Here is a 1039057-nt window from a genome sequence, read left to right on the forward strand (position 1 = left end):
AAATATGCATCGTAAATCTACAGTCAAACATGGCAGTTATCCTACAAGTGCATTTATTCTTTCAGAAAGATTTCCAAAGATCACAGTAGTGCATACCTACTTGTATTTTTGCAGATAATATTTAACCTGACCAACTTAATGTACTGTGTGGCCTTTCATTGGATCCAAGGTTGAGGAATAAATAACAATAAAATTGAAAATTTGAATGTGGATTATGTATATATGATAACATCATATCAATATTAAATTTCCTAAGTTTTATCATTTTACTCTGGTTATATGCAAAAAATGTGTTAGTTCTTGGGAGATACATACTCAATTATTATAGTATGATGTGTCATGATGATTGTATCACAAATGATTCAGAAAGAAAGGAGAGAAGGAGCAGTAAAGCAGATGTGGCAAAATACTCACAAGTGGTGAAGACAACATGAATGTTCATTATAGTGTTCATGTGACTTTTGTGTAGGCTTGAAATTTTCAAAATAAAAAAGCTAGATGGAAATAAATAATTGAAACCCAACATGTTACACACATCAATGAAATTGTTGCTTTAAAATTTTACTACAATAAACTGCCTTGAATAATTTTTTATAAATGAGAGAGAGAGAGAAAAATGAATAATTGAAACATAAAATAAGATTTAGGTCAAACATTATTGCCATGAACTTTACCCAATTCGCTTGTGGCATATTGCTTTATAGAGTACTTTTTTCAATAGTCATCAAGCTTCACAGAAAATCTTAAAGGTAGAAGTTCATAAAAGTTTCAGCTGGTTTTGCTGATGTAGAAAATAAGGCCTAAATAAGATAATTACTTAGTCTAATTCATTAATATATAGAATTAAAATACATTTTGTTTGTTTTTATTGTAAAGAGTGTTACAAAATATTCTGCAGTGTTTGGGGATACTTAAACTTAGAACTGTTATTTACACCCAAGCATTCATCTTTGCTGTTAGCTGGGAATTTTTTTCAAACCTAATGATTTGAAGACTTACTAAAGTGATTAATATAGACCAAATATACACCCCCTCTAGGAGATTGTATAACTTGGGGAAATAGTCATTAAATAACCTAAATACTTTAAAGAAAAGCTAATAGGTGAATGAATGACTAAAATTTGGCTCCTTGTTTTTTTCTAGCAATAAATACAATTTCCTTGGACATGCTCCTGATGTTATTTTTCTTTATATATCAGTTGCCCAGTATGATAGAATGTGACTAGGATAGACTCCTAAACCACTTACTAACTGTGTGATCTAAGGCAAATTTTGCAGCCGACTTGGATTCCTGAAGTTGTTTCATTACTTGACTTTTTATTATTCAAGACAATTAGGACAAGATTAGGTTTTGATCCTCATTCTAAATTCATATGTAGAGTTCCCATCGTGGCTCAGTGGTTAACGAATCTGACTAGGAACCATGAGGTTGTGGGTTCAATCCCTGGCCTTGCTCAGTGGGTTAAGGATCCAGCATTGCCATGAGCTATGGTGTAGGTCACAGACATGGCTCAGATCCCGCGTTGCTGTGGCTCTGGTGTAGGCCAACGGCTATAGCTCTGATTGGATCCCTAGCCTGGGAACCTCCATATGCCACAGGAGTGGCCCTAGAAAAGAAAAAAAAAAAAAAGAAAGAAAGAAAAAGAAAAAAAGAATTCATATGTTTTCCATTAATTCCTTAAAAACTTGTAAAACCTTAGTTAAATTTTAAATAAAATATCTAACTTCTTTATTACTATTATCTTCTGAAAAACCTTATTAGAGATAGAAATTGTACTTGCCTTCAAATGAGTTTCCAAATCACCATATATTATATGTTATATGGACAGTTTTACAAAGTCTTGCTTCTCCTTTCTAGACGCTTATGATCTATGGCAATATTTCTCAAACCTTAAAGTACATAAAAATCACTAAGCATTTTGTTAAAAATGATAATTATAGTTTAATAGATCTGACTGGAACATGAGATTGAATTTCTAACAATCCCCTAGGTCACAGTGATACTGCTGGTCCACCAATCACACTTGGAATTACAAGGGAGTCTAACGTATGGCAATGCCACCCAATAAACACATGCTTATAAACTCAGGTGGAAGGCTAAATGATATTTGCATTAGTAAATATATGAATAATCGCATATGCAGTATGTGATAATATAATAATGACTTGACAGCCAAGTGGTGTGTGTGTGTGATTGTGTATAGAAGCATTAAATCTGAATCCTTCATTTTTTAAGTGAGAAAATTGAGATCCAGAGAGTTTTGTGGATTTACCCAGCATTATTGGTATAAAACCACAGAGATGATACTTGTGTCCAGACCTCCAACTCTAATGTCAGGGAAGGATTTCCTAATCTTTGACATATAGGAAAATCAGTAATATGACTAGTTGTAGCAGATAACAGGAGGAAACCATACAGTCGGATTAAGGAGTACAAAGAGATCTAGAGTGAAAAGATGCTGATCTGAAACAGGAATAATATGAAGCAGTTGCAATGTAGTTGTTAGTAATTTATTTTCTGATTTAAGTTATGTTCCTGCGACTTGTTGCTTAGAAGTGGTCAGAGAAGTTAGGGAAAAAGCTAAGTGCTAGAAAACAAAGAGAGCTAAGTTCTAGCCTCAACTTGAGCAGTATTTTACTGTTAGAAGCTTGGACAAGTTACTTCAATTTCTCAAAGCACTTTGTATATTTTTTCCATCTGTAAAAAGAAGATAAAAATCATTGCGCTTCTTAGGCCATGCTGTTGTTGTGAAGCAATAGATGTAGAACAAATGTGCAGCATTAACAGCGCTCTGCAACTGTATCATTGTGTTTACCATTATTATGAATATTTATGAATAGCGTCCTGTCAACTATCATCACTGAGGACAGGGGATTTTGCCATCAACTTATTTCTCTCTTTTCTGAAGCTACTTGTTCCTCTCTTTTCTGAAACTGTTCCCAGCCGGTTTCGGTGGCCATCTGAGCTCAAGTTCTTATCCGCCAGAGACAATTAGACAGATTCAGAAAATACAAATGTTTGCTTTGTGTCCAGGTGCAGGTTGCTTCCTCACTGGGACATGTGGAGTGCTATTGAGTTCTAAAGAAACTATCAGTATCATGGAGTGCTGCGCTTAGGCTCCTTCTCTTCCTGTTCTTCTTGGGTTTTTTTTTTTGCTTCATCTCAGTATTTATTCTAATTTGCTTTTTGTATGGCTCCTGATGTCTCCTTCCCCTTTTTTTTGTGTACCTCTTTGTCTAATCTGATAACACTATTATCACTTACCTGCACGTATGTCAGCAGGCTATATTTATTCTGTTAAAAAATCAGAATGGAATGAACTATATAAAGCTGCAAGTTTCAGCTTTCATTGTTAAAAATAGGAGTCAAATCAATACGGCTGCTAAAAAGTATGGCTGAAGTCTTATGTTAAACTGAGCAGATGTTTTACAATTGCAACCCTATTTAATGATAGATTCTTTGCAGCCATGTTGCCCCATAGTTAATTTGCATTCATACAATGGTTTATTACCTACAAATATAACTCTGTTTTTTTAGCATTTTGAATACCATACATAAAGCCATTGTAGCACTCATGTAATGCTATTGTAACCACAATATCATTATCAACACAATCTATTTAAATATGTCAATATAGTAACAGCTGGAAATTGGTGGAGTACCAGCATCTAGGATTAAACTCTGGCCAAACAGTGACCTGACCTGAAGGTTGATTGTTCTAAAATTAATAGCAGTATAACTCAAAATAAATATTTTGGACCACTCAAGTTTTGCAACATGAAATTTGTGCTTGCTCTTCATTATGCTTCTGAATATGCCATTTAAATTAGTATTATACTATTTTTCCTAGATGGGCAATTAGGAATCTTGAAAGTTCTAAGCAAAATCCAACAAAGATGTTCTTTTGCTGCCGTGTTCCTGAAAAGTCAACGTCTCAATTTTTGCGCACACTGTAATGGTATGAAAACCTGTTGCTATCTTTGAATATATTGTTGATATATTAAAGGAGATATTTCCTTATCACCTCCATTTTTTTTTTTTTGGTAATTTTATGGCTGCACTCGTAACATATGGAAATTCCTGGGCCAAGAACTGAGTCCGAGCCAGAGTTGCAACCCACTCCACAGCTGCAGCAATACCAGATCTTTAACCCACTGCGCCAGGCCAGGAATCAAACCCACACCTCTGCAGAGACCCAAGCTGCTACAGTCAGATTCTTAACCCATTGCACCACAGAAGGAACTCCTCATCACCTTCTATTAAGGTTTATTCTTCATATAATAATACCCTTGGACCTGACTGTAATAGTAATAAATTACTTACACTGTATAGTCACATAAGTACACTCAGTGCATTAGAGAAAGCCAACAGTTGCAAAGTAGAAGCACATTACCATGCTTAGTAATCTTTGAGACACAGCTACATTCAACCAAGATCTTAGCAAAAATGCAGAAAGTAACAAAAATGTTCTCAGAAAAAAAGATGTGTCCAAGCATGTTTGGAGTAATTTGGATCTGTTTTCATGGAAGGTTCATGTTTCCAAATCCTTTGTTTGCTCCCATCCTGAAAGTTTGAACAAACATTTATTGCTCTTTAAATGTCTAGAGTTTAACAGAATGAACTTCTCTCACTTTACTGTCTAAGGCACCATGCTGACTGCCAAGCACTCACCCGCAAGGACACCTAAAATATGCACACACTAGCATCTGGGCGAGATTTAGCAATCCCCATGGTGACACATCACAAATGCTAGTGAAAGAAGAAATGCTCACTTTTGTGGGTTCCAAGCATCTACTCCAGTCTAAACACAGGCTGTTTCCTTTAAACCACCCTCAACAACCTCCCCACAACTGCTTCTGGCCACAAAACAGCCGCCACTTGCAGGATGGGGAGAGCAAAAATGGAAACAATCTGTTTTTGCAAGCACTTTTCCAGCGAACTTCTGCTTTGAGACCTTAATGCCACCATCCAAGTATCAGCTGCCGTGGCTGTCTCTGGACTTGGAGGTGGGGGATGCATTGATCTTTATTTGAACAACAGAACTGCAGAAACTTAAATCCCAGTCCCTCGAATTGAGCCACTGCTTGAATTAAAGTCAGAGTATGCAGTCAATTTTTAAATTACAGAAACACAGGATCTGTTACATTCAACTCACTTTCTTTCAAGAGGGCCTGTTACCTTTAGCTTTAAAGTGTTTTAAGTTAAAAAAGAAACACCACTTGAGGGACCCAAGTTCAGAATGATAATTAAGGTGATTCTAGATTAGACTTCTTCGAAGCATGTGCCAGATGATTTTATAGGCCACACTTAGCAGATGAACAGTCTTTTCATCTTAACTCATTCTGTACTGGAAGGCAGCAATTTTAAAGAAAGAAAAAAAAAATGATTTGACGCAAGAGTTTATTTAAGGATACATTTGATAGGTGGATCATTGATGCAGATAATAAAAAACAATGAATTTTCACAAAGAAAAATAAAACACTGTTTGTATTACATTATTGCCAATTTTCCCTCTTAGTTATATTTGTTTTAGTGAGTTGATTGAAACCTGAAAGGTAGTATTCTTGTAAATAAAACAAGTGCATCTTTTTAAATAGTAAAATCCAGCACTTTATTTCCCATATTTAATATGACCTTTCACAGATTACATGTTTATCTGACATGCTTGGTTTTCTGCATTCTGTATCATCATGTCAGGGTTAGCAGTAATTGAATAATATATGTCCTCAGTGGTGGGCAAATACAAGCTGGTTGTTTCTGAGAACTGCCAAATATAATGCATCTTATCTTTGCTCAAGCCTTATGGAATTAATATTCAATTAGTTTAGAAGATTTGATGCAAAAAAATATAAATCCTGTCCAAGCTCTATTTGTCTAAATTTAGGGTTTTTTTGAATGCCATTTTGTATGTGCATAATGTAAAATACCATGTTTATTAAGTCTGTTAATTAATTTCAGCATAGTAATAATTCAGCTCAATTTGTGTATAATGGAGCTCTGTATTGCCATCATCATTCTTTTTCTTTTTGGGCCACATGATCCTTAACCTGCTGTGCCACCAGGGAACTCCCATTATCATTTTTTAAATGTCAGAAAAAGAACTAGAACTGCTAGGCTCACTGCGATGGGGTCAGTATGTACCTGGGTTTACCTCTGCCACTCTCCTCTAACCCCTAGTGTCCTTCAACACCACTCTATCCCCAATTCTTGGTTTCCAAGTATACGGGAGTTCCAGTGTCATTTTAAAAATAAGAAACAAGATCTGTTCCTTCAGGAGTTTATAATGTAACTGAGAGTCAACACATCATTATATAGCAGAGAACATGAGTTAAAAAGGATAATGTGCTGTAAGTCATGCATAAGAGTGAAAGGTGTGAGAAGTAAGCCTGACAGTGGATCAGGAAACCTTCCTGAAAGAGAGTCTACTACAGAGAAGTGAGAAATGTATGTGAGTTAATGGAGGGGAGTGGAAGAGGGCTTTTGGTGTCTATGATTCAGTCAACGAATCAGAGACAAAATATCGTGGCAGTTGACTACAAACTCGAAATCGATCACCCTTTAATTTACATAGCATGTTATAATTTACAGAGTACTTTTACCTACATTATCTCATTTGTTTTTCACCAGGATTGCATGATATTAAAAGGGGGGAGTGTTAGTAATAAACCCCACAAGGTAAATAAAGGGTTTGTGGAATATAGAAGTTTGGGGCCAACCTTGAGTTTCTACGGTAAAAAAAAAATGTGACAGGGCTAGAATCAAATAATCAAATATTTGGTCATCTAACTCAGCATTCTCTCCAGCAGGGTGCATGCCCACCCTCTCAGTTTGCCAAAATCTCTTCCAGATTTTCAGAGGAGGTTCTTTCCTTCTTGGTCAGACCCTTTTATCAGGGACCCATGAAAGCATTGTTCAGGGTCCACACAGAGGTGTATGCCACTAAAAAAAAAAAAAAAAAAAAAAAAAAAAAAAAAAAAAAAAAAAAAAAGCCTTTCTGTGTTGATTTTCTGGTAAAGAATAGTTCATGATCAAGGAACCCTTTGGTGATGTCTGTAATCTCTAAATCCAAGTCCAAAATCATTTGTATTTCTTCTGTGTCCACTTTTAGAGTAGATGCCATTGGTTTGTGGCAGCTCCCTCAGAGCTTTACTTCATGCTTTAAACCCCAGAAGTTCTCTCTGAGCCCATCAGTCAGGATGTTTTCCCCTAGGTAAATCCTAACCAGCTCAGACCAGACCTTCAGGAACGGTCTAAGGAAAAGGTTTCTTTCTTTTCTGAAATTCTCAAATGTTTATTGTCTTTTCACTAATATACCTGTTAGTCTTCATGCCCCTTGAGAAGATTGTCAAAGTCTTCTGCTTCTTTTATATTCTCCACAGCAGGGAGCTCAGAGACATTTAGAACATCTTTTTCCATTAATGAATTTTGGTCACTGATTCTATCACAACAAAATGAAATAGTATGGCTATAGTGCGAGAGTTTCATAGTAAAATTAAATTCATAATTAAAATGACCATCATAAAATATGATTTGTTATCATGGATTTAATAGGATTTTTTGTATATTCAAGGTTCTGCTTTTTAAACCCCTTCTTTTATTTTGTTTTTATCTTTTCAGACAGCGGCACTGTTTAATTTGTTTCAGTTAACTGCATAAAATTGGAGCTAACCTGTTTTGAGCTGAAAACAACTATAGCTATCCCTTTGGTTTTACCAATTCAATTGGACTTATGAATTTCCTGATCCATTTCTGATGAAATAATATGAATCTGTAATATAGATTCTAAAGAAACTAAAAGAGTGTTTTGTGTGCCTGAGGGAAGCTGTAGCAGTGTACCAATTAATACTACCCTTCCAGAATCTTTCTGGGAGTTACATATTGCACAGGCCAATTGAATCATGAAATTAAACTGAAAATAATTCAAGTCACACAGATCATGAGATGATACTGTCTAGGATCACCCATTCCTCTTCATTAATTTCTTGCAAAAGTAAACAGTTTTATTACCTTGTGCCCCAGCATTCGTGCACGATTGTAACTAGTTCCAAATTTTTTACGAAAGTTAGATATTAGATTGTGATTCTTTATAATGAAATTTCATTCATCACTGAGCCAGTGTTAAATTTCTAGTGTTTCATGTGCTATTTTAAGCTTGGGTAAAATTTCTGCCATCTCTATGAGTTTCAGCAAATGAACAAACCACGAGTCTGTACTTTTCCACTATATTATTTTAAGCTTAATGTTATTAGAAGCTATTGTGCTTGGAGACAAAGGCAATCATGTTCTGAAGGCAATAGGAAATTGAGAAAGTAGTTTAATAAACAGATGCTTCCTTTGCCTTTTTAAAGAAAATCATATTTATTGGAGCAGCTTTCTCTATATAATACAATCTGCATGTTTAAAAGGCAATCATTTCTCCCAGTTTATTCTCTTAAATGAAATCACAACTGCTCATAGAAGTATTCCCCTGCCTCGCCCCATCTCATCACTCTGATGTGTGGAGCTGGACTGAGAAGAGGGAATGAAATTCCAGAAGTGCTTGGGATTTAGAAGAGCAACTGGAGTTTTAAATAGCTCTCTTGTTTTTCTTTTTAGAATTTTTACAAGAGCAAACTACAGGGGGCAGCAAATATTAACAGGCTCTCAGGATCATGCTGAACCTTGGAATTAGAGGACTGGGCTGCTCAAATTCTCTTTGATGGAAATGCCCAACTTTAACAAGAAACATACCATTTTCTCATTGCTTTAGCTTCAAAAATACGTAAGGGTTAAATCTATAAGGCTTTTTTCCCCATCCATCTTTACACAGTGAACTGAAGTCCAGAGGAGGCTGTCACATTTCAACAGGGTTCTCTGTCTTCTTTAAATTCCACAATTGAGTATGATGTGCTGAAGTGACATGGATTAAACACCTTGGGATCATCTGAGCATTAAAGTGGGGAGAGTGTCACAGGAATTGCACACATACAGGGCAAGCAGTGTGCTACAAAGGACATTTTAGTCTCTACAGTGTTTACTCAAAGTGAGTTGAGTGTTATTGAACTTTCCTGAAACATCTCCTGCACTGTTTGAAGGATTCATCACCCGAGAGACAGTTACCAACACTTGGTATATTTAAAATCAAACACTCTATCCCTGAATTCCCCAAATAAAACTCACAGTCTGTTCTTAATAAAATGGAGAAAGTGAGCACACATTACCTATTAATAGTGTTGAGCTTGACTTATGCTTTTATTTGGAGGACCAAAGAGAGGGAAAATACCAGACTCTCGTCCAAGGGCTTTGATCTTCTGTCCTGGTGCAGCCTAGAAAATAAGAGAAGTTTGGTGTGGTCTATTCTCTCTTTTCTGGGAAAGTGTAAAAAGCAGAGAAGGGAGCATTATCATTATTTCATCTACCTCAAACCCTGTGTTTTAAAATATCAACAGCTACTAGATGGTTCCAAAGTTCCTTAACTATTGATGTAGTTACTGACTTAGGGTAAGGACAATGCACAAGACTTAAAGGAAGAAGCTGAATCTGTTTCCAAAGTAAAAAGTGAAAATGCCAAGCTTTTGACAACATCCACACAAGAGGACAACCCTGAACTGACATAAGAAGTGAGGACACTGAATTCATGTGTTGGTTCTGCTTTGGCAGATCTGCTGTGATCTCTGGCCTCGGATACCTCATTGTCTATCAGTGCTATTTCATATCTGTAATTCTTCATATAATTGGCTTTTTTTTTCTTTAGGGCCGCACCTACAGCATGTGGAAGCTCCCATGCTAGGGGTCGAATCAGACCTGCTGCTGCCAGCCTACACCACAACGAGGGCAATGCCAGATCCCACCCTTGTCTGCCACCTACACCACAGCTAGAGGCAACGCCAGATCTTTAACCCCCTGAGCGAGGCCTGGGATCAAACCCACATCCTCACGGGCACTAGTCAGGTTCTTAACTCACTGAACCACAAAGGGAACTCCCTTAATTGGCTTTTGTGTTTCCTTTTTTCAAAATGAAATATTGCAAGTAAACAGCAAGACACAGGATGTATCATTAAAGACACCTGAGAACCCATCAACTCAGAGTAAGTAAATGTTAATTTGCCATATCATCCTCAGATTTGTTCTTTTTCAAACAGCATTTTTACACATTTTATTTCAGTAGAACATACAATCAGAAAAGTAAACAGGAAATATACAGCTCAATGACTTTTCATAAACTAAAAACACCTGTATAACCAGAAACCAAATAAAGAAAGAAGACATTACAGCACACAAAAGACATGTTATGTATACCTCTTATATTCTCCAGCTGCCCCCATCTCCCACCCTGGGAAGTCTATTATCCTGATTCCTTCAAGGATACATTGGCTTTGCTTTTTTTTAAAAATACATCATATAGTATTCTTTGGTATCTTGTTTCACTTCCCCAACCTCGTGTTTGTGAGATTCATCCAGACACTTCCTTGTCGTTGTAGGTCATTTATTCTTGTGCAACATGGTATTCTTTGTGTGCATACCTCTGAATTATTTTACAAAATAAAATACAGGATACAATAAGTTTAAGGGGTGAATACTTTCTGTCTACTGTTTTTTACTTATTCTTCATGTGTAGTTTTACCCATTTATACATGTCTTTCTACAGCTTTCTTTTTGCTCTCAATATCATGCTACAGATGTGTTTCTACTTTGATAAACGCATGCTTAGTCCATTTGCACTTTTGTGTAGTGATCCACTGAATATACCACATTTAAAAATCTCTATCCTGGAGTTCCCATTGTGGCTGCATCGGTTAAGAAGCTGACATAGTGTCCATGAGGATGTGGCTTCCACCCCTTGCCTTGTTCACTGGGTAAAGATACAAAGTTGCCCCAAGCAGTGGCATAGGCCAAGGATACAGTTCCAATCCTATGTTGCTATGGCTGTGGTGTAGGCTGCCAGCTGCAGCTCTGATTCGCCCCCTAGCCTGGGAACTTCCATATGCTACAGGTGCAGCCCTGAAAGAAAAAAAAAAAATCTATATCCTGTTGATGGCTACTTAGATTCTATCCTCCCTGTGCACATGCATGGTGCACACCTGGAAACATAATCACTAGTCAGAGAGTATGCACACTTCCCATTTACCACATGGTGCCTAAGTGCTCCTAGAGCATGTGTGGTAGACAACTATAAGGGCCCCCAGTGCTCCCCACATGCCAACACTTGGAATGTTCAGATTTCTTTGTGGCTTTTTGTGGTTTGTTGTGTTTTGCCAGTTTGCTAAGGGTGGAATTGCATGCCCTTGATTACTGGTAATATTGAGCATTGCGGTCATTTCTTGGTCACCTACTATCTGTTTTTCCACAGGCCTTTCTGTCCCCCACATTCAGCCCCCTTCTCCACTCTCCTTGCAGATCTTGCAGATGACGATGCAGATTTTTATCCCCTTATCTCTCCTGGAATTAACAAAAAGGGACTGTAGTCCAATACAACGTTGGACTACAAGTGCTCTTCTGTCCACTTATTCTCCTTATGATTCCCCTCGTGTTTCACTACATGTGGACTCTGCTAATCTGCTAAATTATCAGTGGTACCTTTTTTTTTAATTTTTTAATTTTTTCTATTATAGTTGCTTTACATTGTTCTATCAGTTTCTGCTGCACAGCAAAGTGACCGTCATACATATATATATACACACACATTGTATATCTATACATACATATATACATTGTATGTATATACATATATATTTATGTACATACATATATATACACACACATTCTTTTTCTAAAAATATCCTCCATCATGTTCCATTAAAAGTGACTAGATATAGTTCCCTGTGCTATAAAAAATATGGAATGCTTCACAAATTTGTGTATCATCTTTGTGCGGGGGCCACGCTCATCTTCTCTGCATAGTTCCAATTTTAGTGTATGTGCTGCCAAAGCGAGCACTCAATGATACCTTAATTTCCACGACTCACTTCAAAGTCCTCATCTTATTTCATTTCTATGGACCCCCATGCCTGTACCCTTCTCTCATTTACTGAATACTTCTTTGTCTGTCCATTACCCTGGATCTTTGTGTATCTACTACCTGGTAAAATTCTCCCCTCCACCCAACTTCAGAACTAGTGGTTCTTTTTCTGAGCTCCTTGCCAGTACTATATATATACAAACTATTTTTCTATAGGTAGATGATAGATGATAGATAAATAGAATAATATATATAGATATATACAAATTCAACCTTTGTATCATAATTACAATTGACTATGATAATAGAGATTCTGAAGGATTTACATTTCTGCATCCCCAGTGCCTCATGGAGAATATTGGCATGTTTGTGGGATGAATCAGTAAATTAGACAAACATTTTTCCAGGGTCTCTTTCAGTTCTAAGACACTGATTCATAGACTACAGTGATAAGTAGTCCCACTCTGCCTTTATCACCCATTTGCACAAATTGTCCTTCCCCTGCTGGAAAAGTCATGTGCCAGAACCCAAGGGTTTCTGCACTGGTTCAAACAAAATTCCTGCCATAAACTGAGAATCTGCCTGGCACCCTGGTTAGAGGAGATAGTGACATTGAGTCTCTCCTGCTCTTAGGTCAGGGGCCAGCAGAGAAGCAGACAAAGCCCACTGCGGAATTCATTTCTTCACTTCCTTTCCCTAAAACCTATTCACTGAGCAAAGGGAAATGGGAAGTGAGGGAGAGGAAAGGGGAAAGTATGTAAATCAATAATAATAAGAAAAAATTCTCCCAAAGGAATGTTAAGAAAGTGATGACAGGAGTTCCTTGGTGATTGAGTGGGTTAAGGATCTGGTATCATCACTGCTGTGGTTCTGGTTACTGCTTGGTGTGGGTTCGGTTCCTGGCCGGGAACTTCCATAGGTCATGGATGAAGCTACAAAAAGAAGAAGGGGAAGGAGAAGAAGAAGAAGCAGAAGAAGGAGAAGAAATTAATGAATGATGACAATTCAAGGGGTTTTTTGTGGGTTTTTAGCCCACACAGAGGAGCAAGAATAAAATTAAGTCTATGAGACATAGACTTTCATTTAGATCACCTAACTCTGCCCAACTCTAAGACTGCTAGGTCTGGAGGTAGTTGCTGTCACAAAGTAACGCTCTGTTCTTTCAAGTGGGTCCTAGACCTCTGTGATCATTACTAATAAACGTATTCAAGGTCTTACTCCTGGAAAAAAGCACCATTAATCTGTTACTTGGCCCAGTCTTGCCCTATATGGTGTATGAACATATCCTGCTTCTCTCAATACATATGAGTAGCAGGGGGCAGAATTCAGGCCATTGTGTGGCTTTCCTACTAAGGAGAAATTGCTTTTTTCCAGAATCATCACTTGCTAATTTTGAATTAAATTATATGCTGCTAATTTGTGCATGTAACAAATGGCTCTTTCATGTATTAGCATTGTTTTGTAAGTACTGCATTTTTCTGTGTGTGTTACAAAATGCATACCTTAAAAAAAGGAAATGTTACGGAGTTCCTGTTGTGGCACAGCAGAAATGAATCTGACTAGTATCCATGAGGATGTGGGTTCGATCCCTGGCTTCCCTCAGTAGGTTAAGGATATGGAGCTGCTGTGAGCTGTGGTGTAGGTCGCAGACACAGCTTAGATCCCACGTTGCTATGGCTGTGGCGCAGGCCAGCAGCTGCAGCTCTGATTCCACCCCTAGCCTGCGAACCTCCATATGCCATGGGTGAAACCCTAAAAAAAGCAAAAAAAAAAAAAAAAGGAAATGTTAAATTGATCCAAAGTGCAGAGAGTCTAGGAGAGGTGTACAGTACCCCTCTCTGTTCAAATATAAGGGCTAATTAGTTTTCCAGAGAACTTTGTTCCTTTTTTTTTTTTTTTTTTTTTTTTTTTTTTTTTTTTGTCTTTTTAGGGCTGTGCCTACGGCATATGGAAATTTCCAGGCTAGGGTCAAATCAGAGCTACAGCTGCCAGCCTACGCCACAATCACAGTCACAGCAATGCCAGATCCGAGCTGCGTCTGCGTCTGACCTACATGACAGCTCGTGGCAACTCCGGATTCTTAACCCACTGAGTGAGGCCAGGGGTCAAACCTGAGTCCTCATGGATACTAGTTGGATTCATTACCACTGAGCCACAATTGGAATTCCTTGATCCTCATTCTTAAAGCAATAAATTTCCCTTCAAAAAACCCTATGATATATTTATACTTTAAAATAATAAATGTCATGCCATCAGTAATCCTAAAATGCTGCTGAACCTAGTCTATGACTGAAAAGGTCTCTTTAGCTCATTTTCTTTTTTTCCTTTTTTATTTATTTATTTATTTTTTTTGGTCTTCTGAGGGCCGCACCTGTGACATATGGAGGTTCCCAGGCTAGGGGTCCAATCGGAGCTGTTGCCTCCGACCTAGGCCAAAGCCACAGCAACGCCAGATCTGAGCTGCGTCTGTGACCTACACCACAGCTCACGGCAATGCCAGATCCTTAATCCATTGTAGCTCATTTTCTCATTGAGACAAGCAGCTATAGAATGTGACCTCCTCACTCCCACGTTTTTGCCTGCTTTTACAAAGAAATAAATGAAAATAGGCAACTATAATAGCATTTTGCCTCCTAGAGCCCAATGTTCCTGGAGAAACTGCTGCACTATATCAATAGTGGATAAGTTATCTGCTTGCCTACAGGGAGACAGGATTCTCATTTAAAAAAAAAAAAGAGAGAGAGAGAGAGAGAAGTCAAATGTAGCACAAAATGGGGTTGGAGATAGCTCTAGGAATACAGATCTTTAAGGGCATCTGAAAATAGGTGCCTAATAAGTACATGAAAATAAAGACCTGTCCATGCAAAAGGCCTAAGGCACCCTTCATTTTATACTCATTTTTAACCATCCTGTCACACTGATTTGGCCCTGATCGGGAGGTGAGTCCTGTCTAGTGGGGGCTCTGTATCATTTGTGAGATCTAGGTAGAAGAAGTGTTGAAGGAAAACACTTGGAATTTATGAAAGTTGACAAGATCTTTGCCAGAGATCTATGACTTCTTCGGCTTGGGTATATCTACGTAGGAATGGGAAATGGGAAGAAGTAAGGCCTCCTACTTCCTGGCATATTAAACCTAGAAAAGGAACAGTTTCTTGATCTAGGTAATGTTACCCTTCTGTATGTTTCTTTCTAAATCCATTTTATTTGAAATGCAATGCCTGTCTTTTATTGTGGCCTGTGATAAAGGGCATGCATGTGAGGTTAGATATTTCTATTTTTCTGATCAGAATATTCTATGAAATATGTATTTTTTAATCATGCATCCAATTCAAATATGGTCATGGAATTAGATTGGTTGACCACTTCATATAATATTGGTTACTATGTGGAGCCAGGGACCAGGTTAGAAGCTGAGTGAGGAAGACAAATGCATTATGCACTAGAATCTCTTTCTTTCATTCTCTTTCTCATCCTCTCTCCTTCATCTCCTATTTCTGGTCTTATTGAATATCTTCCACATCTTCCTCTTCCTCCTCCTCCTCATCATAATCTAGATGTTCAAGCCACAATGGAGGAAACTGTCTTGATCAATGCTTTTTTCTCCTCTTCATTCCACTAAAATATATTCCTTGGTCCACATCCTCTTGGGTTTCTGCCTGGAATATTGCAATCGCAAAGACACAGGTCTAATAATAAATTGGTAATGAATCGACTCACTATTTAATATCTTGGACACCAATGAAATGTTTGCATCCAGTATTATGACTGATGTGCACAATAACCCTAATAAAGGATATTATCCCCTCTCTTGTAGCGATAAGAAAACTAAGGCTCAAAAAGGTTGCATGAGTTGTTCAAAGCCTTCAAGTCATAGGTAGATTACTTGGATTTTATTCAAAGGCATTTGACCTCAAGGTCCGTTCTCTCCCCTCTGCCACACTGCTTTGCATCCAGCCCAGTACCCGCTGCCTGTGCTTCTCACTCCTGGAGTTTCCCAGTAGAGGCTCCTTCACACACAACATTAGCTCATCCCTCTGAGGTGATATTTTATATCTAAGGTTAGGCACCACAGTTAGAAGCAGCCATAAAAAAAACTTCAAGGTGAAGCACTTAATCTTAAAAGAACAGACTGTTAGATTGTAGTCTGGTGCAGTTGGGAAAAACCCTTTAACAAAAGCCCCTTCTGTAAATTTCTTGTAAATTTCACTTTGGGTAAGAAACTGTCATCTTCTTTCTTTGTCTGAAATCTCTTTGGGACTAGAGCAGGATTATTTTATGTTACCTTTTTAGTCAAGGCCAGCAAAGCATATCTACCTTGAATTTAGTGCTCTGAAAACAGTTATAGGGCTGTATCTGAGGTATAATTTCAAGTGACCCAGTGATATCACCCAATTATATAATAAATGTAAAAGCACTCTGAAAGTGATAAATAGCCCCATAAATGAAAGGGGTTATTATGATGGTAGGTAAACATAGTCTTTCATGCAGTATTTGATGAACATTCTTTTTAAAAGAAGCAAAACAACCTAACTAATGCCATTTGATTATTCTATTAAATAGTGAGTAGCATAATTATTCTTCGTTTTAAATTTTCACAGTGAAAAATGCAACAATTTGGCTTAAAATCTCCAACTGTGTGGGTGTGTATAATGTCATTCTTAATGTGGTATGTGTTCAGTGCACTAGAACCTGTGGTTTTCTAGGAATTGAAATGGCTCTTCTGGTCAGTTCCAATGAGAAAAGATAATACCTGAGATCAAAGTGCTGATAAACTATTTTTCCAACTTCTTTGCACATATCTTTGAAATTAGCAATGGAATAATCAGAAAAGGTGGATACTTTAATGTGTATATTGTCCATTTTTAAATGAAAATTGCAAAATTAAGTGAGGTTTCAACCATTAAAAAGCCTTAAGGAATAAACAAAAAAAGAAAAAAAAAAGCCTTAAAGAGGTAGTTTTGTGATCTGCAAGGGTAGATTTCATAAATGCCTCCTTTGAAGTACAAATCTCATCTCTTTGTAACTGGAATAGGTTCTAAAGAAACAAAGTTTCAAGAGGTTCAGATGGACTATAAAAAATGTTGTAATCTACAGGAGAGATGTGATTTATAAGGCAACGTATTTTTTATGACACATCGATGTTTGCAACAGACCAGGCCAGTAAGTAAGAAGCTCAGATTTAAAAGGAAAGAGCAGTGACATAACTTTCCTTTACAGGTGTCATTTGGCTTAAAACAACCTTTGCTAACCCAATGATTGAATCATTTTGAATGCGTTCAGGTACAATTTGAGTAACAAATGCATACTTCTTCCATCTAGGTACAGGAGCCAGCAACTTTATGCCAAGATGGTTTTTAGTGAAATAGACATAAAATGATATGTGCTGCCTTTGTTTGACAGTGATCTTAAACCAATCTTGGGTGCCTTAGCAAAGCTAGATCTCTGCCATCAGTACGTTAGAATGAGAGAGCAGATCATAGCATGCGTTATGGGGTCAGATAAATACGGCTTCAAAAGCCACTTTTGCCGTATGTGGAATTGATATGACCTTTGGTGAGTCATTTACTTACCATTTCTTCACCTCAGTCAACTTGTGTATAAAACAGGAAGAATAAAGTCACTTAAAATATTTACTTTTTGGATTAAGTAAATGAATTACTTAGTGTCCAGTGCATACTAAGTAATCAGTTAAGGCTTGATATTATTTTTCAGGCCTTTACAAAGCATTTGTCAGAACACTATGCCACAGACATACTATAAAATTGTAGTGTGTGTGTGTATCTTCAAAAAAAGGAAGCACACCCCCAACACTGCCTCAGCATTATATGAAATTTATAATTAGGGTTTTTAAGCAGTTTCTAACGATGAGCACATTAGCAAACAACAAACATTTTGTATGGTGCAGAGATTGTTTACTTGGCAAAATGCAGATAATGCAGCTGTTTCACACCATGGTCAAACCAAGGGGTGTGCTGATTGCAGAGTAAATTGAGCCCTGGGACTCTCTTTAGTTAGAATGTGGCAACATTTTAAAATTAGAATTATTTGAATCATTTTTAAAAGAAGTTTTAAATAAGTTTGTTTTTTTGTTTAAGAAAGCCAGTAAATGCTCCCCTCTTCCTATTTGCATCTAACCAATTAGAACTTAAAGAGAAAATGGCTATAAAGTAACTCATTTAAAAACCCCTAATGTCTACATCATGGGATGGCCATCCAGGTCAAAATATGTGTCCTGGAACATAATAACCATATGCTATAAAATATAATTGATAACGGTATAGACCCGAGTCTTCATTCTGTCCACAGACACTAGCATTATGAAAGGGTTTCCTATGGCAATTACATAGTGAAATACCGTTATGCATATTTTTCCATATATAGTTATGACTATGTCTATATGACACTGAACATCTGTAAAAAAATCAAAAAGTTCAATCAGTTCTCCAGATGTCCCCAGATATCAGTGTGTTTGGTTTATGGATAAAACAGCTGGACTTTTGTTTTTCATTTTATTTTCTTCCAGATGTTAGCCTCTTATGGACACAACCTTTTTTGGAGCTCTGTCCTACCATTCGCCTTCAGGATTATAAGCGAAGTACTAAAACACAAAAGGTTTACTAGATAAATATGTTTCTCCTGTGTTAAAGGAGGCTGTCAGCCAAAGATCTGCTGGCTCATACATAGATGTTAGTGGTCCAGACAGCAGCAATGGACAACAATAGGAGAGAGAGCATGAGAGTTATTTAATTCAAGAGACAAAATCTTCTCCACGTTTATATTTGCAGAAAGTATGTGATCTGATATTGCGAAGTTCAGAATTTTTAAAGATTAAAGCAATGTGGTGTAGTGGAAAGTCACAGATCTGGGTACCAGGAAATATTGGGTGTGAGTTTAGATTCTATCTTTGACTTGTGACATCGTGATCCTTGGTTTCCTCTCAGGAGACAGCCACTCCAGTTTGCCTGGGACTCCCTGGGTTAGCACTGGGGAACACTTCAGCCTTAGGCAAATCAACTGTCGGTCACTCTATTTCTCACCCATAAAATGAGGGTAATAACAACTTCTTCAAAGGGCTGTAGTGCAGACTGGAGAATATAAGTAAAGCATCTGGCACAGTTGAGAAGTACAGGATCCCCAAATGGGAACTATTATCATCATTGTAAATCTCATCCACATTTCCTATTCTGTTTCCTCTTAGAACTTGGATTCGTCTGTTTCCATTTTATTCAACACAATCAACACTTCACTTGCACTATGAGAATCACTCTAATTGATCCCATCTCATTCCCCAAAGCACGTAAGCATCTGCATTGTACTTTCCATTATTGACTCAGTGGTAATGAACTTTATGTGATCCTCACTGGAATCCAAGAGATGAATCTGTGTCCTCCATGCAGACCTGATCTGCTACCTTGGTTCAGATGAACACTGCAGAAACTCCACTTCTCACAGTGAGCCTGACACACAGTGCACCTTTAGCAGATAACTGCTAAGTGAAAGAATGATGCACGAACAAAACATAAAAATATAAGTTGAGTTATGGCAAACCAATAGAGTGAACATTGAATTATGGCCCTTCTCTTCCCTACAAATTTACCTTTTCTGTCTTGGATTTCATTTCAATTGTGGAAAAACTGCTTAATGTTTTAAATGAAACAGAAGTAGTATTTTCCAGAGCCAGCAGTATACCTGTTGATCTTTACCAACTAACCAGTCTAGTCTGCTCCTTCCCACTTTCTGGGCCCCATATTGCTTTTTGGGTCTCAAGCCTCTGATACTCTCCTGCTGTGTTGAAACAGCCACAGGCCATTTCTAGCCTCATTATTTGGTCCAACTCCAAACTCAAAGTACCTTCTCTTGAATCTTTCAGATTTCTCTCTTCGTTCCACCTTATTCTTTCTTCTGGGTTACTTGAACCAAGCAGTGTTTCTGCTTCTAACTTTCCCTTGACCTTCAGGATCAGAGGCCAGACATAACTCACAACAGGCAATCAAGCCAGGTAATTTATCTTCTCTGTCTTCAAAATCAGGGCCCAAGTTCTCCAGGAAGGTTTTCCTGATGAGTCCCATCCAGTTCTAACCTACCATGACTGTGTCAAGGTAACCATCTTCTCAGAGTTCTGGCTGCCAGGATCAGGCAGAGCTACACTTTGAACAACTCTGTCATGCAGTGTTGCATGGCATTAAATGAATGTTTTCACTTCTCTAAGCTTCAGTGCTCCTTTGATAAAATGAGGATAAGAATTGTGCTTGTGATAAAATGGGAATAGTGATTATGGGAATTAACTGAGGTAAAATATATAAAGCTTGGGGTAGAGCAGACAATTCACTCACTCCTAGTCATCCTAGCATTCCTATCATGTATAAGATCGCCTACTTCCCTTTCTTAAGATTCCATGGAAGAAAAATTATGAGAATTCTCAAACATACATCTCCAAGCATCATGTGCTTCCTGTGGTAGCCTCCTATATTCATTACTCAACTGATTCTAGAAGCTGTAAAACCCAAGCCTGTTAAGAAGGAAGATTTCATATTTAGGGTGGACTTAGAGCCAAAACATTTAGGTTCTCCAAGTTCTTTTAAAAGTGAAAATACCAAGGCTTAACTAAAAGAAAGTCTTCTATGGGGACTTTTCAGGACCACAGGGGAGAAAGAGGAAAGCTTAAACTCCTGACCTCTTACCTTAGCATTTTTCTTCCTTCTACTTTTAAGTAGTGAATAATCAACATGTCAGAGTTCATTTAGATCTAAATCCAATTAAGTCTGACCTTAGGGATAGTTACTCATAGCTCCCAGCAGGTGTGTGCTTGAAAGAAATTGTCATCTGTGCCCTTTGTTCAATTTTTAAATTACCCAAGTTGATGGTCCTGGCCAGTTAAGCCTAGCAATACCACTCATTGATATCTAAGGAAAACAGCTGCTAGTTGAAGCATCTTGGTGTTTGGGGGTTTTTTTGTTTGTTTGTTTTGTTGTTGTTTTCTTGGGTTTTTTTTGTTTTTGTTTTTGTTTTTGCTGGAAAGCATTTTAAGAAATCTCCTCTGTTTATCCACACAGAACAAGTCTGAGTTGAAATTTTTCTATAATTTTCATCTTCAATCCTCACATTGGTTGCTAGACTACATATAACATTACTTAAGCAATATACCCCCTCGGTTTCATCATTTGTGAAGTATTCTGCAAGATTACTACAGAACTAGAATTATTGTATGTAATTCAAGTGACACACAGTAGGTGCTCAATTAGCAGAATTAATTATGCATATAATTGCATTACTGAGGCATTATCAGGAATTTTAAACATCAGATCATTATTCATTGTGTAAAGAAATTGTGTGTGTGTATGTGTGTGTGTGTGTGTGTGTGTGGTATGTGTGACTTCAATCAGTTCTCACATTTCTCTTCCATTAATAATGTCTATTATTTTAGATTGATTTTAGAAGTCATACTCTAAAATATCTTCATCTAAGTTCCTTACAATTCCTCAGCATGGTTTTTGTCGGGCGAAGGAGAAAAGTGATGCTTTAGTGAGTACCTATGAAGATTTTGGTACTCTGCTAGGTGTTTTTCATGCATTTTTCTTGACTATTTCTCACAACTTCCCGGTAAAATATTATTATTTGCATTATACAGAGGAAACAGATACAAATAAAATTCAGAGCATGGACTCGCGCTGTCTGAATAATTCTGAATCACTTTCTAACTTGATGGAGAGAGGAGGGCAGAAGATCTGGTTTCTGGTCTCAATTTTGCCCTCAAATAATTGTGTTCTTGAGCAAGTTGCCTCACCACTCTGATGTGTAATTTTTTAATCCATAAGAAAGGGGGTTGGATTAGACTATGTTGAAGATCCTTTCCAGAAACAGAAGTTTAAGATGAGATACTGTAAAATAATACTAATCAAAGAGAGGAGTTCCCGTCATGACCTAGTGGTTAACGAATCCGACTAAGAATCATGAGGTTGCAGGTTCGATCCCTGCCCTTGCTCAGTGGGTTAATGATCCAGCGTTGCCGTGAGCTGTGGTGTAGGTCACAGACGCGGCTAGGATCCTGCGTTGCTGTGGCTGTGGCGTAGACCCGCAGCTACAGCTCCGATTAGACCCCTAGCCTGGGAACCTCCATATGCTATGGGAGCGGCCCAAGAAATGGCAAAAAGACCAAAAAAAAAAAAAAAAAAAAAAAAGAGAGAGAGAGAGAGAGAGAAATAGAATGAAAAGGACACTTCTCTGGTTTTAGTCAATGATTCAACAATATGTCCTCCCATGTCCATCTTTCCTGGTGCTATAAGTAGAAGAAGGAAAAAAAAAAAGTAGAAGAACCTATTGGTTCTTGCCCTAATGTGCTTTTCAGGCTACATTGATTGGCCCTCTCTTTGACCTTTGAGGCATGATCCTCAGGATCCTGGGGCTCTTCCCTTCCCCCCTGGTTTCTCTACCAGCCTGTTTAACAATATTTAAAAGCCGAATGGTACCATCCTTCTCCTTCCCTTGTTTTTCTGAGAAAGAAGACATTAAGAGTCCAGAAAAATGCCTAGAAAGATAACAGGCTTTTTTTTTTTTTTTTTCACTAAAGGAATGATGAGAATGATTTTATGGCTGGCTGAGTCTTTAATTCTCTGTGCATTTATTCCTTTTTCTCCACCATTTCTTCCTTTTTCTGGTCACTTCTACTAGTTCTTAAGGTCCGGGTTCTGGAAGCTTTTATTAAACTCTTCTCCCCATCACTCTGCTCCTCACTTCTCCTGCTATGAGGTGTTCTCACATTCGTAGTAAAGCACATACACTGGATTATGTTTACTTGTCTATGCAGCTGTTCTTTCTTTAAATCTATGTCACTGTGAGTGTATCAGTACACTGCAATTCGTACTATAGCTTCTTCCTTGTCATGTACTGAAAGTGTTGTACCTCTACATTATAATCATTTGCAGAAACCTTGTTGAAGGAAGATATTCTCCTGTTTGAAAGTAAATATGTTCCTAGCTTTAATAAAGCCTGATATATCTGGCTTAACCAAATACATACTTTACAAGCCAGTGCTTTACAATAATATTCATGGAGAACTTCATTTTAAGACCAAACTACATGTTGAATTCTAATATAAATTTGTAAAGACTCAATCAACATACAGCTTTCTCAGGAACAATCTCTCTCACTAGACTCTTAGCCCCATGAGAGCAGAAAACATTTGATTTCTCTTCCATCTCATCCCCAGTGCCATGCATATATTAAGTGCTTTATAAATATTATTGAAAGAGTAAGTAAATGAGAGAAGGAATGAACAATTACAATTGTTGTTTTAAATGAGGGAAACCATCATGTTGCTAGTCCCTGCTGTATATCAGAAATGATCTTAGGGAGCTCCTATCGTGGCAGAAACAAATCCAACTAGTATCTATGAGGATGCACGTTCAATCCCTCGCTTTGCTCAGTGAGTCAGGGATCCAGCATCACCATGAGCTGTGGTGTAGGTCACAGATATGGTTCAGATCCCAAGTTGCTGTGACTTTGGTGTAGGCCAGCAGCTGGTAGCTCTGATTCGACCCCTAGCCTGGGAACTTTCATATGCCATGGGCATGACCCTAAAAAGACAAAGAAAGAAAGATGGAAGGAAGGAAGGAAGGAAGGAAGGAAGGAAAGAAAGAGAGAAAGAAAGAAAGAAAGAAAGAGAAAAAGAAAGAAAGAAAGAAAGTAAGTAAGAAAGAAAGAAAGAATCTTAGAAGCATTATTTTAGGCTAATAAAAATAAAATGTATTAAAATATTTCAGTTTCTGTCTGTGTGTGAATTTGGTGTTATGCACATGAATAACGACTTCAGGTTCATGCTCTAGAATGAGGAATAGCAGGCGTGAGTTGATGGAGAGAAAAGTGCAGGGAACCTGGGCCATTTGCTTGTTTCTGTCTTTGCAGTAATAACATTACTTCTAATAGGCACCCTCAGATTAAACAGTCAGAGTTAGCTCTGAGCATTGAGAATTTTTCTCAGTAAAAATAGTGACATTAAACCCAGTGAGGAGGAGTTGATTGTATGCTGAGCTGCACCATCATCTTCATGAAAGAGAAAAGGCAGAAGCAGGTGGCTGGCGATTTCCATAGATAACACTAAACAGGTATGAGCCAGGCCTAGATTTGAAGCCTCGCAAAGAAAAAGCAACTTGAGAATCTAAAATCCTGCTTTATCTCTTGAACAGTTGCCCTTGATATACTGTTTATTTGGTGATTATCAATGTGGCCGCAATCCCAGTTTTTATCAAATATCACCAGGTAGATTACTGGCTGAAGATTATTATGGGCTGCTTAAGGGTATGGCTGGAGAAAAATAAATAAATAAATAACTGTCTTTGTTTTTCTACAGTTTGACCATTTTTCCCCCAGGAATCCTCCCTGGCTTTATTTGTAAGGCTACATTCCAGACCCCACAGCAAACACAGGGTGTATTTTCTCTGTAAACAGTTTTGTAAGTGGAACGTTGAAAGTGTTTGCTTTGAAAATTCTTACTTAAGCAGTGAGACCAAAAATTTCACTCTCTGTCAATAGGTTTCTCCTCCTCTGTGATTCAGAAAGATCACTTTCCTCTCATGACAAGTTTTTCTGTATCTGGAATCATATGAGGGGTATTTGAAGCAAACTCAGAGAATAGATGATCTGTGACCCTTGGCCTCCAAATTTGGTCCAGCTTCTGTCCATTTCTTTCTCTATGAGTAAAATTAAACCAAAGTCTAATGCATTTTTGCTGAAAGGTTGCTATGCCAAACTAAAAGAAGTTTGCAGGAATATTCTTATCACTCCCAAATTGTAGAATTGATTAATGAAACTGTAATTCACAGTTGTGATGGGGAGGTGGATATTAATTATAAAAGGGACATTCAAAACTAAAGTAATAATGAGAAATGACTCTCACTGGCTAAAAAGTGGCCATTGAGCTCTATGATAGTAGACCAGTGATCTAATTATGTCTATTATTGCTCATCATTGCATCTTTCATGTTTTGCAATGCCAGGTACATTTTAAGCTCTCAGTAGATATTTGAGTAAGTGAATGAAAGAAGGAATGAATTAATAAACAAATTAATGAATAACTGTCAATCCAAGACTACTGGGAACAATCACATTATTTGTTTATTAGTCTTACCCCACCCACATCCAGAGCTTTTATTTCTTGCGAAACCAAGAAAACGGAAATATCCAACGTAACTGTGAAGGGCATTCCCCATTCATGCCATTGACCCATTTCATGGCTAGTATCTCATTTACCTGAGTTCATAATGGGTCCAAGAAAGGATAGCACTTGCCTACAGATACTTGGAAATATAAGCCTCTCTCTGAAATACATAAAGACTTATTGTATTAAGTAAGTCTAAATGCATGTAACTTAAGTCTCCTAGTACATTCCTTGCCCAGGGTAAAGGAATTGTTTCACACCAAAAACAGAGTAAAAGTTCATGCCGCTGACCAGAGGAACTCAGTAAACACAGAAATAAAACCAATAGTAACCTATAGAAGGTATAGGATTGGGATATACCTAGAACACCAAGGGCACAGCTGTGGCCATTCTGTCTTGTGTCTTGTACCCCAAAAGGGAGTATAGGGCACAGGTGATTAAAGGAGCAGTAAATCAAATCACTCTCTTCTCTTCTTAAGCATTTGTCAACCTTCTTTATTTTTTTTTTCTTCTTCCATTTTTTCTTCTCCACCATCCTCTACCCTGCTCCCACACACTGGTCTTGCATCTTAATTCGTTTACATGGTTAGAGAGGCAACTGAGAACACAATAGGTACAGTAGTCATTTTATTTTCCTCAAAGTATTATCTGTGCCTGGAATGAAGAACTTCACAGAAGGACATAGTGTGGACCAGTTCCACTGCTTTCCAATCTCATACAAATTATCCAGCTATTGGGAACAATGAGACACAATGTCTCAGAAATTTCCTTCAGATGGCTTCCTGAGAAATGAGCGACATTTGGCAACGTAAGCCAACTACCATCTCCAAGTATGACTGATATATACCACTTCTAATGACTATAAAGCATTAAATAAGTGCTCATTATTAGGGAGCTCTGGTCAATCTTCAGAGCCAATAATGTAAACTGTGTACTGCTGAGTTTCGTCACAGCTTCCCTTAAGATAATGAGTATCAACTGCCAAGAAGGGATTTGACCCTCTTTCTCCTCCAATTCAGGTGAATCATGAGCAACACTTTTATAGAGTTATGTCAATAGAGACCTTTATGCCCAAGCAGCGCCCTTCAGCCCTTCATAGGCATCATGTTTAGGAACTGGATTATCTGAGAAGAGTTGGAGATACTTGTTTGCAGTGCTTAAATGTTAAAGGGGCAAAGGACAAAAGGATGACCCCTGGAAACTTTGTCTATTGGCCTGTCTCCTTGATGCATGTGAAATGTCACTGAAGGTTATCATTCTTAGCAAATGTTGCTGTAAAAAAAAAATGTCAATTTTAACTGAGATCTGGAAATTATTTTGCATTTTTTTTCTGATAAACTTCTGCCATTCCATAAGTGGATGCAAATGTGAATTTTTATAATTTGACCTATGTCAAAAAAAAGTCATCAAAAATACAAAAATAATCAAAGATTTTTCTCATTATAGTAAGTAAATCTATCCAGACATTAATTTAATGAGCTAATTTATTGTTGCTCTGAAATTCTTTACAATGGGACAAATAAACTACCATTGTCAAAGTCTCTGGATGACAATGTCTCATAAAATTCTGGAAACAGCCAAAAATGAGATGTTTACTCACTCAGGTAGATTTAAACACAATGTTCTAATGAACCATTAATTTGACCTAGAAGTTACCCTGGGTTATTCATGTTTGATATTTTGGAACCAGGCCCAGATTATGTTTCTTCTTCTAACTTGGCTAATAAAAATGATTTTAAAAGTAAAGCAGAGTGATAAGAAAAGGGACAAGGAAGACACTTTTAAAAGGACACATTTATAACATAACCTCCATTGGCTACCTATCAGGACACAGTTGTGAACTTTGTAAATTTTAAAGATATAAGCAATCATACTTGCATTTCTCATTCAAATATTTAAAACTAAGTCCCTGTTTGCTAAGGGTACCAGGTCACTCAGTAAAGTTTTACTGCAGTCCTTAAAGAACACGAAATGTGTGGAGTTATTTTTGCAAGTGAATTTCCCAGATTTAAGTGGACAAGGTATATTAACTTAAAATTAAACAACCAATGACTTCTTGATGACTAGGTTTATGGCAGGAGAAAATAATGAAATCTTTAACCAGGAAATGACAAAGCTTCAAATTCTTCTGAGGATATTGCAGTAAAGTGATTATCCTGTAATATTAGAGGACATGAACATTCAAAGGAGGTTTATAGGCAGAAGGAGTTTTCAGGATTCATAACATTTTTTTCCCACAGAAAACCAGGTTCTTGGTCTATTTCCCAAGTGTAAAGAGAAAGATAAACTGATTTTTTGTAGAACACAGACTTCTTATCAGTTGATTTGGTTTGATAACTATTCCCCAATATACACCTAGAATATACTGTTCATAAAACCAGTTCCAGTCAACTTTTTTCAACTATGTCTCATGTGAATTGTTTAAATAACAATAGTTACCCGCACACATACAAATATAACACACACACACACACACACACACACACACGCTAACATAAACTCTCTGGGTTTAGATTAACCTGGTAGAGAATATTAGAACAAAAGTAGTAGATGAACAAAATTAGGACAGTTTTATGCTCTGTTCTCTTATGTATATCTTCACTTACTGAAGTACTGAAAAGAGAAGATGTACCAGTTAAGACATTTTGAGCTCCAAGTAAGAGAAAATCCAACAAAAATGATTCTTTAACAATAAGGATGAATATCATCTCATAGAAAATAGAGGGATAGGACTAGGATTGGTTAATTTGGTGGTTCTGTATTTATAAAAAAAATCTGATTTTTTTTCATCTTTCCACATCTCAGCACAACTGTAAAAGGAAAATCACTAGTGGAGCTCAGAGAGGTTAAAACACATACACAAAGTCGCTCAGTAAGTGGCTGGGCCAGGATTTCAGCCTACTTTGTGTCAGGAACCTATTTTTCTAAGCACACTGAAACCATTAACTACATTATCAATGTTAAGCATCATTTAAGGAAATAACTAATGCTTATTATGAAGTATGATGCTATATATGAGCATCCAAATAACTAGATTTGCTTATTTCATAACTGTCAACTGCCTGTTCCTTCTACACACTTTTGGACCAAAATACACATGGAAATGCTTGAAAAAGCATTGAAAAAGAGCTGTCAGAGAGCATACCAACTTAGAGATACTATGAACCATGTCATGAAAGAAGAAATAAAATGTTCCTTCCTGAAGTCAATCTGCTAGTCTTCAGTTAAGTTTATTGTAATGATACTAGCACTTCTGAGAGCTTTCCCACCCACTAGAAAGAGCCAGACACATGAGCAATTATATTATCATAACTCTAATACATGTAGTGATTGGAATCAACTATTTCATTTACTCATCTTCCCCCCCCCAAACCTGAATAGGGTTTTCCCCCCCTCCATTTTAATCTCCATTTTGCAAATTGGTGTCTATCTTCAGTGTATCCATGTATGGTTATGTAGGCTGAACACTGAACAACTGTACACCATGGCCTTACATATTCCATTTCCTCCCCACTCCACTCTTGCTCCAACTTAAGGAATGTCCTCACCTACACTAGAAAAAAATGTCCTCCATTTTTCTGTTTGAAAGTTTTTTAAGGAATCACCATCTTAGGTCAGAACAAATATCTAGACATTGTAACCTAAGGCTTTATCAAGCATTTCCTCAGAGACAGGCTCTACATGGCAGTTTCAAGTACACAGTTTTAAATAGTTTGTGCAATAACTCTGTGGAATAAATATCATTATCTCTGTTTTACAGATAAAGAAACATGGACTCTGGGGATGTTAACAGCTCACTCCATGACACACAGCTATTAGCAGAGTTAGGGATTATGTTCTTTCATCTCTAGTGCAGTTTTCATTCTGGAATTTGGGAGAGAGATAAGATTCATTAAGAGAACAAGGCAATGGGGAAGTTGGCTGGCCAGAAGTACTGAGGGGATTGGGATTAAGGTGGAGAGTATGAGGTGCTTGGGAGAGAAAAGGGCCATAGTAGGAAGACCAGTGACAGACCTTTCCTATGAATCTGTTTTTCCCTGAGCCAGACTCTGCAGCTCAGCTACTTTCCTATTGATCCCAGGTTCATTTGGCAATAATCACATTGGGAATTCGCAAAAACAAGTCTGTTCAACTGTCATCATCCATTGTGAGCATCTATAGGGAACAAAGAACTTCTGCTCTATATTGCTTGAAAGGAAAAATATCTGGAGTTTGCAGTTGAAGGTTTTATATTTGGCAGGATTACCAACCACGTGCAAAACATGGACAAGTCACTGAACCATCTGGTCGTTGGTTCTATCAACCATTAAATTAGGTGGTAAAATGGAAACATTATTAAAAGATTGTGAATTGTCCACATGTGGGGACAATACAGAAATGCTGAAGGGAGAAAAGTATTATACTGTCTTACGAAAATTTGACCCTGAGTTTAAAAGTGATTAAGAGAACTCAAAATCTAGATAAGATGTAGTCTTGCCCCTCAAAGCCTGGAAGGACATGAAGACCCTAAGCAACATAACCCAGTTACTTTTTTTAATGTCTAGGTGCACACACAGAATCTAGAAGACGGTACACAAATGCCTTTCATTCTTCACAGGGGGTAGCCTATCGCTTCACATGGACTCTACCCCCGATAGCCTCCAAGAGATTATTTTGTTTCTTGCCACCCTCTTTATTTTTGTAACTCACATTTCTCTGCAAGTTTGCAGACTCACATGCCTGACACCAGCATGTCCTGGTTTCCTGATTTTTCCATTCTTTAGAGTCAATAACTACATAATAAAGAATGCTTCTCTTGTTACTGTTGACTTAAGTTCCTGGTAAAATATCCAGGTCTAGTTAAGATGTAATAGATGAGAATAAATAGGAAAGAAAAAAAAAAGACAAAAAAAAAAACTTTCATGTATCACTCATACATTCATGCAAAAATTAAATACATATTTATAATCAACCTGTTCTATGCCAGGCACCATCCTAGGAACTAGGGTAGGGATATGCAGGAAATGAAATATGTTCAGTCTCTACCCTCAGGGAACTTAGATTCTGGTGGGGAAAATACTAAGCAAATAATAAAAACTGCCACTTATCACATGACAGCTGGCCATAATCCTTCAGAGGAAAAATGAAGCAGGGCAATAAAACATGATGAGGTTGGTGACATTTTATGCCAGGGGATCAGGGCATGTGGCTATGTATGTAAAGATTCTTTCATTCAATATTTATTGATTGGCTTTGAAGAGCTCTGTACTGTGCACGATCCACGATGAATAAGACATGGTCCCTGCCCTCCAGGAGCTGAAAGCTCAGTGGAAAATCTCACCACCTGCTCCATTAGGCAGACAGATTAGAGGGCTCAGGGCATATTGAGGCTGTAACATTGTACACAGCCACCAATCTGAACAGATTGTAAGTCTTCCAAACCCCAGAGTGGTTTCCATAAAATAATTCTCACTTAAAGTAAACATTTTCAGTTGGTGAGTAACTTTATTTTCCACGGACAACACCCATATTTGAGGGCTTCCTTAATGCAATGATGACTGGTTCTTCTAATTGGTTGCCAAGGATTGTTTGGGTCCTTATTGAAATGGACTTGCTTTACTCCTCCAAAGCAACTTGGCTGGTTTCTTGTTGTTGTACTGGCAAATGCTGCCTCCTGTACTGAAAAATTTGTTCCTTCTGAAAAATTTAGACTGTCCCTGGATGGTTTTCATGAAAATTGAAGATAAAAAAAGAAAGAATGATAGATTTTTTTTAAAGTAAATGATGAAGAACAGCACTTTGTATCCATGAGGTTTACATAAATGTAGGTCACATCCTGGGTGGTGTGCCATTTTATCCACGTTTTATCATGCTTTGTGCAGATACCTGGCTCAAAATGCCCTGATTCATCAAGAAGACAGATAAGAGTATAATTATGGTCCAAAGCCTGACATATAAATAGCTGCTCTTCTGTATTGTGTTTTTAATACAATGTCCATACCCCAAACTTTACAAAGTTTGTAATAATATAGCATTGTTAAAAAGAAAACTCATTCATGTGAGGGAACAGCACTGAGCAGAAAAGTCTTTGTTTTCTCCAAGACAGAGCCTTTTTTTTATAGGGGATGGGAGATCATATCACACAAAGTTGTTCCAGAGTAAAGGAGACAGACTTGCTGATCACTGCTGGCACAGATGCTGCCAAAAGTCCACTTGCTCTGCAGGCTGCATGTTGGACCTTCCTCCTCATCACATTCTCACTGTCCCATGACTCACCCTTTCACACAGTTAGAAGACCCAGAAGAGGAAATTATTTTGACTGAGCTGAGACATAAACACAGGTGGTACCACTTATTATAAACTTAAAAGTTTTTGTTGGGACTCTGAGCTGACCTGATAGTGGTTTCCTCTGTCAGAGAAGCAGAAACAAGTGCTTTTGACCCTAGCTGTTGATTGATCGCATCGCTGCTGGTTTCCACAGGTTGCCATCTTAAAGAGGATGCATTCCTTCCCCCTGGCACCTCAGGAATACTGTGCCAGCCTGAATCATGGCCAAATCACTTCCTGTGCATTTGGGCAGTTCTGCCTGATCCATGTTGGGGAAATTTCTCACCAAAATTTGAATTTTGTTGAGCTATTTTTTTTTTTCCTATACTGAAGCAAAAAAAAAAAAAAAAAAAAAAAGATACAATAAAGTGTATTTTTTTTCTATGTGTTGAAGTCCTTCCCACTGGCAAATTTTCATTCTTGTAATGGCCTCATTTATGGCAGCTTCCACTACTGTGATCACATCAGCTTTAAATGACAGAAGTTTTTAAAAACTGAAATAGAGTTAATTTATAATGTTGTGTTAGTTTTAAGTGTATAGCAAAGTGGTTCGGTTTTATATATACACACACATACACACACATATCTTCTTTTCATGTTCTTTTCCTTTAGAGGTTATTACAAGATATTGAATATAGTTCCCTGTGCTATACAGTAGGTCCTTGTTGCTTACCTGTTTTATATATAGTATTGTGTATATGTTAATCCCAAACTCCTAATTTAAACCTCCCTATACCTTGCTATCCCCTTTGGAAACCATACTTTTTTTTCTTTATCTTTGGGTCTATTTCTATTTTGTTAATTTGTGTCAGTTGTTTTTTTAGGTTACTCATATAAGTGATATATGATATTTATCTTTCTTAATCTGACTTCTTCACTTAATATGCTAATCATTAGGTCTATCTATGTTGCTGCAAATGACATTATTCACTTTTTATAGGTTAGTAGTATTCCATTATATATATGTACCACATCTTCTTTATCCAGTCCTTTGTTGATGAACATTTAGGTTGCATCCATGTCTCTGCTATTGTAAATAGTGCTGCTATGAACATTGGCATGCATTATATTTTCAAATTAGAGTTTTCTCCAGATATACACCCCAGAGTGGAATTACTGGATCATATGGTAGCTCTAATTTTAATTTTTTAAGGAACCTCCATACTGTTCTCCACAGCGGCTGTACCAATTTACATTTCTACCAACAGTGTAGGAGGGTTCTGGTTTCTTTAGATCCTCTTCTCTACTGTTATTTGTAGACTTTTTTTTTTTGCTTTTTTTTAAGACTGTGGGTGTTCCCAGGCTAGGGGTCGAATCAGAGCTACAGCTGCCAGCCTGCACCACAGCCATAGCAACACGGGATCCAAGGTGCATCTGCAACATGCACCACAGCTCAGGGCACCACTGGATCCTCAACCCACTGAGCAAGGCCAGGGATCAAACCCACATTCTCACGGATACTAGTTGGACTCATTTCTGCTGTGCCACAACAGGAACTCCCATTTATTCGTAGACTTTTTAATGATAGCCATTCTGACTGGAGTGAGTTAATACCTCATAGTAGTTTTGATTTGCATTTCTCTAATAATTAGGGATTGAGAAACTTTTCACGTGCCTGTTGGCTATCTGTACATCTTTTTGGGAGAAATGTCTGTTTCGGTCTTCTGCCTGTTTTTTTGATTGGAGTTTTTGTTCTTTTGATATTAAGCTTATGAGCTGTTTATATATTTTGGAGATTAATCTCTTGTCAGTACAATGTTTGCAAATATTTTCTCCTGGACCATAAGTTGTCTTTTCATTTTATTTATAGTTTCCTTTGCTTTTAAGTTTAATTAGATCTCATTTGTTTATTTTTGTTTTTATTTTCATTACTCTAAGAGAGGGATCCAAAAAGATATTGCTACAATTTATGTCAAAAATTGTTCTGCCAATGTTTTTTTTTTTTTCTAGTAATTTCATAGAATCTGGTCTTACATTTGGGTCTTTAATCAATTTTGAGTTTATTTTTGTATGTGGTATTAGAGAATGTTCTAATTTCATTCTTTTACATGTAGTCCAGTTTTACCAATACTTACTGAAAAGACTCTCTTTTCTCCGTTGTGTGTTCTTGCATCCTTTGTTGTAGATTAATTGATTGTAAGTGTGTGGATTTATTTACAGGCTTTCTATCCTGTTCATTGATCTATATGTCTGTTTTTGTGCCAGTACCATACCGTTTTTATTAGTGTGGGTTTTTTAGGTTAATTAATTAATTAGTTACTTAATCTGGCCACAACCAGGGCATATGGAAGTTCCTGGGCGAGGGATTGAACCTGAGCCACAGCAGTAACGACACCTGATCCTTAACTTCTAGGCCACAAGGCAACTCCAATTACTGTAGGTTTGTAGTAATAGTCTGAATTCAGGGATTATGATTGCTCCAGCTCTGTCCTTCTTTCTCAAGATTGTTTGGGCTATTTGAGGTCTCTTGTGTTTCTACACAAATTTTAATTCTTTTAGTTTTAGTTCTGTGAAAAATGTCATTAGCGATTTGATGGGGATTACACTGAATCTGTAGATTGCCTTGGGTGGTATAGTCATCTTAACAATATTAATTCCTCTAAGCCAAGAAAAGAACACTGTAGGGAATTCCCATCGTGGCACAGCACAAACAAATCTGACTAGGAACCATGAGGTTTCGGGTTCCATCCCTGGTCTTGTTCAGTAGGTTAAGGATCTGGCGTTGCTGTGAGCTGTGGTGTAGGTCGCAGAGGCGGCTCTGATCTTGCATTTCTGTGGCCTGGCATAGGCCAGTAGCTGTAGCTCCGATTTGATCCCTAGCCTGAGAACCTCAATATGCCATGGGTTCGGCCTGAAAAAGACTTTTGCCTCCATAGGTAGGTTTATTCCTAGGTATTATACTCTTTTTGATGTGATGATAAATGGGATTGTTTCCTTAATTTCTCTTTCTGATATTTTGTTGTTAGTGTACAGAAATGCAACAGGTTTCTGTATATTAATTTTGTATCCAGCAATTTTACTGAATTCATTGATGAGTTTTAATAGTTTTCTGGTAGCATCTTAGGATTTTCTCCATATAGCATCATATCATCTTCAAACAGTGACAGTTTTAGTTCTTCGTTTCCAATTTGAATGACAGATAGGAATTGTCCTATCAAAGTTACCTCCAAAGGCCATGAAAAGTCAATCACGGGATAAGATCAAGAACTCAATTCTAAATATAAACTCTTTCTTAGCACATGCAAATAATAAATCTGCCAAAGTTTAACCCCATGCTAAAATTCCCTGTAGGAACTCTGCTCCTCTAAAAATTCTGTCTTCTAAGGATGTCACTCAAGATGAAATTTACTTTATTGAATCCTAAGTAGCTGATTCTGTGAGTTATTTGTATATCCTACTTTTCTTTGGTGATGAGATGCTAACATAAAACTTCCATTTTCAATTCTGTGAACTTTGACTGAGTATACTGCAATTAAGTAATTTTTCAGGGTGGTCTTCCAAAATGGGAAGAGTGTCCAGTTGTTGGTGGGTTTGGCTTAGACTGTACAATTTATTTGTTTGGGTTGTATGTTTTGAACATGTGCCCAGGGCTTTTAAAAAGAGTGATGGGAACATTTGTATAAAAGAAATTGAAAGCAAGGGAATAGGCATTGCCAAACTCTAATTACGAACCTAGCAACATGTGTACTTATTTGAGAGTTTAAAGGGTAGAAGACAAAATAGACAGAAAGGAGGGGGAACCTAGTGGTCTCAAATAGGCTGGCCACATTTTCTTCTTAGCATGCAGGAAATAAAAGCATAAAGTTCTCTCCTTTTGGATAACCAATGATAGGGCAAACTACCTTGGATCCTTTGTTCCAATATCCTTTTCACCATGAGGCACTATCTGGACAGAGGATAAAGTTCTGAGGCAGCTAGAGTAGTCATTTCAGTCAGGTAATCTGAGTATGACCCCTCCCCGCTCCTCCTCATAATGTTTCCTTCAAGGGCAAAGAGGTCAGTACATCATGGGGTGTTGAACTAGAGGAGAGGGGGAGGGGTGTGTGTGTGTTCACATTGGTGCCCTGATCCTTATGGCTTTCAATTGCCCAAGAGGAAGAATAACCAAACTCTTTGGAACCTCTCTTCTTTTGACAGACAAATTTCCCAGAAACTGTAACCAGAATAGCTGGAGGGTTGTTAAACAAGAGAGAATTACTAAGTTGGGGTGGTGAACCAAAAGAATTTGGAAAGTTTGAGAACTGAGACGATACGGGTGGTTAACACACACTTTCTTTTAATTTTTGAGGGTTTTTTTTCCCCCATGAGTCTTCATTTCCAGGCAAGTGTATTTCAACGCAGACAGGAAATCAAAATTCTCTTCTCTCCAGTCTCTATGTGGATTAGGACTAATTATTAGGAAACATAACATTGTCTTTTCCCTTGAATTACAGTTTTATTCTAAAGATTTCATTGAAGGATCGGTTTGACTACCTCCGCCCCCCCAATTATATATGAGATGGTATTTCCAAGGTAGAGCTATTATGCTGTTCTAACATAATTTAAGGGCAGGGTGTGGGGAGGTACCTAGCTGAGAGCATACTTTTACTTTTAAGGCTTTTTATTAAACTGATAGAGAAAGACACACACCAACACAAATAGCTCAGGGCCATTCTCTCCCTGAGTAAAATGACAAGAAGTAGTGAGTTCCCAAACAGAAGGCTGAAGCCCACTGAAATGTCCCAGCAGGCTGCTGGTTTTGTGCTAAAATGTCCAGTAAATTTCATATAATTACAGCTGCCTGATAAAGGAGGCCTGAGGTCTCTGCAGGCTGTTAAGACCTTCTTTATGGCCAGAAAGAGAGTGGGTAGGATTCAGGCTCCAGACTAGTGCCAGAAGCTAGGAACTTCCTTCAGAACAAGCACAACCATTAGAAAAAGCCAGTTGTGCAGAGCAGAATTAAGAAGCTTGTAGATTTAGGTAAAATAGTACCACCTTTGATTTTTTTCCTTAAAAAAAGCATGAAATGAAAAAGGCAAATCCTAGAAAAAGGCAGCTACCCTTTTTAAAAAATGCCCAAATCTGCTCAGCTGTCCTGGGTTATGTTCCTAAGTACAATACAACAAATCAATGATTTGAATTGAGTTATCGCAAATGACCTGAAAAGCTTGCCCCAAATTCTGACTCCTAGGAATTAGCCCAGAGGTTCTGATTTAAAGCAGCTAGATTGATTCCTGGATCTGGGACATCTGTATAATGGGTGTTTTACCAACCACACAATTATTCGGAGCCTTAAGAGAGACAGATGTTTTAAAATCCTCTGTGAACTGCAAAGTGCCACATAAATGTTAATATTTAATTGATATGGTGTGAATAGTGTATTTGTTAGATACTCTGCTAAGCCATCTTAGAGAAATAAAGGAAGGCTGCTGCAGTGGTGTAGTCTGCAGAGTTGATAGTTTTCTATTATTAGTGTTTACCAAGAATATTCTGCTCTCAGACATTCCCTTTATGGCTCATCAGAAATAAACCCAACTAGTATCCATGAGGATGTGGGTTCAATCCCTGGCCCCGGTCAGTAGGTTAAGAATTTGACTTTGCCATGAGCTGTGGCATGTGACCCAGCAATCCGAGTCACAGAGGCGGTTTGGATTCCACGTTGCTGTGGCTGTGGTATAGACTGGCAGCTGCAGCTCTGATTCAACCCCTAGCCTGGGAACTTCCATATGCCTCAGATGCGGCCCTAAAAAAGAAGAGAAAAAAAAAGGCTCTCATGAAAATGCATTCCTTAAGCAAAAGTTTGTGAGCAAAGTCTTTCCTTTTTGCTCTTCCTGATTTACCTCAAAAATAATACATGAGCATTAAGACTTAGTTCCAGATTGTTTGGGGGGGGGGGTTTCAATCTTTCTGATCCTTTCTTTCTTTGTTATAATCACAGATTTATTTGGGGGCGGGATGGCTGGAATTTAGGCTAGTTGGATGGCATTGCTTCCTTTTTTAATTGGGCTGCAGGGAATGAAAATCATTAGGGGATGTTTGCATTGTATTTGGATGAAAGGATTTTCCTTAATATGTGTGCCGTACTCTCAGAACACATTCTTAGAACGACTTAATAGTGCATAGTTGACATACCTCACACACAGTGGAGCCCTCAATGAGTGAGCCCTGGGATGAATGGCCATAGGTAAAAATGAAGTAAAAAGAAATGCCTAAAGCACCCCACCACTATCCAAAATGTGGGCTGTGTTTCATTTGCAGTTACTACTTAAGAATGGAATCCAATTAAGGGGCCATTTCTTTTTTACTTATAAAATTGCTTTCACATAGACTCCTGGAGGTAGTAAAGACTTTTGATAAACTAACCTAGTCTAGTGTTTTGCAAGTTGTGCTTTCTAGGTCTGTAAAGCAAGGTTATTTCACCCTTGGTAACATTTGCATCATTTGGGCAGATTTAAAAAAAAAAACAACAAAACTATGCTAATGCCCCATTTCCAATGGACCCAACTCAGGTCATATGAATGGGTTTAGGGCATATGCTTTAAAAGTTTTCCAGGTGATTCTTATGTACAGCCAGGGGTGAGAACTACCATTCTAGGGGTTCAATAATCCAACCATTTGGCCTTGTGATTGGATAAATACAAATATATTACCCAGAGATAATATGAGAGAATATATCAAGCTGATAAAATTGGGATGTGCTTGTGCCCCATAGATTTTACACGATTTTCACAGGAAACGCTAGACTTTAGAAAAACTCTAACAGCATTGTATCCTGCACCCTTTGTAGAGGACATTCTGGAGGCATATAAAGGACACACAGAAGATTAAGGCCCAGTCTTTCTTATAAAGAATGTCATCTGGAACCGCTATGGAAAACAGTATGGAGGCACCTCAGAAAACTAAATATAGAACTACCATATGACCCAGCAATCCCACTCCCAGGCATATATCCAGACAAAACTTTAATTCAAAAAGATACATGCACTCTTATGTTCATAGAAGCACAATTCACAATAGCCAAGACACGGAAACAACCTAAATGTCCATCGATAGATGAACGGATTAAGAAGATGTGGTATATATACATAATGAATACTACTCAGCCATAAAAAGAACAAAATAATACCATTCGCAGCAACATGGATGGAACTAGAGACTCATCCTGAGTGAAGTAAGTCAGAAAGAGAGAGAAAATACCATATGATACTACTTATATTTGGAATCTAATAAATGGCACAGATGAACCTTTCCACAGAAAAGAAACAAACTCATGGACTTGGAAAACAGACTTGTGGTTGGCAAGGAGGAGGGGGAGGGAGTGGGATGGACTGGAAGTTTGGGATTAGTAGATGCAAACCATTGCACTTGGAGTGGATAAGCAATAAGATCCTGCTGTATAGCACGGGGAACTATAACTAGTCACTTGTGATGGAACATGGTGGAGGATAATGTGAGAAAAAGAATGTATATATATTTGTATGACTGGGTCATTTTGCTGTACAGCAGAAATTGACAGAACATTGTAAATCAACTATAATAGAAGAAATAAAAATCTTACAAAAAAAAAGAAATTTCATCTGGAAACATGTGAAGGGTTGGCTTATGGCAGAGGCACAGGGAAGAAATGAGAAAAACAAGTATAACTACAACTCTAATAAAAGGCAGGTGTGTTATGGATGGCACAGTAAGGATTGAATCACTGACGAAATATAGCTTTCAGCATTGGTTCTAATGCCTCATCTCTGCTTTACCCAGCCTAACTGACCAAACTGAGCAGTTCTGAAATCCAGTGTTGGAACACAGTCTGCTTTGGGGTAGTACAAGAATAAAAAGGAAAAATAATATAGGCATATGTTCCTTCTCACCTCCACTTGGTATAAGGTAGGATATTTTCTAGAGCCTGAGACTTGCCAGCCAGGAGGTTCTTCTGATGGAGAGAAAATAGTAAAAAGCATGGGTGCCAAGTGCCATTTTCAGGACTGCTTGTAGATGTCTGACAATGATTTCTTTATCAAGAGGAAGGCAGAGAAAACCTCCTTGCCTGACTTTATTTGCTTTTGTGCTTTTTGAGGTGAAAGATTGTTAATAGTTCGAGGTTAGTTCATCTCCTTGCAAGGATAATGAGCACAGGTGAGATAAAGAGAGAGAGAAGGAGGGAGGCAGGAAGGAAGGGAGGAGGGAGGGAAGCAAAGAAGGAAAGGATAAAGGAAAAGAAGGGGGAGAGAAAAAAAAGAAAGAAAGAGAGAGAGAAAGAAAGAAGGAAAGAAGGAAAGAAAAAAGAAAGAAAGAAAGAAAGAAAGAAAGAAAGAAAGAAAGAAAGAAAGAAAAAGAAAAAAAGAAAGAAAAAGTTTCCATCATCTGTTACTTTTTATATTGGTCTTAACTCAGAATTTCTGGAATTTATTTGTTCTCTTCCTCAACATAGTCACCTGGTAAAAGAACTTTCAAGGTGCCATTACACATTAGTTTGCATAGTTTCCCACTGACTCCATCCAGTACAGTCTCATAATATTTTACCATTCTAATCAATGGATGGATACCAATAATATTAGCCATGGAACATATCTTGGAAGTGAGTGCTTCTATGATCTTTAATCCTACTTCAGTAGACTGTTTTTTTTCACACAAGAGATTCAAAGAATCAGGTTTTTTAAAATGAGGATGCCACAAATTTATTACTATAGAATCCAATATAGCAAAATAATGCAAAGATGGCTTGGGGAAGCCTGAAGAAACAGATGTTTTAAAAGAACCAGTACTTATTTCTGGGTAGAAGATCAGAAGAAAAAAATCCCAGCTATTTGATGAGATGATCCTTAAAGGCTGGGTGGGAATTCAACATGTAGGTGAACATACGAGACTTACTGACTGAGTAAGAAAATGTAGAGTTTTGTTCAGACAGTTCTGGAGGTAAGGGTATTGGTAGTGAAGAGGTGGAAATTTGAAGTAGAAAACTAGATTCAGGCAGCATTCCATTTGTGGGGGCCTTTGAATGCTGGTAGAACATTTGTGTTTACTTTAGTCAGTAATAATGAGCAACTGAGGTTTTTTGTTTGTTTTTGAGTATGGAAGTTACATAATCAGATTTGTGCTTTGTTAAAGTTAATTGGGCAGCACAGTGGAGAATGAATTGGGGCCAATAAGAAAAAGATTAGGAGAGGAATATATAAACGATTATTACTGTACTAGTCCAAAGAACATGAAAAATGTTTATATTGAACAGATGGGTTCTAGTGGTAAGAAGAGATAAAGTAGGATCTTCAAGAAGTGAAAACAGATAATAACTAAACAAGATTGGTGTTTCTACATTTACAAAACAAATATTGACTTGAATAGACTATATAAGAATCATATATTTGAGAAAGAATAGCTTTTACCTTGTCTCTTTAAATTTCTGCTGGACCTATTATTGTTACTAGTAATTTTGGAGATGTAGGAAATGAGTTTTGAAAATCAGAATGCTTTGGAATAGTATTTGATGATACAGGAAAAAAATTACAGACAAATGAATGCTCTGCCCACCAAACAGAGTACATCTAGTTAAAGATATAGTTCACTACGAGTCAGAAGTATGAAGGATTTTTTTTTCTGCTGATTTTATCAGTTATTTTGACATCTTGTAGGAAATTTTGAAAGTTTATAATTACTCTCATCCAGAAAGCTGTGGAACTGAGTCCCTCCAATCCTGTTCAGATTCTATTATTATTTCTGGCCTGTGACATTTTGTTGTGTATTTTGCTTCTTTAAGTTTACCTTTGACTCAACTCGTGGTCGTGGTCTTGTACCTTTCAACACAGGCTTGATAAGAGGGAATATGAAGGTGACATCTGACCAGACACAGTGGCATCTGAGCCTATGGTACCCTCCACTGAGTCATGCAGCTGAAATCTTTTGAGATCTATATACAGTCCAGGTTCTGATCATGATAGCAAGAGTGTGGAGATGCTCAGAGCTTAAGAGGGTTCAAATATATACACACAAAAATTACAGAGAAATAGGAAATGAGAAGAAAAAGGAAAGAATGTGAGATCAGAGCCAGGAGAGATTCATTCCACTTAGTGAACAACTGGAAGCTTTGTGAAGAAAGTGACATTTCCCATTAAATGAGTAACTGACAACCAATTCATTTCCTCTTTCCCTCTTCCTAGCTCCGTCCTGCTCTTCCTTTACTTTTTCAAATATTTATGGAGTATATAGAGGGCTCTAAGCCCTATGATAAGGGCTTTGGGCTCCAATCAGATATGAATCTGCTCAAAACAGCTGAAAAATTACATTAATAGCCAAGTATGGACATGCCCAGTAGAAATAGTTATGTAATGAAGTATAAGTATAGAAGTATAGGAGAAAGAGAAAGGTTTGATTCGTAGTTAAAAATATGATTGTCTTAATGTCTGCTTTTTTTTTTTTTTTTACCTTTTGCCTTTTGCCTTTTTAGGGCTGCACCCAAAGCACATGAAGTGTCCCAGGCTAGGGGTCAAATTGGAGCTGTTGCTGCCGGCCTAGGCCAGAGCCACAGCAATGTGGGATCCGAGCCACATCTACGACCTACACCACAGCTGTGACCTACACCACAGCTCATGGCAAAGCCGGATCCCTAGCCCACTTAGTGAGGCCAGGGATCGAACCCGAAACCTCATGGTTCCTAGTTGGATTCGTTTCCGCTTTGCCACAACGGGAACTTCCCGTCTTTGCTGTTTAGAAAACTGCTCTTTAATACCTGGAGAAGCAGCCACAGCTATACTTGAGAACACTTCTATATCTAGGAAGCAAGGTGACATATGGTAATGGGGATCCTGGTCCAGGATACAAGGACTGGTTTGTTACTGGTCATCTATAGTTCTCATCCTGTAAAGAGATACACTCCCTAGTACATGGAAATCAACTTGTGGCATTTTATTTCTGAGTGAGTTTCTGAAAATCATTTTCTGAAACCCTATTCAGAAGACCCTTGACAAATCACGTCGACTCTGTATGGCTTCCTTGCTAAAACTGTTAAGACAGCTTGGTTGGTGGACATGGAAGTGTTAATTGCTTTGAAAAGCTGTTGTACTTCCAGCTTTACCCTCATTTTTTTATTTGCTTTTCCTCTTTTTCTAACCATTGAATCTTGAAGCACATTCTTTCGTTAAGGAGATTCAGCACCCTCTACAGTAGTTGATTGGGAGTCATTAACATCCTGCAGCACATCCTAGTCTTGAAAGATAAGAGTCAGCCTTGTGCAAATGAAATTTTAAACAAATGCTGCTTTACTTTTCTCTCATCCTCTTAAACAATGCCATGGAACCATAATAAACCTGTAGTTTCAAGTTTAACTTCATTTCCAGGTTATGTCCCATGAATTGATATTCCATAGATATTGAAACTAAGCTTTTCCTCTTTTAAAGATTCTTATCCCTTTCCAGAAATCTCAGCAATTCATTTCCATCATGTGCCCTATTCTTGTGCCATTCAGCAAAACAGTGCCTGTAGATTTCTCCTTCTAGTGATTAATTATTAGCTTTCTGGTGACTTCTTAATATTTTTCTGTATTTAAAAATACTCCTTCATTTCAAAATTCTCTAGTGTAAGATACAAACATTAAATGGAACATAAGAAATGGCAATTACTTTCCTCTCCATCTAGCTTTGCCTTTACCACCAAACACATCATTTGACAAATGTATAAAAATCATATAAGTTTAAAACTTAAAAATAAACATGAGGCAATTAGTTTCCTCAGTGAAAACATTAGCATTTAAAGGTTAAAGTGACAAAAAATGTGCTTATTCCTTAACATTACTAACAAAGTGCCTATTTTGTGTTAACACGAGTTATATTTTTTAAAGAAGCTGCAAATATATAAAGACAGATGGCCTCTGAATATTTAAATGCAATAGATTAAAAAACAACAAAACCAAAACACACTTTTATTGTTAGGAAATGCTGAAATCTATTGCTTAATGTATTAGTTAATGGAACTTCTTGACAAATCACCTGTTAAATTTTAGCTGACAGCTTGTCATATATTAATTATAAATAATTGTAATATACTGCTATCATAATGCATGCAACACTAAAAAAATACGGAAGGTAATTAGAGTCTATCCTTTGTTTTCCCCCTTCACTTCTTGCTCACAAGAAAAAAAAATGACCCAGTGTTTCACTTGGGTTGGGATAGTGCCAGTGGTTAATGGAATGCCCCACTCTACTAAAGAATTTAATGGGAATATCCATTTGTCACCGTCGCATGCTGTAATCTCCAGTAGCAGAGCCAATGGAAAATAGCACCGTACCATAACGTCCTCTACACACAGCAGGTAAGGGTGAAATGCAGCAGCAGAACCGAACAGAGTCAGGGTAGAGGGCCTAGATTTCCTAGGCCTCTCTTTAGAAAAAGACGTGGATCTCCTTTTCTTTAAAAGAAGCCTGCTGCCTGATAGCAACAAGAAATGCTGCCCGGGAGGAAACGAGAAAGTGCATTTCTTTCACATGGACAGAAGTGTGAACGTTTGCACAGCATGTCTCACAATCTGTAACCACCTCTGCCTACTGGAAGCCCAACCTGTTTGTAAAATGTCTTTGGGTAGTGGAATCAGAAAGATCAAGAATAAACACTTATTTCAATCACCCGCTCATTCTGAGTTTGAGCTTTCCAATCTGGAGAATGGGAATAATAGCACCTAAACTTGCAATATCATAGGTAGAATCCATAAAACATTATGAGTTAAAAAATTAGCATGGCTCTTGAGGTGTCTTCCTTTCTTCTTCCCAGTTTAGGTGGAATTGTAGTGTAGCCTGATTACTTTCTATGTGTATATCTTGTGTTTTCAAATGAATTAAAATATTGTTTATTTTAAGGACTGTGTTTTGCTTTATCTTTCTCATGTGCCAGGTCTGTGTTTGATCAAGAAATAAGCTACTGTGAAATGCTGCATGAATTAAATTTGAAAAACTCTCTCAAACATTTTAAAGCTTGTAGAGATTAATATTTAAGTTATCTGAGGATTAAAACCATTCATTGCTATTCCATGTATGCATTTAGCTGCAAATTAATGAAGTATATTAGGTGTGGCTAGTACCTATAGGAAGTTGCCTCAGATATTCATGTCAGTGCCTTAAATTCTTTACTATCTTTAGAACACATCATTTGACCTTATGCTGTGTTTCTCCATTCTAACTGGATTTAATACAAACCACTGTAGACTTCACAAAATATGATCAACAATTATTTAGTTCCTTGGCTAATAATTTATAATCAGAAAAGAAGTAAAAATGCAAGATTTTGAAATCAAAGAGAAGTAGTTTCCAGAGTCTAGCTTGGCCACTCATTAGCTATGTCAACTTGGCCAAATTACTTATTATCTTTGTTCCTGTTTTCTCACTTATACAATGGGGCTAATAATATTTAATTATTAGGTCTGTTGTTAAGCTTTGAAACTTTTTTCTTTTGATCACTAGCCACATAATGGAAACATAAGTCTCACAAAATAATACTTGATATATATAATGCACTATTCTTTTATTCTCTACTTTCATTTGAAATATTGTTCTTGACCCACTAGATTCTTGACCCAGCAAAGGTCATGATGTGCCTCTCAAAAAACAGTGGGATAGCATGATGTTTAGTATATAACACAAGTGTAACAAATGATTACTACTATTGTCCTTGTGATTATTTTCAGTCTTCTTTTTAGGATGCTTCATGATACATGAGAGTGAAATCTTTCGAGTACTTCTAGGAATTAACTTCCTTGGATGGGGTCCAAAATAGACTCATACTCATCGTATGCTGAGTTATGCACTAGAGGGGGTTGTGCTATAGCAAAGCTCCTGTGTGCTATTCATCAAAGAATGTTAGAGCTGAAAGGGAACTAAGAAAATGCCTAGTACCTTACCTTCATTTTCCTGTATGTATTTATTTATATTTTAAAAATATTCCATACTCTTATTTATAAGTTGCAAAAATGGCTTCTTGGATCCAGAACTGGGAGGTAATTAGGAATAGCTGGGAGGTGGGCATTGGATCATGACATCTGTAGTTTTGTTCTGCTTCTACCAATAAAGAGTTGAGTCACCTTTAACTCTCAGGGACTCAGTTTCCTTAATTGTAAAATTTGGTGATTTCAACAGATGATTATTCCACTCTGATGTTTTTTGACCTCAAACCTCCAAATGGTAAACTCTTCTAGAGGGTATACTAGATGCTGTTTTGTTACAAATCTGATCTGAATGTATTGATATGTGTATATTAGACAGCATTCTTATTCCCACCACAATTCAGATGTACAGAGAAAGTATGGCTCCTCCATTTGCTATTTCTCTTATCATCCCAAAATAAAACTGTCTCTTCTGTGTAATGACAGCTCAGACTTTCTAGTCACTTCCTGCTACTGCTACAATTTTTTTTTTTAATCTCCTGGTTGTAGTGGGGCAGGAACAGGAACATCTAGAACCTCAGGATGTCAGGAAAGTTGAGTCTTTGGGCATTTGTCATTGACTTATATTGTCCTCTGTCTCCTCTGATTTCTGGGTCCCTTTTCTTCCCACTTGTACATCTTGGTAACCATCACCACTAAATTCTCTAGCTAATCTAACTTGTTACTAGTGAGGTACATTGATACTATTTCTTCTTTGACTGTGCTCTCAGATAGTAATCAGAGTTCCCAGCTGAGATTTTTTTTCTTTCAGTATTAATAGTAATTTCTTTTGATTTTTTTGAGTTTTATTGACATATAGTTGATTTACAAGGTTGTGATAATTTCTTCTGTACTACAAAGTGATTCAGTCATACATATGCACATATCTGTTCTCTTTCAGATTCTTTTCCCATATAGATTATCACAGAATATTGGGTAGGGCTTCCTGTGGGCCTATTGTTCCATCTACCTCAGTGTGCACATGTCAATCCCAAACCCCCAGTCCATCCCCCTCACTTGTCCCCTTTGTTAACCATAAGTTTTTTAGAGTTTGTGAGCTGGGATTTTAAATAAGGTCAGACCTAGTTAAATATTCTTAAATGAGGTAGAGGCATGTGTCTATCCCTACCAAAGACAACAGCAGAGGAAATATAAGGGTTTTTAAAACTGTGTTTGTTCCTCTAACATCCAACTCTGCACAAAAAAAGTGGGACTTATCAGTTTATGGGGGAGGATGTGGCAATGAAAAAGCCCAATAGGAGTTTACACCTTGAGTGAGAATCACCTGGGTTGAGGCTCAGCTTTCTGAAATCATCCTTAGGGCACAGGGCCCAGGTGTCCAGCATACCTGCTTAGCATTTCAGTATCTTGTGTTATCAGAGACCTCTGGAGGCTTGCACAGGTCTTCTTGATTTTTAATATGAGGCTAACCATTTAAAAAAAAAAAGAAAAACCAAGAAGAGTCATGCTAAGATGATCCCCGCCTCCCTCAAATTACTGAAAACTATACATTTAGCAAGACTCCTTTCAAAAATATGTGACTTCTTTTTAAAGCACACAGAAGTCAGAGGATTACTGACCAATTCTTTGGTGCTTTTCAGGAACACAGCATGCAAATGGTGGGAACAAACAGGCAGCTTGAGACTGCAGTCAGGATATAGGATCCTTAGGCTGAATCTAAGGGGTCTGCTTACCTTTCCTCTTTCAAAGACAGCCTTGAGCCTGCAGGAATAAGTATTGTGTGTATATGCTGGCCTGCACACACAAAGAGCAAGGGAAGTAGGTTGACTTTACTTAACCTTTCTGATCAAGTTTCTAATAAAATTTTGGTAGGCCAGTCTCCAATGGTGGCTTCCAGCTGCTGACTTTTTCCACATGCTGGAGATCCTTGAGGAGTAAAGAAGGTTAAAATGTACCTCTTAAGCTAACAGTCCACATGGAGTAGCCCAACAACTGAGTTAATGTCAAGGGAGAGGGTTTGATGGTGTCCTTCAGACAGAGCCAGGAGCACTGCATTTTCAACATCATAAAGCAAGTGGCATGGAAGCAAAACAAGAGCCATTACACTAAGATTGATTCAATACTTCCTTTTCTTCCTGACTCCAAAGTGGATCCACCAAACATCCCTCAATGAGGCTACCAAGGTGAACTGAGGCTGTGGTCACAAACTGTGTCTCTTCAATGTACGCTCCTTATAATGGTATCACTCCTTTGAATGGGTTGTGACCAGCATTTTTCCTCCTGTGTTCAGGGACCCAGAGCAGGAAGCACTCCTGTGTGCATCTCTTAGGAGTAGAGTGAATTTTATAGATGGGGGGGGGGTCTCTTCTTGCCTGGAGGATGGATGCTGGGGAGTGACGTCACCCAGCCCCCTCCTCTGCAAGTGTGTGTGTGTGTGTGTGTGTGTGTGTATGCACGCGCGCGCCCCCCGCGCCTTCTCCCAGCTCTCCTGCCTTTCTTCGTCCATCCAGCTCTCTGGCCCTTCAGTGGGCCAGTGGGCCAGATTCAGGGATTCGCCAGCGGGGGCAGCGAGCCTGGCTCTCCCCTCGCCCAGGCGCACCCACACTCACAGTCTTCGCACTGGCAACGCGCACGCACAATCCCTCAGCGCTAGGGCACCGCGATTTCGTGGGATCCCCTGCACGTTACAAGGATTTTAGAAATCACCCAGACAGGGAAACAAAGAGAGGAGCCTTTCCAATCACTTTCCTGAGATTTTTTTTTTTTTTCTTTTCTTTTAATTTCCCCCACCAAACCACCTCTCCCTCAACCTTAACGGCCAGGTTCACGCCAGGTCCAAGGATTGGGCAGGACTGGCCATCCCTTGACTCCGCGCGGGCCGGGCTCCAGGCGTCGCCTCGCCCCCCTCTGCCCCGCCTCCCCTCTCCCCCCGCCGGCCAGTTTCTGGTTACCTCTCCTTTGCGCTTCACTTTTGGGGGGAAGAAGAGAAAAAGGGAGGGAGGCTCTGAGGGGGGCAGCCGAGTTGCTATTTGTGGCCAAAGACTCCTCTTTAAAAGAAGCAGCAGCAGGAAGGAGGAAACAGGAGAGGCGGAGGGAGGAGAGGATACACGGCCCGGACCCCCCAGCCGAGAGCGGCGGAGCGTCGAGGAGCGGGAGGAGGAGGAAGAGCAGGAGGAGGAGGAGGAGGGAGAGGAGACACACAGCGGCGGCGGCAGCGGCTGCGGGAGAAGCGAGCGCAGGGCGAGCTGGAGGAGCGGGAAGAGGAGAAACCGCCGCGGAAGCCGCGGACTCAGAAGGGCCAGGAGGACGGCCCGGGAAGAGGAGGAGGAGGAGGAGAAGGGGGTAGGGGTGGAGGGAGGGCGGGGGGACGCGCTCCTTTGGATGCTGAATTTCGGGTTTTTGGACTCACTCGCTGACTCTCCTCCACTTCCTCGCTCTGGACTGGGCTGGCCGCGCGAGGACCGGGCGGCGGCAGCCACTGGGGTTAGTTCCGCGGCGGGGGCGGCGGCTCCGCGGGATTAAATCGGCCGCCCGGACTCCGGCGGCCGGGGTAGGCGCGGGCTGCGCTGCCGTGGCGGGGCGCGAAGGCGCTGGAGCAAAGTGCTGGTGGCGGCGCGGGAGGCGGTGGAGGCTACTGCCCGGAGCCAACATGACCAGGTGAGTCCCCCGAGCTGACCTGATCCACCCCCCAGAGTCCTCCCTGGTCTGCGCCCGAGGCTCGCCCTGAGCCTGGCTCCCGCAACCCGCACCTCGGGGGCCGCAGCTACACACTTCCACGTCCGCGAGCCCAGCGCCCCGGCTTCGGAGCGCACAGTTTGCTCTTCTGAACCTCCTTGGGCAGAGGTCCTCCCAATGCACGGGTTCGTTTCTCCCATAAAGCCTCAGAGAGTAGCAATTCTAGGGAATGAGGGTGTTTGAATCTGTGTTTTTGTGCGATCCCCTCTTTCTCCTCCTGGGGTGGGCGTAGTATTGGGGAAATGGAGGAGCGGCGGGGCAATCCGACCCTACCCAGGGATTCTGCCACCACATTTTTTTTTTTTTTTTCTTTTTAGGGGCAAGGATTACGGTTTTAAAGAGGGATGGTTTGGGTTGAGGGGGCAATTTCTTTTTCTTTCTGTCCTCTGAACTAGTGGGGAGAAGGAGAAATAACAGGAATCAAAGTACGCGGCTGCCTTAGAGGAGGGGGATTGTTTTGGAGACCTTTTCATGGTAGAATCAAAGCTCGTAGTTCTGCTAGGGGAATACGTTCTTTTTACACACTCCTTCCGTAGGGAAGGGAACGGAGAATTTATACTGAAAAGTTCAAGTTGTAGAAAACACTTTAAAAAGAAAGCCGCTAAGAAACCAAACGTTTTTTTTTTTTTTTTGCTTTCTATCGATTTATTGTAGCTTTTACATAAGCATGGAGAAAACTTGAATTGTTTATCCGTGAGGCTAATTTTCATTTAGAAGCATTAACAGATTAAGTCAGTTTTCTAATGCTTCCAAAAAAAAAAAAAAAAATCCTCAACATTGAGTGTGAGCTTGGCTTTCATTAATTGGGTGCTCCAGTATCCTGCATAGTAGTTCCATTCTCCCAAACCTGGACTATCACAATCCACTTGTATTGTTTCCAGCTTGCCACCCAGTGCAGGACTTGCTGAATGTCTCTTCTGTTCTCCAGAATTCTTGAGTGATCCCTCACACCACTCTACAGTTTGTGCCTTAAGCACCCAGGAAGATTCCTGAGAGATCGCTCCTCTGTATTTTCTCTTAAACTTTTTCTCCCTTTTTTTGCTCCCCTTTTTATGTGCCCACAGTCACAGTGCATGTGACGTAAGAGCATAGTCTTTGAGCCTCTCAGAGACTAGTAACTGCTTGCGACTTCAGATAGATTGTCAATTGGACCCTCAGAGCTTCAAATTCGGACCTTTCCCTTTGGTGTGTTCTTCCAACCATCCTGTAGCATACATATGGGGAGGTCGTCTGTCTGTTCATACTTCTGACCATCTTAGCTATTCTATCACTATAGAATACAAAGTGTACACACCCAGCACTCAACTTGAGTAAAAATCAGGGTAGTATACTACCAAGACTCGAAATATTCTGAATTAAAGGAGTATTTAGATGACACCAGCTTAAAGATTATGACATGTTGGTAATATGATGAGATCTGGGACAAAGATGGATAGATATTATATGTATTTTGAAAACATTCTGTTATATGCTGCAGAAATTATTTTATTGGCTTGGCAAAGAGAGAATATAATTTCAATGCTCAGTGTCCTAATTCTTGAAACAGACATCCTAAATGGACAATAGAAAAAAAATTTCCCTGTCTCCCACCTCCCATAATTATGTACTGTACTTTGCTTTTCAATGGAGCTAGCAATTCTGTGACAGATTTCTTAAATTCACCCTCATGCTATCAGCTATTATTGTACTTTCAAAGTGTGAAATTGACAAGCTGGTCAGTTTCATGAATTCAGCTGTCAGATTGTGTCCAGTTAAAAATTGCTAAAAGCTGTAAATGTGCCTGCCTAGAATTTTCTTTTTAAAGGAAAGACAGCTAGAGGATGAGGATCAAGGGGTATTATTAATTGTAGATCTTCTTAAATTGACATACTCCAGTGTAAGTTTTATCACTGGCTATTGTTAGGAAATATTTTTATTTTAGATTTCTACTATTTTAAGAGTGGCATTTGGTTTATATCTATATTTCATTTTAAATAGTGAGCGCTTTGCATAGAAATAATCTGTTCTCAAGGCTCTCAGTAATAATGGTATAGTAGAAATGAGATTCAAAGAGGAAAATGTCTCTCAAATATATTTTAATATATATGAGTAATATATTACGTTTGTAATGACATGTAAAGAGGTGGATGAATTAAATATTTTATTGAGGAGGTTATGTAACACAAATTCTTCTTAGACTGGTGTACTTGTAGTTACTAAAGTAATGAAATGCAGTCCTCTATTTTAATATATATGTGTTTCAGTAGATAACCACACAAGTGAAACTACTTAAGTATTAAATACAATGATTTGATTTGCCTTTTAAGATTGACATTCATTTAAAGCCAGAATATCTCAAAAGTCTTAGTCAAAGAACTAAGACTTGGAATCCCCTCATCTGCTGCTATTTGCTAAGCCACTAGGGGCCTGTATAACTGTTCTTATATCCAGGAGATACCCTGGTATAGCATATGCAAACCCTCCTAGAGAGGCATTTGAAAAAAATCAGGTAGTCCTTTAAGTTTTTGTTTTGTCTTTTTAACCTATTAACTCATGCTCAGACCTTAGTAGACTTTGATTAAAGGGTTTTTCAGGAACATTGTCTAGATCTTTTCCAAAACTGCTGGTGTAAGGATGACTTTTCAGAGAAAGCATGAAACATAGGAGAGATATTTGTGCAAATTCATATGTGACCCTACTTTCTCAGTGTATCTCAAGGATAAACAAGTAGGAACATTAATAACTTTTCTTTATTGGACTGATAAGGATGTTATTTGCATAATGTAAGATTAAAAGAGAAATGAAGCAGAATTACTTTAAGGAATGTGTAGTCATAGATTGATGGTGTGATTAAACTAGTTTTGTAAGTGCTGTGCAGGTGGAGGCTGTGACTACAGTTTAGTCAGCACTTGAGGGACCCACACTGGAGATGCACCATACATTTTTAAGTGTCAGTTTCACAAATTTGAAATCGACCAGCTGTGGCAATCTTGATAGACATTAGGCAATAAGGTCAAGTATACTTACACTGTTCTGTTGTTGATTTTCAGTTTTTCAAACTGACAAGGGTGACTATTTGTAGAAGAGCGCACTGCAAGTATTTGCATATTGGATTTCCTTCAGACCAAACTTGATTTATCAAGCCATTGAACACTTCTGTTTTTAAAATGATCCTATGGATAAATAAGAATTTGTTAACACCATCACATATGAAAAGTGCCGTCTCAGGAATGATGAAATTTTCAAGGTGATTTTGCTTTAAAACTACTCTGCTTTAGTTTCAGCATGTGTTTTGGGGGTACTCTGAGACCTGAAATATGTGTATGCTCTAATTTATGATCCTGAGAACATCATACTTTTAGGTTCACCTCTTTAAATGTATACATTTAACATGTGGTCATGGGTGCCCTTCTAATTCCCCAAATTTTCTGGTAATCTCAAAAATAAACTTTACCTTTAATGTGATGTATTCAACTTAAGCCACAACATATACTTTAAGGATTCATATTTTAAGCCCAGATATATGAAGTACTATATAGAAAGACAGAATTATTTAGTTTCTGAGAGTATTTAAGGAATATATTATTTTTTCCCATTTTCTTAAAGGAAAGGTAGTTTTTTGGTTGAAAAGATTAGTTTGAGTAAATTAGTTATATTTTAAGCGGGCTTACTCTGAGTGTCTTATTGCCTTATGGAGTTATTTTTCTTTCTTTGTACTGTTTGGTTTCTTTGATAAAATCTTTTAAGAAAGCTATTTACCTGTGATGGCACGAAGGCAACTTGCAGCCTCAAGCAAAGTCAGTGTTTAAAACATTTCTTTTTATATTATCAATGATTTGCCAAGAGCAAAGAGAGAGTCGTTCTTTCTGTGAACTACAAGATTGAGGATTCCTATATAACACGTCAACAGGAGAAACCTGATAATGTGGAAGAAGATTGCTTAGAAGGGATTTGTCAGTAAATTTCATTCCAACAAAACATCACTTGTTTAAGCTTCTGTTATTTCATAGCACAGTGACATTTCCACCAAAGGATAGTTTTGTTGGGGGATATGTTTTCTATATAGATAATCTCATTTGCTTCTAATTAGTAGTTGGTAGCACTTATTAAAATGTCATGCTTGGCTTGCATTTGTTTTGACAATTAAAAGTGTCCAGATCCCTGCCCCCCATGCACTTTAAAAATGTGTTTCAACTCTCCACAATTAAACCCTTAAGAAAGATATCTAAAATAATAAATGGCTTGTGTTTACTGATTGCTCATTATATGAAATTGTAGCCTCCTGTGTACAAGTTCAGCGTTTTCTTTACGTCATAAGTTTCCAGGAGGTCAAAGAGCAGAAGCTTACACATTACAGAAGTCTCTGACCTAATGTAACCTAAATAATAGAGTCATGACAACAGTAGGAGGCTGAAGCATTAATGAAATAGAATTCTTGAAAGATGTAACTCACGAGATTACATTTCAAGCCTAAATCCCTCATTTCCCCTTTAATAAATTACCCATTTGCTTTCATGTGATCAGCAGTTTTCATTTTCTTCTCTTAACATTTTATTTATAAAATATTTTTAAGGCAGACCTTAAAGTTTTTTAGGTATCGTGTCCAGATATCTGCCACACTCCTCAGAGCAACTTGTTGGGGAAAAAAAGCATAACTAAAATAGCCTGTGACGTCTGGCCTCCTCCCTCTAGATATGATGTGTTCACTATCTTCCTGTTCATTGTTTTCTATTTGATGCTGATATATTTAATAGGATCCTATCAGTACTTGCCAGCTACTCTATAGCTTTTTGAAAAATTACAGAAAACAAAGGGCATAACTGGACTTTTCCTTGACTTTTCAAGCTCTGCTGTCCCCCAAATCAATCCCTGTATGTCATAGATCAATAAATGAAATGAGAGGGAGGGCCATTTGGAAAGCTGTCTGCAAGCCATTGGATCAGGGATATCAGGGGGCGAACAGTATCGAGACAACTTGAATATTCCTCACTCCCAGCCTGCAGCGGGAAGCTTTGTCTTCCTTCGCAAATGGCCGCCCTTAAGTGACAGGCTCCTCTTTGACTTCTTCAGCATTTCTAACAAAATATAAGAGCAAAAGCAGTCATCTAAAGCTAGACTTTCTTCTAGTTCTTTGAGTTCACTGGCCAGAAACGGGACTTTACTTTGACATTCAGATAACAATGTCAGGAGCGTTGTGACCTTTACCATATTGCTATTTACTGGATTTAAACATCGCAACTCTGTCAGTTTCATGAGATTAATTGAATTTATAAATTCTTAATTGTCTTTTTCTCCCCAGCAGCCCTCAAGCTATATTCTTAATGTAGCAGTAGCTAACTAAATTGAGATACGTGAATTGCATTTAGAAAATTGTGCTTTTCAGTGGTGCTTTGGGATTAGGAGATAAGTGTGATTTCAAACATAGTAAATGATCATCTGTAATCATTGGGTCACAAGTAACAAGTTACTTCTTTTTTAAGCTTCAGTAAATGGACTCCTTTTATTAACAAAAAGATTTATATTAGTACTGATTTTATAAATAATTGACAGTCAGTTACTGTTTAATCTTATTTAACCATGTGCATATTTAGTGTATATAAAGCTAATGCTAAAGATTGCCAATAGCTTCCGTACTTCCTTTTTTTCTCTACTGCAATGGGTATAAATTCAGTGCAAGAAAAATTGAATTTATACCTTAGTTTAATCACTGTGGGATCTTGGGAGAAATGGTATAACATTTTAGGATCTTGTTTCAGCATCTGTAAAATAGAGAAAATAGCCATAGATGTAATGAAGATCCAGTTACATAAGAATTTGTTTTATTTTGTATTTTAAATTAAAAAAAAAAAAACTAGGTGTAGGAGTCACATAATGGACATGGTCTATTCAATAACGTTAGCTTGTATGTTGGTATTCTGCTATCTTTAGCTATTTGCTATAAATTATTGCTACTTGATTTAAAATCAAGACTCGTTGGATATGCGTGTTTGGTTTAATTTGCCCCCTGTGCACTGTGTTGTGTTTGTGGTATAATTACTACAGATGCTGGAACTACCTTTTCTTCTCCAACACATTTTTAGAAGTCTGTAGACATTAGTATGCCCTAGTACACTGTTTATCTCAGAAAGCTTTTAAAGCAAAAGTTAGAAATGATTTTACCTAAAATGTACAAAGAGAGCATTTTGCTCAAAAATCAAAAATGTATTAAGAGATTCCTGATGATATTTGATGTGAAAATGTGAAATTGCAGTCTGGGGGAAGACATGTTTAGAAAAGCAGTTAATTGAAATACTGAAGCAACAGAATTGCCTTTTTTTTTTTTTTTTATGGTAATACATCTTAGAAAGCGCCTTAGCTCTTTGCCCAGTGCAGCTGTCCTTCCATGAAAGATCAGGTTTCAAGAGCAATGATGGATGGTGGGTGCCTGTAGCCAGTTGTGGGGTTTGCTCTGAGGTCAAATGTATTGATGGAGGATAGGAATTTACTGCCTTCTGTCTCTCCCTAAGATTCGCCAGTACAATTTCACAGAGAAAAATTAGACTAGACACATCAAATGTGGTCTGGTATTCCATTATAGGCCAAAAGACATTTGTTTTCAAAGTTTAAAATAATTTTTTCCTCCAGCCCCCACCGCCCCTTCCTACTGCTCCAGCCAACCAGAGGAACACATAGAACAGAACCATGTGCTAATGATTTCTTACTGCACAGGTAGACCCCTGACTCCCACAGATATGTATTTGAACTTCTTCTAACAGTAACTTAGTCGAGATATTGTTAAAAGATTTTAAGAGAGAAAATACATCTACTACTTTACTACTTTTGACTTTTCTGGCTGAACTAATTCAGTATGTGATTTTTATTTTGTTTTATTTTCTTTATTTTGCTTCTTAGGGCCGAACTTGCAACACACGGAAGTTCCCAGGCTAGGAGTCATAGTATGTGATTTTAAGATACATGTTTTATATCTTAATTTATTTATAAATTATAGCTTATATCTTAATTTGAATGGAGTATCTAGCTAAAAGTTAATAATAGTAATCTATTGGAAATGTTTTAAGTATTCTAAATCCACTTACTTGCTAAGTAATGATTTTCACTTTTTTTTTTGGGTGGTGATGGGGGGTAAGGAATTATGTAGTGTTTACTAGAGGAATACATTTTGGAGAGCTGCTTCTGTTGGAAATATTCTATGGACAGAAGTTCTCCGAGTTCCTTCTTTGACTATTACTTTCTTCAACATTCTTTCCCCTTCATTTGATGTTTTGAGATGTCTCTATCTCAATTCTAAACCCTTATTGTTTTACCTAAGGCCCCCTTCTGTTCACTGTCTACACTCTCAAGTGGGATATTCCTATCTGCTTCTTCTAGGAGCAATGATTTCTACATAGAAGACCCTGAAATTTTCATACTTCTCTCTGGTGTTCCAGATCTGCATTTTTTAAATCTGCTTGTTAGATGGTTGAGAAATAGAAGGCTCTCCTTTATCCCACATTCTTCATTTTATAAACCTAAAATATAATCTTTCATCCATACTTAGGTCTACTTATTTTGCCTTGGTACCTCATTTTCTCCTTTCTCTTTTTCAGTTCTTCCTGCACACTTTTGCTTTCTGAAATGCAAACCTTTTCACCTCTGCAGACTCAAGTGCTGCCTTGTCAGCACAGCAGTCAGAGGCCTTTTCAGTCTCATCCTAACTTGTGTGTCCAGCCTCCCCTCTCAGAGTAGCCCCAGTGGAGTTACATACAGCATCAGAGTCCCCACCCTCAGGGAGAAGACTCTGCCCTCAGGAACCTCTTTGGTTCTACCAATAATGTTCTTGGACTCCCCGTTGTCTCCTTGCCAGCTGTCCGAACTTGCATCCATTGAAAGCCTCCTAATTATTCTCTCATTTTCTAATTCTCAACTCAAGAACTATATGCCCTTTTTTTTTAATTTAGTTGCAATCACGAATGTGAACACTAATTGTTCAATTGAAACCTCTCATGATTTTCAGGACTTTGAGATAGGTGAAAAACAAATTTCTTTTAATTTTCTTGATATTAGAAGTATAGCAGTCATGGTTGATGTGTAAAGCCTCAATAGTGATGGTTGCTAAAATTTACTGAGTGCTTACTCTTTGCCAGGCATTCAGTATCATGTTTAATCTCTAAAACACTAGGTAAGACATGTGCTTTTATTATCACCAGTATATTCGAGAGAGAGAGGTTAAGTATTTGCCTAAGTTTGCATAGCTAGATATAGTAAATATGGAACTTAAAGCCAAGATTTTAAGTAAATGGTCCCAACTTTTACCCACTCCATTCTTAACCACTCAGTATATTCTTGTGTCTGACATGAATTTTTAAAACATTTATTTTGTGTGTACCAGGTAGGTATACCCAATGACATGGTTTCATGACCCAAATTCAGGAAGAATCTTACACATTTTGTAGATTTTTCCCACTATCGTTTTTGAAAAGTCTCTTCTATTCCTTTCTCTGCTTGGGACTGGAGGCATTGAATTTTATTTATTTATTTATTTATTTATTTGACTTAAGCAGTTTGGTTTGGATTGAATGCCTTTTTTTTTTGAAAGTTGCTTTTCAGCTCTAAAATTACATGCTTTCAGGCCAGTGACACAACTGTCTGAGCTTTGGGGTCAGTCCTGGAGCAGAAGTGGTTAACTAAAATATTTCCACCAAGAACATGTTTTAAAAATCACAAAGGCTGGCATTTTCATAGCTGCCCAATAGGTAAGGAATCAAAAGAATTTTTACAAAGAGAAATATAGATCCAACAGAGATATCTGAAGAGCAGCCTCCCATCAGAGAAATGAAATTATGCCAAGCAACTGATATTTTATTTTTTGGCAGCCTGTCCTCCACAATTGTATCTGGGAAATTTTGTCAATTACAATGTCTTCTAAAATACTCTTATTTTCACTGCTCACCTCTTAATTTCCTGATCAATAACAGATGATTTGATAAGTTTTTTTTTCCATTTAACCCATTTTATAAAATGTTAGATGTATTCTTTTTTGTAAGGGCTCAGAAACCTATTTCTGATTAATTATGGTCTTATAAATAATACAAGACAGGATGTTAAATTTGTTTGATGACCTAGAAAATTATCTTTTCTCTGACAACAAGCACCCTGAAGTTTTAAATCAGATATGGCATATAAAATAAAGTTACATGGAAAATGGATTTGGTCTTTGATGGCTCTTCCAGTATGTCAACAATTAAATCTTCTTTGCCCAGGTTTCTAGAATGGTTTTCACAGGCATATAGTGTCCTGTTTTGCCATATTGTCTTGTGAGTTAATCTGTAAACATCACCTGCTTGGAGCCTGGAGCTATGTGTGCTACCTTCTTGGGTAGTGGTTGGTGAGGATTCTTCCATACTTAGGTTCTTAATAAATGTTCTTTGATGATAATAATTATAAATTAAGTATGACAAGTACAATAAATATTGTTATGCCTATTCAGCTATTTAAGAAATGATTGGCTAAGTGTATTTGAATTGAATCTGATTTTCACTCTTGTCTAGACTCTACCTGATTTTGTTTCCAAAATACCCCTAGGAAATATATAATTTCAATCTTGATTTTAAATTTATCATTTAAAATCTGTTTTCTCCAAATAATCTCTTGTTTTTACAAGTATACCAAAGTAAATATTAATTTTCTTTCAACCAAGTTATCCACTGCCTTGTATTGTATTAGCTGGCATCTGTTGGCAAGGCCCTTATCATCTTTTGCCTGGATTGCAGCCTCTCTGTGTTTAGTTGGGAATTCTGTATAGTTGCTTGGGTGTACTGTAGCCAGCATGATCATGAAGAAACTGATTATGTCATCCTTCTCCTTCAAATATTCCATTAGCTCTCCATTCCCATGAGTGTAAAGCTTGAAAAACTTAGCAAAAGTCACCTGGCCTTCGATGTCATTCTCCCTACCTTGTCTCTTGGTACTTCGCTATTCTCTATTCATTTTTTGTTTACCTTCCCCCACTGCAACATACATACATTCCAGCTGTGCTAAAATATTTCCTGTTTCCCTGATGTACTACTTTGACCCTTCTGTGTGCAGTTCTGAGCATGCTTTCTGGCTTTCCTACAAATTCCTTTCCCTTTTTTGCCTGACTCCCTACTTCCTTCAGGTCTTACCTTAGCTGACAACTTTTCTAGGAAGTCTTCCTATCCTTCCAAGCCTGGATACCCTTCCTTTATACACTAAAATAGACTCAAAGTTTATATATAGTGTCTATCATAGTGCACTGTAATTGCTTATTACAATGATTCATTACAAATTCTTCAAAGCTAAGAGCCAAGTCTTTTCCCCAGTGGTATCTCTGCCACCTAACCCATGGTAATATTGGTACACTGTTGTTGAGTAATCCCTCAGCAAGTCAACGTCCCCAGAAAAATCAGAGGTCGATTAGTTCATGGTCCATGTCTTACAACCTATATGTTTAATATTTAATTCTACAGTTTATGACAGCACTGTCCGTTGCTCTTGAGTAATTAATTTTATTTTACTTAAGTTCTTCTTACCTAGCTTCCTACCAAACCAAGACAAAGCCAAATCTGTGTATACTGTGTGTATCTACTCATATGCCACCAGACAAGACAAATCTGCCTTTACATCTGGCTGTGGTTGGAATTCCCAGCTGCACTTAATTCTGACACATGGTCATTATTGAACCAAAAGCCATCGCCTGGCATGATTATAGCTCGTATTTGTTTTCGTTTTAAGGGGCCTCATCAAGGCTGCCAAATGTACAACAGGTGCCTTAGTTTTATACTTGCCAATCTGTTGTTATTCAAATGACCGCCTTAACAGAGACTAATGGTATCTAATAAAATTGATCTCAGTTCTGGCAAGCCAGGCTTACAGGAGCATGAGTGCTAGAAACTGCAGTGTGGAAATATGCTGGTGCTGCCTGTGCCTGGTAAAGCATACATTTTTTAGAAGGTGACATATGTCTCACACATAGGCCCCTTGTTTATGTTGTGCCATGGAAATTTTCCACAGCCTGGTATTATTTGCACACTAGGATTTGCAGCATCTAATCTTATTTTAGATGGACTCCCTGGGTGGCATGGGGACAGGACTAGCTGTGCCAGCTTATCGATGAATGGCTGTGCCATGTCTGTAAGGCATAGCCAAGCAGTCTTTTTATGCCAAACAACTAGCATGTCTGACTGTATTTCCTGTCGTCAGAAATTTGCCTCACTGATTTCATGAGGATCTGTAAAGATGTCAGTATTAACAAAGATAGCTGGAAGAGGAGTGTGTCAATTTGCAAATAGGAGCTAATGTTTGGACACTTGCATTCAAACTGTGTAATGTTTCTATGTTTTTTTTTTTTTCCATGCTTCATAGGAAGCTGGTCTAAGGAAACCTTTGTCACCAAAGGAGGTGACTTCTTGACAACTGGCCATCAGAACTCAAAAGTCTAAGTGATGATAAATGTTAAAACCAGGTCTCACAGGGATAAGATATTGCACTTTTTTTTCCTTCAAGGATCTTAGAGACCTCATTTTATTCACTCACTTGCCCGCTCTCCCTTTTATGCATTTATTCTTTAAAGCATTGTACATTAATCTTTGCTAAATGCAGGGCACAGTGGGACTGTAAGGATGAGCCAAACACTGCCAAGTACAATTTGCACTGACAAATAGGCAGAGATCTGGAATCTTATGATTTTGGAAAAAGTCATGCTACTATAATGTCAATTTCTAATTGGAGAGCCTTATGTTGTCATGTGGAAGAGCTACTCAAATTCCACCATGATAGGAAAGCTTGCAGATTTCACTAAATAATCACTACTACAGTAAGAGACGCTGGTTCGAGCCTTAACTGCCACACTTCACTTGGCTCCACAGTTAATTGAGCTCATCTAATTTCCTGTGACCTAGCATATAGAATAGTTCTCAGGTTAGGATTTGGCTATTATTGGACCATCTTTTTGTATTATTTATACCATCCTACTTGAAAAAGGATTTGCGGCAGCTATTAAATCATATGCTTCATTATCCTTAATAAATCACCTTGGTAGAGCAGACAATGGATTATTGTACAGATGGTTACTTTCTATGAAAAAAATTTTAAAAATATGCATCTTCTTAGCCTCATTCTGAATGATGTTTTATTTCAAGACATTTAAAAATGATAGAGGTCCTTAAGGAGTATATCAAGCTTGTCATTTAGTGACTCTTCTTCAGACTGAAAAAAAAGGATACTAAGTAAAAGAAATATAAATGTGAAGAAAAGTTTTGTTTTTGTTTTTTTGCTTTTTAGGGCCGCACCCGTGACATATGGAGGTACCCAGGCTAGGGATCTAATCGGAGCTACAGCTGTCGGCCTACACCACAGCCATAGCAACATGGGAATCTGCAACTTACACCACAGCTTATGGCAATGCCAGATCCTTAACCCATTGAGCGAGGCCAGAGATCTAACTTGCAATCTCATGATTCCTAGTCAGATTTGTTTCTGCTGTGGCACGGCTGGAACGCCAGAACAGTTTTTAATAAATGTTTTTAAGAGACCTGGTACCATTTCTGATTGTGTAAGTTTTTCAAAATAGTTTTTATCATTTAGAAGAAAAGATGTACAATAATGTAGTAGGATTTTATAGTAGTATTGATTTTGCAACTAGAATTGTGAAAAATAATGAAATAAGCAAATAGATAAAAGCTTGCATCCACAGGCCTACATGAACATGGTAAAGGGCAAATAAATTATCTTTTAGATATAATTTTTTTTTTAATGGCCACACCTGCAACATGTAGAAGTTCCTGGGGCAGGGACTGAATCCAAGTCACAGCTGAGACCTATCCCATATCTACAGTAATGCTTCATCCTTTAACTCAGTGGGCCAAGCTCACTCACCTTTGCAGTTGGGTTCTTAACTGATTGTGCCATACTGGGAACTTCTCTTTTAGATATTTTAAGCATAGGGCTCTTTTTCCTTTTTGGATTATTTAGGTACCACAGTCACAAATTACACTATGTTTCCATATCTCTCAATGAGAACTGAATACATTTGTCTCTGTCAAATGGACCACACTGGCCTCTTTGCCATAGGGATAACCATTTCTCAGTGAGTGAGTGGGAAATCTTCCAAAGGTGCTAGAAAGGGCAGTCTTCATGTTGAGAATTCACTATCTGAGCTAGCCTTTCTACCTTGGTCTTCAGAACCCAAGTCCATTCCTTTTTGTATTTAACACTGTCCCTGTCATAACTGCCAGAAGTGGGGTTCTGTCTGATGCAGGAGGTCTCAGTGGATGGCAGGTTTCACATCAGATAGTAACTACTTTGATGAGGAATCTACTGCTTTTTCTCAAAGAACACTCAGAGGAAGAACAAGAGACAGATATTTATTCTTTTTTTTTTTTTTGCCATAAGAAACGGAGTCTCTGTATTACTTAAATAATTAAGTATAATTATAAACTCAGTTGTACTAGCTATGTTTTCAGTGGTCAGTTGTCACATGTGACTAGTGGCTGTCATATATAATGGCACAGGCATAGAACAGTTTTGTTGTTGCACAAAGGTAGATTGGACAACACTGGTCTCCTTGATTGTCCTAAGACATCACTTGTAATTTTCAAGGTTACACATGTAGTAAAGACAGAGTATTTACATGCTGCGGATACCCATTGCTCATGCTAGGAAAGAATCTACCTGTCAGATGTTAAGTGAAAGAATCCGTGTCTCACAAATTCATCCTCGAGGAAAATGAATTGATAGCTGATTCTGTGCTTTTTGTCTACTGACAAATTTGTGGACTCTTTGATTTTTACCTGCCTAATGTGGAGAACTACTCTTCTATGAAGGTCAAATATGGAAAGAAATTGACTTCTGTCGGTTCCACAACCTCTCCTCTCAGATTTCTTCAGTGAGTCTTTTCTGTAGTTTTCCAAGTGATTTTTGTCTGTCTGCAGCCATTTTCACTGCAGAGCTATACGCAAAGGTTAAGGAGTAGTGGGAAAAGGACTTAGGATGGGGATCATGAAATTAACATCCAAGCAGGTTGCTCTGGGAGTGAGTGGGGATGCTTCAGTGAGACAACTTGGTGTAGACTAAGCTGTCCTCAGCAAATCCATAAGTCTGATGTCTTCAAGCTTCAAATGCAGAGCAGAGCAAATGTGCGTCTTTGTTAAGGTGGAGGGACTGAGCAGGAGGATGGCCTGAAGGAAATCTTGGGCATGCAAAAACATTACCTAGCCTCCTCTTGCTATCTTTCACACTGTCCTTTGCTTTATTATAGAGCTTTGGAATTTTGTCAGGGATCAAGCCAATCCAGTGTCTTGTGTAATTAGCGCTGGCAAGCACACCCAGAACAACCTGTTAGAAGTCATTGAGAAAAATGTGCCAGCTGTGAGGACCTCCAGACTCGCACTTGACGGTCTGGTGGGGAAGAGAGGCAGAGTAATAAAGGCAAAACTAAGTAAGTATTTTAACTGCCCCTCTCCTATCCTCTCCTCACCCTCCCTTCCACAGAGGGAAGGGTTCAAGGCTCAACTTCATGTTTCTGTAGCGCTGTAATTGAACAGTTAGCACCAGGAGGAGAGAGAAAAGCTAAAGGACTTTGTAACAGTTCCTGGAAACAGAGCCCTGCTTTCTTCTAACTGGCTTTTGGACACACGACCTGAGGTCATTGTTCCCAAATGCCATTCTCTTTTCCTTTTACTTCATAAGTCTCTATCTGCTCCGTGGGGAGAACCATTGGGTCTCTTGTTTTTAGTTGTAGCATTTGCATTTTACGGGTAGTTTTTTTTTGTTTGTTTGTTTATTTTCCATTGTGACTATGTTTGTATCAAGAAAATGCTTTGTTTTAAATATGTTTTAAAAAGTATCTAATGTTGGTTAGGTGTAGGTTTTTTTTGTTTGTTTGTTTGATTTTTAATCAAATTGATATTTCCTCAGAACAATGGACTATATCTCTCACCCCCTATGCCAAAAAAGTGTTTTAATTAAAAAGGTAAAGCTTGTTTTTATTTCTGTTATGATAGATTATTATTTAAAAATTTTTTCCTTACCAAAGAAGATTCATGACAAGGGTAGAAGTGTTTATGTTCATGGCATTCTCAACCCTCTGTAACAAAGTGAAAAAATGTAAGGCTACTTTGAACTAATTAATCCACTGGAGCCTGGGGATACTCACCTCTTGCAAAGTGTCATTTTTTAAGTCTTGGCTTTTTATTGCAATTATATGTACCATCCATATCAGTAACCGAGGTGAAAATCAGGGTCTTCTTGTAATTACAGATCTAAATCTTGATCATTGCAGGAATATTATCATAGAGCAGGAGCTATATAAAACAGCCACCTGTTCTTGTCCCAGAAAGATTTAATAATAGTCCATCTCCTTAGCCTACCACACTGTAGTCATGGGTTGTGGTGTTCTAGGTGATAAAGTAGAACTTGAATTTGTTGTTATGGAAAGGATGCTGAGAATTCTCAGTCCAGGTGACATGGTGATCCTTACACGATACTGATCCTTGTTGATAAAAGTCTCTCGTACATATTTTTTCATGCACTGTGGAAGATGCAATATTGGATCCAGTATGGTACTGTAGTTAATTGATGTAATTGGTGCCAAAGGGTTGCTAAGTCCATTAAAGGGACAATTTATCATTTTCAATTGTTTAATTATCTGAAAAAAATTAAGGAGGGGCATGGCCAGTTTTTAGAAATATATGGCTTATGTATTAGTATTTTAAATGAATGTCATTATAGGCCTACCCAGCTAAATACTGAGCTCCAGTGGTAGCTCACCATCTGAGTAGAGACTAGAAAAGCACAGAAATGTCAAATTTTATACCTAGGTATGTCTGACAAGTGGTACAGTAAGAATAGCTTTTCTTACTCTTTTCTTGAGTTACAGTGAAGTGATTTGAAAGAAAGCATGAACCATAAGTAATTTTTTTTAATGTTCTGCTCTCATACAATGGTCAGGTAAGACTGTTTCCACCTTCCTATACCCTAAATGGTTTACACATATTTTAAAGTCAGAAGAGTAGTATCACCTCAATATAGATAATTCAGAAATAGAAAAAAATGCCATTAATAATCCTTTCACCAAAAAACACCCCACTGTTGTGACTTGAGAAAATTTTCTGGTCCTCTATACTATGTGGTGAGTTTTTGATTCAGTACTTTGTCAGTTATCACTTTAGCATAAATATATATACATATATATTTTTTCTATCTTGCCTCTTCATGACAATCATCGTAATGGCTTCCCAATATTTCATGGACTAGATGTGTCAATTTTTGTATTGTTAGACACTGCTTTTTGTTTTTTTCCTCATTTCTATCAGTATTCCAAATACAAAGTTTTGAGGAACATTTTAATTGGATTAGCTTTATCTATATTTTGTATTATTTCTCTTAGTATTTGTACATAGAAGTGGCATCATTACGTCAAAAGACATGAACATGTTTCTGTTTTTTGAAACTTATCACCAAACTGTGTTCCAGAAAGGATGTATTTGCTGATAATGCTGCCAGTCATGATATAGGATAACAGTTGCTTTTCCCCTTGGTCAGTTTAAAAAATGTCATCTAGATTTTGTTGATTTAACAGGCAAAACATTGCCTCATTATTGTTTTAATATGAATTTCTTTAATTACTGAAGTGATACTTTCTCCCTAATGTTTGTTTGCAAGTAATTATTCCTATTATATGAATTGTCTCTACATTTCCTTTGTCTAAGGATTTTTTATTCATTAGTTCAGTTTGTTGCTCTGAATGCTTCTCCCTTATGTTTTTCTTATAGATTTTTGTTAAATGAACTTTACCCGCAAATTTTGAAATGAACTTTAGTTTACTCTCAAATTTTGAGTTAGAAACCAAGAAGCCTTAAGTCAGATTTTCACATAACATCATGGGACTTAACATTCTGAGAAGTGGGCACATTATGATTTAATTGTAGTCAAATGCCTAATTATAGTTTGAAATATCTCATTTCTCTTTATAATCTCAATAAAACAAGCAAGCAAATGAACAAAACTACTTTTTTTTACATGGGTCAGTCTTGTTTCATTTTCAGTTTAGATGCTAGATAATCTTCTACAAAGGAGATGCCTCTTTTGATCTAAAATTCCATTTTCATGTTTCCAGAATCTCATTTCAGTTAATTTTATAGTGAGAAGAAAGATGACATATGCCTGCGTATGCCTCAGTGTCACATGTCTTTTCTTTCTATATCCTGTTTTTTAAAACATGTTTTTATTAAAGTTCTGACTTTAGGGTCTGCATTTACTTTAATAATTATGTAGAAAAAAAGAAACATTTAAAATTAATTTTTATAGTTTTATAAGGACTGCTTTTGATTATATACGTGGTACATATCAGTTATATAAATATCCTACCATTAAAAACCTTTTTATTTTTAACTAGAGGAAAACAATCCAAGAGGAGTATGGGTTTTCAGTGATTAACTAATAACTTTGGTCTTTTCGAGATGTGCCAAGGCTCCATTTCTTTGTGAAATAGAGCATATCTTGTAGTTTGTTTTGTCAGGGTTCTATCAAACTATCAAAACATTCAAGTTCTGCATTTTGAGCAGTATTTACGCCTGAATTAACTCACAAGTTTCAAGGTCACCAACTTTGATTATGTTTATTATTATTTACCAATTTAGCCTTCTCTTAATTTATACAATAGCAGCCCATAAAACCAAAACCCTAGGAAATGAGAAATGGTGTTTGGACAGTGTCATTTTGAAATTTATTCTTACATTCAATAGACAAATATTTACTGAGTTCCTACTGTGTCCAAGACATGGATCTAGTTACTAGGGATGTAGCAGACATCAACAAAAACAAGATTATTTTCTCAGGGCACTTTCATTCCAGTAGGGAGGTAGTCAGTAAACAGACAATGGTGTGTAAAATAAATGAGGTTATGATAAATACTATGAAGAAAACAACCTTGGCAGGGGAAGGAGACGTAAAGTGACCACGTGGAGGGGGGGTGAGGTGGGATCAGGGCCGCTGTAAGGGGGGGGTTGTCTGAGAAGGTGACTTTCTGGGAAAGAAGGGTTCAGCAGGGAGATCAGTGAGGGCAGGACCCTGAGGCAGGCTTGTGCTGGGATGGAATTCCTCAGCTCTTTTGAAAAGCAAATTTTATTCTTAGCTCTACTTGTAGAGGCTTAGTTCTAGATTTATCCCATTCCAGTGCCCTCCTGCCCCAGTGCAGGGCCAGATCCCTCTGTGCTCTCTGATTTCATCCCTGTTCCAGCTGGTGCAGGATGCTGGGTGGTGACTAACTGGGCAGAAGGGCTGGGGCCGTGCAGTCCCTTCACTCCAGCCCATGCTCTAGCTCTTCTTTGCTCTCTGAATCTGATGCTCTGAGGCCCAGTTGAATATTTCCCTAGATCACTGCCTTTCCTGATTTACTAACTTTAACCTGGGGGTCCTTTCCAGAACTAGATTTTATCTGTGTGGCCTTTTCCAGGCAGTTGGATTCCTCAGTTCAGTCATGCCTACCCCCACCACCTCAGGCAAAAACACTGGTCACGCAATGCGTAGTTTGCTTTGAATAACCCCACATAAATTCAAGAGTTACTCACAAAGTTAACTGCTGTAAAGCAATTCTGTGTTCACTTTCTTTTCTGCCTTTATTTCATGTAGCAAAAATATCGGAGAAATAAAAGGTTTCAGTATCTTAACCAAAGCCATAAGGCCCCAAAGGCATGTTTGTTAGAAATCTGCATCTTTGCATGTCTTAGCTGATTGTGTCTTCTCTGCATGGACTGGAGTTTAAATTCCTGCTGTGTAACCACTTTGATTCTCAGTTTCCTTATCTCTAAAATAGGAATGGTAGGTGCACCTACCTATCTCATAGTAGGGCTATAAACTTTAAATGAGATAATGTATTTAAAGAGTAATATGCCTGGTACATGGGATATTTAATAAATAAAGCCATTTTTATTAGTATTGATGCTACTACAGTTATTACCTTTGCCATTATTCTATTCTGTATAAAAACTTGAGAGATTAGATTTATGAAAGAGTAGTTATTAATTTGACAAAATATTTTTTGTAATTACTGAATTTCTTATATATTTATATATATGAGAATTAAGTCCTATCATGAGAATTACTAAATTTTCACATTTTGTATGGTATGTAAAATATATACTGAATTATTTTCCATTTAACTTTATAATATATATATATATATTTTTTTTTTTTGGCTTTTTGCTATTTCTTGGGCCGCTCCTGCGGCATATGGAGGTTCCCAGGCTAGGGGTCCAATCGGAGCTGTAGCCACCGGCCTACGCCAGAGCCACAGCAACGTGGGATCTGAGCCGCGTCTGCAACCTACACCACAGCTCACGGCAACACCGGATCCTTAACCCGATGAGCAAGGGCAGGGACCGAACCCGCAACCTCATGGTTCCTAGTCGGATTCGTTAACCGCTGCGCCACGTCGGGAACTCCTAACTTTATAATATTTTTAACAACTATATAATATGAATCGTACCCCTGTTGTTATGATGGCTTCATCCCTCTAATAATGGCAATCATATAACATCCTGGAACATTTAAAAAAAAAAAAACAAAACATTTTTTTTCTCCAGGTTTTTTTTTAAAATCAATTGGTGTATAACATTGTATAAGTTTAAGGGGTATAACTTGTTCATTTGATAAATGTATATATTGCAGTGTGATTTTCACCACAACATACCCCTCCATCTTGTTGCATAATTACCATTTCCTTATTGTGCTGAGAACAGTTAAAATCTACTCTTTTAGCAACATTCAAGTATATGATAGAGCATCATCAGCAGTAATTATCATGCTTATACCCTGAAACTTTTTATGAGATCTAGAGGGGAGTGACAATTCTTATGTTAACACCTACTAAGGTGATAAATGAAAACATTGAAATAGTGAAATGCTATCATTCACAATATATATCTCCAACTTACCTGACATAGTTCTTTCCCCATGTTTCTGCCTGTCACTTATTGTATATCAGGCTTATATAGATCAGAAGTAGCTATGCTCAGACATGCTGCAGAAATTTCAAAGGTCACATGCTCAAATCAATGTTAATCACCTCTTGAGAAACTAAGGGGTAGTGAATACTGACCACTGAGATTAATTCTTTAACAAGGTCTGTTTGTGTAATTAAGTCAGAAGAGAAAAACTGTAAACTTCGTATCTCGACCTTTGAACCTTGGGGAGGGTTTTGTTTTGTTTGCTTTTTCTCTCCATAAGCTGTGTGGCTGTGGCCTCCAGATGAACTGGAAATGTTACCTCTATTGTTAAGATTTTGGGGCCCACAGAGCAAATATCAAGTCAATTGTAATACTGATTTGTTTTTTTCCTTGTGCAAAATAAGAATAGGAAAGAAAATGTCTTTTATGTTATTCAGCTCTCTGGATAATGAACAGTGGATATTAAATTTATGAGAGCTCTAATGTGAAGTGAAGGGTTGCATTTCTTTTCATTTAAGATATTATTTTCTTTTCTTTGGGGGGTATGCGTGGTTACTCAGTTCACAGAAAAAAAAAACCCGAAGCCTCAGTCAATCTGGAAAAGAAATAGAGATAACTCCAATTTAGAGAAATATTAAATATCCAGCCTCCTTCAGACATGATTAGTTTTACAGTTGAAAGATTTCATATTTAAAGTAATCCTCTTTGTGAAGTCTTGTGATCCTGCAATGTGACCATAAACTTAATCAAAATCACTTTGTTAACACAACACACATAGTAGATGCAAATACTGGTTAATTTTCTGTTTCACATAACTTGAAGTGTATTGTGGTCCTGTTCAGTCAGGCATTTCTGAAATGTTGTGTGGCTGTTTTGGTAATCGCCATAATTGACTTTCTTTCTTCCTTGTGATTCACGGCCTATTTTCCCCATAATTTTCAAATTGTGGAGTGTTTTTGCTGAAAAACACTTTTTTTTTTTTTAATGATTCTACTTTCATGACTTCAAAAATCCTTGGCTATCCACCATTAGGTTTTGCTGTATCTTGCAGGACTTTTCTCAAATCAATTCTCCAGGAGGGTAAATTAAAGTCAGACCACAAGTGTTGGGGATTACTAGATAAATGCACAGAATTTTACAGAATATTTTAATTGCAGGGTCCTTAAATACATTTAGGCACTATCTTAGTAATCATTGGGTATATGTATATTTTAATATTTTTTAAAATTATCAGTTACTATTTGCTTTCAGTGCGCATTTAACTCTCAGAAGATTGCAAATACTTTTCATTATTGCCTTTTATCTGTCATGCTGTTGAAATGATTTACCGAGCACTACTCAAGTAGGCGATGGATACGAGTAAATTACAACTTGTACCCATTTCCAGCTGTCAAAAAAGCGCTAAAGGAAAAATAGACTATGGCCTTTGTAAAACATTGTGATTTGGAAAGCAATTTTTTTCCAAATTAGTATATGTAAATGGTTTCAGCTATGTGAAACTACCTCTGAGTTTTTGCAGTGTTTTCACTATAGTTGACTCATAAAAGTAATTTGGTGTTGAGATGAATAGCAAAGTATTTTCAGAATGATCAAATTTCATCATTCTAACTATGGATGAAAAAGGAGTATCTTGTGTTAACTGTTTTTGTTTTAGCTTTTGGAGGTGATGTGTCTGATTCAGAAGGACTGAGTTTCCATTTTTAGGGAATTTAGTGTAAGAAAGTTTAGCAAACTTTGCTATTACTTACTCTGTGACTTCTCTGCTTATCTGAAATGACTAGCTTTAGAGGTTTTCTTTTTAATTGTATGTGGACTTTATACTCTGAAGTCCAGTCTCTGAACATCTTTATGTAACATACTCCTAAGGCAATTTCATAAAAGTCTTTTGGAGGCAAGCCAAGTGCACTTTAATACAAAATAAGCAAGGTTGTATGTATGTATGTATAACCAACTCTGAGTTAAACATTGCCCAACATTCTCCTAGGATTCCGTAGGTAGATTCAACAAAGATAGTGATCAGAAAGGAGAACATCTGGAGTAAGTGTAGGATTCAAGTCATAAAAAATTTGAAGGTGAGTCTTTAACAGAAACTGTTACCTGCCTCTGCTTCATACTCTTGATGATCCAACAAAAACAAAACCATTTTCTTTTTTAAGTGACTAATGGTCTAAGTCTGGCCTTACCTGGATTGAGATATATTCACACAGTTTAAAGGGCAGATTCTGTAGACCTCCATTGATCAAGGAAGAGGTTCATCAGATTTCAGGGAGCTGTGTACACATGCCTGTGTGTCATACTTGAGCACTCAAGCTCCTCAAAATGCTGCTTCCCTCAGGGGCATTGGTATAGGTGGAGCCTCTGTGCCTACTTTCGGTTATGTCATCCCACTCCTCTAGCTTTGTTGGGAACACTGTGTACTGTGGATGAACATGGAGGGCCTATTAATATAATTGGGAATACTGGCAACTTTGTCACAGAACCATTTTCTTTTCAGCTTTGTAGCAATGCAGTGCAGGACAGGAATGCCCTTCTAAAAGGTGATGGTAACTTGGCTTAAAGGATGTGAACTGTGTCCACAAAACAGGTCCCATGCTTATAAAAATGTATTTCTTTACAAAACCTAATTTCAGACACCAAGAAAACTTATTTTGGGTAGCCTTACATCTTGTTTGTGGGATGTGAGTAGAAAATATGCTGAAGTGATTTCCATAGATCGATATTGATTAGATGGGTGTTTTTCAGTATTTAGGAAGTTATTACAGAAAAAAGTCTACTTCCCTTCACCCTCCTAACCCTTTGTCCACTCTTCTGTGGGGTAATGAATATATATTTCCTTAGTTACAATGACTCTTTAGCAAAATGATTATCAAAGTGAAAAGGGGTCATCATGTCATTGAAATACACTGTCAACATTTTCTTCACAATTTAATGTTATTTCATCCTCCTCTGCACCTTTTAAATTTTTCTCTGGAAACAAAATGTTGAACCTCAAATAGCATAGGTTTGATATGAAAGAATTGGATAATTATCCAGTTCAAGTCAATTTAATCTCACCTAATTGAGTCCTATCTATGTTCTAGGTTTGTTGTGAGGATTAATTAAAATAACATATCCAAAGCACTTAGCCACTACTTGGCATACAGTAAAGCATTAAATAAATATTACTTTTACAATCATTACCTGCAGACATTGCTTCTAGAGCTGATTTTGTCACTGTCAAGCCCTGTAAACCCTAGTAAAACAATTGAGCTTCCCAGGCCTCAGTCTTCTTACTTGCAAAGTGTGGGGGCTGAAGTCAGTGCTCTCAAATGTACTTTCTAAACCCACAGATTTTTGAAGTGCAATCCTGCTATGGAGCTAAACTGTCAATATTCTTCAGGAAAATTAATTCTTCTTGTTAAAAATAGGGGTTTTTACAAAAAATACTTCTATTACTTGCTGATTAATTTTTATTAAGACATCACACATAATTGATCGATTAAAAAGAATTACTACTTGTTGGAGATAGAAAGTAACATCATACTCCCTAGTGGGATTAAGGAATTTCTTAAGCAATAATTTCAGCACTATGGGTGTCCTTTCCTGAATTAGGGATAGGTTTGTGGATATTCTCACATGTGAAAGGCTGTTTGCACGGTCCTCCCCTTCCCATTCCCCCTTGGCTGTGCATCCCAGCAGCCAGAGTCTGGAAAGAACATGCTAGAACATGCCATCTGGTGATCAGGGTGGGCACTCTGCTGCTTCACCATGACCTTTCTCTCTTCTCCCTGGAGGGGCTGAAGGAGTGTTGAGGGGGCCTTAGTCCTCACTTTTCTTCTTGGTCTCAGAGCTCCTAATTGTGCTTCAAGCACCTTCTCATATGCCCAGAATGCAATCATTTTAGCCCATATGTTGCTTTCTATTCTTATTTAACTCCTGTTTCTTAATATCAAGATTCCCCTACCCCACTTTCCCCCTCCCAGGACTCTCTTGAAAGTGCCTAAAAGTCTCTTTCAGAATCTCCATAAAGTTGTCCTTATATCTTTTCATCCTTTGATTTTTCTCTCTTGAGTCTTACAGTTTAAAATAATTTTTTTGAACTTATACTAGAGATATTTATTGAAAGGAAACACAACAAAGTGGTTATAATCTGGGCTCTGGAACCAAAGCACCTGAGCCTTTACCTCAGCTCTGCCTCATGTAAGCTGTAAGTTAAGCTGTAAGTGCTTGGGCAGGTCTTTTAATGTGTTTTTCTCATTTTCTTATCTATAGAATGAGGACAATAATAGTATCTTACTCTGTAAGGTCGTTTAAAATGTTAAAGAATTTATACATATATATAGACACACACAGTGACTAGACCAGTCCTTGATTACAAAATAGTAAGGACTCAACAAACTCAAGCTTTTGTATTTAATTTTAAAATTTTGTCTAAAAATTTATACAGTAAATGTCTTCTGGAAGGGCAGTTGTCTCAGTTACATTGTAATAACATTCTATAGAATTAACTACTGTCTACAATCTATGAAGAGATTTCATACAAGTAATATTTGATTTTCTTAGTAATTTTTAATGGCATTCATGTTATTCCCATTTTATAGATTAGAAAAGTGAAGATCAGGGAGGATCAATGTCCTACTGAAGACTGTGGCTAGCAGCAAACTGGGCTTTTGTCCTTGATCATCTACCTCCAGAGTTGTTTCATGTTAAAACACATTATTTCTAGGGGAAAACATTTACAGTTGTGCTCATTCTCATCTCAGTAATTGGGCTTTCAGGATGTTGACACCCTGTCAGATGTTGGCCATCTGCCAGTGGGCATGTCAGGCACAAAAGTATAGTTCACCAAGAAACTGCAACCCAGTGAGATGCATGTTAGGATAAGGCATCTCCAGGACTTATAACAAATTTCACAAATGTCCCTCTGGCCATTTAAAAAATCCACAATGGAAAACTCCTTGCCAAAAAAAAAAAAAAAAAAAAAGGCAGTGAACTACTGATAAGTGTATAAAATGTATAGATCTTAAAAACAAAGCAGACCCAAAGGAGTACAGGCTGTAAGATTATCTTTATGTGAAGTTTAAAACAGGTAAAATAATCTGTAGTGACAAAAAGCCTGGCAGTGGTTGCCTTGGCTGAGGGGGAAAGAGAGTTTGGGGGAGGGAAGGCTGTCTGGATAAGGACATGAGCAAGGTTTCTAGAGTAATGGAAACGTACATCTTGGAAAGGAAGTGGGTTACATGGTCATACACGTTTGGGACAATTTGTCTAATTATACTTAAGATTTCTATGTTTCACTATATGAATCTTACTTTAAAAAAAAACCAAGAAGATAATTTATGTGATTAATTGAAATGTTAGTGGTAATTATTTCTTCAACTTGGTAATCTTTCAACAGTAAATGTAAAGTGGGCGCATAGGACATATGGCATTGCAAGTATAGCATGATAGAGTCTTTCTAAGAATATTTGTTTTTCTTGCAAGTACCACATTATATGGAACACCCTTGCCCACATATACTCTGAAAAGGAAAGCACCCTGAGTTATTTTAAAATGATAACAAACTTAACATGTCTTGAGTTTCTTGAGTTTAGTTGGGAGTAGTATTTCAGAAATGTTTTGTGGCTTATTTCATTGTATCTTCTTGCAACAGTTAAAGATTTGCAGTGAACCCACCTAACATGGCCTTATGTTTTAGTTTTTAATGTTTTTAGAAATGCATATACTTATAAATCAAATGTACTTCAATAAAATTTATAAAAAGAGTGAATAGACAATAATAGCCTCAGTTACCTTATCACTTTTGACATTTTTTTCTGCAACCTTCTTAGAAACTCTTAACCAGTTCTTTAGCAATTCTGTGTATTTCCCCAGGAACTTTGGTTTTTGTTCTATATACTACTGACATACTCATGTTTAAACACAATTCTTTAAATAATCAGCAGTTTCAAAGAATAAGTCTTTTGAAGATGGAAATGATTCTTTCCATATATAAGCCCTGTGTATTTCATAATCATTGCATCAAGTTCAACATCTGTGGATTATGTAAACAATAGACTTTCATAGGATTTGCTTCTTTTGTAGATAATGGACTTACTGGCAAAATAGATCAAACAGTGCCCAACACATTGTTGAATATCTTTTTGTTATCTTCTTATTATTTTGAGGATGGTGATAAGTGCTAATAAAATGTACTTTGGGATATTATCCTAATAATTATGAAAATGTAGATTTTCCAAAAATGATACTCTTCCACCTAATTTCAGGCCTATTATTTTAAATGGAGCTTATTCAAGTTCATTTAGTTATGGCTTAATTGGATTAGATCCACGTTTAGTTTAATTCAAAAATTTTAATAACCTCTAGTGAATAAGAGTACATTTTTGGGTAAAGGGACTGTGATAAATATCCTGTAGGTTAAAGGCATACTCTGTTTTGAAATGTAAATGATGAATTTATTTACATTGCAAAGTCTGGGGGGGGGGGTGAATTTGGTTATGTTTTGTGACCCAAAGCTAAAATTCCTTGAATACCAAATAGATTGGTGGGTTGAGTCCTTTATTCCTTCACGGTAGAGGTAGAGCTTGCTGGGCTTTGGAATTTGAAGTATAAAATAGAAAACGTCCTGAACCCCTATGAGCTTAGTTTATTAAAGGAGATAGATAGAAGAACAGATTATAGCAATTTAGTGTGATTATGTTTTAATAGAAGTACGGTGAACCTATAGAAGAGGGAAGTAACTCTACCCTGAGAGTGTGTGTGTGTATTCATGGAGTGGAGATCACAGAATTGGATCCAAGGAGAGAACAGAAATCTGCCACTTTTAAAAGGGGAGAAAGAATATTCTAGGCACAAAGAGCTGCATTTGTTAAGGAGGCATGTTCCTTGGATAACCTGCAAGACTTTTAAAGGCATGGAAGGAGCAGGAGTATGGAGTTGCAGAGTCAGGAGAGGTAGTAAGGGACCAGATCATGAGAGGCTTTAATTTTAATATTTATGGAATACCTTCTATGTATCAGGCACCATGCTCAGCACCAAACATTTACTGAGGAGCAAAGCGGATACCATCTTTGCCATTGGGGGACATATCAGCAGTGTATATCAGCATATCAGCAGTATATTAGCAAGGGGAGAGTGAAATCATGGATGAACGTGCAATTATAAACTGGTTAAGGACTATGACAAGTAAAACAAAAAGGTCTTGCCTGCCCTCTGAGAGGCAATGTATGAGCTGAGCTGAAGGATAAGAAGTAATAAGCTGGATATGGGTAGTGAGTATCAATGTGTATAAAGAACAAGAGACCAGAAATAGCTATTTGATGAACTGAAAGGAGACCAACAGAGCTGGAGGGTGATAGACTTGTAGAGGGGAAAACTGATGAAGATTGAAGAGAGCTGGTCAGGAGGCCTGGTGGCTCAGGATCTGTGGGCCTTGGTAAGGAGAATGGACTTCATTTAAGGCAACGTGGGTAACCGTGGGAAGATTGTAGATAGAGGAGTGACACATTGAATCTTTGTTTTAAAAAGATTACTCTAGCTGCTGTGTAAAGAATATATTGGAAGGTAGAAGAGTGGACATAGGAAAGCTATTTGGGAAGCTGTTGTAGGCAATCAGATGAGAGATGATGGTGCCAATTGAGATGGGATTTCTAATGAATTAGGTTAGGGACTGTTGGGGGAACAGAGAGAAACAGGCTTTTGTCTTGAAACAGTGTCATTTTCCAAGAAGGGGAAAGCTGGCAAATGAACATGGTGGGAAATGGGGGAATCATTTTGGAAACCTCAGGTTTGAGGTCCCCATGAAACACCTAAAGAGAGAGGGGGACTGCATATTACATGAGTCTGTAGATCAAAGGTACAGTTTCCACAGAGATAAAGTTTTGAAAATCATTGGAACATAAAGCTGGGTGGGAAGGGATAAAATCACTCAGGGATGTCAAGGTGGGAAGGAAGGTCAGCTGAGCATTTAGAAATCAGGCAAAGGAGACAAAAGTTGTAAGGGGCCTGAGAAAGAGCAGCCTGGATGGTAGTAAAAAAACTAGGACAGTGTGGCACTGTAGACTACCAAGAAAGAAGAGGGTTTCGAGGAGGCTGAGGGAAGTAGGCTGTTACATTTAGCAGGATGGAAACAACACTGAGTGTTAAAAATCTTACTGGGGCATATTTATTTGTTCTTTCTCCTGCTGTAGATGGGGAAGTGTTGAAGGATTTCATGCAGAGGACAGATCTGACCAGAAATGTATTTTGGAAAGATCGTAATGTGGGCTGTGTGAACATTGGATTTAGTTTAGAGAGGCAGAAATCTGTTCATCCTTCCTCTCTCTAACCTGTTAAATTGCCTTATCTTAATATAAAAGACCGCAGCACATGTAGTGGTTTTGGGAGATGGGCACACTTTGGAGTTTAATGGAACTAGATTCAAGTTTTCTTCCATTGTCAATTACAAGAACGTGGGCAAATTGTGTAACCTCAGTCAGCTTTTGTTTCCTTATGTGATTTGGGGGATAAAATGTAATAACCCCCACAGAGTTATGAGGATTAATGTATAGTATGAATAAGTCCTCAATAATATCACCTATTATCATTGAATCTGCATTTGTAAGCAAATTTGTGCCTTTTATAATAATTTTATCTCAGCAAATCATTGTATTTCATCCTTCCCTTCGGATAGTATTTTAACTTTAGCCTTCAATAAGCCTGTCCTTAACCTTCCACCCAAGGTAAAAATGCAGCAATTCTACTCTCTCTGGGAGAATTTCTAAATTTAGTGCCTAGCTGTGCACAATTTAAAGTTCACTCTCGCCCTTAGAACACATGGTTATATTGGTGCACACTTTAACATGTTATTTCCATTTTTTATAGCCTTTTATTTCCCTGTGTTTGCTTTTTTAGCAGTTAGGGTGCTAGAACCCTTGGTAGCACAGGCATTCCCAGGGCATGGATAAATGTTTCAAGGGCAAAGTCAAAGAGAACCGATGTCTTAAATCATTGAGGAAATTGGCAATGGCACTATACTTGGTATAGAATACAAAACACAAGAGGGGTGTAGCCGCTTGTGAATTCAAGGAATAATGGAAGCTGGAAAATGCTTACTAATAATCAAAACAAAAACATGACAAACTTCTCCATTTTTACAGTGACTTTCATGTTTACCCAAGTAGTGGCAACCAGTCCCGCAACTACATGTGATCACATATTTAGAGACTCTTGCCTTGTTCCCAACTTTGTTTTCTTAGGAGATTGAAAGAAATATAGCATGTGTTTGAGAATGTTATTTATATGTACAGTAATTTGTCACATAATGTGTTAGTGATTTTTCTATAATAATGAGTCATTATTTTGCAAAAGAAATGTATTTTATTGTTAAATTGATAAGTACATTTATTTTTCAGTACTCTATAAAATAGCCCAATGTAGTGATTTTTGAATATCTAGTACATCTGTAAGGAAACAGTTTTATTAATGAGACGATAGCAAAGATGTAAACTATCAAAATAGGAGTAGTCTGAGAGCTTTCCTTTATAATGACATATTCATAATTGGTATTTAATTTTATTTATTAAAACAATAATGCCAGAAACTAAAATACCTTACTTAAGATTAATCTATCAGAGCTACTTACAACACAGCACAACAACGGGAGAAAAAATTATATATACATGTATGTGTAACTGGGTCCCCATGCTGTACAGCGGAAAAAAAAAGTATGTTGGGGGATATAACAATAAAAAATAAATTAAAAAAAAAGAAAAAAAGATTAATCTATCATTTGAAATTGATTTCAGACTTAATTCAGATAACATCTTATTTGCCATAGGACTAATTATAAGTAGATAAGTAACATAAAATAGTAGCTTGGGTTGTGACCCCAAGTAGAAAGATACCAGTTACCAAATTCAAAACCCAAACTGAGAGACAGATTTTCAAAATAAATATTGAGAAGTCACTTTAGGGGCGGGACCTTAATGAGAGAATTCAGGAAGACTAGTGTTTTCTTTCTTTCTTTTTAAAAAAAGTATTCCTTTTAAGTAAGTCCAAAGTATCCTTATAAATTATTTTTGAATATAAACACATATATACACATATCTTCACAGTTTTATTTTAATGATGCAGGATAATTTCTAACAGTCTTTACTCAAATTTATGTATATTTGGCATTTTGGCTGTGATTTTTAAAGAGTACTGTTCTTAACTTGTAGAAGTCTCATTTACACCATTGATATGTATAGCCTCTAGTTTTTCTTTCTCTTTTTTTTTTTTTTTTTTGGTTTTATTGAAGTCTAGTTGGTTGACAATTTTCCATGAGCCTTTCATGGATCCAGAGACACATATAATGATGCCTCTGTATCTTTGGAGGTTTAACTCTAGGACTCCCACACATACCTTGGATGCTTAGGTCCTTTGTATAAAATACCATAGTATTTGCATATAACCTATGCATATCCTCCTGTACACTTTAAATCATCACTAGATTACTTATAATTTCTAATACAGTGTGTATGCTATGTAAATAATTGCCAGCACCTAGCAAATTCATTCAAGTCTTGCTTTTTGGAACTTTCTGGAATTTAAAAAAAAAATGTTATTATTGATTTAAGATTTTAAAATTCCATATAATCAATGGCACAGCTTCATCAAGCTATGGTGAAGGAAAATACCCTTTAATAAAAAATCTGTATTGCTTCTCCATCTATTCTGCTTGTCTTAAAAATGCTAGATGGTAAGCACTAGGATTTTTTCCTATGTAAGTTATACTTGTAAACCATATATCTTTGAAACACATATTTGTATTTGCAAATAAATGATCATAAAATACTCAGCAAGATGCAAGAATTCTCTTGTGGGTTCCCTAGAAGATGGGAAAGAATCCATTTTTTAAAAGGGCAAGTACCACCAGGTAAGTTAGTTTTTCTTTTTCTATTGTTCCAGAATGAGAACCTTCAAGAGGCTTTTATTTATTTCAAAAGATTGAACTTGACTAATTTAAAATGTTAGTATGGAAAGGGTACATATTTCTGTAATTTTTAAAAGGATTTGTGCCTCTCACCTGTATCTAATAAGGTAAATACAGTGTTAATTTAGTTGTTATACTTTCCATATGAGTTTGCTAACAGAACTTGACATAAAAGCCTTTGTGAAGATGCTTGATTGATTTGGTTACCATGGCAACACAGATGAATGGAAGAATGATTTCCTTTAGGAACCTTTCCTAAATGCTGTTTTGTACCCTATAACAATATCGCTTGTCTTGCTATCCCTTGTGAGGAGGTGAGAAAAGATCACTTTGAGGGTCAACATAGTGTCTTGTGTTTATAGATGATCCTCAGTCATCAAAAAACTGCTTGGCTCATCTTACTCTTCTGATAGCTGAACCAGTCCTGTTCTTTAATATACTGTGATAATAGGCGTCTCGAACAGACCTTTATGTCTCGGAATACACAAAGGAAAAACTGGGTCTAGACTCAAATATCATATTCTCTTAAGCACAGTTCCTAAAGCTCATGTCTTTTATGGATTTTTAATTCCCCACTTATCTTTGTTTGAAATTCTGCAATGTATCAATAATATGTCCTGTGAGTGATGTTTCTGTTTTGAGGAGACAAAAGGATTTAACCAACAAATAGATCAGCAGGGGCTTCATTTAAAATCCTTTAGTGGTGGTTTGGTGTTCTGGAATTACTGTAAACCCTAAGGCTTACATTTGATATTTCCTTTGTTATGGAGTGAATGTCTGCTCCATTAGCACAGCAATTGTGTACAAAAATGCATGGAATCAGTCAAGTACCACCATAGGGTGTTTTCCAGTGGTTAAAACAGGCTAATGGTTATTACGCTTGTACATTCAATAATAACAGCAGTGAGGCCTATTATAACTATTTTTCTAATCAGCCACATGTTTGTAATTTCTCATTTTCACCCCTTGGGTTTAGGTCCTTGGAATTAGATACTCTGAAACAGACTTAAAGGTTTTTAACTAAAGAATTGTATCAGTAGTGTTGTTGCTAGTAATACAGTGATTTAAAAGTTGCTTCAGGAATAGTTTTGTGCAGGGAGTGAGGGAAAAAGTAACAGAACTTTTTCATATACTGATATGAACATTTTAAACATTGTAATATATAATTTCAAACAAAATTGGCATGATTGGTAATAAAATTCATATACAATAATGAGGCGATGATATTAGAGTTACTGATGTGTTTTGAAGAGTAAATGTTAGAACTCAGGTTTTTACAATGACTTCTGGATAGTCATCTTCAATTTCTAAACTGATCCTTTTATCTGAGTTGTCTGATATGCCCCTGGCAGTTAAGCTATTGGGAAAGAACAGATCACATTTGTCTAACTCACCTCAGATATTTACTATTGTGTATTTTGGATTGTGTGGATTATCTTGGAAAACATATGTTTCAGTAGCATGTCACTCTCTGTGATTAAAGGTAAGCCAGTTAAGTTTCTAACAGTAGAAGCAGCAGAAAACATGGTTTGAAGATCAAGAAACAAATTATATCAGATGTAGCATTTTCATAGGAGCAGTTTACTCTCTATCCCTTCTTTCCATATTGCTCTATCACTTCTCCTTCCCTCAAGAAAAATAAAGAAAACATTGAAAGAAAAGCCAAATTCTATAAAACTAATGTCACCTTTAAATGTGGCATGTGACAATTCCCATATACCACCAGAATTGGAGCCACAAGAAAGCTGAGACAAATTCAGCCATATTTGCGAACAGAATTTATTGAGTAAGAAGTGGTAGTTTCAGAAAAAAAATTATGCGTTTGCTCCAAGTTAATGTCTACCTAAATGAATGCGCTTTCCAGAAAACTGTATAGATGCTCATACAAACAAAACTTTAAATTCGATTTTGGGATCCCCCCACCCCCGCACAAGATGAAGAATTTTTCTTCAAACTTGTCTTTAGTATTTTGATACCTCAGTGTATTCTCTGATTAGTTGCATGTGCTGTGTATACATGCATGTGTCTGTATTTGGACACGTTCCTCAGTTAAGAACTTCTCTTCTTAACCTTTATTATTTATGATTACTTGGACCACCATGTGCTCAGTGCCACAGTTGGTTTTGTGTCCTTCAAACCCATTCCCTCATCTTTTCCCTATCCTGGAATGTCTGTCTTCTGTTTTTACTCACAGTTTGCTGTCATCTAGAGTTTACTCACCAGGTATTTCTTTTCTTTCCTTTTTTTATATATATAACATTATTTTTTATTTTTTCCATTATAGCTGGTTTACAGTGTTCTGTCAGTTTTCTTTTTTCTTTTTTTTGTCTTTTTGAGGGACGCACCCATGACATAGGGAGGTTCCAGTCTAGGGGTCTAATTGGAGCTGTAGCTACCAGCCTATACCTCAGCCATAGCAATGCCAGATCTGAGCTTCATCTGCGACCTACACCACAGTTCATGGCAACGCTGAATCCTGAACCCACTGAGTGAAGCCAGGGATCGAACCCGCAACCTCATGGTTCCTAGTCGGATTCATTTCCACTGTGCCATGACAGGAGCTCCCTATCAGTTTTCTACTGTACAGCATGGTGACCCAGTTACACATACATGTATACATTCTTTTTTCTCACATTATCACGCTCCATCATAAGTGACCAGACATACTTCCCAGTGCTACACAGCAGGATTTCATTGCTAATCCATTCCAAAGGCAATAGTCTGCATCTATTAACCCCAAGCTCCCAATCCATCCCACTCCCCCCTTCCCCTGCTCCTCCTCCCCCTTGGCAAACACAATGTTCTCCAAGTCCATGATTTTCTTTTCTGTGGAAAGGTTCATTTGTGCCATATATTAGATTCCAGATATAAGTTATATCATATGGTATTTGTCTTTCTCTTTCTGACTTACTTCACTCAGGATGGGAGTCTCTAGTTCCATCCATGTTGCTGCAAATGGCATTATTTCATTATTTTTTATGAATGAGTAGTATTCCATTGTGTATATACACCACATCTTCCTAATCCAATCATCTGTTGATGGACATTTGGGTTGTTTCCATGTCTTGGCTATTGTGAATAGTGCTGCAATGAACATGTGGGTGCATATGTCTCTTTCAAGGAAAGTTTTCTCTGGATATATGCCTAAGAGTGGGATTGCTGGGTCATATGGTAAGTTCTATGTATAGTTTTCTAAAGTACCTCCATAGTGTTCTCCATAGTGGTTGTACCAGCTTACATTCCCACCAGCAGTGCAGGAGGGTTCCCTTTTCTGAACACCTGCTCCAGAATTTGTTATTTGTGGACTTATGTATATGATGGCCACTCTGACTGGTGTGAGGTGGTATCTCGTGGTAGTTTTGATTTGCATTTCCCTAATAATCAGGGATGTGGAGCATTTTATCATGTGCCTGTTGGCCATCTGTATATCTTCCTTGGAGAAATGTCTATTCAGGTCTTTTACTCATTTTTCCATTGGGTAATTGGCTTTTTTGCTGTTGAGTTGTATGAGTTGTTTGTATATTTTAGAGATTAAGCCCCTGTCAGTTGCATCCTTTCAAACTATTTTCTCCTATTCTGTAAGTTGTCTTTTTGTTTTCTTTTTGGTTTCCTTTGCTGTGCAAAAGCTTGTCAGTTTGATTAGGTCCCATTGACTTATTTTTGCTTTTATTTCTGTTGCTTTGGGAGACTGACCTCAGAAAACATTTGTAAGGTTGATGTCAGAGAATGTTTTGCCTATGTTTTCTTCTAGGAGTTTGATGGTATCTTGCCTTACATTTAAGTCTTCTATCCATTTTGCATTTATGTTTGTTTATGGTGTGAGGGTGTGTTCTAGTTTTATTGATTTGCATGCAGCTGTCCAGGTTTCCCAGCAATGCTTGCTGAAAAGACTGTCTTTTTCCCATTTTAGGTTCTTGCCTCCCTTGTCAAAGATTAATTGACCATAGGTGTCAGGGTTTATTTCTGGATTCTCTATTCTGTTCCATTGGTCTGTCTGTCTGTTTTGGTATCAGTACCACACTATCTTGATGACTGTGGCTTTGTAATATTGCCTGAAGTCTGGGAGAGTTATGCCTCCTGCTTGGTTTTTGTTCCTCAGAATTTCTTTGGCAATTCTGGGTCTCTTGTGGTTCCATATAAATTTTTGGATTGTTTGTTCTGGTTATGTGAAAAATGTCATGGGTAAATTGATAGGGATTGCATTGAATCTGTAGATTGCTTTGGGTAGTATATTTCTTCTTTCCTAACTTCTTTGCTGCCTTTCACACTGCTCAGATCACTCTTTCTGGGACATTCTTCTTGGCCTTGGCTTTAGGTTATCAAACTGCCCTCATTTCCCTGGTTCCCTGAACATTCCTTCTTTGGATTCTACCCCTGTCTTTCCACTCTCCATTCTGCCCTCCACTTAGAGCAGTTCTCCCTCAAGACACACCTATCTGTCTTGGCCCTCTGCTGTCACTCATTCTTTGGCGTGTTTCTCCACTTCCCTGCATGTAAAATCATCAGAGATGTAGAAGATGCCTTGCTCTGTGCTTTTAACCTTGATTTTCTGGCTGTATTGAAGGCATTAACTCTTGAGTTTCATGAAAATACCCCTAGATTTTTTTTTAGACTTTCATGAAGCCTACTTTGCATGTGTGTAGTTTATTTTCAGTTCCAAATCAATACACATTTATTGAGTATCCATCATGTGTCAGGTCATGTGCCCTGGGGATACAAAGGTGCATAATCTATGGCCCATGCCCTTTCAGAGATTAGCAGTTTAGAGGGCAGACAGATAAATAAATCTGATTAAACACCAGTGTTTTGTGACAGAGGAAGCCTGGGAGAAATATGAATTAAGAGAAGTAACTAACTCAGTCTGGAAAAGGGGAAAAAAGGCTATCAAGGAAGTCTTCCGGACAAAGTACTCTCACCTTTGTAATATTCAACACTCTATATTGTCAGTTCTTTGAATTGTTTTCCTCAATAAGCAGATGATTTCTATAACATTAGGGACCAGAATCCATCCTGCTCAACCACCTCTCATCACAGCATCTCATGTATATTTACAAAATCAATAAAAGTGGCCATTTGAGAAGAACAGGCTCCACAGCCTGTGAACAAGCAAGGTTGGAGAAAGGAATGACGCACATTACACTTGTTCCCTGAAATGCATTGTGTTTGTGCTGCTTTTTCAAACTTTCAAGGTCATTTTGAATTTGGATTCTGTATTCTTCAATGGCTGGTGATTCCCTCCTGCCTCTTCCCCTCCCTCCCCCAACCTTTCCTTCTAGTCTGGTCTCATATGCAGATTTAATGATGGTACTAATTATTCCACGCCTCAGGTCATTAATGAAAAATATCCACCGGAGCGCTGCCCAGAATTGACCACAGTGGAACCCCATTTGTTATGCTCCCTCTGAGGCTGACACTTTTCCATTGATAGCTCCTCTCCAGGCATGACCTTCTTGCCTCTTCATAGCTACGCAGCGTGGATCCTGTTTTCTCAGTTTATTGATGATTATGTCATGAGGAACAGAATCAAAAGCTTTGTTAAAATCCAAATATAAATTGTCTCTGGCTTCTTCCCCTTGATCTACTGGACTAGTCACTCCATCAGAGGAGATCAGGTTATTTTTGACAAGACTGGGTCTGCACCAGGCTATTTGTTATCACTCAGTACTCTGTTTTCTTGAAGGTGTGCACAAATGGATTTTTTTTAAACAATGTTGTTAAGGTAATTCCAAGATAATAAGCTTAAAAAAAAGGTTCTCATATATTATTAGCCTTTAAGCCTCACCTAGTCCTGCAAAGAGCTTGTAATGTTTATCACCTTGCAGTAGCATTGGCTAATTCCTTTAACAGTGGGTTGAAGGTCAACATGGACTGAAGACCAGAAGATTAGAGTGGAGTTGGTTTATTGAATTCTCATCAAACTCTGCCTCTCTTGATTGATCTTTCTTAAGGAGTTGCATGTGTTTCTTTCAGAATCTATTAAGGAGTTTTATTATCAACAGAAATTATGTCTTCCTACAAGAGTAAAGATAATATGTGGGTACTAATGGACATAAGTTTACCAAAGCAGGAGGTTGTTAATATTTTAAAACAATTGCATAGAAACTCTCCCCAAATCTTCCTAGTTCTACAAATGATAATTTTACCCAAGAATGACGTATTTTTTTTTCTAAGAACCCATTTGTACTGATTCACACACACACACACACACATATATGTATATATATACACACATGCATACATGTGTATGTACATATATACGTACATGTGTCTATGTATATGAAGCCAGGGGTCTGTAGTGCAGGTTGCCTTTCTGTCCTTTGTTCAAGGGTGAAAGTCTCTTGGGCGTATTTTTATTGTGTATTGATCTTTCTCTAATAAGTACTTAGTTTTTCTGTTTTGTTTGCACATTATGTAGAAAGACAGATAGGAATATTCCAACTCTTCTGCTGCATTTTGAGCTTCCCACTCAGTGGGTAGAAGGAAATCTCTATTTTTATCAGATATTCCAAAATCCCCTCACCTGTGTTGGTCTCTCTGAAGCTTCCTTATGCATTTCTGTCACTCAGGTGTCTCTCATTAGGTCCCATCCAGACTAGATGTCTTTTAAAGAAGGTGTTGTGGGAACCTTGGAGAAATGTACAAATATCAAGGTAGAGTTTGTATGGAAAAGACGGTGAGTGTCTAGGTCACATGTAAAGAAAATTCAGTTTCAGTGGTAGATGATGAGGAAACTGAATTATAACAATTTTGTTTTTCTAAGGGCAAAGATAACTTTTCTAAACTCTTTTATTCATATGAAAAAGTAATATGTTGAGAACAGATAATTTTAACAGTTCAGGCAGTGTAGCCTTTTCAGAAAACAAAGTTCATCTTGTCAGTGATGAATGGTTTTGAGTCATAAGGCCCTTTGGGGCAAGAGTTAAGAAATGATTATTTTGTTCCTTAGTGACCTTCGGATTATCTCCTCATTGAATTTGGGTTATAGTTGTAGCTAAAAGAACACTATCAGAAATTATTTCTGGTTATTCACTCCCACAAACACTAATGGGCCATTGCTGTGAACTAATTCAGTCAGTAGATTTTTTTCTTTCTTTTTTTTTTAAGTGTTTACCTTAAACCAGGTCCTGGGAATAATGAGCAGGGTAAGGAGTCACTGCTCAGGGTGCTAGTCTAGAAGGTGCGTAGATATGACCCAGGATGCTTTGGTTCAGCAGTGCAAAATGCTGATGATGTGGAAGGTGGGGGAGCCCCACTCCAAGGGCCTTTGCTCCAAGTGGTGGTCATGGAGGTGATCCTCAAGATGAAAAACAGATTGGGTCTAGGAGCCAAGTCAGGCCTGTGCCATTAATTGTTTGACCTGCACCATGTATGTGCAGTGCTATATGGTGCTGTAGTTGTCACTTTTGGTGCTCTAAGTCATCCTCTCAGTCTCCTCTGATTTCGGTCACAGCTGTGGTCCCATGAACATTGCCTGTAGCCCACCTCAGGCACAGCTGTTGCCCGGCCTTGTCAGGGCTTTTCTTCCCAACTGAGGAAGCTGCTCAGCACTATGGTGGGTCCTGTGAGAAGTGTGTGGAAGTTATGGCTCCTAGGAACAGCCCTTAAGTGAGAGGGGACAAGAGCTGCAGGTTACTGCCTCAGCTTTCATCATACACAGGGAAGATTCTGGGAACCATTATAAGATCCCTGGGACCTCACTAAAGCCCCTACCCCCACACCCCAATTATTTTTTTATACCTTCCATGCCTCACTTTTCTCTCTCCTGCTTCATAAAATCATTTCCCAAATATACCACTTGTCTCAAGGTCTAATTTTAGGGGTAAACAGTTGACAAATTAAAAAAAAAATGGAGGGTGGCACATAAAAATTCAAACTTCTTATGTTGCCTGAAACAAGAGAGACCTAGTAACTCTGAGAACTGGTTCTTTGTAGCAACCGCTAGGGCAGAGGAGTGGCTGTTGACTAAGAGGAGGTAATCTGAAAGAATCCCCATCCAGTGAGTCCCTCTTTAAAATACTGCTCCAGCTCTAGAGGCAGAGGAGCGTTAAGACCCAGGGTAACACTTACATTGAGTCTTTCAAAGGAAACAGGACTTGGCTAGGCAAGAGGGAGCAGGCCCTGAAAGGTGAAGACAACATGTCAGGGAGATTGTACAGGCACACTTTGAAGATGTGGGTTCTGTTCCACTGCTATAAAGCAAATATCCCAGTAAAGCAAGTCATATGAAGTTGTTTCTCAGTGCGTGTAAAAGCTATGTTTACACTATAATCTATTAAATGTGCAATAGCATTGTGTCTTAAAAAATGTACATACCTTAATTAAAAAATACCATATTGCTAAAAAGTACAAACCATCATCTGAGTCTTCAGCAGGTCATAATCTTTTTGCAGTAGTAATATCCAAGATCACTAGTTAGGGATCAACCATAACAAATATAATAATAGGGAAAATGTTTGAAATATTGTGAGAGTTACCAAAATGTGACAGAGAGACATAAAATGAGAAAATGGTGTTGCAAAGATGGTGCTGGTAGACTTGCTCAACACAGATCACTACAAATCTTCAGTTCATTAAAAAAAAAAAAAAGTACTGTCTTTAAAGTGCAATAGAGTGAAGTGCAATAAAATTAGTTATACCTGTATATTATATCTTGGCAGAATTTCCTCTCTCTCTGTGTGTGTGTGTATGTGCATGTAATAATTACCCTTTTCAAAGTCCATCATACTATGGCAATAGATGTAGTTATTCAGTAGATTTATGTAATTCTGCTTTTCTATCAATTACAAGAAACATGACTATCAACACTGATTAATTGGATCATTATACAAACAACCCTATAGTAATAAACGCCCATTGTGTGGCTGCAAGGCATATGTTTGTCATACTCATTAGGGGAGCACTTGGGGCCCAGAGGACTGATGAATTGACCCACATTGTCTTACTACACAGCTGTCATAGCAGCTCTGATAGCAGGTGATAGTTCTGCAAGAGCATGTCAAATTGGTTCTTATCTATTCTGACATCTGTTGATGGAAGCTCCCTTTTAGGTTTGATCCAGACAATGACCTTGATATTCCTCATGAAGAATAAAGGCTCACAATTATTGTTTAAAGAAGCAGAGGCTTGTATCTTTTGCCTCACACCCATCATATCAAATTATCAGGCTGAAACTGATAATACAATGAACACTGCTTCTCGTCAGCAGTGTAATATTTGCTGGATGTGTACACACATGCAGCCTCCCCCGAACTCTCTTATAGAAATCCACGGAGATCAAGTGTAGTCACCACTCAATATTTCAAGCATGTGGAGAGAGACTCTGGCTGCCGAGAGTAGCATCTGTTTTGGAGGAGAACTTTGAGAACTAAATCTTTTAAAAAATAGGAAAACATCAGTGGTTGAGCTGAGAGTTTTTACAAATTTCAGGGCACTGTTAAAGCGATGGAAGACTGAACTTTGTGAGAGAGATGGTCAAAATTGGATTACTGACTCTGGTTTTAGGCCTATGAGACTTTAGGAAAGTCAGTAAACCTTTGTAAACCTCAATTTTTCCCACCTCTGAAACAGAGATGCTGATACCTACCTGGGCTACCTTATGCTGTTATGTCAGGGAATTATAAGAAATTTGGAAACTTTTTTTGGTTGGTTGGTAAAGAAGATAAAATGGTGATATTATTTTAGTAATCTGAATATTCAGACATTCAACTTTTATTTTGGGGGGATAAATGGAGCATTGTTAACCTGGAATGAGCATCAACCAGAGTCAGATAATCTGGTTTCAAGTTCAAACAATGTTAACAACTAGTTTGGTGACCTAGGACATGTTAGCTTTGGTCTTCCCTAGCCTCTTTGGACTGTGGTCTCTCACTTTTCTTCCATTTTTTGTTCTATGGCTAATGGCTCCTTTGGTAACCTGGACATCTGGGCATTTTTCTTCTCTCTCTCACTGTTACTGCTTCTCTCTGTGTTCATGAAGTGTGAATATTCTGCTAGTACCAAAGTCTGTGGTACATACTTGCATATGACGTATGCAAATTAAGCATCTGGGGAACCCTTTGAAAATGCACATTCCAAGGCTCCACAGCCATAGAGTGGAAGATTCTGAGTCCATTCTGGGTCCCAGGAATCATAGTTTCATAAGCATGTCATTTAAATCTGATGCAGGTGGACTTTTGAAAAACATACATCTATTACATGTTTTATGTAAAGTTTTGATTTGCAGAGTTAAAAAGATATGAAGTTTTGATTATTCACTATTTTGAATTGTCTCTTGGTTTACTGGCATCACTGAGTTGGTTTTACGTAAATACAGTGGGTCAGCTGGTTAACAAGATTATTGGGTGTCTCTAGGGTTTACTATAGTATACTAAGGGTTTGTATACTTAGTTACAATGTTCATGCTTTTCATCATCAAAACAAAAAACAAAAAACAAACAACACAACCATATGTACTTTTTAAATTCTGTTAGCACATAAATTTTGTATGTATTTGGTATTGCATTTTAGTCACTTTAGAGTGAGTGAGTGTGGAGTCTTTGGTCTAGTGCTTTCCCAAAAGTGCTTACTATGGAGAAGTACCATGATGCATTGTCTGAAAAGAATAGGATGGTAGTAAAGGGAGGGAGGGAGAGGCTGACTGTGTTTGCTTTTGGTTAGCTCCCACACCATTCCCCTTGATTTAAGAAACCCCTTTTCCAGCTTTATAGTAACATTTTTTTTCTCGACTCTTTTGAACTTTCAGATCCCAAATCAGTTAGAGCTGCAAGGGGAATATCGATGAGAGAAAAAGAGGCAAAACTAGTTGATGCTGTTGGGTTTAAAGTCGTGTCCAAGATGAAGAGCAGAAGGAAAGCAACTGGGGAATTTCACTGCTTTGTGCAGAATGTATATGCTTTTCATTTTGTAGAGCAAATGAGTCCCTAAGCACTGCTTGAAATTTAGGTTTCTAAGTTATGTAGGACTTTGTAAACTAGAGTGAACTAGGGTATTTAGTAGACTCTAGATTCCATTTAGATCTGTAGTGCCTCCTTTTCTTCCCATACCACTCCTGCCTACTTTTGTATGTTTTCATTAAGGGAGGTGCACCTCTAATATTAAGTGGAAGGACTGTGGATAAGAGATGCAGTTCAACAAAGTAGCAAACCACCTTGTAGGACTTAATAAGATCAAGTTCTGAGGTGGTATAGCAGGTTGAGGATCCAGTGCTGTCACTGTAGCGGCTTGGGTCACTGCTCTGGCACAGGTTTGATCCTTGGCTGGGGAACTTCCACATGCTGCCAATGCTGCCAGAAAAAAAAAAAAAAAAAAAAGTTCTGAAAGACTTTGAAAGACTTCTTGTTTTGTTTCATAAACTTACTTAAAAGGGGGGTAATGAAGATATGAAATGAGCTCTGACCAAATCCATATTAAACAGCAAAATCTTTAAAAAAATAAAAAAGCTGCTCTAAACTCATTAACCATTCACAAATAAAATTACCCATACAGAAATGGAGGGAAACTTTCTAAATAATAGTTCAATTCTCTCCTAATGTGTAGTTGCTTTGTTTGTTTGATTATAGTGATTATAGTGTTCATTAGTGCTGACTGGGTAGGTGCGGTGGTTCATATCTTCAAATACGCTGGAGTCAGAGAACACTCACAGCTTCTATTTTCATCTTTAAAGCCTTACTTCCCACTTCTTTCAGTGTCAGCAGCTATTCCCTTAATATAAATGTTTTTGTCACTGTAATTGTGATGGAACAAAGGCAATTCATGGGTGTTTCTGCATTTTATTTGTCCTAGTTACTCCTGTGACAGAATTAGGTTTTATTTCCATTGACTAAGTTGTATCAGTACAAATATATTTCTGGCACCAATATAGTGGATCTCAGTACCGCAGCCAAATGGAGGGAGCATGTCTGAATACTTAATTTGAACAAAGCAGTTTTTAAAATATGTTTTAATAGTAATTTAAATATTTCTGTCAAAACTCTTTTAATCAGATGAAATGTATAAAGAAGCAGTCTGAATAGAATGTCAGTGTGTTAGTTACGGAAGAGTGGTCATGCCACCTTAAGTCAGCCAGAATGTGAAATTTAAATATTGTATTGCCTTGAACATATACAATTAATTTCAGGGAGATTTTGTTCATACTTGCTTGTTATTTACAGGTAATCTCAGAGCACGTACTCTTTAAACTACCTACCTCATAGAAGTTAATGTAAAAAGGGATGAGGTGATTTTGTTTGTGTGGGAAGAGTACTGTTTAAATCTCTAGAAGTGCTCTAATGAGACGTAGTATTGAATCTGTTCATTACATATGAATATAGGTTCTATGTTTTAAAAAAATCGTGTTTGTTTCATTTTTAAAACTGGTAGTTATGTCAGCATTTTATAAACCTTTGAAAATGAAATTGTGATATGTGTGTGAACATTAAAATGGTTCAGTTATTTCTAAGATATCAGAAAAGTACATGCCGCCAGAGCTTTGACATCCAGATGATTTTCCTTCTCTGTCTCTGTTTATATTTCTCTTGTTTTATGTTGCAATTGAGGTTTATAGTCATTTTTTTAAAATCCCAAGACACTGACCTTCTTACCATGATTATTGTAAAAAGATGACTTACAGAAGATTTTAATTTCTGATTTTGGGCTTAGATTACTTTGATGTGCATGCTCCCTTTAAGGAATGTAGCTTTTAGAGACCGCTTGGCCTAAACTTTGAAGTGGAGAAAAGACAAATTTTAATCCCGGCTCCGTCTTACTTTGTGGATTTGAACTAATCAACTTTTCTGAGCTTTAGTTTCCCTATCATAACTTGAATTACACCAACCTCATAGATTATTGTGGAATTAAATGGGACCAGGCCTGGAAGGAAGATGATGTTGGTTGGTTTTTATTTCACTCTTCTTTTATTTCCAGATAGTATCTCTAGTGTACAGGTTCTGATCCCAGGACTTTGGTTTGATGGGTTCATCTCATGAATCGAACAGAAGTCCAGTGGAAGTTTCTACCGTTAGTGTAATATACTCCCTTCTGAGTCTCCCTTTCTTATACCAGAACCAGAAACAAACCTCTAATTGGATATAGTCATCAGGATTCCCTTTCACATTTAGAAGGTCTATGTGTTATATGATCTGGGAGGCATGAAAACATCTCTTTGGCCAACACGGCCTCTTTTATAGGCTTATCTATCTGTCTTTTCTACCAGGCTTCAAGCTTCTTGTGGTCAAGGACCATGCCTTACTCACTCTTTATTTTCCAGTATACCACAAGGTAGCCACTGTGCACATTCTGTTGAATTAGAAAAAAGTGGAAGTAGTAAGTGCACTATCTGATTAAGAGAAAGTGGGAGCTCCCTGGTGGCCTAGTGGTTAAAGGTCCAGCATTGTCATTTTGGTGGCATGGGTTTGATCCCTGGACTGGGAACTTCCATATGACATAGGCATACCCCCTCAAAAAAAAGAGAGAGAGAAGAAAGTTGATGCTATGTGTTTAAAGTGCCTGGAGCATTATGCATTAACCTAAATGGTGGATTTCAAACATAAGGAGAAAAAAATAGATACTAAAGGATCATGTGGCTTTGGTATATGTTTTAGAATGTTTTTTAGAAATAACTGGGTTTTGACATGACTTTTTGCTGGTGGGCTTTTTCCCTTCTTTTTTGGCCAAAAAGTTATGTATAGGCCTAACAATAATAATTTCATATTTTGTATAATACAAATATGAATGTAAAGAATTCAAGGGTTAAATGCAATAATGTTATAAGATATAATAGATAATAGGATCTGGAAAGAGATTATTGAGGAGAGTATCAGAGATCTTCCAGCTGAGTATGGTTTTCTCATTGGCAAAGCTAATTACATTAGATTTTAGAAGTTATCATAAGCTGTTTATTCCCTCAGGTAATTTAACTGTAGGGTCAGCCTAATAACTATGATGTAGGTTGTTATTCATATTAGCTAAGGTGTACATGTGTTTGGGTAGGAGAAAATAAGGTACTTTTTTTATAAACACTTCACAGATGTGTGTAACCATTCATAAATAATACTAAATAATAAAGAATAGCTGACATTGCTGATTGGCCACTAAATGTCAGTTGCTTAACATGTATTCTCTTATTTCATCCTCTGAGCTGTCATATGAGGTAAGTATAATTACTATCTCCATTTTAAGGATGAGGGAATCGAGGCTGAAAGAAGTTAAGTCATTTCCCCAAAACCATATAACTGCTAAATGTCAACTCTGAGTTGTCAGAACTGTTTATGAATAACAGTGAATGTCCTTAGGATCTACCCATTCACCTAGAAGGAAGAAACTAGAATTTGTGACTGGAAATAATCGACACTTTTGAGAACATACTATTGGCAGAGTGTGGCATATTTGCAGGCACATCCCAATTGTGCACATCCTGTGTCTGCAGCAGAGGTTTTCCTACTGTTTTCTTTTTCTCTCTCTCTCTTTTTTTTTTTTTTTTTTTTTTTTCTTTTTGCCATTTCTTGGGCTGCTCCTGTGGCATATGGAGGTTCCCAGGCTACGGGTCTAATCGGAGCTGTAGCTGCCAGCCTACACCAGAGCCACAGCAATGCGGGATCCGAGCTGCGTCTTCGACCTACACCACAGCTCACAGCAATGCCAGATCGTTAACCCACTGAGCAAGGGCAGGGATCAAACCCGCAACCTCATGGTTCCTAGTAGGATTCATTAACCACTGTGCCGTGACGGGAACTCCCTTCATACTGTTTTCTAAACTCAAACTTGCACCTGCAACTCCTTCACCAAGTAACTTCAGTGGACTCATCTATAACAGGATATTGGGAATGTTAACTTAAATGTTCCGTGCATTTCTTTCTACAGTATGATGCATCTGTGAGTATAGATATCTGGAAAGGCAAGAGGTCTGGAAGAACCTAAGTTATAATAAGAATATAATGAGGCAGTGATTTAACTACTAATGCAGTTTGGTTCCAGTTTTGAGGTGGACTCTAAGTTTCAGATTGGTCATAATAAACAATATTTTAGGATTTTTATAACCCTTTCCCTTCTCTGTTTTGAGTGGTAAATTAAGGGGGAAAATGAACTTTGGTCAGATTTCCTGATCCTTTCCTCTCCTTTCTTTCTTATGTCTTTTACTGTCTATATTATGCAAAGAACAGTGGTAATACCATTAAAGTTTGAAATTGAGACTCAGGAGAAGTCAAACATCATGACATACAATGGAAGAAGCAATACTAGCATCCAGATATAATAGGTGCAACCTTGGAGTTTCCATCGTGGCTCAGTGGTAACAAACCTGACTAGTATACATGAGGACATGGGTTTGATACCTGGCCACAATCAGTGGGTTAAGGATCCAGTGATGCAGTGAGCTGTGGTATAGATTGCAGATGCAGCTTGGATCTGGCATGGCTCTGACTGTGATTTAGACTAGAAGCTACAACGCTGATTTAACCCCTAGCCTGGGAACATCCATATGCCATGGGTGCTGCCCTAAAAAGACAAAAAACAAACAAACAAACAAAAAAAAAGTGCAACCTTACTTCATGCCATTAAAATGAATGAAGTATTTTTCAGAGTATCTCAAATGTTTCCTCGACATGAGTGAAATAATTATCCAAGCACCATTTTTAATGCTCTGAAGAGAATGCCAAAATGATCAGTATGAGACAAAGGGGAAATTACTAAATAGAGCAAGATTTGAGAACTTGTAAATACTATGTGAGTCAATAATAATTTTGAGTGCATTTTTATTCCTGGATTTATTTTTACATTTTTTTATTCTTCAGAAGGTAGTGCCTAATACCACCTTCATGATCTTGTGACTCCAGCAAGAGATAATTAGAAAGGAAACAAATGTTTGTTTAAAAATCATGTTTGCATATATTATGTTTGCATATATGTATAGACCTACTGAAAATAATTACATAATTTTTATAATATACTATGTATTAAAGAACTCAAGGGTTAAAGGTAATAATGTTATAAGATATAATTGGTGATGGGATCTGGAAAGAGTAGAGGAGAATGTCAGAGATTTTTCAGTTGAGTTTGGTTTTCTCATTGGCAAAGGAAATTTCATTAGATTTTGGAGGTTGTTATAAGCTGTTTATTCCCTCGAGTCATGTAACTATAGCTTTACATGTATATGTTCTGTATATATGCTTCATACGTATTAAGTTTATTTCTTGAAAAATAAGCCTAGTTAATATTACTTCTACTTTACAGGTGATGAAACTAATGCTCAGAGAGTTTAAGTATTTATGTCACAGCCCCATAATATTGATGTTCAAACCCATGCCTGTTGACCTGGAATTCTCAGCTCATTCTTTAAAAATGTCCTTCATACAGCTTTAACTAATATTATTTCCTCAGATATCTTTTGATCATTTCAGAAAAGGAATGGTTTGTATGATGGAAAACAGAATCATTTAAAAATATACATATTGGATATACAATAGAATACTATTCACCCTTAAAAAAGAAAAAAATCCTGCCATTTGTAACAACATGTATGGACCTTAAGGACATTATACTATGTTAAATAAGACAAAGAAGTATACTTTGTGTTCTCACTTACATGTGGAATCTAAGAGTTGAACATTTGCTAGAAATAGAGAGTGAAACTTCTAGAAATAGAGCATGGGGGTTGGGGGAAATGGGTCAAAGGCTACAAACTTCCAGTTATAGGGATGAATACATTCTAGGGTATCTGATGTACAGCCTGGTGACTATAGTAAACAATACTGTATTATGTACTTTCACTTTGATAAGAAAGTAGATCTTAAATGTTACCACCACAGAAATTCAAAAGGTAATTATGTGAGGTGATAGAAGTGTTTAACCTTATTGTGATAATCATTTTGCTGTATAAACACATACAAAATCTTCATATTATACACGTTAAACAATTTTATATGTAAATTATATTTCAATAAATTCAAAAATAAAAAAATTAAAAAATAATAAATATGCATACATTTTAAAATGAGCCAGTAAATAATTAACTTATTATATTAAGTCATTAAATGATTAAATACATTAAAACTTTTGCCATCTAGCAGTCATCACAGATTCATGCATATTTGCAAACATTATACATATAAGTAGAAGCTGGGAGAGGACAAAGTAGTGATTGCTCTTTGATTATATGTCTGTGCCTCTGAAGAATACTATACTGGTATAGTGTTTTTCTTGTAAACTCATGGTATACATATTTTTATTTTTACCATCTCATAAAAGATTATGGTGTAGTACTGTATTCTTAATTTCAAGCAGAATCCTGTTTTTGTTTGCTTGGGAAAAATGGAGATTCTTTGTCTAAAAACAAAACAAAACAAAATTAATTCTGAAAAATTATGCCGTGTATTGACTGGAGTCACATACCAGCATGGAAGAAAATCTTTGCGTATGTGTGTGTGGGGTTGTGGGGAGGATGAACATTGGAAGTGTAAATAAGGAAGGAGGATTCTTCTGTGGAGAACTGGTAAAGTAAATAAGAATGATGGATGTTCATTACAAAATGCATCTAAACATACAAGAATACAGGTTAAATGTTAATTGAAGCTGGCTGCTTCTGCTACACCATCTTTATTGAGGAGGGCAGAAGTTAGGAAGGCAGCTGAGATTTTCAGTTGTTTGCTAAGTCTGTGAGTTTGATCAGCTGTTGGATTTCATTTCTTCCATTTTCCCGACTACATTTCAAATGCCTTCTTCTTTTTTCATTGGGGTGAGATTGTTAGTGCTTATATCTTCTAAGCTAGACAATTCTTGGTCTCCTCCAACTGGGAAACTTAAAAGCACCTCAGGGACCACCCTGAGTAAATTCTCTTTAATAAATTCTGAGATGTTTCTCAGGGATTCTTTCTCATACTGACAGAACAAAAATGAGTTTTTGTACTATATTCTTACAGTATATTCTATACTCTAGCGTTACCTGTGCTACATGGGGGTAGGCAAGGGTCAGGGGTGGTTCTTGAGGAAAGTCTTTAAGGAAGATGAACATTTGCAGTGATTATTATTGACTATTGATAATACTCTGTGCAAATGAAAAAAAAAAATGAAAACTCAGAAAGTAGGTTTCTTATAGATACCTGTGTGCTCTGACCTGTAGACAGTAAGAGTATTTTGTTACAATACTGTAAGACTATAATTAGTATTAAATAAAGCAATAATGTAAAATTAGTACTGTGTATATAAATGTCTGTATAAATGTATATAAATATATGTGTGTATATATGTGTATATACATGTGTGTATATATATGTATATACATGTGTATGTATATGTGTGTATATGTACTCATTGCACTGTCACTTCATAAGGCCTTTTTATTGTCTCAAATAACCCCGTAATGAATACAAAATGGAACTTATTCACCGAACTTTACACAGGAAACTGAGGCTGTGAGTTGTTATGGAGATTCTTAAAAGTACTTAAATTTCAGAAATGAGACTAGAATCTAGATGCTCTGACTTATAGTTCATTGCACCTAAAGTGTATATTTATATCAACGAGAAGTCTGTGGCTAAAATAACTATTTGTGTAGGATTAGTGAAGCCTACTAGGAGCCAGTATTGTAGATTAAATATATTTAACTACTTGTAAACTTCAAGAGGGCACAGACTGTTGTATTAAGTCCTGAATTGCTGCCCCCACAAGTAGTGCATCACATAGAGTAAGCGTTCAATAAACATGTGTTCAATGAATGGATGAGTAAAAAAAGTCACTGCTTTTCGATGACTTGCTATGCTAGCTTTAAAATGCAAGAGGAAGCTACTCTTTATTCAAGATGATTCAGAATGATTTTGGTAGCTTTAAACATCTTCCATTTATAATCTGTTTCCTGTTAGTAAATATCAGAACTTCTCTGCTGATTTATTATGCTTAGACCAGCAAACCCATAATTGTTTGGTTTTGCATTCTCTAAATAATCCCTGTTTGAAAGCAGTATTATCCACATTCTTGGTACAGGGGATGATAGGATGGCACTTCAGTATGATTTAAATTTGAAAAAGTGTTTAAAGTGATTATTATCTTGATATGTCTTAAAGAGTTTGTGGAGAATTGGATTTAATGACCCTAGGATTTACCCTACGTCATCAAGTTGTTTAGTGATTTTATTTAAAGGCTTAATATATGAGTTGACTGGAAAAAGAAACACCAAAGAATAAAAAAGAAAATTTGACAAATAGATGAATACTTAGATATGTAAAATGTTTAATTATTATATCAATGTGGCCACAAAGGGGTGAGTTCCATTCTGTCAATTATAAAGTGTGATATGCCATGTTAGCCTAGCATGAGATATTTTATACAACTTTGGTTTGAGAGTTCTGAGCCTGGTTGCCATCCTCTTGAAAGAGTCTATGAAATTTATTTTCTGGAGTTCCCTTCGTGGTTCAGCAGTTTAAGAACATGACTAGGATCTATGAGGATGTGGGTTTGATCCCTGGCCTCACTCAGTGGGTTAAGGATCAGGTGTTGCTCTGAGATGTTGTATAGGTCACAGACTCAGCTCAGATCTTGTGTTGTTGTGGCTGTGGCATAGGCCTGCTGCTACAGCTCCAATTCAGTCCCTAGTCTGAGAACTTGCATGTTCCATGGGTGTGGCCCTTAAAAGCCAAAAAAAAAAAAAGGAATAAATAAAAATCATTTAAAAAATAAAAAAATAATTATTTTTTGGAAGTCTGCACTGTTCTAGACACTTAAGAGGACAAATGCAAATATGGGAAGTCATATTCTCTATCCTCAAGGACCTCACAGTCTGACAGAGAGCATAAGCCAAAACACAAATATTTTTAACACAAAGCACAGTGAGAAAAGTGACTCAACTTTTGATCCATGTGAGGTTGGTGAGGGGGAAATCACATATGGCTGCGGAGAAGATTGAGTTTCGTGAGATAGCCCCATAGAGTCTGCGAAATAGTGTTTAATAGCAAGTTAGAAACCCAGGTATCAGGAGGTGTCCTTCGTAATGGGTGCAGTTGCAGAAAGGACTCTGCAATTATATCACATGTAGCTTCCTTTTAGACTGTTTCACTACTTGTGGGACTTGTACAGAATAAACAACTCAAAACTAAGTGATCTGTTTGATAATGTTGGAAAATGAAATGATGTTCACCATGGGTTTGGACCTAACATGCTTTGCCTAAATGAGGTTTTTGTATTATTGCATGTTATAGCTAGCTGTGGTTAGGACAGGTGAGAATAAATCTCTTGGCCATAGCACAGTCATGTTAGGATTTACCTTCATTTGTAACTGGAATTCATTTTAAAACACAATTGAATTTTGTGGGCTTTAAGTCTTTTGATATGGACTTTTTATGATATTAAGGAATAGCATGTCATGGCAAATTTCAGTTTATCTCAAATGGTTGGGAGGTGGAATGTTGTGGTTCATCTAACATTATGGTAGCTAGGAGATTACAGAAATATTTTACATAGGTTATTCAGTTCCCTAAATTAGAATTAAGGAAAATAAATGTTTAAAACATTATGAACATAATTTGAATTTAAGTTCTTATCTAATTATTCAGAAAGCTCTTTCAAATTCTAGGGGTGTGCTAATTTACCAATAAAAGTATTGGTTGTTATTCCTTAATTTCTAGGAAATAAATTTTGGTCACTTGACCTTTCTGGTATTTGTAATTTTGTATTAATAAAACTTGAATTTCTCAAAATCAAGAATAAATTGTAAGGTCCTTTTAGAACAAACATTTCAGTGGTGGAAAATGCATGACATCCAGCATAAATATATTATATAAATTATAATCTTTTTTTAAATCTTTGAACTATCAATCACATGATGATTTGATGTGATAAATATGGCTTTTAAGTTAATGTTGTCCAAGTCAGAAAGCCATAGAGATCTATGGGATTTTTGAAATATTAACTATTGCCAGAGGTGTAGTTAAGCCTATATTTCTACTTCATAGTACAAGTACTAGGATGACTAATAAATATTCCAGGCAGTGCAATATTCACTTTCTTTAAAGTATTGATAAATGAGGATCATTGTAATTTAATGAGACCATTCTCATATCTGAGTGTCAGCCTATGAGAATATTAGTTATTAATATTGAAGTTCATCTGTTCCACTGGCCTTCACTAGTCTCTTTTATAGAATACTCTTCATTCTTATATACTTAAATACCCTCCCCAGAAAGTTTAAAATATTCCATTCCAATATTATTAAAATTTAGTTATATTTTGGCAATTAAGAATTAAGGCAATTCACTTCTACCTGTTGATATGGTGATAAAACACCTATTGACCTATAAAAGTTTCCTCTCTTGCTAACAACAGTGTGCATAGATTATTTTAAAAGGCCTAACATGCTTTGCTTTTATCAGAAACCTAAAGGTGACATGGTTGTTACTGTATTTCACCGTTTGGCACTTAATTTCTTCAGGTGTGTTTTCTTATCATTGTTAAAGGCTCTTTGCTATAGCATGTAACTATATGAGATAAAAAAGTGCCTTTTGACATGCAGTTTGGTGAATTCTTTCTGTATATTTTGTTGAATTTTATTTTTCAAAATAGCAATTCATTAAGAAGAAAGATCCCTATTCTTTAGATCTTATACTACTAATATAATGAACAGTAATAGAAGTTGCTGTAATTACTTGGACTTTGGGATGTCATGCATTTTTCATCACTGAAATGTTTGTTCTAAAAGGACCTTACAATTTATTCTAAGATGAACTCTGATTAAAATATCACTAATATAGTGATAAACATTGTAGTGACTAATATTCATTCCATAAGAATTTTCATTGATCAGTCCAGAGACTCATAAATTGTTTGTATTATTAAGTGTGTAAAAGTAATTCACAATCAGGAGTTCCCATCGTGGCTCAGCAGTAATGAACCCAACTAGTACCCATTAGGATGCGGGTTCAATCCCTGGCCTTGCTCAGTGGGTTCACGATCTGGTGTTGCTGTGAGCTTGTGGTGTAGGTTGCAGACTTGGCTCAGATCCCACATTGCTGTAGCTGTGGCATAGGCTGGCATCTGTAGCTCTGATTTGACCTCTAGCCTGAGAACTTCCATATGTCATGGGTGTGGTCCTAAAAAACAAACAACCCCCCCAAAAAAACCCTGAAGTAATTCACAATCACTCTCTACTTTTTATAATTCTTAAGTATGCTGTTTTGTGATATAAAATGAACATGGTTCTAGGTAATTGTAATACTTTCCTATTTTGGCTGTGCCCAAGAAATTCTAGTGAAATCTTTAAATGACTTCTGAAAATGTGGAGTTACTGTCGTGGCACACCGGGGACAAATCCGACTGGGAACCATGGGGTTGCGGGTTTGATCCCTGGCCTCGCTCAGTGGGTTGAGGATCTGGTGTTGCCGTGAGCTGTCGTGTGGGTCACAGACTCATCTCGAATCTGGCGTTGCTGTGGCTGTGGCGTAGGCTGGCAGCTGTAGTTCCTATTGGACCCCAGCCTGGGAACCTCCATGTGCCACAGGTGCAACCCTAAAAAAAGCAAAAAAAAAAAAACAAAAAAAACACCCACAAAAAACAACAACAAAGAAATAACTTATCTAACCATTAGGACCAGGCCTAAAAATGAAAAACAAAATTTAAATGACTTCTGAAAATGTAAAAAAGTTTCCATCCTTGGAGTTCCCGTCATGGCTCAGTGGTTAGAGAATCCGACTAGGAACCGCGAGGTTGTGGATTCAATCACTGGCCTTGCTCAGTGGGTTAAGGATCTGGCATTGCCGTGAGCTGTGGTGTAAGTTGCAGACGTGGCTCGGATCCCTCGTTGCTGTGGCTCTGGCATAGGCCAGTGGCTACAACTCCAATTAGACCCCTAGCCTGGGAATCTCCATATGCCACAGGAGTGGCCCTAGAAGAGACCAAAAAAAAAAAAAAAAAAAAAAAAAAAAAAAAAAAAAGGTTTCCATCCTTCAGACTAAGTGATGTTAGGAATTATAAGGCACATAAGTACATGCTGAGATGATAAGAAACTTTGTTTTAAGGTTGGGTGAAAAATAAGTCATCTGCGAAAGAAAAGTTAATCTATTTCTTTGTATGCTTTCAGTCGTAATTGGACGATTTGATGACTTGTTTTTACATAATCACAAGATTACATGGAGGAGTTCCCGTTGTGGCTCAGTGGTAATGAATCCGATTAGTATCCATGAGGACTCAATTTGATCCCTGGCCTCACTCAGTGGGTTAAGGATCTGGCATTGCTGTGAGCTGTGTGGTATAGGTACCAGATGTGGTTCAGATCTGGCATTGCTGTGTCTGTGCCATAGGCTGGCAGCTGCAGCTCCAATTTGACCCCTAGTCCGGGAACTTCCATATGCTGAGGATATGGCCCTAAAACAGACAGACAAACAACTGAAAAAAAGATTACATGACATTTCCTCAAATCCGGAGCCATTGTATTGTTTGCTGCTCATTATCTGAGAAAATCTATTCCTTTATTTGCTTTTTCTTATTAAGCTCCTGTGAGGCAGGTCAGTGAAGTTAACATCTTTTTGAAACCAAAAGACAACTTTACAATTTATTTCTCATTTTAGGAGGAAATTATGTTGTTGCCCCAAAATTTAGCTTCTGTCAAATAATTTATAAACTGTAAATACCATTAGAGAGGCTATGTAATTATTTGGAATTCTTTCAGAGTAGTTTGATACAGTTAAAAGGCGATTTTCTATGTAATCTTCTTACCAAGCAGAGTGTAACCTAATGGGCAGCAGTATGTGAAATGGGCTTAAGTATTATTTTATTTCTGTATTCTCTGGTTCCTCAATTGCATCCTTTTTCCCCTCTTAAATTAAACATATTGCACTTCCATCTGCTGTACACTATAGATGATTCACATTTATTTTTGCAGGGATATTTTTCAAATGGGTTTAAGGAGCAGATGTTTTTGCATTTGTACCCGCCTTCCTATTACTGGTGCTTTTCCACACATCCAGGGAAAAATGCATTGCTGCTGTCCTTGGTGAATTTTGCATATCTCTTTGATTTGGGCTGCTGCACTGTAATGCATGATAATGTGACAACTGCAGTCAAGCAAGACCGTTCCTTAGTTTCCTAGTATTCGATATCAATATTCCAGCTGTGCTGCTGGAATTTGAAGAACTTCTTCAGCTCTTGGTAATTCTTGGGCAAACTCTGAGTTCAACCAAGCCTCCCCCTTTCTGCTAGTTTTCTGCTTCAGGACTGTGTTAAGACAAGTTACAGGTTTTAAAATGGACTCACAAATACAAAGACACATGTGTGTGCATGCACATGCACCCAACACACACACACATCCATGATGTATTTTTAGCACAGGCGCTTTTAATATATATATTTTTTTCTGTTCTAGGATCCAAATAAAACATTTGCATTATTTTAAATTACATGTGCTGATGTTGTCAATCTTATCTGTCTTTCTAGGAGATAGTACCTAGTAGAATATTTGGCAAACGTCTGCAACCAATATTGTGTCTGAATGCAGGTGTAGCTTGATTGAGTTGGAGAAAACAGATGAATAGTTACCATTGATGTTGATAACAAATTACCCCAAACTTAGCAGCTTAAAATAGTTCATATTTGTTAGCTCCTACAGTTTCTAAGGGTGATGAATCTCAAAGTGGTTTAGCTGGGTATTCTGGCTCAGGGTCTCTTATGAAACTGTAGTTAAGATATTAGGTAGGGCTGCAGTCATCTGAAGGATTGACTGGGACCATAGGATCTGATTCCAGCATGGCTCACTCACATACTTGTAGACAAGAGTCATTAGGTCCTTGATGGCTCAAAGAACCCTCATTTCTTATTACTTGGGGTCTTCACAAATGAGTGGCTTATGTCACTGGCTTCCTCCAAAGTGAATGATCAGAGAAAGAGATAAAAGATGGAAGTTCCTCTTTTTTTTTTTAATTAAGGTGTATTTCATTTACATTGTTGTACAATTTCTTCTGCACAGCAGTGTGACTCAGTCATACATATACATATATTCTTTTTTATATTACTTTTCATCATGGTCTGTCCCAGGAGATTGAATATAGTTCCCTGTACTATGCAGTGGGACCTTATTGCATATCCATTCTAAATATAATAGTATCTACTAACTCCCAGCTCTCACTCCCTCCCCTTGGCAATCACAAGTCTGTTCTCTATGTCTGTGAGTCTGTTTCTGTTTTGTATATAAGTTCATTTGTGTCATAGTTTAGATTCCACATAAAAGTGATATCATATGGTATTTGTCCTTCTCTTTCTGACTTCACTTAGTATGAGAATCTCTAGTTGCATCCGTGTTGCTGCAAATGGCATTATTTTGTTCTTTTTTATGGCTGAGTAGTATTACATTGTGTATATGTACTCATCTTAATTCATTCTTCTGTGGATGGACATTTAGGTTGTTTCCATGTCTTGGCTATTGTAAATAGTGCTGCTGTCAACATAAGGGTGCATGTATGTTTTTGAATTACAGTTTTGTCCCAATATGTGCCCAGAAGTGGGATTGCCCAATCATATGGTAGTTACTATATTTAGTTTTCTGAGGAACCACCATACTATTTTCCATAGTGGTTGTACCAATTTACAGTCCCACCAAGAGTATAGGATGGTTCCCTTTTCTCCACACCCTCTCCAGCATTTGTTATTTGTAGACTTATTAATGATGGCCATTCCAGCTGGTGTGAGGTGGTACCTCATTGTAGTTTTGATTTGCATTTCTTTAATAATTAGTGATGTTGAACATCTTTTTATGTGCCTGCTGGGCATCTGTATGTTTTCTTTGGAGAAATGTCTATTTCTTTTATAATCTTTTTGGGGGAATGACATACCATCATTGTACTACATGCTATTGGAGCAACCTAGTTATAATAAGGAGGGACTATACAAAAGCATGTGAATACCAGAATACAGGGATCATTAAGGGCCAACTTGGAGGCTGAGTATTACAGACATGAATCACCTATTTGCTGCTAGGTTTCTATGTGATCTTATATAAGTCACTGAAATGTGATAGCAGATGATAGGTGCAAAAGAAGACTGTAAATAAAAAATAGCATCTACACATAAGGGTTAATTAAGGAACTGTATTTCATTTTAGGAGTAATAAAAGAAAAGAAAAAATAAGAAAACATGTGGGCATGAGGATGGAGAGAAATGGAAAAAAGGAAGAAAAAAGAGGAGGGAATGAGGAATGAGAAAAGAAAGCATTTCCTCAATTAGTTGGGGCCAGGGGTCTTTACCCTGTATTCGCTCCTCCTTATCTCGTTAAGTTTGCACCCCAAATGGGTGCTTATGTCCTCAAAATTTATAATCCTGTATTTTTAAGGATTAAACAAAGAAAAGCTATTATGAGCTTTGTTTTACTGGGCCAGTTTTCATTTTGATTAATGAAATATGAATATAAATCAGTGGTCAAAAAGACTAGATTTAAATCACCAGTGGCAGTTGTCCCTCATTGCCTTCCTCAAAACCGGAATTGAATGCTGACCTCCATTATAAATGCTTCTGCCATCCATTAGGAAAGGACAGCTAAGGTAGCCAGTAGTATTTCCATAAGCCACTGACCTTGGTGCAGTACAAATTAGAATCTAGAAAGGGAATTATTTATTATCATTTTTAAATGTATTTTCTGGAACTCATTTCCCCTGTGGATGACTTTAAACTTCATTTTGGCATCCAATTTATGGGGACATCTTACTTTTAGAATCAAGGAAACAGTTACTGTTCCCTCATGGTAATTGGTGACTGGAGACGATTTGCCAGGTGGAGTCATAAGGGCTTCAGATTGTGTGTGTCCTAAGCTGAATGTATTATCCTCCCCATCTAGCCCCTACATAGGCACACAGCATTGACAAAATTATTTGAAGAATTCATTTTGACAGTGTCTAAAAATGGACCTTTCCTTTTTCCTCTCAAGAACTAATTACAACAGATAATTCACACGTTGCCTGACTGTGGCCATCTCTAGCTCCTTTACTTACTCGGTCGGACATTCACTCTGTCTCATATCGGAGATATGTATTAGGTAAAGGATGAAGACCTGAGTGTCCACTTTTGCATTTTGATCTGACCTTTCTGAAATGTCTTCTAAGTTAAAACACCCCAGTCAAAAGAGCCACTTTAGCCTGCCCAGTTTCCATCCAGTCAAAACAGCTTTTTCTCACCACTGGTCCACTTAGCCAGTGCATATCCTCAGTCACCTGCCATTCCTTCCTTCCCTCAGCAGCTTCTGATGAGGCTGACTTCACCATTCCTTTATACTTTCTTTCTTTCTCCACATCCATCTACTTTGTCATCCTCTTTCACCTGTTTGGCATTTTAATAGTCATGGACCTGGCCTCTCTAAGCCTTCTACTTTCTTCTCCCTTTAATTCATTCGCTCCATAGCTGCCAATTGCCTTAAAAAATACTGATGTGGTTTGTTATTCCCCAGCTTAAAATACAGTGTTAGCTTTTTATTATCTACATCAGCACTGCCCACTAGAACATTCTGTGATGATGGAAATATTCTGTGTCTGTGCTGCCCTATATAGTAGCTGCTAACAACATGTGGCTACTGAACATTTAAAATTTGGTTAGTAAGACTAAGGAACTGAATTTTTACTTTTTAAAAATTAATCAGCTATGTGTGGCCAGTGGCTACATATTAGACAGTGTAGATATATAACCTTCCTATTTTCATCACTTTTTCCCTTTCCTCACACTACACATATATACCAATTATATGTTCTAATGTAGAACTTGGAAACTTTTAACCTCAATCCTCACTAAGAAGTGCATTTTTTTGTTGTGATTAAGACAAACTTAGTTGTATATGCTCAACAAATATTTATTGAGGCACGTAGTGTTCTGTGAAGCTTTATAAATATGTCTATAAAGAAAACAGACAAGCTTCCCTGCTCTCCTGAGGCTAACACTTAATTGGTGAAGAACCTATGTACAATAGCTAATATGTATAATGAAGTAAATGCTATAGTGTTTTAGAAGGTGATAGAGAAAGAAAAAGCACAGTAGGATGAGGGAATCAAGACTGCTGGTGAATGTGAGGAGCAGGCTGTAGCATTAAACAGGGTGGTCAGGGGAAGCTTCCCTGAGGAGAAGCAAAGACTTGAAGGAAGAGGAGTTAGCTAGCAGATGTCTAGAGGAGACTTATTCATTCCCCACGCAGGGAGGGGCCAGAGCACAGGCCCTAGTCAGAAATGTACCTGGCCTTTGCAGGGAATAGTAAGGAAGGAAGGGTGACTAGATGGTGGGGGTGGGGTGGGAGGAGTGATGAGGATTGGCACAGGTGGAAGTGAACCAGAGTGGGAGCAATAGAAATAGTGACTCTATTTTTATAATGCTTGACCACTCATGTAGCTATCATTATAGGCACTCTAGAAATTGTGTCTGTCTCATCCATCCAAATCCTCTTCCTTCTACCGGAAGGAACTATCCTCGTTTTATAGCAATCTCATTCTTATTTTTTGTCATCATTTTATTGCCTGTGGGTACATCTCTAATATTTTATTAGTATTATTATTTTAATGGATATACCTGTGGCATATGGGAATTCCCAGGCCAGGGATTGAATCCCAGCCACAGCTGTGACCTATGCCTCACACGTGGCAATGCCAGATCCTTTAACACATTGTACCCAGGCAGGTATTGAACCTGTGCCTCCACAGCAACCCGAGCTGCTGCAGTCAGAGTCTTAACCCACTGTGCCACAGTAGGAACTCCATATTTTCCTTTTATTGAAATTTATATATGTGGAATAATATTATGTGAATTCCTTTTTGTGACTTTTTTGCTCAGTATTTTTAATATTTATTGATATTTTTGTTATTTATCTACCATTTCTTTATTCTCATGGGTATACTCTTTTCCATCTTATGAAGAGCCCACAAGTTTTCTACTTTTATAGACATTTATGTTATGTTTGGTTTTGGATATTCATGAACAGTGCTGCTCTGAACATTCTTATATTTATTCTGGTGTATATAAGCATGCATATTTCTATGCTTTTCCCTGAGTTACTAAATTCTGAGTGATAGGATATGTAGTACTCAACCTCATTAGGTATTACCACACTGTTTTCCAAGGTGGTTTTCCAAGTTACTGTGTCTGAGAATCCCTTTTGTCCTATAACCTTCCTGACACCTGAGATTTCAGACTTTTAAAAATTTTGTCAGTTTGAACAATGTGTGATAGTATCTCCTTGAGGTTTTCCTTTGATTTCTCTATTAATGGAGTTGGATACCTTTTCCTATGTTTATTGGCCATTGGATTTCATATTTTATAACATGCCTGCTCAAGTCTTTTGTCCATTTTTCTTTTTGGTTGTCACCATTTTCTCATTGATTTATACAAGTTCTTGATAGTTTCTGCATACTGTGCTTTATCAGTTTTGTGTATTGCATATCTATTTTCCCAGTATGTAGCTTGTTATTTCATTCTTTTAATAGTGTCTTTGGATAAAGAGATTTTCAATTTTAATATAGGAGAGTGCAACGGTTTTTTTTTTTTCCCTTTAATGTAAGTTCTATTTGTATATTGTTGAAGAGCTCCTTGTCTTCTCTCCAGCTCCAAAGCTATTCTATATTCTCTTCTAAAAACTATATTTCACAAGTAGGTCTTCAGTCCACCTGAAATTGATTTTTGTATATGGTGTGAGGAAGGAGTTTATTTTTTTTTCTTAGTATGGATTGCCAATTCTGTGCTATTCTGCTTCTTTAAAAATATTTTTGATTTTTACTCATTAGATTTATTTCATATTCCACTAATACTTAGGTAAGTGGCAGTTTAGAAGACTACTCTAGTGTTACCTAATCACCTCTTAAAATGCTCAGTGGAATCAGTTATAAACAGAATCTCAATCTGAACTATCTAAATACAAAGAAAATAGATGACAAGGCTGCTTCTCTAGCTTACAGAACCTTAAGGCAAGGATACAGACTTAAGAATAGACTGGAATTCTATGGCTGTCTGAATATCTGATTCACATGTGTTTCTCTGCAGAGCAGGTCAATGGGAATTATGGCTACCAATAGTTCTTGAAGTTTAGAGATCATATGTCCAACTACTGTAGGGAATCTATTTCCATATATGTCCAAAATACTCACTGGTGCATTTTTGGTCAAGTGATCATTTTTTTTGCCAATCAACTATGGAAGCTTCTCCTGCAAAATGTAGCTGATGTGGAGAAGAGAGAGCTTCTGGGCCAATTGCTAGATGAAGAGTCTATTAGATGAGGCATCGAGTATGTCCATGCCACCAGATGCTTTTACCCATAGAGCTTCTGACTGAGATTCTGCCCTTAAAATGGCATCTTTGGTGGAGCTTTCCTAGTCATTCTGCCGGCAGTGAGTTTGACTTCTGGGTCTCTTAGTTGGGCAAAATACACATATAGTTATATAGAGTTATTTCTGTGAAAATAATGTGGCATTGACAATGTCCAGTAAATATTAAATTACTTATTTAAGCACATGATAATATGTGAGACATTGTACCTGCCCTCAGTTAGAATTCCCTTAAACTTCCAAAGTTGTACTACACATTTCAACAATTTCTGAATAAGTAGTTGGTCACTAAATAAATTCTGTCCTTCAAAGGTGGGTTTAATATATTAAAGCAATGGATTTGACTTAGGCTATATTTCCCAATAATTTTTCATTTGATTTTGCATTTGAAAACAATTAAAGTTAAATGGAAGAAATGTCATCAGTGTAGGCATTTGTTCTTTCTTCCATAAAAGCATTTTTATTGTTGATTTTTAAGTAAAGTATCTCTAGGCTAAGTTCAGTAATATTATCTTATGCGAACAAAAGGTACATGATTATTTTTCCCATCATAACTATTGTTACTCATAACCATTTTTCCTTGTTAATTTAATTGTCCTAAATGAATTTTCAATGCAGAATAACAGATGTGATCAAGCACAGAATGTTTTCAATTCGTCCTGTTATTAAGAAAATTTTGCCTTATCTTGACATAATGAAATATTTTCACGACAGACAGTAACTAAACTGCATCAGTTTACGTTCCAGAGTTAGCAAAATGCAGCTTTTAAATGGGTATGGCATTGTAGAAAGTATTAAAAAAGAATGAAGAAGAGAAAAGCTATAGGCAGGGAGCAAAATGCTTCCTTTCTATGAAGTGAACTTAAAACCGAAATAATCAGCTATTTACTTGGTTGGGAGATGGTGGGATTTGAGGCAGCTGGCACTAGGTTGCTTGGAGACTTGGTGTGTTATAAGGCAGACTCAGTAGAAATACTAGCAGAGGTTGAGGGAAAGCCTCAGGTGTACCTGGTAGGGAAGCCTCACCTCTCCTCCCGTGTTGGCTGCTGCCCATCTAATCCTCCCCTCTTCTCCATGCGGCTCCCCTCTTTTTTCCATTGCACTGCACTCTATTCTTCTTTTTCTGCTCCTCTCCTCTACCATTCTTAGCTTTAAGTATTTTACACACTTTTCTATCAGGATTGAGAGATTTCTGGGTGGATCTAGGTTTTAGTCACCATCTTTTTTAGCAATATGCGTTACTGTGCACACCCCTGTTCTAGACATTAATAGACTAGAAAGATGCATGTATTATACAAACTATACTTTTGGCTGAAGAAATGGGAAGGCAAAACATGTTTAATTTGAAAGGGAGAACATTTTATCATCATCCTTAGTAAGTAAGGAAATGCACAATGTTTAGGGGGTTAGTACCCATTTCTAAGGTCGAAGGAGCAATAGCAATCAGAGCATCTTTGACACCATAGTGCTGTGGCTCAAGCACAGAAACTAGAAGCAGGATAAAAGCCAGAATATGATTGTTCATGAAATGGAATGTTGAATTGTTAGAACAATTCTCATTAAGCAGCATGAATATCTAGCTTTGACTGTGGTAAATGGTTCAACATCTTTCGGGTTATGTTGGGGTATATCAGGGTTTTGGGCTATTGAAAATGGTTTTCTTACTATGCCATGTATCTTCTCAGTAGATACCCTGGAGTCACAGTAGAAAATAAATATTTTTTACATGTATATAGTTAAGAATTGGGTTCAGACATTGGGAGTAACTGGGTCACCATGCTGTACAGTAGAAAAAAAATAATGTATTGGGGAAATAACAAAAAAATACTTTTTCTTTTTTCTAGGGTTTCAGGTACAAACTCTTAAATTTTTCCTTTTTTGTTTGGCACAAATCTCAAAAGTAGATAGTGCCTACACCTGCAAAAATAGAGATGACTATAGTCCTGATCAAACATCAATAAGTGCTTTAGGTGAATTTACGGAGGGGAAATTTCCAAGTTGACTATTTTAACAAAATTAAAATCATACTCAAAACAAGAACCAGTACAGTTGTCTCTGAGTCCTTGATTCATGAATTCTGCCAAAGTGATTTGCTACAGAACACTAAAATCTCATATTTTCCTCTCATATTCTGGGTTTCTGAGTTGCTACAAGTGATGAACATGTATATGAGATGAGATACACGCACACACACACAACAAATTAAGAGGCTTCTCAGACTCTTTCCTGTCTGGAGTTTGTTGTCCATCTGTAGCAATTAGAAATGATTCTGTTTTATAATCTGAAGTGCATATGTTATTCAGGAAAAATATTTAATGGCCTTTGTTTCCTTACTATAAGCCATAGAAATTATAATTTTTTAACCTTGTAATACATTATGGGCAATTTTTTGTGTTCTTTGTGCTTTTGCTGGTTTCTGTTGATATCATCCCTACATTGACTATAACCTCAGCTAAGCTTTACCCTAACTCACTGAACTTGAAGCGTTTCTAGGTCATTTAAGCGAATCCCAGTATGACCACCCCTCATTTATTTTCCTTTACTTTATCCTGTTTAGTGAAGTTTTATTTCATGCCACTTCATTCATTAAGCCACTTGACAGTAATTGTGTGGCATGGCTTTGGCTGGGGGAGTCAGGGCTGGTGGTTAAAGCCTAGTTGATGAAGAATTTGAATATGAGGCACAAGAGTTGGCAGGAAGCAATGGTTAGTCCATTCAGATGAGTTCCTTTTACTGCAAATATGAATACAAACTGTAGGTCATCAGAAGGGTATTCAATTTTCTTATTGTGGTTTGGACAGCTCCATGACTGCATGAATTTACTGAAAAGGTTGTGGTTTGCCTCCATTTGCAGCTCACAGTGTGTGATACAAGTTAGGGATCCTGGTCGGATTAAAACTCGTGCATGATTGCTTTTGAACTCCTCCAAGTGACAATGCAGTCAGCTCTGAAACTCCTACATGTTTGGTAGTTGTGCCAGATTTGAATATGACAGGGTGTCTTTTCCATTGATTAGTCTTTTTGCCTGTTATTCATTGTCATCTCACTTCAGTCTCTTTGAGATAGGGACTCCCTTTCACCAAGTCTCTTTTCCTATGCATTTCTGCGTTTAGAAACCCAGCCCTTATTTTTGGTGGGCTGTGGGAGGTCTCATCGTTTCTACTGAACAGCTTCATAAGGAGCCCAGCTGTTAGCTGTCAAGGGCTTTCTCTTTTATTAGTCTCAGAAGGCAGGACTGGCAGGGTGTAGCATGTTGGTACAAGATCCCAGCTGTTGTAATGGTGCTCTCTCAGTCCCTGATCATTTGAAACTTGAAGAAAAATTTGACCTTATCATGGCAGTTGTTTCTGTGTGTTCATCTGTTTGTTTTTGAGGGGCTTGCAGTGCAAGATAAAGAGATGTGGATGGTAACTATAAAACATGGGGGCAGTGTGGAGGAAAATTTAAGTCTTGTTTTGCTTTTCAAACTTTTTAGAAGTTGACATTTTTGGTATGGAGCATTTAAAAGTCTGGAGGGAAATGTTAACTCATGTGGATGTAGATAAATTTATCTTGGCATACCTTTATTTGCTAAACGGTGTAAGCAATCTTGGCAAAATTTATTCACACTTTAAAAACAGGGAGATAAGAAAGCTAACTATTTCTCAGAGGTGCACTCAAAGTTTCGCAGAATCGAAAGTTTTCGATGCTGCTTCATTAAAAGAAAAAAGTAGTAAAACCAGATTCTCCTTTCAAGGGACTTTGTTTCTTTATGCCATCTTATTTTTCAAGTTCTCTGGGCGATTTCTCTCTGTCAGGATCCTCAGCAGCAGTTGAATAAACTGACCAATTTGTTGAATAATGCAGTCAAGTGTCTTAAGCAATGACAATATCTGCTTGTACTTCTTTGTGAAAGATTGAGAGACAAGAGCACACATCATAGCATATATTTCTATTTAAGAAATGTAACTTATTTAAAATAGGGAACCTTGAGAGAGATGCTTGGTTGGGACTGAGTCATTACCCAGTTAAAAATAACCTTTCCAGGTCATGTCGTTTTGTTTGCCGCAGTGAAATAAGTTTATTTCAGCAGAATGAAGCCATTATTAGCTTGGCAGAGTCCACTTGTCAGAATTTTATGGAGCAGAACACCGTTTGGCTGGGAAATTCAATAAATACTGTAATGTGAGAGGAGTTAAACTCCAAGGGCTGAAGGGGCAAAGAGTGGGGGATTTGTGGCTAATTCATTGTTTTACAGCTCCAATAAGAAAGCATTAGGACATATGACGAATTATCATTAGAGGTCAGGCATGTAAACCTTTTGTGAACTATCAAGGAGGTGGAATGTGTGTGAACAAAATCAAAACCTCAAAGTCTATTAGGATGTATAGCACTGATGGGTTAACATAAATATTGAAGCGTCTCAATTCTCAAGTTTTTTCCTTTTTTCTTTTTTTTTGGGGGGGAGGGGGGGTGTAATATATTTTTTTGACCTGCTCTCTTGCCCTGTTTGAAAATTTCTAAAGGACTAAAATATAGGTGAAAAGCCTATGGCAATATAACCCATTCATCAGACCAGTACTGCAGTAATTAAAATGGAATGGAGTCATTTGTCACCTTAACAGTGTTAAGAAACCAGACCAGTGGCCACTCTCAAGCCACCATAGGCTTCACCTTGAAGCAGTGTTGGAATGACTCTGCTGTGGTGAGACTCATTTCTCAGCTCTGCCACTGCATCATCCCAGGCAAATGAACTTCAGCAAGCCTCAGTTTCTTAATCTGTAGCTGGGCTGAGTAGTAGTAATAGTACTTACCTCACAGAGGAGTTCCTAGGAGATAAAATGAAAGAGTGCAGGTAAAGTCTTAACACAGAACCTAGAACACAGCAAATAGTAGCAACGTATTACTTCTCTGCTGGATCTTAGTAGGAAACACCAATGACCTTAAGATACCCAGGAAATTGCTAAGACTAGGAAGTCTTTAACTTTGAAAGGAAGAATTAATATAATAAATGATTATGCTCTCCTTTGTCATTTTCCACATCTGAATGTCAGTATACAAATGCACTTTTAAAAACAAAATTCCGATCACTTTGTAAGTACTTTTTTTGTGTTCTGTTTTTGAAATTGATTCCTTTATGAACACTTTCATTCATTGTTAGGATTGGTGAGATTCAGTTAGCTGGAGAAAAATGTGCAAGGATCAGAGTGGAAACCTATTTTGAGGTAAAATGTCACTGGTTTTGGATATGGAGATTATTTTCTGACTCTGAGGGCTGTTGGATTTCATAGAAAGAGAAAGTATAAAGTCCTTCTCTTTTCACGCATCTTTGTCGCAGCACTAAATAGGTTGGGAGTTCTCTTTATATTTTTCCTTGAAGGGAGTGTATTGAATATGTCTTAGACATATTATTAAAGAAAGAAATCAAAAATGTTGCCTACAAACACTGTACTTTTAAATAAAATCACTTAGTGGAGAGTTTCCTGGACTGGCCACTGGCCTGCCCCAGTGTTGGGTGTGTTATGCATACAGAGTGAGTGGAGGGAAGTTTCCTATTATCAGAGATTATTAGAACCTTAAAAATAGGATACTAAACCTCTTTTGGCAAAGGGGGTTTGGCATAATGTGTAAGTATAGTTTGCATCATTTGCTCTGCAGCCTGACCTTCCCGCATCCCCTGCACAGTCTGATTAAGATTCAGAGAGCTCTGGAATTCATTTAATTAAAGCACTGCCCTGGAGTCCATTATTGCAAAATATTAGCATAGTGCTTTATGTGACCTTTAAAAGTTTAGAGATTGGTAAACTACAGAGGTTGACTCTTTATTCCTTCATTTACCTGCTTTGCGTAGTAGTACTTTGCCCCTATTTTCTTGTACTAATTGGAGGTACTCTCATTTTAAAAACCTGCTTTTCATTTCTGGTAAATATTTTGACATATCTTTTTCTCAGCTAGGATGCAGATCTCCGGGCCCCATTGCTCTTCTTTCACTTAATACCTTTATCTCCTAAGGGTATTTTCCTTGGAACCGATAAATTTAACTCATGTGGATTAAAACAGACACCTCACCCTGGGCCTCACAGACTGCCTCTAAGCCTTCCAGAAGAATCGCCAAAGTCAATTAAAAAGCTGCACCTTGACCCCTAAGATGCTTTAGATAAATAATGTCCCACTTGATAGCTGAGTGCCACTGCTGACACAAAATTGCACTTCCTGTTCTGTTTCTTCAGTCTGAAGGCATACTAGGGCAAAGCATTAGGCTGGTCATAGACTGCAGAATCTGGAAAAAGTGACTGGGGACATCTGAACTAACCATGCCCCACCCTCCCACTGAATTCTTCTACTAATTACAGTTGAACCTAAAGAGAAGGTTTCTTCAGAGTGGAATGTGTCCCACGGGCATTTTTCACTGGAGCAGGTTAATTTATACTTACAATATCTGACCACGGTGGATCAATAACAAGTGCGCAGTATGCAGGAGCAAGCGAGGGAAATACCGTAAGCAAACACAGCTCAGGAATTGATATGTATCCAGCTACTTCTCAGTTTATTTTTGGCACGATCTCCTTCCTTGTCTGGCATCCATAAACTGGGTTTTAAGGATGCTCTCCTTGTTTCTATTTGCTGATCTCAGGCTTCCTGGGAATACAGTATTTCATGGCCTTCAAGGTCAGATGTGATTATTCAGGTTCATTCAAGGTGAATCATCAGGCTTTGCCCAAGATTCTAGTATTTCTTTCTAGGGATGGACACTAAGAGCCCGAGAGGCCCCTCTGACCATGCGATAACTTCAGGCACCCCCGGAAAGAATCAAAGCCCTGTGAACCAGCAGAAGCTGCCATAGACATTTCATCCTGGGAAGCCTCCAGGAGCTGCTCCCCTTGTTGCAAAAGTTCATCCTGTCAGTGTTTCAGGCGGCTGTTGTCCAGTCTCAAAGCACATCAAGAGGCTCTGACCAGGTTATAAACTCAATCCAGCAACAGTGTTCTCATTCTTTGTTATTCTCTGCCATGTCTAGCACGGCATGCCATTCAGGACTGATGCTTACAGAATGTTTTTTCGTGTTTGCACCTCATCTCAAGGGGAAAAGGAGGATTTGAAACAATCCCGAAAGTTATCAAATGAGATCCTCTTGAATAGATGGCTGATCTTGTGTAGTGGAATAATTGACTAGAATTTTTACTGAACACCAAGTATTATAATTTTATGTTGATAATAATGATCTATCTGGTGAATTTAGAGCAGTTGCATTTCCATGTATTTGGATGATGCTATTTTTAAGTTTTTCCTCCAGAAGGAAGATATTGACAGATCCTCCCAGAACTGGAGCACTGGAGCCTTAGAACTGAATATGTGACACTTTAACTTCCTCCTATTAGGCTTTTGATGTTATATTGTGGAGTGAGGTTCAACAATGTTAGTTAATAATGGTAATTATCCAATTCACCTTGTGTTACCACAGCTAGTCAAAATCCAGTGAGATCAGAGTCTTTATAAGATAAATGTCATCTCTTATTCATCATACCCATTGTCCAAAAAGTATCCCTAGCATAAAAAAAAAAATCATCAACATAGTATGTGAGCAAATATGTCTTCTCAGGCCCTGCTGACTACAGCCCTCACAAAACCCCGGGATCTGGCTGAGTTTGTAGAATGCCAGCCTGAGGCATAAAAGCTTGCTTACTGTGCAGATTAGATGGAAAGCTTTAAATAACTGAGGAGAGAGTGGCATCTTGAGATGTGTATATGTGTATTGAGGTGGGGGATAGGCTTGGTAATGTTATTTGTAGTTGTAGTGATGTGCTTGACACTCTTTGGTGGTGAATGCTAGCTCTAAGTTATTTCTGCATAGAGGAGGAAAGTGTAGTCTGGGGATGCACATTCTTTTTTGGCTCTCTTTGACCCTTCCCTCCTCCTCATTAACAGCAAGCTAATCTTCCCTGAAGCCCTGTGGAGTTGGAAGGGCTGAGGGATGGCTGGTAAGGGATGTGTTAGTTCCTAAAGGAAGAGTTGAGGAAGACCATGGTTGCCTTGATTGAAGATATAAGAGGCTCCAGAAAGAAAAGAACTAGAAACTCTACATACAGAAAAGGTGGAATGCATTAAAGTTGCTTCACCTTGCATTTTGGTTAACAGATCCTTAAGCAGTTCTTCACAATTTCTTTCTTTCTATCTTACCTACTTATTTTATTCTTCCCATCTATCTATCCATCTATCGCCTATTGTGAAATGTGGGTAGATTTCTTTTGAGTCTGGGTGTAAAGGAGCTCGTTTTCCTCTTTCTTAGTACCTTCACTCGGAGCCTTGCCTACGACCTCCTTTCCTCTGCCTGCTTCTCCTTTACTTTTCCTTTTCAGAGTGGATCATACATATACTTTTAAAGCATTTGGAATAAAGGTGTAATAGTCACCTTTGCTGCTTTTTTACCCTGCTCTTGAAAAGCAGTATTTTTGTTGGTGGTGGTGGTAATAAAATAGCATTTGCCATGGGCCAAGCACTGTGATAAATATTTTACCTGCATTATTCCATTTAATCCACTGAGCAACCCTCTGAGCTCTGTATTGTGTTATCTCCACTTTTCTGTGATAAAACAGAGGCTCATGGAAGGTAGGTATTGTTCCCAAGGTCCCAGAGTGGGGAAGTGGCTCAAACTGAGGCTGGCTGAGTCTGTGCAGTGGCTATATGCCTTGGTTTCCCAGTTGTAGTATTACCGATCTTTCTAAGCACCAATTTTCTTTTGCCAGTGGAAGGGAGCCAAGTATAAACTCAGGTGAACAATGGACTAAACATCTTCTAGGTGTTAGATGGTACTTGCATTATCAAAGCAGAGTTGGCCCTTTGAGGGGCTGGAAAGTCATGGCCCAGAATCCAAGGTAAGGGTGAGAACAAAACGAGACCCATGATCTTGTAGCACAGAGACTGCTTCAGTGTTGGACAAATTTGGGGTCAGTGATATGTCTAGATACTGAAACTGTCTTATCCAAAGGGGAGGGGAATGTCTCAGCAGTCGGAGGAGCCTGAGCTATGTGGAATATAACAGATATTGGCCAGGCTGAAAATGTGAATGAACTTGATGTTTCAAAAATATAATAAAAAGGCAAATTTTTCAGGTGTTAAGTAGGAAATACTTTCTATTACTGATTTTGACTTGCAGCCAAATTATTACACATTGTGCTTCAGCTTGACTGGTCTAGCCTATGGCTATTAAGATGGCCTAAAATTAGAGTCCGTTTGTGTATATATGTGTGTGTGCATCAAAACAAAAATATGTAAACATTAAACTTTCAGAAGGAAATGCAGAGTGTTGCTACAGAGGACACAGTGGTTTCAAGTCTAAGAGCCTATCTGAATGACTTCTGAGAAAGCAAGTAACCCAATCTGAAGGCTTTGTTCTATACAATCCTCTGGTCACTACTGGTCACTACTTCAGGATGGCCTCAGGGCTCTTTTGTTGTTGTTCACATTGAGGGTGTTTTTATGATGAGTTGTGGGAAGGATTTTTTTGTGAGATAACAGTTGGATAAAAAAGCAGGAGTTACATACTATTCCTGAATCCAGTGATTAAAACTAGGTCTTGTCAGGCCATCTCTTAGCTTAAATGGATGTAGGACTACATAAATCAGGAAGCGTAGTAAGTAAGATTTCAATAAAATTTATGATCATCTCTCTTTTACCCCTGATGTTTATACCGTCAATGATCACAGATGCATCATTTATATAGGATTTCTAAGTACTAAAATAACTTACAAAAATTAAAGTCTGACTTGCTCAAAATAGGAAACACATTCTCAGAACAGTTTTAGATATAGTAAAAAGCAAAACACTAGCTCTAATATCTTTTCTGAGTTACAGAATTTTCCACAGAAAATCAACAAGATTATCTTTCTTTACACATCTGGGGAAGGGGGCATGTCAACTATTTGTAAGGTTATGTAAAAATGTCTTGCTCTTAACTAAGTACTAGTATTTTGCACTGAAGTCACTTTCTCTTTAATGTCTCTTTTTCTCCAGAAGGAAATATAAAGGACAAATGTGTTAATTTGTTAGCCAGTTGGGCGATACTTCTGTTTAAACTTAATTCTTAAACATAATTAACCAGAAAGTTGAAAGGATAATTTAAAGGGTAGGGCTTATTTAAAAAAATAAATAAAAGACTATTCTAACATTTTAAACACATCTCCCTAAATGGAGTCCCTGCCTTCCATCTCTTTTCGACCAGGGATATCAATATATTGCTGCTAGAATAATCTTACAGAACGCCTTGCATCCTCACCACCATTGCTGCTGTTTTATTGAATTCTTATTATTTGTAGTGTCTCATCTGATTTTAAGTACATACCCACTGACCCATAGGAAACTGAACCTTGTACAATTTTTTGGCTCACCCATGGTCTTATCTTCTTTCACAAACCAGGGTACAGGCCTTCTAGTCTTCCACCATAAGTCCTCTAGTCTATCTAGTTGTTGAACCAAGAAAACCCTGTGATGATCTCTGTAAACATTTGCATTTGCTATTGTCTGCTGTTAAACATCAAATAAAGTTCCCTGGTGGCCTAGCAGTTAAGGACTCCACAGTGTGGTTTAGGTTTTATTCTTGGCCTGGGAACTTCCACATGCTGTTGGAGCAGCCAAAAAAAAAAAAAAATCAAATAGGAGAAAACAAAACCAAAAGATCACAAAACCGTATTTTCAACATTTCAATCATTTTCTCATTGAGTCTCCATGGATTTTAGCCACTACTGGGATTTGGAATTGTGCAGCCTAAATGACATGCCATTCTATTTGTGTACATAGACGTTAATGCCACTGACATAGTCCTTCATGCCTACAGATTGTTGCATCTTAGAAATTAGTGGTTTATAATTGAGATAACAGAGAGATAGTAGGAAGACTACCTAGTTGAGGCCTTTCTGCGTTTCTGCTCCTAATCCAAAGGTTCATATGTTCCACACCTATTATGGACGGCATCTTACCCAATGGGCCTTTCAAGGGTTATGGCTTTCCTCTACATGTTGTGCAGAGAGTTCAAAGTTATCCATCCTTGTTTCCGTCACCATCCACAGCAAGACGACTATCTCAGTGTCCCCAGTCTTACTGCCTCAGAAAGCATGAAAGCTTATGGAGCATTTTAATTAAATGTTGCCCACGGCCTTTATACTTGCTGCGAAAGTAAACAAAGCTTAAACAGACCCTATCAGAAAAAAAAAAAAAAGCCTCTTCCTTTAAATATTTTTTTAAACACTGTGCTTCTCCTTCTGCTGTTTGCTCTGAAGATTTAGAGTCATTTTTTTCCAGCTATATATTTTAAATGCCATTATAGTCCATTGATTGGAAGTTCCTTTTGAAAGACTCTAGAGTATTTGCTTCATTTAAGGCGACAGTGGATATAGCAACTAATGGAGATGTGCTGATTATTATTTCTCCATGACTCACAATCAAAGATTGCTCCCCACTATCCCATACCCTTACAGTACAGAGTGGGTGTGGGAAACTCCAGTTTTCCCTTCAGATTCACTGTATTTCCAATGGATAATATACCACCATGGAAATAAACTTTTCTGTAATCAATAGCCCCTTTATTGCTCACCTCTGATATATATTTTTCCCTTTAAAGTTACTTTTCACATGCAATTTGATGACTCTGGTATAGTCTTCTAGGATTTATATTGAGTGATGAAATCCTTTACATGGTCTCTGAGGCTCCCTGCATCTTGAGCTTTTCGCTTGTACTGGCTCTCTAGTCTCCCACTGTTCTGAAGGCACTGATGTCTTTCCAGTTTTAGGACATTCCCTGAAGTATTTTTACCATATGTTTTTTCAGATTAGCAATTGGGCACAGTTGCTTTGAAGTTGCGTTATCTGAAAAAGGTATCCGTAAGAATGAAGAAAAACAGGTTAAAGATAGTAGATGAAAAAGTAATTAACATGCTTGTTAAATTTATCTTATATGCCTCCAATTTTTGATACCCTGTATTGTTTTAATTTTATAGATGACTAAACTTGCGTGTCTAAGGAGCTTATTCAAGGCCATAGCTAGGAAATAGATGTTTAATATAGAGTTATGGTGGCAAGTAATGGGAAGCTAATAGAAGCAGGAATAATAGGTTTCTCTGGGCATTGAAGAGGGCTGAGTAACTTCTCTTTGGGTGGGAGCAAAGGAGAGGGGAGAAGGTGTCTCCAAACATGTCAGGGAAGGATAGCTTCACACAGAGGTTACCTTTGTGGTGATTATTCATGACTAAATAGGGCTTTCTCAGTAGCCAAGGCAGGAAAGGGAGTTCTAGGCCCAGGGAACAGCATATACCAGTGTACTCAAAGAATATTTTGAATGCGTGAAACTGTAATAATTTTGTTTATGAAGTATGGTTGTTTAAAGCTAGTGGCAGAAGATTAGCTAGAAAAGTAGACAAGGTTTAAATTATGAATTCATGTTCTAAGTCTAGGTTGGGAGCTTAGAATTTATTTTAGTGAAAAGAATTCAGTGAAGTGTTTAAGCTAGGGGAGTTATACTGGGTTGTGAAAAGATAATTCTGATTTTAGCTTTGGGAAAGTGAAATAAGGGACCACTTCATTCTTCCACCTGAAACAAGCCAAAAAACCCACAATATATGTGAAATAAAGGTCATTAAGACAGTAGACATCAGGAATTCCAATGGCAGGTGGCTTAAGAATCTGACTGCATGGCTCAAGTCACTGTGGAGGTGTGGTTTCAATACCCAAATGGTACAGTGGGTTAAAAGATCTAGTATTGGTGCATCTTCAGCTTAGATTCAATCCCTGGCCTGACCAGGTGTGGCCATAAAAAGGAGGGGAGGAGGAGGACAGTGGACATCAGATAATGAAGGATAGTGATCCTTGAGAGATGAGAAACCTGCAGTGAGCCCCCTGATCACCCTAGCTTACTGCCTTGAGCATTTCTAGAGAGTGGCAGAGGGAGAAGGGAACCTAGTTAAAACCTGGCGAGCTCCCTGAGTTGAGGGGATGGGATTGGTAATCTGGGGAGAATAGAGTTTGTAGGACACGGTACCAGAGATGAGGTAGCTGCTTGGAGAGAACAGAGATCCACCAAGCCTCCTTGTCAAGTGTTTAGCAGAGCAGTGATCAGCTATGCATGTGAGGAAACTATGGAGGCTAGAGAGAAAACCACTCAGCTTGCGTGTGAGAGCAGTCCCCATAGTTTGCAGGTGGCTCGGAATAGTGCCTTTTCCCACCAACCAGAGAGGAAAGCCTCATCACTCATGCGGCCCCTGGTACGGTACTCAGAAAGATTCTGCTTCAGAAATAGGAGGAAACTATCTCTGCATTAATAAACCTTGAGCTGAGTCCACCTAATGACTCATAAAGATCAAAATGTTTGAAGTCTACCCACTTCCTAGAACAAAATCAAGAATCTTTGTAGGAATACAAAAATGTTAATTATATTAAAAATTAACAATAGCAGGAGTTTCTGCTGTGTTGCAGTGGGTTAAGGGAATCGACTGCTGCAGCTTGGATTGTTGTGGAGGTGAGGGTTCGATCCCCAGCCCAGTATAGTAGGCTAAGGATCAGAGTTGCTGCAGCTCTGGCATAGTTTGAAGCTGTGGCTCAGATTCAGTCCCTGGCCAGGGAACTTCCATATGCTGCAGGTATGGCCAAAAAATTAAAAAAAAAAAATCAGATATTCAATAAAAATTACCAGACTTAAAAAGAAACAGAAAAAAATACCCATAATGATGAAGAGGAAAAACAATCAATCAATTGAAACTGAGCAAGAAATGACATAGATGTTAGAGTTAACAGACAAGAACATGAAAATAATTTTTATTTATTTTTATTTTTGGGGGGTTTTATTTTGAGGGGGTCACACCCGTGGAATATGGAAATTCCCAGGCTAGGGGTTGAATCAGAGCTGCAGCTGCTGGCCTACCCCACAGCCACAGGAATGTGGGATCTGAGCCTCATCTGCAACCTAAACTACATTTCACAGCAACGCCGGATCTTTAACCCACTGAGCAAGGCCAGGGATCGAACCCACATCCTCGTGGATACTAGTTGGGTTCATTAACTGCTGAGCCATGATGGGAACTCTATGAAAATGATTTTAAATTTTGTTTTATGTTCAAAAAGGTAAGTATAAACATGTTACTATTAAAAGGATCAAGATGGGGGTTTTTGAGATGAAAACTACAATGTCTGAGATTAAAATATACTGGATGGGGTAAACATCTAAGACATTATCAAAGAACAGATTAGTGAACCTGAAGCCGTAGAAATACAAACCATCAAAACAAAGCAAAAAAAAAAAAAAAGAAAAGAAAAAGTATACCAAGATCATTCTTATATCAAAATGTGTCATGTTGTTATTGTTCATTCCTCCAGGAAGGAATAAGTGGGTTTTTTTTGTTTTTTTTAATGGTAATAATTTTTACAGTCTGGCATTTCCTAATGTTGATTAACTGATAAAGCTCTGTGAAGAATAGCCCCTTTATTTGGTTTATGATTCAGCTTTTCTTGTTTTGGTCAATTAAGATCCTGGTATTCTTAGCGAGGTACTCTGGGCTGGGCTGGTTTGGAAATGACCGAAGCCTGAATTGGCAGCTGTGGCTACTAGTTTTATCACTTGAACAAAGGTCTTATGTTACCATTGTACACATGTGTGTGTACATGTTTGAGAAGAGTGTTCTATCATAATTATCCTCTATATTATTTTCTCCTTTTGAATGTTGGAACTTTGAGCAGTTTTTCACAGGAGAAAAAAAAAAAAACAAAAACAAACAACCAATCCCTAGACCCACCCCACAAATTCCCCAGTGACAAACCAGGGACAGGATTTACACTGGAAATTCATGAGGTCTTTAACTATTACTGAATACTTATTTTAAGCCTATGTATAACTTTACTACTTTACTACTGACTTAAACTTGTCTCCTGTCACTAGTGGGAAAGGATAGATTATATGTTTTACTATGACAGGTAAAGCACTGCTAGTTGATACATTAAAAGTGTAAGCACTTGATTATAAATTCTGAAAATTTCAAAAATACTGATGGTCTTTAGCATTGTGTGAACACATGTGTACACACATACACTTGTTTTTTTCTGTATTGGGAAATATATCACAAAAAAATTCAGAAAATATTGATGAAAAAAGGCATGTAATCAATGTATTTAGCTGCAGTTTTTTGATGGATAAAGACTAAGGAAGGAAGTGTGCAATAAGAGTTTTTATTTAGTTCAGTGAACGCTAATTAAATCAAAGTTTTCAGATTTCTTTTGTTTTACCTTTTGAGTTTGTATAAAGTATTTTGCCCATTAACATACAAAATTTTTTTTTGTCTCTTTGTCATTTTAGGGCCACACCCATGGCATATGGAGGTTCCCAGAATAGGTGTCTAAAGGGAGCTGTAGCCTATGCCAGAGCCACAGCAACACCAGATCTGAGCCTTGTCTGTGACCTACACCACAGCTCACGGCAACGCCAGATCCTTAACCCACTGAGCAAGGCCAGGGATAGAACCCGCAACCTCATGGTTCCTAGTCAGATTCATTTCCGCTGCGCCTCGACAGGAACTCCAACATATAAATATTTTTAGGAAAAGACTACATCAGAATAATTAGTGGAACACACACTATTTAAAAACTACAATATATATTTCCATGAAAACATTCTATTAGAAAGAAATCACCCAAATACTCAAATACATCTCTTTTGGGGATTTCTTTGAGTTTAAAGTGTAAGATTTTTACATTCATTGAAGTCTTCTCAATCAGTTCCGTAGAGTGAGGGATTGATAGTGAACAATCATTAAGTCTTTGCTGTTATAGAGTTCAGAGAGATCACATTTTATGATAGGAAAACACATTGCTCTTGAATAGAAAATAGAGTTCATTGCACTTATTCCTTTATTCTTTGAGGAAATTATCTCATTTTTTCTGATTACTTTGTTAGATTAGGATAGACAGTTAATCTTCTCTGCTTACACCATCATGCCAGATTGAGAAGATGCTTTGACTCAAATGATTTTAAATCATAGGTATCTTAGCAATCAATATTTTGTAGACTACTTCTTGTTTTCTATTTATCAGAATGCCCATTTTTCAAACCTTTGGATATCCAGCAGCTTGTCATTACTGGCATCCTTGGACTGGGAGCAAGGGATTAGGGCTAGATTTCTGTGTATTTTTTAAAATTAAAAAGTATGTAAATTTCAGCCATTTATAAGAAAACCTTAAAAAATAGAAAAAGAAAACCCATAACCTTTTCTAAGATGGAATACAAAGTGAAAAAAACTTCCATTCTTTTGACATCAGTAGTTTCACAGTAGAGCCATTTCATTTTTTTACACTGAAAGCTAATTTTTGCAAGAAAACCTGTTTCATTAAAATTTATATTCAAATGAGCAGTGAGGGGCACTTTTTTTTTAACCTATCGTGTTAGATTTGTGACAGTTTTTCATCACATTAGAGAAGGGAAATCCACACAACTACAGATACCTTTATTGTCGATTGCCTAGGCCAAATCATGTACTCTGCAAATGTTCAATAAATATTGATTGATGGTGCTATTCATCTAAAACACTCTCAGGTTAAAACTCAGAGTGAGTGCTTAACATTCTCATCCAGCTGTAATTACGCTTCTGCAATTTCCATTTAGTTCTCAGTACTCCTGTTTATAAAACTGTAGCATTGTGAGGAAGCTAAACGAGGTATATAAATAGTGGATGAGTAAATAAAGACGTTCTGAATGAACTCAAACAGATATTAGACACAAATGTTTCCTAATATAATTTTCAGTTAACCTTAAACATAGACTGACTTCGTCATCTTTACAAATTTCCTTGGATATTGAAGATTTAATAATATATAAATATTTCAGCTATTATATACTATATGATCCTTGGATGATTCACAAATCATTAATAAAATTGGCACTATGCTAGCTCAAAGGATTAGATTGGTTCCTTTTGAACAAACACCTCCCTGTGCCTCCCTGCCATATATGTACCCTTGAAACACAGACAATACATCATTCTTATACAGTTTTATTATACAGTGGGAATAGTATGGGACTAGTATAAGTCAGTGTACTAATGTCTTACAAACTATTAAGCTACTGTTTTATTCTATGAGTGTCATTTTCCCTATAAATATCTTAAAATAACAGAATACTTATCTCTAATACTATTCCAGATTCTAAATTCTATGCGTGTTTTTTTTTTTTTTCTCTTCAAATGAAGAACTTTAGATGATAACTTCACTTCATCAGAACTAAGGGAAAATAATCTATGAAGGAGAAAATCAGACATTAGGCTTTTGTAGTTTTAATTAAATAATTATTGTTTTTACTCTTTCAACTGGATGTTTTGTCATCTTGTGGCTTAAGGTTTCAATGACTTTTAAAGATGTAAATGGAGGCCAAATAGTAATAACTGTCTTTGTTCCTCCAGACTCTATTACTATTTGAAATATTTGTATTTCTTTCCTCCTAGCCTTTTAAATTATAATACGGATACATGTTCATTATAAAAAAACAAACCAAGGGCTAAAAGGTTTTTTTCACCTGAATCCTTACTATCTGTAGTTTCATGTATTTCCTTTTGGATTTTTTTCTATACATGGACAAATAACACACACACACACACACACATGTGCACAAATATACACACAACAGTGAACTTTTTCTTTAGTAACTCAAATGAGACCATTCTCAAGTGATTCTCAACTTTGGTTGTATGTTGGAATCACCTGGTAGGTTTTAAAAGTATGGTTATGCCTGGGTCTCACCTTTAGAGATTCTAACTTAATTAGCCTGAAATGTGGCCTGAGCATCGGAATTTAAAAACAGAAAGAAAGAAGAAGAAAGAAATTTAAAGTCTGTGGTAATATGTCACCAAGTTTGAGATCCCTAACATAGCTCTTGCAATTTGTTCTTTTCATTTAAGATGAATCATGACCACCCTTCTATGAATAAATACACCCTCACTAATGGCCATTCACATTTTAAAATAATTTTGCCTTTCAAAAATGATACAATAAATGTACATGCATCTTTGGGATTTTATATACATTTTATGTGAGTAGAGTCCTGTTAAGAGACAGTATCAATTCTAAAAGTGTAGAGAAATACTTTATCTAAGTCCCTTATTTACATGACTGTTTTGATTTTGGTTGATAAGGACTTTCTTTCTTTCCTTTGTTCTGAAAGCTAGGTCAGAAATATAGCAGAGTTGAAAGAAATCCTCTGTATTAGCTACCTACATTTCCTATGCATTAGAGGAACACACTTGGTATGATCAACATCAATGATAAGGCAGCTTCTTTTCTAACAAGAGTGTCCGGAAGGCAGTTGGCTCCCAATACTGGGCAGTTCCAAATGGTTATCTCTTTCTTTATATTGAGGTTAGAGCTGCCTCTTTATGGAGTAGAGTCTTGCATTTTCATGGGCAGAAGGAATCTTGGAAATCATTTTGGTTAACATCTTTCCTGTCTAGGTGAAAAATGAAGCCTTTAGGAGCTGTGTAGTCTTATTCAATATCCTACAACTGAAAAGTCATAGACCTAAGTTTGGAGATGCAGACTCATTCTCTGCCCCTTCCTTCTGCCCCACCATGGCTTATTCTTACTGCATATTGTAGTACTTAGCTACTGCTGTATAATAATCATCCCAAATTGAAAATTTTTTCATTTCACAGTTTTGGGGAGTCAGGAATATGAAATGGCTTAACTGGGCATTTCTTTTTTTTTTAAGTTTTACTGAAGTGTAGTTGGTGTACAAGGTTGTGATAATTTCTGCTGTACAACAAAGTAATTTAGTGGGTATTTCCGACTTAGGATCTTGTCATGAGTTTATACTCAAATTAACTAGGGCTGCGATTATTTCAAGGCTTCACTGGAAGAATATCTGCTTCTAGATTCACTCACATGGGTATTGGCAGGACTAAGAATATCTGCTTCCAAACTCACGCACAGCGTTGCTAATAGGCCTTGGGTCTCTCTAAAGGCTGCCTGTGAGCCCTAAGAACATGGCAGCTGGCTGCCTCTAGAGAAGGTGATTGAGAGAGAAAGAGAAAGTTGCAGCAATCCCTTGAGCATACACCCAAGTTGGAAGTCACAGTCTTTATATAACTTTATCTTGGAAGTATTCTCCCATCACCTCTATTATAATCTGTTTGCTGAAAGTGAGTCACTAAGCTCAGCCCACACTCAAAAGGAGTAGAATTATACCCCAGCTCTTGAGGGGAGGTGTGGCAAAGAGTCTGTGGATTTCTTTAAATCCCCACACATGTTTTAACTTTATTTAGCATTTGGAGATGGCAAGATTCATAATTTTAGCTCACAGGGCATTTTCTTTTACCTCTTGGCCCTAAAAGGACACTAGATAATTATTTTATCATCACCACACAACTGAAATAAATTTCTAAAATTAACATGGTAGCTTAACAATGTCTTAGAGGTTGCCTAGTTCACAAACAGGGGATACTGTTGACACTGAAATTTTTAACCTGTGTGTTCTCATGCTCAGTCATGATAAGTGTTTAATCATTAAATGATTGTATATCAATGTATTTGTCACATGACCCCTCTCTCCGCCAAACAGCCCATTATTTTGAGTATTCCATAATGGTCTGTATTTTTAGCCTCAGACCCATGATCCCTAAAATCCTAATGCCTAAAATCCAGATGTTTTTAATCTCTAAACTGTCAGGGTGTTACTGGGAACATAAGGTAAATGCCTTGAAGCAAAACAATAATGTGTTTTTAATGAAGAGGCCTTTCTCTATTGCTGATCTCTGAATCAAGAGTTTGCCTCTCTTGCAAGAGCCTTTTCATACCACCCTTTGTAATGAAACATATGGCTTACATCACAGTAAAACATGTAGAGTAGGAAGAAAAAACATGCTTCACATATGTGCCATGTCTAATGTAATGCCATATGCCCAGCAAACACAGAGGACTTAGACTTGACTTCAGTCCTGAAATAATTAGAGTACTAGAGTGTTTTTAATTTGTTTTAAATACTGCAAATGGTTTCACATTTTCAAGTAATTAACACTCCCTTCACTTTTAATATTTGCATTTCATTATTAAAAAAACAATCCCCCAATAACTTTTAATGAACCCTCAAAGCTGTGACATTTAGAAAGCATTAACTTTCCCAAAATAAATAATCAAGAGAAAATAATTCAGCTTTGAATTTACTATATTCAGCAAGCTTAAAAGAAGGAACTTTAAAAAAGAAAACGTGTGTGATTACTTTGTGCTTATGGTCTCATTTTTGATGAGGCATTCTCATTTGACATATTAGAAAGTGATAACTTACCATCATCTTTCTTTAGAAAAAAAAATGCCCTCAAAAATCTAAAAGTTCTCTAAAAAGATGGTGCCTAATTTTTTCTATCTCTAAAATAGAATTAATTTGCTTGTTTTTTTTTTTTTCCTGTAACCACCATTTATATACTTAGTGAAAACAATTTAATTTGCAACCTGGAAACATTATTTAGCCAAAACACTGAAATTTTTTTTTACATAATTTTTAAAATTTAAGTATAGTTGATTTACAGTGTTGTGCCAATTTCTACTGATCGGCAAAGTGACTCATTCATACATACATATATATATTCCTTTTTTATATTGTTTTCCATCATGGTCTATCCCAGGAGATTGAATGTAGTTCCATATGCTGTACAGTAGGACCTCATTGCATATCCATTCTAAATGCAATGGTTTGCATTTACTAACCCCAGTCTCCCAGCCCATCCCACTCCCTTCCCCTTGGCAACCACAAGTCTGTTCTCAGTGTCCATGAGTGAGTCTGTTTCTGTTTTGTAGATAGGTTCATTTGTGCCATAATTTGGATTCCACTAAGTGATACCATATGGTGTTTGTCTTTTTCTTTCTGACTTACTTACTTCAGTTGTATCCATGTCACTGCAAATGGCATTATTTCTTTTTTTTAATGGCTGAGTAGTATTCCATGGTACATATGTACATCTTCTTAGTCCATTTATCTGTCAAGGGACATTTAGGTTGTTTCTGTGTCTTGACTATTGTGAATAGTGCTGCCATGAAATAGAGGTGCCTGTATGTTTTTGATTTATAGTTTTGTCCAGATGTATGCCCAGGAGTGGGATTGCAGGATCATATGGTAATTCTATCTTAGTTTTCTCTTTTTTGCTTTTTAGGGCTGCACCTGTGGCATATGAAAGTTCCCAGGCTAGGGGTTGAATCAGAACTGTAGCTGCTGGCCTACACCACAGCCACAGCAATGCCACATCTGAACTATGTCTGTACCTACACCACAGCTCACAGCAACACTGAACGAGGCCAGGGATCGAACCTGCATCCTCATGGATACTAGTTGGATTTGTTTCTGCTGAACCACAACAGGTACTCTTATTTTAGTTTTCTGTGGAACCCCTGTTCTGTTTTTCATGGCGGTTGTACCAATTTACATTTCCACCAAGAGTGTAGGAAGGCTCCCTTTTTCTCCACACCCTCTCCAGCATTTGTTATTTGTAGTCTTACTAATGATGGCCATTCTTACTGCTGTGAAGTGATACCTCATTGTAATTTTGATTTGCATTTCTCTAATAATTAGTGATGTTGAGCACTTTTTCATATGTGTACTGGCCATCCTTATGTCTTTGGAGAAATGCCTGTTTAAGTCTTCTGCCTATTTTTCAATTGGGATGTTTGTTTTTTGTTGTTGAGTTGTATGAGTTGTTCAGCACTAAGGATTTACATATGATGACCTATGGCTTTTATAACAAATTACTCTAAAATTGATGGCTTAAAAACTTACTTTTTCGCAATTCTAGAGTCAGCATCTGAAATCAGTTTTACTGGACATCTTTTTTGCCTGAGGCACTTCTTTCTCTTAAGGGTGCTTTTTTCTTATGTTTACAGCAAAAATGATATTTATAGCAATGTACTATATTATCTATTGTATTACATTATACTATATCTAACATATAGTAATATATCAATCCTATTTTTGCCACTATTATTTATGACTAAAGTTCTATATTTTAATTGTGGTGCAGTCTGCTCTACTGTCTTTAAGCTTGTAAGTAAGAACAGGGAGAGAGAGAGAGACTGTTTTTCTCCTCTAGATCTTACCTAGCTAGAAGCCATCTTTGTTTGGCAGAATGTCTAGGAAGCCTGATTTAATTGGTGCCTACTGCTGGCATCTACCTCTGTATCTGGGCTCGGATCCTGAGCATTCTTGAACCTTCAGGCTGACTATTAAGCAAAGAGGCCCACTGTACAACACAAAACTTACATGGGTTTTTCAGTGTCATTCTGGAAAGCACTTTTATCTCATGCTTGGGGATAAGCAGGTGTGGCAAAGTCCAGTGACCCTTTGTTCCAAGTCATTCTGTGCTTTTCCCACCATTGGGAGGCAACTTTTTAGGGGAAGCTATGTATTGGATCATTTATACATAGCTGTATCTCTGAGTATCATAAAAATTTCTCTCTGCCATAAAGAGAGACATTTTTTCTATGGGTTAACTGGAACAAAGGAGGTGGAGAAAGTGCTTTTAATTTCAAGGGTCAGAAGTTAGGAGAAAAATCATAAATATTTTCTTTCCTGAGCTCTCATCATGCCGTAGCAGGCCATTAATTTTGAAAGAGGTTTTCTATTGAAGGAGGCTGTTCATCTGGCGACATGATAGGTTAGTATGTATTGCTTTTTTTTCCTCCATGCCAGCGAAATGCTGTTGAGGAGCAAATTATCTATTTAATAATATATTTAAGGAAAATGGTGGGAATTGGATTTAATTAGAAAAATAATAAATGATTTATGCAAAGGGGCAGTTGTTCTTATTTTGATAGTAAAATCTGTATCTTGTCAATGTAGCTGATTTCTCTAAGGGTTTAAGAATTCCCACGAGGGTAATATATACAATTTTACTGAGATAAGTAACAATAATGCTGCTTATTTTGTACTCCTAGCAGGAAAATGAAATTCCAAGAAGTCAATCTCCTTTCAGTGATTAAACCTAAAACTCTCTTGCCTCATTGAAGATTTGAGATGGCCTAATTCTAGGGAATGCCAGAGAAAGTGTAACTGAGAATTACACTAATATGTTTAATTCAGTGGGGCAAGCTTTCTTACAAATATTTTATTATAAAGTTATAGATAGATTGATTGCTAGATAATTAGACACAGATATCCCCTAACCTTTTATAGTTTAGAATTGTAAACCAGTTGGATATAGTCTTTAGTCTTAGTCTTCTTTCTCACTTTTTGCCCCCAGTAGGCCTTTTTTCATGTACCTAAATTGTGCATCTGGGTTTATTTGACCCTCAATGACCCATTTGTTAATGATTTTCACTAGAGAAGCAAGGTGTAAATGGAAAATGTTCCTACTCTTAAGTTGCTTTGCAAATATATTTAAAACTCAAACTTTGTAATTCAGTCTCTAGTCTTCACTACATTGGTAGAATTTAGTGACCTTTCAAATTATTTTGTTTTTAGGATTCCTCTTGCAATTTTTTTGAGAAATCTTCTTATCTTTTCATTTATCTTCCCTGCACCATGGTTATTGTTAATATTATTGTTTGTATAAGTTTCTGTGTAAATGAGCTTTGCAATGAGTGGTGTATTCTTAGGATTATAAATCCTTAAAAGGTGTATTTTAGCTTTTCTCAGCTAACCTTACACCTGCCCATTTATGTGTAGTACCTTTGAGTTTTAAAATCCTATGAAGGAGTATTTCTCCTATAATTCTTTTTTTTTGATGGATGTATAGTTGATTTACAATATTATATTAGTTTCAAGTATACAGCAGAGTGATCCAGTATTTTTACAGATTGTAATGCATTAAAAGTTATTGAATGATGATTATAATTCCCTGTACTGTACAGTACATCCTCATTGCTTACCTCTTTTATTCATAGTAGTTTGTATCTCTTAATTCCCCATCTTTGCCCCTCCCCTTCCCTCTCCTCATTGGTAATCACCAATTTTTTTTGGTTTTTCTGGCCACTCCCAGAGTATATGGACAGTCCTGGGCCAGGGATTGAACCTGTACCACAAGCAGCAACCTGAGTCACAACAGTGACAATTGCCTGATCCGTAACCCACTGTGCCACAAGGGAATCCCCCAGTTTGTTTTATGTATCTGTGATTTTGTTTCTGTTTTGCATATACATTTGTTGGCTTTATTTTTCGATTCTATGTTTAAGTGCTATCATAGACTATTTGTCTTTATCTAACTTATTTCACTAAGCATAATCTTTAGTTACATCCATGTTGCTGCAAATGATGCAATCTCATTTTTTTATAGCTGAGTAATATTCCTGTGTGTGTGTGTGTGTGTGTGTCTGTGTATCTTCTTTATCCATTTGTGTGTAGATGGAGATTTGGGTTGCTTCCAAATATTAGGTCTTTTAAGTAGTCCTTCTGTGAGCATTGGGGTACATGTATCTTTTCAAATTAGTGTTTGCATTTTTTCTGAATAATATACCCAGAGATATAATTTCTGGATAATATGGTAGTTCTGTTTTTAGTTTTTGTGTGGAAACTCCATACTGCTTTTCATAGTGTCTGTACCAATTTACATTCCTAACAACCCTAATAACATTGTACAGGTGTTCCCTCTTCTCCACATTCTCTTCAACATTGCTTATTTGTAGACTTGTTGATGATAGCCATTCTGACAGGTGTGACGTGATATCTCATTTTGTTGATTTGGATTTCCCTTATAATTAGTGATGTTGAGCATCTTTTAATATGCCTGTTGACATCTGTATGTCTTTGGAAAAACGTCCATTCAGATCTTCTGCCCATATTTTGATTGGGTTGTTGTGTTTACTTTTATTTTTTTTTTTTTGATAGTGAATTGTGTGAGCTCTTTATATAGCTTGAATATTAACCCCTTTTTGGCCATATCATTTGCAAATATTTTCTCACATTCAATAGATGGTCTTTGTGTTTTGTTGATGGTTTCCCTTTGCTGTACAAAAAGCTTTTCAAGTTTAATTATGTCCCATTTTTATATTTTTGCTTTCGTTTCCTTTTCTGTTAGGAAATAGATCCAAAAAAATATTGTTGCAATTTATGTCCTGCCTATGTTGACACTCAGTCCATACTATATATTTGCTTTTCCTAGTGGGAACTTTCCCTTTCTATAGATTCTTACCTTTCCAACTAGAGAAGATCCTTTAATACTTCTTTTAGGAAGTATTAGTATTAGTATTGTGTTAGTATTAGTATTGATGAACTCTTTCAGATTTCTGCTTTCCTGAGAACTTATTTCTTTCTCTTTCTTTTCCAAATGATAATCTCACTGGGAAGAGTACCCTAGATGGAAGATTTTTCCCTTTCAGCACTTTCAATATATCATGTCACTCCCTCCTGGCCTGCATAGTTTCTGCAGAGAAATTGGCTCATAACCTTATGGGATTCCCTTGTATGCGATGCTTTATTTTTATTTTGCTGCTTTTAGAATTATGTCTTTAACTTTCGCCATTTCATTTATGATATGTCCTGGCATGGGTCTGTTTGAATTCATCTTATTTCGGACCCTCTATGCTTCCTGTTCCTGGATATTTATTTCCTTCTTCAAGAGGTTTGGCATTTTTCAGCCATTATTACCTCAAATACATTTTTGACCTCCTTCTCTGTCTTTTCCTTGTGGGATCCCTTAATGTCCAGCAATTTCTTAATTTTTTTTTTCTTTTGTCTTTTTAGGGTCTCACCTGTGGCATATGGAGGTTCCTAGCCTAGGGGACAAATCGGAGCTGTAGCTGCCAGCCTGCACCACAGCCACAGCAATGCAGGATCAGAGGTGCGTCTGCCACCTACACCACAGCTCACAGCAGTGCCAGATCCTTAACCCACTGAGCAAGGCCAGGGATCGAACTTGTGTCCTCGAATGCTAGTCAGATTTGTTTCTACTGAGCCACGGCAGGAACTCCTTAAACTATTTTAATTTTTAAAATTTCTTTTTCTTTTTGCTCTTCTGATTGCTTTCTATAATTCTCTTTTCCAGATCACTTTGTGTTTCTCTATATCTTTTAGTCTGCTGTTCATTCCTTTTAGTGTGTGTGTTTTTTCTTTTTCTTGTTTTTTTAAATTTCAGCTATGAATTCTTCATTTCTCTTTAGGTCTTTTTTATATTTTCTAGTTCCTTGTTAAAATTTTCACTGTGTACATCTATTCTTTCCATAATTCAGTTAACATTTTTATTAACAATGCTTTGAATTCTTGATCTGGTAATTGTTTATTTCTGCAGCATTATGTATTTTTTCAGGTTTTATTCTTTGCTCTTGTAATTGAGAGCAGTTTCTCTGCCTCATTTTGCTTAACTTTCTCTGCTTCTTTTGCATTTAGGTTGGTTACCTATTGTAGTATTGAAGGACTTATTGTGCTCATGTGTGAACATTCTTTTGCAGACTGTGTCCACTGCCTTTGGAGCAAGAGCTTAATGACATGGAAATAAGTCATGTCTATTCTAAGTGTGTGCTGGCAGCTATCACCTTGGTAGAGGGTGGGGCTGGAGATGGAGGGGCTAGAGCTGGACCCTGGTGTGGAGCAGGACTTCTCTGCTTAGTAGCCATCATTACTCTACCAGGGTCGGAATCTGGTCTAAGTTGTTGGATCAGAAGCCCTGATAGTCAGCCCTGAGCTGGCTCTGCTCCTATCAGTATGTGTTTTCCTTTCTCCCTGCATTGAGACCCTTGCCTCAGAGCAGGGGAGTCCTGAAACAAATTGGGCCTGTGCGGCCTCTCGGCTCATGTCAGCTGAAGACAGATGTCTGAGCTGTCTCCATTGGGCTGCCTGTGCAGGTGTGCCAAATGTTTCCCTTGCACTGTTCAGATGCAGCCTCAAGTGCAGGTCTCCTTTGTCCCTTATAAGTAGTCACTTTCCCCCAGCCTCTCATCCCTACCCTGTTGTGGAGCCACACTGCAGGGCAGGTGAGACCTACATGGACTCTCCTCATTTATTGGTATGTGAGCTGTGGTGGAGCAGTCATCATCAGAGATCTGGACTGTATCTTATGTGCTGTTTGAATAAGTGCCAACAATGGGTGCCATGCCCCCCTACTCCTTCCCCTAATTCAGACTCTGCCCCAGGCTTAGGTTGTGTCTGCCCCCCATAGTGGGGTATTCTTCCTGGTCATGGCTCCCAGATCCTGTGCTGGGCTATGACATGGTGTGAGCAGGGCTGGAGTGTTCACTTGGGTGGAACTGGGGTTACATTGAAGTGGTACCTGGAAAGTGGCCGGTAGAGCAGATGTTTGTCTCCCCTGCATCAGGGACAGCACTGAGTATGTATGCTACTCATTAGCAGAGTCCAGGCTTCTTATAGCCCCCTGTTAGCTCCAGTAATCCTCCAACCAGCCTGTGGAGCTTGTTTACCCCCATAGGACCCCAGGACTGGGGTACCAAATCTGTGGCTCTCATCCCTCACTACCCAGATGTCCCCCCATGAATTCTCCTTTTCCTCTGAGTCTCATCTCAAGACAGAGGTCCCAACGGGATTGTTTTTCTTCCCTTCTGACTCAATTATGTATGTATCTTCCATACAGCTTTTATTGTAAAGAGTCCTTCTGCCAGTTTCCAGTTTGTTTTCAGTGAGAATTTTCCACTTGTGGATATATTTTTGGTGTGTTCATGGGGTGGGGGGAGGTGAACTCTACATCTTCTAGCTCCATCACCTTTTTTTTTTTTTTTTTTTAATTTTATCCACTAAGGATATTTATTTATTTATTTAGGTTTTTTTTAGGGCCACACCCATGACATATGGAGGTTCCCAGGTTAGGGGTCCAATTGGAGCTGTAGCCACTGGGATACACCACAGCCACAGAAATACAGGATCTGAGCTGTGTCTGCTACCTACATCATAGCTGATGGCAATGCCAGATCCTTAACCCACAAGTGAGGCCAGGGATTGAATCCGTGTTCACATGGGTACTAGTCAGGTTTGGTACCACTAAGCCATGACAGGAACTCCTCTAGTACCATTTTCTATCTTATTTTCTACTTTGTATCAAGTAAAATATATTTTTTCTAGCAGAAAGCCAGACCACCAAGAACAATCACCGGAAAGGCCATTGCATTCTTGAAACCCATACAAACATCAAAGGGATCTGTATGTTGCCATTAAGGATCACAGGGATAGTTCCACCAGCAAATCTGGGCCCCTCTGTGAAGCATAAGTGTGTACTGAGGATTCCTCAGATTTCACCTTTTTGTAATATTAACATTCAAAAGTACCATGGATTCAGAGAACAAACAGGTGGTTGTTGGAAGGGAGGGGTGAGGAGAATGAGTGAAGTAGGTAAATTTAAAAATGTTGGGAGTTCCCGTCTTGGCTCAGCATTTACCAAACCTGACTAGTATCCATGAGAACATGAGTTCGATTCCTGGCCTTGATCAGTGGTTTAAGGATCTGGCATTGCCGTGTGCTGTGGGTAGGTCACAGACCTGGCTTGGATCCTGCGTTGCTGTGGCTCTGGCGTAGGCTGGCAGCTGTACCTCTCATTGGACCCCTAGCCTGGAAACCTCCATATACTGCAGTGGTCGCCCTGAAAAAGATGGAAAAGAAATATGTTGAAGTTCCTTGGTGGCTTAGTGGGTTAAAGAGCTGGTGTTGTCACTGCTATGGCATGGGTTTGACCCCTGGCCCAGGAATTTTCACATGCTATGGGCACAGCCAAAAAAACAGTGTATTTGGGTATATGGGTTGAGAAGACTATTACCTCCTTGGCAAAATTAATTAAGAAGAGACTCATACCTAGGACATACTTGCAGATACATATATAATTTTCAAAGATTTGGGCAAGAAAAACAATTACAGTTTTAAAAGTGTACAATCCGCTGAATACATATAATTCCCAAGTCTTTTTAAAATTTAATACCAGTTTTAATATGAACTGCTCTAATGAATTGATTTATTAATAAAAGCAATAATTATTGTGTTACTTAATATCTATTGGGCCTTTTTCCATGTGGCTTTCATTAATCAGCCTATGGAACGACCATCCCAAAGAACATCAAATAAAATAGATCTTATTCATTATCATTTTATCATCATTTTTACCTTCAAAAATAATTGTATTGTGCACAAAATTCAGGATATAATGAGGTTAGATGATGGTATCTTCAGGAATTCCCATTGTGACACAGTGGGTTAAGGATCTGGCATTGTCTCTACAGTGGCTTGGGTGGCTGCTCAGGAGAGGGTTTGATGTAACTAGTATCTATGAGGGTGCAGATTCAATCCCTGGTCTCAGTGGGTTAAGGATCTGGCATTGCTGTAGCTGTAGGGCAAGTTGCAGTGTGGAATGAGTTTGATCCCTGGCTGGGAACGTCCACATGCCATGGATACAGCCTAAAAAAAAAATAAAAAATAAATAAATAAATAAATAAATAATTAACCCTACAATACTTAGTGTAGATCTATTCTTTTTAAATCAAAACAGTAATAGGATTTTAATTTATTGCATTATTCAAGGTGTTCTAAAAGACTTAGTACCATTTTAACCTTTAATAGCCTCAGGACCGTATATGTTAACGTACTTGCAGAAAAAGTCATTTTGTACTTATCTAGTTAGTGAATTGTGAACTGAGAAATTTTTTATTTTAATTTTGCTTTTGTCACCATTTGCCATTATATTAGTTTTCTAAGGCCATCTTAACAAAGACCAACAAATTGGTTGGCTTAAACAGCAAAAATGTATTGTCTGAAAGTTCTGGAGGCCAGAATTCCAAGGTGTCAGCAGGGCTGGTTCCTTCTGAGGGCTCTTAGGGAAGGATCTGTCCAAGACCTACCTCCCTGGCTTAGAAGTGATCATCCCCATCTTAACATTGTCTTCCCTCTGTGTGTGTCTGTGTCCAAATTTCCTCTTCTTGTGTGGATGCCAGTTATGTTAGATCAGAACCCAGTTTATGATCTCCATAAAGATCCCATCTACAAAGTAGGTCACATTCTGAAATTCAGGGGATGAGGATTTAAACTTGCAAACTTTTACGAGAACACATTTCAACCCAGAATAGTCATTTTGGTCTACTTTTATTTTTTTTCCTTCCTCAACCATGGCTTGGCAGATTATATAAGATTTGCATTCAGAAACTTGCTAGCACTGAGCTTTGGGCTAGACACCAGTTACTCCTCTGAACCCGTTTTGTCATCTGCCCTTGAAGATAGATCCTACTTTGAGGGGCTTTTGTGAAATTAAATAGCTGCAAGAGGAGCCACTTTGTCTTGTAATTAAACTTTCTTGAAATTGAACCTCTGCTTCACACCAGCTTTACATGTTAGGAAGATTATTTTTCCCTGGGCTTCATTGTCCTCATCTCTAAAACAGGAAGAAGAGATGTTTGTCTTGCAGAAGCACATTGTGTAGAATTTTAAATGAGCTACATAAATACTAGGTATCTTCAGAAAACATTTTGTAAATGGTAAAGTATGACAGCATTTACTCTTTTCTTCCTTCTTTGTTACTTCTATTTAACATCCCTAAATTTATAGACTATTCATTTTCACATTACTCCAGTTTATTTTATTTTTCTTTAGAACATGGTGAGGCTTTGGATCTACGGGCTGTAAACATAGCTTTACTTCTTAGATAAAATGACACATCATATACCCAAGCCTAATTTGAGTATAATACAGTGCCAGCTCTTCTCATCCCAGGTTCACAAGAAAATTCAGTGCTAATACTCTAAGGCATCTATTGTATGTAATGAGTTAATTTCTGGCATCTGCATCTAGGATAGGACTAGCCTTATATAACATCCTTGGGAAAACTGAAAAAGATTCATTTAGATTATACTCTGTAGGGTATAATCATCTCATGTAACCCTAGTTGAGAAAAGCTTGCTAAATTTTGTTTTGTTTTTAATGACAATGGACAGAAGCTTTTTTTGCTTTAAATTCTTCTTGCATCTCTGATTTTAATGTGCTTTTGTTGCTCACTGATTCTGATGAGGTAGGGAGGAGGCAGCCATTATTTCATTTCACGCAGATAGAAGTCAATGCATGGTGATGCCAGCGATTGTCTCCAGAGTCTTCTTGAAATAAGATAATGACAAAGTGGGGAAAGTAACAACACCCTCTCAGCCCAAGCACTGGACCGCTTCTGTGGGATCAAGATTTCAAACTGTAAACTGGCTCTCATGTGTTTTATGTGGATATTGTTCCCACGAAAATCAGAAATGTCCAATGCCATTTAGGACCACATTGGAATTGTATTATAGTAGCAGTAGTGTAACTGGAATAAGTATTTTTGGAGTGCAGTATGATGATTTATTATGCCTTGTTCGCTAATACCCAAAAGGTAGCCATAGCTGTCAGCGAAGTTCTAATCTTTTCCTTTAAGACATGTGAGGTTTATAAGCACACTTGGAGAGATACTAACTCCAACTTTATCTCTGCTTTTTCTGATGATGGTTGATGTTTACTGCCCTGCAGAATAAACTCAGCTTGCCTTCAAAGCCTACCACAAGCTAACTTAACCCATAACCTAATTCTTTGTCATAGGAAAACTATGGTATATATACAATGACTATTTTTTTTTTTATTTTTTCTTTTTGTCTTTTTAGGGCTGCATCCGCAGCATATGGTGGTTCCCAGGCTAGGGGTCCAAATGGAGCTAAAGCCACCAGCCTACTCTAGAGCCACAGCAATGTAGGATCCGAGCTGCATCTGCAACCTATACCACAGCTCATGGCAATGATGGATCCTAACGCACTGAGTGAGACCAGGGATGGAACCCGCATCCTCATGGAGCCTAGTTGGGTTTGTTAACTGCTGAGCCACGACGGGAACTCCCTACAATGACCAATTTATTGTTTCCAGAAAATATTTTGGATTTGTCAATCTTTAAATCTTATGCTTAGTAATGAAGTGCTTTGTAGTCTTCTCAAATCAAGATTCTGTATATTTTTCAAGATCTCAGTCAACTATCACCAATTTCACAAGATCTTTCCTGACCACTGAGATCATATTTTTCTCCTCTAAACATATATGGGCATTTCTTATTCAAACTATCTCTTTGGTTCTTAACATAGTATCTTGCTTATCAAATTTCTACATTTCTGTATTTCCCAACAGCAAATTTGTAAGAGGCATTGCTCTTGTCTAATCTTCTTCATATCTGACATGTATAAGCGGGATGTCAGATACAGGGAGTTTACATTCAATAAATATTTGTCGAGGAGTTTCCACTGTGGCACAGTGGGTTAAGAATCTGACTGCAGCAGCTCTGGTCCCTGTGGAGGTGCAGGTTCAGTCCCCCCAGCCCAGGAACATCCCTATGCCATGGGTGCAGCCATAAAAAAAAAAAAATTATGTTTGTTTATAGATTCTTCAGAACCATATTTTAACTAGGTGACTTTATGATTAAACAAGTTTCTTCCTATTATATATGAAGAAAATAAAGAAAGAATGTGCTCTGAAATCAGGTCATTATTTTGAGGATTTTTACTTCCTTTTACCTTTTTATATATACAAGCTTTGGAAGATCCTAAACACAGAGTCAGCTTGAAGATAGAACAGTAATTTCTTCTTAAGATTACAACTCTAGGGCTTTAATGAAACCTTTCCTTTAGTAGCCAGATACCATGACCTTCAAGGAACAAAGCGTCAGTACAGCTAACTAGTAGAGCCAGTGCCTCTGCCATTGTCACTTCCATCACTATCTATCACCCTGAGAGTTGGGCAAAACTGCAGATGGCTTTGCTGAATTTTTTAATGTTTGTTGCAAAATAATCTTATCCTGTATATATTTCATATACATACTTCCACACAAGTCATAAATATTTAGCATGGTCTTAAAAACCTTATTCTTATGGAAATTACTGGGGATGAGGGCAATAAATAATTATCATAATGAATGCATTATGTGATATGCTGAAGGTATTACATGCTATACAGAAGAGCAGTGAAGGAAACTGAAGTCGAGAAGAGAAATGATTTGGCCAAGGTGAATATGAAAGTGAGGACTAAAGTGGGGTCTAGAACTCTGGTCCCTTGACTTTCTCTGCTCCTTTCTTTGGACTGCATTGCTTCTCCTGGATCCAGGGGCCATTCCTGTTTCTCTACATGGATTCCTTCATCATGTGTCAGCACTTCCTCCCACTAAGAACTGAAAGGCCCTATCTGATCCTCACTATTGAAAGTCATGAATCTTTTAAATTCTCAGTGCTTTGGACTGGTCACTTACTATTTGTACCTTCTGTATGTTTCTAAGAGAATTTGAGCTCAACTCTAATTTATGTGTAACTTTAACCTGTGCTTTTCTTAGTGACCAATGTCTTTTGTTTTCTTCAAAGTGATTGGGGGTGACTAAGGTAAAAAATGCAATGATAAACAGTTTCTAGAAAAGCTGTCTTAAGTTTTCTCAGCAGATTTCATTGCTCTAAACATGTAGTCAGCTTTATGAATAAACCACAATTTATTTATTCACTCTGCTATTGCTGAGCCTTTTGATTACTTCCAGTTCGAGCCATTCTTTTATAGTAACATTTATGTTAATGTTGAGTACATAGCTAGCAATGGGACTACTGGGTGATAGGTAGGTGTGTATGTAGCTTTATTAAATACTACAAAATACTTTTTCAAAGGGGTTTTACCAGTTTGCATGCCTGTCAGTGGTATGTGAATGTTCATTTGTTCTGCTACCTTGCTGACACGTTTAATTTCTAATTTTGAATATTCTAGTGAGGGTGTTGTGGTTTCACATTGTGATAATAATTTGCATTTCTCCAGTGGCTTGCCTGTCCAAGGCTTTTGTCTCCACTCTCTCTTCCCCAAAGACAGACAATACAATGAAAAATGAATAGACAGTATCAGAATTGTGGTGGATATGTGTTTTGCAGAGATCTTCTCTTCCACTCTGGATTGACCTTTCTTCACTTGATCTTAGCCAAAAGGCTGAGAAACAATGATTGACCTTTTTTAATAATGTCTTTTGGCTGAACAGGCATCTTTAATTTTTAATTTCAGCTTATTAATCTTTATTTTGACTTATTTCAGAAGTTATTGCCTATGCCAAGGTTACAAAGCTGCCTTTTCTGTGCTATTTTCCACAGGGATTATTGTTTATCTTTTACATTTAGGTCTCTAATCTATGTGGAATAGATTTTGTGTATGGTGTGAGTTAGGGAGGGGTTCAGTGTATGTTATTATTCATATAGCTATCTTCTTGACTCAGTTCTACTAATTGAAAAATTATTCTTTCTCCCTGCATTCCAGGGGCACAGTTGTTTATAAATCACCTGGCTGAATGCAGGTAGCTATATTTCTAGAGTTATTATTCTGCTTCACTGGCCTCTTTGTCCTTGAGCCAGTTCTTCACTGTCTTAATTTCTGTGGCTTTTTAATACATCTTTTATTAAGTAACTGGAATTGTTACCTTCAGCAGGTGGTTCCTCAACATTTGTTCTTCTAGCAGATTGACTTACCCATCCTTGTTTCTTTACACTTTTTTATACATTCTGAAATCAGTTTTTTTTACTTTCTTCAGAAAAAGCATGTTGAAACTTATATTGAGATTTCATTGAATTCATTGATCAATTTGGGCAAAATTAACATGTTTACAGTAAGTCTTTCTAACTGTGATTATATTAGGCTCATCCATTTATGTAAATCATCCTTTTAATTACTAATGGTATAAAATTTTCTGCATAGAAATTTGTCAGCTTTTGTTACATTTATTTCTATATTTTAAAAAGATTTTCGATAGTGTTGTACATGGCATATTTTAAATGTTTATTTTCTGATTGTTCACTGTGAAAGATTTTTGAATCTTGACCATATTTTCAGCAGCCTTGCTAAACACACTTATTAATTTTAATATTTATCGTCTCCTCACTTTTCACACATTCTAGTAACTAGTAAAGTCAACTAGTACCTATCCCAGGACAGACACATCCAGCATGCTGTCAGAAACTGGCCCAAGGAACAGACACTGAGTATTCAAAATGTTATTCCTTTAAAACACTTGAGTAAAAATGTCACTTCTTTAGATTATTATCCTAACTTGAATTGTGGGCTTTATCCCTGGGTAGAAACCACTTAAGGACAGTGGAATCTATGGAGATAAAATTATGCTAACTACTGTCAGTACACTTAGTGAGATCAATTGAGATCTCAGACACATACGTCACTTTGATTATATCATCAGGAAGGAACATCATGCTATGTTGTTTTAGCCAATGGTTAAAGGCATTTTAGAATAGTTTTACTCCCTCTGAGCTCTTTGGCAGAAAATATTTGCAGTGAGAATGAACAAAGGCACAAACAGTTCCAACTTACTAATTTTACTAAATCACAGAACAATATACTACTTAAAAAATCTGAGAGCTAATGACAATGATTTTACTAGTCATTTACTGTTGAAAGACGGCCAGATTAAATCAAATGCAGCCAAAAGAAGCTGGGTTGCCCACCTGTATTTAAAGTGTGGTAAAATACTGAGCAGGACACACATTTCAAAAAGACTTTGATAGCAGATGAGATACATACTGACCTCTTCATGTCCGTAACTTGTGCTGTATGCCCAAACCATCCTTAAACTTAGTAGCTTAACCCAGCATCCATTTATTTATTTCACAATGCTCTGGATTGCAGTTTGGACTGAACTCCACTGGGTAGTCCTGCTACTGATCTTTGCTGGGCTTGCTGGTGAGTCCGTAGTCAGTTGCCAGGTCCTCTGGGAGATGACTGGTCTAAGATAGCCTAGTAGGGTGGCTCATCTCTGTTCCACATGCTTTCTTATCTTCTACTAGGCTAGCTTGGGTTTATTCACATGGTGGAGGTAACAGAGAACCCAAGATTAGCAAATAGAAGAGAGCCTGCAAAGCTGCTTCCTAAGGTTTCTTGAGCTTCTTGAGGCTCAGGGTTGGAATGCACACAGAGTTGCTTCTGTCTTGTTCTGTTGGCCAAGTTGAATGATTAGGCCAACCACCTGTGGTTAGACTCCTCCTCTTGAGATGCTTGGGAAGGTGGCATTTTGGGAATACCTTCTACCCCTCCATGTAACAAACCATAGTGCTTGATGCTGTGTTTTTAAGACAGAGGTTAAGTACTGGTAATTTCCAGTTTATTTAGATAACTAATTAAAAAACATAAGGACTTGAATGGCTTCATGTTGGGATGTTAAGAGCCTTGCTGTAGTGAGGGAGGAGATCCTAAAGTGAAGACTAAGGGATGAAGTGTAAAAGATAACTAAGACTGAAAAGCTAATTTGGGAAACTAGCCAGCAATTAACTCACAGTGGGACCCAGCTTCTAAATGCTAAAAAAAAAAAAAAAAAAAAAAAAAAAAGAAAAGGATTTTTGAATTATTGCAAAGGTTGTGTTTTCTAATAGTCTGAATGTCACTGTACTAGTGAGTATTGGTGTCATTGCTAACATTACCATTACAAGTTTTAAAAGGGTCAAAACAAGACTTTGATGTACAAAATTTCAGAAACTTTTTTTGGTAAAGTATGTGTAGAAAGCCTTTTAGGAATCACAGATTTAAAAGTGTGACCACGGAAATCCGCTGTGCTCACCATTTCTTTGTACATGAAAGCAGATTCCACCCACCTCCCTGCCCCCCATTTTCAGAAAAGCAAATGAAAACTAACATCAGGTACTTTACTTTTCAAGTAAAATTTCTAAAGCGTGTTGTGCTTCTCTAGGGAAGAGCCCTGGGATGAAGAAGAAAATTCATTTGGTTTTCTAGGGCCTGTTGTTACAGGGAAACAGAAAAGAGCAGTTTAAACATTAAAAAGCAACAAATTCTCTCTGATTGTTTTATATAGAATTGAGGAAGGGGGCACTGCCATAGGATCCCTGAAAAGTGAAACTTTCATAAAGATTCAAAGACTTTCCAACACAGTACAAGGGCTCCATCCAAATGAATGGGTTGGTCACCTGTAGAGACACATGGGGTAGGATGGGTGGTGGAGGAGATTTACATTTTTAAAACCATTGGCACACAGCCACTGGAGAACTTGTCTAAGTATGAATCAGACCATGTCCCTCTGCAACAAAAAGCCCTCCAGTGCATTCCCATCACATTGCAGATGAAATCCAGTCTCTGTGATCTGGGTCCCTCCTGACTTCACAGCTTACCTGCTCACTGCCTGGCTTTCTGGACTGCAGCCACTCCAAGCTCAGTGCCCTCTCCATGCCTCTGCCCTGGGCAGTCGGTCCCCTTAGCCCAGGAACCTCTTCTCCACATTGTTTTGTAATCATCATCCAGGTTCAGGCCTGCACCCCATCTCTTGAGGGCCCTTCTAAAGCTTCCCCTCCCCCATTACCTTGTTTCCTTTATAGCACTTAGCAGTTAATATTTAAAAAAAAAATTACTTCACACCTGAACGTGTCAGGGACCTTGTCTTGTACAGGATTATCTCTCGTATCTATCACTGCCTCTGGTATTCAGGAATATTTATGGAACCAAAGAATGAAGGAATTCATTTTTAAAACAAAAACACAGTTGATGTGTAAAGTTGTTCTAGCTTCAGTGTGGATGGTTTGCAATGATAAAATGAGGACATTGTATGAAGACCTCAAAAAACAATGATCTCTTTTCTCCTCTGTGTTACATCATGTTGACATCAGCTGTCACATAGTGACTTGAACATGTGATGATTACAGCAAGCGTTTGACTCCAGAAGGAGATTGGTGGACAAAAACCACCAATCAGTAAAATCTCTCTGTGTTATCTGTTGTCCTCAGAAATATATATGAAAAATATCTAAACTGCAGAATATCTAGGGCAGTGGGCCTTCACCAATTGATGTGACCTAGCAAAAAAAAAAAAAAAATGATAAAACCTCTGTTTATTTTTATCTCATTTTTTAAACTTTCTAATTGTGTGTGTTTGGCAGTATATTTAGTTCATTAGTGATGTGGGAATATATAACATAGATGCATACTTTCACAGATTTTTAAAATGTGATATATTTTTTATGTTGGCTTGCATACACTGTATTTATGTATGGGAATGTATCAACCCATCTAAAGTGTGAAAATAGGAGTTTCCATTGTACCTACTGGTAATGAAGCTGACTAATTCCATGAGGATGCAGGTTCTATCCCTGGCCTCGTTAAGTGGGTTAAGGATCCAGTGTTGCCATGAGCTGTGGTATAGGTCGCAGTCCCAGCTTGTATCTGGTGTTGCTGTGGTAAAGGCTGGTAGCTGCAGCTCCTATTTAGCCCCTAGCCTGGGGCTAAATATGTCATAGGTGTGGCCCTAAAAAGGAAAAAAAAAAAAAAAAAAAAAAAAAAAAAAGAAGAAGAAAGTTTGAAAATGATGAAGATTTATGCTATAAACAGTACTGACCCTAGCAGCAATACTTTTACAGGTAATATGATAACACATCATGGTTAAATCTGTGATAAAAATATTAAAGGAAACATAATAAAAACAAGAGCACATGTATTCAGTTTGTGATGGAAACATCATTGGGCATACCACAAAAGGTAGAAAAATTCCTGTAATTATCACATTTTAATTTGGGACTTGACCCTCCAGGAAATAATAGTTAGGGGTCACCCCCTCCCCCCCAGCACCCCTACTGTCCTTGACCATCTGCCAACCCCAGCCCATGCTTGCACCTACTCATGGTAGTGCCTGGGTGCTTCTCGATTTAGAAGTATACAAATCTCTGTTTCAGAAGGCTCTAGGATGATGCCTAGATCCAGCAGAAAAGTTTGGTTGATATTATTATTTGGCCTTTCCTTTTCTTTAAGTTACATGGATCATTCAAATATGATTACACTCTGTATCTTGGAAGTTTGGTATTTAGAAAGTTACTACACCTCATTTGCAAGTAGGCCTTTAATGACTTTAAATTCCTTTTTTTTTTTTTTTAATCTCTGCACTGTGTGTTTTGTTTTAAGTATTTTATAGATGTATAGTAAAAATGATAGTATTTTATAAAGACCTTTTCTGGAGGTCTCGAATGTATTTTCTGGAAGAGTGACCATGGGAAAAATATTTTTTTTCATTGCTAGACCAACACATCTTGGTATGGGAAATTCGTGGTGCTTTTATTGCTGCAGGAAATTTTCTTACTTTATTATCAAAGAACTTTATAATGCCACTGCTATTGAAAAATAACCATTGTGTGTCTTCATTTCTTCTTTCAATATGGCCGTGTTGCCCTCAGCAACTTTATAATAAAGTACACTCCAGCTGGCATCTTTCCACCTGGATAACTGTCCTGTATATCTCTGTGAATTCAAGATCTAACGCAGTCCTACCTATTCCCAATTAGTCTTCCACTTGTATTTTTGCTAAAATTTAAATGAAAGAAAAAAGAACTCTGTGAAAAAAAGAACTTGATGATAATATATAAAATAAATGTGCTTCGGGGTGGTATGAACATGTGTTTGCATGTTATTAATTCAATTATTTCCATGCGAGAACTTCAAAAATCTATTTCTGGTTAATCATTACTACTTCTGAGCCCACACTTATAAACTATTTAAGATACTCAAGTACATAATAATGGGTTACTGGATTAAAGATATATTGTTTGGAGAATCTTTGACTTATGGGCTAGAATTTCATTTGTGGATTATTTATCCATTGAGGACAAAGACTCTGAAATACTTTCATTTAGTGAGATTCTTTCAGCCTTCCTTCCTATACCCAGTTTTTAAGGTTTTCTTCCCCTTTCATTTGGGCCAATCCTTAGACTGTTTCTCTGCCAATCAAGGAGAACTTTATGTTGTTCTTTTTAGAATTCATCATGGCCTCACTAAGCTGTATTTCTCCATGACACTATGTCAGAGATGTAAGAAGCAGAGTCCTGTATAAGAAGGAAAGTCAGTTGGGGCTCCTTTCCTGAGACTCACCAGATATGTATCCCAAGATTATTAATTCCATTATGTATTTTTACTTCATTCCCTGTCTGATAAAAGAGGGGGTTGCCAAAGAAGATCTGTAATTTTTCTGATTTTTATCAATCTTTGGCTTCATTCAAGGAGAAGTGTAGATATGAAGGAGGCACACATAATAAAGAAGAATTCAGTGTAGCTGAGAAAATAAATGTGCTGGGTGAGAGGAGGAAAGTGTATATTGAATATCTGTGTTTAATATCTCTCTCCTGTAACCTTTCTTAGGTTATGTTTCTTTTTGGTTAATAATCATTTATTTGGTTTCTCCTCACAGAGCTTAACTCCTCTATTATGTGTGGTGTTCACAGATTTTCAGAGAGAGATAGGATTAGTCGTGAGGACAGTATCGGGAAAATGAAGAAAAGATGCTTTCATTACACATTCCCCAGCCATTCGTGATGGCCTCTCACAGTTCTGCTTTCTGTCTCTGTTGCTGGCAGTGATTTGAAAGAACATTCCTTGGAACTGAAGATTTCAGTCCTGGGACTGTTCCCTCAGAGAAGAGCTGAGCTGCAATCATGAAGGATGGGAACCATATCTATTCACTGACAGACGTCAGTGAAGTCTCTGCCCCATTTAGCAGATTATTCTTTTAATTGGTGACAATATTTATGTCACCTAAGCCTGTGAACTGACCTTCCCATAAAGCAAGCCAACTTCAGTTCTACCTTAGGACAAAAAAGGAAATTTGGGAGCCATCCATCCATAGTGTTTTGACTGCCATGCCCAGAAATTTAAATCCATTGTGAATTTATGTACTTAAATTGCAGGGAAACACCTAGAACTGATGAATTTAGAAAACAATATACTAGAAACAGGCTTTGAAAATTCCCATTTTTTTTTAAGTTTAAAAATATTCTTCGACAGTAATGAACTCTTGTCGGATATTATTTCCCAACCTTGGCACTGTTGACATTTTGGTCCAGAAAAGTCTTGGTTGTGGAGGGCGGTCTTGGGCGCTGTAGGATATTTAACAGGGTCCCTTGGCTCTACATTTAGATACTATTAGCACTCCCCTTATATTGTAACAACAAAAAATGTCTCCCCTGGGTAATGGGCAAGACTGTTTTCAGTTGAGATCCACTAGTTCAGAGCCCTGATCACTCTAAAGATGGAGTTACAAATGTAACACCTGTGAATAGACAAAAATCTGCTTCTTTTGAGCTCCAGTAATGAAGTATTTGAAAACTATTAAGTACTATTATTAAAAGACACTTTACTTTGTTTTTCAAATAATATTAAGGACTAAAGTAATTAAGGATAAATGGAGAGGTAAGTTCTCCAAAAAATGAATTCTAAAATGTACTTTGCTTAGTAAATAAAATATTGTCATGTATTGCTAGATTTCTTTTATGTATTGATGTAAATAATACAAATAAAATGAACATAATAATAACTAAAACTTGATTATTCACAATGTATTTTAAAAGCAAAATTTATTTTATACAAAAATTACATGCGTTAAAAAAAGACATCCTTTTGATTTTTAAGATAATGAAAATCAGGAGTAATGACTTAGGAATGATATGGTTGTATATAACTGGATAGCAGTTACCACATGCAATAATCATTTAAAGAAATTAGTTGCTTTTTCTAAAGCTATCCTACTTTTCAAATCAGAATTATAGTTCTTTTTGTAAGGAAAATATAGGTAGGCAGGGAGATAAGTTTGTTCCCCCCCACCCCGCTCTATCTGTTCATTTCTCAAGGCATAACCTCATTTTTATTTTTGAAGGATAAAGAAATGCTCAAAGTTAATAATGTCTTTTGCCATTTCTGAAAGTAAGTGATATTTATGTGTACCTCAGATGTACAGTTATTTGAAATCTTATAGAGATGCTATCAATAGTAATTGGAAAAGTGAATTATCTTATCTTACCCAGACCATTCGCTTTTCTCTCTCTGTATCAGAACTAAACATATGAGTAGTCTAATGTATCCATATTGATAGGCATTGTTTTCCTTTTCAGTTATTTGTATAATCCAGTTGATGTCACCAAAGAATTATTGTGTGCTTAGAATCACCTGGTGTCTTTGAACTAAGTTTTAGCCTAAGCCAAAAATGAGATGATTGAGTTATTACTATGTATTTATATGTGCTCTCTCACAAACTCCCTCTTGATTTTTTTTCCCCCAGTTTATTGTCATAAAAATATTTTTAGGGCAAAATAGAGTTCTGACATGATATGCTGTTATGTAAAAGAGTATAATTTAAGGGAGTATTTAGTTTATTTCATAAAATTAATTCCTTATATTCTTTATATTCAAGTATTTTATGCAGAGATATATTGGATATGAAGTTATTTTTCACGATTTAATTTAATAACATTTTTCTATTGCCATTCTTTTTCTCAGAACTCTTTTCCATAATTGAAATGAGGTTTTTGGTGCGGCATGTATTTAAGAATGTGTTTTCCATATTCCTCATGGATACTCATTAATTGTGGCCATCTCCTAAACATCATACACATGACTTCAAATGAACATGTAGAAGTATCCTTGCCTTTGCCACCTATAAGAGGTGAAGTGTCTTTGCTGTCAGGGCTACATTTCTATTATATCCCAAACAGGGACTTTGCAGTAGTCGGAGATGGAACTCTTCTAGCTAGAATATGAGATAATCATTTTTCCTTTTAATCACAATGTTTGTATTTGGCCCATTGTCCAGTCATATACTTGACCACTTATTGATCCATCACATTCTTTGAAGAAGTTTGAAAAAATGAAGTGGTTTTTGTCAGGGTGAGGTGCAGGGATGGGGAAATGAGTGACCCAGAGGTTAAGTGGGTTTCCTTACTTAACACAGTGAATCCTTAGAGTCTAACTGTTGGGAAGCAAGGACTACAGGGGGTCAGGATTCCCAGTTCATTGTCTCAGTTTACAACCTTGAAGACCTTGGCTTTGTTCTAGCTATGCTATTCAGTGCTGTTGAAAAATGAAGCTATAGGAGTTCCTGTCGTGGTGCAGTGGTTAACGAATCCAACTAGGAACCATGAGGTTGCGGGTTCGATCCCTGCCCTTGCTCAGTGGGCTAACGATCTGGCGTTGCTGTGAGTGGTGGTGTAGGTCACAGACGCGGCTTGGATCCCGCGTTGCTGTGGCTACAGCTCCGATTAGACCCCTAGGCTGGGAACCTCCACATGCCAAGGGAGCAGCCCAAGAAATGGCAAAAAAGACAAAAAAGAAAAAGAAAAATGAAGCTATAGTCTGTGCTGTCCAGTGGGGCAGCCACTAGTCACATGGGACTATTTAATTTTAAATACAGTAAAATGTTTACTTCCCAGTTGCAGCTGCTAGGTTTAGGGTGGACAGTTATTAGTCAGTGCAGGTAAAGCATATTTCTCTCCTGCGGAAAGTTTGGCTAGTACCAGATGATTCTTATCTTAGACCATGATAAAATATTTAGGGGACTATCTTCTCTTGGATAATTCTCATGAATAAGTGAAATGGTGAATGTTGATTTTTGTTTTTTCTTTCTGTGTCCTTGTGTTATAACTGTACACTGAGGGCACGGGGAGCTCACAGGATGCCCTCAAAAGTCTCTCCCAGGCTTGCTGTCTGCCCTGGCTCCCTCCCCCATTCCAGATTCAGCCAGGGCAGTTCTGCTCTTGTAAGACTCTTTTACACGTGGCAGTTACCTGGTAGCACATCTTCTGTACTTTTTTTTTTTTTTCTCCTGAATGATTGGAAGTACATTCTTGTCCATTTATAGAGACCCGATTGATTTTGGAGGTAGATTAAAAAGAAGTCGCAGCATTTAGGGATTTCCTCCTTACCACACCATCCCCGAATTTAATGGGTATATACTCGGGTTAAATATCATTACTGTATTATTGCTTCTAAGATGTCTAGTATTGAAAGTATAGGGTAGTTTTAAGACAGAAAGAAGCAAAATGTTTTGGGGTAAACAATATCTAGTGTCTGATGAAAGCAGTATTTTTTCTAAGCTCTTATCGAGTTTTTTTTTTTTAAACTTAATTCTTTCCCTTTTCTCCCTCTTTTCAGAATAATGATTTTGTTCTTTAACTTTCTCCTAGATTAACCAATGTAACATTTGAAAATAATTTTTAGGATTAAAAACTTATGGATTTGATATGTTTGATATGTTATATGATATGGTATGTTTCAGTTCATTGTAGTTATTCTTCATTTTGCCACTCGGATTTTCCCTCATTTGGCTGATGGGAGCTGCATCACCTTGGTTCCTCCTTTTGCTTATAACCTGGTAGTTCCTCAAAGCCTCCATGCTGCCTGGTATGGCAAGATAACTAATGCTCATTTTGCACATTTCCTACCAAAAACCTACAGTCACTCACTACTCTGAGGGGCTTGTAGGTTTTTTTTTTTTTTTTAAAGAAAAGCTCTATTTTGCCTGTCTCCCCCCCCGCCCGTTATGTTAACGTAATATACAGAAACACAATTCAGAAAGCTGAAAAAAATCCTTCAGCATTTATTATCGGTTTCAATATAAATATATGTATTACAAAAAAGGGTTTCAATGTTAAAGATAAAGAGTTGGGTAGGTGTCGGCTTATGAGATTTCTTTGAAGCAGTGATTTGTTAAGACTTAGGGCAGATTTACTTTTTGATGTTCCATTTCAAATTACATTGCAGACACCGGCCCTTTGAGCTGTGAGTTTCTCTAACCACACATATACACAAATAAAGATGGTGGGCTCTGAGCCAGTTGGAAATCAACAAAGTTATTGTTAACATCTTTGTGCTATAAGCAATAAGAAACCAGTTAATATTTTAAAAAATTTTATTTTAAACTCATCTAGATGGTTCAGTTTTATCTGCCCATCTCAGTTAATAAAAGACATAAAGGGCCAGGTATATAAAAATCTCAGAATTAGCCTCTGCTGAGGGCTCTTAAACAAATGCAGAATAATTTGTGATGTAAGCTAAATCATGGTACTTGTAGTATTTCCCAGATCCCCTTTCTTGCCCTTTTCATTGCAGAATGCTTGGCTACCCTTTCTTTAGGCTAATGGAAACTACTTGTTACATTCATTTATCCTCATTATTTTCACTGAAAATATTTCCTTAAAAATATTGCCCATTTTTGTTCCAAAATTCAAACTCCACCTTACTGATACCCAAGCCAGCTGTTTTCCTTTTGGCAACATTTCTATGTAGTAAACAAGATAGAGAGTGCGATTTCCTGTTGTGGCTCAGTGGTAAGAAACCCGACTAGTATCCGTGAAGACTCAGATTTGATCCCTGGCCTTACTCAATGGGTTAAGGATCTGGCATTGCCATGAGCTGTGGTGTAGGTTGCAGACGTGGCTTGGATCTGGTGTTGCTGTGGCTGTGGTGTAGATCAGCAGCTGTAGCTCCGATTCGGCCCTTAGCCTGCGAACTTCCATATGCTGCAGGTGCTGCCCTAAAAAGCCAAATAATAATAAGAAGAAGAAGATACAGAGTGGAGATTGGCTGTAATGAACATCTAAAATGGGTTTTGCCTTCATACCTCTGATCTCTGGTCAAATCTTGGCCCAGGGCATAGCCCCTTTAATTATAAAATTGGTGTGTTCACACCTTCATTCATTTGTAGATCCTATCACCGTTCCAAGTCCAGAGGTGACATTTGTAGGTCCATTTGGAAGAATTTAGTCTTCTTGTGACATTTCAGTTGAGAAGGGGAAAAGCCAGATCACCTCTTTCCTGAGAGAGCATTTCATACATCTCCATCTCTGTGACTGCACTGAGCCATCATGTAGCAGTTGGCTCTGATACGCTTGCACAGACACAAATTGAGTCTGACAGGACTGATGTCTCCTGGACTTGGCTGTCATTTGAAATGCTGGCAGGAGGATGGAAGTGGTGAGAGGGGGCGTGAGGAAGAGCTGATTCCTTTAGCACCTCTTCTATGAAGTTTTGAGAATTTTAATGTGTGGTAGCTGTGAATGGCTTGATAAGTTGTTTTCCAGATGAGGTTGATAACAATAGCTGATTTGGAGCAGCTGGCTAGCTTTTGGTTTCAAGTAGATGCATTTCAATGTACAATTTGCTTCTTCATGCCACCCACCAATCTGTTAAAGAAAAAAAAAAAGCTATCTAGTGGAATAGTAATTAGAATGATTTTCCCCTCCTTCCTTTTAGTTTTATCTTTCTTGCATTCAAGCCATTCATGCATAGTAATGAAAAAGAAAATATATATTTTAAAGTTTTTATTTGCATGCTCAGTTTTAGAAAAGATACTACAGTATCTGCATTATAATACTTTTAAAAGTACATGTTATTTTAAGTTTTTAGGTTCTTTCTGGACATCTCTGGTATTTTGTGTCATGAATTTTGTTTGTGTTTCATATATCCCATGCATGTATTTCCTATATCCCAATATGCAAAAGTTAAAGGTACACCTTTCATTGGCAAATAAATTCTGATTGTCATTCTCAAGTTCTCAGGATGAGAGAGGAAGTGATAACATTAAATATGCCCTCTCTTTATTAAGAGCCTACTCTGTATAAGATGTGCTAGATTTATTTTAAGATTCTGTAGGAAGAATTTTTTAGCACTTGAAGAGCCATACTTCAGATTGTTGCTTGGCGCCAGTTACCACTTCTATTCTTTTCCATTCCACCAGGACCACCATCACTCTTATGGTTTGTGTGACTTCTTACCTGAAACTCTTGATAATAGTGTTCTCTAAATAATCCCACATTCCACTGTCAGTTAATATTCTCAAAGCCGGAGTTCCCGTCGTGGCGCAGTGGTTAACAAAACCGACTAGGAACCATGAGGTTGCAGGTTCAGTCCCTGCCCCTGCTCAGTGGGTTAACGATTCTGCGTTGCCGTGAGCTGTGGTGTAGGTTGCAGACACGGCTTGGATCCTGTGTTGCTGTGGCTCTGGTGTAGGCCGGGGGCTACAGCTCCGATTAGACCCCTAGCCTGGGAACCTCCATATGCTGCGGGAGCTGCCCAAGAAATAGCAAAGAGAAAAAAAAAAAAATCTCAAAGCCTAGTTCCATGTTATTCTGCTCCAAAACATTAAACAGCTCCCTTTGTGATTTGCTGAAAAAACTCCTTGTTAACTTAGATTGGCATCCAAGACTCTTGATGGCTTGTTGACTTTTCAACCTGAACCATTTTCTTTTGCCACCCATCTTCTTTTGGTTTCCTAATGGATCCAAGATACCAACCCAGTAGTCCCATTATGAACCCTGGACCAGCTGCATCAACATCACCCAGAAACTTGTTAGAAATGCAAATTCTTGGATCCTACCACAGACCACTGAATCACGAAACTCAGTGTGTGTGTATGTGTGTGGTGGGTGCCCAGTAATTAGCTTTCCAAGTGGATCTGATGCCTGTAGATGTTTGGGAAGCTCTGTTCCAGGCCAACCGGGCAATTTGCCTTAGCCAATGTTCCTCTTTCACTGCCCTGCTTTGCATAGAATTCCTGGAATGCTTTTCTTTCTTTTTAGTAAAACTGCCTATACTCCAAGGCCCAGTTGGAGACACTGCTTTTTCCATGATGTCATTCTTAATCCTATCTTTTATGTCATTATTTGGCTTTCCTTCCTGGCACTAATCACTTATTAACTTGTACTAGTCATCCGATGTACCTATCTTATTTTCCCTACTAAATGGGAAAGTCACAGAGGATGGAATCTGACTCATTTTTTTGTATCTGGTAACATTTAGATGTGCTAAGTAGCAATTCGGATGTCTTACACCCAGTAGGCTCTCTAAAAACAGTCTGTGGCTTATTGATTTTTTATAGAAGATTGAGAAAACTAAGCCTTTGCCCAAGAGGCATATAAAATCCTGTTAAATCAGAGTGGCTCATGCTAGCTATTGTTTTGACTTATTGAAGCCAAACTAGACTTAAATGTGATGTGTCTTTAGGGAAGACGCCAAATGTGCTGGTATAAAAAATTCTAACCTCTCCTGTTTAGCTGGCAAAGTTGAATTAGTACTGTCATTTCACCTGATGCTGAGAAAGCAACTTCCATTATTCTGCCAATAAGAGACTTTTTTGCTGCACAGTAGAGCTTCTCTTAAATCTTACTTATAACATCAATGTGCTTTCTTCCACTGATGTATTCATGTAATGTGTCATAAGAAGTGACAGTTTTTTCTCATAGAGCATTGCCCAAAAGGTGACACAAGAAGAGAATGCAATTCAAAGTAGTTGGCTTTTGAGTGGCCTGAATGTGGGAATAAGATCAACCAGGGCTGTTCCATTTTACAAACTAAGTTGTTTGCTTCCTAGAACAAAGGCATCATGATTATAATTTATGGTGTATTTACAGTGGGTTGTGTTTCTCCTGGTGGTTGTGATGGAATAAGGGGAAGAGAGTGAGGAATCTAAGTGTCTTTGTGTTTTCTCCCTTTTCTTTTCTCTACCTCTCCCCTTATAGGCTCTGAAAGTGCTACAGCTGAAATTTCAGATCGGACCGACTCTCTGCGGCTCCGGGGGCAGTGATTACAAGCTGCCAGAGCATGCTGGTGCCAAGCTGCAGGATGGTGCACGTAGCCAGGCCACTGCTGCTGCTCCTTGCCTTCTTCCTCCGCGTGGATGCTGAGAGTAAGCCATTCTCCTCTTCTCTAGGGGGCTGTGACCATAATGAGCGGTTTTGTTAGCAGTTGGCACCGTGCTCAGGGCCTCTGAATATGTTTCCTCTGGAAGTAAATCCTGAGACACTGTGGGATCCTCCTTGGCTACCAGCCAGCTTTTCAAAGAGATTATTGATGTGACTTCCTTACCATTTCCTCTCTCTTAATGCCCTTTTTCTTGTGCATCTAACTGCTTCTACTGTTTTGCCTTTTCTTTATTTTAATACTCTTACCAGCCCAGTGGTAAAGATATTATGAGTGATATAACTCAAACCAAGATTAACCAGTGGGTGATGCCCATGAGTAAACATTGCTTAGACCCATTAGAAATTTCTTGAGTTTGGGGGATATTTCTATGTTTAGAAAAATGCACAATGTCACATTGAGCCCAATTAAACTTCCAAGCCCTTGTAGCTGTCACAGCAGCTGTTCTAATGTACTGTTTCCGACAGCTGTCGTGGAGGACGGTATTCAAACACATCAAGCAGAACTGACAACTTTGTGGCGGGATGAAGTGTGTGCGAGTGTAAGGAGAATTTGGTGGTGTACAGACCCACAAAATTTGGATTATTGGACTCAATTTAGGAAACCGAGATTGTGGTCAATCGGCTTGCCGATTAATGTGAAGCTCACCATCTCCTTCGTAATTAGGAAATCGTTAGGTCTACCTTGTTTACATATGTCTCTTTTCCCATCTGTCCTTTGGCCTTTTTGGAAGAGACAGTGGTGGAACAAGGCATGTCTTGGGCTTGCACTCACCAACATGTTTGGTAGTGGTTCAGCTCATGTGAGAGGTGGCCATTCTCTCTGGGAGTCCCCTAGTGTTATTAAAATGTGTAACATCTGCTGTCATTAACATTTCCCTCCACTGGCTATTTCAGTGATATGAAATTTGATTCATGTTAAGGATGTTTCAAGGACAAGGATCCTGGTGTCATGTTGGCCCCTATTTATTAATTGCATTTCGACAAGTATTTCCTCAATAGCAGCCAATTTCTTTGTTCAAATAGGGGCTCTGTTTTCTGTAGAGAGCTGTCCAGGAGTAAAAGGAATACTGTTAATAATAGGATACATATGGAACATAGATGTTTTAAGCACATTCTCTGGTTAGTAATGTATATAGTCTCCTAATTAGCACTTGGGAGTGTTAGTTTAAGGTGAAGCCAAGGAATTTCTAATACAATGCCAGCAAATAATTAACTGGGATAAGACCCCAATGAAAGACGTTTGTGTTATTTTAAAGCTGTTTGTCAAATTCTATTTTAAGGTTGAAATCTAAATTTAGTTTTATTAAGAAAATCAGGCATATGGCTTTATTTTTCTGTTTTGGCTAGAGTGAGAAAGTCAGTTGTTTTACAGTTGTTAATTTTTGGCAAAAACATATGAAGACCCAGGGAATTCACTTCAGTATCAGATCCCAGTTATAATATTCATATATCCATGAAGTTATCCTTCCAGATAAGTAAACATAATCTTCTACCAAGTAGCTTTGCTTTTGCTTAATTCTCTGGTGGAAAGTGGCAGACGGATGTCAAACGTTTAGGAACAAGTACTTTTAAAATAAAAAATTATGTTTTAAAAACAGTCCAGACTACAGATGATCATCACCTACCCCTTCCTGTATTCCTCCCCTTCTCCATCTCCCTCTTCTGCTCTGTCAGCAAATCTCCTGTCCATTGGAGTCTTAGACAAGAAATAACAAAGGCCAAATTAGCGATTGTTAGTTCGATTATTTACCATGTTATATATTTACATGATACCAGTTCTCAACCTCAAGATGTAACCTGAGAAAGAACCTGTTCTTTCTTCCTCGGCCTATCCCCCTACAGAGAGGGACAGGCTTCTTTGCCAGATTAATTTTGTTTAGTTTTGCCCTTGTCTACTCAGCCTTGCTTTAGGATATTTTCTCTTTAACCCATGCATTTGGCCTTGTTGAACAGCCTGTGTAACCTGAGCATTCCTGGTGAAAGAGGAAAAATCAGCCATACTTTTTGAAGCACATTTGATTTTATTTATTTTGGCTTTTTAGGGCCGCACCCATGGCATATGGAAGTTTCCAGGCTAGGGGTCCAATCGGAGCTATAGCTGCTGGCCTAGCCAGAACCACAGCAATGCCAGATCCGAGCAGTGTCTGCAACCTACACCACAGGTCACAGGAATGGCTGGATCCTTAACCCACTGAGCAAGGCCAAGGATCGAACCCACAGCCTTATGATTCCTAGTCGGATTCATTTCCATTGCACCACGATGGGAACTCCTTGAGGCACATTTTAAAAGAAGAAAGGACATCTCTTATTAATTGCCTGGGGGATATATGTGGTACGTGAAAGCACATGGTAGAGTTGGAGATAGAATTTTCACCACTAAGAATATTTAAAGAACAACTGATAAAGTAGGATCTAGATTTCAATCCATTAGGTTGTGCCATTACCTTCTCTTAAAACACTGAAAAAAAATCAGGATATATGTAGTACTGAAGAAAAATTTGATTTCTTCACTATCATATAAAGGTGATATTTCTTAGGCTTCTGTCACCTGGGTCACTGGTTTGTTTTCCTACTCTTTGGTTAGTCCATACAGCCATAGTTTTTTTCTTCTTATGTAACTATACTTTTTCTTCATACAAGGAATCAGAAGTCATATTTTAAAATTTAATAGCTTGTCAGAGCCATTTGAGAACTTTGAAAATTTTTTTAATTTTGTTCTCTTTTGAGGAAGAGGGTTACAAATGCAGGTGGGGAGTGGGAAGGAGCCACTCAAGTGTACTACTTAACTTAATGTGTTCAACTCATTGCTTTTTGAAATGATTAACTCCGAAGAGCCAAGGAGTCAGGACTATAATCTCTGTGGAACACCATCACACAGTGCTGGTGTGATGTTGCATTAAGTAGGAGAGCTCTCATGAGTGTTGGTTCAAGCCAAGGTTGAGAAATGGTGATAATATCCCTTTAGCAGAAAATTACAGTCTTTGCCATTGCCAATTTAAAGTGCCTCGCAGGTTCCTGCTATTATTTTCAAAGCCTAGATATGTGCATGGATCTTATTGCTTTTCATTTCTGTGTCTGGAACACTCAGAATGATTCTGCTTGTTCCTTGAATGCAACTACACGTGGTAGAGCTGTGGCCTCAGGAAACAGTCAAGTGTGACTTCTCTTTGAGCACCAGGAGTAGCCCTTCCTCATGCCAGGCCAACCAGTTTTCTGTAGTGGTTTGACTGAGGTCATTTCTGGAATAATATACAGGCAAATTCCTCCCAGCAGACAGGGCCATTTCACACTGAGAACATTCACAGCTTATTAAATATGTCCTTTAGTTTTTATTTTAAATTATGAGTGTTTGGGTATGTATGATGTATGTGTGGATGTTTGAATGTACGTGTTTAGGTCACAGTCCATTGAATCATCATTTAAAAGGTAAATTGCTCTTGGGATGATGAAAATGTTCTAAAATTAGATTGGGATAATGATACTAATTGAGTATAAACATACTAAATACCATTGAATTGGTCACTTTAAGTGGTTGATCAGTAGGTTGTATGAGTCGTATTCCTATAAAGCTATTTTAAAAAGAAAAGGTAAACCAATGCTTAATCCAGTTCTCTGGTTAGACTCCTTTTAGTTTAGTTGTCACCTGAACACCGAAAAGTGTGCTGGTTCCTTCAGGCTAGTGAGAATAGACGTGCTTATTGAGGAGAGTAGGAAGAAAGCCAGCTCATTTTCCATGCTTATCAATGCCTTCCTTGTTTTCCTTTGCTCTGACTTTACTGAGGTGTGGCAAAGTAAAAACATTGCTATTCCCTCCTTGTTCCTCCCCTCCCTTTAAAGTAGCTCAATTAGCAGCATCCAGCTGTCTTCAGCAAGAAAATATTCTAGCTATTTTACTGATCCTTTAGTCCCAATGTGGAATTTTCTGTAGCTTTCTGAATTAATTGCTCCCAACAGAGCTGAACCTACCTAGTAAGGTTAAGAATATGTCATACAATCAACAAATGTGTATACTTCAAAGTATTTTATTGTGTGTAGAGGGACTTTTTTTTTTTTTTTAAATCCAAAGTATGACATGTTTGTTATCTTTTCTCTCTCTCTCTCTCTTTTTTTTTTTTTTTTTTTTTTTTTTTGTCTTTTTGCTATTTCTTGGGCCACTCCCGCAGCATATGGAGGTTCCCAGGCTAGGGGTCTAATCGGAGCTGTAGTCTCCAGCCTATGCCAGAGCCACTGCAACGCGGGGTCCGAGCTGCATCTGCAACCTACACCACAGCTCAGGGCAACGCCGGATCATTAACCCACTGAGCAAGGGCAGGGACTGAACCCGCAACCTCATGGTTCCTAGTCGGATTTGTTAACCACTGCGCCACGACGGGAACTCTTCTTTTCTCTTTTTATTTGAGATGCAGCCCTAAGGTAGAAGGTGGAACAATATCTGAAATATCTGTGAATTACTTCTTGTTATTGCTAATAGCCTGGTGATATTTGCTTATACTGGTCTATGACTTTCTTATGTCTTTCCCATCACATTCTTGGTTTCTTTAATTTTTCTCATGTAGCTGCTATTGACCTGACACATTTCAAATAAGCTTGATTTAAGAGCCCTCATTCTTCTGCCATGTTGTCCCCAACCAGTGTCCATCTTGAAATAAATAATTAAAGAGGAAAGTACTGGTGACTGGGTGGAAACCAATTTTCTCTTACCTATGATTTTATCTCCTCTCTTTCATTAGCTTACTTTAGTTCTATTTATTCATTCATTAAACTAGTTTGTGTGTGTGTGTGTGTGTGTGTGTGTGTGTGTGTGTGTGTGTGTGTGTTTGAGCATGTGTGTCTGTGCCCCTACTTCATGGAAAGCTTTGTGCATAATGTTAGGGATATAGAGATTTAAAGAAGTATAGTCCCATACCAGCTTGCGATCATCCTTCAGATTCATAGCTCACTTTTCAGAACTCTCTCAAGCAATATTCTTAGATTTTTATCTCCAGGCAGGAAGTAGTGCTTAAGAAGAGGAACTCTGAAGCAGGAGTGTTCATATCCTGCCTCTGCTATACAGGTGTTCTGACATGGTATATATGTTCAAGGTACATATCTCTGTGCCTCTCATCTGTAAAACGAAGATGGAAAATGGTGCATGCTTAGTACGGTTAGCTTAAGTTTAAATAAAAAGCTGCTTATAAAGCATTTTGAATAATAGGGTTAAATATTCCCTAGATGTTAATTGCTATATGCTTTTTTTTCTTTCATTAGCTTGTATCATTTCCAAATTAGAAGCATCTATGTTTAGATCTCTGTGGACATTGTTGATCCCATTAGCTTCATGATTTGAACAGTATCTTTTAAACATATAAATGTGTATCGGAAGTTCCTGTCGTGGCGCAGTGGAAACGAATCCGACTAGGATCTGTGAGGTTTTGGGTTCGATCCCTGGTCTCACTCACTGGGTTAAGGATCTGGCATTGCCGTGAGCTATGGTGTAGGCCAATGGCTACAGCTCTGATTAGATCCCTAGCCGGGGAACCTCCATACGCCGTAGGTGCAGCCCTAAAAAAAAAAAAAATAAATAAATATGTATCTTTATATATATGCCTCCAAAGAACATCAACTGATTGGCTCATTCATGTATTTAATATTCCCTTTAATAAATGTTTATTGAACACATTTCTTGTGTCAAGCATTGAGTTTACTACTGAGTGTACAATGCTGAGATTAAAAGATATGATCCTTGCACCTAGAAGGCTTAACCTTAACCTCTAGAGGAACAGACAAATATTTAACATTAATCTCAAAATTTTTACACTTTCTGTGATGAATGTTTTGAGGGACGAAAGTAGGGAGGTTAGTGTTTTAACTATTCAAAAGAATAATGAAAAGCTTTCCTAAAGGAGGGATTTATTTTTTTATTTATTGTGAAATAATTTCAGACTTATATGTTAAATTTGTATAGGAATTTCCCATGTACCCATCACCTGTTTTTCCCCAGTAATGACTTGTTATACAATGACAGTGTATTATCAAAATCAGGAAATCAACATTAGCACAATACTATTAACTAATTATAGATTTTACTAGTTCTTACATCAGTTTATTTTTTTTAAGTTGTAGTTCTCTTAAATTTGATCACATGCATAGTTCTGAAGGGATAATTTTTGACCTCACATCTTATAATAGAAGTTAACAAACTACACCTGAAAGAGCTGCTAATGTTCAAGAAAGAACAGGCTCTTATACTCCAGGGCAGGAATAACTTAAGTGTATCCTGGGGACTAAAAGAATGGGGGTGACTGGATCCCAGGCAGAAGGAGAGAGAATTCAAATAAGGCTGTACAAGAAAGTAGGACCTTCTAATACAAGGCCTCATAGCACTTCTTCCAGATCTTTGTTTTTATTCTAAGGACAGTTAGGGAAATGACAGAAAAACATTGCATTTAAAAAAAACCTCAGTGTAACTGAAGGGTGGAGATATGCTTTGGAGCCAGGCTAGCCAGAGTGAACTTGAGATCTTTTAAGAGGGTAGTTGGAAATTAAGGAAAAGATAGGGAATAAGGAAACAGAGTGATGGAGGTTAGGGAGGCCAGACTGCTTTGAAAGTCAAAAAATAATTTTAGTTGACTTTTGTGGAGATAAATTCTCCTAACACTTGAACCACCAACAAATTATTATAATTCTAAGTGAAAGAGAAAATCAAGCTAATGAAGAACAAATAATCCTTTAACATGTCATTATTTTTCCCTGCAAATGTATCACTGCTTATTCCTATAATTTCTCTTCTTGATTGTTTAATCTTATTTAAACTTACCTTTATGTTAATATTTGTAAAACAAAAATACATTGGAATCCAGAATCAGTTATAAATCGTGAATGAAGTTCATAACCTTACTACAAAAGGTATTTCAATTTAGTTTTCTTCTTTGACAGAAGCTTTAAATTCACTCTATGGTTCATGATGGGTTTTGCATAATCACAACATAGTGTTGTGACAGTCATTTTATACTGCAGTTATGAAATCAGCCAGATCCTGATTCTTGTTATCACAGAATTTACTTTTTAGTTGAAGTGGGGCTGGGTGGGGAGGAGGAGACCTGTAGCAAGATAAGGTTATGTACAAAAGAAAAATGAACAGTATGGCATTGATATTATAAATGCTGCCGAGACAATAAAACAAGGCTATTGGCTGTGTGAGTAAAGGGGGCTATTGGGGGACGGGACAGAGCATTCCTTCATTTTATATCAAAGAAGGTGCTGCTTAGTGAGACACAACACATACACTGAGTGTTGGCAAGGAAGCAGCCATGAAAAACTGGAGTTGAAAACATCCAGGCAGATAGAACAGTGATTCACAGAGGCCTTAAGGAAGGAAGAAGCCTAGTGTGTTCAAAGGCTAAAATAAATTCCAAAAGACTGAAGCATAGCCAGTAAGAAACCATAGTTAGGGGAGGGAGGGAGGGGCTAGGTCATGTGGCCTTCTAGGCTTAGAAATGGGTTGGATTGCTGAGCAAGTATCTAAGGAAACAGATATTCCTGGGAATATCTACCTGTGAAATTTGAGTTGGGCACCACTGTCTTCTACTCAAACAAAATAAATATTTCTTTCACAAACAGTGCATTGAAGGGTTGATGCAGTCTCTGATCAGCTCATTTTCTAAACTGCTTGACTGAAATTTCCTTTGTGCCATCCCATATAGACTTTGAACACTGAAGCCTTTGGTTCACAGAAGCAAAAATAGCTACTTTTAGCTCTTTAGCTCTGGCCAGTTTTGTTTTTCCTTTAAAGCAGATGATAGTTTTACACTGGAAACATATAATTAGGTCTGCATTTCACTTTATCAACATCCGTAGTTGGAGAGAAGGGTATACGAGAAAAGCTGGACTGTAATCGGAAGGCAGTAGCCGACACAGATTTGCAGGGGAAAAGGAAACTGGAATAGAGCTTTTCTCTATATACTTTCATTTAATCAAGATTATAGCAATAGGATCCCTAAGTGATTCCTATATGGAAAGTATATTCTCTGTATAGAAGAAAGAATTTTAATAAACTCTTTCTTGGTAAATCTCTTTTATTTGGGGGAAAAAAACCTTTATTGCTTATGTGATTTAACATACCAGGACTTAGTTTTAAGCCCAGTGCGGCTGTAAGGTAATAAATAAAATAAGGATTATTAAACCATAACTTAAATGTGTTTTCTCTAAAATAGTACATGGGGTTAGCAACCTGATTTGGCTTAAATTTTGGCCCCTTTGCTTACCTGGAACAATATCCTTAATTCTTCTGACCCTTTGGAGACTTTCATAGCTCTCACAGGTTCCTTTGAGATATAAATGAAATCCAATATGCGAAGTACTGTGAGTGCTTGATGTATGGCAGTTATTTAGTAAAGCTTCATTTTTATTCCTTTGTATGTACCATAGTGCCTGATGTATGCAGAAATCAATTATCTAGCATTTTCACCTGTTGAGATGATTTTCAGTTCAGGAAATGTCCTTTAAGCAGCAACAAACAGAACAACACAAAAAGCATCCATACATAGATAGGTATTATAACTTTTCTGCTGAACTTTTAGTGAAATCTCTCTGCACTATGTTTACGCCATCAGTGTAGCTCAAAGTTTCTCAAGCTTAACACTATTGAGGGTTGGGTCCTATGTTGGGTGAGGACTGCCCTGAGTATTGTATGAAATACAGCAACATCCCTGGCTTCTACCTAGTGACAATCTAGCCCCCAGTCATGACAACCAAAATGTCTTCAGATATTGCTCAGTGCCCCTTGTGGAGCAAAATTACCCCTGGTTAAGAACAGGAATAATGCGTAATCTCTGGTACAGAGATTTCAAGAGGGAGATAACTGCCCTTTTGACAAAAGAGGGGAATTTTGTCTAGGATATGATAGGCCTTTCACAAGTTCTTGAAATCAGCTGTGCCATTTGAGAAAGATAAATCTTAGCTCTGCTTAATATCTTGTATAACCAGAAACAGATTGCCTAATTTCTTCATGTCTCAGTTTTGTTGTCCTGGGGTATTGCACGGTAATTGCAGGGCTGCTGTGGCGATTAAACATTAACCAGTGTAAGGTGATTAGAAGTTCTCCTCACACATAGTAAGCACTAAATAAATATTGGCCACTTGTTTTTATTATATTAACTGTGTATTTTGTAGTATATTAATTTGATTTTGATACATTATTTTTATTTTATGATGCTTTATTTTAGCAACAAAATCCAGTTTTAATCTCATAGCAGTGATCATATAATACCTTCTTCTTGTATAATTTTTAAATGCTTTATATCTTTAATATAATTTGTTCCTGAAAGCGCTAGAAGTAGGCAGGACCCCTTTTATCATCCTCACTTCTCAAATAAAAGAAGCCAAGGGTCAGAGCTGTTGACCTGCCTGAGAGTAAAAAGGTGAGCAAGTGATGGAAAAGGCCCTAGACCTTAGTGCTCTTGACTCTTCCAAGGAAGAGACAGAAGAGTTATAAAAAGCAAGCACAGGACCTCAAAATGCATAGCAGCCAGAATTGTGAACAGAGGTCCCAAAGGAGCTACCACTACCTGCTGTAGTGACCCATCACCTGCTGTGGTGGCCCTCCTGCCTTGGAGGCCCATCCCCATTGTAGTTGTGCTTGAACTTCATTGATGGAGTGAGGATTTAGAGTCATGGAGGAAAAATTATACCATATCCATAGTACCATATATGCATATCCATACCACATATGCATTAGAGAGGCACTGAATGACTTTTAGAAAGGCTTCTGTCCTGTTCCAATTAAAATAAGAAGAAAATACTGTCAATTTGGAAATTTTGGCATTCTGTGTAACTAGTGTCTTATTATAAAACACTTTTTAGTTTTCATTAGGCTGGCTTGCTGTTCTTACCTGTCAGTGTGATTTAAAATTGTCAGTTTAAGATTTTATCACCATGATCATGATATGACCATCCTCCTAGTCGTGTTCTGGTACATTGGAAATCATGGCCAAACTATTTTATGGTTCCTTTCAAGGTAGAGTCATATTCCCCTCTCCTTGAAAGTGGGTCAGTTCCTTGAGGTGCTTTGACAGATGGAATGATGCAGAAGTGATGCCCTCCTTGTCCTTGGCTGAACCCTAAGAGTTTGGGAGCTTCTGCTTCCACTCTCTGGCACCTGGAGTCCTCATAGAAAGATGCTCCGCTATCTTGCTGGAATGATCCCGTGGAGAGAAAGAAATGCTCAGGCAGTCAACACAGAGCGTGGCCAGCCATCAGGTAAAGAGACAGATAGGTGAGCAAAGCCATCTTGGCTTTCCATCTGGAGTCCAGCCTTCTCCTGATGATTGACAACCATGGGTGTGACCTCAAGTGAGACAAGGAGAAGTGCCTAGCTGAAGCCGACAAGGCAGAATCCTGTGCAATTGAGTCTTTGTCTTAAGCAAGTTTTGAGGTGGTTTGGAATACAGCAATAGATAACTGAAACATGTAGTGATTATTGTCATGAAAATGAAGCATCTACCAGCTTGAAGAGCAACCTTGAACTTGTCCTTGCTTTATTTTTTCTTCTCTGGCTCTGGACCACAGATGACATTCTAGATATCAAGTGTTTAAAGGTAGTCTTTTCTTGAGTAGATGAACATGTGGATATACAGCAGTCAAAGCTCTACCAAGTGCTGAAATTCTGAAACCTTTCCACATTTTGCAAGCCTTTTGACCAGAGGTTGGCAAATGATTTTTTTAAAGGACCATATAGTAAATATTTTTGGCTTTGTGAGCAGCTGGTGTCTGTAACGACAATCCAGCTCTGCTGTTAAAATCAGAAGATAGTCACAGATAATACCTAAAGACACGAAAGTGGCAGTGTTCCAATAAAACTTTAATTACTAACATGCTCAGTGTGTCAGATTTGGGCTGAGGGTCACAGATTGATGACACTTGCTTTTGACCTTATTTACAAGCTCTCACCAGACATTGGGGAGTAAAGAATGTTTATAACAGCAAAAGACCTTGTTTTAACACGGTGAGATTAGTTAAGGGAAAGAGACATGTTTAATTTGCCTCTTTTAGCACTTTGCTTTGTTAGTAATATTTATTGGGAGCAGATTAATTAGAATAAATAAGTTCCAGAAACACAGCTCTTGATAAACAGAGATGTTTAATAGCCCTTAACCTTTAGAATTTATGTGAAAGAAACTTTTCATATTTTCTGCACTTTATGTCTTTATTTTGGGGGTGTTTCAGGTACTTGGCTGTTAGTGCAACTTCAGATTGCAAACTCCTGACAAATGAATAATTTATCAGCTATGGGATAATTTTTATTGTACTGTGAACCTGGCATTTGGAACTATGAACATCTTAAATACAGAGAAAAAAGCACCAGGAAGTACAGATTTGATGGGAATGTTGCAACAGGGTCTGTAAAGAATCAGGTTTGTAATCATGGGTATTGAAGCCTGATAATGGTTTCGTAAAGGCAAGCAAAAGCAGAAACCTCATGGTGAATTTGACCACATTGTGGGTACCTCTGTATAGATGGCTTCTGTACTGTCTCAGTGCTCATAAATCCAAAGAAAAATAAAACTCCAGTAAGAAGACACCACTGATCCAGCAACAATCCTCAGAAATATTGCCTAGGACCCAGACATCAGCAAATTGAAAGGCCTTTTATGGGGCATGGAGAAGGGGTGGTTTGCAATTAATTGTAATTGGAATCCCTGACTCACATGAGAATATTTTTTTTTTAATTTTTAATTTTTTTGCTTTTTAGGGCTGCACCTGTGTCATATGGTAGTTCCCAAGCTAGGGTTCTAATCGGAGCAATTGCTGCTGGCCTACACCACAGTCCACAGCAACTGGGGATCCTTAACCCATTGAGTGAGGCCAGGAATCAGATCTACATCCTCATGGATCCTAGTCAGGTTCATTAACCACTGAACCATGAAGGGGGAACTCCTATTTTTTTTTATTTAAAAATTTTTTTTGTCTTTATAGGACTGCACTTGCGCACAGAAGTTCCTGGCTAGGGTCACATCAGAGCTGCAGCTGCTGACCTACACCATAGCCACAGCAACACCAGACCTGTGCTGCATCTGTGACCTACAGCACAGCTCATGGCAACACAGGTTCCTTAACCCACAGAGTGAGGCCAGGGATTAAACTCTCGTCCTCATGCATACTATTTGGGTTTGTTACAGCTGAGCCACAACAGGAACTCCACATGGGAAAATTTTAATTACCAACTATTGCCAGTTTGTCCCAGTGACTAGTAGAAAGCACATATTTCTGAAAACAGTATGAAGGACCTAACTCTATTGTCATTACCATAGAGGTTGTTTAGATTTGTATGAAGGAGGACTAATGAGATTGAACAAAAATTTTGGCTGAATATGAAGGTGGATGAGTAATGGTTAAGTCTATTTGACTAGGGAGTAAAATCTCAAGAGAAAGAATGAGAGCCCCACCACATGAATCATTTGAAGTAAGAGGCAGAAACCACCATGGAGAACTCCTGCTTCTGAAATAATCAAGACTACATCAGCACAGGGATATAAAAAGATCATTTAGTGATTGCACAACACATAATTCTTTTTGCATTTTAATTGTTCTGATTTGGAATGAATGATGGAAACAGGAAGGGTATTATGATAATTATAATAAAACAATTGCTTGTATTCTGGGATCTATTTTTTCCAGAGAGTTTGCGGTTTAACAAATGGATCTGATGCCACCATTGGGCAGGGAGTAAATTGGCTCACTTCCTTCTGGTGTGTTTACTGAGGCCACTAGGCTTCTCTTTGTGGCCTCAGAGAAGCTTTCACTAATTACTCAAAGTCACCAACATTCTGTTGAACTCAAAAAGTGTTTTTTGTTTTTCCAGCTTTGCAAATATTCCCCACTTCTCCCTTTCTGACTGCATAGATATGCCATACCAAATCTTACTGACTCTTCCGGCTCCATCTTTTCTACCATTTTCATCCACTCTCATTAAGTGCCCTTGTATCCCAGGTACTTGTCGATAACAAGAAGATGGAACTAATCTCAGAATAGTGGGAGAGGCAATCAAGAGATACTTACAGCACGGGGAAATGTGTGCAGTGGTTGACATACAGAAGCAGTGTTGCCAGGAGCAGGTTGTGGTTGGAATTTGCAGGGAATGTGAACAGGTCTGGTGGAGATAGAAACATACTGGAGGGCATTAAGGCAAAGCTGAGGAGCTTGGAGCTTGCCTGGTAAATCAGTGATCCCTGAAGTGCTCTGGACTCACTTGGGAATAAAAAAATAGCTGCATAGACCCTGCACTGACCTTGTAAATCCAAGTATATGAAGATAAGGACCAAGCACTGGTGTTTTTTGTTTTGTTTGTTTAAATGTTCCTCACTTAATTCTCAAGCACAGCCCAGCATTACCACCTAATAAGGGAGGCAATGAAAACTTTTAAACTGGGAAGTGTTGTGGTCCCAATTGCATTTTTGATAGTTTGTGTACAGGATAAACTGGAGGGTGAGTTACTGTAAAGTCAAGCAGGATAAGGGTCACAATGGTCTGAATTGTGGCTGTTGTTATAGGATAAGGAGGCACCAGATGCAAAACTTATTTAAGAGGATTAAAAACTTGCAGGATTCTGTGATGGACTGAACTTGATGTGTACTAAAAGAGTCTTGGAGCAGCTAGAGGGAAGTAGCCAGAAGAGTAGATACGTCTGTATTATTTCTCTTCCACCCCATCCCTCCTCTGCCAGTACATCCAATGCACTTAATTGTGGTTTTTGTGTCTCTCCTAACAGCTGTCATAGTTTTCATATATTACTTTTTGACAGACTTTATGGACCAATTCTAATTTTAGTTTGTCTAAAATTCTCACTTTCCATGCTTAGGCCAAGTGTGTTTACTTAACGCAGATCCTGCCTCATTGCCCTCATCTCCCAAACTGGGGCTTGAATACAGTCAAGTAAATTTTTTTTCTTTTTTTTTTTCTTTTTGGGGCCACAGCTATGCCATAAGGAATTTCCCAGGCTAGGGGTCAAATTGGAGCTGCTGGCCACAGTCATAGCCACTCAGGATCTGAGCCTTGGCTGTGACCTACACCACAGCTCACGGCAGTTCCGGATCCTTAACCCACTGAGCAAGGCTAGGAATCGAATCTGCATCCTCATGGATAATAATTGGGTTTGTAACCCACTGAGCCACATTGGGAACTCCTTAAATTTCATTGTGAAAGCAACAGTTCAACTCTTTGGAGAGTTCGTGCTGGATTTTGTGAGGGAAGCAACCACCACCACCCAGCCTCTTCCTGCCTTTTTGCAACATATCCAGGATCTTCTAATTTTCCTAGAAAAGTGGAAAGTCCAGATTTGTATGTGAAATATCCCTAGTTTTCACCTATTCACTTGGATTATAATTGTTTTTGACTATGCTTGTGGAATATGGAATTTCCTGGGCCAGGGATCAAACCCATGCCAGAGCTATGACTAGAGCCATAGCAGTGACAACTGCCAGATCCTTAACCCACTGGGCCACAAGGGAGCTCCTGAATTACAAATCATTAAGCAACAATAATACTGAGGACAAAGGAAAAACATCTTTGGGGTGGCTCTAGTTTGGGATCATACGTTTTCAATCTCTGCATAAAGTCCGTAGAAGTTTATAATATTGAATAAAATTTCTCAATCCCAGCAGTAGTTAACAATAGCAGAAAATTTAACAAAGCACCAACAGCAAACATTTGAGCTGATTCTGTTTGTGGAAAGTGAATTAGAGAATGGATTCCATTACCAGGTATCTCACTAAAATATAAAGCAGAAGGGCAAATTTAAAGTCCTTTAACTGCAATTATATAGATACTTCCGGTGAATTTGAATTGGGGATGATGAATTATTCATTTAAGTCCTTTGGTCCCCAGTTTTGTACAGTCTAAATGGGCCAGGTTAAAGACCTCAGGTGGCCCCTCATAGCCTGAGGCTGTGGAGAGAGGCCCTGCTCCCTCCCTCCCAATTTTATCCATCCCCTGGAGTCCATCCAGCTTGGTTGCTGGAGCTCCTTTTTCTCTCAGGGGCTGCTCTGACTACCCAATGTGAAGCCTCAGAATGTTTAAGGCTAAAGAGCTTTTGAACAGTTGTTCAGCCAGTGAATTAGCATTTCAAAGGCCTATGCTCAGAAGGGCACTGCCCAAGTGAGCAGCTGGGTGGAAACCAAGTTTACTCCTACAGTCCTGTCTGCGTAATAAGATATTTCTGTGAAAATGACTTTCTTTTTGTAGGAAGACTAAAGATTTGGTGCTAAAACTTTTTTCTTACCTATTTCGATTGCATTTTTTCTAGAATGTTCCTTTCACTTCATATTAAACAGATCAAATGAAGCCTGGCTGTTGCTTGCTCATTTGAGTGACACTAATCAGGAATATCTATTGTTATATTTCCCTCTGTTGTGTTGAAATGCTCTGAAGAATAACTCTGGTATTTACTAGCTAGATTACAGCATTTTTGTAAGGACATATATGTTTTATAATTTTAGTCAGAAGAAAGGCATTAGCTTCTAAATAAAAATATATTGGTTCAGATCCTGTCTTGCTATTTACTAGCTGGGTGGTCTTGGAGAAGTATATTAGTTTCTCTGAGCATATTTTTTTTATTCATTTCATATATATTCTACATCTTATACCTATCAGCCTTTTGCTGGTTGCTGGTAATTTGATAGTAAACAAATTGAACCCATGCCCTGCTATAGCTTCTAATCTAAACTTAGATTTTCATCTGTAAAACAGGGATAAAAGCCTTATCGTGCACTTGTTTCACGGGGATTAGCTGTGATAATGTGTGTGAGGTACCTGGCAATGATTAGGGGAGCATAATTGGTAGATGTAGCTGTGGGATTTGTGTCTCCCTCTTGTGCTTAGTTGCCACTGCCTTCTAATTCATTACCTTAAATTGACACAAAGCTATTTTATTCCAGAAATCTTTTTCTGCTTTCACATTGTAATTCAGAGATGTTGTTCAGGTCTGGAAGTCTGAGGTTCCTCCCTTTCTCCTTTCCTAATGTTTCACATACATTGAGCTGATTCTGTTTGTGGAAAGTGAATTAGAGAATGGATTCTATTACCAGGTATCTTATTTTTTCCAGAGAGATAATCCTATACTAAGTTTCTGGGATACACTCTTCAGTGACCAGAACAACAACAACAAAGTCTTGCACCATGAAGGTCACATTCTATGGGGCTCAAAATAAGAGACCAGAGTTGAGGAATCAGGAGTTTGGGTGTTGTGCAAGGAGGGATTCAGACGCAATTTAAAATTGACTGCTCAGGTCAAGGTAGACTTCATTGAGAAGGGGACATTTAAGCAGATTTGAAAAAGGTTGGCAAGTTAATCCTGGAGGGCTGGGTGGTTGAAGTCGGTTCAGAGACCTTATAGCAGAGCCGGCCTGGCATGTTGTAGGAAATGCAAGGGAAATAAATGGTACAAGGGGTTAGAAGGAGAGACACCTGGTACAAAGAACCTGTAATGAGGAGAATCAAAGTAGTTAGGAGGTTAGGTTCCCTGGAAGCAGTAGTGAATTAAGATCCTACTGGTGATAGTGGGCTCTAAGAGCCTTCAAGCAGAAAAAAACCTTGTGCCAAGGTCCTGAGGCCAGAGGACATGAGTAGTGTCTGAAAAGGACAGAAAAAAAAGGGGGCTAAAAAAGGAAAATGGTAAGTTATTAAAGGAAGAAGGCTAAGATGATTATATTTAGGTCTTATCAGGATGATTCTGGTTGCACTATGGAAAATCTGTGATTGCTCTTGATTATAGCGATAATTTGAGTGCAAAAAAATCCTCTCCTAAAGTGATGGATTTCCATTCATTGGAAAGAAAAAATCGATTATGTAAACTATCTCTTTTGTGGCTCATTTTTTTTTTTTTTTTAAATCTCATTTACTCAGATTTCCTTAGACTCGGACATAGGGCCAAGCATTCCTTATTATGGCCAACGTAAGTTTTCAAGGATGCTTTTACCTGTAACAGTCTCATTAACTGATGTAAAGACTGCAGCAAAGTTACTGTGGACCTCATAGGGCAGCCTCAGAAATTCTCACCATAGTCCTAAATCTGAGGTGGTAGATAAGATGGGGACTCGGTTCAGAAACCAATCAGATATCAGAGTTTCAATCACATGTGTGTGTGAGCCTAAAATTTTGGTACTGGCCTGTTAATAACAGCAGGAGGAGTGTGAGGATTCCCCCCCACCCCTGCAAGTCTTTAACCTTTCATCCTCTCAAATCCTATTTTATAACTAAATAAAAAATGCATACTCCTATAGGTTTCTAAGAATGCCTTTATTTATTCTGACATTTTGACATACTAAGGAATCAATATTTTTTGTATAATCAAATTTTATTAACATTTAAAAAATCTAGTAGAGTAGAATGAGGTACATTTTAGATAGAGGATTGGCTACCTGGTTAAATAACTTGATTGCTTGCTGATGGGATGGATCTTGATGTATTTTTAGCTCACTTTGCCCTTGGTTTGTCACTGCCCATTGTTCTGGATCCACTTTCACACTTTCCTGGATCCTTTCCTTCCCACAGTGCCCGGCATCCTTAAAAAAAAAAAAAAAAAAAAAAGATAAAAAACAAACAGTGTTAAAATAACACCAGTATAAAATTTTTACAAAGCCATTCAGGTTTTAAGAATATCTCATATTGTCTGTTATTAAATACAGCCACATAATCGATAAGGAGCAAATCAAAATATTTACCATAGAAATGACAAAAATATAAAAGTATAAACCTTTTTTGACAATGACTTTTTTCATTCAGAACAAGAAAATGCTCTTATTATAGGCTAAGTTTAGCCTTACACTATCCAGTCAAAACACTATTTTCCAAAATTACTTAGGATAGCTCTTCGCCCATCTCCTTCAGTCTAGTTATGTGATACATTTGTAAGGCAGTTAGATTGATTTGTCACAGTCTGCATTCCATCTTTCCCTTACTTCCTGGTTGACTTTTTAAAATTTATGTACAATAAACCTCATTCTTTGAGATATACAGTTCTGTGGGTTTTGACAGATGCATAGAGTTGTATATCCACCACTACAATTACATAGTAGTTTCTTCACCCTGGAATTCCTTCCCACTGCTCCACTCTAGCCTTTTGTGTTCAACTTTTTTTCATTTAGCAAAATGCACTTAAGTTTCACCCATGTTTTTTGCATGAATCGATGGATTGTTGCTTGAGTGGTATTGCATTGTGTATATACCCAGTTTGTTTAGCCATTTACCAGTTGAAGGACATCTGGGTTGTTTCAAATATTTAGCGATTATGAATAAAGCTGCTATAAACATTTACAGACTGGTAAAAAATAAATTTTAATCAGTCTCTGGTGCAGTGGTTCTGGGGACTTTCAAAAATAACAAAAAACACAGATGTCTGGGCCCCACTCCCAACCAATTGAATCAGAATTTCTGTGGATGGGGCCTGGGTTAATGGTTTTATAAAAACTCCCCAGGTGGTCCTCTTGTGCAATCAGGGTTGAGAATTAATGCTTGGAGACATGTGATCATTTTGTATTTTGGGTAAATCAGCTCTCTAGGGTTTACTTTATTATTTTTATTTGGCGTGGTTTAGTAATTACATTTAGGTAATATAAGATTATGCTTCAAATTAGTTGTTTCTCTTAAGGATTTAATTTCATTTCAAGGCGAGAGTTACTGTATGCTAATTAAACCAAGACCTTTTTAAAGGTGCAGTTATTGAGTTTTTATGTAGTTATGATAGAAATATATTTATAATATGCCAATTATATCCCTCAGGAATATTTTAATAATTATATATTTGATTAAAAGGAGTACTTGTTAGTTATATAGTGTAATTATATGTTTGAATAAACTAGCACTAGAACTAAATGAGCTTCCTTAATTACCTAGACAATTATTTTATATTGCTGATGAAATATATTATCTTATATGTAGGTAGTGAGTTTTTACAGTGTTTTATAACAGTATTTAACAATGATATAATCAACTATGTTAAAGTGTGAAACAACATTAAAGTCATGAATTCGGTAACAGATATTTGCATTAAAATAATGACATTTTCATGTCAGGCATAAATTCCCCAAGAACAATGGGGTTTTTAAAATTTCCCTGAATCTACTAAAAATGTTATTTGAAAGCTATATGCTTTGATGATCAAAATGCTTATTACCAAGATAAATGATCATTTCTGTCTTAACCCTAAGCCAAGTTTTATTCAGTTGATAGAGATCCTGAGAATAATTGTATAATCACCAAGTGTTAGGAGATCCTTCACAAGGAAAGTTCCAAGAAATAAACACATTTTTTAAAAAGATCTAATTAACTTTATTCAGTGGTTCATGAATCAAGCAGCATCCCATTTAATAACTAGGAGGTGCTCCAGAAGTAAGGTCTTCTAAAAAAAGACCTATCCACAATATTTAGATTTTTATTTCCATGAATAAATGTTAATTCTGATTTTAGAGTACATTCATGATAATAAGTGGGATATAATGTTGATATCTTCCTGATTTAGCTCTTCCATTCTAATTTCTAATGACCATGAGCTACTTACATATTTGCCTACAGATATTTGGGAGAGCTGGGACTTTTGAAGTTGTGCTCTCCTCCAAAGGGTGGAAGGAAACTCATTACCAGGGCACAGAAAGCCCATCATTGTGCCCACAAAAACAAAGCAACAACTTTCTACTATTGGTGCTAGAATAGCTAACATGTATTGAGCAGTTAGAATATGCATACACTGTGCAGCTTGAGGACTGTCTCCGTTGGTCATTATGACACTTCTGTACTTGAGTAACTCTCATTATCCCTGATTGTAAGATAGGGTAAATCATAGTTTAGAAAGGTTAAGCAACATGTCCTTAGTGCTGTTCATAACAAGTGGTAAAGCCTTGATTCATACCTAGGTAGTCTGATTTCCAGGACCACAGGCTTAATTGCTCTTCCACACTCCATTAGGCATCATTTGCCCCAAATTTACTGAATTTAAAGGAACCCTTTTCTTTACTCCCTTTGACTATCTCAATTTATAACTCTGGATGCATTTTTTTTTTCCTTTTTGATTCCTCTATTTGGTTATATATACCTGTTTTCCCATTAGGGTCTAGATGCCTTCTCTATTCCTGGAGCATTTGTACATTGTCTCATGTGCAGTAGGCTCTAGGTAACTGCAGGGCTGATTAAAGGACATATATAGAGTTCATACAGAGCATCCATTAGGTTGGGTTGAGATCCCTTCTTCACTTCAGAGGTGCCTCAAGATGGCTTTTGGAAACTCAGTTCTGCTACTTGGTGCAAAGCTGGCTTAGTCTGTAAGGGATAAAATCTAAGTACCTCTCATCCGTGGGTAAGTTTGAACTTCCTGTGTAAGTGTGATGCATTAATAATAATGGAATGGGGAGTTCCCTTCATGGCTCAGCTAGGATCCATGAGGGTGCATGTTCAATCGCTGGCCTTGCTCGGTGGGTTAAGGATCTGGCATTGCCGTGACCTGTGGTGTAGGTCGCAGATGCATTTTGGATCTGGTGTTGCTATGGCTGTGGTGTATGCTGGTGGCTACAGTTCTGATTTGACCCCTAGCTTGGGAGTTTCCATATGCCGCAGGTTCAGCCCTCAAAAGCAAAACAAAAAAACCCAAACAAACAAAAAGATGGAACACAGTGCAAGGAAATCCACTCTATGGCTTGATTTCATTCTGAAAGAGAAAATACACAACTCATTTAGGTAAACTGAAAGATGTGGCAAGAGGGACCAGTTTTGACACTGTGGCCTGCACAGCAAGTGTTTTTGCTTTGGGACAGGGTTCCTTGACATTATCTATTCCAGGTAATAATAACTGATCATGCTATAATAGACCATGATTAAACACAATAGTCTTGAGGTCCTTTCTCCCTCTGAGGAATACTTGTTGTAATTAGGGAATCAGATTCCAAAGTAGGATTAGGAGGTGGAAAGGAAGAATGTCTAGAACTTTAACTTCTCTTGTCTTCAGGCTTGTGCCCCCTCATCACTGCTTGCTTCTTGTCTTTACTTCTTTCTTGTAAAGTCTGTGCATTTTCTTAGGCTGTGCTAATTCAAGGAACAGTTTTCCCCAAGAACAAGGTCATCAAAGAACACTGCTATTTTCTGATAGATTTTGAAAGGCTTTCTAATTCTTGCATGCTATCTTTGAAGGAACTCAAATCACAGACTCAGGGTGGCCAAAGGAGCATGGCTTTGGTCCATGGCTTATTTGAGACACTTAATTCCATTTAAAATCTGCAATTCTGATGTGCTGTTAAATATCCACTGCCTATCCAGGTGACACCTTTTTTACAACCTTTTGTTGTCAAAGAATCATTCAAGTGCCCTTATATGTCTGCTTAAAATCATGTAGGATTATATCTCCTTAATTTGTTCTGTAATAGATCCACTGTTTTACTGCAGCAACTTTGAAAAAGAGTGTTGTCCTTAAGGCCCTATCCTCAAACTAGAAAGTTTGGATAAAGCTAATTGATTGTAGGCTTGCTGTTGTTCATTATCTTAATTAGTCTAGGTAATTAAATCATTAATTGATTGAAGCTGATCCCTTCTAACAGTAAAGCAGTGCTTTTCTGCTTGATCCCATAAGAACTGCCATTTCAGTTCATGCATCTCTCTCTTTTTTTTTTTTTGGTGGATTCTGTGTGGCTAATAGACCCTTACAGTGGGGACAGTGGCACAGGAGGATAAAGCTAACCTATGGACAGAGTGGCTGCTTCTGAGCTGTATCTCCGTAGAATCAGGCAGCAGTCCCACCCTGGCTGAGGCTAATTAACACTGGCCAGGAAACCGTGGTGTAGATGCAATCCATTATGGAGACAATCCTGCCTCTGGCACTTAACTTTCATTGTTTGTTGTGTTTTGCTTGGGTACCTTTCTGAAACTGTGGATTTCCATCAAAGGGCTCTGACACCCCTTCCTGCCTGGCATATGCCCACACATTTTTAGCCCAGTGCCACAGCGTTCCTGAGATGAGCGCTTTTTCTTCTTACTCAAATTCAGAGCTTTGAGATAATCGCTCTGTTTCCTAAATATATGAAGTTCTTTTTAAAACTTCAAAGCTGCCTCAGGGCAGAGGGAGGAGGGAAGGCCGATGCCGACTTAGAAAGCTTCAAGTGAATTGGCCAAACCATGAACACTTGTCCTCAGGTGCAGAAATATGAGACATTTTAACAGAGCTATTGCACATCTGAAAAGTTGGCTTTTAAAATGAATTGCTAATCCGATAATTACATTAGCACTAGAATCAGACTAAACAAAGGAAAAGGTAAGGCAGTAAGAAGATGTTTTACCTTGGAATACATTTCAAAGCTTCTTGTCAGTCCTCTCCTATCTAATTTCAGAAGAACTTCTGTGGTAAGCTTGGTTTTATCGAGATCTTTACAGTACTTTGAGGTTTTCTTTCTTTTTTCTTTTTTTTTTTTTTTGGATATTCTTTCTTATTATGTACCTCTTGAAGAAAATTGTGGAAGTATTGAAATTCTTAAGTGACTTCTTTTTTCTTGGACAAACTGAGCTGGCAGTTCCTTGGAAGAATTCAAGTTCTTTGTTTTTTCTGATTGATAGGATAGCAGTAGTAGGGCAACAGAAATGGGTTGAAATGAATGCCTAGCTTGAAATTTCTATGGCTGGATATAACACTTTCTGCATGACCCTAATCAGAGTTAGCCATTTTCTTATTATTATTGACATAGCTTTCAGACACCTCTGCTCATGGAAAAATATGGCAAACAAATATGAGTCTTTCTTGCTATTACTGAAAGAGATTCTTAGGGAATTGCAGCATTATATCATGCATAGTATACTGTGGCTTCAATTTTATCCAATAAGCATTAACATGGGGTATATAATTATAAAGACCTTTTCTATCTAGACTTAAATAAGCTTCCTTTAAAACTCACATGAATATGATTAATTATGTTTTTATATTCTCAGTGTAGTATGTGCTTAATTGCTTTCTAATCTAGGAAACAGATATATCTTGTATATCCCTCTTTGCTATTGCTTATTTTATGTAATAAAGAGAAAAGGAAATGCTGTTTAAGAAATGGAAAATAATGTTCTCTAAATAATTAGAAATATAAATTCAAAACTATTGATATTTAAATTTCGGAATTTATTTCTTATTCTGTTTGTATTTATTTTAAAATGAAAAGATTCTTTTGTTTCAAAATAATTTTTAGAAAGTGATTATACCTCTTAAGAGAAGTGATGTATTTTACTTGCAGGAAGGACTCAAACCTGACAAGTCTTGATTTAGGTGAGAATTCAGATGTTGAGCCTTTTTAAAATTTTTTGAAAATCAGAGTGAGTGTAGCGAGAGGCATTGACAGGAATATGCTTTAGTTTATTTTACATATGATTAATTTTATATAGTTATGACTTGTGACAGGTAGAGAGGAAGGAAAGATAGCAAACTCTGTTTATCAAAGGAAGTGCAGTTGGTCAAGGTGAGAGTGGATAAGGGCTTCTGCTCTGGTGGTGGCTGTGGAATTGGAGAGAACTGGATGGATGCCAGAGATACTAGGACAGGTGAAACAAGCAAGAGTAAGTAAACTATTTCATCAGAGGTAGCAGATGAGAGAAATATCAAGGGTGGCCCCCAGATCTCTGTTAGCACCTGGTTGAGTGATAGTAGTGTGTCTTGAGATAGGAAACACTAGGGGAAGAATGGAGTTGTTTGGGTTGAGTGGGGAATCATGAAATTGGTTTGGAACATATTGGATGTGACCTGCCTGTTAAATAACCTACTGGAAAAACTAAATAAGTAGCTTCATATTTGGATCCAGATATGAGAAAAGAGCTGTGGGCTGACGTTAATCTTTTAAAGTTGTAAATGGGTAGGAACAATATCAGCAAAGGAGAGAATAAACAAAGACCAAGGGTTCAGGAACCAACCCTTGGAGACCCCCTGTTTATAGAAGATGAGGATAGGAGGGGTGGTCAGTGGGGAAAAGAGAACGATAAAATATAGAGTAAGAGGGAAATCCAGGGCAGGTTGTGTTTAGAGACCAAATAGATGTTTGGAGGAAAGTTGTTCTCCATGCTCTTAAATGCTGTTGAAGGGTCTAAAAAGTGTTTATTGGATTTGGTGACATAGGGGATGTTGGTGACATTAGGGGAACTTGGACTGGTGGCGTGGTAGAACTGGAGTGGAGTGAATGGTTTGTTTAAGGGAGGTAGAAGACAGAGAATTCTGAATCTGAAAGTGCTCGTTCAGCCTCAGCTTCCAAACTCAAAGCAGGATCTTTTTCCATGTAGTCTCATAAGTACTCATTTAAGAAAAAGAAATCTTTAAGCTTCAGACCTCCCGACTTTCATTTTCCTTCCCTTTTCTGCTGAAGAGTGAATATATCACCATGCTGCAGATTTGGTCTGGGGAGGAAGTCTCAATAGTTTTTCAGAATCAAAATCCATGTAATCCTCCAAATACTTGTTCATGACTTAGTCTCTGACCAGCTCTTTGTTTTGTTTGATGAAATGCTCTTTACTCCCACTCCAATTATGCTGAACTACTCAAAGTTCTCCAAATAATTAGAGATTATATTTATAAATATTAAAGATTTCTTCTATCAGTAGGGTTGATTCAGGGCTGCCGAATTTTTCTGATACATTCTTCTCCCTCTTACTTTTAATTGCCCCTCTTTTATTACACTTTCCCTTATAGACCTAAGGAGAACCTCTTCTGTGCCTCCCTGTAGAAATTTCTGTCATAAAGCTTCCACATGTACATCTGGTCTTGTCTTTCTGCCTGCCTATCTGTCTGTCTGTCTGTCTATCTATCTATCCATCCATCCATCCATCCATCCATCCATCCATCTATCTCTACATACCAAGGTGAAACTTCCTCAAGAGAGGGATACTAGTTATTTGTTCTCATGGCCTAATGTAGTAGTCACTGAATGTTTGTTGAGTGAATAGATGAATATCGCTAGGCTGATCCAACTGAGAAACAGGAAGTAGCAAAACAGACCCCTGAAAAGCCAGAAATGGTGCAACAAATAAATATAGTATGTTATTCAAAGTAAGGGCCCATAAGCCTCACTCAGAGCCTGTATTCTTCGACTTTACAAACAACTCTAAAATATTTATTTGGCAACCACCCTGTCCTTGAACTTAGACAAACCCCTGACCCACTGACAGATCTCAGAAAACACACGTGGCTGACTTAGAGGGAAATGAAAAGCTCTACAAAGTAGATTAGAACAAAAGCTATGTAAAGTAGCAGAGTGAACCAAAATGATCCAAAAAAATGGGAGAGAGCTCTTTTTTTTTTTTTTTTTTTTAAAGTAGCTTCTCAGGACTTTTCAAGAGATTTAAAGCCAAATGAATAAGTTAATGTACTAAAACAGGGTGTAAATATACCCTATCAGAAAATGATGTGACTGTATTTTATTCTGCTTAAAAAGTCAGAAAGATATTTAATACATTAAAAGAAGTTATTAAAAATAAAATTATGTATAGAAATACATATAGTTTAATGAAGAAAATTGCTTCTGTATGGAATGTCCTATTCCTAATGATTCCTAATTGCTTCTGTATGGAATATCCTATTCCTAATGATGATCCTATTCCTAATGAAAATTGCTTCTGTATGGATATCCTATTCCTAATTGAGATAGTATTGTGGTAAACACACCAGTTATTCATGTAGGTTACAATGCTCTGGAAAGGGGGAATCCTTACTGTGAGAATTAGGGAATCCAGGATAAAAAGAAAAAGAATGGCATTTATCATGTAACAGAAATCTTTAGGAAATCATCATGCACTAACATGGGTACAGTTATTTTCTCTCATTATAACTGAGTTAAAAAATTACATGTGTTATTTTACCTTTCCAGAGGTGGATGCTTTGTTTTATCCTGGGCAACTGAGAGGATTATTATTCCTTCTTTTTCCTAAATTATGACACAAGGAAAAATTTTACCTTCGCTAAAAATCCCCAACTTTCATGTTTTTTCTTTTTAACTTAAATTGTTGATGGGCAAAAAGGCAATGGTATTTACAGGATTGAGACAGCTCAAATAAACCTAGTGGGTGTTCTAACAACTGAAATACTGGCTAAGGTTATTTAAAAGTGATATGTCATATTTAATGTAACTTCAGCTTTCTTTTTGGTGTTTGCTCACTGTTTAGTGATGTTAAAATCAAGGGTTTTCTCTAATTACTCCCTGTGCAAAAAAAAATTTTTCCCCTTCTCTGTACTTCTACATTCAATTGCCTGTTTTTACAAATGAATGAAAAAATTGAGTAAGATTGGAGCTCTGTAATACAATGTATTATTTTTCCCACTCCTTAGAAATAATAAAAGCACATCATAATACATCTTTGCTATTAAAAACTGACCTCCAGTGTGCTGTGGAAACATGTAATTGAATAACACTTTTTGTCGAGAGAGATATTCAATAGAAGAAATGAATTTATACACCTCGTGATGATAAAGCAGGGGCTTGACAATTGTGAAAGTTCTGAAATAGAAAAGCTGCCTTTGATTCTTCTTGGCTGACTTCTAAGTGGAATTCAAGAGTTTATTACAATACTGAAAATAATAATTTAGATGCATTTTTACTGATGGCAGCATATTTTCTTAAATGAAAGTAATATTGTAGTATGAAGATAAAATTACAGTTTCCATTAAAATATGCGCCGGCAGAATGTCATATGTAGTGATAAAAAAAAATGACTGAAATCTGGGAAACAAACTGTTTGAAATGGCACATTAGATAATGAGGTATTTTAAAAAAATTAATTATTGGGAATTCTATTAATCAGAATTTGCTGATTTATTATTATATGCCCACATTTAAAGAATTGGTTTCTGATGTCTCTGATATTTGAAAAAGGTACACTGTCAAAGACACAAAGTATAGAAAGAACCTTTTTGATAGATGTGGGTAAATAGTTACATTAATTAGGATCAACAAAGTGACCATTTTTCAGTTTTCCCCCCAGCATAACAGGTAACTCTTGTTGTGTTTTCTGTAGACTTTAATGTGAAATGTACCTTCTAATCCTGCAAAATATTATCACAGAGTGTGAGTGTTTTGTGGCCTTCCTTTTCAGTAAAAATTGCACTAAGTATAACATTTTAGAAAATAATTTCTTACAACCTGGTTATCTAATATACTAAACATTTATATCAAAACATGAAATTGTATTCATGAAACTTGCCAGCTGAACCAAATAGATTCACAAACCAGAAGCACTTGGTTTTAATTTCTATACATTTTCTTAAGATTATTTTCAAATGTTTAATAAAATCAGATTATTTCCTCTTTTTCTCTGCTAAATAATGCTAAAAAAAATGTTAAATGACCCATTTTAATGACATTTTACTCTAGTTTTTAACGGAAATGGGGGAAAAAATGTCCCCAAATACTTATGGTGAAAAATACTGGTTGAGAACACTGACCATTTATTTAGATTCTTTAAGGAATTAATATTTTTAATAATTATTTTTAATAAAATGGTTTTAATTTTATGCAATGTATTGATTCTTGGTCTGCCTCATCTTTTTCTCAGCGATATATATTGAAAGACCCTACAAAAAATCAACCTGATTTAATAACTAGCTAGAGCTTTCTAGCTAGTTTTCTCCTCAATATTTCTGCATGCTCTCCCTGGGGTCAGTTTTCAGGGTCATGGGTATAGAATCCCTTCAGGATGCAATTGAACATAAACACTGTAGCATTTATTTCTGTGCTTAGTGGTAAAAAGAAATCTTTTTTGGGGTGCACTAAGTAAAGCTTGATAGGATGCAAGCAAAGAAAATTGGCATATTTTAAACCAACTATAATTAAAAAAAGAATGCAACCATAGATAAACCTTTCAACAGAAATTGGCTGAGGGATATTGAGACCCAGCTATTCATTGCTAAGTGTATATCACCTTACACTAGTATTGTGGATCATAGGAGATATACTTAGTACTTGTGAGCAGTTTGAATAATCTTAACAGATTGAACTGTGGCTACAGCTCTGATTTCTAACCTTTCATCCTCCCACTTCTTGGTCCTTAAGTTTTTGTTTCCAAAAATTTACACATTTTTATAAGCTCCAGAGCAGTTACTCAGAAATTTGAGTAAAACACTGACTAACACATCTGACACACAGTAGGCTTTCAATATGTAGTAGCTATTATAAATGTTACTGCTACAATTTTTATAATAACCGAATGATCAACTTTGATCTTCATTTCTTGTGGGAGTTCTATTTAAAACTCTGGTATATGAAAAACCGTGTAAGCCTTACATTCATATATGATTTTAGATCATAAAATTTCACACATTTGTATTGAGTGCTTCCTGTGGCCATGATGAAAATTTCCTCACAGCAGAGACCTCAGCAGAATGTGATGTTACTGTCCATGACCTCAGAGGTTTAGAGCCACCTATGGTCACCTATAATTGAATAGTTATGTGTTTTATGGTAACGGATGGAAAACTAAAGGATAATAATAATTCATCTTTACCAGTAAGTTGTGGTAGGAAGTCTCAATAGATTGTTTTGGCTATTTACTCTTTACATTATTAATGTCATAGCCATAAAGTTTTGTGTCTTCTCCTATACACACACACGATAACCATTTAAAAATCCAAAATCAACAGTAGATTTATAACCCAGAAAACCCCAGCAAGAAACGAATGCTTTAATTTATATTTAAAGAGCCTTGGAGTTCCCATTGTGACTCAGCGGTAACAAACCTGACCAGTATCCATGAGGACGCAGGTTCAATCCCTGGCCTCGCGCAGTGGGTTAAGTATCTGATGTTACTACAAGCTGTGGTATAGGTCCCAGGTGCAGCTAGCATCTTGCTTTGCTGTGGCTGTGGTGTAGGCCAGCAGCTGCAACTATTCAACCCCTTAGACTGAGAACTTCCTACCTTCCAGGTGCAGGTAGGGCCTAAAAAAAAAAGCCTCATAGTCCATCTCATTGGGTTGCCAGATTTCTCTCATTTTCAAACTGATGATAGTACATGAAGGATTTTAAAAACCCCCTTCCCCCTTATTTCTTTCCAAGATATAGTCAGTCCTCAGAAATTAGAGTCATTCTCCCCCCCCACACCAATTCTTTAATTTTGACCCTAATTTCATGGTTATGATTTTCTTGGGCACTAACTCTAAATTTTGTCAGAAAGCCAAGCAAATATGAGAAAACAGGCCTGTATTTGTTGAGCAGGAGCAAAATATAATATTGCTAAACCAGACAATGTTATTGTTGTTTCCATGCTTCCAAGAGCATTTTTTAACCAATTTCATTTTAAAAAGAAAAAGAAAACAAACTAAAATGAAGGAACTATTGGGAAGTACAAAGGAACACCTTTGTCTCTTGTACACCTCTGGCTGTAGCAATGATATTTGATGACAGTTTTGGCAGGGATACTTTAAAAAAAGAGAACACAATTTACACTTCTCAGAACCTGCATCAGGAGCAATTTGTATGGATTCATAAAATCATTAGTGGCTTTCCATTTAACTTGAATAAAGTATAAAACTCTTCTTGGCTGACAAGGCCCCAGATGCTCTGGCTCCTTTGCTTTCCTCTGCCTTCATCTTATATCAGACGTTCCTTTCTTTGTTCACCATTTTTTGATTGTCTTGACCCCTTCATGCATGGTCTTCCTCATTCTTGGTACTCTCTGTTTAACCGAATTCATTCTTTCTCACTGATTCCTCTTCTGTGAGATCTTCTTTGACCATCCTGAAGAAGTCTGACTTCTACCTCATCACTATGTTATCTCCTTCCTACCACTTCTCATTTTGATGACCCAGTTAGTGCTTGTTCCCTGACCCGAGTCTGAGTGGGAAGTGTGTTTCTTTTCCTCCACACACCAGAATCTAATATGATGCTTGGCACAAGTAGTTCAGTAAGTATCTGTTAATTAAATGCATGCATCAGTGAATTAGTGGGAGGGAGATGGATTGTATTTAAGATGAGAGAAAAGGATATTGTCACAGAGAATTTGTTGCAGAGCAAGGACAGTAAAGGTCAGATCTCTTGTTTTTCCAGCTACTATCTCTTTCTCTTTACTGGGTTGTGATGCTTCCCTGAGAAACCTATTCATAGGGATGGGCTTTAATCTACCATCCAGCTGAATTCTGCAGACCCTGAACATCTCTGCTGATCTACTTGCTGGAATGCCTCTTAGGTCATACTTCTATTCTTTAGGTCAGACATAGCATGGAGTTTTTAGTGGCTCAAGTGGAAAATGCATGTATACTAAGGAGCCCGTAACATTGGTGGAATCCAGATAATAAATGAGTGATCATGCATCGTTTCCATTTTTAATTATAGTCATTTCTAAGTAAAGAGAACCGGGAGTTCCCACTATGGTACAGCAGAAACAAATCTGACTAGTATCCATGAGGATGCAGGTTTGATTCCTGGCTTTTCTCAGTGGGTCGGGGACCCAGCGTTGCCATGAGCTGTGGTGTAGGTCACACACATGGCTTGGATCCCATGTTGCTGTGGCTGTGGTGTAGGGCAGCAGCTGTAGCTCCAATTCGACCCCTAGCCTGGGAACTTCCATATGCCATGGGTTTGGCCCTAAAACGCAAAAAGAAAAAAAAGAAACCTGAATCCTTGGTAAATTTAAAATATTGTTTAATTTATCAAGGATCACTTTATCAAATATCAAGGATCTTCTACTTTAGAATTTTGTGATTCTATAAGATACAGCTAAAATAGTTTTGGTTTATAGGTGAGAACATTGAATAAAGTCTGTATCACTTACCCAAAGTTAACTGTAAACATTTATGTAACTGACTTAGCAATTAAAATAACTCTTTCTAGTACAAGTGGGTATTTGATTTTTAGATGAATAGGAACAGACTCTGTGGCAGACACTGCCAGTTGCCTAATGGTAGACAATTTTTTCTTGTTTGTTAATCACCAAACCTAGATTTAATTTCTTCTCATTCCAAATGGCTGTGTCTGCCACCAGAGCCTGAGTCCTAAGTCGTGAATCTTATTGGTCCAAAATAATTAAAAAAAAAAAAAAATGTAGTAGTCTTACTTTCCCTTCTAAGTGATGCATTTAAACATATGATGGTATTGAATTCAGGCCAGTAAAAATTGGAAAACCTTCTGGGGAGTTTGGGAGAAGGGTTTATTCACTCACAAGAGGAAGATGTGAGACAGGGACATTCTGAGTGTTTCTTCTGTATGTAGTGTTGGGAACTGCTGCAAACATCTGGAGATCACAAGAGAAGCAAGTCAGCAAATGCGAGAAGATCACAGAGGAAAATGGCCCATAGGTGAAAGAATGCTCAAGGCTGTCCTCAAATTGCTGAATTAACCATTCTATCTCAGGTCTTACGTAAGACAATAATCTCATCATTATTTAAACCACTTTAGTAGGGGGTTCTGCTTTGTACAGTCCCCAATATTGTAACAGAGAAGTTTTTTAGGTCAACTAAAGAAAACTTAGCAGAGTTTATAATTCCAAATCAGTATGCTCCAAGGCGAGAAAGCCGTCAACACAAAAGCTGTATATTTTATGATTTAAATAGCAATGGAGGCTACCACAGAAAAAATGTGCTGGTATGGAGACAATCAAAATCAGCAAATAATAGATGTTTCATATACACAGCTTGAGAAGGCATCACAATTTATATTTGCAAACTTTGTTTTCTGAGTTTATGTAGAACTGTCTAAGTGGAAGCAAATAGTTGGTTTTCTTTGGCACATGCCCACAACCAGCGTTTTTAATCCTGAAGAAAATGTATTGTTCTTTGTCATTTTTATCTTTTGCCTTTGGGCATGTTAAGATCCTACCTAAAAATATTTTTCTTGCTAATTCAACTTTTCTAGGAAAAAATACCAAATTCCTCTGAACATTTATATTTCAGTGGGACTGACCACAGATTAGATTTTCCATCAGACTTTTACCCTGAAAGTTGTTGTTAGTGTGAACGTTATTGGTATGAATTTGCTTTGGGGTTAGAGGCTTCCCTAATTTGGTGACTGTGTATTTTGCTTCCTTTTGCTAAAGAAGAAGAAAACACAACTTTTCCATTTCTTTCTCATGAATATTTTCTATTTAGTTTTCCCATTTACTTCTTGAGTCAATTTAAGTAATTTATGTCTTTTCCAGAAAATTATTTATTTTATGCTGGTTTAAACATTTATTAACTGTATGTTTGAAGTATATTCCCTTATTTTAAATAAATTTCCTTACTGTCTATTGTTAGATTATCATTTCGTGTCTAGGTAAAATATCCAGATGTTTGCATAATTATTTAAAAGTGCAAGCATTGGAATGTTAATGAAACAAACTTGTCTGGAGAAGCATACACTGAAAATTGTGCCTAGAAAGATGTGATCACAAATGCTTTTGAAGTGCAAAAACTTACTTTATATTATTAAGGATGTGCCTTTTTCTGACCTTGATACCTGGTGTGTGTGTCCTAGAGCAGGGCTTCTCGACCAGGTGTTTAGGGAAACCCAGGTACTGTTAAAAGGTATATAGAGAAATATGTTACCCCACACACCTATATGGAAGACATACAGGTTGTTTTGTTGTGTATGGAGATACTGCTTTTTCTGCTATGTTTTGTTTTACTGTGGGTCCTCTCACAGCAACTAGCATTTGAATGTATGCAAAACAGTTTCCTAACTCTGATCATAGAAACAGGTTACCGAACTCAATTAACATGCTACATTTCCTCATAAGCACAAAGCATTTTCTTAGACTTCTATCACCCGCATCAAATATAGACAGTTGATTGATATGTACGCCTTGTGGAATATGAGCTCTGTGGGGAAGATAAACCGCTTTTATTTCCTCAGTTTTGGCACTGTGCCCATGAAGGGGAAGATGGAGAGAAATGAAATGACATAGTGAATGTCTAATTTAAGCACCTTAATGCCTGATTCCTGCCATGTGCTCGTAGGACACAGGTTCTTCCCATGTTCTCTCTGGTAGCCCAGTCTCCTTTGACTGAGGAAGATGACCATGGAGAAAAAGAATAGGTTTGTTATAAGAGTGAATGGTCCTTTTGCAGGAGGGTTTCTGTTAAGTCTGCAGGAGACAAAGAGAAGATTGAGGTTTTCTGTTGTTCAGCTGAGTCAAAATGCAGGAATTAGGGTTTGCAGAGCTGCTTGAAAAGCAGAGATGTGAGATGTGGTTGTGAACTGGGAGACAGTGAAAGAGACTGTGACACTGTGTTAAATCGTTGGTTGCAAAAGACATGAGTTTCTCAAAAATTCCGAGAGCATAATACCACATAGGCCTAAGAATCATAGACTTACCATTTATAATTTTGACTATTTTTAAGCTACCATAGAATTCTATGACATGTAATATGGTTGTCCCTCTGTATCCACAGGGGATTGGTTTCAGGATTCCCATGGATACCAAAATTTGGAAATGCTCAGGTCCTTTATATAAAATGCCATAATATGGTCCATCATCAGTATCATGGGTTTTACATCATTTGCTAATCTTTTGAGCCTATAATTAAATCACTGTTATTGAACCTGTTATGGGTGAGTGGATGGGATCCACAGCTGAGTAGTGAACTTACTTTACTTTCAAACATTTGCATCTTGCTTTAGCTTTATTCTTTTGTCTTTTTGACTAAATGTGTACTAACTCTTAAAACATATTAAAAAGTTTCTTTTTTGAAAACAATTGTCAACAAGTTCCCATCATGACTCAACAGAAACGAATCTGACTAGTATCCATGAGGATGCAGGGTTGATCCCTGGATTTGCTAAGTGGCTTAAGGATCTGACATTGCCCTGTGCTGTGGTGTGGGTCCCAGATGCAGCTCAGATCCCTCATTGCTGTGGCTGTGATGTAGGCCAGCGTCTGCAGCTCCCATTTGCCCCCTGGCCTGAGAACTTCCTCATGCCAAGGGTGCGGCCCTAAAAAAAAAAAAAAAAAGACAAAAAAAGAGAAATCTGAAAAGAATCTTTTTAATCTTTACAATTTAAAGTGTTTCCCATCCCTAATTTACTTGATTCTCACAAAAGCTTTTGGAGGCAGACAAGGAAAATATCAATATGCCATATTCTTGACAGTCAAAACTTATGACTAAAAGTAGCTTTTTTGGTAGAGATTGCTGGTGCTCACTAATTTGCTCTCTTATTCATGGACATGTCACTAACCCAAATCTTCCAGCTCCCCAAGCATTTAAATGGGACCGTGATTAATGGAATAGGATTGGAAATTATGTAGGATTGAGTTCTGCCACCTCTAGGCTAAGAGATTCAGAATGGAGGGTGACTTGGACATGCTTTCCCTGTCCCCCTTATCTGTTGGCCAAAGGTAGAGGGTCCCCTGGAAGATCTGGGGGAGTCCAGGATAGTGAAGCCACTCAGTGGAAGAAACTGAGGTTCCTGAATATCTGTATGGGACAATGCCGCCCTAGAAATCACACTAGACTGTGACATAATGAAATACAGATTTTACTGAGACGTTGGGTTGTTTATTATGGCAGTTAATCCACCTTCTGACTCCTTAGTCTGCTTTATTTCCATCACTCTGCATTGCCCATCTGTACTAGCGACAATCTTGTATCCTATTTATAATTGAATGTAAAGCTACTTGAGAGTCTAAAGAAGGACTATGATGTGATCAAACAGATAAAGGAGAGGACTACTTAGATACTTTTAGGTGAAATCTGGGTCTTCCAAAGGGAAAGCAATAAATAGTCCAGGAAGTTGATGCCTCAGTTCTGGGCCCTCGGAACATGCAAATGAATGAAAGAACTAGGAGGAATGAAGGAAAAAAAAACCAACATGATTATGAACTGAATGGTAGTGTTTCAAGGCTTTCATTTTGAGACATCAGCCAGTATATTCGTGGTATGAGATAGGCCTATTAAGGAACGGAATGAATAAAGTTACATAAAGTTGCTTTTGGTACAAAGTTAGTATTAGATTACGGGACTATTTGATCACACCACAATAAAAATGTGAAAGAAAGTCATGACCAAGTTATTTTAAGTAAACTGGCAGATACTTAAGTAAAAATTTTTTGCCCTTGTGAAATCTGGTTACTGTTTTACAACTTCAAAGATAGTTTGGAATGCTGTTTGCACCAAAATTATGTTGCGGCAAAGCACCTTCCAGTTCAGTAGAATTCTTATAAAATGAAGATGCCAGAAGACTTGTGGAATTCTAGAATTTAAAGAAATTCTGACTAACTAGGACAAGGTTTTTCATTCCTTTCTCCCTTTCACCTTACTGCTGCTATTTTCTCCTTCTCTTGCTCAAGACAAACACTGCTGATCAATCATAACACTTTCCTTTTATTCCCAAAGGAAATAGCATCACAGTCATCCTAGCATGAGCATTCTGACCCTTCCTAGAGTGATTTTATCTTGAGAGGCAGGAATAAGGTGAGGTGGGGGAGGGGAGTAGTGGTAGATACCCAGTGTTCAAATACCTCTTTAATTCAAATATAATTGAGTCCTTCTCACATAAAATGAGACAATACATATTTTAGAACAGTGGCCATGGGGCATATTTGAGGTTGAGGCTATGAGGATAATTATATCAAAAGTTGTTTAATTTTTTAAAATCTCCTTTCCCACTTAGTTTCTAAATTATTTTCCACTCTGAACTCTTAATTAAGAGTGGGTTAGTAATTTCTCTTCAGTTTTTCTTAAAGATTTGCCTTTAAAGATTCACTGATACCTCCTTTGATGTGAGAAGAAGGAAACATCACGCTCAAACTTGTTTCTCTGCTTATTATCAAGTCTGCTAAAGAGTCAGGGAAGATTAAAATTGTCGACTAAAAAAAATTTTGGTACTTGAATATTCAGAGTACTTAGGCTTATTTTGAATATTGAAATTAAGTAACAGATTGTCCATCTTCAGACTTGTGAAAAAGAAATTTTACCCACATCAAAATTTTACCAGATAATTGCTCACACTTTTTAAGAATTTGCCCATGTCCCAGACCTGTTTTTCAGCACTCTTGAAAAATTGCTGTTTCTCTGCCTTTTCTCTCCGATTTTGGCTTTTTCCTCTCCCATCTCTTCATTATTATCCTCTTTTTAATTTTAAGTGACTTTTGGGCATTTTGTTTCATTTTATGAAGAATATGCTGTGTATTCTGTTGAATAAATTAGCCCATTGGTAAATGGTTTAATTGTAGTTTAAACATTTAATTTTATTTATTTATTTATTTATTTATTTATTTATTTTTTAGGGCCCCACCCCTGGCACATGGAGGTTCCCAGGCTAGGGGGTCGAATCGGAGCCTCAGCCGCTGGCCCACACCACAGCCACAGCAATGCCAGATCAGAGCTGCGTCTGCGACCTACACCACAGCTCACGGCAATGCCAGATCCTTAACCCACTGAGCAAGGCCAGGGATTGAACCCACACCCTCATGTGTCCTAGTTGAATTCATTAACCACTGAGCGATGAAGGGAACTCCTAGTTTAAACATTTTAAAGACATTTGTGCTAAGTCATATATGTGAGAAAATGACCTAAGGTTATTATTTTGAGAGGAATTAAAATTTTTTTAACCAAATAAGTATTTCCTTTTAGCTCAACGCGTGCAGAAACAGTAATCTTCTAAGGCAGAGGGGACCAAATAGGATATCACACCCTTTGATCACACAGAGAACTCCAGTATGTTTTCAGATAGCAAGAAGTGAACTAATCAGCACAGAGGGAAAGAAATTCCTTTCTCAGAAGTCACTTATTCATACTCCATTTCTATCTCTGTCTTCCTAGCCACTCATTTTTTTTTTTTTTTGGTTATCATATGGTTGACAATTAGAACTAGAGTCTTAATGTTCTACTTCAGCAATTTTTTTTTTTTTGTGAGAATGATTCCGAGTCACTTTACCCTGACTTAGACATCTCCATTGTTCTAGAGGAATGAAAGTAAAACATTAATGAAACCATCATGATTTCATCAATGAAGTCAGTGGTTTTAAAGAGCCTGAAGAGCCTCTTATCCGATCTGTTTCAGTTTTACTCGCCCTGACTCATAAAATTGGGAAGATCCTTCACATGCATGTTGATAATATAACATTTTAAGCATATATGCTTAAAATGATAAAGATACAGACTTACAAGGGACTTTAGAAATTATCTGGACAAACAGTCATTTTATGGAAGAGAGAACTGCATATAGTTCACTGTCTTTGTTTTGTGCATCTCTCTTAAACCTCATTGAACTTTGTATGGTTGGCTTAGTTTTGTAGGAAAAATGCATCAGTTGAGAAGTCCATCATGACCCATGTGAAATGATTAAAGCACCTGAAAAATGTGAGTTATAGAGTTTGAATGGTACTAGCACCACCTTACCGATAATAATAGCATAGATTGAACCAGGGCATGATGTATATTGCATGCTCTTCTCAAAGCTATAGATATATGACTAACTGAAATTCTATAATAAATTTATAAAGTAGGTTTTAGGGTAAGCTGAGGCTCACTCTGGGCTGAGAAAGTAAAACCGAAGCTTAGAAAGTAAGTGGTAGAGCCAGAATTGAACTGTGAAATTAAGAGTTTGTATTCTTTATCCCTTTTGCTGTGAGTGGATTCTCTTAGTGACCACAGAACTAGCTAGCAAATAGAAGGACTAGAGACAGACTTGAATCCAGGGTACTTTCAGCTCCATCTGACAGTGTTCACAATGTAAGTGCATTTGGATGGCTGGGTAATTTTACATTTGGTATTTTTCAAGGTATACTTTCTCCTCATTTAATGAGAAGTTTATATCGAATTTTAAGTATTTCTTTTTATTAAATACTTTTCTTTTTAATCAAGTGACTATTTTTTTTTAGTGTATTTCTGTCTGGACACCATCTTACATTGTTTTTCCTTTTTAGCACACGTCTGCATAACCCAATGTATTTATCATTTGATCTTACCCAATTCCCAAGAGAATAAGGGGTTCTGGGGAGTGAGAAGGATAAGAAGGAAATAATTGAAAGTAAAAATATGTTTATCCCTTGCATCTGTATACTTGGTACATTGTACAGTATTATACATTTACTTGTTAGGGTCAATTAAGTGGGTTTGAATAATTTATTTATGCAAATAACATCCTTGTTTTTAAACCAACAAATTCTTGTCCCTGTTTAGTGAATTTTTTATTGTAAAATGGAATAATTTTTCAGGCATCTAGAATTTCAGAAGACAGTGAAAGTGATATATCTCAATTGCTTAGCTTTTGATCTTCCAAGAGATTACACATTTTTGGGTAATTAAAGAGCAAAGATTTCAACCCAGGCCTCTCAGTTCTTAATTAACTACTTCACCATCTACAAAAAGGAGAAAATGATGTGTATAAAGTTCTCAAGGGATATGCACAGCAAGAAAAGCCAAGTAGCTTGGAAAAGATTAGATGCTCCTATTTTACTTAAGGGGCTCTTATTTTGTTTAATTCAGAATTTAGTATTTGCCTTTTTCTACCCCCCATATTTGCTTTGGATAGTGATACTGTACCCTCAAATGTCAGTTTTCTTGGTTGACATTAAAAAAATTAGATTGAGGCTCACAGAGCCCACACTTCCGTCGACCTTGGCTGTAACTGGAGTCACAGTAAATATTGTTGTTTGTTGATGTTGGCACTTCAAGTGGAGCATATCAAGCTCAAGTCTCATGGACCATGTGGTTCACATCACATACCTGGAACATATGGTTTGTGTTGTCCTCACTGAACTTCCCTTAAAGGGCATTCATCTTGGTTTTCTTTTGAAAATGACATAGTTTTATTTCAGAATCAATTGAAGAATTTTTTTTCATTCCTCATAAGTTTCTGGCAGAGTTTTGAGACAGGACATGAAAAATTTCAATTTAGGAAATTAAGAATGCTTGAAAAAATACTTTAAAATCATGTGCAGGGTTATATGTATTTGTTTTCTGCCAGCTATTCCAGATATTCCTTTAAACTTGGAACCTAAGGACTGAATTTGATTTAACAGACAACACACAGCATATATAGATTTTTTTGAGTAGAATCTAGCACTTCCTCCTTTCAGAAATGTGTCTGAGGTGAGTTTTTTGTTTGTTTTTTTAATTGTTGTTTTTTGGAATAGTATCTAAAATTTTCCAGGAGAACTTTGACTTTACTTTCAATCAAAAGAGTGAAAAGCCAGTCTTACAGAGGCTCTTCTCTCCCAAAGGAAATACTGTATCTTATACATTAGCTTCATAGAGAACTTTAAGAGTTTTAATGGTCTGCTTTGGTTGATCTACTTTTTGTTTGGTTCTCTGCCTTGGTAGAATATAAAGTCAAAGTCCCAATGGCTAACTTTCAACATTTTGCTTATGTCTTAGTTATTTTCAAATGCATCAAAACTTGCCTTGGCTTTCTTATTATGTGGTTTCAGTAAATCATTGGTAATATTTTATCTTATTTTCCTTTTGGTACTACTTATTACTACTTATTAATTGGTATTACTTAATACTTGGTATTTAGTAGAGTGGCAACTTGCTAGGGCTGAGTTCCTGAGCCTCTTAGAATAACTTTGGTCGAGATCCCAGTTTTAATAGTATGAACATGTGCATGTTTTCAGCTTCTTTGACTCTTCTTTTATTTATAAGTTGAGACTGCACTTCACCTTATGAAATTTTTGTGAAAATCAAAGAGCATTATATGTATACAATATCTGAATCATGTCTAAAACCTATTTGGATCCCTTTCATCAAGTATTAGAATATGTGTTAATTCTTCATGAGATGGTTCTGTGTTGTGGACTTGAACTTGGAGAATTTTCACCCTCCACCGTCATACACAAATCTAATGTGTGGGTTTGTACATATGTATTGATTCCAGGTTAGCTGTGTTCAATCTTGAATCTTGTCTGAATAATCTTACGCTTCACCAAGGTTACCTCCAAACTAATCAGTCACTGAATACTTAGGTTCTTAACATGAAAAGAACATGATGTCTTTGGAGGTTTCAGAGAAGCAGACACCTCTTTTTTTAAAAATTTTTATTTTATTTTATTTTATTTTGGCTTTTCTAGGGCTGCACCCAAAGCATATGGTAGTTCCCAGGCTAGGAATCTAATTGGAGCTGTAGTTGCCAACCTACACCAGAGCTGCAGCAATGCGGGATCTGAGCCGAATCTGCAACCTACACCACAGCTCACGCTGGATCCTTAACCCACTGAGCAAGGCCAGTGATTGAACCTGCAACCTCATGAATCCTAGTTGGATTCGTTAACCACTGAGCCACGATGGGAACTCTGACATCTTTTTTTTTTTTTTTTTTTTTTTTGATTAAGGATGAAACTAGGTCATATTTTGCACTGTACATTGAACTTGATTAAGAAGTTGAAGAATTGTAGATGTTTTGGTAGTGTTTGCTTGCTTTCAAAGGACTATTGTCTCCCTTAGGAAAGTCCCTTAGCTTTCAAATGAGGACACTCATTTTTGAACATCTTCCCAAGAGCCAGACCGGACAGATGTTTCTTAAAATGAGCTTCTGAGAACAACTGAAACCTGAATTTAAAAGAAAATAGTCTGATTTGGCTTCAGTCTTTTATTTTTAAAGGCAGAGCCTGAGTTGTCGCATAATAAAAGGGAGCATGGTGTTTGACAGGTTTGTCAACAAAAACACCCTTCTGTTAAGGTACTTTTGGGGAAAGATTTCAGCCTGAAAATGAAGCTGTGATTAGACTTGGTTCATTTATATTGGCTTTTTCCTCTTGTGTGGCCATATTTTTGCTTGACATTTTTGAGCACTACCATTTCTATATCTTCTCTGTCATTAGCCTGGTTCAGTATTTATACAAGTCCACCATTCAGTCAGTTTAAAAATAGGCCATTTATAGTAAAAATCAGACTGACATCATATAAAACCAACATATTGGCTGGTTTCCAACTTATTCCTGATGTGTTTGTTGCCTGGAGATAGACACATCCCAGTCAGTCTGTTACAGATGCAGAGTTTGCCCACAGACTTCTGGAACCTGGACAAAATGGAAACATTGTGGCTGTGACTATTTTAAGTTCCTAGCTGTCAGTTTTGCTTGTGGAACCTTCAAAAGTGATTTTTATTGTACCCAATTTTAAAACTAGCACAGGAAAACTATTGGTCCATCAGGTCTTCCTTCTCCACTCTCAACAAATATAATGCACATTTCTTTCCCCGCTTTCTACATTTATGCACTTCTTTGTAGAGGCCTTTTGTTTCCTTTAAAAGATGATTCCTTTCATCTTTTGCCTTTGTTTTCATTCATGGCCAAAGAAAAGCTTTCTCTTCAAGGCTCCAGAATATAAGGATTTTTTTTTTAAACTTGATCCATTGGAATAAAAATATAATGCCTTCTCCTTTGAAAATACCAGAAGAGTATTCTGACATCCAGCTCCTGATGCAAACATGGCCCATTCCCAGAGGAGCATTTTTACAGAGGCTGAAATCTACTCAAAACAACCTGAGACTGATCACTTTTTTCTGTCTCTAGGATCATGAAGTTTGTGAATATTGTCTGAGCACATGCATATTAATCATATGCCCAGAGAGAGCAGTAAAATCCTTTGAATGAAAACATTCATTGTGAAATAAATGAATGTAATTATAATTCATAGGAGGACTTTTGTCCAAGTGTAATTTGTAACCCTTAAAATCAAAACCCAGCAGGCACCCTTAATATTGTTCAAAATAAGTCTCTTCTTCCTAAATAGTTTCCTATTAATCAACTTTAATATAACTCCCTAATTCTTATAATATTTTGCTTCAACATATCTAGAATAACTGTAATTTAGTGTTAGTCTGTAAATGAGATGATTTACTGAATTTGATTGAGGTTAGTTAAAAAAGGAGAAAGGAGTGAAGATAGTTTTTTTGAGCCCAGTACAATAGCTGGGACCTTAGTCACATGATTTCTTCTGTAGTGTGGACTTTTAGGGTAAGAAAAGGAAGAAAGGAGTATCATAGCCATTGTAGTCAGAAGAACCTGGATTCTAATCTTGGTTCCACCTTTCACCTGTGTGACAGTGAACAAGTTACTGGCTTTTCTGGGCCCGTAGTGCTCATCCGTAAAATAGGAATGATTTGTAAAAGGTTGTGAGGAGAAGTAGTAATATACAAAATATAGTTCTTGCCATGTGATAAATGTGTTTGTGCAAAGAATTGGGCTTGCTGATGACATAGCATTGAGGGAATGTTCTGCTTACTATAGATAAATTACACAAAATTTGGTGGCCTTAAAAAAAAAAAAAAAAAAAAAAAAGACGCCTGTTATGTTCATAGGCTCTCTAGGTCAGGAATTCAGACAGGGCACAGTAGGAATGACTTTTCTCTGTTCCACAGTGTCATGGACTATAGCAGGAAGACTCTAAAGAGGCGGGTGGGATCATCTGAAGGCTTACTTATTTATGAGTTCTCTGGCTGATGTTGGGAAGTCTCCCTGGGGGAAGGGGTATGGGGAGTTGGGAAAGGGGGGTGATAACTGGCCTCCTGGAGCATCTCTCTCTTGATCTGTATGTGGCCTTTCCATGAGTGCTCTCCAGCATGGCAGCTTCAAAGTGTTTGGAACTCTAACATCTTGTCTTAGAACTCCTAAAGCACATGTTCAGAGAGTGCCCTGGAGGTAGGGGTTGGGGGAGAGAAGGGTGGGGAGATACTGCCAGGAGTTTTGCTGGCAGAAGCTGTATCCTTTTATGACCTTGCCTTGAATGTCAGACAGCATCACTTCCAGCATGCTGTGTTAGCTAGTGCAGCCCCAAACCCTCATCCCAATTCAAGAGGAGGGAACAGAGTACCCCAGTCAGTGGGAGAAAAGCTTATGGTGTAGAATATATACATCTTTGGAAAGTACAGTCTTCCACAAGGAGATAATGTCTGGATCAAGAAGAATTTTATTTATCTATTATTGTGTTATTGCTCCTTCTTCTCCCTCTCCTTACTCTTCCTCCTCTTTTTTTTTTTCTTACCTTTTATTTTTGGATGATATGTGGAGATGGGTTCTGAGAGGCATGTTGCAGCTGGATATGGAGACTCCTTAATGCCGGGTTGCACAAAGTATCCTGTTTTATAGGCAGTGGAAGCCTACTGGAATTCTCCTTTCTAGGCATGTGTGTGTTTATGCGTGTGTGTGTGTGTGTGTGTGTGTCAGTATCGGTATAGGAGATATAGATCTAGGTAATCTTTCTCTTTTTTTGAGACAAGAGTAATTCCATAAAAGAGATGTTAGTCCAAGTTATGAAGTACCATTTCTCAAAGAAGTTTACCTTGTAGGGTCTCGAATTTCCTGTGTTTCTGCAAATTTCGTGTTCAAACCTGACAGTCAAACCATGGATGCAAGGTCATAATGGAATAGAATTGAAGAGAATGCCATTGGACAGATACCATAACACATGCAGAAAATACAGCTTCCTGTGTGGCACCCAAAAGTGGCATGCCCTCTGGAACTAAGGCCTATCTATTCTTCCAAGTTTGCTGTTCTGTATAGAACAGAAAAATACGATGTGGAACATTTTGGAGACGTATTATAGAAATCATGTGAAATGCTGCCATGGAAATTATGGTGAAAACTCATCTATCCAGAATGCAGGTTTCAAAGCCTTTAGAAATTTTCTCTCTTTGAAGCTGGGGAGCTATAGTCTTGAATGTTAAAAACAATCAAATGCTAAAAGCAAAAACAGCAATAGCAAAAACTCCCTCGCTCAAAAAAACAAACCACAACTTGATAGAATCGTAGAATAGCCATAATAGAACCATCTGAGAGGAGCTCAAGTAATCAATGTGTGATCGCAGGACTTACAGCACAGAACAAAAACATCTCTTGATGGAATATCACCCAATCTGTGATGTTTAATGAGAACATACTCATGCAGACATATCCTGTCCCATTTTACTCTCCTGAACTTTCCTCTAATAAGACATTCTGCCCCATATTTTAATAAGGAGTGTGTACTGTATCTCGGCTGCTATGACTTCGTTGCTTCACTATTGACAAATCTCCATAGGTGTAAGTTAAGGAAGAAAAAGTGTTAATTATTTAAAGCCAAGTTCAAGCTTCCTCTGTGGGAGCTTTGGTTGTTAGTTTTTGTTTGTCATGCTAAGTGTTTGTAGCCCTGCAGGAGTCAGAGTCCTGTGGAAGGGGCTTAATAAATAAATTTACATTCTTACTGAGGCTTCTCTAGTGTTAAAGCACTGTTTGCCTGTTTGCCTAATACATAATGCATTTTCATAGTGTTTCAATGAACCATGTATGTTCTACACATCCTCGTGGTCCAGCTTATACTAAATGACAGATGTACCCTTCCTTCTGTTTTGCTGCCCCAGTGACCATGATACATACAGGTTGTGCTCATAAATGCAGGCTAGGAGGTGGTGGGCATTTTTGTGATATGGTTATTATCTGTCTTCATGTGCTTCATGGGGAGATGTATTCAGAGCTCTGCGGACGTCATTGTGCATTGTCTTATCCTTCAGTCACCCACCACTCAGCCAGCACCTTTTAGAGCTATGGGTGGGTCCCAAGAATATAATAAATAACAAAAAGAATAGTTTTATGTGTATTAAGTGGGGGGCAGGATGACCACTGTACAAATATTGCTCTTACTGGTTTTTGCATTGAATATTTGCTGCAGACAGCAATGGCAATGAAAAAGTGAATTTATATACCAGCTTGGATATTTTAAGGTACTCTTTAAAAAGAATGTTTACTATGGGATTTCTCTATTAGAACTAACTTACCTGTGGCCACCACACATCCTTGAGGCTTGAGAGCCTTCCACCACCACTTCTTCCCCTGCTAACCTGGTCTTTGTTGGAGGAGCTTCCTGTGGGCAGTCGAAATAAGCTTGTATGTATGTGGTGGGGTGTGGATTGAGGAATAAAGTTTTTAAAGATACACTGCTTTTCTTGGTGGAAAGGTCAAAGCTGACAATAACGATCATCTCAACTTGGCAGCTTCTTGGTTAGGCCCTTGGTCAAACTGACCTATGCACAATCTACCACATCTATTCTCTTCTTCTTCTCCTTGTCCCCCTCCTTCTTCTTCTTTTTTGTTCACTAGGTACTGTCAGTTCAAAATCTTATTTGCATTTATAGGCATGTTTTTTGCGAAACATGTAAGTGTGTTTGGTGTGGTTATAGTGTTTTAAAGAACTGAAAATTAGTTCCTGACATCTATGAGTGTTTATCTACACTGAGTGTTTGGGTCTGTGGATGATGAGGCAGGGAAATTGAGGAAATATTGGCATAGGAATGACTGGACAGGATGTAACCTCCAGGCTGGCATGGAAGGCACATAAGGGCATTAACAAAGATGGGAGTTGGGTGAATGAATAATGGAGAGGAGAGATGCTAGAAACTGACTGCTCCAGAGTTTTGAACCTAGGGGTGGAAAAGGACAATTCTTTCTCCGTCCCTTTCCCATCCTCCATGGCCTTTTTCCTTTCGTCACATCATGGCTTCCTCTTCCAGATCCTGAACTCAAATTAGTGCTGTGGAGCCTGTAATATAACTGCCTGATGGGTTTATAAGACTGTGATGCGCTAGCCTAGCAATGTGATATCGTTTTCATAAAAAATAGTTCTGAATTTTAAATATGTATTGGAAACTAAAGCCTATCATAATTTGTTAAACCTATATGGAAAGACAGGCAGCCACTCATGATGTCAGGAAAAAAGACTCAATAAGGGAATATACCTGTAGCTGACTGAGAAGGTATACCCTGGGATTTGTAGTCCTTTATATTTTGAGGAATAAAAGGAAGAAAAGAGATGTAATTAAAGTTGTAGAAGATTATGTTTCCTAAGGTGCATTTTAATTAGCTTTTGAGGAGGAACAGGTGGTATAATTGAAAACTGTGGATTCTTTTCAACATCGGTTTCCAGTGTTAGCTTTTGTGCTTCTTATGCCTTTTATAGCAAGTTCTCTCTTTATTTTTCCTTTTATTTCTCCTCTGATTAATTAAATTGATTTTATACCATGGTAGTTATTATTTTAAATGATATATTTCCAACTATGTAGTAGAAATAACAGATTCATATTATTTAATAGAATACGATTTATAAGAAATAGTTCAATACATTTAATTTCCTTTCACTGGATTACATTAAATATTTGAAGGAGATTAATTTACTTCCTGGCCAATTGATTATCTTTTCTCTAATAGATATGCAGCATAAAATGTAAGATATTGGTAATTAGAATTAGTAATTTATAAATTTGGGAACCTTTTTTCAATGGAATGTTTTAAAATGCACATATTATGCTAAGTTTTTCCAGCACCTGTAGCCTATCCAAAAGTGAAGCTATAATGATTGTAGTGGTGAAAGAGTCAGCAAGAAGAGTCAGGAGAATGGAGCCGCCTTTGGCAGTGATCTCAGTCATGGTAAATGCCTCAGTGGAGAGAGCATCATAAATTATTTGTTCTTGCACTTCTGAATCTTAGTATTGGTCATAAATATTTATTTCCCAAACCAACGTGATTTTTCAGCATCATAATTGGTGAGTCCGTTGAAAGAGAACATGCTTAGCAGTTTTAAAGCTGCATTGATTCAGGAGCTGAAGGCATTACACAGTTAAATAGCGGTAAGAACAATCTATTGAAAGCATGCTCCTAAGTAGCATAGTTGATCCGCAGTGAAGTAGAAGGTTCCATGTTTTCTCTTAATTGTGGAAAGTAAGGGATTTCGAAATAGTTGTAGAAATATTAACTTGGATCACAATTTAAATATCTCAAATTCCAGAGTTCCCATTGTGGCTCAGCAGTAACAAACCTGACTAGTATCCATGAGGACAGGTTCGATCCCTGGCTTTGCTCAGTGAGTTAAGGAATCCGGTGTTGCCATGAGTTGTGTAGGTTGCAGATGTGGCTCAGATCCATCATTGTTGTTGCTGTGGTGTAGGCTGGTGGCTATAGCTCCTATTTAACCCCTAGCCTAGGAACTAGGAACTTCCATATGCTCTGGGCATGGCCCTAAAAAAAAGACAAAAAAAAAAATCTCAATTTTCAGGTCAGAAATCAAGTCGAGAGAATGGGATTTGCTGAAATGGCATGCTAGTGAACAGACTGCTTTGAGGTGGTGGAATATTGCTGGGAGTTAGATGAGAATTGTACTGTGATTCCCAGAATTCACTAGCCATCAATTATGTTTTTTTCCTGTTAAAGTTGAAATAGTTTTTGCAGGCTAAGTGTTTCTGTTCCTGTGCTGTCAGCTTCTGGTCTTTTACATACCAATTTCCATGCCAACCCTATATGTGCTTCCAGCGAGGTTGTCAGTTTAACTCACGAATACCTGAGAGATTTTTTTTGAGGTGCATTGTGGCATATGTACTACAGGCACTATGTATTTTTGTGTATCTCATTTTGCTTTTATCCCAAACTCTTTATTTTAGTTTGTTTAAATTACCTTTGCTATTAGTAGATCTCACTTTTTTTTTTTTTTTATTTTCCCACTGTACAGCAAGGGGGTCAGGTTATCCTTACATGTATACATTACAATTACAGTTTTTCCTCCACCCTTTCTTCTGTTGCAACATGAGTATCTAGACATAGTTCTCAATGCTATTCAGCAGGATCTCCTTGTAAATCTATTCTAAGTTGTGTCTGATAAGCCCAAGCTCCCAATCCCTCCCACTCCCTCCCCCTCCCATCGGGCAACCACAAGTCTCTTGAAGAGACTGGTGGAGTAGATCTCACTTTAACCCTTACCTTAGAAAGTAGGTTCAAAATCATGTCATCAATTTTATTTGTTATTAGAATGGGTATAAAGGATAAATATACTGTGTTTCTTTATGTATCAATGTCTATATATGTATAGTTCTACTCATAGATTCTGCAGAAATCTCTTCTTCCAAACCACCGGGAAATGCTGAGTGCCTTTCAGAACCACTTCTACGGGAAAGAGCTTTAGGGTTTGGGTTTAATAATAATACTTCTTCTCTACTCTGGAATTTTATCCTATTGATAGGCAAAGATCGATCAAAATAGTGAATCATTTTTATGACTGAAAAGTATGGATTGGGGACCTTAGTAAGGCTTTCTTTCACTGTTCTTCAAGGTGGGCTCTGGAATCCTTCTGAGAGAGACATGGAGACAGAAGTAGTAGGGGAGGGATTGGAGAGAGCTCAAGAGCTAGAGCAAGAGAGGAGATAGAAGCTGAATTATGAAAACAAAACAAAACAAAACAAAACAACAACAGAGTTTGGCTTCTTCCATTGCATACTCTGCCTAAAGAATTTTTTTTTTCTAGTTTTACTTCTATTTAAAGGCTAAACCACATAATGAAAGAAACACAAGTTTGATGGGAGTGGATATTAACTTCTGAGAAGCTTTGGCTTTGGAAAGGTCAAATAATTGACATAAACTTGGGTCAGAACAATTCATCAAGGACTCCAAGTTCATAAGGACAGTTAAGGGTGGTATAGAGCATGGGCATGACATGATGGCTGAATTTGATTTGTACTTGTTTATTATTCCATCCCTGTCTATATGGACCCTACCAAGGAAGGTATTTTCTAGAGGCTTAATGCATGCAAATATTTACAAAATATAACTCCAATTTGAAATTTTCATTTCAATTGTTGCCTGTGTTTTCTTTTCACTCTTCGCTGCTGGGATTCCAAGTTGTCACACAGAGAAGCTGTCAGCAGAGACAGCAAGATAGAGCCATAGGGGCCTGCCCCCTGCACGCACAAACAGCATGGAGACTAAAGGAAGCATGGATACAAAAGGCACTGAGACCCCCAACAGATCAAAATAACTGCCTTTTCTTTGCCCTCTGAGTCATCAGTCTTCAAACTAAATAAATGTGGTGTTCACTTCTCAAATGCTGCCCCCACTGCTTCTGGTGCCAGGGTCTCTTAATAATTTAGGGAGTATTACAGTATGTCACAAGGAAGTTAGACGTTTTGGAATAAAAATTGTAATCGACAATCCCACTTTAGATTTTGTTGGGTTTCGAGAAAAACCTGGCTACCACGTTTTGAATGTTGGGACTTGACTTTAGAAATTATGAGATGGAATTTGAAAATCAGTTCTGTGCTCTAAATCTTTAATTTTTGTGTTAAAAATTAGTATTCTTTATGGCTATATTAGGCACATGAGATATTTAAAAATGGCATTTCAGTATGTCTTTGTCCATTATGGTCCTTCAGAAAAAAATGGAACTTCTTAATTTCTCCAATGTATCTTTTATTCATTTGCTTCATTCATTGAAACATTTTACTATACAAATATATTTGGGGCTCTGACCGTGTGCCAAACAGTCAATAATTTTCTTGAACAAAAAAATAGATGAACAAGAGTTGTACTAATGCCTAGCAAAAATTTTAAATAGGGGCGATGGATAAGAAAGCCAGTACATGTAATACACCAATAAGCTTCTTAAGGTAGGTTCAGGGAGTTGGTAGGGAATATAGATGAAGGAACATCTTAGCCCTAGAGGATTGTGAAACTGCTGCAAGGAAGAAGTGGTACTTGAAGACCTCAGAAATGAGCTAGCAGGGCAGATGCAGGAGATTGACATGCTAGGCAGCAGTCCTGATACACATCAAGAATGTCACTTGTCAGGGACCTGGAGGTAGTTTGCTTTGATTGGTATATGGATTTAAGTAGTGGGCACTGTGAGGCGAAATGGGATAGACAAGGCTAAAGTCCTGCTGTCCTGTCTGCTATGCTCTGGGGGCTGGAATTCCTCCTGAAGGCCTGGGGCAGGATGGCACATTACACTAGATCATGCAGGGAAGTAATGATCAGATCTGTGTTTTGGAAAAAATACTCTGGCTTCACTGTGCAAGAGGAAGGAGAGATGCTGTAATTAAATGAATTAGAATGTTTCTGTGATTCTCCAGAGCATGGAAGAAGAGGGTCTGAACCAGGATGGGGACAGCAGAGATAAAGAGATGATGGATATAAGGTATAAGATGCTGAGGGTGACGTGCAATGATGGAGGTGATAGGCTAGTGCCTGGAATGTTAGTGATGATGCTGATGGGATTACAGGGTATCATTGTTTCTTAGAGGAAAAGTGGAGGGAAGCATAATGGAAAGACCTAGGGTTACCAAGTTTTATGATTTTATAATTGGAGAAAAGGGATGATACAAAGAAATGCAGAAGACATAGTTTCGGAAAGGATAGAATTCGGTTTTCATGTGAGAAAATACTGACTTTGAAGCATATTCATTGGTCATTGTATCTGTAACACTAGTTAACATCTTACTATGTGCAAAGTGTGTGCTAAACCCCTTAGTTTCCAACTTTACAATAATTCCATGAAATAAGTTCGAATATGATCGTCCTTTGCATTTGAAGAAACTGAGACCTAGCAATGGTAACATGCTCAAGGTCACACATAGTGAGGAATCGTGCACCAGAATTCAAACTGTGATCAAATCAACTGCAGAGCCTAAATATTTAAGCACCACCTCATGAGCATTTAAGCACTGCCTCTGATGAAAACTGTGTCTAGGATATTTATTTAATGCTTTCTGCATTAGTGCTTAAAGTAAAGAAAGCTGATGTTGAAACATGTTTACTGACCATTGGAGAGAAAACTTAAAAAGAAAAAGGGTTGTGCCTTGCTTATTTTGGTTGTAATTTACAAGGCCTTTCCAATACATTGGAGATTAAATGCTTCTTGACAGTATCCAGATTTATAGTAAATTTCAGAGGTAGGGGGACCTTGGCTTAGTTTAGTGAAGGAAGCAAAGAAGCAAAGAAATCTTGGAAAATACTGAAGTATAGCTCATTTTGAAATGTACTGTGACCTTGTGAAATGAGAAGTATTTTTTCATCTCTGAATGTACCTTAATCATAATGTAGCCCAGGGGAGCCAAACATTTTATATGTTTTAACAAGCTAAGTGATTTTATAAAAGTGCTGTTAGAAGGATTTATTTTAATTGGACGTTAGACATGCTAGCCTTAAATCATAGCTAGTGCTTTGCTTAGAGCTCTATTCCAGGTTAGCTTTCATAAGTAAAGTAGCAGAACTAATTTTTTTTTAAATAAAATACTCTCAGTGTTAGAGTTTTACTTATTTTTGCTTATATTAACTTCAGGCTTAAAAGCTTGAAGTGCACATTCAAAATATTTTTAGGATGTGTGTGTATGTGTGGGAGGTTTAATATAATTCTCAAGTCATATTTATCACATTTTTACTCTGTTTATTTCCAGCAATATGACATCCTAAAAAGAATAGTTTTACCTTATCATCATAGTTCTCCTCCTCAGGGAGATTTTTGCAGGGAATATCTGGCAGCATTTGGAGACGTTTTTGGTTGGCAAAACTGGGAATAGAATGGGGTGGGATATGCTGCTGGCATCTTGTGAGGAGGGTCCTGGGGTGCTGCTCTACATCCTACAAGACATAGGACAGATCCCCACTGGAAACAATATGCAGCTCAAGGGGAGTTTCCATCGTGGCACAGCAGAAACGAATCTGACTAGGAACCATGAGGTTGCGGGTTCGATCCCTGGCCTCGCTCAGTGGGTTATGGATCTGGTGTTGCCGTGAGCTGTGGTGTAGTTCTCAGATAAGGCTCGGATCCTGCATTGCTCTGGCTGTGGTGTAGACTGACAGCTGTAGCTCTGATCTGATCTCTAGCCTGGGAACCTCCATAAGCTGTGGGTGCAGCCCTGAAAAGCAAAAAATCAGTATTCATCTCAAAATGTCAATAGTGCTGAGATTGAAACTAGCTACATTCTGCCTAAGTGTCCAACAGCAATTCTTAAGGCTAAAATTGTGGAGGTGTTCATGGAATGAAATGCTCGATGTGGCTTTAGATCTTGGATATTCATGAAAACCTTTATAGTTGAAGGAAAATCTGAAGATGTCTCTAAAATGGCAATTAGCATTCTGCTAGACTACACCCTTTTCAACAGGGAGGGACACCAATGCATGTTACTGTTGAGTGGCTGGCTGCCAGGCACAGATTCTCCTTGGAACAAGGAATAAGCCCAGCCTCAATGGTTTGCTGTCATACTCTTGAAATAAAGTTATTGGTTTTGCAACAAGGACAAAAAGAAAAAAAAAAATAGTGCTGAGGTTGAGAAACCCTACTAGATTGTGTGAAACACTCTATAGAGTGTGTGAAAATTAAGCCACTTAAGCATACACCAACAGATATTTTCTTTAGCAGCTCAGTGAAAAATACTGATAGTTCTTGCCATTCAGGAGATAACCAGTAACCATTCCACCAGTGTGCATCATCAAGAAGACAAAATGGAGTGTGAATAAGTGACAGTTGTGATGTTCATATTTTCCTTTATATTAAGAAAATATACATTATTACTACTATTATTATTAATAGTTTCTAGAGCATGAAAAATTTGTTAAGTGCAGTGCAGAATATAGTCATTCACCACCCAGAGGGTTTTGAGCTTATAATTAGGCAGATGGAACAGACTCAGGCTTAGGATGGGGAAAATAGGTGACAACATGAAAAAGACATTACAACTCCAAAGCTTAACTTCATGGGATTTTTATTTACATTTCAGTTAATTTTTTTTTTATTTTTAGTGCAGTGAATTTTATTATATTTATAGTTGTACAACCATCATCACAACCTAATTTTAGAACATTTCCATCCCCCCAATTTTTTTTTTTTTAATGAAAGCAGCTACTATGTACTCTAGAGAAAAAGGCTTTCAGAAATGATTTGATGCTATTAAAGAGCAAAACTCAAAGAACAGCTAATGTGAATTAGCTTGAAATATTCATCATAAGACTTATGAAATCTTAACAGAAAGTAAATAACAAGTGCTTTTTTTTAAATACCTACATTTCTTGAAGTTCCCATCGTGGTGTAGCAGAAACGAATCTGACTGGGAACCATGAGGTTGTGGGTTTGATCCCTGGCCTCGCTCAGTGGGTTAAGGATCTGGCATGGCTGTGAGGTGTGGTGTAGGTTGCAGACATGGCTTGGATCTCGTGTTGCTGTAGCTGTGGTGCAGGCCAGCAGCTGTAGCTCCTATTTGACCCCTAGCCTGGGAACCTCCATGTGTCATGGGTGTGGCCCTAAAAATAAAAAATAAGTAAATACATAAACAAACACCTGCATTTCTTGTTTGATACATTCATTTTAGTATAGCAAATGAGAGGTTTCTAATTCTTGTCAATATGAATTTTCCAATTATATTTATTTGCTATGTAGTTCTATTTTTTGAATTTATTTTATTAAAATATAGTTGATTTACCATGCTGTGTGTTGTTTTAAATTGGCAGATTTAGAACAGAAAGATTAAGAGGATTTAGGCCTATGAAAATACACATAACAACACCGCAATTAAAATGAAGGCCTGTTACCTTATCTTTGCTAACTGTGGATATCATATTTACACCCTTAACTAAAAGTTCCATAATCAGTTCACATCAGATCATCTGAAAGAGATGATACTGTTTCAGGGACAGGGGTGGACCTCCTTAGGAAATGGTGCTTTCCTAAAGAATGCAATTGAAGCCTTATCCATTTGAAAGTAATTGCTCAGTTTCTAAGTGTGCGCACTTTCTTTCTAATTTCTTAAGAAGCAAAATAGCAAAGTAATGAGTAATCGCAAGAAGGCAAAGTTAAGTTTGTATCCCAAGGCAGCCCAGAATGTTGCTCATCAATATGAATGAATTCCAGTTGTATCCTACTAAAGCATGACAAAAATCAGTACCAGACAAAGTTGGAGAGCTGAAGTGAAAATTTTAGTCACTGTGTTCTGCAAATATGTTTAGTGTCAAGTTCTTTGAGGGAAAATTCATGTCCACCTCAGGTATCTTTTGTTCCGTTAATTTTGCCTCTGGTATCAAATGATAAAAACCCATTTGCGTTAACTACTTGAATCTCATTGTGTTCAGAGAGTTCCTGCCCTGGCTATTTCCAAGTCTCAGTGAAGAAATGGACATAGAAGATGTAGCAGTAACATAAACCAAAAAAGGTTATAGCAAAGTTCTCTAGTGTTATGTTTACTAAATTGTCATGGACATGAATGCTCAACAGGCAGAAAGATGGTACAACATAGATTATTTAACATAAATTTGAGAAGAATAGCATTCAGTGATCATTTAGTTCTGATGAAATTTGTGACATTTTGTCCTCATGAAAGTTTATGAACTTGTTAGATGTTTGCCTTTGCTGCATGATTCTTTGAATATCAGTTTGAGTACTGCATGTTTGCCAGTGTTACTCCAGCATATCTGAAATTATTCAAGATTACTTTCAAAAGGTATGGGACGCAGTGCTAAAACTGTTAAAAGATAAACTGAAGTGTGTTAAAAAATTTATTTGAGCGAAAATTCATTGGAACTGGTCATTACCAAATTTTAAGTGGCTAGGAGCACCCTGCAGACAGCAAAGACTTATATAACTCAGTATCTTGTAGTAACCTATAATGAAAAAGAATGTCAAAAAAAGAATGTTTGTGTGTGATTGAATCACTTTGCTGTACACCTGAAACTAACACAACATTGTAAATCAACTATATTTCGATAAACATTAAAAAAACAAGAAAGGGCAGAAGCAAAGAAAGATTATTTAATTGGCTATAACTTAAAACCTAATTGGCTTTTTGCAATTGGGAGTGTCATAAATGTTGTATGTTGCCAGCTTTTGAATGAAGTGGTCTCTTCAAGGCCTATGTGTATAGAAATAAAAATTCTGGAGCTTTTTTTTTTTTTTTTTTTTTTTTTTTTTTTTTTTTTTTAAGGGATATGTCCCTTTAAGTTAAATACAACATTTTAGATTACTGGAAATGACTACATTTGCATTTGCAATATAGACATATCTCTAACTCCTACAGATAGAGTATTTGGCTAGGTGTTTTAAAAATTAGACTTTTGAAGGTATTGCTCTAGTTTCCTTGCATCCATTTTCCAAACTGCTTTAATGTTTAGTAAGTTCTGTATCTTGGGCAAATTATTATTATTCCCTCTGCACATTTTAATTTAAATGATGTAATTTTCTGCTACTGTCCTTCATCTTTTCAGCAAAAAATTTTTCAAGCCTTACTTATTTATACATCTTTTACTTTCTTTTTACTTTAGTAGCATTTTAAATTCATTTAGTGACCATTTATTTCAGGGATGTTACCTTACATATTTTTTTAATTAAATTATTCTGTCTTTTTCTATAAAATTAAGCAGTTCTCAGGCTTGAGATTATTCATTTAGAATTCATTTCATCTGTAATTTGTCCTTATTTTATCTTTTGATTATTCTTTGCAATATGTGCTCTCCAAATTACTCTGTATAAGTGGAGTTGCAGTATGTGAGAGTGGCTGCATTGCCACAGTATTAAACAAAGGGGAACCCTCACCCTCCTCCCCACAGGCTGTGTTTGTCCTCACACTTCCCTGAAATTTTTGCCTCAGTTCCTTACCACCCACTTGCCTTCAGTCTGTCTTCCTCCAGAGAAAGTGAGCTGAAATTGCACTGAAAGTGTCACTTGTGAACCTCTAACTACTAAAGGCATGGTCCTTTCTCTGTCCTCATTCTTTCTAATCCCACTGTAGCATTTCACACACCTACTGGTTATCTCACTCCTAATTTTAATTCTGTAGTGCTTTGACAGATGACCTCTGGCCTTCCCACTGTCATGGCACTGAATCTTCCCTTTTACTGATAGCTTCTCTACCTGTCCAAATCAGTGGGTTACAGAAGACTATCAGGGGTTCAAAGAGAGCCCCCTACCTTTACTAGCTAGCTGAGTGATTTTAGATAATTTATTCAGAGCTCTTGTTTGTTAAACTGAAAAAAAAATTGGATAGCACCTCACTGTGTGATTTCTTTCTTTAGCAATCTGAGCTTATTGGGCAAAAGTGAGAAAAGATTGGGTGGGGGGGGACATCATTACATAGGACTTGCAAAGCTCCTGTTTGACATATGATTGCCTTGCCTCTCTTTCTCTATCCTGCAGTTCTGCACATCCATGGCTCTAAAATTACATGAGCTATCCATGGTTCATAGCCTTGATGACTTTTTTAACCTGGCACTCCAGATGACCTATGTCCTGACTCCACACTAATTTTCCTGTTTTATCATCTACTTGTCTCTCTTTTTATTTTATTCTATTATTTATTTTTTATTTTTATAAATTGTAATGAATTGTTATTTCCCCATTACTTTTTTTTTCTACTGTACAGCATGACGACCCAGTTACACATACATGTATACATTCTTTTCTCTTACATTATCATGCTCCATCATAAGTGACCAGACATACTTCCCAGTGCTACACAGCAGGATCTGATTGCTAATCCATTCCAAAGGCAATAGTCTGCATCTATTAACCCCAAGCTCCCAGTCCATTCCACTCCCTCCCCTTCCCCTTGGCAACCACAAGTCTGTTCTCCAAGTCCATGATTTTCTTTTCTGTGGAAAGGTTTAGCTACTTGTCTCTTAAGCAAACCTGCTGTTCTGGCCACACTCCTCCTGATTTACTGTATCCTCAAAGAACCTTTCAGATTCATGTGCTCCCTGAATTGGGTTTCCCACTACTTATCCTTGAGCTGACTAGGGCAGCTCAACTGCCACGGCCTTGACCAACCTTCATGGCTCTTGATGTGGAAGAATGGAAAAATCCCATGGGCTTCTTCCACACACTCTGAACAGGGTTTCCCTCTCCTGTCTCCCAGGCACACTTCCGTGCAGTACGTTTCAGTCTTATTGGTTTAGCCATCCCCGACATCTCTATAGCAGAACTGGGCATTAGCCTCCATGTTCTAGTCTACCACAGCCTTCAGGAGAATCATGCTAGGAAACGTTTCTTCTTAGTAGTAGAACAAGGATAAAATGGGCAAGATGCCATATTTCTGAAAGTTCACCCTGAAATCCTCTCTACTGTCTTTTGGTAAAGGCACCAGAGTGGGACTCTAGGTATTTAACCAAGGAGTGAGAGGGTCGTCTCTCTTCCTGTAGGCACCCCTGCTCTTTTGAGTGCTGACTTTGAAATATTTTCACTTTGGGGAGGGGGAAGCACCTCCTCCTTCTTTCCTTAGGGAGGAGGGACAATGGACTCTCCCTCCAACACCCACCAAGTTGATACCTGTTCCTCCCAGAGCCTCTTCTTGTGGAAGCTGGGGAGGGGTTGGAGGAGAAGGTGGGCACTGGTAGCAAGAACAGCTCCAGCATTTTTCAGTCTGAGTTGCAGGTGTGTGGTTGTTTCCACATGGTGCTGGCTTCCTCACTACAATCTATCTCTGATATCTGGAATACATTATGTATTTTTGTTCTCAGTTACAGATCATAGACATCATTCTGAGACAAGGAAACCCCGACTTGGGATTCTACTATAGTAAAGTTGTGAGTTTTAATTGAAAGACAGTTAATACAAATCATGTAACACAACGCAGGCACATTGCAAGTGACTAAATATTTTCCCCTTTGGTTGTATTATTTTTTGTATGATCACTTGCAATAATTTCACTATCTCTTTATGCAACTAACCTTTTATAAGGAGTTTTTTAAAATTATATATTCAATTTCATTTCTAGTGATTGGTCTATTCAAATGGTCTATTTCTTTTTCATTCAGTTTTGGTGGGCTGTCTGTTTTTAGAAAGTTGTCCATTTCTTCTAGGTTGTAAGCCGTCTATCTGGTCCTCAACTTTTGTTTATAGGGTGGGTTTTTTTTTTTATTACATGCATATAACTTTTTAAACATGTTAAGTCTAGAGTTTGTGTTTTTATGACAGTCTCTAAGCTTTTTAGTTAAGATGGAAAACCAAAAAAAATTTTATTCTACCTTAAATGATACTTTCTGGGATGCTACACAAAACAGTTGGGCTTAATCCTACAGTTACCTAAAAAAGGAAGCACAGAGAAAGCCCTGGGGAACATATGTGTCTCCATGTATTTATCCATGTATATTCAGAATGAAACCTGTCTAGTTTGGCCAGGTTTGCAAAATAGATACTCACATAATTTGATGTATTTTTAATTATACAGTAAAGCCACTTTTAAGTTAGAAAAATAGGGGTGATCTTAAAGAATAGGTTGCACTACAAAGAACAAACTAACACTTGACTTTCTTCAGATCTAGTTCTTTGTTAGTTACCAATTGGTAACTAACTTTATAGTGATCACCTTGAGAGAAATGGTGGTGAAAGGGCCAGTTAGCCCCATCATTTCTTTCCAAGATGTCCTATTATATTTATGCATTAGCAACACAGTAGCCCGTGGGCATCTTGTCATTTGAAAAACTTTATACAGGAGTGACCAACCCAACCTCAAGATTTATTAATAGTATGTACTTGGGAACTATACTAATGAAATAAGAGGGCATGGTATGTAAAAGATTGGACTTAAATAATATGGAAAAAAATGAATTTTATTTTTAAGTTTTATATCAAACCAGTCTTCCCAATCCCCTTCACTTTTGTATATAGTGATGTTAAAATAACATTGTTATAGACTGTGTGTACACAAGGCAAAAGGTTTGTGGTTTTGGTGCATAGCAGAAATCAGGAATATTCATAGCATAGCAGTTGAGAAGGCAGAGATCGTGGATGTCCAGGACAGTTTGCCTCCTTGAATCTAGTGGGCAAAGTGTGCCATACACAGAGAATACTGTATGGCCTGCTTGATGTCTACAGAGAACAATGCACAAGATATTTAGTGTACTGGGAACTAGTGAGTTAGAGAAATTATAGAATTTACTGTGTTGCAGAATTTCATCTTTTTTCATAAGTGAGTCCACTTTGCATATCTCTTGGGTAAAACGATGCATGTATTTTCCCTCCCACCTGTCTTAGTCCACAAATTTATAGGTGTTTTTGCAGGAGTCAGTTTCTGTGAAAGGAAAATATTTGGCTTCAATTTTATTGCTAAAATTTTATGAGACAGTGACAACTGTAGGGCTTTGTGATGGGAAAACACCTTAACTCCATTAAGAAGATGGCTTTATTTTTAAAATTTCTCCCCCCTCCCCACAACACACAAAAGATTTTATGATTTATCTCTGGACAACAGAAATGGAGAGAGTAATAAGGAAACCTCTTACTCTTCATTCTGAACAAACCATTTAGTTTCACCTTGCATTGAATATTTACCTAGTACTTGGAATAGTTGAAGTGAGTCATAATCAGCCTTTGAGTTCTTGGTTCTTGTTCTAGAATGTTTAATGGTTTGCTCAAATATTAATGCTTTTCTTCAAAAGGGTGAAAAAACCCTTTGATTTAAAGCACTGGATTTTTAACTAAGGTCTTCAGCATAAAAATATGGACAAATGTAGTGTATTCTATTATAATAACACAGTATAAATGATAATAATGTTAAATATAAAGTGTAATTCATTTAGGAAAAAAAAAGCCATTATGAAATGCCCAAATGATTGTGCAGTAATAATTAGGAGGAAATAATTGTTCAGTTATTTAGTTAATATATTTTAATGAAACCCTTTGAATGAATAAACATAGACATTCTTTTTTTGGTGTCAGTGATAAACTCAGTGTATCTTATCAGATAATTAACTTTCACAAGCATAATAACAAGTCTACAGAATAGCAATGACACTGTTACAATAAAGTATTTCTTTGGGCATCGAAATCTTAAAGGGAGAACAACTGCTTAAATTTATGTTGCTTCCTCTTTTAAAGGGGCTGTCACTTTTATTACCATATGTGATGTAGACAAACATTTCTATGAAGAGAAATAAAAGGAGAGGAGGAGGAACACAAAAAGAGATAATAGGAAAAGTGTGCAGGCGTGTTTAGGAGAAGTACATACAGCCATGATGGAAGGCAACATCACCACTCTATATTAGATGGTCCAGGGACTGTCTCCTGCATCTCATTTGGTCTTTAATTAGATAAGTGTCTTAACAGTTCAGCTTTTCTAATTCAGGCAGGCTGTCCTTCCCTCAGTAGCTCTCAAAGGGTGAACTCATGAAAAACAAAAGCTGCTTTTTCTTTTTCTTCTTTCTTTTGAAGTCATTTTATTTAAAGTAAGCTCCAGATTATACAATTCCTTTTGGACCTCATGTAACCCACCAGTGAAATGCCGCCAGGTCTTTGGAGAGGAAGGGCAGCAGAAAGGAGTTGTCAAAACACTGGGAGAGGATTACAGCCTGCTGCATTTTGGTGGGGGCTTAATAGCTAGCTTCATGTTTCCTTCTGTTCTTGATAGTGATATGGTACATTTCAAACAATCACAAATCTACCTTCAATTTAAAACTGTGAAAAATAATTGGAATTCAGAAGGAAGGAAAGAAAGAATCTAAACTAAATTAGTTTTTGAGGGTAAGCAAATACAATATTTCTTTTTTCTCTCTTTCAGTGTTTTTTTTTTTTTTCCTTATTTGCTTTAACTGCTATCTTCTGAAAAAATTTAGGTGAAGTCTGATAAATTTCAGTGTTTTGCTAAGAAAGCATGAAGTATTTCATATACTATTTGATCTTCAGGTGTGCTCAGTTGGTGAAAAATTTCCAGACTCTGCCTCTTGAATTATGCTTTCAATGTTCCTGTTAGAAGTTGTGCATTTAATTTTACCCTCATTAAGCTAAAATGTACCGTTTTTGTGATATAACCATGGGGTACCAGAAAATTAAAATTTAGTGAAAACCTGTGAAAAATATAAACATTTATATTTACATACGAATATGGATAGGGGAATCTTTTAGAGCAGCTTCTGATTTTACATAGGAATAGTATAGTGCAGGATACATGCACTGTGAGTCACAATTTTATTTCAGTAAACATGCATTTAAGACAGTTGTTTTCTCTTAACACCAGAGCTATTCCAAGGTATATTACCTGGTGTTTTTTTGCCCACCAGGAATTACAGATTAATTATCAGGTATGACTTTCATGCTGCTTAACTGATCCTGCACATGGGAGCAGGTGTTTCCCCTGCTTCTTGATATGAGCTCATTGAGGTTAGGGACAGTACTTGCCTCATATTTGTACCCTGAGCGCTTAACCCTGAGGTGCCTTCAGTGAAGAAAAGTTGGGCACCATTGACACAATTACATTCTCAATAAGAAAATAACCTCTTTCCCTCAGAACATCTTGAACTTTGATCAGCATTGGTAATATGGTTCAGAAGATGTGATAGATGCATACTCTAGTAGCTGGAAATGGGAAGTAATGTAATGTGTGGTCAATTTCTTTATGATTATTAAAACAGAAGCTTCAGATATAGATATAACTATCAAATGGATATATTTCACTATGGTTGCAAATATTTGAATCTCTCCATTTCTAGAGAAAGTTGAGTGATTGAAAAGCAGACTGGTTTTGTACTTTGTTCTAGTTTTCAGTCTCCAGATTATGTTGGTTAGAATAAAAGTTAAGATCCTTGCCATATAGATAAGATAGTCAAAATACTAGGGAAAATATCATTTGACCATGGCACCTGGAAAGAATTGTAAGCAGCGTGAGATATTAGAGAGTACCTCTTAAAATAGGAAGCTGCAAGAATCTTGGGAGATGAAATGATTTTAAAGTTCCTATCCACTAAAGATTTATTATTATTTATTTACACTTAGGAAGTAATTGGAGATAACCACACTGTGTTCAGTTACTAGTTTATTTTGATTTCATTTAAGCAAATACAGTACTAATGTATTTCAAATGTATTATAAAGTAAAAACTGCATTAAAGCTGTGTTTTTATGATTAGAATTGAACTGAAATTTTTGCACTGTGACATTCAATGATAATATGATTTTTTCCAGCTTGTAGAAAAATAATTAACTGAATTCAGAATTTTCTTAATATTTGTGTTTGCCCTGCTAGTCTGTCTTTTAACTTCTGGAGCTCAGAGTTAAGAATAAAATTAGCCATGCTGCTGAGGATAAGGGAATAGGAGGTGGGATCCTAGTGAAGCTAGGGAGCCAGGGAGAGAGGAAAGCAAGAAAATGCAAAATCGTTGTTTCTCCCTAGCTGGGTTAGAGCTCTAAAGAGTCATCTAGGTTGCTTCCATGTCCATTGACAGAACAATGGATAAAAAAGATGTGGTGCATATATACAATGGGATACTAGTCATAAAGAAGAGTGAAATAATGCTGTTTTTAGCAATGTAAATGGACCTGGAGATAATCATGCTGGGTGGGGTTAGCCAGACAGTGAAAGACAAACATCATATGGCATCACTTATATGTGGAATCTAAGAAAAGGATACAAATGAACTTATTTGCAGAACAAAAACAGACTCATAGACTTTGAAAAACAAACTTTTGCTTACCAAAAGGTTCAGGTGGTGGGGGGAGAGGGATGGACTGGGTGTTTGGGACTGGCATATGCACACTGAGGTATATGGAATGATTGGCCCATGGGGACCTGCTGCATAGCACAGGGAACTCTCCCCAATATTCTGTGATGATCTATATGGGAAAAGAATCTGAAAGAGAATGAAAATGGATCTGGGTTCATGTGTAACTGAAGCACTTTGTTTTACAGCAGAAATCATTGCAACATTGTAAATCAACTCTACTTCAATAAAAGTTTATGAAAATAAAACAGAGAGTCTTGTCTAGGATTGTAGATAACAGTTGTAGAATACAGAAAAACAAGAGTTGAATGTTATCTCCTCCTGCTCACACCCAGAATCATGCCATGAACACACTAAATGCAGACGAGTTGAATTAGGAAGAATGGGAATGGCTAGTGTTTTGGTGGAGTTTAGGAAGAGTAATGCCACCTTTGGTACAGCTGGGGCTGGTCCCTGCCTCCCATGCTGTAGAATCACTTGGCGCCAGCCTGGAGACCTCCACCCACTCCACACCTGTTACTTTTCCTTATTTTATTTCCTTTTAGACTCAGGCTACAGTTGGTCACCTTTGCAGTTCAATGTCGAGTCTCCTGATCTCAGGATTGGTGTTCTTTCCTAGAGCTTCTCCGGTCTCCTCATTCTTGGAGTTTGACTTTTATTTTTAATAAAGTAGTGACTCTTCCTCCTCATACCCCAATAATGAATAAAGGAATGGTTTTCATTTTCCTCTTGGATTGAGAGTTTCCGCCTCTTCAGTGCAGTTGAAGATGCAATTATGACTGGTTGTTTACTTACCTATATAAAAACACATGGCATCCTCATAAATTATCTTTCTTCTTTTTGTTTTTATATAAACCTGTACCAAGTTCATAATTCATTGTCACATGTTCAGTTTAACATACAGAATATTGTGAAGTTTTAGAATTAACCAGAGGAAATTGTTCCTTGTTCCTTTACTGTAACTGCATGGGTCATAAGTACTCATTAAGTGCTTGTGGATGGAGAAACAAAGCAAATGTTGAAATAACTGTGAGGTTATGAATCAACGTTTCCGTTTTGCTTTTCTCAACATATGGCAGAGTAATAATAGGGCATAATAACTGCTGGTATTGACATTTTTTCTCTCTACTTTTCTCTTATTTTTGTTTTCTGTTACCTCGAATATTTAAAAGTTAGTGACAAACAATAAATGGGGAAAAATTACTGCCATTTTTTAAATGTGTAATAATAGTACGCTTTTGCTTGCTTTTGGTCAACCTTTCAAAAAAACTTTTAATTTCTTGTAAACATTTTGTATTCTAACACTTTTCTTGCTCTAAAACTTTATTATTATTATTACTTTTATTATTATTTGCCTTTTTAGGGTCCCATCTGCACTACATGGAAGTTCCCAGGCTAGGGGTTGAATCAGAGCTTCAGCTGCCAGCCTATGCCACAGCCATAGCAATGCCAAATCGAGCTGTGTTGGTGACCTGCACTATAGCTCATGGCAACACCAGATGCTTAACCCACTGAGCGTGAGGCCAGGGAATGAACCTGTGTCCTCATGGATACTATCAGGTTTGTTAACATTGCACCACGATGGGAACTCCATGCTCTAAAACTTTAAAATTTCCTTTAAGAATAAAAGCTATGTCTAATAACTCAATAGGTTAGAAACAATACACCCTTTTCCTAGATGTGGAAAGGCCTACTTTATAAGTAAGACCTTCTGTTATAGTAAGTAATGAGAAATAAGGCTGATTTTGAATATGTGAATTGCTTTCAGTGTAACTTAGAACAGTGAATCAAATTTCTGGATCTAATTGCCCAAGTGATGAAGGAAATAATCTTCTTCAAAATTTTCTCTAAAGATTATATTGAGGTGTGATTCTCTTTAGTTTCCTGAAATGCTTTATAAGTGGAGTGATGCTGTGATTTATAATAAGAAATATATATTTATTTGGCCTTTGTCCCAATTTAAGCACAGAGTTCCTAAAACCCTTGGAATTTCTTAAGTGATGAGGGCAAAAAGGTGTCCTTTGTTACTTAATGGAGACTTATGAATCCCACCCAGGGATGGGGGTAGTTGCCAATGTAGTCATTCACTGATTAGAGAGTCAAAACTTTCAGCCTCAACCCTGAGGTTGAATCACTAGCCAAAGACCAGTCATTTGATCGGTCCTTCCTGATTAAATGACTGGTCTTTGGCTAGTGATTGTCCTGAAGCCTCCATAAAAACCCAAAAGGACAGGGATTGGAGACATTCTGGGTTGGTGAACAATATGAGATTTTGGGAGCGTGGTATACATGGAGGGGCATGGAAGCACTTTGCCTTTTCCACATGCCATTCTCTATGCATCTCTTTCATCTGACCGTTCCTGAGTTGCATCGTTTTAAAACAAATTAGTGATCTATTGACCAAATGTTTCCTGAATTCTCTGAGCCATTCTAGCAAGATTAATCAGACCCAAGGAAGGAGTCATGGAAACCTCTGACTTACATTGGTCAGAAGGACTAGTGATAATCTGGACCTGCTTCTGGTGTCTGAATTCCAGGATGGGGAGTCTTGGGAACTTCTAGTCAGTTGCCAGTCAATTAGAAGCACAGGTGATAACCTGGACTTGCAGCTGATATCTAAAGTGTGAGGATGGAGGACTGTATTGTAGGGCTGTGCCCTTAACCTGTGAAATCCAGGTATATAGTGTCAAAATTAAGTTGAATTCTTGGGGACTTTCTGGTGTCCCAAGAATCATTTGATGTTGTGTAGGGAAACCCTTTGTCCCTGACACATTGGAATTGGTTCCAGAAACCCAAAATAGATAGGTTGATATTTATATACAGATCATTTTTGTTACCTCAGCTTGGAAGAGCCTGGTTTATTTATTATAAAGGGCAGGGAATTAGAGACAGAATCTGAACTTGTGACTCTGCTCTATAGGTACAAAATTGTGTGGCTTTGAAAATAACGAGCCTTATATTCATCATCAGTGAAGTGGAAATAATCCCACTCCTTGAGAGCCAGAGTGAGTGTGTGTATTTGTGTGTTACATGAAGGTTCGTTTTTAGAGAGTTGTGCTGTTCACTGCAGCTATTCACCAGGTCAGCTGGGAGAATCGGGGAAGATCTAAGATGGTGCAAAGAGTTAAATTTAAAGGTGGTAAGGAGTCAGCTGGAAGTCAAGAGCCCTTGCATGTAAAATCCTACCCCTTTGTAGGTTTTTTATTTTAACTGATGTTCTTGACACAATATAGGGTTTAGCAGGTTCAAATATAGGGTGTGTGAGGTCATTGCTGAAGAAGGAACAAGTCCAGTTCAGGTTGTGTCCCAGAGGTGGAATCATGGCAGTCAGCCAAGGTCAAAATCAGAAGTTCCCTGAGGAGCTAGAAGCCAGATGGGGAAGAATTCCAGAGACAGAGCTCAAAACAGGAGCCAAGGATCAGTATCCAAGAAAGCAGACCTGTAACAGGAGACAGGAATGTGGGAAACAGCTTTGTATGGAGTCCAGCTAATTTAGGTGGCTGTTGTCTTTTTTAAGGCATCTGACTTAGCCATTTGCTATGAGTGGGCTTTGTCCTAAAGAATGCTGCTATGTACTGACCTACAGATAATCAAAAACAAGAAAATAAAACAAAGAAAGCATACAAACCTTTTGATATTGGCAGCAGTTAAAATAAAACCCCCTTTAGACACGGTTTCCATAGCTTAGTTTAGTGATGATTCTTTAGCATTTTTTCTTCATTTTCTGGGCTCCTTACTGTGTTCAGTACAGTTTTGACATCACGACTTGAAATTAGGGTATAAAGAAGATATGGATCTGTCTGAACACAGAAGTGCAGAGTTGTCACAAATGTGTGATAGAAATGGAAAAGTAGACATAAACCTTATATAGGAAAAATCCAAAATGATGACTTTAAACTGTAAAGATAGATATGTGAAATTCATTTTAGTATTACTTGTCTAAAAAAAGGGCATTTGTATGTTACATTCTAGAAATATTTCAATCAAATGTTGCTAATACTTGGGGAAAGTGAGACAGGTATATTGGCTTGTTCAGACAATCATTTCTGAAATAACCTATTCTCCGTTCATCATTGGGAAATGATGATTATGTTGGACATTTGAGTTCCTGAGGAGCACAGAATGTCTCCACCAATTTAGATGATGTTATTTTGATCATTTTTGTTCTTTGAGGTTGCAGAATGGTAGTTACTGTATTATCCTTCTCACTGGTCTCTTGCTACATTCATTCTCCTCTGGTGAATGCTTCCTTAACCTTGCCATCAGAGTGTTTTTCCCAAAGCTCACATATGATAATTGAGAAGGGAAAATTTTAATAATCCTCAAGAAGATTGGTGTTGATTATGACATGAGTTTAAAAAAATTTTTTTATTGTTATTTCCCCAATAAATTTTTTTTTCTACTGTACAGCATGGTGACCCGGTTACACATACATGTATACATTCTTTTTTCTCCCATTATCATGCTGCATCATCAGTGAGCAGACATAGTTCTCAGTGCTGCACAGCAGATCTCATTGCTAATCCATTACAAAAGCAATAGTTTGCATCTATTAACCCCAAGCTCCCAATCCATACTACTCCCACCCCTCCCCACTTTGCAACCACAAGTCTATTCTCCAAGTCCCTAATTTTCTTTTCTGTGGAAAGTTTCATTTGTGCCGTATAGTGGATTCCAGATATAAGTTATATCATACGGTATTTGTCTTTCTCTTTCTGACTTACTTCACTTAGTAGGAGAGTCTCTAGTTCCATCCATGTTGCTGCAAATGGCATTATTTCATTCTTTTTTATGGCTGAGTAGTATTCCATTGTGTATATCTATGATATCTTCCTAATCCAAACATTTGGATTGTTTCCATGTCTTGGCTATTGTGAATAGAGCTGCAATGAACATGCGGGTGCATGTGTCTCTTTTTTAAGGAAAGTTTTGTCCGGATATATGCCCAAGAGTGGGGTTGCTGGGTCATATATTAGTTCTATGTATAGTTTTCTGAGGTACCTCCATACTGTTCTCCATAGTGGTTGTACCAGCTTACATTCCCACCCAACAGTTCAGGAGTGGTCCCTTTTCTCCACATCCACTCTAGCATTTGTTATCTGTGGACTTATTAATGATGGCCATTCTGACATTTGTGAGGTGGTACCTCATGGTAGTTTTGATTTGCATTTCTCTAATAATCAGTGATGTTGAACATTTTGTAATGTGCTTGTTGGTCATCTGTATATCTTCCTTGAAGAAATGTCTCTTCAGGTCTTTTGCCCATTTTTCCATTAGGTTGTTGGCTTTTTTGCTGTCGAATTGTGTAAGTTGCTTGCATAATTTAGAGATTAAGCCCTTGTGATTATGACATATGATAAGTTAGGTAGAAATTTTTAAAGTTTGAAGTTGTTCTTAGACAAATCACATTAAAGTGAAATGGCTATGAATACCATCATATTTGCTTTAGGGATTTCCCTTCCTTAGCTGTTTGCCCCAAGCAATTACACTCTGTCCAAGACCCCATGGATAGGAGTCTGGGAGATGTAACATTTAGGTAACTTGCTTTTTCAGAATATTGTGTATAATACATTGCGGGTGATAGAAATCTTGAGAAACACATCCTTGGATGGAGAGTATTGGAAACCTTTCCTCTCGACTGGTTTTTATTTCGTATATTATTTTAAAATGCTCTATGTCATGATGATAGAAAAACAGTAGAATTTGGAAGAGTCTTTATGCAATATTATAATATTTTGGCTCATAAAATATACGTGTAAGTTTTCCTGTCTTAAGTCAGTTTTCATTTGAAACATTTCATTACTTCCCTGGAATGGTAGCCACCATCTGGCCAATATAATCTTTCAAGATTCTTGTAGCCAAAAATCTCTCAGCATTCCCTGAAAGAAATTTCATTTTTCAAGTCTCTCCACAACCTCAAAGGGCCATGGCTACCAAAAATGGAGAAATGAATTCTGTTCAGAAATATCTTCTTCAAAGGATGGCACCGTCTCCTTCAACTCTGCCTTTCATTTACCTCCTCTTTCTCCTCTTTTGAGAACCTTCTGCTTGCAGCAGCCCTAAATCCATATGGCTGACCAGAAGCTGGCTTTTGGTTAACTTGCATTTTAAAGCATTAAGAAAGAATATCTGATAGATTGCTTTGAATAAGGTGTATACTTTATGGACCCAAAAGCCATTACTTGGAAAGGACTGGATCATGTAACATCCAGTGACATCCTTTGCAGACTCTATGGGCGGGTGAATAATGAGCACACAGCTCTCAGCCTTTCTTCCTAGACCATCTTCCATTATCCCTTCATACACATGTTTCCATCTCATGCTGCAACCATTCACGTCGACTTCGCTATTCCCCTGAAAAATCATGCACTTGGATTTCACATTGCCTTTGCTCATATTGAAACTTCTCTCTCATCTTCTTCATTTTATCCTATTTAAATCCATTTTAACTTATAAATTACACCTTATAGAAGAATTTCAATTTTAACAAATAGCAATGGACAAAATATACATAAAATAGAGAGGATGGAATGAAAAAGCATAGAGTCTTGAATTTGATGATTTCTTCCTTTGGACTTCATCAGATATTAAAACTTTTCAAAAAAAAAAAAAAAAACTTTCTAGGGCTATACCTGCGTCATATGGAGGTTTCCAGGCCAGGTGTCAAATTGGAAGTACAACCTCTGGCCTATGCCACACCCACACAACAACATGGTATCTGAGCCGTGTTTGCAACCTGAACCATGGCTCACAGCAACACTGGATCCCCAACACACTGAGCAAGGCCAAGGATCAAATCTGCATCCTCATGGATACTAGTCAGATTTGTTTCCTCTGTACCACAATGGGAACTCATATTCCCATTGTTGAATATGAGTATTCCATTTCTGGAATAATTGATTTTCTTATTTATTTTCTTATTTATCATGGTTAATTAGCTTTGAAACTATTGAGATTATAAAATAATATTTTTTGCTTGCGAGGGTCTAGTTGAAGAGATGCCATTTTATTTGAAGAAAAGTTTTCCTTTTTTAAAGAAATTTTATTGAAGTAGAGTTGACTTACGATGTTCGTTCAATTTCTGCTATACAGCAAAGTGACCCAGCCACCCATTTACACACACCCCCTTTTTAATTTTCATTTTTCTTCAAGTTCTTGCCCAAGAAACTAGATAGAGTTCCCTGTTTTACACAGCAGGACCTCCTCATCCATCCATTATAAATGAAACAGTCTGCATCCACCAATCCCAAACTCCCCATCAACCCCCTTCTCTCTCCCATCTCTGGCAAACGCAAGTCTGCTCTCCATGTCTGTGATCTGTTTGTTTTGCAGATAGGTCATTTATGGCATATTTTAGACTCCACATATAAGGGCTCTCATATGGTATTTGTCTTTTTCTTTCTGACTTACTTCACTTAGTATGAGAATCTCTACTTCCATCCATGTTTCTGCAAATGGCATTATTTTGTCTTTTTTATAGCTGAATAGTATTCCACTGCTTTTACCCAAGAAACTATATATATGTGTATCTATACATATCTGTATATCTTCTGAATCCATCCACCTGTTGATGTACACTTAAGTTGTTTCCATGTCTTGGCTGTTGTGAATAGTGCTGCAGTTATCATACAGATGCATATATCTTTTTCAATGCAAATTTAGTGTGGATATATGCCCAGGAGTAGGATTGCTGGCTCATATGGTAGTTCTATATTTAGTTTTCTGAGGTAAGTTCATACTGTTTTCTATAGTGGTTGTACCAATTTACATTCCCACCGACAGTGAATAAGGGTTCCCTTTTCTTCCCACCCTCTAAGCATCTGTTGTTTATTGAGTTGTTAATGATGGCCATTCTGACTGATGTGAGGTGGTGCCTCATTATAGTTTTGATTTGCATTTCTCTAATACTTAGTGATGTTGAGCATTTTTTTATGTGCCCACTGGCCGTCTGTATGTCTTCTTTGGAGAAAAGTCTGTTTAGGTCTTCTGCCTATTTGTCTATTTGGTTGTTTCTTTTTTGATTGTTGAGTTGTGTGTGTTGTTTGTTTAATATGAAGATTAAACCTTTGTCTGTTCAATCATTTGCAAAGATTTTTCTCCCACTCTGTGGGTTGCGTTTTCATTTTTTTAATGATTTCCTTTCCTCTGCAGAAGCTTTTTAATTTAACTAGGTGCTGTTGGTTTGTTTTTGTCTCTATTGTCATTATTTTGGGAGGTGGCTCAAATAAGATGTTGCTGTGATTTATGCCAAAGGGCATTCTGCCTATGTTTTCCTCCAGGAGCATTATAGTATATGGCCTTGCATTTAGGTCTTTAATCCATTTTAAATTGTGTTAGAGAATGTTCTAATTTCTATCTCTTACATGTGGCTGTCCAATTTTCCCAGCACCATTTACTGAAGAGACTGTATTTCTTCCATTGTATGTTCTTGCCTCCTTTGTCATAGATTAGTTGACCATAGGTGCTTGGGTTTATTTCTGGGCTTTATATCCTGTTCCATTGATCTATATTTCTGTTTTTGTGCCAGTACCATACTATTTTGATGATTGTAGCTTTGTAGTATAGTCCAAAGCCAGGGAACCTAATTCCTCCAATTCTGTTTTTTCTTTTCAATGTTGCTTTGAGCATTTGGAGTCATCTGTGTTTCCATACAAATTTTAAAATATATTGTTCTAGTTCTGTTAAATTTTCCTTTTTTTTTTTTGGAAATTTCAATTATTTCCTCAGAGGAACAGGTCACTGCTAATTCTCACCTGGGTGGCATTTCTCAAAGGGAATTTTTGGATAACAGATGTTAGCAAAAGTAATACTCAGTTGATTTGTTCATGGAACAGTCTTCACCCAAGGCAAGTAAAGTTGGAGTTTAATATCTGTAAGCCACTTGTGAAGGTACAGTAGAAGCTCAGTTGTGTATGCCCATGGGGACGGCACATGGTTTCATGTGGCTTCACCTCACTGAGCTGGCAGACATACTGCTGGTATTTATGAAGGAGCCTCCATTTATCAGGAAGCAATTGAGAGACTCCAGACTTGGCCATTGCCCTCTTCTTTTTATATGAATCATCTTGCCTTCTTCATTGGATTTAAATGAGTTAAAAAATATATACCCTTTGAATTATTGATTAAGAAAAGGTGATCTCAGTGACTGAACAGACTCAACATATTATTTTATGGAATACACTCTTCTGCTTGAATCACTCAGTATTTCAAGTTTAATTTACTTTGTTATTACATCAGTAAAGTCACAGTAATAAAGGTCTCCTTCCTGAGGTTTATCTTTCTACATAGAGTCAATTAAATTTGTTGGACAATGGTAAGATAAACTGTTAGTTTTTAGGTGAAAAACTAGTTATGACGATGATCATCTGGTTGTTTCAAAGGATAAGCTAGAAATTAATCTGATGGATCATTCATTTATAGCCTTGACTTTGTCATACATTGTAGGAATGTAGTGAAGGTATCTAAAGTTCATGAAATCCTACAGTATGTTCATAGGACATAGCAGTGGCTTAATAAATGTGAAATCTTTGTTTTTTTTTTTTCCCCTTCCTTCCTTTTATTTTTTTTGTGATAAATTATTAAAAGATGAATGTACATATTGGTACAGTAATTTTGATAACTTTTAGATGGAAGCCTTTTGTATGATGACTACAGAAGCATTCTCAAAATGTCTCCACAATTGAATACAATTTATAAGAAATGACTATGATTAAAACAGTAAAGCTCAAAGATATGAAATTAATGCGAAAAAAAGAAAATCCTAGCTCTCTAAATTGATTTTAAAATTTCAAAACAGGAGTTCCCCTCATGGCACAGTGGTTAACAAATCTGACTAGGAACCGTGAAGTTGTAGGTTCGATCCCTGGCCTTGCTCAGTGTGTTAAAGGTCTGGCATTGCTGTGAGCTGCGGTATAGGTTGCAGACGTGGCTTGGGATCCCGTGTTGCTGTGGCCGTGGCGTAGGCCAGTGGCTATAGCCCCGATTCGACTCCTAGCCTGGGAACCTCCACATGCCATGGGTGCGGCCCTAGAAAAGACCAAAAAATAAATAAATAAATAAATAAAAACAATGAGACTTAAGGCTTAAAAATAATTAGACAGCAAAAACGTATAATCTGATGTATGCCTAAGGCAAAAAAATTAATGTTAAAAAAATTCTAGGACTAGCTAAATTAAAAAAATGAACAAAAGTTAAGAACAGTGGTAAAAACTATTATGATATGGTTATAAATATAAATGAAAGCTAAGTTAAAATATACTCACTATTAAACATGGACCTGGGGTTTGACAGAAAGCTTCCGAGGTTATAATCATCTGCCTCTGAGAACATCTGGGCAAATCAGTGTGTCTAATCAGGAATGTCATTGACTTTGGGGTTCACTGTGCTGCAGATTTACAGGTGAATAGGGTTCCTAGAGCCTGATAGTTGGCTGAGAGCTTAGCAGAGGGCCTGTAGGGCCCATTGCTCAGGCCCAGAGTCTTTGAACAACAAATAAACCCTGGTCCAGGTAGGGAGCACTTCTTATATGCATCCTGGTCTAACAGCTATAATAAAATTCCCAGATATTCCCTGAGAATCACAGCAGTAATTTGGCTGACCAGCTTTTTAAATTAAGCATATGTAAAAGGTGGCTAATAAATATTACATAGAAATTGTTCTGTCTTGGGTTTTGTCTTTTCACTTTTCTTCCATTTTTCGAAATTGCTTAAGGATGAAAATAAATACAAGTCTTCCTAAGGGTGAAGGAAGCAAAAGGCCTGCAAACAATCAGTTCATAAATAGACACTACGTAAAAATTGGCAATAAAGCTGGATTTGGGCGCATAATTTGCATTTTCTTTAGTTGTCCTGAGATTGGTTACAATTTTATTTATTCATCTTGGCCATTTTGGTTATCAGTATAGGACCACCTCGTCTTTTATAACTAGGGCTGGGTTTCCATTTAGATACCAAAAAGTGAGTTTCTACCTTGTTATAACCTCTCTTCTTCAGAAGTGCTTTTATCCAGGTGCTAAGAGAATTGTAAAAGTAATTGCATGGCAAAATTCACATCATTTTATGGAATTTGGAAAATACATATGAGAGAATCTAGACCACTTAAAGAAAATACTGAAATCTTTTTTTTTTTTTTAAGCAGACTTGTATTGGCTACCGACACTAATAGAAAAATATCTTTGTTTGGTAGTTAACTTATTAAGAACCACTCATGAAGGTTCAGGTACATTGTTTCTGGGAACAATAACCTTAATGGGAAAGGTCAGAGCAATTTAATGGGATGCAATGCGAGTGCCACAGAGGGAAGTCACACTGATTCTCACATAGCACAGGTGGTTTTACCAAATATTGGACATTTAATGCAACTGAGAGAGTGAAAAAATTAGAGTCCTATATGTATATAAATTTCCATAATAGTAGACAAAGAACAACATCAGTCCTTATAGAGATTAAATTCCTTTAGTCTCTCATACTACATATGTTATTATCATTTTTTACATATATTATTAATGAGTATCCACTTATGTGGTAATTAGGGAACATGTAAGGGTCACAACTAAGCTGAAAAAAAAAAATCAGGAGTTCCTGTTGTGGCTCAGGAGGTTATGAACCCGACTAGTATCCATGAGGATGTGGGTTCAATCCCTGGCCTCGTTCAGTGGGTTAAGGATCAGCATTGCCTTGAGCTGTGATGTAGGTTGCAGACACAGCTTAAATCTGGTGTCTGCCATGGCTGTGGTGTAAGCTGATAGCTACATCTCTGATTTGACCCCTAACCCAGGAACTTCCAAATGCTGCAGGTATGGCCCTGCAGGTATGGCAAAAAAAAAAAAAAGAAAGAAAAGAAGAAAAATCAGTGTACCTTTTACATTTTCTGCATTATTCTCTTAATTTAAGTATTTGGAAAAGAGATAAAGAAACAAAACATTTTCCTTACACCTAATTAAAAAAACAAACCTTGTTTTGCTGCCAAGAATTTGGCCAAGAGAAAGTGAATCTATTTATTTAGAAACTCAGAATTTATTTTAAAGTATTATGAAAAGATATCAAATACCATAATGAGAAATTATTTGAAGTGGAATCTGTTCACTAATATGACCATGGAAATAAATCAGTTTGTTAACAACAGACATTTAATGAGACTACCATTTTTTTAAAAATCTAATACGAGATTTCCAGGGGATATAATAAGTGTACCCTTCATTTCTGCAGTGTATTGTTTTGGAAGAGAGAGGAGATGAGAGCATATAACTTGTTATTTCTTATTTTTGGGAGCAAGATCAATGCCTGCTCTAGAGTTTAGAGGCCCTAAGCTTATACAACTTGGTGGACTTGCTTTCAGAAAAATAATTTCAGAAAAAAAATGAATACATCATTAAGGCCAAAATTAAAATCATTTGAGGTGAGAAAATAGTAATTTATAAATTTAGAAAGCTGACAAATAGCATAAAAACCTAGAAAAATATGAAATGTTTTTATTAGCTCCCCACTGTACCTGTAAAATTATTTTCCTTTTTTTTTTCCAGTTATAATTCATTGCTTCTTCATCTGGCAATTTTGTAATATCATTTTTCATATGGAGAATGGAAAATGGTTCTGTCATCCCTATAACAATGTTGATGAAAATCTGTATTTTTTAAAATTAACTATTTGAAAACTTATAGTCAGCTTTAGGACTTTATATTGGTAATATGATTACTTCTGTGATACTTCAAGGCATTCCAGTTTTCTTACACAGTAAGAGGTCATAATACTCCATGAATTTCTGACATGGATCATCCAGTTTGTCAGTGGCATCCTCATAGAAGAAACTGGGTAAGTTGGTAAAATGAACAGTAGGAATTGACCTAAAAATTGTTCCTATACCAGATGGTCAGCAACAATTGAGCTGTGAATCACAATAATATATTCTAATAAATCTAAACTGAATGCATCCCAATTCACCTTCCCTCACTGGGTGTCTAACCCTCCATCCCCCACCTCCACCAATGGCCTGTAGCCCCTCTAACACTTCTCTAAAATAAGGAGAAGATGAGTAGTGTTAAAGCTATTCAGAGGGTGAATTATCTTACTCTTGCAAATTTTACAAGGCCTTTGACCCTGTCCGTGTGACATGTGAGGTCTACACCAGTAACGGTCCCTGTAGCTTAAGCTTCTTTAAGCTCAAGGTAAATCTGCTTCTAGCCATGAGAGAGGTCAAATAGTACTGAAGGAATCCAAAGGAATCCAAAGTCTTTAGACATCATGTCTGATTAGAGATCAGAAAATACCTCACTCAGGAGAGGACATTTGGGATAGCCTTGAAGGAGGAAGAGACTTTCAAGAAGCAGATGTTTCAGTGAAATTACTTGAGAACAAATACACAAAAAGTTCTAAAATTGCAGTATACTTAAACATCGTTTGTTGGAGATACTAGCAACACAGATTCCCAGCTCTTACTCTGACATTCTGATTCAGATTTGAACTGGAACACAAAACATGGGTTTTTAGTAAGTAACAAAACCTATTCTGTTGCAGGTGTCTGTGCACAGTGTTTTGAAATAAAATGTAATGAAATTATGATGTCTTTGGAAAAACCTCTGAATATGACATGTCTGGAAGTAATAAGAATTGTAGTCATGTCAGGCAGATCAGGGATCTAACATACAAGATTTAAGTATAATTAATTTAATTAATTGTTTCAACAAAGCTTCTGGTCTGTAATAAGTGGCAATAGTAGGGAGCCATTGAAGATTCTTGAGCAGTATCATGGATTGACTGTCACTGTCAGTTACATGGACTGGGTGAATTTGGGATGACCAACAGTTGAGGAGAGTTGTTTTTTTTCCTTTATTTTTCTGCCTTTTTAGGGCCACACCTATGGCATAGGGAAGTTCCCAGGCTGGGGTCAGGAGTCAAATTGGAGCCACAGCCACAGCAACTCGTGATCCAAACTACACCACAGCTCAAGGCAACGGAGCAAGGTAAGGGATCCAACCTGCATCATCATGGATACTAGTTGGATTCATTTCTGCTGCACCACAACGGGAACTCCTGAAGAACCTTTTTAAATAAAGCTAATCATGAGATGAGAAGGTCTCATCAGAGATGTGATAATATAAAATAAGTGGGTAAAGGGATGTTTAAAAAAGGGCAATAAATAACTTCAAGGAGGCAGAAAGTATCAGGAATGTTCTTGCTTCAGGGAGTGTAAGAAATGTGAAAATTGTGAAAACTTCATGTGTTTGCCATTTCCAGGGCCATTTGGTAGTTACTCAAATATATCTGCTCATTCATGCCTTTTTTGCCTTATAGTCTAGCAGGGGAGAGAGAAGATGAACAAACAATAAGTGGTCTGAAATGTGCAGCAGTGGAAATACTTCAAAGGAACCTAGTAGTACGGAGTAGGGAGTAATTGACTCTGTTTGGCAAGGTCTGAGCTAGGCTTACCCAACCTTATGGTTCTCCAAGGACTGTGGGGATTACTGGGATGTAATACTTTTTTTTTTTTTTTTTTTTTTGAGGTAAAGGTGATTTACAATATTACATCATTTTCACTAAGTGTACAACCTAGTGGTTCAGAATTCGTGGAGGTTTTACTTCATTTAAAGTTCTTATACAATATTGGCTATATTCTCTGTGCTGTACAATATATCCTTGTAGTTTATTTGCTTTATACATAGTAATGCGTAGCTCTTAATCCTCTACCCTTATAGTGTCCCTCCCTACTTCCCTCTCTGCATGGGAATCTAAAAAAAAAGAATAAAAACAAATGAATAAATGTAACAAAACAGAAATAGACTGGGGATGAAGCAATTTTTTTGGTGCTAAAACTTAGAATGTCCTCCCAGGTGGCATTTGGCTGTGTTTCCTTGTGACAACTAGGGGGAAGTGGCATCTAGTGAATAGAGGCCAGGGATTCTGCTAAAAACTCCTACAAAGCACAAGGCAGTCTTGCCAAAAAAAAAAAATTAATAATAACTTGACTCAATATTTCAGTTGGGAGAGAGGCTCTTCTAAAAGGAAGTAGCTATTAGGAAGAGTGAAGAGGTTGATCTGCAGAGCATGGACAATTGATGTGTCCCTAGTGGTGAGAAGAGGATTAGAAAAACATGTGAAGTGATTGGTCTGAAAGAGGATAAACTGAAAGGAAAAATCTCCATGTTAGAAGTTCTTGTACAGTGGATAGGATGTGACTGCCATCAAGTTCACCCTTGATGGCATCATTTTCTCTCTTAAAGTGGGAGGCAAGAGCATCAATCTCTTGGAGGGGAAAGGCCATTGCGGAGCAGACTTCTGCAGAGTGGTGAAGGGTGGGCAGATGATTGAGAGGTGACATACGGTCCTGTTAAGGCCGTAGGTCATGAATTTACAATGGCTCTTACAGCGCTGTGATTTTCTCAGGCTCAACCATTCAGTACGTGAAGGGAGAAGGGCATACCGCAGAAATAAATGGGGATCCTGAGGGTGGATGTAGCATACAGGAATGTCTGAGAGAGTTCATGGCACTGGCAGGAGCAGTTGGACTGTTCAAACCCTTTGCTTAGTAGTAAAGGAGAACAGAGCTTTCCTACTGACTTTTTAAAAGATAGCATCTATATTCCTAAATGCTTTCCATTTTTAGTTCAGTCTCTCTAAGTGTTGTGACTGCTTTGCTTTGCAGATTGGTTTTATCTTGCTCTGTAGTTTATTTTGCCTTAAAAAGACACTGGCAACCCCACAAGCCATTTATTTAGTGAATTGGAATTAACTGATATATATTTATTAATTGCAGTGCACCCTTTAGACTCCTTTTTTTCCCCCCCTCTGAAACAACAGCTTTGAAAGGTTTACTTCCATGGCATTTTTAGATCTACCTCAAAAAGCAACAGGGATTCTTACTAGGTTACCAAAGTCTTCAGACAGTAAAATTTAACCAACATGTTACAGATAGCTTTAAAGCAGCATTTCCTTTGATTAAATTAGTGACTATGACTCAGTGATAAAATAATTCAGGGAAAGAAGTATCACGCATTTCTTAACTTTTGGCATCTCGGAGCCTTTTTATCTTTTCATTTGGTTTTAAATAAAACTTATCCCAGGATGATCTACAGGCCCTATTTCTAATTCTGGAAAACAAAGTCCATCCAGATTCTCATATGTGGCCTGGTGTGTATTCACAAGTGCTACCCTTTCACAAATACAAGGGAAGCATTTTCTTCCCTTCGTAATCATCTGGGTTCACTAACAAAAACACTTGCGGGCATGTGTCTAAAACTTGAAGTCCTTGGGGTTACCCCTTGATATTTGAGAATTGTGCTAAAGAGCCAGTGTTATGCCCAACTGGAATTATGAATAATTAAAACACCATTTTTAACATCTAAAGCCAGGCCCAGCCTTGTAAAGGAGGTCCTAAAACAATGTCATTTGATTATACTCAGCATAAGATGGTCAGTGCAGCTCTATTGGGTGGAAAGAGTGGCTGTTACATGTCTGGGTCTGGCAAGAGGCCTCGGGTATCTGCAAATGTGTTCTAAGGATAGCAGGAGGCTGGGCTTGTCAGCTGTCAGCCACAGCTTCTGTTTATGCTCTGAACAATAGCCGTGTGCCAGGGCAGTAATTATTGGTTGATTTTCCTTCTAAAATAAGTGTCCTAATAATTTGTCACAAAACCAACTTAAATTCCTATGATGTTCCCTTCAACCATTAAATTAGGCAAAAAAGAAAGCAAGCCACAGCAAGAAATGTTTCAGTTTATTTCTGCATGCAGTCTGTATTGGTAAATAGTGTAATTAAAATCTCGTTTGCAGGTTTTTCTAAAAGGTTATGTCTGTGTGGGAAAACTCTTTGTTTTCTTCCTTAATACTCTGAGCTGTAAATTAGAGAATGGGAAAAAAGTTAGTTGGCAAATAAAGGTCCTCACTGTCTATGCTGTTTTGGAATGCCTCCCATCTTCCTGGGGCTCAGATAATGTGTCTCTTTCGAAAAGCATGCATAATCTGCACCAAAATGAGCTGGTACCAGGGGCTGCACTTCCCAGGGATACAAATTAGGGACTTGATATTTGAAAATTAATTCAACTGAAAAGTATTTCCAGAATATTTGAGTAGTGTTACTTTGTGTCTAGATTCAAGCATTACTTTAAAAAAAAAAAACAAAAACAAAAACCGAAAAAAAAGGGGAGGGGAGGGATGGATAGTTATGTAGATAAATCTGATGCTATTCAGTAAATGGGAACCAAAGGACTGGCCAGAGCATAACAAATTTCAATGAGGATGGGACAAAAAGCCCCTCCCCCTGCTCTTGTTGGATTTCTAAATTTATGGTGTGTGTGTGTTTCATTTCACAGGCGGCAAGAATGAGACATTTCCTCCTTAGATTTAACCTTCTGTTATAGAAATGCTGTTAGGGTTATTTTACCGAAATATATATATATATTTTTAAAGGCGAGGATTCCTTTAATTTATTATACTCTGTTCTATCTTGGGTTCATTTTATTAAAGTTCTTTAAAGGTTTGTTTACATCTCCAAACCAAGGAATTATACCCTATCTTTTCTGTGCCAGGACCCAATTAACGTCCACTTGAGTTTTCTGTGTGGACAGGGCCAGTCCATGGCCCTGGGTGATCATCTCTATTATTACCACTGCTTGTACATGACTTCACAGCCCGAGCATAGAACCAGTTGTCATGCTTTCCATCTTCTGTACCCCCAAATAGCTCACTGGGTAGGATTTGAGAATACGCTAACTCTTTTTGAGAATGCAGAGATCAATCATGGTTAGCAAGATTAAACTCAGTAAGACATCTTCTGGAAAGAGCACATTCCCCATCTCCTACTGGCTTGTATGAATGTAAATTACTTCCCTTAACTCTAGCTTTTTTTTTTTTACTTTAAAAAGGATGGACTTAATAAGTAAAATAAATGCCATTCATTTGCTTATTACTACATGTGTTCATTTGGAAGGATATCAGAAAATGAGTATTTTTATTATCCTAAAAATTGTTATTGGTTCTAATAGTTACCTGATATTGAATGAGAATATCTGAAATCCTGCAAATCCTTACCAAGCAGTTTTTGGCTTTGGGTCTACAGAGAAGTGTAATTTTTAATATCTAAATTTAGTGGAAAATCAATGGAAGGACATAGATTGATACCTAAAATATCCATGTGACTGATATTTGTGCTTCCTTTAAAAAGTATTGAGTATCTACAATATGTTAGATATTGCACAGAATGAGACTATGACATAAGTCTTTTAAACTTAGAATATCGTGATTTCTAGTAGGATATTAGTCCAAACATGAATAATGCTGGTTGTCTTTCAAATATTTTTTAAAATCACAATTTTAGTCTAAAACTCTGGTGGATGGGCAAGTTTTTTTGATTTTTACTTTGTTTTGTTTTTTATATTGCATTTTATCTTTTACATTGCTTATCCATTATGTACCTATATCTTATTAATAAATGGTAATACCACCTAAAATAAAACGTTGAGTACCAAGAAAGTATTTTTAAATAATGACATTTTTGAGTGTTTCATTTTTGGAAATACTTATTAATCATAACAGTATTTACTTGGAAGGTAGTATTATATATGGACCTTCAGGAAATATATTTATTATTAAGATCTCTATACTTTATAATTAATATTGCCTTTGTAATAAAAATTCAGGCACCTCATTTTACATAATATTCTCTAGTAAACAAGATGTTTTTGTAAGATAGGAAAACAGCGTATCTGTAGATGCTGTTCAGAAATTTTTCTTAATTTCTCCAGTAAATATTTTTGATGTTCATTTTGCAGCCTGTTTTAGCAATCACCAAAACTGTGCTCATGTGTTTGCACATACACCCTTTCCATGTTATAGCTACTGGGAATATTTCAGTTACTTTCATTTCCCAAACTTCCTTGTCAGTTTACCACTATGAAATTGAAAGATGAAAAATTATGGTTACATTTAATCCTAAAAGATTAGTCCAGGCTTTTGCCCATTGTGGTAACACCTCACTTAGGTTGAAAGATAGGAGTTAAAGCAATTCATGTTAGCTCAAAGCATTTCAGCCCTTACAGTGACATCAGTAGGCCTCTTTGTGAAATTGGTATAGCACATCACTCTAGTTCCTCTTAAAAATAATAAAATTCACATAGTTGATGTATTGGAAATTTCTTATAGGGGAAGTAATAGAGTCAATATTCTGGAGTTTAATAACGTAAAATTGGGAAAGAATTGGGGAAAAAATGTCAAAAAATGACATTTTTTTGGTCATTTACCTCCTTAGCCACTTGAATTATGTCTCTTCTCATTCCTTTGCAAATAAGCCAATTACCTTTCCTGGGTGATCCAATTTGTAGGTACATGATAAGCATCAGTTTAGAATAAAGAATAAATGATTACTTTTAATGATGATCAGCATATCTGATGTGATAAATTATGATTAATGAGTAAATTAGCAGTGAATGATATAAATGCATCTGCTTTGAAAACTAACTTTAAGAAGATGCTATAGGATTGGTAGAGTTTGCTTTTTGTCAAATACAGTGTCTGTGTTAAATAGGCTTGTGAGACCATTATCATTTAGAGGAAAAATGAAAAAATCCCATAAATATTCTGCCATTTGCTCTTGATGAATGAGCCTGGGAGATTGCGTGACTTTTCATCTGTTTCAGTTGTCAGGACCTTTATCACTCTATTGAACGAAAACGGATGCATGGTTGGTGTATTTTAAATGTGTGTAGGTAGTGTGTGAACCTGGAGGCTTAAAGTAGAAAATGTTGAGTGAATATCTAAATGGGGCTGCTGATAACATGTTTTCATTAAGGATTCATGAGTCTGGCATAAGGAATGGTAAGAATGGCTTCCCTGATGGTGTCTTAGAGTGATTCAGGACCACTGGCACAGCTGTCTGAAATTTGTGTTGCTACACCAGTAGTTATAATGAGAGTCTTACACCAACACAGATGGTCAGTCTTACAAAGCCTGTCAATAGTTCAGAGAAGTTTTATGGTGAATGTAGGGGATTGTTTGTTTTGGTCATAATATCCCATGGCTGTATGTTAAATAAGAAATTATGGTAGTGAGTCTGAACAACTTTTATGGCTGTAAAACAAGTGTTTATGACCCAGGTATTAATGTATCTTGAAATAGGACAAATGAGAAATTTATTTTACTGCTGCACACTGACTAAATCAGATGAAATCTCATCTGATTTTTTTTTTTTTTTTTTGCTTTTTGCTTTTTCGTATCCAAGGCATATGAAAATTCCCAGGCTAGGGGTTGAATCAGAGCTGTAGCTACTGGCCTACAACACAGCCACAGCAATGCCAGATCCAAGCTGGGTCTGCGACCTACACCACAGCTCACGGTAATGCCAGATTCTTAACCCCTGAGCGAGGCCAGGGATCAAACCCACATCCTTATGGATACCAGTTATTTTATTTTATTTTTTTTTTGGCTTTTTGTCATTTCTTGGGCCGCTCCCGTGGCATATGGAGGTTCCCAGGCTAGGGATCGAATCGGAGCCATAGCTGCTGGCCTCTGCCACAGCCACAGCAACGTGGGACCCGAGCCACGTCTGCAACCTACACCACAGCTCACGGCAACGCCGGATCCTTAACCCACTGAGCAAGGGAAGGGATCCAACCCTCAACCTCATGGTTTCTAGTCAGATTCGTTAACCGCTGTGCCACGACGGGAACTCCACTAGTTGTATTCTTAACCTGCAGAACCACAGCAGAAACTCCCATCTCAATTGTTTTTCGAAAGACAAGTTGAAAGACTAAAATAAACTTGAATGTCTCGAACTTTTTAAATTGAAAGTTATTTTCTATAGCTTTTAAATACTATTTTAAGTCCCCTTTTGATGGATATTTTTCTTCTTTTCCTCTTTTTTCATTGGTCTCTACCTATTCATCACTAAGAATTCCTCTTACTTTATTTTGTCCCAAGGGGAAATAAAAACGCTTAAAAGTCATTCATCAAAGTGGCTACCAGTAGAATGTTTTAAAATACCTCCCTTAGATGTATTTATGTTTTCTAATTTACTTATAATATAAACATGCAATCATAACAATAAAGTCAATTTGTTTAAAAAAGAACACAAAAAATGGCAGAAGTTGAACAGTTCTGTGGTATCAGTGAGGTAGAGTGATATTCATAAAGGAGAGGAAATTTCTATGTAATGCTTCATCTGAATTGAGTCCTGTGGTAGAATGCATGAATCTGTGGTTTGGATGTGCTGTATGTTGCCAACCTCGGGCCTGGTATGGATTGATTAGTCTCCCACCACGTCACATCAGTGTTTGGCCATGTCAGTGTATATTGTATGAAGTTTGTATTCTGCAGCTAATTTATCAAGCTCTAAGCAAATGTAACTCGAATAGAGGCACAGTTACCCTGTTTACAAAAGTATTATCCATCCTAAATACTGAAAAGTGTATAGCCAAAGATGAGCATGTACCTTGGAGAGCCTTTTATTAAGTCTAAGTACATATTGAACACGTACTATGTGCTGGGTGTGATTAGGAGTTATGAGACTTCAGAAATGACCAGGTCACAAATGCTTTTCTCAAGGTTCAGTGAATGTACAGAGAGAGACATACATGTATATAAAATAGTAGAAATAAGTGATAGGCTGCTTTAACTCATAGGAGAGATGCAAAACATATGATAAGGGATTTTAGAAGGAGAGTGATTCTTATCCAGATGGGAGGATCAAAGAATCCTTCAAGATACTTAATTTGGGACTGAAAAATGGGTAACTTCTAAAATGGCGAAGAGGGCATTTTATACAAAGAAACAGCTTGTACCAAGGCATGGAGGCAGGGAATTTTAGGTTCTTGATGAGTGATAGTAGAAATACATTTGGGAAAATAGATTGGTAACACCTCTGAAAGATCTTAAAGGCCAAACAAAATTTCTGGTTTATTTGGCAGCAGTAAGACATTAAAGCCTTATTAGTGTTTTTTTTTTTTTTCTTTTTTCTTTTTTTTTCCAGTAGGAAAGAGCTTTAATCATAGATGTATTTAGCAAGATCTCAAAGACAAGGAAAAGGCAAAGAAGGATCAGCAGTAATGTGTAATCTTGATTGTAGCAATAAAAACCAAAAGTTAGGGTGACTGGAATAGAAGACACAGATACTGTGGTATCATTCAGGGATTCTTGATTCTGGCTCAACATTGGCATCTTCTGGAAATTAATTATCCAGCCTCCCCCATTGATTTTTCTATTTTAATTGGTCTGAAAAGGGGGTCTAAATACCTGTAGTTTTTTTTTTCTTTCTTTTTTTCCTTTAATTAGTTTCTTTGGGAGCCCCTAAGTGATGGTAATGTCCGGCTTTGAAGGAGAATCCTGTCTATCATTTTTTAGATATGAAAAAAGAAGAATGGTGGATATGAGAATCTATGGGACTTGATAATTGAATGGTATTGGGACAAAGGAAAAAATGATGAAGAAGAGGCAGAGGCTGCAGGGCTGGGTGTTTGGAAAAGTGCTACAGACAAATGTGGAAATTTAGAAAGAGAAGTAGGATTGGGAAGCAGATGGCATGGTGAGTTTTCAGCATAATGATTTTGAGAAATTGCTAGGTAATCTCTGAGACATTAGGAAGAAGGATCTGGCATTAAAGAAAAGTTCAAGTGCAAGATATCTTTTCATTAAATCTCTTCCTGTCATCTTTTCTTTCTTTCCTTTCTCTTTCTCCCCTTTCTTTCTGTTAGTATACATATCAATTTTTGATCACCTTAAATATTGATGGTTATGCATAGGCATCTATTTATCCAATAGGAGAATGTTGTAATAGTCATTTTAGTAGTCAAGAATTGGCAGTTGAAGCATTAATATAATTAATGATAGAGACATGTGTAGATGTCATTAAAATACTTTGAAAAGGAAGAGAAGAAGTTGATATCAGGAGCTTTCCTGGGACATTTGTCTTTCGCCGTCATGAACAAATTGAACATATATATAGAATAATACAAAAGTTTTGTACTGTACTACAGTTGAACTTAGGGGATTTATTTATGAATTGTATGGCTTTGATTTTTGTCTTTTGCTCAGGCATCATACTTAATTTATCCCTGGAAATTAGGAAACAACTTTCCATAGGCATTCTGGGTAAACTTTCTCATTTATCTAGTAAAAAATAATTGCTATAAGACAGCACAAAGTACTTTCTAAACCCTTGAGAAAATAGCCAGTCTACATTTTATAGTTAACTAAGACGGATTTGAAAATATACAGTAAATTGAGTTAAAACATACTGTCTGTGCAGCATCTTTGTAACTTTTCATTTTCTAATTTGGCACAGTAAAAATATCAGGGCTTCACAGTTAGATCAAAAGTATGTGACTCAGTCTAAACCTCAGTGAACCTTCCTTCCTTCCCTTTTCCTTTTTTTTCTCCCTGCCTCTTTCTTTCCTTCTAAATTTATATAGTACTATAAAGTTTTCTATAATTCTATAAAATAGGAGTAATGATGTAATCATACAGGACTTTGGAAAAAATTATATGTAAGATATATAAAACATTTAGTCCTATAGATGGAATTCATTGAAGAGTAGTTATTTCTTTTCCAGTTTTGAAGTATAATGCTCTTTATGTCAAATTTTAAGGCTAAAAGATTGTGGAGGTGTGTTAAAAAGAAAATACCATGGATGGCTCAAAAGTAACCTGAGTGGAAGGTTCCTTCTGGCCATGGGTGTCAGATGTGACCCTGTTCAGATTCCATGTGACAGGATAGATTTCCCCAGAGGCCCCACTTTCTGTAGAACATCTGCCATAGGAACCAGTCCAGCCTGGGGTCTTGTGCCAGGATTGTGGCCCTCCTTCCATTTATTTCATAAACTCTGGGACCTCCCTCTTCTCTTCTCATGAGCCTGTTCTGTTGTACTGCTGTCTTAGGCATGCTTTCTTACCTAACCCAAGGAATCAGAACAGAAAATCCATGATCCACACAAACTTTGACATTTCCTGTGTCTGCGGCAGTGGCAGTAGGGCGTGTTGTGACTGGATGGAAATGTAAACCCTATCGCAATGGCTTTTCTTCCCATAAATCTTCAGACCTAGCCATGGTCCTTAGCATCACCCCAGACTCACCTCCTTTGCTCTGCATTTCTCACCCACCTCCAGATCCTTGTTCCTGAGCTTCCCTTCAGAGCCCTCCACCCGATCCTTCCAGAGAAAGAAAGAACAGAGATGAGATCGGCGGACAGTCTCATGAATGCTGCAGATGCCTTTTAGGAAGGAAGCAGATACCTAAAGACAGAACTACCTATATATTTTTACTGAGCATTCCCTCCTCCGCTCCCTTAGTGTCATTTACTAACATTATTAACCTTCCCCTTTCAAGATTTTAAGCACATTATTATGACAGATATCCCTTTAAAAACAAAACTCTCTATTTAAGGAAACGTTAATCAGCTGCAAGAAACAAAGCCAGTTAGTTACATGCTGTTAGTTTTGTTCCCCATGCGACATATTTCCTTGATGACTACAGAAGTAGCTTATTCATTAGAATTAAATTAGACAAATGGCACCGTCATTTCGTCTCTAAGTTTTTGTAGCATGTGTTCCTTTCTACAGACCTGTTTTAAGGGATTCTCAGGTGGCCAATCAAGTTACCACAAACCTGAGCTGTCTTCTTAACCTTTAGGAATTTCTCATAAATTCTTTTATTCCACAGAAGTTCCTAGTGGATTTCAATGGTTCTCCCCCATTAATGTCTAACTCTACTTAATGTAGTGTACTAAAGGGAGGTTTTGTCCCTCATATAGAGAAGTTTGCTAAGATTGGTCAAAGGCGGTTTGCTGGCCTTGGTAGATTCTGTCCCCTAAAATTAATCACCTTAAGTACTGTTTGGGCTAATCACTTTGTCTTCAGAAAGCCGAGCAACTTGAAACCTGATATTCCAAAAGGACCACATGCTACAAAAATTTAGAGACAAAATGATGGTGCCATTTGTCTAATATTACAATGATGACATGCGAAGGTTCTGTGCAGTGCTTCTACCATAAGGAACAATCTAAGCTCTTAGAAGGAAAAATCAATCAGCAGCCTGTGGCTTCTCTTGAGCTGTGCAGAAAATACTAATCTACTAGATTCCTGGAGCTGCCCTCTGCTCTGGGAATGCATCCTGAGAATGCAGTCTTTGAAAAGCAAGTGAGCATGGCAGACCCGGTCTAGAATATCCGCCATGCCTCTCTTCTGACTCATATGTATGTTTAGCTTCTCTATTTTCCATTTAGAAAATAGACTTTCTGGGTCTAATAGTAATTTGACCTCTGCAGTGCCTGGCATTAGTTTAATAAAAGGTCATACTTCTCACTTATCAAAACCACCTTGAACAGAAATGCCCTTAGTGAAGCACAGTGCTGGCAGCTTTAGGTGGACAGCAATGACAGTTACAGTAATGGAAGGGTACCTATCTGAGTATCAGTGACTATAAAGTTTTAACATCTTTCTGTCCATCTTTACACTCTTGTTATTTCTTTTTTTTTTTCTTCATCCAAGTGTAATATTTATGGTTGTATCTCATGGGCTAATCATAGGGCCTTTCATTATTCAGACTGGAGGCTGTCCTGTTGTGTGACTTTTTAGAGGAAGTCTTTAGTAGACTTTTAGAGGAAGATGATTATTCTTTGTCTTATTCTTTTATGTGGGTTCTCTTCTCTTTCTTCACCCCTTCAGAGTGTGACTTAAATTGGGGCAGTATTCATGGCAAGAGAAGGCAGACGATTCATTTAATTTCTTCTATTAAACTGAGACACAGAGAAGGGAGGCATGGGTGCTGTGTATTATTAACCCCCCTCTGGGAATAAAGATTTCTACTTGTTTCCAGCATTTGTTGGGGTTATGTTTAACTTCCTTTCCTTCTCATCTCTTTCCTTTGGCCAGCTGCCTGGCATTGACAGCATCAGTATTAGAGTTTGATCAGCCAAGATGATTATTTATGCAACAAACATGCTCACACGGGAATGATTTTACTATCTTATCTACAATCTTTGTAGCATGGAATAGTGGCACTTATCCTTTCTGTGGTTTGGACTTGTAGACCAATATAGAAAACACATCCCTTAAGAAAGTCCTGATTTTCTTTTTCTGTGAAGGCTAATATCTTTTATATTTATTTATTTATTTTTGGCCATGTGCCCACAGCCCTCAGAATTTCCTGGGCCAGGAATGGAACCTGTTCCATACCAGTGACAATGCCAGAACTTTAACCACTAAGCCACCAGGGAACTCCTCTTTTATATTTAGAAAAATTGTAAAAAATGAGAAAGCTCTGTATACATAGGATGTGTCCTTTTTTAAGAAATGTAATGTGATTAATTTATTTTTTGTTTGTTTATTTTGAAAGAATAAATTTTAGATCCTTTTCAGGCTGCCTTTTTGAAGTCACTTCAGTGGTGGATAGTAGGATTCAGGAAAACAGTCCCAGATTTCAAGCAGATTCTAACTGGTTATTTTCACAAATTTTCCATAGTTTATTATGTTAATTCTATTGCTTGAATTCATCTTCAGAAATAAAATCCTTACAATAGCATCCTGAGGTCATATCTTTGGTAGATTTTTATAGTTGTCAGTATTTGTGTGAGAGCTATAAGTAAGGCCAGAAAATGAAAATCCTTGAGAAACATATCTGAACACTGGAAGGATAGATGGGGACTCACCTCCTCTGCTTTCCATTTAGAAATAAAATTTCTATGTTTTAATATTAATTTGACTTCTCAGTGTCCTTGCTCAGTATTTAGGAAGCACTTTCTGAAGTAGCTGTTGCCTGTTTGCAGATTGTCAGAATCTCCAAATTACCTTCATTCTTTGAAATGAGAAATAGGGAGTTCCCGTCGTGGCGCAGTGGTTAAGGAATCCGACTAGGAACCATGAGGTCGCGGGTTCGGTCCCTGCCCTTGCTCAGTGGGTTAACGATCCGGCGTTGCCGTGAGCTGTGGTGTAGGTCGCAGACGCGGCTCGGATCCCTCGTTGCTGTGGCTCTGGCGTAGGCCGGTGGCTACAGCTCCGATTCAACCCCTAGCCTGGGAACCTCCATATGCCGAGGAAGCGGCCCAAGAGATAGCAACAACAACAACAAAACAACAACAACAACAACAACAAAAAAAAAACAAAAAAAAAAAAAAAAAAAAAAGAAATGAGAAATAGGATACTATCCCTTAAAAAAAAAAAAGTGCAAGTGCAGCAAAAAGGACATCCTTCCTTCCAGACTTATTTAATCTCCGATTATTACATAGTCATTTTATACCTCAGCCCTTCACCCAATCTATACATTCTTGAAGACATTTCAAAAAACAGGACTTAAATGAGAAGCTGGGTTGTTAAAATTGATTTTCATTTAGGGTTGACACCTTTTAAGCTATGGACTTCGAGAAGGAAAGTACCTAAAGATGACAATGTTGTAGCTCTTAATATACCACTGCAATGCATTTTGTTTTTCCAGGAAGACTGCCTAGGAATTTCAATTTCATAATTATAATTTCCATATTAGATGCTGACAAGTGTGTGGTTATTATCAATTTGAATTGTTTGCAGCAGCAGAATGAAAAACATAAAAACTTTTAATATCTTTTTTGCTTGTTTGTGAGAGAAAAGTGACATCAGTGTACAGTATTTTTTATTCCTCTCACTGTGAATCAATTTCAAATCATTTTAAGCATTTGTCACAGTCCTGGTAATCATCTAGTTTGTATTGCTACCCTGAGATGCTGTCCAACGTGATATCCAGCAGGGTTGTTAGAGCCCACGTTCCTTCCTAATGTTTCTGAACAAACAGGGACCTGTGTTTGCACCAGTTCTGTTATCAGCAAGTGAACTTGCTAATGAAAGAGAGACTCATCTTCCTGCATCAGCACTGCAAAGATACCTTTCCTTTCTCTTCTCCTTCCTTTCCCTCATTGTGGAAATTAATACCTTACAACTGAAAGAGATCTCAGCAAAATGATTGATTTCACATTTCCTACTTTAGAGGTTAAGAAACAGGAAAGTTAGACACCCCCTCAAGGTGATCTACATGCAAAATGTTGCAATCGAGAAGGAAACCTGGCTTCTCTGACCCTGGGAAAACCACCATAAAGCTCAGGACACACTCCAGCAGGGCAGCAGGATCATCATGTGGGGAACATGAAAGCAATGCAGAGAGAATAGTGGTGATGAGCAGACAATGATAAACTTGGCTATTTTCTTCTTTCTTAGAATCTAAGGAGAGTTTTCAGAAGAAACATTAGCTCCAGTCACTTAAAAACTTGTTTCAATGACATATAACTGAAGAATGGCACAAGGGAAAAGAAAATATGTAATAGGAATAGGAAAATAGAAAATAAAATGGGAAAGTGAAATGTTTTTGAGTTTAAAAAAAAATGTCCAGCTATAACATAATTGTAAATACTCAGGGATGCAAGAAAAATGTTGAGTAGGAAAAATAACTAAAACACCTTCTCCCAAACCACCATCATTAATGTTTTAGTATATTTTGCCCCATCTTTGGAGGGGGAATTATTCTCTTATCACCTGTAATTTTGTGTGATGCTTTTGTGGCATATAATGGAATCATAAGCAATTTTCATGTCCCCTGATAAAAAGTTTACAAATACAACATTTACTCTTTGATTGGTGATTCATCATTATGCCATAGTTTATTTTACCATCAATTCCTCTAATATTTGATATTTGGGTACACATAATCCTTATAAAAAGATGTGATGAATATCTTTATACATAAGTATATATCTGTCCTTTATTATAATTTTCATATAATAGATTTTTAGATCTGGAAATACAAGATTGATAACAAGTAGGTTTTTAAGAAAGAGAGTGAAATGGTAGGGACATTTAAAGGTGATTCAGGACATTTCAGAAGCCTACAACTTCTAGCCTTCTGTCCTTAGGAATCTTGAAGTCTATATCTTTCTGTACAGAAATTATTTTCTTTGCTGACTTTGAAGGCTTCTTGACTCATCTTTTTATGCAAATTGGGGAGTTAAGTTTTGAGTAAGACAGCACACAATATCTGGGTTAGAGTCACTTTACTGTTTTCTCCTATTTCTGTTTCTGACCAAAACTTCTAACTCAGGGCTATATTTCTTGTCTCTTTAAAATTTCCTAGAATTTCTCTTAAATGTCACTAATTTTAATAGCTTAGCAGTAGCAATGCTGCTTTCTGGCAGTGTCCTGATAGCGGCATCAAAGCAAAGAGCTAAAATTTTACTCACTTTGATTGATGAGCTCATTTTGTTACAGAGGACAAATTGGATTTTTTTTTTATACTGGTAATAAAAATTAATGTGTGATGTTGCTTTTCAGATGTTATTGGAGCTCTGCCTTAGTACGGATTTCAGAAATAAAACCCCTAGCAGATAACTTGACCAGAAACTTACCTCTTTCCCCCTTAAACTACCCTCAAAAGTAAAAGGTGATTTCCTAATTTTGTAGTCCTAGTATATTTTATGTCTGTCTTTCTGTCTGTCTGTAAGTATGTATTGGCTAAAATAGGACTGAGGGCAATGGGGTAAGCATGGCAGTGGGGTAATGGTTGGTGTATTAATTCTTCTCTTTAATTTGTGATGTTTCTTTTATTTCAGCACCTCCAAGGTTTACACGAACTCCTGTTGACCAGACAGGGGTCTCTGGTGGAGTTGCCTCGTTTATATGCCAAGCTACAGGAGACCCAAGACCAAAAATTGTCTGGAACAAGAAAGGAAAGAAAGTCAGCAATCAGAGATTTGAGGTATTAGGTCCATTGTTCTGTTTCTCTGGGGGAAGAATGTATTTGCTGAATCTGTGGTTTCTATGTGACTGGCTGGTTTTAATCTCATACAAGGTGTCCTAATCACTGAGAACTGGGTATTCGTTATATTGGTATGTGGTAAAAATGTAACTCTAAATGGCTTCTCTTATAAAGAGAATTTGAGGATTCAGATGACTGATGTTTGTCTTTACTTAGTGTTCCTCACATCCATCTGTAGCCTCATCCTCAGACTACTTCCCCTTAAAATTTCAAGAAGCAATTCCTCATCCTGTAACATCCAAAACTAGAGGATGAGTGATAGCTTTCTATGCTATTGGCTCTTACTGAGTTACATGTTCATGCCTAAACCCATCTGTGTGGACAGCTGGATGATACAGGCTAACTAGGTTAAGTTAATCAGAATCTACTGCTATTGCTGGAAGTGAGGTCAGTTACATCCAACCCCATGGCTTGGAATGAGGGAGAAATGTTTTCCCAAAGGGTATTTGAGTTCCTGTTATCCGGAAGAAGGGAAATGAGTACTGGGCAGCAATTTTTGTTGTCCATTATACTTCACACCTGTGGTCTGCAAAGTAGCATGGACTTGAATGAGAACTTTGCTGCAGGGTGTTAGTGTAAAGAACTGTTCTGGAAGAAACATACCCAACAGGGTTCATATTGCAGATAAACCTACTGAAGAAATTAATTTTCTTTATTCAAGAAAGTTCAATGCATCAAAGACGTGAAACATAATTCAGATACTTTTGGGGTGTTTTTAAGGAGCCTTATGGTTTATCAATTTGCTCATTCTGGAGGAGAAAAAGAGGTAATTTCCTATACAGGGAAAACTTGTAAGAAGTATACAGTATCATGCCTATAATTTAAGATATGAAGAGGATAGATTGATTTTTAATGGATATTTAGAACTCCAAATTGACCCCAAATGTAAAACTCACTTCTTTTACGGAGTTTCTCATCTACTTCATAACCTAATTCACAATTTGGCAAATTAAAGGAATCTCCGGTTAAAAGAAACATAGCAACTGCAAAATTCAGATGATTGTGATTTTACGCATTTTTCTCAGTTCTCACAGGGCAGTAGACAGTCCAAATGAATAAAAGGGCTAATTAATTACACTTGTAAAAATTGAAATCTGGACAGTAGCTTACAAATGATAGATTTAAAATTATATTTGAAGATCAAATAAATACCTATAATGATTTAAATATAAACAAAAGGGATAACTTAATCTTTGAGAAATATTTCCTACATCATGTAGAAATGATGTGTGTGTGATCTTTGGTGCACATTTACTTTTTAGTTTAAGTGAAATTGAATTTTTGTTTGTTTTGTTTTTCACCTTTTCTAGGGCCGCTCCCACAGCATATGGAGGTTCCCAGGCTAGGGGTCTAATCGGAGCTGTAGCCGCCGGCCTACACCACAGCCGCAGCAACACGGGATCCGAGCTGCGTATGCAATCTACACCACAACTCACTGCAGCACCGGATCCTTAACCCACTGAGCAAGGCCAGAGATCCATCCTGCAACCTCAGGGTTCCTAGTCAGATTCATTAACCACTGCGCCACGATGGGAACTCCAAAGCTGAATTTTTTGTCAAAGAGAAGTTTGACATCACACTTTCTAGTGATGATGGCTTCTTGGCAAACTCTTGTAACAAAGATTAAATTATAATAGCATTTCAAGCCATGAGCTCTGCTCAGTACATAATTCCTAATGAGCACCTTATAAACACATCCAGAAAGAAATGTTTTAACACAAAGCAATTACATCATATAGTTTCACATCTTGTGCTGAGGATCTGCAATATCTGTAACAATATTTCGCACTTTTTGGTTTCACTAGTTTGTAAAGCCGGTGAGAATGAGACTGATTTTTCACCCTCTTCTATCTCTAGTGGAAAATGTAGTGTCTGGCCTAGAGTAGGTACATAATCCATTCTGGTTCTTAAATAGGGTCTTCAATTTAGAAATTACAGCATTAACATGTGGCATGTGGCATATTGTTTGTTGAGGAGGATAGGTCCAAACCTAGGAAATCGTTTAGAGATGTAAACATGAAATACCTTGTAACAATCACAGTTGTAAAGAGAGTAGATGATCCTAAGTGTTTTCATCACAAGGAGAAAAACATTTCTTCTTTTCTTTCCATTGTTTCTATATGAGATGATAGATGTTAACTAAACCTATTGTAGTAATATTTTCACAACTTATGTACATCAAGCCATCATGCTGTACATCTTAAACCTTATCTAGTGATGTATGCCAATTGTTTTTCAATAAAACTGAAAAAATCAAAATTTAAATCCGTATTAAAGATATTTAAATCTTTCTCTACTTTAAGTGATAAGACGCTCACGAATATGTATTTTTAAAATTATGGCATATTTGACAGAGTTTCCAGTAACTATGAAACTTCATTCTCCCAAGATGCATAGTAGATTCATTCTAAAAGTATATGCTATTTTTAATATAGTTGAAAATAAATTGTAGTGCACTGTGAAATGGGACATTTTGGCTATCTTTATGAATTTAGAACATAAATGGTATGCAGAAAAGGCTTGACGTGGACACATTTTAAAAACATTCAATCTTTTTTCCATATGCTGACATTATACACAAAATCTGGGATGGAGCATCTTGTAAATACATTTATAAGACATTCGTACTTTGCTCACAATTTAAGCACATGGATGTATTATTCATAGGGAAATGCAAAAAAAAAATCATCTCAGTGAATAGCTGACAAAAACATAGTGTGGTTACAGAAAAGACAGAGGACTTTACCATTTTGTGCACATATTTATCAATATCATCACCATTGTTATCATTTTTTAGAAGTACTGCTTGAATTTGGTGACAAATCCCTAGAATTGCTTAGCTGTTTCAAAGTAGAGTCTATAAGGATAGTGAATTCAGGCTTACTGTTTAGGACATTAATTTTCTGCCTGGTGAAGCAAGCCTCCATTTTACAGCAAGAATGCCCTAAAATGCAGAAAATGCTAAGCAAGAACAAATACTGGAATGATTTATGGCAAAACTAATGCATGCCATCAGTCTCTTGGGTAGTGAAAGCCGTCTCATTGGCTGCCTAAGTACTAGATTTATGCAGTTTCTCTTCATGGCTCACTCTTCTGTACTGTTCAGGATGAGACATTTTAAACCAGAAAGCTATCAGTGGTAGCATGTGTTATTTCTTACCTTACAGTCCAATTATTCAAGGGATCCACATGTGCATATGTTCTATCAGAGACAGAATAATTTAAGCTTATACATTGTAGCAATAAGTCTCTTGCAAAAATAATGACAGGGTCACATTGCCCTGGATAAACATACTAGAATATTTTCATGAGTAACCCTGGGTGGTTTTTAGAAGAGACAAGAAATCTACTTTTTTTTGCATATGTAGTTTCATGTCTTACCTTTGTTCACTATAGGATTCATTAAATTAGATCAGTTACTCTGTTTCGTCACTGTATAAAAATTCAGTCTTAAAATGCTGTGGAATTCATTCTGAGCCCAATGGCTGGTTCACTGCTGCGTTAAGAGGTTTAGCTGAGAGGTAGACATTTGTAACAACACCTGTGACAGCTATTGTTTCCTCTAATAGGTAATAGAGTTTGACGATGGATCTGGATCAGTTCTCAGAATACAACCCTTACGGACTCCAAGAGATGAGGCTATTTATGAATGTGTGGCCTCAAATAATGTGGGAGAAATAAGTGTATCCACCAGACTCACCGTTTTGCGTGGTAAGTATTCATGTACAAGGCTGCTGCTAGTGTGATTGTTGAAATGCTGTTTCCCAGGTGTTCTTTTGTAGGATCATGGAAAATACTAGCATTGTTATGACGCTTAAATGGCAAATGAATTGAAATAAAATATTTAAGTGTCAAATTTAAATTAAATAGACAGTAGGTACCCTCTTTCATGAGTCTTGAAAATGGCTAGCTGGAGAGAGAAAAGAAAATCCCAAAGAAATGCCAATTTCAAATGTCAGATACCATTTTAATTTTTGGCAAAGATCCTAGAAAGGAAACAGGGTATGCTTCTCTTTTATGTGTTAGCATCATTTGTGTCTTGTTTTTTCTTATCAAGGTCATCAGCTACTTTTTGCAAATTACCAAAGCTGACATTGTTTGCAACTCTTAAGAAATGTCTTCTACCTAAAGATGAATTCCTCTTAAACAGAGGAATCCAGAACATGAAAGGCAGCTTTCTTCTTTATGTCAAAAAAAATGTTTTTTCCCAGGCTTTTTCATTTCTTGAAGTAACATCTGTTGATGCAGAGTGATTGAAAACAGTATGTCCCCTTCTGTGTTTCTGGCTATGTGGCTTATGCAGTTTGCCCAAAGCATGGGATGACTTGCCAAATCTCCAGTATGGTGTGTCTACTTTCAAGACTTCCTTTAGGAAGACAGTATTAGAGATTAAAGGCTGGTGTTTAATAATACTCTGCTCTATTTTATATATATCTATGTATATAAATTCAGGCTTTTGTGTAGAACTGAGAATGTTGCCTAATTTGGTTTGCATAGTAGTTGACACTTCCAGAGTAAACCTTTTGTGCAAATGTTTCTTCCTCATACATACATGCATTTATTTGTTTTGCATTTTTTGAACTTCATTTTGTTTATTAATTCTGCAACTTGCAAGAATAGTCTTTCATCAGATGAAGGGGATTAGAAAGAAGAGACCAAACTTGAATAATCACAGAGAAACATATATAAAGTCTCTTTCTCCTTCATTCCAGTTTCTTCCCACTGAGGGATGTATTTTCTTTGTATGTTTTATAAAATTAAAAACATTTCCTTTTAGATCCATTTAGTACTCAAGTTAATCAGTCAATCAGCCTAGAGAAGTAGATTTACATATATATCCTAAAATAAGTTTTAAATAATATAAACATCTTACCAAGTCTTAGGGGAAACATTGACCAATTGGATATAGATCTTTTAATTGCATGTAACAGAATGCTGCTTCAAAACAAACAAGTCAGATTGGAGTTACATTTCTGGCCATTGTGACAAGCTGTATTCATAGTGGAAGTTCTCCATCCCTCTGTGAACACATAGAGATGTTGGTAAAATATTTGAAAATAAAATTAAATGCATGGTTAGGCTTACAAACAAGAAAGGTTCTGGGTGCTAAAAACAGAGTCTTCAGTGAAGAGCCAATTTGTAATCTTCCAAACGAGGATAATAACTGAATGGACTATATGATTTAGGGCGGAGTTTTAACTCTATAGCAGGATACAAGGCTATGTAAAATAGAATGGAAGTAAGAAGAGCTTGGTCACCTTTCTGCATAATATGAAGCTCTAGCACTATTTCTGCATTGCGACACTTAGAACCCAGAAGCTTAATTTTAAAGCTAGTCAGAAATGGTGAATCCCTTGGAGTGAGGAACAGACAGCCTGGAAGCATTCATTCTACGGTGACACCATCAGAGTTCAGGCCATACAAAACCATACAAGGCATTTATTCCCAGATGGGCTCATAAATACCCATTCTAAAGCATGAAAACCAATTCCAAGTCATGAGGGACAATGAGCTCAATCAGTGAGTGTAGAAATCATAGGTTTTGAACTAAAGGTAATTGAAGTGTGTGAATGGGTTTTAAAATAAATGAATTTTAAATATTTGAAGAGGTAAAGAAAGGAACAAAATCTGCTAGGTAAGAATAAGACACTAGAAATAAAAAGAACACTTAGGAGTTAAAAGTCACATTTTAGAGCTGAAAGAAATCTTGGAGACTATGTTTATAAATACTATAATATGTACTACAACATATGTGCATTGTGAATATACATGTACCTGTTCATATAAACTTAGATAAAAGGTCTGAAGATTTTTGAATCATTTTTTGTGTTCTTATGTGAAGCAAAATCAGACCTATTTGTTGATCTTCTTTTAAAATTTTAATCTTCATTTATTCACGTAGTTTATATAACCAATGATATTATGTAGAAAATGTATCACAAAGATGCAATCAAGCAAAATTTATAAGAAACATTTTTGGTTTATGTTTTGCCTACTGAGTTCCTTTAACAAATCCCTTAAAAGGGAATAATAACAGTCATTTGGCTTGACTGTGTCTTCATGCATTTGATGAAGACATTAACAAGAAGTTGGAGGAAAAATACCACTTTACATAGACATTCACATGGATTTATATTTTCCTGCCTCCCAGCTGACCAGGATCCTCCTATCTCATCTACTTTTATCCAACTAGCTCCCACATAAAACAAATACATTTGAAATTTTTAATAGCATCTTGACTTTCTATGTGAATATCTGTCATATGTGAGCACATTTGTATGAAAATTTATGATTCCAGTAAAGTAGTTAAATCTTTTTTTTTTTTTTAAGACTATGTTTAGCAAGTTTGGAAATGTTTCATGAGAAAAACTCAAAGGTATTTTGGATAATGAAAAAGTAGTCTAAACATAACCTTAAAATAGAATATTCTCATATATCCTTATAGGATGAAATAAATGGGGTTTGGAATTATCTTTATTTCCTAGAGTTACCTCTTTGTTTAAATGTCCAAATAGCTATTGGTGATTTTATTAGTAACAGTCTTTAAAAATGTTCCATTGGTAAACTGACACTCATAGAATATGAACATTGTAAACAGGTAACTAAATGAATGTAAAGAGTTTCATACCATAGTTGATGGGCCTTGTGCCCAATTTCAGCTCACTTTCTCTTGCAAATCGCATTGGCAGATACTCAAGCTCTCAGTGGATGGAAACTATTTTCTACTTTTCATCCAGTGTCCCTCCTTAGATGCCTATTTTGTCCACATGGGTCATTTACTTTTACCCACTTTGCTGACAGTGCCAACAATGTGCCAGCTGTTGTTATGGTTTTTGTCTAAGTGGACTGGATAGAGATCACTGATTTATTTTACACAGGCTGCAAGAGGACCTATTTAATTGGGGATGTAATCATCTGACCTGTGCAGCTAATGCAGAAGACATGGAAATAACACTCTGACCACCCATGTGCATTGAAAAAAATATTTCAGGGAAAACTTTCCCTGTGTAGCTCATTTCACATTACCTTTGCTCTCAAAAACTGTTTTCATAAGGAAGGATAACTATAAGCTTGGGCTGAACACACCTAGGAATGAAATATTTGAGCAATTACCATTTATACACTGTAGATTGTAGTTCTTAGGAGTGGCAGAAAGAGAGTTGAACGTGGTACCTACAGCCTCCAGGTCGTGAAAAAAATTTTTTTTGATTGTCCTGCCTGTGGAACCACAAGCAAATACTAGCTATCTATTTCTACAGCACTTTAGGAGGCTAAGCATTTCCCTCCTAAACAGAACTTTAAGTGAGGCCTCACATCTCACTGAGAGGTTATTAAGGACTAAGCCTTACCTGATTATGGGATTCTACTAAGGATTTTGGAATGATATTAAGCTTTCAGTAAAGGGCAAAATATAGGATCAGAGAGGGTGTTTTAAAAAGTGAGATCATCATCTGGATGAGATTGGTTTGGGATCTTTGGTTCACTGGCCACAATTTCTTCTTGTCCAAAGATTTCTGGAGGAAAACTTGTGAATTTACATAATGATAACTGAGGATGACAATGTTCTCTCCTGGGGGTTTCCGTTGTGGCACAGTGGAAAAGAATCCACTGGTATCCATGAGGATGTGGGTTCAATCTCTGGCCTTGCTCAGTGGGTCAGGGATCCAGCATTGCTCTGAGCTGTGGCTAGGCTGCAGATGTGGCTCAGATCTGGTGTTGCTGTGGCTGTGGCTGGCAGCTGTAGCTCTAGTTTGACCCATAACCTGGGGACTTTCATATGCCGTGGGTGGTCCTAAAAAACAAAAATTTCTCTTCAATATGTCTTATCAGTCATTGGGTAGGGAAAATGGATACCACCACCCACAGACTTTTCTTTCCTGTAGAGTCCAGGAGCATATGCCTGTTTTATGCAAGTAGAAAGACAGCAAGATCCTTTTATTGCTTACATGTTTCCCCTTCTCTAAGAGAAAGTTCTCAAAAACTTTAGTCAACTTTGATAGTCTGACTAAATGTCATGTTTCTTGAATTTAAGTCTTTTAAGGTGGTAATCAGAAAATATTCTTTTTTTTGTTCTCCAGAACAGCATGTAATATGTCATTTTTCTAAGTTTAGTGGGTTATTTTCTGAGACTTACCCATTCTGAAATAGCACAGCTCTGCAAACCACCAGCATCTCTGTCACAGCAAAACTGGGCATAATGTATAATATTGTTACTGTTATCTACTAGCTTGTTCCTAGGACCCAAACAAAGAAAAATCATTGTCTACAAAAGTTAGCCAACCAAAGATGAATCGAGTCACCTAGTTTTCCAGGTTTATTTTTTGAATTGATGCTTATAATGGAGGATCTACTCCATGTAAATGCATCACAGTTTATGAATTATCACCATCAAGACATGTGACAGTATAGAGTGCCCAGGTCCATGTCTCAAGTAATCTGAGTTCCAGCTCTGGCTCTTGAGCAAGTCTATTAACTTCCTTGTTCTTTTACTTATTTATTTATTTTGGCCTTGTGTGCACAGGGAAAGTATCAGACTGGTGACCTCTCAGATCCCTGCTCTCTATCTTTCCGTGATCCACTGACATGTCTAATTCACCAAGTCAGTTCTTGCAAGATGCAAAAAAATATGCTCCCTGAAGGTGACTATTACTGATATAGTAAAACACTCAGTGAGCAATTGGATGAGACAGAAAAGGCATTTCATTGGGAAATGGAGAGAAATGTTTGCATAATATGTCTGTTTCAAAAAATATAAGCCATTATAGCAGTTGTTAAAAAAAAAAAAGACAACTTTTACAATCTTTCGGGGAGAAGACAGTCAACTCTCTCTGCCATTGTGCACTACCCTGTGATCAGAATTAGCATGTTCATTACAGTCTCATTTTATTAATGCCTCTTTTTGAAGATGAACACAGTTGTCCCCGCTGTGAAAATGGTACTTTGCCGTTTATGTTATAAAGTGGTCTCGGCTGGGGATCCAGGCTAGGAACATTAAAGAACAAAGCACAGCTGCTTGACTGTCACACAAAAGGATTTTTATGAAAGACTGAAACAAAAGGAAGGATGGCCAACACAGAACAAACTTGCTGACAATTACGGTACTAAGTGAAGATTACTTGAAAAGGCTTATAAAATAGTTGAGTACTTGGGATAAATTGATACTAACATGATAAAGTCTTCCTGGGTACGGCACATCCATTCAGAAAAGGGGTGGTAGTGGGCAGAACCATGTAAGTAAACAGAAACTTCAGACTTTCTGTAGTACTTAAGGATACAGTGCGAACTATTACATTTAGAAGGAATGAACAATGAGGTCTTACTCTGCAGCACAGGGAACTACATCTAATCTCTTGGGATAGAACATGATGGAAGATAATATAAGGATATATATATGTATATATATATATATATATATATATATATATGTATGACTGGATCACTTTGTTGTACAGCAGAAATTGGCACAACATTGTAAATCAGCTATAATTTTAAAAATGTAAAAAGACAGAACAAAAATATTCTTTACATATTAGTACATTTCAGTGTTGACAAAGACAGGAGCCCATGTGAACAATTATTTGGGGGAAAGTGCATTGCATGAGTTGAGGCTCTTCCTGTTTTTTCCTTATGATCAGTCTTTTAAGGACCATTGTATTGGTGATGCCTTCTTAGAATCATTAACATTTTTTTTTTTCACTGCTGGGATTATGTTTTAAAAGGACTCAGGGAGAATGAGTGCACCGTGAATTATTGCATTTAAGTGAGAACAATTTTCTCCTTTTGGCTTCAAATCATTTTAGATAATTTGAAAATGAATATTGAGTCATGCAAGTGTTTACTGTGGGTTCATTTGTTAATGGAGCTGTGGAAATGTTGCACTAGGAGGGAATTTGCTGTACTGAGCCTAAGCTCTGATATTTGATGGAATAAACCAAAGTCTAGAGAGTTTGGGATGATTTTTTTTTTTTTTTCATGGTCATATAGCTAAGATTTCCTTTGGGTTTTAGCCAGTCAGAAATAATCCCTGCTGGATAGTGTTGCGACAATGTATTCTAGCCCTACAGATATTCACATTTGATGTATAAGGTGTTGTCTTGGGAGAACAATGTCCTTCCAGCTAACCAGTCACAGACAAGCAGATGTGAAAGAAATCAGTGCTGATGTGCTACAGGTGTGCAAAGTGGAAAAACCCTACCTTGAGATGCATCATGGGAGGGAGGAGACCTTTGGGTGAAGGCTTGAAGAATATGTAGGATTTTATCAGAGTTAATGTGAGAGGGTATTAGTGATAGAGAATGCTTCATGAACATAGTTGCTTAGGTAAGAAATTGCTGAAAATTTGTTGATAAGTGTGGGTGATATATTAGGGCTCTCCAGAGAAATGGAACCAAGGTAAGTATATTGCAAATATATACATATTTTGTTTATATATGAAAATAGATTTATTAAAAGGAATTGATTCATACTGTAAGGAGGCTGACAACTCCCAGGATCTTCAGGGTGAGTGGGTAAGCTGGGGACCCAGGGAAGCTGGCCAGCTTGAGACCCAGGAAGAGCTCATGTTTCAGGTTGAGTCTGAAGGCAGAAAGATGCCAGTTATCCTAGGTTGAAGGCACTTAGGCAGGAGGAACTGTCTTACTTGGGAGAAGGTCCTTTTTTGTTCTGCTCAGGCCTTCAGCTGTTTGGATGAGGCCTCTTCACATTATGGAAGATGGTCTGCTTTAGTTTTGATTTAAATGTTAATCTCATACAAAGTCACCCTGAAAGTTACATCCAAAATAAGTTTTTTAAATTAAAAAAAAAAATTTATTTCCCCATAATTTTTTTCCTACTGTACAGCATGGTGACCCCAGTTACACATACATGTATACATTCTTTTTTCTCACATTATCATGCTCCATCATAAGTGCCTGGACATAGCAGGATCTCATTGCTATGCCATTCCAAAGGCCCAAAGGCAATAGTCTGCAATGGAATACTATTCGGCCATAAAAAAGAACAAAATAATGCCATTTGCAGCAATGTGGATGGAACTAGAGATTCTCATACTGAGGGAAGTAAGTCAGAAAGAGAAGGAAAAATACCATATGATATCACTTATATATGGAATATAATATATGGCACAAAGAAACCTTTCCACAGAAAAAAAAAATTATGGACTTGGAGAATAGACTTGGGGTTAATAGATGCAAAATAAGTTTTGACCAAATATCTGGGCATCTTGTGGCTCAGTCAAATTGATACGTGAAATTTACCATCTCCAGGTTAGTGTAAACAGTTGCAGCTCAGAATAGAGAAGTTGAAAGAGTAGTAGTAGAAGAAAATGAAGTTGGGACATACTTTTTGGCCAAAGAGGTCAAACTACATACATAAAAATGTGACTAAATTAATATAGACTGTCTCTATAGGAGCTGAAATTTGCAGAGGCTTCCTAAAGTACTTAAAGCAACATATCAAGTAATTCATGGTCCTTTACGTACAATCAATGTTTGTACATTATTTGGTTGATTTTCACTGATAAAATTTGAACAATTTTTAAAAATTCAAATTACTGACTTTCAAAATTAGTTTTATTTTATGCTACTAATTAAGGTGTAGTTTCAAAGTTGTACACGCATAATTTATGGGGATTTAGGGCATAGATAAACCAAATGCCTCATCTAAGGTTTAATTATCAAAATCCTAATTACAAATCTCCTTAGAAGAGCAAGTAACTTATTTCATCTTATTTAAAAAAACGACTTGTGAATTAATGCCACATTAAACACAAATATGGTGGCATATATCCTAGGCTTCCTAATATATTTTATTAAAGATAGCAGGAAAATTTAAAGACTGTCTTATCTGTGATCTTTCTAAATGAGCTTGTGTTTTAATTTACATCTCAATACTTTCCATGCCTTTGTTTTTTGTATCTTTAACCTTTATCCTTGATCTTTAAAATTTACCCTTGCATTAGATGTGCGTATATTTTTTCCACACAGTGGATTTTTTTCTTTCTCATCGATTTTGGCCCCAGTGTAGTCCTATTAAATGTTTTTCTCACATACCTGATCATGTGTGTGTTCAGGTAATAAATTTGATCTCATTTTGTGTTTTCCTGGAAGTGATCCTACATTTTTTAGAATGTAACACTAAAAGAGCTGTTTAAAAGAATGAATCTGTATATCATGAGTGAGACTAGCAAATTAGTATTACAGTTTTCAGATATTTTCTACTCCTTTGAGTTGGTATTATGCTTCTTTTTGTTTGTGTATTTGTTTAATTCCATAGGTAACCACAGACCTATCTTTTATCAGACAACTAGAAAATTAAGTATGGTAGCAAAATATTAGCTCATAAAAATTTGATGGATTTTAATAAAGCTGCCTGTTAATTATCAATACTTACACGTTGTATAGTTAAACTAAAAATCTCTTGAGGAAATATATTTACATCTATTTATATACATAATGTTTTGTACATGCAATGTATATAATGTGGAGTGGGTATGTATGAACTGTTAGTTTCATAGCACTTTGTACTATGTGAAATTACATTTTTATTTCTTCAAACTTTCGTTTTATCTATCCCTACCCCATTGCCTGTAAGCTACACTGTGGTTTTCTCTGGCCTAGAAGTATTTCTAGCATTTACTGGGTACTCAAAAAATATTTGTGGAATGAATGTATACATTTAAGGATGGATCTGTAGATATGGTTATGCAAACACAATGTAGTAAAAGACCACTGGGGCAGGAATTAATCTCACTTTACATATAATGGACAAAAGTGAACATTATTTCAATATAAGATGGAGAGTGTGATAAAGAACCAGAAAATCAAGGCAAATGGAATGAACGCTACAAAGAAAGTTAGTAAAACAGAGGGAACCACAGAATGTCCTTCGCGGCTAAGTATACGTGGGTTCATAGCAACAGGCCACTGTTTCTGACTTAAATGGACCCATTACTTAGTCTAAAAGTAATGAAGCTCCTCATCTTTAGAGTGGAGGGTGATCCTAGCTACTTGTAAGGTTTTGTAGAAATTAATCACAGATTAATCTCTAAAGCATGTAGCACAGTGGCTCAAATATAAATGCTTCCAAAAAATATTTATTCCTTCTCCCATTTTCGCTTTGAAGCTGAGCTCTTTGGCATGGACCTCTTGTCCACTGCCGAAACCTCAGCATCTAGAATAGGGCCTGGACCAAAGCAATTCAAAGAATGTTCATTTAAGGAATGTATGGCTATAATAATGGGAGGGAGGTGAGGGTCAACAATTCTTGGAAAAAAGTTTTCATTTTCTGTGGCTTAAAATACATTGCCTAGTCCAAAGGACTGAAAGTCATCTTTTCATGTGGAAATAAGGTAACGTGAGAGTCTGAAAATATACATTCATTACCAAGTTATTTGGAACAAATGAAGATCATTTATTGGTACAATGCTCTCTAAGATGCAGTGCCTAAGAATTTTAGCTTCTTTCTTTCCTTCTCATACTTTTGTGCTTAATGTTGTGTTAACAGACATTCCCATAGTCTTCAGAATGGTTTCATGTTAGTACCAAATAGTCAATTGCATGGACTGTCTAGGTCAAACTAGGGTCATACTTAAATTAAGATTTCTTTTCTGTTATATCTGGACTATCCTGGGTGACAATGAATAAAAACTAATGATTGTATTTTTTAACATCTATTAAAGTGTAGCATCATTAGCTATATACTTTAGAAGAAGCATGAAAACCTCATACATTATTTCAATATTTAAGGAGATAATAAGAAAGGATTTTTTTTCTTTTATTTATGCTACTTTGGTGTAGGAAGTGATAAAAAGTATGGTTATGAGTTCAGGTTCTGTCAACAGACAGTTCTGACGTCAGATCCTGACTCTACTATTTGATCTGTGACTTTGTGCACAATTCTCTAAGCTTCAGCTTCTCTGTCTAGTGAAGATAATAAGACCTTCTGCCTAAACCTGGGAGGGTGATTTCAAGGAGGTGATCTGCATACAGCTCTAAGCAAACTGCCAGGCAGTCAGTTAATGTGAGTCATTGTGGGGAATATAATTATCTTCACCAATGTTGTTACTACTGGTACTATGATAATTATCGATAATTAATTTTAATTATTTTGATGAAAGGGCACTGCTATATTTATGAAGCAGAATTTTCCAGCATAGGCAGAACCGTTTCTCTAAGGCTAGGAAAGCACATGCCTTTATAGTCATTAAATCAGGCTGCTTTGTCCCCTAATGATCCTATAGGCCAGATGTGTGAGCTGCCATTTGGCTACTGTGGGTTCCACAAAGTATTTAAAATGTAAATGTCATCCTGTCATAAGTGATTGAAGAGCACACTTAAGAGAAAATGAGAGAAAGCTTTTCTTTATCCTAAATAGAGTTATTATCCCCATGCTTAGACAAAAGTGTCATGAAGGCAGGACTTTGTTCTCAAGATTGAGGATACAGCACAGTGCTTGACACATTATAAGTTTTCAGTAAATATTGGTTGATTGAGCAAATGATGATGCTTTCTTATTTATTTATTTATTTTCTGTCCTTTTAGGGCCACACACATGGCATATGGAAGTTCCCAGGCTAGGGATCAAATCAGAGCTGCAGCTGCTGGCCTACACAGCAATGCAGGATCTGGGTCACGTCTGTGACCTACACCACGGCTCATGGCAATGCCAGATCCTGAACTCACTGAACGAGGCCAGGATGAAACTTGCACCCTCATGGATTCTAATTGGGTTCATTACCACTGAGTCACATGGGAACACCTTTTTTTTTTTTTTTTTTTTTTTTCTTTTTTTTTTAATGATGAGTTTTAACAAAAATATTTCTAAGTTTTTTTTTTTTTTTTTTTTTTTTTTTTCCCTTCTGGAACTACTTCATTTAAGGTTTAATTTTTACAAATCAGAAATAACAGAGTCTGTTGCTTCCACATCTAGGAAAAACACACAGTGCATGAGGAGCACTTTGATTTAATTCATGAATTTATTCGTTTGATAATGTGGTTCTTCCTGTGCCAGGGATTATACTATGTGTTGGGAATAAAATGTTGAAAAAGACTTTACCTCCACCTGCCTTCAAGGAAGGTACAATCTCTGCTTGACAAGAAACCATAATTTTGGTTAAAATGACAAGGCAGTTATACATATATACTGTAGTTAGGGTTGATGAAGTCTATTTTTAGAAGTGTGCTCACAGTAATTCAGCTTATACCTTTCTAAGTTAGGGCTTGCGTAAGAAGTGCTAAAGTCTCCTTGAGTATTCTATCAAAATGACAGTAAGTTTTGTTGAAATTTGAAGTGTGTTTGACATATGAAGCCTCCACTGACAGAAGAACTAAACTTGCCTTTTTTTCCTGATGGGTAAAAATGTCCTGAGAGAAAGCTGTATTTTATTCATAGAAGGATTTGGGATATACTTTGCTTGGGTTTTGAGAAAATATGATGCAATGAAAAAACTTAAGTACCTTCAAAGTAATATTCCTATTTGTTTTTCTTCCAACTAATAGTAAAAAGAGTTTTTTATTACCACACTGTGTTTTATGACTCTTTTTGCTCTAGGTAGAGATAACAAAGAATATCTAAACAGGAAATGATTTTAATGTGTCCTAATAAAATGTCTTAGACATCTTCTTCCTTGGAAGACTTCCCTAAACAAAATTGATTTTCATAATAAAATACATGTTTGTTTAGGTGTTTTTATCCTTGAGGAAAATCCATTAGCAGATACTCTGAAACAGGAACATTCTTAGGTATGGTACTCCCTAAGTTCTAACAACCTGGGTTAGCTCTCTGTCCCCTTAAGAACCCTCTTTTTACACCTGAGTTTTGTGCATGTCATTATATCTTATAATAATAGATCTGAATTTCAAGCCCGGCAGGTATTGTCAATACCCAGGTATTGTCAAGCCTGTGGTAAACTGGCATCCAGAGCTACAGCTACCACAGCTGCATGACAGGAGGTCTCCTGAATCTTTGTTGAAGATGTATTGATAAACTTACCACTCACTGCTCAATAGCAAATGGAATTCCCTCATCTTAGTTTGTAAACAGATACATCATTGCTGAGGAGGAAGAGTTCCCTCTGAGTTAAATTATTTTTTGCAGTAATTTACCATAAACCCATTACAAAGAGCCAGGGTGGGGCATGCAGTATTGCCTGGTAGGACTGGGATTTTTGCCACATATGACTGAGATTTGGGCTAGTCCTGTCTTAATTTCCTATCCACATGTTTAAAATATGGCTCTGATAACTTTAAAGACAAAAAGAAATTGTTGATATCGTGTGTTTTACACAAGCCTGGCCAATCACATGCACACAGCACTGATTAAGCCCAGAGGGCATTCTTCTGTGTCCTCTAGTGGTCAAAGGCCCTCACCAAACCATCAATGTGTTCTGGTGCCAGGAAACTTATGGGGATGGTGGAGGGGGAGCAACCTGAGGTGGAGCTGAGGTAGAAGCTGATGTACCCTGCAGCTAAAGAAGCTTCAGTGTCAGGGCCCTCACTTACATGGGAGGGCCCTGGATTATGTTCAGTTGGTTATGTTTTCTCCTCCCCATCCACAATTTATAAAAGTAACATTTTTGCATTTTCTTTCATAAAATAGACCTCCAAAATTTCAAAAACTTCAGGTATTCCAGAGTCTAAATCTACCACTAAGATAAAACTAGGAGAAAGAGTTGTATTTGATACATGTTTGATAGAGAAGATTGTGAATGTGAGTCTAACAGGTGGACGGACCAATGTCTTCACCCTCCACTGACCAGCAGACTTACAAGGGCTTTGCCCCAATGTTTATAATTCTGAGTCCTACATTTATGGAGAGCATCTTAGCTTTGTGTGCTGCCTCTTTCTTTTAACATATGGGGTACTCATGGAGTGAATACAGCCTACTCTCTCTGTAAGGATGGTTGTACACTGTGCTCTGTTAACTGAACTTTACCTGGCAATCTCTTTATTCCTCTTTTCTAAGAGGCCAATTTTTCTATTGTGTCTCTTTCTATATGAACATCAACACCAACACCATCACTGAAGCAATATCATGTTTTCTGCAAGACACTAATGGTTTCGACATTTTTCTTTTAGCATAATTTAGTTATAAATTTTAGTGTTATTATTTATGAAAATTCACCAGATGAATTTCTGAGCTTATTCTCTGTGAGTGACATGTTGTCTTATAAGTCAGGGAAGAGACAAGGAGATGGATAGGCATGATTGGGGCTGCTTCCTGAAAGAGTTTTTCTGTAAAATGAGTATTTAAAAGAGTTTTCAGATGTCTTTTCTCAGTCAGAACAGATATTACAGAAACTGTTCATAGTTAACAGACTATCAGAAAAGCAAAAAATAAAAAAATAAGGGAAAAAAATTCCAGGTCACCTTGAGAATGTATGGATTTTAGTATGGATATGGTCCCTCAGTGAGAGCCAGAGAGATCCTCAACCCTGAAAGAGAAGGCTGCTAAACCCTCAACCAACTTACTAAGAGAGCATCTATATGTACTCTGAAGGGTCTACAAGTTCAGAGGGACCAAAGTTCAGAAGTTGTACGACCAAAATCACATAGATATTAATGTGGTTGAGTACCAGGTTTCCACATCCTTTACTATGTTTACTACTTCATGTTACCCTTTGATGCTGTGTTGCAAAGGCACAATTGACTGTAAAGTCACATGGAATAGCAATAGGGATTGAGTTTTTTGGATCTTAAGTACAAAGATGGGCATACGTTAAAAATATCTTAATGACATTAAGAGGGGCCACTGGGATGGTTGATTAGGCATGTTTTGTCCTCATCCTTGCCTTTCTCCTAAGCAAGGGTAGAAAGAGCTGTGAGAGCATGAAAAGGTGGGATGGCATGGAATATAAGGGACAGAGCATCATGAAAAAGAAAAATGAATTATAAAGCATTAAGGAAGCCTTAGGGTTTTTCAAAAGGCTAATTAAAAGAGTGTTTCCTCAATGTTTTTCAGATGCAACTACAGAAAGAGAGTAGGTCAGTGATAGTCATTTCAGTCCTGTTGGAAATGAGTTAGTGTTTATGACCCAATGACTTTTCTCTTTTAAACCTCTAGTTGTTGGAGATTACCAACATCCCTTACCATCAATCTGATAATCTAACACACACACACACAAAAATAGTTCTCCTTCATTAAGAAAACTATTCAGGGAATCTTTGATCACCATTCATGGCTTTGTACAGTCTCTTTTCATGAAGATGAATAGTCCCGAGTCAAATTTGTTCTTTTTGAATGTCATCTGTTACTGGAACTATTGAGCTAATTGGAAAATATCAACCTTTTGTATATGTGGTCTTTCTTTAATCTTTATTAGAGAATTGGGGGCATGGCAATCTCCTTTTCAGAGCTTAAATATCTTTTTATTATAGGAAAATATCCCCTTTATTATAGCTCCCAGATGTCTGTTGTGTGGAGCAAGTGTCTTGAACATCACTTGGGGAAAGCTTTATAGGTCTTGTTGTTGAGGAGGTGACTTTAAATTCTTATTTTTAGGTAAAATCATCTGCAAAGTAAATCTGCAGAAGGCAGCCAAAAGAAGATCCTCACAGTTCTACTCGGCCAGTTCTTCATTACACTGACAATTTAATTGAGTGTAAAAAGAAATAGCAATTTAAAATCAAGGGCTTTAAGTTGGACAACCTACCAGTTTCACAGTTAGTATTAAAAAAAAAATCAAAAAAAAAAAAAAAAAACCAAAAAATACAGCAAGACTCAATCAAGGAAGGCGCACTTTAGTTCTCTGGTTATTTCCTGAATGTATTCTGTGCTGAAATTGCCCTATCAGATGTGCCTTTTAATGGCAACATTTGCAAAAAAGTCTGAAGATGAAGAGAAGAAACTGAATTTACCTCTTTAAGCATAAAAATATATATAAAAATACTTTTGTTTTTCTTTTTAGGGCTGCATATGTGTCATGTGGAAGTGCTCAGGCTAGGGGTCGAATTGGAGCTGCATCTTCCGGCCTATGCCACAGCCACAGCAACATGGGGTCCAGGTTTCATCTGTCACCTATACCACAGCTCACAGCAATACTGGATCCTTAACTTACTGAGCAAGGCCAGGGATCGAATCTGTGTCCTCGTGGGTACTAGTTGGGCTCATGACTGCTGAGCCACAATGGGAACTCATAAAACTGTCTATTTTAATGAAAGTTTGTTCACTCAGTTTTCTTATTTTAGTGGTTCAATGACTCTGTTTTTCTAATTCAGACAACTTGGATCTTTTTGGTCCTTTTAAACAGGACTGAACTTGGATTGTTTATCTCATAAGGGCAGGGGTTATGTTTGACTTATCCATGCTTGCACCCACAGTACCTAGACAGGAGATGTGACAATGCATGTGCTCAAATGTTTGTTGAAGTAATATGTCAGTAAATTTTATAGTTTCAGATTGTCCAAGTGGCACATCCAAGGTTGACTTTAGCCTAGTCATCAAGACTAGAAATAAACGACCTCCATGTATCAGGTTTTGTACATCCCTTTGATGACTAGTTATCAGACATTTTTCCAAAGTGATACTTCAGTTCCTTCTCCTGAGAAGTATAAACACGTTTCAGTTGCCTATCAGCTTATAAGGAGGGTGTTCCGCAGACCAGCCCTTATCAGAGGTTCTGAGTAGACTTCTTCCTTTTCCTCTTCCCTTTTTCCTCTCTTCCTTCTTTCCACAATTATTTTAGGTGGTTGCCATTAGTAGCCATCAATTTATTCTATATCTCATGAGTCACTTGAATTCCCAGGTGGAAATATATTTATTTCCTTTATAAAGAGGGACAGTGTTTTTTTTTAAAAAAGGATTTTTAAAACTAATTATTTTGGAAAAAAACTTTAGAAAGTAGTGTATGGTGTATGGTTGTGCTCATGTGGGTGTTTGAATACATGTCTTTTTATATTCTGATAGTCCCCAATAGACCATTACCAGTAAAATTACTTCTAAATCAGTAAGTGGCTGTAACTGTGCCAGCTGCAGTTCTGGATGAGTTTCAGATTAGCTGGTGAAGGTAGTTTCAGCAATGTGGAAGACATAATCACTCCAGCAAGATTCATAGCACACCAAAATTGTTAGCAGATTTAGTCAGAGTAATTCAGAGCCCAAAACTCTAAAGAATGTTTTTGTTTTTTGTTTTTGTCTTTTCTAGGTCCGCTCCCAAAGCATGTGGAGGTTCCCAGTCTAGGGGTCTAATCGGAGCTGTAGCCGCCAGCCTGCACCAGAGCCACAGCAATGCAGGATCCAAGCTGTGTCTGCAACCTACACCACAGCTCATGGCAACGCCGGATCCTTAACCCACTGAGCAAGGCCAGGGATCAGACTGGCAACCTCATGGTTCCTAGTCAGATTCATTAACCACTGAGCCACAACGGGAACTCCCAAAAACTTGAAAGAATGAAACTGCCTAGACCCTCTGTAATAACATCAATAGTCTTTATCTCACACTTGAAAGGTGGTTCTAGGAATGAGATATCCTTTGAGACTAGGATATCTCTATTTTCAACTTTATGGTAAAGGTGGTGATAGAAACAGTCCACAATTTTTAAAGTAGGATTTCTCCTTACATTTGCCATCATCAATAACTCTGGTAGCCAGATACCATGGTTTCATATCTCACCTATGTTTATCATTCTTTATTCAGTCTTCCCTAGAATCTGAAATAAGGGATCATTCTATTCAGTTTTGAGATGTTCCATTTTTTAACGCATTGGCTTTAAAATTCTGTGAAGAGATGGTTACTATCAAACTTGTAAGGCAAAATATTAAAGATTGAGTACAAAATGCTGTTATTAAGACCATATATTTGATGAAAATTTAAAAGTGAAATTTTCACCTAGCTCATCTGACAGGTTACAATTTGAAGTCTTCTGACATCCCAGCATTCCTGTAGATTTGGTGGGGAACGTGTTGTCTTTCTGACAAGTTCATTGGCCTATTGCAATTCAGTTGATTTGTATTTACGGTTCAGTACCTAAGGTAGCCTTAATTTCTCACATAATTAGAAAATTCAAATATAGTGTTTGAAGGTAAAAAGGATTATGTGTCATGACTAGGTCAATAATTTATTTCTATACCTTTGAAGATGTGAATAAGTGTTCTTTATAAAAGATCAAGATTATTATCATGAAAGTTTCTTTAAAGTTTGGGGAGAGTGTGAATAGCAGAAAATGAATTGTTTTAAACAATACTAATTCAGTCAAGATGGTTTTCTCCATGGACATCAAGACTGTGTATGTAGCACAGAATGCCTAACATATATTGATATTTTATTGAAGCTATAATTTATATTGATTTCTGCTGAAAACTAAGGACAAGTCTCTTTAGAATGAAGCCAGGGAATGAATTATTATATCCTGATATGAACAAATTTATTATTTGAGGCAAACATTTTCTCCTCAAATCAGTTTTTTAAATGCCAATCAGTTTATTCAAAAATTAAAGTTATAGTAAAGCTATTAAATAGCAGACAGGTAAAAGCACTGAATGTATGTAGATACTATATACTAGATTTTGTGTGCGGACAATTCGCTTAAAACATTCTTGGTCTTATTAGATATTTGCACCCTTGAGGCTAGTCTGTTAAGCGATATGGAATTATGCTTATGAAAACATATATCTAAACCTGTAAAAGAGCAGAGTGACTCTTTTTACAAAACACTATGAAAGACCATTGTCTACATCTAAGAGGGTAAATAAAATGAAAATAGATCTGGACAGCTCTTTCTTCATGTTTAAATAGGAGTGATAGCTTCCTTTCCCAAAGTGCATACACTTGATTTTGCATGAGTACTCAGTGTACTTTCTATGCCCTCCTTGAAAAATTTGGGCCATAAGGTTTAATTGCATGCTCATCAAGCAAACAGACTTGGAGGTGTATTCTCTGAGCTGTGGGCTCCCACAGCTCCCATTAATGCTAATGGGAGTCCCACGTGTGTATTGAGGAGAGTATAATATAGCCTTTGAAGTTGAAGTTGCTAATTGAGTGTTTTCTTCAGCTGTGCTCAGCTTCAGTGACTAAGCTGGGTTAGAGCGGTCTAAAATGTCATTCTTCCTAAAACCCCCTGAATATTATCAAAGCAGACTGGCAGTGAAAGATGCAGCTTTAAAAAAAAAAAAAAAAAAAAAAAAAAAAGGCTTTCTCTCCCCCCAAATGGAGAAAGAATTATAAGGCCAAACAAAGAATGAGCAAAGAAGTCTCAAGAATGATCACTCCTTTCTCCCAAAGTGCCTTGTACTGCTTTAGTTCAGAGAGTGGAAAAGAGGCCCTTTCCTTTAGGGGAGTTGCCTACTCTTGTGGATTCTTGTGAAGTATGAGGACTACTCAGGACTGAACATAGTACAGCTCTGCCTTGCACTTTGGCCATCAGACAGGCAGAGGAAGTACTTGTCCCTGTGAGTAATTAGTCAGTGAATGTAGTGACATCCTAGATGTCCATGATGCCAACTTTCCATGCCCCTCCTTTCCCCTCTGTTCTGCTGCTTAAACTCCTTTGCAGCAGGAGTCTTTGTAAGGATATGAGCACAATGTAGACTTCTATATTGCAGCCTTCTATTAAAAAAGAAAGGAAGTGAAATTGATTCACTCTTATAAAATATTTAAGTAATTATTGGCGTTCCTGCTGTGGCACAGTGAGTTAAGGATCCAGCATTGCCACAGCTTTGGCTTAGATCAAAGCTGCAACGTGGATTTGATCCCTGGCCTGGAAATTTATGTATGCCATAGGTGTGGTAGTTAAAAAAATAAGTGATTATTTTCTCTAGTAGTTGATCCTCATTATTCATGGATTCCTTGTTTATGAATTCACCCACTTGTTCAAATTTACTTGTAACCTCCAAATCCCTCCTCATGGTACTTCATGATCATGGTACAGACAAGTCAAATATTTGTCAGCTAATACGTGGGTTCCTAGCTGAGGTCAAATAAAGGCCAGTTCATGTAGTTGTTGTCATGATACTAATAAGCTCAGAGGTTTGATCATCTGATGACCAGGTATAGTTTTGTTCACAGTGAGAGGATCCCCTGCCTGTATTCAGTCTGTTAAGTTATCACACAAGTTAACAATGGATTCTGTGAGGAAAGCCAAATCAAAATTGTGGCTCAATCAGTGTCATGCCATTTCTACTTTTTGGAAACATAAATCACATTTACTAATAATGAATTCATCTCACATTTATATCTGAAGTTTAGTATGCTAAGGCTAATAATATAGTATCAAAAACTAAAAAGAGAGAGAGAGAGAAACTCATATTCTGGTTAATTTTCTTCCACACCAACTAAACTATGAAGGGCTTCAGTTTTACTGTGACTTAGAGGAATAACTATGTTCTTTGAATAAAAACTGTTTCTAAGAAGACAGACTATTTATTGACCTCAGAAAGTTCTTAAAGGGAGGATAGTTGAGAGAATGTAAAAATCTAATTCTTCTGGTTCTTTGGAGGCTTAAGAAAAATAACAAAACCAGTTATGAAGTTGGTGGTTGCCTCTGTGGGCTCTGTCATGTAGAAGAGGGATTAGATTAGTTTTGTGTTAGCTCAGACAGCCCAGTGAGGATCAGAAAGTGGAAGATTTTTGGATTGATCCTAGGAAGAACTCTGGAATGATCTCAGCTTCCTGAAAATTACCAGGGCAATTTTAGAGAAATGAGCACTCATTTTTGTGGGGGTCCTGGAGAGGCAGAGGATTCAAGCTTTGGTTAGGAAACACAGCATAAAGATGTCAGAGATTATGCAATGCTATAATATATTAATCTGCCTTTATTCCAACCTAAATTTATTTTTGATTAAAAAAAGTCACTAGAGGGATAGTCTCTATTTCAAAGTATAGTTGAAGTGTTTTGTTTCCTAGGATGAAGGTATTATAATATTTGCATCCTCAGCATTAATGGCAGGAATAGGGCCCATCCATTTCTTTTTCTGCTCTCCTCCCTTCTTCCAGAAATGGATCAAGCCACTAAGGCACAAGAATGTAACTTGTCCTTTAAACAGGTAATATTTCCTATGTAACTTTGCCTTAGTGTATATGTAATTTTTATACTTGTTTTGGTCTTTTCAAAAGCCATGTGTGTTGAATATCTATTATGTGTTGGATGTAATAGAAAAAAAAAAATCCCCCCTCATGCAGACAAGATATAAAGTAAAATAGAAACCCTTTATTAATTGAATAAATTTCAGGATTGTATTATTGGGGGATAGAGTATAAACATGAGACAACTTAGCTATTTATGTGATGATGTGAATAATTCTTTTCATGCTGTAAATTTTAATATCTAATAATATCTAATACCCTGTAGTAAGTCTTATCAATGCTGTAGCTAATCATAGACCATTTCATAAGTTATTTATTGTAAGTAAACACACTTTAGATAATTGTTAAACCATGCAAATATTCTTTTATAGAAGATAATTCAGGAGTTCTCCTGTGTTGCAGCAGGTTAAGTATCCAGTGCTGTCACTGCAGTGGCCCTGGTTGTTGCTGTGGTGGGGGTTCGATCCCTGGCCCAGGAATTTCCACATTCTGTGGGCAAGGCTAAAAAGAGAAGATAATGCAAAGATCCCTCTTTTAAATATTCCTTTTTACTGTTGAAACATATATAAATGATACATAAGTGCATTTTCTTTGAAAGTATTTCAAACTATAGAAGTTAAACAATGAAGGAATCTCTTCATCACCTCCTCTCTCAGAGGTGGCATTTTGCTGTACATCCATCCAAACCTTTTCTGGTTACTGTAGTTCAAAGCTGTGGCGCATATGCATATGGATTTATAGTTTGAAGCTTATCTTTGTTTAACAAATGCAATCATATTATATTGATTGTTCTGCAGTTTGGGTTTATTTTTATGGCACACATGTTTCCATGTCAGAACATATAGATCTACCATTATGAAGCTACATCATAATCTGTTGTATAATGCACTGGTAGTTTATTTTATTGCTAATGATTGTTTCATACAGTGCTAATACAGACCATTTTCAAACACCCTTAAAAGATGCCTTTTTAATGCACACAATAAAATTGTTGTGAGATTGTCACCAATAAGTAGATATGGTTTCATTTAAACTAGTATCAGGAAGTTTCTGTTGCGGCTCAGTGGTAACAAACCCTCCTAGTATCCATGAAGATGTGGGTTTGATCTCTGGCCCCACTCAGTGGATGAAGGATCCGGCATTGACGTGAGCTGTGGTGTAGTTTGCAGATGCGGCTTGGATCCCACATTGTTGTGGCTGTGGTATCGGCCAGCAGCTGCAGCTCGATTCGACCCCCAACCTGGGAACATCCATATGCTTAAGATGAAGGCCTAAAAAGAAAAAAATAAAATAAAAATATAAAATAGTATCAGTATGAAGCCCTAGGTAGATTATTCACATAGGTTTATAAAATGAAAACTGTTATTCAAGGATTAATGCCACCGAAGTAATCTAAGATATGCTCTTTTGCAAATACTATTTCATAGTCTAACTGACATATTCATACCTTTATATGTTCTTGGAAAATTATCTTATTGAATGTTTTTCACACGTGCTCAAGATTCACTTTAGACTTTTCTGATGCAACTTTTAACCAGAACTTATTTTTTCTTGATGTTTGATGTCTTTTTAAAGTAATTTTCTAAAAAAGTCACTTTTATAGACATCATGTAGACACTTATCATGAAAGAGAGAAATGATACATGCAACTACAATTAACTTCTATAATAAATCCTCATCCAAGAGAGACTTTAAGGATGGAGAAAACATTTGGAGTCATAATTAAATGCTCTTTTATTAAGCACTGCTAGCTCCTTATAGAGAGCTGTTTTCCCTAATGTCAGTCACTTCTACAAAAGCAGCACTGTATAATGGACACAGAAACTCATAAAGATATTTAAGAAACTAGAAGGTAAAACCCACCATAGTCTTGGGGACAGGCATGCAGTTGGCACAGGCTGACTCTATATCACCTCTCAGTAATTTCCACATTATCCCAGGTTGTTATCAGGTGGAAGAACTTAGCATGAGGACTGGATTTTGGTACTTTGGCTAAATAGGAGTGACTGCAGTGCTGATTTTTTTGTGGCTTCCTACTGGCACAGGCTTGCCTGAGGTACCATGTCTGTGGCAAACTGCCCAAAGCTCATTAAAGGATTGTTCTGTGGACACAGAACTTGTTTTCCTTCAAAGGCGAAACTGTGAACCTGCTGGCCTGGGAGTGTGGAGCTGTACTTTGTCACAGTGAGAACCCTTCCAGGGAGAACTCCCTCCCTTCTGTGTCTTGTAATCAGTAGCATGTGAGAAAGCAGAGGAAGACGAACAGTACCACTTGTACTTGGACATCCCACCACCCCCAGGTGAAGTGCTCACCCTCTTCCAATCTCATCAAGCTTCCCTCTCAGGCAGCAGCACCACTGTACTTCTGCTCTGTTGTCTGGTTTGGAAACTTGTGGATTTCCCTTAACTTATTCTTCTGGCTTGCTTTTCCTGACCTGTATATTCCTGCATCATCACTTACATGGTGACCCTTGTTTTTTTTCCCCTTGTCTTTCCATTTTGCTACCAACACCTTAACTGGGCTGAGTTTCCATTTTCGAATTGCAGTAGCTTTTCACATGGTCTGTTCAAACTCCTTCTCATGGCTCTCACTTATCCCAGGTACTTTTCTGTCAGATGTAGCCTTTACTCCTAGATTGGAGTTTATACACTTATTCTTGGTATTTGAAAAATACATATATGCAAACTGTAGTATATGGAATGACTGGACAATGGGGACCTGCTCTATAGCACAGGAAATTCTACCCAGTATTCTGTTATAATCTATTTGGGAAAAGAATCTGCAAAAGAATGTATGTGTGTATGTGTATAACTAAATTATTTTGTCGTACAGCAGAAATTATCACCAACATTGAAAATCAAATATACTTCAATAAAAGTTGAAAAAATGAAAAAATGCATCTTTAGGATTTCCTGTTGTGGCTCAGCAGTAATGAACCTGACTAGTATCCATGAGTACTTGGGTTCAATCATGGCCCCCACTCAGTGGGTTAAGGTACCAGTGTTGCCATGAGCCGTGGTGTAGGTCGCAGATGTGGCTCTAACCTGACATTGTTATGGCCATGGTGTAGGCTGGTAGTTGCAGCTCCAATTCGACCCCTAGATTGGGAACTTCCATATGCCATACCTGCAGCCCTAAAAAGAAAAAAAAAAAGCATATTTAGTGTCCTTTGGATACATGTGAGAATTCAAAGCATAGAAAACTGAATATGTAAAGCTATAAAACATGTAAAACTAAAACAGTACAACGTGAAATACAGATGTATTTACTGGCTGAAGTATATAAAAGAAACATCTTTAATCAGTTATTTGGATAGTTAACATTGTTAAAACCTACTCTTTTTGAAAATTATAATACTGTTTCTGCTCTATTTCTTTCTATGTATTATTCACTCTCTTCTGTGTTTTAGTCATCTACATCACTTTTACCTTCTAAGTGATTACTTTATAAAAATGGCATGTGCAGTTGTCAAGTCCTGCCAATATTTGTAACAATGAAAACAATTCTCAGTCACTTGGACAAAGTCAGGCTAATTTAGCTTTTGACTCTTTGTCTTTGAATTGAATAGTTAGCTTTTTACCCAAAGTGCATAGTATTTGTGTTTTTTTCAGTTGAGGAAAATTTAAGAAATTAGATTGATTTTACTTCTTAGTAACCTTTCCAGTATTTTGCTTGTTCCATCTGGTAGTTGAATATCCTGGTATCTAAAAACAAAACAAAACAAACCATGAACTTAGGTTGAAAGACTCATATTTCAACTTGAAAATAAATGAAAGGGAAGCCCTGTCTTTGGCTTGGATTCAGATGTCTGTAGGAAACCCTGAGGTCTAGACAGGGCACTGGGCTTGGCCTTGGGACCCTATCCTAGAATCAGCAGTAAGCGGCAAAATGATGTTAACCAAACACCTTCCATTGTTTCATGTGTTTTCTTCTGAGTACTGAAATTGATAATAATAGCCACCATTTATTGTGTTATTACTGTGTACCACACACTATATTAACAACTTTATAAAAATATCTCTTTTGCTTTTCACAGCAATTCTGTCATGTATTTTATGTACTTAGTAAATGAGAGACTGAGGTTCAGACAGTTTAATGTTCACCCTACTACTGCTACTAATAACTAATAAAAATAATAGGCTTACAAAAGTTGTGTTACTGTGCCAAAATGCTCAAAATACATATTGTTCTTATACTTACAAGCACTGGATTCTACACATGAATCCACTTAATACTGGTCCTGAGGTAGAGGATTTTTACTCTCATTTTACTAATGAGGATCCTAATGTACAGGGAGCCTTGGTAGTTTGGTTCATGGTCAGAGCTTAATATAGAGCCATGCTAGCTAGCCCTATTCAACATTTGTGTTGATATTTAAATGTGAGAAACATCCTGAAATGTTTTTCTCTGTACATTATTTGTATAAGGGAGGAATAGATATGGTTAAAGAGATAAAATGTCAAGTGATTAAGAGAAAAGCATAGTGGAATACTACTCAGCCATAAAAAGAACAAAATAATGCCATTTGCATCAATATGGATGGAACTAGAGACTCTCATGCTAAGTGAAGTAAGTCAGAAAAAGACAAATACCATATGATATCACTTATATCTGGAATCTAATACATGGCACAAAGGAACCTTTCCACAGAAAAGAAAATCATGCACTTGGAGAATAGACTTGTGGTTGCCAAGGATGGGGGGAATAGGATGGATTGGGAGCTTGAAGTTAATAGATGCAGTCTATTGTCTTTGGAATGGATTAGCAGTGAGATCCTGCTGTGTAGCACAGAAAACTATGTCTAGTCACTTATGATGGAGCATGATAATGTGAGAAAAAAGAATGTATACATGTATGGGTAACTGGGTCACCATGCTGTAAGGTAGAAAACTGACAGATCACTGTAAACCAGCTATAATAGAAAAAAAATTTTTAAATGTATAAAAAATAAAACACAAGGATGAAATAAAAAAAGAAAAATATAAGATATTCAAGGATGCCTTTTATTTCTATGAATTATTGGCAAACCTTTCATTGTAGGGTTATTTACTACCCACAGCCTTCAAAATTTCATGGTAAAATATGAGTTAAATAGTTACGATAATCAAAATTGGATTTTTTGTTGACTTAATATTTTCATTTAATTTTACTTTTTAAGTGTCCTCTTTTAGGATAGATGCTGTATTGCTCATATTCTGTAGATTCTGTGTGTTCATAGTCAGAGACCTTGACATATTAATGAGAGCTTCCATGTCTGCTTTGAACATCCACTCTGTTTCAAGCATCATGCTACCTGTTAGTCACACATTAGCTCTGTTTATTCCCATGATGAGCTCACAAGATGGGTCATATTTTCCACAATTTATATATGCAGAAATTAAGGAAAGGTGAAATGCCCAAAAACATAGAGTGAGAAACAAAGCCTGATCTTGAACAAAGCCAGATCTGAGAGCCCATATCCTTCCTCTGTTCTATACTGCTGACTTCTTTGAAGTGCCCTACCAGCTATTTAGTCCAGTGCTGTTATGTTAATGTGTCTCAGCCTTGGATCCTGCCAGGCATATGTGAAGTTATAAACTTAACATGGCTTATTTCCTGAAACATCAATTTGACTCAAATAGGAGAGGAAATAAGATCAGTTTTGATTCATTAAGGAGGTGAATTTAAATTCTCATTCACCTTAAGATGAGACAAGATCTCATAGAAGTTTTTTTGATATTTAATTATTTTTATTTTAAATTTTTTAAAATTTTATTTTATTGGAGTATTTTATTTTTATTTTATTGGAGTATGGTTGACTTACATACAGTGTTGTATTTCAGGTGTATAGCAAACATATAAATATACCTCTTTTTTTTTCCCATATAGGTTATTACCACTATTGAGTAGATTATCCTGTGTTATACAGTAGATTCAGCGTTGATTTTATGGTTACCTTGGACTTTGCCCTGGGTGACCTTGGTCCTCCGTCTTTGGGGTGCCATGAGGAAAACACTGAGAAGGCTGTAATTCATCTAGCTCCTTCACTTCAGAGTCTCTCCAATATGACCTATGCTGATTCTCTCTTTTTGGGCCACCACTGCTTTTCCACTTGTAGAGATGAAGAGTAAATGGTCCAATTCATTAAGACCCCTAAAGAAACGTGCCCATTAGAGCCTCCAGAATTAAGGTAATCAAGAAAGTATCTATTTTCTTATTTTTATTCTGAGATAGATTTACAGTATTCTATTTACATCATCTGTATGCAATCACAAATCTAATAGGTCATTGATCACTCATTAAACACAGTGACTTTCCTGCATTCAGGCTAATTTAGTAAATGTGGACAGCTAGTTCAGATCCCAGATGTCATGCGGCAGAGGAAGGGGAAGGCAGAAGAAGGTAAGAGAGAGTCTCTGTGGGTCTCTGAGTGATTCTAAGTGACTTTGAGAATATACCAGTCATTCAAAGACTGTGTGCTTTTCTGGGTGAGCAGGTGGCCCTAAAATGCACTCCCATGATGCTTTGCTAAGTGGCAGACCAAGGTTTGAGACTATAATGCTCCTCTTACCCAGAATCCTTAATGGGGAATATGCTATGCTGTTTCTCCTCTAGCATAAACAAAACACTTTGCTAGAATTTTATACTGCGCATTTGTCTTTAATTCAGCCGGACTGGAAAATTCAAATCTCCAAATTTTACTTTGGGGTTTGAATAATTCAGTTCAACCATTTATATTGCCCTAGTGACTAGGGTAATGACAAGATCTTCACTTTACTTTGTAATTGTGTAGACACTTCTACTTGAGAGTGTAGAAATCTCACAAAACCATTTAAAAATCCTAAGTTTTGTTCTGAGCTGTGTGTTGAATTAAATAACAGGAAAACATTGTCAACAGGTAACAAATCAGCATTAAAGAATGACATCCTCTGATCACAGATATTTGCAGCCCAAGTGTGACAGCAGCTCTTCATGTTAACTTGAATCGGGTTCTATTTGACACATAAACATGTGGCCAAAAAAAAGTTTACCATAAAGCCAACCACAATGCGAAAATATTCCTTACAGTTATTTTTTTTTATGCTTCCTTAAAACTGTAGATCCTAGATTTGCATTTAACTCTAATGAAATGAATATTTACTCATATTATTTAAATAGCCCTCTTTGACAACAGAAGTACTGTAAAGGATGATCATCCACCATTGCAGGTGACATCATAAGCAGGGACCACTCTGCTTCCCACTTATTTTACCATCATTTTTGTAAGTCCTTCTTCAGCCCCAATTGGGCTTCTGTTGAAATTATGCATTCAGGTAAGGATTTCCTTACCTGATGCTACTGTTCTCCCTCTAGGGTGAAGGATTCCTAAATCAAATCTGAGGGGACTCTTGACTGTTCTGTGAAGGAGCTTCCTTGCAAAACAGGAAATTTTGTAGACTGCATTCAATCATAGTCTAAGTGATATGCTTTGTGAATTTTTTTTAATTTATTTTTATTTTAAAAATTTTTTTTATTTTTTTGCTTTTTAGGGCCGCATCCGTGACATATGGAGATTCCCAGGTTAGGGGTTCAATTGGAGCTGTAGCTGATGGCCTACACTGCAGCCACAGCAATGCAAGATCCAAGCTGCATCTATGACCTACACCATAGTTCACGGCAACACCGGATTCTTAACCCACTGAGCAAGGCCAGGGATCAAACCTGCATCCTCATGGATGCTAGTCAGATTTGTTTCCACTGAGCCACAATAGGAACTCTGTGAATATTCTGAATACAGTTTCTGAAATTTTAATTATGACCACTAGATAGGTAAGAGAGATAAGATTATAATACAGACATAAAAACTGATCTTTCTAGAAGGAAATCAAATAAAAATAATATATAGTGTGATTTTATAGGACAAGGGGAGAGAGCCTTGGGAGGAGGGGAGAAAGGCAGAATGCATTTTAGACTATCAGGCTTCAAATAGCAACATAAGGCTTAGTGCACTGGATGGCATCTGGAGTTAGTTTTCCTCCTCCTAGAATTCTGTACTCCCTAGAAATAAATTATGTGTATGTTTCATTTCTCTTATATATCTTATCTGGACTCTTGATGCCTTCATGTGAGGAACAGATGATTTTAAACATGCTTCACATCTCTTGTTAGGTTGACAGCTCCACCTAAGATGCTATTATCAGCTAATGATTCTCCCTCTCTTGGCTGCTCTTCTCTTATATATAAAATAAAAAGGCTAGAATGAGGTGATCTATCTCACATCCCTGCTAGCATTAGCGTTCTCTAAGTGCAGATTCATTCTGATTGTCTAGTGTGAGTTATTTTGCTTCAGTGTGTGTGTGTCTGCATGTAAAAACTCCTATCCAGACACCTTTCCCCTCCCACTTTTTATCCCCTTAGAATTTCCTTCCTCTTTCCCAGGGTTCCATTCCCAGAAGTGATTCCTAGAGACATTCTTTCATTGACATGGTGTCCACATAGTCACCCATACCTTGTCCTTGGATTTATAAAAGCATAAAATGAAAGTGGAGGGAGGCAGCCTTTTTGGTTCTTGAGGATGGTATAGTACAATCTGCACCACCCGCTTCACTAAGAAAGGATGTATCCATGCTATGGTTCTTTTGCTTCTTTGTCATGTGCTATCAGTTGTATCAAAGAGCTAACTGTGATAACAGCTGGATGATGAACAACTGGTAAGTAGAATATGTTTGTGTTGCTGAAGTTCATGGTGATGAGCAGAAAAGCCTCCAACTGGTGTATGTCTGCTGAAGCAGGAAATAAGGGCATGAGGGCCAACAGCAAATAACATGCATTGATTGTATATCATGTACACAGGCCCCTGTTCATCCTCAAAGTAATCTCGAATGGTTGACATCATTCTTATTTTCAAAGAAAGTGAGGCTTCTTGAGGTTTAGTAACTTGGTCAATGTCTCAGTAACTAGCAGATCTGGAATAAAAGGCCAGGTTTTCGGACTCCAACCTCTGTATTTTCCAGTGATTTTTACTGAAGCTTTTCCCTGTTGTGAAATGAAACAACTCATGTTCTTTGACCCAAGGGTTTCAGGTCGTCTTCATAGTTGTTTGGGTGAGGTAGAAGGTGGCTCTTCACATTTTTCTCTAGTTCAGTCAAGTGAGCTGCAAGAGCTGGCAAAATTATGATAATGAAGTTAAATTCACAACCCATTAAACCTAAACCAATAGGTAAGTCCAATTATGCTTCGCACTTGCATCTTACATAAATATTAAATTGTCAGGTTTAATAAACTTCAAGATTTGCTCACGCTGCATTCTTCCAACTTCACTGTTTTAAGCTCTGCTGAGGCATGTTATGTTAGTAAAAAGCTTTCTTGGAGCTCCCACTGTGGCACAGTGGGTTAAAGATCCAGTGTTGCTGCAGCTGCGGCATGGGTTTGGTTAGATCCCCAGCCCTGGGAACTTCCATGTGCTGTGAGTGAAGGGGAAAAAAAAGCTTTCTTGCTGAAGAGGTTGATAAAAGAGTTCCTTTGTGGCACTTGAGTTGGGGAGAATGAGCAACTACACATTGTGACAGGCTAGAAGTTACCTATTTAAGAGATAAATCCTTTGTAGATTTAAGTAACTTAGGAATCCAGAAACTAATTGCCATTGCTCCTAAATAAGTTGTTTACCTAGCCAAGCCTTCTCTCTCTGCTCTGACTAACCTTAATGGTCTAGCTTTTGGGTTCATATTTCATGTATGATGACACTTGCTCCCATGTTCTAATGACCAAAATCTCTTTTTTATTGTCTTCGTTGGAAAATATAAATTTTATTTGTTGTACGTTGCATGAAACTTATTTTTTCTCAGTGTTACTGGGAAATGACTGATATATATCATTGTATAAGCGTAAAGCATACAACATGATGGTTTGATTTATGTATGTTATGACCACCACAATTGGTTCAGCTAATATTTATTTTCTCATGCAGGTACAATTAAAAGGGAAAAAAAGGAAAAGAGGAAAAAAATAATTTTCTTGTGAGAATTTTTAAGATTTGCTTTCTTAACTTTTTTGTTTATCATACAGCAAGCAGTATTAGCTATAGTAATTATGTTGTACATTTCATCCCTAGTACTTGTTTATCTAATAAATAGAGGTTTGTAACTTCTGACAAGCTTCCTCCAATTCCTGCTTCCCTTACACTTTGCCTTTTGGTAACCACAAGTCTCTTTTCTTTTTCTATAAATTTGGTGTTTTATTATGTTTAATTTAGTAATTGTCTTCCCTCTGACTTAGTTCACGTAACATAAAGCTACCAAGGTCCATCCATGCTGTTGCAAATGGTCAGATTTCCTCTTTTTTTTTTTTCTTTGCTCTTTTAGGACTATACCTGCAGCATATGGAGGTTCCCAGGCTAGGGGTTGAATTGGAGCTGTAGCTGCCGACCTACACCACAGCTCACAGCAACGCCGGATCCTTGTAACCCGCTGAGCGAGGCCAGGGATCAAACCTGCAACCTCATGGTTCCTAGTCAGATTCGTTTCCGCTGCACCACAACTGGAACTCTAGATATCCTCATTTTTAATGGTTGATTAATATTCCACTGTGTGTGTGTGTGTGATATATATCACATTGAATTTATTCATTCATCCATCAATGGATGCTTAAGTAGTTTCCATGTCATAGCTGTTGTAAATAATGCTACTATGAACATGGTGGTGTGGGTATCTTTTGAAGTTAGTGTTTTTATTTTTTTAATATAATTTTTTTTGGCCATGCCCACGGCATGTGGAAGTTCCTGGATCAGGGATCAAACCTGCACCACAGCAGTGACCCAAGCCACTGCAGTGATACCACTGGATCCTTAATCCACTGCACCATAAGAGAACTCCTTGAATATATTCTCGGAAATGGAATTGCTGTGTATATACAGATCTGTTTTTAATTAGGTCATCCACACTGTTTTCCATTGTGGCTTCAGCAAATTTTTTTTTCTAAGGTTTTTATTTTTTCTATTATAGTTGATTTACAATGTTCCATCAATTTCTGCTGTACAGTTAAGTGACCCAGCCATACATACAAATACACACATTATATATATATTCACATATATGTACATATATATATTCTTTTTCTTGCATCATCCTCCATCATGTTCCATCACAAGTGACTAGATATAGTTCCCTGTACTATACAGCAGGATCTCATTGCTTATCCACTCCAAATGCAATAGTTTGCAAATTGTAATCCCACCAACATTGCACAAGAGAAGAAAATCTTGATTCTTATTCTTTTTTTTTTTTCCTAAGCTGTGGCCAATATTTTCAATAGCTCATTAGACTGGTTACTAAACATATTGCAGTGATCTCAAACTAAATTTGCATGATAAGACTATACTTATTTGCCCTCCCAATTCCTATACTTTCCATTGCAATTAATGGTATCATCATTCTCCTGTTTATAGAAGCCTGAAAACTTATAGTCTTATCGATTCCTCTTCTGTCCCTTATTCTATAGACTTATATACGCAATAGCTTCTGTGAACTTTAACTCTTACATTCAGTCTCTTCTTTTCATCCTACCTTATGACTTAGCTTTGGCATGCATTGCTTTGGGGACTTTTGCAAGAGATCTTCTCTGGTTTCTGTTCTTGGCATCTGTTCATCTGTTGCCAATTTTGGGCCCATTCCCCAGTACCTATAGGATAGAATCCAAACTCCTTGGTATGGGCAGAGTCCTTTACTGGACTCAGCTCTGGATACCTTCATCTCATGTATTTTAAGCTGTTCTCAGAATAATTTCCTTTCCATTCTCTAATGTCATGCTGTTCTCCCACAGTCCTCTGCCATATCACCTGATCTCCATCCCTCACCCTACCTTTCATTCATCCAATGAATGTTTATTGATTGAAAATCTGCTATTCCTCTGAAAAAGATCCCAACTCATACATTAGTTCACTGGCTGCCTTTAAGATCTATGTGTCCTCTCCTGTATGCAACCATGATAATTTGCTCCATTGTTTTACTTCTTCATACATGTGCCTCCCCTAATTTCCTGGTAGGATCTTCCAATTAGAAACTTGTTTTTCTTTTTTTATCATTTATTTATATATATATATTTTCTACTGTACAGCATGGTGACTCAGTTACGCATACATGTACACATTCTTTTTTCTTACATTATGTGTTCCATCATAAGTGACTAGACATAGTTCCCTGTGCTACACAGCAGGATCTCATTGCTAATCCATCTCAAAGGCTAATTCTGCATCTGTTTACCCCAAGCTCCCAGTCCCTCCCAGTCCCTCCCCTTCCCCCTAGGCAACCACAAGTCTATCCTCTAAGTCCATGATTTTCTTTTCTGTGGAAAGTTTCCTTTGTGCCATGTATTAGATTCCAGATATAAGTGATATCATGTGGTATTTGTCTTTCTCTTTCTGACTTACTTCACTCAGTAAGAGAGTCTCTAGTTCCATCCATGTTGCTGCAAATGGCATCGTTCCTTTTTTATGGCTGAGTAGTATTCCATTGTGTATATATACACCACATCTTCCTAATCCAATCATCTATCAGTGAACATTTGGGTTGATTCTATGTCTTGGCTATTGTGAATAGTGGTGTAATGAACATGTGGGAGTATGTGTCATTTTTAAGTAGAGTTTTGTCCAGATATATGCCCAAGAGTGGGATTGCTGGGTCCTTTGGTAGTTCTATGTGTAGTTTTCTAAGATACCTCCATACTGGTCTCCATAGTGGTTGTACCAACTTACATTCCCACCAACAGTGCAGGAGGGTTCCCTTTTCTCCATATCCCCTCGAGCATTTGTTATTTGTGGACTTATTAATGATGGCCATTCTGACTGGTGTGAGGCCGTATCTCATGGTAGTTTTGATTTGCATTTCTCTAATAATCAGGGATGTTGAACATTGTTTCAAGTGTTTGTTTGCCATCTGTATATTTTCCTTGAAGAAATGTCTCTTCAGGTCCTTTGCCCATTTTTCAATTGGGTTGTTGGCTTTTCTGCTGTTGAGTTGTGTAAGTTGTTTGTATATTTTAGAGATTAGGCCCTTGTCAGTTGCACCATTTGAAACTGTTTTCTCCCATTCTGTAAGTTGTCTTTTTGTTTTCTTTTTGGTTTCCTTTGCTGTGCAAAAGCTTGTCAGTTTGATTAGGTCAAGGATGCCCACTCTCACCACTGTTATTTAACATAGTATTGGAAGTCCTAGCCAGAGCAACCAGACAAATAAAAGAAATCCAAATAGGAAGGGAAGAGATAAAATTGCAACTGTATGCAGATGACATGATACTATATATAGAAAACCCTACGGATTCAACCCAAAAACTTCTTGAATGATCAATAAATTAATCAAAGTAGCAGGATGTAAGATTAACATTCAGAAATCAGTCGCATTTCTGTATACTAACAATGAAATATTAGAAAAGGAATACAGAAATGCAATACCTTTTAAAAGTGTACCCCAAAAAATCAGATATCTGTGAATACACCTGACCAAGGTTGTAAAGGACTTATATGCCTAGAACTATAAAACATTAATCAAGGATATTAAAGAAGATGTAAAGAAATGTAAAGATATTCCATGCTCCTGGGCTGGAAAAATTAATATTGTAAAAATGGCCATACTACCCAAAACAACCTATAGATTCAATGCAATCCCTATCAAATTACCCATGACATTTTTCACAGAACTGGAACAAACAATCCAAAAATTTATATGGAACCTCAAAAGACCCAGAATTGCCAAAGCAATTCTGAGGAACAAAACCCAAGCAGGAGGCATAACTCTCCCAGACTTCAAGCAATATTACCAAGCCACAGTTATCAAGACAGTGTGGTACTGGTACCAAAACAGACAGACAGACCAATGGAACAGAATAGAGAATCCAGAAATAAACCCAGACGGCTATGGTCAATTAATCTTTGACAAAGGAGACAAAAACACAAAATGGCAAAAAAGACAGTCTTTTCAGCAAGCATTGCTGGGATACCTGGACAGCTGCATGCAAATCAATGAAACTAGAACATACCAAATCAATGAAACTAGAGCATACCCTCATACTATACACAAAAAATGAACTCAAAATGGCTTAAAGACTTAAATATAAGACAAGACACCATCAAACTCCTGGAGGAGAACACAGGCAAAACATTCTCTGACATCAACCTTATACATGTTTTCTCAGGTCTGTCTCCCAAAGCAACAGAAATAAAAGAAATAAAAGAAACTTTTTCTTAACCTACATTTAGTTTCTTCTTACCACAATACTTGGCACATAGTACATCATCAGTGAATTTTATTAATGAATGGATATTCTGGAAACTGAATGTTTAAGAGCTAGCTCAGGAAAGGGTTTAATTTTTGAGATTCTTTGTAGTGAGTATAGTTGTATTTTGTTTCCAAGACAATTAGTAGAGTCTGTGGTGAACAACTGATGGAAAATATCTTCCAGTGCTGATACGTTTCAATTCAAAGCATATGCTTTTATAAACAGCCAAGGAGCTACAAAAGTACCCTTCATACATATCAGTGGCGCTTTTCTAATTTATTAGACTTTTCTTTTTTTTTTTTTTAATAATTTTTTTATTTTCCCACTGTACAGCAAGGGGGTCAGGTTATCCTTACATGTATACATTACAATTACATTTTTTCCCACTTTTCATTAAGGAATTTCAATATGATTTTTACTAAACTGTATATTTATATAAATATTTGCTTGGGAAACCATGTATAATACTTTTTTTCCTCTAAACTCCCTACAGTATTTATCATCAGTATATACTGATAGATTTATATGTCAGTGGATATGAGAGTTATGACATATATTTTATGTCAATTTCTTTTTATATGTAACAGCTGTCCTTGGATTTATATTCCAAATGGATTAATCACCTAATTGCATGCTGAACTTTGGTGACTGTAATTGAGAGCATTGCCTCCTCAAATAAATGAAGTATTTAATTTGGGAAATGCGGTCTGGGGTGCTAAGTTTTGCCTCTCTTGGTGTTCAGGCCTTGGACAAATGTTCTCAAATTAGTGAGGAAGCAAACACATTAAGAGGTGTCAGCTCTGTTGTTACAAAGTAAGTAGTCTTGAAACTAATGACCGGAGAGATCTGTATGGAGGGCCTACTCTTTCTACCCATAGCAAGAGCTTAAACTTCAGTCTGAATACAGTATAATATTTAAGAAAAGGTAGATTTTTTTCTTTGATTTTTTTCTATCACAATTACAATAAAAGTAACCTTTAAACCTAGTTTAACCTAATAATTGTCTGTGTAGTTCCCTTGCTGATGTTTGCAAGGAGTAATAAGTGATTTTACTATGATTGAACTAGGCAACTTATAAATGGTGAAACCTCAAAAGTCAATGCAATTTCATTAAAATCATTATTAGTTTCTGGTAAGGATTATAACACTCTCCATGCAATATAAATCAGTTTTAAGGTAGTAGCTATTTATGATTTAAAATGCTCTTTGAAAGCGAAAAGTTTATTAAGGCAGGCTCAGTCGATAAATTTTGTTGCAGTGTTGTGGGAATTGCTTCCTTTTCTAAAGATGGCAGTGTGAGGAAGACTAAGTAATTCAATGTAGGTTTGACTAAAGAGGAATATTTTTGAACAAATCTATCTATAGATGCATAGACATAGAGGTGTTTTAGCTATGAAACAGATAGAGATATGTGTGCTCACAGCCATATTTTGTATGCATCTATACCTATAAATGTACATGCATTATATATTTTTCTTGTTTTAGACAGGGGCCTAACTCTGGGAAAAAGTTAATTCAAATGAGTTCATTTAGGTTGATGGTAGTTCTCTGGAGTGTCCAAACACATGAAACATTATAAGGGGAGGCTGAAGAGAGAAGCTTTTTGTTTTTATGCCAGATAAAACATGATCATTCCTATTTTATTTTGAATTGGAAAAAAATTAAATATGCATGTGTATTATCTTTTGTATAAGTTTAGGGAGTTTATCATCTCATAAAATAATGTTCTTTGATGTCTTTTTTCCTGTTAAACTTCACACTGATAAACAAAGACAAGGTGGTGTAATGTCCCAGGAGTCTTGGACAAAGAGGAAGGTTCATGTCAGCATTGTCTAGGTGTCTTTGAGCCTCTACAAATAGACATAACTCAAAACACTTTGTGAAAACACGTTAACAGTTTCCTCTTTAGAAACAGTTCTCCTAGTTGAAAGGGTGGAATGCAAGGCTCATTTACCAAAGGCATTTGGCTTCCTGACTTGCCTTTCAACAGTATGTTGGATATTGTGCCTCTTGATATGTGTACAGAGAGTTCCTTTCATGTTCCATTTATCACTATTTTGCATCTTCTGTTTGTGGCCCATGGCTCAGTTCAATGACTAACTATGGAGCTGGAGGTCTAACACGTCCTACCCTTTTCTATCCTAGCACATACTGTAATGTATCAACATTGTCAGAATTCTAGTTCTTGTCTTCTCTAGGCTGAAAGTCCTTAAAGGCTGGTCTTGTGCATTTTATCTTTAGATTCTTAATACTGGCACAGTGCTTGACACATAATAGCTGCTTGATAACTGTTTCTTGACTGATTGATGTAATTAATGTATGAATGATTTTTTAAGTTGCATTTTTCAGCCCTGACAGTATGTGCTTTTGATAATTTGAAATCTGTGCAGTTAAAGAATTTACTCAGTTATAACACCAACAAGCAATCCAGAAAACATCACCACCAATAGGCTAAAGCTAATAATCCAAGTTTTAATGGTCTGATATTACCCAGTTGGTGGGTAAATAATACAGCTATTGCTGAAATTTACATGGAGTTAAAGATGGGCCTGTTAACTTGAGGAATGATTGAATATGAACATTCAGGAAAATGTAAATAAGGCAGTACTATTCCTTTTTTATATATCTCAAGTCTCTTTAATTAATCAGTATTAAAATATATTGTGCATATTTTGCTATTTTTTCCTCAAGTGACCGCATTTGGTATTTTAAGTTTTAGAGCACAGTAGTTTATTTAAATGCTAGTTATAAATTCACTTACTGAATTAAATTTAATTGTTATAGCTTTTGTTATAAATAGAGTTCCAGTGCTGAGACAATATGAACAAGTCAGTATCTTTTATGTTTTTGAATTTATGAAGTAGAAATTGAGATAAAACAATAACACTAAGGAAATTCCTCAGTTTTCCACTCTTAATACTTGCATCAATTTTACAGATACAGAAACTGTTTCATAGCTACCTTATACTTAAATGGTTTTTGGTATTCACATCTTAATACCCTTAGGACCTTGGCTTTTACTTTTCAATTAAAGTCCAACTTTTTTTCTCCTTTTCCCACAAAAGAACAGAACTGTACACTAAAATCATTGCCTCCAGGTCTTTAAGTCTAGACCTGGTATTAATAATTCCAGCTCTGCTCCTAAATTGATAACTCGAGCGTTTTAACTCCTTGGAAGGCAGCATTTCTCTGAGTGGGTCAGACAGTTTGGTTTCTGTTAGAATGGCTTTTCCAATGAACAGTCTTTACCCTTTCACTATGGAGAATATGGTACTCTGAAGAAAGATTTGTGGTATATATGTGATTGATTTTTAGGAAAGAATTGCTGGGGTTAAAATGCATGATCTAATAGAAGAGAGACCATGTTCCTAGCTAGTTTCCCAAAGGGTAAAACAGACTCTACAGTGTTGTCTGGTACTATATTCCATCTTGTATTTTTTTCAGTACTTTGGTATTTTTCAGATACTCATTTATTTTTTAGTGAAAACCTCATTGTAGAACATTGGGAGGCTTAGAAATGTCTAAAGAGGAAAATTAAAATAAACCTGATTCTGTGTGTCCAGGATAAACATTGTAAACATTTTGGTGGATATTCTTTTAGACTTTTTTCCTAAGCATGTTTGTATGTTTAATCCTAGTCTCATTATTAAACAGATAGAAAGGCTTCTCTCTTTCTTAGTCCCAAAAGAGAGTTGCTAAAAGATGATATAAAAAGTAAGAATTTATTTGCAGTTTTGTTTATTATGATACATCCTTTGTGTCTTTAGCCAAGTTGGACCAAGAAAAGTGAATACATTTTTTCTTTTAATAATAAAAAATATCTGGGATAATGGATTATACATGTCACAAGAGCTTAATGAAGAGTGAAAAGAATTATCTGAGTGTTGTTAACCAACTCAAATTCTGTAGCTGTATTAAGCCATGTAAGACTTTACTAGGGTTCACAGTGTCCAGGGCCATATTGGATAAAGCAACAGAATTCTTGGGAACATCAGTGAGCATGAAATTGATATTGATTTAATGCCCAAGGAAAAGCTTCAGAAATCTGAAGTGTAGTTCTAAATGTAAACTTAAAATGCATTCTGTATTTATTTCATTTTTCCTTGATTTTTCTTTGTTCTGATTTCTTATCCTAATTTATTATTTTTTAAAGATTATGGAGGGGGAGGGAGTGGGAGGGATTGGGAGTTTGGGCTTATCAGACACAACTTAGAATAGATTTACAAGGAGATCCTGCTGAATAGCATTGAGAACTATGTCTAGATACTCATGTTGCAACAGAACAAAGGGTGGGGGGAAAATGTAATTGTAATGTATACATGTAAGGATAACCTGACCCCCTTGCTGTACAGTGGGAAAATAAAAAATAAAAATAAAATTAAAAAAAGATTATTTTTCTCATACTGTTTACCTAAATGCAAGGTATTCTGAATGCTTTCTGGAACAAGGCAGGTGCATTAACAAATATGTAAATAATTAAAACCTATGGCAATGCAGAGTGGGAAAATCATGAGTTTCCTTGAACTAAAAGGTAATTTGGTGAGAGAAGAAAACTTATTTTATAGGAAGAGGAATAGGAAGAAGTTTAGATATTTGGATTTGATATTTGTCTTGTTATTTTGCCTCCTTTCTTTCCAATTTCTGGCACTAAATATGGATCACTGGAAGTCATATTGTCAAATGTTAATACAAAGTCTGTTGGTCCAGGGTTAAATCTAGGGAAAACAAACACACACACAAAACTTCCCATTTAACCCTTTACTTTGGAAGTAATGAAGAAAAAAAAAAAAAAGAATTGATAATGACAGCCATTTGTAATTTATTGTTGTAATTAAAAACTACACTTGCTTGTCCCTGTTATAATTGATTTCTTTGAGCAAATCTACCATTTTTTACTGTAATTAATAGAAGCCATAAATCTTTGCAAGCTGTTTCTGTTAACAGCACTGTAATAGAGGAACGCGAGGTTTTAGGATGACATCCTGTTAGATAATTTAGCTAAAAATTGCTTGCACCATTTAATAAAAGTGCCAAATGGAGTCCACCCACAGCAAACTAAAATGAAAATCTAAAGCTATCAAAAGTTTGCTTGGTTTCCCAATACCATATTGGAATAAAAAATGTAGTGAAGTTTTACTTTTCTGTTACAGTTTTTAATGATGCATTTGAATTTATAGCTTAAATGGAAGCAAGTTATTATAGCAGTATTAGGTCTTTAGTCTTTATATATATAAATACATAATACATTTCACAAGAGTTTAATAATATATATGCCTGTATTACAGACTTTTAATTGAATGTATATCTTGTTTAAGGCCAACTTTCTTAAGATAGGAAGCTGATGTGTCTCAACCTCATTCTTCAAAATAACAATTTTTATATTTCTCCCTTTCCACATGGCTTTGTTTCCCTAGAAACCTCTGTAATATATTTTTTGTTCTTGTGCTTCTTTTAAGTTAATTACTGGAACTATGAATTCTACTGTGGTATGTATTTGGTTAGATAACATATTATGAAATTTTTTTAGATCTCTCCCAGAGTGACTTAAAAGTAATTATTGTGTTTATTTATTATTGAGGGAGTATTACTAATATGTAATAAGTCCATTTATTTTTTGTAATTGCACATTATACTTATTAATTAAGATAATTGGTTATATGCAAGATAGTTTTATTGTTTTCTTCTTTCTAATAGTGATTAGAGACTCACACATTATCATAAATTGCTATATCAAATCCTACAGTTTTATCTAGTAGGGTGGATCTCTTTAAGAAAATAGTAAGTATTTAGAATCTCCAATGCTTGTACCTTCTTGTTGATATTGAAACCTTTTTTTTTAAAATAGAGTATAGTGTTTTACAGTGCTGTGGCAATTTATGCTGTACAACATAGTGATCTAATCATTTGCATGTGTGTGTATATATATACACACACACATTCTTTTTCTCATACTATATTCCATCATGTTCTACCTCAAGAGATTGGATATAGTTCCCTGTGCTGTAGAGTAGGACCTCATTGCTTATCCATTCTGAATGTAATAGTTTGACTCTACCAAGGAGAGCCTTGAATGCCTTTTGTTTTCTCCCAGAAACTTCACGCAGTGATTATTATATATACCATGATGAGCATAACATGGAATTTCACCTGCTGTATAATAACTAAGATAAGTGCCATTCCTACTGTGTATACACTGAGTTGTGTCAATAAGTATCTAAGGAGATACTTAGGGCTGGACTTTTTTTTAATTAAAAAATTAATAATTCTATGTATTTATTTATTCATTCATTCTTTATATGGCCACATCTGCAGCATATGGAAGTTCCTGGGCTAAGGGTCAAATCAGAGCTCCAGCTGCCAGCCTATGCCACAGCCACAGCAACCCCAGATCCAAGTCATATCTGTGACCTTTACTGCAGCTTGTAGCAGTGCCAGATCCTTAACTCACTGAGAGAGGCCAGGAATTGTATCTGTATCCTCATGGATACCATATTGGGATCCCATATGGGAAGTCCTGATTTGTTTTTTTAAGTCAATGCACATGCACCAGTTACCTTTACATTTTATTTATAAATTAGGCTATATTTTCACTGAAAGACAAGAATTCCTTCTGATACGTCTTTACACTGTCCAGTATGTTAAGCATAAGAGAGAATTAAAAAAAATTGTTTGTTGAATTAAATTAACTTTGAAATACACTTTATATAATGTATTAAATTAAACCAATCTTTCTGAATATAAAGAGGCTGTCTTGATGCTTTCTTAATCTGTCCTCAGTAAATTTATCAGACATCGCACTTTAATATTTCATATGTGTGAAATCTTGTATACATACCTATACATACATGCATATGTGTGAAAGATCTGTGTGTGTGTGTATTTTGTCTTTATTCCTGAATTATATCCAGGTGACAGTGTTTAAAAACTACATCAGTGTTTTTTAGTTCATCTAATCACCAGATACCCTTTTGTGACACTTAAAAGATAAGCTGTCTTTCTGAACTATAGATTTGTGGTCTTTGAATCATTTCTCTTTGACTTTATCATTCCACATCTCAACATTTTCCTGAGCCTTCAATTCTTTTACTGTTTTTAATTTTTAAGAGAATGCATACCTACTGTCTGTAATAACACACATTCTGACTTAAAACTTATTCTGACTCGCAATATAAGAAAAACTTTTAAATTCTTATGTTTTTTTTAATATATCATGGATTTGTTTTCCATGATTTATATTGTATATTTGAGTTCTGGATAGATATTTGTGTCAGGCATTTTAGTAGTTAGGGAACAGTTACAGGATCTTAGGCACAGAGCTTCAGTGGCTATCCTGAGTCTCACAGTCCAATTCCTAAAGGTTGTATTTCCTAAAGTGCTATATGGCTCTTTCATTGAAATCTACCATTTTTTCTACTTAAATATAAGATATGATCCCAAACCTTATAAGATAGAGTATTTCACACCAGAAGGAATCAAATTGTAGCAAGGCATTTACATCATTGAAATAATACTGCCTCTGACACAACTTTGTTAAGGTGTTTCCCGTTCAATTCTTTGAAAAGTTAGGGGTTTAGAGGGACAACTTAATGTATTTCTTAGAGGATATATTGGTAATGTGTCTCACTTATTTGGAACTTGCTTCTTACTTAGAGTAAAAATAGCAACAATGAAGATGAGTTTTCCAGATGCAGAGTGTGAATGTTCAGCTTCGAATATCTTGTGTCCCACACTGGTTCTCTAGGCATTAAAGTCAGTGGTCCAGAATGACTACAGATACATTATGAATTAGTAGTTAAGTACCTTCCATGTTAGATGTTAACATTGACCAACTTACTGTTCTTAGTAATATCTGACCTCACAAAAGATAATCATCACTCATGCAAGGCCGTTTTTAAATCAAATGCCTTGAGAATTTAGTTTCTTATATAATTTTCCAGCTCTTGCAGGGGGATGATTTTCTAAAGAAGTCCTCATTAGTGAGAGTAAGTAGACAGTTTATCTGGCCTTCGTCATCTTTTCCAGAATTGTCTTCTGCTGTTCCTTTGTTTCTTCCTCTCATACCAACCATGTAAAACTATCCTCAGTTTCCCAAATGCACTACACTTATTTATGCCCCTAGGAGATTGCTTTTATACTTATCTATTATCCTCTTTTATTGTCTCTGCCAAACCCTATCTGTCCTTCAAACTTTAACTCTAGTATTACTGCCTTTCTCTGACTTTCTTTGGTAGAATTTGCTTTCTTCTCCTTTAGTCTATACTGTGATATAATAATCCCATTAATAATTAGCATGTTAAGTTACAGTTATTTGTTATCATTAGACACTCACTAAGCCAAGATCTTCAGTTGCAGTAATGTTTATGTCTATACCATTTATCTCATTCTCTTCTCAGTAACCAGATGATAGAGCCTTTGTCAGATGAGTAAAGACTTTAGGAAATCTGTTCATTATGTGGCTGAGATGCATTATTGAACTGTCAACTTCAGAGTCTAGTGTGCATACCATTGGTGTTGACTATAATCAAAATGAATAATGTGTAGTCCTTGATATAGCTACTCTACAAATGAAGAACTGGGCACATCCAGAGCTATTCAAGACCTTGCAAGTGAATGATAAGGAGTCATTCACTTAAAAGTCATTTCTGGATTTCCTGCCGTGTTGCAGCGGAAACAAATCCAACTAGGAACTGTGAGGTTGTGAGTTTGATCCCTGGCCTCACTCAGTGGGTTAAGCATCTGGCGTTGCCGTGAGCTGTGGTGTAGGTCACAGACGTGGCTCTGATCTAGAGTTGCTGTGGCTCCAATTAGACCCCTAGCCTGGGGACTGCATATGCTGTAGGTGTGGCCCTAAAAAAACAAAAGACAAAAAAAAAAAAGAGTCAATTCTACTTGCTTAGAATCAGTATGCATCATTGTTCATTATCACTGACACACGGGGGTTTTAAAATTCATTCAGCTAAAGGGAGCAGGGTATTATATGTGGCCAAGTCAGTTTTAGTGTTAGAGGGTCTTTGGGGGAACATATTCTTATATTTGAATAATTATTTGGGGAACTGAACTTTGGAAAGAACCTAGGAAGAAAGTACTGTTTCAGTTGGAAGAGTTTAGCATTACATTTAAATTTCTATATTAAACTCACTATATTTTGATACTTTTTGACCCTGTGTCATCTCAAAGTTGTTTTGATAACTCTATGCTATTACGAGGCTAAACTTTGATTAATTCTGTAAAACCAACAACCAGGTGTCCCAAATTTGTTCCTTCTCTGCCTAGAAATTTATTCAGCTTGAGTCAAATCCAGACTTGAAGAGAATTGAACTTATGCTTATTAATGACCAACTAGCTCTTTAGACTAGAGTCTATAAAATCAGAATGTTTATGTAGTAAATATAGAGCTCAAATATAAAGCTTGATTTAGATGTGTATCCTATGCCTAGACTGAAATGCTGTGATAGAAATGAGGTTGTTATTAAAATTTGGTTTGCTCTCAAGGCCCATGGAAGCAACTTTGCCATTACTCTCAAACTTGCTATTTTAGCCAACTAAGTTTATACCTTCTGAATTTGATCTTTAGAAATTCTTAAAATAATCTTAATTAAATCACTTGAAAAAAATTCCACCCCCCCCACATCCTTTCTCCTCTTACCTCCGTTTTCCATAAATTATTCTGTTTGATTTTGATTGCAATCAAGCAGTTATCTTTTGAAAATTAAAACAGACCTGCCATTAAACAACCACCTTGGATCAGTGTATAGGAGACACTGAAGTCAGATGGAGGCTAAGTGAAATCTCCCAGCTGCAGAGAGGCAGTTGGGCCTTCTTTGAGGAAGCTTTGCCCATGCCCAGAGTAGTAGTGAAGTATGACTTTCATTACAATGGTTGCGGTAGGCTAAATAATGCTCTTCCCCCCAAAGATACCCAGGTCTTAATCTTTGGAACCGATGAGAATATTACTTTGCAAGGCAAAGAGAAACTAGGGTTATACCTGAAATTAATATTACTAATCAACTGACTCTAAGATAGGGAGGTTACAGAGTCTAGACTCCAGAATAATATAGTCACCGGGTTCCTTAAATGTGACATGGAGAAGTTAGTGTCAGGCTGATGAAGTCTGATGAGTCCTGATGACAGCTTGATTTAACCTAGTGAGACACATATCAGACTTCTGATGTCCAGGACATAAGATAATAAAAATACATTGTCTTAAATCACTGAGTTTTTTGCAATTAGTTACACCATCAGAAGTAAACTAATCATGTACTTTAATTTTAATTATCCTACTCTTTAGTCTACAACTTATTAATTTCTGGTAAAGCTCTTTAATAATATTTCTTTATTTACTCTCCATTCCTTTTTGACCTCTGCTCTTACACTGACAAAGCTCTTTCAGTGTTCCCTTGAATCTCTATTTGTTTGAAAACATCCACTGAGTTCATATTTAATGCCAATAATAGTGAACACAGAATCTTTGCTGGGTTTAGGTTGAGGCAGAGGTATGAAAAATACATCTATAGGCTTTAAATTTAGAAATAAAATTTCTAGGAAGAGAAATACATGAAAAAATGGTAACATATGGTTACAGTGTAACCATAACCATTGGTAACAATAGTTCCGTAAATGGAAAAGACTAAAGGAAGCAGGTTAAACGACTTACTACCTACCTTCTGATAAATTTGCTACACATCTGTGTTTCAGTATGTAGTACACAATCATAAACGTGTTCTCAGATAGTATACCCTGGAAGAGAAGATCAGTCTACTTCAGAAGAAGGTGTTATTATTATCATTATTATTGTTCTTTTTGCCTTTTCTAGGGCCACTCCCATGGCATATGGAGGTTCGAGGCTAGGGGTCGAATCGGAGCTGCAGCTGCCGGCTTACGCCACAGCCACAGCAACACAGGATCTGAGCCACATCTGCAACCTACACCACAGCGCACAGTAATGCCGGATCTTTAACCCACTGAGCAAGGCCAGGGATCAAATCCGCAACCTCATGGCTTCTAGTCGGATTTGTTAACCACTGTGCCACGATAGGAACTCCAGAAGGCGTTATTCTTAAAAGCCCACACTGTAGCACTCCTGCACATCTTTTATGTTGTATTAAGAACTTGTTTCTTTCTTTTTTTTTTTGAGCTATTTTCTAGCATAGCTTAAGGGAAGACTATATCTGTTTCAGACACTTTGACCATCTGGTTTCTATTATCAGCCTTAATAAAATCAATTCCAGCTCACTCTGACTGTAGACTATCTCTATACCCTCAAGTATGGCCATATTCGTTTTGCAGAAATCAATGCTCATAACCCCAGTCATCTTCTATTACCAATGACTGGTCATTATTAGTTGACCATGTGAAATGCAGCAGTTCGTATTGTTTCCATCATGACTCCCTTTCAGGAAATTATTCCATTTCCATTTGCCACATTGGCAAATGCACATTTGATATCACAGCTAGCCACCAGGAGACTTTAACGGCATTCATTGTATTTTACAAAATGTTGTAACAGGTTGTGTGGGCACAGTTCAGGCATCAGAGGAATGTGTCAAGTTTCTCGTGCAAACGGAAGCATGCCTTTATTGATTTCTGAGGTGGCAGACATGCCAAAGCATCCAAGTCCCAGGATCCTCTCCAAGGCAGATTTCTTGGGAGGAACAGCCCCTGCTGGGAACTCACTGTCATCTACAGAAATTGGATTGTGTTTGGAACGCCATGTTCTAGTCTTCTAGTCACAAATAGCTTCTGGTGACAGATAATTCTGACTCAAAGGACCATCTTATTTTCAGTCGTGTTAATTCAGAGCCTTAGAATTAGGTTGGAATGTTTTTCATTTCTTTCTTCCACGTTTCTTCTTATGTTGTTAACAATACATTCGTAAAGAATCAGGAGACAAGTTGGGAAACAAATTTGATTCTGCTTTCTTGATTATTATTTTATTCCAGGGTTAGTGAGAATTCTTTCTTACTGAGTAGTTTGCTGCTTTAAATGTTACTGTACAATATATGGACTTTCAGTGTCTGCCAGTTAAAAGTACTCGTCTCAAAGGGAGAAGAGTATATATTTGGTTTCTTGAAAGCACTTGTTTGGTTGGTGGATTGGTTGGTTCATGTAGTATAGCTGTTCCTTACAATATAAAGATTAACCAAGATAAATTTGCCAATATGTTTTTTTTTTCCTCACAATATTACTTGGTAGTGGAAATTCTCTTTCCAAATAATGTTCATTTCATACATGTATATCACCATTTTTTTTTTATTAAATTTTATTTTCCCACTGTACAGCAAGGGGGTCTGGTTATCCTTACATGTATACATTACAATTACAGTTTTTCCCCCACCATTTCTTCTGTTGCAACATGAGTATCTAGACATAGTTCTCAATGCTATTCAGCGGGATCTCCTTGTAAATCTATTCTACGTTGTGACTGATAAGCCCAAGCTCCCGATCCCTCCCACTCCCTTTCCATCGACAGAGGATTGGATTCGGAAGATGTGGTATATATACACGATGGAATACTACTCAGCCATAAAAAAAAGGATGACATCATGCCATTTGCAGCAACATATATCACCATTTTTAATAGCACTTTCACATTGTTTATATATTAGTGTGTAGAAACTTAGGAAGAATCACTTGCATAAAAATACAGATTCCTAAGACCTTGGGTGGAAATTCTGTTTCATTAGGTCTGAAACATGGTCTATGATCTCTTTGACAATTACCTAAATGAGTCTTATGATTAAGTAAGTTGTCTGAAGAATGTTGTTATTATTTCTACTGTTTGATGAGGAAACTGAGGCAAAAATCAGTAATTTTTTATGGTCATAGGCCAGGTGAAATATGGTTTCCTGTGTTCTTTGCATTGATTGATTTAACTTGGTGTGTGTGTGCGTGTGTGTGTGTGTGTGTGTGTGATAATGAAAATGCCTTTTCTCCTAGGTGTTTTCTGATACGTGGCTCTTTGAAATGTAATGTGTATAGAATGTAAGTTATCGTAGACTAGTGTATGAATAGACTTTTGCCAATGAATCATTACTTCTATGACAAAACAAGGAACTTAAGTGCCACAAAAAAATTTGTGATAAAAAAATGGTATTCCTTTTTCCACTGGTATATCTTTTATATATCTTGCAGTGTTGGAGAACAGGGCTTTCAAAAGACATTTTGGTTATTGCAGTTGCCATGAGCTTAATATGACTGTGACACAAAGAAATGTCAGCTGGTATGACTTCCTTCAAAATATAAAGGGTACAGCTGGCTTCTTATTTTTGTCCATTCTAAAGATACTGTGGCTAGCCTAATTTGTACGGGCCCACTAGATCATGCCTAATTGAGTTAACGAAGCTCTTCTGTAACAAGAACCCTCTGAAGGAAAATAAAAACACAATGAAATTTCAGAATGCAAATTAGCCTAGCTTTGCTGGCTTTCACTCTCGTGGGTAGAAGACACAGTAAAAGAAAATCCTTAAATTAAAGCCAATTACACCACATAGTCAAAGATCAGGTTTACCTAAATTGTCACAGGGGAGCTGCATGCGTTCTGGGGAGAAGAACCAAATCACTGATAGATTGTTGGCATTTGACCCTGCCTGGGATGCCAGAAGCTATTATTTGCTACTTAATCCTAGTGACTTGATTATTTTAAGTGCCTGCCGACATCTTTGGGAAACATATATTAAAAAAGTGATTTTCCATAGTGCAGATTTACATTTATGGATCTTTATATTTTGTCCCTTTCCACTAAGTGGTTTGTTACATTCTTATAATACATACTTTAGATTTCTTAGTTACTTGGCTGCAAAGGCCACAGGTAGCTTTCCAAGGCTGTTGAGGTCAAGGTATTTCAAAAGTAACGATGTCTTTATTTTCCTATTGGGATATAAGAGAACTTTTAGTCTATTAAATTTAATTTCAGTTTTCCCCCACATTCAGTGTTCCATTAGACTTTATATGATTAACAAAAGTTCCCATTAGGGCTTAGCGAGTTAAGGACACAACGTTATCTCTGTGAGGATGTAGGTTTGATTTCTTATTTGCCCAGCAGGCCACAACAGTGCCACAAGCTGCAACATAGGTTGCAAATGCAGCTTGGATCTGGTGTCGTAGCTGTGGTGTAGGCCCCAGCTTCAGGTTTGATTCATCCCCTACTTCTAATATGCTATGGGTGTGGCTATAAAAAAAAGGAATTTTAAGGAGTATGGTAATAGAATGACTATGTTTTGCTAGTTTTACTCAAATTATTTTTATTTACATATTTTCAGAATTCACAAGTGTGTTTAACTACAGCAGTGGCAAAAGCCAATATAAATTTATTCTATTCTTGGAATATTGGAACGAGGTCAGTGAAATTGAAAAACTCCTGTTATTACTAAATATATATATATATATATATATATATATATATATGTAAAATTTATTTATTTAGAGGTAAACAGAATTACTATAAAGCTAAGAAATGAAATTATAAATCTAAATAATGATAAAACATGTGCCATAATCTGTAGCTGGTGCCTATGCTGACATAGCATTTGTAAGTTGTTGAATATCCTGAAATAAAAATAAAGTCTGACCATGGTCTCTTAATATCTCTTAATCTCATTTCCCTATGAGTAAAGTGAAGAGTCTGCACAAGATGACCTCTTTGAATTCTATGGCTAAGATTTTATATTCAAAAATCTTGTATTAATATGAAAATCGAAGTACATGCAGGGTCCAGCTCTCCTATGGGCAAATATGTGGAAAGTCATAAAAACCAAGGGGATGAGTAGTGCTGTCAGGTTTCAACAGGCTGCTTGTTGTGGTGAATAGGAATCAGAGAAGCAGAATCCTCTTCTGATTTACCCACTTAATGAGCTCTATGAAAAGTCACAAAGTGTTTTGGAGTATTAACTTTTGCCTACTGAAAATGGAATAGTTTAACCAAGCCAGCCTTTTTTTTTTTTTTTTTTTTTTCTTTTTTGGATCAACTGTCTTGTGTCCCAGTCTAGAAGAGGTGAGTAAAGCAAGGACACTACCAAGAACATTGTTAAGTCTCCAACATGATACGGGGAGTATAGACTACCTGTTCTGTGGAACGTAAGAGAGGAATGCATGCGGGCTGCCAGAGACTTGATGAAGAAGCAGCAGTGTGGTTTATATGATCTTTTACTTTATAACCAGCAGGACATTATAAATTATTTTAAAAATTAGTGCTGATTAATATTCATAACTTATAAGTACAATTGGTAAACATAAAACTTTAATCTATCTTTGGCTGATCATGGCACAGAGAGGATGAGTGGATTTATGAGATGATTGGATCTGTAGCGGCTTTTTGATCTATAAAGTGAAGACTTCCCCATAGGACCGCAGAAAGGTAGAATGCAATAATGTAAGCAACAGACTCAGAAGTGCCTGGTATATGGCAAGCATTTAATCAACAGAATTACAGTTTTTATCTAGGGAGGTAACTTAAAGGTGGCAAACATTCATATTTTACCAAAATGTATGCATTTTACATAAGCAAGCAAAGATTATTGTGAAAACTGACCTAGCTTTGTAAAGACTTTTCAGAGTAGGGTGATGGTGACCATGCACAGGACCATTGACATGACTCAAACTGAAGCTAAATCCCACCAACCCATCAACATCCTAATGGCATCCAGCCTCTGTCTTCATGCCTTGAGCATTTATATCTGAGACCCTTCAGTCCCCAGAGACAATGCTGTTGAAGTGGCTCAAAGGAAGACCAGTAACAGAGTGACTATTGTTTAGTGCAGTTTGGGGATCAAACCTTGCCAGCACCTAGGGTGCAGGAGACTGAAAAGTGAAGCTCCCTCACCTTAGAGCTCCCGAACTCCCTAGTTATCAAACAGCTTTCTGTACTTGCCCTGTACTTTTCTCTCCTTTTGTACCTCTGCAGTTAAACTATAAACGAAAGAAAGAAAGAAAGAAATCATTGCTCTCAAGTTGACTAACTCAATTTCATATTTTAAGATCAATGTTGAAAACTTCACTTGACAAGCATTAATGAGTCCTGAAGCACTGAGTTATTTCCTGCTATTTTAAGAAGTGCTGTTTTATTTTAAATAAAATATAATAGATGTTTATTATATTTGTACACAACTTACTAGTAAATGCTGTTGGAGGTCCCTGAGATAGTCTCTCTTTTAAAATATTGGAAAAAATACATAATTTATTAAATCTGTGAAAAAAGCCCAAGTGCATGAATGAACACCTTTCCTCTTAAGAGGAAACATCTTAAGGGAATGTTCTTAGGAAATAGCATCTTGCCTCTTAGCAATAGTAAAGGGCAGTATTATTTTTATCGCATTCCAAGATACATTTTGAAGGAACAGTGTAATTAGTGACAACATGATCATTTAGAGACATCTGTGATTTTTTTAGTTTTCATTTTTTTTAGTAACTAAACAGAGGAATCAAGGACTTATCAACACCAATATGTATCTCCCCCACATTCAAACAGTCGAAAGAGAGACCAGGACCTGAGACAGTTTCGGATTCACTATATTGACCCAGAGCTTGGCTTTGCATAGAACCAAAAGGTATTGTTTATAGATGAGGATTTATCTTCTCACTGTAATGATTGCAAAAATAGTCAAGATTCCTATGATTGGATATAGAAAATATACTTACCAGGGATGTACTGGATGAGCTTCTGAATATGAAGTTAAGGAAATACAGAAAATTACATAATGGACAGATATCTATTAAATCCTATGATGGCGTCACACTTCAGATTTAAACAAATGAGAAACACTATAGTTTGTCCATTTTCCTTTCTCCTTTGCTCCCCTCTCTCACCAGAGAACAGAAGTATCCTGATCTTGGATATTATCTCCATAAAAGTTTGTATACCTAGAACATATGCAATAGTATATGGCACTGTTTTCCATATATTTAAGCTTTACATAGATTGGTATTATAGTTTAACATAATTGGTATTTTTTACTTGGTCAATGTGCTTAATGTTATGTTTAAAAGAAAATCCATAATGTATACAGGATTTAAAGAACCAAGTAGTGTGGAAATACCTGATTCATTGGAAAAAAATAATCCATATTGAAGCCTATAGTTTAAATTGTTGATTTTTATTGCCCTAAATGTTCCATTGACTTAATAAACCATAGTTTATTATTCCAAGTTAATTAGCATCCAGGTGGTTTCCAGTTGCTTCCAGTACTGAATAGTGTTGCAGTTGTTATCCTTGTATGTGTCTCCTTATTTACATAATGGAGAAATTCTCCAGAGATTTGCCTGTTTAATTTGTGAATTTGAGTAGCAAAAACCAAAAATTAAAAAATACCTCTTCATCTTTACTAGATCTTGCCAAATTTGCCTCTAATTGTTACTTCCATCTATTTCTACCAATAATAAATAAGATTTTTATTTTCTACTTGTACTTGCCAAAATTTGTCTTTTTAGAATTTTAAATTTTGTCAGTATTATAGTCTTGAAAAGATATCTCATGGTTAATTTTTTTCCTCAGTCCTAGTAAAACTGAACATTTTTCATGTTCTTATCTTGTGTTTCATCTTCTATAAATTGACATTTACTATCCTTTTTCATTTTTTCCTGTTACATCATTTTTCTCATTAATATATAAAAGTTTCTTTGCTAATTCTGAGTCAGATAAATGCATTGCAAATACAGTCTCCAGGTCTTAGACTAGCTTCTTATCTTGCTATAGTGTTTGTTTTTTATCTGAATGAGAGTTTTGAATATTAGTGTAGTTAAATGTATCTTTTCTTTTCGATTTTGGCATTTTGTGTCATGTCTGAGAAATTATTTTCTGTCCAAGATCATAAATATATTCAAAAAGATTGACTTTTTCATATTTACATCTTTAACTCATTTGAAATTGATTTTCCTCTTTGGTGTGAAGTGGTGATCTAATTTTATTTTTCCACATGGATTCAAAATTGCCACAACTCTGTTTATTGGCTAGTCCATTCTTCTCTCATTTGGAATGTTGCCTCTGTCCTATAGTGAGTTTCCATGTTTCTATGGGAAAGTTTTTCTGGTTTCTTTATCCTGAAATTTTTTTTATTATTTTTTAAAGTTTTATTGGAGTGTAGTTGACTTACACTGTTGAACAGTGAAGTGAATCAGTTATGTGTGTATCAGTTCCTTTTCAGATTTTTATTCCCGTGTAGACCACCACAGAGTATTGAGTAGATTTCCTTGTGAGGTCCTTGCTACTTATCAGTTTTGTATATGGTTGTGTGTATATGCTAATCCCGACATCACAATTTATCCCCACACCACATTTTCCCTTTGGTAACCGTAGGTTTGGTTTTGAAATCTTTGAGTCTGTTTCTGTTTTGTGAATAAGTTCTTTTGTATCATTTTTACTAGACTCCACATATTAGTGATCTCATGTGATATTTGCCTTTCTCTAACTTATTTCACTTTGTATGATAATCTCTAGGTCCATCCATTTTGCTGCAAATGGCATTGTTTCATTCTTTTTTATGACCAAGTGGTATTCCACTGTATATATATGTACCACATCTTCTTTATCTGTTCCTCTGTTGATGGATGTTTAGATTGCTTCCATGTCTTTGCTATTGTAAATAGTTCTGCAGCGAACATTGAGGTTCATGTATCTTTTCAAATTATGGTTTTCTCTAGATAGATGCCAAGGAATATGATTGTTGTATCACATGTTCTATATTCAGTTTTTTAAGGAACCTCCATACTGTTGTCCATAGTGTCACTACTTTCCCTTTTAAAAGGTATGGTTTCTAGGAAGTTCACATTTTATATGGATTTTTTTTTTTGTATTCTCCTTTAACTTTGTAAATATATGCTGAGTATTTACATTGTTTACTAACTTTTTTTCTTTTTGACTGCCCTGCAACACTTGGAAGTTCTGAGGCCAGGGATTGAATTTGAGCCACAGCTGTGAATGACACAGCAGCTATGACAGCATCAGATCCTTAACCCATTGTACTGTGCTGGGGATCAATCCACCCTTTTGCTGTGGCCCTACTGGCTGTAAAGACAATGCCCATCCTGCTGTGCCACAGTGGGAACTCCTAATAGTTTACTTTTTTAATTACTGTGTTTAAGTGAGGATTTTGTTTTCTTGATTCTAATGTCTCTGTGTTTTTGTATTTCACTAATTTCTAAACTTACCTATTAATTTTTATTACTTACCTATTTAGATTTACTAAGTATCTTTTTCTAGTTTATTGATTTGAAAAACTAACACATTTGCTTTTGGTTTGCTTTTTTTTTTCTCTTTCCGTATATTTTTATGGCATCTACAACATCTTACTTTGAATCACTTTAACTTGACTATCTGTATCCAATTTCCAGGTGGTAGCTGTCCTGTAGCTGATTCTTAGGATTATTTTCAGGACCAAGTAGTTATTGAGCTAAAAATATTCTCTTTTTCAGAGTGTGTGCCATGATAAATATGAGTATGTACAGTACAATTTCTAATTTCCATATTATTGAAAATTAGAACATTTGCAGTTAGCAACTGCAGATTTGCTTTTTATTGTTTGTTCAACAAATGTACTGGGGAATAGGATGTCAGTGAATATGTGATTGACTGTGTTTGGCTTTCTACTTCCACAAAATCACTATAAAAACAGATGTTTTTTCTTCCATTGTCAAACAAAATTTCACCCCAATTAACTACTCCTAAAAGTATACATATACACACACACATACATACATACATATATATATATATATATATACACACATGCATATTTATATCATTTATCTCTACAAAACTGCTTTTATCCAGCTATGTAACACCTATTAGGTTGTATTTACAGGTGGCTCCCCAGTCAGTTACCTATTTTCTGTAATTAGGTAAATCATACTCACTACATAGAATAGGGCTGAAAATGGTGTCATAATGGACAATTCACATTTAAGATTATTTATTACTAACCCATCAAAGACAACCTTGATTGCTTCAAGCTGTCATGCACTGTGTTATCTTTATGTTCACCTGTAAGACTAAGAAGTCCACCTGGGACTGAAAACTGCAGCATACATTTAAAACTAAAGAAAGAAAACATCTTGGGTCACTATTGCACCAGAGAAACTTAACTGCTATCATCACTTTACTTTTTAGGTCTATTAATTCAGGTGATTGTACAGCTGTGTTATGCTATTTTATTGTTGCCTCCGTGTTTTAAAGTCATGTATTACTTCAAATTCCTCTTCATTTGTCATTTATCCCAGGTCCAGTGCTTTTTGCTGTCTTTGCATAGTATCTTGCCCTTATTTTTCCAATAGCAAGCCTGTGTTCTCTTTTCTCATATTGACTGCTACTGATAACAGTTTTTACCTTAAGCATTTGCTAAATTTCATATTTTTTGTCTTAATATCTGACATTATTGGGGCACATATGTTGTTCATAGACATTTATTTCCCCTTTACAATGACTTTCTTGCTGCATATATGTGGAATGGCTTTAGAGCTCTTTAACTCCCTCAGACCATGATAAATGTTTGAAACAACCACACAGAAATGAAGTCCCATCATATTTCTGCCATGTTTACACACCTCTGATGATTGATTTACCATCAAGATGAGGGGCAAACTGTTTAGCATGGTCTCTGGGCGCCCATTCACCATGCCAACAGTTTTTCCCAACAGGAATTCTGGCCAGCCCTTCTGAATATCCTATATATTTTTGCCAGTGTGTCTGTCTACATGATATTCCTTCCAGTTAATTTCCTGATCTTCCTTTTTACCATCTGGTGAATCTTCCCTGGCTGTCACTACCCATCTCTTTGAAGCTTCTTTGTAAAACTGTTCCCAATACCTTTAGCAGAAATGGTCAATACCCCATGTTGATCTGACAATATCTTTATAAAATACTTAATATTCCATTAATGTATTTTAATCTTCAACTATATATATTTTTCTTTGCTCCTCTAGAATTTGAGTTCTTTATGGCAGGTGCAGTGAGTTTCTTGTCTTTGTATTGCCAAATATTTATTAAAATTGTTGACATGAACATGTGATCAATAAATGTCAGTATGAATGAATGAATGAATGTGAAATGAATGAGTAAATTTTTATTGAGACTGTCTTTATTGGGCATATCTTGACACAATGAATCTTTAACTGACATGGGACATATATTTAGCAAAATTCCAGCTTTGAAATTTCATGCATATTACTTTTACTGCCCTTTCTACAAGTCATGATTTATATAATAAAAATATATTTTATATTTTAAAGCATATGTACTTGCGTATTATAAATAATAATTTATGGAAAAGTTAAAATGGATAATCATGCAGAAGCTTTAGTTAAACAACCATACTGCATTTTAAAAGAAATGCTGGCATTCCTGTAGTGGATCAGTGGTGAGCGAATCTGACTAGGAACCATGACGTTGAGGGTTCAAACCCTGGCCTTGCTCAGTGGGTTAATGATCCGGCATTGCCATGAGCTGTGGTGTAGGTTGCAGACAGGCTCGGATCCCGCGTTGCTGTGGCTCTGGTGTATGTTGACAGCTACAGCTCCGATTAGACCCCTAGCCTGGGAAGCTCCATATGCTGCGGGAGCAGCCCTAGAAATGGCAAAAAGCCAAAAGAAAAAAAAAAAAGCCAAATAAAAGAAATGCTGTTCTATCTCTATCAATTGATTTTACAAGGTGTTATGTTATAGCAGTATCCTTTTTCCTTTTGTTACCTTGCCATGTTTTATTATTCAAATTATTATTAATTGAATTCTAAAGTCAGTTCCCTCATAGATTAGAGGATATTTAGGGCATTTAAACTCTATGATCCTCACAAAGAGGCATCTCTAGGATGAGAACTTGGGTCCTATAGAATTGTTTTCTAACGTCCCTTTTTATGCAGGCATGCAATATACCATCTCCTCATGGATTCAAGTTTGTTTCTCTTTGTTGAATATTGTAAAACTATTGCAACATAGGACTGTCTTGCATTTTCAGAGGACAAAAGAAGTGAAAAATTACTATGTTTTGACTTTGTATATATTTATTCTTGTTTTTCTTGGTACCAATGTCATAAGCATATGGTATTTCTTAAAATTTACAAACAACAATAAAATGGAATTCCACAATTAAGTTGTTTAAAATTTTTAAATAGTGTGGCCACTTTCAGAAGCTCTTGAGCAAGAGCTAAACAGCTCATTTTGAAACTGAATTAGTTCTTGAATGATGCTTGAGTACAAGTATGTAGATTGAAACCATTAATGAACTGAATTCTATCAACTGACAGGGAGCGTTTTGAGAAATCTGTTTCCATAATTCTAAACAACATTTTATTTCAGTAATTAAATTACTTCTCAATGTAAACCTTTAACTTTATATATTTCTATTTTTTATTGAAGTATACTTGATTTACAATGATGTGTTAATTTCTGCTGTACAGCAAAGTGATTCAGTTTTGGAAGTTACCCTGTAGCACAGCATGTTAAGGATCCAGTGTTGCTCCAGCTGTGGCTTAGGTCACAATTGCAGTGCAGGTTCCATCCCTGGTCTCAGAAATTCCACATGCCGTGGTTACAGCCCAAAAAAACAGTGATTTATTTGTGTGTGTGTATGTATGTGTATGTATATATATACCAGCTTATGTCTATATACCATAGCTTTTAATGAAGGTCTCTACAAGTTCTTAACCAATTATATATATATATATAATTTTGTTTTGGTCTTTTTAGGGCCACACACACAGCATATGAAAGTTACCAGGCTAGGGGTTGAATTGGAGCTGTAGCTACTGGCCTACAGCACAGCCACAGCAATGAATATTCTATTTTTAATATTCTTTTCCATTATGGTTTTATCATAGGATATTAAATATAATTTCCTGTGCTGTTCAATAGGAATTTGTTGTTTATCTGAACCTTTAAGTTTAAATAATACACTAATTAATATTTTAAGAGCAAATGGCATTTTATATATTGTATATATTCTTTTTTTTTTTTTTTTTTGGTCTTTTTGTCTTTTCTAGGGCTGCACCCGTGGCATATGGAGGTTCCCAGGCTAGGGGTTTAATCGGAGCTGTAGTTGCAGACCTATGCCAGAGCCACAGCAACACGGGATCCAAGCCACGTCTGCAACCTACACCACAGCTCATGGCAATGCCGGCTTCTTAACACACTGAGCAAGCCTAGGGATTGAACCCACAACCTCATGGTTCCTAGTCAGATGCGTTAACCACTGAGTCATGACAGGAACTCCAATTGTATATATTCTTTATTTTCTTGTCACAAGAGAATATATACATATGTCATATCGAATTCACTATAGATGGTATTCTGAATGCTGTTGAAAATGTCACTGATTGTTTACATTAATAAATTCACTAAATATTTATTGAGCATTTATTGCAATCAGATACTTTTTGGCAAACTGACTTCACTTTTCCTATGATATAGTTCACAAATAAAATTAAAATGGAGAAGAATGACACTGGCCTATAATGTCTCCCTTTATTTTAATCCATGTTTAAAGTATAATCTACATGTCATCTAAACAACTTCAGCAAGTCAGTGGATGATTGGCTCACGCAGCATGACATGGTCCTTGAGAAGTCAACACGCGTTTTATCAAATACTCTATATAGTATTTCATTTGAAGTTCTTGGTGCCCCTTTCTTCGTTCTTTCCTTCATTTCATAAGCATTTATTATGCAGCTCCTGAAAACTGAGTCAGTGCTGGATATGCAGAGGTGACAAGTATATCATCTCTCTCCTAAAGCGCTTCCAATATTTACAAACCCAGGTTAATAAGTTAATAAATTGAGATCCACATATGGGCAGAAGATATGGTTTGGGAGAAACTGATTTTTTTTTTTTTTTGTCTTTTTGCTATTTCTTTGGGCCGCTCCCGCGGCATATGGAGGTTCCCAGGCTAGGGGTCGAATCGGAGCTGTAGCCACTGGCCTACGCCAGAGCCACAGCACCGCGGCAACACCGGATTGTTAACCCACTGAGCAAGGGCAGGGACTGAACCCGCAACCTCATGGTTCCTAGTCGGATTCGTTAACCACTATGCCACAACGGGAACTCCGAGAAACTGATTTTTAAAAGGCTCACACCATATTATCTGGAAGCAATTCCTGTCCTATTACTCAGAATATTTAGTAGAGAAGAATTATGTGGTAATTCTGTTTAACTCAGTACTTTATTGGATAATTACCATGTTCGAAGACATTGTAATTGGCCCTTGGGGATGGAGAATAGAGCGTAGAGTCTAATACTCCATCCTGATTTCAAACTCTTCAATATCTGCAATGTGGGTCAAAAAAAAAAAAATACTTTAGCCGGTGTGATCAAGTCCTGATTAACATGATTAGGCACAGTACTGCAGCCTTTCCACTCATCAGCCTATGTCTATACCATAGCTCATAACCAAGGTCTCTACAAGTTCTCAGCTAATCACTAGAGCATTTATTGTGTTGATGGCCTAGAGAGATTTTCTGAGTTGTTTGGTATGTTTAACACATTGGATAGAATTAATAATAAAGTAATGATTATAGCCTTTCGTATTAGCTATGTAGACAATAAGGTTATAAGAAACACAACTATTAACTAATAATCACAAATTATACATAGGAATTTGTGGGGGGCTCTTGAGATTGGGCCTGCAGAGAAGAGTATAGATTTATGGAGGTTTGGTGGTGAGGAATAATTTATTTTGAATTTTGTTCTCTCTGTGAAATATGCACTTAGAGATGATCAGGAGAGAGAAATGGGTATGAACATACAGATTATTTTGTTACTCTGTCTTACAATAGATATTTATGTAACACAAAAATATCTTATACTTGTGTCTATCTACCTAGATAGAAAAACAGAACTATACATAACTCTAATTATTGTGGCCTCAGTATACAGAAATTCTGTTTATTTTGACTTTACAATATTAGGAAACAACTAAAATGTGAAATTTGAGAAAATATCAAAAAAGACATAAAGTATACTAGACAATTATTGAAGTCTTAAAAATTATAACTATAAAGTCGCTATCATTTCTCCTTGTCTATCTTGGAAGCCTGCTTGAAATGCAGAATTATTCCAGTAAGTTGGAAGTGGCACTATAACAAAACTTAATATCTTGCGTTTATGGTTATTATAGATATTGACATTACTTTTTACAAACATAATAGAATCAAGAATTGCTGCAGACATTATGTGCCAAAAATTCGTTGAAAAGTGTGCACATTAATATTTAAGGGAAAATTAAAAAAAAGCCTTCAATAATCTTCCAGCATTTCAGGATTTGGTACTAGAAGGATAGATAAATAGTTTGTGCAAACATTATTCTCCTCAAAGCTGCATGCATACTAAATAATATCCATTACAACATTTGGGGATTTAAAAACTATTTGGGGAGATCTCATTTATAAATGTAAACTGACCCAAGTCATGTCTCTACTCAAATCTCTGCAGCACCTTTCCTTTTTAGTGGAAATATGCCCAGCACTTCATCCTGTGAGGAACCATTCCTAGCTGGTCTTTGCTTCCTTAGTACATAGCACAGTGTTTAGAGCAGCTTAGTACAGTATTACAGGATCCAAGGAACTGTGAATACAGAGGAATCACATATGTAGAGGACTGACTATAAAATTATACATTGCTTATTGAGAGTGTGGATGGTCAGTGACCTTAATCTCCATGTTGTTCATGGTTCTACTGTATTTAATAAATTTTAGTTAATGCACAGTTTAGAATCATTATATTTTCTACTTTTTTTTTGTTTGCAATTCAAATGCATTTTGAAAATCTGAGCAGTTACTCTTTTCCCTTTCTCAATTATTCTGGAGCAAAAGGTATGCTTATTCATTTTTTCTTATATTTTCATGGCAATTTTATGACCTTAGGCACTTCTTCTCTGCTCTAAAACAAAGAGATTAATAGAGTTCTCATTGTGGCTTAGTGGTAACGAAGCTGACTAGTTCACAAAGATGCAGGTTTGATCCCTGGCCTTGCTCAGTGGGTTAAGGATTCATCATTGCCATGAACTGTGGTGTAGGTCGCAGATGCATCTTGGATTTGGGCATTGCTGTGGCTGTGGCATAGGCTGGCAGCTGTAGCTCCAATTTGACCCTTAGCCTGGGAACTTCCATATGTCGCATATATGCGCCACCCCCCCCAACACACACAAAGAGATTCAGTCTTTGCTGTATGTTTAGAGATTATCAGTCCAGATTGAAATTGTCATTTGACAAAAGCAGATAGTGTACAGAGGAGGACAGAGTAGTAAGTGATGCTTATTAACCTGAAATTTATTTTAAAAAGTTAAGAGAGAGCAGGAGACAAAAAGAGCTCACCAGTATATATGAATGTGCATGTTGGCTGGTCCTTACAGATCTATTGAATGAATTTGCGATACTTTTCGAGTTGAACCATTGCTTTTTCATGAAAACATGAGGCAACGTGTTAGGGTGTGAGGAGAATGAATAGGAGTATGTGAACTTGAATGTGTTGATTCTGTGAACTATATTTAGTCAGGCCCTGCTTGACACATACAAATATATAATTGTGTTCTTTCTTTTTCGTGTACACATGTAATTTGAGTAAACATCACAAAAAGATCTCACTCACTCTTGTGAAATGAGACAAAGTATAAGCACAGACTTTAGAAACTTCACCCTATTAAGTTCAGAGTGGAAGATCTACCTGTTTGCAGTCTGAACTAAGGAGCATTTTCAGCATACAGTAACCGATGTTATATCTGATAAGGTGTCATATAATTGCATCACTTAAAAAAAGCAGAAAACCAGATTGTTCCTATGGCTTTATTGCCAGTATTGGATTAATTTGATTTTATTTGTCTTTATTTATATAATGTTGATTTTCTAATTAATTAAACTCCTTCCCCTCTTGGACATGCACATTCTTCTTTTTAAAATTTATTTTTAAAATTGTGAGCACTTATGAAAATTCAACATACTTCATTTTATATGAAGTTTGTTTGGAGTTCAGCAGTGAGTCATTTAAATGAGATTGGTAATTAATTGAGCAGTTGAGTTTTAATAGCTTTGGGGAAGAGTGAAAGTCTCGTGAAAATGGATATTCATTTCACTGACTGGAGAAAAAATGAAAAGAGCCAACAGGAAACAGTGCCTTGAGCTCTTAAAGTAATCACAACATATCTGGAAAGTTTAAGAAAAATACTTATTTTCTCAACTATTAGCCTTCCTTTTGCTATATAAAAACACTTACTCAGTGGAATGTTCCCTAAGTGCTTTCAGATTGCTGAGATTATAATGCTTTAATGGACATTTTATGTTTTAATACTCCTTTATATTATTTAATTCATTATTCATCTTTGAAGTTGTTAAGGCAATTTTTAAGGCCCCCTAAATGTTGTCATCAGGAATTATCATGTCCAACTAAATCTACTGGAGGAGGGAGGGCAATATTGCAATGTCTGTAATAGTAGATAATGTCCAAATTGACTACCTTAAAGTAACACTTCTTGAGAAATGTGAGCCTCTTGATTGACAATGCCAACAGAACTTTCATTATTATAGGCCACTATCGATTACAAATTAAGAAATTGAATCAAAAAAAATTAAGAATCAGGAGAGAATCTCTAGGAGCTCCTCCACCCTAACAAAATCCAAACCAAACCCTCTCCAGAATCTTCTGTGATGTTCTTTCAACATAAAAAGTCCTAGTTTCTGATCTGAGGAGAGGGGTGTTGTCTTGTTAACAGCACTGCAGAAATAAGACTTGCTGCACTGCATCCACAGGGCCACAGGGCAGTTATGTACCTGAAATGACTTCAGGGAAATTCCTCATTTAGGAAAAGAGCAATTAGGAGGAATTTCAAAGACTATAAAAGTAATATTGTAATATTTTGATGAGGATGATTTTTGCAGTTTTAAGAAGCAACTAGCAACTTCTTCCAGTCTTCTCTTGAGATCCGCTGAAACAGGTTTCCAGTAGAAAGACTAAAAGATGAATGGTATAGCTTGTCCTCCTCAGTATCTACAGAATTTGTGCAGGAGTTGAGATGGCAGCTGAAGCATTATGCCAAGCATGACTTTGTACTGAAGAGGACTGGAGGAAGTCTCTGGAACTGCCAGGTGTCAGCAGAGATAAGGATGGGTGATTAGGATTACCATACTTGTCCCTAAATGAAATTTAAAATATTCGATAGAGAGGTTGTTTTCTCCTACATTTATGCACACATGAATTCTAAAATTATTATACTAGAATTGAAATTAAACTAAATGTAAATATGAGCCTCATGCATACTGTAGTCACAATATTAAACAGTCATTACAAAATGTTTTGCATAGGTGAAAAATGCAGAATTAATAGTAATGCTCCATCAATATTCCTACTAATATTTTTTACTTATGTGATACTAATTAGGTAGTATTTTGTGTGTGTGTGTGTGTGTTTTAAGGGAAGAGGAGAACTTTAATCATTTCCATGTCACAGGTAGAAAAAAATGAAACAAAGACAGTTTTCATGAAGGTTAAAGATAGGGTTAATAGTTAAGTAAGAGGGCTCCATCTATTTTGAATTGAGAAAAAAAAATGCATTCAGTCTGGCTTTAAACCAGTTTTAATATTAATGGGATTTATCTGGCTGATTGCCATGGACCCAGGACAAACTGGCTTTTGAAGAGGGCCTACAGCTCTGTCTGAGATGATCCAGGCTCTCCCCAATATCCTGATATCCCAGGAATCGAACTTTTTCTTCATTCTGTCGATAGTGGGAGTGTTACTATATTGTCTTTTAAATATGTATTTTTTCAAACCAGACAGAACGCATGTAATTCAGAAGGGTCTTCTCTAGACCTCCTACTAGGCTGTTATCTGTTTCTGAATGCAGGTAGTGAGGATAGATACCTCTCTAAGCACTAATTCTGCTAATTACTCTTACAAAAATTTGTTGTGATGTTTAGTCTTAATTTCTTCTCTTTTTAACTTTAGAACATTATTATTCATCGCAGCCTTTTACTCTTATTTTAAAATATATTTATAGTCCTTGCAAATTCCTTGTAATTGTTTTTTCCCTAAATGAGGAATTTCCCTGAAGTCATTTCAGTACATAACTGCTCTATGGATGCAGTGCAAAAAATCTTATTTCTACAGTGCTGTTAACAAGCCAACACCCCATCCTCAGATCAGAAACTAGGACTTTTTATGTTGAAAGAATATCATAGAAGATTTTGGACAGGGTTTTTGGTTTGGGTTTCGTTAGGGTGAAGGAGCTCCTAGAGATTCTCTCCTGACTCTTAATCATTTCGTCTCAATTTCTCAATTTGTAAAATGGAGTTCTGGGTCAAGGCCATGCCCAACTTGTGGCTAACTGAATAGTCTAGTCCAGTTTTACTAGCATGCGGAGTTTGCCTATTATTTAATAAAAGTCACAGAATTAACCATATTGTTTTTATGAATTATGTGAGAAAAAAAGTATTTTGTCTTGCAATATCAGAGCTATCGACTTTGGGTTTAATTTTTGTCTCGCCATTGTGTACTTTATCTTTGTTTCCATCAACTTTACTTCTTTCATAACTTCAGCTTTTTCACATCATTTTCCGGTGCCACATAATCATCCTGAAAGAGACCATGACCAAGACCTGTCACCAGAAACTCTTCTCTCTAGGTGTTCAGGATGAGTTTTGGCTTGATGTTGATAGACTTTTATCAGAGCATGGTCTCGGGGATAATGGGCAATTTCCTCAGCTTCCAGAAGCAGTTTATTTATACAGTTCCACCGGGTTGCAAGCTTTAATATAGGGACAAATCACAGCTGTAACTGTGAGTTTCCTTTAAAACAAAACAAAGCAAACAAAAGGGGAAAAACATGCACTATCTATTCATCACATACTGGCTTTGTAAATTTAAAGCCGATATTTTAAAAATAAATTCAACTATGACCTTTCTTAATTGTTATTCCATCAGAAAGGTAAAATCTCAGCAAAGTATAAGAGGAAAGCCACTGGTTTTCAGTTGTTCCACCCTGCACAATACTTATTTTTCAAGTTTATGTATAGATATTATAAACTGAGTCCTCATGGATAATTTTTATGGTGCATTCCAGATTTTAGAGTTCTGAGCTCTTCCTGCCTTTAATTTCTGTTTAGTTTTCTGCCATTTAGATGTCCGAAGTTGAATATCCAGGAAGTAGAGTGTAACTTCACTACAAAGCTTTGTTCTTGTTGAAACCAGGTAGCCCTCCCTCTTCACTGTGACCTAACCCTCTTAAGTATTCACCAGGTAAAGGGAGAGAGGAACTGTAGAGAGTAATAGTGGGAAAGCTTTTAAAAGAGAAGTTTACTAATGACAAGAAAGCATAACTTGCTCAGCTCTAGTGATAAACACCAAATGGGCTTATTGCTCCAGGTAAAAACTGATAGATGGAACATGCCATGGGAAGCCAGGAAAAGGAGCACTTTGTGCATTCGGGTGGTCGCTCTGTGGCAGCTTGGTGCATTTATGAGAGAGCTTGGTGCTTTTATGTGTTAGCCTGTGGAAATGATTCTACCTCTGAAATGCTTCAAGAGTGTTTAAGTGTAATGGGCTTTGTACTGCCTGCCTGGTCTGTACCCTGTAGAGCGCATTCAGACCATTCAGCTTGAACTCCATTTTATGTAGCTCTTTATCCATTAATTTCCTCCTGACCTTGGGCATAAAATATATGCGCTTTTTATGCTGTGGCGCTTTGTGCAGACAAAGAGGAATAGCATAACCTATCCATCACCATTATGAATGATGCAGCTTAAAACAAACACAGGTCAGAGACAGATATTTTAAGAGCAGATTCGTATTGATTCCATCACAACATTGAGCTGAAAGGAAAAGAACTCTGAGACTATAAATGATGAAGCAAGTTTTGACAAATAGCCACAGCCATGCAAGTCGACTTAAGAATGTGCCTCACGGGCAGTCATTGGTGAAAAAACAGAATTTGTTATTATTATTAAAATCCACCTCCCTTACACTTATTTATTACCATACTTTACACAGCACATTTGAGCGTGACTGTTTTCTCTTCCTCCGTGTGTCTGATTGACTCTTGAAAGCTTTTTTATTAAAAGAAACACGGATGCTTATTAGACTCCTTAATCTTTATTAAGTTGTTACTTTTGAAATATTCAAACTACCCTTTAACAGTAGGTGGTGGCTTATTTGTTTTGTAGTTTAGTTTTGAGCAATCAGTTGAAGATTTTGCAAGTATTTGTGTTGTGGCAAATAGCATGTTACTGAGGCATAATAATAAATTACAATTAGTGTACTTGTTATCACCATTACTGTTAGTAATCTCATTTCACATATAAAGAGTCCCACTATTTAATATAGTAGTCACATATATTATCAAGTTATGTCATCTTAACCCACTTTCCCAGTCATTGAGACTCTAATGAACTAGATCTCTGTCAAAGGAACAGTTCTTTGGCTCTTGAAAGAGTCCACACGACTGAGGATAATATCTATTGATGTTGCTGCAATCATGCTTCAGCCACAACTTCATTAGGCAAAGCGTTTTTCCCTCTAATAATGTTGTATGTTACCTACTGCAAATTTGTTGCTATATCAGAAACGACAGTAGATAGCTAGAGAATGGATGCTGAAAGAAAAAAAAACCTATCAGGTTGCATTTATCTCTTTGATGATTCTAAAAGTACAAAGAAGAAGTCAGTTTTCTGAGAGGTAAAGTCTAGAATGTAAAGGTTTTTTTTCCTTATACTGAAATACAGCCTCACGGGATATTTTTGTAATTTAACCAGATGAATTGCTGTTGACTAAAAATTAGTATTTTTAAGTTTTTTTCACCTAATATTCCTACCTATTCCTGTCAGAATTATGGTAGCAAAAATGTGCCTACCAGATGTTGTGTCATTTGTATGTGCACTGTGATTAAAAGTGCACACTTTTAAAATCTCGTATGCACTCTTGAATGCAATACTGAACCCGAGTCTCATTATGATAATGATCCTCTGAACCCAGTGATTCTGTTCTCAGGATCCCACACTGCCTCTCCTATTTCACTTGTTGATTCTATGCCCTAAGTTGCCTTTTAGACTTTTCCAGATTTCTTTTTAATAATTTACAGTTACGACCAGCATTGAAAACTGAAAGAATACTGGATTACATGTCGGAAGATTTTCTTCCAATAGGGAATCTGCCATTAGCCACAAAGGAGTCATTCCATCTGCTTTGTTTCCTCAGCAGGAAAACACAGGGTTGAGCCACATATCACTTCTTCCTTCGTTTCTTTCACCCTCTTCTCTCTCCCCTTCCTTTCTGGTTCTTTCCCTTGTATATAAAATAACTGCTACCTTGGGTTTTCTGAGAATTAAGTAATAATGTATAAAAAGGGCCTAGAATAGGATTTGCAATGGAACAACTGCTCAATAAATAGTAAACACTATTTCTTCTTCCTTCTTTCTCTCTTCTGCATCATTTAAGTATGTTCCAAACAACGTCCCCGTGCTTAAGGGCTGTTGTTTGCAAAGCACAGGGACAAGTGCTCTGTGAATCATTTTCCAAACCTGTCCTAAAAGTATTCATGTTCTAATATGGGAGAAAAATCACACTTATTATACACAGACTAACTCTTTAGGGTTTTCTTATACTCTCAGTTAATTGGATGGTATCATTGTGGCCCCAAAGTTAATCATCTTAAATCATTTTCTTTAATACTGATTAATTAAATTTTATTCATAGACTTGATTACATGTTCCACATATATTTTTTAAGAAATAATATTTTTAAATTAAGATATACCTTATTAAATAATAAAATTTAAGTATAGTGGGCTTGACTTTAATGTGGGTTGGAGTGTGTCTCAGGACAACTCATGGGGTCTTAAATAAGAACTTAGGATACTTAGAGGCTAGGAAATATAAATTTGTCCTGAGATAAGTTTAAAATGCCTCCAAGGCACAGAGGAAGGGGTTCCAGATCCTAAGGTGGAGGCATGAAGGCCTTCTGTCCTGTCTCCTGGGTCAACACTGAACACCCCAGGGCAGGTGCTACCATCTCCCGTGAGGCTTCAGCCTCACAGAGTCGCTTTTCTGATCACAGGGCAGTCCTCTCAGAAATAACTATCTGCAGACACAGGGAAGATACTTCACTGCACAGCTACTTGGGCAGGCCATCTTATTCAAGTCGAGGCTCTATAATTTGTCAGGACTATGACAGAAACAAAAAGCAAAAGAGTAAGATGGGAATAATGTTACTGTCTTTATTATCTTAAATTGTATATGCCAGGGTTCAGCCCTCGGGTTTTGTGTATAATATATTGTTGTAAATGTGCACTGTTGTCCAAAGTTAGGCCCTATATATTGGGTTTCTAAAGAATTCTATAAAATCTCTAAAATGTGTTTTATAATATATATTTTAATTAGAAGTCATTTAATTAGAGATAATGATTTGATCTTAGGCCTGATTTTTTAAAAATAAATTTTATTGGAGTATAGTGACTTACAATGTTGTGTTAGTTTCAGGTCTACAGCAAAGTGCATTATCTATAAAATAAACATAACTAGTCACGAAAGATAAATACTTGCTTCCTGAACCTTTATTATCAAACCCATTTTATCCTCTTATACAGTTGATCTTGAGCAGTGTGGGACTTAGGGATGCTGACCCTTCACATAGTAAGAAAAAAATTCACTTAGGAGTTCCTGTTGTGTCTCAGTGGTGACAAACCCAACTAGTATCCATGAGGATGTGGGTTCAGTCCCTGACCTTGATCAGTGGGCTAAGGATTCCGCATTGCTGTGAGGTGCAGTATAGGTCACAGACGTTGCTTGGATTCTCTGTTGTCATGGCTGTGGCTATGGCTGTGGCCTGCAGCTGTAGCTCTAATTCAACCCCTACCCTGGAAACTTCCATACATTGTACCTTCGGCCGGCCCTAAAAAGCAAACAAACAAAAAATTCACTTTTAACTTTTGACTCCCTCCAAAATAACTACCAATAGCCTACTGTTAACCAGAAGCCTTATGGATAACAGAAATAGTAATTAAGACATTTTGTATGTTATATATGTTATCTACTATATTCTTACAATAAAGTAAGCTAGGGAAAAGAAAATAATATTAAGAAAATCATAGGGAAGGAAAAAATACATTTATAGTATTTACACACACATATATACACATTTCTAGAAAGAAAAATCCATGTATTGTATGGAACCACACTGTTCAAACTTGCGCTGTTCAAGAGTCACCTGTACTTGTTACTGTCTTTATTTTTACAAAAGTCTTCAGCTAATTTAAAGCAATCTCCTTAGGTTTAAGCAACATTTGTGTTCAGGGGGATATTAAAAACTTACAGCTTTTAAAGATGAGACAGTGTTTTTATACAACTGCATGAACAAACTTACTGGCCTCGCCAAATTAAGAGAGGAGGCATGATGTGGAGATGAGGAAACAAGGGATGGTGTATATTAGAGCCTAATTCTTTATGTTTTGATTCACTAGCTTAACAATTGTGTGTAACATTTATCATCAGAATTCATTTACTTGGGATAGTCCCTTTGTTTTTAAAACTTATATATCTCATGATATAAGCAGGAAGAAAATTAGTAATTTTGTCAATGAAGGGGGGATAAAATTAAGAAAGAAAAGATTAAATTGCTTCTTTTTTTCCCCCTCTGAAAAACACGATTGATGCAATCTTTTAAAAAAGAAAAAGAAGGAAAGAAATACCTGCCCTATATTTGGAATTTTCCCAAATCTGGACCTCTGATGCATATAAAAAAATGTTTGGATATTCCGTTTTGTGAATTTTTATCTTGAATTATAATTCGAGTAGAAAGTTTATGATGTTTCTCATTAGTAGCATTTTATGTTTTTTTTTTTCCACTGTTTGTTTTACAAATTACTATCATCCTTAAGTAAAAATAATGAACTTTTTCTGATAGAGGAGATTTGTAAGATCTTTTCAGGGGATTTTTTTAAGCATTGAGAACTTTAAAGTTTCTCTTAAGGATATTATGTGACTGCTCAGTTTTAATAAATCAAAAAGAATGAACAAGCCAAATTGTAAGGTGTGATTCTTCTTATTTTTTTTATCCTTTTAAAATAAATTGCCACCACATGAAGGGGGTGGTAGACACAACAAATTGTTATAGGTAAGGAGATGCGTATTAATTAGAGGGCTCAATTTTTTTTTCTAGTTTTCTCAGGAAGTTATCTCAGAGACATTCCTTAGAGAAAGAGAGAGCTTTTCAAAGGAGAGGTTGATAAATATCTTTTCTTTGCCTGTCTGTAGCGAAGAGTATAGGCATTTTCATTTTACCATTAATTTCTACAGAACCATAATTTTAAATAGGTTAGAGTGTAACTGACCACCTGATAGAATTGGGGGTATGTTAGGTAGGGTGAGCTTTCTTCTGCCAAGTATTCGTCATGTTGTCTGTAATTACACTTTTCCAGCTCTTTCTTCTGAAAGTTTTGTGGCTTAAAGAGATAGTTACTCTTAGGGTTGGAGGAGACACCAAGTCCTTGTTAGTGGATACTTGAAGGTTTCTCTTTAGTGGGTGCAAATGAATTCTCTAGATTGAAGAGAGTTGTTTGGTCTGGAAAAGGAGGCCTCTGGAATTAAGAGGGGAAGCTTTTGGTAGAGAAGGTAAAATATTGCCAACAAATATCATTATTTTGTCTAGGATCAGATATGTTTCTGAATTTAGGGTTGGGAGGCAGATTTCTGGGTAACGAATGACGCCCATGTTTGTACTGTTGGATCTGAAGTATTAGATTTGTGCTCATAACATACAGCAACTTGACAGGAGGCAAATATCACTGTGTTTACTTTAATAAGTACCTAGAGTTGAGAAGATTAACATTTATGGACCTACCTAAACTATTAGCATTTCTTCTGAATTCTGTGGAAAACAGAGCCCTTATATGATGCCTCAAAAAAAAAAAAATATTACCTGGGGAAAACTCAGGTATATAGAAGTCTTCATTTGGCTTTTAATTCAAAAATCATTAGAATGAGTGATTATTTTTGTCAGGTTAAAAATAATCTAGGATGTCTGATAGTGATATGGAAAAATCAAGTCTACCTGAGACATGCAGTCCTGACCTTTCTCTCCCTCTATTCAAGCTGAGAATCAGTCTGGTGTGTTCCCTTATTTGTGTTTTACCAAAGGTTAATAATCAGCCTTTCAAAACTACTTGGTTCAGAATCCGTTTAGCCCAGATGTCACTAGCAGCCTAATTACCGATTTCTTCATAGGTTATTTAGGAGCAATAGAAATGAAAGGTTCCAGAGAGATGAAGGCTAAGTCTTTTCTATTGACAGGTAATGTACAAGTAGCTGTCACACTACCTTGAAGTCACTGTTAGCAGGGAGGGAGGGAGGAGAGGAGGGCTCTTCCATCTTATTCATGAAATCCCTGGTCCTAGCTTAATACCTGAGATTTTCAGACCCAAATTCTAACTCCCCATGATGTTGATAAATGGCATTATTTGTAATTTTGCACCTCTGCAATGTATAGAAAAGTTTTATGTAAAAGATTTTGCTGATTAAACAAAGTTTGTGGGATTTCAAAGTTATTATTAATGATTCACTTGCAGTATTTTGAAAATAATATGCTCCTGTTTCTGTTTTAATGGATTGGCTATAACACTTAGGAGAATTCATAAAAAAGTTGGAGGCAGGAGGTTTTGTTAAATTTTCATGAAATAAAGGTCTCTTTTCTGAATATCTAATCACAGTGATGACTGCTTAATAACTTAGGCTTCAGATATGATTAATCATTCATTTGTTCATTTATTCAGTCATTCATTCAAAAATGTCATAGCATACTAAAATCTGAAGTCTTATGCCTAGATCTTGATTCATGAATAAATGTATGTAACTTGGCTTGATCTTCACACTTCATTTGTAAAAGAAGGAAGTGGATTTAAAATGTCTACAATTACTTCTAGCTTGAAAATTTTAGGATTCATTTATTCATTGGTCAGGTATTTTCAATACCTACTTTGTATTAACGTATTGAATTAGGAATTTCTTGACTTCACAGAGCTCACTGTCTAATATAGGTATATATTCACAAATAAATACATGTATTCATAAAATATTGAACTACTATGGTGCTGATACCTGGCAAAATACTAGAAATATTGTGATGACTACAGCACCATCCCTTTCCTTGAGAAACTGAATTCAGCAGGAGTCATGTTTTCCTGATAATTGTAGCATCTTTAGTAAGGGAGATGTGCTCATGGTATTATGAAAGCATATGGGTGGGTACCTAATTCAGTTAAGATTGGAGATAAGGAGGAATTTTTGAAGAAAGCAGCTATCTAGCTGGTCTTAGAATATTTGTACGTTGGGAGGATTGTGGGCTAATGATGTGGTTTAAGGCAGAAGGAATAGAATGAATAAAAGGTAAGAACAGCATAGAAGCTGGACAGATTCATCATGAATTCATCATGAAATACATTTGCATTGTTTTGTGATTTTTTTATCTCATGTTTTTTATTGAATCAATGTGAAACATTCTTCAAAAACTTATAAAGTATTGTATCATTCATAAAATGGAGAAATTACTTATAGCTAGGATAAACAGCAGCAGCAGAGACTTATTGAAAAAGGTGGGTATTTGAAAGAAGTGGTTATAGAGAGTTTATATAAGGAGACATGTAGAAACATGATTTGAGAGAGAGCATTCCAGGTGATGAGGCAAACCCAAGGTAGGAATGACATTTTTACCAGGAGCAGTGCCCAGAATGAGATGGCCAGAGCCATCTTCCCAGGGAACTGCTGAGGCTGGTGACTTGGAGGATTACAACCTTAGCATTTAGCCATTCATGTCCCTTCTTTGGAATCTTCAACGGGGAGGGGCTGGACAATGTTTCATAATCACTTCCCCTCTTTATGAAAAATTTTATTGGGGTATAGATGACTCAGAATGTGTTGGTTTCAGGTATATAGCAATGTGAATCAGTTATACATATACTGATTGTTCATCAGACTCTATTGTTCATCAGATTCTTTTCCCATATAGGTTATTACAGAGTATGGAGATTTCTCTGTGCTATACAGAAGGTCCTTGTGAGTTACCTATTTTATATATAGCAGTGTGTAACTGTTAATCCCAGTATTCTAATTTATTCCCTCCCCCCAAGTTTTCCCCATTGGCAACCATAAGTTTGGTTTTGAAATCTTTGAGTCTGTTATGTAAAAAAGAGTTATTATATCATTTTTATTAGATTCCATATATTAGTGATCTCATATTTATATTTCACTCTCTGACTTACTTTACTTAGAATGATAATCTTGAGGTTCATCCATGTTGCTGCAAATGGCATTTCATTCTTTTTTATGGCTGATTAGTACCCCATAGTACCACATCTTCCTTATTTATTCCTCAGTTGATGGACATTTAGGTGCTCCCATGTCTTGGCTTTTGTAAATAGTGCTGTAATGAATATTGGGGTGTATATATATTATTTTGAATTATGGTTTTCTCTGGATATATGTCCAAGAGATGGGTTGTTGGACCATATGGTGGTTCTATAGTTAGTGTTTTAAGGAATCTCCATACAGTTTTCCGTAGTGTCATTTTCCATTTGAAAAGATATACTTTCTAAGCAGTTCACGTGGCATATGTATTTTTTGTATTCCCCTTTTACTTCATAAATATATGCCGAGTACTTACCATGTTTCAGGCTCTGTGCTAGGCACTAAGGATCCAGCGATGAATTGGACAGCTCCTGCCCTCAAGAAGCTTCAGTTAGTGATGGTTACTAATATCATATGATAGCACTTATATGTAGAATCTAATAAAAGTCTATTCAGATCTGTTCCTTCAAATCTTGTCTTATTCAGACATGGAAATTTGGCTGTAATGAGTTCACCATTGGGTCCAACCTCTGTCCATCGTTGAGCTATTTTGCAGTGGGGATAGTATCAAAATAATGGAGTTTAATCATTATCTTTTGATATGCTTTTATCTTAAAGTCAAATGGCAAGGTAAGGAATGTGCTCCCAAATTTGCTAGTCTATGTTTTTTAAGGAACGTGAGTGAAGAAAATAAAGTCGGTTCAGCTGTTCCTTAACAGCAATTCCTTCCTGGTTTCCTTCTTGAAGTGGAAATACACCCAAGCCCTAGAGCAAGCACTTCTCCAACATACCTGTTTTTCATGTGTTTGCGATGTTAGTCTTAAAAACTGCCCCTGTCAGAACGACTGTATTGGTCTACAAATGAAACTTGTTATATATGCGTTGTACATTCAGTGTATTTCTTTTCAGAGGAGATATTTTCAGTTCCTGTTCCACTAGTGATTTTATTCTATATTCAACTTTCCTGGGAATGCTGGTTTATAACCTTCACATTCATGATCTATAATCCTTCAAAACCAGTCCTAAGGAACCCAGAGTCTCATAAAGTTTGTCGTCCAGTTTTCTCTCTGTATATGAACAACACTTGGACTGAGACTTTCTGTAGGGTACTCTAGTTTCAGGAGGTATATTTTTGCTATTAAGGCTATTAATGACAGGACTGCAATGATTAATATGCCCCATTACTTTATGATATGCATTTCAGACACTGTGATTCCCAATTAGTCATAAAGCTGAAATATTGTAAGATAGGTTTAGCAGTTTAATATATATATATAAATTATATTTAGCATATATATATATGTATATATAATGAATGGAGAAAACTAAAATTTCCGTATTTTCTTTTCTCCTTCTTTTTGATAACAGTTTAATGTCCTCTTGTTTATAAAATTTTTTTAGGTCAAGTATAATATTCCCAGTGTATTTAGAAAAAAAAAAACTGTTTGTATTTTCTGGATGGGGGCAATATAGATTTAAAACATTAAGTGTCAAGAAGAGAAAAATGTGAGAAGAAAGTGCTTCCTGGAACACTACCCATGCTTAGGAATTACATTTCAAATTCAAGTCTAATGCAGTGTGCTGCACTTAATATTTGATGAGAAAATAAATCTCATCCTTTTTATGGGCAGTGAGTTAATAGCTCATTACTTAAGCAACCGAATGTGGTTCCCAGACAAAAATAATGATACGGAAAATTACTATTTTAGGAAATAGTCACATGTTAAAATAGTTCAGTGATCACAGGAAAGCCTGTAACCTCATGGTAAATATTCATGTTTGAAGGAGCTGTCATATCTGGCGGTACCAGCTCCCAAATCCTCCAGCCCCAACCCTTTCCAGACCTCCTTCAAGTTTACATCACCATGTTTTCTTGCACTTTAGGCCACTGTGGTTAGTCTACAACTCCAACTGCTGGAAAGTAGACCTCATTGCCATGTTTGGATCCTTCTCCCATATATGGACTTGTTTTATCTTTGTAACTAGCTTCATAATTACCTTCATTAGAGGACATTCTTCAGTGAAGAATATATTGTACTTTTAGAGACAAAATTTGCCAAAGGTTTTCACTTAACCAGTTACTAAATTTTACTGATCTTATGACTTTGCTAAACCTTACCACTTAGAGTATAACTAGAGTATGGGGACCATAAATGTGATTAGTTGGGTAAGAGCTCTTTATATGGCTCATATTGTTCAGATTTGTTTTTAAACTCTTCTTTAGGTGCTTCCCTTAGGAAGCAAACATACAAACTAACCAACCACAATTAACCACGCATTTAGATGAACAGAATTTTCCTAAGATCAATGCCTTGTCCAGTGCAATGTGGCATGACTCAATTGTGAATGTAAACTATCAAGAAGAATCTGTTGGATTTCGCTTGTGTGTTTATATAGAGACACACACATATATTATTGCAGCTATTACCCTCATCATTTACAAAAGAGCCAACATCGCTTTCCAATCCTAAATTGAAAAAGATGAAGGATTCATTTCTAAAGACTTGGTAAAAGTAATAGACTCTTGAAATTTGAATCTATGTTTCACCATGGCTTTTGAGGGAGACTGTAGTCACCATGACTATAAAAGGAAGAACTTCTGCATCTTTATTTGCACTGAGGCAGGGAACCCTGAAGAATTTATTTTTCATCTGAATCCTATCAACATTAAAATGAGAAAACACACACAGACACACACAGGACAGATCTATTTACCAGTATAAATGTCCTTCTTAAGCACTATTTAATCCTGTATTGAAGAATATTTTTGTTCTTTTTGCAGTCACAGCATGATAAATGTATCACTTTAAGAATCCACTGCTTATCTTAAAGCCTTTGAAGTGTACTGTTTGTTTGATAGTTTGAGGGAAGAACTATAAGAGTATATTCACCATTAGCACTGCTACACCATCTGACTATAGTTGATTCAATGACTTTTTCAGTTCTTTTTCAGGGTTATATACACACTCATCTATAAACACATATATTTTGTTCAATTTGTTATATGTTGATTCCTCTTAATATGAAAGAGCCTCTTTTCCACTGAAACAGCATGTGCATATTTAATTTATTATCTTTATTTTATTTTATTTTTTTTTTAGGGCTGCACCTGCACCATATGGAAGTTCTCAGGCTAGGGGTTGAATGAGAGCTGCATCTGCCAGCCTACACCACAGCAACACAGGATCTGAATTGTGTCTGTGACTTAACACCACAGCTCATGGCAATGCTGGATCCTTAACCCACTGAGCAAGGCCACAAATTGAACCCATTTCCTCATGAATACTAGTTGGGTTCATTACCACTGAGCTACAAAGGGAACTCAGTGTGTGCACATTTAAAATTGATATTGACCACCATCCATTTAAAATACTTCTGTCTAAATTACCCAGTTTGGCTTCTCTTCTACTCCATTTTGCATTTGACCTTGTTAACAAAATTATTTTGAACTTTGTTATGTACAAATGCATTGTTTATTTAGATTTTAAATACCCATCTCATCTTTTTAACTTGATTTATTTCCATGTGTAGATTACAACTTGCTGAAATGAGAGATTATAAAATCTGCCCAATCTATAATAAATCCTTAAACAACAGTTTTATGACTCTATTTTTAAGGTTATGCAAATTGAGGCATGCTTAAAACATAATCCTTCCCTCATTGAAAGGAGAAGCAGCAGTAATTTTGAGTTTGTATCTCCCTTGATATCTAATTTTCTTGCTTGCTTATTGCATATAGATTTTACCTAAGCATTTCCTGTTGATGCCATTAGTTGAAGATAGTAGGAATGCAACTGGTGCACTGTCATTTTGTTGAGGAAATAGAAAAACAGTCAATAACGACTTCTACAATTTTGTGATAATTGCTCTACGTAGAAGCAAATACTTTATGAAGCTATACGTGTTTGTTGGAAAGGTGTTTTGAAAGTCAAAATGGTATTCTTTAAAGTCAGCTGTTCCTGGGGCTATAAGTTATAGCCATGAAAGTTAACCCAACCCTAAGGGCCCAAAGAGCCAGCAAAAGGTGTAAGTTTGAAATGTGATGGGAAGATTTCTTTGGAAGCCAACTTCATAGCACCTTTCTTAAAATTGTGGCAGAAGTGGGCATTGGAACTATTGCCAGTTTGTTTGTTTGTTTTGAGCAGAAATGAAGAGTGAATCTGTTAGGCTTCTTGTCCTTTATAACTGGAAATTATTACATTGCCCTCATCATGAGGCCATCTACATAGGATGAAATTTAGGAATGATAATTTCTGTCCTCATTATTCAAATAAAATAAGCATAAAGCATTCCCCTAAACAAGTTTTAAAGGGACAAACCATTGTGTTAAATGAAATTCGATTGTAGGTAATACAATACAAATATTTGAATTATTGGATATTTTCCCTCATTTCCTTTTTGTAAGAAAATCAATTAGGGGTTAATTATGTCTCACTTTAATGAGAATTAAAAACACTTTGGTTTAAAACACATAGGAAAAAATTAAGTTAGGGAGTTCCCATTATGGTGTAGCAGAAATGAATCCAACTAGTATACATGAGGATTTGTGTTCAGATCCCTGGCTTTGCTTGGTGGGTTAAGGATCCGGCATTGCCGTGAGCTGTGGTGTAGGTCTCAGATATGGCTCAGATCCCACATTGCCATGGCTGTGGTGTAGGCCAGTAGCTATAGCTCTGATTTGACCTCTAGTCTGGGAACTTCCATATACAATGAGTGCAGCCCTAAAAAGAAAAAGCAAACAAACAAAAAAACCCCCAAAAGACCTTAACAATCATGTTGTACAGAACCCCAGGCCTGTCATTCTGATTTTGAAAGCAGTTGTACCTCTTGTGAATATTATTACTAAATCATGAAATGTTATATCTGGAACCATTTTTATATTAGAAGTTTTTTATACCCAAAGCACAATTTTGTGGCCATCTGCCATTTTATTTCAGAATCTCACTGCATATAAGCAAATTAGTGATTGCATGTAAGATAAGAAACTCACACTATTTTAGGAATAAAGTCATTTTGTGCTCTCACATATTCTAAAGTAAATGAACGGTGACAACAGTAAAAATAAAATTATATACATTTTTGTTTAGGCAAAAGCTTTGTACTATAGCCCAAATCAGATGATTTGCTAGATTCAAGGTTTCATGGCCTGTCATGAAAACTGTTTAAATGTACTTTTCAGAGAAGTGAAAATTTGAGACAATTTAAAAGTCAGCTTCTGGGCTCTCCCTCAGAATAGGCATGAACATGTGCTAGTCTCTGTTTGAACACTTTATTTTTGGTGGTCTCATAATATCCTTTATATAAATCTACATCATTTCTAAGGATTAGAAGTCATCGAATGGCCACAGATTATTATTATTTTTTGGTTAGTATATATCATATATTCAGCCAAAGACCTTTAGAAAAATAGTTATGATTAAGTTTATTTGACATGTTTGACAACAGAATTTCAACTATGACCTGTGTATGGTAAGTAGCAAAACATGGCCTGACTTAATCATGACATATGTTCTACATAGAGTAAAGTTGAATATAGGCTTGGAGACTAGACACATAAGTACAAAGTGTCTTCAATTTTGTAGAGACTTACAGATACATTTTTAGCTTTTTCAGTGACAGAGTAATGTAAGAATGACAGAATTCTTCAGCAGGGTGAGAGAGCTTGGAATTCTTGCCTTAAATTCTGCAAAACAATGTAATAGCCCAGATGTTTTCCCAAAGGATAGCATGCTCTTACCAGATCAGCCAAGACACATTCTTTACATCCATCTGTCCTGTTCCACATCAGAAATGAAGATGTCTTTGCAGATCTACCTCTGCCCCGTCTCATTTCTGTGTTCCTTTGCTGAGCTGACAGTGGCAATAAAAAGTCTAGGATAGGGTAGACCTTGACCTCTCTCAGGTGGAGTGTGTTTCAGTGTTCCTATTTGTTGCCCACATTTTGTCCATCTATCTTTCATGCACAAGTGCTTCACCTGTGTGTGTTACTCTCTCTAGGAAGTGGACAGGCTCTACTCCCTTCCAGTTTCAGATTTCATTGGCTACTTCATTGTCCCTGCCTGAGCATTAAGAGCTGCATTCTAAGTTGTGTGTGGACTAGAAATAAAATCCCCATTTGGGGAGATATCCAAAAGAAGGTGATGGGAACCCAGATGGCAGCAAGCCTTTTAATTCTCTTGCCGTTCAAAGTCACTGTTTCCTCTGAGAAATTTGGATTTAGGATATTGCATCAGATTCTCTGGGGACAAATCCATTTGGATTAAAATAAAAATCTTCTTGAAAAAAGAGTAATAGCATCTTTTATATTAACTCTCATCTTGCCAAAACTAAAGTATGGGTGATTACCAAGTAAAAGTTTTGATTGTTTTTTTTTTTTTTTTTTCTCTTTGAGTCTTACCTTTAATAGAATGTCTATTTGTTTGTTTTTCTTGGAGCATCAGAAGAGAAAATTGTATTCTTCCGATATAGTAAGTTTTAGCAAATTGAGAGCTACCATTTTGAAGAGGCAATGTGTGTGTGTGTTTATGGTCACCATGCAGTTGAATTTGTACTCATAAATATAAAGAGACTTCAGTTTCAATATGGCAAACTCTGATTCTAAGTCAGTTTACTCTTCCTATACCAAAACTTGTAAAAATGAATTTAAAAAAGGCTTAAAATATCAAATATGTTGGTGTGTTATGAGGTTTGTGGACCTAAATTTGCTTTTTATATTTCTTTGACTCCTCTACAGTACTTATTCCAAGAAGTCAAAATAAGCATTTGTTGGACAAAGAGTGAATTTATATCCCAGAATTAATTTGATTTCTTGGCAGAATTTTTGTAAAATTATACCTCAATGACTACCTAGTCATCTAAACTCACCCCAATATATAATATAGTTTATTAGTCTGCCATTCAATGTCCATATTTTAACCTATTAAAGAAGAGGTGTCTCCATTGCCCTTTGGGTGACATCTTTGTCAGTCAAACCAAACTGCTTGCTGTACTTTTTGTGATATTTTCACATTCCTCTCTGAATACCCTGCATGTGGTACAATCCTAATTTAAGAACTTTGACCAAAGGTTATTTACAGCTGTATTTAGTTGAATATGAAAACTTTCTCTATATTTTTCTGTATTTGAAAATTCTTTATATTGAAATGTATTTCTATAATATGAAAACACAAGAAAATGATCTTTTCCCCTTCTTTCCAACAACATTTAATATATTTTTTTTTCTATCATTCAAAACCTAACTCAAAATCCTTTTTGTTAATAAAGATTTACTTTTGTAATCTTCCCCTTCTTGGCTGTTATCTGTGATCTTTCCCCCCCCTGCATTTCTTAGTAGCCCTGTCTCTTCCTTTCCTATAGTATATATACATGCTCCATGTCCTTCAGTCAGGATAGATTTGGGGGCTAACCAAAAAGTCATACCTTATTAAAACAAAGTCATGTAGCTTCTCTGAGCCTGTGAATATATCTGTAAGAATGATGGTTCTTATAGGGTTTGTGGCTATTAAAAGAGATTAAATATTTCGTAGTGCCCAGCCTTGTACCTGTCATAAAGTTTACCCCAGTTTCCTCTTCTACATCTTTTCTAATCTGTCTTATTTATCATGAGTTTTCCTAGTAGGTGGTATAGTGGTTTGCATGGAGTATATGTCTATTGAATGACTGATGATTGAGGATTGAGCTAATTAATTTTACATGGAGCTAATGCCTTCCTCTTCTTCAACTCACCAGAAGATAAGCTAAAACAAATAGCTACTCGTTTTTGTACCTCTCCAGGTGATTTAGGTCCAGTTTGTGTTCCACACTGCTCAAGGTCAAAGCCACTCTACATATATCCTTTACCACTTCCCTAGAAAGCTTTCTTATAGTAGGATTTTTATCTTCTGCTAATATTTCTGTGAAGGAACAGTTAAAAAAAACCTTTTTCATAGCATTTTAGCTGATTCAGGATCAGAGAGCAATTGGCATCTGTGAAATGATATGATAAACCTTGTAAAGCAGGGCATTTGTATTTTGCCCAGCTCTGGTTATAAGAAGATTGACATGGCAGCCATTCCAAGAATCCTCCAACTTCTGTGGTTCACTTGTGCAGTTATTCTAGTCTGGGCCAGCTTGACTGAGCCATACTGGCTCTCCCATGCATCTGTGGTCATGTGGAGGGATAGCTGATGTCTAGGGAACGTGGAGTATGATCATTTACTCATCTGGGGTTTGGTAGGCTGTTTGCTCTGGCAACAGAGGCAGTTCAGCCACATGTCTCTGAATGTCTTTTTCCAAACATGGTGGCTGTTTTTGGGTTCAAAAGAGTAGCCTCATTGCACAATGATATTCCAAGTATCTGCTTGTGTCACACTTACTAATGTCTCTGTGCCTGAAGTGAGTCATATGGCCACCTCAGATTTAAGAGTTGATGGCCACTTTCAGTTTACCACAGAAAGTAGGGGCAGGGATAAATATTCTTGTGCTCATATTTGGCTTTCTCTTGCCTCCAGTATTGTTCCCTGCCTTCTCAGAAAAGTGTAGTCCTATGTATTTAGTCTCTTCCATTGTGCATGCTGCTCAGCCTCTCTTCTAATTGGGTTTTCCGTTGCTATCATGGCTCTTCTCACAAAGCTGCAAAAGCTTCTTAGGGTTTCATCTCCATCTGCTGAGGAGTGCAGAGAAGTAGGCTGGTGGTAATGCCTCTGTTTGCTTTACAGGCCTTTCAATGAGACTTCTTTTCTTGTCAGTCTGGGAGAAAAATGGACACCAAATCCAAGGAACACACATTATGTTTTCCTACCAACTGTCTTTCCTTGGTCAACTCTGACACAGCAAGAAAAACTTGTTCCCACTCTCCCTTTCTGGCAGGACCCCAAACTAGACAGGGATTCTCCCCAAAAGAAAGAACCTAGCACTTTCCAAGTATATATTGACTTCCTTCCCCTCCCTTTCTTGTGGAGATTAGTGATTGGATTTGGGGTTACTGAAGTTGTAGTTATTTCCATCATAGGTCAGTTCCATCATCATATCCTGGAATCCCTGAAATCAGGTGTTTGTTACCATTACTTGGCAGTTCACGTCAATGACAGCATCCTTTAAAATAAGTGGTGGAGGTATTACTACTAGTTCTTTTCAACTTAGGTCATAGCTGCAGTTGAAGTACAGCCAAAAAGTTCTACTCAAATTTTAACATGCATTATTTTATCTAAACTTCTTTACTTATTAGTTCAACACACAGTCTTCTCTTTAATTGCAACAAGCTGGCTAGATCCCATTTCTGGTTTTTTCCATTCTAGGACTTGATTTTGATGACCATTTATTAATGAAGTCTATGTGTGTTTGTAACAAGCAAAGAGATGCTGCTTTGAGTAGAACTCAAAGTCAACACTGGGAAGATCTTTGGACTTTGAATTTGAATTATTAAACCTATAAATTCTGAAGAAATGGTGTTAGCAATTTCCAGGGAAAACCAGTTAATTTTTTCCTTCATTTCCCATTCAGCCTGGGACCTGAAGCTCCTTATAAAGACTGGTTCATAAGGCTGCTAGGTAATTTTGTCAGTCTTGCATCCTTTTAATCTTTTAAGAATCATTAACCTATTTTTTTTAATGAAAGGAATAGAAAAGGATTACCTGCCATACTCTTACCCAAAATAATGAGGGTTTTTATTTTTGAAAGCAACAAACTGATGAGATAGGAAGCATAAAAAGGTGGAATCAAATGGATTTAGTGTATGAAAATTCCTGTATTGAATGCTACTTGATGGAGAAAAATCATGCAGAAAATTTCTTACATGGCCTCTAGATTTAAAAATAATACATAATGACAAATTATATTCCATGAGTCGTAAGACCTAAGACTTGTAAAAGTCAAGATCACATAAGAAGGAGATTACCAGTTATTGGAAAATACACCTTTTGAAATAACTAGGAAAGAAAGAGAGAGAAAATACTTGAAGGGAATACAATGTCTGTTGAGGAAAAACAGCCCTCAAGTTAAGGTCTTACTGATTATGCTTTAAAGTAATTTCACCATCTGGGGATCAGAGACAAACCAGAAGTGAAGTTTATTCAACTTTACTTTCAACCCAGAACATTTTCTATGGGTCACGGTGAATAATTATGACAGTTTATAGGACAAGCTTGCTATCAAAGTCAGGCCCATGGAAGGAGGAAGATTCTTTTCTTTTTTTTAGGGCCACACCTACAGCATATGGAGGTTCCCAGGCTAAAGCCACAGACCTACACCACAGACACAGCAACATGAAATATGAGTCACGTCTGTGCCACCAGATCCTTAATCCCCTGACCAAGGCCAAGGATCGAATCTGCATCCTCATGGATGCTAGTTAGATTCGTTTCTGCTGAACTGTGACAGCAACTCCTGAAGATTCTTTTCATATCCTGTTTAGGTACTTGTTTTCTTAGTTCTCTAGTTGAAATGACTCGAGTTAGTAGAACATTTGAGCACTGGTTTAAATGTTGGGTGTTTTTGTCAGGAACCTTCAGAGTAAGCTCTCTAGATCACAGATGGACAATGTGTGCTCTTCAAGAAATTTAGGACTGGGCTTTTTTTTACCATAAATCCTTTAGTATCCTATTTCTGTTTTCACTTCGGTATGGATTTAGTTTTGGTTAAGTGATTGAAAATCGTGTCTTCATAAATGGGGTACTGTTCTTAAGACAAATTATGTGGGAGAATGTGCATTCATATAGGCCTATGTCTCTGTGTGAGTATCGCGGATGCATTTTTAAGTAGGTCATTTAACCAACTGAGTTATTAGTCAAACTGAAAATACTTGAGAGCCACTAGTTATAATATAGAATGTAGAATATGTTTTCGGTTTTACTTTTTACCTGATACAATTATGTGCAAATACTGGTGAATATTAAGTATTTGCTGTATGACACACTAAATCATTTAGAAATCACAACGCTCCAAATGCAGGAGGTACCATATGCATGTAAAATTTACATACTAATATTAGAGATGTGAAAATGTGTATATCCTCTTATTTTAAATACTGCAAAAATATATAATTCTATAGAACATGAAGAACACATAGTAGTGTATAAAAAGCTATGTTTTTAAATATAGATTAGGCCTTCAGTTTTTCAAGGATCTAGAAATACAGTGAAAAATGGGTAGATCATCCACTTGTTCCTTTCAACAAACATTATGGTTTTTGCTTTGAGCTCTGCTCTGTTCATATTAGTCAGTGGAGTTCTTGTTGGTATCACACTCTTAAATTAACTGGACTGGCTCTTAGTAATCTCCTTTCAGATGCTTCACATAGTATGAGAATGGGGATCTGAGTATAGACACACTAAATCAAAGCATTTGGAACACTGGCACCTTCTTTGAATGGTTATATGTCTTGAGAAGTTGTTGAAAATAGCATACTTCTTTTGGAATGATTAAAAAATCCAGTTGGCTTGAAATCCTAGGTTAACATTAGAAGTTTTTGTTGTTGTTTTCTGGCTAATTTACAATTTGAATAATTTCATGCTGCCTGGTTTGAAGTCTATTTCTCATTTATTTTGTTATACTTAACCTTCTCTCACAAAGTCCGTATTGTTTTCTCATATGCTTCTCCTTATGAGGTATAGATATCACACATTTTTATGTATGTCTCTGTAGCTCTAAAGTCTACAACTCTTGACAAATGTAATTGCTAATCACATTTGTTATATTTAATAGGAATAGCATTTTTCAACAGATTACTTGATTTACGGGCACAGAATATAAAAGTATTCCGCATGATATAATGAGTCAAAAAATATACAGTAAATTAGAATTACTAAAGGGAATGATCTCTTCATGCAAAACCCTTAAATATGGTTATTTCCCATACTCTTCTCACTGTAAATTCTTCCCTCCATCATCCTATCCATCATGACACTCCAACTATTACTTTCATATAATCAATACTCAGAACTGTATTTTAAATCTTGATCTTCCCTGTGTCTTCCAATACCTCCTCTATTGGATAACATCATCTGTCCCTGCCTACTGGCAGTTGTCTATCTAGAAACTAGGAGACTAGAAACTCGAAACTCATTTTTATTCTGCCTTCCCCTTAAACAAAATGAGTGTTTCATAAACCTACAGAGTGTTTCTCCAGTGTGTGTCTACCTCATCTCTTCCATTGGCTTCCCAAGGATTGTATCCAAACACAAGCTTCATCATCTTGTATTAAAACAAATATAGTGCTCATCTAACTGATTCTGTCTTTGTCCCCCCGCCACTAAACTCACTTGGTAAAGATCGTATTTTAGAATGTGTACTTTCTGGGTTCAGAAATATTTGGCTCCATACTTCCTACCAAATGGACCCTCCAACCCTTACAATTTCTTACAGTTGGACCAAGGTGACCATCTGTCATGCTTTCACATACTTTGCCACACTGTCCTCCTAATGCTGTTCCCAAACAAATACGTCTAAGAAGTGGCCACTTCTGCCCCTGCAACACCACCTGTTTAATGTCCCTGCACCTTGATCATACTCTTACCTGTACCTCCAAGGTCCTTAACCACACACCTATCTGTCAACATTCTACTCACACTATTAGGCCCAGCTCCCCTGACCTTTGGTGGAATTCATCAGTCACCCTTATGTGCTATCTTTGCAATTGATGCTTTCACATATTTCTTTCTGGTCACATGTATGTTTCCACCTTGATACTGCAAGATTTTTTAAGGAGATTTTCTTGGAGCCCTCAAGTGAGAAACAGTGTTTCATACAGAGAGTATGAGACACATTCAACAAATGTTTGTTAAGTTGAGCAATTAGTACTATTAATGTGTGTTCAACATGAATATAATGTTCTGTAAGTAATGTAATAATGGACTTCATACAAATGCATGTGGAAATATTTCATTTCCAGCTTCAGAAAATACATGAATTTTATCATGAGGTGAATATTTAAAATTGATTTATCTTAAATAGAAATAAAACACTTATTTAGTCACTTTGTCCTTTTCATACCTCTCTCTGTCTCTTTTTCCTTTATTCTTTCCTTCAGGCAAGTATTCACCAAGTCAAAAAAAAAATTTGGCCTATCTCTAAGAAGCTCATTTGCTGAATTTATTGTTTGTGGTTCATTATAACTGCAGATAACTAACATTTCTTATAGACTGTCATGGGCAATGTGAATTCATTTGTTTGGACGTCTCTGACATCCTAGAGATCGACTCTTTTGGTTATTACGTATTTTTGAAAAAAATTGGATTTATAGTATGTAAACATTTGTGTCCATCATAACCTTGCTTCAAAAGGATATAAAATTATAGAGGAATGTTCACCATGATGAGATAAAATGTGGTGATGGCAGAATAGAAAAGCCTACATATGGTAAGATGATGTCATGAGTGAAGGTGGAGCACACAGCCCATGCTGTGGACTTCTGTGCCTTTGCTAGATGTAAACCATTGTTTTGGCTCTAAGTCTACTGGAAACTCTGAGGATGAGAATGGGCAAACCGGTGCCACACATATATAATGTCCATAAAATAAAAACAAATCTGTTCAGAAAAAATCCTTACTGTTCCTGAGACTGAAACCAAAGGGAAAAAAATTCCTTACATAGTTCTTCAGAATGAGGACATTGTCATGTTGTAAAGAATATTCTCTGCATCATATATGCAAGTTAAATTCTCTGCAACTTCATGGAATTTCCCCAAGTGTAACCCGGGGAATTCTATCTAAAGACAGTTCAGGAAAACTTGTTCTCCAGCAGACAACAGAAAATGGTTCTGGTATCCTGGTCTGTGATCCTCTAGATAATCGAAGCATCATTTTTATATTATATAGATAAATGGATGAGGTAGCATTATTTGGTCATTATTATAGTCATTGCCTCTCTGCTCAAGTTGGAATAGGTTGTGTCCATCAGTTTGAGGATCAAATCCATGATAAGCATAGATGAAGGAAAAATTATGGGTTGGTTATGCGACCTTTCAGATTTTTAGCACTGATCTTCATGAAGGCTAAGTTTCCACATCTTAAGAAACCCTTGGTGGGTAGTGATATGTGCTTGGATAGGCCAGCTACCCTCCCTTTGAGGTGGAAAAGATGAGCACCCATCATTTGAGTGTGTATGAAGTATGTTAGATCTCTTCTAATATAGGATTAATGGGAAATTGTGGGAATTACCAATCTATGCCATGAAATACAGATATAATAATTTGAACCTGAAAAAAACAAGAAATTATAAGTGAGCATTCATCCCATTCATCAAATTTAAAATAAAGGACCTCTGTATAACACCATTTGAATAATTAACTATGATCAATCAGTTGAAACATGTGAACTTTGGTAACTGAATGAGATAATGTCTATAGACTGAGTCACTGAAAACGGTCAAACACTTCAGAATAGCTACCAAAAGGCATGACTTTGACTTTAGTTGATTCTACATAGCCATTTTCTTCTGAAAATCACTGTGATCAAATGTGTTTTAATTGACTCTATTCTAGAGGCTAGTATCATATATTTTATTAGCATAGTACAATTCCTCTCAAAATTATCTCATGTTCTACAATTCATAAATAATTTTAGTGAGAAATTTTCCATTTAATGTCTGCCTTTTGAAGAACAATCCTGAAGGAAACCATGTTTCTTATTAACACAATAGGGATCCTGGAGTCCAGGTACCCCTTATGAACTCTGCCATGGGTGAAATAGAATAACTAAAAGCTAAATGATCAGAAGCATGTCACCGTATGTTTGAACAAACAGTAGGCTCCTTGATAGGGGTGGAATATAAGTATTAAGACAAATATTATCTTCCCTGCCAGGAAATGAATTCAAAATATGAAGAAAGAATTTATGTCTGGGAGTGAAAAAGAGGTGAGGATGGGCCAACCTAGTCTTAAATCTTCCATTGCATTTTTTTCCCCTCACAAGTGAAGAAAGGAACATTTAAAACCTATAATTGTGTGGGGTCTTAAATCTCTATCATATTAAACCCATCAATAAAATTCATATCCCAGAACATGTTTTTTCTAGAACCCCCCTCTCCATGTTTCAGGAAAGTAGCTTAGACTTACATAAGGATGACCAAAAATTGTCTTTATTGTGTGATTTAGCTGCTTTTGCCAAAGGAGCAGATCTGTCAGCATTTGAACAGTTAAGTTATTATGTGGTGCCCCATATATTCTTGGTAAATGAAAGTCTGTGGGCTTTCAAGCCTAAGTCACCAGCTCCAGGAGTGGAGCCTATGATAGCCATTGGGAAAAACAAACAAACAAACAAACAAAATGGAAAATGTCTTTTTTTTTCCACTGGGTAAACATTCTCGATTATATTGTATATTTTTCTGAGTTAATTCCTGAGAAACTCTAAAATTTGCCTATTTGATTATATTTTTCCATAAAACGTGACAAACACATTTTAAAAATTGTATATTATTTTATCTTGATAACAATAAACACTTAAATAGCACTGGTTATTTTAGGGAATCAGTGGCTGAAAAACATGTTCTCACTTCCTTTGGTAATTGCACAGACTTTATTTACTCAGCAGCCTTATAGCCATTATTACTGAACAGTTGAAGGAGCATTCATCTTGCCATCAACATAAAAACCATCCACTTGTGCTGTGGGAAGAACAGTAGGATCTGCTGGTTTCCTATGCCAGTGAATTCAAGGCTAAGATAACTTTTCACTTGTCAAGTTGCTGTCACTTTGTTAAGAATTAGAGATTGTATGTTTCCTAAATTTATAACAATATGTCACTCTTTTGCAACTAAATGGAAATGAACAACTCTGGGTTGTTTTCAGTGTGTAAGAAAAAGGTTTATTGTATCACTAATGAGTATCTTGTCATGGGAAACTTCTATCTATTTAATTGGCATGTAGCATATTAAAATGCAATAGCTGTGAGTTATATTAAATGGGATTCTAAATGGCATTTCATCATAAGGGCACATTCAAATTATTTTCCCTTTTATTCAAAGGCCATTGACTCTCATACTTTGATATTTAGTGGGTTTCTTCTCTGACTAGAAAGAAACTCCTGGAGTTCTCATCGTGGCTCAGTGGTAATGAACCCAGCTAGAATCCATGAGGACGTGGGTTTGATCCTTGGCCTCCCTCAGTGGGTTAAGGATCCAGTGTTGCCATGAGCTGCGGTGTAGGTTGTAGATGAGCCTCAGATCTGGAGTTGCTGTGGCTGTGGTGCAGGCCTGTGGCTACAGCTCTAATTGGACCCCTAGCCTGGAAACTTCCATATGCCTTGGGTTCCCCACCTCAGAAAGAAAAAAAGGGAGGAAGGAAGGAAGGAAGGAAGAAACTCCCTTGGCATGCTCAGCTGTCTTCAGATTTCAGGTATTGGTGAGAGGTAGGGGAGATTGATGCAAATCCATGGGTACCTCCATCCCATCCTAGCCTGATGCCAGGGGAGCTCCTGGCACACCCATAGTGAGACTGCTGAGCTCACATATATGTAGGCAGACACAATTCTTTCTTGCCATCACCCCCCAACAAAGCACATAAGGAAGCAAGTGGCTTAATATAACAGCAATTTCCATCAATTCCTGAAGGTAAAGGTGGGTCAGTATTCGTTTGGCAGATATAATTACTTTGTGCTTGGTGCTGTGTTCCACCCTGGGGTAGTTATACTGGTGAGGAAAAGACAAGAGCCAATCCACCAGGAACTTGTACTAGCAGTTACGTAGGTACCTCAGTTGTATGCCATTGTTCCCTAGGGCACAATATGATTGGGACTATATTACTCAAATCCATCACATATTTTTAGAAAATCATACTTGATAATTCTCCCTCATTCCCCATCCTCAAATTATCACCAAACCTTGTAAAAAAGACCTTCAAACTATTTTCAACTCTCACATTGTGTACTTAAATTGAGTTACCATGATGTACACTTTAAATATCTAATCATTTTTTCAGTTGTATCTCAAAAAAGTAAAGAAAAAATATGCAACTCTCTCCACATCTTCCCATCTCTTCCACCACTTCCCCGGCATGTGTTTACCTTAATGTAGCCACTGAGCTTTCACAGAAATCTCCTAAATGGCCTCCCTCCATTCTTTTTCTTTTATTTTCTTTCTTCTTTTCTTTTTTCTTTACTTTTTGTTTTATTTTGGTTTGTTTTGCTCTGTCCCAATGTATTTTTCATGCTGCAGTTAAAATGGTGTTTTTCAAAGTGGAAATTTGAGGATCAACACTGTATCTTCCTAATAAAAATCTGCAGGCACTTGAGTGACCACTCACTTGCACCTGCTTTGCAAATTTTTCTTTACCCTCTGGCTGTATTTTTAGGAAGAAAGACCACAATCCTCTATGTATCCCATCAATTTTGCCTGAAATTCTTTTTGTGATTTGCTGAGTTTAATCTTCTGTTGAAGAAAGTCAAGTTTTTAAAATTTTATTTGTGAAAGCCTATATCTCTTCTAGGAGCAAAGACTATGGAATTTCATTCCTGTAATTTTGAGTGGTGATTTTGGCCATTTTTTGATAGTTTTTCTTCTATTTGGCTATTTTCTATATGTCTAATCTTTGATGGAGTAGCATTTTATTATTTTTGCTATTTCAAGATTATTGAATACTTGTATACCCCATGCTTGCATTTAAATATCAAATATTATATTGCTTTTTTGATAAAGAGAGAGAAAAGCTCAAAAACTGGAGGAAAAAAAAAAGAAACCATAGTTCTGTTTCTTAGGGCAGATTCATAAATTGACAGCTTGTGTCCAAAGACTTAAAATTGACAAACAAATATAACTGGTTCTATTTGATAATTTGTCCATGTTAAATTCAGGCTCACTTTTGCCATAGAAATAGAAAATGATTTGTATTTAAGGGGAAATTTCCTCCCTAGCTACATAATAAATTTTTGAAACACAAGTTCTGTTTTAAGGGTTTATTCTTATACTCTTGTAGTTTTCATTCTTCACAGTGAAATATTATATATATATGTAATTTTCCACAATATTCCAAATAAAACTGACATTACTCAGTAGAATCTGTCTTTTTTCCCTTCAAGTAAATACCTGCCACAGCCATTAAAACCATGAGAACTGCTACTGAATGGAGTTAAATGATGAGATGTTCTCTTTAGAAAAATTATTTAGACATATCTGCATCATGTTCTTTTTGTGCTTTCTTCTCTTGCCCCCATTCCCATAAATGATTAAAGATAATAGGAAGACAACATTTTTCTTTATGGTGTTATAGGTCCAGGGGAAGCACTGTGAAGAAGTAGAGGGAAGGGGGAAAGAATTCTGAAAAACTCCAAAGGCTGACTTAAGAAACAACTCTTGGATTTCTGAAATAATTCTGGCTTTCAAATCGAGTTGAGGTTTTTAGCTGGAAAGAAACTCATCAAAAAGTTTGTCATCTATCTCAGACTTCAGACACTTGGGAAGAAAATTAATAGAGGGACTAACCACTTCACTTTTTCTCTTCTCTAAACAAAAATTAGAAGTGTCAAAATTTTTCCTTAATTGTATTGATTTCTCTATTTTTTTTTTATAAGCTTTAGCTTTACTCTTGAATTATCACCTAATTTTGTTCATTATCCTAGCTGGGTAAGTGAATATTTGTGAGTCTTAATTTTATGGGAATTTATTTTCAGATCTATTATTATTATTATTATTGGCATAATATTGATAACATTTGAAACATCATTTAATTTATCTGTGTTCAAGAAGTTCCCAGCTGAAGTATCTATTTGGGGATGTTTTTCAGAGTTGGGACAAAAATGTGTGAGACATCCAGCTATCCAGAAACTTTGTGAATAAATCTTGCACAACTGAGATGTTAATATGTAATCTAAAATTTTATAAAATCTCATTTAAGTAACATAAAGTAATTATAATCATTTACTTATATGATTTTAAAATTTGAAACAATCTCACTTGTATAAAAAAGGAGAAAGTAAAAACCAAAGAATTTATTTTTCCTGAACTATCTGTGAATAAACTGCTACCATGATACGTATCACTCTTAAATACCTATATTTCCTCCAAAAAAGCTTATCCTATAGTTACAACCATCCAAATCAGGAAGCAATCATCGATGCATCATAACTGTGTAATCGTCTGACCCCCATTTACCTCAGACTACATTTCAGCATTGTCCTCAGTGGATTTTATCAGGCTTTCATTCACATTTCTATAAATGTCTTTAAAGGTTCCAGTTCAGAATTACACTTTAATTGCCTATCTAGAGGATTTCCCCAGCCTTCCTTTAAAACATTCCTAATTTTGATACCATTGAAGATAACAAAGCTGTTATTTCAAAGTATCTTCTCATTTGAGATTTTGTTGATGTTTATTCATGATCATATCTAGATTATGAATCTTTGGCAGTAATATTACTTCATTCACATTGCTATAATGAAATACTGTAGACTGGGTGGCTTATGAACAACAGCTACTCAGTTCTCATAGTTCTGTGTCTGATGAACAAAGATAGCCTCCTTTTCTCTCTTTCCTCACATGGAAGGGGTGAGGAATCTCTAGAGGGTCTCTTTTATAGGAGCTTTAATCCTATTTATATAGACTCTGCCTTCAGGAGCCAATCACTTCCCCACCTCCAAATACTATCATACTTGTTAGGATTAAACACATGGATTTTGGGAGGAATAAAAACATTTAGTCTGGAGAAAATATCATAGAATTGATACTGTTATTTTCAGCACAGGATTTTGATTTATCCTGTCCCTGCTATTGATAACTTTGGTACTTTGGTCAAGGCTGTTTCTGTGAGCCTTCTCTGTCACAGAGTTACTCTTTCCCTGTATATTTTATAAATTCATGGGCGGAGTTACTTTGAGAATATGACAATACACCATTTTTTGCTGAAACTTCAATTTACCCATTCTTTTATGTCAGTATATAGACTCATGTCTTTATTTTATTTAATGTTTTATTATTTAGTAATATTGATTTTTTAAAAATTTTGTGGTTCAGATGTTCCATATTTGGCTAATAGAAACCTCTTTAAGCTTCTTTGTCTGTGAACACCCTGTCATTCTTTGAGTACTTTCCTGTACAACATGTGTTCCAGGTGCATCTTGTTTTTTCCTTGTCCCAGTGCTGCACTGAATTGATCATTTCTCCAAGGAACTGTTTCCTTTCACTAGAGGGTCATATTTAGAAGCCAAGACCTGGATAATGGGTATGGCCATTACTATTGGAGATTGTTGTTTCTAGCCTCTCAATTTACACAGCTAGGAAAGATGTGTTTACTAAGCTTGTATAAGAAGTGTATATGTGTGTGTACACTCATTTACAATTATATTTTTTCTGTAATAATATGTATATTTTAAAAACCATGAGTTCATACCAGTATCTCAATCCCATTCCAAAGCCACACAGTTCATTCTAGTTTTCTTATTTATGTAAAATTTGATGGTATACAATTTGTACTTTTTTTAATTTTATAGTTTACCAGATGTGTTCTTCAAAAAAAAATTGTATTTTATATTTAAGTGTAATTGATTTACAATGTTATGTTAGTTTCAGGTCTATAGCTAAGTGATCCAGTCATACATATACATATATCCATTCTTTTTTAGATTATTTTCCTGTATAAGATATTACAGAATAATGAATAAAGTATTCCTCTGCTGTACAGCAGGTCCTTGCTGATTGTCTCTTTTATATATAGTAGTATGTATATATTAATCCTAAACTCTTAATTCACCCCCCCAGTCTTTTTCCTTTGGTAACAGTAAGTTTGTTTTTGAGGTCTGTGAGTCTCTTTCTGTTCTGTAAATAAATTTTATTTATTTTTATTTACATTCACCATCACATAGTGAAGCAGCCAGGATGAATATTTTCCCTGGCTTTATTTGATTTGTGCTCATTAGAATTCCTAACTTTTACAAAAGCAGCAAATAATGGAGACAGAAACCAAATCTAATTCTCTTTCCATTTTCTTACTACTTCTTTGTCTCTTTCTAAAAACAAACAAACATAAAAAGGAATTAAATTCTTGAACTTTAGCTCTATTATGCACTTTTGCTTTTTTTTTCTTAAAAATTCTTAGTATGCTTTTGATATAAATTTATGTAAACTTGTTAATTTAATATTCAAAATCAGACAGTGTTCAGGATAAGTATCATGAAACCAGCTTATTAGTGAAAATAAATCAATGGAAAGCAGTGAGATTTGTGAAAGTGGAGGTTATTATATTTTTTAATGAGATTTGCATTCCCAAGTATGAAAGCAAGGGAATAAGGGAATAGTCCCTTATTCCCTTCCCTACCACTCAGTGAATTTTGGATCACAAAGGGTATGATCATTTGCTAAGGTCAAACACAGATAACAGTGGGGGTTAACTGACTTATTGGCATGTGAAATTGCAGCTACCACATTCATGCAAATGTTAATTTAATCTAACTGAGTTTGTATTCTGCTACATAGACAGTAGACATTACTCTGTGATTTATAGGATAATTGCATACATTGCTTCTAAACAAGTTTGCTTTACTCTGTGCCAAGAATGCCTTATAACCTTCTCCACATGTGAAGAATATTTCAGAAAATGGATCTTTACTCTGGATTGCTCCGTGGGTGCTGGTTAGTATGCTGAATATTTAGTAGCTGCTAATGAGATTCCTATCAGCTTATCAATGTCCAATTTCCTGTTTTTGCATGGCCTAATTCTATGAGAAATTTTTGAAGACTCTTAATACCTAGTAACTGGCCCTAAGAGATACCTAAATCTACTCTGAAATAAAACCTTCTTTGATTAATTTATAGCTATAGTAAGACAAGCATACCCCTCTGCATAATAACTTGCAAAGAGGATCTTGGACTAAAAATCCATGGTTTCTTGTTCATAATTACTTTGGGGGGGGAACAGATCTTATATTTGTCATTTCATTTGGAATATCATTTATTAACTGGCAGTTTCTTCCTGCTTTCAATAATTTCTTTCTGACTTAGAATAGCCTTTGACTTAGAATGAGAAAATACCTCATTTATGTATTTTTTTCCAATTTCATCTATATGCATATCATTCTGATAATGGCCCAGGAGCCTAACTTTGCCAGAAAATGTTGATTTAGCTTTTCTTTCTTTTCCTTTTATTTTTCTATTTTCAGTCCCTTATTCAATTCACTTGCAGGAAGATTGATTTTGAATAATACGGTCATGATGTCAAAACAGTACAAATTATACCCTGCTGCCATCTGGAATGGTGAAAAATAAAAGCTTTATTTACACTGTTTTCTTTAAGAAAAGAATAATAAATGTTTTTCCCCCTCTTCAGGGACTGTATTCTGGAAAGAAATGGTTCTTGTTTGTAGCCTGATAGTGTGGTGTATTCTGAAAGATAATAACTTGAAAACTCATTTGCTGCAACAAAGTAGCAAATAGTCCAACTACTAACAGCTTAGGCTTCCAGCCTCTGTGACACAGATCTTTCTGTTCTCTCAGAAAAAGACAAAGCCACTCAGGGTAGTCATTACAGGTCCCATATTATAGAGGAGATCTCTGTGCAGCTTCTGGTTCGAGGGTTGATATGCTGAGTCTACTTGCGTCTACTTGGGGTTTGCATGCAGTATTTAGGGGTCTGCTCAAAGCAGAAGCCCTACCACTTATTACAGCCCTTCCTAGATAATGCCATAAAAGTTGCAGAATGGTTTTAAGAAATAGGTCCAGTGCTAAAGTTGAGCTCCTTGGGTCAATTATTCAATATTTATTATCCTTTTCAGTCTTCCATTTCTCATCCTCATTATTGGGTAGCACACATGGCAGAATTCTATCCCCAACTAGCCCCAGTACTAAAAAATGAGAAGTCAATTGATATGTATCCATGGATTGATGATTTGTAATATAGAGATATTTTAGGAGTTCCCATCATTACTCAGCCGAAACGAATCTGCTTAGCATCCATGAGGACACAGGTTTGATCCCTGGCCTCTCTCAGTAGGTCAAGGATCCAGCATTGACGTGAGCTGTGGTGTAGGACACAGACACAGCTCAGATCTGGTATTGCTGTGGCTGTGGCATAGGCCGTCGGCTACAGCTCCAAGCCTGGGAACTGCAGGTGCAGCCCTAAAAAGACAAATTATTTATTATATCCCATTGATCTTTAGTCTCTAGTCCTTTCTGCTTGAAATAAATAAATAAATAAAAGATAGCCAGGTATTGAGAATTATGTTTATTTTGTCTTTGGTTATAAGTTGACCCTGATGAAGAGTTCTATCACTGTTCATGATGAGTATTTATTCAAAGAACAGCAAGTGGTGCAAAGGAAACAAGATGAAGTAAAAACACCAAATCTAGAGTTACAGGTTTATTATTATTTTTACCGTATGTAAGATTGGGACCAAGTAACACTCTTGCTGAGTCTTTGATTTGTAGCTGCAGAAAATGGTAGTTATGATACCACCCTTGCAAACTTCAGGCAGCCCTAATAAGTCTGAAATGGTTTCAGTATTTTCAGTCATTCACAGCAAACCTTTGTATTTACCCAAGTATTTAGTTATTTTTTAAAGTTTGTTTGGGGGAACAGATCAGATGACAATATAATTTGTTTTCTCTCTGCCATTGATTAATCAAAAAGTCTAAAATTTTGTTCAAAGTGAGAAATGAGGGCTTTGACTAGCTTTTAAGTGGTTACTTGGCACTGATACCACCCTCTGATTTCACATACATGTCTATATAATCCCACTATTTTTATGAGTTGTGTAGAATATTTTTCCCTTTTACAGGTTATTGCTGCAGCTCTTGTTCTATCAAGCTTTAGAGTCTCTTGCCTCTGTTTTCTTTAAATCTTATGTGGGAGTTTGGAATAGAGTAAGTACGTATATGATAATATTTTATTAGATGCCAAGCGCCAGTGCCAGGCAACACTAGGCACACTTAATGCATTATCTCATTCATTCTTCCCATATTTGAGCTGGATACTATTTTTACTGACAAAGAATCTAATTATCCTGCAGATACAATTAACTCACAACAATATAGAAATTGTCTAGATTACTTCATACCCAGTGCCTGACCTAGTCCTGGCACAAAGGAGCCCTTCAATAAATATCTGTAGAATAAATGGTGATCTATTGACTATCCAGTAGATTTTTAAAACTAAGAGTTCAAAAGTCCTTTTTCTTTTAATATAATGCAACTTTCATAAATGTAAAGACACTTTTTTTATCTGACCATCTTGAAACAAATATATTTAAATTTTCCAAAAGGGTTTTTTACTGTCTTCTGTATAAAAACCCACTGACTTTATGTTGCTTAGATTAGTACTGTGTCTCTAACATGTAAGGCTACCATTCAACACCTTTAGAGGGTATAGCACTTTTATTTAAGAAAATATTCATTCTTTTCATCTAATGTTTGACTTTTGTTAAGGAAAATGTCCCTAATGCAATTCTTTCATCCTTCAAAAGGACAAAAATCATTTACACTTCTATAAGATTATATCATAAATTCCTAAAGTTTTAAGATACCCAGCCACTGAGAATTTTTTTTCTCCTGGCAGTGAAAGGAGACCCAGAGTGTCTGCCTCAACATGCAACTGGGTGATTCACATGGATGTTATCATTAGTTTGAACATCAAGCTTTCCATTATTCTAAAGATAGGAGAGCAGAGTAGAGATACATGTTCTTTTGAATTTCATTGCGTTTACACTTTTTTTTTTACATGTTGCCATTTTGACTTCTAGACACTTGAAACCGATATATGAGGGGAGCCTTCCTATAAAATTAAGAAAACAGGAACTGAATTGTGTGTTTCTAGAGCAGCAAATGCACTAAGTTAAAGAAAGAACCCAAGTGTAAATTGCATGTCTCAATTGATGAAAATCATCTGCTAATTAAATAAAACTGTTGACTGTAAAAATGAAGACATCATTAACAACTATGTTTATAAGTCTAACACTACTTAAAACACTACAAAAGATAGTTTTTGCCTCTTAGACTTATATTCAAATTGAGGAAGCCAAATCTGTAGCCACAAAAGTGTCAAAGAATGATTAACTGATTAAATCAGTATCATTAAATGAGCTGAGTAGGAATTCAGAGATGCCACATGAATGAATGCAGAAACAGTTGGCAAAATTTCTTAAATATATCTCATGGCAAGTGTTTATTGATCACCGTGATGGTTAAAAAGAAGTAGCATATAGCTCTACCTTCTGTGAACTTCAAAAACTTTTAAAGAGGAGCCACTATGAACTATTTGGTCTTTAGAAAAGGGATTCCAGGGAATGAGTTCTCTACAGGAAAGAAAAAAAAAAGTGCTTATCTCTTCCTCCAGATTCTGAGTTTGCTTTTTATACTCCATTCTCACAAAAACATCTATATTGTCACTAATACCTAAATGATCAGGTATTTTTGCCACATCTTTTAATATTTATTCTGGCAGACTATTCTCCTGACATGACTGACATGACTTTTCTTCATAAACATATTTGCTGTAAGTCTGAAAAATTAGAAATGTGACATCCTGATAAACAGTTCTTCATGAAAAACTTTCTTAAATCACTGGCAGCAGAGTCAAAGCACCAGTCTATTTGAGTTCACTGAATCCTTGCAAGATTAGGCTAGAAGAACTGCTTAGGGCTACCTTAGAAGGAAGTGTGGCCTCAGCAAGCAATTTGGTTTTGTGTTTCCTATCAAATAAGAGAGGTTGAGTGTTAGCGGAATTGGAGCAAAAGTAAGCATCATTAAAATTGTTTATGGATGAACAATGAAAGTAGTTTGAGCATATTATGAAAAAGCTATTTCTTGATCATTCACAGACATCTAAAGCATATCTCCCTACAAAACAAAGTCAGGCTATTTCCCTGACACATTCTATTCAAGTCCACGGTAGGTTAGGGGTTATTAACAAAAGTTCTCCTGCAGTAGGAAGTTAACTCTGGAAAATGCTGATATTCATTTTTCTCTTTTCTTAATGGAACTGAAAGTTTTATATCAGCATACTTTATTAAGACCCCAAACAGATTCAAAGAATGTGCTATATTTCCAGGTCTATTATAGCTGCCATTACAAACAAAATATGTATGACTTCTACGATTCACTAAGCACAAGTATGTAGTAATCTGCCCTTTAATGGCCTCTCAAAATGACAGACCAAATGGCTTTGTGAAGGTCAAGTCTGATTTAAATTGTTGATGAATTAGTAGCTAATTCTGCATGATTGAATATTAATATGGAACAGTGATAAGTAAGGCACTTTAAAGCTTAATGAGCACATTAATGAATAGGACAAAATGTTTTTCTTTTCACCTCATGCAAAAGTTTTAAGCTGCTAACATATTGGCAATTTGTTAATTTTTGATTTTGCATTTTCCTGTAAAAGTTTATGTGGTTAGCATGTAAAAGCCAGACTTTTTTTCCCTCAAGTTCTTAGTACCATACGTTTGATGAGGTATCAAAATTAATGTTAGCAAATGGCCAAGGAAGTTTTATATAAATCACTAATAAATGTAGAGGTGAAAAAAAAAGCAATTAACATCTTCTAAACTACGCCCACTGAGATAAGCATGCCAATTAGAAATTTCATTATTTCTGTAGTTCATTTATGTTGAATACTCAGTTTTATTGCCAAATACCTGACAGTCAAATTGGAAACAAGCCACAACTGTCAACGTATAACAGCTCTGGCTATTTGAATCTGTTACATTGTGATGTTTCTCATGAAAATTTAATGAAGAAAGTGCATTCAAAGAGGTTCTGTGTGAAGGGGGGATGGATAGAATTTAATTACCCTTATTAAAAATAAGAAAGGAACTCTCTTTACATTCTCTATCCAATTAGTATGCAAGAAAGATTATCTTTGTTGTGCACTTGTGTATATGGAAAGGGGACTCTACAGTGTTCTTTATGAGCCAAGAAGGAAAAGAAAGGTCATGCAAATGTATTAGACTGTTTTCCATAGGGCACAAGTCAATGTTGTCAGCTCTCCCCAAGGTGAGGACTTCATTTCTTATAAATGGTTATTAATTCTAAATTTCTTTGGTAAGAGCCCTCAGTAAGTGGCTCAACAATCTTAAGTCTTTGACACTTGTCACCAATGGGCATAGAATATTGGCATGTGTTCTTCAGAGAGATGAACTTGTAGAAGAAAAGTAATGACTAGTAGAGCAGTGACGATGCATGCTAATGTAACTAGTAAGAATTCGTGCTGCTGTAACTAGTAGTCAGACGCCACAGAGGAGGTAGGGGTAACTCAGTAACTTGAAAAAGACAGAAATAGCTCAGGAATCCCAAGGCAATTTTTTTTTATTAGCTGAAGTTAGTTACTTTCAATATGGAAATTAACAAAAAAAATCTAATAACATTTTTAGAAACAACTCTAGGTGAGTGAAGCAGGGTAGTTGACTTTAGGGAACTTGAGGTGGAGTATTTTTGTCCTTTGAAGCATTTTGTGTCATTAGCTGCCAAAAGAGATGTCTTCTAATATAATGTGTATGGAACAGTGTCTACTGAGCTTTCTACTTTTTCTTTTTTTAATTTTCCCTGAAACTAAGCTTTAGATATAAAACCTTTAAAGACATTAAAAAAAATACCCTGATGAAATTCAAGTGGAATCAATTATTAAAATTAACTTAACCTAATATGCAAAATACTCTTTATCTGATTTGTAATTTTTAACGTTTCCTTGGAGCCTTGAGAGTTCATCTTGAAATTCCATTCTTAACCGCTATCTCTGACACTTTTCCATTGTAGACCTAGGTTTGGCTGACAGTGTGTAAACATTCGAATAAACAGAATCCATCACTGCTTGCTCAGAAGAGTGCTGTCTTTCAGCTGAAGTGAAATGTAGCTCATGGATGTTAACTTTTTTTTCAGTCTCTGGCCTCAATTAGCTGGTGGGACAGGAAAATATTCTCTAGTGAATCCATGTGTCAAATTCAACTTGCCTCAGCAACTTCTTTTGGACTTCGATAAACCTCACTGTGGGAGAGACAGCCTACATTTCCCCATTAGCCCCTCAATTTTCTCTTCCAAGGACCTGGGCTTAATGTTCAGGGTACCTTTCATTGCATGGGAGCTTTATTCTTTGGTAGTATTTTGACATTCATTTACTATTCACATTAAAAAAATCTCTCTCATATGTGGAATCAAAAAAATAAACCCACTACTGTAATACACACACACAAATCTCTCTCTCTGCTTCTTAATTATTCCCCTAATGAACACTCCACCATAAGCAGTTTTCTACTATGTGTAGTAGAAAACTTTTCAATCACTGCAGTATACTCATATGTAGGCTTGGGAGAAACTGCAGTTCTCTCAACATCTGTCAGCTCAGACTAGGTTGATGTCAAGGGGTTTGGATGCAAGTGAGTTCCAGAAGAATTTGTGTCATTGAGAGATAAACTGATGAGAATTTTAAATATACAAGGCAATGGACTGACCTACTCCTGCAGTTGATCTGAGGAGGGAAAGCATAACTATGTTCTCATACTGTGATTTGGGTTGTGTGGCTTTGTAGAAAGACAGACAGTGTGCTCAGCAGATGTGATTTGTCTGGGGAAAAGTGAGGATTTCAGTGGTGGCAGAAGAAAAGTTTCCCAAGAGGGAGAAAATGGGTCCTGATTTAAAAAGCTAGCTGGATTTAGGAGATCTGAGTTTTCCCTGTGACTATGGAGACAGTGAAAAACACGTAGACTGGACTGAGAATGCTGTAGAGTCCTTTTCCTTGGAAATTGTGCCTCTTTAGGAAGACTCACAGGATCATATCAGAAATTGTAGGAGGTATCCAGAGAGAAGCTAGGTACCACATCTGATGCCTTCTGATTTCCTCACTGGTTGTGTCTTGAGTGAGTCATTTTGGAATTGACGGCTGAGGAAAATTCATCAGCGGTCAGGAGGAAGTGTTGATTATATTAATACCAGGCCTCATTGGAAATCAACATGTTTTATGATAGTCTTCAAACAAATAGCTAAGTTCTAATTTAGATCATTACTATCTATATAGCTAAGATTCCTTCAGTGCTTGAATAGAATGTTCTTTTCTAATGCTGACTGGAAGATCTGGCAATGCAGGTTATCAATGTGGGTCATGCTTAAGGGAACTTGAATTTGTAAAGATCTAAGAGCTGGGACAATTTTGATGTGGGGTAGGAAGAAGTGAACTTTGGAAGAGTTGAAGATTCAAAATTTAGGGGTTTCAAGTTTTGAGTGACTGACAGTGGTACAGGCCTTTGGAATGGAGGAAAGTTTTCTCTTACCTTAAGGAGTATATACTTCTGTGTTGCATTTTTTGAGTTACTTTTGTCCTTTTCTTCTTCCATAAGGAAAAGTTTTAGATAATTTTTTTTGACTGTTTGAAACTCTTTATAAAGGAATTCATTCAGATAAACCTTTGCTTGTGTGAAAAGAATACAATTTTATCTGAAAATGAAAGGAAAAACAGAACAGATTCCAGTGCAGATAGCGTAGTCTGGCTCCCCGGCTAGTTCTGCATGTACTTACTGTAAAACCGCTCTGCTGGGCCAATGATTTCCCCTCCTTGAGGAGTTTCCTCCTCAGTACTTATACTTCTGATGTCCCTTTCTTTCAGGTCAACGCTACTCTTTCCTCAGTGCCCGTTTCACCACTTCCTCTTAGTGCTCCTTGACCTCCTCAGATACATCCTGTGTCATGACTTGTCCTGTGCTCCTGGAGAACTTGATGCATCCCTAGGTTGTGGTTATCATCAAACATGTCTGAACTCTTTGTTAGGCTGTGGGCCTCTTACTTAGACTGTGCACAGTGCTGCCCATGAACAATACTGCAGCCGTACCCTAGCCTGACAGTCCAATGCCACCTGGTATATGTTATCTTCTCAACATTTGCTAGGATAATGGGAAAGATTAATGTTCATTGACTCTCTCTTGAACCTTAGGTATCTGACTTGATAACATATTTGTATCACCTTTTGTCTTGCAGAGGATCAAATTCCCAGGGGCTTCCCTACCATTGACATGGGCCCACAGTTGAAGGTGGTGGAGCGTACACGCACTGCCACCATGCTTTGTGCAGCCAGTGGGAATCCGGATCCAGAAATCACTTGGTTCAAAGATTTCCTCCCTGTTGACACAAGCAACAACAATGGCCGTATTAAACAGTTACGATCAGGTAGGGTCTTGTTACTGTTTCTACGAACTCCTAGAGAATTTTTATTTTATTTTAGTTTAGTTTAGTTTTCTCTTTCTTTATTTTTATTTTTTATTTTATTTATTTTTTTAATTTTTAGGTATTGCTTTTTCTCCCTCTTCTCTTTCTCTGTTATTTGATGTGTTGTCCACGTTTGTGATGTCATAGCCCGTTTCAGAGTCTTTTTCCTTCTCTTTGTGTTTTGCAGCTTCTGTTTAATCCACATTGCTCACTGCTGTGACTGTATTTTTGATGATATTTTAATTTACTGCTCTTCTGCAGTATTTAATGGATCCATTTTCTCCTCTTTCTTTCTTATTTCTCTGTTTTCTTTGGAAACAAAATTTATTTCAACATTGGACCTCATTCAGAAATTGCAAGGAGTTCCAATGGTTATATCCATTAAAAACCAAAATGTTCATATTAAACACTAAAATGATTCAGTTTTATTAAAGTGTGTTTTCTCTGTCTTTTCTACATTTGAATTCATCAGAGTACCAAAGTTTAGTAAGTTTGGGCACATCTGCTTTCTTTTCACTGAAACATAAAACACAGAAATGTCGTCTCACGAGTAACCAGATGTATTTTTTTTATAAAGTCCTTTACAAAATACCCATGAAAGGAGGGGATCTTATTAATATCATTACAATATGATTACCAGTATTTTCGACACATTAGCCATGGTAGTGTGCGCCCACACTAAAGATTTTTAAACCCTCCAGTGACTGGATCTACAGAAGTCTGCTTTTGGTGTAGACTCCAGCCTTCGCTCCTTTTTCTCTCTCTTTCTCTCTCTCTCCCTCTCTCTCTCCCTCTCTCTCCCATGCCCTTTTTTCCTCTCCCATCCCCATCCCAGGTTTATTCCTTTGCTCTCTTTAGATTAAAAATAGAGATAATTGTAAGTTTTGAGAGCCTGTCCCTAGGTAACTTCACAGGGACATATACTAATAAGCTGTTTACTTTGGCATTGGTAGTAATATTGATAAAGAATTCTAAGTTGTTTAACTGCCTGTCTTCCCAGAATTCTCAGCTTTTGACCTGTCCTGTGATGTTAAAGCGTCTTGTTAACTGCCTCTTTTGCTTGTTGTCAGCAGAATTGTGTAGATTAGCATTCTGTTATTGTAAATAAAGAATTAATTATTCACATGTAACATAGATGATTTAGTATATAAAGCTTTAACTCTGAAAAATTTGTACCAAATTATAAGGAATATAATAATATTTTTATGCTGTCTTTCTTCTCTCCGTATTTAAATCTCCAGAATCTATTGGTAAGTGCTTAGTTCTGAAGCGCACTTCACCCCCACTAATTTCCATATTCAGATTATTATTATTATTATTATTATTATTATTAATAAAATGCATGGCATGCATTTTACTAACTGTCAGTGTAGACACCAGATTTCCTTAGTGGCGCGCACATGCACACATCCACAAACTGTTACCGTAAGAACACTGTATAGAAAAATAAAATAGCACACAAGTTATATCACACAAATGTAGCATAGTAAGTAGCATAAGATATATCCAATGAACATTGTTTGTTTCTAGTTAGTTTTTAGTATCTCCTATAACAGTATATATATATATGCATATCTATATATATACTTAAATAGATTAGCCAGTATTTTCTTCAACTATATCTTTAAAAATATTGTTTAGTTCTCTTTTTTTTTAAGAATATGAGGCATATACGATATAATTCTAACCCTAGATGATCCCACATCTAAGAACTCAGTTGCTTCTCTGAGAAAGGCAATGCTGCCTATTGTGGTCTTTACCCTCTGTGGTATAATGCAACTTGCTTTTATGATCTAATAATATTATCTAATATATTCCTGTTTTACCAGTATAGTAATTCAAGTTTCTTTTAAGACCTTATTTAATTCTGTAAATCTAATTTAATTCTTCTCCCCAGCCCTAGCCTCCTTCTTCTCGTACTAATGCTTCTTCTTTCTAATCTTATTTGCATTCATATTATCCACCCAGGTGGTACACCAATAAGAGGTAAGAGTGCTGAACTAACGTTCACAGAATGATCTTACTCATTCTTTCTGTCCTTTCATCACTCTCATCTTTGTCCTGTTTTCAAAATCATTTCAATAATGTCCATCAACTTTTTACTTTTCCTTTGTATTGTTTTGTTTGATTGGTGACTCTCACATTGTGAATTTTTCTTTTCTTTTCCTTTTTCTCTTTGTTTTGTTCATTTCTTTCTTTATGAAAATGATTATTTAAGTTGTGATATGCTTCAAAGAAAGCATATCCAGGTCTTTAGACCACAGACCAGTCACAGCGTACCATCTGTCCCTCTTTTTTTCCTTTTCTTCTTCTTCCTTTTTCCTTTTTTCTTTTTTTTTCTTCTTTTTCCTTTTTCTTTTTTCTTTTTTCTTTTTTTTTTTTTTTTTTTGTCCAACTGGAGAAAAAAAAAAGATCATTTTTTTTCTTCCTTAGCTGTTCTTGTTCTGGACCAAAGCCAAGATGGTCTGGAGAACAGTGGCAGACATGCAGAAGACAGCCTGGAAGACATCTGCTTTTTGTCTTTATCTTTCAGAAGGTTTTTGCTTTTGCTCTTCAATTCTTTTTTCTCTTACTATCTTAAAAGTCAAAGAATGACTCCCCTTTCCACCTGATCCCACTCACCTACAACCTGACAGCAATGCTTTTTTCCCCCCCTACTTCTTTTTTTCTTGGATTACTCGCCTCTGGATTTTTCGATCTTCTGTCCTTCAGGCTATGGAAACAAACGGTGCTGAGTATTCTTGGTGGTATGTGGTATTGCTGGTTTTTCAGACTTTGACTCAGTGTGCATTTCTTTTATAATTCTTGTTTTGTATTTTTCTTGGGGTTTTGTGACACCACACTGCTAATCCCACTGGTGGATTTTGATGGGTGTCTTAGGGGATCTGCCTCGAGGTCCTCAAGCAGTGGTTGGTCGGCTCTCCTGGCTGGCATAGGCCGTGCTTTTTAACTTTTTTAAAACCTTCTAATTCAACTACTCTTTGTTTTTCAGCAAATGTAATAAATGATTGTAAGTTGTGGCAAACTTGTCTTTCTTTTCTTAAAAATCTGCATGTCTTAAGGGAGTTTTGTTTCTTTAAGTGATATTTTCATGATATATAATGACTAATTTTAATTTTTTGCTTTGTGCAGCCTTTTTTGTGCTTGCTGCGTATTTTTGGCTTTCTTCAGCAGAAGACTTTCTTGAAAACCCGGCCTGGTTTTTTTGAGCGTATCTCTCTTTTGCGCCACTTTTGATACCAAAATGAAACAAAACAAAAAATTAATCTTTTGTTTTATTTAAAAGCCATACTTCCTTGAAGCAGTCTCACCCATCTTCATTTTATTAGTCTAGGAAATAAGCGTGTTAAATATAACTAGAATTCTTGCTTGGGAAAAGAGATATTGCTTTTGTATGCTAGAATTGATGATGTAAAATTTTTTTTTAAAAAAGGAAATAATCTCTATATGTTTTTCTCATCGCATCATTTTCTGTCTGTGCACCTTAGCAAGAGATTGAATCGGCGTTGAGCGGATCTTCCTTTGCAGGGTTTTTCATATTGTTAAGAGGTTTAGCTTTCTGAACTGAGGAAGCCTTCTCTGACCATCTCTTTGGCAATATATTTTATATCCATACAGGAGCCCTTCAGATCGAACAGAGTGAAGAATCTGACCAAGGAAAATATGAGTGTGTTGCCACCAACAGCGCGGGCACTCGCTATTCTGCCCCTGCCAATTTATATGTCAGAGGTAGGAATGACGTAACCCGGCATTGCGTCTTCATTCAGGCTCAGGGGGAGTTGAGATACTCACAGGCTCTTTGTGACTATGTCAGGATTTTCATGAGCTGATTCGCTAACAGGGACAGTAGTTGAAGCATTTTAAGTGGATGGAGAATTACATGCTTTAAATATGTGGTTAGGAAAAGTATTGGCAACTTTAGAGTACAATTTATCCTGAAGCTTGAAGTTTGTAAGTATATTGGCATTGTTACATCTTGATTTCAACTTTTACTGCATTGGTTGAACTGTGCTTTGCATTTGTTTGAGGTTTTCTTCTTCTTTTTTTCTGTTGCTCACTCTTCTGTTTCCTTATCAAACCCTGAAATAATTGCTTGGTGTGCTACTAATCAGTTCTCTGTGCACCTCCAAGCAAAATGGTGTTTATGTCTTCAAGAGCTCTGCTGCAGGGCCTGAAGGATAAAGTACTAACTTAAGAAGAAAGAAAAACATGCTATGTGCAAATAGCACAACTGTATCTTCTTCCTTGTTTTTATACCTAGTTACTTATAAATGTATAGAATTAACTATGTGCATATGTCTGTGCGTATATATACACGCATACTTGTTTTATCTATTCCCTTTCGGAAAAGTTTAATCTTTTGATTGCCAGGGAATGGTCATTGTATTTTAAAACATGATATTAGTTGTCCTTGGAACAAGAATGGATGAGGATATATCCCTATTTTCCTATAAAGTAATATAAATGATTAAATTTTGAGCTTATGAATGGCTCTGCCTTTCATTTTAACTAAAAAGAAGTATTTCTTCTCCCCCAGAGTTCCCAAAGCCAGTACCTGTGTTTTTTTTTTTGGTCTAATGAAAATGCTTTTATTCCTGGTTTCCATGTCTGTGAATAACCACAAAAGGCGTGGGTTGGGGTGGGAATAGATAAAAGACAGTGAGGGCTTTAAGTTACAATAAGATGGGTTCCCTTAGGAAAATATCTAGCTTGATTTTGAAATTTTTGTTTGAGATAATTTTGTTGCTGTGGGGATGTTTTTTCTCTCCTATCTTTCTCTGGAGTCTGGGGTGGGAGAATATGAAGAAAATCATTTCTTCTCCAAATTCTTTGAAAGCCCCTGGATCCTTTTTCTCACAATGGTGACCTCCTGTGCTGCATGAGGCATGTGTATCTTCTTCAATGGAAAAATTTCAAAATGATGCTAGCTATTGTTTCTAATACTGTGTTAGTCCCTGAGATATTGCTAACTGTTTTCAGCTGAGGTAGGAAGGATTAACTAGAGCAAATAAAGATGTTCAAGTAGCAGTTGAAAGCCTTGATATGGCCTTTTTACTCTCTCTGTGTTTCCCTTGTTTTTCTCCTTTTCCTCATTTCATTGTGTTCTGCATCAAACCCCCTACATCCCTCAGAGCTGCGAGAAGGTTGGTGTGTTTTTTACTTTTTACCCACCTTACAAAACTATTAATTAAACCAATAACAAAGAATACAAATGAAATGAATGTAGCTGCATTGTGGTCTTCTTTTGGTTAATGGTATGTTCTAGCAGAGAATGCCCTTGGCCATGGCTTCCGGTGCTTGCTGGTGGTACCTAACTGTGGTGCATGATGGGAGAGAATGAACCTGGGTGCATGGGAACGGGTAACACATAACGCTCTCAGGTCCTGTGAACTTGGTCAGTGTTCCTGCTTTCCTTCCTGTTCCACTCCCTCGCGTCCCCTGCCCCACTTTTAATTTCTGTCTTACACAGATGCCTGCTGCCCAGAGGATGACTTTGTAGTTGTTCCCCTAATCCCAAGCATGAAGACTAAACTCTCCTCCATTTTTCTTGATATGTTCTTTGACACCTCAGAGTCTACACTGGCTCCTGTCTGCTTTGTGTAACCTGTGAATTGGCTGCAGGGGGCATGCTTAGCTCTCTCTTCTCCTCTGCCTGTCATTCACCCGTGAGGCCATCGCAGCAAGCCCTCTCAAATCAATGGAGGTTTCTCTCATCCTTAAGTAGAGCCAAAAAGTTGACAGACAGAATTATTTATGTATTATCTTGGGGTTTTGAGGTTTGTTTATTAACTTATAATTTGAGTAATCACTTCATTATCCGTATTTTAGGTATGTTCTTAATTATTTCTTCTTGATCTAAAATGCTCGTAGTATAAAGTTTTGTCAATAAAAGCCCAAGATGAAACCTGTTTATCACTTACCTGCTCCTTGTACCATGTCCAAGACACATATCCTTTAAACACACATAAACATGCAGATTATCTGAAGCAGGAACACTGAACTGTAATCGCTTGGTAATTTTTTTCTGTGTTGTGTTGCTTTAATATGACCTATTCTCTTAATGTCATGTCCCACTCTATGGTTTAGATCCAGTGTCCCTCAGTTTGAATGTAGGCATAAAAAGCCTCTTACTAGATATTTGTTGTTGTTATCTATGTTGTTTTACCTTAGATGTGAACTGAATGGAATCCTGAATGTGAACCACCCAGAGCCCTTCCTGAATTTTCAATTCTTATCTTAGATGACCTAGCCTCAGCTAATATCCTCCTACTTTCAACCCTATTCTCCCCTAAGTCCCTATCTCGATCACTGGCCTTAACCCTCTTCCCTTTGTATTTAGTTCCATCCCTGTTATTTCCTCTGCTGTCATTGCTGTCTTGGATTCCAGCCATTATCCCAGTGTCCTGAGCATGGCCTTGAGACCTTGTGCATGCCTTGCATGACCCAATGCAGTATCTCTACTGGCATTGGCTTTTGTTTCTTCTTCTGAGACTGTCAATTGATATGTATATATATTTCCGTGTTAATCCCAGTGTTAGTGTAAGGTCTTGAGGCTGCATCTACTCTGAGGCTGAAAGCAAATAAATTGCACTTTCAGTGTACTCTAGATGATGTTTTCCAGGACTGGGATGTGACAATGTGGTCCCATGCATACATTCACATCACCTGGAAGAGCACAGCGCTGAAGTTGGTTTTGATATTCAACAAACCTGCCTGTGACCTTCCAACCCCCTTTCCTGCATATACATGCATGCATACAATCCTTGTTACATGCATGCATGTATATGTTTTTGTGTCTTATGCATGATGTTTGTGTGTTGTTAGTTTGTAGATAGTTTTTTGTGGGGCCCTTGTAGGTCTGAATCAACTTTTGTATGAATGTGTCTAAGATATCAGTGACTAAACTCAATCAATTTTTCTGTGTATACACACACCATACTTGTATGGTCTGTATTATCCACAGTTTTTCATGTTTTGTTTTCAGACAATCCACACTATGTTTCAATTGTTTAATTGTGTCTGTACAGTGCATGTCATGTGTTGAATGATTCCGCTTTTTCTGGCCTTGTATATTTTATCATCTTCCCTTGTGTTTTATTCCAGTTCGCCGTGTCCCACCAAGATTCTCTATCCCACCCACTAATCATGAAATCATGCCAGGTGGAAGTGTTAATATCACCTGTGTGGCTGTGGGGTCACCAATGCCTTATGTGAAGTGGATGTTGGGGGCAGAAGATCTGACACCTGAAGATGATATGCCAATAGGAAGAAATGTCCTAGAGCTGAATGATGTAAGACAGTCAGCAAATTACACCTGTGTTGCTATGTCGACACTAGGTGTCATAGAAGCAATAGCACAGATCACTGTCAAAGGTATGCTCAGGGTGTCATGCTTGGAGGGTCTGACTAATGCCTCTACACAGTCTATCCTGGGAATTCTAAAATGAATCGATTCATTGTTCAGTGTTTCGGATGTCATCATCTAATCACATCTTGGTTATAATATTAGATATACATATCCAGGTAAGCAGATTCTCCCTTAAAAGCATTGATTACCTAAGTAGTGGTAATTATCAAAAGATTTAACCTCAGTCTGGGCTCAGGCACTCACAGGGCGGGATGAGGAATGCTTAACATGGTCAGCCATTATGGTAGGAGTGATGGGTACAGGTTTTATTTTAATTCAGAACCTTGAGAAGAGGCACATGACATAAAAATCCACATAAGTATTAATAAATGCTCAAAATCCCAGAAGACAAAGGAAAAAGTAGAAAGAGTTGAAACCAATGTGGTCTAATACTAGATGCTTTCAATTTTTGATAACCCTGCCATTAAAATTCAAAGTACAAGTATGATTATGTTCTGTTCTATCTTCATCTCTCACCTTGTGGAGGTGAAGTGCTCAACAAAGATTCTTTTTTGGAAATAAACGTATTGACTATAATCACAGTGTTATATTCCATCGTTACTTTTGAATCAGTGGGGAAAAAATGAGTGCATGAGTGTACCAATTGGTTTATGCAGTGTTTATAGAATTTTAGAAATCTTTCAGAAAATGGATCAGTCTGAGGTGATGTTAGATTCCTGCAAATGCCTGGAACTGTAGCGAGAAGAACATAAATTATCTTCCCTAAGAAATATGATCCTAAAAAAATGCAACATACCTATTATAATCACTGTTGTAACTTCATCTAAGCATGCATATCTAATGCCTACAAGATAAAACCAGCATGGTGACATAAGAAAAAGGTACATGCTACTGTCAACATTTAGCCATTTAAAATGGTAATGGCGTACTGTGTTAAGCATACCATTCTCCATACATTACACACACCAAATCTATACTGTATAATAAATGTGGCTTAGCAAAACCAGGAGTATCTGTTAAATATCAGTAAATACGCCTTCAATTAGCAGTATGTTTACTTGCCTTAAAAATTCAGAAATATATCCAGGGAAAATTCAGATAATCCCCTTCCTTGAAAAATGTCTGGCCAGAATATTCAAATAATTGTCTTTTTATTATTATTTTCAGTAAAATCCCTTAGCGAAATATTATCGTTCCATGGTTCTTAGAGTAATATGCAAATATTGAATTGCATTTTTCATACTAACCATTTCAGCATTAAATATTTGAAGGTTTACCAAAGACCTTCTGGAATTCAAAAGCAGGAATCACTTCAAACTAATGTCTTGTTCAGTTTCTTTTCTTTTTTTCTGACCCTTGCTGCTTCCCTACTACCTCCATCTCAGAAATAAAGTGTAAGGGTGAATCTTGAAGGCAAAAAGCAAGTCAAAACAAAAAACACCTTGAAAAGAGTAAAGAAAGTAACTATGAGTTGTTTATTGTGAGCCATTTCACAATGGGTATTATAAACCTACTCAGTGCTAGGCAGTGTTCTAGATATTGCAGGTACAGCAGGAAGTAAGTACAAGTTTGTTCCTTTTGAAAAGTTGCCATTGTAGAGAGTGTTGTATTTTTTTCCTGTAAGTTAATAAGGAAAGAGAGGTATTAAAGAGCTGATTTTGTGAGTATGACCTGAGTTTTCTCTAAAAAGTCAGCTCCTGAAATCTTCATTTCTTTCCCAATTCCATTCAGACTCATTGTCCAGATGAGGCACTTGAAAATGAGGCCACCAGTGTAGATGGTGTGTATTCTTAATTAGGAGCATTAGGAGTTGGGTTCTTCTGCTAAAAGGACTGAGCGAGGTCTCTAAAAGATTGGATTTAATTGCAAATGTTTATCCTGTAGCTATAATCTGATGTTACTGATGCAGGCCGTAGAATATCTGCTATGACAAGATATTTTAAAAAGTGATTTGTGAATACCCTTTAATTTAGTCCCTTTAATATTAGGTAAAAAAAAACACATGAATTTGAAATTACTTATTTCAAATTAAGTAATTTGAACTTAAACTGCTTAGTTAGATTATTAAAAAATTATAATAATGTTGCCTATGTCTTACCTCTGGGAAACAATGTGGATATTCTTCTTTTATAGCAATTTAATACCATATCATTATATTTCAAATGTTGTCTTTTCAGCATTTACTGGCATTTAGTTATATCATTTTTTGAAGCAAGGGCCTAATTGGCCAAGCTTCTGGTTATAATAATTGGAATAATTAGAATACCGGTTTTTTGAGGATGTCAGATATACTCTAAGAGCATTATTGGATTAGCTCATTAACCTTCACTGCAAACTTATAAACTACATTACCCAACTTTACAAAATAATTTTAATAATACAAGTTTTCCTGTTCATAATTAATAAGTGAAGAATATGGATATGAGCCGCCAAATACAATGCTCTAATATAGTTCTAGTAAACTGGAATTTGTCACGTACATATTTTTTAACTGTACTTCCTGACCACTTAGAAAGTTATCCTTTGCTATGTTTTCATCTAATTAAATTTTCACTAGATACATAATTTTGTCGTTTCAGTAGTAGAGTTTATGGGTTCTTGTAACATCTTAAAGATGAATGGTAGTCACTGTCTTTCTTTCTCCCTGCAAGCCTTACCCAAACCTCCAGGAACTCCTGTGGTGACAGAGAGCACAGCTACAAGCATCACACTGACATGGGACTCTGGAAACCCTGAACCTGTCTCTTACTACATCATTCAGCATAAGCCTAAAAATTCTGAGGAACCTTACAAAGAAATTGATGGGGTGGCAACTACACGCTACAGTGTTGCTGGACTAAGTCCCTACTCCGATTATGAATTCAGGGTTGTTGCTGTCAACAACATTGGCCGGGGGCCTCCCAGTGAGCCCGTGCTCACACAGACCTCAGAACAAGCACCTTCCAGTGCCCCACGGGATGTCCAGGCACGAATGTTGAGTTCAACCACCATTTTGGTGCAATGGAAGGAGCCTGAAGAGCCAAATGGACAGATTCAAGGATACAGAGTTTATTACACAATGGACCCCACCCAGCATGTCAACAACTGGATGAAACACAATGTAGCTGACAGCCAAATCACTACTATTGGCAACTTAGTGCCCCAGAAAACATACTCTGTCAAGGTCCTGGCTTTTACCTCAATTGGAGATGGTCCTCTTTCAAGTGATATACAGGTCATCACTCAGACAGGAGGTAAGTCTGGTTCTAGAAGCAGGGGGTTGTTGGTGCTAAGACGTGGCAAGGGCACAAAGCAAGAACAAATATAGTATGAGTTTTAATTTTTGAGACCGAGAATTTTTTAAGTGAGGAATTAAGACAATTCATGTGGAAAGGAACAGGCATGGGCACTGAAAGATAAAATCATACAGTCCTTTGAAGTATGGGGATGCAGTTAACATCCCTTTTTTTTTAATTGAAGTATAGTTATGAATATTTTATAAGTTGCAGGTGTACAATATGGTGATTCCCAATATGGTTATCCTCCACTGCTAGTTATTATAAAATATTGGCTATATTCCCCATGCTATATAGTGTATCCTTGTGGCTTATTTTATATCTAATAGTTGGTACCTCTAACTTTCCTAACCCTATCTGTATCATCTTTACTTTTTAATTTGTACCCAAATGACTTGAAGACCTTCTGAATGAGATGGGTACATGTACCACCATGTGATGTTTTGAGACGAACTGTGACAAACTGTGTTTCTTTATACCAACCACTTTGATAGAGTAGCCCACAAATTTATTTAATTTGTGAAGAAGTGGGTGGTCTAAGATAAAGTTAAAAATAAAACCATTTGTCGGGGGGCCTTGGGTATTTAAATGACTTATACTTGCCAAGGAGCAGCTTGCTTAAAAATAAATATTCTCTTAATGGTTTATTTATGTATTTTTTGTTGTTGTTTGTTTGTTTGTTTTTGTGTGGCTTCAGGAGTGAAGAAAGACAGTTACCAAGATGTAAGATCAAACTTTGAGGCCTTGTTCACCCATTTTGCTGGGTATAAGAACAGACCCCAAACTATTTTATGAAGAAAAACTTGGCCCTTCCAGTAGTTTCATTTTCATAAGAGGATATCATACTTCTTTGATTTAAAGTGATCAATTTCATCTTGGGATGAGAATATTCTGCAGCTGCTTTCTTCTAAAATTTATTCTTAAGCATTTGAGTGTTATTCATTTGACTCCTTTTCATTTTGGTGACTCGTAAACTGGCATTAATCTGTGGGTGTTTTGATAGCATGCCATTGGTTTGTTTTGAGAATCTATGTAAGAACCATATTATTAGAGATCTTGCCTATAATCTTCAGGCATAACTCATAGGTAATTTTGCAAATGAGTTAATTTTCTCTGGTGTCAGAATTAGATTAACTTATATTTAACCACCGACTTGTTTTTATGGCATAGGCTCTATGAATCCTGTGACTGAGAATGTTTACCTATTTGGCTTGGCTAGTAGAAATCTTAGAACATTATTTACAGCTTGCCTGGCTTTATTTTATTTTCATACTGTTCTTCAGTTCTTATTGGCTTTTTTATGGACTTACCATGTTCTCTATATCAAAAGATAACTATAAAAGTGTTTCACCACAATTATACAAAAAATCATCTATATACTTTCCCTATGGGCCTTTTTCAGTTCTTTTTGTATTTATTTGATATAGCAATATGCATAAAAATATTATAGATTAATTTTTCCATAAGTTTCTCATTGGAAAATATAGAAATCTATGAATTTTATTCTTCCACTTAACTGAAAATAGGCAACTATTAGAGATTATTTTTTATTATACTATCTTAGCAGTTCCATAACCATTAAAATATATGAGAAAGTATATAGGAGGGGTGTATATACCTATATTCCATTTTTAAATTTTTTGGATTTTTTTCAACTGTGATTTTTTAAAAATCCCTGATCTTAGAGTAACATAACCAGGGTTTGAGTCCCAAACTACCATTTTCCTCTCTATAACCTTGGACAAGTTAGTTCATGTCTCTGAATTTCACTTTTCTCATCTAAAATAATAACTACCTTATAGAGTTTCCATTGTGGCACAGAGGAAACAAATCCAACTAGGAACCATGAGGTTGAGGGTTTGATCCCTGTCCTTGCTCAGTGGGTTAAGGATCCGGCATTGCTCTGAGCTGTGGTGTAGGTCGCAGACGCGGCTTGGATCCAGCATGTTGCTGTTGCTGTGGCATAGCCCGGCAGCTGCAGCTCTGATTCCACCCCTAGCTTGAGAACCTCCATATGCCTTGGGGCATGGCCCTAAAAAAATAAATAAATAAATGAAATAATAACCAGCTTATAAAGTTTATGGGTGATAATTTTTTTTTTTCCAGGGCTACCATTACCACGTACTGGATGGCTCAAGTATTAGGAACGTATCGTATCTCAGTGCTAGTGACTAGAATTTCAAGAACAAAGTGTCAGCAAGATTGCCTCCTTCTGAGAGCTGTGAGGGAGGTCCTGGGCCTCCCTCTAGCTTTTGGTGGTTTGCTGGTAATCTTTGCAGTTCCTTGGCTTGTAGAAGCATCACCTTGATCTCTGCCATCATGTAACGTGGCGTTTTCCCTGAGAGCACGTCCCTTTGTCCAAATTTCCCTTTTGTATAGGATACCAGTCATAATGTTCTAAAGCCCAATCTAATGATAGCATCTTATCTGATTACATCTGCAGCAACCTTATTTCCAAATAAGGTCACATGCTGAGGTTCTTTGTGTTAAGAAATCAACATACACATTTTTGTGGGACACACTTCAACCTATAATAAGGCTATCCATTAGATGATGAAAAGCAATATTTTATAACTTAACTAAAATATAATCATAACAACTAATATATGCTGGAAACTCTGCTGTGAACTTTAAGTATGTTAATTCTTACCACCCAATCAGGTAGATGCGGAATTGTCTCATTTGCCAATGAGTAAATTGAGGATTGATGATAGGAAACAGATTCAGGAACATCCTTTGAGTCATAGGTTATTAAGTGGACTGCCTAGATGCTTTTAAGCACCCTTATCTTTTAAATTAATAATTTGGTAATGTAGTAATTTTTTTGGTGCCTTTTAGGTTTCGTACCTACTAGGTGCTCAACAAACAAACAGAGGTAGGGCAGTAGAAATTGACAGAACACTTTAAACCAACTATAATGGAAAAAATAAAAACCATACAAAAATAATAAACACTCTTAAAGATTAAAAAATCAGGCAGGGAATACAGGGTATCATTATTCATCTCTCTATTTAAAAACTATGTATGACTTACTTCTGAAATACTTGAGTGGCTATTAGATTATTCCAGTACAAAAGTATGTTAAACCATTCAGATAGGAAAAAATAAGTTTATCTCAAAGAAGTAGAAGGAATCAAATGTTATTACACTTAATCACTAAATTTAGATCTTAATTTTTTAACTACATGTTTAAACATAGAAATCTCTATGGTTTTGTAATTTTCTATTCTTATCACAGAAGGATTTAACTACCTAAGACACCAAATAGTTCCTGAAACTAAATTCAACCAAAATATAAGAATTCTTAAGCATCACAAGAGTCGTTATATTCAGAACACCAAATGACAGGCAACAATGGTTTTGGTCACAGATTATTGAAAGATATAGAACTGATATTTAAATAGACCATACTTCGATTTTCTATATTACCAGGGGACATAATGTAACATAAATCGTAACTCAGTGAAGGTAATATTGTGACGGGGCAATTGAGTTAATGTGATCCAGGAACTCTGGACTTAAATCTAGATAAATAGATCACTGATGCAGTAGAATAGCTGTTCTCAATCTGAGTTTAACTTTTTTTTACGTTAGGATATTTCCAAGAACTTTCCATAAAAGTTGTAATTTTAATACGCATTGATCGAGAAGATATGTAATGACATAATGACTCGTGCCTGCCAAGATCAATAGGCTAAGAAAACCTTCCAGAATGGCACACTGATTTGATCTGTTCTCTGGGCTTAATTAACAAAGGCCATTTGATGTTAGTGGACATCTGCCAAATACAATGATGTTATTTCCGATATAATTATTGCTGAGCTGCTCCTGACTAGCTAATTCTTAGGAGGTGAAAACATAAAACCATTACTAAATATTCTTTTCATGAGATTTATAAAAAAGTTAAGTTTATGATTATTCTCACTACAGTTTTATCTTTTCCAAACCTACAAAAATTGACTGATAAATAAATATGTATGAACTTCTCAAATATATTTTAATTTCATATACATGGAGATACAAACATTTTCATTTATTTTATCTGAAAGGTATACATCCATTTTATTATCTTTAATTCCTTGACGGTAATGTTCCCATTTTTGTTTAAAATATGTCTAGATACTCATGTTGCAACAGAAGAAAGGGTGGGAGAAAAAACTGTAATTGTAATGTATACATCTAAGGATAACCTGACCCCCTTGCTGTACAGTGGGAAAATAAAATAAAAAAAAAAAAATTGGATTCTGCAGAAACAGTATATTCAAAGTGGGTTTGAGAGGCATTATTACTTTTGATCTTATCTGAGATTATTGTCATACATATTGATATAAATGGAGGACTGATGTAAATTTGTATATTTCTGGTAATATAGGAAATCAAAAGATGGTCTATTTTATAGTCAGCAATATATCCCCTTAACTTTAACTATTATTACAGGTAAAAATATTGTGTAATAATTAAAAGGCTTTAAATATGAAAAGATTTTGGTTTAAAATTATTATTTTCTAGAAAAAATGGGTTAATGTTCCAAGTTTTCTACAATTTTAACTTCTGGCATTATAGTCACTTAAACTAAGTCACCTTGAAAATAGGTGGAACATACAGCTGTTGATAAGGAAAATATGTATTTTGTCTTAGCAAAACATCTTTGCTGCAAAAGCACATTCAAAAAGGATGTCTTACATAGTTTTTTTGTGTACATAATTATAATAATGTAAGATAAGTATATTTTACAAAAGAAGTACAAATAAAACCCTGATAAAGAAATATAGTAAAGTAATATCTTAAACCCATTGTGCCAAAATAAATGTTTCTTGATGTTTATGCTAATTGAAGACATTCTAAAGCTCTTAAATCCTAATGTGTTTTTTTCTGAACTTTCTTTGAAAACATATCTGACCTCTAATTCTTTTATGCATTTGATAGAGTCTTTGGGAAAGTACTGACTTTTATGTCTATATCTAAATAGAATAAATCTTTGGAAGGAAAAGATTTATTTACTAGTATTTCTTTACTAAATAAATGTTAATGAGTATTATCAACTTTAAACATTTTGAAGGAGGGAAATTGTTACAGTATAAAACTATGACATCTTACAAACAATGTGCTTTAGGTTTTCAGAATTTTATAAATCATTTTATTTGTGTATGTCAACAGGCCTATATCAGCAAACTAGAAAAGACTGATTTCCAATTATGAGCCAAAATTATGAGGCCCATGTAAATGCTTTCTCTAAATAGTTTTAGCAATGAGTAAAAGAGCTCTGGATGTAAATATATCTGTAATAAAATTTAAATTTTTCTCATTGCTCTTTAATGACAGTTGAGAGATTTGTATAGGTGCCTGTCTGTGTATTAAGTACTTATTTTGTCAATGATATATCTCTGGCACTTACAAATCAGACTCCTTGTTTGAATTTTGTTTTGTTTCATTTTACTACCACTATAATTCTATCTGCTGTTTTTATTGTTTTTATTATTTGTCAATATGCTAGATACTCACATTTTCAAGTGTGTACCTTATTAAAGCACTGGATACTTTAGCAATAATGTGTTTTCTAGTTTTTTTTGTTAATATTTCAAATTTATAACACAGTGGGGTGAAATTGTTTTTTAGCCATTTAATATGTGCTAACCTTTTTTTCCTTAGAGATATGGCCTAAATTTTACTCAAACATTGATCTCTTCTAGTGTTATCAAAAGTTCAGATGATATGCAGATTTTCCCTTTGTTTCTTATTCATTCTCCATTCTCTTTGAGTTACCTTCAGATATTTATATGAAGTATAATAGTACTACTACTCAAACACTTTACATTCATCAGTGGGATTGTAATCTTATTTTAGCGAATTGATAGTTTATGTTTGTGTTGCCATTTGGACATTAAATATGTAATCGAGAAGAAAAATATAACACCACTTTACCAAGTACAAGGAGAAATTTTATTTCTTAATGTAATTTTAAAGCAAAGCACAATGTGTATTTCTACCTTCATTTCCTCTTTCTGCAACTAAAGTCTAGCATTTTATGGTCAGCTTTATCACATCTTCCCTTTTTAATGCAGAATGATCACACTTAAGTTTCTTTTTATTTTCCCATGAAAGTTGCAGAATCTCAGATTTAACCATAAATTTTATCTCTGGCTAATTGAGTGAAATGCTACCACACAGAAAAGCTCTTAAATAAAATAAAAATAAAATGTACATAGACAAATAATAAGCAGGTGAAGATAAAACAATGTCAGTAACTTTGAGGTGTAAAGGCTGTGAGAACATTAAATATATGTACGTACATATATCTATGTAGTTATCTCTATCTATAGAGAGAAAGAGAGAGGAAGAGAAGTGGGGAGGGAGAAGGGGTGTGGAGAAATCAAACTTAAATGTTAATAGAACATTTGTAGCCACAATATTTGATATAAAAATCTGACAGATGATGGAGCATTCCCTGTGTCTCTAAACGGCACAGAGGAAAATAAATATGACAGTTTAGAGTCTACTGAAGTGTTTTCTTGTAAACATATCTTATAATCATCAGGACTAATATGTTTGGTACATATGAGTAAGTATATTCATTTCATAGCCTTTTTCTTTTCCTTTGAAGCCTCAGCTTCCTTGTGGTTGTTTCCACGATAACTAAAAGATCCGAAGGAAGCACTTTCTTTAAGTGAACCCACACTTCGCAAGGAGTCTGAGTAGCATCACCCTTAAGACCCATCTGAGCATAGAGCCTGATATAATAAAAAGATTTTTTAAAGCCCTGGTCCCTGTGCTGAATTTTGTTTGTAGACACATTTTACCCCAGTGCTTTTCAATTAATTTCAATTAACTCAGTTAATTTCAGTTGTAAAAAATGGAAAGATTGTACCTAGAAGATTTATGATCAGGTTCTGTGGAAAAATCAGAAGCTCAGGCAGGACTGGAGGCGTGTTCCACAGGGTGGCATCTCCTGGCTCTGAGCATCACCATCTCCTCCTGGCGGCCCCGTACTCCCCCATTAACCCATAGGCCCTATAGGGCCCCTGCCCTCATCTAAGTGATGTGCCTGGCACCTCTAGGAATTGAAGTTTCTACTACAAGTGTAAAATATAGCCAATTACCCTTGAGATAACTTCGAAAGAAGATGGTAAAAGCTGTAGAGGAGGAACCTCGTTGTGTTATTTGATGAGATTCATCACCCAGTTGTGTGGCCCCTACTTTGCTGTGTCCAAAAATCAAATGAGCAGTACTTTAATGTACTGCTGAGACTTTGATGTACTTATTGCATTATTTAGGAGAGGGCTCTGAGCAGAACCAAACAGAATTAGAAGATTAAGGGACATTTGTGTGACTAAACAAGGATGAAACATGCAGACATACCAGTAATTTGTTTGAGACAAATTAAAAAAAGAAAGGTAAACAATTTAAATAAGAAAAAGTTAATTAGATTCCCATCATTTTTCAACCACTGTCACTCCATTTATTATTAGCATTAGCAGAGAATTATTAATAATGTAATAACAAGCTATTCTTATCCTGAGAGCAGCCTTCAGCACTGTCTATGTTTTGAATTCTTGACAGTACATTATTTGGTTTTGTTTAAGTCAGAAGATATCACAAAGCTTTCTCCTTTCCCCTACTTGTGGACATTAGGAAAAGAAAAAAGGGATAAAACTAGAGAGAAAGAAGTGACTGTATACATATGTATAGGTGTGTGTATTTTTCCAGCTGAGAAAATCTTTCATCATCCAAATGTTAGAATCCAGTCATGATTTCCCATCTGTCTGATCGTTCTTGGCTTCCATAGTTGCTCCTGTGAGGGCTAATGGTATTTTCCTTTTAGAATAGTGTATTTTCTGTTTTACTATTTGCCTGTTTGTTTTTCTTACTTCCCTCTGTTCTACTTTCTTTTATTCTTGATCTTTTATCTTCTTTTGTCTCTACTTCCTGCCTCTCAGTCTGAATGATTGTGTTAGGTCATCCATTGGGCTGGGCAGGTACTTAAAAAAAAAAAAAAGCTACCCTGTACAGGAAGTAGATTCCTGGAGGCATCAAGTGAATGAGTATCTCAAGGCCTGTGCTATAAAAGGGGAGAAAAGAAGATGAATGCAATTAGAAATATGAAGCACTGATTATTGGTGGCCTTAAGCAACAGTCCAAATATGCGTGTGCACTTGCATGCACGCGTGCGCACACACACATACACACACACACACACACAACTCACAAGTTAACATACCAGATAGAAGACTGAAATAATTAGGGATCCCAGAAACCATTGTAGATCCCTTCAGACTTTAATCTCTTTTTAAGCAAAAGGCAGTTTTTTAGTCATATTACAAAGATGATTACAAAAAGAAAAGAAAGTAATACATTTTATATTCCCAAAGACTTTCTTTCTTATGAAAATGATACTTTATTATTTAAGAAATTGATGTCATAATCAGCTACAAATTATATTTTTATATGTTTTTGAATATTTATGCTCATTTGCCAAAAATACTTTAGATGTTCTTTTCCCCTGTGATGTGAAGTGTTTTTCTTATTTTTTATTAAATAAACATGGAATTCTCTTGTGAACTTGAGGGAATATGGACATATGTTCAGCTATGGCACTTTGAAGATGCCACAATATCAGGCATATGATCAAATATTTAGTGGATACCCCAAGGCAGGGGCACCAACCAGTCAGGTCCAACATTGTCTTGGAACAATGTCAGTAAGGGTGGCTGTGTTCGTGATGGGCCAAAGTGCATTAGCCTTTTATGTATTGGATGGAAAACCTGATGGGATTAGGTGGTAATTAACAGTAAAATTTATTCTAATTCACCGTTTATAGGAGGTGTTTTAAACTGGATAAATGTTGCATTCTTGATTACATCTGATTTATACCTATTCCACATTGTCTTTTGCATGGATTACATGACTAATACGAGAATTATAGATGACCTTTGTTAAATCCCTATATTCATGATAATTTGTGTATTCCATACAATATTTAACCTGTGCAGTAATTTATCCTCCTCTCACTATAGACTGTATTAAGTTTATATTGGGTCTAATGTATTAACTCACATAAAGTCATTTCGAGATTAGGAAGTCAGTGTTAGCCGTTTTAAATTCTCTTCAGATTTTTTTTTTTTTTTACATATTTTTAAAAATGTGGGTTGGTAAGAAAAAATGCTAATATTTCTTGTTGCCTGTAGGTTTTGTTAATGGATTGAAGGTGGAATTTTAAAGACCTAATTGAAAATAATTTTGAAAGTAGAATATGGTGCTAGAGAACAAGTTCCCACTGAGTTGTAAAGTAGCAGTAGCTTGTATGTATTTAAAACTTGATATGATTTAAGCAATATTTATTCTGAGTGCTTTATAGAAATCATCCCATTTATTCTTTAAAGTAAACATTATTCTTTAAGTTGAATTCAGAGACTGAATAGCAGATTCTATATTTGCTAATTCCACATCTTGTATACATATTAAACCTCTCACGGATGGGGCAGTATTCATAACATTGTTCTTATCCCTTAAAGGAGGGAAAAGGGGCTTTTTATATACACAGGTTAACTTGGACAGTGTAGTAAGGGATCCAACTCTCCATTAAACTAATGCATCTGGTCACATAGTGAAATATTTAAATCAATGCACTAATGAAAGAACTTCTGAATATTTCTGGTGATGGTGAACTCAATCCCCTGCTTCCCTGTTTTTCAGTACCAGGGCAGCCACTGAACTTCAAGGCAGAACCTGAATCTGAAACAAGTATTTTGCTTTCTTGGACGCCTCCACGTTCAGACACCATTGCCAACTATGAACTGGTCTACAAGGACGGGGAACATGGAGAGGAGGTAGGACTGTGTAGTCATGTAAACATTCACTACATCGAGGCAATATTCGAATTTCGTGGATTTGCCCAAATTCTCTTAAAAGATCAGAAATCTATAGAGAACTTGGTGGAGTTCAGGAGTTCCTAATGAGGCGCAGTGGGTTAAGAATCTGCAACAGCTTGGGTGGCTGCAGAGGTGCAGGTTTGATCCCTCACCTGATGTGTAGTGAGTTAAAGGATCTGACATTGCCACAGCTGCAGTGTAGGTCCAGCTGCAGCTCTAGTTCAATCTCTGGCCCAGGAACTTCCTTCCATATGCCATGGAGGCGGCTATAAAGAATTTTTTTTTTTTTTTTTTTTTAGGGCCGTGCCTGAGGCATATGGAGGTTCCCAGGCTGGGGGTCCAATTGGAGCTGTAGCCACCAGCCTATACCATAGCCACAGCAACATCAGGCCTGAGCCACAACTGCGACTTACACCACAGCTCACAACAATGCCAGATCCTTAACTACTGAGCGGGGCCAGAGATTGAACCTGCATCCTCATGGATGCTAGTCAGATTCATTTCCAACTGAGCCACAACAGGAACTCCAAAGAAATTTTTTTCAGTATTTATTAATCAGAAGAGAAACTTGACACAAGTATTTGGAGACTTAATGTAGGTAAGACAGAAGAAACAAAAAACAGCTATTGTCTTTTTTGTAACTTTTTTAAATTCAGGTTTCCAATCACTTATAGAAATATCAGGTTATGGAAGTATGTGTTCCTTGAGACTTGGGAATTACCTTCCTTTATATTCTGCATTAATTTTTTTTTTTTTTTTTTTGTCTTTTTGCCTTTTCTAGGACTGCTCCCACAGCATACGGAGGTTCCCAGGCTAGGGATCTAATCGGAGCTGTAGCCACCAGCCTATGCCAGAGCCACGGCAACACCAGATCCGAGCTGCGTCTGTGACCTACACCACAGCTCAGAGCAATGCCGGATCCTTAACCCACGGAGCAAGGCCAGGGATCGAACCCGCAACCTCATGGTTCCTAGTCGGATTCATTAACCACTGTGCCATGAAGGGAACTCCCTGCATTAATATTCTTAAGTCACTGTCAGCACATGACTAAGTGAACTCTAAGGCTTTGGGTAGATGAATTTTTCCAAACTGGTTTCAGATAAAGACACTCTATAGCAAATATTTGCTTGATATGAATATGACTATATATAAAGTTCAAGTATTTTAGGCAAAGAAAATAACAGATTGTAGAAGGCTAGAAATGGTTATATTACTTAAAAATAACTAACATATACATTCATGGGCCCTATAAATGGTTTCACATATATTAACTCAATTTCTTCAATAGTGCTTTGATTTAGCCTCTGTTATTATTCTGATTCACATATTAACAATTTGGAGACACACAAAAAAAGTCGAGTGATTTTCTCCAAGTCTCCTACTACCAATTGGTAGAGCTAGAATTTGAATTTAGACAGTTTCCGGAATCTGTGTCCCCAGCCATTGGGATACACTGCCTCTTGGTTGTATTTTGAATGTAGAAATCAGTATTAAAATAACATCTAATATTTTCAGAATGGGATTATATGATAGTAATGAATATGTTTCTTTTGTTATTATGAAATCTGGGAACAATAAGACAAATAAGTTGATAAAAATATATGTCAAAACTTAATCCACCGAGCCACTTTATTGTATTTCTTAGCATTATTTATCTTAAAATCGCCACAAAGTGAAACAGCCCCTAATTTCTAACAAAGAATATCTTTTGAAACACATATACTAAATAAGCTATTACCAGTTAACTTTAAGCACATCATTTTGAATTCTATGATAAATTAATATTACTGTAAATTTCTATTTTATTACATCTGTTTGAATTGAGCCCAATTTCCAAAGACCAGGTTCTAAAAGCAATGCTTTAGATTTAGCTAACAAAGCTGATATCAATCACTCAAAAAGTTATAGAGTTGAAGTTCTGATATAACTTAAAGTATCCATCTTAAACTGTTGGTGTTTTTAGTAAGGCATAAATCAACATTAAGTGATTTTAAAACATTACGATTACCCAACAAAAACCAAATAAAATAAAATCAGTTAAAAGAGTGGCAGTCCTTGAAGATGCTATGGATATTTGACTGTTGGCATATCTGCTCTGCCTTACAATTCTTTAGGAAATACCCCTTTTTTCCTTGTTATTTGATAAATCCAAGGTTTCTGAAAACTTTTGTATTTGCAATCCAGAACACCCTAGGGATTTTTTTTCTAGTTTTATATATGAATTCCCCTTGACTGAATTATGTTTGTGTGAACAGCAAGCACTATTGGACAAAAAGCCTTATAAGATTATTGATGCCATTACTAGATTACATATTAGCTTGCATTTTAAGGTTTACTACAGGCTCATGTTTAATCTGAGATTGTTTTTGCTATATTTTTGCTAAATTTTGGCTAAAATACAAAAGCAGATTTCAAGTATGAAAATAAGTTATAACATTCAATTAAAAAACTTTTCAGAAGGACTTTATTATGTTAAAAGTTATAGGAAAGTTTGTGATTCCTTTTTTCTACCTCTAGGTTCTATATTCACAAAGACAGGAAGTTTTTAAATTAATTTGAAATCAACCTAGAGTAATGATATGGTTTCATATACATTATATACCTTCCTTTGATAAATAGTATCTGATTTTCATCCCCTCAAACTTTGGCAATTTCACATTGCTTTTATAGTAACCTCACGTTGCTTTTATAGTAACCTCAGGTTACTTTTATAGTAACCTCATATGAAATGTAACTGTATAACAGTTTCTTTTTTTTTTTTTTTTTTTTTTTTTTTGTCACACCCATGGTGTGCAGAAGTTCCCAAGTCAGAAATCAAACCCATGCCACAGAAGCCACAGCGATGACAATGTTGGATCTTTAACCCACTGAGCCACCAGGGGACTCCCATATACTGGTTTCTGTTGTTACTCCTGCCATACTTTTTTTGCCCCTATTTAGAATGGAGAGGATAATGGGAGATGAGCTAGACTTCTCTGCAATTGGAATTGTTCACATTGGACCCAGGCCTTTGTCAGAGTTGGGTGTCAGTTTCTTTTGCGGGAGTGTCACAGTAGAATACACAAGCCTGAGCAGTAGAAACACATTCTTAGGTGGTGGCCTCTTAGTCCTTCTTATTAGATAGATTAAAAAGACTGTCTTATAATTAGGGGATGCCTGGCTTCCCTTATTCCAGTTGTTTTAGTGGTTGTAGAAATTTGCCTTTTAAAATTCTGATATTTGCATGATATAATTCCCCTAGTAGAGTCCTAATATTCACTGTTGATTCTGTTTGTGATGTTTTGATGACATTATAACCCTGATGACAGAAATTTGATGTTCTGGGAAGTACATGAATGTTAATGAAGGTGACCAAGGTTTCTTGTTCCTTCTCTACAGCAACGGATTACCATTGAGCCAGGGACGTCTTATCGACTGCAAGGGCTGAGACCAAACAGCTTATACTACTTCCGTCTGGCTGCACGATCTCCTCAAGGCCTGGGTGCTTCCACAGCTGAAATATCAGCTAGAACCATGCAGTCAAGTAGGTGTCTCTCTTTGCTTACGTTCTGTCCTTTTTTTCACTAGGATGTGTTGCCGGCTTTTATCCCCACCCACAAACAAATCTGCTAATTAAAATTCTTTTAATAGGTGGGAGTCTTTATACCAGCAAGTTTCTACTTTGGGGTTTAGAGTGCCATGACTTATGTTGGTTTCAAACTTAATCCCGTCTCCCACTTTCTACATTGAAAGACATTTAGAGAAATGAGGACCCCAGGGGAAACTGGTAAAAGAGTTAGATCAGGCCCCATTTAGTGAAATACAAAGTTGTTAGGCAAAATTTAGATTGAGAATATTGCCAAATAATCAGAGTAAGGCTTAGCAAACTAAAGAGACAGCAAAAGACCAACTTTTTTCTTTTTTTGAGCACATAGGTTTAAACTTTGCTGATAACCAAATCTTATGTCACATTATTTATTTTCCTAATTTGTTATTAACTTTGCAAGTAGTACATGAGAAATTTGGAACATTCACAGGAAATCTGTGTTTGGATAAGTCTAGGAACAGTGGAATAATCATAGATATATTTGCAATCCTAAATTGTATTTTTTTCCCCACTCAGGTTCAATTTATTTTTAAAACTGTTATCCTAAAGCATAGTTGTGTTTATCACAGTGGGGGTTCATTATGTCCAGGGAAGATTGTTTTGCATAGAGTGTTACAAGGTAAATTGTTTTCAATGGAAAATTTGGTGGCTCAGAGTATTATTGTTTATTCTTTATTAATGTTTCTATAATTAGTCAGCTAAGTGTCCATTTACCTTGAATTGAATAGTTTTATGGAATTATTTCCTTAGCTTTTTAAAACATTTTACATTTTATGTGATTTTTGATATAATGACATGTCATAGACATGTATAGTATGAATACATTGAATTTTGTAAGGAGGATGTGCAATTAACCTGATTTTTAGACCTATCAGCAAATATGAAATTTACCTCATTTTTACAAAATGAATTTCCTTTCATATAAGCAAGTCTTCCAGTATTTCATTTTCCATAGAAACTTGAAATCTTTAAGGGATTTTTTGATGATAGAATGTAAATTTATCCTCAACACATGATTATTCATATGAAAAGTGTTAGGATCCTATTGCTTAATCCCTTAGTGATTATAGTTGATTCCCATAAAATTTCCTTTCTTTTAAAACCAAAGTATGCAAATCAATGCAGTATTACATGCCTTGAATTCCAGACAGGCTAATAAGTAATAGTGTAGAAGCTAATTCTTAAAATCAGACATTTAACTAAAATAAATGTGACTTTCTTCAATATCATATTTTTGTGTGGTTTACAAACCTGACTTTTTTGTAAACATGCATATTACATACATAAAGGCAGAATGGACTTTTTATAGCCACATCAAAAGCTTTTCTACTTTTTATTTTATTAAAGTAAAAATTTCAAGGTGTTACATATAATCTCACAGAATAAGAGGTCTGAAGGTAGTGAAAACCAAATCAGCTTTTTAAAAAGAAGTACAAATCAGCTTTTGCTATCACATGCACAACTCAATTTATTATGAATGATAATGCCTATAAAATAGTTTCATAATTTGAAATATAAGAACCTATACTCAGAATCAATAAAAATGATGTTCTAGTGATTTTGTAAATCTTACTCTGAATTTGCAAGGCTGTTTTATGAGGATTTCCTTTTTGTCAGCACAGGGAGCTTTTCATTTTGATTGTCTATAATGAAGAATACAAAACGTAAATTAAGGAAGACTGATAATCTTCTGAATAATCAGATACAGCAGATAATATTACGGTTCACAAAGTGTAAAGAAATACCCAAGCTACATGTTCAAATACAAAAAATTAGAAATGATTTACTCATTCTCCCATATATATTGCCTTAGATATTTCCCATATATTTGTTCTTCTTTAGGAATATATGTTATTAACTTTAAAAATAATTTATGATTAGAATTACATTGTTCTTTACTGCTTTTTTTCAAATAATTATATGTTTGGTTTACATGATGGAAAATAATTGCTCGGAAGGTCACCAGTTTATTTTAAAATAGGCAGCAAGAAACTTTATCTTTGAAATCTTATGTAAACCCTACTTTATAGGAATAATTATGTACAAAAATGAAAAGAATTATGTACAGAGTGAAAGATAAGTCATATCTTTTCCAGATGGTCTCAGGATATTTTTTTTAAATGGTTCTTTTTTAATGGCTGTATTATTGACATTTCATAAGGGGTAGATTATTTTTATTGATTTTAACAAAATTTGCTGGTGGAATCTAATTCTTCACTAGCAATGATGTCTCAAGAAGAGTTATAATTTTAAAATGGCTGAAAGCTGACATAGGGTAAGTACAAGTTACAGTCAGAATCAACCAGCCTGACATTAACCCTCGGGTAGGTAAATCTTGGACTATGCATTTTCATCCCTTATCAGTTCTGCATGTTGACTGTATATGGGCTGTAATCAATGTTAGGTTAACACTTTTCATTAAAACTGGTCAGGCAGACTCAATTTTTCAGATAGTTAGAGGGGACTGTTTTACATTTATTGCGCTTCTGACAGTTACTACAACTTTCCATGCTTAAGAACCTTTACACAAATGAGTACTATGTATGAATTGTCCTCATTCTAGAATGTAGAAGTGTAAGTTTGAAACAGCATCTGTGAAACATCATCAGACTCTCATGTAATAAATCTTGTACTGTTTGCAGCTTTTTTGAAGTTCGATAGTCTGTATAGTAGGGCTGGGGAATACTGAGGGATTGTTTTAGAAGAAGAATTTAAATTGCAGGTAGGTAATTTTATTTGAGGCTCTATTATCTCAAGGTTTCATTTTCACATATTCCCCCCACCCATTATTTAACAATTATTTTTGGTCATTTATTCATTTTTTTGGTTTATTCATATTACTAAGCCAAGGTACATAAATTTATCTTTAAAAATTTATTTTAAGTTTCAAAGCCTTATTTTCATTTTGTTGTCCTTATTGTTCGTTTATTTATTTTTGCCTTTTCTTTTGTTTTATCATTTTTTTTCCAACCACTCCTGTCCTTTCACTCAAACCCTCCTTTAACTCACTACCAAAATAAGAGCCGTCAGCTCCTCCTCAAGACATTAGTTGCACCAGCCCAAGTTCCACTAGTATTTTGGTAAGTTGGCAACCTCCACCAGTGGAAAAACAGAATGGCATTATTACCGAATATTCCATCAAGTACACTGCAGTGGATGGAGAAGATGACAAACCTCATGAGATTTTGGGAATTCCTTCGGACACTACCAAATACCTTTTGGAACAGCTGGAAAAATGGACTGAGTACCGCATCACTGTGACAGCCCACACAGATGTCGGCCCTGGCCCTGAGAGCTTGTCCGTGTTGATTCGAACCGATGAAGATGGTATGTTGCCTCTGCTACGTCAGTTTGCACCCTTCCGACACAATCTCGGTCTGCTGTCTTTTGATAGGCTAACGGTAATCTATTTTTCTCTGCTCCTCTTTTTTTTTTTTTTTTTTTTTTTAACCCAGCATCGCTATGACTTCAGTTTTTGCCAAAGACCTACCTTTGCTACGGCCTGGGCATTTTTTTTTTTTTTTTTCCAATTTCAACACAGTAATTTGCTTCCTTTTAAAAGAACATTTTGCTCCTGTGACCTTGCAATCTGGGTCCTTCTCTGTACTTCCATCTAAAGTCTTCTGCATTTTTCTTGGCTTTTTATAGTCACTTCTTTTACATTTTGAAGTTAACTTTTCAAAAGTGCCTTCTTATCTTCTTGTTGCCTTTTTGTCTTGCACATTTCAGAGACACTAATGCTCGACATTCAGTTTTTAGCATCTTTTGTATGGATACCTTTGATATGAGAAAAAAAAGAAGAAAATTCGTATAATCAAGAATCTTTTTATTCTGCTAAAAAGAAACCTTATAAAAACACACACAGCAATCAACAACCAGTTTTTGTTATTATTTCAATGCTATACTTCTTTGTGCTTTAATGCTTTGAACCTCAAAGCATCTTCCTTGGCTTTTGTACATTTTTTACATGTTTTTCTATTTCTCTGATACTCTTTTTTTCTTCCATTTTTTTTTTTTTTTTTGGCATCGGTCATGTTTTTTGATCTTTTCTTAAAAGGTAGATTGGTTGAGCATTTTCATTGGTTGAAAATGTTTGTATTCCACAAAGGAAACATAGTGGGTCTGCCTATTTTTTTTTTTTTAACATAAGTAAAGAAAATGCGCTGACTGGGTGGGACAAGTGCCTATAATTTTCTTTTATCCAATGATGTTGTTCCAGTTCCTAGTGGTCCTCCTCGCAAAGTCGAGGTAGAGGCTGTCAACTCAACATCTGTTAAAGTCTCATGGCGCTCACCCGTGCCCAATAAACAGCATGGCCAGATAAGAGGATACCAGGTGCATTATGTGAGGATGGAAAATGGTGAGCCTAAGGGCCAGCCCATGCTGAAGGATGTCATGCTGGCTGATGCACAGGTAAGCCTCTGTAATTTCATACTTATGTTTTTATGGGATACATTTGTTTTAGTCTGTACCTTAAAATGAGTCCCATTTTAATTTTTTTGCCCTTTAAAACTCCTATACAAAAGTCTAGTTTTTAAAACACATGGTACATATTTAGTTGTTCTTTTGTTTTTGTTTTGTTTTTGCCACACCTGTGGCTTGCAGAGGTTCCTGGACCAGGGATCTAACCTGTTCCACAGCAGGGACAATTCTGGATCCTTAACCCTCTGAGCCAGAAGGGAACTCCTTTTTTTTTTCAACCTTTTTTTTTTTTTCTTTTCCATACTGACCTTCCCAATCAGAGTTGACTTCAAGCAAGGAAGTGAATTATAATAAAATGAAACATCTGATTAACAGATATAACTGTTTTCTTAAAATATATAATTTCAGCTCTCTACGGCTATATCTGAGTTTGCCTTTCTGACTGCAAAAGTACTGATTGACTTAAATTAATCAAAGGAAAGAATTTTAAACAGAGGTTTTACTGATAGGATCTACTTTCTGCTGAGCTAAAACTATTTGGAACTAAGTTGACCTAATTTCTAAATATATGAATTCTTCCACTGAAGAACAAACCTTCTTATTCTGGGAAAGGTATCCAAATAGTATTTTATTTTGTATTTTTGTCTCTGTTGAGACAAATTAAGAAAACTAAGAGTAGTGGAGTATGTGGGATAATCTATCAATCCTAAGGCAGCAATTACAACTGTGTAGTCACAACTTGATTTTATAATAAGGTGTTTAAAAGAGAACTTTCAAATTTTTCAAAAATGTGTTTTTATAAATTAGAAGTGATTAGAAGATGGTACCATAACAAATCTACCATTACCTGTTTTTCCCAAAGGGAGAGGAAGATTTCAATTAATAACTGCCCTGATGGGGATTACATATAAAACACATGGATTAGCTTTCCTATACTGGTTCCAATAGTGACTGGATATTATGAATAGGAAAGTGTTTTGCTCATCCAGCAGATTGAATGCTGGGTGTGAAAATGGGTGGAGTTTGTGAAAATCTGAAGGAATTTTGATCAGAAATTCTCTCCTTTGCATGAAAGTGGGGATGTTTATCAATGAAGCTGAAAACAGCTGTACTAGGTTGCCACATTTTGCCTTTTTTTTTTACTCTCTGAGAAAATAACAGGGAAATAAATATCCCTGTTTTTTACCCCATAGTCTTTACTTTGTATTTGTCCCAAAGTCTTAATATAGTCATCTCACAAAGGTGCTTATGTTTGATTCCATTCTGAAACATTCTAACTAAGTGATCTGGCTTAGTGACTAACATACCTACCTCAAATCCAGTTGTATGGTTTTAGTTTGAAGGCCATGTCTATACATGTAGTCACAGATTCATAGTATCCCATTGACTTGCTTTTTCTAAGTATTTATTTTGAACTGCCCATAAAACGGAAGGTTCTTATAGTATAAAAATCAATAAGATCCTTGGTGCCTATGTTTTATTTGGTAAGTCTGTAATTATGAGAAATGAAATGATAGGACCATCGTGTTTGATGTCTTTCCTCGGTTCTTAGATAAACGTATAGATGAGTTCTGTTACTCTTTTCATTGGGAATATGATAGTTAATGAAATTATGTGACACAAAAATGCCTTACATGTCAACCAAATCTTTTTTTCCTCCTCTTCTACTTTGGCTTTTCTTTATTATTTTGCTGATTGTCTAAGAGTTGTTGTTTGGGGTTTATTTTTTTATTTATTTTTATTTTTTTTGCTCATTTCATGTTCTCTGACTATTTATTGAATCTTTTTATGTCTTACAAGATATCATTGGAGCTATATATTTTAATATAAATATTCATTAATCTAAATAGTGACCTGAATTGTCAACCTAGATAGAAGTCAAAATAAATATCATAATGTGATGTGCAGAAGTATTTCTTGTGTCTTACTGATTCATTCTAGTGAAATACAAATGAAAAAAATTAGCTGGTTTCAGTGGTAACAATATAGAACATATTTACTTTTTAACTTCTCAAATGGGAATGAAGGGGGCAGTGTTTAACACTTATGCTATTTGGAATTTCATTGTACACACCTCTCAAATTGCTTATTATTATTTTTTTAATCTAAGGAGGGCACCATTGCCTTTATCAGGCTACAAATTTCTCTTCATTTCTTTTTATTTTGTTTCCCTCCCCAACCTTCTTAATCTCAATCAGTGGGAATTTGATGATACTACTGAACATGTGAGTAATTTTTGGCTGCTTTGTCAAAAAAGGATTATAAATAGTTGTGTTTTTCTGATAGCCCTCTTTCACTTATTTGTAATATTTCATGACAGTTTGCTTGGGTGCATGAACTAACAAATTATTTTTTTAAGTGTCTTCACTATGGGGTATACTTTTTATTTTGGTTTTTGTTCTCTGAAATTGGACTGGTGCTATTGATTGCTTAAAAAATGTCATGAGCTCATGCTGTTTTGGTGGCTGCAACTAACTCTGCCTTGCAACACAGTTAGATGCTTTAAGTGAAGGCATCATAGGCCAGAGATGTCAAGTTTGTTGTAGGCTGTTCATCAGTCCTGATCCTCGGTTATATATTCAGTATATAGCATGAGCTGGATCTGGCACTAATTAACTCTATATAGAAATGGCAATTTTCTGTTGTACCCATACAAATTATTTGTGAATAATTTGCAGAAAGTATCTTATTAAAGGAAGAATTTTCCTAGAATACGTGAATGAGTGGACCATTTTTTTTTTAGTTGAGAGTTTATTATGTATTAGTTACTATAGGAGACGCAAGATGTGACACTTGCCTTCTAAGTGTTTACACTTCAGGTGGCTAGGAAGGATTCACAGTTCAGAAAAAGTTCCGTAAAATACAGCACATGCAGTGACCTCAAGCAATGTGTAATTAATTCATGTTTGAGTGGCAATATCAGTAATAGCTATGAGTTTAGAGACAGTGGACTGTGAAGGTTGAAGTCCTGAAACTTAGCAAGAACTTAACTGATGAGTAGGGATTGAAAAAGTAAAAAAAGTCTGTGCCTGTGCATATGTTGGGGAGTTGGAGGTGGGCACTTTTTAGAGGTGAGCACAACAGAAGTCATTGAGGCAGTCAAGAATGTGATAATAGGTAATAATGAGATCCCCAATTTGATAGGAATGAAGGGTTCAAACTAGTAAACTAGCACTAAATACTGCTAAGAGATTAAATTTTAATGTGACACTGAAAAAACCTAAAGTGTCAAGTGAAAGAACTGGTCTTTAATTCTTCACTAATGGAGAGATATAGAAAATTATTTTAAAAAAGCAATAAGATAGAGGCCTATAGGAGGTATATTTCATTTATTAAAAAATAAATATATATATTTCGCCAAAGCACAGGGCTCTTGTAGGGAACCTTGGTAGTTATGATGGTCAAACTGTCATTTCTCACAAAATCGACAGCGTAGTAGTGTGTTATAAACATATTTGTCCACGAGCAGAGTAAGAAATGCACTGTATGCCATGACCAATTCATGCATATGTTTAAGATAAATATTTTACAAAATAATACCTTACCTTTCAATATATGCAAGTTTTAATATTTTGATTTCAAGTATATTCCATCTTTTAAAAAACACAATTCTGATATTGAATGGCTAGATTGATTTTATAACCTACTAAATGGGTCATTACCTGCAACTTTAAAGTCAATAACTTAGTGGATAGATGAGAGAGAAAAATATAGTAGACCAAGAAGCAAATAAAAAGTTTGTTTCCTAAATTAGACATGGAGTAGGAAAAAATTAAAAAAATTGAGCATCAGAAATGAAAAAGGGATTGTTGTGGTCAATATTTTTTAAGAAGAGTGGACAAAAGCATACTAACCAGCTAAGAATTTGAAGAACGGATCAGAGATTGCTTATAAGGTTTTTTTTTTTGCTGCTTCTTTTTTTTGGGGGGGGGTCTTTTTGCCTTTTTGTTGAGCCGCTCCTGTGGCGTATGGAGGTTCTCAGGCTAGAGGTCTAATCGGAGCTGTAGCCACCAGCCTATGTGAGACCACAGCAATGCGGGATCCGAGCCGCTTCTGCGACCAACACCACAGCTCATGGCAAAGCTGGATCCTTAACCCACTGAGCAAGGGCAGGGATCAAACCCCAAACCTCATGGTTCCTAGTCGGATTTGTTAACCACTGCGCCAGGACAGGAACTCCGAGGTTTTTATATATATATATATATACAATGATTTTTATTTTTTTCCATTATAGCTGGTTTACAGTGATCTGTCAATTTTCTACTGTACAGCATGGTGCCCCAGTTACACATACATGTATACATTCTTTTTTATCACATTATCATGCTCCACCATAAGTGACCAGACATAGTTCCCTGTGCTACACAGCAGGATCTCATTGCTAATCCATTCCAAAGGCAAAAGTCTGCATCTCTTAACCCCAAGCTCCCAATCAGTTCCACTCCCCCTCTCCCCCTTGGCAACTATAAGTCTAAGCTCATAGGTTTTGAAGATGCTCTACCATTTATTAAAATATGTAAGCTGGGGGGGGGAGTCTGCTCATGGGAATGACATTTAAGCTTTAGTTAAGTTGAACTGGAGGTAACACTGGACAGTCCAGGGAAGATCTCCAACATATATTTACAATATATATGCCTTTGGAACCCTGGGGGGAAGATCGGGATTAGAGGTCAATTTAGGGTATAGGCTGAAAAAAATTCTTTAAGTTTTAGAGAGAAATGCAGCAGACTAGAGCCTGTGGCAGAACATCCAGGAATGCCAGCTTTTAAAAAGCAGGGGCAAGTAGAGGGCAGATGGGATCGGAGAGCACAAAGAGACCTGAGGAACTGTGGCCCTGATGTCAGTCACAGGACCCCACAGTGGGGATGGAACCCACCAAGGAAGGGCGCCCACAGCCTGGAGGTGATGTGATGCAGGCAGATGGTATTTCATCCAGCTGAGATGTTACTGCCAAAGAGGCCTTGAAAATTTCAAATGGCACCCCTTACATTATCCTCTCCCAACCCTTGTGATAGTTAGGGTATGTTGTGGTTAACCCCACTTAAATGAGAAACTTCTAAGGTTCAGAGTATATCAATTGCTTGCCACATGATTTGGGGATGGAACCAAGTCTTGCTTCTTTTTCCTCCCAGTCTTGCCCACTTTCATCAGTAATTCTGTGACACGAGAGGGACCATGGAAACAATAATGTCAGCATTTACCCATCATTATTTTTGGAATAGTCAGTGTGTCCACCATAATTTAAAGTGCTGCTTGCGGGTGGTTCACTTGGTTTTTATATTCTCTGTAATCTTAGCAAAACCATTCCAAGGTCCTGAACATAAAATTCCTATCCTAAAATTCGCCTATTCATCTAACAGAATGCCGTTTCCAGTGGATCTTCAGAATGGTGTCTGAAATTCTTGAATTTCCATATTGGTGATTTTCCCACTCTTTTGAGGAAAAACTCTCATCACTGGGATCAGATTCAACCGCTGGGTTCTCTGGTGCCCATTACATCCTCACACTGCAATATCCTACTGTCCTCCACCAATTTAATCCATGCACTGAACTCTCACTTTTGAATTGTCTTTAGATGTGTAAGACAATGGCATTCTGTATTTTCTTAAATTTATCTGTATTGAATTTGAAAACATAATTGTGCTAAAAATCAAAAGGGTTTTTTAATTGCTGTGTATGTGTGGTGCTCCAAAGAAACTACCAGAGCACATTAATAGCCAGCATTCTATCTGAAGAATCATGTAACCTCCAGTATGGAAGAACAGTTCTCCAGTTATCTATTTTTATAACCATTATAGCTTTGGGCCCTTACTAAGAGAATACTAAGAGTTTTAATAAGTAGTTTGTAATATTTAACATTTTCTAAATTGTCAGAATTAATTGAACACATATTCTTTATGTGATAGAACCAGTCCTGCTGATTGGTTTTATGGCCTGGCCTCTAAATCATCAGAAAATTCTCTTTAGTGTGTGATGATTTTTGTTCATAGTCTGTATGACTAACCCATAATGAATTACTTGAGTCCTTAGAAACTTCTCTGGCTCTCCGGATATCTAGGTCCAACAGATCAACCATTTGGCAAAATCTTTACATGGTGATAAAACTTACTGTTTGGCATCAGCCCCAGTAGCAGGCTGAAAGCCAGGCCACAGTGGAAGAACTGCTGGCATATCACTAGTTTATGGACTTTCACTACGAGCCACACATTGTTCTAACTGTTTAACTGATAAAACTCATTCACTCCTTTAGCAGTCCTACTGGGTCCTAACATTCCAAATTTCAAATGGGAAATTGACGCATAGGCAGGTTAAACTCACTTGCCATTTTATTACCAAACTAATAAATAAGGGGAGGCAAATTTAAAATCAAGAATACAGGAGGTCTGGCTCTAGGTTTTGGGGTTCTAAGCACTACCTCTTAGAGTTGCCTCTTAGGATGGCCAAAGACCACACTTCCTTGTCAGCATGAAGACAGATCACCCACAGCATGAGCTCTAGGCATGAAATGTCCAGTGCTTGGCATGGCTGCAGGGAATGTTCACGCATGCGCAGAATGAAGGAGGATGCCTCGATTTCCCCTCAGGGCCCTTGTGGCACAGATTTGAAGCAGTGTTATTCTATTGTGTCATTTCAGGACATGATTATTTCTGGGCTACAGCCTGAAACGTCCTATTCCCTCACTGTCACAGCCTACACCACCAAAGGAGATGGAGCTCGCAGCAAACCCAAACTGGTGTCCACCACTGGGGCAGGTACCGTATCTGTGCAGACATGTGTCTTGAATATGTTCTGGGCAGCAATAATAGTAATGTTCCAAATGGTATGGGTGGCTTCTATCAGAGAAGAAAATAAGCTATGGTCACCTTTTGTGATTTTTGATATTTAGTTCAGAAGGTAAAAATAACTGAAGAATCTGTTTTGCCCAAATCATTCCGTCACTCATTCAATAAATATTATTTGTGCACCTGCTATGTTTCAGGTACTATTTCCAGTACTGGGATGAAACAGTTAACAAAACAGAAAGATTCTGCCTCCTGAAAGTTATTTTTCTGGCCAAGACTGGCTAATTAACAACTGAACAAATGAGCATAAAATAAAATGCCAGGAAGTGATAAATAATCAAAATAAAGGTGTGAAGGCACTTAAGAATAGGGCAGCTTCTAGGGGCTGTCTTAGAAAGAGTGATGAAGATATCTTAGAGAAAGGATATTTGAGCTGAGACTTGATCATCAACTAAGGGAAATCACTTGACAGCTTCAACCTCTGCAATGAAAATCCCCATTAGAAGAGCTGCCATCTTGAATCGGGTTGATGACTTAAAGTTGTTTTTTTTTTTTTTTTTGTTTTCATTTGTCCACTTCACCGCTTGCTATGGAGGTTCTAGAGAGGACAAATTACACAAAAGATAGGAAATAGAAAAGAGAATGAAGAAAAGCAAAAAATAATAATATCGGATTACTCTTATCTGAAGAACAAAGGTTCTTAGCACTGTTTAGAGTTACTTTGGTCAGCCACTTTAGGAAAAACCAGCATGAAAGAAGACCTGACATTGTAAAAAACAATAAATTAAGAGATAATTGCAGTATTCTCTTTCAATCCCTTTATATAGAAATCTCCCATGGAACATTTAAACTATGATTTGATTTACTCCTCCCAAATCACTTCTCACACAACTTTTTAGGAACACACCTCTTTGTAAAGGCATAAAGCAAAGAACAGCTGTGATGCTGAGTACCCTCCTGGGTGCTGTGCTCACTGCCAAATTTGTCTAAATGTCATAAGATTTGCCTCGCTCATATCCCGCCACCTGGAACTGCCTCAAGCAGCAGGATTACAGATGGCAAAACTTCTTCAAGGCAAAATCTTCTGGGCCATTTTTTTTTTCTTTTTTTTAAATACCATTGTATCAATTTGAGTCAGTATCCTGCATAGGAGATACAGAGCATGTTAAAGGGAACATGCTGTCTGGCTTTGGAAACAGCCTCTCTTGGAATGTAGACAACCAAGGGTAACCCCCTGAAATGGAATCTCAGAATGAAGAAAACATATTTCCTTTAACCATATTCCTAACTGTGTCATTATAAGCCTGAGATGATTTCCAGGAAGCATCAAACTCCTATTCCCCGTAGATGGGGGTCCTATAAGATGGGTGAAAAAGTAGAGGATTTATAGGCAACGGATGTGAATCCTAGAAAAAAGGATAGTATTGCCTATTTTAATGCCACCAAGATTAGTTCATCACTTTTTAGTCACCATACAGAAGATTCTTTAGACTGTTAGGTCTTACTCCCATACAGACTTATTCTAGAATTTGCATTCACAGTATCAGATCTTTTTTATCAATGGAGACATGAGTATTGAGGAAATGCTTGTAATTTAGATGGCTACACATTTATCCCTCAAGACCTCTGCTGATCCTGGGTTAGAGGTGAGAGAATTCAGATATGTAATTCCTCTAAGAGAAAGCCTCTATAGTTTTCTTTGCTGCTAACCTATAATAAAAAAAAGCTGTTGCCGAGTCATGGTTTATCCCCAGGAAATCAGTGAACACCTTACTTTTGTTTTATTTTATATACTACCACACAATATTCTTGTATTTATGTGACGATGAAGAATTACTGAGTTTATCTAACAGTTGCAAACTCCTAAGAACCACAATTATAAGGGTATTTAGTTATAGCTTCTATGGAGAATTTAGGAGTTCTTGTGAAATTTTATTTTAATAATGTAATTCCTAGGTTTAGGATGAATTTATGTATAATATATTGTTCCTAGACTCTGTGAACAACCATATTTTGAAATAAAGAGTACTGGCCCTAACTTAGGCAACCCATGTAGGATTCATGTAACCTGATGCTTTTGAATAAAATGTTGGCTTTTCTATTTTAGTGATGATGGTGTTTTTGCCATTTTTTGTTAATACTCCCATTTTTCTGTATCATAATTGGTCCACTGCCTGAAATGTTGAAGTTTAAGGCAACTGGCAAATCTTTTGGCAAACATTTTGGCTTGAATTTTTCTCTATATTTTTAAATAAATTTCACTACTGTACTGAGCAGCTATGTTTAAGGATGGTAGAAAAGATGGCTATGACATGGAGAATTTGGAAGTAATAGGCTTAGGTCAGTCATTTATGATTGTTGCTACTTAGGTGCTAGGTTAATTTGAAGCTACATTTGAACTCTTGGGACTGAGTGCCTTGGTTGATCTCCAGGGATTGCTGTTGCATAGAAGTAAAGGGCAGCAGCACATGCATGCCTTTTTTGAAGTCCTGGCAGATTTTCAAGAGGGAAGAATATAGTGAGGGAATAAGAAGAATCAAACAGGCAAAAGGGAGAAGAGATTATATGCCATGACATAAATTAGAGTTAGTTTATTTACTATGCTGCTGGGTCCTCTCTGATCTTCCATGAAGTTAACTAAAACACTGCCACAAGTGACCTCCAGTCTCCCCAGAGTAAGTATTTAAGAGTCTTTGATTTTGCCAATCCTCCATCTCCTAAGCTGGAGTACTCAGACCCACTGACCTTGCTACCAGGTGACCTTTAAAAGCAGTCTACACAGTAGCCCTAAGGCATCAAAAACCTTGAATGTGACTCCATGTACAGCAACACCTACTGTTCTGCATTTTCCCAACCTCAAGTATGAATCGCGCAGAGGACAAGGACTCTGCATTATCCATCTTTTCTTTTCCCACCCAGATGCCTGTGTGCCAGTGTATAAGTCTTTGTTCAAAGGGAGAAGTTAGTAAAGTTTGCATACATAGAATTTCTGGAAGACAGAAATGGAGTGGTTGTCATTGCCAGTGTGTAAAGTTTCTCAGAGAATTGTTTTTAGCTGTGCCTGTGGTGTTGTAGAACTCTCAATTCTTTTTCTCTTTTTTCTATCTGTTACTCCACAGATGAAATACAACTAACTGTCCACGATGCTTACCCCTGCTTATTTATATGTCATCTGCTATCACACATTTGTGGAGACTTCAGGCGTTCCCTTTATGTGGCTAGCCTCTCCTAAAGGAGTGCTGGCAGTTCTTCCTATAGCTGCCTCAGCTTTCCATTTCGCTCTCTAGTCCTTCACTTGCACATCTTGGTGATTCCAGGCTGATTGTCTCATGGTTTTCGGGCTTAGTGAAACTTCTTTCAAGGGAAGGAGTGGCTCTCTTAAGTTTGGCAGTGGAGAGCAGACCAGGTGCTTCTGGCACAGCAGCAGGAACCAGTGGATCAAAACCGATTCTCTTACTTCTAGAGCATTACTTTGATCTCATGATTCCAGCCCACGGTGTTTATATCCCAGAACGAGAAAGGGCATGCCAGTATCAGAAAATAAAAGACACTTGTCCAATCTAAGTTTTGACTATAACAGAAGAATAGGTGTGCATTTTTGTAAGGTCATGAGTTGTCTTTTCTTGGAATTTGCCAGATAAGATTCTTTGGTTTTGTGCCATAGCAATATTATGAAGTGAAACACCAGATAATAAAAATATGCCTGAAAAACATTGTTAGAAAGCATTCTATATTTCTGGTTGCAAATAACTTAAAGTTGTTTCATTTATCCTCACTTTACATGCATCTTATAGAAACAAGATGCACAGTGAACTTACTATGATGCCATTCCTTGTAACCAGAATTTTGAAAAAATTTTGAGAAATGTACTTAATAAAATATATTGCCCCTGGAAAATGTTGAGGCTTAATAGTTGTATTTCTACCAAATAATTTCAACTGAGGTTGGTTTACTGAAGGATGTATTCTCTGCTGAATGGTCCATATTTTTCTCAGCAGTCTCAAGTGTTTCAACTCTTGATGTCATTGATATTTTGATGGGCAGTTCATGTAAATGCTGTACACACATGAAGAGGAATTAAGGGTATCTGCTGACATCTACCTTAAATGTGATTTTTCAATGAAACTAATTTTAAATAGATTTAAAATAAAAGTAAATGGAATAATTCGGACACTCTCCAACTTGTGAATGGGCTTGTTCTGAGAGTTTCTTGGTTAGTAAGATATCTGGACATGGTTTTTCATGAGAAACATTGAGACTATAGCTTTTGGTTTGCATTGGTTTGGTTTCTGGGTCAACCTATATATGTGTTATCTAAGCACCATTAAGAACTTCAGAAACTATTTTTCCCATACGTGGTGAACCCATTTACTATGAACATAAGACAAAACTAATACTTCATGGGTTAATGATAGAAATATCTCAACAAATGTGTTTTTGAACAGAGCACACCACCCCTGGGGTCCCCACTTTCTGAAATTTATAATGAACAAGTTAACAAGAAAATTTCTGAAGTTAATAGTCCAAGTATTAGCTCAGCATCTTTCTAGTTTTTTGTCTGTTTTTGAACTTCTGTCTATTTCCCAATGATACTATTTTTCATTGTGTCTCTCCCATTAGTTAAGTTTCCCTCCCTTTTGACCATCTTTTTTCCCCTTTCTATTAACTTGGTTTTGTTTTGTTTCTGGTATTACTCCTCTCCCCTAGCCCATCTTTGGACTATTTCCAAAGAAACTCCTAGCTCTGTGTTGTTTACCACTGTTCTTGTCTGAAAATTACAGGAATAATCACTCTTCATTTAAAAAAAAAAAAAAAACAGTTGTGATAATACATTGAGTATATTATAACACTTTACATGTCTAACTTACTTAACTTTAAATTATATAACTGGGAGTTCCTGTTGTGGTGCAGTGGAAATGAATCCGACTAGAAACCATGAGGTTGTGGGTTTGATCCCTGGCCTCGCTCAGTGGGTTAAGGATCCGGCATTGCCATGAGCTGTGGTGTAGGTCGCAGATACAGCTCGGATCTGGTGTTGCTGTGGCTCTGGCGTAGGCTGGTGGCTATAGCTCCAATTAGACCCCTAACCTGGGAACCTCTGTGTGCCACAGGTTCAGCCCTGAAAAGGACAAAAAAGACAAAAAAAAAAAAAAAGAAAAAAATTATGCAACTGTATAATTATATACTTACTGGGAAATTATCCGCTGACCACAAATAGTTTAATATTCTGATTATTAAAAATTATGATTATTATTGATGAAATATAAAATATTATCCTAAGACTTTTACATGCATTTTCTCATTTAAATTTATAGTGAAAATGTGGGGTGGGTCTTTATAAAATTCCCATTTTACTAGATGCAGAACTTCATGAGGATGGCTGGTGTAGGTGGTAGAAACAAAAAATATAAGTTAGGTTCATAGTAAGCTAAACAACATTATTTTTTTTAAATGTATAATCAACTTAACAATATGGTTAAGTGTTTGGGCTATGGATTTAGACAGGCCCATTTAAATTTCACATATTACCCATCTAACTTCAGCTTTCTTTCTCTCTATGTTTCATTTATTATTATACAAAGTGAAGATAATAACTAATCAGAGTACATAATCAGAAGCGAAGGATGTAAATCAAATGAGAAACTACATGTAATGTCCTTAGTACAGTGCCTAGTACATTTCATTCACCCAATAATTAAATATATTTTAATTATTATTCTTATTAACTGTATCTAATTGGCTAATCCTTATTCAGATTCATTTTTTCTGCAGCATGAACCTGTATGTGTGAAGATTTGAAATGTGAAGATGTTAAAATATTCCCTTAAATTATTATTTCAATAATAATTCCTGTTTTGTGTCCATTATCAAATTCTAATATCTCACCCTACCTTAAAAGAGTATGAGAAGGAATATATTTTCACAAAGCTATATAGACCAAGCACTGGCTTTTTTCTAAGTAAAGAACTGGGAATGCCCCTGGTGTGGTGGTCCCATTCAGCAGTGATTGAAATGCAAACATCCAAGTACATTGGTCTTACTGCTCCATTCCCTGTGCTCCAGTTCCAGGGAAACCCCGACTTGTGATTAACCACACTCAGATGAATACTGCTCTCATTCAGTGGCACCCCCCTGTGGACACATTTGGACCCCTCCAGGGCTACCGTCTAAAATTTGGCCGAAAGGATATGGAGCCTCTCACTACTCTGGAGTTCTCTGAAAAAGAAGATCACTTTACAGCAACTGACATCCACAAAGGAGCATCGTATATCTTCAGGCTCTCAGCCAGAAACAAAGTGGGCTTCGGGGAGGAGATGGTGAAGGAGATTTCTGTCCCAGAAGAAGTCCCAACTGGCTTCCCTCAAAACCTCCACTCAGAAGGCACCACGTCAACCTCCGTCCAGTTATCTTGGCAGCCACCTGTCTTGGCCGAGAGAAATGGCATTATCACCAAGTATACACTTCTGTATAGGGATATCAACACCCCTCTTCTTCCAATGGAGCAGCTTATTATTCCAGCTGACACCACTATGACACTCAGTGGCTTAAAACCAGATACCACATATGATGTAAAAGTACGTGCTCACACAAGCAAAGGGCCCGGGCCATATAGTCCCAGTGTCCAGTTCAGGACACTGCCTGTGGATCAAGGTAGGATTTGTCTGCTTACGGCCTTTCTCCTTTAAAGAAAGGAATGTCGGTCTTTGGAAATCAGTATTTTGAAGCTATAAATAACTCATCGGCCCATTCATATTAATAGGTTCAGCCAAAGCGAAAAGGTAAAGTATGTAAAACTTCATACATTGTGGATGCCTTAGACTTCAGTTATAGAATGCCATGCAGGTCTGGCTGACAGCACCCCAATGCTCTCAGGTAAGGAAACACAATATAGTTGACTGAATTGGAGAGAAAGGAGAAATCTTTATGAGGATGAGGTAATAAAATGAATGCTTTTAACAGGTAGGCACAGCACACTTCTCTCTGTGATCAAAGTAGATGGCATCTAGCTTAATCCCCATGGTTCACAGTGGAAAAAGGACAGGTCATAGGTTTTTAGGAGTAGTGTAAATACACTGTTTTTCCTTTTCCAGCAGTGTTTGCAAAAAATTTTCATGTCAAAGCAGTAATGAAGACATCAGTGCTACTGTCGTGGGAGATTCCGGAGAATTATAATTCTGCCATGCCTTTCAAAGTAAGTTTTTCTTCCTAATTTGTAAGATATCAGGGGTAAAAATGGAGGGGGCCCTTCACCTGGGAAAGTTACTTACAAAGCATGCTTTACAAAGCACTCTTTGATTCAGCCACACATACTTGCCATTCGCATTTGTGGCTTTTACCTGACTGACTAAGTCTGCCTCTTTGGCAGTATGACCTTTCCCATCTAGAGAGGAGAGAGGAGCTCAAACCCAGGGCTAGCATTGCTTGTGGGTGACCTAGCACTTGCTGAACTTTTTACATCTAAGCTAGTGCTTTTTTTTTTTTCCCCATCAGAAAATGAAATTTGCATGGTTTCTACCTATTTATAATGCATTGTCCTGGGATTTAAATAATTCATGTATTGGCCTGAATTATCTGTGTATTTTAAACTTTAGTTTGCCAATTGAGAGCTATTGAGAAATGTTAGCAAGAGGTACACATCTGTGAAATAAAGAACATAGAAACATTTTTGAAAGTAAAAATGTATTTAGGAATGAGAATGGATGTGTTTAGGAAATAAGCAGTGTGGATAATGCACTGAAAATCTAAAGCATTTTGGGGTACATTCCATTAAGATTACATACACCTGACAGGTTAAATATTGATAAGTTATTGTACATTTCTTCATGTACTTTTGATAGACTTAGAAACATTATATCATTACACAGTAGAACCTAAAGAAAATAGATGCAGTCTCTAGAATTTATGAGTACTTATGGGCTTAGGAAATGCCAGTTAGAAATGACCTATATATATTTTCCAAAAGCAAGAACACATTAGTTTAGAAAATATTCATTGCCTCACTGAGAACTTAATCTCTTTGGTTGTCTCTCTCTAGATTCTTTATGATGACGGGAAAATGGTGGAAGAAGTGGATGGCCGAGCTACACAGAAGTTGATCGTCAACCTGAAGCCTGAGAAGTCCTATTCATTTGTGTTGACAAATCGTGGCAACAGTGCTGGTGGACTACAGCACAGAGTGACAGCAAAGACTGCTCCAGATGTGTTACGTACCAAGCCTGCCTTCATTGGGAAGACCAACTTGGATGGCATGATTACCGTGCAATTGCCCGAAGTACCTGCCAATGAGAATATAAAGTAAGTTGATTGAAGAGTTAGGGCTGAAGGTTAGAAATGCACGTGAGCAAGAAAAGAAAGTTAAATCTCGATATGATAGTGGTTAATAAAAAATATATTACTGTATATGGAATAAAAAATTCTTCAGAGGCTCACAGTCTTGTTACTCCATTTTCATTGCATTGGGTTCTAGAGTTTGTTGTAACACACATTCTCATTACTTTAACACTGAGTGGTGTTAAGTTTCAAGAATGATGTAATTTAGGGGAGACAGACAAATAGAACATTATTCTTACTCTAAAGAAGTTTATGTCATGGTGTATAGAATAACTTAAAGATCTGAATAACTCTATTGTTTGGCAACTATTACTGTAATTGTCTCAGAAAATATTACAAAGCTAAAGGAAACTTTGGGAAATTTTATAAGTAAAAAGAGGATATGACCCTTTTGTTTCCCATGTGTGCTGAACGATGGGAGAAATTTCAATGAATTCAGAATGATATTAGGGAAAACATGAAAGTTAGAAAATGTAATTTTTTTTTTCCTGTTTTGAATGGAATATGGTGTACAGGCCAGTGGGTCTGAAGTAGAAATTAAATCCAGCAATTTAGTAGTTTGTTGGTTGTATTAGGGTAGTTGATTGTAGCCAGTAGAACAGAAAAGTGTTTTCACCAAAGTATATTACATATGAGTACTATGGTAGACCCTGAGAACAAAAAAGAGGATGGCATCCCAGTATTCAAAGAATTTACCATAGAATGGGGGATACAGAGAGCTAGATGCATTCTGTACTAATGATGGCTTCGTACTCTGTCTTAAGAGTGGCTAGTGCACAATGGAATGGGACAAGAAAGTTTCTGAATTTAATCTGGAAGGACAAATAAGAGGCAGACACAAAATCAGAGAGAGAAAATTGTATGCAAAGGCAGAGTAGCAAAGGAAGCAAGCAATTTTATAAGGCTGGAGCTCAGAGAGCCCGGGCAAGAATGGTGAGGGAGAGGTGGATAAAATCAAGTGATGCTCAGAAGTTGGGACCATATCTGTAGACAGTGAAAATTCATTAAAGGATTTTATGCAGGAGGTAGCATGATATCATCTGTTTCATCCCCACATTTCCTTTTTTGACCATTTTAGCGTGTATTTATTGATTATCTGCTGCCTGTTAGAAACTGTGCTTACTTGCTTGGGATAAAACTAAACACGTTTTCATTTCCTCTATCCCATATGATGGCATTTAGGTGAAACTTGCTGTGAAAGGTTTGAAGGTCAAGCAGAGGCATTTATACATAGTTTATGGATGGTTGGAGCCTTTACATTTAGTAGCAATCTAGTGACATAATTTGGGACAGTTCTCAGAGAAGCTGGCTTCTGAAGGCATGTGTTGGAAGAATTGGAGCACTGCAGAGAAAAGCTTTGGGCACTCATTGTGCTGTTAGTTGGCTATAGGCAAATATAAAATTCCACAGTAAGGTGGCGAGGGTGGAAATGGATTCAGAGACAAACTAGAGCAGTAGTGTAGTAGGAAGTGGCAGCTGCTTTAATGAAGGGATCAAGACAGAGGAAAATGTGAAAGATGGCTCTGAGCTTTGAGCTTGGATGACAAAACAAATGATCCTGCCATTCATCCTCAAGGATGAAGAATCAGGAGAAAATTCATGAGTTTATCTTTGTGTCTATTTTGCAGGAGCTATCAGGGAAATCAGTCTCCATTTTTATTAGTCTCCATATTTGTCCACTCTTCTTTTTCTTTCTTTCAGAAAACTAAAAACAAGAATGGGACATTAGTGTCATTTTTATTTCAACAAAATTTAATATGAATGTGAGATTATGTTTGTCTGTTGATTTGTTGAAATATTGTCAGTATCGTTTGAGCTCGCACCATAGTGCCAGACAGTGTTTCAGGGATTCAGTGGAGATAATGCTGACTATCTCATTGCTCTCACACGGTGTAGTTAGTTGGGGATGTGGGACAGGTAGAGTCGGTTGGAGTGGAGTCCTGTGATGCCAAAGATCAGATGGGCGAGGGAAGCCAGGGGAGGAGCTCCCACCCCCAGTTTAGGAGTTCAGGGAAGGTGCCCTGAAAGTAGCAACCTCTAAGCAGAGTCCTAAAGAATGACAAGAAGTTAACTGTTTGGTGGGAAGACACTATTTCAGGCAGAAAATAGCACATGCAATGTCACACAAGCAAGAGAAAGACTAACACTTGTTATTCATCCACATCTGACCCATCCATTAAGACTCTCCAGCCAGCATCCAATAAACATGTATTCTCATGTCCTGTATTTCTAGTGCTATGTTGGGGATAGAAAGATTACTGAGATAAAGCCCTACTTTAGAGTGGGAGAACAGATGCAGAAAATAGATAATGTACATGTAACAGAGCAAGTACTGTGGAAGCAGAAATACAGTGTTCTAGCCCAATGTGGGTGTCACGGGAGACATCTAGAAGGAGCTGATGTCTTAAAGGATGAGAAAAACTTAGAAAATGTGAAATAGTTGCAAACAATGAAGGATCAGTCCTTATAATTTATACGGGCTATAAATTCAGTCTTCCAAATATAGACTGACTATTCAGGGAAAAAGGAGATGAAAATAGTTATATAATTTGCAGTATTTACTATTAGATTTTTAAGACTTTATATATAAAAAAATGATTTTAGTGGCTATTGACCAAATTACCTTGGTAGAATGGTGTAAGACTTTCCTGGGAAATGGTATTTTAATCCATTGGTGGTAGAGTTCTCTTTCATTTTCCAGCTTCTTAATGAATTGAGTATTGCAGTATTGCAGTCTCAGAGTTTTCCTTGAGTTTGTTCAGGTTTTCTCTTTCTTTTATTTATATACTTCTTCCTTCTATATTTGAAATGGGAGTCAGGGAAAAAGGGATAAAACTTTGGTAACAACGATAAAAGGCGATTACAAAACAGAAAAAGAAAGCAAAGCATTATGAAAAAAAAATATGTGCTAGAAATAAAGAAAGGATTCCCAGAAATATATTCTATCCACTCTGGGAGAAAGAAAAGAGCAAATGACTAAATTGGTTAAAAGTATCAGAACCATAGAAAGTTAGTTTCTTCCTTCCTTCCTTCCTTCCTTCCTTCCTTCCTTCCTTCCTTCCTTCCTTCCTTCCTTTCTTTCTTTCTTTCTTTCTTTCTTTCTTTCTTTCTTTCTTTCTTTCTTTCTTCTTCGGGCCACACCCATGGCATATGGAGGTTCCCAGGCTTGGGGTCTAATCAGATCTGTAGCTTCCGGCCTACGCCAGAGCCACAGCACAACACCAGATCTTAGCTGCATCTGCGACCTACACCACAGCTCATGGCAACACCAGATCCTTAACCCACTGAGCGAGGCCAGGAATCAAACCTGCAACGTCATGGTTCCTAGTTGGATTTGTTAACCACTGAACCAAGACGGGAACTCCCATTATGTTTCTTAATGGTGTGATAGCATAAAGTCAGCCATCTAGTCTTCTAGCTTAGTTCATGCAGCATTATCACATATCACAAGAAGCTATGTGCCTGGCTGTGCCACTTGCAGCAGTCGGCAAGTTCAGAAATGAGAACATAGCTTTTTGTTAAGTATTCAGTGGGAGAAATGAAGGGAGGGACCAGAATTGATTTCAGAGATCTAGAGTGGGTTGCTAATTTCTTTTTAGGTGAAGCTGTCTACAAAAATGCTTCCAATTTGTTTTTCTATCAGAATACAGTTGTGAAGATTGAAGGGTTGTCCTGTTTATCAACAGAAACTATGCTTTCCTCCCTTCTAGCCAAGATAATTGAGAGATTCTGATCCAGACCCCACAACTCCTCACCATCTAAAAAAGTAAATCTGTCTCTCGTGAACACACTGCAAAAAAGCTCTTTGCCCCATGTTACTGCTCACTTGGTTTTTGTGTAGAAAAACTGGGAGCTCCCTCAGGGAAAGGCCAAATTTCTCATGAAACAGCCGTGCAGCTATTCAGGTTCTAGTACCAAGTATCTTGAGGTGCTTCAACATTCTATTTGAATACATTTTGGGAGCAAAATGCAGGTCAGAAAATCTAGCAATGCCGCCATCCTTCAGAAGCAAGTTGTGATGACAAATGGAACTTCTGTGACTTTATAGGGTAGGATTTTACTCTGGTTGGTAAGGAAAAAAGTGCCAAACAGATTGTACAAGAGAAAAAGCTGCCAGTAAGTATCCAATGTAAATTAATTCCATAGTAACCATATCATGTTTGTGAAAAATAGAAATGAAGACTAAGAGCATTTTGTAAAATTTTAAACTTCTTTGGACTTACCAATGGGGCTTTCAGACTATCTACTTTTTTTTTTTTTCTTTTTTCTTTTCTTTTTTTTTTCTTCTTTTTTTTTTTTTTTTTTTTTAGGGCTGCATCTGTGGCATATGGAGGTTCCCAGGCTAGGGGCTGAATCAGAGCTGTAGCCACTGGCCTACACCACAGCCACAGCAACACCAGATCCTAGCCACATCTACGACCTACACCACAGCTCATGGGAATGCTGGATCCTTAACCCACTGAGTGATGCCAGGGATCGAACCTCCGTCCTCACGGGTGCTAGTCAGATTAGTTTCCGCTGAGCCATGCCAGGAACTCCTACTTTTTCTTTTTTTAAAGCAAGACCTTCTTGGAAACAAAGTCACTTCATCATGTGTGCACCGATTTTGGAGGCTTAATATATTAACATATTTGTTGTTTAATGTTTAATTCATTTATCATGTCTGTTAATTGAAGTGATAAAGGCTTAAATTCATATTAGCTAAATTAACAATGTCCTAAAGGTATTAGAACATTTCAGTTAAGTCTCACAAAAACCCTATGAGGTAGGTATTCTCCCCTTTTACAGGTGAGTAAAGCGAGGCCCAGAAACAAAAATGGCCTGGCTAAGACCGTAGAATTGATATTACTACTAGTTAATAGGGACAGAGAACATATTAGGTGTTCTTCAAAGGACACCACACTTATTAACTGATGTAGTAATAATCACCCCAACACTCCACTTTACAGCTGAGGACGTCATAGGGTGGTTAACTAACTAGCCCTGGCAGCGCAACAGCAGAACCAGAGAGGAAAGATTTGAACATAGGCAGTCTGACTCCAGAGCCCATGTGTTTAACCACGACCATGCTTCTATGACCTAACATGTATTGACCACACCAGCACATTTTTTTCTAGGACAATTGCTTAGCAATTAAGAACTCTATGACAGGAGTTCACTTGGAGCTCAGGGGGTTAAGGATCTGGTGTTATTCACTGCTGTGGCTGGAGTTCAATCCTTGGCCTAAGAACTTCCACGTGCCACTGTGCAGCCAAAAAAACAGAACACCTTGACAAGCAGGCATCAGTAGGACTGCCCCCCAGACAAGCCTTGGAACTAAGAGAAATCAGGCACATGTGTTTGGCCACAGATTGTGGAAATGAATGTTAAATATGGAGCAATAAAATTGGTAGATTGTCATGAGAACTTAGTGGACACTTAAAGGGAGAGGCCACCCACAAATCAGCAATATCATCCACCACTTGACAAATGAGGAAAATGAGGTTTAAGACAAGTAATAACTTGTCTGATGACACATGGGTAAATAAACTGGGAACCTTAAACACAGAAGCTGGAAAGATCATTCAATCTGCTTTGGTTTTCCTATGGTTAATTAATTAGATTTAAACAATGTATACATAAATGGCTATGCCAAGAAAAAATCAAAAAATTATGCAAGGCATGACATTCATCACTTAACTCTGAGACAAATTTTGACCTCCCAGTTAAATAATGAGTTTCAGAATGCTAACATGGACTGTTCATCTAAAAATCCTGCTTCAATTTGAAACGGGACTGCCACAAAGACCAGAGCTCACCATCCCATATAATTATATAGAGGTGGGCCCCTTGATGATAACATATTAAATGAAATTAGTAAAACTTTACTTAGTCTAATTAAAATTCTGAAGGTTAGATTTAACTTATCTAATTAAATCTAATATGCTGGGACAACACAGCTTACTTTAATAAGTAGTCAAGGACTTACCATATATATTGATTCTCAAGTTATTTATTTTTCTATTGGTTTAATAGTTAAGGTCTATTTTGAAAAGGATATTTGGAGCCTAAACTCCAAGCTTGAGCTAGGCCAAGTGTAAAGTTTAACTTTACCCATATATAAAACTGATCTATGTGTTCAAAAGTGATTTTTTTTATTTCAAGCCATTTCTTTCAGTTCATATGAATTAGTTGATATGAATTTGTAGGACATGTTATTTCCTTACTTTATTCTTCCTATTAGAGTCATCTTACCTTCCTTAATATTCCATGAGATTAAAATTAGGATCAACACTTTGTTGGTAACAAAAGGTAACTTTTATGGTAAGGAGTTATTTTTTCTCTAAACTCTGTTTGGGCATGCCATTGCTGGTTTGGAGAAAGGAGAAAAAGCTTGGTAAGTTGCAAATTTCTAATGCAAGAGAAGGACCCTAAAATGTTTTTGACTGCCTAGTGCAGGAGAGGCATAAATCCCCAAGAGTTAGCTACTCTACCCATTTCTACTTTTAGTGAAAATAGAACTCAGTAACAAAATGGTAAATTTGGCAAATCTAGGGGAAATTATATATATAGCTGCCTTAGCGATGTGTTTATAACTATGCAAACGTCTTAAACATATAAGAAAATTATGGACTAAAAACTGTTGAGACCATATATAGGGGTAATTGATCTAATCAGAGGTCAGGGAAGGTTTCAGTTTAGAAGTCAAAGGTGAGTGGCTATTTGAGGAAAGAGTTAATTTGGGATTTGTGGGGAATGACAGAAATGTTCTAGACAGATGGTACAGAATGATCAAAAGTTCAAATACAGAATGGTCCAAGGTAAATTCACGAAACTAAAATCCCATGAGGATGTAGCTCGGAGGGCATAGAGAGGTGGATTCAGGTTAGATCCTGCTGAGTCTTATAATACCTTTTGTTCTTTATCCTAAGAGAAATGAGGATCCATTGAAATGTTTTTAAAATGGAAATGTTACAATTAATTTTCTATTGCAAAATGAAAATCTCAGAGACTGAACTAGAGAGGGAAAAACTCAATGGCGAGACAAAGTTAGGGACAGTTAGGGGAAATCCTAGCATGAGACAATGGAATGAAGCCTGAGTGGTGGCAGTAGTGATGGAGAGAAGTGAATGCACTACAGATAGATTTTGCAAGTAATAGAACTGGGAGGTTTGGGTGTGAGAGGGAGAGAGTTAAAGCAGATTGTCAGTGATGACATCTAGGTTTACAGCATGTGCATGGACATGGATCATGGTGCAGTATTGGAAGAGGACTTTGGAGGCACGTGTTTTATTTTAACAATGGTAAATCTGAGGTACTTTTGTGACATAGAACTGGAAGACATAAAGTTGGACTAGGATAAACTTGTGGAGTTCAGAGGAGCATTCTGGGCTTAAGATAAGAATCTGTAAATAATTTGCATCTAGGGGATAGCTGATTCTCTGAGCTGGCATGATATTATAAGGGAAGAAAAGAGAAAGTAGAGAGAAATCCTTGGCCAAATCCTTAAGGAAATCCGCAATTGAATAGCTGGGTAGCAGATAATAAATCCTGCTAAGGAATTAAAGTTAACATGGTGAGAGATATAAGTAGAAAACCAGGAGAGTTGGATACAGAGAAAGAACTGAGTATGTTTCATGGAGGATCTTAGGAACACTCATATTCTGATAAAAGATCAAGTAAGAAGAGCGTTAAAAACTCTCCTTTTGATGCCATACTGAGGACCCAGATAAGGAAGTGAGGTGGGCAGATGAGGCAGGAACTAGAGCACAGGTTACTGGGACGTGAATGGAAGGGAAAGACATGGAGAACAGCAGGAACACAAAGTTCTTCTCAAAGCAGGGCGGTAATGGGGTTGGGGAGAGAGAAAGTGATGACTGGAGTCGGATGTGGTTTGTTCGTCCTTCCAAAGATTGAAAGCTATCCAATGAGGATAAAGAAGTTGAGCTATATGGTAGGAAAGGTGTGTGGCATATGGTAAACTTCCTCAGAGACTGAGATGTGGGACTCAGTTCAAGAAAAGGTGATTTGGAGCCAGCCCTTCAACTGTACTGATAGGAAGGGTTATGGTTTGCATATATAGGTAGGCTTGAGTTTGTTAGAGGATGTGGGAATTCTTGTCTGAATGCTTTTGTTTCCTTTGTCTGCAAGAGTTAAGGCCATCTTCTCATGGGGAGGCATGGCCATCCATGGTTTAAGGCCAGAGGAGAAAGTCTGAACAACTTATTGTTGAGATTTCAAGGATTAGGTAACTGGAGAAGTTATGGTCAGATTGCCAGTGTTGAAGATTTATTTGAGTTTGCTGAATATGAACTTCTGGCATCCTGCTACCCTGAGCATTATTTCTCAAGTTGCATTCAGTTCCTTGGGTTCAGGCACAGAGAAAGGCAGTCGTAGATTTCAGCTAAGGAAGAGTGGAGGATGTGGGTTTTACAAAAAAATTCAAGGAACTGAGAGCCCTGGGTGGTGTATGGGCCACCCCTCTAAAGGTTGAAATCACCCAAAATTATGGCTGGGTTTGGAGGGAAAAAAAGACCATTAGCCCTGGGGAAAAAAAAAAAAAGAAACTTCCTTAAAAGGAGATTCTGAAGAGGCTGGTAGATGGCAAAAATCCATAAGGGAAGACCACAACTTCACTGAATTGTTACTCAGCTATGAGCTTCCAAAAAGAGGGGCTTATTTTGTTTTTTAGCAAAAGGATGGAAGAAAAAAATGCCTGTAAGAAACAATAGCAACCCAGGAAAGAAACCTCAGACCCTAAACCTGAGATTCACAGGCAGAGAAGGAGGTGTGAATAAACAGCCACCGCAGGAGAAGTCTGTAAGGGAAGGAGTGTCTTCAGGGGAAAGCAAGGCATCCGGAAGGACAAAGGTGCAGATATTTACAAAGTCAACAAAGAATACAACTGTAATGTATGGATTGAGACCCAGGAGCCCCATATCCGCAACACCCCATTTCTTCCAGTGTGTGAGAGCTGCCTTGAAGCAGGCTCCCCTTTAAGTGTTGCAGATGAATGCTTGAGAGATCAGTGAGGGGAGAAGGTTATGGATACCAAGCTGCACTGTTAATTAATTGTTATGGGGGAGGCTGTTCAATTCTTATCTGAGCCACAAATGAAATGAATAGTTGGGAAGTGCTGCAGAAGAAAGAACAGATTCTTTTCTTGTATATGAGAGTGGCAGCTAAAAGTATGAAAGCACCAGAAAAATTAAGAGAATTCATCAGCTTAACCTTGATTTACAAGATTCTGAACGAGGACAATGGGAGCTCTCTGATCATGTGCAGGATCATTACTTTAGGCAAAGAGAAGCTGTCCTGACTTTGTGCAATTGGTAGTGAAAAGCAAGAGGTTCCTGACAAGTGTGTTCATCATGTCCATCTGCAGTGTGATTTTGTACGCTAGGTTGCTGCCCCTGTCATTCCTCTCCATGCTCATTTAACATGATGGACTTGTTTGGCAAATCCGTCAGGTGGTGGGAGGACAGAAGAGGAGGAAGCTTACCCTGGATCATAAAATAAAAGATATTGGCCTCTCACACACTCCAGCTCTTCCCTCTCCTTATCCTCCATGAGCATCGTGGTTATTTATAGGAAAGAAAATGAATGGCTAAGTAGTGTGATCCTGGGAGTCTGTTGATGAGTTGCTCAGAGCACCGTGGAAAGAGGGTTCTGCTATAGACTTGTCAGATTTGACTCGAATTCTCAATCAAGAAGGAAAAAAGGTTTAATGAGTCCTATAATCTTGGGGAATTTCATTGTGTCCTACTGTATCTGTGTTCAGACATATCCTTGCCACCATGGTGGTTAGCACTAGCCAGTAGCAGCCGGCGTTTCTTATGTGCTATGTGACACTGTGCTAAGTACTTTGTGTTCTTTGGTTTTATTTCCCCAGAATAATACCAGTACTATTTACTCTCATGTTTCAGAATATGCCACTGAGATTCAGTGATGTGAGATGATCAGCCCAGACCACACAGCTCATTAGTGGCAAAACCCAAATTTTGGGCCAGATATATCTCTCAATGCCATATCCTTTTCCATGGATAGCACTCTCGCTCAGCATTGCCCAACAAACGTAATGAGAGCCACATGTGAAATATTACACTTTCTAGCAGCTACAGTAAAAAGTACAAAGAAAGGGATGTAATTAATTTTAATTACATACTTTGTGAAACCCAGTATATCCAGAATATTATCATTTTAACATGTGATCACTATTAAAATATATTGCTAATATACTTTACATTTTTTTTCCCCACTACGGTTTTGAAATCCAGTTTCTTACAGGTAGAGCACATAAAAGTTTAGGCTAGCTACCTTTTAAACGCTCGATAGCCACAAGGGACTAGTGGCTACCATATTCTATGGTGCTGCCCCAGACTCTGTTTATGGAAACAGAATTTTTTTTTCTTTTTTTTCTTTTGAAGGCCACACTTGCAGCACATGGAGGTTTCCAGGATAGGGGTCCAATCAGAGCTGTAGCTGCTGGCTACACCACAGCCACAGCAAATTGAGATCCGAGCTGTATCTGCAACCTACACCACAGCTCATGGCAACACCAAATCCTTAACCCACTGAGCGAGGCCAGGGATCAAACCCACAACCTCATGGTTCCTAGTCGGATTTATTTCCGCTGCGCCAAGACGGGAACTCTGAAACAGAATTCTTTTTTTTATGTTTAATTTTATTTTTTTATTACTCAATGAATTTATTACATTTATAGTTGTACAGTGATCATCACAATCCAACTTTAAAGAATTTCCATTCCACAACTCCAACACATCCCCCCACCCCCCGAAGTGTCTCCTTTGGAAGCCATATGATTTTCAAAGTCTGTGAGTCAGTATCTGTTCTGCAAAGAAGTTCAGTCTATCCTTTTTTCAGATTCCACATGTCAGTGAAAGCATTTGAAATTGGTGTCTCATTGTATGATGACTTCACTTAGCATGATAATTTCTAGGTCCATCTATGTTGCTAAAAATGCCAGTATTTCATTTATTTTAATGGCTGAGTAATAGTCCATTGTGTATATGTACCACAACTTCTTGATCCACTCCTGTCGATGGACATTTAGGTTGTTTCCATGTCTTGGCTATTGAAAATAGTGCTGCAATGAACACTGGAGTACATGTGTCTTTTCGAGTCATGGTTTTCTCTGGATAGATGCCTAGGAGTGGGATTGCTGGATCAAATGATAGTTCTATTTTTAGTTTTCTGAGGAATCTCCATACTATTTTCCACAGTGGTTGCACCAATTTACAATCCCACCAACAGTATGAGAGGGTTCCTTTTTCTCCACACCCTCTCCAGCACTTATTGTTTGTAGACTTTTTGACAATGGCCATTCTGGCTGGTGTATGGTAGTACCTCATAGCAGTTTTGATTTGCATTTCTCTAATAATGAGTGATATTGAATATCTTTTAATGTGTTTTTTGGTCATCTGTATGTCTTCTTTAGAGAACTGTCTGCCCATTTTTTGATGGGGTTGTTTGTTTTTTTGGTATGGAGCTGCAGAAAGTATTTATAAATTTTGGAGATTAATCCCTTGTCAGTCGATTCATTTGCAAATATGTTCTCCCATTCTGTGGGTTGGCTTTTCATTTTGTTTAGGGTTTCCTTTGCTGTGCAGAAACTCTTAAGTTTAATTACATCCCATTCATGTATTTTTGTTTTTACCTTCATTACTCTAAGAGGTGGATCTGAGAAGATGTTGCTGTTGTTTATGTTAGAGAGTGTTTAGCCTGTGTTTTCCTCTAAGAGTTTGATAGTGTCTGGTCTTCTATCTAGGTCTTGAATCCATTTGGAGTTTATTTTTGTGTATGGTGTTAGGGAGTGTTCTCATTTCATTCTTTTCCATGTGGCTGTCCAGTTTTCCCAGCACCACTTACTGAACAGGCTGTCTTTTTTCCATTGTATATCCTTGCCTCCTTTGTCATAGATGAGTTGGCTGTAGGTGTGTGGGTTTAATTCTGGGCTTTCTATCCTGTTCCACTGATCTTTGTGCCAGTACCATGCAGGTTTGATGACTGTTGCTTTGTCATATACTCTGAAGTCTGGGAGCCTGATTCCTCCAGCTCCGTTTTTCTTTTTCAGGATGTCTTTGGCTATTCTGGGTCTGTTGTGCTTCCAAAAAAACTTTAAAATATTTTGTTTGAGTTCTGTGAAAAATGTCCTTGGTAATTTGATAGGGATTGCATTGAATCTATAGATTGCCTTAAGTAGTATAGTCATTTTGATAATATTGACTCTTCTAATCCAAGAGCATGGTATATCTTTCCATCTATTTGTGTCATCTTTTATTTCTTTCATCGGTGTCTTATAGTTTCCAGAGTACAGGTCTTTTGTCTCTTTAGGTATGTTTACTCCTTGGTATTTTATTCTTGTGGATGTAATGGTAAATGGGATTGCTTCCCTAATTTCCTTTTCTGCCCTTTCATTGTTAGTGTATAGAAATGCCGTCGATTTCTGTGTATTGATTTTGTATCCTGTGACTTTTCCAAATTCGTGGATGAGCTCTAACAATTTTCTGGTAGAGTCTTTAGGATTCTCTAGGTACAGTATCATGTCATCTGCAAGTAGTGATAGTTTTACTTTTTCCTTTCCAATTTGGATTCCTTTTATTTCTTTTTTTTTTTTTTTTTTTTTTTTTTATTTTCCCACTGTACAGCAAGGGGGTCAGGTTATCCTTACATGTATACATTACAATTACATTTTTTCCCCCACCCTTTCTTCTGTTGCAACATGAGTATCTAGACATAGTTCTCAATGCTATTCAGCAGGATCTCCTTGTAAATCTATTCTAAGTTGTGTCTGATAAGCCCAAGCTCCCGATCCCTCCCACTCCCCCCCCCCATCAGGCAACCACAAGTCTCTTCTCCAAGTCCATGATTTTCTTTTCTGAGGAGATGTTCATTTGTGCTGGATATTAGATTCCAGTTATAAGTGATATCATATGGTATTTGTCTTTGTCTTTCTCCTTTTATTTCTTTACTTCTCTGATTGCTGTGACTAGGACTTCCAAAACTATGTTGAATAGTAGTGGTTGAGAGTGGACATCCTTGTCTTGTTCCTGATCTCAGCGGGAATTCTTTCAGCTTTTCACCATTGAGAATGATGTTAGCCATGGGTTTGTCATATATGGCCTTTGGATTATATTGAGGTAGTTTCCCTCTATGCCAATTTTCTGAAGAGTTTTTATCAGAAATGGGTGTTGGATTTTGTCAAAGGCTTTTTCTGTGTCTATTGAGAGGATCATATGGTTTTTTTCTTCAGTTTGTTAATGTGGTGTATCACACTGATGGATTTGCGTATATTGAACAATCCTTGCATCCCTGGGATAAATCCCACTTGATCGTGATGTACAATCTTTTTAATGTATTGTTGGATTTGGTTTGCTAGTATTTTCCTGAGAACCTTTGCATCGATGTTCACCAGTGAAACTGGCTTGTAGTTTTATTTTTTTGTGGTATCTGTTTTTGGCAGCAGGGTGATGATGGCTTCATTGAATGACTTTGGGAGTATCCCTTCCTCTGCAATTTTGTTTGATATTGTTTCAGAAGGATAGGTGTTACCTCTTCTCTAAATGTTTGATAGAATTCGACTGTGAAGCCATCTGGTCCTGGACTTTTGTTTGTTGGAAGTTTTTTAATCACAGTTTCAATTTCAGTTCTTGTGATTGGTCCTTTCATCTTTTCTATTTCATCTTGGTTTAGTCTTGGAAGATTGTACTTTTCTAAGAATTTGTCCATTTCTTCTAGTTTTTCCATTTTATTGGCATATAGTTGCACATAGTAGTCTCTCATGATCCTTTGTATTTCTGTGATGTCCATTGTTACTTCTCCTTTTTCATTTCTAATTTTATTAATTTGAGTCCTCTCTCTTTTTTGCTTGATAAGTCTGGCTAAGGGTTTATCAATTTTGTTGATCTTTTCAAAAACCAGTTTTTTGTTTCATTGATCTTTTCTATGGTTTTCTTCGTTTCTATTTCATTGATTTCTGCTTTGATCTTTATGATTTCTTTCCTTCTGCTAAATTTAAGTCTTTTCTGTTCTTCTCTCTCTAGCTGCTTTAGATGTAAAGTTAGCTTGTTTATTTGAGCTTTTTCTTGTTTCCTGAAGTGGGCTTGTATTGCTATAAACCTTCCTCTTAGAACAGCTTTTGCTGCATCCCATAGGTTTTGTAGTGTCGGATCTTTGTTGTCATTTGCTTCTAGGTATTTTTTAATTTCCTCTTTGATTTCTTCAGTGATTCATTGGTTGTTTAGTAGCATGTTCTTTAGTCTCCACGTGTTTGTGTTTTTTGCAGTTTTTTTCTTGTTGTTGATTTCTAGTCATATAGCATTGTGGTCGGAAAATATGCTTGATATGATTTCAATTTTCTTAAAGTTACCGAGGTTTGATTTGTAGCCCAGGATGTGATCAATCTTAGAGATTGTTCCATGTGCACTTGAGGAGAATGTGTATTCTATTGCTTTTGGATGGAATGTCCTAAAATATCTATGAAGTCCATTTGCTTCATAGATGCTTCATTCCGTGCCTGTGTTTCCTTATTGATTTTCTGTCTGGATGCTCTGTCCATTGCTGTAACTGTGGTGTTAAAGTCCCCCACTGTTATTATGTTACTGTCTATTTGTCCTTTTAAGGTTGTTAGCACTTGCCTTATATGTTGGGTGCATAGATATTTAAAATTGTTATATCTTCTTCTTGGATTGATCCTTTGATCATTATGTAGTGACCTTCCTTGTCTCTTAAAATATTCTTCACTTTAAAGTCTATTTAGTCTGTTATGAGTATTGCTACTCCAGCTTTCTTTCGATTCCTGTTTGCATGGAATATTTTCTTCTGTCCTGTCACTCAATTTGTATGTGTCAGTAGAAGTGAAGTGGGTCTCATGAAGACAGCATATATATGGGTCTTGTTTTTGTATCCATTCAGCCAGTCTATGTCTTTTGGTTGGAGTGTTTAGTCCATTAACATTTAAGATAATTATTGATATGTATGTTCTTATTGCCATTTTATTAATTGCTTTGGATTTGTTTTTGTTGCTCTTTTTTCTTCCCTTCTTCTCTTGTTCTCTCCTCTTTTGGTTTGATGACTATCTTTAGTGTTGTATTTGCATTGATTTTTCTTATTTGTTTGTGTATCAATTGTAGATTTTTGGTTTGCAGTTATTCTGAAGTTTTTATATAAGAGTCTATATGTATATGAGATTGTTTTCTTTATCACAAATTTTTTGCTGAGTTTATTGTAGGTTTTGCCTTAAGATGAGTGCAAAGAAGCCTTCCTGTTTGTACTGTTGGTCTCTGTAATATAATGTGATAGAAGTTTGAGAGTGCATATCCTGTTCTCATCCCTTTCCTGAGTTTCCCCTTCTCTTCTAAAAGGTGTGTGTGTGTGTGTTTTCATTTCCACAACATGTATGGAGTCTTGTAAAAAGTGCTTTATGACACATCGTAAATAAAACAAAAGAAGACTCTTGCCATCTTAGCATTTTAACTTGAGCGATTATTCAGTCTCTGTGGAGCTGGCTTTTCACCTGTTCCTCCTCCTTAAGGATTTTTGAGAGGGCAAAATGAGATTATCCATTTGCTATAATACCTGAAAAACAGGAAGTGATTAACATGTTAGCTGTTATTATACTCTTATGTTCAAAGTTCTTGTATAGAACATTGATTACTACCAAAAATAAGTGTGAGTCAAGTCCCTAACTATAAATAGAAGAGTAGAGTACACTATAGGAAGTTACAGAACAACTTTACAAATAACCCATATCTATTTGGGGACAGGTACCTTTATACATACATTCTAGTTGATCATTCTCAACATGAGGACTTGCTTACTTCTATCTCTTCCCCTAGATGTATATTTTGAAATTGATTTTGAAAGCCCTTAGGTAGTAACTCTCTCCAAATTTCTGCAGGACTTACCTTAAGGTTTGCAATTTTATGGGTAGAAAGAGAAACTTTTACATCTTTATATAATTGTGTGATTATGAGTAATGTTTATACTTTTTTCTCTACCCAAATAAAAAAGTATTTTAGGGGTGATAAAATCATCATCATCACTGCACAGGCATTTGTATAAGCTTAGGGTAATTTTTATTACCCATTTTTTAAAAAAAGTCATTTTATAAATTATGTCATAGAAAATACTTGGTTCAGCATCCTGTGGTGGTAGATTTCAATATACCAGCTTTGTATGTGTCCAGCACCAGGGTACTAACAAACTATTTCCACTCTGTTTATGATATCTAATAAAGGGCAGCCAACCATGCTGATATTACCATACAAGATCATTGAATTCACACATAAATGTCTACCCATGTTGTTTTTAAAATTGAACAAACAGGTGGTTATTTATCATTGATGGACAAGTCACTGCATATCCCTAATTTGCCTTTAGTCTCAATCACTGGTCTGCAGAAGATTTAAAGATATACTCACTTTTTTCCCTCTGAACTAATCTTAGTTTTATCTATCCATTCTTATGCAGAGGTTACTACATAATAATTGTGCCTTTGAAGAAATCTCGTGGGAAATTTATCAAGCCATGGGAGAGTCCAGATGAAATGGAATTAGATGAGGTAACTATGTGTTTGGGGCTGTGTCTTTTATTAGTTATTTTTTAAAAGAAAGAATTCCTCTCTATGGAGATCTTTCAGCATCTAATCCAGGTGCTGACTTCTACATGGCTGGCAGGTCAGCTGGCCAGTTGGATGGTTCAGTGCTGTGAGCGTGTTAACCTCCAGGGATCCCAACAAAGGGCCTTTTGCTTTAATTAAAAGACATTAAGCTGCTCTAAAGCTTATAACCTATCTAATCTTTGTTGGCTTTAATATTTTGCCCCTTGCCCCTTGTAAAACATAATGCAGAGGTGTGGAAGGAGAAGGGAATTGTCAGCAAAGACTTAATCACCATTGTTCTGATTTTCAAAGGCCCACTTCATTAGTGCAATGGTAGCTGAGTCTGTTAACAAAAGCTAAGTTGCAATTTGCACCAGAGTTTAACAGAACCTACTGTGTGTTCTTGACCAGTGTCGCACAGAGTTCTGCTGATTAGCATATATTTGCTTTATTCTGTATTTTGTAGAATTTCAAAATAAGAATAAAAAAATCAGTGTCACTTCAGGAGCAAACAACACAAATCACAGAATTTTGACTGAGCACAAAAGAAGGTACACACACAAAAAAAAATAGAGCAAATACTAAATAATATGATTTTAATTTCTAAAATGTAGTAAATGCATTGGCACCCTCTTTTTGTGAAAATAATTTTTTAAGTTAATGCATAAAACAGGACCTAATTTTTACATACTGCTACTTGGAGGAGAAAGCTGTGATCAGAAGTGTTAAGCAAGATCCCCAGAGCACCACAGTGAGTTAATGGCTAGGGTTCACATTTTGGAATACTGTGCAGGAGAGACTTTACGATTTTAACACAATTCCAGTTTGAAACAGTTTAGGAGTCAAATTAAAAAGCCTCCATTAGGGAAAATATGAGATTTTTATGTATTTACATGTTCAGTCTCTTATACCCAGCCTGTTTTTTTTTAGGTATTTTTTCCCCCTCAAATTAGTGCAGAGCAAGGAGAAGCATAAATTCCCTATCTGCACTAGAGGAAAGTGATGTTTATTTCATACATGTCTGCACTAAGAAGACTGATCTTGAGAGATAAGGCCTGTTAGCTTCTTCTGGCAGACAAATGTCATCCCTGGAAGTACGGTTCATCAGCACCCAATTCATTTATCTGAGTTAAACTTGATCAAGTTCAGAAGGAGAGATGAGTTCAAGGTTAGGACTCTGCTTTTGTGTCCCTGTTTAGTGATTAGATGAGCACTGAAGGAATATGAAATGAGACACATTTCAGTTAATCTTGTCAAGTAATCTATGTTATAAATTTTATTTTTTATCTGCTGATAATAAAGGAACAAAATCATTCTTTATGGTGTCAGAGGAGTCCATCTGAATATGCAAGTTGATGAGCTGTTCTATAAACATTTTAAAACAAGGCATGTTTTACTTGCAACTGACTAATCAGCTCTTTCTGACATATTCTTTATTATTTTAATCAGTTCTCAGCTGAAATACAGAATTCAGTTGGAGTTGGATTTAAAATGCAAAAGCAACTTATGAAATCTATAAATCTTTCCACCTATTAAGAAAAAAGTTCTCAAGGAATTAAGATTCAAGCCAAAAATGACATCAAATACTTAAAAAAAAAGTTTTCCTTAGAAGTAGAGCCATTTGGTAGTAAGTTATAGGAAGCTGATTTTCTTTTACAGCCAGGTTTTAACCTCCAAAATGCACAGCAATGCTAATGGATTAAAGTGTAGAGCTATGTGACATTGAACTTTCTTGCAATTAAATTCTAAGGGTCTGTGCTGCTGATTCCCATAACAAAGGGTCATTTTAATCATTTCACAAGTTGTGGTGCATTAATCTGTATAATAGTTTGATAAAGAACATTTATTAATTCAAAAATTTGGGTCAGGATGGGTTGTTTCCCACTTTTCTTACAGATATAATTGAGACCACATTGTAGAATTAATGGTGGAAGAAATAAGATATGCATTGACTGGAAAATGAAAATTATTTCTGATAAAAAACTAAAGCCCTTGATATATCTTCTGGAATCACCTCCAATTCATCTTAGAACTATTGTGGAGGGGAACAAATGAAAGTAGGCTCTAGTCTCACTTTGTGCTTACTCATCCAATTTCTGATCCCTATAGACAGGTTTTTTTTTTTTTTTCTTTTCCTACCATGGATGATAAAAGCATTGTAATAATTTTATCTATGGCTTAGTACTGCCAGGTTTGACAAAGCAGTGTTCCTCTCTTAAATGTATTTGACCAAGTGATTTTTTAGAAAGACCTATAATTCAAATTGTTGAAGCCACATCATCAAATAGAATGGTGGCCTAAGGGGATTTACACATGTATGTCTCACATCTAGGCCCATAAAAAACAAAAAAAGGGATTTATGTTGTGGCTCAGTGGTTAATGAACCCAACTAGTATCCGTGAGGATGGAGGTTCGATCCCTGGCATTACTCAGTGGGTTAAGGATCTGGCATTGCCATAAGCTGTGGTGTAGTTCGCAGATGCAGCTCAGATCTAGTGTAGCTGTGGCTGTGGTGTAGGCCAGCAACTGCTTCTCTGATGTGACCCCTAGCCTGGGAACATCCATATGCTTTGTTGCAGCCCTAAAAAGACACCAAAAAAAGGGGGGGAGTGGGGGCGGGGGGAGAGGCTTTCTAAACAGTGTCATGCTCCGTATTATCTTTGAGCTCACCTATCTTTTGTCTGGGGATAATCTTCCCATAATAAATTCATGGAACTGGAACTCATAGTTGTCAAGGTCAGACTCAGCAGAGCAGACATTCATAGTCAAAATGAATTTTGGACAAAATAACTCCTAAAATGTTAGTTATATTTAAAACTCCAGGCAGGTCTTACAATATGTCATAAGCTTTTCATTGCATAGTACTTCAAAGGCTTGCTGTAAAATAATGTGGTCATTTGTGGTTGTAACTTCATCATACTGGCTCACTTCAGTGTTGTCTAAGTACACTTGAGCCATTTAAAGTATAACACAGGAAGCATCCTACAGAGATTAGAGCAGGGTTGATGTCCCAGGTTTGACCTTAATGAATGGCAGTGCTGGATCTAAGGAACACCAAAACACTAAAATATTTTATTTTAAAGTACTTCCCTCTAAGTCTTCTAAAGAAACCCTCACAAAAGGTCCTCATAGAGATGACAGTGATATAGATGAATTATGACAGTTGCCTCCATCTGAAATATGAATAAAATCAAGGTAGGATTTGATCAGCGAAGTAGAAGGGACACAGTCACATAAACAACTGATGGTAAATGTTTCTGATTAACCAACTTCAAAATGCTTTTCAGCTCATATGCAGTGCATTGGTCCTTCTCAGAGTAATGGTCATTTACTACATATAAACTGTAACCTTTGTAAGGACTTTTCACATTAAATATTAAAAATTTACATTAGAATTTTTTAAAATACATGTTACTAGCATCCAGGAAAAAGAAATCTAAGTATGCATTTATCTGGGTTAATGAAAGCAGATGCACAAAAATTATATATTTAAGCAAAAACTGAGTTGGAACAATTAAGATTATTAATTTAGCCTAAATGTTGCATTTGTTTTGTTTTTTTGATATTATTCAGCCATTAAGTAAACAAAAATATGGTTGAAAAAATCTTACATATAGTTTTATTTTATTTCACCAATTGAGTCTAATATTGTCATTTTCTATTCTGCCCCAGTCTCTTCATTTATAAAATGGGGATAACAATACTCTATTTCATATGGTATTTATGAGGAGTAAATGAACCAAGCCATGTGTAGTCTCCTGAGAATCGTGTCTGGTACCTATTAAGTTCTTACTAAATATTATGTTAATATTAACTAAATATTGACTATCATCATTATGAGGAAACCTAAATTTGACAACAGAACTAAAAATCATTGCTGTTTCTGGACTTGCTTTTTTTACTACTCAAATAGTCCATAACTGATCAGTCTACCTGAATTTATCATCAGATGGTCCAAATATACTAAACAGATCTACAGTGGTTTTCATAAAATAAATTTTAATTGCATCGTAAACTCAAATTTAACAGAAAATTTTAGAACCTTATAAATTAAATATTCAAAAATAACATGGGCACAGATTATTTATGTAAACCAAAGGGTAATTTTTATATTTTTAGGATATGATTTTGACCAGCTGAGCACATTTACAACTCTGTGTTAAACAGACTAATTTACCGTCAGGTTCCTGATGTAGTGATTTGATGTTTGTCATATAAACAGCCTACAGCCATTATTATTACAGAAGCCTGGGCTTTATTGTGTCAGGGTCTCAGATACAGTCTTTTTTTAAATTTTTTATTAAAGTATAGTTGATTTACAATGTTCATTGTCTTTTTTATAGAAACATTAAAACACATCAGAATTCTCGAAAAACCAGTTAGCTTTCCCCTTACATCAAAAGACATCCTAGCCTGCTATAAACTTCTTTTTCTCTGTAAAGCCCTATGAAATACCAATATTTCAGGGAAACAGAGATAACATAAACATCATTTTGAAATTGTCATAAAATATTAACATGATTTTCTCCTAAAAGGGTGAATGCAGAAGAATATCAAAATTATTAGAAAATAATTTCTATTTTTTTTCTGATAGAAATACATGAAGTTGTGTTTATGTTTGTTTTCTTCAGGGTAATATTTTTTTCTCTACCTTATCTTTATCACTTGGCAAGATAATTTAATTTCTCCAGAAAGCTGTTGGCTCCAGAAAAACTCGATGATGTAATAAATGTAAGAAATTATACCCTAAATGGTTAATCAAGGAGCCAGGTCAAGCCAGAAATTGTTAAATAAGTGACAATGTCTGTTTTAAATATGTCAATTAAAAATTGGCCATCAGATTCTGTTTCTGCTGATTTGAGGGAATATATACCATACAAATCATCTTATGACTAAACACAATCTAAAATGGTACTAATCTCTCTAAAATGTTGGTCTTTGAAGGTTTCTATGGCTTCATCTGAAGTTACTACTTGTTTAATAAATAACGGTAATAAAGCTTACATGACAGGCCTCTGTGAGTCAAGCTGACTTTTATCCATAGACATGATATAATGCATTATTGTCCTTTGAGAGGATTTCATTAGAGTGGACAATGATGTGAGCTACCAGTAAAGGATCTAATTGCCGTTTGTTTATGGCCTGAGCCTTGTAATCGCAGTTCATTGCCTGACCTTAACAGCAGGACAAGCATTTGGAAGATAGACTGAGATTTAGTAATGAAGATGTACTAAATGAAATGTGGACAAATTTTATTTGGGTTGTTCCAGCTCTGAATTAATTTCTCCCATTAAACTCTCATTAAGTTGGGTTGTTGTTTACCTTTTTTTCTCTGCTTCCCACTTTTTTTCCTTAAGCTGCTTAAAGAGATATCTAGGAAACGCAGAAGCATCCGTTATGGGAGAGAAGTTGAATTAAAGCCATATATCGCCGCTCACTTTGATGTCCTTCCCACTGAGTTCACCCTGGGGGATGACAAACATTATGGTGGATTTACAAACAAGCAGCTCCAAAGTGGACAAGAGTATGTCTTCTTTGTACTGGCAGTGATGGAACACGCAGAGTCCGTAAGTTAAATGTGATGACATTGGTTTCCTATGGTATTCTTATACATTTTCACCAGAATATGTTAGTTGGGGATATGTTGGTATGTACATCCTAATTACTTCTCATGAGCTTTCATTAACTTAAATGTAGTAACAAGCTGCCTACTCTTTGAATATTGCTGAATAATCAGCTCCAGATTTCATTACAAATGAGGCTGTGCCTCTAATGATAGGACCTTGAGGTAGACATCCAGTATATCAAGTGCCAAATTGATAGGGCATACCCTATACCCCTATCTTGCCCATCCTCCCTACCCATTTCCTGCTGGTAACTACTAGTTTTATTCTCCATGTTGGTGAGTCTGTTTCTGTTTTGCTATATACACTCATTTGTTTTAAATTTTAGATTTCACATATAAAGACTTGTCTTACTCTTTCTAAGTAATTTGTCTATTTCACTAAGCATAAATGTCTCTTGAGTCCATAAATGTTGTTGCAAATGGCATACTTTAATTCTTTATGGCTGAGGAATATTCCATTGCATACATGGGCCACAACTTCTTTATTCATTCATCTGCTAATGAACATTTAGTTTGCTTCCATATCTTAACTACCGTAAATAATACTGCTATAAACATTGGGGTGTGTGTATTGTTTTAAATTAGTGTTTTTGTTTTCTTTGGATATATATACACAGGAATAGGATTGCTGGATCATATTTTTAGTTCTTTGAGGAATCTTCACACTGTTTTCTATAGTGGCGGCGCTAATTTACATTCCCAGCAATAAAATGCAAGAGTTTGCTTTACTCCACATCCTTGCCATCATTTATTATTTATGACTTTTTGATGATAGCATTCTGACAACTTTAAAGTGATATCTCATTGTGGTTTTGATTTGTATTTCTCTGATGGGTAGAGATGGTGTGCATTCATGTGCCCTTTATCCATATGTCTTCTTTTACAAAATGTCTATTCAGGTCTTATGCCCGTTTCTAATTAGGCTTTATGTATTATTTTTTTTGATAGCATTTTTTGTATATTTTAGATATTAACTCTTTATCACTCATATTACTTGCAAATATTTTCTCCCATTCTGTAGGTTATATTTTTGTTTCATCGATGGTTTCCTTTGCTATGTGAAAGATCCTTTTGTTTGTTTTAATTTTTGTTTTTATTTCTTTTGCATTAGAGATATCAAAAAAGATTGCTACAATTTATGTTGAGTGTTCTGCCTATGTTCTCTTGAAGGAGTTTTATGGTTTCAGGTCTTAAATTTAAATCTTTAATCTATTTTGAGTTTATTTTGTATATAGTGTAAGGAAATTATTTTTATTTTTATTTTTATTTTTTGTCTTTTTGTCATTTCTTGGGCCATTCCCGCGGCATATGGAGGCTCCCAGGCTAGGGGTCTAATCGGAGCTGTAGCCGCCTGCCTATGCCAGAGCCACAGCAGAACAGGATCCGAGCCGCAGTCTGCGACCCACACCATAGCTCACTGCAACACCAGATCGTTAACCCACTGGTCAAGGGCAGGGATAGAACCCACAACCTCATGGTACCTAGTCGGATTCGCTAACCACTGTGCCACCACGGGAACTCCGTGAGGAAATGTTTTAATCTCATTCTTTTATATGTAGCTGTCCAACTTTCCCAGCACTGCTTGTTGAAGAGACTCTGTTTTTTGCATTGTATTTTCTTGCCTCATTTGTATAGTGGAATAATTACCATAGGTGCATGAGGATACCCCTGAGTCTGTTATTTTTCACTCATCTATATGTCTGTTTTTGTGTCAGTACCATACTTTTGATTACTGTAGCTTTGTAGTATAGTCTGAGGTCAGGGAGCATGATACTTCCAACTTTGTTTTTTCTCAAGATTACTTTGGCAATTCAAGATCTTTTGTGGTTCCATATAAATTTTAGGATTATTTGTTCTAGTTTTGTGAAAACTACTTTTGATAGAGAATGCATTAAATCTATAGATTACTTTGGGTTGTAGGGTCATTTTAACAGTCCTTCCAATCCAAGAACATGGGATATCTTCCCATTTCTTTGTATTATTTTCACATTCTTCCATCAGCATTTTTATGATTATCAGAGTATAGGTCTTTCATTTACTTGCTTACATTTATTCCTAGGAGTTTTATTCTTTTTGATGTGATTTTAAACATGATTATTTTCTTGCTTTCTCTCTCAGTTCATTAATTAGTTCTAACAGGTTTTTTTTGGTGCAGACGTGAGAATTTTTCTTATATAATATCCTGTCATCTGCATATAGTGACAGCATTAGTTCTTCGCTTCCAATTTGGATACCTTACAGGGACATGGTTCTTGAGACCTTTGATGTGACAAACATCTGGATAGGTGGTGATAGCCATTACTGTTTATCTCCTTTCTCACCCTCTTAAAATGACTTTTTTTCTCTATTATATGTATACACATGCACACACACACACACACACACACACACACACACACACACATGTATTAGGCATAATACCTAATAGACATTAGCCTGTGATTACAATAGGAACAAACTCTCCAGTCAAAAGTGGTATATTTCTTGGTATTTGAAAATATTGATTGAGGGTGATTGTATGTATTTCATTCTCCTATTACTGCCAGTGAGCCCAGAATGCTTTCTAAACAGATTCACAGTTAGTCTTATCTAGGAAAAGGCAAGCACAGCCTGCTTCTTTAATTACAGCAATTTACTAGTGACTATCAGTGAAAAGCCAAGAGTTAGAAAATAATTCAATAAAAGAGAGAATTCCTAAGGTACTCTAAATAATGAGTCATCTTCTTTTATGTAATTCATCTTGCTCTTATGTCATTTTATGCTTTAGTAGCTTTGAATGTTAAAAAAGAGCGAGGAAGAGAAATCCTACATGGGAGGGGTGGATTTTGAAGTGGCCGTCTGTGTCTTTCTAATGAGGCTTAAAACTGACAGGTGTGGCAACTAGGTTGAGCCAGTCCCTTCCCCTGTATAGGAAATCCAAAATACATCAAAGATTTCTCCACATCAGGTGTTAGCATGTACAGTGGGGCGTCTCTTCAAATGACTGAAGGAATTCCCTTGTGGAAAATCAAAACACAAAGGCAGCCTTTCTGCCTGGTTTACCTTTGTGCACAGGATGTCATTTGAAAACAAAGTGACGGGCTTCCTGGAATTTTAATGCACAGATATGCTTTCTCTTTCTAGTTGAAGGTTTTAAGGCAGAGCATCAAGGGAATGGAGTGTTGGAAATATTTTTCTTTTCTTTTTTTAACGACTCTCAGATATCTGAAAGTAATTTTCTTTAAGTAGCTTTAGGACATTCCAGAAAGCACATTCAGAGCATTGAGGTAGATCAGAGAATCCAGCAAAGAGGAATCTCGTCAGATCATGCACTCTCATAGACTGGTTTTTGACGCCTCCCAAATGTTTCTACTAGTATGGAAATGCATGACCATTGATGAATAGCTTAAACCTTCTCCTAGTATGTCTGTCATCTGAGAATTTCTTTCCAAAGGTCTGTTAGCTGAATTGCCCCTTTTTGCCATCACCTTAGTCATTATCACTCTCAAAGCTAACAGCATTTCCTTTATGTTTTATGTATGTGTTCAGGCCAGCATTTATTTTATAGAAGAGACTTGTACCCAACTAGTATAATGCACATAGTGATAGTCTTTTGTAAGCCTGAACATTTCATGAGTGATTGTTAATATGGTGGCTAACTACCCCAAGGGTTGGATGATTAATTTGCATACCGAAAATATCTACCTTGCTCCTAGCGATCTGAACTTTCTCCCAATTAATTGCCTCATTAAGAATATCAGTGGAGTGATTTAGAATGACCAAAGGTTTAATGTTTTCCATCACCCCCCCAATTCTGAACAAATTCTACTTTTCACAAGGCTGATAGCATTTTATGGTTTTGCTTTCTTTTCATTTTAACATGTCTCTGTTTCCTGATTTGGATTGGATATCTACGTACTTTGGGAAAACCTCTGCTTAGATTTTCATGTTGGCTGACCAAGATTATTATCTCAAAGATTCTTGGTAAAGAATTTCAAAACAGAGCATTTTGCTTACTTTAGTCTGCCAGACAATTTGAGTGTGATCTACAAATGGTCAATTGTATCAAGAATCATGTTTCTTGGATATAGAGTGTATTTGCTAAATCCTTTGTGTAAATACTTTTACTGTACATATTTTATATATATAGCAGCTTCTAAGAAGGTTAGAAATATATTGAGTTTTTCTCTTCTTTTGATGCATTGGAAAATCTAAAAGCCTATTCAGTCTCTTTCCTGGGGATAGTGAGGAAAGATGGACTGAATAAACTACAAACATCTAATGGGATATGTTTTCCCCAGACTAACTATTGAACTTGTCCAACTTAAATTCAGAATATATGCTCTAAACTAGTTTTTTAAACACAGATTAAAAATTAGATGTATTTATGGATCATGGAAAAATGAGTATACTCTCTCAAGTTTTAATAATATCAGCCATCTGAAAAGAAATGAGCATTTTATTTTATTCAGCAAAGATTTTCTAGAGTTCCTGTTGTGGCACAGTGGAAACAAATCTGACTAATATCCATGAGGATGTGGGTTCTATCCCTGGCCTCTCTCGGTGGGTTAAGGATAAGATGTTGCCATGAGCTATGGTATAGGTCGCAGATGCAGCTCAGATCCCAAGTTGCTGTGACTGTGGTGTAGGCCAGCAGCTGAAACTCTGATTCAGCCCCTATCCTGGGAACTTCCATATGCTGTGGGTCAGCCCTAAAAATGAAAAAGCAAAAAAAATATATATATATATATATCTTCTGGGAACTCACTAAATGCAAGGTTCTGTACTGGCTGCTTTAAGCATACAAACACAAATGGTATATAAATATTTACCTTCAAGGAGTTTATAGCTTTATTAAAGAAAATAAGGCATGTATACAAGGTTTTTAAAATTATTTTTACCTACAGTTTGTGAGATGGCTGATTATTTCCAGTAAAGGAGAGGCATCTTCAAGGAAGGCAAAATTTAAATGAGGCCTTGGAGATTATTTGGATTTCAGGAGCTAAATGTTGTGGAACTTGGGAGACAGTTAAAGAGAGAGAATAGAGCATTTTGGGTGAGGTAGTGAGAAATTCACTCTGATGGAATATGTTGTATGTGGTAAGAAAGTTTAAAACAGATATGGTACATATATATATATATATATATATATATAGTGGAATACTACTCAGCCATAAAAAAGAACAAAATAATGCCATTTTTTAGGAACATGGATAGAACTAGAGACTCTCATACTAAGTGAAGTAAGTCAGAAAGACAAAAACAAATACCATATGATATCACTTCTGTCATGAATCTAATACATGGCACAAATGAACTTTTCCACAGAAAAAGAACTCATGGACTGAAAGAGCAGACTCATGGTTGCCAAGGGGAAGGGGGAGGGGGAGGGAGTGGGATAGACTCAGAGTTTGGGGTTAATAGATGCAAACTATTGCATTTGGAGTGGATGGGCAATGAGATCCTGCTGTATAGCACAGGGAACTGTATCTAGTCACTTGTGATGGAACATGATGGAGGATAATGTCTGAAAAAGAATACATATATATGTATGACTGGGTCACTGCTGTATAGTAGAAATTAACAGAACACTGTAAATCAACTATAATGGAAAAAATAAAAATAAAAAAAGGATTTTTTTTTTTTTAAGTTTAAAACAAAATTGTGGAGGCCCTTAAGAACCATGCTCAAATGTACGCCTTTATTTTGGAATCCCCAGAGTGCCTTCTGAAGGTTTTATAGTTGCAAATTAGGATAACAACTCTAACAGCAGTAGAGATTGTTAGATGGAAGAGGAAATTCTTGATGTGGCTTGGATGAGCATAAATGAGGTATTGAGAATGGAAAGAGGATGAGTGGACCTGGGAATATCTGATGAGATAAAATTGGAAGTTTTTCATTCCTAGAGGATGAGAGAAATTATCAAGTCAGAAGGAGGGTATATCTGGGAAGCAGGAAAATAACCTGTGATTTCTTTTTCTTTCTTTTTTTCTGTTTTTTTTTTTTTTTGCTTTTTTTTTTTTTTGCTTTTCAGGGCCACACCTGCGGCACATGGAAGTTCCCAGGCTAGGGGTCAAATCAGAGCTAGAGCTGCCAACCTATGCCACAGCCACAGCAATGTGGGATCCAAGCTGCCTCTGCAACCTACACCACAACCCACTAAGCGAGTCCGGGGTTTGAACCCACATCCTCATGGACACTAATCGGATTCTTTTCCACTGCACCAGGATAGAAACTACCTAACTTGTGATTTTTCAATTTGAGGATAGATGGCGGACTCCCTAGGAACTGGAATTGGAAATGAATGTCTGGGACTTAGCAGAGCTTCTATGCTAAGGAATGTTAATTGGAAAGTAATCTATATAGAGGCTGGTAGTTAAAGCTGGGGATCACTTTGCTACACAAGGGTGACAAAGACATACTAGCAGAGAACAGAACTTAAGAATACTACCACATAGGATGGATTCAGAGACAGTTAATAAAACATGATCAGTTGTCAAGATTAGGACAGGACTAGTTGAGTTCAGAATTAAGAGAGCCTGAAGTCTTGATCCACTGTGGCAAATTTGGAAAAGATGTCTGGAGGGGTAAAAACTGAATAAGGACAGTTAGATCAAGCAAGAAGAATAGGATCAGTGATGGTGCTAGAGTGAAAAGATGAGAAGCAAGTTACAGGACAGGCAGGGTAGCTTGGGAATATGGACTGGTCCCTATTGGACAAGATAGCACCTTCAAAAAATTATTTAATTGAAGTATAGTTGATTTAAAATGTATTAATATCTGTTGTACATTAAAGTGATTCAGTTATACTTATGTATATTTTTCCTATCTTTTCCATTATGATTTATCACAGGATATTGAATATAGTTCCCTGTGCGATACAGTAGGATATTTGTTGTTTATCAGTTCTATATATAGTAGTGTTATCTGCCAATCCCAAACTCCTCAATTATCCCTCCCCCACCCCTTTCCCCCTTTAATAACCATAAGTTTGTTTTCTTTGTGAGATTGTTCTGTAAATAAGTTCAATTATATATTTTAGATTCCAGATATTACATGATATCATATGGTGTTTGTCTTTAACTTACTTCATTTAGTATGAGAATCTCTAGTTGCACCCCTGTTGCTACAAATGGCATTATTTCTTTTTGTTGTTGTTGCTGATTAGTATTCCATTGCTTATATAAACCACATCTTTTTTATCCATTCCTCTGTCAATGGACATTTATGTTGTTTCCATGTCTCGGCTGTTGTGAATAGTGCTAACATAGGGGTACATGTATCTTTTTGAATTTTAATTTTGTCTGGATAGATGCCAAGGAGTGGGATTGCTGGATCATATAGTAACTCTGTTTTTAGTGTGTGTGTTTTTTTAAGAACCTGCATACTGTTTTCTATAGTGGCTGCACCACCAATTTACATCCCCACCAACAGTGAAGGAAGGTTTCCTTCTCTCCATACTCTTGCCAGTATTTATTATCTATAGACTGATGAGGATGGCCATTCTGACCAGTGTTCGGTGATATCTCATTGTAGTTTTGCTTTGCATTTCTGTAATAATTAGTGGTGTTGATCATATTATCATATGCCTGTTGGCCATCTGTTTGTCCTCTTTGGAGAAATGTCTGTTTAGGTCTTCTGCCACTTTTTTGATTGGGTTGTTCATTTTTTTATGATCTTGAGTTTTATGAGCTATTTGTATATTTTGGAAATTAAGCCCTTGTTGGTTGTATCATTTGCAGATATTTCCTTTTAGCCCCAATTTTTTTTATGGTTCCCTTTACTGTACAAAAGCTTATGAGTTTCATTGTCCCACTTTTTATTTTGCTTTTATTTCTATTGTCTTGGGAGACTGACCTAAGAAAAAACATTTGTATGGTTTATGTCAGTGACTATTTTGCCCGTGATCTCTTCCAAGAGTGTTATGATATCTTCTTTTTAAGTCTTTAAGCCATTTTGAATTTATTTTTGCACATGGTGTGAGGGTGTGTTCTGGTTTCATTGAGGTACACGCTGCTGTCCAGTTTTCCTAGCATCATTTGTGGAAGAGACTTTTTCTCATTTCATATTCTTGCCTCCTCTGTCAAAGATTATTTGACCATAGGTGTGTGGGATTATTTCTGTGTCCTCTGTTACATTCCATTGATCCATACATCTGTTTTTGTGTCAGTATCATGGTGTTTTGATTGCTGCAGCTTTGTAGTATTGTCTTAGGTTTGGGAGGGTTATGCCTCCAGCTTTGTTCTTTTTCCTCAGGATTGGTTTGGCAATTCTGGGTCTTTTTTATGGTTCCATATATGCTTTAGGATTATTCTAGTTCTGTGAAAAATGTCATGGGTAATATGATAGGGATCACATTAAATTTGTAGATTGTTTTGGGTACTATGGCCATTTTAACAATATTAATTCTTCCAATCCCAGGACCTGGTTTATTGGAGAAGATGGTACTTTAAAAGGGGGCAGATTCAGGACAGACCATAATAGGATGTTGCAGAAACAGAATGCATGGATATTCAGTCCATTCTCCTTTATCGAGAGATTTTACTTATATTTTTTCCAACTTGATAATTCTCAAATATATTTGTACATATTTAATGTACACAAGATGATGAATTTGTATTTTTGTATATTCACACACACACATTGTAAATGACTACTAAGATCAAGATAATTAATGTACTCATCACCTCACAGAATTAATTCTTGTGTGTGTATGGTAATTTGCAGGTATACAATACCATGTTATTAACTATAGTTACAGTGTTGCACTTTCGATCCTCGAAACTCATCCTTCTTCTAACCATATACTGTATGTCTTTCTTTGAATTCCTTATTTCACTTAGCATAATGCCCTCCAAAATCATCCATGCTGTCCCAAAGGACAAGATTTTCTCCTTTTCATTGTGTGTGTATATATATATATATATGTGTGTATTTGTGTATATATGTACATATATATTGATATCACATATATATTTTTATATGTCACATTTTATTTATCCATTCATCCATCAAAGGGCACTTATGTTGCTGCCATGAACACAGGTGTGCAGATCTCTTTGAAATAGCAATTTCATTTCCTTTGGATGTATACCCATGGGTGGGATTGATGATAGTTCTGTTGTTCCAGATTACATTCCCACCAACAGTGTATATGAGGTTTTCCTTTTCTCTGTATCAGTTTTCTATTGGGAACAATCATACCCACCAAACTTTGAGCAGTAACTAAGTAAAATTAAATAGAAATTGTGAAATCCTTTTAAATTTTAAAAAATTATGTTCCAGAAAGCCATATTACCATTTTTATACACCTTGCATCTGTAATTTGAACACTGGACTTTTTGTTTGAAATTCTTAACTTTGTCCATTGGACTTCATTTTATAACTAATGTATAATACTTGGAACTATGTAATTTAATAATTAGTGAAATACTGATGTTTTTGCTTTATAAAGGTGTATGTTTAAAGTTTGGGCTCCTTAACTAAGTGATGATGAAATATAATATTTTGTTGACTTTTCACATTGAAAATTAGCAGAAGTAAATGTTCGTTGAACATTTTGTGACTGGTTAATTCCTGGTACTTATACTTTAATATATCATATATAGATTCCAATGAAAAATTATCTGTGGACTAATGTATACCATCAAAAATGATTTTATCAAATATTTTACTCTATGAGGAAATGTAAAGATTGCAAAATATCTTTACTTTTTCCTTCCTTCCCCTCCTCTCCTTTTTTTAATAGCATCATTTTGCACACATTATCAAATCCATGTCCTGAATCTTTGCTTCTTTTAATACTAAAAATACTATCTAGAATAGTATTTTATAAAAATACTATTTTATAACTAATATAGACTCTGTTTTTCCTCAGAAGATGTATGCAACCAGCCCTTACTCGGACCCCGTTGTGTCGATGGATCTGGATCCACAGCCAATCACAGATGAAGAAGAAGGCTTGATCTGGGTTGTAGGTCCTGTCCTTGCGGTGGTCTTTATCATCTGCATTGTCATAGCTATTCTTCTTTATAAAAGGTAAGTTTGCCCAATGTTTCTATTACAGCCTTATTTTTGAAGATTTTATCATCCTTCTATGGTCTTTATATGGTTGATCTTAGTAAAAACACTTCGAAGAATAAGCCCTGGAAAAAATATGTCCATCAGTGTTAGAACAAGATGAAAAGCCTAGAGGAGACACAGGTCCCAACCTCCATCTTCTGAGAGGAGTACTTTGCATGACAGTTGAGATGTCATTACCTTCATGATCAGATAATCCCAAGCAAACTCACATTGGATTGTTTTAAACATTAAGTGCTCCATTTCAGCAGGATTTTGAAACACTATTACATGTTTGCACATTTGTGTCCATTTCTTTCATAAATCACATCAGTGCTGAGATTTTTTTTCCCCCATGGCTAGTTCTCAGAATTTACCAAAGTAGCTAAAAACTGAACATTAAAGAAGGAAAAGAAAAAGAATGAACCCTTTCCCATTTTTCTTTTAACCTGTATTCCGCATCTCCAGTAGTGAATTCCCATTTGTGTCCAAGATGAAATGCAATGTACCATTTTCCTTTATTTCAGGTTTGATATTGCCAAGTATCAATATGATTTAATATCTTTGACTACAGTTAGGATGGAAATAATCCACATTAAAAACCCATGTTTTCTGATCTATTCTTTTGTCAATCCTGTTTCTGCCTCCATTACATGTAAGCAAGATTTCACACATAACACCCCACCCCCAGATCACTGCTTAGTAAGTTGGATAGGGGACATTAGTAATTCTTTTTCCCTTAAATTCTTTTGACCTAAATATTATAATGGTCTAAAAATATAAAATTTTTAAAACTGAACATAATAATACTCTTTAAACATTTAGAATAACCAAATTCTGAACTATGTCCATTTATATCAACTTTTCTTCCAATTCAAATTTTATTTTCATGAAGCTTTAATCCATGTTCCCATTTTCCTTTGTAGTGTGTCATCTTTCATAAAGCTTCTGTGGAGATACTCTCTTCCTTCTACTATAGGATAGTTTTCCTCTCTCCCCTCACCATAACTTTGACCCTCAAAATCAGATAAGAATGTATTCATTTTGGTTCTTGCTTGCATGTTTAACCTGACAATCTTATTTCCATTATTTCTTTTTCTTACCCATATACCTCCCTTCATTGGGTTTACATGGATGGTTTTTACCAGAATTCCTATGTTAAATATGTTCTTCTTATGTTCCTGGAAATAGACCTTTTTTTTCGTAAGCTCTTCACTCAAAAAAAAAAAAAAAAAAAAAGAAAAGAAAAGAAAACTTTTCAAGACACTTCTCCTTTGAAAAACTTTCTCTTATAACACTCTATTCCATTTTATTCCAGGATTGAGAAAATAATAGGACAAGTTAAAGTCATTTATACCCATAGCCCTTTAAAATATCCTATCCTCTTTTAGAGTTAAAAAGAATGGAAAGACTATCCATCATTACTCTTCCCCCTGATCACTGCCAGCCATCAGTCAGTTTTCCGAGCCATAAAATACCTGAAAAACCAAGTGACTGAAGGCCACAATATCTTGGTCAATGGTTTCAGTCTTCCCATCCCAATCTGCATCTTATCAGTGTGTATAGAAAGGAGCCTGTCGTGTTGACTCACCTTTCGCTTGTCTAACAGCTAACAGCAGGAAGCATGAGGTCCTCATGTAGCCCCAGAACAGTAAGAGACCCTATATGAGTCCAAGCCAGAGCTATTCCCTCTTCTGTCCATGTACTGCACCTGTTACCAGAAGATAATAATTACAAAGCAGAAATAGAACTATACTTGTTTGCTCTGAAACATTTATTCAGGTGGCCCCCATCCTGCTGTGAGAGTCAAATCAGAAAACAAGTGCTTACAGTTGCATTTCTAGACCGAATCACTTGACGTTTTGTGATTACTCAAAATGGACAAAATTCTTAACCTTGTTTTACAGCTGTATTTCATTCAGATCTATCTGGCTATCATTAAGTTGTTCCATTTAATAGAGAGGAGCATAGCTTTGTGAATTAGTTATGTAAATGGAAGAAACAGGATTATAACCTTGATAATTTTTAAAGGATTTATAATTAGGTTTTCTTTATCCACATGTGCTTGAAAAAAATCAACTTAGTTATAATTTTTCCTAGTCCTGCAAAAAGAGGCATCATATTTAAAGATTTTATGACTGTTGGAGTTCCATTTTAGTGTGTGCATATGTAAGCATCGTCTAATGCAATTGTTGGGAAATGCACACATCCTCGAATGCTAAGTATATTTAGCTAACCATCTGAAAGCCCATGAAGCATTTCTGAAATAGAAATGCTTGCTTCAGCAGTAAAGAACATTCCTGACTTGAAATTCAAGTAGACCCAACCATGTCCTTCCTGATTATCATGAAGCAGTTCAAGAGGAAATCTTCTGTAGGCAATGAATAGTATCTTTTATAGCTTGGATTCAGAACAAAGATAATTATATAATAAGTACTATATCCCTCTTTTTAGGAGGCTTTTAGTTTATACATGGGTCATAGGTAGTGACTTAAAATTCGAAGTATTATTACTATCAAAGTATTTCACTTACCATATACGTACATAATATTTTGAGTAGGGAATGAGTATAAAATATTGTTGACTTACAGGATCTTGATAATCCTTTTTATGATGTACACCTGCTTACAAGACTACTTATGTGTGGAGGAGATCTCTAGCTATGGATAATTTATCCATGTAAAGAAATATAATTCACCCAACTATGTGAGGAGATTTAAGACTTACTCATATTAATTAATTTTATATCACATTCTATTCATTTGACTTTATTTTAAATTTAATCATTTTAAACCTAAAATAATACATTGATAATCAATGACAAAACACATCACTAAAGTTTTTGTGAGGGCCCTAAAATGTCTCTGAGCTGTCAGACAGTTAAGATATATTTGATAGGTCTTCAGTGTTATTTTTCTTGCACTAGAATTTTTTTTTTTAATTCTGTACTCTGTGATACGTACAATGATTTTTTTTTTTCCATTTAAACTGCAGAGCTGCAGAGATAAGATGTAGCAAACTTTAGGGGAAAAATATAAACTAGGATGCCGAAAACCTGAGTTCAATTCCCAGTTCTCTAACTAACCTGCTCTATGGGGTAGAAAGTCATGCCAATACTCCAGGCCTTCCTTTCTTGATTATAAAATAAGCATGTAGCTTTTTTAGATAACAATATTCTATAACCTGAAAAACTGAAAAAAAAAAATAGAAGTAACACTATATTATTTCTGCCTCCAATATGTGAGTATGTTTTCCAAATGATTCCATGCCTTTCATCTATATGTCCCCACAAAGAAAAAAGAATTCATAAAGCAAATGAATGCTCTTAGATGTTCATCTACCCTACACACCTGTTATATATGTAAGGCTTTGCAGTCATTATTTCTAAAACTGTCCAGGAATTATTTCTATAGAAAATAATATTTAAAATAAAGTGTTAACCTGACTCTTTGAAAACCATTTCAGGATGGATGAGAAATATTTATGATGTCTATGGAAGAAAAAAATATGGATAAGGAGGTGGGAAAGAGCTAAGGCATGGTCTAGACTGAATTAACGTTTTTAATGTTCATGGGAGTATAGAGGGTAAATAATTTCCATCTCAACCCAAGGTGTGTGCCTGAAGACCATGAGGTAGATGTGGCTAAAATATATACCTCAGCATTTTTACCTTTTCTCACATCCGCACTGGCTCTTTGTGGGCTCTGCTTCTTTAGTCTTCTCTGTTTTTATCAGTCCTATGTATTTTTCCAAGGTCTCATCCAAGAGAGAAATACATTCCTGAATATTTTGAGCTGCTGTGAAGAAATATGCTGCCACACCTAATTGCACTCGGTAGTGCTAATTGACCGTGTCCTCTAGCCTTTGAGTAGGTCCTTCCCTAAGCCTGAAAAGCCTTTCTCCTCACTCTACAAATCACTCCCCCCACCCACTTTGACCTGGCCAGCTTTAACTCACCCTTTAAAAGTAAGCTAGGATCCACTCACCATATGAAAGCCTTTCTGAGTGTCCTCCACCCCGTGTCCTCTTCTACCAGTTCAGGCTGCCTCAGGGTCCCTTTCTCTGTGCTGTTAAGACACATTCTGCTCCTCTATATTGTAAAACCTGCTGCATTAGTGTCATTTCCATTTTCTTGGCTTTCTGCTCCTATTAACCTGTAGGTTAAGGACTCTTTATTATTCCTCATTGTATTCCTTGTGCCAAGAAGAGTGCATGGCACAGGGAATATTGAATAATCAAATTTATACAAGTCCAATAATGTTAGGCAAACTCATTTCCCTACTCTTGTTTACTCCATCACTGTCACCCTCATCTTGAATGTCAAGAGCTGTAATAAAATCTGCAGGCAATAATTTAAATACACCACTTTCAAAAGACTTCAAATTTAGATAGCTGCACCAAATCTGTACACATGTGTGTGGTGAGGTTGACATTTCTGTGACAAGGGGAATGACTCCCACACTATGCACTGGTTCAGCCTAATAGTCAACAGCTTTTTCATATACAAAACTGGCAATTCACTAAGCATTTCTCTTCCATCCAGAGGAATAGATTTTTCTACAACTAATTCATTGATGATCTCATTGATTAAAATGAACAAGTTAGAAACATATATGTAGGCTTTAAAAAAAAAAAACTGGCACAACCAGGTAAATCACTTTACAAATAAAAGTAAAACTATATTACATACCATTTTCATTATTCACTTTGTATGTGTGTGTTTGTATAATTTAGATGTGGACTTTTGTGTTTTTGAAAGGAGATGGACTGACTTACCTTAAAGCCAGATACTCTACCAATGCAGGGGTATGTTTCACTGGCAGTGAGGTAGACCTGTATATTTTTGCAAATGAGAGCTCACTAAATCTTTGCAATTTGCCTCAACATGAAGATTATTTAGACTTCTTTTTGGGTATATTCTATACATAAAAAATATGGTTAATCCACATATCACAGGTGCAAGTGTCTATGAGAATGAGTTGGAAATGTTCACAGGGAGCAGTGCCTCTTTGACTAGGAAAATATCTGTCCTGTCAGGGGCTGGTAATAAAATACTTCTCTGCATTAGTACAGCTGTATAGATGGGTCATGCTCTGTAGATTTATAAAGATGAGTAACTGAAAATATATTTAATCTTTTATTGGAAAGAAAGATTTTACGATCAGCTTGTCAAAAGGTGTTTGAAGAAATTATTTCTGCCACCTTACTACGTTATGGTGTATTACTACAATTGTGCAAAATTTTGTGCAGGTCAGTGCAATTTGCAGGTATTTTATATCATTAAAGCAATCATGTACCTCTTAACTGAAGTCTATTTTAAATGAACTAAATTTCTTATATGGGATAATGTTATAGTCCCATTAAGTACATGAGTAGTTTTCTCGTGGCATGTTTTGTAAAAATCAAATTATATCTCTACTATCAAACACTTACTGAGATATAATTAATAATGGCAGTGTGTTGTAGGTTGATGAATAAAAGTGAATCCAACATTAACACACACAAAGAAATGCATTACTTAGCCATCTATGCTCATGTCCTCCATTTGCTTCATGATTAGAGGCCTTTAAATATCTTGATATGCTGTCATTTTCTAATGTGTGTCAGTTCTATGTCCCTGATTATGAGCACTGTTAAATCTTGGTTGTCATGGTTACTCTTGTTACCATTGGCCAACTAACATTTAGCCTTTCTTTTTCTTTTTTTGCTGCATTAAAATGGAGCAGTAAACCTGACAGGTGAGGAATAGAGAACAAACCCCTTTAATGCTTAGTTTAAAAAAAAAAAAAAAAAGATACGGGTAGACTCTGTAGGGGCTGAGGGTGGAGGCTCGATGCAAATGATGAAACTGGCAAGGGGAAGATGGACATTTTGATATTAAAATGATTCATGGGGAACTAGTCTGTTTAAATATGAAGATAAGATAGATTATTTAAAGCTAAATTTATTTATTTTTTTATTTTCCCACTGTACAGCAAGGGGGTCAGGTTATCCTTACATGTATACATTACAATTACAGTTTTTCCCCCACCCTTTCTTCTGTTGCAACATGAGTATCTAAATTTAGAAGGTAGTAAAACCCGTCTTTGAGTTTTGTCTGCAGTTAAGGTTAAATGAGCATTTGTATGTGTTAATGTAAGCCAATTTTGTTTTGTTTTGTTTGTTTTTACTGACCATTTGATCTCAAGACATAGCATACTTCACACCCTGCTAATATTGATGGCAGTGCCTTAAATATAAGTTTTCACTAATTCCAAATTATTTTGTATGTCTTCAAGCCTTGAATAACAGCAATAATACCCATACTTGTTGATTATTTATTGCTCAGTGTAAGCTAACCTTCAGATTTCTAACTCGTACCCATCCATCTATCCATATGGCTAGACATGAATTCCTGATTAAAATTAACCCCCCCCCAAAAAAAAAGATCTTAATGTTCATCTAACCTGCCTTCTTCCCAATACTGAACTCCTGTGGTTCCAGTAGCACTAGCCATCACCTAGGAACATGACAGAAATACAAATTCTTGGCCACCCAACTTCAGACCTACTGATTCAGAACCCCTGGGAATTGGTCCAGCAGCCTGTGATTTAACAAGGTTTCCTAGCTGATTCTGATGCACACTATAGCTTGAGAGTCACTGCTGTATTATTGTCCTGATTGGGATGCATACTACAGCTTGAGAGTCACTGCTGTCTTATTGTCCCTAAAATCACTTAACGCTGGTCAGCAAGCTACCCAACATTTTCAGTGACAGGAAACTGACTACCTCCGAGAAAGTGTGCTTGCCATTAATCCAGCAAAAAAACACATGAAAAAATAGTTTTTTAGCCAAAAGGTAATAAAACATTTTGAACCCACTTAATACACTCAGAGATCTACCTTTGGTAGATTATTGTAACACTGTCCACATTTTACAATTTCTTGTTCTATTAAGATAACAGAGTTGAGCCAAAACTTAGATATCATCTTCTAACCCTCCATTTCCTAAGTGAAGAAATTGAGACGCTCTGTAGTTGACTTACCCAAGGAGCTGCACACCAGTAGTGGCAGAATTGGGGTTACATTCTTGATGTAAAAATCGTTCAGTTTTGGAATTCACTTCTTTGAAGCTATATCCATATGTGTGAATATCTTTGTTCCTGTTAAATAGGTATGATCTTCCACACAATCTGTCTCTCTTTTGCTCTCCATTTTACCTGTTCATGAAAGCCAGGTGAAAATATAAAACTCCACTTAGACTATGGAGTAGCACTTTTTGTTGTGCATGATTCACATCAGAAACAAACATTTTTATACTGTTAGCATTTTCTGCCATATCTGAAATATCATGTGATCTTCTATTTCCTTTTCACCCATGTAACTTCTGCACACTGTAAATAGTTGTCACTGTGAAAAATAAACTTATCCTAGGGCTTTCTGACCCTAATAGATACAAAAAATAGCAATATAAAAATTCAGAATCTGTTTCTAGTCACTATTTGTTTTTTGTTTTTTGTTTTTTTCCAAGGTGAAAAAATGAGAATAATACTGACTCCTCTGAAAACTTAGGAGGAAAAAAAATATTACTTCTATGTTCATCTGAGCCTGATTTAGACCATTACATGCCACTTAATACTTTGCAACAGTAAATTCAATTTTTTAAAAAATGACCAGTGTTACTGATGATGATCAAGCACTTCATCTTGCAAATGTTTCTTAGAAATTCTTTGCTAGAAAATAACCATTTTAGCACATTTCTGTTTTAAAACAATATGATAAGAGTGTGGGCAGCCAGAATTACCCATGTTGTGATCATCAAAGCTAAACGGAGCAAAACAAAATTTTAACAGCTAGGATTTTTGGAGTCTGGTTCCTTGGAGATTATTTGAACAGATTAAGTGAGGGAGAAGTTCATTTTTAAATGTCAGGACATACCACCCATCTATTACAAGTATGAATTGTAATACTAGCCCCATGCTCTGGGTTTTCTAAGACTAACTGAGCAACTTCCTTGGCACCAGAGAAACTAACTAAATTTAGAGATTATTTTTTTTTAATGATTTTTATTTTTTCCATTATAGTTGGTTTACAGTGCTGTGCCACTTTTCCATTGTACAGCAAAGTGACCCAGTCACACACACACACATATATGTACATTCTTCTTTTTTTTACATTATCCTCCATCATATTCTATCACATGTGACTAGATGTAGTTCCCTGTGCTATCTAGGAAGACCTCATTGCTTATCCACTCCAAATGCCATAGTTTGCATCTGTTAACCCCAAGCTAGAGATTATTATTTCTCTTTCCCTCCATCTCATTGTCACTAAATCTGGCCTCAGTGAAAAAGGAGGAGGATGTCCCACACTACCTGCGAAGGTAAAGTTTCCTTCCCCAGATATTTCTGCATGTGCTTATTATAAACCTCCAAGAAAGACCATAGAGCCTTTTTGAAAGGAATAAACATCCAAGCTTTAGTCATTGAATCTGGCCCATCAGTAAAGAAATAAATTGGTGCCAAATTGTGGTAAAGGACCAAAACCTGAGAAGGACCACTGGGGTTCCTTGCTGTGAGAAGAGCAGCCATATGTTGGTTACACATAGGATTGATTGGCCACACTCAGTGGTATTTCATTAACCTATTTAGAGTCTGCATTTTTGTTAGTAAAATACCTGGAGCAAATACCTACAGCATCAACACAGAGACATTCTCTACACTAAAAGTTGTGACCATGCCCTTATTTCCCATGATCTTTTAAGTTTCTTTTCTCGTCCTTCTCATATTTTTCTCTTCAGCCCTCCATCTCTTCTTTTCCTTTACTTTGCATTTTCCACTCCAGTATCTTTGGCATGCCTCCAGTTCAGTGCTTTCCTGTGATTGGTAGGGTAGTTTGGCAGTACATTCTGTCCTAAGGCTATATCTGACACTTATAGGTGGAAACAGGAAATCCTGAGATAGGTTAATCCAAGGTTACGAGAGAGCAAGCTGTCGAACAGAACTCACCCCCAAAATTCATTCCACCAAGGATGTTTTGCCGAAGGCACCGCACTTGAGCAAATCAAGTGTACTTTCCCTTTGCATCAATCTTCCCTTCATCCCCTGACTGGTTTTATTCTATACAGATGAGCAGGGATGGAGAGAAAGGCTGTTTAACAGGAGCCCTCTGGCTAACTATGGAGCCACTTGGGTGGCACTGAATGAGAGCCCATTGCCACAGCAACACTAATAATAAGCTGTCACACAGTCAGATCAAGATGAGAAAGAGGTCCTGAACATTGCTGTACCCTCCCCCCAAATAAGAATGCCTTTGCTTTGAGCAGAGGTGAGATGCTAGGATTATTTCTCCAGCCAGGAGATTGCTGGGATCTGGATTTGCAATAAAACACTGTTTAAAAGGCCTCTATTTGTTAAGTGGGTTTTTAATCTAATTCAACCTTTAATAAATAGCTAGGTAGCACTCTGTGATTATTTGCATTTAGAAAAAAAATGGATAATGAAATCTTATGAAAAAACATGGCATTTCTTGCATGGAGATTTATTGACATCATATTATGACACCTGAAGCAAAGATTTCATAGAACTAATACATAGCAATTAAAACAAAAATAAAATTAATTGTATGAAGAATTACTAATGATAAGGCACTGTTAATGTTTCATACACTTTGAATGATCATCAGGAGAGTGGGACTACCTTCTAAATGAAGTTAGTTTTTCTCTGTCCTGTGATTGACTTTCATTAAGAAAATATTAATCACAATTAGCTTGACACCAGAAACAGCTAAAAGAGAAAGAGGATGCTGATTTTGTGTTGTCCTGATTCTCCTTCAAGGTATTAGGCTAACTTGGAATCTTAGATATATACTTACTGTATTTATCTACCTTATAGGAAAATCCATTGCAGGTCCACTTTGTAGTCACCAGTCATGTATCTTTGAAAGGGGAAGATTTAGCTGTTCAGCCTGAGGGCCAGTAGTTTCTGAGTTGTTTTTTTTTTTTTTTTTTTTTTTTTTCCCCATGGCAACCACAATTTTAGCATTGGTTACTAGGGTTACTCTCTTCTGTTCCTCACAAATATAACTAGTGCATAAGAGAGAAAAGCTGAAGAAGTTTCCAAAGGTATCTCACCAAAACTTCCTTAACCTAAAGCCAGAGTCACTGAATTATTTAATTGTAGAGCTGAAAGAGGACTCTGAGATCATCCACTTAAAAATCTCAATCCTGAGGAAATACTGTAGGCCAAGAGAGAAAAAAGTAGCCTGAACAAAGTCACAAAGGTCAAAAAGTTTTAAAACTGAAAACTGGGGGAAGAGCATAATTCTTTGCTTTTTTAATCTGTTCCCATTTTTTGTGTGATCTTATTCTTAAATGTTATTCTCTCCCTATAGGAAGAGGGCAGAGTCCGACTCTAGAAAGAGCAGCATACCAAACAGTAAGGAGGTCCCTTCACACCATCCAACAGACCCAGTAGAACTGAGACGCCTTAATTTTCAAACACCAGGTAAGAGGCATGACTCATCTTGTCCGTAACACAATGTTTACTCAAAGTTTTGTAGCCCCATTGATATTGCCTTGAGAGGTCAATATATCACTTTATTTTGAACAATTGTTTGTCCTCCTCTTTTATTTTACATCGAGACTTGCCAAAACATGTGTCTTAAAAGAAAGTTTCAGGAAAGTACAATTCTTTGTACAAATCTTGAGGTGGGGTGGAAAGGAAAAAAAGTAATTTTCCTTTACATTTTGGAAAACTTTAGTCTTAAAAGAATAGCTACCATTTCTTATGAGCTTAGCACCATTTGTTATTTTCAATGACACCTATCTGGAAAGAATTCAGTTTCTCATTTTATACCGAGAATGAATAAATGGATGGAGGGATGGATGTTACCTCATTCATCCTATTGGGAACGATTTTTTTTTTCTGCATTTCCCTCATAATTTGTGTCTGTGTTACTATGAAGTGGGAGGGAGAGAAACAAAATGGTACAAAATGTTATCTTTTTAAATATTACCTATAGTAAATCTCAATACAATTTAGGTTTCTTACTGTGGAGTCTCACAAAGTGACTGAGGATAAGAAAAATATGCTTGTTCTTAAAGAACATTAAGTGCTTCAACAGAGGAAAAAAATGTTATTCTTGCTGAGGGGGATTTTGTACAGTGTTGTTAATTCAAAGCTCTGTTTTGCTTTCTTTCACCTAAATCCAGTTTATGCCAAATGAATGGCAAATAATGAATGGTAGAGAGAGCGAAAAACATCAAACTGAGTGGCACTGTCTTAAAACATAATGATAATGGACAAAGTTAAAGAGCTGATCTAAGAAGTCTGATTAAATTTTGATTGTAGTGTTGTACCCAAAATTGTTGGCAAGTTTTTTGTGTGTCAAATGGATATTCTAACTCACAATATGGTACACCAGAGATTTATTAAACTACACATTTGCAATGAACTGCTTTGAATTGAAAATATACAGTGTGTTGTATTTAGCATATATTCTTTTACATGTAGATATGTCATAGTAACTATTCAGTCAAAAGAAATGCCTGACATTTTCAATGTACCTCTACAGGTCATCATAGAAGTCAGTCGTTTTTTGTAAAATCCTATCTCAGAGGAGTTTGTTTTTTAAAAAAGCAAAGATATACCTTTGTCAGTACCAAACTTTCATGTGGCCAAAAGTCTGTATGGAAATTTATTTAAAAGACTGATAAAAGTAGACTATGGGTATGTACACCATGACTGAACAAGTGTGTACGGACCTCCAGAATCACTGTAGTCCCTAAGATGCTCCCTGTTGAATCACCCTCTTGGTGCTCCAATAAGGCAATTTGATATGGACTGAGTAGTAAACCTTCCCAGGTCAGCACTTTTTTTGAAATAGTAGTGTACTATTGACTACTTCAGGCTATAAACATCTTCTTAATAATGGACCCCAAACTTTATGTGCTTTTTCACTTTGGCTGAACAATGTGCAGAGGTGCTGAAAGCCCAAGAAATTATCTGCTACATGATTCCTCGCATATGTGGCACTATCACATTTTACAAGAGCAGCACATTGTAGAAATGGAGAAAATAATTCTATTTCTCAGTGCTTTACTACTTGGCACTACACCCGCCTCCTTTGGCTTCTAAGTAAAGGGAATTTGTTGAAAACAACCTTGGCCTCCTAGTAGAGACAGTAGTATAGGGTTGAGTGCAAAGGCAAAGGTCACCCTAAAACAAGACAGCCAATGGGAAGGCTATACCCCACTACCTCTAGCACCAACAGAGAAAGTTTCCAGGCATAAACATGTGAATGGTAATTGTATAGAAAGCATTGTTAGCAGAGTGCTGGTAGGTACAAGCAAGAAAATATAAATTCCTTCAAGACATATCCATGTTCAAATTTTTCTCAGTTTTATGGGTAGTTGTGCAAATATGGCAAAATCCAAGAATTCTATTAAGAATCTAATTTTCCCAATATATGTGAGAATATTAGACCCATTTATGCAGAGAATGTGCTAAATTCCATCTAAGTCACTGGAAAAGAGAATGAAGACTACAAATGAAATGATATTTTATCACCAATGGCTTTACCAAATTAAAATGGGGGCTTACATAGGTAAGAAGGTATCATTTAATTAAGATTAGACATCACCTCAAATGAATAATGGAATAAAGTGAACTGAGTATAAAAAGAAGAGCTCATTTGAGTAGAGGAAGAGAGTGAAACAGGAGAAATTGTCCCAAGATCCTAGCACACATGTTCACTGAGACAGCAATATATGCTGTGCTTTTCAGCTCAGGTAAGCAGTCTTCTTACGCTTGATTTGTTGAAAAAGTCTAAGTGCCTCCCAAGCTCTATGATGTAGCTTGCTGTCCTGAAAATCTGACCAGTTTATGAAGAACATAGATGCAGCTGTTAATGTGAAACTCATAGAATGTTAATTTGATTCAGCTAATATAGATTCCAGCCAATGGCAATGAATTACCTTAATCCTTGCCAATAGGATAGGAGCAGAAGAAGTTATAGATTGTTAACCAAGTAACCTTATTGTGCTTTTCCTCCTCATTGATTCACAAATAATCAAAGGCTTTCCTGGATGATAAAATAAAATGATCTTTTTATTCTAAAACACCTTTCTTAGGTGTTACACAAGAAATGATTTTTATTAATTTTGTTTTTTAGATATTAACCATGTACTTTCACTTTCTGAAATGTGTTTTTATATACATGATACCTTTGTGTATATAATTATCTACAACCATTATACAATTTGACAGTGTTTATTAACAGCATACATAAGTAGGGGATTAGCAATCCATTATTTTCAATGAAATCAGAAACCTATGATTTATATAACCAACCCTTAACACAAAACTTGTTCATGAAAGTGTATTGATGTCCACTTCTGATGGGTCTGTCATGGATGATAAAATGTAAAACTAACATTACCATATGAAATTCAGTAGGTCTTTTGGAAGCGAAAGGAAGCAGACTGCTTAGTTCACTGATTCTTAGTCCTATTTTCTTTTTTTTTTTTTTTTTTTTTTTTTTCTTTTTAGGGCCACACCTTTGTCATATGGAGGTTCCCAGGCTAGGGGGTCCAATCAGAACTGTAGCCACTGGCCTACACCACAGCCACAGAAACACAGGATCTGAGTGGCATCTGTGACCTACGCCACAGCTCATGGCAATGCCAGATCCTTAACCCACTGAGTGAGGCCAAGAATTGAACCCACATCCTCATGGATGCTAGTCGAGTTTGCTAACTGCTGAGCCATGACAGGAACTCTAGTTAGTCCTTCTTTCCTTTAAAAAACATCATCTTGTTGGATTTCTCACTATGGTGCAGTGGATTAAGAATACAACTGTAGTAGCTTGGGTTGCTGTGGATATATGGGTTCAATCTTTGGCTCAGTGCAGTGGGTTAAAAGATCCAGCGTTGCTACACTTTGGGCATATGTCACAGCTATGGCCCAGATTCAATTTCTGGCCTGGAAACTTCCTTTTGCTGTGAGTGTGGCCATTAAAAAGTCATCTTGTATGCTCAACATTATTAATTATTAGAGAAATGCAAATCTAAACTACAATGAGATTCTATCTCATGCCAGAATTGCCATCATTAAAAAGTATACAAATAATAAATGCTGGAAAGGGTATGGAGAAAAGGGAACCCTGCTACACTGTTGGTGAGAATTTACGTTGGTATAGCCACTGTGTACAAACATAGTGGTACATAAAACAATATGGAGACTGCCAAAACAGTTAAAAGTAGGATTACCATATGACACAGCAATCCCACTCCTGGGCACATATCCAGATAAAACTATAATTGAAAAATACTTATGAACCCCTATACTCATAGCAGCACTATTCACAATAGCCAAAACATGGAAACAAATGTCCATTAACAGAGGAATGGATTAAGAAGATGTGGTACATATATACAATGGAATACTACTCAGTCATAAAAAGAACAAAATAATGCAATTTGCAGTAACATGGATGCAACTAGAGATTATCATACTAAGTGAAGTAAGTCAGAGAAAGACAAACACCAAATGATATCACTTATGTATGGAATCTAAAATGTGGCACAAATGAACTTATCTATGAAACAAATAGATACATGGACACAGAGAGCATACTTGAGGTTGCCAAAGGGTAGTGGGGAAGGATAGAGGAGGAGTTTGGGGTTAGTAAATGCAAACTATTACATATAGAAGGGTTAAACAAAAAGGTTCTAATGTATAGCACAGGAGTCTCTATTCAATATCCTGAGATAAACTATGATAGAAAGGAATATAAAAGAAAAAATATATATCTACATATATATAAACAGTCAACTTTGCTCTACAGCAAAAATTAACACAACATTGTAAATGAACTACACTTAAAAATAATTTAAAAATTTATTAATCATCTTATGTAATTATTTTGAATGTAAATATGCTATATTCCAGCCAAAAGACATAGACCCACTTCAGATCTGGGAGCACTGTCAGACTAAAAGTGAGGGAATAGAAAAAGATACTCTCTGAAAATGGAAATCAAAAAAAGCTGGAGTACCAATACTCATATAAGACAAAATAGGCTAATGATTAACAGACTAATCCAAGAAAAAGCTGTAACAGTTGTGTGTGCGTGTATCCACCCAACACAGAAACACCTCAATATAAAAGGTAACTGCTAACAGTCATAAAAGGAGAAATCAACAATAACACAATAATAGTAGGGGACTTTAACACCCCACTTTCAGCAACGGACCATTCATCAGACAGAAAATCAACACAGAAATACAGGCATTAAATAGACTTAATTGATACTTATAGAATATTTCATCTGAAACCAGAAGAATATGCTTTCTTCTGAAATGCCTATGAAACATTCTCTAGGATAGATCACATATTGGGCCATAAATAAAGCCCCAGCAAATGTAAGAAAATTTAAATCATATGAAGCATTTTTTCTGACCACAAAACTTTGAGAAATCAACCACAAGAAAAAAATATGCAAAAAACAAACACAGGGATGCTAAAAATGTGCAACTAAACAACCAACGGATCACTGAGAAAATTAAAAAAGGCCTAGCGACAAATGACAACAAAGAGACAATGATCCAAAACCTATAGGATGCAGCAAAAGTAGTCCTCAGAGGGAAGATGATAGCAAGCCAATCTCACCTCAGGAAACAAGAAAATTCCCAAGTAAACAATCTAACCTTATACGTAAAGCAACAAGAGAAAGAAAAACAAACAAAATCCAAAGTTAGTAGGAGAAATCATAAAGATCAGAGCAGAAATACATGAGATAGAGATGAAGAAAACAGTAGAAAAGACCAATGAAACTAAAAGCTTGTTCTTTGAAAAGATAAACATAATTTAAAAGCCTTTAGCCAGATTCATCACACACACGCACACACACACACACACAGAGAGGGCTCAAATCAATAAAATTAGAAATGAAAAAGGAGAAATTACAGTGGACACCAGTGAAATACAAAGACTAATAAGAGACTACTTCAAGCTACTATATGCCAATAAAATAGCCTAGAAGAAATGGAAAAATTGTTAGAAAGGAACAACCTTCCAAGATTGAATCAGGAAGAAATAGAAAATGTGAATAGACAAATTACAACTATTGAAATTGACAGTGTTATTGAAAAGCTTCCACAAAAACAAAAGTGTAGGACCAAATGGCTTTACAGGTGAATTCTATCAAACATTTAGAGAAGAGTTAACACCTATCTTTCTGATACTCTGCCAGGAAATCAGAGAGGAAGGAATACTCCCAAGCTCATTAAGCGAGGCCACCCTCACTCTGACACCAAAACCAAAGACACAACAAATAAAGAAACTTATAAACCGATATCCTGATGAATATAGAAGGCAAAATCATCAACAAAATATTAGTAAACCAAATCAACAATACTTGAAAAAGATCATACACCATGATCAAGTGAGATTTATCCCAGTGATGCAAGAATTATTCAGTATCTACAAATCAGGTATGTGATTCACCACATTAACAAAGTGAAGAATAAAAACCATATTCTCATTTCAATAGATTCAGAAAGAAACTCTGTAGAACATGGGCACAGAGAGGACCTACCTCAACATAATAAAAACCATATATGACAACCCCTAGCTAACGTCATTCTCAAGGGTGAAAAGCTAGATGCATTTCTGCTCTGACTAGGAAAAAAATAAAGATGTCCACTCTTGCCACTTCTAGTCAACATAACTTTGGAAGTCCTAGCCACAGCAATCAGAGTAGAAGAAGAAATAAATCTAAATTGGAAAATAAGTGAAACTGTCATTGTTTGCACATGACATGATGCTGTACATAAAAAATCCTGAAGATGCTAGTAGAAAACTGCCAGACCTTAACAATCAACTTGATAAATTTTCAGATTACGGAATTAATACACAGGAGTCTCTTGCATTCATATACACTAACATGAAAGATCAGAGAGAGAAATTAAGGAAACAGTTCCATTTCCCATCACATCAACGAGAAAAAAATCCTAGCAATAACCCTACCTAAGGAGGCAAAAGACCTATACTCTGAATGCTATAAGACACTGATGAAGGAAATCAAAGATGCTACAAACAGATGAAAAGAAATACCATACTCTTGGATTGAAAAAAAAATCAAAATTGTCAAAATTATTATACTACCCCAAGGCAATCTACAGATTCAGTGCAATCCCTATCAAATTACCAGTGGCATTTCTCACAGAACTAGCACAATTTTTTTTTTAAATGTGTATGGAAAAACAAAAACCCCAAATAGCCAGACGAATCTTGAGAAAGAAAAATAGAGCTGGAGGAATCAGGCTCCCTGACTTCAGACTATACTACAAAGCTGTATTGATCAAAACAATATGGTACTGACACAAAAACAGAAATAAAGATCAGAAGAACAGAATAGAAAGTCCAGAAATAAAGCCACATACCCATGGTCAATTAATCTACAATAAAGGAGGCAGGAATATATAATGCAGAAAAAAGAGCCTCTTCAATAAGTGGTGCTGGGAATACTGGGCAGCTACATGTAGAAGAATGAAATTAGGGAGTTCCTGTTGTGGTGCAGCAGAAACGAATCCAACTAGTAACCATGAGGTTGCAGGTTTGATCCTGAATGAAATTAGTAACCATGAGGTTGCGGGTTTGATTCTGAATATATAATGCAGAAAAAAGAGCCTCTTCAATAAGTGGTGCTGGGAATACTGGGCGGCTACATGTAGAAGAATGAAATTAGGGAGTTCCTGTTGTGGCGCGGCAGAAACGAATCCAACTAGTAACCATGAGGTTGCAGGTTTGATCCCTGGCCTTGCTCAGTGGGTTAAGGGTCTGGCATTGCCTTGAACAGATGCGGCTCAAATCCAGCATTGATGTGTCTGTGGCATAGGCTGGCAGTTGTAGCTCTGATTCAACCCCTAGCCTAGGAACTTCCATATGCCATGGGTACAGCCCTAAAAAAAAGAATGAAATTAGAACACTCTCTAACACCAAGAATAAAAATAAATTCACAATGAACTAAAGACCTTAATGTAAGGCCAAATACTATAAAACTCTTATTTATAGGAAAATGTATAGGCAGAAAACACTTTGACATAAATCACATCAATATTTTTTGGACCCACTTCCCAGAGTAATGAAAATAAAAACAAACAAATGGGACCTACTTAAAATTAAAAGCATTTACACAGCAAAGGAAACCATAAAAAAATAAATAAAAAGATAAACCAGAGAATCAGAGAAAATCTTTACAAATGAAGTGACTAACAAGGAATTAATCTCCAAAATATGCCAACATTGCATCTAGTTTTATAGCAAAAAAACAAAAAAAACAAAAAAAAAAACAATCAAAATATGACCAAAAGATCTAAATCAACATTTCTTCAAAGAAGACAGAGGGCGAAAAATCGCATAAAAAGATGTTCAACATCACTAATTATAGAGAAATGAAAATCAAAACTACATTGAGCTATCTATCACCTCATACCCATCAGAATGGCCATCATCAGAAAGTCTACAAACAATAAATGCTGGAGAGAGTGTGCAGAAAAGAGAACCCTCCTATGCTGTTGGTAGAAATGTAAACTGCTGCCACCACCACTATGGAAAACAAATTGGAGATTCCTTCAGAAACTAAATGTGGACCTACCATGTGATCCAGCAATCCCACTTCTGGGCATTTATCCAGAGAAAACCATAATTCCAAAATATACATGCACCCCAATATTTACTGCAGCATTATTCACAACAGCCAAGACATGAAAGCTACTTAAAAAAAGCTATCCATCAGGAGATGACTGGATAAAGAAGATATGGTACATAAATACAAAGGTATTATTTGGCTATAAAAAAGAATGAAATCATGTCGTTTGTAACAATATGGATGGACCTAGAGATTGTCGTATTAAATGAAGTTAGACAGAGAAAGACAGTTATCATATGAGATCACTAGTATGTGGAATCTAATACAAAATGTTACAAAAGAACTTATTCACAAAACAGAAAGAGACTCAAAGATTACAAACCAAATTTATGGTTACCAAAGGGGAAACATGACTGGCATGGGATTGGCATGTACACACTGTTATATACAAAATTATGTAAGTATCAGGTACCTACTATCTAGCACAGGGAAATCTACTCAATAGTCTGTGACGGTCTGTACGGAAAAATAACCTGAAAAAGAATGAAAAGATAATGATTCTCTTTGCTATACACCTGAAATTAACCCAATATTGTAAGCAACTATACTCCAATATAGGTGTTTTGTTTTGTTTTTTGTTTTTGTCACTTGTCTTTTTTCTTTTTAGGGCCGCACCCTCGGCTCATGGAGGTTCCCAGGCTAGGGGTCCAATCAGAACTGCCGCTGCCGGCCTACACCATAGCCACAGCAACATGGGATCTGAGCTGCATCTGTGACCTACACCACAGCTCAAGGCAACACTGGATCCTTAACCCACTGAGCAAGGCCAGGGATCAAACCCACATCCTCATGGATGCCAGTCAGGTTCGCTAACTGCTGAGCCACGATGGGAACTCCTCCAATATAGTTTCTAAAAATAATAAAAATGAAAAAAAAATCATCTTTCGAATGAAAAATCTATTTACTCTCCTGTTAGAGTCTAGGTTTAAGGAGTCAGACTTTTTCCCCCCCAAAATCTGCCTCATATTCAAATGATAATGAAACATACATTCTAAATTTCATATACATTCAGTATTCTGACATTTACATACTTCACAGAATTCTTTAATTGCAGTACCACAAACACACCTGTGAGTCAGGAAAAGGAATAGGTCAGAATTCTGTCCCCTGCCACTAAGCTAAGGCACAAAGTAAAGACAGAGAAATCCATGGGTTTCACAGTAACCATCGTTGTCATGCGATGGGATATAGAGAGGAACATTGCTTTAGTTCACTTGGCAAACCCAGGGTGATGATCAAGGCTTTCTCTCTGTGAAACACTGTATTCAAGCATTTAAACAGGATAAGGAAGGAAAGCTCATTCTTTCCCAATTAAGAGCAAGTACCTCTGCTTGTAGATATTTTCCACCAGTATATTTATGTCATTAAGTTTCAGGTGGCAACATACAGCCAAGTGAGAACCTGAACTACCTCATCTCTTAGGAGAGTGCGGTTTACAACATAGCAAGTCAGCAGTTATTGGTGTACAGGGCAGTCAGATCTGGTGTGGAACATGTCAACTGAAGTAAAATTGCTTGTGTAACCAGTGACTTAGAAGTGTGAAATAGAGACCTAGGTATTTAAGAAGGGATCATTTAGCTGAGGTGAAACTTAACCCCTCAAGTGAATGATGGAATAAAATGTACAAAATAAGTAAATGAGAGAGGAGGGTATAAAAGAGTAGAATTAACTATTGGTCAATTTTTATAAGTCTTTAAGATCTGTGGAGGAAGGGAAGAAATATTCACTTATAAAAGGTAGTTTTAATGAAAGCTCTATTAAGCCTTACACATCTTTGTAGATAGCAGTAACTGGGTATGTATTAGGATGGCTGGTGGATGAGTTACATGTTAAACGAAAGTAAATGTGTTCATTAGCCAAGGTTGGGAGGAAAGCTTTTCTTCTCTTTCTTTTAAGAAACATTCCAAGTCATTTTATAATTCTCCCGACCAATATTTCTTAAAGTAGTACATGTTTACTGAGGAATTTTTAAATTGAGAATAAACTTACTAAACTATGGGAATAGAGGTGTGGGTTATGTAATTTAAATTCTGTGTATTTGAAAACTTCCGTAAGTTATAAAAGGCAAAAATAACACTTTTAGAAAAATTACTCATCTTACCACTTATTTTTCTTCTTTTGATATGTTTAAGAAATAAATGATCTCCAAAAACTACTTCAGTTTGACCCTCAGAAACATCTATCTTATAGAGATCCAAGTATATCCTTCCAGACTTTTTTATATGTATATATAGTTCTTTAAATGATAATATCTATAACAGGTGTATAGATAGGTGAATATACATGAAATTTCTTGTTTTAACATTTAACTATAAAAAAATTATATAGAACCACATTAGTGTGTTATGTGTTCTCTCCTTTTTAACAGCTGGTAGCATTGATGTGATAATTCTTTTCTACAGACATCACATATTATATTATCTCAGTCCTTATTAGTGGAGACTAAGTTATCACCAGTGTTTTGCCCTTACAAATAATACTGTAATGAGCAATACTGAACCCAGATTTTTCATATCATTGTTGCTATTTCTGAATGATAGACACTGGGAAGTGTGATTGCAGAACCCTCGGGTAGGTACATAGATTTCCAATTATAGGTATTTTTGAAATATTATAAAAAGCCTTTATGTACAGAGTATCCCCTCTGAGCTATGGCTTCTAGAATTGGACAAAATGACTAAGATAAATATAATATTGTCAAAAGATGGTGATTTATAAGAAAACCAAATAAATGGCTGATGTGTGTTTCTAGTTCTACTTTTCCTAACAAAGCAAATTTAAAAGTATAGCATCTTATAAAAATAAGCTTTCCAGTATGTATTTTTAAAAAAGGTGTAAAGAAACATGCAACTAATAGCATTATATGGTACACCAGTCACCACCTTCCTCCTTGCCTGCAAGCTTCTCCCTCTAGACCAACCTGCTTTGGTTGGTTTTTCAGTTTCCATTAGAACATTTTCCTGCAACATTCTTTCTTCCAGTAACTGTAGCCCTTACTCAGAATCCTCCCTTCTCCCACCAAAGCCCCCTAACTTTCAAACCAAAAAAAGCCCTCTAATGTTTGTACGTGCACCTTTTAGGAAAAGAGATTTAAAAATTGATGATCAGATGTTACAGCATAAGAGCCTCATTTTCATTTCGTGGATGACCTTAATATGTTTTGCCCTAAAGCAAACATGGATGGTAGGTGATTGATGGGCTGTGAAAAACAAAAACAAACTCATAAAAAGTTAACGTATCAGAAATAGCAGTATCAGCAGCAGAAATGTCTGCATAGCAACTGAATGAGTTTTTCAAGGTCTTGAGGCAACTCTTCTGGTGCATTAGTAGAATTAGTTAGATTAATGCTAACCAGATCCATTTATATATATGGATCCTTATATTCATATTTATTTCATAATTTATTTTGCACTGTAGGAAATTTTTGTTATATTTCAGAAACATTGGTTCATTGAATCAAAATGGTAAATTTCTGATATAAAGAAACATGATCTTTTTAAATTCTGCATTTTGAGAAATCTTACATAAAAATTAATTTTAATGATGCTATTAAAAACTAGATGATCCTAGTCATGTGTTAAGTCAAGCTATTGTTGTTGTTTTACCAAGATACAATTGTAACTAATAAATCCATGTTCTCTTTTATCTCTAATTCACCATCCATTTATGAGGCAAAGTGCCAACACCGAGTATTTGTAGATATTCAGATTACTCTAAGTAGCACATAAATTATGTTAAAAGTTCACAAAGATTTTATGAACTAAATTTTCTATGACTTATTAAGTCAGGAACATATACTTCTGATTTGATGAACAAATTAGTTTCCCCCTATTCCATGACCATAATCTGTTCTCGAGCCTTAATTTGTCAGAAAGGAAAATCATAAAGAGAATATTATTGCATTATCACACATACATATTAACAGCAAAAATCATCTAAAAGATGTTCCACCACTACTTGAGACCTCAAAACCTCTACTTAACAAAATTGTTATAAAGTTTTAAAGTGCCTATTGGCATGTTATCCAAGATTAAAAAATAAAGCAAGTATTTGATCAATATTTCTTTATAAATAAAATATTATTTGAAACGTGGTGTTTCTTAGATTACTACCTTAGTAAAATATAACATTTCAAAAGCAAAAACATGGTAAATTATGGAGGTTTTTTTTTTTTTAATTTTGCTGCCAAATAACACTATAACATAAACTGGAGATGTATATACACTGAAAAATATTTCATAGAAGTTCACAATGTTTTAATAAGAAGTAACTAAAAAATATAGGTGTTTGTATGAGTGCCCTTTACCAGCTCCCCACCACCGAGAGACAGACCTTCTAAATGAAGCTAGTACATTACTAACACATTGAGGGTAGTTTATGATACCTTGTTACTACAAAATATGCCCAGTTTCACAGGCTCATATTCAGGTACTTGGCACTACCGTGCCAGGAGTGTTCAAACAATTTTAGGGACAGTATGATATGATAAGTTCCTTAAATGCGAAATGACAAGGTCTGGCATCAAATCTCCCACATAGCCATAGTTTTAATGACAACGATGATCTTGATCACATCATTTTCCCACTCTGAGCTTCACTTTCCTAACTGGTGGAATTAATACGAGAGGGAAAGGGAAGATAGCTGAAACCACAAAGGGTGAATCACATGAGAACTACACGTCGTCCTATCCACGCTCAATGCTCAGTGTCCAGCCCAGTGGCCTATGGACACAAGCATGCTGCCTGTCACTCTCAACCTTCTTTGAATTTAAACCACATACCAAAGGATCATTTTTTTCTTTTAAAACAGAGTTGACTCTCTAAGTCAGCCATATGTAGCCTGCAATGGTCTTTTCTTTGACCCCCACTGGATTTCAATTAAACTTTGAGTCAATAGTGAAAACAAAGGAAAGTCACATAATTATCTGGGTTTTCAGTTGCTATTGAAAGCCTGAAAACTCTCACCCTCTTGGCTTTGTAACACCACTTGGAAGGTCTCTGCTAGAGGTTTCTCCCTTCTAGAAATCTGCGGTGTCTATACCTACCCCTAAGGATGTACCTGACATTGAGAAAGAATGTTAGTTGCCATTCAAGCTTCTCATTGTTTTTCCTAAAATAGAGAAATATTTCTCTTTCCTGAGACTTCACTTAAAGTAGAAAAATGAAAGACAGCCCTAGGAGGCTCCTTGTTGCACAGAAATTGGGAAACTGTTTCTTGTGAATGTGTTCACTATTCAGTACTTGGTTATCTTCAATCATTTACCTAACTGAGCTGGCCCTGTTAGCTCCTGGAAACCTTGCCCTTGCTTTAGAAGATCATAACTTCCATTCTCAAAATAAAATGTCCAAAGATATTTAAACTACTTAAGATTTTGTTATTTACTAGAAGGGCTAAAATATACAAGTCACTTAACTTTCCTAGACTTCAGAGCCTTCTTGTATAAAGTGAAAATGCTAGGCTAAGTAATCGCTAAGGTACCACTCCCTTAAAATTGCCACAATTTTAAAGTTTTACATCTTATAAGGACACCTCTGTGAGGTTACTGTCACCAATATGTACCCTATTAAAAGTAGCTATCATGTTTTTTTCCTCCAATCTAAGGCAGATTTCAGTGACTACACCTGTCATTTCTCATGTTGACAGTGTATACTGTGGATATCGTAACTACAAAATGAAAACTGCTCAGATGCAATGTGTGCCTTTAAAATGCATTTATGTTGTGCATTGGTAGCTTTGAACTGATGAGGTCATGACCCTGGCAAGTCCTCATCAGCTGTGAGCTGCACTTCAAGTTCTTTGTCGCTAATAATAGCTCAAGCACTAAAGCTTACTAATGGAGAGTCAGAGCAGATTCAAGGGTATCACCAGGAGAAAGCTGATCTCATTCTCATAAACTCTGATATGATTTTTGAATGAAAAAAAAAATGAAGTTACAGCTTCCACCTCCCATCAAAAATTCCCATTGCAGAGTTCCTGTCTTTTGATCCCTGGCCTCCCTCAGTGGGTTAAAAATCCCCCACTGCCCTGAGCTGTGGTATAGGTCACAGACATGGCTTGCATCTGGCACGGATGTGGCTGTGGAGTAGGCCAGCAGCTACAGCTCCGACTTGACCCCTAGCCTGCAAACCTTTGTGGCCCAAAATAAATAAATAAATAATAATCATAAACCCACCTCACGGAGAACTTTAAAAATATTAATATCTGGCTCCCATACCAAGATATTCTGAGTTAATTGGTCAGGTGTACAGCCTGGAAAGAGGAATTTTAAAGCATCTCAAGTGATGTTAATAGGAGAACACTGTTCTAATAAAAATATTGGTTTGCAGACTGGTGAGCAATGGCCAAGCTGTCACACAAAAGATTGAAAAGATACTATAGTCATGTCAAATTCATAGTTTTCCTAGGGTCTGCTTTTTCATTCAGATTCTGACACACTTGATTATATTCTATAATTTTTTTCCCACATTGGACAATGGACAAGTTTTAAGAGAATTTTGTAACAGTATTTTGCAGTAGTTCCTTGGTGATTATTTTCTGATTGAGCTAAAGAGTTTCATGTTAAATAGATGTTGGAGAGGCTATGGAGAAAAGAGAACCCTCCTACACTGTTGCTGGGTATGTATATTGATGCAGCCAATATACATATTGTATTGAAATTCCTTTGAAAAAGTAGTCACCAGGGAGTTTCGCCATGGCTCAGCAGAAACTAATCTGTCTAGTATCCATGAGGATTCAGGTTCGATCCCTGGCCTTTCTCAGTGGGTTAAAGATCTGGTGTGGCCATGAGCTGTGGTGTAGGTGGCTGTTGCAGCTCAGATCTGGCATTGCTGTGGCTGTGGAGTATGCCAGTGGCTACAGCTCGGATTTGACCCCTAACCTGGGAAACTCCAATGCTGCGGATGGTGGCCCTAAAAAGACAAAAAAAAAAAAAAAAAAAAACCTAAAAAATTCACATGATCTGGAAATCCCCTCCTGGGCATATATTCAAATAAAACTCTAATTCATGCACCCCTGTGTTCATAGCAGCACTATTACTAATAACCAAGACATGGAAACATCCTAAATATCCATTAACAGAGGTATGGATACAGAAGATGTGGTGCATATATACCCATAATGGAGTACTACGTAGCCATAAAATGCAACTTGCAGCAACATGGATAGTTCTAGAGATTATTATACTAAGTGAAATAAGTCAAAGACACATATGATATTATGTATATGTGGAATCTAAAATATGATACAGATGAACTTATTTACAAAACAGAAGCACATTCACAGAAACATAAAATTTAGGGTTAGCAAAGGAGAAAGTGGGGCATAGATAAATTAGGAACTTGGGATTAGCAGGTACACATCACTATATATAAAATAGATAAATACCAAGGTCCTACTCTAAAGCCTCAGGGAACCATATTCAATATCTTGTAATAAGCCATAATGGAAAAGAATATGAAAAATAATATATGTATATATAAATATATTATTGTCATTCTGCTAATAGAACACTTTAAATCAACTATACTTCAACTATATATATATAAAATGATTAAGAAGGGTTTCATCCCATGTTTATTCCTTAGCAGTTTTTATGTTAACCATTATTCATTTCAAATACATGAGATAATAATTTGGTTGGCTAAAGAAAATTGTGTTAAACTTCAAATAGTTGACAATTCAACTACATACATTTTGTTTTATAGAATGTAAATGTTCACTACCTCTCGAAAAATACAGTAACTTTTAGAACTTACATATGGAACTACATCCACAAGACTCTTCTCTGCCCAGAAATCCTACCTACTTGAGGTAGAACTGAGTTATAAAGAAGGAAACGACTCCAGAATTTATCTAGCTCCACACTTTTTACAGAGAGAGAACTTGAGGTTCTGGATAACAAGCGGTTTTTCCCTTTAATACGTGGCAGTTCTAGAAGTAGAATTCGCGTTTGATACGCTAGTCCGGGATTTCCTCTCCTGTACCATCAGATTTCCACAAGTACTCTTCTCTTTTCTGTGAAAATCCATTCTGCCATTTTACTTGTCCTAGAATTTTGTTGCAATATTGACAATTCTTAAATAATGACTCGAATACCATCGTATCTTTGTGTGTGATCTGTACATATCCTGAATAAGAATGTAATGGACCAGTGCGGTTTGCTTGGATTGCCCTGTAATTCGCCTCCAAAGTAATACTTCCACACCATGAGCCAGTGCATGCCAGAAGTAAATATGTTGATCGCATCTTTGGTTGATTATGATGGTCTTCTACTGCTGTTATACTAATATTTTTCCCATCTCCAACTGGCTTTACTTTTTGCAGCTTTGAGCAGTAATTCAGTCCCCTACGCCTCTCTGATTGGCTCTGTGTCCTCCCTCTCTAGCCAAACCACCACTCAGTCCATATATGATAATAACTCTCTCCCACGATTCGCTCGAAAAGGTCTAAACATCTTTGTCTCTATTATTTTCTCTGTTAAAGCACTGTAATGGATGTCCACATCATTTCATGTCCAAATAAGCCTAGAGTCTCTTGTGCCTTTGCCTTTCCATTCTTGCCATTGGGAGTGCCTCATCTGGATAAGATCATTTTAATTATTAGACCACTGTCACCCACCCACTCCTTTCACAGAATGTAAATGAGTTCAATTCTACCATCTATATGGAAGAGTTCCAGAAATAGGTTCCAGCATTTAGGTCCAAATGCATAATTGTCTCAACAACAAAGAGTTTCTACTTCCAAGCCCACTCATTTTTATTGGATCTTTAAAATTTTAGCTTACTGGAAGTAGCCATGAACACTAAAATATAACATACTGCAGCATAGTGCTAAAATGATTGTCTGGAAGAGGCAAAATAGTTTTACTTAATTTACCAAATCAATGATAATTTGGCATTTGAGATAACAGAACTCACTGGGTGACTTTCAATAAAGACAATTTTTTTAAAATGCCCACAAATTACATGATATATTAACTTAATAATGCTTACCATCACATAGCCTAACACCCTCCAAAGAGCCCTAGGGACAGGAGAATGTCAACAGGGTTTCCAGTTTGAGCCCCTCCCTCATTCTTTTTCTACTTCAGAGGCTTCCCTGGGGGGCATGCTAGTTCAAGTTTTTCTTGTCAGCTGGAATTTGCATCTATAAGACATAAGTCAGCAATCCTCTCTCATGGCGCTCTTGAGAAGTCAATCAGAAAAATAAAATGCAAATCTATGAAAAGTGAGAAACCACTGGAAAAACACAGGAATCATCACCAAAGTTAATGGTAGATTATTTTTAACAGAATCTGTGATTCTAATATATCTTCAGCTGGCAGACTGAACTATAATGTACCACCCCTTGTCATAGCTTTCTTTCTTTTTCCACTTTCTTTTCCCTCTTCATTCTTTCACCATTTGTTCCCTTTCCCACATTCATTTCCTGTTAGTGGACAAAGATGTTTACACCTGAAGTAGATTGTAGGTTTGCTGGGGGTTGAATAAGGGGACCTGGGGCAAGATACCACCAAGCTGTCAGTGTGACCATTGATAAATATCCAGGAGAAAGCCGCAACCCCAAACACTACAATCTGCTACTAGTAGAAACATTTTTGACACTCAGTTTGGTGTTTGATTTTGTCATCAGTGATTATCATCTCTGCGCTGTGGTGCATGCCATTCTTTGTGTCCATGTTTGCATGTGAATGTCAGTCACCTACAGGTTTGTGAAATATTAAAGCACTCAATCTAGTCACAATGTATAGTGAATCCTGTAAAAACCTGTGACATTTTTATTTGTCCTTTTAAAAAGTTTATCAGCCTATCCATTTCATTTTTTTAACAAATCCGTTCTATTTTATTTTATTTACACCATCATTTCCTTTGCAGGTTCAGATGAATCCGGTTACCCTGGTAACCTTCATTCTTCAAGTTAGTTTTCCTTGATTACGCATAAGTCACTTTATGTTTCCTATCAAGCTACTACTCTTTCCCTTTTAGGCCTTTCTCCGTGTCTGTTTTCTCAGTTCACTTTACACCATTTAATTCCACACAATTTCCATTTCACACAGTGCAGGAGAAGGAGTTTGAAATGACATAACAGTCATTACTCAAAGCAGAAGTTGACATCAAGCCTGACTGTCAGTTTTCTCCGCTAGCTAACTGCATTGATTCATAGCACAATAATGCTTTCTTTCACACTAGGAGTGTTAATTTGGGGATTATGCTTGGTGACTTTTTATTTGGCTACAAAATTCATCCTTCCAGAGCATGTCCTGCTTTGAGTAACCAAACTATCTGCCTGCTTCCTCACATTAAACATCTTTACTACTCACATATTTTCAGGCCATTTCTAACTATAGTATTCTCTGTATTTTGAAATAGCATGATTTTAATTTGTTTTCAAATGGCTTTGTTCTTTCCTTTTAATAGGTATGGCTAGCCATCCTCCAATACCTATCTTGGAACTCGCAGATCACATTGAAAGGTTGAAAGCAAATGACAACTTGAAGTTTTCCCAGGAATATGAGGTAATTCAGTGTTTTATATTTGACTTTAATTTTAAGAATTGTCTCCCTCTTCTTTTTTACCATATTCTTAAAAACTAATTTCATCAGTGGTTTTTCTTTTAAATATGACTCAGCATCTGGTAATAAAGTTTATAACAAAGAGTCAACTTAAAATTACCTGTACAATATAGTAACTGCACAGTTAAAAGTGTTGAATTATTTGCATTTGTTCAGTGTTACTTAATGAGGTTGATTTATCTTTCCTGGCTTCAAGTTTATAGAAATATATTAAATGGTTACCAAATACACTGATATATGGTGAGAATCCTCACTGAAAAAGAGATTACAGGGAATGAGCAGGTTTCCCATTACTCTTGTTGGTTTTCCATGGCCTGATATTGAGCTAATACTGAGATAGTAATATACTCCCAGAAAGTTGCCTATTTTGAAAGGAACTAAACAGTTTCTTAAAACTGCACAATTCTTAAAGGTTTTGTATGCATTCTTGATGAAAATGAATGAAAAAGCTTTGTATATATGTAGGTATTTGGATATTGTGGCATATATCAAACAGAAAAGTTGTGAAACTGGTATTTCTGATATTTCTCAGAAACAGAAACCTAGTAAAACCAACTCATGAATTATTATTTTTTTGTCTTTTTTTAGGGCCACACCAGAGGCATATGGACGTTCCCAGACCAGGGATCTCAGTCAGAACTGTAGCCACCCACCTATGCCACAGCCACACCAGATCCTAGCAGCGTCTGTGACCTACACCATAGCTCACAGCAGCACTGGATCCTTAACCCACTGAGCAAGGCCAGGGATCAACCTGCATCCTCATGGATATTAGATTCATTTCTGCTGAGCCATGACGGGAACTCCCCAACTCATGAATTATTTATAACTGATCTGTCATTTTTCTTTTAGACAAAGTTTAACTTAGCATAAAATTAAAATGTCAAACCAACATCCATAGGTATGCCAAAAATTACAGTGTTCTTTGGAATAGACCATATTCTGCTATACAGGATTTCTACTGAGTTACTTAGGGGAGTCTTAAAACACATCTATTGGTTTCTGTTTTATCAGCCTGAAATGAGGCTGATGCACTAGAAGATCACTCAGTCTCTGCCAGCTTTATCATTTTACTCTATCACATTCAGGGGTTTCCTTATGTGGCACAGCAAAAACTAATCTGACTGGGAACCATGAGGTTGTAGGTTCAATCCCTGGCCTTGCTCAGTGGGTTAAAGATCCGCCGTTGCTGTGAACTGTAGTATATGTCATAGACATGGCTTGGATCTGATGTTGCTGTGGCTGTGGTGTAGGTCGGCAGCTGTAGCTCTGATTCGACCTCTAACCTGGGAACCTCCATGTGCTGCGGGTGCGGCCCTAGAAAGCAAAAAACAAAACAAAACAAAACAAAACCAATACTCTATCACATTCAGTTACAAACTCCAGGACAAGCCCTAACTCTCAAGTGGCTAAAGGGATATCAACTGTATGAAGAAGTCCCAAGTAAGAGAACATGGAGCAGTGGGACATGTGATGATATGCATGGTCTTTCAAGTCTTTAAATCTCCAAACTTTAAATTATTGTGCTGACTATGCAGAAATCCCTGTAGCTCCATGTACCTCCAGCCTCAAGAGCTAGATAACCTATGTTCATGTTATATACTTCAATATCTTTGTCAGATATTTGCTCAGACACAAAGGAAATTGTGCTTCTTGTTTGCTTGTTGGTTAAGTTATATTTTCCTTTATTTGTTCCAAGCATTTAGGAGAACATTTTCAATTTTAGGGAACTGATGTTGGATTGTGAATTCTCTTATTTTTTAAATGGTGAAGTTCTTTCTCTTCTATTCTTCCTCTTAGTCATAAAGCTCCCTGGGCATGAATTGACTCTACTGTGCCTTAAGAGCCATGAAGGGGATATTTAAGTGTTGTATTCATCTGTGATAATAAAATAAAGACCTCTACATAGTATTTTAGGCCACAGAGCAACACACTGGAAAAAAAAATTTATATATTATCATCTACATATCATCATATCATATATTTGAATAGATTTTTTCACAGTTCATATTACTTTCAAATGTATTATTTTGCATAACCACTGTGGATTAATATTCACTCAGACCTCTGAAGATGGGTGAGGATAAATTCATTACTCTGATTTGAAGACTGAAACAAGTAAAAGGCATGAATTTTGTTTGCAGTAATCCTGAGGTCTGAAGAAGAGGAAGTAGGTTTAAACTGTAGCACAGTTTAAACAATGTGAGAGAATTATTTATGGTAAAGAAAATTGGGACTCAGACATGAGACTCAATGATAGCTGGAAGAAAGGACTTGAGAAATTAATATAACTGCATCTTAAAGGTCTTTACAAGTATTTTAGGTTTTCATTTTCTGCTGTGAGATTGCAGAGTCCTATGGGTATTTAAGTAGCCAGAATTTGAGGATGGCCTCTAGAACTCAAGAACAAAGTCCTCCTTAAAGTTAGTTTCACTGTCAAAATCAGTACATCAGGCTGGTCAATGTTTATTCTGATTCAGAATAGACAAGTAGGTCTTATCAAACAAAATCTTAGCTAATGTCTACCTATGGATCATTTGGAAGCCTAATTAAAATTCATACCTCTGGGCCCAACACCAGAAATGCTGGTTCAGTAAGTCAGCCATAAATTAGGAATGTCCATCTCTTTTTCCCCAGTTTTACTGAGATATAACTGAAATTTAACATTGTATTAGTTTCTCATACAGTGTAATGTTGTGATTTATGTATATACTGCAAACTGATTACCACAGTAAATTTAGTTACAATCTATCACCTCACATAGTTTTTTGGGTTTTGGTTTTTTTTGTGTGTATGATGAGAACTCAAGATCAGCTCTCTTAGCAGCTTAAAAATATAAAATATGGTATCATTAATTGTAGTCATCATGTTTTACAGTACATCCCCAGGATTTGTTTATCTTAAACAGTTAACCATTGAACAATATGGGTTTGAACTGCATGAATCCACTTAAACATGGATAATTTTCAATAGTAAATGTCAACTATAAATTATACACATATTGTAGTGCATTGGGTTAAAGATCTGGTATTGACAGTGCAGTGGCTCTGATTGCTGCTGTGGTGCAGGTTCAATCCCTGGCCCAGGAATTCCATATGCTGCTGGCTTGGCCAGAAAAAGGAAAAACAAACACACATATTAAGTCCTGCATTGTTGAAGGTTCAATTGTAAATAGAAGCTTATAGCTTTTTATCATCCTCACTCATTTCCATCATGCTCCAACTTATGCCTCTGACAATCACTTCTCTCTTTTCTGTTTGAGGATTTCATTTGCTTGTTTTTTTCAGATTCCACATAAGTGAGGTTATATAGTACTTGTCTTTCTGTCTGGCTTATTTTGTTTAGCATAATGCCTGTGGCCTCAAGGTCCATGCATGTTGTTGTTGTTGCAAATGCAACAAATTGAATAATATTGTATGTATTTATAAAATTGATATTTATATATAATATTGTGTGTATACATACACACACACACACATTTTCTGTATCCATTTATCCATCTGTGGACACTTAGGTTATTTCCATGTCTTGGCTATTATAAATACACTAATGAATACAATAAGGGATATCTTTTTGAGATAGTGATTTAATTTTCTTTGTATATATACCCAGAAGTGGAATTACTAGATCATATCTTAGTTTATATTTTTAATTTTTTGAGGAACTACAGTGACTACACAAACTTATTTTCCCACCAAGACTAACCAAGTGTTCCCTTTTCACCACATCCTTGGAACAGCTAATTCCCATCTTCTTGATGACAGCCATTCTAGCAGGTGTGAAGTGATAGCTTATTGTGGTTTTAATTTGCATTTCCCTGATGATTAATGATGTTGAGCACCTTTCTATATACTTATCGGCCATCTGTGTATCTTCTTCAGAAAAATGTCTATTTGGTTCCTCTGCCCATTTTTATAAATCAGAATGTATGTGTTTTTGCTACTGAGTTGTGTTAAGTTCTTTATATATTTTGGATACTATTATTAGATATATGATTTGCAAATATTTCCTGCCAGGAAATGTGCATTTTAAAAGAACATGTCAGGTGACTTTGATACAGGTGCTATGACGACTGCAATTTGAGAACCATCATTACTTTAGGATAATTTATTACAGAGCATGACCCTCCAATCTTCATTGCACCATTTCCTGAGATAACAGATGTATCTGTTTGTGAGATTCATTTGACCAGCATCACAGTCAGCATTATTGTTATCAACATCATATACATGAATCCTATTTATATTAGGTTGGTTGTAAGTTAACTACAGCTCCTAAAGTTTGCTTAAGGGAAAACAATGGAGAGTTTTGTTATAAATTATCTGTTACAAATGCATGTATTATACTTATTCATCTAGAGCCAACCATGCAGGTACACTTCAACAACTCTTACGTGAAGTAAGTCTGACTAAGACAAATATCATATCACTATATGTGAAATCAAAAAATGATGCAAGTGAACTTATTTATAAAATAGAAACAGGCTCACAGATATAGAAAACGAATTTATGTGGCCAAAGGGCAAAGGGAGAGGAGGGTAAATTGGGAGCTAGAGATTAACAGTTGCACACTTCTATATGCAAAACAGATACACAACAGGGTCCTACTGTATAGCACAGGAAATGACATTTAGTATCTTGTAATAACCTATAATGGAAAAGAATCTGAAAAAGACTCTCTTTCTCTCTCTCTCTGAATCACTTTGCTGTTGTACACCAGAAACACAACACTGTAAACCAGTTATACTTCAATAATTAAGAAACTGGAGGACTGTAGAGATTTCCCAAACTCTCAACTTTTTCTCTCTGTGCTGCAATCATTCTTTCCCCTGAACAGGTCAGCTTCTTCTATTTCTCCCACCCACATACAGAAAATATGTCCTTTGATCCTATTTTCATTTACATAGAGGCACAATTTTTCTTGTTAAATTCCAAATACCAGAGAACTACCTCTGAACTTCAGTTGACTTACTTTCTGTGTAGACACATTAGGACACACATTAGCTGCTAAGAGCCCATTCCTATGGATCAGGCTCCTTCCTTGGATTGAACAGAAGAAAGTTACCTCTAGCTGGAGAATATGAGCTAGTACTTAGCCACCATACTGCTACTGAAGAGCACCATGCTAAGTGCTGAGAGGAATATAAAAGCTACCAAAAAAAATCCTATTTCCAGGATGTCTAGCAGGCAAAGCCAAAAAAAAAAAAAAAAATACCTAGAAGCTAATTTGAAATACTAATGCATGATGTTGGGATTCAGTAAAGGTTAGAGTGAGATGAAGAACTGGAAAAGGTATTGAAGAAATAGTGGTATAGGTGGTGTCACTAGGAAGAAAAGGAGTGAGGAGCATTTTGTCATGGACAGAATGTGCTTTAGGGACAATATAGATTGTATACCTTTTTTGTCTCGGTTGAAAAAATAACTTCCCTGTTAAATAGTTACTACAACAAATTTTCTTCCAAGTTCCTAATAGCTGACTTAGAAATTAGTTTTTGGACCACAGTTCGTCCTGCCATGGCAGTTACACAGACAGAAATAGTTACCAAACATCTAGTTTCACACTTGTCATCACTAGTTATTTTATAGTATTATCTTAAACCTATATGTGTTAAAACTACTACCATATTTAACAGCTTTTAATAATCTATAATAGAAACGAATCTGAAAAAGAATACACACACACAACTGAATGGCTGTGCTATACACCTAAAACTAACAACACTGTAAATCAACTATGCTTCAGTATAAAATAAACAAAGTTTTAAAAAATACTGCGTAACTCTGAAGAACAGTGTTGTTGCAACTGGAGAGTGGCAAGAAACTGTGAATCACCAGAAGCCCTATCAGAAAGACCCCCCCCCCAAGCTATTTTTCTCCCACCACAAAGCCCAGTCCCAACATCTTTGCTGGCTGTCTGTGGTTGTGTATTATCTTTCATCTCAGTGCCCTTGTGTCCTCCAACATTTAGCATCCACATGTGCTGAGAGCTTCTTCCTATACTCATGGCAATGCTCTCCCATCTCCAGACTGTGCAGATGATAATGAGCCTCTTATCTGAAACATTCCAGATAACAGTGCCCTGTCTTTCTATTTTAATGACAACATGTATGTGGCACCTTTGTCTGATAAGCTAAAATCTTTACAACACTGCTGAGACAGGTAAAGGAAAAACATACTATTTCCTCATGAACAGTGAAATATATCAAAACAGTACCAAAATATTGAGACATTATAAAACATTATTTAGATCATATTTTTAAATGTTTAGATCTGGAATAGACCCCATAGATCATGTTGTTTAATCTTCTCATCTTAGAGTTAAGAAACAAGAGATTAAGGAGTGACTTGCTAAAAATTACATACCTAGATTATGGCCGGTCACAAAAATCATGCTTTCTTGTTCTTAGAAGAACACTATACTTTAACTCACCTGCTCTAAACATCAAAGTATTTTTTGAGTTCAGAAACCTAATCTTCAACTAGATCAATCTTTATACAAAAAAGAAATTGAGAAAATGTCATAGTCGCCAGTTTGCATTGCATGATTATCCCTGGAAAAATCCAGTGGTTTTTCTGTAACATTCTAAGGACACATTTATTTTTTTCCATAGATAGTTTCTTTATTCCCCATGGTAAACATTGTATTTCTCCACAGAAGGGCAACACTATCATCAAAGCAATGATCACAAAAGAAAATATTTCTGTTTTTCCTAGGAGAAGGCTCTTGGTGTATTTGACTGTGTGTGTCAGAGTGTATTCATAGGCAGAAAGCCTTCATTGCTAATGTTCTGTAAAACTCCATGCATTCATAATGCAAAACCACTTGTCATATCTGCTTTCAACTAATTTATAATTTATGTGTAAACTCATGAGGGTGGACATGCATTAGAGCATTACACATACACAAACAAGAAACCAAACACACACACATGCAGACACAGACACACACACTGCTCTGACTTTTTTGGTAGCTTTGAATGCACTGAATTTTTCTTCAAACTGGCTACTCTGCACTCCTGAAGTAACAAAGCATTATCTGACAGATATATTTTCATCCTTTATGCAGAGTTGATGAGTGGAATTGACTAGGGAAAAGCCTCCATTTGTAAATATTTTTGACACATGAATCACAAGAGGTAGATTTTTTAACAAATTATGGTGGTTCGTGTAATGGAAGGAGAAAAATGAGTGATTTTTATGAACTAATAAGTATGTACCTGGGCTGAATAAGCCAGGTTTTAACTTCCTCCAGGGGGGATGAATGGCTAAGTGTCCTGTCCCAAAGTGGATCACCTGATACCCTAGGATTAGGGGTGAGAGTAGGGTAATCACTGCATACTTCCTAAAACATAGCAGTTTTCCTGCTTCAGACTGGGTTCCAAACCCCTCTGCCTGACAGTCAGGGCCTTGTTCTCAGGAACTAAGAGTGGGGATAGTATGGCACAATGGCTAAGAAACCAGTCCTTGAGTCAGGCTGCCTAAGTATGGCCCCTGGCTCAAACTGTGTGACTTTAAGCAAATAAATGAACCTCTCTGTATCTTACTTTTTTCATGTCTAAAAAGGAAGAAATCCTAGTACGTATCTCAAGATACATATAAACTGTTTAGCAGAATCCCTCATACAAGTGCTTAGTAGTCTCAGTAGCTATTATTTCATCAAATAGATGTTATCAATTTTAAGATATACATCAATTTCAGAGATGTTAAAATGTGAAAAAAAAAACAAAACATATTTTAGCATCAGTGAAACAATGGCCTCTTCCCATTCCTGTCCTTGGCCCTAAGGCTTTGCTAAACTCAGGAAATAAATAAGAAAAAAAGGAAGACTTGCTAGTTTCAATCAATGCAATTAGCACTCTGTTGTCTTTTCTTTTATTCTGTTCATTTCCTGTGTTCGAATATAAACTTCTCCTGGTCAGGTTTTAGGACTTCTCTGTATGCTGTTGGCCACGTGGCAACAAGCTCACCACTGAGCACCCAGCAAATGATTAACCAAAGTGTGTGTCTGGATTGATTTTTAACTGCATTTACAGTTTATGGTAACTCTTTGTTGTGATCAAAATTGCTAGTAGAAACAACAGGAGTGAACAGAACAAAGGGTGTCTGTCTATAAAAAGAGCTGCTTTTCTCATCCCCACCTGATCTATCAGCAGCTGAAGCCTTATTTTCAGACCCTTTTCTCTCAGAAAATAGACTGTTATTATCTTTAGACAGCACAGAAGTGAATACATTTTAATGCAGACCCCTCAGATTTAACTCAAAAGTACCTACTGATTAAACTCCCAGTGCGGTTTTTAGAGTAAAGATGGGCCTGCCAGCTGGCAACCTGAGAAGATGCTTTCTTTGTTCATAGCAAAGGACCAGCCTCATCAAGTAAGATTTAAAGGTACAGGGAGTCCCTTCCCAGCTGGCTGCCATTCTGAATCTTGTAAACAAATCTCCTAGGACACAAAGACGCAGCAGCTCACCTTAGAAGTAATGTTGCATCTAAAACCAGGGTGTGTGTATGTGTTTGTAGCCTTTTATTCTTCCTGAATTTCTGTAGCTGTCAGAACTGCAACCACAAGTTTCAAAGCTTATTTTTATTTGGATATTTTTTAATGTTCTTGAACCTACTCGGTTTTTGTTGTTGTTGTTGTAATATCTCAAACATTTTCCTTACCAAGGTTCAACTACATATCTTTTTTACTTGAGCTTTTTAATTTTTTTTTTCTTCTGGGAATCAAAGCTGCATCTTAGGGAACCTCTTATATAACTTTAGCATTCTGTTTCTCAATTCTTGTTCTCACATGAGTTCACCATAACTAATTGGCCCTTAACCATCCCTGGACATTGTCCAAATTGTCTTTCCACCTGCTCTCATGTGAAGCCCAAAGCTCTCAGGAAACAATTAATCCTGAAGTGTCTCTAGTTCCAAAGTAAGCTTTCAACTTCAAAGAGACTCTAGAAAGAACTAAAAATGAAGCCACTTTTTGAGTTTCATTTTGATTTTAAAATGAAGCTGGGGTTTTGGGGCCAAAGTGATAAGTGTACACTTAGAGGAATGGATGAGCAGATGCTGGAGAGAGCTTTGAAGTCAGGAGAAATAAGGTTCATATTTTGGCTCTGCCAATTAGTAGCCATGCTGCTTGACCCTGAACCAGTTATTTCACCTCTCCTGACCTTTGTTCTCTCATATTTAAGAGGAGAATAATAGTGTCCACTCACAAGGTTGTTATGAAGATGAATATATGCTAGGCTCCTCACCTCTCGCCTTTCTGTACAAAGCAAGCATTCAGTAAACAGAAGTGGCTCCTGATGCTGTGACTTTTAATACTAATGACGTGTTAGGCACTTAGTAACACTGAATTTGTTTTAGTGCTCACTCTATTTGCTGTAACATTCCTTTCTTCCTCCTCCAAAAATAAGCTCTATGAGAGCAATTAGGAGAAGATGAGCAAGGATGAAGGCATAGGATGGTTATGATGCCTGCAAAGTTCTTTTTATATTTTATACACTATGGAATTTCTAGAAATTAAAGCCACATTAAATATCCAGAAAAACTTATTTTCACTGAAAAGTAGAACCTGCTCTTGTGTGTCTGCTATGAATTTGCTGCTAGACAAGCTGTTTAACTCCCCCCATCTCAGTTTCCTTATTTATAAAAGGAGCAGTTTGAATGCCTTATCTACTTGACAAAAATTACTGCAAAATTTAAAAAAAAAAAAAAGAGCAAGAAATTAGATCTACCAGGGATGAGTCCATAGTCTCCTAGGTAAAACAGAAAAAAGAACCAATAAATTATAAACTTAGTGTGTGGTGCTGAGGTAACAAAATAAGGACCAGTCCATATTAAGGACTGAGAAGAGGCCTCCCAGAGAGCATCTGGGTGGAAGAGACACTTAAGTTTGCTAGAAATGCAAGACCACAGGCTGAGGGAGATGTGTGCATAGGCATGGACATGAGAAGAGACCTGGCTTACTCAGGGTCCCCTTGTGGGTTCTGTACCTGTCGCTGCAATGTTGGGGTCCTGCTTTTGAGAAATAAGGGGGAAAGGTGATTATCCCCTAGAAAGGCCATGCCAGCAGGCTGAGGAGTCTGCACTAGGTCACTGCAAAAGTGCGTTCAAGTTCCTACCTCTAGTCCCAAAGCTGCAAACACCATGGGGACCAAATAAATGCATCTATATTCCTGTCACTTGTGAGGACAGCTTTTGGGAGAAAATTTTAGCAATGTTGCAGCAAGGAATTGGAGCAAGGAATGTCTTTACCTATTTATTTATTTATTTATGAATGGTAGTAATGCTATTATTTGCCATGTTTTTTCTCCTGTGGCTGAATAGCTTGTTGTTCTATCTGAAAACATAGTTATGGAGTACACCATCATGTTAGAAAGTAGAGAGGATAAAGGTATTAAGACGTTACAGGAACATGTGGCTTTAGCAATGCCTTAGGAAACATTAGCCATCACAGATGCAGAGATTCAAGTATTTGGCTTTAACTACCAAGTCTATTCATGTAGCATAGTCACTTGCTGAATAAGTTTCCTTAATGGTGGGTACTCATCAGTCATCCAGCATCCAGCCAGAGGCTCATGAAGATCCTTGAGTTAGTCCATTCTTCCTTCTCTTCTCCCTCCTCTGTTTCACTTTCCCCCTCTTCCTTGTCATCTAACTCTCCCTTCTGACAGTTTTGCAGAATATTTCATTGTATCTTCTTCCCTGGTATTAAACTGTGTAACAAAATTTTGTGATAATAATATCTAGCCCTCTATAGAGCTTCACAGTATAGAAAGTGCCTTGTAAGGATAATGATAACACACGTTTATGCAGCACTTATCATTTCAGGCACTCTTCCTAACACATTACATTTATTAACTCATTCAGTCCTTCCCCACAGGTACTATTAGTATTCCCACGTTAAATAAGAGGGTACTCAACTGGACTGCAGAAAAGTTAAATAGCTTGTCCAACTTGTGCCGTAGTTAGTTAAGTGGATGAGCATGGAACTGAACCCACACGGCTTGGTGTCAGGGTCATATTCTGACCACAATACATAATTCACTTGGATGGTTGATTTCCTTCCACAACCATTTTCATTATGATCTTAAAATAAGACAAATTTTATATCATTTGCTCTTAAATTGGTGATCGTCTCTGATCCAAAATAAGGCATATTAGCCCCAGTATTGGAATAATTGTTTTTCAATATCATGGACAGTCTTTGTCATCAACAAAAAGAGACGATTTGCTTTGGGTAGAAATCCTCATACAAACAAGAACATGAATGGAAAGGCTGGTATTTTTTTTTTTTAATTAGAAAGTTTGAAAATGCGTTATTTTTTATACCTGAAATCAGAGGTACTACTCCAACTCAAATATTGAACAGAGAATGATATATCTAATTAGTTGGACTAGAATCATCAATTCGGTAACTGAACTCTATATAAATTTTCTTATATAACAGTGACTACATTTGTCTTCTAATCTTAACCAGGTTACTAGGAAAGTCAAGTGGAGAGAGAGGAAGCAGAACTGAATATTTGAAGGACTAGAAGGTATAAAGACCCAGTCTTTTCTTTTTTTGCTTTTTAGGGGCACACCTGTGACAAATGGAAGTTCCCAGACTAGGGGTCAATTTGGAGCTGCAGCTGTAGGCCTCTGCCACAGCCACAGCCATAGCAATGCTGGCTGCATCTGCGACCTACACCACAGCTCAAGGCAATGCCCAGCACACCTGATCCTTAACCCACTGAGTGAGTCCAGGGATTGAACCCACATCCTCATGGATACTAATCAGGTTCATACCCTGCTGAGCCACAACAGGAACTCCCTAAAGACCCACTCTTAACTCTCAGAGAAGATAGTTGATATTGATTTGCTTCTTGTCTTGACATTTTCAACTGCAGAAAGTCTACCTACTTCTTTAATCCTAAAGATTAAAAAAAGTGAAGAAATATGCTCGCAAAATATTCTCCTCTTTGCCTATCACCAGTCCAATTCAAACTTCATTTAGATAAAACCCATGATGAAAAGGGAAGCTTGTTCACTACAGTAAATTAAGCTTCATAAATCTATTAAAATGATATAAAGTGACATTTACCCTTAAGATTTTTAAAACACACTTCCACACATGCAAAATTTTCTTTTAAGTTCCTGTAATTTAATTTCGTATATGAGCTGCTGAATGATTTAAAAAGATAGAAGCTGTTACTTCACAATCAGAAGTTTGCCCTATTTCATGACTGCAGAACTGTACAAATGCATTGCCTACTTGCATTTATTTCCAATTGCTTCAGGGTTATTGTTACTGTTTTGTTTTAGCTCCAGCTTTTTTGTTTCTGGTGAATAGTTTGTCAAGTGGCCTGTAATTTGATGAGCTGGATTGATGAGACAGAAGCTTGGCATCAGATCAGTGATTATACTGGGTTCCCTTTTTAGAATCTCTCTAACCCTAGAATTCTGTTTTTCTGATTGTTAGAAAAGTCTATTAAAAATAGATATTATAGGAGTTCCCATCATGGCTCAGGGTAACAAACCCAACTAGTATCCATGAGCACACTGGTTCAATCCCTGGCCTTCCTTGCTCAGTGGGTTAAGGATTTGGCATTGCCATGAGCTGTGGTGTACCTGTAGCATAGGCCAGCAGCTGCAGCTCTGATTGGACCCCTATCCTGGGTACTTCCATATGCCGCAGGCATGGCCCTAAATATAAAAAAAATAATGATAAAAAAGTAGGTATTATAAAGAGGAGGTTCTGATGTCAGGTTTCCACAACTGACTTCTCATTGTAGTCATGCCCCAACCCACCCTGAAGGCTCAGGGCTGATTTTTCCTATTGGTGTTCTATGACTCAGGAGCATGGGCATGGCTGAAGTGATTGAGAAACCATAATTAGTATAGTCAATGAACAGTGACATGCTGCCTCCCTTGTATTAAGAGCACTTAGGGTGCTGCGTTAACAAAGGCAGAAGAACTTCGTCTCGTTTTCCCCCCACAGTAATTAATTGACCTCCTTGTCATCAGTTGAGACATGATGAGAATAAGAACTTTCATCCTAAGTATTGGAGTCAGTGGATGTTGCTGTGCAACTGGGCATTGATTTCCTTTTTTGTTCCTTTTCTATTCCTTCCGTATTGATCCTTCCTGTCACAGCTCAAGGAGTCTTCTATCTTTAAAAAACAAAACAAAACAAAACTATCCTGAATTTTCAGAAGTTTGAATCTACTATAGTAAAGTTTCCACTGGGGATTTTATTTGAGGATTTCCAAAGTCTTTTCTCTAATCCACCCTGTTGTTTAACTGAGGAGAAGACGTTTTCCAAGAGGTTAAGTAATGTGGTGAAGTCACTCAGCCATTTTCTCATCTAACAGTTTATAAAAGCTGATGTTTCCTAGATAGACTCTCCATTTAAAAACAGACTGAGTAAATAGAAATACTCTCTGAAAATAAAACCCTAGTAATACATGTTAACAACAGGTTAACTTGAAACATCAAAGAGGTTTTGTTTTCTATGTGAGAACCCAAATTAGAAAGAGTACTAGAAATTTAGGTAGCTATCAAATTTGTGATAAAATTATTTATGAAAAGAAACAAGACAGTTTGGGGCCAAAAGCAAATTGATATATTTTGTGTACTTTATCATTTTGAAATAGAATTCATGTACAATTCCCTGGATATACTTTAGATCTGAATATTAAATGGGTTTATGATAAGGAATCAAGGAGACTACTAGGCTTTTTTCCCCTCTACGTTTTAATGAAGATTTATACTTCTTTTGTTTGTATCATGATTAAACACCTGACCGGGAGCTCGTGGTCCCGTGGAGTTGTTTGAAAATGCTTCTGTCAAAGTCTGGGGGAAGCTTAAGTAAAAGCTCAATATAAAGGTGCCTGTTATGGTGTGTGTGGCAGATTTGATTTGCTCTTTGCTGTGCTTGGATATATGATCTTGCAAGGGATCACAGTCTTTATTGTTTTATTAGTGTGCGCTAGAATCAGAGCTTCTTGCTAGTAATATTGGGGCATTTATTTACCTGTGGCTAGCATGGTAAGTGTTTCTGGAATGAATGTACGGATGAATGTAAAAAATGAAGCAGGAACATGGTTTGCTCTTCACTTCTCCCTCTTTCCAAGCATAGTTACTTGACATTGAGATGGACATAGTTGATCAAGTCATGATTGGAGATGTTTCATTAAGTTACAGTATTACTATACTGCGGCATAGGTCCTTTGGGGACAGAGGGACAGCAACTTCATGGGCTTTGGTCTTCTATCTCGGTGGAGAATCCACATTTGACTTTTCTTGGTGAACTTCCCTTGGACAATATATTAGTATGACAGTACAGGAGATCAAGTTATCTGACAGTGATTCTGTCCATGCAGGGAAGCCATCCATTCCCCTGCCTGATATAAAGCAGAAGAAGAATGCTGATTGCAGAACTCACTTTTCCTGCTGTGTCTATAATATAAAATTATTTGTAGTGTTCTTATCTCAAGGTCAGCCTGGGGTTTTGGGGGGTGGGGGAATCATCTTTCCTCAAAGCTTAAAATTTGCCAGCAAGTTTCACAAAGACTGGTTGTTTCAGTATTTATCTCTATAGCTTTATCATAAACATATTTGCATGAAAAGAACATCTTTGTTTCCTTAAGGCTTCATCTGTTCTTGCTACTCATTTGCTCTTGCAAAGGGATATAATCTTTCTGTTTTTGATCTATAATCATTCCCACAGCAAACAATTGTGATGCCACAAACCAAGGATTATAGTTTTCCTTAGAGAATAAACAAATGAACTCTGAAACAAAGCTGCTCATTTCTTCCATGAGAACAGCGGAAGACCAATTCTAAAAATATTGACTACTTCTAAAAAAATTCCTGAACATGTAAATGCCCATTCCTTTAGAAGTCTGTTTCCTCTTTTAGCTTTATATTCAGTTCATCTTATCCTACAGACATTTTCTGAGTTCTTACTATGTACCAGGTACTTTGCTGAGCTCTGGGGATACAAGTATGAGCAATATAAAATTTTTGCCTGTGAATCCTGAGCCTAAAGGATTCCTTCACTTTTTAGCCAAATTTTAGGCTATACCTGCAATAACTGGCTTTTGTCGGGATTCCAATAAAATGCAGCTCTGAGTTTTACTCCAGTGTAATAGGACTTGGAGTTTTATCCACCATATGAAGAGTGATGAGATTTTTTGCTTTTCTAAACATTCAGTAAATTCAAGGATTTAGAAATCTAGTTACAATTCTCGCAGCTATCTAAAATCTATTCTTCTATTCTTCAAAATCTATGTGTGTTCATTTCTTGGGCTGAAAAATAAATCCTTTAAACTCTTTAGGTTTTTAGACCCATTTTAGAGAAAATATATTTATTTTTCTCACATCCTTTTATGTGAATTTATGTAAAGTAAGATTAAGGAACCAAATGTATTCTTTATTATGTTTCTATGGCAGAATTTTAAATGTTTCTGTAAGCACTAGGGCTAATTATCAAGCATAGTATTTTGTATTATAATTTTAACCAAAATTCCTTAACAGGATGAAGCACGTACCTCCAGAAAGTAGTATGAGATACTAAAAAAATCATATAAATTTCATCTTACTTTGCTTATTATAAATCATTGGTTGTTAATCTACTTGTATTTTAATATCTATATTGCAAAAGAAGGTCTATCTAGTAGAACAAGTCTTTTTTTGTTAGTTTACCCATATTTCTTTCTATAAGATTGTTTAGCCTCTTTGTATTTTGTTATTTTGTTAAATTATCAAAGCACATCCTTAAATTGGAGTAAATAGGATTTATGCTGTGTAATAAAAAGCAGAGTCTATAATATTATATCCTAATACATATTTTAAATAAACATATGTGTGTGTGTATATATATATATACATATATATATATGTTATGTGTATTTTATATATATATAGTAAGGCTGTGTTTACTTTCATAAGATAGCTTGACTGGTAATATTTTCATTTTTAAGAAACAGTTGTTTTTACAATTATATTACTTGTAAATAGGCATATACAGATCTCCTAGAATGGGATATTTATTCAAATTTTTCCAACATTGGATAGGAAAAGGGATGTTTTTATTCCTCTGACATACTGTGATCCTCGTTTAAATTGTGCAACTTAAGAACTATAGTTTATCCAAGTAATTTTCACTAGTCTTGATAATCAATATAGATTGCTGTGAAGTCAATGAATTTACAGTTATCAGCTTTAATGTGGAAGATAATCTGAAGTAGGCATCAGTCTGTTACTTTCAGGTCCAAAATCTTTGCATACATTTTTAAGACTCAGGATGAAAATTATAAATCAGGGTGAAAATATAGTTACAAAAGATATGACCTTCCCAATTTCAAAAAACTTTCACAGCAACTGAAACAAACAAACAAAAATGTTAACATGGTATCAATATATTTTATTTGTACCTGTCCTCGGCTATCAATTTTATATTCTAAGATATACAGTAAACTATATTTCATTCAGGAATTTATAGGAGAGTTGGAGAAACAGGAATTATACATAAAAAGATAACTTATATTAATAACTTTAAACTTCAAAAGAAGAAATGCTATGAGGGTAAAGGCAACAAATTGTCAAATGAATGGTCCACAGTGTAATGTATGGTAATAATACATGTCAAAGGATGTGGGAGAGAGGTCCAGGCAGAAAGGGACTTAGGGGGTAGAACTGTTGGGTTTGAGCTGAACCTTGAAAGAAATGTAGGATTAAAAAAATATATAGAGAGAAATGATAACAAAGTTCTCTCCAGTCAAAAGTATTCCAATATGAAAGTCAGAATTGAGAAACTCTGACTAGGAGAGAGAAAAACAGAGCTGAGGGCTGGAATATGGGTCTTTGACCAGGACAGGATTGATTTTAAGCCTTTCCATTGAGGTGGCTTGCACACTGAGCACAACATGGCAATCCTTGACTCTAAAGAACCTTCAGTCCATATAGGAAACAAGACAGTGTAAAATACTATGGGACAAGTGTAGAAACGGTGCTGTGGGCATTCAAAAACTAATCTTCCAAAGAATTCAATAAGCTATTTCAGAAAGAACACCTATGTGTTTGGATTACAGTTACTGTTTCAACTTCTGTCCATACACACAAAATTGTGAGCTTTCTGTCCTGTTTTGTTAAATGTCTAATGCATCTCCTTAGCATAAATACACCTCTTTCACTAATGACCTACATTTTGAGCATGTAGCTGTCTCTCTCATAATAGTTAATAGAATACTTGGGACAAGGATGCTAATATAGGATGACAACTGCCATAATGTTTTTGTGTCCAGATTCTGTAAACTATGGTTATGTAGTGAAGCAATCTAGTTCTTTGTAATGACAGATTTATTGAAGACAAGCTTTCAGAAAAATTGTACTAGAAATCCTGTTATAGTACTCTATTAAACCACTAGAATAGTCATTAAAACTATTAATGCAGACTTATTATTCATGATTATGGGTCTCTACCATTCTCAGTCATCTCTGCCAATACTATTCTATCCTTTGTTCCACTGTGGCTATTCAGTTCCAAAGAAAGAGAACAGCATATCAGCATTCTCTCTGTCCTTCAGAACGTACGGGGTTGTGTGTGTGTGTAGGGGTGTATATAAGAAAGAAGCAGAGACTGAAGGAGAAGGGACCTGGTTGGGAGGGCAGAAATATCAGAGGTTGAAATCCTCTATCCCTGTACTTAAAAATATAGGGTAAGAATTTAAGATTGCTTTTAAATTTGGTAAGAATTGTGTTGAAATCAAATTATATAGAAAGCTATATCTGGAGTTCCTGTCATGGCTCAGTGGAAATGAATCTAACTAGGATCCATGTGGAGGTAGGTTCCATCCCTGGCCTTGCTCAGTGGGTTAAGGATCTGGCATTTCCATGAGCTGTGGTATAGGTCATAGATGTGGCTTTTGGATCTGACATTGCTGTGGCTGTGGCGTAGACTGGTGGCTACAGCTTCTATTTGACCTCTAGCCTGGGAACCTCCATATGCCACAGGTGCTGCCCTAAAAAAGCAAAAAGCAAAAAAAAATTGTAAGTCATTACTCTATTACTGTATGTTATAGTTATTTCCTTTTTTTTTATTGTTATACCTAATTCTACAGCGACTGTCCTATACTTTTGTTTGGTAGAAAAACATGTTTTTCACTTTCAGAGCATTTAGGCAGAGTTTAGTGCCTGAAAGTAGGTCTTAAATCTAACCCTAGGAGATGATGGCTCAGTGACTAGCTTAGTTTGAAGAAGGTGCACAGTAGAAATAATATGAATCAGTTGGCAAAGGCAAAATAATCCCAAGCCAGGCCTCCAGACCATGAAAGTACTTCAATAAGGTCATTTTACTCCATAACCTGATCCTTAGTTTTATACATTTTTGAGTGGTCATTGGTTTCTGGGGATCTCACTTGCACTAGCTGTGTGTCTCCATGGCCATGTCATCAAGCTGTGATGCTGGATGCCGCCACCTTTCTAAGAGAATCAGATAATTATGGTCGTCATCTTCTCTAATCTAACATATATGACTTAATTTCGTATCCCCTGACACAGAATTTTAAGTATCTTAATGTATATTTTTAAAAAAACGTGTTAATGTATATATGCTAACACTTTAGAACATACTTCATTTGAAGACATATGTGATGGTAGAATTGTCTAATACTCAAGCAATTGAATAATCCTATCATTCCATTTACAGAGAGTTAAAAAAGGAATAAAGAAATTATAGCTAATTTTACCTATTTTTTCAGTAATAGTTTAAAAATTTTATAAATATATTGGACACAAAAGATTAAAGGTTTATATGGAATGATCAATGATGAAGACAGTTCCCTAACTGTGTCTTTTCCCTCACAATAGAATACACATCCAACCTGTGTGTGTACCAATGCATTCCTCCCGTGAACCACTCTGCCCAAAAGGAAAAAAAATATTTTAATCTAAATATGCTAAATTACTATATCAGTAAGAGCAGGGTATTAAGATCACATGTTATATTTATTTTTTTTCTGTTTTCTGTGCAATTCCATAGGAAGGTTGAACAAGGGTGAATAATTGGGTCACACCACCCATCTTTTCTCATTCTAGTTTTCATTTCCCACTTTTGTATCAGCAGAGTAGATAAGTGGAGTAGGTGTTGTTCTGCAGAAATTGCTATCTTCACTTTTCCTCACTCACCTCATGTGATAAGAGTTTGTATGCAAACTTAGAAAGAAGAATCTGCCATCTGTTTGTCTCTCTCTTGCTCTTTTTCCACATAAACATCCTCCCTTGGATGTGATGGTTAAGACACTATCATGAAGCTCACCAAGATCCCAAGATATAGATGTGGATATGAAGAAGTTAGAGACTTTTCTAGCCTTATAATTTATTGCCCAAACTGGGACAGTATGAGAGTAAAAGCTGGTTCTCTTAGTGATTAAACTGGTATAAACTAGTATATAACGACCTCTAAGACAAACCCATGTTCTTACATAAGTCAGTGAGTAGGGGTATCTATCATTTCTTTGCATTATTTTTTTATATAATTTTTTTTCCCACTGTACAGCAAGGGGATCAAGTTATCCTTACATGTATACATTTTTCCCCCACCCTTTGTTCTGTTGCAATATGAGTATCTAGACATAGTTCTCAATGCTACTCAGCAAGATCTCCTTGTAAATCTATTCCAAGTTGTGTCTGATAAGCCCAAGCTCCCAATCCCTCCCACTCCCTCCCTCTCTATCATTTCTTTTAGTGATAACTTTGCGTCAGGTGCCTTATACATTTTATTTGACTTAATAATTTTGGGTCTGTACAGATGTATCAACATTTACAAACAGTTGTGAGGAATTAGTGCATTCATCTTGCTAATTTGATGCCAAAAACCAGTGCTCTCTTATTCATAGAAAAGAAAGGAATGTCACTATGAATTATTCCGTTAAATGCTGCACATTTATTGTGTTTAATAAATAATTTTATTTTTACTTATATACAATTCACTTTGTAAACACTGTAATTACTTTCTACCATTCCAATCAACTCTATCTCTTTAATCAGAACAGGTAATAAATTTCTCATAATATTGTCCTGCCCAAAACTATCTGGACAATTCTTGATTCCTTTGCTTTTCCAAATAACATCATAAATCCTAGTGTCTGAATTATATTTGTAAAATGATTCTTTGTGAAGCTCTAATCTTCATGATCATCAACCCTTATTTTGTCCATTCCTTTTTCATTATTCACTTTAATTTGAAGCAGCCAATATATAACTAAAATCTAAAACCTAAGCAAAAATAAAGGAAAGGCAAAAAAGAAATGTATGGAAGGAAAAAGCTTACCAATAAAGGCAAAGCTTCAGTAAACATAGGAAGTCATCCACACACAAAGCTAGTAGGGAGGTTAAGAGACAAAAGTGGTAAAATCATCTGTATCCACAATAAGCAGTTAAGTGCTAAACATGATAATTGAATATAAACTAGGAAAACAAAACAAAACAAAAAAACAGCAATCATGAGAGGAAGAGAGTACAAATGCAGGGCATTAAAATGCATTTAAAATTAAGAGATCAACAACTTAAAAGTCATATATATACACACATAAACATACACACCCTGCTTTATTAACCCTATGATAAGAGAAAATCAAAAATCTGTAATAGATGTATACTCAGAAAGAAAAACAAAACCAAATATAACACTAAACATAGACCTCAAATCATAAGAAAAGAGAAGCAAAGAAGAGGGGGGAGGAAAGACTTACAAAAACAAACCCAAAACAGTTTTTAAAAATGGTAATAAAACATACATATCTGTGTTTACCTTAAATGTAAACTGATTAAATGCTCCAACCTAAAGGCATAGACTGGCCAAATGGATACAAACACAAGGCCCAAATATATGTTACCTAAAGACACTCATTTCAGATCTAGAAACATACAGATTAAAAATGAGAGGATGTTAAAGATAGTATACCAAATGGAAATCAAAAAAGTTGGAATAGCGATACTTCTATCAGACAAAATATACCTTAAAATAAAGAATATTAAAGAGACAAAGGACACTACATACTGATCAAGGGATCAATCCTAGAAGATATAGCAATTATACATGTACCCAACATAGGGGAACCTCAATATATAAAGCAAATGGAAAGACATAAAAGGAGAAAGCAAGAGTAACAAAAGAATAGTGAGGGAATTTAATGTTCAACTTATATCAATGGCCAGATCATCCAGGCAGAAAATCAATAAGGAAACAGAGCCTAAATAACACATTAGACCAAATGCACTTAATTGATATTTATAGAGCATTCCACCCAATAGCAGCAGAATAGACTTTCTTTTTACATGCACTTAAAATATTCCTCAGGATAGATCACTTGCAAGGCCACAAAACAAGACTCACTAAATTTAAGAAAACTGAAATTGGTGAAATATAACCTAATACAAGCATGTGGAGCACACCTCCTTCAACAAATATGTCAAAAATACATGTGTTGGAGTTCCCACTGTGGTGCAGTAGGTCAAGAATCCAACTGTAATGGCTTGAGTTGCCTCAGAGGCAAAGATTCAATCCCTGGCCTGGCTCTGTGAGTTAAAGGATCTGGCATTGCCACAGCTGCAAAACAGCTCACAGCTCCAGCTAGGATTCAATCCTTGCCCCCAAAATTTTCATATGCTGCAAGTATGGCCCTTAAAAAAAAATCTATTTGTGGAATGGTTTTCAAAGAATACCTCCTGAATGCTAGCAGATTATCTAATACAACCAAAAACTTCAAGAAATACCACCATATAACCAAATAGGATGGAAGGAAAAAAAAAAAAAAAAAAAAGGAACTGAGATGGGTCCTGTGCCCCTGTGAGGGAGCTGTTAACTGGAAAGGTGCCCTTACCCAAGGAGCCACCTTCACCAGATGGGAGATTGGCCAGTAAATATAGGGAGCTTCAGAGGCTCAGAGGAAAGTGAAACAGCTGGATTGCAGCAGGCAAAAAGTAGAGAGACCAACACAGACTCTACCAGCCACCTCACTGCACTCCCCAGCCCAAGACATGCACCTATGGTGTGTGCAGTATCTAGGTGCCAAAACTTGAACTTCAGTGGACAGACCTTGAGAAAGGATTGGAGTTAGCTCTGCACAGACAAACTTAAAAGGCTAGAGGGTGGTCTGAGGCGTGAACAGAATCAGGAGTTTAGGGAGAAGGAGTGTATTCAGGACCGAGCCAAGGTCTGTCATAGAAGCCCCTTGGTTAACATGAACACCACAGGAGGGGTAGGGCCCCACCATGGTAGCCTCATTCTCAGCATGCTCACTATGGGTATGACACCACCTCTAAGAGCACTGGGAAAAAACAAGTGCCTAAGGCTTGCCCACATGCAGAGGCAGGGCTTAAATCTGAGTCTTGTGCCAGCAGATGTGACCCATGGATTTATGCCACCACTGGTGGTTTTGTAAGCTCAGCCCCTGCAGGACATCCAAGAGGATTACTGTTTCTCCCAGGGCTGGGTCAGGTCTGGCATTAGCAGCTGCAGGCTTTGTAGGCAGGCAGAGATGGAGTTTGGCTCTGGGCTCATTCCATAGCTTCTAAGGCATGTCCAGATGTGTTCCTACAGCAGTCCTGGTGCCAGACTTCAGTGGATCTGCACCAGGAGATCTGTGCTTGTGACATTATGAGCACAGCACCTGAGAGACTCCCAGGCTGACTGCTTGCATTCCCACGGTTGAGGAAGGGCAGTGCCAACAAAACTGTAATTTGTGAGCCCACAGAATGAGTGACAACCACCACCACAGAGAACCCTTCCCTGTTGACAGCTCCTGCAGAGTAATACTTAGTGGCCCCTCTCCCCACTTGAGCTCTCCAGTTCCAGTTACCTCACATGGCAACACTGAAATGGATCTCAGTGCTTCTACTCCAACAACAGAGGGGTAGACTCTGCCTCTGACAAGGCTATGACAATCACAGAGCAAAGAGGCCTCACTTAACATGCATTGCAGACTCTGATCACCACAACAATCACACATCATATCAAGGGATAATGGCCAGCAGACACTGAAAAAAGATATGGCAGGTACAAACACTAAGAACAGCCCTCTCACCAAAAATATGAAACTCATACAGGCTACAGAGGGACACTCTAACATAAAAACAGTCTTTCAAGACCACAGTAGATAACTCTTCCTCCTAATTTCATAGGATCAGAGATATATTAGTAAAATGAAGAGCAAAAGGACTCCCAAATAAAAGTTCAAGAGAATTCCTCTGAAAGAATAATGAAACCTACCTGTCCAGTCCAGTCTACTAGATGCTGAATTCAAAAAGGAGGTAATAAAATACTCAAGGAATTAAGAAAGATTATCTATTGATAGAAATACAGTTCACTGTAAAAAGGAACTAGAAATTACAAAGGAGCCAATTAAAAAATTCATTTGCTGAGAAAGTAGCTAAGCTGAAGGCAATTAAAAAAATAATACAGAAGAACAAGTAAGTGATTTGAAAGATAGAATAATGGAAATCAACCAAATCAGAACAGACCAACAAAGGGAAAAAAATGAAAGCAATATATGAGACTGCTGTGATAATATAAAGCATGTCAGTCTATGCATATCAGGAATCACAGAAGGAGAAGAGTTAAAAGGGAATCAAACATTATTTGAAGGAATTATAGCTGAAAACTTCCCAAACCTAAATAATGAAACAGATATTCAGGTACAGAAAGCAGAGAGGGTGTTAAACAAGATGAACTCAAACAGACCTACACCAAGATATATAGTTAAAGTGGCAAAAGTCAAAGAGAGGATTCTAAAGGTGACAAGAGAAAAATGAAGAGTTAATTCTGGGGGAACCCCCATAAGGCCATCAGCTGATTTCTCTATAGAAACACTGCAGGCCAGAAAGGAGTGGCAAGATATATTCAACATCCTGAAAGGGAAAAACCTTCAACTTAAGATACTCTACTCAGCAAGATATCATTTAGAATAGAAGGAGAGAAAGAATTTGTCAGCCACACAAAAACTAAAAGAATACAGCAATACTAAACCTATCCTAAAATAGATACTGAAAGGTCTTCTCTAAACAGAGAAAAAAGCAAGACTATTTAGGAATGAAAAATCACAATTGTAAACTAAATCACTTAAGTTAGGAGAAAGATTAAAAAAAAATGTTTTTTTAAGTTGTGCAAGTGATGATAACTACAAGGAACAGCAAAAAGATAAATATGAAGATATAAAAGAGGACATCACAGTTATGTATTTCAAATATCAGCAAACTAAATCTAACAACACATAAAAAAGATTATAGACCCTAAATAAGTTGGATTCATGCCAGAGTCACAAAGATGGCTCAACATATCCAAATCAATGAATGTGATATGCCACATTAACAAAAGGAAAGACAAAGACCACATGATCTGATGCAGAAAAAAGCACCTGATAAAATTCAATATCCATTCATGATAAAAACTCTTAGCAAAGTAAAGGAAAAATATCTCAACATAATAAAAGCTATTAATGACAAACCCACAGCCAACACAATACTCAATGGTAAAAAACTAAATGCATTCTTGCTAAAATCTGGAACAAATTATGGATGTTCACTCTCACCATTTCTATTCAACATAGTATTAGAATTCCTAGCTGCATCAATTATACAAGAAAAACAATAAATATCCAAATTGAAAGAGGAAAAACTGTCATTATATGTAGATGGCATAAAACTATATACAGAAAATCCTAAAATCCACACAAAAATTACTAGAACTGATAAATAAATTCAGAAAGGTAGCAAAATACAAGATTAGCTTACAGAAATTAGTTTCTTTACACTAACAATGAAATATCAGAAAGGAAAAGTAAAACCAAAAAATTCCCTTTTAAAACTTCATGAATAAAAATGAAAGACTTAAGAATAAACCTGACCAAGAAAGTGAATGACACATATTTTGGTAACTATAAAATAGTGGTAAAGGAAACTGAAGATGATTCAAAGAAATGGAAAGAGATCCCATGCTCTGTGAATGGAAGAATTAATATTGTTAAAATGGCTATACTATCCAAAGCAATCTACAGATTTAATGTGATCCCTTACCAAATTACCCAAGACATTTTTCACAGAACTAGAACAAAGCATCCTAAAATTTTTGTGGAATAATACAAGTCCAGCAATCCTGGAATTTTTGTGGAATAATACAAGCCAGTGCAATCCTGAGGAAAAACCAAAGCTGGAGGCATAACTCTCTGAGGCTTCAGACAATACTAAAATGCTACAGTATTCAAAAACGGCATGGTATTGGCACAAAAACAGACGTGTGGACCTCTGGAACAGAATAGTATCCAGACATAAACCCACACACCTACAACGAATTTATCTTTGACACAGGAGGCAAGAATACACAATGGAGAAAAGACAGTGTCTTTAGCAAGTGGTGTTGGGAAAGTTGGAAAGCTGCATGTTAATCAACAAAGTTAGAGCACATCTTCATATCATACATACAGATAAACTGAAAATATCTTCAAGACTTAAAACACAAGATACCTTAAGAGAACACAGGCAAAACAGTCTCTGACACAAATCATAGCAATGTTTTCTTAGGCTAGTACCCCCAGGCAATAGAAATTAAAGCAGATATAAACAAATGGGACCTTAGTTAAACTTTTAAGCTTTTGCACTAAAAAAAAAAAAAAAAAAAAAAAAAATCCCAACACTTAAACACTTAAACAAAATGAAAAGACAACCTATGGAACGTGAAGAAATATTTACAAATGATGTGACAGACAAGAGCTTAATTTTCAAAATATACAAACAGCTCATAGAACTCAGACAAAAACACAATCCAGTCAAAAAATGGACAGAAGATCCAAATAGACATTTCTCCAAGGCAGACATACAGATGGTCAATATGCATATGAAAAGATGCTCAGCATTGCTGATTATTAGAGAAATACAAATCAAAACCACAATCAAAACCTTCTTATTTGTCGGAGTGGCCATCACCAAAAGTCTACAGAGAATAAATGCTGGAAAGAGTGTGGAGAAAAGGGAACTACCCTGCATCATTGGTGGGACTGTAAACTGGTACAGCCACTATGGAGAACAGTATGGAGGCTCCCTAAAAAAAGGATACATTAATCACATTTCTGGGCATATATCTGTAGAAAAATTGAATTTGAAAAGATATATGTATCTTCATGTTCATAGCAGCAGTATTCACAATAGCCAAGACACAGAAACAACATAAATGTCCATTAACAGGATTAGATAAAGAAGATATGATATATTTATATAATAGAATAGTACTCAGCCATAGAAAAGAATGAAATAATGCCATTTTCAGCAACGTGAATGATCCTAGAGATAATCATACCAAGTAAAGTAGGTCAGAGAAAGACAAATGCCACATAGTATAACTTATATGTGGAATCTAAAAAATAATAATAAAAATACAAATGAAATCATTTCCAAAAAAAAAAAATACAGACAGAAAATAAAGTCTGAAATGAAAGCAGGGGAGGGATAGATTGGGAATTTGGCATTAAGAGATATACAGTATTATATATATATAAAATAGACAACATGGACCTACTATATAGCAAAGGCAACCATATTCATTATCTTTTAATTACTTATCATAGAAAATGATCTGAAATATATCTGTATTATGTACCTTAATTAATTAGATGTGCACCTGAAACACTGTAAATCAACTTCACTTCAATAAGAAAAAATAAGAAAAAAGAATTAATATAAGATAAAAAAGTATCATTGCAGAAGTACATGTCAATGGGAGATTGCTCTTCTAAACCCCAGAAAAACTTTTAGTATCTGGGTGTCAACCACATTGAGGTCCAAATGAGCCTACTGATAGGCAACTCTGTGGAAAGATAGGGTTTCATTGGAGGTTAAGGTCATTCAAAGTTCAATTCCCTATATAAAGGATGCTTAGTCTGACCCATAGTTTGGCTAGTCAAGTAGCTGGTCTATTCCTCTATATAATTAAATGTTGTTAGTTGTTTTGAAATACACAAAAGATGTATCTTTTTTGTGGATTCTCTTTGATGAGTTTCTAAAGGGAGTATTTTGAGGTTTTCTCTTGGTGGACTGAGAAGTGGAACACAGAGCAACTTGTCTACTCTTTGTACATGTGAATTTTATTTTTCTTCTGGATAGGGAAGTTGAAATGTGGCACAACCATATTTAAAGGGCTTTTAAGATGATCATTTCAGCTTAGTCAAAAAAAGGTCACTCTCATATCAAGATGTAATTTTACTCAATGACTGTAATCAGTTGTGCAAATTTATGAGCATTTTTTGCTTAGTATAAATATAGATCAGAAGCACTATAGATACTTCTGTTTCCACCTTTCGCATTGTGTTTCATGAGAACAGTTGAAAGGTATGTGTGAAAGAGTTAAGAAATCTTCCCCACCTTGGCCAGAAGGAATGCATGGCATGGCTCCTAAGCACTCAGAAGGGGATGGGATGGGGAGGCACCAGAATACCTTGGCTCCAAATTTAGCTTCTACTTAGGAGCAAGTTGACTCTTAGAAAGAATTTTAACTTCTCTATACCTCAGTATCCTCACCTGCAGATTTATGATAATAATGATAACTACTTCTAGGGTCTTTGTGAAGATAAAATGAGTTAATATAGGTGCACCACAAGGAAAACACAGTAAATGTTACATAAACTTTAGCTATAAAATACTTCTATTTTAATTCTGTAAGAATCGAGAATAGATTCAAGAAAACAGGGCAAAATTATAAATCCAGAAGTTAAATGTAGCTTGTATTTCCACTTACTTTTTTTTTTTTTGCTTGCCTATTTTAAGGCAAAGTTACAGTTAAAGACAAAAACTGAGAATTTTCATACCATCGAGTTAAAAAATACATAAATGCAAAATATTTGATATTAGCAGGTATTTACTTGAAGCTTTCCCTTTCTTAAGTTACAGAGGGATTTTTCATTTTATTTTGTCACTTTTTCTCAGTAAGGCAAAGCCACTGTGATAAAAATATGTTAGCATTGAAATTATTCAGTCAAAAGCTATTGGGAAGAGGAAAGGGAGTGTATCACATGCCAATTGTGCAGACAGGGAGCATTGCAAGATGGTTTAGCATCATGGTAAAGTTTTAGATGCTACATGGGGTTCATCAGCACATCTTCAAGGGCCTTGTTGATTGGAAAAACTAAATGAAGTAGCATTCTTGTTTATGAATTCTGTGACAATGCAATATCCACATTTCATATAACTTAGTAAAAAGCCTGTTAATTAACTTTTGGTTGAATAAATCTAACTTGGTTTATTTCCAGCTTGCAAAATTTTCCTCATGGGAGACTGAAGAGGAAGACTGAATCAGGATTCTGGCTCAAGAGGGTAGAATTTTGGCTTAAGTGCCAAGAAGGTGGGAGTATCCCACTGAATGTTGTTAACAGAGACAGAAGGATGAGTAGATATGTGAAAGTCAAGCTCAGGAAAATACTAATAGCAAGAAATAATTGAATCCAACATGTGTATTTCAAATTGTTTTGAATAATATTGGGGTGGCCTCAGCTTAATTTTATAGTAGGAAGAGGCATGGTCATAATGCGCTGGCCAAAAGTTTAAGGTTGAATTGGCAATTAACTTCTTTATCACTCAAGACCTGTCTTGCTCTTTGTCCACGGGGGCCATTTCACTCTTCCTTGAGAAGATTGCAAAAGAAGCCAGAAAACAGAGGCAAAGCAAGTATGTCATCATTAACACTGGGAAAATCCTAAACATTGGGTTTTGAATATTAGGGTCTTATTCATCCATGTTATCTTTGCCTCATTAACATGGGTAATTGAAATCTGATTTTCCTCAACCAAGTTATTTTTTAATAGAAAATATCTTCTTATACTTCATCTACTTCCAGTAGTTATTCTTTACTGAATTTACTGCTCTCAGCATTCTGACAAGCTCCAAAATAATGACCTATGCTGTGTATTGTTAACATTCAGTCACATAGATAGATACAGATGGATGAGAATGTGTTGCACAAAGACAAGTCAGCATTATTTAATCAATGCTTGTTTGATCCGTGTAAAACGAGTATAAATGTAAGCTGCATCCCATCTGCTTTATCATCCATGTGAAGCCAACCTCATTTTTAAAATTTTGATTTCTTATGTAATTGCCCCAGAATGACACAGTCCGGGGCTTTACCCCACAAGCCTACAAGGCCTGTACTTGCCCAGCTTCAAGACCAAAGAAGGAACCAGAGTCAGCAACAAAGACATCAATGAATTTACATAAGCACTTCATTTCTTTTAAGCCAATTAAACTAATCTTGCCCATGCCATTTGGCGTCAGAGACACATGATGTTTATAAGGTCCACACAAACATATATCCACGTAGACACAGAGATCTCACAGTTTTCCTGCTAGAGTTTAAAAATGCCTTTTTTTTTTCCCCCCCACTCTTAGGGATCAGATTAAAGTTCCTGAGAACCCAAGTCGATCATTTACATTTCAAAGGCACAAGAGGAAAAAATAACAATTCCTTCTAGAAAGCTAATTTCTTCTTAGGAAAACTGCAAAAACCAGTTTTAGAATGTGAAAAGAGTCCCATCTTGGACATTTTCAGGGATTTTTTTTTTTACTTTCTAAATAACCAATTCACTTTAAACAAATACAGTAATAGACAATAATACATATCATTCACTCACATTCACATGGCTCAGTTTCAGAGGAACATGAATCAGCATTCAAGCTACCCTTCACCTGGGCTGTCAGCTCAGCATCTGTGTCTTTGATACAAAATGCAAAGGCCAGCCCACAGCCACAGCCACTTATTCCCAAGGTAATGGCGGCCAGTATCTCCCCAAAAGCCTTAGGAATGTCTGTGAGTTCTTAGTACTATCTCCATAACCCCCATTCATCAAGGACAGCCACCATAAGGTCCCACATCAGTGGAAGCCACCCCAGGATTACCCCTGCAACTTCCAGGCTCCACTTATTAGTGCACAGCAGCCACAACTTTCCATTTCCCATCCTTATTTCCTGACATCTTGGCGCTCCCGGGAGTTTCTTTGGTCTCCCGGCTGCTCTACCAGTTAGGCTGGGCCCGGCAGACCTGCCAGGCCTGTGCTTGCCCAGCTTCAAGACCAAAGAAAGGGGCCAGAGTCAGCGACAGAGACATTAATGGTTTCATGAATGGGGGAACTTACGTGTCTGAAACAAGGTCTCCTGGAGTGACACTCCAGCCAGTGGGGCCAGCAGGACCATGGGCAAAACATGGCGGCAGGCTTCACTAGGGGTAAGGAGGCAGTTTCCAGTTAGGAGGGAAATTGACATCAGGTTGGCTCCTCCTTGTTTGTTCCCAGGGAAACCAGCAGACGGGCAAGCCCCTCACCACTCCCTTTGATATCCAACAGGTGGAAATGTCTGAACCAAAGGTCAGAACAACACTGGCTGGGGCAGGGGCAAGTGTGTAGGAAGGTCAATCACATGAGTAGCTATAGGTGAAGCAGGCATTGGTTGAGCAGGGGATGTACAGAGAGCAAGAGAACAGTATTTTGGTTGGCCTGATCATACACACAGGATGATCAGTTGAAAAGAAATATCATTTGAACTGATGAGAGAAAGGATAGTTAAGTTGAAGTGTTTTGTTTGTTAGGCTTCTTCATTTTGCAGTGAAGGAGTATCATGGCTCAGTAATTGCCAGCTCTTAATTATCAGTGGGCTTTGAAATCACCCAAACCTGATTTAAGGGTAAACGTATGAGTCTGTGTTAGCAAATTGCTTAACCACTGAAATGCCTGCCACAGAGAAAGCCCTCAGTAAAATGTATTGAATTAATCGTTTTTTATTCCAGTTTCTTTTTCTGCAAAATTAAGAAAACAACAATACCTACCTCATAACATTTGTGAAAATTAAATAGGATACTACATGTAAAGCATAATTGAACTGGGAGCTATTATTATAATTATCCTATTACCTTCAGGTCTTCATCTCATGGGTTGCACTTTCAGCCTAAACATATTAACGTTTTTGACATACAACTCATGTTTCCATTAACAGTTTTTAAACTTCTAAGTAGATATCAAATAAATAATGCAGAGGGCTGCAAATATGTGGCAAGAGTGGAAATGAACAGGAGTTAACAGTGTCTTTGAGTTGATAGATGTGATTTCATTAGTCTAATTAAATGCATGCCATTTGCACCTGTGCAAGTGATAGTACTCTGGGAAGAAGATCTACCAAAGGAATGACTATATCAGTGAGCTTAGGAGCTCCTTGGGATGTGTTTGAGAATGATGTGTAAGAAGCTTATTCACTCAGTGATGCTGATCAGTGTAAAATGGAATATTAGTGGTAGTTGTACTTTTAAGAACACATACTTAATTACAAAGCCATATGATAATGAACATTAAAGTATTAAACTTTAATTCACTGCACATTGCAGTTACCATTCTGTGCTAACTCCCATGTCATATGAAGGAATTACTCTGTGATTTCCCTTTATGAACTTTTCTCAGCAACAATTATTCACCAATTCAGCTCATTTAAAAAGCATTTGTTGGACTATTTATTGAGGCATGTTTGTAAATGCAAAGATGACTAAAGGTGTCTAGGTCGGACCGTGGCTCAAGACTTCAGAATTTAGCTGGAGGTCACCCACAGCCAGAGGAAGTTCTTAAAAACAAGGTCCTAACCTGTCCAAGGCTGTGCTTAAAGTCTGCTTTGGTGACAAGAATGGATCGGAGTGAGAGTTTAGAGAAGGGATTCCAGTCAGAGACATCAGATACTGAAGGACTGGAATTAGGGAATGGTAGACTTGGGACATACTTTAGAAGTTTTTAAGGCAGGGCTGGGTCACTGAATGGAACTGCTTTGTGTGGAGAAGGCTCAAGTTTGGCTTGAGGGCTGACACCTGGACATCTGAATGCTTCAGTTCCCTTTAACTCAAGGCATCCTTGGAGAGGAGTACATTCTGCAGGAGAGATGATGAGCTTCCCTGGAAGAATGAACTAAAAAGACCCCCTAATTACATTATTCTTTAGACTCTTAGGCATGGATAATTATTTTGCTCAATACCCTCCAGTGATTGACTAGTTTATATACAGATTAGCACAGGCTACAAAAAGAAAAGAGGTTTTATAATCCTTAGTAAATTAGAGGCTATAGTCTCTACTGCTGAGAATTTTAGTACGTTTCTAGGCTACTCATGATTGTTAATGGGGTTGACTCTACACTTGTGAGTTTTACCATCATGTTGAAATCTATCCATTTTAACACAAATTGTGTATGTACTTAATATTGCAACAGCTGTTGGATTTATTTTACTTTCAAGTTCTACATATATAAGAGCGTAAAATATCCAGTATCAAAAATAACTGCTAAAACCTATGAACATAACATGATGTTTTTACTTTGTAAAGAATTTCACCTGTATAGAAACCTAATTTATCATTAGTTACTTTTGAAAACTTGGTTTTTGTCATTGAAAATCATGTAATTACTGAACTTGTGTTTCCTTATACCATGTAATTATGTCTTTAAAAAGAGTCAGTATCTTATGAAAGAAAAAATATTTTTATTTCCCTAACATTGCAGGACATTAAAAAGTCCCCCAGAGTTTTATAATCAAAGTGTAAATTCAGTCTCAATATGATTTTGCTTTAACTGTGAAGAAAATTATATAGTGTTTTATACCTATGTAATATTTATTTTAGATTATTGAACAATTTCTTTGATTGAACTAAGGCATCAAGGCATTAAAAATCAGGAAGAAAGTTCCTGCTGTATAGCACTGGGAACTATGTCTAGTCACTTATGATGGAGCATGATAATGTGAGAAGAAAGAATGTACACATGGATGTGTAACTGGGCCACCTTGCTGTACAGTAGAAGACTGACAGAACACTGTAAACCAGCTATAATGGAAAAAAATAAAAATCATTATAAAAAATAACTAGACACTTAAAAAATAAAAACATAGCACATAATGATAAAACAGTGATTAGATCCTATCTGCATTAGATTATAAATTACTATTCTAGCATGATTATTAGATTTAATTGACCTACCTTCTTTACTGTTATTCTTAACTGTTTGAATGGTACAATTATCTTTGGATAGTGGTCATAGTACATCACATGGAAATAGACAACATTTTAAGTTGCCATCGAGTTGCAAATCTGTAGGTGAAGAAAGAATAGAAAAGCCTGTGCTCAGTGAATCCAGTGACTGACCAGTCAGCTTGAACAGCAGGGTTAAGTACAGATAGGAAAGACTAGGAAGAGTAATCAAGATAAAATAATGTCCACAGAACTGGATGGAATATTGAACCAAGATAACTTGTAAACTACATCAGCAGAGAAGGAAATGGAAAAGTAGAAAAAAATAAAAACTTGCTTTTCCACTATTAGCAGAACATCTATATTGATTTTTTTTTTCATTTGAATCAATGATGGTGACTATCACTTTTTTTTTCCTGTGATTAATCATTTCATCTTATGCTAGTTATATTCGTGTTCAGCTTCACAGCTAGGATCATCTTGATGAAGTATAGCTGCAGAATTTTCTTTTTAAATCATGTTTGTTACTTGTGATAAATACATATAATCTGATGTTATTCAGTATTGATCGTGTGTGTGTTCTGTTTTTATTTTATAGTCAATTGACCCTGGCCAGCAGTTCACATGGGAACATTCAAACTTGGAAGTAAACAAACCAAAGAATAGATATGCAAATGTAATCGCATATGATCATTCCCGAGTTCTCCTATCAGCAATAGAAGGTAAGGAAACATAGATGTAATTTATAAACATGTTTTCATGGGTTTAAATATGTGTGGGAAAATACAGTTTTACCTAGGTGTTCAGCCATCTATGAAAATAGTTACTTAAGATTTAGGCACTGCTTGTTCTCATTTTCTGTTTTTCACACAAAGATACCAGTACTTGAGCACACAATATCTGTGACACCGTATAACACAAGGGTATCACTCATTACCTTGCCTCTACTCCAGATGAAAGATTTGACAATGTAGTTGATATTGATATAAGAGAAGCAAACTGAGGTAGCCTGTTGATAGTTGCTGATGGTTGTGAATAAGTAAGAGCCTTTCAGAAGATGTCCATAGACTGTTTTTTTTTTTGTTGTTTTGTTTTGTTTTGTTTTGTTTTGTTTTTTTATTTTCCCACTGTACAGCAAGGGGGTCAGGTCATCCTTAGATGTATACATTGCAGTTACAGTTTTTTCCCCCACCCTTTCTTCTGTTGCGACATGAGTATCTAGACATAGTTCTCAATGCTATTCAGCAGGATCTCCTTATAAATCTATTCTAGGTTGTGTCTGATAAGCCCAAGCTCCCGATCCCTCCCACTCCCTCCCCCTCCCATCAGGCAGCCACAAGTCTCTTCTCCAAGTCCATGATTTTCTTTTCTGAGGAGATGTTCATTTGTGCTGGATATTAGATTCCAGTTATAAGTGATATCATATGGTATTTGTCTTTGTCTTTCTGGCTCATTTCACTCAGTATGAGATTCTCTAGTTCCATCCATGTTGCTGCAAATGGCATTATGTCATCCTTTTTATGGCTGAGTAGTATTCCATTGTGTATATATACCACATTTTCCGAATCCATAGACTGTTAACTTAGAAAAGGTGAGGGGCTTGTTTGTTTGTAAGTAAATCTAGATAACCACTAGGGATAGTCAAAAGGCTAGGAGTTGGTGATGTGGTGATTAATAAAAATTAAGCACATTGGAAATGTCAGGTTCATCTAATTTGTGGTCTCCTTGGTTATCTTTCTCACAGTTGTAGGAAGGAGTTTGTTCCAGAAGGAATGGGATTGCTCCTAGAAGATGAGGGTTACTCCTCAAATATACCTAGCTTCTCTGAGAAGTATGAATACTCAAGAGACTATTATCCATTCATCCCTGTCCAATAATAAATCTTTCTCACATGGTTTATTTAAAATACTTAGGAGCTCAACACTCAGCATTTTGTTAGTCTTTTTGGCCATGGTAGTGCATTAGATTGCTGTTCTTAGAAAGTAGTTTACAAATATCACTTAAATCATTCCCTCTGTCATACCAACTAACCTGGACTACCAGCTGCTACATACCACATTCAACCTCACTGGCATCCAGGAGAGCTTTGTGGCTTTTTCAGACTTGAAAGTTCTTTGCTTACCCTCTGCCAGATATTTTATAAAACATGAAATAGTACCAGCTTCAGACCCAGTCCTTTTTATAATTTTATAGTTGAAACATTTTCATCTCTAGCTATTCAATTATGTTTCCCTTTTTTCTGCTTCTAAAATCTATGATGACCATCACTTTATCTCATAACTCTGATGAAGTCCTACCTGCCTCCCTAGTGTCCAAAGTTAATTTGAAAGTGAGACTGCTTAAAAGATTTCCCCAGTCAGCACCAAAGGCAACAATACATTGAATTCCAGTTTTTGGAGGAACAAGAACTATTTTTCAGCATTTGGGAAGGCCCATACCTCAGTTCACTATTCTCAAAAGGGTATTATGTGGCATGGATAAATTTGTAAAATTCTCACAATTGATTCTACTTTTGATGTTAGAAAAGGTTATAATCCCTTTTTGAGGCAATTAAAGATACTAGCTGTTCAAGAGTTAACCTTTCTCCATACTGAAAAATTGATCAAGTTTATCAAAGTTTCACCATTGTTTGGTTAAGGAGGATAGTGTCAAACAGGTAGTTGATGTGTAGAAACTGTAAATGGTACAAGAGTGGCATGTAGGGTTTATATTTTATCTATTTTCAATTTTTAAATGTAAAAAAGAATAGCAATTTCTTTTCTCAAGTCTCTTACACCATCTGCATAGTAAATAAGAAACTAAACAATATTACAAATAGAGGGGAGAAATCATTTTTGTCATTAAAGAGTCAAGGTAAACTACAAAAATAAAATATGTGAATGTAAATTGAAAACCCATTTGGCATGATCTTGGCTAGAGAACTTGTAAGCCTGCCTTTGCTGTATTGTAGCATTGTTTCCACTCAGAATCAGGTCATTCAATACTACCACTTCTCTGTACTTTTGCCCACTTTGTGATTATTTCTCTTAACCTGTTATTTTCCACCATCTTAACCATAAAGTATATCAAAGGACAAACAATGTTCCTCCTTGTCCCTTTATTGTGATAGTTGGAAACTATGTACATTTCATTCCTATGCTATTTTTACACTATAAGAGCCAAAGCACTTGAATCAGACTAAAACCTGCCTTTTTATAGCTCTGTGCCCACAAATACACCCTAAATCTAGAGCTGACCTAGAAACCAAAAGTTTTTCAATTTTAAGTGTTATGCAAAAGGTTAGAAGCATTTAATTGAAGTTTATGGGATATACAGAGAGCTTTAATCTAGATTACAACCGTGAACAGAATTTTATCTTAGACTAAGCCCTAGCCAGCAGATATTTAAGGGGAAAAGCAATCATCCTATATCTTAAGCACAGAAAAGAAAGTGCCAGCAACTGGAACCACAGAAGCAGAAACTGAAGCTTTACCTACAATAGGAGCTTTGATAACCAGAGCCAGATTTTTAAAATATATTAAAATGTTAAAGTGACTTCATGCACAATTTATAAAGTTTAACGTGCTTGTTTTGGGTTACACCTGTGGCGATAATTTACATGACTGGGATTGAATATTTTATTTGAGGCATTTTTGCTGTTCTTTGGTCACTCTCTTCATATTATTTTGCAGAGTGAGCTGATATTAAAGAAAAAACTGGAAGTTGCCACAGTGACTTGTGTTGTCCCTGTCTTAGTTTAAAAGAGTGAAACTTTTTCCATTTTCCACTGAGAATGACAAGGGAAAAACTTAAAAGAATCAGGAATTGTGTACGGGCACCATGTGCTCACTGAACTCCTTGGAAATAGTAACACTTCATGACATGTTGTTTTGTATATGCTGGGGAAAATGCAGAATACATTCAAGAGAATCCTGATTACAAAATGCTCCCAACTGTTGAATTAGAGAGTTAGAAGTATGAAAACACAATTGAATTTCTGACCACTCTGTTACTGTCAGAGTCTCCTCCATGTTAAAGCAGTTCTTAGAGAAAATAGTAATTCCTAGAAAAAAAAGAGGTAATAGGGTTATTTTAAAAATTAAAATAAATGTTGTCAAATAAATACTAAGTGGAAACATTTATTTGTGCATAAAAATACTATGTAATGATATGCTTAATCTTATAAAATCCACAATTGTCTGGAAAGTATACTTTTATTAAAGTAGGAAAAGAGAAATGGACAAACCAAAAGATGAAAGACAAGGAAATCTGGGTTTGGGTCTTAGCTTGTCCACTAACTACTTATGTAACCTGGACTTCTATGAGTATCAATATTCCCGGTGCTGTTGTCTTTTACTTTTGACTTCCCTAAGAGTTAGCTCTATGTAGTTTTATTATCAACTATCTTATATACTGGACCAACAAGAGTCTAATGAAGCAACAACATGAATATATTATGGATATAGATAGGTATTCATGTTTAGAGATGAGAAAGCTGAAGCTCAGACAGAGAATTAGCCCTGAGTCTCTTCGTATGAAAGGTGAACAATTAATACAGCTCAAATTAGAATTGGACTCTTCTGATTCCTTGATCTAGGCTTCCACAGACCAACATACCTCCACTGCTTTCCTACTGATACAGGATGTGACTGTAACTAAGTAACTGAGCATGGATCCCAATGCCCAGCCTTATCTTTTGGTCTAAAAAATCCAATTTATCATTTGGTATTAACCTATGGATAGCACATTCTCGACATTTTAGCATTTCGTTTCGCTCTTGATGGCCTAACTGTTCTGAAGCAGTAACAAAGTAGGGAATCATGAGTGATGCAAAAGAATCCTATACCTACAGAATGTTATATTCCTAACAGGTGATTACTTAGCTCTAATAGCCTTTATTTATCTTCAGCTCCTTATAAACTCAAGAATATCAGTTATTGGCAGATTATTTATTGTAATGCCTTATAACTATCAAAAATTCAATCTAATTATTACAGTCCTTGATTTAAAAAAAAGTTTTTATTTTCTAAAATATAATTACTGTTCACTGATGCCGGAACTACTCTTCTATTAGTAGGATTGTAATTAACATTTCACTTTAAAAACCATGATGACATGGAATTTTTTAAATCATTGTTCCAGCCTGAATATAAAGCAAGATTTAAAACCCTCCTTTTAAATTCAACAATAAAGACAAGACATTATGATAGACTGCCTTGGTATTTACTATGTGTTACACATCATCATAGACTTTATACACAGTGTATAAAATCAGATATAGATTTTATTTATAGTCTTTAGAACAACCTCAAAATGTCATTATCATCCAATTTGATAGATGAGGAAACTGTTAAACTTTCAGAAGTCAAGTTACTTGTTTAGAATCATTAGCTAGTAATTGGCAAAGCCAAAATTCCAATATATGAGTCAGTTGGGTTCAAGACGGTTGTTCTCTTCAGTGGGCCACTTAGGACTATAGCCTTCTTTGAGGCATAATGGTCGTGTCTGTACATGTCATGCCTAATTGAAAAACAATGCCTTTTTGGCTGGGAAGACTAAGAATGTTGAAATATACATTTTGAAACACTTAATGATAAAAATCATATAGCCAGAGATCTTCGATTGTTCTTAGACTTCAGTCAAAGTGAATTTTTCCAAAGAAAGAGCAACAGCTTTCAGGTGGATTTTTTGGTTTGTTTAATATTACTTTTTGAGGAATCCTAGGAAAAATACCAAATAAGAAGACAGGACTAGAAATTAAATCGTAATTTAAGCAGTTCTGTAATCACAGGCATGGTTAACTCTTTGGGGGAGCTGGTTCTTTTTGAGAATCTTATGAAGATTTTAAACACCACTTGCAAACAAAAGGCATCTACACACTTTATTATTATTATTATTATTTTGTCTTTTTGCCTTTCTCTTGAGCCGCTCCTGCAGCAAATGGAGGTTCCCAGGCTAGGGGTCTAATCAGGGCTGTAGCCACTGGCCTAAGCCAGAGCCACAGCAATGCAGGATCCGAGCCATGTCTGCGACCCACACCGCAGCTCATGGCAACGCCAGATCCTTAACCCACTGAGCAAGGCCAGGGATTGAACCCTGCAACCTCATGGTTCCTAGTCGTATTTGTAAACTACTGCGCCACTACAGGAACTCTGACACACTTTATTTATATCCCAATTTCATAGAGTTTCAGGACATACAACCTCTTTGTAGGCCTATTCTCCAACTTAGTGTCTTTTGTTCTAGTTCTTCCTAAAATTATAATGTGTAAGCCCCTTCCTGCTATTTCTAAAATTCTGAAGATTGAATCTAAAACTAGAGATTATAGATAAAAATTAAATATTGGACATTAAAAGATTAGCTCTTTCTAGGGGGAAAAAAATTTAATCCAGAGGGTTTACCCAAATAGAATTATTGGCTGGTATGTGTCTCTTCTACTGAGCCACATTTAAATGGTTTTATTTGAAATGACAAAGAATAAAGTCTTCATCCCATATGCACTTTTTTTTTTTTTTTTAGGGCCAAACCCACTGGCATATGAAAGTTCCCAGGCTAGAGGTCAAATTGGAGCTGTAGCTGCTGGCCCATACCACAACCACAGCAATGCGGATCCAAGCCATGTCTGTGACCTACACAACAACTCAGAGCAATGCTGGATCCTTAACCTACTGAGGAGTCAAGCCTGCATCCTCATGGATACTAGTACATTTAATTACTACTGAGGAATGACAGGAACTCCCCATATGCATTTTTAAAAATTAGTGCTTGCTAATCTGACAAAAGAAACTTAGTAAAATATGGGTTTATTTTATTTTCTTCTGGTTTGGGGAGAATATATTTAGTTTCAAAACATAAATATGTTTATTCACTTCATCTATTTAATGAGAACCTTTCTATAAGGGCCTGTATGTTTCTCAAGAATTTCTTTCTGATTAAAGCATCCTAGGCTCTTCTTGCTTCTGAAGAGCTTATTTAGACAAGTTCCTGTGCTTCAGTGTCCTCATCTGTACAACAGAATGAGTAATAATACCTGCTTCCTAGAATTATTAGGAGGATTTAATGAATTAATGCAAGTATAGCCCTTGGATGAGTGCTTGGCACTAAGAAAATGCCTAATAAATATTAGGAACTGCTAAAGTTATCATTGCTGTTATAAATTTCATTACTACCATTGATAAGTCCTTTTATCCACAGATGGGATTTCGTTTATATTTGATCTATGGAAAAATTAATAATATCCAAATGAGAAAGCCGTATATATTTGGTGTACTCTGTGAAGCAAAAGAAAATACTGGTGCTTGATAAATGGAAACCAGACTTATAATAGCATTATGAATTTCAACAAGGGGAAGAGTGTGTTCTTTTAAATGGAAATCCAAAATATATCATCTGCTATTTGATTTGCATAATAGGAGCAACTCAAAAAACCCACAACTGTAAATAAGATAGATGATGTTACAACTTGATTATTTGTGAGATGGGCAATTTAGCACCTTTAAAATGAGAAAGCAGCTCACAGGGAATCACTGTCCCTAAGATAAATTTGAATTTAAAAAGTATGGAGTACTGATATTTTTCTGTAATGTTTATTTGCCATTTGTCACTACACTTGTGCTCTACATTTAAGTTGTATCTTAGCTTCTGCTGCTGCAGTGTTCAATGGTAAATCTCTACCAAGTTATTTAAAACAGATGTCAGCACATGGTTTATCCTCCAGTTTCCCATCTTACTCATGCTGTGAATTATCTTTTTTTTTAAACAGTCCGTATCTAGTAACCTGATATATTTTCAACAAGTGAAAACACAGGGAAATAAGTCTATGCAATCTATCCAATATTTTTCTAATAAATGTTCAGTTATAGTATAGTGAATATAAATGTTACATATGAAGCACTAACATTAAAGGATTAAAATTGCTTTCCCCAGTAAAGAATTCCTTTAATCACTGCCATGTGCTATATGCCACATCAATTCAATAAGTATGACTCCTTTTTCTCCCTCTCAGTCCATTCATTCTCTCTCTCATTTTCTCTTTCTCTCTCCTCTCTCCCTTCTAACCCTGGACACTAATGACTAATATGAGAGTACCTGGTGTTTATTTTGCACTTGCAATTCTATTTAAACTACTGAAGGAAGTTGGTTAGAACATATGTATCATCTTAAAAAATTTTTTTTTCTAAATCTCATCCCATCATTGGTTAAGTTCATTTTTCTGACATTGTTCAGAATATGAATCACTGAGTTAGCTTAGTTTCTTTAATATTTTCAGTCTTTCAGTTTTCAAGTTATTTACAAGCATGACAAAGTTTAATCCTTTTATTGCAGAGTGATCTTTTTTTAAATAAATAAAGCATCTCTCCTTCAGAGGAGCAGCACACAGTCAAATTTTTATAGCTTAATTTGTCTTAAGTAGAAAGCTAGATGGGATTTAACCTTTGGAAACTTGGAACTATTTCACAAGGTGCTTGCAGCCTTCATAAAAACTAATTAGAGCTATTTAAACAGCATCTTTCTCCTGCATTCAGCAGAGCAAGTGGTGTGAAGATCTGTTATTCCCCAGCACCTACCTCAGCCTGCACCTGTGGTGTTTCTTACCCAAAAAAGAGAAAAAGAATTTTAAAGGGATGGCTGGTTGTGTTGATTTTTTTCTTTACTCTTATTCCCAGAAAGCTAATCAAAGTGTAAATCAGAAAGCTCTGTGGGTTTATTTTTATCTCCGTTGTCTTTAGTCCCATTATTGGGATTTTCTCTTCATTTGTATTGTACATCTATGTAGACTGTGCTAATGAATCTACACTTCATTACTCTAATCCTGTAGAGAAACCTCAGTCATCTGTGGTATGGCTCTATTTTTAAAATAAAAGCACAGGTTGTGCATGGCTGGGAAGTTAAAAAATAATTATTTTTGTCCCTTCCATTAATTTTTTTAACCTAGGAATTGGGAGGAGACTTTCCATATTTGAAATTACTTTTTGTCGGTATATAGGAATGAGTAGGCTTATTTCATTTCTGTTTATCAGGTCAGTCATAAGAATAACTAGCATCCACTGGTAACTTAGATGTTTCAAATGCATTGACTCATTTGATTCTCACAAGGGAGTGGGGTAAGGACATTATGAAAGTGCTGCTCATGCATTAGGATATATATGAGGAGATGGAGGCTCTGAGTATTTCCTGCAGACAGAGCTGCTGTGCTCACACTCTGCATTTGATTTTTATTATTTCACTGCCTAATAAAGCCCTGGAATGATTGTATCCTTTTTACTATAAGCTAAGTATACCAAAACTGTGTGATTTGTTTGAACAGATTGTGCTGCAGTGACTCAAGCTCTGCTTTACTTCAGGGCAAAGTCCCCCTAACTAGAAATGAGCCCCCTCTCTCACAAGTGCTGATAAGTCCACAATACATGTAGCTAATCTCAGAATGCATTCAAAGATGGTTCAATCACCCACATCCTTCTTTGTAGCCACTCTACTAATCCAGCCTCCTCAGCAGCACTGAGGTATAAAAAACCAAAGAGAGGAGGAAACAGAACATTGAGAGGGTGGAGGATGGCTTTGAAAACCCTTTGAAAGTTATCCAGTCCCCCATTAACTCACTGTGGTGATGAGCTATAGTGCCTACAGAGCAAGGCACACATCTAAAAAAGTTGTCCTGTATACAGTACATACAGAAACATGGAGGGTCCTTTGCCAAACTGCAGTCACATGCAGGGAGACTTTAGCTGAGAATACACTGTGCCTTTGCAAGAAGCATTTGTTTTTCTGGTATTTTGCAAAGAGAATCCTTCATTTTGCTAGTTCTGATGCAGAGGTGGGTGGCTGCCATGGTGTATAAGTAAAGGAGAAAGAAGGCCTGTGTCCCTTGAAATTAAATAAATTTACTAGTAAACTATTATTGGATTTTATTTTTCTATTTTCTGTTCTCTAGTCTTGCTGGTGTCAGCAAACAAAGCAGAACTTTTTCCCTGCATTGTAAGTTGTAAAATTACAGTCTTGGTCTTAACTGGCCATTCGTTGCTGTTAAGAGTTTTTCTATTTATTTTGGTATTGAAGTGTAGGAGGAGATGTTATTTGCTAAATAAAAGGTAGCTTTTGTGCTCTAGTGGGTCTTGAATACTTTTCTCTTACAACAGGGAATGAACTGGTTTAGCCCAAAACTAATTTCTTCTGACACAAACTTCACGAAGGGTTTGTAAATGTGAAAAGAAATAAAAGTGCTGGAGTTCCCATCGTGGTGCAGTGGTTAACAAATCTGACTAGGAACCATGAGGTCACGGGTTCGATCCCTGCCCTTGCTCAGTGGGTTGACGATCCTGCGTTGCCCTGAGCTGTGGTGTAGGTTGCAGACGCGGCTCGGATCCCGCGTTGCTGTGGCTCTGGCATAGGCCGGGGGCTGCAGCTCCTATTCGACCCCTAGCCTGGGAGCCTCCATACGCCGCGGGAGCGGCCCAAAGAAATAGCAAAAAAGACAAAAAAAAAAAAAAAAAGTGCTGTGGTTTTGATGGAACACCTCTTGAGTTGTAGCAGAGTCAGCAGGTCCGCTGCAGATCTGTCTCCATCTGTGTAGTTCACTAGTGGTTTGTCCTCCAGAGTCATGGATGGGATTCTGCTTTCCCGCTAACGCTGCCTCTTCTCATCCTCACCTCCACAAGCCAAAGAAGCTTTTTCTAAATAGGCGCCTACTAGTCCAGTCCTACTACCTTCTCTTGGTTTTGAATTTGTTTTATTTTTTTTTACCCCACTAGACTAATCAAGATTTGAAGTATCAATCACACCAAAAGAAGGCATCTTAGCACATCAGAGGTAGAAACAATAGGAATTAGCTTGAAGTACCATCAGAGCATGTTCCTGCCTAATCTGAGATACACAAAGCCTCTATTTATCTTAAAATAACTTTCCAGAGATTTCTGAATCCAAGAAGGTTGACAATGCCACAGTGAAACATCTTATTTTAGAATTCAAAAGGACCTGAGGGAATCAATTTGTCCAGCATGCCTTGTTTAGCAGATAAGTAATCAGAGGTCTGGACAAGTTGAACAACTGCCCAAATGTCAAAGAGCAAACTACCAGCAGTCCCAGACTAGAGTTACAATTCCCTGGTCAATTTCTCTAAGTCTTAGCAAGTGCTTAGTGTTTTTCCAAGAGGCACATGTTAACTTACCCTCCAGTGTGGAGTGATATAAAAGTACACACTTACCCCTTGCAGTTACTTGATTTCACATTGATAAAATAATTCATGTACTATTTGGGGTCAGGCCTTTTCGCTTAACATAAGAGCATTAAGTCTTATTATAAAACTTTTATAATTATAAACACCTCTTGACAAGACAAATCTTTTCAAATCAAATTATCTGCTGACCTGAAAAACTGAATGCATCACAAGTTGTTTATTTATTTTTAACTAGACCCACATGACCCAATTAGCTCTCATCAAATTAACAGGAAAAAAAAAATATTTTAACCCAGTCATGACCAAATAGCTCAAATAGTGTGTTCTTTGACATTTCAACATGCTTTCAACATGCTAATACCTTTCTTAGTATGAGTTATTCATCATGAATATTCTTTCAAACTTAGCAGGGAGTTCCCATTGCAGTGCAGTGGAAACAAATCCTACTAAGTTCCATGGGGATGCATATTCAATTCCTGGCCTCCATCAGTAGGTTGGGGATCCAGCATTGTCATGAGCTGTAGTGTAGGTCGCAGACACAGCTCTGATCTGGCCTTGCTGTAGGCTGGCAGCTACAGCTCTGATTCACCCCCTAGCCTGAGAACTTCCATATGCCACGAGTGTGGCCCTAAAAAGCAAAAGGGAAAAAAAACAAACAAACAAACAAACAAAAAAAAAAAAAAACTCAAAACTTAGTAGCTTCATCTTTTCAAGGATTCCTCACCTTTTGTTAATATTCAAACACACACAGGAACATCATTATGAAGCCCTATGCTGTTATTCCCATGCTTAAATGAAGAAAAATGGCATTGCCCCTGCATGTTGAACTCATAAAAAGTTCTCAAAGTATTTCTGACAAAAAGGGAAACTCAAAGTTCATGCCAGGCTGATTTTTCCACTAAAAGCTATAACTACCAATTCCCAGCAAATAAAATGAGCACCTGTATGTGACCCAACCCTGTTTGAATAGCTGTTTGTTGTGGCTTGCAGTCCATGAAGAACACAGAAGCAAAGTTCTACCCATCGTTCGCCTCATCACAATATCTGATAGTCTTAAAGGCTTGAGTTTTAACAGTTCCACATTTAGTTTGCCCAAATCACAAAGACCTAGTATAAAGCATGCAATCAATAGTTTTAAGTACCACAAGAGATAACAGTCTATTAACTGATGAAAGAGATTATAACACGCAAATGCGGAAAGCTGGTATAATATAAAGTTAGGTTCTACCTTCAATTTTCTCACATATAAGATTAGAATGATAAACCATTATTACTGATGTTGGAACTGTTTACATGACCATTATTCATTGAAGAATATACATGAAACAATACATAGGAAATCATGAAAACATACATTTATAAATGTAATAAAGCCATGGATTCCTAGGAAAGAGCAAGTTTTACACTGAAGCTATTTTTCTTGGACAGTGACATTAAGACTAAGTGATGCCCAGAAACATTGCCTACTGCAGAGCCAATCCTAAGATTTTGCCTCTGATGAGCTGAAGACATCTTTTATATGCTCTTATTTTAATTTAATAATTCCTCCTCTCCAAAAAAAAAAATTAAGGCACTATTATTGCAGTATTGGGCAAAAGTCTCCTGGGCTCCAAAAAATAAAAACAATCAGCTAATTTATAGTAATTCTGTATTCTTTCAGTTCTGTATTTTAAGTTATATTTCTATTCATCATAACCCCAGAAGCATTCAATTACTTCTCACACACTTCTTTTGGATTAGTAGTATATGCTGATTAGTGTTGCATTAGAGGATGCAAATCATTTTCTGGATAAGGCAGAGAATTGAAAATGAGCATTACTTAGAGGTCACTCCAAAAAAAGTGAAAGAATCCTGTATATCCAGACTCCCAGCAGAAACACTACAATCAGGAGCTACTGAAAAAGTAAAACTCTTAGAAAGCCAGCATAGCATTACATTTTCTTCAGTGGAGTTGTTTGAAGTATCTTCTAAATATGTCACATTGAAAAATGAAGTCTCATCTACTAGAAATACACTGTTCTTTAACTTTAGCTTCCACTCTGAGGTTAATATTTTTAGAAGGGCAAGCCACCACCATTTCCAAATTCTTTTCTCCTTCATATTTCTACACAGGTTGTTACGTTGGGTTGTGTGAATACAAGACGCATTAGGTCGTAGAGCTTCTAGAAAACATAGCCATCTCTCACGTCTCCACATTGCAAAGGACATGTGAGAGAGCTTACCAGAAGTGTCTTTTTGCCACGGTTGGTAAAGGGATTTTCCAAATAGGCTTTTTTATTCCAGCTACTACTTCCTTACAGACGAGTGTCAAAGAGAAGAGGAACCTCACACTGTGTTCAAGATATGAATATGAGGCTAATAATTAACTTTAGTTGGTGCTGAATTATTGTGTTCAATTCTTTTCCTTTCAGAATATCAAGTCCCAAATTCTTAAAGCATTTGGTGACACAGTATGGATCCGGGGTCCCTAGGAGTTTTCATGCAGAATTTTTGTACTTTTATGCCTGGGAAATGCAATCATTATTCAGTATCAACCTATTAGCCCTAAAATATGAAAATGAAGATTGTTCAAACTTGAGCAATAAATCAAAAAAATGCATTATATACTGACTGATTAAAATTTATGCAAGAACGTAGGATAGGTCTGATTCCCCTCCTTTAGATGTGAGTCTCACATCCAACTCCTCTGTCCTCAGATGCATTGTTCAAACACATTTGTTATCCTTGATAAGGGGGAAATGGCACAGTGCCCAGCTGATGCATTTTCTGAGTCATTAAACCAAATTCCTCCATTTTTTACTTTTCTTGGAAATAAAAGTTTCCTGTATATTGGTAGCTGATTGAGGTCCTCAGCCAGAATCCTTTTTATCACTTCTTTAATGTTAACTGCTAAATTAAATTATTTAAAATGGGCCTTTCCTGTGTTATAAAATAAACTCTTAGTTGGCTCAGAACCAAATCCTGTGGACATGGAGATGTGCATGCTTTCTAGTGGCTGTAACCTGAGGACTCTATTTAAACTTTTCTTTGAATCTGCAGTAATTTGGTGTCAAGGAGGAATAGGATCTTTATCAAAAAAGGGCTGCCAGAACTCCAACTGCTTCTTGAGTAGCTGTGATAGACGAACAGTATTACAACCAACCGTGCATTTTAGTTCTTGCTTAAAAGGCTTTTCACTAATGCTGGTGGTATTCCACATCCATGTGTTCATCTTGGAGCCCAGTAGTTTCCATCTGACTTTCATTACTTTTCTTGAGAGGATCGGTTTTACAATGGGAATCAGAAAAGCAGTCAAAGTAATTGCAAGTGGCAATCAGTGAAATACAGCAATTTTAGCTTGGGAACATATGTTCCATTATAAAGAAAATATTCTTAAAAAAACAGATCTAAGACTCCTATTTTCCCAAAGTAAGAAGGGACCAAGTGCAGGGTCTAGTGCTACCTCCCATAGTACGTTAATATCCCTGTAAAGTGTTTATTCTCCTTCAGGGATAGGCAGAGAATAAACACTTTACAGGATAGGCAGCTCATCTCCACTTGAAAAAAAAAATCTATTCCTTTTCTGATTCTGACTATTTGAAAATACAGGAGACGAAATGCATCCTTCAGAACTGAAAGACTTGGGTCTTAACATAGTAAACCTAAACCTTTCTTCAGACGCATATGGGCAACTCTTATCCTCAACCCTGTCTTTTCTTTTGCCTGGTTATAATATATATTGCTTTCTCATATGGAATAGCTTTGATTTCCTTAATCATTCTGGCCACTCTTCTTGGAAGAAGCTCAAACATGCCTATACTCCTTTTAAAGGCATCATGCTGAAGGAAAATTAGACTTTTCATCAGAATATCTGTATGACAGTACAGCTCCGCTACTTATTAAACTTGGAACTGGGGCAAATTATTTACTCTTTCTGTCACTAGGGAAATCAAAGATAAATAAAAGTGACATGGTCTAGAGGCACATAAAAGAAGCAATAAGCAAGTTAAACAATTAAGTATAGAATTACAATAAGTAGGATGAAGAGTTGCCAAGGGAGTTGTGAGATCCCAGGATATCAAGGGCAAGGCTTCTGAGATGGAGGCTGAGCATTTTCTGTGGGGACAGAGATAGAGAGTGTGTTGTAGGAGGTGGGACAGCACTGAGGTTGGAGAGCAGCGTTTTCTAACAAAGCCATAGCCCAGCGTCTTGGGTTTAGAAGGCAAGGAGGTGAGTGGGACAAGATTAGTTTGGAGAAGTGCAGAGCTTTGTGGCTACTGTTGAGAGTTTGGATTTTAGTTATTTAAAGTATAAGGGGAAGCCTTTATTGGGTTTGAAGAAGAGAAGTGACAGTGTCTGAAATATATTTTTTAAAAACTGCTCTCATGTCTGATAGAGAACAAACTGCAAAGGACAAAAGTAGAAGTAGGACAACCAATTAGGAGGTAACTGTCATAATCCAAGGAGAGATTCCTGTGACCCAACAACTGATTGAGGTTTAAATGAGAAGCAATGCCCTTCACAGGCTAAGACATAGATATCGCAGATGCCTGCTTGTAATTAAATTGGCCTCCACTAACCTCAGGAGGTTTTTGAATCTCTCTGCACCTCAGTTTCCTCCCTTGTGAAAGGAAGCCCATGGCAGAACTTCATAGAGTTTTCATGAGGATTAAATGAGTTTCTATATGAGTTCCCTCTTAGCTAAATCTGGAAAGAATTTTTTCACTGTTACGACATGTTTCATCCCATATTGCATTTTCAGACTCAGGCATTATTTGATTTGGCTCTTATCTGGAAAGAGAAAGAGAATGTGTGAGGAATGTGACCAGATAATTGTTTATCCTCCTTTGCAAGCTCTGTTTTGTTGAGGCAATGGAGAAAACAAAGTGTGAACAAAAAGCCCTTCTCTGGGCAATCAGTTGTGTTTTTCTTTCTTTGGAGTTCCCTTGTCATGTTATAAAGATGGAGTGCCTCAAGCATTGCATTTCTTTAACATGATGGTCCCAATAAGACCTATAATCTTGTTTAAAACCCAAACTTTAATATATTGTGACTCCTCTAGCATAAAGTGGAACAATAACATAACATTGCCATTAGGCCATGTCCCAGAGTGTTTCCTCTTGAGATATGTTCACCAAGTTGAATAACACTCCTTGTTTTCCAGGCATCCCAGGAAGTGACTATGTGAATGCCAACTACATAGATGGCTATAGGAAACAAAATGCCTATATTGCAACACAGGGATCTCTCCCCGAAACTTTTGGAGATTTTTGGAGGATGATATGGGAGCAACGGAGTGCCACAGTTGTTATGATGACAAAATTGGAAGAACGATCCAGGGTAAGAATGAATATCTACCTTCTCCTATTAAGATCTTCCTTCAGATAGTTCCTGTGTTGCATATTTTATTCTGATCAGAATCTAACCTTTCTTTAAGCTTTGACTTCCAACAGACATTAATTGTGAATGTGTCAACAACTCAGATTAAACCATCTCGTAACATTCTTCTGAATCTTTCAAAAAGAAAATTCGCTCATGTTACAATGTGCATGATTGCTGAAAGAAAAAAAAAAGCACTCAAAGTAGACAACTTGGTTGAGGAAATAAATATTAAATTGGACATCTTTAAATCTCACATTGAACAAGAACATGGGACTTTGGGAAAGAATCCCACCAATATGTGCTTCCCAATAGTTTTGACTTTTTCATTCTCACAATCTGCAGTGTAAAATCTAAAATTCTGTAAAAGAGACTCTTTTAAAAAATTATTCAAACTAGCATAAATTAAGTCAAGGTAGCCAGGAAAATGATATGGGTTGATGCATGGCTGAGAAAACACATAAATGAGTAGAGGGCATTTTGCTAGTTTAGCCTTCTCCAAAATGAATAGATTTTAATAATGTCATTGTTGCTTAATAATGTCCAGGAAAGGAGTTTTATTCATCATATGGGTCCAATATTATGGAGCATGGCACATTAGTTAACTGCAGTTGATTTGCAAAACTAGAACATAATGGGTAAGCAGTATGCCATATTCCCAAGTGAATATGCAAATATTGTAGCCATCTGATGAAAATCAATCCGTAGCCTTGAGAATTTAATGAATAAGTCTCTGACAAATCATTGAAGACAGCATATACTCTCACTGAAGAGGGAGCATTTGGGGCAGAGTTTGAAATCATTGGTGAGAGGGCTCTTTCACTGAGGTCACAGTATTCTTAAAGAGGACATCTAGAAGGAAGCCAAAGCCCACCTCCCCATTTGTTGTGTGACAGGTGACTTTTTTTTTTTTTAATATTCCTCTAAGCTCAATACATGGCAATTTCTCTCAGCCCAGGTGTGTATATAAGAGATGAGTTAAAGGCTTCCCAGGAGATTCATGAAGGAAAAGCTCAGATTTAGGAAAATATAAAAAGCCCTAGCTATTATCTTAAAGGTGAGAAATCAAAAGATACAGTACACAACCAGTTTAGCAAACCTAAGAAGCAACAGCTTTTCAAAACATGTGAATTCTATAGAAATACTGAAATATTATCTGAAATGAATTTAGATAAAAACTTTTATAACTGTCAAGAGCCTGTGTTATACTTTATATGCAAATTCCATTTAAAGTGATATAAATGGATCTGTCATTGACTTGTTCTCAGGGTAACCCCTAAATAGCAAGCCCTTTCTTTAAAAACAACCTCCCCCAAAATGATTCTTGGATATAACCTTGAATAATTATTACAATGTCTAATACATATTGGGTGCATTGATGTTTTACAACAACCCTATGAGATAAACACTAATGTGATTCCACTTTATACATGAGTAAACTGAGGCCCAGACATTCTAGAAGGTCACCCAAGCTCATCTAGATACCAAGGTCAGAGGGAAGAATTTAATACAGACAGTTTGGCTCCACAACACATATTGCTTACCCACTATACCGTTCACACTTCTGTGAAGCAGAGACAGCAAAACTATTACATTACGGCATGCATGTAAATCCAGCCTACCCAGACTTCTCTGCCTAGAGATACCGGCTGGTAACAAGCAGTCATTTGCAAAAGCTGTTTTCAGTAAAACACACATTTTTATCTTGACACTGCAGGCCTTCATTAAACCATGCACAGAAACTTGTTTTGAAATAACCAAATGAAATTCTGCCCCCTTTCTCCCTAATTGCTTCTAATAATAAAGTTAGCTCTAACCGGCCCCACTGCCAGTGCAACATCTGATGGTAATGAGCAGTTCTTGGCAGAAGGCATTGTGACTTAAATACCTACAGTTTATCTTTATGTTGCAGGCTACCTTTTTTTTCCTCACCTCCAACAGAGAAACTTATTTGGAAGTTACTAAATGAACCTCTGTTTGTTCCCTTCATTAATTACTCTTTGCTCTTGCAAGTTAGCTTTCTCCTTTGTTAAATGACCTAAGGAGGCCAATTAAAGTGCTGTCTTGTGATTTTTATTCTGTGATGGTTCAGCCTGTAGCCAAATTTAGGATGAGCTCCATAAGCCAATATGGAGAAATCTCAACCCTCATCAGTCTGACCATACAAAGGGGCCCTGACCCCCAAAGCCCTAAAGCCCTTCTTTCCCCAGTCTGAAACATTTGACAGTATATGACCAGATGTCATAGAGAGATCTGGAAAAGCACTGGTCCCCCAGATTGTCTCACCTGCTCTTCATCTTTCTCCCTCACATCCTCCTACCTCATTTCCCCCATGTCCATTTGTTCTTTCCCCTAATGTCCCAGAGAGGAAGGGGAAGGCATTCCTGGACTCTCAAACCAAGAACTTGGATGGAGTTTCACTGTAAAAACAATGTTATAAATAGTGGTTAGTTGTTACTGAAATATATGGCTCCATACTTTGGGAATTTTGTGGGTCATGTGGGCTGACCTGGGAACTCTGAATTCTCAATTCCCAGTGGTGAACTTCAAAGTAGACTTATGACGTAGCCTGGCTTTACTTAGGAACTGCCTGTAGTCTGTTTTATGAAAGGAGGGGCCCAGGTAGTTTAAACAAATCACCTCTCTAAGGGCTGAAGCTTGAAATTTGATTATTTTTGATTAAGGTTCAGATTCTTGAAATAATATTCATCCCTTTGGCTTATTTAAAAAAAAGCATGAGTATATGTGTAAACACTTCTTATATTAGAAGTAGGCAGGAATACCTGTTAACTAGATATTTGAAGTGGGAAAGAGAGAAGAAAAGGGAAGGAAGATAACCTGGTAATCCACAGACCTGCCGGGGGGACACCACCATCAGAGGAAGCTACATGACAGTTGCAAGTAGGGGTGCCTTGCAGGCAGTCACATGTCTGGGTTTAGATCCCATCTCTAGTGCATACTAGCTGTGTGACAATGAGCAAGCTGCTAGGCCTCTCAAAGTCGTCATCATTGTCTTATTATTATTACATGGACGGGTTAACATGGGTATTGCCTAAGCTAACGTATGTGACAAGGTGGCTCAGTGAACCTACACTATTATTTTTCAGTGAAGATAGAGAGACTTTACTATCATAACTTTAGTTCCCCCTAAATTATTATTCCCCCTAATTATTTAGCATCCAAATAATTCAGCTTTTTTTCCCAAATGAAATGAGTTTGTTTCTCTGTGGCTGACAGTGAATTCTCACCAAACTCAGAGAATCAATGCACATGGCAAATTCTGCCCACTGGTCCCAAGGTAGCACACCCATGCATCCAGGTCAAGAGGAGAGTGTAGCTCAGAACATGGGGTTCTTTTGCACCTGCCTTTGACAGAATCTCCAGAGGGGAGACCTTGATCCAGGGAAATTGTTAATGGGTCTGCCAAAAAGTCCATGGTAGAACATCTGGCTGCTACTTCCTCATATCTTGAACATAGTGAGTAATACTGACATGAGTTACATGTAGTAATAATCATCACTAAATACATTCTTTTTTTTTTGTATTTTTTCTTTAGGGGGGTGCACCCACAGCATATGGACGTTCCAAGGCTGGGGTCAAATTGGAGCTAAAGCTGCTGGCCTGCACCTCAGCCACAGCAATGCCAGATGCATGCCATGTCTGCAACCTACACCGCAGCTCACGGCAACACTGGATCCTTAACCCACTGAGTGAGGCCAGGGAATGAACCCACAACCTCATGGTTACTAGTTGGATTCTTTATTGCTGTGCTACAATAGGAACTCCCAAGATAATACCTTCTTGACACTACATTTCCTTTTGGTTCCATTTTCTATCCTCCTATCCCATTCCTTTTTATTTAAGGATGCTAGAGACTTTTCCCCTTAGAACCTATCCCCTGTGTTTTTCAGCTCTCTGCTATGCTGAGGCCTGGCTCACTTCTCACTCTGGCCTGTGGCTGGTACAGCAGCAGGGCTTATAATCTTTGCTGAGTTGGAACAGTTCACTTAAGCAAAAGGCTACTGGACTCATTAGCATGTGTTGGGACATCTCCCTTGACTTATGTTAGAGAATTGACCATTCTTTGCATTTGGAGGGTTGAAGAAACCTTTACAGGTGTGAGGTATTGGCTGAGGGATTAAGGTGGCCATTTGAAAACTTAGGTTCTTTGATTTTTCCAAGGCCATCACTCTCCCTCAAATGTGGCCTTGAAATAATTCCCAACTTAAATGAGGAGACTGTTGGCATGGTGTGTACTTGCATTTATCATCCCTGAAGGGAAAATGTATAAGTTTAATATTTTCTATGCATTTCTTAGGATATAGTTTAAGATATCAAATAAAATACAAGGCAAAGAACTAGAGATTTGAAAGGTAAAGCTTTGATTGCTTCCTGGAAACACACAGATCAGTTTAAATCCTTGTAGAATGTTCTGTGTGACATGAGATACTCTTAGTGGGTTTTATTCCACAGTTTCCATATTTTTTTTGCCAAATCCTCTCAAGTTCTGCGTAGTTCATTGATTCTACAGCGACTCATTTTTGTAACCCCAGAATGTGGTCTCTAATCGTTTCCATGTTTCATAACATGCCAATAAGCACATGAATTGGTTTGGGCAACCACGCAGAGGGAAGAAAATGTTCGGAAAAAATGAAGCACTGGTAGGAGAGCAAAATGTATACAGCTGGGATTTCCACTCCAAGGCTGTTATTTGTGGGCAGTTGGGACACAGGGCTGGCAAGGCTCCCCTGAAGAATTGGAGTCTCTAAGGTGGGGCTTGCCAAGGTGATTCCTGGCCCAGGAAGCTATATTATTTAGTGGGTGATGGCTCACTTTTTTCCTTTAATCTACTGCTTTTAGCTGTTTCTCTTCTACTTTGTCTCCCATCTTGAGATATATAAGACAGAGGGAATGTGTATACCTAGGCTTGACAAATTCTTGAGCCTTGTCTAATGTTAGAAGCCAAAATGGCTCCACTGAGGCTAACGGATATCTGGCTTTCCCTTGTCCTTCCAGGCTTCTTTTAAGAAGTGCCCATTGAAGACACTTTGTGTTGCTTCATGTCTTAGAATGGGTATAGATTCACTTCAGGAGCTAGTATTATGCTGGTACTTAGTGTTATAAACATCAAAGATGGGGAGTGAAATTTTGATCCTCAAAAAATATGGCATGACTTGAATTGCCATCCAATGTGGACCAAGTAGTAAAAGTGTAGAAATAGAAGTGAGGAAGTCTATACTTGGTTTCCAAACTCTCTAAATTCCATTTTCTGTTCCCAGAGAATGAGGCAACCTGCTTGATGGCATCCATTGCTAAAGAAGATCCACTGTTTTGTGCATCATGACTTATTTTATCTTAGTCCAGGAATGGGAAAATCCCTGCTCCACTAAATTGGTCATTTGTATGAATGAATGGAGGTTACATGCTGTCCAGGCCAAAAGGACCAGGGTGGCCTAGCTACACTATGTTAATAGTTTAGGGAGTCAGACTTGGCAGTTGGCTAGTAGAGCATTTCTGACCTAAAGACCCCTCACTCTTCCTATATCTTCTCCAGTGCTTGAATGTCACCCTAGTAGATATGTCTCAACAGATTGACGGTAAGGTAAAGACACATTCACACTTGCTTCTGTGCCTCAGAGGACAGTTGTGGGTAAAAAGCAACAAAAAAGGAGATTCTGATCAAACATTTTCTTGTTTTTCCGTAAAACAAATCTTGAGATTCTTTTCAAATAGTGAGGTCCTTTTGGGTTAAAAGTTGGCAGCATTCCGTTGAAGATTATAAATGGCAGTGTTATTGTTTTCATTGCTGTTATCGGTTTTGGAAAGCCCAGCCTTGGCCACTGGCAGACTAATTCTTGGCCCCTCTGGTTTGTCAAGGTTCGGTAAGTTTAATGGAGAGAAAATGCTTTCCAAATGCCAGGTCTGTGTCCTTTTCCAAATAGAACTGGAAGCGCCAAAGGCCTTGAACATTTAATTTCTCAAACTGTAGCCTAAAGTGCTTGCCTATCTAGGGCAACAGAAACTGCTTTTTCCTTAAGCAGCTGTAAAGACAGCAGCACTGACATTACCTTTGGAGTCTGTTTGATGTATGGGATTGTTTTTGAAAAGTGGTGGATACTTAATGTATGTAGGGCACTGACAACAAAAAGAAGGATGCTCATGTTGGCAACCTAAAGGATGTTTGGGTTCTTATCTAGCAAGTTCCACACTCTTGGTTTTCTCTTGTCAACAGACACAGTGTCAGATAAAAAAGAAAGAATCCCGCCAATTTCTTGCTGCTTGTTAGCTTTCCAGATTTTACCTTCTTTCCCCACTCCACCTCATCTATTTAGAGTGGCAGCCTACAGATTCTGGCTCAGAGCATTCCTGTTCAAGTGAATTAGAGGCAACATAGCCTAGGAATTGAGGTGGACTAGGAGGGGGAGATGAATCTTTGCTCCTAGTGACTTTGTACAAAGCCCCTCTCATTCTCTGCATCCATGTTTAAAGCATATCCAGGCTGGATTAGGTCATCACTTAGATTTTGAGAAATGTGGATTAATCTTTAAGCTCAGGTAAGGCAGACATTCAGCAGGTATGCACTGGTATGGTTGTACTGGATGTTAAAATATTGAAATGTATCCATACTGGCTGGTATACAAAAATTATCTATTCATTGAAAGTTTAAGTTACCTAATGCTATTGCCCAGTGGCGGTGACACTGGAGTGTTGCTGGACCACTGGGTAGGCCAAGGCAGATAAAGAGGCACTCAAGTCTTGTGGAGGCACTCAATCACTTCCAGGAGTGATCGGAGCTGAGGGGCAAATTCCAATGGCCCTGGCCATGAGGAGAGGGCTGATAGTCAAGAGCTACCTGGCCATGATGAAAGGGCATTTCACACAGTTTTCTGCTGGCTACAACCAAGTGCTAGAAACTGAAGACATAATGGAAGAAGTCATTGGAAAACTTCAGTGCAGCTCCCCCTGTGAACTTTTGGCAGACATAATGTCTTGTTCTCTTTGGGCTGCTATAACAGAATGTCATAGACTTCATGGGTTATAACAATATAAACCTATTTCTCATAGTTCCAGAGGCAGGGAGGTTTAAGATCAAGGAGCTGCTTCCCAATTCATGGAAAACTGTCTTATATCCTCACGTGATGGAAGGGGTGAGGGAGCTCTCTGGTGTCTCTTATGAGGCACTAATCCTATTTTATGAGGGCTCCAACCTTGTCACCTAATCACCTCCACAGGCCCCACCTCCAGATGCCACCACATAAGGGATTAGATTTCAACATGTGAATTTATTTGGCAGGGGCATGGAGGACACAAGCATTCAGTTTATAGAACACATCAAACAAAGGGGAATATCAGGTTTTTTTAATTAATAAATGGTTTGGAAAGTGAATGATCAATGAACTGATATGCAGTTTTATAATATATAACTAGGTTTATTTAGAGAATAATAGTTTTCAACTTTACAGTTTATGAAAAGCTCTTACTGTGCTGATAGTCAAATGCTTTAATTGCACTCCCACTGCAAGTAGTCCATTGCCCTTGATCTTCCACTAAATAGTGGTCAACAAGGAGAAAATGAAATGGGGAAATACACAAACCAGAAACCAGGAAGTGTTGCCATTTGAAAATAGATATGGCTAAATATTAGTTGAGTGGACAGAATGGCATGATTACTGAAAGAGAAAAAAATCATTGAGATAACCTCTTTCCTTATTTTGCAAAATCAAGTATTAAATCTGTTTTTTTTTAAATGACAAAAAGAGATGTAATAGCCTATAAAAATAGTTCAGCATGTAATTTTTCTGTCTACTGAAATATCCCCTAATGTTTATCTGAAACTTTCATTGTACTCTCCCTTATTAAATGTGCATTGATAGGTTGTGTTCATATTTCCTTTCGCCCAAGAACTGTTTGATTTGCATTATCTAATGTTAATATACTGTCCCTCCCTATAGAAGAATCTTCTGCCCAAACTTACTAAATACTGGTTTCCAGTCAGTCTCAGTAACAGTTATGGTTTTCCAGGTGTCATTTATTATCTATTCTAAGTCCTTCTTTGGCTCAATCACCTGGCCTTAGGCAGGTTTTTTCAAATACCATGTGTCCCATGCATTTTGGTTCAGTGATGCTGGGACCCTTTGCAGATGGAATTTGGAATTCTGACACTCACTATGCTGCCATGCTCAATAAAACTTTGTGAAATTGAAAGAAGGTTTTATTTTCATAAAGTTTTAGGCCGTTTAAAAATAAGCCAACCTAGATATGGTTGATTAAAAAGTTAGTTTGTACATGTTGAACCAGCATGCTGTGAACCAGCATGTTGAATGCCAGGCACTTCCAGGAAAAGCCATGTGGAAGTAAAAATGGGACTGAAGGACAGCATTTCCCCAAAGCATAGTTGGCAGAGCTGCTGGTCAAATCCTATGAGATATTTCCAATGATGAGTTTTCCTGTTGAGTATATTTAGATATGTTCTATCATACCATCAATTTGCTTTCAGTCATTTGCCATGAAAGGGAGAAAATGAATTAATTCTTTTTGTTATTAAAAAAATTTTTTTTGCTTTTATTTAGGGCCACACTTGCAACATATAGAAGTTCCCAGGCTAGGGGTCAAATCAGAGCTACAGCTGCCTTGTAATTACAGCTATAGCCACAGCTAGGTAGGATCTGAGCCGCATCTGTGACCTACCCTGGAGCTCATGGCAATGCTGGATCCTTAGCCCACTGGGTGAGGCCAGGGATCGAACCCACATCCTCATGGATACTAATCAGGTTTATTATCACTGAGCCATAATGGGAACTCTGAAAATGAATTAATTCCATAGCATACATGATGGTCAACCTGTTCTTTCCATAATTATGGAGAAATAAAAGCTCACCACATAAGGGGAATTTCATTGTTTATAATAAAAAGAAGTATCTCCTCACATTCAGCCAGGAATCTGAACTGTGGCATTCAGAGAAGGCCTCAAGTAGAGCTATAGGTTGGTGTTTCTAAACCGTAGCCTGGGTAGTGGGTTCTGCTCCACTCCTTTTCTACCCCAGAGTCTAGCATATTCTCTTCTCACAGCAGGTAGATTAAGGAAGTGGTTTGGAATCTCACAACTACCTATTAGAGCCAGGAGATGTGAGCTCATCTACGTATTTGGTCAATAAAGCTGATGGATTGGGTGTAGGACTGCATCTTTTACTTTGGTGTCCCCATGGCTGTTCACACCTTACCTTCTACCTAGAATGTCCTAAATACATATCTTCTGGGATTAACAACATATTCCTTTTTGTTCATGTTTAGAATGATTCTGGTAGTTTGTAATAACCACCACAAAACATTGAAAACATAATCTAACAAGTAATAATAGCTATTCCCCTTGGATGCCTATTTGTGTTGGCCATTGGATTCAAAGTTTCAGGCACAGGATTTTTGAGCCTTACAATAGCCCTGTTATGCTGCTGATGATCATTGCCACTTTCTAGAAGGAGCCACCAGGCTTTGGTGGTGGAAATAGAGCAAGCAGCTTACTGGTCACCCACTGAGACTGCCCAATCTTCCATGAATCAGTACTGAAGGCCATCTGTGGTCACTTCAGGATCAAGTAGGGAAAGAGAAAAATCAGTATTTGTATTCAGTAGCTCCTGCCTTCTAGTTCTAGATACTCAAAGGGGAGCCTCCTGTACACACCTCAACTCTCACATTCGGCTCTAAGCATGCAGCCTAACAAGTAGTAACTCTTAAGAAATACCTTCTAAGTTTCTCTCCCAGGAAAAAAGGTGATCGGGGCTTGGGCTGTTGTCAAAGAAGACATTCCAAAAAAGGAAAATTAAGCTAGTTCATCTGCATCAGCTAATTAGAAAAAAAATCATTTATATTATTCTCCTGTGTCTTTTTTATTTTATCCTCATTAGGCTTCCAAGTTGCTCTCTAACATTGAAATCAGAAATTATTTGTTTAGTGTACAGCTGAAAATGAAATCTTAGAAGAAATTTTTTTCAGTAACTCTAATCTCTTAACTTTAGCCCTCAGAAATCAGATGAGAACTGGGCAGGACACTCAGAATGAGGTAGAGAAAAAGAAGTGCCTGGAAGGGAAGAATGTATGTATTGCTGTAGCTGTTCATGTAGTTCAGGAAACACTTCTAATCCCACTGCTGAGACCATACGCTTGTTGTGCACGTACGTTAGAATATTTATTTTTTTTTCATAAACTCCCCATGTGAAATATTGCCTGAGAGAAAACAGCAGTGTTTAAATATCTTTTTTTAAAAAAGAATCGCTCCTAGTTTTTGCAGTTGCGCTTGAACCATTCTGGAGGATTTTACTTTTTTGCTAAAGAGCAAGATTCAAATATGTTATTTAAAATGAGTACAAATGCTTTTTTTTTTCCTTTTAGCTGAAAATGATCTCAGTTTTACTCCTTATAGTAATATTTTGTGGTATTTTTTCCTAAAGAGGTCAGAGTCTAAGCCAAGGAGTTGCAGTTCTCAAACTTATTACTAGAGGTATGAGAATAGTTAGTATGACATTAGTTTTTCCTATATCTTAGGGATGGAGTGGATTTGTGGATGGAAAGTCATTCAATAAGTCATTTTTTCAAGAAGTTACATAAAGACTGGTTTATGGTTCTTGTATTCTTTTCCTTTGTCTTCCCTCACCCGAAGGTCTCAGGATAACCAGTTCCCAGCTTCGAAACATAATTACATTGAATTGGATTTGGTGCATTGTACTGACCTTATAGTTCATTTCATTGCATTAACTTGGTGTCTCTGTGCCCGTTGTAGTGATATTTGTCCTCATGGGATGTGACCTGTTAGTTTTGATTTGAAAGGGTTGATGTCCAGCTGAAAGTGTTAAATAATGAATGTGAGTTTATCTCTTGACTCCTAAACTCAGTACATCCCCTCAAAAGTTGCAATAAGAGGCCTCCAAAGTTTCTTTTGTCTTTGGCAGAGAGACATCAACTTGATATCTATTTTATGGTTTAAAACAGAGCCTTGGACTTAATTTTTGTATTTTTTTTTTCCCATCTGAACTATTCCCACTTAAGTAGTGTTGACTGTCTTAAGGGGGTGGCTTTTGATAAATCTGTCCAGATATAACCTGGATTTTAATGGAAGGCCAGAGAACATAGAGAGGTACCCATTCAGTAAATCTGAGGCTTACTGTAGACTTGAAATTATTCTTTGTTGCATGTTAAACTAATTGAGTTAAATACTTTTTACATGCTTTTGTTCAACTCCTTGTAGAAATTTTAGTTTTTTCATCTGAAATGAATGGATTTTAAATTCTTTAAATTTTGTAATGCTAGTTTGTGTCTCTATGAGACTTTTTAAAGAAGAGACAGCTCTTTATCCCTTATACTTTATAAATTTAATTTGTTTTCAATATGCATACCATTTATCTCATATTTTTAAAAATGCTATGTTGTTTATATATACTTTGATAGATTTACAAATCATTTCTGCTTTTCTTTAAACAAGCATATTTGGAAATTATGATGGCTCAGGATGAAATAGCTTGTGACTTCTAAATCTTGATGGATGAACATTAACTATCTTACCATGTCATTTAAGTGCCTAAATATAATCTTTCTGTAGAGATTCTTAACGTCTCTCCCAGAACAAATTTGTGTGTTCTTTTCATGTGCTCTGAAGTTTCAAGTACCTCTCTCCTTATTTTACTCTGCAACAATCTGCAATTTATTTCTCTCCAGGAAAATTGAATCTGTTACTGCTTAGTATTCCTACCAGTTTGAAAAATGTGGTTTACATTGGCATCAGAGCAGAAATTTACATATATTGGGATAACAAGAATGCATGCCAGAAAAAGATCAACATAAAATGAAATGCAGAAAAGCTGTTTTCCTTCAATAGCAACTCAAAGAAAAGCTAATAGAGAAATGGATGAGGATCTGCCCTGAATGTGTCACTTGTTTCTTCTAGGTGAAGTGTGACCAGTATTGGCCCAGTAGAGGCACAGAAACCCATGGGCTGGTCCAAGTGACTCTCCTTGATACCGTGGAGCTGGCCACATATTGTGTTCGAACATTTGCACTTTACAAGGTTTGCTTCTTATTTTTGTCCTGTCTTCCCCCTTTCCATTATTTAAAGAAAGCTTCTTTTGAGAAATCAAATATCTCAAGGCTTTACTTAAATCTTGATTCTACTGGCAACAATGAAGAATGAAATAATTCTTCCATTATCGCTCAGCAATTTTTCTTCCATGGCTGGCGATTTATCAGTAAATATGGAACTCTCGCTCTGAATGAAAGTTTTGGCAAATGAAGAATAGATGAAAAAGAGCTAGTTTTCTGTAAAATATAACAGAAGTGCCCCTTATAATTAAACCGGAAAAATGTAATGCTTCTCACCTAAGAATTATAACTTCCTGAGCAAATATTTGTCATTTACAAATACCTTGAGGTTCATAACTCCAGAGAGTGTGTCATCTCCCAAGGACATAGGGTGGGAGAAGGAAGGAAGCTAGCACATCTCTGTGTTTCCTCTCCCATGTTGTTCATCATTACAACCCGAGGCTAGAAACCCAGAATTTCAGCCAGTGTTCCTACTTCACAGAATGGTTCCAGCGAGAAGAGAGAAGTAAGGCAATTCCAGTTCACCGCCTGGCCTGATCACGGTGTTCCAGAACACCCGACACCTTTTCTAGCTTTCTTACGAAGAGTCAAAACCTGTAACCCTCCTGATGCAGGTCCAATGGTTGTGCACTGCAGGTAAGAACTATGGAGAGCATTTTTCTCCAAGTCAGAAGGTATGTGGGGCAACAGAAAACTGAATGATTCCTCATCGGATGGTCTGTTTCCAGCCTCTTGATACTCTGGAATAGCAAATGCTTTCATACATAATACAAGTAGCCTTTTTTGGTCAAATGAGGTCTATACTAACATTAACAGGAAAGCTCTGACGTAATGCTTATGCCCTAGAGATAAAGGCAACTACAGTCTATGTTATTTTCTCTTTGAGAAAAAAATGAATATATTCTTAAAGTATATATATATATATATATATATATATATATATATATATATATATATGTGACAGGTTGGCAGGTCCTTGTGGGTTGCACTAATACCATCTTTTACTATTTATAAAAAATTATTCTGAAAAAATAATATTGTAAACATATAAGCTTTCAGAGCTCATTTTTTACTGCTTAAAGCTGCCTTCTAGATATTCGTATTATCATGTCACACATAGAAAATACACTATTTTGAGTTTTAAAAATGTATTTACTAAAATATATACAAAGTTTTCCTATAGTTTGGAAGAATTTATTTTCTGTCCTTGGAGGTAATGAACCTGTATTTCTCTAGAAATGCATTTTTTTTTTTTTTTGTCTTTTTGCCTTTTCTAGGGCCACACCTGCAGCATATGGAGGTTCCCAGGCTAGGGGTCTAATCTGAGCTGCAGCCGCCAGCTGACAGCACAGCCACAGCAATGCGGGATCTGAGTCGCTTCTGCAACCTGCACCACAGCTCTCAGCAACGCCAGATCCTTAACCCACTGAGCGAGGCCAGGGGTCAAACCTGCAACCTCAGAGTTCCTAGTCAGATTCGTTAACCACTGAGCCACACAAGGGGAACTCCGAAATGTTGTATAATTTATCATTTTGTACTTAATTCTGACTAACATTCTCTATATCACCACTGACTCTAGCATATGTAAGTGTTCAGACATTTTTAATACTAAACTGATTTCTTCCAGTTTCCTGAATTCCTGTCAAGTATCATTACTAACAGATTTATTAAAGATATCTGGTCTGGAGTTCCCATTGTGGCTTAGCAAACCCAACTAGTATCCATGAGGATGTGGGTTCAATTCCTGGCCTCACTCAGTGGGCTAAGGATCCGGCGTTGCCATGCCTGTGATGTAGGTCAGCAGCTACAGCGCTGATTCAACCCCTAGCCTGAGAACTTCCATATGCATGGGTACGGCCCTAAAAAGCAAAAAAAAAAAAAAAAAAAAAAAAAAAAAAGACATTTGGTCAGATTCTGTTTATTACTGTATAAATTACAGTTCATGTAACCTAATAGTTCTTTTTAACCTGAGTAGTTCCAATAAGAGAGAATATGCCTTCTTGCACGGATAAGTAAAATTATAGTGTGGGAGTATATTAAAAAAGGAAAGGAAGCATCTATCATAAACCACTTCTATCATGACTGACTTAGTAGTGTAGCTTTCTTTTACATCCCATATTATATGGTAGCATAGTATACTAGGTCTTAGATATTAAGTCTCTCTTTATAAAAAGATGGGAATGATGGATAGATCATAATAAAAGGAATAAAATTCACTGGACTAACCTATGCAGAAGCGGTAATTGTTAAAAAGTGGCGGCAAATTCTGAACAAGATAATATTTTATTTCTCTTTTCTGTCACTTTCCCCCAACAAAAACTAATAATAACATAACCTTATAGTCACTGAGTATTTTACAAATTTCAAAGCACTCCCCCCATGCTTTACTATGTTTGATGTTTTTAATAGTATGTCAGGTGAAGAAAAGAGAACACAAGAGAGGCTGCAGGGTTTGGTTCAAGTCAGATAGCTAAGAAGTTGGAGGTATAGTAGGCCTCACCTTATAATCTAGTTCTTGCTCCTCTTTAACCAGGACAGGGGCCTCTCAGGACCTGCCACTGTGTTGCAGTTTTGGGCATGATTCTGAAACACTATAAATTATTGTTTTTAATTTGAACAAATGCTTTTGCATCATGAAAACAGATTTCTGGTTGGTGTCAACAGCACTGGTTTGACCAGTCTATGTACTCTGTTATACATACTTCTTTGCAGACCTCAAAGAGCCTTTGAGCCAGGTTACACAGTGCCCCAGCTTGACACAAAATCAACTTGATTGTGAAGATCACACATGAAATGTTTTCAGAAGGAGTTTGGCCACAGGAGAGAAAGCAGGAAGTTTGGCCTCACTCAAGAAATGTCACCCTTATGTGCCTAGTGGCAAAAATTCAATTCCCAAATTCCCACAGATCCATACATGCATGTACACAGATATGTGTGAGTTTATATACATACACACACAAACACATATGCATTTATGTATACATATACATCTATATATACATACATATATACACACACACATATATAATGGAAATAAAACTTAGGGAACCTAACTTGGAAATTTTCAGTGAAAAAAAGTGTTTTGATATTTGCTTTATACTTTAAAATACAGTATATCCCTTTTCTCAAAATGTGCTTCCCACTCTGTAAATGAAAGTAGAAAGCTAAAGTAAACAGAATGATAATTTTTAAAATACAATTTACTGTCTGTTGATCACAAGCAAGGTATAAGGCTTTAGAATAGATACTTGTAGGGATCCAAAAAACTTCGCAAACTTTGAAGGCAAGTGGGAGGGCTAAGACAGCTATAATGCCTTATTTTGAGAAAATACATACCCTGCCCCAACGTACATACTCCTATGTTATGTTAAGCCACCTGGACTCACCTCTGAAAGATACAGACAATTCAGGAGAAACAAGGAAACAAAGATTAATGTGCAAAGCTAATAGCTGCTGACATTTGGAAGTGCTATGCCTGAGGCTCCAGAGAAGCTGGTATTGAAATAAACAACAGAAGAGTTGGTATATTGGCAGAAGAAATTTGTTAGCAAGTTTGAAACAATGAAGGGAAGATGCAGTATAAGCTAAGCTCTGGGAAATGACCTGTGTTCACCCAAAGGTAACCTCACGTATCTGGTAAGAAATCTTGGCCTCTTTATTTAAGAGAGGCCACGTCCACACCCCTGTCTTCCAAAGCATCCTGAATTTTTGACATGGTTTACCAGTATGTTAAACCCGAGAACATAATTTTTTTCTGACAGAGTGGCAGAAGATAGTCATTCCAGATAACAACTGCTCGCATGGTATCCCAGAAGTGCTAGTTTCAAATTCATCTCTAAGCAGGAAGGAAACTATGCATAAAGGGACATTAGCCATGGCACAAAGGATTCTGATCAGTTACCATAATCATGCTGTAAATAATCATACAAAATACTTTGGAGTTTAAAGACTGTATTTCATGTTGTAATTTATCTTATGATGGACTTGAATTTTTTTTCTCTATAATGAAGTAGTGATGAACCCAAATTAAGTCCCAGCTTCCCACCTGTGAGAATGGAGGAGTTTCTGAAAGAACCTCAGTGGTAGACAACAAAAGGTGATGGGACCAAAAAAAGATAAAATTCATTTTCTTTCAGTAGTTTCCAGGACTAAGAATCCATAATGGATAAAATAAATTCTTTTTCATTTAAGAATAAATAATAAAAAGAATAAAAAAGTTATGAGGATAGATTGTATAGGCAAAAACTTGGAAGTTCAAGGAGAAGGACAGAGTTTACCATGAGTCTAAAAGAGGGAATGTCTGGTTCAACAGATAAAGAAGGAAAGTAAAACACTATCAGTCAATTCATATAGAGCAAATAATCTCAATATTAAGAGTGTACAGTCTGCAGATGAAGACTGCCTGAAGTTCACTTATTGGCTGTATGCCTTTGGGCAAGTTATTTCCTATCTGTTAGCCTCTGTTTTGTCACCTGCAAAATGGGATAATACTATGCATAGCAATAATAATTTGATGAAGATTAAATAAAATGGTATGAAATGATACACATAAAGCACTTATAATGCCATTTTATATAGAAGTATGCAAGAATGTTAAATTATTAGCATATTAATTATTGAGTGAACTTTAAAACATTATACACACACACACACATATAAATATAAAAGATACATATATTGGAGTTCCTGTCATGGCTCAGCAGAAACGAATCTGACTAGTATCCATGAGGGTGTAGGTTTGATCTCTGGCCTTGTTCAGTGGATTAAGGATCTGGCGTTGCCATGAGCTGCAGTGTAGGTTGCAGATGCACCTCGGATCATGTGTTGCTGTGGCTGTGGCATAGGCTGGCAGCTGTAGCTCCAATTTGACCCCTAGCTTGAGAACCTCCATATGCCATGGGTGCAACCCTAAAAAGACAAAAAAAAAGTTATATATATTTATTAGTCTAGGAAAAAAATTCAATATGAACTTGAACTTGGATATTTTCTACATGATGTGAGCTATTCACTCCATGAATAACCAGATGTTTATAAACATCCAAATATTAATTGAATAGATTTTTCTATCATGGAAATTTCATCAGCTATTTTATACTGATGGAGAACATTTGAATGCTACAGTTTAGAATCTTTTATAGTAATAAATGTATTCTCATAAACAAACCATTGAACTCCTACAATGATGCTGTTAAGGATACAGAGAAATTAATGCTGTGGTTCTTGAGCCCTTCAAGACAGAGTGAGCTTCTTAGCATGTGTTCATGGCTGTTTATCTTCGAGGGTGATCTTGCCCTTCATGTCTCGTTGTTCTGCTCTCTCAGGCACCTGCCATTCAGTACATTCCAAGTACTTTCACCCCTGGCTCTCAGCAAAATGGCATTTATACACTCTAGAATTTCACCTGGTTTCCCTTCTCTACCTGATGATACTCAACCCTGTTTTATAATCTAACTTAAATAGTACTTCCTATATGTATTGTAAAGGCTTCAGACTGGCCTCAGATGATTTAGTTAATATACATGGTATTTTTTTTTTTTAATTCTGAACTTGAATCCTTTTAAGCTGGCATGCACTATCCAGTTTTCCAAATTCTCCCTACTCATTTTTTTTTTTTTAACACAGACTCAGCTCATCTGTTTATAGGAATTGCTTCATCTTATGGACAACTAAGTTGAAATCCTGGAGAAGATATTTAAGCTCATTCCCCATTCCTCTTCCCACAGGGAGAATTAAGCCTTCTCTTCTCTGCACTGTCATAAAATAGGTTCACATTTAGCTTATTCAGCTGTATGTGTGCAGGTTACACAGGTTTTGCAGTCTTAGTCAGCATGGGCTATAGATTATGCATCTTTATACCTCAGCTCCTACATTGTAGTTAGGTGCTCAACAGTTGCTTGCTGAAGTTTATCAAATTCCTTGTGGCATTTTAGGAATTTATACAGAAACTGTAAGATAATTTCAAGGCTAGACTAGTTTGGGTTTTTAGGTTAACATGAGATTTTTATATATAAATATTATATATATATATCTTATTATAGTTGATTTACAGTGTTGTGCAAATTTCTGCTATACCTAGTCATATATATATATGTATATATATATATACACACACTTTCTTTTTCTATGTACCTAGCATAGTGACCTAGTCATACATATATAAACTTTCTTTTTCTCATACTATCTTCCATCATTATTCTATCACAAGAGATTGGATATAGTTCCCTGTGCTGTACAGTAGGAACTCATTGCTTATATATTCTAAATGTAATAGTTTTCATCTACCAACCTGAAATTATCCCTCATCCCATTCCCTCCCTCTCCCCCTTGGCAACCACAAATCTGTTCTCTATGTCTGCGAATCTGATATGATATCACTTATATGTGGAATTAAACTATAGCACGAATGAACCTATCTACAAAACAGGAGACTATATTTTTTGTCTCCTTATATTGGAGTATTTTTTAGAGCTTAATTATTTTGAATTGCCTTTATCTTTCTAAAACTTGTTTCTGAACCCCTTTTTCTACTACTGTATCTTTTATGTACTTTCTCACATGCCTTTATTGCATGATTACACATAGACATAGCTATAATAAGAGGTAATAATACGTAAGGATATTGAACCCTTAATCAACATCAAATAACCTTTTTATAACTGGAGGGGTCTTCCTCTAAGTGTTTTATGTGTCTTACTGTATTTCCCCCCAGTTGTCTTTGAGGTAAGAACCTTACTCTTCCACTGCGCACACGCCAAAAAAAAAAAAAAAAAAAGAAAAAAAAACATAGGCCAGGAAAAGTCAACTTAATTGTCTCAGCTCCTGCCATTAGTGGTGGCAAAGCCATTATGTCTCCCAGGCTACCTGGGCCTATAAAGCAAGTGAATTCTCCATCTTTAGAGGACTTGAAGATCCTCAGCTTCTCCCTTGGCCAACTACATGGAGGGCGTTTCACTTTTAGACTTACCCTGATGACTTGGTCAGCAGGAGCAGCTCCTTGCTTTAGGACCCCACCTCACATTGCATAGTCTAGCCTTTATTTCACTCTTTCTATATCAAAAGTAATTTCAAGCATGGAAGTCACTTAATCATTTTAAAATAATCACAATGGCTACCAATTACTGAGCCATTACTATTTTCCCAAGTCATACTAAGCACTCGAGGGTTCACTCATTTAATCCACAAATTTGTGAGGAACATTTAAACACAGGGAGGCCATAGGTGATTTGCTCAAGGTCAGAGAGCTTGTAAATTGAGAACTCATTTCAAAATCCATGACCCGCTTACCCACCATTATAATCAGTTCAGACTCTTCCTGTTGCAGAAACTACCTTAGTTCCTCACACATTAACTTCTAACTACATATCTGTTGACCAAATTATTTTCAGGTAGATATTTGCCACTATCTCTTCACAAATATCCATGTATTTCTAAACACATGAAATATTTTTCACCTTATTTATAAAATTTGAGTTTCAAAAGGGCTAAGGGAGAGAAGTTTCAGGCTATTTATTAAGCTTAGATTTTCAGAGACATTATACATTACACTTCTCCCATATTATTTTGGTCTTCCTCTTAGACAATAAAGACATTTTTTTTCCTTTTTGAGCCCTAGTCTTTGAGTTGCTGTTTACAATTTGTGGTTTATACTCTGCTAGTACCAAAGGGATACAACTGATTTGCTCTAAATATTTGCTTCTTGAGAAGAGTGAATAAAATTGGATAAAGCTATAGTTTCATTGAGTCTATTATAGAACCTTGACTCATGGTGCTAGTTCTGATTCACATTAAGGACCAAAGGAATATACTTTCTTTGTAGAAGAAATGTATTCATTTATGAATAAATATGAAAGAGGGATAGATCAAGACCCCCTGCATCTGTCTTCTAAATGAAACAATCACAAGGAGAGTAAAATAGACCTTCTGAGGGTAATTTAAATCTTTCACATCACAGAATCAAACCAGTCTTCAAAACTTAAAGGAATAGGAACTGCAGGCCAGATGTAGATAATGTCCTGGAAGCATCAGTGGGCCACTAAGGGTGGCCTGGTCGAAATCAAATGACAATTTGGGGCTGGATGATTCCTAAGATTGAATCTTCATAATACTTTTTGACTTTATAGGTGAAAGCATAACCAAAAAACTACTTAGATAATGTTCATAGCATAACCATTTACTCCTAATTCCAATCCAATATTGACAAAAATAGCCTTTTCAAGGTCAAAGGATTTGGAAAGCATTGCATATGAGCATAAAAATAAAAGACCTTGTGATCCAGAAGAGTGAAGAGTGCTGTGGAAAATTGTTTAATACATTTTTAACCATTCATTCTAAATCCCACCCTTTATTCTTCTCAATGTTCCATTCAAATATCTCTTTAGATCAAAGACCATAAGTATTGCCAAAGCATGTGATAGTTTTGAGATGCTGACAAGTGTGAACCATAGGCCCATATTTTCCTTAAACCTGGCATTCATTTTCATGTATAAATTAAGTAATAAAAGATGCTAGGCTTCTATAGATGAAAGACTGGATTGTTAAAAGTACCAGTATCTCTGGATAAGAAAATGGGTCAAATATACAAATTATGTCCTTATTTATGGAAACATTTTAAGGTGAGGAGAAATAATTATAACATGTGGAAACCATCATGTCAGGTTCTGTTCTTACGTATCAATAATTTTACATGAAAAACAAATTTTTAGTTTATGACACAACATGGTGATAGAAAACAGGAGGCCATATCTTCAGTATTTGAGAGGATGACCTTTAAGAGAAAAATACTTTACTTCCACTGAAATAGTTTAAAATAATTGAACCAAAACAAAACATTAAAAGTAATTGCACAGTGACTGCAGTAGATGTAAAATGTGAAACACAAACTGAAGGAGTTTAGGGTGCTGGCTGTCTGATGAAATGGAAAATTTGTTTGAAAAGAAGCATTATAAAGACAACAGAGGAGAGATGAGGCCAATATTATAAGAAGCTATCTAACTTTAAAGTCATGTATTAGAGCTGTATTATGAAAATCCTTCCAAGGGCAACTGATAAACCTTACCATTCCCATCCTATGTCCAAGAATAGCAGCCAAAACACTTTTGTGTAGGAATGTGACAATTTACAGAGCATCTTCACACCTTTCATTTGGTTTAATCCTTACAAGGAGAATGGTAGTTGCATTATTACCATCCTTACTATGCAGATGAGGAAACTGAGACTCTGAAAAGTCTTAGTTTGCTGTAGTGACTTGCTGTAGACCACATTTTTAACTAGTTCATGGAAAATCTGGGTGAGAACCTATGTTTTATAATTCAAGCTCATCTCCTCTTTGTCTGTCTCTTAACCCGCATTCTCTAGTTAGTTCAATTTATGTTATACACATGAGGGCAGAACTGTCCCCAGCAAGTGACAGAGGTGGCTGTTAGCAGATCTAAAAGCCCCTTTGGGGGCAGCATTTTATGGTGGTTAAAACTATGCACTTGAAATCAGCTTCCTAGAGTTCAAATGCCAGTTGATCCCACGAACCATCTATGGACTTGGGCATGTTATTTAACTTTTTTTTGGTCTTGATTTCTGTTCAATAAAATGGGAATAATAGTAGCATGTCCTTCATCTCATTGTTTATAAAGATTAAACAAGATGTTATGCGTAAAGTGATGATTAGCCAGCTACCTACCACATAGAATTCAGTGTAGTTTTTGATGTTTTTATTAATATTAAAACACATTAAGCATTTTATTCCACATACAATAGGTGGTTATTTAAATTGGCTCTGTTATTATCAAACAACAAAGAATACTACAAAACAACAAAGAAGAAATGTGAGCTTGACTTCCATGTAATTTGTGATTTAGAAGAGTAGAAAATGTGTGTGTGTGCATGTATTAACCTAGAAAGTGAATAGAAACCAGAATATTTAACATTTTAAAAACCATGTAAGTACTGTACTAGTTATTTCATTGAACTAAAAAACAATTCTTATTAGAATGGATTGTTACCATAAGATCAGTTTTCTCAGCCTCAGCACTGACATTTGAATTGTGCCATTTTTGTTTGAAGGGACTGTTCTGTGCATTGTAGTAGGCTTAGCAGGATACCTGGCCGCTGCCCACCAGATGCCAATAGCACCCTCCCAAAAGTTGTGATAATCAAAAATGTCTTCAGTCATTGCTGAATGTCCCTTTTGGGGCAAAGTCACCCCAAGTTGAGAACCATTGCTAGAATGTATACATCCAAATATAGCTCACCTCAAATCTTTAAAGCTTGAAGAACTGTTGAATGGCACTCTTATTTTATACACTGGGAGAACTTCTCTCTGAGACTGACCTTAAGAACTGCTTTGTAATGCAAAGAACTAGGCTCATTATTTGAAAGATCATGTAACAGTAGACCCTACTCTTGATTGCCAACCATACAAACCAAAGATTCAGCTCTAGATGTCTCTTAGTACTTAAAAACAAACAATTCCACCTTCAAGGACAAAAATGTGTCACCACTAGGAAATTCAAAAGAACAGATGACAGGCTTCTAACTCTGCTGCCAAAAAGGAGTTCCAAAATTACTTTCTCACCATGGCAGCACTACCGCAATAAATCTTTAGCTTCCAAAGGTGGTGACTTTTAAGGGCCACACTCTTTGGGGTTATAAATAGTGGTCTTTTTTTTTTTTTTCTAGAAAATCAGTCCCATTGCTTCCTAACTGTGCTTGGTATGAACGTCCTGCATTCTGGCAGTTCAAAACAGTAAGCCCTCAGAATGCCCTTAAGTGGCATATGACTCAGTGGCTGTCCCCTTTTTCAACATCTCATGGAGGCCAAAATGAAAGATTAGATGGATAGGAAAAACACGAGTCATAATGTTAGACCCCCTGCACAAGCTTGCAGGTCCTGAAATTCGTTGCTCTTTGCGGGGGTGTGGGGGGTGGTGTAGATATTCTGGGAAAGGACACTATTTTTACATCACAGATTTTATTGAAAATAAGGTTTTTTGTGAAATAATTACATGCTTCTCATTTATTTTTTCCCATACCTTCATCCAAGGGGACTGAACAGTCTCTCTCTTCTCATCTCACCTCCTCTTTACATCTTCCATTTCCCTCCCTCCCCAAAATCCTTTTCTCCTTTCAGTCCATCAAGAGAGGGTCAGTAGTTGAGGCTTTTAGTGGTCAAGGTGGAGCTTATAGTGTTTATGGTTTATGATATATCTAAGCAGATAAAAGAGATGAACTACCTGAGATGGAGGTAGTTTTACTCTGATGACAAAAGATAAAGAGCTATTTGTTCAAATTTCTTCTAACACTTGAAAGGAGCGGGTTATGAGAGTTACAATTATTATTACAACATATGCCTTTTCTCTATTCTTTTTTTTTTTTTCAGTTTCGGTTGATTTTGAGCATAGAATTTTTTTTTTTTTAACTGTAACTCTCTTTCTGTTCCTGATACATCTGTTTGTCTTAGGAGCTGGCTTCCTTTCTGAAATGGAGGGTATGTCTATCTCTTAATCATCATTGCTTACAAATCCCAACCCTGACCTGGAGACTTAAAACCACCCGAGCCCATTATTTATCACTATTCTGTGGGTTAGCTTGGGGCTAGACGGGGGTCATCGACTGGTCTCACCTGAGCTGTCCTTTGCAGTCAGCTAGAAGGGCTGAGAAAGTAGGGCCTCTCTCTCCACACGGCCTTTTATCCTAGTCTGCTGGTCTCAGGGTTCTGGGAATCAAAGGAGATGTTTCTGAGGCCTTTTGAGGCCAAGACTTAGAGAAATCATGTATCATCTCTTCTACCACATTCCTTTGCTCAGAGCAAGGCAGGGGCCAGCTTCTATTCAAGGAGTGATGAAACAAGACCCTACTTCTTGTTGGGAGGAGTAACAAATCGTGTGTGACCTCATTTATTCTACACTGAGTTTGACATTGCTGAACCTTATATACTTGACAGATAGAGCTCTTCTCTCTCCTCTAACCTCTCACCAGCTGGGCTAAGTCCACAGTATACTCCTCTCCTGAGGCTGGAGGAGAGGAGCAATCCCCTAAGCCCACCCCAAAATACAGAGGGATTTGTTATTATGTGCAATAGGTTTTTAAATGGAATAAAAGTCAATGTAATTTGTTTCATAACTGCTACCTGATTATTTTTGCTGAGATATCAGCTTGTGTGGTGGGAGAAGCTCATATTCTTTACTCCCATCTCATTCTGTCTTAAAATACTCCCTGTAATTTAGTATTTATAAGGGTTCTTATGCTTCTTCTTAAATTCCAAAACTACAAGAGCATGATTTACTCACAGTGAATCTTGGACCTGGAAAGAACATTTCAAGCCTCCCAGACTCCTCCTCCCTTTCTCTCTCTCCCTCCCTCTGCCTCCTCTCCTCTCTCCCCCGGCCTCCTCCATCCTCTTCCCTCCCCACTCCTTCTCTTTAATTTCAGAGATAGGAAAGTAAACTGAGACCCAAGAAGGTTGACAACTTTCCCATAGACTCCTACTGGACTCAAGTCTTCCAACTCCTGGTGCAAAACCTTTCCCACTGCATTATGGTCCTTTAATTGTGTCCAGATTAATACAATTAAGAAGTCCCTAACATTTTCTAGCTGATTTAGGAAAAAAAATCAGAAAACACCTGTATGAGGGCAGGAGGGGCTACAGTTGGAACTAAGATGATCAGTCAATAACTTTGATGCCTTAGAGCCAATGAAGTATAACAGACCTTCAAGATGATGCTAGATTGAAAGAAGAGCTACTGGGTAGATGGGGAGCATCCTGAATGTGCTGGGCACCCAGGCGGTCACTAAGGCCAGGGCAGCAGGAATAGTAGAGGGAGACCAAGAGGAGGAAGGAGAGAATGTCAGAGAGAAACTCATCCTGCTTTGCAGAAGTGCCTGGAGCCTTGAGGGTGGAAATCACTTTAGGCCACTAAAAATGCCTTTCCATGCTGTCTTGGCAGCCGTGCTCTGGTTCACAGTGGCTGCCTTGTATATCTGCTGTTCTCTTTGCAGCTCTATCCTGGCTGCGCTGTGGCTGTAGCATGAGCTTTTATAGTGGCCATATGCCTGGGAGGCTCATCATTTACAATTTCCTCATTCCAGGCTCCAGCCAAGTCTAGCAGATGCTATTGTTACCTCTTCTATTGAATAAAGTAGGAAGCAAAGAGAGAAGGAAATTTGTCAATATTGTTTTTCTGCTGGAACCGAAATAAAAACTGTGTGTGGTATATTGTCCGATAGCAGCCCATGTGCCAAATCCCCATTTTGTGTAACACACGTACATAAGAGAAGAATCTACCCTTATGTTTCTTAACATAATGTAAATGACCTTCTCACTTCTACTGTAGATGTGTTACAATTACAGCCTTCAGACTTCTCAACTTGGATCTGTGCTGTATCTTGCACTTGCAAACCCTTTGCCTCTGACCATGCCATCTGCTGGGATCATTTGCGTTTCCTTCACATATCATAGTGTTTGTTACATGCCCCAAATCTAACTGTGCAAAACTCTAAAATCTTCCATATAAATAAACAAATGTTTAGCAGTATTTTTAAACCTTTTACTTGATAAGTAGCATTAACAGGGTACATTTGCATTTCTAAAGTAAGTACAGCTGCCGAGAGAATTTCTTGCTGCTGAAACTTATGAAGTGACACCAAAATCAGAAGAGAATCCTTTTTGAAATAAAAGCCTGCATATATAAATGGTCTCTGTGCTGACGACAAACTAAATGATAATAAATTAGGCAGATAAAAATGCTCTTTTTAGACATAGAACACACCAGGTTGGGGTGGGAGGTTTAGCTTAAGACTGTATCACTGGACCTCTCTTGACCCATGTTATCCTATCAAACCTTTCTTTCAGCCTAAATAAGAATCTGATAAGCATGAAAAGTCTCTGTTGAGCACTGCTATATTTCTCACTGCTCTGTTCTCATCAGCCTAGTTAGATGCAATGTGAATTTCCTTCATAGAATGGGATAAGAAGAATGACCCCCCCAAAAGTAACCTGAAAGACAGATTATTTTGCCAATCTATAAAATAAGTAAGAAATCAGAAGAAAAGACCATTTTATTTCTTCCAGAATTGCTAGCTGATTTTTTGCCATTGTCTCCTATTTTTTCTGGTTTGTTTTTTCCCTCTTGGATCCATAACTACCCTTAGATTTGCATGTAAGAGATGCAGGTTGGAGTGCCTTTTTCTATCTGTAAATTTTGACCTCACTGCTGTAGTTTCTGGTCATAAAGAACAAGGTTAAGTGGGCAGAGCCCCCTCTTCTATCGAGGTAGGGCCTTTTACTGAGATTTGCCCTACCCCTTGCCTGAATACAGATTATTTGAGGATGCTAGGAGGATGACGATGATTTCATGGAAATGATAATAAGAAATTCTCTCTGACTATCTTCAAATTCAGTCCCAACTTGGACTCCCAGGTGATCAGTCATTCTAGAAAAAAATGAATATTGTATAATTTCCTTATATGTAGAATCTAAAAATTAAAAAAAAAAACTGCAAGCTCTTAGATATAGAGAACAGAAGAGAGTTGAGGTGGAAGTTGGGGAAATGGATAAAAGGGGTCAAAAGTTTAAAAATAAAATAAATAAAAATACTAATTTTTTAAAAGTCTTATTCCTTTGTCAACCTTAACCCGACTCCAATTCTAATCAATTGGGCAGCGAGCCTTGCTGAGTCTGGGCTCTTGCTCACCACTTACATTTTAAAAACCATAACCAATCATGTTGCAGACCACAAAAATTCTTTAGAACCTATGGTTAACATTTCATCCTTCCTTTATGTATCTGGAAAGGATTGACCTGGCTTTCGACTCTTTTCTCTCATGTATTACAGCCCGAAATTCACTTGTTATCTTGGTTCAATTAAACTCAAATTTACTGGTTTGTAGGGTACAATAGTAAAGCCACAAGCTTAGCAAAATGTTTCTACAATTCAGTGAGAAACTCTGAATGTAGTCTAGTTACAAGAGCGAAGTATGTGTGCCTTAAGTTGCTGTGTTTATATTTCCTAAAGGTTTAGGAGTAAAGACATTTTTAAAATTTGAGATGATAATTCTGCACAGACATCATTTTTAAAGTGACTCTTGTGGCATACTTAATGTACAAAGGTACAGCAATTGCTAAGGTGGTCATCATACCTTTTGCTGGATTCTTTGCCTGTGTTTCCATATGATAATCTTATCAAGTAGCACTTCTGGAATTAACACTTCATGTCCACAGCTTCTTTTTAAAGCTTTATCACATCACAATTTTGCCATGACATAAAAACTTATGTCCAGTCTTAGCTATTAGAACTAGGTTAATGATTATAAATAGCATCTTTGTTATTGCTCCCCTTTAGGGATCTTACATTTGGAAAAAACCTTATATTAGAGGGGTAAAAAGAGGATCCTTTCCCTCATATTTTTAGTTTAGACATTTTCAACATACCCACAAGTAGAGAGAATGTATAATGAACCCCCAAGCACCTATCACCAAGCTTCAGTTATCAGCATTTCAGGCAGTGTTTATTAAATGGCAGTTCATTTTCTGTTTTTCAAAGAAACTCATTACAAAACTGCCATTCAATGTTTGAGGTTTTAATAACCCAAACAGCCTTATCTCAGGCAAATGTTCAAATTCCATGGACATATTTAATGTAAAGGGCACTCATTACCACTTCCTCAGCTCCAGGTTAAGTACTCATGGTTTATATCTCTTATGCTACTACAATCTGTTACTCACACTCCTTTTCGAAGTCTGACATCACCTGGCGTCAAGTTTTAAAATGATTCCAGGAGTTCCCACTATGGCTCAGTGGTAACAAACATGAATGGTATCCATGAGGAAGCAGGTTCAATCCCTGACCTCAATCAGTGGGTTCAGGATCCCGTGTTGCCGTGAGCTGTGGCGTAGGTCACAGACGTGGCTCAGATCCTTTGTTGCTGTGGCTGTGGTGTAGGCCAGCAGCTGCAGCTCCAATTGGACCTCTATCCTGGGAACTTCCATATGCCACGGGTGTGGCCCTAAAAAGACAATAAATAAATAAACAAATAAATAAATAAATAATATTCCAGGCTATAGAAACCATGTCCATCTGTGGAGAATTTGTTTCCAAAACTGTCCTGAGCAAATTTTAGCTTTCAGACAAACAACTTTTTTTTTTTAATTCAGAGCTTTTATTTTGAAGTTAAATGTTATTTTTTTAAGGCTCAGTCCATCATAGACCCTACCACTGTTATTTCACATCTGTGCTTCATACTTCCCTGATGAAGGCTGATTTCTTTTTATCTGCAAAAGTAGAGCTGGATTCAGAAATGATTAGCTACCTGATTTAGAAAAAAAGAAAACAAAAGAGAGAGCGGAATAGCAGTTTTACAAATCTGAACCTTGACCATTTCCTAAACAATTATTGGCAAGCATAATCTGACAAATGATTTTCAGAACCAATCTGAGTTCTAGAAGAAATATGAAAAGAGTCTACAGAAACAGAATTATGGTTTGAACATGAGAAGGCTAGCCACTCAGAATATTCAGATACCTCACCAATGTAAGTCCATATTAAGCCCTGAGTTGTTACTGGATGTTATGTGGAGGATATTTTCTATCATCAAATAAGCATGGGTTAAACTAGATTAAATTGTTTTACACCAGAGTTTCTCAACCCTATAAAATAAGGTTCCATTGTGAACCTCGAAGAGGGAATTTCTGAAACCTGTTTAAACATGGAACTCTTTCCCCACTTCTGGCATTTTCTTAAAGTACTCTAGGAAATGCCATCATAAGAGGTAATTTGGCTCACAGTGATAAAACAGGACCAGGAACTACTGCATAATTGTCTAATCAATGAGTAAATAAAATGTATAAATATTCATTAAAACTAAACTATGCAGAGTTACAAGCTATTAGGTATTGGAGATGCAACAGTGTGACATCATCCTCAAAGAGCTTGTAGCCATGTAAATTGAAAACACCTAAAATAATCAAGGCTGTTCAGAAGAAACCTTGATGTGTATATCCAGTTAAGACTTGATCATTTAGAGAAATGTTGTTAAAGCAAAGAACCCTGAGCAATTACATATTCAGTTAATGTTAACTTAAGATATATAACTGTAAATTATGTAATTCACTAAGTTTTAAATTTAGGACTAAGAACTCTTTGAGTATGACCTAGAGTCAGTACATTTTGTGTATTTCATGTAGAGAAAGAATTTAATGGCTTTGGAGCAACCTAAGTATTAGCATACTTCTATTGTTTCTTGTATTTTGTATTTTTTATTAGAGTATAGTTGATTTACAGTGTTGTGTCAATTTCTGCTGTACAGCATAGTAGTGACCCAGTTATACATATATACACAGTCTTTTTCTCATACTACCTTCTATCATGTTCTACCCCTAGAGATTGGATATGGTTTCCTGTGTTGTACAGTAAGACCTCATTGCTTACCCATTCTAAATTTTTATAAATTATTTTCCATTTATTTAGAGTTATTTTACCAATGCCTAACTTAACAGTACTTTTGGGGACGTGATGGAACACGAATAATTTTTAGTAAATCTTCTCATAGCAACTAACTTAGCTTTCACAGAAACAACTCTTTCATTTTGTAACCATATCTCACTAGCTTATTTAATATGTACTTAAATCATTTAACTAAAATAACTGATTATTTTGGAACGAACACCATGACATCACAAATGAATGTGGATATCCTAGAGAACAGCCACCTAGCCTTGAGTGAACCTGGTACAATGAGCAACAGATGGGGCTTTTAGAGGAAAGGGGAATTTTGGCTTGGCTGGTAAATTAGCTAAATGGAGATCAGATAAAAAATGCATACAGTTATCTATATGTACATGTTAATATGAATAAATATTAATCTATATGCACATATTAAGAAACAAATGATGGAACAATAATCACCACTTGAGACAGGGGAAGAATTTGCATTTCTAACAAATTCCCAGGTGATGCTGATGCTGCTAGTCACAGGACTGCACTTTGAGAACCACTGGATTAGATCATCGCTAATGTTCCGTCCAAGTCTCAAATCAAATTCAATTGTATTTAAGTTTTTTTCCTCAGAGAATGGAAATCAGAAAGTAAAATGGAATACTAGTCTCATAAATTCATTAGTATTAACATAAACCATGCAAGAATAGGAAAGTTCCATGTTCACTCTGCCATTAGACTACTTGAATTCAAATATTCAACTCTAGATCTTCAATTCATATGAAAAAGAGTAAGGAAATTAATGTTCATCAAAATTAATTAATTTAAAAACTTTTTTTTTTTTTTTTTGCTAACAATAGCCTTATAGCAACCTTAAGGAATGGGTTTATATTTTACAGATAAGAAAACTAAGGCTCAGGGAGGATAAATAAATGATCAAAGGGAGTTCCTGTTGTAGCTTGGCAGTAACGAACTCAGCTAGTATCCATGAGGACTCACGTTTGATCCCTGGCCTTGCTCAGTGAGTTAAGTATATACAGTGTTGGTGTGAGCTGTGGTATAGGTCGCAGATGTGGCTTGGGTCCCATGTTGCTGTGGCTGTGGTGCAGGTCAGCAGCTGCAGCTCAGATTTGAACCTTAGCCTAAGAACTTCCATATGTCAGAGGTTCGGTCCTAAAAAGAAAAAAAAAAAAAAAGTTCAAATATTACATATATTGAAGCTAGAAAAGTCAGATTTTTAATCTGTAAAATTCATGCTAATTCCATTTGCCAAGTTGACTCCTCATAAAATGAGCATATCACATCAGATTACTTTTCCTGTCATGCTTATGTGAAAATAAAATAGTTGTGTTAACTCAGCCAATACTTGCTTTTTTAATGGCTGCACCCCTGACATATGGAAATTCCCAGGCCAGGCATCAGATCAGAGCTGCAGATGCAAGCTACTACAGCTGTGGCAACGCCAGATCCTTAGCCCACTGCACCAGGCTGGGAATTGAATACATGCCTCTTCAGTGACCCAAGCCACCACAGGAACTCTTTAGTCAATACTTTAATTATGTTTTAATTATTTTAACCAGTAAAAAATGAACCTTCAAGAAAAAACTAGGCTTTTAAAATGTTAGTATTTAATTCCATGGGCAAAAATTGAATTTCTTTCCCAGATTGTAACATTCAGACATTAGAGGTAGGAGGTGAGAAATGGTGCCTAAGAGTTCACCATCCTGTCCCTCTCTTCTGGAGATATGCCACACATGAAACAGATACTCAGTAGATACTTGAGGGATGAAGGAACATGGAGCAAAATTATCAGTATCCAAAATAGTACCATGGCCAAAGCCATACAAGAATGCTAAATGGTATCCCCTATGTTGTATAGGTAAAAAAATCATAACAAAATATAGTGGCATTATTCTTAAATGCCAAATAAAATAATCTCCACTATTACTTGGTTGGGGCAAAGGTAGGTAGGCTATGGATCATATTTTGGTACCCAGACCCATTGGGTTACTTTACATTCATTATGTAAGGCTTTGTAATGTTGAGTCTGGGGCTTACATTCTCATCAGCATTATGTCTGGTGTTCTGGAAAAGTATGCTGCTCCCCTGAGAATTATCGGGGTAATCGGCATCTCTTTCCCAATGTCTTCCTCCCAATATGAGGTAGATTAAGTCAGCAAAGAGAAGCATTTAATGCCCTAGAAAGGGAAGCACCATATAGTGTCCCTGATGTTAAGGCAAAGTTCATTTTCCTTGAATGGATTCCTTCCTAAGGAGCAGTTTGCTCCACATTTGCCCCGTCTCTGGAACAGACAGACAGGAAATAAAACGAGCTGTTGCTCTTCTCAGATGTAGTATATTTGCTGCTTATATGGTCTCCATTGAATCTGCCCTTAGTTTACCCCTCTTCAGGGGATTCCAGTCCACTAAAGAAGGCAGCTTGGGGGTCCCCAAATTGGCTGAGACTCCATGAGCAAGGCTGCCGAGGCATTTGATAGAATGAACATTGCCAAGCTGTTCATGTACATCTTGGGGAGCCACTAAAATGAGGCATCACCAGCATCTTCCAGAGAAAATAGCTCTGACTTCAACACATTTGTAAAAATAGGGACAGCAGCTCATCCATAGCAAGGACTGCAGAGCAAGGAAAAGAGTTGATGTGTCTTCAGAAACTCTCCCTTCCAAACAAAGGATTAGCTGCACAGCAAAGGGATCTCACAGCATGTTTGACTCCTCCTGACTGGGGTTGGTTATGGCAGGCAGGTTCTATGTATATAATTTGGCAGATAGTATCCTTGAGCTAATCCTTCAATAGATTAAATACCCTGTCAGTTACTCAACTGTAGTAATTTATGTTTCTTTAATAAAAGGGTAAATTTTCAGATGCTGCCACTCATCATCTATATATTTGAATGCTTATGAATATTTCCATATAATTATATTTAATACTGTAAACTCTAAGTGCTGTAATTTCCTCTGACCTATGTTGCAGTTAGATATATTACTTGATCAGTGCTCTCAATGATTCATTTTATGTACACGTATTTAGTTAATTGGTTATTTTTTTTTCCTGCCTGTGTTTATGTGTAATATACTCTATAAGGGAAAAGAAATCAGTCTGCTCACAGCTGAGTCTGGTAAGAGAGCAATTAGGTTCTATCAGAACAAACAGCTGTCAATAATGAGTTCCGAATTAAAATTACTAGCAAAGAAAGGAATCTAGACATCTGCAGGAAATGTGAAAATATTTTTATAACCAAATAGCTGAGATCTGGACAGGGGTATCACTGAGTTTTCCCAGCTGTACCTGCAATGTATTTTGAAATATTCCCAGACTGAAAGGACACTGAAATTCACTACATAAACTAAGCTGAATATTTTTTTTAAATGTTGGCTGCCTTTGAACAGTGTGTATTTTGATTTCACGTAATCAGTATGAACATTTTCTATTTCAAACTATTTTGCTATGCCCCTGGTCCTAAATGAAGCTTAAAAATAGTCCTGTTATCTTTGTATTGTGTCTTTCCAATCAGGGTTCTATTGCTTGGGTATTTTTCTTTCTGTCTTTGGAAAAAACTACTTTGGGGTCTTATTACATGGTATCTGATTTGTTCGTATCAGGGTAATTTCCTGCAAAGAAATCTTGAGAGGTGGGCATCTAGCATCTAAGTTTTATTACAAGATAATTCCATACATGTGCAGGTATCTGGAAATGGTATTCAGCCTTTTTTCTAAAAAAAAAAAAAAAAAAAAAAAAAAAGCAAACCATACATTTTTGAAAGCAGCCTTTGCAGTCTCCCATTAGCACTGAAGTTTTAAGTAGGTCAAAAAACCTATATAAGAATGAAGATCAATAGAGTTCCCATCATGGTGCAGCAGAAACGAATCCAACTAGGAACCATGAGGTTGTTGTTTGATCCCACCTTGCTCAGTGGGCTAAGGATCTGGCATTGCTGTGAACTATGGTGTAGGTTGCAGATGCAGCTTGAATCCTGCATTGTCATGGCTGTGGCTGTGGCCAGCAGCTGTAGCTCTGATTTGACCCCTAGCCTGGGAACCTCCATATGCTGCTGGTGTAGCCCTGAAAAGCAAAAATAAATAAATAAATAAATAAAAGAATGAAGTTCAAGCTTTTTTTTTAATTTGTGTATATGAGCACACATATACACACAAATGCATCGATAATCAGGACTATATTTGATACATCCTTTGACTTGCATTTACTTATAGAAATATTAAAAATGCCTTTATATCTTTGTTATCCAAAGTATGGCTCATGAACCAGCAGTATCAGCATCACTTTGGAGCTTGATGGAAATGTATAATCTTGAGTTCTATTCCAGACTTAATGAACTGGAATCTCTGGGGCAGTGCCCAGGAATACATGTCAGTATTGCCTAGGAATGTGTACAGATCATTTGGATAGACACAGTGCATAAATGCTGGTGATACATAGCATGGTGAATGATACTTAGAAGAGGAACCTCTCAGTTCTGAATTTACTGAATTGAATTATTGAATATTACCTTTCATCTCTTTGGCATCACAGTCTTATGACCGTGTTTTCCGTCTTCTACTATTACCTGAATTAGAATTAGAGGCAAACCCCCTCCTTCCTACTCCCGTCCTCACATTTGATCAATAAGGCATTCTAAACATACTTAATACTAGTTTTTAGTAAATAAGTAGCCATCATGTATGAATAGTACACTTGCTGAAAGTCATCCATCTCTTGGGAACAGATAGAGCTTATATCAATAAAACTAGGTAATACATAGCCAAGTACATGAAGATATATCTTGATAGTGCTTCAAAAGTCACTTAATTCCCTTCTCTTTGGGTAGTTGATTAGACTGAGGGAGCTAATAGTTCATGAGTAAAGGACAGTTATAGGCACAGCATAGGCTTTTTTTTGGACCAATATTGTTGTAGCCTAAGTTGATGGACTCATAGACCTTGGGTCCATCCTGGGAGCTCAATGGAAAAGGATCATCTTGTTTTCAGTATAAAATTCCATTGCTGGGAGCATGAGTCTGGGAAAGAGGAGATAGGACCCAAAATCTTAGCTCTGCTAGTAACAGCCACATAGTCTTAGTCAAATTCCTAACCCTGCTTAGGTCTCTATTTTCTCCTTCAAAAAATCTAAGTAGGCAGAGGACTTGGAAGAGGCAGTGAGCAGTACTGATGCATTAATTCAAACATCTGCATGTTTAGGGAGCCAGCTTAGGCCTCTGGGGACACCAACACAAAGTGCCTGCTGGAGGTCTGCAGGGCGATACAAATAAGAGAAGCGATACTGGATAAGGCAGTGGTAAGTTCACTGTATTGAGACCAAGATTCTCACTGCCTTACAAAAGCTTGGGAGAATCAAACAAAAAGACTAAGAAAAACACAGAGCTGCCAATTTGTAATTCCCTCCCCTCCCCGATTAAAACCTTGAAAGCCATTGGACCATTTATGTTTAAATGAAGACAATTACATTTTTAAAAAACAAAAACAGAATCCCCCCAAATCTTGCCCTTGTGGGAAAGTATTGATATACTTTGCAAAACAACTGAAATAAAGTTGCTAAAGTGTGAATATCTTCCAAATACCATTCAGTAGCTCTTCTGTTTGACTCTGTTTAAACCGAGTCAGGAGTAATAGCATTTATGCTGCTAATGGTGAGTTTGCAGTGTGGACTGAACAGATTGTACACATCATAATTTTGTGATTGGTACTGCCTTTGACTTGAGCAGCCCACAACCTGTGCAGCTTTATTTGGCAGACCTGCCTAATGGTTCTATCAGCTCTCAAAATGTGTTTAATTTTGTGTTATTCTAAACAAAATTTAGCATATGTATTGAACTAATATGGCCATTTACAAAGAAATCCTCAGTGAAAATGATATAGTTCCATATAATTCCATAGCATCATTCTGTTGACCTCATTCAGATTCAAGTCAACTACCAATTATAAGGGCCAGCTGAGCCTGTTTTATCTCCACCTAATGGTCTCCTCTGTCCATCTGTTATAGCATATTCAGGTGTTCTTTACATAAACATATAACCCTTCTAATTTATCTTAAGCATCACATTTTAAGAATAATAAGGAAAGTGTTTGGCAGATAATGTTGAGACAGAGCCAAGACCATATAGAAGTCTGGAGGTTTTCTGTTTGAGTCAATATATGGGGGCAGGGGGAACAGATTAGACCCATGTGGATTTTGGTTTTTATAGGATTACTTATTTTTAAGAAATCCCCCTTCACCCATTTAAAAAAATTAAATGCCCCAAGGGAATATAGTGGGTAGGTTACTCTTGACCTCTTGATTTTATAGACTAGGATCATTGTCAGGTCAGGTTTTTTGTGCTTAGTCTGCCAATTTTCTGTTGATGAACTGTGAACTTTTTTGTGGGGCACATCCATAGTATGTGGAAATTCCCAGGGCAAGGATCGAACATATGCCACAGCAGTGACCTGAGCCACTGCAGTGACAGCACTGGATCCTTAACCCACTGAGCCACAAGGGAACTCCAGAAGTGTGAATTTTTGATCATCAGAGGATGCCACCTAAAAGTGCAGTGTACTTTTTCTTTCTAGACTGATCAATGTTCTGGGTCATCTTAACCTAATTTTTGCTTATTTTAACTCTTTACTAAGGTTTCTCCTCTCTATGCTCTCTTCTTTCCGGGACCCTCTCCTTAACGGCTAGCATCTGATGGCAGGAACAGAACCGGGCTGCAAAATGTTGCCAGCATTGCCCTGACCTCTCTTGAAAATCCGTCTCTGGGCAGTATTTTCAAGCCAGAGGGAATGAGGTTCCTTCTTCATTCTCTACCTCTTTGGGTCCTCAACTGTTTAGCAATCTGATAAATATTTTTTATAATAGTAACTTTCTATATATTTTTATATTTATTTTTAATTACAATATTACTAATTATGTTGTCCTTGCTAAAAAAAATAACCATACATTTCAGCTAAAGTGAAACTCCCCCCTTACCACCCATCATCACCAGTTCCATTCTCTACTAAGAGGTGACTGTTGATATGTGTATGTTTGCAGATCAAGTTCCATGCATCAACCTGTATGCATCTAAAAATAATAATAATCTTGTTGTAAGAAACATGTTATCATGATGTATTGCTCTGCAACATATTTTTTGTCAATACATGGATTTACCTCATTCTTTTAACTGCTGCACAGTAGTCTCAGTATTTATATGCCATAGTGTATTTAACCATTTCTGTAGTCATAGTAATTTGCTCTTTCAAATGATGCTGCAATGAAAATCCCTTTCTAAAACTCTCTGTGAATATGTGTGCATATACCTCTGTGACAGATTTCTACAAGTGCTGTGTCAAAGGGTATGTGCATTTTAAATTTTAATGAACACTGCAAAATTGCCCTTCCCAACATCTTCTTCTTAAGATCATGGATATATTCTACTACATCTCAATGACAATTTGTTCAAAAGTATTTTTAAATTTTTATTTTATAATAATGTATAAAAGTGAATTCAGCAGACAAATATTTATATCCAAGAAATCTGTATAATTTCTCTTGGTCATTCTAGTAAAAGAGATGCCAGAAGATGTGATTTTAAAATACTTATGGGTCTGTTTTATGTAGAGAGCTTTAAATATTCTGGAGATGCCCAGTGTAGCTGTATATTAAGTTAAATGTTAATTTTTGTCACAAAAAAATTGAAAGAATAGTTTCAAAACAGCACCCATATCAGGATTACATCATAGTTTTATCAGGATAGTCATCTGATGAATCTTATAAACCTCAGTCATAAAACTCAATCCATTCTATTTGATTTCTTTTTTAATAGTCTTGCAGTTCAGAAATGCCATTCTTGTTACTGCCGAACTATAGTATCCAATCAGATTACAAGCTGATATATGTATGAAATGCTCAACATGATTTTTGGTCCATATTTTACTGTCTTTGCAGCTAACTAAATGATCTGTGAAGTCTTCTAATTCTATTGTCTTTCTCTGCCAGACCATTAAAATATCAGTAAAGGGTCAGCATTAAAACTCCACCAGATTAATCAGAAAAGCCAACTTTTAAGCACATATGCAGAATGATTTTAATACAAAATAGCCCCCTTATGCCTCTTAATGCTTTCCTTTTGCACATTACTACCGTATCGCATCACGGGACATTAAGCATATTTCAACTCGTGGGACTAACTCAATCATGTTTTTAGAAATTGAAAACAAATGTTGTAACTGGATGAATGATAATATTGAAGTAATAACAATTTCCTAGTAGGCGTACTTGTTTAATGGATTGCATAGTTTTTCAGCTTGTAAACACTGGAAAGTCTATCACTCACTGAACCTTTTTATTTCTTAAGACAAAAGTTTGTTAGTAATTTGGTTTACTTTAGGGGAAGTATTGTCCTCAGTGGAAGGTAATTTAGAAAGTTGTTTTATTCGGAGGGTAACAGAGACCAACTGAATCCTAGGCTTGATTTAAAAGTGCTATCATCTTCCCTTTTTGCTGGTATTTTCTGTACCATAATAAATGTCCTGAATTGCGCTGGCCTCAGCCTTAAGCCCAGGGTTATGCGCTCTTTTTTTTTTTTTTTTTTTCCCCCAAAGATATTTAGAAAACTCTGTCTTTATGCTTGGCAACTACTCCGACAGAGAACAGATAAAAATAAGGGCGGTTTATCAGTTTTGCTGTTCTTATCATGTTTCAGGTTGAAGGCTGTTGAAATGATGAAAAACAAACAGCACTAAATAGGGTCCCGTCATTATCGCTGCTGTGGGGAGCTAAGTTTTTCAGGATCAAAGAAAAATGCATTTGCTTTCGGAACTACAATCCTTCATTTTGAGAGGTGCACTGCACTCAGATACTGATGGGTAAAAAGCAGAGTAATATAGAGAAGGAAGTAAAATATGTGCTGCTGAGGGAACTTGGAAATTCAAACACAAGTAGGCTGGCATTGTTTTAAAAGTGCTGAATGTTCAGCGTTCAATTTCTTAAGAAAAATGTAGTGCCTGAGGTTTGTTATTTCTGAGCAACTGGAGTAAAGCATAAGCACAGATTGTTTCCATCTCATCAAATGATAAGAGCTATCTTTATTTTTGTAAACATGTATCAAAGGAATATTCCCATGCTGGGGATTTGGGGAGAATGTTCCTGTGTATGTCAGTGAGCTAGGAGAAGACTATTTTTTTTAACTTATATTTTTATCACTTTAGCTCAAGTTGAGCACCTTTGATTTCCCTGGCATGGAAATTGCCAGGAGAAACTGTCAAACACAGTATGACAAGGAAGCTGTTGTTCTTCCTCTTAAGGAGATTATCAACTGGCATAAAGATAATAACCAGAAAACAAAAAATAAGGTAAGGCATAAAGATCTAAGGGAGAAGAAACCAAGAGTAGAGTCTTGATCAAGGATGAAGCAAAAGAGATGAGTCTTGAAGGAAGGTAGATAGCAACAGGGAGACATGTAAGGAGGAAAAAGGGCCTGCATAAGCAAAAGCCCAGAGGTGGAAAAGCTTCAAATAGGTTTAATTTGCCTGGAGCCAAGGGAAAGCTATCCCTCTTGTAATAAAAGTATTACCTAAGAACCATGCAGATTTTAATGGTGAGATCAGTGCCTAAAACACATTCACATGAAACTTTGGAACCTCTAAGTTAAAGAAAAAATCCACAAGTACTTGGGGGTAAAGGTGCTACTGAAAAAACTTAAATCAGACTGACCTATTCCTTCTTCAAAATGCAAAGGAAGACCAGGGAGCAGTATATTTAGAGGTTGAGTGGATAGTATCAGAGCCCAGTAATCCTGCACATAACCAAGTTGTTGGCTCTGTGTAAAGGCAAATAAAGAATTTCTCAGATGAACATGCATCAGAAATAATACTACCCATGCATATTTTCTATGATGCATTATTCAAAGATATTCCAGTAAACCAATAAATGTATCAAAATGAAGAACTCAGGGATAGATGAGCCATGTCATAAAGGTGACCTATGAACAAGTAAAACAGAATTATTTTAAATAATTGCTGTTAATACAGTTACACATGTAATAAAAATGTTGAACAATCCTTAAAATGGAAAAATAAATAAATTTGTGGAACATGCCCCATTTCCCTCACTGCCTTCCAGCTATGCTGGCTTTCTTTTAGTCATTTCGGTACACTAAGCTGTTTTCCACTCCAGAGCCTCTTCTTGGGCTATTCTTTCTCCTCAAAACCTTCCCCATGCTTCTTCACCTGTCAAACCATTCCTTGTCCTTTAGGGAATGTATAAGTTTGCTGGGGCTTCTATACCAAAGTTACCACAGACTGGGTGCCTTTAATAATAGAAATTTATTTTTTCACACTTCAGGAAGCCAGGAGTGCAAGACCAAGGTGTTATTAGGGTTGGTTTGTAGGGAAACCTCTCCTCTTGGCCTAATTTAATACCACCGCCTTCTACCTTGTCCTCACATGACCTTTCCTCTGTGCGTGTGGACAGAGAGCGAGATCTCCAGAATACCTTTGTATTCTTAAAAGGACACCAGTCCTTCTGGATTAGGCACCCACCATAATGACCTCATTTAATGTGAATTACCTCCCTAGCGACCCTGTTATCAAAAAGTCACAGTGGGGGTTAGAGTTTCAACATAGGAATGTTGAGGAGACACAACTCAGTTTATAGCAGACGTCAATTTAAACGGCACTTCCTCAAAGGTACTCTGCCAGCATTCTGCACATCCACCTCAAAGCTGTTGTTGAGATTTATAACTATATATTGGTCCATAGGATTATTTAATGTCAAATTCCCGCACCACGCTGTCATCTCCATGAGGAAAGGATCATGATGTTTTGTTCACCACTCCCCTCGTAACTTACCACAAGATAGGTATTCAGTAAATATTTGTGGGATCATAGCCTGCAGAATCTTATGAGAGTATAATATAGCAAGTGTGGATGGAAGAACAAAGTAATGAACACTTTCCTATCTGTCCCTGGGTGGTGGCGGGAACAAGGATGAATTAGGATAGTCTGTGTGTTGGTAATATGTAACTACCAGCTCTCTTGGACAGGAGAGGGAGTAGGGAATAGCATTTATCAATTTCTTTGGTGTAAATACTCCCACAATGTCTGATCCCAGGCTACAAATGTGACATCACTGAACCCAAAACCTGGGGAGAGGTTCCCAGTAGCACATCATTGTTTAATATTTTTACCTGCCAAGCATAAATGTACAATAATTAAGAAGCAACATGTTTTGAGAAGTACCTTTACTATTAATATAATTATTTAAGCATACTTCTGAGAATTCAACAACTGGCTTTTGCCAGCTCCAGCACACCACTGACAGATAGTTGAATAAAATTGTAGAAATTGAATGCATAGAGATTTATAATTTGTTACCATGCAGGACAAGAGGCAAAAACAGTGCTAGCTGATTCTTAAATTTTAGACCTGAATGTCAAGGAGGAGAGTGAGAGTAGGAAGAGCAGATCTGAGCGGAGGTGCTGATTATTCTTGGAATCTGTTTATTTCTAGAGAAACCTGAGAGCAGTTTGAAATATAGGTCTCCCTTATGCTCAAAGAAAGGGCCATCACTTTAGAAATCATTTGTTTGAAGATTATTGCTGAACCATGAAGGGGAATGAGAGAAAGGAGGACAGAACTTTGGGGACATTGTGTACATTGTGGAGGCTGGCAGAGATATGTAAATTAGAGAAAGAGATACAGATGGAAAAATCCAAAGAAGCAGGAGGCTAATCAGTACAGGGATCAAACAGAAAAAACATGCCTTACTGAGACAAAGTCTAAAGAGGTTCCAGTAGGATTTCTGAAGATGACATTTAGAATTCGTCTTTGATTTTGGTAACCAACCTGTTCTAGAATCAATGGAACTGTTACAAGAATTATGAGTCTTTTTTGGCTAATTTCATATGCTATATGTTTCGGGGTATTTTGTATTTGAGATCTTTATAAAACCTCCTCCCTTCCTACCATCAACCACAAGGGGAATCTCTGATATTTGCCACAATCCCTCAAGCAGTGTCTTAAAAACCAAGGAAGAAGGGCTTTTCAGGGAACCTTCACTAGGGATAAACACTGCTAAAGGAATGTTTTAGGGGGTGGGACATAAGAAAGTTTTCTATATTTGGCAATCATTGCTTACTCAGATGGCAGAAAGCAATGTGAAGCAATGGTGATGCCCTGAATTGTGATGTTACGTTTACCATCTCAGAACCTTGAGTCTCCATTTTACCATTAGCTCTGTGACTTCAGGAAAGTTTCCGAATGTTGTGAATCATAGAAAGGGAGGAGAGAAAAAGATGGCAGTGGAGGGAGGACATGAGGCTTACGTCCTCCCATAAATTCATGGAAAATCCATCAATTTGTGGAACTGTTTGTACATAAAACTTGCTGGATGCTGACAAAATAACCCAGGACTCCAAGAGAGAAAGAAAATCTTCAAGAAAGTGGGTAGGACAAAAGAAAGAAGAAAAAAAGAGAGAGAGAGAGCAACAAAGCAGGTCAGGACCTGTGCCCCTGGGAAGGAGATGGAAAAGAAAAAAAAAAAAACAAAAAAAACAAAACCTCTGCACCCTGGGAAGTCCCCCACACCAGTGAGGAGACAGCCAAGACAGAGGAATAACACTGGTATATTGGAGGAGAACACAGCAATCAGTGTAAAGCCATTAAAAATGGAAACAGTTCTCTACAAACAGTCAATGTCACTGCCCTGCTTTCCCCAACCATAAGCTGGGGTGTACAGGGGCCAGGAACTGAAACTTGAGCTTTGGAGATCAGACTCAGACAAAAAGCTGGGGCTGGCTACCTATGGAAAAACTAATGTTGGTAGCACAGAGATAGCCTGGAGGGACTGGAGTCTAGAGAGACCACATTTGAAACTGTAAGCTGAAGAATTCTGGTCGGGCTTGGAGGCTAGGTGCCTTTGTTGGGGGGTGCTGGAGAGAAGGTGGGATCCACTACCATATCCTTACCCCTGTGAGTGCTCTCAGACTGCAAGACCCCAACTGCCTCAGCTCCAGTATGTACCCTCGAGCAGTAGCTGCTTAGCAACAGTTGCAGAGCAGCCCACAGCCCTTAAGGCAACAGAGAAAGTGGAACAGGCAGAGGAAATCCTTGGAGCAGATGGAGGGAATTAGGGAATAGCACATTTCACATGACCCCAGCCTGCAGCCAGCCAGGGGAACACTGAAGCGGCTGCTATAACAGTGCAGAAGGATCGGAGGATCATGGACAGCCCTCTGTGCAGGTGGAGAGCCCCGTTTTTCCTAGGGGACAGAAGGTGATTTTGGAAACAGCTCAGATGGGCAGGATTCCACAAGGGGCTCCCTGAGGAGATGGTAAGCTGCAATTTGCATGGGGACAGGGGACAGAGAAAGTTATTTTAGAAAGAGCACTAAAGATCCTGAGTCCTGGGAGTCTGCAAAGGGCCTTAGGGGTGGACACAGAGCTGAAATTTACCTAGGGGATGGATAAAGTTATCCCTGGAGCAGTGTGGAGGGGCGGGATTCTGCAAGGGGCATCCCCTGAATGGGCACAGAGCCACAGTATCCCTATGAGGTGGAGAAAGTTACATTGAAAACAGGGAGAGATCCTGAGAGTCCACAAGGGGTCTTCTGGGAAGGTACAGAGCCTCAGTTTGCCTAGGAAATAGGGCATGATTTGGGAATCAGTGTAGACTGTCTGGAATTCAGCAAGGGGCCTCCTGGGCAGGCAGAGAGCCATAATTTGCCTAGGGGGCAGACAAAGGTATCTTGGAAGCAGTGCAAAGGATCCTGGGTGGGGGATACCTGTGAAAAGCCCATTTCGGAAACAGGGCAAAAAGTCTTTGGAGTCACAAAAGCCCTGGTGGATGGGTAGAGAGCCACAACGTGCATAGGGGGGGCGGAAAAATGAACTTTGAAACAGGTCAAAGGATCCTGAGATCCAGGTAGGCAGGTGAAAAGCTCCAAAAGAGTCAACAAATCAATAGAAGACACCAAAAGAAGGGGGGAAAAAAGACTCAAAGTAACAATCCAAAGCAATGAACAGAATCGCAGTAAATACATCCTTATAAATAATTACACTGAATGTAAATGGATTAAATGCTCCAATCAAAAGACAGACAGGCTGAGTGGGTACAAAAACAAGACCCATATATATGCTGTTTACAAGAGACCCACTTCAGACCCAAGGCCACATATAGACTGAAAGTAAGAGAATGGAAGAAGATATAACATGCAAATAGAAATCAAAGAAAGCAAGAGTAGCAATAGTCATACTAGACAAAATAGATTTTAAAATAAAGAAAAATCATAAGAGGCAAAGAAGGATACTACATGATGATCAAAGGATCAATCCAAGAAGAAAATATAGCAATTGTAAATATATATACACCTCAATATATAAGGCATATATAGCACAGCCATAAAAGGATAAATAAACAACAAAAATAATACACAATAATAGCAGGTGACTTTAACATCCTACTTATCAAGGGATAGATCATCTAAACAAAGAATCAAGAAGGAAACACAGACCTTAAATGACACCCTGGACCAGATAGATTTACCTGATATTTATGGAACTTTCCATCCCAAAGCAGCAGAATATACATTCTTCTCAAGAGTACATGGAACATTCTCCAGGATAGATCATATCTTGGGCCACAGATCAAGCTTTACTAAGTTTTAACAAGTTCAAATTATCCCGTGCATATGCTCTGACCTCAGTGCTATGAGACCAGAAGTCAACTACAAGAAAATAAACAGCAAAAAACAAACTCCTGGAAGATAAATCATATACTATTGAGCAACCATGGGTCATTGAAGAAATCAAAGAGGAAATCAAAAGATAAATTAGCAACAAATGATAATGAAGACCAAAAACCTATAGGACACAGCAAAAGCAGTTCTGAGAGGGGAGTTTTATTGCAATACAATCTTATCTCAGGAAAGAAGAAAAAGCTCAAATAAACAACCTAACCTTACATCTATAACAACTAGAGAAGGAAGAACAGACAAAGACCAAAATTAGCAGAAGGAAAGAAATCATAAAGATCAGAGCGGAAATTAATGACAAAAAGACAAAGAAAACAATAGAGAAGATCAATGAAACCAAAAGTTTGTTCTTTGAAAAGATCAACAAAATTGATAAACCCTTTGCCAGACTCATCAAGAAAAAAAGAGAGAAGGCTCAAGTCAATAAAATTAGAAATGAAAAAAAGAGAAAACCTGACTCCACAGAAATACAAAGGATAATAAAAGCCTACTGTAAGCAACTATATGCCAAAGAAATGGACCGATTCTTACAAGGGTACAACCTACCAAGATTGAACCAGGAAGAAGTTGAAAATTAGAACAGACAGTTCACAAGTACCAAAATTGAAAATGTGATTTAAAACCTTCTAAAAAACAAAAGTCCAGGATCTGATGGCTACACACATGAACTGTATCAAATACTTAGAGAAGAGTTAACACCTATTCTTCTGAAACTCTTTCAAAAATAGTGAAGGAAGAAACACTCCCAAGCTCATTATATGAGGCCACCAACACCCTGATACCAAAACCAGACAAGGATACCACAAAACCAGGAAATTAGGGACCAGTATCACTGATGAACATAAATGCAAAAATCCTGAACAAAATACTAGCAAACCGAATCCAAATCTATGTTAAAAGGATCATAGGGAGTTCCTATTGTGGCTCAGCAATGAGAGAACCTGACTAGTATCCGTAAGGGTACTAATTATTAGAGAAATGCAGGTCAAAACTACTATGAGGTATCACCTCGCACCAGTCAGAATGGCCATCATTAACAACTCAACAAATAACAAATGCTGGAGAGGGTGTGGAGAAAAGGGTACCCTCCTTCGCTGCTGGTGGGAATGTAAATTGGCATAACCACTATGGAAAACAGTATGGAGGTGTCTCAGAAAACTAAATATAGAACTTCCATATGACCCAGCAATCCCATTCTTGGGTTTTGAAAAAGATACATGTGGAATTCCTTTGTGGTGCAGTGGAAACAAATCTGACTAGTATCCATAAAGATGCAGGTTTGATCCCTGGCCTTGCTCAGTGGGTTGGGAATCTGACGTTGCTGTGAGTGGCTAGGATCCCACGTTGCTGTGGCTGTGGCATAGGTCAGCAGAGGTATTTCCGATTTGACCTCTAGTCTGGGATGTCCCATCTGCCATAGCTGTGGCTCTAAAAAGCAAAAAAAAAAAAGAAAAAAAAAAGAGATACATGCACCCCTATGTTCATCGTACTGTATTCACAATAGCCAAGACATGGAAACAACCTTAAATGTCCATGGACAGATGAATGGATTAAGAAGATGGGGAATATATATATACATGATGGAATACTACTCAGCCATAAAAAGATAAACTATTGCCTTTGGCAGCAACATGGATGGAACTAGAGTTTCTCATACTAAGTGAAGTAAGCCAGAAAGAAAAAGACAAATACCATAGGATATCACTTGTATGTGGAATCTAAAATATGGCACAGACGATACTATCTACAAAACAGAAATAAATCATGGTCAAGAAGAGCAGACTTGTAGTTCCTGGGGGGAGGGGAGAGGGAGTGGGAATGGATAGGCAGTTTGGGTTTTTTTTTTTGATGCAGTTGTATTAGGAATGGATGGGCAGTGGGGCCCTACTGTACAGCACAGGAACTGTGTGTGATTGGGTCACTTTGTTGTACAACAGACATTGAAAAAACATTGTAAATCAATTAAACTTTAATTTTTAAAAAATCAGAACAGTAGCTGTTCTTTTGAAAAAACATTGTAAATCAATTAAACTTTAATTTTTAAAAAATCAGAACAGTAGCTGTTCTTTCAGGAGTAGTGACTAAAAGCAGGAACAAGACGAATGTTCTGGGTGTTAGTAAGTACTCTTCTTCTTGATCTGGGTGCTGGTTACATAGGTATGTTCAATCTGTGACAATGTATCGATTATACACGTGTGATTTGAATACTTTTCTGTATATGTTATAGTTCAATAAATTGCTTTTTAAAAAGAGGAAAAAAAATCATAAAAAGGGAAATGAAACTTACAGATATTTGCTGAATGCCTCCGGGATACCACGCACCTGGTGGTACACTTTCCTGCCACCTCATTTACCATGACAATGTATGTCAAAGTATAAACTTCCTCAAACATAAGGTGTTATTTATTGGAAATATGGGGAGAACGGAGGACAGCCTGGGGGTAGATTAAAGCAAGATTTTGGGAGTTCCCGTCATGGCTCAGTGGTTAACGAATCCAACTAGAAACCATGAGGTTTCAGGTTCCATTCCTGGCCTTGCTCAGTGGGTTAAGGATCCAGCGTTGCCTTGAGCTGTGGTGTAGGTCGCAGACGTGGCTCGGATCTGGCATTGCTGTGACTCTGGCATAGGCCGGAGGCTACAACTTCGATTAGACCCCTAGCCTGGGAACCTCCACATGCTGCGGGAGCAGCCCTAGAAAAGGCAAACACACCCCTCCCCCAAAAAAGCAAGATTTTGAAAGCCTAATTTCAAATGATCCTGTGGTGACTACATCATCAAAAATTTTCCCAGCATTAGTATTGCCTGTTGTCAGCTTCAGAGGTAGAATTGTTAAATGGAGTTTGTACCTACAAAGCAGCTGCATCTTCCTTTATGTCTGCAAAGCACACTGTACATTTAATTCAACTGTAAAACTTAGATTAATTAACAAGTTAATTATCTCTATCGTGATTTAAGAAATACAAGAAAACAAGGAGAGGTTATGTGACTTTCTCAAGGACACCTCGCCATTAGTATCTGGAAAAAGTATCTTGAACCTCATGGTCTTGTATTAAGCTAAGAGACACCTCTAACATTTAAAATTCCCCCAACCTCAAACTTTTTTTTTTTTTTTTTTTTTTTTTTTTTTTGCCTTTTCTAGGGCTGCTCCTGTGGCATATGGAGGTTCCCAGGCTAGCAGTCGAACCTGAGACATAGCCACCGGCCCACTCCAGAGCCACAGCAAGGCGGGATCCGAGCTGCGTCTGCAACCTACACCACAGCTCACGGCAGTGCCGGATCCTTAACCCACTGAGCAAGACCAGGGATCAAACCTGCAACCCTATGGTTCCCAGTCAGATTCATTAACCACTGCACCACGATGGGAACTCCAAAATTCCCCCAAACTCTTCATCTTATAAAAAAGGTTAACAGGTAAGTTCCAGGGGGAAGTTACTTCCCTTTTATCCATATGAACACCAAGATTGGGTGGTTAACAATATTTTGTGTTTGGGGGAGAAAAATATGTTTCGCACAAGTCATAGCCTCTCCTCTTTGTTTCTTTTCTTCCCACAAGTCATGATTTAGACACATGTGCATATATGAGATTTTTGTTTTTTTTGGTTTTGGTTTTGGTTTTGGTTTTTTTTGGTGGGGTGGGGGGACCTTTTTTACTACCATGAAGAAGTTGATATTGTTAGGATCTGGAGTTATCCCTATTCTGAGAAAATAGTCCTTCCATTATCTGGATTTTACTGGAACCTAGGACTCAGTTATAAGGCTTACACTGTGGTTTCCACTAGGAAGAATTACGTGAAATTGTATCTAGTTAGAAGCAATGCACAATTTGGATGAAAACATTTAGAAAGACAACACAGAAGAATAAAAAGATTTACCCCTCTGAGAACCTGCCCAGTGTGAGGGTTGCCTCCCTTTTCCAGGCTAAGTCTTACTTAGTTTCTTCTGATCGTAGTGTGAGGGCTTATCAGGAGACTAAGATGTGAAAACCACTCAAAGCATTTTTCTATCTCCCTCTTCCCTATCAAACACTGTGTGGATCAGTTTTTACATACTGTCTGCACAGTTCTGAACCTCTGTCAAAGGTAGGATTTCTTTCACTGAGGAGTCCTATAACTACACCTGGATGAGCCACTGATTACACAAGGCCCCTCATACCAACCACTAATTCACTCACTTGTTTCACAAACCTTATTGCACAGTGACTTCATGCGTGGTGCAAGGCACATGAAGATAACAGAAAGTGCAGTATCTGCTCTCAAGATATGCTTATTACATGCTAATAAAACAGTGCTGATTGGGACTGAAAGGTGTTTTTATGACAGCAAGGGGTCTGGGACAGAGGGTGACTGCAATCCTTCCTGGGGGCGAGAGGTGGGGGAATGAGAAGGTGGAAGTGTCAAGGAAAACATGCCACCTTACAAATTTATTTGATAAATCAAACTAAAAAAAAATGGGACTCTGTAGATCTCAACACATCAGGTTTCTAATTTTTTTTGTGTTAAGAAATGTGCTATCATTTCTCAGAAGGCTTTTGCATTACCTCTCAATGTCATGTTATTTTTTGGTTTAAAACCCTTAAGCAAGTCCATACACAGAGGCTCTCTCACTAGATGCTGACAGATTTTATGTCTGATAGGACAGAAAAAGGTAAGCAATTTTAAAATAGTGGTAATATCCCATTCCCACTTACCCTAGTGTACAAACCTCTGGGTTCCTTGTGGAGGCTGGGTTTGATCTACGTTGCTCAATAATTAAATAAAAGTATTATTTGTTACAAAATGCTCACTTACCACCTTGGAGCCACTTGGCAGTTAAGCCAGTGTCCTTGTGCTCATCAGACTCATTTATATGGAGTTCTGGTACATTCGCTATACTAGTGCTTTTCTAGGCCTATGAAAATTTCTTGTGCAGCTTCCAGAACCAGTAGTATGATTGCAGAACCACTTGGGGTTTTTTTTGTTTCCCAGCCTGTTCAGTTCCCCATTGTTCCTGTCCTTCAAGACCCAGTTCCAGTGCCGCATCATCCATAAAACCAACATTCTTTTTCTTCCTTGTGCTATAAATGGTTATGTAAAGTATTATCTCCATTGATAGACTCTGAGCTTCAGGTAGGATCTAAGTCACTTTAATGTTGTATCCCCTCCCTTACTTAGCCAGCACTGCAGTCCCCATTGAATGAAGAGATGGATATATCAATGAGCAGATGCACAAAGAAATGGACGCATAGAAATACAAATGAGGGGAAACAGTGGCAGACAGTGAATGAAGGAAGCTATTACCTGGTGTATAAAGGTGCTGATAAATACCTATTCCAGGTAGACATCCATGATCAGAAAGAGAAAAACACTTTGAATTCAGCCATACTTGACACATAAATGGACTCAGCCTAAAGGGTTTGATAGGAGACAAAAAAAAAAAGGCTTACCTTGGAGTTAAGAACACAGATGTGTTATTTTGTTAATATTCTTTCCAACACTAGAGGAAATTCCAATGTTCCAGCCACCTAACTCTGTAATCCAGTTCAGTGAATTAGATTGTCTCCTTGGAGCAGCCGATCTTGTCTCTGTGCTTTGTTGATCTCTTACCTCCTCTCCATTGAATCGGTTTCTACCAACTGGAAAACAAGCCATAAGTCCAAAAGTAATGGAGTTTAAAAAAATGCCTCAGAGCTTCTTCAGTAACAAAGATTGATTCTTTTATTTTCCCACATAGGATACTTGAATTTCACCTGAAATTTCAAAATACATTCAACTCTGGAATAAAAAGGAGTAAAAGCAAGAAACACACCCACACTCTCTAGTGATTGCTTCTTATGAAGAATTTTTTTCTATTGAGAATACACTGTAGTATTTTTAGTATGCAACATTTTAATATTTTAATTATATAGTTCCCACTAGACTGGTTTTAAAATTTCCTTGCTGACTTTTAGCGTATGAAATGGTTCAAGTTCAATGATTTATTAGTTTTCTTTTTTTTTCTTTTTTAGCAAATTGTACTAACATAGAATGAAATGATTTATAAAGGATAAATCCTAGTTAGATCTTGACCAATTTTTAACATATATTTTAATATAAAAGGCCTCTATGTGTTTTGTTCATTATACTTTCAAAATAATGTCTGCTTTGTGTTACTTGATCAAGGAACATAGGAAGTATAGATTTAATATTTTTACATTTTGAAACCAATCATTTTACTTGGTAATTTGTTCCCTACCCTCTGGTTGAGAATGCTCCATGATCATCAGAATAGCTATTTGAGTAGAATTAATGGATTTAAAACCTACTTAATAAAAATAATGAAAATAATTTTATGATGTGTTGCTTCCCTGATAGATTCATTTCGACTTTTCTTTTCTCTTTGTTTCCTTGCAGCGCGGGAGTTGGCCGGACTGGTTGTTTCATCGTAATAGATGCCATGTTAGAAAGAATAAAGCATGAAAAAACTGTAGATATTTATGGCCACGTAACTTTAATGAGAGCCCAGAGGAATTACATGGTTCAAACAGAAGACCAATACATCTTTATCCACGATGCACTGTTAGAGGCAGTGACTTGTGGAAATACCGAAGTGCCAGCGAGAAACTTGTATGCCTACATTCAGAAGCTGACACAAATAGAAACAGGGGAGAATGTCACAGGAATGGAGCTCGAATTTAAGGTATGATATTGGATGTAATGTGGTAATTCAGGAGCAAGTCATTCTGGAATTGTCTTTCTTAACCTTTCAAATTTGTGAAGTTAACAAGATTCACTTGACCTTCTCCTCAGATGTCTGACGATAAAACACTTTCTTCCTCTCTCACTTTTCAATTCTTTGTTTCCTAACAATACCTTGAGTTCTTTTGTGCCCTATTTTAAATCAAGAGGTTGTATTCTCAGGGCATAATATTTAAAACTTCCATAGGCTATAGGGAGCTCACCAAGTAGAAGTGAAAAACAGTGCAGTTCAAAAAGTCATTTGCTTTAAAGTAAACAAAACCTTTAAATCCAAAGAGGAAATCTTTACATTGCATTCAAAGCATAAGCTAAAATTATCTTTGTCAGATTTTTCTTTTTTTTTCTCTTCAACAGCGTCTAGCCAGCTCTAAAGCTCACACCTCAAGATTCATCAGTGCCAATCTTCCATGTAATAAATTCAAAAATCGCCTTGTTAATATTATGCCATATGAATCCACAAGGGTATGCCTGCAGCCTATCCGAGGAGTGGAAGGATCTGATTACATCAATGCCAGTTTTATTGATGGATACAGGTATATACCCTTGCTCCCCTGACAGTCCAAAGACTTTATATTTACATGTGCCCTAGTTTCATAGCCAGAATGAATTTCATCTCAACTCAGAGTATTTCGTTTCTGCATCGGTCAGCATTCAGTACCTTGGTATTTGTTTTTTTATCGTTTTGGAGAGGAGTAAGAAGCAGCAGTTGTGGAGTTTATTAATCTGTCCTTCCATGTTCTTCTTTAAAAAGCCATTTGATGTGGAAGGAGTTAATAAAGAAGCTGTTTTGTACCATATTATAAAAATTTAATAGATTGTGTGAGAGTCATTTCTACAAAATGAAGCTGTACAACTAAGTGTTTTTTAAGTGATTTGTATGACGCATGGAATTGAGCTATTAGCATGGCTCTAAAGTTTAAACAGTGATGATCAAGACATATATCATCATTTTAACAAAGCAATTTCTTTTGCAAAATCTATAGAATATGTTAAATGTTCTTATTTGAATACACAATCTTAATAGGAATTTACTGCGATAGCATTAATAATATGCCCCCCCCCTTTTAAACTGGGTTTGATGTTTGCATATCACATGTGAAGGCTTCGCATGTTTTCTGATTACTGTCACATGCTATTTTCATTCTCTGGGATTCAGACAACAGAAAGCTTACATCGCTACCCAGGGACCCTTGGCAGAGACCACTGAAGACTTCTGGCGGATGCTCTGGGAACACAATTCCACCATCGTTGTGATGCTCACCAAGCTGCGTGAGATGGGCAGAGTGAGTGTCCTCACACAAGACATTTATGCCAAAAAGAAATGAAGATTTCATTTTAAAAACCCGAGTGTCAGTGCATTTCTTTGAAATTCAGAGTGCTCTGGACGTGTTCTGGACTATTCATGACCCTGTCTTGGTTTTTAAGCTGCAAAGCCACATGAGGTTCTTGAATGTGTGTGTTTTGAAGTAAGATCTAGTATTTTATTTCCAGGGAAGGACAATCATAGAGACAAAAAAGGAAGCAGATGCCCCTGTCTGACTTGCTCTGACCCTCAACGTGTTCTTGTTTCTTTTTGCTCTGGACAAGCTGGAGCTTAAGTGCCATCATTTCTCTGTATGAAAGAAGTTGACTTGCTTTTACCTCCGAGGCAGAGTTTTACTTGCTAATCTTCTACTCCCATTAAACAAAATGTTGGAAAGTTACATAGTTTTTCTAAGGATACAAGCTGGTAGTCTCAGATCTACTTTTAAAAATGATTATTCTGAAAAACACATAAAGTAATATGAGAGACACCTAAGGACCTACCACTTAGATTCAGTAGATACAAGCATTCTGCCATATTTGCTTGAGATATTTTTTCTCTCTTCTCTGTATAAGTTCAGCTGTGGAGATGAACCTAAACCCGAACTTTTAGAACCCACAGAGAGAGCAAAAAAATACCAAACTAGGAAAGAAACTTGACCTTTCTGATTTGGTTACTGACACTGCAAGACTTCGCCAAGTTATTAAATCTACCTTGGGTCCAGGTTCCTCAACTGATGAGGGAAATTGGACCAGGTCAATTCAGAGATTCCTTTCTATGTTCACATTTGCTGGTTCTCTTCATTCCAAACCACAATGGTGAATGTCAACTCTGCTGGTGCAATTGTGATTGACATGGCCAGCATTACGTCCAAGGACTGACGTAATTGTTTGTCTAGCTTGTAAGTATGAAAAGGCTTACCCTATCAAAGTGTTCAATTCAATTGATGTGTCTTATGCACCCACTATATGCCAAGTACTGTGCTTGACACGGTGGGCTGATATTGAACCACGTGATCTCCCTATCCTGAGGGAGTCTGAGGTTTCAAAGAGAAAATGGGTCACATCCATTGGTATGGCCTTAAATTCTAAAATTTTAGTAATTATAGATATCAAATATATAGTTAGATAATAAGCAAAACTTTATTGACACTTTCCATAGCTTGATATTAATTATCTTTTTTTTTTTTTTTAGGAGAAATGTCACCAATACTGGCCAGCAGAACGATCTGCAAGATACCAGTACTTTGTTGTAGATCCTATGGCTGAGTACAACATGCCACAATATATCCTAAGGGAATTCAAGGTCACAGATGCCAGGGTGAGTTGGCACAGTCCTGTGCTCTTAACCATTAGCTGAAAAGTGATCTAAAATGCATCTCTGGGAGAAACATTTTCCAAAGCAAAAAGAAATCACCCGTCCTGAAGGAAATTTTTTTTTTTTAATATAAGAGTAACTTTTCCTCTGTCTGGCAAGTTTTCTCACAAGCCCAGGCCTGGCTCCCTTTCAAATATAACATCTGGCAGCCCAACTTTGGGGACGCACTTGGTGAGTGTGTGCCGGGAAGCATTTACTGATTGGTTGGCTGCGCTTACATTCACCTTCTCAGCTCATTCTCTTTGGAGCTTTTTTGACTTCTTTATTACTTGAGGCTGTAAATATGTTGTTGTTTTGCTAAGCCCTTTAGGTCATGTGGGCTTAGAGGTTAATTTGGTATGATTTTAAAACTGCAGAGCAAATGGCATTCTTTAGAAGAATTTGACAAGCTTTGCACATTCTAATTTGATTTCTGGCCTGGTTTATTCCTCAGTGTGCTAATGTGTCTGTCCATGAGAGCTATGCACCCTCGACCCTTGTTGGCTAATTTTCATTCTGCATTTCTTATCTCAATTGCTGAGTCCAAGGTTCAGGCCTGATGTAAGATGTTCTATGCATAAACTTTAATATCTTTGCCTTTGGCCACTTTCAAACCATGATTACAAACACATCTTAGGAGAGAGTGGGGTCAGTTCAAAGCCCCATTTTGTTTTTGGAACTGTCACAGTGGATGGGTTGCATAAAACTGAAGGGTGGAGCTATTTTTACTTGATCCATTATTTTCTTGTGTGTGTGTGTGTGTGTGTGTGGTTTGTTTGTTTGTTTTGTTTTGTTTTTTTCTGGAAAGCTATTTTTCAACCAGTGCTCATGTTTAGAGATTGTCTGCTAATCCCCAAAGTCTGGCCCTGGCTGTTGACCTAAAGTGAAAGAGAAATTGGTTAGCAGGGTGCTTGGCCCAGGTGACAGACCTGTTAATCCCTGAAAGTCTGAAGTCTTAACTATTCTGAAGATGACTATGCCCAAGACAGCAGTTAAGTCCCTAGGTCTCATTTTGAGTTGCCTAAGCAAATGTCTCTCAGTTACCTATTGTTTTTTAAAAAAGAAGAAAGCATGCTCCTTCAGAATTTGAAGATAGATATGTGAATGAAAATTTTGAGGGCCTTCAAGCAAACTCACCAACCATTTTCGATGACAAAGCATAGGAGCCAGGCTCTGCAAATGGCAGAGACAACTTCTTTACTGATCCTCACTTGTCCAAGTTAAATCCGAGCACAATAAGCAAAAGAAATATTGAAGCAGGAACTTGTTCATTTGTTGCTTTTTTTTTTTAAGGCTCCCCATGATTGTATAATTTTCTTAGCTGCCATAACATTTGCTGTTTGTGCTCCTACTGTTTTTCTAATCTCCACTTCCCACTTTAGAATGTAAGTTGGCACTTGAGAATACAGTGTTGTTAAACAGGTAACCTTTAAATGGAATCAGGTGGTCGCACCTCCAAATCATAAAGGTTTATGCACATGACCTCTTCTTGCTGTTAAAAGCAACTGTGGTCAGAAATGAAATCCCCAGGACAATCAGAGGAGGAAAAATCTGTATTATCTAGCCTCTGGCTTCCCTTCCTGTGCTTTCCAAACCTTTTCCAGAAACAGAGGGACGTAAATCATGCTTCCATGGTTACCATCCATGAGTTGGTTATGGGGCCAAGCAGTTATTTTCATATTCCTTGGTATTCTCACAAAGTTGATATGATCTTCCTATTTTATTTCATTTCCCAAATGATGCCAGTCAGGAATATGCCCTGTTCCTATGGATAACCCCAGGCTGAGTGATATGTTTCCATATCCAGTTGGTCCTTCCTTTCTTCTCAATATTACTGAATGAGAAAGACTGGGTCTCCGTCTACTGACCCAAAATCTTGGGAACATGCACATTGTATCCAAAAGGACTTTAACAAGTAGTGAAGTGATACAAAAATGGAAAGGAGAACAAAGTTAAAGCCTTAAACTGGTATCAGGGCCTCCTCAAATGGGATCAGCCCCTCTAAACTTGGAATTTGGATTCTCTCTCTCTTTCTGTTGATTTAGAGAAGAAAGTTCCTGCTCATAGTTATTATCCCTGCTTCTGTAGAAAAAGGGTCCTTTTTGCTTTTGTTGTGCTTCCAAAAACACTGAAAAATTCCAGAAGGAATCAGAAGTGCATTAATACCTCCTTTCCAGACCACTTATATATATCATGGATCAGAGCAGTTCTGCCTAATCACTTTAGAAAAGAAAGACTCCTCCTGCATATAATTTTGGTTTACCTGTGTTAAAACCTCCCACAGACATCTCAGTTCCTGTGATCAGCCAGGAAGAATCCTTTTTCAGAACACAGCATTTATTTACTAATAACCTCTCCTATCTCCTTGAGGGATGCCTCACTTCTTACTCAACAGCATAGCGGCCTGGCACACACCATGTACCCTGCCATGGACAGAAATCATATACCTCTGAGACATAGGGGGGTCTCTAGGTTAACAGCAGCTACCCAATTTGTGTCAGATCCTTTCAGTGTCACAATTTTTCACTTGACAATGCTGCAAATAAGCCAGCACAGCAGATGGGAAGGTATCATGGCAAAAGCAAAACCTCTGCTCAGGATGCCATGGCTGGATGGTCCTTGCAATATTAAGCTAATGTATTCTGAACTTTTGGTTGTGTGTGTGTGTTTGTGTGTATAATTATAGTATAGTATAATTGATTTACAATATTTTTGCCAGTTTCTTCAGTACAGCAAAGTGACCCAGTCATACATGTATACAGTCCCCTTCTTATACTATCTTCCATCATGGTCTATCCCAAGAGATTGGATGTATTTCCCTGTGCTATATAGTAGGAACTCATTGCTTATCCATTCTTAATGTAATAGTTTGCATCTACTAACCCCAAAACTCTCAGTCCATCCCACTCCTTCCTCCCTCTCCCTTGGCAACCACAAGTCTGTTCACGTCTGTGAGTCTGTTTCCGTTTTGTAGATAGGTTCATTTGTGCCATATTTTAGATTCCACATATAAGTGATATCATATGGTATTTGCCTTTCTCTTTCTGGATTCTGAACATTTGGAAATGTTCCACTTTGGTTTTGAAGGCAAACTTTTTGAAGCATTTACACATATTGAAATGAGGTGGCTCTTTATGAGAATTCAGGTTTTTAACTGGGCATTATAAGAATAAATAATTTGAAGTTTACATGCAGGTGAATGCAGACAGTGTTGATAGCAGGTAAGATACAAACATAACTAATTTTCTAGTTAAACATATTTCCAACTTTTTCTTCCTTTTTTTTTTCTTTGTTGGAAAAATGATGCCTGCTGCTGTGGTCTGGGAAATGACTGATCCTCCCCATGGCCTCCTTTGTGGCTGGGTACATGGCTTTCTCTCTAAAGGATGGGCAGTCCCGAACCGTGAGGCAGTTTCAGTTCACCGACTGGCCAGAGCAAGGAGTGCCAAAGTCTGGAGAAGGATTTATTGACTTCATTGGCCAAGTTCATAAAACAAAAGAGCAGTTTGGTCAAGATGGACCCATTTCAGTCCATTGCAGGTGAGTTAAGAATCAGGAATGATGTGTTTCCATTTGTGCTTAATGCGCTGATAACTTTGAAAAGATGTACTATGTCCACTCACTGTTAGTACCAGGTTGTTGCGAATCAGCATAATTGACATTTTACTTTTATTTTTCTCAGAAATCATTATAAACCCTAAAGCACAGACTCATTTCTCTTTCTTTCCATAAAGTGAAAAAAAATCAGAGAATGATTTTTATCATCAAATTTTACCTCTTGTAACAAAGGATCAAACTGTGTTTTTCCTTGCCTATTTTACCATAATAGGAATTGTTGGTACATCCTGTAGTGATCATTTGTTCAGTTAATCATTTCTTACTTGTTTTGCTTTTATGGCATTACTCTGATAACTATCTTTCTGCATATTTCTCCCATGTTTGTCTTGAGAAAACCTTAAGTAGTTATTAAGCCTTAATGACAATACTAATTCTTGCCAGTCAATAAGTTATTAGCATGGTACCTCAGTTAAAATTGCAATTTGCTTGAAAATTGTTGCTATATCAGAAAATGAAGCACCTTCTAGTTAATTATTTTCAATAGTTTCCACAACATTTTATAATTCAAGTCATTGAAGTTAATAGAAATAGCAAGTAAATGGTTCAGAAAGGACACTCACCATAAATTTAGTTCTTTTGGTAGTTGCTATGCAAAAATCTTCCAGCAAAAGGAATTCACCTAATTTTTTTAAAGTCTCTGTTTATAACCCTCTAGGGTCAAAATCTTGAGAGGGTTTATTAAAAAATTTATTTCACTTCCCCTCACAAAATCCCAAGCTACAGTTCTTAGTGACATGGGAGACAGAGTCTCAAAATAGGAGAAATATTAGACATGAGTTTAAGAATATCTGAACTCCAGTCCCACTTCTATCATCATGCAGCTTTGGGACAGCAGGGGAATTTCTTTAGACCTCAATTTTCTCAGCTGATCTATAAGACCCTTTCTAGCACACTCTGTTTCCCAGACATGTTAATATCATATGAGAAGCAGACCTTATTTATACATATTTCATTTCTGTTAAGTTCATCCAAAATCCTTTGCTCTAGACAAGACAACCAAAGAGCATGTAGAAAATGATGCATGGGCTCGATATTCAGACAAAGTGGATGGTATACATTGGACTTGAATTACCTGGATATTCCCCTTAATTTTCCATGTAATTTGCCAAAATCCCAGTTTAAAATTTCCAGTGTTAACTATCAAGAATATATTTAACACATTTTTAAACTGTAATCATTCCCATGAGTATAAATATATGTGTATGTAGGTGTGTGTTATGTCTCATTGCTTTTGTCACAAAATTAAAGTTTCCTTTAGTATGTACTCCTTTACTATGACATGTTATTCACAGATTTTATATGTATATCTTAAAGACTTCCAGATATTTTCTCTTATCTTGAAATATTTTTAAAAATCATGTATTTTACTTATAACATTACTAACATGATAAAGTCAATCAATTAAGAAATTAGAAGGGCAGTGTTTGTTATTTTCTTGAAAGCACCCAGTAGAAAGCCAGAAAACCTGTGTTTTTCTTATATCTGAACAGTCAAATCAAGGTAAGATAGACTCTGGAGGACCTGGACCATTCAAAAGAAGATTATAAATCACAGTCTCTTGGGATTAAGGGAGACTTTCAAGGTTGAAAGAGACCTTCAAGGTCATCCATTCCATCTTTATAGAGAGCACTGACTCCTCCTGGACATTCTTAGTCACTTTGTAAAACCTGCCCAAGGATTTTAAAGCCTTACTTAACATTTCTGTTAGGACTCTTTAGAAAATCCAGTTTATAAAGGGATCCACTACTTATGTATTAGCCGCATCTCCCAGTAAATGAATCCTTCCATTTTCTACAGCCAGTGCCCAAGCGTTACACATGCTATTTAATTAGGATCCAAAAGTGGAGGGATTTTTCAGATTATTCACTCTTCTCATTACCTAAACCTCCAGTTGCTTTCCTACTTCTTAAGAACACAAAAGCTATGAATTAATTTTCTTTTCTGACTGAAGTTATAATTCTGGAATTATCTTAAAACAATAAAGAAAACAGAAACTTAAAACCTGGCAAATGTGGTGTAAAGAATTCTGATGTTTTAGCCTCTGAATATCTAAAAATAGTAGATAAGTGTATAACTCAGTGGCTCTTAACTTTTTTAGTTTAGAGACCACTTTGAAAGTTAAAGTTATGTTATAACTGTTAAAGTTATAAGTTTCAGGAAACAGAAATATATGTATACATACATTTATACAATCTGTACATATGATATTCACAGACCCTTCTGAAGACCAAATGATGACCCCATATCAAAAAATCCTGTTATGTAATCTTTTCTCATATCAAAACTAATGTCTGAATTTGCATAGTCTATATACTTTCTTGTTGTATTTACATGTGTAGGTGATGAGCCATCCTGCACAGATTTTACCTACAAGAAAATTTGAAGAGTCCCAATTTATCTCACCTTATCTGAATTATTTCATACTTTAAAAATATTAAGGCAAGGTCTATAATTTCAAGATCTGCATGAAGAGTATAAATCTATCTTTTATTTACCCTCCACTTTATCCATTTATTTTACAATATTTGTTTTCTGTGTCTTTCCAAAATGGTGTATAATCCCAGTTGAAAAGTCATTTTATTGTACAAGACTTAATCCTAATTACTCCGCATTCATTTTCACCTGTTATCATGGAACACTATCCTAAGAGTGATCATTTTGTGAACCCAACACCATATTTTCCTGAACATTGTGTAGAAGATCCTGATGTGATGTGGAAGCTGGTAGATATATGTCCACTTCTAAGCAAATGTGGCCCAGGTTATGGGTGTCTCATTCAGTAATATTGCCTTTGTTATTACAACAGTGCGGGCGTTGGAAGAACTGGAGTCTTCATAACACTAAGCATCGTTTTGGAAAGAATGAGATATGAAGGCGTAGTAGATATCTTCCAGACGGTCAAAATGCTAAGAACTCAACGACCAGCCATGGTGCAGACAGAGGTGAGAAAAATTTCTAGGAGTTTGTCAAATGTCAAGAGCCAAATAAGCAATGAGGTCCTGCTGTATAGCACAGGGAACTATATCCAGTCACTTGTGATGGAATATGATGGAGGATAATATGAGAAAAAGAATATACATGTATATATATGTATATATATGTATATACATATGTGTGTATGTATATATGTATGTATATGTATGACTGGGTCACTTTGCTGTACAGCAGAAATTGACGGAACATTGTAAATAAGCTATAGTGGAAAAAAAATCTTTAAAAAAGAGCCAAATAATAGACTTTAATGTTCAAGATCTCCCAGAGTCCAGACACGGTCAACATGAGAGGAAAAATACAGGAAAATACTATAGGAAAAGCATCCAATTGTTTAATATTTTTGAACCTTATTTTCCCTCTCTTTATATGGGAGTGGCAGAGTCAACGTCTTAGGGTTGGTTTGGAAGTTATCTAAGATCTATTAGATTGAACCATGTTAAATTGTCTCTATTTGACCATTTGGGGCCTATAAAAATGGCAATTTCGTATAATTCATTATCTATATGAATGTGATACACAGTGCACATATTAACATATCTAAAAGGCACAATCCCTATTAGATTTTAGACTCTTGCCCATTTTACTTCTCTATTCTCCTTTTATATGCCTAGGTATTATAATCAACTTCTGTACATTTCATTTCTTAATAATGGTATTTTCAAATAGTTACATCCTGGATATGCTCTAGAGAAATTTACCTCCCATTTTCTATTCCAATAATTGAGATGAAAATTCTGATTTTTCTCAGAATGAGTTCATGATTTAGCCAATCTGGCCTACTGACTTCATTTTAAGGATAACATAACTAATAGATAGTGTTTCTGTTCCCCAAAAGGCTACCAAATTATACAATGTATATGTATTCCTAAATTCATCACCCACGGTAAATTCCAGACTGTGGTTTCAAAATAGTGCAAGCATTTGGCTTGCAATACTCAAAACATTATGTCAGCCTGACAAACTTAATGCATGTTGGAGGTGACAGAGGGAAATTGGACGTTTAAAAAGCCTTAACACTTAGCCAAGCAACTTACTGTGACAAGACAGGAAAGCAAACTCCATTTATTTTGCATTACCATTTTTATTGTAGAAAAATGCACATTTAAGCAAAATAGAAACTATCTACTTTCAGCCCCATTGGCTTCCAAAAATAAGTTTCTTTTATGGGGAAAATCCTACTTTTTCTCATCCCTTCTCATCTGTAAATTATAATTTTTCCATCTTTCTAACCATGCCCCCACTTATTCCAGTTTGACGGTGCTCATCCCTGTCTGAAAAAGGACATTTTTCATGCTGTTTTAGTTTAGCATGTGTCTTTCTAGAACAGACAGCTAGCAATCACACTGAATTAGGCCAAATGGCACTGATATTTCTTGACATGGGTAGCCAATCTTGTGATGCCATTATCAAGAATGAAAAGCTTGAAAGTTGAGCATGCTCTGGGGCCATGCTCCTCACCACAAACCTTTGGCTGCCCCCTCCCTTATAAGCACATCAGAAACAATGTTTAGCAACTCTGATTGTTGGCAACAAGGTCTATTGTCTAATAAGATTTTTTTTTTAATTCAAAGTTTTTTGGCAGCATCCTTGAAGATAAATGAACCCATATTTTCCTCAAAACAATATGTGCCTGTACCAGCCTCTCTTAAATATACAAACTGAGAACTACTTATGACAAATGATTGAATAATTATAAAAGACAGCTGTGACATATAAGGAGTTCACATGTTTAGTTGGTGGTAATTGTTTGATGCTACTTGAGAACTGTTCACATTTGTCTGGAAGATAACCTTCACACAAGCTGTCGTTACTTTGGAATTAGGAGACTATTTTAGTCAAGTTGATTGGTGAAGTTAGAAACACTGTATTTGCTAATGGGTCTTTGCTCCAAACAGCAGCTGGTCATTGGATTGAACTGATTCATGAAAGTAGTAATTTTGCCCCCTGTCTAGATATACCTTTGTCTTCTAATATCAATTTTCATTTTTCTAGTAAAATATACTCATGGCCCCTTCTCCTCTTTATCTTCATGCTTTGTCTCCTACAGGATCAGTATCAGTTCTGCTATCGAGCCGCGCTAGAGTACCTGGGCAGCTTCGACCACTATGCAACGTAGAAACCCCTGACCCACTTTGGATTTTTACTGAAGGCCCTTCAATATCCATGGAGTCTCTTCTGAGCCATACAGGGCACTTGAGAAGTCCTTCTTAACTTCTAGCTAACAACCACTTAGTGGGACTATCAAACACAAAACAAATTAAAAAAAAATTTTAAAAATTAAAAAAAAAAAAAACCAACTCTTCCAGGTGGACCAAGAATTCACAGTTTAATAATCTAACCTGAAAACTAATAAAGAGAATCCTGACTGATGAGGAATCTGAAGGATTTTATTTACAGATACCTCAAGGATTCAAAATAAAGGGAAGAAGAAATCACAGCAAAGAACCACCATCTTGTTCAGGATTGCTTGATTGGGTGCAAGGAGAAATGGCCTGAGTGCGGCAGTTCAGGGCAAGATCTTTGCTGGCTTCTCATGACAAAATGGACTCTGCTTTGACATCACCCCTTCCCACCATATTACTCATAATAACATTTTAGGGGGAAAGGGGGGTGGGGAATGTTTAAAAAGAAAGTCTTTGATTTAGTTTTGTAGTATTGTAAAGATACTGCTGACCTGTGCTTCATTTTTAACTGTGTAAACTTTTTTTTAACAAAATGTATCATTCGATAAAGTGAATTTTAAAAAAGTTACATAACTCTTCATTTTTTATTTCTAAATTGTAGGTTTTTTTAAGCCGTAGAACTGTTATCTGTAATATCTTGCTGTAGAAATGTCAAATAATTTGAAAATTTGCACATTTTTGTGCAATACTCTTAATCTACAGTATCGGTCTTGTCTGATATTACTTTTACACTTCTGTTCGGTTTTTGTTGGTGAGAAAGTTCCCATTCTCTTCACATAATCAAAGAGAATCGTTTTGTTTTGTTTTTTGGAATCAACAGGGAGGCGCAAAGTATAAAGTTGCTGCTAACATATATACATATATATCCACATTTTATAAGGGTGTCTATGTATATATAGACAGTGTGTCCACACAAAAAGATAGATATAGCTATCATTCAGTTCTTCCATGCTTTACTTTTTAATTTTTTTAAGGTAGAAAAGCTATTGTAACATCGTTTTCAATTTGTTATTAATTTTATGACATACTGATATTACTTAATATTAAAAAATTTTAATTTTTAAGGGAAATGAGGAATGCACATCAGTGATTGTCAAACCTCACCCCCTTAATTTCCTAACCAATCTTTTCCACCGCCCCAACCCACCAAATCATATCCACAAATACTATTTTGTTAGCCAGGCTTCCAACAAAGTTCAATATTTCTAACACTCTAGTGCAATAAAACATTATTAAATATCTAAGAGGTGTGCATGTGGGAAAGGTCAGTGCATATCCCTTTAGGAGGGGAGAATGTTGTAATATATCAGCTATTCAAGATGTTTAAAAAACAGTGTATTCAATCGTATATTGTCTATAGTATGTGCTATGAAATTTGCATTTATGATATGTAACAGGGGCAAAGCCAAACTCATGTTACTCTGTTCAGTCAGAAACATTTTTTGTGGCATACAGCATTCCTGGGAAGTGCTGTTCTTTGTTTTTTCTTTTGGTTTTAGTTTTGCATTTAGAGTGCCTTATAATTGATGCCTATTTTAATAGCATTTCTTTTTAGCTTTCGGTTTATATTTTCATTAGTTGTTCATATATGTTTCTCTTCCAATTAAAGCATTATCTGTTTACCACATGTACAAAAACTCTTTGAATAATATGCATTCCTAGTTTTCAACCAAGTCGGGGATGTTAGTGATTGTACCAGCCCAAAGCACTTGGATAATCAGGGCCCTTCTTCCTTTCATAATTGCCAACATCAGGAAAAGCTACCAGTTTTTTTTTTTTAATTACTTTCAAATCTGCTCTGGAACATTCAGTAACCGCACTAAACTTATTTTATTAACAAACATCATTGTCAACTTTGAATATATTTACTATTTCATTAGGATTTTTCTAAAAGGAGAAATTAAATATATATAAATATATATATATATATATATCTCCCCCCAAATTTTCAACATAATTCTACAGGAAGCCATGGATGATGGCATGAGTTTGCCATATCTTACATGATTTTAAAGAACTCTCAAAATATCTAAGGAAACTCTTAAAGAGTTTTGGTGTAATATTTTGGTTTAGTATTAGCTTCATTGATGTTCTGCACAGAAGGATTTTTTGTTGTCCACATTTTCCCATTACTAGAAGAATGAAATCCAAGAGACCAAACACTTGCAAGCATCGTATTTGAGCACTTTTGTAAAAAAGAAAAAAAAAAAGAAAATAAAAAAAAGAAAATATATAATACTAAAAAAAAAAAAAAAAAAAAAAAAAAGTATCTAGAAGGCTACCTCAGAATGAGACTCTCTAACCTACATCAGAACCAGAGAAGAATGTGCACTATGTGGGTCTGTTGTTTTCTTTCAGTTTTTCTCTTTTGGAGATTTATCCAAGTGCCAGATTACTCAGTGCTATAATTTTCATTTAGTGAAACAAAGGGGGTCAGACAGACATTGTATCATGCAGACACACCATATTGGACATGTAGGATCTGATGGTGTATTGCACACCAGAACCATCAGCCATTGAGCAGGTTCTTTCCCTGATACAAAAACTGCCCATTTGGCAAGGGGAAAGGGGAGAATAATCATGAGAAGAAAATGAATGGGATGCATACCACAGACGAACAAGGAGGAGACGATTCCAGATATCTTACTGTTCAGGAGCTTTTCCGAGAACTAACTCCCTTACTGTCATTGATGTGCATTCCACTCTGCTTTTCTGTACAACCATTATGTTTTATTTTCCCAGGTAAACATCTTTATCTACTATTACCATAAACTTACAAGTTTCCAATTATTTTCATCATCATAACCAGTACGGTGCTATTATTTACCTATGTATGTGTAGTTATGTATAATTTTGTAATTAGTTACAATGGTAAAAAAATCAAAATATATAAAAAGTGATTTGTACAGAACTTTATTTTAGCTCTTTTTTAAAAATGATTTGCATGGTTAGACAACGGCGAGGACAGCCAGGGGAGGGAAGGGCCTCTAGGGAACTTTGCACTTTCTATACCTTTGTACTATGCACTGCCCTATTGATTCTACACCCAATAATGTTATTACTTGAACCCATCTGTAAGAAACTGCTTCAGAAATTCATTTGTGTGTATGTAAAACACCCAACATAGAAACAGGAAAGGAAAAATTCTTCAGTAATGTACAGATTTTTTTTTTCTTTCCTGTTTCTTGTTTTTTAGTTTTATGTTTTGTTTTTGTTTTGTTTTGTTTTTTGGTTTTGCTTTGTTTTAGGCCCTTCTTTTTATTTTTAATTACCTTTTCTTTTTCTTCTTTTGCATTTCGGTTTCCTTTGGGTTTATGGGTGCCCTGATACTCCAGCAGAGATCAGAAGGCTGCAGATCCATCCTCTCCATCCGTTACGTGGCTTTGCCATCCAAGCTTGGAGTGTCTTTACAAAGATAATAACAGTTGTGTTCTTTGCTCTCGTTTTGGATGCATAGACTGAAAAATTTAAAAAAATAACTTGTAAAATGGCTTGTTAAAAAAAATACAATTACCTCTAATCAGTAGTACGCGTAAATGTTTTACAGAATGAAAGGCGTGCTTTTTATTTTCTTACTTCGTTACATTGGTGGCGAAAGAAGTCTGTATGAAAATCAGTTCTTTGCTGACACAAGTTCCATTTGTTACAAATGAATTCTAATAAAAATGTCAGTGTTATGCAGCCCTGGCCTTTGCTTTGTTCACTCAAGCACTTTGATTTTGAACTGACTCTACATGTTCCCCCTTCTTCCCTGGTTATCTAGTTCATTTCATTATACTAATAGTATACCCAGAGGCTGCTATCTGCAGGTGTCTGCCTTGAGTGAGCACCTTTCACTGGTAAGCAAACCGAGGTTTAGAGAAGTAGTTTGATCAAGTTCACATAGCAAAGAAAGAGACCTTGGTTTCCTTTAAATTAGAGATCATGGGCAATCTTTAATTCTGAGCAAGATGACTACTATATACATATAAATGCATTGCAATATATATAAGTGCAATCATCTTGAAAAACCTGGTATCTTTCATGCACATAAAACTTTGGGAATATGGCTAAGAAAATATTTTGCTGACTTGTTTATTCAGTTATTCAATATTATGGGTCAGAACTGTTGTAGGCATTGAGAATGAAACTGTGAACAAATGGGATACTGCTGCTTCTTGCATGGAGGCTGCAGTCTAGGGAGAAAGAAAGGCATTTACTAGATAATGATAAAATTACATTCTGATATGTGTGATCAGGGAAAGGAGAGATCCATGAAGTTAGGACTTTCTATTATAGGGGACAGAAAATCTAACTGGCATACAAGGAATGGAAAGTGCTTTTTGGCTCATATATTTAAAGACAAAGAATGGGCTTATATTGAAAGAGTAGGAATACATAATAAATATTTAGGAACAACTGGATTCAGGACTCAGGTGATGTCTTCAGTATTTAGTGTCTCTCTCCTCCTCTCAGCCTCATTTCTAATTTCTTAGTGTTAGTTAAAAGCAATCTGTGTGGTCCTTGGAAACTCGAGGATCTTAATACCAAAAAGCAGGCAGGTGGAAGAGTTTATGTCCCCAACAGCACAAACAGGAGTCCTTGAATGGAACTGGTGCTTGCTGGCCCTCACTGATGTGACTTGGGACAAGTGATCATCTCGGGGTCACAACTGTGGATAAAAGAATATGCTCAAAGAGCTGCCAAATCAAGAAAGGTATAAGGTGGCAGTCATCCTGCTAAATAGCAGTGACTGACTGCAAATCCATATCATGAGTTAAGGTAAGGCAAAGCACATATATGCTGGGTAGTGGTACAACTACATGTTGCCATGGAAATAATAAGGAAATGTAACAATCCCACTACCCAAAAAATATTTTTGAAATCTTGATACTGAATAGACAATTAAATTCTTTTTTTCTCCCTGTTTCTTTCTCTACACCTAAATTATCCTTTAATTTTATAGATTCATTGCCCTATTAATTGATAGTGTAGGCATACAATCTCTAAACAGGAAAAAGAGGGCATACAATCTCTAAACAGGAAAAAGAGGACAAAAACTTCAAGATGAATCATACTTAATATTCTGATCATTGTGATGTACTGTTTTAAACAGACATCTGATTGAAGTGCCAGATAACAAAATAGCTAATTTTACAAACATACATACATGCAGCACTCATTAATTAATAACTCAATCATTAGTTTAGATCTATTTTACTTAGTCATATTTATGATTAAACTTCAGAAGTTAAGAGAATTTCAATAAAATACAATAGTTTAAAATTATAAATCTGAAAATTACCTCTCATTTTTTAAAAAGATTTTTCAAGTTATAAGGAAAGAAATATGGTAAGGAAACACGATGAATCTGAAATTGTAGATTTTATTATTATTTGCAAAAGAAAAGTGAAAACAATGTAAATGTCCAATAATAGGAAATGATTAAGGAAAAAAATGTATATATGTGAAATTGTATATATGTAAAATTTTATACACACACCCTCCATAATTCCATATATAATGCACTACCATTTAGTAATTAAGTGGTTAAATAGTTTATGGAAAAAAAATATGACATGAAAAATTGTTATAATACATTTTAAAAGGAGGTATAAAATTATGTTTACACATTAAAACAAAGAATTAAATGACTTGAAAGAAATGCAGCAATTATTAAATGATGACTGTGATAAAATTGTCTTGCACTTTGTACATCTTCTAAAATTTTTACCATAAGAATTTTTAAATAGCAAAGTAAGGGTGTTTAAAAATAAAGGAAAAGATGGAGTAATTTTTTAAAAATCAATTTAAAAAGGCAAGAATGGAAAGGAAAAAAAAAAGAACCTAGAAAAGAACCCAGAACAGGTAGGACAAATAAAAAGAAAATAATAATATGGTAGATTTAAAAAAAAATTACATTAAATATTAATGGAGCATAACTGATTTAAAATATAATTTTCAGTCTAAATATTTAGTGCCTATAAAAATAAAAGACTGCTAAAAGTAAAAGAAGATCAATAAACATGCCATGCAATCACAGCCAAAAGAAAGCTGTGCTGAGTTTTATTAATTTCAGCCAAAGTATTACCAGATAATAAGAGAGTCAATTCCCACTGAGAAAAATTCAATGCATGGGAAGATGTAATAATTCTATGTTCATAAGCACTTTGTCATACAGCTTCAAAATAGAGACAACAAAAATAGGTTGAACCAAATAAAACTACATATATATCCACAACAGGGGAGATTTTTAAACACTTTTCTCAATGAATTGTGGTTGCAACGGGCAAGGTGGAAAGGAGCAGGATAGATTGGGAGTTTAGGATTAGAGGATGTAAACCATTACATTTAGAGTGGATAAATGATAAGACCCTATTACTTAGCACAGAGAACTATATCCAATCTCTTGTGATAGACCATGATGAAAAATAATGTAAAAAAGAATATGTATGTATAACTGGGTCACTTTGGTGTACAGCAGAAATTGGCACAACATTGTAAGTCAGCTATAATTTAATACAAAAAAAAACCCACTTCTTTCAACAGTTGATAAAATTACTGTTTCAGGACAGATCCCAAAAATATTTATCAAGGATATAAAAGATATGAATAACCTGAGTAACAAAAGGCCTAAGTGACCTATGTACACCTCTAGTCAACAACTTAAGAATACATTCAATAAGAACTGCATTTTCAACAGCAAATGGAATGTTTTCAAGAGCACATGGAACATTTACCAAAATTGACTAGGGATTGGACCATAAAACAAGCCTCACAAATTTTGAATGTTTTAATTACACAGAGTATATTTTTTGACCATATTAGAGTTCAACTGGAAGCCAATACAAAAGATATTTAGAAAATTCCTATATGTGTGCATGATAATCTTAAGAAATACTCTTCTAAATAGCTGATAGGTCAGATAAAAAAAAATCACAATGGAAGTAAGAAATTATAGCTATAAAATTATAAAATACTGCATATCAAAACTTGTAGGATAAAACTAAACTGTGTTTAAAGAGAAATTTATAGCCTTAGATGTGTATGTTAGGAAAAAAAAAAAAAAGAAAGATTGAAAAACAATCATCCTGGTTTTCACAAATTAGAAAGTTAATTCTACCCAAGAAAGTAGAAGGAAGGAAATAATAAAGAAAAATAATTTAAAAATTTAAAATAAATATTCAATAGAGTATCAACAAATCTTAAAATTTGATTATTTGAAGGCAACACAATTGGTGAATCCTAGCAAATTGATTTAAATAAAAATGATGAACAAAAAATATTAGGAATCTGGAGTTCCCGTCGTGGTGCAGTGGTTAACGAATCCGACTAGGAACCATGAGGTTGCGGATTCGGTCCCTGCCCTTGCTCAGTGGGTTACTGATCCGGCGTTGCCGTGAACTGTGGTGTAGGTTGCAGACGCGGCTCGGATCCCACGTTGCTGTGGCTCTGGCGTAGGCCAGTGGCTACAGCTCCGATTCGACCCCTAGCCTGGGAACCTCCATGTGCCGCTCGAGCAGCCCAAGAAATAGAAAAAGACAAAAAAAAAAAAATATATTAGGAATCTTACAGGTGCATTAATACTTCAGAACTTACCAGCATTAACTACTATAATAACAAAGTGTCCATATTCACAATTTATAACCAACTCCTATATGTACAAAAAAAGGCAGCCAACCGAATAAAGATTAGGCATTAGGCTTGAATAGATGTGTCATACTATACCTATACTATAAAAATAGCTAAAGCCCAAAACAAATGAAAACATACTTAATTTAATATGATAGGGAAAATGCAAGTAGAAGCCACAAGGCAATAACAATACGCACTCACACAGAACAGCCAAAATTTAAAAAACTAACAATATCAAATGTTGGTAAGGATTCTTGAGGTCTGAGTGAATGGTACTTACACATACAAAGCTTCTATGAAACTGTGTGTCATTCTCTTTTATGAGCATACACTATGCTTGTTGGAAAGCAATTGTATTAACACTGTAGAATATGGTTAAACATTCTACAATGAAGTAGAATATATGCATATCCTATCCAGTAGTTTTACCATTCGTAATCAAATAACAAAGAGAAATGCATGCATATGTGAACAAGAGTCTAAGAACAGAATACGGTTCTATTCACTGCAACTTTAATCATATAGCCAAAAATTCTAAGTAACAGGGAGTTCTGGTTATGGCTCAGCAGGTTATGAACCCAACTCATATCCATGAGGATGCAGGTTTGATCCCTGGCCTTGCTCAGCGGGTTAAGGATCTGATCTGGCATTGCTCTGAGCTGTGGTGTAGGTTGCAGATGCGGCTGGGATCCCCTGTTGCTGTGGCTGAAGCTGTGGCTGTAGCTGTGGCTGTGGCATAAGCCAGGCGACTGTGGCTCTGATTTGACCCCTAGCTGGGGAACTTCCATATGCTGCACATGTGGCCTGAAAAAGAAAAAAAAAAATATATATGCCATGCATAAAAAATACACACTAGATGATTCTCAAGTGGTTCCCTCTTAGGAGGAGAGAGATAATCAGTGATTAGAAGAGTAGAAAGCAAAGTTCTTGGGTACTGGCAATATTTTATTTCTTGACCAAGATGTGGTTCCATAGGTAATTGTTTCATTAATTTTATTTATTAAGTTTTATTAATGGCTTTTATGTATTCACATATATACACATATATAAAACAAACTGGTTTTCAAAATATGAATATTTTAGCAGTCCTTGTCAATGTACAGGATCCATTCTACTTTTAGACCATAGGAGATCCTGGGAATGACATGAAATTCCACACAGAGTGTCTAGATAAGGACCACTCACTCATAGCCTAGTGAGCTATTCAGTGTTTCTAAAATTTGGTATAGAAATAAATGCTGTTAAATTTTAGTGCAACCAAAATTATTTTGGTCTCCAGTTCTTATCATTTTTCTTACTTACCAGGACTGGAAATAAAAGGGCTAAATGGAAAGAGACATTTACTCTGGATTAGACTACTACAGCTAATAAAGTTTGGGGTTGAAATGCCTATAGGTTAGAAGGATTCAGGTGTGTCTCAACGTCCTTCATTGCACTGCAAGCTATCCAGCAAGTTCAAAGTGTGGATCATTGGCTACCAGGACAAAGAAGCCTGAGAATATAGATTAATCAGGGCTAGATTTATATTGTTTCTGGAAAATCAACTTAAAGCGCAGAGCCTATTGATAGGACAAAGTCATGTATTAGGAAGAAAAACAAAACCCTGGTATCAGGCTTTGATTCAAATCTGATCTTCATCATTTATTAGCTGAATTGGTCCTAACTAAGCTACTTAACTTTCTTAGCCTTGATTTTCTCACCTATAAGATGGAAATGAATTATCTACCCTCTGGGTTTATTATACAAATTAAAAATAATTCATATAGGAGTTCCCGTTGTGACTCATTGGTCAGCAAACCCAACAAGCACTCATGAGAATGGGAATTCGATCCCTGGCCTTGCTCAGTGAGTTGGGGATCCAGCATTGCCGTGAGCTGTGGTGCAGCCCAGCAGCTTCAGCTCCAATTGGACCCCTTGCCTGGGAACCTCCATATGCCATGCAGGTGTGGCCCTAAAAAAAAAAAGACAAAAAAATAATAACTCATATAATATGCATGATAGTTAAGATTCATGGAGGATTTATGCTCCTTGTAGATAAAACTCAGTATTTCCAATTTCTCATTAAAAAGGCACATATGTCTTAAAAATATTAAAGAGCAAAAACAATAGTCATCTATAAACATCTTATAATAAATTAATATGAATAGTTTGATTCTTTTTCCTGGCTATAAGACAATCTTTCAAAATATATAAGAAATAGCCATTTCTGCAAAGTCATTCAAGAACTGCACTACTGATTTCTCCTGTATTGGATGGCAAGTTAAGTACTGTGAAATAGACTTGGTTGCGCCATGTTGGTGTTTGGATTGTGCTTTGATTGCAGAGTGTTTTATAGTTATTAATTATTGTCCGCACAATATTGGGAAGTGGACCACTGTAACCTTCTCAGAGTACTAATTAGACCCTTGCACAGAAAGAACATATAACTTGCTGAAGGTCATTCACACTGAAGAAAGCACTTAAGTCTGCAGGAAAAAGATAGGACCCAGTTTGCTGAAATATAAAGTGCCACAAAATAGAAATCCAGAAGTCTAGTAACTAATCTGAGGTCTGCTACTCACTCTGTAATCTGGGTAATTCATGTAATTTCACTCAGCCTCATTTCCTCATATGAAAAACAATCAGAATGACTCAAAGACATTATTGAGATTGAGATTCTAGGATTACAGTAACCTAAAGTCTCTTGAATGGAAACATACATTGACAATTTTATCTGTAAAAATACATCCTGTCGGTTAGGAAAGTCAATAATCATCTGAAACATGTTGGACTCGGTTGCCAAAAAGGAACAAAATCCAAGGTTGAGTGGAAAAAGGCTAGAGGAAACCCCAGGGAACTACATTTAACCTTCAAAAGACAATTATGTGTAGGAGACATGAGATTTAGAGTAGGTCAACCAGGGTGTGAATCTAGCGGCATGACTTGAGCAATTAACTTTTCAAAGCCTGTTACCTCCCTTATAAAATAGGGATAGTACTTCTCTTAGGAAGTTCTTGTGAGGAGTAAAAGACATGGCATAGACAAAGGACAAAGTGAATAATAACTAAGTTATTATTTCTAGTAATGAAATGAAAACATAGAAGCGGTGAATTTCTGCTTGTCTATACCAATATGGTAATGTGTAGCATTGAAAATACTTTTCAATATATATTCAATAAGAACACATAATTCTTTTATTCCTGCCCCCCCCCATTTTTTTTTAGGGCTTCACCTGTGGCATATGGAACTTCACAGACTAGGGAACTGCCGGCCTGTGCCACAGAACAGCAATGCAAGATCTGAGCTGCATCTGCGACCTATACCACAGCTTACTGCAACTCAGGATCCTTAACACACTGAGCAAGGACAAGGATCAAACCCACGTCCACATGGATAGTAGTTAGGTTCATTACTGCTGAGCCAGTATGGGAACTCCTACCACCCCTCCCTTTGGAAATGTTCTGAACTAAGAAAATGTTTTGAGCTAACTAATATCATCTTGGAATTCCAACTGGATACTCTACAAGATGCTATAAGTAAAGGACTTGTGATTATTGATAAAGTCACCTGCATGTCTTACTGGACTGTTTATTCCTCCACTCATACTTTCATTGATTCAGCTATTTGTCAAACACTTGTTCCTTTTCCTTAATACTGAGGGAGTAACTGACATTTGATAGACCCTGAAAACAACATAAGATTCCTATCATCAGGGTGCTTCTAGAATAAGAATGAAACTTTACATCAACAAATCACTGCAAGAGAGCAACATTAAGTAAGCTGATCTAGAATAACTCAATTCTACCCAGCAAAGGCAGCCTAGATACCTTGTTGTCTAAAAGGTACATTACATCTTGAAAGATGAGTAGGATTCAATCAGTTGGACTAGTTTGGAGAGTACATTAAGGGCAAAGAAAAGAGTGAGCTAAAGGTTAAAGATCAGCCCATTAAGCTAAGTAAAAGACAAGAAATTTGTCATGGGGGTTGCATGGTGACATGAAGTTCTAGCAATGATAGAGGGACATTGTGCTGAAGAGTTGGCTTTCATCATGAAACTAATCAGGTGCCATGGGAGGAATTCATGCACAAAAGTAGCATTATGAACAAATGGAAAGACCAAAAACCTCCCGCTCAGAACTGCTATAATCGCAAAACTATTATCTGCAAAGGAGAATGTTCAATCCATCACTCCCTCCACCAGGCTAACCTCTGCCTCATCATCTCTAAGCCACCGTAGGGGAGAAGGTGTTATCTTGATGTACCATGGTTGTACTAATAATTATGCCCAATAAACTTTTGTGACCTCACCCTCCATATTCTCTATGTCACATCATGTTCTATTTGTTCCCTACTTAAGGCTTCTGTCACACTAGATCCTATATTTGTTATCTTAGTTCCCTTACTACATAAAAAGTTCCTTTAAGGCCATAATTACCAGTGAGCACAACAACTGTGGCTTATGAGGCAAGAACTTAGGCTTCACCCACCATATTCACATCTTTTTTGCTCCAAGGGGTGATTTGGTAAATGAATTTAAGGCTTCTCTTGGGGATACAGCCATCTACCTTCCTTCCTCTTTAAGCACACTTGATCATGCCAGCCTCAAGATGTACATGTGAACTAGCAGGAGGTAAAGGGGAAGGAGGATAAAAGGTATCACCAAAGCTTAAAAAGGGATTTAAAGTGTGCTGCTTTTAGTAAGTGGTACCCACACTCTCATTCCACTTTCATTCCCCATAGTGAAACCCATGGCTAGTTGAGGTCAGAGCACAATTCAGTCTTTCTGTTATCACGCTATCATTTTATACCATCCTTAACTTCTGCCCACATCTCACAGATCCAAATCCCTTTAGAATGCAGGGGTCCTCTATCCCCGGCTCATTTTTTAAAAAATCTAATCCCAGTAGAATGGGATATGAAAAATTTAAAAGCTCACTAGATAAGCATTCCATGAGGGATAGACATTTTAATCATCCAGATTATCTGCTGCAAAAATCACCCCAATATGTTTTTAAAACACAAAGAATTTAACAATAGATATCCATTTAAGTGGAGAATATTTATTAGACATTTTTGCTTGGCTGAGGATGAAAAGATGAGTTAAATGCAGCACTTGCCCTAAAAGAACTTTTCTCTATGTACTAGGGAATATTAAGATAATTAATACATGATTGAATGTGACAAGAACCTTAAAAAACATACAAGTATAATATGATATAGGACAGGAGATATATAGGGTGAGGTCAGAAAGGTTTATCTTTTAAAAAATTTATTGGTGTATAGTTGACTTACAATGTTGTATATATTTTGGGTGTACAGAAAAGTGAATTAGTTCTACAAATATATATCCATTCCTTTTCAGATTTTTCCCCATGTAGGCTATTACACAGTACTAAGTAATTTCCCTGTGACTTATCACTTATGTATATAGTGGTGTGTATATGTTAGTCCCAAGCTCATAATTTATCCTTCCCCCCAACATTTCCCCTTTGGTAACTAACTATAAGTTTGGTTTCAATAACTTTGAGTCTGTTTCTGTTTTATTAATAAGTTCTTTTGTATAATTTTATTAGATTCCACATATTAGTGATATCATATGATATTTGTCTGTCTTTGTCTAACTCACTTCACTTGGTGTGATAATTTCTAGGTCTATCCATGTTGCTACAGATGGCAAGATTTCATTCTTTTTATGGCCAAGTAATATTCCCTTGTATATATGTACCACATCTTCTTTATCCATTCCTCTGTCAATGGACATTTAGATTGCTTCCATGTCTTGGCTATCGTGAATACTGCTGCTTTGAACCTTGGGTTGCTTGTACCTTTTTTTTTTAAATATAAAATTTCCTTTTATTCAATATTTTCTATTTTTGACCTTTGGTGAAAGATCTATTTGTTTTTTCCACTGTACAGCATGGGGACCAAGTTACACACACACACACACACACACACACACACATATATATACATAATTTTTCCTCCCACTGTCATGTTGCGATATAAGTATCTAGACATAGTTCTCAGTGCTACACAGCAGGATCTCATTGTAAATCCATTCCAAGAACAATAGTTTGCATCCATTAACCCCAAGCTCCTGATCCCTCCCACTTCCTCCCTCTCCCCCCAGGCAACTACAAGTCTATTCTCTAAGTCCATGATCTTCTTTTCTGTGGAAAGGTTCATTTGTGCTGTACACTAGAGTCCAGTTAGAAGTGATATCATGTGGTATTTGTTGTTCTCTTTCTGACTTATTTCACTCAGTATGAGAGTCTCTAGTTCCATCCATGTTGCTGCAGATGGCATTATGTCATTATTTTTTATGGCTGAGTAGTATCCCATTGTGTATATAAACCAAATCTTCCTAATCCAATCATCTGTCATGGAAATTTGGGTTGTTTCCATGTCTTGGCTATTGTGAATAGAGCTGCAATGAACATGAGGGGCATGTATCTTTCTTGAGAAGTTTTGTCTGGATATATGCCCAAGAGTGGGATTGCTGGGTCATATGGTAGTTCTATGTACAGATTTCTACAGTATCTCCAAACTATTCTCCATAGTGGCTGTACCAGCTTACATTCCCACCAACAGTGCGGGAGGGTTCCCTTTTCTCCACAAATCCTCTAGCACTTATTTGTGGACTTATTAATGACGGCCGTTCTGACTGGTATGAGGTGGTATCTCATGGTAGTTGTGATTTGAATTTCTCTAATAAACAGGGATGTTGAGCATTTTTTCATGTGCTTGTTGGCCATCTCTATATCTTCCTTGGAAAAATGTCTATTCAGGTCTTTTGCCCATTTTCCCATTGGGTTGTTGGTTTTTTTGCTGTTGTATAAGTTGCTTGTATATTCTAGAGGTTGAGCCCTTGACAGTTGCATCATTTGAAACTATTATCTCCCATTCTGTAAGTTGTCTTTTTGGTTTCCTTTGCTGTGCAAAAGCTTGGCAGTTTGGTTAGGTCCCATTGGTTTATTTTTGCTTTTATTTCTGTTGCTTTGGGATACTGACCTGAGAAAATATTCATAAGGTTGATGTCAGAGAATGTTTTGCCTGTGTTTTCTTCCAGGAGTTTGATGGTGTATTGTCTTATATTTAAGTCTTTCAGCCATTTTGAGTTTATTTTCATGCATGGTGTGAGAGTGTGTTCTAGTTTCATTGATTTACATGCAGCTGTCCTGTTTTCCCAGCAATGAATAGACTTTATTTTTACCATTTTATGTTCTTGCCTCCTTTGTCAAAGATTAGTTGAACATAGGTGTCTGGGTTTATTTCTGGGTTCTCTATTCTGTTCCATTGGTCTGTCTGTCTGTTTTGGTACTAGTACCACACTGTTTTGATGACTGTTGCTTTGTAATATTGCTTGAAGACTGGGAGTTATGCCTCCTGCTTGATTTTTGTTCCTCCGGATTAGTTTGGCAATTCTGGGTCTTTTGTGGTTTCATATAAATGTTTGGATTGTTTGTTCTAGTTCTGTGAAAAATATCATGGGTAATTTTATAGGGATTGCCTTGAATCTGTAGATTGCTTTGGATAGTATGGCCATTTTTACAATATTAATTTTTCCAATCCAGGAATATGGAATATCTTTCCATTTCTTTACATCTTCTTTAATTTCCTTGATTCATGTTTTACAGTTCTCAGCATATAAGTCCCTTACCTCCTTGGTCAGGTGTATTCCCAGGTATTTGAAGTTTTGTATTCCTTTTAAAGGGGGTGCAATTTTAAAAGGTATTGTATTTTTGTATTCCTTTTCTAATATTTCATTTTTAGTGTACAGACATACAACTGATTTCTGAATGTTAATCTTGTATCCTGCTACTTTGCTGAATTTGTTAATCAGTTCAAGTAGTTTTTGGGTTGAGTCCTTAGGGTTTTCTATGTATCATATCATATCGTCTACATACAGTGACAGCTTTATCTCTTGTCTTCCTATTTGGATGCCTTTTATCTCTTTTATTTTTCTAATTGCTATGGCTAGGACTTCCAAAACTATGTTGAATATCAGTGGTGAGAGTGGGCATCCTTGTCTTGTTCCAGATTTTAGTAGGAAGGCTTTCAGTTTTTCTCCATTGAGTATTATATTTGCTGTGGGTTTGTTACAAATTGCTTTGATTACGTTAAGGAATATTCCCTCTATACCTGCTTTGGTGAGAGTTTTGATCATGAATGGATGTTGGACTTTGTCAATGCTTTTTCTGCATCTATTAAGATGATCATATGGTTTTTGACTTTTCTTTTGTTAATGTGGTGTATGATGTTGATTGATTCCTGTGTGTTGAATCATCCTTGTGAACCTGGGATGAATCCCACCTGGTCATGGTGTACAATCTTTTTGATATGGATTAGGTTAGCTAAAATTTTGTTGAGAATTTTTGCATCTATATTCATCAAAGATATTGGCTGATAGTTTTCTTTTTTGGTGGTATCTTTGTCTGGTTTTGGAACTAGGGTGATGATGGTGTCATAGGATGTCTTTGGGAGTGTTCTTTCTTCTTCAAAGTTTTGAAAAAATTTAAGGAGGATAGGTATAAGTTCCTCTTTGAATGTTTGGTAGAATTCACCTGTGAAGCCATCTGGTCCTGGGCTTTTATTTGTAGGGAGTGTTTTTATGACGTATTCAAATTCATTTCTAGTAATCAGTCTGTTGAGTTGGTCTGTTTCTTCTTGGTTCAGTTTTGGTAGGCTGTAAGGTTCTAGATAGTTGTCCATTTCTTCCAGATTTTCAAATTTGTTGGCATATAATTGTTCATAGTATTCTCTTATGGCTTTTTGTATTTCTGTAGTATCTGTTGTGATTTCTCCTTTTAGAATTGGCTGGATTCTCACTCAGATTTGGTTTGATGTCATTAATGATGTTATTGCATACAAAGGAAGGGGGTGAGATAAGGTTTATTACTGATGTAACTGAGGTATCTGGGAAGGCAAGGCATTCCTCTCATGTAGATCTGAAATGGTTTGAGGAACAATGGAAAGAGACAGGCCTGGGTTTATTATGATTAGGAGGCAGGGCAGGGTGAGGTTCCCATATGGCAGAGGCCTTGTGTTTTGACTCTCCTGATGGCACTAAAAGAAGGACTTCTTATCTATTTGTCCAGATATAAGGCACAAGAGGTAGAAGGAGGTGGGGTTTAAAAGCCACTAGAAGTTAAATATGAAACAATGGAATCAAACTCCTCATTACAATCCACTACAGTGGAAACATGCTGCCCTTGCTTTGGTTAACTCAACTTTGAACCTCTTCCTAGGTTTGGCAAATTCACCATCCTGTGAAACTTGTACAGAAATGAGACTTACCTTCTAGCCTTCAGGAGTTAAAAACCCCAGACATTGGCCTTCTCTGAAGCCTAGAAGCTTGACTGTAGGTATATAACCCAAACCAATTCAAGTAGGAAACAAGGTTCATTCAAAGGTCATGGTTAATACCCAGTGCTGACAAGAGCAGAAACACCAGTAGAGGAAACTTGCTATAGTGATTACTGTGCCCTACCAAATTCTTAAAAAGCTGTGACTTTGGCTATAGTCCTGGCAACCTGCCTCCTTTGATTCTTCCCTATTTATAAATTTGGTTCTCCAGGCCTTTCATCTCTCTGTGAACCAGAAAGCATCTCCCCACAAATTCTTTTCTGCTTAACTATCCAAAATCAATTTCTGTTGTTTGTAATGAATAATCCTGACTAGTTACAACATACACACACACCCACACACACACACAGGCACTTGCACATTCACATGCAGGCACATACACACACTGAGTAGGGATGCTACATATATAGAGACACAAAGGTAGAGTGAAGAAATAAATAGCTTAACTTTGGCTTTTCAACAAGTCTCTGGTATGTTGCTCCATAATTAGAGTGGCTGTATCCTAGAGATATTCTCTAAAAAGGAAATACAGAAATGGGAAATTATAAGCCCCCAATTTTAGATTCATCAATTTAAAAAAAACATTTTATATTAAAACTATTGATCACAAGATATAACTGTAGTTAGTAAGAAATCCTTAGAGTATAAGAAGATGGATGGCACAAGTACCTTTGAAAATGCAAAGTGCTGGGTGTGTGAATATCTTAATAAAAGGACATATAAGCATCACATATTTCAACAATATAAGATTGAGTTTATATGCCAAGAATGACCATAACCTCTTCTGTGATATCCTCTTATTTAGGTACATATATTATTACTATTTCTTATAGAATATAATCCTTAACCTTGAAGCTACAATTGCTGCCAAAATATTTTATATATTTGTTATTGGATATTGTATTTACTATCTGTATGATGTTAGAGGAAAATTTGTTAGACTATGTTTGTTGTAGCAAATTGAACTTAACCTTTGAACTTGAAATGTACACATCGGTTCTGTGATGATTTTCTCATTGTAAATGATTGTGCTAACTTCATGTTCTACATGAATATAAATGCCTTAAAGTTACTCCCTAGTCAAAGAGCCTCAGCTTAATCTTTCATGCAGTTTCTGAAAACTAAGCTTGGAGTTGTAACACACCTATGTGTAAAAGCAATGAGAAGTTTCTTTCAGCTACAGAAGAAAATAGAAGTCATTGTCTTCTAATTATAAATAGTGAAAAGTTAAACATACCCATGCATATAGATATAACTATAATGGATGCATTGAAAATGGATACCAATACTTCTGAAAGCTTGAATATTTCTATTATTCTATAGACAAGAGCAAAATCCACCTTGGGAGGCAGATGGTTTTCGAACTGGTACTGTGTTGGGCTGTCAGGCTATCAGATGTGAAGCCAAGCTCCTATGCTGGCATGTGTTTTAAGTGTAATCATATGAAAGCCTATCTTAGATATGAAAAGAGTTGTCACCTCTATAAATTACTGTGTTGCTTGAAAGCCATCGCCTACTGGAGACAAGATAGGCTGGTTTCCCCCCTTAGAAACTGGTTACTTGCTCACTTGGGCACATCCTTGGACCACCTTTCCCAAGTTTCCTTGCAGATAGGCATGGCCATGTGACTGAGCTCTAGCCAATAGAGAAAATGAAAGAAAGTAATGTTCTGGGCCTGAAGCCTGGAAGAACTCCCAAATCTGACTCTCTCTGCTTCTCCCCTTTCCTCTGGCTAAATGCAGATAAGCACAGTATCCTTGGAAGCCATAAAACGAAGAGGATAGAAACTTAAGGTAAAAGACTCTGAATCTCTGAATTACTGCTTGAAGAAGATCCATTCTCAATTGCAAAAATCCACTCTGAATTTTATGAGAATGGGATATATAAATGCCTATCATGTTTGAGTCATTACATATTTCTGGCTCAGCTGGTAAGTTAGGCTGGGCTCTGCAATTTAGGATATAGTGGAGCCTAGGGAGAGATGTGGCTGCTGGAGTATCTGGGTGGAGGAGCAGTGATACGAAGTCTCCAGTTAAAAAAAAAAAAAAAAAAAGGTCTTTTTTGCTTTGTGATTTTGTATTGTTACATATTAGCACTTGATCATAGACATAATTTGGGGGAAATGAGGGAAGAAACTTCCCACTCTGTCTCAGAATTTGGGGGTAGATGGAAGAAATTACCTCAGGACAATGGTAGCAGTCTGCAAAGATTTAAAAAAAAAATTTTTTTGACAAATGGAAGACTTCTCTGAAAAATGCTCATAAACCCTTAGCGATGGAAACGATAAAAGCTGTAGCTATGTGACTTGGGTCCTCTCTTATTTCTGTATTAAAAGAAAGGTGGCTTCTGAAAGCAGGAGAATTAGGATCTCCGACTTATATAGTTGTATATTTGGGGCAAAATATATTTCAAAGTATGCACCACCATGCTAATGTAGCCGGCCTCACCCTAGCTAGTTTCAAACCCCTGCCTACTGGACAGATGAATCAAAGGCCATCTTTGCATCTTTTCAGTAGAGACAGTGCCCACAGAGAAGCCACATTCTCAGATTCTAGTTCTAAAGGCATCAACATGGTGTGAATCAGAGATATCCACAGGGAAACTATTTTCTTTCTGCCCCAGTGATCTAATGAAGCCTCTGAAGTGCAGAGTTAGAAATGCATAGGGTACAAGAAGCAAGAAAGAAGCCATAGAGGAGTATGTCTTGTCCACCACCCCTTTCCTGTACAAATAGAGAGGGTGGAGAATAAAAGTAGAGGATATCTCAGAAGTTTGGGTACTTCTAGTGTAGGGAGATTGATGTCCTGCTTCCTTTATGGAATATTTCAAATTTTGACATTTCTCTTGGTTTTTTGTGTGTTTGTTTACTTATTCTTTTAAGAGCTGAAGTTGGCAAGTATTTCTCACACCACTGCCCAAGTGATGATAGAGGTCAATAGAGATGAGGTGGTGACAAGGCAAATCTTGGCATCAGAGGGGCCTGATATCACCATCTCGTATTTCCTTCCTAATAATGACAGACACAGAGAAGGCCATTTGTATCCAGGAGCAGAGGACTTTATCCAGAGAGAGCTTCAGCCAGGAAGGGAAGATTCCACATAAGAATGCATGAATAGACCACCCAAACTGGGGATTGAAGGAAAGCTGAAATTTACTAAAGATTGCCAGTGTCAGAGAATTGAGTGTGTACTAAACAAACATCTGCAACTGTCCAGTTGACTGCCTTCTGCAGAAAGTACTGGGCATTCATGGAGGGAAAACACATGCTGCACAGAACATCATCCATGAATGAGATGAGACAGAACAAGAAATAGACCCTTCCTCCTCCAGCACAATTATTGGGCTGTTAGCAAAACCCTTTAAGAATCTCGTTGGGCCTAGGTATGTATCCCAAAACTTATACATGAATGTCCATAGCAGCATTATCCATAGTACCCAAAAGTGTAAACAACCCACATACCCATCAATTGATGAACAAAGAAGCCAGATACAATGGAATATTATTTGGCAATAAAAAGAAATAAAGTATGGATTGATGTTACCATATGAATTAATATTTAAGACATTATGCTAATTGGAAGAAACCGACACAAAAGTCTACATTCTGTATATTTCCATTTATATGAAATACACAGAAGAGGCAAATACATAGAAATAAAAAGTAGATTCATGGTTGCCAGGGACTCGGGTATTGGGGAGAATAGGAAGTGAAAGTGATTGCAAATGGTATGAGGTTTCTTTTTAGAGTGATGAGGATGTTCTAAAATGATTGTGGTAATGATGGTTGCACAGCTCTGTGAACCTTATAAACATCATTTTATTTTATTTTATTTTATTATTTGTCTTTCTGCCTTTTCTAGGGCCGCTCCCCCAGCATATGGAGGTTCCCAGGCTAGGGGTCTAATCAGAGCTGTAGCCACCAGCCTATGCCAGAGCCACAGCAATGTGGGATCCGAGCAGCGTCTGAGACCTACACCACAGCTCACAGCAACACTGGATCCTTAACCCACTGAGCGAGGCCAGGGATCAAACCTGCAACCTCATGGTTCCTAGTCAGATTCATTAACCACTGTGCCACGATAGGAACTCCTATAAACATCATTTTACTATTCACTTTAAATGGATAAATTATATGGGATGTTATACTGAGTTAACATCCCAATGTTACTGTTATTAAAAATAGAATCTTATTGGGGGTTAGAGGGGACTATGGGGAAGAAGATGTGAGGGGCTGATGAGAATTGCTCATAAACTGGAAATAACTAAGTTATTATTGAATCAGCTGAAAAAACACAGGAACCTGATTTACTACTTTCTACTATTTTCAGCAATGGAGATTTGTCAGTTATTGGTTCTTTTGGAAAGTCAAATTTTTGATATTCCTTTCCTCCCATTATTTTCCTCCCTTCCTTCAAGTTTCCCAATAAGAGAGACCATCCAAGACCTGCAGTCTAACAGTTCGAGCCTATATAATCTCTCTCCCCTCTTGTCTTCTCTACCAGATGACTTTCAACTTGTCAAATTCCTTGCCATCTTCTTTGTGGCTTCACACACAAGAACACTGCTGGTGATCACACACATTCTCCATTTAAACTGGAGAAGCCACAAAAGCTCTACTTGAATGGATTTCCCTGGTTAGCAATCCCATAAGTGGAAAACATGCCCTTCCTCCACTCAGGTCCAACTCTTACTACACAATCCTGAGATGCTGCTGCTCAGGGACGAAAATGGCAGTACCAAAAGGAGCACTCAAAATTCTCAGGTGTGAACTGCCAGTACTTTGGAGACCTTAGGAATAGGCCTGCACAATAGTGCTGAGGTAAAGGAGGGAAGGGGCTCCCTCTTCGAAGGCCCTCATCCAAAGAGATGACAAGGAAAGGTGCAGAGGGAATGTCATTTCTGAAAAGAACATGGCAGACAAGGAGCAGAGGCTCTAACCAAGGGAAGACCCTTTGTCCTCAACAACAATCCCTTCTGTCCCCTTAAAGTTCATCTCTGATGTCACTGTGAAGTCTTCCTGAGTCTTCTCCTTAAATATACCCTAGTCAGAATTCATATCTGCAGGCATCTTAGAACATCCAACATGTTAATGGGTTACCCCTTAACATCTTAAAATGCTGAGACACCTACAATGTATTGAAAACCTTAGTGGGAGAGGGTAGAGAGAGTAAGTATGGGTTTTTTTTTTTCTTTGCTTTTTTTTTTTTTGCTTTTTGTCTTTTCAGGGCTGTACCCACAGAATATGGAGGTTCCCAGGCTAGGGGTCTAATCAGAGCTGTAGCCGCTGGCCTACGCCACAGCCATGGCATCAAGGGATCTGAGTCGTGTCTGCGACCTACACCACAGCTCACGGCAATGCCAGATCCCTAACCCACTGAGCGAGGCCAGGGATTGAACCCGCAAACTTCATGGTTCCTAGTTGGATTTGTTTCCGCTGCAACATGACGGGAACTCCAGTATGTATTTTTTCTTAATCCCAAACTTTTTTGACCTGAGAACCCATGTTTTCCCAGAACTGAAATTAACTTCATATAGAGTCTAGTGCGCCATGGCATGAAGCTTGGAAAGTATTGATAAATATCAAACTCCTAAGGGAAAGAATAAGTCCAAAAGTTTGATTGCATCATTCCCCAAAGAATGTCTCTTGGAATTTTATTCATGCATAGTATTCTTCTGCAAAAGGATTCCATGATTAAATAGGTTTTGGGAAAACTGCCCTTGCTAAAAACTGTTTGGGTTTTTGTCCCCCTTAATACATATAGATTAATTTCTACCACTTTATCTTTGCCTCCAGGTATTACTTTATCTAAGGAAAAGGATTTTAATATTTGCTTGAGTTAAATAACCACATATATTTGAGAATGTAACAAACAATTTCCATCTAAGCTACATCACCAAGTCAGATAGCAAGGCTCCCCCCGATCCCCTTTTTTTATCAAAATGACTTAGGTTTCTTCTAGTTACAGGTGAAGTTTTATATATGATTCATCTCTGCAGCTCCTCTCCTGCAATAACATCTTCAGCATAGAAGATACTCAAGACATTTTTTAAAATAAAAGAACAAAAGATAACACGGAGCCATAGCTGACAACAGAATATAATCCTAGATGGAAGAGAGGTTTATCTTTATATTTTTTTTCTGATAATCCATAGTAGTCATCAGAACTCTGCCATTCATGACTGGATCCAAGCCCTTTTAAGAGCCACAATATGGTCTGCCACATCCTCCAAGGTATGCATTCTGCATACACCTGGAGAAAAAGAGCAAAACCCTTTGACTGAAATTACATGATGTCCAGAGGCTAAAATCAAGCTTCTGGGATGTTGTCCAAGTAAGGCCCAGCATGCAGGGTTTTTGCCTTGAGGACTGGCAGCAATATCTCCTTCGTGGAGGTAATTGATCCTTCGCCTAGTGAGCAGATGTTACTGGAAGGATGATGTTTGTAGCAAAGGATTGCCCCAGGCATTTGATAGCTTCCATAGTGGTTTTGACAGGAAGCTAAAGAAGCCAGCACTAGTGGCCAACCATTATCTGCTTGTCTGAATCATCCTTGTGCTAAGAAAGCTACCGACTTCACATACAAACTTCTAAAAGTAAAACTCTATCAACTTTCTTCCATGTAATTTTGTCATCCCACTGTTTAAATATGGCTATGAAAGAAGAACAGTTTGCCAGATTGGTGGGTATCTTGCCCAGGAGTCAGAATTATCTCCGTGTGCCATGATCCTTGCTATTTCTAGCTATCAAGTTTTTTTGAAGAGAGAGAAGGCAAAGGTTGATCAATTCATTCACAAATGCACTTCATTTGTTTATTCACCAACACTTATTGAATGTCTACTATGTCCCAAGAATTGCTAAGTTGATTCCTTACTTTAAATCTGACTGATTCACACAAACTTTATACCCATAGCAAGCCTCCACCTTGCTTGCATTTCACCTCTGGAAGCTATATACCTTCAGCCAATCACTTTCTCTGCTATTCCTTGTTCTTTACCTTTCTAGTTTCTTTTCCCTACTTTAATTGAATATTTCAGCTTTTACTCTCCTTCTGTCTAGCTGGTTTGCATATCAGAAGTCTTCTTTAGAGAAAGAGAACCAAGAGGAGATAAATATGAAGAAGATTTATTTTAAGGAATGGGCTCAAATGATTGTGGGGGCTGACAAGTCTGAAGTCTGACTAGCAGGCTGGGAACTCAGGCAAGATTTGATGTTATAGTGTTGATTTCAAAATCTGTAGGACAGGCCAGCAGACTGGAAAGTCAGGCAGGAGTAGACATTGCAGTCTTAATCTGAAAGACATAGGACAGACCAGTGATCTGGAAATTCAGACAGATTTCCATGTTACTGTCTTGGGCAGAGCTCCTTCTTCTCTAGAAAATATGTTCACGCTCTTGAGGCTTTCAACTGATTGCATGAAACCCACAGACATAATCAAGGTCAATCTCCTTTACTTAGTGTCAACTGATTGCAGATATTAATCACAACTATAAAATGCCTTCACAAAAAGATCTTGACGAAAAGTTAACCAAACTGAGTAACATAGCCTTGCCAAGTTAACACATAAAACCCAACACAGTTTGATACCCTGGATTTTTTCTTATTTTCCCTTGGTGATAATGTAGAACTTGACTTTCAGTTCCTACATATCAATTCCACATCTTTGAGTTACCAACTATATTAGATTTCAGGGATTGGGAGAGAATCTGAAAATGGCAATGCGTACATGGAAGATATTTGGACCCAACTCTCAATGAACTTCTGCTGCATATAAACACTACTTAAGATAACTTTAATTATGTCTAAGTCTCTATAGTGGGTAAGTATGTATGAAATGTTAGAATGGCATAGTGGAATGAGGGATTAGTTTCATCTATTAGAGGGAATATAAAAGGAAGGGGATTCACAAAGTTGAAATGCCATATCTTGAGGATGAATACAACAATTTTGGGTGGAGAAATGGCAAGAAAATGTTCTGAGCAGAGGAAACTGAAGGAATTAAGGATTTAGTGGAATACAATGAAGTCCAGGTGTTGCTTATTTGTAGAGAGGGGGGAGAAAGTAAAATGGTCAGAGAAAGGTAGGAAAAGGAGTTTGGGAACAGACTGGGAAGGACTTTAGATGTCTTAATTAGTGGTCATCACTTTACCCTATAGACTTAAAAAACATAAAAATTTCACATAAGATACAGATAGATTGGGAAAATTTGGGATGACAGTCTCAGAAAGATGATGTGGCAGAGAGTAAAGAGGAAGCCTTGCCAGAAGGCTACCCTGTATAATTTTTCTGGGCTGAACTTCATCACCACATTGTCATAATCAGACATTTCTATTGATGAGGACCTTCTCATGAGAGCAAGGTTCTCCTTCAGCAGGAGGCCAGAGGCAGCTCACCCAATTTGTAGCTTGTCATCTGTTAGGATTTGAAGCTTCACCTGATCCACAGCTTCATTAACGTTATGTGAAAATGCCTTGGGGATTCTTAGTGTTCAGTGTAACCCTTGTGACTGCTCAAGAGGTGAGCCTGAGTTTGTAAGCTGCCCCTGGCTCAACCACCTCCTGTGAAAGCATGAGCTAATCAACTCAGTTTATAGAAAGAAGAAGTGATTTTTCCCTTTCAATTAAAAAAAGAAAAAAGAAGAAGAAGGGCATTTCACCATCTGACTTGGTGCTGATGTAGCATGTGGAAATTAATTGAAATTTTCTCATATATATATATATATGTTTATATAACTCAGGAAAATATCAAAACCCTTTTCCTGAGATGAAGTAATGGCTGGAGGCTAGAAGCAAGGCTAATACCAAGTGAGGTTTTATGTTGCCTACTTAAGGTGTCACCACAGAGCATGTCCTAAAATGTGAGCTTTAGGAAACTGGCCCTGGGGGCCAAGTATGTCTGGAACAGCGATCTGGGGAAAGGAGGGGGTCACTTTTGATTATCCTGCTCCCCAGTTCTGAGAGTCCAGAGTGTGGACTAGATAACTTGTTCATAAACTGAACCTAAGAATAAAAGATTGAGTCATTGAGATGCTGCAAGATATTAGCATCATTTCTCAAATTTCTTAAAGACCTTAGAGTGGAGCTATCATCTTTATGCTCCCACCCAACATGGAATCTCTTTCCTTCCACCTCTTTCTCCACTTGCTTTGAGCAGTAAAAAATAAAGAAATTTTAAAACATAAATATGCATACTTCCCAATCTACAACACACTGTGTGGTCACCACACTGTTCATAAGGTATACAATTCAACTGGAAACCCCACATCTTTTCTTTTCTTTTTCTTTTTTTGGTCTTTTTGCCATTTCTTGGGCTGCTCTCACGGTATATGGAGGTTCCCAGGCTAGGGGTCTAATCGGAGCTGTAGCCACCAGCCTATGCCAGAACCACAGCAACTCGGGATCCGAGCAGCGTCTGCAACCTACACCACAGTTCACAGCAACACCAGATCCTTAACCCACTGAGCAAGGCCAGGGAATCGAACTCGCAACCTCATGGTTCCTAGTCGGATTCGTTAACCATTGTGCCATGCCGGGAACTCCAGAAACCCCCCATCTTTAAATGGAGTTCAAAATGGTGAATAATGGAAGAATAAAGATGTGCTCTAAGTCTTCTGACAGTCAAGTCCACTTATTACCATGTAATTTCCCCACCCTTAGAAGGGTAACATTCTAAGAGAAAAGGGAATAGTTGTAATTCCTCCAAATTTCAGTACTTTTTTAAATTCCCCAGGCAATATGGTAAGTGCTATGATACTTTAAGAAGATGAGGAGGAAACAGTGTGAGACCAAGACCATGTGATTCATAGAAAAGGAAACATTCTTTGATGTACTTAATTTCCTAACAAACAATAGCATGGAGAGCTCCTAGCCCTGTCACTTCCATTTTCCCTAATATTAGAACTCTGCTAAGCTTCCGCCCACCTTCTTTCTGTGAAACAGTCTCACAAGGGACTTTATGAATGCTGTTTGCCCAGAGGGCATGGTTCACGTTGGAAAAAAGTACCATTTACCTCAGTATTTCCAAAAGATTTAGTTGGTCCTCTTTGCTCCATTTTGCACTCAAAATTTAGAGAAATAAAAGTTTACTAATACCTTACTGAGTAATCCTGAGAGATTATTTCAAATGAGTCAATTAGATACAAACAAGGTTTCTTTTCTAAAAATTACTTTTAGTTGTAATTGTTTGCTGAACAAACTTCATCTCTACCAGGTACCTACCTATCTGGGTGTAGTTTTTCCCCAGAAGGCATCATGTAAAACAATCTTCTGGGAAATTACAGTGTATCAGAAATACAGGTAACTCTTCCCTGTTCATAGCTATATCAGATAATTACACTGGGCTGGTCAATGAAGCATACCTTTGGATATACACACCATGCTTAATACCATCTCACATTGACTCTGGCCTTGGCCATGTGACTTGCCACAGCCAATCGGGCAACAGTAAATATAAGGGTTGACAGTGCTTGCTCATTGGGGTTTAACCTCTTGGAACATCACTGTTGCCACATGAAGAAACTTGGTCTAGCCTCCTTAAAGATGAAATATCACATAAAGATAAAAGCCCAACATTAATTTGTTTTCTCAGAGAAGTATAGGTCAGGATGGGATCAGATGTGCAAACCATATACTGGGGGGAAAGCCCGCAGTGAGTAAGTGGAGGGAGCCAGGTACAGGAAGAGTCATCACAATGTGATGTAAGTCTGGCCTTATGAAGGAGACGGGGAAGCAAGGGTGCTGGACATGCTAAATGCAGTTCCAAGAAAGTTTCAGCTATGCAGACAAGGATTCCTGGGACCAAAATTGCCTGGCTCACAGAAATAGCTTTGCCTTTCTGTGCTTGCCATGCTCAGTCTTTGACCCCTGGAAATTGCGGTCTCCACATGAACAGGGCAGTGGACAGAGCGCCAGCAGCTGGGACTGTGAGTCAATTACTCTCCCCTAAGCAGGATGTCTAAGTGACTTATTTTCATGCCCATCTCAGCAGTTCTTAGAACTCACATTACTTAGTTTCCACCATTGGAGAAATATTGATATGTTCCTCATAATTTTGGCTGAAATAATCCAGTGGAAGGATCTAAATGCATCAGCTTGATCTGCAACCAACACCTGGTCCAATCAGCTGTACCCAGAGAGGCAGTACCATGTGTGACCACAGACACATGGCACAGGGAGTCCACCCCTACGTGTTGGGGAGACAATTCCTAGAAGGAGATGCATTGTGAGCCAGGCAATCACTAATGCTTTGAAGAAGTGGAACAAACAGATGCAGCCAGAGGACTCCCAGATCACATCACCCATTTTATAAAATCAGGTGTGTAAAGACGGTCCTTTTAGTCTATGAGCTTCCATCTGTGACAGTAGTTCATGAAGTCTTCCTAAGCTCCCTATTCAGAACAAATGCTTTCTTCTCCTCTAAGAGCACAATATTTCCCCTTTACTACACTATGCTTTCTATGAGGATTAAATCAGTTAACTCACACATTTAAGGAGCTTAGAAAAGAGGTGGACCTCAAGTGAACAAGTGTTCAAGAAGTGTTAACTACAATTGAGGTTATTACCATTGTTAAATTTAGTGGGATGCATCCCCGTCTCCCTCACTAGATTATATGTCCCTCAAAATCAGGGACTACTTCTTGGCACCCTGAAGAGCAAATGAGTCTCATGGTGAATGCCTGGTGAACTGAACTGACTGAATCTACTTTTAAGAGCACTCAGAAGATAGAGCATATGAAAAGCTAGAGAGTCCCTATGCTGCCACAATGTGTGAGCTGTTGTTATGTAGTCAGATATTAATTATCCTTGGGTAGAGCCTCCACGTTTTGGATTAGCCACAACACATGTTTAATCCCTTGTCACCAAAATGCTTCTAGGACTCTGCCCTGAATTGGGATCCGTTGGGAACGGAAAAGTAATTTTAGTAATTAGCCCATGCAGAACCTGATCAAAAGGTTAATTTTCTAGTCCCCAAAGAACTCAGTGCAAACAGAAGTGATTTTTAGATTCTCCACCCTTATCCCTCTCTTTCATTACTAGGAATGAAGGAAGGTTTCCTTTAAAAATCACAATTATTGTATAATCAATGGAAATGCTAGAAGTGACAGTCTCTAGGTAGTAGGACGGGAAACAAATTTTATTTTTTCAAGTTTGTTTATATATTTTTTCTATTTTTAAAATGAGAGTGTTCTCTTTGCATGACAAAAAGTTTTTTCCTTCCCCCATCTACCTAATCACTGTTTAATTGGGTTAGAATAAATTTCATGGTACTCACAAAAATTCCAGAATAAATTAGTCAAATGCTGAGTCTCAATTTTCTTATCAGTAAAGTGGAAGTTAAACAATTCCCTTAAAGGCTGGCTTAAGAAATAAATGGCACATAGCATAGCGCATAGTTCAGGCTCTTAAAATGTTTTAACTTCCTTTTTAACTGAGGTTTTGTGATTGTGAGGAGCACACACTTCCACAGAGAAAATCCATGCATGTCAGCCCCATGAAATTGATAATAAAGATTCTCATATGATATATTTAAACCATAGAATTGCACACAGTCTTTTTCTGAGGTATTTTTTTTATAAATGTATGATACATATGACCCAGGGTTATTGTTGCAGATTCTGATTCTTTATCTAAATAAAGAACACATTTTTTGAGATGATTGCCAAAAGGAAAAAAGACTTTCCCCAGGCATAGTTGGCCCTACCCTTTGCTTTAAAAAAAAATTTGTTAAGGTATGACTGACATCTAAAAGTTGTACATGTTTAATATACACAACATGATGATTTTGGAGAAAATTATGTATCCATGAAACCGACATTATAATCTATTATAATCTTTGCAATAAACATATCCATAACCTCCTTTTAAAAGTTTCCTTCTGCCTTCTTTATGCTTTCTGAAGACTATAGAAAGTGCCCCTCCTAGGCTTATAGAGTTGGAATTCTATAGAGACAACAATTTTGCCTGTGTGGAGACTACTAATAAAATAGAGACCAATGGGAAAATACCTCAGATCAGAGAAAGTGCTTTATGTACTGCAAGAGTACTAGGGCATTCAACAAAAGAAAATTGGAAAATTCCAGAAAAGAACAGTTACAGGAACTTCCAAAAATAATAACAGTCAAATGATGAACAATGAACACAAACATTTGTTGAGTGATCGCCATGTGCCGTGTGCCGAGCCAAGCGTTTTGCATGCATCATTGTGCAAGAGTCTAATGAGATATCTATTATCATGCCCTTCTGAAGATGAAAATACTTAAGTTTTGAAAGGTGAATCTCATACAACTAGTAAATGTCATGGCTGATCTATCTGGTTGGGGAAATTATGCTCATACCCAACTAGTATGTGGTCGATGAACCACATGGACCTTGGAGGCCTAGTAGATATTCCTAGTTTAGGATATAAGAATGGGTCTACAGGGAAGGCCGAGTATCCCCCACTATAGGAGGGAGACAGGTTTTGTACAGAGTCATGAAACAGGCTTCTAGGAATGATGCATGATAAGTGTAGCTATTTCTACAGGAAATTTAAAAGACTGTGAAAGCCTCTCATAGGAAGAAATTACAGTAGGTACATCCAGGGTTGGAGATCATCTGTATTTGTCAAAGCTGTTTGTAGTTGATTTATTATTAGAGGTGGTATGAAGTGGCATTAGTTTTCTAGGGGTTCTAAAACAAAATACTACAGAATAGGTAACTTAACAGAAATGTATTTTCTTACAGTTCTAGAGACTGGAACTCCTTGATAGAGGTGATGGCAAGGTTTCATCTGAGGACCACGATGGATGAATTTGTTCCAGGTCTTTCTCTTTGCCTTATGGATGAACACCCTCTCACTGCTTTGTCCTCACGCAGTTGTCACTGTGTGCCTCTGGTGTCTCTTCCTATTCTTATGAGTATACTCATCATATTGGATGAAGTGTCTACCATAATAACCTTATTTTAACTCAATCACCTCCTTAAGGACCCTACTACCAAATCAGCTACATTTAAAGTAGTGGGGGTTGGGACTCCAATGTATGAATGTGGAGGATATACAATTTAGCCCATTACAATCTCTGATAGAAAGAAATAATGGGAGAAGGTGTGCTAGGTCTGTGCAAGTCTTGCCCTTTGCAATTCCAGCTGTGTAAAGCAGCAGCTGCTAGGGTCTGCTAGCAACTGTGGGGTTGCTCCCAACTCTGTCCCTGTCAGATCTCATCTGTGCATTGCACATCTAATGTGAGCAGACTTCTCTGTCAAACAAAGCTCTCTGCTACACTTGAGGGCACATTGTGAGACCAAGCAGTCCAGAAGAGAAGTCTCCCTAGTAGGTACTGGTAGGGGCTCAGGGCATGTGGCTATAATGGTTACCTTCCTCCCTTCCCTCCATTAAGTTAGCATGAACCATGGTCCACAAGAGAAAGCAGAGTGATGTGGCTGGAGAATCTCAAGTCTGGTGGAGAGATGAATTGATACTATTCCAAAGTTTGCTACAAATTTTGGAGTTCCCATTGTAGCACAACTGAAAAGAATCCGACTGGGACCCATGAGGTTGTGGGTTCAAACTTGGCCTTGCTTAGTGGATTAATGATCCAGTGTTGCTGGAGCTGTGGTATAGGTCACAGACACAGCTCGGATCTGGCATTGCTGTGGCCGTGGCATAGGCTGGCAGCTGTAGCTCCGATTAGAACCCTCACTTGTGAACCTCCATATGCCGTGGCCCTAAAAAGACAAAAGACAAAACAAAACAAATTCTGACCAATGATGTCTTCTATTTCTATTCACACAGAGATCTGCTATGTCGTTTGAATTCTGTAGCTTCTTTTCCTGGTTCTCTTATTCCCTGGGCTCCTTTGAGATAGGTTTGGAAATAAATGGTATATCCAAGTAGGAGAGATCAAAACAGTGGTAGAAGCAGGGTGTCTCAGTTTGGTCAGTATTGGCAGGTGGAGCGAGGCATCACCCTGTCCCCTCCACCTCTCCAACTTCTCTTTTGCAGATATTGGAACTAAAGAATCTCTAGGGAGAATAAGAAAGAGACTCATGTATTTGCTTTCGAATTGGAATTCAGACATTTAAATGCATGTGTGGAGCAAGGGCAAGAATGGAGGATGTATTAAAAGACATTATTTTTGCCAGAGTCATCTAAAAACCCAGAGAGAGCCAGCCTCAAGGCAAGAGCATGGTACATTGAAGAAGACTCAGGAATCCAGCAGGGGGTAATTTATCCAGGTATTACAGAACTTGAATTCAGCCCAATAGCATCACTTGGATGAGATTTTTTTTGCTTTGACCATAAATAGGTTATGTGGGTATAATCTTGTAACTCAATGAACTCAGAATTTTATGCCCAAGCAACTCTACCTGACAGGGCACAACTCATAGGTTGCAACCTTCTTCATCCATTCTTGGATGACCCCCAAGCTGCTCTGACAGTGTGACAAATTAGGACCAAGTGACTAGGATAATTGCCCAGAATTTACATCTAGAAATACCACCTGAAAATGGCAAAGATAACAGGGTGGTGGCTGCAACATATCTCCCCTTGTCCACACAGAACCTCCCAGGGACTTCTATAAGGAGTTGCTAAATTCAGGCTTCAGGCCAGCAAAATTCAGGTGTTAACACTTGAGTGCTAACATTGCTCAACATCTGCTGGTAAAGCCTGAGCATATTGGGACTATAATTAGCAAGAGTGGTTTGTCTTTCTTCTTTCTTACATAGTTTTCTTCAGGTGAAATAGTTTCCCCTTCCTAAGCTGTTTTTATTTCTCATCAGACATAAGCTCTCCCTTTGCTGCTTGACCTGAAGCCTGGTAGGTTAAATTTAGGTAGTTAGGGCAAGATTATGACAAAATAGGTATCATGGCAAAGAGTAAAAGAGGAACTTTGAGTCTAGGAAACTTGAGCCCTTTGGAGGACTCTGAGGAACCCACTAGATGGAAAGAATAAAGCACTATGACATAACACTCAGGAAGCGCTGAGCAAGTGCTTGGCACAAGAGAAGTACACCATAAATGTTAGTTCTTATTAGTGTTATGCCAGGTGCCAATGCCTTCCTCCTGCCTTTCCAACCTCCATAGGACCTCATGACCAAGGATTCTATTAGCTCAGGAGGTTTTAAACTAAACCTATTATCCTCGACAGTGAAGCTTCCCAGGTGCTGCTAAGTGATAGAATCAAGATTTGAACACAAGTAGTTTGATCCTGAGATTCACATGCTTAACCATTATCCTATGCTGACTATCCAGCTTAGCTAGCTTCCTCATATTCCAGCTTCTCTATGTTTGCCTTGTTCCTTCCCCATCTCATGCCTTTCTTCAGCCTGACGGATGAATAGGGACTGGATTCCATCCACCTGGAACTCAGCCAGTACGGAGGAGAATATATTAAGTGGCAAACAAATGGTACGAAAAGTTCCTCAGAGAGAAGGAAAAGTGTTTCTTAAGGCCATAGTTTTGTTTTGTTTCCTACAGGGATTCAAAAATGAGCTCTCAGCTCCTCAGGCCTGCATGAGATTTCTTTCATTCTCAGACTTTCCAAAGGCTTCTGATTTATAACGTGTGTTCTCTGCAGATTGTCACAGAACAAAGATCTTGCCTAAGCAAACATAATGGAGGCACCAGACCTCTGCTGACGTTATTGGGGAGCATCACCTTTCCTGCCATGGGGTGTGAACAGTCATTCAAAAAAGAAAAAAAAAAAAAAAAGAAAGAAAATAGCATAAAGGAAGGAGGGAGGTGACAGACTCTAAAGGGAAGAGTGGAACTGTCTTGAATGGTAGTTCTAAGAATGACTTTCTCCCCAGGTTTGTCTGTGTTTTGGTTTGTATGTTGTGGGACTGAGCAGATAAGCAAAAGAGGGTATCTGTGCAATGCTGAAAGTGGGATTGGATTCTAGCCCTGTTTCTTCTATTAATTAGTTTCGTGACTTTGAGCAAGACCCTGACCTTCTTTAAGACTCAATTCCCTCATTTCTCAAGCTGGTATGATAACACCTGCTTTGAAGATCAAAAGATGTGAAAGATTTTAATTTATTCATGTATTCCACAAACATGTATTGAGCTACAAATAAGAGGCAGTTTCTATGGTCTTCGTAAGAGGTGGCCTGTATTCTAAAATCTGAACCTTGAGAACAAAATGAAGATGGCGGAATAGAAGGACTGGAGCTCAACTTCTCTCCTAAAAACAACAAAATTCACAACTAAAAGCTGAGCAATCCCCACCCAAATGGACCAGAGACCTTAAAAAATATACGCTACTCCAGAAGAATAAGAGGAGGCCACATCAAGAGGTAGGAGGGGCAATTTTGTGATAAACAACCCCATACCTCCCGGGTGGGAAGCTCCACAGACTGAAAACTAACTGGTTCACAAAGAGAGACGCACCTACAGGAGTGAGAGTTCTGAGCCCCACATCAAACCCTCACGTGTGGGGATCTGGCACTGGGAGAAAGAGCCCCTGGAGCATCTGGCATTGAAGGCCAGCGGGGCTTGTGTGCAGGAGCTCCACAGGACTGGGGGAAACGGAGACCCCATTCTTAAAAGGTGCACACAGACTTTCATGTGCACTGGATCCCAGGACAAAGCAAAGTCTCCATGGGAATCTGGGTCAAACCTGACTGCAGTTCTTGGAGGACATCCTGGGAAAACAGGGGTGAATGTGGGCTTGTTGTGAGGGAGGGACATTGAAGGCAAAGCTCTCGGGACTATTCAGCTGCTGCCTTTCTCCAGAGGTGGCCATTTTGGGAAAATCTGGCCCCACCCATCAGTCAGTGCTGAGAAGTCCCAGGGCAAACAACAATCCAGGTGGAATCACAGCTCCACCCCTCAGTAAACAGGCTGCCTAAAGACCCCTCAGGCACACAGCTGCCTCTAATCTCATCCATAGACTAAGCCCCACCCAACAGAGGGGTTAGAATCAGCTCCACCTACCAGTGGGAAGGCATCAGCCCCTTCCATCAGGAAGCCTACAGCGAGCCCCCATACAGACTTCAGCCACAAGGGGAGCAGACACCAGAAATAAGAGAGGCTACAACCATTTTATCTGTAAAAAGGTCACCACACCAAAAAACTATAAAAATGAAAAGACAGAGAACTATAACTCAGATGAGGGAGAAAGGAAAAAACCCAGAAAATCAGCTAAGTGATCAGGAGATTCTCAGCCTCCAGGAAAAAGACTTTAGATTGTTGATGCTGAAGATGATGCAAGACATTGGGAATAAACTGGAGGCAAAGATGGATAACTTACAGGAAACACTGAGCAAAGAGGTACAAGATATAAAACTTAAACAAGAAGAGATGCAAAATACAATAACTGAAATAAAAAATTCACTAGAAGCAACCAACAGCAGAATACAGGAGGCAGAAGAACAAATAAGCGAGGTGGAGGACAGATTAGTGGAAATTACGGATGCAGAACAGAAAAGAGAAAAAAGACTGAAAACAAATGAAGAGAGTCTCAGAGATCTCTGGGACAATGTTAAATGCAGCAACATCCATATTATAGGGGTGCCAGAAGGAGAAGAGAGAGAGAAGGGGACAGAAAAAATATTCCAAGAGATAATAGCCGAAAACTTCCCTAAAATGGGAAAGGAACCACTCACTGAAATCCAGCAAGCACAATGAGTACCATATAAAATAAACCCAAGGAGGAATACACCGAGACACATATTAATCAAACTGACCAAAATTAAAGACAAAGAGAAAATCTTGAAAGCAGCTAGGGAAAAGAAACAAGTAACATACAAGGGAACCCCAATAAGGTTATCAGCAGATTTTTCAGCAGAAACTCTGCAGGCCAGAAGGGAGTGGCATGATATACTCAACGTGATGAAAGGAAAAAACCTCCAACCAAAATTACTTTACCCAGCAAGGCTCTCATTCAGATTTAAAGGAGAAATCAAAAGCTTCACAGATAAGCAAAAGTTGAGAGAACTCAGCAACACTAAACCAGCCTTACAACAAATACTAAAGGAACTTCTCTAGGCAGAAAAGACAAGACAGCAACAGGAAACAAAAATTCCACAAATGACAAGGCTCACTTATATATATAGTAAAGGTATATATACCGTAAACATACGAAATCATCTATGCACGATTATACCACCAAAATCAGAAATCATGAGAAGAGGTGGGTACAAATGCAGGACACTGGAGATGAACTTGCAATTAAGAGAACAACTTAAAACAATCTCGTATACATATAGACTCATATCAAAACTTCAGAATAACTGCAAACCAAAAATCTACAATTGATACAACTAATACAATTGATACACAAAGAATCTCTGAAGAAGAAATATACCTTATAGTAAATAAGTGCATAATCCACCATGAAGGGGGTCATTTGACGTCATTCTTGGAATGCTGAAGTCTTCTTACACCTGATTCTGATTTCCTCTCCATCAAAGAATTTATGATAATTATAATTAAATAATACAACTGTACAATTAAATTAAAGAAAAAAATAAATAAAATCTGAACCTTGCTCCCTATTCTTCCCATGAACCCAATCATGGTTTCTTTTCTCCAACATCCACAATGAAAACATTTTATATTTAAGAAAGAATAGTGAAAAAAAAAGGAAAAGCTTTGAAATAATGTATAAAATTGTTATTGGTGGAGCATGATAATGTGAGAAAAAAGGATGTATACATGTATGTGTAACTGGGTCACCATGCTATACAGCAGAAAGTTGACAGAACACTGTAAACCTTACATAATGGAAAAAAAAATCATTATATAAAAATTGTTATTTTAAAATACTTATTAGTATATATTTGAAACCACTTCTGAAGAGTCCAGTAGCCTTGTCATCATCATCTCTGGAGAGAGATTCCCCTCAGTTTAAATTCTACTACGTATTGTCTGTGTAAAGGTGGGCAAGCTATTTAGCCTCCATAAATCTCTTTTCCCACTTAAAAAAAAAGGGGAATTTGGGTTACATATATATTACAGGGATGTTCTAAGGATTAAATGAATGTATTAATGACTATAGCTAGGAAAGAAAGGAAGCAAAACTTAATGGCTCACTCAAAACCTAAGGGAAAACAAGACCTGAAATATATATACCTATTCCACATACTGCCAGCTAACTGCCTTAAAATGATATGTTTGTGACATACACATTGCTCATTCCAAGGGACTCTGACTCATGATAATGATAATATTAACTACAGTGTTTATAATGCCCTGTGCTAGGTGCTATGCCAAGTATTTACATATATTACTACATAGAGCTCTTTAAAATACCGGTATATTTGATTATTATCACTAACTTATAGATGAGAAAACTAAGGCAAAGAAAATTTCAACACCTTGCCCAAAGTCATAAATGTGGTAGGTAGTAGAATCAGGCTTTGAACTCAGATGGTTTTACTACAGCATCTGAATTCTTTTTTTTTTTTTTTTTTTTTTGTCTTTTTGCTATTTCTTGGGCTGCCCCTGCGGCATATGGAGGTTCCCAGGCTAGGGGTTGAATCGGAGCCATAGCCACCGGCCTATGCCAGAGCCACAGCAATGCGGGATACGAGCCGTGTCTGCAACCTATACCACAGCTCACGGCAACGCCGGATCCTTAACCCACTGAGCAAGGGCAGGGACCGAATCCGCAACCTCATGGTTCCTAGTCGGATTCGTTAACCACTGCACCACGACGGGAACTCCAGCATCTGAATTCTTAACCACTATGCAGGTTAAAAAAATTGATCTCCTTTTGAGCCTCAAACCCCTTGTGGCCTGGTGCACCCTGTATCATGTGAGCCAGATGGAGCCCCTTGATCAGTCCCCAGGACAGGGGTAGCCAGTCTTCACACCCAAGTCTCCTATTCTGGTCTTGAACTATAGCAGAGGATGTGCCTTAACTTCCATCCCTGGGAATGGACGAGGCAGCAGTGGTGAGGGGGTGGGATGCTGAGCTGCCACAGCAGTATGTCTTCAATCTGGAGCCAGCATCTAGAATTGACAGTGGTGATGTGGTCAGATTAATTATTCAAGAGGGCAGCTGAGCGCTCAAGAAGCAGAGTCCCTTTTGGTAGGGACTTGACGAAAGGTTCTTCAAATATTGGAAGATCAATGTGATCTAATTCTTAAAGGTGGTTACTCTGTAAGGGAAATGACCTTTTTTTTTTTTTTTCTCCTGGGGAGACAGATAAAAACAGACTGAAATGGAGTGATTAAGTTTAGAATGAGCTAAAAGGTAGAAAGTCAATGGGTTAACTGGTTAGATAACAGAAAATGCGAACAAAGATTACAATTTACTATTATATACCATAGAAATGAGATTTAATAAGAAGGGAGGGAAATAACCTGGGGATACAGGATGTGAATGCGTGAGGAAGCTGAGGGCCTCCTCTGACTTCCCCCTTAATTAAATCTTGTTCTTTGTGGGCTGGGAGGAAGGAGTGTGGGCAGAGAGGCATTACCCTGTTCCTTTTTAGCCTTGGCCTCTGCACCTGTGATTTTTCCCTTCCACCACTAGAATCTTTCAGATCTGCTGGAGAAGAGAGAACACCTTAAAATGCAAAACATTCACCGACCATCTCAGAAGCTCCAAATACCTGTCCATAGAAATTTCCTGTGACTTGACCAGCATCCAGCAAAACCCTGCTTCTCTGTCTCCCTTCTCTTCACTAACTTCTGGGTTGCTTACATTTGAAATGCATGATATTTTAAAGTAATAATAATAATAGCCAGCTTTTGATGGTAGGACACCTATATATATATAGTCTATATATATATATATAGTCTAAACTGCAATGCTTCTGACAGTACCAAGGTGCCATTGTTAGGCATAAACCAAGACAATCCCAGGCAAATGCAGGCCATAAGGTCATTCTATACACTGAGCATTCAATTTGCGCCAGGCACTGGGTAAAGGGCTTTGCAGGCTTTATCTCATGTATTCTTGCCAACAATCCTCTAAAGGAAGAGGTAGTATGGCCCTCATTTCATCAGCAAAGAAACTAAGTTTTGGAAACGTTCCCTCGGCCGTCATCCAAACCCAGGCAGAAGTGCTGAGTGTGCACCAGCCTGGAAGAGCCACCACCATGGGGCCCACCATGGCTCAGTGGAACTATCTGATCAGCCATAACTTTCCGACTGACGGCATGTCCATCATTCAGTCTTGAGCTAATGCCTCTCTTTCCCACTAAGATACCACCTCCCCACTCCCACCAGCTGGGCTAAGTTCACAAGAAGCCTTGAGTGACAACCTGAAGGACCCAAATTAATATTGTACAGAGCCTGGCAGCCACCTGATTAGGCACCACAATTATTCCTTTCATTGGCATAGAAACTCTTGAAATGTCCCTCCCTTTTTCCTTGGAAGTTAGGGAGAACTTTTAAAAAAGGGTTACATTGTAGCCCAAGAGACAGCAAAGAGGAGGAATGGGAGAGGGGTTGTTCAGAGGAGAGTTCCAGTGCCTTCTTATAAAATGTAAACACAAATTAATCTTTGAAGAAGACTTTCACTTGTGGAAGAGATCATCTCGTTGTGGTAGTTTTAGAATAGGAAAGGAGACCTTCCGATTCCCTGCTAAATGGGAAAAAGGGGGGAAACACTATACTTCCTTTCTTCATTCATGCACTGGAGAGAAGTGTACGGCTTTGCTATTCAGCAGCTTTGTGTGCATGGGCATGTTAATCTAATTCTCTGAAATTCAATTTCCTCCGCCATAAAGGGGAAATAACATCTACTTTGCAATATAGCAGGTATTATTATCTTCTATAATAGGGTTCAAGGACATGATCTAGATAGACTATTTGACTCAATAGAACAAAACTACAAGTATTTCTCATACAAAGAGAGAAAGAGGCTCCAAACCTGCTTTTAGGTGAGCATCTGTCCACAGCCTCCCAGAATCTAGATGTCACAAAGAACATAGGGGTCCCCAGATACACAACAATGATAAATGTGGAGCAGAAGCCACTCCCTAGACCCTCTGACTATAGTACCTGAAGCAGATCTTAGCTCATTTGAAATTCGCAAGACACCGAAGAAAATGAGAACAGTTGGATGCATATATATTTTCAAATTATAGTTTTCTCCAAATAGATGCCCAAGGAATGGGGTTGTAGGATAAAGATGTGCTGTGTATATTATATACATACACGCATAAGGAAATATTTCTCAGCCATAAAAAAGAAATAATAATCCAATTTACAGCAACACAGATGGACCTAAAGATTATCACCTAAGTGAGGTAAGTGAGACAGAAAAAGACAAATATCATATGATAGCACTTATATCTAGAATCTAAAAAAAAAAAAAAAAAACGAATACAAATGATCTTATTTACAAAACAGAAATAAACCCGGAGACATAGAAAAGAAACTTATGATTACCAAAGAGGAGAGGTGGGGAGAGGGATAAGTTAGGTTTTTGGGACTAACATATATGTACATTACTATATATAAAATAGATAATCAACAAAGACCTACTGTTCAGCACAAGGAACTACATTTGGTATTTTGTAATAACCTCTAAGGGAAAAGTAACTGAAAAGAAATATATATATAACTGAATCACTGTGCTGTATGCTTGAAACTAACATGATATTGTATACGTCAATAAAAAATAATGAAATAATTTAAAAAAGAAAACAGGAAGCATTTCAACTCACAAAGACAGATAGGACTGCATTTGGGAAACTGATAGTGAGAAACCTGAATAACGTCCAAATTTCACAGGTTGGCTGAGTAGCTCAAACCATTGAGAATCTGTGCTGATTTAGAAAAAATTGTGTGATATCATGTATAATTTTCATATACCGAACAGGGGAATATCTTAGAATCAGATGAATGTTATTTTGAATCCAACCAAGTTCAGCTCCTTATTATCTATGTTTTCCTGAGCAAACAATCCAGACCTCACTTTTTCGTCAGTAAAATGGGATGAAAGAACAACCAACAAAACAATTGTGAAGATTCAAGGGAAGGTGTAGAAATCTCATGTAGCTAATTCAATTAATTATGAGCTTTTTTTTTTTTTTTTTTGGTATTTTTAGGGCCACACCTGTGGCATATGGAAGATCCCAGACTAGGGGTCAGATTAGAGCTGCAGCTTCGGACCTATACCACATCCACAGCAACACCAGATCCTTAACCCACTGAGCAGCAAGGCCAGGGATTGAACCTGTGTCCTCATGGATACTAAAGTCAGAGTCGTTACTGCTGAGCCACAACAGGAACTCCTATGAGTATATTTTTTATTTCATCCTTGCACACAAGGGAAAAAGACACCTCCTAGAATAATTTGGATATTTTCTCATAGTAGCAACATATAATATGAAACAAGGATATTTATACAATCCCTGTTAGGCTAGATGTAAAGAGACAAAAATGTTTGGTTAAAAGTAAGTGGATTCCTGACTGATGGTCAGGTGTCAGGTGGGAAGGTGAGTAAGAAGTTACCCTTAACGTATATTAGAAAATTATTTAAGCATTTTCTTGAGAAGGATATTGTCTTCCCAGAGGAAACTTTGAATTAAACAATGCAAAATTTTTCTGACCCAGATGAGATGGCAATCAAATTTTCTTTTACCCTCCCTAGCACAGTATCTGACATATAGATATGGTCATTATTATACAGCAGGTATTCCTGTGGCAATTAACTCTGTGAATGGAGGACCATTGTTAAGCACTTAAATCTCCAAATTAAAACATACTCTTCCTTTAAACATGCATCAGCAGAGAAGAACTGAAGCATAGATAATGCCAAGCAGGGGGAACTAAAAGAAAAAAAAAAATAGAACATGGTTTAAGAAGCTAAATAAATGTTCTAGCAGCAGAACTAAATGATTAAATCTTTCAGATTCAGCCCATATTTAAATGATTGCTCTCTTGAGTATGAGCAAACTTATGGTGAAGTGTAAAGGGAAACAGCTTTGGTTTGTGCATTTTTCTTAACTTTAAAAGTAGAAAACCTGTGTGAGTAAGTAATCAATACTGCCTGCAGCACTAGAACATCTGAGAAGACCTCAGGTTACTCCTTTGACCCTCCACTAACAGGACTGCCAAGGATTAGGTCCTGAACAAACAGGCATGTTGTAGGAGCAAATTCTTTTCCAAAAGCCTTTAACTCTTACAAAAACTCCTGAATTTTTTCCTCAACTGCTAAATGCAGTATCATTATATCATTCTCTTTGTTGATCCTACTGTGCCTTGTTTCACTTGGGAAACTTTCAGAACTAAAAATGTGTTCAAAGCACCAAATGGCTTTTTCTACCCCTGAGCCTTCCAGAATGATGAACTGCCATGGTTAAGTTCTTTTAAATGTTCTACATTATTGACCCTGAGCTCAAACTCAACAGGGTGTCTGAGGATGTCACAGCCATGACCACTTTTCATTCCATGGAAAGCACTTTCATTCATATTCTGAGTATTAATGAACATATATTCAAAGTTTCATTAAACAGAGATTTATTTAATGATCTATCATTTTTCCTCTATATGTTTACGTGGGGGGGAGGGGTAAACTATTCTAAATGAATCAGGAACCTAAATAGGACCTCACCAGCTATCGCTTTACTCAGCTTGCAGCTTGGCTCAGCTCTCATTTGACTATCTTCTCTAAGGCTGTCCTAGGCATTGCACAGTGGCTGGCAGTGGGTAAGCACTCAAATAATTGATGAATGATTGCACTAACACCTAGCTATTTTGAACATGGAAACCAGAGTGCACACTATGTTCCAAAGGCTTCTACTTATCCAGTCCCAGTCCTTAAATCATGGCATTTGCTTGCGGCATATAGGGACAATCTTTCCCAAGGTGATAAAACACACCCCCACAACCTCCTCTGGAGTGATGGAATGCACCAATCATCAATCTTCCTGGCTAAGGCTGCTTCATGCTCAGACTCCTTCTTAATGCAAGGCTTCCAATAACCACTTACCAATCAGCACATGAGAGAAAACCTATTTGCTGTTACCACTTGAGAAGAAACACAGCATTTTACCACTGTATAGAGCAAAATAACTAGAGAAATTTCCAGCAGAAAACTGTAGATCAAGAGCTAGGTTATGCCTGCTTTAAATTTCTGTCTCTTTTTCCCTGGCCACCATGTTTATGTGAACGTGTGCACTTGCGCGCACACACACACACACACACACACTGAACCCGTGGCCAATATCCTGTACACCTACATCCTGAAGTGTCCTGGGAGGCAAAAGATCAATCCTGTGGAAAGTCAACAGCTGCATTTAATGGCTTGGCCCAACTTTGCTCAGCCAGCTCATCGTGGGTGATTACGTTCTCATTTCCACCCTCAGACTGCAAAAGGAGAAAGGTCAGCTAGTCTGGGATCCCTTATACAGCTGTTACAGATGTTTATGGAAGAATCTGATATACCAAACCTTTCCCAGAAGTTAGGAAAAAAAAGGAGAGAGAGACTTGTGAATTGGATATTGAAAGCTCTAAATTAGTGGCAGTGAGAGAACAGATTTCTTTGTTAACTGACCCAGAACATTAAATTGATTATGTAATTTAACATCACTGTTCTATTTGATGGCAGCCTATTAATACTGCACCCTCCTACATTATAGTCAATTGCAAACTCTAGAAATGGAAGAACATATTTATTTTGCTTGGAATTTGCAATTTTCTACCATATGAACTATTAGTAATTTGTAATTTCTTTCTCCAAGGGGAGCCTATTACCCCAGGAGGAATGATGATCACCCTTACTTGAAACGTGCAGTCCTTGGCTTCTTCTCCTTTTTATTTCACTCCCTGATACAAGTGGACATGCATGGGATTCAAGCTGCTCAAAAATATACCCATGTTTGGAGGTGTGCTTTCTAACCTTGGGAAAATTCTGCCCTACTTAGACTTCTTGTCCTCCATCTCAGGAGGTAAGGGAAGAATAACTCATAGCAAAGCCCCCATCATCTGCCAGGCAGAGGCAATGAGCTACAGAGAGAGTGTAAATTCACCTATGATGCTTGTTATACATGCAGATTCCTGGGCCCCATTCCTGATCAACTGAGTCAGAATATCCAATCCAGACAATTCTTACACACAGTACATTTGAGAATGATACTCAGAGATTTGATGCCTAGAGAAGGAATTGGAAAGCAGGGAATACAAATATTTTAGTCAACGATGAGAATTTTCAGGTAAACCAACCCTAATGACATGACATGTCATTCTCAGCAGAGCCCTACCTCAGATAATCCAACCACATCATGGTTTTCAATTCAGGGATGCAAGGTGCTGTGTGATCTTGCATCCTGTCATACCTTTGTTTCTTGCAAGATGCCCCTAAATTCAACTCGAAATTCTAATAACATCCTAGTCTTTCCAAGGATGATCTTTCTCTAGCTGATTATGCGCTGTGTGGGCTGAGTTCATACAGATACTATTTTTTGCTTTTACTTATTCTTAAAAAAACGAAAAGGCTAAAAACCACTATGACAATCCCTGCTGGTATTTTCCGCTGTGGGTATTATCCTTGCACATTCTGTTTCAGCCCATGATGACGGCTGGGATCTGACCCCAGGCAGAGCTCTCCAAAGAACATACCAGCCAAGTTGTGTTTCCAAAATTCCCAATAACAGTTGAATAGAGCCAAGGAGGCCAGGTGCTGGGCAGGAGGATATTTTAGGCTCGGCCGATGGTTCAAACTGGGTACTTCCCCTGCCTACCAGAACCATCCATTAACAAAAAGAGCCTTGTATCTTTCCTCCCCTCAACCACCCTGTCCTCCCATTTCTCCTTCCCTACTCTGTACTCCTATTCTTATTTGAGTTGTGTGAAAACATTTGTGTACCATGTAAAACAATGCACATGCGTAAATATTTAGCTGAGAGTGTGAAGGATCTGAGTGTTAGAATGGAAGGACTGGTGGCTTGTTTCTCTAATAATGCTTCCTTCCCCTGGGAAAGTCTATGGAACATTGTTTCTATTTTGTTTTTAATTTTTTTCCCCTTTTTTGCTGCCCCATAGCACATAGAGTTCCCAGGCTAGGGATCAGATTCTACTCACAGCTGCAACTTAAGCCATAGCTGTGGCAATGATGGATCCTTAACTCGCTGTGCTCAGCCAGGGATTGAAACTACACCTCAGTATTCCCAAGATGCTGGTGATCCCGCTGGACCACAGCAGGAATTCCAGACTAGGGAACACTGGACGTACAATGGGAACAAGAAGCATTGATGAGTTGTACATAAATCTAGGAATCGAAAAGTGGCTCCAAAATACCTACCAAGCTTAGAGATTAGGGTCACAGCATTCAAGTACCTTACTGGTTGATGCAAGCTCATCCAAGTAGGGAGGACAGTCTCTATTCCCTCAGTAGTGAGGGCTTTTCTCGAGAGTGCAAGAATCCTCCTTCTTCTTCTATATTCCACCACGTCCTTGAGACCAATCACTTTATTACAACAACATGCTGTCAACTGTCCCATTTCTCTTTATCTCTGCTACCACAATTTCAGCTCAGTCCTCATTAAGTTCACATTCTCTTTATGTTTCTTAGTTACTGAATGAAATAGCCTCTGGTTACAACCTCCTCTAGTCCATCGTGCTGCCAGTGCGATTTCTTATGACACAGTTCTTATCATTTTAGCCTAAACACCTTGGATGACTCTCCCATTGCTCAAAGGAAAAAGGCAAAACTTCTTAGGCCTTCATTCAAGTTCCAAAATTCCTTTTCAAACTTATCTTCTAAGATCCTTCTGCACACCTATATTCCTGTATATCCAACATCTCAGTCCTTCCAAAAAAAAACTTTTCCTTTCCATACTTTCATAGTTTATTCTCTTTTGACTGCCCCTCTCACCTCTCTGAGTAACTGGAAATTTACTTTAAAGGCCAATTGAAAAATCGCTTCTGCTGCTAAGTTCCCCTGATTTCCTCAACAGGAATTATTCCCTACTATATATTGTGGTACTTAGGACTACAGCATATAGAATGTATTTTCCCAAATGCTTCAATACATTTTATAGTATAGTTGTTTGGTTATCTGTCCACCCTTAAAATTGTAAGCTCCTATATGTTACGGGTGAGCTGACTCATCCTTGTACAAGTGACAGTGTCCAGCATAGTACCTCGTCCATAGAACAGCTCTATATATGTTGGTTTGTAATAAATGAATGAGTCACACTCATAGCAGGCAGTTACTCTCTACTGCCTGCATAATTAAGTTGTAATTTTCACTTCTGCAGAAAGCTGGTAGGATAGAAAAGGAAAAGCATGCCCAGGGTGGAAGGCAGTGGAAATATTTGAAAGACACCTGCTCTTTAAGGCCTATCTTCATTACTCCCCACAAGACTGACACAAAGACCCTTTTCTGTTGTTTCTCTCTTACCTCCTTCCAGCTTCTAGACTTCTTTCATATTCTTATCTCAGTTGCACATAGCTTTTTGGAAATAGTTTTATTAAAGTGTATTTGAGGCAGTCACTGGTCCATTAGCACCTTCTTGCATCCAGCTGTGTCAGATAAGCTCTGGGAGACTTTTACTTTTCTCAATTAAGAAAAGTTGTAGCTTCAGAGACAACGGAGAGGCTTCTGGGTCTACCCAGGATGCAGTAACACCATGGCAAAAATTACATGGTTTCTGTGCTTTGGTAGCTAGTGTTCATGTGGTTATACTAAAACCCTGAGCACAAGCCAGAGAAGCTTCTCCTGCAGGCACCAAATCCCTCTGGCAGAGTCCACAGGAGGTTCTAGATCCTAAAGATCAACCAGAAGATTCACTTTCAAAGCTGAAGTGAAAGAGCAAGAAACTGAAAGATCCAGGAGGAAAATAACTACAATAGACAGATATTTTTAGTGCTAACCCTAACTACCCACAAAAGAGGCTGGGTAACATTAAGTATGGGACTCTGGCTTCTGCCAGGGATCTTGAGGGATTGGGTAGAGTTTAGAGCAAAAACTGGGGCAAACTTAAATACTTTTTATAAGAGAAAGGAAAGAATTAAAAATTCCCAGGCAGCAATTCCTATAGGAAGAAAAGAGGAAAAATGGAAGAATAACAGGAAAGGGATTAGGTGGAGGTAGAACACCATGTTCCCTGTCATGTGAAAGCATTTCTTGTGGAAATTCATGGATGTTCTAATTTCTCACCCCAGGTTGAAAAACCAAAGAATTAGTATGAATACATATAGATACGATACATACAAAGCCAAAGACAGCAAAGTCAAGGGCCTGGACAGTCTTTCCTCCAAGCCTAAGAACCTTGAACCTCAGCCACATGAAAATTCTTCTTTAATCTGAAAACAAACGGTGGATTTGAAAAATCACTCACTTTTCTTTTTTTTTGGGGGGGGGGTCTTTTTAGAGCTGTACCCATGGCATATGGAAGTTCCTAGGCTAGGCCACAGCCACAGCCATAGCAATTCGTGATCCGAGCTGCATCTGTGACCTATACCACAGCTCATGGCAATGCCATATCCTTAACCCACTGAGTAGCGCCAGGGATTGAACCTGTGACCCCATGGATACTAGTCATGTTCGTTATTGCTGAGCCGTGATGGGAACTCCATTTCCTTTTCTTATAGCACAAAGCAATGAGATAATTTGTGTATCTTACAAGGAAAAAGAAAAAAAGAGAGAGAAATCCTACAAGTTTATTTTTAAAATCTTCTCTTAGTCCTAAAAATGCTATTTGTTTACTATTATATTTCTCTTAGGAATTAGGAAGTCCTTGCCTCGGAGACACAGAGAGTGAGAAGGAATTGTGATTGGCCTTCATTCCTGTCAATCACCTCCACTTAAAAACAGACTCACCCATCTTGTTCCTTGGAAGCATTGATCATATATGGCTCCTGGCTTTGCTGTCACTGAAGTCATTTTGTCTGCTTCAGCTAATACATGGGAGATAAGCCTCAGCTGTTTGAATATTGGAACAAAGAAAAACCACCCTAGCAGAGACCTGACAAATCAGGATGGGAAATATTATTACTCAATATTCCCTTGAGTCAAAAATAAAAGGAACTTTGTTGGAAAAACCCTTTGATTGAGTCGATCTCAGAGATCTAAAAGATTTGTTCACACCTTTAAGCAAAAAGCCAACTAATTGATTTAGGGCCTGGCATGAAGGGAATTTCTTTTGATCTTTCATCATGAATGATCTTCAATAGGCCACAGGCCATTAGCCCTGGGGACCCAGCATAAATTGCAGGGAGGGCTTTGGAGTCTGTCATTGCAGGGACTGAATCAAACATTAGATATCTAGGAGAGAAAGGACCCCAGCTGACATCAACGTTACATGAAGATTAAGGGGGCACGAAGGAGAGACAATCACAGCAGAATAAGAGAAAATGGGGCAAATTGCAATCATTAGCCTGCAATACAGACAATTTAATGTAATAGGAGAATGTGATAGATAAGGGGGAATTGCAGAGATAGAAGATAATAAGATTTGGGAAGCGATTTGAAGGTCAAGAGTGAGATTGTGACATGTGCCCCTTGTTTCTGCAGACCTCTCTGGCCTTTGGGACATGTGAGTAATTGTGTGCTAAGCTCGTTCCCAAGTGGCTGCTGGTACAGCAGAGTCCTGTGTTTGTCCTGTTTTTCCTGTGAGCCTTAGGCCCCTGAGTCTTCCCGGGGGTCATACTCTGCCTTCCTCTTAAAGGAGTCTTTCTTGCTCCTGTGATCAAGTTTGCATGGGATAAGTTCACAGTAATTGAAGATTTTTAGTTCCCCGTTTATACCTGGGCACTGACAGTGAGGACCCTGGGGAAGGGGCTGTGTGTGAGCCCAGGCTTCAAAATTCCTCACTTCCTTCTTCCCTACCTCAGCCCTGGCAGCAGACATCATTCCCTGCCCAACTGCTGACAACATTCTGAAAGGCTTGCCCTCAGAACATTTTTTGTTTGAAGCTGGATTGAAGATGATTACTGTTCATCTTAAACCTGGGCCATACTTGGCACCTGTGAGTGGGCACACACATGCACATACACACATCTCATGACTAATGCAAAAGAGAAAGGACTCCATAGTCTCTGGAAGGCTATTTTCTGGATCCTCCTGATCATGCCCTCCACAAATCATCCTGTTTCAGCATCTAGCAGTTCTCTCCCTTCATATTTTGGTTCTGGACAATTTCCTTCACCACCTTCCTCTCTTCTCTGAGGATGGCTTTGCTTCCTGGGACATGAGTCCCTAACACTCCTAGGACATATTTTATCTTTTCCTTCCCTTACCCTGCTGGATACCCAAATAAGTACTCTATCCAAGCCTCAGATGGGCAGCCTCAGGAGTGGGCAGCACTCCTTCCAGGCCAGAAAAGTTTAGGGCCATGGAAAGGTGTTAGGTGACTGCACAGACTTTGCAAAATTTCATACTTGGAAGGGTGGTATTGCCACTATCAGTCAAAAGGATCCTGTCCAAAAACATTCACAAAATTGAATCTAAACAAAGGGAGTAAAGGATAAAAAAAAAAAAAGGAACAAAAGCTTCAACATATTTGGCAACTACAGGTTGCACAGACGCTACTGTCAGTTACTCGTTATCAAGCTCAGAAGATGTAATCTTTTTTAAGTCAACACTCAAAGCCTTTTAAATTTCTCTTTCCAAATAGAAAAAGGCACTTCAAAACCACTTCAGGAACCACCAATAAGTTAGAACCCTGTAGATTGCTGAGATCCAGTGACATGAACAATCCAGGACCAAGATTCTGTGTGTAAAGAAGACAGAGAATTGGGCTGGGGGAAATAATGTCTTTTGAGCACAACATGGGGGGCTGGCTATTGAGAATTCAAAAGCATTGTAGGAGCTCCTATCGTGGCTCACCAGGTTACAAACTTGACTAGTATCCATGAGGATGCTAGTTCCATTCATGGCCTTGCTCAGTGGGGGTTAAGGATCCAGCATTGCAGTGAGCTGTGGTGTAGGCCAGCAGCTGCAGCTCCAATTTGATCCCTAGCCTGGGAACTTCCCTATGCTGCAGGTGTGGCCCTAAAAAGCAAAAAAAAAAAAAAATTTCAAAATGGTGGGATTCCTTGGCCTCTGAAAACCCACCAACTAAGAGAGGCAGTGTTGTGAGCCTGGAGAGAGCTGGCTTGGCTCAAGCAGCAGGCTCTGTCCAGGGGTCCAACTCTGCCGTGAACCAGCTATGTGATCCGAAGCAAATTCCTTAGCCTCTGTCTACCACATCATCCTCACCTAATAATGAAGGCTACCTCACAGGGCTGAGGTGAGGGTCAGGCAAGAGGATGTATATGACGTGTCCAGCACACAGCTTATGCCACACTGGTGCTGGTGGGAAGGTGGGACAGACAAGTGGAGGTGTGAAGAGCAGGGCAGGAGCAAAGACTGCACATGGGTATCTGGATAGGGAAACAGGAAGTGCCCCAGGACCTCAAGATTTCACTTTCCTCATTCCCAAACCCCCTTCTTTCCAATCCCAATTACTATATCCCTACTACCCCAGAAAGGCTACTCTCCAGAAATAGGTTTAAGCAGCTGGCAGCACTCACTTAGAAACTCCAGGCAACTCTGAGAAATATGTCTTGTCTTCCCAAACACCTCCCTGCTGTTCAATTCCATCCAGTGAAGGGAGGTTATAAATCAAGGGTCTTATAAGGAGTTCATGCCACTGAATTAAAGAATGCCTAGACTGCCAGTACCTCCAGGGCACAGAAACCACTGACAAACTCTCACTAGGGAGCAAATGACTAACAGCAAACCCATCCAGAGAGGAGCTTTAAATGACATACCAGAGAAATTGGCCCCTGGGTTTTGAGATAGAGAGAAAACTAGGGTTCAGCAAGGGGAGGTGCTACCATAGAAGAGCAGAAAGCTTCAGAAGAGTACTCTAGGCTTCCCTGCCCAGGAGCAGACAGCTAGGATCCACTATGGTTCCGGGCCAGTCGACCTGCATTAGAATTCATGCTCTGCTCCTTCTTGTACCCTGAGAAAAGTTCCTCTGCATCTTAGAAGGTACCAGTTTCCTCATAAAGCAGGCATAATAGCACATCTGCCACAGAGAACTAGCTGATATAGGAATTAAAAGAGATCATATCAGAATGATCCCGAGTTTCACATCTGGCCTTGAGTTCTGTCATTTCCCTCCATCGCCAAAATGCTATGCTGCCTCCTCCAACCCCTTTCCCATCCAAACCCCCTTAATCTCCCAACCATGCCTTGGGTCAATTACTTCTGATTCAGTTTGCAGATTCACCCATTCTTTTCAGACTCTTCTTAGAGCCCCAGATTAAAGTGGGCTTCGGCTTTTGAGAGTCAATTCCCAGCAAAGTCATCCACTGAGACTTCATTGAGCCTTGGCTAGACAAAAGAGTGAGACTTTAACTGCCTGCCTCTTTGTGGCCTCAAAGACACTGGTGTCACAGTAAAATTGCCACTTCAGCCCTCCTGCTACAGGGTTTGTGGCAACAATTTACATGGTGAAGCGGGCCCATTTCTTTTTTTTTTTTTTTTTTTTTTCTGTATTAAATACCCACAGGCACTAATCCTCATTATGGGCCAATAGCTTGGAAAATGTTATTATTAAATCAAAACCATTTGCAATAAGGGGAAAAATTCATTGGTGACTATAAACTCTGTTGCTTATAGCTGGGCATTAAGAAAACAAATAGTAGCCAAGTCCCCTTAAGCCTAGCAGTTCCCAGCTTAATCCCATGGCAGATCATCCTGGGCCATGCTGGAAGGGGAGGGGGTTGCTGGCCCAGCAGGAAAGTTTCCAGGATGTAGATGATTTCTTGTGCGAGATCTGACTGGAACCTGAGTCTCGGGACAGTGGCCCTGGCATGGAAGCATGATGACCTGGCTGTGACTCAGGGTATTCTATTACATACATCATTTGTTTAATGAAAAGATACTAGGAAGGTTTAACTTGTATGGGGCACCCATACCCTATTATAAAAAACTGAGCATGGACTTTTGAATCAGACACATTTGCTTGGTGAATCCTGGGATACCACTTACTGTAATAAATTTGGGCAAGTGACTCCAAGCCTTCATCTCTACCTCTCAGGATTGTGATGAAGTTGTAGAGATTGTTGGATCAGAACTTGTTTCATCAGAGCTGTAGTCATGCCACATGTTGGAGTCTAAGAGTCCATGCCTTGTCCTGCTGGATCCGTTATTCTAGTGTGTGCTCCTGGGGTCTGAGCTGTGACGCAGGCTGACGAGATGCCCCTGACATGCTCCACTCCCTCTGTCACCAGTGGCCCAGACACTGCAGCCAAGACTGATCTCCGCTGTGTCCTGAGGGTCCTAACATGGCTGCTAATTAGAATCTGGTAGCTTAACAGGAATATGTTCCTCTTTCTTGAACTAATTAATTTAGGATCTCTGGAAATGGAGCCCAGGCATTTTTTTTTTAACTCCCCTTATTTACCCTTTGGGATTCTTCCAAAGGATTTGTGATCTGAACTCCATGGTCCACTGTATGATAAAGACTGTATGTTTATCTATAAAAGGTTAATCAAGTAATCCCAATGTGGAAGCCTTTTAAAATGCTAGAATAATTGTTATTATCTAGGTTTTGTCTCTTCAGCAATTTTTACCCTGCTGACATCATCAATGGTCTAGGGTCTGGCTTTCAAGCTCCCACTTAGAAATTGATTCTTGATTTAAGAATGCTGACTTACATGAAATCACTCACAGGTCTGGAATATAAAAATCATAATGTCACTTTTTCCCATTTATTATCAGAAACAGAACTGTCAAGTTGTTAAAAGTGGCCCCTGGTTTGGTTAGAGAAGTTAAGGACAGGGAAAACACAGTCTAGTTCAATTACGATCTTTCCAGGCCATGAACACCAAAAAGAGTGGGACATGCCAACAATAAGTAATTCAAAATAAAACAAATGTTTAACTGTTCCCACAAAGATGACATTGATACTTTCTTTAAATTAAATATCAGATTATTTCCAAAAATCTTGTTATGGTTGTTCCTATGATACCGACTTTGGGGGAATTCAGTGGTAATTCTCATTCCAGTCTTTCTATTACATACACAGACGTCAGTATAAATGAGAAGTACATAGGAGTTCCAATTGTGGCACAGTGGAAACGAATCCGACTAGCAACCATGAGGTTGCAGGTTTGATCCCTGGCCTCCCTCAGTGGGTTAAGGATCCAGTGTTGCCGTGAGCTGTGGTGTAGGTCACATATGTGGCTCGGATCTGGCATTGCTGTGCCTGTGGCATAGGCCGGCAGCAACAGCTTCAATTAGACCCCTATCCTGGGAAACTCCATATGCCGCGGGAGCGGCCCAAGAAATAGCAACAACAATAACAACAACAATAACAACAACAACAAAAAAAAAGACAAAAAAAAAAAAAAAAGAGTCTATTGGGTCAGGTAGTCTGTTTCAGGGTTTTGGTGGCTGATGTATTAGAGTATCCTGCAGTACCCCCACTTAAATTGTTTATGCAGAGGGAGCCAGAGGACCAAATAGGGTGTCAGCATCTTGTTCTGTAGAACAGGATAAAGACCAGAGCAGTGAAACCTCTTAATCAGGGTTCTACTGCATTCATACCATTAGGAGTAAGACTATGCCTCAAAGGGCATTCCTCCAATACCATTACAGCACACTTTACACACATCATATTTTTTACTTAATGACATACTTTGATATTTGAAGGGCCCAATAAGGAACAATTCCTTCTGAGTCCAATTTAATGATAAATAAGACAGAAGAAAACAATAGATGGAGATCAAAATAGTAACTGTTAATATTGATAAGCTGATTGGAGACTGTGGCTGTGAATCTGTGACCAAAGTATCTGCTTACTATCCTCTGTCCCATTCTCTGCTGCAGTTAAATCCTAGGGACAGTTCACCTGAGAGCGATTCCGCAAGATAGGCGGAATCACATGGTCTGTCTCCCATGGTCCCATCTTCCTAAAATATGTTCCCATGGCAACATTTTTTTAGGAATTATACCTTATCAAGAATTTTTGCTTTTCCTCACTTTGTGTACAGTATCTTATGTGTGTATGTTTAGATAGATGATTATTTTATATACTCATATGACTCTATACATACATATATATACACACATATATATATAAAACTATATATAATTAGATTGGATAGGTATATATTCATCTTTGAATGAGTTAGCTTTCCCAGACCAGTAACTTGTAAAAGTATGGAAGAACCAAGGCAGTTTTCTTCTACCCTAGCAGATTTTTACAACAAAAAACTCTGTTATCACTAAGAAACTCTGATTTTTTCAAATATAATTATTCTGTGATGCTTCAGGTAGCCCTGCCTCCTTTTGCTTTTCAAAAATATGGGTTAACAAGGGGGCTTCTGTCTTACCTTTGCTCTTCCTAACTTCTGCATCCTTTAGAGACTAAGGAGCATAGTTTTGGTAACACCCCCACTTCCCCAACCTCCCCAGCACTGTGAACAGGGACTCTTGTCTGCCATTACAGTAAACAAAGAATGTTGCCAGCCATCCCAGCTCTACAAGGACCAAGCCATTAGTCACTGCAGCTGCCCACAAATGGTTTGCCCTCAGGGGAATTCAGGCTGAAGATAAACAGGAAACTTTCTGTACTTTGGATACAGAATATTTTGGAAAGTTAAGATGCATTTCTAAGGAATAATTTCTACGACCCCAGATCCTTGCACATTCCCATTCATGGCAAAGCACTGAAATCAGTAACTTGAGATGTCTGTTTTTGTGATTAGCAATAATATTTTGATGTTCAACTACTTTTTTTTTTTTTCTAGCAAAAAACTCCTGTATATCCTGGCTCCTCTCTTGCCTCTCCAGAGCAGTTCCTCAGAGCTATCTGAGAATCTGTCTGTCTCTTGTGCTATAGTCAAGTCTGAATAAAACTTAACGCCAAATGTTAGGTTGAATGTCTTCTTCAGTTGACAGAATATTCATTCTGTCGACCATTAGAAAATAGCCCCCCCCCACCCCCTGTGGGAAGTTGGGAAGTTTCTGAGACCTGTTTTGAGAAGTTTTTCTTTCCATTGAAATTTCTCTTCAGCTTGTTTCTACTTACCATTGAAAGGCTTCAACGCAAATCAGCTATTTTTGCCTTCCTTTGAAATTTTGGAATTTTTTTCTTAATTTGACCAAACGTGGAATTTTTAATACTTTCTACTCTTTTGGATGCTTTCCAGAAAAAGGGAAAAGTGCTAAAACTGTTCAGTCATTTTTTACTCTTAATATGAAAAAACAGCCATTTTACTAGACATTTGAAAGAAACAATGCTAGAGACAGATAAAAGTGAAAAGAAAAATAGAAGTAGCCTTGAGGAAACAAAGAAAAAGAGTAAAATAAAGCTTAATAACAACTCCTTATAAAGATAAGAGAAAGTGCTATGTTTATGAAATACTACCAGGTTGTTATATTCAAGTAGAAATAACTGGAGTATGATAAAAAGATATCAAAAATTGAAAATTAAAAATTAATATTAGAAATTTAAAAATCAAATGCAAGAGGGTGTTTACTGTAAAAATCTTTCAACTTTGCTGTAAAGTTGAAAATTTTATTTAAAAACATGAGAAAAATTCAACTCAAGAGCTGAAATGTAAAGCTGGGAAAGTTTCTCAAAAGGAGAACAAAGCAATAAGGGAAAAAGGAGGGAAGACAAGAAGGAATTTAAGCAATCAATCCAGGCAGTCCAATGGCTGGGAAAGGAAGAGAAGCAGATGATCGGAAGGGGAAAAAGATCCTAAAATGATATAGGGGAAATGTCACAAAATCACAAGACATGAACTTCAGATTTTGAGTGCCCAGAACTTGATGAAGACCTATATTTTCACCAAGGCACCTCTTCCAAGATTGCAAAATTGGCTATCAAGAATTCAAAGTCTGAGTAAGGGAAAAAAAAAATCACAGTTTACATAAAATGGATTAAAAATTCAAGACGGTATTTGACTTTCTCAAGCACAACAATGGAAGTTGGAAGATAACAAAGTAATGTCAAAACTCTAAAGGAGAATATTTTTCAATTTAAGATTCCCTACCTATACTAATTAACACTCAAATGTGAGGGTATAATGAAGATGTTTTCAGGTAAAATCTTACAGAGAATGTGCCTTGGATGAACTTTTTCCCTAGGAAACTGCTAGAAAAGCATCCCATCAAAAGGAGGCGCTCATCTATGAAAGAGGAAGACAGAGATCAAGTGAGAGGGGACATGACACCCAAGACAGGCAGCAGGATTCTTCAGGTGAAGGACACCTGTCAAAGGATAGCCATGGAGGAGGAAGGAGGCAGATGGCATGGGCAAGATGCGGAACTGATAGGTTCCTTGCCTTGCTTGACCCTTATAAGACTGGTTTTACAAACAGAAAGAGATTCTGTCAATGATTTAGTGATAGAGAGGCAAACCAATACTGCACCCAGTCCTCTTGCCAAAGCAGTGATTAATTCCAGAGAAAACAGAAATAAAATGTAATCATAATACATATGGCTGTGTAAAATAAATCTACAAAGGAACGTAAACACTGAACTCTGATTTAAACAAAATAAAAGTAATCTTATTGAAATCACCACTTCTGGCCCTCCATTCTCAAACCTTTTACCCTACCCCTTCCTTCAGCTGTATATTTGCTTGTTTGTGTCTATCTTACTAGAATATAAGCCCAACGAGGGCAAGGACTTGGTCTATTTTGGCTACCATTGTATCCTCATGTTGCCCAGAAAAGAGCTGAGTACCTGGTATACCTCAGTAATTTTTCTAAATAAATAATATAAATTTTGAAGGCGTGGGCATGTGTATGTGCATGTGAGGTGTTAGAAACCTAAATATTCACATCATGCTCAGCAGATAATGTCTAAAATAAAACAAGAAAATAGAGCAGTAAATTGAGCTCTAGTGACATTAAGGTGAAGAGCTGAGGAGCCACAAGAGTGAGAAGTGGCTCTGGGAGCAGAAGCCAGAGGACTGAGACAGGGCTGCCATTTCTTGTTATAAGACTTGTAAGCGTTGCTTGACATTAGAAACTGGCTCATGAATGACTTTGACAAAAACCAGGTGTAAAAAAAAAGCAGCTAGGGAAGGTTTAATACTTTCATCTTTTGCACATATCACTGTATAAGATCAATGTTTCTTTTAAAAGTAAAGAATCCTAATTGAGGACTTCCTGTCATGGAGCAGCAGAAATGAATCTGTCTGGTATCCATGAGGATGGAGGTTAGATCCCTGGTCTTGCTCAGTGGGTCAGAGATTCAGCGTTGCTGTGAGCTGTGAGGTAGGTTGCAGATGCAGCTCAGATCCCGAGTTGCTGTGGCTCACAGCTGTAGCTCCAATTCAACCCTAGCCTGGGAACTTCCATATGGCGCACGTGCAGCCCTAAAAAGCCAACAACAACAACAACAACGCAAACAAACAAACAAGTTTGGGTTTGCTCTGTGGAGTAGGATTAATTTCTAGGTATATCGAGCTCCCAGTTCAGCTAAAAAGAGCCCACTTCTTATGAAATCTTTGTCAAAGGACTGCAAATATCTGTTAATGTTAAATACCTTTAACTTTTTCCTCATACTTGGGTAGTTTCTTTTGAAAAATCATGTAGATGAATGTTGACAAGATAGGGCTCTGTGTATTCCTGACTCTCAGCACCTTCAGTTTTCTGAGGTGTGAGCTTTCACAAGCAATTTAACCTCCCTGAGGACACTCAATTCTCTCCTTTATAAAATGGGGTTGATAACATGCAACTTATCGGATTACAGCATTTATCAAAGAAGATATTTCTGTGAAACCACAGTATAAGATGGCTATTTAATATCTGCTAGTTTTGTTTCCTCATTTTCTTCTTCCTAGGACTGACTGGGATCATGGCTGAATTAGCTCATCAAAAAAAGAATTTGTTTGTCATGCTAGGGACAGGACTGAAGCTTTTCTAAGTCTGTAAAGAGGTTGGGGGAAGTTTGTACTTCTTTCCACATTACTGGATATTTCTATGGGAAAGCATGGCCAACATTCGTCAGCGTCTGGGAGAGACAGTTCATTCACAGCATAGTTTTCTTTTCAATTTAATTTTATTTTTATTAAAGTATACTGATTTACAGTGTTGTGTCCTTTCTGCTATATAACATAGTGACCCATACATATATATATGTATGTATGTATATACATTCTTTTCCTCATATTATCTTATATAATATTCTGTTCCAAGAAATTGGATATAGTTCCCTGTGCTATGCAGTAGGACCTCATTGCTTATCCATCCACATGTAAGAAGCACTGTTATTTATTATGAACGTTGTTATGGGAGAAACACGTCACTCCTGCCACACTTAACTGTTCATTCCCCACAGCACCTAACACTACCTAAGCACTCAGTCAGTGCCCTGAACTTGGCTTGTACATTGAGACTGGTCACCATGGACCAGTCAGGAGGCTCTCCAGCATTCTGTCCAGATGCCATTTGGGATATGATATAGTCAACTCAACCATAATTGTGAGAAGGTATGTTATCACCTCAAATGTTGTTTCCCAAAGAGACTATAGAGACTCCTTCACTGGCCAGACTCTACATAATGAGTTCTCTAATGGACCTGCTAGTTTCTCTACAAAAGGTTAATTTCCTTCTCCATTACCAAGCCTTGTGAATGGTCCCCAGATAAGTCCTTGGTAAAGGAAGAGAAGGTCCTATTACATATTAAGGAGTAAGGCATCAGGTTCACAGTATCACCTCTTCTGTGGGAAGGAAAAGATCACTTCACTGAAATTTATCAAGGGTGCTTCTACTGGGGACAAAGGGCACAGCCACATTACTCTTCACATGGGAACAGTGGGAAATGGCAGATTCCCTCCTATTTGCTATTTTCCACAAATGCCAAACCTAGAAACAAATGAAGCTATAGATGCAACAGGCATGGGGAGGGGAGGGAGATCAGAATTTTAATTTAAAGAGGAAATATGCTAATTCTACCCTCATAATTTAAGAAAGATATTTGCTGATATGACTTGTGCTACCATTTCTTATTTCCCATATCTTTGTGTGAAAAAGCTTCTTTGAAATCCAGGAAAGCTAGATAGTCAACCTCATGTCAATTTGGCATTTCTCAGTCAGGGCAAAGAGCCAACCGGGTCTCTTCCACATTGTGCACTAGATAAGAGATGTTTTATAAGAATTTGGCAGAATAAACTGAGGACTATTTGTGCCCCTACTCATCCCCCATCAGAAAAGACATTTGAAATTTCAGAAAATGTCTAAGAATTTATTTGGTGATAGTCATCACTGGTAAGAAGTTTTTTCTTTAAATGATGGATGATGTATTCTTTTTGACCACTTAAAAAAGATTTTTCTTTAGGTCTTATGTGCTCTGCTGTGCCTCAGCCTCTCCACACACTCCCTTCTCCTCCATTCCAGGCTTCAATAAAAAAAGAGTCAGGGGATGAGACTAGCCTTAGGGGAGGTTCTTCCCTTCCCATCCCCTCCCCTCCCCAGACGATAGCAAGACCTCCCACAATTCTCTCTAGGCCTTCTCTAGCTCTCTTCCACTGACCACCCAGCATGCAGAGAAGAGGCTTCCGATCACTGTGGGTTCCAAGTTGCTTTTATCTTCTTGCCTTTATGCAGTGAAAGCCTGACTCAGGTAAATAACTGGAGGCCTAGAAGGGACCAGAATCACATTTCTTCCATTGGCATTCAAACATGGAACTGCTTTGTCAGCTACCCTCTAACTGGATTACTTGGGGGTACGTTACAGTTTGAGCATCATTTTTATAATCTGAGTTGTTGAAAGATTAATTAGGCTTGCATGTATAAAATGTTCAGCATAGTGTCTGGCACAGAATAAGCACCAAATAAAAAGGAGTATTAACTTTTTCACTCTCACAATAGACAAGCAAATATTTACTGATCTCTGAGAAACTAAGTATATGCTTTTGAAATTTTGGAAAACATATCAACACCCCCTCCAAGTGTGCATGTATCTTTGGGGTATGACATATTATAAATCTTATTTTATAATTGAGATCTGATAATCCATAACCATATGATTCATGTCCATTGTTTTAAATACTCTATTTGCCAAAACACATTGATGGAATGAATGTTTTCATGGGTCTCCATGAAGAAAACAATTGATATAGTTACAGAGTAAGGAGACTAAGTTATCCAAGTTAAGACACTAAAGAAATAAAACATTTGTAGGGTAATATCAGTGAGCAACTGTTTGTAGAGGACAAGCAGTGCTAGGAAAACTTCCTTTTTGACCAAATAAGTCATTTTCCCTGTGTCCTATACTTCTGTGATAAGATATCTTAAGTCTATTATCTTGAATAAGCATGTAGACTGATAATATTAAAGCAGTTTTATTTCTTAAAATTTTATCTTTAGATTATTTGTATCCTAGTGTTTACAGTGTGCCTGGCACATACTAGGTATACATTCATTATACAACCATTTAAAAATTCATTTGATTCATTGAGTACTAGGGGAAGGTGGAGGAAGAAGGGAAAAGAGTACCTAAGCATTGATATTAGTTGGTACACTCGTGAGCTGTCATGTGGCTTTCCTCTTCATAGCTATATTAGCCAATCATCTATCTGTATTAAGAACACTTCATGATTGCCAGAACTCTAAGGATATATACCCTGGTTACACATAGACTCTCCTACCTGTACCTGTACTCTGCTTTTTACACTACATAGTCTCTAAGACATAGTAGGTATTCATTTTTTAACAGACAAACACTTCAGCCATATGGTCCATCTTCCCACCTCTACGTTTTAATGTTGTAGCCATTTCTAGAGCATAGGTCAAATGTTAACTTCTGTGTGATCTCTTCTTTGATTCCCCAACCTCAACTCTCACCAAACACTAGGCTTGAACCATTACTCTTAAATGTTCAAATTTCTACCTTAAGAATTGCTTTTTGTTGTTGTTGTTGTTGTCTTTTTAGGGCCGCACCCGAAGCATATGGAAGTTCCCAGGCTAGGGGTCAAATCAGAGTTGCAAGTGCAAGCCTATACCGCAACCACAGTAATTCAGGATCTGAGACGCATACGTGGACTGTACCAGAGCTCAAAGCAATGCCAGATCCTTAACTCACTAGGCAAGACCAGGTATGGAACCAGCAAACACATGGATATTAGACGAATTTGTCACCACTGAGCCATGATGGGAACACCCAATTATTATTGTTTTTTATATGGAATTTCCCCCCTTTCCCTTTTAAGCTCATGTGGCTAGAGGAAAGTGAGGGTGGGAGGAGGAATGTTTGGAGATGTGGTCCGAGAAGACCAAAAACCACATCATCTAAGGCTTTTCCTTGAGGGTAAGAACTTTTGTTATTATCCTAAACATGATAAAAATTTTGAGTAATGATAAAATCATTATATTTCTAAAGGCCCACTCTCACTACTGTGTGAGAAGTAGATGATAGGGTTACAAAGATGAGAGCAGAAAGATATGTTAAGAGACAATTGCACTAATCAGTGTGAAGAGTGATGGTGTTTTTGACATGGTAGTAGTAAGTTGATGAGAAAAGGTTTAATTCTAAATGTCTCTTGATATCTAATACAGATTATCAACGGCAGAATCAACAGGTGTTGCTAATAGACTGGATGCAGGGTGTGAAGAAAACAATGAGGAATCAAAAATTACTCCAAAGTTTTTGACCTAAGCAGTTGGTTGAATTTTTTAAGATGTAGAAAAAGGAAGTATAGAAGGTAGAAATGAAGAGGTTTTTTTTTCACATGTGAATACCTATTATAATTCTAAAAGGGATGTCCTGTGATTGTATATATGAGTCTGGCATAAAGAGAAGAAAATTCTGGAGCAATAAATTTAGGAATCTTTAGTGTATAGCTGGTATTTACATAAATACATCCTATAAGACTAGACAACAGAGTGTGTACAGAGAAAAGCAGCCCTAGGATGCTCCAATAGTTAGACTTTAGGGTATTAAAGTCTAGGAAAAGGAGACAGAAAAAAAGTGACCAGGAAAAAAATGGAGGTAGGAAAAAATGGAACAGTGTGATGAACTGAAAGCCAAATTAATATGCTACTCAAGGAGAAGAAAGTGATCTGAAGCTTAAGTATAAAGAGCAACAGGAACTGGCCATCAATTGGATTTAGTGATGGGAAGTCATTCATGAGCTTGATAAGAACAATTTCTTCTGAATGGCAGACACTAAAGCATGATTACAGTGAGTTAAATACAGAATGAACAAAATGAATGGGCAACCACAACTATGAACAACCCTATCTGGTAGTTTTCAGCAAAATGTATCAGAATGGGGCAGTAGCTGGAGGGCAGTAACTGGACAGAGAAGAGGGGATGGTGTAGAAATGTATTTGTCTGTTTTTAAGATGAGAGAAATAATGGTATGTTTATATTATGCTGACAATAATCTTGAAGAACAAGCAATGTTTCTAAGATGCCTTTAGAGCAACACTCTTGAGGAGGTGAGAGAGGATGGACAGAGTAGATAAGAAGAAATGGCCTTAGAAGCATGGAGAGTTTCCTCCTTGATTGAATTGATTGACTGATTAATTTAATTGGCTGTTTTAAACTAAAAGACGCTTATATACACTTCAAGTTTTATTTACAGGGGTCATTTGTTATGTTTCCCTGCCTTCCAGCATTTTTTGAAGCCCTAAGATTTTTTTTTCATTTTTTTTGTGTGTTAGTTTATTTGTTTGCTTTTGAGTTCTGCCTTGTCCTGCTAAAAGCCAGGCAACTAAACTTTCCCAGCTAGGGTGCAATAAAATAATCAAGCTCTTCCAATTAGGCACACTCACATAAGACTTAAAATGAGAGGAGATCAAATGATCCAGCAATCCCACTCTTGGGTATATATTCAGACAAAACTTTCATTCAAAAATATACATGCATCCCTATGTTCATTGTAGCACTATTCGCAATAGCCAAGACGTGGAAACATAAAATGTCCATCATGTCCATCAATAGATAAATGGATTAAGAAAATGTGGTACATATATAAAATGGAACACTACTCAGCCATAAAAAGAACAAAATAGTATCATTTGCAGCAACATGGATGAACTAGAGATTTTCATACTAAGGGAAGTAAGTCAGAAAGAGAAAAACAAATACCATATGATACCATTTATATATGGAATCTAATATATGGCACAGGATTTTCCATTGTGGCTCCATGGTAATGAACCTGACTTATATCCATGAGGATGTAGGTTCAGTCCCTGGTCTCTTAGTGAGTTAAGTATCCAGTATTGCAGTGAGCTGTGGTGTAGTTCACAGACGCAGCTCAGATCCTGCTTTGCTGTGGCTGTGGCACAGGCCAGCAGCTGCAGCTCTGATTGGACCCCTAGCCTGGGAACTTCCCTAGCCCTAAAAAGCAAAATAAAGTAAAATAAATAAAATAAGGCACAGATGAACCTATCTACAGAAAAGAAACAATCTCACAGACATGGAGAGCAGACATGTGGTTGCCAAGGGGGAGAGAGAGGGGCTGGGATGGACTGGGAGTTTGGGGTTAATAGATGCAAACTCTTACACTTAGAATGGATAAGGAATTAGGTCCTACTGTATAGCACAGGGAACTATATTCAATCACTTGTGAAAGAACATGATGGAAGATAATATGAGAAGAAGAGTGTTAATATATGTATGACTGGGTCACTTTGCTATACAGCAGAAATTGACAGAACATTTTAAATCAACTATAATAAAAAATTAAAAAAATAAAACTCTTGATGATTCCCCACATTAAAAAATAAGTAAAATAAAAAAACATGAGACGTGATCAGCATGAGGGGCAGGATTCATGTCCTGGTAAAGGTGGCATCAGCTGTGACTATTGAAAGGCTGCATCCTTCATGTGGAAGTTGGAGTGGCAGACAGTGCTGGTTGCAGTAAAATTGAGTTCATGGTGCTCAAGGGGCAGAGATATAAATTAGGGCATCTAAAACACAAAGGAGGAAATTGTTGTTGTTAACACACTGATTCCATGGAGTGATGTAGAGTTTTGTTAATGGAAGTGCAGATTTGAGCCTGCTTTTCTACCCTTCCTGTGAGTCTGAGGGAGCTTCTCAAACTTTTAATGAAGTTCTTTTTCTCCCTAATCTTCCAGACTCAGTTTCTGTTCCATGCAATTAAGGACCCTGCCTAGTGCAGTGTTTTAAAGGAATGCAGCAAATGGTTAGACTGTGGAACTTCTCTCCTCAGTTTACTCTTTGTTGTGGGGTTATTTTGCTATTTAAACAGATACTTTTTAGTAATAAGGAAATCATGATACTGAAAACAAATTTTCAACATCAGTAAAAAATCTGTTAATTCTTAGACAATTGAGGACAGTGGCCCTGACATATCTGTGATATCCTTTTTGTGATCTATGTGTGAAATTATAACTGCCGAAGACAAAATCATCTAGCACTAAGGGGATGAATGGAAACCTTAGGACAGAACATTTAAAGTGGGTATTTTTCCAGAAGACCTAGGACTTGAATATACAAGCACGTGTGTGCATGCATATGTAGATGTACGCCATGTGCACATGCATAGAGTCTAAAAACAAAGATCATTTGTAAACAACTACCCCATACCCTGGCTGTAACCATAGCGACTGAAACTATTCATTTTCTGTCTCAAATAATGTGCGCAAGTCTGTCTCACTAACAATTCAGAAGGGACATTGACAAATGATCGCTATATTCACCCAGCCATTTAAAATAGGAAGGCATTTGGCTGAATTCTAATTTGACCAATGAATATTTAACTGATAATCCTGCCAGATATGATATTGGCCAAAAGAGAAAGAAGAGAAATGAAGCTGGAGTTGCTATCATGCAAAAATCCTTTAATGAAGGACATGAAAGGAATGCTGTGAATTCTGGGCTGAAAATCTGTTCTGTTTTGGGAGATGGAAGAGCAGCTGGTCTACAATTTAAAAACTTTGAAGATTCTGTGACCTCTAGAATGTCCAAGTCATGGAGGGTGTTTTTCACTCCTCTGTTTAATGCTTTGTATTTCTCAATGTTTTAACTTCAAAGCATCAGAAAAAAGGTGAAATACTGGAAAAATTCAAAAACTGCCATGTCCTAAAGTTTTCAAACTTTTATTCTTCTTAGATTGCATTGCATCTTAACATGTTGGGCAAACCTGTTGATTTATTTTGAACCTCCACTAGTCCCAGGAATATTCAAAAGTAGGGCTCAAGAAGATCTAAACTCAGGTTAAATTTTCAAGCAGATTTTCATAATAATTAATATTTATTGAATATTCATTACTTGTGAGGCCCTCTTCTTGGCATACTTTTAATTTTTAGAAGTCTCTGAAATGGGTACCATTTTTAGTTTCATTTTATAGATAATGAAGCCAAAGTTCTATAACTGGATTATATAACTGGCTCAAGGCTGTACTGAAATATCAAGGAGAATCTGGGAATATACTCTGTATTCTCTCTCCAGAAACCTGGGGCTCGCTAAGCCACTGTTCTGCTTTCTGCTTTTCTATTTCTCTATTCTTTATCTCTGCCCTTTCTTCTCTTTTCTCCTTAGTCAATTTCTTTCATAAAACATGAAAACATACATATTCCAGGGAGAAAAAGAAAGTGAATGAAACACATAGTTGTACCTGGTATATGGTAACCGTTCAATAAATTTTATGGATAGAAATTATTTATAGGCACATGCACTTATTTGCAATATTGGACTTGATTACTCTGCACATTTTTGTATGTGTAGGAACGTTTTCAAGTAGTCAAGTTACAACCAGAAGGTTATTTGGAAACATTCAGTAGGAACAATTTAATACAGTAGAAAATCATAATGGCTAGTGTCATCAAGCTAAAAGAAAGCAGGGCATCCATCCAGGGCCATTTTGTCTATTGCATCCAACAGACACAATGCCTGGAGCTACGACCGTCTCAAGGTCTTACTAAAATAGTTAAATCCTGAAGCAGACGGTGGGGGGATTTGGCTCTAAACACAAAAATGAAATTTTACAATTAAAATTCTTAAATGTTTATTTCCATGTCTACAAATGAAACATTATGTCAACTTAACTCATTACTCCATTTTGGTAAAGTTGAAAAATAATTTGCAGTATCCTAAGGAATGTATGATGATTTCTGAGAAATTATAGTCAATGATAAATTAAATGAGTGACCCGTAGTCATATATTTTTGAAAGAAAATGCATAAATTTCTTTTCCAAAATCTTGACCCCCTCAAAATGTATGTTTAATGAGAATTTGGGTGCAGTTAAATATGTTTTCAATGGTTGTGGGTAGGACTTATGAAGTCTGAAAATAGCCCTGCATCATCTTTCATAGGGGGTTACTCCTACTGCTTTGTTAAGAAGTCTGGAATCAGCTGGCAGGGAATCCCTTTTATTTAGATAGTTAAGGAGACATGCCTGACTATATAATTTTCTTGAAGAAGAGTTAATTTCTTTACATGATTGGTGGGTGACTACTGATGCTCGAATGCCTCATTTTCCCCCCAGAGCTCTACCTCCCACTATTCATCTTTCCTCAGTCCATGATGCATTTACGGTTGCTTAGTTGCCAAATAGATTGATGATTTCTCCACTCTAAAAAATATTATTAATTGGTTTATAGAATGCTGTTCCCACACATCTTTGCATTCTGTGAAGCCACCTCAGTACTAACAGAGGCTATATTAGCATAACAATAACAGGCCAAGTTAAACAGCCCAGGAAAGAAATTGTCAATTTAGTTTCAGAGGCAGAGATTTCTCCGTACAAAGTCCTCATAGGCAGAGTTACTGTGGGGCATTCAGGCAAAACTTGGGTCAGTTTGGCTCACTGAAAGGCAATTCATGGGTAATTAAGACTCTGTTATCTCTAAAAGCAGTGATCAAAATGGGGCCTTTGTTGCCTTTGATTATTTAGTGCTTCTGACATATGCGGCCTGATCTTTTGCCCCTAAATCTCCTCAAGAAACAATACTATCACAGGTTCCCCAGTGCCCTGCATTCAGACCTGCCCACTGCATCACCAAGGGATTTGGGGCCCTGGGGGCTAAGAGGTCCCACATAGAGACAAGGTGAATTGAGCCAGGGGTATCCCAGTGCCGGGGCCAGCTCAGCAGGATGGGGCTGAAGAACTGGTGCTGTGGAACTTAAGGAAAAATAGTTAACATAAAATAAGACACAGAGACATTTATCTTAAGTAAAGGTGGGAGCCAGGGACTCAAGGTCTCAGGGACCAAGAGTGCCGGGGAACTCCAGATCTCAGGTCTCAAGGACCAAGAGCACCCTGCCTCAAGAAACCACACTGCTTTTATTGTGAGATTAAGTGAGGAGTGGCTATGGGTGGATGATACAGGGTTTGTTTACTATTATATAAGTTCTTTTATTATTTAGAAAGCCACTTAGGTGGTAAAGGGTTAAGCTCTTACTCTGACCTCTAGGCACATAACAGTTCTTAAGCTTAAGTCACTTATGCCTTTAGGTCTTTGCTCTTAAGCTTAAGTCATTTACCAGCACTGTGACTGTTTCTCCAAAAAGGAAGATGGGATAAAGTAAGACAAGAAGATGGGATAAAGTAAAGAAGGGCAAGATGGAGTTTTCAAGGAAACATGTCTTGCAACATCCCAGGACTGACAAGGCTTGAAAGAGGTTTCTCAATGAGGGAGCCTATAGTTGAGAGGGCTTGAAGACAGGACGAAAGAGAAGGGAAAGGAGACCATGGTAAAAGTTCAGAACCTTAAAGGAAACATGTCTAATTACAATAAAGGAGGACGAGGAAACAAGAGGAAACATTGGGGTTCTCACAGTGGGGCTGAAATTGCAGTTAGGTTTATCTGACACTTTGGGGCACAATTATTCCCATGAAATTGGTTAACATTTGCCTACCTGCTCAGATGTAGAGGCCTAACCAACTTAGCATGGATATTGGCGTCTGAAAGCCTTGGATTAGAATTCCAGAATGTTCTCTATATAAAATGGGGATAATAACATCTATTTGCAGGATGGATGTAAAGCCTTAAAGTGTCTGGGATACATTAAGTGCTCAATAAATGACAGGTAGATTTAAATCTGAAGATAAAAATACATCAAATATAAATACATTTTAAAAAGACAAAAATATCCATAGAAGGATTTTTCCTATTCTCCAAAGTCAGTAAGTGCTTTGTTATTTTTATTGCTTAGAGAGAGAGTGCGAGAGTGAGACAGACAGACAGACAGACAGACACACACACACACACACACACACACACACACGGAGAGGTATTTTGCTTAAGTAGATTTGTTTTCCTTAGGTAATTTATAATACATTTATTATTAAATTCCTACTATGTGTGAGGCACTATTTCAGTCCTGCCTAATGTCCAAGGAGGACTAGTCTCAAATTAGATCAAGTATATAACCCCTTAATTGACTTAGTTATAGATAGTGAGATATTTCCAACAGCACAGCTTCAGGCTTAGAAATTACTGACCCGGAAAGTCATGAACTTGGTGACTGTAAAAATCAGCCACTGGGGCTTTTAGAGCACTTGAGCACCTACCACTGTGTGTGGTTGTTTGCACTTGCTGTGTCTTTGTGACTCTCCTAGGGCTGGTGATGAATCACTTCAGGGAGTAATTGAAGTACCTACCTCACCGGAATTGTCTTCCTTCTAACCAAATAAACATAATCTATCTATCTTTCAGCACCTGGTCTTTCTCTGAAGACTTATTGCACTTACATCAGCACATAGTTCAGTGCTTCATTGTATAATATATCTTATTATTTAGTATGTGATTAATACGTAGTTGTCCAATCACTTCAAGTGGACTGTAAACCTCCTGAAAGCAGGCACTCAGACCTTGTACTTTTTATATTTCCCATCCTTAGTAACTAAGATAATATTGAGAAAATGAGTAATAAGAGCTTTTTATTATACAATAGCTCTTGAATGATGGATTACACATAGCTCATATACCTCTGCATTATGGTAGTTTCGCAGTTGAACTTTACATTTCTGTTAGTGATTACTTGCTTAGTATCTATCTCCCCAACTGGACTATAAACTCCATGAAGGTAGAAACTAGTTCTATTTTTGGTCATCATCTATAGCAAGTTGAATAGTGCCCTTCCATCATCTCCACCTAGAACCTCAGAATATGATGTTATTTGGGAAAATGGGATCTTTGCTGATATATTGTAAGCTAAAGCCTAAGAGGAGATTATACTGGATTAGGGAGGGTCCTAAATTCAAGCTGAGTGTTTTTGTAAGAGACAGAAAAGGATGCATGGAGACACAGAGAAGAAGGTGTGAAGATGAAGGCAGAGGTTGGAATTATGCATCTATCCACAAGCCAAGGAACACTAAGGATTGTCAGTAAACCACCAGAAGCTGGGAGAGAGGTGTGGGCGGATTCTCCTTCAGAGCCTCCAGCAGGAGCCAACGCTATTCACACCTTGATTTTGGATGTCTGAACTCCTTAAACTGGAGGGAATACATTTCTGTTGTTTCAAGGTGCTTGATTTGTGATAACTTGTTACATCAGCCCTAGAAAACAATTTTACCTTATACCCCTACTATGTAGGTAGGGGTGCCTGGCCCATAGCAAGAGTTCAACAATTACCCGTGGGAGGAAGGAAGATAGGTTAATTCTTCCTCTACATCCTTTTCTTTCTTTCTTTTTTTTTTTTTATTGTCTTTTTGCCATTTCTTGGGCTGCTCCCGCGGCATATGGAGGTTCCCAGGCTAGGGGTCGAATCGGAGCTGTAGCCGCCAGCCTACGCCAGAGCCACAGCAACACAGGATCCGAGCCATGTCTGCGACCTACACCACAGCTCACGGCAACGCCGGATCGTTAACCCACTGAGCAAGGGCAGGGATCGAACCCGCAACCTCATGGTTCCTAGTCGGATTCGTTAACCACTGCGCCACCACGGGAACTCCCTCTACATTCTTTTCTAATTCAGGGTTTCTCTAAGTGTCATTCTTGGACCTACTCTTTTGGAATCCTCTGAGTGCTTATTTAAAAATGCAGATTCCCAGTACCACCCCAAACCAGCTGTGTCAAAATCTCAGAGGCCGAACACATGTTTTTATAACACACTCCCATGGCAGGTCTTACATTCATGAATATTTTTGAACTGCTGCTCTTTTTGTGTTATCATTCTTCAGGCTTTTTAAATTTCCTAAAAGATAGTTCTCCAGCCCTTATGGACAAAACACCTGATGGGAGGAAGCCTGCCTCCTTGCAGGAGGTGTGAGGCTGACCGCCTCATTACCATTGCTGGGAAATTCTGAGGCATAATGTTCCAGCTGTCAGTTCCTTTTTTCCTTGAGGGTACACCTGGCTGCTTGACATGACCCCCAAATCTTGTCTAGAGGTAAGGTTTCTGTTTCAATAGCAGTTTTTCAAGAAAAGAATCATCAAAGAATAAGACAGATGTAGAATCCCTCCACTCTTAGGGCTATTTTTCTCCAAACAATAATGTCCCTGTAGCATCACATGAAAACTTTTGCAGATTTCTAACTTCCAAATTCAGCCACATTTCACCTCTGAAAAAACTTGACTCTCCAAAGAGAGGTGACAGTTTATAACAAACAGGTTGTTCTGTGTTCCATATTCATCACCTATTTATGACTTTCTCATCCAATTTGCTGAATCCTCAAATCAAAACACATACCAGGATACAAGCTCAAATTGGCATCTGCAAATCAAGCTGCGTGCTTTCTGCTGTGCGCCTCCCCCCAGGAACTCTCAGAGCCCTGCAGTTGTCATTCATGTGGGTGTGAACAGTTCTCTGGACCCCATGGCATGGCCAGCTACTCTTCAGGCATCTTTCTCTAGGATTTTTAATCTCGTTGCTCAGGGATCCTCCTTCCTGCACACCTGAAAGAACAACTCAAAAGTTGAAACAAGAACTGGGGAGGTTAGTTCAACTCCACGACTTTGCACTAAGTCTGGGAAGATTTGTGGGCTTGTCAGGAGGGAGTTGTTGCAAAATTCAAGTGAATCACGGAGTGGAGGTGGATATTAAGTCAAAGAGCAGAGGAAGATGAAAGGGACGCGTCACAGAACATGTAGAAGCACTTTGAGCTAGCTGGGGTGTCCTGACTTCAAATAACCACCTGTGGGCTACATTAAATTCTAACTTTGAATGATAAGCTATAGTGTAAACTGCTTTTGCACCAGAGTTTGAAGTGGATTTGAAGAAACGTTTCCATCACTAGAAAAATAAAGTTTATCTAATTCCTACTAATGTTTTTTTTTTTTTTTTTTTTTTTTTTTTTTTTCTCCTGCAAATCAAACACCACCATCTATCCTTGTCACACTGCCTGGAAAGCTCAAGTTACCTCCGCCTTGCCCTTTCTCTCCCCTCAACCCCATATCATGTCTGTCACAAACTGCCATCAGTTTTATCAAGGCTCTTTCTCTCTCTTCATTACCCTCATCACCACCCTCATTGAAGACTTCACACCTGAGTTTCTGCTACGTTGAGGCTTCCTATCGCCTTTGGACACTGGGAAAAGTTCTGCCATGGGTTTTCATTTTACTTCTTTTTAAAAAGATATACTATATCTAAAAGGTTTACCTACCACTAATAAAAATAGCTACTATTTAACAGGGTACCTAATATGCCCAAACTCTTGGACAATAATTCAGCAGATCTTATACAGAGATTTAGGAACCTATATTTTTAACAAGCACCCCAGTGTAAATCACCCATCTAGAAAAACGGCTACATACGTTCAACGACTCTGAAACATGTCATTTCATCTATTTGTTGGGATCAAGGAAGTGTTGAGGTATTTTGGCCATTACTTACATTCTGGTCTAGTTTACTCTAATTTAAGAATATTTTATTCTTTTGTTTTTAAAATGTCTTGGCTTTACACCCCATTGTTGTTGGTTTAACATTTCTTCTTCTCTGGACTTCCCATTGTGGCTCAGTGGTTAATGAATCCAACTAGGAACCATGAGGTTGTGGATTCAATCCCTGCCCTCTCTCAGTAGGTTAAGGATCCAGCATTGCCGTGAGCTGTGGTGTAGGTCGCAGATGCAGCTCGGATCCCTCGTTGCTGTGGCTCTGGTGTAGGCTGGCCAGCTACAGCTCCAATTAGAACCCTAGCTTGGGAATCTCCATGTGTCGCACGTGTAGCCCTAGAAAAGACAAAAAGACAAAAAAAAAAAATTCTTCTTCTCTATCCATCAATATTTAAAAAAGGGAGTTGAACTTAAGAGTCATTTTGCAGATAAACAAGGGAATGCATTATGGCCTAAAGCACACAATGGAAAGATTTATAATCACATTATTTTAGGCCTGGAAAAGCTTTTTAGAGATGTCATGGTCTCAGAATTTTAGAGTTAGAAGGGAACTTCTAATTTTAGAAAAAATAGTCAAAAGTAATACATGATAGCACTGTGGTGGGCAACCAAGTAAAGAACAATATAGGCACTAAGCTGTCAATAGGTAGCAAGAATTCAAAGAAAGGACATGTGTCTGATAAGGATTGAAGTTAAGGGACCTACTTTGGCCAATGAAATGGGAAACTGAAGCTACCTATGTCACTTTTGGTTAGAAGTTTTGTTACCATGTGTGAGGCTCCATGCTCTCTTTTCCTGGGTCAACAGTCATGGAAACATGAGACAAAATAGGGCCTCCAACAGCCTGAGCCCCTGAGTGACTAGGATGAATAGACTTCTCCTGGTGGTGCATATTTTAACCACTGGAACAAGAGGGTTGTCATCATAGGAAAAGTCTGGTCAACCTGATCAATATATCATTCTTTCCCTGATTTTTTTTAAGCTGGGCAAGTTCACTGATAGTAATAAGGATGATGATGATGATGATGATAGAAACAGCTAATATTTATTGAGAATTTATCACAGTCCTGGCCCTGTGCTGAGTGCTTTGCAGGTTTTGTGCCTTTAACCTTTATAACGACATTATGAGAAAAATGCTATTATGAGCCTCATTTTATAGATAAGAAAATGGAGGTTACAGAATGTTTGAATTAGAAGTCCATGATCACATTAGAATTAAATTTGGGAGCAGGCTCAAATTCTGACATTCTGATTCCAGAACATGTCTTCTTAACCATTAAATTGCTTCTACTGGTTCATAAGTCAAAAATGCTATTTCCCCAAAGCACATTCTACATATATTAGCTTTATGGAATATTAGCTGGCATTACTTGAGAAATATATCTAAATCTTGTTTAAATATGTTTATGAAACACTGAGTTAAATAAAATAAAGCATATTTAAAAAAAATCGCAGAATGTCTAGATGCTTTTAGGATCTGCTTGATCCTTTGAATCCTCTGCTTAAATTTGTTTTCGTTCTCATTTTTCTGGCCCCAGGTTTTCTTGTTCCACATCTACACACCTGTTTATAGCCCTACAAGGAGCAGTAATCCTCTCCATTCCCCTGCTGTTGACTTGAACTTCAACATTCCTATAAGATTTTCCACTTTTCTGCATCCTTGGGCCTGGGACTCTTCTGTATGGTGTAAGAATTCTCAAGGCGAGCTTTCTGCTTCACGATTTCTAGGTCCCTTTGTTTATAACTAAGCCCTACTCACTGGCCTACAGACAGACACAAAATGTGATAGGAAATTTTCCTGATCTTCTTCCCGATGATTTTCCTTTCTATAGTCCCAGAAGCTTCTCCCATTGCTATTCTTTCCTTTGCAATCATTCAGAGTGTCCAGTGTTTTTTCACTCCTTCTCCACATCCCATTTGAAACTCTCAAAAGCATTCCAGTTAATCTTTAATTAAATATGGTCTCCCTATTTTTTGTGAGTTAGAGGTGATTAAAAAAAATCTGATGGTGGCAGTTGGAATTTTAGGAGTGGGTATTACATAGTCTGGGGTCATTCAGTAATTTTCCAGTAAGAAAGGCTAAATGTTTCTTTAATCTTTAGAAAGTCTATATTTTTAAGAAAGACCAATATTGCCCTTAGTACAATATCAGCGGATTTGGGATAGCCCAGGAGGAAGATATAACTTTTAAAGTTCTTATAAATAGAACTCAGAGAAATAGAAGGAATCTGACTGGGGGGGACCTTAGCAAAGTCCGGGATCCGTAGAACAATTTAGGTTTTTATATTATTCAGAGAATTTGGTGAATGCTATCAAATCTTTCTCCATAAAGCTACTCTTATCTCCATCCAGGACAAAAGTTACTCATCTCAAACACTTGAGATCCATCCACCTGTTCTTTAGGTGTAGAAAGTCTGAAAAGGAGGCAGGGATGCTGTAAAGTGTGGTATAAATGGGTATGAACACCATGTGCAAACTGTTCTCCTAAAATGGTGAAATGAGGCCAGACCATACCACCCTATACTGAAGGGGCTAAAAATCTCATGCTCCTTCCAATCTATGTTTGGAAATCAAAACATTCAGCCATACTGGGGAATATGGAACAGTTAAGCCAATGTTTGATAGTTATTTTATTCTTAAGGTGAAGTTTTAAAAAAATTTGGCAAGAGCAAGCAAGTAGTAGTGTATTTTTACAATTCTGAACCAATGCCCAATTAAACTGTAATATTAAAAACAACCCTTGTTTTCTTCCCTCCCATTGAAATCTTGTTCCTTATAAATACCGTCAAAAAGAGACTATATTTGGGTTAAATGTAAACATCACAATGCTTTTCCAGTGTTGCAATCTGAAATAGCCACTTTTCTGCCATTGAAAATCACTGATTATTCAGAGCTAGTTATGGAGAGCAAAATATCTATGTGATTGCATGGTTTCGATTACCATCATTATAATGCTGTGCACAAAGGCTGATTACCTTCCATTTTGCACTTCTTGTTAAAAACTGGGTTAATAAGAGACTTCACAAGGGCATTCTCCTCCTCGTATGAAATTTTTCATAGACGTGCAACGTAATAATTAAAATTATTTCACTGCTAAAAAAGAATTAGCCTATTGTACAATTTTTGTAGCAGTTTACAATATCTCATCATTAATGTATTTATTGATTATTGCTTTATATGAAGCAGATTTTGGTTTTTTACATACATTCTACTGCTGGTTTCAGTGAGACTAGAGTTCAACAATTTAGAGTTAATTCAACTTAAGTTGGATAGACTTATTTCTAGTTTTCTAGCTATATATACCTACAGCGGTAAGAAATTAGAACTGTTTCATTTCAAATGTATCTTGTAGGGAACATAAGTTATTTAGAGTAACTTTTTTTTGAACTAGTGACTTCATTAAAAAAATCTATATGATGATTTTCTTTTTAATAAGAAATTCAGTAGACAGGAGAATGTAATAAGGAACAAGAAAAACAATTGATGTAAGTAACATGTTTCTTGATGGATAGTAGGTGAGAAGGGATGGGGAGTGGGCTGTGGAACCAGAGATGGATTTTTCACTCCTAGTCATGAATGAATGAAGTTCCTTCTTCTAGGTCACCATGTCCTAATAGGTAAAATGAGTGAGTAAGACTGATTACTACAAAGACTCTCCAGCTCTATGACATTCTTCAAGAGTAGCAAGACCCCCAAATGGAAAAATTACAGAAATGGTGGAGAGAAAAGAGGAAATTTCCATGTTTAATTACTCTCTCATAATAGATAAGCAGAATCGTTACAGGCTATTGACTCTGAATGATGTGCTTAAACTACTTATTAGTAGGAAGTGATGTGAGATATTCGAGAGTAAGTAAAAGGAGCAAGAAGCCTGTTTGTATTTCTTTTGGTAACATTCCTTATTGTGATTTGGCTCATGAAATTAGTGTTATAATTGGAAGCAAATTAAACCTTTCAGCAGTTAAGAAAGTTCTGAGTTATAACTGAATCAATGTGATCTATTGTTTTAGTTTGAACTGCTGTAACAAAATACTAGGTAATTTAAATTAAAAAAATTATTTCTCATAGTTTTGGAGGCTGGAAAGCCCAAGATTAGAGTTCCAGCAGATTTGGTGTCTGATGAGAGCCTTCTTCCTGCTTTGTAGATGGCTGCCTTCTTTCTGGGTCCTCACATGGCAGAGAAAGAGCCAGGACTCTGGTCTCCCACTCTACTTATAAGGGCACTAATTTGTAGTGGAGGCTCCATCCTCATGACCTCAGCTACACATAATTATCCACCATCTCCAAATACAACCACACTGGGCATTAGGGCTTCAACAGATGTATGAAGTCACAAAAATTCAGTCAATAATCTCTTAATTTGGTTCTTCTGTTACACATGGAATGCTTATCTATGAGCACTTGCAAAACGCTATTATCTACATGGTGGCAGCTACTGCAGGTGTAGCATTGTTTTATTAGACATCCCTTATATGCTTTTCATTGGCATTCAACATCAATCAAGCAATCCTACAATAATGAATGATGGTCCTATTGAAAGTGTGATTGTTGGGCTGAGGGCAGAAATGCCATTATTCACTACAAAAGCCTAATTGTTTTAGCTACATATTCAAGTGATACAGACTGCAATGTTACTTTATTTTTCTAGGGGCAAAGAAACCTAGAACTTTTATGATATGGTTGAAAGAAGAATGGGGAAGAGGGGAGAAGTGTTCTTGAAATGATAATGAATGAAGAAAGTATGTAATCTGTAAAGGTATGTAGAAGTTTTTCAGAATTAAATATCTATTTAATGTGTCAATATATTTCAAAATATGTTTGCCTATTCACTCAGTCAACAATGTGTTTGTGTGACTAACCTAAGGAAATAATCTGAAACCCCAAATAAAGTTTAGATGTTCATGGTAGCATTATTTATAACAAAACACTAGAAACAGGGTAAATATATAACTGTCGGTAAATGCATGTGTTAGGAATTGCATATATTTGATACAATATTATGCATAATTGTAATAGTATAAATCATGATATGAAAACATAGGGAAATAATTCCAAAGTAACATTAGGTGAAAACAATGGAATTGCAAAGTTGTACAAACAGCATCACTACCTTATATAATACAAATGTTGGCATAGAAAAGCAATGGAAGGATAGACATCTTAGCTGGCACTGGCTATTGGTTTGGGAGATGGGATGACAGGATTAGGTGATGAGCCTGCTGTCTCCTTTTTTTTAATTTTCTGTATTTCCCATATTTTCTGTAACAAGCATTCATTTCAATTAAGTTGAAAAATATTCCGTTTATACTTTTAGGTGAATCTCTCCAGTTCTCAGGTAGCGAAAGGAGCCAATTTTAAGCTCAAGCCCCTCTGCATAGACTCCCTCACAGGGTCTGAATCCTCACTAACATCCTCCTTAAGCAGCTTAGCTGGAAAGCTGGCTCTGCCAGCTCTCTTCCCAACCCCAGCTTTTCTGCTCAGCAGGGCCTGCCTCCCCTTCATCTCAGAGCAGAGCCTGAACCAGAATCACATTAGAACCCCTTCCCTCTGAGCCCATGCCCTCCTCCCCTGAGCCCCAGCAGTGCCTTTCTTCTCTCCTTTCTTGATTTCCCTTCTGAATCTTCCCTGCGTTCTCATTCCAAGGCCAGATGGCTGATTTTCTGAAGCATTCATGTTTCTCCTCTGCTGACTTATAACTGTTTAAAACCCATCACCCACACCTTCCTGGTAACCAGGTTCTGCCACTGCACATTGCCTGGTGGGATTTGGCAAGTGTGGAGAGGGTGGGACTGGAGAAACTGTCCAAACGCTGATACGTTAGTCGGCTTCACCTCATTTATTTGGAACTCTTGGAAAGCATAGAGTGCTTAATGAGGACCATTAAAGGGAAAGCAAGGTGGTTTAAAGAGCTAACAGTTTTGTTGAAGCTGGTTTAGCAGTTCAGAATTTGATGAGTAGAATTTCAGTTTTTGTTTCAAAAAACAGATATTGTTTATGTCAAAATAATATACAGATAAAAGACTTCACTGACATTTATTTCACATGGGCTTAGGCAAGGTTGTAGCTGCTAATTTGCTTTGACTACTGGTGAACCTGGAAAATGTGAAGGGAAATACCAAGTTTTTCAAAACAGTTGGTTTCAGAATACCCCAAAATAAATTAAACCTGCTCTGGGCAAGTCACTATTCAAGGAATGGTGAATGACAAATGTAGATAAATACAGAATCTATGTCCTCAAGAAGATTATAATGGGAGAAAAAAATGTATATGGCAAATAAAAAAATTATTCTATTAAAAACATATAGCAAATAGCAAATACTTTATACAAAGTTTGGCATTGAGTAGTGGCTCAACAAATTCCCTTTCCCCTAAGCACTATGTATATCAAACTGAGCATCCTTTAAGATGCTTTTAGTTTCAATTAACCAATAAGGGCAATTCACTGTTTCTTATACAAAATCAGAAGGGAAAGCAGTTCCCTAAATGATGTGTCAGTCAGGGTCTAGATAGGAAAATATAATCCACTGTAGATGTTTTAAGCAGAGGAGCTTTAATACAAGTACTTGGTCACCAAAGTATTGAAAGGGCTAGAGAAGCCAAAAGGGTGACCTAAATGTTCATGCAGAACTGGACTCAACATTGCTGCTCCTGAGCCAGAAGCCAGGAGCTTGAGGTCCCCTGGATACTGCAAGAGACCCCAGCTACCTGCATTCCCTGCTGTTGCTGGGAGAGGAAATAACATTTGCCTGCAGTTCCTCACTGTTCTTCATGCTAGAACAAGAAATGCGAAAAAAGACTTGTCTTCTTTCTTCCCTCCATCCAGGCTTGTGCAAGTGCCTTGTCACTGGCAGAAGAAACCAGCAACCAGCTAGCAAGGGAGTCTGGGAAATGCTTCTCCCAGGGTTCTCACCCCCCAATGCCAGCTATACAGGGAAAACACAGAAAGACTGGAATGGGGCTAAGTAGCAACTCGAGCGAATCTTGTGGGGTTGTGTAATTCAGCAGTTACATAACATCAAGAAGGACAAATGTCCTTTTGTCTTTCCTTTATGCCATCCTCAGGAACTGATGGCTTTTCCCTTCAGCTGGATTCTGCTAACACTACAAGGTAGCTGAATGTGGAGGACAACATCAAAGGCAGAAAAGGCAAATGTCCCTTTCTTGTGCTCTCTTGAAAGAGTGAGATGACTAGCAGCTGACTTGCTCTCCTATGGCAGTGGCCAGAAAATGTAACGTAAGCTTTCTTAAATAAATTACTACCAAAGGGAGTTCCTGCTGTGGCACAATGGGTTAAGAATCTGACAACAACTGCTTGGGTTGCTGCAGAGGCAAGGGTTTGATCTCTGGCCTGGTACAGTGGGTTAAATGATCCCATGGTGCTGCAGCTGTGGTAAAGGCCAAAGCTGTGGCTTGGATTCAATCCCTGGACCAGGAACTTCCATATTCCATTGGTGTGGTCATTAAAAAACAAAACAAAACAAAACAAAGAAACTACCAGCAAGGATTTAAAATGAAGCCCATAATTATCTAATAAATAAATTATATAACAATTATATAGTATACAACCTTGTGGTAAAAAGTCTATTAAATATGAACTTTTAAAATAATACAACATTTTTGTAATCTTGTTTGCATTTCTCCATTTTTTATTATTATATGTTAGTATTATGTCACCATATACTCAAAAAGTAGAAGTGGCCTAGCCTCTCTGAATCTCAGAGAGGATTTGTAGGGCGGTAGGAAGAGCTCAGGGAGACGTCCTGAAAAACAGGATAAGTGGGACTATCCCAAGCTACTTTGGCCAATAATATAATTTAAACAGAAAAAAGGGGAATGAATCTACCAGTACAGAACCAACCCGGCCAAAAGAGCCTTTGGAAATTACGAAATGCCTTCAATGATTTGGTTGCTCACCCTGAGTTCTAGCGTCATTTTGGCAAAATGAATAAGAAGGAATCACAGAGTGAGCTCTTTCATGCCAATAATGAATGCAATGGAAATTGATTTCTTTCCATTCCAGCTGTAGCAGCAGGAGGAGGTTTTGCTGCCAACACAAAGCTCCATCACAGTTTAGAGTTGAAATACTGGTCAAACCAAAGGGCAGGGGGGCGGCATTTAGTGCAGATACTTCATGTCAAATTGCCAATCTCACGCCTAAAACTTTGCTCCCTATGTCACAAACACCTCCTTTGAGACTGTTTATCTCCTTCCAGCCCTTTGATTAATGAACTATCCAACAACACTCAGTAATATTAAAACTATCATCTGTACATTAGTTTGTGAGGTGCTTTTCCTTTTACATGATTTTATTTAATCCATACAGCCACTCAGTCAGCTGGCTTTTTACCTGAGGAGAAATCAAATTCAGAGTTGTAACGTGGGTAACACACAAAAGCTGTGAAAATGAAAGTTGAGCCTGTGAAAAATGCGACATTGGATGGAGTTAGGTAAGATGCAGTTCTGGCCCTGGGGGAATTTATTTTGTAGCTAGGAAAATGAGGAATGCAGATAAAGAACATCCAGCACATTGTTAGGGATGTGAAATGGGCAGTATATAAGAAAAGTACCATCTGTGAGAGAAAGAAAAAAAAATCATTTATTGGGATTGTCAAGACTACTCATTTGTTCCTTCTCAAGGTGCAGTGTGGAATTTCTGTCGACCTCTAGATGATGTCATATGATCTTCCTGCATGGTCTGTACCCAAGGGCAGAATAAAGGGGCAGACTCACTTTCCAATTCCAATATCACCATAAATTCTGCTCTATAAATACTACTTCTCAGAGTAATTCAGATATTCTTTTCAGTGATCACTATGAGGGAGAATTAAGGGAAGTCATTGTAATTTAATAACTCAAAGAGAAAATAACTGTAGCCACGTAGTAAGTACCATAAAAACATAAGCATTCAGAATCAAAATTTCAGGGTCTTTCCTCTTTTAAACTGAGATGATCTTCTTCTTCATATTTGCCACATATAAAGATAAGTATTTCTATTTATAGAAAGTGATCACTTAAAGAAGACAGTCAGAGGATGTGTTACATTTTTATCAATATCAGCTTATAGTTTATCACTCAAATAATAAGGCTTACCTCTGTGGAACAAGCCCACATACGATCTCTTCTTCTGGCATCAACTTCTAGATCCTTGGTTTCATTTTTAAAATTATCAGTATAAAACAGTATCAGACTGATTATTCACGCTTGTTTTGGTCATTGGTAATCAGGTAATGAGCATCCATGAGTCTGTCACCACAGAAAAATCTGCATGGCTATGTCAAAATGCCCTTGAAATGCTGAAGAATTGGGACTGCAGAAGCTAACTGAACTCACAAATATGTTAAGTATCCAGCTCCTTGGGAAGTCAGTGCAAGGTGCATGCTAGACCAAATCTCTTCTGGACCATTGCTCCCTGAGCTGTGGCTTTACATGTGTCTTTTATGTCTGTTGTGCAACGAAGACCCCACCTGTTGCACCACCTTCTGTTCTGAACCCATTTATCTGCAATTCTGAGAGTGCTTCACATATACGAGACTTTAAGAAGAGGATTTTTCCAGCACTACTAATGGAGTGAGTAGATACATGATGGAAGAAATCTGAATGAAAAAGCTCTTCATGTGTAAAATAGTCTTTAGCAATAGCCACATAGCCTATAAAAGTGCCTCAGCTGTTATTGGAAGAAATAGGTCTTCTAGGTTTTCCCAAATTGAGTGTAATTAAAAAAAAGGAAAGAAAGAAAGAAAGTAACAATAACGAAAACCTCTATTGGTTAAAAAAAAAGAAAAACAAACAAAAAAACCTTAAGGTATTTTGTAGTTGTATCAGAGGTTTGATTTCAGGATTGGTGGCAATATATGAAAGTATTTAAACTCAGTTTAAACATTATTGATGGGTGCTTTGAAAAGAATAGACTTGGGGATGAAAGAACAATACATGGAAATTACAGTAATATTGTTTTCTTTGCATATTTTCAAAGTCAAAGAAGAGAAGAAAAAGTTCAAATTAAATCTCAACTGGAGCAAAATTAATACTCAGGGTATTCCTTTTAAGACTATTAAGTAAATCAGGTGACTTTTTTTTTTCTGATACGCAGGTATGTGAGCCTTGAGACTCTTTTACCCTTGGTGTCCTGAGGTTAAGGCTGACAGAGGGCCTATGACTTAGAGTTGTTGGTACTAACAAAGTAAAACAGAAGACATGCACAACAATAACACTATTGAAGTGGCTGGTATATATTTTAACATTTGTTACTATTTAAATTATATTCCAGGGAGGGAGGAAGGAGGCTGGCAAACACAACCACTAGGACAACTGATCCTAAATCATGCTGGGCCAGGGATTTGAGAGTCCTTTCCCATTTGGAGGCAATGTTCAGTCTCCCAGTGTTAACATAATAGAGTAGATGAGGGGCAAGAAAGACATGTGGACAAAGAGTCTCAGGATCAGCAGAAGGTTTCAGCTGTCATGGAGTCCACTTTTCCTCTAGCTAACACTCAACCCAATGCTTATGCACAGATGCTACTGCTTCATGGAATCAATAGGGTGTTGATGTTCAATAATCAGTAACTGCAAATCAATTATGCCTTCCCCTGACACAGTAGAGTCATCTGGAATCAGTGTTGGCAGTCGGCAAGAAACCTTGAGAATAATGTAAATGCTTTCTTACAATCCAACACTGTTTCCATCTCTTTTTCATGGTAACTAGAACCCAAAAAGGACAGATAGGCTGATAGAGTTTCCCGCTTATCCTCTAATCCTTTAAGACCTTTTACTTCCCTCATTACTAGACACTTAAATTCAGGTAGGAAAGGTGTTCCTTTTCAAGTCTCCTCCTTTCCAATTTTTTGTCAGAATTCAATTTTGCAAAGACAATAAATGACAGTGAAATGTGGTTGCAAATAAAATAATAATCACTAAACACGCTGACTATGGCATTCTTTAAAGAAACAAATTCTTGTGAAGAGTCTTATATTTGCAAGATGTCAAATAAAATGTAAGTGCTATCTTTTGTAATAAAAGATGACAGGGAAGGAAATTTAAGACAAACTGCCAATAAATATGGTGTGTAAAATTTAAGACTTAGTGATGTTATAATTCCACTCACACAAACACTCAGCATTCAGCTTTTGGTGGATGGTTTAATTAGCTCTTTTTGCTGCACTGTATTAAGGGTGAATATTTCCTTCCCGTGAACTAAAAGTAGAGGACAGTCTGAAATTTCACTTTGAAGTCCCTTCTTTCTCATATTTCCTATGGGTTCTTTCACACCATTCCTTTCCCCATTTGTTTCCATTTTCTTTGCTTGGAACTTCTATTGTCCTAAATTCCTGAGTTTCCACCACATCCTGGACACTGGCTTTAATTAAGGGTTGGTGGTTCATTACACAAATGTGTTTTTATTTAGAACATGATATGCTTTACTTGTGCTTAAGATCTCATCTCAATCTTCATTTCTTCAGAAAATCCTTTCCTAATCTCCTGATCTAGGTCAAAGCGCCTTTGTTATATTATGTAACATTCATTCATATCACTTTTCATAGCTTTAACTTTACATTTATTGGTATCATCCTTATTTAATGACAGACTTCTAGACTGGACCAGAGCTCAATGTATGGACAGAGTACATGTCTATTTTGGTTTTCCATTATATGTACAGTGCCTAACTTATAGTAGGAGCTCATCCCATATCTGTTTGTATGAATAAACTGAAAAAGTCTTATGTATAACATATGCTATCTAAGGACCATCTCAAGTGTAACAAGTTCAAAAATGACGTCTGCATGATCCTTTCCAAATTCTCTTCTATAGTCATCTCCATTTTGGCAAAGGGCAAGTCAGTTTTTCCTATTCCTCAGTCCCAAACCCTTTGTGTCATCTTTGATTCTTTTTATGTTCTTATCTCACACATCCAGTTCATCAGCAATGATAGTTAGTTGGCTCCACTTTCAGAATTCAACCCCAATGCTCCTGTTCCCTGCTAATCTTCTAGTTTAATGCACTATCATCTCTGGCTGGGTTAGTATGATGACCTCCTAACTGGTTTTCCTTCCTGCATCCTTGCTTCTCTATATTTATTCACCATATAGCAGAGTATTCTTTTGAAACATGAATTAAGTCATAACACTCCTCTTTAAAACCCTCTGATTTTTTCCCATCTCACTCATGGTAAAAGTCCCTATGAAGGCATGCAAGCCCCTACACAATATGCTCCATGACAATAGGGACTTTACTATACTCTCTGCTATACCTGCAATGAGTAGAAGGGTCAGTGGCGCAGAGTAGATGCTTGATAATTTTTGTTGACTGACTGAATCTGTATACCCAAAGTCAGAGGCTGTGTCATTTAAAAAAGTACTCTTCTCACTCTTAAAGCAGAAAAGACTCCATCAAAGGGTTTCAATGGATACATTTACCATTTAGTTAACTCATATTAAGAGTGTTCAATACTGAGCATGACATTATGAACTTTTGTTCCAAGTCCCACTCCTAAAAAACACACAAAATTACTTGTATTATGAAGCCAATGTTGACTTTTTAGGAAAATCATTATTGCAACCAGTATTAGTTCAAAGAGTCATTCAAGAATCGTATTATGTCATAAGACTGACTATTGTGATTGACCGAGTTTTAGAATCAGAAAGAAAACATTCCACATGGTAATTTAGGCTGTTTTTAGGCACTAAATCAAGTGCTCAGTGTGGTTGTTATTTTGAGCCTCTTTTTAGGAAGTATAAAACATAATCCCTGAATATTTTTGGTGGGGAATTTTCATTTGTTGCCGCATTTTAACAACCAGCATATCACTAAATCTAGAACAACCTATAGCATGTCATATATCAGTTTCATTAGTGTTTGCCTTCTTAACCTGCTTGTGGTATGCAAATCTAGTATTGAATAACTTAAAATCTTAAAGGGAAAGTAGGGCAAGGGGAATGAGATCAAAACAGACCTCTGTAAATAATTATAGGTTTTTTTCCTGTATACACTAACATATGCAGTAAAGTGAACATAATAAATTGAGGGAATAGTGATATTTCATATCATTTAAGTGAAAAGTAATGGTTAATGTACAAAAATTTCCACCTGTCTTTGATCTTAAAATGAATTCCTGAGATGCTTATGATGATAAAATTGAAATTAGGATGATGAAAGGGGCAGGGAAAAGATGGTGGGTTATTAAAATCTAGATTTCTGAATTGTTCATCCTTCTTCAAACCCATTCATTTCTATATTTGTAATATTACCTAAAGATGTTTGAGAAAAATCAATTTTTTTGCAATGGCTGGAGTAGCTTAATTATTTTATAAATTACATTTCACAAATTCAACAAATATTTACTGAACACCTATGTTGTGCCAAACGCTGTTCTAGGTATGTGAATACCATTGTATCTGCTTCAGTATGACACTATTACATGTGATTAAGAACTTTGGAGAAAAGATTTGTCCCATGGAGAGAGTGAACCATATATGAAGCAAGAAATAAGAATTTATATAAGTTGGAAAATAAAATAATAGTATGGGGTTTTGCAAAATTCACACTTTCATTTGCTCCAGAAATTAGGAGGCAAAAAGGAAGGAACTTGGGATAAATTTATGCTGTAAATGTATTTTGCCACCATTTAATATAATCAAAATATTCTTGAATAAAATAAATTGAGATGTATCCAAACTTCAGTCAAAATTATATATATGAAACAATTTTTTCCTCAAGTCATCTTAACGTTCCACATGAAGGATTTGTTATGTATGCATCCAATCTGAGATTGGCACTAAGGCTTCTAAAACATAAATAAAAAGAAAAAAAAAAACCATAAACAATGGATCAGCTTCTCTTTAAGTAACTTGTCATGTAGACATGGGAAAATATGATACAATAGATCAATAGACTTAGATTCTGCTGTTCAGTCTCACTGAATCCAATCCAAGGAAACAAATTCAAGGCTCTTCCTGCCTTTTATTTCTTTTATTGAAACAGTTGGTGCAGCAGGAAATTCAAAGAGATGATGTATATTCAAGGATAGGGGAGAGAGACATTCTAAAACAAAGAAAAAAAAAGCCAAATGAAAAGCAAGTAAACAAGTAGAAGAAGCCCTCAAGAGAGTTTTTCAACTGTTAGGAAGAAAAGACCCAAAACTCTATGAACCTCTAAAAACTAGGGCTCAGTGAAATGCACCACATCCATATTCAACACTCAGATAAGCACATTAGATCCTCAGGCATCGTTTAAAGACCCATATGTTTGGTGCAATTTCACTAAACAGAGATAAATTTCCAAGACCTAAGAATGTTTCTTTTCTTTTATCCCAGGAAGGAAGCTATTCAAGCAATAAGCACTTTGGAAACCCTTCCTGTGCAAGAAGAGCCTGGAGTCCACACTGCTCACCCATAGCAAATGCCATGCATATGAATGGACTCTTTGACACTATGGGAGACTGACTCTAAAATAATAAAAATTACTTATCCTTAAAGAGGATTAAACATATTCCCAAAGCAGAAAACTTGAGACTGCTGAAATTCTGTACATTTGTATGCGCACATCTAAGAAATAACAGTTAACCAAAATGCAAACTATCAAAAACACATCACTGAGCAACCTCGGAATTTTGCTGTCAGCTATTATGCTGCAGTGGGAACCTTATATTATATGTGACTCTGTCATAACTCTGTTTATCCAAAAGCCTTCACCAAGAACCGAACAATTCCCCCAAGAGAATGTTAGCTGTTTTCTTTTGGAAATATAAAATTATATGTTAGACTTAAATTTGTAAGATCCCTCTTCCTCCCAACGCATGTGTCATAATGAATGTGAATTATTCTTCAAAGTAAATAGCTAAACAAGTCATATTCTATGCCATTCCCCTGACCAACATTTCAACTAAGTGAATTAAAGTGAAGTAACGATGGGAACCTTAAAGAGAGAGTTGCTGATTTCTAGAACTTTAAGAGAAGAATCTGAAAAATGGAGAAAATCCATTTTCTTAGTCTGTAAGTTAATATTTGTAGCCAGCATAATTCTAGTTAACCTAAAGAAGATTCAAGTTTAAGTCACTGTGCTGGGCTGGTAGCCTCTTGTGATCTGTATGCCTGTGATATTTTACTTGTGGTTTGCTGGTTGAAAGAAAAAGGAGGAATGAGAGTTTGGGCACTTGTAGTGATGGAAAAAGCAGGGGTCCAATCATGGTGGCATCTTTTATCTGATCTCTCATGAACTGCGGTGTTTTCCTTTCATACAAGTATTGGCTCCAAGGACAGTAGAGTTTCAGCAAAAGCTGAAGAAGCCATGAGCATGAAGAAGAGAGGCACATCACACCAATGAAGTGGTTATAAGAAAGGAGAATCTCTTCTTTTCTGTACAGAACAGGACAGGATACCACCCTGGAATTCCAGAGACTGGTGGCTTCTCAGCATGAGGAAGATTTGACCATTTGATTTCACAGTGACTGAAGTGTTGGGAGTCTCAGCCTGCCTCTCCCAGGTCCAACTAGCTGAAATCTTATTTCTGAGCCTTTGAGGAGACAGGAGTCTGTTCAGTGGACATTTGTTCCTTTCATGTCCATGACCTCACTAGAGTCTCCTGGCTGCCAGCCATAGGACACAATTAGCCATGAGGCAAGCACAAGTCTTCTAAGAGGTTGGCAGAAGAGCAAGCTTGTGCTGCATTTCCTGGCCTCAGAAATTCTCCCCACTACATATTAAAGTTTTCTTGATTTATTCCCCATATGGTCCATGTGGTTAACCACGGTTTTATTTTTCTTAATAGCAGTAAAGAGAGACTCATCATGACCCTTCTCTAGGCTCATCACTCTCTCTCTTTCTCTCAGGCCTATGATTTATTAGGAACATCCTCTATGGGGATGAATGGCTCAGCTATTTGGTAATAGGATACGCAGCTCTTACACACTGTGAGCTGTGCTGCTTTGTGCCAGATGACATTTCTGGTAAGTTGCTGAGTGAAGTAAGAATCTGTCTCCATTCCTAATCCACTGAACTGGCCAGGTGTGTTCCAGGCCAGGTCAAGAAGGGGTCAAGCCTTCTTCCTCTCCACACCCTCAGTGTAAGAGGGTAGGTATTTGAGCCAAGTGGACTTGTTTTTGAATTCAGGTCTGTGACTCTGCTGTAGAGGTTATCAAGCAGGGTCGATTTGGCCCCCCAGGAGATACTTGGAAGTGTCTGGAGGCATGGGTGATTATCATGACTAAGGAAAATGCTTCTAGGAAGAGGCCATCCTAGTGGGCACAGGAGAGCCTGTCCCCCCATTATCCCTCTACAACAAACAACTATTCAGCTCAGAATGTCAGTAGTGCTGACGCTGAGAATTCCCACCCTACTTGTTGAGGCGAAGCAAATTTTAACTTTATTTGAGAGATATTTTTCAGTCCTGTGAACTTGTGATAAAGATTAAATTAAAGAAAAAAAATGACCAAAAAATAGCTGTATTAGGTACAGAACCAAGACAATTCCCTTCCTCTTTTCTTTGGTATCCCAGTACCTATGTGCTTTCTATCTGCTGTCACTCTCTGCTCCCAATACAAACCTGTTTCAGCTTAGCTTAGGATAAATTATGCTGAATTATTCTAAAGTATTCAGAGGCAACAAACAACTCCCAAATCTCAGGGTTTATACCAATTATTGTTAGTTTCTTGCTCTTATAAGTGTTGGTCGGGGCTGACTTTAGCTTTTCAATCTGACCCAGGCTGAAGGAGTGGCCTCTGTTTGAGAGAGTATGATGTATGATGAAAAAAAGAAAGGGAGAAAAACCACATTAGCTTTTAAAATTTCTACATAGATGTGTCCTATATCTCATCACTAATGCTTGCTATTCATCCCATTGTTGAGGAAGGGATTCCTGCCCAAAAGTTATGAGAAGGGCTGAACATATGACACCTGACACTGGACAGATGACATCAGCAGCAGTTTATTAGTCACATGTATCCACAGTCCAGGGGAATTCAGGTCTATGACTCTACTGCAGAGTCTGTATCTCATAATGCAGAGTCACATGAGGGTTCATCCAGGAACAATGTGGAAAAATAAGGGCTGTGGGAGGCAGGCTTTGTAATGTCAAGACAAGGAGGTGCCCCTGGTTCCTATAAGAGGATGTGATTGCCTTGTTTGAATAATTCTATAGTTGGAATTCCATAACTGATAATTAAGCAATTCTGTAATTGGCTAGTTAGAACAGTTCCTTGCCAGGAATTGAAACCTGCTGCAAAAGGACTGCCCTGGTCCCTTTGATAAAGAGGGTCGTTTGGCTAGGGGACCTTATCTGAGGAGGCAGAATGGGGAGAGAAACCCAAGATAAGGTCATGTGAAGCCCTACTGATTTTCCAATATTAGCACATTGAGCCTTCACTTTAGGCCTTAAACTATAATCACTTCTGCTTGCATTTCCTCAGCCCACATAAATTATATTAAAAATCAAAACAAGTAGCAGAAAATAACTTAAAGACCACCCATCATTTTAAGCCAGTAGATTCCACACTTCCTTCTCTGCTCATGGACACTTTTGATGAAGCAGATCTTATCTAAATATCGTCATCTACAATAGCAATGACGGAGTCCACAAAAACAAATGAAGCTTGAAGAAGGATAATTGCCTAGACATCTTTATCTTCCCATTTACAGAAGATCCCATGTTTCATAAATGTAAAAACTGAGGCTCAGAGAGGAAGTAAAGACAGAAGAGTTCATATTTCTAGGATAGAAATAATAGGTTCCATGGTGAAAATGTAGAGAGAAAAATAAAAGGCCAGTGGATCCTAAAAGTATGTATTTATAACAGAAGAGGGGGCAAAGGAGTAGAGGGGAAAGTGGTAGAAGAAGGAGGGTGAGAGCTGTTATGGAGCTGAAGGGAAAGAAAGGAGAAAGGGCAAAAGCAGGAAGCGGCAAGGCCAGTTCACACACATGCTGAACTGATGACCGTTGATCTCTCTGCCCAACCAGAGCCCTGAGCTTCCCAGTGCCTGCTCAACATCTGGCTTGAAGTCTGATAGGTGCCTTTGTCTTCTAAGTTCAGGAAGAAACTCTTAACTCCCCCCTATCCTCCTGCTCTTTTTCCTCAGTCTTCTGACCTTAATAGGTTGCACCATCTACCCATTTTCTCAAGCCAAATATACAGACATTAGTCAATGACTTCTCTTTCCTTTCCTTCCAGTAGCCAATCCATCAGTAACCCATTAGGATTGGTCTCCCTTCAAAATATATCAAGAATCTGAGCCCTTCCTACCTCCATGTTCTTCTGAAGCATTGTAAAGGTCTTTTGTCAAGTCTTTGCTTTCGCCTTTGGATCCCACAATCCATTCACCTCACAGCAGGGTGAGTGATCTCTAAAAATGTAAATTAAACCATATCACCTCTCTGACTGAAACTAAACATCCCATTAGTACAGAGAACAAAGTCCAAACTCTTTATTATGACCTACAAAGCCTACTTTGTTGGGCCCCAGTCTATCTCACATAGCTTAGGTCCTAACAGGGGCCACCTAATTCACTCTGTAGATGCCTCTTCTCGCCTCTTCTAGGACATTCCAAGATTACATTTCCTTGCAAGCTCTCACTTAGACTCTTGTGAGACCTTACCCTTTTTGTCATTCATTCAAATAATATTTATTCAGGTTCAAAAAATATAGCAGGTACTGTTTTTTGTTTTTTTTTTTTTTTTCTTTTTTTTCTTTTTAGGACTGTACCTATGTACCTACAGCATATGGAAATTCCCAGGCCAAGAGTCAAAGCGGAGCTGCAGCTGCTGGCTTATATGGCAGCCACAGAAATGCAGAATCTGAGCCACATCTGCAAACTACGCCATAGTTTGTGGCAACACTAGATCCTTAACTCAGTGTGTGAGGCCATGGATCAAACCCACATCCTTGTGGATACTAGTCGGGTTCGAAACCTGCTGAGACACAATGGGAACTCCTGTAGCAAGTACTGTTTTCAGCACTAAGATTCTTATATAAATTAGAATGGTTGGGCAATGAGGCTCTACTGTACAGAACAAGGAAGTGCGTGTGATTCTGAAACTGCAGAAACATTGTAAATCAACCATGCTTTAATAAAAAATTAAAAATACATTCTTTAAGGCAGAAAAAAATAAGATGTTCTATCCTTATAAAGGCTTTCCTGAAACTGGACATCTCTACCATCACTTTTTATCCCCTTATGTAGCCTTATTATTACTATTATTGCACTTAAGGCTGTTTAAAATTACATCATATAATGACACTCACACACATATACATATATTTTACTTTTTTTTTCTTTACTAGGATGTAAGTCCCTCAGTTGTGAAACATGCTCTAGGAATATGAAATAATCTAACATTGAACAACTCATGATTGAGGAAGAAGAATTCAATATTTTAATTATATTCAAATATGTCATTATAATCAGATGAAAAGTGTATGTTTGAAATGTCAGAAAATTATGGTGGTATTGTGGATTATTAGGGAGGAGAGGGCAGGAATAAATTTACTGAGCTAGGAATTTTATCATTCACCACAATCTACTACTTGCACAGGCACATAAAATGAATATAATAATCCAAAAGTAAGAAATTATAAAATCATTCTTGGACCAGTAGCTGAAGAAGAGCAGTTTACTTCTTTGGTTCTCAGACTGAACTACAAATCAGAATCTTTTGAGGATAATTTTTACACATGGAAATTCACCAGCCCCATCTCTGGATACTCTGTTCATAAGGCTGGGGGAGAGCCTAGGAAACTGAATGTTTTAGAAACCCTTTCCAAGGCATTCTGATTGTCAGACTCACTTGGAAACCTCTGGGCAAGAAGGTTACTCAGAACCTCAGAACTATGTTTTTACTAGACTAATCAGGTATTTGAATATATTGGCCAAATGTACTGCTTTGGGTTTGAACTTGGCAGTGTGGAACTAGAACTTCATTTTTTCCTCTCATGGCAATATAATGAACCCTATATTCAGGGCTATCGAGAATCCTAGGTTATGTTAGATCCATGAAGGCAAAGTAAAATCCTTGGTTATCTCTTTGTTGGGAATGTTGGTCTTTTCCCAGAATTATTTTAAAAGCAAGAAAACTAAAGCAGCAGCTTCCCCCTGATCAAGCCTGCAGCACTAGTGAAATAGTGACATGTGGAAACATGGGCACTGACACCCCACTTTTTCCTCCCCCATCACAGAAAACTGACCCCTAAGTGCAGTGTGTCCTTGGGCAGTACCTACTAACTTTGGAATTCTGATTTGTTTGATTTTATACTGAGCTGTATCAGCAACAATTGCTATGATTAAGTACATTTAATAAATTTAAATATCTCAAGAGGAAACAAGATAGGACACAATCCTCAAGTTTTCTTGTTCTAACTGGAATTTTACTCTTCATTGGAAGGGAATAAACACATGAAACAAAATTCTCTAGCTTGCAGCCTGCTGGACTCTCTCATGCCCCAATGGCATTTGCTGATAATATTTACAGGGCACAAGTGATTTTGAACTCACAGTACATTTGGGAAGTAAACCTAATGGGCATGAGAACAGTCAATTGCGGTGTCAGGGAAACTATCTCAGTACATTTCCAAGCTTTAAATTTCAAGTTTTCTGAACTATGGACTGGCACAGCAGGACAAGGATTTGAGTTTTATGGGGCTGGATGAAAACTTTATATTACCATAAAATGGAAAGAAATAAAGATTTTTCTTAAGTTACCTAGACATTTTATTTGAGGCCAGATCATTCTCAGTTCTAAAGCTGTACTATAAATCCGGATCATGTTGAGTCTAGGTGGAGAGGATGTGGGGTTGTTTAATTGCCACAAGTCCTCTCTGACAATGTATTGATGTCCCAAGCCATCAGCAATAGCTGACCAGCTGAAGGAGTTTGTACAGGCCTGCTGGTTAATCTGAAATGCAAATGCAACCACCAGACAGTCTGCTTTTCTATGAATTCATTTTCATTGGAAAGACACTTTGCCAGAAGCTGGAAGCTCTCCTGCTTCTGTTTAATGTATGCAAATACTTTAAAACTCATTCCTCAGTTCGGAAGCCTGCAAATGAAAACCATCCTGTGATTCCTCACTCTTTTCTTAGGCATAGACAATGGGAACTGTTTTTCCCTCCCAATCCTCCATTCCTCTTTGATATCCCATCACTCACCTCAACAAGATTCTTTGAGACAAATATAAGCTTCCCAAAGAAGTTTCAACTGGCTCCATCCCACTATTGCTTTTTACAGGTCAAAATATGAGACTCATTTGCATGTTACTACATAATTAATAAGAGGTACAGTGGAACAACTGGCAGAAAATATGAATGAATACATAAAATGACAAAAGACATCCCTTCATACAATAAACACAAATGAATGATCAGTGGGCAAACATTGGAAGTGACAGAACAGTCTCAGCCAAAATAAATAACTAGCACTTAGTTACTATATCTATTATTGGGAACTGAGATATAAGAAATGGGATATAACAGTCTGACAAATCATTATAATAGATAGTGGCAAATGCCATTAAAAAGTTCTTGATAAGGTATTGGGCTTTAGGCTTGAGAAAGTCCCATTCCAGTCTGAGAGGCTTCCTGAAAGAGGTAACATTTAAGATGAACTTTGAGGTGTAGATAAGTCTTGGCTACATGGAGATCAGGGTTGGGAAAAGCCCTTCAAGCTAAGGAGACAGTATGGTCAAAGACATGAAATTGAGAAAGTGAGCAAAAGTGTAATAGTAAACAGTAATAATTCCTTAGTTTTATTTTTGTTTTTGGACTTAGATAATGGATGAGCAGGCTTGGCAATAGGCTAAACCTGGAGCCTGACACCTTGGGGGCCAGGCTGGAGGTTAGGTCTATGAGGGCCAGCCTTGTGGTGGTATGGGTCAGGAACAAGAATGGGCAGGAGTCAGCCTGGAGACTGGGGCTATAGCTACTGGTCTGACCTCAGGTTAGACCAGGAACCTGGGTCCATGTGAGCCAGTATGGAGTCTAGGTCCAGGGTGTGTTGGTCTGCCATTGTAGTGTGCTGGGATCCTGGGCTTACGGGAGCCACCTGGGGCTGTAGGAGTTGGTATGTTGTAGGTCTGTAGTGCTTACTTTACTCTCCTTCCTGTTTAGAGAGGGTATCTTTCTCCTCTCTGGGATGCCTCACCTTAAGAGAAGGGTGATGGGAATAGGTAATGTCTTTTCTATTCTCTGCCCAGATACCATAATACTTCATCTGGAATCCTTAACTCTTGTGGAAGTATCTTTGTGAGCTGATAGTTGTTCAAAATGACACTTCTGCAACGAGAAGAGTGCTAGAAATTCCTTACCACCATCTTGCACAAATATTTGAAATTTTGATGAGGTCCAATTCATCTATTTTTCTCTCTTATGCTTTTGATATTGTATTGAAGAAGGCTTTACCTAATCCAATTTCATGAAGACAATGTTTTTTTCTAAAAGTTTTATAGTTTTAGGTCTTGCATAGGTCTATGATTGATTTTGAGTTAATTTACATATGGTAGGGTTCAATTGCATTCTTTTGTATGTGGATATCTAGCTGTTCCAGCACCATTTGTTGGAAAGACTTTTTTTCCCCTCATTGAATAATCATGGCAGCACTGTTGAAGTCAATTGAGCACAAACATTTTTATATATGGACTCTCAATTCTATTCCATTGATCTGTATATCTACCCTTATACTGATGTCACTATGTCTTAATTGCCATAGCTTGGTAGTAGGTTTAAAATTGAGAAACCTGAGTCCTCTTACTCTGTTCCTTTGCAAATTTGCTTGGTCCCTCACATTTCCACATCAATTTAGGATCAATTTGTTAATTTCTATGAAAAGTCCAGCAGGAATTTTGATAGGGAAACCACTTAAGCTGTAGATTAAATTGAGGAGTACTGCTATCCTAACAATATAAATCTTCTAATTCATAAGCTATATTTCCATTTATTTTATCTTCTTTCATTTTAATCAACAATATTTTGTTTTCAGAGAAAAGTTTTAATGCATTCATGTTAAATTTAATTCTAAGTATTTTATTTTTTTTAGTACTATTGTAGATGGAATTGTTAATTTACTTTGAGAGTTTTTTTGCTTGGGTACAGAAATACAATTGTTTTTTGCATATCTTGTAATCCTCAACCTTGCTGAATTTTTTATTCGTTCTAATAATTTTACAGTGGACCCCTAAAGGAGTTTCTACATACATGATCATATACAAGATCATAATATCTGTGAATCAGGATAGTTTGACTTCATTTCCAATCTGGGTATTTTTGTATCTTTTTTATGCCATATTGCCATGGCTAGAACTTGCAGCACATTATTTAACAGAAATGGCTGTAATGTAATGTTCTTGATGTGAGACGGAAAAAATTTGTTTTTTTCACTATTAAACATGATGTTAGTGGTTGGGTTTTTCATAATATACTTTATTAGACTGAAGAAGTTCTAGCACATATTATTTTAAAAATAAGTGCAAAAATGGATAAATACTTGATGAATTGACTTGAATTCCATTCAGCATTCAGGTTCATTCTCAGATCTGAGTATTATACCATGCTTGACCTCAAAAAAGTGAATAAATTGAATTCAGAGTCTTTTGAGAAAGTTAAAAACTTTAAGCCATCCATTTTACCATATATATATATATATATTTCCTTCTAACCAGCCTATTATCTCTTTGTTCTTCTGTTACCCTGATTTTTATTCTGGCCATAATAATTTTTTAATGATATAATCTTGTCTCTAATGATGACTCTAATGCTAATGCCTAGCAGTTTTCTTCACAAAATTCATTATTGTAGCCTGATAAGCTTCAGGTGAAGAACCAGGGCAGTTTCTTTAGAAAGTAGAAGTAGTAGCCATTAATGAGGCTTAGTCATTTCAGGAAATGATGAACTCTTGATCAAATGGAAACCCTAAGGAAACTATTTTCTGGTAGTTTCTTACAGATCCCACTAACCATGAGAGTTTGATTAAAGTTACACCAATGGGTAACACTGAAACATCAGACAGCTCATTTTAAATAAAACTTGTTGCTAAAAATGCATCTACTTTTATAAAGAATGGGTGCTGGGAGAGCTGCTCCATCAACAAGGTTGCTCAGGGTCAATTGGGTAATCTATACACACACACATATACACATGAGTATTCATGTACATATGAATATTTTCTTAATATCATGTTTATTCAAAACTAAATAGCCAATGAACATTAAAGGGCACTCAAGCTTATTAGTAATTAGAGAAACACAAATTAATAAAACAAAGAAATATATTGCACACATATCAAAGTGACAGATATTTAAAAGTCTGATACCAAGTGTAGAAAGGATGCACAGTGCAGGAACTCTAATACACTGCTACAGGGAAGACAGATAATAATCTTTCTGGAAAGACAGCTTAGCATTAAATAGCAATAGTGAAGATGTGTATACCTGATGCCCTCCACTGCTTCTAGATATACCTTACAGAAAATATGCGTCTGTGTATACACACACACACACACACACACACACACACACACACTGTCCCTTATAGCTCATAATCTCTTTCACAGGTCTACCCATTTAGCTGGCTTATTACTCAATAAAAACAAGCTACCTTGCTACATTTTTTTTTTGGTGTCTAAAATCCTATTTGAAATGAGAAGGTATAAATATTTTGCAAAGGTCATTGGAATTCATTGAAAGAGAGTCCCCAAATGAAACATTTTGGCAGTGGAAATTTGGGGAGAAGGGCAGGGGATAGCTATCTCCTTAATATCAATTATTTTCTTCTTTAAGTAGTACAGAGTTTGGTGAGTTATCTCTACTGAATCATAAAATATGTTTCCTTGCTTTCTGGATTGTTAATTAAACAACTAGTGAAGATGTAAGTGATTTTTAGGTAAATATATTTGAACGTTGGACCAACAAAAAAGGAATCATAATTGTGAGGATGGGCATTCTAGCAGATAAATAGTTTTCCCTTCTTAACTTTTCCCCAGACAAGATTAGTAATATGATCTAGTCAGAGAGCTAATTTCTGAGCAAGAGTCATGTAACTTTTCAATTATTAGATATCCAGAAAAAATTAGTTTTGAAAAATTAGAATTTTTCCTCCCTGAATAACAAAAATTCTCTTTTTTAGTAGTTGTCTAGAAAATGTCCCCAACCAACATCATACTTAGCTAAGAAAAAATAACCAGATTTTTTTAACATAAAGTGTTCACACATGTTTGAAATAAAAAGATTTGAGATGGTAGCAATTCTTTTAGGGACATAACGATGATGTTTCAAATTCTGTGTCCATAATACTCTTCCCTTTGTTTCATTCTCTCCAAAGCCCTGTTCTCCTCACCTGACATCTTTCCCCAGATAAACTCCTTACTCCCTGCCAGGCTAGGCTGGGTGATACTTTCCTGGGCTCTTATAATTCCCTCCAGGTACCTTCAATAGGGTTCAAGCAGCCTTGATTGTATCTTAGCTCATATGTGTGTTTCAACCTCATGAAGAAGATGAACCCTTCCAGAGCAGGCTTTATATCCTTTTTTTTCTTTCTTTCTTTCTTTTTAGGGCTACACCTGTGGCATATAGAAGTTCCCAGGCTATGAGTCAAATCACAGCTGCAGCTGCTGGCCTATGACACAGCCACTGCAATGCTGGATCCAAGCCACATCTGTGACCTACACCACAGTTCACAGCAGCACTGAACCTACCAAACAAGGCCAGAGATCAAACAAGCATCCTCGTGGATACTAGTTGGGTTCACAACACACTGAGCCACAATGGGAACACCAAGCTTTATGTCTTATTTATCTTTGTATCCAACTCCCAACAGAGCATCCAGCACATTTTAAGCACCTCAATAATGTTCAATGTCATTAAACAAAGATTGCCACAGTAAAATGAAGTGGTTTCATTTTCCCAGAAATGTCCTCAACTTATTTTCTGTCCTCTAAAAGGGGTATCAATTAAGATCTCTTGGTGATATGTTTTAGTGGTTTGCCATAGGCACTTGTATGGAATTTTTCTATGGGAATCTAGGGAAAAAAAAAAGAAAAATGCATCATCAAATGCATCAGGCTATTAACATGCAGCTAGCAATGATAACTGGGCTTCAATATTAAATATCATTATGATTTTTATTCATTCTAAGGTCATTGGTATCAATCTCTCAATAAATCAAGTCAAATTTAATATATATCAAAGAGCGTGATTAATAGTAAGGCGTCCCTATCGACTAATAAAGGCTTCAAATTTGGGTTGAAAGAATCTGAGAGTAAGAAAATCCAATGAGAGGAAAATCATTGAAAGATATTTTTAACCTGAAGGAAAAAAAGAAGCGAACTAAAATTATACCATCTATTATGATATTTCAAACTCAAACACTTGAATTCCTTTTGAAAGAATGGAACTAAAAGTGCAACAGCCTCTTTGAAAAGTGAAATGTAAGAGATCCTCTAATCTTGCCATGTCAGTTAGTCTCCACTCAAGCTTGAGTAGAAGACAGACTATAGAACCATTAGGAGGTGCTGTGCTTGTTTAGGGGAAGTGAAGGCAAAGGATTTCGATGTAAATAGTCAGGAATTCTTGAAGCAACATTGGCTATTTTCTAGGAGAGATGCCCACAGCTTGCAGGGAAATCATGGTAGCTGCACTGAAGGGGAACACCTCGTTTACATCCTTTTGTGTGAGAACCAAGGACAGAAGCCACCCGGGGTCTCTTGATACACTAACTAGGCCCCAAACCTGTCTTCTTTGGTTGTGGCCATTTAAAACCCATAAGTCTGCGATGGTTCTACCTTGTACAGAGAGTTACTTTTAGTTGGCAAAACAAATTGGTGAAGATAATATAGTGCTTAAACTTTTACTTTTCTCAAGAGTAATATTCATGTTGAGGCACAGATTTCAATAACTTCTTAACCCAATGATATGGTTAATGATGAACATTCTAGAAAGCGAGAGGAAGTGCTACATTTGAGCAGAAAAGGATTCTTTACACCAGGGAACAGCAAACTAATGTACATTCATCCAGGGGATTGTTCTCATTTTCCATTGGGAAGAAGACCATTGAATTGTATGTTTTTATTTATGCTATCCTTTTAAATTTGCTTGATAGTACATACTTTATTCGTGAGTCAGGGAACACTTAAAATTTATAAATAAACAATTTACATCTGCTGGGGTTGCATTGCTATATTTTTGGTTTGTTTGTTTTTCTGCTAATGATGTTCAATGCTCCATTCAAACCTTGCCATCTTGATAGCCACCTACATTATCTCAGGCTGAAGAATATTCTCTTATTCTGATCCAACTACTCTAGCGGCCCTGAACTTGACTGTTTTATTCCATTTCAATAAACATCTAACATGTGGGGACCTTGGTTATAAGGGACATTTTCTTTTTTACGCAGGAAAAAAACAAAACAAAACACATGGCTGACTGAGCTAGAAATATGTTGTCCAGAAATATTGACCTAGAGACATCTCATAACAAGTTACATGTTGAGCAATGGTAAAGTGGTTATGTTTCTAGATGCATTGCCTATAAGTGCTTGGTGTATTTCCTCTTTTGGTTATTATTATTTTTTCTATATCAGTTTGAAATTATAATCTTTTTCTCCTGGAAAAGAATTCATATCCTGTCTCAGTCTGCCTAAGGAATTTAGTTAAAACCATTCAAAACGGAATGTCAATATTATAAAAACACATATTTAAAAATTTTTAGAAAAATCCCAGAATCAAATTATAAAAGTGCAGCATAGAGATGAATGGAATGTAATTTCTAATGGCAGAAACGCATCTTGACAAAACAAGAGGAAAGCTCACTGACTATTCAAAATAAAACTCACCGGAATGTTGAAATAGTTCTCAAATTCCAGTCTTCGTGCTGTCAGTGTTTTATAAAATATTTTCTATAGAATATATTAGCAGCTGCTTGACCCACTTTTTTCAGTAGTTTTGCATTGATGAAAGGCCTAGGATAACTTAAAAAGGGAAAGGACTCATCTGGTTCAGAGACTAACTGTCCAGCTAAACCTCAAGATGAGGACATGACCATCTCTACCCTTGCTCCAAATCCAAATAGGCTTATGAATTAGGCTTATCATAAGACAGAGGGGAAAATAAAATCCTCTTCTCCTTTGTTCTCCATTCAGTGACAGACAATGGAGTTTGTAGTGTCAGGGAAGGGAGAAATCAGCCTGTAATTTTCCCCATTATTTAAAGATGATTATCTTGGGATATCCCTTTGTATATGTTGCTTTTATGTGATCATCATCAGGGGAGTTCAGCTTGGGTTCCTCGCTATGTTCAACTTCAAGAAATTACACAAATGTTGGAAGTCTATAAATATTACTAAAATTGGTATGGCCTAGTCTATGGTCTTGAGATTCAAATAAAATCATAGCACAGACATCTTTTTGCAGTGATTAAAGTGAAGGCTGACTGTTTGCACCACGGACACATTTAAATTTTTTTTTAAAAAATTGACTACATATACTTGCCCAGTGAAAAATGTGAGAGTATCACCTTAAATAATGTGGACAGAATGCTGGTGATTGTTTTAGCTGGGTGATGACAGTTCCTTATACTCTTTATGTATGTGTATGTTTTAAATTCCTCTCAAGAATGTTTTTCAAAAGTAAATTCAGGGGCACTTCTGTGAGTTGTTACATTCAATGAGCTGTGTTCCAGAAGAGGCATCAGCTATTCCCTCAGTGGGTTTCATTTCCTGTCTGCTTTCAGAGTGAGATCATCTTCTTGTGTGAAGAGCAAGTCCAGGATTCCCTGTGATGTGTTTTCCATACAAAATGATGCCAAATGAAAGCCAACTTGTCTTCATCTGATGCTTAAGTGAAGACACTCCAATTTGTTCTAGTGCTAGAGATAATGTCTGCACATGGCTAAGAGCTGGAGAAAAAAGAAACTTTAGGGTAGTAAATGAGAGGGGATTTCAAAGGTGGTGTTCCTAAAAGGGATTTTCAAGGGAATTTCACTGCATGTGATGTTTGCCTTATGTATTGACTTGAGACCCTATATCATTTTCATAGCATCAACACGCACCCATGCCAACTGTCCATGACATGCTTGGAGTCAACATTTCAGAAGCCAAAGATATCAGGAATCATATTAATCTATAATATTAGTCTGGCTTCTTAATGCCCCACAATGTCAATATTGAAAATTCTCTAAATAGTCCATAGCTATTGTTTCCAGGGGTCTGAGGTGTTTTTAGCCTCCTTTCCTTCCATGTAAATTCAAATTCTTGCCTCCTAAGAAATACCTCCATTTTAAACAAACAGCTTTAATCACTGAGTCTGCCTCATTACCAGGGGTTGGATCTAAGGAAGAGAAATGAAAGGGTGGGAGGGCACCAGATCCATGCCTTATCATTTTCAGAGTCTGGAAACAATCTCCTATTTCTTTCCTGGAGCAGGGCCCTAAGCTTGAGATAACTAACTAGGCTCTAGGGTTCATTTGAATTAAGAGTAAACAAAATTATTCTTTAATCTCTGCAGTGAACTGAACCATTTCAAACCCAAATTGGCTGCAACTTTTAAGTGGAGAGAAATGAAATAAGAGAATCAGAGAAGCAAAGAGTTAGGGTCATCTAATGCGGGTCCCTAAGGATGCAGCCTGAAGATGCCAAAGAGGACTGTGAGAGGTAGAGAGGTTTATTCTGAAAATCCATGGCTAAAATATTAATATCTGTTCCTAAATGGTTCATTCTAATGCAGTCCAAGATATGACTTTATGTTACACCTAAGAGAGGCCAAAGGAATAAAAGAGGCAGACTTAAGTGAGGAATGGGAATGGACACGTCCTTTTCAGCCTGTTCATTGTATTTCCATGGGTATCCTCCTCCTTCTTAACTCATTTCTACCATTTAGATAGCTTAGGCAGATAGTTATTATGAATCTCTTTAGAACCAGTTTTCATACTGATAAAACTGTGTACCTATGTGTTTTGGTCTAGAGAAACCTCTTTTAAAACCTCAAAACCTCTTTCACTTACCAGGTGTCATCTTATTTCATCACTTAATTTCTCTTTATTTTTAAGACAGATGCTAAAACATATATCCCAATGTTTGCCAGGAGCCTTAATTCAGAGAATATTTGTAAAGCAATTTAACTCATGGTAAACACTCAGGAAATCTTCCGCATCTTGTCTTGAACATTTTAATAAACATGGCTTCAGAATCTATCCTCCATCCTCACCTCAATTCACTTTTCCTTTTTTTCTTTTCTTTTTTTTTTTTTTTTTGTAATGTAAATCTGAAAACCAAGCAATCTTGGTCAAGTTCTATTCTAGGAAAAATGACTAAAAGAAATCTACATGGGACTAAAGAAAATAAAGCTGAAACACGGGCTTTATTTCTCTGGATCCAAAACAACGAGACAGTTGGATTAATTTAGCCAACCATGAGGTCAAGTCAATTAAAAAATCATTAGCTAAGCAAATTGTTGAATGACTGGTTGTGGTGATATCATCAAAAAATTCAAAGCAAAAGTTTTTTTTTGGTGAACATCTCATCTTTATCATTTCTGCTTTTCCTTTCTGTTCTTTATAATCCTCTTTTGGTGGTGGGGTGGGAAAGTTAGAAAATTATAAAATACTATAAGCTCATTATAAAACAAACAAGCAAAACAAAAATACATAAAGTCAAAAATGAAATTGTCACCTTATACACACAATTTGGAGAGTAAACAATATTTTAGTGCATATATCTTAATATACTTTACATATGTTGTTCTATAATTTCAAGTAAGGAACATGTTTTGACCATCTCTCCAAGTTAGTGTGTAAGGAACCACTGTGTTCATTTTTAAAGGCAACTAGTATTACAGGGATTTTTAATTTTTAATGATTTTTATCTTTTCCATTATAGTTGGTTTACAGTGCTGTTAATTTTCCATTGTATAGCAAAGTGACCCAGTCATACACACACACACACACACACACACACACACACATATATATATATACATTTCTCACATTATCCTCCATCATGTGCCATCACAAGTGACTAGATATAGTTTCCTGTGCTATACAGCAGGATCTCATTGCCTGTCCACTCCAAATGCAATAGATTGCATCTATCAACCCTCAACTCCCAGTCCATCCCACTTTTTTCGCCTCCCCATTGGCAACCATAAGTCTGTTCTCCAAGTCCATGAGTTTCTTTTCTGTGGAAAGGTTCATCTGTGCCATATAACAGATTCCATACATAAGTGATATCATATGGTATTTGGCTTTCTCTTTCTGCCTTACTTCTCTTAGTATGAGGGTCTCTGGTTTTATCCATGTTGCTGCATTATTTTATTCTTTATATGACTGAGTAGTATTCCATTGTGTATATATTACCACATCTTCTTAATCCATTCATCTGTTGGTGGACATTTAGGTTGTTCCCATGTCTTGGCTATTGTGAATAGTGCTGCAATGAACATATGGGTGCCTGGGTCTTTTTCAAGGAAAGTTTTGTCTGGATATATGCCCAAGAGAGGGATTGCTGGGTCATATGATAGTTCTATATTTAGTTTTCCAAGGTACCTCTATACTGTTTTCCATAGTGGTTGTATCAATTTACATTCCCACCAACAGTGCAGGAGGGTTCCCTTTCTCCACACCTCTCTGGCATTTGTTATTTATTGATTTGTTAATGATGGTAATTCTGACAAGTGTGATATGGTATCTCATAGTATTTGATTTGCATTTCTCTAATAATAAGTGATATTGAGCATTTTTTCATGTGCCTGTTGGCCATCTGTATATCTTCTTTGGAGAAATATCTCTTGAGGTCTTTTGCCCATGGTTTGATGGTTTTTTTGCGGTTGAATTGCATAAGTTGTTTGTATATTTTATAAATGAAGCCCTTGTCAGTTGCATCATTTGAAACTATTTTCTCGAATTCCATAGGTTATTTATTTATTTTTTTTTATGATATCCTTTGCTGTGCAAAAGCTGGTCATTTTGATTAGACCCTATTGGTTTGTTTTTGCTTTTATTCCTGTTGCCTTGGGAGTCTGACCTAAGAAAACATTCGTATAGTTGTTCTCTCCGAGGAATTTGATGGTGTTTTGTCTTATGTTTAAATCTTTAAGCCATTTTGAGTTTATTTATGTGCATGGTGTGAGGGTGTGTTCCAGTTTCACTGATTTCCCAGCACCACTTCCTTAAAAGACTGTCTTTTTCCAATTTTATATTCTTGCCTCTTTTGTTGAAGATTAATTAACTGTAGCTGTCTGGGCTTACTTCTGGGTTCTCTATTTTGTTCCATTGGTCTGTATGTCTGTTTTGGTACCAGTACCACACTGTCTTGATTACTGTAGCTTTGTAATATTGCCTGAAGTCTGGGAGAGTTATGCCTCCTGCTTGGTTTTTGTCCTCAGGATTGCTTTGGAAATTCTCAGTTTTTTATGGTTCCATATACATTTTTGGATTGTTTGTTCCAGTTCTGTGAAAGATGTCATGGGTAAAATACTACCAAAAAAGAAAATTATAGGCCAACATCTTTTTGAATATAGACACAAAAATTCTCAACAAAATTTAAGCCAACCAAATCCAACAACATATAAAAAAGATCATACACCACGATCAAGTGGGATTCATCCCAAGTTCACAAGGATGGTTCAACATACACAAATCAATCAACGCCATACACAGCATTAACAAAAGAAAAATCAAAAACCACATGATCATCTCAATAGATGCAAAAAAACCATTTGACGAAATCCAATATCCATTCATGATAAAACTCTTACCAAGACTGGTATAGAGGGAACATGCCTTAACATAATAAAAGCCATTTATGACAAACCAACAACAAATATAATACTTGATGGAGAAAAGCTGAAAGCCTTCCCACTAAAATCTGGAACATGACAAGTGTGCCCATTCTCACTTTTATTTAATATAGTATTGGAAGTCCTAGCCACAGCAATCAGACAAACAAAACAAATAAATAAATCCAAATTGGAGAAGAAGAGGTAAAATTGTCACTGTATACAGATAATGTGACACTATATATAGAAAACCCTAAGGACTCCACACAAAAACTATGTGAGCTGAACAACGAATTCAGCAAAGTAGCAGGATACCAGATTAACATTGAGAAATAAATTGCATTTCTCTATACTAACAATGAAGTATTAGAAAAGGAATAAAAAATACAATACCTTTTAAAATCACACCCCCAAAAATTAATACCTGGGAATAAACCTGACCAAGGAGGTGAGAGACATACATTCTGAGAACCATAAAATATTAATCAAGTAAATTAAGGAGGATTCAAGGAAATGGAAAGATATTCCTTGCTCCTGGGTTAGAAGAATTAATATCATGAAAATGGCCATATTACCCAAAGCTATCTACAGATTCAATGCAATCCATATCAGATTACCTGTGACATTTTTCATAGTATTACATTTTAAAATGTACCCTGACACATTCAACCAAAGTCCCAATTGATGGACATCTTACTCTTCTTTGGTGAAGTTTTACTCAATCATATACTTTAGGGGTTTCTGTGACAGAGGAAAAGTAATAGAGTTATCCCTGCAAAGGGTATGTCTTTGGGTCCCAGAGACCTAGGAGGCTCCAGTGACAACATGCAATTACTTAGAAAGGCAAAGTTCTCACTGGGTAATGTGATTTTAGCCAAGGTACATTTTTGTGGGCTAACCAGCATTTCTATGTGCTTGATAATTTTTGGAAACACCTCAAAATGCTGTTAAATTTACTATATATTATCTTTAGCTCTCAAAATGTTGTTATTCATGATCTGGCTCCTGTCCAGCCTCAGTTCTCACTCCTTTCCCACATGCTTTCCAGGCTCAGTCATCCAACTGCTGGCTGCCATACACAGAGGCCAGACCTCACCCCACCTTACCTCTACATAGGGTGTGCTCTGTGCTGCCACAAATCCCCCTTTCCCCAGTCTATTTCAAAATATTTCATGTTCAAAACCTTTGGCTATTGTTTCCTCTGTAAATCTCTCCCCTCCTCAGATACCATCTCACAGAACTCAGCTACATCCTCTTCTCTACTGCCATTGTGCCATGTCTATTTCTCAGATAAAATGCTTTTTGTATCCTGTCATACAAATATGTTTAAGTCTCGCTTATTTTCTGTAGGGCAGGATTCTTGCAGGTAGAGACCACTTTGCCAGCATTTAGCCCTGAGAGGGAACTGCCTAGATATCAGGTAATTTGACTGAATGGGGCAGCCATTTCAAGTTCTTCCTTCTCATCCTGCATGAACTCCAGATGAGAGAAACTGACAAGGTACTACTATGGTCTAGAGGTGCATGTGGACTTTTTTATATGACTGCTATTTCAAAAGTTACCTTTTCTGCTCAAGGGATCATCACACTGAGAATTATGTCATCTACTCTTTACTGTACACATTTCCTACCGCTAAGTAGTGCTCAACCATGTACTGTGGTGTCCAGTACAATAGCAAGTTCCATATGGCTCCTCACACATTTGCTTTTATGTTCACTGGCAATTTAGAATGGCATTGTTCATTATATTTCAGATGTCAGCCCTACTGGAGCCTATCCAAGGATGTGTACTTAGACTGTCAGAAAGTGAAAGGTTGACATTGGGCATGACTCATTATTGTGCAATAGATGTCAGAGAGCATTTCAGGGGAAAATCAGCTTTAATCAGTGTCAGTAGATGCTGTGTGATTTTTCCCAGCACTGATAACGATGCATCAATTCAGAAATGACAGCAACCGGACACCAGATGTTATGTCCTTTAGGCGTCTTTGTATCACCAAGCTCTAAACTCTTGTCATTGATCTAATTTTCTTCTGGTTTTAGAGGATCAACAGTAATAACAGTACAGACAAGAAAAAAAAATAATGATCCTTTTTACAGAAATTAGGTATGAAACCACAGTGGTGATCATAACTGTAACTGTTTACAGGGAAGGCCCTCTGCTTACCTGAAGATTGCATGGAAAAAATAAGATATCCCCATTTCTGGAGATATTCCTCAGGGTAGCACCTTATGTGCTCCCTAATAGCTTATCTTATTTAAGTTTGGTACAAACCCTGTGAAGGGAATCAATATCATCATCTCTATTTAGCAGCTGAGTCATCTGAGGGTCACTGAAGTTAATGGTGACATGATATGTCCCACTGAGAATAAGTGAGTCAAAAGGACCCAAACTAAAGTGCTCTGATTCCACAGCTTCTTGGAAGCATGTTCATGACAGAAAGATTGTACATGAAATAATTCGAGAATCCAAGCTGCAAATGCTCCAAAAGAGCTCAGATAAGAGCAGTGGTCAAAATCGAGAAGATTAAGAAGACAATGTTCCCCAGGTTTTTCATTTTCTCAACATTGGCGCTATACTTCAGGCATTTTAAAATGAGACCAGGAAACAGAGCTACTTCTACCTTCCCAAGAGTTGCACAGAAGTACCTTGACAAAATATCAAGAGCTACACATTTTTCCGTCTAGTTTCTACCACAGAAATACTGTCTGTTCAATTCTTATCAGATTAGTTGTATTGGTAGTTTCTCAGAAGAAAAGGACTCTGGATGTAACTCTTTATAATAGGGCTTTGCAAATAGATAATTAAGCATCTCTTCTGATGGTGCTATAAAATGTGAACAAAGCTATTTTCTCCTCCAGGGAAAGATGCTCTGAGGATGCCACTAGGCAGGCAAAAGCCTGTGGAATTAGGATGACATGCTACCATATCCTTGCCCCAAAGATACATAATGTGAAATTCTTTTTCTTCCCTTCCCTATTACTTTCTCTTTCTTGCCATACCTTAATAACTCTGGGAGAAATATGAAAGCCATGGCTGTTCCGATTTATTGGGCTTTTAAAAGACAGTTTCATAGGATCCCGAAAGATCTTTAACTGTGTGGCTGAAAATTCCATGATCTCTCAGAATGGTAAAGTTTCTTGCTTTCTAAAATCACTTTTGAAATGCAGTAAGTAATTCCTGAGCACTTTGGCAGAAACTTGATTCTCACTAGGAGGTAGAATATGTAAAAACCTACTCTATAAATCACAAAGGCATGGCACACATTTTTTTTTTGCTTGTTTGTTTGTATTAAAATAGATGAGGAATCAAGCAGATCAAGATAAAATTGTACATACAGTTGCTTCCCTTCAGCAAAAAATTTGACAAAGCAAATATCCTTGCCTTTAGAACAGTGCAATATTGCCCACTGGATGATAATATAGTTGGTGTATGCATAGCTTTTTAAATTATTTTGCAGATGTTTTGATTATGATATTGGGAGAAAACTCTGTGTTGTTATATCTCAGGAAGAGATTAGAATAATCCTGTTAAAAAACCCAACTATTTGTTTCTGGCAGTAACAAAAGCCTCCAGGGTGATTAAATTTCTAGAAAGTCATTTTCATGAGCATGGTAATTATTAACAAATTATTTTGAAGTAATATTTTAAATTGTATATTGGTGAAAATTGACTAATTAATGGTAATAGTTTAATAAATATAGGAGAGGGTTTCTTTCTGAGGTAATGAAGTAATTTCTGGGTTCTGGGTAGATGGCTGATGTGCTCCTCAGTTGATGATTTTTAAATATCTAAAATGTTTTAATTTGTTGTTAGAGAATGTATTTGAAATATATAAAAATAACTAAACCCCTGTATAGCTTGCGGTAACATTGGTAAAGCTTACACTTGAAGTAAGACACAAAACCTTGACTTTCCCTTACAGAGACTAGAGAAACAGCTAACCAGTGAGACAGTACATCATGGTGACATGGCTGGTTTTATCCAAGGGGTTATGAGCAGAAGTAATGTGTTTCATATCTGGGACAAAGAAGTTACGAAGTAAATATTCCTTCGAGTTGTCCTCCTTCCACTAGTCGGATACACATGCACATGAAGATATAGGAAGCCACATTGTTATAATGAGCGGCAGCAGAAAACGAATGGGACCCTTGTCCCTGAATCATTAGGGAAAGAATTGTTTATTCATTGGTCCAGAACGGTTTGTTATCAAACTGTGTTATCACTGTGAGTGATAGACTTGTTTTGCGTTAAAACAGTGAAATTTTGTTTTGCTGTTTTGCTTTCATCAGAGCTGGTGTTACTCTTAAGTGGAAAGGTCAAAGCTCTGTAAAAGTCATTGCTTTATCCATTAAAATGTGGACAGACAATCCGATAGCACTTTGAATTTTTGACGTAGCAGTCTGCATGTGACAAGCTCTGGCTGGTGGCAATTCACTCCTCTACTAGAGAATGGGTGATCCAGTGTCTGGAAGGTAAAGATTGCCAGACAACTATCCTATATTCTTTCTTTCTTTCTTTATTTTAACCAGCTGTGTGAATATAAGGAGAGTAAAAAACACTTCACATTTTCTATTGGGCTAGAACTTTTTATACTGAGACCTAGAGATGGCGTGTTCTGAGAATATAGGTTAAAAGTATTTGAATGTCAATTTGTTACACATTTCCTATCATACTTTGGCATGCAAGAGCCAGTACAGGTATATGTTAAATATTTCATCGATTAAGTGGATGATTATATAGAGTAAGTTTTTCAAACTTGTGATAGAGACAAAGAGAAAAAGGAAAGCCAAGAGAGTAGATGAGAGAGTATGTCATTTGCTTTCACGCTTTTAAGCTATTGCCTCTTTTATTTGAACTGAAATTCCCTTGTCTTCTCTTTTTCATCTAGATAACATCTTTCAAAATTCATCTCAACTGTCACCTCCTCCAGGAAGCTTTCTATCCTGCCACCAATAGCTCTTTAGGTGTTTTTTATTTGTATTTTCTCAATGCCTTACACTCACATATAGCCTTTAAGTCATTGATTTTATTTATTAATTTTTCTGTCTAGTGATCTATAATTTTTCTTATAGCAGACATTTTATCTTAACTATCAATTTTAAATTCTAGCACAGAGCCTAACACTTTCTTTTATATCCTGTCTTGTTCTAAGACTAATTATAATTGAATTAATGAAAGATCTGATCAGGAAAATTTTTAAAAAGTCAAGCTCAAATAAGAAGATGAAATAGAAGTAGTACCAAGAAAAATTTCCAAATTAAACAAAAAAATAAATGCAAACAAAAATGAAACAAAAATATCCTCTTTTGAAAACAAAGACCAGGGAGTTCCCTTCATGGCTCAGAAGTTAACAAGCCAGATTAGAATCCATGAGGATATGGGTTTGATCCCTGGCCTCGCTCAGTGGGTTAAGGATCTGGCGTTGCCATGAGCTGTGGTATATGTCTTAGGCCAGTGGCTGTAGCTCCAGTTCAATCCCCTAGCTGCAAGTGCAGCCTTAAAAAGCAGAAAAAAAAAAAAGTGTTAAAAGTATCTGGAGTTTTAGAGAACCAGAAGCTCAGAAAAAAAAATCAAAGATATGTTACATAAATATAAGCAGAGGATCCTGCTCAATTCAGAGAAGAATGGCATATGTTTTCTAGGGTGAAGGCACATTTACAATAGTCTTCACAATGGCAGGTGCCATTACTCAGGAAAACACCAGAGGATTCCCAAAAGACAATGAACAGAATAGTGACCAGGACAGATCTAAGATTCTTTAACGGAAAACATTTAAATTATCTAGGGGCCCTCATGTATAAAAATAAGTTGGATAACTCTGTTGGATGACTCTGTTGGATGTTAAAGGTACAAACTGGGACAAAGGCATAAATGTTGCAGAAGACAGGTTCTGCAATTTTGGAGAAAAATATCCTAATAATTAAGACTTTTCAAACATATTTAGGGCTACTTTGGGCAAATTATGGATTTTAAGCGAAGGTTGAATGACTTTTCATCAGAGTCGTAATAGAAGGGATTCCTGCATTAGGAAGAAGGTTAGCTGGATACATTTAATGGTCCTTTACAACTTGAATATTCTAGATCACAGACCATAAATCAGACCAATCAGACCTTATTACAGAAGGTGCCTAAAACAGTGCTTTTTGTTTGTTTGTTTGTTTTTTGTTCTTTTTAGGGCTGCATCCATAGCATATGTAGTTCCCAGGCTAGGGGTCAAACTGGAGCAGTAGCTGCCAGTCTTCACCCCAGCTACAGCAATGTCAGATCCGAGCCATGTCTGCGACCTACACCACAGCTCACAGCAATGGTCAGATCCTTTAACCCACTGAGTAAGGCCAGGGATCAAAACTACATCCTCATGGATACTGGTCAGATTTGTTTCTGCTGAGCCATAGTGGGAACTTCCTAAAACAGTTATTTTTTGTTCTGCCTCTCTTTACATCTTCCCCTTCTTTCCCTTACACTTTTTCTCCCTTAGTCTCCCTTCCGTCTTTCCTCTATTCTTCCTTTGCACTAATATCTATGCCAACTGCTATCAGTCAGGCAATTTCTGTTGTAAGCACTGTGAGTTCACCAATGAGGAAGTTAGACAGGGTTGCAGCTCTTAGAGAGCTCCCCAGTTTACTGATAAGTATAAATAAGTGAGTAAGTAAACACAATAAATATTGTAAAGGGCTATGATAGGGGGGTTGGGGAGTTCACCTGGGAGCACTTAGGAATGGTTACTAACCCAGGCATTGAATACTCAAGAAAAGTGACACTGAATTTGTAGGCCTCTTGGAGGATTTGTAGGCCTGCTGGTTGCATTGATATGCAGATCCAGTGTAAGTTGTATTCACCTAGTTCTTAGTATTGACTTCTTTCCAAGATGTGCCAAGTATTTTCTAAATTAATTATTTTAATAATCAAATATCCTTTTACTTCCATCTGATAATTGCTAGTGCAGGTGTTCTGTGCTGGGTAAGTGGGTATGAGAGGGAGAAAAAAAAGAGAGAGAGGGAGGGAGAAAGAGAGCAGAATTACCTAAGTCTCTCAGGAGACATTGCCTCTTGTGAAGAGGTAGATTTTAATTTCAAGGCTGGGTGTAAGCTAGCCTTGAATATGTAATGGCTAACATGATTGCCTACCGAGCTACCGTCAATCCAGATTTGAAACTCATTACTGTAAATTGCTTTGGGATACCTTGAGCATGAAAAATGCAATAAAAAACAAAATCTATTTTGCAAAGAAGGTGGTAAAACTGTAAGGACAAATTTTAGGGCTTTCTTTATGGAAGTGAGAAGCCAAAGAGAATACAAGTGACCCTGATGCTTCCCAAGGGGAGCCGTGGTATCTGTTGAAAGAAGAGGAAAAACAAGATAAAAATAGTTTACTTTCTTTCTCAGAAACAACGAGGAACTAATTAACTGAGCAGGTCTCAATACACTGACCTTTATTATGTGTTGTCTATTAAGATGTTTGTACCAGAAGCCAGTGATGACACATGCTAATTGCATCCTATTTGTGTTGACTATCATGCCCTCTATAATGATCATTTGTTTCTACAAAATTGCCACATGTCAACACTTCAACCAAAGAGTCCAGTTAAGCCACGTGTGACCTCTAATAGGCATAATTTGGGTTGGTTTCCATTCTTTGTCAGTCTGTCAAGGAAAGGCAAGAAATCTGGCCAGCACAACTGAAAAATGACATTAATTTAGTACTGGAAATGCATTACAGATGTTCTGCTCCTCCCACCCACCCCGAAGCCTAACATTTCTTATGCTGCTATGAAGGACCTTATTCTAGCTGAATGGCATTACCACTTTACTGCAAGAAGACTGAGACTGAAATAATTTTCTTGAAGGGTGATTTTAAATGGTCATGAGAGACAATTCTTGTGTTTTATGTGAAGAAAGTTTTTACTAGGAACTACATTTGGCCTAGGATCATTTCAAATAAAAATGCATAATGTCACCTAAGAGCACAATGTTTGGTACAATGGAGAAATCAGTAGGTAAGGACTCCAAAGTACTGGATTCCAGTGCTGACTCTGATGTCACCTAGCTGAGAAATCTTTTTGTTTGCTTGTTTCTTTTTCTTTTTATGGCCACACCTGCGGCATATTGAATATCCAAGGATAGGGGTCCAATCAGAGCTGCAGCTGCAGGCCTACTCCACAGCCATGGCAATGCCAGATCTGAGCTGCATCTGCAACCTATGCCAAAGCTTGTGGGAATACTGGATCCTTAACTGACTGGGCAAGGCCAGAGATCCTCATATTCACTATGTTAGGTTCTTAACCCACTGAGCCACAAGGAGAACTCCTAGCTGAGAAATCTTGATCAAGTCAGTCTCTTTGATATGTTTTCTCATCTATAAAATGCAGATAATCTTTCACATATTTCACATTTCCTTTATTTCATATTCTCTGACCTCTGTGGATGTTCTTTATAACACTTGTTATCATGTGATTCTTTCATTAATGACTTCCTTCCATTGATGCTCTAGGAGAGCAGATATCAGGTCTAATTTTGTTCAGTATCTCATCTCTCTTTTAGCACAAGGTCTGGCACAGAATAGGTATTCAATGAATAGTTCTTGAATAAATGAATAGACAAGCAACATTTAGAGAGGATTCTACTATTTTATGAAGCTTAGAAATGGTATTGCCTCAAGAAGACTTACTGAATAGTCCAATCTACATTACGACTCTCCATTTCCAATGAAACTTATCTATGTCTGTCTTAAAGGATTTATACCATTCTATTTTGGATTATAAATTATTTAGATTTTTGAATGATGCCTTCAATGACTGCATTATATACGATAGGGACTCAAAAAATGCATGTTCAATGTGACACAGTGTCTGTGCCTTATTAATCTTTATATCCCAAAGCAATGGATGCTTAATCGTGTTTGTTAAAGCTAGTGACAGTTTACTGGTTTGTCAGGGATATTTAGGTTCTAAGTAACAGAAAGATCAACTCAAACAGACTTAATAAAAAAAAGCCATAATTTATGGCTCATACAAGCGAAAAACCCAGGGTTAGTCATCCAAATGGTTAATCTTATCCAAGAAGTCCCGACTTTCTATCTCTTCTCTCTGTCTTCTATAATTTCTGCCCCTTCTTAAGAACAGCTGCTCTTCAGATGGCTGCAAACTACTTAGAACTATACTACTTATTTTCTTTAATAGTGTTTAGTATGTACCAGGTACTGTTTTCAATGCTTAAGAAGTATTAGCTCATGTAATCCTCAAAAACAAGTCTCTAGATAAGCATGATTAATATTTCCATTTTACATACGAGAATACTGAGGGACAGAGAGATTAAATAACTTCCTTAAGGTCATACAAGTGGAGTAGCCATGATTTAAACTCATGTGATTTGTTTCTCAGTTATCTCTCCAAACCACTGTATACTTCCTTATTCAGTACAACAGAAAGAAATCTTCTCCTTTATTAGATCCTATGAAATAAAGTAGAAACAACTTTCCCTGGAGACCCCCCAAAATATCTCTTTGCATTTTATTGACCTGGTTATATTAAGTTCTCAATCCAGACACAACTTGTGGCCAGTGATAGGGATAGGAGTATTAGCTTAAATCTATTAGGACCAAATTCTGGAGCTGAATGGCCTGAAAATAGTATGACCTGAATAGGACAGGGTAGATATTCAAGAGAACTCATTGATACTATTACCATGAATATGAGTGAGGATATATTGGGTGGGGAAAAAAAAGACCAAATATCTACTATGATTGATAAATCACAAAAGACATTTTAAGAAGAGTTAGATATCAAAAATTTGTATCTTCAACTAACAAATAGAATGCTAGATAAGTTCATTGAAAAATAAGAATTTTAGTTCATATGTAGTAGCCCTTGTTGAACAATTTTGTTACCCTGAGGAAGTTTATCTGAAGGATGGCCATATGTAATTGATTGCACGGGCTTGATGGACCAAGAGATTTATTTGATTACACTTCAGAATTAGAATTTTTCTACAATGGTTTTGTAATTGAGCTTGTAGAAAGCATTTGTCTCCGGTTTAAGAAAACTCAAAAGGTATGTTTGCTGAGCTCTGGTTCGCAATAATGTGGTGAGCAGGTAGTCAAATAAAATGAATTAGTACCTAGTTGTAGTTTGAGAAAACTGAAGAGGAATAGATCATTGAGGAATTAAATCATCATAAGTAAGTGCTTCAAAAAAAAAAAAAAAAGCAGAAGAAGGTCTCCCAACCAGTTTATGGACTTAACACCCACAAATTAGCTCTCTCTACACAATCTAGAATGTATCTGAACTTCCAATATGCTTAACTGAAAAGATAAGAGATCTGGGTTACAAAACAGCTGACCTGAGCTGAAAGCCAGATGCTTGCAACTCAGCTGAAATTTCTGGGATAAATAAATTATGAACAAAACAACATTTTAGAAACTCTGGTGTCAGTGAGCTAATGGGCAGCTCCAGACAAAGACTGGAGAAGAAGAACATTATTATTTGAGGATGGTAATAGAAGTAATTATCTGTGTGCCTAGGGAAAAAATAATTGCACTAAAAGGCCATGATGAGTCCATAGAATCAGTCGACAAAAGAAATTTTCTAGAATTATTTGACCTAATTACAAGTGACAATTTGTCGGCTGTTTTTGTAACTGTCTTAAGGGTGTAACACTTGCCACAAAATGAGCTATATTGTTAATAGGTCATGCAATGTAAAACTCAGAGCCAAAACGAGCCTAGACTATGGACAAAGAACAAATGAAGCACTGGGAATAAAGTGAGCAAATTAGCTGTATAGAATTAAGACACAGTGAAGAGAGTAGAAGCAAGGAGAGAATTTGAGGCTCTGACTGTAAAACTATAGTGTAGTACAATAAATGCAGAACCAAAGATGAGTATGGAGTGAAAGGACATTCTAACTTTAAATTCAGTTTTGATTATCAGCTTCATCCAATTATCTCTGATTTATTTAGCATCAATACAGACACAAAAAAGGAAAAAGAATTTCAAACATTGCTGAGGAATAATTAGCAAGAGCTATTATTCTGACCCCAATGGATTATTTTAACTTAATCAATAATCATTAGGAGCCTAAATATTTGGGAGCATATAACTACAGTTAAAACAAAACTTGCACCATTCCAAAAACATATTTAACCACATGCTAACTTAAATCTTCCTTTGGTGAATGAATGCACATTTCTGGGAAGTCCCATAATCTGAAAATACCCAAACACTTGTTTTCCCTGACACTGTTCTTGGGTTGCTAAATGTTGCCTGAGAAAATCATATGACCATGTAAGTTGGTCTGCTTATAAATCTGTAATTTCAAAACTCCACTTGTTCTTTAAATATCTTGGAATTATTCACATATCTCTCTTTCACTCTTTTGTGCAATTTCAATCTTTTACTGCTCCCAATTTTACCATCCTCCTTCAGGTCTGCTCCATTTATCATTTTCTATGTTCTTCCCCATTCCTTGTGATAACCTAGCTTCCTACTTCCTAGCCATAAACTGCCCTAATATCCCCTCATCCACCTCTTGTGTATACTTTTACCTGCTCTTTGTATTCCTTCCTATCGTAGAAGGAGAAAGGGAGGGGTGGAAATCCCTTCTGCTATGCACATTTTATACTTCAATTACACTTTGAAATATCTTCTCTCTTACCTCTGTCAAACATTACTTGATCAACAATTCTTTGTTTTCTCTTTCTCTCTCCCTCACCTTTTCTTCTCCTTTTTGTCATGCTCGAATACTATTAGAAACCATTTGATTTTTTCCTCCATAACAATCACCATCTTTTTCTCTTCTGGTCTTCACAACCAGACTTTTAAGACTTAGTCTAAAGAAGAATTTGTTATCCTTGGCACTACCGATATCTGGGGCCAGATAGTGTTTTGCTGTGTAAGCTGTCCTGTGCACTGCAGGATGTTTAGCATCCCTAGCCTCTCTATCTGCTAAATAGATGTCAGTAACACTTCCCAGTCATGACAACCAAAAATGTCTCTGGACATTGCCAAAGGCCCCCTGGAGGGAAAAGAAATCCCTAGTTGAGAACCATTGTTCTAAAGTTACATCTCCATGTGTATGGCCCAATTGCTATGCAGCTCAGTAAAATATGTCTTCTACCCTGATAACTCTATGCAAAATGTTCAGTTGCAGAACATATCCTAATGACCAAATCCAATGGTCTATTTTCAGCCTCATTTTTTTGACATTTGATTTTGTCAGCAGTTTCTTCTTATTGACATTTCCTTCTTCAATGGCTTCCTTGGGCCACTCTCCAAATTGTTCTTCAGTCTTATTTATTTGCTTATTTAATTTCAGCTGTACCTGTGACACAGGGAAGTTCCCGGGCTAGGGTCAAATTAGAGCTGCAGCTGCTGGCCTACACCACAGACACAGCAACACCAGATTTGAGTCATATCTGCAAGCTATGCTGCAGCTTGCATGAATGCCAGACCCTTAACTCACTGAGTGAGGCCAGGGATTGAATTGCATCTTCCCAGAGACTATGTTGGGTCTTAACCCACTAAGCCACAATGGGAACCCCAACCCTTTTAAATTCCATAATGTTCATCTTTCCTTAAAAGCTTAAGTCCACTTTCATGACTCTAATCAACTGCACATAGGCCAATGACCCCACAAACATAATTCTATCTAAGATTCTTCTTGAGCCTTAGATAAACATTGATAGTAATCAAGGCATTTATTTCTAGTTATATCCCAAATGCACTTGAAAACTCAACATGTCCAACTGGACTTCTCAGATATATATTCTAAAATGAAGTCTTTAGTTGATCACCACCACCAGACAGCTGTCAGCTAAACTACTATGCTACCATCAATATAAACTCCTCTGTCATTCTGAATTCCTATATCTGTCAGTTAACAAATCCCTTACATTCTAGCTCTGAAATCTGTTTAATTCCATTTTTTCCTTTTCATTCCTATGGACACTACTCATATACAAATAATATTCCACTTTTAAATGGACTCATTTCTTTAAACTTATCTCTTATCCATCCTAATCATGGTAGGTATCTTTCTAAAACACATATCTTATTTTTCCATATCCATGTTTATAAAGCTCTCAGTGGTTCTCATTGTCGATAGCTATATTTTTCAAATCGCGGTACTCATAATTTTGTTGACATCAATGATGACTTTAGGTGATGTGTACTTTTTTTTAACTTAAAAAGTTTTGCATTTGTAATTTGTTTTAGGAAAAAATCTAGCTAGGACATAAAAACTATGATTTCATAGGCATGTTACTGAGAATGAAGCTAAATAAAAACAAGTCTATTTAAAATCATCTAAGGAAAACAAGTAAATAATACCATATAGTGGTGGCAGAAGTTATGCAGGTTGTACATAAGCATCTGAAGTATGAATATACTAGATAAAATGGTAATTATGAGCCTACTGAATAAAATCTTAAGTTCTAGTAGGCCATAAAGTTGCTTTCATAATCTGATACTACCTCCCTATTTTGATTTCTCCCACAATTCCCCAATATCTATGTTATATTTAAGCCACATAAGGACTTTCTACTATCAGACATGGTATGTAGTTTTGTGCCCTCCTGTCTTTGTTCTTGCTGTTTCTCTGCTGGACTGGCACTGCGGCAGGTCCAATGGATTGCTTCTCTTTGTATCCATTCCAATATCTTTTTGGAACAGGTAATCAATTGGATGTGACATGTGGTTGACTTGAGTTGAACCTAGGCTATGAGAGACTCCTAACTCCTTCCACTGTCTCTGGAATGTGCACTTGGCTTGCTGTTTCCACAGTGGAAGTCTTTTTCAAGGACATAGGCTTGAGAGAACAGGTGGTGTTGAGACCATCTAGATGGTATATATACATGACTGAACCCTATTAAGGCCTCTTATAAACTTTTAAGATTCTAGTGAGTGGGCATGGAGATCTATTCATATTCCAGTTGGCAAGACATACCTTGGATGCAAGTTCTCTTTCTTAAAATTTCCACCTCCCAATCTGGAGTGCCCTACTTTTCCTTGTCCTCCATGTTCAGGGGCCATTTTCAGATTTCACCCAGAAAACTCCAGAGGTTACAACTTTCTAGTATGCCTTTGTGTGTGGCAAGTCTAGAGCATTCTCCAGATTCTCTTGCAGCTTGGAGCTCTGGATGTGGGTTAGGACCTACCTATCAGAAACACATGCATGAGATTTCAGAGTTGGTAAATGACTCCTGTGAGGCTGAACTTCTGTTGTTCCTGCTCCTCCTATAGCAGCATAGTCATGGAGATATTGGGTTTTCTAAAGAACCAGATGGGCCTGGGTCTTACACGGGGCTGAGATGCAGGGCAGAAGTCAGGCATTTGCGGCAGATTAGTCATAGTGCAGGTGGGAGATTTACAGAGAGAAGAGATATTGTGGAGGATTTCAAACCTTAGCTTTTGGATCATTCTGTAGATTCTTAACGGTGACAAAAGTACTTGTTCTTCTGTCAGCCAGTCCCATTGGCATTGATTTGAAAGTTGTCCCTAGAAACTCAGTCCTTGAGCCTGATTCTCCATGTTTTGCAAGATTTCTGTGAGCACCTGATTCTTTATATTAAATTCCTTTCTGCTTTAAACTATCAATGCTTTCTGTCATGGGACACTGACCCAAGAAGTTTTGCTTCCAAACACTCTTCCCAATTTGATTTTTGTCTCACTTTTCTGCACTTTCTATATTTATATTCTAGTACTTTGATAAATAAGGAACTTTATTTGCATGAGCTCTGTAAATATTTATTTATATATGAATGTGTGTGTATATATATATATATATACTCATTGACATAGGAAAAAAAGTGCCTGCAGAAGAACCTAAAAATCCTCATGGTAAAAAGTGTCAAATATCTATGTTTCTTTTACCATAACTTGCACAAAAATTATAGCTCATTTTGGAATCTTGGCCTTAACCTTATACCACAGCTCTGGTTATTTTAAATCCATAATTCATTGAGTCAGTGGGTGGCCTGTTATTTCTCACATATTATCAAAGTATTTATTATGAACTCCTACCATCTCCAAAGAAGAAGTTGTATATGAAACCAAAACACCAGGTGAGGTCCTCTGCCCCCTCGCAAGCCTCCTCCCCAATTAAACAGGAGACTTCCTTGTCTCAGTGAGGTTACATTTGCATCCAGAGGGAGCAGAGAGTGCATTTCTACCTTTCTTGGCACATTGTGCTGTTTACTTCGAAGTCTTTAAAAGAAGATGTTGTTATTTAGTTATGTCAGGTTTTCAGTACAGTTCTACCAGGCATTGCCTGTTTGAGTTCTGCCTCTTTCTTGATGTTTTAATTCACTGCTAACAGAGATGCGTTTCTTAGCAGCACACAGGTTGAAAGGCTGACCTCAGTCTGAATGCTGCTGCTAATCAGACTCCCTGGTTTGGTCCAGCATTTTAATTCATTTCATTTATTTATTTATATGTTTGTTTATGTTCTCTCCCTGTTTAGAAGTTAACTATGGCTGTGCCTGCCTATCTCCATGGCTTAGTAAGTCAAAATTCAAGTAATCAATGCTTGTTTACACACAAAATAGACAACTTTTTCCTCTTCCAGTCTCCTTTGTTGTTTGGGATTCATTTAGGCAGTTTCTTACTCTAAGGCAAATAAAATATAATATTAGTAGCTAACATTAATTGAATATTTAATAAGTTCTAAATGAATCACATGCAAAAAATCATTTAATTCTTTAAAAAGTCCTATGAGTTTGATCTTAATTTCACAGCTGAAGAAACTGAGGCTTAGAAAAGCTAAATAAGGCTTCTAATGAATATAAAGGATTCCCAGGGGCATATCTATGAACAGCACTGTTATTTCTCAGGACATATCATGCTGGGGGTAAATTAGTCTGCTCAAAACCTAGAAAAATCATAAACCTCTTGCTTTGACTGTATTCTTAGACTTGTGGCCACTTCAGACTTGAGCAAAGCACTAACAAAATGTTCTAAGAGTTTGGAGGGTCTCCTCTTCTCATTCTGCTTTGGAAAACTAAATGGGCCTTCCCTTTCCTTCCTCTCTTATTATTTTGGGTACACTTCTGCCTACCATTCTTGCTGCTATTTCTTTCTAGTCTTTATTCTAGATGTGTGAGTACTGTGCCTAGAAGTATTCATTTTGCCAGAAGTGGTCCAAAATCATTTAATTCTTTAGAATTAAATTATTCTTATGTTCTCTTTAGAACCAGAGAACTGAGAGGTCAGAGCCCTGAGAGATGCCAGAGTTGAACCTGACATCAGAACCAGTGGTGGAAAGAAGTCAAAGTGGATAGACGGCCTAGTAGAAGACTAAAAGATGGAATCCAGATTGGTGTGTGATTTGCAAGGCCAAACCCACGGAGAAATTAGTTAGAAGAACCAGGGCCAACATCCATGGAATCATAGCTGGGTCACTGAAGAACCCCTTCATCTCAAACACCCTTTGAAAGTCTACATTTTCCTAGGTAGCAGAATCTCAGCATTGACTCAAAGGATGTCCACAGACAGTCAGCTTGGAACTGAAAAATGTTCTTAATGTTTCCCTTTTTGATAGAATAGTGTCTGGCACACAGTAGACCCTCAATAAATTTTAGTTAGAAGAAAGTGCACACGTTCTGAAATGGAAGTATTTGTCTCTCAAAATCAGGCATGGTTAAGTGAGACTGAGGGAATATGAACTTCCCTTGGTTTTTAACCATTTTGAGTTTAGAGCTACTTCTTTAGGTACCTCATTGCTATTTATGCCTGGCTGGGGAAGATTTATTGGTTTAGAAGAGAGGATGTACATACCTCCACACATGAAGGCACACAAACGTTCTCCAGACATCACATAACTCTAATGATGTTTTGATGAGTTAAGGGTAAGTGAATCAGAAATTTATTGATTCAATATCCTTTGTAATACACATGGGTTTACACATTCTGGGAAGAGCTCAATTTGAAGATATCAAGTTGAAAAAATAGGAATTTGCTAAACTACAGCACAATCATTTTGTCCCAATCCAAAATGAAGATGTCTATAAAATGAATGGTCAACAACCCTTTTTAATGTTTGGTTTAATGTAAAAAATAGTAGAATCTGGGTTGATCCTGAGATTCTATCCTTGCTTCCATAAAATAAAGTGACAAAAATGATAGCTAATATTTTTTTCAGGAATTTAGTATCAGTCAGATACTGTTCTAGGTACTTTATATAGATTAGCACATTTAATTCTCAAAAGAGACCTATAAAGTAAGCATTATTACTATTATCACTTTATAGATTAGACTACTGAGGCACAGAGAGAATTAAAGACTGTCTTGGCTCAAAGAGCTAATAACTAAAAGGCTTAGGCTGCAAACCAGCAGTCCAACTACAGTCTACATTTAATGCCTGGCGCTAGATATCCTCTAAGGTCTTTTCCATGCTAATATTCTCTGACTGTCCATTCTCATTCATAGTGCTGTTAGAGACACTGGAAATCTATCTACACCTGTGGAGGACCAACAGAGGGAGATAAGGCCCTTAAATAATTACATGAAATGTCTAAAGATCCACAGGGTATATACCACTTTGGAAAATGAGTATGGTAAATCTGAGCTGAAAGCCAAGCTACGCCTTCCAGGTACTTCAGCCATCCCAATGACTAGAACACGACTTACTGATGTGTCCTACAGTATAAGAAAGTGAGCCAATAAATGGTTTAATACTACTTTGACTTAATCCTGTTAGGGATGGTGTGATAACCCTATATAAATGCTCTGAACTCCGTAGAGCACTAACCATTTGCATTTGGAAATTTGAATTTTGTTAGCCTCATAGTCTTTATAAATAAAGAAAAATATATGTAATATTTGCTCTTCATCTGGGGATGTGGCATCTAGGGTTAAAGAGAAGAATAAAGTACAATGATCAAAGTATAACAGAAAATTTATAGCAATTACTGACAATGAGGGACTGTTTAACTAAATTCTGATAGAGCCATAAAATGGAATATTTTTATATATTTGTAGTGTGAAGATGTGAAACGTTCATAATAAAATATATAAAAAGGAGAATAAAATACTGAACACAAATATGACTATAGCAATATAAAAAATGATAAATCAAGGACAGAAAAAAGAATAGAAGGAAATTAAGCAAAATACTAACCATGATTGTCACTACCTGGGAAAACTCGACTTAATTTTTCTCTTTTTTAAGAACTTTCATTTTCCAGATTTTTACAATTAGCATGTGTTTTTATTATCATGAAATAAGGCCCAATGTAAAAATACATAAATATTTTTTAAAGGCTCTCTAAAATTTTTGACAAAATCTTTAGTAATACATGCAATTTTTGTGAATGCCCTAATGGTGTGACATCCAGCAGAAGACAGTATGAAAAAAATATGGAAAGAACAGCACATTATAAATCAGATGATGTGGTTTCTTGGATTTGCTATTCACTAGCTCTGTAAATTTAAAAAATCATTTAACCTCTCTAAGCCTCAATTTCTTCATCAGTAAAGTAGAGATAATAATATTTTCCCTGTAGACTATCGAGAATTGCTTAGAAGATTGAATGTGTACAGAAATAGTTTGGAAAATTTAAAATAGCATACAATAGACACTATTCTTATTAAAGAGTAACAGTTGAACTATTTTAATCTCTGTGAAAAATACAGGGATTTCTATTTATGTGTTGCTTAACTCTGAATATTTACTTTTCCAAATTCTTTGACCATAAGTTCTATTTTTGAGTGTAATAAATAAAGGCTAGAATTTACCAAGTTCTAATATAAGTAGCGATAAAATGCACAGTGGAGTCCATGAGACAAATGATTGAGGGAGCATCACTGATTCCAACTTGTCTGTTGGAAATCTTGATAGAATCATGGAGGAAATTTTATAATTATTGAATGAAACAGACATAAATGATCCTCAGAGGTGGAATGTGACTCAGTGACATATGATGTCAGAAAAAATGGATTATTAAAGACCAAATGCTCTCTTTCCTATCTTGTACAAACCCACCTTTAAAACCACCTTGAAAACAAACCATCACAATGTGATATGCTTAATGTTATAGAGGCACATGCATAGGGCTTTAGGAACATGGAGAAGGAGGGGACTCAACCTGCCTACAGAAGTTGGAGAAGATTAGATAAAGTACATGATGATGGATGGAGCTGGATTAAGCGGGATGTTATATGAGGAGAGGGAAAAATCATTCCAGGAAGAAGGGGAAGGAAGTGGAATGACAGGGGAGCACAAAAGAACATGGACAATTGTGACGACTACCTGAGGTTCTTTGTGTCTAGAATCAGTTGGGAAAGAAGTAGGTGAACAAGATAATATGTGGAACCAATGGGAGGTGCCTTATGTGCCTTTATAAAAAGTGTTTACTTCAGTTTAAAGATAATGGTAATACAATTAATCTTTTAGAACATTAAAATTACATGGTCATATCAGGCTTTCTGAAAGTTAACACCAGCAGCAAGGTAGTTAATGGACCTATTGGGAATTTTTCTGGTAGGCAGAGACCAGACAGGGAGCTTCTTTTTCATAAGGAATGATAAAGCCTGAAGGCAATAATAGCAAAGTGGATAAAATAGATTTAAAAGACAATTGGGAATAAAATAGAGCTAGCTCACATTTATAGATCATTCCTGTGTGCCAGGCAGTATGTGATGAGTTTTACATGGTGTATCTTATTTTATCCCTATAATGCTGTGAAGTAGGTATCATTATGATGGCTATTATACAGGAGGTGCTGGAGGTGGTATATAGATACAGTCTGCCTAATTTTGATATAGGGATGGGCTTCTGGAGAAATATTATGAAAAAATGGGAGAGTTGAAGTAATTTCCTGTGGTTCCAGGATGGGATGGCCGGTGAATGGAAAATGAATGATAGAGAATATAGAAAGAGGGGTATGTGGGGTTTTTGCTTGTTTGAGTAGACTGATTATAGAACCAGTACTGGAAGTGGTAAATATGAGATAGCTGGGTAGAGATTTGAAGAGGCGAGTGGAAACACTGGTTTGGTATCAAGAAAAGAGACCCGAGTTGGATATAGTAAATGTTTAATTAATTAACTGAGAAGTTAAACTGTTACTAAAAGAAAATATCCATAAAAAGTCAGCTGTATTAAGAGAAAGAAAGAAAGGAAGGAATGGAGAAAGAGGGGACAGGTGTGTGGGAGAAATATGAGGGGGGATGTAGAGACGGAGGGAAGAAGAAAGGGAGGGAAGGAGGGAGGGAGGGAGGAAGGAAGGAATCTATCTGTATGAAGGGTGCCAGACCGTCAAACTCAGAGAGGCAGAACCCCAGAATGCACTGTGGCGCTATACTGAGGGCTATTGAACTATAAAGTCATGCTTTCTTTTTTAAAATCAGAAAAGAAGCCTAATGAAATGCAGGCTCTGTTGTGCATGTGCCAGGGTGATCTGAAGTTGATAAAGAAAATGTCTTACTAGCCGCTGTGCTTAACATGTCCTCCCAAACTCTGAGATATTTGTTGTAATCCATTATTTTTCCCCACACAAAAGGGCACTGCAGTTCCCTTTGAAATCTATATTTGATTAGTTAATGAAGAAATCCAGTGTTTATCCTGAGAAGCAGCTAAAGCCACATCTTGACTTACTGACTGTTCTGGCTTTGACACAGCAAATTACATACCATTTTCGAGCAGTCAGAGTATGCTTCTCTGAGAAAGTTACTCCCCACCCCCAAGTTCCTCTCTATTGATTAAAGAAAAAAACAAAAAAACAAACAAACCCACAGTATCTAAAATAAAACAATGAAACAAGTGCTCATTTACATGGGTGAAGTATTTTAAACTCTGCACTCTTTTTGAGTAACATTCTCCAACCTGAAAGCTATTAATCCTTTCTGAATTTTAACTAACCCAAAGAGCCTCTCCATCAGTTTCATGTGAGAAGGGCTGGTGAAGGCCCCTTTCCACAAACTTTAATTTTATAATAGAGTTCTTCAGTTCAAATGGGCTTTTGACCTAGCTAGTTTAATTGTCTTTGTTATTGATAGTTGTGGAGCTGTAAATAAACTTAGTCTGAGAATGTGCTAATGAGGTTTACTTTCCAAAAGCATTTTGAATGACCCTCCAAGTGGCAAGATTTTCCTCTCTTTCTAAGTGGGGGTATACTGTTTTTCACCGTAACCAACATAAGAGGGTAATGTGAAGTGTTTATTATGGCACAATATGAGGCATCAAAACGCTTTCCTCCGTTGGAACTGTGCTCCCACAGGGATCATCCTGGGCTAGCTCCATAACCATTTTGCCAAGGGAAAAAACACATAGCTAAATAAATTAAAATATCCAGTTTTGCCTTTCTGCTCCATCTGATTCATGCTTCCCCTAACTGAGCAAGGAGGGTGGACACAAAAGACCTGGAGGAGACTGGTCTTTGCTGAGGCAGTGTTAAGAAAGAGCATCTGAGAGGATAAATTCTTTTCCTCCTTGTCATCCCTTGTGGAGGCTGGTTGAGAGATTGGAGCTTCTGAGATGTGGGAGGACCTTAGGGCAAAGTGCCTAAGGGAAGGAGCAAAGATCAGTATCCATGATTTTTACAATTCCTGAGGGTTTTATTTGTTGTTGTGGTTGTTGTTGTATGTGTGTTTTGTTCTGCTTCTTTGCTTTAGCCTTTCCTATAGAGAGCTGAAGAAATCATGAACTACTATCATCATGGGTCCGTGCAAGGCCTGGCTTTTTTTACCTCCTTTCTTTTTCCTCCTTCCTTCCTTTCTTCCCTGCTTACTCCATTCTTTGCTCCTTTTTCCTATATCACCAACACAGAGTCAACCATTCAAATATAGTTAAATATAATGTCTTTAAATATAATATATATGTTATATATATATTTTTTAATGACTACAAATGGAATTATGCTTTAAGTCTCATCGTTACTTCCTTGGTTAACTCAGCACTATTTTTTTAAGATCTATGTGTGTTGCTGTGGGTACATCTGGTTGGTTGCTTCTAAGTACTCCACGTATTCTATAGGGTGAATCCACCATGTTTTACTTATTCAGTCTTGCACAGAGAACTTGATTGTCTCTAACTCTTCTCTCTCTTTCTCTCTCTCTCTCTCTCTCTCTCTCTATATATATATATATAAAGCCACACTAGATGTCTTTGTATGTATATATATATGTGTATATATATATATATATAAAGCCACACTAGATGTCTTTGTACACACTGCCCGCTTTTCCTTCTGCTATATCTCCAGGAGGTATATTCATAAGATATGCTTCCTTGTGTTTGATTCATTTTGACTAGAGTGGTTTACAGGAAGACTTCATCAGGCTGCATCCCATGGGTAGTACATGGTGGTTTCCATATTCCCACAGTTCCATCAATGATTGATATTGTTCAGAATGACAAATTTAGTAAATCTAATTACTGATGAATTAGGTTACCTTTTTGTAGGCTTGCTAGCCTTTCGAGTTGTTTTCTTTTTGAATGGCCTGTTCATATCTTTTGCACAGTTTTCTATTTGGTTCTCAACAGTTTCTTGTTGATTTTCAGGATTTTTAAAAATGATATACATTAGCTCCTTATAAGCTTTAGACTTTACAAATAACTTCTTTGAAAGTTACCTATATATTATTTTTTTCCTGATTCCTTTATTGAACAGAAATCTTTAATTTTAGTGTGATAAAATTAATCATTTATTTTGCTTTTAAAATTATCCTACATTATTTCTATGATCTTTACAATATTACTTCTTTGTACCTAAGTCATAATCCTAAACCCTTAATCTTGGAGGTCTATATTAGTTTAAGAATATCTTATCCATTTCTCTATCTGTCATCTACAAAGAGAGAGAACAAATTTTATGAATAATCCCTTTTTTTATTGGCTTGTAGTACCATTCAATCATGTATTACAATTTCTCTATATATGTGATTTTATCACTGAGCTCTCTATTCTGTACCAGAGATCTATTTGCCTATCCTTGCATCAGTGCATGAACAATTTTTGCTATGAAGATATTGTAAACTTTTGTAAAGTTTCCCCTTTCCATTTTCCAAGGTGATTTTTTTTCCTTCCATACACATCTAGAACAAAACTTTATTAGACTGCTCAAAAAATATCAAGCTGAAGTTTCTTTGCAATTATATGCAATTTACTGATTTATTAGAGTATCTAACATACATTACCCAGTTGTTCTATTCAGGAGTATGCATTGTCTCCTTTTAGTCAGTTCTTCTATGTTCTTTATTATTTTTTTTTTCAAAATTAAGGGAATAATTTTATTATTTTTTCTCTTTAGAAGTACATCAATTCCCCTCCGACACACACACAGAGCTTAGGTAGTTGTTTAATTCCTAAAACCTTTAAGGGTATTGTCCCTATTTTGAATGGTATTCTATTTTTGGTTATATGTTATGTTTTTCTTGATTCAGATATCTGCCCTGCCCTCCCCTTCCCTGGATTTAGACTTATGTCTGAAAAAAATCACACATTAGCATTCTCCCTTCATAGAAGGGCCAGTATTTTCATTATCAGGCAGATCTAAAATATACTGGAATCCCAGATCTGGCTGAGGTTAAAACTTTTATATCTATGTCTTGTCCAGGATTTATAACAACATTTTTATTAGTAGAGTGTAAATAGAATCCCCTCAAAAATCCCATAGCATTTTAAGCAATAAGGATATAGGTGGCAAGGGTAAGATACTGTCTTATCTCAGTCATCCAAGGCCAGATCTGACCTCATTTGATGTACCAATCCATGTGATGCAAGGATAAGCCCTATAGCAGTGAAGACGACTCCCTGACTAGCACAATAAACTTATGCACATGCCTCACATTGGGCTCCCAACAATGGAATCAGTAGCTGAAGCCAGACAAATGTGCTTGAGGAAATACTTTACTTTGCCTTTATGTCTTTTCCTTCTACGCTTTTTCTAGCCTACCCTTTCCCTTTTTTTTTTTCTTTTTTTCCAAATCCAGATATATAAAAAAGTAGTCAAAGTTAATCCAAAACAAACTATCAAATATAATTTATAAGCTTCAATTTACCACTTAAAATGCCATATTATTAAACACTAGACATTGAGAGCATTCTCAAGGGCAATGACTTTAGGTGGAATGTTTTTGCTAGTCTTTCGCCAACTTGTGATTTCTGTGCCTGTAACTATTATTTTACTCATTTGGGAAAAAATAAAAGGTCTTCTCCTCCTCTTTCTCCTCTTCCTACCTTATTACCTCTTCCCCTCCTGTTTGTTAATAATGAACTTTTAAAAAATTAGGTAAAATAGGCAAAATAATGTTGTAAGAGCAAAAACACATTATTAATGATCATTTTATTTTATTGGTGACATCCAAGGAGACTGATAGAAGAAATGAGAGGAAAACATGTCTTCAAATTTTGCCCAAGCAAAATTGAAATTTAATTAAAATAAAATGTATTAGTCCTCCTTTTTTGTCCCCTTAGAACTTAGGACATGGACTTGAGAAATAAAAGTAAACTTATTAAAGAAAGATTGCATCAATCACTTTCCATCTCAGGTATATAAGTTACTCTGTGTCCTTGGGTTGGGTTATATAACCTAGAGAAGCTAGCCAATAATTTCAAATATTAAATAATAAGGTATCAAAATTGGAGAAAAATTATACCAACACATTTTAGGTTATGCATAGATGAATTTTCAAACACCAAAAAGATTTAATCCACTGAATTAATCGCTTAAAAAATGTGGAAAGTCTTGAGGCATAGACAAGAGGCAGAGATTCCAAAAATAAATCTGAAAGCAACACTGCAGAACTGACATACAAAAGGAGATGCTGCTACTAACACAATAGGGAAGGTGAGGGATAATCAGGAAGTTCAGGAACAAAGAGGCCATTGCCTCAACTGTGGGCTCCAGACAACGCTCCTTCTGCCATCATCTGAGGACCAAGAAGCTATTGCCAAACAACTGGCTCTAGAACCATACCACCACAGTCTCAAGTCATACCAACAAAATAGATATTCCACCCAACTCTCAACACTTATGAAATCATGGCCTAGATTCTGAGAGCACTGATTCTTCTGTTGCTGAAAAAAATAAATGATTCCACAGCTCTGTCCACTAGCAAAAGTCTCCCATATCATTTTTGCCATACCACTTTCTTTTATGAGTGCATTTACTTGATGGGAACCACATAGCTGCAGAATTCAAGCTCTAAAACAGTCTTGTAATAAGGCATAACACAAGAGGTTTAGAACAGAATTGAATGAGTTAATAGCTACCATATGCCATAGTATGCACATTTGCAACCAAGCCAAACAAATTTATGAGTGTCTCATAAAAAGTGTTGTGGCAGGGAGATCTTGTAAAGTTACTAGTGATCAAAAATGTCAGTAGAAAATTAGTTTGTAGTTCAAACTTCTATTAATTTTAGATATGGAAAATATCATTAGACTATTCTTTACTTAATTGTATTATTTTAGTTGAGATAAAATATTTTCTAAGTTCATCATCAGTTCCCTCATAGTCTCCCTTACTTTATTTTTGCATGTTCTCATATTTTTCACCTATAGTAACTTTGTTCTGAGAGACCTAACCCTTAAAGTTAGTGAGGACATATTCAACAAGAATATTTATATTAGTATAGAGCTTTACACTTCTAGTAATCTATCATCTTAAAATCTCCTTCTTCATGTTTTCCATTTTCCTATGACACTGTGGGACTCTTATCCTAATTGGTTAGAGATATTCAGATTGTTTCCAAATGAATTTTGGAAAACAAGAAATGGAGTTCCCATTCTGGCTCAGTGGTAATGAACCTGACTATTATCCATGAAGATGTGGGTTTGATCTCTGGCCTTACTCAGTGGGTTAAGGATCCCGTGTAGGATGTAGGTGCCTCTTGGATCCTGCATCGCTATGTCTGTGGCCTAGGGCAGCAGTTACAGCTCCAATTCGACCCCTAGCCTAGGAACTTCCATATGCCACAGGTGCAGCGCTAAAAAGAAAAAAAAAATGAAAATGAAAAATGAAGACCTAATTACAGAATGACACATAGGCCATCTACCCAAAGTTTTAGAGAGAGTAAAGCAGCATTACCTGGGCTGGAGAGGGGTCTGGCCTGAAGGAGGTAGGGGTGGGGCATTTGGAAAAGAGAGTGGACTGACCAGAAAACAGATTGGGAACTGAGCCAAAAAATAATCTCTACCAATATTTGCAGAACTTATAACTCCTTCAGGGAATCCAATTTGTTACATAGGCAGTGGTTTGTATGGTCACTTATGTGAAGTCCTTCCTCAGATCATGAGAAAGAAGCTCATCAAAGCCACAAGGCTTTGCTAAATTTCACATTGACTGCCCTTTGAGAAAATGCTACTGATTTTAAAGAGCCCAGAATACTCATACACCTTGAATAATACAGCATGGATACAAAGGAAGAGGTGGCATGCAAGGTAAATCTTAGCACCAGGACTAGGGTGGTCCTGATGATACACTTGCTCATTACCCAGAATACTAAGGGTGTCCATCGCATAATCTCCTTTGATTGTCACAATATTCCTAGGCAGAGACACGGAAGCTTTTACCTTTATCTAATAGATAAAACAATAAAACTCAGAGATATTCTAAAATTAGCCAAGAGTCACACTGCTCATAAATGACAGAACACAGAACTGGAACCAAATTCTTCTGACTCCAAGACTTGTACTTTGTCAAAACCTTGATTCTGTTGATGTTTATGCATTGTAGAGGGGGAAAAACAATGAAACCTATAATGCAAATGTGAATTTAGTCAAATGCGTTATTTCTAATTGCAGTAGATTGAATTCAGTAGGTAAACTGCCTTACTAAAAGGAACAGGATTTTTGAAACCTGAATTTAACTTGTTTGAGTAGGAATATATCCTGAAGCTATGTTATCATAAGAAAGCAAATTTTTAGAAAAGCATCAGTTTTAAAGCAATGTCTGATTTGGTCGATTCAATAAAATTCCCAGTTAATTACATGAAGAAAAATGTTTAAAACTGGGGAAAGACGTAGTCAAGATAGTAGTAATTTGATGTGAAATCAGATAAAAAATTATTAGATTTTTTTCCCCTACTTTTCAAATAATGGTGTTGGCACATGCAGGGAAAAGAAAACTATGGGCTTATAGGATCCTATATTAACGTTTTTCATTATGTTATGCATCATTTATTAAATTTATATATTTCTACACGAGGGCTGAATTGCCAATCCCAAATTTACTACCATCTCTTCTACCTCCTGTGCTAGAAAATTAATTTAGATAATTTATTTGGTATTCATTTCCTTCTTTACTCATTCCATACAATTTTAAGCACTTGCTAGGTGACAGGTACTGCACGACATTTGTAATGAAAATTTAATGGAATTTCTGCTTGAGAAAGAAGATGACCCTGAGAAATTGTGCTTGAACTAGAATAGATTTATTGTTTCTTTCTAGCTCTAAGCAAAAGTTCTCAGAGGACCTAAGAGAGAATTCTTAAACAAAAATATCATTGACGACCCTGACTATAATAATTAGGAAAAATTTCTGGTTTAGTGAAGCCAGGATTTCATCATGGTTAAGATACTGAGATCTGAAAAACTAGAAACAACCTAAATGATCATCAATGGATGAATGGGTAAACACACTATGGTACATCCATGGAGTGGAATAGTATTTTGCAATAAAAAGGGATGAGCTGCTGATGTTTTCAACAACATGGATGAATCTCAGTCCATTATGCTAATTGAAAAGAGCCAGACTCCAAAAGCTGCATGTTTATGATTTCATTGATACAAGCTTCTTAAAAAGTGAAAACTGTAAAGAAAGGAGACAGATCAGTGATTGCCAGGGACTGGGAAAGGGGGAGGGGTTGATTACAAAAGGGCATAGGGAACTAGGGGAGGTGATAAAATTGTTCTATTTCTTGAGTGTGGGGCAGTTCCATGATTGAGTACAAGTACCAAAACTCATAGAACTATACACCAAATAAGATCCTTTCACTATATGTAAATTATACCTAAAAAGATAATGTGTTCCAAAGTTTGATTTGTTGGGTTCAAATCACATCCTACCTCAGCTATCACTTGTATACCTTGGGCAAATTACTTTGCTTATTCATGCTTATTTTAAAGTCCTCATTTATAATATAAGCATATTGACCTCACTGAGTTTCAGGAGGATTAAGTGAACTAATCTATGCGAACTGCCTAGCACAATGCTTGACATGGATTTACTTTCAGCAAAGAGAAAATCATAAGTTCATGCAAATAACAGCAGCATACCACTTCTGCCTCTTGTATTTCTTCACATTCATACAAGTACTTCCAGGACTACAGTTCATGTCCTGGACTTCCCTTTTGCTCTAAATCACCAGTAAGCCTACCATGAGTATAGCACCATTCCATCCTTCTCCTTTTGCCACTCACTGGTGCTTAGAATAGCTGGTTCCATGACACATTTTCTCTCCATGGCAGCCACACACTGTGCTTGTCAAGGCTAGAAGGAAAGAGATGACAGCAAAAATTCAATCAACTCTCACTGTTGATTTATTCATGATGACTGACTTCTCCTATTTTTTCTTATCCAAAATATCAAAGAATGTCATTTATAAACAAAAATAAAGAATGCATGTGATAACATATGCAACTCTTTCTTTGTAATTCATTTCAAAGCACTACATTATTAGGTCTTAAAAACTCCTCTAAGCAGCATTATGTGCTGCTGCAAAGAACTTAGTTAGTTTGGAGGTCAAGGAAAAAAATGGAAATTACTTTCTTCCAATATCAAGGCTAATGGTGAGGAACCATGGCATGGATCCTCTAAAACAATGGATAGTACCCAAATTCTCTACATGGTACAGTGCTTCATTTTGGAAAGCATTATCATTTCTTTTTCCAACAGATTGCTTTTGTAATTATATTTGCTTATGCCATTGCCATTACTTTGCATTCTCTGAGAACTCAACAAGGACAACTGGGGTGAGAGGAAATGAAATGACCTAGAGATGTACTAGACTCATCTTCTGAAGGTCATAAACCCCAATGCACAGAATTACTTCTTCAAGATGATGCCCTAACCAAAAGAAATCGTACCATAAGCCTTGATCTTGTATTAAATGAAAATGATTCAGAGAGATAACATATTTAACCTTGTTAGTCATTTACATCTTAGTGAGAACAAGGTTATAACATGAGTTGTTGATGGGGGTGAGGATGGAGAAGAGGAGCAAATGAGAGCTTTGGGCAACTGTACAAAGTGGGGGCAATTCACTTCTAAGGATTGTAATGAGGCAGAAAGTAGACATGGGGGTTACTAAAGCCCAACTTTTCTTACTTAACTGCTGTCAACTATTTCAACCCTAAGATCATAAAGTGGCTTATTTTTTTGAATGTACTTAGAAGCTGATTGTACACTGAAATGTTTTTGAATTTTTTTCTACATAACTAAATATTACTCCTTTTGATTCTGACTGCAAGAGCAAAGTGATGGCATCCAACTAGTCACTTTGATGCAATATAGCCTCACTTGAGATGTTCTGGAAAGAACACACACACTTGCACTGCACTTGCACAGACTCTTGCCTCTTTTATAAACAGAGCAAAGTTTAATTCCACTCATTTTCTGTACTCTATGAATTTTAGTTGATTGTTAATAAGTAATAAAAGAGGAATGCACAGATAACAATGTGTTTTGAGCACCACATACTTCATTTTATTTTAATCATGTACCAAGGGGGCCTTTATTCTTGGAAGAAGATAGTTTTCTGATAAAATATTTTTTATGGCCACACCCACAGCATATGGAAGTTCCAGGGCCACGGATTGAATCCAAGCCACAGCTGAGGAAACTTGTGTCCCTTAACCAACTATGCTGGTTTGGGGTTCAAACCCACATCTCTGCAATAACCCAAACCACTGCAGTCTGATTCTTAACCCACTGCACCATGGCAGGAACTCCTGATAAAAGTATTTTTATTTTTATGACTTGCTGAGTAAATGAAAATAATTTGGAGGACATCTACTTAAAAGAATGGTAGAGTATACTTTTTTGTGGTAGCCTCCAAAGATATTCAACATCAATTTTTCCTTCCTCATACATGCATTCCATTTCATCCACAAATACATAGAGTATATTTCCCCTCCTCTGTAGTCTAGATGAAAACTCTGACTTGTGACCAAACAATTGTGAGGAAAATGATATTTGGGATTTCTGAGGTTGGCCCTTAAGAAGGCTGACAGCCCCTCTTCCTCCTCTTAGAAACCAGCTACCATGTAAAAAATCCAAGCCACCATGTAAGAAACCACCATGCTGTGAGTAGCTGGTCATACACACCAGACAAGTGAGTGAATCCCAGTGAGTGACCCCAGTTGACCCCACATCAAGGCAAAACAACCACCTAGTTGAATGTATTCAACTCAAAGAATCAATAATAAATTGTTGTGGTTCTAAGCCACTAAGTTTCAGAGTGATTTGTTGTAAATACTTCTCTTCCCTATTCATTTCACATGTCTCATAACACACAAAGATTAAAAAGAAGAAAGTCAAATAAACATGCATGCCAAGAATTATAGTTGATCTTTGAACAAAATGAGTTTGAACTGCGTGGGTCTACTTACACACAGATTTTTTTTTCAATAGTAAATATTACAGTACTAAATGATCCCTTATCCAAGGTTTGTTGAACTACAGACATGGAACCAAGTGCATAGAAGAACTGTGGACACAAATTATACTCAAATTTTCAACTACATAGAGGATAGGCACCACTAACCTCCGCATTGTTCAAGGGTCAACTGTAATTAAGAATGTCCAGACATTCAAAAGTTATACTGTTTATGCCAAGACTCCAAGTAACTGAAAATTTTCAGTTAAAATTAAGCCATCATGATAGACAACCTTTATTTAATTAAGAAATCAGCCTCCATATCCATTAGGTTTGGAAAATCCCCTTCCTCTATGGTATCTCACTTTCTAACATAAGCTGAAGGCAGTAATAAAACCAGAAATGCATGTAATTGAAAAGTAAATCCATCCATTCATTCATGTTGTTTTCTCTGATGCATATTTAAAAAAAATTTATGAGCTTGTTTGAAAAATGTGAAAGAAAAAAAAATCAATAGAGTAACCGTGATTTATAAAGGTGAAACCTTCATGTCATGCATATTTTATCAAGGAAATGTGAAAGCCATCAGATTTCATCTGAGTGTTTTCCTCCATCTAATGTGATTAATTCATAAAGGGCCTGACACCCGGTATTAATGGAGAAGATCACTGGACACATAGGAACAACACAAGGGCTACAGAACAAACATCAGTTTCAGGAGATTTCTAGATGTCTTGGAAATAGTCTGGATCAAAGATGGTCATCAGTGAGGAGAGGACAAGAAGAGACCAAGGTTTTCTGCATGCCTTGCAGATCAGCATCAAACTGAGTCAAAATCCCATAGTTTGCAGGAGAATTCGGTCAAACACTCCTTCTTTTTCCTAGGAGTGGATCACATGCTTCCCTCAGAAATCATTTCAGTGAGGAACCTAGTCACCTCTATTTTTCATGACTGTAGATCAATTTCCCCAAGTATCCAGTTAGTTCTGAGAGCTCAGGAGACACTGATATAGAAAACAGAGAGGAGTTCCCGTCGTGGTTCAGTGGTTAACGAATCTGACTAGGAACCATGAGGTTGCAGGTTAGATCCCTGCCCTTGCTCAGTGGGTTAATGATCCGGCGTTACCATGAGCTGTGGTGTAGGTCGCAGACGCGGCTCGGATCCTGCGTTGCTGTGGCTCTGGCGTAGGCTGGCAGCTACAGCTCCGATTCAACCCCTATCCTGGGAACCTCCATATGCTGCGGGAGCGGCCCAAGAAATGGCAAAAAGACAAAAAAAAAAAAAAAAAAAAAAAGACAAAAAAAAGAAAGAAAACAGAGAAAGCAGAAGACATTTTATGATGAATAAACAGACAGCTTATGATGAAGAAACCACTGACCATACTCAAGAAGCTCATAATCAAGAAATTAGTGATACAACTAGCAGCATAGTAAACACCCATTGATCCCCAGTAGGGCAGGAGGCAGCATAAAGAACAAGGTAAATTAAAAGTAGATCAGAAGAGAAGCATATTCAATAAGGAGCTCAGGCAGAAGGCTGCCAAGGCCAACTTCATGCAGAGGTTTCAAATGGCCAAGTCATGAGGGCTTGGAGAGCCAAGCTCTGCTCTGCCCTCAATAGAGTTTTCAAAGCTGGCCCATGGTGCTATGAATTCATTCTCAAGCTATTGATTTCATTGAAAAAACCCAAAACTTTCCAGGAGTCATTGGGAAGGACGTAGAAAGGGTCAGAAGTTAATTTAGCATCAGAGGCACTCACTGAGACTAACATGTTCCTTTGCAGAGGAAATTAATCATGGACTCGAAAGCAGCCAAGATTCTGAAAAACAAAAGTCTATGCAGATGCTTGTGCCTCCATTAGTGAACTCCTCAGCCTGGAGATGAAAGTAGTCTGTTTACGTTGACCTCAGATCAGCACAAAGCTGCAAGTGGATTTGGAAATGCATTTAGTTATTAAGGAACAGAAGGCATAATGAGAAGGTGTGTCACTGAAGAAGAGGCATTTATACATTTTGTATCAACCTTCTTGATTCTAACTGGCTATCCTTTGTTGGTGGGGAGAATTGGTGGTTTTCCTTACCTGAGAGACTAACCCCAGAAGAGAGCACAAACATTCACGAGTCAGATGAGGAAAGCAGAGATATTTTAAAACCTTTTAGCATTCAAAAAATTTCGTAAATCTTTCCCTTACTTACTATGAGTCAGATTATATGTATTACATATAGGCACATACAAATAAATACATGTATTTGTTTATAAACTCTGTATGGGGAAAATACAGAATCTTTTTTATAGTCTTTCCTATCCTTGATATCTAGCAAGCTAGTCTCAACAGGTTTTTACTAAAATGAATACAGTTGCTGGAAATCTTTTGGAAATATAGGGCACATTTATACTTTTACTTAAATATTTAGATTCCCTTCCTTGATTTAGAGCCAAAGTGGTCTAGAAAAAAAAGTACAGCAAAGCAAAACAGAGAACAATGAGCTAGACAGTTAGGAATTTAGGTTTTTATTTCTGGACTTTCACTAACTGGGGCCTTGAGAATTTTACCTCTTTGGAATTTAGTCTCCACATAAAATATAGGAAGGGCTGTGTATGGGGGGTGGGTGTTACTATGTTTAAAGTGCTCTCCAGAGACAATATTCTATGATTCTATAAAGAAGGGGTATGTTAAGAGCATGATATGGGACTTAGTAAATTCATGAGATGAAAGAAACATAACACAAGAGAGCTAAGGAATAATTTCAATTAAGAAATAGAACAGGAAGAAAATATTTTATTTATTTATTTATTTTTGGTCTTTTTGTCTTTTTTAGGGCTGCACCCACAGCATATGGAAGCTCCCAGGCTAGGTGTCAAATCGGAGCTATAGCTGCTGGCCTATGCCACAGCCATAGCAGCAGGGGATCCAAGCCACATCTGCGACTTACACTACAGCTCACAGTGATGCCGGATCCTTAACCCACTGAGCAAGGCCAGGAATCAAACCCACAACCTCATGGTTACTAGTTGGGTTCATTAACCACTGAGCGACAATGGGAACTCCCAGGCAGAAAATATTTTAAAGGATCTGGTTCAACACCATACCTTCAGGAAGATAAATGATTAAAACATGCAGGATGAATGGAAGTCCCATCATTCTTAAATATTTCCAGTCATGCCTATTTATTTATCTAGAAGCTAATCTGGGATTGCTTAATTGATTGATGTGAATGTGACAGCTCCAGCAGTATTCTCTCTCTCTCTCTCTCTCTCAATATCTCTCTGTGTCTTGGCTTGTCTGTCAGTCTTTCTGTATCTGTCTCTCCTACACACACACACACACACACACACACACACACACACACACACAAACACACACCACAGAGGAGACCAAAAAAAAAAAAAAAAAATTCCCAGGGGCAAGCTTCAAACAATTTAGCACGTAAACACAGCATTTAGCCTCCGTGATTCTTTCTGGCCTGGTTGCTAGCCAACAAAGCTTGAGGAATGGCACCTTCCTTTCTCTCACTAGACATTCCTTCAGCAGCAGGTTATTCTTATTTTACTCCAATGGTAAAGACATTTGTGAATTTAAAAATGCTAACTTCATGTCTGTTAAGAGTCCATATTTTTGTCATATACATGCTATTCTATAATCTTCCACACAGTAAACTGCTTATGGGAAGACAGTTTCTCCTGAATGAAGCTAAAATGCACTAAATCAAACCAAAGTCAAATTCTTTTGGCTTTCCTCATTTCCATCACCCTCACCCTTTCATCTTTTAATTAACTGATAAAATGTCTCAACTTATAAACATGTATGAAAAGTGTGCAAAATGTCCTCCAAAAGAGATGTTGGCAGTTTAGAATAAGCCATTTTAGACTTATGGTCTGTTGTAACATTTGATTCTCCTATCAAAGAGCAAAGAGCTATGCTAGTTTTTTTCTCCTTTCATTAGTAAAATCCATTTTAAGGTCTCCAGGAGGTAAATTATTTTTAGAATTAGTTTTTATTTTATTAGTCAGGTTGCAGAGTGTCAAAATTGCACTGAAGCCAGTGGCACATCACTGAGCTTATTAATATTGATATGATCACTCTGTGTTCTGTGCTGAGTGACACTGTTAACCTTCCCGGATGACAAGGATTCTTTTTAAAGGGACCACACAGTTAAAAAAAATAGATCCTCAGGTCTTTTCTTCTGATATTTTTGAAAAGGGCAAGTAGAATGTCTGCATCAGATTTCTATGATTCAGTTCATTCAACCGATGCTTCCTAAGCACTATTTTTGAGCTAACACTATGCTAGATGCTAGATGCTAGATGCTGAGGCTGCAAAGACCTCCAATATGTGACCCTACCCTTCCAGTGTTTCTGTCTACTCTGGGAAAGATTATGTGCCAGGTGCCATGTTGGGAGCTACAGATTAAAAATGGTTATAGTTTGACCTCTAGAGTCAAGAGAAATATCAATTGAGGGGATGAAAGGATTATTCTAGTATAAAGAGCCTCAAGGGACCAGTGACATGCAGGATTTTATTCATGGGAAGGAAGTCCTCCAGGACAGAGGCTATTTGAACAGGGCTTGGAAAGATGGGTGAAGTGTAGTCTGAGAGATGGGGATTAGGGATGCAAGAGAGGAGGAAAGGACTAAAGAGATGCTCATGGGGGAGAGGATGAACAAAGAGAAGCAATCTAAACTAGAATACAGTTAGGGAACAGAAAGCAGTTCTTTTTCAACAGATGCTATGTTTGGGGATATAGTGGGTGATGGTAGAAACTAGCTTTTGGTCATGCTGCTGAAGATAAAGTGTCAGCTGCTGTAGTCTGTACTTCATTTCCACAGAGTTGGTACCTAGCAAAAGTTTCCAAACTGAAAATCAAATTCACTGCTTATCACAGTAGTTTTTCATGCAAGTTTACATTAACCTTTTCATAGGCAAAAATTATACTTGGGATGGTATTTTACCAAATAATTCTGAGTCAATTTTTTAAAACAAGTTGAAACTCAATTTATCATTTCTAGTATAACCTATGAATCAAAATAATGACCAGAAAGTATGTAAGGAGAGAGTCAACCTTCTATTTACCATAGGAGATAAGAGGACATTTTATAATTTATATTAAATGTACAACCAGGAATTTCTTAGAATGTAACTTCTTTTAGTGTAATCTCCACTATTGTTGATAGCACAATGTGTAGCCACAACTGAGGTTTCAGAAAAACTATATTCTGAAGGCTTCTTTCATAGCATGGGAAAAGAAAGTCTGGGGTCACCCACCTTGAGTTGCTTGGGAATCAGTCTGGATCTAAGAAAGAACTTGAAAAAACCTAGTTTTTAATGATAGCTTTACCAGTAAGGTATGTTAAATGTAAAATGCATGCAATGACTTAGAGTCCTTTGTTTTTGTTTTTTCCAAAACTTTTTTCAGAAAAATAGAAGAAAGCATGTTGAGTATTCAAAACAAACATTACAGGAATCAACAAAGTTAACCTAATGTAACCAACATTAGAAACAAATTTCCTTCACCTTATAAAACATAATACTGTGATGTTGACAGTTGGCTTCACTTTTATTCCTCCTAAACACTATCTAATAAATAAATTAGCAATAGCATTGATGGAATAGACACAATTCAGCCAATAACACTAAACTCATGGTTCCTCAGTGAAATTGGAAAGACAGAAATTGTAAAGAAAAAAAATCACAGCATGAGTTAAGTGCTTGGGAGATAAGTACAAACTATTTCGGGGAGGTGGGTGAAAAATCAGCCAACTCGTTGCATGTCTGATTGACGGGATACCCCCTGCATCAACAAAGTGCTATTCTCTCCTTGTGGTTCATTTAGAATTAATTAATAAAACAATTTTGACAGTGTTTTTACTCTAGTGTGGAAGCCAGAATCTAACAGCATTCTCTAGCCTTATTTGCTTTAGTGATATCATTCTAATCCATAGCAAAAGAAGACCCTCCTGGCTTCCTTCAACTGGTAGTTCTCTCTGCTGTCTGAAGCACTCAGAGCACTCCAACTCTTTGACCATGTTTTACATAATCGTCACCTGAGACAAGGATGTTATCAGGTGAATGTGTCATCATGGTGACACTACACAACGGGAACTGAAAGTGAACCAGATATGCAGAGGCAAACAGATGCCAGTAATTATAAAAACTGAAGAACTGCACCGAGGCCAAACCTAAGCAAAGAGAGCAGTTAAGCATATAGGATCCCAGAGTAAGGCTGCAGGGCAGCCCAGGACATGGTCTTTAGTGAATTCTACACATTGTCCAATCTTCAGACCCTAAGGTAAGAGAGGTACTGTAGGAAGGCAAGTGGACGGACCAGCCTAGCTACATTTACCCATTCTTATTACTTCTCTTTTTAGTCTCTTTCTCTGGTTTACCTTCTAACTTGTACCCAGACTAATCCAGTCACCCTTAAATGAAAAACCATTATAATTTATATGGTATATAGAATATATATGGGATATAATTATAATTAATTTTTCAATATAATCTCAGTTATATCACTTATATTCTTAAAGCAAGCTGAGAAATAACAGCATTGTCATATGTGCAAAATTTGGCTTTTTGTAACTTATTAGTTTTACTCTCTCTAGTGAAAGTTGCGAATGCCCAACTCAGAAAGGGATTGGATCCTGCAGGACTAATTATAGGAGAAAATACATGATACTGAGCAGTAACACATGATTATAAAAGGGAATGGTATAACAGAGATTTCCCTTTCCTCTTGCAAATGTAATTTTTTCAGATTTTCCTAATTGAGAAGTGGTGTATTTGTCTCTGATTTGCTGGAAGGGAACAAATATTAATATGGCAACAGATGCCAAATAGCATAGATTGAAAGGCTCTGACATGAGTTGATATAATGTAGATCTTATTTTTATGATGTAATTGTGAATTATGTACTTTATGCTTTGGTAATTAGAGAGCTGAACAGATGGAGAAGGTTTAGCTTAAAGTGATGTGTCCATTAAAATAAACCTGCACTGCCAAGAGTCTATTCATGTTCATGAGTATAGAAAATTTGTTCTATTAAAATATGATTGGAAGATAAGGACTTATTGTCATTGTGTTGGATTCATCCATCTAATGAAGGGAGAGAAAATTATCTGTAAATGTCAAATCCACCTATTATCCTGTTTTGCTCTGCAGAGGATCTTAACTGGACATTTTGGCTGCTGTGAAAAAGTAATGTTTGGCATCTCTTTCTCTCATTATTTAGACATTATCACAGAAGAAAATCAAACTAGCCACCAAATAAAAATAGCAATTTTAACTATCATTTTAAATGCATAACTTTTAGTTTGTTGTTGAAAGGACAGATGGCAACTAATTTTTTTCAATGTGAATATTGTATTTTTCTATTTTCACTAGACATGTTTGCTCTTATCCCCCACATATTTTTCCCAAGCTTTTTTCGATGCATCTAGGGCTTCTTTTCTGCTCAGCTTTAATCTGTTCAGAGGCAGAAGAAAATGAAATAGTCCAGATTTCTCATGTGCTCCATCTGGAGATAATGCCACATCTAAAGCACCAAGATGTAGAGTATAGCGGTACATCCTCCCATATATTGTTGGTGGGGGTATAAACTGCTGTGCTTTTCTGGGAAGATATTTGGTACTACAATACCCTGTAGTTGTCTTAAACAATTCATTACTAGAATTTCCAACCCTGAGAATCTATCATATGGAAATAACCACAAACACACAGACAAATACACAAAGATCCAAACATAACTAAAAAAATGCAAACAGCTTTATACAAAAATTATTATTTCACTCAACATGTAAAAGCTAATAATAGGAATTAGACTAAATATACTACAGAGGAGATGGCTAAGAAAATTATAGCATAGTCGTATGAAAAACTGCTGGGTAGAAACTTAAATTATATATGTGAAGAATACTTTAAAATAGTAAAATAGTTATATTATAATGTGGAATAGAAAAATAAGACATCTAAGATACTGATAAATAAGGATAGCTAATTATCACTGAGTGTTTTTTATATACAAGGTATTTTCTAAGCACTTTATAAGTGAAATACTATAAAATATTTGTATGACCCACTGAGGTAAGTAGTAGTAGAACTGGAAGGAGATGGAATTAAAACCCAAGTACTCTGATTACAAAGAACTTGCTTTTAGTTTGTATTCTATGGAATGTCCTCAATGAATAACAACTATTTAATGTTTACAAACAGCAAATGCTGAGATGGTGTGGAGAAAAAGGAACCCTTCTTCTACACTGTTGGTGGAAATGTAAATTGGTGCAACCACTATGGAGAAGAGTTTGGCTGTTTCTTAGAAAATGAAATATTGAACTGCCATATGATCTAGCAATTTCACTCATGGGCATATATCTGCAGAAAATTCTAATTCAAAAAGATACATGTACCCTCGTGTTCACTGCAGCACTATTTATAATAGCCAAGACATATAAGGAACCTAAATGTCCATTGAGAGAGGAATGTATAAAGAAGACTGGTAGGTGTATATGTATATAAACACATATGTATATGTGTGTGTGTGTGTGTGTGTATACAATGTAATATTATTCAACCATAAAAAAGAATGAAATAATGCCATCTGCAGCAACATGGATGGACCTAGAGATTATCCTACTGAGTGAAATAAGTCAGACAAAGACAAGTGTCATAGGATATCACTTATATGTGGAATCTAATAAAAATGATACAAAAGAACTTATTTAAAAAACAGAAACAAACTCAAAGATTTCAAAATCAATCCTATGGCTGGTGAAACCATCAGCGAGGGAAGGATTGGGAGGATGGGAATAACATATACACACTGCTGTATAAAATAGGTGATTAATGAGAACCTCCTGTATAGCACAGAAAAAAAAAATACTCAATAGTTTGGAATAACCTATATGGGAAAAAGAATGGATATATGTATATGTATGACTGATTAACTTTGCTGTACACCTGAAACTGATACAACTTGTAAGTCAACTATACTCCAGTAAAAAATAAGAATAAAAACAATACTAAAGACACACACATGCATACAAACTGTAGCAGTGAAGAAAACGTTTTGCAGTTTTTCCAATCATAAGGTACAGTCTATTTCCTCACCTTGAATCTGAGTGGCACCATTTCTTGCTTTGAAAATAAAATGCAGTGGAAATGATTCTATGTAGCTTTCAAGGTGAGTCCTTAGCAGGCCTTGCAGTTTCCACTTACACATTCTATCAGGGCTGCCTTGAGATGGCCACACAAGGAAGCTGGTCTACCCTACTGAAAGATGAGAGACTGAGCGGAGGAGAACAGAGGTTTTTTTCCAGCCCACAGCCAGCAACAAGGGCCAGCCATGTAAGTAAGACCATCTTGAACCTTCCATCTCAGCCAACTCAACAGCTGAATGCAGTTCACATGAAATATTAATAGAAAATACCAAAGCAATCTGTTGAATCATGACAAAAAAATAATTCATTGTTTCAATCTAAGTTTTTTTTTTTTTTTTTTTTTTTTTTTTTTTTTTTTTGTCTTTTTTGTTGCTATTTCTTGGACCGCTCCCGCGGCATATGGAGGTTCCCAGGCTAGGGGTTGAATCGGAGCTGTAGCCACCAGCCTACGCCAGAGCCATAGCAACGCGGGATCCGAGCCGCGTCTGCAACCTACACCACAGCTCACGGCAACGCCGGATCCTTAACCCACTGAGCAAGGGCAGGGACCGAACCCGCAACCTCATGGTTCCTAGTCGGATTCGTTAACCACTGCGCCACAACGGGAACTCCTCAATCTAAGTTTTAAGGTTGTTTATTATATGGAAATAGGTAACTGATATAGCTAAAATACTATGAAATGTTTCTAAAGCAATTATGGAAATATGTACCGTATTTTTCTTTTTTTGTATGAAAATAATGAATTCTCAATATAAAAAAAAGTTTAATTTCCTTAGACTTTGGAATCTGACATTAACATTCTTTTGGATTAGACTAGAGAGTTTTCTCAGATTCGCCAGATGAAGGTGGAAGTCTTTCTAAAAGACCCAACCCTCATGAGACATGGTTAGTATGTCATTTCATGGTCATTGAAAATAAATTTTCCTGGGTTGGGCACAGAATGATCAGATGTTTGTCAATTAAATATTGAGATGAGGAACCTACAGTCTGGGGCACAAAAAAAGTGCCATGAATATTTCTTCCCATCAGCAGTAGGAAGAGTTGAGTTAACTCTGAGGATAAACACTAAACTGGGGGCCATTTAACATTGGACTATGTCTCTCATATACTGCCTCTTTAACTTTATTGTTGGTGCCAGGCCTTTCATTAAAAAGAATCTTTAGTTCAATTAGTACCTGCGTATGCTGTGAAAACTCTGCCTCCCTTATTGAGTCATAAGATAATATGAAATTATGATCAAGGTGGGACAAGGCAACTGTCAACAATCAAATAAGTCAGTATTTTATTAGAGAATTATGATGAGGATTAAAATGCCAAACTCAAAGTCAATTTCTAGCCAAGTGATACTTGTTACTATTGATCACTTCCTTTTCTCAGAGAACTCCCTCAGCCTCCATAAACATTTCTCATGACTCTTTTCTCCTGACTCTCTGGCCTATGTTTCTCATTATCTATCAAGTTTTTCTTCTTGACGTGCTCAACCCAGAATTTTAGTCTCTACTCTTCTCACTCTACACACTCTCTCTGAGTTATTTAATCCACTTCTGTGATTTTAATTACCAGTAACTCCCCAACTTGCATATTTAGCAAAGAACAATACCCAACTCTCCACTAGTTGTCTTCATCTGAAACCTTCCCAAGTACCACAGTGTTGTCATAGCAAACAAAATTTATTCTTTCTGCAGATATTCTTCTCCTCCACTATTTCCATCCAGCTTTTTTTTCCTTTTTACTAGAACATCCAATCAAATTATATTGATTTGCACTCAATATTTCTGAGAACAGTATCAAGTCCATTCCCAGTAGCATGGCACACATGGGGTTCAAGGCCTGACCTCTGCGTCCCTCTCCAGCTATTTATCCTGTTACACTCTGAGCTGTCGTTATAGCCAATGAATTTCAGACTGAAATATGCCCTCGTGCATTGATTGGTATGTATAGTACACCCCACACAGAATATGCTTTCTTTCTGCCTTCCCCATTCAAAACTCAGTCCAGAGGGACTTGTTTGAAGAGGCTTCTCTGGCCTGTTTTCTCTACAGCTGTGTGGATGGATTCTCCTTCCACACTGAATCATGCATAGCTCTACCACTGCATTTTTTTCTTTCTTTTTCTTTTCTGGCCACACCCATGGCACATGGAAGTTCCCAGGTCAGGGATCAAATCTGAGCTGGAGCTGCAACCTATGCTACAGCTGTTGCAATGACAGATTGTTTAAGCCCTGCACCAGGCCAGGGATCAAACTAGCACCTCCACAGACACAAGGCAGGTCATTAACCCACTGTGCCATAGCCAGAACTTCCTCTATCATTGCATTTTATCATACTGCTTGGAATCAACTCTTTTCTTCTCTGTCTTGCCTGACTCACCTGTTTCCTGAGGGCAGGGACTATGGATTTTATCTAAAACTCTATTACCTAATATAATGCTTGGTGCCTGGTAGCTGCATAAGGCATTGTTTGTGGAATGACAATGTGATATAGCTGATCCACAGGACAGGGACCACTCTGGAAGGCTGCACGGCCAGGTATTTTCTCAGTATGAGTGTACAAGGTGTGTTGGAAAAATCACAAACAGTTTGAATATAATACTGAATGAGTCATGATGCTCAAGAATGGGTCTGGACGTATTTCATTATCAGTTAAGTAATCAGCCTGTGTTCAATCTAGGGTGCTTTGCCAAATAACCACATGAGTATGATTTTGTTGGTCACATTCCCAGATATAAAAAAGGGATTGGCATAGCATTATAAGTCAACTACACTTTTACAAAAAATAAAGGGGATCCTACCTTAGCCACTGGTCATAGGGTCAAACATCTTACTCCTTGCAACTTGTAATTACTGTGGTAATACATTACTACCACTTCCCCAAAATGCTTATAGCTAAACATTAACAGAACCATCTCTCCTCTAGGCTCCAGCACTAGTCACTCAAATCTGACAGAATTTGCTGATCTCCACTTTCCCTTAGATCCCAAGAGATCCCCTCTTATATCTCAGGTTTACACTCTGAGCATTCCACAGGGATTATTTACCCAGCCTTCATTTGAATAAGTGAAAAAAAAATCTTCACATAAAAATGCTTCTTCAAGGCACACTAAGCCCTTTTATATATGACATTTTCCTGTTTGAACTTTAGGAAACTTTCCCTTCTGCCACAGTTGGGGCAAAAACCATTTAAACTACTAAGTTTCTTTTCTTTTTTCTTTCCACTATGTAGACCACACCATGGCCACATATACTAACCAAAATGAGAGTGTATATGTTCAAAGGCTGCATCGACCTTCAAGATTTAGCTCTGTTGTTTCTACCACAGTTATTTACTTCAATTAAAACATCAAGCCATCAGTCCACACTGCCTGGACAGCAAGACTTGCAAAGCACCAAAAAAGGTGGTAGAGGCTATGAACACAAGTAAATAAGACACATAGTGCTGATGGAGCTTAGAATGTCCTTAAGATAAAGAACATATGAAATATATAGTAAATAACAAGGTTAAAGAGGATATGATAAATTGCTTGAGAGTTTATGGGTCAGGTCTTCACCCATGACACTTTTAATTTAATCCACATCACCATTCAATGAGGTAAAGTACTAGTAAACTAGAATTATGGGACAGGAAATCAGGGATCATAGGTGAGAGGCAACCTTCCCAACCCCACATGGCCAGTATAAATTATAGTTGGAAGTCAGGCTTGTGCTATGATTTAATCACTGTTATATTTTTTCCTCCTGGAGCCAGAGGAATTTGGAAGAAGATGCAGTTGCTGTGGATTGGAATGCTCAGGCAAATCATCACAGAGGAGGTGAAATAAAATCCAGGTGTTAAAGGATTGCCAGAATTTAGAGAAATGGAAAGGACATGTATGAATATTTAGGGAAGCAAATGTTTTTAATAGCACCCTTTTGTAAAACAAAGGATCGAGATGAAGCTAAAGATTCCTTGGCAATCCAGTGAGCCCTAAGAAGCTCCTTTTTCAAAATGATAATATTAATTCAACCTGTAGCTCAACTAACTTGCTTGTATATTCTTCTCTCTACAGTAACATCAGTGTCACCGGCAGATCTGGAGGCCAGAAACAGAAGGGGTATTTGCAACTTTACTCTGCAGTGATAACTCCTGTTTGTTCTCTAAGCCTATCATTTTGATCTCCCCCACTAACACTGAACAGGATTGAAAATGAATGTGTCAGATAGCCACTGCTTGCAGTTTATGCAATATAAAAATGAAAACTTGAAATAACACCAGCTGAAGAGACCAACCATTAAATAAATACAGATACTTCTTTCCTGATCAACAAGCATATCATTGAATTGTGAGAGGTCTTAACTAATGTGAGTCAAATGTTGACTGATTGGGAAAACCTAATATTTAGCCTATGAAGCTTTTACCCATCACTGGAAGGGCTGAAAGAGTCATGGCAGTATTTGAGCTACAACTATGTTTGCTTGGTGAAATGAGTTCAGTGGCAATGTCTGGGTATACCTTGGCAGTGAATGTGAATTTCCTCCCCAAACAGGTTGTGGCCAAACAAACTCTACTACAAATATCTGATCTCGTGGGTAGCAGGAGAGAAAGAACATCAGGTGACCGAACAGTCCAAGACCTACGCTAGCCTAGGCCTTTGTCTCACAAGGATCTGAAATTCCCTTAGTAAGGAGCTTCTCTTAAATGTGTCTTTCTTTAAAAATTTTCCCCTATTTTCTAATTTTCACTTCAGTGAGTAATTTCAATTAGTGGTTTTTCTTTTTTAATTTTATTGGACTATGGTTGACTTAGAATGTTGTTAATTTCAGGTGCACAACATAGTGAACATATATATATACACACATATATCTCCAATTCTTTTCAGATTCTTTTCCCCTATAGTGTATTATGCAGTATTGAGTAGATTTCCCTGTGCTGTTTAGTAGATCCTTGTTATTTATCTATTTTCTATGAAGTAGTATGTATATGTTTACCACAACCTCCTAATTTATCTTTCCCTTCTGAGGTTGCCCCTTTGGTAATCACAAGTTTGGTTTCAAAATCTTTGAGTCTGTTCACTTTGTGAACAAGTTAGTTTTTAGACCAACGAAAATGGGTATCCTTTATTACCCGTTCAGGGAAATAAGAAATCAAAACCCTAAACCATATTTTTCAGTATCGATGCAGGTTACTCTCAACTCTGCCTTTATCAGCAACTTCTGCTACAGCATCCTAAGATTTCTGGTATTTTTCCATGCAGAGCCACCAGAGTATCTGTTATCTCAAGTGTCTATATTGACTCAATTCATGGCATTAGTTCACAAAGTTTTTTCCAATAAGAGTACCTCCTGCTTTGCTCTCTGCTCAATTTTTGAGGTCAAATAGGCAAATATAAGCATCCATCTTTTGTCAAAGCACTTCATAGGTAACCCCTTGTGAACATGAGCATAAAACACAGAAGTGATTTAAATGAGATCACCTAAGTTGAACATTTACCACCATGCTTAGTGCATAGATCCTACTCACAAAGTGTAGAGGCTTCCTAGGACTTCTTGGAGAAATAACACATCTGACCCTGACAATGAATGCAAGGTTACATTTGTATCCCCGTGTAGCCTACACTTGCCAATCTCATAATCTACTAATTACCTACTGAAAATATTACAAATTTCTGTCTCTTTCTACAGAGGCTTTCCTTCCAGAGGCACAGACTTGGTGATTGGGATTTAACCACTCAAATTTCCTTAAGGAACAGAGATACTTCAAATTCAATTTAGAAAATATCTTTACTTTAAAGGAAGTTTAGAATCTATGGGCTAATCTCCATTTGAATCTGCAAGGTATTCAAGTTTATATGTTGACAATTCATTGTAATGGGTGCTTAAAGGGCTAACTAGGCTCATTTTGGTCTATTAAGCTTCCCTTTTATGGGTATTTCCCAATACAGGGTGGTAAACCAGCAACTGAAAATAGGTCTCTAAAAAACACAAGGTGATGAGCACAGAAGATGCAAGCCAAGTTTCATCTATACTCAAATCTCTGCTGTGCACAGACTTTCATTTTTACCTCACTTTTCCCTCCAACCTCTGAATTTCACTGAGAGTGTATGTGTGTGATGTTTGGGTAAATGATTGGAGAACTTTACTGGATCTTTCTGTCTGAGGCATTTACTCAGTGTACATGGAGATGAATGTAGAAGAGGTGAAATGTAGCTGTTTTCAGGAAGTATCTCAAAGGGGGATAAAATGTGGTGGGAAGGGAGTGATATGTATATCAACAGTCTATCACTTGAACGAAGAATGTACGCTTGCTCTATATTTTTCCCTGTTGATTGGCAACCACTCATTCTGGTTTGGCTCCAGTGAAATGCTTGCTCTATGCTGTAGGCTAAACAACACAACTTCTTGAGCCTGACTTCTCATCTATGCAATGGGGTTAATACCTTGTAGGGTTATGGTGAGAATGAAGTGACAGACCGTACATGGAAACATTTGGAAGTTTCTTGCTGCATATGAAGTACTCAATCAATATTGGCCTCAACCTTTCTGAAGTTCAAAAGCAAATTTTGTGAGAGTAGTCCATTCTCCTGAAGGAGACCAAAAGGCATATATCAAATTCCACTTTTTCCACTGTTATGTCAGCACCCTAGTAAATGTGCTGTGTCTGTGCAAAGAGAATGAATTGAAACGGTTCATGCAAATTCTATTGAGATTAAAAAAAAAATCAAAACTGCAGGCAGGATACACAAAGAAGATGATTTCCTTTAGATCTGAAGCCTGATTTTCTTTCAACATTCTCTGATTTCTTTCAAGCCCTGGGCGCACAGGCATATGCTTATGTTTTGCCAGCTTGGAAGCATAATTGGTTTCTTTGGTGACTTGGCATCCTTCTTTTCTTTAATTTCTCCTTTATTTTCATCTCATAGAAGAGCTGCATTCTTCTTTCAAGTGAGGGGTGCTTGATATACACTCCCTAGCTGTGATCTGGGCTCAGGAGTGCGGATTTGCCTTTTTCTACCCATGGGTAGAATGTGTTCTTTTCGTGATACATGAATTTGAGACTGCAGAACTTTTGATCTGGTTTCTTTATGACTTTATTGGGTAGTGGGTGAAAGGATGGTTAAGTGAAGTTTGGGGGAATGGGAGCACCCCTCTCTAATTCTATGAAATACCTGATTTAGAATATGTCCCTCTGGTCCTATCAGGAGAGTGCTGCTGTAATTATAGATTGATTTGATAAAGCCTTTCTTTAAAATGCACAAAAGTGAATTGAGAATCTCATTTTTAAAATAATAGTGAAGTCAGTACATAGTATTATATACTTTGCTGATTTACTTATTGGAAGGATTTGGCAAGACTTTTTTTTTTTTTTTTTTTTTTTTGTCTTTTTGTCTTTTTAGGGCTGTACCCACGGCATAGGTTCCCAGGATAGGGGTCTAATCAGAGCTGTTACTGTCAGCCTACGCCACAGCCATAGCAACACCAGAACCAAGCCGTATCTGCGACCTACACCACAACTCATGGCAATACCAGATCCTTAACCTACTGAGCGAGGCCAGGGATGGAACCCACAACCTCATGGTTCCTAGTCAGGTTCATTTCCACTGTGCTAAGATGGGAACTCCAGAGTTATTATTTTAAATCACTGAGTTTTGGAGTGGTTTCTTATGGAGAAATAGCTAACCAACTCAGTGTTGATCTGATTGGGAGTTTGTAAGTTTATGCCCTCAATTTCAGAGTCGTAGCATGTTAAAACCTATCCTAATCAACTTCCTCACTAAACCAAAATAAAAAACAAACACTAAAGACAGGATTCAAAGAACCAAATTTTGAAAAAACAAGGCCCAGAAAGATTAGTCTCTCTTGATCTTATCCCTTTATTCCCCATCTGAGGCCCTTCCCATTTTTATACTCTTTCTATCAGGTAGAATTTATTAAAGCTATTGTAAAGCAGCAGATTAGAAGTAGTCTCCATTTCCAGGCATAGAAAAACCATGCTAAATGGATTCACCAGAAGTAATAGTTTAACACATTTCTTAGTGCTGAGCATGTATATGCAATCTTTGTTCTGTTTTTTTGGTGAGTGTCCAGACACATGACATGTGTTTTATTCTTCTATAGGGACCTTATGAATGGATTTGAAATATGATTGCCAACTAAGCTTAGCAGACCTTATAAAAGAAAAGCATTGTGGGACATATCCATCAACTTAACACTCCTATCCTCCTTAAATCATAGAAATTCGAGAACTAGTATATATTAGCTTGTTCTTTCTGTACATCAATTACCTTAGACCCTATATGCTGTAGCTCCATCAAAAGCATTAAATAGTTCCCAGTGGCAAATTCCTGGTTATCTTTAGCTCAAGCTGTTAAGTAAGTTTCCACAGTCTTTATAGCTCTAGATTTTATTGTATTTTTAAAATGACTTGGTTTCAGCTGTTAAAGCCTAAGAATTGACTTAAAGAGAAAATACTTGCCAGCATGTGAGTACAGAATTTGACTCTTCAGCTTCACCAAGGCCAGCGGGTTTGGGGTATTCCTGTTATATTGGAGAGTTTCCAAAGGACATTTGCTTGGGTTTCTGACATTAATGTTTTACATATATATTTCTAATAAATGGATGGCCCTCATCTTGCTAGGTCCTTGACCTATCTCAGCTTTCTCCTTCTGGAGGACTTTATACTTCACAAGCAAACTTTTTGTCCCTTTTAATTTTGCTATTTACTAGATTGTATGATAGGGTGAAAGTACATCCTTAGCTCCTCTGGTACCCAAGGCCTTCTTCACAATGTCCTTTCTTCTCTGGGCTTTTTAATATGATCAGAATAACATTCCTACCTCATCTGTTTTTGTTTTTGTTTTTGTTTTTCTTGCAGGATGTGATTCCTCCCTCCCTGTTTCCTGCACTTCTCTCAACAATATGAACCCTGCCTTCTGCCTTTTGGAGAAGTAGTTACTCTTTTAGAAACAGTTAAGGAAGGAGGGACACAATTAAACTCAGGTACAATTTTGATATCTACAAGGTCATGCCTGGAATATTAAATTTATTATATATATACTGATTTCACCATCAACATAACAAAGCAAAAAGATTGACCATATAAAAGTTACTTAAAAATCTGTAACCTTTTTCTTACAATGCCATTTCCATTAGGTAAGGGATTTTGAATTGCTCCAAAATTGAAAAATAAGCCAATCAGTTAGCTTAATGATTCCCCTGTCTGAATTAAAAATTTTTTATTTGTACTGCAATTTGTCATTTCTTTCATTTGGTTGTTTTGGGAAAATCTCTGTCCTACATTGATACAGCTTTTCTTTCAGGTGATATGTTTTGTTATATTTTCCAAATATAATTTTTTACCTATTTAAAGTCTTAATAAGACTTTTAGTATGGCTAAACTCTCCTTTCCTCTTCTGCACATGTGTCTTATTTTCTTAGAGCAATGGTTTACAAACTTAAAAACCCTTGAACTCACTATCCAAATATATTGGTATTTATCCTTAAAAATATAGCTCATATCTATAAATGAATACATCCTAAACTTTATAAAATATTATAAAAATGAGAATTGAATTTCAAGATGTTAAAAGTAGCTATGTTTTCTGATATATTCTTCCTGAATATCTTGTGCATACCTCTTTGGATATGCTGGCTTGGAGATGTTACACTGTCTGTATATTATCTGGTGAAACATTTTAATACCATCCATTTCTGAAATGGTGATAGGTAAAAAGCTGGAAAATAAAGTTATCTTTAGACTCTAGATTTACTATGTGCATGTAAAATTAAAATAGCTTTTCCTGTGTTAGAAGAAAGATACCTTTTTTTTTTTGTCATAATAAAGTACAAGAATTTCATGTATTCACCAGAAGTTATTAGTTGCTTTTTTTTTTTTTTTTTAGTTGACAACTTTTTGAAATTATTGAAGCCAAACAAATTTTTACCAAAAGGGAGCAGAGCCCCATGGATTATTTGCATGGGCTCTGACTTGAAAGAGATCAGCAACTACAGCATATGAGCATCTGAGGATAACTGGAAACAAAATAGACTTAAAGATATTATAGATGCAACAAATGTTATTATTTTCACAAACATGTATAGGAAGAAAAATGGGGGTACTCAGTATTTTAATATCATTATATATACATACATACATATATATATAAGTGTATATATATATATATATATATATAAGTATATATACACACACACACACTTTATTTTTAAAAGTCACACTAGATATATTTGATACATTTTAATAAATTTTCCAAGCTGGGAATGTCTTTAAAATCTGTATATTTTGCTCTGTAAACCTCTGATTTTAGATTTAGTCTTCTAAGAATCACCTATAATAGTCATAGTGTATATATATATATTAAATTTGGTGTAATACCCAGGATCCCAAGGTGAATATTTGAAGATGAATCTGGGATTCATCTTTAAAAAAAATGCATAACTTGTTCCCTCTGATTCCAAAGGAAAGGGAATGTGAATGAAACTTTATTTAAAGGTTCCTTTTAGAGATGTGAGTAAAACGTGCTTTTTTCAGAAGTGATCTATGATATTCCTTTTCTGATGGTATATGTTCTTTTCTGTATGTTAATACAGACACACACACACACACACGCGCACACACATTATGTGTGCATCACCCCATCGTTATCACATCACAGAGCTATACTTTTGTAATAATTTAGACAGCACATAAGTAACATCTGTCAAATGAACCTGACTACTGAATAAATTACTTTGGATATTATTTTTATTTTTGACTAGCAGCAAAACAAAAGGGAGAGATGCAAATGACTGAATGATTTATTTTTGGTTTGTACTACTAGATATATTTCCTTAATTCTATCCTTTCTTTCTTCAGCCTTCTGTTGCTGTCATGCTTGTTTTTTCCCACCTTATTGTATACGTGACTAGATTGGAAGCACCTGTATTAGAGTAGAATCTACCAGGGGCTTCAGAGAAACATGCCTGGCTCAAGTTCCAGGTCAGCCAATTACTCTGACATTGTATAATCTTTTCATGATCCACTCACACCCATTTTTGTGTGTGTTTTAATAATATAATTCACAAACTTGGAAAAATTCACTTAAGTATGAGGAAGATAATGAAAATGATCTAGACATCTATCTCTCAGATATAACCACTGAAAATATCTTCATGAATATACCACCTGATTATTTTTAGATATATAAATTACACACAAACAAAAATAAGATAATATTTTACACACTATTTTGTAACCATTTACTTTGACAATGCATTGTGGCCATGTGACATGTGCATATGTTTTTATTTTAATTGATGACTACTTCACAGTTTATTGTATGGATGACCTCTTTTCCTGATTTTAATTTTTGGCATTTCAAAGTAAACGGTAGAGAAAATCTATTTGCAGAGTTCTGCTGTAAATGTAATTGAAGAGGTATATATTCTACATACATGCAATTTGTATATAGAAAGTAAGTTCAATCTATCAGTTTCTTCTACTTTTAAAAACAAGAATTGGAAAGAGTATGGGGTTTTAAAAGAAAGAAGACAGTGATAAAGGTGTATAGCAATATGGAAGAGAATAAAGCAAACATAAGATACTTGCTTTTATTCCTTGCTTCTCCATGAATTCTTGCTATATCTGCTCATTCCTGAAAGATAGAGAAGCTTAAGTTATAGACCCAGAGAGTAAACGTGATGCATCATCTATTGCATATTTTCCTTCTCATACCCTAGTCTATTATGGGATTCCAAAAACTTATCCATCAAATTCCTTTCCAGGGAGAAATAATTCTTGGTGAAGACCAGAAGAAAGAAAGAAAGAGAATATGGAAGCAGGAGAGAAAAGGAATTGAGTTCGTTACTTTCACTTTTATGTTAATTAAGCCAAAATTATATCATTATTCCAAAGTATGTTTCATTGCATATTTGTGTGATGTGGGTCTCATTTCCATTACTGCATATAATCTTTTATTCATGTTAATGTTTACTATGACACATGTATTCTCTATTCTGACTATATTGTTAGGAGAACCATTTTACTTGCAGATATTTTCAGAATTTCTCACGTTGTAACAAGTCAAGTAAGAGACGTCAAACTCCTTGCAAAAGTCCTGGCACATAGCCTTCAGAGATGTTTATGGAAGCAGACACTCAATCTTTCAGTCAGCCGCCACCACAGTCTCAGCCCCTTCATTTTTAGTTTAGAAAACACAATTTAGGGAGCATAAACTGCTTGTTAGCTTGTTTTCCTGCTGAATGGATCACTAGCCTGGGATCTACCCTTATAGAAGGGAATGCCTTTAAGTTCTCATGTACTTTAACAGCTATAACATTTGCAGAAGCTTCTGAATCAATCTTCCATCTTTCTGGTTTATTGTCATTTAAGAACAGATGTGAATTCCTTTCCTGTGTGAAATTTCACGGCTGGACTTAGCAATACTTCTCTCTGGGCCTACAATTCGTCACTCTGTTGGATTAGGTTGAATTCTATTGTTGGGACTGTGGCTTATTCTGGCAAGAAAATTTTATTTGCCAAATTCTGGCTACCTTTAGGTATAGAGAGGAGCTCTCATGAATAATAAGATTTAGCTTGCATCAACATTTAATGAAAACTTCACCATATTTCCTTCTGGAGCCCCTCCCTATGACTTGTGAAATAACAGTATAGCATTCTCTCCTTGTTTTTGTCTCTGCTAATCTTTCTCATTCTAATAATGCACTGCTGTCAAAATTGTGGGCTCACAGTGATAAGTGCTCATGAAGTACAGAGATGGTCAGACTCTCCCTGCTTAAGTGATCTTTTGCTGCAGGGTATAAGCATTTGCCTGTGTTTTAGTTTCTCTGCATTCTTTTTAAGCAAAGAATGATTGAATTACTATATTCTCTGCTTCTATTTACTAATCTCATATAGCTGTAGCTGCTTATATTTCTAACCTAGTGAACTTAATTTTTATAGCAGGATATATATATATGTATGACATTGGAGCTAATATGACTAAATATGATTTATCTGTCTATAATCTATTTATGTATTATTTATCTAGTTTAAAAAGTATAAAGAGCCTGCAAATATATGTTTATATTTTTGATTTCTATATTCTAGTAAATGGAGGTCAGATAAAATTTCTCAGGTTCGTGGTTTTTTTTTTTTCTAGTTAGATTGAATGACTCATAAATGCCTTCAATTTAAAATGGAAAAGCCACTTTGAATCATTTGCTATATATATGATAATAGCTTGATCCTTTTCATTTTATTTGGGGAAATAAACAAGCATATAAACATACATATGCAAAAGACAGAGATGTACATACTTAGCTTTTCCAGTCTGGTATTTAAAAAGGCAGATCTGGAGTTCCCATCGTGGCTCACTGGTTAATGAATCTGACTTTAAGGTTGTAGGTTCGATCCCTGGCCTTGCTCAGTGGGTTAAGGATCTGGCATTGCTGTGAGCTGTGGTGTATGTCACAGACGTGGCTTGGATCCTGAGTTGCTGTGGCTCTGGCAAAGGCTGGCAGCTACAGTTCCAATTAGACCCCTAGCCTGGGAATCTCCACATGCTGCAGGTGTGGCCCTAGAAAATACAAAAAGACAAAAAAAAAAAAAAAAAAGAGAGAGATCTACTCAAGAATAAATAAATATTACTTTCTTATTTCATGTATTGAAGGGGACCATGGGATTCACTGCTAGACAGCACAGTTTGAGAAGCATAGACATAAAATGAAATGCCTTATGAGGAAGTTAGATTGTGAGAGAAGGCCCAACATGTATTATTGAAGAATATGGTATAATATGTCTTAATAAAGAAAAAAAAATCTCAAAAAGGTAGGCATGGCAGGCCCCTTTAAATATTTGAGAGGTTAACATGCAGAAGTGAGCTTTCCCTTTAATGAACAAAATGTGTCATGAACAACAGAGATTTAATGTCTTAGATGGCAGAACTAATTTAAAGTATGTGGAACTCCGAGGGGTGCCCTAATGAATAGCATCCTCCTTACCCACTCAAATTCTGAAGTTTTTGAGAACAACAAAGGAGTGTCAGATAAAGATCAAAGTGTTGTACTTACTAATGATTGCATTCAACTGTAAGAACCCTCTTAGTGTGACACCCTCTTCCCCCAGAATTAGGTAGATTCCTGTCTCAGCCAGCAATGCACAGGGAGGCTATCCTACAAGGGTGGCACTCCCACAGGAAGGAGGGATGTGTATTCCCATGTGTTCTGAGCTTTCACTTCAAAAAAGAGGAATGTCAGTGCTGAGGCAACCATGCCCTCTAGTCATCCCCTTTATGTATCCATCAGAGAAGCCATCTGCTTCTTCGAATAAAGAGTGAGTAAACAGGGCAGAGAGGGTCCAGGGAAATACCCCTTTATGTAGAAGTCAGAAGTGAGCAAAACACACCCCTCTGAAGAACAAGCAAAGTCTTTATATTGATTAGTATTTCTCAAGTTCCGCATACTACTTTTCGAGTGTATTGAAGATTTCCATTCATTCAATGATAATTGTTTAGTGCCTGCCGGTTCTCAGACCATGGGCTAAATGCTGGGAACATAATGGTACAGGAAAATCCTTTCCCTCTTGGAACTTAAAGTGCAAGAAAATGCAAGCTCTGGGTAGATAATCATTTGGTGGGGATGTGGTAGAAGAGTGACTCTTTATTTTGGCTGCACTTTGAAATAACCTGGAGAACTATTTCAAAAATTGATGGTTAGGCCTCACTCAACTCTGATTCTGATTTAGTTGATCTGAAGTTTAGTCTGGGCATGATGATTTTCAAAAGTCCCAAGTAATTCTAATGTGCAAACAGGGCTGAAAATCGTTGCAGGTAAGGGAATTGAAGGGTAGGATTGTAGATAAAACCAACACTTATGCACATCTTGATAATGCTGATGTTCCCAGTGCGGGCACGAATTATAGGTACTCAAATTAATTAATTGACAAACTGGCAAGTCAATGATTCTCAACCCTTTCTTGTGACCTGAAAGTCTTTATTTTGCTCTTTCATGTTTGACTTCTAGACAAGTACTAACATATCTGAAATATTCTCTCCTTCATTCATAAATTTTCTATTTCATTGCTCTTTGAATCTTCATTTTCTGGGAAGATTTCAAACTTGACTGCTTTGTGACTATTAGTGTTTAGTAATCTAAAATAATTCCAAATTGATTTTAGGTAAAAGATATTGAATTATTCAGATTAGTCATCATAGAATTATATATGGAATATTTCTTAAGTAAAAATTCTATTTACTCAGCATGATCCTATTTGCTGATCATGTTGCAGGTTGCTGGGGCATCTAGAACTGTTCCAAATTTCATCTTCCAGAAGGATGTCAAAGAATTCATAATTAAATATAAAATCTTGCATGGCAAAATTTTATGTGACCTACAAATGTAAATGAATTAAGATGATAAATATTTATTGAAAGCTTCCTATGTACTAATTACTGTTTGAGGCATATATGATACACAGTGAATAAGACAGGCATGGTGCCTATTCTCAAGGATCTTACATTATGGAAAGTGTAAATTATATTCAATGAATAATCAGAAAAATCAAAAAAGATAATTTCTAATATGAAAATGTAAGGACAATAAAATAAGATGATAGGGATAACTCAATGATAGACCAATTTAGATAGAGTTGGTCAGAAAGAGATTCTATGTTGAGAAAACATTGGAGCAGAGACTGAAAATATAGACGTCAGTTTCTGGGAAATAGTGTTACAGATAGAGAGAACAAGGAAATGGGAAATGCTTAATGCAGCTGAGACATGTATGGAAGGCTAATGTTTGCAACTTGGTGAAGGGGCAAACGAACCTGTTTCTCTTGGGAATCATAAAGTGGACTAATGAATTAGAAAGATGACCCATATTTCTGACAATGTGGAAGACTTAAAAACCCTGCATAAAAATACAAGCATCCTTTCAAATTTAGAGCTAAGCTCATAATAAAGCAAAGGAAAATCCCAGAGGCCAGAAATGAACAGGGAGTTGGAAATCAGAAATGTAAATGAAAGATGATGCTTTTTCCTCCCTGTAAAGGGAGAAAGGGAGATGAGATGGAGAGGGTGAGTAACTATAGAGCTTGTGTTTTAATGGCACCAATAGTGCTAGAGACAAGGCAAACTTCTAGCCCACCTTGGTATGGAGTTATAGTGGATTACCCACGGAGGGTTCTACCCCCAATAAAAGGGTGGACCAGTAAAAAAAAAATCTGCCTGCTGATGAAAACAACTAGGAGTCAATCTTGGCCTTGGGGTTAAGTAAAGGCTCTGAGAATTTATAAACATAAATCTGCCTGCAGGAAGGCCCATGGAACATGTTTTTACTTTAGTATGATCTGGGAAAGCATATATACAAAATTAAATTGAAATATCGTAGATTATGTGTCTCGGATAGAAAGGCAGAAGAATAGGTTAAAGGATAAGGGAGAGGTACCTGGAAGGTTGCAAATATACCATTAATGTTTTATTACTTGAGTGGAGTGGTACTGAGTAGGAATCTATTAACTTTTAATTGTATGTCTTCATTTAAAATCATTTTTTAAATGTTGATATAAAACTCTTAAAATAATGGCAAATGGTAAACTTTATAGGAAAAAAATCAATCGCTTACCTAATGTTTGATTGATGGATTTTCTTTGTGTGAAATCCTCTACTATGAAGGCAATTCCATATATCTACTACCAAGTATAATTTACTCCTAGTTATCAAGGTGCAAATATTAATATAATGGGTTATCTATTCAAGGAAACTTTCAATTCTTCCCAACTCAACACCACACAGCTTCTTTCCCATTTCCCTGATTCTCCTGTTTGTGGCCACCAATATCAACATCATCATCACCACCACTACCACCATCATCACCATCACCGTCATCATCCCTAAAGTATAACTCTTATATTAGATTACAAGCTTCTAGAGGGCAGGATCCACATCATCTTCATCTCTGTATTTGCATACAGTAGACATCATCACCATTAATCAGCCTTAACAGAAATTAAGTTGTAATGAGCATTAGGAATATTAAAAAAAAAAAAAAGACGAGCAAAACAGCCTAGGAAATCTAATAATGTCGTTGGATAGCGAGGGCATGGAGCAGAGTGGAATAATGGCATCTTAATAGCTGGCATGGATTTCCCTTGGAAAAGACCTATCTTTGTGGGGGGGGGCATGATGATATTTTTGCAACAGAAAGTTAGAGAAATATTCACAAGCCAAATAACAAAAGTGATGGCTTAGGTACTCTGCATGAGAAACTTAGAGGAAAAAGTTTGTTCTGTTGTGAAAAGGAAGTGGAGAAAAGAGTGACGGAGAGAGAGGAATCTGACAGATGGTGTGAGGCTAGGGGCATGACCTAGTCAGTAAAAAGTCTCTGGAGGTGAGATGACTAAAGGAGCAGGGATCTCCCACATTCAATTTGCAGCTGTTTGTGTTAACCATGATGTGGATCCCTTCTCCATTATTCTCAATTTGTCAGTAACAACTACTGCATTATGAATGCTTTCATTGAGGAAGAGAGACTCTGTGGAAACTGAGAAAGGGCTGAATTTTATATATTGGTGTACCCTAAACAGAACAAAGACAGAACTCTGGGGCATTAAGATGATCTATAACCTGAAATATTTCAAAAGGAGTAAAAACCTATAGTCAGAGGTGACCATATGAAATGTAACCCCTGAAGGACTTTGAGGAAATCCTGAAGATGGCTTTGAGTTTCCACTAGGTGTTAAATGGAGTTTAAAATTGATGCTATTTAGCTCTAAAACTGCCAAGAGACCCTTGTTAACATCTGGGATCCATTTTCAAAAGGTAAATAGCAATATAAGGTGGAAAACATTAAGAACAAAATGAATGGTATTCAGTGTTAAAGCAAAAAAGAGGTGGGAAATACTGAAATCTGTGAGAGTCAGGAACAGAATTCTGGAATAGATGCTGGATCTCCAAGGAAGAATAAGATGGAGGAGAAGGGAAAGCAGTGAGGAAAGGGAAGCAAAGGGATTGACCGAGTACAGGCATGCAAATGGGAAGGCTGGCCACCTGACAGCTAATATGTGCTCAAGAAAAGCAATCAAACTTTAACAGTAGTCCAAGCAAAACACAAATTACTAAAAGAATTGTGCAATACACACCCAATCTAAGTATGAATGGTGTTAGGAGTTTCTGGGTTTTTTGGATTAACTATGGCTTCTGTCATTATTATGTGTAACTTTCTATGAGTTATAAGTAGCCAGCTTGCAAACAAGTGTTGCCAGGCATGGGAAATCTATGCGTGAGTGTCGTGTGTGTGTGCGCGTGCGTGTGTGTATGTGTGTATATTGTGTATATTCTATACTTTGCTAAATACATATGTTAGTACAATGAATGCTTGTGGTGTATGGAAATTCCCAACAGTGTTGTTTCTTTTATATGGTATCAGTTGGTGTCAGAGGCTTCCTGGTGGTTGGATGGTGAAGCTTTTTGGTATTGTTAGTCTATAGACAAGGAGTGTTAATTTGAGGAGATTCAGTCAATCACATATTTTGGAACATATAGCTTATTTTCTTGGAATTATCTTACAGGAGTAAAGGTGTCTAGGAATGGATAAAAAGCATCCTGGTATTCCAATGTGTTACTCTTTAGTGGCACTGTTTGTCAGAGTAGCTGATGCTTTGCTTTGTAACAGTGGATATGTTTGGAAGGACTGACATGACGCCTGAATTTCACATTGCTTCTAAGGCCACAGGTAGCAGAGCCCCATCCTGGAAGTCTAAGAGCCAGGTGGCCCAGGTAAGGTGAGCAACAGGTAGAGGCACCCAGGGAAGACTGAATAACAAAAGGACAGATGCAGTACCACTGAGCACACGTTAGGAGTCCCCTCCTGCAAGAATAGTAAGACTACTTAGCATTTATATGAAACTTTTCGGTCATTAATTACTTAATCCACATGTCTCCCCTGTGAGGAGAGTATTTTTAGTTCTTTTTTGCTTCCAGATGAGGAACCAAAGACATAGTGAGGTTAAGTAACTTGCCTAAAGCTGAACATCTTGTCAATAAATAGCAGAGGTGTGGTGGGGAACACAAAGTTTTGAAATTCTTATTCATATTTGTACGACTGGATCACTTTATTGTACAGAAGAAATTACCACAACCTTATAAATTATATTTCAATAAAACTTAAAAAAATTCTTATTTTGTCTGCTTAGTCTATAAATGCCACTTAATCTTTGGAGAAAGATGGTCAAGTTCATCATCGGATAGATGAGACATTCACTAGAGTAAATAGTACATTTCTCTTAATGACACTTGCTTGGGGAGATTTTGCTTAATGACACAGCAGGAGTGGGTTTTTTTGCCCACTCTGAAATAATGAATCAAACAGAACATCTACTGCAGCAGGGAACTTGGGGTTTGTGAGCTGGTGTCCAGGGACTGCTAGTGTGTCCCATATGCCCAGGGTCTGAACCCAGCAGTTTTTAGGCACAGGGTTTTCAGTGCTGAACGTTGTAAAGGGAATAAGAAGACGATGAATGGAGAAGGGAAAAGAAGGCAGGAGTTCCCGTCATGGCGCAGTGGTTAACGAATCTGACTAGGAACCATGAGGTTGCGGGTTGAGTCCCTGCCCTTTCTCAGTGGGTTAACGATCTGGCGTTGCAGTGAGCTGTGGTGTAGGTTGCAGACGCGGCTCGGATCCCGCATTGCTGTGGCTCTGGCGTAGGCCAGTGGCTACAGCTCCGATTCGATCCCTAGCCTGGGAACCTCCATATGCCGCGGAAGCGGCCCAAAGAAATAGCAAAAAGACCAAAAAAAAAAAAAAAAAAAAAAAAAGAAGGCAAAGAATGACGGTCACTTCCAGCCACATGGACAGAGTTGCACAGACTCTGTGGTTTGAAGCATGGGGACCAACAATTGATAGAGGGATTCTTTTTTTTTTTGAAAGTTAATTTTTATTTGGGGTGAAATTAGGACTTAAGCCTGGGAAACAGCATCTCAGGTAACCCCAAGAAACTGCTCCTGATGTGGGGATTCTTGAGAGTTTGTGAAATGGGAGCACAAAGGTTACTATGTCCAGGACTAGCTGACCAGATATGATTCAGAGACAGAAGAGGGGTTTTCTGCCTGTTGTGCAAAGACTGAAAATACTGGAACAGTTGGACAAAGCATCCTTGGCACAGACTTTGATCACAGCACCATCAGCAGGGGCGATGACAATGCTGCTCTAAGCTGCTTTAAAGACAGGGATGTCAAGGAGAGGGAGCGAGAGCAGTAGGGAAAAAAGCAGGCAGAGTTCTTTAGTGACCCTGGTTGATGGACTCATTTGTGAGGCAACCTTCTGAAGATTTCCAGAAAAACCTGGCAGGCATTTTGGGGGTGTGTAAGTTGATCACTCAGTCGCTGCATATGTAACCATGACCTTTCATTTCTGGGAAAAGTCTAGTAAGGGCAGGGGCCATTGGAGTTTGTCACTGCAATAGATCCTCTTCCCTTTTGCTGCACTTCTTACCTTCCTCCTGTCCCAGTAAGTCAATTGTTATTTTTTTAAATATTGAAAATGAACAGTAATTCCATACACTGGATCTCTCACAATTGTATCTGAGAAGGCTGAAAAACATCTGAAGAGACTTCCTAGGTTAAAATTTTACTACGGTGTAGTCCAGTAGGAAGAACAGGGTTTTGAATTATTGGATTCAAATATCAAGTCTTTTGTTTGGAGCCATAAGCTTAGATAAGTCATTTAACTCAATTAGTTTCAATTTCCTTAACTATTGAATGGGAACACAATGCTATCCTCCTGTTCTACATGTTCTGCTGGCCAACACCATAGCTCACAGCACTAATGGATCCTTAACCCACTGAGCAAGGCCAGAGATGGAAACCTCATCCTCATGGATATTCCTTGGGTTCATTGCCACTGATCCACAATGGTAACTCCTAAAGGTATTCTAATTGCAGAAGTTAAAGTCTTTTTTTTTTTTTTCTCTTTTTTCTTTATAGGGCTGCACATGTGGTATGTGGACATTCTCAGGCTAGGGGGTCTAATCAGAGCCACAGCTAATGGCCTATGCCACAGCCACAGAAAGGTGGGATCTGAGCTGCGTCTGAAACCTATACCGCAGCTTGCGGCAATGCTGAATCCTTAATCCATGGAGAGAGGCCTGAGATTAAACCGGAATCCTCACAGATACCAGTTGGGTTCATAACCCACTGAGCTACTTTGGGAACTCTGTGCAGAAGCTAAACTCTTAGCCACTATTGCTAGAGGCACTTAGCCTGCAGTGAGTATCTAGAGGGGGATTTAAAAGTTTGTTTTAAGATGCAGTGGCTCAGAACAGACAGTATTAGGGTAAGAACTTTAGTTGCATTGGTGAATCTAGCATAGCTAGATACCATATTTTCTTTTTATTATTACATTTGGCTGACAGGAGGCTAATGTCTTACAAGGAGATCCCAGGGCCAAATCTGTAGTTCTCATGTCAGGAGGATTTCCTGGATGCTTCAATTAAAGGAGTATATCAAATTTGCTCATTTCCACAGACCTCTTAGATGTACTAATTCAACACTAGTACAAATAGAAAACTGCCAGTTCACTCTATGATTTTGCTCTATTTCAGTCAATTCTCCACGGTCCTTTGGTAGAGTGAATCTTCCTAATGACTTACATTTATGGCAATAAGTGGAAATGCAGGCAATAAAGAAAGCCCAATGATGTTTTACGGCTTTGGTTCTTTTAAAACCAAGTCTCCTGGAGATGAAAAGTTGGGTCTTACAAAGTAATCTAAGAGCCTCCCACAATCTTTTAAGAGGCTCTAATTTAGTCTGCCTGCTAGAAACTAGATGCAGGTAGGACATGCTTAACCACATTTCTTGGCAGGAAGCTGTGGCCTGTTTGAAAATATGTTTCTTTAAACAAAGTATAGTAAGACTAAGCCTACATGAAACCATTTTGGGAGCAACTCATCATCTTTGTCAGAAATAATTAATTGAGCTCTTAATACTCTTTGCTTGGAGAAAATTATGCAAACACTTGATGACTAGCCTTTGGAAGCTTAACCTAGTTTGGTCCCAGGGGAAAAGGACACACAGGCATAAAAATAAGATATTGAGAAAGATGTGGATGGCACTGAAGATAATATATACATATCTATATACTTAAATGTATGCATGTACACATGTGCATTATACATATTTATTTACATAAACACACACATATATAATATACAAGTGTAGAGGTAGGTATACATTATCTTTGGTTCCATCCACATCTTCCTCAATTATATATTCATGAAGAGAGGGAAAAAAAGGATAGAAAGTAAGGAAGTCCACCCCTAAGTCATATATATATGTATGCATGTATATTTGTGAATTAATTTTAAGGATGGCTAATAAGGTCAACTTTTATAACGGAGAACTTTAAGGCCTCTTATCTTGGGTACCAATGGCACCAATGCGATATTTTCAACTACCTAAAGAACATCTGTGATTGGATGTTACATGACCACATCAATCTCAATAGAACTGAAGATGATTCTTCTTCTAATATTTTCCCTTTAATCAGATCTGTTTCCCCAAAGAATACCAATATTTCAGAGTTGGAGAGATTTTTTTTTAATTTTTTTTTGCCCAAATTTGCTTATACTTCAACTCTTGAACAGTTCTCAAATAATTCATTCCATTGATGACTCTTTGGGTTCTGCAATACCCTCCAAGACAAAGTAGGCCCAGATTGGGTTTATGGAGATCTTTGCTGGGCAAAGCTGGGAAGGGGAATTGGTTAGGATGCAGACTGGGGTTCAAGGTGATCTTAGTAGGAGTTCCAGGTATTAAAATAAAATTGAAAGCCAAGGAGTTCTCACAGTGGTGCAGTGGAAATGAATCTGACTAGTAACCATGAGATTGTGGGTTCAATCCCTGGCCTTGCTCAGTGGGTTAAGGATCTGGTGTTGCTGTAAGCATGTGTATAAGTTGCACATGTGCCTCGGATCCTGTATTACTGTGGCTGTGGTGTAAGCTGGCAAGTGTAGCTCCGATTCGACCCCTAGCCTGGAAACCTCCATATGCCTTGGGTGTGGCCCTAAAAAGCATTAAAAAAAAAAAAAAAAAAAAAAAAAAAAGCAGATCCAACCACAGAGTCCAATTAGACTTAGGGAGAAGAGCCAAGTCTGAAGCAATGGGGTTAACTCAGAAAATATAAAACTGAATTAACTGGGTACTAACTGGATCACAGTCATCATAGAGCTACTGGCTACCTAAACACAATTTATATAATTTTATCTAAGGGTCCAATAACATTGCTAAAAAGCTAAATGAACTTAGTCAAATAATGTCTGAGAAGTAGAATCGTGTTTTTGTCCCCCTACCAAGGCTAGGTTTGTGTTGATAGTATTCTTATCAATTTCTCCTTTATCAATTTTCCCCATATCTCTTCATCTTCTGTCTTTTTTTTCCATTGATTCCCCTATTCATACAAAGTTGATCTGTGTTCTGCTTGCCAATTATGTTGTCCCTGAAAGTTAGCATCATCCTCTTTCCCTTTTTCTTTATATATATATATATATAGTTATTTCTCCAATACAATTTTTTTTCTACTGTACAACATGGTGACCCAGTTACACATACATGTATACATTCTTTTTTTCTCCCATTATCATGCTCCATCATAAGTGACTAGACATAGTTCTTAGTGCTACATAGAAGGATCTCTTTGCTAATCCATTCCAAAGCCAATAGTTTGTATCCATTAACCCCAAGTTCCCAATCCACTCTACTCCCTCCCCCTTGGCAACTACAAGTCTATTCTGCAAGTCCATGATTTTCTTTTCTATGGAAAGGTTCATTTGTGCCATGTATTAGATTCCAGATATAAATGATATCATATGGTATTTGTCTTTCTTTTTCTGACTTACTTCACTCAGTATGAGAGTCTCTAGTTCCATCCATGTTGCTGCAAATGGCATTATTTTGTTTTTTTTTATGGCTGAGTAGTATTCCATTGTGTATATATACCACATCTTCCGAATCCAATTGTCTGTCGATGGACATTTGTGTTGTTTCCATGTCCTGGCTATTGTGAATAGTGCTGCAATGAACATGCATGTGCATGTGTGTTTTTCAAGGAAAGTTTTGTCCGGATATATGCCCAAGAGTGGGACTGCTGGGTCATATAGTAGTTCTATGTATACTTTTCTAAGGTACCTACATATTGTTCTCCATAGTAGTTGTACCAGCTTACAATCTCACCAACTGTGCAGGAGCGTTCTTTCCCTTTTTCAATGCTAAACTTCAAAAGAATAATTGTACCCTCAATGACTTTCTTGTTTTTCTTTTTTCTTTTTTCTTTTTTTTTTTTTTTTTTTTTTTTTTGCCCACTGGTACAATTTGACTTTCCCCTTCACAAGTTTACTTAAAACTGCATTCCGCTAAAATCACCATTGCCTTCCTGAATGTTATATTCAATGATATTCCTCAGTATATACAACTAGCTGCTTCATCTAGAAAGCATATCAACATCTTGCTTAAATAATACCACTACTCTTGGTTTTCTTCCTAATTCTTAACTCCCTAAATTATTTCTCCTCTTTTTTATGTCCATTAAATGTTTTTATTTCCTAGGCTAAGATCCAATCCTCAGCCCATATTTTCCATGTTCTCATTCTAAATAATACCATTAAAGGCCAGAGATTCAATGTTAGCACACTTATGTGGGTGAAACTCATTCTCCATGTATAGCTTTGACTTTTCCTCTAGGTTCCAAGCAAATATTTTATGTTCCCTTTGGATATGTCCGTAACAATGACCTATTAGTCCTTCAAACTCAGTATGTCCACACTAGAATTTATTTTCATATGACCCAAGCCTGCTTTGAAATATTCCTTATTTTAATCCAGGACGTTACCATTTACTCCCTTATCCAAATAAAAAACCCTAGTTAAATGGATGCCAATCAATTTTATATCCAATTAGTAGTCAGACTTTTAAGATTCTAATTCTGCAGTTATTCTTTAAAGTGTTTATTTTATTGTGACTATTTTTATAGCTCCCAGCCAATGTTACTTCAAGCCAACCTCCTCATCACCAGTCTCTCCTCCAGCTGCTTCCTATAATCCATCCTTAATAGTTGGTCAGGGTTATTGTTATCATGCGTGGATTCAATCAATTAATGTCTCTGCTCGAAAAGCTTTTATGACTCCTTCACAGGCTTCTCGATAAAGTCTAAATTTTCTTCTTGAGATTTAGACCTTACAAAATTTTGTACCTCCCACATTTCTTGTCTATCTACTTTCCTCCCATTCTCTCTGAACCAGTCTTACACCCTAAATTCTAACTCTGCCTCTATTTCTCAAGAATGCCATGCCCATGATGGTCCTAGCTTTTCCTAATCTTAATTTTTCATAGTTTAATGAGTGTTCATGAAACCTTACCTAATTGTCTCGGTAAATAAATGATAAAATAAATGCCTATCCTCTCTGAATATTTTTAATACCTTTTGAGAAGCATGTATGGACCTGTATTGCTCAGGACTATATTCACTGTTACATATCTGCAACCTCCATTCCAGATTTATAACTCATAAAGCACAGCCTTGTCCCTCTTAGGATTTCCTGTAGTGCTCTTCATAGTGCCTTGTATATACTCAAGAAATGCTTATTCTATTAATTAAAGTCTTATTGCTATTTCCTTTGAAATATGTACTAGATTTTCTGTTCTTTTTATTCCAACGGTGCTATCCCCAATTGAGCCCCTAATCACTGTCCTTGTTTACTACCATTATGAACTTTCCCTTTCAACTCATATGAGTCACCATTTTCATTATGTTATTCTCCACTTCCAATTCCAAAATAGCCCTGGTTGGTTTTGACATGAAATTCAGGCTCTTCTGCTCATCTTTCCAGGTCATCCGAGATCCCCATTTTTCTCCCTCTCCAAACCAGACTTGCTTCCTAACACTCCATAAACTACATTCTTCACATCTGTCAGGTCCACTCCACCCTAAATTCCATACATGCCATGCCATTCTCAACTTTGTGATTCTGCTCACCCTGTATCATCTACCTAGAATATCTAACTTTTATAGCATGCAATGTTTAGTTTCACTCTTTCTCTGAGGCAATTTATAATTACCATTCTTCTTTGCATGGCTATGATACTTAAAATTAGTATCCCAGATGAACAGTCAACTGTTTTCTCATTGCTTAGGTTGGTTAGTTTTCTATCCAGCTGGATGAGGTCAGGTTCTGTCATGCGTATACTTCTCTGTCCCTGCCAGCACTTTAAAGCAGACTGCTGGTCAGATAATGCTTACTAAATGATGAAGAATAATCAGGAATGGGAGCCCCACACCCTAATAAAATGGGATGTTGTAATATATATACTAATCCAGGAAACTGCACATAGTAAGTGGCATTTAAAAGAGCTGCCATCCTCTGGATTGGGATAACCAGCCCTAAGTTCAAGTGGACACAATTCAGGTCCAAAGAAGCAGCCAGCAGAGCCTGCCTTATTCAAAGAGATGGCTTATTGTGCCAAACCTCATCTGCCGATCCCATCAGCCCTAATTATAATCAACAAATTCTATTAGCTTCTTAAACCTATTTCAGGAGAGAGTGCATTATACTGAGCAACCATCATCAGGTAATAGAGTTGTGCTCTTTCTACATCAGGCTTCATTCTAGTCAGTCAAGCAGAAAGAACATTTTTTGCATTACTGTTCTCATAGAAGTGTACAGTTTTCACTTTCTAAAACTTCGTCTCTTTGGTCAATTTTTTTGCCTGCAAAAGCCCCAAACAGGTGTGATATTTATTGCTGATTTTTAAGAGGGATGGGCTGAATGAAATATAGGAACATTTTATTTCATGCTCTCAGGGGAGAACAAACCTTGATTCTGCAAAGCTTATTAGCTGGAGGTAATAGAGAAGGAAAGGTGTCGTAGGAGTGCTATAATTGCTGCCTTTATGCTGTTATGCAGAACATTGTACCTTGGGACTATTTAAAAATATTTTCCCAATCTGGAAAGACACCATCATTGTCCACTCCCCAGAGTTCCAATGCAGGTTAACATGAAGTTTAATATAAGTATACAAATGAGATTAAGCTGTAGAAATAAGAAAAGCAAACACATTGTCTATTTATCTTGGCAGGTGACATTGGTGACAGAGTTGCTTGCCAGGAGTGAACTCCTAATCTGAAAACTGGAAGAAAGCGCTAGGGATAATTTTCAAAAAAAAGATAAACTCATGATTCTTACATGGATACAAAATGAACATGAGTTAAAGATTTTATTCAACTCCTTAATGAGGGAACTGGTCAGATGTTGCAACTACTTCAAAAGAGCATCCACTTAGCACATGTATAGATCAGACACAGTGAAAGCAATATTCCAATGGGGGTAAAATGACCTCTTCTGTTGGGCCAGGGTGGTGGTGGTGGCAGAAGTCAGTTGATAGGATATGCTTGTCTTTAGGCAAGAATGATTTTTCACTGCTATCACTCACCACAATTTACAGAGTTGTAATATGGCTACACTAGAAACAGAATCATTCACACAGGCTGAAAGGGTATGATCTAGATAATGCACAGTTTTCCAGTGAATCACAAACTTTTCCATATAAAAGACTTCTAGGGTAACATGTGAAATATAATGTGCTTTTTCTGAATTGAAGAACGGAACTTTCTCAAAAAAATTCAGAAAGGAAAGTTGTTAAAAATGACTCCAGCTGTACTTTAGGTGCATGCTTAAATGTATCCAGATCCTGACCAGAAGTTTATCCCTAAGTATAAGCCTTGCACACCAGGTGTGAAGGAAACTTCTCTATGGATATGGATGACTTAAAATTTTGTTTGTTTTTATTTTGTTTTATTTTTTGACTTCTCTGTTTCCTTCTCTATTTCCTTTTTTTTCTTGTTGATGTCATTCTTATTTTCTTTCACCTTAAAAAGAAAAGAGAGACCACTTTCATACATGGAACAATGGTTAAAATGATCAGTCAGCAGCTGGTGGTGGGAGAAGTAGCAGGTGGGTGGGGAAAAGTGACAGGCTGGTACTAGCAGCTCTGGCCACTCATAACAGGCTTAGTTCTGTCCTTAGAACTAATCAGGCTTCCCCACCTAGTCTAGGTCTTAATTTTATGCAAGCATAGGACCCACTAACAAGGGATTCCCATCTATACAAGAGAAAGGGAGGTGCTCATTTAATATTTGGAAAAAAATCTTATAACTGTTCTTATGGATAAAAGCTCTCTACAGTATGTAAAACTATCATAACACTTAATGCCTGTTGCAAGAACTTCATGAATGTCTCTTTTGATGGTGAGCAGAACATCTTCATTTGGTTTGCATCAATAAAAACATGCAAGGGATGGACAGATATTTTACTTCTCATTATTTTTTATTGCTGATCAACTGCTGTTTCAGACCTAAAAATTATCTATGGTTCCTTCTTTCCTCCTCCTTGGCCCCACAAGGTTAGGCTAAGTTGTACTGTTTACCTTGGCTGAGCATAACATCCACCCAAGATGAGCACTTTTATGCAAAAGGGTTAGTTCTTCTCCCATCCAATCTATGTCTTAATTTTGCATAACCAGTGTGTCCATTAAAAGAAATAAAAAAAAACCTCTCCAACCAAATAGCATCTCCATCACTAAAATGAGACTTTATCTTGAAAAACATTCTTGGAATATCGAGATTTTGATTTTCCCTTCCCCTGCCACTTCTTTATCATAGTAGATCCTGAAGCTAAATAGACAATATGCTGAACTCCCCTGGACAAGGACAGGAGTCATCCCTGCTTTGGGCCTGTTTTTTTAGATAGAGAATAGCAAATTATGGCCTGTGGGTCAAATTCAGACCACTGTCTATTTTTGTATGGCCTACAATCTGATGATTGGGAAATATGCCAAAAGAAAAATAGTATTTCGTGACATATGAGAATACATACAATTCTAATTTTAGTTTTCATAAAGTTCTATTGAACATAGTCATGTTCATGAATATATCATCCACAATTTCTTTTATTTTTTTTAATGGCCACACTTGTGTCACGGAAGCTTCTGAGCCAGGGATGGAATCCAAGCTGCAGTTACCACCTATGCCATAATAGGAGCAATGCTGGATCCTTAATCCACTGCACCATAGTGGGAATTCCCTTCATTTATGCATCATTCAAGGTCAAAGTGGAGTAGCTCCAACAGATGATGGCTCACAAGCCCCAATATGCTTAATGTATGGTCCTTCACAGTGAAAGTTTTCTGACTCCTGGTTTAAAATCTTGTTTCTGTCATGCATCATCTTGGTGTTACTTAGTCTGCTGTTGCCTCAGTTTCTTCATTTTTGAAAGGGCACTGGCAATGATAGAACTCTCTCATTGGTTTGTAATGAGGACTAAAGCATTGAAACACATAAAGTATTGAGCAGAGTGTCTGGTATTCAGTATACTCTATATGAACATTAGCTATTATCATTCTATTATTATTATTTCTATTTTTCCCATTAGTGATAGCATTTCTGTTATTGTTCATATCTCCGTTTATATACTGTCTTTATGGGTCAGGTACTGTGCTAGTAATTTTTCATGGGTTTTCTGTCTTTCCCACTTTTACAAATGAGAGAACAAAGGCCTGGTTAGCATAAATAACTTGCCAAAGTTACTCAGCAAATAGAGAAGCTAAGATTTGAATACATTTCGGACTTCAAAACTGAAGTAAATCATACAATACCAGTGTGTTTTAACTTCTTTTTCTTGTGTTTTTTGTAATGGAACCCTTAATTTTTCCTTCAACCAAATTTTTCCCAATATCCAAACTTTACCCAATATGCAATATCCTGATTTTTCTGGTGGCTGAAAATGTTTCTCCTCTGCTTGAGCTAGTCTCTAATTCTGCCTGCCCCTTGCTTCTCACTGGCCTGTCTGTCAAACTCCAGGAAATTATGGGTCTCCTTGAAAGCAGTATGACAATGGCTGCACATGCCATCATGCTGTGCCTCACTCAGTAGCAGAGAAATCTTGGATCATCTTTCAGGCCTATTCCTTGAGGATGATGAGGCATGAGGCTGAAAGGTCTTGCCAGTATCATATCTGCATATTCCTTTAACTCAACCACAACAATAGCATAGCATGAGGTGTTCATATCACAGCTCTAGCACTTTTTTGCTGCATGAAACTGAACGTTTCATTTAAATTCAGTATACCTCATTTTCCCCATTTACAGGCCTACTTCTAGCATTTGTGCAGCCTAGGGACAGAATATGAATAGAGGCCTACATATCATATATCCATTTAAATGCCACAAATCAAGCAAGCACGCTTTTATCTTCCATCATGCCAGAAATACAAAGTTCATATATAGAATTCTTAGGGTATCATATCAGAACATGGTGGCACCAGGAAAACTGGTTAGTATCTCACACTCCTTTCCTCCACCACAATTTTTCTCTACAATGAGCATTTATACCAGTGACCAGTGAATCTGAATTCCTTCTATGACTCTCACAAGCAGCTACTATTTGGCTTTCTTTTGACCATCCAGTTGAGTAGGCACCTTGGCCCCATAGACTTTTGGTCCATTGGGAGAGACAGCTGAAGAAAACCCCAGGGCAGAGCATGCTAAGGCATAGGGGTCAGTACAGAAAATCTTACTTGCCTTGGTCTAAGAGTGGTACTATTTCTTCATATATTGAAGACAATAATGGAGAATCCACTGTTATAACAAGTTAGTCTCTTTAAAGTGCTTAGAACAATGCCTAGTAAATGGTAGGTAAGAACCAGATGTAATTGTTTGCTATTATCATTAGTTTTAACGCCACTGTCAGTGACTAGAAATCTATGCTTTTGCAAACAACAAATGAAGAATGTGACAGATATGAGACAATATAGTAGTAAATACCAACTTGGAAAGAAATTATATAAGATGAAATAATCTTTTATAAAGTCAATATAGATTATTGACTTTTTTTCTAAAAACAAAAGTCCAGGATCAGAGGAACCCACTGGTGAATTCTACCAAACAAAGAAGATTTAATAAGATCCTTCTCAAACTCTGCCAAAAAAATCAAAGAGAAGGGCATACTTTCTAACTCATTTTACAAGGCCAACATACCCTTGATACCAAAAAAAAAAAATTATTGGCCCAAATCACTAATGAACATATATACGAAAATCCTCAACAAAAAATTAGCAAGTACAATACATTAAAAGGATTGCACACTATAATCAAATGTAAATGGGTTGAATTCACCAATTAAAAGACACAAAACAGTGAGATTTATTCCAGAGAGGCAAGGATAAGTCAATCTGCAAATCATTCAACACTATGTATCACATAACAAAATGAAGGATGAAAAATATCACACGATTATTTCAATAGATGCCGAAAAAGCATTGGATAAGATGCAACATTGCTTTATGATAAAAACTCTCAATAAAGTGGGTATAGAAGGAACGTACCTGAACATAGACCTTAACATCATAAAGGCCATATTGACAAAGGCACAGCTAACGTCCTACTCAACCAGAAGTGTTTAACTGAGACAATCAATGAAATACTTTTAGGAAAATGTGTGATGGTCAACACTCAATAAATACTGGCTGTAAATATTATGATGACTGCTACTGTAATAACAACTACGATTAAAGAAAATCTGAGATACGGGAGGGTCACCAATCATAGTTGCCTTCCCTCCTCTAAAAAATAAAAATAAAATAAATAAATAAATAAATAAAGTCAATACAGATTATTGGCCAATTCTTTTCAAAACAACTTTTAAAACACTTAAGATGCTACACAAACAAGAATTCAATACTATGCTATGGCAGTTGAGATTGTAGAGTTTAACCTCCGTGTCAGTGAACCTATGACAATAAAGTGAGATGCAAATCATACATTTCCAACCAAATAACTATGAACTTTGGCACATTTTATGATTCTCTACTGGTATTCCTAACCAAAGGAGGTCATCTCTTAATTCTGATTTCTATTACCAGTTCATTAAGAGCATATCTAAAAGCAAAGTGCTAACTTTTCTAATGATATGTAGAACAAACGACAAGAGAAATAATCACTGAGAACAACAAAAATAATGTTAATAAACCAATATAGAATCATTTTGGTGTTTAGTTGTGACAATGATACCTGCAATTTGTCAAGTGCTTTCATATTTGCAAATTAGAACCATTATTTTCATTTTACAGGTGAGGAAACTGAGGCTCATGAAGGTTAAATGACTCTTCCAAGGCCAGGCAGTTTGTGGAGTAGCAGAGCTGGTATTTTAATTCAGAACTCTCTCATGCCTAAGCCAGCCCTTTTGACCCCAAAACATGCAGTCTCGTAATGTATAATGCACTTGAAAATAGCATAATGTCAAGTGCACAATATACCTCATAACTGTTCCCCAACATGATCATCCTTGCGTTCCTGTGAACTTAATTCAGGCTATGAGTTTCTTGCATGTGGCTGTTGTGCAATCCTTGGATTGTCAGATTTTTCACTAATGTATTCATCATGCTCCCTGCATTAATATTTTTACTAAAATATCATAAATATAAAAATCAAGGATGCCAATTAACAAGCATGAAAAACAGATCCTTAGTAGAAACCACATTATTGAATACATATCCTGTAAGGGTGTCTTTACCCTCATCTTGGCAGGAAGAGTTGGGTTTTTAGTTTTAGTTCTGGGAAGGGATGGTCAGAATCATCCCCTTGACTTGACACTCTTCATATAGACTCTTGTCTCCTTTGCAAAGATGTGTCCTCTTTCATTCTATGTCTGCAATGTCCCTACCACCTGGCTGCTCACAAAAAAGGGACAGATTCTAGAACATAACTTCCCAAGGTGAGGTATATCCATTTCAATCTCTAAATGAGGAAACTGCTGGTGCAGAAAATCACCAAACAAAAAAGCATCTCCTTCAAAAGCCCTCATAAAAGGACACATTCCCCGGCAGAGGAATGAGGAAGTGAGCAACCATCACAAAAGGGCACCAACACAAGGAATACCTGTTCATTCCAAAGTTCTGTGCCAGTCTCCCAGATCTTTTAGCCATTGAGTGCTATGCTATGCTAGCATGGAAGCACTTATAGCAGGAGAAACATCCCAGGCTTTATTATAGGGTCTTGGCATTGATGCCAGGAAAAGCCCTTGCTTTTAGCAGTCACAATCTCTGTCATTCAAAAATCAATGCTTAACCAAGGCCAATGTCACCTTGACTCTTTCACAAGTAAACCCCATTCTATCTTGAGATGATCTCCCAGATATGGCTTTTCTAGAACAATCTATGTCATAATGGAAAGAATTTTCTAACCTAATATAATATTAGCTTTCCATTCCTAACTTTTGCCTCTTGCTATCTTTGTAAATGCCACCAAATTCTGTGAGCCTGCTTTCCCATTGATATAAGGGAAAAATAATACCTGCTTCTTGTTGTTCATGTTAAAATCAAATGGAGTACTGTATATGAGACCTCCTTGTAAAACTAATAATATTATGGAAGTCTATGCTGGTTTAGTCTAGTTACTTCTGTTCTACCAGTTGTCTTCCTTTTAAATTGACCCTTTAATTTAGAAAGGAAGCAATACCCAAACTGTGGAATTCAAGAATGTGGGTTCTAAATCTCCTTTCTTTTCTCCTAATCTTCTAGCAGTGTCTGATCTCCTAAACAGCCAAGATCCCCAAGTGCAGGGTTATGTTAGGTGACGATGAGATATGAGCAGGGCTTGTTAAAGAGAAAGGGTAAGCTTATTTCACATTTGGCTTCTGTGATTAAAATTATACCTTCCCTTTACTCTTCAGTGTTGTCAGGGAATTTATCTGCCATCCATCCACTGTGTGCTCCAGATTCCTTATTGGGACTGTTGGCAGTGTGATTACCGACAGACAAGCAAGTCTGAATATTGAGGCTGGTGAATGATTGGCATCCTTAAACGTGGTAAACACGAAGACTTTTCACCCAGAAGACACTGATTTTACTTCTGGCAATGATGAAGGATGGGCCATGTCAAAACCAAATGAGAATCTACAGTTCTATGAAAAAACAGACTTCTCAGAAAGGAGAACTCACTGCTAAATCTGACTTAATCAGTCTTCTGAGTCTACCTTCTTTGCTTTTCTGTTTCCTTTGCCTTTTTCTTCACAGACTGACCTTTACTTGTTCTTCTCTCCTCTTGTCTCACCTTCAAGAATAAAATATACAATATACAATCAACACGTAACATTCTAACTGGTTTACCTTCACAGTGTCTCCTCAGGATTATGTCATTGAAGTCGCAGTTTATTCACTGATCTAGATGCGTAACCCCGAAAAACTTACTTTGCCATTCTGTGATGAGGCGTTGTAATGCTATAGGCTCACCTGGCTCAAACCTCACACACATATACTCACACCCAGCTGGGGGCAAAATTAAGAAATAGCAAGCTAAAAACTGATTATATATACAGGATGGCATTAGAATCTTGTGTCTTCAAGACAGGAAATGGTTGATCAAATCTAATTTGCTTTCAGCTCAGCAAAAACAATGGAACTACACCAATGCAAAAGGATGAATGATTTTGAAGAAAAATAAAAGAGTTAAAAATGATTTTGAACTCGGGAGACTGCTTTGGAATTTATTTGTTTGTGTGTTTATTTTCAAATTTGCAGGTTCTGAAAACACTAACATTTTATGCCAGGCACTTCTTCCTTTACTAAAATTAATTGACATTTATATATAATAAGCTGGCCCACAAAATTATCTTATCAAATGCTTTACAAAAACAGATATAAATAGTCCTAGGCATTACCAAATCTACTTCTCTTGTTCTACAAATAAGGAAACTGAGGTCTAGAGATGTAAATTGAGTTGGCAGAAGGTCACCATAGCCCATGGCAGAAATGAGTCTAGAAACATTTCTATGGAGTTCTAATTCATGATTCTTCCCAGTACATTAAGGCTGCTGGGCAAATCTCATATAAATAAGCTAAACATTTTGGTGGGAATTAGAGTATTACATCTTTTCCAAAGAATGAACAGAATATGAACTTCTCAGCAGAAAATCACTGAAACCTGGTACTCCTAAATTCTTATATAGCTCTGCAACTTGGCAAAAATCTCATTTCAGAAAACTTGTGTTATTATCAAAAGATAAATGGGTGGCTACATACTTAAAACAACACTGGGAGAAACAAACCAAACATAGAATAGGAGAGTGTGACACTAATGCCTTCCTGTTACACAGCTGCTATTCCCCAAGAATTTCATGTAGAAAACAGTCTTTCAGGAAGGGCCAGCTGACCAAAGTGGAGACCTAAGAACTTGCATAAAATTCAGTTTGCAGTCCACAACTAAGCCTTTGAATTTTAAAGGCTGTGACAATGACATAAAGCAAGTTTGTTTGTTTCCCTATTTTTCTTAAAAGTCTAATAAATACATTGTGCAGAATTCATTATCAAATCTTGACTGGAGCCTTTAATCTAAGCTCTGATGCCCTAAAATTTCAACTACCACGAAATACCCACCCCAGCTTGTATGCTGACCTGAATAACAACTCACAGAGCCAGCAGCTTTGTAAAAATGACAATAATTACAAAACACACACACACACACACACACACACAATATTTTCATGTATATATGTGTGTGTACATATGCAAGCCCATACCATTCTCTTTAATAATAAGAATATTTTACCCTCTGAAGAGTGGCAAAAATCTGAACTACTACTGTATCCCTGTTAACAGCCAACTCTGTGACAAGGGCCTACTCAAAAGAGAGGAAAGTCAATAAAAGTAAAGTGTAAGTGTACTGTTAATGACAGGTTCTTGCAGGCACTTTCCCCCAAATTATACCATTCCTATTCAAATACCATCTCAAGAGTCTCAGACAGTGTCAAGTGCAATCATTGTTATTGCAGTTGCCAAGGTAATCAATTGAAATCATAATGAAGGGAACAGAAGGAAATCAATAGAGTCTGAAATTACAAATAAAGAGAAGCTATCGTTTAAGAGCATTTGGCTGAAATCTTCCATATTAATGGAGTCAGAAATGGCTGTGTCATTCAGAAGCAGTGTGGTGCATAATTCAGCTGAGTGCATTAGAACACCTAAAAGTGATTGCAATAATTACGGCTGCCTACCAAGAATCTGTCCACCTTAGAAGGTATATTGCTGGGTTGTTTATTACAGTTCAAGTGTGTTTTCATATCTTTATATTTTCAATCATCTCCCAGAGCACCCTTAGGCAGGAGTCAGGATCAGTTTGCTCAGGACATTAAGAACAGTTTGTTAGTCTGGTGTAATTCTGAGATTAGGAAGTAAGAGGGATAAATCATGCATTTTATTTTAGAAGTATGTTCTTTTATAAAAATCTCTATTGATTTGGTAGGGTGATATAGGTGATATTGATTTGGTAGTGATATATAGAAAGCAAGGGATAAATGTGAAAAGATTATAGGAAAATTGATTATTGCCTAATCTTTAATCACACACCTGAAAAGTTCACTGGACTCTATTAGAGTGACATAAGATTTTTCAATTTCACTGTTATTTGTAAAGGTAAAATGAACATTCCAGAATTGCCAAATATTCATGATCAACTATTCCCTAATGAAAGAACAGGAACCAAATGACAATAAAGATTGAAAAGCTATCCAGTTCCTTTATCAAGAAATAGTCCATAAAAGGGATAATGAATTATGAAAAAATCACATAGACTTTCTTATATTGGCTTATCACTAGGAACTGAAAATGACAGGTTTATAGGTTTATGGATTTCAGCAGAAATACATTTATTTCATTTTCAATATTCTATGACAGGCTTTCCATATTCCACTCCACTGCTTTGCAGGCCTTGACTTAGGGCTGTCTGTTTGAGAAATCCTGAACTTTTGATCTCAATCTATAGATGGTAAGAATACATAAAAAGCTGACATAGGTTTGGCATCAATATAGTAAGAACACTGGAACTACATGCATAATATTTATACATATTTAACTATACTCTTGCAGTCAAAAATGGAAAAAGGAAGAGAGGAATGTAACAATTAACCTAGTGTGATTTATGATTACCAGTCTGTTCAGTGAAACTACACCTAAGAAGGAGCATGAGAGGGGAGGTTAGGACATATTTCTCCCATGGCAAGCACAGTTCCCACATGATTCTCAGAAAGTACGCATTGCAATTCTAGTGTTTGAAGATGTTTATCTATCTGTTTATCTATTTATTTATCATTTGTTTTTCTGCAACATGATCTCTACCTGTAAACTGACTTCTTCTCAAGGTAATTAACCAAAGAATGACCAAATGTCAATAAACTCTCCTTACCATGTTCATCAGGAATTGTTTTTCTAGTTTTAAATATGAGCCAGACATTGTAAATGTTGGACTGTAAGGCATGGGCGCATAGTCTTGAGAGAACCAATTAATTATGTGCACTTCACCAATCCTTTGTCAGTTGTCAAACACTGAAAGATCAACCTAAGGGTATATCGAACTTATTGAGAAAATTTTACCCTTCCCCACCACAGCAACTTTTTATATTTTCAAAGATAATTTTAACTATATGTAGTATTGCCTGATTTTAGAACCCAAACCTCATCTGAGATATAAATTCTTCATGTATAAATTTTCTGCTGGGCAGTAGCACTCATTCAATTCATAGCAATGGAAACATGTTTTCCAGTACCTAAGGATGACTTGTATTAGCATCTTTCGGTAGTTTTTTAGAAATGCAGACTCTTAGGAATCACTTCAGATCTACTGTATCAAAATCTATATTTCAACTAAATACTCAGGTACTTTAACTTTACATGCATGTTAATGTTTGAGATTCGCCGTGCTAGAGGTCATATGAGAGGGAAATGCATGGCATAGCAGACCTTCTTAGAGCATTATCCAAATGTTAATTAAGAAGAAATAAGAGAGAGAGAAAGCATAAGCACATTTGTGCAGGCATAATAGTTGGTGCAGCGTTCTATTGCTGCATGTACTAGCATATTATAATCATCACATTAGCCTTGGCATTACAGTTATTAGTAATCATAAGTAGATTCAGAATGTCTTCGCATTTTATAATATTGAATTATTTCTCATCCCACCTCTAGGCCAGAAGCATGCATGTAAACAAATAATCAAAAGACAACATGATAACTGCTATAATAGAGATATAAATAAAACGCTCAGAAAGCTGAGGAAATTGAACCATTCATTCTGCCTGGAGGGACTGAAAAAAGGCTTCTTTAAACAGATAGTGGGATACTGAGGATAGAGGCAGTCCAACCAATAAGAACACAAGGGATAACAAAAGGCTTTTCCATTTGGGGGTTGCTAAGAATTTATGGTCCATGTGGTTTTGCCATCTCTTTAGGGGAGGTAGGGGAGAAAGGCATGGTTAGGAAGAGATAAGGCTGAAAAGATTACAACAGCGTAGAGAGTGCCGTATAGAAATGCTGAGGTATCACGACAAGGCCTCAGACTAACATATTATTAGTGCTGTAAAACCCAAGAATCAAACTTATTGAAGCTGATGTGTTATGTTCATATTTTAACAGTTTTCTCAAAACCACTTACACAAAATTGCATTTGCATATTAAGATCAGGTTACTGAAAAATCAATGGCTGGTCCAACCACTGAACCTGGTTTTCAGGATATGAAACAGATTGCAGTGTTTGATGTCTTTTTTTTTTTTTTTTTGGCAAAAGAACATACAGTGAATAGTATGATACTTAAATATATACTTTATCTTTCCAATGTTGGGGCAATTATTCTTTTGTTTTGAAGTATATAAGTCATCTTGCTTTAAAAACTCCAACTTTAACATCTAAAGATATTCAAATATTTCTCAAGATACGCATGTATTAATTTGGGTGATTTTTGTCTTCATATCCTTCTCTGTGTCTGGGCTCTTGCATCCTCATGTGCTATCTGGGTGCTGTACCATTAAATATAGAAAAGAACATCAGCTACTCAAGCAGTTCTTTCAAAAACAAAGCTGCTAAAGGCATTCTTAAATGTTGAAGGCTCAAGCGAGATTAATACCACACACCAGAGTTTTACTCTACCCCCAACTGCTCTTTTCTCGTCCCTCTCATCACTGTGGCCTTTCCCAAAGCCTCAAGGAAAAAGTAAATACTTTCCCCTCTATTACAGAAGGCAGATTCCACCCCTCAGGTGCCCATCTTCTACTCCAAGCACTTCCTAGTAGTTTTTAAAACTACGAATTATTCTCTGCCTTAAAGGAATTGTGATAGAAGCTAAGACAAAAACTTCTTAACCTGTTACTCAATACATACTATTCATACACAATATATGTATGTGTGTATATATACATGCAAATACTTATATACACACAAATATAAATACATATATATATAAATACATATATATATACACACAACAGATTATGTGTACATAAACTATGTTCATATATGTAAGTATACAGTCTGTATATGTATGCATTAACATACATATGTGAACAGAAGATGGAAGGATACGTAAAACAATCCTAAATATGGTTATACCTGGGTGATGGAATTATGAGCAATTCTTATCTTAATTTTCCCCATGGTGTGTGCTACATACAGGAATGTGTAATTAAAAAAAAATCAATTAATGAAAGGAATATGGTCAATAGCTAATTTTATTTGAAGGAATAGTTTCATTTGAATAACAAGCAAAAGCTGACATGCAAGGGCTTTCTGACTCAAAAGGCACTGATGGATTTGAGGTCATCTATGAGAATTATGGTTTGGAGAAGTTGTAACGAGATAAAAGTTGATCAGGATGATAGTTCTAGAATAGTATTTACTAAAAAAACACCGGAATTGGTACTAAAGCAACTACATATAGAAAACAATTTCTTTTTCTTTTTTTTTTTTTGCTATTTCTTTGGGTCGCTCTCACGGCATAAGGAGGTTCCCAGGCTAGGGGTCGAATTGAAGCTGTAGCCACTGGCCTACGCCAGAGCCACAGCAACGCGGGATCCGAGCCGCGTCTGCAACCTACACCACAGCTCACGGCAACGCTGGATCCTTAACCCACTGAGCAAGGGCAGGGACCGAACCCACTACCTCATGGTTCCTAGTCAGATTCGTTAACCACTGCGCCATGACGGGAACTCCAGAAAACAATTTCTAAAGAAGTTTTTGCATTTATGTTTAACCTAGTATTTCCAAATATATTTGGCACAAAATCCACTTTCTGCATGAAATGCCATGAAATACTAATGAAAAATTACTGTTCCCTTGAACATGTTTTGGGAAATGCTGCTTTAAGGAATTACAGAGTTAGTAAAAGGTTACATTTGCTATACCTGAATATGCTGGTGGGTCTAGAGGAAGGACATAGTGAAGAAGAAATGGAAGATAGAAGACAAAAGGAAAATAAACTTTTGCCCAAATTTCCAGAGAAAGCAAAGGGGATGAAATCTAAGAACTTCCTACTCGAAAGACTGGTTTCTAAATCAGCAATTTCAGCACCACTTGTTGAAATTTCATTTTAACAAGGTTCCCAGGAGATGTATTTGTGCATTAACATTTAAGGAACATTGCTCTAAGAAAAAAGAATCATATTACGGGACCCAAAAATGTGGGAAAATGTTTGAAACAGCTACTGGAGGGAATGCGATAGAGAATTCACAATGTTCCCTATGATCCTAATTCTGACTGGTGCCTTTGTTTGGCTGTTACTTAAGATTCTCCAGTGAAGCTCAGAATTTAGGAGCAGAGAAACAATTATGGTGCTGGCCTAGGGTTGGGGATTGACAGAAGAAGCATTAGTGAAGAGCAAGGGAATAGGAAGCCCTAAAGCAATCAAGACAGTAGTATTGGAATAGCTGGGAGTGCATTCAAGGGTCCAAGAAAGCCAGAAGGAACCTGATGCATGGGAGGATCATGAAAAAACCTCAAGAGGTGCGAGGTTAAACAAAGTGACAGATAGGGAAGTCAGGTTACAAAGCATGGAGTTCTGGTTTGTCAATTCTGGAGGAGAGAAGATGAAAAAACAATGGGAATAGAGAAAGAGGAAGAGATAATAGGAAAACTCCAAAGGGGAAAGCTTTTCTGCTGTTCATAGAATTATTATGGAGAGTGCTGGGTGGATCTGAATCTCCTCTGCTATGTGGTCCGAGATGGGGTTGGAATATGACAATGTTAACCCCAAATTTGGGGCTGTTTTTATACTCTTTTAGATTTTTATGTGTGGCCTTAACCAGCAAATAATAAGACTCTTGGGCCATGCCTTTTTCCATGGCTATTGAGGATAGGTGCACAGAACTGGGATTACTAGGATGAAATCAAGTTTTATTTTAGGAGAAAGAGTAAAGAACACTCAAAAGTTTAGGTACAGAGAAAAGTTTGGTCACAATACAAGAAAGATAACCAAAGGAAAACTGTATGTACAAGATATTATTGAAACTGCTGCTGCTACTGCTAGTAGAACACTGACTATTCACCAGGTATCTCTAAGCACTGTGCATATTTATTATCTCACTCCTTCTCCAGAATAACTTCATATCATTAACATGTCCATATTGAAGATGAGAAAACTGAAAGCTGTTAAGAAATTTGTAATTTGTCTGAGGCCATGCAACTAGTAGGAAAGCCATGTAGCCAGGTTTTGGACCTCTTTAGCTAATTCCAAGTTCCATGTTCTGAATTGCATCATGTACACATAATTGCTATGGAGATGCAATGGCCATTTTCATCATTGGCATCATCATCATCATCATCACCATCAATAGTTTTATATAGTGATTTTTTTTTGTCTTTTTTTTTTTTGCCATTTTTTGGGCTGCTCCCGCGGCATATGGAGGTTCCCAGGCTAGGGGTCGAATTGGAGCTGTAGCCGCCAGCCTACACCAGAGCCACAGCAATGCAGGATCCGAGAGGCATCTGCAACCTACACCACAGCTCATGGCAACGTTGGATCCTTGACCCACTGAGCAAGGCCGGGGATCGAACCCTCAACCTCATGGTTCCTAGTCAGATTAGTTAACCACTGAGCCATGATGGCAACTCCATATATAGTGATTTATAATTTATGAAGTATTACCTTCATACAATGAGAAGGCTTTTGGAACTTAATATGTTTGTTTTCAATATTCAGTTCATTGCTTTCTACAATCTTGCTCAACACCAGCATTACTTGGGAGCTAGTTACTGAATGTGAATCTGAATTTTAATCAGCTTCCCTGGAGTATATACACTAATGTTTGATAAATTCTAATCTGTACTATTCTATGTTGCAATATATTGCCAGGTAGGGCTATTTCTTGGAAAAAAATTGAAAAAAGAATTTTTGTTTGTTTTGTTTGGCCATGTTTGTGGCATGTGCAAGTTCCCAGGCCAGGGATTAAACCTTCACTTTTGCAGCTACCTGAGCCACTGCAGTGACAACACTGGATCCTTAATCTGCTGTATCACAAGGGAACTCCAAGGGGTTTTGTTTCTTTATTTGTCTTTTTAATTAGGGCCTTCCTACTTTCCTGGCTCATAATTCCATTTTCCTCTCCTCCAAACCTAAAAGAGTTTGAAACCTTCAGAAGCAAATATCAGAAAACCCTGAGTGTAATGGGTTTCAGCCATGAGGAAATGAGTTATGTCACATAGTATGTTAACAACTCAAAGTTCAAGGCTTACTGATTCAGTGGCTCATCCAGGCCATCACTAAATTCCCTCATGAACTTTGACTTCAGGCTGATTCTTCTTGGCCATAAAATGGCTGCAGCAGTTACAGGTTTTATCTTCCTCCAAAGAAACATTGAGAGGAAGAATTAGGGACACTTCTTTGTGTCTATTGGATTAGACACAAAGATTATTCCCCATGTCTTATTTGCCAGAACTGGGTTTCTCATTAATTTCTAAACAAATTACTGGGAAAGGAAAAGGGACTGCATGGACAAGTTTATACTAATATCTATGATGGACTAGATGATGGGGAATAAATAAACAGTCCCTTCAAGAATCCAAGGCACCCATACTTCCACCGGCTTCTAGATTACTGCTCTTATCTGTTCTCCTGGTGTTCTAGCTTTCTGCCCTTTTCCCCTACCTCCCCTCAGCCTGCTGTCAAGACACTCTTATAAAACCACTTATAATATATCAATGCCCAGTCAGATTTTGCCAGTGTAATCCAACTGAATTCATCTCCAAGTAACTGTTCCCAGTTGTTTAGACAGCAATATTCCTTAAATGGAAAGTTGAATTCAAAATATTACTATGATTAGATAGAAAAATAATATAAAAGAGACTCCTATTAGTTGGATGAAACTTGGCAAGCCAACAACATAGGGCTGAGGGACCAGAGATATGGCAGCTAAATCTGGAGAGGGTGGTGCTATGCAGATGTGCACAGGTCATCTCACTATCTGAGCCTCAGGTCCTTCATCTGAAAAGTGACCATACTTTGGCATGGTTCACCTTATACTATGAAGAAAATAAGTGACAATGCATAGGAAGAATGTTAGAGAGCAAATTTAGATTGTAACTATTCCTCCAGTACAAAGAATTAGCACCTTGCTCTAGATGATGAACATATGTTGGTTGAATGAATAACTGACTGAGTTTTCACCTTTTCAGGGAAAAGTATTTAAACTGAACACAACAAAGTATATGTTATAGTGTCTATTATGCTTAAGTAGCTGGTGTCTAGTGGCCTTTCCAAACTCTATAAATCATCCTAGTCCATTTATAAAAATTTACCTCTACTCTAGTCACATAGGAAGGAAAAGAGATTTACATTATTTTATGTTATTTTGAATAAGATATGAAATATGTATGAAATTTCATAACAACTTAAAGACATGCCTTTTACTTTGAAAAAATGCATTATTTTGTTTATAGAAGGTAGTACTCATTATGAAAAGAAGATAGGAAAAAGTATGACACAAGTCTAAATCTTATATGATCCTATCACTTAGCTGTAACCACTAATAAAATCTTGGCACCTTTAAGGCTGTTGCCTTTGAAAATTACTAATTTATTTTCTAATCTACATATATATATATATATATATATATATTATATAATTAAGATTGAATCACACTACATATGTTGATTTATCAATGAGCTTTAAAACTAATCATTTGGATTACACATAAATTTTCAAATAGTAAATACAGATACATTATCATATTTTATGATGGCCTGGTAGTTCTTTGTGTATAGTATATGATTAAACTAGTCAGTACTCTGTAAACAGAATATTAGTTTCTTCATAGAGTTTGTTTTTTTCTTCCTAAGGAAGGCAGTATTTATTGTCATTTTTAAGAAATCTGTTTTGGAAAAAGAAAAAAGCTTCCGAAATCCTGCCTCTTACCGCCTGAATGACAATGTGTGATGATGCTACGGAGATCAGATGTTTAGGATCCAGAATGATGAGTGGCATCTGACCAAATAACATCTGTGTAATGGCAATTACATCACGGCCATTATCTGAAGTGCTATTGTAGCTCTGAAGAGCAGTAGAGAAACAAACATACATAATGCAGCCGGCCATCAGCCCATCAAGTAAAGCATGCTTATTAGAGCACTACAGAAATTAAGGCATTTTGGAAGAAAAAAAAAAAACACCCTATTTTCCCTGCTTTTGGAAACTTGTCTTTAAACACAAAACTCATCATGGATAATTTTCAGACATCCTTCATTACCCAACAGCACCATAATTTTAGCAGGAGATTCAATATGGAGGTTCTCTAGTATATTGAATTATTTCTGCCTCTAAACTTGAAGCATGACTTACCAGTTCTAGAGTTCATAAGAACAGGTTTACTTGCATATTGAAATGGCTTTATCATTCTCAATGAATTGTCTTCATGCCAGGGGAGGCTCATCTTTTGTCACTAAAGGTCTCAAGCACCGAGTCACATAAGAGGTCCCTGCTGTCTGACCATCAATCTCCAAAGACCTGATGTACATACCGTCATTTAGCAGAGCTTTCTTCTGTTTTTTTTTTGTTTGTTTTTTTTTCCTCTACAATAATCATCTTTTATCACTTCTCCATTTTCTTTATCAGAAGATGGCCAGGATCCTGCTCTTTTTACTTTCTTTCCTACCAAAATTTTCCTTTAAACAAAACTCTATTCATTCATGGAGTTCCCTTGGTGGCCCAGTGGTAATGAACACAACTAATATATGTGAGGATGTGAGTTCAATCCCTGGCCTCGCTCAGTGTGACAAGGATCGGGCATTGCCATGAGCTGTGGTGTAGGTCACAGATGTAGCTGTGGCATAGACTGGCAGCTATAGCTCCGATTCTACCCCTAGCCTGTGAACTTCCATATGCCACAGATGCAGACCTAAAAAGCAAAAACAAACAAACAATAAACAAAACAAAACCCAAACAAAACTCTATTCATTCATGTACACCACTATTTAATTGTTGTGATGAAAATACTATACTACAACCCAAATCACCGCAGCTTCCGTTAAAAACCATTCACTCTGGCAGTTCCCATTGTGGCTCAGCAGTTAAAGAATCTGACTAGCATTCATGAGGACGCAGGTTCGATCCCTGGCCTTGCTCAGTGGGTTAAGGATCTGGCATTGTCGTGAGCTGTGGTGTAGGTCAGTGGCTACAAAAAATGATCTAATTTACCACACACCCCGAGGCTGATAAAAGATTGTTAGGGAAATTTTTAACAGAGGAAAACAGCTTTAATCCAAATTCCAATGAAATTTTAAATATGCAGTTATATGAAGCAATATATTCAAGATAAGAACATTCCAGAATCCCTTTACAGGGGAACATAGGCAACTCCTTTTCTAATTGTAAAGTAGAACCAAAATGATAGTGATCCTGTGGATGGATGAAAAGTCATCCCACTCGGAGCCTGAAAGCAATAGTCTTGGGTTTGGGATTACAATGAGACTTAGGTTTGAATTCCACTATTGCCACTGTATATATTCCTATGCCTTACTTCCTTTTCCTGTAAAATGAGACATTAGTAATAACCACTTCTTCAGATTGCTGAGGGGACAAATTTAAATACTGTAAATAAATTGCTTTCTTTCTAATAAAGTACCTGGCACATAGTAGGACGATCCATAATATTCCCTTTATTTATATGTCATCTTTCAGAAAATAAATGCCATGTTTATTATACTCTGAAGAGGAAGAAAACTGTATTTGTTACATAATTAATCCAGAAGCACATTGCAGGCTCTTCTTCACTTATTTTGCACATTTCCTGTCCATTTTGACACCCTTTCCATTGAAAATGGCTCTAACACAATCCCCTAACCTATATAATACATCTGTTGATAGGTGGCTTTTAGGTACACGCTAGATCTTGGGGACAAAAGAGAATGGGATGAAACTGCAGTGACACTTTGTTGTATTCCTGGCAACTAACAGTGTGTTAATCCATGCATAGCACTTTTTCCTTTGTCTCCAAAACTGCTACCCATGTCAAATCCTGAAAGTGGGAAGCTACAGCAGGTTCCTCCTCAAAAGCAGTAACCCACTAACCATCATTTTCACTTTTACCAAATCCTCATAAATTATTTCACATCAGTTCATTCTTTAATCTGGATGCAAAATTTAATTCAATGCTTACATATTAAATGAGAGGTTCTTAGTGAATTTGACTAGCCTAATAACTAGTATGGAATAAGAGCTCAACCAATCCTTTTGAACCTAGAAAACATTCTGAAGTATCAGTCTAAAATCATAAAAGTAGTAACCTACACATGTATGATTATTTGCAATATAAACATCTGTAGATTATCTTAATTTCAATAATAGTAAGACCCAGACCCTTTAAATTGGGTAAATACTCAGAGAGATAGAAAACATTCTCAAGGTCAAAAGAATAAAGAAAAGCAGAGTTGGGACTTGAATACAGGTCTTCCACTCTAAATCCAAATCTCCCTCAAAGTCAGCCACTTCTTTACAAAAGTCAGGTTGCTGATTCAGTATTGATAGATCACAGGGCAACAAAATGGCACATAATGATTCATGTTCTACAACTGCCCATTTTAGGAAGGATCAGCTCTTCTTAAAAAGCAATGTGCTTTTTACTTAACATAGCTCATTGAGCAGTTAGGGGAATGTGACACCAATAGAAAGAGATAGCCTTGACAGTATGCTGAATTTGATAAAAGTTGTTTTAGAAAATCTTGTGGAAGTTTGGAGTTCTGGGAAATTCCAACTACAATCTGCTGATCAAATTTCTATTTAAGTTTTAAAATATTTGCATTTTGTGAAAAATATAATTCTCATGTTTGTATGCATGTACATTATGCAATGAATAAACTACTAAAAGTTGTGTACACTAATTTTATAACACAAATTATTATATGCATATACCAGGGTGGCTTAATCTTTCACAGAATCAATTAATCTTAGAGCTAGCAAAAGTCCTCAGAACTTTATCCAAAGCCACATTTTACAGATGAACACTCAGATCCAGAGAAGTTAAGGAAGTGCCAGAGTTAGAGGCAGTAGTGATAGACTAGAAGCCAAGTGCTCCACCTTCTAACCAAATGTTTTTTTCCATTGTACTATTAGGAAAACAAATAAATGAGCAAAAATCTTTGTGGTAAACCTTTTTGCAAAGAAAGTGCTATTTTTGTACATATTCAAAATTAATACACCTCTTATTCTGATTCTTGAAGTTGTATATTGAATTGCTTTTAAGTAGAATGCATGTATGTGTATATACAAATGCACATATCTATATTTACTTTGGTTTCCATGGCAGCAGTTTGCTTGCTTCAAATCATTAGATCCTCTACAGCATGGACTTATTTTTCTAATCCCCAACAGTCCCCGACACATTTATAATATTGCCATATGCATACTGGGTACTTGATAAATATTTGTGATTGCTGACAGAACTGCCCCTGCTGATAAACTACTGTTGGAAAAGCCTGAGGTCTATATTAGGGAGAAGCTTTTCTCTTTTAAACTATCGATTGACTCTTGCATGACATTTAATAAAACCTTTCCATTACCAGTTGCATAACAGCAATTAAAACCCTCATCAAATCCATCTTAACTGCTTAGAGTCTTCCACAGGGGAGCATTTTCCTTGGCAAACATCTGCAATAAAAGGCCATTTAATCTTCATAAGTGAAACAGTCAGTTATGTTAATTCGTCTCTTTTATTGTCAGTTTACATTGGAATCACACACTGCTTTGGTCCTTTCAAAAGGTACAGAAGAGAGCATAACTGCTTTAGTAAAAAGAGCTGGTAGTGAGGTCGCTGTCACTGGAAGCCACGTCTGGCTCAAGTGATCATTTGTCAATATCAATATAGAAAGGATTTCTCATTGGGAGTGAATTGGACTAATGAAGATCTATGATATGTTACAATTAAAGATTCTTTATTTCTAGGCTCTCTCAGCCTAAAAACAACACTCTCAAACACAGAGAGTGATTCCATATTAAAATTCTGGGAGTTCCTGTTGTGGCTCAGCAGAAATGAAATCAACAGTATTCATGAGGATGCAGTTTCAATCCCTGGCCCTGATCAGCTTTTCCATGAGCTATGGTGTAGATCACAGACATGGCTCAGACCTGGCATGTTTCTCTGGCTATGGCATAGGATGGCAGCTGCAGCTCCAAATCGACGCCTAGCCTGGGAACTTCCATATGCCACACTGGCAACCCTAAAAATAAGGAAAGAAAGAAGGAAGGAGGGAAGGAGGGAAGGAGTGAAGGGGGGGGAAGGAAGGAAAGAAGGAAAGAGAGAGAGAGAGAGAAAAAGAAAGAAAGAAAGAAAGAAAGAAAGAAAGAAAGAAAGAAAGAAAGAAAGAAAGAAAGGAAGGAAGGAAGGAAGGAAGGAAGGAAGGAAGGAAGGAAGGAAGGAGGAAGGAAGGAAGAAAGAAAAAGAAAATTCTGAAACCAGGATTCAAAGATGGGGGGAAAATATCTGTTTATGCTTCATTATCCTTTTAAAATTCTTTAAATTTGTTTTACTTAATAATTAGATGTAGAAATACTTATTTTTGAGCATTTAAGTAAAAATAAGGCAAGACCTAAAACTATATATAATACAACCTTGACATAATAATAGTAGTAATCTGAGTATATTGAACACAGGCATGAACCAGGCACCATGTTAGAGTCTCTGGTTGCTTTGCTATCTGGTCATACACCGATCATGTATGTGTTGCTGAGTCTTTTCAAATAAAGAACTTCCTGGAATGAGTTACTTTTTTTTATTATTAAATTTTTTCATTAAGGGATGATTGATTTACAATGTTCTGTCAATTTCTGCTGTACAGCTATATACATTCTTTTCTTTTTTCATACTATCTTCCATCATGTTCTAACTCAAGAGATTGGGCATAGCTCCCTGTGCTGTACAGTAGGACCACATTGCTTATCCATTTTATTTTATTATTTTTATTTATTTATTTTTTCCCACTGTACAGCATGGGGATCAAGTTACTCTTACATGTATACATTTTTTCCCCCACCCTTTGTTCTGTTGCAATATGAGTATCTAGACATAGTTCTCAATGCTACTCAGCAGGATCTCCTTGTAAATCTATTCTAAGTTGTGTCTGATAAGCCCAAGCTCCCTATCCCTCCCACTCCCTCCCTCTCCCATCAGGCAGCCACAAGTCTATTTTCCAAGTCCATGATTTTCTTTTCTGTGGAGATGTTCATTTGTGCTGGATATTAGATTCCAGTTATAAGTGATATCATATGGTATTTGTCTTTCTCTTTGTGACTTATTTCACTTAGTTTGAGGATCTCTAGTTCTATCCATGTTGCTGCAAATGGCATTATGTCATTCTTTTTTATGGCTGAGTAGTATTCCATTGTGTATATATACCACCTCTTCCCAATCTAATCATCTGTTGATGGACATTTGGGTTGTTTCCATGTCCTGGCTATTGTGAATAGTGCTGCAATGAACATGCGGGTGCATGTGTCTCTTTTAAGTAGAGTTTTGTCCAGATGTATATGCCCAAGCGTGGGATTGCTGGGTCATATGGTAGTTCTATGTATAGATTTCTAAGGTATCTCCAAACTGTTCTCCATAGTGGCTGTACCAGTTTACATTCCCACCAGCAGTGCAGGAGGGTTCCCTTTTCTCCACAGCCCCTCCAGCACTTGTTATTTGTGGACTTATGAATGATGGCCATTCTGACTGGTGTGAGGTGGTATCTCATGGTAGTTTTGATTTGCATTTCTCTTATAATCAGGGATGTTAAACATTTTTTGTGTTTGCTGGCCATCTGTATATCTTCCTTGGAGAAATGTCTATTCAGGTCTTTTGCCCATTTTTCCATTGGTTGATTGGCTTTTTTGCTGTTGAGTTGTATAAGTTGCTTATATATTCTAGAGATTAAGCCCTTGTCAGTTGCATCATTTGAAACTATTTTCCCCCATTCTGAAAGTTGTCCTTTTGTTTTCTTTTTGGTTTCCTTTGCTGTGCAAAAGCTTTTCAGTTTGATGAGGTCCCATGGGTTTATTTTTGCTCTTATTTCTATTGCTTTGGGAGAATGACCTGAGAAAATATGGAATGACTTACGTTTAAGTGGAGTCTTTAAATACAAATAGTAGTTGGCCAAATCTAATTGGAGATTTAATAGGTGATAAATATGTGTGATAAAATTTTTATTTTATTATTTATTTATTTCCAGTGTAAAGCATGGGGATCAAGTTACACTTACATGTATACATAATTTTTACTCCCATTGTTGTTTTGTGATGAAAGTATCTAGACGTGATTCTCATTGTAAATCCATTCCAAGAGCAATAGTTTGTACCCGTTAACCCCAAGCTCCGGATCCCTCCCACTCCCTCCCTCTCCCCCTGGGCAGCCAGAAGTCTATTCTGCAAGTCCATGATCTTCTTTTCTGTGGAAAGTTTCATTTGTACTGTATATTGAGTCCAGTTATAAGTGATATCATATGGTATTTGTCTTTCTCTTTCTTATTTCACTCAGTATGACAGTCTCTAATTCCATCCATGTTGCTGCAAATGGCATTATGTGGTTTTTTATGGCTGTGTAGTATTCCATTGTGTATATACACCAAATCCTCCTAATTCAATCATCTGTCGATGGACATTTGGGTTGTTTCCATGTCTTGGCTATTGTGAATAGAGCTGCAATGAACATGAGGGGCCTGTGTCATTTTTAAGGAGAATTTTTTCTGGATATATGCCCAAGAGTGGGATTGCTGGGACATATGGTAGGTCTATGTACAGATTTTTACAGTATCTCCAAACTGTTCTCCATAGTGGCTGTACCAGCTTACATTCCCACCAACAGGGCAGGAGGGTTCCCTTTTCTCCACAACCCCTCCAGCATTTGTTATTTGTGGACTTATGAATGATCGCCATTCTGACTGGTTTGAGGTGGTATCTCATGGTAGTTTTGATTTGCATTTCTCTAATAATCAGGGATGTTGAGCATTTTGTCATGTGCTTGTTAGCTATCTCTATATCTTCCTTGGAGAAATGTCTATCCAGGTCTTTTGCCCATTTTTTCATTGGGTTGTTGGCCTTATTGCTGTTGTATAAGTTGCTTGCGTATTCTAGAGATTAAGCCCTTGTCTGTTGCATCGTTTGAAACTATTTTCTCCCATTCTGTAAGTTATCTTTTTTCTTTCTTTTTCATTCCTTTGCTATGCAAAAGCTTGTCAGTTTTATTAGGTCCCACTGGTTTATTTTTGCTTTTATTTTTGCTTTGGGAGATTGACCTGAGAAAATACTCATGAGGTTGACGTCAGAGAATGTTTTGCCTATATTCTCTTCCAGGAGTTTGATGGTGTCTTGTCTTATATTTATGACTCTAAGCCATAAGACTCAACCCAGAAACTACTTGAGCTGATTAACATATTCAGCAAAGTAGCAGGATGTAAGATTAACTTTCAGATATCAGTCACATTTCTGTATACAAACAATGAAATAGACTGTTGATGATAAAGATGATGCAAGACATTGGAAATAAACTAGAGGCAACTTACAGGAAACACTGACCAAAGAGATGATACAAGATATAAAACTTAAACAAGAAGAGGTGCAAAATACAATAACTGAAATAAAAAATTTACTAGAAGCAGCCAACAGCAGAATACAGGAGGCAGAAGAACGAATGAGCAAGGTGGAGGACAGATTAGTGGAAATTACATATGCAGAACAGAAAAGAGAAAAAAGACTGAAAACAAATGAAGAGAGTCTCAGAGATCTCTGGGACAATGTTAAATGCAGCAACATCCGTATTATAGGGGTGCCAAAAGGAGAAGAGATAGAGAAGGAGACAGAAAACATATTCCAAGAGATAATAGCCAAAAACTTCCCTAACATGGGGAAAGAATCATTCACTCAAATCCAGGAAGCACAACGAGTACCACATAAAATAAACCCAAGGAGGAAGACCCCGAGACACATACTAATCAAATTGACCAAAATTAAAGACAAAGAGAAAATCTTGAAAGCAGCTAGGGAAAAGAAACAAATAACATACAAGGGAACCCCAATAAGTTTATTGGCAGATTTTTCAGCAGAAACTCTGCAGGCCAGAAGGGGGTGGCATGATATACTTAACGTGATGAAAGGGAAAAACCTCCAACCAAGATTTCTCTACCCAGCAAGGCTCTTATTCAGATTTGAAGGAGAAATCAAAAGCTTCACAGATAAGCAAAAGCTGAGATAATTCAGCAACACTAAACCAGCCTTACAACAAATGCTATAGGAACTTCTAAAGGCAGAAAAGAACAAGAGAAGAAGGAAAGAAAAAAGAGCAGCAAAAACAAATCCACAGCAATTAATAAAATAGCAATAAGAACATACATATCAATAATTACCTTAAATGTTAATGGACTAAATGCCCCCATCAAAAGACATAGACTGGCTGAATGGATACAAAAACAAGACCCATATATATGCTGTCTTCAAGAGACCCACTTCACTTCTAGGGACACATACTAATTGAAAGTGAGAGGATGGAAGAAAATATTTCATGCAAATGGGGATCAAAAGAAAGCTGAAATAGCAATACTCATATCAGATAAAATAGACTTTAAAAAGAAGAATATTTTAAGGGACAAAGAAGGACATTACATAATGATCAAGGGATCAATCCAAGATGATATAACAATTTTTTTTTTGTCTTTTTGCCATTTCTTGGGCCGCTCCCGTGGCATATGGAGATTCCCAGGCTAGGGGTCGAATTGGAGCTATAGCCACTGGCCTACGCCAGAGCCACAGCAATGCGGGATCCGAGCCGCGTCTGCAACCTACACCACAGCTCACAGCAAGGCCGGATCGTTAACCCACTGAGCAAGGGCAGGGACCGAACCCGCAACCACATGGTTCCTAGTCGGATTCATTAACCACTGCGCCACGACGGGAACTCACAATTTTAAATATCTACACACCCAACATAGGTTCACTACCATATATAAGTCAACTGCTAACAACCTTAAAAGGAGAAATCGACAATAATACAATCATAGTGGGGGACTTTAACACTTCACTTTCATCAATTGACAGATCAACCAGACAGAAAATCATAAGGAAACACAGTCCCTGAATGAATGATACATTAAACCAGATGGACTTAATAGATATTTATAGGACATTTCATCCAAAAGCAACAGAATACACATTCTTCTCAAGTGCACATGGAACATTCTCTAAGAGTGATCATATCCTGGGCTACAAATCCAACCTCAGTAACATTAAGAAAACTGAAATCATATCAAGCATATTTTCCGACCACAACGCTATACGACTGGAAATCAACAACAAGAAAAAAACTGCAAAAAACACAAACACGTGGAAACTCAACAACATGCTACTAAACAACCAATGGATCACTGAAGAAATCAAAGAGGAAATTAAAAAATACCTGGCAGCAAATGACAACGAAGATACAACTCTCCAAAAGCTATGGGATGCAGCAAAAGCCATTCTAAGAGGAAAGTTTATAGCAATATAAGCCCATCTCAGGATACAAGAAAAACCTCAACTAAACAAGCTAACTTTACATCTAAAACAGCTCGAGAGAGAAGAATAGACAAGACCTAAAGTTAGTAGAAGGAAAGAAATCATAAAGATCAGAGCAGAAATCAATGAAATAGAAACAAACCATAGAAAAGATCAATGAAACGAAAAGCTGGCTCTTTGAAAAGATCAACAAAATTGATAAACCCTTAGCCAGGCTTATCAAGCAAAAAAGAGAGAGGACTCAAATCAATAAAAATAGAAATGAAAAAGAAGAAACAACAGACATCACAGAAATACAAAGGGTCATAAGAGACGACTATATGCAACTATATGCCAACAAAATGTAAAACCCAGAAGAAATGGACAAATTCTTAGAAAAGTACAATCTTCTAAGACTAAACCAAGATGAAATAGAAAAGATAAATGGACCCATCACAAATACTGAAATTGAAACTGTGATTAAAAAACTTCCAACAAACAAAAGTCCAGGACCAGATGGCTTCACAGGAGAATTCTATCAAACATTTAGACAAGAGCTAGCACCTATCCTTCTGAAACTATTCCAAAAAATTGCAGAGGAAGGGATTCTCCCAAACTCATTCTATGAGGCCACCATCACCTTGACACAAAAACCAGACAAAGACACCACAAAAAAAGAAAACTACAGACCAATTTTACTGAAGAACATTGATGCAAAAATCATCAAAAAAATACTAGCAAACCGCATCCAACAATACATTAAAAGGATTATACATCATGATCAAGTGGCATTTATCCCAGGGATGTAAGCATTCTTCAATATGCGCAAATCCATCAGTGTGATACACCACATTAACAAACTGAAGAATAAAAAACGTATGATCCTCTCAATAGACGCAGAAAAAAGCCTATGACAAAATACAACACCCATTTCTGATAAAAACCCTTCAGAAAGTGGGCATAGATGAAAGCTACCTCAACATGATAAAGGCCATATATGACAAACCCACAGTGAACATCATTCTCAATGGTGAAAAGCTGAAAGAATTCCCTCTGAGATCAGGAACAAGACAAGGATGTCCGCTCTCGTCATTACTCTTCAACATAGTTCTGCAAGTCCTAGCCACAGCAATCAGAGAAGTAAAAGAAATAAAATGAATCCAAATTGGAAAGGAAGAAGTAAAACTCACTATTTGCAGATGACATGATACTATACATAGAGAATCCTAAAGATGTTAACAGAAAACTTTTAGAGCTCATCCACAAATTTGGCAAAGTCGCAGGATACAAAATTAATACACAGAAATTGATGGCATTTCTATACACTAACAATGAAAGAGCAGAAAAAGAAATTAGGGAAGCAATCCCGTTTACCATCACATCCAAAAGAATAAAATACCGAGGAGTAAACCTACCTAAAGAGACAAAAGACCTGTACTCTGAAAACTACAAGCCACTGATAAAAGAAATTAAAGATGACACAAATAGATGGAAAGATATACCATGCTCGTGGATTGGAAGAGTTAATATTATCAAAATGACTATACTACCAAAGGCAATCTACAGAGTCAATGCAATCCCTATCAAGTTACCAAGGACATTTTTCACAGAACTCGAACAAAATATTTTAAAGTTTGTTTGGAAGCACAAAAGACCCAGAAGAGCCAAAGACATCCTCAAAAAGAAAAATGGAGCTGGAGGAATCAGGCTCCTGGACTTCAGACTATACTACAAAGCAACAATCATCAAAACTGTATGGCACTGGAACAAAGACAGAAATATAGATCAGTGGAACAGGGTAGAAAGCCCAGAATTAAACCCACATATCTATAGCCAACTAATCTATAACAAAGGAGGCAAGAATATACAATGGAGAAAGGACAGCTTGTTCCATAAGTGGTGCTGGGAAAACTGGATAGCCACATAGAAAAGAATGAAATTAGAACACTCCCTAACACCATACACAAAAATAAACTCCAAATGGATTCAATACCTAGATAGAAGACCAGACACTATCAAACTCTTAGAGGAAAACATAGGCCAAACACTCTCTGACATAAATGACAGCAACATCTTCTCAGATCCACCTATCAGAGTATTGACAACAAAAACAAGAATAAACAAATGGGACCTAATCAAACTTCAAAGTTTCTACAAAGCAAAGGAAACCCTAAACAACACGAACAGATAACACACAGAATGGGAGAAAATCTTTGCAAGTGAATCGGCAAACAAGTGATTAATCTCCAAAATTTATAAACACCTTCTGCAGCTCCATACCAAAAAAAAAAAAAAAACCCCATTAAAAAATGGGCAGAAGATCTAAACAGACAGTTCTCCAAAGAAGAAGTACAGATGGCTGAGAAACACATGAAAAGATATTCAGCATCACTCATTATTAGAGAAATGCAAATCAAAACCACTCTGTGGTACCACCTTACACCAGCCAGAATGGCCATCATCCAAAAGTCTACAAACAATAAGTGCCAGAGAGAGTGTGGAGAAAAAGGAACCCTCTCATACTGTTGGTGGGATTGTAAATTGTGCAGCCACTGTGGAAAACAGTATGGAGATTCCTCAGAAAACTAAAAATAGAATTCCCATTTGATCCAGCAATCCCACTCCTGGGCATCTACCCAGAGAAAACCATGTTTCGAAAAGACACATGTACTCCAATGTTCATTGCAGCACTATTTACAATAGCCAAGACATGAAAACAACCTAAATGTCCATCGACAGAGGAGTGGATCAAGAAGAGGTGGTACATATACACAATGGAATATTACTCAGCCATTAAAAAGAACAAAACACCAGCATTTGCAGCAACATGGATGGACCTAGAAATTATCATGCTAAGTGAAGTCAGCCATACAATGAGACACCAACATCAAATGCTTTCACTCACATGTGGAATCTGAAAAAAAGGACAGAATGAACGTCTTTGCAGAACAGATGCTGACTCACAGACATTGAAAAGCTTATGGTTTCCGGAGGAGAGAGTTTGGGGGGTGCGGGAATGTGCTTGGGCTGTCAGATGGAAATACTGTGAAATCAGATTTTTATGATCATTATACAACTACAAATGTGATAAATTCATTTGAGTAATTTAAAAAATAAATTAAAAAATATCTATTAAAAAAAAAGAAATATTACTAAGCCGCAGTCATCAAAACATTGCTGTACTGGTTCCAAAACAGTCATACAGACCAATGGAACAGAATAGAGAATCCAGAAATAAACCCTGACTCCAATGTCAATTAATCTTTGACAAAGGAGGCAAGAAGATAAAATGGGAAAAATAAAGTCTATTCAGCAAGAACTGCTGGGAAAACTGGACAGCTACATGTAAATCAATGAAACTAGAACACACACTCACACCATGTGATAAAATTTAGATTGCCAAGTAGTATTTTCATTTTACAAAGGAGAAAACAGAGGCTCAGGGAAGTTCAACAAATCATTCAAGATTGGGTTAGTAGTATTTCAGCTAGTACTCAAATATACCAGGTATATCTTACTCCAAATTCCACAAGAAGCAATAAAAAAAAGGGAGCAAAATAATACATTAAAATAATTGTAATGGCTATTTGTTTATATAGTTTGTTTTTATATTTTCTATATAATTTGTGTCTTCTATCTATTCTACAAAGAGCAGCTATAATTTTTTTTTTTTACCTCTGACTTCATAGAGCATTTTAAGGCTCACAGCAAAATTGATGGCTATTTACAGAGATTTCCTATTTACATCCTGCCCTCACACATGCATAGACTCCTTTATGGTTGACATCCCCCACCAGACTGTTTATTTATTTATTTTTTTACAATTAATGAACCACAATGATACATCATAATTATCTGAAGACCATAGTTTACATTACAGTTCACGCTAGGTGCTACGCATTTTAGGGGTTTGCACAAATGTATAATGACAAGTATCTATCACTGTAGAATCACACAGAATATTTTTACCACCCTAAAAATCCTTGGTCCTCTGCCTGTTCATCCCTCCCTTCACCTAACCCATGCCAACCACTGATCTTTTGTTGTGACCATCAGATTTCAACATTTAACTTTTTCAGATTGGCTTCTTTTATATTTACTTTAAATGTAAATGGATACATTTCTCTAATTAAAGAAGACAGAATGGCTGAATGGATTAAAAATGATTAAATGATATGCTGCCTAACAGACAGTCACTTTAGCTTTAAAACCACACATAGAGAATGAGGAGATGGAAAAAGATATTTTAAGCAATGGTAACAAAAACAAAAAAAGCCAGGATAGACAAGTTTATATCAGATAAAATAGACTTTAAGCTAAAAATGGTCAAATGTGACAAAAATTATCCTTTAATATAAAGAAATCAATTCATCAAGAAGATGTAACTATTGTAAATATTTATGCACCAAACATGAGAGGACATGAATATATTGAGCAAATTATAACAGAACTAAAAGGAGAAGTATATAGGAATATAATAATAGTTAGGGTCTGTAATACCAACTATTAAAACTGGTATTAAACTGAACTGTCATTGTTTACTCTCAGTAATGGACAGATTATCCAGACAAAAAATCAATAAGGAAACAGTGGATTGGAACAACACAATAGATCACATGAACCTAACACTTATATAGAGAACATCCCATCCAATAACGCCAGAAGATGCATTCATCTCTAGTGCACTTGAAGTATTTATTAGATAGATCAAATATCAGGCCAAAAAACAACTGTTAGCATATTTAAGAAGACTTAAAGCAAACAGAGTATATTTTTAGATCACAATGGTATGAAACTAGAAATCTATAGCAAAAGGAAAACTAGAAAATTTTCAAATAAATGGAAATTAAAACAATACACTCCTGAACAACCTGTCCATCAAAGAAGAAATAATAAGGTATCTGCTGGCCATTTGTATGTCTTTAGTAAAAATGTCTATTCATGTCCTTTTCCCAATTTTTAATTGGATTATATGTTTTATTTGCTACTGAATTATATGAGTTCCTCATACATTTTGTATATGAACTCCTTATCAAATGGCTAATTTGCAAGTATTTCCTCCCATTTTATAGGTTATCACTGAAAATTTTTGATTGTTTGCTGAGTAGAAGTTTTTTAATTTGATGTGGCCTTTCTTATTATTTTGCTTTTGTTGCCTTTTGGGTATTTGGGTGTCAAATCCTTAAAAATAATTGTTAAGACCAAAGTCAAGGAGTTTTCCTCTTAGAATTTCTTCTAGGAATTTGCAGATTCAGGTCTGATGCTCAAGATCCAAGTTGAACTGATTTTTTGAGTATGATCTAAGGTAGGAGTACATTTTCATTGTTTTGCATGTCACCCTGCACCATTTATTGAGGAGACTATCCTTTCCTCTTTGAATAGTCTTTTTTTTTTTTTTTTTTTTTTTGGCCATACCCATGGCATGTGGAAATTCTGGGGCCAGGGATCAAATCAAATTCAAAGCAGTGACCTGAGCCACAGGAGTGAAAATGCTAGATTTTTAATCCCCTGCACTACCAGGAAACTCCTTGATTTGTATATTAATTCCTCCTTCATTTAAAATTTACTGACTATATATGCATGGCTTTATGGCTGATCTCTGGTCTTGTTTCACTATTCTCTATATTTGTTTTTATGCTAGCACTATAGTGTTTTCATTAATATAGGAAGTGTGATTCCTCCAGCTTTGTTCTTCTTTCTCAAGATTGTTTTGGCTATCTTGATAATTTGATAATTTCATATAAATTTTAGAATTTTTATTTTATATTCCCAGGGAGGGGGAAGTTCAGGAGCCTCCTATGTCATCATCTTTATCAGTCCCTCTTTTTCTTTTAAACGTAAGGTTCTACTGGACTTTTGTGTACAGAGGTATGCTGACTTTTACTCTATTTCTCAACTCCTTCCTCTTCATTCTTTCTTGTAAAAAGGAACATTCTTAAAGTGCCTATTAGACCAAATTTTTTTAAAAGTTTAATTTTTCAAATGTAGTTTTTATTTCCATTAATTTTACATACTTACCTAGTTTAAATACAAATAATGTCTTCTTACTTATAAAACAGTTTTTTTTTTTTTTAAAAAAAAGCAGTGCCCTGCATCTCTTCCTGCTTTCTTAGATTAAAACATTTAATTGTTCGATTGGTAATTCAACTTTATTATCAGTTGAAAGTGTGGCATTTGCTTTCACATTCCTAAATGTCATACTGACAATGAAGCTTCTTCATTCTCAGGTTTAGATATCATCTCTTTACTTGCCCCATTTGCCTTTCTCCTTGCAAAGGTAATTCTGTAATTCAGTTACCTCAGTTTTTCATGTTTATATAATTATGACCAAGTTACTCTCTTAAGAACTGACTCATGTGGTCATTATTATTTTTTTTCTGATAAACAGTATTCCATGCAATTAGTATTTGTTGTTTATTTTCTACTTACTTATCATTCAAGTAACTCCAAACTCTCAACTGTTTGCATAAACCTCCTCACAATGCACTGAAACATATTCTATTAACTTGATATTTCTAATGATGTCTCATTGGGAACTTTCTGACCTATTCCAATATGGACTGCTTATGATTTATACCTGCTGCACAGCTGTCTACTTAAGATTTCCCTGCACCATTACTCTAAGGATTCTGCCCTCTCCCCATCCCTTTTGTTAGACACAGGGAGGTGAGAACATTATGGAGACTATTTGTTAAGATAACCCAATTTCTATCTCACTCTTCCACAACTGATTTTTTGCCTATTCCTGGGTCTTTGACAATTTCTCTCATATAATTTGCTTCTCTGCCTTCCTGCATTGTTGCCTTAGGATTTAGCTTCCTAGGACCAGTGAGTTAATTATCACTCACACATTATCTTGCTTTCTAGCTACAAAATTGTGTTGTTATATCTTCTTTCTCTTTTTCTTTATCCTTATGGGTTGCTGTTTAAATTTTTTTTCAGCAATGCCATATTATTGGAGTTTTGGGTGAGAGAAGATCTAAATACCAATTTTCAATCTATCTGGATGAAATTATAGATGAAAAATGCCAAACTTCAACTATTTCCAAAAGTTGTATTTCCAATATTTGCCAACTAATAAGAATCTCTAGAGATTTTGTTAAAATGCTCGTTTCTGGGTTTTATGTCAGATTTATTGAATGGCAAGCTTAAGATAAAATGCCAGGGAATTTGTATTGCTAACAAGTACAAAAGGAATGACTATATTAAGCTGATATGTGAAACTTGACTTCAAGACATGTGAAAAGAAAGAAATTTTCATGAGTAATTTTATGATATTAGCATAGCCCTCATACCAAAAATAAACATTTGCACAAACACAGACACACACACAAACTATTAATCACTCTCAAATACAAACATACATTCAAAACTTCTAAATATGTGTTAGCAAATTGAATATAACATTATAATAAAAGAACAATAAATTACTAACAATTTATAAATCTTCAAAAAGTGCTAGACTGTGTCAAGATTAGGAATTTTTTTTCATGTAAATCATAAAATTTAACCTTTTGAAAAAGAATGTCTAGCATAATACTATATAACAAAGGATTAAGTACTAGAATAAAAAAGTAAAAGAATATCTATTTAATTAACTCAATAAATGCTGAAAAGCATCAACATGCATTTTAGATCGTATCCAAACAAATAACATCCTTCTAGGAATTACAAAAAGAATTTTTGACTGGATTAAGTGCTATCCACCAGAAACTAACAAATATCTTAGTGAATAAGAGCCAATACTATAACCATTTCAATAGAAAGCAGGAAAAAGGCAAAAAAAATCATGATTATCTCCACCACTGAATGTAGCTGGAAGCCTTTAGCAGTGCAATAAGATAGGAAAAATAAGAGACATAAATATTGCAAAAAGAAAAAAAAACCCAAACTAGCCTGTGATTCTCTATTTAGAAAATCCATGAAAATTACCTGAAAAATGGTGAGAATGTATTTAAATATCTGCACACAAAATTAACGTTTAAAAATTCAGTAGAATTCTTAACTATTAAATAGACAACAGATTGATGAAAAAATGAGTAGTGAGAAATAGGACATGATAAAAGTAGTAGCTCGAATCAGTAGAGAAAGAATAAAATACTCATAAAATTATATGGTGAGCACATTTTTTTAATTTAGGAAATTCACATCTAATAAAATAGAAGAAAATCTGCTAGGTATACAACTAAGAAATTATTGATAAAAGATATATAAGTGACTAAGAAGAATATTTAAAATTTAAATGTCAGTAAACACATTTTAAAATCTGTAATATTAAAATTATTATTTCTCTCATTGGGAAATATAAATGATAATAGCAATTAAATTTTTTGTCATTCATGTGGGCAAAAATAACTTTTAAAATGATTCTATCCTGTGTTTGTGAGAATAGTGGGGACCACACTGGGGTATATTTATGTGCTAATGCAGAGTTAAAAAAAAAATCGTTTGGAGGAATTTGGCACCATCTTCCCAAGTCGAAAATACATAAAACATTTATTCAAGTGTTCCATTTTTAAGAATCTCTCACACAGAAACATTCTCATATAAAATAATGTATTTTTTATATATGTATGACCAGGTCACTTTGTGGTACAGCAGAGATTGGCACAACATTGTAAATCAACACTAATTTTTAAAAACGCAAAAAAAAAAAAACCTGCAAAAGAAGAGAAACATTCTTACATAAGCAAAGAAATCTATTCCAAAATATTAACTGAATAATTGTTTTTAATGGCAAAAATATGTTTAAAATAGCCTAGACATTAATCATAAGGAAAATTTGAAATTTTTGTGCACATAGCCATGGCTATGTGATTGTTAGAAGAATGATATATGCATTATCATGGAAAAAGCTTCAAGACATCATAAGTAAAAACAGCAAATCACAAGGAAACATCAAGTGATACAGTTTATGTGAATTTTAAAACAGAACTAAAGGGTTGGAAACTTCTGTAAGAGGAGTGGGAGTTAGAAAGAGATATTTACTTCTGCATGTTCTATGTTTTCCAATAAGATTTATCACCCATTATATTACTTCAGAAGTTGTTTAATAGAAAAGTAGTCTTAGTTTCCTAAAATCATTAGATGCTATTATGAGAGTTTTTTAAAAAAAATATTGCCAACTGTGGGCTTTGTTTCTCTCTGTATTTATCTAAATGGGAATACGGCATTTGAATTCTGCCTCAGTTCCTGTTGATTTGACAGAATAGAAGGAAAATATGCCTTATCAGATCTACCAACTTGACTCTCTTTTCTGAGAGCCCTTATTCAGCCCTATCAGCCCTTATTCACATTCTCATATCCTAAGAGATCCCTACCCTAATTTTCTCTCTTGACAAATTAAAGCATTTATCAAGCAGCAAGAATGAACATTTACATCCATGTGACCTATGTGTCATTTCTCTGAGAATTTCCAGATAAGCCAGATTAAAGAAGGATGCTTTTACTTTATTATGGGGTAGAGAGAGATGGTAATAGACCTCACTGAAGAGGTCTTCCTTGGCCTTCTTGGCACCAGCTGTGAAGACATTGCTTATAAAACCAATTTAGGTGCATGTCCACTAGCCTTTCCCTTTCTTTTTCTTTTTTATTTCTGTCATTTTTTAGCCATTAAAAATGAAACCCAAACAACTTTATAGGCCAGATCTGACTGAGTATGGCTTGTGGCAAAGCATAAAAAGAAGGAGGAGGGGGGAAAGCCAAACAAAAGAGTAAAATTGTGTTACAAATGTTTGGATATAGTTTTAAAAATAAATCAAATAGGTATTTACACTTTAAAGAGTGCAATGAGTGTTTCTTTACTGTAAAACCTTCATAGCAGATCAATACCGTTTACACCACTCACTCAAGCAAGCAGTAAATGTCTTTCACCTCACCTGTCTCTAACCATTTAACATTGTTCAAAAATGGCTAGAAACATCAACTGGGGTGATTTCTCCTAACCTGAAAATGGACCAATTAGTCTTTATGACATTAGTTGCGAGAAACAGGACCTAGAGAAGGAAACAGGAAGGGGGGAAAATCACACAATGAAAATAAATGTATTAGTTTCCCAAGGTGATGAAAGTTAGGTTGGATTTCAAGGATCAACAAAACAGGTTTAAACAGAGAAAGAAAATTCTGCTCTTGTACTGTACAGCTAATTTGTTTGATACAATTATACTACAGATTGCCTAAAATATTGATTATGCTGTAAGTATATCAAGTTAAACAATAACTGTGAACCTCCAGCCCTGGACATTTGTCATGTCAAATCTCCTAAGCAGCAGTGGAAATTGGTGATCAATGCCATTTTAAAAGGAACAGATATTCATTATTAATAAACATGGCAAGGCTGAAATGAGGTAATTAAGTAGAAATAAATTAAGTTCTACTCTATTCCAAGGGAAAAACCTGCCAGGATTGATTGCTGCATTCATTTAATTAATGTTCTAGTGCAATTCAGAAATAGAAAGACTCCAGAGTGGTACATGCTGTATAACATTCCAAAAAGGGAATGGGGATATTTGAGGAGGAAAACAATGCTTTTTTTGTCAAGTATCCTAATACCTTACATTAATTGCTTAATTCTAGCAATATGATGCTTGAGTGCATTCTATCATCTAGAACCCCAAAGCCATTTCTGTATAGAACCTCACTAAAGGAAGGAATAAAACTTGAAGTTCTGTTCTGGGTAAACTATGGCTAAGTGAATGCCTCTATTAGTTTGTGAATGTGTCCAGTTTTCCCAGTGGGAAAGGTGCTGAGTACTCCCTTGGCAACTTGGCATCACCTCTGACCCTTCAGAATTCACCACTGCACTGCAGCTGGGAATGACATTTCCTAGAGTCTTCATCCCCTTCTTGTTCCAGGTTCCAGTCAGCCAGTAAGAAGAGTTGAAAGGTGTTAGGAAAAGAGAGGCCAGTATTCTGCAGGTGGATTTGTGAGATTAAAGCAGATTTCCAATTAATCCTCCTTGAAAGCCACCGTTTTACTCTTGTGGATTAGAAAGAAAATTTCGAAGAGATTCTTAAGATTTGCCATGGTTTATATGTGAGCTGTTGAGAATCATCTGCCTCAGGACTAAGATAATTTCTGGTACTTCCTGACCTTTTCTGCCCTGTATTTTCCAATAATTGACATGCCTAATTTCCTTTGTTAAAACTCTTCACACTTGGAATACATAAAGTTTATTCTATGTTCCTTTTCAAACTCCCCTGGCTGGTGTATCATTGTTGAAATCATCTTTGGATCTTTGAGCTGGATATTTTTCCCAATACTGATGTATCCAGGGCTGAGCATTCTTTTGGAAGCAAAGCTAGAATTATAAATACCGGAAATGTTCCAAGTCTCTTGTCTGGTGACTCTGATATGATAGGACATTAATCTTGTGATTCATAAGGATCATATGATACCAAACAACATGATTATCTTTGCTGTATATCAGAGTTCCCTGGGTCTTGGGTAAGGGACAGAAAGCTTCAAGGGTCAGTGATATTCTCAGAGGAGATGCAACATATTATTTAAGAAGAAGGCTGAGGATATGGAGAGTGGGCTTTCCATGTCACAAAGATTCTAGGGTGACAGAAGAAAGATGAGAGGAGAAGAGTGAACATGTGGGTCAGAGGAAAGGAAAAACATGTAAAGAAATGAGAATAAGAGGTAGCAATGGGATGTAAACATAAAATAGCTCATACAAAATGTAACCACTAAAAATCAGTATGGTGATATGCTTCTGTTAAAGTGGTCTTACTAAATGAAATGCTAGCCAGATTTTATTCATTTATTCAGGAAATATTGAGCATTTTCTATGTTATAGTAACTGAGTGAAATGGAAGTTTTATAAAGTAAAACACAGCAGTTATTATTCTTTTGGAAAGTGTTTTCCAGAGTGAGGGATTATAAAGAACAGCTAATGTAATTCCAGCTGGATTGTACAAATTCAACTGAACCTAGAGAGCATTTCCTGTTCCAAAGGAAAAATTTTAGAACATTCAGCATCCAAACACTCTGGATATTTTCAAAGTTCTTACATATTCCTGCTGATCATCTGTGTTGCCCACTATGTCAAAATTGAATATATTAACACTCTTGGTTGCAAACGATGGAACCAACTCAATTTAGGTTAAGAATAAACGGGAAATTTTTGGTCATCTACTGAATATTATAGGTTGAACTTTCCAGACACAGATACTGAAATAAAATTTGGAATAAATTCAATTGTAATTTCTTAGGGATCCAAACCTGTGGAAGCAAGGAAGTAATAGCAGAAAGGGTTAGAAAGAGAAGTTGTAGTGTGATATAGACCTGACAAAACCTTGGTTGAACTCATAATGAAGAGTGGAACATATATATACAATATGAAGAGTGGAGCATATATATACATATGTATATATAAATATATACATATAGAAATATATACAAATATATACATATAGAAATATATACATAAATATATATATGATCTATCAGAACTTTCCTGTAGTGGGTATAAATGACTAAGATTGTGTCCACCCACTATGATCAGAAATGGTTATGGGCCATCCTAGAAGAGGCATACTTTTGGGTAAGGCAGCTATCTGGAGCCAAGTCAGATCCCGAAGGAGCAAATTGCATTCTCAAAAGTTAGGGCAACAAGTCCTAACTTGAAGGGGGATCTGAGTGGCACATCTTTATGTCCATCACACTAAATTACCATGTGTTGTCCAAGAAAAAGGAGAATAGTCTGGTCTTCTGGAAGGTTGGTTACCAGGGCAACTCTGGACTATAGAAGTGGCATTTTGTGGTCTTGTTTCTACATTTCTGCTTTTAACTTTATTGGGCTTCCAATCTCTAATCGTTTTATTTTCCAATTCCAATTTCCACAGAGACTTTGGCTCAGATTTGATCAGATAATCAGCTCCAGGCCAATTCTTTGCAGCCAAGTTCTTGTAGTTCAAACAAGGCTTCTAGGACCCTGTGAGTAAATAAGTAGTAGTGTTGGTGGCAACTGAATTCTTGGGAAAGGGAGAATGTCTCATGGATTGGGGAGACTCTCAAAAAGTAATCATGTAATTAGTAATCACTGCAAGTGTTCTGTGAGTAAGTCTCTTATGTATCACTTATGTTGGTGACTACAATCAATGACTACAATCAACCAATGCCCTAGGATCTTTGCTGAAGGGAAGATAAGCTTGCTCTTGCCCAAGCTTAACAAAAGGCATTGGTCATATCTCTCACCCAATAATTTCAGTTTAGAATTTTGGTTACCAGTGTATATTACCAGCATGCATAGTTTGGAATTTTGGTTACCAGTGAATATTTCCTGGTATAGATTCTAGGACAAGGTGTTTGTTGAGATTCTAGGCATGACAATACATTTTTATGATGAATCACTGTGAACAGTCCCTAGAACACAATGCAAGGTATCCACAATGATACCTAAGTAAGGCTAGAGAGAGGAAGAGAAATGTGAGTTGGGAACTGAGACTGTCATATTCTTTCATGATTGCTTCAGACATTCATCACAGAAATCTAAGATGTGACTATTCCAAAAACAAAGGAAGAGCTACAAGGCGTCTTCAAGCTACTCAGTTTCTAAAATATTTTATGTACATGAAAGGCTATAATTACTGAAAAAATTCCTGTCCTATCAGATAATGGCAACAAATTTTTCAGGAGAAATGGAGAAAAATGAAGTTTATGTAGTCTTTGAAGTCTGAGTCTTAGCTAGAGCATTATGATGAATAGAAATACTGTCTTTTTTTTTTTTTTTAAACCATGTATACTTCACTTTATAGTGTTAAGGGTATGCTTCCCTACAAAAAGCCAGATGATAGAGATATACCACTTGTTTTCTCCTCAAAAACAATGTTATTTATGTCATAAAAATACGCAAAATCCTATCAATTGAAAGTTATTACCTCCAGGTAGTAATGTAGATTAAATACTTTGATGGTTACTCCTTTTATAAAACTACCAGATTTGGACAAAGTAGGATTTTCAATGAATTGCTAGAGCTAAATAAGAAAAATCACCAAGTGACTAAAATAAGTGAGATTAACAGAGCTAGTAGTAATCTTTCCACGCTTGTACAGAAAAGGCTGAAATTTGCCAACTACAAATATCAATACTGCAATGAGGAGTAAAGTGGAGGGCATAAGGAGAAGACTGATTGGGGCAACAAAAGATAGAAAGTTAAATCTGAAAATCCTATCTTAATCCTGGATCCTATGGGGCTAGAATGTTTCCACAGTGTGAATAGCTGGCAGACATGTTTTACCACCAACTTAAAAAGGCTAGATTTTTTTACAAGATAATTGGTCAGTTGGCCACAGGACTAGGTGATGCAGATATCCTAACATTGTTTTTCTGTTTTCTGTATCCACATGAATAAAATAAATTATATAGATTATATAGCTACAACCAATCATTTTAAAAAGATTTGAAAAGAAAGCAAAATGCAAAGGCAGTGAATGTAAGTGATGTATCTATCATGAAAGGAAAGTTTACTGTGTTGTGTAAGAACAAAAAAGTGTAAGAAATCAAGAGAGAATGTGGATTCCATATAATGATGACATATTTTGGCTGGTATTAAGCTATTGTCCCTTAGCTTCAAATCCACCCTTTTCTCCTCTGCTTTGGTGATGCTAGGGCTGAAACTCTGAAAGCCACATTTCTCCTTTGCCAGCTGGGTCCTTGTTAGAGTTTACCAATAAAGAATGTAGAGGGACACTATCAGATAGGAGAAGAAAGAAGAAACTTGTTACTTACTGTTTGCTTTATGGACATTCCAGTAGAAGTGTTTGATAATAGCAGTGTTTCTGGCATCAGAAGCAAGTCTTACTATGCTCCTCAAAGGCATCAACATGAGCCAGCCACACATCTTGCTCAGAGATATTAGTCTCAAATCTGTAGGACCTCTCCTGCAAACTCAGCCTCTCTATCACTTAAAGGAGTAACACTTAAATGAGATTTGATTCCCAGCTACACAGAATTGATCCTCTAAGCTTCTAAGTTTTAATTATTACAAACTCTTCCCTTTCATGCCTCTACCTGTAGGGTGTGGTAGCTGCTTCCTGCAAGTGACACTCTCATATGACTTTTACTAACACATTTTATTCCATTTTTTTTTTTTTTTTGGTTGTGCTCACAGTGTACAGAAATTCCCAGAGTAGAGATCGAACCCTTGCCACAATAGCGACCCAAGCCACAGCAGTGACAATGCTGAATCCTTAACCACTAGGCCTCCAGGGAACTCCTATTATTCCATTTTTATTTATTCAATTCCTTATTATTTAATTAATGATCCTTTATATCAAATCCTGTCTATTGTCTGTTGAAATAACTGGTGTGGTTTCTCTCTCCTGACTAGATCCTGACAAATACATATGTGAAAATATTTTTAAAACGAACTACTGTCATCCTTATGAAAAGGTAATCAAACATTGCAAAGATCAAGCAATTTGAGGCGAGAAATGATAAAGTGTTGAGCATGCAAAGATGAGAAGGGAGTCACAGGTTTTCTTGCTTTCTGGTTTGTAAGATATGAAAAAACAAGATATCAGCCTATGCTCCCCTAGCAACCTGAAATTACAACTGCAATCTTGATTTTAATGACCTCACCACTAAAAATCAATCAGCAGTTGAGATCAAATGTTGAAACCACCACCACCAACAACAAAAAATAAAACAAAGCAAAACAAAACACCAAGCTACCATCACTAAAACACAAATTCTGTCTTCTTTCAAGCTGATATTTCCATTTTCTAACTATTTAAAAATGAAACTGCAGTAAGCAGAAGCAATTGCTTTATATTCAGTGCACTTAAATGAATGTTTTATATAAAGGGAAATGAACTTCATATAGTTTTTTTCTATACATTGTATTAAGTATGAGGTTTCAGTTATGCACCACATAGTAAGACAAATGCACACAGAGAATATTAGGACTGAACCAATGACTGTTTCATTTCTAAGAACTTATCAGTATGATGTGGTTTCATTCTACTCCATATGGAGAAAGAGTTTTATGCTTACAGGGAGAAGTGAGCATAGAACAAGGCGTCAGTTCAGACTGTCTTGAAAAAGCCCAAGGTACTGAGTTAGTCATCACTGCAGTAAGCTTCAAATGCTAAAGACATCAGACTTTACACTTAGAAAAAATGTTACAGGACATATGACATATTTTCAGGGCTGATGGCATAGGTGGGAGTGTCTCAGGGTAATTCTTGTGCTGGTGTAGGCTGGTAGGCTGTCCAAATTGTAAAAAAGATTTTATACGTGTGTGTGTGTGTGTGTGTGTGTCTCTGTGTGTCTGTGTCTGATTTATATATAAAAATCATATATTATTATAAAAAAGATTTATATATAAATACATTTATATATGTGTGTGTATGTATATATAGACATACACATATATACTACTGGGTTCATTTTACTGATAAAGGTTTCTTTCTCCTGTATTTTTGTCTTCATGTTCTGGCAACTGACAGGTAAAACTTAGAAGGCATCCAGGGAAAAAGGAGTTTTTAGTTCATAGATGAAATGAGGTTAAGCGGAGAGAAAGAAAACAAAGTAACTTTAATAATAAGAAAAGTGAATGGTTGTTGCTATGGATGCCATTGAAATTCTACGAAATATTATTTAAATAAATTAGATTTTCAGCACTAGAAATATGAAACCAAAAACGCAAATGTCAGGGAACTACCTATTGCTGTTCAATTGGTTTTTAAGGAACTCCTGGGTGGGGAGTTCCCACTGCAGAACAGTGGTTTAAGGATCTAGCATTGTGGCAACTGTGGCATAAATCACAGCTGCGGCTTAGATTCGATCCCTGGCTGGGGAACTTTCCAATGTCACAGGGCCAGCTGAAAATAAAAAAATAAAAGAACTCCTGGGTGGTAGTTGAGGCTGTTCTAGAAGAGGATCATTACACAGGCATTAGAATGACACTGTCCCTTGTCCTGGTGCCAGAGATACATTTCTGGCTCTGGAGAAAACCACCTGAATTTTCAAGTGCAAACACTGTTGTCTTTCAAAATAGTGGACCTACTTGGCAGAAAAATTACCTATTCACTTGATTCACAGAAAAGAAGTCAGATTTGCTCTGACACAAACATCTTTAGTGAATAAAAGAGGAAAAGCAAATAACCTGATAGACATTTTAGTAAGTCCACAGATTTATGATGGCCATATTTTTCCATGTGATGGTCTGCTATGGTCTACATGTTTGTTATTCCCTCACCCCACCCCAAATGCAATTCTAATGCTCAATATGATGGTTTTAGAAGGTAGGGCCCTTGGAAAGTGATTAGGTCGTGAAGGTGGAGCCCTCAGGATGGGATTAGGGCTCTGGGAGATCCCACAGAGCTCCCTAACCCTTTCCATCATGTGAGGATACAATGAGATGTCTGGGACCCAGACAAGGGCCCTCATCCAACCATGAATTGTAAGAAACAGACATCAACAACAGTTTATACTCTACATAGACTATGATATTTTCTTACAGCAGCCCTGACAGACTAACACACGATCTCTGTTCATTTTTCTTTTTTCAATAATTTTGAACAAGTTTAACAGAAGGTTGTTGGGTGTGTTTTTGTTTAAGGTGTGAGAAAATAATATCAGTGTCTTTTAAGGTTTTGAAACTATGGATAAGGACTTTCGTATGATGTTCAGATGATGTTACTATAATAAGCCATCAATCTTCATTCATCTCTTTGACATATATTTGAACACCTACTATATACCAGACTAGGCTTGGTGCTGGGGCTATAGAGATAAAAGACTTCCTTGAAGAATTTTAGTTTAGTATGGATATTTAAAAAAAATCTAATCCTAGCAATGATATAAGGTAATAATGGCCATGAAAGAGGAAAGCACATTATGCTGTGAGAATGGAATATGTGGGTGTTAGAATGAGTGGGGGGGGGGTGGAGAGAAGAGTTAATAATGAAAGTTTCTGGGTTGGGGAAGTGTTTGAATAAAAGAGTAGAAGATGGGAGATGAGACAGAGACATAAATGAGCAATAAGTAGGATTAAGAAGGTACTCTCAGTTTTATCCACTCTGCTTTCCTTGTTCTGCGCTTTGTGGATGCCATTCGCAGCTTCCCTATATCCTTTTCCTCCTTACTCTCAGGCTTATTCTTCCTTAAAATAAGACATCAATTTTTTATTCACCAGAGAGCCACACCCCTTTCCCAGACAATAAAGTCCTTAGGGGAAATGGCAAGATGCTGTTTGTAGGGGTGGTTCATTTTGAAGTATTTTACAGGATTTTCTCGAGTTTCTTTGAAGAAAGTTGCACTAGAAATAGAGGCATATCCTTAGGTACAGTGAATGCACTTCTAGGAATATATCCTATATAAATTAGGATACACAGATTTTATACATACACAGATACACACACATAGAGCCATACATAAATATGTGTATATGCCTACTGAAGAAGATTTTGGTCTTGGTTCCTCTGTATCTCCCCGATCCCCACTCTCTATTAGTATCATCCTTTACTAGAATGGTTCTTTGGTTTTTAGTGGTAAAAAATATGGAGGTTAAGAGAAATGGGAAGAAGAATAAGAAACATAGAAATCAGAATAGAGGAAGTACCATAGAAAGGTGTTTTGAAGAACTCTCATTTTTATAAAAAAAAGAAACAATGTATCTACTTACGTAGATCTGAGGATATGTCTCGTGCATTTGTAGAGTTTATTTAGAATATATATGTGTGTGTGCAATACTTCTAACCTTTATTCTGAGGAATGGAATTGGTATAAGTAGTGAATTTTTACATTTACTTAATATTCTTTTTGAAATATACTTGTGTTAACTTGGTAATTTGACAAAACCAATAAAGATTTTTAAAAGAAAGGGCACAGATTCACAGTACTTAAAAAAAAAATCCATTCATTTTTCCTCCTCAAAAAATCATAGATGCCTAGAGCTGAAAGAGAGCCCAAGAGACCACCCATCCCAGAGAGTGGCTGTGTCTAGCCCATTCAGCAGATGGTTGCGTATTCTTCTCTTTATGTTCTCCGGGAATGGAGAGATTCCCATGGTACCCTATTATTGGGTTCAATTATCCTTCCTCTCTTGAAATTTCCACTTCTGAAGAAACCTATTCCCAAAGCTAAGAGATAATGTTAGTAAAGGATTATTTTCAGTTATGATTCTAAAGCATACGGGTTGAATGATGACAGGTAAATTTTTCAAATACCTGAAAATTTTGTGCTGAACAGAAATTATCTGTTGAATGACTTCTGAGTGACCCTGTATAGGTCAAAGCACCTGAGATATTAGCATGTCTTAGAGGGAAGAATCCAGGAAACTGGACAGATTTCTCACTATGATTTAAAGAAAGTCTCCAGAGTCTTGACTTAGTTCTATCATATTCTGGATGCCTGATTATTCTAGCATCTCACAGAGGGATTAAAACCAGCTGCTGATTCTAAACTAAGAAAATTTCACAGATAAATAATTTTAAATATTCAGGATCCTATAACTTCAGAAAGAAATGAGAAAACTCATCAAATTCCTTAACTGTTAAGGCTAACTTCTTGGGTCTTTTTCTACTTTCCTCTATATCTAGAAAATATTAAGAGCATTTTCCTCCTAGAACATAAATACTAAAGAAAGCCATTTCTAGCAGATATGTTGCTATGTCCAAGAAAGAAGTAATGGTTTGAAGATGAAGAGAAATCTCAAACAATAGTAAACTCACCATTTTAGAGTTGATCTTGATTAAGGTTATACCCATTCTGATGCCAGTCCTCTTTTTAGTTATTCTCATTAAAATGGCAGTGTCTGAGATGTCTTTTTGAACTATTCATTTTGTAGCAAATAAAAACTCCTCTCAATCATGTGGCTTCAGGAGTTATAAGTCACATACATGCTAGAGAATAAATTATTTGCTAATATGTATGAAGACTGGAAAGCATTTCAGCAGGCTTACTATTGACTGGCTTGGTTACTAGCTCCCTTCCTCCCTAGAAACCTAACTTATAGCCACATACTTTAGATAAATATGCCAAATCTAAGCTGCATGCAAACTTTTCATCATTGAAAACTCAGAAGAGTTAGCTATTTTCAATTTAATTTTCAGGTTAAATGACTTCAATGCTTACTTAAGGAGATACATTACATGTTAACTTTTATTAGTTTAAGAAAACACATTTATTCTAAAAATTAATTGTCCTATTAGGAATAGAGTTCAGTATTACATATTTCACAGGATGAAATTAAAACTACATAATATTGTTTTGTATTCTGGTAGAAAAATAAAGACATAGGCTTTTAAATTGACACTTAAAGCTGGAGGCCTAGGAAGTTGCAGCCTCAATTTTTTGCATATTCAGTCATTATATTCCGGGCAGTAGGTGGATGGTGAGGTCAAATGATTAGCCACTAAAGCCTTAGACGTGTTAATGAGGAAGAATTACTAAAATCTCTATCACTTTTTATTTCATGTAAAACAACTCTCCTCCTTGTTCATTCACTAGCCCAGAGGTCCGACACAGGCACAGGAGGATTTTGTCCTTCAGAGGGACATGTGGCAGTATCTGGAGACTTTTTTTTTGTCTTCGGAATTTTAGGGTGATAGGTGCTACTTGCACATATTATATAGAGGTCAGGGATGATGCTGAACATCTTACAATGCATGCGACAGCCCCCCACAACAAAGAATCCAGCCCCAAACATCAACGATACTGAGGTTGAAAAATCATGCATTTCCATTAACCTTTCTACTCCTTGGAAAATCCAAGGCCTTTCCATTTATTATTCCCTATGCATGGAAGGCTCACTCCCCAGACCTCCCTGCTGCTCAGAGCCTCTCCTCTTCTCTGCTTAAGTGTTACCCTTCAATGCATCCTCATGCCAGCTTCCACACACTAATCCCCCATTCCTGCCACTCTCTACCACATCTCTTTCTTTGGTTTTCTTCATGGCATATACTATTTATTATACCTCTGTTTCTGCTGTGAAAAGAGCTATGTTTGCCCAGTGTTTGTAATAAGAGTGAATATATACCTGTTTATGTCCATTCATATTCACACCTGGAATTATTTAGCTAAGCCTTTATCTAGGAGTCATTCTTACAGCCAATATTTACTGTGCACTTGCTATGGGGTAGACACTCTTTTGAGTTTTGCATAGATTATCTCATTTAATCCTCACAACAACTCAACCAGGTAAGTATTCTAACAATTTCTGTTTTGTTGAGGAATCTGAGATGACATAGGAAGATTACATAGTTAGCATGTGAACAGGCAGAAAGTCCATCTTGGCAATGACTGTGCTCTGAACCTGGAAGACTACTCAAGCTCCTTCGTTATTAAATATGAGCCAAACTTTATTTAAGAGATCTAGCTGGCTTTCCACATTTTTCCATGTGGGTATCCCAAATCATAATTTTATTCAATTCATTTTAATTCAAGAAAAATTTATTGACCATCTTCCAAGTGTCAACATCATGAATACTACTCAGCTACTAAGCACCCAAAGATGAAGAATCTCTCCTGATAATAACCAGAGAGACCTCAATTGTTATCTGGAAAATGATAACCCATAATGCTGGGTGGTCTCAGAGTTCTCTTGCAATGTGAAAAGTTGAACAAACAGAACTCTCCTGCTCTTTCATTTTATCTTAATGCCATTAACATATACAAAACACACATATTGTACATGGTTAGTAAAACAGTTTATATAGAATGGACCAATCTAAAATGCTGAAAGAGCAGAGTTTGCACTTAAAAGTGCTGCCCATGTCTTGGGTTCCTCACATGCTTTTTAAATTATGAAAATTCTCTGTTAATCTTTTATAAATACAGTTCACAATTATATTGAATAAACCCACAGGCTGTTATTTGGAAACATTAAACAGGCACATGAACAAATTCACAGCAGGGTAACAATTTTCTCTTTCTTTTAACCTCTTGCAAACACCAACTCGCCATTCCCCAAATTACTCTTTGGAGAAAATAAAGGCTATACAGTTTTAAAACACACTGTCTCTGAACTCCTAAGTGTGCTATCAGGAGCAGAGGATCTTGGCTTTCTCGGTTATTTGTTTTCCCATTACAAGATAACCTGCTTGAAAGGTCTCTGCCTTCAGCCGGAGAACCCAGGTGTGCAGGAAAGATCAAACTATTTTCCTGACCACATGGAAAATCTTCCAAAAAGAGAAAAGGAAAAAAAAAATGCGTGTGACCATCCTATTCTACATCAAGGACTCCTGGCATCATAAAGCATTTGAACCCAGTATTTACCAAACTTATTTTCTCTTTCTCATTTCAAACAAATGAGACACACAGTTGTAGAATCTCACACATGGACCTTGTTACTAAGGTTATTCCTAATCTATAGTCCTTCTTCCTGCTTCAAGGGACAAACTATACTATACATTTTGTCGTCTTAAAATTCTTCTGATGATATATTGCTTTAATGTATTTTATTGCACACCCTTTCACCCATATAAAATCGAATAGCTCTCATTACCAGAAGGGTGATTTTTTTCTTTAGTCAAGATGAAATTCTTCTATTTAATGTAGTTTTTCTGTCTTGGGAGAACAAACTCCCAAGACAGAAACTCTCTTAACAAAGGAGCTATAACAAACTCTCTTAACAAAAGAGCTCCAGTTAATAACAGTGGATATTTGTGTAGTACTTTAGATGTTTACAGAGGACCTTCACATACATGGTCTTATTTGTGAGTCAAAACATCTCGTCTCAGTGTAGACATGAGGCAACTGATGCCCACAGAGGAAACAGCCATGTGGCTAGTATGCAACAGAAATAGAATTCAACTTGTAATTTCTGGCTTTTTCTCTTGAAGAAAATGGAATTTTCCTTTGTTTACATGGGTAATATTATGACACCATGTTCTCATTTTCTAGGGTTCTTTCTGAAATTTCACCAAATATTTCTTTTTTTTTTTTTCATGGCCACACCTGTAGCATATGGAAGTTTCCGGGCTAGGGGTTGAATAGGAGCTGCAGCTGCCATCCAGTGCCATAGCCACAGCAACACTGGGTCCAGGCTGCATCTGCGGCCTGTGCCTCAGCTTGTGGCAATGGTGGATCCTTAACCCCCTGAGTGAGGCAAGGGGTTGAACCTGCATCCTCACAGATACTATGTCAGGTTCTTAAACCACTGAACCACAATGAGAACTCCCCATATTTCTTTTTTTTTTTTTTGTCTTTTTGCTATTTCTTTGGGCTGCTTCCGCGGCATATGGAGGTTCCCAGGCTAGGGGTTGAATCGGAGCTGTAGCCACCGGCCTACGCCAGGGCCACAGCAACTCGGGATCCGAGCCGCATCTGCAACCTACACCACAGCTCACGGCAACGCCAGATCCTTAACCCACTGAGCAGGGCCGGGAACCGAACCCGCAACCTCATGGTTCTTAGTAGGATTCGTTAACCACTGCGCCACGACGGGAACTCCCATATTTCTTAAATAATGCAGAGATGATTCAGGATATTGCTGAGGATAATGGGTGATGAAATGCTACGTTTATACTCCTCAGTGTGTGTGTGTGTGTGTGTGTGTGTGTGTGTGTGTGTGTGTGTGTTGGGGGGGCTAGTTCATAGTACATTAGTGGTATAAAATGACACTTTGTAATAATGACTGTTTTCTGCTATTATTTAGTCATCTAGGCTTGTCAAAGCACTCACTTTTGGGACTCCAGGTGCTCATCTAAGAAGCAAAGAGGGGAATACATAGGCATTAATTGTGGGATGTGAGAACAGAATCCTAGACTATTATGGCCAAATTTTGGGGCCTGAATATCAATCTATAAGGACCTGTTGAATTTCAATAAATGTGATCTTGCCTCTGAGGAAAAAGAAGCCTGGAGAAAGTGAAAAATTTGACCAAAGTCACACATCAAGAAGACTACAGGATTCTGACTCTTGGTTCTTGGTTTGTGTACTACAGTCATACTATGTGATCTCTAAGTGCATTTCTCCCATTGAAAAGCCTATGAATGTTAGTTTTTTCCTGTCTAGCTAACCATTCTCTAAATTGCATTTTTCATCCTATTGCTCTTAAATATCTTGCCCATTACTTATCTGCAATGAACTTTCAAATGCTTATTCAGATTACAACTTTATGTTGATGTATACATTTTTTTTTAAATTTCCAAGGTGCAGTCATTTATCCCTACTTAGAACAATAGACATTGCTACTTCCCCAGAGACAAGACAGACATACCATAAAGCCCTATTTAAATTACTTAGAAGTTTATTATGAGAGGAGACCTAACAAAATATTTACGAGAGCAGGCTTATCACAATTTCCAGTTTTATCAGAGATTTAATCAATAGCAACATGCTGCCTTTTCCAACTCATTCATTCATATGTTCAACCATGCAGTTCACTGTTTAAAAGACCAGTTCATACTTACCACTTTCCTTCAATTTAACTTTACACAAATAATACATGTAAAATAATCTGCATAACAGAAGGTTTCATGGAAACTGCTCATTAACTATTGACATTTATGAATAAATGAAAAATATATTTATAAGGCATCATCTATAAGAATGATGCTGTGCTATGCACTTAGGTCACAATTGTGGACAATATTTATTTTCTGCCCTGGAGGAACTCACAGTATAGCAGTGAAGACAGATACGGAGTCATGTGGTTATATCAAAGAGATATAAACCCTATGATGAAGGTTGTACCAGGACCCATGGTGACATAAAGATGTGACCATCTTGACTTTGGAGCAGTCAGAGAAGTTATGAAGGTAGAGTGTTCTGGTCAGATAGAGAGGAAAGAAGCTATGATCAAAGAGCAATGAGAGGCCAGAGCATGGGACACATATAAGGAAATGTTGGGTCATCAAACTGGAACTAGCGTTTTGGGACTAGATTGTGAAGGCCTTGAGGGCCATGTTAATAAGGAGTTTGGACTTTTAGTTTGGATAAGAGTAAATCCATTAAATAGAGAAGCAATAGAAATGTGTTTTTGGAAAGATTACACACATAAAGTGCATTGTAAATTGCAAGTAAAAGTAAGGTAACAAGAAAACCAGTTCAGTGACTTTTGTGTTGACTCAAACTGACAAGAAACATAAAGTTTGCTGTGATCACCATTTATGCTCCAGGTTAAAGACCTCTGCAAACACATCCAAAGTAGGAGAGCTTCACAAAATATGCACTAAGTATGCTTTAATTTAAGATGGCTTTGATGGTGGTAAAAGTAAAAAGCTAAGATTATGTGGATTTTTTTTTTCAATGAAAAGACCAAATTGGATGTTTTAACTTCCTCAACTACTTGCTGGACTCCTCTAGCTACAGCTCTGATTAGACCCCTAGCCTGAGAACTTCCATATGCCATGGATGCGGCCCTAAAAAGACCAAAAAAAAAAAAAAAAAAAAAAAAAAAAAAAAAACCAAGACATAAATAAATAAATAAAAGGTAAAAATCTGTGGACCTACTCCTTTCTTAATGACCAACTCTCACCTCTTTCCCAGGCTAGGTTAGGTTCTTCTTCCTGATATTCCTACAGTGCCTGAGTTTATCTCAATTTAGCCATTATCGTGCCAGTATTAGTATTTAGAATGGCCTTTTCACTGGTTTCCTTTCCTATCCAAGGCACAGGAGGATGAGGGCAGGAACTGCCTGCTGTTTCTCACTTTGTTCCCATGATCCCTGCCCCCAGCACACAGAGGTGCTCCGAAATGAGGGAATAAGTGGAGGAAACAAAGTCTTGGCTGTGAAGATAGATGAAAGAATCATGCCTAATATAGGTCCTGAAATACAATAATATATTTTCTCCTCCTTTGAAAAAATGTATGCATTTTCCATCCCTCTATGAACAGCAGAGACATTCTGGGTTTACACTGCAGGCTCAGTCTCAAGTACAATGAAAATCACATGGTATTTCTGGAGCCAGTTATTTCTGTGTTCAGATTCTGCCTTGAACTGATATTATTAGTTAATTCTGAGACTCAGTTTTCTCATCCTCAATGTATAGATAAAAAGTGATTACATCAAAGGATTGATAAAGGATTGAATTAGATAGCATGTTAGATGATATGGTGATACACAATCTATACATGGTAGCTGTTATTATTAGGCACTTAATACTTTCTAAAAGCCAAAATGCGGGAGTTCCCGTCGTGGCGCAGTGGTTGACGAATCCTACTAAGAACCATGAGGTTGCGGGTTCGATCCCTGCCCTTGCTCAGTGGGTTAACGATCCGGTATTGCCGTGAGCTGTGGTGTAGGTTGCAGACGCGGCTCTGATCCCGTGTTGCTGTGGCTCTGGCGTAGGCCGGTGGCTACAGCTCCGATTGGACCCCTAGCCTGGGAACCTCCATATGCCGTGGGAGCGGCCCAAGAGATAGCAAAAAAAAGAAAAGAAAAAAAAAAAAAGCCAAAATACTTAAAAAGCTTAAAAACCACTAATAGACTACAATCACTGGTGCATCCTTCTGAGCAATGAGAAAACCTCACCAGTAAGAACAGAGGTTTTCACGAGAGAGTAACTTTCTTCTATCAAAATTGCTTCATAGTTACCCCATAAGCCAAATAACTGAAAAAAAATATTTCTCAGCAAGACACTGACCACCTGAAACTTCTAAGTTGGAACTATCCAGAATAGAATTCTGTACTTGAGAAGGTAAAGTTTTAAGAAAATGATGAATGAATCTGCAATATCAGAATGGGGTAAAATTTAACATTTCATATATATAGGTTATAAAATTAGTTCCTTGACTAGAAAAATAATTGCAAAGAGCTATTTTGAGCTTAGTGAAATTCCTTAATGGGTGAATACTTCATTAATTATAGAAGCATCAATGAATATTTGGAAAATAATAATGAGTTTATTCTGTCTATAACTAGTTTTATGTAGGATATTTATATGGAATTACAGATTCTACAATATCCAAGAATCTCTTAGGCTCGTCTCCTGATAAGCTGGGAACAAGTGATGTGAATTAAGTAAATTAGTGAAAGAATTCAGGACACATTTAAAATGTAAATGTCCATTTTTTTGTACATGCATCAAATATTTTATTTAAGGGAACTTTTGTTATATAATCTGAAAGAGGACAAAATAGTAAAAAGACCATTTGAATATATTTCCTTTCTTGAACTGTTCTTAGTTTATCCCATGCATTATACAATACTCCAGATTTTTAATGAATTTCTCCATGTAATTTCACATATATATGTTCATACATATATATTTCATAATTTTGTATGTAAAACTAGCTTATTCATTATGTTCTCACTTCAGCAACAAGGTTGAAAGCTCTTTGTGGGTAGAAACAATTTCTTTTACACCCCTAACAACTTTTGATAGAGTGGGGGAACAATAAATAATTGCCAGTCAAATAAGCTAGCTAGTTTTTTAATATTGATCAGAATGGAGTTCTACTCTGGAACAAAGGTGAGAGGGGGTTAAAACAAGGAGAAATGTTATTCATGATCTGTGGTTGAGCTCTGAGGTGTGGAAGAGAAAAAGATTAGCTGATGGAGGTGGGGTCTGGGTCCACGTTGCCCACAGTCAGTGTCTTTGTCCTCCATGTTGACAGCTGCCAAATTAGTCTCCCTCGAGTAATGCTCCCCAAGTTAGCTTTAATTAATGAACTGAAAGGAGCTGCAGGTACTTCTGGCCATTAACTGCCTTTCTATGTGGCTCTGTGAGCTTGCAAGCTTTCATCCCAGAATCCAATGGCAGCCATCTAAATGGCCTGCTGTGAGGCAGATTGCAGTGAGACAAATCTGTGTGAGGCAGGTTCTCATCTGAGAGCCCTTGCCAGAGCCAAGAAGCTCATGCTTTAAGTTTTAATTAAAGACAAACTGAACCATTTTTGGGAAAAGTTTGGGCACTCCTTGCCGGGAAGACAGCCATATACTCTGTGTAGCTGGGGTTATTGTGGGCTCACCTCCATCTGCGTAGCTGGATGCTGAGGGCAATAAAACCACCAGGCCTCAGGAAATGAGATGTCACTCTGGTCCCCAAAGAAATTTGATGACACAGAATGGATAAAGCTTAGGTAGAAATAGATAAATGGAGGTATATTTCCAAAATAGATATAGACAAATACAAAAATAAAAACTTTAGGGGGCAAAAAAAAGATACCGTAAAATTACCAATGAGAGTTTTCCCTTTAAATTAAACTCATCATATTGCCTTAAGAGGCAAGTTGGACTTTATAAACATAAAATGAGAAAGGCATTTCAGAATCTTACTCTCTTAGACTACATACTTTTGGAAATCAATTATTATAAATTGGTATTTATATTATTGTAATGTGTGTATCTATGAGGCCCATGACACCTGGGGCCCTGGTTATTTTATAAATATGACTCACTTCTTTTGGTTCACGCTCTTTCCCAAACTTGGAGAACTCTTGCCTCCAGACAATATATTGAACTGATTCATACAAGAATTTAATGTGGAATTTATATAGAAAGAAAACAAAATCAGGCATATTGATATCCCACAAAAGTCAAATATTATTCCCTTGAAATCCCACTTTGTGTCCCAAGTCTTTCTTAACATTTCTGGATGAAAAATTTGTTCAAAGTGGGCTCTTGTAACCATCTTAAACACATTTCTTTTTTACTTTCTATAGTCTGTGGCTCACTGCTTTTGGTCTGTTGCCATAACTGACTTAGCTTCTTTCTGGATGGGTTGAATGCTTCCTTGGCTGGAGTCTTCTAGCCCAAATTGTACTCCTTCATGAACATCCTCAGGTCTTCCTGGGCATGTGAGGAATTTGTGATATGGATGGAGACCACAGGCCTTTCAAAAGAGTGCATAGCATTTTCAATAAAACACACAGTCAGGAGATTCCTCTGTAGCTTTTTTTACCCAGTGATTCTTTAGTTGCTAGCTCAAAAGCTGACTCCAAGTGGAATTACTACATTTCCCAGGAGAGCAACCAGTATAAGACCCTACTTCCTTCTTTAGTTTCTAAGAAGGTGGTCATCACTTATGTTTGATGATGGAATGATAGAGCTGTCCTTGCCTTAAGTGTATTTCCTAGATCCTAATAAAAGGATTGTCCATCTTTTCTCCAAAAAATGACCTCCCTTTGGCAGTGTACTCCAATGCCCTGCTGCACAAACACATAAATCCACAGACACAATTAGGTTCCAGGTCAGAAGGTCTGGATCCTAGCCCTAGCCCACATTAATTACATAACTTGGGAAGGAATTAGTGTGGTATAAACTGGTTAGTTTTTCACCAAATCACTTTTCATTTTCTCTTGCTCTCACAGCTAGAATATATTTCCCATCCCTTTTTGCAATTAGGTATGCTCATGTGACCATGTTCTGGCCAATGGGATGTGGGTATCATATGTGATCCTACATTCACTTTCCTCATTAACCAGCTGGCAAGGTCTCCAATCTGTCTCCCTTCTGGATCCACAAGTTCCAGTCTGAAGTGCTGCTTGAACAGGACCACCATGTTGGGCTATTGTTTAAATAAGAAATAACCTTATGCTTTGTCAAGACACTAAAATTTGGAGGTTATATGTTAGCAGATAGCCCACTCTAATAAAATTTGATCTCAATCTCAATTCCTCCTCAGCAGGATAAGGAGAGTACTTTCTATGGTAGCCATGAAGATTAAAGCTAGGCTTAAGAGGCATCCCAGTTTAGTTTCTGGCACATGGGTGTTAAAAAAACAAAAAAGGGAAGCAGTCATAAACTGTAAATTTAGAAATCTCTTAGGATCCTCAGTGGTGATATTGATCTCTGCTCCCCTTTCAGGTGAATGTATGTTATATCAGGGAGCTAGGACATGAGGGCCAGCACTTATCTTTGAGACTGTGCATAAAGACCAAGCCCTACATGCTTCTGAGTATCTTTCCCACTGTACTTCCACTCTCTCCCTATTGACAAGATAGAGGAAAGGAGACAACAAACATGCATTTTATTATGACTCTGGGGGATCAGACTTTAACCAGATAACCTCCATAGAAGGCAAGAATCTGCACACTCAGACATGCAGATGAGTACAAGAAGGATATAGGATTGGCATTCAGAGTTGGGTTTTTGATGTTATAGTATCTCAATACCATTTCTTAGGTTCCAACTCATGAAGGCCACTAAAGTATAGCAATATAGGGAATTTGAGATTTCTCTCAAGTTAAAAGGTATATGGGGGAGTTCCCATTATGGCACAGTGGAAACGAATCTAACTTGCATCCATGACTATGTGGGTTCAATCCCTGGCCTCACTCAGTGGATTGGGGGCTGGTGGCTACAAACTCCAATTCGACCCATAGCCTGGAAAATTCCATATGCCCTGGGTGTGGCCCTAAAAAGCAAAAAACAAAAACAAAAACAGTTTAAAGGTATATAGGATTCATTTGCTTGAATTTCAGAGGCAGGTTGGCTCATTAAGTTTTGGAAGGTAGAGGGGCTGTTTAGGTCACCAGTGTCCACCAGTCACCAGTCTCACCTTGAGGATAATTCTCCCCTCTTCACAGTTCTGCAGCTAACAGCTAGTGTCTGGGATATAGTAAACCTTCACTGTATATTAATGAAATGAATGAGTAAATAAAAAATGGTATACTGTATGGGGACCATGGTGAAGGACTCTCACCACTTCACCCCAAGAGAATAGAGAATGGAGAAAGCCATGCTCAGACAAGTGCAATGATATTTCATAAAAAATATTTTGTGCTCTTTGCTAATGAAAGGGTAAATAGCACAGCTGAATGAATTCAAATTATAGAAAACATTTTATTTCAAAATTTAGGCACCTGCATCCGGTCTTTAATACTACTTCCAAACCAGCAATTTAGACACGGAGTTTTACACTCTATTCTCAAATTCATACTGTAGTTTGTATATATATGGGTATATATGCATATATATGTGCATATATATACACACAGATATATACACACACACATACATAATACTATAAAAATTTATTCTATATTTTCAAGAAAGAAGATTCAATGAGTTTTCCCAATAAATGTCTTCAATATTTGACCAACGTATCTGATTACTTTCCCTTGAAGCTATTCCTCTTTATCCTGTCCTTTATTGTAATAGCAAATAGCTAGTATCTACCACCTCCATATTCAAAGGTGTTTTGAAGTAAGATAAGGTCACTGTTGAGGTCACTGTTTTCAACTCACAAAATTGCTGTTGAGTAGGTGGAGCTGCTGGTTTCATTTCTAAGCCTGTACTTGTAAGCTAGGACCACTAGTCCTAATTGAATAGCAACAGGAGGCTAAAAGGAGGCATGGCTAAATTCTCACTGGGCTCACAGCAGGGGCAGTGGCTAGTCATGCTCTAGAATTAGGGAGCTAAGCCAAGAATCCAGAGACCATTCCCTCAAGGTAAAACAGGTCAGTCCCAGAGAGCTGAGCCTAGAAGCTGGTGATGGAGACCACGTTGTGACAGGAGGCCAAAACCAAGCTCCTAAAACACATCAACAGAAAGACTAAGTTGTATCAAAATTTAGAAAGTGGAGCTGGACAGCAGGTATGCTAAAACAATCAAAATTTCCAAATGAGAGGAGAGGGAACCAAGATGGAGTCTGATGCCCTTTATAAAGTCTCAGTCTACGTAATACCGAGTTTGACATTGAACTTAGACTTTGCTTTGGGCAGGACGTTTTTCTCAGCTTCCTGTTTGATCAGGAGGCAAGTCTGGCTAATGTTGGATGAGGAGAAACACAAGCCCATAGAAAGAAGAATTGAAACAGACCAGGGACAGGGTTGACAGCACTCCTGTCCCAGCCAGAGCTGACATACAATCCTGCCATGTTCATTAGTTTCAATCTATCCCCGTCTAGATAAGATCTAATAAGGGATTTGAGTTTTCCATCTTCTTTTCCCTTTACAAGACCGCTGATGGAGCTATTAATGAGTGTGAAATAGCCACAGGGCAGACAGCCTTAGAGAAGAATAGATGAAACAGATGGCAAGACTAATCCACAAACTGGATAAGGCCATTAAGAATCCACTCATCATCACTATTAAACATTCAAGAGGTGGTTTTTCTGCACATTAAGTTGACAGTATAATATGAGTCACAGCCTTTCTGGGGCTCAGTTTCAATATCTGTAGAATGCAGAGCTTGGACTAACTCAGTGATTATTAAAACTGCTCTGAGGAACCATAGCATTCTAAGACAGTCTTTCAGGTTACCTCGAGAAACAAGAAGTCCTCTCAGGCCTCTATTTTAACTAAAGCCATGCTGCATTTATATGTTTTATGCAGTGGAACTGCAGCCAGATTTCTTCTGGGGGAAAAAAACGGCCCCACTGCTAAGATAAAGTTTGTGAATCACTGGGCAGGGCAAATCCTAGAAATCCTTGGCTCTGACAATCTGGGATTCTGTGCTGAACAAAGAACACACCTCTCGTCTACAACTTCTTTTCTATCCAGGTAATTCTGATAAGGTTACGGGGGAAGAAAAGAGTTTTCAGCTCACTGAAAGACAATATAGCAAGGACCTACTGTATAGCACAGGGTAAATTATTCAATATAATATAAATTATTCAACATGTATGGAGAAAGAATCTGAAAAAGAATGGCTATATGTACAACTTATTTATTTTGTGGTACATCTGAAATGAACACCACTTTGTAAGTCAACTATATGCCAATAAAATATGTATTTTTTAAAAGGCAGTACTGTATCTTACAGCTGGTGTTCATCGCAAAAATATAAATTTGCTCTCTGAATTCCCACTTCTCAATTAGATAGGATATAAACAATAAATTAACATTTTAAAAAGAAGCACGTCTTTAAATTATGCAAAATAGACTATGTTTATATTTTTCAATGACATATCATTGTCAGAGCTATAATTTAGAATGAACTAAAGTATATGTGGTAGGTGGTCTGCTTGGACAAAGAACAGCGGATATTTTAGGAAGTTATCACATACTTGAATTTTGGAAAAAAAAGTAGAGAAACCATTCAGAAGTCCACACCCTGGTCCATCTCTACCATTCGTCTTCTTTTATCTCTCCTCCCATTTTAGTATCTGAGAGTTGGTTTCTTTGAACCTAAGTTAAAAACAAAATTTTCACTGAATTTCGGCACATGTTTGTGCTTCTAATGTACTTGAACACAAATAAGAAGTTTGCTCTTAAACCTTATGCCTCTTTACTTCTTTCATTCATTTTACACATATTTATCTGGCACCTACAGTGTGTCAGGTTTTTTCTGTTTCACTCTATGTATACATCTTGATCTATGTGAATGAATAAGACACAATTTCTTTCTGTCTAGGAGTACCCAATATGTAAGAATGTTCTAAATTCTATTAGTAACATCAACTCATTTAAAAAAAAACCACATTCAGTATTGACAGCAATTATGTTTAGCTACTCATAAATTCTGCCTTTCAGAAATAAATCCAACATTTGGTATATCCTTGCAGACTGTTGTATCTACCTTATTAAAATATATATGTGAACATATTATTTAAAATGAGATTCTGCTACATGTTGTGCTTTTTTAATCTAATTTTTTTGTGTGTGTGTAAGGGGTAAATGGTATATACTACCAAATATGTAATTGAATCTAATGGGTCCACTTTTGTCAGTGGCACAAAATACACACAAAGTCAAGCAGCTACAAGCAGTTGCCTGCTTGAGACCCAAGTCAAAATGAGTTGAGAAGATGGAGCAGAGGTAACAGAGGATAGAGGCACAGCCCTAACGCAAGGTCAAGTGGCAGTGCTCCAGTGTTAATTCAGGGGTGGGAAAAGTGCAGGCTGGGCCTCCCTCTACATCCACACATGTTCCTTTTTAAGTTGCCATATTTTTGTGCTGCACCTTGACATACAGTGGCTATTCTTTTCAGCAGTCTATGGATTTACCCTGTCAAGTCAGAAATTGCAAATTAGTACCCCGTATACTAAATTCGGTTCATAAGTAGTTTCATTGCCTTGTAATAAAGGAAAAAAATGAAAAGACCTACATTTATTAATTAAAAAAAAAAAAAACTAGATCACAGATCATTCCTGAAAAGTTCACTGCAATCTCGTAATTCTATGTGAAATAACTGCCTGATGCTTTAGGGGAGGGGTTCCCACATTTTCTTGCACATAAGAGTTTCTGAGTAAGATTTTGAAACTTCTAAGGCTTAGGTGGGATCTCAGGCTAATTAAATCAGAAAGTCTGGGAGTTTGAGCCACGCATCAGTGATTTTTAAAGATGCACAGGTGATTCCAATGTCCAGCAAAGCCTGAGAATCATTGCCTTAGGGACTTTTGAACTCACTCTGTCTGACTGAAAGATCTCTACTTTCCTTCCAAATATCCGCATAGCTTGATGGCTGTAGCTCATGCATCCCATGTCACTTTCCGTCCTAACTGCAAAATTCCCTACCCCAGCATCTGACACACCTTTGCACTACTTTGTCATCATTTAGCTCATTATATATTCACTTATTTGTTTAATATCTGTCTTTTACTACTGAAAGATAAAACCCTAATAAGTCAGGGAGTTCCATCTGCCCACTCCTGTATTTCCAGCATTTAGAACAGGGCCTGGTATACAGCAGGGGTACTCCGTTGCATAAATGTGGAATGATGCCAAGAAGCGGCTGCTTTCTTTATATGCTGCATGTGTTCTCTTTGCCACAGCCTGTTTCACTCCTTTAAGTTTTTGGCCTGACTCCTTTATGAATCTATCACTCTAGGTTTAACTACAACCCTTAAGTTCAAATGGAAATAAAAGGCAGAGGAACTATTCAGCTAAGCTCACTGTTGGTTTAAGATGAGCAGCTAGAACATTGAAGAAAAAAATGTATGGATAAATAAGAACTTCCCAGTTATGATGTAGTTGAGTGTTTCTTTATTTCTGAGTTTAAAGATGAATCATGACATTACCATCACATTCTCTGATCTCAGCTCGATATGGTACTCAACATACAGCAAATGTGGTATAATCTATTTAATAAGTTTTTTCTTTCCTCAGCAAGGGTCTGAACAAGTTGTTCTATTGCAGAGCACTGATCAAAAGTGGCAAACGTCATTATCCTTGGCAGATTACCAGGAGTTCTGCAATTAACAGCAACATGAATAAAACTATTTTGTGGACCTTAAAGTAAATGCAGCTTGATGAAGGAAAAACATATTCATCTTGCCACAAATTAACCTAGTGTTAAAGCTCTTCATGTTGAATACATTTCTAAGGTTACTGAGCACTACTGGGGAAAGAAAAGCAAATGGAAACAAGAAATAAACTATCACCTTGCAAGCGCTACTTCTATGAATTCATTAGCCAACAGTATTTATTCAGTACCTCCATGCACAGGGCCCTGTGCTGGGTGCTCAGGGGTGTAAATAAAGAAAGAGAGAATATTCATCCTCTAGCACTTACGTAATACAGGAAATGAGTCCATGCGACTTAGATTTTCTACCAAGAAGTCTAAATGAATAAAAACTGGATTAAATTATGAAGAAAATATGATAATTAACTACTAACTGACACCCAAGGATCATAATAGAAAATATTTTGAATTTTGAAATTCTGTTCTTCTTTTGAATTTATGTAGTCGGTAAATATAAAGAACTATGAATAAATCATTTATACTTGCCTGGAAATATCTGATAGCATTTGAAAAAGAACAATATATCTTCTATCTATGAGCTCATATAGTCCATAAATCTGTTTTCAGGTATGTAATATGTTACTATGTCTAATGGAAAATGAACACTTATCTGTATGTGCCAGTTTTCTATTTGCTCTGAGATACATCCCTTGACCTCTGTCTTAGCTTTATACAGGAGGCTGACTCCTGCAAATTACCTTTCCCAGATCCCCTCTCAACCAGCTTTTAGGTAGATTCAGAAACAGGCCCTGGCAAGATATAAGGAGCTTAAACAAAGAGAGTATCTGGGATGTTTCTTCCTCCTCCTCTTTGCTTTGGGTGGCTTCATCAGCAGTGATTTAATGTCCTCCCTCCCTTGTGCCAACACCAAATGGGGCACCTATCCCTTTGCATGGCAGCTCCCCATCATAGTCCTCCAAGTAGGCAAAAAAGGCCCTTTCCCCTTGTTTCTTCAGCCTTATGGACAGCAGTGACTTCCTGCTATTGTTTATGTTCCCTTTGATCATATAAGACTTCTGTAATTAGTTTCTTGGTTTAATATCCTTCCACTGACCTATGGAATTTTCTTGCTGCTTTCCTCAGGGACTCTAACTGACATAAACTGAGTCTGCACACATTTAAAATAAAGTTATCTGGTACTACCCAAATTGGCATATAGTGGGGATGGGGACTTACTTTTTCTATCTCTTCGTGAAGAAGTAGAGCAATGGTAAGATAGAAGGCAGCATTCAAGATGAGATAGAGAAGTAAAAGCCCAAACCACACACAAGCATCTTAGAAAAATGTTAAGTCCAGACATATATCTAGAAGTTGATTTTCCATGTTTTTAAGTTTAAAAAGATGAGCCAGTCTAAACTGCTCTCTATTCTTCAAACTTTCCCCATAATCTGATTGGTCCTTGGTTCCACGTATTCTACCTCGCAAACATTTCTTGAATTTGAGCCTTTTAAAATCTACTTTGACACTCCATCGGTTCAGGCGGACTCATATGTATCTCCTTAAAATGACTTCTTCAATTCATCCTCCACAAGGCTCCCAGTAAGTGTTTTCTGAACGTCAACTCTGCTCACAAAAATACCTTACTTATAAAATAGACAAGTCACAACGACCTACTATATAGCACAAGGAAATTTATTCAATCCTGCATAATAATCTGTATGGAAAAATAAATGGATATATGTATATGTAGAGCTGATTAACTTTGTTGTACACCTGAAACTGTTAACAGTGGGCGAATATTTAGGTATGGGCAGAGAAAAGGGGGGCCACAAGCCAGATGGCAGAAAAACACAAATCATGTAAACAACGGGGTTCATGGACAGACAAGAAAAGCAGGAACCTCCAGACTGACAGAAAACTACATATTTTGGGGTGATAAGTGCCCTGGAAGCAGACAAGGAAAGGTGGAAAAGGGTGCAAATCTCCGCTATGGGAATGTAAAGCATTGCTCATGATGTCTTCATTACAATGAATTTAGCCTTGCAGATAAGTAGTTCCCATTATGGACCTATGCTGTGACACTTCAGATCAAGGCTAAATAAGGACAAAAATCCCTCTTCCCTTTGAGAAGGTAGAGCTAGGATGAAAATCAGGGAATAGAGTCTTGTTCTCAAACTCTTCTTCCCATATAATAATCAGTCCCTTCATTTGTATGCCCCTCATAACTGCTGTGCCAAAGAAATGCAGGGCAGCTACTTACCCCTTTGCTGCTTCTCTTTAAGAGGTACATTTATCACTTAAATAAATCCTCACTTTACTTTCTCAATTTCTGTCTCATTTTTTAATTCCTTCTTCAACAAGACAAGGTTTCCACAGGAACAAAACTAACACAATATTATAAGTCAATTTTACTACAAAAAATTCAAACAAACAAACAAACACCCCACCAAATGAATCCCATTTTCTATGCAATAAAATTCAGATTCCTTTGTATGTCATATACGGTTCTTCGTGATTTGACCATTACCTCTCTCTTATTCTTATTTGTGTCTTCACACCTTTCTATTTTCTATTACTTCAGCTGTGCTGAAATACTTGTGGTTCCTCAAATAAGGAATTTATTTAAGCAATTTCTACTTTCAGAGGTGTACAGTGCTGTGATAAAAGTGTATGCAATGTCCTTCCCCTTCTTCTTGGCTGTGAGATTCTTCATCCTTCAAAACTCATTTTGCCTATCAACCATCCTAGAAAGCTTTTCCTGGCATCTGTAAGCAGAATGAAACAGTCTTTGGGCATGGAGGATAGCTTGTGTTTTAACTATTGCTCTTACTCACAATTGTTATTGGTTTACATATGTTTCTCCCTACCATGATTCTAGTCTATTTACTATGCTATCCCCAGTATGGACCCCAATATAGTAGGGTGTTGCTATATTTTTATGAACTTACTGGGGACAGTGTTGGCTTAGTAACATCTACTTTGATGTGCATCTCCCTAGAATTTCTCTAAGACTCCCCTCAGAGAGGATAGGAAAGCTCTGCAGGCCATTGACTCAGCTATCTCCCGTGCTTTTCTCTTTGGAGCATATTGAACCCTAGTTGTGAGCTCATTCTACTCAGCCACCCTTAGCCACCTACTCACTTTTCTGTTCTTTCTACTTTCAGAAGCTCAAAAGATGAAGAGAAATACCTGCTGTGGTAGAGAAAGTTGTAAGAAAGAAAAAGATCCTGTGTGTGTGTGTGTGTGTGTGTGTGTGTGTGTGTGTGTGTGCGCGCGCGCGCCGTATGTTGCTCTGTTACTTACTCATTATGTATGCTGCGTCTTTTCATGGTCAAATGCCATACACACAAGGATAAAAACAACAATTATTGAGTGAATAAATGATCTCCCCTACTACATATTTCCATACACCCAGAACTGAAGCCATATCAGATAAAAGACCATTCTCAAAAGATCCATAGAGTTTTAAACCTCCAATTCTTTCAATTTTTTTTTTTCTTTTTTTTTTGGCCTCATCTGTGGCATGTGTAAGTTCCCAGGCCAGGGACTGAACCCATGCCACAACTGCAGCCTGCGCCACAACTGTGGCAATGCTGAATCCTTAACCCATTGTATCACAAGGGAACTTCCTAAACCTCCAATTCTTAACTCCATGTTACTGCCTCAGCCTGGAATATCCTTCCCCCCATTCTCTAACTACTAATCAATCAGAGTTGAAATCAAATGTCATCACTTCCTTGAGTATCTTTCTGAACTGTCAAATGGAATAAACAGCTTTATTTTTATTTTTCCGCCTCATCATAGCTTGCTGTCATCATCTCTATTTGGCATTTACTTCCCTCTGCCTAGTATGTTAATATTAAGTTTTTTGAATGTCTGTCTCTTCTATGTATGACTTTCTTAAGGGAAGGACACCTGTCTCTCTTATCTTCTCATAACTTGGCACACTCGTTGGCACATAGAATATACCTAAAAAACATTTAGAGAATTAAATTGAAATAAATGGATTAACCAAAGCATTTGCATATGGATTATCTTTGAACCAGCAAATGTACTGGATGGTGTGAAGATATGAGAAGCTGGATGAGCTCTCAGCAATTTTGTGAGGCATCAAAACTTGAAAGGACCACCTTCAAAACATGAATGTAGCACCTTCAAACTTCGGCCATTTCTACACTGTTCACCCTCAGTCTCATATTTTTATGAGGTTAGGTTTCAGCCTTTCAAGGCCTTGCTAAGGTATCTGATAATAAAAACTTAATATCTAATCCTCCCAAGAACAGTTGCATTTTAATTTGAAACTCTTGGAAAACATTTAGCCAAAAAGGAACCAAAGGAACAAATCACGATGGGACTTCAGACAACTTGATGATTGAGAGAGGACAGATAATGAGTCAGGAGTGAGATTTCATAGTTTCTCTCAAAGCACAAATACCAACAGTTGCTGCCTTACTTTTTGTCTGGATAACTGTATTTGGACTAGAGCGTGAATAAAACAAAGACTTCTAAACATACAATTTTAAAGGGATTGTGCAATAGTTATATTTCAACTTTTGTCAACACTCATCAGCATTTTCTTGCAAATAGAAATCAATCCTTGGAATAATTTAAGCTTTTGAAAGTAGACTCCTGTTATTTTAACCCTGCACGATGGATGGGGAAAGAAATGGAAGCCAGGAGGTACCCTCAACCTGAGAAAAGCTATCAGGTAAACATTATTCATTTCTCCCTGACTTTGGTTCATTACACAGCTGCTTTGCTTATGTCCCAACAGAGCACTAAAACCAAAGGCGTGAATAGGGAATTGCTGATATTTATCAGCCAAGAGTAAGTTAAAATAAAAAGAAGGTGAAGTCAAAGAAGTAAACCATGTGGAGCTTTCACCAGACATCTTTCTTCCAGGTAATGTAACACTCTTTAAAAACCTCATCTCATTAATTTCTATTGGATATTTTTTGGTGCTTTTGTAAATACCTATAGTTTTAAATAGACATGTGTCAGAATGCATTAGTGACCTTATGCCCAATTAGACTTGATTCTTTAGTGCTCACCCTAGAAAAATAGCCATTGGCGAAGTCAAGGCTAAGAGAAGATTGTGGAAAGCAAAGAGGGAAAGTGGATGAAGCAAGCAGGGGAGAGGTTCAATTGTTCTACTTCTGTGGTTTGTCAGGTAAGATTAAATCTTCTGATCTTTTATGTTCATCAAGTGGCTTGTTAGATACTTGCTTTATAGTGTTGCCTTGTCAGGTTTTCCCTTTGTATTTTATGTTTACAAATCAGAGAAATCATACATAAAATGTATACATCTGTTATTCTAATCATCATCTGATTTGGGCAAAATAATGAAGAAATCAAAATTCACTCTAGTGGTATCCAATCTTCCCATTTAGCACCACCTCCCACATCCATAATCCCCTTTAAAGATTTGTGTGGTATGCTTTTCTACTATCATAGATGACCTGAAGAAGAGACTAGAAAACACTAACAGTATCACCCCCACTCAGAGCAATGAAGTTAAAAGTCTGTAAAGGAAGAAATGAACACAGAATAACATTTCAGTGAGTACAAACGAGGAGGACAGATATTCTAGGAGCCGCATAACCCATGGCCAGCTATGTCAATGAATGAGATGGGCTAGCTGTCTAGACAGGATAAACCAAAATACAAATTTGGAAAGTCATTGTGTCTCACAAACCACACTGTGTGTGACACCAGAAACATTGCCATGTCATTGGCTTTGTTGTCAGCCAGTCACACTCAGGACTCTTGTCCTTTTGATGCATTTGGCTCCTAAGCTTAGGGAGAAAAAGCACTACCACAAAGTATGTTAATAGTATAAGTGGATTCTGCTTTAAAAGAAAAGGGGAAAATGGAGAAATTAACAATTATTCACACTGCTAAAGGGAAAAAAATAAAAGAATAAAAACAACTATCCCCATGTGACTACAACATCAAATCCAGCATCTATGAACATAAAACAAACATTTATTCACCATCATCTTCTAAGCAAACAGTTGAATGGCCTGGATAAGATTGAGATTTTATGAGTAGTACTTGTTTTACATAACAGAGGAAATAAAGCTCTTCTAAATTCAAAACAAATTCCTGCTACTTTCTTTAGACTTCTTATTGAGGAATATTAAACAGATTCATATTGATAACTAGAATTTCTGGGGAGTATGCGTATGTCCAATGTTGTGCCCAGACAATAGTTCAGAAAGAGTTTTAAAATGGTCAAAGCTGTGAAAAGGTGCTTTCCAACTTATTAGGATGGCTCAAGTACTCAATTTTAGTTTTAACTGAATTCACTAATTCTTTATTTTTTTTATGGAAAAGAAATTTTTTTTCTGGTTGTTTGCTGTCACCTGAATTCTTGTGCTTGCTGTCTGACTGGTTTATGACTGAAAAGATTGACTGGTGTAAATGGAAGAAACATAAGTGGGCATGAAATTGTTCCCAGCAAACTCTTAGCAAGGCTGAAAGAGGCGCACTCTTAATTCCACCTAACAGCTGCATGGGAGCAACGTGGGAGAGAGTGGGAAACCCAGCAAATAAACAGATTAAGCATAAATAAACTGAGAAATAACTTCAAGTTAGAGAGTCTTCCAGGCTGCCTATATCCCAAAATATATCCTGTAAATACCTGAGGATAAGGAGTCCGATGAATACGCTTCCTGAATGGGCATGTTACAGAATACTTTTCACAGCAGACTTCAGCAAAATTTGTTTGCATTGAAGTAACTTTTTGTGTGTTCATGATACAGATGGCAGGAGCAGAGCAATAGACACACAGTTGACTAACTGTCTCTCTGTAAAGCATGAAGACTATGTGCATCAAAGATGAACTTCAAACAACTGAAGACAAGTTGAGTGAGATGTTTTCGTTTTAATTAGCAGGTCATTTCTTTCTTTTTACCGTTTTTGTCTTTTTAGGCCCGCACCACAGCACAGGAAGTTCCCCGTCAAGGGGCTGAATCAGAGTTGCAGCTGCTGGCCTACACACAGCCACAGCAACACCAGATCCTAAACCCACTGAGCAGAGCCAGGGATCAAACCTGCATCCTCATGGATACTGGTTGGGTTCATTACCACTGAGCCATAAGTCGAACTCCTAGCAGGTCATTTCTGATATGAGAAAAATACAGTACAATCTGAAGTAATATTGGTGGCAGAAGCAGAGAATTATCCAGGGCCTAAATACAAAAAGTATACATAATATGCTATGAATACTCACAATGGTATAAAGTACTGGGTGCTAGAACTGGAGAGTAAGGCACAGAGCAGAAAACAGAAAACAATAAGTTGTATACATTGTAACTTTAAGAGACCATCCTTTTTATGGAGCTAGCCCCCTCCTAACAGGGTTTGCTGGTAGATGCCAGTTCAGCAAAACTGCCACTGCTGCCCTCTTAATGCTTCCTTTCTTCCTTCTCAGAAAGCAGGGGGCTTAGTTAGAGATAGAGGCCCCCTGCTGGTAGGGAGAGGGCATTGCAATGTTCATGAAGAGGATATTATTTCCCCTAAATTCCCTGAGTGGGGTGGAACTGTGTGAGAAAGGCTCCAGGAAAAATCACTCACGTAAATTTAGGAAACCTCATGTTTATCCAGCAGCTTAAATGTCTACCTAGCCTCTGGAGCTTGCTTATTGCTTGCTTTTCATTAGAACTTGGAAGAGATGGTGTGGAGCGGGATGTCTAACTTATGGAAAGGTCAGGAGTGGCTTTCTCAATTTCTAGGTGCTCCAGAGGTATAGAAAATGGGATTTTTTTCCAGATGTTTGCAGGCTCCACGGTAGGGAGGTTGCTGAAAGTTCCTATTAATGGGGAAAAATCATAGAGAATGGCATAGACAATAGAGAAATGAGGCATGATACTTCCAGCTGGAAATTGGCTGACAGATATGGACAAGCATCTCAAGGGGGCACTAATACCAGGAATATTGCTTAAATACTCCACAAGGCAACTACAGAGCTAACTGGCAATGCCTTTCTATCTATGCAAACCCCCTGGGTAACAGCAAGGTCAGCATTATGGCCAATCAAGGAGACTACTGCAACATAACTAAGGGTAGTGTATTTGTTAGAAAGGTGTGTGGCTGGAAGTAAGGTAGAGCCTACTTTTCAATGGCCTTAGTAAAAAGAGATTTCTTTTTCTCATATAGCAATATATCATCAGACGTGAATTGCTTCTGCCTCCAGTCTTTATCTCAACTTCTGAGATTCTCTCAGCCTCTCCTAATGGCTACAAGGTGGCTGTCTCCACCACAGGCTTCCAGTCTGCATGTAAATAAAGGGGGGTGAGAAAGAACATCTAAGACCGTTACTTTTATCAAGAAAATAAAAATGTTCTCAGAAGCTCCAGAGCAAACATTTATCTAATTAGCCAGAATTGGATTGCTTTGACACTGGAGCTATAAGGGAGGAGGGAGGACTCTCACTTCTTCCATCTCTAGGTTGGAAGAGTGCTCTCTAATAGAATCGGACCCTGGTAGTTACATTGCAGGAGGCCCTGCCTCCTAACTTCCTCATTCTGCACCCCTACGCCAGGCAGGACATGCAGCAGGGAGGAAGATGAATGGGAGCCCAGAATCCCAGCCTCTCACCAAGAGCCTGAGGTCTGGCTTGTGCTGACGAGGAGATGGGGTTGTGGGGAGAAAGAGAAAGGTCTTAAACTGCAGGTGTATTTTAATAAAGTATTAAAATGAACACAATAGAATCTTAAAGATCTAAAATGATAATCTTCTACGAATTGAAAGAAATACAGAAAGAAATAGAATTGAATGCAGAGGTTGTTAAGGGAATCTTCCACCAGCTGGAAAGGAGGCTTTGACTGAATATAGTTAGCATCTCTCATTAGCAGAATAAAGTCACTTTATTCCTGTGCACCTAACAAATTCAGACTCTTCATTAATTAGGTACACCAAAGTTAACTATTAACTTATTACAGGATCCCAGAGGGCAGATTCAGGCATTCTATAGCTAAACCTCTTTTGTTTTATAAAGTTCCAGTTGAAAGGCACCCTTACGAAGATATACTCATTAAAATACACACAACTAATTTTCTTGATATCTTTGGATGGGTTGCTATGTAATCAAATACATGCTTGACAAAGTTGTGTCTGAAAAGAGACTGATTCTATCTCAGAATAATATGTGACTTACAAGTGAAGATTAATTATTGTTGCCAGCTTTTTAGTTTCCCCAAACCAACTTTGGGGTATTTGTATCCCCTCCGCATAGACACATCTGACATACTATTTAACTGTGTAGTATTTTATCACTTCTACCTGTCATACTAACACATCTTTGCTTACACGTCCTCAAATAAGCAAATACACCCTTTCAAGTCTAAAATAAAACTCAAAAAGTCATTTTCTAACTCTTAAGGCTGCTTTACTCAATTAAGGGAAGCCATTGGAGCCCTGTTTGTCATAGCACTTCTGACATAAAAACTTAGCAACTTCAGACACTTATATAACATTCTAAAGGAGAAATAAACTGATTTGATCTAGTACAGTTGAGATTTCTGATATTCTACTACACAAACATTTATAGAATTTCAACTTTATGCAGTCACTGTGTTTTGTGTTATGAACATACAAAGGAAAAAAATATTCCCTTTCCTGGAGAAACTCAAAATCCAGCTCTGGATATATGAATAGCAGCCTAAGCTAATAACTATAACACATTGTGATAATTACCATGACAGAAATATTTATAAAGAGCTAGGGAAATACAACTGAGAGAATAACTATACCTGTGTAATATCTATTATTAATTTATGAAGGAAAATTAATTAAATAATTTAATCAAGGTCTAAAAGTCTGCTCAATTCTTCCCTGCTGTTTGAGAGAACAGTGTGTCCTTCTAAGCATGAAAGGAAGAAAACCATTTCTCACCCAACTTAAAGACAAGATTCACAACGTAGGTGCTGGCTGCCTCTGCAGAAACCTGCAGAGAAATTTTCTTATACTGCATCAGGTGTAACAGAAGGAAACAGCTGGAAGCTGAGGGGCAAATATCAGCAGTTCCTGGGTGATAGAAAAGAATTACCAAATACAGTTGATACATTCCTCCTCCCAGCAGTATCTTTTTTCTTGGCTATGCGCTAAATTTAAAAATAATAAATAGTAACAGTTATCACCTCTTGAGTGTCCATGTGCCACTTAACATAAGTCCCGCACTGTAAAATAAAGCTTATATATGTTATTTGTAATTTGTATAACAATTCCACAGTAGACACTCTTACCTCCATTTTGCAGATGAGGAAACTATGAGATAGGGAGAAAATTATATACATGTGGAGGACTCAGGAGTTGAGTTCAGTTTTGTCTGATTTTGATGCCTGTGCACTTCCCACAGTCCCATGGAGGGAAAAACTAGACCATTATTGATGTCTCAATTTAAGAACCACTGCCTATGTCACTTTTTAGCCATCCTTTAGAAATGCACATGAAATGGCCCCTCACCTCTTGTACTGTGAATTCAGACCTCCTCAGCCTAGTGTAAAATTGGAGTTGAACACTGTTCTAGATTAGCCAATACCCTTCCTTCCATTGCTGCCAAATGACATGTTTTTTTCTTTCCCTCTCGAGTCTGATTTTGGTTTTGCTAGTAAATATTGTTTCCATCTCCACCCTTACTAGCAAACACAGCTGGTTTTGGCTGTCAGAGATTCAGAGAACCTTCCTCAAAGATTTAAACTATATCAAAACATTCAGAATGAAAAAGGAATGAATGTTTAAGTGGAAGATAACATCTTAAATTACAGGTCTGGGTTGGCTTGCATTTTTTGGAATCCAATCAGAGTTGAGGAAGAACTGATATTTTTATTCTCTCTCGTCATGTGGTTCTTCTGATGATAAAGTGAACTTCAAATTACTGTGTTTTCCATTATCTTACAGCAAAGTAGCATGTCTTCAAGTCCTCGCTTGGTCACCAGTTGACCTCAAAAGGACCTCTAGTTCTTTTTCTCTCTTTCTGCATGCATGCAACTTCCTCAAGTATAATATGAAAGGCTGGACTAGATGTTTCAGCTCTAGTTCTAACACTCCATCCTTACCAGTATAAATCATGGAACCATTATTTCTGAAGTGAAGTAATTCTATTTCCTCTAAATCCATGAGTCTTCTAGACTTTACATCCTACTGGGGGCTTAAAACTTTGTCTGAAAGTGAATGAGTTACAGGCTATACATCACATAAACTAGGGGGAGGATTAATGCATTTCAACAATTTTGGGGGTGAGACAACTTTTAATCCATCTGTTATTAAGGTACACTCGACATAACGAATTGTGCATATTTCAAGTATACAGTTTCTTAAGTTTTGGCAAATATATACACCTGTTACAGCAGGCAGATAGTTAGGTATGAAAGGAGAAAGAGGAATCACAGACCTGATGTTAGGAAACTACACATCATGAAAACAGTGGGGTCCATGGGCAGACAAAAAAATGCAGGAGCCTCTAGACTGACAGGAAACCACAAATTTTGGGGTGATAAGTTCCCTGGAGGGAGACAAAGAAAGGTGGAAAAGGATGCAAATCTCCATCATAGGAATGTAAACTACTGTTCAGTATGCCCTCATTACAATAAAATTAGCCTTGCAGATAAGAAGTATCTATCATGAACCAAAACCATGAAACTTCCAATCAAGGCTAAATAAGGACAAAAAAACCCAAAAAGCCTCCTCCCTTCAAGAAGGTGGAGCTAGGATAAAAATCAGGGAATATGACCCCCAAATTCCTCCTTCCCACTAAATATTACACCCATTCATTTGCTTGTTTTTTTTTAATTTTTTTATCATTTAATAAATATATATACATATTTTTCTACTGTACAGCATGGTGACCCAGTTACACTTACATGCATACATTCTTTTTTCTCACATTACATGTTTCATCATAAGTGACTAGACAGAGTTCCCAGTGCTACCCAGCAGGATCCCCATTGCTAATCCATCCTGAAGGCAACATTCTGCATCTATTTACCCCAAGCTCCTTGTCGCTCTCTCCCCTTCCACCTTGGCACCACAATTCTCTTCTCTAAGTCCATGATTTTCTTTTCTGTGGAAAGGTTCATTTGTGCCATACATTAGATTCCAGATATAAGTGATACCATATGGTATTTGTCTTTCTCTTTCTGACTTAATTCACTCAGGATGAGAATCTCTAGTTCCATCCATGTTGCTGCAAATGGCATTATGTTGTTCTTTTTAATGGCTGAGTAGTATTCCATTGTGTATATATACACCACATCTTCCTAATCCAGTCATCTATCAGTGGACATTTTGGCTGATTCCATGTCTTGGCTATTGTGAATAGTGCTGCAATGAACATGCGGGTGCATGTGTTTTTTTTAAGAAAAGTTTTGTCTGGATACATGCCCAAGAGTGAGATTGCTGGGTCATATGGTAGTTCTATATATAGTTTTCTGAGGAACCTCCATACTGTTTTCCATAGTGGTTGTACCAATTTACATTACCACCAGCAGTGCAGGAGGGCTCCCTTTTCTCCACAGCCCCTCCAGTACTTGTTATTTGTGGACTTATTAATGACGGCCATTCTGACTGGTGTGAGGTGGTATCTCATGGTAGTTTTGATTTGCTTTTCTCTAATAATCAGGGATGTTGAGCATTGTTTCAACTGCTTGTTGGCCATCTGTATACCTTCCTTGGAGAAATATCTCTTCAGGTCCTTTGCTCATTTTTCAATTGGGTGGTTGGCCTTTTTGCTGTTGAGTATAAGTTGCTTATATATACTAGAGATTAAGCCCTTGTCCACTGCATCATTTGAAACTATTTTCTCCCATTCTGTAAGTTGTCTTTTTGTTTTCTTTTTGGTTTCCTTTGCTGTGCAAAAGCTTGTCAGTTTAATTAGGTCCCATTGGTTTATTTTTGCTTTTATTTCTGTTGCTTTAAGAGACTGACCTGAGAAAATATTTGTAAGACTGATTTCTGAGAATGTTTTGCCTATGTTCTCTTCCAGTCTTCCAGGAGTTTGATGGAGTCTTGTCTTATATTTAAGTCTTTCAGCCATTTTGAGTTTATTTTGGTGCATGGTATGAGGGTGTGTTCTAGTTTTATTGATCTGCATGCAGCTGTCCAGATTTCCCAGCAATACTTGCTGAAAAATACCTTTTCCCATTTTATACTCTTGCCTCCTTTGTCAAAGATTAATATACCCATTCATTTTTACGCCCCTCATAACCAGAGTGCCAAAGAAGCAAAGGGCAGCTACTCAGCTGTCAGCCTGCCTCCACTTTGGGGGCATATTTCTCACTTAAATACCTGCTCACTTTATTTTCTCAATTTCCATCTCATTTCTGAATTCCTTCTGTAATGAGACAAAAAGGACTTTTCTGCAAGAACAAAATCATCATAAGAAAGAGAACAGAAGTTGCCTCATGCCCCTTGGAATCCCTCTGTTCCCTTTCTCTACACCCATCCCTACTGACCTGCTTTCTGTCATGATAGATCAGCTTGCATTCATCAGAATTTTATGTAAATGAAATTGTAGAGCAGTTTTTTTCTTTGTCTACCTTCTTTCAATTAATAAAATTATTTTTGAGGTCCAGCCATGTTGCTACATGTGTCAAAAGAGCATCCTGATTTACTGCTAAAATTATTCCATTACATACATGGATGGATATACTACCTCATATTTGTCTATTTATCTAATAGGCACTTGTGGGTTTCTGGGGCTTGGTGTTTGCCACATTTAGGACCAAGTGATGTCAGTCATTTCTAGCAGTGAAGTTACTGGTTTTCATGGATTTGTCAGTTATGGTAAAACTATCCTGGTTGTGGAGCTAGAGATGGTGGTGTTGGTTGGGGAATAAGAACAGCTCCAGGTTATAACATCATAGAGTCCCACTGTTCTTATCTGAGGGTCAGTGGCTTTTCTTGATTAATGCTTCTCAATCTGTTGTATGCCTAGATTCCTGAAATAGTTGTATTTAGCAATATTTTCCATTTTATTATTGTTTTTTGGAGAGAGCATTTATGGAGCTATTCACTCTGTCATTCCATAAATCCCCTGAGTTTTATCTCGGTGCAATTTTTCTGATTAGCTACCTGAAGAGCAGGATAATCCATATTTTTGAGAAAAGTTTCAGCTAATAAAGGAAATAGAATTGGTGCTTCTGTAACTAAAATACAAGACAAAGACAAAGGCGCCATATGAACAAGCAACCACAGAATTCTTTAGGTGTTCAGAGGAAGTACCATTCCCTCTGGAAAGGATTAGGAAAAGAATCCAAAGAAGGAAAAGCATTTGAAAGAGCCTTAAAGAGTTGATAGGATTTCAAGAGATACTGAATGACTGAGAAGAGCAGTTGCTTAAGTAGAGTTTGCTAACCTGGGAGTTGTTTAATTTCCTTTTGTTTATAAATATTAAAAGCACTGTAGTACAAGTATAAATTTTACTGTAACAAATTCAAATAATCCCAGTTGGTAATATTAAAGCATTTCTATTTCACTTGCCTTCCTCTCCCTCAGCCCTAACCCATTCTTTCCCTCACCATTATATATAGACCTTTTTCTAGGTACTGACATACATGTATATGCAACATTTTGTTTCTGAAAATTTGCATGGAGTAAGTTCATCCACAGTTAGATCAAGAAAGAAAGAAAGAAATTTTTCTAGGGCTAGGTTTATGTTGACACAGACAAATATTTAGATAAACATAAAATATAGAGATTAATAACTTGACTGGGGGCAGCTGGTTAATATCACTAGCAGTAGCAAATAATTTACTATCTGAGTAAGTCTAAGCAAGCTCTAAGTAGCCAGGGAGTTCAGTTTATTTATTATGATAAGCTAGGGTTTGCTAACCTCCATGATCTCAAAGTCTTAATGCCATGAAAGTTGGTTTCTTATTCACATGAAATCCAGTGCTCTTTTGCTCTTCTGAAATGGATGGGTCCTTCCCTTTCAGCTGCACAGACTGGAAGAAATCAAGAGAAGTTTGTGCAAGACATTCCGTGATCAGGCCTGGAAGTGATGTACATCATTTCTGCCTACATTCCATAAGAAAGAATTCAGTAGCAAGTAAGTTCAAGGTGGGCTGGCAAAGCAGCCTTTTTTTGTGTGCCCAAGAAAAGTTTAAAATAGTTCAGTCAATTCATATCCTTTTCTCTGACATAAATTTCCTCATCTGCGAGGTATATGGTCAACTAGATGATGAAAACAGCCTTTGCAATTCTATTCTTATATGAGTGTTACATTCAATGAATCTGAACTCATTTGGCATCCAAGTGGATTGAGCTTATTTTAACTTTAGCAATTTGTGTTTTTTGTCTACTTGTCATTGTGTGTATATCATATCAAGGCAAGAGACTACTAGATACGAGGGTTACCTGGCGATAACATCTGTCACCCCTCTGAATACCAGGATTGATTTGGCTGACTAGGCAAGTGTCCCTTTTCTCACTGGCCACTTCCTGTGTGTTCCTCCTGAAGCTGCACACTTAGATAAAGTGGATGATCCTCCCTGAGAGAAGAGGACCATTTTTCAGGAAAGGGTATAACAATAGCTGAGCTCTGCTGCTAGAACCTCCAAACAAGCTTTCAAGGTGCATTTATAGGAGAAATGTAGGGTAGTCAAACTTTCAAGACTCAGAGGCATCCACCTGATATGCTGCATATGATAGTCTGCCTTTTAAAATATTAAAGTATCTGAGTCATTTTTTTTCTTTGCAAAATTCCCCTAAATTTCAAAAAGTAGTGGGAAAATGTAGAAGTGGAAATAAAATCATTAATTGCCTTCTAGGTAATGTGAGATAATTGGAGGAGTCAAGGTTTCTGAATTAAAATCCCAGCTCTATTGATAATGAAAGATTCTGGGCCAATCACTTACATCTGTTGGGTTCTCTGGACCGCCATTATTTTCATTTTCATTTTTCAAAAATTACGACCAACTCACTGGGATGTTACGAGGATCAAATGACAGAGTCCATGGGAAGCTGCTTTGAAACCTCTAAAGAATTTTGAAAGTAAAAGAGAGATGATACAAAAAGGAAAGAAAACACAAGAGAAAAAAGGGCTAGAACTACGGTATGCAGGAGAAACAGACCTTCAGAAGGGAATCAGGATTGGGTTTTGAGACCTCTGGAGCAATCCAAGATGGAAAACAGGTAGATCTAGAATTCTAGAGAGAAGGGGAAACTTAGGAGCAGGGTGGGAATGGGGGGCGGGGGAAGGGACAGTGAGGAGAAGGAGGGCTCAGGCAAGGTGAGTAAAAGGAATGAGTTCATAGAGTAATTTTTTAAAGTAATCTGTATTATTTTGGATCAAATTTAGGTTTATAGGAAGGTTGCAAATATAGCACAGAGTCCTTGCCTCCCCTTCACTCAGTCTGTCCCACTGTTAACATCTTACATAACCGTACTATATTTGCCAAATATATAACACATGGAACAATAAACTGAGCACAGTATCTCACAGAAATAACACTGTGCTGATTTATATACATCACTAGGATTAAAAGAAGCTGACACTGGTACATTATTATTAACTAAATACCAGACTCTACTGGAAGCGCTAACCTTTTGCCAGTTGTCAGTTCACTTTGCTGAGCTGAGCTTAATTGAGCTTAAACTGACCCCTATCTCCACATATCCTCACTTCCTTAGTTAACTTCTGACTTACTGACTCAGTTTCCAAAAATACTTTGTAAAGCAGAGTCATCCCATTAGCCTTACCTTGTCCTCAGGACAACACATACTTGTGTCCTGAGGACTAGATATTATGGGAATAATTCTTCAATCTTACTCTTCATAGGGAACTCCTTTGGAGGTAGCCGAGTAAAATGATTCAGCCAGCTGGGTCAGTAAAGATAGCGCTATTGTTTTATTTTCCTTCAACTTAGTCACAACTCATTAGGCAAAGAGCAATTAAAGCTAAAAGACATATTGCATAAGGACAAAGGAAGGGGAGGCATTTTGAGTTTTCCACATTCTGTGTAATTATTAGAGACAGGGGAATATTACTCAGCCATATAAAAGAATGAAATACTGCCATTTGCAGCAATGTGAAAGTACCTAGAGAATATTAGGCCTAGTAAAATAAGTCAAATAGAGAAAGAAAAATACTCTATGATATCACTTCTATGTAGAATATAAGAAAATAATACAAAAGAATATATATACAAAACAGAAACAAATTCACAGATAAAGAAAACAAACTTGTGGTTACCAAAGAGGAGAGGAAAAGAGAGAGGGACAGATTAGGGGTAAAGGATTAACAGATACAAACTACTATATGTAAGATAGATAAACAATAAGAATATACTGTATATCACAGAGAATTATACCTATTATCTTATAATAACCTATAATGGAAAGTAATATGCAAAAATTTTGAATCACTATGCTGTATGCAGTATTCTAAAACTTATACAATACTGTAAAGCAACTCTAGTTCAATTAAAAAAAAAAAAAATGAGAGAAAACAGCACAGCAGCCCTTCCCCAGATTACCCCAGGATAGTCTGAAATTTCATCTATTTGCCATGATCTTCAAATGGAGATTTACAAAGAATGTTGAGAGATGAAGCCACATGATTCTTAGCATTTAGTGGGTCCGGAGTAAGAGATGGGAAGCATCTGCAATGCTTAGGACAGTCCGACACAATAAAGAATTGTCCTGCCTAGCTACCAAGCAAACACTGTTGAGTGCTGCCAAGGAAAAGCTACATCTTTGGGACATCCATAAGGCACATGCTAAGAACTCATTAACAGCTTTTCTAGAAATTAGCATCTCCTATTTAGGGCTAGCTCTTAAGGGGAATACCAATTGTCAAAATAAATACCATGTGTATATACTTCCTTCTTCATCATAGAGCAAGAAAGGAAGTAAGTTTCTGGGAATTGTAAATCACAATAATATAAATAACAATAGCCATAAATACATATACACATTCCATCAATGGTTTTCTTTCTTTTGTGTGTGTTAGTGCTCTACCAGAAATAATTATACTCTAGCGCTTGCCAAGTTTCTTAATGCAGTAACAGTTGCAAGTCATTCTCTTAAATTAATAGAATTCTGAGAGCAAATATCACTAAATACCTTGAAAATGCTTCTCATTATTTTACATATTTTGTCTCTGTATCTGTGTCTCTCAAAAGGGCTCTAAAAGCTTTACTAGGGGCAGGAGTTCAGCACTTCAACACACATGCTTTTAAAAAGGTTGGAAAATTCACAAATTAATTTGCCAACTAAACTATGTAATGGGATTATGATTTATTCTCCTACAGTACAGCTAGTAGGTTGCTTTTTTTCTTTCCTTTTTTGAAAAGGGCAAAAAAACTTGCCAGGATTCCAAGAAGAGCTTTGCCAGTATGTAGAGCTTGTTTAAGGTAGAAATATCAGTTCTCATTGGTTAAGTTCATGGTACAGGGTGTTACGGAATTGCACAGAAATGGTCATTAAAAATGTCATTTAAAAATCTATTCATTCCCTTGCCCATCATAGGCTTTGCAAATGCAGATTTCCAGGCTTGCAACTTTCAGAAATCTAGCTACTATTTATTTTGTAGCCAATATCCCGTTCAGAGAGTTACACTAGACTTACCTCTTACCACAAACACAAACTAATCATCCTGTCCCTTTACCACTCAAACCTTAACTAACTTGGCTCTGATATTTATTAGCTTTGAAGGGCTGGGATAGGGATTGTATGACTTCTGGCCCATGAACACATGCTAACTATGCTATAGGAGATAGGAACAATTTATACTTTTACAGAATATCAACCAAAAGGAAAAAAATCATGCAGTGAAATATAAGTTAGGCTCTGCTGAAATCTTTGCACATTCTCAAAATGATTTTATATGCAGTTAATATATTGATAAGTATTCCAAATACAGAGTAATCTAAGTTTTTTGGGGTTTTTTTCTTTTTTTTTGTCTCTTTTTTTTTGTCTTTTTTAGGGCCACACCCCTGGCATATGGAGTTTTCCGGGCTAGGGGTCAAATTGGAGCTATAGCTGCTGCCCTAGGCCACAGCCACAGCAACCTGGGATCTGAGCTGTGTCTGCGACCTACACCAGAGCTCACAGCAACGCCAGATCCTTAACCCACTGAGAGCCCAGGGATCGAACCGGTGTCCTCATGGATGCTAGTTGGGTTCATTAACCCCTGAGCCATGATGGGAACTCCATATAAGTTTTAATTCATAATATTAAGTATCACTGAAACAAAACCATCTCTTAGTTTAGCCTATGAATAAAGAAGCAGTTCCCAGACCATTGACTTTTCAACAAAGGATGGATTTGATACCTACTTCTGTTTTTTGCTTTGTTTTATTTTGTTTTGTCTTTTTCGGGCCACACCCTCAGCATATAGAGGTTCCTAGGCTAGAGGTGGAATCAGAGCTGTAGCTGCTGGCCTATGACACAGCCACAGTCACAGCAATGCGGGATCTGAGCTGCATCTGTGACCTATACCACAGCTCACAGCAATGCCAATCCTTAACCCACTGAGTGAGGCCAGGAATTGAACCCGAGTCTTCATGGATTCTAGTCAGGTTCATTAACCACTGAGCCACGACGGGAACTCCTGATACCTACTTCTGATAAAGAATAAGCATCTGTTCCAAGTTCTGTTTTATTTACCAAGAATTATATTCAAAGATAGCCTCAAAAGATCCCATTTTCTGTCACAGAGAATAGTAATTAAAAGTTATTTATGATGCACATACAGAATGCCACTTATCCACTGTCAGAATCAATGGCCAAGTCACAAGAAGATAAAGCATTAGTATTATTTTAATATCTTAAAAGTGCTTATTGTTTTCTCTGCAATATGATTCTGCACTGGACGTTCAGAATATCTTGGAAGCAAGGATTCTTAATGCTAAAATGAAACTCAGAAATCAATTAGATAATTTGCTTTGCTTTATATATAGGGAAGTTGAGGTACAGTAAGGTAAGATGACTCGCTCAAGACAATCCAAAGTAATAGAAGACTTCATCATAAAATTGCTTCTTTTATAAAATGCATATTTTTTCAGGAACAAAAGTAACTTCACCAGGGAGGAGTTATAATGTATATTACTATTAAGAAGTTCTCAATTGCTGATTTTTGAATAGGCTCTTAACACAGAGGGTGAATTTCACTTACCTTACTCCTACTGAATGTGTTCCAACTGAACCAGCTTTGCTAGTTAGTCTTATATGATAAAACATAAATATTTTCATATTTTTATCATATCCCAAGATCCTTTTTCTTATTGGAGGTTTATATGTTCCAAAACCTTATGCATAAGACTCAAGAGACAGAAAACCTCTTCCTGACCATTGTGTAAGTCAAAACAAGACCTTCCCAATCTTATCTTCCTTTTTTTTCCCATAGTCGCCAATATTTATAAATTATAAATTATAAATTGTTGGATTAGGAAGAAATTCTTTGCTGTAATAATTGCTCTATAATGTATTGATTAGATCATGAACTTAAATATACAAAGTTTGAGGAATTACAGCAAATGTTTCTGCTCAGGTAGTTAATGCTGCTTACTGATTAAAAGAGATGATATTTATTAAGACAGTGACTGGCAGCATAAACAATTCTTTTGTAGGAGACTATTTATTTTAAGGGTATAGTTAAAATTGTTTAATGAGAAGATAATTATTGCCTTGAAATCAGTTCAGAGGCAGGAACTCTTTCCACTGGGAGCCCTATGGAATTTCATGACTTTTTTGACCTCAGCCATCAATATTATGGCTTCTAGCCATCCCCTCAGTTTTGGTCTGAGTGCACAGGTGGCAAAAAGATAAAGAGAACAGTAGGGGCACAGGTTAAAATATCAGTGGCAGAATTTGAGCCACTGTAACCTAGGGAGTTGAGTAATCATAACAGTACCACAGCATCTGTGAATTCAGACCCATGGCGCTCTTCCAAATGTGAGAATTCAACTTACCTTCCCAGAATGACAGTTAGTTCTGACTTTCCCTCATGGATTCCCCACTAGTTAAAAGAGGATCAGGTTCATCCACTTGATTCTGTGATAATGACAGACAGAATCTGGGAGTCACACTTTCTGAGATGAGCTGACATAGGAAGAGTTGGATAGTCAATACTACTTTGGATTATAGCAGTTTTCTCAATTTACCCTCAAGCAGTGAACCCACTATCTCAATAGTTTGTTTCTCTTTTTAACTGATCCACAAGTAGATAACATCTCTGAAGGGCATGCTGATTAATTAATTAATAATTAGTTGACCATAATTCTAGCACTACCAAATTTCCTATAGAAATTTGTCATTGAAATGGCCCTACCATTGGATATCTTGTATATATTGGTAATGTCCTATTTTATATATATGTCTTTTGAGGGCTACACCCATGGCATATGGAGGTTCCCAGGCTAGGGATTGAATTGGACATGTAACTGCTGGCCTACACCACAGCCACAGCAATGCCAGATCCAAGCCACATCTGCGACCTACACCACAGCTCGCGGCAACACCAGATCCATAACCCACTGAGTGGGGCCAGGAATTGAACCTGTGGCCTTATGGATACTCGTCAGATTCATTTCCACTGAGCCATGACAAGAACTCTGACTGTCCTCTTATTCATAAGAACAATTTTATTTATCCTGTTTGTTTTCACCAGTTCATAAAAGGTCACTTTAGTTAGGACTACAATTTAAAAAGGAAGTAATGGTGTCATCTTTTAAAAAGCAGGAGTATGTGTGTCCCATTTGCTTTGGATTGTATCCTGCCACAGACTCAAGGGAAATACTACTAAAGAATGATGATTTTGATGCTGTTCCTTTGGGTTGCTTCATACTGAAATGTTTTGAAATCTGAAATTCTACTTTGCCATTTTCATGAGTTATTTAAAGCATTCCTTCTGCACACTTGAGAATGATGAGGGATTGGGGGTGCCAAGAACTAGCTTAAGCTAACGGTGAGTGAATTCTTGTTTTGGAGTCCTCTTATCTCCTACCAGTATCACACTCTTTTGAGGAATGCTAAGAAAATTGGGTGGACTTTGGAGATTTTTCACATTGCCTTTTTACTTTCTTGACTATCCTGTTTGATTTCATTTTTCTCTCATTTTGGAAAATAATATTTAAATAAAAGTTCTTGCCTTTGCATTCTCTGGAATCATTGATACTTCCTCTCTCTCTCTCCCTACACCATCTTAATGGGACTTGCTCTGAAAATAACCAGTAACCAGAGAGGCTCGCATTTGTAGTATAGATCAGAAAATATTTCTAGCTTTGTGTACTTCTTCATAAAATCTCTCCATTTGCACTGTCCCTCTGATGGACGCTCCTAATGTTATCTCTTTACCTGTGTACCTAAGAGTTGTTTTCAGATGGCTCTCTTTCTATTTACATGTTATCCTTTGCTGTCTACCTTCTGTATCTAGCTAACAGCAGATGTTTACCGACTTGCAAGGAATATTTCTCTGAAGTATGTTACGAAGCCCCTCACTGGGTGGGAAAAGAATCCTTGACACATTTAGTCCTGAATACCCAGTACTTTCTCTACTTTTGAAATATATCATGGCATATGCATTTTAATTAAACCCAAACTGCATTCACAGAGGGGTTTACATGTCACCAGTTATTCTGAGGGTTTTTCTCTCTCTTTTGAATGTTAAATCATCATCTGTCTTTCAACATGTGTGGAAAATGCAGTGTAATTATTGTAAATAATATCTTTTCCTAAGTATGAATTTGGGATTCAGTCAGTTTTCATTTCTTCTTCTTCTAGTGGCTCAAAACAAAAACAAAAACAAACAAAAAAAGCCCCACTTCAATTGTCTTACTGTGGGTGTTTTCTAAAGTACAGTGACAAAAGAGATTGTGAAAATGACAATGTTGTGTTTGATATTTATTCTCTCTCACTGACTTCCATATCAAAACGGCTAAGTTGGGAAGACAAAGGATGCTTTCCTAATTGCTGGCAACACAAAGCTCTTTTGTATTCTGTCTCTTCTCTTCCTCTTACATCAACATCAGTAAGTATTTTGTGGGAGAGACTGAAATGTCAGTCTTTGCAAGGAGCAATCAAGTCCAGTTTATTCTTTGCTCTGTAATTAAAGCCTGTTTTGTGAGAAAAGTAAACCAATACCCAGCAGCCCAAGATAAACTGCCATGCTATTTTTAATCTACAGCAACCCTTTCAACAGTATAAATCCTTTGAGACTTGCTACAGTTTTGCATTCTTGAGCCAATAGAAAAAAGCTTCACAAATGATACTAGTGGGTAATAGTCTTATGGTATTAGAATGGGGCATGTTCTTTTAAGTGCTTGTTGCTGAACAAAGAGTGCCACAAAGGAGGAGGATAAAAGTGGAGGATTTGATACATGTGCTTCACCCACCCAAAATGTGGATGCAGTCCTTCCTGCCACTCTTTGAGGAAGTGCCAAATTAACCCCAGAATCTGACTTTGTTACAGACTTAAGAATGTACAAAAAAAAAAAAAAAAAAAAGGAATTCCAAGACACAAAGGGAGAAGAGCTTAAACTTGGTTGTTAGACCTCACTTCTCTAGTTCTACCATACGGGGTGTTCTAGAGCCAGCTTCCTCCTCAGCTCCCAAGTGACAGCCATACTCTACTTCTGACCCACCCTGATCCTCAGAAACATAGATCCTGTGCTCAGCTATTTCTTCCCTGAATCCCAGATTTCCCTCCTCATGTTTGGCTGCTAGCTTCTTTCTCTAAAAATGAGAACAATCTTAACCCCACAATAATCTCATCGATTTAGAAAAGCAACTTTTTCAGTTTTTAATACCAGTTAGAGATTCCTCCATTCAATTCCCTTCTATTATTTGATATGTATATAATAAAGGGTGCATTAAATGGATTTCTAGAAATAAAATGCAGCCTCTGCTCAAAGATACATAGAGCCAATACTATGAAAATTTTTAATAGCAATATTCTGAACAGGTGAGTCTTTTCTCCTCAGCTCCTATGTCCAAAAAGGGCCTTCTTACTATGAAATGCTCTGCCCTGGTTATGGAAAATACATAATATGTGAGCATTTGTAAAAGATTTCTAAGGAAAAACATCATCCTCACTCCCGAGACTTTAATATGTCAACCTTCTATTCTGGGGCTGTCCAAGAGGAATATGATGCAAGCCACAAATGTGACCCACATATGAAATTTAAAATCTTTTCCTGGGTACTATAAAAAAAAAGTAAAAATAAAGAGATGAAATTAATCTTAGTAAAATAATTCACACAAAATATATTCCCAATATTATCATTTTAACCATATTCAATGTTAAAATACTGTTATTTTTCTTTTTTTTTCCAAATGAAGGCTGTGAAATTCAGTGTGCATTATACATTTATAAACATCTCATTTAAAATTAGCTACATTTTCAAATACTCAATAGCCATGCAAAATTAGAGGCTACTGTATTGGACAGTACAACTTTCCACCTATACTGGAAGGTGAGTTGTTATGTGGACTGAGAAACTGAATATACAGATGGACTATGGCTGGACCATATGTGACATAAATTCTGACATGAATAAGAAACTCAGGAAATCAACCCACAACCCACACCCCCCGCCCCAGCAATTGATCCTGAACTGTAAGGACTTGGTCAATGACTGTCCAATTTTCTATCCCTCTCCCATCCCATCCCTCCATCTCAGGACCAAGCACAGAAAATCAAATATGCTACCCAATAGATCACATAAGAGGCCCCTTCTAGTTAGCTGCCTCAAGTTCTTTATATCAAGAAACTCCAATCATAGCATACCTAAAACCTTCCCTTTTTCACTGGAAAGTTTTGCCACTCCCTCACCTGCCTTTGAGTCTTTACCAAACACAAATGGTGGCAGCTGATTGCCTTATGAGTTCTGAATTAATAGCCTCTGCTTATCACATGGATGCTTGTAGGTTATTTCTGTAAGAATTGAGCTTCACTTTTGATTATGTAGAAATTCTCCCTTAGATTTGAAAACCTGAATATGTGAACCCAATGAGGAAGGGGTGGAGGGTGGTGCAGGGGACTGTACTTGTGACCCAAAGTGACAAGAAGTAGAGCAGTTATGTTTTGCTGAGAACACACACACTGCGGTGTTTTGCGGTGGTTGTTGTTGAAGATATTACTTTCAGGTAGTGGCAGACAAAAGGTCACCAAGATTTAGACATAATGTGGTATAATGCTGGTAGGGAACTAAGAAAACGGCCTTTCCTCATCTCTGCTTAAAACACAGGCACTTTCAAATGTGGAGAGGAAAACAAACCTTGACATTCCTGGATTTTTCTCAATCCATTTTCCACTCTCTAGCTTGTGCCTGTAGAAACATTTTAAAACCTCTCTGATAATACTGGCTGGTGGGTAAGGATTTTAGGAGCAGGCAAGATGGCTGCCCCAAATGTGGGATTATCACTTCACTTTTGGCTGAAGCTAAAGTAAGGAGAAAGCCCAAAGGAAAAGCAGATCACTTCTGTGGTTTCAAGAATAACGAAATAATATGTATAAATGGTACTAAGACAATCTAGAAAATGTTTGCAAGCCCAGCAATATAAATGTTATTGTTAAGACTTGAAATAAAGGAAGACTTGAATTAAAGAAAAATGTAATCAATGTACATAGGTAATGACTTTTTTTTTCAGAGTTAAGTAAAAACTGGGTCCATTTCTAGTTAAAGAAATGTAAAGAATTTTTTTTCCAAACAGGGACTCTCTGCTAAGAATTTTGACCCATTAAAATGAGTTTAAAGTGGCCAAAATGAAAACCTTTGAGATTTGAAGATGACTTTAAATAGAAAGACTTTATTTTAGGAAAAAAAAATTACATAAAATCTATTTTCCTAGTTAAGCTAAAGAAATTATGAGGCTCTATAGAGAAAGAACATCCAATTACCTGCAAAGCATTTATAATCTGAGAGTCCAGGGCCCCCTGACACTGTATTTACCATGTTACAGTCACACATTGAAGCAAGAAACCTTGGGGACTTGAAAGGGCCCACAAAGTTAATCATTTCCCACTCCTGCAGTAACTAGTTATCTGGCAGTCTCCCACTTAATCTGTTTCAAAATGTTACATGAAATGCATGATTTTTTATATGAAATGCACTATTTCTCAGATTCTATTTTTAAAAATCTTCCTCTCACTATAGGCTCACTTTGAGATAGTATTACATGGTGCAAATGTAGCATTCTGGCCCTCTAAAAGATTTACAATGCAAATATCATCTAAAGAGGGCAAATTATATCACCTCACTACAAAGATGAGCTTTAGTTCATCAATCACTAATTGAGAAACTTAGCCGAATATTAATATAAATGTCATATCTCTGTCAGACAGGACACAGAGAAGCGGTTTTGATTTGGTCATAACTTACATCATCTGTGAGCCTTGATGTCTGCTATCTTGCCAGTGCAGCAAGGGTCTTATCTAGGATGTGAATTTCATTGGAAATCTGGCTGTCTTAAAAAGCCAAGAAGAGATGAGAAAGAAAAACTAGACTCAGAGGACTGACAGCATTTTCATTTGTGAACAGCTCAGATTAACTCATAAACAACAGAAACATTTCATGACTGTGTGATGGCACTCTGTCTGCTGTCCACATTTCTCATCCTTTGGGTCACCCCTCCCCATAGTGGAATGGAGACCTAAGCTCCTTCTAGGACATGGTGACATGGTTCTTGTCACAGTGTAGCTACATATGCTATAAGGCATTAGGGAGACAGTGAAGAAATTTAATTATGACAGTTTCCTCCATTTCTGTTTTAGACCTTTGGTATCTACTGATATTTATTGAAATACAAAATGTTACAGAGTAATACAAAAGAAAGAAAAATCCCTCGCTACTGCCAAGTACACACATAATGAAATAACTGTGCTCTCTCCTAAGACCCACATCAGATACTATTTGAAAGCTTCCAAAGACTAAGCGTATTAAGATATCTATCTTGTGTCATAATTATGAGATCCACAACCATTGCTGCTAACCCCGAGTTTGGCATTTAATTTGCCATTTCTGGTGTGTCACTCCAGACTTCAGGAATTTTGTTTCAATCCCCTCATGTTAAAGTCCTCTTATGGAGTTTCAGTTGTGGCTCAGTGGTAATGAATTCGACTAGTATCCATGAGGATGTGGGTTTAATCCCTGGCCTTGCTCAGTGGGCTAGGGATCCAGTGTTGCTGTGAGCTATGGTATTGATCACAGACATGTCTGGGATCCTGAGTTGCTATTGCTGTGATGTAGCCCATCAGCTGCAGCTCTGATTCGACCCTTAGCCTGGGAATTTCTATACACCGCAGGTGTGGCCCTAAAAGGACGAAAAAAAAAAAAAAAAGTCCTCTTGTAACATATCTTTCCTGCTAGATTATACCTGGCTAAGAATATTTATGTATTGTTTATATGCTGTTAGCATTTTATTCTAAGACGCTTTTAGGTATTTGTTCAAATTAATCCTTATAGGAAATTTTTGTAGTAAGTGTTAGAACTATTTGATCATACAGATGAGGAAACTGAGACACAGAGTGGCCCAAGATTTCTCAGCAAGAAGGTGGTCAAGCCAAGTTTCAAACCCAATAGGTTGGCCCCAGAACTTCAGCTCTTAACCACCTACATGCCCTACGGCTTTTTGAGGATCAAGCCTATGTTTTCTGTATCTCTCTGTTCCTAGACCCTAGTATGAGGTCTGGAATATGAATTGGGCATGACATTGAAGGCAGAATTTCTATGTACTACTCTGCATGCTGAGGTGTAGCCTTGGCTGACATGATCCTTGAAGCTTACAAAGTGCTGGATCCTCTAGCAGGGTGACCCTACCATTATTTCTATTACCCAATCTAGACTCCCATTTCCTTTTCTTTTCTTTTCTTTTCTTTTCTTTTCTTTTCTTTTCTTTTCTTTTCTTTTCTTTTCTTTCCGTCCCTTTCCTTTCCTTTTCTTTCCTTTCCTTTCCTTTCCTTTCCTTTCCTTCTCTTTTCTTTTTCTTTATAGGGTTGCACCTGAGGTATACGGAAGTTCCCAGGCTTGGGGCTCCAGTTGGAGCTCAGCTGCAGCCTACACCATGGCCATAGCAACACCAGATCCAAGCCACATCTGCAACTTATACCACAGCTTGTGGCAACACCAGATCCTTTAATCAACTGAGTGAGGCTGGGGATGGAACACACATCCTCATGGATACTAGTCAGGTTCTTAACTCTCTAAGCTACAGTGGCAACCACCGGGATTCCTCTTTCTTGCCAGTCTAGCTCTTCCTGAGATTATTAATAAAGCCAAGGTGATAACAACACTGTAATTACATCTCTGCCTTCTAATCTTTGCCTTCCTCTAACACTAGTTTATTTCTTCCAGTCCCTGTTTCTGCTTCTAAATGAAATGTGAAATCTCTATGTGCTAAACAATGAGAAGAAATGACCACGTATCAATTAGCTAAATATATAGCAAAGAGGATGATTTAGAAAAGTCTGCCTTGTGTATGTCACTTGAACTTTTGCTCAGCCATAATCTTCAGGAATGTCTCTGATTAAAGAAATCAATGTGAGGGAGTTCTTGATGCAACCCAGAAGGTTATGAATCCAACTAGTATCCATGAGGATGAAGGTTTGATCCTTGGCCCTGCTCAGTGGGTGAAGGATCCAGCCTTACTGTCAGCTGTGTGGTGTAGGTCACAGATGTTGCTTAGAACCTGAGTTGCTGTGGCTGTGGGGTAGGCTGACAGCTCCAGCTCTGATTCGACCCCTAGCTTTAGAGCTTCCATGTGCTGTGGTCCTGAAGAAAAAAGAAAGAAAAGAAAAGAAATCAATGTGAGCTTGTCACAACCCTATCCCTGAACCCAATTCCCACCCAGTGGAATAAGTCCATTGCTTTTGCTTCATAAAATTCCCACCTCATCTATGCAACTAAAATGTTTCCTGTTCTCAGTATACATATTTTGGAAGTAAGTCAAAGCAGAAGAAATAGGCACATGCCTTCTATGTGTTCCTGGAATATGATTGAGTGCTAATAGTTTCAACATTGGGAAGGCAAAGAGCCATATTTTAGGGTAGATATTCAGATTACTGGAGGCCAAGCACTTCCCTAAAGGTCAAACAATTTCTCTAAGTTAGGAGGCTATTATAGAATAGGGTGGAGGGCATTACAGAGCCTTGGACTTTATCACTGGTTCATTGGTGCTGAAGATATAATGCTGAGTAAGATAAATCCTTGACTTTAAGGAGCTCATAATCCATCAGAGGGACAGACCATTTCTCAATGTGTTACCTACTGTAATAGTTGTCTACACAACATGTCACCTGAATAAACACATACTGGAGTGGCTACAAAAATTTTAGGGTCCAGTGCAAAATGAAAATGCAGGGCCCTTAGTCACAGCAGTCAGTCAGGCAAGAAAAAGAAATAAAAGGAATCAAAATTAAAAAGGAAGAATCCAAATTAAACTGTCACTGTGTACAGATGACATGATACTATATACAGAAAATAAAGACAGTACCCAAAAACTATTAGAACTCATCAATGAACTAAGTAAAATTGCAGAATATAAAATTAATATACAGAAAACTGTTGCATTTCTATACACTACCTATGAACTAAGAGGAAGAAAAATGAAGAAAATAATCCCCACTTACAATTACATCAAAAATAATAAAATACCATGGAATAAATCTAACCAGGGAGGTAAAAGATCTGTACTGTAAAAACTCTAAGACACTGATGAAAAAAAAAAAAAAAGAAGACAATACAGATAGTCCATGCTCATAAAATGGAAGGATTAATATTGTTAAAATATCCACACTAGCCTAGATATTTTAAAAATTCAACAAAATTCCTCACGGAATTGGAACAAATGCTTCTAAAATTTGTGTAGAAATACCAAAGACCCTGAATAGTCAAAAGAATCTTGACAAAGAAGAATAAAACAGAAGGTATCATGCTCCCTGATTTCAAAATATGATACAGAGCCACAGTAATCAAAATAGTCTAGTACTAACATCAAAAAAAAAATACAAATCAATGGAACAGAATAGCAAGACCAGAAATAAACCCACACTTACAAGGTCAATTAATTTATGACAAAGGAGGCAAGAATATACAATGGGAAAAAAACAGCTTCAAACTGCACTGCTTTCTTACACAATGCACAAAAATAAACTCAAAAATGGATCAAAGACTTAAATGTAAGACTTGAAATAATAAAACTCCTAGAAGAAAACATAGGCAGCATATTCTTGACATTGGCCTTACTGATATGTTTTTGGATATGTCTCCTCAAAAAAACAAAAGCTAAAATAAATAAGTGAGACAACATCAAACTACAAAGCTTTGGACGGCAAAGGAAATACCACCAAGACAAAAAGCTAAAAAGCTTTGGACAGCAAAGGAAATACCACCAAAACAAAAAGCCCACTTACAAAGAGGAGAAAATATTTGCAATGGGTATATCTGATAAGGGATTAATATCCAAAACATCCAAAGAACTCATAAAACAACTTCAAAAAGACAAACCACTTAGAAAATAGGCAGAGGACATGAACAGACATTTCTCAAAAGAAGATATAGAGATGGAAACAAACACATGAAAAGATGTTCAACACCACTCATCATCAGGAACATACAAATCAAAACCACAGTGAGATATATCACCTCACATCTGTCAAAATGCCCATTATAAAAAGACAATGAATAACAAGAATTGGCATGGATGTGGAGAAAAGGGAACTCCTGTGCACTGTTGGTGGGAATGTAAACTGGTGTAGCCACTATGGAAAACAGTATGGAAGTTCCTCAAAAATTTTAAAGTAGCATTCCCATAAGATCCAACAGGTTTACCTCTGGGTATTTTTCCTAAGGTGGGGAACAAAAAACTAATTTGAAAAGATTTATGCACCCCGATGTTCATTGCAGCATTATTTGCATAGCTAAGACATAGAAGCAACCTATCAATAGACATGAATATAAAGAAGATATGCTATATGTATATGTACAAAGGAATCATACTTGGACACAAAAAAGAATGAAATACTGCCATTTTCAACAACATAATCAGAAATAATTAAGAGAAATAACTCAAAGAAAAATGCCGTATGACTTCCCTTATATGTGGAATCTAAAAAAAAAAAAAAAGCAAATGAACAAATATGACTAAACATAAATAGACTCACAGATAAACATAGGTGGTTGCCAAAGTGAAGCAAGGGTAAGATGATAGGTGAAATAGGAGAGGGAGTTTAAGAGGTGCAAGCTTCCAGTTACAAGATAAATGAGTCACTGGGATGAAATGTATAGCATAGGGAATACAGGCTAGTATACTGTAAAATCTTTGAATGGTAACAGATGGTAACTAGACTTATCATGGTGATCATTTTGTAATGTATAGAAGCATCAACTCATTCTGCTCTGCACCTGAAACTAACATAATTTTGCAAGGCAATTATACTTCAATTATTAGAAAAACTGAAGTCACTGGGAAGAATGGCATTAAAATGCTAGTGGGTTATCATTGGGGGTGGGAATTATGGATGATTGTTATTTTTTACTTTATGCTTTTGTGTATTTCTAGTTGTCTGTAATGAACATGTTTGAAAAATTAGAAAGAAAACAATAAATACCATTAAAAACAGAAAGAAAGGGGAAAATGCAGGGTTTTTGCTCATAGATTCTTAAGAATTTCAAAATGCATTCAACCAAGTGCAGGTCCCTTGGGCTATACATCCTTGAAGTTGGCCCCGCATACTTGGAACAGGTGGTGGGATCAGGGGATGGAGCATTGAGAAGGTTTCAAAAGGAAGTGATACTTATGCTGGTTCTTGTAGGATGATTAGGAGTTTGGCATGTGGAGAAGGAGAGAAGCATGTTCTACACAAGAAAAGAGGGTTAACAAAATAAGAAGGCAGGGTGTGTGAGAGCAGGTCACCAGTCTATTTGGGAGATAACAAACTGTGAGGCCAGGGTAGAGAATCCTGGACTGAGGGATGCCAGGAAAATGTCTATACAGGAAAGCTGAAGCAGGGTGTCAGGGGCTTGGTAAAATGAACATAGGTGAGGCAAATAATAATTTTGTGCCCAGAGTATATAGAAGTTCGAGGGCTAGAAATTGAACCCACACGACAGTAACCAGAGCCACAGCAGTGACACCACTGGATCCTTAACCAGTTGTGCCATGAGGGAACTCCATAGGCAAAACATAATTTAATTTTAGTTTTACCACTTACTCTCTGTGAGCTCTTGGGTAAGTGACGACACCCTCGAGCTTCAGATTTTTCATCAAGAAATTGGAGAGTTCTAGTTCTAGTTCAGCCATTGGCTAGCTGTGAGAACTTAAATAAGTCACTTTCCTCTCTCTGAACTTCAGCATCTCCACATGTAAAATGAAAACCTAGGGCTAGATGAGTGGTTTTCAAACTGAGCTCTGAGGAGGTGCCTCAGGGGACATGGGAAAGGTGGGTAATGATGAAGGGACAACCCAGCAGTCTTCAGCCACCATACACTTAATCTAGAGCAGTGTCATTATGTGTATATACATATTTGTTTTTATATATGCACATATATGCATATATACACATGCAAAAAAATAAATTGTATTTGTATCATGTATAGCATATACTATATGTTATATGTTAGAGTATATATTTATGTATATGTATGATATATAAAAATAAATATATGCTCTATATTATGTTATAATAAAATATGAAATATTTAATACATATGTATTATTTATTTAACAAAGTGCCACAGTTTTCACATCTGAAAACTGGGGATACTTTATAGTACCATACCTGTAGGTAAATAAAAATATTTTAAATGTCAAAAACATATGTCACATTCCTAAAAATGTATCAGGCACAGAGCAAGCATTGCTAAGTCTTAGCCCTTAGTCTTTTATTAGCCAAGACCTCAGCCCAAGAAGTCAGGATTATGTGGGTCTTTTGTCCACTACTGTCCTCACAGCACCTTGATCATTGTGGGCACTTGGTGGATGCTGACTGTATTTGCTGAGTACATGAACAGACAAGGTCTACAGCACACTAGTTTCTAGGTTTACATTTGAGATACAAAGGTAAACAAAACACAGGGCCCAGCCCTTATGGGTTTCAAGTGTATAAACACAAAATTAAAGAACAATTGGAATTTGTGCTTAGTGTTTTATCAGAATTAGAGGTAAGATTAAGTTTGGAGAAATAGCTCTCCTTCTGCTAACAGTTTAAAACCTCCAAGAGGGAAGATTTTCAAGTGCCTGTGGAAGTTGTAAATTTTTCTAGTATGTGAGGGGACAGGCAGAGAGATAGAGGGAATAAGAGAATTCTCAGTGAGTAGCAAAGAGCAACATGGCTAAGACTTTGGGCAACTGGAAATGGAAACTAGGAAGGACCGTTTTAGGAGAATGACTTTTCCCAAACAGGCTACATTCTCTGTATTCCTGCTGTGACACCCTGGGAAGTAAAGAAGGAAGAAGAGATGGGCCCTGTCCTCAAGGAATTTCTCATCCATTGGAAAAGACAGCATCAAGACATAGTCACAAAATAGTAGCAGGGCCATTCCTCTACCCACGGACACCATAAGCAAAGATATTCCTAGGGAACAATGATAATGGATTGGATGTGCTCCAGGAATGTTTAAGAAATAGATGAGTTTACAGCAGAGAAGAGGGAAGAAGTGACTGAAAATCTGGCATGGAACAACTGATTAAGTGATTAGCCTTCTCTGCTCGGTGCCAAGGACATAAACAGGTGCTAGAGTGGGCAGCTGGGTTAGCAGAGATCAGCACCTTGTGGGTGATGATCAAGTTAGCAAGCACACCAAGGGACACTTCCTGTTCCTCAGATGGCTGAGTGTTTTCACAGCAATAACATTTCTTTGAACTTAGAGACCTGATTGGTCCACTCTGGCTAGTTGTCAATATCCATGCTGCAACAATTATTTAATACTACAAGATAAAGTAAAACCAGGACCCCAGGGCAATCATAATTTCCCCATATGGCTAATACATGTTCATTTGGTTTCTAAGTGGATTGCTAATTTTATGGCATGTGCAGTATGTAAGAGTTTTCTTAGAATTAGTTTAAATTGCCCTTAATTGGAAATATGTTATGCAACAGTCTTTTTCTCCAAAATGAATCTCTTCCTCAGTAGTATACAGCCTATGTCATTAAGGCCCAAATTAAAGAACATGAAATAATTAATATTTTTCATTTCAATTATTTTTTTTTCTTTTTTGTGCCTACATTTGGGGGAGAGGAATACTTTAGTTTCTCACAGAATCATTTGAGTAATGTTATCATTCCAGCAATTTGAAATTCTTATCTTCCTTAAACCATGTAATTGTGTACCAAACAAGGTGGGAGAAAATGCCTCTTTACTAACATTTTTTTTCCCAATGCAGACACTGTGATGAAAATGAGATAGTTAAGATTTATGTCTGCTGGGTTGGCAGTCATTTCATATTTACTTGGACCATGAGATTGAAATCAAATCAGAGGCTCCCTATCCAGAAATGTGTTATTTGTTATCTAAATAACTATATGTGAGCAAATCAGATGTGGATAAGATGTTTCCATTATCACTGTGTGTGTTAGTTCTGATTCATGAGGTCCTAGCTTCATCTATAGTAGCTTTATCAAAGCTGCTCTTTTTGGTTGTATGTATTTGCTATGGTTGAACAGGAGAGTCTATTCTCATTTAACTATACAACTGATAATAACAAAGGAAAAATTTAATGGAAGAACCAAGGAAATACATTTTGTGTATGAACTGGGTTAATAGACAAACCCACTGCTAAGTAAGAAATTAAAGGGGGGAATGTTCACAGAATTTGCAGAAGCAGCAGGAGTTTGTTCTGTTCATACTACGCAAGCCTCAAATTCTAAAATGTCAGATTGGAAACTGTTTATATTTCCATTCTTCTATCTGGGCCTTTTGTCCACTTACTACTAACAATCTTACATTTTGTTTGCAAGTAGAAAAAAATGCAAACCTATTTTTGTCATACAACTTCATAAACTCTATTTGACCTTAACTTTGTAAGTTGAAATATGCTTATCTACCAATAGTTATGCTATTAGTCAGGGGTCTTGTTTGCAAGCCTACAGCTGATTTTGGATATTTCAAACAAAGAAAGGGATTTTTTTCTAGAAAGAACACAACAAATACATCAAAGATATTTTAATAGGAATTGTCTGGCAGGGAAAGCCTTTCACTGCTGCAGAGCCCCACAGTTGCTGGTCTCTCAGAGCTATTGAGATTACATCCTACCCTTCTTTTTATTAAGGAACTCGGGGCCCCAGGTAGGAAGGTTCACCTGGCAGAGACCTAGTCTTGTGACTGCTTGTGCCTTGCCATGAAGCCATGGGAAGAAGGAGCATCTTCTCTGTTCATATTCTATGATGGAAGGAAAGACACTGACTCCTCTGATACTATATCAGTGGGGTGTTCTCTCCAAATGGGATAAAAGATTATGTAGTAGAATCCTCCCAAATGACAAAGGTTTGCTATTTCCTTTTTATTATTGATTTTATTTAAAGTATAGATTATAAATATACTGATACCTTTAAAAAACATAAAATTGAATATTTCTGCATTCTTGGTATTTGTTTTGCTTTACAGTAAACCTTTCGGGACTTGTTTTGTATTTCAGGGGAAGAAAAAATTAGAGGGAGCTTTCATCTTTATCTGAAATGTGAGTGGTATCTTTTGGCTCTAGAAGAACTTTAAATGTCTAACTCCTCCTCTTAATTCCTAGCTCCATAAATAGCACATTTACTTCAAACAGATTACTGTGCCCAGACTACTCATGGAATCTAGTGTCGATAGCTTCCCAAACCATTGTCAGCCCCTCTTTCCCTTGAATATTCCAATACAGAAATTGGAAATACACATACTCACTTTGCAAGCCTTTTTTTGGAGAGAGGTATTTGTATGTAAGCCACTTCCAGATCATGATATATATGCAAAATTCAATCAGGGAAGCTACTAGAAAGTAACTGTTTACTGAAATTAAATATAGATGCTGCCTGAGCAATGTTCCTCACTTCCTCTACTTTCTACTGTGCTTATGGCCAGTGATACCTAGAGCTGAAGTGAAAAGACCAGCCTTCAGGGAAAAACCAAGAACTGAGAGATGTTAGTGCTAACAACTCAAGTCTGACATTGTTGTGTCTGTGACAACCTATATCCATAATTGGACTTCTTGCTATAGAATAAAATTAAACACTCCTATTCCTTGGGGCCAGTGTAAGTCAAGTTTGTGGTGATTTTCAGTTGAAAGCATTCCTAAGGGATATGGTGGTTTAAACAATTCACATCCATTAATAACTGGATATTTCAAATAATTGACTCCTATTATTTATTGAGTGTTGACTTCAGGCTAGCACCATAAGTGAGGTACAATCCAGATTCTCAAGGAAAAAATAGTATACATGAAAAGTTACATAAATAATATAATGTGGTAAATGTTAAACTGGAGTCATGTTCCTTGAGCTGTGAGAACACAGGTCAGTTTTGGTATGGGCCATTAGAACTATATTCAGTAACATGGAATAATCTCGTAAAAGCAAATTGTAGGCTATTGAACAAGATGGCAGGGATACTAAATATTTGACAATGGATATTATTACAGTAAATTACTATTTTCAACAACCAATGAGAATAGCATTAGTTATTCTTTATTATTAGGGAAAGTTTTACATCATTATCTCATTTTATTGTAGAAAAACTGGTGTGTGGTGGGACACATAAGTGGATAGTGAGAAATTGAACTCCAAAAAGTCTAAATCAGGTTTTGTCAGCCTTAGCACTGTTGACATTGTAAGCTGTATAATTTGTTTATATTTTACTGTGGTTAGAACAGTTAACATGGGACGTCCTTTCTTAACAGATTTTCAAGTATACAATATGGTATTATTATCTATAGGCACAATGTTGTACAACAGATCTCTAGAACTTATTATTCTTCTTGTGCAATTGAAATTTGATACCTGTTGATTAGCAAATCTGCATTTCCCCTTCTCCCAGCTCCTGGAAACCAACGTTCTATTCTTTGCCTCTGTCAATTTGTCTAGTTTAGACAACTCATTTAAGCAGAATCATGCAACATTCATCCTTGTTCACCTGGCTTATTTCACTTAGTTTCCTTCCTCAAGTTTCATCCAAGTTGTTGCATATTGAAGCTTCTCCTTTTTTTAAGGATGAATAATATTCTAATATATATATATATATATATATATATTTATATTTATACACACACACACACACACACACTGGTGTGTACATATATATATACACACACACACACACACACACACTGGTGTGTACATATATATAAATCCATTCATCCATCAATAGACATTTAAGTAGTTTCCATATCTTGGTTATGGTGAAGAGTGCTTCAGTGAGTATGGGAGTGCTACTGTCACTCTCAAGTCCTGACTTAGGATAAGACCTCATTTGTATGGTGCTATGCTGTGCCCTGTAGGATGTTTAACAGCATCTTTGGTCTCCACCCACCTATAATACCATCTATCTAAATCCTGCTTATATTACCAGCCTCTCCCCAGTTGTGAAAACCCCCAAAATGTCTCTCAATACAGACAAATGTGTCCTCTGGGATGAAGGAACAAATTATCATCTCCCTTCCATTGAAAATCACCAGTTTAGGGGTAGTGGAAACAAATCCAACTAGGAACCATGAGGTTGCAGGTTCGATCCTCAGCCTCGCTGCGTGGGTTAAGAGCCCAGCGTTGCCATGAGCTGTGGTGTAGATCACAGATGTGGCTCGGATCTGGAATTGCTGTGGTTGTGGTGTAGGCTGGTGGTTACAGCTCTGACTCAACCCCTAGCCTAGGAGCCTCCATATACTGCAGGTGCAGCCCCCAAAAGACAAAAAGACAAAAAAAAAAAAAAAAAAGAAAATCACCAGTTTAGAGGACTTGAACAAAGTCACTCAGAAAGTGTGACAAAACCAAAACTAAGAGCTAATTTCCTGTTCTATGCTCTCAGCCTTGGAGAACGGGAATTCGGGTTATACAATTACCCAGCTATTACGTCCACTTGTGCACAGATACATGCCCAGAGATAACTCAGAACATCCACTTTCCAGATATAAAATCAAATCATCAAGTATAAAGAGACACCCAAGACATGAAAAGGGTTATGTTAGGAGCTCTGAGGGCAACTATAATTATGTGCCACCTATTTCATGTTCCTATTTCTCATAATTTCTGCAACCAGGCCAGCTACCCTAGATTTTGAGACCAAGCTTATTCCCAGCAGGAGAAATTTAAACAATTCCATGTCAGTAGGGCGCAATCACAAGGTTAGTTTGGTCTTTGCTGAGACTGTACTCTAGTTCAAGGACCAGAAAGTAAAAACTGCAGCTTTGTGGGACACAGAGTCTCTGTCACAACTACTCAACCCTGCCTTTGTAACTAGGAATCAACCAAAAGCAATATGGATATGAATGGATGCAGCTCTGTTCCAACTAAGCTTTATTTGCAAAAACAGGTTGGGTATAGAGTTTGCCAGTCTCTGCTTAAGTTCAATAAACTCTTTTTTCTTTTATCAAATCTTTTTTTTTTTTTTTGACCACACCTGCCACACAAAGAAGTTTCTGGGCTAGGAATCGAATCCATACCACAGCAGCAACAATGCCAGATCCTTAACCATCTGGCCACCAGGTAATTCCCTCTATATCAAATCTTTCTTCTATCCATTCAAGTATCCAAAAAGCTCATAGGTATAGGTTTCTAACTTTCTTTACCTTTCCATAACTCAAACTAATTTCTGTTTCAGGCCTGCTCTCTGAAAGGTGGTAAAAACTAAATCACAGCCAATTCAGATTCATCTCGCTTATTCATAATATGTTCAGGATTATCTCATAGATTTTAGAGGTTTTTCCATTTTCCTTCCATCCCCAGGTTGTGTTTGTGTTTTGGAAGGTTACTATAATGTTATATCAGGGGAAGGAGTAACTGGTCCCTTTCCTTTATCTGCCCCCCCGGCTTTAACATTCCTTCTGGTTTCTGCTTACTGATCTCAATGTACTCTCCATTTTAATATAGGTTTTATTATTATTTAGACATAGGCCAACAGCTCAGGATATAAAGGATACTTAAAGATAGTTTGCTTACCCACAGATTCTAAGAGAAAGAGGCATACCACATGCCACATAGGAAGCACTAGGGTCTTCAGGGGGGAGGGGGAGAGATGACAACCATAGTGAGAGATTTTATTGTGGTTTCTGTGGGGAGAAATGAGTGAGGTAGGTTAAGCAGGCTTAGGATTGGCTGGTTTGAATAATTTCAGCCATCTCTGGGACATACCCTAGTTGTCTGGTACCCGAACATGGGGTGATCAGAGTAGGTGGATAGTGGCCTAGAGTGAAAGAGTTTAAAAGGAAGGTGGCTGGGAGGGTAGACTCTGAATTGGTTGGATTGCATTTGAAAAACTGTCCAGCTCGACTAGAAGGTTGCTTACTATCTCTAGGAATTGGTTAATCCAGAGGTACAGTCCCTCCAGGATCCAAAAGACCCCTGATATCAAAGCACCAGTATACAGAAAATAAAAGCCACTATTAATACACTTCCCTCTTAAGACTACAAGGCCTTATAGATCACTACTCTTTGGGCTGAATTTTACTCTCAGGCACATGATGAAAGTTATGAGGATCCCCACAGCATGCATAGGTCACAGGAATTTCATAAGCTTACCTTACACTGAACCGTAATCTTTCTGGCACCTCTACTCCTCTGCATGGCACAGAGGAAATAGCCAAGGTTGGCAGCATCTTCCAAGTTCAACTAAGAAGCAAGGCACTATATTTAGTTTTCTGAGGTACCTCAATACTGTTTTCCAAAGTGGTTGTACCAACTTACAATCCCACCAACAGTGTAAGAGGGTTCCATTTTCTTCCCACTCTCTCCAGCATTTGCTATTTGTAGACTTACTACAAAAGAAACAAACTTATGGAAAATAGACTTGTGGTTGCCAAGTGGGAGAGGGAGGGAGTGGGATGAACTGAGACTTTGGGGTTAGTAGATGCAAACTATTGCATTTGGAGTGCATAAACAATGAGATCCTCCTGCTGTGTAGCATAGGGAATGATATCTAGTCATCTGTGATGGAACATGATGGAGGATAATGTGAGAAAGAGAGAGAGAGAGTGTGTGTGTGTGTGTGTGTGTGTGAATGAGTGGTCACTTTGCTGTACAGCAGAAATTGACAGAACATTGTAAATCAACTATAATAGAAAAAAATAAAATAAAATAAATAATAAAAAAAAAACAAGCAAGGCACTGATTTAAGTCCTCTGTGACTTATTTAGGTTTCTGAAGTCTCACCAGGAGGGAGAAATGGGGCACAGGATTTCCTCTCACATGTCAGAAATCTTGCTTTCCTCTGATTTAACTCTATCAGCCAGCCTAAAGAAATTTAACTTTGCCAGGGGCAGAGGTGGGGCAGAGTGTGAAAACTAGCTCTTGCCAACTTTGTACCTTTGCCTATGTATTGCTTAGTGCTTAAATGTTATGCCCTGTGTACCTCAGGGCTGTGGATTTTGAAAAGCAAAAGCAAGCCTTCTGAAACTCATATCTCATTTTTTCTTACACCATTCTCTGCCACAATATTTAAGTTTATTTAGACACTCAATAGTTGAGCTTTGACTTTCTTTTTCTTTTATAATATCTCAGAGGAAGATCCCTGAGAAGGAGAGACACACTGGTAAATATGTCAAAATACTATCTTACAACACCAGTTATAGCCACAGGGTACCTGTCTTCATCTTACTTAACTTTTTGGACCCTGACTCTTCTGTCCTGGACTTCCTCATCCTGCTCCTTCTTAGAAAACCCTTATACCCTTCCCTTCCCTGGTGGGGCTATATTTCCACTGCTGAATAATCCTTCCAGATATCCACACATAAAAAAGTTTTTGACCTTGAGGAAATTGAGGATTACGTATCTGCAAACTCATGGACATGGAAAACAGACTTGTGGTTGCCAAGTGGGAAAGGGGGGAGTATAACTTCCTTCACTTAGTATAACTTTTTTTTTTTTTTTTTTTTTGGTCTCACAAATTTGGATACCAGAACACCTGGATAGAGGGAGAAGTTTAATATGTCAATTATCTACATTATACACACTGAGGAACTTCTGAATTAAAAATTTGAGGAAAGGTGATAAATTAAAACTAAGTTTAATGCCTTTCTGTGCTGCCAAATATGGCTTAACATAGACTCTCATCCCTGTACAAAAAGGACTGGCTCTTCTTCCATGCATTTTTCCATCCTTCAGTGCAATAAATATTTATTGATCACTTACTATGAGCCAGAAACAACCTAGTTACAGAGGATACATGAGTAAACAAGAGACAAAATCAGCTATTTTCATGGAATGTACTTTCTAATTTCAGGAAATAAATGTTTAATTACTTACATTTATATGGTCCTAGGCCTTGATGTAATTACCAGAGTAGCATGATAAGACAGTAATTTTATTACCATGCCTGTTTTATAGATAATGTCTGACAATTTGCCCCAAATCTTAGAGCTAGCAAGAGGTGGAGCCAGAACTTGAACACAGGTAGACTAGTTTCAGCGTTTGTTCATGTTTTCAGTCACTCCAGTCTACCACCTCTACCTTATAAATAAATTATACAGGATGTTAGAATTCAGTGCTTTCTACGAGAAAAATTAAGGATAAAAATTGAATAGAGAATGCTAGGGAAGATTAGGGTAATTAGGGAAGGTGACTAAAACATGTCATTTTAGTAAAAACTTGAAGGAGGTGAGTAAGCAAGAGAGATAAACATCTATAGTAAAGATGGTCAGGCAGAAGGGACAGCAACTGCAAAGTTTCTGAGTCAGGAACATTGCCTGGCAATCCACAGGTGCAATTTTTCATCAAAACGGATCACATACGTTTAACACAAAATGCTCATCTTTGATTTCTGCTCTTATTTTGGTAAAATACAAAGCGTTCAAAAATTACTTATCATATCTTCTTTCTATTAATTTCAAAACATCAGTTTATAACTTCTGATAATTTCAAAACATCATTTCTACTACTTTTAGATATACAAGACTAAGAAGAGTTAAAAAGAAAGAGTACGGAATAAAAGAAATAAATTACTATTACTCCTTGTTACTAGTGAGGTTTATTATAAGGGATTGATAAAATGTTAGGCAAACAAAAATAAAAATAAGCTCTGATCTTCATATATGTTACTTTTGAGGTAGGAATGATCATTCTTACTAATTAAAATAAAATCTAAATAATATGAATACTCTTCTTCACACATCATGCTAAAATTAAATCTTCAAGGATCTGTCCCCGAAGGAGAAAGAATGTGCAGAGCTGGTTTTGGCTAGTGCCTAGTTGGAGTTCGTTGTTGCATTTACTTTGCCCTAGATGTCTCCAAACTCTTCATCAACCAGTTGATATTGTTCCTGATTCACAGGAATTAGAGATTAAACAGCTTGCAACAAGAGGCTGCCCAGTCAGACCCTGGCAGAACTGATGTGAGGCTCATAAGTGCCTGGCTGTTTCGCTGTGCTCTTTAACAGATGGCTGGTTTCTAAGGGCAAAGTTCTTTATTTTTATTTTCTTTCAAGTTTTCTATGGGTTGTAAAAAGTATGGGGGTCCTGGCAGCTCAGTATTCAGAAGACATTCATCAAGCTCTAATGAGAAGAGATCTTAAGCTCAGACACAGGTTTAAAAGAATGGGACACAACTAGTGGTCCAGATTATAAAAATGAACTTTTTAATCCTTTCTCAACCTCAGCATCTTAATTTAAAAATGAAAACAAAAATTACTTCTACTTTTTTCATATCACATTGTAAGAAAAAAGTGAGTGAGATAGAGGGTTTAAATATGCTAAAAATTAAAGTCTTCAACAATAAAAGTTTTTTCTATTATTCTGTCATATTTTTCCTGCCTCTTTATTTGTTAATAATTCTTAAGATTTTCCCAATCTGTTTAGTCTCTTGTCGAACTTCTTAATCTTCCCTGGCCTCCTCTTGTTTCCCTATATTTACTATTTACGCTATTTTCCTTCAAAACTGAGTTATTTTTAAATTAAATTATTTTGAACCAGTTTACTAACCTAGACATTCTTCAGTGCTATAGTGTTGCTGATTCTCCTTGGACATGTCCTCATGTCTGCACTTAATTTGTATGTATTCTTAGGAGACATTAGCCAGCATTCACTTTGATATAGTACAAGGATCCCAGCAGTCAACCAGATTTCATCCAAGAGTCTGACTGTACTGGTTTGGCCACACAGCTCCCATCTGCCTGGACCAAAGAGATGAAATGCAAATGGTTTTCCTGAACAGAAGGAACACTAATGCACTTGGGTGGAAGTATGGCATCCATGCTGAGTAAGGTTAAAGAAAGTGAGAGGAGCCTAAAAAGAAACAGCAAATGATGAGACACAAGAAAATGATGCTGTTCTGAATTAAATGGAAAGTCACTCACAGACTCTTTAAGGAGACTAAAGAGGTTTTTTCCTCCCTATTTTCCAACTTTTACTCTATTTTATCCACTTTTATATGCAATGTTTAATGACTTTTGTTAGAAATATAACCTAATCTCAAAACACTAATGTGAATATTGAGTCAGAAGAAACATTGTTCTTCTGATGAATTATCTGGTGTCTTTGGATACTAAGCTGATGTTATTTTCTCTTTTCTCCTTTTTCTCCTTTGCCATTCATGCTCCACTCCATCTCTTATCTTTATTCCGTCTACTGATCTGATCTCTTATGTGCTTCTAGACTGTGTGCTCCTCTTGAATTCAAGGGTTGCACTGTTTATATAGTATTTCTATTCCCAGCTCCATATATTAAGATAAGTCCTTGATAGGATGATAAACGAACAGCTGTCACTTAATCTTGTATGAACTCACACCACCTGCACTAAGTTAACACTAAATATTTGTGAAATGGTTGGGGACTCGATATTTCTACTTCTGACTCTGTACCTTAGAGTCCTAGAGCATATTCAGATTCTGGATAAAAGTAAGCAAAAGCCAGTGCTCCAATGGAAAGTGACAACCATGACAATTTGCAGATTGGAATCTCCAGAAGGGATGGAGTTTGGGGTGCAAGGTGCCTACTTATTAAGGGTCAACACCTGTGAAAGTTAGGAGGAGGAAGCACAGTTTGGACGAGAAAGATGCCAAACTGCCATGTGGGTCCAAACAGCCTGAACCAGCTTAAGCCAGGGTGGAGGGCATCTGGTGCAAATATTTCTTGTCAGAGATGTTCCTATGCATTTTGACTTTATACTCTCCCACTCCTAACACACACACACACACACACACACACACACACACACAAACACTCAGTCACCAAGTGCTGAGGTCCACCCTGAATGAGCTGACAGATGGAGGCTATTGGCTGAACACACTGCCCACAGCTGGGCAGCTAGTTTCTCATTGAAGGGAAATATGTGTAGCACATCTCTTCAGCTACCACTTGACAAGTCATAATTATAATTGTGTGTACAGATTTAACAGTACATATGTGCTAAGTTAGCTTTGAGGAATTTAGTTCCATCAGGCCTGTCTTTGAGCAAGCTTGAGTCTACTATGAACACATACTATGAAACGTCTCTGTTGTTATTTTTTTTTCAGAGTTCATGCTTCCTTCTTTGTCCATAGCTCAGCTGTCTTTTTCTTAGAGTGGTTTATAAACAAGTACTAAAACTCAAGCCCTGTGCCTTTGCCAATGGCACACAGAAACTAGCTAATCTGTTGCAAACACAGTTGTAGAAAAGGCAGACGTTATTTTGGGTGATAGAATTACTAGCCAAGAACTTCTCTGCTCAGTGCCATTGTCCTCATATATCAGATGCTAACGAAGGAGCAGGGATCATATACCAGCCTGAAATAGGTGTCAATGAGCATATACTGTTATCTGTATTAGCAATAAATGAATGGGAACTGTAAAAATTATTCAGAGACTATGCACTTGCTGAAATATTTATGAGAAAGTGGTTATAGGCCACCACAATATGGTTTCCTCTTATTTTTTCTCCTCTCCCCTGATCCTCTATCTCCTCTCCCAGCAATCATGCCTTCCTCTCTTGTTTAGACATTTCTCACTTTTACAAGCATATATTCCTTTAGGGAATAAAAGAGGGCAGGGAGAATCAGCTGGAATTGATTGAGTTGCACAGAAGTTCACCATTCTGAAGCAGTTGCATCTATGAAAGTCTGAACCTATTCCCAGTGGTCCTTGAGGACTGTGTGGTTTCCTGGCAAGGCCTGACCAAAGCTCCAGTGTTGTCTAAGGGTTCTTTCCTCCTAGGGTTTCACATATGGGCAGACATACTTCAATATAGCTTGAGCAGAAGTGTCACCAATAGTGATTATATTCTAACATAAATGGTTCTCCAGAGCAACTGAACAAAAAGAAGTCGAGAGTTTCTTGTTTTCTTTTTTTATTCAGACACGGTTAAATGAGCATACAGTTGGGATTTCAAGAATCGCAATGAGGGTGTTCAAATGGCATCTATTAATTAGTATTTGTTTTGGCAGTAGGCTGCTAAAAATTGACAGAAGATGAGAAAAGTACTATTTGACTTTTTTCAGGTACAAATGCTTGCTAAGGGAGGTCATCTAAGGATAATGTTCATTTCTCTAGGTTAAAGTTCTAGGGAAGAGTATTGATTCACCCTATGCTTAAAAATTGAAATCACCACCATGGCATATTAACTTAGAGATATAATCCATGTATCTATATCTATGCTATAAAGGTTCAAATTCCTAGTGTGTGCGTGAGAGAGAGAGAGAGAGAAAGAGAGAGAGAGAAAGAAAGAGGTGGGGGATTGGGAGAAGGAGATGGAGATATAAAGAATATGAGAATGCTCATGTGTGTGCTTTGGAGCATGGAAAAAAGAGGTATCACACATCACTTGACATAGTAACTACCAGGTGTCACTCAGATTAAATACTGTACCAGACAGCACATTTTCTCCCTAGGCATGCATGGATAGTTAAACTCATAGAATGAGAATTAATGTTTACTGAGCACTTATTGTATACAATCCTCAGTTCTGAAATTTCTGTAACTATGCATGTGTTAATTAAATCCTTCCCATAGCCCTATTATTAGATACTATTGTTATCTTCATTTTATAGATGAGGAAATTGATACTTATGATGTTTAAGCAACTTGCTAACTTGCTTAGGGTCACACAACTAGTATGCAGTAGATCCAGGGCTGAAGTCAGCTCTTTGTGGCTCTAGAATGGATAGCCATCCAGATAGTAGATGGTAGAATTGACTTTTGACTCTAAAATTTTAAAACTTCTTTTAAATAGTTTTACAGCCTTGGTAATTAGAAAACAACTCAAGAAATACTATATCTGCAGATGATATATGCAAGCTGAACCCAAGATCAACATACATATATACCTAAACAAAAAAAACAAAATAAATGTCCTCTTCCTAATTTATGATTACTCGAAAGGCAAAGAAATGTCTTGATCCAAAAGGTTTTCTCTCCTTTTCCCTATCTTATCTCAATGGGACCCATGCTCCATGTCCTTGGGTCCCTCCCATAGACCCAGCTGTGTGTTTTGTTTCCTCAGTAGCTGAGATACAAGCAGTGTTCTCCTGCTTCCTTCAAAATCTCAGATCTGATTTACCAAATACTCCAAAGTCAGCAGAAGGAAAAGGAGAAGAAAAGGAGGCCTCTTCCTCCTAATCTTTTCAAAGGGCTGCTGTTTTCTTCCTTCCCTCAAGAGAGACAACAATAAAAACAAAACAAACAAATCTAATTCCCACTTCTGCAAATTCCCAGAGTGTTCACTCACTAATTTGGCTAACATTCCCGCCGGCAACAGGTCCAATGACTCCTCCATAATTGCATGAGTTGCACAGGGAAAAGACTGAGAAAAAAATCTTCACTTCTCTTCTGTAGCAGCAAACACCAGAAATGAAAGAGGCAGGGGATTGTGCAAAATGTCAACTCCATAGAATTAGGAACTAAAGCTTTTTTTGACATACCTATCCTATGCTGGTCATCATGAAGTGGTATATATTGTCCTTTTATAGCAGTTTGATAATCACCAGCTTATTATGATCCTTAACATCACATATTTTGCTGTGTGTATGTATGTGTGTGTGTGTGTGTGTATGCAGTAGGAGTGAGAGACTGCTGGACAGCCAGAAATGAAAACGAAGTTGTTGCTGTTATTGTTAGTTTTCCTCAAGATGACCCTTCCCTCCAAAAGAACAATGTGCTATGATCTTTGGCAACCCAGGCTTTACATCATCCACATTACCCTGCAACAGCCACAGATCGATGTGTATTTTCACTGCCCCCAGAGAGGTACCCTCCAATCCTTCATTTGCCGCTCCAGCACAATCGCAAAGAAGCAATAGGAGGGGTAGTTAGAGTGCATACAATTGATTCCAAACCATCCATCACTTAAACTGTAGTCTGGGACATGAAGAGGTCAAAGAAACAAAACAAAACAAACAAACAAACACAAACTTTGAATCAAGAAATGCTTTTGTCCGTTCCAGGTCAAGAAAAATCATCATACGATTTGGCCTTATTCTGTGCCTTTAGTGAAATTTCCCACTTTTCAGTAGATAAAGGTAATATTTATTTGTAAACATCCAGTAATGAAGTAATGATAGAGGTGATGGTAAGCATTTTAAAACTGTATTTGTGGAAGAACAGCTTCTATCTACCGAGATCTTTGGATTCTATCATTAACTCTTCTGATTGGGCATCATGGAAATAGGGCTTAGTATAATTAACTTTAATGGATTGAGGGAATTTAAATTTACATGTGCTCAAATATATACTGAACTATGAATAAGTGGAAAAATATTAGGAACGCAAATGATTTTGATGCAAGCTAATACACATTCATTGTATAAGGGACTGCTCCTATTCCTTTAAAGATCAAAAATGACCAAGACCAAAGATCCTAACTTCAAGCTGCTTATAGTCTAGGATATAAGGGTAAAAATCTATATATGTAACCATAAGAAACAAGTCTCTAATGTGGATTGTAGGACTGACTGATTCAACTATAATTCTGTATTTGAGCACATTGGCATAAAATTTAAATTTTCCAAAACCCAAGCCCCGTATCCATAGCTGCTAGAACCTAAAGGGTCAATGCTAGAAATTGAAAGTCCATTATACCTTGGAATAATAGGAACAGGAAGGAGACAGGAAGGACACTACAGACAGAGAAAAATGCTGGAGTGAAATGGATTACTAAAATGCTCCATAGGAAGCATTGAGAATGTGCACCTGGTACTTAGGTTTGTGGCTTCTTCAATGACTGTCTATAGGTAAATATAACCCAAAAGGAGCACTGAAATACAAAAGGGCAAGCTATCTCTACAAAAATATAATGCACTCTAAAAATTCTTAGGCATTTTCCCCTCATACTTCTAAGAAACAAGTCTTTGCAGTTATAATGTGAGTTTAACTTTTTGAATGTGAAAAGAAATTCCATATGTGTATATACTTTTTGTGGCCTGTGTGATTTAGCAAAAAAAAATTAAAAAAAAAAACAGGCAAATCTATTGCTTTCATATTTACATTAGAAATGCCAGATGCATAACCACAATTTAGATTTGATTTTTTTTTTCAACTCAATTGTGTTCCTTTAAGCAAAACTGGCTTGATGTTGAGAGTTGAATGTGAAAAATTAATGTTTTGAAATCTTGCAGAATAATCTGTTGGCAGCTCAAGATCTTATTTTGCCAAGTTTTACTCCAAAATAATTTTCTTACTCAGAGTTGATACAGGGAATGGCAATTCTCACTTGAATATACGGCAGTTACACAACTGAGCCAACTAGCTGGAAGAGGGAGGACATCTTAGGCTCAGGAAAGGGGGCCAGGTTATTTTAGTGATGGGGACTCAGACACCCAAAGAGTTTTGTGACTAGTCCAAATTTACACTATTAACTAGTGGGCCAGCAGATTTAAGTAACTTGTTGAGACGAGTTCAGATCAGACTACTGAGAAAGTTCATACACCTAGATGTGTCCTTATCAAATGACTAAACTCCAGTGATAAAGACAAATAAATAGTTAATGCATCCAGATAGAAACAAGTAATTTACAAAAGAATAAGAATTAGATTGGTAATGAATTTGTGCAAGTCCAAAACCTATCAGATGGTGGGATGATATCTATAGATGCTCTCAAATAAAGGACTAGATACATGATAAGATATTATTGCCCAACATCCTATAAGAATGGTATTCAAGGAGTTCCTGTCATGGCTCAGTGGTTAATGAATCCAACTGGGAACCATGAGGTTGCAGGTTCGATCCCTGGCCTTGCTCAGTGGGTTAAGGATCCGGTGTTGCCGTGAGCTGTGGTGTAGGTTGTGTACACGGCTCAGATCTTGCGTTGCTGTGGCTCTGGCGTAGGCTGGCGGCTACAGCTCTGATTGGACCCCTAGCCTGGGAATCTCCATATGCCACAGGAGCAGCCCTAGAAAAGGCAAAAAAAAAAAAAAAAAAGCATGGTATTCAAAGAGATTTCTTTCACCCATGTACTCCATCTAAGGAAATGCTTAAATCAGAGATAGTAAATCTGACCATCATGATAGTTGGAATGGAAGAAGAGGTAAAGCTAGTAAGCAAAGAATTTGGTAACAGATTCATAATTAAATATAACCGAATGATGATAGGCTATCTGGGAATAAATAAGAATTTATAAAATAAAAGAGGAAAAATAAATGTAAAAATTCTAATAATTGTATAAAACTGAAACTCCCAAATAATTTGAGAAAGAGTTTGGAGGGGAGAAAGAAGAGTTAAATAATACCACTCCAGAAGTCTCATTGAACATAAGGAATATTACATGCAACTCAATGGCAACAAATTTAAAAACCTAGAGAAAGTGGGTAATAGAAACAACTCAGTAAAGTAAAGAAGTATCAGAAAACTTGAGTAGATCAGGCAATATAGAACAGGTTGAAAGGGTATAAATATTTTCTATCAAAAATAGCAACTGATAATATTATAGCTCATTTTCACCAAATGTTTAAAAAATAGATGCTCACATTTTCCCTCCCATTCTTTGTTCCTTTCTTCCTATGTACCTTAAACAAATATTTATTTAGTGCTTAGTATGTCAGTCACGGTTTTAGGCTCTAGAATGCAACACTGAAAAAAGCAAGGTCCTTGTCTTTAAAGAGCTTACCTTCTATCTTATAGCTCTTAGATTAAGATGGTAGACTGCTCAATATGAAAAAAACAAATCCACAGACCAAGTTAACCAATGAACATAAATATAAAAATTTTAATTATAAAATATAATCAAATAGAATGTAGTTAACGTCAAAAGACTGACTAAAAACAAATGTTCTAGGATTTTTTTCCCCCACACTTGCAGTATGCAGAAATTTCCAGGCCAGGGAATGAACCTACACCATAGCAGTGACAATGCCACATCCTTATCCATTAGGTCGCCAAGGAACTCCTGTTCCAGGATTTTAATCATGGCCTTAAGTGAGGAAATCTATCAATATAACTAACTGTATCAACAAATTAAAGCAAGAAACAGTATTTAAACATACAACAGAATTTTGCTGTTGATAAAATTCAACAATTTGTGGAGTTCCCTTTATGGCTTAGCAGAAACAACCCACTAGTATCCATGAGGATGCAGTTAGATCCCTGGCCCCACACAATGAGTTAAGGATCCTGCGTTGCCCTGAGCTATGCTGTAGGTCTCAGATGCAGCTCAGATCTGGCATTACTGTGGCTATAGAGCAGGCTGGTAGATTTAGCTCTGATTCAACCCCTGGCCTGGGAACTTCCATATGCCATGGGTGCAGCTCTAAAAAAAGAAAAAAATCAATAATTCCTAAAATAAAACTCAAACAAAAAAGGAATAGAAGGAAAAGTATTGTCTACAGAAAGAGGTAAAACATTGGTCCTATTATTATGTAAACTATTTTCATAAAACACAGAGCCTTTTCCATACATTTGAAGGAGTTCTATGGAATTACAATTTTAATCCTACTTTTCACATATTATCAGAACAACTATAGCTATACCAATTACAGCACAAATTCAAAATTTGGATATAACCAACACCCAAGTATCCCCTGCAAAATGAAAGTCCAGAAGCCCGATGAGCTTCCTGTGGAATTTCCAGCTACTTGAGCCTTGCATAGGATAAGTGCTTAATAAATATTTGCTCAAGGTGAGCAAACCATTTAACCTCCATGAGGCTGTTTTCTCAGAGAATATGAAGACATATTCATATTTTGTGAACAGAAATGCCAAACAATTTTAAGTTCTTTCTGTTAATAAAAAAGAGAATATGGATAGACATCAAATAAATAATGAAGACACATGCTAGGGATTTTCAGAGAAGTCTGAATGAGGTCATTTTAGGCATGCATCTTAAAGAAGATATTCCTCAAGTATATTATACAGGCTATATATTTATACTTATATCCTGTGGTCATCACTATTTGATATTACAACTGTTAACATTGTGATTATTCATGATTATTCTGAGACTTATCTGGAATTTTACCCATTCAGTTGACAAATATTTACTGAACATTTTCTATGTGCTAAGCACATAGACATAGACACTGTTTATGACAAACATAAACAAAAACATAAAACATTTTTATGACAAACATAAACAAAAAATAGACATTATTTTAGACTAAAGTGGCCAGTCTAATTTCTTCCCTCAAAGAAATTATAATATGTGGAGAAATATTTCCAAAACTTCAAACATATGTCTACTAACATCATTATTTTTATTATATCAACTATCTTCACTATTAAACAGTTTTTAACTTCAGTTTTTAAATGTATGCCTTAGTTTTGAATTAAGCAACACTATTCCTGAAATAACCCATTTTATATGCTAGTTTTACATTTTCTAAATATGTGTTAACGATTGCACACAAATTGTTTATTTGTATACCAGCAAAATAATCTCTCAAACCACCAGTAATACATGCATCTCATTTTTGAAAGCAGAGAAAGAATACAGAGTGGTAAACAGTAAATTGAGATCCATACACTGATCTAGGGTTAGTTTAATGCTGAGGCAAGTCTCATGTCAGGACTAGGTTTTGGTGGATATGGGAAGAGGGCCATACCCTCTTCCTTGCAACTCTTTATCCAAAAGGTCACTTGTCAACAAATGCAGAGGCAGACCCTCACCACAGTACCTGAAACAAGCTGTATTAGTTGCTTGCTAGGGAAGAAAGGACTATTCTTATAGAACACAATTTCTATCAACACTGCTGATCAAATATAGGGCATTGGGAAGTGTGGAGTTCAGGACTAGTGGGCTTTCAGAAGAGTCTGGTTAGAGGTTTGTTGGTCCTTAATGCAGAAGCCTGGAGAGCTGGTGTTGCTATTGGCTCTCACTGATTGACTTGCAAAACCTGGGGTTATCACTGATTATCTGACTCTCAGAAATTGGATTCTAATGCATAAGTGTAAATGCTCATTTGGAAGGGGTTTAACACCAGTGGTGCTGTGGTAAAATTTAGTACCTCCTAGGAGGACAGGATAGTTTTATTTTTGCAACCAAAAAGAAGAAAATAAGTAACAACATGATTCTAAAGTGGACAATTAACTGATATAACCAACTAGTTTCAATTCTGTATCTATTGACAAATTATTTTTAACTTTTTTTTTCACAAACAGTGAAACTTGTTACAGCAGCACTATCAATTTATTCACAACTGCTTGGACTACCAATAGAAGCTTAGAAAGAAAAGTACCTGTGTGTAAATAAGTAAATAAATCTCTCTACTACTTGTTCTGTAACCCACCGTACAGAGTTGCCCATGTGAAAATCAGCTTCCTTGGAGTATGTGCTCTTGGAACGTTGCATGATGTCTTATCACACATGGGCCATCTCAGTTTTAGTCACCTGTAAAAGGTAACTGCCGTTTTGGAGGTGCACCTCAGAATTCCCAAAATGAATCCTGCATACACCATGCAACCTTTATTTTAACATTTATTATCCAAAATATCCTCACTAAATTTAGAGAAACACTGGTTAGTCAGTTTTTTTTTTTTCAGACACGTTAAATAACAGGATGATATACCTGAATAGTGTACACGTGGACTCAGGAATCCTCAGGTGCACAGATGGCTTAACTGCTCATTCAAAGCACATTTTTGCTAATACCTTAAATACAGAAGTTATACTTTTCAGGCTCCTTACTCCTCCACCACTCTGAACCACACAGAGCAGATCCAGGCAACAGAGTCATGATTTTAGAAATAAGTGAAATACAATATATACAAGCATAAATACACACTTACACATATATACACACAAACATGTGCCCTTCCATTAATGTGTGTGTATGTGTGTGTATGTGCATGTGTCTATGTCCATTAACTGTCCTAAACACTGGGTAATTTTTTTTCTTTAAAATGTATTTGAAATTTGGTTTATTAATAATTCACAAAATTTAGTGTCATGGTACAAGTTTCACAACTAATTTAGGTATAACAACAAGTATATAAGCTTTTTATATCACTAACTCATATTCTACAACATGTAGTAAAGTACTATGCTGCAAAATTATTTATGCCTTGGGAGTACAGTGTTCATTGTTTTAATTAATCCTGACTGATCAAGTTTTAAAACATTAAGATATATTGGCACTGCTCTGTTGCAAATCCAATAACATCTTCTTGAAGTGTGACATTGCTATTATATTTCAATGGAGACTCCCACTGTGCTTTTTATCTTTATTTTTAGAAAAATACTGTGACACAGTTAATTAATATTCTCTAGATTTATATATCATGTAATTCACCACATTTGCTAAGGAATGTGGCCTTTCCTATTATATTATTAATAAATGGATATTAATAATGATAACAGTAATAATAACTCACTTTCTTATCTATTTTTTCATTCATATTTATGAATTATAAAACTTGCTGAGTTCCTACTAGGTGGCAATATTCTGTGAGATGCCTCAGGAGATACAAACATCAATAGTTTGCAATCTAATGAGAAGCTTGTATTGTTATTCACAGAAGGCTGATAATTTATAATGTGAGCATGAGCTGTGACTGTAGATAAAGTCATCCTCACTCAACCACTTACAGCTAGAGTGGGTGGGTTGTGACAAGTAACCTAGTAACTCTAAGCTGCAGTTTCTCCATCTGCAAAATAAAGGCAGTGGTAATAATTTCCTCAGAGAAACATTGTGTAGAGTCACAAATTATGGAGCAATATGCATATACAGTGCCCAGAACACTATAAATACATACTTAATTATGCTCGACATCACTGACTCTTAGAGAAATGCATATCAAATGTACCATCTCACACCTGTCAGAATGGCCATCATTAACAAGTCAAAGTTTCTGCACAGGAGGAAACCCTAAACAAAACAAAAAGACAAACTATAGAATGGGAGAAAAAACAGCCTTTTCAATAAGTGGTGCTGGGAAAACTGGGCAGCCTCATGGAAAAGAATGAAATTAGAACATTCCCTAACACCATACACAAAAATAAACTCAAAATGGATTAAAGACCTAGATATAAGACCAAACACTATAAAACTCCTAGAGGAAAACATAGGCCAAACACTCTCTGACATAACCAACAGTAACATCTTCTCAGATCCACCTCTTAGAGTAATGACAGTAAAAGCAAAAATAAACAAATGGGACTTAATTAAACCTAAAAGTTTCTGCACAGCAAAGGAAACCCTAAACAAAATGAAAAGACAACCCACAGAATGGGAGAAAATTTTTGCAAATGAATAAACTGACAAGGGATTAATCTCCAAAATTTATAAACACCTTCTGTAGCTCAATACCAAAAAACAAGCAACCCCATCAAAAAAATGGGCAGAAGATCTAAACAGACAATTTTAGAAGACATACAGATGGCCAAAAAACACATGAAAAGATGTTCAACATCACTCATTATTAGAGAAATGCACATCAAAACCACTGTGAGGTACCTTACAGCAGCCAGAATGGCCATCATCAAAAAGTCTACCAACAATAAGTGCTGGAGAGGGTGCGGAGAAAAAGGAATCCTAGTACACTGTTGGTGGGATTGCATATTGGTGCAACCACTGTGGAAAACAGTATGGAGATTCCTCAGAAAACTAAAAATAGAACGACCATTTGATCCAGCAATCCCACTCCTGGCCATCTATCCAGAGAAAACCACAATTCGCAAAGACACATGTACTCCGATGTTCATTGCAGCACTATTTGCAATAGCCAAGACATGAAAACAACCTAAACGTCCATCGACAGAGGAATGGATCAAGAAGATGTGGTACATATACACAATGGAATATTACTCAGCCATTAAAAAGAATGAAACACCAGCATTTTTAGCAACATGGATGGACCTAGAAATTATTGTGCTAAGTGAAGTCAGCCAGACAATGAGACACCAACACAAATGCATTCACTGACATGTAGAATCTGAAAAAAGGACAGAATTAACTTCTTTGCAGAACAGATACTGACTCAAAGACTTTGAAAAACTTATGGGTTCCAAAGGAGACAGGTTGGGGGGTGGGGGATGTGCTGGGGGTTTGGGATGGAAATGCTATAAAATTGGGTTGTGATGATCATTGTACAACTATAAATGTAATAAATTCATTGAGTAATTTTAAAAAAGGCACAAAAAGGATAATAAAAGATAAAAGTGAAAAATAAAATAAAAATAAAATTAAAAAAAACAAGTCAACAAATAACAAATGCTGGAGAGGGTGTGGAGAAAAGGGAACCCTCCTGCACTGTTGGTGGGAAGGTAAATTAATATAACCACTATGGAAAACAGTATGGAGGTACCTCAGAAAACTATATAACTACCAGATGACTCAGCAATCCCACTCTTGGGCATATATCCAGACAAAACTTTCCTTGAAAAAGATACATGTATCCATATGTTCATTGTAGCACTACTCACAATAGCCAAGACATGGAAACAACCTAAATGTCCATTGACAGATGACTGGATTAAGATGATGTGGTATATATACAAAATGGGATAGAAGAACTGGAGTTCATTTTCTCTCATAAAAACAACAAAATTACAACCAACTGCTGAACAACTTTCAACCAAATGGACTGCTAACGTTCAAAAAAGATATCCTACTCCAGAAGACAGAGGAGGCCACATCAAGATGGTAGGAGGGACGATTATCCATAAAGGATGATTATCGATGATATAAGCAACCCCATACTCTCTGAGTGGGTAGCCCACAGACTGGAAAGTAACAGTATCACAGAGACTCACCTACGAGAGTGAGAGTTCTGAGATCCACGCCAGATCCCCATACCTGGATATCTGGCATTGGGAGAAGGAGGTCCCGCAGCATCTGGCATCAAAGTCCAATGGCGTTTGTGAGCTGGAGCTCCATGAGACTGTGGGAAACAGAGACCCCATTCTTGAAATGTGCATACAGGCTTTCATGTGCACTGGGTCCCAGGGCAAAGCAGAGACTCCATAGGAATCTGGGTTGGACCTTACTGCAGTTCTTAGAGGATCTCCTGGGAAAACAGGGGGTGGCTGTGGCTCATTGTGGGGGAAAGACATTGGAGGAAAAGTTCTCTGAAATAACCATCAGCATGTGTTCCCCTAGAAGTGGCCATTTTAGGAAAATTTGGCCCCACTCATCAGTGCTGAAAAGCCCCAGGCCAAATAATAATCCACGTGGAAATCACAGTACCACCCATCAGTAAACAGGCTGCCTAGATATCCCCCAGGCACATAGCCATCTCTAATCTCATCCAGAGATAAGCCCCACCCACCAGCTGCACCTACAAGTGGTCAAGCACCATTTCCTCCCATCAGGAAGCCTACAGCAAGCAAGCCCCAGACCAAATTCAGCCACAAGGGGAGTGGACATCAGAAGCAAGAGAGGCTACTACTCTATTGTCTGCAAAAAGGAGACCACACCAAAAACCTATAAAAAAGGAAAAGGCAGAGAACTATAACTCAGATAAAGGAGCAGGAAAAATCCCCAGAAAAACAGCTTAGTGATCTGGAGATTATCAGCCTCCAAGAAAAAGACTTTAGGTAGATGATAGGTAGATGATAGTGAAGATGATTCAAGACATTTGAAATAAACTGGAGGCAAAGATTGATAAATTAATACAAAGTGGAATACTACTCAGCCATAAAAAGAACAAAATAATGCCATGTGCAACAATATGGATGGAATTAGAGACTCTCATACTAAGTAAAGTAAGACAGAAAAAGTCAAATACCATATGATATCACTTATGTCTGGAATCTAATATACAGAACAAAGAACCTTTCCACAGAAAAGAAACTCATGGATTTGGAGAAGAGACCTGTGGTTGCCAAGGGGGAAGGGGAGGGAGTAGATGGACTGGGAGTTTGGGATTGATAGATGCAAACTATTGCTTTTGGAGTGGATAAGCAATGAGATCCTGCTGTATAGCACAGGGAAGTATATCCAGTCACTTGTGATGAAACATGATGGTGGATAATGTGTGAAAAAGAATGTGTGTGTGTGTGTGTGTGTGTGTGTGTGTGTATACACTGGGTCATTTTGCTGTCACTGGGTCACTTTGCTGTACAGTGGAAATTGACAGAACACTAAGTCAACTATAGTGGAAAAAAATAATCATATAAAAATAAAAATAAAAACTAATCTAATATTTAAAATTCTAGAATATATATATGATTAATATTCAAAGAACAGGAATTATTATTTCCTATTATACAGAGAGGTACAGGAAAAAAAAATGACCTATTCAGGGTCACAGAGCAAGTCCTTAGTAAGTCAATACCTGAGGTATTCTCAAGAGAAGGCATGTGCAAGGATGGCTGGCCTTAGTCACCCAGAGATTTTCCTTAAAATAAAGCTTCTCAAGGAAAACTGTCAGAGTTGGGATGACTCACAACCATTCCAGTGAAGCAACAAACATACCTCATAGTTTTAATCCATGCACTTGCTTCCAACCTACCAAAGAATGGGATCCATCCTGCAAAGTTCTAACTGTGAATTAGAATCATATACTGTGGGCATAGAAGGGATTGCTTTTGCTTTTCCACCTCCACCCTGAGATCTGATTGTACTGCATCTCTCAAATAGTCTTCACTTATGGCACTGGCCAAAAGAAAATAGCCATTTCTCTAAAATGCCCTCCTGAGTGGGTCTGTTCTTTGAGACTCTCATTAGCTTATCCTCTCTGCTATAGATTGCATCTGGAAAATCCCCAGGGGACAGGATTACCTTCAAAAACAAAACCTGAAAGATTGACAGTAGAAAAGAAATTTATCTCATTTGGTATTTCCAATGTACCACTTCTAGTTGTTTGGGTTGCTTCTCTGGAGAAGGGTGGGTGGCAAAGGCATGTGGTATGTCTTATCCAACTGACTTTCTGAAGTGCTATAGAAAAACTAAATCAACAAACAGGAAAATATAACAGTGGAAGTTTGGTAGTCTACCTTCCCTGCCAGCCTGTATATATTCATCTTGTGACCCACCTAGCATAGTGCCTGGCAAAAACAAAAGCTGCTAGGCAGAGTAAAAAGAAAATTGCATTTGGAGTCATCCAGAGAGCGGTTCAAATCTTGTCCCAGCTCCTCAATAACTACACTATATTAATTAAATTATGTAAATTATTTAAGCCTTGGCTTTTTAATCTGTAAAGTAGGAATAATGCTACCTTCTCTACAGAATTGTTTTAATGATCAGAAGTAGCAAATGCAAAGCATCTGTTACATAGAAATTTAATAAATAATTTATTATTATTACAGTAGATGCCTAATGAATGTTTTCTGAAATAAGAAAAATTAAAACTTGTGATAACATTTATTGTGAAACCCCAGATATTTAAAACACATTTAAAAACATGAATCTTTTTTATTTCTCTCTCCATTTCAGAATTACTTTCCCTATGCAGAATTATAGAACAGGGGACAGAATGGGGTTTTATTTATCTAAGGTACAAGTAGAACCCTTATTTATAAAAATCCTCTTAAATGAATGAGCCAATATTCCCTCAAACTGTGTGTATAAACCTAAATACATATAGTATAACCCAAACTATACATAATACATAAGATATATGTGTGGGTGTATTATATATACATTATATATATATATATTATATATATATAACATAGCATAGCATATGATCAATGGGAAGAGAAGTGTAAAAAGACCTCTGTGCTGTCCCTTTGCAACAGCATTGCTTTAATGACCATGTGCAGAGGACGGGCAACAGCAGGCTAGCCAAACAGCCACCATATGGTCAGCTGGAAGAGGAAAAACCTCCAGGTAGGAGAGCAGAAATGTTCCAAGGACATAGTGAAGTACAGTTTGCAGGGCCATGGCATCAAATGACCTGGAATGCTTAGGGCAGGAAGGTAATGAGGATCTAGTCTACACCCACCACAGCAGTTAACAGACTATGGGAAAGTCTCACTTATTCATGTTTTTGTTACTGTTGCTATTTTTAAGCAAAGGGATAGATATTATCATTATTTTTAAACAAGATCATGTTCTACAATGGTTAGAGGAAAGGGTAAAGTTAATTAAACATTAGAGGGCACACCAGCTGCGGTTGAAAATGGAACCAGGTTATTGTCTATAGCATATAGCTTACAAGAGTTCCGACTCCCATCTGAGAGACATCAACATGCAGGTGCTATAAGGCAACCAACACATACCTGGGTTAGTTCAAATCTACTTCCTAACTAGGTAACCTTGGAGATATATATTTTATTTTATATATTATACATGCATATATAACTGAGTAGTGAAGATTAAAAAGAGAATTGGGTATATGGTAAATGATAGCTATATTATTTTTATTCAAAATGTTACTTTCCTTACAGACAAACACACACTCACATACCCACACACACCCACACACCCTGCAGGTGGCCTTGACAAGGAGAGGATATTTGAATTAACTTGACTCCCATCCTTGGGCTGACTTCCTTTCAGAGGTCTCCTACTCCTGTCCTATAAATACACCACATAGAGTTTCCCACCACCTCACCAGTCTTTTCCGTATTTCTTGCCTCATGCGTCGTCTCTCACCAAAACATATCCCCCAAATTAAAAACAAGTCAAGAAGTGAAGGGGCAGAAATCCTTGCTATTGACCCACATAAGCAAACAGACTCTTCTCTTTAATCTTTTCCAAGACAAACCCCATCCACAAAGCCTCATTAACAGTGAATCTATGAATAATATGAGGATTTACATTCAAACTGTAAACATTTAAAATTAAATATTACACATCCCTATTTTAAAAAGTCTTTTAGTCGTTTTAGCCAAGTTAACTTTTAGCCTCCTTCCATGTTTCTCATTCCTCCCCCCCATTCCAGTCCTCTCTAATTGGCTTTCCACCTGTCTCCCATCAAATTCCCTTCCTCTAATTTTCTAAGATTTAGGATTCCAGTCTCCATCGCTGACCCCTCAATCCTGGTGATAGAAACTACTTCCTGAAGTTGCTATATTCACAATATCTTAGTTACTTGGACAACAAATTTATATCTTATTAATAATTCTTTATCTTAATTCTCCATGTTCCTATAAGTGGTATAGATTCAATCTCTTCAGTACGGTAGATGGAGGAGCTAACCCTTTTTAAGCACATACTATATTTCCAGTATTGTGTATGTCCTCTATATTTTTTTTTCTTCTTTTTAGGGCTGCACCTGAGGCATATGGAAGTACCCAGCCTAGGAGTCGAATCAGAGCTCTCAGCCTATACCACAGCCATAGCAATGCCAGATCCTAGCCACATCTGTGACCTATACCACAGCTCATGGCAATGCTGGATCCTTTAACCCACTGAGTGAGGTCAGGGATTGAACCCACACCCTCATGGATACTAGCTGGGTTCTTAACCTGCTGAGCCATGATGGGAACTCCCTGTCCTCTACATTTCTTATCTTGGGTAAGTGAGAGATTGTATGTAAAATATATGTTTAGCAGCAAAGAACTGTCTCTTCCTTGTTCTTCTCTACATAAGGCCCTAAAGTCTAGAAGGACTATTATTACCCTGATCCTCCCCTCTCCAGTGAAAACTATGCCTGCAGAGGACTCTTACTCAATTATGTGGAGAATAACCACCAGCTACTACATCCTGACCAATGCTATGCAGTAGAATTTTCTGCAGTGATGGAAATGTTTCATAATTGTGCTATCCACTGTGGTAGCCACTGATCACATACAGCTACTGAGCACTTGAAATGTAACTAGTGTGACTAAGGAACCAAATCTTTAATTTTAATTAAAATTTCCAAATATGGTCAGTGATACTATTTTGGACAGCAGAGACAGACTCTTCAGGGCAGTAAAAACTTGGGTTTGGTAGAGGAAACATCTTTTGGTCTTCTGGATATACAATTTCACAGGCAACACAAATGCCAATTGGGATTGTTGAATTGTGTGCCTAGGTGACTTGTCAATGAGCTTTCAAGTATAAAAAGACTGTCAAAAAAAAAGATCATTCATGCTGGGACTCACCTTCACAGGTGCCAGGGAGCATCTTGCCTTGGGGAAGAAAGCAAATCTATACTCCATGATTAGCATGTGATTATATTTTACAGACAGGCATCAATGCCTGGTGATTTTGATGCACTTGGCTTTTATCTTGTGAGATTTATTTAAAGAAGCATATGCATGGTTTAGAGCCTTAGGGAATGATAACACATAAAAATAGGAAAGCATAAAAGGAAGCAAAAGAAAACCTGCTTCATTTGTAAAAAGGCTTGTTCCCCTTTCAGTACATCCAAATTCTACACCTGCACTTCTTCTCTCAACAAATCATTCTCTAACTCAGCTCGCACAGAATGTTTCAGTATTCACCCACCAGAGAAAGCCCTAGCCCACACTCCATTCCCCAACCCCCAGCTTTTAGTAGAAGCCAAAAAGAAGGGCAAGATAAAAACAATGTGGACTAGGACATGGGGGATTGAGAAGAGGAAATTAGAATGAGTACTCATTGTTATTTTTAATGCTTTATTTCTCCTAAAAAAACTGAAAGTTAATATGAATAAAATTCTAACTTATTTCTAGATGATGGACACTGTTTATTCTTATTCTTCTTACTTTCCATAATTCAGTTTTCAAAAAAGTTGAAAAGTGAAAAGTAATATTGAAAATAAACATTATCTCCAGACAATATCCTGCTCAACTTTTCTTTATTTGCATTTTCAACTATTATATTCTGGAACAGATGGATCTTTATAGTGTCCATGTTGTTAAGCTAATGTTGTCCAGTAACTATTTATGTTTAACTTCTTTTCCAAGTTCGTTCAGTATTTATTTGTAAATATCCCTGAACAAGACTATTTCTGTTAAATAGCCACAGGATGGGACAAGGCACTTAAAACATATGGAAAAATTGCCCTCAGTTTAACCCTCAGCTTTACGTATATACATTTCCTTATGTAACTTTGCATAGTGCTTTATAAGCTGTTAAAAGTAAGACACTTCACTATAGTGCTCACCATTTAAATCAAGAATAGTGAATAGGTTAAAAGTTCAGAACTAAGAGGACGAAAGGACTAGAATTCAGTAACAAAGCTATACTAGAACCGGAGCATTTAAAGGCAATTGCTTATGCAGGTTGGTTTTCAGTTTCAAGTATTTTCTTTATTTTCTTCAGTTTATTTATATTTATCAGATTAAATATTACAATTTTGGTTTGGAAACGATCATTTTAGATATCTAAATATAAAATAGAGCACATCCACTCTTTTCTGAGTGGTTGTATTTCTATGGCTGTTGCCTTCTAGATGTTGGACTAGTTCCAAAGGTGAGAAGAGTTAAGGCTTTTTTCCAAGAACATCTCAAAGTCTTAGCTGAAATATATTACTGCTGGTAATAACTTTTTCTGCCTGTCTCCTGTTTTGCTGGCATTTGCTATGTCACCCATACAATGATGGCCACACTGGAAGTACTAGATTTGTGTTTTAAAAAGAAGAATTTTAATCTTCTTTCAAAGTTCTCATATAGAAACATACAAAAGCTATCATAGATATTGATGGGAAATGATACTCTTACTTGATATAAAAAATTTCAAAAGTAAATATCAGGCCTGATAGATCTTGAAGCAGGACTGAAGAAAGCTGTAAGACCAGACCTCATTACTACACAAATTCTCTACAGAAACAGGAGAGGAGTACTTAATTGTGTATAAAATACTCCCACATGTTTGCTCATTATAATAGATTTTCTAATTGGATATCTTTCTATGCTTTGTCTCTAAGTAGATGGTACACTAGTCTTTTAGAAAGTCATTTATGGGGGGGGGGTCCTTGCATAGATTTTAGTAACAATATGCAGATTTTGAGTTTTTTCAAAGTTAATACATGCAATTATGTACAGATAGCTGGTTTTTTTTTTTTGACTCAGTACTGAGAGTCTTTTATTATTACTATTGCACATTCTATTTTGGTTACTATTCTTGTTTCATTGAAAACTATAACCTGCAGTATTTCTTGGTTTCAATGCAGCAGAGTGATATGATACGTTACTATTAGAAATAAGACTGTTAGACTCACTGTGGTGATGATTGGGGAGCTGTGTGATAAGTGATATGATAAATACAATTGGGAGGCTGCCCTTGCCACACTAATTAATAAGAATATCTTTTTACAATTAATAAGCAGAATTAATGTAATTTCTAGGCCATTTTAAAATGATAAATTTCTCATTCAAATTAATACAAAATACCATTTTGAAAAAAGCTAAGTTTTTATAATGGTTTTTCTCAACATTTCAGAAAATAATATGGGATAAATAAGAACTATACCAGTTCACGATCAGTCTCTTAAATTGCAAATGTTGCATTGATTCATATCTGCTTTTGTAAGCCCCATGTCTCAGTGTAGGAGCAATATTAAACTATGATGGCCTTAATTAAACAGTGTAATTTCTTTGAATCTGTGATGTCTTTTATAGGCAATGTTAAAGATAAGATTTTACCAGAGTTTCCATGCCATACTAGCTACATTCCATGGACCTAAAAGGAATGTTTTCCATCATCAAAAATGTTCGGGAACTGGAGTCCCCCTCATGGTGCAGCAGAAATGAATCCGACTAGAAGCTATGAGGTTGCGGGTTCAATCTCTGGCCTTGCTAAGTGGGTTAAGGATCCAGCATTACAGTGATCTGTGGTATAGGTCACAGATGTGGCTCAGATCTGATGTTGCTGTGGCTGTGGTGTAGGCTGGCAGTTGTAGCTCCTATTTGACCCCTAACCTGGGAGCCTCCATATGCCACACGTGAGGCCCTAAAAACCAAAAAAACAAAACAAAACAAAACAAATTGGGGGAAAATTACACACAGAATTCTCCTTCTGGTGATTGATATTAAACGTCAACATAGTAAAAGCTCATGAATTTGGTCCCATGATTTCTTTTTAAAAATGTATTACCTAGTTATGACCCATAGTATTCATGGTAAAATAGCAAATGGACTCAGTGTAATATGTGACATTGAAACATTTCTGATATAACAGAAGTAAATTCTAGCAAGAGATAATGAAACAAAGTCAAATAAATAATCTTAGGACTGAAAAAAGAGAAATAACTCTAGTCACAACATACATGATCGAATTATTTTATTTCAAAAATAGAAAAGCCAAGATGAATTTTCTAAAATTTTCTGAAATTGCTTTCTAGAAATATTGTCAAAATCACTTAAGAAAAAATTCCTATGGAGTTCCCATTGTGGCTCTGCAGTAACAAACCTAACTAGTTTCCATGAGGACACAGGTTCAATCCCTGGCCCCGCTCAGTGGGTTAAGGATCCATAGTTGCCATGAGCTGTAGTGTAGGTCACACATGTGGCTTGGATCTGGCATTGCTGTGGCTGAGGCATAGGCTGGCAGCTTCATATCTGATTCGACCCCTATCCTGGGAACTTCTGTATGCTGAGGGTATGGCTCTAAAACAAAAACAAACAAAACCTCTACAAACCAATTATCATTATTAAGATAGAAATCAGTAATCAAAACTTGTACTTCAAACCATTTATGGGAGTTCCCATCCTGGCTCAGTAGTTAGTGAACCCAACTAGCATCCACAAGGACGCGGGTTTGATCCCTGGCCTCGCTTAATGGGTTAAGGATCGGAGTTGCTGTGAGTTGTGGTGTAGGTCGCAGATGTGGCTCAGATCCCACATAGCTATGGCTCTAGCGTAGGCCAGTGGTTACAGCTTTGATTGGACTCCTAGCCTGGGAACCTCCTGTGCCACAAATATGGCCCTAAAAAGACCACGCCTCCCCCCGCAAAAATAAAAAAATTATTATACATTTCTCTGCTAAAAATTTCTTCTAAAAGTTTTTAGTAATGCCTTATTAAATCTTCAACAGAAAATCTCAATTCTATAAAATTGTACTAGACATAAAAAAATTAGAGAACACTATCTCTTTGTCTTGTTTTATGGGGCTAGTGTAACTTTATAATAAAATCAGATAAAGCAATATAACAAAATTCAAATTAAAAAAATATTAAACAAAAACCTAGAGGAAAATCTCAAATATAAACCAAAATTTTAATTAAAATATTATCAAATAGAATGTAGCAATGTATTAAATACTACATTACCAACCACAGATTTTCCCTAATTATGAAAATATAATACAATTTCAAAAATATAATGAATATTTAAAGAAAATAATTTGTTGATCATAATAAATGAATAAATAAATTCAATACAATTCAACATCCATGCTTGATTTTAAAAAGAGATTTTAAGAAACCTAAAAACATAAAATTTTTTAAATTTAATAAATAATATGTTCATTGCAGCACTGTGCACAATAGTTAAGACATGGAAACAACCTACATGCCTACTGGCAGATGAATGGATTAAGATGTGGTACATATATACCATAGAATACTATGCAGCAATATGGATGCAACCAGATTCTCATAGTAAGTGAAATAAGTCATAGAGAGAAAAACAAACACCATACAATATCACTTTAATGTATAATCTGAAATATGGCACAAATAAACCTATCTACAAAATAGAAACAGACTCAGAGACATAGAGAACAGACTTGTGGTTGCCAAGGGAAAGAGGTGAGAAAGTGGGATGGATGGGGAGTTAGAGGTTGGTAGGTGAAAACTATTACATTTAGAATGGATAAGACATGAAGTTTTGCTGTGCAGCACATGCAACTATATCTAATCACCTGGGATAGACCATGATGGAAGATAGTATGAGAAAAAGAATGTGCATGTAGGGGTGTGTGGGTGTGTGTGTGTGTGTGTGTGTGTGTGTGTGTATACACACATACACGAATGACTGGGTCACTATGCTGCACAGCAGAAATTGACACAACACTGTAAATCAACTAACTTTAATAAAAATAAAATTTTAATAATATCTCAAGCAAATAAAACAACATTTAAACATTTGATGGGGCTGAGTGGTGAGCAGTACATGGGTGTTTGTTATGCTGTTTTTTATATTTTAAAATGCTTTTAATACTTTATAATAAAAATATTTTAATAAGAAGCAAGAGTACAGTGAGCTTGGGGAACATAAATATAACTAAAACCATTAGCATATGACTGTCCTAACTTGTAATGATTTGCCTGTATCTCAAGGCTAAGGAATCATTGCATTAAATTTTTCCCAGCTCTAACTGAGACAAAACACCTCCTGTTTTCTCCCAGCATCCATCTTCGGCTTCCAACCTAGATTGTTTACTGGGTGCTCCTTTTGCTTCCCTCCTCAACTCTACAGCAAGACGTTTGTACAAAATTTTCAGACTCTAGGAGCTGAGTCTTAATTGAGGTATTGAACACTTAATCATTTCCTTTAGTAGATCTATCCCTACCCATCTGCTTAGATTCTGACCTGGATATGAGTTCAATGGTATGTTCATACTATGAACTATTTCACAGCAGTTAAAATGAATGAACTATTGCTACATTTCTCAACATGGATATATCAAAACATAATGGGAAACAAAAGAAGCAAATGCTCCTTCCAGGAGCCATTTATTTTGCCTTCCTGGGGTTTGGATTCTGCCCACACCTTGGCCTCAGCTGGAAGCAGCACTGCCATTGCATGGCTGCAGCAGTTAAAAATTCTGAAATAACATGGAAAAAGCTTCTCCTCTAATGTCTATTGAAAAAACATAAGTAGAATATAAAATTACATCTCTGCTAGGTTTTAACATGGTAAAAATTATATATATGGACCAAGACTGGAAGAGAATAGAGAGAAATGAAAATAGATTTTTTAAAAATGTGCCAAGATTGCGGGTAATTTTCCTCCCTTTCAAAAGAAATGCATCGATATTGTTATGTGTTTGTGTAACAAGTTATTTTAAAATCTTAAAAAAAAATGTAGGTTGTAGGACAGAGAGAATCAATCTGTAAGCTTTCCAGTAATGAACAGTGAGTTTTCTCTGAGTTGATAATGGGCTTCAATTCTGCTCTCAGAAGCACAATTTATCTACAATTCCAGGATAGCCATTTCCCACTGATCACATACTCTGGGATAAAGAAAGACAGAGCACCACTGTATTATACGACTGTCAGAAATTTTAATTACAGCTTGTTTTTTAAAGCCGTTTACAGATTAATTACTTCATTTGCAATGTAGAAAAGGTGAACATAGGATACAGGTATTTCAAAGGCATTTAGTGAAGTTGGTATAAACAAACTGTTTGACCAAAGCTACTGGAATATTAAGATCCCACTGGTAGATGGACAGGCCAGTAAATGTTACACTGGGAAGGTGATGAACCACTTCTGGGGGCAGAAGTATAACAAAAGAAGTATAATCAAAAGACAGACACTGGTGGTCAGGAGTCTTTGGTTCTAGTCCCATCTCTGCCTCCAGGTAGCCTTGAGCACCATGTTTGGATCATGTAAGTTTCAGTTTCCTCTTTGGTGAAACAGGGATAATAATGTTCACCTGACAGAAGAGGTGTAAGCATGAATTGACGTAGTAGATATACAACAGCTAGCCAGGGACCTGGCTCATAGCAGATGCTCAATAAATAACTGATTTTATTTTTCACTCAGCTCCTTTCCCCTGAGTTTCATTATAGATGGCACTTAACTAAGAAATACAGGCATACCATTTCTGAACATACCTATAGGTAGAAGAGCAATTTATGTGACCTGTAATTGCCAAGGATGTTTTAAGTCTGCTGAATCCTATTATTTGAAGAGTAATCACAACTATGCATTTACAGTACAGTCCAACTCTCCTTTCCATGGATCTCTCCACCCAGAACAAATTCAAAGATATGTATTCACATGATCCAGAGCTGAACACACACTTCAAAGCCTGCACATCCCATGCAATCTTGTGAGTAATACTATTGTAGGACCCCACAGGCTTTGGGTTGGGAAATCATTTCTAAACTGGCGGTTTGCCAAATATTCTTATAGTAAAAGAATAAAAAGAAAAAAAAAATAAGGAAAAGGAAGAAGAATCTATTGCAAAATCCAATGCATTGTTATAGGACAGAATGTGTAGGGCTATGATTTCGGATTGATGGAATATGTGTCTGGCAACCAGAAATAAACCATTGTTTCCCCCGCTACAAGCATCCAGAGAACCACTGGTATATCTTCTCATTTTCTTTTTTTCTTGTATCCATATGTTCATCTACAAGTATTACTCAATGATCAAGGAATTAGAGGGGAGGAAAGGAAGAAGGATAGGCCAATGATATCCACTGAAACCTAGGAAAAATTCTGAAAGGAGCTGTTTTCACAGATGCATTTCCCATAAAATCCCAGAGAAATTTCTCCTTGTCCTTGGGATATGTCCAAAACCATATCCTATTGGCATCAGTCCTGATGGGGTACCAAGCATCTAAAGACTCCATATTAGAAAATGTCCCACCTCACTCCAGGCATTCATTTTTTTTCTGTTTCTCTCTGAACTTTGCTCATTTTTACTTTAAAAAAATACAATAGATCTCACATTAAAGTTTTTATCTTTCTCCAGGGTATTTTTCTTCCATTTACTTGCGGAACTGTGCCCAGAAAACATTTTCAAAATGAAATTACACCAAGAATGAAAAAACTTACACAGCCTCAACCTTTTGGGGCATGACTTCATATCACTTATTTTTAAATAAGCGCTGGGGTCTGGGATTGTTATAGATATTTGCCCTGTTGCATCATTGTAGGATAAATGACAAATGTTTTATTGGTACTAGCAAAGGAAAGACGTGATGAAGACAAGGCCATGGAACTTATATGGCAGGGTTTGTTCAGAGATCCCAGCTCCCAAGAGCTCTCAGACTTAGGCCAGCCACTTTATAACCTCCCTATCACCCTGTAAGGTTTCTAGCCTGGCAAACAGGGATAATAATATTTTTCCAACTTACGTCTCATGGTTGTCATAAAAATAAAAATTTAAAATCTATATGAAGGTGCTTTGAGAAAACTATAAATGTACACATAGGTCATTTACTTTTTTTTTTTTTTTTTTTTTTGCCTCCAAGTTCCATTTGGGATCCTAGTCCATTGAAATTAAGTTATAGTTTTCCATAGCTGTCATATCCCACCTACCTCTGCAAAACCAAAATCATTTAGAGAGTGTCATAGACTGAACAGTATCCCCCACCCCTCCAAATTTGTATTTTGAAGCCCTAACTCCTAACATGACTATATTTGAAGATAAGGCCTTTGAGGAGGCAATTAAGGTTAAAAGAGGTAATAAGGGCAGAACCCTAATCTGATAGGACGGGTGTTCTTATGAGAAGAGGGAGAGACACCAGAGCTCCTTCTCCATATGCACAGAGAGGAAGGGCCACATGAGGACATAGCAAGAGGACGGCTGTCTGCAAGCCAGGAAAAGAGCTCAAACCAGGAACTGAATCTACTGGCACCTTGATCCTGAAATTCTAGCCTCCAAAAATGGGATAAAATAAATACATGATGTTGAAGCTACCTATTGGATGGTACCATGTCAGCCTGAGCTGACTGAAGAAAGAAAATAGGAGTGGCTGTCTAGCCCTACTCAGGACTCAGGATGCCATACTCCCAGCCTCAGGCCACCTATGTCCTGATACCTTAGAGAATAGTAAAGACCATACAGACCCAGATCTTCCTCTTGCCTTAACCCCAGAAGTCCAAAAGGTAGCCTTAGTATTTGAAATTTCCACCTTTCAGCCATAGCTGGGAGTCAAATAAAATACAAACCATGAGGACACCCTTGTATCTGTATTTACTGGCTCCATTAAGATAGCTTCCCAAGTTGAGAAAGGTCCCCAAGAGCCTCAGTGTGGACATCCTGATCTGCCACACATAACCCAAGGCCCTAGCATGCAGATTCCAAAGATTTGGGCTAAACCGTAAGTCTTGTACCTCAGTTGTCCTTATACAATGGAAAAAATTCCAAGCTATATCTGAATTGCAGGTTCGTTCTTGTGGTTGAGATTTAAAGTCACACTAATGTCCAATAATAGAAGTTAATGTTAAGGTCTAAAAATCTCATTTTATTTCTACACATTTATTAATTTGTTGTACCTTGTTCACCTGAATCCAGCTATATTTCAGACTCTAATAAACTAATACAGGATTGGCTAGAATCATCTGCCACTTGGTCATCCTTCTATACACTGTGGTCACATCATGGATCAGAAATAGAATAATATTTGTAAGAAACCCTCTGCATTCCCCATTTTTATTTTCTTCTGTTTTTTTTAAGGTAGAGGGACACACTGACATAAATCCCTAGCCAGTAATTTTGTTAAGTCTCAGTGTAGCGTGTGCTGTTATCCAGACTGAAGAAAACACTGTTCCATTTCACTGCTGACTCTCTGGCCATGCAACTGCCCTCAAACGGACTTTACTAAAAGAACACTTCAAATCAGCACCACAGAAAGGATGTCACTCTGTGTCTGTCAAAGCCATTTTCCCATTCCTTTTTCAGCTGTGCTTTTCCATCTGCAGAAAACCCCACCTCCTTCCTGAACCAAAGCAGGCAGTATGCAAGGAGTCCTGGCTTTACTAGCAGGAGGGGTCCAAAAATAGCTGTTTAACCATAAATTCAGAATCTGGTATGCCTGGTGTGAGTGCTGGGTACCTGGGGCCTGACCAAATGGTAATCCTCTCCTTCCCTCTGTATTCTGGGCCTGGCCCACATGGCCTGGCCTTCTGCCTCAGCTTCCTGCTGGGACTTAAGCCCTTTGCCGAGTCACAGCACTCTGGACTGGGGCCTACACATTGCCTGGCTCCTCAAAGACATTTCCCCCAAGGAGAAAACAAACAAACAAACAAGCACGCTCTCTCCTTTCTTCCTCTTACCTCATTACTGACAATCACCGTTGTCCCAACAACTGGCCAGGCTCTTGTCTGAATACAGACACCCAGAGGAATACTACCATATTACAAAGATTGAGTATTTGGTGCCAGATTTGAATACATCCTGGTGAGGGGAATAGTGGCTTGCCCAATCAGCCTCTTTTCATTTGTTAACACATGATATAGGAGCAGAAAACTTTCTCACCCCCCTAAAAAGACTCTGTATGACTCTGATCTGGTCTAAACTCCATATAGATCAGGAACGTAAGATTCAAGAGAAAAGCTGAAGCAAAACTCTGGATCATTCATTATTCATTAGTATACTCAATAAATATTCATGGACTACCTAGAATGTGCACAATACACACTGCTGTGGTTTCACTCTCCTTTGAAGGATTTTCCCACTTCAACATGAGTCCCACCACAACTCAGTAACAAATCTCTGCATATTGAACAATGAAATGGCCATGACACTGAGTTCTCTCTCTATTAAACCACAAGCTCTACATGGAGACAGTAGAGAAAGGGCAGGGAGACTAGTCTTTTCTTTTGCAATTTATAGAAACCACTCCTGATGCATGAATAAAGGCATGAGTTCTTTCCCCAGCCTACTTCTGAATAGTTTCTACACTCTGCAGTTTGTGGGTTTTTCTACACAAGGGATGGAGTTGGGGGGGGGGACTCATAACTGAAGAAGAGACAGAAAAAGTCCAAGAGAAAAAAAATGATTACATATCAAAAAAACTTTAGGGAAAAAAGTGCCTTGAATTTTAGCTAGTGAAATCTTTGATGACAATATTTGAAAAGTTCTGATATTGTCCAGAATCCTAAGACATCACTCTCTAGCAGTTCTTTAATCTGGAGTTTTCTTGTTAATCCACATGCCATAGACATGGCAAAATATTCCATGGAGTTTTAAAACAATAATCCTCAAACAATGGTGTGAAAGATTACGTCGTCATGAGAAAACGGGGTCTGGTAGAATGTAGGTTACTCAAACAGCACTTATACTTTATTATAATAAAATAGCCTCTGCATTCTTTGGTGTATATTTGTCCAGTTCTCACACTGCAGGCCCCCAGAGTCCCCTTTTATTTATGAAGTGATTGCAACAAAATAGAGTTAGAGTCTAGAGGTCTCCCTCAGTCTCTTCTGTGATGATTAGAACATTTTCTTATCTATCTCTAGTCTCTGAGCAGACATTATATAAATTACTTTCTCTGTATTATTTGAATTTCACTGCAATGACCACTTATTAGATGCAACAATAAAGTTACTTCCACTTAAAAATTATGCCCATATGTGTATGTGTACATATGCAGACATAAATGTATATTTATTTACCTTTGAGGATATAAAACATAAATAAATATTTCCATGCATTTTTGTATTATTTTGTGCTTAGGCGCTACAAATTTTAGTAATAACATTTTGAGCATATTGATGCCATTTGCCTTGTTAACTGCTTAATCACAATGACACTCTAACTCAGGTACTATTATTCCCATTTTACATATTAGGGTGTTAAAACTAAGAAAATTAAATAACATATCTAAGCTAATACAATTAGTAAGTGTTGGGGCCTGAGAATTAATGAAATCCAGACCTTTCTAATGCCAAGGCCCAGGTTCTTAGTAAATGAGCTACACTTTCTCTCTCAGAAGGATAGATGTGGGTAGGAAGAGTGGGGCAAACCTGTTCTATGAGGGTATATGAGGAAACAGTCAGAACTTACACTTGAACAAGACCTCCTGTTTTCTGTCCCCCACCCACAAATGGCCTTTGGATTTGAGGAATTTATCCGGCTCACTTGTATGGAAGTAGCTCATTTTTACAGTGATTTGTGTGCTCTTTGAGTTTGGAGAAGGGAATGTTGGGTGGGGAGGCTCTCTGCTTGTTTTTAAATTAGGACCATATTTGATAAGCTAAAATGTGATCGTGATGATGATCATGTTGGGTTCGTACAAATGGACCTACTTTTCAGGCTAATTGGATGTTCATCCAATATATTCCTTTACATCAGAGAATGACCTGAAAATAGCAGTAGAGAGATCAAGACGTAGAAATCTCCAAACAGAATTTTAATTAATAATTTTAAGAATTAAACCATGTCAGATCTTGTCACTTATAAAATAGTAGCATTCTAAATTTAATAATCTTGAGTACCAGGTACAGTTGAATGAATGAATGATAAAAACAAATGAATGAGAAAATTCTACATTATCATACTTTATCATACTTTCTACTAGTCTTGCTATGGCCTGAGTCACCACTCTGATTACCAGGTCCTTGTCCTGTTCCAGAGTCTGCATTTTTTTCCCTTTAACTCCATTTTTATATAACGGTAACAATGCAGGAAGGCCACAGAAAGCCTATATTAGATAAACCTCACTCTGGTTTTACCCTCAGTGGGTAAAATTTACTTGAGTCATTAACAAAATTTGTAATTAAAAGTAAAAGAACGAGTTAATGTGACTGACAGGGCTTTACCCTACATATAAAGAAAACTGAGGGACAAAAAGTTACTTCAGAACTCAGAGCAGCAACTCATCACAAATAACCTTCCTTCCTGGAGTCTACCATGTTCTACACTTTACTGAAACAAGTTCTTTATCTTTAGGCACATAAATTCTCAGGGTTTATAATCATTTTCAAACATGAACTCTTATTGAATAAACTGCCTGAAGAAGAAAATTCTGGAAGATATAAAAAGGATCCTAAACCATCATCCTTCATGAAATTCTAAATTTTCCTCTGGATATTTTTTAAACCTTATTTCACAAAGATAAGAAAAATAAGAAAAATGGAATATCTGCTGGGTGAAACTTCAGGCAGAAAGAGATGAACTCAGATTAAGCCAATTGTCCATAGGCAGTTTCTCTTGGCTTTTTTTTAAGCATTTAGAAAGTGTTTCCTTGTTCTCATCAAGCTATTTTGGACCTGTGATTTGTATTATTTTTGGAAAGAGCAAAGTTAATTAAAATCACAAAACTAGATGAATTGGGTTAGGTTTCAACTCTACTAATAGTGCTGATACTTCATGGCATTTTAGACTATATAATAGTGTAGAAGTAACTACTTTATCTACTTTGAAATATTCTCGATTTCTTATGAGAAATTCTAAAGTTTTGTTTTTGTTTTCTAAATGAGAAAGCAGTATTCATGCCAATAAGAAAAGTAATCATGTTTCCAAATAGGTAAACATGAAATCTATAAAACAAATGTTTTGATAAAATATGTCTTTTGGCACCGACTTATTTGGCAATCTAAAGTATTTTCCTAAGGAACAAAAGGTTTTTATAGAAGGAACCCTTTGTATCCTAAAACTGACTGATTAGAGAAACTAAGTTACAGAGCCAAGAGTGAGAATTTGTTTCTCTGCCCAAATCAAAAGACACTTAGATTTAAATATCCTCATTGAAGTTGTCTTTGTGTATATAGTTGCATTGCACACTATTCCTACTTCTTTGTCAATAATTCACATTCATAAAGCAGTCAGGTTTCTGTTGGATCTAGAATATTGACATTTTGGCCAGTGGAAGGAAGACACAGTCAAACTAATTTCATTGTCTTTATGTACCCGAGTCTTCAGATTTTAGTGAATTTAATGGGCCTGATCCAAAGATATTTGTAAGCTGTCATAGATGACAATTCATTTTCCTCACCTTCAAACTAGGAGCAAAACGGGGAAAGTATTAATAATTATAACATCCAAATTTCCTAAAAACAAAACAAACAAAAAACCTCACACCTTTTTCTCTTCATTCAATCCAGAAGAAGAGAGAGTTTCCAGGAATGACAAACTGGAGATAAAAGAAAGGGGATATTTTAAAATTCATTGAGGCAAATAATGAAATTAACACTTCGGGAGTCCTGGGGATATATGGTAGATCTGTCTTTTAAGTGTGTGATAGTTCTCCCAAGTTGCAGTGTCTTTATCTGGAAAATAAGTCTATAATGCTTTTCCTACGTATTCCATAGGACTGTTACACTATAGGGATTATTTTGGGTAAAAGTGTTTTGTAAACATTTAAGCACCAAACCATTTTATTACTAATATTATCACTCATTTCAGATTATTTTTGTTAATGATTGTAGTTGATGTTGCTGTGGTTTTGAATGACAGTCCCAAGAGAATCATCTCCATTTTCACTGGGATTCCAGAGACAATAGTCAATGCTATTCAAGTAAACTTTGTGTCATACAAGCGGGCTGGCATAGAATACTAGGTAATCAATAGTCCCTATTCTTTGATCCTGACAAAATGAATGATCAAAGTGTTCTAAACCATCAATGATCCTGACTCTTTAAAAACAGCAACTATTTTATTATTTTTTTCTGGAGTAACTATACAAATCAGAGAGGGGTAGGGGCAGGCATGCCAACAAACCTACCTAAGAAGGCATTCTCAGGTTAAATAATTCAAAGCAAAATTGTTATAATGCTAGGAGATAGAGAGTATAATTTTTAAAAAAAATTTTAATGATTTTTATTTTTTCCATTATGGTTGGTTTACAGTGTTTTGTCAATTTCTACCATACAGCAAAGTGACCCAGTCACACATGTATATGCATTCTTTTTGTCACATTATCCTCTATCATGTTCCATCATAAATGACTAGATATAGTTCCCTCTGCTGTACAGCAGGATCTTATTGCCCATCCACTCCAAATACAAGTTTGCCACCTATGGACCCCAGACTCCCAGTCCATCCCATTCCCTTCCCCCTCCCCCTTGGCAACCACAAGAAAAAGCCATGAGTTGCTTTTCTGTGGAAAGGTTCCTTTGTGCCATATATTAGATTCCAGATATGTGGTATCATATGGCATTTGTCTTTCTCTAACTTAGAGATTCTCTAGTTGCATCTATGTTGCTTCAAATGGCATTATTTTGTTCTTTTTATGGCTGAGTAGTATTCCATTGTACATATATATAACATCATCTTAATCCATTCATCTGTCAATGGACATTTAGGTTGTTTCTGTGTCTTGGCTATTGTGAATAGTGCTTCAATAAACATATGGGTGTATGTATCTTTTTCAAGGAAAGTTTTGTCTGGATATATGGCCAAGAATGGGATTGCTGGTTATGTGGTAGTTCTGTATTTAGTTTTCTGAAGTACCTCCATACTGTTTTCCATAGTGTTTGTACCAATTTACATTCCCACCAACAGTGTAAGAGGGTGCCCTTTTTCCACATCTTCTCCAGCATTTATTATTTGTTGATTTATTGATGATAGCTATTCTGACAGGTACATCATAGTAGTTTTGATCTGCATTTCTCTAATTTCTCAAATTTGATTTGATTTGATCATTCATAGTGGTAACTCATGGTAGCTTTGATTTGCATTCCTCTAATAATTAGCGATGTTGAGCATTTTTTCATGTACCTGTTGGCCATCTGTATATCTTCTTTGGAGAAGTATCTAATCAGATCTTTCTCCCATTTTTTTTTTTTTTTTTTTTTTTTGCTGTTGATTTGTATAAGTTGTTTGTGTATTTAAGGGATTAAGCCCTTGTCAGTTGCATCATTTGAAACTATTTTCTCCCATTCTGTAGGTTGCCTTTTTTTTTTTTTTTCATGGTTTCCTTTGCTGTGAAAAAGCATGTCAGTTTGATTAGGCCCCATTGGTTTATTTTTGCTTTTATTTCTGTTGCCTTGGGAGACTGAGCTGAGAAAACATTTGTAAGGGAATGCTTTGCCTATGTTCTCTTCCAGGAGTTTGATGGTCTCTTGTCTTACATTTAATTCTCTATGCCATTTTGCATTTTTTTTGTGCATGTGTGAGGGTGTGTTCCTGTTTCATTGATTTATGTGTGGTTGCCCAGTTTTCCCAGCACCACTTGCTGAAAAGAGTGTCTTTTTCCCATTTTATATTCTTGCCTCCTTTGTCGAAGATTAATCAACCATAGGTGTCTGAATTTATTTCTGGGTTCTCTATTCTGTTACATTGGTCTGTATATCTGTTTTGGTACCAGTACCACTTTGTCTTGATGACTGTGGCTTTGTAATATTTCCTTAAGTCTGGGAGAGTTATGCCTCCTGCTTGGTTTTTGTTCCAAAAATTGCCAAAGCAATTCTGAGTCTTTTATGGTTCCATATAAATTTTTGGACTGTTTGTTGTAGTTCTGTGGAAAATGTCATGGTATTTTGATAGGGATTGCATTGAATCTATAGATTACTTTGGGAACTATGGTGATTTGGGCAAACATAATTTTTAAAAAATTATATATCTATCTACCTATCACTGTAGTTTTATATAACAGTGATAATTTAGGAGGGTAAAAGAGGGTAGATGGATGGCTGGATGAATGGGTGGATGGATTGGACCAAAGGATAGGGAACAGATGAGTGGGCATATGGAGGAATAGATAGATAGCTCTTGTTTACAGATATATAAAATTAAAGATATAATACATGCTTTCAGTAGGGATTTAATGCAGTCAAATTGGAAAAAGAAAAATTACTCTTAATTCCATACCTACACATAATGAATATAAATGTTTTGACACATTAATATTCTTCATAAACTTTTGCCATACATAGCTTTTCATTTTACATAATTTAATTATGCCAAATTGAAATATATGGCATTAGTTTTTAAACCAACTTTGTTAGGATATTATTGTATAACTAAATTAATAAATTTTAAGTTTACAATTCAATAATTTTTGACAAATACATAGTCCCATGTAACAACTTCCCTATAAAGACATAGAGCATTTATATCACTCCACAATGGTCCCTTGTGCTCCTCTGTAGTGAATACATTTTAACCTAGGCCCCAGTTATCAATGATCTGCTTTCTGTTACCATGGATTAGTTTTATGTATTTCAGAAATTCATATACAGACAAATAAAGTATATAGTTTTTTATTTTGTCTTTTTGCCTTTTCTAGGGCTGCTCCTGTGGCATATGGAGGTTCCCAGGCTAGGGGTCTAATCGGAGCTGTACCTGCCAGCCTACACCAGAGCCACAGCAATGCAGGATCCGAGCAGCATCTGCAACCTACACCACAGCTCATGGCAACACCGGATCCTTAACCCACTGAGCAAGGTCAGGGATTGAACCCACAACTTCATGGTTCCTAGTTGGATTCATTAACCACTGCGCCATGACGGGGACTCCTAAAGTATATAATTTTTGTGTCTGGATTTTATTCACTCAACATAGTATTTTGAGATTTATTCATAAATTGGCATTTTTTTTTTTTTTCACTTGGAGTAGGATCCCATTGTATAATCCCACCACAATTTTATGTATCCATTCACACCAAAAACATTTCAGTTTTTGGTATTAAGAATAAAGCTATTATGGACATTCATATATTGTACATATAATATACATATTGCATATGTTTTAATAGAGATGTTATTACATAGGAGTAGATAATTGTCAAAAATTATCAAATTATCAAATGCTTTTCTTGTTTAATATAAAATGGTAATATTATTTTAATTTTTTTTCAGAAATATCATTTTAAATATCTGCCTAATTTTCATTTAGTGGATCAGCATAACTTACATAAACATCCTCTAAATTTGTGTAATTAATGTTTTTAATTGTTTCCTTTTTATAAATAATAACACAAGGAACATCTTTACTTTTTCTTTATTCTGAGGCCAGTAAAGTTTTTTAGAGCAGTCTAAACTCAAGCTTATACCCAAAAATTTCAAAGAAAATGCTCAATAAATTCTTTTTCATTCTTAGATCCATAATATATACAAAAACATTGGGCATTCTACCAGAATAATTAAAAATGCATTTTAAATTCTAAAGAATTTCCTTTTTTTTTTTTTTTGGCTAAGAGCTTCTGAAGAGTGTTGGCTTCACTTTCTAATTTCCACCTTTTTCAATTTGCAATCACCTTAATGAATAGAGGAAGCAACATGCATCTCAACTCTCTTTGGATTAATTGAGGCCAAATGTGTAGGTGTTGAGCATTGTTTTTTGCTTTTTAATTTTAAGCTTAGGAAATGTGCTTTTGCAATAGCAGTCAAGCCCTGCATAAAGAAGTAAAATATAGAATAACAGAACAAAAACGAAAATCTTTTTTTGGAGCCAAAAATTGATCAAAACAAAGTACCAAAGGTAGAGGCTATAGTGACAGCACTTCTGGGGAATGAAGCATTTAAAATATACCTGTGTTTGTGCTTATTGAAAAACTCATGGAGTTCCCGTCGTGGCGCAGTGGTTAACGAATCCGACTAGGAACCATGAGGTTGCGGGTTCGGTCCCTGCCCTTGCTCAGTGGGTTAACGATCCGGCGTTGCCGTGAGCTGTGGTGTAGGTTGCAGACGCGGCTCGGATCCAGCGTTGCTGTAGCTCTGGCGTAGGCCGGTGGCTACAGCTCCGATTCGACCCCTAGCCTGGGAACCTCCATATGCCGCAGGAGCAGCCCAAGAAATAGCAACAACAACAACAACAAGACAAAAAAAAGACAAAAGACAAAAAAAAAAAAGAAAAAAAAAAAAAAAAAAGAAAAACTCATATTCACAACCTTAGCAGTCCTTAAACAAACAAGATACTTCCTTGTTTCTCTTCTAAGTGTTCTCCCGATATTACTGTGGTGAGAAAGAAAACATTGGGTCCATTTCTATACTTTATCCTAAAAAAAAGGCATGTTCAAGGGTTTTAAAAATTTAACTTATGCAGGTAGTTTATTTCTCCAATGCATCCCTCAGCTTTCTATACAAAAAAAAAAAAAAAAAAAATGGATTCTTGAAATACCCCAGTTCCCTCAATTCTTCTTTGCAATTTTTGTGTTTTTACTCATATATTCTCGATAATTGTATTTGCGTATCTTGCCTTTCAGCCTCAGATTGCATAGCACATCGTGGATTTCACCTAACCAATCCACATTTCTCTTTTTCTGGACTTTCAAGGGACTGTTTCTCACCAATATCAAGTATGTGAGTCTGGTGCTGTTGCCACCCTCAATGTATACTTCTAAGGACTGAATGTTTGTGTCCTAACAAAACCCATATGTTAAAGCCTAATCCTCTATGTGATAGTATTTAGAAGTAGGGCCTGGAGGAGGTAATTTTGTCTGAGGATGGAGCCATCATAAATGTGATTAGTGGCCCTATAAGAAATGAATGAAATGATCTCTATCTCACTCCACAATTTAAGAATACAGTGAGAAGACAGCTGTCTGAAGCCCAGAAGAATACCCTTGCTGGAACCCAATGATGCTGGTACCTTATTCTTGAGCCTTAAGGTCTCAGACTGTAGAAATCAACTTCTGTTGTTTAATCTACCTGGTGTATGTTTTTGTTTGTTTGGTCGGTTGGTTGGTTGGTTGTTGGTTGCTTGTTTTTGTTGTTATAGCAGCCCAAGCAGACCCAGATATATATTTAGCCAGTAGGGAAGCAGGAGTTCATAAGACCCAAGATGGGTAACTGTAGTTACCTGTATACCTATCCATGGTGATTGGTTTAAAATGATAGTAAATCACACAAAACAAACAAGGTCCCTTCCCTATTTTTTTTTTTAAAGGAAGCTCCATTCCAAGATGAGTTACAATTGATCAGCAGTCTCATACTGATTCACAAAGATCTGACTGCTAAATTTTCAGGAAATTTGTAAGCCAATGAATAAACTACTGATAGTTTGAGATCCACTATGGTGCGAGTATTTATACTACAAAACTTAGAAAGTGCTAAATCAATATACACAACATTAACAAAAGGAAGGTTTAAAATAATATGATTATATCAAGAGATTGAGAAAATTTTGACAAAATTCAACACCCTGTCCTGATAAAACTTTCAACAGATTATGAAATATACCTCAAAATAATAAAGACCATATGTGACAAGACCACAGCTAAATTCACGCTCAGTAGTGAAAGAGCTGAAAGCTTTTCTTTTAACATCAGAAGTAAGAGGATGATGCCTACTTTTACCACTTTTACTCAACATAATACTGAAAATCCCAGCCAGAGTAATTTGGCAAGGAAAAGAAACAGAAGGTATACAGATCAGAAAGAAAAATAAAATTATCTCTGTTTGTAGTAAATTGTCAACTGTTTGCAGATGACATGATATCATATATAGAAAACCCTAAAGATGCCACCAAAAAAGCTGTTAGATCTTTAGACCTAATTAAAGAATTCAGCAAAGCTGCAGAATACAAAATCAATACACAAGAATCAGTTGCACTTTTATACATTAACAATGAACTATCAAAAAGAAAAATTAAAAAAGCAATCCCACTTACAATATCGCTAAAAAGAATAAAATAGGAACAAATGCATACAAGGAAGTGAAAAATCTGTACATTGAAAATAATAATGATGAAAGAAGTTACAAATAAATGGAAAGAGATTCTATGTTCATCATTGTCAAAATTAATGTGGATAAAATATCCATCTACCCGAAATGATCTATAAATTCAATGCAATCCCTATCAAAATTCGAATTTTTTATAGAAATAGGACAATTTTAATATTTATATGGAACCACAAAAGACCCCAAAAAGCTAAAGAAATTTTTGGAAAGAAGAAAGAAGCTGGAAACATACTTACTGAGTTCAAACTATAATAATTTTTAAAGCTGTAGTAATCAAAATTGTATGGTATTGGTGTAAAAATAGCACAAAGATCAATGGAACAGAATAGAGAGCCCAGAAATAAATCCATGCTCATAACATCAATTAATTTTAAACAAAGGAGGCAAGAATATTAATAGGAAAAAGCTAGTCCCTTCCATAAATGATATAGTGAAAACTAGATATCCACATACAAAAGCATAAACCTGGACTACCTCTCACACCACACACTAAAATCAATTCCAAATGAGTTAAAGTTTTGACTACAATACCTGAAGTCATAAAACTCCTAGAAGAGGAGTTCTCATCGTCACGCAGTGGAAATGAATCCCACTAGGAACCATGAGATTGCCAGTTTGATCCCTGGCCTAGCTCAGTGGGTTAAGGATCTGGCGTTGCCATGAGCTGTGGTGTAGGCCAGTGGCTACAGCTCCAATTAGACCCCTAGCTTTGGAACCTCCATATGATGCAGGTGTGAGCCTAAAAAGACAAAAAGACAAAAAAAAAAAAAAAAACCCAAAAAACAAAAAACAAAAACTCCTAGAAGAAAACATGGGGGTAATTTCCATGACATCGGTTTTGGCAATGATGTAAAATTGTTACCCAAAACAAGGTAACAAAAGCACAAATGGAGAGACCATAGCAAAATAAACATCTGCACAGCAGAGGAAACCATCAGCAAAATGAAAAAGCCACTTGTGAAAATACATATCCAATAAGATGTTAAGATACAAATTATACAAGGAATGTGTACAACTCAATAGCACAAAAACAAATAGCCCAATCAAAAAATGGCAATAGATAGGAACAGACATTTTTCTGAAGAAGATATGTATATGGCCAACAGATACATGTAAAGGAACTCAGTATCACTAGTCATAAAAGGAAGGCAAATCAAAACCATAATAACATACCACCTCACATCTGTTAAGATGCCTATTACCAAAAATGACAAGAGATAACAAAAGCTGGTGAGAATGTAGAGAAAAGGTCAAGAGGTAACAAAAGCTGGTGAGAATGTAGAGAAAAGGTAACACTTGTGCACTATTGATGAAAATGCAAAGGAGGGTAGCCACTATGGAAAACAGTAGAGAGGTTCCTCAAGAAATTAAAAATAGAACTATCATATGCTCCAACAATCCTACTTCTGCATATATATCCAAAAGAAATAAAATCTCTATCTTGAAGAGATATCTGTACCCCCATGTTCATTGTAGCATTATTTATAGTAGTCAAGATATGGAAAAAACCTAAGGGTCTGTTAATGAATAAATGGATAAAGAAAATGTGACATACACAAACACACACACACACAAGCACACACAAGACTATTACTCAGACTTCAAAAAGAAAAAAATTTGCCTTTTGCAACAACATGAATGAACCTGGAGGGCATTATGGTAAGTGAAAGAAATCAGGCAGAGAAAGATAAATATAGCATGATATCAATTATACGTAGAATCTGAAAAAAATCAAACAAAAAACCCCCCAAAAACCTCATAGAAACAAAGTAGAATGCTATTGTCAAGGCATAGGGGATATGGTAAATGGGGAGAGGATCATCAAAAGGTACAAACTTCCTGTTATAAGATGCATATAAGGTCTGTAGATCTAATATATAACATTCTGACTATAGCTAATAATACAATTTTGTCTAAGTGAAACTTTCTATGTAGAATTTAAATGTTCTCACCAAAAAACAAAACAAAATAAAACAGAACCCAATAAATATGTGAGGTGAAAAATGTGTTAATTAACTCAATTGTGGAAATCCTTTTACAAGATCTATATTATCAAATCATGTTGTAAACTTTAAGTATATTACATACTTGTCAATTATACTTTAATAAAGCTGGGAGGAAGAGAAATCAAAAAGTCTTACAAATTAGGTTTTTGCTTTTTTTCTTAATGGCAGGGAACTTCTTTTTAAATATTTACCTGTTAATACCATGAGTTAGATATAGGACAGGGACAGTACCCTTTACTTACCATTCTCCTCTTAGAAGGTGTTCTGTGAGTATCTAAAAAGTCTTTGTTGAGTCACATCATCAGACTTTGATTACAATGACATTATTATAATGAGATAGTGTCAAGATGGGAATCAAGAATTAGGATGTTGGGTTTCTTTCTTTCTTTTTAGGGCTGCACCCGAAGCATATGGAGATTCCCAGGCTAGGGGCTGAATCGGAGTTGTAGCTGCTGGCCTACACCACAGCCCCAGCAATGCCAGATGCGAGCTGCATCTGCAACTTACTCCATAGCTCAAGGCAACTCCGGATCCTTAACCCGTTGAGCAAGGCCAGGGATAAAACCTGCATCCTCATGGATGATAGATTCGTTTCCACTGAGCCATGACGGGAACTCCAGGATGTTGTGTTTCTAAGACCTAGGGTCTTAGAAAGTTTTGAACTACAGCACTGAGTATTCAGGTTTTGGAATAAGAGAGACCTCAGTTCAAATCCCTTTTCTGGCCTTCATGATATTACTTGGACATGTTCCTCAAGCCTGTCTTTAAGATGGTTGTATTTAACAGTACATAGTAAAGAGGCATAACTTTCCTAAAAAGGGAATTTCCTCTCCCCTTCTCACCAGAAAAGAAAAATAAAAGAGCAGGGCATAAATTTTACAATACCACCATTGATTATAGCAATGAAAAGAGGTGGCATCACCAGTGCTTTGACAGCCACCAGTTGTGAAAGACCAGAAGAAGAGTCCAGAGTGTTCCCTGGTGTTTCCTGTCAGCATTGTCTCAAGACCCAGTGAGGCTTATCTGTGCTTCCTCCATCAGGTCTTTTTCAATTGTAAATGAACCCCAATTCAAGCTAGCTTAAGAAAAAGCACAAATGACCATGACAGCTATTGGCTTTTACACTAAGAAGGTGAAAGCTCCAAGTTCTGACTAGATATAGGACCTCAAGTTTTATTCTTAGGCCTAGGATTTTTCCATTCCTTGACTCTCAGGACCACAGCTTCTTCTCAGGTAGTCGCTGCCTACCCAGTGACCCCAAGGAGCACCCCATCCTTAACCCACTGCACAACAAGGGAAATCTAGCTTCTGCACTCTTATACAAGTATATGAATGATTTAGAATAAATACTTTAAAATATTAAGATTAGTTCACAGCTTTAAATTACTCCTTTGTACCTACTTATGCAATTTGATTGGAGAGATGGGGAATTCAGAACGTACATAGAAGACTGAAGTAAAATCTAACACAAAATGATGGGGACTGGTAACACAGCATAGAGGTGCCAAAACTGCATGGATAAGTGATTTTGAAAACTATCAAACAGACATTTCACAAGATCAACCGAAATGCAGTGTGCCCGAGAATGAGTGAGTTCAGTCCAAGAGTCATTAAAATGCCTAAAAGAAAGGGTTTATCTTCTGCTGGCATCTATTCTGTATTGGAGGACATCATTTTATACATAAGTTTAATCTTGCCTTTAATTGCCTAGTTTAGCTATAAACATTTAAAATTCCTGCAGAGGAGAAATCTGGCCTCAACTCAGAGTCACTTGGGGTCAGTGACAAGGACGAAGGTATACCACAAGTAAACTTGTAAAATAGAAGGTAAGGAACCTCTAATTCAAAAAAGGTCCATTAACCTTTCTCCTTTCTTTCCTTTCTTCTTTCCTTTTATTTCTTCTATACTATTTTTTTTTTTTTTTTTTTTGGCTGTCCCACAGCATGTGGAGCTCCCATGGGTCAGGGATCAGATCCAGTTCGCAGCCTTGAACTTAGCTGCAGCTGTGGCAATTCCAGATCTTTAACACACTGTGCCAGGCTGGGGATTAAACCCATGTCTCAGTTCTCCCAAGAGGCTGTTGATCCCATTGCACCACAGTGGGATCTCCTTCTTTTATTTCTTAAATACAAGCTATATGTGAATATTTTGTCATATTCATATGTCTTTACAAACAAAATTCAATGATATCCTAAAGTCGTGTACAATTACATAAGCTTAGATTTTAGGACTGATTTTGCAATATTGATTACAATAATTTTCTGTGTCAACTCTGCACCAAAACACCTAAGTGAAAATCTAATTAACTCTCTGGACAGTAATACAACCAACAGCCACACACTTGCATAATTAAATGCATTCTAAAAAATACTTCATGTAAGAGTTCCTGCTGTGGGACACTGGGTTAAGAATCCAGCTACAGCATCTCAGGTCATTGAGGACACATAGGTACAAGCCCTAGCCCAATGCAGTGGGATAAAGGACCTGGTATTGCTGCAGCTGAGGTGTAAGTCAGACCAGTGACTCAGATTAGATCCCTGGCCAGGGAACTTCTATATGTTGCAGGTCAACCATTAAAAATAAATAAATAAATAAAATAAAAACTTCATGGATGTGATGTAGACAGTGTTCACATGGATTTCAAGTGGAGGTATTTGTTAGAACAACTAAAACTGAATAATTCTCCCTGGAAGTAGGGCCTTGATGAATGATAAAGTAATAAAAAAAATAGTTTCAATGAATTCTTTTTAAAGCACATTGTTTTCGGTATCAGATGTAGGTTCAGCTTTAGATTTGCCATTTAATAACAATGACTTTGGAGGGACTTTCCATCATGGCTCAGTGGTTAACAAATCCAACTAGGAGCCACGAGGTTGTGGGTGCAATCCCTGGCCTCACTCAGGGGATTAAGGGATCCGGCATTGCCATGAGCTGTGGTGAAGGTTGCAGACGTGGCTGGGATCCCACATTGCTATGGCTGTGGTGTAAGCCAGCAGCTGTAGCTCTGATTCGACCCCTAGTCTGGGAACCTCCATATGCCATGGGTGTGGTTCTAGAAAAGACAAAAAAGACAAAAAAAAAAAAAAAAAAAACAAAACCAAAAAACCAAAAAATACCCTAATGACTTTGGAAAGTAATATTTTTAATTTCTAGTGTTTTCATTTATACAATGAATGTAACAAAAATGCCTTTCCCCAAAATTGACTGTGGGCTCAATATCAAAAAAACAGATAACCTAATCAAAATGGGCAGAAGACTTAAAAAGACATTTCTCGAAAGAAGACATATAGTTGGGCAACAGGCACATGAAAAGATGGTTAACATCACTATCATTAGAGAAATGCAAATTGAAACTGCATGAGGTATTACCTCACACCAGTCAGAATGGCCATCATCAAAAAGTCTTCAAATAATAAATGCTAGAAAGTGTGTAGAAAAGGGAAGCTTCCTACACTGTTGGTGGGAATGTAAATTGGTGTAGCCAATATGGACAGTGTGGGAATTCCTTAAAAAAACAGAGTTACCATATGATCCAGCAAATTCCACTCCTTGGCCTATGTCACGAAATGATAAAAACTCTAATTTGAAAGGATACATACACCACAAAGTTTATGGGAGGACTGTTTATGATAGCCAAGACATGGAAGCAACCTAAATGTTCATTAACAAATGAATGGATAAAGAAGATGTAGTACACATATACCATGGAATACTACCCAGCCATAAAAAAGAATGAAATAATGCCATTTGTAGCAAAATGCATGGACCTAGATATTATCATAGTAAGTGAAGTAAATCAGAGAAAGACAAATATCATATGATATCACTTATACATGAAATCTAAAAAAAAATGACAAAAATGAACTTATTTATAAAACAGAAATAGGCTCACAGACATAGAGAACAAACTTATATCTACCAAAGAGAAAAGGGGTGGAGGATAAACTGGGAATTTGGTATTAACAGATACAAACTACAATTATATGAAGTAGGTAAACAACAGGACCTACTGTATAATACAGGAAACTATAGATATGTCATGTTGCTGTACACCTGAAACATGGTAAGCCTTCAATTAAAAATCAGGGAATTATCAGAGTTTCCTGCTATGGTGCAATGGGAATGGTTGTATTTCTGAAGCACCAGGACATAGGTTCAATCCCTTGCTGCAGCTATGGCATAGGTGACAATTTTGGCTCCACACTGATCCCTGGCTTGAGAACTCCATGTGACATGGGGCAGCCAAAACAGAAAAAAAAAAAAAAAAAAAAAAAAAAAAAAAAATCAGGGAGTTCTCTTGTGTCACAGCAAGTTAAGGATCTGGTGTTGCTTGGGCCATTACTTTGGCACAGGTTTGCTCTCTGGCGTGGGGTACAGACAAAACAAAACAAAACAAAAACAATTGACTGTGAGAATTAAATAGATATGCATATAAAATACTAACAATATCTGATATACAATTAGTATACAATACATTTAGCTTCAGATACTTAGATTCTGTGCTTGCTTCACTTGATTTTTGCTTATTTCTTTTGTTTTTTAAAGTCTTTCTACTCAAGTCCCATAGATCATGTGCCTTTTGGGCACAAGGACTAGTTCAGTTATAATCTTAACTCCAGTGTTGGCCTGGGACAGAGTAGGTGCTGAATAAATGAGTATTGTGCTTGTCATATTCTCCTCAATATTATTTCTTTTTTTGCATAAGAGATGTGGCCTTCTGGATAATTGTGATTCTCCATGGGCAACTTTTAGGTAGAATTCAGCAATTATCTTTCTCCCTCCCTCCCTCCCTCCCTCCCTTCCTTCCTTCCTTCCTTCCTTCCTTCCTTCCTTCCTTCCTTCCTTTCTTTGTCTTTTTAGGGAAATACCCATGGCATGTGGAAGTTCCCAGGCTAGGGGTCAAATTGGAACTGTAGCTGCTGTCCTACACCACAGCCAAAGCAACACCAGATCCAAGCCACATCTCTGACCTACACCACAGCTCACAGCAACGTGGGATCCTTAACCCACTGAGTGAGGCCAGGGATCGAACCTGCATCCTCATGGATAATGGTAAGATTCATTTCCGCTGAGCCATGATGGGAAATCTGAGAATTCAGCAATTTTCTTTCTTTCTTTTTTTTTTTTAATGAGAGTTGCAACGTTTATTTCAGGTTCTCTCTTGGTTTTTTTTTTGTTTTTTTGGTTTTTTTTTTTCCTTTTTGCCACACAGGCAGTATGTGGGAATTCCTGGGCCAGGGATTGAACCTATGCCGCACAGCAGCAACCAGAGCCACAGCGGTGAGAACGCAGGAGCCTCAACCCGCTAGGCCGTCAGAGAACTCCCAATTTTCTTCATTCCCAATAGATAATCTGCTTCACTGGACCTTGGTAAAATAATGGATGTTTATGTTGAAATTCAGCCAAAGCGCAGCAGCTGGGGATTTATGTTACATAGCATGCATTTTCTGTTGTGGGCAGGATGTACTTTATTATAAACACACTCTATATCTAGTGAGCTTGCATGTGTGTGTTAACATTGAGTGTGTGTACATGCACATGTGTTGGAGAAGATGCCTTATTATCTTTCTCTCACTTACAGTGATTTTTTTTTTAATCAGAAACCTGATCTAATCCTGTGATGCTTTAACTAATAAGATAACATATTCAATTCTAGATGTTGAGTCAAAAAGATTATAAATTAAAAGTTATAAAACAATGTTTTATAGAGACAACAAAGAAATACTGTGAAAGGAATATAGATTTTTTTTTTTCATGGCTTTTCACTTATGGTAATGGAAGTTCCTGGGCTAGGGACTGAATCTGAGCTTGAGGTACCTACCTACAACACAGCTGTGGCAAAGCCAGATCATTTTAAGCACTGCACTGGGCCAGGATCGAACCTGTACCTCCGCAGTGACTTGAGTCACTGCAGTTGGATTCTTAACACACTGTGCCATGAAGAGAACTCCAAATATAGAAAATTTTTGACATATGGTTCTCATTAGATTCAGACATAGAAGTCTTCAGGTATTCAGTTTGATGTTTTTATTCCCTTCATCCATATTGTCAATCCTTTTGTTTTCTCGCACTTCTCATTTTAATCATCTTTGTATTCCTCTCCTATCCTGTGGGCAGTTCCCCTGATATCATTTGTTATTTTCCTCCTATGTTTACTTCTATCACTTGCTAACTTGATTTATCTTCCTTGCCTGGTATCAGTTTCTAACCTTTTCCCTTATTTTCCTCTGACTTCCACTTATCTCCCAGCTAATCTTTTGACCTTTTTGTAATCTCTTTTCTTTCCACATTATCTTGTTTTCAGAGTTGTCCTTATCTGCTTACCCCAGGTCAAGTTCATGGGGAACATTCAATCCAAAAAGCCTTTAGCCTATAAATGGATTACAAGTTGTCTCAAAAGGCTTGGCTCACACAGATACCTGGAAAAGGGCAGTATATTTCCAATCCCTTTCCAGAACACATGGAACTGCCACACTTTCTTCTCTGCTCCTCCCCACTTTTCCACATGCTCACTGTTTTTGAAACTTCAGCTAAAAGAAGCACATTGGTTAACTCCAAGTAAAAGAAGCTCATTGGATACTCCAACTAAAAGAAGCCTATTGGTTAGCTCACATTTTACCCACTTATTTACTATTTTCTCTTCATTTCCCCTCTACCCTCTATTTTAGGGCTTTTAAAAAGTGAGGGGCAATTTGGCAGGGGCCTGGCTGCATCTCTCAGATCTAAACTGATATTCTAAAAAGACTGGCACCCCCCCAAGGCAAATGTTTCCCAAGTTTCAATTTAGTTTTCATTAGGAACCCTGCAGCCTTGTGCCAGCCTGCCTGCCCATTTAAACAAGGCCTCTCTCAAGGGATTATGCAGTTGCAAGCTGAAACATCTATATGCAAATGAACCTTTCTGTATTTGCTATCAGCTACCACAGAAATTTTCCATTCCTTCAAAGCTATTTTTAAAAAAGCAAACAGAAAACAGAAAAGAAAGAAAAAAAGAAAAAGAAAAACTGTTTAGCCTAGAGAGAAACCCTGAAGAAGAGTGGAATTTTGGCTCCCACCCTATTTCCACCTACTCCTTCAAACAGCTACAGGAGATAGTGAATTCCTGCCCTCCTTCTCACTGCTCCACCCCATCCCAGGGAATATAAACATATCCTGAGGCAAGGTTATATTATAATTCTAATTTATCTAAAATAAATAACTGGTGCACAAAACAAGTAAGGAAACTTTTTTTTTTTGAGAAGAAAAACATAAGGAAAATCCAAATGGGTATAAAGTTTTCAAACAAAATAAAATTGGATATTTTTAAAAATATAGAATTAACTCTAGCTTTTTGCATGAATAGAGGGGCATAGCATTGTGGATGTTATGGTTTATATATCACATAAACTTAAAGTATTTCATTTTGAAGTGCAAGGTATATTGGTCCTGTTAAAAAGAAATAAGAGGCCCAGAATAGAGTCACCTACGCTAAGCCACAAGATTTAATATCTAACCTAACTGAAGTTTCAGCCTCTCTCAGGATCTGGAATTTCCTGATCAACTAGTGATGTAATCTGCCTAAAACCCTTGTCTTCCCCTAAGGCAAGGAAACCTGAACTAATCTAATCTTATAACCTTTTTGACCCATTCTCTTTCTGTCTTAAAAAAATTTCCTTTTTGTACATTTCCTTGGAGCACCTTTCTAACTATGAGATAGGATGCTGCTCAATTAATGAATCACTGAATAAGATCAATTAGATCTTCATATTAATACAACTGAAGTTTGGGTTCTAACAAATTTGGTGGCAGTGTTGGGATCTACAGTGAACTTCTGATAACATTTGGGGATAATGGCAAACACAGGGGTGGTTCTCTGTGAACCCTCAGTTCACTTCATTGTCTTTCTTGTTGTTTCTGAGGCCCATGAGTAACCTTCTCTTGGTTATGAGCCTCACTCTTATTTATATAAGCTCCCCATCAAAATGGCTTTTTTTAGAAAATAGGGAAGTTTGAGCTGGTAGACAGTCCTGCCTAGAGCCTAATTAAGCTGGTGTGTGGTTCTGCCCAGAGCAAGTCCCCAGCTCTTCAAAAAGCAAATCCCAGGTTTTTGAGAGGAAAACTCCAGCCTCTAACTCTATCTCCAGGTTCCACATTGGAACATGCCAGTGGTGATACCACTTGCTTGGAATCAGTCAGCAGTACCCATTTGCTGAGGATTACTGGTTCAATGTTTCCCCAGTTCAAAGTTCCATAGGAATTGTTGGTGGTTGATTACCAGCTGGGATCAGACTAGATTCAATTTTAAAACTAGATTATGTTTGGAGTTGAGCTGGGTTAAACTTGAGTTAGACCAGGTCCAGTAAAGGCTATTGCTAACAGGGAGCTTAGAAGCTAGAAATCTACAAAAATTGGTGAGCACAAGTAGAGAATTTAAAGGCTGTCAGAGCTTGTGCCATTTCAAGAAAACTCCCATGATGGGATTGGTCACAACTGGATTGACAATAGGTAGCCCACCAGCCTTAAGGAAATTTTCACTCAACAAGGTACAGTGTAGAACACTCTATCATTCCTAACCCTATGGTGTATCCCTATTAGGTATTAATTTGGCTCTAAGAAACCAAAAGGACTGGCTAAAAGAAATGAGATTCTTTAAATCCAAAGAGTGGAACACACAACTCACTGGCACACCTGATTATTTTGTCTAAGAACTGCAGTCCTGGAAGCTATAAATTTCTTAAGAAAATGGCAAGATCTTACTATAGTCAACACAGAATTACAGTAGCCATTATGGAGAATGTTCCAATTTGACAAGATTGTCATTTTAGAAGTGCACTTGAAAGTAAGGGTTCCTATATCATACAGACAAAAGGGGATACCTATTTTACATGATACGTAGAAGCTTCTAAAAGACTTCAAAATTTCAAACTACCTTCACTGAAAGATTTGTTGCCCAAAGACCAGTGAAAATTAAAGACAAAATCACTTAAAACAATACCTAGGGTTCATATCCCTATTTGGGTGACAAAAAAGAAAAAAAGAAAAAAAGAAAAAACAACCTAGACCTCTCCCATTATATGCTCTTAAGGGTCTAATCATCGAAACAAAATGTTGGTCCAGTGATAAATATCTCAATTGTAACCAGCTGGGACAGTGGAAAAAATATCATCCTCAAAAGCCTTATGAAATGTACCCAGGAAAGGGGAAGAACATTCCAACAGAGGTGGATGGATGTGTCAGTCCTTTTGCGATCATTTAGGCAGCAACACAATTTTTTGAGGAATTAAAATCAGCTGTCCTTATCTTACAATTCTAGTCTTTATACAGGATCAGAGGTGCGTTTCCCTTCTCCAAAACAAAACAAAATAAAGCAAACAAACAAAAAACCCTTAGTCTACCAGTCTTTTTTTTTTTTTTTAACCAATCCCAAAATCTCCCTTATTCATCTCAAAAGCCTTTTAAATATTGGAAACCAGTCCTTCTTGGAGAAACTTGCATTCTTTCCCTGAACCTTTGAGATATAAATGTTAACCCTCTTCTAGGCCATCCTTTTTAAGTAAAAACAACTTCAATGAGGTAACTCTTACTAGGAGAATGAAAAGGGGAAAGGTTATTTGAATGTAGATAAATGAAAAAAATCATGTATTTACTCTATAAATATTTTTAGAAAAATCTTTAGTCATCTGAGCAATGAATTAAACTTATTCCAACATTCTTTTATAACTGCTGAAATTTACATTATCATACCTGTCTTGTGCCTAAAATTTTACAATGAAGCTATGAAGTGTCTATTTGCATCTGTATGTTCTTGTGTGTCTATATGTATGTGCTGTAGGTGTGTGATTAGTTTCTACCCTCAGATGGTATGGTTACAATTAATTTGTAGGAGTTCCCGTCGTGGCGCAGTGGTTAACGAATCCGACTAGGAACAATAAGGTTGCGGGTTCACTTCCTGCCCTTGCTCAGTGGGTTAACAATCCCGCGTTGCTGTGGCTCTGGTGTAGGCCGGTGGCTACAGCTCCGATTGTACCCCTAGCCTGGGAATCTCCATATGCCACGGGAGCGGCCCAAGAAATAGCAAAAAGACAAACAAACAAACAAACAAAAAAAAAACCAAAAACCATTAATTTGTAAAAGAGCTTTATTCAATTGGCTTAGAAATAAACAAGCGTTTGTATAAATTAAGGGCTGAGTAGTCTACAAACTCTCAATATAATTGAAAGAATCCTAAATGCTTTTCAGGTTCACATGATCTGGGAAAATATTTCATATTAAAGTTTAAATTCAAATTTATTTATTTTTGTCTTTTTGAGGCCACACCCACAGCGTATGGAGGCTCCCAGGCTAGGGGTTGAATCAGAGATGTAGCCGCCAGCCTACGCCAGAGGCAAAGCAGCACTGGATCCAAGCTGCTGCTGCGACCTACACCACAGCTCATGGTAATGCCGGCAATGCCGGATTGTTCCGCACTAAGCAAGGCCAGGGATCAAACCTGCAACCTCCTGGTTCCTAGTCAGGTTTGTTTCCACTGCTCCATGATGGGAACTCCTAAATTTAAATTTAAACTTTATATCAAAGTTTAAATTCATTGGTTTAATTAAAATAGGCAGGTATTTAGAGTCACCAATATTTAATATAATACAGATAAACAAATTTTATTCTAGAGTTAACTAGTTTAATTCATGTTATCTCTGTTGCAAAATTTGTCAGCAAAGAAATAACTTAGAATGATGGCCGATTTTGTCTAATGTCTAATGTTGTTTACATGGGTAATCTAAACCTCATTGTTGGGAGTAAGTTATTTAGATAGATGTAAATACTATAGAGTTTATAAATAAACTGGTTAGCAACAATTATATTTTATGTTATGTGAACTAAAAAAATATCTTTCAAAATCATTCAAGTTACTTGCAGTTTTCGTTTTGCTAAATTCAGCTAAGTGATGGTAATATACTGAATACATTTCCAAATATAATGAAATAAGGTTACATTAATTACCAAACACAAGTGTATATACTTTTGACTTCTTTTTTTTTTTTTACAAAGAAACAAAAGGTATTTGGAATCTATTCGTAAATGTGTCTAGTACAAAAGATAGCACCATGAAGAAACACATGTTTTTAGAAACTATAATATGCATGCATAAATTTACAAATATAAGGAATGCTAGTGTAGCAGACACAGTTCACAACTGCTCACTTAGGTTTCACTAGAAATTAAGGTTTTAAGGGTTAAGAATTCTAATCAATATATGTAATTTAAATTACTAAAAATAATAAGGGAAACAACTCCCTAATGCAAGGAAAGTAAGATGTGGGTTTTTGATTAACAAAAAGGTATGAGATGTGAAAATGCATTTCGTACAGGAAAAGAGAATAGATTTGTCCCAGAGTAAGAAACTGGTATTTCAAAATGGGAAAGGAGAGATTGAAAGACAAATTAAATAGGTAATTGGGATGATAGAAAGGGAAATTTGTACCTTGTTTAGTCAAGTTGGCTAAAATTGAATTAATATTACAAGTGTTTACAGTAATCTTTAATATGAGTAATGTACTTTATATTACATATATAAAACTAAAATTTTAATTCTTTTCATCTGCCAAAAGGACAAAGTTTTAATATACTATTGGTCTGCTTTTCATAATAAGTTTTAAGAAAGGTTTCTCTTTTCTTTTTTTTTTTTTTTTAAATGGCTGTGCCTACAGCCTATGGAAGTTCCTGGGGCCACACCATAGCAGTGAGCCCAGCAGCTTCAGTGAAACCTGCTGTATGCTTAACCCACTGAGCCATAAGGGTACTCTTCTTTTCCTTTTAAGTAATATCCACCTAGGAAGCAAAGGTTTTGTGTTTTACAAAATAATTTCCTTTGCTTTATCAGGACTTTGTTTTTTCTTATAATTATCTAAACTTTAGTATTTGCCTTTGAAATATTTTATTGTCACCTTAGTCAAAAAGATAAGTATTATTTTATAATTATTTGTGATTCTATTTGTCACATGTTATTTAAAACTTTTGGTAATATTGACAAACTTCCCAAAATTAATTTCTTTTGGGAAGTCTTTTCAACCTCAAAATAAGTTTGGGAGTTTTTCCAGAGGGTCCTTGGAACATCTCAAAAGATTTGTTTTCTCTCTTTATTAAAAGAGAGAGAGAGAAAGAGATGCTAAACTAACAAGGTTTATTTGATACATTAAATTACATAAGAAGCATTGTCAAATAAAAAGTAACATTAAGCCTTCTATATGCTGCATTTGTATGTGTATATATTATGAATGTTCCTGAAATTCCTAACATCTGATATTCCCAGTGTAATGTTATCATCAAAATTCCAGTTATAATTTTAAAATATTATGCATCACAGAAATAACCAAATTTTTCCTGTCAATTTCATTATAATAAACTTTCATCAGATCTTTAACAATGGGCATTTTCAAAAGTCTTCTGTCATTTACAGACAGTTATTGCTCTATTCAGATGCTTTTGTAAGAGTGTTCTGATAAAATATTTCATCTTCAAGGGGATTCATGGAAAAAGCTTTAACCAGTACAGGTTTCTAATCATACAACTGAACTGGGTAAGAATTTCCAGAAGTAATAGAAAAGCTGTATTCAAAAAGAATAAAAATTAATGACATGAGACAATAAAATGAGGAGGATGATTATAATTTTTATGAATTTTTATCTGAAACACTGCTTGTTTCTTAATGTTGTTTTTCCAGAGACATTTTAAAGAGACATTTTCTCTAAGTTATATCTGATTTAAATAAATTTGGTAAAGTATATCTTAGATGAAACATCTAGTTTTTTCCTCCCTAAATTCTCCAAAATTTGGAAACTCTTGAGTATTTTTCTCATGGCAATATAGTTATTTATTTGTGTAAATTCAGTAAAAAGATATTATCTTTCTAATATGGTACAATTGGAAATGTGAGAAAATAGAATGTGTACACGTATGCCTAACTGGGTCACCATGCTGTACAGTGGAAAAAAAATGTATTGGGGAAATAACAATTAAAAAAGAAGAAGAAAAAAAAGAAACATCAGTTATATTAGCAAAGCTTTGACTGGAATGTCATACTTGAAAAAGGTTTGCATACACTCAGATATTATCAGACAGTTTTGAGAAACTAAGATAGACCTTATGAAGCCAATAAAGCTCCTTGAAAAAAAAATAGATGTGGTACCTTGCTTACAAGGTTTCAGCAAAGCAATCTTATAAAGAGCTTATATGGTCAATCACCATTCTTGTTGTGTTTATGTAAATAATCAGGCCAAGTTTTAATGCAAACAAATTAGATTTACTGTGGTTATCTTTGGAAAAGAGTAGGGGTAATTGTAGAGAGGAAAATTATGTTTTCATTTTTGAAAATATTAGATTCTAGTGCTCTTGTCTTTGAGGTTTTATTATAAATCGCAAGCTGAACTGATCCTAAATTCTTCTAGTTTCCTCAGCTATCTAATTCTTCAAACTAGTGTTTCCAATTTTTCCCCATCATTTTTGTTTGTAATCACTGAGAACAAAGACTCTCCCTGAATCTCCTTGGAAGGGACTATCCCAGGTCCTCCTCACTATCCAGATGGCAGTCAAATTCAGGGACTTAAACCCTGGGCCCTTATCTCTCAAAGACAAAGGGCTTCTTCACACTCTAGGGATTGCGCACAAGCTGAAGACCTCAAAATCAAACTCACTAGGTAGAGAAGTAGCTAACATAGATGTGGACGGCTTCCACCCAGGATACCAGAACAAGACTTCTTACTTTAAACATAAAACTTTTCTTATTTTTCTTTTCTTTACTTTGGCATTGGTCTAGAAAGAGAATGCATCCCAGGTCAATGCTAAGGAAGGACAACCTCCGGAATTTGCAACAACTTTCTCTTTCAAGCTAGGAAAAACCTGGTTCCTGGCTTGAATGGGCAAATTCAATAATCCCTGTAGATGAATTATTAACAGTGCTGCTTTTGTAGAAGTGGTTTGTGCCCCATCAGGATTTATCTTTGTGGTGGTTATCATTATACTTGAGCCTATGAAAGTCTAGATAGCTGGCACATAACTGGGCAATGCCTCTTAACGTTATCTAACTGTTCCCTTAACTGTCCACAAAAACTGAGACATCTAATTGATCAACTCCTCTGAATTTACATGGTTGAGTTAGAAAGGACCTACCAGGAGGCCTTCAGGATTCATGATTCACTTCTTTTAGCAAGGTTCTATTTCCTGAGATGGAAAGGAGTGCAAATGAGGCTATGATCAGGAACCTCTCCACAACTCTTCAAAGTATTGCAAAATCTGCTGCTAAAGCAATAGCTGTCCAATAAAAATTCTTCAACTCTCTGTCCAAAGTTGTTCTTGATAACAGGATTATTGTTTAGCTGTGCAAAGAGGTATCTATACTGTGGTAAACATTACCTGATATACCTATATTAACACTTCTGAAGAAGTTGAATCTCAGTTACACAAAGTACTGAGAAAACTACTGAGCTTAAAACAGTGACTCTTTCAAAGGGGTATTTCTTTGGTTGGTTTCGTTCTGAGGGATCATGGCTTTGAAATGTACTCCAAATATTGGGAATTATCCTGATTACAGTTATCGTAATAATCTCTCTGGTGTGCTGAATTCTCTTAAAAAGCTTTAAATGCATGTTTGCAGCCACTTATCACCAAGCAAAAGGCCTCCCCAAGACTGGAATATCAGAAAAGGAATGAAGAAAATGACCAAAATATTTTGAGCCTGAAGTCATGACTTCTGAATACCACACAGATTCAGAAAAAAAGCAACAACAAAAAAAGGATCAATAAAAGCTACAAGAACTACAGAGTATTAGTTGAGAGTAGAATAAATGCCTTAATTTTTTTTTTTTTTTTTTTAGGCTGCTCCTGTGGCATATGGAGTTTCCCAGGCTAGGGGTCAAATCGGAGCTACAGCTGCTGGCCTACGCTACAGCCACAGCAATGCTAGATCCAAGGTGTGTCTGCAACCTACACCACAGCTCATGGTAACCCCAGATCCTTAACCCCTGAGCGAGGCCAGATCAAACTGCAACCTCATGGTTCCTAGTTGGATTCGTTTCCACTGAGGCACGATGGGAACTCCATTGCCTAAAATATTGATCCATCTCTCAATTAGGTCCAGAGCTTGATCTGACCAAAAGAGGGAGAATTGATGAAAAGAAACAATAGGCCCCAAACTGAGTCATTTATGCTAAGACCTACCAATATTTAATACAAACCTAACTTCGGTTTAAGGTTCTCTAAAACGTGGAATTTTAAACCAATCACTCTGGAATTTTCTGATAAACACTATTGAGGTAGTCTGCCTAAGATGCCCTGCCTTCCCTTTAAAGGAAGGTAGGTAACCTTACCTGAAATAATCTACCCTTTAACTTCTCTCTCCCACCCTCTTTCTTCCTATAAAGACTTTCCATTTTGCACAGTTCCTTGGAGTCCCTTTCTACTTGCTTGATAGGATGCTGCCCTATTCATAAATCATTGGTAAAGTGAATGAGAACTTCAAATTTACTGAATTGAACTTTGTTTTTTAACAGTGCTAAAGGTGACTATTTTAAGGACCATTCAAAAATGCCTACTGGTCCTTCAGTTGGTCTCTTAGGCATCCCTTTCCTTATTTATAAATGAGCGGCTTTACTAGATAGGTCAGTGGTTCTTGAATTATTAGACGACTCCTCACTTCTTTGTTTAACTTGTATTTGGAAGCAATTTAAAACAAAGAAAATCTGCAAGACTAATATAAAGAACATTCATTATCTTTTACCTATTGTTAACATTTTGTCTCATCTGCTTTATCATTGCTGCATTGCCTCTTGCTCTCTCTCTCTAGATAGACAGAGAGTTATATACCTACCCATATTTGTATATATAGAGAGATATAGAGATATCTAGATATATAAATCTACATACATGTATGTGTGTATCCACATACATGTATATCTGATATTCAAATTGAAGTAGATTAGTTGTATTTTATCTGGCAAATTAGATGGAAGAAAAGATAACAAAGGGTACCATAATAAGCAATCTATCAGTGTGTATAACAGGTTCCAAATCTTACTAGTAACTTGAGAAACCATGTAAAATACTCCTTAGAACTGAGCTAAACCAGGACAGAGAGTCTGAGGCATTATCTATGGACTCCTATTCAACCTCTGTTGAAGCTTGTTCCTAGGGAAGCATTACCTCCTGGCACTTTTGTGTTGCTCTAGCTTGTGGCTAAGCAAACTCTCAAGCAGGAAAGAAGCCCTCAAGCAGAGAATCAGCATTTAAAATAGGAAGTTAGCCATGATATACCTGAAACTATCTATCATGGGTACAGAAGACATTTAGTGGTGAGCCTTGACATAGCATCAAAAGGCCAACTAGAGTTTGCCTTTACTAGATTCTTTGATTTGTTTCTATGCTCACAAAACAAGCTTGTGATTATCACACCGCTTTTTTTTGGAGGGGGGGCATACCTATGGCTTGTGAAAGTCCACAGATCAGAACTGAACTCGTGCCACAGCAGTGACGCCAGCACCTGCAGGGGCAATACCAGATCCACAACCCACTGTACCACAAGGGAATTACTATCACCCTGTTTTGCAATATTACAGGGAGAGAGTAATACAGTCCTAAGGCCTCCAGTCCTACCACTGAAGACTTTCAGTGCATAAAAATCAACAGACATTCTGGTCTTTTACACTGGACATGGGAGCTTAGTCTACATACCTGCTCCTGAGATTATGTACTTCTAGCATGCTGATAATTTATGTTTCTGGGTCAGTAAGACTGTGGGTTCCAAGATACTATTACATAAAATAGTACCCTCTAATGTCTCCTAAGAAGTATCTGGCCTCCTTCTCACAGCCCCACAACCTTGAGACAACATTTCAGTGGTTGTAAGTCTCATTTCCTCTGTTTTGAATGTTTATAACCTTAATTTTCCAGATGGGCAATTGAGTTTGGATACTCCTCCTTTAAAGCCATTTTATGTAAATTATTATGTAAAAGCTTTATGTAAAACATCAAATCATTCTTAGCTTAATTAAAATTACCTGATTATCTATTTTCTCATATCTACAAAGCAGGGTCTTGGATTCATCTTGAAGAAGCTCACATTTCTTAGCTGAGTTGATTAGTAGCAGAGAAAGCATGAGCTATCTTGTTTTCTTCCAGGCCTGTGTCTGACCATAGTAGCTACTAGGAAGTACTCTGGGTTATGGTATGAAATCAAAAGGTTAAGTATTCTTTCTGGAATGGATAATTCGGAAGTTGATAGAAAGTGTTGGCTTTACTATATAAATATATTTAAATTATATTTTTAAAAATATTTGATTAAAATATGGGTCAGCCTGTGTTCTTTGGGAAGCAGAGCTGCTGCTTCTGCTTTCTTGACCCTGCTTCCTTTATTCCATTATGGGTTTTACCCCAAAGAACTCCAGTCATAAATCACTTGGCAAAAGTCTCTGCCTTGCCCTCTGCTTCCACAAGTCTGACCTAAAACAGGCTTGCAGACAGGTGAGTCTGAGAGGCTACGAGGCAATTCTTAAGAGGGGAATAATGGAGAATGAAAGAATAAATGAATTACTTCTCACTAAAGAACCAGGCTTAAAGGAATTATTCAACATATCCATTTCGGTGTTTCCTGTCACTTTAAACTACAAATATTATAAATACCATTTTGCTAAATCTTTGGTTTAGCTCTAACTTTCTGCTAAGAACTCAGAATCAAGGGATTAATATGCTGCTATCTACCACACAACTTCTCTGATGCTGTAATCTTCTAATGAGAGTGTTTAATAGAATGTCCATTTTCTTGCTGTGATTTGCTGCCCTGCAAACCCTACTGGCTAATTTTAATTAGAATCTTAGAATTTTATAGCTGGAACGAACTTTAGGGATCATCAAGTCCAACTCTTTTAGGTCATGAACAAATGGAAGCCAACAAAACCCAATTATTGCCCAGGGGCATTCAGCTACCCAATGGCAGAACTGGGATGAAAATCCAGTCTCATGGGCTCCGATCAAACACTATTTTCACTGGACCACATTATCTGGCCTTTACCAAACTCTACATATTTCAGACAGAGGGGAAAAGGAGTATTCAACTCTTTCACTCATTACTCATGAAGTCTTATCATTGGGCTTATAAATGAGTTACATTAGTATTTGCTTTATCCCAGTAATGAGTTTGTAATGTTAAATTATAAATTGATCCTCTCTTCTTACTCTTTCTCTGTCTGTAAACTCCACTCAATTATTTCAAATAACAATAAACATGTAACAATCCATCAGAGAGAAAAGCTCTCAGGCAGAGCCACAGAATGTAATATTATTTCATTCAAGATATGACTGGAATTTACTTGGACTAGACAAAATGAACTTATTTCCAATAAGGTTTAGTTTGTCTCAAAAAGAGATCAATGTTATGGATAGAAACATTGCTGCATGCATATGGTCCATATACACATTGTTGCCCTTTGCCTTGAGAGAGGAATTACATGGAATAAAAAGAAATCTTGCACAACCCAACTACTTCCATGTGATCTAACACAATCACAGCTCTCCATTAATTATAGCTATCCAAGCAAATTGACCTTTATGCACATTAGGCTAGACTTTAAACACAAGCAAATCTGCCAGCCTTGAAAGATTACATACCCCAAAGCTACTGGATCTTTGCTCTTTATTGAATTTCTTTGTCTCTGTCTCTGTTTGCAACAGAAGTAAGACTTCCTAAAGAAAACAATTCTACCTGAATTATATAATTTGGTAACTCGGAAGTTATATTAGATTCCCTTCTATAATCAACAGTTCAACAAAGAAAGGGAGAACATTCTCCCCTCAAGTGTCTAGAGTAATGATATCACAATCTCTCCCCTGCTTGGTGACTTATGATTTTCAGTTCATCGTAAGTCTTAAAAAACTAATGGTTTTGTTTACTTCCACTTGACAAGTGGGAAGTAGGGGTAAAGGATGTAACAACAGAAAAAAATCATTTTACCCTTTTAAATTCTAGGAATAGAAGGCCTTCAATGACTACTTTATTTATTTATTTTTTTAAGTATTTATTTGGCTTTGCTTACTTTGGTAGTTCCTCTGCTGAAAAAATTTAACCCCATATTAGAGTGAAGATGCTTCACCATTATTCTCAGACTTCCCATTTTTCAGTGATTCATTACTAACATATATTTAAGGCTAAGAGTGACAGCCATTAATGAATTGCATGTTCCTGACATTTGACCAAAACAAACTTACCCACCAGAAGAAAAGTGCATGACTTTTCTGGCCAACTTTATCATTTCACAAATACTCAGGAGAACAATGGTTTTGTTGTTGTGTTTCTTTTTTGTTTTTTTATAAGTATACCTATGCATATTATATAAAATGGAACCTCATTAAAAAGCTGTCCTTTGGTTGGCTTTATACTCAATCATATGTCCATAAGTGGCACATATTTGTACCTGCATTTATCTTTCTTTTTAAGGTGAATTAATGCATTTCATTTGCATAGATAATAAAATATAGAATCAAAATCATTTTAAAAGTTCAAAAGGAAGCAAACTGAGTGCCCATCAAGTAAATGGATAAAGAAGATGTGATATATAGCAATGGAATACTACACAGTCATAAATAATAAAAGTTTGCCATTTGCAACAACATGGAACTTGCAGGGTATTAAGACAGAGATAAGCAAATACTGTATTTTTCATTGCTATCTGGAATCTAAATATAAAACTACTGAACATAACAGATTTATGTATATAGAGAGTAAACTAGTGGTTACCAGTGATGAGAAGGACATGTGAAGGAATAAGACAGGGGTAGGGGATGAAGAGGTACAAATTATTATGTATAAAATGAATAATTGAGCTACAGCACCAGCAATACAGGCAGTATTTTATAATAACAATAAGTGGACTATAATCTTTAAAAATTGTGAATCACTACGTTGTACAACTAAAATATACTATAAATCAACTATATATCAATATAAACAAATTAATTAAAAGTTGAAATGGGTATCCAATGAAAAAGTAAGCCTCTCTCCCATCCCTGTCCCTTTGTTCTTTGTTCCACGAAGCAATACTTTTTACCAGAGTCCTATGAAACTTTCCAAAGACATTCTGTCTCTAAATAAGCTTGTGGTAAACAGAAAAAAATGGGACATATATATCCAGCATTCTGAATCTTGTCACTTAACAATATATCATTTCATATTCATGTACATAAATCTGTCTTGGTCCATCTTTGCATGGGATTCTATTATATGGTCATACCATAATTTAACTAGTTTGTGGACATTTAGGGCTTTCACCTGCCCAATCCTTTGTTCTTATGAATACGACAATGAATCTCATTGTACAAAATTCTTATTTATTTTTTATTTCCCCAATACGTTATTACTTTTTTTTTTACTGTACAGTATGGTGACCTAGTTACGCATACATATATACATTCTTTTTTCTTATTATCATGCTCCATCACAAGTGACTAGACATAGTTCCCAGTGCTACAGATCAGGATCTCATTGCTAATCCATTCCAAAGGCAGTAGTTTGCACCTATTAACCCCAAGCTCCCAATCCAACCCACTCCTTCCCACTCCCTCTTGACAACCACCAGTCTATTCTCCAAGTCCATGATTTTCTTTTCTGTGGAAAGGTTCATTTGTGCCATATATTAGATTCCAGATATGTGATATCACATGGTATTTGTCTTTCTCTTTCTGACTTACTTCATTCAGTATGAGACTCTAGTTCCATCCATGTTGCTGCTTCTTTGTGCACATGTTCATGTATAAATGTAGACTAAATTCCCAGCAGGAGAACTGCTATATCAAAGGAGATATACATTTTTAATTTTTATAGCTGTTGCCTTATTGTTCTCTATAGGAATTACGTTAATTGGTATTCCCCCTAAACAATGAATGGAAGTATCATTTTCCCCACATTCCTGCCAATATGTGTTCACATAGTTTTTTATTTTGACAATCTGATAAGTGAAAATGTTATTTCATTGTAGTCTTTATTTACATTACTTTCATCCTAAGGTATGTTTAAATTATAATGTTTCTTCTTCTGAATTAATTTATGGCCTATAATTCTATGATGTTTTTCATCATTTTCCTATTTATTTATTGTGGATCTTTACCTATTAATTGAAGAAATCCAATGTCATGTGTACTCCAACTATATTTATGTATGGAGTATCTTCACCCTTGCAACACCAAATATTGATAAGTATTTTTGTTTCTTCACAAACTATGAGGTTATAATGGAAATCTACTACATAAGTTTCAAAGTTATATGAGTTATCTAAAGCATATTAATTTTGATTATTCTTCTATTACCAACTCAGCATTTCCCAAAATGTCTCCAATGATATATGTGTATTTAAGTATATATTCATATAAGTGTATATATTAATTTTAAAAGTAGAGGGATGGAGGAAGAAAAGGAGAAATCTAGGGCCAAATAATCTTGGTCTTAATACAGTAAAATGATATTCTTTCTTGAAAGACTTATCAAAGTCTTAATGTGCTAAATCTCTATGAAAAGAGCATACTAAATGGGTTCCAAAATTATCTGCCTGCACAACTCCTGGGACTAGAACTCTGCTAAACAAAGTTTAAGAGAAAGTCCTTTTAAGTAAAGATCTCTACTTTGATTATGACTACTATTAAATGGTTTGCTTTTCAACAAACCCTGAATTTCACAAGAAGCAAAGAACACTTTCCACACTAATATTCCTGATCAAGATATAACCCTTAACCAAACTTCAAGTTCTGACAATAGTTACACAGAAACATAATTCATTTATTCATGCAATTTTCTAATTATTTTTCCACAGCAAAAATATTACATTTTGACCAAGACACATATGCGCATATTTTGATGGCATTGTGATCTCATGCTAGATCTGAGCATATTGACTGTTTCCTCAGTTCATACTTCCTCAACTCTTAAGAGATTCAAGGCATTGTGGAAAGAAACACAAGTCAGACAGGAATTTTGCCTTTAACAAACTTTCTACTTTAAAACGAAGTGACAGAAGTACCCTCTTAGGTGCTTTGTGTAAAATGTTTATGCATTTTACCTTCAGTGCCGAGTATTTTTCAACTTAATGGTCCCATTTGATTCTCACCATTGTCTTGGGAGATAGGTCATTGTCTCTGGCAGATGATGGCATGGTAACAGGAAAAAATGATATAACCAAAATGGCACTGGATAGTGACTGAACTAGATCTGTCACCCAAGCACTTGAGCTGTTGCAGGAGCCCACACATGTGCACCCTTTACATACACTCTGAAGTTTAGCTGAAGTAAGAGAGACCACATGTCAGAATAGTCACAGTCATTTGTTCTGCCACTAATCAGATACCTTCCCTTTTCCTTTGGGATTCAAAATCTGCGGAGTAGTAGTAGTAGTAGTAGTAGTAGTAGTAGTAGTAGTAGTAGTAGTATAGTTGATATAAAGTGTTTCTTCAATTTCTGTTGTACAGCAAAGTGACTAAATATCACACAGTTCCCTCTGCTGTACAGTAGGGGCCCATTGCCTATCCATTCCAAATGTAACAGTTTGCATCCTAAAACTAAACTCCCTGTCCACCCCGCTCCATCCTACCTTCTCCTGGGAACCACAAGTCTGCCTGCCTTGGCTGTGATCTTTTTTTGTTTTATAGATAGGATCATGTGTACGATATTTTAGATTGTACCAATAAGTGATATCATATGGTATTTGTCTTTCTCTTTCTGACTTACTTCACTTAGTATCAGAATCTATAGTTCTATCCATATTGCTAAAAAATATCATTAGTTTGTGTTTTTTTAGGGTTGAGTAGTAGTCCATTGTGTATATGTACCACACCTTCAAATTCCATTCATCTGTCAATGGACATTTAGGTTGTTTCCATGTCTTGGCTATTGTGAATAGCACTGTGATGGATATGGGGGTGCATGTATCTTTTTTAATGAATGTTATGTCCAGATATATGCTCAGAAGTGATATTGCTAGATCATATGGTAGTTCTATATTTAGTTTTCTCAGGTACCTCTGTACTGTTTTCTATAGTGGTTGTACCAATTTACATTCCCACCAACAGTGTGGGAGGGTTCCCTTTTCTTTACTCCCTCTCCAACATTTATTTGTAGACTTATTAATGATAGCCATTCTGACCAGTGTGAGGAGGCACCTAATTGTAGTTTTTTTTTTTTGTCTTTTTTGTCTTTTTGTTGTTGTTGTTGTTGTTGTTGCTGTTTCTTGGGCCGCTCCTGCGGCATATGGAGATTCCCAGGCTAGGGGTTGAATCGGAGCTGTAGCCACCGGCCTACGCCAGAGCCACAGCAACGTGGGATCCGAGCCGCGTCTGCAACCTACACCACAGCTCACGGCAACGCCGGATCATTAACCCACTGAGCAAGGGCAGGGACCGAACCCACCACCTCATGGTTCCTAGTCGGATTCGTTAACCACTGCGCCACGACTGGAACTCCGTAATTATAGTTTTGATTTGAATTTCTCTAATAATTAGTAATGTTGAGCATTTTATCGTGTGCCTGTTGGCCATCCAAATGTCTTCTGTGGGGAAATGTCAATTTAGGTCTTCTGCCCATTTCTCAACTGGGTTGTTCAGTTTTTTTGTTGTTGAATTATATGAGTTGTAGCATAATTTTGGGATTAGGCCCTTGTTTGTTGCATTGTCTGCAAAGAATTTTTCCCATTCTTTGGGTTGTATTTTAATTTTTTTAATGGCTTCATTTACTTTATGAAAATTTTGAGTTTAATTAGGTTCCACTGGTTTATTTTTGTCTTTACATCATTATTCTAGGAGGTGGATCAAACAGGATGTTGCTATGATTTATGTCAAAGAGCATTCTACCTATGTTTTCCTCTAGGAGTTTCAAAGTGTCTGGTCTTATATGTAGGTTTATAATACATTTTGAGTTTATTTTTGCGTATGGTATTTGAGAGTGTTCTAATTTCATTCTTTTACATATAGCTTTCCAGTTTCCCCAGCACTACTTATTGAAGAGACTATCTTTCTCCCACTGTATGTTCTTGCTTCCTTTGTCATAGATTAGTTGACCATAGGTGCTTGGATTTATTTCTCTGCTTTCTATCCTGTTCCATTGATCTATATTTGTTTTGTTGTCAATACCGTATTGTTTTGATAACTGCAAGTTTGTAGTATTGTCTGAAGCCAGAGAACATGATTCCTTCATTTCCATTTTTTTCAAAATTGCTTTGGCTACTTGGGGTCTTTTCTGTTTCCATACAAATTTTAAAACATTTTGTTCTAGTTCTGTGAAGAATGTCCTTGGTAATTTGACAGGGATTGCATTGAATCTGTAGATTGCCTTGGGGAGTACAGTCATTTTGACAATAATGATGCTTCCAATCCAAGAGCATGGTATATCTTTCCATCTGTTTGTGTCATCTTTGATTTCTTTCATCAGTGTCATAGTTTTCAGAGTACAGCTCTTTTGTCTCTTTAGGTAGGTTTATTCCTAGGTATTTTATTAATTTTGATGCTATGGTAAATAAGATGGTTTCTCTGATTTCTCATTCTGATATTTCATTGTTGGTATATAGAAATGCAATCAATTTCTGTGTATTAATTTTGTATCCTGCAACTTTACCAAGTTCATTGATGAGCTCTAGCAGTTTTCTGGTAGTATATTTAAGATTTTCTAGGTATGGCATTATGTTATCTGCAAACGGTGATAGTTTTACATTTCTTTTCCAATTTGGATTCCTTTTATTTCTTTTTCTACTCTGATTACATGGCTAGGACTTCCAAAACTATTTTGAATAATAACGGTGAAAGTGGCCATCCTTGTCTTGTTCCTGATCTTAATGGAAATATTTTCAGTTTTTCAACATTGAGAATTATGTTACCTATGGGTTTTTCGTATATGGCTTTTATTATGTTGAGGTATGTTCCCTCTATGTGCACTCTCTGGAGAGTTTTTATCAGAAATGGGTGTTGAGTTTTGTCAAAATCTTCTCATATATCTATCAAGATGATCCTATGGTTGTTATTTTTCAGTTTGTTGACATGGTTTATCACACTGATTGATTTATGGATATTGAAGAATATTTGCATCACTGGGATAAATCCCACTTGATCACAGTGTATGAACCTTTCAAATTTTGCTAAATTTTGTTGAGGATTTTTACATCTGTGTTCTTTGGTGATATTGATCTGTAATTTTCTTTTTTGTGGTATTCTTATCTAGTTTTGGTATCAGGGCCTCATAGAAAGATCTTGGTAATGTTTCTTCCTCTGCCATTTTTTGGAAGAGTTTCAGAGAATATATGTAAACTCTTCTCTGAATGTTTGATAGAATTCAGTTGTGTTGTCCTGGACTTTTGTGTTTTGGGAGTTTTTAAATCACACTATCATTTTTGATACTTGTTATTGTTCTGTTAAGATTTTCAATTTCTTACTGGTTCCGTCTTGGTAGGTTGTACCTTTGTAAGAATGTCCATTTCTTCTAGGTTGTCGATTTTATTGGCATATAGTTGCTTACAGTAATCTTTTATGATCATTTGTATTTCTGTGGAATCAGTTGTAATTTCTCCTTTTTCATTTATAATTTTATTGATTTCTTCCATTTTTTTTCTTGATGAGTCTGGCTAAAGGTTCATCAATTTTGTTGATCCTTTCAAAGAACCAACCTTTTTGTTTGTTTGTTTGTTTTTTGTTTGTTTGTTTTTAGGGCTGCCCACAGCATATGGAAGTTCCCAGGATAGGGGTGGAATCAGAGCCACAGCAACATGAGATCCAAGCGGTGTTTGTGACCTACACCATAGCTCATGGCAATGTCCCAATGCTTAATCCACTGAGCAAGGCCAGGGATCAAACCTGAATCCTCATGTATAATAGTTGGGCTCACTATCAGTGAACCACAATGGGAACTTCTTCAAAGAACCAAATTTTGATTTCACCAATCTTCTTTATTGTTTTCTTTGTCTCTATGGCATTAGTTTCTGCTCTAATCTTTATGATTTATCTACTTCTATTAATTTTGTGCTCTGTTTTTCCTTCTAAAGATGTTTTAGGGGTAAAATTGGGTTGTTTATTTGAGCTTTTTTTCTTTCCTGAGGTAGGCTTATAATGCTATAAACTTCCCTCTCAGAACTTATTTTTGCTGTGTCCCATAGGTTTTGGTTTGTAATATCTTTGTTGTCGTTTGTCTCTAAGTATCTTTTGATTTCCTCTTTGATTTCTTCAATGGTCAATTGGTTGTTCAGTAGCATATTGTTTAGCTTCAAGGAGTTTGTGTTTTTTGGTTTTTTTGCTTGTAGTTGATTTCTAGTCTCATAGCATTGTCATCAGAGAAAATGCATGAAATAATTTCAACTTTTTTAAATTTACCAAGGCTTGATCTGTGTCCCAAGATGTTATCTATCTTGGAGAATGTTCCATGTGCACTCGAGAAGAATGTATATTTTGCTGCTTTGGGATAGATGGAATTTTCTATAAATTTCAGTTAAGTCTAACTGGTCTAGGGTACTATTTAAGGCCTGTGTTTCTCTGTTGATTTTTGCCTGGATGATCTGCCCACTGATGTAAGTGCAGTGTTAAAGTCCCTCACTATCATTTTGTTGCTGTTAATTTGTCCTTTCATTGCTCTCAGCAGTTGCCTTATATATTGACATGCCCCTATGTTATTCTATTTTTTTTTTTTTTTGTCTTTTTGCTACTTCTTGGGCCGCTCCCATGGCATATGGAGATTCCCAGGCTAGGGGTCCAATCAGAGCTGTAGCCATCGGCCTACACCAGAGCCACAGCAACGCGGGATCCGAGCCGCGTCTGCAACCTACACCACAGCTCACGGCAATGCCGGATCGTTAACCCACTGAGCAAGGGCAGGGACCGAACCCGCAACCTCATGGTTCCTCGGTGGATTTGTTAACCACTGTGCCACGACGGGAACTCCCCCTATGTTAGATGGATATATATTTACAACTATTACATCTTCTTCTTGGATTTAATCTTTGATCATTATGTAGTGTCCTTCTTTGTCTTTTGTGATTTATTTATTTTAAAGTCTATTTTTTCCAATATGAGTATTGCTACTCCTGTTTTCCTTTGATTTCCATTTGCATGTAATATCATCTTCTGTCTCCTTACTTTCAGTCTCCTTACTTTTAGGTATGAGGGGGTTTCTTGTAAACAGCATATATGAGTCTTATTTTTGGACCTACTCAGCCAGTCTGTTTCTTTCAGTTAGAGTATGTAATCTATTTACATTCAATGTAATTATGGATAAATATTCATTTATTGCCATTTTGTTAATTGTTTGGAATTGTTACTTTGGGTCTTTTTTCTTCCCTTCTTTTGTTGTCTTTCTTGTGATTTGCTATCTTTAGTGTTGTGCTTGGATTGCTTTTTCTTTTTTATGTGTGTGTGTCTATTACAGCTTTTGGTTTGTCGTTCCCATTAGATTTTCATATAACCATCTATGTGTGTGGGCAGAATTGTTTTGGGTGTTGGTTCTCTTATTTTTAAATGAATTTTCAGTGTTCTGCATTTGTCTTCTCCTCTTCTCATGCTTGCTAGTTTTGATATCCTATTTGTCAACAGGTGATTTTCTACCTTCGTATTATCTTTGTCTTCACCAGTAAGTTTTCTCCTTTGAAATTTTCTTGTTTCTAGTTGTGGATTTCTCTTTTCTGCTTATAGAAGTTTCTTTAGTTGTTGTAGAGCTGGTTTGGAGGCTCTGAATTCTCTTAGCTTTTGCTTATCTGAAAAGCTTTTGATCTCTCCATCAAATGTGAATGAGAGCCATGCTGGGTATAGTATTCTTGGTTCTAGATATCCCCCACCTTCATCATCTTAAATATATCTTGCCACTCCCTTTTTAGCTTTCAGGGTCTCTGTGGAAAGATCAACTGTTATCCTTATGGGGGTTCCTTCGTATGTTATTTGTTGTTTTTTTCCCTTGTGTCTTTTAATATTTTTTCTTTGTATTTAATTTTTGTCAGTTAGATTAGTATGCATCTCACTGTGTTTATCTTAGGGTTTATCCTATGTGGGATTCTCTGTGCTTCCTCAACTTAAGTGAATGTTTCCTTCACTATATAAGGGAAGCTTTTGTCAATAATCTTTTTGAATATTTTATGGCCCTTCTCTCTCTCTTTCTCCTCTGGAACCCCTATGATGCAAATGTTAGTACAATTAACGTTGTCACAGAGAGCTCTTAGACTCTCCTCAGTTCTTTTAATTCTTTTTTCCCTGTGGCAGAGATTTCCACTACTCTGACATCCACCTCACTTATTCATTCTTCTTCCTCTGTTATCCTGCTGTTGATTCATTCTTCTGTATTTTTCATTTCAGATATTGTGCTATCCATCTTAGTTTGCTTATTCTTTAGTCTTCCAGCTCTTTATTAAACATTTCTCATAACTTCTCTATCTGTGCCTCCCTTTTTTTTTTTTTGTCTTTTTGCCATTTCTTGGGCCGCTCCCGCGGCATATGGAGGTTCCCAGGCTAGGGGTCGAATCGGAGCTGTAGCCGCCAGCCTACACCAGAGCCACAGCAACACAGGATCCGAGCCACGTCTGTGACCTATACCACAGCTCACGGCAACGCCGGATCATCAACCCACTGAGCAAGGGCAGGGATCGAACCCGCAACCTCATGGTTCCTAGTCGGATTCGTTAACCACTGCACCACGACAGGAACTCCTGCCTCCATTTTTATCCGAAGTTCTTGGATCATCTTTACTATCACCACTCTGAATTCTTTTTTCAGGTCACTTACCTATCTCCTCTTCATTTATTTGCTTTTGTGGGGTTTTGCCTTGTACCTTTGTCTGAAAACCTTTTCTTTGTCAACTCATAATGTCTAACTTTCTATGTTTTTTGCTCCCTTGATGGCAGGTATGTAGATGCAGCCACTGGTATCTTGTCTTGGAGTTCTCAGGGGTGATAGCTGCTCATGTGCCTAGAGCATGTGATGAGAGCATGTATTATGCTACCTCTTCTGGAGTCAGGTGGCTTGTAGGAATGGGGTCCATGCAAGAGTTGGAAGTGGTTCATGGTTCACAGAATTGCTTTTGTGGCAAGGCATGAAGCACTGGCTCCTGCTACCCCTCCTGCTTCCAGGTATCTCTCAGGATGATTTCTGTAATTGACAATGTCAGCAGTTGGTCCTGCAGTTCCTCCCTTTGTCAGGGAGACTCTTGGGATTTCTCTCTGTAACTGCAGGGGCAGGTACCTTTCTGTAGACACTCCCTTTGTTTGGCTGGCCTAGGGGGCATTCTCTATAGCCCCAAGGGCAGAGCCGGTGCTCCCTAACTGTTACTAAAAGACTTTCTCTGTAACTTTAGTGCCTAGACCATCCTGGCAGTCCCTCTCTCTACAGGGCTGATGGTTGAGTGCTCCCTGTAGCCTCTGCAAAGTAAAAGCATGCATAAGCAGGTGCCTCTCAGCTCCTTTTGCTAACTTGCAACATAAGCTGCTTCTGTGGTGCCCTGCTTGTTTGTTGGCAGAGATCGTGAAGCTTGTGCTATTACCAAGATCACTCTGCCAACCTGTCCGACCATTCAAGACTCCCAGGCTGTGTGTGCTGTTTCCAAATTCACTTTGCCCCCTTAATGGGCCTTTTGCAGCTCTCTACCTGCCCACTAGGCCATTTGTGACTCTCAGGACATTTTGCACTATTTCTGAAATAGTTTTACCAGTTCAAAGGGCTTTTAGCCGCTCTCTACCCACTCCGAAGGCACCTTTTGGACTCCCAGGATATTTGCACTGCCTATGAAATGTTTCTCCACCCCCTAGGCAAATTGCAGCTCTCCATCTATCCAGGAGGCCCCTTGCAGAATCCCACCCCTCCAAATGCTTCCAAACTCACCTTCTGTCCCTTAGGGAAACTGGGGCTCTTCACCCACACACTGGGCCATCCATGATCCCCTAAGCCTTCTTTGCTGTTACAGCGATTGCTTCAGTGTTCCCCTGCCCGGCTGCTGGCTAGAGTTCTGGGCCCTGTGCTATTCCCAAGTTCACTCTCCCTGCTCCAAGGTTTCTGTGCACTCGCTTCACATTTTCTGTAGCCTTACGGGCAGTGGGCTGTTCTCCAGCTGTTGCTAAACATCCACTGCTCAAGGGTAGACCCGGGGGCTGGAGCAGTTTGTGTCTTAAAGCCCTTGCAGCCTGAGAGCACTTGCAGGGGTTAAGGCTATAGTGGTAGATCCCACCCCTTCCCTCCAGCACCCCTGTTAGGCACCTAGCTTCCAATTCTGAATGGGATTCCTCGGCTTACAGTTTCTTTTTTTTTTTTTTTTTTTTTTTTGGCATTTCTTGGGCCGCTCCCGCGGCATATGGAGGTTCCCAGGCTAGGGGTCTAATCGGAGCTGTACCCACCAGCCTATGCCAGAGGCACAGCAACGCAGGATCCGAGCCGCGTCTGCAACCTACATCACAGCTCACAGCAATGCCGGATCGTTAACCCACTGAGCAAGGGCAGGGATCGAACCCGCAACCTCATGGTTCCTAGTCAGATTCGTTAACCACTGCGCCACGACGGGAACTCCGGCTTACGGTTTCTAATGTGGTCACTCTAGACTCCAGTCCCCCCAGGCTTTCTCCATGCTACCAATACTAACTTATCCCACATAGCCAACCCAAACCTTCTGGTTGAGTCTGATCTCCAGAGGTAGAGTTTTAGTTCCCAGCCCCTGACCACCCCAGCCTCTGGTTGGGAAGTACAGGGTGGGACACTGACTGTTTGTAGATGACTCTTTCCATTTTAACTGCTTTACACCAATTGCTATGTTCTCCTCCAATACTGTAAAGTTCTTCATTGGTTTCAGCTAGTCTCCTCACTGGTGGGGGGACTTCCCTGGGTGTGGGAGTGCTCCCTCCCAGAAGCACAGATCCTACCCTGCTTTTTTTCTCCTTTATTCTCCTTTTTTTCTTCTTTATTTTGCCCTACTCAGTTTGGTGAAGTTTTTCTTGCCCTGTTGGAATCCAGGGGTCTTTTGCCAGCATTTAGAAAATTTTCAAGGGGATTGGTTCCACATACAGATGGATTTTTGATATATTTGTGGGACTAGTTGAGCCTCATGTCCTATTCCTCCACTGCCAGCTTTTTCCCCCAAGAGCATATTAAGAATATAGAAATATTCAGTATGCCTATGAACTCCTCAATGGGAAGTGTGTGAAATCCAACTGAGCAGGGACAGCCTGTGCAACTGGTACATGAGAGTTCAAAAAAGTGTGGATTGGTACTAGAATTAATACATGCTTTGGAAACCATAAATTTTGGGGACAATGGGTCTCCATGCTACCCTATCTCAGTGATTCTTAAACTCTTTGTGTGATGAACTTACAAATAATTCCTTAATAAAGAGGAACACATTTTTTGTACACAGTGTTCGGGAGTCCTTGAACCCCCAGTAAACCTCCATGGTGCTTCAAAGCGAGGTTAAGCACTCCTCTGTGGGAGAGGCATTTGTGGCAATCATCTTACTGCATTCTTCTGTTCTGCAATGGAAATATACTCTATCTTTTTTTTTTCTTTGTGTTTTAAACTTTTCTCTTTCAAGAAAAACACTTTATAGAGGGTGGGGTGACTTAGACCGCTTTGATCTCTAACAACCATGGCTTCATCTGCCATTCCCTGTCCAATGCAACAGGCTCCCTTATCACCTGAGCAGAAGTGGTCAGCATGATGTCATTCCCCTGCCAAAGCAGTGGCAATCAGCTCAGATGCATGGCACAATCTGATAACCCTTTAACCTTTATTATTTCATGTGTCCCACACCAGAGGTGATTATTCCTAGGCACCAGAATATCAGGAAGAGGGTGGAGCTGGCAGGATTTTACTCAAGGTATTGTAGAATAGATGACTATCCAGGTGATCCATTCCATTGGCAAACAATGTGTTGATTAAATCAGAAATTTCTCACAAGCAGAATGTGGTATAGCTGCATGGCAGTATATAGAACAGCACTGGGCAAATTTTCACTTATTCACTTCTATCCTTGAGGCCAGCATTAAAGCTGTGAATTTTGTTCACAACTATGTGGGACATTTCATAGTTCTTTTTCTTTCTGATTCCAGTGAGTTAACATTTCAACTTTCTATTTGCCAATATTAGTCAGAAGTATCTTATTTTCAAAGATCTCTCCCTCTCAATTACATTGTAGAATATTCCCAGAGGCTTATATGTCCAAGGTATTGGAGAAGGTCCTGGCCTAAGACTGTTGGGACCACTGCAAATACCCACATGTTCCTTGAAAGGCAGGATGGTCACCTGCTTTGTACTAAGGACTTCTGAGGTGCTAGAACTTAGTGCTTAATCACTTTTCAATATTTAAATTTTTTTTTTCCTGTCTTTTTAGGGCCGTAGCCATGGCATATGAAGAGTCCTGGATTAGGGGTCCAATCAGAGCTGTAGCCACTGGCCTAAGCCACAGCCACAGCAATGCCGGAAACAAGCCGCTTTTGCAACCTACACCACAGTTCTCAGCAACACCAGATCCTTAACCCACTGAGCCAGAGATCAAACCTGCATCCTCATAGATACTAGTCAGATTCATTTCCACTGAGCCATGATGGGAACTCCCTTTCCAATATTTTTTAGAAACAAAATGTTGTCTCTTTTTCCTGAGCTGTAGACAGATTATAGGAGAAAGATGATGATTTCTGGGTTCCCAGGATGTCTAAAGTGGCACACAAAACAAGATTCTGATTCCATTATTTAAATAAATAACATTTACATATGTAGCAGATTTTTATGTCACTTTATCTGGATGAACATTAGCCAAGTAACAAGTGACCTTTACCTTTCTCTCAGGATTTTGTACAATCATCCTGAAAATATCTGGAGCACACCTGGGACTGAGGAGATGAGGAAATGAGAGAGTCTGTGATTTTCAAGTACCCCAGAAAATACCTTTTACTAGAGAAATTATAGGAATGTCTATAATCACTTGGCATTTGGTAGATTTCATTATTCAAGTTGTATTGATACATTTATTTGGACTGCAAGAAAAGATTATTCCTTCCATTTCCAATGTGCACCCGTGCCAAATAATTATTTATATTTTAAAATGACTTATATATGAAAGCTTTTTTATTTTTATTTTTCAACGTGGATCACTGATGCATAGAAAATAACTTTGCCATTAAACAAATGTTCTTTAGAAATGACAAGTTACTATGTAGTCAGAAATATATAGAGTGACAGCAAGCATTATGATTGCTGTGCTTATTGCAGTGTCTTATATTATACCTAATATTTCTTTTAACTTTCCACTTGACAGCTGAGCAAAAAAAGTAGAGAATGAGTGATATATGTTAGATCTCAGGCAGAAAGTGTACAATATTGTGGACTGAAAATTAGGAGCCAGTAGGCCTTGGTTCTAATGACAGTTTCACTTGACAATAGCCCCATATCTCAGTCTTGCCAACCTGGGAAGATTAATGACACAGAAGCTCTGAAATGTCACAGGGGCAAGTTTGAAATATCTGTGGGCCTCCCTATGTTAATATGTCTCCTCCTATTTCCTTCTAGTTTCCATTGAGTGACCACCACAGAAGGACACAGAGCTTGGGGTGGCAGGGTAGGGGAAAGTATTGCTTTCCCTTCTTTGATATTCTCATTTCTTCTTTACTTTTTAACTGTCTTCCTTCCTCTGCTATCTTCTTTGTTCTCATTGTGCGTCTCATAGTTACCTTCTAATATTTAATACCAGTATCAGAAACAGATAGTCTAACAGCGGCCTCTCCTACTTCCTCCAGCGGAATGTTTCCAGCAGTCCTTTTGTTTTGTTTTTATACAGGGGGCTTGGAGTGTGCTGGTTTAAGTAAGAATGAAGAATGAGGAAACAGAACTAGTATATACCAAGTGGCTAGTGAGTGTGTAGGTAAGTTTCCCGGGACTACTGTAACAAATGATTATAAACTGGTGGCTTAAAACAACAGAAACTTATCCTCTCAGAGTTCTAGAGGCCAAGTCTAAAATCAAGTATGGCAAGGCCATACATTCCCCTGGATGCTCTGGAGAAGAATCTTTTCTTGCCTCTTTCAGCTTCTGAGAGCTGACAGCATTCTTGGTACTTTCACCACTCCAATCTCTGTATCTGTCAGCCCACACTGTTAACCCACAACAGGGTGTATTTAACATTCACAAACCTATTAGATAGTTAATAGAAAGTACAATTTACAAATGAGAAAACTGAGGTCCAGAACACTTAACTAACTCAGTACGAAGAGGTGGACCCAAAATTCAAGTTTAGGACATCACAGCTTAGATCTTTCACCATAAGCCTTCTTTGTGACATCCAAAAGTGAACACAAAACCACTTCAGAGAAAAGATGTTGATATCTCCAATAAATAAAAGGTAATTTTAAGCTAATATATTTTCTTTTAAATTTTTGTTACAATGGATTTTTCTGATGTAGTTAAATATTTTACGAAAAAGCCAGGTTTTTAGTGTACCAAAAAGTCTCTTAAAAATAAAAATGGCATGAAAGTGGATATTAAATTTCTGACATAGAGCTAAGATGGGAAGGAAAAAGGTAACTTGCTTCTTAGTTTTTGTACATTAAAAAAAAATGGGGATCTATGACCTCAAATGTATTCTCTGCCAAATGGAATTTGGAAATCAAAGGACTTCAGCCTACTAGCTCAATTTTCTATATTAAAGTAGGACACCCTGACAGTTTTCTTAGCATATAAACCAGTATTTCCAATGACCTTCTGAACACTTCTGCGTGGATACCCCAGCATCACTTCAAATTCACCTCCAATATCATTTTTCTTCCAACATTGCTGTTTCTATTTTTTCTAGTTCCTGTCATCATGCGTCCATTTACAAAGCTAAGAATTTTTTTTTCTTTTTATGGCTTGTGCCTGTGGCATATGGAAGTTCCTAGTCAAGGGGTCAAATGAGAGCTGCAGCTGCCAGCCTATGCCACAGTCATGGCAATGCCAGATCCGAGCCATATCTGTGACCTATGCCATGGCTTGCACAATGCCTTAACCCACTGAATGAGGCCAGGGATTGAATCTGCATCTTCATGGATACTAGTTGGATTCTTAACCTGCTGAGCCACAATGGGAACTCCCAAGCTAAGAATTTTTGAGTCATTGAATTTTGTTGCTATTTTCTTCACAGTGTGTCTTACACATATTCATTTAGCCGTCAAGTGTTTTTTTGGGGGGGGGGCAATCCACTATGCTGGGTACTAAGATTCACAGTTCTATAAAGGCAGACACAACAAAACTATGCTCTTTCAGGAAGCTGACAGTCTAGCAGGAAAAAAAAAAAATACATTGAGCTCATAATTACAGAAATGAATCAATATAAAAGAGAAAACAATGTTTCAAAGAGGAAAGTATTGCTGGAGAATCAAATCCATCCCCATCTTTCTACCCACACGGGCCTTGTCTATTTGGTCCTGATCCTACAAGCTTCATGAAGTAGTTTCTCTGCCCTTAGTCTGACTTCCTTTAATCCACCCTACAATCTACTCCCTGGTTAAACTTCCCACAGCTCTCCTTATCCTATGTTATTCTCCTCTCATGAGTTCTCAGTACTATTCGGATGCTTATGGACTCTGCTGTTTCATATGGCATTTAGGACTTTCCTTCTTGTGAACCTAACCCCATTCAGTCCTTGATAGAGAATTTGGGGAAGCTGCAGAAGAGATATAGGGTCCTCTCAACATTGAGAACTTGGCAGTGCTCTTTAACAAGCCCTATTAGCCTCATGAAACTTCTACAAATACCAACCTGCCTATATATTAACTGTCCTAATATATCTGACTTATTCTAACCCCTGAACTATTTTTCTCTATAGCATGACTTTTTCCTTTTCTATATCTCTCAAATTCCACCCCTGCCTCAAAGAACACCACTGTGAACCCTTGCTGACCCCAATGACTTTATCTTCTTTCCCTAAACTCAAGGCAGTCATTGCCACACCCAGCCTCTGAGTTAGGGAGTCCAGCTGGATTCTATGATGCTATTTTTCAGTGTATAAATCTATGACTTATCTCTCCCAAAGAAACCATGCACTTCTTTAGAAGGGCTAGTCTGACAGTCAGTATTTCTTTATCCTATTGCACCCTTTGCTTAGTAGACAGTCAATAGTTCATATAATCGTATGTCTGTAGAGCTGGGACAATGAAGCCCAGACAGGTAAATGGACTACCCAGAGATACTGCTGTGGTATCGGTTTGGTCCCTGGCCCATGCTAGCTAGAGGTGTGGTTCCAGCCAGGACCTAGCTCTCTTGCTAGCAGATAATGTCTTTTTACTGATGAAAGATTGTAATAAATACATGAATATAAAAAGAGAAAAAGTTCCATTCTTTTTGCATTGGTCCCTCTAGTGCTAAACATTTTCCAGCCAAATGCCATCCTATTGAGCTGCAGATGCTGTGGTTTCTACAGACACACATAATAACCTCACTGTTCAGTTTGAACTCTGATGCCCATCTTATCATCACTGCTGCATCTATAGACTCTTGCCACCTGCCCCCAACTCACATTCATTCTGATTTATTCTCAACTATAATTCGTGTTAGACATACTTTCAAAACTTGAATTCAGGGTTTTCAGCTTAATATTCCCATGCCTGGGATTTGTGGTATAGCAACTTGTAGAGACAAAAGAGAATTATCTTGTGGTATAACAGGTTAAGGGACCTAGTTTGTCACTATAGCAACTTGGGTCACTGCTGTGGTGTGGGTTTGAACCCTGGCCCAGAAACCTCCACATTCCATGGTACAGCAAAAAAAAAAAAAAAAAAAGAAAAAGAAAAAGAAAAAAAAATTCTTAACTCATTCAAGTCCTCTTGTGGTGCAGTAGGTGAGTATCCAGCATTGCCACTGCGGCAGCTTGGAGAAACACAGCACACACTTTGTTGATGTGTGAAGTAGGCGCTTGTGTGAGATGATGAAGGTAGAAGGAAGACTATCCTGTGATACCTCTAGCCTCTGAGACAGGGGGTTGGTTTCCACATTTTACTAGACTTCTGAACCATCAATTGGGAGCCCAGAGATTGGATGGGGGCACCCCAGGAAATCAAAGCAAACTCAATGATTATCTATGTGCTGACAATGAAAAAAAACATTTCATTCTTCAGCTCTTCACAGAATAAAATTAAAAGCATGAAAATTTTTAATGAGTACAATTACTGAATCATCAGTCACACAGTCCATCTGCTTCAGAGCATTCCAATGACTAGTGAAATTTTAAAATACTGCACTTCATTTTCACATTCATGTAATCATATAAATGTTCTTTAAAGAACAGCTAATGATATCCATATATCATGCCCATCCCTTCTATAACTCAGCATATTCCTTTTGTCTGTTTAATTTTATTAGTCACTCATTTCACATTCTGACACCAACTTTGTTGGAATTTGCTGGCAAATGTGTGGGTAGGAAGCAGCTCAGTGACATTAAATATTGTGCTGTGGGGTATTCATTTGTAAGGATAAACTGAGCCAAAATTTATCTCAAAGATCCTGTGTAGCCTGGAGACTTGAGAGCAAAGCGAACTCAGTGTCAGACAGAAGAGAGTAGACTCACTTTCAAAGTCTTTTCCCAGAGATGATTAATCTCCTCAGGAAAGAGATGAAGCAATAACAGTGATAATGAGAAGACTGGGCTGTGGGGTATAGCTCTGAAAATGGAGGTCTGTACGTAATTCCAACATCAGGGGTTGGGTGGTTCGCCAGACCAACAAGCAATTTTCCAGCACCAGCAAAGTGTCCTATAATTCAATTCAATTCTGACATTATCTACCTAAAGATGGTGTCAGATTCTATAGGTTAAGGCTTCAGTCCTACAAGATTGCCATTCCCCTCCACACACATTTCAGATGCTAATCACAAGCCCAGGTTCTTACCTGTGCTCCTGATCAAGTGGCTATAAAACAGATGTTCCCACAACCCCCTACTTGAGCTCACTTAATTTACTAGAGTGGCTCACAGACCTCAGAGAAACATACTACTTACTAAATCACCACTTTATTATAAAGGATAAAACGCAGGAGTAGTCAGATGGAAGAACTGCAGAGAAGAAGGTATGGGGAAAAGGTAAGGAAGGAAAGGGTAAGGAATGTCCATGTTCCCTCTGACCATGCCACTCTCCCCAAATTTCCACATGTTCACCAACCTAGAAGCTCTTCGAACCCCGTGCTTTTAGGTTTTTATGGAGGCTTCATTACAGAGTCATGATAGATTAGCATTACCTGATATCATGGAAAACCTATGCTATTGAGATGATAACCTGGGCAAACCTGAAAGGAGATAATTGGTTTGAAAAATCTATAAATGTACATCTAGCAGTGGGCTAGGGTTCTCAGAGGGAGCTTAGAGCTAAAAGTGGATATACCCTGTCTGCTAAGTTAGGAATCTTATCTTGACCCACTCAGTTACTGAGAAGTGAGAGCCGGGTTACCTGGGTCCAAATTCCATCTCCCCCACCTAACCTGTGGGATAACTTTAAGGGGGTTACTTGATCTCTTTGTGACTCAAGATTTTTTTTTCCCATCTCCATTTATCTCATAGATTTGTTGAAAGATTAGTTAATCTATGCAAACTGCTTAAAATAGTACCTGGCACTGAGTAAGTGGTCCATAGATGTTAATTATTATTCTATATCTAAGCATCCCTGAGATCTTTGATATGAGTTTCTGGACCAGAGTTGTAAGTAAAATAATTTTCTAGAAAAATATTATTTTCTGGCAAGATTAGAAAAAAAATTTTTTTGGCATACCAAGGCATCTTTTTATCTATCATCTTACAGGATGGAACACAGAATTACTTAAAAGATAAGGATTGTTTGTTATTCATTGAAAGAATTTTGTAATATCTAGCACCTCATATATTTGGAAAGAAAAAGAGAAAGAAAAGGGGGAGAATAAGAAAATAAGTAAGTTTAATGGATAAGTGTATATATGAGAGAATACATTGTGTGTGTCTGCATGTATGAGTTCAGGGAGTGAGAGTGCAAGATATGCATAGAGTATCATCGAGTGATGTGAACATATTCACTGATCCCTCTGGGATGTAACTGATTCCATTTTCATTCTGTCTCACAATGACCAGAAAATAACTGGTTGTACCTACTTTAAAAAATCATATTATCTAAATAGAGTGAATTGCACAAATCACAAAGATATATATAGATAGATAGATAGATAGCCAGATCAAGATAAATAACATTTTTATCATACCAGAAAGTTCCTTTGTGCTCCTTTTCAGTCAATAATGCCTTGCAGGAAATGCCTAAACATATTATAGCATTATATAAGTGAAAGCATACAACACGTACTCTTTTGCATTTGGCTTCTTTGGTTCAACACAATGTTTTTGAAATTTATCTGTGTGTTGGGTTCTTTCCTTTACAGGTATGTCATTCCTTTTTATTATTACTATTACTATTATTATTGTTGTTGTTGTTATTTTTGCTTTCTAAGGGCCTCACCCATGGCACATGGGACTTCCCAGGCTAGGGGTCGAATTGGAGCTGTAGCTGCCGGCCTACACCACAGCCATGGCAAGTCAGGATCTGAGCTTTGCCTGTGATCTATACCACAGCTCACAGTAATGCTGGATCCTTAACCCACTGAGCAAGGCCAGGGATTGAAGGCATGTCCTCATGAATCCTAGTCGGGTTCGTTGAACTGCTGAACCATGAAGGGAAACTCAGGTCATCCCTTTTTAATGTTGACTAGTATTCCACTGTAAGAGTACCCTACAAATTGTTTATTCATTCTCCTGTTCATGGACATTTGTATTATTTCCTGTTTTCACAGTTCTAAACCCAAATCAACAGAATTAATTCAGTGATCTTCAATTTTTTTAAGTCAGTAAAACTACTTTTTCAGTTGCAATCTTATGTGGAAGTCCAATATAGATAAAATATGTAAAAGCAAATCTACTTTACATGAAAAGATAGGACTTGGAGAGGCAGATTTCTAGATCAGCTTCTTTCCAAAGCCTTACTCCCAAGCTAGTATCTTTTAAAGTATCTCTCAATAAAATAGGGTTTTGTGGAGAAATTTTTTAAAAACACCTATTTAAATCAGCAATACATCCGTTATACTTGTTTAGAACCATTAACTTTAAAGAATTATGATGCACTTATTTTAAAACCTCAATAACACTTTAAGAACTTGCTGCCTGAAAGAAGTGACCCCATTCACAGATGAGGACACTGACTTAGGTAAATGTCTCATCTCCATTAACATAGCTTGCAAATAGAGGGACAGAGATTCAAAGCCGGGCTTCCTAGTTCAAGTCCAGTTACCTCTTCTTTGACACATCAGAATTAACACCTGTTTACATTTGCAGCCTGTTTGCACATCCAAATGGTTCCTAGTATGCTTGGGAATGTATAAATTATTATCAGTTTTTGTTTTGCTGTTTGACTTTAATTCCTCAAATATTCAAAAAGCATTTATTCAGTGTCTACTAAATGCAAGATACTCCACAGAGATATTAAGGCATCTGTGAATACAAAGTGGGCTATGGGGAGTTCCCGTTGTGGCTCAGTGGTAATGAACCTGACTAGTATCCATGAGGATACACGTTTGATCCCTGGCCTTAATCAGTGACTTAAGGATTTAGCTTTGTTGTGGCTGTGGCGTAGGCCGGCAGCTTCACCTCCAATTTGACCCCAGCCTGGGAACTTCCATATACCGTGGTTATGCTTGACCCCCCCCACCAAAAAAAAAGACCAAACTGGACTATTAGAATTTCCTTATGTGTTATTTCAAATGTAATCATGTCAGCCTCATGAATACTATTCCAATCACAGTATTACATTCTGATTCATCTTAGGGTGTTGGGGGTTTACATTTTTTCTATTAAATGATGAAAACAATAGAATTCCTTTCCTCCCCATCCTATATCCCTACCATGCAACGTTAAGATATAATATGAACTAATTTAGTGATTTTTTTGTAAAATTAATGATTTCCTATAAATTAATTTAGTGATTTTCTATAAAAGTGTATTTGCTTTCCTCATTTAAAATTGTTTAAAAGTATACAAAATGTTTTAAAGTTTATTTCTATGTGATATCTTCCTATATCTTCTTGATTATGTATTGAGCAACTCTTCCACAGACAAGCTGGGCAAGCATGGAGATCAGGGGGTCAAAGATTCAGAATGAATCTCAGAATCTATTGTCTCAGCTCATCATGAGAATGAGTACTTAGTTACAGTCTTTTGTTCATCATTGAAATAATTATTTATGACATTTTTCAATTGTCCTAATTTTGTGAAAAGAACACATATCAAAGGTTGTGACAAACCCACAATTGTCATCCGCCTGGTAAATATATCTGGCTTCAAGCTGGTGGTCAGTGAACACTTAAGCTTCTTTCTTTTCTCTTACTACTTTTGGTGTGTCTTGAGTTATGGGGTTGCTTCTGTGAGTGAGGTTAACAATGTGCAGACACTTCCAGGTGTTCATGAACACATGCTTCAAGTCATTTTTCAGAATAGTTAGAATCAGTTTGGAGTTTTTTCATTCCCCTGGCTTTGCAGTGAGAGGCTCAGGAAGTGGTCAGTACAGGAAAGATTTGAGAATAAGTTAGTTAAAAAGTTTTATGCCTTCAAGAAGAACAGGAAAAAGACTAATATATGTGAAGAAGAAATTGTGAAAGTCTCATGGGTTAAGGATGGCAACAGAGCCAGTGCTGCAAATGAGCCCTGAAATCTAAATTGGTTTAGAAATAGAAGAAATGGCAGTATTCAGAGCCATTTTACGATAAGTGCTACCACTTAGTGCTCTACTTTGGTTTTTTTATGTATTTATGCGAGTACACTGGGTGTCCATCTGGATCTTTTAATCTACCCAGTTATATGCTTGGGCGTGTTCTCTGCATAACATCCTTCCTCCCAGGCCTCTGGAAATGCATGAACAAACACCTACTTCAGGGGAAACAGGATTTTTGCTGATTAGAGAACAAAGCAAGAATGTTAAACTCAGCAGGGGCTTTCTATTTGCTTGCCATGGAAGGGCTGAATGTACAGTTTTGGAGCTTACTTGGTGCTGGAGGTTTGACCTGCTGAACTCCCACTAAAGGAATGACAAAGGCCTAGATGGCCAAGCACCACTCACTGAATTCAGAAGCTTTGTGTTACTGTAAGGACCAAGGACTTCTGTCTTCAGATGTGGATGCCATGCTGTTACACACATCTCAACAGATCCCTGGAATGCATCCAAAAATAAATGCTGCCACTTAAGACGATTTCAAGAAAGATGTTAAGACAGAGCACAAGTAACTTCTGGCATTAGCTCATCTAGAAAATTTCTAGGAATGAGTAACATGGTGCTAGAAGAAGCATAAACTACTTGAGAACATAAACTCTGAAGCTGGTTCACCTGTGTCCATCTTTTGACTCTGCTGCTAAGCATATTTAAAACCACTGACCTTGGGTGAATTGCCTAAGCCTTCAACACTTTAACTTCTTTATCTGCAAGATGGACAGAGCAATGGTCTACTGCATATTTTGCAAGTATTACATAAGTTAATATGTGAAAAAACAAAAAATAATTCCAATATGAATATTAGATACTCTTACTGTTTTTCAGGGTAAAGGCATTTATACTAGTGACTATTGAGTTATTGTTTATTTTCTTTCTATAAAAAAAGAGAGAAGGATAAAGTGTCTTCTGTTTCTTTACAAGAATGTAAGACAAACTGTAGACTGTAATACTGGAATCTCCTTGGAAGTGTTTACTTGGAATAGTTATAGACTCTTCATATAGCGAAATGAATTAAAAAGAATGAGCATTTCATTCCAAGAGTCTGTTTATGCTTTTTCTGATACTAATAACTTCCAGAGCTTTTTTTCTTTTAATGGACTGTATCCATGGACAAGTTTTACTACCTACTATGAAGGTAGAGGTCCCATCTGTCTTCCTCATCTCTCTGCTCCCCAAATGACCATAATACAGAGGAGCTACTTCATAAATATTTCTGATTGAATAAACAAATTAATAGTTCTTCATTCTCTTCTCACTTAAAAAGTCCCACCCCAGGAGTCCCTGTTGTGGATCAGTGGGTTACCAACCCAACTGATATCCATGAGGATGCAGGTTCAATTCCTGGCCTTGCTCAGTGGGTTCAGGATCCAGCACTGCCATGATCTGTGGGGTAGGTCGCAGACACGGCTCAGATCCCACATTGCTGTGGTTGTGGCACAGGCTGGCAGCTGCAGCTCTGATTCAACCCCTAGCCTGAAGTCCCACCCCATTTATTCATTCACACACACACACACACACACACACACACACACACACACGCACACACACACACACACCCCACTTGCATCTGGCTTTCCCTCTATCCTATCATCTCAAATAGAATTCTCCCGTGGCATGGAGATTCCCAGGCTAGGTGTCTAATTGGAGCTGTAGCCACCAACCTATGCCAGAGCCACAGTAACACAGGAACCAAAACGCATCTGCAACCTATGCCACAGCAATGCCGGATCCTTAACCCACTGAGCAAGGCCAGGGATTGAACTTGCAACCTCATGGTTCCTAATCAGATTTGTTAATCACTGAGCCACAATGGGAACTCCCCAAATAGAATTCTTATTTATTCCTTAAAGCCTAACTCAAAACCAACTCTTCCAAAATGCCTTTCCTCATTTCTCTAACTAAATATGCTATATCCTTGATTTCTCATGTGCTTTTCCCATGCCATTCTTACTATACTTATTTTTTTCACCTTCATTAAAATTATGCACGAAAATGACATATATCTCATGGACCTATGAGGTTAGGCACTGATTTGTATCTTATATAGTGGCTATCACTCAAAATGTAATTGTTACGAAAACAAAACAAATGTATGTCTTTACATATGCATTTGAGATCACTTCAGGCTAAAATCTGAATTTAAAGTTTATAGTTTTAATATTCAAATTGAACTTGTTCCCTAATCCCCATTTGCTTCATTTGATCAACAGCAGGCTCGACTCCACCTGAACTCACTCTGAGGAGTCACTTTGCAAGCTACTGACTTAAATAGTTTTCCAAGCCTTGTAAAGATTTGGGCATTATTAAACTCAAAAGAATGTTAAGAGTGGCCTGTAAGATATTTTTCAAAATACATTTCCTGAAGTGAGAGGTAGCTTTACTACTTACTAATCACTTCCATTCTTCCAACTGTGGCCTTATTCAGGATGTCCCTGATTTGAAGTTATCTTGGATGATGAAAATAGGTAGCTTTTCTTAGTGGATTTCTGGTAACGTATTCTCCAGAATGTGTCCCATTGTCAAATATTACAAATGCTAAATGGTAATGTCAGAGAATCCATGAATCTGCCCCTGGATTGAGTGGCCACACTGCTGGGTTGGAATGGCCCTGTCAGGGAACAGGACTGCTCTGCCCCTTCCCAGGATGGCAAGCCTATTGGCAGCACTGCTAAAGATCCTGACAAAGTTACCTTCTGCGGGCATTAAATTGGATCAAGTCACTTCTAATTATTGTTGGAAGCAGGCTGGGTATAAATGATAAATACATTGATTAATGCAATCAAATTAGTTTAGCAAGTAGTGATTATAGCAATGCATTTTTTAAAAGTCATTTAAGGAAAACAACTGGATTTAACAGAAAAGGCTATACAGTAAGAACAAAGATCAAGCTTTGTCATCAACTACTAGATTAGTTAACTCAAATTGTTACTCTCTTTGACCTTAGTCTCCCCATCTGTGAAATGTGGATAGAAAATAAAAGCCTCACTTGTAGAATACATTACTGAATGGTAGGCACCCTCACAGGTGGTACCCTCCTTTACTCCTCTCGAAGACAGGCATTATTATGTTACTGATGAAGAAACCATGACTCAGAGAAGTGCCACTGCATGCCAGAAAACAGCTACCATGTGGTGGAGACATTATTTGAACCTGGGTCTATTAACACGAAATTCCATCATCTCTTACTCTTCCACAGTGTATCAGATACTACCTATGTTGATGACCAACAGCCACAGGATGAAATGCAGAAGTAGAAGAGTGAATATTTATGGATGGGTATGTTTATTGTTATGACTCAGGTCTGACAATCAGTTTTCTTCAGAAACAAGTAATTGTTTATTAGGGAAAAATAAAAATATATCAACTAAATAAAAATACTAAACTGTAAATCTTAGATGTATTCACTAATCTCTGTCATATTTCTGTCTCCCCTACTATAAGGAGGCAGTGGTTAGTCTTCAGCGTGCAGTCAAGTCCCTGTATCCTTCTTTTCCTAACCACAGTGCAAGCTCTTATATTGATTTCCTATTACTGCTGTAACAAATTACTACAAGGTAGTGGATCACGGTAACACAAATGTCTTCCTTTAAAATTCTGGAGGTTGGAAATCCAAAAGGGGTCTCACTGGGAAAGAAAAAGGGTGCTGGCAGGACTGTGATCCTTTCTAGAAAATCTATTTCCTTGCCCTTTCCAGCTTTTAGAAACTGCCCACAGTCTTTGGCTCATGGTCCCGTCCTCCATCTTAAAAGCCAGCAATGACTGGTCAAGCATTGGTCACATCTTATTCTGACGCTGACTCTTCTGCCTGCTCTTTCACATTTAAGGAAGCTTGTAATGACATGGGGCCCATCCAGATAACACAATATCCTTATTTTAGTTAACTGATTAGTAACCTTAATTCTCCCCTTGTCATACAACATATTCACAGGTTCCAGGTATTAGGAGGAAAACATATTTGGTGGGGCATTATTCTGCTTATCACAGCTCTCCAAGGGAAAAGCCTTAATCTTAGATGTTATTGATTAACTCTAGAGGTCTAACCACGCCACGGGGCATTGCAATAGCATGGGACACTGCAGAAGAGTATTCTGGTAAAGAGTATGGTTCCTGGAGCTACATGCCTGGGTTAAAGTCCCAGATCTAGTACTTTCTAGCAGTGTGATCTGGAACCAATTATTTCTTTATACTTCTATTTCCTCATCTGTAAATGAGGAAACTGAGAATAATAAGAGCAAATACTTATATATCACTTACCATGTATCAGGTACTATTCTAAAGCCTTTTACATATATTTACCCTTTATAGATCACAACAATAGTCAGGGATAGTTTCTTTTTTGCCACACCCACCACAAGCGAAAGTTCTGAGACCAGGGATCAAATCTGCACCACAGCATTGACCTGAGCCACAGCAGTGACAATGTCAGATCCTTAACCCACTGAGCCCACCAGGGAATTCCCAGAGATGGTTTCTATTATTTTTCCTAATTTCCAGATATAGGAATTAAGGAACTGAGATGTTCAACAATTTGTCCAAGGTCACATAGCTAATAAGAGGCAAAATCAGGGCTTGCACCCAAGCAATACCCCAAAACCACCACAGCAAACATTATGTACTTGTTGCAAGGATTAAATGATTTGATATTTGTTTGGTGTTTAGAATTGTGACTGAAAAACTTTAAAAATTTAATGGTATCTATTACTATAGTTAGTATTCTACTTTTAAAATTCTGTTGAATTGATACAGTCGGTAAGAGAAATTTAGTGTTAGATCATTTAGCATTCACTTATTTTCCAAAAACACATCAAAATACTCTCGTCTGACTTTTCTAACCTCAATCCTGAAATTTTTGATCCAAGTCTTCAAGCCATAATTAATTTGTATGCATGCTAACAAGCTATTTGTCCTTCCTCAGCCCTAGCTTGCCTTTAACTATGCCATGAATTCCCAACTCAAAGCCTCTTCACTCAACACATCCCATCCCACAGCCCTAAAAATCCCATACATGCTAAAGGCTTCCTCCATCACGGATACCTCTCCTGGCCTGGGTAGGAACTGCTTTCTTCTCTCTTCATCTTGGTAAAGAAATTTCTCAAAAATATCATAAACAGACATTGAATTTATAATCTCAAGACTTCTGTTGAATTTAAGTCTGGTAGAACTACTGCCTAGCTACAGGTCCTGGATTGAGTATTGGCATTCTCATCTTTAAAATGAGGAGACACTTATAAACAGAGGATTGTTTAAAGATCAAATGAGATAATGCATATGAAACTGATATGTGAAAGTAAAAAGATTTTTTCCTGTTTAAGAAATATTAATATTAACTCACACACCCTCTACCAGCAGATATTAGCCATAGTTGTACCTAACCAAGGTGAATGATAGTTTTTAGTGTAATCTTAAAAACATACTGCATAAAATCTCTAACTTTGCCCCCCGATGACTCTCTCTTTCCTCTCATGGTCCTACATAGAGAGATAGAAATAGAATATGTATCTTGACCAGGAATTAATGTCTGAGCCTCATTTTCTGACCCTTAATAGTAATAACTTCCAGGGTGGTCATGAGGATAAAGAAAGATAATGTATATAAAAGTGGCCAGCTGCCTAGTTTAGAACTTAGGTGTGCACTAAAACATGGATTGTCATCATCATCATCATCATCATCTGTATCATGAAGATGCAAGGTTAAAAGAATAAAAGATCCCTGGACTGGAGCCCCAATTCCATGGTACTTGTAAATCTTTTGCCATGGGCCTCTCTCATCTTTAGGCCATCCTGAGATATTCTCTTTATTTATTTTGTGTGTGTGTGTCTTTTTAGAGCCACAACCCAGGGCATACAGAGGTTCCCAGGCTAGGGGTCTAATCGGAACTGCAGCTGCTATCCTATGCCATAGCCACAATAACACCATATCCAAGCCACATATGCAACCTACACCATAGCTCACCGCAATGCTGGATCCTTAACCCACTGAGCATGGCCAGGGATCAAACCTGCAACCTCATGGTTCCTAGTTGGATTCATTTCCGCTGCAGCATGATGGGAACTCCCCTTCTTTAAATTTTTAAATGGGTATCTGAGCCTATAGACAGGATAACAGAGATGAAATTTGCATTATTGTCATCAAGTACTTAAAAATTCTATCTGTGGGAATCCATTTTCAGTAAATTCTGTACTTTATCAGCTTATTCAAGTCTCATCTAGGTTTCCCTTAACATGAAGCCAACTTTTGTTCAGGAATGATTCTGATATAAGTACCATAACGGAGAACATAAGGAGAAAGAGGAGGTTTAATAAATTAATGATAAAAGAAATTAGAACTCTCTAGTGCTAAGATATAAATGAAAATTTAGGAATTCCCATTGTGGCTCAGTAGTTAACGAATCCGACTAGGAACCATGAGGTTTCGGTTTCGATCCCTGGCCTTGCTCAGTGGGTTAAGGATCCAGCATTCCTGTGAGCTGTGGTGTAGGTTACAGATGCAGCTCAGAGCCTGCGTTGCTGTGGCTCTGGTGTAGGCCGGCGGCTACAGCTCTGATTCGATCCCTAGCCTGGGAACCTCCATATGCCATGGGAGTGACCCAAGAAATGACAAAAAGACAAAAAAAAAAAAAAAAAAAAAGGAAATTTAGATATGGTCCCTGCCTTCCTGGAATTAACATATAGAATTGACAATCATTCACTCATTCATTTGTTTGCTCATTTTTCATACACATTTAGTCAGCTTTTGGCACTCAGTGAGGCCCATGGGAAAAAAGTAAAAATATTTAGTACAGAATGTTTGCCCATTAAAAGTTCATAGCACAGCAGGGAGTTTCTGTTGTGGTACAGTGGGTTAAGAATCCAACCAGTATCCTTGAGGATGAGGGTTCAATCCCTGGCTTCACTCAGTGGGGTAAGGATCCAGCATTCAAGCTGCAGTGCAGGTCACAGATGCTACACAGATCCAGCATTGCTGCGGCTGTAGTGTTTTCCATCAGCTGCAGCTCCAATTTGACCCCTAGCCTGGAAACTTCCATATGCTATAGGTGTGGCCCTAAAAATGAAGGAAAAAAAAAAAAAAGGGTGCAGCCCCATCAAAACTTCATAGATTTCCCTGAAGGAGAGTTTATTTATTTCTTTATTCATTCAGTGATGAAAAAACTATTGGACACTAACTATATACCGACATTGTGTTGCTGGTCTTTAGAGATAGCTAGAGATAGAGACAGAGATAGAGATAGATGGAGATAGATCAGATCCCTCCCTACTCTCATGGGACAAACATATCTAGTGGGAAGCAATCTATAGTAATAAAATTCATGCTCCTTCACAACTTGGATTAAAGGAAGTATCTTCAGGACGAAAAAGAATAGCATATGCAGTGCTCGCTTCGGCAGCACATATACTAAAGCTGAAATGATACAGAGAAGATTAGCATGGCCCCTGCGCAAGAATGATATGCAAATTCGTGAAGCGTTCCCTATTTTTTACAACTTTCAGAATGGGAGAAAATAGTTTCAAATGATGCAACTGACAAGGGCTTAATCTCTACAATATATAAGCAACTTATACAACCCAACAACAAAAAAACCAGTCAATCAATGGAAAAATGGGCAAAAGACCTGAATAGACTGTTCTCCAAGGAAGATATACAGATGGCCAGCAAACACATGAAAAAATGCTCAACATCGCTGATTATAAGAGAAATGCAAATCAAAACTACCATGAGATACCACCTCACACCAGTCAGAATGGCCATCATTAATAAATCCACAAATAACAAGTGCTGGAGGGGCTGTGGAGAAAAGGGAACCCTCCTGCACTGCTGGTGGGAATGTAAACTGGTACAGCCACTATGGAGAACAGTTTGGAGATACCTTAGAAATCTATACATAGAACTTCCATATGACCCCGCAATCCCACTCTTGGGCATATACATCTGGACAAAACTCTACTTAAAAGAGACACATGCACCCGCATGTTCATTGCAGCCCTCTTCACAATAGCCAGGACATGGAAACAACCCAAATGTCCATCGACAGATAATTGGATTGGGAAGAGGTGGTATATATACACAATGGAATACTACTCAGCCATAAAAAAGAATGACATAATGCCATTTGCAGCAACATGGATGGAACTAGAGACTCTCATCCTGAGTGAAATGAGCCAGAAAGACAAAGACAAATACCATATGATATCACTTATAACTGGAATCTAATATCCAGCACAAATGAACATCTCCTCAGAAAAGAAAATCATGGACTTGCAGAAAAGACTTGTGGCTGCCTGATGGGAGGGGGAGGGAGTGGGAGGGATCGGGAGCTTGGGCTTATCAGACACAACTTAGAATAGATTTACAAGGAGATCCTGCTGAATAGCACTGAGAACTATGTCTAGATACTCATGTTACAACTGAACAAAGGGTGGGAAAAAATGTAAAGTACACATGTAAGAATAACTTAATCCCCTTGCTGTACAGTGGGAAAAAAAAAAAAGAATAGTGTACGCAAATATCCAGGAAAAGAGGGAACTTATTGAGTGAAACGGGAATATGTTAGGACATCAGATTAAAGAAGAATGAAGTGAGAGATCATATAAGGAGTTTTGGCCACCTTAAGGAGTTTTGTTTTTATCCTACGGGCAGTAGGACACATTGATGGGTGTAAAGCAGTGGGGGTTCCTGACTGGATTTGGGTTTTTGAAAATATCAAGTTGACTGAAGTATAGAGAAGGAATTAAAGTAGCACCAGATTGAGTTCAGGGGACAATTAAGCATTACTGGAGTGATCTAGACTAGGTATTGGTTGTAATAAAAATGGAATCCAGTTGGACAGATTAAGAGAGATCTGAGAGAGAAAATCAATAAGATTTGGTAGTAGAAATCAATTTTTAGTAATTAGTTCAATTGCAACAGAACTAAGAAAAATCTGGACAGACAATTTTGATTTCAATGTCCATAGTCATTCCTTTCTGCATTTTGTTCCTACTCGGTGGCAATTTTTCCTTTGGTTTCCTTTAGTTTCTAAATTCAGGAATTCTCAACTTGTTCAAACACATACATATACACACACTCAAGCACATGCACACACATATACACACTCTAACATTTCCTCAGAATTTTATAATAATTTATACTCACTTATAAAATATTGTGATAAGGATGAATACTTTGCTCCTCCTAAGGCTATCTGCTCTTTCAAGAGGAGTTTATTGGTGTGGGTGCACTATGAGGTTCCCAAAGGTACTCCATTTCTACATCAGAAACAATCTTGTCACCCAGGAGATATTTGGGAAAACCTGAGGACACTTTTGTTTGTCATAAGTATAAAGGAGTGACCACTGGCATCTAATCAAGACAAGCAGGGGATACTGGCAAACATTTTACAATATACAGGACAGCCACCCACAACAAAGAATCATCTGGTCCAAAATGTCAACAGTGCCAAGCATGAGAAATCTTATACTACATGTCAAATCCTCATAAGGTTGGTCCAACTAAAGCAATACCACGGGAACTATCTCTAATGTTTTATATATCCTTGTATTTTTAAAAAATAAATGAACAAAAAGACAAGAAAAATACAGAACTGGAAATTTGGCATATCAAGATGCTACTCTGGACTTTTCAAAACAAATCAAAATGGGAGCAGGGTGGTGGGAGAAAGATTCAGTAATTAAAATATTTATGAATTAGAGGCAACAGAAAACACAGCCAGAGAAAAGTATAATTTAGTGCCTAATCAACTAGCTGATTGAATTTTCCATGAGATTAAGTTTGAGGCCCAAATGGATTACAGTGGTGGTTGTGGGCACAGACTTGAACAACAGTCAGTCATATATGAGGCTGTGGAGGTGGGGAGATTTCAAATATTTTAAAGCTTCTGTAATTAATTCAATGAATTATAACAATAGGGGCGAGGAATAAAACTCCTTAACACAAGGCAACTCCAAGGAAAAATTGGCAGATAATTCTTATCTCATCCTGTTGTGCTTGTGGATTGCAGCACATATGGTCTTACACCAGGGGTTGTAGAACAGTGAAAGATTCTAACACCATATGTGTGGAAATCCTGCACCTTGCAGAGAGTGAAGGATCAGGGAAAGCTTGTCCTTGAATCCTGGACCTTTATGACCATTTTCTTCCTGGCTCAATATCAGATTTTGTCCTCTCCATATGGTATTTTTAATGTATTGTACTTCATCTTTAATGCAGTTTTCTTGGGGATTTTAATTGCTATTTCCAATACTCATTTCATTCCTGTAAATACAGAGGAAATAGATTTGCTTCTCTTTCAATAATACAAAAGGAAAATACCCAGCATGAACAGAACTTATAGTCTTCCAATGTAAGATCTGCAGTGTAACAAATATACACGCCTGTATGCATATGCACATCTTTAAAATTCTATATTAAGATTTCTAGGGGTTTGCTGTAAGAAAATACATTAAAAGAGTATTGTTATTTATCTAATTGAGAGCTGTGTATTTGGAAAGGATAATTTTCTATCATTAGAAAACTCTCATTATTCTTCCTTTTCACATTAAGCTGAAGTAGATTAAGGATATTACAAAATTAAGATGATCAGATAGTGGACATTTTAGGGGATAAAACTTAGTAATGTTTCTAGAAATTTGTCTATAATATCATCCTAAAGTAAAAGAAAAGAGGTTTGAAGAATTAAAATAATCTTCACTGAAAGCAGTTTAATAATATACCAGTACTCTTTACCTCTATTGGGTCTTTGCTTTTGGCCCTATCAACACCAAATATTACACAATAGTTAACTCTGAATACCCTGTACATTCATGGTATCTAACATGAGTTGAGCTCCTTGGCAGTTTTTAATCCTATTTCTTTTACTTACCATCCCAAAGTTTCAGCAGTTGCCTTAAACCACACTAATTAACTTCCATCCCACCTGCATTCTAATAATTATCTCAGCTCTTATTATTCTGAAAAAACTGAGGCTATCAACATACAGTTTTTCAGTTTTTGACTTCCCCATCCACACATGTGCTCTTTTCTCATAATCAAGCTGGTCTTTCCCTCTAGCCATAGAATGGTTATCCAGGGCCAAACACTTGAACTAATTTATTCCCATCTCCTCTGCAGCCTACTATGTTCCAGCAAAGGTCTCTCCACCCTCCATTTACCTGTCCAACAATGTGGCTCTTTTCCCACAGTCTTTAAACATGCTCACGTCTTCCCCATGCTAAAAATTATAATCTTCCATTTAACCTGAGTCTTTCTCCTTCTCTTTCTTTTCAGCCAGAGTTTTTGTTGAAGGATTTTCATCATCACGATTTCCTTTCTTCCCACTCATGTTCAACCCATAGCAATCTTCCCATACCCTATTGTGCCTCAGTGTGCAAAGGCTTCCAACTGCTACATACCACAGACCTATGCAAGTGGTTGTCTGTCTTAAAGTCTGCTGTGTTGATGTTGTTGATCTTTCATTCCCTTTACTTCCTTCATTTGTCTTGACTTCTCTGATGCTTTTTGTCCTTGTCTCCCTTCTACCTCTCTGACTATTCCTTTTTAGTTCTTTTTATGAGTTTCTTCCCCTCTTCCCTTGGTTCACTGATCTTTTTCTCTTTGGGCTATGTTTGGTCAATTTCATCAAGTTCTTTTAGAACACTACTCTCTATATGTTGATAAATCCCATAATTTTGTCTTAAGTTCATGGACTTAAGGCACACAGAGTCTTTTTCTCATCTCCTTTTGAAGTTCCATTGGCTCTTCATACCTCGTATATTCAAATCTGAATTCATCATATGCATCAAGGCATTATCTTCCCCACCTCTATCCTCCACAAACTTCCTCTTCCCCTTATATTCTGACCTCAAATAACAGAGTCTAAATCTATGTGAGCATCCAAGCTAGGTATCAGGAAGTCCTTCTCCTCCGTTCCTACACATCTCCTCATTAAGTTCTATTTATTTTACCTTGTAAATATTTCTCATATATAACTCCCCTTTAACATCACAACCACTCCATTGTTCCCATTTTAACCATGACCTTTGGAAACTACTACAGTGCTTCTACAACTGGTTTCTTCAGCACCAATTTTGCCCTCATAAATCCATTTTCTACATTGGAGTCAAAGTAATCTGTGCCATATGCAAATACAACTAGGGAGCCTTCATTGCCCCCCCCCTACTATGTACAGAATGATGTCAAAGTTTCTGAACATGCCACATCAGACCTTTCATGACCTGGATCCCACAAATGTCCTCAGAATTTCTCTCCATCATTTTCTACTTTCTAATTTCTTATAATAATAATCTTAAAGAGCTCTACACAATGTTGTATTTCATATCTCTGGATCTATTCTTTCTTTTAGAATCACACTTCCCTCCTTTCTTCTTTTAATTTATTCAAATCTTTCAAACTTCAACTCAGTTCTTGTGATTGTTAGTTTTATATGCCAACTTGGATGGGCCATAGTATGCAGGTTTTTGTTTTTGGCAGCAGTATGAGCAGCTTGATGTGGGATCTCAATTTCCAGACCATGGACTGAACCCAGGTCACAGCAGCGAGAGTACAGAATCATAACTACTAGACCACCAGGGAACTTTGTATAGTATGTAGATATTTATTCAAACATTTTTCTAGATTTTCCTAAGGGATATTTTTTAGATGAGATTAACATTTAAATAAGTAGATTTTGAATAAAGCAGATTATCCTCCCTAATATAGACAGGCCTCATCTAATCAGTTGAAGGCCTTAACAGCAAAAAAAGACTGACTTTCTTGGAGGAAGAGGGATTTCTGCCAGAAGAAAGCCTTTAGAATCAAACTACAATTCTTTCCTGGGTCTCCAGCTTGGTCTCCTGTAGTATCCTGCAGCTTTTGAATTTGGCAGTCTGCAAAATCATATGAATACATCCCTTAAAATAAAACTCTCTAACTAAAATTTTACTCATAACTTCCTTTCTCTTTTCATCTCATTGGCTTAATTAATTTTCATTATAAAATTTATCAAGTCAAAAATAAATAAATTTATTCATTCCTTTACAACTTAGTAAATCTTACATTGGATTATATACTCCATAAACCAAGGTCCTTATTCTCTGATGCATCTCAAGTAGTTAGCATATAGTAACTAACCCCCCCCCCCTTTTTTTTTTTTTGCCATATCCACAGTATGTGAAAGTTCCTGGGCCAGGGATTGAGTCCAAGCCATGGCAGTGACAAAGCCAAATCCTTAACAACTAGGCCACCAAGGAATTCCCAAAAACTCATTTTAAATGAATGAACTAAGGATTTATGTGTCATAACTGTATAATGCTGGTGGAGAGTGATTACAAAAACATAATTCTTACTATTGAATATCTTTCAAACTACTTGGATGAAATTCTTAGGGAAAAAGGTAAAATAATAGAGGTAACAAGTTGTGCAATGTGGACCAGGGCTAGAGATGGAAAATGAGATCTATAAAGCTAGAGACTTCAGGCAGGAAGCAGGCCTTTGTATTGGCAATGTTGAACAGATAGAATTTTAATAAGCATAGAGAAACGTGAACGAAGACAGGGTCACTAACACGAAATATAAATGAACACAAGAGTAGTAACAATAAAGGTTAGAAGCACCAGAAAGTGAAGAAAATTAGCCTGGCTACCAAAGGTGATGCAAGAGATTAAAAAAAAATAAAGTTGAAAGTTTGGGTGTGGTAGCCAAATAGAAACCATTGAATGTTTTTGGAAAAAGAGACCTAAAAAAAAAAAAAATATGAGAGTGGTTAGTTTAAAATTAGCCTGATAGTGCTAGATAGCATGGATTGAATGGTAACAATTCTGGAGTTAGGTAAATGCCATTTAGGTAAACCTAACTGTAGTTTGTCTTTGCATTGATTCTTTGGTACCTTCCTTCCTTTTCATGGCTCATGGCATTTCAGAGACTCTCTCCACAGGCCTACTTCACCCAGACCCACACTGTGTACTTTTGCTAGGTGAATAGGTGAAGGAGCAATGTTTAGCAACTGATCACCCCCCTCTTTTTTTATTGCCAGATCTTTACTATTCATTGCTATGTAATGTCCTAATCTTTAGGGATCTCCTAATATCCTATTGCTAAATCTGACATCAACTCACAATTAAGGCTATCTGACCCTAACTCAATGTTTTGTGTTTATTTCCCTTTCTGGGAATAAGTAGTTCTGCAAACAAGGTTTGGAGAATGCTTAAACAAAAATCTGTTGGTTTAGACTAAAATCAGACACAGTGACAGACCAGCTATGACCTTAGGGCTCAATTTTTGTAGTCTTCTTTCTGTCTTCTTTCTTACGGTATTCTGTGTTTGACAATATCTATCTGTTCATAAGTGGCTTAAAAATATTTAATATTCTTAGAAGAGACTGCTCAACTTTATTATTATTATTTTGGCTATACCCCCAGCACATGTAAGTTCCCAGGCCAGGGATGAAATCTGAGCCTCAGTTCTGACCGACGTCATAGCTACAGCAATACCAGACCCTTAACACATTACACCAGGCCAGGGATCAAACCCACACAGCCACAGACACAATACCAAATCTTAACCTTCTGTGCCACAGCAGGAACTCTGGGACTGCTCAACTTTGAATTGACAAGAAAATATTGGATCCAATATAAGTCATTTTGAAATGACTAGAATACGCATAGTCCATGTAAAGCTAAATAATAAAAATATATAAGAACCATTTGAAATCAGAACTAATTTCAATATGTCTGTGACTCATTTTTCTATTAGGATGTGCTGGTATGAAATGCCCTGCTTCTGCTCACTCATTAGAGGACTTCATCACTATCTAACCAACACCTGTCCTCACAACAGACCCAGTATAACTTTCCTTACACAATAGGAATGTGCACTTTAGTAACTACCATTCTTGAGTTTAAGGACCATCTTACTTGCTCTTCTAAAAACAAAACCAAAAACCTTTCACTTCATCTGTCATCAAATTCTCCTGCTTTTTCTTTGAAATATTTTCTTTCTCCTCCACTGGATGTGTATACTCTTTGCCTCACCAAACCCTCTACTTCTAACATATCTTATACCTTTGACATATGTTTCTTAAATGGAAAAAAAAAAAAGCATGTTAACTTCAAGTTCACAGGCCCTTTGAGACCTCCATGACACCCAGTTTCTGCTTGGACCACTTTTCTTTTTCATATATCATTTAACCAACAATGGTGATTATTACGTACCAAGCACTGCGCTAAATGTTTTTCCAACATCAACTTATTCAGTCCTCACAGCTCCATTATGATTATAGTATTATGCCCATTTCACTGATGGAAAAATAACCTAGAAAAGTTGTTACTTGTTCAAGATCATGGTAACAAGTGACTGGCCAGGCCAGGACTTGAACTAGGTAAGCTTTTTATTATTTACTGAGCTTGTGGTGGCAAAAGTACTCTTCCCCTGTGGTAGCTTAGCCACTAGGGGTTTGCTCCACCCAAGTGAGGATGAGTAGCAGTAGCTCTCAGTCATTCCCACACTTTCCCTTGACCATTATTTTCCTTGCTTATATGATTCATCTGTCCTTATCTCATTGCACCAGGGTCTCTTTCCTATTGATTTCCCAGATAACAGTAATCTAAAGCAGATTTTCACCCAAATTATGAGATTAATAACTCAAATAATATAATTTCTTACATTTGTAAAGCGTTTCAGCTTACAAAGTCGTTGAGGTACAATTCTAAATTACCAATGTGTGGATGGGACAAAATGTATCCATTTTGACCCTGACGTTTTGGAGAAACTGACTTATCTGAAAGAAGGATTTCTAAAAGTGGGATTCCAGGCATTGTGATAGATCACTGAGTGGGAGAACACTGACATCACTGAGAACATTGCTTACTCTCCCTGCATTTTTATATAGTTCTATACTTTTTCATTCACGCACACATATCCTGTTTTGCTCACAAGGAGATTTGACGCAGTTTTCAAAAATAAATACAATGTAATAGGATTAAATCAATAGATGAGGAAACTGTCACTGTTATACATATATTCAGTGGCAAGAATCCAACTTTCTGCTCCTGTTGTCTAGCCTACCTATAATGACATAAAAAAAAAGACACAAGGCACAATCCAGACCCACAAACACCTTTCTCTAGTTATGCTTGTTCTCAACCTAGTGAGATGAACTAGAGCTATAATGAGTACTGAGTAACTCTGACTCCTTTTATCTATCTATTTATTCATTTATTTTTCTGTTTTATTGAGATATAGTTGATCTATAACAATGTATTGCTCCAAGGTATACACCATTATGATTTGATATATGCACATATTGTGAAATTATTACAATAAACCTAGTTAACACCAATCAGCTCAGATAGTAACAATTTTTTTCTCATGATAATTTTTAAGATCTTCTCTCTTAACTTCCAAATATTTAATGCAGAACTGTTAACCATACATCACATCCCCAGAATTTATTTACCTTATAAAGATGTTTTTATCTTTTGACCATCTTCACCCATTTCCCCCACTCCTCAACCTCCACCTCTGGCAAACACCATCTGCTTTCTGTTCTAGAAGTTTATTTTTTAGATTACACATATTAGTGAGATAATACAGGATTTGCCTTTCTCTGTCTTCTTTCATTGAGCAAAATGCCCTCAACGTCCATCCATGTAGTTGCAAACAGCAAGATTTTCTTCTTTCTTATGACTGAATAATATTCTGTTGTGTATATATGCCACACTATCCATTCATCTACTGATCATCATTTAGGTTGTTTCCATGTCTTGGCTAATGTAAATACTGCTGCAGTGAACATAGGGATGCAGGTATTCTTTGGAGATAGTGACTTTATATTCTTTGGATATATACCCAGAAGTGGAATTGCTGGATCATATGGTAATGCTAGTTCTAATTTTTTGAGGAACCTCCAAATCCTCATTGTTTTCCATGCTGATTGCACTCATTTACATTCCCACATGACTAATTTTAAAGGTGAGCCTAGACACCTGTATAATCAGCTGATCTGAGATTTCTTTTCTCTGGGTTCTTTTCAAATTCTTATTTCTCCTTCCAAGTAGAGCACCTCCTGACCAGAAGGCACTTTTAGTCCTGACTCACCACCCCAATTTCTTAGGAGATAAGGTGGGAAAAAACAGAAAATGATGAAATAAAAGTGATGTCTCCCATTTGTTTTGTCTTTATTTTGGCTAGTCCATTCACTAAAATCTCTACCTCTTCCCTCACTATGGTAGCCTAATTTAGTTTACCTGGGAATTGCATTTTGACTATGACCTGTTTTAGAACCACCTCTTCCCTGGGGATGGAGTAAGACTTCTAGAATCTTTATGGAATTGGAATTGCTGGGGACATGATAGGGACCAACTGAGTCAGCAAGAGAAAAGATTACACATGGAAAACAAGGATGATAGAAGGAATATAAAATAAAGCCACATGGAAGATGAACAATAAAGACCACACACCCTAAGTTACTATACCCTTGCTAGAAGTGGTATACAAATTTTCTTCTGAGCTTTCTTGTAGCCAAAGAGAAGAGAAACACATTGATTTATAAAAGTGAAAATGTCTGTATTATAAAGTCAACACACGGAGTTCCCATCATTGCTCAACAGTTAACAAACCTGATTAGTATCCATAAAGATATGGGTTCGACCTCTGGCCTTGCTCAGTGGGTTAAGGATCCAGCATTGCCATGAGCTGGGGTGTAGGTTATAGACATTGCTTGGATCTGGCATTGCTGTGGCTGTGGCGTAGGCCGGCAGATACAGCTCTGATTTGACCCCTAGTCTGAGAACCTCAGTGTGGCCCTAAAAAGATGAAAAAAAAAAAAAAAAAGATAAAAATAAAAGTAAATAAAGTCAACACAGTTACTCAAAGAAATACAACATTCCTTGGGAACTGATACCATTAAAGAGATTTTACCTGACATTCTTATTAAGAGGCCAGCATGATATAGAGTACAATCTTCTAAATAATATGCCTCTACTAAGTTTCTTAGAACTTAGCACATCTCTTACCATGAATGCAAATCAATAAAAGCAAATCTAAAAGGGCTATTTTTCCTGAGTAAGGTACTATGCAATATAATCAATGTTTTTCCATAACTAGCAAATCACTGGACTCACTAATAAATGAGATTTGCACTTTTTAATTTTTTAATTATTTCTATCAAAGTTAATTAATATACATAATTTAACTGTGTATATTAAAGGTACCCCTTTCCAGCTTTTTGTCCACTGTTGGAGTTTTCCCTACTAAGAGTCCTTCTCTTCATGGGACTCTAACCTTGAACAGAGTGAGTGTCTTTTCACTCAGGTAAGCTCCTAACCCAAGGGGACCCTGTTGCTAGGCTGAGATTCCTCCTACCAAGAAATTCAATTAGGAAACATAAATCCTGTTCTAATGATACAATCTGGAGAAAGCAGATGAAAGGACCGGAGTGAATTTTATAGAAACCCAAACCACAGCCACATAAAATTTGTAGAGAAACAGAACCTATGACCCTTGAGAAGGAAGTAAAACTTCCACGGATTTGTGTTGTATCACCTGTGTGTCTTAACAGAGAGAAAAATAAAGACATTCTTTTCTCAGACCCACCACCCTATTATTTCCCCAGCCTCCATACTTTCAGACAAGTCTTGACTTAGACATTCTTCCTAAGAAAATGCAGGGTACCCAGGGGCCATTGCCCTGGTGAGGACAGGGATAAGGAGGCAGGTGCTTGGGTAAACTAGTAACTAGCTGACTGAGGTGATTATTATACCAGTGATGACATGGGAGTGTCTGATGTTTACGCTCTTAAATTTATTTTTTTATGACAACGCACTTTGAAATGAAATCTTTAAGACAATCTCCCCTGTGGGAGAAAATGCTCCATGATCCCGAAGGAAGGAAGAAATTGACACTGGAGTCTCTTGGAAACAGAATATCAAGCTTTAAACTGAACTCTTGCAGATTAAGATGGCCATTTGCTACAGCAGGAAACCCAGGGAAATCAATACTGCAACAATTACCTCTCTAGTATTAAAGCACCAACCAGCAAAAGCGCCTTTGAGATCCCATTTCATGCTACAGACCAGCAGCTCCATTTCCTAATGGACAAGCATTTCAGCTCCTACTGCTTAGGTCTCCAAAACACTTGTATCCTATCAAAAGAATCTGCAAGGGCTTATTGATATCCTGCTAGATGGCTGCTAAACAGCCTGCTCTAGCAAAGAGTCTCTGTCCAGAGTGAATACTTGCTCTATCAGGAGGTACTGCCTGAGTCAGCTGAGATGGTCAAGGCACAGGTGAAAATGCTTCCCAGTCTCCCCAGTCACTCTCCATCTGAAAGTAATACCTCCCTCCTGGGAAGGGGCTAAGCAGACTGGTGAGGTTTCAAGACAGCTACAATGCACTGAGAGTGTCCTGTTACTGGAATGAAGGACACTCAGTGCCAAAATGATCCAAACTGACCTCTCTGCTGTGTTCCCAGGACAATTCTTCTATCACCTGTGATCCAAACAGCTCCAAATACAGTAAGAAGAGTAAAATGGGCAAATAGTAGAAAGCCTGAAGAAAATAAGAAATTTTGGGTAAGCTGCCAAGAAGACATTCTGATTGTGAATGGAAGATGGAGAAATTTAAACACGTTGTCAGAATGGAATAAAGTATAAGCCAAGTCAGACACCACATTACTCTTTTTAGATAAAAGTATACGTTCTGTGGAGAAAGGTAATTTAGTTTATGTGAGGCAGGAAGCCATTTTTTAAGATAGTCTTCAAACTAAGATTCCAAAATATTTGTTTTGGTTTGTGCAAAACTCTAGCAGTAAAATATTTTTAAGGGAGTTCTATCTTTTGTGGAATTAAGACTTCAAGAAAGAGGTCAAGAGGGATTGACTAGATAGACATGTGTCATTTGGGACTGACAGCAGTCACAGTTTGTGGTTCTAGAATATGTGGAACTAATAGTCCCATGATAAGATCACAACAAAACATATGGGACAAGGAAAAAATCCAACCCCATATCAAAGAAAGTATATAAATAAACAATATCAAAGAAAGTAAACCTGATGCTCTAATTGTAGCTAGAGAGAAAACCTGGTGTAGAGAGGAAAGTCTGCTTTGTACCATGGAGTGAGTTGTTGAGCAAACTCTTGCTCTTATGTCTATTTAGCCCAGTGACCCTGAGCACATTACTTAGATCCCATACCTGCCAGCTACACATTTGTAAATAAGGACAGTAATATATTCTATACAGGATGACTCTATAGATTAAATGAAATCAAGGATATAAAAGTTTGAGTTTTAAATATTCAGTACATGTTTAATTTCCCCATTTTGATACTGGTTTGAAGATGCTGAGATGCATGAAACAACCCAGATCCGAGAATCAAAAGGAATATTAAAGACTTACTATAGAGGCCAATTGTTCCCTGTTAATCAGTTCTCTTCCAGAGTCCCTCTTAGAGAACTAGCTCCTTTTACAAACACTGAGAAGAGGTCCTTTGTGTTTTGTGTGGAACTGCACAATGTGGTGACATGGATATGACAAGGGCATCTTCCCAAATTTTCACTGCTTCTTGAGGTAATATTTTTATTCTTGGCTGATTTAATTCATAGTACATTTATCCTCCCAGTTTTTTTTCTGGGATTATCTCCCTAAAACTGACTCTGTCTTTGTGAAGTTGTTTATACTCAATCTGGGCTGAGAGCCCATAGGATCTGGATTCCTCTTTCTAAAATCGGCACAAAGTAACAATGTTTTATACCTATTAACAAGTATCTTATTATTTTTCAGATCTCAAAAATTGCAGAAAATACATGTTTATATATATATATATATATATATATATATATACATGACATATATATGCATATGTACACACACACACATATACATATACTATGTGGTTATTTTTTGATCCACTTACAGGTTGTCACCTAGAGTTAAAAATATATCATTAAGCAATGGAATACTTTAAAAAGAATGAAATAATGCCATTAGCAGCAACATGGATAGATCTAAAGATTATACTGAGTGAAGTAAGTCAGAAAGGAAGAAACAAAATATTCTATAGTAAACCATAATGGAAAAAGAATATGAAGAGTGTATAATATATATATTATATGAATGAATCACTTTGCTGTAATCCAGAAACTAGCACAACACTGTAAAGCAACTATACATCAATAAAAAATAAATATTAAAAATACATCATTAAGGAAGTTTTTCCTGGAAGATGGAAAGAAAAAAGCCTTTCCCTTTTTTTTTTTTTTTAGGGCTGCACCTGCAGCATATGGAAGTTCCCAGGCTAGGGGTTCAATCAGAGCAGCAGCTGCCAGCCTATGCCTCAGTCATATAAACACCATACCTGAGCCGTGTCTGTGACCTATACCACAGTTCATGGCAACACTGGGTCCTTAACCAACTGAGCAAGGCCAGGGATCAATCTCACATCCTAATGGATACTAGTCGATTTTGGTACCGCTGGCCACAATGTGAACTCCAAAATCCTTTCCTTTGAGTCCTGGGCTAACTTGTCCTGAGGATGTTTATTTGCTTCTTTGTCCTAAAGTGCAAACCTGGGAGTTCCCATTGTGACACAGTGGAAACAAATCTGACTAGTATCCATGAAGATGTGTATTCAATCCCTGGCCTTGCTCAGTGGGTCAGGGATCTGGTGTTGCCATGAGTTGTGGTGTAGGTTGCAGATGCAGCATGGATCCCAAGTTGCTGTGGCTGTGGTCTAGGTCAGCAGTTACAGCTCCAATTTGACCCCTAGCCTGGAAACTTCCATATGCTGTGAATGTGGCTTAAAAATAAAAAAACAAAGTACAAACTCCCTCATAGTCCTTTATAGTTCTGGATAAGAGAGAAGACACATTTTATCTAGCCAAGACTTCTAGGATCTTCAGAATCCACCCAAGCCACTCCTAATCTTATAGGATTTGGGACGAGACCATGTTATGAACAATATTTTGCTGAACATTTAGGGAAACTAAGGGTTTTCCAGAAAGCTAAGATTTTGCATGGAGTGAGAGGACAGCCTAACAAAACTATCAACCAACTGAAATGCCGAGAGGAGCTCATCCAAGACATCAAGCTAGCTAAAAAAGTGAAAGTGCTCCATCGTCTCTAGGTAGTGAATTAGTTGAAGCAGTCAGGGAAGTGAAATTGTGGTCCACATCACTGTCTAGTTTACACATGTTCACCAGATATGACCAGAGAGGTTTGAATGGCTTAAAGAAGTTCCATATATTTGCGAAATCCCCCAAACCTTCTTATTCTATCTGCTGTACAGTGTCCACAAACTGGTCATTGGCCAACCTCAATCAAATAACCTCAGAGAAATAATGATCATCTCAAGAAAGTCCAAAGTTAGGAGAAAATGAGTCAAAGAATGAAATAAAAATCTCATTGTCCTGAGGATGTTTATTTGCTTCTCTGTCCTAAAGTGCAAACCTGGGAGTTCCCATTGCACTTTGGTCATCCTCTTCCAATAGTTCAATGCTATCCAGAGGATTTCCCTTCGCATTTAGGAAAAAAGGTGAGATTTTTCTTTTGTTGATGTTCTTCTGCTTGTCACCTGGTTTGGAAGTCTTAGCTTTCCTTCCTGCTGCATCTATCCCTTGGAAGTTCTAAATTCCACATTCATTTGTAGTTTTTGCAAGAATGAGCTTAATGTGGGTAAAAGATCCTCCACAGAATTTCCTCAGTTAAAGAGATGAACCCAACTTCCCAGTAGTAAGAACTCCATACCTCTGGAACTCTCATCTTCCTGACTGTAGTTGTGTCTCCAACAGGATGCCAACCTTATGGTGTTGCAATGGACTGAATGTTTGTGTCCCGCCAAATTCATATAATGAAATCTAATTCCTATTGTGAAGGTATATGGAGGTGAAGCCTTCAAGCAGTAATGAGGTTATGAGGAGGGAGCCCTCATGAATGGGACTAGGGCCCTGATAAAAACATACCAAAGAGCTAGCTCACTCTCTATCTTCTATGTGAAGATACAACTAGAAGTTGGTAGCTCACAATGGAAAGAGGACCTTCACTAGAACCTGACTATGCTGGCATTCTGATCTTGGATTTCCAGCTTCCAGAACTGTGAGAAATAAATTCCTGTTATTTATCAGTTGCTTGTCTAAGATTCTTTGTTAAAGCAGCTTGAACTGACAGAGACAGGTGTCTCCATTCAGTCAAGTTGGAGAGTTCTTACAATCCTAAAAAATCATCCTATAAATTCTAATAAATTTCCTAGAAATGTTTCTTGTTAAGCTACTCAGATGATAACCTCTTTTTCATTCACATTTTAAAAGAGTCATTTTTTTTAATCAAATCAAAGCTAGGCCTATAGTCTGGGAACAGGTCTGCTCACATATTTCCTGTCTCTCTTAGTGATGTTTTATTTTCCCTAACTTAATTCCTAAAGGATCACTCTAACTCAAACATATGGGATGCATTACTGGGCTCACCTGCTCACCATGGTCTGATGACACTGTGCAGTATGGCTGTCCCTATTTGTATGCCATTTTAGTAAGGATTAACTAGAAATATATCTCATGAGCCTGGCAGGATTTCTTCCAATTATATCCTTTCTTAACATATACATTTTAATTCTTATCTTCCATATTTTATAAAATAGAAGTAAACCAAGGTATAAAGCAAGAAATATGCTTTCTAATCCTCATATTTTTTCAATCATGTCACATAAATTCCAGTCAGGGTAACAAGCTGATCTTTTATAACTTCTTCATTTTTTTTTTTCTTTTTTCTCTTTCTTTTTAGGACCACAACTATGGTATATAATATGGAAGTTCTCAGGCTAGGGGTCGAATTGGAGCTCTAGCTTCTGGCCTACACCACAGCCACAGTAACATAAGATCTGAGCCAGGTCTGCGACCTACACCACAGATCATGGCAATGCTGAATCATTAACCCACTGAGTGAGGCCAGGGATCAAACTGTGTCCTCATGGATACTAGCTGGGTTCATTAACACTGTGCCACCATGGGAGAACTTTTATAATTTCTTGAAAGAATTTCTCCCTCTCATTTCTAGGTTATCATGTTCCCTGATACTTCTACCCAGAATTCACTCAATTCTCTTTTTTTAAACCATCTATACTAATTGCTGGCTACTTCTCTGACATCTTACTACACTGTAAACAATTATGATAAAAAAGGAATCTTGACAAATAGTGGGTTCTTAAAAATACTTCTTATATGGAAGAATAAAAAAGTCAAAACAGGAATGAAAAGTTAGAAAACGATTTTACAGTGTATTTCTAAGCTTTGGCCAATTTCACTTTTCAGAGTAAATACTATGAAATTTACCACTACAAGTAAAGCAGTATGCTGAATGACTTTTTAAAAATCTAGTGATTTGTCTTGATTTACATCTGGAAAACTCTCAGTCTATTATCTCTTGTTATAATTTCTCTCCCTCATTTTGATACTCATTCATCAGACACAAATTATACATATACTGGACCTTCTCAGAAAATCTTCGATAACTTCATTTTTATTTTTCTATGTGTTTATCTTTTACTGCATTCCAGGTCGTTTCTTATTTACTCAAGATAGGCTATAATGTAATGCACAACAGAAAAACTCCGAAAGCAGAATAAGTTATTTCTTGCATATGTCACAGTTTAATGATGGCTCTTTGAATAGGTCTCTCCTAAACTATGACTTAAATATAACCCCCATCTGTGATACTTCTATCTTTGATATGTGGTCTTCAGTTTCTCCAAAAAGGAAAAAAATATCCTGAAGGATCACACATGTTGTTTTGTGGCCAGGCCTAAAAGTGACACACATTAATCTCATTCATATTCTGATCACATAGCTCCAATGTCAGCCTAAGGACATTCAGGAGTGGTTTTTATTATCTGCCCAGGAAAATGAAATGCCATTGGTGTATATCTGCAGCCCCTACCACATTTATTTAATTTTCTCTTCCAATATTCTCTTTATCATGTACCTTATATACTCTACTATTTATCTCGTCTGCTAAATCATTTACTAAATTTTAACTTTCAATATCATGGTTAATTTTTATATAACCCTTTTCAATTTAATAACTTGTTCTCATTTTAAGAATTCTATTTCTTCATTTATCTCTTTAAGGATTCTAAACAAATTTGTCTTAAACAAGTTGGCCATCCCCTTCATTATTACTACTTTCTTAGATGTGATTTGTTCTATTCGTTGGGTATGCCAAACAGCTCTCATTATTATGAATTTATTTATGTGTTTTGTAATGTTTGTATGAAAGCTAATCATTCATGGAGAATTTTTCACATTTCTCCCTCAAATTAATCTAGAGTCTACTGTTATTTCAACAATTTTTTCTTTTGACGTGCTGATTTCAAAATTAATGTAGAACTCAAAAGATTAGGAATAATTAAAACACTCTTAAAAAAGAACAAGTTGGGAAGACTTTATCTACCAAAGAGCTAGAAGTTTTGATTAATTTATGAGAAAATTAACACATTGAAAATATTGAATCTTCTAATATATTGCTCTTGAGTCTTTATTTTTTAATTTTTTTAAGATTTTTGTTTTTTCTATTATAATTGATTATTGAGTCTTTCATATCCTAATTTCCCTAAATACAGTTTTTATAGTTTTCTGCATGGAAGTTACTATATTTATACTAGCTATTTGGCATTTTTATGCTATTATATATATGAAATAACTTACAAAATTTTATTTTGTTTCTATAATATGGAAATTCTTTTGTATATTGACCTTGTATCTAGCAACCTTTGTATACTCGTCTTTTAATTACAATAATTCTTTTGTAATGTTTATGTACACCATCATATTATTTATGAATAGTGACACCTTTTTATTTCTTTCCATTCTTTGCCTTTTTTTCTTCTTGCCTAATGACCTGCCTAGGATGTCAAGTAGTGGTGGTAAAAGGCTTCCTTGTCTGTCTCCTGGTCTCAGAAAGTGTTTCACATTTTGCTATTAAGTAGCATGTTTACTATAAACTCATTGTTGCTACACTTTATCCAATTCTCTCCCTTCTATTTCTATGCAAAAATTTTAAATATATGAATGAGCGTTTTCCTCAGATGATCAGCTAAACAAAACATGCAGTACTAAAAGCTAGAAATGTAGATAACATTTATTGTTGTTTATTTTGAGTCAGGTATTACTTCAAGTATTTTACTTATATTAAATAATTGAATGGTCTTAACAACCATTGAGGCGGATTCTGTTAATATAAATATCTTGCACATGAAAAACCTGAGGCCCAGAGAGGTTAGGTACCTTGCCTAGGATCACAAAGTTTATAAACTGAGGAACTGAGATGTGAATCCAGGAATCTATGTTTAGAGTCTATATTTAATATTATCATCTCTATAACCCTCCTACATAATATATGAGGTAAAATATACTAAGCTCTGGATGTAGATCCACATGCAAAGGAGGTGTTCAATAAATGGAAGTTCTTTCTGCTCATCTACAGTTCTCAGAATCATAAAAAAGTCATATATTCCAAAGTTTAAGGCATAATTTGAGCTGTAACATTTTTCACCTCTTGGGCTGTAAGAAGATACAATCATGAACTTACTGTAATTTATAAAATGCAATTTCTAAAAATTTCTGACTAAGAGAGATGGAGATTCTGACCACACACTTTCCTCTCATCTTTCCCTACTTCATCCTACGCACAGTAGACAAGGCATATGTCATTCAAGCTATATTACTGTAAGATTGTTTTATCTTTAGAACTCATGTTCCAGCTGTATGCGGCATGATCAAATGAATGACATCATATCAAGCAAGTTTGTAATATTCCAATAAAGTTGGCCAGAACTGCATACCAATTCCCCCTCAAACATTCTGTGGACTTTCCTTGCTCTCCCTTTTCTGTTAGAGACACACAAATTTTCAGGTACTTTGTTTATCTAGATTTTTTCCCGTTATGCTCTTATGACTATTTGTGTGCTTACAGTTAAAATTTATATACATTATTTTGTAAATATTTATTTCCATGTCTGTCTCTCCCATAGAAATATGTTAACCTTGATGAGAGACACCGTTTCATGTTTATTTTTGTATACCTACCACCTTGAAAACAGCATGACAACAGTAATAGCTAAATGAATGTTATTTGAATGGATTGATGGATGGATGAACCTGACCAAGAGTGACCCCTCAGAGCCCCACCTGGGGTCGTTCACTGACATTTTACACTTCTGTTGTCCAGATCTCTATGGACATGAAAATACATCTCTTTGTCTTTTGGCTTCAGAAATGTTACTCCTTTTCTTCATGCTATTATGTTGAAATTGCTTTCCAGATGATGGACAGTTTGCTTTTTTCCCCCACTAGTTTACCTAACATGAACCTCTGTGGTCTTCTGAACATGTTACAAGTCTCTTTTCCTTTTCTTACTGATTTGCATTTATCCAGTGAATGAAAGCAAAGATCTGGTTCAAAGAAGTTCGGACTCTAATACATTGCTTACAGGGCTGCTAGAAATTACAGGCTGTGGCTCAATGCAGCCCTCGGCAAATAGACATCTAAATACTACAGAGGTCCACGCTTATGTAATTTTAGGGATTTAAGCCAGAACAACAAGGAACTGACACTGTTTTTTTATCTATTCAACTCCCAAAATGTCCAAGGCTGAATTGAAGCTGGATGATCATTTTGACTCAATATCTGAGTTCTGACTTTGGGGCCTGGATGGATAGATAGAGGGCCTCCTTAAAGCAATCCCCTACCTACTGTACCTTCAGCTAAACAATATATTTTTGTGATTAAGTGCTTTTGTGGTGTGTGTTTGCATGCAGCCCCTAGGTGCATGTGTGTGTGCACACTTAGTTGAAATATGGATGTTTTCTTTCATTCAGCTTGAATGTAAAAGCATTTCTCTGAATTGCCTCAGGGCACTTTTCAAATTCCCTGTGATATCACCCAGTTGGAACTATGCACACTCATTTTCTAAATTCTGCAAAGAAAATTGTTGAATTCCCTGTGATATTTACCATAACTCTAAAAATTTATACTTTTTTTTCTCTTCTCTCACCCAACCCCCTTCTTAAAAGTATACATCCTCTCCTAGCTCCATTTCCTTGAATATTAAATGCTTTTAGAAAGCATTCATTTTTACTGTCAGCCATCTTACCCTATTTTATTTGCCACAGAATTATTCCATAGTCTAGTATGATTCTTGGCTATAAATAGAGAATATCACTATTTGGTATATTTCAGAAATAAATCTGGGATACCATATCTGTCTCATATGTGTGAAATTTAACTCAACAATATCAAAAATCCTAGGTGGATGGATATAAAATACTCCAAATTCCTGAAGTAAAAGAAACACAATATATGGAATCCTAATCTCTCCTTTTCTCATGGTTACTCTCACTCAAACACATCCCTTAGCTTTCTATTAACAGAGATTCTCACATTGTAAGTGGTCTTAAAATCCCCTAAGTAGATTGTAAACACAATAGTTTCCCTACAACCTACTCTTAGAGATTCTGATTCAGGAATTGGGACTTTGGAAGCTGCATTTCTAAGAAGTAACCCCACTGGGCTTGATGCAAGAAGCACAAGGATCACATTTTGAAAAGCACTGGTTAGTGAGTGAAATCCAAACTTTTAATATTGCACTATACCTTTTATCAACTATTCCCTATCACTCTCTTTCCCTAATGTTGCCCTAAATGTTCACAGTCCATCTTTGCTGATCTTCTTACCACCTCTCCAGACATCTCCATGCCCTTATCACTTCTTCATCTTTGCATGTGTTCAAAATGTACTCCCCCTCTGCCCAGAGGAATCCCTACTCAAGCCATCAAGATCTATTTCCAGTCCCTTCTTGGTGCAGTCAGAAGCCAGTAACTTTCTTTCTTATGAATGACTAAATGAAAGAATGAATTAACAACCCCTTATCAAATAGGTGCTCAGTGCTAAATGCTTAAATATATGCAATCTCATTTACTTCTCCCATCCTATGAGAACAATTTATCTTTTTTCATTTTACAGATGAGGTCACGGAGTGTTGGAAATGATAAGTTACTTTTGCCAAAGTTACAAAACTGTTGAGTACAAGGACAGATAATCAAACCCACCTCCAATGATTCCACAGTCAATACCATTTTCCCTCACCTTCACTGCCTTTCATAGCTCCTATTTACTGAATTTCCTTATCACTTTATCCATGACTCTCTGTGACCCTAATCAGACTGCATTCTTTTATAGGCTTCTCTTATGTGCTAGAAGGGGTCCTCTTTAATTTCAGGGGCCAACCTCTCTGCTCAGTAGGTAGACATAGTAGATATACATTATGTTAGTCAACTGACTGAATGAATGATGCACTGAGTAAATATAAGCCTGTATCATGAAGCACTTACTGTGATGGATATTTGTCACTTTGAAGCCACTCAATACACTATTCTCCTTTAAAATAGCTTCCTGATTTACTACTGGGATATTGTCTTTTCCCTACTATGTGTACTTTTGTAGGCAGCCTAATAACACTTACATAAAAGAAACTGAAGGGAAAAAAAAAGGAGAACTCCTGAGTGGTGACTCAGGATTAGGAAATCTTGTAGGTTCATTTATTTTAGCAATGGTGACAGTCATGTCTGGACCAGCAGTTCAGATGATTGAGATGGCTGCAGGGCTCCTATTTTCTGGAGTGTCTTTGGTTCCTAGCTATCCTCAGGCTCCAGCTCCCCAAATCCCAGAGTTCTTGTGAATCCTCCATACCCAGGCAATAAATTCCCTTTAATAGACATAAACGGTCTTTATTGTTCTCAGTCAAACATCATAACTGATATGCCTATTCTTCAGAGAAGCCATTTTAGCTTCCCTTGCTACACAGTATGATTTTTACAAGCAACCAAAAACCTATGGAATAGAACTAAATGAGGGAAAATTGCATGTTACTTTTAGGACATGACCTGTGATAAGCAACCTTTAACATTCAAATGCTTTTAAAGGCTTGCTTTGAGTTGATTATTCATGCTGACCCTCCTTACAGAGTGGAAACAGTGTTTTTACTCACATTTTATGAGACAGGCCATTTATGATGTCCGGGGGCAATGTAAATGTGTGATTCATACTTATAAATGGCAACAGTGGCCACTGAGTTTGACATCATTTACCCAAAGGGAATAATAAGATTTTATGAGTTTTTGCCAATATTTGCTTACTTGCAGATGTGATTAGACAAGGGCAAGTGCCTTCTTGGTACAGAGACTGCTGAAGGAAAACAAAGCATTGAAGTTCACAGCATAATAATAACAATAATAATAAAAGCTTATGAAGATTAATGTACTTTGAAAGGGAGTATTTACATGCCTAGATAAAAAGCTCAGACTTGAAAGGTGTTTTGTTGGTGCATGGAATAGGAGATGAAACTGTTCTCAATAATCCTAGTGGCTAATAAAATCTCTCTAAGAAGAGACTATTCATTCATTCTTTCAATCTTTCAATCAACCTTTATTGAACACTGGCTATGTGTTAGGTCCTGGGAATGAAAAGATGAACAAAGAACAGTCCTACAGAGGTGGTAATATCTGATGTTTAGATAAGTGTGCAAACTGTTTCAACCCATGCAGCTTGGTACAGTGGAACCTTTAATTCTTTTTCTCAAGCAATAATTTATCAAAAATATGCAGTTAGCATCTTCTCAGAGTAAATTATTATGTTAAATACTTTGACACATTAAAGAAGTCTAAATCATGGTTCCTGTCCTAGAGAAGTTTATGATCCATTTAGAAAGCTAATGTGAAACTTTATAAAGTAAAAGAGAATGATATGAGAGAATTTGTATCTCAATAACTGATTGTATAATACAAGGTGCAAGTGTTGTAGAAGATCAGAGAAGTGAAGTTGATGTGTGCTAGTATGATTGGGGAAGGCATCATGAAAGATAATAGAATTCAACATAGAATTGAAAGAGAAAAAAAAAAAGCTCAGAAATAGAAGTGAGCTTAGTGATATTTCATGCATCTTTTCACTCTTGTCCTGTATCCTCTCTCCCACTTTTACAGATAAAGAATCTGAGATTCAGAACGATTAAGTGATTGTACAAATGTAGAGAGCTAGAAAGTTACAGAGCCAAGAATAGACTTAAAATCTTAAAATATTTTGACAGGAAGACAGAAAAGAGAAAGTTGTTGAGACTGTGATGGAGAGCAGTAGGAAATAAAAATGGTAGGTGGAAGAGGTTTTTGAAAACAGGAAGAGTGGATAAGATTTGAGTTTGCAGGAAGGGAGATATAATTGGAAAATCCTAAACACCTAGAGGTCCTATCAACTTGGGAAGTTGGTTTGGAAAGATAAAATGCATAAGAAGATGAAATACAGACAAATTGAATTTGAGATTCCAGCAATGGATCAGAAAACAAATACCCAATTTTTCCCATGTATTATAGCATAACATCAACAGCTGATAACATTCAAGGGACATGACAATATTTACCTACCATTTAATGTTTCATTTGAACCTAACATTTTAGTTTTAAATGTTTAATTTAATTTAATTTAATTTAATTTAATTTAATTTCTCCTTTAGAAATCCAACCATCAACCTGTAACATCATCATACAGAAGAAGAATCTGGTGGGATGAATAAATAGGTAGGGAGGTAGGGAGGGGTTACAAAGATAAATCCCTTAGAAAAGCAATGCTTGGTGTACATTCTGATAAAATGTAAAGAGTTAAAATAGGACGGGACAAGTAATCTACCATCAACTATTAATAAGTGCATTATATTTAATAAGCACGTATTTCCGTATTTTACTGAATTAAGATGTCATTTGTAATAAGAGGCACCGTCACTCGATGTATCATTAAAGACAGAAAAATCACTACTAGTTAAAATATGATATAATACTAATAGGCTATTGACTAAAAGATGCACTCCAAGTTTGGAAATATTAAAATCAGAAAATATGAACATTTTAGAATCACTGAGATACTTGAAGTAGCTCACATTAAATAAGCCACAATAAATTAGTCTCTGTTTCCCTTACTAGCCCCTATAAACTATATTATGGAAGCAGCCTGGTGTGGGGGAAGAAGCTTGTTTAACTGAGACAGACAAAACAATAAATCTAGCTGTATCCTTAATTACCTAGTGACCATGGGACAATTTCTTTGAGTTTCAGTTTCTATCTAGGAAATCAGAAATTGTATATTCTACCTCACAATCTTTTATAGGAATAGAAATAATACATAAAATGCCCAGAATATTAACTTATCATAAACAGCTCAAATATTATCAGCTTAATGAGTCAATTATTCTCACATTCTCTAATGCCCATGAACTGTTATAAAACATCAGATACCTCGTAATCCCCTATTCCTATTTCCCCCTCTCTCTTCTCATCTAGCTGTTCATTCATATCCTTTAACATCTTTTGTAATAAACTGGTAATCTAATTTTTTTAAAAAAGAGAAAACATCAGAAAATTTTAAATTAGAGGCATCTAATACAATATAGATGAGGCCTTTACAAATATATTCCAGTCTTAGAAAACTGGGGCCAAAAATTTGGGATGAAGGAAAGAATAAATTTAAAAATGATTTTATGTATCAAAAAATGAACTTTTTCTTTAAAACGGATATAATTTTAGGATTTCTTTAACATTCTTTCTCTCAATCAAAGTGCATTTAAAATAGTAGGTTTTACTACTATTTGATTTGAAAAATACTTTCAAAAAACATTGCTCTTTGAATAAAGAGATGTAAATCTTAAAGTTTATGGGCATAGACATTCAAAACAGGAGCCAAGATAATAAAGAGGAAAGGTTTTTGATGGAAACCAGACAAGGTTTAAGCATAGATATTGAAATTTAATGTTGTGTCATCTTAAGCAAGTTAACTCAAAACTCAGTCAACTCATTTGTAAAATGAAAATAATAATAGTCTCTACAACAAAAGGTTGTTGCAGGGATTGAAATTTAAATTTAATAAAACATAGTAAGTGTAGATACAGTTCCAGTCATGCACTATAGGCTCAATAAAAGATTAAATACCAACTCATTCCTCAGGTATATTTTATCTTCTGAATCCTAGAAGAGACTAAGTCTAGGACTCTCTTCTCAACAACAGGCTTTTTGTTGGTAGCGTTATTGTTACGGAATTTTTCAGATAGACACACAACTCAATTCTACTCCATTTACAGCACTTTAGGCCCTTGTCTCTTATTTTTTTTCTGACTTTATTTATCTCAGTAAGACCATCCTCATTGTAATTACCTAAGGAAGCAGGCTGGAGGAGGCAAAACTCTTAAATCAGGTTGGAACTACTACTTTTTTGCAGCAACAGAAGGGAGTAATGACAATCAGGGGTGTAGGAACACTTTATTCTGAGTTCCATCAACATACCTACCTAGCCTCCAACACTAACAGACTTGGGTTTCCAGAAAAGGAGACAGAAGTCCAAATTTACGCACAATCTTCGGCAGAATTGTCCATGATGTCTTAATGAATAAATAGCCATGTGACTGGATAGGTGAATGGATGGATAGACGGATGGATGGATGGAAGGATGAATATGAATGAAAAGTTACCATGGCAAAGTCTAGAATATTATTAAATAAATTTCTGAAAAGTTATGTTGTTCTAAGCAGCAAATTTTATGTTTTCTTTCAAAAATAGAAACCTCAAAAATGCATTTACTCTTCCAATGGATACCCAAAGAGATCAAGAGAGAGAGAGTGAATGAATTTCATTTGGATTTAGTTAATGTTTGCTTGATCGCACCCTTCTGTAAGAGGCAAGAGAGAAGTGACAAATCAGGTGGCTACATAATTCATAAACATAAACTTTCAAATAAGACATAGTGCTTGAAAGGAACATTTTAAGCAAAGTAAGTGGAGAATCCTTACTGCACAGTAATTTACTATAATTATATTTGAGAATTTCGACAGGCAGAGTGCAAATGGTACACAGGATACAGGGAGTTTCTCTTGTAAATACTGCAATATCCACAAAGAGAACTAAGTGTAAACTGATAATTAAAAAAAGAAAAAAAAAAAAACTTAGTCAAGTATGAGCACTTAGTAATATACATGAGTAGGTGCTAAGAAACTAACGTTGATGTTTAACTATAATATTTGACTTATTTACCATAAATACTTAGCTTGTTAAGTCACATTTAATAACCATAAAATGTAATTACACAGTAGTTAACAATGCCATTTTAAGTTTATTTCAAATCATTTGGAATTTTTTTACACTATATAGATTCCAAATCACAATAGAGCTCTTAGAGTAATCAATGTTTAATTAACTTATAATTACTCATACTAACTGCCTTTTAAATGTAAATTAAATGATATCATGTGACATTTAAAGAGATTATCATTTTTCTTATTAGGTCACTATATAATATGTTTATTACAGTAATTTATCCTTATTGCTAGTGAGAGTATTTGTAGTCTCAGAAGATGTATAAATGTGTAGAACATTAAGAAAAACAAGGCACTAGCAACAGCGTTGCTATCTTTGAAAGCAATAATTTAGAAGGAGAATAAATAACATTTTTTTAAAATTCAGCAATTCTTATCTTGCTCACAGGGGGAAACTGTTTGCTGCTTAAACTTCCCTGGGGCTCAAAGGAATCCCTCCATTTACAACAAATGTCCTAGTACCCTGCAGCAAACATTCAGGGTTCAGGTATGAACAGAATGCAGTGATCCAGTTGAGATGAAGTTCTATGCTTACAGATTCCACTCCTTTGAAAGCTGTAGAAATTTTTTTCAGGCCTCAGGGTACCATTGAGATAGTAGATGGTCTAGTGCACTAAATGGTACTCCACTGGTTACAAAGTATGTATTAAGTATCAAGAGTGGCAAAACTTATGAATAGGAGATAGTTCAGCTTGTTGATTGGAAATGGCTTGTAATTAGATTATTAATTTCTGAAAAGGCTAGTAATCAGTCTTATATCTTCAGTATCCTTTGTGGAGACTATATCTGTGACTGGTCTATTGCAAAGATGCTTCCATTACTTAATTTGCTACACACTTGGAAACCCCAATAATTTATTTTTAAGGAAGGTCCCTTATGTCCAACACCAATCACTTTAGCATTAGAATCAAGCCATGGTTAAGAAAACTGAATTCAAATGTGCCTGTGAAATCAGGAGATCCCAAGGAAATGATATGGGAGACCCATGCCCCTGTCTACGAGAAAGTGAATTCCAATGAGAACAGCAACTGCCTGCAGGTTGAGGAGAGGCTCTGTTTATGGAGATGCCCTTAGGAGATGTAAATGTGCAATAGTATGTGGCTATTGACACTATTCTCCAGTGTGACAGTATTAGAGAGGGCTAACTGGGGACCATAATGACTAGGAATCCGGGCCTCATTCATAGGAAACAACCGTTAGTAACTCCAGTCAACTGTATATTCTCTAAATGTTTCAAAAAACTATGGAAATCCAGATTTGTATGTTAAATCTGAGCATATGGCAACTAACTTGAATTTTTTTAGATATGAGTTTCCATTGCACAAGCAACATGAAACACAACCTTGGAGTCTATGTGACTTATGGTGGTCAGTTAGCAACTTCTACTCTGTTGTGTCTCATACATACCCATAATTCCAATCCAAGACCTTCCCACCAGATCTCTAAACCCCTTATTGCTCCACAGATGAGCACTTGTCATTTTTCTCCATTCCTTCCAGATCTAAATACATCATTCACTGATTTGAATTCCTTCAAAGTTTCCCTGTTGTCTGGAATGAAGTCCAGTTTTTGGTGAACTCCTTTAGGTCCCTTCTAGTCTTAACTCTTACTACTGCAGGGCTCAAACTATACTTTGAACCTATACTCAAACTGCATACAATTCACAGCCTCCCAAGTATGCCATTCCATTTTGTATACATGTGTGACTGCATATGCTGTTTTCTCTGAGTAAAATATCTCCCTGTTCTGTCCTCCCTGCCTGGACAATCCAATTAGTCTCCAGGTCTCACACTCTGTGACTTCTCCTCTGTGAAGATTTCCCTACTTGTACCATTAGTTTCTCCTTCCTCTGTGTTCCCATAGCTCTTTTAGCATTTATTACATCAGATTGTAAATATGTGCTTAAATGTCTCTCCCTATTAGACTGTGAATTCTTTGAGAGAAAAGAATAATTCTCTCCATCTTTGCATTCTCCATTCCTAACAAAGCACCTGGTTTTTATTAATATTTTCATAAATAAATGGATAAATCTATTACTGATACCTTGTATTTCATTGACAAAGCACAGATTTTATAAAATATGAACTGTATTTAGGGAGAATGCATTAGATACATATGTGTTCATGGAAGAAATGAGTTAACAAGTAAATGCATCAGCCAAAATATAGCAGATGGGTTTTAAGAAGTACATGCCAGGTATTGGACATTCCAGAGATATGCTGAAATTGCATTTAAGCAAGGATGAAGAAGACTGTGATGGAAGCCTGGCCTCAAGGCAGAGTGAATGTCCATGAGATATAAATGTATGATAGACTGAAATGCAGCCTGTGAGAGACTGAAATGCTATGTCATAACCAAGTTTTGATTAATCTAAGTATTCTACATCCTGTCATCAAGTAGAAGTGTCTCTGAAATTTTTAACCCAACCCTGAGACCTACTCATAAGCAAAGGACATAAAGATGGTTTGCAGACTTGATAGGGAAGGAAGGCATGAGACTGGATAAAAGGTGATGATTGTGCTACAGTCAAAATACCAAACAGGTAATCTGGGTTTTAGTCTATATCAACTCAGTGTGAACTTCAGGTAAGGCATTTAAATTATCTTGGCCTTTATGTCTCCATTCATAAAATAAAGGATTTTAATACACTAATCTGAAAATTCATGCCAATTTGCTAGTCTATGATTCTATTTTGTCTATGAATGTCTAAACCACATCTGGAAGAAACTTCAACAAGCCTAGAATTGCTCAACTGAGCGTCAAAAAGGCACAGATGTACTGCAATAATATCAGAAGGTGAATTTCATGAGGGCAGGGCTCTGATCCAAAAACTTTACTTGTATTCACTCATTTAATCCTTACAGCATCCCTATAGCATAGGTATTGCTATTATTCTCAGTTTACAGAAACTGAGGCACAAAGAGATTAGAAATCTTTCTCAAAGACATGAGTAGTTAGTAATTAGCAAGACTGAGATTCAAAGTGAGGTGAATTAGCTCCAGAATTCATGCTCTTAACCATTCCATTACACAGCTTAGGAAGAGTCAAATGTAAGAACTCCCTGCAGGCTACAGAGTAGTTTCGTTTCTAGAAATGTCTCTAATAATTTTTGCATGATCCCTTTTGATAACAAGATTTTCAATTAAAAACAAAATTGCATCTGCCCAGGAACTTCAAAACTGTATCTTTCTTCACTTCCCCAAGATTCACAATCTTGGAATTAACAAGTTGATATGAAACTTGAATTTGTCCCTGAACCATTTGGACTTGAAGTCTTAATATGGGGATAGCACCTCTGGTGTATACCTAACTGTATCTGGTCCTTTAAGGCAACCCAAATACTCAGGTGCAATGGAATTATCAATGAATAGTGATGAGCTAAAGATACTGTAAGTGAATCATAGCAGTCCTCCTAGATCCTGCATGCTTGTACCTCACCCGCTGCCTATCTAAACCATATCTTCATGCTTCTGTGGACTCTTGGCTCCAAAACCCCTATTCCATCTTGTTTTAGGACCTATGGCCTTAGTTGCTTCTTGGCTTTCCAGGATCTGATGGGCTCAGACTTGGCTTTTCTCTACTAAGTCCTTCTCAGCCAAATACTGCCTCATGCTTGAATCCAGCTTTACTCCCTGTCCTCTGGACTACAATTTCCAACACCAGTGTCCTTGCCTAGGATGCCCAAGCCCCACCCTTTAGGGCTGCATATAGACATTGCTCTCATTTTAGCCTAAATTCTACTTTATTTATTTATTTGCCTTTTCTAGGGCTGCTCCCAGAGCATATGGAGATTCCCAGCCTAGTGGTCTAATCAGAGCTGTAGCCACTGGTCTACGCCAGAGCCACAGCAATGCCAGATCTGAGCTGTGTCTGCAACCTACACCACAGCTCACGGCAACACCAGATCCTTAACCCACTGAGCAAGGCCAGGGATCGAACCCACAACCTCATGGTTCCTAGTCAGATTTGTTAACCACTGAGCCACGACAGGAACTCTAGCCTAAATTCTACTTTATTCCAGTTTGCTGTGCAGGAAATTTTAGCATTTACCACAGGCAGAGTTGTGTCATTTATAACATGGTTGGATCTGAGTAGTGACAAAATGAGACTGAATGCATCTTTTAAAAACTCAAAAAAATGAGTCAGGAAATCATAAAGAGAGCAAAGGAAAGGTTAATTGGATTGCCTCACTTCCAACCTGATACAACTGTAGAGTTTTAAAGAGGGGTTTCAAAACCAATGCTCAAGTTGGACAGCCCCATGTAAATCAGTGAAGTTAGAACACACCCTCACGCCGTGCACAGAAAGAAATTCAAAATGGCTTAAAGACAAATGAAAGACATGGCACTATAAAATTCCTACAACAGATCATAGGCAAAACATTCTCTGACATACCTTTTCCTATGTCAGTCTCCTGAGGTAATAGAAATTTAAAAAAATAATTAACAAATGGACCTAATCAAGCTTACAAGTTTTTCACAGCAAAGGAAACCATAAACTAAATGAAAACGTAACCTACAAAATGAGAGAAAATATTTGCAAATGATGTGATTAACAGAGCTTAATTTCCAAAATACATTAACAGCTCATACAACTCAATGATTAAAAAACAAATAACAAAAAAAGAAATAAATAAACACAAAGAAGGGCAGAAGATATAGACATTTTTCCAAAAAATGAAATACAGAGGGTAAATAGGCACAGGAAAAGAGGTTCAACATCACCAATTATTAGAGAAATGAAAATCAAAACTACAATGAGAGTTCCTATTGTGTCCCAGTGGGTTAAGAACCCAATACTGTCCATGTGAGGATGCAGGATTGATCCCTGGCCTTGTTCAGTGTTAAAGATCTGGCATTGCCATAAGCTGAGGCATAGGTCTCAGATGCAGCTCAGATTTGGTGTGGCCGTGGCTGTGGCATAGGCCTCAGCTACAGCTCTGATTTGATATGCTGCATCGATATGCTGCAGGGGCAGCCATAAAAAGAAAAAACAAAAAACTACAATGAGGTACCACCTCATACTAGTCACAATGGCCATCATTAATAAATCTATAAAAAAAAATTCTGGAGAGGGTGTGCAGAAAAGAGAACCCTCCTACACTGTTGGTGGGAATATAAGTTGGTACAGCCACTACGGAAAACTGTAAAACATACTTACATGTTCTTCAGAAGGAAGAAGTACTATATGATTCAGCAAACCCACTCCTGAGCATATATCCAGACAAAACTATACTTCAAAATCATACCTGCACCCCTATGTTCACAGTAACACTATTCACAATAGCCAAGACATGGAAACAATGTAAATGCCCAAAGATAGATGAATGGAATTTGATGATGTAGAACATATATACAATGGAATACTACCCAGCCATAAAAAAGAATGAAATAATGCCACTTGCAGCAACATGAATGCAACTAGAGATTATCAAACTAAGTGAACTAAGTCAGAAAGAGAAAGACAAATACCATATGATATCATTTATATGTGGAATCTAAAATATGATACAAGTGAACCTATCTATGAAACAGAATCATAGATATAGAGAACAGACTTTTGGTTGCCAAAGAGTTGGGGGAGGAATGGAATGGAAGGCTTAGGTTGGCAGATTTAAGTTATTATATATAGAATAAACAACAAGATCCTACTGTATACCACAGGAAACTATATTCAATGTCCTGTGATAAATCATAACGGAAAAGAATATTTTCAAAAAGAATGTGTGTATACATATATGTATACATATATGTATATGTGTATACATATACATGTATATCACTGAATCACTTTGCTGTGCAGAAATTAATACAACATTATGAATCAGCTATATGTTAATAAAAGTATATACATACATACACACATATGTAATAACCAAGTCTCAGAGAATGAAAAGTGAAGATGTGCTATTTGAAAGGTTCTAACCACTGGAAGATGAGTCACTGGAGGAAACCCCCCCTAGATATTAATACACTTATACATTTAGCACTTTATATAACTCAGAAATTTAATGAAGCAATTTTTACAAATTCAGATATTTATAATTCACCCGGTTGCTACTAACCTTCGATTCTTTAACCAAAGACGAAACAGAATCATAGAAAATGGCCTGGATGAATTTTGCTGCCTGTGGATTTCCAAGATTTTGTAACTGAATTTTCTAGCCCTAAAAGTCATTCAATGTGATGTACAACTATTAACTCCAAACTCATAGGAAGGTAAATTAGGGTTAGGGTGTTTGGAAATTACACTCCATTAGAATAAGAAAGAGATGGCATGCCCTATGCTCTCAGCTAACCTTTGCTGATTTTATTTATTTATTTATTTATTTTTATTTATTTATTTATTTGCCTTTTCTAGGGCTGCTCCCACGGCATATGGAGGTTCCAAGGCTAGGGGTCTAATCGGAGCTGTAGCCACTGGCCTGCGCCAGAGCCACAGCAACTTGGGATCCGAGCCGCATCTGCGACCTACACCACAGCTCATAGCAACGCCAGATCCTTAACTCACTGAGATAGGCCAGGGATTGAACCCACAACCTCATGGTTCCTAGTAGGATTCATTAACCACTGCGCCAGATGGGAACTCCTAACCTTTGCTGATTTTAATCCAAGTATAATAGTGACAAATTTGATATGCCTTGAAGTTATACATTAAAGAGATCACCTGAGTGGCATTTTACAATACAAGGGAGAATGCTTGCTCCCTGCTAGATGAGGAGTTTATTAGTCTGCAGTGTTTAGAACATGTGACTGCTGAAAGAGATCCAGGATGTACTCATACTTAGAACAAAGTATAGAAAGTGTATGCAAGGTTTTGAGGATGTTTGTTTTCTTTCAGAAGGACAGATTAAGCAGAAGAGAGATAAGATTTTATTGAAACCCTACTAACTCTAGACACTGCCTGAGGCAATTGGCATGGTCATGAAAATGTCTCTCATATCAGTCCATGAGGAGAATGATTGATCAGGGCCTCAGCTGCTATACTGTGAAATCCATCACTGCCTTCTCATAAAGGTCAGGTTTCCTATGAGCTGCTTCTAACCAGAAACTGACTATGGCTGGATACTGAGGTGGGTTCATTCCTGGGAGACAAGAACTCCACTAGTGGGTGGCTTTGGCTCAAGGACTGTCTTAGAAATGTGCTGTAGTCTAAAACTCCTCTCTCCACCCTTCTTCCTTCCTTCCCTCCTTCACAAGAGTCAGACCTGCACTACATTCTGATGGCTCTCCCAGCTACCATTCACTCCTTACTCATTTTCCTTTATAGTCACTCCTGTAATTAATCTCTTGCATATCTAATCCCATTTTATTAATTCAATGGATTTTATTATATTTATAGTTGTACAACCATCATCAAAACCTTGTTTTAGAACATTTCCAACCCAAACCCCAGGTCCATCCCTTTACCCTACAATCTGTCTCCTTTGGTAGCCATAGTTTTTCAAAGTCTGTGAGTCTGTTTCTGTTCTACAAACAACTTCATTATATCCTATTTTTATATTCCACATACAGTGATAGCATATGGTATTTGTGTCTCACTATCTGACTAACTTCACTTAGCACAATAACTTCCAGGTCCATCCATGCTGCTGTAAATGCCATTGTTTCACTATTTTTTTCATGTCTGAATAATATTCCACTGCATATATGTGCTAAATATTCTTTATCCACTTGTCTGTCAATGGACATTTGAGTTGCTTCCATGTCTTGGCTCTTGTATGTAGTGCTGCAATGAACACTGGGGTACATGTATCTTTTTGGGTCATAGTTTTCTTCAGATGGATGCCCACAAGTGGGATTGCTGAATCATATAGTAATTCCACTTTTAGTTTTATTGAGGACTCTCCATACTGTTTTCCATAGTGCTTGTACCAAGTTACATTCTCACCAATAGTAAGAGAGTTCTCTTTTCTCCACACCCTCTCCAGCATTTACTGTTTGTAGACACTTTGGTGATGGCCATTCTGGCTAGTGAAAGGTGGTTTCTCATAGTAGTTTTGATATGTATTTCTCTAATAATTAGTGATGTTAAACATCTTTTCATGAGTTTCTTGGCCATCTGTATGTCTTCTTTGGAAATTTTACCTATTTACATCTTCTGCCCATTTTTCGATTTTTTTTTTTTTTTTTTTTTTTGGCTATTAAACGGCAGGAGGCATTTACATATTTTAGAGATTAACCCTTTTCAGTTGCTTCATTTGTAAATATATTCTCCCATTCTGTGGGTTATCTTTTCATTTTGTTTAGGGTTTCCTTTGCTGTGCGAACAGTTTTAAGTTTAATTAGGTCCCATTTGTTTTTTTTTATTGTCTTTACTCTAGTAGGTGGATCTGAGAAGATATTGCTGAGGTTTATGTCAGAGAGTGTTCAGCCTATGTTTTCCTCTAAGACTTTTACATTATCTGGTATTATATTTAGGTCTTTAATCCATTTTCAGTTTATTTTTGTGTATGGTGTTAATGTTCTAATTTCCTTCTTTTACATGTAGCTGTCCAGTTTTCCTAGCATCATTTATTGAAGGGACTGTCTTTTCTCCACTGTATATTCTTGTCTCCTTTGTCATAGATTAGTTGACTATAGGTACATGTGTCAAATTCTGGGCTTTCTATCCTGTTCCACTGATCTATATTTCTGTTTTTGTGCCAGTACCATATAGTTTTGATAACTGTAGCTTTGAAGTATAGTCTGAAGTCAGGAAACCTGATTCCTCCAGCTCCGTTTTTCTTTCTCAGGATTGCTTTGGCTATTCTGGGTCTTTTGTGTTTCCAAATATACTTTAAAATATTTTGTTCTAGTTCTATCAAAACTGGCATTGGTACTTCAATAGGGATTGCACTGAATCTGTAGATGCCTTGGGTAGTATAGCCATTTTGACAATATTGATTCTTCCAGTCCAGGAGCATGGTATATCTTTCCATTTGTTTGTGTCATATTTGATTTCTTTCATCTAGCTTCTTATAGTTTCCCGACTACAGGTTTTCTGACTCTTTAGGTAGATTCATTCCTGGGTATTTTATTCTTTTTGTTGCAATGGTAAATGAGATTGTTTCCCTAATTTCCCTTTCGGATCTTTCATTGTTAGTGTATAGAAATGTAGGTGGCTTCTGTGTATTAATTTTGTATTCTGCAATTTTACCAAGTTCATTGATGATGTCTAGCAGTTTCCTAGTAGTGTCCTCAGGATTTTTTAAGTATAGTATCTTGTCATCTGTGAAAAGCGATAGTCTTACTATTGCTTTTCCAATTTGGGTTCCTTTTATTTCTTTTTCTTACAAATTTTTAATTACTCAATGAATTGTATTACATTTATAGTTGTGCAACAATAATCACAACCCAATTTTATAGCATTTCCATCCCAAACCCCAGCATATCTTCCCCAAACTGTCTTGTTTGGAAACCATAAGTTTTTTAAAGTCCGTGAGTCAGTATCTGTTTTGCAAAGAAGTTCATTGCATCCTTTTTTTAGATTCCACATGTGTGTGATAGCATATGATGTTGGTGTCTCACTGTCTGACAAACTTCACTTAGCATAATAATTTCTAGGTCCATCCATGTTGCTGCTAATGCCATTATTTCCTTTTAATTGCTAGTTACATTCCCTTGTGTATATGTACCACATCTTCTTTATCCACTCCTCTGTCAATGGACATTAGGTTGTTTCCATGTCTTGGCTCTTGTATATACTGCTACAGTGAACATTGAAGTACATGTATCTTTTTGAACCATGTTTTTCTCTGGATAGATTCCTTTTATTTCTTGTACTTCTATGATTGCCATGGCTAGGACTTCCAAAACTGTGTTAAATAACAGTGGCCAAAGGGGACATCCTTGTCTTGTTGCTGATCTTAGTGGAATTGCTTCCAATTTTTCACCATTGATAATGATGTTAGCTATGGGTTTGTCATATATGGCTTCTATTACGTTGAAGTAGTTTCCCCTCTATGCCCACTCTTTGAAGAATTTTTATCAGAAATCGCTGTCAGATTTTTTCAAAAGTGTTTTCTGCATCTATTGAGATGATCATATGGTTTTTATTCTTCAGTTTTTTAATATGGTGTATCTCACTGATTGATTTGCAGATTTGAAAAATTCTTACATTCTTGGGATAAATTCCATATGATCATGGTGTACAATCTTTTTAATATAGTCAGATTCAGTTTGCTAGTATTTTGTTGAGTACTTTTACATCTATATTCATCAGTTATACTGGCCTGTAATTTTCTTTTTTTGTGGTACCTTTGTCTCATTTTGGTATCAGGGTGATAGTTGCCTCATAGAATGAGATTGGGAGTGTTCCTTCCCTGCAATTTTTTGGATTATTTTCAGAAGTCTAGGTGTTAAATCTTCCCTTCATTTTTTGATAGAATTCACTTGTGAAGCCATCTGGTCCTAGGCTTTTGTTTGTTGGAAAATTTTAAATCACATATTCAATTTCAGTACTTGTGATTGGTCTATTCATATTTTCTATTTCTTCTGGGTTCAGTCTGGGAAGACTGTACTTTCTAAGAATTTGTCCATTATTTCTAGGTTGTCCATTTTATTGGCATACAGTTGCTTGTAGTACTGTCTTATGATCCTTTGTATTTCTATGATGTTGTAATTTCTCCTCATTTCTAATTTTATTGATTTGAGTCCTTTTTCTCTCTTTTTTTTTTTTTTTTTGGTTGTTGTTGTTGTTGAGTCTGTCTAAGGGTTTATCAATTTCATTGATCTTTTCAAAGAACCAGCTTTTACTTTCATTGATCTTTTCTATGGTTTTCTTCATTTATATTTCATTTATTTCTGCTCTGATCTTTATGATTTCTTTCCTTCTGCTAACTCTGGGTTTTGTCTGTTCTTATTTCTCTAGTTGCTTTATGTGTAAAGTTAGGTTGTTTATTTGAGCTTTTTCTTGTTGCCTGAGGTATAGTTGTATTGCTATAAACTTCCCTCTTAGAACTGCTTTTGCTGAATCCCATAGGTTTTGGATTGTTGTGTCTCAGTTGTCATTTGTTTCTAGGTACTTTTTAATTTACGCTTTGATTTCTTCAGTGATCCACTTGTTTAGTATCCATGTGTTTGTGTTTTTTGCAGTTCTTTTCTTGTTGATTTCTAGTCTTACAGTGCTATAGTTGGAAAAAATGCTTGATATGATTTCAGTTTTCTTAAATTTACTGAGGTTTGTTTTGTGGCACAGAATAAGATCTATCTTGGAGGATGTTCCATGTATACTTGAGAAAAATGTGTATTTTGCTGTTTTTGGATGGAATACTTTATAAATATCTATTAAGTCCATTTGATCTAATACATCATTTAAGGCCTGTGTTTCCTTCTTTTCTTTCTGGATGATCTGTCCATTGCTGAAATTGGGGTATAATGTCCTCTGCTATTATTGTGTTATTGTCAATTTCTTTTAAGGCTGTTAGCAGTTTCCTTAGATACTGAGGTGATCCTATGTTGGGTGCATGTATATTTACAATTGTTATATCTTCTTCTTGGATTGATCCTTTTCATCATTATGTAATGCCCTTCTTTGTCTCATAACATTTTTATTTTAAGGTCTATTTTGTCTGATATGAATTATGCTACTCCAGCTTTATTTTGACTTCTATTTACATGGAATATTTCCTTCCATCCTCTTATTTTCATTTTGCATGTGTCCCTAGAACTGAAGTGGGTCTCTTGAAGACAGCATATATATGGGTATTGTTTTTGTATCCATTCAGCCAGTCTATGTCTTCTGGTTTGGGCATTTAGCCCATTTACCTTTAAGGTAATTATTAATATGTATGCTCTTATTGTCATTCTGTTAATTGTTTTGGATTTGTTTTTGTTGGTCTTTTTTCTTCCCTTCTCTTGTTCTGTTCTCTTGTGGTTTGATGACTATCCTTAGTGTTGTGTTTGGATTGCTTTTTCTTATACATATGTTTATCTGTTGTAGATTTTTGGTTTTCAGTTACCATGAAGTTTTGACATAGGAGTCTATAGATATGGAAGATTGTTTTAAGTTGCTGATCTCTTAATTGCAAATGCATCCCCAGTATCCTGCCTTTGTACCCTTCCCTTCTCACTATTTCTGATTTTGGTGGCATATTTGCATATAGATGATTTCATACCTTTACTATATGTATGCATTTATTGCTGAGCCTTGTCATTTGTAATATTTTTGTTCTAGTTGTGATATTTTTCTTTTCTACCTAGGAAAAAAATCCTTTAGTATTTGTTGTAAAGCTAGTATAGTGGTTCTGAATTCTCTTAGCTTTTGCTTATCTGTAAATCTTTTTATTTCTCTTCAAATCTGATTTAGAGCCTTGCTAGGCAAAGAAATCTTGGTTGGAAGTTTTTTCCTTTCATTACTTTAACTGTATAGTGCTACTCCCTTCCAGCCTGCAGAGTTTCTGCTGAAAAATCAGCTAATAACCTTACTGGGGTTCCCTTATGTATTATTTGTTTCTTTTCCATAGGCACTTTCAGTATTTTCTTGTTGTCTTTAATTTTGCTCAGTTTGATTAATATGTGTCTCAGAGTGTTCTTCTTTGGTTTTATTTTATATGGTATTCACCTGCATTTGAGTAAGTGTTTCCTCTCCCATGTTAGAGAAGTTTCTGGCTGTTATCTCTTCAAATATTTCCTCTGGTCCCTTCTCTCTCTTTTCTCCTTCTGACATCCCTATAATGTGGATGTTGGTATATTTAAAGTTGTCCCAGTTTTCTCTTAGATTGTCTTCATTTCTTTCTGTTTTTTTCTCTTTTCTATTCTGCATCAGTGTTTTCCACCAGTCCATCTCCCACCTTACTCGTTTGTTATTCTATCTACTACATTCTGTTGTTGGTTCCTTCTAGTGAATTTTTGGCTTCAGTTAATATATTTTGCATCTCTGCTTGCTTAATCTTTAAATATTCTATTTCTTTGTGGGTTTTTTTTTTGTAATTTATCAATCTTCGCTTCCAATTTATTTCCAAGATCTTGAATCAACTTTACTATCATTAATCTAAAGTCTGTTTCATGGAGGTTGCTAATCTCTAGATCACTTATCTGTTTTTCTGTTTTATTTTTCCTCCTTGTTCCTTTTTTTATATCATAATTTTCTGCCTTTTCATTTTGTATAGATTTTTTTTTGTTATGGTTTCCTTATTGCAGGCAATAGGGTTGTATCCTCTCTTGCTTCTGATGTTTTCTCCCCCTTGCGGATTAAGTTGGCACAGGGGCTTGCTGCAGGCTTCCTGATGGGAGGGACTGGATGGTAGGTGGAGCTGATTCTTATCCCTATAGTGTTTTGGACTTTGTCTCTGAGTGTGATTAGAGATGGCTATGTGCCTAAAAGGTTTTTAGGCAGCCCGTTTGCTAATGGTGGGGCTATGTTCCCATTCAGTTTGTTGTTTGGCCTGGGGCTTCCCAGCCCTGATGGGTGGGGCCAGATTTTTCCAAAATGGCCACCTCCAGTGGAGTTCACACTGATGATTATTCCCAAGACCTCTGCCTCTAAGATCCTTCCCCCACAACAAGCCACAGTCACCTCCTGTTTTTCCAGGAGATCCTCCAAGAACTGCAGGAGGGTCTGACCCATATTCTTATGGAGTCTCTGCTTTGCCCTTGGACCCAGCACACATGAAACCCTATGTGCACCCTTCAAGAGTAGAGTTTTTGTTTCTGCAAGTTCTGTGGAGCTCCTGGGCAAAAGTCCTGATGGCTTTCAATGCCAAATGCTCTGGGGGATCCTCCTCCAATGCCAGACCCCCAGGTTTGGGAACCTGACATGGGGCCCAGAACTCTCACTCCTGTAGGTGAGATCTTCCAGTCTCTGGGTTGTCCACCTGGTGGGTATGGGATTTCCTATATCACATGGATGCCCTTCCCACCATCTTGATGTGGCTTCTTCTTTGTCTTTTGGTGTATGCTATCTTTTTTGGTAGTTACCAGTCTATTCTGTTGATGGTTGTTCAACGAGTGGTTGTAATTTTGTTGTTTTCATGAGAGAAGGTGAGCTCTAGTCCTTCTACTCCACTATCTTGTCTAATCCCATTTTAGCATCTGCTTCTCAGATAATGTATACTTACACAGTTTTATATATATTGATTTATTTGCTGTATTTTATTTACAAAAAGTTCATGAAATTGTTTATTAATCAGGCTCATTTTAAAGCATATAGTTTATTTTAAGAAGAAAACATGTTCAAGAAATGGTAACAGATGGTAAGAGGTCTAGTTTTTTGTATCTGAAAAGTCTAGTGTAAGACTCTCAGGCATCAATCTGAGGATTTAATCCATGTCATTAAGAATTATTTTCTGTCTTTTGTCTCTGAAGATCTCTGTTTTGGCCCTATTTTATGATTTTCTAGTAACTTCAGGTTTATATCCTCCTTCTAGCAACTCCAAAGGTGGAGAGCCTCTATCTTTCCAATACTCCGGTCAAACTCTTAGACATGACTTTGGTTGACCTCAGTCAGCTCACATGTCCATACCTGAAGTAATCACTGTGGCTTTGAGGGTGGGATATTTTGATTGGTTTAATGCAAGGACAGGATTCCACTCTAAAACTAGGATGGGATCATTTAATCAGAAAAACTGAGAATAGAGAAGAGATGATTTCCATAACAGAAAATTAGATTTTTTTTTCCAAAGAAGTGGAATGGTTTCTGAACATCATTTGTTGATTGCAGAAATGTATGATTGGGAAATGGAAATCCAGAAATGTTAAACTGTTTTCATAAGGAAGTAGTTCTTAAACTTTAGAGTGTATCAGGATTGTTTGGAGGGCTTATTAAAACACATATTTATAGACTTTACTCTCAGAGTTTATGATTTAGTAGGTCTAGATTGAGTCACAAGAATTTGCACTTCTAACATGTTCCCAGGTGATGTCGATGCTGGTCCAAACCACTGATATGAATAAGTACAAATTGTTAACTCCTTTTGAATAATTTCTAAGTTCCAGGTACTGTTTGTTATAAGACTTATACACATTATCTTGTTTAGTCCTCACGATAATGCTAGGAAATATAAATAGCTCCTAAAATAAACTTTCTGAAAACAAATAGCCAGGAAGATGACCTCTGCCTCTGGAAAAGAGAAACCAACTAGTTCCTCACTATTGGGTTATCCATGGCCTATGTGATTTCAAGTTTAAAACTTAATTAACTACCATTTCCCCAATATCATCCATGTTAATTATATCTTAAGCACATATAGATATATAAAATGGCTATAAAAATGTTAATGGTTTGATGCCAATATATAACCCAAACCAGAATCCACACCATGCAAACACCTAGAAAAGACATGTTTCTCTCAGATATTTCCTCCTGAACTCCTGCCGCAGCATGAAATTTTAATATCTCATCAACTATAAAGAAGTCATAAACCACCATCTCTTTTTATCTAGTTTCTAGTGCAAGAAGAAGCACATTCTTAATAATGACCTAAACCTATCTCATGAAATAATGCTCAAGGATGATGAACCCTAAATTACAAGTGATTACTTTAAAATTCATGGCAAGTTTCCTATACATTTTTACTACCTGCTTAATTCCTCCAGAAAACCACAGTCATTGCTACCCACAATACAACCAGTTCCTCTGGAGGAAAAATTCCTAGTTTCCTTAAAGGTTTACTACATTTTAAAGAAGAATTTATCAACTCAGATCATGACACTCTCTGGTGGAAAGCACAATCTTGTGTTTACCAAAACTGAATCATAAAAAAATATTAATTCTAGCCTCCAAAAAGCTTGTATTTGAAATAGGGAAAAAGGAGTTCCCGTCGTGGTGCAGTGGTTAACGAATCCGACTAGGAACCATGAGGTTGCGGGTTCGATCCCTGCCCTTGCTCAGTGGGTTAACGATCCAGCATTGCCTTGAGCTGTGGTGTAGGTCGCAGACGCGGCTCAGATCCTGCGTTGCTGTGGCTCTGGCGTAGGCCGGCGGCTACAGCTCCGATTCGACCCCTAGCCTGGGAACCTCCATATGCCGCGGGAGGCCCAAGAAATGGCAAAAAGACAAAAAAATTAAAAAATGAAATAGGGAAAAAGAAAAGAATTCATGACAACTAGGATTAAACTCTACATATTATGAACTATGATTTAATCTCATGATCTGCAGCTATTCAATAAAGAATTACAAAAATGTGCTATGCACAAGACACTGTGCAGAGCATGAAAAGAACATTAAAACACGAACATTCCCCTTAAAGATCCAATAGTCTTAAAAAGGAATACCTATATTTTTTGAACAGCTCTAACTAGCTAGATGTCATACTGTATACCTAATAAGAGTAAAGGCTACAGTGCTCTATCAAGGATGTTCAAAAATATAACAGCTCAAATAACAATGTCCAGGGTGAATACCTGGCCTCTTCTCCAAGAACCAACAAGGAACCCACGACTAAAATCATACATCAGCCCCAATCTTACCAGTATCTAGAGTCTAGGCTATTGCCATATGCAGGGACAAAACACAATGGTACCATAATATCCTGGTTCTGCTTAGAAGAAAGAAGAATAAGAACATGGAGACAACAGGAACAATACCTTAAGGCCTAGGTCTAGAAGTGGCACATATCATTTCTGTTTATATTTCACTGGAAAGAATTGTGTCACATGGTCAGGACTAGTCACAAGGGAAGATAGGAAATGAGGTCTAGTACTGCATCAAGAGAAAAGGAGGATAGATTTTGGTAGTCAACCAGCAGTCTCTTCTCTAGTACTGCACATGGTTTATTTCACAACTACACAATGACATATATACTTTTATTTACACATTACATATGATGTAATTGAGGCTTAGAGAGGTTAAGCAACTAGTCCAAGTGCACATGAAGCCATTGAATAGAAAGAATTGGAATTCAAACCACAACACACCAGACTTCTACCCTGTGCATGAAGCCACTGTGAAAGGGAACTGCTATGATGTACTACTTTCTAACAACTATAAACACATGAATAGCTTTAGTATTGGGTAGAGTGTGAAAAAAGTCCTTTTTCTTTTAACATGAGAGTAGTTAATAGTAATGATGTATATATAAGTTCATAAAAGTTATGAATCATGAGAGTTCCCATTGTGGTACAGCAGAAACAAATACGACTAGGATACATGAGGATGTGAGTTCTATCCCTGGCTTCACTCAGTGGGTCAGGGATCTGGCATTGCCATGAGCTGTGGTATATGTCACAGGTAAGGCTTGGATTCCCTGTCACTGTGGCTGGAGTGGAGGCCAGCAGTGTAGCTCCAATTCGACCCCTAGCCTGGGAACATCCATATGCCATGGGTGTGACCCTGAAAAGCAAAAAAGTTGTGTATCTTGACACAAGGCCAAAAAAGTACAGTCTGTGACCCACCTGCCAGGGACAAAGAGCCATTTATTTCTCTGTGTCATGTATCCTACAAATCTTTTCATCCGTTTTTCTCTTTTATTGGAGGTAGTGTCAGGTAATATTATTAAAATTAAGTGGTTTCTAAATAGAAGATGTTATTTGGCTAGAGCCAAAAGGAATTGCAATCAAGGCAGAGCTGGCTATGAATGCTAAGGTGAAAACTGCAACTGAGCTGCATTACATTTGAAAGATTGGGGAGTTGTTTTTAATTGTCATTTTGTTTCACAAGTGCAATTTGATTTCTACAGGCTTTTTTATTCACCATATTTCAAATGTCTGCCTCCATGCACCAAAGCAGACAGATATGTGCCTGCAAAGGGAATCTTGGGCTGTCTGCCACTTGGAATGTGAAGATATAGCGGCTCTTTCTTTCAAAATGCTATCTGCTACTTTCTGAAGATAACATGAACTTGAACAGGATTGGGAATACAAAGGGAAAATAAAAGGAAGGATAAGAGAGGGAATGCTAGAGCAAGGAAACATAAAAGTTTGGTAAATAATAGTGTTTTAAAAATAAAGTAAGAGTTCCCATTGTGGCACAGCAGAAACAAATCCAACTAGGAACCGGGAGGTTGAGGGTTCTATCCTTAGCCTCCCTCAGTGGGTTAAGGATCTGGTGTTGCTGTGAGCTGTGGTGTAGGTCACAGACGTGGCTTGGATCCTGCATTGCTGTGGCTGTGGCATAGGCCAGCAGCTGTAGCTCCAATTGTACCCCTAGCCTGGAAATCTCCAAGTGCCATGGGTGCAGCCCTAAAAAGTTTAAAAAAAAAAAAAAGCAAAGTAAATATTAAAGAGCTGAGAACAGTTTTGGTTACCTGAGATTTTATTTTTTTTAAGTTCTTTAATATGAAAGAGAATTCAGAACCTGGTGATTTTTACTAGACAGCTCATCACTTTCTGCTTGGGAATGACATCTGCTAGGCAGTTCACATTCAGGACTGGAAGGAGTGATTAGCTTAGGCTCACTACACTGTCACATAACCTTACCCATGGCTGGCAAAACAGCTATCAGTGAAATAGCAGCAGCAGCAGCTGCCCTATCATCTCACTGAGAAAGGAGGGATGGTGCTGGCTGATAAGTGACAGAAAGCTTGACATCTGGCCATTTTTCATTTGAAAAACTCCAACAGACAAAAGGAAGTGCAGCAGACGTGCAATCCTAGGATAATTCAGGTGAAATAAACCATTAAACCTCCCTTTCCGTATTTCATATATGCATTCAGAGCAAGGGGCCAGACTCTACACCACACTACAATCTTCTCCTCCACCCTGGGGTCCTCCAAATGTTTTCATGGCCATGATTCACTTTCACTGTGTCCCAGCAGGTAGGCGCATCATCTTATTCTTTCATTTCCCAATATCCCTCTAAGGCTATGGCTCTATAGTAGGCAGAGGAAACATTAGGCAAGAAGTAGCTTTTCTCAGGTTAATCAAAATGTTTGTACACATTGGTAAAATTCATCAGAAGCCAAGATAGTTTAGAAACAAGGAATGAATATTGTTTGGAGGCAATCCTGTCACAGTGCTGTACATCATGCAAGCAAAGGCAGCTTTAGTTCCAGACTATGTTTTAATAGCACCTACATAGCAAAGAACTTTGGAAGATGGAGATAGTATCTCCTTGTGAAATAGATGGCAGGTTTGTTTGCGGTCGGTATAATAGAGATAATATTCTCTCCTAGAACAGAAGTTGGGTAGGTCTATTTGTAGACTGTTATGAAGGAATTTGGATTTCCTAATCTTAGGGTTCCTCAGCTATGACACAAAAGTATCACATATACTGCATTTATTTGGCTTCACCTCTGTGAGACTTAGGCAAAAAGAGAAACAAATGCCAACGCATGTTGTTTGTAGCACCATGAGTAATGGAGTTCTTTGTCTCTGACCCAGGACCCTTGTGTTTTCTGCTTGCACCCATGAAACTCTCACAGGCTGACTTGTTAGGTTGCCAGAGGGTGAAATTACAGATCCTTCACAGTCTGGACAACCAGCTCTCTGTAGTTTTGTCATCACTTAATCTCAACTGAACCCCAATAAATTTATTTTTCCCTCATCAATGTACCCCTGGTGTTTATACAAACCCTTTTAGGACACTTATTGAAGGTCAATATTCAACTGTCTTTCTCTCACATGGCTTTCTTCTCGGACTACAAAGGTCCATACCTTAGTCATTTTTGTAGCTTCAGCTATTAGCATAAAATGAATGTTAATAAATGAAGCAAATTAGGGTATTTCAAACAGCCAACTTGAGTTCTTCAGATATTAGTTATCTTCTTGGCATGGGAAACCCTCCATCTGCTTCCTATTTGTGGATGAAGTTGTAAGGTGTTTTTGTCTAATCATAGATTCAGCCATCATGACAACTGTTAACACAAGCACCCAAGTACCCAAAATTTCATCTGGTGGTGGCAGCACTACAAGAATGATCTATAAGCTGAGAGGCTCAAAGAGGCTCTTGCAGTGATTCTGCTTGTTAGAAAACCCCAGCAAAAGGTCCTATTGTAGATGATTATTTCTCCAAATGTCTTTTCCTATATTTTAGGGAAAACACAATCTGGGAATAAAACATTCTTTCCAGGAAAATAGTATCTTTTCTGATATTCCAAAGTCCCTACTATAAAGAAGGTAACTATACATGGTTTCCAAGACAAACTGAGATTCCTTCATAATTTTCCGACAAAAGACAAACTTATTTCTTTATCTTCCCATAGCTTGATTCTCTTCATTACCCTCTTCTCCCCTCTAATGGGTAGATTTGAACGACAGTTGTTGAAGGAGGCAACAGTGGTTCCACTGCTCCCTCCCACCAATAAAATATGGTGTCATTTTCTAAAAGGGGACATTAAGTGAGAACAAATCTCTGTGGGGAGAGATTTATTGTGAGAGTGAATTAGGAACCTTTTCTTTTCTCAAGATCTTTTTTAAGGGACATAAAATTGCCTCTATGCAAGCATAGTTTGATCATAACTATTGTATTTGGCACAGTTCAAAAACTCATTTTCCACCAAAGTAAGGAAATATATTTGCAACAGCTTCTGCAATCCTCTCACTCTCACTCAAGAAAAAGCAAGGGATAAAAAAATTTGCAGATTCTACAATATCCTTTAGTTAAAAGAAATTGGACACATGCGTAAAACAGATTTCTAGTGATGTATAAATAAATTTTATTAGAATGAAATGAAAGTCTCCCTAAAGTCTGTAAAAGATATTGATAGGTACTGATGAAAGACAGTGTCTTTATTTCCACTTTTGAAGAGATATTATATTTTAATCATAGCTTTACCCAGATTGCCATATTTTAAGAGTGAATAATTCACCTTTATTGCTTCTTCTGTTCCTTATCCCTCGCTGATAAAACACTCTGAGATTTAAAATAATTTGGGGCATTGCTTTCTAATATGAAAAGAAAAAGGAACAAATAGTATATTCTAATAACTTAAAGGCTTGTGTTTGACTTTCAACTCAGTTACTAATATGGGGCAAGTTACTTGAGTTTAATTAATCAGAGTTTCTTAAATTTAAGTTTAATTACAGTTTCCTTATCTGTAAAGTGTCAACTGTATAGTGTTAATCTTAAAGGCTTTGTGAGGGTTAAATAAAATAATATATAATTATTTCCATAGTACTTTTTATATAGTGAGTGGTCACAGATTAATACTAGTTACCACTCTGTGAGACTTATGACATGCCAGGCACAGTGCCAAACACATTACTAATAATAGCTTATTTAATGAAGTATGTATTATTAAAAGTCCTATTTCACTAATGAGGACAGTGGTATCAGAGAAACTACAGATTTACCTGAGGCCATGGAATTAGTCATTAACAACACAAAGTTAGAAGCCCAACCAGATTTTCTAAATCTGGGTTCAGCACTCTTAAATATAAAAAACTGGGAACAGGAATGAAGTGGTTCCATTTTGCACTTAGAGCTAGCCTAACAAATTGCCACTTGCTCTCCCACAAACATACCCTACATGGTCACATCTTTGCAAATGTCATGAATAAGTTTGATTTGGGATAGTTTCCAATTCACAGGCTGGGATTTACTGAACTCTGCAGCCACCTTTGCTTCCTGGGGCAGAAGTTGAGATCAAGGGTACCTATAGTGATGGAAGATAATAACTAAGATCTGAGTTCAATAAAGCATCAACTTTTTTTTTTTTTTTTTGGCTTTTTTGTCCTCTTTAGGGGCACACTAGTGGCATATGGAGGTTCACAGGCTAGGGGTCTAGTCAGAGCTACAGCTGCTGGCCTATGCCAGAGCCACAGCAATGCCACATCTGAGCTACGTCTGCTACCTACACCACAGCTCATGGCAACGCCAGATCCTTACCCACTGAGCGAGGTCAGGGGTCAAACCCGTAACCTCATGGTTCCTGGTCAGATTTGTTTCTGCTACACCATGACGGGAACTCCATTAAAGCATCAACTTTCCAAAGAGTTCAACCTTATCCTCAGCTATCTGCACTTGAACCTTAGGAAGAGTCCACTGGGGACTTATACTTCCCATACCAACTTTTGAATGTTGAATCTCTCCCCATTTCTAGTCCCATTCTTCAAAATATTTCTCATCCTTCTTAAATATGAATGACTCTATAGTGGTTTTATGGCTGGTACAGATGCCATCCTAGCACCCTATTCCTTACTCTGGGCTCTATGTTTTCACTGATGTTTGTATTAAAGGTCTAAACTCTAGTCTGATCTCTCCTATAATCAAGTTCATAGTTTTATATTTATATATTTGTATGTTTATTAAAAAACTGTCTAAAGGATTTTTGTAGTAAAAGTAGTACAAGATACAAAAGTAGTACAAGATACAAAAGTGCCTCCTAATCTTATTCTACTTTTTGAAGGTGAATACTATTGATAATTTAGTGTATATCCTTCTAGACCCTTCTGTATGTAAACTTCTACCCAACTGCATATAAATATGCATATGCTATATTGTATAACATGTATATCTGTAGAGTGAATATATACATACTATGAAAATATATATTCATATAATTTTTTAGATAAATAGAATAAAATATTCTTCAATTTGATTTTTTTAATAAACAATACATCATAGACAACTTTCCACGTCAATATATATAGATATATTTAGTTCTTTTTGATAACAATATGCTATTCTTCTACTACATTAATGTACTAGTTAACCATTCAGGTTGTTTCCAGTTTGGAAGTTAGTATAACCAACACTGCAATAAATACCCTTGTAAGTAAGTATCTAAGTACTTTTAGAGTATTTCTATAAAATGTATTCCTAGGAATAAAATTGCTGAGTTGAAGGATGAATAATCAAATTTTGATACTGTCAAATCACCCTCTTACCCACTGCATTTCAGACAGCTTATTTCCCAATATATTCTCCAACATTAGATATAATCTGACATTGGACAATCTGATAGGCATGAAAGTCTTACTTTAAAATTCATCAAATATTTGGAGGGGTTTGTTATGATTTCCTTCGCTGTGCAAAAATTTTTGAGTTTAACTAAGTCCCTTGGTTTATTAATTTTTTTATTGTCATTATTCTAGGAGGTAGATCAAACAAGATATTGATGCAATTTATGCCAAAGAGCATCCTGCCTATGTTTTCCTCTAGTAGTCGTATAGTATCTGAACTTACATTAAGGTCTTTAATCCATCCTGCATTTATTTTTTGTGTATGGTATTAGAGAATGTTTTTATTTCTTTTTTTTTTTTTTTACATGTAGCTGTCTAGTTTTTCAGCACCACTTATTGAAGTGACTCTCTTTCCTCCACTGTTATATTCTTACTTGCTTTGTCATAGATTAGTTGACCATAAGTACTTGGGTTTATTTGGGGGCTTTCTATCCTGTTCCACTGATCTATATTTCTGCTTTGTGCCAGTACCATATTTTTTCGATGACTGTAGCTTTGTAGTATAGTCTGAAGTCAGAGAGCCTGATTCCTCCAGTTATGTTTTTCTTTTTTCAATATTGCTTTGGCTGTTTGGGGTCTTTTGTGCTTCCATACAAATATTAAAATATTTTGTTCTAGTTCTGCGAAGAATGTCATTGGTAATTTGATAGGAATTGCATTGAATCTATACATTGCCTTGGGTAGTATACCCATTTTGACAATATTGATTTTTTCCAATCCAAGGGCATTGTATATCTTTCCATCTGTTTGTGCCATCTTTGGTTTCTTTCGTCAGTGTTTTATAGTTTTCAGACTATAGGTTTTCTGACTCATTAGGTAGGTTTATTCCTAGGTATTTTATTCTTTTGGCTGCGATGGTAAACAGGATTATTTCCATAATTTTTCTAATCTTTCATTATTAGTGTATAGAAATGCATTTGATTTCTGTGTATTAATTTTATATTCCTCAACTTTACCAAGTTCATTGATGAGCTCTAGCAGATTCCTAGAAGTGGCCTTAGGATTTTTTAGGTATAGTATCTTGCCATCTTCCAACAGTAATAGTTTTACCACTTCTTTTCAAATTTGGATTCCAAAAAAAAAACAAACAAACAAACAAACAAAAAAAAACAAAGCAATCTACAGATTCAATGCAATCCCTATCAAATTACCCATGACATTTTTCACAGAACTAGAACAAACAATCCAAATATTTATATGGAACAACAAAAGACCCAGAATCGCCAAAGCAATCCTGAGAAACAAAAACCAAGCAGGAAGCATAACTCTCCAAGACTTCAAGAAATACTACAAAGCCACAGTCATCAAAACAGTGTGGTACTGGTACCAAAACAGACAGACAGAACAATGGAACAGAATAGAGAATCCGGAAATAAACCCTGACACCTATGGTCAATTAATCTTTGACAAGGGAGGCAAGAACATAAAATGGGAAAAAGAAAGTCTATTCAGCAAGCATTGCTGGGAAACCTGGACAGCTGCATGCAAAGCAATGAAACTAGAACACACCCTCACACCATGCACAAAAATAAACTCCAAATGGCTGAAAGACTTAAATATACGACAGGACACCATCAAACTCCTAGAAGAAAACATAGGCAAAACACTCTCTGACATCAACCTCATGAATATTTTCTCAGGTCAGTCTCCCAAAGCAATAGAAATTAGAGCAAAAATAAACCCATGGGACCTCATCAAACTGAAAAGCTTTTGCACAGCAAAGGAAACCAAAAAGAAAACAAAAAGACAACTTACAGAATGGGAGAAAACAGTTTCAAATGATGCAACTGACAAGGGCTTAATCTCTAGAATATAGAAACAACTTATACAACCCAACAGCAAAAAAACCAATCAATCAATGGAAAAATGGGCAAAAGACCTGAATAGACATTTCTCCAAAGAAGATATACAGATGGCCAACAAACACATGAAAAAAAAATGCTCAACATCGCTGATTATAAGAGAAATGCAAATCAAAACTACCATGAGATACCACCTCACACCAGTCAGAATGGCCATCATTAATAAATCCACAAATAACAAGTGCTGGAGGGGCTGTGGAGAAAAGGGAACCCTCCTGCACTGTTGGTGGGAATGTAAACTGGTACAGCCACTATGGAGAACAGTTTGGAGATACCTTAGAAATCTATACATAGAACTTCCATATGACCCCGCAATCCCACTCTTGGGCATATACATCTGGACAAAACTCTACTTAAAAGAGACACATGCACCCGCATGTTCATTGCAGCCCTCTTCACAATAGCCAGGACATGGAAACAACCCAAATGTCCATCGACAGATGATTGGATTCAGAAGAGGTGGTATATATACACAATGGAATACTACTCAGCCATAGAAAAGAATGACATCATGCCATTTGCAGCAGCATGGATGGAACTAGAGAATCTCATCCTGAGTGAAATGAGCCAGAAAGACAAAGACAAATACCATATGATATCACTTATAACTGGAATCTAATATCCAGCACAAATGAACATCTCCTCAGAAAAGAAAATCATGGACTTGCAGAAAAGACTTGTGGCTGCCTGATGGGAGGGGGAGGGAGTGGGAGAGATAGGGAGCTTGGGCTTATCAGACACAACTTAGAATAGATTTACAAGGAGATCCTGCTGAATAGCATTCAGAACTTTGTCTAGATACTCATGTTGCAACAGAAGAAAGGGTGGGGGAAAAAATGTAATTGTAATGTATACATGTAAGGATAACCTGACCCCCTTGCTGTACAGTGGGAAAATAAAAAAAAAAAAATTTGGATTCCTTTTATTTATTTTTCTTCTTTGATTGCCATGGCTAGGACTTCCAAAACTGTATTGAATAAGAGTGGTGAAAGTGGACATCCTTGTCTTTTTCCTGATCTTAGCAGAAATGCTTACAGTTTTTCATGATGAGGGAATAGGATGGACTGGGAGTCTGGGGTTAGGAGATGCAAATTATTACATTCAGAATGGATAAACAACAAGGTCCTAATGTAGAGCATGGGAAACTATATCCAATTTCCTGGGATAAACCATGATTGAAAAGAATATTTAAAAAGGAATGTATATATGTATAATTGAGTCATTTTGTTGTATAACAGAAATTGGCAAAACATTATAAATTAACCATACTTTAACAAAAAAAAATTTAAGCAAAAAAAGAAAAATGGAGTTACCATATGATCCAGTAATCTTATTCCTGGTCATATACTTGGAGAAAACTATAATGTGAAAAGATACATGCACCCTAATGATCATTGCAGCACTATTTACAATAGTCAAGACATGGAAGCAACCTAAATATCCACTGATGAATGGATAAATAAACATGGTATATACATGCAATGGAATATTACTCAACCATAAGAAATAATGAAATAATACCATTTGCAGCAACATGGATGGACCTAGAGATTATAATACTAAGTGAAATAAGCCAGAGAAAGACAAATACCATATATCACTTATATGTGGGATATTTTTTAAAATATACAAATGAACTTATTAACAAACAGGAATAGATGCACAAACATAGAAAATAAACTTAAGATTACCAAAGGGAAAAAGGGGAAAGAATAAGTTAGGAAGTTGGGATTAACATATACACATTACTGTATATAAAACAGATAACCACAAACACCTACTGTATAGCACAGGGAACTGTACTCAATATTTTTTAATAATCGATATGGGAAAAGAGACTGAAATATATATACACATACATACACATATATATATACACACACATATATGTATATATATTTATATATGTATGTATGCGTAACTCAACCACTATGCACCACAACTGAAACTAACACATTGTAAATTAACTAAATTTCATTAAAAATAAATAAATAAACCCATAAAATTAAGTATATTTGATGCATCCACTGTAATTTTTCTCTTAACTGATGCTCAAATTTTTTCAACCTTGACCAATAGTAGTGTATTCAGATTGCCTCCCAAGATCTTTTGATATAACCTGAAAGACTTTGATAGTTACCTTGCTTTCCAATAATAGAGAATATCTCAGGCTCGCTTTGTACATTTCTTTTTGCCCTATACCTAGAATCAACCATTTCTAAAACAAAATTAAAAAACAAAAACAAAAACTCCTTTTAATTTAAGTGGTAAAGATCATAGTCTAGGTACTAAAAAGGTAGTCCTTGGCATTGGGTTTGTCATTGCTCTCAGGATACAAAGGGAGGATCACTGGCGCATATTGATAATTACAACTAAGATTAAAGTTTATGGGATTTTGAGAGTTTTTGTTTGTTTTGGATAACAGCATTAAGATCTAATTCACATACCATAAAATCCACCCTTTTAAAGTGTACAATATTTTTAGTGTATTCACAGATTTGTGCAACCATCACCACAATCAATTTTAAAATATTTCCATCACCACCAAAAGAAACTCTCTACCCTTCAGCTATTAGCCCACAAGCCTCCACATTCTCCTCTACCCCATTAACCCTAAGTACAACCCCTAATCCACTTTCTGTTTCTCTAGATTTGTTTATTCTGGACATTTCATACAAATGGAGTCATATGTGTTTTTTCGTTTGGGGGTTCTATTACTTAGTATTAGGCTTTTAAAGTCATCCATGTTGCAGCAAGCACTTCATTTCTTTTAATGGCTGAATAATATTCCATTGTATGGATAGACCACATTTTATTTCATTTTATTTCATCAGTTGATGAATATTTGAGTTGTTTTTGCTGCTTGACTATTGTGAATAATGCTGCTATGAATATTCAAAACAAGGTTTTTTGTTTGTTTTTGTTTTTTTATTTTTTTTCTTTTCTTTTTTTTTGGCTGTGGTGTACAGCAGCTTGATGTGGTATCTCAGTTTCCAGACCCAAGGCACAGAGGTGAAAGCATCAAATCTTAACCACTAGACTACCAGGTAACTCCCCATATACATGTTTTATGTGAACTTCTTTAGAAGTGCAATTGCTATATCAAATGGCCTATCTATAGTTAACCTTTTGAAGCACTATCAAATAGTTTTCCAAGTAACAACACCAAATTACACCCCTACCAGCAGTGTATGAAGTTTTGATTTTTTCCACATCTTTGACATTTGTTATCATTGGCTTATTTTGTTATAACCATCATGATGAGTGTGAGATAGTCTCTTTGTCATTTGGATTTGCAATTCTCTGATGTCAAATGCATGTTGAACATCTTTTCATGTACCTAGTGGCAAACTGTATTATCTTCTCTGGATAAGCGTATTCTCTGATTCTTTGACCATTTTTAAACAAATCGGTTGTCTCTTCATAACTGAGTTGTAAGAGTACTTTATATATTTTAAATGTAAGTCCCTTATCAAACATATTATTTGCAAATATTTTCTCCCATTCTGTGGACTGTTCACAATCTGCCAGCTTTATCTCTTGCCTCTTCCCATGATGAATACTAGATTCTAACCATGGCTTACTTCATGGCCTTTTATTTAGAGTCCTTAAATTCTTTTTTTTTTTTTTTTTGTCTTTTGTCTTTTTGAGGGCCACACCCATGACATATGGAGGTTCCCAGGCTAGGGGTCTAATTGGAGCTGTAGCTACCAGCCTACACCACAACCACAGCAACACCAGATCTGAACCGCATCTGCAACCTACACCACAGCAATGCTGGATCCTTAACCCACTGAGCGAGGCCAGGGATTAAATGCAAAACCTCATGCTTCCTAGTCAGATTTGTTTCCACTGCGCCATGATGGGAACTCCCTGAGTTCTTAAATTCTAACGGGAGTTTCTTTTCTCCCCCATAAACTCTAATCTTCCAGAAGAATGAAGCTTTCCCCATATGACTTCAAGAAGATGGTAAATCAATTGTCTTTTCATATATGTATCACCTATAATATCTAATCCGGTCTTTGTATATAGTTGACACAAGTAAAACTTAATTATGAAATAACCTGCTTGCTACTGACTCTCAGAGTAATAGAAAAGTTCAGAGAAAGATAAAATAAATGTGGCTAAAGGAAGTCAGAAAAAATACCTTCCTGGAAGATGAAGAACCTGATCTAGAATTTTACATAAATAAGAAGTTATCTTTTCAAAAACATATTTACATATTCTAATAGCTAGCAATACTCATGCCCTTACCAATCTCATTCAAAGTTTAAACCTGTTTCCTAAAGTACAGCCTTAAGGAGGATAAGTACAACTCATTCACAGCCTCTGTATTTGAAAATACTTATTAAATTACTTACAGCCAATATTTTTACTCCAGGCTCCGCATTCCTTCTCCAATTCTTACTCTTGTTCTTAAAAGAACCTACTAGAATCTCCTTTAGCCTAATCCTACAATACTTCTCCCAGGAAAGTTGGATTGTGATTAGATTTATTTGAGAATATAAAACAGCCACCTAACTAAACTCTGTACATTTATAAATGGGAGGTAGCATAGCGTAATAGTTCTTGGAATGTGTTATCAGATCTGTCATACTTCCTAGAATCATATTTTTTTCCAATTTCCCTTTTTAAAATGTTTGTTGTTCATTAAGCCCAAAATATGATTCTGCATTTAAACCTGCAAGACCGTTCAGTATCCTGATGTATAAATTTTAGGACTCTGAAGAAATATGCTAATTTATAACACCTAAGTGCTCTCTCACATCTGATCTTGCTTCAATTTCAAATACTCCTTAACCATGCTTATTTCTGCTATTTCCAATTTGAAGTTCATCTCTTCAGAGACAAAAAAGAGAAAAAAATCTGTAGTTGGTAAAAAGAGTAGTTGAAAGAGAAGACACTCAAGAACTGAAAAGGTTGAGTTTTTTCTTAGTTCAATCACCCCATGTTTGTGACTTTAGGCAAAGCACACAATCAATACTATTTCATCATCTGTACAAAGAAAGAATAGTTAACTATTAGATCCTTCCTCCATGTTTTTCCTCAGTTAGTGTAATCCCCACTATCCAGTTGAATTACAAATTTGTTAATATTCAAGTGGCTCCACACCATCATCTTCTTTGGTAAAGTCAAGTTTCTCCTACCCTGCAGTTTTTCAGCCCATGTTATTGCTAAACAATATACAGAATTCTCATAATTCTAAGATTCTGTCATTTTCCTCATTCATGTGGGGTCTCTATCTAGAAAGTCTCACCTTCTTTTGCAAGAAGTTCTGTAGGATTGCTGATTTTCATCCCTGTCATTATTGCACACCATTGCCATTAAAACTTGAACAACTTGGGTAATATGAAGGAGGCTCTAACTTCTGTGTGATGCCAGTCACCAGAGGGGCCTAGATGTCAAAGGCAAGATTCTGTAGTCCTCAAAAGTGAAGACTCACAGTGAATGGCCCCTCAAGGGACAGGGAAGAGTACTTCTCTCTGGGTCTTGCAAGAATGTACAAAAAAAAATTGCCTGAGCCATACTGCTCTGCTCCCTGTTAACAAACTCCTTCATATTACACACACACACACACAAGCCCACAATGTTGTTGAGTCTGTCACGAGACATGTTTCTACAATATTTTCCTAGCCTCTTTGCTGAAAACTCCATCTTGTCCTGCCTTATTTTACCCCATCTTCCTGCTTGGAAAACAGTCACAGTGCTGTTAAACAACTTAAGCTTAAGAACAAAGACCTAAAGGCATAAGTTGTTCATAGGGTCAGAGGAATGAGGACTTAATGCCTTGGTCTAGGCACACCAGACCTGTGTAGATTGGCAGCCGTTTGCACAGCATAATACGTCCTCTTAAGAATAAAAGAAAGAGGAGCCTCATGGCCCCAAGGGGTTTATGAGTGGTCATCAGCAGGATATGCATTAGCAAGGAGAACTGAGGTGCAAACCTAGGCAGCTGGGTTGCTGCAGATAGGCATGCTGTCTGCAGAAGCACAGTGGTGATTCTCTAGATGCTATGCATAGAGAGCTGACCCGGCAAGCTTCCTCAAATGCTAATGACTGTTAAATGCCTAAAGGTCAGAATAAAGGCTTAATCAGCAACTGGCTATGTGACTTTTAAAATAACTAAAAAAACCCTATATCCTGCACATACAGCCCCCTTCTCACTTGACGTAATCCTAAAGAGCACAATAAAAGCAGTATGGTTTCTTGAGGCAGTGCTCTTGGTCCCTGAGACCTTGAGTCCCCTGGTTCCCACCTTTATTTAAAATAAATGTCTCTGTGTCTTGTTTTATGTTAACTTTTTTCCTTAAGTTTCACAGCACCTGCTCTTCAGCCCCATCCTGCTGATCTGGTCTCTGCAGAGTCAAAAGGGGCTTCAATATCAGGCACAAAACCCTCTAAAACTAAGTGCTTTGGAGAGGAGAGAAATCCCGTTTCCCCTTTCTCATAGCCTACCTTATTTAATTTTAATGCTTTATTGACTTATAACTAACATATAATAAACAGTAGCTAATTAAAATGTACAATTTGATGTTTTTACACACACATCTGAGGGGCCATCACCACAATTAAAATAACGAACATAACCATCATAATTAAAAGTTTTTTCTAGCCCTTTTAATCCTTCCTTCTTACCCCTGTCTTATGCATCCCTCTCCTATTTCAGGTATTTATAACATGTGGTAATCCTTTAGGAATAGGGCCGAGAAATCAACTTTTAACTGGCTGCGCAGGAGATCCCCTACATACTAAGATTTGAAAAACCATCCTTCGGGAAGTAACTTCATATCATCTGTGAAACATATTCAATTTTGGGTTTCCATCCATGAAACTATATCTCTTTTTTGTCCTCTAAATGTTTTTTAAAAAATCTTTTTTCCTATTGCTTATGATATATGTTCAACTATTCTTATAATTCTCCTCTTTTATTTTTAGGATTCCAAGTTAAGATAGTCATACAGTCATAATCATTATAAATATAGAGAACTGTGACATATAGTTCTAAGAAGATCAGAGATAATACAAATTTCTGAACTTTACAAAGTTCTGAGTAGTTTTATAAAAGGCTTACATTTTATCACACAGAACTTTTCAAACATTTCTGTATGCAAAGTTTCCAAAAATGTACCATATACATTTTCAAGAGACATGATTCACCTCACAGTGCTAGATAATTAATTTAAGAAAGTTATTTTTTGAAAAGTGTTCATCACATTTTTTAAGTTAAAATTTCATGGGTGGAACTAGAGACTCTCACCCTGAGTGAAGTAAGTCAGAAAGAGAAAGACAAATACCATATGATATCACTTATATCTGGAATATAATATATGATACAAATGAAACTTTCCACAGAAAAGAAAAATCATTCACTTGGAGAATAAACTTGTGGTTGCTAAGAGGGAGGAGGAAAGAGTGGGATGGATTGGGAGCTTGGGGTAAATAGATGCAGAATGTTGCCTTCGGGATGGATTACAAATGGGATCCTGCTGTGTAGCACTGGGAACTCTAATCAGTTATGATGGAACACATAATGTGAGAAAAAAGAATGTATACATGTATGTGTAACTGGGTCACCATGCTGTACAGTAGAAAAAAAAATATATATATATAAATGATAAAAAAAATTCAAATCGTTTGGACTTCACTGAACATATGCAGTCATCCAATCCAAATGGAGCTTCTCTTCAATGGAATATATAAGGGAAACTAAATGTGATTACCAAAAAATTATATAATTTATCTTAGTAATATTACACTAGTTTTCAAAATATTTCTAAAGGGAATCAGAGAAAAGTATAGTATTTGGAAAGTCCACTGAATGTACTTATTACCTATTGTTGTTTAAAAAAAAAAAAATAAAGCTAACTGAAGTCCCACCTCCATAATTAATGCTTTAAGGTCTGAATTACTCTTCTGATGATTACAACCCCAGGCAAAATTTAGAAAACATAAAGAACCCTTCAGTTTCAGGTAGAAGCATTATTATTTTACTCTTGAGTAAAGGAAAGCACCATGAGTCATTGCCATCAAATGGAAAAAATGCCTAATGGTAAATAATGCTGCTTTTTATTGTTGGTATAAAACTCCCAGCTCTGAGAGTAACCTGGAAGGCATTTCAAGTGGTTTTCTGTGAAAAGAAATAAAATCAAATGATCAATGTGGAGACTAGAGTGTAACCCAGACTCAGAATCAAGCAGGAATTCTCATATCCTAGTTTTTATTGCCAGGCTGCCAAAAGATATTAAAATTATATGGGGTAAGTAGGAATGAGGATATAAGTGAAGAGTTTTGGCTTGGTATTCTCTCTCTCAAGGAAATGATGCAACCTCTCAAAGATATTTATTTCATGCTTTGATTATACATCCAAAATGCTTCTCTGAATTGTACAGGCTTATTAAATCTCCTTAACAGAGTAAAGCACTCTGTAAGGTGCTTCTGTGATTTTTAAAAGGGCTCAACTGAGTAGGGCAAAAATCCTGATCACAGTGTTTTGATACTTCTTATCTCACTGATTCCAAGTAACACCAAGATATCTCAATAGCTTTTCATTTTTTAAAAGCTAACTTATTAAAATGATAATTGCAAAAATTCAATCTATTCATAATTCAACAAAAAATGTTTTGAATATCCACCATGCCCACCCACTGAGTGCTGGAAGATTTAAATCTCCTAATTTAAATTCTTATTTTCAGTAAGCTGGTTTATCCATTGTTGCTTTAAAAAAAGGACACTGGAAGTCCATATCACTTTCCTCTTATTCAATAAGTGCCTCTTCCACGAAGCTTTCCCTGATCATCTAATCTAGAAATTATGCCTCTCATCTCTCTACTACATTGGTGATATACCAATCTTGTATATTATCTAATTTAGTTTCATATCTTATCTTTCCATTTATTCATAAGATCCTAGACAGCAGGGGCCCTGATGCTATACCTCCATTCATTTCCTTCATTTATTCAATAGGAAAGATACTGAGGCAGGCATTGTATGAAATATAAAGATAAATATAACACTGTTAGAATCACCAAGTTGATTTTAGTTCAACTGATAAAGTAAGACATTTTTGCAATTACCATGACATGATCCCTATAAATTTTTGTACATCTAAATGTGTTAATTTTTTTGTACTCAAAATTTTTTTAAATATCATAGTTGATTTACAATGTGCTGTCAATTTCTGCTGTACAGCAAAGTAACCCAGTTATATATATATATACATACACTATTTTTCTCACATTATTCTCCATCATGTTCCATCACAAGTGACTGAATATAGTTCCCTGTGCTACACAGCAGGATCTTATTGCCTACCCGCAGCAAGTACAATAGTTTGCATCTATCACCCTCAAACTCCCAGTCCATCCCACTCCCCACCCCACCCCTTGGCAACAACAAGTCTGTTCTCCATGTCCATGAGTTTGTTTTTTTTCTGTAGATAGGTTAATTTGTGCCTTATGTTAGATTCCAGATATGTGATATCATATGGTATTTGCCTTTCTCTTCCTGACTTCACTTAGTATGAGACTCTCTAGTTCCGTCCATGTTGCTGCAAATGGCATTATTTTGTTCTCCTTTATGGCTGAGTAGTATTCCTTCATGTATATGTACCACAACTTCTTAATCCATTCATCTGTCAATGGATTTTTTGGGTGTTTCTATGACTTGACTATTGTGAATAGTGCACCAGGGAACACAGGAACACATATATCTTTTTTAATGAAGGTTTTGTCTGGAGAGATGCCCAGGAGTGGGATTGCTGGATCACATGGCAGTTCTATATTTAGTTTTATGATGTACCTTAATACTGTACAAAAGAAAATATTTGTACAATTAACGTCAGAGAATGTTTTGCCTATGTTCTATTCTAGGAATTTTATGGTGACTTCTCTTATGCTTAAGTCTTTAAGCCATTTTGAATTTATTTTTGTGCATGGTTGAGGGTGTGTTCTAGTTGCATTTATTTACATTCAGCTGTCCAGTTTTCTCAGAACCACTTCCTTAAGAGACTGTCTTTTTCCCATTTTATATTCTTGCCACCTTTGTCAAAGATAAATTGACCATATATGTCTGGGTTTATTTCTGTGTTCTTTATTCTGCTCCATTAGCCTGTATGTCTATTTTTGTACTGGTACAGCACCATCTTGATTATTGTAGCTTTGCAATATTGTATGAAGTGTGGGAGAGTTATACCTCCTGTTGGGCTGCTTCTCCCTCAGTATTGCTTTGGCAATTCTGGGTCTTTATGCTTCTATATAGATTTTTTTCCTTATTTGTTCTAGTTTTGTGAAAAATGTCATGGGTAATTTGATAAGAATTGCATTGAATCTGTAGATCGCTTTGGGTAGTATGCCATTTCAACAATATTAATTCTTTCAACCCCAAAGTATGGAACACTTTCCATTTCTTAGAATTCTCTTTAATTTCCTTGATTCATGTTTTAGAGTTCTCAGCATATAAGTCTTTCACCTCGCTGGTCAGGTTTATTCCTGGTATTTGATTTTTGGAGGTACAATTTTAAGAGTTATTGTACTTTTATATTCCTTTTCTAACATTTAATTGTCTGTATACAGAAACGCAACTGATTTCTGAATGTTAATTTTGTATCCTGCTACTTTGAATTTGCTGATCAGTTCAAGTAGTTTTTGTGTGGAGTCCTTAGGGTTTTCTATATATAGTATCATGTCATATGTATAGAGTGACAATTTTACCTCTTCTCTTCCAATTTGTATACCTTTTATTTGATTGTTGGATTATTGTGGCTAGAACTTCCAATACTATGTTGAATAAAAGTAGTGAGAGTGGGCCTTTTGTCTTGTTCCATATTTTAGTGGGAAGGCATTCAGTTTTCCTCCATTGAGTATTATATTGGCTGTGAGTTTGTCATAAACGGCTTTGACTCTATTACAGAATCTTCCCTCTATACACACTTTGGTAAGAATTTTTATCACAAATGGATGTTGGATTTTGTCATATATTTTTCTGTGTCTATTGAGATGATCATGAGGTTCTTGACTTTTCTTTTGTTAATGTGGTGTATGATGTTGATTGATTTGCATATGTTGAACCAGCCTTCTGAACCTGGGATGAACCCCACTTGGTCGTGGTGTATGATCGTTTTTCTCTGTTGGATTTTGTTGGCTAAAATTTTGTTGAGAATTCATGCATCTATATCCGTCAAAGATATTGGCCTATAGTTTTCTCTTTTGGTAGTATCTTTGTATGGTTTGGAATTAGGTTGGTGGAGGTTTTCCTAGAATGTCTTTGGGAGTGTTCCTTCTTCTTCAACATTTTAGAAAAGTTTAAGAAGGATGGGTATAAGTTCTTATTTGTATGTTTGGTAGAATTTGCCTGTGAAGCCATCTGATCCTGGACTTTCATTTGTAGGGAGAATTTTTATGATATATTCATTTCTAGTGATCAGTCTGTTCAGTTGATCTATTTCTTATTGATCAAGTTTTGGCAGGCTCTACTTCTTAGAAAGTTATCCATCTCTTCTAGGTTGTATAATTTGTTGGCATATAATTGTTCATAGTATTCTCTTATAACTTGTTGTATTTCTGCAGTATCCATTGATTATTTTATTTGAGTTCTTCTTATACTCTTCTTGGTGGGTCTGGCCAGAGATTTATCAATTTTGTTTACCTTTTCAAAGAATCAGCTCTTGATTTTATTGATTTTTCCTGTTGTTTTTTGAATCTCTATTTTATTGATTTCCTATCTGATCCTTATGAATTCCTTCCTTCTGCTGACTTTAAGTTTTGTTTTTTCCTTCTTTTTCTAATTCTTTTAGGTGGCAGTTTAGGTTCTTGATTTGAGATTTTTCTTCTTTTCTGAGGAAGGCCTGTATTGGTATGAACTTTCCTCTAAAAACTGCTTTTGTGGCATCCCATAGATTTTGGATGGTTGTGTTTTCATTATCATTTGTCTCAAGGTGTTTTTAAATTTCCCTTTGATTTCCTCAATGACCCATTGTTTTTTAGTAGCATGTTGTTTAGTCTCTATGTAGTCAGTTTTTTCACATTTCTTTTTCTGTGGTTGATTCTAGTTTCATGTCTTTGTGGTCAGAGAAGATGCTTGAAGTAATTTCTATACTCTTAAATTTGTTCAGATTAGTTTTGCGCCCCAGTATGGGGTCAATTCTTAATGTTCTGTATGCACTTGAAAAGAATGTATATTCTGATTTTTTTGGATGTAATGTCCTGAAAATATCAATTAAGGCTAATTTTATATTGTATAATTTAGGATCTCTCTTGCCTTATTGATTTTCTGTCTAGAGGATATGTTCACTGATGTGAGTGGGGTGTTAAATTCTCCTACTATTATTGTATTCCCATCAATTTCTCCTTTTATGTTTGCTAGTATTTGTCATATGTTATCTCAGTGCTCCTATATTAGGGGCATATATACTGGCCAGTGTAATATCCTCTTCTTGAATGGATCATTTTATCATTAAATAATATCTTTTGTATTTCTTTATGGCATTCATTTTCAAGTCTATTTTGTCTGATATGAGTACAGCAACGCCCACTTTCCTGTCTTTTCCATTCTCATGAAATATCTTTTTCCATCCCCTCACTTTCAATCTATATGTGCCCTTTGCCCTAAGGTGAGTGAGTTTCTTATAGGCAGCATATGGTATTGTTTTTTTTTTATCCAGTCTGCCACTCTGTGTTTTTTGATCTGAGCCTTCAACCCATTGACATTTAGGGTAATTATTGATAAATATGTATTTATTGCCATTTTAAACCTTGTTTTCCAGTTGATTGCTTTTAATTTGTTCCTTTCTTTTATTGGTTGGATGATTTCCTTTTATTTTATGCCTCTGTCCTCTTCTTTTTACTTTTTGTGAATGCAGTGTTTGGTTTTGATTTGTGGTTGCCCCATTTTTCAAGTATGTTAACCCCTTCCTATATCTGCTTGGTTTAGCCTGATAGTCACATAGGCTCAAACACATTCTTAAAAAAAAAAAAATAGAGTCAAGATTTTCTTACTCTCCTTACCCACGTTTTATTATTTGATGTCCTTTTTTTAACATCATCATGTTTATCCTTTTGCTACTCCTTGTGTTTATTGTCACTTTTATAATAGGATTTTTTTTTTTTTTTTGTCCTTTTAGATCTGTATACTGGCTAAATGAAGTGATTACTTTCCAATTCTGATTTCTTCCATCCTATATCTTCTTGCTTCTTTCCTATCTAGAGGAGACTTTTCAGTATTTCTTTAAGAATGAGTTTAGCATTGCTGAATTCTTTTAGGGTTTCTGTTGTCATGTTGTTATTGTTGGAGAAATTCTTTATTTCTTCCATTTTATTTTATTTATTTGTTTTGTTAGGGCCATACCCGTGGCATATGGAATTTCCCAGGGTAGGGGGTTGAATCTGAGCTATAGCTGCTGGTCTATGCCACAGCCACAGCAATGTGGGATCCAAGCTGCGTCTATGACCTACACCATAGCTCACAGCAATGCCAGATCATTAACCCCCTAAGTGAGGCCAGGGATCAAACCTGCACCCTCATGGATACTAGTCAGATTCATTATTACTGAGCCACGACAGGAAGTCCTATTTTAAATGATATTCTTGCTGGTTGGGGTATTATAGACTGCACATTTTTCTTTTCTAGTACTTTGAATATATCTTGCCACTCTCTTCTATCCTGTAGTGTTGCTACAGAGAAATCAGCTGATAGCCTTATGGGGGTTCCCTTATATTAACTCTTTGTTTTTCTCTTGCTGCCTTTAGAATCCTCTCATATTTAACTTTTGCCTTTTATTATAACATGTCTTGGTGTTTGTATATTTGGGTTTAACTTGTTTGGGGTCCTCTGTGTTTCTGTATCTGGATATCTGTTTCCTTTAGATTTGGAAAGTTTTCAGCCACAATTTCTTCAAATATATTTTCAACACCCCTTTGGTTTTTTTTTCTCCTTCTGGAATCAATATTATGCATAGATTGTGCTGCTATATGTTGTCCCATATATCTCTTAGGTTGCTTTCATGTTTTTTCATTTGGTTTTCTGTCTGCTGTCCTGATTGGGTGATTTCCATTATTGTATCTTCCAAGTCATTTTTTTGTTCACTCTGCCTTATTCATCCTGCTCTCAGTGCCTTTAATTCATCTTGTGCCCCTTTTCAAATGAATTTAGTAAATTTTCTTGGCTCCTCTTTATGTTTTCTAGTTCCTTTCTAAAGTAATCTGTACTACTGTCCATATCCACTCTCATTCCTTCAGTATTTTCACTATCTCCTATTGAACTTGGTGTCTGTTAGACTACAGAGGTCTGTTTCACTATTTGCTCCTTCAGAAGAATTCTGTTCTTTTAACTGGGAATGGTTCCTAAGCATCTTCATTTTGCTTATATTTTTCTTCTTCTCATGAGCCTGAGTCTCAGGCCCCAGGCCCCATGTGAGCATCTCAGGTTGTGGTATCTGGGGCGGTGGTACTCATGGTTGGTGTGGCTCTTTCTCTGCTTTGCCCTCTTCAGTCCAGCTGATGCACTTTTCTCCAAGACTTTGAAGTCCCTCTGTCTCAGCTGATCTCCCCATCAGTTAGGTGGCTTCCCAAGGTGCCAGTTCCTTTCCTCTCTCACAGCTACCTCACAGGAATGCTAGTCCCATCCTGATTCCTTTTTTTTTTTTCTCTTCTCTCTTTTTATCTCTTTTGTTCTACTTAGTTATGTAGAGGGTTTCTTGCCCCTCTTGGAGGTTTAAGGTCTTCTGTCAGTGTTCAGTAGACGTTCTATGCAAATCATTCTACATGGAGATGGGTTTAATGTGTTTGTGGGAGAAGGTGAGGGCCATGTGCCGTCTTGATCCCTCCAGTCCTAAAATGTGTTAATTTGAGTTGAAAGCTTTCCCCAGCATTCCTGGACCCTCCTTCTTTATATCCCTCACATAATTTAACACAGTATAATGGACAAAGTAGGGATGAAATAAATAGATGTTGGACAAATATGTGTTGACAGAACTTTTTTAAGATCTCACTGTTAGGCCCAATAAATTTCCCTTTTTGTTCATGCATTTCATAAAGCTACCCACTGTGATACTTTATTACATTTGTATCTTCAGATTCTGGTGGCTCATAACTAATATAAGAAGATAATAATCTTAATAAAAATGTGAGGCAGCCAAATGCAGTGAGAAAAGCATTGATCTTTGAGTCAGTGAATCTGCTCTGGATTTGTTTCCTCCCTCCATTTCTTAGTTGTGTGAATTGAATCTTAACCTTTGACTCTATGTCTCAATTTCCTTATTTGTAAAATAGGGATAACGCTTGTCACTGGACAATGTTGTTTTGAGACACAAATGAAAAAAAATGCATTTAAAAGCACTTGGAAAACTGCAAAACATTTTAAAAATGATATTGTGAGCTCTCAGATTACTTGTGGCCAGTAAAAAGTAGCATGTAGCCAAGCACAGTAAGAACTTTCCTTGCTGCTATAGATTGTCAGGCTGACTTGTCACTGACACCTTCTCAATTTAAAAGAATCACATTTTGTCATTGAATTTCAGTCTTTCTAGCCACAACCTGAAAAGCTGCCTCATGGAGATAAAAGCTTAGTGGGAACCAGTATTCGATGATGCTAACAACATTTGTAAAATCTTCAGATATCTTTCCCATAAGGGTAGTAGACAAATATACCCTTGCTAGTCACACACTCATAGTAACTTTCAATTACATATTTTTTTTTAATGTGTGGGGCAGTGCACAAAGTGCTCTAAAGACATTTTCTTAGCATAGTACATAAATAGAAATCTCAGATTCCAATCAGAAGGTGTCACATGACTTCAGCTGTTCCATACTATAGAATGGGTTCTGGAGTCTGAAGACCTGGATTCAAGTCTAGTCCCTTAAGCTAAATGATTCTAGTAGCTGGTTTCTCCTCCATTTTTTTTTTTTTTTTAATGGAGCCATTGTTAGTCTCTGCCCCATGGGTTGTTGTGAGGATTGAATTTACTAATTCATGTAGAGCATATACAGAGTTTACGGCTCAATCTTAGGTATTAGCATTTTTTTTTTAATCTCTTACCTAACAGCAAATTATGTTGAACAAACTACCTAACTCCACTAGACCTCAATTTATTAATCTGTTAAATGGGGATAATAATAATACTTTTGTCACTAAACTATTGTATTCAATTAGATAGTGTGTAATCTGGAAAACACCATAGATATTTTAATTCATATTATCACCTCATCCTCTTTCTCTCCTGCCACTTTATTCTTTATACTAGTAAACTACCAGTATATGCTCTACGGAAGGAAATTCTGGAATAAATTAAAATTCCAAGAAAACTGTGCATTTTATCACCCAGGGTAGTTATTTCCCTTGGGCTGCATATGCTTCACATCAACAGCAGCCTAAGAACCATCTAACTTGACAGTACAATTTTGTATGGATTAGTGACAGAAAACCTTGAGATGCAGTTAGCTGCAGGACACCTGGGACCCATCTCCTCTTCTACCGGTTCACTGGACAGCAAAGAACAGCATTCCCAGATGTTCAACCATGCAATACTCACTAGGCCTAAAGATTACAAGGGGGATCATTATGAGTTCCTTTCTTATGACAGTAATAAGGAGCAAAGGAGTAGAGAGGTATCTTGTTGAAGTGAAGAAGTGTTATGGAATGAACTGAAATAATTAAATAATTTTTAGCTTACAGCTCTAAAGGTCTGGGCTCACTGACCTGTATTTTAACAGCTTTTCTTCCTCAGCTATGTATATATATCAGACACTTCGACGTTAAGAAGATTCAAGACATTATGATGTGTCATTTCTTAAAGAGAGGCCACACTATTTATTCCTCATCTAATCAATATGAGTGTCCAGGACAAAGGAAGTATACTGCTTAATAGCTCATATACAACTCCTTGAATTTTTTTATCTTTTATTTGGCTGTGCCTGTCACATGTGGAATTTCCTGGGCCAGGGGTTGAACACATGCCGCAGTAGCAAACTACACAGCTACCGAATTTAACGAAAGTAAAATTGATACTAGGCAGCAAGAGTGGTTGATCTTATAAGAACAGAATTTACTTAAACATTTTGAATAATATTTTCAGTTTTGGTCTGGTTGAATGAGATATTACAAAGAGTCAATATCAGTAGACTGAAGCAATGTGGGCATCCAGAGTGTACATTAGCTGCCACTTTGCATGACATGAACATCCCAGATAGATGTGGATATAGATATAGATATAGATATACATGCAATCATAAGCTGAGGAATCAGTGGTAAATTGTTGTAATCATTTTTACACTATCCCACTTAAAAGTATTTTAAAGCCTCACTATTTTTCAGTTCTAATTATAACAATTGTCCATTAATATTTATATAGCCGTATGAATAATGTATGTAATAGCACTATTTAACTGCAAAATATGTCACCAATGTTAGTTATTACACCTCTTAACCCTGCCCTAAGACAATGAAGTCAGTGATATTTACATATTATTAAGCAGTCCATGTAATAGGGTTTTCCTAAGGTTCAATTTAAAGCATTATTCCTCCTAGATTTAATTCATATGCTGCCATCCATCCATTTCTCCCCAACATTCTCACTAAATTTTCTTAATACCTCTGTTGTAACATTTGTCACAGCCTATAGGTATTAGATTAATTAATGCATATGCTTAGCTTCCAGAGGAGATTCCAAAAGCCTAGAAGGCAGGCTCTACTCTGCTCATCTTTGTGTAAAACACCCCCTCTTCTTCTTTTCACTAGAAATTTGCACCTAGCTGGTCCTTAATGATCTATTTCTTTTCTTTTATTTATTTATTTATTTTTGGCTTTTGTCTTTTTAGAGCCTCACCCACAGCATATGGAGGTTTCCAGGCTAGGGGTCTAATTGGAGCTGTTGCTGCCAGCTTATGCCAGAGCCACAGCAATGCCAGATCCAAGCTGCGTCTGCGACCTATACCACACCTCATGGCAATGCTGGATCCCCAACCCACTGAGTGAGGCCAGGGATCAAACCCGCAACCTCATGGTTCCCAGTCGGATTCGTTTCTGCTGCACCATGACAGGAACTCCGAACTTTTTCTCTTCTAGTGATTTTTTTTTTAAATGTGTTTTCATTTCAGTCATGTTTTAACTATGGAGCTATTTATTCGGACAATTAAAGTAAGACAATTATGTAGCCCACCTCACACCTTATGAAAATGTGTGGTTATTTACTAGGGACATGTGCAGCCAGAGTAGTTTTGTGCCTTTCTCTCAGCTACACAGGACATTCCCTCCTGTGGTTCTTAGGGTGATACTTTCTCTCTATGCTTTCTGTGGTAAGTGGCAAGCAGCACTTTTCCCTAGTGAGAAGGAAGTCAATAGGCTGTATTTTACTGTGACAGCTGGGCCATTTGACTTGAGTCTTATTACACTTGATGGCTACCTTTAGGGAATGTCTTTTTCAATTGTTTATTTTCCAAGCTTCTTGTCAGTTCAAACTACAGAAAACAAAAAGGGAACCCACATTTAACTAATGTGCGTTCATAACATGGAAAGCACTTTATCTAACGTGGACCTCCAAAGATATTTCGGTCTAAGTAAATCCACAGATATTTATCAGATACAATGACAATATGAGAATGATACAAAAATTAATAAGCTTTAACAGTTCATTCATGAGTATAATATTTAGGAATTAACAAATATATAGCTATATAAATTCAAAATTACTTGAATTATTTACAGTCGAAGACTCCCCAAATCACCAAAAAAATACAATTTGGGCAAGGTTTTAATAATGGGCATTCATTTTAGGAAGGCACTTTGTACTTGTAAAGCTATTTACTAAGTCTTTCAGTGGGGGAACAACTGACAATTCAGCAAAGCAATCTTTATTGCATATGGCAAGCATTACTAGAGATTTAACATCCTTGCCCCTGGACACTGTCTTTATGACTATAAAAAGTGCCTCTTATTATTTCCAATGTCTTCTACAGTAACACTTCTTAGTTGTGAATGATGTGTATCAGTCAAAATAAGCTAAGTTATGCTACAGTAACAAGGAACCTCAAACCTCAGGCACATAATACATTGAGAAAGTTTATTTATCTTACTCTACATATACAAAACAGGTCAAGAGGCATATTCAGCTCATTACAATGAACAGGGACCAAGGCTGATGAGAATCCATTGCAATATGTACACATGAAATCACTGTAACAGTGGTGATCACATAAGGATGTGTTGGAAAAAGGAGACAGAGTGGAAGTATTATAGTGCAGATATCAGGATGAGTCAGCAAAGCATAATTTTTGAAAGTGAAGGATACACCTTGAGATGCAAAACTTAATCCCTAGGTTCCATAGACATAGATTTGTTCCTTTAGGAGAATAAGGTAGAGTTAAATAAGGAAACCTATCAAGAAGCCATATGTGCAGGAAGTATACTGTGTAGAAGAAAAAAGACTTAATTCAAAAAATAAAAACAAAAAAAAAACCAAAGCATCTTACTCCTATTACTGAGGAGAAAAGCAGGTTATCTGAACTCACATAAGACTCCTTGAATCGTGGGGATAATCTCAGCTGGCCTGGATTTGTATTAATATCCAGAAAAATATTGTCATAGAGTGTATAAAAATTACGACCATTTTTTTCTTTCTGAATTTTAAAAACTTAAGCCATCAACCCTATGAAGGAAGAGCTCAAAGTACAAATAAAAGAACTTACAGACAAGATGACTAGACAGAAGATAAAATATGTCAGAGTTCAAAAAAAGCAGGGGGAGAAAAAAATAAAACCATCAACTTTATATGGACAAAGTGGAGGGATGTGAAGGAGAATAGACACTGCTATAAACACATTAAGGAGAAAAGCTAGAATAAATAAGAAAAATGAAAAGGTCTTGGAAGAAAATCAAAGGAGATACAACATGGTACATGCAGATTATTTTTAAAGAAAAAATAGAATATTTAAAGGGAAGATCCATTCTGGCAACAGTACAGGAGGAAGAAAGCCTGCTGAGATCACACCAGGTCCTTAACGGCACAGGTGAGGGATTGCAGCATGTCACACTGCACTGCTGTTCTCCATGTGCCAATACTGCATCCATGCTAGCCACTGCCCATCCCAGGGTCTATGGAAATAATGAAGATTCCCTCAAACACACTCATCAACAAAAGAAAAGAATAGATTTTTAGCTGCAGGGAAAGAGGTTGAGGCTATTTCTTGTCACAAAAAAAGCAGACATATATCTTTCTGCATCTATGAGCTGACACGGTCTGAACAGGCCCATTTATCACTGGAATTGCAAATGGATCATTGGAGAAAGCAACTACTGCTCCTTCCAGAGAGGTAAAAAGAGAGAAACTTCTGAAAGTATGAAAGTCCAGCAAAATATGAACAAGGATGTTGACCCTCATTTTCAGGCATCTCTGACCCTCTTCTGTGGAGGTCAAAAGCCCAGGTCCCTTTCTCTTAGAAATGGAACAACACCAGAGAGACACACTTGCAGAAATTTGGGGGGGGGGGGTTATGTGATCTATTTTTAAATTCATCAACAGAATAAGCCAACAGAGCCACACATTAGAAGAAAAGCTGCAAAAGATGATCAAATAGATATAAATGAGCAAATAACCAAAATTGAACATCTAAAGAGGTACATGGTGAAAAAAAAGTTAAAAATAAAAAGACATGTAAAGTTCTTTGAGGCTAAGAATGAAAAAAGGGAAAGAAAATAACAAAAAGCTGAAAATGTCAGTCTTCAAAAAGTTTTAATACAGAACGAGTCATGAGTAGATGGTGATCTTTTAAAAAACAATTCGAGCTATGGAGCTTTTCATCACATTTAAAAACTTTAACATTATCAGAATGGCAGAAATTTGCAGCAAATATAGGGAAAGGATATACCAATACCCAGTCTTCCTCTCTTTAATTTTCCATCTCTAACATTTCTTCTCTTAGACAAATATTCTTCTTGATAATGTTCCGGAAGGACTTAAGTAAAATAGAAGAGCACATGAGAAGAGGGAAGGAGGAGAAATAAAATAGTTCATATACTACAACAACAACAACAATACAGAGAAAACCACCATGCCAGGAGAAAAGGCAGATCCATAATTTAGGAAACTGAAATATGTAGCATCTCTGATTTGCTGACTCAAGCTAAGGATTCCAGATTTCAAAGACAACGACACTTTAGAGGTTCATTTTATCCATTAGAAACTGAATGGCTACTGGGAGACATTTTCCCAGAAATAATTATTTTTCTGTTCGTAAAATATTGTTGCACAAAAATAATGTAGGATGTAATAATCTATAATGTCTATAAAAGATAGTTCAATGCCAAATTTTAATATGAAAGCTTAGGACTACCTGCATCCATTTGTTATGTGAATTTTATTCATTCATATGCGGTGTGTCAATTGCATACCTTTCTAGCTAAAACTATATGTACTGCGGAGTTCACATTATGGCTTAGCAGTTAACAAATATGACTAATATCCATGAGGATGCAGGTTCAATCCCTGGACTTGCTCAGTGGGTTAAGGACCCAGTGTTGCTGTGAGCTGTGGTATAGGTCTCAGATGCGGCTTGGATCCCACATTGCTGTGGCTGTCGGGTAGGCAGGCAGCTGCAGCTTGGATTCAACCCCTAGCCTGGGAACCTCCATATGACACAGGTGCAGCCCTAAAAAGAAAAAAAAAAGAAAAAGAAAACCCTATATGTACTGTACTCTAAGCTACTTTAACATAAAGATAACATCAAGACTAACAGAATTCTTTAAATTTCTATTTATGAGGAAAGAAACAATTGATTAGTTTTTTTTTCTCTTCTTAATTACCAGTTTACATAATTAATCAAGGTGCTTTTGTAAATTTAACTTCTTTTGTTGGGTAGTGCATGGTTTTTAAAGTAGCCCATGAATTATCCTTTTGTCTTTAATGATGAATGAATGGAAGTAAAGCTAGTTGGCTGTGTTTGATTATAAGAAAACAAAATAATTGTGCTTTAAAAAAAGATATAATTCAGATAAGCTTTCTTGGATTAAAGATAAGAGCACTTACATCTATATAGTCATTTATGCCTGAGAAACTGAGCTAGAATAGTCCACAAAGATATATATCCTAGTAAAGATGTTATTGGATTTTAACATAAAGTTGTTAAAGAAGGAAGAAAGGAAGGTGGGAAGGAAAATGAAAAAAGAAAACCATTTGATCATCAAGGCAAAAAGATCTAGGCACTTAAATCAGAGACTAAACTGGCTTTGCCTCAGAATTCTCCACAGCAATATTCAATGCCAGATAATAATGCAGTAATGAGGAAAATCCTTAAGGAAAGAAAGTGCTATCCCAAGTTTTTACCCTTTGCTGCCTTAGCCTAGGTTCTTCAGAGTGCAGAATCTGGAACAAAGGTTTAATTTAGAGCATTTGTAAGTTTCCTGTGGCTGCTAGAACAAACTCCCACAAGAGAAATTTATTCTCTCACAGTGCGCAGGCCAGAGCCTAAAATCAGTAACACTGAAGTGTAGACGGGTGTTAGCAGGGTTGTACTCCCTCCACAGGCTCTACGGGAGAATCTGTCCCTCACCTCTTCCAGTTAGTGTCTGGAGGCTGCCAGCATTCCTTGAATTGAGGCTACATCACTTCAATCTCTGCTTCTGTTAAGATTATAAAGGTATACAAATATGTATTATGTAATAATCTATAATGTCATGAAAGATAACTCAATATCAAATTTTAATATGAAAGCTTAGAGCTTGCCATGTACATCTTATTCATTGTGCTTTCGTGGTCATACCTTCTATGGGTAATCTCCCTCTGCATGTTGCTCATAAGGACACTTGTGATTGCGTTTGGGGCCTACCCAAATAATCCAATCAATCACTCCATTTCAAAATCCTTAATTAGCCACATCTGCAAAGATCTTTTCCTGTTTTCATAGAAAAGATAATATTTACGAGTTCCACATAGCTTACAAAGAAATTAAAGGAACTATTCTTTTCATTTTAAGGCACATAAACTTGAAAATTGTGATGATGTTGATAATATGCATGAAATCCATAATTTATCAGAACTATTTACTGCAGAATTTTAACATTTCCAAAATTCAGACAGAGAAAGGAGTCAATGAACTTTCCTCTTCACTTATTCTCCCTCTGCCAAAACAATAAGGTGCCTGGATTAAACAACTTCACAGGGAAATTCTAACAAAACCTTTAAAAAGTGGATAATTCCAATGGTATATTAACTCTTCTACACACAAAAAAAGAAGCAATGTTTCAAAATTCTTTTAATGAAGTGGGCATAAAAGTGATCCATAAAATCAACAAAGATTACACACATCCCCACACACAACCAACCACATTTCAAAAGTTCAACAGAAGGCATTGCTAATTCAATATTAGGATACATGAAAATCAATAGCCTTCTTATAGTCAAACAACAGCCAGTTAAAACACACAACAGAAGGAAAAATCCCTTATTTTCAATAACAACACAAAAGATTAAAAAGTATAAGAGAAAACGTGTGAGATCATTATGAAAAAGACTTTAAAGTGATACAGAGGAACACAGGATAAGATATGAACAAAAGAAAAAGCATTCCATGTCCTTGGGCAAGATGACTCAACATCATAAAGATGTCAATTCTCCCTAAATTAACCTACAATTTTCACACTAGTCTAATAAAGATGTCAGCATCATTTTGTCAGAATAATCAAGCTGAGTCAAAAGTTCATGTGAGAAAATAAACAAGTAAAAATAGCCAAGTCTGCAACAGGAGGATAGAGAGGGAGCAGTCTCCAAGTATTAACCTATTACAGAGCGTCAGTAATTATAATAGCGTGACACTGGCATATGGCTAAATAGACAAATCAAGGAATAGAAAACAAAGTCCAGGGATAGACATATATTTATATATGGCATTTTAGAAAAGGTGGCATTTCAAATAGGTGGCAAAAGGTGGATTATTTAACAAGTGGCATTGACCAAAATGGATCAGGGAAAAGAAATGGAAGAAAGAAAATTTGATTCCATTCTTGACAACTTGTAATAGGACAAATTCCAAATGTATTAAATTTTTCATTTTTCAAAAGAAATCAAAATTCTAAGGGAATCCAAAGAAAGTGGAACTTTTTCTATTTATGGCATGAATCAGAAGTTATAAGAGTAAAGACAGGAGTTCCTGTTGTGGCGCAGCAGAAACGAATCCAACTAGGAACCACGAGGTTGCAGGTTCAATCCCTGGCCTCGCTCAGTGGGTTGATGATCCGGCATCGCTGTGAGTTGTGGTGTAGGTCGCAGATGTGGCTCGGATCTGGCATTGCTGTGGCTCTGGCATGGGCTGGAAGCAACAGCTCCGATTAGCCCCCTAGCCTGGGAACCTCCATATTCTGCAGGTACAGCCCTAAAAAAAAAATAAAATAAAAAATAAAAATAAAAGTAAAAAGAAACTCAATAACATGCTTAAAAGATGTGCACAGTAAAAAGTATAACAAGCAAATTCAAAAGGCAAATATCAAATTGGGAGAAAAAACTCTATCATGGACAAAAGGTTAATCTCACTAATTATAAAGAGTTTCTAGAAATCAATGAGAAAGAGATAATCTGATGAGAAAAATGGGCAAAAAATGTGACAGTTCAGAGAAAAAGAAATTTGAATTGTCCTTCAATATGCATAAAGAAGCTCATTCATAACAAGAAATAGAAAACTAAACCATTTTCACCTATCAGATTAGAAGAGACAGAAGTTCAATAACTCACTATTTTGGGGAATTGAGTGGGAAAACAAGTCTTATACTTTGTGAGAGTGTAAACTGATCCAACTCACTAGCTTTAAAAACACACTTTTAGAAATATATTCTAAAATATACTCATAGGTTTGTGATATGATGTATGCACAAGGTCATTCATTGTGGCACTATTTGTAACAGCAAAAGAACAGAAGCAGCCTAAATGTCTATTAATGTTCATCAATAAATGAGTATAGTACACCCATACAATGGAATCCTCTGGAGCCTAATAAAAGAATGAAGGTCTTTACCAATTGACTGATATGGAATGATCTCCACTGTGAGTTCTGGAGCTATATCACAATAACAAAAAGCTTAAAATCACTCATTTAAGGCAATCATAAGAGAATAAACACATCTTTTGGAAGGTATTTAAAAAAAACAGGGATTAAAATATAATCTTGACTGTTCAATGCAAATTGTGTTATAGACCATTCTAATATTTTCTTGGAGAATTAAAGATGTCCCCTCCTGACATTCTTAACTGTGATGAGCACACTAAAGAAGGTAAGCTTTCAGATAAAATATAAATTAGTAAAGTCACATGTCAAATAACCATAGATGCACAAGCCCATCTACCGGGATGTGTGAAACTATTAAAACTTCCATTATTTTATTCTTCTCATTTATAAAGCAGTATATTTATATAATTTATAAATAATAAATAGGCATACATAAATTCTATTGTGAGCTCAGTCTTTTTTTAATCCATAGAGGCATGTAGTCAAAATGTTTGGTAACTACTGTCAAATAATGATTTATTTTCCGCATACATAAGGAGAAACCAAATGCACTAGAGAATGTGCATTTTATCAGGGATAGCAAGAAGCCATAGCCATAAATTATGAATTTCTAAGTAAATAGAAATACTATTGAATTCACTTGGTATGATATTTAACATAATGTTATCTAAAGAGATATTACTAATAAATAATAGAATTTTGATGTCAGGAAAGAATATGAGGTATCTCCTATTTCAAATCTCCTTATTTTAAATATGAGGTAAATACAGACCAAAGAGAATAAATAATGGACTCTATGTCATATGGCTGACTCATAACGACAGAGCCAGGTACAACACCAAATTTCCCAAACCTCTGTCTTTCTGCTATATAATATATGGAGAGATATATATGAAATTAAGCAGCAGGCCAACCTAGTACTCTATTTTATTTTCTCCTATTTAAACAAATCTTTATTTTTGCCTTTTTTTTTTTTTGGATTTCCCCTCAAACACACCTCATTTTAGAAGGTTAATAGTGAATTTTTATTTTTTATCATATTCATTTTTTAGGCCATTATAAAGGAGAAAAGTTCAAGCATGAAGTTAACCTTGCTTTCACACATGTCCTCTAACAGAAACAAACTCTGAACTCTAAATTCCCTTTTTTCTTACCAGTAATCCTGAGAACAACCTAGCGAAAGAAATACATGCCCAACCCAATACAAAGCCCAAAGAAAATGTAGGATGCAGGAGTGGATGATATCCAAGAGGAATTGCGAAGAAGCAGTCAGAATCAAAAGTCCATGCTTGGAGAGGATAAGAACGTAAACCACCAAGAACAGATCCTGTTATTAACTCCGCAAATCCATTAGACTAATTTTGACTTGAATTTTCTCCAGAGCTCTCAAACCAGAAACACCACCCTGTCTGACAAAACTGAGATTGTAACGTAAAAAAAAATGCTAAAGAGAAATTGAAAGTATTTATGCAGGTAATTCAAACTCATTTTAATACCTGTGTTGTACTTGTGTAGTCCCTGCTCATTTTGTACCGGTAGCATTTAAGAAATTTTATTTTATATTCATAAAAACGATGGTTTCAACAATGGCTGTGTAATCTAACCGGTTTTGTGATATATCTGGAAATCGATAAACGTGTTGGGTTAGGAATATTAAATGGCATAATGCAGATAATCGCTTGGCAAAGTGTCTAGCATACAGTTAAGCCCTAACACTAACTCCTTTGTGTCAAACACCTCCAGTCAGGTGAAGTGACATGCCAGAGGTCTCACATTTCGTGTTAGACAGAACACTTAGAAGCCCAGACTTTTCCTCTAAGGAGATTGAGAGTTGAGATATTTAGGCTAATCTCCTAAAACGACTAAGGGGAAAAAAGTTGGCCTCGCATAAAACCACGGTTTTCGCTGCAAAAGACGACCGAGGGAAAGTCCCGCCATCTTTTCCCCTCCTGAGGCAGGTAGGAACTACATTTCCCAGCGGCCCTCACACTTCTTCCGGTACGGCGCATAAGCGCTGCTTTCAGACCACCCCCTTTTACGTCAGTTCTCGCGAAAGCTCCCACGGCTCAGGCCGAGTTCCTCAACATGGGTTCTTTCCTTTCCCAGCCTTCTGAACCCGCCAAGGTCGTTGTGCCTCCTGAGGCCGCCTCCTCCGCCAAGCCCGCGCCCATCACAGCATCCCGAGAGCCGACCTCTCCAGCGCAAGACTCTCCATTTAAAAACTGCTGGAGCTGTCGCGTGCTTTCCGGGTCGGGGCTGATAGGGGCGGGCGGGTACGTGTACTGGGTCGCGAGGAAGCCCTTGAAGCTGGGATACTCCCCGAGTCCAGGGACTATTGCGCAGATGGTCTTCGGCATCAGTGAGAGTCTGGGCACTACCCTTGGGCATGGGGAGTGGGGCAGAGAGGCTCACCCTCGTGGGCGGGCGCCCGGGTTGGTCACGTGGGGGGAGACACTTCCTAACCTCCCGGTAAGATGCGGAGCGGGAAGAAGTTATTGAGATGTTTTCTTTTTTTTTTCTTCTTAAATCACAGTAACTTTTAAGAACTCTTATTAGCCTCAATGTTTTTAATGCTAACAAGAGCTATTAGAGATGGTATGCGTATAGATGTCCATTTTCTTATTGAAGAATCCAAGGCACCGAGAAGTAAGAAATATGTTCAAAGAAGGGACACCCAGGTGTGACACACCTAGCCCTTGATCCCAGGTTTATCCATCAACAAAACCCATGCTCGTTTCTAGATTGTGAAAAAAAGCCTGAGGGCACTTGACCTTGGAATCAAAGCCACGTACTAGGTCTTTCCCTGGGTATTGTGGCCCATGGTCTTTATTTGTAGCAAGATCAAGTGACAGTCAAAATGTCTTCCAGTAAAATGTAGTGATTCTTGTAGCTGATCATACCAAGTGAATGGATAGAATTTTAGGTTTGCAGATCTCTTAACTACTTGGACAGATCAATTACCTTTTAGTCCCTTTCTTGCTTTGGGGAAATGAAAGGATTTTTTTTTTCTCTCTCGATTTTCCTCTTATATAAGAAAAATATAATGGTAATTGCTTGCCTTTTTTTTTTTTTTTTTTTAAATGGCTGCATTCTCAGCATATGGAAATTCCTGGGCCAGGGATTGAATCCGAGCCTCAGCCTTACATACTCCATAGCTGCAGTAACATAAGATCCTTTAACTCACTGTGCTGGGCTGGTGATTGAACCCAGGCCTCTGCAGCAACTTGAGCTGATACAGTTGGACTATTCTTAACCCACTGTGCCACAGCAGGTATTCCATATAATGGTAATTGTATCTTCAAGGAATATTGTGAAGATTAAGTAAGTTGACATATAAAAACACTTGGTAAACTGAAATGCAACATAACTTATAAAGTACTGTTGTTTTTTTTCCCTAGACATTGCTTGTTGGGGTGTAATCATCCTGTCAGACCCCAAAGGGAAGGCCTTCCGTGCTGGTTGAAAATACCACCGGTGTATTTGTCATCTGTGTCATCATGACACACAGAGCAAGCATGGCTCTTATGGATGTTGTGGACAGACACATGGACATTGACAGACTTCAATCCAGCATATATTGCAAGACTGAAAGGACAAACATGGGTTGTCATTCAAGGGCCATGAATGTTTGTGGCTTTCTTTTCAGGTTCCACAGGGACCAATAAATCCCTCAGAGAAGAGAGGAAGTTCTGTGTCTTATCTGGGAAGGAGAGGAAATGATAAACCAAATGATAAAGTGAGCTAAACTTATTTCAATACTTCTTTTTACTTCTCCCATAATTAGGTCAATACTTACTATCAACCTAACCCTAAACAAGCATCATGCAGAAGTACATAAAACTTCTACCTGTGTACTGCTCATACTTCATGGGAGTTGTCCCATCTATCACGTTATGGAGTTTCCTAGCTTATCAGGTGTTTTATTGCTGGTAAGTGAATCTTCAAAAACAGAATCCGGGAGTTCCTGTCATGGCGCAGTGGAAATGAATCTGACTAGAAACCATGAGGTTGCAGGTTCAATCCTTGGCCTTTCTCAGTGGGTTAAGGATCCAGCATTGCCTTGAGCTGTGGTGTAGGTTGCAGACGCAGCTCGGATCTAGCATTGCTGTGGCTGTGGTGTAGGCCGGTAGCTGTAGCTCCAATTAGACCCCTAGCTTGGAAACCTCCATATGCCACAGGTGGGGCCCTAAAAGGACAAAAGACAAAAAACAAACAAACAAAAAAACCATAATCCTAGTGATCTGCCCAAGGTCATTTGGCAAGTCACTGATGGAATTAGGGCTTGTTTTTATCTTTCAGAATTAGAATGGTTCCTAAGAAGCAAGAATTAATAACCTTTATGAAACATTTAGATAATCATAAAAATAAGCATTAAAAAAACTTGATACCAAAATATTTGAGAGAAATTCAAAGCATTTGTTTTTTGTTGGGTTTGTTTATTTTTTCACAAGCACTGGCAAAGTTGCTATGATGAAATTGAGGTATTTTTGAGATAAGGACTTAAAATTACATAATTTATTTCTAAGAGGAGTGTGCTTCCTACCATTTTTTTCTTTCTTTCTGAAATACTGTGGCTTCTCTCTAAAGTTATATGTAGCTGTTTTTCAAAGCAGAAAGCTCTTAAATTCAGCTGCCAATCACAATGTGTAAATTTTGAATGATATGTTGAGCAAGTAAAGTACCTTGAGGGTTGTTTTTCTGGTATTACATAGAAGTGCCAAGACTGTTAAGCCTCACAAATGAGTTTCTTGCATTGTCTACATCAGCATTCATGTATGTATATACACACATATTTGAGAAGAAAGACATTTCGATATAAACTAGACAAAACGGTATTTTTATGAAAATGTACAATTCAATTATGTGATGTTAGTGAATTTAGAAGTTTAAGTTAGACCAGAGAGGACCCAAAGAAGGGTACTTTCTTGAGGGCCCTTGACACATGGTCATCCACTGAAATACCAGTGAAGACAAGTTACTATCTGCTTTCAAAGGCAAGCCATTCTATCGATGGACAGCTATGATCCTAGCATTTTCTTAGGTTAAACCCAAATTACATAAATCTAACTTGCTTGTAAAATCTCACTTTCCTTGGCTTGACTTACTGGATACACAGAATAACTCTTAAACTTTTATAATGTAATTTTACCGTCTTTCCCAAAATTTGAATTAGTGTGAATCTTTAAACAAATTAAGAGCTTTTTCCAAATAAATTTGCTCACTTATTAGCTGTATTGCCCAAGTGTGTTTGGTTTTTCCCACTTGGAGTCTCTTAACTAGGTGTGAGCAAAGTATTGTTCTACTTTGTCTATAGGCAGTTGGGAATAATCCCCCCCGCCAAAGAAATTGGTTAGTTAGAATTTGTGGTTCAAAATTGTTTTTTCATTTGAAGTGTATTCTTTTTTTTTTTTTTTAATTTTTTTTATTTTCCCACTGTACAGCAAGGGGGTCAGGTTATCCTTACATGTATACATTACAATTACATTTTTCTTTTCCCCCACCCTTTGTTCTGTTGCAACATGAGTATCTAGACAAAGTTCTCAATGCTATTCAGCAGGATCTCCTTGTAAATCTATTCTAAGTTGTGTCTGATAAGTCCAAGCTCCCGATCCCTCCCACTCCCTCCCCCTCCCATCAGGCAGCCACAAGTCTCTTCTCCAAGTCCATGATTTTCTTTTCTGAGGAGATGTTCATTTGTGCTGGATATTAGATTCCAGTTATAAGTGATATCATATGGTATTTGTCTTTGTCTTTCTGACTCATTTCACTCAGGATGAGATTCTCTAGTTCCATCCATGCTGCTGCAAATGGCATGATGTCATTCTTTTTTATGGCTGAGTAGTATTCCATTGTGTATATATACCACTTCTTCCTAATCCAGTCATCTGTCGATGGACATTTGGGTTGTTTCCGTGTCCTGGCTATTGTGAAGAGGGCTGCAATGAACATGCGGGTGCATGTGTCTCTTTTAAGTAGAGTTTTGTCTGGATAGATGCCCAAGAGTGGGATTGCGGGGTCATATGGAAGTTCTATGTATAGATTTCTAAGGTATCTCCAAACTGTTCTCCATAGTGGCTGTACCAGTTTACATTCCCACCAGCAGTGCAGGAGGGTTCCCTTTTCTCCACAGCCCCTCCAGCACTTGTTATTTGTGGATTTATTAATGATGGCCATTCTGACTGGTGTGAGGTGGTATCTCATGGTAGTTTTGATTTGCATTTCTCTTATAATCAGCAATGTTGAGCATTTTTTCATGTGTTTGTTGGCCATCTTGAAGTGTATTCTAAAATTTGCTTTGATTTCTGTCAGTGCTAAATAGAGATCTTTGTTTTAGGGATTGGTCTTCAGAAAGGAAAGATACCACCTTAGTCTAGCAATACAGGAAGTGTATATAGTGCCCCATTTCCCCTTTTCTTGGGGATCAAATGGGGTGTGCAGGATAAGTGGGCACAAGAATCAGTGCATTATTATAAGTACGCATGCTTAATTATGATTTATGGGCTTTATAATCTCTTACAGCATAGAAATGAAAGTTTATTTACCTTTAGCAAAGAAAGAAGAGAAAAAAGTACAAAAATGGGTAATTTAAAATACACTTAAGAGTTTTCCTTAGAACATAGATCAAAATGTGAACATGAATGTAAACACTGACATTTCTTCATGGTGTCTAAGATACCTATTAGCACACCTTTTTGTGGTGTAAACTTCAGTATCTCCAGATGATCAAGAAGTCATTACTCGGAGTTCCCGTTGTGGCACAGTGGTTAACGAATCCGACTAGGAACCATGAGGTTGCGGGTTCGGTCCCTGCCCTTGCTCAGTGGGTTAACGATCTGGCGTTGCCGTGAGCTGTGGTGTAGGTTGCAGATGCGGCTCGGATCCCGCTTTGCTGTGGCTCTGGCGTAGGCTGGTGGCTACAGCTCCGATTCAACCCCTAGCCTGGGAACTTCCATATGCCGTGGGAGCGGCCCAAGAAATAGCAAAAAGACAAAAAAAAAAAAAAAAAAAAAGAAGTCATTACGCCAGCTCCAGGTTCCTTTTGTGTTATGCACTTACTAGTCTAGAATTTTGTGACCATCAAACATATAAAAGGATCCGAATATAGATTGATCCTTAGCATCTTCTCCCCCTGCTGTGTGTTGGGGGAGAGGTGAAGGGTCCCTTTTCCTGGGCCAATTGCTTGGCCAATTGTTGCTGATAGCACTGGAGACTGCCAAATACAGATAATTCTAAAAAGCTGTGGTTTCTACCTGGCCGCAGCAAATTGCAGAGACAGCTGTTGTTGGGGGCCCTAGATGGTAATCGTTTCAGCCATGATTTGTACTTCACGCTCCCATTCTCAGCTTAGCATTTCCTCCTCGCTCCTTTTTTATTACTGGTTTCTGAGCCTGATATGTCTGAATTAGGGGCCTCGTGAATGAAGCCACTTGATTTGACAACGTAAAATATATTGCTCCCAAATTAAATATATGTTCAGGGCAAGCATATGTTCAAATACCGCCTCAAACCAGGCTTGGCCTCAACTGATTTATTGCCAGGACTACATTGATCAAACTGACATTTCTCAAAACTTGAAGCGAGAAATAGTAAGCAATTTTGAGTTGAAAAGCTACTTTTCTTTTTTCTTTAAATGACAAGACCCCCTTGCCTTGACCCAATGATTATTTAGGTGTTAGGGGCAAAGAGTCAGAGGTGAAAGACCTATAATTACACATCATTCAGAGGTAGCCTAAGAGCATGGTGAACAAATTTGTCATTCTTCTAAATGCATGTCTCTTGGCCTTTGAGATATTCAACAACTTGTCATTCAAATGTAAATGGAATGTAGAGAAATAGCCAAAAGGTTAAATGTTAAATGTTGCAGTGCCACTAAAAACCACCACTCAGTCCTGTCACTGAACTTGCATGTGCTTCAGGAATGTGGCAGGCAGGATTCCTAAAATGGTGTACATGCACCTTCTAGTTATTCAGTCAAACACCATTGTAGGTGCTGCTGTGAAGGAAATTTGCAGATGTAATAAAGGTCTGAGATCAGTTGATCTTGAGATAGGGAGATTACCAGATGAGCTAATCACAGGAGCCCATTAAATCTTGATCCAGAAGTCAGAGACCTGAGAAGCCAGAGCAGGAGAGGGAGTCCATGCAGGCTGGAAGAAAGCAAAGGTCCACACTGAAAACTGCCTCTGGGGGGCCACGTGACTAGGAAGTGCAGGCAGCCTGGAGTGCTGAGTGATCACCAGCCAACAACTCAAAGGGAATCTACGGCCCTGGTTCCACAAAGGAGATGAATTCTGCCAACCACCCTTGAACTTGAAAGAGGGCCAGTGAGAACCAAGAATCCCAGCCCTGGCCAACACCTTGATTTCAGCCCAGTGAGACCCTAAGCAGATTATCTAGTGGTGTTGTGAAACTGGGAGATAACAGATTTTGGTTGTTCTGAGTCTCCAAGTTTGTGGTAATTTGTCATACAGTGTAGACAGTTAATACAGTGAATCAGTGTTTTTGTGGGGTCAGAGTCATAGTAGATGGCATGCCAGACCAAATAAATATTTCCATTCTGGTTATTCAAGAAGTAGCAAGAAGGGGCCATCTGAATAGCATTTGTCTTTACAGTTATGGTCTTCACTTTTTTTTTTTTTAACTGGTGGTTTTCTTGAATACATTGTATTTTCTGTTTTCTAGCCAAACTGTTCCACTGCAAATATTAGGAAAAAAAAAATGGCATCCTTTTTATGTGCCGAACATTATGCTAAGTGCTTTGCAAGAACTGTTTAATCTCAGCAACCCTGTTTTACAGGTGGGGTGACTGAGGCCTGGAGCAGGTAAGAATTTTCCAAAGGCTCAAGTGATGAACCAGCAGTGGCTTGGCTAGGAGCACTCATTGGGAATTGGGAAATTCTACTGCTACAGTTGTTTTCTTAGCATCCATCTTCAAAATGTTAAGATAGCAAAATTAGAAATTTTAAATGCTGATTTTCCATTTTTCGTTGGTTATCCCTTAGATTAACATGTATCATGAATCTCCTGGCTTCCTCTTCTTTATAATTGAGCCTCTATCCCTTCTTACTCTGACAGCAATTTACATGACATCCAGGACAAGAAATTCTTATTGTTTCCGTAAGCAGGCTCATACCCTTCCTTGACTTTACCCCATTCTCTCTCCTGACCTTGGGCCAGTGTCCTGAACCTAAAACTATTTCCCAGGAACAGGAGAGCATCCTGCCTGTCTGTCTACAGGCACCATAAGTCCCAACTGTTTCAAATGAACTCATCTCCCACCCACCTATCTGTGCTTCTCTATTTCTTATATTGATTCATAGCATTTCCATCTCATCATCTGTGGAAGCTAGAAACTGGAATTATCTATAACTTTATTGTTATTCTTTACTTTTGATCTGTTAACAAGTCTCGGTTACTTTAACCCTTTAGTATCTAATGGGTAGATCTTTTCTATCCATTCTGATACTTTGGATCAGCTATTTTCATTTCTCATGTAGATTACCATTATAGATTCTTAATCTTTCCTTGTTTTCAGGAAACCCTTTTCATTTTCTGCTCTCCACACTACAGCCATAGGCCTCTTATAACATGTCCTGGCTTAAAACCTTTCAGCATCCCTGCTGCGCACACAATGAATTCCAGACTGCTTGGCAGTGTTTGGGATGCATTTCATTAGTTCACCTTCCTTTTTTTTTTTTTTTTTAAGTTTTTTAGGCTGCACCCTTAGCATATGGTAGTTCCCAGGCTAGGGGTCAAATTGGAGATGCCAGCCTATACCTAACATATACACACTACTACATATAAAAGTAGATAAGCAACAAGAACCTACTATAGCACAGGGAAACTACCACAGCCACAGCAATGCCATATCCGAGCTGTCATCTGTGACCTACACCATAGCTTACACCAATGCTGGATCCTTTAACCCACTAAGTGAGACCAGGGACCAAACTCACACCCTCATGGATGCTAGTAGGGTTCGTTACTGCTGAGCCACAACAGGGACTCCGACCCTCCATATTTTTCAATATGTATTTTCTTCTACTCCCTGACTTCTGTTCCACAGCTTACCCCGCTATGTTCCTGCCACTCTTAGCCACCTCTTCCTAAAAATGCCATTCCCCATACCTATGCATGTGCTATTCATTCAGCTAATAATACTCCTTTTGTCTGGAGAAATCCCACTTGTCCTTCAAAGCCCAGCCCAAATGTCACTTATGGAGCCTTCCCTGCAAAGTCCCCATGTTATTACTTTTAGGGCTGTGCAACCCTTATACTTTGTACAGACTTATGCCACTGACTTAGGAGACTGTTCAGTAATTATTTATGCTTCTGTCCCTCCCCACCTATTGAGAATTCCTTGAGAAGAGGATTGTGCTTTTATTGTCATATCTCCCATCACCCAGGCACAGTAATAGACATGCCAGGCATTTGGTTGCTGTTTGATAAATATTTGATGAATAAGTGAATAAAGGGCTGAACAAATTAATAAGGAAAGGGAAAATATTTCTTTTTATTTGACAACTTTAGTATATTTCAGTAGTCCTTTCTTAGCTACTGTGCGCCCCAGCCCAGGAGCATCCACCTTACCTGAGATCTGATTAGAAATGCAGATTCTTGGCCCAAGCCAGATCTACTACTAAATCAGGAGCTCACTAATCTGTATTTTAACAGGTTCTCTGAGTGATTCAGATGAATCCTTAGAGTTGAGAGCCACTGGGGTAGTTCAGCCTGACTGAGGTGCACAGAACTGATCTCAGCTGTAAAGTATTGGAAAAAGCATCTGAACAACTGGGTTATGAGTTTCAGGTTCTAATCTAAGGTCTGCCACCCGCTCCTAATATGCTCTTGAGAAAGTTATTTAACATTTTAGACCATAAATTTTAACCCTCTATAAATTCAGAAGATTAGACTAGGTAGTTTCTAAATTTCCTTTCAGCACTAAGATCTTCTCATTGCATAAAGAAGATGTACTCTGGGATTCCAAAGGACAGAGGTAGTGGTCGAGAACTGAGAGAAAATTGAAATAGCGCCTTCTGCAGTGATCCTGTGAAGCCACCATAGAAGATCAGACTGCTTCCCCTTCAAGGTCACTCCCAAGAATCTTGCAGCTGAAAATGCTTGATGCTTCACAGGAATTTACCAACCCTTCACCCCAGGTAGTAAACCTGGCCCAGCGAATGATTCTACAGGAGAGGGGAGAGGGCCTTCCTGATCCTCAAGTGATCGTATCATGCCCTGAAGCATGAAATGTGATTACCCTCTCCTAGCCTGTGTAGTTGCTCAGGCATTCAAAGGAAACATGGGAAATCAAAGGAAAGATTGGGGTTGCAGATGGTGATGGGGTGTGTGTGTGGGGGGATCCCTTTGTATTTCCCAAGAACCAAATAGGAAAACCCCTCCTTCACTTTCACCCTGCAAAATAGTGGTTTAGTGATGTGAATTAAACATGTTACGTTATGCAGGGTGTATCTGCAACAACAGAAAACTTCAGCAAAGGAAAAGATGCCATTAGTGTGTGGGCAAAGTAGACTTGTAGCAGATGCACATTCTGTCCTATACCTGGAGGTACAAAGTGATACATACCTATTTTTAGTGTCCTCCTATAGTTATATGAAGCTGAGTGGACAAAATAAAACCAAATGGTTGACTTCATCACTCTAATGGCCAACTACAGAAATAGCCATTAAGCCTGGGATCAGAAGCCACCACTGGTGAAAACCCTAGATTCTGGTCATGTTATCACCAAAAAGGTTTTGGTAACTAGAAGTAATCTGGCCTGACTTACTTCAGGGAATTACCATGTTCAGGTACCTTAGATGTATTAAGATTCAGTCCAAGATGTATTTATTAGCCTTCATTATATGTCAGGCACTGCTAGGTATGTTAGGAATATTGCAGGGTCCCTATTCAAAGAAGTTGAGAATCAACTAGGAGAGGCAGACACTTTACAAAGTAATGATGATATAAGAGTTTTATACACTGGATGAATGAGAGTGAGGAAGAGGGATTTTTATATTTTAAATTGACACAGAAATCAAGATTGATAGCTTTACCAAGAGCAAAGCCCAATCACCAGTGGGACAAACTTTTGACTGCTGTGCCGCCCACCAGGAGGAGGAATAGAGCAAACATGTATCAAGGGCTACCCACACTCATGTCATCCAACAGAAACTCTAAGCAGGGATTCTCGGGGTTCCTGACTTGGGGTTGCTTTAAACAGCGTGCTGCGCAGCCATGCTTGGAAGTGTGTGACAGAGAACTGCAAAATGCCTGTCAAAATCCTTGACAAGTGAAAGACAGGCAAATTGGGGGGAGGCCCGCTCTCCATCCTCACCACCCTGTGAACACCTGTTACCAACAGAGCAAGCTGAGAGACACATTTGGCACATGTTGGCAGCCCCAGCAGATTTAGCCCCTCCTCATGATTTAGTGAAAACGTGATCCTTTCGCTGTGGTTTCTGCTATGCAAACCCAAGCCGTTTCCTTTGCTGTACCATTGTTAGGAGCATGGGGATGGGGGGAGGTAAGTAAACTCCTCAAATAGGTTTTACCATGGCTGAGTAAGGGATACCAAATATTTTTGCAACATTCTTTTCAAAAAATGAGGTGGGAAATCACACTAACCCAACATATAGGGAGTTTTTCAACTGACAAGTTATTTTCTGTCGATCATTTACACACTGGTTTACACCAAGGCAGAGAATGGACATCTCCCATAGTTCCCATTTTAGAGATGAAAAATGGAGGTGGTTTGGGGAGTTGAGAGGCTGTACAATCACCGGTAAGAAGCAGATGGCTCATCTGAGCTCAGGCCTTTGGAACCTTTGCAGGATGCTTCCACACTGGTTCTTTAAAAATTCAAGGAAATGTGTCTATTCTGACCCAACTTTCTTTCTGGTAGGAAGCAATGTAGGTTGTACCTTCCAAAGCAGCAGAAAGGCATTTTGTCTCCCTGGGATATAAGAGCAGCGACCTGTCTTGGGAAGCCCAAGATTTAGAGGGACGAAGGCAATGCAGACAAAAGGTGTGCTTTAGAACCAGCCAGTTGGGAGCTGCTTGTCCCTAAACAAGCTACATTCTTGGAGCCTTAGCATTCTGATTTGTAAAATGTGAATAGTCATACCTCCCAGCTTTTCTGGGGACTGTTGTGTTTAACAACTGTGTTGTACTAGGCAGTCAGTGAATGATCACCAATAGTGTTCTTATTAGCATATTTTGTTTTTAAGAGTACAAATGTATAAAGTATTTAATAGTATAAATAATGTGTCATGCTTCTTCTCACCAGCTGACCAAGGACGCAGGGTCTGGATATGGGGAAGGGGCTTCAACACTAGTGTTTGAGGGATGGGATGTTTGGGGTCTCATTATGCAGGTGTCAGGAAGGCAGAATTTTTTTTTTTTTTAATTTAAAAGTTGCATACAGCTCAAAGCATGTCTGTGTTTGCAGTTTGGCTCAATTCATCCCATTTTTTTAAAATTTTATTTTAAAATGCTCCCTTTAGAAATGTAATTTTAAAATAAACAGCAAATGAAACATTAAAAAGAGAAATGACAAAGTCTATCTAGAAAAAAGTTTTCTTCTGAGGGGGCCCCAGAGTTGGCGCTATGAAAGTGCCAGCTGCCAGTTTGTTTTATTATTACTTGGTTTAAATATAACCATGGCTGAGGGGGAGGAGGGCAATTGACAGCAGCTTTGGCTTCCTGCTACGCTTGATGCTTATTTCACCAAGTTGGTTGTGAGACTGACATGCTTTCCTTGACGTGAGCTCTAAATGAGTCCCCTGCACTGAACCCTTTCTCTACCACTTAGTGACTATCTTGCTTCCTCATCTGAAAAACCGGGATGTTCTTGCCTGCCTTGCCCATCTCGCAGCTTTTTCATGTCGATCAAATAAAACAAGTAAATATGTTTAAACCTTTGAAACTGTACCTAATGCCTTCCCAGCCCCACATATCTCTTTCAGTTATAATTTTTGAAAAATAGTGCAACTCAGGAAAGGGAGTTATTCATCCAGTGGTGCTGCTGCACATCCCCAATCCATGATCTCCCAAGTTATCCCATTTCTGTGCTACAATCTCCTTTGCCTCAGTTTAGTTCTTTAAAAACACCACTATGATACTGATCCTTGAAAAAATAGCATGATTCCTTGGAACTTGCTTTCTAAAGCAGGCACACCTCAGAGATGTGGGTTTGGTTCTAGACCACTGCAATAAAGTGAATCACAAATGTTTTGGTTTCCCACTGGATATAAAAAACATGTTTACACTATACCAGAGTCTATTAAATGTACAACAGCATTACGTCTAAAAAATGTATACACCTTAATGAAATAATAGTTTATTGCTCAAAAACTCTAACCATTATCTGAGTCTTCCTCAAGTTGTCATCTTTTTGTAATAGTAACATCAAGGATCTCTAATCACAGGTCATTATAACAAATATAATAATCATGAAGAGTCTGAAGGATGGTAGAATTACCAAAATGTGATGGAGAGACAAAGTGAGGAAATTCTGTTGGAAAAACTGTGTCCATAGACTTGCTCAATGCAGGGTTATCACAAACATTCAATTGGTAAAAGAAAAAAAGAGCAGCATCTGATGTAATAAAATTCAGTAAACCTGTAGACAATCTTGTTAAGTAAGACAGAGCTTTGAATTATTCAAACAAGAAAATAAACCATCAGCTGTGCTCCTTCCTTTCTCCCAGTAGGTTCACATGCTGTTCTATGATTCCTCTTCCCTTTCCTCTGACTTGTGACTTGAAATATGGCGGCTCTTTCCAGGAAGATTCTATTAAGCATCCTGGCTGTTTAAGAGTATAACCACTCCTCCTCTTAACAACTGGAGTCAAATAGAGCATTCTTCTTGTGCTCATGGGCCAGTACACATTCCAGGTATATTTTTGTGACATTTTACTTTGTGAAGTCATATGTGAACTTGAGACCAATTAACACTGAAGTCATTTCTCAAGAACTCAGCTGTCAGGGTTCAAATCAGGTAAGGTGTTCCAAATGGTATTCTCTTTCTCTATTTAGACTTTAGTTGAAATATCATGCCTAGGTAGGGGGTCTTCTTTTATAGTTCAGAAAAACGCTGCTGATTTTTCAAAATTACTATAAGGTCTCTCTCTCTCTTTTTTTTTTTTTTTTTTTTGCTTTTTTAGGGCCAAACATGTGGCATACAGAAGTTCCCAGGCTAGTGGTCAAATCAGAGAGGCAGCTGCTGGCCTAAGCCGTAGTCACATCAATGCAGGATCCAAGCTGCATTTGCAACAAACGCCACAGCTCACGGCAATGCCAGATGCCAGGGATGGAACTCTCATCCTCACGGAAACTAGTCAGGTTCATTACCACTGAGCCGCAGTGGGAACACCAAGGTCTCTTTTATATTTAGGATTTTCTCCTACTGAATTTAGCCTTCACTTATTTTTTTGAGTGTGTGTAATATACATTAGATATATATATTTCATGTAAAATACATATTTTTAAATTAAAATATTTGAATAACATGCTGATCTCTGCCAAGTCTATTTTGTTTTAATGATAATGACTCTCAAATTTGTATGTCTAGACCCCAAATCTTCCTGACATTCAGACTCATATATTCAGTTGCCTTTTGACACTGCCATTTGGATGACTCATAAGTGTCTTGATTTTAATCCATCTAAAACTGAAATCAAGAAACTCTTGATTTCTCCTTAGTGTTCCAAGTCTGTTTCATCTTGTTGTCCCGTTTAGAAAGTGGCATCACCATCTTCCCAGGTGCTCGTATCAAAAGCCTAGGGATCATCTTTGATGCTTCTCTTTCTCTTGTGCTCCATACTTGTTAACAAGGAAGCCACTAGACTGAGATGGTCTAGTAAACAAACCAAAATCTAAGCCTGTAAATGCCTCAGGGTCATGAAATCAAGACACTAAGGACAGCCAATAACAAACAGCCAAGTAGGCTTTTAGCTACAACCAAACAAATAACTTCCTTTCTTTGCTCCTGCACTTTCTCCATATGTCTTTCCCTTGGCTTCTGTCTGGGAGTTCTCCTAATTACTTTTGGTTTGGCGCTGCCCAAATCCAATCAAGTTTTGCTCAAATAAATTCATAAAATATTTAATATGCCTCAGTTTTTTTTTTATTAGCACACCAACCCCTCAGAAAATCCTGATTAGATCTATCTTCAGAATATTCCTAAAATCTGACCCTATGTTATCACCTGTCACCCTGCTTCAATCACCCCCAGCTGTTGCCTGGATTATTATAATCCCGTTTGACTGGTGTTTCGGTTTCCTGTCTTGTACACCCTACAGTTTCACTCCACATAGCAGCCAGCATGACCAGTCAAATGTAAATTGGATTGTCATCCTCTTTCCTGAAACCCAACAATATCCAGTCTTGTCCTATCACACTTAGAAGAGATTCCAAGCTTGTTATCTTGGCCTTCAAGGCCTTACACAGTTGAACCCTGGATACTTGTGTGAGCTCATTTCACACACTCTCCCTTTTGCTCACAGAGTTACAAACACTTCTTGCTGTCTCTCAAACACACATTACACTCTCTCATCTCAGAGTCTCTGCACTTGTTCTCTCTGCCTGGAAATAAACAAATAGCTTGTCCCTTGAACCAATCAGACATCAGTTCAAACTCCCTCAGAGTGTTTTCCAACATATCCAGAACAGCTCCCACTTTTAATCTTATTGCTCTCTTTTATGTATTTGTTTCTCTTTCCAGTTACCATGATTCCCTGACGTTCTGCCCAAACACATACCCACACGTCTTTACTCAATCGATGGTGAGTTTCATGAGGACAGAAACTTAGCATGTTTGGTTTATAACTTTATTCCCAGTAACTATAAAAATGCCAGGTACTTAGTAAAAGCTAAATGAAAAATTGTCAGAGAATGAAAGCAGGCAGCCTTTGGCCTTGTTTCTTTTCTGTAAAATAAAGCTTTCAATAAGATGGTCTATAAGATCTCCACCAGCTTTAAAGGCCCATGATTCCTTGTTTTTGTTTTTTTGTTTATTATCTTGCTTTATTATACACAGAAAAACAATTGTGGCAGAAAACAGTAGCAATAGGAGGCAATGAGCTGGATGAAACAGCTTCTCTACCATAACTTTTAAGGACTCGTTCTCAAATTTTCTTCTGATTAAAATTCTCAATCCCTAGAATTTATATGTCCATGGAAAATAAATGAGTACAGCTAATAAAATGTGAGCAAAGAATCTGATGTTGCTAAATTAAGCAAAACCAAGAGGCTGGTGAGGTCCACAGAGTCAAGCTGAGCCTTCCTATCTCCAAAGAGCTTCATAGAGGCAACCACGTAGGCAAGGGCATCCTCCAGTTCTTCTATCTGAGGTCTTAATTTGTAGGTGCTTTCTAGGCAGTGTATTACAATCAAACGAGTAATCTGATTCTGAAGACCTGTTCCCAACACATCCTGTGGGTGTTAACAAATCATACATTATCTGAGCTTCATCTATTTAAATGGATTGACTGTAATAATGAAGTAGCTTCCTGCAGAAATCAATGTGTATATTTAAGGTGTAGAGATAGAACTATTTTATAATGTTCATGGTGGCAAGCCCTTTCAGCTTCCATTCAACATAAGGAAGCTTAGAATCAATTTCTAGTAACATAGTACTATTTTTTGGATAGATAAGAGGGAGAGTACAGTTTATTTGTGTATTCATTTATTATTTATTTTTGTCTTTTTAGGGCTGCGCTTGCGGCATATGGAGGTTCCCAGGCTAGGGGTCGAATCAGAGCTATAACTGCTAGCCTATGCCACCAACACAAGGGATCCGAGCCTCATCTGTGACCTACACCATAGCTCTCGGCAATGCCTGATCCTTAATCCACTGAGCAAGGCTAGGGATTGAACCTGAGTCCTCATGGATGCTAGTCAGATTCATTTCCACTGAGCCATGATGAGAACTCCAGTACAGTTATCTTTAAACACCTTTACTTGTAGTCATATGCTCACAGAGAATAAAAAAAAAAGATCTACAATTTTCTTTGGGACAAAACTTCTGTCCCATAATCATTCAAAGGGGCTAGAGTTTTGAAGTGGCTTCTAACAGCACTGTTGCCCCTAATTTTACCCTCAGAGTCACTAGGAAAGCAGACCTCTTCTGCTGTGGCCACAGAGGGTCTATCTGACCCCTCTGTATTTCCCTCTGGTGCATTTCTTTACTTCTCATGTCCCCGGCCCAAGTTAACAATTAGTTGTGTATGGGGGTGTGCATAGGGGAGTATTTGGGAAGCTTCAAGTGAAGGATTGGTAGATAAGGCAATGGAATAGTTTTATGCTGCCAATTTAAATCTCTTCTTTGGACAGCTAGAGTTTCTATTTCTTTCCCCATTTGATCTGCACTACCACACTCCTCCTTTTGCCATCCTGCTTTCAATGTATCAAACCCCAAAGAAGGAGGAAGAATGGAAGAGAGAAATAAGCTTATCTCATTACAATTAGCAAAATAAGATGGAGAAGGGTTTGAAGGTGCCTTGCTCATGAGAAGGGTTTTAAGGAAAACCAAGGCAAAGGTGTTAGGTAACAACCACCACCAACAACAACAAGAACAATAACAGTTGGAAAAGCAGCAGAGAGAAGCTTTAGAACCCAGCATTCTATTTCTTATCCTTTGATATGCATTGAGTATCAGAATCTCACCTGAATCTCAGAGATCTGGTTCTGATTTGGCAAGTTCTAAGGGAGGGGAAGGAAAAGCAAATGAAAGGGTTAGATCAGCTCTTGATGGGCAGCTCTGTTGCCAAAATTATAGCTGAGTTTAAACTTCAGGTTCATGACGTGTATTGCTGCAAGCTGAAAAGAAAAATCTGCCAACGCATCGGAGAACCTGAGATTAGAATGTGCAAACCATTGTGCTCAGCATTCCAACTATAGTCCTAAAACATAATGTCAGGTAGAGCGGGGAGCTATAAAATGTGAAGTCAAAAGGCTTACTGAGTTGTCAGTGGAAGGTTCATTACTAACTGTGATGTGCTCCTTGGCATTTACCCAGACAATCTGAGGCTATGACATTAACATGTGGTTCTTTATGTGAATCCAAGCCTTGCTGCTGCTTCCCCAGAAAGAAATGTGTGTTGGGGGGACATAAAATATATTAATTTCTTCTGCAGTTTCACCAAAAGCCCAGGAATAGTTTTAGAAGTATATTAAGGATATCATCAGAAGTAAAAGTGTACAATTTTTAAAATTTTATTGATATATGTGAAATGATAAATGCTGTCATTATTTCAGATGCTTTTCAAATCAATCTGCATGTTCATCTTTAAAGTATTCAAAAGACAGGGGAAAGGTGAATTTTCCCTAATACCACCGAGAGTTATTAAAGTTCAGGAAAAAAGAAAGAGAAAATGGACTTTCTGCTTTTTATAACAAAGCAGTCTAAAAGTCTTTTCCAATTGAGGAAAGCAACTTCAAAACATATATCTAAACATATATCTGTGTCCAAGGTTTGGACTGTTTTTTGACAACACATGACATAAATCCTGCTTAGGGAATAATTGCCTGGGATGGTACTGAGTTACCAGGTCATTTAAATCGATGCTGTGTGCTATTGCACACTTAAAATTATTTACACTGCTCTTATCCTAGCTACAATCTGTTCTTTCTCGCTAATGCAGTGGAGAGCAATTTACTCCAGAATACCAAAGTCCTTTTGATTTCATTTTTGCTCCCACATCTGCTGCTCTGAGCACAAGTCCTAGAAATAAAACCAAATAAAGAAGCACATGGAAGCACTGGGGAAAGTGGGTTTTAGAGTAAACATCAATGAAAATTTCAAAGTTCTGTTTCTGACACTTTGTTCTAATCAATGTTAGTTGCAGTTGTTCTTTGAGAGATTTGAAGGATGTCTTCTCTCATTCCTGATTTCCTTCCTTCTTCCCTTCCTCCCTCTTCCATTAATTTTCCCTTCAGGATTGAAGCAGAGGGTATCCCTTTGCATTTGAGGTAAGACTGTGCTCTATGGCTCATGTTACTTACAACACTGAACTGGTTGGCTATTTGTGAAAAGTAAGGGAGTCCTGATCAGCAGAATTGAAATGACTAATAAACCCTGGAAAATATCAAACATCAATGCTTTGTTTAAATCTCAATTGTTTTAGTATTAAACCTTCATGAAATTTATATTCACCTGAAAACCACTGAAAGTTCTTAGTGGGTCTTTTTTTGTTTGTTTGTTTGTTTTGGGGGGTTGGTTTTTTTTTTTTTTAATACCGCCAACAAAAACAGAACGTAATCAGAAACAAATTGAGAAATCTGACCTTAGATCCAGATCGTGGATAACTAGTAATAAGTAAAAAAACCTTCTCATTTTGGTAAGCCAAGATCTAAGCTGTGCTTCTGGTTATTCTGAGATTCTATAATAGAAATCTAGGGGTTTTCAACATGCCAGAGGTTAGGACATGAACAATTCCATCGGTCTTCCAGAGTTTTTTCATCATGAAGGACTAGGGTTCTTTCAGTAGAGTATTGGTTGCCTATCCCAAACCCACCTCTTTTCTTCTTAACTAATAACACCTAAACATAGTCAGGTGTCCAGCTTTCAGGAAAGAAATATTGACTATTCTAAGGAACAAAAATACCCACAAGATTAACCTATTCCCCTTGTAATTGGTTCAAGGGTGAGCCTGTGACCCAGTTCCTGTCCATGAGATTAAGGGATAATTTGCTGAGACTTTTGGCCAAGAGATTTCCTCAGTATTAAAAGAGACATATAGAAAGGGATGGACCCTCTTCTTTTGATTACTGGTTCTGTAGTTGATGCCTGTAACCACTGTTCCCTTCCTGTGACCACAGATTAAACCAGTGTGAGGACAAGCCAATAAGCTAAAGATAGTAGAGCAGTAAGACAGAAAGCCTTGTGACCTTGATTACATTATTAACCCAATGAAAACATCCTATTAAAACCTCCTGTGGAAAAAAAAACCTCAGCCCACCAGGGAGGAAGGATGTTGTGGTCCACAAACTCAATATGAGTTCGAAGGATATTTGTAACAGAAAAGGATCAATTTGAGTGTCATTATGTCCCTACCTAACCTCCTAAACCCCACCGTGAAAGACTTCAGATCAACTTCAATGCGCAAGAAGATGTGACCAAATGAGAGTCATATCACTCCACTCTCTGGCAAAACACTGAGGGTGAAAGTAAATCCATTGAAAGACAGATACAGAGGACAGCACAAAGTTAAAAAGCAGATACTCCTCACTGTCAGGGTATACTATTGGGACTGAAAGTGTGAAAGCAGGGCCAAATTGAGCTTCTGTGTTTGGAAAATTTGGAACAGGAAATCAGAGCATCCTAGAGAGCTGCTTTCATCAGTAGTGGAGTAGTGGAAAGCCAGGATACACTAGGATGGTATCAGAGCTATGTTACTGCAAACCCAAATAGCAAGAAAAAAGATGAGGCCACTGAGGGGCCATCTGAGGACATATGCAAGATACATTGCAGGGATTTCTGAGATGCTTAGGGAAGAATTTGAGGATGGGATTGTTGGGTGTCCAGCCAGAGGGTTATTTTTTCATTAACATTATTTCATTTCTAGACTGTTGTGACAAGGAAAAAGAAGTGTTTTGATTTATCAAACCAAAAATCACTTTGATTTGGGTTAGAGTAGGAACCTGACATAATGGAGACAGACACTGTAATAGCTACCAGGCCAAAATGGCTTGTTTTATGGTATTGTTGAGCTGTTGTTGTCATTGTTACTGCCTTGTTTGTTTCTTGTCTTTTTAGGGCTGTCCCCACTGCATATGGAAGTTCCCAGGCTAGGGGCTGATGCGGAGCTGTAGCTGCTGGCCTACACCCCAGCCACAGCAGCTTGGGATGTGAGACGTGCCTTCGACCTACACCACATCTCATGGCAATGCCAGATCCTTACCCACTGAGCAAGGCCAGGAATCAAACACAAGTCATCATGGATACTAATCGAGTTCCTTACTGCCCAGCCATGACAAACACTCCTTGTTGTTTAAATGCAATTTATTAGAGTTGCCTACCCAGGACACAATGAATGAGTACATTCCAAAGTATAAGTGGTTACCCACTTGAGATCTTATACAATAGATCTTATGTTTTTGAACCATTGTTTCTGAAACCTTAGTGTGTCCACAACGCAATAGAGTTCTTGTTTAAATTTCTAAATACTGGAGTCAGCTGATTCTCATTGTGACAGTTTGGGGTGGGGCCCAGGAATCTGCATCTTTTAGCAAGTTTCCTACATGATTCTAACATAGGTGATCTGTGGATCGCACTTTTAAAAAAACTCTGCTCTAAGAATTCTTCATTACAGATGTTATAAATAAAAAAAATGTAGTTTTCCCCTCCAAGAAGGTTTGCATTTGAAACATTGTTTCACTGTTAGAAATGAGGTTGATTCTGAATAGTCCTCTTGGGATCTACAAATAGTCCATGAGTTGGGATTTGCCACCCAAGAGCTGTTGTGTTGCTGACATTTTTCTTCATAGAGGTTCCTTAAACCTTACAGAAGGAATTTTGTTCTTGTTGTTGAGGAGGGGAAATGAAAAATATGGAAGGTAATACTCATTTCATATTTCTCCCCACAGTGAAAGTGGAAGTATAAGAAGAGGTCAAAAGTCCACCATACTTGAGACCAAGAAGCAAAGTACTGATTTGCGATTTTCTGAGAGTAGACATTGCATTTTATATTTGAATTCTCAGCACCCACCTGTTAATTGTTCAACATACTACCTTGCATATAATAGAAATTTGCTAAATACTTGTTTAATTTTATTGGATTTGGGGTGGGTTTCTGGTCTGAACCTATAATAATCCTAGACAGCAACAAATATATACAAAGTTTTTAGCTCTGAAAGGTGAGAACAGTATATTTTATTTTTAAGCTTTCCTCACCATTGTGTATAATGGGCCCTCAACAAATGTCCGTTGAATGACTAATAACATATGAATATATATAGACTCTAAAATTCTAGAATCATTGATTACATGACATCATTTTTCCAAGCTAGGTTTTTTTGTAACAAAACCTTCCCTTCAAAGAAAAATTCATATAGGACATCTCCAGATAAGACTGACAAAAGTAAAGTTGAGAAATTGAAGGTTGAAGATTCCTTTCCTTTCAATATCCACCATCCTTCAGCAATAAAGTGCCCCTGAACAAATATCTCAACATAATTTAAAACTATTGGGCCATACAATCTTCACATGGTTCTTCTGCAGTTTTCTATACTTCTAGATGGTATACTTTAGTTTCACAGGCTATTTAAAAATTAACTTTTGTGTGGCTCACCTTTCTAACAATAAGCAGGAAATATTTTTTTCCTCATGGGTAAGATACATTTTAATCTAGCCATAGAATATGCACACCTTGCATTTTCTTCCTTTATAAAATCTGAAATAATATATCCTATACGGGAATACTTTGTTTCATTGCACATCTT

The 1039057-nt window shown here is 37.0% G+C and overlaps 2 protein-coding genes and 2 non-coding genes across 41 annotated transcripts; 3 read left to right on the forward strand and 1 right to left on the reverse strand.

The window, feature by feature from the left end:
* Positions 1-11810: 11810 nt before the first annotated feature.
* LOC146407026 (U6 spliceosomal RNA) lies at positions 11811-11917 on the reverse strand. Its single transcript, XR_014833985.1, has one exon. It is a non-coding gene; the product is annotated as a U6 spliceosomal RNA (small nuclear RNA).
* A 36281-nt stretch (positions 11918-48198) lies between these two features.
* Positions 48199-577607, forward strand: PTPRD (protein tyrosine phosphatase receptor type D). Of its 38 annotated transcripts, XM_084985812.1 has the most exons (35): positions 48199-48888; positions 158231-158397; positions 250027-250172; positions 253802-253943; positions 356604-356792; positions 358800-358817; positions 360450-360560; positions 363936-364205; positions 366852-367433; positions 377166-377299; positions 380720-380864; positions 383949-384254; positions 385147-385340; positions 387548-387574; positions 391984-392101; positions 398195-398782; positions 399223-399323; positions 400167-400426; positions 416933-417023; positions 422420-422629; positions 432545-432705; positions 443098-443210; positions 461292-461333; positions 461835-461932; positions 495593-495716; positions 511290-511465; positions 523440-523559; positions 524073-524227; positions 562128-562413; positions 562827-563005; positions 563629-563755; positions 564970-565095; positions 568517-568671; positions 571556-571691; positions 573791-577607. In XM_084985812.1, exons 2-35 carry the CDS (start codon positions 158313-158315, stop codon positions 573857-573859), a joined length of 5784 nt encoding a protein of 1927 aa, XP_084841938.1. In that variant the 5' UTR covers positions 48199-48888; positions 158231-158312; the 3' UTR covers positions 573860-577607. The 38 variants fall into 38 exon arrangements, 37 of the variants coding, with proteins under 37 accessions (XP_084841938.1, XP_084841953.1, XP_084841961.1 ...); XM_084985827.1 differs by lacking the exon at positions 358800-358817 and having other exon boundaries at positions 399226-399323; XM_084985835.1 differs by lacking the exon at positions 358800-358817 and having other exon boundaries at positions 399226-399323; positions 432548-432705.
* Positions 577608-939250: 361643 nt separating this feature from the next.
* On the forward strand, positions 939251-939357 carry LOC146407027 (U6 spliceosomal RNA). Its single transcript, XR_014833053.1, has one exon. It is a non-coding gene; the product is annotated as a U6 spliceosomal RNA (small nuclear RNA).
* A 78328-nt stretch (positions 939358-1017685) lies between these two features.
* Positions 1017686-1020846, forward strand: DMAC1 (distal membrane arm assembly component 1). Its single transcript, XM_001926626.5, has 2 exons — positions 1017686-1017971; positions 1019011-1020846. Exons 1-2 carry the CDS (start codon positions 1017698-1017700, stop codon positions 1019073-1019075), a joined length of 339 nt encoding a protein of 112 aa, XP_001926661.3. The 5' UTR covers positions 1017686-1017697; the 3' UTR covers positions 1019076-1020846.
* The last annotated feature ends 18211 nt before the right edge of the window (positions 1020847-1039057 follow it).

The sequence above is a fragment of the Sus scrofa genome, chromosome 1, assembly GCF_054392235.1.
Source record: "Sus scrofa isolate SSC_HxYL_T2T_F1_AM1 chromosome 1, Sscrofa_HxYL_maternal_Yorkshire_Landrace_v2.0, whole genome shotgun sequence".
Taxonomy (NCBI): Eukaryota; Metazoa; Chordata; class Mammalia; order Artiodactyla; family Suidae; genus Sus; species Sus scrofa.

What these genes read in the sequence shown, in the direction of transcription:
- PTPRD (XM_084985812.1), top strand. Translation starts at nt 158,313, where the DNA reads ATGCTGGTGCCAAGCTGCAGGATGGTGCACGTAGCCAGGCCACTGCTG. An exon ending in CCTCCGCGTGGATGCTGAGA is followed by an intron (nt 158,398 to 250,026) that starts GTAAGCCATTCT and finishes CTTTTATTTCAG; the next exon opens with CACCTCCAAGGTTTACACGA. An exon ending in ATGAAATGGAATTAGATGAG is followed by an intron (nt 417,024 to 422,419) that starts GTAACTATGTGT and finishes TTTTTCCTTAAG; the next exon opens with CTGCTTAAAGAGATATCTAG.
- DMAC1 (XM_001926626.5), top strand. Translation starts at nt 1,017,698, where the DNA reads ATGGGTTCTTTCCTTTCCCAGCCTTCTGAACCCGCCAAGGTCGTTGTG. An exon ending in GCAGATGGTCTTCGGCATCA is followed by an intron (nt 1,017,972 to 1,019,010) that starts GTGAGAGTCTGG and finishes TTTTTTCCCTAG; the next exon opens with ACATTGCTTGTTGGGGTGTA.